The 1,153,433-nt window shown below is 41.0% G+C and overlaps 6 protein-coding genes and 2 long non-coding RNA genes across 14 annotated transcripts; 5 read left to right on the top strand and 3 right to left on the bottom strand.

Moving 5' to 3' along the window:
- Nucleotides 1-68,968: 68,968 nt before the first annotated feature.
- col8a2 (collagen, type VIII, alpha 2) lies at nt 68,969-122,419 on the top strand. Its single transcript, XM_037795956.1, has 3 exons — nt 68,969-69,720; nt 111,982-112,173; nt 118,290-122,419. The coding sequence occupies exons 2-3, from the start codon at nt 112,011-112,013 to the stop codon at nt 120,191-120,193; spliced, it is 2,067 nt and encodes a 688-aa protein (XP_037651884.1). The 5' UTR covers nt 68,969-69,720; nt 111,982-112,010; the 3' UTR covers nt 120,194-122,419.
- Nucleotides 75,682-86,035, bottom strand: LOC119503919. Its single transcript, XR_005210411.1, has 3 exons — nt 85,878-86,035; nt 82,597-82,603; nt 75,682-75,691 (listed from the first exon to the last, which is right to left on the bottom strand). It is a non-coding gene; the product is annotated as an uncharacterized LOC119503919 (long non-coding RNA).
- A 5,143-nt stretch (nt 122,420-127,562) lies between the features above and the next one.
- ptp4a2b (protein tyrosine phosphatase 4A2b) lies at nt 127,563-153,315 on the top strand. The gene is made up of 7 exons (XM_037794907.1): nt 127,563-127,716; nt 147,763-148,055; nt 148,382-148,490; nt 148,584-148,676; nt 148,765-148,895; nt 150,303-150,377; nt 152,072-153,315. Exons 2-7 carry the CDS (start codon nt 148,051-148,053, stop codon nt 152,181-152,183), a joined length of 525 nt encoding a protein of 174 aa, XP_037650835.1. The 5' UTR covers nt 127,563-127,716; nt 147,763-148,050; the 3' UTR covers nt 152,184-153,315.
- Nucleotides 153,316-327,454: 174,139 nt separating this feature from the next.
- adgrb2 (adhesion G protein-coupled receptor B2) lies at nt 327,455-839,776 on the top strand. Of its 3 annotated transcripts, XM_037795559.1 has the most exons (36): nt 327,455-327,500; nt 531,052-531,142; nt 661,436-662,342; nt 708,153-708,236; nt 711,082-711,270; nt 720,417-720,578; nt 727,463-727,627; nt 729,340-729,504; nt 730,778-730,879; nt 733,193-733,299; nt 734,308-734,502; nt 735,000-735,068; nt 735,881-735,989; nt 736,669-736,815; nt 742,463-742,550; nt 743,479-743,581; nt 753,019-753,062; nt 771,485-771,611; nt 783,779-783,882; nt 784,166-784,268; nt 784,746-784,896; nt 787,024-787,093; nt 789,709-789,775; nt 795,359-795,444; nt 797,141-797,239; nt 802,137-802,236; nt 804,759-804,830; nt 807,402-807,494; nt 813,079-813,118; nt 813,510-813,524; nt 814,825-814,997; nt 815,453-816,163; nt 819,140-819,175; nt 821,580-821,693; nt 835,224-835,277; nt 838,107-839,094. In XM_037795559.1, exons 3-36 carry the CDS (start codon nt 661,451-661,453, stop codon nt 838,281-838,283), a joined length of 5,013 nt encoding a protein of 1,670 aa, XP_037651487.1. In that variant the 5' UTR covers nt 327,455-327,500; nt 531,052-531,142; nt 661,436-661,450; the 3' UTR covers nt 838,284-839,094. The 3 variants fall into 3 exon arrangements, with proteins under 3 accessions (XP_037651487.1, XP_037651488.1, XP_037651489.1); XM_037795560.1 differs by lacking the exons at nt 819,140-819,175; nt 821,580-821,693; nt 835,224-835,277 and having other exon boundaries at nt 838,107-838,277; nt 838,956-839,776; XM_037795561.1 differs by lacking the exons at nt 813,079-813,118; nt 813,510-813,524; nt 814,825-814,997; ... (1 more) ...; nt 819,140-819,175; nt 835,224-835,277 and having other exon boundaries at nt 838,107-838,277; nt 838,956-839,776.
- Nucleotides 536,060-547,157, bottom strand: LOC119503673. Its single transcript, XR_005210366.1, has 3 exons — nt 547,147-547,157; nt 547,085-547,088; nt 536,060-536,478 (listed from the first exon to the last, which is right to left on the bottom strand). It is a non-coding gene; the product is annotated as an uncharacterized LOC119503673 (long non-coding RNA).
- Nucleotides 839,777-855,130: 15,354 nt separating the features above from the next.
- Nucleotides 855,131-988,986, top strand: col16a1 (collagen, type XVI, alpha 1). Of its 4 annotated transcripts, XM_037795031.1 has the most exons (72): nt 855,131-855,345; nt 885,190-885,243; nt 920,632-920,762; nt 931,964-932,032; nt 932,114-932,231; nt 939,062-939,185; nt 939,811-940,092; nt 940,964-941,044; nt 945,276-945,344; nt 948,165-948,197; nt 952,170-952,205; nt 952,300-952,335; nt 952,612-952,644; nt 952,800-952,844; nt 953,301-953,339; nt 953,479-953,541; nt 954,644-954,688; nt 954,790-954,885; nt 955,695-955,733; nt 956,017-956,061; nt 956,180-956,215; nt 956,303-956,425; nt 957,129-957,164; nt 958,749-958,784; nt 959,010-959,138; nt 959,442-959,486; nt 959,854-959,889; nt 959,981-960,034; nt 961,140-961,190; nt 961,277-961,420; nt 963,118-963,153; nt 964,731-964,838; nt 965,031-965,153; nt 965,270-965,323; nt 965,435-965,476; nt 966,805-966,840; nt 966,926-966,979; nt 967,091-967,159; nt 967,259-967,312; nt 967,706-967,732; nt 969,386-969,442; nt 969,761-969,805; nt 969,955-970,026; nt 970,750-970,803; nt 975,549-975,602; nt 975,795-975,917; nt 976,277-976,318; nt 976,418-976,483; nt 976,609-976,653; nt 977,310-977,354; nt 979,236-979,289; nt 979,383-979,436; nt 979,564-979,617; nt 979,711-979,755; nt 979,839-979,892; nt 979,986-980,021; nt 980,109-980,171; nt 980,258-980,329; nt 980,448-980,501; nt 980,624-980,668; nt 982,580-982,624; nt 982,867-982,920; nt 983,056-983,109; nt 983,215-983,265; nt 983,725-983,814; nt 983,946-983,981; nt 984,092-984,136; nt 985,927-986,121; nt 986,329-986,392; nt 986,602-986,778; nt 986,903-986,980; nt 987,376-988,986. In XM_037795031.1, exons 3-72 carry the CDS (start codon nt 920,687-920,689, stop codon nt 987,567-987,569), a joined length of 4,839 nt encoding a protein of 1,612 aa, XP_037650959.1. In that variant the 5' UTR covers nt 855,131-855,345; nt 885,190-885,243; nt 920,632-920,686; the 3' UTR covers nt 987,570-988,986. The 4 variants fall into 4 exon arrangements, with proteins under 4 accessions (XP_037650959.1, XP_037650958.1, XP_037650960.1 ...); XM_037795030.1 differs by lacking the exons at nt 855,131-855,345; nt 885,190-885,243 and adding an exon at nt 911,113-911,362; XM_037795032.1 differs by lacking the exons at nt 855,131-855,345; nt 885,190-885,243; nt 952,170-952,205 and adding an exon at nt 911,116-911,362.
- A 6,126-nt stretch (nt 988,987-995,112) lies between these two features.
- On the bottom strand, nt 995,113-1,145,946 carry col9a2 (procollagen, type IX, alpha 2). Of its 2 annotated transcripts, none has more exons than XM_037795526.1 (34): nt 1,145,815-1,145,946; nt 1,042,325-1,042,389; nt 1,019,125-1,019,500; nt 1,017,843-1,017,917; nt 1,016,225-1,016,260; nt 1,016,051-1,016,113; nt 1,013,919-1,013,972; nt 1,013,654-1,013,689; nt 1,011,030-1,011,053; nt 1,010,845-1,010,898; nt 1,010,688-1,010,741; nt 1,009,092-1,009,142; nt 1,008,948-1,009,004; nt 1,008,787-1,008,840; nt 1,005,819-1,005,872; nt 1,005,607-1,005,660; nt 1,005,096-1,005,149; nt 1,004,951-1,005,004; nt 1,004,752-1,004,805; nt 1,004,596-1,004,649; nt 1,004,438-1,004,491; nt 1,003,213-1,003,257; nt 1,003,059-1,003,112; nt 1,002,913-1,002,966; nt 1,001,971-1,002,024; nt 1,001,820-1,001,891; nt 1,001,419-1,001,454; nt 1,001,238-1,001,282; nt 1,000,769-1,000,801; nt 1,000,501-1,000,647; nt 1,000,360-1,000,414; nt 1,000,020-1,000,208; nt 999,856-999,933; nt 995,113-996,396 (listed from the first exon to the last, which is right to left on the bottom strand). In XM_037795526.1, the coding sequence occupies exons 3-34, from the start codon at nt 1,019,194-1,019,196 to the stop codon at nt 996,191-996,193; spliced, it is 2,076 nt and encodes a 691-aa protein (XP_037651454.1). In that variant the 5' UTR covers nt 1,019,197-1,019,500; nt 1,042,325-1,042,389; nt 1,145,815-1,145,946; the 3' UTR covers nt 995,113-996,190. The 2 variants fall into 2 exon arrangements, with proteins under 2 accessions (XP_037651454.1, XP_037651453.1); XM_037795525.1 differs by lacking the exon at nt 1,145,815-1,145,946 and adding an exon at nt 1,048,465-1,048,558 and having other exon boundaries at nt 996,191-996,396.
- Nucleotides 1,045,158-1,069,851, top strand: angpt2b (angiopoietin 2b). Its single transcript, XM_037795529.1, has 9 exons — nt 1,045,158-1,046,054; nt 1,051,534-1,051,689; nt 1,052,323-1,052,444; nt 1,055,915-1,056,147; nt 1,056,662-1,056,786; nt 1,060,801-1,060,902; nt 1,064,029-1,064,195; nt 1,068,186-1,068,316; nt 1,068,556-1,069,851. The coding sequence occupies exons 1-9, from the start codon at nt 1,045,734-1,045,736 to the stop codon at nt 1,068,714-1,068,716; spliced, it is 1,518 nt and encodes a 505-aa protein (XP_037651457.1). The 5' UTR covers nt 1,045,158-1,045,733; the 3' UTR covers nt 1,068,717-1,069,851.
- Nucleotides 1,145,947-1,153,433: the final 7,487 nt, after the last annotated feature.

Here is a 1,153,433-nt window from a genome sequence, read left to right as displayed (position 1 = left end):
CTGGTTTGCCCTGGACTAAAATCAAACCAGGCTTCCCTCCCAGAGCACAGGGCTGCCTAGAGGCTGCACACCAGCTGCACTGGACGGGATATCACCGCTCACCACTGCCAAGCATGAACCGGCCGCATGTGTGTGTGTCACATTAAAATTTTGGAGTTACAAAACACACACCATATAATGATTAGAGCGAAGTACCTCTGATGACGCATGTCTCCCAAGCAGGTCATCTATCTAACTTTTAAAGCATGATATCCGAGCTAATATCACAGCATAAATCTAGACACCAGCCCAAAGGCTTTATGTCTTCAGCAAGTCATTTATTATCCGCCCACTTCAAGCACCTTTCACACTAGTCAGCAGTGTGATCGTAAGGGGTCTGGATGTCCTATCATACAGGCTAGACATTTCAGTCTGTGAGTATGACTTTCCATATTAAACACCTCGAGCTGTCACACTGGAAAAACACTGACTGGAATCTGACAGGTGGAGGTTCATGAAAAATTCCCAGTGTGGGAGATGCATGATGGGGCATTATTAGCTATATTTCCATTCAACTGTTGTGTAAATTTTAATCAATCTTTGAAATGTTTCCAAATAAAATGCTAATTATGTGTGTTTCCATTAAAGCTAATATCTTAACCCATAGCAGTGTCAATTACAAAACGGCGTTTATTGAATGATTGTTGATTACTGATGTAAAATGTCGGTAAAAATGGCATGCATTTTATTTTAAAATGACAATCTCAAAGATTTTAATTGTAATAAATGTCTGTTAAGTCACTATTTAGTCAAATGAGGTAACACAATGGTGATTGAGCCTATGTCTTACCGATGAAAGTATTGCAATATTTACATATCTGCAGTATTATGAAATGGGTGTATGTGGTGACATTCCCAGAAAATTACAGTTTTTCTCCATTGTATACAAATAAAAAATGGAACTATGCACACAGTTCTGCAAATTTGAAGCTCATGTACATAGAAATAGGAAATTGGATTTTCCTATTCTATTTCTATGCTCATGTATCAATAAAAAGACTCCAGACTTATAAACTCTGAGCACAATTACATTGTTTTCACTCAAATAAAAATTCCAAATCAACCAGGACTGAAACCTTAAGGATTGCCTCTTTAAAGATTTTTTATTATATTTTTTATTGACACTTAGCAACAAACATACTTCCATGAAATGAGTTACAGACCCTGTATACATATATCACCCACCTATGTCTGTCTAAAGTGCCACATTTTGAGATTTGTTATACACAGCAAAACAAAACAGTAAAAACTATGAACAAATAGGGAGTTATCATATTCATTACCACACAATCATTTACAAAAGAAAAATCTGGCCTGTGGGGTGTTACATAGTTAACCCAATTTTCCCAGCATGACACAAATGATTCCAATTTATGGTTAACATATGCTGTTATCCTTTCCATTTTGCACATTTCAGTGTTATGTCCATCCATGCATTTAAAGTTGGGCTCTCCTAACTTTCTCACTTCCTAGTAAGAGCCTTTTTACCAGCTACCAGCGTTATATTTAAATAATATTTGTCTCTTTTTCAGCCATTCTTTAGTCATAAGTTCAAAAATAAAGTCTTACTCTCCAGGGGTACATGACATCTGTAAATTTCTTATAAGGCATTATGTATCCCGCTCCAAATATTTTGAGTGACGGGACAATCCCAGAAAACATGGTAATGATGTGCATTTAAATTTCCACAATTTCTCCAGCAAGCTGGGGAGTTCTTATCAGGCTTTTCCAACCAAACTCCCTCCAATTTTGTGAGCTGGTACATTTCCATTAATACATCCATATTGTTGTCCATTCTCCCTCAGATATGATTATCTCTGCTTCCTTCTCGCATTTTGTTTTAATACAAATCTGACAACATAAACATTCTTAAATTGGCTCCTTTGTAATTCCTGTTGCAATGTTTGTTAATGCAGTAGCTGACCGGAAGTAAACTTGGACCGAAGCTGTTGCCCTAGCAACAGAATGGCAACACAGTTGTCGGAGAGCGGCACGCTGCGACCACGCTGCGACTGCGACCACGCTTTGCTCGACATAGAGAAAAGCCATCGTGGAGCCGCGCAAGCCATTTGGAAATAATGGGTTTCAGAGGGTTCTGTGTGAATTTACCTTAATCCGAAACTATAGAGAGTAGAATTAATGTTGCTCCGTTCATTCATGGTGCCTTGGCTGCCTCATTTGAAAGCTAGCAAGTTAACAGGTGAGTTCAGATGTGTTGTTGTAGTGTACTGTAATGTTACTGTCAAACGGTTGCACTTTTAAAAGGCAGCAGTTATTCCATCTGTGGTGTCGGAATGATTCCACACATTACTTCTTAGATAGTTTGGTGTTATGATTATCCTTTCAGCCATCCTTGCTAGCTTCCCCCATATTAGGCTCGTTCGAGATGAACTGAAGATCAGGCGGCAGCAGCAGGGTGGTGACAAAAAGCTGCGGTCAAGTCGGACAGTTCAACCACACAAGATATGTTTGTTGACAGGTGAAACCTTCATTGCACAACATGAGACTGATACAATCTAGCGTTAAATATTACAATTACACAGAAAGTTGTGACTTTCTACTACACGTGGTGTTTGCTGTCAAAACTAAGAGCCAATCAGCTCTTTGATCGAGCCAGGTGTTTCCCATAATGCCCTGGGTCTTGCAGTCGGTGGAGAGCAACTGCTGCGCCCAAGGCCTATTGAAAGGAGGCTGGGTCACGGGCGGACATGGGTCTTGGAGTATGGGGTATAACACATGCGCAGTGTAACTGAAGGTGTGGTCGTGCGTTGCGATTGGCTCAATTTCGGCGAGTGCAGGCCAGATTTTACTGCGCATGTGTTGTACCCCCTAAGATATGACGTGTTGATGACGCGTGACCCAGCGTCCTTTCCATAGGCCTTGGCTGCGCCTGGCTCTAAAAACTATAGCCGCCTCGATCTCGTGAGGTTATCGTTACCCACGTGTGCATGACGTCAGAGCAAGTCGGCATCAAGTCGAACACAAATCTGACTGGCATGCATTGCGCTGCGATCGCCGTTGACCGATTCTGCGCAGGCCTGGCTCATCTCGAACGAGCCTACTGTGTTAGCAAAGACACCATAACAACAGATACGACATTTCTTGGACGTTGCGGTGATCATATACTTTACAAACAACAGTCAAAGTAATGCTTAGCTGTTCAATAACGTAATTGAAATATTTAGCCAGACCATACATACCAAACCATTTGCAGATTTCTCCACTCCTAGCAAGTGGAAATAAGACGAGCTGTTTACAGCGGCTCTGTGAGGCTGTACTTATAGGCACAGTGGTGCTTTGAGCAAAAAATACTAACATCAGGGTGCTAATATCCTCACAATGACGATGTTAACATGCTAACAAGGCCAGACAAGTGTTCACATTGTGACCCTAGGTGGTGGTTTCATCAGGTGTTGTGTTTCTTCATCCTAATATTGCTGGAGTCTGTGGTGGTGTGTCTGTCCAACTGTAAAGCCTTCAAAGTCTTTCTATTGTTGCCGAGTTCAAGACCTCTTGTTCGACTCCTGGGCAGTGATACAAAGGCCTCTGGGTGATGAGAGATTTATGTATTGGGTATTGCGTATTCATCAGACAGGCCAATATGCACAGAGCATGCCTCTTCGCTGATCAATAATGTCTGTGGAAGATATAGTGCTCACACACATCCAGTAGAGCAGGAGTTATTTTCTCTGCCATTTTGTTGCCTGTCATGAAAATCCTGTGCTTCCAGGTTTTAACAAGATGTATGATTTATGCTAATAATGTGGCTTTTTGTACAGCCCGTTAGCACAAGAGAGGATGGAATCAGCACAGGAAAGGAGTTGTACTTCAACTTTTTTGTCCGAGAGAGTGCAAGAAGACACGTTTACCTGCGTGTATTTATTGTCCTTTGTGCATACATACAGTATATTTGGGATGCATAATGGGAGTGTATTCTCAAATGGCAATGTTCGTGCCAAACATGTGTAGCTGAATGTTCAACTTTTGCCCTTCCCATTTCCTCACTCATGTCATTCATTAATGCGTGCACTGTGTTCCTCTTCGTTTTCATGCCGCTGAATTCGTGATGTTTGCGTCTGCGTGCGTACATATCGTAGAGGATTTCTCCCGGCACATGTGTACATGTGCATCTGCTTCACCTATGTGCCTCCCTGTGTGATTTCGTTACTCATTCAACGCGGAGGTGCTGAAAGCGCTCTCTGTGGGCCTCATAACGCACAAACCTTTTTCCAATTAGCCGGCCTGGTTGGGCTCAGTGGTGCTTAGATCTACTGTAAATCCGACCCAGACAAAACACCCACCGGGTCCTGCTCCAAAGGGACAGATAGAGAGAGGAAGAGGGAGGAAGCTGTCAAAAGCTATGTAGCGTTTTGTCGGATGGTTTCCGGGCCTCTCATGCTGCAGGTCAGTGTCTGGCCCTCTGACTGTCAGCATCCACATCAGTTAGCCAGTTAAGAGGACATTCATATGGTTTCGTGCAGGGAACAATTAAAAAAGCCAGACAGATTGTGATCTCTGTGGCTATTTTACAACCACACGCATGTACGCATGCAGCCACAAACAGTCCCACACGCAAATATCAAATCTTTTTTCTCTGTGCTGGCCCGACCAGAAGCATGTCAGCAAAAAGGTCTCTTGTTTGCAGTAAACAGCGGGTAACTAACTGTCACAGAGTGAGTTTCTCTTTTTATTAGTCTTTCCAGCCACTGTCATCTGAGCACACTGCGGTTTATGTTTCACAGTAACTATGAACCGAATTTATTGTTAATATGCTGTGAGGCCATGTAATTATTTCCTATTTCCCCTTCTTTAATTCTATGAAAGCATTTCTTTGATTCAGACATTTAACCATAATCGTTTTAAACCAAAATTGTATTCCCGAAGAAACAAAGGAAAGGGAAACATAATCACTGAATACAATCTGCTTTTATAATACCACATTTGGTTTCTTTTTGCACTCTGTATGTAGCACGCACCATGGAGACATTTTTAGTGGACTTAAAAGCGAGAGGAGCTGAGTGAATGAGACCTGGATGTCCCTTGGAGATATGCTTTGGAAGACAAAAGCATGACTCCAACTGCAAGGGAGCATCCAACATTCAAATATTTTCTTTTCACTTTTATCTCCCCAATGTCCTTCTTTGTTTTATCTACTTCTTGGCAGGTGTGAATGAGTGCAAGTAGATGATGCTGTGAGAGAAATGAAGACATGCCTTAGCCAAGATGAAAGTGATGACACTTTCTTTTGAGAGCAGTACGCTTATCTGGCAAGAGCAACCAGTTTGAGTCTTTGTCCACATGGCAGTGAATCCAAAATTTTTCTTGAACCCCTACTATTTTTCTACCACAAATCAGATCATTAAACACATGATTACCCTCTTTGAGTATGTCTATAAAGGCTTTTTATTATTTATTCCTCTTCAAATCAACAGCATTCAACAGTATCAACAGCAATGTCTTGACCACTTACATAGTTTTTAGCCACGTTTATGACTCCAGGGATGGGAATGTTGGTCAGTCAGTCGTTCCCAGTGGGCAACTCCGGGGTCTGAGAAGTGAAACCAATACAGGAGTGTCTTAAACTTGCATTCTTTCTAACATCCAGCAGGGGGCGACTCCTCTGGTTGCAAAAAGAAGTCTGATTGTATAGAAGCCTATGAGAAAATGACCCTACTTCTCACTTGATTTATTACCTCATTGTAAACATGAGTTTATGGTCGGCGTTCGGTTGTACTTAGCTCCATCCTGGTTGCAAAAAAACAAGATGGCGATGGCCAAAATGCCGAACTCGATGCTTCAAAAGGCAGTCCGCAAACCAATAGGTGACGTCACGGTGACTACATCCACTTCTTATATACAGTCTATGGGCTCCATCAGTTACATTTTTTTTAAATTTGTCCAATATTTTATGACCAAATACCTGCTCAACTAATGACATTCCCATCAGAGTCAGCTGTACGTTTTATTTAGTGCTTATTAGCAAATATTAGCATGCTAATAGCCTAAACTAAGATGGTGAACATGGCAAACAGTACCTGCTAAACATAAGTATGTTAGCATTGTACATATGGTAGAGTCCTAATTTTGTTTAACCATATCAAGGGCATCTGTTTAATGTAAAATGTAATCAGTGTTTCGGGGGAACCGGAGGGTGGGTGATGCTTCCGTGACGACGACATTGGTCGGGAAAGTGTTATCAGCTGTAACCGCTGTATGAGAGCAGTGCAGAACGACGGCTGTGAGCTAGCCAGTGAGGCACACTCACATGCACGAACATGCACTAAAAGGCACCCGCTGCCGGCCCTGCGATGTCAACATAGCATGGAGAAGCTCGGATTACAACACACACAGAGGGAGAGCGACATCATCCTCTGCTCAGGTAGACATTACTCTATATCTATATTTATGCTCTTGATATCGCACTAAGCACCTTTAGATTGATCCACTGCTCTTACAGCATTTCCCTAGTAGAAGCTTTAAAGTAAGCTACTGATGATTGGTATGAATTTTGTAATTAACAATGTAACTTATGCAACACTAAAACGTTTTTGTAGCAGGTACAAAACCCTCAAAGTTAAGGCAGAATCATAAATGACCTCACTGATGTTGCTGTAGTTTGTAGTAACGGGATGTGCTGTAACCAGAATTCAGTTGAAACGTTAAATCTACTCTAACACCTGAGGCCAGAGGCACCAACCATGCTGATGGCAACACCTCCACCATGAATGCTTGATCCGCTAGGGTGGACCTGGTAATGGAAGCTCAAAGAGTGGACTGTTCAGAGACACAACCCCCCCATTCACACCAAGCTCCGGTGCTGCATGGTCTGGTTCAACTTTACAACACGAAGGGGGGTCTTAAAAACATGACCTGTCACTACTCAACCGCCAAAAAATGTCACTGATTTTGAGCTATACACACACACACCTGCCCATGGCTCCCCAATCTTTGACACGTGCCGGGAGAAAGGTGGGGCTGTAGTTCTAGCAGGGTATTCATGATATCATGACATCATCCGGCCAGGTGATGGAGTGCTGTGTCATGCTTTGTTTGGTTTTCCAGCACTAACCGTATTAGCAATAACACCAGCTCTGGGAAAACATGTCAGCGGGGGATATAACTGAGACTGGCACACAACGGCGAGGAGAGGAAAAGAACATAGAATAATAACCCAGGGAGTGTATGTGTTCGGAAGAAATTCGGGTTTGAACGTAAGTGTGTAATTAGAACAAGGTGCCGTCACTCACAGTTTCACCTCCCTCAACCAGTGCCGTCACACCTCAGTGACCCCTGACCCCCCCCGCACACACCACAACACTAACATTGTGCACCTTGTGACACATGAGGCACCCCTCTCAACACCTTCATATTGAACATACTGTACGATGGTTACATACATACACTGTAGAGACAAATACACACATGTACACTTGAAGGTTAATCTGTGCCAGTGGTTTGGGATGTTTTAGCTCATTTTAAACACGAATCACATATACTACGTAATTTTCTAAAACATTTTGCACGTTTTTAGATAGATTTTCTACCATTGTGGCATTGATTTACCTTATATTTGTTTATGCTAAAAGAAAGACTTGAAAGGTTAATCTGTCACAGTGACCATTTGTGTTCTTTATTCATTTATTTATTTTGACAAAGTTACGCATAGTAATGCCGTCGCATGCAGGGCTTGCTCACGGTAAATGTTAATAATCCCAACATATTGATGCAAAAACAATTAAAATGCGTTTGAACAGTTTGCTTATTGTGTGATGCTTTTTGGCAAATTAATCTTCACTGTTTGACAAAGCTTCCGTGAACACACGACCATGCACAGACCCTGAAAGTTGCATTACTTTGGGAAAATAATGTGACTTTAATATAATAAATAACAAAGTAAATTTTTTTTAATAATAATACAAATGAAGCAGATTAAATATCAGCAAGATATTTTTGTAGTGTCCAACAATTAGAATCCAGTGGCTACCTAAAAGGTAGTAGTTTTATGTGGTTTGTAGCCAATAAGTAGGGCTGTGTAGCTTTCTAAAATCATACGATACCAGTAGCAATTCCAGTACCTTTAAAGTGATACCAATACCAATAGAGTACTTGATTTTATACTTTTCTTTTCCTACTTGATTCGATACCCATCATGTGAATGGAAGCCTTCAGTTGCGTAAAATGCCCCACCACTCCTCCCCATCCAAATGATTTTTACACAAATACATTTTGAAAGTGTTCAAATTATTAAAATGTGTATTTATACCACGCTCAACTTCACCGCACCACAGATTGTATGGGTTGTAGCTACCAATCACATGTGACATTAAATTGAAGATTGCTCACAGTGATTAGCTGCGAGCAAAACCATACAAATAGTAAATTCTTTCTAGATCTGGGTATGAAAAGGATCAAATGCAGGTATTGTTCCACTGGAGAAGTTTCGATACTACTTTGTACTGGATTATTTCGGTCTATACCTTAAAGGTATTGAGTACCCAGCCCTACCAATAAGCTAAAACATCCAAAACCACTATGGTTCTTTAAGTCCATGAACATGAATCATAGAAAGAGTGAAACAGGAGGAAGGGATAGTTATAGAGTTATAAATAAATGGATGGATGGATGGGTTCTCAAAGTTTAACCCAGTGCTATTTTTAACCATTATGTAATCACTTCTCTGCACAATAAAAACAAGTTAGAAACAGAGAGTGAGCATGACCACCAATATTTATGTCTACCATGTAAATAACAGACTCACTGTAGTCAATGCTGCAAGGTGTGGATGCCTGAATCAGCAAGGAAAGAATGACAGGCGTAGTGGAGGGTTCCATGAAATGTGAGTCATTCATTAGCACCTCTTTATAGAGTTGTGTACCTCATTATAAAAAAGGTACACTGTACCTAAAAATAGGAGCAAGTAACATGCTTGGAAAACCGCATCAAATATTTCCATTTTCACATTTTGGTCACTTATGTAAAGTGTGTGACGAGGTTAAAACCAAAATGATGGTGGTGTGATGTGGTCAGAGACACATCACACCACCTGTAGACCCGCCCTCGCTATACTGGTGTTCTAAATCCCAAGTAGGGCTGTAACACCAACCAGCAGCTCCAAGGAAATGCATAATTATTTCCATTTCCTGAAAGGGTTCATGTGTATGTGTGCGTACAGTGTGTCCGTGTTTGTCAGTAATATGAAATCATCATCACAAGCAAGAATTGGTGAACTTTCTATAAGCCAACAGAGACATCTATGTTGTAAGGACAGTGGGATGGTAACAGTGTTTCCTGTCTAATGTTTCCGTTTCAGGGCACACAGAGACTGAGGTGGGAGTGTGGATGCCTGCTACAGCTGACAGAAGAGGTCAAGGATGTAGGAAAAGGAAGTGGGACGCACTTGTTTGACCTATCGACTGGGCGTAGGAAATGTGAATCATCGTCTGGGGCCAAGTCAGGCCATGTCAGTCTGTCTGTCTTTTGCATTGTACAGTAGCCTCTGATCGCTGTTACTTTGTGATTTACCGTTGACAAACAGATCCTTGCGTAAAAGTTAGATTTTTTAGATATGTAGTTAGCGACGAAAAGGATGGCTCTGTTGCAGCTAAACTTGAGACCGGGGTATGCTCAAAGTTAACAAAAGGTTTAGTTATTGTGAATGGCCACACTCGATGGTGGCATGAAAAATCCACTGTCATAGATAAGGGGCAAAATATAAAGACTTTTCAAATTGGTACAATTGACCCTTCACCAAGTCACGCCCCTCGAACGCAGACTGGCCAATCATACCGTGGCATCGGCCAGCTTTGACCAGGGTCCGACAATACGGCTCTGCTCCATAGACTCTCGTGCAATCGTTTCAGATCCTCTTTTGTTTTTTCAGGCTGTTTTTGTGGATTTCGAGTTAGTCATGGTTAAATGTTGTGCCTGGGGTACGTGTCATAGTGATACTTGTTATCGAAGAGGTTGGAAGGAGACATACGTTTCTAAAACATTACGTTTCAATCATTAACTAGTGTTTACACTATGCTACGCTAGCTACTGAAGGTATACACATGCTGATTTTGCTTTTTAATGATTGTAACAGTGAATAAAGACCTACCCGGCTTTACAGGAACAGTGTTGTTCCTTAATTTCATTGTCATCTGTCTCGATCACCAGGTGATGTGGTGGTTCACTTTTAAGCTGGGGACACACCAAGCCGACATCAGAGACGACGCAGCGACGAAGGCCACCAGCTGCGTCGCCTCACATCACCTTTTTTTTGGCTTAAAAGTTGCACTCAAACACACAGCAAAGACTGCAGCCGACGGTCGGTCAGCATGTACGTTCTGCGCCTGCGTGAGATGAAATAACTCATCACACATCCTGATATATCCTTCAAACGCATATTGTAGACTCTTCTATTTATGCAGGGAGTGCAGTTAGTGACCGTGGGCTCTATGGTAGCTCTGACGGCTTGACGGAGTAGCAGCGGGGGGGCGGGGCTTTGCAAAGGGTCAATGGCAGTGAACCCTAACCCTTGAAGGTATTCATAATGTTGCACTCATTACTACTTAGAAAAAGTCACAGATTCAGTTGAAGCATACTGACGCCATTCCTGTTCTGCTTTCAGGAGGTGTTGCAAACCTCATTCAGCCAAAAATTCCGCAGGATCCCACTTGATTGTGCAAAAGATTTGAATGCAGTGTCTGTTGCCAGGTTTATCAATCTAATCTAATTGAGGGCCCTAATTGGTTTCTCTTGACAAACTTTGGTGGGAATGGATCTGTCATACAGACCTCCCCAAGGTAATTATGAAGTCAGTGGCGCGAGGTAATTGGCTTCTATTATCCTTGTCTGGATGAGTGAGGGCAAACAAAGCTGTCCTGCAGAGGCCTGGAACAACGGTCATCCCACTGCCCATATTACTGAAGCCATTTTTTCAGGTGAAACTGGAGAAGACATCCTATTCTGTGGAAGATTTTTGGCAAACTGAGGGGATCAGATATGGGAGAGGAGATTAGAGGAGAAATAATTTGGCAAAATTGTTTAATAGAGACGTGACACATCCTAGATAGATGGTTGATTAAAGAGTAAAATTGGATGAGGTCTGGCCTCTGTACATGTAGAGAAACCACAGCGAACCATATATCCATTGAGTCATTCCTGAGCAGTTTTTAGCATAAACCACGGATTAATTTTCCTCTCTTCAATATCCCGCTCCATCCTCATCAACTACTCACTCAGCTTCTCCTCTGCATCATTTTCTCTCCGTGGTATTATGGTTTCAAAGTGATAATTCCAATTTACCTTCTTGGTTTTTGACACAGCATAAATCTCTTTCACTGGTCTTCAAAATGGATTTAACGTGACATAGCAGGCCCAGCCCAAACGCACTTTCCTTCATAAACCTCTCGCTCTTATTTCCCAGACTATTATGCTTGCATATTTCAATCGGCATGGAGCACAAGTGAGGGGTGGAGGAGGAAGAGGAGGAGGAGGGAGAGGGGAGGAATGAAAAACACAGGGAGGTCAGCGAGAGAGACATTTCTTTCTTTCACACCATGTGTTACTGTAAGATATTCATTTCCTCTGTGATTCCGCTCCCTCCCTCCAACCCTTTTGTTTTTCTTCTCCATCACTTGTCAGTGTGCACTGGCTGAGGCAGTCCAGGTCGCATCGAGTCCACTGGATCGCGTCTCTATCTTGGATCCATCCCTCCAAATCGGTTTCCCAAATTGCGAGCCGTGCAGAGTGCAGCTGTGGTAACCCGAGAGCTTTCTGTTGTAGTTCTGAGCCGCCAAAGCGCATTAAAAATGAGCATGTTTGACTTCTGAGTCTGGTTTTGTGATTGAACTAAAGGGACAATCTTATTTATCAAATCAAATCTAGATAGAGATCTGTTGACTTCATGTGAGATTTCTAGGCGGGCTTGGATTGACTGTAAGGCAACATGGCAGCAACACAATCTGCTTACAGGGCTTTCATTTGCAATTCAGTGAAATGTTGATTTATGTCAGGCAGTAATTAATAGATTATTTAACAAGCAAGGCAAATGGGAAAAAACAGATTCCCCTTCCTCATTTCTGTGTCTTTCTTCTTTTTCTCTCTGCCCATTTCTAACCTTTGGCCTCTACTGCCTCTCCAGTAAGCCTGAAGTTGCTATTTAACATGCAGTATGGCTCTTATTAAGACGTTCTCATCATAAAATCATAAAAACACGACTGTGGTTGCATTTCAAAATGCAAAGCATCCTGGCAGTCAAAAGAGTGGATATAAGTCATTCCATGTGGACGCGAGGGGTTGCTGTGGCTCAAAGTGTCACATGCTTCTGTTGCAGCTCTTTGGTTCCCATGCACAGTAGCCAAGTATCCTCATTAAATCGTGTGTTTTCATTTAAGTCTTAATGTGCTGTCGCAAACTGGTTACATCATCGACATCCAGCCTGATTCAAATGTTATCCATCTTTGTACCAGATGTACCGTGATAAGCAGATCAGAGGTCATATAGACACAGGTGTTCACAAACACTCTAATAGTGATTTGTCATGCTGAACTGTTACTCAGGTTAACCATAAGGTGCCATGCCCTCCTGTCCCACTTGTGAACTTTGGTTTGTGGTCGTTTGTGGATGCAGTCTTTTTGTGTGGTTGATGAGACTCTTGTCAGCTTCGGGTTCCTAAATCAAACGAACCCAGCAGAGCTCTGGAGTTGTCCAAATAATGTCAATTGTTCAGGCTCCGTCAGTGGGCAACTTCCAGTTCTGAAAAGTGAAGCCAATGCCAAAGTGCCTTAAACTTGCATTCTTTCTAACAGCCAGTAGGGGGCGACTCCTCTGGTTGCAAAAATAAGTCATATTGTATAGAAGTCTATGAGAAAATGACCCTACTTCTCACTTGATTTATTACCTCAGTAAACATTGTAAACATGAGTTTATGGTCTCAATCGCTAGTTTCAAGTCTTCTTCAATACAGCATGATGTTCGTTTAGTAAATTATGGTCCCATTTAGAGTCAAATAGACCATAAAGCAGGATATGCTTTAGGGTGTGGCTACCTTGTGATTAACAGGTTGCTACCACGGCGTCATCCGGTCTGGCAGTTGTCCGCTTTTTCATCTTACAACTTAACCCTTTCACAGTATGTTTTCAGTTCATGAAAGTGAATTATAACCTTTGGGTTTCCTAAAAATGCCTTATTCAGCGTTCGGTTGTACTTAGCTCCATCCTGGTTGCAAAAAACCAAGATGGCGATGGCCAAAATGCCGAACTCGATGCTTCAAAAGGCAGTCCGCAAACCAATAGGTGACGTCACGGTGACTACATCCACTTCTTATATACAGTCTATGGGCTCCATCAGTTAAACTATTCATCTTCTCAGTCTCATTTTATAGTAAAAAAATGTAGTTTTGAGGTTCAATTATCAGCCTTAATTTTTGTTTTTTACAGTCTGTCCAAAATGGGCACTTATTTTTATAAACTCACTATTGACAGTTTGCTAAACCCCTCCCTCAAACACTGATTGTCCAATCATAGCTTAGCAGCCACAATGAGGCATGTCAGGTCTGTAAAGCTTTGGATTTTCTATTTTCTCAGCATGCTGAAACAGTGTACATTAGTCTGTACTAAGAGAGATGATCAGCATTTAAGGAGTTTGGAGGATGTGTCTCTCTTTTAGACACAAGAGCACAAGTGCAATGAATGCATTAAACAGTGTGTTATCTGCTCTATCATAACTGTAAGCGGCAATCGTCAGTATGTCCGGCTAACCAGCTTACTACCTACAGTAGTAACCAAGCGTTACTTCCAAGCCCAAGGAGCACATCATTAGTTTGTGGGGTTACAGGTTAAAAAAAAAGCCCTGTCCACGACTGGCACATCCACTGTCTAGTATTTCCCCTCTGGGTTGAAGCTGGTCCTATGCTATCACGGTTTAGGCTAACGTTAGTCCTCTCTGTCCTGCTCTTTATTGAATTTGGGCAACTTTATCCTCATACAACTGTTCGTATGATATCTTACAAAAAGTTCTTCTTTATTTTTTTATGCGTTTTCCTACGAATGTCCAGCAACACGTGATGCATGTGTCAATTTCCGCTTCAGTCTTTTTTAAAAATAAACTCCTGTCTTCACAGGAAACAACTTGGTTAGGTTTAGGCAACAAAACTACTAAGTTAGGTTTTGGAAAAGATTGTGGTTTGGGTTAAAATAACACCAGAAGTGGCGTAACTTAAGTACAGAAGTTATGTGACAAAAACTACTTAGTTAGGTTCAGGAAAAGGTTGCGATTCAGGTTAAAATAATTCTTGAAAAGCCGTAATTTAAGTTAGAAGAAGAATTTACGTGACAAATCAAAGTTGTCAAGGTCTCCTGGGCAAAGGTCTGGTGTTTTTTGACCCATCCATCCACTTGACCTCCACCTTACACGACGTTCATCTCTCTTTATACTTCCTGGTTCGCAATTATGTGGATTACATACAGATTAATTTTTTCCAGATGTGGGACATGCAGCTTTAGCCTCAGTAGCATGATATCATGTATGTATCCATCAAGTGCATACTTAAAATTCCTTACATAGGGTTCACATTTTAAAAAGTCAGCTGGAAACCAAGTTTTCTACCAACTCATGGAGCAAATGCTAGCTTAATTATGAGATAAGATAAGATAAGATAAGAATTTCATATAGTAAATCTGCCACGGTTATCATAGTAAGCTGCATACAGTATGCGTTGTTTGGAGAAGCACATCGTTAATCACAACAGAGAATTTTGGTCATCAGACGATACCGTCGTGTTTTCTGAGGACGTCACCGTAGCATCGCTGGGATAATATTTAGCCAGGTGCTGAATGTGGATTGGGAGTCGTTTATAGAGCTGAGTGCTTTATGGAATCCATATCCCTCCACAACGGGGCCCTCTTTGGGATCAGAGCGGTAACACGGAGGTCTGCCTGCACAGTGTCCCCCAGAGAAAGAGACAGACAGAGAGAAAGGGGAAGATGGAGTGAAGAGGAAAGAGCAGGACACAATGATGGAGAGAGCGGAAAGAAAGGGAATACCAGATATAGACAGAGACATATAACCCTGAATCTGACAGCGACAGTTAAATCCGATACCCTGCGATGCTGCAAATCAGGCCCCGTGCTCTTGCTATTTGTAAGGGAGATAATCACATTTTGGATCGAAAGAGCTCCACGCCACAGTGAAGCAGAACTAAAGAGCTCTGCTAAATTCCTTGCCGTTGGAATTTGGATTCCTGTGTTTGGAGACATATGCTTCATATACGAGCCTGGACTGGACCCACGCACTGCTTTATTTTCTTAACCAGACACCCACTGGCGTGTAACGTAACTGTGGTCAAAAACAGGGAGAGGTTTTCAGCGGTGTCCAGGTCCCCACCCCACCCGCCGACGTCCACATACGCCGCCTCGTACCCACGTGTTCAACTCGCTCATATGTGTCCGTAAAAAGTGAGGGAGGCTGAGGGATTCAGGAGAGAGAATAGTAGGATTTGGGCCCTACTAAAGGGCCACCTCGGTGGCTAGGGTTACCTCCGCTCATTCTTCCCTCCCCTCTTCCCTCCTTTTTTCCACATGAACAGGAAAACCCTGGCTCTCCCTCCCTCTGAGCGTGTAACTCTGAGAGTGAGGTGGGTCGAGCTGGTTCTGCTTGGCCTTGGGAAAACCACATACTAGAGTGTACCTAGCCTCCAATATGTTTCTCACAGAGAAAACGCACATCAGGGACATTCACAGCCCCCCTCATAAAATCTGCACCCCACTTTTCATCCTTCCACTATGTCTTTCTTTGTTTCTTTGAGTCTCTATCCCATTCTTGTTCTTGTTTTTCTTTGGTTTCACCAAGTTTAGCATTCTTTCATTCCTTCCTTCTTTTTCAAGCGTGCAAACATGTCAGTGGTAATTCATGTTGATAGCAGCCTTTTGTCCAAATATTTCCACTGTAACTTTAACCAAGAAATCAATGGTAAATCCTTTTAATCGAGCTGTTTGCTGAGGTGGCCACAAAGTCCTGCTTTCCTTGGCTAGTTGGCAGCGACCTGTTTAAACATACGCCCGTTTCTCTGTTCAGAGTGGAGTTTTGGATTTAACCCCTCAGTCCGCCAGTCGTCACACCTGATGGGAACAGATACGCTGAATCTGCTTAAGCTGTCAGTCAGAGTTGGTCTTGGCTGCAATGTACAGCATGTTTGGGTGGGTGGTGTGCACAGTGTGTGCAATGGATCTACAGTGTGTCAGTGTGTGTTTGTATTGTACATATGGTTTTGGGTCGAGAATGTATGCAGGGATTGTGTGGGTCATCTGGATGTACCGTGATTATGTAGAGTGTGGTGTATGTGCGGTGTGTAAGGTTTGTTAGCTTCCTGATAAGTCTGTGTAGTGCCGCACCGTACAAACAGTGTACTTCTTTAGTGTGTCTTTGCACTGTGTGTACAGATGTTTTCTCATCTGCCACCTCTGTAGTTACCAGCCGCGACAGCGACGCTGGTATTGTTTTCACTTTGTGAGTGTTGCAAAATGTGATATTTCTGTCTGTCTTGTCTGTGGACAGATTTTGTCACAGCGATAGCATCGCAACCGTGTAAGATGCAGTCACGAAACTTTACAGGTGTGTAGTTGAGATCAAAAGGCCTAGTTCGAAGATGGGTGTCGTCCGAGCAAGGGCGCCATAAGTAGCGGGGTAGGAAGTTGGCAAGGGCCCCCCCCACTTTACGCCCCTGGCCCAATTTGGCGTCGCGGATGGTGTGATCCCATTGCAATAATGGACTCTAGTTAAAGACAATTAAAACTATTGCATGTATATTATCACTGGTAAGGACAGCACCCTTGTACCATGTTTAAGTACAGCAGCATGAATACATGAAAATCTATATTAAAGTAACAGTGTGTAACATTTCGGGGGATCTATCAGCAGAAATGGAATATAATATTCATAACTATGTTTTCATTAGTGCATAATCACCTGAAGCTAAGAATCGTTTTGTTTTCCTTAGCTTAGAATGAGCCATTCATATCTACATAGGGCGCGGGTCCTCTTCACGGAGTCTGCCGTGTAGCTCCGCCATGTTTCTACGGTAGCACAGTACAAACCAAACACTGGCTCTAGCTAGAGCCTTCACTTCTCCAACCTGCTTGGTAAAACTGCAGTAACGTGAGCCGCATAGTGCAAAACTCTGGTACCGCCAGCCGCCGTCTGACTTCCGTTGCTCCTAAAGTAGTGTTATTATGGTAAGGTTGGCCTCTGAGCGAGGCAAACCACACCGCTACCGTTTTGCACTCGGTGGCTTATGTTACCGCAGTCTTGGAAAGGGAGGAGTGAGCGGAGGGGTACTCACTTGGTTGCAATCTGCAACCACGCCACTAGCTGTCACCAAATCCGACACACTGTACCTTTAAGGTTGCAAAGCACTTTGAATTGCCATGTTGTTGAAAGGCGCGATATAAATATACTTGCCTTACTGGTTAACTGGCTAGGGGGATGATGCTCCGAAAATGTGAATAGACAGTGAAGGCATCATGGACACACACACTCCTCCTCCTCTTGGTCTATTCACGCATATGATCCCAATTACAGAATTATATACCCTGCGAACAGCCTCACTTTCCCCACTGACAGATGACTGCGGGATGTTAGGGAATCAAAACTGTACCACTTGATGGCACACACACCGACACACACGGCGACACACACTAATACGTAGTAATATTTGTAATTAGGTGTCCACAGAAGGATACATGTTACACATACATGAACTTAGATGCAGTTTGACATAAATCATAACCACCTACGTATTCATTCAACCACACACTACAACAATCTCTCACACACACACACACACAGCGCAGTCTGTTCTCATCTGCAGGCCGTCCCAGCCCGCAGATGTTCCCTCTCAGGGTGATCTCCAGGATTTGGGGAGTGTTTTGAAGCGTTGGGCCAATGACGCGCTCCAAAGCCCCGGAGATTTCAGTGGCGGGTCCTAAAAGAGTATTTGCTCTACCTGCTGAACTCCGTAGAGATGCCGAGCCGCTACTGACCACGGTATCTGAAGGGTGTGTGTGTATTTGTGTGTGTGTGAGCGCAAAGACACATGAATTTTCAGCTTAATTCTTTCAAAATATGTGTAGCACGGCAGTCCTGTGAGCTTTCGTTCTTGAAGTCTGTAGACCTTTTTTATGTCCAGATTACATGTTGGCAACCTGCCTCTGATACACATGTTTTCTCTTCTCTAATTGGAGAGACTCTACATTGACCCTATTTCCATCTTTGTTCCCCTGATAGCTGATATATTTTGTAGATTCGGCCTCTCAAATGTAAGGGCCAATGGGGAATGTTCCCAATAAAAACCTGAAAAACCATTTGTACACAAATCTGTGTTTGATTTGTTCTGCTGAACACTTTGAACTTTTTTTCATATTTAAATGTTTTTATGATAGTTTCCTGACCAGTGAGCATGACATATGGCAGGCTTGTCCTTTTATTATGCTCTGGAATAGTAACAGGCAGCTTTAGTGTTATTTGTCATGCCTTCCCTGAGGGAAGGCGGTGGATGAAAACATTTAAGCAGGCAAAATTTGTACCATATTACCACTGAGCTTTTTCTGACATCATGTCTACACATCCAAAATGGTTTCGCTCTGATAGATACCACACATAAGAAGAAAAATCTGATTAAAAAAAAGACTCAACACACTGTAATAAACATTTCACCTACATTAAGTTCTGAAGGAAAATCTGTGAATGCTTTTACAATTTATTGCAAGACAGATTCTTCAGAAAGTAGAAAAGACATACTCAATACGTACACTATATTGTACAACAACACGGAGGCTTTGTAGTGCAAACCAAGTCTGCAAACTTTATTACTCCTTTCAACCTTGACAAAGGCATACCAGATCCACTCCTTTCTTTCTTACCTTTCACAATAGAAGCCTGAGACATATACGCTGTGTAACACTTTACCAGAGAAAAATTCACTCAGAGAATTTCACCAAAAGGAAAATAAAATAGCTTACTGTAGTTTATACTATACAACAATTTACCTCCGACAGGCTGCCAGACGCTGCTCTGGGTCAATAGAATCACAGTTTTGGCCACTGCCTTTCGAGAACCTATTCAAACCTTTTATTGAAAAAGTGTTGCAACTGTCGCAAATTCCCATCGCTGCCAGTATGAATAGTTTTGATGGAAAATATTTGCATGCGAGTATTCATGTTGTTTATTTGTCACGCTCCCAGTGTGTAAAGGCCTTTCGTCCAAACTGTTTGCTGTCCTGGCTCCTCAATGGTCGAATGAACTCCCCAGTACAGCAGAAACTCTGAAAACCCATCTGTACAGACTGTACCTTTGCCTATGAAATTTTAAATCTTTCTCTATCTCCCATTGGCTCTAAATGTGGCATTTGAATTAGATCAGCATATTGATGAAATTGATGTACTTGATTCTTGCAGTTTCGGGGTTGTACCAACATGGTTAAAAGTACTTATTGTAAGTCGCTTTGGAGAAAAGCGTCAGATAAATGAATGTAATGTAATGATCTGTCAGGCTGTACATAGACACAGCGATGCTTTGTGCTAAATGCTAACATGCTGATGTTTGTCAGGTATAATGTTTAGCATTCTTGTCATATTAGCTTAGCGGGTTAGCAAACTGACATTTGCTAATTAGCACTAAACACAAAATACAGCTAAGGCTGATGGGAATGTCATTAGTTTTGCAGATATTTGGTCATAAATCAAAGTATTGGACATATTCAAATTTCGACCTGATGATGGCGCTACAGCAAAAGCTAAGGGATCCCAAAATTATAACAATTCATCCTGAGTGAAGCATGAACGTCTCATGGAAATCCATCCAATAGTTGAGATATTCAAGTTTTGACCAAAGTGTTGGACCAGCCAACAAACCAACATTGCATCCCTAAATAAAAAATGATGGGGCAACAATTGTAAGAACTTTCCCGGCCCTCGGTCAGTACTAGCAACTGTGTTTCGGTTATACACATTCCCTGGTTTTCCATTGAATCCAATACAGCCTCCCATGATGGATGATGGTATAAAAATGAGACATGTTTTGTGTCATTGTGATCCTGCTGTATGGTAAAATCATTTCTGCTCCGACTGTGTGGTTTGATTTTAATCAGAGGCAAGCAGAACATGCTTGTATGCAGTCCCATTTTGGGGCTGCACAGTCTGCGGTCATTCTGGCTTCCTTCCCTGTTGAATTGAATAGTGAATACAGAGGACATTAATAATTTGATCATTACTACCATTACCATGGGAAGGCAACAAGAAGTGGTGGTTGTCCAACTGTGGCTGTGGTTCCGCAGAGCCAAACTGGCGGTGCAGGGCCGATTCCAGACCTTGATTATACACTGCGAACTCCCTAAAGGAGCAGAATATTAAGGCAGATAATTGTACTTCAAGCTTTCTGAAATGGAGAGCTCCAGAAATGTGTTTTCTCACAGCTGAAAAGGAACTAAATATCTGTGCATTTTCATTTGGACTCGAAGCGAGGCCGTCACACAACGGCGACGACCAGGGGCATTTTGTTGCCCCGAGCCTCTTGGTTTCGCAACTTTTGTTATGTAACTCTTTCTGATTCAGCAGCGCTCGCTGACGATGAAGAATGTACACAAGTAAAAGAGAGCTGGATCGGTACCAAGGTTTCAATATGTTTCCATTTTGATCCTCAGAACCCACACTGGAAACACTAGGCTTTGGCCAAGACCATTTTTGAAACAAGCGCATATGAGTGAGTGTTACAACTTACAAACACGTTTTCCTTTTTGTAACATACAGAATGGAAAAGGAAAGAGCAAAGCCCTTTAGGACTTAATATTAATGACTGTCTTTAAATAGATCAACTCATAGGAAGGTAAGGCTTTGCTGTCATGAAAACAACAACATTGGCCGTCAGAATATGACACCATGTTCTTCATTTCTGTTGTTGTGTTGCTAACATGTTAACTAGGGCTGCCAAAGCTTTAACGCAATAATAACGCGTTAACGCAAATGTGTTTTAACGCCACTAATTTCTTTAACGCTTTAACACAACTTGCGACTTTTAGAGTGAAGATACTGGCATCATATGAAACTAGAAAACCTAAGGAATAAATTGGTACCAACCATGTCATACTAGCTTGGCGCAAAGGATGCACAAATATTAACTATGGAAAATCATGTGATTAATTGCAATTAAATATTTTAATCTATTGACGGCCCTAATCTTAACATAAAAAACATTAATGACACCATTTTGGTTTGTATCTCTGAGGTTAATGCTATAGTGCAGTCATTCCTTAAGTCTGGATCGGGACCCACTGGTGGGTCGCGGGTGATTTTATTAGGGTCGCCAAATAAATCTGCAGAATTTCTTCCATAGTCTTTTATTTATCATTTATATCTGCAGTACATCTTTGAGCCACATGAGGGAGCCTGAATGTTCAGATCGTTCTGATTATTGTAGCCTACTTATAACATTGAATCTAACAATGAAAGACTCGCGTACATTCTGTTGAGAGGAAAAAAAAGCACAAACCTGTTAACTCCACCTAAATGCATTTGGTCTCATTTATAAAGTAGTCAACGTGTACAGTATATGTTTTCAATAACTAATGCATAAAACAAAGTTGTGATTTCTCAAACGTACATTTCTTCAAAATGACTTGTTTGCCTATTCAAGATAATATAAGGAGATGCAGAAATGGCAGTAAAATGGTCAGGAACGTTCATTTACGCACAAAAAATAGTTGTCACTACTGGTTTTATACAAGATAATCAGTCCAGGAGCTGATTTCCAAATTACATTTCATGATCCGGACATCAACACACAAAAACTATAAAAACAACTGAGCCTCTAGCTGGTGTCTGAGTACATCCACATGCTAGTTGGAGTTTATGAAACCTCTACATCAATAATGATTCTTCAAGGACCACTCACTTGATATATTTGAGTTGTATTCCCCAATTCTACCAAATGCCTTTGTTTCTGTGGTTCTGAAACTTTCCACTGAGTCGACATAGAGTGTAACCATCTCTCCAGGCAATGGTGTGTGTGTGTGTGTGTGTGTGTGTGTGTGTGTGTGTGTGTGTGTGTGTGCTTTTAAAGGATGAGGATGGGATTCATTGAGGTTTGAAATGGGAAACAGACTAGCAGAGACTCTTCCAGGGGTGATTATATCTATGGGATAGTGGGGTCCATCCATGTGTGCCGTCTCTTTCTCTGCCTGGCTCCCTAATGCCCCTCAGAGGTGCAGAGCAGCTTGAGGCTGAATGGTCCTGCTTCATAAATGTGTCTCTTGATATTCAGTCGTTATCGTCCTACGTGACACTGGCCTTTTTTCCTGCTTTGGAAGGATTTGGATATTCAGTAATGTCCATGATCAGACTTAATATTTACAAGAACAGATTATTTGCATTTTACTATGCCAAGAAAAACTGATAAAATATGTACAAGCACTCCAACAGAAATCATGACTTTAGAGATTATCTTAATAACATATGAGAATAGAGATGATATGTATGTTGACTGGGAATATGATACATGTTAGGGCTGTGTATTGGCAAGAATCTGGTGATACTGTATGCAGGGCGATATATTGCGATCTTTTCAAATTTCATTTTAGGAAACCTTTCAAAGTATAAAGACTAAACACCATATGTATAAAATCAGAGGAATAAATGTCACTATATGAAAAGGTTACTATGGGGACTTATTTCATTACACTTGAATATAATTGTACTCATTGGATCCACAAGAGTCTCAGCTTTCATACCCAATTTATGTAATTGTAAGACTGTTTAGGGACCCCAGTATGCAGAGATATTCAAATACACCATTTTAGAATAGGCGAAAATACATTTGTACTGCATTCAAAAACTGCATGTTTTTTTAACCAAACTGCATGTGATTATAATAAAGTGGGCATGTCTGTAATGAAGAGACTCGTGGGTACCCATAGAACCCATTTTCATTCACAAAACCTGAGATCAGAGGTCAAGGGACCCCTTTGAAAATGGCCATGCCAGTTTTTTCTCAACAAAATTTAGCATAACTTCATAGCGTTATTTAGCCTCTTTCGCGACATTCAAGTATGGCATGGTTGGTACCAATGGATTCCTTAGGTTTTCTAGTTTCATATGGTGCCAGTACATTTATTTTGAAAACTGAGCTACAACCTCTGAAAGACAGAACAGGGGCGGGGTCTGCCGGCAGGCTGTCGGAATACTTGTGCATCCTTGTCATAATTGTGTTACTACTAGTGTGGTTTCTGGGCATGTCCCCGTCACACATTAAAAGTAACTTCCTCTCTGTTTGTCCACATGACCCTGGTGGTCCTTGCCTGGGTGCTGGTGCCTCCTTTTTGAGTTCTTGTTTTGTTTTCTTGCAGATCAGAAACAGGCCCCGCATACAAACCCGGCCCCTATTAGGAACAAATTCAAAGACTACTCCGCTTTGATTACTTCAAGATGAGAATTTGTGCCTAATCTCGGTTACCTGTTTATCAGTGGTGCATTAAGACCGAAACAATAACACGGAGCATTTGTTCAGGAAGAGGTGCGCCTATAAGCCGTTATTCTCTTTCAAGTTACAAAAACTATGAAAGCAACCTTTCCGTTGTCTAATTGGCATGACTTGATTACACATGATTAGACGTTGAAGCAATGAATAATTTCATGTTGTTTTGTGTGTACTGTTTGCAGATGACAGCTGGCTTTTCCAAACAGTTTATTTAAAGTCAGATGCATGATGACTTTGTGCAATGCAATGGGGAAAAGGAAAGGCCGCCAGGGGAGTAAACAGGTTTTGTTTGAGCGTGTAAATGCTGTTTGTGCGAGATGCTTCTCCGCAGGAAACAAACATCCCTTCTCTCTATAGAGCGCTGGATTGAGGCAGCATGGTTGTGTTTACTAAATGAACCTGTGTGCCCACTGTTGTACCACGTTGTGCAGAATGCTTATGCCCCTTTCAAATACCTCCAGCCACACATTGCCAGCTTTCTTGGATCAACACGCGGCTTCTCCCATTAGGATGTTCATGGCATCGAGTCATAATCTGAACCGCATGTCGGAGTCTTGGTTCCATTCGCTACTATCCTCATTCCTTTTCTCTTTCATTCCAACTTCCTCTTACTCTCTCTTCCTGACCCTGCAGCTGTTTTTTGGGTGGAATATTTCCTTTGTTTCTTTCATTCTCTATTTGATCAGAGTGTCTTAATATATTACCTGCTTGAAAAATGGTATGTGATGTTTATCTCTCACCCTCTGAACCTTTACCTCGTCTAAAACCTTCCTCTCATCGGCAAAGCAAAAGGTGTGTATGTGAATATGTGTGGATGTTGTGCACTTGGTGCGTCCACTCTATTCGGCACATCTGCGCCGCAGCTGAGCACTCCTCCGGGCAACGTCTGCACTGTTTGGTTTTCAACATCTTGTATGTGTGTGTGTGTGTGTGTAGGGATGTGTGTGTTTATGTATGCTCGATAAGATAAGACGACCCTGAACAGGATAAGCGCCTTAGAAGAAGGATGGATGGATGTCTTTTATGTCTGGGCATGTGCGCTTGTGCTTTTTTCCGACACAATCATAATTACAGTGTGTTCATCTTGCATATGTAGAGCACAGGTGGATGTCACTCCTTTATGAACCCAGTCACCCCTACTTCTATACAGCTTCCATATTGCTCCAGGGCCCTGCAGTGCTAATATTTTATTAGGTAACCAAACTCAGCCAGTATTGGGGAACTGTACATTGCAGACATTGCAGTCTCTTTTATTTTTAGCTCCAGGATCAGACCGAGCTCCGCAGACAGCGGTGATGGCTTTTAGAGAACGACTCATACACACTGCAGACTTAAGACTCTCATGCAAGCTTTGAGTCTTTGGCAGGCGTCGGGGCCTGTGTGAGCCGAGCCAGGTGATTGTCTTTTTGCCTGTGTATTTTCTTTGTATTCAGGTATAAATATTTATTACATGGAGAAACAGAACAGAAGAGGCTGTTTGTGTTCACTACCTCAGCCCCCAGATGATTTGCTTTATTCATGTGTTATGGATTTTGCTCGATAATTCAGATTTGTTAACATAACTTTAAAATCGTAGTAGCAGGACAGAACATGGGGTTTTGATTTGTGTTTTTCCCCATATGAAATTCTAAAAAATGTATTAACTCTCGGGCTGATTTGGGATTCAGTTTCTAAAAATTTGGCTGGCTCACACAAACACACAAGTGCCTTGTTTGCTATGGTCGTTGTGTGATGTTTAAACTTCCTGCCCGGACTGCTGACATGTTTTGCACATCAACGCAATGCGTGATTTTCTGTGATTTGTCTCAATTTTCACACTTTTGTGTTGCCATGTGAGCAAATGTCTCAATTTCCTGTCTTCATTTCACTGCCAACAGTACAAGTGGGCAAACAAAACAAAGCTGTAGCATGTCTGTGATTTGAGCGTCCCCGATTCGAAATGCTTATAGCTGGCCCACACTGAAAGATTTTTCAAATCTTAACAGATTTTGAAAAAGTAAGAGACCCAACACATAATGAGACGCAATGATACATTTAACTGTTTTGTTCCTATAATGTGTGGTGAGCAACTTTTTGGCCAAAACAGCACACCACACACTAACAACATAAATCTCGCAAAATCTCTCACGATCAAATGTGACTTTAGTGTAAACAAACATGCCGGACGACGGGCAGGAAGAATTAACGATGTTAGTTTTTGAACTTCTTCATACTGAAAATTCACAAAGGATGGATGAAGTCATGGTGACATGTTAAATAAACACTTGTGGTGTTGCCACAACTTAATAAGTTGGTCCTCCATTTCTGTGGTCCATCTTACTACTACTTTATGCTTTGCATTTTGCATTAGCTCATGCATTAGCTGCAGCCACCATGACGGCGGTGGTTTGTCCTTCCGCTTAAGTCAGCTTGGTTCTTTCTTTCCCACGTGGCTGCGTCATTGGATATCTGATCGTAAATACTGAAAAGGATTAATATTTACGATTTGAAATCGGTGCAGCCAGAATGGACCTCCGAGCCGATCGGAGGATGTAAAAAACATTCTTAACATACCTCACACCACAGGAATATCTGGAAAGATAGTCTTTAGAACCATCAAAAATCAGGGCTTTGTGGAAAATTGTCGGGAAGGGGGGAATCAGGCCCCTAATCGGCTTGATTTCTTGTGTATTGTGTACCCGGCATTATCAACATACAGAGTTAAAGCACCACGTGTTAATAACGTTCGCTAGAGTGTATGTCGGCAGGATTTGAAATTAACTTTTTTTTCACCTGACACTGTGGTTGGTGGATTCCAAGTTTTACCAGCCACTCAATAGATTACCATTGATTTTTTGGCTGGTGAGTGAAGCAAATCTAGCAGCCACTTGCATATTTTACCAGCATTTGGCTTGTTTGGTAGTCTTTACAGCAGGGGTCTCCAACCTTTTTTCCTCTGAGAGCTAATTTGACAAAATAAAAGTGTCCGAGAGCTACTCATAGCACCAAGTTGTACAACACCAATAGCAGACAAAATTTCTGTCTTACTTTTGTGATTCTTTAATAACGTTTGAATAACCGCAGTCATCGCCTCTATTACAATCCCGCCATAGGCAAAGGGCTTTTTGTGTTTCGTTAGAATGCGCGTCACTAAACGAAGCCTCTGTTGCTGTGTTGGTCATCTTCGTCAGTTTGGTAAACAGAGACTGTTGTCTTTTAAACTTTGCTTTCAGCTCCTTTACGTTTCTCTGTTAATAGAGATTCATAGTGTGACTCCAGTCAGTTGCATACCACCTGAGTTGATAGCGTGTCTCTTGGCATCGCAGGTTCTCGGATGCCAGTCAACCACTGCCAACAAATACGTCCAAAAACAGATTTAACTTCTTTTTAAAATTTGAAAAAAATTGCATTAACTGCAGTATCATATATATAGTTTATATTTCTTTGCAAAAAGAGTGAAGACAATTTCAAATTTCATTTAACTTTAAAGAACAAACTTTCACAGTTTAGTGCTTAAAACCATGAACACATGTGGAGCAAAGACTGTCCTGTAGAGCGACATGCCACTTTGAATTAGAAAGAAGTTTAAAACTCAGTCATGGAGTATAGTGGGTTTGTACATAGCAGGGCTTTTACTACCAAGTTTACACTGGGCAAATGGGTTCGATTTGCAGCGCTGTGTGACCTGTCTTGTTTCGGAACATGTCATAGACTGTTATTCCACAATCTAACAAGTGAGTGAAACGTAGATATAGAGGGACAAGAGACAAAGCTGAATGAAATGATCCCTTACGCTTTCTGCACATGATACCTGTGATTAATGGGCAGGGAGCATATGTGATTTGGTGTAATCGAAGTGGCAGGGAACGGTGCTGTATACATCCAAATTGAGATTAATGTGGGGGTCTTTATGTACATTGCTGAAAAGGTGCCCTGCACTACCTCATAGGGTGTGTGAGCTGCTTGCCAAGACTCTACATGATATTAACTCATGTAAATATGTGTAAATGTTGTATTTGAAGATATATTTTGGGCTCCACCACATAAATGTCTTGTTTTCACGTTTGTTAAAATATATTGTGTTTTAACTGTATGGAATATTTATATGTAATTGGCCACTTTTCACATTTGCTGAATTCCTTTGACTCCCCCTTTGGTTTATATTCTCAGCTCTAACCTAAACATGTAGAGTATTTCTAAATGGTCCATGTAACAGATAGATTTCCGTACATTCTTCTCTTATCAACCACTTATTTGTTTAATCTTTTGAAAAATGTGGGAAGCTAAAGATAGATGATTGAAATTATTGACCTCTGTCGGGAAGGGAAGCTGCTGTATAAGTGAGGCAGACATACACATGCACAACAAACGGACCTTTTACCTTATCACCGTCTGCGTTTGTGATGTCAGCATGCTGCCGAGGTCAAGTAATACATCACTATCGGACCAAAATGTATGACGCAGTGGGTTTACTTTCGTCATATCAGTCAGTCCCAGGTGTCCGTCAGCCATTCTTCACAGTGAATGTCACCGTAACACACACATACAAAACTTTCAACGCAGCGAGCGGTCGGGAAAACCAAACGAAAAAGAGTAATTCTGGGAACAAAAGGGGAGAACAAGCCAACAAAGCAATAAACTGTAAATCAAGAGTGCGTTCTGACCACTGGATGATGGATGCTGGCTGCCGTGTTTGTGTTTACTGAGGTATCGCAGGCTGTTTATGAGATCAGAGCACGGGGGTTACCATGGGAGCAGACAGACCATCCGGGGGTCGTGTGACGGAGGCCTTGGGCACTCTGTCATCACCGAGTGGAGCTCTCTGCTTTGATTTTCCTTTATTAGCTCCCTTATGTTTGCCTCTGTGTCTGCGTGCACATGTTGGTCGGGGTCGATTCACTTCACGGGTGCTTGCGCCCTCGATGATTAATCCAACGGTGGAATGTTATCCATAAAAGCTGAGTGACATGTTAGAGCATTGTTACGTTTTTTAGTTGCAGTCCTCAGGCTTTAATCACACATATATAGTGTTTGACAGAGTACAGAGCAGGCCACTCATGACACACACTGCAGACACAGTGTATTAGATGTTCTGGTTATTACAATGCATAAGGCCAAAGTCTTTAAAAAGCTCAATATTGCTGTTTTGGAATTGGTGCCTTTGTGTTGTTGCCTGTTGCTGAAGGCCGGATATTAATTCATTTCAATGGAATTGCGGCATAAAGAGTTCAACTTTGGTGAATTTTGACTGTTGATCAATTGCAGACCTTCTTCACAATCCTGACCTTTATGGAAACGGAGAGAACTGGAAAGTCCAAAATAGAAGAAGCTATTATATCAATTGTTTTGCACTATACGATTTTATATGAACCTACACTGCAAAATGAGATGCAAGCAACACCAACAGAGATTTCCTTTTTGGTATTCTTTTTCCAATGAACAAAACTAACCACAACCTGCAGTAACTACTGGTGCCTTCAAATGAAACTCGTGAGCTTGTGTTTACAACATGGGAAGTCGTGTACATGATATGTTTGGCGTTCAAGTGGTTAAGTTGTGAAGAACACCGCTGCTAAGCAATGACAATATTAACGCTACTGTCGGCGTCTAGAAGCCACAGAGGCTAACAATTTAGCAAGCTGGCAAGTTGGTAACATAATGCAGGAAATGCAAAGGCATAATGACAGAGGAGAAATATGAGGCCGTTTGGAATATCAACGTTTTCCTCAGACCTATTGTGAAATTACGAAGAGTTACAATATACAACTAAAATGACAATATAGTAACTTATTATGTACCGAAAAATTCCATGGCCTCTGCCATTCCTGACGTCAACAAACACATCACAACTTGTGAAGTCAGAGCTTTCAGAAACTTTGCACTAGACAAGAGGGGGGCGGTCATATGGACTCTTCTCGTGAACACGGTAAACAGGACCCCATTTGAAGGCACCATACTACACAACTTGAAGTGGTCACGACACAACAAAGCTTTCAGCATCACCACCTACTGTTTAGTGTGACTCTGTGCTAAGGCTAAAAAGGCCTAACAGTGAGTATTCCTGTGAAATGCATCCCTCAAAAATATTGCAGTGAACGTTCTAAGCCGGCACAATAAGGGACTCAGAAGTTTTTACCTCAATTTAATAAAGCATACTTTGATACAGAAGCTTCTAATATCAATTTAAGCTTGCAGCTCAAAGCAATGTCACAGTCATACAGCACAAAATTAAGTACGAAGATGAGATTTTAATAACGGTGGCAATAAGAGCCTCAGTTTCCAAATGTTTTTACATTCAACAACATTTATGGTCTTCACCATGAAATATGTCAATTACATCATTCAGATTATGAACATTCTTCAGTCATTGGCTGTGGCCTTGGCTAACTGCCAACTGGGAGGACAACAGATTTCTCATCAGACTAACATAGATGAGGCCTCCAGGCCACAGAGTCATTTTAATTCAGACATTAACTGAATGTAACTATCTACTGTATCTGTCAATCATGAGGCTGTGCCAAATGACTGGGAAAACCAAGACTGAAGCTCAAAGAAGGTGTTAGCAAATATTAAGAAGTCTAAAAATGTTGCTGTTACAGTAAAAATATATACACGGTTATGTGGTTTACTTAATTAGGATAGGAGATGCTAACCCAGGGGTATCAAACTTATGGCCTGAGGGTCAAGAGGGTCCAATCCGGCCCACTGAATGACTGCTATTCCTGTTTGTCCACTGGGGGTCGTGCTGTGTTAATATGAGTAGCAGGCCCTACGCTATTATGGATCCCACATGCTTACGTACCTGTACCGGCTATGTGACACAACACTGTCAATCATAGGCTACTGTTCATGCAGGCTGCCAGTGGAAAATGTCTTCGTCAAAAAGGAGAAAAGTGGACACAGAGTGTCGGGTTTTCCAAGAAAAATGGACCAGTTTCTATTTCTTCACAGAGGTAAATGGGAAGCCAATGTGTTTGGTGTGTTCACTGCACCTTTCAGTGCTCAAGCAATATAATATTCGGCGCCACTATCAGACTCATCATGGCGGAAAATAAAAGAACTTGAAAGGACAACTGAGAACAGAGAAGATACATGAATTGTTGGCAGGTTTGAGGAAACAGCATTCTAGTTTTTCTAGTCGTAGCCGAGAGATCAGCGAGAAACCTCAAACTGTTCATCATCTGTTTTGTAAATGGGTTGTTCTTTAATTGTGAATGTTTTCAGAATGTACTTGTACTTCTTTAAACTAAAAGAAAGAGAAACATTTGGAGGTGTTGTTATTTATAGGTTATTATGCAATGGTTTTACTGGCCAAGCCCACCTGAGATCAAATTGGCCCATGAACTGAAATGAGTTTGACACCCCTGGGCTAGCCACACTATCAAGACTATTTCCAAGATTAGGAATTATATGGTAATGAATGAAAGCAGAGCATCTTTTCTATTTATTTACTTTCTTTTTCTTCCATATATTCACATTTTTACTTTCTGCTTTTCCAGTTAGCAAATTTGCATTGAAAAGCTAAGACACTTTGGCACCACCTGTTGACTTATATCTCAACTAATGAGATCACTTTTGCCTCCAGATGAGAAGTTTGTAACTAAGCATCCAATCTGCTGTTTGCGCCTGAGTGCAGACAGGATATTATGATAGGCCCACTTTCACAAACAGGAAGCATTTTAACCCAAACGACAGTTCAGTTTATTTAGATTATGATTTGTTTAGGCCTCCACAACATTTCCCCCCAACGGTATTGTATGTAAATGCAAGATTTATTTTGATACGCTTGCTTGCTCCTCCAAGTGATGAAACACGGATGCATGGATCCATTTAATGTGGTGAAAGCTCTTCTTTTCCAGTTTCTTTATCAGACGATGTTTGGGTTTTGTTTTGCCGCATCAATCAAGCCAAGCAAGAGTGGAAATGAACGCTGATGGCAGTGTTTTTATCTTGTAAAACCATGTGTTTAAAATGTGACATTAGGATATTTTCATATCAAAACATCCGCTATGATACAGTAAAGGTTGTTGCTGAAAAACAATCCTTGAACAGTATTTGTTACTATAAACTGTAATACAGAAATTCACCTGCAAAAAAGAGACTTTTTGATATGGGACTTACTTCTATTCATGCTATTACACTCATGCATTTTGTGCATGTTTATGTTTCTGCTCTGCTTTGCACCGCTGCTGCAAAATTGATTTCCTCAGATTGTCTCATCACGCAGCGAGAGCAGGAAGCAGGAAGTGTTTGCTGCCATGGCGTGGCGTGAATGTTATGTTCTGACAAACACAGCCCAGTGACACTTGGCAAAGAGCGTTGTTGCTGTCTGGACTGCCCTGCAAATGCGCAGACGCGTGTGCGTGTGTGTCCGTGGCTGTGCGAGTTTTCCTGCCCCCTTAATGCGTCGCTTCCTCCGTCTATTTGTCTTCTCACAGACGGGCGGCTGACTTTGCACTGGGGGCTCATGGGAGATAAGCTCCAGAGGTTGCAGAGCGCTCATAAAGCACTCTCCCTCGTTGACGAGTTCATCCAGCTCACATGTTTTCAAAACCTCTCTAGACCTCTACATCACCAAATATCATTCCGGCTAGCGACTAAAAGTAAATACGGGACAAATGACAGGAATAAGTAACATTTAAACACATCTCTGGCTTGGAGAAACATCATAATTGATGCCAAGAGCGCCAGCATTAATGGTACGGCATTACACATTTAACTGGAGCTGGGTTGAGGAGGCTGCTGTGGGGGGTTGATGGATGAAGTAGGCCCTGACGTTCACCTCCCTCCCTCCCTCACTCCCAGGAACCCTCTCCTCCTTATCCCTGGAAGTCACCCCTGAAAGAGGCCCAATTTGTCCAATTCACATTTGCTCTTTGTCAAAAAGGAAGTGAATGATAGGATGAAGGACATGACAGAGGCGGCATGTGTGTGAAAGAGAGCGTTATGTAACATCAGCACTTTGATATCTGCACACATGAGCCTAACACAAAGCAGTTGGCATGCTCAAGAACACATGTAGCAGACTGTCAAAAAGTGCCTTTGATTGCAGTAAAGGCTGGCTAGTGTCATGTACCCCAGTGTGGGTGTATGTGAAGTCGACAGTCTAAACTACCCACTGGGGAACAGAGACTTTATAACCGACCTGTAATCACCTGTCACCCTGCAATCCTCTAACTGCCTCTGAGGTCACGCCAGCATGTTCGGTTTTTAGTCAGAGGCAGACAGACACAGGGGAAGAAAGAAATACTGAAGCTAATTTATCATCTAAGTTAAGACAAATGAATGGAGAGAATTAGTATTAGCTTATAATTTCTTGCAGAGTGCAGAGTAAGTTTCTAGAAGTATTTGGAATGTATAACAAATGTTTCGGGCGCCGTTTTTCAGTGTTTTTACATTCCAGACATACAGTGATGAGGGTCATTTGTCTTATGTGGTCATTTGTGAGTGCGTGTGCAAATAAGCATGGGCGGAGCACATATAGGATGGGGAAACAAAGCGATTTTGACCAAGTGGATTAGGTATAAATGGGTGTACTGCGAAAGACAGGAAAAACAAAGTGAAGATAGATAAAGTGAGAGGGTGGAGTGAGGCGGAAAAGAAATTAAAGGAAAATAAATGGGAGGGTTAGAGAGGCAAGTAGAAGTCGGGGAGCAGGAATAGGGTGGAAAACAGTGGAAAAAAAATAAGGAGGGCAGGAGGGAGGGCTGAGGGCCGGAGGGAGTGGCAGCGAGGGTCGTTTGAGTTGGAGTGAGAGGAGAAGGGGCTTTGGGAGGGGAAAAGGGAGAGAGGGACACTGTGAAATGTTGAAAAACCTCACAATTGATGGTGTTTGATTTCCACAGTAATTACCATTCCTCTGGCTCCGTGCATTCCCAATCTGGGCCTATCTTATATCCACGCCACATTCCGCAAATGATTAGCTGGCCCACTGCTTCTCCCTGCTGCCCACGGACTCGGAGTCTGCGAGGGAAGACGGTGAGAGTTTAGATGTTCCTCTTTGAAACAAAAACAGAGGAAAAAGTTTGCCATCAAATCTCTCTAATACACGCAGGAACTCCTGGAACGTCTTTTTAAATTCCCACTGCTAAGATACCTTTAAATATTCATGAAAAAGACTCAACAAAATAGGTGCCACAGGGTATACGTAAGATCCTTGGCCTTATGTTGAGCAAACGAAAGAATGAAAGAGAGGAAAAAAGACAGAGAACACGAGAGCTGCTGTGCCAAGCTTATTCGCACAACGCTCCAATAGCAGCCATGCTTAGCTGTGTGAAAAGAACTGGCTCCAAACGTCTTGAAAACATCCACTTCACTTTTCTCTGCTGTCAATTCTTCACCGAAGGAGAGCCGGAGTGCGAGGCCAACGTGCATGCGGCCCATCAGAATGAACTGCCGCTGGATTACAGCCTCTGCTTGGTGCTGTATAGCCTGGTGTATGTGGGAGCATGTGTTTGTGTCTACAAGCCCCCGCAGCATATATCTTCTCATGTCTGCTTTTGGTGTTTGTGTTTGTGTGTGTGGCTGCGTGATATAAAGTCGTGGTGCGAGAGATTTAATGCTGCCTTATGCAGAGGAGCAGACTGTAGATCAGCGGGGGCCCCCAGACTCCAGAGCACCTGGAGGTCTCCGTGGTCCAGCCGCTATCCCATCAGCCTCGTCATCAATCACTGTCCAGTTACACAGCAGGAGGCTTCGCTGTATGTCCCAGAAGCCTGCAGAGCAATAAAGGCGCTCTCCTCTCATATTTTGCAATATTGCATGTGAACAGTCACGTACTGGAAGTGTTGAAGCCTAGTGAGGCTATTAAATACACACATACTGTATATGCAGACACAAACAATAACTTGCATTGGATATATCCACCAGGCGCAAACAGGATGACCTTCTCGGATAGCAGTGTTGCTGCACCCAGGGGGGATTCTGCATCACTGCAGGGTTGAAGTTTATTTATTGTCTACCCTTTATGGTTCCCAACTGGTGGGTCTTGCTTGGTCTATGGGTCCGTTCTGAGTGTGTGGCGAGCATGTGGGCCAACTTTCTGTTGTCACATGATCTTCCCCTTGACCGCAGAGGACCTTTCAGAGTCACCGCTGCTCGTAGCAGACGGAGAAGAAGCTCGCTCACCCCACAACATTAGTCATTCTTGTCTTCAGCTCAGTTTGACTTACATGGAAAAATAAAATAAACAGTATGAAGTAAAGTTCTGGCCTGGATTGAAAGCTACAAAGCAAAGCAGCTGGTCATATTATCAGATCTTGTGTTAAAGTCGCATGTTATGTTGCAAAAACACTTTTAGAAGCCTGAATTACCCTTAATTAGTTTTAACCTTAATTAGACACCGCAATATTTAATGTTTTTTTTTAAGCCCATATTGCAGCTCGGTCACACGAAAAGGCATTTACAGTGCAACAGCAATGCTGTTCTTGCTTTTGGTTTGCCATTTTCACGCCACGTAGTCTGTACTGACCAAAATGTAAACGCATCTGTGTAAATATGGCACGCTCGGAGCTAGTGACATAGAATAAAAAGTGAGAAAGACCGCTTATGGCGAGCAGGTGAGGAGGTGGATGGGTCCAACAAACACAGGACTTTCAACCAGGAGGCCGCTGTGGGAGACCGCTGTTTTTTTTGTAAGTTGCGTTATTGAAGTTTCTTGTGACGTGTTTTTTAGTGACGTTTGTGACGTGTATTCCGTACTTATGTTACGTTGTTTCCGCACGTATTGTACTTCGTTTATGTGCTTATTTTAAGGCCAACCATGACATTTTTCCTAACCCTAACTAAGTTGTTTTGTCGCCTAAACCTGCGGACGTCACCTTAGTTTTGTTTCGTGGCGTACAAATGACACGTGAAAAGCCTAAAATGCGTCCTCATGACACTCAGAATGTCCTTGTAATGTTGTGCTATTTATACGCCTTCCCGTGAGATCGGGTTGCGTATTGATGCATTGTTGCAATGCTTCTTATTTAACTAGGTCCTTGTTGCACTTTGTCTATTTTTGTTTTTGTCTTGTGAAATAAAACTGAAGAGTTATCACAGTTGGCACTGTCTCCTCACAGCTAGAGGGTCTTGAGTTTGAATCATCCAACTATAGGCTTAAATAATGGATGGAAATAAGACTAAATGAGTATTCGGTTAGCCTCTCTGTGTGGAACCACTGGTCTGATCATATCATCATTGAAACATATCCATATTTTTATATATATTTCTTTTTCCAGAAATTGTTTAGGATAGTTTCTTACTTTGACAGTAGATGCTACAGTCTCCATAGTATTATAACTTACAATTGTACAGTGTTATTCAGTATTTTCTTTTGTCAAAACTAAATAAATCATTGTGGCAGGAAAATATTTTTGCTTTGTTTGCCCTTGAAAGAAATGCCATGAGAATTTCTGCATTAATGGAAACACATTTCATGAATAAGTAATCACACACCATTTATAGCAAAGTGTTTCCTGATGCAGCTAGGTCCTTTTTTATCGTTTCTATTTTCTTTGCCAGTCAAAGCACACCTAACTCACATTACATTGTTTTGTTACATGTTTATGTAAGATTGCCTGCACAGCTGGATGGAAACATGATTATAGATTACTTCTACCCTTCCTCTTTGAACATTTCTGCAGTGGCTTTTGTGCTGTTGATAATTTCTGACTGAAAAAATGACCAAATATGTTTATTTTACTTCAAAGAATTGCACAATAGAAACTCTCTTCAATGTGTTTAAACAGGCCCAGTTAAACCCATAGCTGTGGATTCCTGTATAAATGGGAAATGACGGATGAAAGAGATGGGGTTGCTGCTGTTGGAGAACTCTTGGGCAGATTATCAACATTTCTTCTCCCTGAGACATTGAATATTTGGAGAAGTGACATTTGTGTATTTAGGTAAGGATGAGAAAATTCGTTTAAGCCAAAATAGAGGAGGGAAAATGAAAGTGAGAAAACAAACAGTGAATTCGGTTGCACACTTCAGTTGTGCAATGATTGCAAATATGAAATACATTTTCCCCCTCGTCGTTCAAGGACAAGCTCACGTTTTCCCCTTTGCCTCCATTTCTATTTCTTTTATTCCTCTTTTATAATTTCTTCAACCCCACAAAGCTAGTGTTTTTCCACCTCCTCTTTGGGGAGCCAGGATAAATATTTAGTACTTCCCTGTTCCAAGCTGGTGTCCCACTGTATCACATGCTTTTTTTTTCCTGCAAGTGGTCACAGGTGTGTGGCCGCGCTTTGGAAACGTTTTTCCTCTACGAGGTTTGATCGATATATCCGGAAGAAGCTCGGAACGCCGCCACGGTCTGGGATTGCACTGGATTTGGGAATTATTCGCTGATGGGTTGCAAAGGGTCTGGTGAAACGCTCCTCAGCTACAGGCTTTGATCAGACATGCTGGGAGAGGACAGGAGCGGGGCTGACCGTATATGTTTTGACTGGCCCCACGTGAAAAAAGGGCTGGCATGGAGTGTTAGAACTGCACAGCAAAGGAGAAAAACTGAATTTGTCTGAGAAAAGTGTAACAGCGTTAAAGGGACATTTCGGTTTCATACAGACTGGGTTTTATTTTCCTGAGTTTGGTGATCATTTCTGTCCATATTAACAACATTGTAGTCACCAGGCTTCTTGCTAAATCCTGAAACATGGAGACAAAGTTAAAAACAAATCTGATGGAACAAGAAACACAAGCAGACGATCATGCAGGTTTTCCCAGGTTAGCCAAACTTATTTGGAAGAGAAAACAAAGCCAAACAGTTAAATTATTACCCAACCTGTCCTGTCCATTGTAAACATCCATCACAGTTAACAGACTTTTCCATTTAACAGACAAGACATTAACATAAGCTGTCATCTCAAGGTACAAATACAGTACGCCAAAAAAAAAACGCAACAGCATCCAAAACAGACAGATCACAAAATAACAAACAAACACATGTGCGTCATAGTGTGTTGAAGCATAAATAGGACAGACCACCTGTAGAGCTATGAGTTCCAGGCCAGGTAGACTATTCACATAGTTAGCTGGTCTCAGGTTTTGTAAAATCTCTTAATGGAGCCGTTGAGGGTGCATCTGATTGTTTTTCCAGCTTGATGTTCTGCATCACATCTTTGATCCATTGGTTGCGTGATGGAGAGTTTACATCCTTCCATTTAAATCGAGTTTAGCATCTAAGTAGTGGAGAGGAAAAGGCAATGACCTTCTGAAAGTGAGCAGGGAGATTGGAGTCATCTGGAACTGAGAATATACCAAAAAAAAGTCTTGGAAATGGTGTTAAAAAAGGATAACAGAAAGGGCCCAGTTTTGGCAGGACCACAACATTATGATAGATGGTTGCTGGGGCTGTTTACACCGGTCACAAAAACAAAAAAAAACTTTAAATGTTATCCTTTTACTTTGTTATTGTCATCTATAGTGGTTATTTGCATAAAAACACACATACAATGATTAGGAAATAAGTGATTGTATTTCTATTTAAATATTTGCTTTGATTAAAAAAATCTTGCCATTAGTAGTTAACTATATATTATAAGCTGTTTAGGAAGTTAAAGAGGTCATAATTCTCTCTCTATTATCCTTTTTATATTACTGTGAAAACATCTCCTTCACACAAATGTATTTATTCAAGTTTCTCAACCAAAACTACAGTTTACAAGATCATATTTGAAGGCATCATGATAGCGTTATAATTTACCTTCTCCCAATGCTCAATGCTTGAACACATCATACTGTAACTCAATGGAACCTCTATTAATGTTAGCTGTTTAGCGCCGTGCTGTCAGCAGACGAGCCGGTCACGGTGATCACTCTGAGCAGCATCATGGGAATGAATTACAATATAAGAAGTGTCTGATTAAGTTAGTTATTCCAAATGTTTTAAGGTTGTTCCTCCACGGCTTATCATGGACTTGCACTTGCTTTATGTCTTCTTCACTCACGCTGAAGAACTTCCACACCGATGACACGTTGTGTGTGTGTGACGTTACTGACTGTGCTGCTGTGTGCCAACGTAAAACCATCATGTGGCGGCTGCACATGTGTGTGACTGGCAAAAAAACGGATATATGAGGCTGCTGAAAACCGTCCGGCTTCAATCGGCTGCTGATTGACGCTGCATCTTTAGCTGTTATTTCAGAAAGCGCTTGATTGTGATCGCGAACAATATTGGATTAATTGTGCAGCCCTACTGAGATCTACTGTATATCCTTACTCACAAACATGGAAACACATTGTCTGTCTTATTCCCAGCATGCAGTAGTAGTTTCATTAAGGAAACTGAAATGACAGTACTGCAATGATAAGCTGTGTATTGCTCTCTTAGGACAGCTTCATCATGGAACTAGACAATGCTGAATCTCTCTCTTGTAGTCATAAACTACTTGACAGCAGCCAAATCAAGGCTGATGAATATGTTTATTTTCATCAGACAAACACTGCATTCTTCCGTCTGTCTTTGCACTCGTCTATTCACATGCCAAAAACTATCCATCATAGTCTTTCAGGTTTCTTTCCTCCATTCTCAACTATGGCAAAAATGTGTCTGTGCATTCCCTTTTTAGGAACTGGAAGGAATGCTCCCATCTTTCTTTCTCTCTCTCTCTCCTCTTTTTTTTCCATCACCGTTCATTTACAAAAGAATCAGCAGTGACGAGGTGCATGTCTAGACTTCTGTGCCGAGATAGTAGTCAAAATAAATCAGAGGGAGATGCGCTGGACTAGACGAAGTGGAAAGGTACACCGCTGATTGACTATAAATTGCTGTGGTGTGGGCAGCGAGTGAATTGTTGGCATTGTTGAGAGAGCATGGTCAGACCTCGGGGGGATTCTGGGAAGATAAAATAAATCCCCCCAGTCATTCATCTGTTTGCTTTTTCTCTAGCAAATAATGTCTTCATCCAAACTGGCCCTGTCATCCCCCTGTCATGATGGATTTTTTCTCTTTTTCATCGAGCCAGTGGGAAACAGATATCTGAACTACTTAGAGGGACTCAGTGTAAGAATAAGAAATTACTTGTTAACAGTGATTCATGTGGCCGTTGAGTCAACGACAGTCAGCGTCCTGTTGCTTGCGCTTGTGCTTGTGCTGTGTAGACGTATTATGTAGAGTCATGTTAGCTTACCAAACAAAGGCCCCTCCATGACTCAAAGGCAAGGGAGACACCGTAGTTTTGGTCTCCTGGGCCGGAGTCGATAACGTTACTCGCTCTGGATTCAACCCCAGTCGTCACTTCACTCGCCAGCAGGGAAACAAGACACGGGAAACCTCTGTAACTGCAACTTCCACTGTACATTCACTGATATTCTTAAAGCTGAACTAGCTCTCTCCTGCTCCGCTGCTCTCTTGTTTTCACTCACACTCGCTGCCGCTCTCTCTGTCTCTTGCTTCACCACTCACTTCCCACGTGCACAGACACCCGCACAACGCTAGTTCCATTTCTAACGGAACGCCAGCTATGGTTGCACACCGTTAGCCCTGTAGGGGAGCTGAAAATAAAGCCACGTCACATCCGTGGGATTTTCCCAGAAAAACCGGCACGCATTCTTCACATTAAAAGCAGTCTACAGGCTGAAAGAGGAAACCCAGAAAGTCGTGGAAGGTCTCATTTTTTAGGTTAGGTTACAACTAGCTCACACATTGGCAATAAAAAAATGACTAAAACATGTTGATATGTTTAAAAACTTACATACAGTCCCTTTTAAAAGAGATAATAAGATTTAAAAATGCAGAGAATGAGAGAACAAAAGAGTCCAAGAGAGAACAAAAAGGGTGAAGAGGGTTCTCACGTCTGCTATCTGTTCATTTATTTAGCTCAGGAGAGGAGACGAGGAGGGAGAATGGGAGAGCTGTCCAGGGAGTAATGTGTGTATTTGTTTTAACTGTCAGGTCAGAGACAGGGCAAGGGTCAGATGTATTTGAGTAGCCGGAGGTTGTTCTCACTGAAGTGGGAGAAGAGGAGAGAGATTTGAGCAGGGTGTAACAGCACCCCCAGTGATCTTTTATCGCCAAAATGTTTGACCTGCAGCCATCAATCAAAGACTTGCATAGGTAGGCCAGAGGACACGGAGACGATGAGAGGAGTGAGCTAGAGTGAAGATACTGCTACCATATGAAACTATAAAACCTAAGGAACATTAAGATCATAAGGAATCCATTGGTACCGACCATATCATACTAACTTGGAGGTTATATAACACTCCAAACATGCGCAAAATTTTGTCAAGGAAAAACTGGCATGGCCATTTTCAAAGGGGTCCCTTGACCTCTGACCTCAAGTTATGTGAATGAAAATTGGTTCTATGGGTACCCACGAGTCTCCCCTTTACAGACATGCCCACTTTATTATAATCACATACAGTTTTGGTCTAGTCATAGTCAAGTCAACACACTGACACACTGACAGCTGTTGTTGCCTGTTGGGCTGCAGTTTGCCATGTTATGATTTGACCATATTTTTTTATGCTAAATGCAGTACCTCTGAGGGTTTCTGGACAATATTTCTCAGTGTTTTGTGTTGTTAATTTATTTCCAATAATAAATATTTGCATAAAACAAGCATATTTGTCCACTCCCATGTTGATAAGAGTATTAAATACTGGACAAGTCTCCCTTTAAGGTACATTTTGAACAGATTAAAAATTTGATTAATTTGAGACTAATCGCGATTAATCATGGACAATCAAACAAACAAAAATATTTTAATTGATTGACAGCCCTAATAAATAAACATGCAGTGTTCACCTTTGTGCTGTTACACTGTACGTACTGTAGCTGCCCTTCCTATCTGTGTTGCATTAAGTGTAATCCTCCGCTGCGCTTTGGGCAAGATGCTATCAATGGCAACAAATTCCAACCTCACCCCCTGCACTCTCCCATCCAATCTTAGCAATTCCTCCACATTTTCAGCATTCTTTGCCCACACTGGCATACCTCATGAAACTTGTCCCTTTTTGCTACAGACAGCGAGGGGGAAAAGCCAAAGAGCGGTCACCCAAAGCTGGGAAGGACAAGCATGATATTCAACAGGAGCATGGCGTCTGAATGTTACAACGTAATGGCGTGTTAAAACGCAGGTTATACGAGACCCTTGATGCACAGGCTCAGACGTAGAGGCCACAGGCCTCAAATAAAAGTATAAAAGTACGGACATTGTTTCAAAATGATCTAATGCCTAGGATGTAATTTTCTGCCTCTGAGCAGGCAGGTATTTGCCATAGAAAGGTTCACAGCTTATATTAGCTACAAGGGCCTGTAAAATGTGGCCTGAGGTGTGTTATACCTCCTGAGTGGATACACCTGGCTCAGTATTTGCATGTGCGCATGCCAGTGTGTGTGTGTTCATAGTACAGTTGACGTGCTTTTTGAATTTCTTCATTTGGGTCATGTTTGACCTGCTGGTTGTATGGCTAAATCAAGATGCGGTGTCAGTTTAGTTTGACAATAAAACTAATCACCTCTTACTGAGGCTATGCAGGCTCCTTGCTACACTTCATTAAAAGAGCATTATGGCAATACATGTACTGTAGCTATAGTCAAAACCCCACTGGAGTTCACTGTAGGACACTGTAGTTTAAACTCAACTTTTAGTAGCTCCAAATGGATCTAATGTCAAAACTTTGCACTTAAAAGACACAATTGCACTTAAGACTAAAAAAGTATTTGTGTGTGACTGCTATAGACAAAACAATTGCAATATTGAGATCATAAATACAGAAATACATGACAAAACAAAATAGTCTAAAAAAAAATGGTAAACGGGGCAACCTGGTGGCCGAGGGGTTCAAGACTCTGACCATGTAATTGCAAAGTTGGATGTCTCTCCTCCTGTCAGCTCTCTACTCTCTGATAAATGCCCAAAAAATACTGAATAAAAGCAAAAATAATTCAATGTGCGGTATCTAAAAATGTCCAAATCCCCATGGTTAGAGAGATAAAATGAATATTGGTATAACAACAATAGACATTTTTCATTTGTGACCAAAAAAATCCGAACTCGGGTCCACTCATAAATGTTCCTCTGAAGCTTTTGACCACATTTCGAGAGGCAGCTCTGGCTCAGAGGTAGAGCGGGTCGCCGCCAGGTTGGCGATCCGGTTCGGCAGTCCACATGTCGAAATGTCCTTGAGCAAGATACTTAACCCCAAATTGCTCCTGAAGGCTGTGCCATCGGTGTGTGAATGATTATTTAGATTAGATCCTGATGGGCATGAATGGCAGCCATCGTGTATGAATGTGTGAGTGAATGGGGGAATATTGACATGTAGTGTAAGGCACTTTGAGTTGTCGGCAGACTAAAACGGCGCTACAGTATGTAAATGCAAGTCCATTTACATTTCATGGCTGTTGTAGAAAAACTGTGCTAAGTTTTTGGTATATCTCTCTCTATGTACTCATGCTCTGCCAAGAGCTTCTCCGATCAGATTTGTGTCATAATAAACTTATTTACTCAAGTAAGGACAACTGTGGCTCATCAAGGTATTCATCTAGTAAGTGAAGATTGACCTGAAGAACAAGTCTTCCACATCGATGGCCTTTATTAGTTTGCTCAGTTGTCATGGAGATGGTTCAGTTGTCGTCTCGGGAATGCATGGAATGTTATAGTCACACGATAACAAGTGGCCGTATATGGAGAAGAGATCGTGACCGCGTTTTGTAAATATAAAATGTAAAAATTTTTAGACTAAATTTGTTCAGTTTGCTAAGGTCCAGTGTGTAGGATTTATTAGCAGAAATGAAATATAACATTCATAATTATGTTTTCATTAGTGCATAATCACCTGAAACTAAGAATCTTTGTGTTTTTGTTAGCTTAGAACAAGCCCTTCATATTTACATCCTCTTCACGGAGTCCGCCATGTTGCTCCGCCATGTTTCTACAGTAACCCAGAACGGACAAACCAAACACTGGCTCTAGAGAGAGCCTTTCAAGTATTTGGTAACATCACCGCTAGATGGCACTAAATCTTACACACTGCTCCTTTAAAATGCTGCTGAGAACAATTATTTTTCTGCATGTTCAAGAAAAACTTTTTTAATTTCCAGGAAGTTGATAAAACATAAAATTAGATTAACAGGAGTGCTAGTAGTCCAACTCTAACTCCAAGTAGTTAACTCATGTAAACAGCCCTCTAAATGACCCACCAACTTTTGACTGCCAAAGCTCTCAGATCCATCCAAACTCTCTCCTATCTCCTACAGAGATAACCTGTTTCTGAGGTTGAGCTAGTGATATGTGTGTCAGTAAAAATCCGGCGTGCTTGGAAAAGTTTTCTCTCTCTTTCCCCAGAGCTGCAGTTTGATAAGCTTCCAGCTCCTTCTCGTGTTCTGAGGCAATGATGCAGTGCAATTGTGAATGTTTTCATTCAGCATTGGCCTTTTGCAGCGACCTGACAAGCATGAAAATAAGGAAAAAGGATTGGAAGTTTTACTTTGGACTCTGATTTTTTAAATGCAATTTGAAGATATTCTGTTGTTCCGCTTTTGTAATGAAAGACATGTACGGAAAGAGGACGTATGATGAGAATCCCATTTTCCTTTATTGGGACTTGGCTTCCAAAAGCTCAACAAAGCTGCTTTCAGAGTCTTTTGCATTATATCCAGTTCAAGTCGGTTGCTGGCTCAGGACAAGCCCTACTGTCAGTCATGGAAGTCACACATATGACTATTATTATGACTTTCTTCTGAGAAAGGGAACTCACCCAACACGCAGAATAACACCTAAACCGATGCGTCCTTGGCTCTCGGACTGTTTCCTGTTACATTTTAGATCAATTTCTCACATCGCAGAGCCTGCTAGAGGGAAGTGCTTCGCAGTTTGTCATGTGTAAATGACAAAAGATTAAAGAGATGTAAGCAAAGGGCCCACACCACAGAAAAAGAATCCAGCCCAAAACTGTTGGCTTCTACCTCAAATTATGATGTCAAGTGTCCTCTTTATGTCGTTTGATCAGGGGCATTATGTTTTACTTTCAGCTCCTCTTATTGCAAATTCCAGCTGTGTGACTCTGCCCACAGTGTCTCCTTTAATATTTCCACACACTCTCTCTCAAACACACTTAGCCAATTAATGAATCATCAACAGATATTTGGACACGCTTGGCTTTATATTTTCGTCAGCTTTCTTTTGTTCATTTTACTGCTAATCAGAAATGATGCTTAAATCACACAAAGAGGAAAGTCTCTTTGCAGCCTGTGCAGCTATGGTGGCCCCATCCAAACAAACTCAAACCACGTTTTCGGCGCATCTTCATCATAATCACTTGACATCTTCTTTGTGATTTCACCTGGAACATTCCTCCGAAGCTATGCTTCCACAGAAGACATGAAGAAGTTATGAAGGTATGAAGGTAACAGTTGCGGCTGCATGCTTTTGGTCATGTAACCAATCATCAATCCCACTAATGAGCCGGATGGGATGGAAGCTGCTCGAAAAAAATCACCTCTGATGCAGCAGCCCCTTGAGTGAGGCATTCCCTATTTGATTCATATGATGTAAAGTGTAACGTATGTGCACTTTTGGCTGCGCGTCTTTGTGTGATTCATTCATCCTTTTTGGCTTTGTGCTATGTACTCTATGGGTTCTTTTGCATGTGGCTTAGCACTAATTTATGCACGTCTCAGCGCTCGTGTGTGGTCTACCCAAAGCACAACATGTGGCCGTGGTTAAAAGTGGATTATTTCAATTGTTCAAAAATCTGAAAATGTCTTCACCCCCCCTACCTTCCCTCTCCTTGTCACCTCAGCAGAAAACAAATGGAGTCTAATGGCATTCTTTGAATTCTTGGTGCGCAGAGCTGCTGTTTCCGTATTTCACGGATCTGAATGGTGTGGCCCAGGCAGTCTGGAATTCCTGGCTGGGAGATCAGAGGCTTTGATTTATCGGGATGTACTCTCTGTAAGGTGTGTGAGCATACTAGGGGAAATTCAGTGCACGCACACCTGCAAACACAAAATTAAATGGAGCTCTTTTACACAAGTGTGAACCGGAGCAAAGCTTCTGTCACTGATTTGGGAAGTGTCAGAAACAGGGTTGTCTGGCATCAGTCTGGTGATGATTTGGCAAGATTTGTGATTAAATGTGCACTCCTCAAGTGTATTTTATACCAATATAGAGAGGAGAGAGAAGTCTGCACTTAACAAGTAATCAATAGACTCAGTCAAGGGGTGCCCCCGTGGCTTAGGGGTTAAAATGCTGACCATGAAACACAACGCAAGGTTAGAGTTAGGGTTACGAAAGCCATATTTCTACTGCTTACCTGGCAATCATCGCAAAGACAGATGAAATAATAGCTGCCTTGATAACTTCCCAGAGATGTAAAACTCTTCATTTTAAGACTATAAACCGGTGCACAGTATTGTGGCATCTAATAAGCCTTCAAACTTGTGGATCTATTACTTAAACTGGACTTTCTAGGTTGTATTTCCTGTCTCGATGGTACCTAAAACAACTCACACATGTAGCCCCTTGTATTTTCTCAACGCAGGGCTGAACAAACCTCATATGCACAGCCGCGTCTAAAACGTATGAAGTGCGCCAGCCGTGCTGTTTTCATCCTTTTATCCAAGGTGCTTGGGAGGTTGCGCTCCTGTCGTGCCTGCCGTTACTAAGCAACCAAAACCTGCATGCTGCGATGATGATAATGAAGTTATGGTGATTTAAAGTCAAACAAAGATAATTGGATTTCCAGCACCGTAAAACCCTCACAGTAGCTTTACTCCTCGATTTCTCTGTGTCAGTTTGGCTGACCTTTTCAACCGGATCTTGTGACGTCCTCGGACGGAAAGGGCGAAGCAAGTAAAATAGGCAGTGGGACAGGTCATAAAGCTCTAGTATCAAAATTATTAACTTCTCCACCATATATTTACCGTTGACTGACGTTTACGTAAGACAGAAAAGATATCTGCCGGCTGTGGTTGGCTGTTTCTCGTCACATGACATGCCGTTCCCGTTACCTTGCGGAAATGCTTGTGTGACGCGGCGGCCGTTGCGACACTGTCGTTCTCGCTTTTGAGCTTGCCCTCTGCGCGTCTATGTTGATGACAATTGATTTGAGGGCATAAAAAACGCGGCATGTGGACGGAGCGTGCTTTGCAGGTTGAAAACATGCGGAGCACCGCACTGCATCTTTTTTTGTTGAAGACGCCTTGATCAGGCGGAGCTTTTTTTTTCCTGCGTCTTTTTTTTAAATTGTTGCTAACGTTAGCTTAACACAAACCATGAACTGTACGCTACCTAATAGTTAATAGTACAGTTTAAATAATTGAAAACAACTGAACCGCACTAATTTGCCTCCAGTTCTGCAGTTTTCTGTTCGGATCATGGTAACTACAGCTGGTAAAGTCATATAGCTCCTGGTGTTTAGCAAAAGTAACTATTGTGAGAAACAATGCTAATGATGCTTTGAGTTTTTTCAATGTGAGGCGCATAGAACAGAAAAATGCAAGGCACTCAGCAATCCAAAATCAGCGCACAAAATGCTTCAATCTCATTGAAAACAATTACAAAAAGGGGCTTTAGTCTCCTACTGCACAACACATTAGTTCATGGTTTAATGTATCACTCCAGCCCTGCAATGAAGCTACATGAAGTTTTCCTGCCTTGTTCCCTGACGACACTGCAGTGTTTTTCCTCATGTAACACTTTGTGGATTTACAGTAGGATTTTGTTCAGGCCTAATTATGGCCCACCCAAAAATACAGTACATGAGCCAATCAGTGTGGTTAGCAAACATATTCTGTGTGAGGGCGAATATGTTACAAAATACTGATAAAAATAATCATGACTTAAAGCCTCTGACTGGTCATATTACTCTTTACTACACTGTAGATCGATTCATAAGCATACTGTATTATGCAGGGTAATGACATGTGATTTTAGCTGATTATTTCTTTAGATTAGTTCTGCCAGATGCAGTTAATTTGAGTTAAGTGCTTCCAGAAGCTGCTCGCTTTGAGATGTATGTTTAAAAGGCTCGATCCGGAATTAGATAATAGTGTCATATTTTAAGCCAAGGTCGCCCAACTAATGATGTTTTTCACAGAGTAGTTTCAAATGAATCGAGGGACCACGTAGACACTATCACAACTGTTACACTGTTTTATATCAGAGTATGTATCTTTAGAAAACATTGCAACCAGAGGATACAGGGACCCCAGTTAAGCACATGGCCCGAGTACAGCACCAGGCCTCTCCTGCTTCAAAACCATTTAATTGAAGAGAAATGCTTTCAGTATTGTCTTAGCAATTTGTTGAGGAGAGCATGTCAGTTTTCAGAAAGCTCTCTTTGCAGTGGGAATGTCAAAACCATTCATTTAGACCTGGACCGACTTGGATATGTGTCCCTGCAGGGTGAGTACAATCAACACAGTTATGATGCTGGGGGCAAAATTAATCACCGAGTTTTCCACACAGGAAGCCTTTTCATTCATACAAGTCATGAGGTAAATGTCGAAAAGGTTCTGGCCGGGTATTTTGGGAAAGAGCAAGCGCTTAACCTTTGAGGACTGACGTAGAAGAAAATGATGAGGGTAGCAACTGTGCGCTTTGCCGAGCTGTTATTTTGAAAAACAGTAACATTAGGGAGAAGTGGCTGGAGCAGAGAGTCACACTGCAACTGCAGAATTTGCTTGTGTTTGCTCGTAATGTCAATGACAGTTTTGACTGTTGAACCCTATCCAACAGTTTCATCATGGTTCGTGTTGTTTTTCTGCCTCCAGAGTGAAAGCCATGCAGGAGTAAGAGTGCTGAGTCATGACTTTGAGGTGGCTGAAACTGTAAAAATCACTCTTTCACCTGTGGTACCCAGGTCCCAAACCCAGCACTTTTACTCAATCACAACCAGCTGTCCACAATGTCTGAAAGCACACACTAAGCCACAAAAGTTTGTTGAAATAAAGAGTGAACTTTCTTTAAAAGCCCCAGATGTATAGCTGCGTGCTGTTTTTGCTAAGGACCGGAGCCAGTCCTGAAACACCTGTGGCTTTCAGGAGAGAGTGCTCCACTGAGGCCTTGTAGGGCGCCACACTTGGATGGTGCTTTTTGCACATTTTAGTGGCTGTAAAAAAAAAAGTACTTCTTCTAGTAGTGCTTCTAATCGTATTATTTATGTGTTAAATGCATAAAAACACGTGTAAAAACAATAAGGTCTTGTGTTGAAATGTCAAGTTGTATCAATCTACAAATTCTTGACTCTTTTTATTCATGCAGTTTAAATTGGCGAGGTTGAGAACACTGCATTATATTGGACTATAGCATACATTTTCCTCTAACTTCTCTCATAGTTGTCTTCAAAGCACCAACAGGAACATGAATTTATGTCTTACCTGGATGCACAAACAGAGATGTCAAACCAAAGTAGTGTAAATTCTTTAAATACTGCAAGACAGTATAGTATACATATATCTACAGTACACCGGCTAATCCTATTTCAGGATTGAGCTGGCAGTAGGAAGCATTGATGTGTGTTGACGCTGGGAAGAACAGTAACGTATTTTGCAACGTATCTTCAAACAATGGTTCATATGATATATACAGTATATATGATATAACTTATTCCTCATTTTCGTGCGTTTTCCTACGAATGTCCAGCAACACGTGACGAATTTCGTCAATTCACGCTTGTTACATGTGAACAGTTTTTTCAAAATAAACTTCCGTATTCACAGAAAACTACTTGGTTAGGGTTAGGCAACAAAACTACATAGTTGGGTTTAGGAGAAGATCACAGTTTGGGTTAAAATAACTACAGATGTGGCGTAACTTAAGTACGTCAGTTACGTAACAAATAAATCAACGCTCTCCCTCTGTGTGTGTTGTAATCCGAACTTCTTCTCCATGCTTTGTTGACATAGCCGGGCCGGCCGCTCATGCCTTTAGTGCATGTTCATGCATGTGAGCATGCGCCACTGGCTAGCTCACGGCAACCGCTCTGCACTGCTCTCATACGGCGGTGACAGCCGATAACGCCGTCTTGACCGACGACACCGTTACGGAAGCGTAGTTCCCATCCTCCGGTTCTCCGAGGTTAACACTGTTAGCTCTGTCAGCAGTGTTTTCAATTGTTTTTACTGGCAGCACTGTTAGCTACAAGCTACCGGCTCAGCCCTCGCCATGTTGAGAGCCATGCAGAGGTAATAGAAATGCTCACAATCTCGCATTTAGCACCTTTAAGAGCAGTATGGAGTTGGGAAACAGACATAATGAATACAAAGATAGACACCGGCCATCTTTTAGATTCACACCTAAAGTGATTAATAATAATTACGATGCATTTAACAAACCTATGTGATTGATACTCCTGAAAGCACCACACTGAAGTCGCAGTAACATGTAGATTATGGACAATAGAGTTGTCTGACTTCTGCACATGTCTTCATCAGTTGGAAATGTTTCCCTTGACATTTTGCCAGATTTTTGTCAGTTCCATTTTTTTATTAGACACATGTGCGACATGTATGTGCAGTGAACCAGCTCTTTAGTTGAGGTCATACACTCAGACAAATCACACACTTACAATAAGCACAGGACCAACCCCAGACAGAGGGTCTCACAGAAAGCTGCTGTCAGGCAGTCAGTCATTCAGGCAAACACCCACATACATACACACACAGCTTTCCACAAGTTAAACTCACAAGCTACCTCAATAATGACCTTTAACAAGTATTCTCATTATCCCTAAAGCAAACGGGCATCCCGGCTAAAAAAAAAGGTTAAATGAGATTCTGTAAAGTCAAACATACATGTATTTTACGGCCTGCTATTGGATCCACATGCCAGGGGTAATTTAGAAGAGAGCACACTTCTACATGTGTACCCCTGTGACTTTTTGATTGTTATAATTACATGTGCATGGCTCTTGTTAAGGCTCCTGACCGTTTATGGTTTCCGGCTGAGTACACGGGTTCAAATATTTTTTCTCCTCATTTAAGGGGGAACATTAAAGGCCGCCTCTGAGGCCTCGCCGCAGATGGTCCGATGAACGGTACGCCGAGGACCCCACACTGGAATATTTCTACCCTTTGCCTTTTTTCTCCCTCTTCCCTCTCTTGCTCCCTCTCTGTATTTTGTCATTTCTGCTGCCAGCCAGCAAAGCTTCGCTCACTGAAAGCCATAAAACGAGTGTTTTAACAGAAAACACTGGCATGCCTTTGCGCTCCTTCAAAGGGGATGTTTCTGGCGCTGGAGACAGCACAGAGACTGCACTTATGTCTTGTTGGATATTCTCAGACGCATTCTCCGTTGACAAACACAGAGCGGTGGGATATTCGCATGGTAATTCCAAGCATCACCACAAACTTAAGACACATGGAGCACGGAGACAAAAAGACAAGAGTGACAAGCCATTACAGGGGAAAGTAAAACACTGAAATCTCCATAACGTTATACCTGAGATGGCCTTGAGAGTGAGCGTTCCCAGGGCTCTGATGAGCGCTGCACTCTGGCGCTGCGGTTCCCAGGAGGTTGCGTGCTCCAATCTCTCTAATGAGAGAACCTTCCAGGCTAGACATTGTGGGCTCTGGCTCAAGCCTCCAGCCCATGCTGTTCTCACCACAAAGAAACAAGCCAAGTTATTCACTGATTCCTCTCTGACATCTCTGGCCAAAATGTCTCCAATCCCATCCTCCTACTGCCACCGCTCTTGACTTTCTCTCCACCACTTACCCTCATATTTCTGAGTTATTTTTCTCTAAATTTCTCTTATTTTCTCTTCTTAAATGTGGTGAAAGTTGTTGTTGTGACTCAGAGAACACGCACTCTTCTGTCTACAAGACAGACAAACGGAGAATGTAAGGGCACAAAAATCCGACATAGGCAACACTGACTCACACGTCTAAGCTCGTACAGGAGCGCTGCTGTGCTTGGCATGTTCGGCGAGCGTCAGTGTTTACACAGCATGTGATAGCTTGGGCTGACGGGAGGGAGGAAATAGCATCGACAAAAAGGGTAGCCAGTTCTGAAGGAGGAGGTCCATCTGTGCAAACAGCACCTAGTTTAGGGAGTTATTAATTACCCCGGGTCACTGGCCAAACTTTTGGGCCGTCACAGGAGCGCAGAAAGGGGGAAAGGTGACGTTAAATAACAAAGCGACAGAAGAAAGAAGCAGGGGTGAGGGCAGTGAGGTAGAGAAATAGCAGCTGCAAAAAGTTGACTTTTTATGATGCAGTGGAATTCTTAGACCTTATTGAGTTATTTTAGTCATATAAGAAATTACGTTGTAAACTATTTGGAGCACCTTGCCTTATTCCACAACAACACATGCCCTAGCAAGTTTTTTCACTCTCTCCTTCACTTTCTCCTCCTCTTAAATTTTGGTAGAGAGGGGTCACTGGCTGTTTTTTTACCCCTCTTTTCTGCTTTCAAGAATGTCTGCAATGCTTCCCAGGAATCCTGCCTTGTTGACTTTGGTTTGGGATAAAAGGTACAGCCTCCTCTGTTCTCCACGCTGATCCGAAAGGTGATTAGGCTGGCCTCAACATGAGCCCACGCATAGCCCAGCACACTGGCCCAGACAGATTACCCCACGTTCCTGTGTGTGCTCCTGTTATTGAGGGGACCGAGGTGAAGAGATAGATGAGAGGGGAGAAATTAAGGGCAAGAATGTTGGTAGCTGGGTGTTGGTAGAGAGGGAAAGTTCAGATGCTTTTAGTGTTAAAATGGTTTGTCTGGAGATGATGCTGTTGTGCTTCATTGCTCTTCTCTTTGGACGTAGTCACCGTGACGTCACCCATTGGTTTGTGGACTACGGTTTTGAGGCCTCTAGTTCGGCATTTTGGCCGTCGCCATCTTGTCTTTTTTTGTACAACCGAACGCTGAATAAGACATTTTCAGGTGACCAAAACGTTACAATTATTTTTCATAAACTGAAAACACACTGTGAAAGGGTTAAAGTTGTAAAACGAAAACACGGACAACAGATCGGACAATGCCGTGGTAGCGACCTGTCAATCACAAGGTAGCCACGCCCTAAGGCATACCCTGCTTTATGGTCTATTTGACTCTAAATGGGACCATAATTTACTAAATGAACATCATGCTGTATTGAAGAAGACTTGAAACTAGCGATTGAGACCATAAACTCATGTTTACAATGTTTACTTAGTTAATACATCAAGTGAGAAGTAGGGTCATTTTCTCATAGACTTCTATACAATCAGAAATGTTTTTGCAACCAGAGGAGTCGCCCCCTGCTGGCTGTTAGAAAGAATGCAAGTTTATGGCACTTCCGCATTGGCTTCACTTTTCAGACCTGCAAACTGCTGTCTAGGTTGTACTAGAACTGATTCCTGGTCTGACCATGTCTCAACTAAGATAGAGGTGGAAATTGTTTCACTTCAGTTCAGTACAGAAGTAAGCCGATATAAGCACAGTTTAGAAGATTAAAACCCAACCATGCACTTATCTGCAACATTTACAGTTATTGCATCATTATGTTTATCATTAAGTTTTAAACAGATAGTAACATACTGTATATCACCACTGAGCTGGAAATGGTGACCAGTGATGGGCACTCATATGCTAATGATTTGGCACAAAAACCTATTTCAGCTTATTAGTTTGTTCACATACTGAACACCTCTCAGCTGGTCATCCAATGTCTGTCTGAAATCAAACAAACTTAAAGGAATAGTTCGACATTTTGAGAAATGTGCTTGTATGCTTTCTCTCCGAGAGCTAGAGTCGGGAAGCTATTAGCTTAGCTTAGCATACAGATTGTCTCTCTTCAAACTTCATGTAACTCTGTAAAACCATCAGGCTAGCCGTTTCCCCTTGCTTCCAGTCTTTATGCTAAGCTAAGCTAATCGCCTCCTGGCTACCAGCCCTGTCTCCTGAAAATTACATTCCCATGCATCTAAACTGCATCCTCAATTATGTTTGGACAGAAACATATTTTGTTACGGATTACGTTTGTCTTTTACGTATCACAAATATTTTCTGTAAGTCCGCAGATGGCCGCTACAAGTGAGGTGGTACAACGAGCGATGTGGTTTATCAAGCGACCGTTAATGAAAGTTACGTGGAATAATGTTATTGAAAGTTACGTCGTATAATAACGAATATAACAAGCGAGGAAAGTCCACCAGGGGCGGGCGGGAGTGGTGGTGGATGGGTCACCATGGGTTTTGAGGGGAATGTATTCTGTCTTCATTAAGTTGAATGGGAACATAATTTTGTAACAGACATGCTTGGCTCCACAGTAAACATGAGATTGATATCGATCTTCTCATTTAACTCTTGGCAAGAAAGCAAATAACTGTTATTTCCTAAAAAGCAGAACTATTCCTTTAACCACAAACTGTGCCCCTGACACCAATGAAACAACATAAACTCTTGTGTTTTTATTTCTTTCTGCTGTGCAACAGTTGATTTTGGAAATGCCTTTTTTTTGTTTCCTTGCTGCTTCAGTATTCCTTTCCTCCCTACACTGTGGTTACCTCTTCCCTCCTCCTCACCCCTCTCCCCAAAAACTACCATCAGTGTTTTGAAATAAGGACTCTTTCCACATGCACCATACTCTGATGCATGGGTGAGAGAAAATCATGATTGGCTTGCATGAGCCAACAATAATATTGTGTTTAATCTAGATATCGTTACATGCAAAATGAGCAGGAGAATTCAAGGGCACCATTGTTTCCCTCGGCCAGTTTTTCAGGGGTCCAGTGATGGAGTGTTTCCTTTAGAAACCCAAACCAGGAGAGATGTGGACGTGCCACTTATAGTGTTTCAGCAAAATGAAGAGAATCAGAAAGACAGGAGGGAGAGGGTGCGGCAGGAAAGTCGAACACTTTGAAATTAAAACAATTATCAATTGCCTTCGACATAGCTCTTTAATACAAGCGGTGATAGCTGTGGATGTACGTAGTCTTTTAGTGAAAGTTAACAGTTCATCATTGCTATTTAAACCAATGTTAGAAACACTCTGAGCCTAAATTACAGCCTGGCTTAAAAGGGAATACTCCAGCATTTGGGGAAATCCACTTGCTTGCTAGGAATTACATGGGAAGGTCAATGGGCTAATTATTCAATGGAGAATAATGGAATCTCAAATGCATTTGCGGTAAGCTACCTCCAAAAAAACTCTCACGTAATTAATGTTAATTACCTACAGCTGATAAACTCCTCAAGTGACCAGTGAGTTGTGATGTCAGCCAGAAAAATTCAAAAGCTGTCAGCTCAAAATGAGCTTGGGCCAGATTTTTCTCTATTTTAGCATTTCAGCTACCAAAGGTCAGGAGAGGGAACGTGAAGTGGAAAACCCACTGCTTCCACTTGGCGCTGGTTTGTCCTCATGGAAGAGGCACTGGGACAGAGGCAATCCTCTGCCGCCCCGTTTTCTCATCGCCTCCATCCAAGAGGACGAATCAGGGCCAAGTGTAGCGGTGGAGAAACAGGAGGAGGAAACAGAGGCAGGGGACATCTGTATAGTAGGTTCTCTAAAGTGAGCCAGAAAGACTGATGGAGACAAAGGAAAAGTGTGTAGAGGAAAGCATGGCAAGGACCAACCGCCCATTTACCCCTTTGGAAAGAAATATTGAAAGATTTACTACACAAAATTGGGAAAATAGTTTTTTTTGTAATTGGAGGTGGTTCATTTGTAATATAGCTTCAAAATTCAGTATCTAAAGCTGCAGCTGTTATCTCTGCATATGTGCCTGTATGTCTCCTTGTTAATGCAACCCATTGCAAGACAAATCTTACATAATTGTCCCCTAGTTTTTCTTTATTGCTATTGTGTGTAGAATCAGAAAATGTCTGACTTTGGCGACTCCCAGTGGTAGTATACAGAAAGACACCGTGGCAGACAGCCATGCACAACGCTAATGAAACTCCCTTCATCACATAGACTGCACATATTTTTGCTGGGGAAAGACATTTAGCCAAAATGCCGAGCTCGAGGCTTCAGAATGGCAGTCCACAAACCAATGGGTGACGTCGCGGTGACTACGTCCACTTCTTATATACAGTCTATTGGTTTAAAAGATGCTATTGTGAATTTGACAATGGTTTAACACTATAGCCATACTTTAACCTGATAACTTGTGTTTACACCATAGTAGTCGGCTTTGCAGGAGAAGTATGTAATAATGTAGAGGACATAGCCCAACCGTTTTGCTGATTTGATGAAAAGACAACCAACTTTATAACATAAATAAAATAATTAAGAGTGGAAGCCATAGATTGTAACTTGTTAGCACTAGCTCTTGTTCAGCTACATACGTCAGTGACTTCACCCAAGTTTTGAATGTCAAAGCAGTCTATAAAGAACCTCCAATCTTGACTTCCAGCTAAAGATCTTCCCCATAGAGTAGTATTAATTTGATTTTTGGCCACTTGGGGGCAATGAAACAAGCTATAAACACAACACTGACATGTCGTCACTGTTGCTATGGCGAACATGTTGCTAACACTTGCGCATCCAGCAGACACAGAACAACATTACCATTCATTTGAAGCCATGTTTCTGGCCACCGAACAAATGTACGTCTGATATTCACTATTGTTTTAGCTCTGTTTTGGTCTCCTGAAGGAATTCACCATATAGGCTATATCTATATTTTGCCTGATATTTCCAACACCTGACTCGTGTTAGAAATATCAAGGATTCAAGGATCATTGTCATCATGCAACACAGGGTTGCACAACGAAATGCAGTAGTAGCCCACAAGAAAAACACGACAAAACAAAAACAGTAGTGCATTCCTGTAGTGCATTTTTTTTTAATTTGCATCAGGAGGAATGTTAACAGCTGCAACAAAAACAACACAGAGTAAACACAGAGTCCGCCTCCTCATTGTCCCACCGGAGTCCTGCACTCTGTCCTGTGGTCCGCCCGTCAAGTGAGCTTGATCCGGGATGCCACGATGACGCCAGGTCTCTGTAAAGATGTGGGCACAACCGTCTCTGATCTCCCGTTGCAGGGTTAGCCTTAAGTCTTATTTCATAGGTAGTATAGTCTTAGCTCCTAGTTGGGTTAGCTTTGTTATATCCCATCGGTCTGCAGTAATGAAGACGAAAAGAGTTCATGGGAGCTACCGGCCGCTGCATACATGTGCCGCCGTCGCCATGGCATCACATATGCACTTGTTTTAGAGGATGGTATGTTTTCATTTTATGTAGTACTTGTGGATTTTTCTGTTCAGTGCGTTTACAGCTCAGAAACAGATTTCTCTCCCATACGTAATGCGTTGCAGACCGTCGGCCAACTTTGATTAATCAAACTTTAACCATAGCCTGTTGAACACCGGCTTTACAACCCTGTTGTTGAGAGAGATTCTGAATGTGTGTTATAGCAACTGCAAAACAAAACAACACAGCAGCCTTCCTAATGCACCCAATCCATAACATTTTATGTCTTTATTTATTTATGGAAATAAAACACTGGATTCAGAGGATCAGATAAGCAAGAATATTTGCCAACCACCAAAATCTGAGCCGCTCGATTTCCACAAGTGATTTACACCCTTATATTACACAGGAAAGGAAAAGATAGGATCAGCTAATGCTTTGAGGTCTCCCCATCCCCTTAATAGCTCCTCAGAGAGGACGGGAGGAAGAGGAAGGAGGAAGAGGGAGCTCAGAGAGGGTGAGAGTGCCACGGGATGTGATTAGGCTGGACCTCCCGTTTATGATTTCTGTGTTACAGGCGCTTGGTGCCAGACATTCCCTCCATGGAAGGAATGTCTTCCTAACCAGTTCCATGTGAATGGTTTAGGAGGGAACCACAGCCCGCTGGTTGGGTTGAGGGCTCAGCCTTTTAAAACACACACCAAGGGAGAAATATGAGGATGGAGGGCAAGAGGCTGGAGAGGAGGGAGAACAAGGGACAAAGATGATGAACAAAACGTCAGAAAAGTGTATACCATACATGTGTATCTCTATATATACAGGGTTCAGTCCAATTTGTCCCCAGCTTTAGTCCAAACTACTGTCCACTCCAGCTGTTGTGGACATAAATTAACCTGGAACGCGATATTAAGTGGCGGTGGGGATCCGAATAAAGTTAGTGATGTGGCTTTAGGTTTCATACAAAACACAGACTAATATCTTTACCAGGAATGCATGACTTCAGCTTTATAAGGCAAAAGGCTGAGGAGAAAGAGAGATTAGCCCCAAGCAAAGAACAGAAAGCACATTTATATAAAATGTGTTGGCTTTTTATAGATGAAATCATCTGCAGCACGTATATAAATCAGATCCAAAGGTCATGCAGTGCATACGCAGATATCTTGTTTGATTTTTTTATCGCTATGGCCCTCTATCACATCGACATCTAGACACTAAAAACATACTCAGACATTAAACAACATTGTAAAAAGCCCAGCAACACTGCCTGTGTTTAAATCTGAGACTTCATAAATTCCACCGACGGCAATTGTGACAATTTTACGCAATTGCACTGTAATTGCAACACTAACAAATCATTAATATGCTTTTCAAAATGTTCTCGCTCTGCAATTTCACATTCTCTTCCCACGAGAAATTGGCCTGGAGGGAACGCAAGTTATTTGCATTTTACAGACCGAGAGTAGCACGATGTTGGATGCAAAGTGTGAACGTTTGTTTGTCCTGGAATTTTAACTGAACTTGATTACTCTCCTGGTGATTTTGGCCACGTGTAACAAAATGATAACAGTGTTGGGGTCGGCTGCCGTCTCTGAGCATGCTGTGCGAGGAAAGGCCGCAGTTAGAAACAGGAAAAAACTGTTGTAAAGTACATTTATTTGGCAACTTAAATGAACAATTATGTGCTATAAAAAAAACATGTGCAGCCTCAGACGTAACTCACAGTTAATAATGCATGTAACGTCTAATTTTCTGATTTGTTTTGTGTTCCCTCTCGCTTAATTTCTCTTTTCTGTTATTCCATGATTTTGGACAGCCCACCCTCTTTGTGTCTTTCCTGAACACACACACACACACATGCACAACTGACAGAAGTCACGACCTCGTCCTATACAAGCCGCTGGCCTTAGCTCCAACAATAATGTTTATTCGTCTGTCTCAGGAAAGAAAAGACACGCCTTCCGCTAGCAGCTAGTCAAAGCAGGAAATCTATGAGAGAAAATGTAGATGTCCTGCTCATGTCCAAGCTCACATCTCTCGCACATAAACACCCATAAGGTGTGCAAACAGACGTGCGGAGGGACGGGCTGTTGCCCCCGGGCCTGCAGCAGGAAGCTGTAATTGAGGCAGGCGCTAATTGGTTAAGTGTTGGTGCGTTGCCGGCCCCTGTGCAGGATTTGGAGGCATGTTTCTGAAAAAGACTGCAGGGGATAAAGACCTTTGCCAGGTCTCAGCTTCAATCTGCAACCCTATCACCAGACAAAAATGTTGGTATTGGACAATTCTGCAAAACCCAGGATTACATTCAAGGATAGAGTTCAGTGCCAACATTTTAATAATTCTTTTTTCCTTTCCTTCTGCAATTCTTTCAATTTTCACATGGCAGCTGTTGTATGGCTAAGGTTAGGCAAAGATTGTGGGTATGGCACATAATCTATGTCTAAGGTATTGGTTTAGGTTAGCGGCTAAGATTGGTTGCCTTGCACGGCAGCTGGATTCACACGAGAATCGCAGGATCACATATCACGAAAATCCATCTTGTCCGGCTTCAAGTAAGCAGCTGGCAGCTACGGGCGTGGCTTAGGTGTGTATGTGACGACACTGAGAGGTGACTGTTTGTTCTAAATAATGGCGGCTCGTGAAGAGGTTAACGTAGATGCCGCAATAGCATCAGTTATGTCACGGCACTGAAGGCTTTTCTTGATGTAAAACATGTTTTTGCTCTCCTCCCGACTGGCTTCGGCAAGAGTTTGATTGACAAATGGTTCATCCAATCACCTGCCACTTATTTTTTTAAAGTGCCTGCCGTTTTCCAAATATTGTCCAGCGCCAACTTCTCTGATGGCTCTGTGTAACAAACCATCTGACGGGTCAGGTTACAAAAATTATGGGTATCACATATAAACTATTATTAATAAATTGGTTTAGGTTAGCGGCTAAAACACTTGGGGTTAAAGGTCTTATTGATAACATTTTTATGTAGACGAATATATATATTTGTTTTAAATAATACATCCACAGAACCTTTAGAAAGGTGACAAATAAAAGTATGGCTTTTCCCGGAAAAAAATTATGATTGTTAATTAATCATTTAAAATTTTGGCGGGTCCAAAATGAATGTTTTGTTTATCTCTGTAGAAGATATCTGACATTGGTTCCCACTTCTAACAAGGCTTGTGAGCCAGTAGTATAACGACGTTGGTATCACATGGTATCTCTGGGATGTCAGTTAGTGTGGAAAAAATGGCTGAGATTGTCGGAAGGTGCCTGGCAACGACTTGTTATGAAGTAAATGAAATGGAACGGGGGAGGGAGAACGCGACATGACTTTTAATAAAAGCAATCAATTGCAGGTCTCCGGCAGGAAGCAAACTTTGACTCACCAGACGCCCATCCCACACCTAAACCTCCACACATTTACTACATAAAGAGCACACTTCTACTACACTTCTAACATTAGTATTGTAACATAATTCACAGGGATACTGGGCTACATTAAGACACGGCCACATCTCCATTTACTCCCTTTTCTGTCCTCCTTGTTGTTTCTCATATAACTGTTTATGCGGCACATCTGTCTCTGACTCTTCATCCATTCGCGCATGTTGTGCTCTTTATCTAGTAGCACCCTGATCCAAGAAGCTGGTTTTGGTCTTGGTTGCTCACTTGCCACCTCCATGGGTGGTCCTTGCTGCAGTTTTTCTGCTGTGGTGTTTGTACAGTTCAGAGGTCTTTGTTTTTCTGGCATGTGTCTCCATGCTAACCAAAGCCGGAGGCCTGCTGCCTGTTTTCTTTCGCATAGCTACACATCTGCAGGCTTTCGAGGAGAAAACTGGGCAAAAAGCAGAAAAACAGGAGGAGGGTGGAGAAGCAGGAACGCTCTGCCTTCAGTTGCCACTTTCTCCCCGTAGGTGCATGTGAGAGTTGGTGTTAGCTCCGCTCCTCTGACATAAACTGCAGTTTGTTGGCAAAGGACTGGCACACATGTTGACAGCCTCATTATTTATACTCCATCTTGACAGCTTGTTTTGTGTAATATACACACACGTATTTCCATCCTTGCGTTGCCCTGTCTTCTCGGTTTCACAGGAATAAGTCAACATAATGAATTTTGTATGAAAAAACAGTGTTTCCCCAAAGGGTGTGTTATGGATCAAACAATCACTCAGTCACCAGCGCTTTATGGCTAATTCCCCCCACTCTGAACAAGGTCATATTGTTCCCTATTTATACTCCCAGAATGATCAAAGATGAAAATGATCCCTTCCGACAGTTAATATTTCTAAATGTCTCGCCGAGAGCCAATTTTTTGTTATTCAAACTGTTCTCCCAGATGCATTATTAGGCCGTATTACCCATTCAGAATTTGAAATTCATGATGTGATATCCGCAGATTGAGTGTGAACTGAGCTCTGACACGGTGACTACAGCGCAATTTCTCCGTTTCCTTGTCTTCGGAGGATGATGGGTGGTGGGACACGTGGAAACAGCTGTTTAGGGAGGAGGATCCTGTGAGCATCGAGGTCAGGACACATTCACAAAGCTAGACAGGAAGCCAGGTGGGACGGGACACCAATATACTGTATATGAATGTGAGCGTGTGTGTGCATTTAGCAGGATGCGTGCGTGTACGTGCACATGCCGTTTTACAGACAGCATTGCTTCACAGAGAAGAGCTTCACAGTGGGGATATTTGGCTGTGACACAAAACAAGCACTGCTAGAAAGTTTCTCCGGGGTCAGCAAGAGGTCAGTTGAGTAAATTAGTTTGTTTTAATAAGACTAAACTTACAACAGCAGGTTTTGAGAGGACCACAGTGCGGCATTTGCAGTGGGAACACAGAAGCTACTTAGTGTGAACACAGAGGGTAAAGGTCAGGAAGAGGATTGCTGCCACTCAAGAGGTCACAACCCAGGTTGTTGTAGTGCCTGGAGAGCAAGACCTACAAACATATACTTCTGGGATGCTTGTAGCTTTTAACATTTCTGAATCAAGTGAGATCTGTACTTTAGAGTTTAGCTGAGACAACACTACAGTTTAGAGTAAACCTTGAGTTAGTTAACCTAGTTCCCTACGACCTGGAAATAAGATGAGCAGCAAAAGAAATGAAATGTTGAATAGATATGTAGTGAACACATTGAAATAACTGGGATTTCCTACTTTATTTTGCACACCTTATTTTTCACGAGCCGCTTGCTCCAAATGCTGGCGGTCCCAATTAAAGCTAGGGTAGGTAATGTGTTTTAGAAACCTTTTGAAAAGAAGAGCTAGACAATCGAAACGTCACCTGTGGTAATCAATTAAATGTCCATGGGAGCAGTAGCTAATGTGCAGAATCCATTTTTCCATCTTTTATATGTTTTTCTGTCCAGCACCTAGTATTTATCATCTGGATGTGCGTGCTTTTGTTAATACTTTTCTGTAATAAGCCTGGCCAATCATTTAATTTTGCCCGAATGTAATGATTGAACGGCCTGCCTGCCTGTCTACCTGCCTGCCATCCTATGGACTTGCATTTATATAGCGCTTTTCCAGTCTTCTGACCACTCATAGCCATGTTTGCATTCATAATGATAATTTTGAGGTAGTGGCTTTGGACTTGACAACTTTCTCACTAGATTTAGGGACTTTTGGAGCTCGTGCTGCTGGCTACTTTCATTAGAAAAGAGTTGGCAACACTGGGCTTGGCTTTTCGGTTGGATACTTTCATATCAAATCTAACTTACTCTTGCTGGTTCGTCCAATGTTACCTATACCCAAGTTTTAAGAACTATTAAGTTGATACACTTAAATGGATATGATATGGATTAAAGTAGAGCCCAATTAGTCTAATTTATTAGCTGATCAATGAATTTCTATCAATCCTCAAGTTTCATTTTTGCAAGTTTATTTTCAGTCGCACATCATTGCTTAGCATGCTTGTTTGGCCTTGTACCTGAAAATCACAGCTTATTATGTCTCATTATCCAGGGATAACAAATATGTATATTGTGCTGCCAGTTGAGAAAACACTTTGTTATCCAAACGTATCAATCATTGTTTCCTTGTGATTATGGCTTACATATCTCATTATGTTGATATATTTATATTCATATTTTTAAATTAATATTTCTCAAGATCTTTATTGCCTTATTGAAGTCTATCCATCAGACTGCTGGACAGATTTAATTTAAAATCCTGCGATCTCACATCAGTAGAAATTACTTTGTGTCTTTTTGTTAAGTCTCTGTGAAGAGGAAAATAGCCAAATGCAATTAATTACATTTTTTTCACAATGAAGTCACAATGAATTTTGCAAATAATCATAGGAAAACATCTTATCAACATGTTTGACATCTCATTAACAATGTGATTAAATCTTGTCCCTTATGGGCTTAAAATGTAACTACTGGCACCACAACATTGCTATCTCTTCTATCAAGGTAATGAGATAAATAATTATGAAAAAACTGTTTTCTATGTCAAGAATGAATGAGATAATTAAGATGAGATTTAGAGATAAAGGTCCTAAACACATTGTGTTGCTCTGGGCTTCAATATGTTACATATTAAACCTCCTGTGTTGTACTGAGAAGGTTCAAAAATTTCAGTCAGATCTTTATAATAATTCTTGAGGGCTAAGACACCCATGAATGAACTCTGCCCATCCTTGGACCACAGTGCCAGCCCCTCATAGCTCACTGGGGTGGAGTTTTTGGATGTGCCGCTGAGATCTCTAAACTCCGGCGGTTGACTTTATTTATTCTAACCTGATTGTTTGGGTTTGGGGATTCTGTTGCTCCTGCCGTGAAGGAAATTGCTCTCATGCCTGCTGGTTCTGAAACGGGAAATAGTTTTTAAAAACTATAACAAAACAAACCGAAGCGTTTCACTGTGTTTGCGGAAGATCGTCATTCTCATTGCCATGTCAGGGCCGGCTAAGACGAGTCTGTCAACGAGACGGGAAAGAAAAACAGAATCTGAATCGTTGAATAGCTAGTGGAGTGATGAGCTTATCAGTGGAGTACAGGACCCAGGGTGTGTTGTGTTTACTGTTTGCGTACAGAAAATTGGCAGAATAATGGTTAAGTTAGTTGCCAGGGAAATTACAGTTGCACAGTTGACCCTTTGAAATCATAAAGACAAAGAGGAATAATACAGTTGGTTTGTGGTCCTCACTAAAAACTCACATTGGCCTTATAATCTGGATGCTTGGCTTTAACTAAAAGTATTGCCACCAGTGGGTTACCCTCAGGTCTGAAAAGTGAAGCCAAGTGCCTTAAACTTGCATTCTTTCTAATAGCCAGCAGGGGGCGACTCCTCTGGTTGCAAAAAATGTCTGATTGTATAGAAGTCTATGAGAAAATGACTCTACTTCTCACTTGATTTATTACCTCAGTAAACATTGTAAACATGAGTTTATGGTCTCAATCACTGGTTTCAAGTCTTCTTCAATACAGCATGATGTTCATTTAGTAAATTATGTTCCCATTTAGAGTAAAATAAACAATAAAGCAGGGTATGCTTTAAGGCGTGGCTACTTTGTGATTGACAGGTCGCTACCACGGCGTTGGAGTTGTCCATTTTCGTCTTACCATTTTGACCCTTTCACAGTGTGTTTTCAGTTCTTGAGAGTTTATTACAACCTTTTTGGTCACCTAGAAATGTCCTTGGCGATTGGTTGTACTTAGCTCCACCCTCTCGTATCACTTCCGGTTGCAAAAACCAAGATGGTGACGGCCAAAATGACGAATTTGAGGCTTCAAAACGGCAGTCCACAAACCAATGGGTGACGTCACAGTAACTACGTCCACTTCTTACATACAGTCTATGGGCACAGCAGTGCTTTGAGCTAAATGCGAACATGCTTGCAAGCTAATATTTGCTAATGAGCACTTCACACAAAGTACAGCTGAGGCTGAATGGGAATGCCATTAGTTTTGCACGTATTTGGTCACAAACTAAACAATCAGACAAATGAGAATTTTGACCCAATGAAAAGTTGCCAAGATTGAGACAGCCAAAAACCAAGATGGCAACGACTAAATGCCGAACTCGAGGCTTCAAAACGTCAGTCCACAAACCAATGGGTGACGTCACGATGACTACGCCCACTTCTTATATACAGTCTATGATTGCAACACTTCTTTTGGGCTCCTGCGCGTCTCCTACAACCTTGACTTGTGAACCAGTACATAGATGTGTATTCACGTGTACACACACACACACACACTGTAATGAAAGTTCTTGTGTTTGAGATATAGCAGCACTGTTGCACTCTGGAAACAATTACCAGGCAATAATCTTCACATTCTTTCATCCCACCACCAGCTCAGCTGATTAGGATATCCACTGGTACGCAAGGCTGACCTCAAACACGCTCACACTGTACAGTACAGTAGGTGCTCTCGCTCCGTCTTTGGTTACTGACCAACCCTCTTTTCTTTCTCTCACACACACACACACCTGACATCTGATTCCCAACTGATGATTAATGACCCTAAAGTCTTTCAGCAGGGACCACCCAGGGTCAAAATAACCTGCCACAAATACAGAAGCAGTAAAATACCATTCAGTCGCCACTCTCCTATTTACAGAGTCTCCCGTGTGTGTGTATGTGGGTGCACGCACGCAGGCGTGTGTATGTGCCAGAGCAAGAAAAAGTGAACTAGTTACTGTGGAAACACTTAAAAAATGCGCACCCCCCCCCCCCTCCGGTCTTCAATCATTTGTGCATGTGTGTCAAGAAAGTGGAGGGAATTACTGTGCTAACACCTTTTCAAAATGCACAACCGCCCTCCTGTTATTCTTTCCTGCAACTCTTCATTTTCTTTCTTTCTCTTTTCCCCAAATCGTCTCTTGCCCCGGTCCAACAGACGGAAGAATTACCCCGGCTGTCCTCTAATCTCTCCGGAGAGCTTTTTCCCAGGGTGGAAACACTGCCATCCTTTTTTCTCTCCGCTGTCCCCCCTTCCCCCTTTTATCAGTGTCAAATGATTACCCGAGGGGAAACTGAGCCCGGCAACAATATGCGTCAGGTTAGCCAGGGGGAGTCCGGCCAAAAACATCTCCTCCTTTACCTGCTTCATCCATCCATCCATCCAGCCATCCGTCTAACTCCCCTCCCCTCCCCTCCCCTCTCATGCCCTTCCATCACCCCACCCACAGTCTCCGCCTCCGTGCCAGCCGAGGGCGGTGGCAGAGCCCCAAGCCCATCTCAAAGGAATTTCCCTGTCGAAATTTATATCAATTTCTGAGGCCTCAAGTTTTATCCACAGCGTGTGAAAAGTCTGAAACTCCCCTCTCCTTCTAGCACTTTCCATTCCTTCCTCTTCTCTCTTTCTTTCTTTCCCTGTCCTCTCCACAACCTTCCCCTTTTCTTCACTTTTCTCCTCAACTATTTATCTCTCTAAATTCCTTATTCTTTTACCTTTTCCCCTCTCCTTTACCTTCTTCCCTCACCACCTTTTTTCCGCTCTCCTTAACGGCCCTTGTGTGGGCACAGCCTGGTGAATGCCAGGCATTCCTTTGTAAGGTTAGAACAGACAAAGGTGGACCACATCACCTGAGAGAAAAACGGCCCTTTTGAATCGTCGCCCGAGGGAAAGAGAGGCTGATAGCGAAGAAAAGAGGGAGAATAAAAGCAGAGGGATGGAAGAGAGGAACACCTGTCCTCTGCTGTCCTCGCGTGAACCTTCAACTCTGACCTCTGTTACTTGATATCGAAGCCTTGTTTGAATAAAAGGGGCTTAGCTGAAGGAAAAGGCATTAGATGAAGGTGCAAACCTTCAATCCAGTATTGAAAAGTGGCTTTTGAAAGGCTTTTTGTGCCTCAGAGTAATGAGATTAAACACTGTCAAAACCATATTAGCTTATGCTATCAACTCAATTACCACCATACAATACTTTACTCAGAGAGTGGCTGCCGACTCGAGTAAACAAGGTCATATCGTAACCCAAAAGTTAATTCCAATCAAGCTCACAAACACAAACAACTCCACCCTTCGACACACTCCGACCATTCACATGACCCACTCAACAAAACATACATGCTCAATGAACTCACCCCACCCTAAACACACCACCTTTGAGTAGAACAGACCCCCATACGTTAACACATAGTGGGTTTATGTTTGGTGACGCTGGGTGTGGTGTAGGGTGGAGTGTATCGGTGACGCCAGCCTGCCCTTCACGGCTTATTTTTGGACTTTTTGACGAACATCAAGGGCAAAGCGGGTCTGTGTGATGCAATGCAACGGTTTTCCAGTCACTTAGCGGCCGCTGTTTGTTTTTACTCTTACTAATGGAACGGAGCGAAGGGGAAAAGTGGAGTGAAAAAAAAAGAGAAACTTATGACGACCAGGTGTTTTTTCCCTCTTCTTGGGAATGTTTCACCTTGTAAAAGCAAGTCGAGTGGGAGGGGACTTGTGTTCCACGCTGAAGTGAATGGTTTGGGGATTTTTTCAAGGGGTGTGTGCTGCTGACCAAAAAGTGTACGAGTAAGAATGAACATTGTGTGAGAGTATATCAGAGGGCGAGCTGAGATTTCTGCAGAGCCGGAGGCAGAATTCTTCAGTTGAACTGTAGCATAGCCATGACTGGAGGAGGCGGGGGCTTCCTCGTGTTTGTGTGTGAGCCTCCACCGACCAATTTTTTGCCTCATTGAGCGACAGAAAGCTCTTGCTTTTGTGGTAGGGTGTGATCAACAACACGCACGCACGCATGCTCACGCAGAAACACACACCTGGTGTGTGTAGGAATGAATGGCAGGCCCTGACTACCACACAGGGCTCCTATTGATGACATCATTGCTGGGCATCTGGTCACTCCACCCTTTCCATGTTTCAGAGAGCCATTCAGTCGGCTTCAACTGCACCATTGCTCTTTCACAGACGTGACGCCTATTGCTTATTTTCTAGTGATTATTCAATTTAGCCGGCTCCAGTCATGACGGCACAATCAACAATTGGCCAGTTTATGCCCTTCCATCAGTACAGTACAGACGTCTCTGGATGGATAGAATTTAAATCAATTCCTCCTATGCATGTTTAATCGCTTTACTATCTTAATATTGATGGAATTTCCCAAAAAGAAAGCAAAAAAACACATAAAATCCCATCTGTGTTGTAAATTCTACCACGATGACACTCTTCAAACAGCGGGTCCCATTTAATATAACAGACATTATCCAAATATGCCCTTGTTGAGACATCGCCTATAGTTCTCATGCAAGACTTTTGTTGAAATGGTTGGAAGATTACACAGTCTGGGGACGTTTATTACACTTCATGAGCAAAACATGAATGAGAGACGTACAGCAGGACTGCCAGCTTTTTGGTAAAGAGATGGAATTTAAACAGCGATTGAAGCAGTGAATGAGTGGCTGCTGCTGAAATGACGGGCCTTTTGATAAATCAATCCCAACTGGCACGACGTGATGATGGATATGACCACGAAAAAATTTGGACAAATGTTGGAAACAGTCTTTTTTCTTGATTCTATCTCTCCTCTCGCTGTATTGTTTCAAGATCGGCTTGGAATCACAGCGTCTATCTGATCTCTAACTCAGCCAATGGCTTAGTCCCAGTAGGTCTTTCAGGAAAAGGCTAGGCCAGCTTTCCTCTGGCTCGTCCAATCACAACCACGGAGCGGCTTCAAGGTCCACTACCATAGCACAGGGCCAGCTAACACAGTGCCAATTAAACACTGAATGCTAAGCCTGTACTGGAAGTCACCTGGTGAACGATAAGGAACCGCTGCTTAGCTAACATCCAAACCATGATTACCCATGTTGATGAGAGTTTCTCCCTGCAAACGCTTGGCACGTTTTAAATGTAAAGTCTATTCGATACTTGTAATACATCTTGTAGCGATGAATAGCTGCGCTGTAGCAGCGAAATGTGAACCGACGTCATTTACCACTGTGCTTTGGTGATTAACCCCGAGAGAGTGCTATCATGTAACGATTACACGCAAACGGCAGCGGGTTTTAGGCGAAACAACACAATGCCCCTTTATGTATTACACTTATCCAGTGTTATGTCTTGCATAGAGATTATTAATTGGCCGTTGGAGCTCCGAGGCGAGTAGAGAGAGACATTTTTGTGGGAGACTTTAGGATTAAAATCTCTGTTGGTGTTTAATGCCAATATCTACATGTTGAAATTGATGTGTGTGTTTGAATAGCAGAAAGGGCAGGGTGATTTCTTGGAAGGTGAGTTAGGGAGGGAGGGAGAAACATGAACAAGAGACGCCTCCGAATTCCCCTCTTCTCGTCTCCTTTCCCTCCTCTTCGTCCTACCCCACCCCTCTCTGCGCGGCTGCCACCCCACCCCATCCTGCTCACTCCCCTCCTTCCTCAGCACAGCCAGCCATAGACACTTGCTTTTTTGTATGAAGGGGTTTAACCCAATGAACAATCCTGTCTGTCTTTTCCCAAAATAAGCCAGTGGGAGAGGGATCGCCGAGTAAGCCAGGGAGATTGGAGCAGCGAGGTGCACAGCCCCTGGTTATAAGTCCTGGGAGTGCTGCTGCTTGGACCCACAGCCTCTCTAGCTCAATATACACTGCCTGCCTGGCGGCCTGACTCAGTTGACTGACTGACTGAGTCTCACTCCACTGTTGCTTCCTCTCTCTCCCTCTCCTGTCCTGCTCCCTCGCTCCTTCCCTCCTACTTTCCACCCTGGAGAGCGAGAGCGCACAGATTGGGAAGGTGCTCCTCAGACCTGCGTCTGGACAGCTTGAAGACGGCACAGAGAGGATTTTCACTCTTGCTCTTTTCATCTCAATTTCACCATCTCTGCCAAAAAGCACATGGATGGACTTTTTTGTTTTTTGCCAGAGGCAGAAAAATAAAAGTTAAACAGACAATTTGCTCCACCTGCAGTTGAATTTTTTTAACTTTTTTTTGGTTGTTTTTTTCCACCTACACGTGTGAGCAGCACTGGACCAATTCAGGGTGCAAGCTCTTTGCCCAGGAGGACACCATTCCTCTTTTTTGGCTGCATGTTCATTAATTATCTGATGCCATCGCATCACATGGGAGACACGCGTGGCTGAAGCAAGGAGGGAGGTAGAAGAGAGACCCACCTGAAGCTCACACCTACCACTGCCCTTACCCAGTGCTCCCCCCCCTGCACCTCAACGCTCTGAGGAGAGAAAGGTAAGCCCTATACCTAACCTCAGAGACATTTCTCTGGGGCTCGGTTAGCATCCTTGTCTTGCCTTTTCACTTTTATCACATGTGGCTGCAGTGGCCGAGGCCAAAAGAAACAGAGCAGGAAAAAAAAATAACAATAAAAAACAGACGGTGCAATATCTTAGTCATGGGACTCGCATAATTCTCCTCAGTCTTAAACTAGTGCACAGAGATTAAAAAGAACTGGTGCAGTTTGTTCAACTACTTCCAGACATAAAACTGAATGGAAACTGATTACAATATTAAGGTTGTAGCTGCGCACCCTCTCATCTGACTTTCTCTGTCATCATAGTAGAGATTTTCTGTGTGTTTTAGCCCTGATGAGTGATGGTATTGATTATTGATTCAGGTGTAGGTCTTGTTGATGCATCCATGCCCGCATACATATTGGATCTTTGCTGATGATGTTGGAGTGGGCGTGGTGTGTATTCGGAGTGTGTACAGGGGTGGGGCAGTGGGATATGTACAGTGGGTTTGGCTCAATAACAGATATTCTGATTATCGTCTCAAGAGGAGTGTCCTCCATGTGGATGGATCTTGTGTTTGTGTATCTAAATGCTACCCATATCCCACGTTCCGTTGGCATGGACAGCAGCTTTGTTTTTGATAGATTTGTTCATCTGAGAGCTTATCAAACTTAATTTTATGAGTGGAATGTATTAAGGTGAAGGAATACTGCAAAAAGGACACATGGTCCTATCATTTTTCCTCTCCTCGTCCCCCTGTTGCTTCACTCTGTCCATCCTCTGTGACGCCTCTGGCAAGCGACGGCGCATTCCTTTGTAACGACATCCCTCCATCGCAAACAGAAAGAGGACAGATAGCCGTGACTCTGAATCCCCAGGTATCCTACATGACGAACTATAGCGAGGGGTAGAAAGAGATGAGCAAAAAGAGTAAAAAGACCAAGAGGAACACATGAGTGAACATGTGCTGAAATAAAGAGGAGATTCCAAAATGCATGCTCTGCTGAGGAGATACATTTTTGGATCACATGTGTTTCAGCGCACCAACAGCAGGCTTTCTTAGCAAAGGAAGGAGGGAGATACAGAGAGAGAGAGGTGTAGAGCGAAGGGGGGGGGGGGGGTCTGGAAAAGACAGTGTGCTGGAGTTCTGAAATCCAAAAACATTTGGCAGCATCCGTCTATTTCACTGGCTTTACGGCAAGAAAAGTCAACTGTACCTGTGTGTGTGTGTGTGTGCTGGTGCACGTGCAGCCACACATGCATGCTCCGAGGTGACCGAATCTGTGTGAGTATCAAAGTGTGTTACACAATCCTTCAAGGGGAGTGGGTGAATGGATAAAGCGTGAACTCAACAGGAACAGGAGTTCTCAGGTCTGCAGAGCTGCTGGTGCGCAGCAGCAGCGGTGTCTGCTTTACTGCCCAAAGTAGCATTTGCTCATAAAGGTCCAGCCCCAGTCACACAGCAGTTCGTGAAATAGTCACGAAAATTGTATTCGTGTACACTAGTTAAGCATTTTTTTGTGATGGTCAGCACAAAATCAATTTGTATGTAATCCACGTAATTGTGAACCGGGAAGTATAAAGAGCGGCAAACACCATGTAGGCAGACGGACGGTTGGTTGGGCTGGATAGGTGGGTCAAAAAACACAGGACATTCGCCCAGGAGACGTTGTTCGTGTCCCGTGTGAAACAACAAGTCAAAGTTGATTTATTTGCCACGTAACTTCCGTACTTCAATTACGGCACTTCTGTTGTTATTTTAATCCAAACCCCGATCTTTTCCTAAACCTAACTAAGTAGTTTTGTTGCCTAAGCCTAACCAAGTCGATCCAGTCCTAAACCTAACTAAGTAGTTGTATTTTGAAAAGACTGGAGCGGAAATTGAGAAGTGGGTCACGTGTTCTTGAAAGTCATGCTGAGCGTCACGGAAAAAAAGGGAAATTCGTGTCTATGTACACGAATCAAACAGATTAAATTTCGTGACTGTTCAAAACTGCCGTGAGACTTTGTTGAAAGTTCATATAGACTTACTGTTTTCCAGTCAGCTATCCTCTTCGTTTCTATTAAATTACCTATAGGTCAGGAGATTTAGGCCCCTCTCTGCATCACAAGCCTTTTTCTTTTCCATGTATTTCCATGCCTGGCACATGCATTGGCACATAACAGTGTGCTGTAACCATGGAAACCCTGTTGCAACTGACTGGGACTCTCTGTTCTCCAGTGGGCGGCAACTGGTCACTTGATTTTGTCACTGAAGTGTGTTTGTGTGTGCGGTTACATTATTTAACCACAAACTAACAGCCCATTCTGGCTTTTTGATACAAAGTGGCGAAGCGCGACCGACCATACACAAACAACAGTCACGCTGAATGCACGGTGGCACCCACCGCATACTTTATGCCCTGTGCAATACAAACACCTACATGGATTTAACACTCCTCTCACACACACACACACACACATTTCAAACAGATGAACACGCTCACGCCGTCTGCTGCCAAACCGCCTGCTCATATAGAGCTGAGTCTCTCGCGCCCCGCTGCAGTTACTTTATAGGCCAGAATGTGTTGAAGTTGGGACTTTTAAGACCCTTTTTTGAAAAAAAATCTTCTTAGGATAATACTTTTTCTGATGTCAAGGTGAAAGAAGGTTTTCTCTGTGGATCTGTAAGCTTTTTGGTGAGATTTCATCCTCATTAGAGCAGCACGACAGAGGGAAATCTGATTCTCAGATCAGTCTTTGCTTGAAAATCTCTCACTCTTGCTTCATCAAAGAGACACAGGTCGAGTGGATTCATACGGGAGGTTTAAGAGAGTTTTTCTAAGAGCCGACAGCAAAAGAAAGAGAAGAAGTGAACGGATTTTAATTGAAGTTATAGGAGCTGTTTCACACCTCTCTTTGGCTTGTCAAATAGTGTACACTTTATTGCCACAAGGGGGCAGAATACCAGGCAGTTCACTGTCACACCACAGACACAAACACACGGCATCTTGTACTGAAGAGACAACCTGTTGCTGCAATTCTGTTGTCTGCTTTATTGAATAATGTCGAGTCTTATTACTTCTAACAAATCTAATCCTACAATAAATGATCTCACAACACCGATAATGCTCAAAGGATTTCCTCTTTTGCTCTTCGATCATCATGATTTAGAGATTCGGTATCTACAAACTTAGCCAAGCGTCTGTTTCTTTAATAGAGCCAAATCACTTTCAAAATGTTCTCAAAACATTCATCTGTCACTTTAATGTGTGTGAAACTTCCCTGAATTGTGCTCACTAATAGTCTTTTAGTGCATGTTTGTATATGCTTTTGCATGTGTGTGTATGTGTGTGTGTATGTGTGTGTGTTAGAGTGCACATGTGCTTCTCTTACTCTCAGTCTTCAACCCGTGCAAGCAGGAAATGAAGGAGAATGCCACTCATTCTCAAGGAAAAGTAAACGCCCACTTATTCCTTTACTTCCCTGGAACGCAAACACCTTGAGAGCACACACACACACACACATTTCCCCTTTTGTTTCATAGCATAAAGAGGAAAGAGTGTGAAAACAGGGCACTCCTTTAATGGCTTCACCAACAAAGAGTGTGTTTTCTTTTCAGCCAGAAGCCCATAGTCTGTAATTACACACACATACTGTACGCGGCCACACTCTTCGGCACATATTATATGGCACGCTAACTGATGCGGCTGATATACTGAAAGGAAGAATTGCAGTGAAAGGCAGTGGAAACAGAATACAACACAGGCCCTGGTCTTAATCAGAGCCCGGACCATAACGTTCAAGATTAATAGGCTGGATTTGTTTTTCAGCTAAAAAGGGGGAGAAGAAAAAAGAGACAAGAGACAGTAAAAACACAGAAACATACTGCTGCGTGCAGACGCATGAAGATTTGCATCTCTTGCCTCGTGTGTTTATACTTTCTGAGCTTGTTTGCACATCACCAGTAGGTGATCTTGGCCCGGACGCGCGGCTGATATATGTGGAAGTCAGTCAGCTATATGGCGGATAATGAATCTGCGCAAACATACGGCCCTCCAGAGTGGATGGCGCAGCACATTATTAATCAAGCCCTTGTATTGAAGGACATTGTTTTGGCTCTGGGCTCTGTACGAGCCCTGCAGCACACAGTAGGAGAACAAAAAAACAGTAGAAAACGTTCTAATTCTCTTTTCAATTTTTTGGCAACTTCACATATTTATTTTTCTCTCTAATTCATTTGTCTGTCTCCCTTTATCTGTGTTAATCTGCCTCCCTCTTGCTCTTTCGTTCTCTCATAACTGTGTCTGGACCAGAGGGAGTTTTTCCACTGTGCTGGCAGCAACCGGGGGACAGAGAAAGAGAGGCAGTGGGGAGGCTTGGCAGATGCCCCTTGTTATTTTTCCTCCGCCTCCCATTGACTCTGTCAACGGTGGCTCAGTCTTAGCAGGGCCTCCAAAGCTCAGAGGGGCTTGACAACATGCCCCGTTCAGCTATCAGGGGGAACTTATCGCAGGCACGCTTAGGAGACAGATGCACTTTCATCATTGCGTTGCCACTTTTAACATTCCCCTTTCTTCTTGACTTTGTTGTCCCAACTTCTTCCCTTCTTTCCATCCTCTCCATCAGTTACAAATCCTCTTGAATCAACTACCCGACTCTTTACTGGGCTCAAACTAAAAACCCCTTTGTGGTTAAAGCAACCTTGTTCTCCAACGTCAGACATTGCTTTCAGTCAGTGAGGCCTGAACAACCGAACCAAGCCACGGACAAAACATGTATTGAGCAATGCTTTCTGGAGTCAAATCTATATTTTTCCAATGGTGTGCCGGAGCCTTTTTTTTTTTTGGGACGGCGGCTCTTGTTTTCAAAGAGAATCCAACAGGAACAAACAGGAATGAAAGCTTCAGTGCTCATCCAGCAACAGCGCTGTTCCTACTTAATGGGATGTGACATGTCGAGTTTTCCCTGCTTCAGTGCTGGATACATGGAAGCAAGAGTTTCCCCATGTCGCATGTGGATGTGTATGACCTCCCCACTCACTATTCTTAGTTTAGTGGGGAAAAAGTTGAATCCGTAACCTAGAGCGAAGCCAATTAAAGGTTGTTTGATGTTTACTTGATTCAGGTAGCTGTACAAATGAGCGTGAGTGTACAGTACATGTGTAGGTTTATTTGCCTTCCTTGTGTGTTTTTTCTCTGCTCCCCCTCATTCATTGCCCCTCAGTTCACCGTCTGGCTCGAATTTTGTTTGGGGCTTCCAAAAGCAGGACGTTTGGGCCAACTCTTAACAGGGGTCAACTCCTCAGTATAAAACTCACATTATCCCCTTTTCATCTCGTGACAGATGTACTTCCTAAGCCAACTGTTTATTTTTATTATTTCGCTTCAGATGCCGGATAGATATATCTCTCTCTGATGGGTCAATATTGAGTAAGGGATTGGAAACAACTCTTCTGAGACCATTTGAAAAGCTCCAGACTTTGTTATTGTTCAGTCTGAGCTTGATTTAGACGTGTGCGTAGGTGTTCGTAAAAAGAGAAAAGAGGCTGGGGTTATTGTGCCGTTTTTGGTTCCCTCGAAGCAGGATAATAAAAAGCATTTTGTTTCACAGGGCCTGATTTTTCTGGAATAGGAAATGGATGCTTACTAAGTGACACATGTATTGTGTTTTTCCGCCCCAGTCTTCAGTAGCAGACAGCAACCTAATATCTACCATCTATCAACAAGTTTTGTTCCACCAATTATCTCATTAAAGGAACAGTGTGTAACATTTATATTCTATTAGCAGAAATATAATATAATATTCATAACTATGTTTTCATTAGTGTATAATCACCTGAAACTAAGAGTCCTGTTTTCGTTAGCTTAGTGTGAGACCTTCATATCTACATAGGGAGCGGGTCCTCTTCACATATTCCGCCATATTGCTCCTCCATGTTTCTACAGTAGCCCAGATCGGACAAACCAAACACTGGCTCTAGCGAGAGCCTTTTACATTTTTACGTTACCTGATGGCCACCGTAGCTCTCCGACACGCTTGTGAAACCATTGTAACGTGAACCACAGAGTGCAAAACCGTGGTACAGCCAGCCACCGTCTGACTTTCGTTGCTTCTAAAGTATTGTTATTGTGTTATGGATGGCCTCTGAGCGAGGCAAACGGCGTTACCACGGTTTTGCACCCGGTGGCTCACGTGCAAAACCGTGAGCCATCGGGTACCACAGTCTTGGAATGGAGGAGTGAGTGGAGGGGTACTTAGTTGGTTGCAATCTGCCACCACACCACTAGATGCCGCCAAATCCTACAAACTGTACCTTTAACCTTGCAACTGTTAGAGGAACAGTTCGACGTTTTGAGAAATAGATACATCCAGTAAACACAGAGCAACATTAGCATTCATTCTAGCTTTGTGTTTCTGTCCACCTGGTAAATGTAAGTCCAATATTCACTCTCCTTTTAGCTCTGTTTTGGTCTCCACCAACTACTGAGGGAATTATGACGTTCTTTAGCTGCTAAATGGTGGCGGTGCAGTCACAAGAACTTAACATATTCTTTAAAAGTTATCAGTGGGAAGTCGTGAAACAACTAAAAAATGTTAAAGACAGTTGTTTTCACGTCACAAGAGATTTTTGACATTTTAGCAGATGATAATGTAAATTCTTCTGAGCGTAATATGAAATGAAAGCACATAAAACTGTCAATGTTTCTGATGTCCTTTCAAATAACTCTGCAGTCTCTCAGTAGCAGGTTACTATAGGTGCCCATTGCATGGCCACAAGCATATGTAAGTGCTCTTTCTTCCAGTCTTAAACAAACTGGCACAGGTTGCCCCTTTCTGCCCAGATAAACACCCCAAATTTAGCTTGGCTCACAGTGTTCCTTAAAGAGATGGATTTAAGACGACTTATCCCCTAGAGTAGACCACCCCGGGCTTCTGAGTTGTTACTTTTTGAATTGTTTTTATGTCACACTTTTTTATGCAACAAATAAAAAAACCTCATCAGACAAAACACAAAAATTGTGCTTGAGCCGTGACGGTATCCCATGATTGTTTTGATGCAGGGTGCCAGTTCTCTATGTTTAAATGGCCTTGGCTTAGAGACTTAATCCTTTCTGAACAGACTTTGAGCCCGTTGAGCAACATGAGTTTCATAATGAAACACTCAGAGGCATTAGGCAGCGTACAACACAACCAGCCCTTCAAAGCTTTTCATTTCCGTAATCAGCAGCAAAGCAGTGGAACGATAAAAATGAAAAAGCGACTTTGTGCTCATTCCAGCTCGTTTGAGGAGAACGCTGTGTGAGCGTTGCTTTACCGAGTGCGTTCTACATTATGTGTGTGTGTGTGTGCGTATGTGGTCTTAACTACAGTTCTCTTGTTTCTGTTTATCCCTACAATATATGTAATACTTCCTGGAGTTAGACAGGAGAGGCAGTGCAGTTTGGCAGCGTTCCTAAGTGCTTAAAGAAGCTGTTGAAGAAGAATTATTTCATGCTCGCAAGACAGGAAGGGTCGTTGCTTTGCCTAACAATTTAGGAGGGACACAGGCGGAGTAGAGTTTCATGGAGAACACTTGAGATGCTGTACAGTGAAGACTAAGATAAACAAACACAAGACTAATTGGATGACAGCCTCACTGTCAGCCTCTCCATCACGCATTTGTAACATAAGTAAGCATGCAAGCGAGTACGGAAAGATTTTCTTCACATAAGCTGGCATTTCAGTACGTGGGCCCTGACACGAGACATATATAATATGTACAGTGATGACATAAAGTATATTTCTGCAGATCAAATACAATAGTCACCCTTTTCCATGTATGAGAACAAGATCAGAGGGATTAGGAAGCTGCCGTTGGCAGTAGGAAAACAGCTGTAGTTGCATGAAGCAACACAGAAATGAACTGTCTTATTAAAAGGGCAAAGATTTACATGAACTGAGTTGAAATCGGGATGTTCCACAGATGATAGATCGCAGATTGAGCTGACGGAGATAAAACATCTTCTACCTGACGGTAACCATGCAAGTCTGCGATTGTTTGGACAGCGAAAGCTACAGAAGTACAACCACTTCTGGGGGGGATGTTCTTTGGCCAACTAACAAAATACTTAATTAGGGAGGGCTTTGAATCAATTACCACTCACTTTCATGTGGTTTGCAGATGGCTACGCGCTCTCTCTCCCCAACTTTTCCTGTTCTTTCCTCTGTGAGACGCCAGCAAAAAAGGCCTGCTGCGTTGCCTCATTGCTAATTTGAACCAGAGAAGTGGTCATTTCCTAACAGTGGGCCCCGGCCCGCTCCGCAAGCCGAGCCGACAACCAGCCCAGTGGAGCCTGAGCTGGACGGATCCCAAAGCAGGGCAGAAACCGCACAAACCCAAGTCTTCCTGACATGTGGTGAAAGTGTGATAGGGATATGGGAAACATCGGGAAAGTTTAGAAAAGAGAGATGGCGATGGATCTGTTTGGAAGGGAAAGAAACATCGAAGTGGGACATGATGAAAATGGGAGAAATGGGAAGGGGCGGTATTTGCGGGAAAGAGGCAAGGAGAGGTGAAAGTACAGGAAAAGATTTGAAGGTAGAAGAAACATAAAAAGAGAAAATAAGCTTGGTCTGAGGAGCACTCAGTTTGTAGCAACCATGTGGCGTCTTTGATCTGGCCGAGGATTTGAACCAGTGTCAACAGAAACATGCAGAGGCCGTCTGTTTGCTCCCAGACACAGATCATTCCTCCATGAATTACTCTGCTTCAGTTTGCCGCAGCCTCTTTACTACTCCAATGTTTGTTTACCCTGTCGGGAACACCCGGCCCATTCCTCAAGTTGAGCAACAAGCTCAGTAATACCCCAGAACTCCTGCAATCAGCTAAACTTTCTATGCCGTTAATCTCTAGGGGGAAGCAGAAATCTGGGTCGTTTTGAAGATTTAAAAGATACATTTGAGTCAAACAGTGCTGCCTTTATATTCTGCAGTTTGTTCAGTAACAGAGTCATTTCTCATTTAGTCCTATAATCCATTCATTCTACTCCAGTCGCTGTCTTCCATCATGGGGACGACGAGGCATGTTCTGTATCCCTCGTAGCCTGGAAGGAAGAGGGAGGGATAACAAGGAGGTGGAGGAAGAAGACGAGGATGCAGACATGTCTGCCAGACCGTTACAGTGAGAGGATGTGTCTTGAATGCGGCGTCCCTGCCATATGACAGCCTGCTGATTCAAACCTCATGTTGGGAGCAGAGAGACAGTGAAAAGACAGTGGAGTTAGAGGCTTGTTCATGGTTAGATTGCAAAACATGTCCATCTACAAAAGGGCTTTAGCGGCATCAAGAAATCTTGTTTTTCTTAAAGCTGCACTTAACAATATTCAGTGCGGTCGCACAAAAAGCCATGAATGACACGATAATGCGCAAGACCAAAGCGTGTAATAAGAACGCTCTTCTTGCTTTAGGCGTGTCTTGACACACCATGTAGTCTGTACTGGGTCCAACAAACACAAGACTTTGAACCAGGAGACCAGTGTTCAAGACCGGTGTTTTGTTTTACGTTAGTTAGGTAAGTGACGTTAGTGACGTTTGTGACGTGTTTTGTAGTGACACTTGTCATGTGTTTTCTGTACTGATGTTGCGTTGTTGTACGTATTGTACTTAGTTTACGTACTTATTTTAAGGCCAACAATGACTTTTTCCTAAACCTAACTAAGTGTTTTTGTTGCCCCCTGCTGGTACCGCTCCTTCATACAGGCGCATAATATTCACTCCTCGGCAAGGCAAAATGTGACAGGTGCGACTACTACACACTTTGGCGTGATATCGGGGTGCAATATTTCATAGGGCTGTCAATCGATTAAATTATTTAATTGTGATTAATCTTAAAAGTATTTAATACTCTTATCAGAATGGGACTGGACAAAATGCTTGCTTGCAGGTATGTTTATATTTATTATTGGAATATATATATATATATATTATATATATATATATATATATAATATCAAATAACAACACAAAACAATGACAAACATAGTCCAGAAAGCCTCACAGGTATTGTATTTAGCATAAAAAATATGCTCAAATCATAACATGGCAACCTCAAGCCCAACAGGCAACAACAGCTGTCAGTGTGTCAGTGTGCTGACTTGACAATGACTTGCCCCAAACTGCATGTGATTATCATAAAGTGGGCATGTCTGTAAAGGGGAGACTCGTGGGTACCCATAGAACCCATTTTCATTCACATATGTTGAGGTCAGAGGTCAAGGGGAACCCCTTGAAAATGCCCATGCCAGTTTTTCCTCGCCAATATTTAGCATAAGTTTGGAGTGTTATTTAACCTCCTTCGCAACAAGCTAGTATGACATGGTTGGTACCAATAGATTCCTTATGGTTTTGATGACAGTATCATCACTGTAGCGCTAAAACAGAGCCCGCTACAATCTAAAAATCACAAGTCGCGTTAATGTGTTATTATGGTGTTAACTTTGACAGCCCTAATATTTCAACATGAACAACGGATCAAATCATCGGTCTGCTACAAGTCTCCAAACTCAATGGAAGTGCAATCCTAAATCACAGGAGAACCTCTTTAATAATGTTGTATATTTTAAAATACTAAAATGTAATGCTATACATAAACATAGAAAGTTGGACTCTCCAAAGTTACATCCTCATACAGTTTGATTTGCATTGGAAAAGACTACAAAAAAACATACCCAGATTGAGAAGAAATTACTCTTTTATAAATGATCTATTATGGTGGGCACTATAAAAAATGGCTAGCAGGAAGACAGGCACAAATTAAATGTCTAAGTTTGAGCTTCATCTTTATTTGCAGTACAAAAACATCTGTGTTGTGTGGTAATGGTTAAAATATCAGAAACACAAGGAAAACCATAGATCTGTGTGCTTAATCCCTCTCTGGGAGTGGATCAGCCAGGACATCTCGTCTTGAGGGATGTTTGGGAAGGCCAGCTCAGACAAGCCAGGCACAACGCAGCGGGGAAACGCACAAGCAGCAGTCCACCCTCATGTGGAGACAATGACAAATCCAGACCCCATCAACACTTATGGGGAATGTGCGGAGACCCCCTCCAAGTCAGCACAGTACACACTAACAGCGCCCTAATGAATTGAGGGCCTTTCCCTCGTGGGCTGTATACGGGTGTGATCCGAAAACCAGGTTCGCTAACATTTCTGTCTGTCTCGTGTCTCTTTCTGTTCCATTGCATAATTCTGTTGATCACAAGTGTCTAGTTCTGTTTCCTCTGGAGTTTTGCTTGTCAAACGGCATCTCCCAACAGGCAGAAAGTGATGATAGTCAGATAGCATTAATGCAGAAAAGACGGATAACGCTCCTGTTGCACAACACTGTACTACTGTGTTCCAGTTGCTCCACACAGTAAGGGAGATATTCATCATTCAAATGGCAATAGTTATGTTGAAAACCCAGACATCAGAAACCATTAATGGAAATCTGAAGCCCATATACCTGCAGAGATTTTGGAAGTGGTTCATAGTGAAGAGAAAAGAGTGTACAATGACAGAAATGAATTACATATTTCTTTGCCACACATTGGATAAGCCAATTCAGCGTATCCTCATACAACGGTTCATATGATATTTTAGGAAAAGTTATTCCTCCTTTTTCTTGCGTTTTCCGTGACATGCTTGTAAATTTCCGCTCCTGTCTTTTCAAAATAAACTTCCACATCTTCACAGGAAACAAATTGGTTAGGTGTAGCTAACAAAACTATTTGTAAGGTTTAGGAAAAGTGTGTGGTTTGGGTTAAAATAACTTAACGTACAGAAGACACGTGACAAATCAATGTTGATGTCTGGTTTCACACAGGGTACAAACATCGGTCTCCTGGGCCAAAGTCTGTTTTTTTGACCCACCCATCCACTCCGACCTTCTCCCTATGCAGCACTTGTTGTGCTTTATACTTCCTGGTTCACAATTGCGTGGATTGGATATGCATTTTGTAGAATATATATGACAGTTCATTACTTTTCATAGGTATAGCTTAGGCATGCTAATTTAAATTTCTTTTTCTGACAGATAACCGAACCTCGTTAACAGATTATTAACCATTAACCGACAAGATTAATGCGTTGTGTGCAGAGGTGCTGTTGTTGTAGTGCCTAACAAGCTGCCCAGCTGCAACAATAAGCGGATGCACAAACAGGTTAAATCCATAATTTATCACCAGCTGCAGTGTATGTGCAAAACAGACAACCGAGTCCCCAGTTCAACCTTCCGGGAGAGTTAGCAGCCACGATGCTGCGTGCATTGTCGTGGACACATGCAGCCACTTTCCCAATAAAAGTCTCCACCACATCAATTAGTTTAACTGCAAGTTTGTCAGCTGTGTGTCTGCCTGGCGTACTCTGTCAGTCCGGTAAGTAAGGGTCTGACAGCCCGTGTGTGTGTGTAACAATGGTGAGTAAGAAGTTATCAGTAACATTATAGCTGTGAACGTAGCACTGCAGTGTGTGTACAGTTTATTTGTCAGTGAATAAATGCTACAACTCCTCAAGACCCAAACCAAGTTCCTGGGTTTGGACACAATTTCTTTTCAGGAATCAAACTAGACATGTTATCAGTGTTTTGAGCTTTTCTGTTAGTAGGATCACAGTGACGATGTTGAGAAAGAAACAGCCTGGCATCCATAGGAGTTACATCCATATTGGACAATTCCACATCTCACAATTTACATCTCTTGCCAAGATTCAGTGCCGAAGCAGGAAATAGTGTCATTTATGAAAGCCCCTAGGAAAAGCACTGGGCTTTGAAGCAAATTTTACACAGTAGCCAAACGGTGGTACTACAATTTCCATGTCTGTCACGTGATGCCATTTGGCCCAAAAATACTTTTTCTCATAGACTTACATTGGGAACGAGAAGTCTGTAACTCAGCGGATCTTATTTTTTTTTGGTGAATAAACTTCCCAGTACGAACACTTTAATAGCCCTTATTTAGTTATTTTCCTTCCTCCGTTCATGTGAATCGAGGCCGGACTGAGGGCTGGGAGGCGGGGTTAAAGAAAACCCTACTGCGTCTGCTCTATGGATGCAGAAGATTGCCGAAAAATCTGGGTAATTTTATACTCGGAAGTCAAGATTTTTTTTGCTTCATTTGCCACTGAGCAACTTTCATAGGAATGAACAGCCTCCAACACTATACCAGTTCTCTTTATACATCCATGCTTTATGTAGCAAGGTTGAGAGCATGTGGTTTTGCTGAATCGTCCAATATCGACATTCTTGTCTGGTTATAGGGTTGGATAGAAAATGGGAATTTTGGCAGGTTTGTTAGGAATACGCATAACAACAACACTGGTTGTTAAAGAACTACTGAGCGGGGGGAGCTATGGGGACAAACTCCACAAAGCAGAAGCTGAGCTGTGTGGTTTCTCACTGCTGCGTTCCTCCTCGATCAGTGAAACAAAATCAAACAAATTTGAGAACAACGTCAAGGAATGCACCGCGTGGCGTCTGCATCGATTCATCTGCAAATCTCCTCCATGTGACACTCCTCCCGCTTCGTCCCTACCCATTACACTGCTCTCGATATGATTATTCAGAGAGGAGGGGAAAAAGAAAAGCGTTAGTTGTAATGCTGCCAGGGTCCAAAATTGTCCAAATAGTTCTCAGTCCTGCCAGACACAACAGCATATTCACAGCATCGGCCTGTCTGTAGATGCAATTCAGTCCAGCACATTTTGATCCTGTCTTTGGCATTTTGCTGACATTCTGCCTACATGTCTTCTCTCTCTGCGGCAGCGCTGTTGTCCGTCGTCTGTAGAACACATATGAGCCCTGCTCTGTGTGCAGAAGCTGAAACTTTGCGTCTCCTCTCTCCTTTAGATAGTCTAAGCTCCAGGGGGGAAGGAGAGTTGTAATGCCTCATCTGTAACCTCAGCTGCACTTCATCCTATGTCCTCCCTGTTCTTCTCTCTCTCTCTCTCTCTACTGTACATTTCTCTACTGGTCCATCATTCACTCCATAGAGGGCGTCTGGAATGTGTCTGTAATCACTTTCGCTGCATTTTTCTGCAACAAGAGGGGAGCTCAGACAGTAAAACAAAGTATCTATGGTGGGTTGGAGCGTATGCGGAGATGCAGAAGGGCAGACAGAGTAATGGATGGTGACGTTTGTTGGCTGGGCAAATCATCTGATCTACAGATATAGAAATTAAGACTGGCCAGGACTGGGCCAGTTTCTCAAAAGTGTCTTAGAACAAAAAACATCTTTGTTCTGTTGACTTATGACTCTTTGGGAAACCCACTTTTAAACCCAGATGGAAGGGTTTTGTCTCCACTGTCAGTCTAGACTCCCATTTATTTTCACATCTGTGCTTGTGCGATAAGCAAATTGCAGCCATTACCTTATGAGTGTGAGAGGGCAATTGTGTTTTTCCCCATGGTGTGGATGAAGAAGAAGGGGAGAGGGGGAGGGGGGCATACAAGCAAAAATGAATGTGAACACTGTGGGAGATGTGGTGAACATCAAGAAGTTGGGGTGGAGGTGGAGGGTGGGTGAAAGAAATTTGGCAATGCTGATGGAAACGGGGTCTGGAGCCGCTGGCGAACACTCGCGCATAAACACCTACATACACACAGAGGACAGACACCAGCACCCATCATTCAAACGGCATTTTAAGGGCCATTTAAGTCATTCCAATAAAAACTGCAGCCATTATAATACGTTGTCCAGGGGAGACAGAGGGAAAATATAGTTATGGCACAGGCACGCTCATGCAGGGTAAGGGGTAGTAGAAAGAAAGAAAGTGCAGGAAAAAGTAAGTCAGACAATGTTTGTTTTTAAGTCTGCAATCTTTTTCACGTCATTCTCCCTCCCTGCTTTTGTCTGTGAGAGGGAGGCGAGTCTGGGAAAATGATTTAGTGACAGCAGGAAGGTGCAATGGGTTCATATTCCTGCCAGTCTTATCAGTAATCAGTTCTTCGCTCAGATAAACTTGTGATATTTCCCACCGGTGTAGTTCTGTAGGCTTTGAGCCAAATACTGACCCCATTGGCAACTTGTTGCCAGGAAACATTTCATGGGATCTATGACCCCTGTGATGCACCTTGCCACCTTTTGCTAGAGCTAATACCGACCTCATGTGTCACCCATTACCTATAAACTACTGTTGACTCACGTACCCCCCCACCCTTCCCTCTGAGACCCCAGACTACCCTCAGATAAAAAACCTCCTCCAAAAACATGACAGACCAGGCCGACAATAAGGAAAGTCGGGGGGAGTTTATCTGTCTGCCTCGCGACCTTATATCTCCATCCAAGGCCAACAACCGCATATGCGGCGTTGCATTCCGACAACTGTTATTTTGGCATTATGTCTATTTGCACTGTTCTCAACTGAGGGGCTGTGAAAAGCCGTCTAAACACAGCTCTCTCATACCACGCGATCCTGGCCAGTGTTAGCATAGCGGAGTGAGTGCAAATATGGAGCACGGCGATGGAGATTTCGGATAGCCGGTGCTTTTTTTCCCCCCAAAGATAGCCTCATACCTCTTCCCTCAAATTACAAAAGATATTTTCTTACATACCTCTAGTGGTATCTAGCCATGCAGATAGTTTTGGTTTTAAGATATCCATCTCTAACATTTGTGCCTCTTCTCTAATAAAATGCTGTTGAATAGGATTTTATTTGTGGTTTCACAGCACGAATCCACCACATTAGCTGTCTACAAAGCTAGAATCCACTACACATAAAATGTGTTTTTAGTAATTTGGGTGAACTTACCCTTTTAACAGCAATGCCCCATTGATGTTGTACTGTATTACAATGGACTCCTCTATGCTCTTTGTGCCCTGTAGCAACAGTTTTGCCCATCAACTACATTTATTATTCTCCTCCATTTTTATTAAGCCTCACACTGATCTGTATGGAAGCCCTGAGGGGCAAGTGAGAAAAATTTACGTAAATTGTTTTCTCTCCTGTGTTTATGACTTAAAGGTCCAGTGTGTAGACTCCTGCAGTATCTAGCAGTGAGGTGAGGACATTACAACCAATTAAAGCCTCTCCTGTGTGCCAAGCGTGTTGGAGAGCCACGGTGGCCGACGCGAAAACGCAAATGTCCCTCGCTAGAGTAATTTGGAGCAAAGCCAGCGCGTAGAGTGTGTGGGAAGTAAGAGAGAGAGAGCGGCAAGTGACGTTATCGACTTCGGCCCTAAGCAGGAAAAGTTAACCGAGTTTGGGTTGTCCGTTCTTCTACTGTTGAAACATGGCGGTGCAACATGGCGCACTCCGTGGAGAGGGAACCCGCTCCCTATGTAGATATAGACGGCTCATTCTAAGGTAACAAAAACACAACGATTCTTATTATCAGGTGATTATACACTGAAGTAAACATACTTATTCATCTTATATTCCATTTCTGGCAATAAATCCCCCCAAATGTTACACACTGTTCCTTGGATCCTTGTGTTCGTTGTTGTAATACTCGTGTCGGCCACAAGAGGTTGAAGTGCACCACTACTCCATGTTCTAAATGGGACTAAAAACATTCATGTTTTCTTCCAGGTGAGTTTTAATTGGTCGCGTCTAGAAAGTAACCACCAAGTTGCGAAAATGTGCGAAAACTCCTGTGAGACTCACTGCCCTGACGACCTATCCTAACCCTAACTGTTCAAGGTCAATGCCAAATTCACACCAGGCATTGGCGAAGTATTCTGCGACCAGGAGGTGTGTTCATGTGTTTCAGGCAGGAAGAAATTCTTTGTAACATAGGTCAGCATGTAAGAGAAGTCCCTGTTATAAGTCATAAACATAGGAGAGAAAAAGATCCTATTTTGAAAATGGATGGATTTTTTTTTCTCACTTGCCTCTCAGGGCTTCCATAGATCTGCAGACAGCATATCATGATCAGAGGCTCAGACCTCAGAGCATTTTTACAGACTGTTCAAAATCCATTACCTCTGATTTACAGAACACATATAAGCTTGTTCTCCTTCATACCACATACCTACCACAAACCTCCCTCTCAACACGCATCACCTCCACCTCCAAGTTTTTATAAACTCGTGGTTTGAGCATGAGTTGATGTCTCCTGTCCCCATCTCGTTTTGTTTTGCATAGAAAAAAAAAGCGTGTTGGCGTTTTCACTCCTACCTCTCCAAACCTAAGTAAACACTCTGGCTTCCAAACCATACAGCGGCGCGCTAAAGAGAAACGCGTCAGACGGTGCCCGGGGTTATGCTTTCTCAGCAGCAGATGAGTGATTCGAAAGGAAGGGGAGGTTTTTGTGGGCAATTTACGTACGCAGGACTTTGAGTCATTTTGGGGTCGTTTGTGGGCTGCGGGCAGCCATGCCTCTGGCTCTGGACGAACCGTCATACCTCTGTTTGATGGTCAGGAATATTCTAGCATAATCTCACACGTCAAGAGGGAGAATGAGAGAAAGTTGTGTGCATTTGCATGATGAGAGGAGAAAGGGGACAATAGACAGAAAGACTAGACCATTTCCATTATGTACTGCATGCCCTTTGAGCACAGATTCAAAGATTTGGTCGATGATGCTCTTGCCCATCTCCCTCCCCTCTGCGTTGCCCGCTAGCATGGTGTTGCTCAACTGGAAAACAATGGCAGAAGCCCTCCATCTGGTTGCAGTTTTGTATCCCGTGCCATTTTGAGTGGGAGTGATGCAGAGACCTCCAAGGGGCTTAAAACAACAACAGCTCACAGTCGAGAAGGCTGGTTGCATATTTCCAGCTACTGTCGCAATAAACACACCCGCACACGTGTTCATACACAGAGAAACCCAAGTGAGAAACTATTAAATGGATATAATTCTGAAATCTGGTGACAGATTGCATTCAGGGGGAATGGACAGGTATTGGAAATTATGAACTGTAAGAGAAAGTATGGCATGTATTGTGTGGTGCATTGGTGGAATGTCTCAGGGTGTTTTAATGGCGTTTGTCCCTCCACACCTGTGGAACTAATAGCCAGCCACTGAAGTCAGATGTCCTATGAAAATATTTGGTGGAATGAGAGAGGGGGAGAAGGGGGCGTGGATCAGTTGGAGGGTTCATACCTAAAGGCAGTCGTGTAGTTTGGCTAACGCCTAGGATTTCCATTAAACGGCAGGTTTGAGGAACAAGATAATTGCTCTAGCAGAGTGCGGCCTGAACCCCAACTCCTTCTTCTCTATCCCTGTTTCCCGTAGACGCACCACTCTGTTCCATGTGCTGCAGGAAAAAACAGTGCATATGCATGCTGTCGCTGTTTGAAGTCGCTATTCATTCTTACAGTATATGCATTTGTGGAAACTATGCCACTAGTCATTTAGATGTGAGCATATTGTCACTGAACATTTGCATATTTTAAGTTCAAAGCACTTGATTGTGTCCTCAGGGTGCCTGAAACCTTTTTAAGGCCAATTAAACCACTTCTAAAAAATGCACGGCTTTCAAGCTAAAATCCCATTTTTCTCCTTTTTGTTTTCACAAGTCAACTGTGTTGTGCTCACACAAAGGTTTTATGAGGTCAATGAGAATAAGAAGCCAGAATGCGGTATGGAAATGGTCCTGGTAGCATTAGAGGATTGGTTGAGGGTTTCCACTGATGCACACACTCCCCCTGTCGCTCCCTCCGTATGTCTTTGAAGCCGGTGATGGCAGTACTTATCACAAATGATGATGTTCCCAAGTCTCTTTTGCATCTGAGGAGTGAGTTTTAGTGGTTACCCCGGGACTGGGTCTTTTACAGTACAGTGCAAAATACACATGCTATGTATTAGTTTCTTATTTTTCTAAGTATCCGCCAGAGGGGTGAGATATTTTTCATGTGCAGTTCTACTTGTTTTGAAGAAGATTCTTTGATCACATGTCTTATTGAAGCCAGTGATGTTGGATAATCTGCCTTTTAAGCCATGCTAGCGATGGTCAGTAGGTCTGTCCATCACTTTGGTTCAGACTGAAATATCTCAACAACTACTGGATGGATTGCTATGATATCTAGTACAGATATCCATGTTTCCTAGACGATGCATCCTAATGATGTTGGTGATCTGCTGACTTTTCCCTCGAGCACCACCTTGAGATTCTCTTTGACATTTGTGAAATGTCTCGAAACACATTCATGAATTGCAATAACTTTAGTGATCCATCTAACTATCTACAGTAGCACCACCATCCTCTGGCTGTAGACTCTTATATTCGTGTTCAAGTGCATATTGTTTTGAATAATATTCTTTATTTACATCATTTTGTTGAAGCCTTTTTTAAGCCAATTAGACTGTTATCAGGCCATTAAATAAGCATTATCTGTGGTTATAAGCTCCATAGATGTGGGTCAGTAGGGCCCTACTACACCCAATATTAGGTTTTATTATCTATTCACAAGGTCGATCTCCAGAGAAGGCATACAAGAAGACAACAGCGACCTCTAGCGACCGCAGTAATTGTGACAGGAGCAGCAGCGGAAGTCAGGCGCTGTAGTATAGACAGCGTGAAACACCAACGTGTAGTTGTCTTTGTGTTCACAAGCATTAAGTTTCGCTTTCACTTTTGTTATTATAAGCCAAAACACAATGTTATTCCCTAAACTTAGCGAAGTGTTTTTGTTGCATGAACCTAAATAAGCCTTTTTGTTTGTGCAGTTTCATGCAGTTCTATGTGTTGAAACGTATTGCTTTTAAGTTTCACTTTTACAACATAGTAGGCTTAGTAGGCCCCTACTGACCCACATCTATGGTGCTTATAGCGAATGATAACGCCTATTTAATGGCCTGATAACAGTCGAATCAGGTGCTTTTTTCAAGATATCAAAAATGATTCTTCACCAAATTATGAACCTGTATTCAGTAGAATTATTACACCTACTTGTTTTTTTTTTGTTACTTATGGAAAACTACCCTTTAAAGTTACACAGTTTAGGACCTTTTCTCAATTTGTATTGATTTTCTGGAACCCCTTTTGAATCCTCCAGCCCTGGCATTGAGGAAAACTCCAATAAAAAAGAAAGAAAACTAAACATTTGCTTACTGTGTGAAGAAATAAAACATTAACAGATTTTCTGCCATAATAAACAACCATTGGGACATGCTACCGTATTTTTCTGGGTGTCAGCTTTAAGGAGTGGTGGTATGTTAATTAGCCCGCTTATAAAATTCCCCTCCCCAATTAGGGTAACTGGAAACATACCATAATTGGAAATGGGAACGCTGTTTATATACAGTTTATTGGTGACAGACATCCTCAAATCATTTGAGTAAAAAAGACTCACTAAAGGCCCAAAATGCAGCCTTTATTTGTGGATACTAATACTCAAGTAAAGTACAGGTACCTCAAAATTGCACTTAAGAACAATAATTGAGTAAATGTATTTAGTTACTTTCCACCACTGTAAATATGTAGTACTCTTGGCAGACAGATCCTTAATGTAAATACTACTCTCTTACATGTGGTATAGAACCTGCATAGATTGACAAGGGTAACAAACATGATCCTTGAAAGTGACCGACATGGGATTTGACTCTCTGACCTTTCCGACTGCTTCATAATTGGTAACATTTCCTAGGTCACGGGGGGGTCACAGTGCATGCTCAGCTGGAAGCGAGAAGGTGGTGATGGCCTGGTGTGTTTTGACTGACAGGTGCTTAGCTGGTGGGCTGACGCCGTTTGATAAATGTAAAAAATGGAGAAGCAGGCTGGAGCCTCAAAGGGAAGCTTAGCCAGCGCTTGCTTTTACATTCCTCCCAGACACAGACTTCTAAATCCTTCCGGAGAGCGCGAGGTGTGACTGGATAACGGAGTATGTTGCCGAGTTATGTGTTGAGTGTGTCAGCTTGGATGAGAGGAAACAAAAGCCCTCCTTCATTTCCCGGCCATCTTCGGTCACTAGAACAGAGCTAACGGTGGGCAGACGGAGGGCGAATAACTCCGTGGATCAAGCCCCGTCTAGAGCTGTGGCAAAGTGCCGAGCTGCCCCATACCACGCAACTCTTCCCCTCACCCAGACTTTAATCTTCATCCCACTTTGATATCAGAGACAGAATCGCTAATGTGGGAGGAATGGAAGGAGGGAGGGGAGAGAGGGAGAAAGAGGGGGTTTGGAGGGTAATGGGGGAATAATTGGGGGAATATGGTTTCCAAAGCTGTGTTATTTTTTTATGAAGCTGAGGGACGTATTCAAGTCTGGAGATCAAACGGTGTGGTGCTTTTTATGTTCTCAGACCACAGTGAATGAAGGAGCTGAGGTTTCCCGCAGCGGCCTGCTCTGTGTCACCCGAGGAACTCAAACAGCTTTGTCTACCTCTCTTTCCTTTCTTTCTCTCGCCACGAAGCTGCTGCGTCAGTTGTTGGAAGTCAGCGTGGACTTCGGTGGAAGCCGTTCAAGTCCCTTAATCAGTCTTCAGATGCTATCTTTTGCTGTGACAGTTAAACCGGCACACTGTTAAACCTGTCTGCCATGTAGGTCTGCACCTTTTTTATTTCAGAATAAAATAGCCTCAAGAATGCGTCAGATAAGTCACAGAAGAGCTGACTGTGTCGTTTTATGTAGCTGTTAAAGTATCGGGTGGTTAACAGAACATAAAGTGAGCTGTGTGTAAAATTTGACAGGTCATTAACAGAGGGTGTATCCCCGAGGAAATGACACATTTTATCATCAATGATCTCACTCGCTCATTTGCACGTAGATCGGAGGCATCTGCCTGCCTGGTCCGGGCAAGATCGCATAGTCAACCTAATCTGAGTCACCGTTCCCGACCCGCTGAGTTCCGACCGCACTTGGCCCAGCGCCCCCTCGCTCCACTTTGCGCTTATTTGCCGACTGACAACTTGTAAACAAACTCGGTGAAAGAGGTCACTCAACACCCACTTCCCTCTCAAATCCCCTCTTCATCGCTGTCATTCCTTATTTTGGCGGGTCGGTCATTTAGGTTTGTTTGGAGTAATAACACAGCAGAGACTCCCACCCTTGGAGAGGTTTAGTTCACTGGAAGGACTGAATATGACTTCATGGAGGTATACCTTTCACTCTTTATTAATTTTCCATATTAGACCCTTTATGTGTCATACCGCACAGGAGTTTTCTTGTGCTATTTATTTATTTATTTTCATTTAACCTTTAATTAACCAGGAAGTCGCTTGAGATAGAAATCTCTTTTTCGAGAAAGACTTGGCCAAGGCAAGCACACCAGTTACAGTTCAAATAGAAATAAAACACAACAGATGAGAAATAAAATCATCAAAAACTCAAGGAGGAGACTAAATCTAGCTCAATTAAAGCAGTTGCATTTCTTAGTTACATGGACTTTTATCCATAGACTGTATATAAGAAGTGGGCATGTGATGTCACTCATTGGTTTGTGGACTGCCATTTTGCAGCCTTGAGTATGTCATTTTGGCCGTCGCCGTCTTGGTTTTTTGCAACCAGAAGTGACAAGAAATGGTGGAGTTAAGTACAACCGAATGCTGAATAAGACATTTTTAGGCAACCAAAATGTCACAAATAACTTTCATGAACTGAAAACACACTGTGAAAGGGTTAAAGTTCTAAGACAAAAACATGGACAACTCCCAGACCGGACAACGCCGTGGTAGCGACCTGTCAATCACAAGGTAGCCACGCCCGATGATGGCGACAGCCAAAATGCTGAACTCAAAGGCTTCAAAACAGCAGTCTACAAACCAATGGGTGACGTCACGGAGACTATGTCCACTTCTTATATACAGTAAGTCTGTGGTCTGAAAATCGCTATAAAACTCTGAGGGTAGCTACAGAGTTGGGTGAAGGGGTCATCACGACAAACAGCCCCGTTCACATACAAGTAGTAATGTGATCTATTATTGATATAAAAAAAGTGACTATAGCAGCTTTAAATAGAAAACTTTTAAAGTACAGAACAGATGTTTCAAACAATATTTTGAAGAGCTCCTGTAAAGACAACAGCACCGGTCCCTGTGCCTGTTTTGATTCATTTGCTCTGGATGGGCTCTAGTTTAAGGAGCCTGGCCTCCGCCGCCTCTCACCGTCGCCCCGTCCTCCCCCACATCTCCTCCAGTGTCCAAGGATGTGTCTCATTCTCATGTCTGTGGTGTAAGTTTTATTCCTCTCTAACTCTCATATTCCTCCCACCAATCCTCCCGTCCCCTCCAGCTGCCAAGTGGAGACAAAGAAGCTGCTTCAGCCCTCCTTTGGTCTGGTGATTATCTAAGCGAGGGCCCATCAATCTAAACTAACTCCAGACTCCCAAGAATGTCCCCTTCTTCTGGCTGCCAGGTCGGAGATAAACACATATCAGATCTTGAGAATCAGCCCTTAATGAACCATTAGATGCATGCAGACTGATGTAGCCTCCCTCAGTCTTATCACAACCTCCCAAACTGCTTCTCCGACATGCTAGATAGACTGATATGATCCGATTAAAGCACCGAGCACAGATCCCACCATTCAAAAACAGGAAAAAGGCTTCTCCTGCGTTTCTTTATATCCACTTAATTTCAGCTATTTGCCGCATAATGCATAATGAGAAGGTTATTATTGCGTCTAGCCCCGCAAAGGTTGAATGTGCTGTTTTATTGGCTCTTGGCAGCACCGCAGGAATTCCATGAGGCAGGTGAACGAGGAAATGGAGTTCATTCAACACTACACAATTATCTGAATGTTTGTTGTCATTAAAATCTCTTTTTCTTTCCTCCTTCCTGATGAACAGCGCTCAAACTTGACATTCTGGGGAGCAGACCAGACAATTTACAGCCCATTAACCATAAATTCGTCCGGATTTTTTTGGTGTTTACAGCAGTAACAGATGTGCAAATAATTCCCTTTCACTAAATTGAATCATACTTAGGATAAACAGTCTCTCATATAGCATGCGGACATTTCAGAGGACTTTAAAAAAGTCATATCCACATTATATAAGTTTGTATTGTTATGCAGTCAGCTTTCGGTGCCCCTAAACTGTCCCAGACCTGACAATGTCGTCTCCCGCTGCGTTTGATCGTCGCTGTTATAGCTTGTATCGTAGCAACTGGAACATTCCTTTGTGTGTCTCTGATCACCTCCTGATGACTGCGCTATGGTGATAAGAGACAGAGGACAAGGAGATCTGGTTTTAATATAAAAAGGAGTCCCGATGAAATCAATCACACACAAGGGAGCTGAACAGGGAGTCACCCGGATCGCGATTAGTGTCAAGAGGGCGGAGGGGGTGTTGACAGGACGGGAGAAAAGGTCAGAGGGAGATACGGTGTCAGAGAGGGAGGAAATATAGAGTTAACCCCTGTATCTATGAGGCACGCTTCTCCTGTCCAACCTACTCCAAGTTTGGACTGATTTATTCCTCTTCTCTTTCTATGTCTCGCCCTCCCACAATCCACTGTCCAATATCTACACTTTGTCCCTCACTCACACTGGGTTCTGTTTAACTAACCAGATAGTGCAGAGGACATGACAGATGAGAGGGACAGCCAAGACAGTTATCTTTTTACTAACGAGCAAGCCAACTTTATTATTATGGCCCGTGTTCGCCAATGTGAGTTGTATCGCTGCCTTTATTTTCGAAACAGTGAGTCCTTTATGTTGGCGGTGGTCTTTCTGTTGTCTTGGCCCCGGCTGCAGATCTGCAGCATCTCATTCGGACACTTTTCTTTATTTTGTTTCCTCCTCTTCAGCGTACAAAGTGCGATTATTGAAACAAGACGCGGTGTTTTTGGCAAACCAACACGTTTCTGTCTCTTTTTCCTTCCTTGATATTGAACAAACACGCCTGTAGAGCCGCACTGGATCACAGGCAATTTAGCAAACAGCACGCCCAATTTGTCTTCTGTCTAAAATCAGGAGTATCTCCGCTAATTACTATAATAAATCCAAATATGACTTCAGATATTTTAATGAATATGTTGGCTGTTGCTAGCCTTTTTTTCTTTTGTTTTGGAAGTTTATTGTCATGATATTGCCAAGTTTATATGTCGGCCTGTTTCTAATTGACTGGTCAGGAGAACACGTTGTACTTCCACAAGGAAATGTCTCTTTTTTTATTCTGTGAGGTAGCTACTCATTGCATATTTAGTGTCCAGGGGTTATTGGATGACACACAAACCTCAAGAGTTATCATTTATTCCTTTAATAAGATTGTTTTTTATTTATTAATTGTATTTATCATTTGACAGTTGCAGAGTGACATGTTTATTTTGAGTGAACATACACCGACCCACTGCTGTAAATACTCACCAGTGCACCAAATGTGTGTCAATCCGCAAATGAAAATAGTCCCCAACAAATGCACAGTTTACTCCTGTTTGAGTAATGTTTGGTAAAAACTACAGTGCCCAGCTTTTTTAATATAGTTTTGAGCCTTTTTTTAAAAATGAAACTATATATTTGTGACTTCTTTTTAAATATTCTTCAGCAGGAACAAATGCCGACATTGATGGATTGCTTGTACTATAAATAGTTACATGAATATGACCATGTAATATTTGTATTGATAGATGATATTTCCATGTTTTCTGACATTGTGGACATTTATTTAGATATTAGAGTATGCAGAGTATACAACTTCAACCTATTGTGTCTCTTAACCTTCAAAGCGGTCTGGCTGCTGGCAGTCCAACAATATCTTAAATTCTTGAAAACTTTATATCCAATTCATCTAGCCAGTTAAGCTGTTGTCAGGCTATTAAATAGGCGTTATCAGTTGCTATAAGCACCAGAGATGTGGGTCAATAGGGACCTGCTACACCCACCAGTAGGTTTTATCGTCTATGCGCATGGTAGATCACCAAAAGAAGGTATAAAAGAACACGACAGCGACCTCTAGTGACTATAGTAATTCTGACAGGAGCAGAAGTGGAAGCCTGGTGCTGTAGTATAGACGCCTTGGCACTCCATATGGGGTGGAGGTCGAGGGCGATGGATGTGAGACACAAAACATAGGGTTTTCATGCAGGAGACCGGGGTTTGCATCCCGTGTGAAACCAACAACATGTTCACAAGCGTTAAGTTTCCCTTTCACTTTTGAAACGTAGTTATTTTAACCCAAAACGCAATGTTTTTCCCTAAACTTAACGAAGTGGTTTTGTTGCCTAAACTTAAAGAAGCCTTTTTTGTTTGTGTTCAAAATGTAACGTTTGATTCAGTGATTTATTTAAGTTTCGCTTTCACTTTTACAACACAGTAGGCGTTGTAGGCCCCTAATGACCCACAACCATGGTGCTTATAGCGACCAATAACACCTATTTAATGGCCTTTTAAATAAAGGTGGACCACCCCTAAAAGTGGGGTGGGTGTTTAATGGTAAATCGTGGTTTAATTAGTTAAATGCAATGACAGTGAGATGAGCCCCTAGTTCCAATGGCAGCATTACTGAGCTGCTTGTCATCAAAGTATTGCCTTTTTTTTTTTTAAACTAAGGCTTTTGATTACTGAGTAAGACAGAATGATTAGATTTATATATTTCCTTTAGCAGATAAATACAGTGAAATTGATATATTGATGCATCAAGGTAATTACACTACTACTATATACACTGCTACTTACAGTATGTACGCTCATTTGGTTATATGTAATTACATGCAATGCTTGCATGTGTTGTTCAGTGTACAGTACATTATGTGTGTACGACTTCACAGTGATACAGACTCTAAATCAGACATCCAGCAACATGCAGTAGTGTGAAATAGGACTGGGCAGTATCTCCTAATACTGTCTGGTCTGACCTGTGCTGCTCTCTGGTGGCTCTTACAGCCTTCATATACGGCCTGGCGTGATGAACCCACTGAACACGGCTCCAGGGGGATTTATATTCACTCGGTTTTCTCACAGTTTTTACACGGCCTCGCGGGTGCACATCTGCGGCCAAATAGCTTCTTTTATGTGTTTCATACTAGAAAAGCAGACTGATCACGACTGCACAGATGTAGCCATCGTAAAAGTCCCACTTATCACATGCTTGCTTCACTGACACGGCACCGTTGTGTCAACAACCCTGCTAGAAACTGTTTAGTCTTTATTATATATTGCATTATATGCGAGAAATTACTGGACGTTGAGGATTTATTTTCCCGTCCTGTTACATTTCTTACACCTTACTTTTTATTATATCGCTTTTTTGTTTTTCCAAATCTTACAAATTAACACCATCTTTACAGCTATATAGACATAATTTTATACACACACACACACACACACACACAGTCACAGAGCCATGTTTATACAGCCCAGCGGTGGATTTTGGGAGGTGTGAGGCCAGAACTGACAGGGTCCTCTTACACAGCCAGCGCTCTTAGCCAGCAGCTAATAAAGACTTGCATTGATCCTGATGGGTGGGGTGGGCTTCAGCGAGGACCACAGTCAGAGGGGGTTATGCACTGTAAGCTGGTGGTCTGGTTAATATGCATGTACGTGTGTGTGTTTGAGGTGCTTTGTGGGCTGTTTTCAGCTGGCTAGGTCTGGAGACTGAAACACCATGCCGGGGTCAGCGGCGTTTTAAGTGAGTGATCAATCAAACCGGGGCCAATGAACAGTTAATGGTCCTCAAACTGGGATTCAAACCAACCAATGAATTTATGTTTAAAACATAGTGTGAGGTAGTGGGTGGGGGACAAGTGATTTCTGAGCAGAGAGGGATTCAGCAAATTTCCGCAGAGAAAAAAGAGGTAGAAGAGTGATGGAGGAGGGTGCATTGCCTGTGTGACCTGTTATCCTCAACTATGTTAGGTGTTATATAAAGACTTCTAAGTGGAAATGCACACGCTATACGCTAACCCCTGCCTTCACACACTATTGGAAAGACATAGCAAGCAACATAATAGTGATGGTGTCCAATCCCATCCCTCATCCTTTGATGGCCCTGCGTCACATTGTCTGAGTCCTCGAGCAACAACAGTTCATTTGCTCATTTCCTCGTATAGTTGCTTTTTTTTTAAAAGCCCACATTGCATTTAGTCAATCTCTTTTATTATAGACTGTCAAGAGGAAGCTTCAGGCTTCACATTGAGTAATTGCTCAAATCTTTTTGTGTCATTTACTGTGTAATTTCCCTCATGTGTTTTCATTTAATCTTTTGTTCTGGTTGCACAGTGAGGCTATGTAACTTTTGAAAGACGAAAACTTGATCTTCTTCTTAGAATGAAAAGGTGGATTCATAAGTAATAAGATACCCTCTTTCTCATTTTTGATACACCAGAGGGTTTTGCTGCTATACGACCTTACTTGGTCTGGTGTGACTAGTAGCTTATGGTGGCTAATGTTAGCAAACTTAAAATAGATATTTTTGTATTACTGACACTACTGAGTCAGTCAGCTGATGTAATCTTAGCATGTCACAGTCACAGATACATTTCAATGGTTTTATCACAAAAATAAAACAAGTAGTAAACATGCCATAACTCACAAGAAGACATGTTTGTGCTCCTGTCCTATTTGCTCTCAGTCTGGACTGGTCTTATTAAAATTAAAGTGGCAGTATATTTTTGGCGTCATATGGCAAAAATTGCCATAAACACCTTTCAGCATATTGTAATTCAAGTGTTCAGACAGAAAACCAGACTTCTGCACCTCCTCATGGCTCTGTTTTCAGGCTTTAAAAAATTTAGCCCGTGATGGTAGACTTTGGCCAATCACAGGTAATTTCAGAGAGAGAGCGTTCATATTGAGCGTTCCTATTGGCTGTGCTCCCGCTGGTGGGTGGTGCTTGGTATTTCCTCGACAGATCTCAACAAGGCTGCCGGGTCACAAACTTTCTCATTTTACAGCTAAACAGTACATAACAAGATGTTTCTGAAAACATTTGAGGAGAGAAATAGGCATTACAGTAACAGAATATTGATTCATATTTGATCAGCGCTGCCTAGTTTGACCGTTTGATCAGAGTTTGTGAGTGATTGACAGCCGGCTTTCATAGACAGCAGCTGGACGGCAGACTCCAGCTCGGCTCTGATTGGTTGTTTTCCTTCACACTCTGTGAAATCTTGCAGATGCCATTAGGAGCACCGGAGGACAGAGATTTTTTTTAATCATATTTGCCCCATTTCTACCCACTGCTGCTTTAAGGTTCTGTAATAAGCATTAGTTGATGGGTAATAAGGCCCTTATAAGTCCTTATAAGTTACTTAGAAACATTAATAAATGTTAATAATTGCATTATAAACACATTTATTATTAGATTATAAGACATTTATAAGTACTAAAACTTGTTAAGAGTTTATAAACTGCTTAAGAATGTTAATAAAAGCCTTATGAGTTTCTTATAATTGTTTATAATAACATTACTAACACATTTATTGAGTTTAACTAACTTACTTACTTATTATATCATATCATGTTCAACTTTCAACATCAACGTTAACTATGCTTTTTACCTATTAACTAACGCTTATTATGGAACCTTAATATAAAGTGTTACCATAATATTATAAAATGTTTTATTTTTGCTAACTTAATGGATGTCGCATGATGAATTGTGTTACAAAAAATAAGCAACAGAGAGAAGAAAAACTGATATATAAAAATGTGGAGGATCCTTTGAACATTTGGGGTATTGAGCCTTATCCACTTGAATACTAACAAAAATTCATCAGTCACGCAGCTGATACTATGGATTTACAAATTGCTGGTTTAATATTTTATATAGGAATATGGCTCCAAACCATGGTATAGTGGGATTTCCCTCTTCCTGGTCTATTGTCTTCTTCTTTGGTCGTCTGCCCTGCCGCCTGTGCCAGAGAAGCCCATTCAGATGGAGCCCAGTCCGTCTGTAGTCCAGTAGCCTCCAGCACGGAGGCATTTCAGCTCCTTCAGGGGGATTTGACCAAGATTTCCTGCCCCTTATTAAATTATAATCTCCCTTCTACCTCTCTTTCTTTCCCCCTTTCTCTCCATTTCGGACAGAAAAATAGGCCTCCCTCTCTGTTTTGCTGCCAACTGATGTGTGTGTTTGTGTGTGCGCGGCGCGTGCATGTACGTGTGAAGCTGCTTCGGCTGCCAGCGGAAGGAGCGTGTGAGATGATTGGCGGGATACGCATCTGAAGTGGGTCAACAGGGGGATCAAGAGCTAAAGCTTTCTGCTCCCCTTTCATTTTTCTCCTCCTTCTCCCAGTCTTTCTTTTTCGCCTGTCGTAATGACTTCACGTCTCCTTCATGGCTTCTTGCTTTCTTGTGCCCTTTCGTTTACGGTCAATAAGGCGTTTCCTCTTTTTCTTCCTCGTCTCCCCCGTCCCTTGGCACAAGTTTCCATCGGCCTCCGTCTCTATCAGTGGCAGCCTTCGACAATGTGATCTGTATTAGCTTAGTGTTTTCATGCAGTGTCAAACTGTGGAATCCTTTGATAGAAACAGACTACGAGAGGACTTTTCTGGGCTTTTCCCTTCTGGAAGTTAGCCCCAGCTACGTGCAGCTTGGGATTTTTTCCAGTCTTGGCAAAAAAGAATGGAACAATTGATGGTGTGCGATTGTTCCGGGTTTTAGTCGTCTTTATTTAAGCGCCCCGGAACATTTCTCACCTTCGGAGCACTGAATCGTAAATACACCCATGCACACACTCTCCACATGGTCTTGACTCCTCGCCACAGGCAGCTTTGCCTTTGGATGAACTGCCACCATGAATATTTTGACACACAGTCAGGAAATAACGAAGCTATGTTGCGAAGAAAAGAAAAAAAAAAGCTCACTGAGAAACTTGTTATGAGGAAAATCACGATGGCTTGTTTTGAGCTCTTTTCTTTGTCTCGTTTTTGTCAGTTTTCTGTGTGTTCTCTGGCCTGAGTGTCTGCTGCACATTTCTGAGGCCCCATTCTGGCAGACGCAAAGCCACCCACCCAGTGAAGAGAGAAAGGTAGCAGCTACTTGGAGACATGGCACAGAAACCCAACCCAGTACATTAGAGCCCTACAGAGTCCAGCATCCAGTCCCTGATCCTGCACAACACCATCCTATCCAGCTACTGAACAATTGGCCACAGATTCCGCCCCTGAACAGGGATTATCCAATCATAGCTTTGCTTTACTATATCAGGCCTGTCAAACTTTGAATATCTCCAAATGTAAAAACCCATGGGGCTCCAATAAGACCAATATTCAAAGTGTTCGGAGTATGCTGTCTTATTTTCAGCCTTTATAAATCAAAAATACAAGTCAAGTAACTTATGTGTAACAAACAGAGGTCAACATACGGGTCTGAAAAATTAAGCCAATGTGGAAGTGCCTTTAACTTGCATTATTTCTAATAGCCAGCAGGGGGCGACTCCTCTGGTTGCAAAAAGAAGTCTGATTGTATAAAAGTCTATGAGAAAATGACCCTACTTCTTACTTGATTTATTACCTCGGTAAACATTATAAACATGAGTTTATGGTCTCAATCTCTAGTTTCAAGTCTTCTTCAATACAGCATGATGTTCATTTGGTAAATTATGGTCCCATTTAGAGTCAAATAGGCCATAAAGCATGGGATGCTTTAGGGCGTGGCTATCTTGTGATTGACAGGTCGCTACCACGGCGTTATCCTGTCTGGGAGTTGTCCGTGTTTTCGTCTTACAACTTTAACCCTTTCACAGTGTGTTCTCAGTTCATGAAAGTTAATTGTAACATTATGGTCGCCTAAAAAATGTCTTATTCAGCGTTCAGTTGTGCTTAGCTCCACCCTCTCGTGTCACTTCTGGTTGCAAAAAAACAACATGGCGACGACCAAAATGCCGAAATCGAGGCTTCAAAACGGCAGTCCACAAACCAATGGGTGATGTTACGATGACTACGTCCACTTCTTACATACAGTCTACAGTAACAAAGTGTAAGGAATGGATTAAACTGTGTTTATCTGCTGGAACTATAAGCAACCGCAGCCAAACTTGCGTTAGATAGTGTTATGCTTCCATTACGTTACCATTCCTCATCCTCAAGTCCTTTTCTCTTGCAAAAGTGAAGGATACTTTTTTCAAAAATACCTTAACTGAGTACATTAGTTAGCTGGCTGATCAAATCTGCCAGCAACAGTCGTCACTTTAGCCAACAAAATTCACAGCCATCGTCTAGAAATAAGAAGCTGCTTTTGTTTGTTTCTTTGTGAAATCGAAAATTAATCGCTTGGAAACCGAAGCGGCAGTTTTACTTCCTGTTGCCTTTGCTGTCCTCGCTGACTCCTTCTTTCTCCCATTTTTTTCTTTTCTCTGCTTTTCCCTATACTGTAGACATTTGCTGTTATGTTAATTAAAAATAACAGAGGCTTGAGTGTATGTCAGAACTAGTGAACTTACAGGGGAAAAAGAAACGCCTTGCTTGGTCAGGCCTTGGCAGCACACAATAAAAGTATTCACACCAGCAATGAGCGGTGTGGAGAGCTGAGAATAAGAGGAGCACAGGAGAGAGGGAGAGAGAGAAGAGCTGAGGTTGCCAGTCGAGACCTGCGAGGCAGAGTGATCTGTCTGATTTGTGGGATATAATATTACCGGGTGTCCTCGAAGTTTTCCTTCTGAGGTGAGGTCATCTCCACAGTGCCCTCTAAACCACAATTCCCTTCATGGTTATGTATTTCAATCCATAAATCTCTATCTTTGTATTATTTCTCATTTTTCACATGATGAGTAAATGATACAACTTTCAATGACCTGTCTTGCTGAACATGTATTACTCTGGAAGGAGGAAGCCAATCGCTTTTTATGAGATTATATTTTTTTACTCTTTCCTTTCGATTACCTAATCAGCCGCTCATATTGAGTTTAGGTGCACCGACGGGTCAGCCGGTAAGGTATAGCTGTGTGTCTGTTGACTTGCTTTCTCAGCTCCACCATACTGTCACTGGCTGGATGTTTTGCAGACTTTCAATCCACCTCCCTTGGCTATATCTTGATCTGAAACGCTTCACTGAAAGATGAGTTGATAGAGCTTGAATCGATAAAACAGCAGGGGAGCCAGCCTGGTTAATGTATTGTAATTAATGCCCTTTCACTGACCTGAAACTGTTAGGGGCTCAGGAGCTCCCTTTTAAAACTCAACTCTAAATGTGTGAGGTCCTACAGGTTAATAATTGTGTAGCTAATTACCTTCTTCTCCTGAGTACACGCACACATGCATACTTTCATATGCACGATACATCACCCCTCATCTTATGATTAGCACGTCTGCTTCTGCACTTAGATAAGTGCTCAGGAGTATTAAACATGTTCCACTGAATGAAGTCATCAAGAAATGGAAACCCTCTGTCTGACTTCTTCACTCATTTCCCCTCCCCGTGTTTTCTCCACAACCTGTCTCACCTCCCACACTTTACATTTCCTTTTTTTAACTCTCACTCGTTCCCTCTTAAACCTCTCCATCAGCATAAACTCACCCCTCTCCGCCCTTTTCTCACCCGCTTCAACCTTCAGGGATGTTAGGAAAACACAGCCCTGCTCCACGGGTACCATTTCCTGAATTGATGAGACTCTTCTCTTTTGCTGTTTTATGAGAGTTTTTTTTCTTCCCTGAAGCAAAGTGAGGCCTTTTTTTTCAATCCTGCCTTCAGTTCACCCGTAGTAAATTTTTTGGACTGTCATTTTCTATTTTGCTTCCTCCCATTCACATTAAGACGGATCCACTTGAAACCTAAGGGCGTGCAATCCGTCATGCTGTTGAGAGACATAATCGGCAGTCATGACAGATTCATAAAAGATGAGGATGTGATTGTATAAGCGTGTACTTGCACTTGAGCAGGCCAGCATTGCATGTGTAAAGTGAAAGAGTGCCCTTTGTATCACCTGCAGTGCAGATATATATCAGAAAGTCTAAGTAATAAGAGAAAGATGGATGAGGTCTGTGTGCTGGGCTGGATTAAGACTCTTTGACTCTTCATCATCTTCTGTCTCTCCTTTGATAAATTTCACAAGTTTTCACAAGTTAACTGTCTGGCCACATACATACCTATATCTTAGAGTAATATAAACTGCATGGCCAAAAGTATGTGGACACATTGCACCCATATGTGATTGTTGAACATGTCACATATGCTGCTACAAGGGCGCTGATCTGATGCTAACGCTTTCTGTAAGATTTTGGAACCTGGCTCCAGAGATTTGCTCCCATTCAGCCACAAGAGCATTAGTGAGGTCAGCTCATGGATGTATAAAGAGAACTGGAACTAGCGTTCAACGCGGCCCCCATTCATTCCTGTGGAAGTTGCACAGTGGTGCATGCAGCCAAAAACGTTTGACTTCAAGCGATCTTCTGCATCCATTGGGCCCATAGACCAGGCGCAGTAGCGTTTCCTTTAACTCAGCCTCGGTCGCTGGCTCATTGAAATGATGAACGGAGGAAGGGAAATAACTCTGGATTTGGCTATAAGTGCATTTTACATCTTTTAGGACAAAAAGGATTTAAATAAGGGCTATTCAAGTGTTCGTACTGGGCAGTTGATTCACCTCAAACAAAAATTATCTGCAGAGTTACAAACGTCTCTTTCCCAATGTAACTCTATGGGAAAAGGTCTTTTTGGGCCCAATGGCATCATATGACGGACCCGGAAGTTGTACTTCCATGGTTTGGCCTCTATGTAAAATTTGTTAAATTTGGTTTGTCCGTTCTAGGCTACTGTAGCGGTCCGCTCCATGAAGAGGACCCGCTCCCTATGTAGATATACGAAAATTCATCAACTCATTCTACGAAAACACGATTCGTATTTTCAGGCGATTACACACTAAAGAAAACATACTTAGTAATATTATATTCCATTTCTTCCACCTAAATGCTACACAATGTTCCTTTAATCAAATGAAAGACTGGAAAATGTGGTGTGTATATTAGTGATTTAATATAAGGTTTAGTGTGTGAGTAAATGTGAAGTGTATTCTCAAACGTGTATGCATCAGCACGCTACAGTAGAAATGTACGTCATGTCTCGACAGTAAAATAATAATTTACAGTATTCCTATGACTAATGATTCAGTGTAAACACTACTGAGACAACACAGAAGCTTTTATTGTGGCGGCACAGAAGGGACAATATTTTCCTGAGAAGCAACCAAACAAAACCTAAAACACACACTTTCCAGCTTGCGGCAACCGAAGCAACAGCTGTTAATGTCTCATCATATATTCATTAGCTTTGTGGCCACTTTTATACACGTCGCACATGGACACGTTATGTGAACAGCCATACTGTTTCACCACCAGTGCTTATTATGTGCACAGCGTTGAGTAATACAGGGTGGGTTCAAAGCCACCTAAAACTGTGACCACTACTCAAATATTACACCGTGAGCTGACACCGGAAAGGTGTAATGGTCCAAGTGCCACTCAGGCTGAAGGAGGGATTACCTCATTTAAAAAACGGTGATTCTCTAAATAAAACCCCACACGCTCAATTTCCTTTCCTCTCTGGCCGCCAGCATGTTGTGTAACTGCTGTGCTCACTTTCTCCCTCAATCTCTTCTGTAGTCTTAGAACGTTCACACAGGTCAATGGTCAATGGAGCTCTGTGTTGTCTGGAAATGATACCTCAGAAATGTTTTGGCCTGTTTGTGTATGTTTTAAGAGTTTTCTTAATGTTTGCAGGTGTTTTTACTGCAAATCTGTGAAATCCGTTAATACTCATGTGTCTAGACTACAGATTGAATAATAAACCACAGATAAATTTAGTTTATTTTTAGTTTGCCTTTCTTCCTCTCAAGTGCTGGAAATTCCTTCTTGCTGTAAAAAGGGAAGTTTCTCACATTCGCTTTGCTGAATTTACAAGAAGAGGGTTTGGTAAAGGAAGGTGGCTGTGGTTGAATAAAAGCTGAACACCCGTGTGGGTTCTCGGTTTAACAGTCAGGAATGGTTATGGTCGTGGTTGGGTCAGAATTGGATGAATCAGCTAAAGTATGCGGTCGGGTTTTAAGTGCACTTCTCTGCAAGACCTGTGGTCGTAAACCAAACCATCTAACAATCATGGCCCTCGGTTGATGTTGAACCATTTGGTGTTTTTGTAAAAGCTGGTACATGATGTTCAGGTGATGATTCCTCCACTCAAGGAGCGGCTCATATGTTCACCACAAAAACAACCGCCTCCTCTTCCCTCCATGACACAGAATCCTCACACTTGGTGTACCTACAGTATAATCTCTCTGTGGCACGTGGTTTAGGAAATGCCTGGTAGTCTGGATCCACACATGTATATCGCTTAAGGGAAGTGGAGGCAGAGCACCTTCAACCTCACCTCCCCAGCGCTGTTGATTTCATTAGCGGGTAGACACAGAGCAGTTAGGGAAGAGTGTGCTTGGCTTGCACTCCGCCGCGGTGTCTGTGTCTCTTCTGCCTGTCTGAGCAGGCCACTTGAGATGCTGCTGAGTTTGGGTTTGGAGGCTGTTGAGTCTGCTTTGGCGGCCCGAATCCTTCGCAGATTAACGTTTCAGTTCTGTCAAAATGGCATCCAACGCATGTTCGCGAGAGAGACTGCAAGCTTCGGGTATGGTTTGTGTCCGTGACTCAGATTACCAGGTGGTTTGGCGTCAGATCTGTGAGGTGTACTGGATATGGGAAAGTGGGATGTCTGTCTATGTTCATTATTATGTGCACTTGCCAACATGTGTCTTTGTGTTTGATGTGGGCATGGATGGATTTTTGAGCGGGCCCTGTAGGCCTTCTTGCTGCTGATCTTTATCAGTCTTTTAATATTGAGTATCTGCAAACCGAATACAATCCAGTGTTTGTTTTTGTTTCTTTGTTCCTTCATATTACAGCTGGACCGCATACTGACGCCGCAGAAACATTTCAATAAAATACAGTAACATTAGTAAAGCAATTTAAAACAGTTTTCAGAAAGATCTGGATCGGCTGTGGCAGGACGCTTTGGACAGGAGTCAGATAGCCTCCCTTCATATCCTGTGTGAACAATATACTGATGTTTTTGAACAGTAGCACCTGAGAGTATGGTTCACCTCAATCTCTATAAACAGATTCTGCATTCATATGCAGAATCTGGAGGCAACGGGACAAGATTTTGGTATCGGAAGCCTTCTGGTTTCTGTTTGTAGTCTGAGAAGTATTGACCAATCCCTTTCGAGCAGGCTTTGGTTGAATGCAGGTAAACAGTCTGTGTGGAGAGCAAAAAAATGCATTGGACAAAATGCAATCTCTGAACCTACGGGCTATCATCTGACAATGATTTAGCTTTTTATTGGTTTAAAATGAGCTTGTTACCTGGCTACTTGTGAAACAATCCGGTCCTGTAGGTCGTTTCTGAACTCCAACTCCAGTCTTGAATCTCAAGTTACTAATCGGACTGTAAACAATGAGCAACGCACAGAAAAGGAAGTCTTGGCCCGGATATCCGCTGGCTACACTGGAAACCCCCAGAAATATAGCCCCTTGCCGCCAGAGGCTTATCCGTCTGCGGACCAATAGCCAATGGGTTCCGAGATTGGCTTCACCTGCAAGAAAGAGATGCACAACAACTACAAAAAGATAAAAAACGACTTCAGAGTGATGTAAAACAACTACAAAGACATGCAAAATGACCAAAAAGAGACTCAAAACAACTACGAAGAGACACTAAATGACTAAAAAGTGACACAAAACAACCCAAAAGAGATAAAAAAAATAACCCAAAAGAGATGCAAAATAACCCTAAGAAGAGACACAAAATAACCAAAAATGTAGAACACTACAAAGAAATGCTAAGTGACGACAGGGAGATGCAAAATGACCTCAGTGAGACGCAAAACAACCACAAAGAGACACAAAATGAGCAGAGAGGCACACAAAACAGCTACAAAGAGATACACAATGACCAGAGAGAGACACAAAACGGCTACAAAGAGATACACAACGACCAGAGAGAGACACAAAACAGCTACAAAGAGATGCAAAACGACCAGAGAGAGACACAAAACAGCCTCAAAGAGACGCAAAATGACCAGAGAGAGACACAGAACAGTTACAAACAGATACAAACAGATGCAATACAACCAGAGAGAGACACAAGACAGCCACAAAGAGACACACAACAACCAGAGAGACGCAAAACAGCTACAAAGAGATGCAAAGCGACCAGAGAGAGACATAAAACAGCTACAAAGAGAACTGATCCAAAACGACCAGAAAGAGACACAAAATGACTAGAGAGAGACACAAAACAGCTACAAAGAGACGCCAAACGACCAGAGAGATACACAAAACAGCTACAAAGAGATGCCAAACAACCAGAGAGACCCAAAACAGCTAAAAAGAGACGCAAAACGACCAGAAAGAGACACAAAACAGCTAAAAAGAGACCTAAAACGACCAGAAAGAGACACAAAACGACCAGAGAGAGACACAAAACAGCTAAAAAGAGACGCAAAACGACCAGAAAGAGACACAAAACGACCAGAGAGAGACACAAAGCAGTTACAAAGAGACGTCAAACAACCAGAGAGAGACACAAAACAGCTAAAAAGAGAAACAAAGCGGCCAGGGAAAGACTCTTTCAGTCTGGGTGTCTTGTCTTGTTATGTAGGAGGGGTGGGGGGCCTTTTACAAGTCTTTGTCCAGGGGCCCGTTTTCTTCTAATCTGTCCATGGATGTGGATGTCAGACACAGCACAGTTATTTAACAGCTGTCTGGAAGCGGGAACAGTAAAGTGATGACTATGAGACATGTCATGATGGAGTTGGCGGTGGCGGTGCCCTTTTACACCCGAGGGTCAGACTCTCCCTTACTTCCTCATTAATGCTACGTTTCTGTTCTGCTCTCTCTTTCTTTCTTTCTTTGTGTATTTTTGGATCTGATACCGTAATGTGTGTGGTGATTTTCTTTTTTTCAGCTAAATCTGTTTTATATAAAGTGTCACTCGGCCTGCCAGACGAGGCTTTTTCCCTGTAACTCTGGATGCCGCTCATGTTTAATGACTGAGGCTTTGATTCACCATTACCTCTCAAACCCGGGGTTTGTTTTGGTTTGTTTTGAATGGAATGAGTTTATGTGAAAACGGGGGGAAATTAATGAGTTTGAGCATTTTCGAGACACTCGCCTAACCACTTACCAGAGCTATATTGTGTTCTCATGCATACCGAGAGAGTGTGTCGTGTTACGTGGGTGTTCTTGTGTGCGAGAGCATGTACGGGTCTCGGTCCAGCAGTGGCTCATGGTGGCCAGCCAGAGAGGATTGCGTGAGATTTTTTAACAACGTCTGCAGAGCTTTTTGAACAAAAACATTTGATAAACAGATTGTGGAGGCCTGCGAGCCGCCTGGCTGTGTGTCTGATCCTTGTTCATGCTCGGCTTCTGGGTTTGAGTGTGTGTCGCTCCGGTTCTTGAGAGAGTTTGACGCCTGCAGAATGGTGAGCATCCAGAGCCGCCTGTTAAATTACATCTGCACCGAAACCACAGACCCCCATACCAGACGAACGTCCCTGCCAGCCAGCCAGCAAGTCGGCCAACGACCAAACACTGCCCTACAAAATACTGCTCTCTCTTTCTCATGTTTATTTCCTTTAACATCTTTTTCTTTGCTTTCTTCATTTCACATAGATTAACTTTGGTGTGAACATTTGAGAGGCGATCTTTTGATTCTTTCTGGCAACAACCCGCCATAACCCCACCATAAACAGACGCCGCAGACACCCACGCACTTATGACTAATGACAAAAAACTTCCTCCAAAACCCAGAGAAACACTTTGGTAAATGACTGTAAAAACAGGAATTTGACTACCTAGCGGTTTGCTAAACAATCACAGACGTCGGTGAAAGCGAAGCTGTAAAACAGACCTCATCACTGCACACACACATGGCGGCAATGAACACACCGTTTACTAAGTACGTGCGAGTTGAAGTCTGATGGGCGAACTCCCAGATTACTCGCAATCCCTGCTTCCAATTAAGTGCAGTGCATAATTTGATATAATTTATCAAGTTAGAAAATGTCAGATCATTTTCAAATTAGAAAATGTCAACTCACGTTTGAGGAACTGCCGCTCCTCGTTGTGAACTTTCCGAGTGAACTGAGTCCATATCTGCAGAGACTAGCAAGCTTTCACGCACACACACAATGACAAGATGAGTATTATATGAAGCAGGAGAAATAAAGGAGGAGAGGAATGAGGAGCTAGGGAGCTTCTGCAGCAGCCTCCTCCACCCCTTTGGGACTGAAGAGTTGCACTTAATGCTGCTTTATATTATAAGTAATGGTGATAATCAGAAATTACATTTGTCAGAGTTATGAAGTGTGTCTCTCTTGTGTCTCTTTTGGTTTCCCAAATGTCACCTATCCTTGTTATTGGCGTGACTTTGCTGTATAGTCCTGTAAGTGTATGATACTGTGTGCGTCTGTGTACGTCTGTCGGCCTTGTTTTTGCAGTGTGTACCGCACCGTCGGCTCTAGTCTAATTAAAGGTACAGTGTGTAGGATTGTAAGACTGCGGTAAAGTGAGCAACCAGGTGCAAAACCGTGGTAGCGCCGTTTGCCTCGTTCATAGGCCATCCTTACCCAGGTAACACTACTTTAGGAGCAATGGAAGTCAGACGGTGGCTGGCGGTATACCACGGTTTTGCACTCAGCGGCTCACGTTACAGCAGTTTCACAAGCGTGTCGGAGAACTACGTTAGAATTCAGGTAACGTAAAAATGCGAAACGCTCTTTCTAGAGCCAGTGTTTGGTTTGAGCAACATGGCGGACTCCACGAAGAGGACCCGCTCCCTATGTAGATAGGAGGGGTCATTCTAAGCTAATGAAAACACAACGATTCTTTGTTTCAGGTGATTAAACACTAATGAACACATAGTTAATAATATTATGTTCCATTCCTGCTAATAGATCCCCCAAAATGTTGCACACTGTTCCTTTAAGTCAGAAAATTCCTGGCAGGTTAATGTAGAGAAACTTGCAGCTACGCACCATTTTCTCTCATCCTCAAGCAATTTCCATGCCTGAAATAAGCGTGACATTTTTTGGCATTCAAAACAGGAGCAGGCTGAACCTGAGATTACATTTTTCATCCCACATCATCACAAAATATCTCCTGACAGTCATCAGTCCAAAGACAGCTGACGAAAACAGCTCAGGGGAGAGAGTTGGAGTGGAAATTTAATGCCATTTTCACACATCATTTCACCAGCTAAAGCCGGTCCTGGACACCTACAGTTGCTCACTTATGATACGCAAACACATCAACCATCCTCCGGTGGTTTCCTGTACGCACCTGACCACGGTTGTGAAAATATTTGGCAGAGGGAGATGTGGTCATTTCTTCCTGAAGTAAATTAAAATCAACATATCGGCCTGCCACAGGTTCTGAGGGCCATCTAGGCCAAATATTAACCCAACCAAAATACTTACATACCGCAGACAGTGTAGCAGCTGAGAGTAGCCACACACATCAGCAATATGCTTACCAGTTCTATTTGTACGTGTTTGCACCTCTTGTTTGGACATGGAAAATGTTTGGCACCAGTCTGGTTGAACTTGTCCTTTCTGAGTACTGGAGATAGTGTCTGTCTTTAATGTATAGCTGCACATAAAGTGATGTATGCTTTAGGAGATGTTAGCCAACTGTTTGCCCACTTATATTTAGGCATTTGTATCCTCTGCTTTACCTACTTCTTTAGTTTCAACATTTTTTATTGATGCATGCGTAATGCAGAAAGGATGCCACAATCAAAAGAGGAGAAGTACACAACATCAAGGGATTTTAAAAATAAAATAAGTAAGTAAATAAATAAATAATAAATATAAATGAAATTATATAAATCTAAATAAAATAAAATATACAAAATAAATACCTTCAAATAAATAAATTTAAATAAATTTTAGAAAACTGATTAATAAAGGGAAATGCTTTCCCTACTTCTAAGCAAGAAACATGTTTCCTTGGCTTCCTTTGGCCAACATTTCTGTGGATAGCTTAACTAGGACATACTATGCTTGACAGAAAACTAATAAAACTAAAAACTAATCTTCTCAGCAAAAGAGATTTAATATCAGTGCACTACTCCAAATTGCTTGTAGTAGAGTGGTTCACTAATTTCAGCTCATAAACAGTAAATGCATGTTTCACAAGGGTAGATTACTGTTTTTCAAATTATGTGTTTTTCCACAAATGTTTGGTGTTGTGCGGTGTCTAGTACATTAGGCTGAGATGCACTCAAGCATAATGGAAAGATTTACACCCATATGGTTCCTTAATTCAGTAGAACTGTGGGTGTAAATCCCACCTCTGCTTTATCCCATCATCCTCTTGTGCAGGTCATAGTTTTCAAAAAGTAAAAGAAATATTACACTGATATTTCTCCTTGAATACTTGTAACCTCCAAGATAAAAAAATATACATCATATTTTTGAGCATATTAACAAATATTGTCCTCTTTCCTCTTCTGTTTTTTCCTCCAGTTCTTTGTGTGTGACACCTGAAGCCGGGGATGCTGTTGACCATGCTGTTGGCTCCCGTCTGTGTGCTACTGATGCTGGGGGCGCGTGCTCTCGCTGGAGGTTACCCCCCCATGCCCCACATGAAGTACTTGCAGCCCATGATGAAGGGGCCTATTGGACCCCCATTCAGAGAAGGCAAGGGACATTATGTTGGTGAGTAATCCCTATACACTGTATATGTGTCTCTTTTACGTTTATGTCTCACTCTCAGTGGGCGACCTCTGCTTCTGAGAAGTAAAGCCAATGAAGGAGTGCCTTAAACTTGCATTCTTTCTAATAGCCAGCAGGGGGCGACTCCTCTGGTTGCAAAAAGAAGTCTGATTGTTTAGATGTCTATAAGAAAATGACCCTACTTCTCACTTGATTTATTACCTCAGTAAACATTGTAAACATGAGTTTATGGTCTCAATCGCTAGTTTCAAGTCTTCTTCAATACAGCATGATGTTCGTTTAGTAAATTATGGTCCCATTTAGAGTCAAATAGACCATAAGACAGGGGATGCTTTTGGGCATGGCTACCTTGTGATTGACAGGTCGCTACCACGGCGTTGTCCGGTCTGGGAGTTGTCCGTAACGCTTCTGCAACGGCCCACTGGGTCATTTTGAACTGATTCAGTATGATTTAATTATATTATTGAGATACACTCCTCAGTAAGGCCATTTTTAATATAAGAAACTGCAAATTAGCAACATAGAAGACTCTTTGACAAGTCTCTGTGTCTCCAATATTAATTCAAGCATACACAAATATCCAAACTATACTAAAGTCTTGATGTTTCAAAGTAAATAGTTCCTCACTCAAAGTTATTTTCAGCAAACAGTGTTCCTCCTTTACAGTATCTAATAGGGGTGGGAATCACCAGAGTCCAACGATACGATATTATCACAATACTTAAGTCAGGATACGATCTTAATACTATTTTAAACATTTAGCATGTAAGCATGATGTGTATAATATGCACAAGTCCAAAACTACACAGTAAAGAACAGCGACAATAAACTTCTAAGGAACAAAAGAAGTCTCCAACATCACAGTCAAAGATGTGACTGATGCAGAGACCCTCCCAGGACAGACTTGTGCACTAAAGCCACTGGTTTAGTGTCTCTCTCCAGGCAGTTAAAGGGCTCACTGACTGAAGTGTGTGTCTCCTCGCCCGGCGGGTCCAGCAGTACTTGGCAGCTCCTCAGTTGGGGCCTAATGGAGGCCTGATTGCCCACTGTTTGCTGAGCTCCACTGGGCCAGTTGTTCCTCCTGCCATCTGGATGCGGTTACCCCACTGTTTATCACATATTCTTCAGAGGAGAGAGTGTGAAGGAAATAAAAATAGATTATATAAAAGGCTCAGGCAAGGGGAACTGGGACAGGGAGGGGGGGTGATACTCATCCTGAAAAAATGTGCATGCTGTCATTGCCATCATTATCAAATTTGACTCTAACTACAAATACAAGTTCTGGATCATATACGACATGCCTTGTGTTAACAGAGGCCCCTTCTTCAAAGCAAATGAGGGGCACATTTTCATTTCAGTGCCGTAATGTGATGTTGGACACAGACAGACTCCAGAAGTTGGATTCAGTGGAAATTCAGTGTTGAAATGTTGCATTTAAATCCCCTCACAGAAACATCAAAGATTTGCTAAAAGAAGTTATGCTTTCTATAAATGGGATTTCAGAGTGTGGTAGAAACAAGAATTAGATTTGGAGGAGTGAGACTAATGCTCCATGTGGCTCACATGAATACAATGCCTCTACTGCCACTCAGTGGTCACATGTCCACATTGCATCACCATTGGAAGAACATAATAATAATAAAAACTTTATTTATATAGCACCTTTCGAAACAGGGTTACAAAGTACTTTGCAAATAATAAAAAAAAAACAAGAAACACATTAAACAAAGCTACGAAAATAAAATAAATAAATAAATGTATCAATTTATCAGTTATTAATCATCCATATACTACCACTTCCAACATAATAACTGACCCGTCCCACCGTTGACACCATCTGTTTGACCCACTGCCCTCATGCAGACGTTTCAGACTGTCTGCCTACAATAATGCACTACAATACGTCTTTACAGCGTTACATTATGTTTTCACATTTCAACTGCACCGTTTGTATATACGTAGAACTACAGATATCTACATTCCAACTGCACCTTAGTTTATTTCCTTGTACATATTTATTCCTGTATTTATTTATTACTTGTATATAGAGCCAATACGAATCAGCAACAGCAGCAATATTTTACTGCTTTTATAGGTCAAGCAAATACATATTTTCTATTTATAATATATATATATTTTTTTACTCCTCTTTATTTGTACTAATGTCAAATAGATGTTCATGCACAGTCAGGATTGCTATTTAATTACGTTGTACTCTGTGCAATGACAATAAATAAAGGAATTCTATTCTAATCTATTCTACTATAATTATCATACGATCTACTGTATCAGATGTAGTATTAGAATTTGCAAATACAGCCAACTACACAGAAATGTAGACATTTTTTCCCATGATGTTATACAGAATATACAGTATGTAAGGGATAATGTACAGCGAGCCGGTCATTGTTGTGAAATAAACCCCAACGGGATGATGCCGACGCAAAGCGGAGGGGTCTTGCATCGCCCTGAAGGGCTGCACATTATCCGGCTTATTACATGGCTATTTACTTAAGAAATCAATAATTTGACACAAAAGCGGTCCGCTAGAGTCCGACATCAGAACTGCGCCCATAGCAACGGTCTGTTATACATAGCAACGGTCCGTTATACATAGCAACGGTCTGTTATACATGGCAACATGCCAACATACATGGCATAGTACTAAACAAATCAAACAACAACAAAATGTCACAACTTATTTATATATATATATATGTATATTGAGTTTAATAACATGAAGAGTCATTTCTGTAGGTCAGCTATAATCAGTAATAATAGATGTTCAGGTAAAAAGAAAGATAAAAAGACTATATAATTAACAAACTTGTCAAATGTTTCAATGCAAGATATTTAATGTAGAAAAAGGCTACCAGTCATGTATATATCTTTTCTTGTGCATTCACATGATCTGTAGGTTGTGTATCAATCTTAGTTGGACAGGAGTACTGCCCTCAAGCTTGCCTGGGTACTCCTGGCAGGTTTGCTCTTACAAGAGCAGAGTTCAATAAGTGTCTCGACTCTGTCACTTCAAATGTATTTGAAAGCACAACCTTAGTCTTTGACTCCTGGAGAGCATCGCAACAAGTAATGAAGGAGCCATTATATCCTCTCAAGTGTGAAGCACCTTATTTCCTCTCTCTGGGTGATATATTGAGGAGGTCTACAGTGGAGCTAAACAAACAAAGCTGAGGCTATAATGCTCATTACACACCTTAACACAATGTTTTGGCTAGCACCCTCGCTGATATAGACAATCCTCAAGTCTAGATATCATATAAATTATTCTATTTATTTTGTGAGCACACCTGAGATCTCACTACTGTACAAAACCTGTACAGTGTGGTAAATAGGTCAAAGCTTAACCTGGAAGTCAGACAGTAAGCATAATCTTTTACAATGCAATGATTGGGTGTTAACTTTTATACGTATTCAAATGCAATACTTACTTATTAAAGTTTAAATGTTAGCATAAACGATAATGTTCACAACCACAAAAAGAAAACCGTCAAGGTTAAAATTGGCATTTTGGTTTAAAAGAACAATATGTAATATCAATTTAGAGTCGATCTTGCGGTTTTGGATGTATATTTCTGTCACTTAAAGTTAGTTGAAGTCAGTTTTGCACCCATCCATTGAAAGGCCTCTGTGTAATGGTCTTTAATGTATTTATATTTAAACCACTGCAGAAGTTGTAATGATTTTTGAGGACATATGATATCACTTTATATATACAATGTGTGTGTGTCTTCTTGAACTTTCCAGAATATTTCTCCTCAAACTACTTGATGCATTGCAGGCCTATCGCATGTATGCTGAACATAGGAACCTCCACTAAGTACATGACCAGTGGGCATCATTGAGCTTATTTAATAATAATAATAGTAATAATCATACATAAGATTTATATAGCGTTTTTCAAAGTTCTCAAAGACGCTTTATATACTGTAGAATAAAATAAAGAATAAAAAAACAAGCATAAACTCTTTAATACAGACAGAAAAAGATAAGAATAAAATTAAAGAAAATATTTTTAATATAATGGTGTTGACCAGGAAATAAAAAGGGGAAGGCAAGTCTGAAGAGGTTGGCATCAGCAGACCTGTGGCATCGGGAGGCGGCTGCTGGTGTTAGATTTCTAATACTGATTTTAAAAAGGCTGCATTCTCAATAAGTGCCAGCAGGGGGAAGTAGTGGTCTATGGTTACATTAGGGGATGTAATGGGAATCCCAACTTGAATTCCCTTGCATGCTTGTTAAAAGGAAGGGGAAAGATTGCTGTTTAGCTGCAGGTGTATTGACAGATCCCAGGTTTTAGAGGCCATGTGTCACACAAAGCTTTCTTTGGATGTGGTTAAAACATGAGGGGAAATTATTCAGCCTACAAAATAAATAAACTGGCTTAGATTGTCTTCACAACTGCATCTTTGCTTTCAGTATAGGGTAGGCTGGCTGAAGCAGAGGCTGATTCTTTGATACATTGCAAGTTTATTTGACAGAGATCCAAAACAGACATTTTAAAATATGGATACTTGTCATTTGTGCTTTCTTATGAAAAGAATACAACTTGAGCTGCCCTCTGGCCATCTGACCTACAGTACAGGCGAGGTTGTTGCTGAGCTGAGGAAGTGGAACAGCAAACCAGCTGACATTTTGTGATTGGACTGTTCTGCAGATGAAGCTTGTGTTTCTGCTCTGCGTGGCCTGTTCTGCTTCACACTGCTCGGAAAAGAATAATGAGACAGTTTATGACATGTGGCATACTTCTTCAGTCTAGTTTCCTCTTTGCTACACAATCAAACAATTTGCATTTTACAGACGCTCTCAAGTCAGTCAGCTGGAAAACAGAGAAGTGAATTCCTGTCAAACTGTACTATTATATAACAACGGCTGAACTGTTTTATATATGGATTCCGATCAGTCTGAGCTGGGATAGGCTTTAGCCCTTCATGATACTGAATAAGCAGTTAAAGGACCAGTTGCGTAACATTTCGGGGAATATATTTTGCAGAAATGGAATATAATATTCATAACTATATTTTCATTAGTGTATAATCACTTGAAGCTTAAAATCATTGTGTTTTTGTTAGCTTAGAATGGGACCTTCATATCTACACAGGGAGCAGGTCCTCTTCCAAACGGAGTCTGCAATGTTGCTCCGCCATGTTTCTACAATAGCACAGCCAAACACTGGCTCTAGAGAGAGCCTTTTGCGTTTTTACGGTACTTGAAGGCCGCCGTAGTTCTCCGACACGCTTGTGAAACTGTGGTAACATGAGCTGCAGAGTGCAAAACCGTGGTACCGCCAGCCGCCGTCTGACATCTGTTGCTCCTAAAGTAGTGTAAGGAGGGTGAGCGGAGGGGTACTCAGTTGGTTGCAATCTGCAACCACACCACTAGATGCCACCAAATCCTACACACTGCACCTTTAAAAAGAATTAATGACCAAAATAGTCAGAAAGATTACCATGTCTTCGATGGATGGAAAAGGTCATCAGATCACAAAAAGATATTAAAGTGATCAGAGGACTCTCTCCAATAGACTAGATCCCCTCTGACGTTATGTGACAGATCTTGTAACTACTAGGGCTGGGCTGGGCGATAGGGCCAAAATCCTCTATCACGATATAGGCCCTTCATATCTCGATAACGATACATATCACAATATATAGCATGTTTGCTGGTAATTCAATAAATAAATAGTCTATATGAAATACACAACAGTAATAAATATAGGTCTAGCCTATGTTGCGATAGAAAGGATGATGATATACATCGTCATATTGCCCAGTCCTAGTAGCTACTTAATTCATGATTAATTCCTTCTGCACTGCATTGTTGCATGTCCTTGACAGTGGACATGTACTCAGACAACCCCAGTTGTATTTTTATATCTTCTGTCTTTAGTGCCGCTGCTACATTTAGTCTCTATATTGACTATAAACTTCAGTGGCTTATCAAATTTTCTGTGGGATGCAGTGTAAGTAGGAATTGTATCCTCTAGTTTTTTTAATGCTGTATATCTTTGACCTTCAGCAATTTGAAAGATTTGTTTTTATTTTGCTCAAAACTAACAACACAACCTTTTCTTTTTCTAGATATGCCACCCATGATGGAAGTGAAGGGGGAACCAGGCCCCCAAGGGAAACCTGGACCAAGAGGCCCCTCTGGGCCAGGAGGACTTCCAGGAAAACCTGGACTGGGCAAGCCGGGTCTCAATGGCCAGCAAGGCCCTCAGGGGCCTCCTGGATTTCCAGGAATCGGTAAGCCTGGACTTCCAGGTCTCCCAGGAAAGATTGGACTAAAGGGGATGCCAGGGCTTAACGGCGAGGTTGGCCCTCGTGGTGAACCAGGTTCCAGAGGTTCTTCAGGGCAGCCCGGCCTCCCTGGCCCAGCTGGCCTGTCTCTGAATGGGAAACCAGGACTTCCAGGCATCAGAGGCCCCTCTGGGTCTCGGGGTGAACCGGGATTAAAGGGTCTTTCTGGCCCACCAGGTGAACGTGGAATTAGGGGCGAGAATGGAAACGGGAAGCCAGGGCCTACAGGTATAAGGGGTCCTCCTGGGCTGAAAGGCGGTTCAGGCCCACCTGGACTTCCAGGTATAGGCAAACCGGGACTAAAAGGTTTGCCTGGACTGCCTGGTCTTAAAGGTGATCAAGGACTCTCAGGGGAAAGAGGAGAATCAGGAGAGGATGGGGCTCCAGGTCTACAAGGTCTGCCGGGGCCAGTTGGGTTAGGTAAGCCTGGGCTAGATGGACTGCCTGGAGGACCAGGTTCACTAGGTCCTAAAGGTGAGCCAGGGCAAAGGGGTTCTCCTGGATTTCCTGGGGCTCCTGGCTATGGAAAACCTGGTCTGAGTGGGCCAAAAGGAGATAAGGGCTATGGTGGGTTGCCTGGTCTCCCAGGGGACAAAGGAGAGCCAGGAATGGTGGGCCCAATTGGGGAATCAGGTCTTGATGGACAATCAGGACCACCAGGACTTCAAGGCCCAATGGGACTACCTGGAAAACATGGGATGCCTGGACAGAAGGGAGAGCTGGGGCCCCAGGGCCCTCCAGGACTGCCTGGCCTCAGAGGCGACCAAGGCCCCAGTGGATCATTTGGAAAACCTGGCATCCCTGGCGAGAAAGGCATCCCTGGGCCTAACGGTCCTATTGGAAAACCTGGACCCAAAGGTGAGGCAGGGTTTATTGGCCTACCTGGCAATCCAGGGCTAACAGGTGCTTCAGGGCCTAAAGGGGAGACAGGGTTTATAGGGACCCCAGGCCCCAGGGGCCAGTCAGGCATTCCTGGTCTACAGGGGCCCATGGGTCCCATGGGGCCACAGGGTGTCCCTGGCCTGAAGGGTGAAGCCGGATTTCCAGGGATTCCAGGACTGGGTAAGTTGGGAGAGAAGGGAACTATAGGTCCCCAGGGTCCTCCAGGGAAACCAGGCCCTTCTGGGCTTAATGGTAACCCCGGCGCTCCTGGTCTTCCCGGTCCCCCCGGTCCTCCAGGAAATGGCCAAACAGTTGTTGCAGGGCCAACAGATTCACAGCTGGAAGGGGATGAAGTACCAGGGGACAGGAAAGGGCCTGCATACAGTCAAGTCCCACTCTCCGCCTCGGTGGCTCCGGCCTTCACAGCCATCCTCACCACACCGTTCCCCCCCTCCGCCATGCCAATCAAATTTGACAGGACCCTGTACAACGGGCAAAACGCCTACAGCACTGCTACCGGCATGTTCACCGCTCCTTTATCCGGTGTCTACTACTTTGCGTACCACATGCATGTAAAGGGAACTAGTCTGTGGGTGGCACTGTACAAGAACAATGTGCCGGCCACTTACACCTATGACGAATACAAGAAGGGCTACATGGACCAGGCGTCCGGTAGTGCTGTCCTAGAGCTGAAGGAGGGTGACCAGGTATGGGTCCAGATGCCCTCGGATCAGGCGAATGGCCTCTATTCTACCGAGTACATCCACTCCTCCTTCTCAGGATTCCTGCTCTGTCCCACATAACCCTCTCCTTTCATTCATGTTCCTGTATTGGCACCCTCAGAGCAGCCCTAAACCGAAAATACCTGCAGCCATAACAGAAACACAAAACCCACAGGATTCTCAATAGTATTGCCATCATCTTTATCCGTCTCAGCAACATCAGTGAAAGAAAAAAACTTTGTGAATGAAATATGGAAAGTTTTAACAGGCAGGGGAAGGAATTTCATACTGTGCTCTTTGTGTCCTTCAAATGTGTGTTTTTGGGTTGTATTTTATGTTGGTGTTTTTTAGCTTATATTATTTTAATTATTATATTGTCATAATTTTATTGTTATTATTTGGTCCTTGTCATAATTGTTGTCGTTGTTTATCGGATTCAGACTATTAAGTGCCTTACTTTGTAATGTGCTAGTAACAGACCTTCCCATGTGACTGCACATCCTGCCCACATGCTCTGACATCACCAGACCCTGGGGGGTGATTGGCTCCTCTGGCTGCAGTCACGTCCCCCCTTGTGTTCTTATTTAAACCGCGAATGGCATTACTGACATAAAGAGCAACTATACAACATAGACAATATAGACAAACAATAGCGAAACAAGGCATTTTGTGCTGTAACACCATTACTTTTCACGTTTCTTTTGTTTTGGTACGCTAAACAATTGAAATTATTAATGGGATCTTTGTTTTTAAGAGTGAGATATATATATATATTTTGACAATTAGTTGGCATCTGTAGGGTGCTCATTTCTCTGCTTCTTTCTGAATTTATTAGGCGACCATTTAATCTTTATCTTTCTTATAATTTATTAAACTGTCCAGAAACACAACCCAAGAAATACAATCCAAGAGTAACTATGACCTCACAGTATTAGAATTATTCAATTTAAATGGCCCTTTTTTTTTTTTATTTACTGTCAGGACAATGTTAATTAAGGATGTCAATTAAGTCAATGTTTACATGCCATAGAACAGATACTGAGAGCAACTGCAAATGGACAGTAAGGACACAACTCTAGCTGGATCAATGGCCCGTTTCCTTGTATCGATCCCATTTTTCCCATTTGCACTGCACCGTGTCGCAGGCCTCTCCTTCAAACACTCTGACCATGACATCACTGCTCTCTAATGGTTACTACCTATTAATAAATCAGTATCACATTAACAGTCCACGTGAGCGATCTGTACTGCCGTACTATGAAAGCCCCACTCTGACCACATGATGCTGTGACTGTTAAAGAAAAATAGGGATGACAAACAAAATACATCCACTTCTTCCTTCAATGCCAGTTTCTATGTGACTTGTTGCAATGCGCAAATGAGAGCAATTCTAATTCATTTGTGAATAAAAATAGTGTATTTTCCAAAGCATTGCATCTAAAATAGCACCATTATTGTTTAGCTTAAAGCAACATCCGTGGCTACAAGGACAAGATGTTTCAGAGCCGCATAATGTCAAAAGTATCCAGCCGGAAATGAGAATCAATCTGCATTTACTCCATGAATAAGTAAAGGGACTGACTGAGGCCCACAGGTTGTGAAATACAGGTTGTGTAACATTTAACAAGCCGCTGCCAGATTTCTGGGAGAGGTGGTGGGCCAGAGGTGAGAGTGGTGTATTTACTCATTTCTGTTGGATGAGGCATTAAAGATACATGCTGTGTGTGTGTGTGTGTGTGTTCTAGTAGGTGTACCCTTCTGCCTGTCGCTGTGTCAATATATGTGTGTGTATGTGTGTGGGTAGTTCACATTGTACCCTCTGGCATTCCGGTCATGAACACTTCAGCGAGTATAATAACAAACTTGAGTGAAGTTACAAAACCCTAAGAAGAGCTTACATTCCTGTTAATGTTCCACAAAGTGATCTGAGTTCAAAATCTTTCATCCTGCTTGGGGTTTTTGCTCACCCGGTAGAGTGTGCACCCCATGTAGGCTGAGTCCTTGGCAAAGGCAATAAAGGCCCTTAAATAAATAATAATAAAAGAAAAATTCACACACTTCAATGGTGTCTTTGCAAAGTAAGGGAACACATTATGAAATAGGTGAATGTAACGAGTAGATTATGGGACATGAAATTGACATAATGAGATAAGAAGACATTTACTAAACATAAATTACTAGTTAACTCTAAGGCTGACCCGAATGCTTCGAAGCTTCGACTGTTGCCATGGAAATAGACCTCCAAATCCGTATTCGAATGCTTTGTTTTTTTGTTTATATATATAAGTATATTATAATAATGTTTATTACACGGTTTTGTTGAATACTCGATTCTGATCGGTCAATCGCGGCGTTCTACAGTCTGTTATTTCTTAATAGCAGTGCAGCACATGGCCCTGTCGGGGTTTCTTTCCCAACAATGACCGGCTTGCTGCACATTATCCCTCACATAAATCCCAAAGTAGCCCATGAAATAAGGAATAATCCCATAACATTATTCATATTTAACATTCATTATTATTAGTTATTACACAGCATTGTTGAATACTCGATTCTGATTGGCCAATCACAGGCGTTCTATGGTCTGTTATTTCTTTATAGCGTTGCTATGGGTACAGTTCTGATGTCAGGCGGTCATTGGGGTTTGTTGTGTGTAGAGCGCTATCCCGGGTCACTGAAACAGTGGAAATGGAGACAGAGAGACAGAAGAACATGTCGAGAACCTTTGAATATTACTAAGCCGAAGCTTCGAAGCCCAAAAAATTGTATTTTCGGGACAGCCCTATAGTTAACTCTGAACACTTTTAACTATTTTGGTCCAATGAGAGGCATAATGGTGTGCGATAATTCTTACGTACCAAGTCGTGAACAAAAACGATATTCTGGTGAAGTGTACACGATCTTTTATCAACGGTTGCAGTTACAGAAGAGAGGAGAAAAGTGTAGCTTATATTACAGACTCCGTGCCTTTACTTATGCCGCCTATCATTACACTGAATTTAGGACTACCTTACACCGTGATGGAGGAATGTCAATGTACAGGAGGATTGTGCCAAATATTGAGCTTTGCAATCAGAATGAATGTATACTGTTTGACTGATTTACAATAGTTTGTGTAAATCATCTACCATGCTGTGTCACTATACATATACACTTGTGGAGAAGCAGTGCTAGGATAAGGCCTCATCAGTATTTTAAATCTATGTAATGCAAACAATGGACTTGCTCTTGCCCTTTTCCATCTCCTAACACGAACACATCTACAACTGCTATGTGAGTCTAAGACCGTCCGAGGCTCGTTATGTACTGTATGTTGCCTTTGTCGCCTTCTATTTTTGGACATATGAAATGGTGATGTGAGTTACTATAACTCTCTGTCCTTATGTTTTCATACACAACGTCACTTGCTTGCAGAGTTTTGCAAATTTATGCAAATCATTTAACAAGCAAGATCCATGTACCGTCTCGATCACAAATCGCTTTGAAGTGTTTTCTGTTTTTCTTTTTAAAAAAAAAAAAGTTTTTAAAAAAAAGCCTTGCTTCGGTTCTTAAGGGATATTTGTTTGTTTTAGTTTCAGTAAATACAAAAGGCCATTCCCATTTGCACATGAAATTAATGAAGATGTATTTATACATTTATGATAATTTAATAGGGATGCCAAAACCGACCACCGAAGCCTAGAACGTATAAATGGTATTTAACAGCATTGATGAGCATTTACAACATGTAGTTAGCATTCTAGAGTTGTTTGTGAAGGATTATTTGTTGACTTTTATTTTCTATTTGCGTATGTATCAACTTATAGGATTTTTTTTTGTCATACAAGGCTATTGCGTGCACTCTATGCAATAGAATTTGGGTATAAAATGCACTCTTTTTGATTGAAAATGTTTGTCTGCTTATACAAAATCTACAGTACTTGATTGTATTGATACCACATCAATAAAAACCTTCTTGTATATTGGTGTCACGCCCCCTCTTTCTGTTTACTGTATCTGCATTTAGACATTATAAAGAAGATATAAAGTCACTAGAACACATATTAAGTTTTATTAGTAGCGCATGAGCGGTTGTGGTAAGTTATTTTCATTTTTTCTATAACTAAAGATATCTACATGGCACATTTGATGGACAGATTTGTTGCAGGTAAAGGAATGAACACTAGAGGGAGATATACATTATAGTAAAAACAGCATTTCAGGCCTCCTCATTTGGGAGATCCTTGTCTGATCTCACAGGAAGCTCAAAGCATGTGGGAGAAGTTTCCCTTTTTCTGACAGATATCTCATTAAATTTAGGCAACAAACCTACTTGGTTAAGTTTAGGAACAGATTGTGGTTTGGCTTAAAATTAACCCTCTCTGGCAGAAAGCCCTGAAGGCAAACTTCTCCTATGTGCACGCTCAGCGCTGCAATGATGCTGGTCAGTTCAGATCACTTGGATAACAATTCTTGTGTGTTAGTCAGTTCATTGCAGATAATACAAAAAGAGTAAAGATAAAATAATATAGGCTTACATATAAACATATATAAATCAATCTTTGTCTCTATCTTTGCCTTAATTTGCCCTGTGTTTAGATGCCATCCCAAGAGAAAGCACGTTCAAACCAGCAAATCATCTTCAGGAACAGAAGCGTCTAACTTTATCGTTCTATGACACTGGTATCCTTCTAAAATATATGGTCTACACATAGATATATTTTTGTGAATATATAAAGACAGACATTTAGTTTTAGTTTTACAATAAATAAATGAATAAATATGATTATTAGGGTTGTCAAAATTAATTTTAACATCACTAATTTCTTAAACACAATTGATCTTTTGGAGGTTTTAGCGGGCTGAGTGAATATACTGGCATCATGTTATGATTTGAGCATATTTTGTATGCTAAATGCAGTACCTGTGAGGGTTTCTGGACAATGTTTGTCATTGTTTTGTGTTGTTAATTGATTTCCATTAATAAATATATATAGACATTTGCATAAAGCAAGTATATTTGCCCAATCCCATTTTGATAAGAGTATTAAATACTTAACAAATCTCCCTTTAACATTTTAAAAGGAAATTATCATCACATTTAATTCATGATGTCTAATTATCTTTTGATATGATGGTAGTTTAGATCTTTCTTCCTTTTTTGTTATTGTTTTTTTCTCTTTCTATAAGCCTGTTGCTTCTTGACTTCTCTTGACACATTTCATGTTTTTTTTTTCATTGACTGTATTTTTTGCAGTTTTAAATATGTGCAAATAAAAAAAAAAAAAAAAAAAAAGAAAGTACTGTAGACCCACCCCGATGTAGGCCTTTCTAATGGCCTATAATTTGCATACTTCAAGTAGCTATTAGAGCTACTTGTGATGTGATTGGATGAAGACAAAAAAGATAAAACTCTTGTTGCAAAACAAGAACTCACGAGCGCAGAGGCATAATAACTGTGCGCTTATTTTCTGGAACTGTCGTCACCATGGTGAGCTGTCATCGTGCACCCGGATTCTTCTTACGTCCCACTGACGTCAGACCGCCATGCTGCATTCAGGGGACTCCGGTAAACCCGTTCTTCTAAATATGAGTACTATGAGAATACGACTTTAAGGTGCATACACGTGCTCCCGAAGAGAGAGCTTCTTAACAGCTGTATTTATCTATTTGTTATAATGAATAAAGTAAGTGACACTGCTGCAACAGGGATGCAAAGAGAGAAGCGCAAAACAAATTTGATGCAAATGTAAAATGCAAAAGGTATGTCAAATGATACGTTTGTCTGTGCAATATATCCTTGATGCAATATACAACTACCTTTGTTTATATTTATTTATTACATCTACCCTACCTATTGTACAAGTGCAATTACCTCTGTTTACATTACATCTATTTTTATATTTTATACTTCTAGTGTAACACTTCTGTTTATATTTATTTATTAAATCTACTTTACCTGTTTTATTTGCTTTATACACTGTGTGTGTTTTACCTGTTATATGTTTTATCTGTCTCGTTTAGTCTTGTCAAGTGTTTGTTTTAAAGCACTGACCAGAAGTGGCAACTGTGAATCTCGTTGTATTTTATACAATGACAATAAAGCTTTCTATCCTATTCTATTCAAATGATTCCAGTTTTATGCTTCCCCTCCAAAGGAAATCAAAAAAAGATCCCACAACTGTTCTGTAATACACTATGCTTATTGCCTAAACATTTTAACACAAAACTCTGATGTAGAAATGTAGTTGATAACGTTTGTACACACTCGTGTGCCGTAGAAAGTGAAGTAATCCCCCAGTTGTTTCCCCACTGTGTTGACTCTCCATATCCTCCTGAGACCCAGCCCATTGACATGTGTCCTCTGTAGTGGACATTTTGTCCACATGCATATCCTCTTACTCTTTTGACCTACTCTATCAACCCCTGGTGTATTGTAAAGAAGACATCCTAGACTTTCCAGTGATATGGCATGTGTTTTCTTTTTTAATCAATTTGAATGTATTCTAGGTTTAATATCACTCTACACAGGGCTGTCCAAAGTGGGGCCTGCGGACCAAAGTGGCCCGCCATCAGGTTTGATTTGGCCCGCCAGATGTTAGCAAATTCTAACAATTTTTTTTTTATTAAAAGACCCAACCGACTTTACTGTCTTTTGGAGGCCGTACAAGGCTCGGATTTATGGTTAGAAGATAGTGGCATCATATGAAACTAGAAAACCTAAGGACTCCATTAGTACCAATCATGTCATATTAGCTTGTCAGGAAGGAGGCTAACACTCTAAAGTTGGGATAAATTTTGGTGGGGAAAAACTGGCATGGCCATTTGTCAAGGTGTCCCTTGACCTCTGACCTCCAGATATGTGACTGAAAATGGGTTCTATGGGTACCCACGAGTCTCCCCTTTACAGACATGCCCACTTTATAATAATCCTATGCAGTTTAGGGGAAAACATGCAGTTCTTTGAATGCAGTATACATGTGTTATTTTTGCCTATTCTAAAAATGGTGTATTTTAATATTTCTACATACTGTGGTCCCTAAACAGTCTTGGAAATGCATAAATGAGCCCAAATTGTATTCAGCAGGTGGGTTTTAAGGGGCTAACTATGTAAAACATATCCAATTAAAGTAACTTGGGATCCTAGTACCATTTTGCATCTTAATAATACAATACAATAAGTGTTTAATTTTGACCCGTGGCCCTCCAAGGGAAAAGTTTGGGCACCCTTGCTCTACAACCATAATCTGTTAATTTTTTTTTGTCTTTTCACACTGAAATAGTCCACTACAGTGGACAATAAAAATAAAGTTTAACAAGCCTAAATTGGTTGATTCATTTTTAACCCTAAATAGGAAGGAAATCACCAAAAAAAAGTAATTGGAAGATACTTTTTTAAACTCTGTTCCCAGGAGGAAATCGTCTGCCTCTTGTTTCTCATATTTCCGACAGTCCGTGAAGCTGTGGAGGCTCCTCCTCAACAACAGTCTCCTCTCCTCTCCGACGAGCATTCAAGCTGCTGCCACATTGAAGAGGAACAAAAAGGCGACCTGGCAGCGGGTTTTCTACACTCCCTCCACTTTCTCCGGGGTAGTCACGGGATTTCAATGTTCAGCCTGCTCTTTGTAAGTAACTTTAATAACCTAATAACTAACCCTTTGTGTTTGAACGTGTGTGTCTGGGTGTGTGATCGATTACAACAACACAGATCTACAAGAGCCTGATTTTAAAAAGTTAGACTAACATATATTGCTAGATGATTTAGCAACAACACAAGGTAAAGTAAGTAGTAGTAGACGAACCAGTGTGTAGCCACATTAGCTTGCAGAGCTGAAGCTTAAACCTGCTACAATATTATTACGTTACACTGTTGGAAATTGTGTTATTTAACAAAATAAACATCCAATTTGTGTTATCTATCCTCAATTTAACTAGTTTAAAACTTAATACAGTGAAGTCTTGGCGTATCTCTGGACTGGTTGCCAAGTGACGGAGCTGAGCTAGCATGCTAACTAATGTAGCTACATTAGCATGCTAGCTAATAGGGCTAAGGCTATTTCCTAGAATAATAATACTAATGTAAAGCTTTAACGTCACGAGTATCAATATTAAGCCACTTTGTTTTAATTGTATCTGGAAATACAGCACTGTAGGTGCTGTGTGACGCAATGTTATTGTCCAAACACAACGTCGTCCGCAGTTTTATACAATAAAGGCTAGCTAATGCTAATGCTAGCCTTAGCTGTGCAGTGTATCAGTAAAAGGTAGCTTCTCTTGGACAACATCTAGCTTCTGTTAACGTTTCATTTGCTGTCTTAACTTGTCACGTCTGCTGTTTAAAATATAACCAGTGTAGTTGTGATTTCCAGTGTTTTTTTCCAGCTTCTTTTAGTGTTCAGCTTTAGGTTTGAAAGGTTGGAGAAAAGCTTTGCTAGAGGAGGTATAGATGGCGATTGAGCTAGCTATAGCTAACTGCCTTCCTTCCGCCCTTTGTGACAAATCTTGACCCAGATGGCATGGTTGGACCCATTTATTATGAAGCCACACGACAAAGCTAACATCTTAATATAACAAAAAGAATTGGTTGATATTCTTTGTCTGTTGATATCGTGTCTTTGTATTGTGCAAACTGCTGTTTTTTATTGTCATCTAGCCGGTTTGGCTCAGAAAAATCAGCCTTTCATGTAAAAAAAAAAAAAATGTAGCTAGCACTGAGGTTGTGTGGGTCTATAATTTAGACCCACTGCCTGGTTTCTTCAAACAGAAAGCACCCAACTATTTACTAGCTAGTTGGATGAAGTGAAATGAGGAAATGCACTTGAGGGAGGAAGTTGACTAGAGCAGCTGTGACACTAAAGGCCGCAGCACATTCCCATGCCTCTCAGTTTTCAATTTATGACCTTCCTATGGTTTCAGTCTTCCCTCTGTAATACATTCTAGTGGGTGGTTAATACAAAATGAATAGCTTTTTGAACGCTCCTACCAACATGGGCGGATGAGTCAATGAGTAACTGGTGTAACAGGTAAGCTAATTACATTCCTGCTTATGAGTCACTGCAAAGGTGACCTAATTTGACAGCAGAGAATATATAGGAGATGAGATGCATTTAATGCTTTCACTTATCAAAACGCACTGAGGGCATGGCCATGTATAGTAAAAGCAGCAAGATATCCTTGTTATGATAATGTATGTAATACTATAATCTGTAATACACATACAGACTAGGATTAAGGCCCTGACACACCAAACCGACGGTCGGCCGTTGGACAGTTTGGGGCCGTCGGTGAGGGTCCCGTCGGCCTAGTTTTTACGGTGTGTCCCGCACCGTTGGCTCTAGTCTGCTGGTATCAGAGTTTTTTTTTCTGCAAATTCAGCATGTTGAATCGGCGACGCCGGCAATTGGTGAGAGAAATCACTCTCATTGGTGGTTCAGCTTAAATTAATCCGTGCTCGAGAAGAGACGGACGTGAGGAAAGCAAGCCAACGAGTAAAGTCGAGAGGAAAAACACAGAATACTCTTCTCATTTTTCATAATTTCTTTATCACTCCGATATTTTCACAACGACATGGCGATCTGGAATGAAGCTAAGTTGTGTGAAAATAGTCGGCAAACACCGCCTTATTACATGTACGTATCATAACAACAGCTTGTATATCCGCCGTCCTCGGTCTTCCGGTTTTCCTTTTTGAATGACAAATACGACTACTGCCATCTGCTGGTGTGGAGAGTTCTTTCATCTCACGCAGGCGCAGGGCGTACATGGTAGTTGGCCGTTGGCTGTAGTCTTGTAGTGTTCAAGTGCAACTTTTTGGCCAAGACAAAGGCGACGTGAGCGACTCGACGGGCAGCCTTTGTCCCCGCTACTTCTCTGATGTTGGCTTGGTGTGTCCCCTGCTTTACAGAATAACACAGAGTCTTTATGCTCTATTCACATTTTATTGCGGAAGTAGGTCACTCATACTGATGACCTGCTTTATGTTATAGCTAATTGACAGCCCAATCTAGAAATAGCATAGCTCCTCTCAGTCCAGTCAGAGCACAGCCCACAGCTAAAGGCAGGCCTATACAGTGGGAAGCCCTCATTCCAGAGATGCCACACTTCAAGTAAAACACCCTTTACCTTATTTTTGTGCATGTTTGTATACCGTGAGACTGTGAGATTAATCCTCCATTTTGCTGCATAGTTGTTGGACTTGGATGAAACATTTCTTCAATTTGCATTGCCTTGTTATGCTTATAAATTGTTTGGTGTATGTTAAGATTGATGTGTTTCGTAGTAGGCCATGACATTTAACACCAACAGAGAAGGGTGGTTCCTCTGTCTAAAGGCAATGTTACAAGTGGGGAAGTTCTCAGCCTTGGTTACCGTAACAGAGAAAGGCAAGCCCGGTGTACAGTAACATGACACCAACTTACCATGGAGGTTACTGGGGGAGAGGAACACCTATGTTGTTGCCTGCTGGCATTCAGCCCATCTAGCCACAGGGTGGCTGTGAGTGTTGAAAGGTAGGGTTGAAGAGGTCTGCTCCACAGCGGCTGGCTCAACAGATTTGGCCAATTTAAAATCTAGTTATGCCCCTGGGTGTCTGGCCGCGGTGAGAATGGAACACAAGCTTTGTTTTTTTGTTAGCTTGCTAAGATCCCTGGCTCCAGAGCGATTTTGTTGTGTGGAAATCAAAGTGGACAGCTGGGATTAGATGCCCTCACTTCTTTCTTCTCATTTCAGCCCTTTAGTGAAAAGCCATATATAAATATGCATTGGTATCCATGGGCACTTTGTGTGTTTCATGCGTTGTGTGCTGGTTAATGAATCATGCCCTGGTCGGCACGGCGTTCGTTTACTGTTGTTGCCACAGCGCTGGGATAAAGCGAAGGCTCTGTAGTACTGGCAGTGTCTGTGACAGATTGACACCTCTTCTAGATGCTGCTGCTGCAAGGCTGCTCACTGAAACTATAGCAACAGGTAGGAATAGGATATTCCTTTGTTATTTGTGTTTACAGCTACCATGTCTAGCTAGAGCTGCAGTTAGCCGGGGGGAAACACTGTCCTTTGCCAAAACATGCTATAGTAAAGTGTGTTGTTATTGTTATTAGAGCTGTTGTTTGTAGGTGTATGTAGCTGCTCACCATAACTGATCCAGAAAGTGTTCTAGTTTTGAAGCAACTATAGTCTAGAAAATGCTGCACATAAACAAGCTTGCTGTGTTTTGCTATTGCCTAGGCACTGTTTCGCTTCTCACTGGGGCTTGGCTTTTTCTTCAGTTCCTTAAGCCGCTTATTAAACGCATGAAATGTGTGACTACCTCTCACAACATGACCTCAGACTAATTCATTGTGGCCATAATCTGAAAAAGATGGATTTCTACTCAAATCACAGGGGATATTTGATGCTTCTGGTAAGCAAGTTGGATTTCATAGGTTAAAAAGTTCATAGAGATGTGTATACAGGGGCAGCCATAATACCCCCCCCCCCCCCCCCCCCCCCCCCCCCCCCTCCACCCCCCTCCTCACCCCCTACTGCGTCTTCAGCTTGGCTCTGTGAATGTTTAAAGAGCGCACCATTGCTCTTCTCTGATCTCTTCACAAGGGACACCAAAATTCCCTACAGGAGCACTTGTTGCTACTGCTGAGATAATCGTTGGTATGGCAACAGGCATCCCCTGATGCCGCTGTCAGAAGGCCAACTTGGTTTCCAAATGTCAGAAGAATTGATGTCACAGTGGGACTCTGCACCTCTCGGCAAAAATGTGCGCAGACAGTCTCCTGCCTGGGTCTGTCTGTTGCGGAGTGTCGGCCTGAAAGTTATTTCTATTTTAGATTAGAAAATTACTATGATTTCAGTCATAGTAATTGTGTCCTACATTGACTCTGGTATATATTTCTGACATGTGAATACTAGGGCTATCTCCCGATTCGATACTTGGGTGCCGATTCAAGATGTATAGCGATAGATCATGGGAAAAAGTTGAATCATACACTTCTAGGGACTTTTACTTTGGAAAATATCTAAACTAATACATTATTATTCCTTGTTCTGTCCTCCACTTATTTCAGTTCAGAAACTTTTCTCATCTTTTTGAGCCCCTCCTCCTATTCTTCCTCCGGTTTCTCTGTGTCTCCTCTGTTCTCTGCCTCTCTGTTGCTTTGCCCAGGCAATGTTTCACTCTCTATTTAGATCTCTAGCATCCCCTCTCTCTTTGCATTCTTTTTCATTTTATCACTCTCCACTCCTCTTTCCCCTTGGAAAAATAAAAAGTCAACACCCAAAAGTCAGCATATTATACGACTGTGACTATCTGACGACTAGGGCTGAGACGATACACCCATCTCCCGATTCGATACTATCACGATACTTGGGTGCCGATTCGATATGTATTGCGATTCGATATTATGATTTATTGTAATTTTTGTTAACTTTTTTAACACTAGATCATGGGAAAAAATTGCACCATACACTTCTAGGGACTTTGAATTTCAAAAAGATCTAATTTAATACAGTAAGAATGTTTGATTTTCAGCATGTATGGAGTCAGAGATGTCCTGAAGTCAAATTTTTCAGGCGTTATTTATTAAATTTTTTCCGGCAACCTGGAAATCAAACAAAGACATTTCCCTCACAAATTAGTGGTATTTCCTTTCTAATTTATAAGGGACATGTAATGTTTTATACTTCTGGTGAATATAATACAATATTATATTTTTCATATGTGCATTTTGTATATACAGTTCCCTTTGTTAACTTCTTATTTTGAAAACCAGATGTAGTCATATGTGTATACTTCCGCTATACGTTGCTAGCTCTTACCGTCAGCTCCTTTGTCTTTATACATCCATGGTCAGCTCCATCAGAGCCGCTTGAATGCCTTTAACATAAATGTCAGTATATGGGTGCACTATAGTTGTACCGTCCGCCGATTTTACCACGGAGATGCAAGTGGCGGCTGTCTTGACCGCACGTTACTGCAGTACAATAATGTTTCCTGTCCATGACAGAGATAGCATGCAGTTTTAGCCATGATGTCTAGTTCTGCTTTTCTCAAAGTGTTTCCATACTCTACTGTATGTGTAGTGTTCACCACTTTGGATTAAAATGTGAGGGTGCAGGTTGTATCCATAAAGACCCTCCGCCGCTTTGTAGTTCCTCGTTGTGGAAGGCTGCAGTTTGTGTTGGTTGATGGTTTCGGAACAGATATGACATCACATTACTCAGACTACAACGCGAAAAGCTGTAACTTCCTTCTACCTCAGCATAGACTCAAATTAAGCAAATATATTGATTATGGCCTTAAAAATTCAATTTCAAAATCGTGAAAAAATATTGCGATACATAGGTGAATTGTTTTTTTCCCACCCCTACTAAATACTTAGATGAACCCATGATCCAGTAAAATACACAAAAGGACCTTTGGTCTCTATAAAACTAGTTTAGCTTCACAGGAAGCGGCTGTCAGTTATTTGTCAGAATGAAAGTAATTGTGAACTGGCATGTAGAAGGAACGCCTTGTATTCTGATTTATTAATCAGGCTCTATAACTGTACACGTCTTTGCTCCACCTACTAATTTCTTGTTTTGTCAGTTTAATGTCTAACTTATCCATGCCCTGATGCGTTGGCAAACAGTTAGAGGTGTGGCTCTCTGTTGTGATGAATGTGTCCTTCCAGGCTGGGAGATGTCGTCCTGGAGCCGATCTGAGGATTGTGACATGAGATTATGACTTATCAAAGGAGCTCAGATTTGGCTGAATATAGTCCCTCGACCCATATTCCAGATGAAAACTTAAATAGAGCAGAGTGGAAAACTTCACTGTCCTGTCTGGGGCGGATGCAGCAGTTTTGAGAAACGATCAATAATTGTGATACACATTAATATAGACAGATATGTTAGTAGAATTGATATACTGTACATGTATTTGCTTCATTTGAGTCTATGCAGAGGTAGAAGGAAGTTACCGCTTTTATTAGCGGTAGTCTGAGTAACGTGATGTCATATCCGTTTCAAAACCAAAACAAAGCCGAAGCGAGGAAGCAGAAAACAACGGAGGGTCTGCCGTTCACGGGGATGCGTCCATCACGCTCACATTTTAAATCCTAAGCGGTAAACACTACACATGCAGTAAAGTATGGAAACACTTTGGGTTTCACACATTGCCAGGAAGAGCTAGAAATCATGCTAAAGCTGCATGCTAACTCTTCATGGACAGGAAACGTCATCGTATTGCGCTAACGTGCGGTCGAGCCAGTCGTCACTCTCATCTCCAAAGTCAAATGCAGCTGATGCTAAATGCATTAAAATGGCCCCGATGGAGCTAACCATGGATGCATGAGATTAAACATTAACAAAAATCGCAATAAATCATAATATTGAATCACAATACTTAAAATCGCAAAACATATCGAATCGGCACCCAAGTATCGTGTTTGTATCAAATCGGGAGTTACTGTAGGTGTATCGTCCCGGCCCTATTGCTAAGAGTACAGATGGTTATTTCAAACATTTGTAGGCTGATGAAAGGTGCTACTTTACAAGCAGTACCTTCCTCCCCTATACAGACTTACCTTAAACTTCATTGCGACATCATATCAGTGGTTGTTCTATACGGATGAGTTTCAACAGTCATTTAGTGATCCATTGAAACATTAGGAAAATGTTCAAACCACTGAGGCTCCAACAGGTTAATGTTTCAATCATTTGGGCTCTAACTAGGGATGTCCCAATGAAGTGTATTTTCTTTTAATATTTAACCCTGAATGTAAACATTGATCATTCATACTATATATATATATATATATATATATATATATATATATATATATATATATATATATATATATATATATATATATATATATATATATATATATATATATATATATATATATATATATATATATATATAGCATGAAATAGATGGCAAACGTTTTTTGGTCTCTGTCTCTTTTAAGTTATTGGCTTATTATCAGTTATGTCTATTATGCAGGTGTTTAATTTTGTGAAAAGTGTGATTAAAAGTGCAACTAGGCCACAGCGAGGACAGAACAGGCCTTTTGTCTGGATATGTTTTCCTCTTTTCATTTCCATTTCTAAGGTACTAAGCCCTGGACTCTTTCAGTCCTTTCCAGAGACGGATCAGTCCTTGCCCCCCCCCCCCTCGCCCTCCCCTTTAAGCGCTATCAGAGGCCTTTGATCGTCACACTGTTTATCTGTGCTCACTCAGAGGCTGCAAAGCAGTGTGATAAGTGGGCTTTGCCATGTGCGAGTGCGTGCATGCGGGGTGTTCGTCTGTTCATGGAAATAGAAGGGGTTACATATTCTCTCACCTCCCGTCTCCAGCCCAGTGTACACGGATACAAGACGCCAGAACAACAAGTACTCAGTGGGCAGATTAGCTTCTGTCCTCTGGGAGCAGAGAGAAGTAACCTGTTGTACTGAGTACTGGACAGAATGAGGATGTCCATTTAACAAAATGTCAACAACATTAAGTTCGTCAATAAAACAACTGCCATCATAATCTTTTTCATTATTCTAAACGTGTGACTATTTCAGGCCAATAATGTGTTTTTCTCACAGAAACACGGACCACAAATGGTCTAATGAGACAATAAATATAGGCTTGGCACAGCATCACAAGAATTAAAAGCCAATAACACAGCAAGTATTATATATGCTGTTAAAGTGCACACCCATTTACAACAGCATAACATACTGAGTTACTGTAGACGAAGAAAACATTAAGTGATAAGTGGATCTAATCAAGAAGGAGAAGTGCACATCATAGCAGCATTTCACAGCCTCTATCTTGACGACATGTTTTTGCTGTCTCCGTTCTGACAAACCACAGAGCAAGACTTTGTATAATACGCAGATGGCATGTTTTACGACATAGAAGCAAATTTGTTTAATAGATACTGGTTTGGCATTTTTAATCGACAATTGCTTGTAAATATAATCTGCTGTCCATAGTAACAGTTAATAATTAGTTAGTTAAATAGTTAATTTAGCCGTAAATTGGCTAAAGAAAGTCTTGACTTATGTCTAGTTACTGTGCCCTCTATAAAGCGGTGTCTGTACTGATAATATGCTTGACCAAATGCTTTCTAGTGAAAGAAACACCACTGTCTGCCGTGATATTTCGAATGAAAGCAAGTGTCAAGCAACTGTCTTTTTATTGTTCATACAGACCAAAAGAGTCCTGAGTCATTCTTAGCAATCTAGCATTTAAACTGCCAGTATTCTTGAAAGCATATTAATATTTTAAGCTTGTCAGTGTCAACGTAAAAAGCTCTGCATCGGTTCCTCAGAGTCAAAGTTATTCTCGTCAGGACGTCATGTTATATCATAGCTTGTACTCTCTTTATTTACAGACATTTGGTTACTTTTTAACCTGTTATTTATTTATTATTTTGATAATTTTTTAGGGCTTTTATTGCCTTTTATTGGTGCAGCTGGAGAATGAGAGAAAAGGGGGGAGAGAGGGGATGACACGCAGCAAAGGGCTGCAGGTCGGAATCGAACCATGGCTGCTCAGCCTACATGGGGCGCACGCTCTACCGGGTGAGCTAGAGGTAGGGATGTGACGGTGAGGGAATTCCCACCGCTTAATAAACTTGTGACAACACTGGTGTTACAGATCACACTGGATATTTTACAAGAAAAGTAGTTGATCTTTACCGTTGAGTGGCTGTGTGTCTCGCCTCTCCGGTAGAGCTTTCGTTGTCGGGCAGTACGTTTCAAACCGACGCCGTTGTGCCGCACACACCGGCTCTAACCGCTCTATCCTCTGCACGGTGATTGCCTCATTGACATTATAGTTCCCTTGTAGCATTGGGGATTAATCCGAAATATTGCAAAATAGGCGCTTTAGCTTTTCGCTTTGACACCAAGTCCTCCGCCATCATTTTGTTTGTTGAGTCCTGTCCCGTGTGTGAAATCTGACTCCTGCTACTCTGTGCTGAGACTCCGTACGAAGCAGACACTTTTGCTTTCAGTTTGTAGCGTTCGCCGTTCGACTATGTATTGATAACACGGTGCTGATATGCCAAAATGAACAAAATGGGTTTTATTTCTATAAAAAAAAGCAAAACAACGGTGGGGTCGTTGGGTACGTAATTTGTTTAACACTGACTACCGCGGCAAGCCTAGCAAGAGTTCGCCCCTTAACCTTTCATTTTACAACTTGTTAGTACTTTGTATTTAAAAGAGTCTTCTGCTTTCTTTTGAAGTTTTTCTGTAATAAAATACTTTTAAAACTAAAAACGGAGCACTAATAAATGTGGAAAATAGACCATCAATTTTGCCCTTTAACAGCATTCTTATTTAAAGCCTCATCCACACTTCAGTTAAGCATTCATGTTAGCGCTAAGCCATTTGTCAGTGCAGTTACCTTTGATGCTTCTCTCCTTTATTGCATGCCCACTTTCACTATTGTTTTGAGCAGATTAAAAGGGTGTGAGCAAGGGTAGGTTAGACGCTGTGGTGAATATAAACCCTTCAACGGGTTGGAGGAATCTAACTTGTCGGCAGCCTTGAGGATTTTTATGTTGAATTGGAGTGTTTCATTCATGGAGGATCAGCCTGTACCTCCAACCTATTTCTAGACTTGATCAAACACAGTCCACCCACTTACTGGCTATAAGAGGAGGGATGTTTTTTTTCTTTACAAGCAAGTGCAAAGTAAAGTTTTATATAGTGTTGCCATCTTGGTTTTCATTTTGTCATAAGATCTTTGTTTTATTAATTGTCGTAATCTGACACCAAGCCTTTTTGGCTTACAGGTTTTTAAAGGTATTTCCCAAGCACACTCTATTTCCACATTTGAATTTTGGACTGAGAGTAATACTCTGTGTTACACCACAGAGACGTCTTGTCCTGTGGTTTTCTTTTGAGTCCGTTTTCAAGTACTACTTCCCAGAGTAGGGAGACCGCATCTCTTTGGGGTCGGTAGTAATCGCCCTGTGAAAAACACAGGTTTATTATATTTCAAACCGAGACGACCACAAGCCTGAGTCAGACTGTCTGTGCACGGTTCCGCCTCGACACAGGTAAACACAGACGTGACCATTTGTGACTCATGTCCCAATTATAAGGCTCTGATTCGGTGGTTGGGTCCAAGCAGGTAGTCTATAATTTTTGCTCATATTCACAGATTCTTGTTTTTGCTGTACTGCTTTTTGTCCATCCTTCCATAAATGTACTATTAACTGCCTTCTCATGATAATGCACACATTTTCAGTTTTATTTAACCTGAAGGTGCTGTTCTCAGAAAAGTTTTGAATGGACGTGCATCAGGTCTTTCCTGCTCTATAACTAAATTCTCAGAAACCCACGGGCGGGCACGTTATCAGAATTAAGTCAACAAAGCATGAGGCCACACATAATCTACTCGACTTGAAGTATCACTTTCAGCCCGAGGCTCCCGTTGGCAAACCCCAGGGTTTGCAGTTCATCGGAAGGCAGAGCAGCAGTTTAGGATCTCTGTTTGAGTTTTGCATATAAGCCTATAGCTCCCAATGCCGTCTTGTCCCGGCCTGCCTGGAGATTTCAGTCTCGCTTGTTAGACTTGATAAACTGGTGAGACTCTGAAAAAGGATTAGAAGTTTGACTAGTGTAGCTTATTGTAGTTTTGTGTGTGTGTTTGCTTTCTTGCTTGCTTGCTTGTCTGTTTGTCTTTGTGTTTTCAAACATGACTGTGAGGTGAGAGCTACGTACTACTGCCTTTATTCGTGTACTGTTTGCGGAATGGTGTGGTGACCTGTCAGCATACCCCACATTAACCGGCGGCCTCTTCAGTCGTGGACTGTGTCCCGGGAGTCCATAGCATGCTTTTGTCTTTATTGAGCATGACGTTAATTCTCTTATCTTGTGACCCACTAAGGGCTTTGGGTGTTACATTAAGAGCATTTTCACATTTCTCTGACCCAGATACTTGAGTTTGAACCAGAATTTGTTTGGGAGATATTTTCTTTGCATACACAAGAGTCCTGACCTGTACATTCATTTCGCAACAGGCATTCCTGGCAAGAAAGTATGCCAACTACGTCAAACTAATAATCGTTGAAAACTTGCTTGTCATGTTACTTAGTTCCCACTGACATGTGTCACATGTCACATACTTCACACTAGGCTAATTTCAAGACGGTTGGGCCGTGGTGTTGATGCACAGTATCAGACTGAAAGTAATCTCATTGCAGTGATCGTTGCGATAGTACAGTGTTTTTTCTAATTAGGCATGGTGCAATATAAATATTTCATGTCACGATCATCCTAGTCAAAATAATTGCTATTCAGGATATTATGCTGATAATCATCAAAATATGCTTAAAACTCTTAAAATGGTACAAAACATACTGGAATCACTTTACCTTACATGTAATGAAACATACTGTCTTTTTTATTGCAGCACAAATATGACACGCACCTTTTTTAGGGAAAAACAATCTGAAACAAGGTAATCATAAATCATAAGTTCCCCCTGCATAAATAAAGATAAATACAAAAATCTTTAATTCCTGTATTATTGTTTTTAAATAAGGCTTGTTTTCACTTCATTTTTCACTTCTTTACCTTACTAGCGCGCTACACAGCTTTTTCAAGTCACTTATGTGAGGATATTCACAATTATCTTGATAATGGGAATCCAACACAATCAACTTTTTGTGAGTGTTTTTTTTTTTATCCCGCCAAATACTAAGACAAGATTACATTTGAACACATCTTGATAATGTTATAATTTACCTTTGCCCAATACTTTTTTACTGAATAGATATTGAACGCATCGTAATGAAACTCTATGTAACCTCCGATAACATTAGCTGTTAGCTCCGTTATTTAGCCGAGCAGGATTGTGCTGCCCACCGGCATGTTTTGTTTTAGTAGCGTGTCATACGCCTGGGCAGCTCCTGGCAGTTGTTGCTCTCAGCCGCATGCGCATGCTTAACCACAGTTGTGTAGCACTAGTTTGTCTCCTGGTGGCGGAGCATCGTTTGGATGCGCTCAGGCAGCAGGACACATATGCATTCACACACACGTCCGTCAGTTGTGTAGGCGGTCCTTCAATGTGGCCCGGGTCACATTTGTGTACACACTGCTAAAATAATGTGGCCACGCAGCTCAGACCACCTCCGAATGTGGTCTGAGCAATCGGATCTCAATGCATCTCGGGTGCATTCACACCTGTACTTACAGCTGTCCACTTGTCATCAAATCACCCAGGTCGCATGTTAATACCAGGGCTGAACAGGGTCAGAGACGGCTTGTCTGGCCCACACCCAAGTTTGACACTTTCACACTTAGCCAAATGTACCAAGGTCTGTGAAAATGCCCTCAGGTCCAGAAAAAACAACCGTGAAAAACACCATAAAAGAAGGCATATGTTTGTCAGTAGAGCTATTGTGTAAATTTGGCCCCTGATCAATTTCTCCCTGTCACCAAGACACTGAGATCTCCCAACCAGCTGTTGCTTTTTCTTCTAGTGCCCCAGCACTCATTTGAAATGAATGAATAGTGGTTTCTTCATCTCTTGTTGGTGTGAGCACACAGTTAAGTTGAGAACAGCTCCGATTTTAGGTGAAATCCGCCCACCCAGCCTATCAACAGCATTGACGTCACTGCAAGGACCCAGCTGGACCATTGGGCAGGTGTGATCCTCTGTTGCTTATCCGTTGTTATGTCCTCTTGATGATTTTTCTTCACATCTTACCAGCTTTCTTCATGTTACTATTCCTTTGTCCCTGTCCTCCTTGACATTTCCAAGCGTATCTGTTATCTTTTGTTTGGCATTCACAGAGGCCAGGAATGAAGACATGCCCCTGTGACATTTGGCCCCGTTTCTATTCCCACTGATTGACAGTTTCTGTTTGATTGGTTTCCTCCTGTGAGTTTCAGATCAGTGCTGCTAGCTATATCAATCAGAGAATTGAAAGGAGAAAGTAATACAGTGGAAACCGCTTATAGTGACCACATCTGTCTGGGTCAAATTGAGCACTAAAAGCGGATGATTATTATAACCAAATTTTGGTTGTTGTGCATCATTTCTCATGCAGATTACCATCTTTTTGACATTTGTGTATTTATTACATGAATACAAAGTAATAAAACGGACCACTTTGCTATTTACTGGCTCGCTACTTCTGTCTTTTCCCTCACCAAGGGTACATGAGGCATTGCCGTGTTTGGCCAGCTCTGCGGAGCGAGCGTGCATACAGATAAACGGCGCACCTTTGCCCGAGCTCCTCGTTCTCTCACTTGGTAGCGGCATGACCAGAGACGGGCGCCGGTCTGCATGTGTCCCACAGAGCCGGTTGAGAATCTGAAAAAGATTTACTTTGGGAGCATTACGTGACGAGGCATTATCAATACACTTGACAAGGGCGCTTTTTTCCGTGCGCATTTGTTTTTACATTCAGAGAAAATTACTTTCCTTTTCCCGTCATGATATCAATGTGCACGCAGCATCAGCCTCAGGTATCCAGCCGGAAAAGAGGAGGTCTGCGAGGCAAAGTATCAAGGGAGTAAAGTAAAAAACAAAACAAAAATTCAATTAATGTTTATCTAACATAGTTTTAAAATGTTTTTTTACATATGTTATGTATGAAAAGACCGAAAATGAACACTATAAGTGGACTACTTGATTAGGAAGGACCACTACTTGATAAGGAATGATTCTGTCACAAGCTTTTTGATCCATATAAGTGGTTGATCACTGTATCCGTGATCACTATAAGCGCTTTCCACTGTACTTCCCTTTCACTTTGTTTTTGTGCGTGTGTGTATTTTTGTTTATGAAAGCATGTAGCGTGAGTTAATAGTCTCAATGACAGTAAAAGGAAGTAGGTGCACTGAGTGTAGCAAGCAGGTGGGTATGTGGGGCAATGTCTTGTGACCAAAATGTCTGATCATCGTGATAGGTGTGCGCAAGTATGGACTTTTTTATTTGGAATTGAATCTAGTGTCTCCTCATCTTTCTTTTATCTTTCCCGTGCCGACCAAGCTGCACTCACCCCAAGGAGAGCAGAGCTTTCTCCCTACTCCCCCTCACCATCCATCCCTCCAATGCATGCATGACAGGCGCTCCCCCTTGCTTCTTGACTCGGCTCCCACACAGCAAAAGTAGCCCTTCAAGGCAGTACAGTCTGGTCATGCCCAGTCTGGCTCCAGACAAAACACCAGCGAGACTCAGGCACAACCTCAGACCACCAGACAGGGTTGCATGCAATGCTAACATCTTTCACAAGGGGGGGAAGAAGATGGACTCAGACATTCCACATTTAAGTCTGACGTTTTGCCACCGTGCCCTTCTTCCAGTCTGTATATTCTGTGTCCAGACATTTGGGCTTGTGTATGTGTGTGTGTGTGTGTGTGTGTGTGAGAGAGAGAGTTCTTTCTAATTTTAGAAACCACCCCCTCGCCCTTGTGGCAAATGTATTACCACAGCCAGCTTGTGACTATCTACACTATGTACATGGTTTACATAGTTGATGTATATAGCAGTGGTGGTGCGCGGCCACCTGACAGCTATCAGGTGTCAGCTAGAGCTGCCCACGGTCTTAGCTCTGCAGTTATGGAGTCCCCATAGCAGTCAACAATGTGGAAGGCTTTCAATTAGGACTCCCACTGTAGCAGTTGTCTCTGTGCACTTTAGCTGTGATAACTTCACAACTTCCTCAGGCACTGCTCCAATCTATTGCTTTGTCAATGGAAAATATTAAATCATATAATCTGCTACTGTATAATCACGATAATAAACAGCTGCCTCAGCTCTTGCACTCAAACCACGCTACAACGGAATGTGTTTTTCATTCAGTTTGCTCTTAAACCTGACATGGCTTTATACTCTGCCAGACAGACCGATGATTCATCCTAAAATGATGAGTTAGCAGTTGCAGGCTACCCATGTCCCGATTCCCATTCTTTATCACCTGTTTAGGTTTGTGTGTCCTTTTCTGTTCTGAGATACCCAGTGTCCTTATCAGCTAGCACTGCTACTCCCTGCTCTCTCTCTCACTTCACATCTTGCTCTCTCTCCGTCTTTTCTTTCTCCTTAGTCACTGTACGAGATTTTTGGGAGAGGTGTTGGTTCATTGAATTTTGAGATGCTGCTTTGACGAGATGATCGATACAATGGATGTAAAAGCTGAAATGATTAGTTGAATAATGACAGTTTTGGTAAACATCAACAAACGTTTCAAACATTTTGTGGTTCCAGCTTCTCTGATGAGAATGTCTGCTGGGTTTCTGAGTTTTCTGTAATGGTAAACTCTTTGAGTTATGTACTGTTGGTTAGTGTTGTCATGATACCAACATTATGACTTTGATACGATACCCTGCCTAAATATCTCCTATACTGAATCGATACCACAGCAAAAACCTAAAACATCAAGTAAAGAAATGGAATAATAGATGACGTCTTTTTTTTTATTAATTAAAAATGTAAAAATGTATTAATTTAAAAATGTACATTGTATGCAGTAATGTGATGTCCCTATACTTTAGTTTATGTGAGTTCTTTGATAGTTAGGCTATCTTTATATTTCTTTGTTAAACAGCGCCCCCGCTGGTGCATCAGTAGCACTGCAGGCGGAGAGGCTTTCAAAACAAAAACCCACACAACGATAATAAATTCAGATGAAGTTTTATGAAAAGTTGATGGGAGAAAAGCTGCTAAATTCAGGAAGACACCATAGTAACTAAAGTAAAGCCCTGTGTTGTGTTGAAGTATTGTTCATGAACAATGTCATGACAAACAAGGTAATATAATACTTTAACACGTGCTCTTTGGTGGATTATGTGTTGCTGAATAACAGGAGATGCTTGGATAGATTCAGAAAAGATGGTGAATATAATTTTATTGGTTCATTTGGTTTGGTAATTAGAGCTGCGTTGTTATTTTCCTTGTTTTCTTTACCAGTGTTCCGCTGATACAGACACCAGCTCAGAGCAAGACTGTGCAGCCGACGACGGCGTATGATTCATGACCTGCTTTAATGCTTTTCAACTTCATTTGTTGACTCCATCTTTCTGGTTAGTGCTGGCCAAATTCCGGGACCCAAAGTTTATTTTTTGACCGCTTGCTCCGAAACCGCAGTAAAGTTAAATCGGCCCGCAGGATCCCAATGCCTTCCTCTAAAGCAGAGCACTGCACATACACACTGCCCCGCTGTCGCACATCGACGCAACTCATAGGAAATCTCTTATTAAAACAATATAATTCTTAAAGTATCGGTACTAATATAATGTTATCGTACCGTTTTTAACGACAGGGTGTTGTGTTACTTTTCTAGTATCGTATACCGTGCAACACTACTGTTGGTTGGACAAAACAAACAATTTAAAATGTTGACTTCTGCAAACTGTGCGGCAGCAAATGACTGTATCATTTGGCATACACTGTTTGTATTAAGTTAAAATGGTAAAGTAACGGCATGTCATATGTTTGACTCAGCTGATGGTTGCTCAGTATACAGTTTTTAGACTTTTGTATACGCTGCTTCTTGTTTCCTGTGTGGTTTAACATGTTTTTGCTTCTACAAACAGATTGGGTATCTGCGTATGTGTGTTTGTTTTGTTCTTCCGGCATCTGTGCAGTGTGTAACTGCAGAACCAGTTTGCAAATTTCAGAGTGATTTGCATGTCTTCCCGGCAGCGCAGGCCTGATGTTACCACAGTTTACTCACTTCTCTATTGACAAGCTCAGTCAAGACTGGCCAAGGGTGCAGGTGTCTACAGTAGATGTTTTTATTTATTATTATTCATCATATTTATTAATACTAAACTGCTTATATGTATAGTTTATGAAGAGTTGACATGAGACATGCCTATTGGCAAGTGTATTGTTTCTACTGTCTCCATCAGATCAGTGCGGTAGAAGTATGTTGGACTTAATCATTCACTGAATACAATGTATGTTAGAGTAGTTGCTATTACTTCCCACCTAGCCCAGATGTTTTTCAGTTCATGTATACCAGTGTGAACCTTGAAATGGCCTTTTTGCTCTTGGTAACCCCACTATTGGCTGCATTTAAAACGCAGACTGTATGAAGTCACTTTGTGCATCTGGGAAACCATCCCCAAACCAGCTGCTTTTCATCTTTTTAGCATAAGCTGTCATTGTGGTGTCCTTGGTGTGTCTGTTGGCTCTTTTGTACTTCAGTGTTTCCTCCATGTTTCAGTCTCTCTTAACTGTCAGCTTCCCCTTTCCACTGTCACGTATCACAGGTGAAAAGCACATGTTTTTTTGCCCCCTCTCACCTTTTGTCCATCTTTCTTTCTTTCTGGAGGATTAGAGGCCAACACGCCTTTTAACGTCTGGTTACCCTTTTTTCCAGTTGTCTGCATGCAGCAATGCCACATTGTGTTCAGTACTGCTCAGAGGCGGTAATTAAAGGCGTCACGGAGGATCTCGGCCATCACGCAAAAGAAAAAAAAAAGTCAAGGCTTCTTTGAGTGCCCTTGTGGCTGTTGCCAAGTATAAAAGACGGAGGGGAAGATAGAAATTTACGGAGGAGAGTGGGTTGATGCATCCCCTTGACAGGGGCTCTGTGGTAGGCAGTTAACTGAGAGGATAAGTGACACTGGGGTAGTGGGTGGGAGAAAGACAAAAAGAGAGAATTGATGTAGTTTTGAAGAGTGGCTTTGGGGTTGCAAAAGATTAGATGTCTCTATCTGGCTCTTTAAAAAAAAAAAAAAACTGTACTAGAAATCAAACAGCTGGGGTTAAGAGTATGGGTGGGAACGAAGTTACCTCTTTTATCGTTGTAGTCTGAGTAACATGACGCCATATCCGTCGTGTATCCGTCATCAAAACAAACTGCAGAAAGTAGAAAAGGGTGGACTCTGACTACATACATGCTGAAAATCAAACATTTTTACTGTATTAATTTAGATATTTTCCAAATTAAAAGTCCCTAGAAGTGTATGATTAACTTTTTCCCATGGTCTGGTGTTAAACAAAAATCCCAATAAATCGTAATATCGAATCTCAATACTTAAAAATCGCAATACATATTGAATCGGCACCCAAGCATCGTGATATTATCTGATCGGGAGATAGGTGTATCGTCCCAGCCCTACCGTCTTACAGTTAAGTTTAATACCTGTAGTGAAATAGGAATGGAGAGTCAGAGAAAGAGAAGACAGAGAGTCTTGTGTCAGTCTCAAGGAGGTGAAAAGAGGGAGCGTGGGACTGAAATGCTGGGGCTGTTTGAAGCTTTGCCCACCCTGCAATCCTCACCTTGTGACTACTGCCTGTGACACGGTGCTGAAGTCCAAGCCCTCTCTCGCCGTTTCCCGCCCACCACTTGTGTGTGTGTGTGTGTACGTACGCTCTCGTCATCCACTTTCCCTCTACTCTCCTTTCCCCCTCCTTTCCCTTCCTACCTCCCTCCCGTGTTGCTCTGAGACGGTTCCAGCCAGTTTGTGGCGGCTGCGTTTAGACTGTCAAGGACTTGGCACAGTGTGACTGGCTGCTCCCTGGCTAGTTACAAACCAGACATTACCTGTTCTGTAAGACACCCTTGTGAAGCGCGTGTGTGCGCTCCATACTGAGTATATTATTAGTTTCCATTTTGGTGACAGGTGGTGAATTGACAGGGGGGTGATGTAATCCAAAAGCGTAGTCGGTTCACAGCAGACGCACAACTAATGCACACACGGTCATGATGGTACCTTTTTTTGAGCTACTGGACTTAAAATTACATGTTTTTCAAATTTCAGTACAGAGGTCTAATTAAAGGTCTAAATTAAGTTTATGATGCAACTGTCTTCTCCCATTGTGATTACATGTTTTAGTTAATCAAGAAGAAATATAAAAGGTTGCCAAAGGGATTGTGGAAATCAAGATTATGTTGTAAATAGGGCTGCAACTAACGGTTATGTTTTTCGATTGATCGATTCGTTTTTTGGTCAGAAAATGGTGAAAAATATCGATCGTGTTTTCCAAAGCCCAAGGTGACGTCTTCAAATGTCTGAAATCAGAGAATTTTCTTTTTTCTTTTTCTTAAAAAAATGACTCAAACCGATTAATCGATTATTAAAATAGTTGACGATTGATTTAGTAGTTGACAACTATTAATCGATTAATCGTTGCAGCTCTATGCTGAACTATTTGAGGAAAATATATAATAATAATAATAATATAATTTATATTGCGATTTAAATATTCTCTTATTTTCTGTAAATTAAACTCAAGATATAATTTTGCCAAGCATGATCACAAACTTGCCTTGTTTATTAATTAATGGAATCATATGAAATAATCCAGTTGCCCATTTTCGTGTTCAAACCAGTCAGAGAAAAGTCAACTCCTAAATGAACTTTTCTAACTTTGATATTTGAATTTTATTAACAGCTGCATATTTGACCAGGTATGGTAATAATGACAATCTGCTGGGAGGTGTCTGACTTTGATGAAACCTAACACTACTGTTGACCGCTCTGTACTGTAACAAGTTTAAAAGTTTGACAGGAAATTCAGACAGCACTCTTCACCAGCTGTCATTTTACTCAACATCTACCAAGTGACCTGCTGGTTACCTCTCTGAAACTGACATAAAATAATCACCCAGAGTGTTAATATAAAAAGGCTTCCCGCACTGTTATTCTTTTATGAACAGCTCACTCACCCGTAGGTGAGTCATTATCATCATGTGACCTCACTCTCATCTTTCTCTTGGCAGGCTTTCTGTGTCGACTTGAGCCGTACCTATATGGCGTGTGTGAGCGGAGAATTTTGCCAGGCACAGCACCTCACCTCCGTGGAGAAGTGAATCGGCCGCCCCCTGAGGGACTACGCTACCCAGAAACCCCCCTGACTGCCAGCATACTAGGAACTGCTGACTCATCCAAAGGCCCCCTGGGATACCGCGTAGTCCTTGGCCCGACTGCCCTGCCCTGTCCCAACCAATACGAGAAATCTTTGCTCTCCGCTTTCTCCTCGAACAGCCAATCACAAACAGCTCTCCTGAATGGGGTAAACTGATTGGATGACTCCTGGATAGTCTCTCCATCTTTTTTCTTTTTTTTTTATTCTTTTAATTTTTTTTGGTTTTGTATTAATTCATTTTTTACATCCCGGAGTATTGTGGACTAGTTTATCCTTTTTGTTACCTTTTTCTGTGTACATCATCCCATAGTTGAACACCTGTTGTCCTCCTGACCCATCTTTCACCACGTGTTGTCATTTTTATTTATTCTGCCCTTTTCTGAACATATAAATCTCCTAGCAGTCTTTGCTGACTTCTGAGCCAAAAGTCGCTTTTGTTTTGTAAGAGTATTGTATTGTAATTGTTTTTTAAGCCGTCTCGCCAACATGAACCGCCCCGCTGCAGTCGAGATTGCCTACGAGTGCATGAGGTTCGTCATCACCCACAACCCCACCAATGCCACGCTCAACAAGTTCACCGAGGTACGCCCACATCTGTCTGTGTTGGTATCTGTATGTGCGTTTCTTTGCAAGTCCCGTGTCTAAAATCCCCTCTCGTTTTTGATGTCTTGTCAGGACCTGAAAAAGTGTGAAGTGAACACACTGGTGAGAGTTTGTGATGCCACCTATGATAAGACTCCAGTAGAGAAGGAGGGGATTCAGGTCCTGGTAAGAGTTGACACACGCACATATTTGTGGTGGCCTCTCTTATTGTATGGTTTCGCCTTTTTCAACTCTCTTCTTCTATCTCCTCTAGGACTGGCCCTTCGATGACGGTGCCCCTCCTCCAACCCAGATTGTGGACGACTGGCTCAAGCTGCTCAACACCAAGTTTCGAGAGGAACCTGGCTGCTGCATCGCTGTGCACTGCGTGGCTGGTCTTGGACGGTGAGTGGCGAGCTGCATTGTTTTGGTGGTGAAGATTGACTGGATTGTTGTATAGTCAACTTTTGAACGGCCTCTGGTCTAAGTTCAAATTCTAGTCGGTGCTACGGTAAGATTTAGTGACGTAGTATAAAAAGCGAGAAAGACCACTTATGGTGGGTGTATGGGTCCAACAAACACCAGACTTTTAACCAGGAGATCCATGCTCGAGACCGTTGCAGAAAGAATGAATTAGTTAAATATTACAAGTGTCTAAAAAATAAGCCTGTTTTTCTCCTAATCTTCAAAATCCAGCCTTCCTCTCAACCCTCCTTCTCCCGTTAGAATTTGTTGCTTCTTCATTCATTCATATTGATCACACAGTGCTGCACTGTACCTGTGCATCAGTCCCTGCTCTTTTCCGTCTCATTTTGAATATACACCGGTGATTAATTCAGTATCTTGAATTCTTCCTGCTCTGTAAATAGATAACCAGCAGGTTATCTGTCATTAATGACAACAAGTCTGTTGCCGCTGCAGACTTTGAAAAGAAAACGCAATTACATTTGCATGTGAGCTGTCTGTTGGTCATGAAGGTTGCTCAGGCAATGTACCAATGTGACAGTGAATTACAGACGAGTTATGCCGAATAACAACACAAGTGTGAAAACAAAGAAGGCAGAAGCCCGTGACGTGGGCGAACTAGTGTTAAAATGTCTTTCCTGACCACAAACGCACAATAAGCCAATCGGTTCTCAATGGCTCTCAGCATTTTGCATTGCTGTTGCATTCCAGAGGTTGTATAATTACCAGCATTGGTTAGACTGGCATTTTCTGAATTCATCTCCTCTTCTTCCCTGTCCTGTGTTTACTGCAGTCTGATCTGCTTTACAGCAGCCAGCTTTCTCGTAGTGTGGGCGGCTGCAGTAATGTGCCTTGTTGTTGTTGTTTGTCCTTTCTTTAACAATATTCTCATCCCTCGTTCCACGCTATCGCACTGTTTTTTCTCATTTTCTTTCAATCCCTTCATTCTCGCATACTATCCCTTGTGAATTTTGTGTGAAGCCACTGAAGAAAATGCTCTGTCAGCACTGAGATCCGACCCGCCAAGTGGTTCTTTTTATATTTATTTTTGTCTCATCTGGTGAGAAAGGAGAAGGTCATCTTACTGTAACTTATCACAGTTTTGTGTGTGTGTGTGTGTGTGTGAGGCTCAGGGTGTGAGCAGCGTGCCCCAGCAGGGCAACAGTGAACTTGTGCACCCCTGTTGATTTCCCAGGCCTGTTTCCCAGGTTTAAACCCCCCCCCTCCCTTCCCCTCCACCATATTACTATGGAACCATGTGAACCTTGGCATTTAATCTTCTCTTCTCTCTCTCTGATTCTCTCTCTGTCTCCTTGAACCGGTCCGTTGGATTTCTTCACATCCCAGAGCTCCAGTCTTGGTGGCCTTAGCCCTCATTGAGAGTGGGATGAGGTATGAGGATGCTGTGCAGTTCATAAGGCAGTAAGTACCCTCCAAAGATTGAGTCTTGAATCAGTAATATGGTGCAATATGTGTGAATAGATGTGACATTAACAGCCTCTTATGAGGTTAATCAGTTATACATTTTTGTTTCTTTGGTTTGTTGATGTTGACAACTTGTGAATTTTGGCATTTGTTTGTTTATAGTCTGCAAATTACTAGCAGGTGGTAATTCTCGAGCCTGGTACTACAACTAGAAACAAATGTGTCTGGTGTTAAAGGACCAGTGTGCAGCATTTAGGGGGATTTATTGGCAGAAATGGAATATAATATTAATAAATATGAGTTCTTTAATGCATAATCACCTGATAATAAGAATTGTGTTTTCGTTACCTTAGAATGAGCCGTTTATATCTACATAGGGAGCGGGTCCTCTTCATAGAGTTGGCCATGTTGCACCGCCATGTTTCTACAGAACAGACAAACCAAACTCTGTTAACTTTTCCTGCTTGGGCCGGAGTCAATAACGTTACTCTCTCCCGTCGCAGCTCTCTCTCTCTTGCTTCACCACTCACTTCCCACGTACACACACTCATCTAAGCACCGACTTAGCTCCATATGGCTCCAGATGGAGCCATTCACGTTTTTGCATCGACCACCGTAGCTCTTCAACACGCTTGACACACACGAGAGGCTTCAGTTGAAGTTGGCTTCGGTTTCAATGTCCTTACCTTGCCGTGCCTTTTTAAAGGAATACTTTTTGGGAAATACACTCATAGTATTCGCCTCCTGACTGGCGGAGACTCCAGGAAGTAACTGCTCCAAGCCAAGAAATACAGCACATAAACCCCCATAAAATTAGAAGTTTATGTTCTTACTTCAGTATTTGTACAGATTAAACAAACAATATGTAACGTGTTAATTATTGAGCTTTACAGGTGCTGGCAGGTGGATTTTCTGCCTTTAGACAGAGCAAGGCTAACTGTTTTTCCCTGTTTGCAGTCTTGGTTTTAAGCTAAGCTAACAGAATGTAGCCTTATATTTAAAAGACAGGTATAAGAGCGGTATTGATCTTCTATATATTTCGAAGTATTCCATTAATCAGAATCGGAGAGAGTTTTAATTGACAGGTTTTCACATACAAGGAATTTGTCTTGATATATTTTTCTTCCGACTTTGTTTATTAGTTTTCACATTTAAAAAAAAAACAAAAAACATTTTGTATACAAAAGTACAGGAGAACGTTTGTTAAGGAAACAAATAAACAAACAAAATGAAGTATAATAAAAAAATCCCCATATTATAATGATAATGACAACAATGACAACGACGAAAGCAACGACAATAACGGCGATAATAATAACCAAATATATATTATATTTGGTGCGTAACCATAAACATAGTAGAGGAAATAGAAGATAAATGCCAGTACTACAAACATTCAAGAAGCATGAATAATAGCATAGCATAATAATTATGCTAGTAGCATAATAATATTAATTAAAATAAAAAATAAAAAGAATATTTGCAATATATGCATTTTAAAAATGAAGAGCTGAACAGGTTTGTGAAGGAATGTGCAAAGTATTGTCTAAGGAATTTGCAGAGGTTCACAGTGTAATGTATATCACTGCAGTAATGAGCACAGCGTCTGCTATGGTGTGCCCTTTGTCCTCTCTTGTGTATATCATTATTTTAATCCTCTGCCCTCCCTTTTTCCTTTCTTCTTTTCATAGGAAGAGACGTGGAGCCTTCAACTCCAAACAGCTTCTTTACCTCGAGAAATACAGACCCAAAATGCGTCTGAAGTTCAAGGATACCAACAGCCACAACTGCTGCGTGCAGTAGGCTGCCAGTGCATCTTTCTTATGCGCATCTAGTGGGGAATCTTCCACCAAGGGGAGAGTACAACAAAAAAAAAATGAAGAGAGTGCTATCAGTAATTATTGTGATGATTTGTTAACACTGAGTCATGGTTAATTGATCAGAGAAATAACGAGTGATCGAATGAATGAATCCAGATCTGGGGATCCACCAGCCGAACCAATGAATGGAAGGTCAAAGCACACAGATAAGGCCCGCCTCCCGGTTATACTGTTCAACCACGGGCCAGAATTTTTCAACTCGAGTCCATCCTGTTTCTTTTCTTTTCTTTTGTTTCAGTTGTAATCATGGAATACCATTTTCCATTTTGTGAATTTTTATTTTTTACACAAAACAAAGGTGATGAAAAGATGTAATGTTAAATGATTTTTATTTCCTCTAATTATTGATATTATGATTAGGCCAGAATGATGTACCTTTTTAAAATACATTTTTAAACTTTGAACACATATTTGTGACTGTCCATTTTGGTATTGGTTTTTTTTTTTTTATTTTGCACAAAAACTCAAAGGTTCACCTGAAAATGCAGTAATGTTTTCCTTTTTAACCCTTCACTTGCTTAAAGTCACTTTCAGTTTAGGGGTTCACTCAGTTTGAATATGTCTGATATATTTATTCACAAGATATGATATGTGTGGCAGATATGAGTTTGGCAGGGGCAAGGACACTTTGTTATCCAATAGTTTTTGTTGTTGTTTTTTTATCCTTTGAGAGCCATGTCTTTTTTTTTTTTCTTTTTTTTTTAATTCTTGTTGGAGTGCAATAATCAGTCCACCTCAGATAAGCCCACCAAACCCTGCTGAGCATCCTACACACACGCACACACACACACTTCAGACCACTTCATCCAGGCAGTTAAACAGGCTCCTACAACAGGTACTTCTCCTGCTTTCATTCATCCTCCTTCAAACGGGGCTACAATAGGACTTTCCTAAATAAATATGCATATTTAAACTCACACACAGAGCCTAAGATTCAATCTGAAAGACAAGGTGGAGAAGAATGAAATGGTCAGTTTTTTATCATTGTACCCATTTTGAAAACATCCCCAATTCGTATTGGTTCTTTAAAGATAAATAAATTGAAATAAAAAGCATACTTGCGTCTTTTTTTCCTGCCTCTTAAAAGTTTGAAGGTTGGTTGTTTTGTGGTTTGCATTTCTAAAGAGGGTGTGGTAGATGAGGTGATGGAGTTTATACCTTTTATGTAGGCAGGTAATTGGAGTTAACATCGGCACTTAAGACAAACTTTTACTGGTTAGTATTGCTTGATATATGGGTGTGAACCGTCTGTCTAGACCAGTGATTCTCAAAATGAGATCTGTGGCAATATAAATGTTAGTGACCATAGGCTTAATCGGTGTTACGATTATGAGGGGTTCCTTGGAAAACGTTCTCCCCTGTTGGGGGGTCCCTGGCCCCAAAAAGTTTGAGAACCCCCTCGCTAGACTATCATTATTCAAGTAGAAATGTCTGCTGCTCTTTCCATTTAGTCCTTAAATCAAGATTCCTAATTCATAAAAGTCAATATGTGGGAATTTCTTATACCAGTCCCTCGCAACAAAATCATTTTTATCCTGTTCTGAAAATGAGCCGCCACCTTGCACTTGATGATTAACACTCCTAGTGTCTCCCAGACAGCGTGTGCTCATGAGGCATGTCCGTCAAAGCCTGCCCTACATGTCCTTTCCCCAGCAGAGAGTGAGTCAGCACCACGTGGAAGGCACAGGACACCCTGGTACTGAGAAATGACTCACACGGCAACTGGTAATCACGACACAAGCCAATACCTGAACCAATTGGAAGTAGCCCCCTCTGCTGCTCAGATCCTGTCATGGCCAAAAGCTGTAGGCATACAGGAAGTGCACTTACAACAGTATGTCTAACCTCATTGTGTTAAGTCACTAATCCACCCATTTTAATGAAAACAAGAACCGTCACTGATTAGTAACTTGACATGACAATGAAGTTTGGCCTTTATGAGTGAGAAGAAGCATTGGGGATTGATATGTTAGTTATTGTCACTGCCTACAATAATGCAGCAGAACTGCAAACAAATGAGCTCGTGTTGACAGTTCAGTTGCTGCATCGTCTGCTTTGAATAATATGAATATCAAATACGCTGAAATGTATGACACTGATTTAAACATTTGTATTCGTCGTTCCAGTTGAGAAGCTGTCGACAGTCTATCGCACTACAATTAATACAACTGGCGTTCACATTTCCCAGTTGACTTCTTTTGGTCTGTGATTGTGATCTTTTTGAGTTCTTGAGAAACAGATTGCATAACTGGCCATGTTATGTTATAATCGTAGTAAGATAAGATAAGATATTCCTTTATCAGTCCCACAGTGGGGACATTTTTCAGTGTAGTGCCAGTTTAGTCCGAAACAAGAACATCTCTTTGGATCTGTTTACAGACACACATGGACACTTCATAGTGTTCTGCAGACTGGCGCTGTGTGCCGTGCTCCGCACCAATAGGTGTCACTGAGAGCTAACGGGATCTTAGTGTTGCTGTAACGCAGTAGATGAATGATTGCTGGGTGAGACAATGATCAAAGCAGCAAACCTGCTGTGCAATGGGTTGAAAGCACAAGACAACACAGTGGCCTGCTGCGTCTCTGAGACTCTCACCTTATGTTTTCACCTCAGATTCTCCAAATTCTTGATTATTGGACTGGGAATAACCTTGTCCTCGTGGCTTACAATAATTCCTATCTCAGGTTTTAGAGAAAAAACACTTTCAGTTAAGTTGATTTAACAGATATAAGTATAACGATCGGTTACAGGCACCACAGTGTCAGATTAAATGGCTGGTTGATGCCGCTTGCTATGGATACCAGTAAGAACCATAACCAACGCAACTGTGCACAATAATATTCAAGTTACTTTGATTTGAAATGCGTCACATCTCTTCGACGCCTGCAACTTAGACTGAGGAACACCCACACAGACATGCAGAGAACAAACTCTATACCAGGGGTGCCCAAACGTCTTCCCTCGGAGGGCCAAAACTGAGAATTAATGGTGGACGACGGGCCAAAAGCAAACACCTATTGTATTGTATTGTATTGGGTTGTTAAGATGCAAAATGGTACTATAGGATCCCATGTTCCCTAATTGAAATGCCTTTTGTCTGTGTGCCACTGTGTCTGCCTCTCAATTTTTCCTTATCTCACTTGCGCCAGACTGACTGACTGCTCGCCGTGCTCAGATTATGAAAAATAACTGATAATTATGGACCCTAAATATTTATAGAGCATTTTTATCTCACAAAAAATTAACGGTTTTGGTTTTTGGGGTCCTTCTGTGTGGAGTTTGCATGTTCTCCCCGTGTTAACGTGGGTTTTCTCCGGGTTCTCCGGTTTCCTCCCACAGTCCAAAGACATGCAGGTTAATTGTTGACTCTAAATTGCCCGTAGGTTGTGAGCGTGAACGGTTGTCTGTCTCTATGTGTCAGCCCTGTGATAGTCTGGCGCTAATGTCAGCCGGGATTGACTCCAGTTCATATACAGTATATATATATATTTATATTTTATATAGATGGATATCCAAAGAGTGGGAAAGAGGAATTTGGAGTTACCATGCCTAAATTAAGTGTTAAAAAGGGACCTAGATTCCAGACCAGATGTCAGTATTCACAGCACAGATGCTGGTTATATTATGGGCACTTTGGTGGGTAGAGGACAATAAACCAGGCAATTCAGTCATATGCAGTGATTCAGCATCAGCGTTCGTTAACTTAAATAAGAGAAATCAAATCCAAGAGATTTATCAAACATTATACAGAATTCACAAAGCAGGGTGTGAGGTGGGTTTTATTTGGCTACCAGCACACGTGGGTGTAGACGGAAACGAGGAAGCAGATTACATTGCAAATAAGTCTGCTCTTGTGGATAAAACAGAAATTGCCCGACAATACGAGTCTATAGAGAATACACTTCAATCACAAACAAGTCAGTCAAAGAAATGTGACAGATTACATGGGGAAAATTAAAGCATTATATACCAAACAGTGGAAAAACCAAAAAGCAATTTGGCCTGTAATTGAAAAGATGCAGTAGTCATAACCAGGCTGAGGCTTGAGCATTGTGGACACTTGGGAGTGGGCTGGCTCTGATTGGGAAATACCTGGATGGCAAATGTAAGTGTGGAGATTCAGATAGTAAAAAGGCACATCCTCATCCAGTGCAAGAATTACTCACTTCAAAGAAGAAATGCTGTTCAGAGACCTGGGAGCAACTGGAGAAACAGTTTTTACTCTGTACACTTTACTCAACCTGGATAAGTGGACTCAAATGAAGAAACTGATGGAATATCTGCACAGTATTGGACTATATAAAATATACAAATAACATAAACCTGCAGTAGGCAGAATGTTTTTGGTATCATTAGGCAAAAAATCCATAATAACCTTTCCGCATATTGTAATTCAAGTGTTTTCATGTTTTTTTTGTTGTTTTTTACATTTATCCTTTGATATTGCAATATATTGTAATTAATTGTTTTTTATTTGTTTGTTTGTTTTATTGACACAACAAACATGAATTCCTCTTTATTGTTTTCTTCCATTTACATGCATGTTCTTTTTAAATATCTATATATTGTAATTTGCTTAATGAATTGTATATATGTATATATATATATGTTTTTGTTTTCATTTTGTTCTTTTTTTTAAATTTGTATTTATTATTGAATTGACGCTTTGGCAATATTGTTCACCTGACAATAAAGCAAATTGAATTGAATTGAATTGATAACTAGACTTCTGCACCTCCTCATGGATCTGTTTTCAGGCTTTAAAATATCTAGCCCGTCACGGAAGTCTTTGACCAATCACAGGTCACTTCAGAGAGAGAGAGCGTTCCTATTGGCTGTTCATTAAACAGAGGCAGCTGTCAATCGTTCCAGAACTTCGATCAAACGGTCAAACTGCCGCTAGCTACGTTAGCTAGTAGCCACCTGTTGCAGGGATGGCTTGTATACAGGAGCAAACATCAGCATACAACTCTGGACGTAATGTTATGTTTAATAAGGGCCGTCGGGACATGGAGCTTCTTCAGCAGCCACAAAGGGACTAGATACATCCAGAGATCAACATGGACTAGTTTTTCGAGTGTAAAGAAATCAACAAACAGTAAGTGTGCAGATAATTATTATTGGCAGTGCCTGTTATTTGTGTGTTATTGGCAGGTGTGTGTGGTGTGAAGGCCGCCGTGCCAGACAATGTCTGTGTTTGAGCTTTAGTTGTTTTTAAGCGTGTTTAAGGCAGTCATATAGTATGCAGTTTCAAATACAGCCAATTGTGTGCTGAGAGTGAGCTAATCTTTTGAGCTTTCCTACTGTTAGCTTACTGAGTCTGTGTTGGCTAAGTGTGCTTGTGTGCATGTAAACATATTGGAGTTTTAGGTTGTTTTTGGTTCATGTGGTAGGCTATATCCCAGTCAACATGGTTATGTGGGACCAACATGGGTTATGCTGGGGGTACCTGGGTACCAAGTGGGTATGGGCCCAAAATGGGCATCTTATCTGGGGCCCACTTGGATCAACTAAGTTGGGCTTCACATGTGGGCTACCCATGTGGGTCCTAGTTGGGTCACTAATGGGAAATTAGTGCATGGGCTCAGAATGGGCAACACAAATGGGGCCCACTTGGGTCAACTAAGTTGGTCCCACATGGGCTACCCATGTGGGCTACCTGTGTGGGTCCTAGTTGGGTCATTACTGGGAAATTAGTGCATAGAACAACATAGAAACTGTGGACAAGCTCACTTACAACCCATATTTCAGCCCATGGAGTCCCCATGTAGTACCCACATAGAACTTAAAGCTGGGACCAAGATGGGTCTTGGGTATGTTGCCCAGTTGGGGCCCACATAACACCCATTGTAATCCTGCATGAAACCCACAAGAGCTATTGGAATGGGGCCATTATGGAACCCGTGGACAATCCCATATAGGGCCCATTTTTCAGCCCATTTACTACCCACATGGGCCCCACATACAAATGTTGGCTGGGATGTTAGGCGTGACACCTTTTCTGTCCCTCTGTCTATCTGACTGTCTGACTCAGTATTAATTAGTTGCCTACATATGGCTGTGACATCTATTGTTTTATCCAATAGTTATGGAAAAGTGTTTGATATCTTATGGAGGACGGAGCGTGCCAAAGTAAAAAAATAAATAATAATAAATGACTAGAATGTTCAATTCATGAGTGACCTGCTCTCACTTCTACCTACATGAAGCTTATTCTGTTCAATTAATTATCTTCATTATCGATCAGTCTGCCAATTATTTTTTCACTTAATCAATTAATTGCTTGGTCTTTAAAATATCAGATACTTCTATAAATGTCTATAATATGTTTTGTCTATAGAAGAAAATGCACATTACAATATACCAGAGCACAAGCTGACATTTATTTGTGCTACTTAAAGTCCAAAACCCCAAAACATTCACTCTACTATCACAGGAGCCTAAGAAAACTGTCCAATATTCATATTGTAGGAGATTCATTTTAGGTATTTTTTACTTATAAAGTTACTAGATTATAAAATTGAACATCAAAATTACTGTTTAATTTTATATAGGTTGAATTTTTTTGGAGGCTGTTGAATTGTATTTGGTTATATACTGATAGGTGTTTCTAAATTTGTCATTATTGATATAAATGAGATGGACAAAATATAAGCGACCCTTTTCAATGTATTAGTTTTAGCTTTAGGTGGACTTAACAAACTGTCAACTAATCATAGATCCACAGTCTAACTAGCATTTTTTAGATCATTACAACACTTGAACCAGTGCAAACCCTGCCAGTTCATTGGCCCAAAGCTTCTCTTAATGCTGTGTGAATCGTTTGTAAGTGGACATCAAGAGCAGCGAGAGCTACTTTTATGTTTGCTGTAAAGAACATATGGGGAAAAGGCCAAGAGGTTTTGATTCTTCACAAGAAGAAGACCTTGATCTATTGAAACACTCAGCCCGCTGCAAATCTGATCTAGGCCACACTACTAAGCAGCCAACTCTGCGATACGCCATTGTGAATCGTGGCCCTTTAAAAATGCATGCTCGCTCTTGGCTCTGTATCTTTAATGAGGTGTGTCTGAAATATTTGATAGCCTTGTGCTCATTTGAAAAACAAGTACGTTTATTTCCATTAATATTTGATACGGAAATGAATATATGTAAAACACATACATTAATTAGTCTGTTTTGATCAATTGTCTCTGTCTAAAGCAGAGCGAGTATTTCCGCGCAGTAACTCCCCACAGGCTACACTGGTGCATATCATTCTCTGGTGCTCCAGAGCAAAACCATTTAATTTTCAAAGTGGGATTTAGCATCTTTAAAGACTGTGCACACGCAAAGAAATTATCAGTTTTCACTCAGCGTTGAGGCACATTTGTAAAATGGATGTTTGTGTCATTAGAATGTGTTGCTCGAATGACGAATGAATAGGGATGTAAAAATCACAAATGTGGCATTGCAGATAGTAACTGTGACAAGTGAGAAGTGATTTCGCCTTGGGGGCACATGCTGGGTATTTTATTTGTGGGTAAGGAATAAGGGGTGGGAAATTTTTTTTTTTACGATTTTGAAATAGATTTTATAATGCCAGAGTCAATATATTTGCTTCATTTGAGGTAGAAGGAAGTTACCGCTTTTACTGTTGTAAAACGTTACATCATATCCATTCCGTATCCGTCAACCAAAACAAACCGTATGGAAACACTTTGGGTTTCACACATTGCCAGGAAAAGCAGAACTAGACATCACAGCAAAAGCTGCATGCTAACTCTGTCATGGACAGGAAACGTTATAGTATTGCGGTAACGTGTGGTCAAGCCAGCTGTCACTCTCATCTCCGTGGTCAAACCGGCCGACGCTACAACTGTAGAGCAGCCATATACTGACATTTATGTTAAATGCATTCAAACAGCCCCGATGGAGCTGATCATTGTTGTATAAAGAGAACGGAGCTGACTGGAAGAGCTATCGACGGACTTGGCGAGGTTAGCGGAAGTATGGTGTTTATAAAGGAAACTGTATATACAAAATACACATATGGAAATAAGATTGATTGTATTATATTCACCAGAAGTATAAAAACATTACATGTCCCTTATAAATTAGATAGAAAATACCACTCATTTGTGAGGGGAAATATCTTTATTCTTTTATTTTTAAGGTTACTGATTTTTTTTTTTGTTGATAAATAATGCCTGACAATGACTGAGATATTTGACTTCAGGACATCTTCTGACTACATACTTGCTGAAAATCAAACATTTTAATGTATTAATTTAGATATTTTCCAAAGTAAAAGTCAACTTTTTCCCATGGTCTAGTGTTAAGAAAGTTAACAAAAATCGCAGTAAGTCGTAATATAAAATCACAATACTTAAAAATTGCAATACATATCGAAAATGCGATCAAGTATTATCATAGTATCGAATCGGGTGATAGTTACGTTTCATATTGTGTATCAAAGACATTCAAAGTCTTTAGCATCAGCTGATATACAATTATAAAAGCTGTGAATTCACTTCTGTGGATTTTCTTATCACTGAAGACACTGGTTTGCATCCTTCATTGTAATAATGTGAAGTACAACGTTAGTGGGTATAAAGACACATCACTTCCCTGTTTCCAAAAAGCACACAAGGGCTGTAAGATAAAAAAAAAAAGGTGTCATATCTCTCCTCACCACCAGATGGTGATAGAGACCTGTATGACTTGAGCAGTAGTACATGTAATTACCACTAGAGAGCAGTACTAATACACCATTGCCTGAGATGCTACTGGTGGGCTGCAGTGTTGAGAAGTGTGATGTATTCTCTCTGGCAGCACCTTGGACAGCGCCAATCTGGTGAGTCATACTGCCACTGTATTCAGGATGTTTGGATTCAGCAGCAGAGGCCGAGCAGTAATTAAAAACCACATATTTACTGTTTTGTGGAATAAGGAAAGGGGTGGAAAACGGACGTTGTTAGACTTCCTACCTAACTCAGTGATGAGAGACTGCAACAAGGAGAGGGTGTTTCTTGATTGTACCAATAGAAGCAGATTTTTTGGCATGTGGAAGTATTCATTCTTTTTTTACGAGTTACAAAAACAGTTTGTAGCCCATTTCTTTCAGACTGAGATGACAGCAAATTAAATGCTGTTTGTTTATATCAGAAATGGTTGACACAGCTCTCAGATGTCTTGCCAGAATAACATGGATGTTTATTGAAAAAGAGCCGGGGACTGGGGGAATCGCATATTTTAAAAGCTCCTTTTTATGCGGTACAGTCGTTTTGGCTTTATGTTGGTAAATCGTATTGTGCAGTGCTGCATTCTGCTCTTGGCGTCCGTGTTGATGAGTGTGAGTGGATGGTGAATGACAGGCCAACACGCTGCCAGTCAATCAGCGGGGTTGTCTGGCCCATCTTTTTCGCCTCTCTAGGGGATGAGATATGTGTCATCTTCCCATGAGGCATCTCACCACGACGCTGCCTCCATCGTCTCTCTACTGTGCCAAGTCCTCCCCGCCCCTCTCTGCTTCTCCACGCTAGTTTGTCTACACTATTCACCCCCTCTGGCTTATCTCTATGGAAGTGTCCTCTCTTCTCTTCTCCTTCCCCATCTTTATTCACCTGTTTGCTTATCATGCCCAGCTCTCATCTTCATCTCCAGCTGCTTCTTTCTATCGTCCCCGTTTCCTGTGGATTTGCGGCTCTGCAGTACCTCACAGCGTCAGCCTCTAACCCCCGTCTATCTCCCAGTCATTCTTTCCCTTTCTCTCAACTCTGGTAAAAAAGATAAAAAAAACAAAGCAGCACACGAGTGGTTTGTGGTTTGCCGTTTAGCCGGCTGATCTTCATTTATTCGCTCGCCGAAGATGAAATAGTTATCCTGAGCAGAGGCATTTTTCCTCTCTTAATGCACTCGTCAGCAGCCATATCAATAGCCCCAAAGCAGCCATGAAAGGCCAATCTATCCTGACACAGCATGCGCAAAGTGGCCGGTTTAACAAGCACCTCTACTAATTGGCTGTGTATGAGCTCTCTATTCATTAGCAGTTAGGGTCACGACCATTCCAGTAGGCAGGTGTGCAGATTCCTTAGTTTTTAATCTTTGTCTCATCTCTCCTCTCGCCTTTTTTCTTTCTTTCTTAGTGGCACTCTGTGATTTACAGGAGCTGTCCGGAGCATTTCCTTCACTTCAGCACGTATCTGATTAGCTTCAGACCAACCAACAATGTGCAAAAAGTGTCATGTAGCTTGCTGTGGCTCAGAGGTAGAGCGGGTCGTTCACTAATCGGAAGATCGGCAGTTCGATCCCCAACTCCCACAGTCTGTAAGTGTCATTGGGCAAGATACTGAACCCCGAATTGTTCCCGAAGGCTGTGCCATCAGTGTGTGAGTGTTTTGTGAAGGATTAAGATTACATCCTAATGAGAAGTTTGGCACCTTTTGTATGGCAGCCTTCGCAAGTGTATGCATGTGTGTGTGAATGGATGAATGTTGACATGTAGTGTAAAGCACTTTACAGTCGGAGGACTAGAAATGCGCTATATAAATCATCAAAGTGCTTTACAAGCGATTGACAAATGTCATAATGATCAACAGTTACTCAAAGTAGTAAAATGTTGATTAAAAAAGTGAGTAAAATATAGTAAAAATAATAAAACCACTGAAGTTGTAAAACACTAAAGCCATGATTGAATGCCAATGTTCAGCAGATAATCAAGGATGGGTTCCAGACTTAAAGGTCCCATATTATAAAAAGTGAGATTTTCATGTTTTTTTATTATAAAGCAGGCTTAAGTTCTATATAAATACTGTTAAAGTATCGAAACACTCAATCCACAGGAAATACACACAGCCCGTATTCATAAACTCTGCATTTGAAACAGGCTGTCAGGATTTCTGCCCATTCGTGATGTCACGAAAATACAATATTTAGACCTTTGACATAATTTTAAACGTAAACATTCTAAATGTGTCCCAGTTTATTCCTGGTTGCAGGTGTATGTGAATGTCATCAGCTGACAGGGAGTACACATGGACCCAAGCTGTTGCCTATTAATGCAATTCTGTTGCAATTCCGTCAAAATGCAATAAAACGGAGCGTTTCAGACAGAGGGTATATACAGGCATATTCAAGCAGACAGTATGAGGAAAATAAAGTTGTTTTTTTTTAACATTACAGCATGTAAACATGTTCTAGTAGAAACACAAAAATACAAGTATGAACCTGAAAATGAGCATGATATGGGACCTTTAAGTCAAATTGGATGCATCTGTATGCAATCCTCACACTAAAACCAATGTTAAGGTTAATGTTTGAACGGTTAAGGTTAGGCATTGAACTTAGGTTGTCAGGGAGTGTTGTGAGAGTTTTTCCGCATGTTTTTGCAACTTGTGGGTTACCTTCTAGACATGCCCATATGTATTAAATCTGCTCCTCTGTGGTACACTTGTGTTTCCACGAGAGATCACTTTTTTCTTCTGGGGTCAGCTGTCAAAACACTCTCTTTAGACGGCGTCAGTATCCCAGGTGTAATCTGTTCTGGCAGACAGCTGATCCCTGCTGAGTGAAACGGCTGCCAAGGAATCTGGTTTGAATGTGAGCGCTCCCCTCCAGTCTTTCACTGACAACAAGAGAGACAAAGTCCATCTCTTGGGGTCAAACTGCTAATCAAAACAAAAGGCATTAGCTATTCTTTGGCAGCGTACAACAAATGCTCCACCCGCTGATTTACAACCTTGCTTCACAAGAGTGTCTCCGGGACAGTCCTTGTTTAGACTCCGCATTGAACAACGTAGTTCGAGTAATGCTAATCTCACAGTAATGGTCAAATCATTGACTCAATAATGCTTTCTTTTCAGTGCTGCCCTTTTCCACTATTGACTTTTGGTACAAAGCTTTGCTCATTGACTACTGAAAGAGTGATATTCCAGGGAGTGGATGAGAGGGGGGGGTGTTGGAGAGGTGATCGCACCATTTTCCCTAAGCTACTCTGCTATTGTGGGCAGATCAAAGTGGTATTTATGCTAGGCTTCTGGATATGTGCATGCCACGTTGCTGTGGAGAAGTATACTCCAATGTAGTATGAAAGGCTCTCCATTAATGGATGAAAGGTTGTTGGCCCAAATTGTCAGATGGAAGTTCAAAAGGGCTAATCAGGCCCTGAGCAATCCAATGAAATGCTATTATTGCTATAGTATACAGAGCTTATCTGGCTCTGACCAAAGGTAACAACATCTGACTACCAGACTACAATTAACACGTTATATCTTGTTTGTTTAATCCATCCAAAAACTGAGTGTAAAAAGTTGTAGTTTTAAGGGGAGTTATCAAAACAACAAACTTATATCACTATTTCAATATTATTGAAAAATACAACTTCTTGAGCTTTGGATTTTTTTTTGTTGTTTATGACTAATGTTTGTTTACTTTATAAGATACTGCATGGTGTAAGTCCACCACCCATCATCAATGAGGGGAGACTGTTATATAGAACATTTCTCAAAAATATACGCTTTTTCAGTTACAGCAACGAAACAGTGGGATGCTATCCCTATAAATATTAGTGTTAGTTTAATACTAATGTCATAAAACGTCATGATGTCTCAACAAGTATGTTTTTGCCCCGTCAGAGGCAGCTTTTTCCCTGCTGCTCTGTCTGTTAGCGTGACTTTACAACTATAAAAAGGCAGATCACCACAGGTTCATGTTAATATTACAATGGACATTTGTGTTGTGATATTTAAGAGAACAATCCGTCAACGTGGAAATAAAAGCCTCTCGTCTACAAGACCAGTCTCTTGAGAGAGCTCCAAGTGTGACTGGCCTGCTGGCTAACTAGTGACCCCGGCAGGCGCTAGCTTGCCTTCACGCCAGTTTGTGGAGCTTCTAAACTCAGAAAATGCTCGTAAAACTGCCAATATTTGAAATCTACACAGTGGTTTTCTCGCCTCAGAAATTCTCAGAAGTGAATTTAGTGACGAAATATGAAAAATGTAAAAAAACTTGCAGTTTTTGTCCAAGGTTGTTGTGACCATAGACTGTACCGTTCTAGTGCTTTGCATTGTGAGACACAGTAGGCGAGGTAGACTGGTCCGATGCATACTGGAGATTTTGTCTGAATAAGTACGACTTCTGGGTGGTTTTGACATAACTGCAGATTTGACTTTTGTTTGCATACTGCATACTACATGCTGCATTTTCACCAAATCAGTATGTACTGCTAGTATATCGAATACAGCCTATTTCTTTGACAGGCAAAGTAACTCCATGGAGTCTCTACTGGTTGCCTGACAACCTCATGATGATGACAAGAATCCAAGAAATTACCCTAACTGGCCAAGAAATAGTTCCACACATATCCCCCCTTTCTGTACAGATTAAACAAACAAGATAATGTTTGTAAATTAGTGCTGCTGGTATCCAGATTTCATTATTTAGACAGAGCCAAGTTGGCTATTTCCCCCCAGTTCCCCGTCTTTATGCTAAGCTAAGGTAACTGGCTGCTGGCGGTTGCTTCATATCTACCACACAGATATAAGAGTGTCTTCTCAACTTAATCTCGACAAGAAATAAAATGTACCTATTTCCCAAAATGTCCAATTATTCCTGTACTTGCTTTACAAGTAATCTGCTTTTGCTCGGATACTTTTCATCTTGTGTACTTTGCTTTCTAAGAGAAACTCATGCAGTGAATGAATCACTTAAAGAACAAAGTGCACTAACCTACTCAACTGTGCAACTTTGAAGCAAAGTTATTCAAATGCAGGCTCGACTGTAGCTGCCACAGTTGGAGGTACACGGTGAGCTTATCAGTGTGTGAGATTGAGGCATCTGTAGGTGCTCCGCAGCTTCTCGTGGTAGCTGTGATCATCTGTGACATCTGCCTGTTCAGAAGATAAAAGTGCAGGCACTGATGTTTTCATTAAACGCCAGACAACATGCATCTGTCTGAAAACATGCCTTTAATCTCCACAAACCAGCTGAATCTCTCTCTTGGTTGCATTACGCTTCCTAAAAAGAGGTTCAGACAGCAGCCTTGTGTACCTGTCAAGAAAGCACACCTCTGTTTTTCTGTAATTCTGCATGGTGTGTTAAGAAAATGTCCAAAAAGGCTGTTCAATTTCAATAATTAAACTTTGTTTTTATAAGCCACATTTGGCAAAGTCAAACGTCCGTTGTGCAGACCACCTGTAACATTAGCAGTAAAAAAATGTAAGATTCATAAAGGTCATTTAAAAGTCAAGTTTAAAGATGAGACTCCCTTCTTGCTAAAGTAGACATTGAAGGCTGTGTATTGAGATAATGAGGTAACAGGGGGATTTCTTCACTGTAAACACACAGGATTTGCACAGTGACTTGTGTGTGTTTGTAACTGCGAGCCTTCACGAGACCCGATACTTCGGTACCAAGTCGATGCCAAAATTCAGAAAACGTTACGTACTCATTTTTCTACAGTACCGCAGATTAAGGCTGTCCAGAATAAAATTGTTTGGGCTTCAAAGCTTCAGTGAGAAATATTCGAAGGTATTCGAAGCTTCGGGACATTGACACACAACAAACAGCGATATCCGTCTGATTAATATTAATTCATGTTGAATATGAATAATGTTGTTGGATTATTTCTTATTTCATGGGCTATTTGGGGATTTAGACATAATTTTTACATACTTACTCTATATAAGTACAGTAAGTACTTATATAGAGTAAGTATATACTTGTAAACAGTAAGTACATTTAAACACTTTGTTTAAAAAAAACAAAACATGAAGCATTTGAATACTGATTTGGAGGTTGATTATCAACGGTCGAAGCTTTGAAGCATTCGGGTCAGGCCGAGGAGGTATCGTCAGAGCTCAAGACTAACGGTGTGCCGTTGTCCCGGGGATGAAGGTAAATTAGTTTGGGACGCAGTAAACTCACTATTGACTGCGAACAACAAATCTGTGTTGAAATCGGCATCATTTACCTTCGCCCAATACTAATTGGATGCCCGAACGCATCGTAATGTAAATCAATGGAATCCCCCGCGTTGAAATTGACAGGACGAGAGCTAGTTAACGTTAGCTTGTTAGCTCTGCGCTGGATTATGCTGCTTACCGGCTGCTAACAGCTAACGTTAACTAGCTCTCATCCTGCCGACTTCAACATAGGAGGTGCCAACGATTACATTATTATGCGTTCAGGCTTTTATTCATTAAAAACTAGTATTGGGCGAAGGTAAATTCTAAAGTTATCATGATGTGTTCAAATGCAATCTTGTAAAATGTAGTTTATGTCGAGAAACTTGAATAAATACAGTCGTTTGAAGGAAATGTTTTCACAGCAATGTAAAATAGATAATAGAGAGGGAATTATGGCCTGTTAAACTTCCTTACAAAAAACAGTATGCAAACAGTATTAAAGGAGTGTATGTTGAAGTACATGGGATTTATTGTTTTACTTTTGTTTTTTACCATGGTATCGCATTGGTATCAAGAATCGTGGAATTTCACTGGTATTGGTATCGACTACTAAATTTCTGGTATCGTGACATCCCTAATGCCTCCATGTCCTCATTCGTTGACTGCCATTGCTTTCTATTTTTCCCCCTGTCAGCGTGCAGTTTTCTGTCTGTTTGCATGTGTTTTTTCATCCCGTCTGTAAGAAAAAAGGCAAGAGACGGTGGCATTTGCTGATTGCCTGAGCGAAGGCACCGCATGCGGCAGGGCTTGCATACTTAATGCCGGAAGGCTGGAACTCCGATTGCAATCAGGGGGACAGAGCGAAACGCAGTGGTGGGAGGGGAACAAACAATAATACATCCAAATTCAACAAGAGCAGTTGACAGAGGGCACCAGAGACACGGAGAGGAGTGGGTGAACGTGAGGCCAGTGTAATTGACAGCTGATTCTACATAGCACACCTTCGACCTTTGCTGCTTTGTTTTGCTCTCCCTCTCTCCCTCCCCCCCACACATACTCTGTGATCTCCAAATACATGTATAATTCAACCCTGTTCAAGCCCATATAGAAACACCCTATCAACCTATTTAGTATTCCCACCATTCACTGTGCTGGCACGCAGGCAAACATCCACCACTGTCAGGATGTATAACAGGTTTCCTGTTGGTGGAGGTAACCGGAGTGGCAGGGGAGGAAATCAGTGGCTGACGAGGGGTTGAGGAGCTGATGAACTTCATGCAAATGCGCCAGTGAACTATTCAGCGTGTGTTTCCTCAAATGTGTTTGTGGAGCACCACCTTGATGGTAATGCGCACAGGCTAAGACTTGGAGGCAATCTTCCTGGCAAACAAACGGCAGGGCGTAGAAATAAACCGAAGAGGGAGGGTAAATCAGGAAATTCATGCCTTTGGGGTCTGTTTGTTTGCATACATATATATGGAAAAAAATGCAATGTCTTTGCTAAATAAAGCTCCATAGTCCCACAGTGTTTACTGTTGGATGAGTATTCTACATTCAGGGCCAGGCACCTAAGGCCTCCTCTTCAGCTGTCTCCAGTAGTGAGAAGAGGAAGACAAGGAAAGGTCTTGGGAAAGGTCTGCCGTGGGCTTGGCCTCCTGTAGCTAATCAGGCTCTTTCTCCAGGCTGCTTGTCCATTCAAGGCCTCAATCTGGCTACAGACAAAGACTTGCTAAGACATAAACTCCTGGTGACAAACTGTGTCTTCACCCTAGGCAAGCGCACATGGGAGGGTTGGGCTTAGTTTGCACGCAGTACACTCAGTCATGCAGAAAGGCAACAGTATAATCAGTGTTGTTTTTCCTTGTTCCCTCACGCTACCTTTTCTTCTACCTTTTAATAGTGGTTTGCAAAGACTTAATTCTCCATCGTCTTTACCCATCTTTCTCCCTGAGGCGTGCAGACCACATCCTTCTGCTCCATCACGAGTGAAAGGCACGGATTCATCTTAAGTGACAGGATTCAGCAGGCTTACGTCCCGAAATGCCCTTTGCAGGACACTCGCAAGGGGTTGGCACACTGCGGACGTTGACTTGATCGAGTGTGGCTCTGACAACTGTAATTATCCGCTGACAAGTTGCAAATCAGTGGCCTTGAGGGACAGACTTTTGAGGAGAATGTTCAGTCCAACCTCGCAATACGATTAAGCCTACATGTTTTGCAAGGAAATCCAACACCGCAGAGAAGTATTGTGTTGCAGGGCATCACACGAGGGTTATCTTCGTTCCATCAAGCCGTGTGAATGGAGTCCAATCTAATACAAGTTTGGAATCTCGGAAACACAAAGCATGAAAGTTTCCTTTGCTGCTTGCAGCGCCACTACTGCTTCCACAAGCGCTGCTGCACTCAATAAATATCGGAGACAATCTCTCCCATTCCACCCTTATATCAGGCTGACTCTAAATCCAGTCTGGGATGCATTCACTGCTATCTGATCCCGCCTGTCACATTCCCTGCAACACACACATACAAACATTTCACTGCCAACACAGAACCTACCCAGCTTGCATGGCTGACTCAATATTTCATAATGCGTCATGTACCAATGTGAGATATGGTCCCTGATTTCATTTATATGGAGCAATGGTGGCTCTCTTATCAGTGCTGGAGTGAAATAGCTGTGGATCAACATCGTTAATATGTCAGTCTCAAGCTGATGGAGAGTTTACATGCTGCATAGAGCCACAGTGGGAGCATTTTTCGAAGCTCGGTTGCTACAGGAAAGTTCAGATAAATGTGGCATTTCTTGAGGTTTACGTGCCCGATGTCTGCTCTGAATTTGATTTTGACTCTAGTTCTTCATTCAATGTCAAGCCAGGACTTCTGGGATTGATTTCCTGGTGTCAACACTAAGATTACGTGAGAGGATTTAATCAGTGATTGATTTTCACAGAGGCCAACGCTACATTACTTACTGAAGTCCATTTACATCATCCTCGACCAAATCACCTTTTGCAGCAGCGTGTTGTTTGATGTTTCCAAATGTGTGATAAATGAGATGCTCAGAGGCAAAAGCTAGATTCCCGAATTAGACAAAATTTAATTTTCACTTTGACATCGGTGTTATCTGGTGTGAATGGTTGCCATGTTGTCTTTCAGATATCAATGTAAAACAGGATTTCTTTAAAAAAAAAAATCGAAGTTTTACAAATTTGCAAAGGTTTGACTCTCTCTCGTTTGTGAAGCTACTCTACTACTAAAATGTAGGGTACAAAATGTACCTTAAAGGGAGATTTGTCAAGTATTTACTACTCTTATCAACATGGTAGTGGACAAATATACTTGCTTTTTGCAAATGTATGCTTATATTTATTATTGGAAATCAATTAACAACACAAAACAATGTCAAATATTGTCCAGAAACCCTTACTTAAGTACTGTATTTAGCATAAAAAATATGCTCAAATCATAACATGGCAAACTGCAGCCCAACAGGCAACAACAGCTGTCAGTGTGTCAGTGTGCTGACTTGACTATGACTTGCCCCAAACTGCATGTGATTATCATAAAGTTGGCATGTCTGTAAAGGGGAGACTCGTGGGTACCCATAGAACACATTTTCATTCACATATCTTGAGGTCAGAGGTTAAGGGACCCCTTTGCCAAAATGTAGCACAAGTTTGGAGAGTTATTTGCAACAAGCTGGTATGCCATGGTTGGTACCTATGGATTTCTGAGGAGGTCTTTTAGTTTAATATTATGCTGGTATCTTCTCTCTAGCTTTAAAACTGAGCCCGCTACAACCTCCGAAAGATCGATTGCATTAATGTGTTAAATAAATGAGTGGCGCTAAAATGAATTTGCGTTATCGCGTTAACTTTGACAACCCTAGTTTTTAAATATTTTTTTGTTTTATTTCCAGATAGATTCACAATGAAAGCCATAGTTAACAATCAGCCATAAATATGTCTCTTTCAACATTTTCAACCCAATTTGTAGTTTCCTTGATTAAAAGTTAGGTCCAATTCCAACAAGTTAACAGGGACAAAATGATATTTGGCTCCAGCCGTGAGTAAGAGCCCGTCTTTATTCTTTCAGGTCTTTGGACTGCTGCAAATCACACAAAAATTAAATAGGATAGAAAGCAATCAGTGGATATTTTTTAATCAAAATAACTCATGATCCAATTCCGCTATCTTAGAGCTCCCTTTTCTTTTTTTTTTTTTTATAAAAAGCACATTATTTATTTCCATCTGTTATTGAATGCTGCGGGTTTTGTGCTGCTGCGGGCTTTGTGTTCAGTAATTGAATCTGATGGTCTGGTCCGGATGGAAACTTTGTATTCTTGGGAACAACAAGCTGATCTGTTGGCTTACGGAGATAGCGAAAAGAAAGCACAGACAGACATCTAGCCAGCCATCCCAACCCCGCGAGCATAACTAATCATCGCAAGCTTACTGCCTCTCATCAAAGCAGCAGAAACATGGAGGGATTTTTAAGTTCACTGTTGGCTACTTGAAGTGTAACTGTGTGAGACGTGCAAGCATCAATGTGAATGTAGACCGGCGCAGCGTGTACCCGCACTAAATCGATCAGCTAAAATTTCAGTTCCAGCTTAAGCTGAAGCGTCATACTGTGAATATGAACATCTGGGCGTGTGTTGTCTGTCAGAATCAGCAGCATGCTCACAACTGGATCAGAATCTTTACAGGGTTTGAAATATGTATGTTGAAATCAGTTTCACACATATAACGCTCCATCATCGCTCAACTTAAAAGACCTCTCGCAGCCCCTTCTTGGTCTCTTGGCATTATAAACTCCCCTCCATTCACTAGTTGTCGTTCTTGTTCTACATAAGCAGTCCACTCATTCCCTAAGGTTGAAGCAAACCGTATAATAATGACTCTGAATACCAGATATGGAGTTTTAACATTTGAAATTATTCCATAATTTCTGACTAATGCGTGACTAATAGCTTTCTTGCTCTTTCCGTCTTCTAGCCTATCCCGTCCCCTCCTTCCTCCCTCACTTGGCTCTTAGTTTTCTAATAGCCTGCTTTCACTGCTTCTTTTCCTGCAGTTTTGTTAAGAGATGTGGCGAAAAAAAAAAAAAAACATCGAGAAAAAGCGAGGGATAAAAAGCTGCCACTTTGCCAAAGGAAGTTTTAATTGGGGCCCAGGGGAAAAGAGCTCCCCCCGTTTCTGCCATTTCTCTCTGCTCTTTATGGAAGAGATGAGCAGCAATCCGATGCCCAATACGGAAATGGGGATGCAGTTACGTTGACAAAAATTGCCTGCTTGTGTTTGTATTTATAAAAACAGCAGGGCTTTCTTTCTCTCCCTAAATGATGCAGCGCTTTTGAAATCAGCCATGGTGTTCCACTGTCACTCAAAATTTCATCATGCAGACTGAAATGTCTCGGAGGACTTGGACGGGGCTAACTGTGGAATAATATGTTATGCATGTAAATAGAAATTAAAAGAGATTGGCATGAATAAACCATGGCTGGGTTTCACTACAGCCTCAGAACAAAGATTATTTCTCAAGTATTTGGGAGTCATTTTTTAAATCTCTCTGTCTCTCTCTCTCCTCCTGTGTCACTTATAAAGCTGTTGTCTCACTCCTTCGCCCTCCATTGCGTTCTTTCCTCCTCCCTCCATCTCTTTTCTCCCAAGTTCATTCATACAAGCACTGGCCCGTATTGAGTTTCTGTCCAGGCGCCGCCACAAACTGCCAGCAACGCTCGGCGTAAACTCTAAAGAAACGTCTATCAAAAGTCGGCCGAACGGGAGGAGCAGCGCATACCAACAATGGCGGCGGGAGTGACCCCTTGACAGAGTGACATCACCAAGAGTAATTGCCTGTCATGTGCCGTACTGTTTCACATTTCACATAAAAGCCCCACTGTTATTCATTTAAAGTTAAGCCGGGGTGGCCAAGGTCGCCGCGCTCGTCCTGTAAAGAGAGGGATAATTGAACACCACACCTTCTCTCCGGACTGCCACGAGATGGATTGACAGCGGTGTCACGACTGACAGGAGGTTAAGAAGAGAGGCATTTGAATTTGAATACAGCTTGTGAGATGTGTTGGTGTTGCCGGAGATTTTACATGCAGTTGTGCGTGGGCTCGGGGTGACTTTTTATCCTGCTTGTCATTTTCTCTAACTCTCTCTCTCTCTCTCAGTTCCTCATCTTCCTCCTCTTTCCCCTCCAGTCGTGCTAACAGGGGAAAACCAAAACAAGTAGGGGATCTTGAACCCTCTCCTCTAACTTTTACAGAGAATAATACAAAATCCACCATATTTCTTCTTTTTCTTCTTTAGGCCAATGCCTCTTTTGCTCATCTGCTTTAGGCTCCAACCAGAGAGAGGCCGATAGAGTGCTGCAGGAATGGCGTATTTTGTAGGCCAACCAGGAAGTTAGCATCGTCCTGGTTCCTTTGACAAAAAGCCAATTGGATTTTTATATTGGATTTTGGATTATTGCATAAAATAAGCTCTGTGGCAATTTATGATACTTACATGTTTTGTTCAGCAAGATAATCCTCACAAATGAACACAATTTTTCATGATTTTTGAAGCATGAACGCAGTCGCCAGAAGTAAAAAGCTAACGTTGGGTTATAATCGAACTACACACCGTCGCATGACTTCACGTCACGACTTCCCTAAAGATGGACTAGTGTTAGTGGTGTTAGGGGTGATGACGTTTAGTAGTCTCCTTTAGCCACTTGTTAGCAACCACCTTTTATTAAGACACGTAAAAGCTTCAAAATTCACGAGTGGGATATTTACTGACGCATTTTATGTCTTAGAACAAATGTGAAAATCTCTTAAGCTTGTGTGAACCACAGACCTTATTTCAGGCATCTAAAAAAGAAAACATTCAAAAAACCCATTGACTTTGAGACGAGGGAACCGGAAGTGCTAAAAAAAATAAATAATAATTTTGAAGCATTATCAAATGCTCATGAAACACAGCTGCATCACCTGTCATCGGCATTGCGTACATTTTCTTTGGTTGTTTTCTCCGAGCTTTGTTTTGCTGAAACTGTGTGATGCACACGTTGTATTTATTGTACAGTTATTTATTCATCCCCTCAACCTAAACATGAATATAAGATGTGAAATACCTTGTGTATTGTCCATTAAAATGAAGCTACTTGACATGCAACATAGATCCATACACTATACCGCTGCAGGGATATGTGAATAAAAATGAAATCATTAAGGAATATGTGCATTTCACCTTCTGAAATGACATATCATACCTTCAAGCCATTCATTAATAGGTGCTTCATATATGCATGTTTTATTGAAATCCATGCTCATGAAAAATGTCACTGACCATCATTAAGCTCTCTATAACACAACCGGAGCTCAATATTCTTTCAAACAATGTCTCATATGACATTTATAGGCTCTGGGAATTCCTATTCCTTAAAAATGTTACAGATTGTCGTCTCTGTGATAGTGTGTCGTTTCTCAGAGCAACAAATACAAACCAGATGCTTAGATTTTGTGCACTCCATGTCAGACACATCAAACCTGATCTCAGATATTGAATAAAACACTACAGGACTGTTAAAGGAAACTATGAAAGGAGTGCTGTGATTCAGGGTCAATTTTTACATATTCAATTTGGGCAGAATCGGCTGTCCTGAATACCATTTTTTGGGCTCCGGAGCTTCGGTTGTAATCAACATTGAATATTCAAAGCTTTGGTGGGGCGTGCTTTTTCGAACAAAAATGTGTCATGATGTGTTCATGAGGACTGTTTTTACGCCTCGTGTGGACGGGGCACACACGCCTCTTTCCACGCTCAGCGTCTTGCGGGCCCTCTCCCCCTAAACGGTGCCATTTTGAGACTTCTGGCACTACGCACCGCCAAAACCTGCTGTTAGCCTGTGCTTTATGCAGCCTGTGGAGGCTTCCTTTCGGCCCTTTTGGCCCGAGCCTCGCATGTGTTTCGACATAAGCAACGACGGCGAGGACTCTTGGCTCGCCTCCATGACATGATTTTTCCATTATCCACTGAGATGAACGGCATAGCGCTGCAAAACGGGTCTTTCGGTTTAATTAAACACATTAATTTTTAAGGATTCTGTTATTCTACAAAAACAACAGTGAATATTCGACTACCAAAATTGAAAATCGATTATCTACCCAACGAACGAATAACCGAATAGTTTAATATTCGGGGTCCAGCTCAATGGCCTGGTAGATGATGATGATGGCCATCTTGGCAATTGTTTATGGAAATGAAACTAATGCCACATCATTAATATGGTGATGATTCATTAATTTTAAAACGCTCTCTAATGTTGCACCGTTTTATATGGTTAATTTTGCAGTGTGATGATGAAAAAGGAAGCAGAGAAGAGGGGAAGAACAGGGGGGATGGCAGAGAGGAGAGCAACGGCTGCAGAGGTGATGTGATAAAAGATTCATAGCGCAGCAGAGCCCAGGTCAGCTGGGGCCTCTGCAGCCTCTCCATATCACCAGCAGCAGCTTACCGTGCTCTCCATGCAGAGGCAGGGAATCTGTGTATGTGTGCGTGTCAGAAAAAATATAGACCGACAGAGATCGAGATTGTCTGATGAGAATCTGTTTGACTGCAGCGAGATATTTTGATTAGCTTTTAAACTTTAAACAACCTTAGTTAGGGGTGTAACGATTAATCTACTACATCGATGTATCTATTTATATTCCTACGATCCAACTACATCGATAGGTACTCGGCAAGTCGTCCTCCACGGGCCACGTATATCGATTTGCATTGTAAATAATCGATGTTATTCATGTTATGTTATATCTCTGTATCGATACTAAGGATTTGCACCTTGTATTTAAGCACGACAAACATTATATGGATGTATTTCTTAATACTTTTAATAGTAAAGAAATGTTAAACATTACTCCGGTTTGCTCTCCCTGCGTATGGCGTCATTGACATGCACCAGTAGCGCCAATCTTAATAAGACGACAACAAAACGAAAGATGGCGAAGGATGGGGAAGAGCCAGACGAGCGAGAGATTTTTAAGCTGCGTTTGAGGTCAAGTCAAGTCAATTTCATTTGTAAAGCCCAAAATCACAAATCACAAATTTGCCTCGGGGGGTTTCCAGCGGGTGGAAACTTTATAGCTTTTGCAAAAACGGAGATGTCCTTGATAAATCGCTCGCTGTTTGCAGAATATGCAAAGGCCAGATAAAATACAACGGCAACACGACCAATCTTTCCACGCACCTAATATTATTGCTCTACTGTTTATATTGAAAATGAGATCAGAAGCAAGATTCAAGATTCCTTTATTTGTCATTTTGATGCTCCACATAAAAACGAAATTGTGTTTCTTACATCCACCACTCAGAAATTCAATACAAAACAATTGGTGAATACTATAAGGTAATTAACTAATAATTTAGATCAATAATAAAGAAGCAGCAGGTTAAATCACTGTTCATTTGACCTGGAGAGAAGTTGGTTGCATTTTATGTTTTGTTAAATATTGCACTGCCTTGTATCTTGAGAACTGAAGCAGCGGGTCCTGATGTTGCACTTTTTATTATTTAAAAAAAAAAGGCGTATGTATTTACCATTTAATCGTTGTGTTTACTTGTTTATATGCATGATCAATTTATCCCTGATTCCCTTTACAAGAAAAACTTTGAGGAATCCTGACCTGCACTGTCCAGTATCAGCTATTTATTTCACAGTCACACTGATTGAATTTTAGTTCATGTATCGATTTCAAATCATTGAATCGTATCGTATCGCTCTAGATGAGCCAAATATCATCCTTGAATTGTATCGGAACCATGGAAAGTAATACGTATCGTATCGTTGTAAAAGTGTATCGTTTGCGCCTGATATTGCTTTGTATTGTTTGAATATTCAAATGATATATCAATGCCCCTGTGACCTGAACGCCCCCTGTATGAACATCCTATACAGCGCTCTGTGTGTGTGTGCTGCATGGAAATGCCAGAAGTTGCACATGGGTTTATATAGATAAGAGCATGTGGCAACACTCCCCACCTTTAGCCCATAAAGCAGTGTGTGTCTGATAGTGCCAATGAATATGTTACCAAGTCTGTGAGATTAAGAGGGACAGGCAGAGCGTTCCATATCAAATCAGGTGGAAACCATTTCCACCTCTGCCATATATTTATCATCCCATGTCAGGAGTTTTTTTTTTTTTTTTTTTCCTTTCTTCCCCCGTTCCCTCCCGCTCTCTCACACACCGTCAAAACAACACCTTTGGCATCTATTGGATTTCATATATATGACTCTTTATTCACTCTCTAGAGAGAAGCAGAGAATTAAAGTAGGGAGGAAGAATGAGTGATCTGGTGATGAGTTAGGTGTGATTTATAATGAGGTGCTCCAGTGCAAAAGTGCAAAAAAGAAGTTTCATTATTCTAAGTTTTTTTTCCCAGATATCCTGTAATGATGATGTATCGCCGGCATTACCTCCCCGCTCTGATTTGACGCTGGCACAAGCAACAGTATTGAATTATTTCTTTTTTTTTTCCTGGTGGTAGAGATGGGAGAAAATGTGCTCTATTCTCCACACCTCGGCTTTATTTTTAGGATGACAAAGGCTTGATGGCAAGCAGCAGAAAATGTCACAGGAGTTTTTGTTGCTATTTTCCTGGAGGAAGAATACAACTACAGGCTTCTTGTACTCCAGCAGAGCTGGGAGAAAAGTTAAGTTTGACACATTTTGATTAGAGGGAGTTTGAATACTGCTGACACTATGGAAAAATGTGAATCAAAATGTTTCAAAACGCGCCTGGAGTTTTTATTTTTTCCGCCATCCTCACTTTTTTGAGGTGTTGTAGATACCAGAAATAGAATATATGGTAAATCAACACTTTTTGAAGTGAAAAGTTGTGTTTACTTGAATTTATATTCTTGCATGTGTGTGTGTGTGTGTGTGTGTTCCCGTGAGCATGTGCATATTGCATCTCCTCTGGCCATGATCAAATATCCATAATGCAGGTGTTGTGCTGTCACTTTTGATTACTTTGAGCGCTCCTAATATTGCCTGAAGCCTTGTGTGTTTTCGACATCGCTCTGGTTCTTCTCTTGCCTGCTCCCACTCGTTCTTTCTCTTCATTATTTTGCGAATGGTAGGCATTTCTCAGCGGATCTGACATTGCTCGTGTTATTCCAGTCTTACTCGCCGGAGTAGGAGTGAAGAGGAATAGAGGTGGAGAGAAGTTGTAGAAAGGTGAACTTGGTGTCGCCTCGTGGAGGAGACGAAGAATTTTCACGTTCAGGATGAGGAATGCGGAGGGAAACATGGACGCACACATTACCACACAAACGCAGACAGACGGTGTTTCATCATCTGGCTGTATATAGTTCTGATGCAGGCTTTTAAAAGGATTGCTTCTGTGGACACCAGACGGCTAGACAGCCAAATGAAAGAGAGTATATGAATTGTTAGAGATTTACAAGACAATGTTATTGGACTGAAGCTCGGTGCATTTCATTGACGGAAATGTACTGACCGGGACTAACACCGAGGCACTGCTGAGGAAAGACCTGGCATTTCACAAGTTCAGAAACATGGCTTTTATTTTTGCGTATCTTGTGTGTATATATTGAGTGATATTTTGGAATTGGATTATTGAGCAGTGGCCTTGAAAATTAAAAAAAAAAAGGGCTTTCTAAATTGTGTTGGGACAAAAGGAAATCCTGCAGGAGAGCCACACATCTTTGTCAAACTGAAGTTGTTCATGATATCACATTCATTCTAGTTTTTCAACTTCCTTGTGCTTGCTTGTAAACGACATATAGGGCTACAACAAATCTACAAACACATCTTTGGATTGCTTGTTTTGCTCAACCAACAGTTCATAACCCAAAGGTAATATTTACTCTATTTCTTGACCAGATGCTGGCTGGCAACTGAAGAAGCAACAAAAATATAATAATAAAAATAAAATAAAATATAAACAAATAAAAAATAAAATAATAAAATAATAAAATATAAACAAAAAAAAAAAAAAAAAATATATATATATATATATATATATATATATATATATATATATATATATACTCGCATATGAGTGGTCAAATCGGCCGATGCTACAACTACATCTACAACAACTACAACGGAGCTGATCATGAATGTAGAAAAAGAATGGAGCTGACAGGGAGAGTTAGCGATGGACTTTGCGAAGTTAGCGGAAGAATACACGTGTGACTATGTCCGGTTTTCAAAATAAGGCGTTAACAAAGGGAACTGTGTATATATAAAATACATATATGGAAATAAGATTAATTGGATTATATTCACTGGAAGTATAAAACATTACATATCCCTTTTATAAATTATACAGAAAATACCACTAATTTGTGAGAGAAATGTCTTTATTCTTTGATTTTTGGGGTTGCTGGAAAAAATTAATAATTAATAAATAATGCCTGACAATGACTGATATATTTGACTTCAGGACATCTCTGACTACATACATGCTGAAAATCAAACATTTTAATGTATTAATTTAGATATTTTTCAAATTATAAGTCCCTAGAAGTGTATGATTCAACTTTTTTCCCATGGTCTAGTCAAATCACAATAAATCATAATAATGAATCGCAATACTTAAAAATCGCAATACATATCGAATCGGTACCCAGCTATCGTGATAGTATTGAATCGGGAGATGGGTGTATCGTCCAAGCCTTAACAAATATAGACGCTGTTGCTTTTCGCTTTGACATCAAATCATCCGCCATAATCTTGTCTGTCAACTCTCTCTCTTGTCCTGTGTGTGAAATCTGACTCCTGCTACTCTGAGCTGAGACTCTGTACGGAGCAGACACCTTCACCTTCAGTTTGTAGCGTTCGTCGTCCGACTATGTATTGATAACATGGCACTGATTCGCGAAAATGAACTAAATGTGTTTTATTTCTATAAAAAAGGCAAAGCAATGGTGGGTTTGGTGGGCAAGTGATGTAATCGGTCTGTGCCCGAACACACCTTCGTGTTTGTACGGATTAAACAAACGAGATATAGCTTTAGAGATGCGGGAAGGTGGATTTCGTTACGTTCGGACAGTCCCAGGCTGTTATTTCATTTACTAGACAAGAGAGTGGTACCAATCTTTTCATCTAATTCTCTGCAAGTACGCAAATTAAGACTATTACCCAAAATATCGCCTTTAATGCTTTAGTTCTGCAACTAATGGTTATTTTTATCATCAATAAATCAGCTGATTATCATAGTGATTAATCAATTCATAATTTGGTCCATAAAATGTCAAAAATAGTCCAGGGTGATGTCTTCAAATTGCTTATTTTGTCTGACCAAAGATATTCATTTCACAATCAATGATATAAGTGCCAAACAAGCAAGTCCTCAAGATTGAAAAGCTGGACCTGGGGAATGTTTGGTATTTTGCTTGAAAAATGGCTCAAGATGAATTAATTATATAAAAAAAAAAAATTGTTGCAGATTAATTTTCTGGCAAATCGCCTTATCAGCTAATAGGAAAATTGTTTCAGCTCAGAAATGATTCTCATTTAATTATCAAAAATTGTTGTCACTGAATTATCTTTCAGTTGACTATTTTTTTCACGGCACTAAACTATGCATTTAAATGTTTAAATTAGTTTTGCACATCTGGGGAAAGCCTGTGGCTGTAAGTACTGAATTTTAAAAATGTCTACTGCTTTTGATGGAGGAAGAAGGCAGAAAAGGAACTGCTAATCTTGTTTTAAGTCTTGGGAACACAGGAAATCCGGCATGTATGTACGACTTAATGCTTTGGCGTAAACCTAAGCAGCGTCCTCTGTGAGCACAGCCTTCAGGGGAATGTAAAAAACAAACACACATGTTATCACCAACAAGTAAAGATCAAATGCACTCTTTTAATTTGCCCCACTATTGAGACATAAAAAGCCGTTTTATAGGTAAGTTGGACAGTGAATAGAAACATTAACGACTGCAGCATGTTTCCCCTGTAATAAAGAATCACACTGTACTCTAGATGAGCCTGTGGTAATTACTCTTCATGAGACTGAAAAAAAAAAAAAAACACTTTGATATTGATTACTCTCATATTTCATTTTCATCTTATGAGACATCTCTAGAGGGAGGGAGTAAAATATGCTGGCAGATGAGCAGTGCGTCTTGTGCAGAATGTTTTTCCCAGCAGGCTTTGAGGTAATAGATCTCTGCTGCAATGATTAGTGGAAAGGACCAGGCCTTATGGCAATGTTCACAGCACACACACACTCAAACTTAGACATCCACCCACAACTATGAAAACAACTCTAAGGATGCTTCAGATGAGAGTGACAACCTTTTTAGTCTTTGCAACCTCTTCTGGGAATCAGAAGAGATGATCAAGGTCCGATTACAAGCTTTTTCTGGAGCTTTCAACTGCATTTTACAGTCACATTGGAGGATTGAAGCTGGTTCAGTTGTCACGTGTTGCCAAGTGAGGCCATCTCCCTGACACCTGATCCATTTTCAATTTACTAATGAAGACCGTAAGATAGGGGTGGGCAATGCATCGAATATACTCGGATCTATTGTGGCTTGTTCTACGTGGGATGTAGTAAATGACTATATCGCAAATATTGAGTACAAATGATCACATAATTGTTTTAAGCCGCCGGCATGAGACTCACTTTTGCAGTACGTGTATATACTACTCATTAGGATAAGAGCGTGTAAGAACTGACTTAAAAATAAAAGCGACCTTTCCGGTGAATGTGAGTTGTGACACAATTTCACATTCATTCAATAAGTCAGGCTGTCAATAATAAATAAGTTAATAAATAAAAATAAAAAAAATAAATAAAACAAAATTAATAAATATTAAATAATAAATTACTGATGATTAAAAAAACCCAAAAAACAACTACTGCCTGCAGACTGTATTTCTAAGAAAGATCTAATTTCAATTATGTGAATAATTAGTCAAACTTAATAATATTATTTCCAAGGCCAATCTAACTTCAAAGTGACAGTACACCAACTCATAATGTCAGAAACTTGCTGTTTCCACAGACCAATATTACTTGAAAAACAGGACTTCTCACTGTTCTTCTCATTCAGCAAAATAAGAACAAACAAAGCTTAACAAAGTCAAATCAATTTTATGTATATATCCCTATATTACAAATAAAAACAATTGCTTCAAAGGGCTTCACAATCTGTACAGCAAACAGCATCCTCTCGACTCCCAGGCTTTCATCTTGTCCGTCATCCTTCTCTCTGCAACGAGTTGCCAATCTGCCACAGCTCGCTGTAGAGAGGGTGAGAATGGGTTATCCAAGATTGATTTTGTCACTCCTCTCCTCTCCATCGCTGCCTCCACACTGTCCTGTTCCGACCTGATGATCACCTAGCTGGCCTTCCTTAGCAGCTTGTTGAGACTGCTGACCTCCGAGCCTTGATGCCTCCATCCCAGCACACCAACGCGAAGAACAGAGAGCACTGGCTATACAACAGACTGATTTCACTGTCTCCACCGCGGCCTCTCTGATCACCTGTTCACTGACTTTGTGTGTGTGTGTGGAGAGCTCCTCCACACCTCCGACACAGAGCAGGGAGAGGCTTCAGTATGATAATAAATACTTTAGCTCAGCAGCCCGTTTAATACCGGGTTTCGGTAACCATCCCTAAATAAAAGGATTTCTCTTATTCGTAGCATTTTTCAGGCAATCTCGCGATGTGTTTATCGCGCATGTTCATATCGCGATGCTGATGGAAATACGATTTATCGGTCAGCACTAGACAGAATTTAGTTTAGTTTATTACTTTATTTGACAGGGACAGTACATATTAATAACATTTCTATAAATATGCCAGAGTTAGCCAGAAAGGGTCATTTTCATCTGTAGTTCTCGAGCAGAAAATAGTTACACAACTCAAGTTTATTTGTATTGCCCAATATCACAAATTTGCCTAAGGGGGCTATACAATCTGTACAGGATACGACACCCTCTGTCCTTTACAGTATGACCCTCACATCGGATGAGGAAAAACTGGAAGAAACCTCAGGAAAAGCAACAGACGAGGGATCCCTCTTCCAGAACGGACATACGTACAATAGATATCATGTGTACAGGGTGACAACATAATGAAAACACAACATAGACAATCCATATGACATGAAGAAATGGATTAAGGAAATGTCAGAAAGCTTCTAGGCGTCACCAAACAGATTGAGCCTGAGCAACACGATCTCCTCACCACCATGTAACCTCGAGAGAGGACCAGATTTTGGGGTTTTAGTTCAGTTGCTTTGGTAATGTGAACGTATGTTTCCTATGCCAGTAAGCCCCTTTGGACTGAATTAAATTGACATAAAGGCTGAATCTTATTGAGAGGGTTATTGGCGAGAGGCAGTGGCTTAAAATTAATATCATTCTCATTGGCAGGACTATTAGGCTTAAATTATGCATTGAGACTGAGACCAACCCGCAAGCCGAATAATAAAAGAATAACTAGCTAACTAATTGAAAGTTATCGGCAAAACGATGGGTTTTGAGTATGGATTTAAAGACCTCCACAGATTTAGACTGTCTGATGTCCATAGGGATGTTATTCCAGAGGAGGGGGGATGAATGAGAAAAGGCCCTTTGGCCTGCTGACTTCTTTTTTCACTCTGGGGACAGACAGGAGCCATGTATTCTGAGAGCGGAGAGTCCTGAATTGGAGTGTAAGGTTTAAGTAGATCAGACAAGTAGGAAGGAGCATGCCCATTTACAATTTTATAGGTCATCAGAAGCACCTTAAAGTCTGATCTGACACGGATCGGAAGCCAGTGCAACGAAGCTAAAGCTGGTGTAATATGTATATCAAATGTTTTAGTTTTAGTTAAAACACAGAGGTTAAGAATAAAAGCATTGAAAATACATTCAACGATAAAAGCAATGAAATAAATATGTAGATACAAACAGAGCCCTGCACGACATAGAGACAAGAGGGACGGTTCTTGTAGCATACAGAATCAGCTATAGCATGACAACAATCAACAGACGGTATGACAGTACAAACAACAAATAGCATGACAGTACAATGAACAATCAAAGAACAGTCTGCTCTGTCCCTCCCTGAAGAGGGCTTCAGTAATGTAATTCCAGTCCCGTTTTTGATTGATTTGGACCCCACGGTTGTATGAGTCCACCCTCTTCACTTCCTCTCCTTGGATGACAACCAGGACAGGGGGCTCCTCTGGTAGTCCACCACAAGCTCATTGGTTTTACTGATATTGAGCTTCAAGTGATTGCACCATGTGACGAAGCTCTGTATCAGTCCTCTGTACTCTTCCTGTAGAAATAGTCTTTTAGTGAAGACATCATGTTTCTCACTGGAAATTATCCTCATACATGGTCGGTATAGTGTTGACTTCCATTTTGCCAAAAAATACATTTAACATCTTTTATTAAATTCCTTCAAAGTCTTCACGACATATATTAGTCTGGACAGACATGTACTGTATGTAAACTGCAACTTGACTGGTTGGCGGAGGCATACCGTTCAGCTTGAGTTTGCCATGTTATGATTTCTGGACAATATTTGTCATTGTTTTGTGTTGTTAATTGATTTCCAATAATAAATATATACACACATTTGCATAAAAAATGTAATTAATTAATGTAAGTTTTTGCTCCTTTACTTTTTTCCATTTTTGCTTCAATACTTGCACACAAAAACTAAACATCATTGGCATGTTAATATCATATACAACATGATAAAATAAGCTAATATAAAACATTGCAGACATTTTTGAAAAGTGTTATTTTCTACAAATCGAGTAGAGACTTAGAGGGACTTGGTGTAAAGTCCATGGGCAGGGATTAGTGGCATGTTTGATCCTCAAACTCAAATCTCTGCAGTGTTACCAACACAAGTGACCTTTACCACAAGTGCTTTCTCATTAGTTGCGATATAACTGGAGTTTAAAACATTTACGCTGAATGGCATTCTGGAAATGTCATGTCACTCAAGATTTACAAGGGTTTACTTTAAGATATTGTTCTAATATCATAGCAACACATTTTATTTAGACCGTACTTCTCAAAACATTGCTGCCTTGCAGGTTTAAAGAATGGATTTGATACAGAGAGGAGAGTATGACCACTAAATGTTTGGAGTCAGCCCCAACATTTAAATCTGAGAATGAGAATCTTTAATGAGAATATCCACAAATCAAATCTTTGTTTTCATTCTTTCTGAGTGGAATGTCACCCTGCTTAGTAACATCAATTGGCTAAATCTGGAACATTTACGTCACAGGATGGTGACGTTAATGTGTTTTGTCCCTGTTGAATACATAAAGTCAAAGAGTTTCTCTGAATCATATCCAAGAAAAGCGTGGATGATCTACTGAAAGAAATGAAGTATTAGAAGAGAAATTTGCCAAAAATTGCTAAAAGAGACAATAGTACTTGGACAGGAAGGAAGATCAGGCACCATCAGGATGCTGATGGTTTTTACCTCTTTGCAAAATGAGACAGGAAATCTTCACATCTCTCAGAAGCAGCCACAGTAATGGGAAGGGCTGAGAACATAATCATGTGTTGTGAAAATGAGTCCAGTTGGGTACTGAGATTAGGTTCTGCATTGGTTAATATTTTATTGAGTAATTAAACAGCATTGTTTGTGGTATTCTGACAACTTTTTTGTGTACTCTGGGGGGGAATGTAGGCATGTTGTAGTTTACGTTGTTTGCTTTCCATGCAAAGTCAGATTGTGAGAGCACTTTCTACAATGAGCTACTGAATCCACATGCTGGATGGTCAATCTTGACTTCGTGGTACTGAATGCTGGGATTGCTTCTCAGCTCAGACAGCAGTGCTTGGCTGGTTGTTACGTTTTATGCATATTGGTGCAACTAATCGATAAATTTAGCTCAAGCCCATATTTATGAAGACAATCTGAAGAAAGGTAGAAAAAGCTATTTTCATACAACGGTTCATATGATATCGTACGAAAAGTTATTCCTCATTTTTCATGCATGTTCCTACGCATGTCCAGTGTCAATTTTCGCTCCAGTCTTTTCAAAATAAACTTCCGTCTTCATAATAAACTACTTGGTTGGGTTAAGGCAACAAAACCACTTAGTTAGGTTTAGGAAAAGATCGACTTGGTTAGGTTTGCACAAGAAAGCTACTTAGTTAGGTTTAGGAAAAGATCGACTTCGTTGGGTTTGCGCAAAAAAACTACTTAGTTGGGTTTAGGAAAAGATCGTGGTTTGGGTTAAAATATCACAGGAGGTGGCGTAACTTCAGTACGGAAGTTACGAGACAAATAATCGTTAACTTTTAGTTTCACACCGGGTATGAACACCAATCTCCTGGGCGAAAGTCCAGTGTTTTTTGACCCACCCATCCACCCAGACCTCCTTCCTATGCTGTGTTTTGTCGCTCTTTTTACTTCCTGGTTCACAATTGCGTGGATTAAATTGATTTTGTGGGATGTATACAAATGAATTTGCTTCTACTTTTCGTAGGTGTAGCTATGAATGGTGTATGAGAACAGCCTGTTTGAATTAATCCTCTGGGCACCTTGATTATCTGTACCACATTCGATGGCAATCCATCCAATACGTGTTCAGATATTTCACTAAAATGTCAACCTCATGGTGGCGCTAGAGGTAAAGTTAGGGGATCACCGACATCAGTGGGGTTCATCCTCTAGGGGCCATGAATGTATGTACAAAATTTCATGGCAATTCATCCAATAGTTGCCGAGATATCTCAGTGTAGGCGGAAATGATGGAGTGACTGCAGCCTCGCCGCTATCGTCACTAAAAACTCACTATGAATCATTTCCTGGAGCTGACTCCAAAATAACGAATCACTGCAAAGTGTCCAACTGCCCGGCATCCACGTCAAACGAGATGAATCATCCAGACGTGAAGTTAGTCCTCATTACAAACCCCCAGTTACAAAATGCCATGCGGTTGTGATTGAAGTATTTGGCTGCACACTTATGAAAACCCATGTTTTTCAATGAGACACTTGTAATCAAATGAGTTCCATGATTATTCCGCCACAAAACAACCAGGGCAGATAAGACCACGTGTATAATCTACCGAGTTGCTCCCTCCCTTTTCCTCGCTATCTCCGATTCCCTCTCTATCGGCCTCTTTTTCTCTCCAATCCTTTTTCTCATTTTGCCTCTCAAAATGAGCATCTCCTAATGTCTCGAGCTAATCTCTGATTCACGTTTCCCTTTCCTGTCCAGCTCTCTGTCGTCTCTATGCAGCCCTCTGCCCTCTCTCTTTCCCTCTCCCTATCTCTTCTTCCATTCATCATTAATTCATGTGATGCAGCGCAGCAGAGCCTCAGTGAGTGATACACTTCAACCATAACAAACAAGCCCAAATCTCTGCACTCAGCAGGAATGATCTGCATCGACGAGGGCCGAGAACGGGGTGGGGGGAAGAGTGAGATGGAGATAAAAATGTGTTTACCAAATTTTCTTTCGACTCTTTTCTTTTTCATCAGAACTTGTTTTTGGTATTTAAATGAAGAGCAATTTTCATCACATTTGATTTTTCCAGAGCTAGAGAGAATATTCAAATGTTTCACTGAGTACCCAAAGCCTGAAAATCACCACTGCCATTAAAGTAACCGCCTTTTTTTGAAAAAGGAATTAAGCACTTTGTTAGTTTCGTATGAAAATCATCAAAGTTTATCTACTCCAATATCTTGTCTTTAAAACCTACAGCTTAATTAGTGACAACTTAATATTTTGTAAATGACAGTAATCAAAGCTGAAAATAAATGTAAAAAAAATTAGGGCTGTCATAATGACGCGTTGACGCAAATTCATTTTAACGCCACTAATTTCTTTAACGCATTAACGCAACTTGCGATTTGTAGGTTGAGTTTTGAAGCTAGAGTGAAAATACTGGTATCATATGAAACTACAAACCTAAGGAATCTATTAGTATCAACCATGTCATACTAGCTTAGGGTAAGGAGGTTAAATAACGCTCCAAACTTGCACTAAATTTTGGTGAGGAAAAAATGTCATGACCATTTTCAAAGGGGTCGCTAGACCTCTGACCTCAAGATATGTGAATGAAAATGGGTTGTATGGGTACCCACGAGTCTCCCCTTTACAGACATGCCCACTTTATGATAATCACATGCAGTTTGGGGCAAGTCATAGTCAAGTCAGCACACTGACACACTGACAGCTGTTGTTGCCTGTTGGGCTGCACTTTGCCATGTTATGATCTGAGCATATTTTTTTATGCTAAATGCAGTACCTGTGAGGGTTTCTGGACAATTTGTCATTGTTTTGTGTTGTTAATTGATTTCCAATAATAAATATATACATACATTTGGATAATGCAAGCATATTTGCCCACTCCCATAAATCTCCCTTAAAGGTACATTTTGAACAGATTAAAAATGTGTGATTAATCACACATTTTAATCGATTGACAACCCTAATAAAAATATTCAAATGCATTAATTACAGTGATGAATGAGTATCAGCAGCTGGTGTTTTTAGTAGATCATATTATTTAACAATACCTGCAGCTACAGTTGAACCTAAAATATACGTTTTCTTTTCCCCATTTACATAAATCGTGTCTCTGCTTTGTTTTTTTTTATGGCAACCAGCATGCCCTTTAATTTTCTTAATTTTGGAAAAATTGAAAACACTTGTTAGATCAATAGATATTCGCACACACACACACACACACGGTACATTCAGGTCAACAGAGAGTTGGACGACACTCTAACACAGAGTTCAAAACCTTCCCAGATTCACGATTAGCAGCTCATATAAAATTACAGCTCCAATGAAATGCCCTAATTCTATAATCTAGTCTAGTCTATTTTCTGATAACTGCCTCATCAGCTTATCACGCCCTCTCCCAACGCCCAACTCTAATTTTGGGTCACGGATTTGTTAACAACAATGTTGGAAGTTGGGCCTGACAGGAACAGCCCGGGTTCTCATTGTGCTCTGACGGAGGCTCGTCCTTGGAAGTTGTGCAGCCTTCCAGGACATTGAACAGATCTGGTCCCCAGAGGAGAGCCCTGCCTCTGAGCACTTTCTGCTGGCTCCTGTCCCCCCCCCCCCCTCTGTGGACAGACCCGTTCTGGCAGGCTGTTTGTCAAAATGCCACAATATTAAGAGCGCCTATAGGAGCGGGAATATGTTCACCCAGACCGAGTGCCTCGTCATGCTCGTGGATTAGTCTGTTGGATTTGTGAGCGTGTCTGCGTATGTCTGCTTTGTCTGTTTGTATATTTTTTTGTATTATTCTAAAGTAAAAGTGCTGTTTCTGTCTGTGTCATGCTGACACAGAGCCCTCTGCATCTTGTTCGAGGAGTCACCAAAAGGATTTACTGTCTTCACAGACTCATGCTGCCCTGAATAACCATCTACAGCCGCCTTAGATATAAGAAAACCTGCTGTCCACATCCATTAATATTGATGTCATTTTTTATAACATTACTCCACCTTACTCTAGGATCTGGATAATACAGAAGCCGGCCTTTAGAATAACACCTTACAAACGCAAGCCTTTAGAGACAGACGATGTAAGATTGATAACAAAAGCATTGTTTTTGAATGTGTGGCTGCACTTCTTCTCTATCATTGTTTTCAACTTTGACTCGTATAAAATAATTAGTGGCAAGTGGGAATCCCTGCCGCTCTCCACTGCAGTGTGTGTTTCAGACTATTATGTTATTTGATGCTCTCATGCACTCTCAGTTGGACTTTTCTGAAGCAGCTGTATCACATACTATGTTAGCGCCATTCAAAGGAAATGATGGCCCTTGGATGGATGTGTAGGCTCAGTTTTCCTGTTGACTGCATTCTTGTTAATAAAAATACTTTGACATTTTAGGAATTATGCTTACTCACTTTCTTGTTGAGTTATTTTACCGCTACCGCCAGCACAGTTAGCTTAGCTCAGCCTAATGACAAAAAAATGGGGAAACGGTTAGCCTGGCTCTGTCTGAAGTAGGGCTGTCAATCGATTAAAATATTTAATCACGATTAATTGCATGATTGTCCATAGTTAATTGTGATTAATCTCAAATGAATCACACATTTTACATCTGTTCAAAATGTACCTGAAAGGGAGATTTGTCAAGTATTTAATAGTCTAATCAACATGGGAAAGGGTAAACATGCTTGTTTTATGCAAATGTATGTATATATTTATTATTGGAAATCAGTTAACTACACAAAACAGAAACCCTCACAGGTACTGCATTTAGCATAAAAATATGCTCAAATCATAACATGGCAAACTGCAGCCCAACAGGCAACAACAGCTGTCAGTGTGTCAGTGTGCTGACTTGACTATGACTTGCCCCAAACTGCATGTGATTATCATTAAGTGGGCATGTCTGTAAAGGGGAGACTCGTGGGTACCCATAGAACATTCACATATCTTGAGGTCAGAGGTCTAGCGACCCCTTTGAAAATGACCATGCCAGTTTTTCCTCGCCAAATCTCTTTTGTTTAATCTGTACAAAAACCAAGGTGTAAATATTGTGAGTTTTTTTATGTGCCCGATTATTTCTTGTTTCAGATGGTTGCCTGGCAACCTCATGGTGATGACAACACTCCAAAAAATAACAGCCTGGAAAACCACAACTTGTCATTTTTACACTACAGTTTCTTTACGGATTAAACAAATGCAATATAACCCGCTAATTAGTCAGTTTTAGATGTGCTGGTAGGCTAGCTGTTGCCCCCCGTTTCCAGTCTTTTTGCTATGATAACCATCTTATGAACAAACATGAGTGGTATCGATTTTCTAGAACTCAAAACAAGTTTATTTCCAAAAATATATTGCCTTAAATTACACCTTTAAGGCAATGCCTGCAAAATGTATTCTTTAGCTACAGCCACAGCTATCTCTCTTTATCTCTTCCTTGTTCAACAACAATTTCCCTTTTTTTTTTACTCAAGGTTGACACATGGATAGTTTCATGGCAACCTCAATAATGTAACACTCTGCATCATTTGAGATCTCGCTGTGTCTGCTCACAGCTGCACCTGAGTTTCAGTAAAAGAAAACATATGCACTATGATTGGTGCCCAACGTAACACAGTGGACGCCTCCATTCCTTTTAAAAATACTGATAAAATCGGAAAGATTTTCTCTCCATATACTCGAGCCTTGAGCATGTCCTTTGTTTGATTTCTATACTCACAGGGACCATTTCTAGACAAAATCTCTAGGCATGAAGTATGTTTTATTTTCCACTGGCATTTGTTTGAAGTACCATCAAACATGACTTGCAGGCTGAAGAGGAAAAAAAACAAAAAAACACACTAAAGTGTGCCTTCTTAAAATGATACTTTTCCTATCTGCGCTAAATCCATATCATTTCAGAAAGGGTCTCTTGTTGAAAATGTTGAGTTTAGAGTTAATTAGTGAGTCTCAGAGGTGTTGGCAGGCATATTTTGCTCCCATTGGACAGAGCCAGGCTAGCTCTTCCCCCTGTTTTCAGTTTTTGCACTAAGCTAAGCTAACCAGCTGTTGGTGGGAGCTTCAAAGAGATGTAAGAGTGGTATCAATCTTCTCATTGAAATCTCCAACAAAAGCCAATAAGCATGTTTCCGTAAATGTCAGACTAGCACTGATGAAAGATATTGATTAATATGGCTTTGGTATTTGACAAGTCTATCCATGATGTCTGAGTTATTAGACTGACAATCATGATTGAGATGTAAAATGCATCCGAAACACAATATGAAGCACGACATAACGTAACTTAAACGAACATAAACAATAGCAAATGCACAACAACAGCACTATGTAATGATACATTGAACCGCTGACATGCTCCCCAGAAAACGTAAACACAGAACTGTTCTCCGCCTTTTCATTTTGAAAGAGCAACGGCCAATGAGGAAACTCCAACAGACGGCCGACCCATCCTGTAATGGTACGTGTCCACAGCCTCCGTCCTTTCCACGCTTCCCATTCATTGTCTATGTAAGCAGCCGTGCAATGCATTCTGGTATTGTGGCGGCGCGATTCGAGAAACGGAGTGTCACGACGCCCGCTCCTTATTTGCATAAAGTTGAGGGCTAGTCTACTTAATGTAAATCACGGGGCATCCGACGCGACTCGCCGCCTCTCGAAACTCCCGAGAATCTTTTAAAATAAACATTGTCGATCCAAAATACAGACAGATTTAGCAATTGCGTGGCTTATTTCTCGCCTCAAATGTTTTCAGAAACACATTTCGGTGAACTATTTTCGTGAAATAAGAGAAGAAAGTTTCCAAACGAGCCTCCATACTGTTTACGGTTTGAAAGCTGGGAGCGGCAGCCCACAGAAGGAAAGCGTTCGTCCGATCAGGTAGGGACAGCCTCTTGTCTAGTGACAGCCCACCAAGCGTCCAATGTTGGAAAGCGTGGCGTCCCCTCAGGATAAAAAACAGCCCTGTGGACACGTACCATAACTTCATCACTCAGTCACTCACTCACTCAGTCACTCAGTGTCAGACTTTGGCGTTTTTAGGGCTGGCCCTCTGCAGTCCAGCCAAAAACATTGTAAGGGGTTAATGGATTTTTAGTAAGACTGCAGTTCTTGTTTGTTTTAAGCACTGAAACATGTTTGAAGGAATGTGCTCGTAGATGTATTTTAGTTGTGCTGAATGCGTTGACCTTCTCTGTGGAGGTGCGAACCATTTGCAGTCGTGCCCGGCAAATGGAAATCACATTGTATTCAGTTCATTTAGCCAATGAACGGTGAGCTGCTCACAGCCTCTAGGCCAAATAAAGAACTTCATCTGAACTTTGTTTTAAATAATGGTAACCTCATCATTAACTAAACGCTGGCAAGGAAGATGTGGAAGTCAGAGTTGTGGGCTGACCCACTATCTTTAAAACATTTGTCTTCAGGTCCATTTAATTCTCTTAGGATCGTTAATGGGAACTTGCCAATTGGAAAGTGTTCCCTAACAACTCCATTAGTCTTCTTTCACTTTTTGTTTGTTCCTAAACACACATATTTTTAGTTAGCAATTTGCCTAATCGCCCGTAAACAATCATTGTCTTGTCCCTTAGGAGGGTTGGACCCTGCTGCAGTGTGTTTGAACAGTTATCTTTATGGCGTAGCTCCAAAAAGAAATGCTCAATTATCCAATCTGCACTTTACCCCCCTCCCTCTGTTTTTTATCCTCTCTTTTTATCCTTTTTCTAACAGCGTGCACACACGCCCTCCCCCCAATCCCGCACTCTTACTCCCGCTCCACCACATCGTATTCAGTGCTGCATTACACTTGCAAATAATCACATTATTGCCAAAGACACCCTCTGATAAACAGAGCATGTGTGCATGTCAATGAGTCGGTGCATAAACAGTGCGTTATTATTTTAATGAAGATATGTCACTGTTGTTAACGTCGCTAAAGTGTCTATGTGTCTTTTCGCCAACTGCCTTTAATTTGCCACAACAGTGCCACTGGGGCCAGTGACAGAATAATTGAACGAGATATAAATAATGAATTAATATAAATGCATTAAAAAGATCCTTCTGTGGAGAATTTTTTGAACAGCTTGATTAGTCAGGACTAATTTGATTGAAGGGAAACTGTGGGTTGAAGGGAAACTGAGGGGTTATGGCAATTAATATCAACAGTCAAACAACTTTTTACGGAATTATTTTCAAAGTTTTTTGCCGCTGTATGCAAGGCCAGCGACGCCCCCGATTTAATCACCCATCGCATAGCCACAATGCTAATGAGCAACAAGCCGGCTAAATCTAATTTCTAGACAGCGAAGTTCGGCCAATGACACATCAGAAAGAAAGTGAATGTGTAATGGTTGGTGAAATGGTGGGCTAAGAGTCATAAATGAGTTGTGACAACTAATTATTCGCTAATTATTCTGCAGAAATAAAAGAGATTCATACACAGTCATGTGAAGTACACAAGTACTTATAGTGTAATAGTAAGATATGAAATGTTTTATACTGATTTCATTTAGGTCAGAGCAAAATGTCATTAAGGGAAATATAGTAGATGCATACATTCTGTCAGTACTTTTGCTAACTGTGTTTTCATGCTTTTATTTTGAAGGATAAATCTTTGAAGAAAATGTTTCACTGTCTCATGTACTAATGCTGGTGCTGCTTTTATATCTCATGTTGTGCGCTGCAACCATAATAGCTACATTGAGTTTAATTTGATGAAACCATGCAGTTTCAATGTAATTAAATATTTTTCTGTATCCAGTTTCCAGCTGCCTTCATACAACGTTCCAGCTATAGATGTATAAAAAAGATATGAGTGTGTGTGTGTATATATATATATATATATATATATATATAAGTATATATTGTTTGCTGCATTTCAAAAGTTTACATACTTTTTGAATCTACATGTTGCATGAAGGAGAGTCAGATTTCAACCACCCAACTGCAATACATGAAGATAATGGCTTTAACACTGTTCTGACCCCTAAAAATTACACTTGTGGTTGCTATGAGTGAAGGTCAAAACATTAAAATTAATATTTAACCAAATACTTAACTGAAATGCTCCATCTCCAACTACTCTACAATAAAGGTTCCTCGTATGCCTATTCATGGGATTTTAAGGACACACAAAAAAAAATTCATATCCATTAAAATCTGCCTGGAGGAGTCAAAGGTGCTCAAAAGTCACCAAAAAAAGCACACATCACAGTAACCAGGGCAAAGACAGAAGAGCTTTGTAGATAATGTTATGATTTTAGTGGTAATTCTCTAAAATGATATTAGATTAACAGGCCAAACTTCCCAAAAAATCAGTGAAGTCCTTTAATTGCTCTCAAGTCACTTTATTACATCGTCAAAATCAGAGGTGTTAAAGTCCTGTATTCAATGGCACAGGAAGACATGATGCATTGTTTTGTGAACTTATAAAGGCTTTAATTTGCATCACTAATAACTAACCCTGAGGCTTCCAAAGAAAGGATTGTTTCTCAACTGTGAAAGTAACTGAACTGTCTCAGTGGGCAACCTCCATTTCTGAAACGTGAAGCCAATGCTGAAGTGCCTTAAACTTGCATTCTTTCTAACAGCCAGCAGGGGGCGACTCCTCTGGTTGCAAAAAGAAGTCTGATTGTATAGAAGTCTATGAGAAAATAACCCTACTTCTCACTTGATTTATTACCTCAGTAAACATTGTAAACATGAGTTTATGGTCTCAATCGCTAGTTTCACGTCTTCTTCAATACAGCATGATGTTCATTTAGTAAATTATGGTCCCATTTAGAGTCAGATAGAGCATAAAGCAGGGTATTCTTTAGGGCGTGGCTACCTTGTGATTGACAGGTCGCTACCACGGCGTTGTCCGGTTTGGGAGTTGTCCGTGTTTTTGTGTTACAAATTTAACCCTTTCACAATGTGTTTTCAGTTCATGAAAGTTAATTGTAACATTACGGTTGCCTAAAAAAAGTCTTATTCAGCGTTCGGTTGTACTTAGCTCCAGCTTCTCGTATCAAAAAAAGCCAAGATGGTGATGGCTAAAATGCCAAACTCGAGGATTCAAAACGACAGTCGACAAACCAATGGGTGATGTCAAGGGGGACCATGTCCACTTTTTATATACAGTCTATGGTTTGACCTTGCAAACAATCAATCAACCCTGAGCTTGACAAAGCTTCTACAACTTAGGTCAGCCCTTTCACACTGACAGTTGACCCCACGTATTTCTTGGGTCACTAGTCCCATGTGAAGTCTGTATACAACATGGAAATACTAAAGAGAACTTGATCTATCTGTGTGGCAGCTAGTTAAAACAATGCAGTTATGAGTGAAAATTAACCATTTAACTGTGGCAAATGACCATTGTTGTATGTCATCTGATTCTGTGAAATAAATGTACTGTACTACATAGAGGATTGAGGGCTGTTTTGAAATTGATGGGATAGAATCCCAAACCAACATGTTTTACAAGTGCATCACTTGTAGTAAAGGAAAAAATAAACCGAAAAGAGGGCTGGGGTTTCATATATCTGAAGTTTCTGTGACATTGGGTGTGTTTGGAGACCTTTGTCGCTGCTACCTCTTTATCAGCAGAATCACACAAAGCCCTGAGTGTACCTGGACGGAGCAGGGAATCAGAAACCTGAAAACAGGCTCAGATAAAGAGCTGAAGGCAACGGGGGGGCTCAGGATTGAAGAGAGGAGAGGAGAGGTTTTTTTTCTTTGCAGGGAAGGCGGCCAACACATCTCAATCTCTGAGTGATTCTGTGTCAGATAGCTTAGGGTGTGTTTGTATTCTTACGCGTGGTTGCTTCTTTCCTACATATTCAGAGTTCTGTATGACAGGGTATGATATTGAGTCCATGTCTGTATGTATACTGAAAGTGTGTGTCTGTGTGGCTGACATGTCAACGTGGCCACGTAGGTGGTAGTGGTGGTGGTGGCGGGGGTCGGGAGCACAGAGGGGGAGCAGCGAGCGAGTATTTGTGTCTCAGGTGCACTACAGGAAATGAAAAATGAAAATGAAAAAAATGAAATGCGAGGGAGCACTTGTCATCGGAGGCGACTGCCATTTCTGACGGGAAATTAATAAACGTATTCTTGCAAATTTGTCGTGTTATTCTGGGTGGGAGGCTCGGATGAGATCTGCCGTGGGCTGGAAGTGGGGAAGAATGCTGATCGACTGAGAGGAAGAAGGCAGAAACACACTCAGTACACACACACACACACACACATATATATGCATACAAATTCTCACCAATATAGGCTACAATTGTGCAGAGATGTTTATGTCCCGTGAACTACATACTCAACATCAATTGACTGTGATGGCTTATATGTTTTTGTGAGTGATTACAATCAATAGAAAATATTGATTTGCCAAATGCAGCAGGTCTCTGAGGACAAGTAGAGATATTTAGAGTGATGGGTTGCAGGAAACAAAGAGAAATTGATTGAGAGAGACGTGTAAATTGTATCTTTCATTTTAAGGCAGCATGATATGTATCGAGTTAAACCGTCTCTTACATTTGCATACAAATTGACATTTTAACTCTATCCTCTTCAGCACACAAAGAAAATAATGTCAGAAAAGACAGCAAAGCTGCACACACACACACACGTGGACAATCATTGGGCATATTGCACTTTTATTAGCTGCTAAATGTGTCTGGCATCCTTCAGCTGAATGCGAGCAGCGGTAAAGTACGGCCAAATCAGTCTTATAATAGACACTTTAATAAATGGGAAAGCCCGTGTAAGCTAAATAGCACACGGCTGAAGCTGTCTAGCTATTACCGAGGCTGTGGATTTACATTCTGCTCTTTATCAGTTGGCTATTGCTTTCCTGAGTGTGGAAGGTCAGCTCTCATTGCTTTACTAATATCCTCAGGTCCTCTTTTCATCTCTTTAGGCCTTCTCTTGTCCCTCTGACTGTATTTGTGTGTGTGCAGGGGTAGTTGTGGTGTGTGTGTGTGTATGTGTGTGTGTGTGTGTGTAAGAGCTCTTAAGGCCTCTATATTCAGATCAATTTCATGGCTGGCTTCATCGCGGCGCCACGTCTCTTTCATACATCAGCTACGCCGCAATGTATTCGTATGAACACAGCGGTCTTCGCAGACACCAGTGCACCGCTGTCGACTTCTGCAGCGTCTCATATGTACAGTTTTCACCCCCCCCTGCCTCGAACAACGCACGTTCATGTTCGCTGTGTTTTGACTCCTTTCATTAGCAACTCTGGTTTTGTGTGCTTTTACTTGGCATTGTTTTTTTTGTTTTTTCTGTTTCTCTCCCACTTCAGTTTGATGCGATCCATCCCTCAGATGACTGCCGAGGTGTTAAATATTGAGTCTTACTGTCAGAGACAGAGAGGTTGCTTTGGCGGCACAGCGAGTCGAGCCTCCCTTTTCGCTTTCAGGCTAATTCTTCTAAAGAAATCCGACCCCTGTGATTTAAAGAAAAAACAGAATGAGATGGAAAGAGCAAACAAGACAGATGAAAAGGGGGTTACAACATCTTCTCACTCTCGCATTAAATGGACACATCCATTAATTATTGACACAGACGCCGTGTCCCAACATTTTATAGTCTCTTGCGTGTCGTAAGGGATGACTCAATCCGCTAGTCAGAAAAGAGATCAAGGACAGGGCGAAGTGTGACACTCACTTTGATATCATCATCAACACAGTCATGTAGAGGAAAGCATGGAGCAGATTCAGATAAGATGTTATAGTTTACAGCAGCAACACTGTGGGAATATCTGGCTTTAACTTTAGGGCTGAGCGATATGGACAATCTTCTTTCAGGCTTGGGCAGGAATCACTGTATTATTTATAGTACATGCAAGACAAGACATTTCATTCATACATTCATATTTAATACATATTTGTGCAAAACAGATGAGCAGAAATAATCACCATTTGCAAGGCTGCCATTGTTATGCATATACTTGATGGGGGTATCCATCCCATACAGCTAACGAGATGATTCAAGAGCTAGAAAGAGCAAGGGCTGGCACTTTAATAATCAGTCATAGCACAGACCAGGCCGAAACTCTCAAATTACCCACTGTTTGTGCTGTCAAGACATTATTAGCCTCATATCTCCAGACAGTGGCTATCTAGCATTAGTTACCCGGTTATATGGCAGGGACAGATTGAGCTAAAGGCCCTGACACACCAAGCCGTTGGTCGGCCATCGGACGGTTTGGGGCCGTCGGTGAGCGCCCGTCGGCCTAGTTTTTGCGGTGTGTCCCGCACTGTTGGCTCTAGTCTGTCCGTGCCAGAGTTTTTTTTTTGGCCGATTCAGCGCGTTGAATCGGTGGTGGAGTTTGTCGGTCAGAGAAATCACTCGGATTGGTTGTTCAGCTTAAGCAAATCAGTGCAGAAGAGAAACGGAAGTGAGGAAAGCAAGCAAACGAGTACAGTCAAGAGGACATCACACTTTAGAGAAACTGCTTTAAACTCAATTTTATCCTCGAATTGGTCACCCCTGACAAATTTTAGTATCGAAATGATTGTTTGTCGTGCAGTTTTAGGGGGTTCACGACTCACGATGCTTGATTAATTGCCTGAACGATTAAAGATCTGACTCTCGGATGACTGGTTTGGAGTTCAGGCATGTCATAAACGTTGATTGGCTGTCTTGCAGTTTGAGCAGTTCCAGTCTAATTCCCCTCATTGCGGCTGTCAAAACATCTGTTATAAACTGTAGTGATCTTGTGTTAATATTACTGGAGTAGTGTTTGACATTGTGGCTAAAATTGTAGCCTTGACTCAGACCGAGGTGTGATATAAAACTGAACTTCACTCCAGAACAGACGGACCATATTTTCTGCATCTTCTCAGACATCTGCGGCTCATTTAATGCTGCTCTCATCATTTTTTTTAAAAATAGGTAAAAATAAAAACCCATAATGAAACAATTTCAATTTAGTCCAAGAGTTTTATTTAATCTATAGGAAGCTTGGTTAAAAAAAGTGTATATTATGTCACCAGAAATAAACCCAGAACAACACCAGTGGAGATAAAAGGTGTCAAACAAAAGGCCAAGCTGTGTTAACGCCACTTCTCTGGAATATTCTTACCGGCTCCATTAGCCCTGCAACCCATTGATTTGATTTCACCTCTCATGCATGGAGTGCATCCCAAGGTCACATGTGGCATTTGCCCTTGAAATATGCAACCGATTTTACCGATGGGTCATGCCGAGAGGGTTTGTCGCTTTGCTTGCACGTGTCGCCTGCAAAGAGAAAAGGAGGAGAAAGAAGTGGTCATGGGTGATTGGTTTACAGCGAGGATTGCTATATGGAACAAATTGAGTTTGAAATGTCATGTGTCATTTTCTGTGATTGCACGGCTGGAGCTGCTTTTGCTTTTCCACACATATTCTTAACCTCTCTGTTTCTCTCTCTCTCTTTCTCTCTCTCTCCCTCCCACACAAGCAGACCCACATACTCCTTTTTAAATAATTGGCTGTTTAAAAGTCAAGGGAAGGTTTTGTGGAGTGCGTCACAATTCTTTTTAAAGGCTGCTAACCACGTAAACCTTGCAGCTTGAAACCTTCTCAGAATCATCGATTGCATCAGTAAAACCTAAGCTGTGAGCCAAGAATCATGCACGCACAACACGCCTCCTTAAATGTCTAATATTTTTTTTTCTTTTTCTGACCTTGACAGCCAGCATGTACTTGTGCCTCACAAACAATGGAACAATCCGATTCTTTGTTTTGCTCTTTTCTCCTCGGATCAGTAGAGAAATATTCAGGCAAATGTGCTTTCCAGCTGCCTTTGATTAAGACATCACAGTTCTTGTTCTCGCCTCTGTTATATTTTCGGGGTTCTTTGGCAAACTGAGGAGTAACATTAATTGAACACATACAGTAGGTCCTTGAGTTTCATCAAATACACCTGGGGTGAACACAAGCGAATTAAAGGAAATGTTCCGTCTATAGTCGCTTGAAAGATTTGTACCCGCTGCATATCTAAAGACGGTGCAGGGTGACGATCATATTCAAAGCGGGAAAAACATTATTCATCTTTAATAAACAGCTAAATGCACTTTTTTAGTGTTAAGATTTGTTTTGTTTTGTCATTTTGAACGTGTACAGCCACTTTTGAATTTGTTTGAAGTCACTGGGAGCCGTTCCAACAGAGGAGACGGAGCACAAACATCTGATAGGATTAAATTGCTATGACTTTGGGAATTCAGTGTTCCCGTGTGTGTGTGCGCGCTTTGCAAACCTTATGACATTCACACTGGAAGAAAATGGAAAGTGCTGTAGCTGATAGGCACAACTTTGTGTTAGATCCACAGATATACAGAAATAGGTGCCTTCCTAAAGCATAGACTGTAGTCGTTTTTTACGAAACCACTTATACTCAGCATGGTTCCCTCAGCTATTTTGCAGTGGCACTGACAGCATTTCTAGTATTAATGTCAGCATCCTTATTTAGCTCCAGCTATGAGTAGTAATGTGTTGTCACAAGAGTCTCTGCAGGTAGTGAACTATACCAGACTTCTGCCGAAATTTTAACTTCATTGTGTAAGCGAGACAATTGAAAGTAAAGCCCAGATTGAATCAAATCTGGCTGCCATGGCTGAGCAAAGACAAAAAATATAAAAAAAAATATATAACAAAGTAAAACAGAAGGTCATAAATTCATCATTTTGTGCTTTCACCCAGCATCAGATTTTGTATTAGTACTTCAGGTCTGGCCGTGACTGATCCTCTCTTTCTTTGAAACTAAACTTCAAAGCTTTCCTGAACTCTCAGATGTGACCTCAGATCAGTGTCACTCATCATTGAAAACATTGTTTTTCATCCAGCCTTTTCCTCCTCAGACTAACATTCAAATGCATCATAGGACGGCAGCCTATTATGCATTAGCAAAATTCGTTGTGGTGGAAATGTAATGCTGGGATGTCAAACTTGATTTACTTGAATTCTACACAATGGATGTGTCTTTTTGGCCAAAAGCATCCCATAATCAATAATCTTGTTTGTTGACGTCCACTTTTTCACTCTCTAGAGAAAGAATTGGAAAAATTGAGTCGATGGGCCGGGGGCCATTGGTACCCATAAGGCGGGACTGTCCTCCAATGAAGTTCTCCAAATTAAAGGACAAAATATGTTATTTGTCCATACCCTCTAGAATGACACAAAGAAGTATATAATTTCTCCGCTGTCCAAAACCATTACTGTTGAAAAATAAATCCATTTTATATTGTGACAACATTATGTTAAAGATTTGGTTAGGTTTAGGCACAAAAATTGGTTGGTTAGGTTTAGGGAAATATTATGGTTCGGGTTAAAATAAGTACTTTAAGGTTAGGGCAACATTGTGGTTTCGCTTGAAATGACTTATTAAGGTTAATGGAGCTTTGTCGTCATGGTCACAATAATAACCACTTGGTTAAGGTTAGGGAATGATTGCGGTCGTGCTTAAAAAACAACAACATTGACTGTCGATTGGTAACAGGAAACAAAGCGCTAGTAAGTAGTAGCTAGTAAGCAAGTCTGATGTTTTGGCATTTGCTGAAACTAATGATGCTGTCGTTCTTCTTGGGAGGACAGTCTCAGACTGTCATATTTGTTGAAAAGGCACAAGTTTAAAATGGCCACTACGCCCTCTAAAAGGCCCATATTCGTGGGCCACAACCTTTGGAAGATGGGGTCCCTGATATCGGAAATATATTGTCGCCATACGCTTCGTTTCACCTGTCAACAAGGTGGGCCCAACTAGGGGTGTAAGAAAATATTGATACACATGAGTATCGTGGTATTATGTTTTGCTTTTGATACTGTATCGATTCTCCAAAATGCTGTATCAATTTTTAATTAACCTCTTAAAAATCTGATGGCCCACCGGCGGTCCCAGCTGCTATTCTGTTTTTCTCAGTTTAGAGAGTTGCAAACAAGGCTAAATAATGCTATAAAGTTACGCTAAATTATGGCGAGGAATAACAGGCATTTGTTTGAATATTACTGCATACTCGGGTCCCTTAACTAGAATTACATTAATTGCATATGACTGGAAAGCTGAGACTCTTGTCTCACTCCAATGAGTGTAATCATGTGTAATGATGTTAGTCCCCATAGTAGCCATTTGACATAGTCACCTTTTTTCCTCTGATTTTATATACTGTATGTCGTTGTGTCTTTATACTATGACAGTTTTCCTAAAATTAGATTTGAAAAAATTGCAATATATCGCCTTACTCACAGTATCGCAATATATTGAATCGTTACCCCTGTATCATGATACGTATCGTATCGCCAGCTTTTTGACACTACACAACCCTAGGCCTAACATGCGTAGAGGTTTATGTTATCACCCTAGATTGTATCCACCCTGACTTGACAGTGCATTGACAACCACATAATCCCTCACCAGCTTCCCACCCTGCAAAAACTGCCAAGTGGGGTTATATACCAAAGCCAGAGGCACCACTGTTAGGAATTTAACACCAGTCTTTGTGGTAAAGGGGGGCGCTGTTTTGCCCATACCCCTGATCATGATTTTAAAGATACATAGGTCCATAATCTTCTCTTCTATCATTCCAGTAAAATTACCATTTCCCTTAATGTACAGCGATTTAAACCTTTCACCAGTCTCTCAATTATATTTATAGTTGTCTTTGGAAAATGAAAAAAAAGCAGCATTACTACATCGTGGCAGTGAAGAAGGTAATAATGATTATTATAGGTAACAACCTGTTACCATGATATGCACATATATATCAATAAAGACTATAGAAATGAATAGAGGTCATTAACTCCAGCACCACCCCAAAGGTTGACATGACAACAACCAATCGACCAATCAGATCGCTTGGTTGAAACAGCACACTACACAAGTCCCCCTGGCAGTTTTCTCTATAAATACCTGTAGAACATCCATCAAGGTACCTGCTGAGTTATTAGAAGTGAAGCACAGTGTATTTAAAAAAAATGCTGGTTTTCTTTCTCTCTTCCTCTCCTCGTATACGGTTGTAATAAAAGAAGAACTTCTTGTCATGAGCACAGCTCGTGATGGATGGCGTAAAATAATCTCCCACATTATGAGATCCATCAAGTAGATTTAGATTTTTAGATTTCACATTTCAGCCATTTATGTGATGCTCTTACCACGGTGTGAGCTACTGCAGCAATTTAATTCCTACATCGCCAATATTACCAGCAATCAACAGCAGAAGACACACACACAGCCCTGGCAACGCAATAATGACAAAAACGTTTGTGAGGAAATGGTGCCAGTGTGTGTGTCAGAGGGTAGATGATACTATAATGTTGCAGATAGTAAAAGCTAGTCATACCTCCAGGGAGAGGCTGTTGCGATTGGTTTAACGGGGGCACACCACTGTGAGCAGCAGTGAATGATGCCATGCTAAAGGTTAAGGGGGTCCTAGATACTTGCAGAGAGCCATCACGCAGTCTGAGGAAGGTTAACCTTTGCTTCTCCCTATTGATCCAGCCCACCAAAGAATCCGTATTGATTTGGCCCGCGGACCCCCTGGAATCAGTGACTTTTCTGTAAACAGAGTCGGGATGCATCACGCACACATACACCCAAGCAGAATCCAATTTTACAGCGTGACATGATGGCTCCGGTATGCGATTATTACCCAAAGAAAATGAGGAGGTGTTTCTTCTGACACCTCCTATTAGTTTTTTTCGTGGAAGGGGTAGAAGACTGCAGAATGAGGCGATGCTGCTCCTGTGGGAGGCGAGACGTGTGGTGCAAGCATGTGTTTTGGGGACTGACATTAGATTGACAGTGTGAGTGGTTGCCAGAGCTGATGTGTGTCAGTCTCACTTTTTCTTTGGGGCTGATGCAACTTGCGTGTCACGGTGGAACTGTGACAAAATTTGGGAAAAATAAAATAAAATGAAAAATAAATCGAAGGCCAGAAAAGCTTGGTATCTCATGTTAGCAGCTTCTGTTCCTTATGTCACCTATCACTAGTAACAAAACAGTCTGTATTTGAGCTTGAGTGCAGTAGGTGTTTTTGGCTTCAGCCTATAATTAATGTACTATGTGGAGATTTAATGCTCAGGTGACACTAGATTAGCATTGGCCCAAAATCTCTACAGGAGGGTGTTTGATGCCAGTTGTGACTGGTTTTAACTGCTTTTACCCTTTATGCTTTGCTGCTTTTTATTTGTTTGGAGTTTTTCCATTTCATATTGATTTAACTTTTAATTCAACACAAAGAAAAAAAGGAGGGTAGACTGTCAGCACTGTCAGGTAGGAGGGTTTTCAACAGCTTTTAATTTCCCTTGTATTGAATCCCTTTGTGGATTTATCTCAAAGTTATAGATTTAAAGCAGCATTATTTTTTTTTTAGAGCTGTAACATAGGGGTGACCTAAATGCTTCAAAACTTTGACGTTGCCATGGTAATCAACCTCCTAATCAGTATTTGAATGCTCCGTTTTGTTAATGTTTTTTATAAGTATGTAATAATAAAGTATCCTTGGCACTGAAATGGGGGAGATGGAGACAGACAGAAGAACACGTCAGCCTGCTGCGCTGCGAAGCTTCGAATGCCTTTGAATATTTCTCACAGAAGCTTCAAAGCCCACCAAATGGTATTCGGGACAGCCCAACAAATGATCAATCGCTGTGTCGATCAGCACAAAATGAATCGGCAACTGTTTTGATAATCTTTTAAAGGTTCAGTGTGTAGGATTAGGCTACATCTAGTGGTGCGGTTGCAAAATGCAACCAACTGAGTACCTCTTAGCTGATTCCTCCCTTTCCAAGACTGCGGTAACGTGAGTCATCGTGTGCAAAACCGTGATAACGCCGTTCGTCTCACTTAGATGCGACAGATATCAGACGGCGGCTGGCGGTATCAAGTTTTGAATTCTGCGGCTCACGTTTCCGCAGTTTCACAAGCATGTCGGATAACTACAGTGGCCTTCAGGCTCATTCTAAGCTAACGAAAACACAACACTGCTTATTTTCAGGTGATTATACATTAATGAAAACAAAGTTATGAATGTTATATTCAATTTCTGCTAATGCATCCCCCGAAAAGTTACACACCGTTCCTTTAAGTAATTTTTCAAGTGAAAATGCCAAACATGACTGTTAAAGCTTCTCAAATGGGAGAACTGGCTGCTTTTCCTCATCTTATATTATACTAAGTTGAATACCTTTGGGTTTTGGGCTGTTGGTCGGACAAACAAAGACATCTGATGTCACCTTTCATCAACATTCACATGCATTTTTCACTGTTTTTTGATGCTTTATAGATCAAACGATTAATTGAGTAACTAAAAACAATCTGCATCAATATCAATAATACAAATAATCTTAAATTGCTGCTAGATGTTCCACTATGTTCAAAGGAACAGTGAATAGCATTTAGGGGGGATCTATTGGCAGAAATGGAATATGATATTAATAAGTATGTTTTCTTTAGTGTATAATCACATGAAAAAAAAAGCTAAAAAAGCTTTGTAGAGCTGACGGGAACTGCAGAATTGGGTGATAATTTTCAGTGGGTTTGTCCCATTTTATATTACACACACTATCATTTTGACCACTGATGTTGATATGATATTAAAAGTATTGATTAGTGCTGCTTTAAATAGAAGATGGTAACAATAAACTCGAGCGAACCCCAACACAAAACAACGACTGTATGTGCAGCCTGGTGACGAGATGGAGAACACACCCAGTTTGAATCCTACCCTGCACTCCCTTCAAAGCACCACTGAAGCATTTGGTAATTTATTAGATCAATGTTATTAGTTCTACTTAATATAAAGTGTTAGGAGGACATTTGAGAGTAATCTGTTATCCAATTTCACAGGCGGTCTAAAAACGGCTTTTGGAATCTCTAGTGTCTCAATCTGCTCCTCCCTCTCGCTCTAATCTCCTCTCCTCCAGCTGGAGCCCAGGGAGTAGAGGGAGCTCCAGTGCCACTCCGAGGAGGGGCTAATCTGGGCACGGGCCGCCCAGGATCGCTTCTCTGGTCCCGGGCCAGCGCTCTTGGCCAGCTCCCTGCCCCAATCATGAGGCCCACTCTGCTGGAAGCAGTGCTTCACTGGGCAGCGTGGTAACGCAGCGGTGGATGGAGGGGGTCAAGAGGAGAGATGAGGAGGTGGAGAACGGGTGGGAGGTGGTAAGGAAATAATAGATAGATGATGAGGAAAGGCAGGATCGTGGCGGAGAAGTGAATATATTCATCTTAGGGAAAATGCGAACGCGAGAGGGAGGTGAGAGTTCTTGAAATGGAGCCATTGGCAGAGTGAGCATGGGCAGTCGTGATGGTGCGAGGGAGAGAGAGATAGAGAAACTGGTGAAGAAGAAAGAGTTTTAGAGACAAAAAAAGGCTGACAGACAACCTCTAATTTTGCTGGCTGAGATGACAACCATCACTTATATTTATTAGCTAATTCATTCCGTCAGTTGATAACTAACCATTACAAAGTGAAGCTCTTGGCTGCTGTTTGGTTAATGTGCTCTGCATGCCGATGTCAGTAGCATTTAGAGAATTGCCTGGAGACAGACACCGCCCTATACTTGCTATTCGAAAATAGAGTGTCTTTATCTTTTTAAAGACATAATAGAGAGAGACATCTCTTCTTGCAGACAAGCTCAGACTCTGGACTTAACACATGGAAGACAGAAGAGACAGCTAATGTTAGCTTATCGCAGTGGTATCGAAGTATATATGTCAGCTAATAACTAACAAGAAATTATAGAACAGAAAAGCTTTTTTGAGGTAGTTTGCCATTTGTTGCCATTACATTGTTTGTTAAGTGTATTTTTCAACTGTAAAATATCCTTTACGCACAGTTCATATCTGTGTCACAACTCTTTAAAGGACAAATTAAAATCAATGAAAATTATTTCTTCAGGTTATGGGTTCATGCAATGTTACTGCTAAATAACACATTGCTGTTATAGCTTTTAGTTGTGCACATAGGTAGTAAAGCCAAAACAATACTAACAACTAATAGATACGGTACATTAGTTAGAATCTGTCACTCAAATTTTAAGTCCCATTACATTAAGATTTTTAAGGTATCCCCTCAGCAGCTCTGAAAAGGGAACTCCATGATTTGGGTGCTCTGCACTGTGATCATTCGGCAGTTACCTCTGACGCCCACCCACTGGTTCCCCATCAGGTTAACACTGTTAGGTTCGTCAGCACTGTTTGCTCTGTTCACGTGGTTACCCACCAAGCCCCCAGGAAGTGCGCCGGGCAAATTTTTGTCGTGGCCTAAGGGTGGTACTGCAACTTAGTCATGTGATGCCATTGGGCCCAAAATGACTTTTCCCCATAGACTTAGATTGGGAAAGAGACTAGGTAAATCAACTGCCCAGTACAAACACTTGAATAGCCCTTATTTAAATCATTAGGTCATCATTCCCTTCCTACGTTTATGTGAATGAGCCCCAGAGCAGTGAGGGCTGAGCGGCGGAGTTAAAGGAAACGCTACTGCACCTGCTCTATGGGCCCAATGGATGCGGAAGATCGCCAGAAGATACGGGTACTTTATCACTCTTTATCAGTCGAGCTAATTCTGGCTTCATGCGCCAATGAGCAACTCTCATAGGAATGAACGGGAGCCCGCCTACAACGCTGTATCCAGTTCCCCTTATACAGCATCATAGATGCTCTGAATTTCCTATTTAGCTCCTTTAAAGTATAAGTACAATTAAAGTCCTTGATTGCAATTTCTATTTTAAATGTTTGCCTATACTTGTAGTATAAGAAATGTTTTCATCTGTGAATCAGTTTGAGTTTTAATAGATACATTCCTTGCACACCCTAAGGGGCTTTTCACAATTTACCTAATTTCTTTTATACTTTTAAAATAGAAAAAATTGATGACAAATAAGCTTAATTACATCAACATTTAAACAATACTTTTCAGTGACCACGAGGTCCACCCAGTTTGATCATATCACACAATCTTCTTCAGCAAATGCAGTTGCCTAGTTGTCATGGAAATATTCAAATTTCCATTTTTTTCTGAGCTTCTTTTATTACATTAAATGAATCATTTTCTTCTCAGTTTGTAACTCCAGGTTTTGATCATTAATTTTCCAGAATTGTAGTATTTTTTTTTCTCAGCTATCCTAAGCTGATAAGCAGTCAAAGTAGAATTTCTTTGAATTTTATGCTGTGAACTAGATAGAAATCAGAAAAAAGGTTGAATTGGAAGTTAATTTCTGAAAGACTTTGAGGCAAATATGAAGTCTTTAGTGGAAACAGAAAATCAAATATTTGTCAGCCTTGATGAAACAATGGAAGTGCTATCTTTATCTTACCTTTGTCTAGGGATGTCACGGTGAGGACACTTTCCCACCGGTTAATAAACTTTTACTTTGATCTTTAATGTTGGATGGCTGTGTGTCTGGCCTCTTTGGGCCTTAAGACTGATAACACCGACTACCGCGGCAAGCCCACACTTCTACACTTTCGAATTCTTATTATGTAAGAGTAGATAGTCATCAGTAGGAGTGGGGGAAAAAAATCAATTCCCCTATGTATTGCGTTTTAGTTTTTTTTACGATTTTGAAATAGCGACGGACTTGGCGAAGTTAGCGGAAGTATACACGTGTGACTACGTCAGGTTTTTCAAAATAAGGTGTTAACAAAAGTAACTGTATAAACAAAATACACATATGGAAATCTTCCTCGTGTCCAGCCATCTTCTATATCACGTCTTTCCAGTGGTTGGCGCAGGCGAGCGCAGCGGCATTTGGTTCGGCCAGGTCATCTTTGGTGCATCGTGGAGCTCGGCTACATCTCATGATGTGTTCCATGGTTTGGGATTCGCCACACACACATGCATCTGAAGTTGTTATTTTCCATTTCTTCATGGATACCTTGCAGCGTCCTTCGCCGGCCCGCAAGCGGTTCAGTGTTTTCCAGACAGCCTAAGGTGGATCGTGGCCGGTAGCGAGGCATTCATCTGGGGTGATGCCTCTCTCCATCCATTGGGTTGTCTGGCTGCCGAGGCTGCTCCACTGGTTCTGCCATTCAGTAATCCTGGCATCAGTTGGGGTGGTCTCCAGAACTTCAGTGGTGTCCAGGAAACTACTCCTGGAGCTGAGCCGTTTCTGGGCAGGTGAGTGCTCATGAAGAGAGTGCCGGTTGTCATTGGCCTGCTTTGTGCGCTCGGCTTTTGTGATGACTGCTCTGCGAATGTCAGGGGGAGCGATGCCAGAGAGGGCATAAAGGCGTAAGTACGGGGGTTGTTTTGATGCACCCAGTTACTATCCTGCAGGTCTCGTTGAGGATAGGGTCTATTTAACGTGCATGGCATGATCTGCTCCATGCTTTGCAGGCATATTCGGCGGTGGAGAAGCACAAGGCTAGTGCCGATGCACGCAATGTACTTGGGTGAGGCCCTCACTTTGAGTTTGTTAGTTGTCGTAGAAGGCTGTTCCTGGTGGAGACCTTGGCTCTCGTCTTTTGGATGTGTGCCTCGTAACTGAGGGTTCGATCTAAAGTTACTCCCAGATAGACTGGGTCCTGGTAGAAATAAGATTGTATTATATTCACCAGAAGTATAAAACATTACATGTCCCTTTTTAAATGAAAAATAAATAAAAAAACACTAATTTGTGAGGGAAATGTCGTTAATCTTTGATTTTGTGGTGGCTGGAAAAAAAAAGAAATAATTTCTGACAATGACTGATATATTTGACTTCAGGACATCTCTGGCTACATACATGCTGAAAATCAAACATTCTTACCGTATTAAATTAGATATTTTTCAAAATAAAAGTCCCTAGAAGTGTATGATACAACTTTTTCCCCGTGGTCTAGTGTTAAAAAAGTTAACACAAATTACAATAAATCATAATATCGAATCACAATACTTGTAGAATCGCAATACTTAGAAATCACAATACATATCGAATCGGCACCCAAGTATCGTGACAGTATCGAATCGGGAGATGGGTGTATCGTCCCAGCCCTAGTCGTCAGATAGTCACATAGTTGTATAATATGCTGACTTTTGGGTGTTGACTTTTTTTTAGAGAGTGATAAAATGGAAAAAAAAATGCAGGGAGAGATGGGATGCTAGAGATCTAAATAGAGAGTGAAACATTGCCTGGGCAGAGCAACAGAGAGGCAGAGAACAGAAGAGACACAGAGAAACCGGAGGAAGAATAGGAGGAGGGGCTCAAACAGATGAGAAAAGTTTCTGGACTGAAATAAGAGGGAGGACAGAACAAGGAATAATAAAGAGGTGCAGATAGTGAGGTGTGTGGGGTGTGGGGAAGAAGTGGCAGTAAAAGATGATGATCCCCCACACTGTCTGTGTGTCTCTTTGTGATAACAGAGCAAAGGCAACTGGGGTGCGAGCGCACGGGTGAAAGCAAAACGATAGACTCCCTTTCAAAGAAGAGTTATGGGAATAACTTTATTTCTTTTCACCAAAGCCTCCGAGATTAAGTGTTTACTCTTGGCTTCTACGCGGGAAGCAAGATTCAATCCCTGGTTTTTAAAGAAAAAGTAATTACTCGCCCTCCACCTCAAAGTGGGGCTGCATAATGAAGGATTTTTTCAAAGCGCAAGTATGTTGCTGGTCCTGTTTACACACACACACACACATGCATTAGAGCAGCTTTAAATGCGTCTCTGCGAGGCGGCATTGCAGATTATGACAGGCACTGGCACTGTGAGCTTGGGCTGGCTGGGCAGCTGGCAAAGCTTAAAAACCTCTACAGGTGCTTGGGCAGATGCCTCTGTGTGAGTGTGTGTGTGTGTGTGTGAGCTTTGTCAGGGTGTGAGGCAGCATGCATTTCCTGTATTACGATGAGATTGCAGCAGGCGGTCTGTAGCGAGGAAGGCTCACACATTCTGCGACATGCACACACACTCTTTCATCATAATGTAGACTAATATGGTAATAAAAGCAAGCACTTCTCAGAAAAAACATTAGCAAAGCAGAACTGGAAAGACATGGCACTTGAGAATGTGAATGTTGGTGAATACATTCCAGCAATGATCAAACAATAAGTGCATCATTTCTGCTTTTTTTCGCTCATGCATTTGATTTATTTATTTATGGAGGGGTTTCAGTGTGACGCCTTCTCTCTCATACAATCAATATCAATAATCAATATCAGCATCTCCTGGTGTGGGTGTGAGATCAGGCAAAACATGAATATCAATACGCTCCTTCACAGATGTCATTAGAGATGCTTACTTGTCTCTTGCATCAGAGAGTACCTGTCAAAAACAGCATACTACACACTCAAAGCCTGAATGAGATTATTGTTAGCATACAACTGTGCCTGTGTGAGCTTTTATGTATTTCATTTTTTAAAGGAAAAAATCCATAAAGGAGATTGTATTGTAATAACCCCCCCTGTATTTTGTTTGTTCATGTTTTATTTCATTTTGTATGTCCAAAGTAACTGTGAAATGTAGGATTATAGTATCATGATGGCGATATAAAAACATTTTTGGCTTTTTCTTCTGTGAATTCAACCTGGAATTCAACCGGGAGTAGATCTTAATATAGAACAGTTAATGCTGTTTTAGGGGTCCTACACATGCCGCGTCTAAAACGCGTGGAAAACACCTGCTGCGCCGTTTTTTTTTTCTTCTTTCCAATGTGCTTGGGAGGTTGCGCTCCTGTCGCGCCTGCCGTTACTAAGCGACCAAAACCTGCGTGCTGCGATTGCGATGATGATGATGATGAAGTTGTGTTAATTTAGCAGGAAGCCTCACTGACTATCCTAAACAAAGTCAAAACAAAGATAAATGGATTTCCGGCACTGTAAATCTCTCACAGCGGCTTTACATTCGATTCCTCTGTGACAGTTTGGCTGACCTTTCAATCGGATGTTGTGCTGTCCTCGGACCGACGGGGTGAAGCCAGTAAAATAGTCCTTTGGACAGATCGTAAAGCTCTGGGTACTAAAATGATTAACTTCTCCTCCATATATTTACTGTGGACTGATATTTATTTGTAGAAAAGATATGTACCGGCTGTGGTTGGTTGTTCCTTGTCACATGCAGCGTTCCAAAAGTTGAACTATTTTAATCTTGCAGCGCAGCCGTTGCGCCCTGAAAAATAGGTGCTTGGGAACGCTAGTCCGCCGCGATGGGCGTCGCTCTTGCGCTTGAGTGTGCCCGCCGCGCGTCTACATTAACAACAATGGATTTGAGCGTGCAAAAGATGCAGCATGTGTACGGCCCCTTAGAAGTGACCTTCTGTAATGCATTTTAAATTAGGGTTATATATTGTTTAACTACAGGGTACCTGGACTGAGTTGAGCAAGATTATCTATCCTCCATAAAGGAGGTTGTATTGTAATAAACCACCATGTTTGTTCATATTTGATTTCACTTTGTTTACTCAAAGTAACTGTGAAATGGAAGATTATATCAGCTTTTTGCCAAAATGTAATTACCGTGATGGCGTTATAGTAACATTTTTGTCTTTTTTCTTCTGTAAATTGAACCTGGAAAGGAGTAGAGTAAAGAACAGTTAATCCTGTTTTAGATGCGACTGTCTGCAATGCATTTCAAATTAAGATTAGTTACTGCTTAACTATGGAGTCCTGGACTGAGTTGAACAATATTATTTGTAACCTTTGGTAGTCCATAGTAAGAGTATTTACATCCTCGAAGACATCACAAAATGTCCATAATTTGGTTGAACAATTAAAACTCAGGTAAAACTGTAGCAACAGCTATGAGGACATGCTCATGAAAACGTTGCCAACGTTACCTTAAAGCGATCAATACTAAAGAAGATAAAGGCTTTCCTCAGTGCAAGGTCGAAATGAACTCCACTGCATTTTCAGTGTGAAAATAGTCTTGGGAACTGATTTCATAAGAATTATCGACTGAGCTCTCCTGTCAATAACAAGTTGTCTGGCTGGTGGTGCTTGTTGCTCTTCAGTGACATAGATCAAATAATCCGTATGTCTCCATTGGCAGACAGCATTATTTGTTAATTTAAAAATGTATTCTTGACCTCGGAAACATTAGTTGATAAAACAATTTCTACTCCGGCTATATTTAGTAGCTCTTGTGCAGTTACATTCATAATACTATGATATCAACTGGGCAAACTCCCTTTGCTTAGGAAGATTGTTTCTATACTCTAGACTCAAGGTTAATTTACTAACTTTTTATGGAGCTTTACATCGTATCCCACAGTTTCTTCAGCGAATGGAACTTGCTCAGTTGTTATTGCATGACCTAAAAAAAGTGACGTTTCTTTCTCTTATTGTTTAATTTGAATAGTTTTAAAGGACCAGTGTGTAATATTTTGGGGGATCTATCAGCAGGAATGGAATATAATATCCATAATTATGTTTTCATTAGTGTATAATCACCTGAAACTAAGAATCGTTGTGTTTTCTTCAGCTTAGAATGAGCCCTTTACCTTACCTGAAGGCCACAGCAGTTCTCCGACAAGCTGACGAAACTGCGGTTATGTGAGCCGCAGAGTGCAAAACCGTGCTACCGCCAGCCGCCGTCTGACTTCTTTTGCTCCTAAAGTAGTGTTATTATGGTAAGGATGACCTCTGAGCGAGGTGAACGGCATTACGACGGTTTTAGACTCGGCGGCTCACGTTACCACAGTCTTGGAAAGATAGGAGTGAGAGGAGGGGTACTCACTTGGTTGCAATCTGCACAAATGCAGATTTTTTACAGCCTGAAAACAGAGCCATGAGGAGGTGCAGAAGTCTAGTTTTGTCTCAGAACACTTGAATTACAATATGCTGAAAGGTTATTATCGAATTTTTGCCCAATGATGCCAAAAATAATCTGCCTGCTGACACTTTAAGGTGTCATTGTGGTTCTAAAACCAAGTTTATTTTCTAACCAAAACAATATTTTGGAGAGTAGATGCGGCTGAAAAAAAGTAAACCTCTCTGTCAGCTGCATTATCTGACATTCAGCCCAAGCTCGGTCGCCACTCATTCTTAATATCCATAATTGTTTTGACATTTTCTCAGTGCGCAGCACAGGTATCATTTATACTGCCTTCCATATACTGTATATATAATTTTTCAGGTAAGGTGCATATCTGGCTGTAGCACTAGTGTCCACTGATAAAGGGCACAGGGACTGTGAAATCATGAATAATCCAACACTAGCTCTATTAGCAGTTCCTGTGTGATTTTGGTCAGTAGGTTAGGAATGGCTTTCTTCTCTGAAATGCTAGTGTATCATTTAAAAATAATGATAGATTTTTGTCAACCATTATTGTGATTTGGCAATACCCACTTAGACCAAAATCTGCCCTGCAGCATTACAAAGTTAACATTTAAACAATACTTAAATACATACAAACATGTAAAAACTGTTACAGTTTAGCACAGTCCTATATCTGGGTGTTTTTTAAAGGTGATACAACGCGGAGATCTAGTGGTATAATTTCACAAGTTGATTGAAAGAAGGCTATATATATATATTTATATATATAGTTTCTTGGGTGTTAACTTCACCTCTCGCTGTCCAATTAAGGACACCTTTACATAGCCGATCATGTTGGGTAACACCGAGGTGATTGTATTTCAATTTTCTCTTCATAACTTCTATGGTTATTAAAAATAGGAAGACTTCAGTGTCACAAGGTGTTGACAAGGTGTTTTTTTTTTTTTCTGTTCCCAAGTTAATACAGACTCTACAATCTGATTGGACAGAACTTGACCTGAACTTCGACTCTTCTTGCTCCAAATCAATCTAATTCTCACATTGTCAAACGTGTAGTATTCCTCCTTGTGAGGGTGACAATGTATGAAACTGGGAATGTAAAAAAAAAAAAAAATTGGTGATGGCATATACATAGTAAGAGGGCAGAAGTCCAGATATGAAATGGAGGTGTCAAAATGGTGAAGGCTGTACATGACAATAACAGAACAAACACTGAACATTGTTATTCACTGTCTGATTACCATTTAGAAACAACTTTAACGGTCGACATCTCTTATTTTCCATCTTGTCATTAATCAAACCTCATATGAACAGTACGATATTCATTAAGGCGACGATGGCAATCTTAGCCCACGTGTGAAAGGTGTTGATGGAACTGTCACTCCCTCTGACAACGACATTTTTAGCATCCATTGACGTTCGTGTCGGCTTGTTCATTTGTTTGCAAGGCACTTGTAGCTTAGAAGTGTCAGCAGATGGTGTTGAATATCTCAGATTCTGCGCTTATGTGTGTGTGTGCAGGAATATGTGGCTATATATATAGATGTATTTTTATGAGAATGCACATCTATCCTAGATATTTAATTTGCTACACAGGTGTGGAAGAGGTGTATGCTAATCACCTGGTATACAGTAATTACCAACAGGAATCAGAGCATTCAACAAGAAGACACAGACCTCATTTGCATGTTTTAAGCATATAACACCCTGAACCTCTCTCAACAAATAACATCACTTAGGATAAAAAGTACTAGTTTCAGTGATTGGCTTTTCTTTTAGATACATTCAGTATACTGTAGGGATCGCATTATGATTAGAAGAATGTTTTTGTTTCCTTTTGCTTCCGTTAAAGTCCCTGCTATTAGTGTTGGCTCGAGTTTAAATGTGGCATTAGGTTTCTCACATTTAAGATCTATAAAAGTATAAGACTCAAATACAAATCAGAGTCTGCTGTATTCCTTGTGTTCCTTGAAATAAAATGAAAATAAGGTACTTTGTGCCTTTTAGGTACGCACCTTGTTAAAGCACTATGATGCTGTTATATGGAGTCTTCTTCTACTTAAACATCACTCTTGTGGCCTGATCCAGTTCTTTGTTTCATACTGACCAGTCTAGTCTGAACACATTTAGGGTCAACTACTATCAAAAAAGTAGGGCTGCACAATTAATCTAAATTTTATTCAAATTGCAATATGGCCTACTGCAATTTTCAAATCGCAGGAGGCGCAATATTTAACAGTGAAATGTGTGTCAAAATACTATTTTGAATTAAATATTTTCGTGCTGCAGAAATGTCCTTGGTCACACATTGTGTTTTACAGACTTAAAGTGGAAGTAAAACAGTCAACCAAGTTAAGCTGGTTTACTAAATTGATTTCCACTCTAATGAACAATTATATGACAAACATGACAAATGAAGAAAAAATAAGCTTTGTTTCATCTTTTATTGGAAGAGCGTAGCCATATTGCAGTACTCTAGTACTCCAGTACTCACGCTCTTGCAATGAAAGATGAAACAAAGCTTTTTTTTCATTTTAAATGCTGACATTTGTCATGTTTGTGACATAATTGTTAATTAGAGTGGAAATCCATTTAGTAAACCAGCTTAACCTGGTTGACCGTTTCACTTCCACTTAAAGAAAACATCTTTGTTTGGTACAAATTCCCGCAAAAAAATCACACCATAATTATTTTTAATATGTTTTTTTCAATGAAATTGAGAATAATGATGTAAAAAAAGATCATTCCCTCTAATATTGCAAATCATATCACCGTTTCAAAATCATTCAGCCCTAGAAAAAAAGAAAGGTTTCATTTAACACTCATCTATCATTATTCATTATTTTGTTCTTTATGTCCTTGATTACTTGATTAACCGTCATGAATGTCATAAAATAATAGAAACTGTCTGCCGCAAATTGCTTGTTTCATCTGAAGCACAAAGCTATTCAGTTAACTGTCACATAGGGCAAAGAAATGCAGCAAATCTTCACAATTGAAACGCTGGAACTAAGGGGAATATTTTGCATTTATGCTTGAAAAACAATTTTCTGTTGATCAACTAATTGTTTAAGCTCTATAAAAGCACTTTTAGTCAAATGAGTGCTATACTTCACTCACCTCACTGTGGACCCAGCACTCACAATGTGCGACAGTGCAGTTCAGATTGTAGTTCACCTCTTTTGTTCCTATCAGAGGCTCACATTGTGGTCTTATTATTTCACCACTAGCCACAGGGATGTGGTCTGTTGTTGATGCTGGTGGAAGGTCCATTTCCTCAGGAGGAAGCTCATCGTGTCAATAATGTCATGGACACCTTCCTGACTGATGAACCCGCACAACTAAAACTCCAGAGGAGAGTTGCCACATCAACCGGAAACCAATGGAGCTAACACCTTTGATCAATAGGGTTGAACTTGGAACTGGGGTTATGTTATGTAACCATCAACACGCCGTGATAAATTATTGATTCTTTCATTTTCTCATATTGCAGCACTACACTGCACAGCAGTACCACCATATATATATATCATATGATCTCCAGTAGCTGCAACCACTGTACAAGTGGTAGGGTTTACACATGGCACATTCATATATTATGCATCATTATATGTATTTGCGTGACATCTAATATGTATTTAATATTAAAAAAAGCCTAAAAAACCCATAAAAAGTCTGTAATTTTTCAACTACAAATGTTCCTGTAGTGTGTGAAGGATTTTACATAAGCAGAGACATCTTGCATATAAGCACTGATGGAGAGGAAAATCAGCCTCCACCTATCTGTGTGGGTGTTTGCATCTACACAGTTGAGCAAATACTTGTGTTAGGAAGAAATCACATGTTTATAACTAGAGGCAAATTACAATGAGTTAATAAGGGCAGCTCATGGCTCAGCCAACATCACTTGGGTGAGTCTTTGATCTTTTTGAAATAAATATAATACATTGCGTTTTTCATCATCTGCGGCGGGGTCAGTACTTTGATTAAGCCCATCACACATCATTATGACATTTTGGTTTTGTGTGATTAAGACAACTTAGACTGCATTACACACCACTGCTGTTGAATTGCACACTGTAAACACACATACCCAACACATAAGGAAATGAATGGAAAAACAGCCAATAGCAGGATACAATTTTCCCTTTTCTCTGGCTCATTTAATCGTAGCTATTACAATAGTTGAATTGTACCCCATTGACCTATTTGCTGGTCCATGTCCATTCACATGTAACGGCGCCGGTCTGTTGTACTCTTGATTTATTTAAAAGGATTTGATTGCTTTCTTCTTAAGCAATCTACTGCTTGTGCTCCTTAAAAAAGACTGAAGCACAGTCCTGGACACAGTACATGCAATACAACGCTGTGTAAAAATTAGGGTTGGGAAAAAAATCGATTCACCTATGTATCGCGATAATCTGTTTTACGATTTTGAAATGGATTTTTTAATGGCAGATTCAATATATTTGCTTCATTTGAGTCTATGCAGAGGTAAAAGGAAGTTACTGCTTTTATTGTTGTAGTCTGAGTAAGGTAACGTCATATCCGTTCTGTATCCGTCAACCAAAACAAACCGCAACCGGCTGCAGCAAGCTGAAATGAAAAAGTAGTAAGAAAAAGAAGAAGAAAGAAGAAACCTTTATTTGTCATATACATACAAGTGCATACAGTACATGGAATTTGACCTCTGCATTTAACCCATTCTAAGTATTTTAGGAGCAATGGGCTGCTGTAAGCGGCGGAGGGTCTGCGTGGATACGACCTGCACCCTCACGTTTTAAATCCAACGTGGTAAACACTACACATACAGTAAAGTATGGAAACACTTTGGGTTTCACACATTGCCAGGAAAAGCAGAGCTAGACATCATGGCCAGCAATGTATGCTTACTCTGTCATGGGCAGGAAACGTTATCGTATTGCAGTAACGTGCGGTCAAGCCAGCTCTCACTCTCATCTCTTTGCTCAAATCGGCCGGCGCTACAACTGTAGAGCACCCATATACTGACATTTATGTTAAATACATTTAAACAGCCCCGATGGAGCTGACCATGGATGTATACAGAGAACGGAGCTAACGGGAGAGCTAGAGACGCACTTGGCGAAGTTAGCAGAAGTATGTGACTACGTCCATTTTTCAAAATAAGGTGTTCACTAATGAAACTATATACAAAATACACATATAGAAATAAGATTGATTGGATTATATTCACCAGAAGTATAAAACATTACATGTCCCTTATAAATTAAAAAAGAAATTACAACTAATTTGTGAGGGAAATGTCTTTATTCTTTGATTTTTGGGTTGCTGGAAAAAATTTAATAAATAATGCCTGACAATGACTGATATATTTGACTTCAGGACATCTCTGACTACATACATGCTGAAAATCAAACATTTTTACTGTATTAATTTAGATATTCTCCAAAGTAAAAGTCCCTAGAAGTGTATGATTCAACTTTTTCCCATGTTCTATGGTCGCAATAAATTGTAGTATTGAATCGCAATACTTGTAAAATTGCAATACTTAAAAATCGCAATACATATCGAATCGGCACCCAAATATCGTGGTAGTATCGAATCGGGAGATATGTGTGTCGTCTCAGCCCTAGTAAAATTGCTAAGCAGTTAAACTGAAAAAAGAAAACAACATTTCTTAATTGGGAAAAGAAAGAAACGCTTTGTGAAGGTATGAGATTTTCATTCAGCGACGTTTTTAGCAAGAAATTGTAAATCACCAAGAGATGTTTCAATAGTAGGCTTTGGTCAGAAAGAGAGATTTTCCCAAAAGGCGCACAGAGCTGGAGCTTCCATTCCTTCTGATAAGGCGAAATAATACCTTAAGTGACTGAATCGACAGTTCTCAATTCGCGAAGCCCGGCTCGCTTTGTCTATAATCCTTTATTCTTTCTTGACTGGTCTCGTGCTGTCTCTCAGTCTGACTAGAAGAGGGAAAAATCTGATGGATGTGCACTCTGAACAGTCAGCAAAAACTCCTATCAAGCTCGGTGGGGAGTTTCTAGTAGAGGTCGTATATGTTTTTCTTCAATCTATTTCTTTCTCTGCTGTTGCATTCCCTAAGAAACAGTGTAAACCTGCAGAACAAAAGAGACAGTGTCATGTTGGTTCCTGGAAAGGTTGAGATGAGTTGCTCACTTAGTCACTCAACATGAATTCTCAGTTTTTTTAAAAAGAAAACAAAACAAAATGGAGGTCAGACTCACCAAGATGGGAGTATTAGTGACACATGACAAGATGATAGATTTTGCAACAGTATCAAATTGCTAGTGCCGTGTGGCTATGAAGGTGCTGTTGCATCAGTATTCAAGTGCCGTGTGCCCAAGGCTAAATAAGAGAACTTGACAGTTGAGAGTGAAAAAAGAGACTTCATCCCAAAGAACAGAGTGAAGATAGAATTAATTCTTTTGAAATGGCAAGATCACAGGCACACCAAGGCCAGTTTTCATTGAGAAGAGCACCTTGTGACCAGAGTATACTTGACATTAGGGTTGTCACGATTGCGATTCGAGAGCGAAAATTGATCAAAATGCTCTTTCAATTTCGATCTTCGAAATCAAAAGCTATAGTATATAGCCAGTACTTTATTCTCTTTCCATCCCTGCCTACTTTCGTGCGTCCTAAGGGGGAAATAAACAGCAACACTTCAGAGACGACACAGCCTATCTTAAGCTGGGCATACACTGTACAATTCCTACTCCTACTGTACGAGTCAATCGTTTACAATGTAAAGCCAAAGCTCACGATTTATGTGCTCACACTGTACGGTCCGATCGTCAGCCACAACCTGAGTGCTCACACTGTACGTGTAAAATATAGAAAAATAACACAGAAAGAGAAGCTAGTATGTTGTAGACTCTTCAGCGTGATTTATACTTGCTGCATCCGCGACGGTCACGAGTGTCCGCACAGCCCAAGTGACTTCTGTTTTGGACTGTTGGTTGGACAAAACAAGCAACAAGCGATGTGGGCGGGAAATTGTAATTGGCTATTTCTGCTATTTTCTGACAACTGATAGGCTAAATGATTAATTGATTCGACAAATAAATCAATAATGAAAGTAATTGTTAGTTGCAACCCTAAAGCAATAAACAAACTAAACCCAATTTATGACCAAAGAAAGATTTGATCTTTTTAAATAAAATATTTTTGGTCAAACATGACGATGACGATGTTGGGTAATTGAAGTTATTACAGACCTCAGCAATCATCCTAAAAAGCTGCAATTTACCTGTGGTTGCCGGGATGCGATGACATAATGGGCCCCTAAAATTTCCCAGGCAGGCTAGATGTCTGAATGACAGTGGTTACTGTATGAAGAGTATGAGCACACATGAAGAACCACATACAAGACATGAAAAGGTAATCCAGTGACAATTCCCATCAAATCCCATGGTGGGTTGAAGAGGAAGGAAATGGCGCCACCCTTATCAAAGTCATCATGGAATATGACCATCCATTCAGGGGCAAGATTGCACTCGCTCAAAATGGTGTGGAGTGCCGGGCACCCTAGCACACAGCATTTTGCGGACAATTGCCTTGGCTGTTAAGAAACCAACTGTATTGAAATTTACCTCTTAAAACCTTAAAGCTCTTAAATCGAATTTGTAAACCTCTCTGACTGCAGAAGCAAAGGAGACATTCAGCATGGATTATTTTGCAGAGTATATGTTTGATGTTGACTACTACCGCGCACTCGCCGTAAAAAAGAGAAAGCAAATACATAATGTAATATTTCTCTCTTTGATCTGTGGACTTTTTCATGGTCAGACCGATTGATTCATGACCCAGACGGATGGCCTCTTGAGAGAGTTTGAGAAAGTGAAATGAAGAGAAGAGGCAATCCAAACAATAGTTTAGGTAAATGAAGAAGAATCTGGATGTTAATGACACTAAGTATCCACATTTCTTCAGGGGTCTAGCTGTCTCTTAGCAACAGTGGTGTTGTCGGCGTGGAAACCCTTGGCAGATTGGAAGCATTATTCACCAGGGCTTAATTAGAGGGGTAAAGATTAGGCCAGGTTGTCTTTAATTGAGCAGTGCGTGTGTGTTAGTCAGTGTGTGTGACTACATACACCAACCTTGTTCTTTTATAGTTTGCATAAAGAAAGGTGTGTGTGTGTGTGTGTGTGTGTGGTTGTTCTTTAAAAGCAATGACATTGCTTTGAATGACTCACACACACTGTACCCATACCTTTTCATGTTTTAACTGACCTTGTTATTCATATTTGAATTGGGGACACAGCAGTCATTTTAGGTTCACTTCAAATTTTGGACTGTTAGCTCACAATACTTAACCTTCAAGACTTCAAATAGAGGTGGAAAGGTCCCTCATAAAATCGTTTAAGCCCTTTACAAGCCCCCCTCCAAGAGCCTTTAAGTGGGCACCGCACAAATCCATCATGTCCGAAACATCCTTCATGTGTGAAGAACAGCTTTCACAATGTGGTCTCAGTGGAGTATCATTATGTTCCGACTTCACACGAGAGAGTAAGCTCTTTTTTTTTTCTTTTTAATTTGCAAAGGCAAGGACAAAAATGATTTCCTGTAACTAAGGGTGAGAATCACCAAGTAACTCATGATATGATACTATCACGATATGTTGCCCACGATAACGATGGTATCGCAATACAGCGATTCTGCAATACTTGACAAATTACAATACATCACGATATCTGTGTAAGTGTAATGAATAGCCATAAACTGGCCAAAACTGCCAGAAAGCATAACAGTTCTGAGGTTAAATGTTTAAAGGAAGGATACAACTATGCCTCAATAAAATATTTCTTATCTAAATTGACAAACATCTCCTTCAAACAACTGTATTTATTCAAGTTTCTCGTCAAAAGATTAAATTTGAACGCATTATGATGACATTATAATTAAGCAATACAAATTTGTACTTAATAGAGCTTGGACACATCATAATGTAACTCATTGGAACCTCAGTTGACGTTACCCGTTAGCTCTGTTATTTAGCCAAGCTGGACTATGCTGCCCACCGGTTGCTAACAGCTTACGTCGACTAGAAAGTATTAATGCCGATCTCCCGATCACATCCCTAAAGATAACTCTCATTTCAACTTCACAAATCAGCCGTTTCTCGTCCATTGTGGCGTTTTCAAAGCGAGCGGCAGGAATAAATAGAAGCAGGGCATTCGACAGAAGTTCAGTCTCGCTGTGCAGCGCTGTTTCCATAGCCGCCAGTTAAGACACTCCAATAGAAAAACAATGCAATCAAACTGATTAAGTCACTGATGTTTGCTCGCGTGGCATTAACAGTATACTGTTCATGGTTAGGACACGGACACTGTAATCTCATTGAGACGCGCAGTCTCATCCTCAAGAGAGACCTGATAAAACATGGTGGCCACAGGGGGCCGCCTACAGCGGATATTTGGTGGCCACAGAGTCACTTTTTGTGGCCACGGGTTATCGGGCCACGGTTAATGTCGAACCGTGTATACTACGAGAAATTTGTAGTCGTTTTTTTAACAATGGATTTTTAATTTCACACAGAAGTAAACAAAGGCAGGCTTCACAGGTTTCATCAGCTGTAGCAAGCAAGCTTTTAATGTTTCGAGCTGATTCGTTTTAAAATGATAACCCTGTAAAAGGGTCTTAAAGGTGCAATTCATTGCTACATACACAATGTAATGCAAAAAGACTGAGGTCAGCATCTTCACTATTTGATGATCCACATAGAAGACATTGAAATCAAACATTGATGTATTACTGGGTAGAGCTAGTTAGGCCTAGTATAGTAGAGTATTATCAATAAAAATATAAGTAAAATGTTATTGTGCTCTAATATAACCCTGTTAACCTTGCTATAGAAAAAGACATACGTGGACAAGCAGCACAGAGGATTAATGCTTTATTGTTCATATTTTCAGACAGTGTTTTTCACGTCCATACAGAGAAAAGGCTTTGAGGACGTAATGTGACATCTAACAACACTATCATCATAAGATCAGACACTATAGAGTCAGTGTAGAAATAACCTTTTGTGATATCACGCATAACAAAAGCACCTGCTGTTGCATTTTAACTTTCTCTTTAATATTTATTTTACATTTGACTCATGCATTTTAGCCCTTTTGTACAGGTGGACATTAACTTTAAAACGTGATTTAGTATCCCTTTAAGACGAAAAGTGAAAGTAAGAGGACAGTAGCACTATCTGGCATTTCAGCCATGTAGGTTCGATATGTCTCGCCTCGACCTTTCCCCGTTCTATAAAAAAAAAAAAAAAAAACGACAAGAAACTAACTGGGCCACATTTACGTCCTGCAAAACTCTCTTTCTATCTCTCTCTCTGTATTGCCCCCCACTATTTCTGGCTTACTCGCCCAGAGAGTAGATGACCATAGATATAATGTGGCACGACCGTGTCCCCTCCACACTATAATTATAGAGACAGCGGGATATGGAGCTGACCTATAGCAAGTCCTGATTAAAGCCAACATATCAGAATACATACAGTACGTCCTGAAAGGTAGAGCTTTACCTTTTTTGCTGGGTACACCATTTTTGCTCATCTTTTGTGTCTAACACTGTGATAAATATGCGGTGAATGTGTGTGTGTGTGAGAGGAAAGAGAAGCTTTTATCATTGGGTATTTCTATCAGAGCGGGAGGAAGAAAAAGAGCACATAGCTACAGGTGGGCTGATTGTCTTCATGTCAGTTGGCTGTAAAGGTTGAATTCTGACTTTCAAAGGAATTGCAGTCATTATGACTGCCTGAGTGGCCATATAGTGTCTCATCTAAAGCAAGTTTTCATGTCTGCACATTTTTATGCCTCCGCGCCGGTGATAGCCGTAGCCGGAGGCATTATGTTTTCAGGTTGTCCGTCTGTCCGTCCATTCGTGAAAGCGATATCTCAGGAACGCCCTGAAGGAACTTCTTCAAATTTGGTACAAACGTTCACTTTGTCTCAAGGATGAACTGATTGAATTTTGGTGCTCATAGGTCAAGGTCACTGTGTACTCACGTCCGTCCCATTCTCGTGATATCTCAGGAAGGCTTTGAGTTTTTTTTTTTTTTACAAATTTGGCTCAAACAGTCACTTGAACTCTAGAATGAACTGATCAGATTTTGGTGCTCAAAGATCAAGGTCACTCTGACCTCATGTATGTCCCATTCTCGTGATATCTCAGGAACGCATTGAGGGAATTTCTTCAAATTTGGCACGAATGTCCACTTAGACTCAAGGATGAACTGATTAGATTTTGGTGGTCAAAGGTCACTGTGACCTAACATCTGGCCCATTCTTGTGAAAGCAATATCTCAGAAATGCTCGGAGTGAATTTCATCTAATTTGGCACAAACGTCCACCTGAACTCAAGGATGAACTGATTTAGATTTTGGTGGTCAAACGTCAAGGTCACTGTGACCTCACAAAACAAGATTTTGGCCATAACTCAAGAATTTATGATGATTATGACAATTTCACCCAAATGTTTAATAGAATAAAATGATGAAATGATGGCATTTTGGACAGGAATGGATGTTAACGACATCTTGACGGAGTTGGCATACAACGGCAAGGCGGTAATTGTAGTTTGTTTATTTTTTATTTAACCTTTATATTTCTAGGATATTCCCATTGAGATTTAAAATGTCTTTTTACAAGGGAGTCCTGGCCAAAATGGCAGCATTAAAGTTTCATATAGCCACACTTGTTTGGTTGTTTTGGATCAAATGGGCACAGGATCAAATACAGAGACATGAAGAACATAAGAGAAAAGCGGTGATTTGTGATAAAAGCGCAAAATGAAGCCCTTGTTCCTGACGTAACCTCACCTTGAAAGACTCACCCAGATTGGAAACTCCTCAAGCCTTGCCTGCTTCAAATGAACTTACATAGCAGAAAGACGGCAATGTGCCTCTCACTGAAATATAAAATAGAGGAAATGGAGAAACTAAAAGCACCTTTTAAGAGATTTTTCCTTTATTATTCAAAATCCCCAAAGGGCAAAAGTGAAAGAGCTGGGAAGTGTCACAAATTCTGATCAGACGTGATCAAAGTGCATTATACACCACAGCAGCTAAATGCAGTCTCATTCCCTGGCACTTCTGGGTCAGGGAGCATTTTACTGTAGATTTGTGTGTGTGCGAGAAAGAGAGGGAGAGAGGGTAAGAGGGAAAGCAACAGAGAAGCGTAACATAACGAGAGGGTTGGCAACACTTCTGCGAGTCATTAGCAAGTGCGTTTGCACTTTCTCGCAGCCTCCCATCTTTGTATTCTTGTCCATTTGTGTGTCTCATATTGCCTGAGTGCCAGTTTCTTTTCTTTATTATGAAAGCCTTTCAGACACCTGAGCTTCCGCTGCTTCGATTCGGCTTCTAGATTGGCCCCAGATGTCCGTATGGAAATGATGTCAGACCACGAGTGCACTAGGAGCCCATTTCTTGCAATTTCTCCGCTCGCTCTAACTCAGCTGCTCACCGCCAGGAAACAGTCGCAAGGACAAACCACAACAAACAAGCCGGCAGGAGAAAAACAACCAGAGAAAATGAAGGCAGCGACGAACAAACCTTAGCTCTGTGAAGGCCTTGCTGTATCATCGAGCCACATTAAGGACAAACAAGATGGCTATGTGATAACACAGCGCAGGTTAACTCAAATTATGGTAGAAGTGTTGCGTCAGGCCAGAAGTCTGAGATACAAACACAGCAAAATAGTGCAAAAAGGTTTCTTTCGTTAGATTTAACACTTTATATCAGCTCCATTAGAGAAAAAAACAGTCAACACTTGTTCACTCCTAAGTAACAGCGTAAATAAGGAAGGCTGAATTACAAATGGGTGTAATTTATTTATTATATATATTACATTTTCGTCAGTAAGAAAACAAAAAAATATATCACCAACCAAAGACGGGGCTGCAATGATTTCAAGTGTGAAAAATAAAGCTCGATGTGAAGGCCAAAGATTGATTAGAGCTGAAGCAGTGAGGATTTAAGTTGATTCATGCAGGGTTTGTGACTGATGGGTTAATAACATGACAAATACCGTTGGCTCATTATGGACAGATAATAACAGACAGATATTGACCCCACAAATCACAGAGAAATCTCCCATCATTCACTCGCAGTATACAATAGACCACACAGACATAACAAAGCACATGCACATAAATAGACTCTATCACAGTCCCACAGCACAATTTGCACAACCGTTTTCTTCAGCAGTATAATATCGATGTGCCATTTGTTTGCCCCTTCTCGAGAATTTATCGTACATCATCTCTTATGAAGATGTGCTCTCTGGAGCTACAGGAGGAATTGCTTCTCAACATACATTCGAAAGGTCACCCTTGTTATGCTAAATTTGCTTCTTACTTGCCAAGAATATGGGAAGATTAAGTATGTTTAGATGTGATTAAATACATATTACCAGTGACTTTATACCTTACTTATAGGGCTTTGTATTCCTGGGGAACATAGGCCATCGATAAAACTTTTCCACCCTCGTCTGTCTTGGGCCATGTTCTCCAGTCGTTGCCACGTGTTTATATACCACTATACCACGCTTTTAAGACGTTTAGTCTCTTTGGTCTAATATGCATCATATCATTTCGCTGAAATCAGGTCGTTTTTAAATGGAAACTCTGAATTTAGAAAGTAAATAGTAACTTCAGATGTCAGATAAATCTAGTAGAGTAAAAAGTACATCTTTATGCCTCTTTCTAAAGTATAGTGGAGTAAATATGAGTCCCCAAAATGGAAATAATCAAGTACAATACCATTGCCTCAAAGTTGTACCAGTGGGCCCGGCCCAGTGTGAAGATACTGGTATCATATGAAACTACAAAACCTACCAACCATGTCGTGTTAGCTTGTCGGGAAGAATGCTAAATAACGCTCCAAATTTATGCAAAATTTTGAAGTAGTGGCAGGATTCTCAATGGAAAAAAAAAACTTTTCTTTTTTTATATATATACTGTATATATATTTTTGAGTTTAAGTTTGCCATCTCTTGCATAATGGACATACATCTCATTCAGGCTATGTCATATCTTTATGTGAATGCCACTTTCAAAAATGTGTGTGCTATATTTCACTGTAATGTACAGTATGTCACCCAGAACCAAGAACAGTAAGCACCATGCATGTCTCCTTAAAGCTGACATGTTAAATTACCCTGGTTCCCAAAAAATTACTATTATGTCACAAAACATAGTAAACAAAAGTAGTGCAACAGCCCCAGCAGTGCTTGTCGCTTTGCAAACCTCAAAGAGGTTCATTTTGTCTGGTGCCGACTGACATAAGGGAAGGGTATTAGTTTGTGATTGCTCGATCAAACATTTAATTTGTTCCTTTTCCATCAGACAGCAGTTCACCACTGTCTATCAGCCAGCCAGGAAGTGCCACCAACACAGTAGTCTATTGTGTTTCGTATGAATGTGCATAAGTGTGTGCATGTGTGTATAAGCGTGGGCTTTCTTCTCCCGCTGCATCAAAACGAAAACCCCAAACATGTCTCTCGGTGTGAATCGTTTTTCTACGGTATTTCTGTGTGATCTCATTAGACCAGAACAACAACGAGCTGCCAGGACAAAAGAACAAAGTGCAGCAGAGGTGAACAACAACAACACCAGTTCCCAGCCACAGCATTGTCAACTCCTATGGGCACGTTCTAAAGGTTGAGAATGATGAAAAGCAAAGTAACACCCCCAGGCCAGCCTCTGAACACTGCCTAGAGGCTCCCAGAGTACTGCACTCTCAGCAAGTCAACTAGAGTACAGAGCACTGCGGCCTCCTGCCTCAAAACAAGAACTGAAGAGTTTTACTGCAAAGTGAGATACGCTGCAGTGAAATACAGTGACATTGATTTCTATAAAAGAATTAACTGAACAAAATACTGTTACAAAAGACAGTACAGTGAAGTATGAAACAGGTTCATTTTTAACACACTTTGGTCCCATTGTGGATGTTAATGTTCATCAGTACAGCTGTTTAGTAATGGCGTAGAAAGATGCAGCTAATTAATGGGTTGACCAGCTAGGCTATAAACTACTGATACTATGGACCTTTGCCACAGCTTAACAACAGAAACCAATAATGAATATAAACAAGAAGGTTTTAATGCAGACATATGCTGCAGGGACTTCAATAATCATCATATTGGTGTGATTGTATTGCATCAAAGGGTTAAAATCGAGCATTTATGAAGTGCTTAGATGATATTTGAAAATATCGCGATATATATCGTGTATCGCAATATTGCCTAAAAATATTGCGATATTATTTTTAGGCCATATCGCCCAGCCCTAGCTCCAGCAGCCAACAGTCAAACAGAGATTTGTATTTAATCTGTTCTTTTGTCTTTTGTTGAACTTTATTTTGAAATTCAATCTAACATTTGCTTTTTTTCTTGTGAAATTGAGCATAGATTCATGGGGGGAGAAATCGAGACAGCATAGTATTGGGATATTTTCCGTGCAATATTGTATCGCTATTAATCTACTATTAACCTCTTAACAATCCGATGGCCTGCCGGCGGGCCCTGTCACTCTTCTGTTTTTCAGAGATTGTTGCGGGCTCAGTCTTAAAGCTAGAGTGTAGATATCTGAGGAATCGATTTGTACCAACCACTTCATGTTAACTTGTCGGGAAGAACGCTTAATAACGCTCCAAAGTTATGCTAAATTTTGGCAAGGAAAAACTGGCATGGCCATTTTCCAAGTGGTCTCTTAACCTCTCACCTCAAGATATGTGAATTAAAACTCTGAGATGAACAGAGTGAAAACTGTATCTCATTAGACAAACCAGATGTTGGCAAACTACATAATTTGCAGTTGAAAAAAGGTAATATATCGCAGTAAATCGCAATGCTCAGCATAACGCAAAATGTTTGAAATCGCAATAAGATTGTATCGTGACCAAAGTACCGCGATAAAGTCGTATCGTGGGGCCTCTGGTGATTCCCACCTCAAATAGACATGCAGCCTGTGGCGCGGGGTCATAAGGAGGTATTACTTCATATTACGGGGTCACAAGCAATACAAGTTTGGGAACCACTGTTCTGTTCTGTTAAAAAACTCTCTCTCTCCTCTCCTCTGTAATATCGATGGAAACCAATTTGGAAATGATGTTTGATTATTAATAGCTAATGCATGCTAATACATTCCACTGATCTACAGTAGATTTATAGATGTGCATAAATGCATATTGAAAACAAATTATACAAAAGCTGTCACGCCTGCACATTCATTGAAATATTAAAGATACCCGACACTTCACACTGTCAGGAATGGAAGTGAGAGTTACCAATCTTCTTGACAAGTGAGATATAACTGAAACATCCTTAACAACAGCTTTGACTCTTTCTCTCTACCAGACTTGTATCGTTCCCTCTCTTTCTCCACTCTGCCAGGATTGCGATGTTTTGGGCTGTGATGAAGGCTTCGGTTTTCGCGACGACAGAGTAATTAAAGGGATTGATTGCAACACAGGGGGAAGCATTGCGACGTGTGCACAATACACACTCACTGACTCGCGCGCACACATTTCGGGAGATGCATCACTTCCACTCTATTTCACAGACATTTGAAATCACAGTGCTAAATGTACCAAGTCATTCCAACATAAATCCTGCATGCGATGAACAGCATGAATTAGCACCATGGGATAGAATAAAACAGTGTCAGGGTGGCAAGTTTATAGGAAAAGACTTCCAAAATTGCAGGAAAAGATTGTTTTTCTACAGTATATTGTGTATTAGACTATACTTTATATGTAGTAGTAATATCACTAGAAAATAGACAAAAAGCGACAACAAATAATTGTTGGTTTTGTTTTCAAAAAGGCTATTTGGACATTAAAAAACAGAGAGGCACTTCCAAAGTTGCCTTTAAATAGAGGGTATTATGGAAAATCAGAAATATCTAGTGTTGTGTGAGTAGATATTATTGATGTTACTTAAGTGCTGTTAAAGCTGCTGCATTAACTTTTTGACATAATGAAATTGCACCACTCAAACAAGCCCCTCTAAACGGCCTCTCGGTGCGATGTCACTAGTGGGAAAGATAATGATATTCAGTGTTAATAGTGTGACTATGCAACTTTTGAACGGGAAAAATATCACATTCTTCCTCTCAGGCCTAGTCCACATGTACACAGGTATTTTGTAAACAGGATTTTTCCTCCTTTGAGTATTAAGATGTCATTTTTCTTGCACTTCTTTGATCACACTCTCTAGCTTGTGTCAAAAAAAACATTTTCTCCTGTTTATGACGTACCATGTGTCTAGAACAGTTAATGCGTCAGCTCAGACCCACTCAGGTAGACATATTGACACACTGACACATGGCAATTGAATGGGTCTGACTTTGGTCGAATGAGGGGATGTTGAATGTTGGGAGTGTTGAAAAATCCACAGGGTTTAGTTCAGCAGAATATGTTCTGGCTACTGGTAGAACCTTAAAGGTCCGGTGTGTAGGATTTGGCGGTATCTAGCGGTAAGGTGAAGAGATTGCAACCAACTGAAGCCTCTCCCATGTGCCAAGCATGTTGGAGAGCTACGGTTGGCCGACGCAAAAACGCGAATGCCAACTCTCTAGAGCCAGTTGGAGCAGAGCCAGTGCGTAGAGTGTGTGTGTACGAAGGAAGTGAGTTGTGAAGCAAGAGAGAGAGAGAGTGGCGGAGATGGGAGAGAGTAACGTTATCGACTCCGGCCCAAGCAGGAAAAGTTAACAATGTTTGGTTTGTCCAGACTGGGCTACTGTTGAAACATGGCTATGCCTATGTAGATCTAAACGGCTCATTCTAAGGTAACGAAAACACAACGATTCTTATTATCAGGTGATTATACACTAAAGAAAACATACTTATTATATTATATTCCCTTTCTGCCAATAGATTGCCCTAATTGTTACTCCTTTAACCAGTGCAGAGAAGCTACTGTATAAGAATTACAGTATTCCAGCGTGGCGGAAAAGAAGTGCCAGAATACCGTATGGGTAAATAATGAGTAAATAAGAGAAATGACACATGAGTGTTGTTACCACGTGTGAAAATTGGCAACCATAGAGTAAAACCTGAAAATATGCTTCTCCACTCTACTCCACATTTAACAGAAAAAAGGGAAGAAAAATATACCTCTCTGTAAATGACAGAGAAGTGGCTGCCTGATTAATAGTATATGATCCGGTCTAAGATGTTAGCCGTTTTTCCAGCTCTGGTTATAAAGCAATCAGAGAGAATATCATGTCCAATAGTTTTGAAAGGTTGCAGGGAGGTGAAATAGAACCAGGTGACACACAGGCCATTTTTCTACAGCAAATGAGAAGGTTATTTGTGGCCTTGATTGGAGCTTTGTGCGCACTGTGACCTAAGAGAACGACAGCCCCGCCGGGTTGATTCAAGACCGGTCATTATTGCTGAGGCTGGAATTGATCTGCTATATAATAAACAACTGTCTGTTAACACTTGAGTTGTTTGAGGTGATTTGAAATATACCTGTAATTGCAATGCACCGATGGAGGAATTTTTTTTGGATGGTAGAAAGTGGGCAAAATTGTCTGGTTGATTCGGAGTAGAATGATTGGGAAGATGAGAATAACATTATTCGGAACTATGTGCCCTGCAGAATTTCTGCAAGACTCATTTCAGAAATTCTGAGAGGCGAGTTATTCTCTCTTTAGAGGAAAGAAGGAGCGGTGCATTCATTTGAAAAGTCAACATTTTTTAAACATCTTTAGTCGTTGGTGAAAAATCCGCTTTTACATCATGTTCACCTGTTGCATCAGTATCTTTTAACATTTGACAAAAGAAGGGTCAGCGTCATCACCTACCGAAATCACAATGGACATGAACAAATGACTTAATTGAAAACATCTTTGAAAGGGAAGTGAAGGTTTGGGACTCCTTTAACTTACCTCCCATTTACCGTCTTATCCACTTCATGAAGAAAACCGTTATGACTTTAATGTCAGATGAAAATTCTCAAAGGGATATGAGGAAGTACCTGAAAATAAAATGTCAAAAAGTCTGGTGATGTTTCTGGGTTGTTAGTGAAAGTTATTGAAAGTTGAGTTTTCAATAAAACGCAGAAACTGAATAATCTGTCACTTTTTTTTTTTTGCAACAGAAATCAGGGAACTCTGTAATTTCAGCGCTGTCATGTTCTTAACCTACATTAACCTCATAGCCCCAGTGTGATTTGACAGTCAAAATGAGAGCAAATAATTAAACCATCAAAAAGGTGTCGCTGTCCAAATAGCATTACAGATCAGTGCGTACTGCGACGCATCAACGAAAGCGAGCAAACACCTCGTCTTCTGAAGGTGGAGATTGAAGTGACAAGTTAACGTGCTGCGTAAACCATTCAGCATGTCGGTAAATACCAAGAGGAATATTATCAAAGACATCAAGCATCATGTATATATCAAGATGCCTCACATCTCGGCCCGGAGAGAGCTGTCGGTCTGCTAAAAACACTGAAATGTCAAGAACTGAAGACAACTGTGATGTAGTCACGTCTCATTTCTGTCAACTAGGAAGACGGAGCTGAAAGATCAGATGTAAATAACTGCTGTAGCACAAACAGGCTTCAACACTGATTATTCTTCTTCCTCTACTGTCAGGGCAACACCATTCCCACTTCGCTACGCCATTAACTTTATCAGTGACTGCTGGAGCCATTGAAATGTCAGAAGCAATCGAATTGCAAGGAAGAGGTTTTTTTTCCCCCTTTTCTTTTTATTTTCCATAAACTGTTCTTTCATGTTCGACAATGTATGAATTATGCACATTTCACTCAGATGCCCTTTGATCCCACGGTAATGAGATCCTTTAATAAATCACTTAGATTCTCTTCTCTACCTGCCATCCACTTTGTGGAAATCTCTTCTTTCTTGACATTGCTCTTTAGTAAAACTGTATTTAGTGATTTATGAGCACCTGGGAGCAGAAAGACTCCAAAATTAACTAACAGCAGCAAACCTTGATTATACTATGAGGTACTTCTGGATAATGTATTAAGAAATAATGTCAGAAAAAATCATGAAAATACCATGTAGGACATATCATGAAAACCTCATTTTTTCAGTGCTCGTGCTCATACAGTTGGGTATCTGGACTGTGAAATAAGACAACACAATCAGTTTTTTGTGGGCTGTTTAGATCAGAAAACATGTGATTCAACAAGCTACTCAGGTTTTTTGCACCATATTTTCTCACAAGCCAATCAGAGCAGACTGGGCTTTTTCAGGAGCGGGTCTTAAAGAGACAGGAGTCAAAACAGAGTGCTTCAGACAGAGGGTGATTCCTAGACAGTATTTACAGATGGATGACATGACAGCTCCCCAAAAGTATAGCCAAAATATCTCGATCGCCCCCTGGTGGCTGGCTGCAGCATAGGTCATAAAGCCCGCCACCTCCATGTTAGCGGATGGGAAATGGGCCAAACTAAAAAGTCAAAGCACACGTCAAATACTTTTTTCCTAAAGATGGTTTCCGTTTCTGGTTTAGGTAGTTCTTATCACGCTGATGAATGTTCAAGTGTTAATTTTTATCATGAGTTTTGTTTTAATGAGTTATTTGATGCTATAAAACCGGGGTGAGACGTCATGATTGACAGCTGTGAGTCTCTCTCGCTGACAAGTTGCGGCCGTGCTCGGCTTGCGTTTGGCTCGGGCGGTTGACCTCGATACCACGGCTCCACCGCCCAATCAGTACTGCGCAGACGCAATGACATTAAAATCTCAAATGGCAGCTCCCGTGTCCGGGATATTTTGGCTTCACTTTTGTACAGTGGGAGGAAGTGGAGACGCGTCTGCCAACGTTATATACAGTCTGTGGGGTGAATACAGGTAAACCCAGACAGACGGTATAAGAAAAATAATATGTTTTTTGAATATTAAAGCATGAAAAGATGTTCTATTAGAAACTCAAGTATGAACCTGAAATTGAGCATTATATGTCCCCTTTAAATACAATTTGCAAGTAATAGCTTTCCTGGCAGTAAAAATAGTTCAGTTCATGTGCTTCTACAGTCTTTGGTTTCAATAGTGAAGCCTTGATACTGGCCTCCCACGAAAAAACATCATTTGTTTCAGCAGATTTTAAAAAAATGGCATGTTTTGGTATAAGTACCCCATAATGTTCTCTAGCAGCCGGAATAATTATGACTGTCGGGAGCAAAGGAGGAAGTAGTGTGACGTTATTATAGAGCCGTAAAGTCCACAAAAGGAGCAGGTCAGGGTGGATGGATCAGTCAACAAAACGTTGGACTTAAATGTGGCTCCTAACCTTAAGCAAATGGTTATTAATGGAATCATTTTGGATCGTTTTGGAGAAATACAAATTTTGTCTGATGGCACTATGAAAAGTCAAGGGATCACCAAAGTCACAAAGGCCAAGCAAGTCGGCACTGATTTGCACTGTAATCCATCTAACAGTCGTTGAGACATTCCACTCTGAACCACAACTGTCAACCTGCTGGTGGCGGTGGAGGAAAAGTCAGGAGGCAACCAACTTGTCAATCGATCTCAATCACATGAACCAAATTCACACCAGGCAGCGTCGAAGTGCAGCTCCCCGCAATAATTAAATTTTTCTGCGGCCGAGAAGTGTATTCATGTGTTTCAGGCGGGGAGAAATTCGTTGTAACATAGGTCAACATGTCACAGGAGTCGCATGATCTGTTTATTGATTGACTGCGGGTACTCTCTGGCCGCACTTCGCCACTAAAAGTTAAACTTTTCCTAACTTTTGTTTGGCCACACTTCGCCACAGAATCACACGGCCGAAGCTCGCTAAGCTCAGGAGCAGCCGCCACCACAGGCCGCACTTTGCTGCTGGTTTGGTGTGAATTCAGCGAAAATCTGTCACACCAAACCAATACAGCAAGTCGCCAACTGGGAGGTTGGTTCTCAGTTTAACTCTGTCAAATTACAGAGAGTAGTTTGAGTCAATGTTAGTCTCAATAAATTGCTTAATAGAGCTTCTTTTCTGGTTTAGATTTACTCACAGGCTTTTCCAATTACACAATTTTGCTGCTTCTCCACTAAACAAGCCACTTTATCGATGATAGCTCAACATAGACTGCAAAAAACAGGTCAAATTTGGAAGTGTTCCAAATTTCAACAGTGCTCTGCACAAACAGCAAACTGCTTTTTTTCCATCAGCGTATACATATTCAGTCATTTATACATTCGCTTGTTGCCCGTTATCTCAGTGACTGAAAAAATAAGGCTGTTTTCATGCTGAATATGAATGTGGATAAACTGTCAGCAGTGGATATTTGATGGTGTTTCCATCTCAACGTGATCCTGTGAGTGGTGGCCAGTGAAAGCAGCTTTGAAAAGCAATGTGCAAAACGGGGGTATGCAAATGTCTGGGAAAATGGCACAAATATCACTGTTAAGTATTTTCTATCACAAGGTGGCAATATTTACAAGTCTTGTAAACACACACTCACACAGAATGATGTGTAAAATACAGAGTGCAGAGACGGAACAGAATGAAACCTTTGACATTTCCCCAGCAAATCATCCCCCAAAACATTTGTCATAGTGCTCTCTATGCAGAAACACGGGGAAGCTGACAGCTAAACTAGCAAAAAGCCGCTGGAGACTCAAAGGCACAGTTGGTGTTACAATGACAACTTTGTCTAGCTTGCATGAACCTAGTGCCCCTGGAACATAATTTAGATTCCCCCCGGGATGGTGCTGGGAGCGGCTGCGGTGCGACCACGCTTACTTTGTGTCTGCGGGTGGCTGTGGAATTTGATTTTGTCTTTACTGCTCTGCGCTGTCCACGGCGTTGATTATTATTCTGAGAGAAAACCATATCTCAAGCTGATACATATTTCATGCTGCTTGTGGAGTTCTCATCTGTGAATGCATGAGCCCATTCAATAATGCGCTTCATTTTTTGAGGGTAATATATTTTATTTCTAATCCCAAACAGTTAAAGTGGCTATCTTTTTGCTCACTCACCCGCCCACCTCAATGTCCTCTGCACTGTTACTCTGCCTGTGTTTACTCTTAACTCTCTCTGCCTTTCCTGCCTGCTGCACGCACGGATGAAAGTGTATTTGGTTTTGAAAGAAGAAAGGTTAATGCAGGTCTGAAAGCACGGGGCACTGACATCGTGAAAAGAGATGGCTACTGAGAGGAATTAAAGTCAAGATGTCTGAATCCAGATCACTATTTTTACTCGTGTGAGTCAGTGTTTAAAGATAGCTGGGAGCATTAAGATCATAGAGCTGTTGTTTAGGGGCTTTTAGTCGTTGAATATCACCCAAACACTTCCGTGTGCTCCTACCTGGTTGTAGAGATGGATATTGTTAGGATATTACTCATGCCTGTATTGATACTGATATTGCGTAACAGTACCCATACTTCTAGGTACTCGTCTGATAGAACAAATCAGAAAATGTCCTTATGACATATAAGAGGCTAACAGCACTAGATAAGTAGCTTGTCATTTTGCGACGCACTTTTAAAGATGACTATGGTTTGTAACTAGTTGCAACAGTGGTCCTTGAAAATCGGATGACTATTGTAGGTTGTATTAGGTTTATACTGACAGTGCCCGTTACACACAAAGGCTGTCAAGTAGTATTAGCTATATATTTATTCACTTATTCGCTAAAGTTATCCCGGTCTAAAGCACATTATTTAATCCGTCTACCATATAGTAACTAGAGTCCACAGACTCTTGTGAACGTGTCATCATTTGCTGACGGCTACTTTTGCAGAATGTTAACATGCAAGCTCTCTGGACAGAGCATGCACACCGGAGACTTCTGCTTGCTTCGAGCCGGCTAACTTCCAGTTTAGCCCTATATATACTAAGTTGAATGGGGATAAAATAATTGAATCGTGTGGCTCTACTAGACTTTTCTGACCGTTATCGGACCGAATTGATCAATTTCTGATAGTGAAACGAGTCATTTCACGGGAGGTCGTGACGCTCAAAACAATTTATCCACCGTTTATCAGCCACAACAGTAGTGATGGAGTATTCTACTGATTATTCCATCAATTAATCGAGTAATCGGATAAAAAAATACTTTTGATTCATTAAAGAGCAATAGTAAATATACAAAAGAGAAAGTAAAACGAGTCTCTCTTAAATGATGACATGATGACATTTGCTAACTATAGCACTAACTGCCCAGGAGTTTATCACCAATCTGACCAATCCGGTGCCAGTTAGACCAGTTCTTGCTGCCCATTCCTTTTCAACTTTAGATCTTCTACATTATAAGCTTATCTGGCATTTGGAAAGTCTGATTCAGTCAGCGGATGCTTGACATCATTAGCCCATTCATAACGATCACCAATAACTCTGCCAGACTGAATAATTGAATTGACCCAACAATCTATGCTCCTATATTCAGGTTTACTGAACTGAAGGCTGAACTTTCATTACGTCAAGTCTGGTGAACTCTCGAGTGTTGCAACTCATTGTCTCACTGCATTAGAATTTCAAAGTAATTGAACAAGGGGCAAGCGCTAACATTGATCCCCATTGTAGTCCAAAATGGTATCACGCAGCAAGTGATATTGAATACGGCATTATTTCACAAGATGCAGTGTCTTTTCCTCCTGCAGGTTTACTTATTACTGAAAGAATTTGGGTTATTCTTAATTCCATAATGTGTGTTAATGCTACAGATGAGGCCGATTTCCATTTAATCAGTGTGTTTTCACAATGTATCACATCTCATAAAGAAGACAGATTTCAGTGAAGACAAATTTATTAACATTTAGCGCTTTCTCTCTTTTCTTTATACCCTTTTCTCCAATTTCCCATAGCCTCTCTTGTATTTGGTCTCGTCTGTTGTAGAGAGTGTTTCTGGAGGTAAACAACGGCGTTTTGCCACCACCCATAGGTACCTATCCTTATCAGTGGTCAGCAGGGTACTCCGCCCGCTCGACCTCCCTCCGCTCGCCGCCGTTTTTCCCTCAATCCCCTGACCTCCCCCACTCCTACTTCTTAACATCCCATCCCACCCCTGTCAAGCTCCACACTGATTTCATCTCGCCTATAGCTGAGACCAGCTCCCAGTTGTTCTTCTATCTCTCTATCGCCGCATCTCTCCTTTAGCCCATCCATCCCGGTGATAGCACCTGCCCACTGGTCATAAAATGCCTTCCAAAGTAATTTTCCAACCTTAAATGGGACAGAGTTTGTCGAGTGATTCAAGGTTAAGCCTCACCCATCTGAGCTGTAGTGGCGATACTTGTTCTCATTTATCTGCATCTGCATTGTTGTCAATTTTCTCATTATAAGCAGTCTACAAGTTTAGATAGAGGCCAAGAAAAGATATCAGTGAATGAAATGAAAAGAGTGAATGAAAAGACGGTCAGTCCAGGGACATTTTTTTAAATGTTATTTAATAGGATTGTCAGAAGCCAAGGTAAAGATAGTGAAGAAGCAGAGATAAATACTGAGGAAAAAGCTACCTTTTTTCTTGTATTACTGTAGTATTGTATCTTTAATACTGTATTTTTTTTTCATAATGGAACAAATATGCAAGTTATTATTAAAGGGCACTTAAATATCTGTCAATAATGTTTAAATTTTTTTACTTTGAGAGGCTTGGTGTTTTTAATTAAATCACATTTTTAATGTGTGTATGACCATCAACACTTCAACGTATTCTCATACAACGGTTCGTATATCTTAAAATAAATTATTCCTAATGTTTTGTGCGTTCTTTACTTTTCAAAGTAACTGAGCATTAGTGGGATTAGAAGCTGCAATGTTATTTATATTTTTTTTAAAAATGTAATCCCTATAATGCATTACTGCACAACACTATTAGAGCGCGGCAACGTCGCTGTAATTGAGCCCAACAGGGAAAGGAATAGGAGCAGTCAGACATTTCGAAAAGTCTGGCGTTTTCTCTTAATCAGAAATCTGTCTTAATATTTTGTGTTGGAGGGAATTGTAGCAAAGAATACTGATTTCTCAAAATCTGTTGATAGTTGTGGGGTTTTTAGGTCACCATCAGTGTCAATCTAATCAAACCTCACCTACACTGTCCTGATAAAGCTGATTAGCTGAATTTTTTACGTGTTAATATCTTCATAAACAATACTTAATTCTTTTTTACTTTGATTATTGCTTATTAAGCCATGAATATTTTATGTTATGGAGAAATACTTTAAAGCCAATTTTTTTTCTAGGGGCTTTAAAGTAATTACATTTTCCATTTATGAGCAGCGGCAGGAATATGTTATGTTCACAGTAAAGTAGATGAGCGTTTTATCTCAGCTACGGCAAAAATGAGCAAAGCACCTCTGGAATGTTCTTTTGCATACTGCATGTAAACATGTTACTTTTAGCTCTTACTCTCGGCAAGCTGTAGTTGTAGCTGGCTTACTTTGCGTGCTAAATCATTGGCAGGAGAACACATAACAGGCAGAGATGTTTTCTACTTTTGGGTACATGCATGCAGGGACATTTTATGTGGGGTTATTAAAAAGTGCATTTAAATGTCTAAACACATGAAAAGCTTCTTAAAGGACCCAAATTGTAGAAAGTCACATTTCCCTATCTTTTTTTTTTATTATAAAGCAGGTCTAGGTAGGTAGGTAGAGAGATGCACACAACCCGTAGTCAGGAATCAAACGCCATCAAAGCCTTTAAACGAGCCGTCAGGACTTCCGTAAGGTTGTGATGTCACAACTATACAGTCACCTGTAGAAGAGCCACTTAACTCCTGATAGTTGACCCATCAAGTGAGTCCCTGGCTGCAGTAACGCTGTGAATATGGTGACAGTGCAGAAGCATAGGAGCGGACAAATCAGAGCAGACTGGGCTTTTTCGGGAGGGGGTCTTAAAGAGACAGGCGCTAAAACAGAGCTTTTCAGACGGAGGGTGAATGCAGGTATATTTAGACTGACAGTATGAGAAAAATAAAGTGTTTTCTGAACATTACATCATGTAAACATGTTCTAGTATAAACCCAAAATACCAGGGGTTGTGGAAAAAAATTGTGATTTTTCTTTTTTTTTTTTTTACAATTTTGATATTGATTTTTTAATTCCAGAATCGATATAAGTGATTAATTTGAGTCTTTGCGGAGGTTGAAGGTAACCACTTTTATTGCTGTAGTCCAAGTTATGTGATGTCATATAATAACCAAAACAAAGCCGAAATGAGCCGAAACCATGGATGTATTATTAGAACGAGAAAGCAGAAAATGGCTGAGGGTCCGCGGCGACACAACCTGCACCCTCACATATTAAATCCAAAGTGGTAAACACTACACATCCAGTAAAGTATGGAAACACTTTGGGTTTCACATATTGCCAGGAAAAGCAGAGCTAGACATCACGGCTAAAGCTGCATGCTAACTCTGTCATGGACAGGAAACGTTATCGTATTGCGGTAACGTGAGGTCAAGCCGGTCGTCACTCTCATCTCCGTGGTCAAATCAGCCGAAGCTACAACTCTAGAGCACCCATATACACTCATATACAACTATGACATTTATGTTAAATGCGATTGAGCTGATCATGGGTGTACAAAGAGAACGGAGCTGACGACAGGGCTAGTGTGTGGCTAGTGTGACTACGTCTGGTTTTCAAAATAAGGTGTCAACAACGGAAACTGTATATACAAAAAAAAAAATCCTGACAATGACTGATATATTTGACTTCAGGACATCTCTGACTACATACATGCTGAACATCTAACATTTTTACTACTAGAAATTAAGATATTTTCCACAGTAAAAGTCCCTAGAAGTGCATGATTCAACTCTTTCTCATGGTCTCGTATTAAAAAAGTTAACAATAATAGCAATAAATTAAAATATCTAATCGCAATACTTAAAAATCACAATGAATATCGAATCGGCACCCAAGCATCGTGATAGTATCGATTCGGTTGAATAGGTGTATTGTCCCAGCTCTACAAAATACAAATATGAGCCTGAAAATGAGCCGAATATGTCCCCTTTTGAAATAGACCTGTAACCAGGATGTGAAGCAGTATCTAAACTTCTTCTCCTTCTAAGAAGAAAAATCTATATCTTAAAACAAAAGTTGGAGTTTTATCACTTTTTATTCAACACTCTGAATGACCACCCCCCCCACACACACACACAGCTGTGTTTATTAACTCAAGAGCTGCTTCAGTACGTTCCAAAGCAATCTTCCCGGCAGCATAAAGCAATCCATGATTCCCTCTTTGGATCCTCTGCGTCGTGATCCTGACCTCACCTTTTCACCTCGGCTCTTAATAACCCATCACCTCTATTGGCTCATCCCATTGCCGTCTACAGCTGAAGCTCTCTTCACCGAGGGAATGTCCGGGTAGTGGAGCCACTGCTTCAACTCCCATTGCACAAATACACACACATACACACACACACACACACACACACACGCCACTCCTTGACGCATAACAAAATGAACCTGCAACCTCTATATCCCCATACAGCCTCTCTCTCCCCCTCTGCTCACCTCACACTGACTGTGGAGAGTGATTTAAGGATTCAGCAGCAGGCCTGATGATGGTGTGTGCAGCCCAGGAGGTCACTACTGTGAATTAATGAAATATACAACTTCCCCACTGCAAGGCGGCTTCCACCTGAAACTCCAGCCACAAGATTAGATTTGTGAAGGCAAACACACACACACACGTGAACAAACGGCACACTTTGTGAATGCACATGCCGGCACAAGCATGCAAACTAGTGTGAAGCTACTTAGCCATCGTATGCATAGATCAAGGTTATAATCAGGGCTGTCAAAATCAACGCGATAACGCGTTAACGCAGATTAGTTTTAACACCTCTAATTTCTTTAACTCAATAACAAAATCAATCTTTCAGAGGTTGTACCAGATGGAAAACCAAAGGATGCTAAATAACGCTCCAAACTTGCGCTAAATGTTGGCGAGGAAAAACTGTCATGGCCATTTTCAAAGGGGTTCCTTGACCTCTGATCTCAAGATGAGAATGTGAATGTGAAGGTAAATGGGTTCTATGGGTATCCACGAGTCTCCCCTTTACAGACATGCCCACTTTATGATAATCACATGCAGTTTTGGGGCAAGTTATAGTCAAGTCAGCAAACTGACACACTGACAGCTGTTGTTGCCTGTTGGGCTACAGTTTGCCATGTTAAGATTTGAGCATATTTTTTATGCTAAATGCAGTACCTGTGAGGGTTTCTGGACAATATTTGTCATTGTTTAGTGTTTTTATTTGATTTCCAATAATAAATATATACATACATTTGCATAAAGCAAGCATATTTGCCAACTCCCATGTTGATAAGAGTGTTAAATACTTGACAAATCTCCCTTTAAGGTACATTTTGAACAGCAAAACATTTTTTTTTATTAATTTGCGATTAATCACGATTAACTATGGACAATCGTGATTAATCACAATTAAATAATTTAATCGATTGACAGCCCTAGTTATAATAGTTTTGAATTTTCAATTAGTTTTATTTTTGACTTTTCAATTTAATTTTAGTTCAGTTTTAGTTAGTTTTCAGAGTGTGTTTGCAAGTTTTAGTTTAGTTTGTTTTTCCAGAAGTGTTTAGTTTTAGTTTTTAAATTTTTAGTTTGAGTTTTACAGTAGCTTTTGTTAGGGCCAGTTATAATGTCTAAGAAATATGAAGCTGCATATACATACTAAATACATGGCTGGAGAACTGTGTACAGGAATGGCCATAATGTTTAATGTTAAGTCTTTGCGCTATAGTGCCCGATGTGAAGAAATTATGGCATGGCGCCGTCTACTGGAACGTCAACTCCGTTCAATTTCTGTGGTTCAACGTCACGAGATTTGACGGAAATTCATGCCAACTCCTTTTTTTGGTTGTGATATAGTAAAGCTAAAAAAACTAAAACTATATATAGTTTTAGTTTGTTTTATTTTTTCTCAAAGAATTTAGTTTTTATTTGTTTCAGTTTACTAAAAAAAATATTTTTTTATTTTCGATTTAGTTTACTATAATGACCCTGACACAGATACATACTCAAATGCATGAATGTAGTGTTCATTGTTTTGTCTTCCTCTACCTTAACCCTGCTAATAGTCCAACCTCGAATAGAGCCCAGGTTTGTTTAACTACCGACACTGTCAGCAGTGCAGTTCCTCCGTCTTCATTACAAAGAAAAGGCCCCAAATGCTGTTTTAATGGTCGCTTTTTATCGGTTGTCTCCCAGTGCAACGTGTCCTCAGAGCTGCACAGCAAATTTACACATGGGCTTAAGCGTAGGATCTCCAACTGAAGGGTATTTAGCTGATAAAACCTCCAGGGGTGGATGGGGATATGTATTATAGATGGGGAGAAGGTGATTTGTTGTTCGCAGACACGGTAGGGGAGTATGTGACATCACTCTCAATAGGACTGGCTTCTCTCTGTGGAGTCTCCATGCTCACAGTGTGGTTATGTGTATGCATGAGGGAGCACAAACACAGACACTCCCTCTTCTCATGGGCTCCCCGGATGAGGACAGTCGTTATAGAGTGATGGGCATTTAAAAGGGAGTTAGGGAACGTTCAGACGTGGGGAGTTTAAAGGGGAAACGGCACAAACTGAGACGGAGTGTCGGTGTTGTGGAGAGCAGGGAGCTTTTGCTCACTTCTGCCTTTTAATCTTTGCTAAAGTGGCAGAAAAAGGAGCACTTAAGCGGAGAGCACACAGAGTTGATATTAATGTCTTTATGCTCGAGAAAGTTTCAGAAGTAAAATCGAGACACAGTTACGAGGGGAATAGATGAGGTGCTATGTAATTAGTTCCTCATATTAGTTTGCCCGGGGTGTCTGGTCTCTCTGCATTTTTCAGTTTTATTTTGTAACAAGCATTAACAGTTCAGTTATAAGCTCCGGAGGATGAATTTTGATTTTTTTATGCCTTTTTTTTCTGGCACGTACAAATTGTGATAATGAATTTTCAGAGCAATTGTAGCTAATTTGGTATTTCATAGAGATAGCTCGATGTAAATTTTCATCAGTGCCACCTTTCGCTTTCAAGTCATGAAGTGCATTCCTTAATTGGTGCCCGTGGGGATTTGACAAAAGTTTTTCGATCAACTTCGCAAGATAAAGAATGACCAAAAGATGTGATTAATATAAATCTCTCTAACCTAACAAATACAAATATTTTACCGTGTAGATATGATTGGAGAAGACAAAAAAAGCTATCAAGATAACGAGAGCCTTGCAAAACAAACAAATCGTCAGAATATACTCCAGTAATGGAAAAAAGAACACAAATTAATAACCATCTCTGTAACACTGCGCCGTAATGAAGATACAGCAGCTACATATAGAGCCACAAATAGAATGCGAGTATTGATCGGAGATAGAAAATTATATCTGAGTAAAATAAGAACTTGTCTGACCGATGACCTGATGTTCATGCTGTGATGCATGGCAGGGCTGACTCTTACACTTACATGAGTTAACTTGACAGGGTTATGGATGATAATGTCTTAATGCAATTTGATTATTTAAGCTTGCATGTCTGGATTAATGCACACATTCAGAAAATCAAACTCCTTAAAGTGACTGTTGTTGCTGGTAACACTTTGAAGAGTCATGAGATACAGCTTTGATTATTTTCTGTTCTGTATAAAGGGACAAACAGCAAGTACACCGACGCATCCTGTCTTGTAGGGATTCATTTAATGTAAGGGGATACTTGATTTTTTCATATTAATGAAAGGCAAATAATGCATTGATAATACAGTGCCTTGGAACAATAGACTGTATATAAAAATGGATGTAGTCCCCATGATGTCACACATTAGTTTGTGGACTTCCATCAAAGAGTATAGAAGCAAATAGACGAAACTCTGGTGTTTCTGCTGCCATTTTGGACAGAAAACTCTTATTTATAATATTTTTTATTGTTTAAAACAGGCCATTTCAATAGAGATATTAAATATGACAATCGAATAGAAATAATTTTGTTTTACTTTCGTACGGCACTTTGTAGGCGGAAGTTTTACTGGTGCTTTCAGTCCAAAATGGCGGGAACGTAGTTTTTCCGCTGGACGCTGATGCTGTTGCAATGGAACGAATAATTGACTTTCACTTCTTGGCAATATACGTTCTTTGCTACCGTTTTGAAGCCCTGAGTTTGGCATTTTGGCCGTCGCCATCTTGTTTTTTGGAACCAGAAGTGACCATATTTGGACGAGAGAGTGGAACTGGAGAGGAGCGAGGCCCGGCTGGGCCAGGTACCATTAGTTGCCAAGGCTAGCTCTAGCTAGCAAGCTTCGTTAGTAAGGTGTATCCTTAATTCACATTAACTGTAACCAGGAGCTAATTTTGACGAAAAAAAACAGGATTAAAACAAAATGTGCCTACTGAAAAAAAAAAGTCGACTCCTTAAAGTCTTTTAGTACAACCGAAGGCTGATGGTAACGACGCTGTGGTAACGACGCTGTGGTAACGACGCTGTGGTAACGACGCCGTGGTAACGACGCTGTGGTAACGACGCTGTGGTAGCAACCTGTCACTAAAACTTGCCACACCTTTAATTATGACTAACTTTAAGCCTTAATATAATTGAAACAGGTGAGTTATATAAAATGTCACCCCCTGTACTGTTGCCATGAACGGGGAACTTAGCTATAGAGACTACAACCGTTTTTGTACCAGGCTGTTTATTTCTGCGGTCGGGTATTTTAACATGGGAGTCTATAGGGATTGACTTGCTTTTGGAGCGAGGCTGTCTTCAGGATACACCACACTTTACCTGAGTGGATGCTCCAGATTTACCTAAATTTGCTCCACAGTTTGGCACGTCCAAGCTCCTGTCTGTATGCTGCGTGCTGCAAGCGTCAAATGACATAACGCAGACAGTGCGAGTATACCCTTTAATCATTCAGTCCATATTTGTAACCACTGTAATTTAATAGTAAGTCAGTAATGCACCACTGCTCTTTCTTCTCCTCAGTCAGAATCAATTCTGACAAAGGAAAGATGTTTTCCAGATGTTTCTTTTTACAGTAGATAATTATTGTTTGTCATATTCCATTTCTAAGCATAAAACATGTTTTTATGGGTTAATATGACGCCTGGTTGGCTTGTATCGTTAGTCACATGTCATTTTGATTGCTCATTAACGGACATGATGAGGTTCTATTTTGCAAGTGTCTTCCAAGTGAAAATGAAGTTTAAGATGGCAGCTGCGTGTTGATATGAAAGAGAGAGACAGAGAGAGGAATAGACAGTGAGAATATACTTAAGAGATCCCCTCTCCCTGTCATCATCTAAAAATCATAAAAACATAAAACTATGATGAGCCAGACTACTCGCACGATAAAACATACACATGTAGTCACACAGCGTCAGAGAAACATGTACTGTAGACACACTGACACACACACAGTACAATATCCAGCACCGTTGGACAGCCAATTACAGAAGCAGCCTGCAGGGGAGGAGGAACAGTGGAAAGGTGGAGAGAGATGTTGTAGCAGAAGAGAAGGCATATGAGGGTTGAGGGACCCTGATGCCCATCAGCCGCTGATGTTAAACTCAGAGTCTGATCATTGCCTCTCGGCGGGCCTAGAGAGAGAGAGAGAGCAAGAGCATGAGTTTTCCCACTCGTCTCCTTCCCCTTTCCTCTTCTTCCTCTCCCCATTTTTTAATGGGCAGCCTGTTCCTTCCCCAACTCCGTCTCCTTCACTCGCAGTGTGTCGGGGCTGCTGTGCACAGCAGAAAGACAGCACTTTGATGGACGTCCTCTCATGTTCCTCTCTGTGTCTCGCTGTTGTTCACCAATCTCTCGGTCTCTCATCCCCTCCCTCTGCATGCCTCGCGCTCATAACAACCCACATAATGCCCTTCCTTTCTTTCTCACAGCTTTCTGTCCTTGTTCTGCTTTTGTGCTTTCCCCCCTCCCCCCTCTCATACTGTTCAATAGCATTCGTCTTCACGCCTCTTCAATCTCCTCTCGCTGTTTGATATCCGAGAGAGAAAAAATAGCAAAGCGAGACTGACCTGCCATGTACAAAATGTTTTCTCTCTGACTGTCTTTTGAGGATGAGTGGGAGCACTGTGTGTGAGCACTGTGGCTTCCCTCGTTTCAGGCAGTATCCTTCAATTTCTTATCTTTCTGTAATATGGACCTTTTGTGATGTTGTTGTTGTTTTTTTAGAATAAACTCCCTAAACTCTTGTGGTTCTCTTAGCAAGTGTAGTCAAGTACAACAGAGCAAAGGTAGTTTTCTAACGCCATTTCATTGCATGAATACCCAATTCATGCAATATAATCTATATTTGCAAACCAGCGGTGAGTGTATACGAGTACACGTGTTTACTTTGCTCATTTGGTGTTAGTGCTGATACGCCAGAGAGAAGGGTTTCATGGCCAAAAGGGGGCTCAGGCGGGCAAGAAAATCTGCAGCACCTCGGCTGTCAGTCTCAGCACCCTGTAATTTAGCTTTCTCCCCCCCAAAGCATAGCTCGCAGGAGCAGTCAGCAGTTATCAACGGAGGTGTTACACCTCATGTCAGACACTGACATATTACACCGTGCAGGACAGTGGTAGATCAGAGAAGGAGTGAGGAGGTGAAGGAGAGGAGGAGGAGATGTAGAAAATGTATCCCGCCTCTCGTTCGTGGCATGGCTTTGTGTGTATGTGTTTTGTGTTTTAAAAGGGTGGAGTGGGATGTGACCAAGAGCAGAGAGTGAAGGCTAAGATGGCAAAGATGCTGTGACTTGTTTGTCTTTGTTGAATGGGCGTGTGTGAGAAATCAGAGTGTCCTTGGATGTCTAAAGCTGTGTGTTTCTTTAGGAGACTGCTAGTGTGTATGAGAACAGCCTGAATTGACGCAGCGTTTTTAAACTGCTGCCAATTCATATTTTATGCCGATATACTGTATATACACATACATTACATATAGTATATTTATCTTTATAAAAATGGTTTGTTTTAAAGCTCAGAAAAGTCCTTTCGTGGCATGCTAAAAAAATCATGCACTAAAAAACTGTTAACATCAAGAGTGCATTACAATTATTGCTGTTTTACTTGAAGCAGACATGATGGAGGCTGTCTGGAGGCGTTGTGGCAAACCCCTTGGCCTCCTTCCTCTTATTGTATATCTTGTGCCATGACATTTTAACTGTGCAAACAAATGGAAATTTAAGACTACAACACTGAACCTCCAGTATTCATTATTTTTTGTGTTTCATTTAATCTCACTTATTCTAAGGGTGTTGCCTGCATGAATAATTTCAGTTGATACTGTGGTGTCTGTGCTTTTGAAATACAGTAACAACAAGGCCAATAATATCTGTGGATAATCAAATAGCAAAATATAGACAAGAAGTATTGATCGGCCTGTGCAGTCTTATATTATCGTATCATATTTTTATGGTATTGCATTGAGACTTGTTGTTGTTTCCACCAGTAAAAAGTTATAAGGAAGGTGGCAAGTCTCGCGGGCCAGCAATGCAATACCATAAAAAGACTGATGGCAGCATTAAAGCAGGGCCCTATAGTTTCCGTGATAACAGAATCATGGACAGAATCATGGAATTGATGATTTAAAAAAGCTTTAACACCGATTCTTTAGGGTGTATCAGTTAGTGACAGTTTGGCTAGCTAGAAATGAACATGAACACAGATTATGACCGATTCTTTCACCCCCATCGTCACCAAAGTAAACATTGGACTAATTTTTCATGAGCCACATATCTTCTGAACATTCTGACACTAAAAATGTCATTTTTCATTCAGACAAATCAGGAGAATATTGACTTTTTTTCAAGACCTGTCTCTGTCTCAGCAACACACTCACGTGATCTGACAACGAACGTTCCCTAACTCCATATAGCAAACTCATTTTTTAAAGCTAAATATGGCTGTTGGCTGTGTAAATATCTAATGTTAGCAAAAGAACCTGCAAATACACTATACAAATATAACCCAATCTGCTTTCATCCATTCACACGACGTTCACAACACTTTCAAACGAAGTGGGTTGGGATGGGGGCAGAGGCGAACCAAGGCCTATTGAAAGAGGCTGGGACACGGGTCTTAAGGTACGGGGTATATCACATGTGCAGTGTAACTGGAGCTGCAGTCGTGTGTTGCGATTGACTCATTTTTACCGTGCATGTGTTGTAACCCAAACATATGACGCGTGAACACGCCATATAACCACGCCCACTTAGGAGAAAGGAAGTGTATACCATTTCAAACCATTGGCGGAGCTTGTAATGTGTTATCTTTGTGATAAAGCAAGCCTGTGATAGTTAGAAGTTTGAGGGTAAATAACACTGATCTCAGACCTCGCTGGTGAGCTTTTCCACCATTTCATCTATGTCTCCAATCGAGCCACCCCACTGTAACTGTAGTTTAAAAAAAACGATATCTTAAAAATACAGAAAAAAAAATTCCCAGATGCTTAGGCCTGGCAGAGGGGTCAACCCTTGGTTGCTGCAAAGAACTGAATAAAAGAATAAAATCTCCTCATGCGTTGCATAACAATGTGCTCTTAAAAAGTCATCAAGACATGCGGTAGCAGAAAAACTTCTCCAGCAAAGGGACTTCATTAATGTGCATGTGCATGCCTGTCTTCAAATGTGTGTGTGAATGCGATACCATACAGAAAAAGGCACCATACCTCACACAGCCTCACATATTAGCACACACTAGCAGCTGACGCGGAGTGAGATAAAGGCCCCGTGATGGCGGGTGGAAAAAAACAAAGTTTCGACAGACCTTCTGACAGGGACACAGAGAGACAGACATCCAAGCAGACAGCAAAACCGACAGGTATGGCACAAAGGCAGAGCTCGGAGAGGTGCTAAGTGACAGCTTGGGAGAGAAATGAGTGACTTTAGTGCATTGTGGCATTCATGTTCTCGACTGTCGGTGAAAGGGCCCCCTGGAGACTCAGATGACACGACAAAACGACAAGAGAGAGAGGAGAAGATGAAGTGTTCAAATGTGGCAATTTCATTACCCGCACTACTTAATGTTGATGTTTAATATCATTCCATATGATCCGGATGTCAGGATGCATTCTGCGAGTGTCTTTCTTATTTGTGTCTTCGCGGCTCCATATCTCTTGCATGTTAAACTCAGTTTCCTCAATGTTTACTTTCTTGGAGGCACTAAGTACCCGTCCTTGGGGACCCAATCATAAATTGCCGACATACAACACTAGCAAGGGAGAGGCAAGGCAGAAACAATGCGCTGGCATATAATGAGAGGCTAAAGTTAGGTTGGCCCTCTAGAGAAATATGATGCAGAGAAAAAGAAGGATATTTAAGGTTTCAAGGAGCTAGAAGCAATCAAGAAGAGACACTCTTGAAAAAAAACTCTACCATAAATATCGGGCACTTTTTTCAATGAATATGCTGTTTGAGACGTCACCAGATATAAAAGCTAAATTTACCCAATTAAATCAAATCTGACATTCTCCTACTTCTGGTATTGCAAGATAAGCAGTCATAGCAGCAACAGAAAAAATGGCAAAGCAGTGGTAAATTGAGACAAATCTTTCCATCCAATCCACTACTATGCAGGATCATATATCGAATGGAGGAATGCATTAGTTATGCAGAATAAATCACCATTTCCACGCTCCTGGAAAGCAACAAAAAGGGGTCTGACCTTGAGTGTTTTTCACAGTGGTGTGGCAGCATGTGGAGTCACGTTCAAACTGTGACGTGAATGGCATTCGCACCGCCTTTACGCAGATGATGTATGAGTGTGAAAACCACGATGCATGATGGAATGAAGCGTCTATGCAGGATGTCAACGATGTCATTAATGTGTCCTCGCAAACGGCGGGTTTGGGCGTGTTAGAATAGAGTCTGGAGTGTGTGTGTGTTTGTTGGTGATATGATTCAAATGTAGTCGTACATCATCGATTGTGTAGCCACGTTCTGTTAACCTCGCAAACAGACCCTGCTTGGCTCTTTGCTGCACTTATTGATTTTGATATCGTCTTTTGCTTCACTCAGCCTATTACAAAGTCTCATTTGGCTTTATGATTTGCCGTGACCGCCTCCTGGCGAGCGCGCTATTCGCTCATTAAATTAACATGAGCGGAATCAGACAGCTCAGACACGGTCAACAGTCGTACGTGTTAAAACTCCGGGGGGTTTCCATCAACCGCACATTGATACGAGCACACACTCAGTCTCACATTCGCGCACACCACCCACTGTTTGACAAATAGTGATATTGATGACAACAGAAATGCTGTCCTATGTTCATCAAGCCCAAAGTGTGGCAGCTAGTGCCTTGAGTAGTGAAATGAACCTTTTCTTCCTTAAATACATCATGCTTTATTCATACCAGCGGCTCACAAAAATGTTTTAAACCATGCCGCCCCCTCAAAGTGATTACTTTTTCATGATACCGCTCCACCTTCATCCCTCCATGTGTATGCTAATTGGTTAAATGTATTCCTTTCATTCTGTTCAAAAGTAAAATTAGCTGCACCTGTCAGGCTGTCAAGGAAGTTTCCATTATATTTGCCGGCTAAAGAGGGGGGGTGTTCTGTCTCGAGATGTCTCTCGAGCTTACTGTACTTGGCACCATTGCTGCATTTGACAGTTTTCCCTGCAGATGAGGTGTGGGATAGCCAGCTTCCCCTCTCCATGAAAAGCTGTGAGCCCAGTTGATTTCAGTCTCATTTCAGTTCTGTTGGTTGGCTCGAGTTCAGTTCTCTGCCAATGTGTTACAGGCTGAAATGTATCAGGATTTCGCTATCGCTGAATGCTGTGTACCTGAAAAACGTATGTGCCGGAAAGTGTGTTGCATTACTATGACAACTGGTTGACCTTGAGCTGTCGTCACCAGTTTTAGGTGCAGTATAACAGCATATATATTAGGGCTTTAAAAACAATGATCTAGCGTTGGGCGCTATCGCCAAAATCTATTTTCTCATTTTAAGAACTTAAGTGCAAAATGAACGTAACAGTTTTAAGTAAAATTATAGAGAAAAAAATCAATAAATATAGACCTAGCCTATATCGAGATCGATACATTCTTATATAATTTTGGCCCTATACTGTATATGGTCATATTGCCCAGCCCTACAATGATGTTGATGTTTATGGCTTATTTGGTTCCATTGCAATACATTTGAGTATGTAATACAAAAAAAGTGAATCATGTAATCAGGCCTACTGTAAAGCATTACATCAGAAAAAAAAAACTGTACTCACACTCAAAATGGATTGTACAACATTTTTTTTTTATGTGCTAGACAAATGGCGTGTGCAGACAATGATATGGCAATATGCTATATGTGTGGCTGCTGGTTAGGCAGGTAATTGAAAGCCCAATGTTTAAGACACCATCTAACTATTCTGCTCATTAATTTCATTGTATGATAAAAAACTGTAATGCACGGGCAAATATTTCCAATGATGCGTCTCTACTTGCATTCACATTTGGATCTGCCAGGCTCAACACATAAGGACATAATTAGACTCGCTCTCTCTCTCTCACACACACACACACACATGCAGGCACATATATAAGAACAAGTGTGTGTGTGTTGTACTTAAGCTGCTCTGACTAAAAAAGAAGAAATATTTATCCTCACTAAAGGTGCAAATAATGTGCTTTGTGCATAAAAAGTCTTCACCAATAAAAGATGAGGTGGATGATGAGAAACAGGAAGTAGATCAAAATGAAAAATGAACATCATGTGGTAGAGAGGCACAACTGCAACTACACGGGTAACTAAAATGTTCTTTATTGCTCAATGGTAACCAAAATCTTTCCAAAACCTTAACCAAATTGCTTTAGCAACATTAAGATTTTGTAACCTTTTACTTAAATGGGAACAATGGCCATTTTTAAAACATTGATATTATTCTGGATGCTATATAACATGAGGGAAAAAAAAATACTGCGACTTGCCCATGTACCTGTATATTGCGAGCGTCATCACGGTAAACAGTAATTGCCAGTCAGTGACGATTTGAATGGAGTATAGAATTTGCAACATTTCCAATGGTTAGCACTTGCATAAACTATAACTACTGGAAAATGAAAGAAGTCAGAAAGGTATGACACAGTTTCCCTGTCTTATAAGTGTTTTTTTATTGTTTACATAAAATAGATTCAGAAAGTGACAGCATGTTTATTTATAATGCAAATGGTATTGTAATTCTATATTCCATTCATATCGTCCCTGACAGGCAATTACTATTTACCGTGATGACGCTGCCACCTCGCGACTTCCCGGCGCGCCCTCGCAATATTTGCATACATGAGCAAGCTGCAGTATTTTTTTTTCCATCATGTTATATAGCTTTCGGAATAATATCAATGTTTTAAAAAAAAATGGCTGTTGTTCCTCTTTAATCTTAACCACAGTTCTTATGTTAAACCCTGCATTGTTGATTTATTTTTTTTGCTCACTTGGATACAGCGCAACAAACTGTACACACACGATTGACATACCTTCATAAATGTGTAGTGTTAGCAGCGAGTTGTCTATTGACACATCCAGCAGAGACAGAAAAAAACACTAGCATTCATTTATTTCTGGCCGCCTTGAGAATGTAATGCTATTTTTCTTCACAACCTAATAAACATCTCTCACTCCCAAGTCAAGGTTTTTATTTAACTTTATAATGAAATGAAAGCGGAAATTACAACAAAAGTTGAGGCACCAACTTTTTCAGCTCTACACAATGACTGACATTGCAGGTGCAATTTCCTACCATCCTTCTGTTACAGACACAAAACACACACAAGCCCACATGTCCTTGCAAACACACACACACACATGCATTCACACACACACAGTCAGCGGGGCACACAAAGATAACCTTGCCACAGTGAATGTTTGAACAGTTTATCTGCAGCTCCTTTTCTCCATCTCAGCTCTGGGAGGAGGAGGAGAAGGAACTGCTTCTATTGACGGGTTTCACCTGAGAGGCTCTCCACGGCTTCCTAACTTCTTACCTCAGACCCTCCTCAGGTCCGCAGCCCGGTGGCAGGAGAGAGCACTGCCCTTGAAATATGTATGATTTAGGAAGAAAAAAGACAGAGGAGAGGAAGAGGATGAGGAGGAGGAGGCGGCTGATGTGGCTGGATGACACCACAAAGGCTGCACACATCAAGGAGGCATGCTAGTTATTCACATTAGATCACATATGATGAAAGGTTATATGTTAGTTACTCACATTAGATCACATTAGATAAGATTTTCTCCGTGTCACAGATCAAGGTGTGCTTTCATCTCGGCTTTCGTAGCAAGAGACACAAGGTTGACATACAGTAAGGTCTATGGGAACTTCAAAGAACATGCCCTTCTCTCTCCCACTGCTCTGTAGTGCAGTACAGCACAGCAGCACTCTGCAGATAGACTGTATAGTACAGAAACTGATTCTCATTAAATAATGCAGAGGGCAAAATAGCAGCTGGACTTCTGAGTACTTGTTTGGGGACATTAGATTATTTCATTTGCATTGCATTCGTAATGAGTGAGACATTTTGTCTTGCAGAGCATGTTTCTGAATTTCACAATTAGTCTGCTGTTTAGGCTTGGGCTGCATTACGGTATACCAGGGTAATACCGTCATAAATACAGACGCTGCGCTTTCTATGATGCTGTAATAGGTCTGTGCAATATACAGTATATCGATATTATATCGATATTGTGATATGAGACTAGATATCTTCTTAGATTTTGGATATCGTAATATGGCAAAAGTGTTGTCTTTTCCTGGTTTTAAAGGTTGCATTATAGTAAAGTGATGTATTTTCTGAACCTACCAGTCTGTTCTATTACTTGCTTTACCCACTTAGTCATTATATCCATATTACTGATGATCTGAAAATCTCATAAATATTTTGCGTTCGTATAGAGCTGGCTCCCACTTTGCTGCAGTCCAGCCAAAAACAAACAGCTCTTTTCTTCCTCTTTGATAGTTTTGGTATCACCTTTCCCTGTTCACTATGCTTATTGCGATACAGTGCCACCACATCGGCGTAATGCCGCTGCCGTTACAAATGACAGAAATCCACCAAGTGCAACAGAATAGTGTTTTCTGTGAAGACACCTGTCAGAGTTTTGTTGAGAGCTGGAGGTGGGATGAAATTTGACGGAGGCGGCTACTATGAATCAAGCTGTGTTAACCAGATTCCTATAAAACCTCTTACCCAAATTAAGGAAACTCAATTTGTAATTTACATGAATCAGGTTACTCCAGAAAGGCGACAGTAACCAGATTACTTGAGTGCATGTAAACACACTCTGAGTGAGAAGCCTTCACTCTCGTCGTCTCAACAGCATCACTGTCTATGTAACTGTAGAAGGAGGAGCAGGGGAAGAGCCGGCGAACGTGGGGGATGTATCCATCCACTGCTTGTAGGATTTTCCTATGCTGATGGACAGAAGTGCCAACAGTTTTAGGGCATGGGAGGGTTTCTTTGAAAAGCAAGAAAAAGCCCAGGTCAGCTGCAGCATTTGTCAAAATGCTAACAAAAACTCTGACAAAACCCCCGGCCTCTCTTTTGTTTCTCCTGTCTGTCTCTGAAAGTAGATCTCCTTGCCTTAACCTTCACAGAACTACCTGGTTTAGTTTGACAGGTGAGTCGAAGGATAAAATGAACACACACTGGCTCACACACACATACACATATACACACCCCTTGTCAGGACTCCCCAAAGACCTGCTGTCTGTTGAGGGGCAGATGAAGGTATAGTAAGAGTAAAAAGTGTGTGTCCATGCGCGTAGATGTGTGTGTGTTACCCTTTTCCTCTGAGAGAGTCATTACGTGGTTTTCCACATTGGGAATTGACATTTTCTTCCTTTACTTGGCATTTTCACAGACAGAGCCGCGACTTTCTTGTCACAACACACGCCCACTTCTCACCTTGAACGGCTGCGTAAAGTTTTCGCGCACGTTCGTTTCCACACACACACACACATGCACACACTATCCCTGTAACTTTTAGTAGGTCAACCCCTCAAGGGTGGCCCAAACTTACACTCAGGTAAGAACACAATGCATATTTCTAGATACATGCAGCCTAATTAGGCAAAGAACAAAAAGATCACATTCTCGTGTACCTAGGGTTTCTAATTAAAGGAAATACCTCATTTTCCTCTCATACCTATTCATGACTAAAATAGACATTGAAGGGGGAAAAAAAGTCTCAAAGTACAAAGTAGAATTGTACTCTGCCTCAGGTGATTTGTCTCAGCCCCAGGGCTTAGGCCCACTCACTCTTTAGGAGTTTCACAGATATTTTTTTTTTAGTTTCCAGAGTCCTTTCTATCCCTCTGTCTGTTCATATTAAAAAGGCAAGTGGATCAGAAAGAGAGCGAAAAGAGCAGAAACCATAGTCTAAGAAGTGGACGTCTCTTTGACTCAGCGTTGTGTGCAGAACTGACTAATGGGACATTTTTATCACACACCTGTCAGCTGTGGAGAACTGTGGAGTGAGTACCGCCTGCAGTGAAGATCATACAGACTATGGCGAGCCAGCCAACAGGTCTGTAGGGCCTTGGAAGGTGGGGGGATGTTGGGAGCAACAGACGCAAAGCTCCGTTAGCTTGTAGTGACAGATAGTTAGCCGGTGTTAGCTGTGCTCGCTGGGGGCAGGGAATGTGTCGAGGGGAGGATAAATAAGCAACGGCACCTGCGTGATAGAAATCCCATGAGATCAGCCGGCCACGGCGCCGAGGCTGACGTACGGGACAACTGGGACAGGTTTGAGAATGACTTTCACAGAGACGCAGCAGAACCACTTTAGCGCTGAAACATTACGAGGCTGAAAATGATACAGGGGCTGAACGGGCTGCCTTTGGTGAGGCGTTGTACTAGAAATATGACTCCAATATAACTCCCACAATCTGCTACCTTCTATATCTTTTTACCTTTTTAATCATATTTTGTTGTGGAGCTGGGACCTGTTCTTGTAAATCAACTTATTATAACTTTAGCTTGGGTTGTAGACTTTTGAGGTGGATTTGAAATTAAAGCTGCAGTGGGTAGAATTGGATACTAATTGGATAATTATTTTTATATAACAGTCACTATATCCTGACAGTATTGCATTAGATGAGTAATCCGAAAAAAAAATCATGTGCCTCTGTGTCCTCCGGTGCTCCTAATGGCATCTGCAAGATTTCATTGACCGGAGGAAAACGACCAATTAGAGCCAAGCTGGAGCCTGACGTCTCTGAGCAGCTGTCAATCACTCCCAAACTTCGATCAAACGGTCAAACTAGGCAGCGCTGATCAAATATGAATCAATAAAATAAATTTAAAGTCTGAAAACGGAGCCATGAGGAGGTGCAGAAGTCTTACTTCGGCTTCTGTCTATCGTTGTCTCACTGTCTGAGACATTATCTTTCTCAGGACAAAATACACACTGATTGAAATATAAGCTGTGAGATGCAATTTTTATAAATCAGTCAGTGTGATTGCCTCATGCAGATAATGCAAGAAAGCCAACAACGTGGCGATCGATCCATTTCAATTTGGGTATGACAATCAGCTCAGATTGTGTCAGATTTGTCTGACAGTGTCTGAAAGCTGAGGTGATATTTCAAACTGTGAAATAACCTTTTTTTTCAGAGAAGGGGGATTTGTAAGTGTTAGATTGAAACAAATAGGCAATAGGTGAGTCAGCTTTCATAATTACAAGGCTTTTTAAAGAAGATGAGGCCAGGAGAACACAGATGAGAGAATAGAAAACAAGTGATTGATTTTCTCGCAGATCTCAGTGTGAAAGCGTCAGGAAGGGGAGATATCGACTTGTCTTTCACCGATCTTTTCTCACTGTCGCCGCTGACAGAAACACCTGACAGATCGAGACAAAGCGGCAGAGTGGCAGGTTTTGATGTCATGCTAACTGCTTCAACTGAAGGCGATGTTGAGGCGTCCTGTCCTTCAGATGACTTATTGTGACGCACCTGATGCAGAATTCCAGTCAGAGCTCATCCCCTAAAAGTGTCCTCGCTTTCATGAACTCCGCCTGTTTCATCTGAGCGAGCCATCAAAAAATAAGCTTGAGGTCATTCTGATTTGAAGCACCATTCGCCCGCCTCTCTGTACCACCTTTTTCCTCATTAATTACTACGTTAGGGATCTGGACAACAGACGCAAAAAAGAGTGATGCAATCAAACATCATTTTTCTCCCTGGATGACAAAGAGAGTCCCAGGTGAGTGGGTTGTGAACCAATAGGGTCGTATTGATCCAAGCCTTCTCTTATGAATCCATCAAGCACCTCTGTCATGTCAAAGAGTGCTTTGATTTCTGGAACGTCTGTGTAAGAGCTGGACCTACATCAAATCTACCTGCAGTCTGGCTGCAATATCAAACTCTCCCCGTTTAATTATTCAAAGGTTTCACACTAGAAGCCTTTATTCTTCTGCCGCAACCGGGATGCAATACAAATAAATTATTCTTTTGGGGGGGGTTTAATGCTTCAAAAACAATAGGATACACAAAAAAATCATTCTTGAAATCATCCTTTTTGAGGTATTTTCGTTGCGTGAGCATCTCTTGAATTGGCATCTCACTCATTGAGCCTACACACACATCCAAACTTTCTGTGGCTGTGTTGTTAAATTCCAGCCTAGGGTATGACAGTGAATCATTGATGGGTGAATGGGATAGTTGATTCTTCTTGGAGCTCGGTTTGAGGAATACCAAGAGCCCAGCAATGAATTTTGAAAGTCGGAGAAGAGAGAGGGGGGCTTTGCTCTCACACAGCCAGGGATCAGAGGCCTGAATGAATCAGTAATGCTCAACACACACACACACACACACACACACAGACACCATGCACTCCTCTTGCTACTACATCATTCCCTCTCATTCTGCCTTTTACACTTCGTTTTGTCTCTTCCAAATCCAGCTTAAAAGCCTTGTTGTGATGCAATGTTTTTGAGAACAAATATCCTCCTATCAGCAATCTTAAGACATTGAGATCTGGCTACGCTTCATTGGTTTGAAAAGCTTAGCTCAGTCTACAAGTTTGCATCATGTGTTAACACTAGACATGAGTGGAAAAAAGTGTGAAACAATTTGTACTTTCCTTTTTCTTTGATAGCTGTACGTGTGTGTGGGATAGAGGGGAAAGAACAACAAAAGCATAGAAGAAGCAGCCAGTTTAAGCCGAGCAGAACACAAAAGCAGAAAAAAAGAGATGTGAGCAGAAGTGTAATCGATAACAAACAGGTTTTTAAATGTGGAAAGAGGAGGAAAATGAAGACTAGAAAGCAGACGGTAGGATGAACTTTAGTAGGAGGTCGGAGGTTTCACTTAAAAGTCGACGAGGCAGCTCATTTAAAGTAAGAACACAAGGCAGTGCTCCTGGGAGAAGCTGGTTGCCTGCGCAGGAAGACTACACAGGAATTTTTTGTCTTTCAAAAGAACACTGTCTCTGAGGGATAAATTAATTACTCACATACTCCGTCTCAAATTCCAGAAGAGAACATTTGTTTTAATTTAATGGCCACAGTGCATGTTTTGTTGTGACGCTAAATGGCAGAAGGATCTGTTGTTTCCTGCCTAAGCTCCAACTTTCATCTTCCATCATCATTTTGTTTCCTGTAACCGTGCAGTATTTGTCATCATTGAAGCATAACTTGAGGGGGATTTATGAAGTCAACAAAGCTCTATAACGTACTGTGCTTTGAGAGATACAGCAGAATTCATTCCTGCCTCAGCCTGCACAGAGGAAACTAAGCAATGTCTTTATAATATAAACACAGTTCTTTACAGTTGAAGTGACTGCGAGCGGGATCTATGCAAAAGACAATGGTGTTTTTAGCCATGCTAGTGGGAGGTGGGGGGGGGGACTTTAGGGATGGTAATATATATTGGTCCACTGCTTTGGCCCAGACTGAAATATCACAACAACTGTTGGATGGATTGCCATGATATTTTGTACAGACATTCATAGTCACTAGGAGATAATGCTGACGTCAAGAATCCAGTTAAATATCTTAACATCTAATAGTGGCATCATCTGGTCGGCGTTACGATGCTACAGGGATGATGCATTTTTATAGGCCAACCAGGAAGTTAGCATTGCCCTGGTTCCCTCGTCATAAAGCCAATGGGATTTTTCCATTGTTTTTTTGGATTATTGCAGAAAATAAGCTCACAAACGTTTATGATACTTACAGGTTTTGTTTTAACAAGATAATCTTCACAAATGAACACCACTTTGATGATTTTTGAAGCGTAAAAGCAATCACCAGAAGTAAAAAGCTAACGTTAGGCTATAAACGAACTACACCACGGTCGCGTGACTTCATGTCAAGTTAAAGGCGGACTAGTGTTTGGCGTGATAACGTTTAGTAGTCTCATTTAGCCACATTTTATATCATAGAACAGGAAGTTAAAATCTCTTCAGCTTGTGTTAACTACAGACCTTATTTCAGGCATGTAACCCAAAACCCATTCAAAAAACCATTAACTTCCAGACGAGGGAAGTACCGGAAGTTGCATAAATGCTAACTCATTTCCGGGTTTTAGGACTCATCCCTGCAGCACTCTATACTTTGGTTGTAATACTAATGGCATTCCCATCAGCCTCAGCTCTACTTTGTGCCAGTTAGCAAATGATAGCTCATAAGATTCAAGGTTATTTTTTATGTTCTGATATGTTCCTGGCACTGTTTCACCTCCATACACAATTAGTTGGTGGTTGGATAGTCTTCCAGCTTTTAATAGCTGTGAAATCCATTTTCTGTGTATTGTGTTTTGGGACAATAGTGTCATCAACAGCACATTTAAAAATCTAGCAGTTTTGTTTTGTTCCTTGTAATCTTAATGTTTTAAGTATTTTATTTTTGCTACTTTTTCAGTGTATATTTACTAAGGGTCTGCTTTGAATTAGTGTGTAGGTGTCTGGTATGGGATTGGGACACACGCTTGCGTCACATCCAGTTAGTACACGGTGTAATGTAACAACAAAAACAGCTACTGATTGACTGACTGTCCAGAGTTGATTGAGAGTACAGTGTTGTCCATGCATTGTTAGACTAGATGTGTGTTTGTTCATCTACGCAAGCTCAAAACCAGTAACCATGTCTCAAGCTGAACACTGTCCATCCTGCGACTGCTGGTTTAGGAGAATGTGGAAGCGCCGAAACCAGAAGGAGTGGAGCTAAGAGAGCCAAAGATTAGGGATGAGTGGCTGAGTAGATGAGGGATAATGGGTAACAGTCCGCTTTCGGAAGGCATGGCATCGCGTGGGAATTCTGAAGAAGACCGATTCAGGCCGGATGAGAGAGGAAGCTGATTATCCACCCTCCTTTTGTGTGTGGGATCAGGATCAGCAAGCAAATCCTGCACTCGGAGAGGAGAGTCGAGTAAAAGGGGGGAGGAGGGGGCAGGTGAGGCGAGGAAAGACAATGAACGGAGGGGGGGAGATGGGAGAAAAGGAGATGACAAGGGAAAGAAAAAAGAGAGAAGGATGCTGAAGGAGAGGGTAGGGCAGGAAATGCGAGGTGAGAACTGTGATTTTACCCTTTGTGCCTTGATTTGGCATGTACAATGCAATCAAGTTGTCACTGATGGAGTTTTCTGCCATGCATGATTATGTGCCTCTATATGATTATACTCTCCCTTTATGTAGTCTGATTTTAAGCCTTACTGCTCATTAGCCACTTAATTGTATTGAAAACTGCTTTGTTCCCATTCCCCTTGTTTTTTTTTTTCACACCTCGCAGTCTCTGATGATTAAATGAACTCAGAAATATCTTGCTCTAACAACCCGCGCTGTTCCTGTTCGTCATGGGAGCAAGAGAAGCCAAACTAATTGCATCTGGATTTGCCGGATACTCAGCGAGGCTGAGATGTAAAGTGTTTGTGCACGAGCGTGTGCGAGCCTGTCTTGGTCCTACATTCTGCTTCCCTCTGTGTCAGATATCCCCTACCTCTCTCTGGTACCTGCAGCAATACAGGAGCCATTAGACACTCACTGAGTGATGAGACGAAGCAGTTTTCATTAAAAAGACATTTGGTGAAGACTGGAGGCCTTGAATTGATGTGAAGCGAGAGACAAAGGCTCTTGTTTGTCTTGGGGTGGGGAGCTGAGTGACTCATATGTCAGTGTTTCCGACTGTAAAATCGGGAAAAAAAAAAAATGCTGCCACTCAAATAAACAGCGGCTGAAAGTGAGCCAAGGTTTGATGGCGATGAGAGGGAGGCAGGTGTGCGTGCGAGTCTGTGTGTGTCAGTGCTTCTCTGCCGGAAGGACTAAGTGAGGGAGAGAGAGTGAAGGACGGTGTGAAGTCATTTGGTGAATTTGTACAATGCTGTAGAGTGAAACTGAGACACTGTTGCTAACACCTGTCAGTGAGCTGTGGATTAACAAGAACTAACTCCCTGCTTCTGCAGCCTTCCACCTGATTACCACATACTCCAAAGCCATGCCTCCGCCTGAGATAGGAACCCCACCCTAAAGGCACGATTCATTGGGCCACCAGCCATCCCAGCCGGAGTGTATCATCTAGAGGAGGAGATTTACTAGACATAGGGGTGGCATGTTTGCACTAGATAGATGATTCTTCGTATCACTGCAGCAGCCCATCTTTCCAGTTCATTTAAGGTGTCCACTGATATATTCTGACGTGCATGGCAGAGTACAGGTAGAGCTATGCAATAGACGAGATAAGTGATTCCATTAGGCTGTAAAATGAGCATTAAGCGACGCAAACATGCAGACACAGCACAAACTCGGTTGTTAATGCTACATGGATCAAATGATAAGGGGCTGTGCTTACCATGGCTGTGTCTGGGAAGTTAGTTTTGATCATGTGTTTGAAGCTAGAATGGAGCCTTGAGGTGCGCAAAAGTTGCACCAGTTACTTGCAATTTTTGTTTGCAATTTGGCTGTTGAACGATTGGATGGACTTTTAGTTTGTCTGAAATTTTGGTCATTCTGCAATCCCATTTCCCCACATAGCTGCTGTGAAAAGATCAGTTACAAACCGTGGAGAGCTCGTTTTAGTATTATTGGAGGGGTATTTTACAAATTGTGGCTAACTGTAGTCTTGACTGAGACTGCACTCTCATTTAAATGAAACTGAATATCACTGCAAAACAGGCAGACCATGCCTGCGATATGTCGGTCCAAATTATTTGTTTCGTCTTCACAAAGCAATGCTGCCTTTCTCTTTTGTGTCGACATTTCTGAGGACGTGGCCATCTTGTTTGCATTGATTTTATTGGAATTGTCACTGTCGATTAATCCGTTCAGCATGTGCGTAGAAGTCGAGAAGAAAGGGTGATTAAAACATGTAGTGTGAGTTACCGCAAAATGCAAGATTAATACCAATCATCCAGAGTTTATTACCCGTTTAGTCTGCCTACATCCTGTTTCCTTCCATTGTTTATTTGGATTATTTCAAATTGTGCCACAGCCCAAAAAAAACCCACATGCTCAAATCCCAGTAACCCGGGGGAAATAATACCACTGGACACAATTTATGAAAATTAAATTTGGGATCTCCACAGGACACCTGTTGCCAATTAATGATTTGACCAAGAATTTCTGTACTTCAAACAAACTACTGAGGACCAACCAAAAACGTTGTCCATCCATTAAATGGAATGAAAATTACTCTCGACTCTTCTTTCACCTTAAAACATCTAAAAGACGGAAAATATAATATTTTCTTCAGCCTGCTTGAGGCAAAAGTTGGGATTAAGCTGCTCCTGCTTGTTAACAACAACTTCTCAACAAACTCCAAAAATGACCCTAAGAAAGTACTTGAGTTCAAGTCTCAGCTTATTTGAACTAAAGCTGACAACAATATTTAAACGACTGTAGTTATGTATACTTTAACTGTCTCACCTCTAAATAAGAGACAAACACATTTTACCGTTAGAAACTGCTTTTTCTTATTTGATTAATGGAAACTCTTTAGGAAAAATGGGTGTAACAAGGAATACATCCATAAACAGCATCCCAACTGCATCCCAATGATAGGCTTGTGTGACGTCTTTATTATTATCCGTTCATTGGACACAAAATTAGTGTACACCCGCGAATGCAGGATGAATCATCAACATTTTTAAAAATCATTTTCCAGGAAATGACAAACTCTAAAATACCATTAAGAATACCTTAAAAATACCTTTTCTGTCATTGTTGGGCCAGATACTGCTGTATAGGTGACAACCAGCGTGATACATGCGTGATAAAAAATCCTTAAACATCTATTTTGATTTAATGGGAACTTTAATAACTACCTTTGACTTGACTACATGTAGACACGCTGTATATCCGTTTTTGCAAACAAAGAGTCCAACATTTCTCTTACTTTGGTGACTAATGGAGCTACAAAACTACTGTTAAGCTAAACAGCAATGACACCGTTTCTTTAATGACCACATGTTGAATTTGTGCCACCACAGATTAGTCGAGGTCGGGGGACCCTCATGCTTTGGTTCCTGGCAACCTGAGACAGCCTCTTGCTGTGAGAATGCAATAGAAATGCAAATGAGCCTGATATGGCGCTTGATGACACAGTTTAAGAACGCAATAACATGCCATTTGGAAAAAGGACTTTCTTCACTTTGCCTGGAGGCGGCACCACCGCTTAGTCTGCTGTGACAAAATGAAAATGCTTTTCATGTTTTACGATGTTTGGTGTTTTCACATTTGCGAGGCAGGTAAGCTGACATGACCCGTCAGTATAACTGAGCAGGAAAAAACGCCTATTTCCTCGTCAATATTAATGGCTTCAAAGAGGTTTTAGTTTTACAGGACTACAAAGGCCTCTTGAACAGACTGGACAAACCGCTAAGGGACAAAATGTTCTCGCTTTATGGATGCTAAATGCACAAGAGTCCACATTTAGGCAATGGGCGAGAAACATTTTGTAGATAGCCGCTGCTGCGGAGAAGGAATATGAAGAAAGCGGGTAGACATTGAGGTGATGTGTAATGTTATTTGATAAGCACAAATGCACACACATCCACACACGCAGAGGGCTCTAACTGAGTCAGAGAGATGCCCCAGAGTAGGAAGGTTAGCCAGTCATGAAATTACTAAACAAATAGAGGCTTACAGGCTTCCCAGCTCAAACACTTTAAGTGGGTGTTGAGACCTGCAGATAAGCTCGGTGTGTGTGTGTGCCTGATGGATATAAAAGAAGTGCCTGATGATGCCTATGATCATGATCATAATGATAATGATGGCAAACGTGATTTAATTGCTTAATTATTGCCTACAACAAAATGCTACATCAAACCCCACAATCATTAAATATTGAACTGTCATGTATGCCATTCTGTGTGTACGCACTAAACGTCTTAATTATTTGTGTTCATAACTTGTGTAATAGTGGTAACAATCCAGCATGGATAGTAGCACATCAGTGTTTTTGTGATGCTTAATTTAGTAGATAATTCAAATAGAGGTTTACATAGTCGACAACACAAATTCTTCTGGGTGGGTGCTTGATGAATTGTAGGCAATCCTAGCTAAACTAGCCACCAACTACTACCCAACTACTTTGAGCAGTTAGTCTAACAGCTAATCACTGCAGAGGGAGACTCTCAAGCATAGACTGTATATAAGAAGTGGAGGTAGTTACCGTGACGTCACCCATTAGTTTGTGTGCTATGATTTTGAAGCCTCGAGTTCGCCATTTTGGCCGTCGCCATCTTGGTTTCGTGCAACCAGAAGTGACAAGAGAGGGTGGAGCTAAGTACAACCGAACACTGAATAAGACATTTTTAGGCAACCAAAATGTTATAATTAGCTTTCATATACATGCCCTGGGGTGACACAAGCACCCACACACCAAATTGCTACCTGCTACCATAGAGGTTAGATCAGCTTTTTTTTTCAAGACCGTAAAGCATACCCTGCTTTATAGTGTTTTTTACTCGAAATGGGACCATCATTTACTAAACGAACATCCTGCTATTTTGAAGAAGTCTTGAAACTAGCGATTGAGACCATAAACTCATGTTTACAATGTTTACTTAGATAATAAATCAAGTGAGAAGTAGGCTCATTTTCTAATAGACTTCTATACAATCATGCTTCTTTTTGCAACCAGAGGAGTCGCCCCCTGCTGGCTGTTAGAAAGAATGCAAGTTTAAGTCACTTCAGCATTGGCTTCACTTTTCAGACTGCAGAGGCAGCCCACCGGTTACAAGGGACCGCTACAACCTGCTAAACGAAGGTGGTTTGCCGAGCTATCACTGGCTCTAGTGAGTTAATCTGCTATCATGTCTACTTCCTGCTGACTCTCATTGGTTGTGAGAACTGTTATTACCCCCGTTGAGACTGGGAGCTACACAGAGGAGCAGGTTGTACAACAAATAAACTTTCTGAATATCTTTAGACTTCACTGGCTGTTCAGTCTGTCAGCAGGCATCACACCAGCCAGATGAAGGGTTTGCTATGCTTGTCGGCTGCAGCTCAGTTTCGTGGGGGAGCTCAGCATGCAGTCATCATTGTTATCAAAGATCAAATATACCAGGATGAAATTATTTATTATAGCCTAGAGGCTAACGGGCTAAAAAATTTGAAACGGCTCCAGGAGGCAGCGGGGAAAAGGCTGAGTCTGTGTTACTCTGACTAATGTTATTTCATGTTTGTTTTTATGTTGAACTCTGTGCCCTTCGGGGACAAATAAAGTCGAAAGTTGAAGTCCTCACAATCTGTCAACGTTGACAACATAACAGAGCATGAAATAAATTTAAACAAATGAAAACATTATAAATTTATATCCAATCAAAGACGATAATGAGTTTGACAGCAGGAATATCTATTTTTAATGAGACAAATGCTATAAAAAATAAGGTCCAGCTTACTTTTTTTCCAAGCTTTCAACCACATCTCATGGCCTTCTTCAGCAGATGGAGATGGTTTAGTTATTATCACATGGCCTAAATGGGAGTTTTGGTCACTTGTAGAGCTGCAACTAACGATTATTTCCATCATCGATTAATCTGTTGATTATGTTTTTGATTAATCGATTAGTTGTTTGGTCTATAAAATGTCAGAAAATGGTGAAAAATGGCGATCTGTGTGTTTCCCAAAGCCTTAAATAACGTCCTCAAATGACTTATTTTGTCCACGACTCAAAGATGTTCAGTTTACTGTCATAGAGGAGTAAAGAAACCAGAAAATATTCACATTTAAGAATCTGGAATCAGATCATTTTGATTCTTTCTTTTCTTAAAAAATGACTTAAACAGATTTATCGATTATTAAAATAGTTGCCGATTAATTTGATAGTTGACAACTAATCGATAAATCTCTGGTCAGCTCTGGTCACTTGAAAACAGGTGGTCATATAAGTTTGTACTTAGATCACATGGTAACAACAAAATAATCTCCATGACAACAGAGCAACTCCCCAGCTAGGCCACGATATGTGTTTGAAATCATCGCAAAACAACAAGTCAGCTGGAACTTAAGTTGGGTTTCTTTTTATTTTAAATAACATAACGCATAACTCAGTATATAAATATTTTTTAACAATCAGAAATGAGTTTTGCTAATTTTTTTTAGCTACTTTTACCTGTGAGGAGTGCTTAAAACTCTAAATATAATAATTTAAATGCACAATGTGTAATTTCTGCCGCTAGGGGGCTCTCAATCAAAACAATAACAAAAGGAGTAGTTTGATGATGTCGTAAAGTAGCGTGGGATCATGGGAGTTGGCGTCTTTCGACCATTGCTGATGAAAATCTGAGTGACATGTCTCAGGCAGAGCTCATGTTCACGGACGTGGTAATGTATAAAAGTTTTATTCAAGTCATGTTTAGTCATGTGTATTCACGTTATGTCATTTCATTCTCACGGAATAGCCGCAATAGTGAAACGTAAAATAACTTTATTAGTGGTTAACGTTGTTGTAACGTTATGATGTCACCGTACACATTAGCTCGGTGGCTGAAGCAAACGGCGATGAATAATCGTGCTCCATCACGAATATGATATGTCGTCATTTACAGGCGACAAAATTGAACGGTCCTTTCCCAATAATAAAATTGAGGGTTTCTCTGGGTTTGAACATTGTTAGAAACAAATATATATATATATATATATAGTAACTTTTAGACATTTTAATGCGGAAATGTTTCATATTATTCCTTTAAACAAGAGCAGCACATTTATTCCTGGTACATGTTTTGTCTCTGGTGTCAGGAATCAACGACCTACAGAGCTCTCTGTGCAGTGTTCAGTTGAGCACCTCATTAAAGCTCTCATCCTCTTTCCTCGTCCCTGTACGTTTTATTCTCTCTCCATCCTCCATGTCCACTGGATTTCTGTAGGCTTTCTGTGCTTCTCCTCCTTCCATCCATCCCTAACTAATTCCCGTCCCTGTAGAGGAGCTTCCAGCCTTTGTCCTGCTCTGCGGCGAGCGGGACCCTGAGCCCTAATCCCCTCTGTGGCCTGCGAGGGAAGAGGGAGGGAAGAGGGCGTGGATTTTAGCCTCTGGAGTTTAAGGCCTGGGTCTAATGTAATTACTCATTGTGAATGACCCTGGTGACAGGTGGCTGCAGCCTCAGAGAGCAGCACACGACCTCTGTCCTTTACCTCATAACTCTATAGCAGGGGTGAAAAAAATATATATGCTAAGATAGTGTTGCACGGTATACCGATACTAGAAAGGTATCGTGATACCCTGCCGTTAAAAACGGTACGATACCCCGTTTTATTAGTACCGATACTTTAAGAATGACCATTTTAGAATAAACATATATATAAGCATAGATAAATTATAAGAAAAATAGAAATCAGAATACAAATGAAATGTAAAGATGTGTGCATTATCAAATATAAATGCAAATATAAAATTAAAGAAATCACATAGACTTAAGTATAGGGGACATCAGATTACTGCGTACCATTAAGTTTGTTTTAAGGAATACATTTTTGATTAATAAAAACAATATTTTAAGTTCCATGTTCTGTCATCTGTTATTCCATTACTTTTCCTGATGTTTTAAATTTGTCATGGTAACGTTTCAGTATCGATATTTAGGCAGGGTATCATATCGAAGTCAAAATTTGGGTATTGTGACAACGCTATTCTAAGGGGAAAAAAATAATTGTCATCCACAGTGACCTTTGCAATCTTAATTTTCCACAACTCATTTCAACATGTTTATCATAAGAAACTGCAGCACTTCACTTCTCATAACGATGGGTACATATCCTATAGAAGACCAGGCTCGTATGGGCGAGTTCTCACTTTAATCTGCACCCGTGGGAGAGGTGAGGCTAAACAGGCTAACTGGCTACACAGCTTAATTGAGTGTGCAATCTCAGAAAACTGTGGAGGGAAAAATTAAAATAATCTCAACGCCTGGGCTTCTTTCTCGCTGTGAACAAATAGGTCAAGTAGACGCACGAGTGTAGGCGTTCGCACGCTTTAATATTCCTGCATGTTTGTTCCACTTGCTTGGACGAGGATACATCGCTCACGAGGAACTAAAGCAGTTTTCACTACCATGGAGACCAACAACAAAACAAAGAAAAAGGTCAAAAACTAGTATCTTTGGAAAATGACAATAGCATTTCTTCCCGTTTACCAGCAGTCTCTCTTTCTCTCTCCTTCATGTAACAACCTGTATTTCACGTCACGTCTCAATATGTCCTCCCAGCAGGACATATTGGACTTGCAGTCAATACATCATCTATTATTGACTTTCATCTTCACAGCTTGAAACTGTGAAGCTTTCTGATCTCCTCTGCCAGCCCGGTGAGTCTCTGGCAGAGGACAAAAGTTAACAAAAGAGAAATACAAATGAATTATTGAGTGATGCGGGGGGGGACAAACGAGAGCTTTATGTGCTGCTCAGGCGCCCATTTAACCTTAAGTAATTATTTGGCTTCCGCTTTTAATGGAGGCCTGAGCAAGTGAGATAAATCAGCGCTCACTTGAGAGATACTAAAGGATTTGGGAGCGAAGAGACAAGTTGACAGAGTGAGTGCTGATGAGCCTTCTGAGACGAGGGAAGTCGCACACACAATTAAGCACACAGATGTATATTATCTAAGGACACAAACACTTCTTTTTTTTTATCTCTAACGTACACATGCACGTAATGAATGGCTTCATTGGACCTTCACAATTAAATGAGTTATGGTCCAGGATGTGTAAAAATGTGATATAAGTAAATAATTTATTGTGTTGCTCAGATATCCCGACCGCCGATCAATACAGCAAATCAATGGATACGCTCGGTATGCAAAGTTGTTCAACCTATAGTTAAACCCGTAGTGACAGAAGAGCCGTGGTTGTACTGAAAGGCAACACAGTCAAACACAGACACACACACACGTATACAGAGCCACACAGTTGTTTTGAGTGAATTTGATTCATGTTCAAGCACCCCGGTTGCTGTCACTCATCGTTCAGCTCTGTAATTTGTTTTGAAAGGGGATCATTGTAAAGGGGATGTTTTGCCAGTCTTGCAGTTTTGACAGATATTTGACATAAATTGCCTTTGTGTGTTTCCATGTTTTTGCTCAATTCACAATTCAAATAATGTAATTCAATAAATTGTTTCAATTAGAGATGCACCGATTGCAATTTTCTCGTCCGATTCCAATCTTTCAAAAGACCGACCTGCCGATTCCGATTTTACTTTGTGAGAGTTATAATTGACAGCAAGGCTCCAGACTAACTTTTCCCGAAAAATAATTTCAACCGTCTCGAAGTCAGTGTAAATCGTCAAATATTCTCAATGTTATCCTTTTACTTTGTTATTGTCATCTATAGCGGTTATTTGCATAAATCACACAATTCAGATGATTAGGAAATAAATGATTGGATTTTTAATTAAACATTTGCTTTGATTAAAAAACATTCTTGGCATTAGTAGTTTTAATTATATATTATAAGCTGCTTAGAGCTAGTGTTAGGAAGTTAAACAGATCATAATACTCTCTCTAATATCCATTTTATTTTGCTGTGCAAACATGTCCTTTAAACAACTGTAGTTATTCATGTTTCTCGCCAAAAACTAAATTTTACGCAATTACATTTAAACACATGATGGCGTTATAATTTTCCTTCCCTCAATACTAATTTGTATGCCTCCGTCCCGGCGACAGCTGTGGCTGGAGGCATTATGTTTTCGGGTTGTCCGTCCGTCCACACTTGCGAACTACGTACATCAGGACCATTCTCGTGAACGCATTTTCTCAGGAACTTCTAGAAAGATTTTTTTTCAAATTTGGCACAAAATGACGACTCAAGGATGAACTGATTATAGTGTTTGGCGGTCAAAGGTCACTGTGACCTCACAAAACACATTTTTGGACAAAGCTCAATCATTAATATGCTAATTATGACAATTTCACCGAAATGTCTAAAATTCTAAAATGATGAAGTGATGACATTTTGGACAGACATGGATGTAAAATGCAACTTGACTGGTTGGCGGAGGCATACAACCATGAGGCGGTAATTCTAGTTACTGAATAGAGCTTGAATGCATCATAATGTGTCGCAATGGAACCTCCGTTAACGTTAATGAGCCGGTGACTGCGGTTGCTTTGAGCATCATCATGGGAATTAATTAAAATACAATAAGTGTCTGAGTAAGTCAGTTGATCCAAATGTTTTAAGGGTTGTTCTTCCACGGCTTATTTTGGACTTGCAGTTGTGACAAATTGCAGCTTTATGTCTTCTTCACTCACGCCGAAGCATTCCCACTCCGACGGCAAATTGTGTGTGTGTGACTGTGATGTAACTGTCTATGCCACTGTGTGCAGATGTAAAACTATCATGCTTTCATGGCCGATGAGCTGAAAACCGTCTGGTTTAGGTGCATCTCTAGTTTCAATATAATTTGTTAACCCCTTCACTTCTTGTTTCTCTCCATTGCGAGGTCAAATTTGTTCCTTAAACAACATTTTTGCCCTTTAACAAATGTTTTAAAAGTAAATGGCCGGATATTCCATGAAATTTAGGCTTGGATATTCACAGCGACCCCTCTGACCTTTCTTTCATGAATTCATGATATTTGACGACCCTCTGACCTTTCTTCCAACGCCACCGTCAAGCCAAAATTCCCGCTTGTGCCAAAGAAAAATCAATCTTAGGAGTAGATGAAAATGACATTTACATTACACAGTCATGCTTCCCAAGCCACTGCACTTTTGGACACCCATGCTTAGGACAAAATGTCACCTTTGTCACCTTCTAGCAGCGTGATCTTCACCGATATTTGGTATCCAAACACAGGCAGAATTAGTTTTAAATGCTGCTGCAAGAAGACACAGTTGACCAAACTTATGTGTCCTCTTAAAATGAGGACAGCACAAAGTGAAGAGTACAGTACACGTGCCACAGTGTTTTTCATCTGGGCCGCTAACAGAGTTTTATATTAAATTTGTATTCTTGTTAAAGGAAACATGCCTCCTGATAAATTATACACGACATTGGTGTATCTGAACATGAACATGGGTGTTTATAAATGGGTGCGCTCATGTGCTTCCTTGGTATTCTCCCATTAAATCAGATGTGCTGGCATTAAAGTCAGGACAGAGTGGGAGTGGAAGATGGAGGCGAAAGGAAATGAGATGGCATTTCAACTGAAAGAACAGATGCGGCAATATCGGCTGTGTAATGAAAATGTTAGTGGTGTAGCTGAGTTGGCGTCCATGAATACCGTTCTAAACGCTGGCTTGAAATATGTTTGAGGGAAATGACAAAAGGGGCTCACTAAAGCATGATAATGTGACCCCACAAATCCTGCTCCTCTTGGAATTCTCCCTCTTTTCTTTTTCTTTGTATCTGGCACCTTATTCGTCATGGCATTGGTTGCATAGATACATTTATAGGTTGGTTATGTCAGTTAGTCTTCTGGGACCATGTCCACACTAAGCCTGCTAAATCTGACAATTACTTTTTTGTCACTTTATGCTGGCGGTTTCACACCCCACTATGGAGCTTTTCAAAAATGATCTCCTATGTGTGTAACTATAGTCAAAATCCAGAAAGTATAACCGGATTTTGCACATGCAAATATATTAGAAAGCCACTTTTTCATTAAAGGTAGGACTTTTGAAGAAAGAAATAGCCGTCTCTGCTGAAAATGAAAAGAGTATTCTGAGGAATACCATGAGATCATGATTGAAAACTCAAGAAGAAGCTATGGACCTACACTTTTCTTTTGTCAAACTACAACTTCCAACGTCAAGAATGAACTTTCTCGCTCAATCATTCAGAATTATTTTGGTGTGCAAACTTTTATTGCACTTGCTGTCAGTCATTTTAGTCTAATTTTACCTTGCAGGGTTGCTGGTTACTGCCTCGATCGGTTGGTTTGTTTATGCTATTGTGTGACTTTGGAGAATCTGAACTAACCAAAGTCACACAATGTCACCAACAAACTAACTGATCGAGGCAGCGGTAGACCAGAAATTCCCGTGTTCTGCGAGGTAAATTTAGTGTTTTTTTCAGTGGAGTCTGGTGGCTTTTGCGAGAGCATAGATAACACCTTTAGTCCCCTGTCGGAAACAGATTGTATACGTGTCTCACGGCAAGTTAAACCGGCGGAAATATTCTAAATATAGCGTACACTTAAACTGATTTTGTTTTTGTTCTTTTAGGTGGCTAAAATCTGTTTTGCTGCCGGCCCCCGTCCACAGCAGTACATTGCTTTGGTTCCGTGCGGTAACTCCTGTCTGCTTCTCCAAGCTTGGGGCCCGCCGACTGTCATCTGCTGTAAGTAATACACTAACTATGGACGTCATACAACCTCACTTCAAAACACCTTAACTATCCCTTTAATGTGGCTTTTTTTGACACCGATCAACAGAAAAAGATGCTTTAATGTCAAAGTGATTACAGACACAAACGTAAGATACAAAATACACATTTGCATACATTTTCACTGCTTTTAATACGGTAGCAACGTTGCATTCAAGTGCAGTTTTGAGGTACTGACACTTGATTATTCCACTTTAACTTTTACATGTGTAGTACATGTCAGAGAGATTTCACTCCCTGCATTTCTGTGATCCATCAGATAAACTGACTGCACTGTACAGCAGCACAACACAACTGGTGTGCAGTGTGCCTTTTTCCTGATTCATCCCTTGTTGTGTATTGAGTGTATGTATGACACGTGTTCACGTGAGGGCCTCGTGGCAGCTTATTGATTGCAGTGGTGGATGATGATGATGGCGGGATACGGCTGATGGGGGATGAGGTGGCTCGCCTCAGGCAGTAGTAATCAAAGATGTCCTCCAAGCCCCCTGCTTCACTCTCCTTTGATCAGGGGACCCAGATGGATCTTAACAGTAGTGATGGGGGTGTGTATATGTGTGTGTGTGTGTGTGTGTGTGTGTGTGTGTGTGTGTTGGGGGAGGGGGGGCTATAAAGACCAAATCAGAGAGTGGTACACACCAGTAGCCCAAGGCAAGAGGCAGACTTTGAAGGAGGTAGCTCACACAGACTCTCTGCTCCATCGGCAGACTGACAGAAGACGGAGAGGAAAACACAGCAGTCGCGTTACAGCACACGAGAGGAGACGAGGACTTTTTCCTCCCCGCCCTTTTTTCATCCCGTCAACATCTTCAGTCCCTTTCCGGCTCGCTTCATCTTCTCTTTGACTGAAGCACTAATTCTGTCTAGACTGGTCTCATTTCACATCGGCCGTGACATTTGAGATCATTTACAGATGGATTTCTTCAGTATATTGCTGTGACGTTAGCAGACAGAAACAAAAGGGGGAAGAATCACTCCACTGATCTGTTTGAGCTTCCATTTCATATTTCAGAGTTTTAATGCTTTAGACTAGTTTCCAAAAAATCCCTTTGTGGAGGCTGGTGATGAAGGCTTTGAAGACAAAGATACGAACTTTCTTAGGGCCTATTAGGGTATGTGATGCCCCCCTGATATATTGAAACTGTTATTTCCTCCCCTTTTAAGATAAAACAAGTCTTTAAATGTGTAATGGGTTTGATCCCAGTAGGGTTTGTGTCACTGTAATGACATGAACTTTACCCAGTAATAACACACTACTCTTTGATTTGCACTAATTACATCAGAGTCACTGGCCTGTGGAAAATGGTGTCACTGCACTACATCTAACATTTCAGAAGGATTATGTCGGCTCCTGCTTTAAAAAGTGGAGATACTCCAATTATGTTTGAATGCCTGCCCATGTAGAGATAATAATATCAACATAGAATCTATGGGTGTTAAAAAAATATCTAAAATATCAAGTATCGCAAAAAAAGTAAACTTTTTTTTAATTCAGATTTTATGCATATGGCGGCGTTTTTTGTGATTTTCTAAAATTCTATTTACAAAATAGCAATTTATCTCAACATACTGAATCGTAACCCCTGTATCATGATATGTGTTGTCTCGCCAGATTTTGCCGATACACAGTCCTAGTAGAAACTGAGTAGTGTCCTGGTCAGAATAATGTTTTCATGGCAGAAAACTCCACAAGCAGTCAGCAACTGATCCTAAAACATGCTCATGTCATGGCAAAAAGGGCCTCTCTTAGATAATGGTGATAATCATTAATGCATCAGCCCCTGTGAAACTGGATATATTCAGTTTATAACCAGTTGTAAACAAGCAAAAGAGGAAGAAATGAAGAGACGTGTCGCAGTGAAGGAAATGCTGCCCATTTTTCTTTGAATTTCTGTGATGGTAATGGTGTGTTCAAACTGAATGCAAAGTGATTTTTATGCCTTGCTTTATACGCATGGATGTCATCGCTGGAGTGTTGGGCCTGTCTGTGTTTTTTTTGCCACAAACATAAATACAGACATAACTCTATATTCAGTCCACCAATGCGGAAGTGCCTTAAACTTGCATTCTTTCCAATAGCCAGCAGGGGGCGACTCCTCTGGTTGCAAAAAGAAGTTTGATTGTATAGAAGTCTATGAGAAAATGAGCCTACTTCTCACTTGATTTATTACCTCAGTAAACATTGTAAACATGAGTTCATGGTCTCAATCTCTAGTTTCAAGTCTTCTTCAATACAGCATGATGTTCATTTAGTAAATTATGGTCCCATTTGGAGTCAAATAGACCATAAAGCAGGGTATGCTTTAGGACGTGGCTTTACAACTTTAACCCTTTCAAAGCATGTTTTCAGTTCATGAAAGTTTATTGTAACATTGTTGCCTAAAAATGTCTTGTTCAGCGTTCGGTTGTACGTAGCTCCACCCTCTTGTGTCATTTCTGGTTGCAAAAAATGAAGATGGCGATGGTCTAAAACCAAGATAGCGACGGCCAAAATGCCGAACTCAAGACTTCAAAACAGCAGTCCACAAACCAATGGGTGACGCCACAGTGACTACGTCCACTTCTTAAATACAGTCTACGGTCTAAACCCTCTGGAATTGAACGATTAACGTTAACATGAAATTTGACCTTCAACTTGTTTCTCAGACGAGACATGGGAAACCAACGCTACTGTTATTCTCATAATATTTAGTCTGTCACATATTTTTAGAATCATGGTCTGAGTTCGCTTGAGGCCATGTTAAACAACTGACTAACAAGACTTTCCACTGTAGATGATTAACCATGTTGACAAGGCCCAAGCTTCAGGCTCCATTACAAGTTTTAATATATATTTTTTGCCGTTATTCTCAGGTACCTCATTATTCCCATTAGATGTTCCGAAAGCGCTGCATTTTTAGCTCGGAGGAATGATACCAGGCTTGTTTTACAGCATGCCTCGAGAGCTGACTTAAATTATAGAGGGAGAGATTTTGCGTGTGAAACAAGCCCCTGCCATTTGCCACGTATCTCTCTGCCCTCACTATCTTCCCTTTGACCTACTCCATCCTCCGTATCGCCACCTCTTTCACACTTTCTTAAACTCGCTCCTCCATCTCATCACATAACGGAGAGAGGCCACCGCCGCCCCCTCAAGAGAAATGCCATTTCCTCTGTGAATGTTGCCGCTGCTCTAAGCCTTTCTTTCTCACACCATTTCACTCACAAGTGTTTTTCTTCTTCTTTCCCTTTCCTCTCGTCTCCCGGGAGGAAGACGAGGGGAGGAGACCGCCAAACTGGCAGCCGGCGGGCGGAAAAAAACTGGGGACGTGTGCTTCTTTGCCTCGCTGTTGTTTCATCCTTACAGCCTGACCTTACAGCCACCCTGCCATGTGTTATGCTCTCCTTCTTTCTCCCCTCCCTTTCTGTTTCCATCTCAATCTAGTGTCTCTTGAGACTGAGGGATAATGAGCGGGATCAGTAGCGCGCCGCAGTTCATTCATTCACTCAAACTGTCAATGGGCTATAGGCAACAATCACAAGTGGGTTTTGTTTTACAGTAAATCCCAGGTGAAGCCTCGCTCATCATCGATGACTGACAGAAAACCATTAACCCTCTGCTCTCCGTCTTCCTCCACCGCCTCTACGTAAACACATTCTGGCAAAGTCATGGCGGAAATTAGAGTCTTTTTCTACCGTCTTTTGTGCTAATTAATCACATAATGTGACACTTGCACGCGCATGCCCCCGCCACAAGTTTCAAGCATTCTTGTAGCATCATCGCTCCGGTGAAATTGAGCAAGGAGAAAGGGAGTATATTAGCTGCATGATTGAGATTGGAAAAGGTAAATGCGCCTTTGGGAAGTTGATTGATCAAGCTGGATAGCGTAATATCCTTTGTGATTGTCTGTGTGTGTGTGTGTGTGTGTGAAAGAGAGAGTGGTGAGAAAGAGAGAGAGAGAGAGAGCCCCGTGAAGAGGGCCAGCTGTTTTCCAGTATTACAAGTTTGAAGGATATTGGGGTCGCAGAGTTTCCACCTGAAAGGAGACAGCTTTTCATTATAAGGCAAGTGAGAGGTCAGGCCAGGTCATCCCACTCACACTAACACAGACTGAGGCGGTCAATGCCGGGCAGATTCCCCCAGAGCTCGCTCTAATCCTCTCGTTACGTTCGCTTAATCAACAGCCGATCAATGAACGCTACATCTTCATATGAACGAGCGGTGATAGGTGATTTAAAACACCAAGGAGTTTTGATTACTGATCAATGCTTGAGCATTTATTTGTAATGGGATCTGCCCACATGCTCTTAACCATTTAATGGTTGACAGAATGAAGATTAACTTGGACAAAACATTGTCTTCTTTAACTAGCAACTACAGTAACTAACAACATCAAACACATTTACACTTGAAGTGAAATTACAGAAGCTTGGGTTAATCACAGTCACAGATTCAATTAGCCTTTGTAACTGTGGAAGTTATTAGTAAAGGCCTTTACACACCGGGAAGTAAATAACATGAAAATGCAAAATACTCACCGGTGGATATTATATGTCTTTTATTGTGAAAGGTAAGAACGGAAGGAGTGGATATTGTCTGCGCTGCCTTTGTCAAGGTTGAAAGGAATAAAAACAGTTTGCTGTCTTGGATTAGACTACAGAGCCTCTGTGTTGTTGTTTCATAAATATAGGCGCAACTCAACCCGTTCTGCACAACATGATTGGTTAATGCCGTTATTCGCAATGTGATAGCTCAGAATATCGACCTTGCCCCGGAAAAAAATTATTCCGTCGACGCTTTTTCGTCGTGTAATATTTGCGTCCCGAAAGTAATGGCCTTTAGTCTCGAACACCAACCTGATTATTCTGGGTGGGTCACGACTCAAAAAAGCTGAGAACCACCGGAAAACATTATAATGAAATAATACAAAATAAATAAGAAATTAAATTTTAGATAGGAAATGTATACAAAGAGTACAGCGAGCAAGACATCAGCAGCACTCCGCAGGCTTACACCGGTGTGTAGCAGACCCTGTTTGGTCTGTTGTCGGCATGACGATCAGGATGGAAATCTGAAGATTTAATTGAGATTAATTCAAGTTAAAGTCATTTTTTGTGGATTTTACTTTTTCCAAAGTCCCTTTTTAAAATTGTAAAAGCACTTAAAAAAATGACATACATTACACCTACATTTCAGTATTATTACGAATAATTCTAAGTGAGATGCCATCAACAGTTATGGCATATTATTTACTTCAGAGTTCAACTTGGATTCGTCTACATGCATCATCTCTATTGCGTCGACAACGTCAGATGTGTTCTTGCAGGTAATGGCGATGGTTATTCCTTACTCTCAACTACAGTATAATAAAAGGCCATATAGATGGCAAAAAATACAATGATGAAATATGGCACAACATTCACAGGAAATCACAATCTCTTTATACAGATATAAAGCTAACTGGCCAAAACAAAAGCCTTGATGATAAATGAAAAGGTAAATCCCACGGGGGGAATTGTTAGAGAAATAGCTGTAACCACTGCTTTCATCCTATTTGATGATTTCTCTGTTAAAAAGAGAGGAAACGCATACCCGGGAGTCAAACAGGGACACGTGTATTTGTTGTGCAGGTGGAGCGATGTACCACTAATTCATTATCATTAGCTGGAGTTAATCGCCTGTGCAAACACTTTACTCTCCGAATTGATATTTTCAAAGAGCCAAGAAAAGAGAGAGACAATCAAGATCAGGGGTTTACTTCTTGAGCTTCTAAGTAGTGATTAATGTGTTGTTACCGCAACAGTAGTGTGTCCAGTCTAATAGGGTAGCTTAAGGTAAAGTTTACTGACCTTTACATGATTTACATCCATGGATGTCTTTACTTTACAATCACCTAAAAGTTCTGAAAATCATCCTCAGCCTTTACACTTAAAATGAATGCTTTCTCACGTGTTACAAGTGTGGCGTTTTGCTCAGTTTCATTAAGAAATATGTGGATGATGCTTCACACCTTGTTTATTATGCCTTAATCATGCCAGTCACATATAATTGGTAGGGCTGGGACGATTTACCTATCTCTCGATTCGATGCTATCGATATGTTTTGCGATTCTACAAGAATTGCAAGTTGATATTACGATTTATTGCAATATACTGTATATCTTATAATATCTTAACTTTTTATTTCTAAACCATGGGAAAAGTTAAATCATACACTTCTAGGGACTTTTATTTGGGAAAATATCTAAATTGATACAGTAAAAATGTTTGATTTTCAGCATGTATGTAGTTAGAGATGTCCTGAAGTCAAATATATCAGTCCTTGTCAGGCATTATTCATAATTTTTTTTGTCCAGCAACCCAAAAATCAAAGAATAAAGACATTTCCCTCACAAATTAGTGGTATTTTCTATTTAATTTATAAAGGACGTGCGATGTTTTATACTTCTGGTGAATATGATGCAATCAATCTTATTTCTATATGTGTATTTTGTATATACAGTTCCCTTTGTTAACACCTTAATTTGAACGGAGTTACACGTGTATACTTCCGCTAACTCCGCCAAGTCCATCGCTAGCTCTCCCGTTAGCTCCATCGGGGCCGTTTGAATGCATTTAACATAAATGTCAGAATATGGGTGCTCTACAGTTGTAGCGTCGGCCGATTTGACCACGGAGATGAGAGTGACGGCTGGCTTGACCGCATGTTACCGCAATACGATAACGTTTCCTGTCCATGACAGAGTCAGCATGCAGCTTTAACCATCATGTCTAGCTCTGCTTTTCCTAGCAATGTGTGAAACCCAAAGTGTTTCCATACTTAACTGGATGTGTAGTGTTTACCACTTTGGAATTAACATGTTAGGGTGCAGGTCACAGAAGATGCACAGAAACAAAGATACGTAGCAAGGACATGTAGAAATCATGTCTGTCCACATATCTATTCAAATGTATGAAATTCTCTGAGTGTGTTTGTGTTCTCACCTCATGCATAATATATATGTCATGATTCCTAATAGACACATTTACAAATATTAGATTTGATAGCAGCCATAAAGTTTGAGAGTTTAGCTCATAGAATATGCATGCTTTTATTAATATGAGGTGTTTCTGGATACAACTGAACATACTGTGCATATGTTTGTCATGTGAAGTGGCTTTGTGTAGTTCACACACTCTCTCTCTCTGTGTGTGTGTGTGTGTGTGTGTGTGTGTGTGTGTGTGGTTGAGGAGCTAAATCAGGCGCCGTGATTGCGATCCACCATGTTGCTGTTGAGCAGAAGAGACAGGTCTGAGCCCGCGGTGTCAAGGGCTAGATGGATGTCAGCAGCGTGGGTTAAAATGTGTTTCTGCCTGCTGTCCTTGGGTGATTTCCACAGCGCACTGAGCAGAGCACGCGGTCCTGGCCAGGGGGCACCATTACTGCCGCCTTGTGCAGGGGAGTCGCAGCAAATGTACCTGGATATGATCCACAGTGGGGATGAGACAAGACACGACTCTGCTCAGGTCTCAGCAGCATTTAGATGTTAGAATTTGCTTTTAGTCGGTACCCAATTTTCTACTCAGAGACCGTATAAAACATATAACACACTCACACAAAAAATCTGTATGTCAGTGGTCACATAGGCATACTTTACCCTGCTGTGAATGTTTTTTTTAAAAGAGTGTTTTAAGCTCAGTGAACAAAGCATCACACATGGTGGACGGCTCTGTGTGTCCTCATTCCACATTCAGAGAACGAAAAGCCCCGAAGGCACTGGATGCAGTAATTGATGCATATCATTGGACGCTCTAAATTTGATGTTCTTTTTGGGCCGAGTGCAGATGGAAGATTTTAAACATCAGACTTGACACCTGTTTTTTTCATTACTGCAGTGCTCAACTGCAACTGCATCATATTTCTCTTAGAGTTGGATAAACAAGCAATCCATGTCTCCAGCAAACTCATTTGGACGACTGATTATTCTGATCTATCTGTATTTGGAGACCTACTCGCACTTGTGAATTTTAATTTGAGACATTTAGCACTTGAGCAGCACAAAAATCTGATTTAGTGTTTCCCTAAAATGAGTCTTTCACATAAAGCACCTACAAGTGTCTGCCCTCTCAGTGTGGTAGTTATATCATTGTGGAATTGTGTGCATTTGAGCACACGAGCGTCCCCCCCCACCCCACCCCCGTATTTACCCACAAACGCTTTGCGAAATGCCAATAATTAACCCGTTAATGGCATTGTAATTTTCCTGTCATCATCATTTAGGCTAAATGTCAGAGACAATGGCTGATGAGAGAAAAGACCCTGAAGAGTTTCACTGACTGTGAAATTGAAAGTGCAGAATAAGAAAGTAGAGGAATGGAAATATATGGTTTGAGGGGCTATTATGTGGTATTTGAGACGAAAGAAAAGAGGGGCGGAGGGTCATCGATGCGGCTAATCATATAAGTTCTGAGGCTTGCATGAACTGTTTAAGGGCTTTTTTACCATTCGCTGATTTACGTTTCCATTACTAGTTTTGGCGCACCAAGCCGCGCTCGAAATGGACCTTATCCGGAGTTGGGCCAAGATGCACCCGACCCACTTTCAAGCGGTGGTAGCTTTATAACTTCAATCTTCTTCGAATGTCAGTGGTTTGAGGTTTAATTTCTCTCCTGTCTCAGTGTGTCTGTGTGCTGACTTGACTATGACTTGCCCAAAACGGCATGTGATTATCATAAAGTGGGCATGTCTGTAAAGGGGAGAACACATTTTCAAAATGGCCATGCCAGTTTTTCCTCGCCAAAATTAAGCATTAGTTTGGAGCGTTATTTAGTCTCCTTTGTGAAAAGATAGTATGACATGGTTGGTACCAATAGATTCCTTTGGGTTTTGAGTTTCATTCCAGTATCTTCTCTGTAGCTAGCCTGCTACAGCCTAAAAATTGCAAGTTGCTTTAAAGTGGCAGTATCATTGGGCAAAAATTCCATATTAACCTTTCAGCATATTGTAATTCAAATGTTCTGAGAGATAACTATAGACTTCTGCACCTCCTCATGGCTCTGTTTTCAAGCTTTTGAAAATCGAGCCCGTGACGGAAGACTTTGACCAATCACAGGCCACTTCAGAGAGAGAGCGTTCCTATTGGCTGTGCTCCGCCAAGCACCGGTCAACTCAACATGGCTGCCGGGTCACAAACTTTCTCATTTTACAGCTAAACAGCACACCACCAGATGTTTCTGAAAACATTTGAGGCTAGAAATAGGCATTAACATAACATACTATTAATTCATATTTGATCAACGAAATAACCTTAATGCAAAATGAATATCCTCAATATGAATTTGCTGAATTATTGAGAGTTTCAACAACATGTTCTAAAGATGTTATGCTTCAATAGACATACATGTATTCTACCAAGGTAACTTGTACAGTTCATTAGTTAGGAAACTTCTCTTGCTCCAACAGCTGCCTCAGGGTCTTTACGCAGGTCGCTGTCAGGGGAAACACCCCGAATGCAACATCACCTACTGTATAATACTCTATCGTCCAGCTCCTTGACTGACTCTTCATATGTGTCACAGTATAGTGCTGCTCTGATGGCATGTCGGTGGCAGCGTATGCATATTTTCGAATTGTTTCAGATTTGGAATTTGAAGTCTTGTGTGAACGTTTGTGAATGAAACATGTCTGCAAGTAGCCTTACATTATTTAATTTCTATATAATTTGACGGCGTTGATGTTAATGATCATACGCACACTTCCCACGAACAAATGTCATTCGTTTGGTTGAAACGACGAAACTCACAGGAACTCTCAGGGTGCCAATCTCGTTCTCTCCGGTTTCAAAGAGACAAAGAGCATGGCGTCATTGATCAGTTGACGCCTGTTGCACACATCAGATACCGTATCATTACAGACAGAGGAAGTAGTGGCCTGTATGAGCCTGTCCGGGGAGCAAATGTCATAGAATTGCTGCTTTTCTGGAGAGTCGATGTGCGTCAATGCGGAGACAAGTTGTGTTTCCTGTTGAGATGTTGTGTGTCATACTGTGTCACACTCTGCTGGCGATCGTGGTGGCAGTGACACACATGCACACTCAATAAATCCACAATGAAAAAATCAGCATAATCTGTTTGCAAGGGCTTTGATCCAAGGCAGCAATGCAGCCATTGCACTGTTTGTGACAACCATTTTGGACAATTTTATGCAGTGGCAACTTAAGTTATTGCTCACATATAAAGACAGTAAAAGAGCTGGTGTATTTGTCTGTCTTTATTGCGTTGAAGCCGATCTGCAGTAAAGCCATAATTGCCTCATGCAGTGAGGAACAATTTAAGTGACACTTAAAAAAACACAAACGGAGGTGCTTTGTCTGACTCGAGCATTACTCAGCCCCACTGTGTAAGAACACCAATCCTGCTTTAAATGCTCATTTTGTGTTTTTTTTCTATGACAATAATACAATGGAAAACCAACCTGATAGCATTGCACTTGACAAAAGAGGACCAAGTTAACTTTACTTCTCCAGCAGTGTTCGATATTTGTGCAATTGTCAGCTCGACGTGTTCCACCGGTCGGTGGGCCGGCGCAGCGCTCCCTGCAGCCGTGAGCTGGGGAGGAAAACATCAAGGCATGGGTCTGCAGGAAAGATTAATAATCCTGGTTGAGAAAAGGATTGCTGTCTTGTCGAGGCTGGACACCCCCGGAGGCAGGAGCAGACGGGGACGATCAGGACTAAAGTGAACTCCATCTTGGACAACACCTCCCAACTGTCGGCGCTGTGAGGAGCTATGAAGCTGAAGACACCCCTGAGGTGTTACGCTGAGTGCTTTAGGCTCTTCTTTGTGTCACAGCCATTACGCTGCTCAATGCTTCATGTTCAAATGGCCCCAGTTCTAGCCTACTGGGAGGGGGATTGACAGGAACACCGGACCGCACTGAAGTGCTCTTACGTCCCTCATCTCTATCAACACGCTACATAGCGTCTGCACATGAGTCATCGCATGTGGCACTTCACATGTGCCTTTCTTTATGGCATAACCAGCTGTTAGCAGGCACGTTGTGTACACTCTTTGCTATTTCCTTTAGTTAATTGATTAGATTGCATACATTAGCAGCATAGGGATTTTTTAATATGCAATGCGCACAGTTAACACTCCTGAACGTAAATGTATTCAACTTTCACATACTTCTTTTATTGATTTAATTTGCATGCATAATGCTGTTTCAATACAATTTAATACGGCATGCATACTGATTATTATTTATTTCCCTTTAGTTATGTGCATAATTGATGCAAGCGCATTATAGAATGCAAACATTGTTTGTTATATTTGTGTTAAAGTGTTTGATTATGTTTCTTTTTGTTGTCGTTTTTCATGCTGAATTCAAATACTTTTGTAACTATCAGCTTTCCCAGCGGGAACACATACATCATCTTGTCCTCGCCTGACGTTTGAGATGAGTGTTATGAGAGATTGCGTCCGCAAATGTTGTCGGGACCTCAAACGATGCCTTGTGAGATCCTAAAGGTGACGTACGCTGAGAGAAAGCACGATGGTGACAGAGTCGGTTTGGTTGGGATCTGATCTGAGCTAGCTCTGAGCTGCATCTAAGATACCCCGCAGTGCTTAAGGCACTTAGTTAAACTTGCATGATGTACTGATTTTAATGTTTCCTTTTGGTCCAAATTGGTTAGAATCAAGCATTTTTTTCTGCCTCTGTTGTTCAAAGGAAGTCATTAGGCTTCATTAAATGGATCTCCGTTGATGGGCCTTTAGTTGCTTACTTCACTGTGGTACAATTTTCAAATTAAATTTGTGGGCTTAAAGGAAAATTACCCCCTGAAATACACTGACACTAATTAACTGTAATCATTGCTTAATTATTTCCTGTAGTTACTTGGTGTCATAATTTGCCATTTTGTACAATTTGGATGACTGTTTGCGGGTTTATGTTTGTCTACTGGATTTCATATTCTGACTTCATAGCCTGTGAACGTCATTCAGCAATTCAATGAATATAGAGAATAACAGAACCGAATGTGGTGGTTACACAGAATTTCATATTGTACTTGTGGACAAAGTTGTCTGGAAGATGGGATAAATAACATCAGATAATGTTGTAATAATTGCAGGTAGACATATTTACAATAATCCTTTAATAGTATTTGTATGCCTCGACAGCCGTGGGCGGAGGCCTTATGTTTTTGGGTTGTCTGTACGTATGCACGTCCGACCCATTCTCTTGAAAGTTATATTTCAGGAACGCCGGAAGGAATAATGTCCACCTGGACCATAGACTGCATATAAAGATGGACGACGAGTCTCCACTTCCTCCCACTGTACAGAAGTGAAGCCAAAATATCCCGGATACAGGAGCTGCCATCTTGAGATTTTTATGTCAATTGGAGCCAGAGTCTGCGCAGCAGTGATCGGGGGCCTGTAGCCACAGTATAGTAGTCACCCGCCCGAACCAATCACGAGCCGAGCACGGCTGCAGCTCGCTAGCGAGAGAGACTCACAGCTGCCATTCATGACATCCGTACCCACTTTTTTATAGCATCAAATAACTAATTAAAATCAAAGTTATCAGAAAAATGAACACTTGATTATACTGTACATCAGCATGATAATAAACGACAGAAACCATCTTTGATTAAAATATACTTGTTTACTTTGACTTTTTCAGTTTGGCCCAAGTCCCATCTGATACCATGGAGGGGGCGGGATTTATGACTTATACTGCAGCCAGCCACCAGGGGGCGATCAAGATGTTTTGGCATCACTTTTTGGGGAGCAGTCATCTTTATATACAGTCTGGTTTGGACTGAAGGATGAACTGATTAGATTTTGGTGGTCAAAGGTCAAGGTCACTGTGACTACAACATTTTGGCTGTAACTCAAGAATTCATATGCTAATTATGACAATTTCACACAAATATCTAATAGGAGGAATGATGAAGTGATGACGTTTTGGACAGACATGGATGTAAACTGCAACTTGACTGGTTACTCAAGTAATTCTAGTTTTTCTTATAAAAAAAATGCCTTGTATGGATGTAAACCACTGAAATTTGATGTGGTCAGACATGGGTAAATTCTCAAGTTGTAAATGGTATTTCCTTTTACAGTAATCACAAATGACATATTTATTTTGTTGGTTTTATTTAAGTACTTAAATGATAACGTAGTTTATATTTTTAAGGACAGAGAGCAGCAGCTGTTTTGCTACAGTAGCTGTTGAGGTCGGCGAAGAAGGTTGCAGCTCCAAATTATTGGTCTGCCCTGAAAGTGTTTTCATAATCAGCTCACCTTCATGGTTGCAGAAATGCCAGTGAAGTTTGTATCGGAGTGGTGGTGCACAGAGTGGTATACACTGCAGTGACAGCAAACAAGATAAGCTACTTTAAATACCGTTGAGCCGGTGTGATCATTGGTTGACAGAAAGCGTGCGGATATAAAATGCGAATGGCCCGGGGTGATTAGAAAATTACAATAACCTTTCCTGCTTGAGCGTAAGTTAAAAGCTTTATTTAAGGACATGCAACATTTAAACACTTTAAGATAAAAATCGACTACAAAATTACAGATAGAGTGCTTGAATTACTTTTCCACTTAGTTTAAACTTTTAAAATGTCATACATCAATAACTTTTAGCCACTTAACTTGATGTAAATCTCTCTGCCACTGCAGTGTTAAGTAGGTCTGTGTCACCACCGTAGTCACTGTAAATGCAACCTAAGTATTTGAGTACACACAGACTTGTATGAACGACTTTCAAACTCTGAAGTGGGAGGTTTTTGAGTTTTTATTAAATAGTGTTTCTGACCTTCACCAACTCGCTGATAAAAAAAATGATATTTTACTTTTTTTTTTAAGATTATTTTTTGGACTTTTATGCCGTTTAATGATAGAGACCGTGATAGTCATGAAAGGGGGAGAGAGAGGGGATGACATGCAGCAAAGGGCCGCTCCGACCCCTCACAGTTTGAAAGTTATCAAAACGTGTTATTTATTGTTTGGCCATCATTTCCATCGGTTATGAAAGCATTGTGCTTTTTAATTTAACAGCTAAGATCTCGAAACACAATGACACAACAATGTCAAACAAGATTATTTAAAACACGATATTTGTAGGGGGGGAGCACACAAACTGCTGGTGATGATTATACTCATTCCACAGGAAACCTGGGTGTGTGCACAACTAGTCAGTCATAAGGTCGCCACGTCCTAAAGCATACCGTGTTTTATCTACTATTTTTTTAAATAGACCATAATTTACTAAATGAACATCATGCTGTATTGAAGAAGACTTGAAACTAGTGATTGAGACCATATTTCATGTTTACAATGTTTACTGAAGTAATAAATCAAGTGAGAAGTAGGGTCATTTTCTCATAGACTTCTATACAATTGGACTTCCTTTTTGCCCTCTGCTGGCTATTAGAAAGAAAAACTGGAAAGAATTTACATAGAAAACTAGTATGTACATTGAAAGGATTATTGTTCACTGTAATCATTCTTCCTCTCCTTACTGGCCTACTCTGTAAAAAATGGGGGACACAATCCACAATCCTGGTTCTGTAAATGCATTTTAAAGGTGCTAAATATGGGATTGGGAGCATTTCTATTGCCTCTCAACATGGCGATGCTCACAGTTAATGGTGCTAGCAGCGCTAACAGTGCAAACAACAGCGAAAGTATTGACAGAGCTAACGGTGTTTCCCTGAGGGGGAACTGGAGGGTGGGTGCTACGCTTCCACGATGCCGCTGTCGGTCGGAACATCAGTTGTAACCGTCGTATGAGAGCAGTGCAGAGCTGCGGCTGTGAGCTAGCCAGTGGGGCACACTCACATGCATGAAAATGAACTAAAAGCACGTGTGGCTGGCCCGGCTATGTCAACAAAACGAGGAGAAGCTCAGTTTACAACACACACAGAGGGAGAGTGACTTCATTCTCTGCTCAGGTACCTTTATAACTTAACATAACAAACGGGGATGGGTCCTGATTTTCAATATTTCAAATAGTCGTGAAATTATAAAAACAAATCAACTAGTTAATGCGACTACCGTCTTGTCTTAAAAAAATTATATTTACCATTGTTTTTATCGTTGCAGTCGCTGGTAGTGGCGTTATTATTGGTAAAATGTATGTGGCACGTTCAGTTCAGCTGCAGGGGTGTGTGTGTGCTTGTGTAAAAAAATCTAATCTAAAAATAATCGACTAATTCACAGTGATTTTCGAATAGTATTTTTGCTTGGAATGCACGTCCCTAATAGCAAATAGTTGTTTGCTGCTATATTAATGCTCCTGATATGGAATTTAGCACCTTTAAAGTTCAGCCTACTATGAGGCTTCAGCAGCCTGAGATAGCTAAACTAAGTTGGTATTTTCTGAATATGCACTAATTTTGTTATAAAATGCCCTCATTGTGTTTCACCAGACAGACAGCGGTTCCTGGCTGAGATGTATTATATAGACTGTTGGAGTTGCATTAGGAAGGAATCAATCAAATATGAAGAGGCGGAATGATTACAGCAACCAAAAGCTCTTTCAATGTGCTTAAGGTCATATAAGGGTTGAGGACAAAAAAGTGACCCTTACCTTGAGTAGCTAATGAGCTGAAGTCTTTTCAAATGCCTCTCAACAGTGTACTGGAATATGAAAATAGATGCAGCCTTTCAAAGCGCTCACTTCAGCGTTTCGCAATTCATTTTGGAATGAATGAATGAATGAATGCAATGCTCTAGTGATGCAGTTACTTTTCCCTGAACTTAGATTTACTGATTGCATGTCATTCTGAGTACAAAAGTTCACAAGTTCACAAGTGTACATCGTTAATGCTCGTGTTGTCTCCAAAAAGTGCAGTGGTTTTACCCCCTCACAACAGTGATGTATGAGCGTGTGTGTACAGTGTGTGTGTTGTTTGTGTGTTTGTTTATGCATGAGTGAGTCATGGTGACGGGGTTGCTCGTGAGGCAGGCGCTCTGGCACTATGACAGAATGAGGTCGCCCCGCTGTAGAATGACACGCTCACCATGTCAGCCTCTCTTTGGTGCACACACACATACACACACACGCACACACACATACCTCACATACCTCACTATGTCCCTGAATAAGTCAGCTTGGATAATGGTGATTCCCTTGGCTGTGAAACACTGCCCCACTCTCACACACGCACACAAACACAGACGAGAGAGCGTGTGTAGGTGCACAAAACAGTGATATGGTTACGCATGAGTCCTAGCTGAGTCACGGGAAAAGCAAGGCCTTATGGGTATTTTGGCCTCTTTACAACTGTTACTAAATTATCTGCAACATCTGACGAGTTTAATTTATACTCAAATGCAATAAATAACAGGACATTGCCAGGGAGGTCCCATCTCCCACAGCGTTTGGCGTACCGTGGCTCGTGTTGCATCATGGGAATGATCAGAACAGGTGAAATGAGGCTTATATTATTCAGACCGCTCGGCTGAATAACCGTTATTAAACACAGTGGCGTTCTACAGGTGGCGGCGGCGCCGTTGTGTCATTTCTGGAAGCGCTACTGGTCACAGTGAATTGAGAAGCACTATAGGAAGGGTGAATATGTGGGGGAGCGAATAACAAAAACAGAAAATGATGAAAATAAAGCTTTTATTCACTTAGCATCAGGCTTACAGGAGAAACAGAACAGAGCTGATCTCCAGAGCCCGACATTTCACAAGATATCCTCGAGGTGTAAGCTTGCTGTCAGTCATTAGGCATTACTTGTTTCAGCTGAAGCCAACTCATTTCCATTTCTAGACTACTTTTTGTGGATAAGATTAAAAAACAAAGAGTGAAAGTAGCTGTTTTATTAGCATAAACACAAGTGTTCACACATGTTGATGTTGCTAAGAGACGAGTCTATATCTATTGAAATGCTTAAAGCTGCAGCGGGTAGAATGGGAACAGATATGATTAAAACAAGTTATTTATACAAGTGTATATCCTGAATGTAGTGCATGAGATAGGTAATCTGAAAAAATCGTGTGCCTCTGTTTCCTCCTGTGTCCTCCTATGCTCCTAATGGCATCCGCAAGATTTCACAGACCGGAGGAAAACAACCAATCGGAGCCGAGCTGGAGCCTTGCTGTCTCTGAGCAGCTGTCAATCACTCGCGAACTCCGATCGAACTCTCAAACTAGGCAGCACCGATCAAATATGAATCAATATTCTGTTACTGTAATGCCTATTTCTCACGTCAAATGTTTTCAGAAACATCTTGTAGTGTATCTTGTAGCACATCTAAAAAGACAAGATTTAAAGAGGTGCTTCTGTGTGATTCTTTGTGGAGAAACTCAGCTTTACAGATCTGTCGATTAAATAGTGAGTGCTAGTCGACTAAGAATTTCTTTTGGCAAGGACAGCCCTTATTTTTTTTCATTTGGCGTTTAACGCCGGGGAATTCATGTGGAAGTAAACGTCAGCCTGTCGGTATGTGAATTGCTCGTGAAATCTTTTCAACAGATAGCAGACATGTCATACAACCGTTATCGTTTCACCGGACTCAAATACTGTAGTTCTTTAGGGATGAAATGTAAACATAATAGTACTATCTATCTCTATTCTCAAAGGAATGCCAGCATATATATATAGTTGTGGCCTTTTGATTTGAATTTTTGCTGCCGTGTTTGCCAAGACGCTCACTGCTGGCAAGCAGCTGATAGAGGTATGAATATACTGGCATCATAAGCCAAGTACTCTCTAAAAGTCTCATACCATGCTCTTGAATTTCTCTCGTTGTAGAATGCGTAGTTTTTAAAAAAAATCATAGCATACTTTCAATATTGGAAGATTGTTCCCGGTTTAACAGAGGCTGTGGAAGCTTTGTTTGGACTTCCTTTGCCCTTACAGTGTACCTTCCTTGTGCTGCGCTGCTATGTAGGCCTGTGTGCTGCTGTTATCAAAGGGCCTCTGAGATTGAGCCAAGTTCTGCTGAATAAAACATTTTGCAGCTGATCCTCATCAAATACTAAAGCAAAAGGAAAAAGAAAGGAGAACTTTCCTCTTGTACTTGTTTGTGTCTTTTATTTCCGTGTGTGTGTGTGTGTGTGTGGTAAAGTTTGGAGTTCCCTTCAGGTCGCCCTCTATCTCTCTTCTTGGCCTGTGTAGCCCTGCAGCTCTGCAGAATGGAGTTGTGTCCTGATTATTTCTTACTTGTAGCATCTCTGCACTTCTGCACACTGTCAGAGTAATGCATAGACCTTATCTCCGACAGATACCTCTCTGCATATGAACTTGGCCTTGAGCGGACTACAAAAGGATATCGCTACGGATTGTGGAGGTGGGGGGAAGAGAGGATTGGTTCGAGGAGGAGGAGGAGGAGGAGGGGAGAGAAGAAAGAGGAAGGGATTAGGTCACCTGAACAGTTGATAAGGCGAAAAAACGGCTGGGAAATTTTCCTTATAATTTAATAACATTATTCTTTGCCCTTGTCTCTTGGGTTTTGCATTTCATTACAAAGATAGGATAAAGTATTGAATAGTAATATGTTGAACAGTAATGGGATGAATTTTAATGAAATGATGAGGATATTTTTTTTTTGGAGAACTTTTAGATGCTAATAAAAAGGGCACAAAGGCTCATGGCGCCCTGACAGAAGAGCAGGAATTAACATTGTTGTTTGGCTATTTTAGAAAAGATAAACCACCACTTCTCCAGTGTTGACACAAAGTTTGTTAAAGGCCGTGCTACTCATTAAGTATATTCTGGTCTAATGAAAAGACGTGTTATGCCAGATGATGTGTATAGTTCCATACTGTGGTTCTTATATCCTGCCTACACAGGATGTGTTTAGCTGCATGTTTCAGTTGTCCATCTCATATGTGTCTGAAGGAATACATACACTTTTGTATTAATCAAAACAGCTCTCTACTCAGGCCACGTAACAGCTGTCGTAACTGTGGCGCAAGGCATTTAAGCGTGCGATAAGAACGCCTTTCTCGCTTTTGGCGTGTCATTTGTACGCCATGTAGTCTGTTCTGACTGCAATGAAACGCATCCGCGTACATATGCAACGCTCTGAGCTAGTGACGTAGAATAAAAAGCGAGAAAGACGGGCGGGAGGGGAGGTGGATGGGTCCAACAAACACAGCACTTTCAAGAAGGAGACCGGTGTTTGAGATTGGTGTTTTCTTTTTTGAAGTTAGTGACGTTTGTCACGTGTTTTTTTTAGTGATCTTTGTGACATGTTTTCCTTACTTATGTTATGTTGTTACCGTACGTATGTTACTTAGTTCATGTACTTATTTCTCCTAAACCTAACTAAAAAAACAAGCTGTGAACGAGCCAACAGTTAGTTACATCCTCTACACCAGTGAAGCTGGAAGTAAAACCGAAAAGGAGCACATCCAAAATGTCTGTAATAATCTCACGTTGTGCAGGAAAATTGTGTGCACGCATAACTATAGCAAGTGTAGGGCTGGGCGGTATGGCCAAAATCTTCTATCCCGATATAGGTATAATCATATCTCCATAACAATATAGCACATTTTCTGGTAATTCAATGAATAGTCAATACAAAATAACCACATGGTTAAGCCTGTTTTTGTATCTGTGCAAATTGAATACTTTACAAAAGAGTATTTTTTTGATTTAATTAAGAACTTCAGTGCAAAATGAACATAACATAATAACATAATAATACAATATTTCTGGCTATATGCTGACTGTGTTGACATTCATGCACAGTAATCAGATTGGGAAAGTAGTTTGATTTAACTACACTGGGGCATTCCCATAAGCAGAATTCTTATCAATTGAGATTGTCTGAGAAATTAGTATGTAGCATTAGTATGTGCTTGTTATAATCAATTTAGGTGACGTAATTGCGTATCATGATATCTCGATATACTGTATGATTTCAGCAGGATATCATTTAATTCAAAGACGATAAATTATCATATTGAATTATCAAAGTTTGCCAAAGTTGAACCAGGAAGTTGGTCTGTAAACTGTGAGAGATATTCACAAACAGGCAGTTTAATGTTATTGTTTGCCATTGTTTTCTTCCTCTAAATAAGTTTGCCGAATCTATGGGTTTGTTTAAAACCTGTCTGATCTTTTTTTTTAGTGGGGTCGCCATATTTCCAGCAATTAACTTGGTGAGAAACAATGTTATGATTACCAGCCGGAGTAATGGCCAAAAATAAAAAAAAAGGACTCAAGTTTTAATAAACTGGAATTATCCTTTAAAACATAAACTCATCAATTATTGTTTATGCATGTGGGTGGGTAAAACTCTCTAAAAGACCGTATTCTTGTTTTATTGTGGACCTGGAGTATTTTCAAACCAGACACTGTGTAATTAGATTGCAGATTTTATTGATTCTCTGCATCTGCTCACCAGATTGGCTCTTTAACTCAGTTCTTTTCTCCAAAAAATTGTCGTGCAATGACAAATGCCAGCCACCCATAATGATAATTGAAGACCATAGTAAACTGGTTAAACTGGATCCCTTCACTCAGACATAAACTGCGTATTCTTGCACAGCATTAAAGCACCATTCAGATCCAGTATCCTGACATACACGGCACATTCATCCACATGTGTGCAGCATCTTCTCTCTCTCTCTCTCTGAGACACACACACAGACACTCCTCCTACTGCCAGGTCTAATCATGGTCCTGTGCGCTGCCCGAGGATACTGTATGGCCGCCACACTCCTCAGATATTTTAGATAATTGAACAAATTACATACGCCTTGTTCTGGGGTAAGTGTGGCTCCTAGCATTGAGTACTTGCCCTTTTGTCTGTTATTAACTGTGAAAGTTGTTGTTTTTCAATTCTGTTCTGCTGTGCAGGCATCATTAGTCACCAGGCAAAGCTGCCGCGGGCTACGTTTGGTACCAGTCGGCCAACCAACCACGGGGAAAATTTACTACCAGTAAGAGTGCGTGTGTGTGTGTGTGTGTGTGTATGTGTGTGTGGGCTAGAAATCTGACAAGGCAGTTGCAATAGGGGGTTGTTGACAATAATTCACATTTCCTATTTAGCGTTTTAGTATTTTGTCAACCGAGTATAGGAAAATGTCAGAGGTCAATCTCTGCCATTTGGCACTGAAACAAAAAACTAAATAAAATAAAAGTTATGAATGAGGGCTGTGCACCTTTCCCACTAAGATGCAGTATTCATCCTGATCCCAATCAACAATCTGAAGCATGTAAACACATTTTTTTTAGACACCAAAGAATCGATTCAGCCCTGACATTCACTACAACATTTCCATTGTAATCTACTAATAATTCCACTAATATTAGAGATGTGTGACAGCTTGGGGAAAATCCTCAGAGGAAAATGTCAGTCAAGTCAAAGTAATCCTCCAGTCAAACCGGAATGAACCATGTCCTATGTATGTATATGACCTACATATGGTGTTAAGTAATGTGGCAGTGGGTGTTAAGTTCTATATAATCCTTACACGGATATCTAAATGGTGTCCCTTTCACTCCTCTATAACCTCTTTCATCCCTTTTTATAACGCTTTGCACATTACTCTCTTCTAGATAATTTCCGCGACACTTGCATGATGTCATTCAAGGCAGTACCAGTCCTACACAGCAACTGGCAGAGCATTTTAACTCCAGTCAAAACATTTCTAAGATGTTTGTAATTCTGTACATCTACTAAACCTTTTAGAGTTTTATTATCATGGCAACCACAGATATGAAAAATGACTAACCAAAGGTCAATCTCTCCCATTTGGCACTAAAACACTTAACGGTGAAATAAAACAAAGAAATAAAATAAAGTAAAAACCATCAACTATAGAGCTGTGCAACCAGGATATAATATCAAAGAAGCCCAAAAAATAAAAAACACAAAAAAATATGTATATTCACCGCAACTGCCTTTTCATAATAGATGAATATTACAGGAAAACTCTAGGGAAAAAAGCAAGCCTACTGAGGGAGATACGTTTACGCAGTCACAGGAGAAACACACAATGCAAAACCAGATATTATAAGATGCTCTAAAACTACAGTATAACAGTGGAGATGGAAAAGGATGCTATTCATTTTAAATTGAACCTTGAATTACATACTGTGAAAGCAGATTGTCACGGTCGGCAGCTTCCACATTCTCTATAATATAACTTAAAGAAGCTAGGGAATCGATTATGAAAAACACATTTACCGATCCTTAATCCAGCCCCCTTTAGTTACTGTTGCTGTTACAAGCTTGACAAAAAGAAACATACTTCAACATACTTCGGGGTGGCACAAAGCCGACGTCATTTAAACAAAGGAACGGAATCAGATGAAATCATGCAGGTTGACCAGAAACTCCGGGGCCTCCAGAAGCGACCTGCAGTCGATGCTCCGGTGGGAGTTGGAGAGCTCTGCGCCTGGCAGCAATCGGCTCCTCCTCCGGCCAGGAGCAGAGCTTTGCCTCGCTGCTCCGCAGGCCCCCGCTGGGAGCAAAAAACACTGACACCACGCTGCTGCTGGAGGCCCAGGCTGTATTGCTGGGCCCGCTGGAGGGAGTGGGAGAACCAGAACCAGGACTGTGCGGGCAGACTGCCAGACACCTGCTGCAGTAAAATGAAATGTTTTCTAAAGGGAATCTAGTGCTCGGAAACACTACCACTTTTGTCCACGGGGACCGCCAAAATGATTACCGATGTAATGTGATTTACATTGTAATGTGACCTTTGAACAGACTGAGCATTTTTTTTTTATTATTTATTTTGCACAATTTAAGACTATACAACATAACAAACAAATAAATTAATAATATAAAGTGCAGGAAGAGGCAAAAAACCCCACTGGGCTTATCTGAAGCCTCCACCTAGAGACAAGATTAATATAAAGAAATAATATGACTACATAATAGTGATAACAAACAATTAGGACAAGATATATATAATAACAACAATAACAATACAGTAAATATATCAAAAAGTCAAGTGTGTGTGTGTGTGTGTGTGTGTGTGTGTGTGTGTGTGTTGCGTGGAAGTGTATGGTAAGTGTTTGTGAGGAGGATATTGATTTAAATATCTATACGGAGTTCTGGGTAATCTTAACCAAACAACATTGTGAGTGGGAAAAAATAAAAAAACATAAAAACAGATACATGGGCAACATGGGGAAAACAATTACAAAACAGCAATTAAATGACCCTTTAGCATATAGTACATGTACAATCCAACAGGAAAAGGGAAAGTTGACCAAGGTTCTGCCGGGGTCCAAGCACGCTCAACTGTCATTGGAGCACAGAGCGAAAAGGGGCGGGGGCTTAGGAAGAGTCAATTGATGGAAACACAGCGCTTGAACGACTTTGGTCCGTGCCAGAATAGTGGTAACAGAAGGAAATATAAATCACATACTGAACGCTAAACATATACTCTCAATCTTCAGGCTGGTAAGAGGCTAAAGAGAGCCTTTGGGGTTTGCTAATACACTGAAGTCTGCTTATAGACCATTTTAACAGAATTGAATTGCTAGGCAACAGCTTGGGTCCATGTTTACTTCCTGTCAGATTATGTCATTCACGTATACTGCAACAGGAAATAAACTGGGACACATTTGTAATATTTACAACTGTGAAAAGGTCTATATCTTATAAATCAAACCTTCAATAAAAGTTGCTTGGCTCGAAGTAACTTTGCTCCTAAAGGTTAAAACGCAGCGCTTTGTAAAGATATAAAAGTTGTGGTCAGACGAGGCTGCTAGTAGTAATGCTGCACAATGCAATAGACTTTAACACTGTACAAAATACTCGAGCATAAAATAGTAATGGCACCCATTAGGTATGGCCGGTGGATAAGAAACGTTTATTGAACTTTAAAAATTCATACCGAATCACAGGGGCACCTCATAGGGACTGCATTATTTAAGATGTCTCAGTAGCTGAGCTTGAGGTCCACTAAGTAGAGAACAAATGTGATGGCTGTCCTCTCACCACTAAGTCTGTTCTTTAATTTAGAAAACATTTAATTTAGTTACCTTGAGCGCTGTGAAAGTGGATGGAAGACTGAGCGGGCTGTAAATTAGGCATAGAGGTACGGTATATTGGATTAGGATTGATTCCAGGTACCGGGAACCTGGGATCTCCTGCCCAGATTCTGTCTGTTTCCTGCCCCAAAACTGCAAAAGCAAAATACCATTAATCCATTTAGGTAAATGCTAAATCATCACTGCTTTCTAAGGATTTAAAAAAGCTGTAAATATAAATACAGATGAACAAAATACAACACACTGAGTACAATGATTGATTAGTGGGATTAACAATGTCGCCCATTATTGTCTGAATGGAGGCTTTGGTGCCTCCGTTTTGGGTTTACCAATTGCTGCCAACTTTTCTCTTACTTTCCTTTTACTTTTCTGCCAAGTGTTCTGTCACTGGAGCTAGGGAAGATAAAGTTGAGCAAACACCACCACCACAGCTGTTCAGTTTAGGCAAACAATTCCCCAAACATACATGGAGTATTTTAATTTTAAGCTTTCAAATTTTAACCAAATACCCCTAACAAACAGACACTGTTCCAGACCATTCTCACCTCGTAATTCAAAAGACAATAAAAACAAGAAGAGACTACAAAGAGATTATTAAAGTTAGAAAAAGTTGATTACATTTTTGGAAAAAAATCAACAAACCACATCAATAACATATTTCTGTATTCTAAATAAGGCTGCCGCATGTTCAAGACGGTCCACCTTTCTTATACTGTATGTGATGAACCATCTAGCTATAGAAAGGAGTTGGACTCCCATGCCATCACCATGCAAGTTGAAACACATCTCTGATCATTCAGCTTTGGATTCACCTAGCTTCTTGGGAGTTGGTGAAGGATGTTGCAGTGTATCAGTATGTCCCCAAAACATATATCCGTAAAGAACTGATAATCCTCAGAATAAAAATATACTTACATCCTGTTTGGTGTCTTAACACTGTGTGGCTCCAGAGACAGCCTTGTTACGTTCCTATACAACTAAACTGCATTCTCAATTGTATTTGGAAGGAAAAGTATTTTGTGGCGGATTAAGTTTGTCTCTGATGTATCACAAATACGTTTATAAGTCTGTGGACGGCCGCAGCAAGAGATGGAATTCAAGGAGCGACACGCAGAACAGGTGAGATAGTATATCAAGCGACCGTGAATTGAAGTTACGTGGTATAATAACAAGTATAGCAAGCGATAAAGTCTGGTTTGGAGATGGATGAGTCCAACAAACAGGATTTTCCCCCAGAAGACCACTGTTCGTGTCCCATGTGAAACTTAAAGTCAACGTTCACTTTTGTAATAATTTCAAGCCAAACGTGATGTTTTTTTTTACTAAACCTAACCCAGTAGTTTTGTTGCCTAAACTTAATAGTGTTACTTTTTTTTGTTTTGCTTTGTTTCAATGTACAACGTTAATCACGTGTTAAAAAGCGCAACCGTAATCCTGGAGAAAATATGTTTTCCTCAAAACGTAATTGAGAATGCAGTTTAGTTGTGTGGAAATGTAATTTTGTGGGAGACATGGTTGCCAGAGAATGTAGTGATATGTAGAACAAAGTGAGGCTTTTTGTGAAGCCATATGGCAGCACAAACGTGGGATTTTCTTAAATTGTTACAGCTTACGTGGCCTTTGCTCATTGCACACAATAAGCACATCCACCGGTCTATTCACCCATGGCTGTCATTTCATGGCACCATGCCAAATTAAGTAGTTCTTCTGGATGTTGTGTAGCTCCTTGACTTAAAAGGTAAAGTCCCTCGCCCTCTCTCTCTGGCATGGATTTTCTCTTGATTTGCTTTTTCTTTTTTTTTAGAAATAGTCAAGAGTTTAATAGCTTAAAGGCTAATTCACCACAGAATCACATGGCAGAAACCCACTGCTGCATTCTCAAAGGGCTGAAACTATCAAGTATTTCTGGGCCAGAACCAACTTATGTCACAGCAGGTGTTTTCATCAACTGTCAAAGGCAAAAAAAAAATACCTGCTTTTCCAACTCTGATTGGGGATTTGTTTAGAAGTGCACCTGCTTCATGTTTAAACCCGTGGAGAGCAGTTTTAGATTTACTTTTTACCTTTTAAAAGAAAAGTTGAGCTATGGTGGTATAGAAGCAGACATTTATGAACAACCCTTGAAGATTGAGTAAACAAAAAAAAACACACGTTTTCTCAAGAGAAAAAGAACAACAACACAGATACATCATTTTTCAATTTGCTTGTTCACTACTTCACCGGTTACGATCACCACACCACACCACCAGGTGCAGATAACACGAGCAACAAGAAAAGCTTTCAAACTGCAAATAGTTTCTCCTCGGGCGCGGTGTTAAACGCTGCAGACCTTAAACCCTTAAAAGGCTTCATGTATGAATGTTTGGCACGGCGCCAACGCTTTCAATCATCACTTAAGGCCCACTCTGCGGTTGCCATTAGATGATGGATTCCAATTTTCAATTTCAAGCCTTGCTGTTTTGGTGGCTTGTGTCCCTAGGGAAGTGTTTCTCATGCAAACTGTTAGTTATCGTTAACGGAAATAGCGGATTTTATCATTGTCCACGTCCATAATTCACAAGGAGAGGCCATGGGGCTGGCTCTTTGCAGACATTTTTATCACAAAGCTATAAAACAAGTATAAAAATATCAGCAGTCTGCACAAGGATAGCGGTTTTCTCCTTTTATAACAGAGCCATGAAACTGACATACCATAAGCAGTGACGTACATTCGAATCGGTGTGATGAACTTTGAACTGACCTTCACCTTTCCAAAACTCTGCCATGCCGTCAATAAAAGAGTTACTTAGTTTAGCATATTAACTTGAATTCAATGAGAGATAATTGATTTTTGTCTGCGCATGCTCACTTGATACAAATCTCTCTCTCTCTCTCTCCATTTCTATTTTGTGGAGACAGAGCGAGCAATCCCTGAGGAAAATCATACGAGGCCGGAGGGCTGATTGTGTTCTTCAATAGAAGCGTTATTACAATCAGGCCATGGCTGGCAATGCAGACAAATTACTGTTAGGGAGTCTCAAAGAGAAGGACCGAACCAAAGAAAAAGGCTGAGATGCTGTCAAAGCCTATCGCACATCCTGCCACCACTATTGAGAACTTTTAATTTGTTCAAACTGTCATGGCTGGCTCCATTTTCGAAAGCTTTGTTTGTCAGCAGAAGAAGTATAATGCATTTGGATTCGTTGTGATGGCCAAGATGTGGGAAAGTGATTTACTTTCGGAGTCATTTTTATTCGTTATTGAATCAATGGTGTATCATAGCCGTTAGTTCAGGTTATGTGTACAGAGCTGGACTGTGTGTGTGCGTGTGTGAATGGCATGCCGAAGAAGCGAGGGGAGAAATTGGACTGTCTGGCAGTATTATAGCAGCTATCAAACCCTGCTGCCACAGCGGCGCTCATAATCAGAGCTGGGGAGGCAAATTGACTGCTGAATAGATTTTGAGTTTTGCCGCTAGTCAAAATGCCCTGTCAAAACTGAATATCTTAGCTGGAGGCTTGTGACATTGCATTTTTTTTTTCTCTCATGGAAATTATTCACTTATAATGGGGTGGCTGACCTTTGACATCGTAGGGATGTGTCATTCATTTACACTAATGGCCTCATCCTGAGTCGGAAATCTGTGCTCATAAACAGAGAGAGTGCGCCACGGAGAGAGAAAGGATAGAGTGAATTTATTACCCCATTTGACATTAACCACTGTAAGGGGATATTGCGAGTAATTCAAATTTGTTTTGACAATTCGAAGCAGGGCTCTGCGTTACGATGAGAATGAGGAACAAGCCTCCCCGACACCAAGAAATCACAGCGGTATAGGAGGCCTGAGGGTCCTCTGTTAATTAAATCACAATCTCTTTTATTTGCCAAATACATACATACAAGGAATTTGACTCAGGTTTTATGCATCTCTCTCAATGTACCTACACGGAAATAGAAATAACAGCCAGGAGCAAGGACAACAAAGCTGGACAAATACAGGTGAGGAATGGAGAGGACTGTTATGTACATACTGTAGGTAGTGAAACAAGACTCGGAAACAGAGTATTTGGCTGGACCAGCCAGCTGCTACTTGCATTAGAGAACAACAGTAGAGAACCCATATACTGACAATTATGTTAAATACAGTCGGAGCTGACAGCAGAGCTAGCGACGGATTTGCCGATGTTAGCGGAAGCATACACGTGTGACTACGTAGGGTTTTCAAAATAAAGTGTTATCAAAGGGAACTGTATATACAAAAATACATATATGGAAATAAGATTGGTTGGATTATATTCACCAGAAGTATAAAACATTACATGTCCCGTATAAATTAAAAATAAAATACCACTAATTTGTGAGGGAAATGTCTTTATTCTTTGATTTTTCGTTTGCTGGAAAAAATGTAATAAATAATACCTGACAATGACTAATATATTTGACTTCAGGGCGTCCCTAGAAGTGTATGATTCAACTTTTTCCCATGGTCTAATGTTAAAAAAGTTAATAAAAATTGCAATAAATCATAATATAGAATTGCAATACATATCGAATGGGCACCAAAGTATCGTGATAATATTGAATCGGGAGATAGGTGAATTGTCCCGGCCCTAAAAGCTATGCATGAAAGAAATGGCAAGAAATGTTATAAATGAAGTTGCAATAATAGTTCTTTTCCATTTAGACTATATATTAATATTTTATTGAATGAAAACTTATAATGAAGCAAATGGCATTCGATACTAATCGTAAATGGTATAATATGTATTATTTAGTCGGTTTATTATACATTTTATACAAGGTGAAAAGGTATTAGTGTTACATATAGTATGGAAGGTTGAAAGTATTTCAGTTTTTTATGAAAACATGTTTATCACACCATTTAAAACGCATCTTTGCCAGCGCATACGCCGGATGCCCCGCACAATTCAGTTGGCGCAAAGTGGTGGGCACGCCTTACTCGACCACATGGCTGACACAAACACAACAGGGTATTTTGGTACATTGTGATTACAGCCTTAGCCCTAAGTAACGGAGTACAATACATTATGATATTACAACTGAATGAGCGAACAACATAGAGCAGAGCATATTTTTTTATCATCAACGATTAATGACGCAATATAATCATCGCTCTGACGGATCCATGCTTTGTTTAAAGTGATGCCTCCTCCTGCCGGCAAATGTTTTCCCCTCCATTTAAGAGGTATGCTCCTCCCTCGCCACTCATCATCACTTCTCGCCAGATTGTGTCCCGGCTGTATGAAAAGGAGCTCACCCAGACTTTTGCATTTGTAGGGCTGGTCCTCTGCGGTCCAGCCAAAAATACATAAATGTTATACAAAAATATATGAGAAGCACTAATGACCAACGATAAAATAAAACAACTATATACAAGTGATGTGTTCTGTAAGTTGTAAACAACACAAATAGTGCAAAGAAATAAATACTACATGGATATACATGCCAAACACGTGCATGCCAAAGAACCACGTATGTTTATCCAAACATACACAACATATAGCAAAGGGAGGACTGTTTTTGCTAATAAACCCCGACACTATCTAGATGAGTTCAGTGCTTGGAACATTGCTTCCTATGCTAAGCTGAGTAAATCTAAATCAAAGAGCACATTACTCACCTGTGGGCTTCATCCAAATCACGTCAGGGTTTTTTAACGCTCCAACATGTTAAGTGGGTGGACCCAATTTGCTCCAACTAACACTGTCACTCGTCCTCAAACACCTGACTGAACCAGTTAAAAGGCCTGTCGTTGGATATTGAATCTGGCAGGATTAAATAAAAAAAAGAGTCAACATTTGAATGTTTCTGAGTGGCCTTAATTTCCCTGGATGACAGTGTTGATTTTCTACCTTGGTGGGCAGTGCTGTTTAGACAAGGCAGACTACCTGCCACGGGACATTGTGGGTAATAACGCATTGGCATCGCACCAACTCAAAGTAGGTCTGACAGCAAGGGCACCGACAGCCATTACTGCTTGTCTAGAGAATTTATGGGATATTTAGGAAAATGTGATGGGTGCTTATCGCTGCAAAATTATGTCTGTCAGGGAAACAAGCCAGAACAAGCATAAGAATGTAGCATACTGATGAAAAATGGAATATGATAAAACCAAATTGTCCCACTGAAACCAAAAAAGGATAGGGTGTTGTAAAGCAACCAAAGCATTGTGGCAGTTGGAGACAATTCTTCATACTCTTTGCTATTCTTATTGGGTCACAAGTGCTCTGCCCTGGTTGACAATTCTAATAAAGCCTGTTAAAAACAAAGCCAGCACACTTTAAGTCACATTTTTCACACCACATTTTTGTTTTCACACATCTAAATCAACAGCTCAGTCGACCCCAGTAGTGTCACACTCGAACTCTTGTGATGGCTGAAATAATCAGCACAATCTTCCACAACAACTTTGCTATCTTAGGTGTAGTTATAATGTTGTTCAAATTACTTTCCACTGCTGAAGGCTGCATATGTTTCCCATTTGCCCTAAAATGACCCAGAATGTTGTATTTGTTTTTATTTTGGATAATCTTTATCATCAACTTGTTAAGATGATGCTAAGCCCCACAAGTTGTTTCAGAAAATAGCATGTAGATTTTTCCCATTATACACATGGGAAATGTCGACACATTTAGACAGCCTACTTAAAGTTTCACAACAGTTTATTTCTTTGTCTTTTAATACTTCCTGGCTTTCCTACCTTGTCTGTGGCTCTCAATCTCAAAGCCTCTAAAGTTCTTACTGAAGACATACATCTTTGAAAATGGGTCACAACGAATATAATGTATGAAAAGGCAATCTGGTCTCACGGGAAGGCGTATAAAAAGTACAACATTACACATACATTCTGTGTCATGAGGACGCATTTTAGGCTTTTTCGCGCGTAAACAATGTAACATAAGTATGGAAAACATATCACAAACGTCACTAAGAAACATGTGCCTAACCTAACTGACAAAACACCGGTCTCTCGGTTAAAAGCCCTGTGTTTGTTGGAACCATCCATCGCCCCTCCCGCCTACCATAAGCGATCTTTCTCACTTTTTATTCTATATCACTAGCTCTGATCCTAGCATATTTAGGCCGATGCTTTTACATCGCAGTCAGTACATGCCGTACAAAATGACAAGCCAAATGCAAGAAAAGTGTTCTTATTGCACGTTAAATTGAGCGTTATTGTGGCATTCATACGCCTTTTCGTGCAAATGATTTCCGACAACAGCTGGACATTGTAGTTTTTGGCAACTGTTGCTCAAACAGGAGTAAATAGTGAATTTTTTTAGGGACTATTTTCAGCTATGTATTTTGTGCTCTGTTGAGTATTTATGGCAGCAGGACTGTGTATGGTCGATCGACTTAAAATAAACTACAGTGCGTTTGTTAATAGTGATAAAGGAACATGTGCCACCCTAGTTGGACTCGCAGATGTGCTTTTAATAGTTTTCGGAAAAAAACTAAATTCATTGTTAGTTTTAGTCTTTTATTTGTTGACAATAACAAAAATATAGATTATTGACTTATCCTTTTAACATGTTGGAGAGTAAAAATGACTAACGTGTGATTTGAATGACGCACACTGGTCCATCTTGACGATATTTTAGATAAGCAGTATCCCGAATGCTGACCCCATTTAGTGTCTTATGTTATTTTTGTGCTGATTTTATGTCTCGGAGAGCAAAAGACATTCTTCCACCTTAAAGTCATATTCTATTATCAAGCCGTTGAGTCTCCAAATCCATCCTTTATGCTCTTGCCTCATTGCTCTCTTTCCTCCTCACTACTCTGCTTCAATTTCTGTCCATATTTCATCCTCATCAGATGATTTCCTGAGTCATTCTAGTAAATATGAAGACATTAGGATACAGGATGAGGCGGTAGTGACTACGCTCTCCCCGGACATTGTGCAATCTTGACACAGCTTTATGCACTGAAGGTTTACGTTCATGCTCCAGTGCTTCTTCAATCCCTTAATCGCCAGTCCTTAGCGGGACCGCTGAATGTCATTACCGGCTCCTCTGAGCCACTGACAGACACATGCTGGGGACGGGGAATGACACAGGGCCCCCAAAAAAAAAAATCTCATTACCACCGAGTCACATATCTGAGAGTGAAACTGGATGTCCAGCCTCACACCCTCTTCATTACACACCCCGCTGTGTCACCGCACCAGCAAGAGGGCAAACTCTTTGAAGACAAATGGTCATCCATTCTTCTTCTACTTGTCAGTCCCATTATTAAAGTTCAGGGGAGCTCTACCTCCTGTGAAGGGATAACTCGCTCTCAACTTTAACAGAGTTTAAAGACTATTTGGGTCTTTTGAATGAAGTGCAAAAACCCATTCCATCACTCTGTTGCATCATATTTGAACTTTTCTTATTGTTAATAAGTAAATATTCTGTTTTAATGCGGTACAATCTGTTAGTCTATTTGAAATTAAGTACAAGCAGGCAGCGGCATACCTACTGTTAAAGTACAAAACCCCATAATTTCGCTGATGCAGTCCAGTGTTGTTAGTAATTGGTACCGGGTGGGTGCAGAGGTCGCATTCATCATCGACTGCTATTTAAATCTAAGAGGTTCACAATCAAAGCTCTCAGCAAGTGTGATGACCTGCGTGTGTGCCTCACACAAAGCCAACAAAAAGTTTTGCTTTATTACAAGTGAAGCTTTTTGTAGTGCTTTGCTTGAATTAATGAATATTATAGTAACTAATATGATGATAACTAAATTCCATCTTTGTTTGACAAAAAATCTAATGTGGGAGGCAAGAACACATAAAAATGAGGAATCAATTAGCTGTTGTGTAATGATATTTCATCTACATGTACAAATTCTGTAGCGTTAAAGGAATATTCAACATTTGTTTTGGAAATGTTTTTGCAGAGAGTTATAGATGAGAAGATCGATACCACTTTCATGTCTGTCCCATAGACTGTATTTAAGAAGTGGACGTAGTCACCGTGACGTCAACCAATGGTTTGTGGACTACGGTTTTGAAGCCTTGAGTATGGAATTTTGGCCGTCGCCGTCTTTGTTTTTTGCAACCAGAACATGAGAGCGTGGAGCTAAGTACAACCGAACGCTGAGTAAGACATTTTTAGTCGACCAAAATGTTGCAATTAACCTTCATGAACTGAAAACACACTGTGAAAGATGGATGCAAGATGGATAACTTCATAACTTCCATAATTTTTTTGTTACCACTTGTCCAATTGGGCAAGTGAATTGCTAAATTTACTAGCCCAAACTGGCATTTTACTTGCCCCACCGGGCAAGCGGGCAGTCCTTGTTGCTCATTGTTGAGCCCTGAAAGATATCTTTGGAGTCAAATGTCTATTTTGGTTTGGGGTCCCTCTGTTCTGACAAATAATATGATTCCGGGAGATAAAGCACGAGGACAGTAAATGTAAGGAATAGGGGAAAGCAAACACAATTAAGAGTATTAAGGAAAATGAGTGAGGTTAAGAACTGTCAAAATGGAAAGCAAATTGAGAAATATGAGTTGCTGTTTGTATTCGCCACGCTTTGTTTAGTTTGGTTTGCAAACAGTTCGCTGTTAGATAACATGCACGTCATTTGAAAGTGTCCTTGTATCACAATCTAAATAGAGCCAAGTGAATGCATTGAACGTCTTAATTACTGTGCGCTCATTAGTCGACCGATTCTCCTGTTTGTCCATGTGGTCTCACACACAAAGTGACCAGGTGTGGTTTTGATAAAGGAAAGCAAAAAAAAAAAGAATGCTAATCAGCGTGCTAATCCGAGCTATTAAAACTAAATCATGGCTTAATTAATCTTGAGTGGCTCTGATCAAAAGGTAATGCGGGTGGGTTTTGCAAGTTGAAGGGTGCTTCGGCGCATAATGTGGCGACGGGTGCAAACCCGAAGGCAGCGAATGATTACAGAGTTTGAGAGGATGACGGGCTGAGAAAAAGGGAGAAGTGCTGATGGAATATGATAGTCATCAAAGAGATTTCCTCAGCGCACTCCCTGCAGTCCGCTGGGATCGTTGTGTGTTTGTTATATTTGCTAATTGTAAAGACAATCTGACGGCTCTTTGTAAACACGCTGCTGGAACTGAACGCACAGCGCCTGTATCCTGCTCCAGAGAAAGTAATCATGATGTTAACTCCCAAATGCAAAACAAATTATTGAATAAATTAACAATAGCTCAAAAATATTTCATAATCACTCCTCTCAAGCAAAACTAACACCGCTATTATGACCTCAGCAAAGCGTATTCTTAATTCCGGCAGGTGTTGTGGACATTTAACAAAAGATCTTAAAGTTCTTAAAGGTGTAAAAGGTCATGTCCTTAGGATATAATCAATGTGTATTGTCAGGTTTTGCACAGAAGTAAGAATAGTTTCACAATAATACAAGCATCCTGGAAAAAAATGTCCACAAACTCCAACTCCCAGTCAATTTACTGTCAGCGCAGGAGCTCCACAGAAACGTACAAAATATGCTGTTATCGCTGCATTGTTCGGTCGGTCTGCTTCAACCACAATAAAGAGTAAAACATGTTGACAGTTATTGGGCTTGGGAATGCATTCACAATGTAATGCCACGCTGCACTCATCAGCCGTATCTGTTGGGGTCTACTCACCTGTAACTACTTTTTTAAAAATATTTGACAACTGAAACAGAAAAGACAAAATGGCCAAACACATTCAAACACTGTCGGTGATCAAAGAGAGAATTCAAGCAGGCAGTGAGTTTCTTTCTTTACTCACAAGACAAAGCAGAAATATGATGACGTTTTCGACATCGAAGGCAAACAGGCTATTGAAAATGATCACATTCTGAAACATTGTCTACAAACCCTGATTAAAAGTAGTGTCGTCTTGTAAATTTGGTATGCAACGGAACACCTACGGGCTTATTATCACTACCTGTTATTCCTCTTTTAATTATCTTACCTTGTATTTGATTGTTCAATCAAAATTGGGAGTGAAATGCATAAAATAGCATCTGTATCCTCCTCCACCTACGTAAGCAAACAACTGCTGCCGCTAAATTAACCAGCAAATTTCCTTATTTATTATTTTTTTTAACTATTGCTGATGATCTCATGAAGATGCTGTGAAAAGTGGTTTAACCCTTTAAAAACGGACCTCCCGTGGGCGGCCACGGTTGATTGTTTGCATGATCCTGTTTCTAATCTTCTAATGATCTAAAATAAAAAAAACATAATAGTGAGAGCATTCATTCTTTTTGCAGTAGAAAGCGAAGGCTTCTCTCTTTTGTGTTATCATGTTGTAAGCAGGTCATAATGTCATTACATTACGTTACGTGCAACATGATGACAACATGCGATGGTGCCAGAGTATTGCCCCCTAATGGCAACGAGAGATCATTGTTTGCATGATCCTGTTTTAATTGATGTAAAATAAAAATCATAATAGCTGGAGCATTCATTATTTGTAAAGCAGAAAGCTAAGGTTTCAGTCTTCGGCGTCATCACGTTGTACGCTGGTGATGACGTCATTACATGTGCGATAGAAAACATGGTGACAGCAACATGCGATGGCGCCAGTGTATTGCCCCGTAATAGCCTCCGGGAAATGGTTGTTAGCACGATCCTGTTTAAATTGATCTAAAATAAAAAACCATACTAGCTGGAGCATTCATTGTTTTTGCAACAGAAAGCTAAGGCTTCTGTTTTTCACATCATCACATTGTACATTCATGATGTCTTCATTACGTTATGTTATGTGCTGAACAGAATGGAACTATTAAAGCGTCTTTGCACTTGTCTCTGCTCGTAAAAAATCTCAAAACCTAAAAAATGTACATCGTTCAAATAACTTAAGGGATGTTTCTACATTTAGTATCTATATGAATTAGTATATATATATATAATCTTTTGGATCAATATGTTTTGTTACTCACAGCAAGATCGTGCAGATTCAAATCCGGCTTGGGGCCCTTTTTGTGCTTTTAATTCATGATACAATTTCAATATTTGTATCAGTTATTATAGTCTATTGACTGACTTAACCTTGCCGCTTAGATTGTACAGATTTTCGGGATAAAAAGCATTTGAAAATACACCAAGAAATGACATCACAATCAGCAAAAACTACCGACGTAGGCACTGGCGGACCATTTCTACTGCAGAGTTCAAAGGGTTAAAAGAGCTGTCTCATTCTGAATAGCCTGTGTGTTTCTTTGGAGTGATTTTCTAAAGCTTCATCTAACACTTTCTAACAGGAAAGACTTCTTTTTATCCTGGCAGTTATTTTATCCATTCAGTCTCTACTTCACTCTCCCTCCGTATGCACTCTCATATGTCCATCACTATTTGTGATCCATGTTAAGAGCAGCGGACGTTTGAACTGCATCTTTATTCATCGGGGCGCAGAGCGTGAAACACAGGATGAACAAGTTGACCTCTCTTTGAATCGTGCCGCATTTGCATGTGAAAGGGAAGTTTGTGGAGTTCAAGTGAAGATAAGGAGAGAATAAGAAATGCTCTATTTCCTCTGTCTCCTCCCACCATTGTGCCTCGAGGCATTTGATCTCATTGCTCCTTTCATTTTGGCCCCGTAGAAGCTTTTTTTTTCTTACTTAGTCACACACGTATACATAGGCAGCACGTGCACTCACATGCTGCACTCGTTCCCTTCGTTTGACCTCTTGTGAACAAACATGCACGCGCACTCAATCCTATCGCGCTTCATCTCCGGCTAAGCTCTTGAACTCTTTAATAAGTGCTTAAGAATTCAACAGAGATTTAAACTGTGTTGTGCAGTGGCTGTACAGTGGCAAGGGAATTGTGGTGGGAGGGAGTGAGACGACGAGGAGGAGGAGGAGGAGGAGGAGGAGGAAGGAAAATAGCCAGAGTACCCTGGTGAGGGACCAGGGCTGAATTCACTGCTCTCTCTCTCCATCCATCCATCCTGAGTTGCTGCTTGTCATCACTGCTCTCTAACATGCAGTCAGTGTATGAACAGTATGTATGTGTGTGATTTTATGATGATATTAAATGGAGGGAAGCAGCCAATCTTCACATTTCAAATTCATTTTTGTGCAATAATTGTTAATTGACAGACAAAAGTCTGTTAATCAGCTAATTGTTTCAATGCTATGCAGTTGGTTTTACATGTGCAACTGTACTAATTATGTAAACACTGTATGGATCCAGGTCGGTGTGATGGCTCAGTGTTTTGTGAACACTGTCGCTTCACAGCGACGAGTTCCTGGGATAGGATCCATCGCCTGGCAGAGTTTACATTTCCTCCATGGTTCTGAGTGGGTTTTCACCAGGTGCTCAGTTTCACAAGCCAAAGACATGGAGGTTAGGTGAAGTGTCATTTTTTTAAACAATTAACCTATAATGCCCACTTTCATCGATTGGCGATTGGCCATATTACAACACAAAACATTGTCATACCTAGTTGGTTTCAAGCTTACTGAACCTTAATGGAATAGTCCAATATTTTGGGGTTTTCTGGTGGAGAGTTGCATGAGAAAGATTGATACCACTCTCATATATGTCCATTAAATATAAGACTGGAGCCGCCGCCTGTTAGCTTAACTTAGCACAAAGACCGGAAGACTGGCTCTTTCCAAAAGGTAACAAATGAAGCGTAAATGGACTTGGACTTATATAGCGCTTTTCTAGTCTTCCGACCACTCAAAGCGCTTTACACTACATGTCAGTATTCACCCATTCACACACACATTCATACACTGATGGCAGAGGCTGCTAAGGTGCCAACTTTGCATATCAGGATCTAATCTAAATACTCATTCACACACCGATGGCTATGCCTTTGGGAGCAATTTGGGGTTAAGTGGCTCAAGGACACATCGACATGTGACCCGGAGCAGCCGGGGATCGAACCACCGACCTTCCGATTGGTGGACAACCTACTCTACCCTCTGAGCCACAGCCACCCCACAGCGTAACGCCTCTTTCCACACAGTTTTGTGTCTGTAAATATGTAGAGTATACGGAGTACGCCCCCCTGGTGTTCAACGCAAGAAAATGCATCTCTTTACGGATGGATAGAAACGCCACCGCATATGTAGGAGAGAAGTTCATTTTGTCTGTCTTTCGCCGTCCATTCTAGACATTTATTAAAAAAATTTTAAGAGAAAAGTTTGACGGCATACTGTATCTAGGTAACATTGGTAGCATGCTAGCTGTCTAATATGTAGAGAGTATAGTGGTTTATACGTCTTTTAACAAAATATTTCGCAAAAGTGTTAATTATGCCCGCAAACTTTTCACGTGGAAGAAAAAAAAATAAATAGAGTTGTATTTCATCAGTCATTTTCAATTAATTTGCTAATTCCACCCATCTTTTTCATTTACTAAAACTGTCAAACTATTCCTTTAAATTGGCTGTATCTGTGGACACTGCACAGGATGAACAGATTTCTGTTTCCAGTCATAAATATGCATATTCAGATTTGCAGAATTTTGTCAACATCATGACCTGCAGTTGTGCAGCATGTAATGCACGTAGGACATGTATGACTATAAGACAATCATTTTATGCACCACTCTCTCTGTCTGTTCTCAGTCTTCACAGTGAAACATGCTCGTGCGGCTTGCCCTCGAGGTTGTGCATAACCGAGTGGCCCACTCATCTCCGCTACTTCTAAGTTTCAGAAAGAAGCTCTCAGAAATGACATCCAACCTCCTAGCGCAGCACAAATCAACTGACACTCTCAGTATATTATCTGCGTGAATCAATTACCTTTTATGTTTTTTTTTTTTAAAAGCCATGCACTCTCCTCCCAATCACATCGTTTTACTGGCGGAGGAGCTTATCGCATCATGATCGTACCATGATCTGAAATGTAAAAACGCCACAAGCTGAGGAATTTCGCCGTGCTTAAACTTTACGACGCTGCATCAACAGATTCTTCTCGCAGTCTCATTACTCAGGAGCCATCAAATCTTCCGGCATGCTCTCGCAGCAATCTGTCATTGTTATTCATAAAATGTGTAACTATGAATCGCGGGGTTTTAAGTGAGTGACAGTTTAATTTTCACCATCTGCATTATGCCCCCCCACCCCCTCACCCCTCACACGTTAGACAGTGCACCGTCACCTGCGAGGGCGTTGGCACTGGTGACATTTTCATTCATAACAATATATCATCCTTCTGGCTTTAGGTTAGGCTACTTAAAATTGATGTTTCCAAGTTGTTTATCATCCCAACTTTTAAACTTGCAAGCTAATTGCCTGCCATTCCAGTAATTTTGACAATCGTCTCTCGCATTGACATTGAGTCTCAGTCATCAAGCTTCTTTTTTTGTCAGTATAATAATCCACTCGCTCCAGTTACTCCTTTTTCTTTTCCTTTTTTTCCAACTCCTCTGCCAATATCCTGCTGTAGCAATGCCAGAGAGGTCAAACGACAGTTGATTTTATGCTGATATGATGGAATATGACACAGCATGATAAAATACAGCTTGACGTGATGTCAGCTTCCGGATTTTCATTAGAGTCGAATATCTTAACCTTGCCCGTGATTGCAGAGTAGATGCTGAGAGGGACCGGCGATGGGAAATGGCGAGGAAACAAACAGGTGGCTGAATCTCTCCACTGACTCCACATCAATCTCCCAGTGTCCTGCCCTAATTAGACTGTTTATTCTCCACACCTGCTAAAATACCACTGCTGTTATTCTCAAATCATCTTGTTTTGCAAGCAATCATTTGCTGTTAAGACACTTACGGTTTTGATTGCACATGCAGTTGTGAAAGAAAAGATGTTCAGGAAAATGTTTCTTTGGTGGTAATTTTGAAAGAGCTCTGGGGGTGAAAATACATGTTTCAGGACAACTTCCACATCAGAGAGAGGTAATGAATCGATTATTTGCACTTATGTGAATCAAATGATGTTTTATCTCTGATGAAGGCCACAAGCCGAAATGCGTTAGTCTAACAATTAAATTCTATATCAGGGATGGATGCTAATATTTTTAAGCACTGGCCCCACGGGCCTAACCCTGCACGGCAGTTGGATTCTTGCGATGTCACAATCATTTGACACGCGGGATCAAATGTCACACGAAAATCAATCTTGTCAGGCTCCAAGTACTGCGTTTGTGTCCAGCTCGCCAGACAATGGTCCAATCAGCGTCCTGTGACGAGCTACTGCAGCTACAGTACGGCCGTGGCTTAGGTGTATGAGACCCAGTGAGAACATACTGTATATGTGAGATGACATAGAGAGGTGACTAAAACAACAATGGCGGCTCCTAAAGAGGTTAGCGCAGATGTTCCCATAGCATCAGTTATATCAGAACTGGTGAGTATTTCTTCACTGAAAGAAAAGCAAAGTACATCAATGACCGTGTAAAGTGCGGTGATGTTTTTGCCTTCAGTTAGTCAGTTAGTCTCGCTTTCTTTAGTTTGATTGACGGATGGTTCAACCAATCATCTACCATATATTTTTTGAAAGTGCCTGCCCTCTTCCAAACAGTTTCCAATGACTGCTTCTCAGATGGTTCAGTGAAACAAACCATCTGATGGGTCAGGTTACCACGGGCAACCAAGCCCCTAAATTTGCTTGCGAAAGTATATTTTTGGTGGCCTGAGTGTAAGCGTATGTAAAAGCAATACAGAAAAGGCAATTTAACACAGCCTTCCTTAACTGTGACATGTAATTAACTCAAGTTATTTTTTTCCCTCGGTCTCTTAGTGCGCACACTACAACAGATACAGTATCTATTTTTTGCATAAAAACACACATTTCAAAATTATTAAGAAGAGATATTAAATGTTTGCTTTGATTTAAAAAAATCCGGGCGTTAGTAGTTATAATTATATATTATAAGCTGCTTAGAGATAGTGTTAGGGAGTTAAATTCCCTCTCTAATATCTATTTTATAATGCTGTGAAAACATCTCCTTCAAACAACTGTATTTATTTATAAGTTTCTCTCCAAAAACTATATTTTACAAGATTACATTTGAACACATTGTGTTAACGTTGTAATTTATCTTTTGCACAATACTCATTTTTACTGAAATCACGAATACACCATAATGTAATGTGTCGACGGAACCTCCGTTAACGTTGGCTGTTCGCTCCGTTAGTTAGCCAAGCAGGACTGTGCTGCCCACCGGCTGCTAACTAGCAGCTAACGGTAACTTGAAAGCATTAACACCGATTTCCCGATCACATCCCTGAAGATAACTCCTCATTTCAACTTCACAAATCAGCCGTTCCTCGTCTATTGTGCCACTTTCAAATTGAGCGACAGGATTAAAAAGAAAGAGGGCTTTGAAGTTCAGTCGCGTTGTGCAGCACTGACTTATAGAGACCTGATAAAACTTGGTGGCCACTGGGGGCTACATATAGCGGATATTTAGTAGAGTAACTTTTTGTTGCTACGGGCCATCAGGCCATGGCTAAACATGTGTATACGACACGTTTTTCTTCTTACTGAATGTGAATGCAATGTTTAATCAAATTGTAATTTAACTTTTTTTAAATCAGTTGTGCTACTCTCCTTCTAAGTGCAACCTGGTTGTGAATCACTGATCTATATATAGACTCTATAGAGTCAACAGCCACCCTCTGTTATTGTTCTCTCGGCTGGTTCTCAGTAATGTTCTTTATATCCGAGCTGCATTCAAAAGCTACTTAAGGAGCAAGGACAAATAGTTGGCAGAGTTAAACTATCGGCCTGTTTATCCAGCACAGCGTGAATAATAGGTTGTGTATATTCTGCATAAATATCGTCTTAAACCAGCCCTGCCTTGCCTTCACAAGGTGAATTGAGCTGGGAAGTCAGACACCGAGTCGGTGCTGTGACTTTGGGAAACGGGGCTCATTTGTTCACGTAATTAGAACCTTTGAGAAGTTGTTGTTGTTTTTTTTGCATGCATGTGTTTTTTGGTTGTTGACTGCATGAATCTTCCACCCACCTTTTCCCATACACACTTGCCAAGTGACACACAATCATATACACACAAAAATAATGAACATAGCCACAGGCATAATGCCTGCAGAATGTGTCTATATCTCACCGGACATGCATTATACATAATGCTGCAAATGTAAAAAAGACAAAGCTGTCCAAAAGAAATTGTCGGCTGAGAGATGTGTGCAGAATATCCACTCCTCTCTAAATGACATGTTGTTGATTCATCTTTTTTTAATGCACAAATGAAATTCTGCTCTCCGTTATGCCCACCTCGCTACTCCATGGTTGGGCCGTATAGAAATATGAGAGTGAAAAAGGACCTTGTAAATAAGACAAGATAAAACTTCCTTTATCCTGAGGGAAATTGCTGAAATAGCAGCAAGAATGGCAAGGATGCTTTTTTTTTATATATTTTATATTTTCTTAAATATATATATAAATAAATCCATCCCAAATAACTTCGACTTGCCCTTACTACCCTTCTTTGATAGAAGAAAAAATGTGGACAGGGTGTGGGAGAAGAGAAGCAGCAGTTTAAAGCCTTTGGGATGTTTGGGATGCACCACAGACAGAGGACAGCAGGAAGACGATGGCCATCAACTGGTGCTTGTCAACCTTCGCACTTGGTGTCATTCCCAGCTCATCAGAAACCCTGAGAGAGGCAGCCTCTACGACAGAGGCGGGTCAATGTGACTCCAGCTTGTTCCCAAACGCCATGCTGTACAGTACATGCTATATAGGAGTCAATGGAGAGGCTACCTACTATCCACCTCTTCTTCCTCCCACCTGCATGTGTGGGTAATACACTAGTTTGTCTAGTTTGGGCCTTGACATTTCATCTAGCGCCACCAGCAGGTCGACAAACCTCAACAACTATTCAATGGATTTGCTGTGAAATTTACAGATATGGTCCATGTCACCCAGAGGATAAATCCTAATGACTTTGGTGATCTCCAACCTCAACCAAGTCATTTTTTTAAAAAGAAAACTATAGCTTATCTTCGAGATAGGGTCGGTAATGCTGTGAAACTACACTAAATTTTGAAAAAGATCCAACTGAAGTGTTGCCAACTCATTTCCAATGAAAGTAGCTAGCAGCACTAGCTCCAAAAGTCCCTACATCCAGCAAAAAGTCATCAAGTCGTCAACACTGACAGTCTGTCGCTTCAGGCCTCCCTCCAAAGCCACTCCTCTAAAATGATTATGATGAACTAGGGCTGTCAAAGTTAACACGATAATAACGTGTTAACTCAAATTCATTTTAACGACACTAATTTCTTTAATGTATTAATGCAATAAATCTTTAGGAGGTTTTACTGGGCTCAATTTCAATATCATGAAACTAAAGAACCTAAGGAATCCATTGGTACCAACCATGTCATACTAGCCTGTCGCGAAGGAGGTTAAACAACGCTCTAAACGTTCGCAAAATTGACGAGGAAAAAATATCATGGCCATTTTGAAAGGGGTCCCTTGACCTCTATCCTCAAGATATGTGAATAAAAATGGATTTTATGGGTACCCACGAGTCTCCCCTTTACAGACATGCCCACTTTATGATAATCACATGCAGTTTGGGACAAGTCATAGTCAAGTCAGAACACTGATACACTAATTTCTTTCTGTTTTTTTTGTCAGAGCATTTGATTTATTGATTGTTCTCGGGATGTAATGAGAATTTCAACGAATACTTTATAACAAAAAAAAAATATTTGAACAGCACTACCAACCCCTACCTTTAACCATAGAGATGACAGATCAGAAAACACTCATATGAATTATATTTTAATGGTCAAATGCATTTTATTTATTTGTATTTTATTTCCTGCAGATTGCGATGTCAGACCAGACAATGCTCATATGGGAAATTTTTTCGAAGTTGATGACAAAGGAACTGCTTTTATACTTAGATTGGAGGACTTGTTGGGTAGATCTCCATGGTAACATATGCTGCACATCTAGGAAATGTGTCCCCAGGGTCCCAGACCCCATGGACCCTTTGATGCTAAAAACAAATGCAGACCCAAAGCAAGGCTTTCTCGATCATTTCTCTCACTCATTCGCCAGAAGCAGCAATCTAAATAACACTCTATTTAATGCTGAGTAAACCTTTCATACTGAGCGTACTGTAATAAAGAATGTTTTTTGATTCATTATGTACTAATAAAAGCAGCCAAGCAGGAACGTTGCTATTTTAGGCCGGCAGGTAATAGATTGTAATCACCATGTTTTCTGTAACATGCAGCATGTGGCCCTTTAACCCCCATAGAACAAAACTGTCTGGAAATATAATAACATGTACATATTCTCAGTAAAAAGAAAATCAATCAGTGTAATTATGTGTGATTTCCCATGGTACAAACAGCAGAAATTACACTGACGAAATGATGGAAAAGCTGTAGAGAGTGGTTAACAGTATTGTACAACATCTCTGTTTAAGGTCTCAAAACTATGAGTGCTAATGACAAATAAATAATTAACTATAAACCAGGATTTCTACCCTACCAGGCTGTTGCTATAACTGCTTTCTAATAAAGAACTACATCACTCACTGATTTGGTAAATTTGGTAAATCATCAGCATTACATTTGACACAGATGCTACAAAATTGCTAAAAAAATCTTTACAATTTGAGACATTACCATTACCTACCGTTTTTAAACACATTGCATCCTTAAAGCTTCAGTAGGCAACAATTCTTTGGCATCATTAAAACATGCCATAATGACCTTTCAGCATATTGTAATTCAAGTGCTCTGAGAGATAACTACACAAAAAATCGAGCCTGTGACTTTGACCAAACACTGGTGATTTCAGAGAGAGAGCGTTCCTATTGGCTGTGGGCGATGCTTGGTATTTCCTCAACTTATCTCAACATAGCTGCTGGGTCACAAACTTTATAATTTTACAGCTAAACAGTAAACTACAAAATGTTTCTGAAAACATTTGAGGAGAGAAATAGGCATTACAGTAACAGAATATTGATTCATGGTTGATCAGCGCTGTCTGTTTGACCGTTTGGTCGGAGTTCACGAGTGATGGAAGCTCGACGGCAGACTCCAGATCAGCTCTGATTAGTTTTTTTCCTCCGGTCTGTGAAATCTTGCAGATGCCGTTAGGAGCACCAGAGGACACAGAGGCACATGATTTTTTTCAGGTTACCTGTCTCATCCACTACTGTCAGGATATAGTGACCATTTTATAAAAACAACTTTTTTTAATCATATTTTCTCCATTTTTACCCACTGCAGCTTTAAGACTTGATGGGATAAAAATGTTAAAGGAATAGTTTCAACATTTTGGGCAACAAACAATAGTCCAACAGATAACCTCCTGTTAAGCCACAAATTGTTGTTTTTGTATGGATTAAACAAATAGCAATATAACGTGTTAAATTGTAAGCTTTAGAGATGATGGTAGTCAGATTTTGTAACTTTTGGACAGAGCCAAGCTAGCCGTTTCCCGTTCATATTGAACGGACAGAGTGGTATCAATCTTCTAAGCCAACTCTCACCAAAAAACTGAATAAGGATATTTCCCCAAATATAAAACAACACCTTTAAAGGTGCTCTGTCTATAAGATATCCAGAGCATTAATATAGCAGCAAACAATTATTTCCTATGTTAAGGATACACTGGAGTAATGTCTACCTGAACAGAGAATGAAGTCACTCTCCCTGTAATGTGTAATGCAATCCGAGATTCACTGTGCTTTTAGTGCATGTTCATGCAGGTGAACTTGCCCCACTGGCTAGCTCACGGCCGTCGCTCTGCACTGCTCTCACACGGCGGTTACAGCTGATAACGCTGTCCTGACAGACGGCGTCATCGTGAAAGCGTAGCGTCAACCCTCCGCTTCTACCTCAGGTAAACACTGTTAGCTCTGTTGCCGTTGTTTCCACTGCTAGCACCGTTAGCTGCTAGCAGAATCGTCGCCATGTTGAAAGCCATGCGGAGGCAATAGAAATGCTCCCAATATCATATTTAGAAACTGGTCTCAATCCATCATTCAGTGTCCTTCATTTCCAACATAGTGTCATTGTATTCTTAGTTTACGTTTTCAATGACCTTCTCAGTCCAGGCAGAACAGCAATGTCCTTCTCTGTCGTCCTGTTTATTAAAACCCATCTCCTCACAAAGCACCTGATGTCACCATCTCTCCTCTGAATCATTTCCCATCTCTTCTAATCCCTCTAATTGCTCTAAGAAACCTATAACTCTAATTAGCTGTTATTGTGTTCTTCTCCTGGCACCTCTGCCTAACAGGATTATTTACCATTTCAGGAATATTATCAGGACACTGCGGCTCTGACCATGACCTTTATTGGTTGCTAGAAGGGGTGTAATAACATATCATAGCTCTGCCACCTACACATAGAGAGCAAAAGCTGTCTCCTGAATTTTCTCAGTTTTCGGTTCAATTTGACGACTGGATCAGTTTTTGCGGTTAGTGTATTTACGCCATAAACAAGACATGTTTCTGAACTGACAGAACGCACGTGGGCTGTGGACTCCACTCTCTACTCATCTAGACATTTTGCCTCTTTAATTTAATTGTATGCAATGTACTACGCACCGATTTCTGAGCAGATGACCTTAACTGTGCTTTGTGCTTTGTTAGCAAACACTTTTTGCAACAACTTTACAGTGAAAACCTTGCAGCTGTTTAAAGAGAACAATCAATTCTCTGACCAAAACCACTTTTTGGTTGTTTCGTTATAAATCAAGTGGAAAATATTGATTCACAGGATGATGATGTGTCAAACAACCAGTCCATTTGAAACATTTAAAAGCCTGTGGGAAAGCTTTTTTAACACATACCATTTCTCTCTTCTGTGCCTCATTTTTTTTGCATGTTACTGTGCCAAGTTTGCTACAGGCTAAACTGTTTGCTAAAGAACATGATGTGCAACACATGTCTAAATAACTACAGTTACAATGGCGTTAAAACAACTTTCTACATATTCTACTTTATAGGACTCTATCTCTACAATATCTTGTTTTCTTCATAGTTCAAGTTTCACATGATTTGAGAACAACTTATATACCCTTGAGGACCGTGAGTATTTCTTTGTATAAGTATATCTTTTGTATGATTGCCAGAAATCATGGTTACACCCTTACATTGGCGTGTAAGTATAAGAAAGAGCAATTACCCCACTACTTGTGAGTCATAGAGACATTACAGGCCAAAAGGTTATGGCTGAGTGGTTGTGGTGTTCTGAAAAATAGTATAAAGCCAGAAATCGATACAAGGAAGATGAATTGGGAGCGGAAATGGAAGAGGGAAAGTGAAGAAATACAGTACTTTCAACCGACAAGAGAGATTACCTTTTTTTTCTTCTTGTTTTTCGTGTTACAAACACACAGTTGGGAGCACATTTAGTTTACATTTAACAAGCTTTAAATATGTGAAATACCTGAATTAAGTATTTTATGATTTTTCAGTTTTTTAAATGAGGTTCACTACAAGGTATTATGAATATTGCTTGTCCTTTTTTGCACCAACTTAATGTGCTAATTTAATGATTAACATCTAATCTAATGCTGGAAACAGTATTGTGGTTTTAATATATTATTGTATCATCTGCATGAGAGTGTGTGGTGAAACCCTGGTTGCTCCTCATAATGATCGGGGTTGTTAGGGCTCATCTTGTTTTCTTGACAACGAATCTGCCATCTGATCGTCTTACTTATGTCATCACTTACATAATATACTATAATTTCCTTCAGGCACAATGACAACATTTTTAACTTACCTGTTTATGGTCGTTCATCAGTTACATCACATGTCAAAAAGGAGTCCTTCAGGCCAACTGTGTGTGTGTGACCCCATTTACACCTGGCAATAAAATGTGTTTTGGGTGATCGGATTGCAATGGGATTGTGCTTGACCACATGAAAGTACAGGTTTAAATGTAACCAAAATGAAAAGAGGACGGATTGTGATCCGATCGGCTAAAAAACATCTTCAGATGTGGTCAGGGATGCGTTGTGTAAATGCAATTGCGTTTTTTAATCGACATACAACAACTACGTGGGTGGAATGCTAGGTTACCACCGAGTACCATTTTTGTGCTCCAGAGCTTCGGATCTCAATGTGGACACTGGAGACACAATTCACTTAAAGATACAATCTAGTTACGTTACGCATTGTAATACCAGGTGTAAAGGGGGTCTGTGTGTATGTGCCCGTGTGTGCATGTCTGTATGCATCTTTGTAGTAGGGATGCACCGATCCAACTTTTTCAGTCCCGATAGCGATACCTGGGCTTTGGGTGGCGACTGGTGTTTAATTCATAAACTGTATGCCTCACTGTGTGGAAGTGACTGGAATCATTCTTTTAAGTGTTAGGAAACATCATGGTTGACTTGAACATTGCTTTCCTTACTTTGTAAAACAAAATCTGACAAATAAATCAATAGATATACATTTACTGAATTGTAATTTGTTATTAAAACTATATATTGTACGCCAGCAACTTGGTAAAACATCTTCAAAATGAACAGGAATTACAATTCAAGTGGAATCCTTGTTAATGCAGCAACAAATTGGTCAAAACTTAAACAGCAATTAAAATTCCAGTATATAATGTATATAGTATACTGTATAAACAGAACTGAATTGAATAAATCGGCTCCATTGTCACCGATGCCCGATCCAGCTATATGAGTCAGTATCGGGCCGATAACCGATCCAGTATCGGTGCATCCCTACTTTGAATGGAGTTATAGTAATTTTAAACCACCACATTTGAATCAGACGTGCATATATGTGCCTAAATGGTTTACAGACATTATAAAAGCATTATTTTCCCCTCTAGATGAATTCTTGATATTTTATGTAAACTCATAAATGATGAAAGTAAACACAATGCATCACTGCCGTGGAGAAAATAAATGCATGCATTTCTTAGTACACACTATAAATGATGTGGAAATTAGAACTATATATTTGTGCTATTCAAAAAGCATATTTTCTCTTGGTAGATATTGGACCATGACCTTGTGACTTCGCACACCAGCACTATACAAACTTGGCTACGAGCTTCTACTTTGTGTGTTATGAGTGTGTCACAGTATTAATGCCCTTGCTCTTTCTCTGTGAGTAATGGCTGTATAGTGGAGACAGTCGTGGTTATTATGTCTAGTGTACTTTTTTTTTATGGCATCTGCGCTAATGCCTTTTAGCCACAGACACGCACATACACCACAGCATCCCAGTGTTCTTTTACTACGTCTTTAATGCTCGCCGCATACACAGTCCCTTAAACCAGGATGAGGCGTGAAGTGATGTAATCAACTATTTCAATTACGTTGATTAATACGCTGTGGAGAGTCCCCAGAGAGCAGTGAGAGATCTATGAGGAGGGATTTGTGAAGAAAGTGGTGATTAGTTTTTTGGTGTGTGTGCATGTGTGTGTTTGAGAGAGAGAGAGAGAGAGAGAGAGAGAGAGAGAGAGAGAGAGGGAGGGAAACAGCTCGGCATGATGGAATGGGTTAATGCTTCAAACTTATCGTTTCCATGACAACAGCAGTCTCCATAAAATGTAAGCTTGATGAAGGAGCTGTACTCAAGAGCTGAGTGACACTTTGTTTGTGAGGGTGGAAGTATATTCGTCTTTGGGTCTTTTCCCCCTCTTCCCTCTTCAAATCATGTTCTCGCTGATTGAGTTAGATCTCACATGACTTGACGTGGGTTTCGTTGCGTGTGACCCGAGGCAGCGCTGACCCAAGGCACTTCTCGACATGTCTCGGTTTGATTTGAGTTTCAAAAAAGCAAGATTAGATATCCGTGTTTGTGTGCGATAGGGATTCAGCAGGCAGTGACTGTTGTCAGGCTATTAAATAGGCATTAGCAGTCGCTATAAGCACCATATATGTGGGTCAGTAGGGGCCTACTACACCCACTAGTAGGTTTTATCTTATATTCACATGGTAGGTCACCAAAAGAAGGTGTATAAGAACACGACAGCGACCTCTAGCGACCGTAGTAATTATGACAGGAGTAGAAGCGTAAGTCAAGCGCTGTAGTATAGACAGGGTTAGGTGGAGGATGGGGGCAATGGATGGGACACAAAACACAGGGCTTTCACCCAGGAGGCTGGGGTTCGCATCCCGTGTGAAACCATAGACTGCATAAGAAGATAATGATGATGAAACCTTTGTCATACATACAGGTACATACATGAAATTTGACCTCTGCATTTAACCCATCCTAAGTATTTCGAGGAGCAGTGGGCTGCAGCTAGCGCAGTGTTTAGTATCTCGCTCAAGGACACTTTGACATGCAGTCTGTAGGAGCCGGGGTCGAACCCCCAACCTTGTGGTTTGAGGATGACGTGCTTTACCCACTGAGCTACAGCCGGGGAGAGAAGAAGGGGATGTAGTCTCCATGGCGTCACCCATTGCTTTGTGGACTGTCGTTTTGAAGCCTCGAGTTCGGCATTTTGGCTGTCGACATCTTGTTTTTTTGTAACCAGAAGTGACTAAAGAGGGTGGAGTGAAGCACAACCGAACGCTGAATAAGACATTTTTCAGGTGACCAAAAACGTTATTATTAACTTTCATAAATTGAAAACACACTGTGGTTACACATAAGGTTAAGAAGAATAAGATCTGGCACTTCATTGATCCCCTGAGGAGAAATCTAAAGTTGTAAGATGAAAACACGGACAACTCCCTGATCGGACAATGCCGTGGTAGCGACCTGTCAATCATAAGGTAGCCATGCCCTAAAGCATCCCCTGCTTTATCGTCTATTTGACTCTAAATGGGACCTTAATTTACTAAATGAACATCATGCTGTATTGAAGAAGACTTGAAACTAGCGATTGAGACCATAAACTCATGTTTACAATGTTTACTGAGGTAATACATCAAGTGAGAAGTAGGCTCATTTTCTCAGAGACTTCTATACAATCAGACTTCTTTTTGCAACCAGAGGAGTCGCCCCCTTCTGGCTATTAGAAAAAATACAAGTTTAAGGGCACTTCAGCATTGGCTTCACTTTTCAGACCCCAGAGGTTGTGAAACCAACAGCGTGTACTTGTCTTTGTGTTCACAAGCATTTCACTTTCACTTTTGAAACGTAGTCATTTTAAGCCAAGACACAATGTTTTTCCTCTAAACTTAACTAAGCAGTTTTGTCACCGAAACCTAAATAAACCTTTTTGTTTGTGTTCAAAATGTAACGTTTCATTCAGTTTTACTTGTTTCTGATGACGGCTATTTAATGGCCTGATAACAGTCAAATCGGGTGGACGGGGAGACGTATTTAGAAGCTTCTGGTATATGGGCTAATCTGGTCTTCAAAATCATATTTGTGAACTTTGATCCTTAAAGAAAACCATGTTCATCTTCCGCTGTAGGATTATACGATGAATGAGGATGTATGTAGCCTCACCCTGTGTGTGTCTAAGGCTGTATGGATTCATCTGCCAAAGCAAGACAAGCTTTTTTTTTTTAGGATTGGCTGAAATGATGCTGGAAGGGGCTTGTTAACCAGAAATGGGGATGACAGCCAACCCCACGCGACAGAGCGATAAGGGACACTCATTTTCCCAATAGACACTTCTCTCTCTGTCGTTCTGTCTGACTTTCTCCTCTCTTTCAGATTTCCTATGGCTATCTCACTGTTCTCCTCTACACTTGCCTTCACTCATTTGCTCACTTTCACACTTCCTCTGTCTCTTCCTCGTCCTCACTTGACAATCACTTCCAGACTATTCCAGTCATTAGATCATCTTTATTATGTGATCTATCTAAGTGATCTGGCACACGTCGTCCTTCCTGTCTAGACTGAGTCTTACATGAATGCAGACATTTGGTTTCTGGTCAACTGAATGTTAAACTTAAAAGATATGCAACCTTCTGGATAGTGCACTGCTTTTTAAAGCTCAATATGCTCCTCCTAGCATCTCAGGAAGACCTGATTTACAGGCATTTCTGGCAGTTTACTAAGAATGGTGCGCTGATCCAAAAAACACCCAGTTAGCCGTAGCAGTCCTGGGGGTAATAATGCCATTTTGATGCGAGAGGTCACAGGAGAGTGTGAAAATGTATTCGAGCTAACATGCCAAAAAAATATGCAAATAACATCTCGGTACAAAAGTGATGCACAGAAAGGGCATTTCAGGGCACACAGCTCAAATGTCAATCCTTGAAGCAGATGGACTACTGTGTTCTGGGCTCTACTTTAAGACACTGCTGCGTGTAATATCCAATAGATGGTAACGGAAGAGGGAATACTTTAGTTTACCAAAACATATTGCGTGCCTCACAAATCAGAGCCAGTGGATGCATTCGGTTGGAAGTCACCAGATAACACTGTCACCCATCAAACCAAAACACCAGCGCGTTGCACAGAGGAACAGAAGCATACTTTTCACCAGCTGCTTTTAATGTAGGTTAAGATTTAAAGAATCCTGGCGAAACAATCAGTTTGCTTAAGTTTGTCACAAAAAGACGCCAGTTTCTCGTCAACAAGTGCCAAATAATGATGCATACTGTACGTATGTGGCCTCTGGTCACCGTACCCATAACAAACTGTACTGTTGAAAGACCCTTTTCAACAGTCAGTCGACTGTCAGTCGGATAAAAACTGGCATCATGGCATCATGCAGACTTAACTCTTTGTCTCTGCTCTCCATTTCAGATTTCAACACCAAGCCCCGACGTCACCTGGTGTGATCATCAAAAGTAAGCTAATTTACATTTGGATTTCATATTGTGTGTGCATACATGTGGTTTATGTGGCCGCCGTGACAGGTGATTTTAAAGTGTAATTTTTAATGTTACTGCCGGTGTACCTCTGTCCATACTCTTGATTAATGATGCTGTTTGTGTGAATATGTGGCTGGCTATGTGATGCTGGTAATGTTTGTCTTGTTGGTGCCTGTAACATTACCTCTGATGATGATGATGTATAGGGCATGATTAAACTGTAATGCATTCAGGCAAGTATAGTTGTAATGGCCTATTTTGGTTATGTGTTTAAGGACTTTTAAGAAGCCTTGATTGGTCTTGGTCGAGCTAGGCCCACTTGATTTTCTCTGTACCCACTCACTGTGATTTCTGCCCACACGCCACTGATCTGAGGCGAGAAATAAGGCATGCAGTTGCCGAATCTGTTGTCATTTTAGATCGACAGCGGTATCAAGGTATACCGTGGTATGAAAGTTGACGGTTATCATATCGCGTACATTTGCTGATCTGCGGTATTGAGAAAAACTCACATAAGTGAGTGTGTGAGGTAGAGATACAGACGGGAGCAGCCTGGCTGCACGGTTGCACACCTACAGTATATGTTAATTATCAATAATCAAAGGACATTATTTTAAAAGCTCACAGCTGATGTTATTTTTCATGTAGTATTTAAGTACATGCTATAGTACTGATAACATGAACTAACATGGTTTAGTTATATAACATGTTAAAGTTACATGCTATTTTTTTTATCAGGTTTAGAATTCTGTTTATTATAATTCAGTTCTCTTTTCTACAAGGGCCATTGTAACTGATAATAATAATAATTATAATATTAATAATAATGTACCGTATTCTGTCAAACTGTGATATTTTCTGGGACAGTTAACCGTAAAAATGTCATACCTTTACAACCTTAGCTTCGAGTTGCCATTTGCAGTGGTTTATGGGTTGAGTAGTTCCTTCAGTCTCAATAGAGAGGTGAAATCCCGCCCCTTCCGGTGGACCATCATGGGACCATATTTCGGAATAACTATGTAGGGTAGTCAACGGCGTGAGACAAATATTTTTGCGCCATGAATCACACATATTTGCCAATTTAAAACATAATTTTGCAAGTCAATAAAGTCATGGAGTCACAATCATGGAGTGATTCAAATGGGATCAAACAAATATTTGTCTCTTGCTGTTGACTACTGTTCATATTTTTTTTTCCAAATAAGGTCCCATGGGATCCACCGAAAAGGGAAAGGACTTCGCCTCTCTATCAATAATTTTCTAGTCTTGTACCTCTACCTTTTTTTCTGTTTTCCTTTTATATATTTTTTTGCTCCGACTCAAATGTGTTATGGTCACGATTCATCTCGTAGTTGGTTGGCTTGGTTCCCTGCTTAAAAGTCTTTATATAAGGATTTTCTGAAACATCAGTGGAGTGAATGAATGGTGATTTCACATCTGGAACCAGGGCCATCCAAAACGTGGGCGGTTGCTGTTCAGCTCTATGGCCTAATTCAACTGTAGTGCTGTATTAAAGGTATAACTATACCTCTGTAGAAACAGTATAAAGTCTTGACAGATCCCTGTCGTTCCATGGTGTATATCATGATACCGCCCTACCCTAACACTATATATATAGAGCTCCTTATGTCTATACGCTGTTGGCAGTGAAATTGCGTGTCCAGAGCTGGATAAATACACCTCTCACAGCCGCCTTATCGTGGTGGTTATAGACCCCTGCTTATTCCTCTCTCTGACAGCTACCTTTAGAGCTAACTAATAGCCCTGCCAGCCACCTTTAATTGGAAATCTATGGCCGCATTTATTTTGGAGCACAGCTGACAAGCGCAAGTCTCTACGTTTATGTATTATCAAACTGAAAACAATCAATTACTGGAAGACAGGAGCTGATATTTCACGGGCAATACCTTTATCAATACATAAGCAGGCGGAGAGGACAGGACTGAAGAAGAGAGAGCGGGAAACAGATGGTAGAGTGCAGCACCAAGAGGCATAGTGTATGCTGCAAGCATGTGAGAGGGCAGGAGACAAGGACTGTGAGGGGCTGCCAGTTGTCTTAGAATAGATCTAAGATATCAGTGGCTGCTGTGGTATGTGCCCTCACCTTGTACAGAGAGATCATTTATATGTGTGTGTGTATGTCACTCATTTAAAATGGGAAAAAAGTAATATGATATCAGATGTCCTTGCATTCCAGCTATTTATTTTTCTAGTTTCACATGTTAGTGCATATTCTAGAAATACACAGCTTTTTTCTTTATGTTCCTATCATAGCTCTTGGGGAAGGCGTGTGGTTGCTAAGCTTCCTCTGAAACCTTGCAAGCATGATGTAGCTCTTATAGTCACAAGTTTCATCATGATACGATATTATATCGATTATTTGGATAACGATAGCATATTTGCTGGTATCACAAAACCTGCCACAATATGATTTTGATTCAGGGGCCTGCGATCAATATCAGACAATATCATATTTCCCATATATTCAACACAAACAGCAAACAGTAACATTTATATAAACTCACAAAAAATAACTAAATTATGATTTGTCAATGTTATGACTGGGCTCTTCCAGATATTTAAATGAAAAATAAAATTTCAATGAGTAAATCTATTCTTTTTAATAAAAATAATAAACCTAGACCACCCGTTGTTCAATATTAAGTGCCACATTTCTCATGTTTAAGTGCAAATGATTTTTAGATGTTAAGAATTGTATCTTTAAGATGATGATATGTATCGATATTTTTTCACGTTGCCTCACTATATTGGATAGGGATGCACCGATCTGATTTTTTCAGTTCCAATACCGATAGCGATACCTGGGCTTTGGGTATTTTCCGATACTGAGTACCGATCTAATACCAGTGTTTAGTTAATGAGCCGTATGCCTCACTGCATAGACGTGACTGGGATCGTTCTTTTATGTGTAAGGCAACATCAGGCTTGACTTACATATTGCTTTCTTAACTTTGTTAAACTAAATGTGACCAATAAATACATAGATATAAATGTATTTAATTGTTTTTTATTATTAAAATGATAAATTGTACACCAGCAACCTCATACAAAATCTTCAAAATTAACAGGAATTATAATTCAAGTGTAAACCTTTTTAATGCAGCAACAAATTGGTCAAAACTTAAACAAGAATTAAAATGACAGTATATAATGTATATAAACATAAAATGCAATTGAATAGATCGGCACCACATATCTAATCCAGCTATTTGAGTCAGTATCGGCCCGATATCTGATCTAGTATAGTCATCGATGCATCACTGATTCAAATGAAAAACTCTATTCTTTTTAATAAAAATAATAAAAATAGACATTCAGTTGTTCACTATAAAGTGTCACATTTCTCCTGTTTCAGTATACATTTTTTTAATCAATTAATAATTTCAAAATAAAGGCGTATCTTAAAGATGATATACTGTATATTGATATTTTCACTTTGCATCGATATATTGATTGTTGATCATTGAATCGATGTATTGATCCAAATCGATGTATCGTTACACCCTTAGTAGTTGTACAAGACAACCAAGTAAATTACATTAGATTATTTATGATAGAAATAAAACAAATTGGAACAGTACGGGTGGTGTCGATGAAGGAGTACTTGAGTTCATCTGAAAGGGCTGTGGTGGTACATCCGAAAAAAAAGGTTGGGTAACACTGTGAAAAACCAAATAAAGGCTATCCAGAAGGAATCGCTGTAAAATGTTTTATTTTAAAATTGCCAAGAAGGAGGGTGCGCGTGCGTGTCGATGCTCTAAATTCATCTTCACCCGCTCATGACGATACACAAGGTCACCTGTGCCTCAGTGCTGTCATGGGAAAAAGATCAGTAGGCGTTTTGGCCTAACTCTGTGATTTTATGCGGTGAGGATGGGGCTTTGACCTACTACATGTACGGCGTGTGTGCTTGTGAAGCCGTGGATTCATTTGCATGTGAGCGAGTGTGTGTCTCTAGGACTTTGTGATTTAAAGCTGTGCATTCAGGGGCCAATTAATCAGAAGGTGGTGTCACTACGAGAAGGGCTTCTGAACGGGTTGTCCTCTCCATGGGAAACAGGATGCAGAACAAAGACTTTACCTTAATTAAGAACAAGTTAAAGGGCTCCTTCCAGCTCTCCCTCTTGCTTCTTCTTTCCATCTTCAGATTCATATTGTGTTGCCATGCGGCAACCAGATTAATAAATGCATGGACACACACACACATAAATGCCTTCTTTTTTTTTTTCCTCTTTTCAGAGAATCAGTCTGGCATTGTTCGTTCAAATACAAGGTTTTCTGCAAATTACAACATTGCACTTTAGCTGCCCCTGAAAACTACAAAAACAAATAATCTTGCACTCGAGTACCTTTTTTATCCTTCATCCTCGATTTAACTGCAAAGCACAGGCCACAGCTTCCTTCAGAAGGCCAAGCATTTCAGCAGCTCACGCGCTGAAGGAGCAAAGTCCTCAACAATATAGGTTTTCACTTTTCTTTTTTTTTTCACTTTGACATGTAATTCGTCAAGGAGGTCATGCTCGTTTGTCAGGCTGCATGAGACTTTTTTTGTGCGGGGATTGACAGTGAGTGATGCATTAGCATAGTAATTGATAATTACTCAAAGATCAGTGGGGCCATTGTTTCTTAGACGGCTCAACACGTTTTCCCTCAGGTTTAGGTCAGCTCTAAAAGGAGAAATATAATTGAGTGCCTTGTGGCTTAATTAACGAGCTTGCACTAATTACAGGAAAATGAAAGGGGCACACACACATGTACGTACACGCACACACACACACACACACACACACACAATATAGCCTTTTTCATGTAGTGCCCCTTAAGTCAGCTTTGATTATAGGCAACTAGTGATCAAACAATGTATGCAGAAAGATGTGGACATTAGAAGAGTGTTTGTCTGTAGATATAATTAATATGGAAGAAAGTTACAGTGGCTGCTGTTGCCCCCGCGACCCGATCCCGGATAAGCGGTTGAAGATGGATGGATGGTTACAGTGGCTGCCGCACTGTTTTCATGGGAGCTGTAGTTTTTTTTTTCATTCTAACAGGTTAAAATGTGTTAAAATCACGAAAGATTCAACCTTGTAATAGCAGCTGCTACTGTCGGTGATCATTTACCGTAGAGCACTGTAAACCTCAACAACAATGCTTTCAGAAGGACAGATGGCATCTCTGAATGGTCTCTGGGGACTTGTGATGAGCATTTCTTTGCCATTTTTTGACAGGTGAAAGTGAACGTAGGTTTCCTTTAATCATGACCCAAGCAACCGCTATAACTGCCTGTGTTCACATTTTTTTTTTTTTTTTGATTATTTGCAATGGGAGCTCCACGTATTTACACTATGCTACAAACGCCAGCAGCATGACGAGGTGCTGAGGATTTATTCTGCGCTGAGCGCTGCACGTTTTTTTTCTGGACGCCGAGAGTTGAAAAATGTTTCATTTCGATAAAACTCTGCCCTTCTGTGTTCTGCATTTCACAATAAACAAGTATTTAATTTGTTTTAAAACTGTGATCTGTGTGCTTTAAAAAGCAACAATACTGTGTATTGTTACTAACATGGAAGAGGGAACACAACGTCTCCGTCCTTGCGTCCGTTCGCGTGTCACACTTTTGTTTCCGGAGCAGAACTCTGAAACTATTTATCTTAGGAACTCCAAATTCGGTATGATGGTTGACAGTGTGATCTGGTTGTGCCTTTTGGGGGTTAGAAGTTCAGAGTGCCTAACATTTTTTAAATATTTCCAAAGGGGCAAAAACTTTTGCATTACTTTAGCAGGGGTCAAGCAGTGAGCGGGGGTATGTGAGCCATTTACAAAGCACTTAATCAGGATAAATTAAGGCAATAAGATTGCATATCACACCGTTGAGCCAATAATGATCAACGCAGGGGAAATTCCTTCACCATGACAGACATATTAGGTTATAAAACCGCAAACTCCTCAAAGGGAGGAGGTTAAGCTTTGGTTGAACTTTGACCTGAGACTGCTGTTCACTTCTGGTTTCCTACTGACTTTCACCGTTCGTTTCTTTTAACCATTGTTGCGATTGCTCCCCAATCGTAACCTAGTAGTTCTTTTAACCATGACAACAAAGGTTCCATAATATTTAGTTAGTTATTTTAACCCAAACCATGATCTTTCCTTCAAGTCATTTTTGTGTGTAAACTTTAGCAAACCTTTACCACGTAATGATTTGTAAAAGTTTTCGATGTCAACCTTGGTGGGTAATTTGAGTCACTGTATTTTGCCATTATATTCGAAGGACTTGTTGCACTATACCATGCATCTGCACGTCTATAGTACTAAGAGGAATGATCAAACGGACTTGTACTAATTTCTTGGAGATATGTTTAGTTCATTCTAGGTTTTCCTCCAGTCTACCCTTGTCTGTATCCAATAGGTGACATTAACTCTTCTCTTTATTCATCTGCTTGCCTGTGGTGCTTTGAGTAATTCAATTTTTTGTGACTCAGACCATTTCCCTCCCTCTTCGTCTCCATCTCCATCTCCATCTCTTTGGTCCTCACATCTATCTCTCCATCCTTAAAAGTAATACCCATCCTCTGATTCTGATCCCCCCGCCCCCCGGGGGGTTCTTTCCACTTCCAATCAGGGCCACCAGTGCTTCTTGTCTGTCATCTAATCTGGCAGAGGTGCTATCAAGCTAATGACAGACGCAATTTCTTCTGCCTCTAATGACGAGTAAATAATACCATCACATCAAACCGCGCGCCAGATGAAAGCGAAGCCACGGCGCAGATAAAAGAGGAGAGGGAGCCGATGCAGCTGTTTGTCAACTAAGGACAGGGGTGTCTGTCTATCTTTCTTATCCCTGCCTTTTCCCCGCGACAGGTTTGTTCTTCATGTGCCCGCCTATTGCCTCTGATGTCAGATGGAATGAAACCCGTGTGTTCGTCATCGGGATCCAGGAGACCATCGGAGCGCTCACCGGGGCCTCCCATGCGCGCAATTTCCATTTCAAAGCCATCTCCTTTTACCGTTATAATTCCATCTAAGGCAATTGTTAAATGAACATCCCTAACTGCTGACTAGGACAAAGATATTTTGAAAAAAGAGAGGGAGATGTATGCATCGGTAATGAAGTGGAGAGAAGGTAGGGCGAGTGCGATCAAAGGTATGGTAATGCCTATGGTAAAAAGGATGGGAACTTGCAGGGCCTCTGGAATAAGGGGATGCAGGGGAGAGACTGAAAAGGACGTCTTCAGGGGAAGGGTGAGGGGGGGACGGAGAAGGAGGAGATATTTATACAGTCAGGTTGCACCAGGGCTATAGATAGGCTGCTTCAGAAGTCACCTGAGAGATACAGTCCCCCTACGGAGAGACACCTGAGAGCTTTTCAGCTATTTTATTCCCCTTTGCTACAACCTCTTTGAGCGTGCCATGCAGTGCCGCTCGCTCATCTCAGATAAATCATTGATATTCCGCTCGGGGAAAGCAGATAAAAGTGAAACAGCGTTGTTAGGGAAGAGTTCTGACGCCGTCAAAGTGGTGACCGCGCTTTAAAAACTGTGGACCTTAATGAGAAATCCAGGCGCTTTCCAAAGTTTGACGAGGACTACCAACTGATTTAGGAAGAGACTGTTAACATTTATAGTCTCACTCCTCCTCACCTCTTGTCTTATAATACCAATAAAGTTTGGGCGCCTCCTCGTCTCACTTACTTTCTCCTTCCATTTCTTCCTCATTGTATAAGCTTTTACCTCTCCTGCTATTATTTTCTCAATTTCCATCATTTATTTATTGCAGGTGGAGGAAGATGGAGTAAGGCCACGGAGCGAAATATTGAGCGTCATGAAACATTGACAACTGTCTCTGGAGTAAAAACATTTATTTTGTTGATGCAATGTCACAGAGCTTGTTTCAAAGTTCTCAGAGAAGAAGAAAGTTTTGCACATGCCGAGATTACAGCCATCTTTTAACCCGTGTTTCTTCTGTAGAGTCTAAGAAAGTCTTAAGAAACAAAAATATAAAAATATATAGTAGGGCTGTCAATCGATTAAAATATTTAATCACAATTAATTGCATGATGATTAATTGTGAATAATCAAAAATGAATCACATTTTTTATCCTTTCAAAATGTACCTTAAAGGGAGATTTGTCAAGTGTTTTATTCTCTTATCAACATGTGAGTGGACAAATATGCTCGCTTTATGCAAATGTTTGTATATATTTATTATTGGAAATCAATTAACTACACAAAACAATGACATATATTGTCCAGAAACTCTCACAGGTACTGCATTTAGCATAAAAAAATATGCTCAAATCATAACATGGCAAACTCAAGCCCAACAGACAGCAACAGCTTTCATGACTTGCCCCAAAACTGCATGTGAAAAACTGCAACTCAAAAAGTTGGCATGTCTGTAAAGGGGAGACTCATGGGTACCCATAGAACCAATTTACATCACATATCTTGAGGTCAGAGGTCAAGGGACCACTTTGAAAATGGCCATGCTAGTTTTTCCTCACCAAAATTTAGCCCAAGTTTCCTTCACTTTCTTTATTATAGCTTTAAAACTGAGCCCACTACAACCTCCGGAACATCAACTCCGTTAATCGTTAAAGAAAGTTGTGGTGTTAAAACGATTTTACGTTAACGCGTTATTATTGTGTTAGCTTTGACAGCCCTGCTATATAGTTCCGATTTTGAGAAGTGTCATCATAAATGAAAATAACCGATCACACATCAGCGCTCTTCGGCAATATCCACCAGCTCCGCGTGCATGTCTTTATAACCTCTGACGCGACAATTGCGAGGCCTTTCATCTCTCTCAGCTGGAGTTATTCTGAGTCAACAAACACAATCTGTTTCACCTCTCCTTCATCTCCATCGTTCTTCTTTCATTTTTCCCCCACATCTACAATTAATGCATTTATTTCGAAGCTTCCTCTTGTTCTTCAAAGACCCTCGCCGGGGACACAGCTGTCGCTCCAACCATCAAAGTCCTCCTGCACTCCTCCGTCTGCCCTCCGACTCACTTTTTTACACTCTCCTTCCTTTCTACCCACTTGGAGCTTTGCGTTTTTACTTTTGCAAGTCCCTCGCTGTGTGTTTCCCTTAATTTCTATCCATCCTAAAAGATGAAATTTGCAAATAGATATAACACAAAATTCAGATGCAAAATATGCAAGGCCGGATCCTCTACTTCCTCGCTCTCCATTTTGTCTCGGTGTCTGCAATCGTCCTTTCATCTTCCCCCAGGATGCCGGCTGAGTGATCCAGGTGCACACGGCAACCACTCATTCATCTCCGAGTTATCATTTCAGCCATGATACCTGACTCTCCAGCGACATGCCGCTCTCCAGAGCAAGGCACTCTGGGATATGACTAATGCTTTCTCCAAGCGTTGTGATTTGTCTAATCTGCCCTGCCTTCTGGGACGTGAGTAAGACTTCCTTGAATGTTTTCCTGAGCTCGCCCACAGCTGGTTTCCACCTGGTTGGCTGGCTGATATCTCCCACCCTGCTTTATATACAGTTTCCCCTACTTCCTCCTCTCCGTGTTTGTACACGGTTTCCCTCTGAATCTCTCTCGCTTCATCGCTCGAAAACCCAGATGCAGAGGCGCCCGTGTACACAGATGCAGAGATACGGAGTGAAAAAGGTAGTTTGAGGAAAGTAGAGAGGAACATAATTCATTGCACCTGGTAGGAGCGGCACATCATTATCACTAACAACCAAAGCTGTTGTTCGCTCCGCATTTGTATATCCTGGAAGTTGTATAATAGTCCTTCCTTTTATGCTTGTTATTTCCAAATAAAGAATACATTAAACTTCCAGGTACAAATGTTTGTCTCTGAGGAGATCGCTCCTCTAATTTGCCCAAATATAGCTGCTTAAACATGTTTTCCTTCAGGCTTATTTAGTTAATCAGGGAAAAAGAAATGCTATTGTCAAGAGGGATTTCTTTACTTGGAGTGTTTGAAAGTTTAAAATCCATGAACACACACACATTCAGCTATACACACTCACACAAAAAAACAGGAAAACCTTTATAAAGTAATGTAAACTACTACAATAATCTTGAAATACATACTGCTGTTCAGTTTCTGGTAACTGAGACCTGACCCGGGACCTCACTTGTTATGTTTAATTGGGGAATTAATTAACACTGATCCTTGCAGCTCTACCAGATACCAACAGACCAGAATATATATACTGAGTGTCATTTGTTGCCGACGAGGATGCTGGCCTTATCTGAACCCTGGCGAGTCTGACTCGTCCCCCGCAGCAGTTTGTTTCAGTTCATTTAGTTTAACAAATAGTCAAAGACAGAATCTAAACCAAAATACTTAAGGGATGGCGGCTATTATTCAGTATCCATTATGGAGTCACTTCCAGCATACCAAATATCCTGCGTTTGTGCTTCCTTCCTTATCGTATTAGATGAGACCCGCCTTTTTGATGATCTTCAACTAAACCAGTAAGATGGCTACAATCACTTGACCTTGACCGCATTCGTGTTTGTGTTCTGTGTCTGAGGAACCATTAAAGGACTAGTGTGTAACATTTAGGGGGATTTATTGGCAGAAATGGAATCTACTATTTATAAGTAGGTTTTCTTTAGTGTATAATCACTTGATAATTAGAATTGTTGTGTTTTTGTGACCTGAGAAGGCCTGTTAAATCTTTTTATTTATTTTTTTTTGGGACATATTTGGTTGCCTGCCGCCTGAACACAGCTACTGTACTCGTCTTTTGTTGGATTACGATGTGTATGAATTTGAGGCTGTTTGCACTGTCATCTATTTGCAGCCGTTTGTTTGCTTGTGCATACAGGAAAGGTCAGAGCAAATGACCCGTGGCGTCCCTACAGGGAATTGGGTCATCATATGCAGGCACACACTCACACTCACAGCCTCTGTATCCACCCATACCTGTGTGAAATCATGTATATAAATCTCCTGAAATGCCTTCACCTTGACCGGGATAACCGCATCTGAATTCACTCCACTCAGTCCAGCTTTTGAGGGTACAAGCCTCTTTACTGCTGTAACACCATATATCCACGGCGCTAAAAGCTTTAGGTCGTCTTGTCGCTGAAACACAGGGATGTGAGAGACACCGTTGGGACTTTGAGAGAAATGTATCCCCGTAACTGTTTGAAGTCATGAAATATTGAGTGTGATGGTATCAAACTGCAAAGAAATACAGGTCTCAGGACAGAACAGCAACAATCCATAAAGAGATGGGGATGATTCAGTTTTGATAATATCTCCAAGCAAGTGAGGAATAGGCAATAACGTTCAACCCCAGTGACAGATAGGGATGATATCTGTATCTTGCATCAAGCCTCCTCTCGGGTGCAATCCTGAAGCCGGCACATAATATATATATATTTTTTTTTACCCCCTTATTTAATCATCCCACAGCCAAATGGTTAAATACAAGTTGAGTTATGAATGTAAATATCAGCCAGAAGCGCTGCATAATGAACCTTACACAATGTTGCTTAACCTGAATGCAACATGGGTATTTTCACCGTAACCTGCGGGGTATGATTTCAGTTATGCGCTCATGTTGAATGATTACCCATTGTAGCCTGACCACTCCTATTCATACTAGCTTGCAGGTGTAGGAGCATTTCATCCATCAAACTTTTCTTTTTCTATTTTTCTTCTTTTTTTTCCCCCATTAATCCCTATTATTGCTTTGGGAGCTGGAGCTGGGATTGCATTGATTTGAATCATAACCGATTTGTACATTTCTTCTGGTTATAGTGAGAGCTCGTAGTAAGCTGATACGCAGTGATATATTAAGTAAAGTTATTGTTAGCTGGGAGATAAAGATTTTTATTTCCAAGATGACTATGGCAAGAGGGAATGTTGTGAAAATCATTAATTTAATGTCTGTAGGCCACATGATATTATTATTCTTTATAAAAAAAATAATTTAATCAGATTTTCATCTGTCTGTTTCTTTTCCCTATAATATTTTTTAAAGTATATTGTTTTTGTAATGAAATGAAGTGATGAGATAAACTACAGTAGTACAGTGAAATATACATTTTAAAATAACAAATGAAGGATATGGGGTAACACTTTATAATAACCCTCATTTATAAATGGTAAATTGATAGCTAATTATTATAATTGTGTATATATATAATTATAATGTATTTTATTTTAACAGCTTATTGTTGCACACATTGTAACATTTTATATACCACACAAACTGATTTGTAAACCTAAAGAGAGTGTTTGTAAAACATCTATAAACATTACATAGATAGATAGATTAAATATTTGTAACACTTTGTTAATGGTTAATAATTGGTTTGTAAACCATCTATAAACATTGTTTGGATGACTATTATAAAGTTGCAACTGATGATTATAATACCTTGTTATATAGTTAATAAATACTTTATAAAGCATCTGTAAACATTATTTCGATAGATAGTTAATGCTTTGTCAATGGTTAATAATTGGTTTCTGGTCCATCTATCTATGTGAAGTTTATAGATGTTTTACAAACAATTTCTTAAATGTTTACAAATCATTTGGTCATCATCAACAAATACTTAATGTAGTATATACGATGTTATAATGTGTGCAAAAATAAACTATTGTTATAACTTTACAAGTATACAATATATCATTTTTGTGAGACAATATATACATTTAAACTAATTAGTTCAAACTACACAAACTAATGATAAAATAACAGAAATTATAGCATTACTAATAATATGTAAACATTATTTCTAATTTCATTGTTTGTTAACAGCAAAATAACTATAAGCTAAGTTTAATTAACTATCAATTTACCATTTCTAAATGAAGTTTATTACAAAGTGTTACCAAATATGGTTGCATCCGAAATTCCACTGACATGCTATTTAGTACGCTAAAACAGTGTGAGATTTTTTAGCATGTCCGAAACCTTCATATAAAAACAATATTATGTGAATTGCATACTATTTCTGGTGAAATATTACAGTATGCAATGCTGTACACTACGCCGGCATAAATATCCCACAATGCAATGCGGTAGTGATGACAATGTTCATAACAGACAATGGCAGACAGCTCTGTAACGTCAGTAACGCTTCAATTTAAGTCTATGAGATTCCACTTTGCTATAGGCGTAATATAGTTTTTAAATAAGTTCAGACTTGGATTTTTACAAGTCATCGTTTGGTCACATGAGGTTGGCACGGGTTACCATGGTTATGCGTCTCCAACCGGCAGGTAGGCTCTCAGGGAAGCGACGTGGTAATAACAGCTCAGTGTGTCCGAAAAGATACAAACTACTGTTTATTCACACAAAAGTATGTTGAACAATACGTATTGAGTATGTAGTGCATACTATGTGATTTTGGACGCAGCTTATGTGTGTCGTTACGTGTGTTTCTGCTGTACGTGTGTGCATGTTCTGGATTCTGTCAATACAAACAGCATATACCCAGGTGCATGTCTTTGTCCGTCTGTGTGTGTGTGTGTGTGTGTGTGTGCGTGCGTGCGTGCGTGCGTGCGTGCGTGCGTGCGTGCGTGCGTGCGTGCGGGTGTGTGTGTGTGTGTGTGTGTGTGTGTGTGTGTGTGTGTGTGTGTGTGTGTGTGTGTGTGTGTGTGTGTGTGTGTATCCGTTGGCCTTTTCTTAGTGACCTGTAAGTGCTGAAAAGTAAGTGAACCCTCCATTGATAGGTCCCACTGCAACATTGTTCTTTGCTCTGCCATGAGGCACCTTGTATCTCACTTACTCTCTCACCAGGCCCCCGCAAAACACAAGCACACACCCTGGTACCTCTCTGTGTCCCCGTACTGAACCCTGTAATCCCCTGTCCATAACTTCTAAACCGAACACAACAACACAAACTTATACCCTCAATGCTGCGCCGACTGGTTAAAGCCACAGGGAGCCCCCCTGACCTCATGCCATCTCGCTCCATCTCCCCACGTCTGAACTGCAGCGGGAGGACACGGAGTCACTTGTTCCCCGAGGCCGCCACTCTTGCACCCCAGCAACACTCACACAATCAGGCACGCACACAAAACACGTCAATAACTCTTGCTTCTGCTCAGTATGGTGGAACGCCAAAATGCCATTCAGTCTCTCATGGCTGCCTCTTCCTGATGAGTGAGAAGGTCATCTTCTAACTTTTTTTTTTTTGCAATATAGTCAGTGTGAGAAACAGCATTCATTTTTAACTACTAACAATAACTTCCAATATTTTTTTAAGCCAGAATTAAAACACTAAAAGTGCTTACGAGCCTCTTGTAGGGTCTCCTATGGTGTGAGATTTCCAAGGTATTTAGCTCGGGAGAGCACTATCGAAGATAAAAAATAAAAAGTTCATGTTTTGCACCTGCGTTTGTCTGATAATTTTGTTGCTTCAAACAAAAACCTTTCCCGTGGTGGTGGGTTAAATGTCGCAGCTGAGGTTGTGTTTATGTAGATCATAGCGGGCGGTGCAATTTTGGTGCTCACTTCGGCACAACATAGCATTTGCAAATTATGTCTGCCTGTTCAGACCACCTGTTATCTCTGTATCTCTTTAGTAAGCAGAGGAACACATCATTTTTGATATATTTTTTACATGCTGCTAAATGGAGTAGATTGCTGCCAAACCAAATTGGGTTGTGTTTAACATGCAATGGCAATAAAGCATTTTATCTTATATATATATCGTGCTCAGGTGCAGCATTTCTATTTTCAAATTCACATCTGTGAGATGGTATTTTCTTGTCAGTGCCCGGCATGCTGTCTTTATCTGCTCTTCATTCATATCTGTCAGCTTCAGAATGGGTGCAAATGTTTTCACATACGTTTGCAGTGGTCTGGAACCTTGCACTCGAGTCGCTAGTAATGCTCCAATCCATTGCAACAAAAAAAATAAGTTGTTTCTGAATGCATTTTCTTCAGTTGCATCTTCTTGTGTCATCTCATCAGGCATGCGTTTGCTTTTCCACTTTCGTCTCTCTTCACTCCCTAAATTGAGTAGGGATTGCCGTTGCTTGTGCGACTAGGGAGGCCTCGGCAAGCAGGGAGTCCAATTCATTACGAATAGCCTGTATTTCATCTTGTAGTGTCTTGATGTTTGCAGCCTCAATATCCAGAGAAATATATCCTGCCTGAAGAATCTGGTTTCGGTTCTCAATGTAGGAACTCAGTGAGAAAGACGACTGCATCAAAGGCCTTGGAATATTTTTTCAGACAATTTGCCGCAGACTTGGCTTCCCTTGTGGCGAACCATGTGGCTAAGATGATAGACTGTATATGAAAAGTGGACCTAGTCACTGTTACGTCACCCATTGGTTTGTGGACTGCCGTTTTGAAGCCTCGAGTTAGGCATTTTGGCCATAGCTATTTTGGTTTTTGGACATCTTCATCTTGTTTTTTTTGCAACCAGAAGTGACACGAGAGGGTGGAGCTAAGTACAACCGAATGCTGAAGAGAAGAAGACATTTTTATGCGACCAAAATGTTAATATTAATTATTATACGTTAATATACAACAAAATGTACAACTCCCAGACCGGACAACTCCGTGGTAGCGACCTGTCAATCACAAGGTAGCCACGCCCTAAAGCGATGCTATGGTCTATTTGACTCTAAATGGGACCATAATTTACTAAATGAACATCATGCTGTATTGAAGAAGACTTGAAACTAGTGATTGAGACTATAAACTCATGTTTAGAATGTTTACTGAGGTAAAAAAGCAAATGACTTCTATACAATCTGGCTTTTTTTTTTTTTTTTTGCAACCAGAGGTGTCGCCCCCTGCTGGCTATTAGAAATAATGCAAGTTTAAGCGCTTCTAGTGCTGATGATCGAGAGTAAGTGAGTTGCCGTAACCTTTGCAGCAGCAATGCAGGACGCCCCATCAGGTGTCAGAGAGACGATAAAGAGAGCATCCTGTTTTTTTTCTTCAAGATTGCCCATCGCTCTGGACTAGCACTGAAGAATTTGTAGAGACGCATGACTCAGCTGCATGTACACCCACCAGATTGAGCGTATAGGAAGCACAGGGGGAGTATATAGCAAGTGGATTGGCCCATTTCACCTCTCCTGACATATTGGCTCCATTATCATCACCATGTCCTCTATAGTCTTCTAATGGTGTGCCACTGTCTTGCAATGCTACTTGAATCATTTCTGAATTTTCCCTGCCCGTCTTTTTGTGAAAGTCTTTGAACTGAATAAATTGAATCTCCTTGACACCACCGTCTTTGTCTTGATGTACATATCTTACTCAGTGTGAGATTCGTCTGGTGTTGAGTCACATATCACTGAGTAATAGATTGCATCTTCTCTTCCTGCCAGAATAGTGTTTAGTACTATTTTGCCACAGAGCTCTATGAACTTGTTCTGCATCTCACCACTTAGATAATGAGTTAACCGTGACCCTGTCTTCTTTTGTCTTATTTTTCGAAGTGCTCGTCTGAAAGGGGATCATAATGTGACAACTCGAGAGTGGCAAGAAAATTGGACATCATCAAAATTCGAGGTTTTGCCTCTGAATGCAAGATTTCTTGAAGCCAGACGAAGGAAGGGTCACATCCAAAAGCTTTTCTAAAGACATTTTATTCTTCTCTCAACAACCTCAACAACATCATAGGGCTTTCATCTGGGAGACCGCTGTTCGTTTCCTGCTGTTCGTTTGTGTCCCATGTTCAAAACGTCAGTCACATTTTCACTGTACAAACATAGTAGTTTTAAGCCCAACCGTGTTGATTTTTTCCTGAACCTAACTAAGTGGTTTTGTTGCCTAAATCTAAGCAAGCTTTTTTGTTTAATTCACAATGTTGAGCATGTGTTTACTATGATGGAAAAAGTGCAGCCAAGAGGTCTGACAAAGCCTCAGTATGTGACAAGTTGAGATAAGAACGTGTTGGTGCACATGTTCCCTCAACATTTCCTGTCAGAGAGTGGTTGCTGGACAAAGGCCATGCAGTGTTCCCCATTAACGAATCCAAATATTGTGGTTGAAAGTCCCAGTAGTGGAGGGTAGAAGCCGAGGAGGGTACAAGCTGTTTGTCAAGGAGGTCATCGGGCACAAGCAGCGGAGACAGAGCAATTCACTGGACCCTTCAATCCAGATCACAGGGCTAGCAGAGTGTAAAGAAGAGTCAGAGCGAGACAGATACTTCTTTACAGTAAATAAAAGAAGCAGAAAAAAAGGTATTGTTGGTGTAAATGGGCATCAAGTGGGCAACCCCCGGGTCTGAAAAATGAAGCCAATGCCTTAGTCTTGCATTATTTCTAATAGCCAGCAGGGGGAGACTCCTCTGGTTGCAAAAAGAAGTCTGATTGTATAGAAGTCTATGAGAAAATGACCCTACTTCTCACTTGATTTATTACCTCAGTAAGCATTGTAAACATGAGTTTATGGTCTCAATTGCTAGTTTTAAGTCTTCTTCAATACAGCATGATGTTCATTTAGTAAATTATGGTCCCATTTAGAGTCAAATAAATGGGAGTTGTTCGGTCTGGGAGTTGTCTGTGTTTCCGTCTTACAACTTAAACCCTTTCACAGTGTGTTTTAATTTCATGAAAGATAATCATGACCTTTTTGGTCACCTAAAAATGTCTTATTCAGTGTTCGGTTGTACTTAGCGCCACCCTCTTGTGTCACTTGCAAAAAAACAAGATGGTGACAGCCAAAAAACCAAGATGTGACGACCAAATACCAAGATGCTGACGGCCAAATTGCAGAGGCTTCGCAATGGCAGTCCACAAACCAATGACTGATGTCACGGTGACTACGTCAACTTCTTATATACAGTCTATGCTAGAATCTATGCAAGAAAGGGTGCTACATGTTAGACCACTAGGATAAAGCCGCACAGTGATGTGTAGGGAGCTATTACCCCAGCTTTTCAATCCCAGTCTTGGTATTTACCAGTGATCGCTAGTCCAGTATGAAATGTCAAATGCACATTGAATGGATGTTTATGATATCCTGTCATGAAAGATGAAACGAAGAGAGAGTGCGAGAGACTCAATAAGTCCCCACCTTGCGAGGCAGATCACCTAGAGGTAATTCGTTGTCCTTTTTAATTCAGCAGCACATCCCTTATGGGCCATTACTTTGATGCAAATTCGACACAACAAAGTACTCTTAGTGAAGATTTTTTTTGGCAAGCAACTCCGATGAACAAGGAACAAAGTGTAAAGTGCTGAGCCGTGTTTTTCAGGAGCCTAATTGGGAAGCGCACCGTGACAAAGCTGAGTGAGTGACGTTATCCGGATCTCACTGTTTTTGTTATTGATTCCTGCGGCACAAAATAGTGTGTACAAATTGTTAAATAGGCTGTATAGGTTTTCCCCGGAGAAAACTGTATTGACCGTTGTTAAGCTCCAATTTAGATGCAGGTATATAATAGGGTGTTGCATTAATAGAGAGGAAACAAAATATAATTAACAGGTCACAATAGATGAAACCTTGCTGACTAAAAAAGATCCAACCCAATGAATGTATGTCTTCAAAATAGGTCAACACTAGAGTGATTTATGACTTTTTAGTACAGTCGGAAGCACTTATAATTCCTCTCTGTAGCCTTTTTTATATGCTCAATATTGAAATATAGCCTCTCACCAACAAGCACGGTTGGCATTATTTACATTAGCCCAGGTTGTTTATTCCTGCCCATCCCTCCTCCTCTCCTCCCTCTTTTTCTCTCCATCCTTATTTCATTTGCTCTCCTCGTGGTGATTTACCTCCCAGACCTCTATTTATCCACCACTAACAAATTGGGTTATCATGCTCCACCACTCCCCTATTCCTTTCCCTACCTCCTCTACCCTTTACCTGCCTTCCCTTTCTCCTCTCATCCTCCTCCTCCTCCTCCTCCTCCCCCCCCAGCCTTGGCAGCTGACTTATGAGATGCCGTGTCAAAGTGAGAGATGGTGTCTGCCATAGAGGATATGTGTGCGGTTTAGGCAGTGTTTGTGTTGAGCTTTCTGTATGAGTGTGCATACTGTATATGTGTGGAGGAATCGTGCTCCTGCCTTGTTGTTCCGCATCGCTGCTGCCTCCTCCGGCCGTGACCGTATGACAGGTGGCTTGGTCTATGACAGGTTGAGGACAAGTGTGTGTGTACGTGTGTGTGTGTGTGTATGTGCAGCCTATCGCTCAAATCCAATAATAGACTTCGAGATGTCATATATTTAATATATCAGCAGTAACCTCGTATCATTCGAATACTGGGAGCAAATACCGTATATGGTGTGTTTTGTTTCCTGTTAGTGATGTGTGTATTGTTGTTGTTGTGTGTGTGTGTGTGTGTGCAATGCTGAACCCTGGCTGTCAGACAACCAGTTGTATCCATGCAGGGCTTCACAAGCTAATGTGGGCTTGACATTTACACTTGGGTGACAGAGTGGGTGTGAAAGGCCAATAGCAGCAGCCATTCTGCAAAGTGTACCGGGCTTTAACTACAGATAAAGGCTTTCTCAAGAAACCTTAAAGTCAAGAGGCACTCCAGTACACATTGTGTAGAAACATGAAGCAAAAACCCCCTTTCACATCCTCCCCACTTGTAGGCACTGTTGGTTCTCAGTGCATAACAGTTCCTCGTGGGGCAAAAGATAATACTTTTAGGCAAAACAGTTATCACAAAGTGGGTGACATACGGTCAACAAAGAGTTATCTTTGTCAGAGGGAGGAAAAAAAAGTTGCTTCGAAAACATATTCTGTTAGATGCACTTTGTAGTCCAGCTCAAATATCTGTCTGATGTATAAAAGTGCAAAAAAAAGATGTGGTTGAAAGCTCCAGAAAATGGTAGAAAGAGGACAAAAAGTAAAAAGTGTTCTCTTAAACTGAAAAATAGGTTTTTACAAACAGTTCAAATGGCAGAAAAAAAACATTATTATGGTGTGAAAAATGACATAGACTTCAGTTGCTTGGGGCAGTATCATACCAAATCAGTGTTCTGCTACAGAGCTTTTGTTCAGAGGTACAGACTATTTTTAGTGGGACAAGAACACGGAGAAGAATCAAAGAGTTGTTCTCCAACCTGATTGAGCTTTTTCTTCTGCCAAATGGAAAATGTTGACAGAGGTTTAGAGCTGCAATGGTTTGGCGAAAAGAAAAGAAGAATGGCACCGGCAATCAGCATTTGTGGTGGTAGTATTTTTATTTGTAGAAAAATATTATGTTCATTAAAACCCTGACCATCTGTGGTATGAAGTTAAATGTGTTTTACGCATAACATATTGTGTAGCACTTACAAACATATTGTGACATCTTGACTGCTATGAATGTAACCTCACAGCTCACATAAACCTGTTATAATGTAGGTTAAGATTCCATCAGGCACTTCCCTCTTGCGGGAGGCATACAAAAAAGCCATGTAAACACGTTATACTGTACCTCTGTTTACCATGTAGCAGCTACAGAAGCATATCACATATTATCTGGAACTGATTTTCTGAGTAAATGTTGCTGTGGTGCATGGCAATTGTGCAAAAGTGCTATAAATGGCATACAAAGTGGAACTGGATGTTCCCCAGACAAATCATACTCAGTTTCTGTCTTTTGCCAAAGAACAAAGCTACATACAGCTAGTATCAACTAATTTATTTGCTTAGTACAAAAAGCCCTTACACCCACGTTTGCACAGAAGACAAAGTACTCATCCACCACTGCAGGGTCCTGGGTTCAAGTTGGGGCCAGCTGCCACAGCTGGCAGCATTCGGGAAGGCAGTGAGGGATCATGGACTGTCCTTCTGATAGATAGATTGGTAAAAGGGCATGATATCTCTCCGGCTTCGGTATTTTACAACTTTGACCTTATTTCCCCATGTTTTTGTCTCTAACTGACTAATAGGGACAACAGTTTCTGAAATTGGTCCAGTATTGAGGGAGAGCACTATAGACGGCAGCCACTCACAGGCTGCAATGTAATCCTATTGGGGCAAACTGGCACCGTCATTTCCGTCCACTAAAAGTGCTTGTTTTTGCCATGACAGGCTGGGATTGTTATCATAAGTGTCTGACATTATGGTTAGAGTCTCGCTCAAGGAGAAGTCTCGTTCTGAAATCTCACAGTAAACGTGTTGCCGGAAGAGAACGGCGTAATTGTGGAATACATCCATGGTGGAAACAGAAGTGCCAGCTGGGCAGAGTTTGTTGTGACGGAGTCCAGAAAGCGTGGCTGAATATTTCGATGATTTCGATGGTATGGATGAGGTCTTTGAATTCGATGGCCGCCCGTATTTATTTGAGACAGAGTATAGGGATGTTCAGATTTCACAAGACCTCTCCTTGAGCTGGACTTGGACACAATAACAAACAGACCAGATCAAGCAAAAGGTAATACATACGTTTTATTTCTCTGTAGGGTCCTTTCCATAATGTTGTCAGACACTTATAATAATAATCTGAGCCTTTCAGTGGCAAGAACAAGCACTTTTAGTGAACGTAATGTTACGTTGACACTGCTAACTTGCCTTCTCAGCTCGTTTCGCGGCAGCCGGTTACAGCATTATCCCTAATGGGCTACCTCCAGGCCAGAGAAGTGAAGCCAATGTAGAAGTGCCTTAAACTGGCATTCTTTCTGAAAGCCAGCACGGGGCGACTCCTCTGGTTGAAAAAAGAAGTCTGATTGTATAGAAGTCTATGAGAAAATGAGTCTACTTCTCACTTGATTTATTACCTCAGTAAACATTGTAAACATGAGTTTATGGTCTCAATCGCTAGTTTCAAGTCTTCTTCAATACAGCATGATGTTCATTTAGTAAATTATGGTCCCATTTAGAGTCAAATAGACCATAGAGCAGGGTATGCTTTAGGGCTTGGCTACCTTGTGATTGACAGGTCGCTACCACGGCGTTGTCCGGTCTGGGAGTTGTCCGTGTCTTCGTCATAGAACTTTAACCCTTTCACAGTGTGTTTTCAGTTCATGAAAGTTAATTTTAGCATTTTTGGTCACCTGCAAATGTCTTATTCAGTATACGGTTATGCTTAGCTCCACCTTCTCGTGTCACTTCTGGTTGAAAAAAAAAACAATATGGTGACGGCCAAATACGAAGATGGCGACGAGCAAAATGCAGAACTCGAGGCTTCAAAATGGCAGTCCACAGAACAATGGGTGACGTCGCTATGGCTACGTCCACTTCTTATATACAGTCTATGGTTCTCCCTCAATACTGGACCAATTCAAAGAGGGTTATCCTCATTAGTCACTTGGACACAAACATATGGGAAAATAGGGTCCAGGTTGAAAAACACCAAAGTTACTCTTTAAGTGTTCACGGCTGACAGTATTCATGGGTGGGAAGCCGGTGAGGGATCATACATTTGTTGCTGCTTTAACAACTGTTACTAAAAGGTTGGGACAGATACACAGAGGGTGGGCAAAGACAAATGGAATAAGAGCAATATGCTCATGATATATTGGCTGACACATTCGTGATGGAAGAATGAAGAATTAGCATACCTGCAAGATTCGTAATTGCCAGTCAGATTTTACTGATGGATTTAAAGCATTGCCGAGTATGGCCCTCCGGCTGTAGCACACACCTCTCAATCCCCTATAAGGGAGAGCGCGGCTTCATTTCTTTGGGCCAGGTCTTTTTTCTTCCAAAGTTGAAAAATAAAGGTGATTGCCCTTACTCCATCAAAGCCTCTACGCTTTCAGAACAGTCTGCCCGAGGAGAGATCAGGCATGCTGAATCGATACGTTCTTTTAAGTTAGTTTGAGAAACTTACTTCTGTAGCCTCGCGAGTTGTTCTAACCCAACCTACACGTCTTTTATTCTATCATTCCTGTGTTATTAGTTCTCCTCCACATTCGACCTTCTGCAGCGTGATATTAAAACTCTCTGTTCTCTCTTAATACACTTCTTTTCGCACTTGAAACAAGATGAAGAGTTATTAATGAAGTTTATTTAATTGTGTTTTTATTAATTACATCACGTCTGTAGTAAAGCCACACGAGTGGTTTATAATCGCATACAAACAAGCTTTTACCTTTTAATAGGAATGCGTTCATTTATAAATTGGGCCTGTGGATTCACTATGTAAATGTCTGGCTGGGTGTTAAAGCTGTTATGTGTTTATCAGTGGTTGACTCAGCAATCAGTCAGCCCATAAAGAATGAGCAGATGTGTTTTACCAGCTCATAAAGTAAACTTGGAACAGGACATCAGATTGAAAGACTGTTATTGGAACCTAATCTAATTTCCTTCCGCATCAAGGAACTGTTAAGTAAACATCGACTGCTCATTTATGAATACATGCAATTAACATCTCAGCGAGAATTTATGCAACCTAAAAACAGTCAAAAAGAGAATATGTAATGTGTTGAATCAGTGCTATTGTTGCTGGCAGGAACACTGTGTTAATATTCGTTTGTTGAAAGTGAAAGGGTTTATATGTCGGAAGAAAAGAAGTCACCTGCTGCAGGCTTTACTCTCCCATCTGTTGAACTTTACTTCTCAGGACCTCAGAGGTATTTGCAGATATGCGTGTAGGCAAACAAAGCAGTTAGAATGATAATTACACATTCCCAAATGTTTGATTTCTTTCATCTCCCCTAATTTATTTGCGCTCGGCGCTGCTGAATATGCAGCATATTGAAGTTTAAAACCTTTTCATTCTTAATGAATGATAATAGATAGCACAACATGAGGCTTTGACTTGGGCTATTGAATTTAATTAATTGAATGAACAAGAGCCAAGAGGTATGCTAATGGTGATTGATTGAAGGTCTTTAAAAAGCGAAAATGTGTTAAAGAAAAGGACTTTCCTTGACAATGGCTGGTTTATTGGACTGAAGTAATCTGAAGTGTGGCGTTAACTCTCTACATCCCGTACGGCTGAAAATGATTCAGAGACATTAATAATGGCACTTCAGGCAGGGCGTTCATGCGTCACCTGCAGCTATTTGTCTACTCACCAAGACCGTCGTACACACTCGTCCACTCATGGAAACAGAGCAGTGGAGTGGAGCAGTCCATTTATCTCACGGTAACTGTTGTGCACAGACTGAACTCAGTGAATGAACTTATTGCGTTTTGCCTGCAGTATGACCGACTTGTTGACAAAGAAAAAAAAAAGTGGGTGTACAACTAATTATTTGTTTAAGGTTTAAAATGTTCATTATTCATTTAAAACAATATTTCCATTTTACTTTGAAATTCAAGCATTTTTATCAGTTAGAAGAATAAAATCACTGTGACGTCATCCATTGGTTTGTGGAATGCCGTTTTAAACATGGATGTATAAAGAGAACTGGATACAGCGTTGTAGGAGGGCTCCCGTTCATTCCTATGAGAGTTGCTCAGTGGCACATAAAGCCTAAATGGCTCGACTGATAAAGAGTGATAAAGAACCCGGAACTTCCGCCGATCTTTCGCATCCATTGGGCCCATAGAGCAGAAGCAGTAGCGTTTCCTTTAACCCCGCCTCCCAGTCCTCGCTCCAGCCCTCAGTCTGGGTCTCATTCAGATGGACGGAAAGAGGGAAATAACTCTGGATTCGGCTAGTAGTGCATTTTACATTTTTTAGGACCTAATTATTTAAATAAGGGCTATTCAAGTGTTCATACTGGGCAGTTGATTTGCCTACAAAATGTATCCTCTGTGTTACAGACGTCTCTTTTCCAATGTAAGTCGATGGGAAAAAGTATTTTTGGGCCCAATGGCATCATGTGACTGACACGGAAGTTGTAGTACCGCCGTTTGGCCACTACGAAAATTTGCTTCAAAGCCTGGTGCACTTCCTGGGGGCTTGGTTTTGAAGCCTCGAGTTCGGCATTTTGGCTGTCACTATCTTGGTTTTTGGTCATCGCCATCTTGGTTTTTGGCCATTTTGTCATCGACCAAAATGTTACAGTTAACTTTCAGGAAACGAAAACACACTGTGAAAAGGTTACATTTCTAAGAAGACAGGGACAACGCCTTGGTTGCGACCTGTCAATCACAAGGTACCCACGCCCTAAAGCATATCCAGCTTCATGGTCTATTTGACTCTAAATGGGAACATAATTTACTAAATGAACATCATGCTGTACTGAAGAAGACTTGAAACTAGTGATTGAGACCATATTTCATGTTTACAATGTTTACTGAGGTAATAAATCAAGTGAGAAGTAGGCTCATTTTCTCATAGACTTCTATACAATTTGACTTATTTTTGGAACCAGAGGAGTCGCCCCCTGCTGGCTATTACAAAGAATGCAAGTACGAGGCACCTCCGCATTGGCTTCACTTCTCAGACCCCGGAGTTGCCCACTGGTACATTAACACACAGTAAAAGTGCTGCCCTCCCAGTAAAGACCCCTGGTATCCTCCCACAACCAGGACTCTCAGTATGACTGGCTGTTCACTGTTTCACTTTTCTTGATTCTACGCTGAGGAATTAAATGCCTTTTGTCAGGCTAAACTAATGAGTGTTCTTATCTGTAAAAACTTTCTATTTAAAAGAAGTGACAGACTCTGGAAAAAATTATTAATAGATTAAAAAGGTTTCAAAATATTATTGTACTTTGTGCAAGAATGCTGGATTGCTGAAGTGCTTTTTTCATGAAATGACAACGTAAATCTTCTACATAGGTAGGTATTAAATGATATGACCCACCAAATGAAAAAAATTAAACAATTTGCCGTTTGCAGCTCAGTTCTCTAATTCTGGCTATATAGTTGTGTGAAAACATTTCTCTTAACAAGATACGTCATTGTTGCAGAAATAGATTTTGTTCAGCCCACACCATGGTAACTGCACAAAACAGAGAAAAATATGAGCCTTCAAGCATTAGCATGCAGTAAGTAGTTTCCAAAAAAATATCAATTTTCTGGCTCTGGTATGTAGCAGCAACTCAGAATAGCATTAGGAAAATGTTCCCATCTCTGTACAACAATACAAGATATTCTGACTACAAATAAAAACAAATCTGGCGCTGTTGAGTAGACACATGTCAACAAGGCACAATAATGTTCACAGAGATATGAAGCGAGAATGAGATTCCCCTACATGTAACCCCCCCCCCCAACACACATGCAACATTCAAAGGATCCTCCAAGCAGCCTCAGACTCTCTTAAAAGTGGGACTGATGTTCCCTGTGGTGGATCTACGTTCATATGCTTTACATAATCAGAGAAAATGTGTATGTATGTGTGTGTGTTTTGTTCTCTGAATACAACAAAGCCTGAGAGTCCACGAGTCTCGGTGTGTTTGTGACGGCGCGTGACGTCTGTTGTGGATATTTTGGGCTGCCAAGTGGGTCTCACGTGAGGGAATAACAGTCAGAAAGAGAAAAGGAGGGAAGTTGGAGAAGCACATCCCCGCCCCACCCATCCATTAAAAGGTAAAAACCTACACTCCTCTCCACATGCCGAGGGTAATAGGGGTCTAAATATGCCTCGGGCAGCCAGCTGCAGCTGCACGCACATAAACACAGACACGCACATAAACGCACACGCACCTGGACTGCAGGAGGATTTGCACACGCAAACGGTAGACTAGGGACACAATGTGGTCAGGGATCCCGGGAGGCTCAGACAGACAGGAGAGGATGGAAAAGAAAGTGGAGGCGGAGAAGTGTGGCACAATGCAAAAACAGTGTCTATCCTCTCCCCCTCGTCTGTCTGTCTGTTTGTCTATCTGTCTGTCTGTCTATCTGTCTATCTGTCTATCTGTCTATCTGTCTATCTGTCTATCTATCTGTCTATCTGTCTATCTGTCTATCTGTCTATCTGTCTATCTGTGCATGTCTGGCAGATTTTGGTAATTGAATGGATCATTTTGTATGCGACGGTGAAAAAGTGGTTATTGTGCAAATTGTGGACAATTGACCCTAAGCTATGTCCCGCCCCTTAAACGCAGACTGGCCAATCATAGCGTGGCATCGGCCAGCTCTGACCAGGGTCCGACAACTATCCAGCTCTGCTCCATAGACTCTCGTGCAATCGCTTCAGATGTTCTGAATTTTCAGGCTGGTTTTGTGGATTCCAAACTTTAATATTGTGCCTGGGGGGACGTGTAATAGTGATACTCTAGACTATAGAGGTTGGAAGGAGATATATGTTTCTAAAACATTACTTTTCTACGTAAAAACCTGTGGAACTAACATTTGCACAGTGCGTTAGCACATCGTTAACTAGCATTAGTGCTGAAGGTATACTGAATGCATCCATCCATCCAGAGACTACTGATACATACATACATATATATATATATATACATTAAAGACAGTAGTTTCCTTTTTTGAGACAAATGGAGGCAAATGTGATGCTCAATCAAACACAGTGACATCAGCACCGCCGATGATTTCAGAAGCGACTCAGTGGGATGTGTCATTCAAAAAGATATGAAATTTAAATCACCACCCTGGAGCCAGACTCCTGAATTTATCATGCATCAGCCATGTAGTCAAATATCATCTTTTAAAAGCTGGTACTGATACGTTTCAGTTTGTTAGATTTGGCAATTCAAAGTCTGCAGTCTCTCCCTGACAATTGAATCCTTGTCTGGGTAAAAAAAAAAAATGTTATTGGATGGCGTGCTGTGGCTGGAAATGTCATTATTTGTGCCCCAACCTGCGCTCCAACTCATTTTGCTCTCACCTGTCTTGAGGTGGCTGGAGAATCTGTAGACACCGAACTCCCAAGTGGAGCTTATGTCCATGCAGCAACATCCACCTTATGTCCCAAAATCCAAACTATCCTTTTAAGGAATCTTCCATCTTAGGCAAACAAGGCCTTGAAATGTAGAATTAAGATAAATATATCATTAAAAAATAATATGCTTAGACAATAAAATGTTATTGCTGGTTTTATGTGGACTGACAGATTGTTTTCTTATGGCCGTTGCCAACAAAACATCCCCATCACATTGGTAGTAGGGGACATAAACCAACATTTGATAACATTTTGGACCAATATATTGGCAAAACAACACCCTGACCCAGCTTCAGATGTAGCTATAGGTCATATAGATGCTACGGTTGTGAGAGAAGAGTGTATACCTCATTATTTCCAAATACAGTGGCAGATTTAGTGATGACTATATTGATGAATTGAAGGTTGCTCTGTTGACTAATCTGCCGTGGAATGCCAGGCACAGTCAATAAATCAATCGAAGCTAGAACGCTACGGCAGCTGTATGTAATTTATGGCTTATTGTCGGCGATGTGTCCTCTGCAGGGTTATATTTTATGTGTATCTGACTTTGTGTTTGTACGATACAACCTTGATCAAATATTAAAGTCAGTCAACCAATACGAGGACTAGTAATTGCCCACCGTCTCATTCGACGACTGTGTGCGAGCGTGCACGTGGCATGCGTGCACGTGGCAAGCGTGTTGGCACTGCCATCAAAGCCTTGAAGCATCCGTTCATTTGTGGCACAAGGATTTGTGCAGTCAGGCATCAGGTCATCACCCGAAGGACTGGCAAGGAAAAACAGCAGTTATTGAATATATTCATCCAACAACACAAGGGTATCAACACTATCTTTAGACAGTAGATAACAGCGGCACAACTGACTGCACGCCAGTGACAAAGCACAACTCAGGTTTTATGAAGCAGTCTGGTCATCAGTCATGCAGCTCACTCAATATGCGCCGCTGATGTCATTTCATTTCATTTGACTTGGCGGTAAAGGTGCCCTGCGGTGGCAGAAAGGGAGGGAGAACTTTTTATTTTATCCAGCTGATTCCAGCAATAGCTGCAGTGCGCCCCGACAACCACCAAGTGGCACATATGTCTGTAAAGAGGAGACTCGTGGGTACCCATAGGACCCATTTTCATTCACATATCTTGAGGTCAGAGGTCAAGGGACCCCTTTGAAAATGTTATTCCGGTTTTCCCAGTTTTTCCTTGTCAAAATTGTGCGCAAGTTTGGAGCGTTATTTAGCCTCCTGCATGACAAGCTAGTATGACATGGTTGGTACCAATGGATTCCTTAGGTTGTTTAGTTTTATATGATGCCAGTATCTTCACGCTAGCTTTAAAACGGAGCCCACGTTGCGTTAATGCATTCAAAAAAACTTGTGGTGTTAAAAGTCATTTGCATTAACCCATTATCGCATTAACTTCAACAGCTCCTGTGGACCTGTGGAGCTTTAGAGTATGTTTGCGCATCATTAACTAGCGTTAGCACTTCAACGCTATGCATACTAATGTTCTTTTGCTTTTTGAGGATTGTAACAGTGAATAAAGACCTACCCGGCTTTACAGGAGCAGTGTTGTTCCTTAATTTCATTGTCTTCTGTCTCGATCGCCAGGTGATGTGGTGGTTCACTTTTAGACTGTGATCTTTATCTTTTTAACCTGTTTTTGCCGCTGAGTCAGTTTGACATCCTGGATACAGTATATCCTTCAAACGCATATTGTAGTATTGTATTCTGTCGGCTTCTCTCTGAAATCGCTTTTCCCGAAAATGAGTTAATATTTATGCATTCATGCATATAGCTGGAATACTGTAACATGAGTAATTCCACTATATTGACTGAGTACATACCTGTTTTCTCTATCGATATTTGAAGACACTTTAACAATGTATACATTAGGCTGCACTCAGTAACCAGCCTTTGCCATTGCAAGGCCATGCAGTTAATTACATGGTCCACAATTGTGGCCTGTATTTCATCTGGGACAGCCGTGTCTTTGTACTCTTCTGCTTCTTCCTGAATTCTGCTGTCTTCCCCTCACTCCACCACCACGGATCCTTACTCCTCTTCTTCGAGCTGACAGTTGCCTCTGTTCATTATTTACCTGACCACGTTCCTCCTTGTTCAGAAATTGTAGTGATTCTGTTAAGCTCTATAAATATGTTTGACAAAATCCATACTCATGAATTGCACCTGTCAGCTAACTTGACAGAATGGTTGATGAACGATGTGAGAAACTCCCCATTTGTGAGTGAAGTTCAAGTTTCACCTGACAAGTTACCAATTTAGTGGTAAAGTTAAAAACATCCATATTACTGTAATGGTATATATGCCTCATAGATGACAATTGAATTAACCTTTGTGCATGTGTTGACTTACACAATGAAAGAATGCTACCATTAAACAGAGAGGCAACATAATTAGTTTTGATCACCAGGATATATCTAGTTGGTAATTGTGCCAATTGTAGACAATTATAGTACTCACTCATTTGCATAGAGGTGCTTGCAATTTCTTTAACAGAATGAAGAAATGTAAATCTGTTGTGAATGCGTGCCCAGTGGTTTGGAGGTTTGCACATGTTGTTTTGAAAATACTCATTATCATATGAGAATTGTGCCAAAGTAATCGAGGAAAAACGGTGTAAAGCTCAGTGTCTGCTCTCGCCTTATGCCAGAGAGGCTAACACTCTAATCCCCATCACGACACTACGACGCCATTTCACTTCCTGCTTCCCTCTCCTTCGTTGGCGTTTTGGATCCACCTGTGTGCATGGCAAATAGGATTGGGTGCGTTTGTCACTACCGTCGTGTCTTTTGTTTGAGAGTCTTTTTTAAGTGTTGTCTCATGTGAGGCAGTTGTTTTTGGTAGTATGGAAGTTCCAAACACAAGAAGAAAATAATCAATAATGTGATGAAGTATGGTAGGTAGGGCTGTCAATAAATTAAAGTATTTAATCGCATGATTGTCCATAGTTAATCGTGATGAATCGCAAATTAATTGTTTTTTTATCTGTTCAAAATGCACCTTAAAGGGAGATTTGTCAAGTATTTAATGCTCCTATCAACATGGGAGTGGACAGATGTTCTTGCTATATGCAAATGTATGTATATATTTATTGTTGGAAATCAATTAACAACACAAAACAATGACAAATATTGTCCAGAAACCTTCACAGGTACTGCATTTAGCATATAAAATATGCTCCAAGGATAACATGGCAAACTGCAGCCCAACAGGCAACAACAGCTGTTAGTGTGTCAGTGTGCTGACTTGACTATGACTTGCCCCAAAACTGCATGTGATTATCATAAAGTGGGCATGTCTGTAAAGAGGAGATTAGTGGATATCCGTAGAACCCATTTTCATTCACATATCTTGAGGTCAGAGGTCAAGGGACCCCTTTGAAAATGGCCATGCTAGTTTTTCCTCGCCAAAATTTAGCGCAAGTTTGGAGCGTTATTTAGACTCTTTCCCAAAAAGCTAGTATGACATGGTTGGTTACAAAGGATTCCTTAGGTTTTTCTAGTTTCATATGATAGCAGTATCTTCACTCTAGTTTTAAAAATGAGCCCACTACAACCTTAAAATCACAATTTGCGTTAATGCATCAAAGAAATTTGCGTTAATGTGTTATTATCGTGTTAATTTTGACAGCCCTAATGGTATGGTTGTTTTAAACCATTTCTTAATTGAATTTATAGAACAATTACTGTATCTTGATATAAACCGTTACAGTGATAATTTCAAATGACATATACCGTGATAGAAGTAGTGGTTAAAGTGTGCGTAATCATGCATCAAACATTTAGTGTACTTTAATCAATCATAGTTTAAAATCCACACTGATATTGATGTAAGAACGCTCCTCCTCCACACGTGTTCTCATTTCTCAAATAACATATTCAGATTTATGCAGGTGAAATCAAACATATTCCCTGCATCTCACTGTAACGGTGTGTCAGAGCGATTCAAATTTAGTGCAGGCTGGCTCTATATATGCAGCGGACTGTGCTGCTGGACTGTGTGGGGGTGGAGATGACTGGGACAGGTTGAGTGACACTAACAAGACTGTAACAGGCCCGGGATACCTCTCATGTAAATGTGAGGTGAGGGGTGAGAGGAGGTGAGTGGGACCTTTATGGGTCAATTACCCATGGACATCCAGTAAGACACACTGCCTCAGTGGGATGACATCAGAGTGTGTCTCTCTCTCTATCTCTCTCTCTCTCTCTCTCTCTCTCTCTCTCTGTGTGTCTATGTGTGTGTGTGTGGGGTAGCAACACTTTCCAGGAGCTCCATCAAGAGGAAATCATTGTCTTCTTCTTCAGTTGCCGAGTTTCGCTCTCAATTAATACGCGGCGCCTCCGCTGCTGTTTGACTTCGGGAGGTGTAACAGTTTGTCTTTGTTCCATCCAAGACTGTAATTAATTTGGGAATCAGAAGTCAACAGTGTATTGCACCTTCTTTTCTTTGCCCTCTCAATGAAACCAGAATCCAGACACTTGTCGTTGCCAATTCTTCCACCTTCTTGGGACGCGACCAGAGACAAATCCCCGGTGGAAGGAACATGAGGATATTATTTCACAGGCTGCTTGGCGAATTAAGATCATCGCGAGGCATCTGCTCCGTTCTTAATACGAGACGTTTGAGTAAAGAAAAGAGCATTGTCTGGCTCCTCACATCTCCCTCCCCTTTCGCTGTTGTGTTTTGTGGCGACTGGTCGGACGCGCCGCATTAAGCCGACTTGACAGACAGAGTATTCTCATTTGCAGTGGGGATACAGCTCCCTTTGACATTTCCCCAAAGAATTGACTGCTTTGATGGGTTTTCTTCTCCCTGAGGGCCTTTTTGCTATTCTGTCCAGTTCACTGTGTGGAAAAGACCCCGGCAGCGAGTGAGTCATTGTCTTTGTAGACATCTTCAATCCAATTTACTGCGGCCACGTGTCACACTCCGTTGCATGTCTCTCTTTTTGTCACACACACATACACACTTACTGTACATGCGCACATTCAAAATGCTCAGATTTACACACTCAAAGTGCGCGCCCACGCACAAGCATGCACCAAATCAGAGAAATAGGTGTCATTTTGTGACTGCTTCGGCACCCATGAGTCTGTGAAGATGAAAGCCGGAGGGGAAATGAGTGTGAGTGGAATGTGAGAGACTTCAAGGACCCCTCTTTGCTAGTGAAGGAGGATAAAACTGTCACCGTCTGTCTGCACATCACTGACACTGTTGCTCTTATTATCACAGAGAGACACAGGTGGATGCAAGACGGTTACATCTTTATATACTCAGCTTCAATTCCTGATAATTCTGCACGTTAAGATGTATGTGTCTGCGTGAGATCGCGATGATCTGATTCACATTTAACTGGCACTAGAACCTCCCGTGTCTCGTTATTTTGTCTCGTTACCATTTTCATCCATGTTTTTCAACTCATTTCATTTTCATCAGTCACACGGTGCAGCTGATTGGGTGTGGGCTGGAACAAAAAATTCAAAGCAGCCAACTGTGTTTAAGGCTTCATAACCCAGTGGATGTTTTCAAGCTTGGAAGGAACAATAATTTATTTGTAGAGCACTTGTCAAATCAAAGCTTCAAAGTAGCGGTACAGAAACTAACAAGCATAGACAAACATTTAAAAAAATAAATAAAAATATTGTAATAAATCAGTACCACCACAAAATGTTCAATATATTTACATGTATTTGCAATTATTATTATTTGTTGTATTTTATTCACCCAGTGATACAAACAGAAAAGGAGAACAAGAACGAAATGAAGAGAAAGAAAAAAGAAGCCTCACTTCATATTCATCCATATACAGTATACAAATACATATACCAGGGCTCAATCCATTAAAATGATTGTCCATAGTCAAACATACTTACATACGAAAAGAGTTGGCAACACTGGGCTGGGTTTTTTGGGTGGATAATTATAACAATCTGTCTTATTCTTTCTGGTTTCTCAAGATTACCAACCCTAGCGTTAATTATAACAATCTATAATAAAATAGAGTTGATACATCTCATGTAGTGAAAGGGGTATTTTAGAGTGTCTGTTTCTCATTCTAGCACCTTCTGCAGCGTGTAGCTTAGCAACCTGCTGATAGGTAAAACAATTCTGTATCGTTATATGACAGAAAACTAGGTTAAAGTCCAGGGACTTGGGGACTTCCTATGACTTTTTTATCTAGCGCCATCATCAGGTCAAACTTTTAATTTGCCCAACACTTTGGTTTATGACCAAATACCCCATTCTCACACACTAAACTAAGTTGGTTAACATGATATCCATTATCTGCTAAATATCCGCATCGTACTAGCATCGTACTGTATTTCTGAGCATATCTATATATACCTGTATATATGTATATCTATATCGCTATACTCAATTACAGCCTCACAGACCTGCTAGCATGGCTGTAGACTCATACAGTATATAGCTTTCTTTATACAGACAATTTGTACCAGAGAATATTAAACTGTTACCCAGCTACATGCAAAGTTGACATGGCGACCATCTACAGACACTGTATCAGGTGAAGGTGAATCATTTTGAGCGTTCATTATTGAAACATGCACATCATAAATATCTTATTATCCAAGTGCAAGGTTATTACTTTACTCCCAGCAAGAAACAATAAGTCCAGATAATTAAATTAAAACTCGAAACCGGAGACTGAATTTACTATTTGCCAAGTACCAAATGCCAGTTACAGTAAATTAGTCTTTGACGGACGAATCCAAGAAGTCTGTGAGGGTCAGCTGCGTCATTGCCTCACTGACTTTTTTGAGATAGTAATAGTAGCAAAACCTGTACATTAATAATCTACCATTTGATATAAGTTTTGATGTTCATTTTCACAAGAGATACACTTTTTCTCAGTGTCTAGTGCAGTGATTGAGAGAGAAAAATAAGAGATGGTAAAGTAATGACGGAGGGGAAATAATCAAGCTTGTATTCACTGCTCCACTGTGCTGCCACTTCCATCTAGCCAAGATGCAGATCTGAAGTTTATACAATCCATCTTCTTCAATCACTCTAACTTGAAGTGTGCAAATGAGGAGTGGGAAATAAGTTTGCATGAAATGTACAGTATATAATTGGATGTATGTAGACATTTTCAAATGCTAATCCAATGGAATTAACAGAAACAATTGCCTTAACACATGTGTTGTTGCGCACAGTCTTTTTCTTTACTTCATGTAAACTGGTGGTGAAATAACAAGGTAAAGCTAACATCAATGGGGCGGTTTATTTGTCATAATAGATCGGGAGAGATGCAGTTGTCTCGGTGAAAGCCGAGTTGTCGTGGCAATTAAAGCCTCGATGTGGGTGGTTTACTTTATTTGTTGTACAAAGTGTTAATGAGTGCGCAGGCAGCCACACATGATTATTCAGCAGCGGGAGAATCACACTAATTTGGGCTGCAGATGCAGATTGCAGGAATCAATGAGAGAGAGAGAGAGAGAGAGAGAGCAGAGGAAAGGATGCGGCTAAACCTACAACCGTCGGATGGGAGGCGTGGAGACGAGCATGATTAATACATGAGGAGATGCGGGGTGAAGTCATGGAGTTGTGGAAGAGATCTGCACCAGCGACTACGTACAAAGTTGACTGTACAAAAGTTAGCAGTTGAAAGGTAAAACTTTATGCATCATAAATAAAACAGGGAGGTCAAAGGTCACGGCTAAAACGGGATTCCCAACCTCAGGACATATCCTCGTGTCCCAGTGGTAGAAAGTAAGAACATTGTCTCAAGTACAGTACTTAAATATAAGTGTGACTACTCTGTTTTAAATTGTATACTTCTACTAAATGAAACGTATCTTTTTACTCCAGTATATTTATTCATTAACAGCTATAGGTACTAATTATTTTCCAAATTAGGATTATGCATACATATGAGCAATTTATAAAAAAATAACTTTAACCAACCAACAGTATACAAAACACTTCTAGGGACTTTTACTTTCGAAAATATCTAAATTGATCCAGTAAAAATGTTTGATTTTCAGCATTTATATAGTCAGAGATGTCCGGAAATCACATACAGTATGTCAGGCATTGTCAGGAAATTATGGAGCAATGTGTTTTTATAGCACCACAAGTATTCTGAAATTATATCTATTATAAGGTACAAATATGGGACTTTTACTTGGGAATATCTCTAAATTAATACAGTAAAATGCTTGTTTTTTTCTGTATGTATTTATTTCCATATATGCATTTTGTATATACAGTTCCCTTTGTTAACACCTTATTTTGAAAACCAGACGTAGTCACATGCGTATACTACCACTGACTGCGCCAAGTCCATCTCTAGCTCTTCCCGTTAACTCCCTTCTCTTTATACATCCATGATCAGCTCCATCGGGGCCGTTTGAATGTATTTAACATAAATATCAGTGTATGGGTGCTCTACAGTTGTAGCGTCAGCCGATTTGACCACGAAGATGAGAGTGACGGCTGGCTTGACCGCACGTTACCGTGGTACGATAACGTTTCCTGTCCATGACAGAGTTAGCATGCAGCTTTAGCTGTGATGTCTAGCTCTGCCTTTCCTGCCAATGAAACCCAAAGTGTTTCCATACTTTACTGGATGCGTAGTGTTTACCACTTTGGATTTAGGTGCAGGTCGTATCTCCGCGGACTCTCCGCCATTTTCTACTTTCTCGCTGTTTTTTCAAACAGGGTATGACGTCACGTTACTCAGACTACAAAAATTTAAAAGTGATAACTTCCTTCTACCTCTGCATAGACTTATATGAATCAAATATATTGAATCTAGCATTTCAAAATCTATTTCAAAATGGTAAAAACAAATTGAGATACAAATTCATGCTTTGTCCCACCCTTAAACATTACCTTTTTAAACTTTACACTTGAACCTGAGCTGGAGATTCTGTGCACTGGGCTGATATTTAGCGGTATTTTATGTTGTTTATCTCCGTGTCAAGCTAAAGGTCAGGGCTTAATCACAGGCCTAAACATCACTCCAGCAAACAGACAAAGCAGCTGATCAGCCGGAGGAAAATGTCAGCCAGATATAGAGTGCTGATTGTCCATTAGAACAAGGCTGGGGCCAAGCCTGAATGAGATTAGTCAGGACCTCGGGTCCTTCAGCTCCTCTTGACAAGGTCACGCAGCTCCAAAGAAACCCTACAAAGTACTGATTGTGAGGAAAAATAACCTTGATTTGATGTGCATCATATTATTCCTGTTATTATGGACTTTAAGTGTGCTCACTCAGTAGTGGGGTTAATGACCTTATCATACTTTCTGGTATTTTTCACACCTTTTTATCCACTTTAATATTCTCATCATTCTTAATAGCCATACATGATTGGACTGTTTGTGAATATGTGTGTGCATCTGCAGGCAGCATGAGACTGTATTCACATTTTGTGGGTGTCTTTTTTTTCAAAATATATACCTCTATTTTCCAGGTGCAAGCATGAAATTATGCTTTATGCAGATAGAGTCACTGCAGTTTCATCCCAGGGGGAAAACAAAGTATTCCTGCAAAGCTAAGTAGACAGTTCATAAGGTAATGAATAAATATAAGCTGCTAAATATCTCAACTGCAGAACATACCTTTACACGTGCAAGAAAGGCTGCAAAACACAGTATTTTAAACCGTGTGTTGAAAGAAGAGACAGGAGGAAATTAAGTTGTATAGGGAGCTACAAACAGAGCTAATTCCTGATATATATATCTTTGTTTTCTTCAACATAATGGTCATGTTACTATGTGGGAAGGAAACTTAGTTTTAATTTCCACAGCTCAAAGGTTTCCTCAGTGACTTCTGCTGTGACAAAAAGGGTGCAGGTGTGAAGCTCCATCTTGCCTCATGGAAACAAACTACCTGGCGGTAGTAAAACCTGCAAAGAGGGAAGACAATTCAATTTGTAAAACTTGTTTGTTAAATATTTATACACACTATGCTTCTGTAAAGCTCTAGGTAAACTCACGTTTCCGCTGCAGAGCTTAGACAATGCACGTTTCAAAACATCGCCTCTAGCTCGCACGTGCACTTCTCAGCTTTAAAGCTATTTTTCACACTTCACAGTAGACTGAGTAATACGCTGTGTCAGTGAGATGATGTTCAAATTATACAGAAACAGCTTGTTCGTCGGCGAAACGACGCTTCAAAATTACACTCTTATTAATGCTGATTTCCGAGACGCTCAGGTTTGCTCTGCTTCTCCCCTTATCTCTGATCTACTGCTGATGTGTGACTGAACTCTCGTTGCACCTTATGAATCCATGTATTAATGCATGATGTAAACAAAGTGTCGATCAACCTCAAACGCTCACCTAATCCATTTCAACTGTTTTAAATCAAATTCCAACCACGGAGCTTTTTCATGGCAGCCGAAAATCTGAAATCACATGTCGGTGCGTCCTTGGATGCACCACTAGTATAGTCCCTGCACAAAACTACTACCCAATTTTGGCGAAAAAGAGAAGATGACAGTTTTTGCTGCAATAGATTAAAGTGACTGTTAAATTTTCATTCTTAGTGAAGTAGATGGAAACCAATGGCTGCCTGCAAGTTAGGGCTGTCAATCGATTCAAATACTTAATCACAATTAATCACAGGATTGTCCATTGGCAATCATGATTAATCGCAAATTAATAACGCATTTGTTTTTATCTGTTCAAAATGTACCTTAAAGGGAGATTTGTCAAGTATTTAATACTCTTATCAACATGGGAGTGGACAAATATGCTTGCTTTATGCAAACGAACGTATCTATATATTTATATATCAATTCAAGAAATCAATTAACAACACAAAACAATGATCAATATTGTCCAGAAATCCTCACAGGTACTGCATTTAGCATTAACAATATGCTCAAATCATAACATCAAGAGCTGTCAGTGTGCTGACTTGACTATGACTTGCCCCAAAACTGCAATTGATTATCATAAAGTGGGCATGTCTGTAAAGGGGAGACTTGTGGGTACCCATAGAACCCATTTTCATTCACATATCTTGATGTCAGAGGTCAAGGGACCTTTTTGCCCGTCTTTCCTCTCCAAACTTTTGCTTAAGTTTGGGGCATTATTTAAACTCCTTTATGACAAGCCAGTATGACCGGGTTGATAACAATGGATTCCTTGGGTTTTTCTAGTTTCATATGATGCCAGTAATCTTCACTCTAGCTTTACAACTGAGTCCGCTATAACCTCCAAAAGATCGATTGTGTTTATGCATTAAAGAAATTAGTGGCATTAAAACAAATTTGCGATAACGCGTTATTTTTTACGTTAACTTTGACAGCCCTAATTAGAGTCCAACAAATGAAATAAAATTTAGTCATCAGTTTTTTGCTGTCAAAAATAGTGTCACATGTTTTGATAGTACAAACCAAGTTGCCACAATCACTGAGTGACACAGAGGAAGAAAGGCATTGAAAACGCAGACACCGAAATCATCCACAGGTAACCGACAGAGTGCTAGTGCTGAGGATAGTAGGTATCTAAATGTGAAAAAAAAAAAAAAAAAATCATGCCATTTTGAGAGCTAATTAGCAACCACAAACCATTAAATATAAAGAGGAAGTATGATAAAATGTACATGCAATATATTATTTTCCCCACTGTGGGACTAATAAATGAATATCTTATTACAAGGTTGCACAGTGTCATAGATTTTGCAGCAGAGGGGAGGCCAGGTAATGATCCTACATTGTCATCCATCCTCACATCCTCCCCAGATAGACTAACAATGAGTGAGTCATTGATTGAATGAATGATGAATGAGTGAGTTATTTTCTGAATCCATATATACACTACTTGCATCTACAAATAACACGTGTGTGAATTATTAGATGCTACACATCCTATCAATGAATCTCTGTTCTTATCCCTTTAACCCAGTATTGAAATAGTCTTGCGATAGTGTGTGTGTGTGTGTGTGTGTGTGTGTGTGTGTGTGTGTGTGTGTGTGTGTGTGTGTGTGTGTGTGTGTGTGTGTGTATAGTTTCTGGTAGAGTAGGATTTGATAATGCCATGCAGCTCAATGCCATTGATTTACAGCTGTCCTTGCTCAGTGCTGTGTGCCTGCTGTGCTCAAACACTACCATTCACAGCTGGGCCTAACCCGCACCTTGTCAAATCAATTTTGCAACAGGGCCATACAGCTTGTGTGTGTGTGTGTGCACGTGAGCAAACGCAGGTGTACATCCATATACATGCCAATTGTCAAACACCACCACGTTTTCCCCCAAGTCACAAATCACAGCGTTAAAAATGAAGCCCCAGCTGCAGGATAGACTAACGAGGAGTACGTGCTCAGGTAACCACAGGTGTTATTGAAAATATGTTATCCACGGCGAGGGAACAAATGACGTAAATGAGGGCGAGAGGAGCACCGATGTGTGATTCGCCGCACGGGGGGAATCCATTGGTTTTGCAACGGTAACCATCGATCACAAACGCAACACATCTCTGTGATGTCGTTTGTCTCTCCACCGGCTCCACGCGTGACTGGAACCCCCTCGTGGCGCCGAGCTGAATGCCCAGCAGAGTGATGGTGCGGTGTTTACCCTTGCGTGGGATATCTATCACCTTCCACTGTGTGATGCTGGATCAAAGAGGCACTGAGACAAACAGTGTGTCAAATGTGGTAGTGGATTAACGCTGGGACTCTGTGAGACTGTTGTTGTGTTACTCGCAGCTTGAAGCTGTTTTCCCTCATGGGGAAATGAATTCCCTTAATGATTTTGCTCAGTGGCTTTAGGCAACATCATCTGACTTTTTTTCCCCCCGCACTACAAAAAGGTATGACTTGCTGTAGTTTGTCATTGCTGTCATCATGCTGTTGTTTTTTTTCTAGCCTCTGTAGGCTGATGAAGTTAAAGTTCACATCTATGCCTAATATCTGAGCATTAACCCCTTTCCATTCCGCCTTTTTCTTTTTTTTTTTAGATAGGTCGAGATGGGGGAGAAAGGATGTTCAGGGGTAGATAAAAAGTCAACAGTAGATGCCATATAGAAGTGGTGTACATCATCTGAAAGCTGGGAACCTGAAGATTAATTTGAGATGCAGCTCAGAACTGTGTCTCAAGTTGTTCTAGTCATTAATAAGATATACATATTAATTAATTAACTAATTCATTAACTAATCAATTAATCAATTACAGTAAATTGTGAACGTGAATAAGAGCGTAGAACATGTTGATATGAGTTTGTGATGACCATCCCCATACTCTATTATGTCTCGTAAATTGTTGCAGCAATGTTTTGTGTTGATACCATTTGTTACACAGATTTCGTGCTAGATTTAACCATTTTTTGGTTGATCGAAAACTGATGAAAATTTCCAAACATCCCTCCAAAATACCACATTAAAAGACCAAGACCTTGAGGAACATTATAGAAAAAGCCATGCTGTGATTTGGTATCAAAAACCTTTTGACATTTGGAGATTTCTGCGGGATTTGCATTTTTTGACGATTGGATGTTGAGCACTTCTGTTCTGGAAACTGCTCAGAAACCCTCTTATTGTAAATCTACCTAGGAAAGCCATCCATCCTCTGAATGCCCTAGGTCTCTAGTTTGTTGCTGTAAAGTTTCATGAGGCTGTGATTATCCTAGAGGTCACCACAGGTCATTTTATACAGTGAGGTCAAGTTTCAAAAAATGGTCTCATTACAATGAAATGGCTACTATGGGGACTAACATCATCACACCTGAATACAATTGGGCTCATTGGATCCACAAGAGTCTCAGCTTTACACTGATACCCAATGTATGTAATTCCAAGACTGTTTAGGGATCCCAGTATGCAGAACAAACACACCATTTTGAACTACGCAAACAGACGTTGAGATATAGAGAGAAAGAAGTGTGAGAATCTATATAGTTACGGTTTCTATAAGAACCGGGGTGACAAAAAGAAGAGAAAGGTATTAGAGATGGAGCCGAGGATGAGGCAAACGTGAGAAAGACCTCGCCACAAAGCAACATGTGTGGAGGCAGATGCTAGGGTGTGGATTACGTCGCCGCGCTCGCCGAACAGATGTGGAACGTTGGCGTGTGAAGCATGTAAGCAGGTGGTAAGGTTGGACTTGTTTGCACATAAAAGTCAACACAATAATACTTTTTTTTTCCCAATATGTGGAAGAATTACAATGCTGCAACAACTCAAGGTGTGAAACTTTTGTTCTTAGTCGCAACATTTTTTTAGCCCTCAATATGTCAAAAAAATAAATAAATACATGAATTAATGTAGTAAAATAGGAAAGCTACTTTTAGCAGTGTAATTTGAATTCAAAATAAGGTGTTAATGGAAAACGTGATTTATTCTATGTTTACTGTGCCAGAACTGTGTAAGCAGTGTCCTCTCTGGGAGCTAAATTACACGTCTGTATACTTACTTATCTCCAGTCTGTGCTCCCTCCTAAACCTTTTTATAGAGGTTTGCGATCGCCCCCGTGATTTCCCCATTCTCATATTGTTCAATATGGCTTTTATTTTACGCCGGTTTTGTTCTTCCAGATGATGCCAGAGAGCACGAAATTGCTCACTGATATAATCTGCTACAGGATGTGACATTTAATGGTTTTTGTGTGCGCGTCTGAGCGCATTTGTATTGGAAGTGTGTGCCCACGGGCGCGCCTATCGCCCGTATATATTTAGACAAAGTGTTCCGCACGGGTGTATAGGATGGGAGTAATTTGGCGAGGAGGGATCTCTGTCTGTCCCAATACGTGGACACATACATCTTCAATCTCCTCCATTTCGCCACAGACTGCCGCTGCATCCTAAACTGCTGCATGGAGCTTTATTATATTTGTGCATCCAGTGTGTAAAAAAACAGAAGGTACTTGGCTCCCTAATGGAGTGCTCCGGAGCCGGGCGGGAGTGGCTGCTGGCTTGTTTACCGACCAGCACAACCCAGCAGCGCACACCGACCGCTATTAATCCCAGGCAGCAGAGAGGGGAGAGAGAGAGAGAGAGAGAGAGAGAGAGGCAGAGGTAGTTTGGAGAAAGGAGACCAGCTTGTTCCTACATCAAACCAGATGCTTTATCCAAGAGTAGAGGTACAAGCCATTATCCTGGAGGTCCTGTCTCTCCTGCTCCCTTTCAATCTCCATTTTCACGGTCACAGTCTCTTCTCCTATACAGACACTGGTGTTAACAGGCGTTTGACTTTTTGAAGTTTAAAAGGTGCTATGTATCGCTCTCAGCACTGTTCTGCAAAAACTTTTTCACCACTGTCTTTAAAAGTCAATGTGACCTGTTTTAGCTTTTTGGCTATACTGTAGAATACAAACACAGGTATTCATCCATCATCTGATATCCCATTCAGGGTCGCGGAGGGGGCTGGAGCCGATCCCAGTTGACATTGGGCGAAGGCAGGACAGGTCGCCAGACTATCACAGGGCTGACACATACAGACAGACGACCATTCACGCTCACATTCACACCTACGAGCAAATTTAGACTATTAACCTAACCTGCATGTATTTGCACTGTGGGAGAAAACCAGAGAACCCGGAGAAAACCCGCGCTAACACGGGGAGAACATGCAAACTCCACTCAGAACGTCCCCGCCACCAACCTGCGACCGTAACGATGCATATTTTTATGCCTCCACGCCGGAGAGAGTCGTGGCATTATATATTCTGGGTTGTCCATTTATCTGTCCGTCCCATTCTCGTGAAAGCGATGTCTCTGATGATTTTCTTCAAATTTGGCACAAACATCTATTTATTAGATTTTGGAGGTCAAAGCTTACGTCTGTCCCATTTTTAAATGTTCTTTATTTAACCTTTATTTAACTAAGCGAGTCAATTAAGAACAAATTGTAAATCTTATTTACAATGGCGGCCTTGCAAAAGGCAAAGCCTCTTGAGGGACAAGGATAAGGGGTAAAAGAAAATATCAAAAGTTAAAAAGACAGCGCTGGCATACATTAAAGCATTACATTAAAGAAAATGTAGACAGGCACACAATCAACAGACGGTACCAGACAAACAGTATCAGGTAATGCAACAACAGAACAAGAGTAGTAAAGACAAATAATCACAACAAGCTTTACATTTAACAGCAAACATAAAAGATATGCAAATTTATTAAAATTTGGTAGAAATGTCCACTTGGACTCAAGGATGAACTGATTCGATTTTGGTGATCAAAGGTGGCTATGACCTCACAAAACACGTTTTTTTGCCAAAACTCAAGAATTAATATACTAATTATGTCAATTTCACACAAATGTCTAACTGATAACTAAAATGATGAAGTGATGACATTTTGAACAAACGTAAACTGCAACTTGACTGGTTGGCGGCGACATACAACCGTAAAACGGCAATTCTAGTTGGCATTATCTCGTTGGCAGCGGAACAAGCTGTAAACACAATATTGAGGTATTATCATGTGACAATCGGTGGTAAATTGATATTGCAAACAATTGCCTGTTTACACATCCAACAGACATGAAGCGACATTAGCAACAATTCTTTATTTTTCTGGCAACCCAGTGAATTTAAACAGTGATTATCCACAATCCCTCTGAACATGTCGGCACACGCATGTTTTCACGTGTGCATCATTGCAACAATGATCCCCTTAGAACAAATAATTCCCCATCACTGTGATCTTCTTGCGGCTCCCAGTAAATTGAGGGCAGAGTCAATGCTGTAAGCAAGGTGATCATTTATATATTTTTCTTCAGCTGAAGCCCATTAACGTGACTGTGCATTAACTATTCCAGCCCTGTACAATCCTATTTTTGTTTTTCTGCAGTACAGTACATTACTCATGTCCAATGCCACATTTAATGGTAAATAAATGGAGTTAGCAGCTAGCTAGCCCTGGTCCTGGACCATATGCTATGTGTTTCTAACTTGGTACATTTCAGTCACTAACTTGTTCATTGTCTCTGCCAGGAGATAATGCGATCAGTTGTGTGTGTGTGCATCTCTGTGTCTGTCCACGGCTAATCTTACATACTGCTGCACCAAATATTTTGGGTGATCATTTATGGCTGCATGCTCAAGTACCTCTTGTGGTTACAGTGACCTACACTTTCTCATAACACATTTTATTGCCTGTTTGATACTGCCATCGATTGACTGCTGACTCCTCACTACTCTTAACCGGCCCCCGGCAAGTGTTGGCCAGAGACACAGTTATTCCGTGCCTTTTTATTGGGCATCAACTTCACGTTTACATGCGTATTGTTGAAAGAAAATAGACTCAGAGCCTAAATAAACCCTTCAAGTCGCGGTTACGCCCATGAGTCGGAGCTGAGACGCCGCCTGCACAGAGCCGCAGCAGGCATCTGCATAGATTAAAATGAGAGCGTATCTGTTGTGTGAGACGTGCTAATGAAAAACACGTCTGATACACAATTGTAAGTTGTATTCATTCAATCAAACATTACAGCAGTGGTCGTTGCAGACACACCAGCCGTAAATTTGCACTCTACTGAGCGCACCTTTCTAGTTAGATTTGTTTTGGGAAAACATTTTGAAATACTGAGTTTAGTTTTACTTCAAAACTAAAGAGAGAAAATAAAATGTCAGGAGAATGAAAAGTTACAAAAGTAATTAAAAGTAATTTAACAGGTTTTTCTATGGCTTTTTAATGAAAGCAAGCTTCATCTGTAGAAATAAATCATGTTATTCTTGTTGTTCTGGGGAGGTATCCATGCACAGCCTTACATACATAATACATAGTATATGACCCTCCTGGATTAGGGCTAGCAGGGATGTTCATCTGTCATATGTTTGCACGCTGCGAAACCCTGGATGGCATATTGTAGCCTGTGGTACAGTATTGAACACTGAAGGAACATGCATGGAGGAGTTATTGATCTCATACAGCATCTCTGATTCTTGAAAGCATCTTGAATACAAATGTTAACATGAGCGGCAGGATGACCAGTTATGTTACATTTTGCAGGCTTACAAATATGCTCATAAGAAAACAAGCATCCAGTCAAATAGGTTAATTTGTGGTTTCTTCAGGCTGCATTGTGTTTTTGTCCTCTAGTGGCTACAATGTCAACTGACAAGTGAAAGGAGCTCTCTGAAGGAATACAACAATATCATTTGTGCCATTTTCTCTGCAGTGGGGGCTTGAGACACTCGCGTTGTTTCTATTGGATCTGTTGTGTTTTGTAGTTGATGTATGTGCGGAGCGGGCCTTCCCAAATGGATTAATACCATAACCAGTTCCAGATGGCTGCGACATCTTGTTCCCCTTCCCGTGATCGTTTTAATGCTTTATTGATTGCTGTTGTCTAGGGAACCAAACCTGCATGCAGTACTGCTTATTCCTTTTACCCCGCACACATCCTCCTCAACCACACTCCCATCCGTAAACCCACAATCCATTTTTCACGGCGCTCTGCAATGATTATGGCACAAGCTGATTGGACACACCTTTCATCCGCTCACACTGTGAGGCACACTGGAGAGGTTGGGGGGGGGTGAATTGGAAGTGGACGTGATATAAACACTAAGGGCCCTATTGTAATAACGCAAGTGCAATGACCAGTGCAAAGTGTCGGGGCATTTGGCGCACGGACTGTGTGGGAGTCTCCAAGTGCACCGGCTATTTTGGTTCATGTATGTACAGCTGTGGAAAGTGCAGAAGGACTGCGTGAAGGTGATTGTAAATCAGAGGGTGTGGTGATTAATAGGTACAGTCTCAGCCGGTCAATTCACTGGTGCGCCAATCACATGATGACAACAGCTCAACAGATTAAGAGACGCTTCTTCAGGAAATCATTTTGTTGTCTGGGTGGTGCAGAGCGGCACGATGTGAACACACAGCGCCATAAATCTGCAGCCAAACGCAGATGGTGTGTTTTTTTTTTTTTTACTGTTAATTAGATAGAAACAAATAATGTCACATCTTATCTTGAAATGTGATACAGCAGTGTTTGCACCGTAATGCATTTCGAGAATAAAACATGAACCGCTGGAATGTTTTTTTAGTTAGAGAAGCGCAAAATGATTAATGAGCTCCGGTAGTCCTACGTATCCAGCATAAACAACCGAATACTGAGTTATAAACGACCAGTGTGATGTGTGTTGGTGTGTGTGTGGTTATTATTCTGCAGCAAACTGGTGTCATTTGCATGTCATTCATCTTGTTGAATCGGCGGCATAGCTCGTCGGTGAGAGAAATCACTTTGATTGGCAGATCAGCTTTAAATAAATCAGTGCATTAGAAAAGAAACGGAAGTGAGGAAAGTAAGCTAACAAGAAAAGTCAAGAGGAAAAAGACAGAAGGCTCTTCTCATTTTTTCCATCTTCATCTCATCTGATCATTCCAATACATGGATATTTTCACAACGACACGGCCATCTGGAATGAAGCTAGGTGGTGAGTGAGAGTGGTGTGAAAATCGTCAGCGAACGCCGCTTTGTTTCATATACGTATTATAACAATGGCCCGTATATCCTCGGCCTTCCGGATTCCTTTTTTGAATGACGAATACAGACTACCGCCGCCTGCTGGTGTGGAGTTATTTCATCTCACGCAGGCGCAGAACATACGCTAACCGGCTGTTGGATTTAGTCTTTGCATTGTGTTCGGGTGCAACTTGTCAGCCAAAGCAAAGGCGATGTGAGGCGACGCTCTGATGTCGGGTTGGTGCGTCCCCAGCTTAAGACCCAATTCCCACCAAAACACCTGCAGCACGCTTTGCGTTGCCTCATTTGAATGAACATCCCACCTGTTTGCGCCTCTCCTCCCACCTGTGCAGCGTGAACAAAAATACCACACAGATGGGCAAAATGAATTTCAAGGTCAGGAAAATACCAAAAAGTAGGAGCGCTGCATGTGCTGGTTGTTGCGCCGCCGCCATTAAAATAGGGCCCTTAGGGCGTCAGTAAACAATGTGATTGATGCACCTGTCATTGACTCATTTTTTTTTTAGGCTTTAGCTTCCTTCCAATATGGAACAAGGGACATTCCCGGCCTCTCACATGTCTTGCTCATGTTGTGGTTTCCATCATTCACAGATGGGTCTTCTACGTATTCGATGTCGAGTGTATTCCCACGTGACAGGGCTGTTCCAGGTAGATTACTCAATGCTCGTGTCGGACTCGGCATCTGTAAAGCTCGTTTTTTATGAAAGATGCGCTGCTGTTGCTCAGTAATGCAGTCAAAGCCCAGATTGATGGTGCATTCACATGCTGTTGCATAGATCGGAGAAATGCATTTTGTATTCAGATGAAAGCAAGACTAATTTCCCTACCCTGTTTACTGCAAGAGACTTTCAGATTTACATAATTTTCTTCAACATTCACATTGGCATGTTTTCTGTCTTCCAGGTCAGATTTACCTTTAAGGAATGGCTTGACATTGGAAACATGCAGATTGATGCTGCTTGTATGCTTGTCTTGTGTTGGCTTGCTCACTCCATGTAAAACAGCAGTTTACCGTACAGTCATATACTGTATGTACATTATCCAGGAAGGTTGCTGCTTCTTTGCCCACTATAGGCATGATGAGAAGATTTCTAGAAATGATGCCAGGCCCAGGGCGAAGAAAAACGCTGCGGCGTAAAATCAGCTCCCATGTGACGCCCACACAGAAAAACTACCAGAACTCTTACAAGTTAAGATATTGTATATATATGCGAAAGAGTCCCTGTTTGTCCCTGTAACAGCAGGTCTTGGTGATTATTCCTTTTCCTTTTTTTGGCAATCCCTACTCCGCTCTATCTAACACACCTGAGAGTGCGGTGTCCATTGGAAGTGCGCTCTCTCCTAGTGTTTATTTTATCCCCTCGCGGACCACAACAAGGCCTGTTACCTCACTAAACAAATCAATGTAAGGTGTAAAAAAGTAATGATGTGACGCTGAACTCTAACACCCAAAGCTATGGGCTACTAAATCAGCCCCAGTGCTGGGCAATTCCCACTGAATGCATGATTAAGCAGCTCTGACTGAGGGGGCTCACGGGATGCTTGGCTCATAACTCAGCGCTGTCAAAGCATCATGGAAGCGTTAAGCAAAAAGAAGGCCAGGGTGACGCATCTAACTTGGCAATAAACCGTCTCAAAGAAAATTTAATTATTTTTTTCCCTTCAAAAATAGTGTTTTAAAGGGACACCAGAAAATACACTGCACCACTATGTACTTCTCCACAGTCATGTCCTTTATGTTTACTTCTATTTAAGGTTGATACAGTGTAGTGGGATGCAGCAGCACATTAACTTCACTACTATACTAAGTTGAATATTGAGGTACTTGTGCTTTGCTTAAGTATTTCCATGCTATGCAACTGTATACTTCTACTCCACTACATTATTAACAGTACTATAACCCTGACAGGGTCCACTCTGCGTAATGAGTACTTTTAGCCCCTTTTCCACCGCAGGAATTTTCCCCCCGAAACTAGGAACCTTTTGAGGAATTTGTGTTTCAATCGCAGGAACCAGGGTCTAAATTAAGTTCCGAGGACAATTTCCGGTGTCTTTTTAATGCTAAAAAAGTTGGGAACTAGTACTTTCTGAAAGTACCAGAACATTCGGGCCGGAGTTTGCAGGGATGCCCGTCCCTGATTGTTAAAACACAAATACCTCAGCTGCTTCAACTCATGTACTGTTTAATTTATAAACAAGGAAGTACTCTAGTATTGATTTAGGACCATTTTAGGAAGAGGTGAGAACATTTGTCTTTTTTTTTATAACATTAAAAGTAAAGTTAGGCTCTGCTGTTGGCTTGCCGACTCATTAAAAAAAGTCAGAGAGAAAAAGAGAGAGAGAGAATCGTAACGTTATATAGAGGGAGTCAGCGCTGTGAATGAGAGAAAGTCATTTTCTGATTGTTTCACGGTGGTTACGTTCTAAAGCACAAAATAAATAACGACCAAACACTCAACAGATGATTTACCATGGAGACAGATGTTCTTAGTTTTATTTTCCTCCTCTGGATTTCATTCATTACATCCAACGTGCATCCATAAATATTATACGCATCAGTAAATGCACATTGAACCGCAGGCTGCTGAGTGCGTTTACCGCTGTGACAACAAATTCTCACTCCAAACTTGTCAAATACCGCCCTTTGGTGAGTGCCCCTCGGCATCGGAGACCGGCGCACAAGGTAACCCTCTTGCGTTACTTTTGGACGACCTTACATGCATAGGGTCCTTTCAAAATAAACTTTAGAAAGGAAGTGCCTAAACAGGAAGTGAGGTTTAGGCAACACAACCACTTAGTTAGGGTTAGGAAACCGGGTGCCTCTGTGCGTTGGTTTCCGATGCCGAGGTGGGACTGACCAAATGGCGATATTGGATTAGTTCGGAGTGAGAACAGGTTGGCTTTGACCACCAGCAGCCCTTGTCCCACGTCATGTTGCTTTTTCATACGTCGGCGGACTAATTTGCCCACGTTTCGCGGTGGAAACACATACAACAGTAGGTTGAAGGAAACTTTTAGTTCCTTGAAAAGTAGTTCCTGGGACTAAAAGTATTTGAATGCAGTACTTTACACTGTAGCATTGCTACTTTTACCCTAAGTGAAGCATCAGAATGCATTTCCACCACTGTGGAGCAGGTTTGTTGCATAATACTGGTGACTGCACTGAGGTACTCCTACACTGTTGATGGGATGGGGAAACAGGGAGGAAGCAGTTAGTTGAGGCCCCCTTTAAGTAAGAGTACATACTGGATACAAACAGTATGAAGGTTGAGTCAAATTAGTTACATTGTACATTGTGAGATGATTTCCGTTCTTTACTTTCAAGGCAAATATCACTACACAGAGTTAGGATGAAATATACCAACCCACAGCCTCTTCTACACTGATTTTAGAGTTTTAAGGCAGTCATTCTGCAGTGAATGTCATGAGTAATATAACATTTTTTCATCATCTTGAAAATATACATCTTATAGTAGCTTCAGATTTACGGCTGTCTTTAATAATAAAGACGTTGACGTTTGTGCAGTGATCTAATGTATTCTGTCTTGGAAGAGACTCAAGTGATTGACAGAAAGAACGAATAATATAATGTGCACGCTGACATGAATATACTCAACACCGGCACAGTGGAATAATGATTAAACAGACAGAAACCTTGGCAAAAGTAAATTAGGTCTTCATGTTTACTGTGATGGATTACCCGGTCCTGGCAATTTTCAATTCAGTGTGTTTTTTTTTTTTTTTTACATGAATGAATGACAGCAAATAGTGACACTTCAAAGTAGGAGAATGAGACGGGTAAGGTTGAGCTAAGCTGACAGATACAACTAGGAACAATGGGAAGGAAACATGTAGTTATACTATAAAGCTGCTTCAGGCAATTTGTGCCCAAATTAAAATTACAGTACAATTCTTTTTTTTTTTTTTTTTTGAATTTTTATAACCGTACTTGGAGAAGAATTTTGGTACAGTTCGTATTTCATATAAAGGTTTTATGTGTCACTTTCTGTGTCTGGAGTTGTGTCCATACCACCAGAGTTGTCTTAGAACAGCAAGGGCCAATACTGCAGACCTACTGTGTCATTAAGGCTGATATGATTGTTTTGTTTTGTTGTTATTTATATGTTTTATTCTTATTGGTGGAACGGCCAGTTAAAGGAACATTGTGTAACATTTTGTGGATCTATTAGCAGAAAAGGAATATAGTATTCATAACTGTGTTTTCATTAGTGTATAATCACGTGAAAGTAAGAGTTGTTGTGTTTTCGTTAGCTTAGAATGAGCCCTTCATATCTACATAGAGAGCAGGTCCTCTTCACAGAGTCCACCATGTTTCTACAGTAGCCCAGAATAGACAAACCAAACACTGGTTCTAGAGAGAGCCTGTCACGTTTTTACGTTACCTGAAGACCACCATAGTTCTCCAACACGCTTGTGAAACTGAGGTTATGTGAGTTGCAGAGTGCAAAACGGTGGTACCGTCTAACTTTCGTTGCTCCTAAAGTAGTGTTATTATGGTAAGGATGGCCTCCGAGCGAAGTGTATGTCATTACACTCTGCGGCTCACATTTTCCCTCTTGGAAAGAGAGGAGCGAGCGGAGGGGTACTATCTTTAGATGCCGCCAAATCCTACACACTGTACCTTTAACCATGCACTACCAGCCCTTGTCATTGCTAATTCCCACAGTTGGCCTGCAGGATGTAGACAGACTTGTGCTTCCACTGGTGACAAATGTACCACAGTTTGCCAAATCTACCAGCAACCACAAAGGAATTCATATGCCAAAAATGATGTAGTTATAGATGTCCTAGTTACATTTTTGCCCTGAATCTCGATCCAATTCCATTAATATTGATTATCTTCTGATTCCAAGACCGCGTTTTTTTAAATTAAAATTATATTATTTATTTATTTTGCCTGAGTAATACTTTGTATTTTAGACTAGCACATTCTTGAATAAGTAGACACATTTAAATGCACATCAATAATACAATTTAATACCACCCAGCCATTCCCATCAGCCTTCCTAATCTCCTCATCAAACAAAGCCTGTTTACTGAGGCATGCCAACTGCATGCATCATCTCCTTTGTTCCAGAGGGTCTGGCACAAGAAATTGTACTTTCAATTTTTAAAATGCATTTCAAATTCCATCAGAAAATAGACATGTGACTAGAAAGTTGGCAGTTTGCGCATGCATGTTCACTCTGAAATGGATCTGTGGCATTATTGAATGAAAGCTGACATACAGTGGATATTCTTTAAGCAGGGGAAAGCCCACAACCAAATGGCTATCTTCAGCTTTAGGGCTTTAAGCAGCCATTTGTGTGATTCATCTGGTATCTTAAAAGGGATTTCTATACCCATTGCTATTAGCGGGGTTCCATTCCTTTCATTGCTGCTGTCTTGCGGTGGTTGAGATGACTAGGAGTGTGTTCTTCTGCTCAGCGTGTCGCACTTCACTGCAGTTTTCTGCAGAAAAATAAAAAAGACTACAAAACCACAGTATCCCAGTCCTTCTTCCACAGTCTTCTTTTCTTAGCAACATGTGTCCTCGTCCGTAGCGACATAATCTCTGGTGCTACGAGCTGCTAATTACATCTGAGCAGTTGAAGTTGTAGAGCAGAACACTTCGAGATAGAAAGATTGTAAGATAAGTAGATAAGCACGGTGACACTACTGCGTTCTTAGTTACACACAGAGTTGTATAGACTGAAAAAAAGTGTACTTGGGAAAGTGTGAGTCTGTTTGACTGCTGCGACAGAGTGTGTGCCCAACAGAGTGCGATTCTGCTGACAGCTCAGGATCTTCCAATAAGTGGCTTCCCTGTTTGGCAGAGAGAGATGGGAGGGAGGAAAATGGCGCTTTCACCTCTCTAACCTGCTGAGGTCCCCTCTGTGCTAACGCTCGACTGCACACCGAGGTCCTCTGCCGCACACGCTCACGTCCCACTGCATATGGTTTAATTAGAGAGGCAAGCATATGTCTCTACATCAAGGTCACGGCCTGTCAGATTCAAACCAGATGACTGTTTTATGCAACATTATTTCTTATTTCCCTATATACTGACTATGAAATAAGCAATGAGTGAAGTTTTTACTGCCCCATGGAACAAAATCGCCCACACATATATGTAAAGGTTGATCAGTTTGTTGATTAACATCAGTAGGTCAGAAATTATTTTTCCAAATGCTGAGATCCCACCTCACCTATTCCCATTTTAAATACATATTGCCATGCAAAATAAAGGATTTTTTTTTTTTGCTGCGTTGTATTTTAAGAGACAATTGTAAGTGCGAGATTGTTAAGGTTAGGATAGGTTATTGGGCAGCGAGTATCGCAAGAGTTTTTGCAAGTTTTACCATCTAGACACGACCTTGGAGCGGGATGGAGCAGGAGTTAAGGTGACTCCAACTTTTTTTTAAAATCGACTCTCCGTTCCATCCTAAATCCTTTCTCTCGCTCTCCACTCACAATGCTCTGATCACAGCTAACCTAAAGAGTTGGGTCGATTTCCGGTTTTGCAGGTCTGGTCCGGTGTACAAGCTTACACTGGTTTGATTTTATGCCCACCGGTTGAACCAAAATTTGTCATTATGACACGATCTGGCAAATTAAATAGTATAGGTGACATCAGCAACATGTGCTGATGGCGTCACAACGCTAATTCCAGTTTGTATTGCATTAGTAATAAGCAATATGACGTGATCGGTTTGAACATTTTTACACCGGCCAACTCTGCTGCACTAGTTGTAGAAGAAGCACGTTGTCACCACTAGTTGGCAGTTCAAGTGAGATTGCCGCCAGCGATTATTGTCTCTCATCTGCTGTGTAATATGGTAGTTCTACGATGAAGCTAAACTCTGTGTTCAAGAATTGTATCGCTTGAAATACTTTCTTCTGAGAGTAAAAGTTTCAGCCCTATAAAATGTAGGAAGTGTCCTCTGTTTTACAAAAGGCATATACTGTATTAATGCATCTGTGACCAAAAATCATATAATTTGAGTACTCTTGCTCGTTAAACTGCTGCACAAATATTGCTTACAGTTTGAAGTGTTATTTCATTCCTTACTAGATTTCTCATAATGTAGCTGTAATATTCAAATGCATAGATCAAAGTGGAGCTGGTATTGTATTTCACACTGTGCGGTATCGCTATATAACATGGTTAGACTGATCAGAGCTGACAGGGAAGAGTTAAAACAGATTCACACTTCTGTAATAACGCTTGCCGGAGAAAAACTTCCATTCACTCCTTGAGTGTGTAAGCCTTACTGTACAAACTTCAAGATGAAAAGAAACAACAATTAATGCGTATGCAAATCTGCGACAGTGGGACCGATGCCTTTGTTCCTTGAATCTGGCTGTCACTGGTTTTTAATTAGCCGACTCCCTTCAGCGAGTGTGAATACAAAGCCCTTATCAATGACACAACAGAAACATATGAGGGGACGCACGTGCTAACAAGGGCCTTTAATCAATGGCTGCCACACAGGCACCGGGCAGGGTTTAGCACAGGCTTATTCATGTTAGTGGGCTGCATTGTTGTTGTAATAGTTCAATACATAAATTTGTGTGTGTTTGAGTTTCATGTGTTCCACTCCTGTTTGTCTGTGGTTTTTCTCTGTTTGAATTCAACAGTTTGCGAAGAAAACATTGGGGGGTGTTTGTGCAATACTTGATGTGGGGATGAAAATAACAATACGCATGTAGAGACCACAGCAGAGGAGCAATATCACCGTAAAACTGCAATTGATAGCACAGGCTTTTATTTGCTTCAATCACTTAACTCAACCGACGTATATTTGAGACAGGCGTCTATATGGGACGGACCTTTAATTCCTTTCACACAAAACTCATCCTCAGCAAAGATGGAAAGTACCATCAAATTGATTGTTTAAAGATCCCATATTGTAAAAAGTGAGATTTTCAAGTCTTTTATGTTATAAAGCAGGTTCAAGTGCTTTATAAATACTGTTAAACTATCAAAACGCTCAATATACGGAGAAACACACTCAGCCCATATTCAGAAATTATGGGTTTGAAACAAGCCGTTAGGATTTCTGTCCATTTGTGATGTCACAAATATACAATATTTAGACCATTACACGGTTTTAAACGTAAACATTCTATATGTGTCCCAGTTTATTTCCTGTTGCACTGTATGTGAATAACATCAGCTGACAGGAAGTAAATATGGACCAAAACTGTTGCCTAGCAACGCAATTTCCGTTGCAATTCCTTTGAAATGCACTAAAACGGAGCGTTTCAGACAGAGGGGTAAATACAGGTAGATTCAGTCAGACAGTATGAGGAAAATAAAGATTTTTTTGAACATTACAGCATGTAAACATGTTCTAGTAGAAACATAAAATACAAGTATGAACCTGAAAATGAGCACGATATGGGACCTTTAAACCAGTATGAAGCTAGCGAATAACATATGATGCATAACGCAGCTCATGCGTTCTGTGCAGCTACAGTCTGAGACAACTTGTTTGTGTGTTTTTGGGAGGATCTCTATTTCTTCCCTTTAAAAACGCAGGTGAGCATGCGCGGCTAAAAATGGCAGTGTGCCTCTATCAAATATCCAGCACTGTGATCCCCGAGGCGGGAGCGATGCTGCAGCCCATTCCGCTCTCAGCGCGGAGCCCCATTAAGCTTTGGCTCCAATCAAAGATCCTCTCTGTATCAGACTTACTTTATCTCCGAGGGCCCACTCACAGACACAGCGCTCTGACAGCTGATTGATCTCTGGTTTCTTATGCTTTCGCTTCTTCCCCTCGCCCCTCAAGAAAAGACTGGAAATGGACAGATATTGGTACACAGCCGCTTGCTGTATTTCACTTTCTGTGTGTGTTTTACATGCTATGATTGTCCTCAAGTTGTTTCCATGTGTTTGTGAAAAGTGGTCACAATTATTTATTTATTTTTTTTTCAATTGCTATTCCATATCATTCGCCTATATCAATCCATGACTATGGATGAGTTAAAATCTTCAATAACTATGTCTCCATTCGCTCTATTAGGCTATCTATCTGTGTGTGCATATGTGTGTGTTTAATGTGATTGTGTGTGTGTGTGTGTGTGTGTGTGTGTGTGGTTTGGTGGCAGATTGATGTGTTTGTCTCCCCTGTGTTGTTTTCCATCCTTTGTTTCGTGCTGTTGTTTGGACAGGCATAGGCTAGCCGGAGATGGGAATAAATGGGACTGTTAGGAGACATCCGTTATATGCTGACACAAAACCATTATAAAAGAACAACTCCATATGTGTGCGTGTGTGTGTGTGTGTTTTCCAGGCACATACAGTACAGCATGTGTGTGTGATCTCTTGTGGGAAACAAATGTGGGTGGTATGTTTGCTTTTGTGTCAGACTATGTATTTCTTACCTGTGTACGTGTTTGTATATAGATATAAAGGGCTGCCACTGACAATTACTTCCATCATCGATTAGGCTGTTGATTGAGCGTAGAAGTTCATTCTCGTGGCATGAATCTATAAATTGTTTGGTCTACAAAATAGCGACAAGTTCTCAGAGACCAAGGTGATGTTTTCAAATTGTAGTTGAAATGATATTCAATTTACAATGATATGATTAAAAAAGTAGGAAACGTGGGCATCTAGGGCTTTATTTTAATGATCATTTTCATTGTAGATTAATTGATTGATTAGTTGTTTGGTCTATAAAATGTTAGAAAATGGTTAAACATGTCGATCAGGGGTTCCCAAAGCCCAAGATGACGTCCTCAAATGTCTTGTTTTGTCCACAACTGAAATATACTCAGTTTCCTGTCATAGAGGAGTAAAGAAACCAAAACATCTTCACATTTAAGAAGCTGGAATCAGATAATTTTTTTTTTTTTTTTTTTTTTAATTACTCAAACCGATTAATCGATTATCAAAATAGTTGGCTATTAATTTAATACCTGACAACTAATCAACTGATAATGAATCGTTGCAGCTCTACTGGCATTTGAGAAGCTGGAACCAGAACATTTCTTTAGGGTTATCAATCGATTCAAATATTTAATCGCGATTAATCACATGATTGTCCATAGTTAATTGCGTTAACAGTTGTCAGTGTGTCAGTGTGCTGACTTGACTATGACTTGCCCAAAACTGCATGTGATTATCATAAAGTGGGCATGTCTGTAACAAGGACACTCGTGGGTACCCATAGAACCCATTTTCATTCACATATCTTGAGGTCAGAGGTCAAGGGACCCCTTTGAAAATGGCCATGACAGTTTTTCCTCACCAAAATGTAGCTTCAGTTTGGAGCGTTATTTTGCCTGACAAGCTAGTATGACATAGTTGGTACCAATGAATTCCTTAGGTTTTTGTAGGTTCATATGATGTCGGTATCTTCACTTTAAAACTGAGCCGGCTACAACCTAAAAACTGAAAATTGTGTTAAAGTGTTAAAGAAATTAGTGGCATTAAAACTAATTTGCATTAACACGTTCTTATCGCGTTAACTTTGAATTCCCTATAGATAGTAAATATGTATTAATTGTTACAGCTAAATATTAAAGCTATTTTTTGTTTAATAGTCCAGAAAATGCTTAGAAGAAAAAACACTTCCATGCTTCAGTACCAGCGCGCACCGAAAACATGACATACCTGTTTCCCCTGCAGCAAAGCAAGACCACAACATGCAGCAGGAACCTCTCACATTACTCACAGTTGATCAGAATTGACTGACTGAAGCGATGAGGTTCCTGTTTCCCTGATGTTTTACTTTCGTATTTCCTCTCCCATACGGTCATAGACACTTCATCCATCACGGATCATTATCAGCACTTTACTAATAGATAATATAGCGCCAACAAACCCTGTAACTGACACACAGTCCATCAGGTTACACCAATTACAGATGACGATATCGATGTAACCATGAAACAGTGTATCAATATTGCCATTTAGCCACCTGGGTTTGACATTCAATCTCCGCCATGTGTAACCTCGCTTCATACTCTAGGCACTCTGGGACATATTCATATATACTCCGAATGGAAGGTCAGTCTTGGGATTTCTCAATAACCTCTCGATCTCAGCAAATAGATTGTAACCCATCAAAGATAGATATCGAAGGGTCTGCAAATTATAATGAAATAGGTGCAATTAAATGTGTAAGGAGGTTATGAGAAATTGAGCACGACACTTACTCTTGGATGGTGAGCAACGCCGCTGACGGGGGGTTTAGCTTTATCTATTCCTTATTATGTCTTTAACTCTTAGCTGCTTCTATTTTCTCTCAGGCTCTATGCACCGTGGCTTATTTTCCTCTCACTCCAGCATTATGTTTTGAGCTTAACAACTGAGAAAATGAATGTCCTCAGCCTTGTAAGGATTCAAAGTGTAGGACTGAAGCATAATAAAAAAAAAGGTAGCATGTGGATATCAATGTTTGTGTGAGCATATGTGTCCGTTCTGGTGTCGTTTTCCCATTCGTGTTTGTTTGGCGAGGCACGTGGATGTTGCCGCAGTGCTTTATGACGCTTCATAAAAATAAATGGTCTCCGTCTCACTTCAATTATAATGGTGAAGATGCAAAGGCGCCTCGTTCATTAGTTTGCTTTTGCTGTGGGAGCGGGGGAAGTGGATTTGGTGTATTTAGTATCTGACTGTTGTCCTAAGTAGCAGGGATTATTCTAATGCACTGTCAGTAGCAAGGCCTAGGCCTAATTCCCCTTTCTTTTCCTGATATCCATTACAAAGGATACACTAATAGACCCCTGTATTTCCAGTTCCGTATGTCTCCTAGCCAATCTTGAAATTAAACTGTCAAGTATGGGTCTGAGTATGTGTGCATAAGCTTCTGCACACTGCACACTGTGTTTGCATATGTGAGTCTACTGAATGTCTTCTCTATATCTAGTAGAAGGTTGATTGTACTGTATGAGCAGCGTTTGAGCCAGGGTTGTCCCGAAAGGGGCTCAAATGGGCCCGTTAGTCCATGCAAAATAATATTCAAATAATTTGAGTTCATATTAAAGATGGTATATTAGATATGTAAGTGCGTTTGTTTTCAATTACATTAAACAATCATTTTAGGGAAATTATAAAATCAAGTAAGGCTAGATGAAAAAGAAAAACAAACCTTTATTTCAGCAAGGCTTGATGTGCTACTGACAGATATTTTGCTTGAAGTCAAGTTCAAAGAACTTGATAATTCATCTGTATCTAGAATAACCAATTATATTGTAGTATAGCTCAGAGATTTAGCGATAATACCTTCATTACTGGGATGCATAAAATTATTTTTTCATTATAATTATCATAACATTCAAAAGCAGCTGAATATATCAGATATCCAAATCAGTGGTTCTTAACCTCTTTTGGTTCCCACTATCTATTATCCAGGGTCCTTACCGCCCTTCTATCAATTAAAATGTAGGCTACTGTTTCCCCTGAGTATTAATGCTGATTATTATTGTTATATCATTAAAAAAACTCATTGAATGCCAAATAACGAAAGATATTCCACACGTTTTCAGTAGAGATAGTCTTGGAAACTAGTCTAGATGGTGAAGTGAATGCCACACAATGTTAAATTTGCCCCACAGTGTTCTTAGGGCTGATAAGGCAGTTCAGTGAAGACAAAATGTAAAAAGCACAGACTCAATGGATTACTAGGCTGAGTAGAGGATCCGTGTGAAGACTCATTACATATTGAAGGAGTATTCTTAATACAAATATGCAATATACCTTCATCCTATGATGATCATGATTTTGCACAGCCTGATCTTCCAGGCCTGCAATAACCCCAAAACAGCACAACTACAGTTAGAACAATAGACAACAGGACGAACAGATCCAGTTGGTCACTGTCTATCCAGTCGGTCGCTTGCTCAGTCCAGTCGGTATGTCACTCAATTTAGTCTGTCGGTCACTCTCGATCCAGTCGGTCGCGCTCTATGCATTCAGTTGCTCTATCCATTCGGTTGCTTTATCCAGTCGGTCGCTCAATCGAGTCGTCGCTTGCTCAGTCCAGTCGGTTGCTCGATCAAGTTTGTCGGTCGCTCGATCCAGTCGGTCGCTCTCTATCCAGTCGGTCGCTCTCTATCCAGTCGGTCGCTCTCTATCCAATCGGTCGGCCAGTCAATCCGGTCGATCGCTCCATCCCGTCGGTCGCTCTCTATCCAGTTGGTTGCTCGATCCAGTCGGTCGTTCTCTATCCAGTCTCCGCTCGGTCTTGTCAGTCGCTCGCTCGGTCCAGTTGGTCTCTCGCTCGGTCCAGTTGGTCGCTCGCTCGATCCAGTCGGTCCAGATAACAGTTTCATTTTGTAGTTTGGCTAAATAATAGCTTAATACAGCTTATAAAATCAAAAAAAATGAGAAGCCTGTTAACAGCATTGACTCTGCCCTTGGGTTTAAGGTGGACAAAAGAGGTGGAAGGTAGTGACGGGACATTTTATCTTTTAAGAGGGTCATTGGTGCAATTTTGCGCTTTGGCTCAAACCCTGTATGAGTATTAAGGATGTGCATTCCAAGCAAAAGTACTATTCCAAAATCACTGGGAATTAGTCGATTATTATTCAAAAATTGCCGCATAACCACCAACACTAATGGGTATAAAGAAAAACATTGCAGCAGAAAGCCAAAGTGTTCACTGTCAGGATGTGTGAAATTATAATTGGTGTATCATGATACTAGTACAGATATTCAAAGATTGCCATTGGCTAAACAGGAATCTTCATTATTCCAGTTTGTATAATTTAATAGTTGCATCTGTGTATTAAAATTCAACAGGTTAAATGCATAATCTGTCCCATCATTTGCATGGCAGTTGTGTGGTTCACCCTGACCTAACATTAACATTATGGGAAACCTCTTGAACAATGATATGCAGATACAGTACCATCAGCTGATTAATTGTCTTTCAGCTAATGGAGACACGATTTGTGTTTGCTGCCAACCAGCCACAGCAGGTGGTGCACATTGAATATGCATTTTGTAATGTGGTAATGTGGAGTTTAAAAAGGGTAGAGAAAAAGGATAATTATACATTGAACTTCCTGATGGCTGTGAGAAAATACTGCAAACTTTATTCAAATCCCAGGGGAACTTTGTGTCACCCCTGGAAAAAGTTCTGTAAATGCTGTGATTGCTTGGTTTGCTGAGCCTGAAATGGTTTATGATTTCACTGTGAGCTTAAGGTATTCAGGTTTTGGGGTTTTGGGTGAGGATTCAGAACTAGACTCACTTTGCTTTCTCTGATATTCAGGGAGCCTCAACCTAAGGGAAAAGAAAGGAGAGTGAAGATAAGGCTTTAGCTGAGTAAGATGCGCAATGGGAATTTAGCAACTGGTCCACCATTATCTAAAAGTAACGGACACTTTATACACCCCTAGAATCATGAAGCATCACTTTTTTTTGTGACGCTCACAAAAGGAGAGAAGATGAAAGTTGATGAATGGAGAAAAGGAGAGGGTGTGAAGAAGAGGAAGCGCAAATATGTCTGATATAAAGTTGGGAAATACAAATACAAAAGGTTATGATAAGCAGCAGAAAGAAAAACAATGTAGTTTCTGTAGTGAGTGTGAAGTGTTGAGAGTGCAAATGAGTTGTCAGGCCCACAGCACTGTACATATTGGAATTAATGAAGGGAAATGTTCCAGCGGGGCTACACTCATACAATGTGAATAATTAATATGCGAGGTCACAGAGAGACAGAGATGTAGGAGAGGAATCTTTGATGGCTGAATAGATGTGTAGTGTGTGTGTCAGGCCTGTGATGTAGTTACATAATCGCTGAAAGCAGATATGCACAAAACCATATACAAACATACCTCAGCAATTTTGGATGTAAACAACTCAGTTTCTTTAGTGATAAAGTACCCGGATCATCCGGGGATCTTCCGCATCCATTGGGCCCATAGAGAAAGCGCAGTAGCGTTTCCTTTAACCCCGTCCCCCAGCTCTCGCTTCAGCCCTCGGTCTGGGTTTCATTCACATGAACGGAGGAAGGGAAACACCTCTGGATTCCACTATTAGTGCATTTCACTACTTTTAGGACCTAATGATTTCAATAAGGGATATTCAAGTGTTCGTACTGGGAAGTTGATTTACCCCCAAAAAATTATCCTCTGAGTTACAGACGTCTCTTTCCCATTGTAAGTCTATGGGAAAAAGTATTTCTGGGCCCAAAGTCATCACGTGACTGACACGGAAGTTGTAGTACCACCATTTAGCCACTACGAAAATGATCTTCATAGCCCGGCGATTTTCCTGGGGGCTTGCTAAAACTATGTGAGTTGGTTGAAAACTCTTCAGCAGACTTTTTTTAATGTTTTTAGCTGATTCCTTTCAATCGAAAAGCCTAGAAAGGGGCCTTTAATAAGCATCTGATGGCTACATGCATGATATGTAGGTAAAAGGCTACATGTCCCAGGCAAAACATCCCAAATTTAAGACAGTATTGTTTGTGTAGCCTATTACGAAGCAGAGGTAGCTCTCCCAAGACTTGATTTAGTTGGATTTATGCTTTCATGTTTGCATTTTCAAACAGTATGCTTTACTTTTACAAGAGAAAAAGGAATTTGAGGATAAGGAATAACTGACGGGTTTGGCAATAATTAGCTAATGACATGCCCCTCGCCTTTGGAAATTACTACTATGAATAATAAGTTAGTTAGTCAGGCATACTAACAATTTCAGTTTACATTAGAGCAGGTAAACTCCCAGTTTACCACAATTTAATCAAAGTTTCCCCCTCCTTAAATGTGTGTTTTTGGTTTTTGGAAAGGTGATAAATAAAAGACATCACCCTCCAAACTACTGTTGAAGATTGCTACTATTAGACCTCCACCGTTGCACACCGTTTCGGCAAGTGAGGAGAAGCTTGACAGGCCCGGACAATCGGCAGAGATTGGTGAACTGTCAGTTGAGAAGTGACAGAGTTTTTGTACTTGGAAGAAAAGAGAACAATAATCTGAGCCATGATGCTCTCAGAGTCGTATTTACCTGAGAGAGAGAGAGAGAGAAACAGACAAGAGCGATCTTGCAGCAATTGCTAAGTGACCGACTCTGTGGCGGAAAGTTATTTTTGATGGACCAAAAATGAAACATTATCTCGGCTTTAGTGCACAGCCCCTCCTCTGTCGGCCACTTCTGTCTTTTTTTTTTACGTCTTTATACCTCCACTTTCTCTCTTTCTCTCAAGCCTTAATTCTTATTGACCTGCTGGTTATTGCTCACTGTCACTCATCTCTGTCACAGCAGCACTATTAGGGAACAAAATAAACTGTGACTGCAGGGCTTTTTCCCCCCTCTGTTACAGTCAGCACCACAGAAGACAACATGCATCCAGTCTCTTACACAGGTACATGGAAGCTTTTCTACTCTAACACGTATGGAAGAGCCCCGGAGTGGCGAACGTTATCTAAAGCATTTGGTCATTATGAACATGGACGGGATATTGTAAAAAGAATTCTGTTGCTCAAGGGAAACGAGAAAATGCATTAGCTAATACAAAAATGTCCGTGACATCTGGACACCGAGGGCTAAATGATACGCTTGTGCTAATAACTACAGCAGTACTCATTTATTTCTTTGTCCCCAGTCAACAGAAATTGCATTTATTTTTCTAACAACCCATAACTGTGCAAGACTCATTTTTGTATTCCCTGTGTTGCCGATGACAAGATGTAACCGGCACGCAAACGCACCTGTCACGCTGCATCTCCCTGATGTGTTTGTTAGCTGTACTGTGACCTTGAAGCAATAGCAGCCATTGGATACCAGATCTTCAGTGTGGTAAGACGCAGAGACAGTGAGTCTAGAGGTGAACACGTAGGTGGAATCATTTAGATCATCTTTATTGTTATTTTTGAATAAAAGAAACATTAGGTAGTCCAGTGTTGATGCTGTATGAAACCCTGAAAGGACCAGTGTGCAGCATTTTGGGGGGATCTATTGGCAGAAATGGAATGTAATATTAATAAGTATGTTTTCTTTAGTGTATAATCACCTGAAAATGAGAATTGTTGTGTTTTTGTGACCTTAGAATGAGCCGTTTATATATACTGTACATAGGGAGCAGGTCCTCTTCACTGAGTCCGCCATGTTGCACCGCCATGTCTCTACAGTAGCCCAGACTGGACAAATCAAACACTGTTAACTTTTCCCGACGCCGTCACTCTCTCTCTCTCTTGTTTCACCACTCACTTCCGATGTAAACACATACTCTAAGCACTGGCTCTGCTCCAAATTACCTACGCTACGTTCGCGTTTTTGTGTCGGCCACCATAGATCTCCTACACACTTGGCCCACGGGAACGGCTTCAGTTGGTAGTAATCTGCAACCTCACCCCTATAGATACCACCAGATCCTGTTCCTTTAACAGAGGTTCATTTTATTAAAATGTATTCTTAATTTTTTCACGAGTCCAAGTCCTCCTGTTGCAACAATGCACCCCCCCCCCCAGAGAAAAAAAAACAAAACAAAACTTTTAGGTCACAGTTAGTTTTGTTTGTTTGGGCTGGTGTGAAAGCTGTCAATCGAACCCTGGTGAACTGAGACCACCTGAAAAGGTGGACTCTGGTGCGGTTCGTTTGTGGTGTGAAAGCAAACAAACCAACCACAGGCTTTTATGATAGCAGATATGAGATTTTAGCATGATTTCAGAAGCTAGAAGTACTAATAAATCCATCTGCTGATCGTGAAAACAGTTCAGAAAGCGACTGGTATTTAAGGCCATGTATATACGCAAGTCAGCGCGTGTATTTTCCCTAATTAATAGACAAAAAAGCTGTGCTTGTAACCGACTCTGTGTTCTTCAACTCCATTAAAAAGTGTGTGACAGCAATTCCACAGTACGCCGATCATGCCCGTGTCCGTGAGCTCCCTGGCATTCAGACTATGCGTTCGCTCCAGTCATTTGGGAACGTTAAAGTGCTGCATGAACTTCTGTCACTCGCTGGAATTTGATTTTTCCCACGTGAGTCCTGATGATGCAGGATGACAATCGCCAAAACTGTCCACTCAATGAGTTACCTGTCAATCTGTATAGCGTCATGTTTACTCCTCTGGTTGGTTTGTAAAAAGGCAGTGTGAACAGGAACTGGACCAGAACTAAAATGCAACAATATGTAATTTTTTCCCCCTTGGTCTGGACCAAATGAACTGAACTGTAGGTTGTGAAAGCACCCTAACCCCAATATATGTTCCCAAAATGTACCCACATTCCTCAATGCAAAGTTGATGCACACCATTCCAGGGTAGTACAAAATAATGGTCCCTAAAAGTGGCCTAAATCCAGCATCCCTGGTCGACAAATGATGATTAATGGTGCTTCAGCCCAACGTTCAACAGAATGGCACAACTTGTCATGCTAAATGAATGATAATATTTCACTAGTTTTATATTCCGAGACGATTTTAACTGCCTGCTCTGGCCCCAAAGTTAGCTGCCCAAAGTGCTGCTAACTGGAGCTGATTCTCATTCCAAATCGGCCCAAGTCCATATCCTCGAATACTTACCAGCCAAAGTTGGCTTCTATTTGGCCTTCCAGGTTCAGTACACAGCCAAGTGTGCTGCCACTCAGCTGGAATCGTCCCGGGTAGGCTGCCAACTTCTGAGAGCAGGATGGCACTGCCTCGCAATGATCCTACATGGCCGATAGACAAAGTTCGCTGATAGACAAGTCCCAAAACCTTTTGAATGTGTTCAGTCAAAATATCCCCATTGATGTTTTCACATTTGAAGTCTCAGATGAGTTTAGCTTTGATATTTCTTTTTAACTTTTAAACATCTTAATAGCTGCTGATTCGATCGGTGTTTGATCACCGATCTAATCTCTAAAATGCAAAGAAAAAGGGCGCTTCCTCAAACACACGCTCAAATTCACACATGCATCCGCACGTACTTGTTCAAACATACTTGCATGCACACATAACAATGTCATATTTAAACACATAACTGTCTGAAAGCCAGTGATGGGGGTGCATCATATCTGTTTACACTAGTTAAATATTGATGTTCGAGATCTGTCAGCGGCGTTGGGCTCAGCCCGCCCCTACCTCATCAACTCCCCTCCTTACTAATATATGAACAAATATGATTTATTAATTCCCCCCCAGCTCATCCCAGACTCCAATTGTTTCAAAAGTTTCTGACTGTGTAATTTGCCACCCTTGTTTATCAGCCTGGTTTTGCAACTCGGAACACAATGAGGCACAGAGAAGAATGTCGAGCGCTGTCATGGGAGAGTTCGATAAAATATGCACAAATTACAAAGTGGAGACAATTTTCGTGCTCTTCTCGCTCTCCCACCCCCCCCCCCCACACCCCGCCTTCTCATTTCCCTTTTCATCTCTTCATAGCTCGCGTTCCCGCTGATAAGTGTGTGTCTGTGCGCCTGACAGTCAGCGAGCATATGGAGGGTGTGTGTGGTCCTGCCAAGCAATGTAGAAATCACAGACAGGACGGCAGCGCTGTAGCGCATTAGAGTAATCACAGGGAAATTATCGCCCTTAAGTAGCTTTTGGACATCTGCAAGGAGTGCACGGATATTTGTGGATACTGCACACACGCTCACACAGGCGAACCAGCACGCTCAGATACCTGACAGCGAACAGATGGACTCGGCACAACCTGTTACAGACACCCTTCTCCACTTTAAAAGGAGTAATCATAGAAAACTAAAAGTTGGCACTCCCTCAGGCTAGTCTTTCTAATGAGCACATGAGTAAAGCCTTTTTTTGAATGATGAAAGAAAAAAGGAAGTCAGATGTTTATGAGCCCGCTTAGAGGTGTAGTCAGTCGCAATCTCCCGACTCATCCTTTGCATGCAGGGTGAAAGAGATGAGCGTTAAATTTGATAGGTGTGTGCTTATACCTTGTGAGAAATAGAGCAACTTTATTCAGGCCGGCTGTTGCCTTGTGCTTAAACCAAACGCCATGTGGCAGTATCTTTTTGTGGGAAGTTGTTGCATATGTATTTGCAGATCATAATCCTCTGATTCCAATTCATTAAACTTTGCTGGGTTTTTTTCCCCTGTTTCTCACCAAGCTTGTAAGTCATGTAAACACAGCAATTATTGTTCCATACCAGTCACTACTGTTTTGACTCAGCGAATAGTACACGAAGCATGCATTTCTCTCACAAAACTCTCACATTCTTGGATTTAGAGCTGCAACAATACACCATTCATTTTTTAGCCAAGATAGCAGCATGGATGGCAATGTTGGCAGTTCAGACTGAAATATCTCAAGAACTATTGGATGCAATGACCTGATATTCTGTACAGACATTCATAATGCCCAGAGAATGAATCCTCCACCAACAAGTCAAAGTTTCCAATTATCCAGGGAAATATCTCCACATTTGGATGGCATGGCAAAACACAAAGTACTTTACACAAAAAAATATGACACAATACAAAGTGTTTGACTCGTAAAAGAGCTGCGACACAAACAGAAGATAAGAACACATCAGTCATGTCACAGTAAATGATACTGTTGCCATATTGCAGTACCTCTTTGTTGAACTTTGGAAATCTCTCTCCAGAGGTATGGGCTGTGTTGGATTTTTCTTTTTTTGTGTGCGTGTTCACCTCATTCATGGCGTCCTTTTTAGGCGACGTACGTGGTCAGACGTGTCTCGCACTGCCGGTGGCTTTCAGAATTGTGCGGCTGTCAGGTCTGTTTTGTGCAGAGGTTTCTAACAAAAAGGAAAAGAGAAAGAATGCGGTGGGTGGGGTGATTATGTGTGTATGTGTGTGTGTACCATCAAACCGTAAAGTGTCAGCTTGTGTCTGCAGGAAGCCTGGTTTGAGTTTGATGGGGCCCTCCTCTGCCTGTCCCTTCTTCCCTGGTTCTCATTTCACAGGTGGACGAGCACATTAGTTCCAGCCCTAATCCATCACCATGGATCCCGGCTCACATGTCGGGAATGCACACTGGCAACACACATGCGTGCACCCACATTGGTAAACATAGCTGAACACAAATGCACACATACACCAGGGCTATGTCAACTGGGATGTGTGGAAGGTCAATGAAAAAGAAAAAATACTCTCGCAACAGAAGAGAAGGAGAGAGAAGAGCAATCGCACGTCGATGAATCAGATGTTTATCGGGGCTTAGATGTTGGATTTAACATGTCTCAAATTGTCTTGCACTCTATCTCAGCCCCTGCTTCTGCACTTCGTAAGCGTTCGCATTGTTGCACACTGCTCTCCACCCACTTACGGATCATTCGAGGTCACTCACTGCTGGTGGTGGGTCTTCTTTAAGTACAGGGCACCAGCCCCGAGGTGAAATGTTCCATTTTGACATTCATGCCGATCGTCATCTCTGAGAAGCGTCTCAGTAGTGCTGCTTCTATCAAGGATGCTGCATTGTTGTGAGGAAAATGTCAGCAGGAGCCAGGACTGGGGGAAGAAAGGGGAGCGTGACAGAGCATGAACTGTGCTCATGGGTGTTTTGGTTGTCGGTTTTCACTGCCAGATTTTGTCACCTCTGCAATGCACGTTTGCATGAACAAATGTGTGGCTTATGGACCCTTTTTGTTTCGACGAATGTCGGCAATTGTCGAAGATTGTGTCATGATTACGTCACGATGTTAGCCTGAGGCAAAACAAAAGGAAAGACTGGAGGCTAACACTAGCAGTGGGCTAAAGTTACACATCGGAAATGTCATCCTGCTGTTGGGTTCCAGAATCGAGATATATTTGAGATGACAAACTAATTCGAGGCTCTAGCAAGCTACAATATCGGCAAAACGTTTCAAAGATGGAAAGTAAATGTTGCTGATAGTTTAGACTTCTACTAACCGCAGGCAGTGGCTCACTGCTGCCGTGACCCTTTCTCTCCATCTCTGAAACGCTTTGCCAATATTGTACGACTCTCTTTTTGACTGACTTTACTGAAGAATAGTTAACTATAGGCATCCAAAGATTTATACGCCCTTTATTTATCTTTACAGCGCTGCCGTTGGCCACAGCCAAATGCTGGTAAACTATGCAAGTGGCTGCTAGATTTGCTTCACTACACCAGCCAAAAAAAAACAATGGTAATCTATGTAGCGGCTGGTGGATTGTTGAATCCACTAGCCACAATGGCAGGTGGACAAAAAAGTAAATTTCCAACACTGTTAGCCAGTCTTCTACTCCTCCAGGAGTAGTCTACTAGCGGCGTAGGGTTCGGCCAATCTGGTCCCATTGGTTAATGTGAACTTTCTCAACTAACACTTGCAATCCCAGAGAGTGAGTGACAGTACATATTGAGAGAGTATTTTCTTCAGCTATTGTTAAAAAAACCAAGCCAACAATACTTGCTATAGCCAGCGTTAACTAACATGTTCAGAGAATGTTTTATGCCTCAACTTAACCGCTCCGACCACAAAATGTACTAAAATGCATACTATTTCTGCATATTTCTCTCTCTCTTTCCATTTCATGTGGTACCTAAAAAAGCATAAAGCACCCACTCTACCTAGGGGCTAGTGTCCCACTTTTAGTGCTGATGTGCATTTAACCTCACAATGATGTTATAAACACTCCCTTAACAAAGTATGAAAAAAATCCATCCAACTCCTCTAGCTACCTCTGCCATGGGAGCAATTTACAACTTTCTCATCTCAAGGCTATTTGTCTGCATCCACACCACTGGGGTTTCTCTCTCTCTCTCTCTGTGTGTGTGTGTGTGTGTGAGAGAATTCATCCTAATTTGCAGCATTTAAAGAAAGGAGAGTAGTGCAGAGAAAACACTGCTGCCCATGACTCTGGCCCACCTACCACATGCTCCGTGCCAACAGACAACCTTCACTGGAACTTAATTAATAAAAGAATGGGGGGGGGGAGTACTGAGGCAGCTCCAATTAAAAAGCTTTTATGGCTAGCTCATTTTATTCGCCACAGGTTGTTTTCGCTCTGCAGGGTAGAGTACATGCTGGAGAGAAATCAGAGCCAAGCTGTGTATCTTTACTAAATCTGCTTGTTTGTATAGCTCTAGTCTTTGGCAAAATGTCTGCAATATCCTTTGTGCGACACTAGTGTGAGCAACAAAAAGCAGCTGTCTAATGCAGTTCAAAAAAATTGTGTTTGTATAAAAGATGTATGCATCCGACAGTCACAGCCGAACAATTCCACTTGTTTTATCACTTTTGTCTCTGATGCCACTGCGGCACAATTTGAGCTTTGCAGCTGCATATGTTTGAACACCTCGCTTGCAAAGAAAACTTACCATCCCACACTGTTTAGAATTCAAGTTGAGCCCATTATTTCCTGCGTATGGCTTGGTTTGAGGGAACTGCCTCCGACATATAACAGTTCACTATAGACGTTACATTATTCAGTTATTCATTATGGCCATTTAGTGTCGAGCATTAGCATGACAGCTGACAATGACTTGAGAGCTATACTCAGCCGTTCAACTCAGTGAGACCAGCTCCACCAAAAATGACTCCTTCATTCTTTCTCTCGGGCACGCACTACATGAGAATCAACCTGATTTTGGTCCCGATTCCCCCCCCCTCCCGACAACCGTCAGCAAAGCCCTGATTTTTTTGATGGTTCTAAAGATGATCTTTCCAGATATCTTGTGGTGCGAGGTATGTTAAGAGTGTTTTTTACACATCCCCCCATCTGCCCGGAAGTCCATCCTGGCCGCACTGATTTCAAATTATATATCAATATTAAACATGTTCAATATTCAATATCCTGTTGTGTGTGGGGAACCCCGAGGACAGCCGATGACGCAGTCACGTGGGAAAAAACAATAGGTAATTGAGAGCAAAGCTGACTGAGCAAGGAAGGATAATGGCGGTTGTTGGCGGCTAATGCAATATGTGAAGCATAAAGTAGTCGTAAGACGGATCTCAGAAACGGTGGACCAACTTGTTGATTTGTGGCAATTAGGAGGGGTCTTTAGGGGGAGATAACAGGTCAACAGTAGATGTCACATAGAAGTGGTGTACATCATCTGAAAGCTGGGAACCTGATTCATTTGAGATGCAGCTCAGCACTGTGTGTCAAGTTGATTTGGTCATAAATCAGAAATAAACATGAATTATTTAATTATTTAAAAGGTAATATTAGCTTCAACTTAACCTTATTATATATCTTTACACAGAATGAGATGTCTTTATGCTGCTATGCATTATGTAAAACAAAAACATTTATGTGTTAACTCATTTTTTTCAGTTTTGGACAACAATTTGCTCATTATTTTGAATTAATTCCATAACACTATTATTTCCTAGTCAAGTGTTGGCCTATATGCTCGTTATCATTCAGCCCTCCTGCACTCATTGCATATACCAGCCACTTTCACACCACAGCAATACAATACAAAAGGAATTTCACAGTTAATTGTCATATCTTACACACAAGGAAATCTTTTGAACAGACCACTAAGAAAGAAACAACAACATGTTTATTAGCCAATTTCAAGCTGTGAGCATATAAGATCATATGGAACTACTTTGGTTAATGTGACTTTATCTATGCGGAGGCTTCTGGATCACGACCCGGTGTCTTCATCGGTGCGGGCTGCACTTATTGTAACCAGAGGAAGAATAGCAATTAGGTAGCGGGAGCTAAATTTCATACTTCGATCTGATAAAATGTCAGCCAGTACATCTTTGAGAATACCAATACACGCGGGTCCAATTTTGACACTCTGTGAAAGAAGTTTCAGTGAAAGAGGAGTACATAATTGGGAGGCACTAAAAAAATGCTTTCATATTTAGGATGAGCAGATTTGTTGGAGCTGGATCCCAGAATGAACCAGGCATTTATCTACCAAATGAATCATTAGATCAATGATATATCCTTATTTTCATTCATGAAAACCCCACTACAGCCTTGATTTGGTTTCTGTGTTATTCAGCCTACAATGCAAGTCATTCCTCTCAGATTACCGTTTAATAGTGTTGATAAACAGAAGCCACCTGATCATGGCAATCTGTTTTGTTTTGATCATCAGCTAGCAGGGAAATTTAGATTAATTAGCGACAAATGGCAAAATAAATTGAATGAAACACAGCAATCCGCTTTGTGGCTGAGGAGAAGAGGACACAGTGATGGAATGTGTTTGGGCTTCTTTTAGGCACAGATTGTTTGTTTCACCTTATCCTTTAATGATCGTTAATCCATCAGCGCGTTGACTTTTTTCATGGCAGGTGTATCATTATTCTTTCGGTAAGGACTGATACCGCTCTGTTGGTCAGACGGCTGATGTTGCAGCTATAATATCAAATGATTGTATACCTGGATGTAATGCAGTACACAACAACCCTGCAATAAATCCTACCTTTTTCTTGACACCATGACAGCATTTATGATAATACATAGTCTTGTCATTATCTCAATGTAACCTTTACTTTGTAGCAGTCACCCTCCTAATGTTAGGATATTGAATCACGGCCAGAAACGGTAATAACAGAAGAATGTAATCCTCCCACACTAAACTGCCACTTCAAGATAGTAACCGATGCATAGCAGAGGCCGATGTTAAAAATCGGTCAAGTAAAGCACACGCCATCTGCGAGTCTGTTTGGAAGCCCAGCTTCTTTCCATCATCTAATTGTTGGACCAATGGTTATTCACCACAGTTTGTCACTTTCTTTTTAGGCCTGCTGACTTTTTCTGCTAATCGTACTCTTTTTTTCTTACTTATAACTCAACAATCCGTTGGATGGTGGCTGTTGAATTACCCCCCACCACCCCCCCTCCCACCGACATGTTTGCTGTGGTCACCTTCCTTCTTGTTCTTTTTGTGTTTTAAGGTAGCTGGTAAATAATTAATTGACACACTACCGCCACCTATTGCTATGGAGTATTCTTCACTTTTCTCTCAGAACTTTTGTTGTACCCTACCACCTTTGAAAAATAGGGGTGGTGTCTAGAAGGCAATATGCAAATTGTGAAACTCTCGCAAGATGGTTAAGGTTAATCATTGACCTTGAATGGTTAAGGTTGGAGTAGGTCATTGGGCAGCGAGTCTTGAGAGAGTTTTTTCAAGTTTTTTCGCAATTTGCGGATTAGGCTGCCACAGCCAAAATGGAAGTTTGCTTTGGCCAACTTATTTTTTTATGAGAAAGCAGGTTTTTTTTGTACTTTTAAAAATTACATTTCTTTAATAAGCATTCTTGTTATCCCATTTCTTGCTGCATAGGCCTTTTTTTCACGGAAAACATTTTGACACGTCACAGTAGAAAAGCACAGGGGGCAACAAAGCCACTTAGTTAGGTTTAGGAAAAAACGTCATGCTTGGCCTTAAAATAAGTACGCAAACTAAGTACATAGAAAGAACATAATATAAGTATGGAAAATGTCCCTAAAAAACCCGTTACAAGCTTAACTTACAAAATAAAACACCGGTCTCCTGATTGAAAGTCCTGTGTTTGTTGGACCCATCCACCTCCTGTCCCGCCCGCCATAAGCTGTCTTTTTATTCCATGTCACTAGCACTGATTGAAGATATCGATGCGGATACATTTACATTGCAGTCAGACAAATGACACGCCAAAAGCAAGAAGGGCATTGTTATTGCACGCTTTGGCGTTGCGCATTATCGTGTCATTCACACACCTTGTCGCGCGACTGGGCTGGTGAGAAAGGCCTATTGAGAGTTTAAAGTGCTTGTGACACTCAGAAAAATCTGTTTATTATTGTACAGTAGCATTGAGCCAGTGGGCTTCATGTGATCTGCGTTTTGAACCAAATTTTTTTCTCAAGCCTGTGGCCAAACATAACTGATTGACTTGGCTATGATCCCATCACGATGCGAGCCAGGTCCAGATGTGGTTTGTCGGATCCAAAAAGGTTCTGTTTCCAATGCATTCTGCTTTTATGTACACCTGGCATTAACATAGTGTTTTAGTGTTGATTGATTTCTTGATTGATTTATTTTATAGCTGGTGGTGGTGCTGTATTGGATTCCATTACGTTAAATGTGTTTGTAATATTACCTGTTTTGCAGCATCAGTATTCTTCCCCAGTGAGTGGCAATAGATGAAATCATTTTTACTCACTAAGCTTTATTCTTATTGAACTACCCTGAACACATTAGTCACCATTTCCCACAATCCTGACCAAGCTCCATGTTTGTGTTCCTGTTTTGTAAGTGAGTAAACCGCTCTCGAAGAAGAAGTACTGTAAATACCCGCTTTAGGAGCACAATGGTTTGTTCGATACTGAAGATTCCTTGAAATTACTTCCCCTTGTGTCTATCAGGCCTCATAGGCTGTGGATAGCGGTGCGCTCTCTAAATCACATATAGACATTCCAACCCACGGCTATATGAGGATCGATGCCCAGCTCAGGCCTGCTTATCGACTGGGCCTCTCTCTTCTTGTCTCCGTCTGAAGGCTTACAGTAAGGATGGCCTGTCTGCCGCTTCGTGGCCACTCTCAGCTCGCTGTTCAGACATTTGAGACATAATGTCACTGTTGCTGGACTTTATCCAGCCTGATAAGCAGGACTGCAGCTGAGGAGAGCAGACATCTGGTTGCCAGCCTCCCATTTCAGTGTGAACAGGATTAGGTCCACTGCCTGGAAATTGTTTTATTCCGTCCAACAAACTGCAGATGAGGAATAGGCTGCGAAAGATGCTTGTCATTAACCATCTTAAAAGCTCGCACAGGCTTTGTGAAGATCTTTAGCCATTCTTCGCTGGCTAGCGTTCGTTTCGGCATCTTAAACCAACAGCTTTGGTTCCCGTCATTTGCCCCGATGAGACGCTAGAAGCTCCCGATCCATTCATCTAAAACACTGCATCTAAGATACTCTCCGAGGACGTATTTCAGCCAGCCGTCTCAGTCAGCCAGCATTCCTTTTTTATTCAAATTTGGACATCTTTTAAGAACATATTATGGAAAACTAGAGAGAAATTCCCCAAATGGTGATATAAGATGGGTTTTGTGTTCAATGCGTTGTCATCGAAGCTCAGCAGAAGTCAGAAACTCTGAATTCAAACCGCGTCCTGTGCCACCACAGAGAGCATATTGGACTTTTTCAGCTGAGCAGAGTTTGATGGGATAAAAACCAACCCCTGTGCCTATAGGCTCTGTGTGTTGGTGGGTCTGACGTACACCTGTCATCCCCAACTTTCCCTCAATGAAAGAAATATCACACTGCCGTGTACAACGCTGCCTAACGTTAGCAGTGTTCAAAATGAACGGCGGTATCATAGCGTGACGCGCCTTGTTACTTATTTAAAGAGGATCTCTTATGCTTTTGTGCTTTTTTTCCCTTTCCATTAGTGTGTTGTATAATTTTTTGTGCATGTAAAACATCTGCAAATTTGCTAAACCCAAAGTACACACCGAAGGGAGTTAACCTCCCCCACGGAAACACTGCTCCCGAACTACCTGAAATGCCTTGCTTGAAGTCTCGCCTTTTCTTCCGTAACTTGGTGATGTCACCAAGTAACACATCTGCATAACACCTGCCTATAGCGGCTATTGGCACGCCCTCAAACAAAGCTAGTTAGAGCTTTTTAGACAGAAGGTGAATAGAGGTGCTATAGCACAGCCGGTTAGAGAAAAATTGTGTTTTCTGAGCAATAAAGCTTGTAAACATGTTTTAGTGTAAACCTTAAATACAAGTATGCACCTGATAAAAAGCATAATAGGTCCGCTTTCAGAAGGCTCTCTGACTGAAATTACTGAGAAGCAGTCAGCACAAGGCGAGTTATGGCCTGGCCCCTATTGAATGCAAATCTGTTACTGAAGCCATTTACTTTTTTTATTTGTGGCAGAAGACTTCATTTTCTGAGGTTTTTCTGATTCAGTATTAGAAATAAAAAATGATGGGAATAATTGATTTATAAAAGTCGCACTTTCATTATCAAGATACGCACCCATCTCAGTGTATGCGCCCTCAAAGTAGTGCTATATGGTGTTTTATGTTCAAGGGACAAATGCAGATCCCACTGTTCTGATTAGATAAAAAAGTCAACTTCTTTTACTCAGATTTTTATGCCAATGGGTGATGTGTTCTTTATACGATGACAGTTTTCCTGAAAAAAAGATATCACAATATACCGCCTTGCTTACAGTATCACAATATAATAAATCGTAACCGCTGTATCATGATATGTATAATATCGCCAGATCACCACTTATTGTGTAAAACCTCAGGATATGGCTGATCACAACATGATAATCAAACCACATTAAATGCATCCCCCCACATGAAGAACAGACAATATTTGTATCAGTCTGCTGAGCACAACACACACACACACACGACACACAACACTAAATCTCTCTGTTGCATTGCAGACTGGGAAATTAGTGTCACAGCTGTGGCGAAAACAAGACGGTGGCCGAGGAGCGAACGGAGGCAGCTGGTTGACGGGAAGCCAAGCAGACGTGCACACATGCACCGGATTGTTATTTCTAGGTTACATTTACTTCAATTTGTTCTCATTGCACTGGAAGGTTGAGCCGGCATAGTGGCTGCTGCCTGCTGGTCATTTTCCCTCTCTCAATTTTTGTTGTTTGGGAGACTCTTGGCTGACTAAGTGCTCCAAATGGATGCCGCCTCCTGCCAGCTTCTCTCTGTCTTCATTCAATCTCGCAGCTTTTAAGTGTTATGAAGTCGGAGCGGGTAGACAATAGATGTTGGGAGATGAGTGCCGGATAGAGCACGATCACTGAGAGCGTAGTTAATGGCTACAGAACAACTTAAAAATACGACCTTTAAGTTCACCAGCTGGGGTTTGTGAAAGACGGGACGGGTTTTCACGGATCTGGCTGGATGTTTGTGAGAACTGGATAAGGAGATTAACTGCCAATCATAACACGTGTATTTTCTACTCCATAAACTTAAAGCGAAGGCCGTTCTGCGGTCACCACACATCTGTGCATGTTTATGAGTCCTGGAATCACTTCGCTCTCTTATTTTGGGGGGAGACGGTGGAGGGGGAGGAGGAGGAGGAGGAGGAGGAGGCGAGCTGGAGAGGAGCTAAAAGTTAAACTGCATTCTGATATTTTTTTTTTTTTTACTTCCTGTCTGTGTTCCTCTGTGATGGGCTGGCAGCTGCTGCCAATGCAGGCTTCCAGTTCAGCAAACATCTGGGCGTCCCAGACCTCCCTCGCCTGCTAAATGTGGGCAAAAAAAGAGAGAAGCAGAGAGGGACAAGCTGCATAATAACGCTGGTCTAAAGGTGAAGGATAAAAATATGGCAGAGAGGAAGGAAGGTGAAAACAGAGAGGAAAGGAACCCGCTTCAGGCATATCTTATAATACGATCGGCAGAGGAATTAAGGAAATATGTAAAAATGTACCGCATACTGATTTCCCTGAACGTTCTTTTGACTAATTTATGTTACTAGTGATTTTTTTTTTTTTTTTTGATACCATCATCTCTTCATTTAGACGTCCGCACACAACTCAAAGAGACACTTCGTATTGATCAGGCTTTTTATTTTCTGTTTTTCGTCTTATCTACTCCGCAGCCTGAATCATCCAGCGCATATTCCAGGTGGTTCACATATCTGCATGACGCTATTCGTCCATACTTGATTGGATTTTGTTATCTCTGTAATTGTTTTAATCAGCCAATCACAATTAGCCTCCAAGAAAATATAGACAGAGAGAGGCAGAGAGAGAGAAAGAGAGAGAGAGAGAGAGGGCATCAGTTCATTACTGATGGAGCGTATCTCTGCAGTGCTTTATTTTCATTCTGATAAATTAAAGAAAATGGGCCAAATGCAAACTTAGTTTACCTGAGGTCAGTTTGTAATGAGACACTGAAGGCTTATTTTTTGGACGATGCGTTCACGGCCAAGCTGTCAGTCCGTCAGGCGTCTGGCATCTACTTTCTCAACCAAAAGGCCGCCTTGAATATGAGCGCTCACTAGGAATGTAAAGTAGAAAATACTGAACAATTTAAGACTTGAGAGACTAACTGACCATGCACTTTTTATTTTTACATACAAGCTTTATTTCTTCTTCTTCTTCTTCTTCTTCTTCTTCTTTGTCTCGGAGGTGTTGTTACCTGAGCCAGTTCGCTGCCCTTCTGCAAAGTAAACCGTTTTTGTTGAAATGCACAGAGGGAGAGTAATTATTGCAAAGTTTTAATTTGTGAAAACTGCAAGCATATACCCACATGAACTTGGCAATTTTTCATCACAGCATGATGGTATGCAAATCACTCCACCGCTGATGGGTACAGTCACCTGTTCTGAATAGATAATTAACTCTATCAGGACCTAAAAGTTTCCATTTCAGAAAGGTGAAGGGGGCACAGAGATATAGAAAACTTCAAAACGTGCCAGCTTATTAGGCTGTTCCATGGAAAGAATGTGTCTAATACACAAGAGCTTAATATGTTACTTTCTTTCAGCTGCACATAATATTCAGTTTGAATTATTTTCTTTTTGTTTGAAGCTTAAATATCCTGTTGGCAGAAGTTCTGCTTGGTCTGAGGCTATAATCCATCACTGTAGACTCTGCCTGTTTAAGCAACATTTGTTTTTTTGTGATACTTCATTGATCCCCAAAGGAGAAAATTCATGTTTTTGAGTCTCCTGTTTTCCAAAAGGGATTAAATGGACTGAGAGATACAGTATTAGCAAGACTTACTCATTGTTTCCCAGTCTTTTATTCCAAATTACATGGCAGGGTATACGAGAAAAAATATGGCAAGTACATGCATTCCAAAAATTCCTTGCAGCAAATTCACAATGATTGAATAATCAACTACTTTTGGCATTTGGCTCACTTAAACACTTTTTTGTTAAGTGCTTGTCCGTGTTAAACCATAAAGTAAAAGCTCTATCTCCATTTACTCCCTGCATATGTTGTTATATTTCACAAAGTAGTGCCCCGACACTGATTTGGTTGCATTTTTGCTAATCCAGTGATAAAGTTTTACAGCATTATATTTTATTTCAACTGTACATTAGGGTTATTGCTTGCTTGCTGTGGATGCCAACATCAGAGGTCTGTTGGCATCTCTGCTTTACTGAGTACCAGACTGTGAGTGAAACTGATCTGTAAACAGCTGAGAATGATCCACCTCTTCTCGGTGAATCACTGAAACATACAGTCGCCTCAATCAAGTTTTTTCACTATACTTTTTTTCTTCTTTTTTAGATCCATTTACAACTAAGTTTTGGTGCATGGTAGTGGCACTTTTTTTTTTTAAAGCTTCACATCTTGCCAAGTTTAATTAGGAAGTGCTCAGTGACTCAAGTGTCACTGTACTCTACACAAGATCTTTATCATCAAATGCAAACGGATGTAAAATATGACAAAACACCTCCAGATTGTGCAGCCTTAACCTTTGTGAAATGAGTACAAAGCCATGCGATGCAAAAGTGTCATGTTTTGTTGGCGCACTGCATGTGTAAAGCTCTTACATTTGCACATATATAGGTTTTTCGTTGTAACCTTGACATCAACAACTAGAGATGTCATCGACGAGTCATCAGCATTTTCAAAAACGTACACTTTTACTTCACTTTCATCTTTTTCTTCGTGGTGCTGATGGGTGATTTTGAACTGTCGTGAATACTTAAAAAATGCAAAATGTTTCTAAATATGGACCACTGCAGCACAAGACCGCCGGTGGCTATGGGCAGTGTTGGGCTCAGCCTACCCAAACGTGCGTCTCGCCCATCCAATCAAAGGTTTTAGGAAACATTTGTATACCTCCACACTGACGACAGCTGTGGTCGGAGGCATTGGGTTGTCCGTTCGTCCGGACCATTCTTGTGAATTCCATATGTCAGGAACCTCTTGAGGGAATTTCTTCAAATTTGGCACAAATGTCGGCTTGGACTCAAAGATGAACTGATTAGATTTTGGTGGTGAAAGGTCAATGTAGTTTTCTTTGGTCAGCCAATGGAAAAATAGCACAGGAAATGCCAGTAGCGTTTCTAATTTTCTGATTGGGTTGGCAGCTTACAGCCTACCTCCAAACTCACCCACTGCCCACCCCCTCTTCCTGTCATGTTCAGGCACAAACACAGACCATCCGCTGCACAGAGTGTCTCTCGAAGGATTGGATGTACTTTTTCTCGAAAGTTTACCCCTTCTCTCAGTTTGTGAATGCTGTGCTGCTAGCGATAGCTCATAGTTTGACCTATATTCCATTCCATTCATTTACTTTATCCACAGCGACATACAACACTTGCTGTGCAATGTATCATTTTTTTTGCTGCTTCGGCCTCCAGCTAGTTGATGTAGTTGTTTTCTTTGCACTTTTCAGTTTGAGTTTGACTACGACTACCTTCTAATTTTGTAAATATTGGCTATGGTGAGAAGTCATATTTTATTAGGTTTTAATTTCATTTGAAGCTCATCATGAAAGTAAATGTTATAGAGTTGATGATGTTAAAATCTGGATGAAGGACATTTATATTTTATCTGAGGGTAAATCAATCTGCCCTCCACTGACTCAAATCATAGGGTAGCATCAAACTGTTTCACAACTTCACAGTTTCCCTGCTTCAAATTGTTCTTTATAATTCAGTGTATGCTATAATACAATAGAATATAATTCTTCTTTATTAATACACAATGGGGAAATTAATATTTTATATTTAACCCATCCAAACACTCCATACACAAACAAAGCCATAAGCTGGAGAAGCCTGAGGGCACAATGGGTCAAGCTTGCATCTGTTGTTGACTCTGACAACCCTCTGGTTGCCAGCTGCCATTTTGCCAGAGTTTTGTGCCCTCCGCCAGGGATTCGGACCAGCAACCTTCGGTTTACCAGTCCGCTTCTCTTACCTCTGGACTATACCGCACTAACAACCTGTTATTTCTACCAGCCCACCCTAATGTAGCAGGCTAAAACCAGACCTGTGACAGCGTAATGTGTCTGTAGTTTTAGTTTGTAGTTTTAGTCTAGTGGGGATATTTTGTTCCAATAAAAAAACAGACAAAACTCATGTCTATAAGACATAATTGGCCTTTTTCACATTAGTCATTGATCTTGCCATAGCAGAAAAGCACAGGTGTTACTAATAACATTAATAATGGCTCTGATTTATTCAAGTTGCCAAGGTAGCGTTGAAGAAAAAAAAGTCAATTTAAAAAAAAAGTATTGCACAAGAAGTAGATGCTCTAACTTGTATGACATATTGAAGTAAGGTGAACAAAAAAATAATTAAAAAAAAACATTAGCAGGTGAAGTTGCAGTGGCGTGTGGTGAATGTGAAGAGGTCTGATAGCAAAGCCTGTTCACACTTTGCCAAATGCTGCCTTTCTTTTTGATCACAAAGCCTCTATTCTGCCTTTGACCAAATGCCAGTTTTAATTTCAGTTGAAGTAGACTGCCAATTTTAGCCTCAAGTCTTGACAATGAAGTCCACGTTAATTAATCTTAATCTTTAAAGATCCCCCCAGACATGTGTTAAGACTTATACAGATACTCTGCTGTGAATAAATTGAATTTGTGTCTGAAAATATCAATAAACTAGTTAACATTATAGAAATACTCATTGAAAAATGTGTTTTTTTTGCACCTATGGGTATATGTACCTATATCCATATCTGTTTATGGGCCATTGTAGAATAAAGTAATTGTTTTGTCCTTCAAGTCATGTGACCGAAGTCCCTAAGTGTTATACAAATATAATATATAGACAGACAGGTTAAAATTGAGATACATTCACAGCAGCAGCAGCAATGCTGTGAATCAAACTGTATCTTGTATAAAGAAAAAATTAACCTCAGATTGATTTGATTATTGTCAGAATAGGCTCCTATTTTAGCAGTGACATAGGAAATGTTGGAGATCAGTAAAACAGTAGTAATGATCCTGGTGTCACGTTTGTAGAATAGGCCCTTTTCACAGCAGCTATTTTGACGTTGCAGGCTAACCACAGGTGTAATTGATAATATTAATTATGGTCCTGTTCTATTCAGTGTGTCACAGCCATTCCAGCGAGCCAGCATGCACAATACCATGGCGCTGGCCCACCTAAATGGGACGGGGCCATAATTAATGTAATTAATTAAACCTGTGTTTAAAGCTGCAGTTGGTCACTTTGAGCCAATGTGATAAAAAGTTAGTTTCATAAAACTGTCACTATATCCTGACAGTAGTGCATGAGACAGATAATTTGTGAAAAAAATGTTCATGTTCTTCTGTGTCCTCCTGTACTCCAAAAATTATTTGCAAGTCTCTACTGTGCCTGAACAGAAACGATCAATCACAGCCGAGCTGGAGCCGGCCAGTCTCTGGGCAGCTGACGAACTCTGATCAAACGGTCAAACTAGGCAGCCCTGACCAAATATGAATCAATATTCTGTTCCTGTAATGCCTATATCTTCCCTCAAATGTTTTCAGAAACATATTTTAGTAATGTTTAGCTGTAAAATGATAAAGTTTGTTACCCAGCCGTCATGACGAAAACACTCAAGCCAAAACCAAGCACCGCAAGCGAGCAAACTTTGTCATTTTATAGAAACAGAATCTTGATTCATATTTGTTCAGCGCTGCCTAGTTTGACAGTTTGATCGCAGTTTACGAGCAGTGATTGACAGCTGCTGTAGAGGCTCCAGTACGGCTCTGATTGGTTGTTTTCCTCTTGTCTGTGAAACCTTGCAAAAGCCATTATGAGCACAGGAGAATGCAGAGGAACCTGCTTTTTTTCAGATTACCTGTCTCATGCACTAGTGTGAGGTTATAGTGACCGTTATTATACAAATAACCTTTTTCATTATCATAAAGGTTATTTGCTCAAAGTCATATTTGCTCAAAGTCACCAACTTCAGCTTTAACCTGCAATGGCATGTCAAAATAGGTGCCTGGAAAAGGACCTATTGATCCACATGAATAAGAATATCAATACTAAGTGTTTGATTAACATTTTGTGAGACCGAGACTGTCACTCGTGCTGCTCTACAGAAGGACGCCATTATTTGCAGTTCTCTACCTGAATACACTATTCCACTCAAATTTGAATAGTCTGCCTTTTGTCAAGGGTGAAAGCTGAGCACTTGTTGAACATTGTTGAGCAAATGGACGTGTTTTATAGCTGATATCATTAATGAGGGAAAAAATTGTCACAGATGAATCACACATTTTTTCCATGTTCAAAATGCACCTTAAAGGGAGATTTGTCAAGTATTTAATACTCTTATCAACATGGGAGTGGATAAATATGCTTGCTTAATGCAAATGTATGTATATATTAAATATTGGAAATCAATTAACAACACAAAACAATGACAAATATTGTCCAGAAACCCTCACAGGTACTGCATTTAACATAACAAATATGCTCAAATCCTAACATGGCAAACTCGAGGACTGCTAGTATGACGACATGGTTGGTACAAATGGATTCCTTAAGTTTTCTAGTTTCATATTACTTGCCCTCTACAAGTTCAAAAATCGCAAGTTGCGTTAATGCGTTGAAGCAATTGGTGACATTGAAACAAAGTTAAACAATTGTGTTAACTTTGACAGCCCTAGTTTAAATCTAATAGTGTGATTTACCACCATTAAGTAGCCAATTGTCCATTCAGTAATGACCAGGCAGAAAGGTGTGTTAGGGGCCTTTAAGTCTCCCTCTTTACTGCGATATAGCAGAATAGCCAAGGATTAAAAGCATCAACTCAACCCCACCGGCCCCATGCCAATTACAGAGAGCTATAAAGGCCTATTTGCTCACTTACTGCAGTGTAGACAATGCTTGGTATCTATCTCTCTCTGTCTGCCATCGCTCCTTTTATTGAATATTGTGAGCCTTGTACTTTGAAACTTTGTGTTTTCCCCATCTCAAACAATCTACTGAGATTGGCTGAGTTTCTTCATAGCTAGAAATCTCACACCATCTCTAGGAAAAAAAAGAAAGCAGAAGGAGATGTTCAGAGAGATATCAAAGGTAGAGATAGTGTTTGAAAGGATTTGGGGGTAGGAGGGAGGAAAGTGCTTGCGAAGACAAATGCTCTTGTTTGTCCATTCTTTCTCAGATTCAATCAGGTCTATATCATAGCTGCGGGGTCATATAGTCTGCTTTATCATTTCAGAGGGAAACAGACTTTTTCTCATCTTTCTCCCAACTACCACTCCTCCTCCTCCCATGTGTCAGCACACAGAAACAGGGATGTGCGCAATTATGCAGCCCCTCACAGTTCTTCCTCTTTGCAAACTGAGAGACGGATCAATGAAGACACACAAGATCACAAGAGAGGATGGAGGTTGGGGGGTGTTGGTCGGCTCAGATATGGATCAGCTTTAACTTGGCATGTACCAAATGAATGCCAGAGGGGGTTATTGGGGATGGAGAACCCCAGGCGATAAATCAATCCTTGCCAAGCATGCATACTGCAATCAGGAACGGGCGTGCGAGGTAGGGGGACAAGGTGGTGAAAAAGAAATCGATCAACCCAAGATGATCTGAGAGGAAAGCTTTTCTCCTTTTTGCTCTCCTCACTTGTTACACTCAGACATGAATGGACACGTAGATGCTGTAACACACAAAAAAACAGCAGGTAAATAGAGAAATCTCTGTGTGTAGGCTGTGGTTCTGTATCGTGTGTGTGTCTACATGTGGTACAAAGTCAACATGAGACTAGATCAGATGGTGTGTGTGTGTAGTACACAGTCTACATGAGTCCAGATAGGGGAAGGGAGGAGAAAGCCATTAGAGATAGGAGCCTTGGTCTGAGGCTGCGTCTAATGCACGGCTACTCAGCCAGTCAACCAAAGCCTGCTTATCATGCCACAGATACGCACACTCACACACACACACACACATACAATTTTTTCCCCAGGCTGTCCACCCAGCCTCTTTGTTAACAAATATATAAAAGGCAGGAAGGCATTCCCTTAAATCGGACGCAGGAAAACACGAGTTTGCAGTTCAAGCGTGCAAAACAAGTTGAACTGAGGTTATTTATGGAGATTTTTCCCAACTCAATTTCCATTGTTATATTCACCAGATTAAAGTATTTAAAGCAGATGTGGTGATGAACATACCATTTTTAAGAGAAACTATTATTTAATTATTCTAAAATAAAAAAAATAATTCCATTTATTATATTTTTAAGTTATGACCTTTAACATTTTCATCATATCAATCCTTGTTTGTAATATGATGTATTCCCTGCAGTTTTTTTCCACAATAGCAGTTTATTATATTTCCATTCTGTCATTGCTTCTCCATATAGTAGTTTTTATTGTCAGTGTTTGCCTTTCCAATGTTGGATTCAATTTACATACCCATGCACAAAAAATAATGATGGGATAATACCCCTCAACACATCCCAGTGATGGCAGCCAAAATCGGGCTAGTTTATTTGGCCCGACTCTGGGGCTTCATTCATCCCGAGTTTTAACCAAGTTGCGGTCCAATTTATGTCTTCTGGCGTCCTAATTTGGGTCGATGCTGGGCCAGGTTATTTTTGTTTTGTTCATGTCATCACCACACAACAACGTACAGTCTATATTGCCCACAATGCAACTCCACCACCAACATTTTGGTTGGAAATTCAGGTTTATTATGCTAACGGCAGCTAATGTAGTATCGAGCTGCTATAGCCTCAAGCCGATATGATGAGCTGCTACAGGGTTCTTGTGGACTGCCGTTTTGAAGCCTTGAGTTTGGCATTTTGTTCGTCACCATCTTGGTTAATTTTGGAACCAAAAGTGATATGAGAGGGTGGAGCTGAACGCTAAATAACACATTTTTAGGCAACCAAAATGTAAATATTAACTTTCATGAACTGAACACACATTGTGAAAGGGTTAAAGTTGTTACACAAAAATACGAACAACACCCAGACCGGACAACGCCGTGGTAGCGACCTGTCAATCACAAGATAGCCACGCCCTAAAGCATACCTGCTTTATGGTCCATTCCCCCCCCCCCCCCGCTGACAGGTTGATATGTACTGCCCGCCATTTATTGATGTGGCCCAAAGCCCATCCTTAAGCTGCTCTCTGAGATAGTGTCGCCGGGGATGGAGGGGTTGAGGGTGGAGTGGTGGTTGGGAGGAGATAAGCCAACGTTGCACACGAGTGCTTTGTTTATGATGAAGTGGTCCAGGCAATTACATTAGAGGCACGACGAGAGCCCTCGTCTCTCTCGCTCTCTCTCTCTCTCTCTGCCTCTCTCTTTCTCGGTGACTCTTTGTCACCCCGCTCACACTCCCAATGCCTCATGCGTCACTGCCAAGCGAAATGTAAGGAGACACCTCTCAAACCTTATCGGACCAGCGGTCAAGGACGGTAACTTTTGTGCCCGTCCGCCTTTTTATAATGCCTGGCATGGCTCACCGAACGAGGGAGGAAGATTCACGGCGTGACACCGGTCAGCCCCAGCACCTGCACACGGCGTCCCTCTGTCGAGAGTATCTGTTCACTCTTTTATTGGAGGCCGTGATTTAGGAGGAGTAATTGACTGGAAATGGACTAGCGCAGGTGAGATGCTTTATGGCCCAAGTGTCGGCTAACTGCACAGGATTCTCACTTGATGGAGGAATGAGGAGAGAGTGCTGCAGCACACAAACAAATCTAAAGCCTTAAGAAGGAATTAAATGGCGTATCGAGTCTTACAATCTCCTTTTTTTACGCAAACAAAATAAATTGCAGTGAAACAAGTGAAATTATTTCAACCCACTGGCACATTTCATCATTTTTTTTACCAGAGCGAGAGAAAGAAAAAAAAGTGATTTTGAAGCTTGAATACTGCATTTAATTACTTGTTAAGATTGAGATATGCAATATGATCACTCAATAATGTAACCCCCCTGCAGGAGCGTCTGTGTTTTTACGCCTCGTATTTTTGCATCAAGATTAAACGACGACTGCAACTCAATACTTTATTATATGTGTTTATTATATTCTTTTATTATATCCTGCTTCTTTTTGTGGAAGTAGTTCCATTAAAAAATGATGGCGACGACAACAAAACATGTTCCGATGCATTATGAAAGCAAACGGATCATGCTGCATGTTTTTTTCTTCAGACTGTCAGCCAGATGTCAACAGTATCAACTTTTTTTTTTTTCGCTTTCACATCTGGGTTCAAAACTTCTCCCAGCTCATTAAACAGTTACAAATAGGGATATAATTAGTTCTAAAAACCCACATCCTCATTATGTGGCACGGCGGAGGCGCAGGGGCAGCGGAAGACAGCAACAAACACAAAACTTGCAACCGTCCAGATGGACAGTGTGGCTTAATGTTGTCATGTCACGGGGTCCATATGCTCTTCAGTGTGTGATTTCCATTGGTTTAGTTGCTTAGCGTCGGGGAAGACTCCTCAGAGGCAGAGAGAAACGAGATGCAGGGGAGTGTTGCTGCCCACAGGGAAACAGGCTTTGACATATGTGGAAGCACATAGCTCCTTTGGGGGGCGGTGGAGGGAGAGGAGAGGAGTGGAGCGGAGAGAGACTCCTCGGAGCTGTGGGGAGAAGGGTGTGATCATTCTGTCATCGAGAATTACTGTCATAATGCACGCGCGCACACACACACAGCGAAGTACACACGGCGACGAATCGACGAATGTGTACAAACACATAACGCGTCGAAATGCTGATGTATGATATGTCGTGGCAGCCCTCGCGTACGCCTCCGCATGCACCTGTACACCGGTGACGGCAGCCCCCTTAGGTGAAGCCCTGTGGGGGCTGCCATTTCCTGCACCAGCACCTGTCACCTGGATCATGCACAAGAAATGAAACAAGCCAACAACCTCTGCTCTCGCTCCGCGCTGTTCTTGCTCCCGCTCTCTCTCTCTCTCTCTCTCTCTCTTTTTCCCTCCCACTCCCACTCTTTTTTCATTCCCAGGCGTGTCAAGCCAGCCAGTTATGATAATTCTGCACCTATAGAGACATGCTCACTTTGCCTGTGGAGTCGCCGATTGCTGCCGTTTCCCAGCTAAGCTCCCGGAAGCTTGGCCCCGGCTGTGAAACTGTCAAAAGGAAATACCTCAATTTTGGGGTCTTTTTTACGACTGACAATACAAGAGTCGCACATTTGGAGAACAGCCTGAACAGTGAATTGAATGAATAGTATTGGGCAAGGTACATGACAAATGTAATCCAATCTGACCATCTGAAAACTTAACTCAATCCACATTCTTTTATAAACTGTGACTTTTACACATGATGTGACCAGTTTAGCATTTTAAATTGGATTGCATCCACTTGTTACACCTCGCAACAAACTACACAATAGCATTTCAGTAAGTGACAACACTAGCAAGTTCATGCTGGTGACGTACTGATGTGAATTTGACACATTTGTGCAGAGTGCTGACCTGCCTCAGGCTTTTCTCTCATGAACATAATGTCACAGCTACCAGCTGCATTTACCTACTGAGAGACGGCATCTGTGAGCCATTGAACCTGAACTACTGGATATATCACACATTGTATAAACCGTGTTATAAAAACAATAGACTTTCAAATCCAGCAGACATGGGGAATAAAAGGCGTATGAAAGACACGGTAATGCGCGAGGCATTTAGCGTGCAATACGAACGACTTTCTTTCTTTTGGCGTGTCATTTGTATACGCCATGTAGTCTTTACCTGTACTGGACTGCTTATGGCAGGAGGGGAGGTGGATGGGTCTCCAACAAACATGACTTTCAACCAGGAGACCCGTGTTTGAGATGGGTGTTTTTTTGTAAGTTACATTAGTGACGTTTAGCATGTTTTTTAGTGATGTTAGTTGTGGGCATCGTCCGGGTCTGAGAAGTGAAACCAATGCTAAAGTGTCTTAAACTTGCATTCTTTCTAACAGCCAGCAGGGGGCGACTCCTCTGGTTGCAAAAAGAAGTCAGATTGTATAGAAGTCTATGAGAAAATGAGCCTACTTCTCACTTGATTTATTACCTCAGTAAACATTGTAAACATGAGTTTATGGTCTCAATCGCTAGTTTCAAGTCTTCTTCAATACAGCATGATGTTCGTTTAGGAAATTATGGACCCATTTAGAGTCAAATAGACCATAAAGCAGGGTATGCTTTAGGGCGTGGCTACCTTGTGATTGACAGGTCGCTACAACAGCTTTGGTCGGTCTGGGAGTAGTATCTGTTTTTGTCTTACAACTTTAACCCTTTCACAGCGTGTTTTCAGTTCATGAAAGTTAATTATAACCTTTTTGGTCGCCTGAAATATTCAGTATTCATGTAGTAGCTCCACCCTCTCGTGTCACTCTGATTGATTAAACATTAGTTTTAATTTTTTAGCTCTGATTTTGTCTCCTTTAACTCGGCAACTTCTCCACTGAACACGCAGAAGAACTGATATCAACCTTCCCTGCAACTCTTGGTGAAACAGCAAAGGACTCAACTCCTAAAATGTCATTAGTAACTGCGTTGTAATTATTGAATTTCAAATTGTAATCCCTTACATGACTCATGACTAAAAAAAGCCGTTGGGCAGTGACGCTGGTAATGCGTCGCTGCCCATTAATAAATGTGAGCAAACAAACGTGCGAATGTGCGTGTGTAGTCCGAAGTGACTGAGTGGAGAATTAACAAAAACTATATTAGTAAATGTGTGTGTGTGTTTGTGCAAAGACAAGCCAGAAAGTGCTTTCAGAAGCACAGATGGGTGCATTAGCACACAGGAGGAGCTTATGTTTTATTTTTTCACAGCGATGATTCTTCGCGGGGCGTTCAGATATAATTATTTCAGATGCAGTTTTGTTTGGACTCCTCAGTGGGAAGAGATTGTAATTGTTGGAGTAAATGGCTGCTGACAGATTTGCGACATTTGTTTTTGTTTTTTAAAGGAAGGGAAGAGAGGGATGACTGCAGTTAGAGGCCTCGCTGTCCATTATTAAAGGTCACAAAGTGTCACAGAGAAAGCTTTAACACCACTGTGACAGCACTCTACTCTCTCATTCCTCTCCCTCTCTATGCGGTCTTCCATCTATCTGTTTCCTGTCTAGAGGAACATCCCGAGCTGTGATCTCTAAATTCCCATCCCGCCATCAAGCATGGATCAATCCCCTCCATAAACTGCTGTCTGTCTTCTACTCCCCCTGCATTTTCCGAGCCTGTTTATCTCTCCTCATGCATCATTCCTCATCATTCTCTCCCTGCTGCCAGTACCTCCCCTTTACCATCATCTCCCCCCCCCTCCCTGCTGCGTCTCCTTCCTCTCTCTGTTTCCCTCCCGGGTCTGCTCCACCTCCTCTCTTTTCTGCATCCTTTTTTTCCCCTCGTTGTGCATCTGTCTTCTGTTTCTCTCTCTTTCAGTACAACTCACCATCAATTCAGCAAACTTTATTGGCATGAATGTCATAAAAATCTTTCCTAATTATTTGCTAAAATGCCAAGACCTCTAAGAAGGATTCTCTAAAAAGGAGATATTCTTGTACCAGGAGAAAAACAAAACTAACCACATTAGTAAATAAATCTCTCTCTTGTGTCTCCGTCTGCAGTTGGTTTTTATGTGGCCGGCGATGGCAGGGGTTCAAGCTGTGATGGAGTGCCAAGATGAAGGCTCCGTCATCATTATTATTATTCATGATTTAGACGCATAAAACAAGTCCTTCCAGAAGTAAACAGGACATGCCCGCGGTAAAGAGAAGCCTCGGCTCCGTCGGCTATAAATTGCCTTCGCAAAAGGACACTTTGATATTCTGAGCTTTATTAGGATGCCCTTTCTTTTGGCATTGTAAGAGAAAGTAAACTGCCATTCAGACTTAGATTTAAAGCCCTTGGGTGGTGGAAAAAAAAGTTGTGGAGATATGGGAGACGATAGAAGACAGATAGGGCAGAGTTTACAGTGAAAGATGGCAATGAATCAGCCTGTAAATAGATGATCTCTTGCTTGTCGGAAAGGCTAAGTCATAATGACTTTGACCATATTTGATTAAAAATAGACTCAATGTGCAAGTCAATAAAAGTGTATGAAAATATGTTGACAAGTACATGCCTTTTTTTTTTTTTTTTTCTCTTTTTGACTCGCTGTTTCATCACTCCAATCTCCCGCATAGTCAGAGAGCGACAGGGAAGATGAGAGCAAATGGAAAATGAATAAGCAGCATCTCGTATTTATTTTGGTAGGAAACAGAGCTCAGGAGATGGTAGACAGAGGGTTGCCAAATAACAAAAGGGACAAAGGGATGTAGAAATGAAATGCAACTGTTTCGCATATTGATAAAAAGAAAAAAAAAAAGAAGCCCAACAGTACCAGTCAGAAATATCGAGCTGCTCATTAGTTGAACTGTATCCAGCAGCTCCTAGTGATTTTCTTGACACTTTCCCGCTCACCAGTAGATATGGATGGATGATTAAAACAGATGATGGGTTAACTTAATGGCATGAAAAACAAATGGATTCTGCTCCGGTGGATTTTTTTTCATCGACCAAAAAAAGAAAGGGATGACTTGGCTAATGAGCTGCTAAATAATAGAAGGACTGTATTTTTCATTTGGTTCGAGTCACCGTGGCCTTTTAAGGTGCATTCCCCCGACGGGTTCGAGCGTTTAGAAAACAAAGATCCGAGGTCGAAAGAGGGTATTGACAATGTGTCTGGGAAGAGACGCGGATACACTGTGAGATCTCTGCTCAATCCACCCCGTCTCCAGGTATCAATAGCAAAATGTCCTCAGGGAACCCCACTTAGATCAAACTCTGCTTTAGAGCTTTCTATACTGCAACACTTTGTACACTATTGGGTGGTAGCTTGAATTAAGGTAAGGCTTACATGGAATCAATGAGGGCACAACAAAAGTAAATAAACACCAGTTCAACATTTGTTTTCCTCAGTTTAAATGCATGCTTTGTGAATACTGTGATGATCTCACTACGGATGTAACACATGAAGATGCAACATATACAAGCATATACATTAACGATTCTAATTCCAATTAGCATTTTGTCTTTATCCATTATTATAAAATCATTAGTCAGTTAATCGTAAACTGAATTACTTAAAGCTGCTAAATGATCAATATTATTTTATCAATAAAGGTCGAAACTGACAGAGAATTATCACCCGACTCTGCAGGTCCTCTAAAGAGCTTTTTAGTAGCTTTTACTGTAGATCATCGTCGTGTTTTTCCAGCCCGTAACCGTTCTCATAACTCAGTTTTTGGCCGTAACAGGCAGCTGCTTGTTTAACAAATCCACTCCTCACTACCTGCTAACAGCAGACACACACAGTTAGCGAATAGCTGGTGAACATAGTGGAGCATTTAGCAGCTAAAGAACCACATATTTCCCTCTAGAGTTGGTGGAGACCAAAACAGAGCTAAATTTAGACTGGATATTAAATTTAAATTAATCAAGTGGCCAGAAACACGACTCCAAATGAATGGTAATGTTGCTCCGTAACGTAAACTAAACTAGCTCACAGTAGCTAACTTCATTTCTGAACTCAGTTACCATTGGTGGAAAATAACAAAGTGCATTTACTCAAGCTCTGTACTGGAGTATACATTTTAGGAATTTTTACTTTACTTAAATATTTGAATCTTATGCTACTTTATACATCTACTCCACTACACCTTTAGATGCAAATATTGTACTTTTTACTCCGCTACATTTATCTGACAGCTTTAATTACTAGTTATTTTGCAGATTGCAAAATTGAATCAATCAATAAATAAATAAATAAATTCATTAATAATAATAATAAAAATCAATAAGGCATTATTGGTCCCCGGGGGAATTTCACAAGCTATCCAGCAGTATGCAAAGTTGTATGTGTGTATATATATTATTAGAATTAGCTCCACATTTACCAGCTGCAACATTAAAGTGATGAACACATTAATGCATTAATAATTATAAATGATAACATATGTTATTATGCAATAAAACATATTTGTTTATCAAAACAAGATGTTGTTTTCTCATCATATTTTAATAGCAAAACACCCCAAAAGGCTTAATTTGCGTATTCAAATCACTAAAATTGTACCCCTGACCTGATTTCAGTTTGGTATCTCCTCACTTTTTTCACTACTCTAGAGCTTGCAAGTCTGACAAATGTCAATATGAGTTCAAAATATAAGCAAATTATGCTGCTCAACTTCCAGACTTCATATAATGGCATGAATTAACATGCTGGGCAGATCTAGAACTTCAACCCTATTTTCATATATCAACAAAAAGTGAGCAAATTACTTGTTACCGTTAGACCGATCTACCGACAACAGGTTTCCATTTTACTGGATTTAATTAAGATAATAAATAGCTATTACACCAGGGTGAGTTGAGGGCTGATCAATGGCATCCCTAATATAAATCAAATGTATTTAACAGCCATATAGGAAGCACTTATAGAAGTGTACTGAAAATATGAAAGTGATAAACTGTGTGTCTCGTTGAGCGCGTGTACTGCACCTGTATGAACTACACCTGACATTGAGCGGCGTAGCGGTCGGGATGGAGGAGGTTGGAGAGTGATAGATCAGCACCGAGAAGAAAAGGAGAGGTGAGAAGCAGATTTCAGCTAAAGGTGTGTGTGAGGAGGAGATCAGGACAGAGAGGATGAAAGAGTGAGGTGTCATGTGGGTGTTTGAGAGGGAGAAAGAGAGAGAGAGTATAGGTCCCTTAGGAGCTTTCTGCTGTCTTGCAATGCAGGGGGCAGGGATGAAAGAATAAAAGTAGATTTACACCACAAGAACAAGAACTTTCTCTTCTTCTTTTTTTTTTTCCGCTGCACGCATCATCGTGTATGTGACCTTGCGTGTTATAACATTTTAAAAGAAGAACACCAAAGACACGATGAGGGATAAGACACGATGTATCTAAAAGCTGTGCATGCTATTCTGGTGACTATACTCAGTCAGGATTAATCAGAGCTTCCTGTGGCTAATACCATGCATCACCTTCTGTAATCAGGGAAAGAGAGAAGAAGGATAGACCAGATTGCAGCAGGCCTTTTACGGTCATAAACAAGAATAAAAATGATGCTGTGTAATTTCCCCTGGCTTCCATCGGCAGAGAAAGTTTTACTGCAGAATTGAAAAACAGGAAAAGAACCGCAGAAGTAACGGCAGTGACCTCGACCTTTCGTACACATTTAAAAACCTCTGCACATACACTCACTTTAAACATTCCACTGCATCCCATTCCTCCTCCTTGGAAACATGTTTTCCCCCATGCATTGTCATAAAACCTGCAATTACACTGTTTAATGAGGGTCAGCCGGACAGTATGTAAGCATGTGTGAGCATCAGTGTTACTTTATGATTCCCTTTGAACGCATGATTCTTGACCGCCTCACAGGCCCATAAAGGTGTTCACGTTCCCCATAACAACTGCGTCTGCTCAAAACGCAATGTGTCTTTTATAGGGAACATATGCTCATTTTCATGTTCATACTTTTTTGGGGGGGTTTCTAGAACATGTTTACATGCTTTAATGTTCAAACAAGACTTGGACAATATATGGCTGTACCATGTATGATCAGTCTGTGAATTTGTAGCTAAATTGTTCTACAAATTGTCAGTGGTTATGTCTATAATGTTAAATCCAGCAGTACATGTCCACCAGGTGCTTTTCCACTCAACTGGCCGTGCAAGCAGTGACGTACCCTCTTGTGGAAAACACCTGATTGGTCCCTGGTTTTCTGCTTGCCGTTTCAAACAGGAAACAACATAGCAGCCCGCTCGTAAAACTTTCTGTTATTTCGTCTAAACAATCCACCAAAATCTACTTCTGAAAACATTTGAAGCGAAAAGTAGGCTATGTTACTGCTGAATATTGTTACATTTTAGAACTAGGTCACCTAGTTTGACAGCTTGGTCCAAGTTTCGTGAGCCGGACACATCACGCTGGACGGGCTCTTCTGCATAAAGAACTGCTCCCGCCTTTTCATTTTGAAAGCGCAACAGCCAATGAGGAAACTCCAATACTCAGCCAACCAATCGTGTAACTTCATCACTCAGTCACTCACTCACTCAGTGACTTTGTAGGGCTGGTCCCATACCCCCAGGAAGTGCGCCGGGCTTTGAAGCAAATTTTTCCATATTGGCTTAACGGTGTAATTACAACTTCCGTCAGCAGATAATTTTTTTTTTTTAGGTAAATCAACTTCCCAATACGAACACTTGAATAGCCCTTATTTAAATCATTACATCCTAAAAGTTGTAAAATGCACTAGTAGCCAAATCCAGAGTTATTTCCCTTCCTCCGTTCATGTGAATGAGACCCAGACCACGGCTGGAGCGAGGGCTGGGAGGCGGGGTTAAAGGAAACGCTAATGCGCCTGCTTTATGGGCCCAATGGATGCAGAAGATCGCCGGATGATCCGGGTACTTTATTACTCGGCGGTCAAGCCATTTTGGCTTCATGCGCCTCTGAGTAACTCTCATAGGAATGAACAGGAACCCGCCTCCAACACTGTATGCACTTCTCTTTATACATCCATGGCTGGCCCTCTGCAGTCAAGCCAAAAACACATTATTTTTCTCATACTGTCTGTCTGAATATACCTGTAGTCACCCTCTGTCTGAAATGCTCCGTTTTAGCGCCTGCCTCTTTAAGTCCCCCTCCCGAAAAAGCCCAGTCTCCTCTGATTGGCTTGCGGGAAAAATATGGTGCACCTTTGCAAAGGTATTTCTCAAGTCGTGGGCGATGAGCCTGCATGTGACGTAGGAAGTTGTGCCAAATCTGAATGGCTTGTTGAATCACGTTTTCTGATCCCGGCAGCCCACAAAAAGCTGAATGGGTTGACATTTTTCAATAATATTTCCCCTTTAATATACCTTCCAGCTTTTCTAGGCTGTGTGTCGCACTCAGCCGCAAGCCATTTGTTCCTTCTATACATCTCACTCAAACAGGAGGAAATAGCGCCTTGGTCGGGGACTATTTTCAGCCATGGAATAGTTGCACTGGTGAGTATTTACAGCATCGTGATTCACTCAAATTAAACTACAGTACCCATGTTCATTGTAATAAAGGAACATGTCAGTCGGTGCAACACTGCGGCTAATTGATGTTTTTTTGGACAACAACGGAGCTCTATGGCACAGAGGAATAAGCTAAATAAGGCTTTGGCTACACAGCCAATGCTTGTTAGTAGAATCAAGAGGTGGTTTTAGTCCTTTCGAAGGATTTCAAAAGACTTATCTTTCAAAATATAGACCACAATTGGCTACAAGAGCTTTTATTACACATCTATCTTATAGATCTTGTGGATTCGACTCAGTGTTCCAGATAATCCAACATCCAATACATCCGACTTGACATTTGGAAGTGCCTGAAAACAACACGGACAAGGATGCCTCACATTTGCCACCACAATCCCTCGCCTTATGTTACCTTACATTAAAAATTATCCCAATGACTCCCACACTGTGTGATACGGTAATCTGTATTGGCACATACCACGAATTGAAATATCAGAACAGCTATTGTCAGATCCGTTCATCTCTAAAGGCCTTTACAGACGGGGGACGTGACAAATAAAGGTCACGAAAATGTTAAATAGCTGTCTGCAAATATTATATATCTAGGGCTTTTATTATGAAAGGTAAGAACGGAAGGAGTGGATCTGGTCTGCGCTGCCTTTGTCAAGGTTGAAAGGTGTAATAAAGTTTGCCGTTTTGGTTCGGAGTACAGATTCTCCATGTCATTGTTTCGTAAATATAGGTGCAACTCAACCCGTTCCTGGTTGATGCTTTTATTCGCGGTTCAAAAGCTCAGAAAATTCGACCTTGTTTTTAAAGTGTCCCTTTTTGGCCACGTAATATTGACGGTCTATGTGAAGTATTCATGACCAAAACAATAGTTCTAAAAATATATTGATGTGTGAATTAATTGCGCAAGAAAAACATCCCCGGTGTGTAAAGACATTTATTGGAAACTTTCCCATCCGTACCGTCCATCCCACATGACATGAACACAGAATTGCTGATTCTCATTTATTTTTCTCATTATCATATTTTTTTTAACATTTATTAATTGTGCATTAAAGTTTACATGTAATTAGATGTAAAATAAATTAAAATTAGGAAGGTTTTTTAACAAACCTTACAATAACTCTCACCTCCAAAAAAGTTGATGTAGTGTTTTATTGAATTTAAAATTTCAGACAGTTGTGTTGTGTCCGATTAGACTGTTGTCAGGCCATTATATAGGTGTTATTCGTCGATATAAGCACCATAGATGTGGGTCATTAGGGGCCTACTACACCTACTAGTAGGTTTTATCATCTATTCACATGGTCGATCATCGAAAGAAGGTATAAAAGGAAACGACAGCCACCTCTAGCGACCGTAGTAATAATGACAGGAGCAGAAGCGGAAGTCAGGCGCTGCAGTGTAGACATAATTGAAACATGGGGTGAAATATGGGGGTCAGGGGCGATAGATGGGACACAAAACACAGGATTTTCACCCAGTAGACTGGGGTTTGCATCCCATGTGAAACCAACAATGTGTAGTTGTCTTTGTGTTCAGAAGCATTAAGTTTCACTTTCACTTTTGAAACATACTTATTTCAAGTCAAAACACAATGTTTTCCCCTAAACTTAACCAAGTAGTTTTGTTGCCTAAACCAAAAGATGCTGTTTTGTTTGTGTTCAAAATGTAAGGTTTTGTGCAGTTTTAAAACATGTTAGAACATGTTTCTTCTACAACATAGTAGGCGTAGTAGACCCCTATTGACCCACATCTATGGTGCTTATAGTGACCGATAACGCCTGTTTAATGGCCTGATAACAGTTTAATCGGGTAATGGTCTGCTTCCCCACTGACTACCTTTTTACAATATAAAAAGCCACGTTAACAAGGCTACCATAAAGTATTCCACTGCTTTTAGCTGCCTCCGGCGGTCGTGTGACCCTCGCCTATCAAGTGGCCCCTCAAGCGTCACCCTTCTCTCTATCCCAGGGCAAAGCATGCGTGTCACAATGGGTGGTAGTGTGTGTTATTAACAGCACGGGAGCTTTGGAGAGGGGTCACTAGTGAAACACATAGGGTCATGTCAGACCGTCCATGCATTAGGCCGTTGCCGGGGTCTGTGCTGGAGTGTGTGCGTGTGGCCCTTTCCAAGGGGTGACTAGGTTTCTGAAAAGCATGGAAAACACAGTGACAGGGTTACACTGAGGAGGAGAGAGGGTCATGTGCCACGCAGAGCATATGTGTGGGGGTGAACATGTTTTGAATGTGACACGTGCGACAGTGCGAGGACGGGTGAGGCGAGGTGATCCATACCAGGTGTCACGTCGTCTCTGATAAAGCAGGCATGAGAGATCGCTGAGCTCTCCCACCCCCCGGGAGCGCCGGGTGTATTAATATCCACAGAGCAGCAGCCGTACCAACATAGCACGGATCCAAGACTCCCGAGTCCCACATAATATTTTACTGAACCTGTGTGGATGCTTTAAGTTATCTGTTACGAAACAGCCTACACATACACAGCACACTGACACCAAATGTGTTTTTTACAACTGCAGGGCATACAATATAGATGTGGAGATGGAGTAGCTCTTCATCCTTCTCATTTCGCTTTTTTTTTTTTTCTCTTGCCCTAGTACAGATCTCTACATTTCTCCTCTCCCGCAGTCTGACTTGCTCCCTGGTTGGAAATTCAAGTAAACAGATTTTTCATGGGAGCGGAGGTTGCTCAGTTTTTATTCATAGGCAGAATATTACAGTTTATTTCTGCTTTAAATGAAATAATTCGTCAAACGCTTTCATTAGTAGGAGGCTCATTTGATTGCTCCAGCTACAGCAGTTGATTGTTCCAATGACAATGTTATGAGGAGCATCAAACATCAGTATATAGTGCCATTTATTCTGTGATAAGGTAGGTAACATTTGGGCTTTTTTTTATGTAGCTGGTGAGGCTGTTCTCAATGCGAAAGAATATTGATCTCTTAAGTAATAACCACACCTGCTAAAGGAATTAATAGATAACAAGCTCTTCAGACAGGACTAACAAGTGTATGTCTGATGAGAGGGTCTCTGATTGGTTTTCTGCTCCTGCCACAGGTGTATCTGGAAAGCTGAACAGCAGCATTTTTATGAAGACAGATGATAGACAAAAGGCAGACAGATGGATGAAGTCAAATGATCCATCTGGAAAAGAAGTAAAGTTGCAAAGCAAAACTAGTGTTTTACCACAAAAAAACATGCACTGAAAATTTCTATGTGGTTGCTGTTGCCTGTCAAGCTTCACATTGTCTCGTGTCACTAAAAGGAGCATCTCTAATATTTCTCCAAATACCTTTTTTCTTCCTTTTAATAATACAAAACTATTGACAATATTTTAAATAATTATTATATTATGTAGATTTCTTTATTCATGCTTTTTATTGTTTCATTAACAAAAATAACTACAACAAACTAACCCATAAAAAAATAAAGGAACATGTATAATAATAATATGTATAATAACAGATAGTAACTGGAAATTGAATACAAAATATTCAAAAACAAGGGAGGACATAAATGATAATAATAATAATAATAATAATAATAATAATAACTAGAAGAAGAAAAATAAAATAAAATAGAAAAATAAAAAAATAGATAAATGTATAAATTATAGAATAAAAAAAAAAAAAAATTAAGATTAGAATGCATGACAATTATTTTTAGATAAAAACACTTGCATAAATTAATTATATTTGAATTATTATTATTATTATTATTATTATTATTATTATTATTATTATTATTATTATTAATATTAATAATTATAATAATAATGGAATATGAATAAAGACAAATAAATAAATGAATAAAATAAAGTTACACACCAGATTCCCAACTATATAGATTGTTTTTGACGACAATAAGAGAAGACTAAAATTAATTAATGTGACTTTAAGGTAGTTTTGTTATAGAAATTTTAACCTTAAAGATGAATACAATCCTAAAATGTCTAGTGGGACGGTGAGCTATCCTGCACAGGTGACTATAGGTGCATCACACTGACCATGCGGTGAGGGATTTCCCCAGTGGTTCACTATCTAACAAATACTGGGCTGTGTGAGTGGAAACATTCAGGCCTGTAATGAGTCAGATCAATCACCCTGCACCGTCTACAGGCCGGGGCTCAGCTGAAATTAGCCAAGCTGAAATTCTCAAACGGAAAGGAATTGAGCCAGAGTCCATGGAGACACATGAGTTAACCCACCAACCGCTACATGACTACTGACACTACAAGAGATTAGCCAGGACGAGAGCTTGACATTATGTTGCTTCCTCTGAGCATTCTCTGAGCATCCTCCCGCTGCTCTTTCTCTCCTCTTTTTTTCCTCTTTTTTTTCTCCTTCCTTTTCCTCTCAGTGTTTCTTTATCTGTCTGTGCCCACCGCTGCCTCAGACAAAACAAATCTTACACTTACATCTCTCGCCCTCATGCCTGGTGCCTTTTCTCTCCTTCTCCTCTTTTCCTTCACCCTCCTTTTCCATGCCTTTTTCATGATGTATTTTTCTCCTCTTGCTGAGTTATGTCTGCTCGCATCGTGACCTTTTTTGTTTTGCCAGAGTCCTCCAACAATAGCATGACAAATAGCTGATATAGGGAAGTAGATATTCTCTCGCTCAGAGGTTTGGACCTGGTTAAAATTACTTTCATGCGGAATTACTTCAACCATCTATCCAAATTCCTCCTCTGCAAGTACAAATAGACCTGTATATATGCAGGCTGCGTATGCACACCGCCTCATTAGGTCATGCAATATAGAAGACAGGAGGGAAATGGGAATGTGAGTTAGTGTCGTTGTGTGTCTCTGTGTATGAGTTTGCTGTTTTATTTTTTATCTCACCTGCCTTTGATGCCAAAATAAGCAAAGTATATGTATCATTATGTCAGAGGTGATGGGTTGAATAGAGGTGTTGGTCTTTTTTTTTTTCATATATTAGGATATTAGGCAAAATTAATGTATTAAATTATTAAATGAATGCAAATTCCTTATAATGCCACCAATTTCTTTAACGCAACTTGCGATTTCTAGGATGTAGTGTGCTCAGTTTTAAAGCTAGAGTGAAGATGCTGCTACACATCAACAGAAAATTATATATATATATATATATATATATATACACATATATATATATATATATAAGTGTGTGTATTAGTGTGTTTGTGTCTGTAACTAAGTATTATGGTTGGTTGAACAAATCATGATGAGCATTTCTCACAATTTCTTACAAAATCAGGGACTAAACGATGAATCAAAAAATAACAATCAACAGATTAATTAATAATGGAACTCAACACGAGTTGCTGCCCTAATCATAAATCACATTTCATTCATTCGGCATGTGTTTTTGCCCAAACGTACATTTAACTTCCATAGTAACAAGAGCTAGACGTCATCAAGAAGTAGTTTAACATATATATCAAGCACTTAAACTGAAGCTCTGGAAACATTTTGCGTTGTTTGTGTGAGTGTGATACGCAAGTGTCTATAGTTATGGTGTGAATACAGTACATGCATGGAGATAATTGATACATTTGTAGGATAAAAGTTCTGACCAGGTATTTATTTACACCATGGTTGGACTCTCTCTTTAGTCGATAACAAGGAGAGATTGGATCAGCTCAAGACGGAGGTGCAGAGAGAAAGCTTTCCTTTACCCACCAACTCCCCGTCTCTTATCAGATGGGCAGGAGGTGAGGCCTTGACATTATCAAGTAAAATGGCTGGGAGCGATACTACCTAGATAAGGGTGCAGATAGAGGTGCTGGGACATCATGAGAGAAGAATCGGTCTGGAGAAAACAGCAGTGAAGACTCATTTGATCCATCTATACCTTCATAGTATAACCGTAGCACTGAACAGTCATACTTATCACATTTCGATGGAAAAGTTGGTCAGAAAAACATACACAAGTTCTGTCACTGCCAACTTTCTTCTTAAGCTTCTTCTTTCATACGATAGCCACAGCACTTGAGAGTGATTATTCATGTGATTTATGCTAGTTTTGCAGATTGAGTCCATAGACCATTGAGGTAAACAGTCAAGCATTAGCAATTCCAGAAGCTGTTTACATGGAAGAGCACGGCGATGCGTGTTGAGCTCATGCATACTGCTGAATAAATTCAAAGATTAGGTTGACAAGTGTTTGCCAATGATAGACGTGCATTGTAAGGATGTGGAGAGAGCTATAAGTGTGTGTGTATGTGGGTGCATGTGTATACAAAAGTGTGCATCAATGATATTAATGAGTGTATTCAAAAGATGGAGTTAAATCGCTGGGGCAGGCAGACAGCAGAGGATCTCGTCAGCATGTCAAAGACATACACAAGCAGCGGAGAGAAAAAGTGTCACTCAAAACCCCCCCTCCAACAATTAAGTGGTTGAGACGGCGGTGGTAATGCTGTCAGGCAAGTGAGGGTTTCTGTAATGCTACTTAATTAATCTCTGCAAATCAAATCGATGGTAATTTTGCCGGCATAGCAATCAGATTTGGGGCTTCACACTGTGACACGAGATCCAGCTTGCAAGCTGAATGGGCTCGTTTTTCACAGCAATCAAACAAGCTCGTCCATATGCTCACGGCGCGTCTGAAAGAGGGAGATGGACGATAGAGGGATGGATGGATGGAAAGACGAGAAGCATGTGGTGAGCACGAGGGGAATGTGGTGAGAAAGAAGATTGTCACACAGCAGTATAGTGGGTAGGGGTGTAAATATAACCAGTGCCATCACAAGACAATATTATATTAATTATCTGGACAACGCTACGACATTTGCCGTTATCACTAAGTCTGCCACGATGCAATTTTGATTCGATGCAATTCAGGGGCCTGCGATTGATATGAGACAATGTCATATGCCAATTTAACACAATCAGTTACATTTCTTTCAACTCACAAAAAGCAACTAAAATAATATATTATTTTTAATAAAAAAAAAAAAACAATAGACCTGCTGGTTAATGCTTATGAGCCTGTCAATAAAATGAGAATAGCTGGTCCACCTTAACAGCCCACCTTAAGTGAGCCTGAGCTGAAGTACTTGTTAACTTCAGGACTAACCCTCTTCACTTTAACCAGCAGGTAGCAAGCAAGACACAGGTACTTAGCTTGGGTCTTGAGGAGCTGTAGCATTTATTCACTGACAATAAACTGTAACTTACACACACTGTAACACACTTTAGGAATGAAGTACGCTTGGAAGGAGATAGTAAAACTGACGTGCCAATTGGGAATTTTAAAATAAAGGCGTATCTTAAAGATGATGATATATATCAAAGTTTTCACTTTGCATCGATGACATTGGATCATTGATCATTGAATCGATCCAGATCGATGGAGCGTTACACCCCAAGTAGTGGGTGGATGTATTGCGCCTTGTTTCTACGCAGTTTGGATTTGTGTCAGTAATTCGGCATAGTATACGGAGTACGCACCCTAGTATTCAAATCATCTTTACGGATGGATAGAAACGCCTCCGCAGAAATGGGAGAGAAGTTTTTTTTATCTCTTTTTTGCCGTACAGTCTTGTGGAAATGTGCAAAAAACAAAGATGCATGGCAACAAATAAGTGAGGAGGTTGGCCTGCCAGATGTGTAGACAGTTTTGTGAAATATTTTGAAGACGTATGAACCACTATGCATGCACTATATATATTACACAGCTAGCATGCTACCAATTTGAGCTAAATATGCCATTGAACTTTTCACTTATAGTAAGTAGAACTTCAGTAAATGTTTGTATTCCTCCACTGTCCTGCATCACATCAGCTCGTTTAGCCATTCGCTCCCTAACATGATGTAATTCCTTGGGCCTTTTTTACAATTTGATTTTTTTCAGAGGCAGTTTATATAGAAGACACTTTTTTTTCACCTACCTCAGAATGAATAATAAAAAAAGTATTTGGTTGCAAAATCAGTCAGAGAGCAATTGAGTAATAGTCCTTAGAACTGAAACATTTCTAAGACATAACTGCCTATAGGAAAAAAAAAGGAAATGACAGTCATTTTGTTCGGTTCAGAATTATACGTTTCCAACACCAGGACATTTCAATCACTCCAGTTATATTGCAGTGTTTGAAAGGCTTTCTAAATAAGAATCAAAGAAGCGGTGAAGGTCCGCAGAGGGGTCACCGAAAAATGATTCATGCACATGATGATGAAAAACCAGGATAAGGCTGTGAATTGATGCGAAAATAATTGCTAAGATGCCCACTTGATCATCTTAAATGCTCAAATTAATTTACAATAAAGCATCTGGGATCACGCCAAATTCACACCCACACCGACACACACACACACACACACACACACACACACACACACACACACACCCACACCCACACCCATACACACACATTATGATCCCAGATAACATAGTTACAAATTCAGATTCATCAAGCTCGAGATGAAGTGATGCTGGCACACAAATCTGAGAGGAAATATCATCTGTTGTGGACTGAATAAATGGAGCGCTGCATAAAGTTGTCAAGATATGAAACAATACCAAGTAATAACTCTCATACAGGAACATTAAAATCAGTCTGAGCTCTTTTTAATTGTGATTTACAGCGTTGTGTCTTTCCACAACAGATAGTCACTGAAAATTCACTTGGTACCTCATCCGTTGTGTTGGATACAGTTCGATCTATAACAGCGGCTCTCACTGAGAGGATGAAGAGTTAATGTATGCACACATGAAAAATGACAAAAGCTGACAGGAAAATCAATTACGTTACATAAGTAAGTGAGCAGCAGGATCTTAAAAGGATTCACCAACAAGAGAGAGAATAAGCCTGATTGGGTACATGTAACCTCTGGTTCCACATTTTCATTATGCTCTTTAAAAGTCAGAGGGGCTTGCTTGTAAGATTAAGGTACAGCCTATGCTATCATTAATAGGACTGCAGTGTCATGGATTATTTGAATCCCTATGAAGAGGATCACAGAAATGACTCTTAATTATGATTACTAGTTTAAAAGCCAAAAGAAAAGCCATCAAGATTTTCATTGGGGATATTTTGACTTGTAAAACCCACACATAAAAATGTTAATAGCAGGGCCGCCAACACAGTGGTCCCTGGTATTGTGCATGCTATCTCACGTGGCTTATCTAAATGGGACAGAGCCATTATTAGTGTTATCAGTCACACCTGTGTTTTTCTTGCACTGTTAAATCAAAATCTCCACTATGAGACAGGTTTATTTTTCACTGTGTCCCAATTCAAAGGCCGGATCTTCTGAAATCTGCACTGAAAATAATAAGTGTGTCCTATTTTCAACAGCTCCTCATAATGCAATCTTTGTTAAGCCAAATCTTGGAGAACACAACCTTTGCAGCTGCCAATATCCCAAAATCCATTGTGTTCTGGTCAGCCGTTTATTGGAATTCCTTAAGATGGGAACTATCATGGCACCATATAGTATGTGTTTGCCATGTGTCATCACCTACTATTACATATTTCACTGCAGCTATTTTGACTTGTCATAGTAGGAAAATCTGTTATTTTCTATTCAAGTGTGCCAGCATGTACAATACCAGGACCCTGAAACCAAAGCAGCTAAATCAAATTCAGCCATTTGGATGAATTTCTTTCTGAGAGTGAGATGAGAAGAGGACGAGACACCTGTTGTCTATACCGTAAATATGAGGCCAGCAGCCGGTTAGCTTTGGCTTAGCACACTGACTGGAAACAGGGATAAACAGCTAGCTTGGCTCTGTCCAACGGTGATAAAATCCACCTACCAGCACCTCTAAAGCTCACTTATTAACACATTCCTGTATATTTCTGGTCAAGCACATGACCCCTGCAAACCACAATGTGTCATTTTTAGTTTTTGTACACATTAAACAAATAAGATCTAAGGTTTTAATTAGTGAGCGATATAGGTGCTGGTTCGTGGTTTCCTTTAACCTTTTGAACAGAGTTTCTTCCTGTTTCAAGTTTTTGTGCTAAGCTCAGTTAACCTATACTGTTGGAGGTAGCTTCATATTTACTGTACAGACATGGCGAGAAAGTGAATAAGCATATTTCCCAAAATGTCAAACTATTTCTTTAACCTTGATTGGAATGCATTGTGGAGCAACCTGTAGATGGAAAGATAGTACACATGTAATGATTGGTTAATTGGATATTGCCTAGTTCGGCACTTTGGTGGCAAAATGTGGGCAAACTATTCATGAGCAAAATCATGGAGTAACCAATAGCAGTAACTGCGGTTTTGCTGCGTTCTGTAAGCACAATGAATCGCTGAGGAGTGTGTCAATCACTCTGCACCTGCAGCTGCCTCCTGCCCTCAGCTCTCACAAGCCAATGGTAGCCTGGCCTACTGACACAATGTCCGATTGTCTTTGAGAAAAAATAAAACAAATGGTCATGTCTAGAAGGTAACATGCAACTTGCGAAACTCTTGCAAGATGGTTAATGTTAGGCATTGACCTTGAATAGTTAAGGTTAGGCATTGATATCTAATGGTTAAGGTTAGGCATTGACCTTGGATAGTTAAGGTTAGGCATTGATCTATAATGGTTAAGGTTAGGCATTGACCTTGAATAGTTAAGGTTAGGCATCGATATATAATGGTTAAGGTTAGGATAGGTCGTCATTGGACAGCGAGTCTCACGAGAGCTTTTGCAAGTTTTTGCACGTTTTCGCAATTTGAGGGTGACCTTCTAGACACGACCAAAACAAATGCAGTGAGAATAAGGTGTTAGCAAGGAGTGTTAGGACCACCAAACCAAGAGATCACTAGCAATGCTACCACAACTAACGTTACCGCCGTTACTCTAAATGAGAAGAGGCAGCAGGTGCTTGCGCTCAGATGTGTAAAATGTAAGCTTTATTTGCTCTCTGGTAGTTGTTTAAGTTGGTGATTAAACTTGCTTGCGCACTTAGGAAAGATTTGCAGTGGTAGCCTAGCTATTATTTCATTTGAGGAGCTGAAATTGGATTATATGGAAAATCGTTAATACATGACGCTGTCATGACTCTGCTGTAAAGAATTTGGAACCAGGTTATGGGAGTTATTATGCAGATCTGTTTGGTGCGTTATTTGTAGGCTATATGGATCAGTGTTGACACTGTGAGCACACTAGCGTTGCTATTTGTGTTATATGTATGGAATATTGGCGTTTGTGTGTTGTTGCTGGTATGGTATGTTGCAAATAGAGGGGCGGGATAATTGTTTTTCACCTAGAGCGGCAGAAGTGCATGCGCCAGTCTTGATTGGATATATTTACTATTAGCCATGTAAACTGTTTGCCAGTTGCCCGTCATTTGTTGTGCAAATCCGGGTTTCATGAAACCTATTTTATATTCAGTAAGGCGCATATGTAGACATAAAACAAACATAGAACAACAGGCAGAATGAAAAGGTGATGCACAAAGCTAGCAAAGAGAGTTAAAACACATGCTCATTTTCCCATCACATTTAGAGTTTATAGTATGAGCAGTAGCTGGCTTGGCACACAGTGTTGGTCATGCTGTTCAGCTTGTAATGAATCTTTGATGTTAAAAGAAAGTGTATAGGTCAAGAGAGAAAACATGCTCCAGTCTGAGACACACCAGAGCCCAAAGGCTGGCAAAGCTCACATAGTTTTCAGTGACTTTAGAGATTGTTAAAAGACTCTTCTAGTCTTTGGTTCAAATGGGTAGAGATGAGAGAGAAGAAGAAAAAAGAGTGAGGCCACTAAGCCCTCCAAGCAGAGCGATGACCTTATCCAGATGATGGCTAAAAGTTACAAAAGGACACGTTGGTTTTCTCCTCTGTCATGGTGCACTCTGGTGTTGGAGAAGGAACAGAACAGATGACAGAAAGCACTAAAATGTGAAGCAACGACAGACTTCTGACAAGAAAAGCTTTTACCTCGGACTCTCTTTGCAGATATGAACACACACCATATACTGTACACCACACCCACGAAGGAGATTTGTAGTCTCAACGTTAGTGAGCGTGTGTGTCTCTGAATCCCACTGAAATTAAAATGTCACTATGTGTTTTAATAGAGAGCTTACTGCTCAAACTGACATTAGACCATTTTTTTTCTTCTGTTGAGATTTAATACTTAATGTCATTACTAAATCCAAGCAGTTATCTTTTGTGCTATTGCGGAGAACAGTCTGAAGGGAACAAACCTCTCAATAACGGCAGAAAAGAACAGTTTGGGATTTGCTGTGTTTATCATAACTTAAGCTTGACATGCAATTGCCTCCATCTTTCTCATAATAAAAACCCTATTCCCATGTTAGCAGATAGTACAAAGCACAGCCTTGTGACATTTTCCTGAGGTACAGAGATGGTTAACCTCACCTTTGGATGATATTTTGGCGACGTCATGCGCTATGTGGGAGGAGACCTGTAATAGCGGGGTGTCATCGGCATATCAAACCATGTCAGCACCGCATTGCGGAAAGTGCACCCCTTTTCAGTGCTGTTTTGTCACTTTAGTCAGTGGAGGTGGAACTACACACTTTTCCCCGCTCGAACTCTTTTTTAAAGATAAATTAGCACAGTCAACATATATATGCATTAGTATCTCAACATCCACTGTCTGCCTTTTGTTTACCAGTTGCCATGGTGAATCCTAGCATGGGAGCTCCATTGATGATGTTTTTTTTCATTTGCCGCACATAAGATTTACTCAGAGTGAACATACTCAGAGTTGATTGAAGTGGTTTTCAGGGTTCAAGAGTTCAGGATTAGAGTCTTGGTTTGTTAAACCTGCTATCTGAAACAGGGTCCAGGTGTGGCAACTGATGCAATGCAGGCTTATGTCTAATGTATTGGTGGACAGAAAAATACTTGTATGAATAATTAAACAGAGGTAATACAGTGGTGTAGTTTACCATATTATTATGGTATTTTTAGGGACTGTAGCAAGTGTGAAAGTAGTGTGTGTAAAAATAGTCTACTGTGACAGATCAATCCTGTGCAGGTCATTGATCTGTCCACAGATCAATTCACACAAAACCTCTTATTTGCTTGTCCAACATTTCTAAAATGCTCTTACTTATTCACAGTAATTATTCCATTAAGTTCATCCATTCCCTATATAATAATGGCATTTATTGCTTAATCAACAGACCATTAGTTAGCCATTACAAGCACCTGTGCTGCTCCTGCAAAAGCTTTTTCACCTTAGTTAAATTACATTGTTTGACTGAGACTATTAAATAATAGTCAGGCATATTGTGGCATTCAAGAATATTCAGCCACATGAACACACACCCAGAAACACACACAAATGCCATGACACCATGGGATCAATAGCATTTCCCTCTATTAGCTGCTTAATTAAGCCTCTGACTGATGGCATTTCAGATCAATAGAGGAATTGGTAGAAAAAGACCCCTTACCTCAATTACCATGGGAAAGATCAATAACAGTAAGCTGGTCCTTGAATGATAAATAAAGGGGATATGTGTGGAGTGGGGTGCATGCTAGGTAATTTAGCAGGAGTATTTTAGTCAGGGGAGGTGGTTAGGGGAGCCACTGGAAGGGCAGGGATGACAAGATTGGGGATAATTGTGGCGACGGGTCTCAACAACAGCGTTAACCTCAGACGGCGTAAAGGGGCCTATAGCTTGGAAGTGGCTAAGAGGCTTAGCCGCTAATGCAGCATTAACAAGTGTCTATGCCTTCACATGCACATACAAATGCTGGAGACAAGGCATATTCACACAGCGCCCCACACACACACACACATATGACACACATTGTGTAGTCGTTCTGCGTTTTCTCATTAAGACGTATGAAAGGCTTCTAAAGAGTCATGGGAGAATTCCATTAGCGCTCTGTCAAGCCTAACTCTTTACTCATGCTCGCACCAAGTGCTAAGTGTGTTTGCGACGGTTGTCACAGGACTAAAACACATATTAAAACCCTGCGGGCTAAAGCCAGATGGACGGGGAGACAGAGGACGACTTATAACTGCGGATCAATGCTGTACTATTATGTGTGATGCGCATAAGTAACTCATATCAATAACAGAGGTATTATTGCTGAACTTGATTGAATGACAACATTATTTGTATTAAAGAACAGGGAAGCTACAGATATATGATCAACTAGGAGAACTTGTTTTCATTTTTACTTCACAGAACAATAAATAGATAAAAAAGTTAGTAAAACTTTTCAAAATGCTCTTTCAGCTTCTTCACTTTTAATTTATATGTGCATCCTGTCGTCTTTTCGATGCTTCCAATCTTAATGCATTGAATGGGATTGCATTCAAAGTAGGCAGGAACATTAAAAATTGGTGAACTAAAAGAGATCATTAATGCTATTTTTTTTTTTTTTTATGATCGGATACGCCATCTGGACTAACTTTTCCTTCAATCCACAAAGAAAATGCCCATAAAAGGCCATATGTACAAAAAAGAATATGGCATAAGCCTATATTTATTATATAAGTTAATGTATCTGCTTATATGGTATGTGCATTCCCTCTTGATTTATGGTTTGAACCAGACAGCAGTAATATTTGTTTATTTATTGTTGTGCCTATGGCATGTTTTTAAAGTTTCCATACCTGACGGTAATAAAATGTTATCCTTTCTTTGCCTAAAAAAGTGGAAAACTTTAAGATAATATAGTGTGCTGCAGGAATGAGTCCTAAAACCCGGAAATTAGTTTGCATTTTTCCCTTGTCTCAAAGTCAGTTTTGTTGTTTTTTGGTTAGATGGTATGTGGTTAACACAAGCTTAAGAGATTTTCAAGTTTTATTCTACGACATAAAATCGTGAATTTGTGTGTAGTTACTCCTGTCTGTTTCTCCAACCTGTTCTCACTCCCAACTCATCAAATGCTGCCATTTGGTAAGTGCCTATCGGCATCGGAAACTGACACACGGAGGCACCCACAGTATGTGATGCACCAGGCTTTCAACTAACTCAAATGTAAACCCACCCACGACGTTATTTCACGGTTATCAGAGCAACAGTCCATTCTGGGCGGGCGGGAAGTGTGGTGGATTGGTCAAACAAACACTAGACTTTTAACCAGGACACTGCTGTTCATGTCTCGTGTGAAGCTAAAAGTAATTTTGTCATGTTAGTCTTTAGTCAAGTAACTCGTCGGTATCATAAGTCCCGTGAGTTCCGTGAGTCACCTGAGTCGCTAGTCAGTGAAGTTAACATCAACCACGACCGTTTCCTAACCCTAACTAAGTGGTTGTGTTGCCTAAACCTAACTTCCTCATAAAACAGAGGTTTAATTTGAAAGGACACTATGTATGTAACGAGCGTATCTTGACACGCCTTCCTTGGTCCGTCCAAACGAAACGCAAGAGGGGTACCCTGTGAGTCGGTCTCCGATGCTGAGGGTAACTGACTAAGCGGCGGTACAACCACCCGAACACGTGTGCCACGTTGTATTTTTTTGTCATTACTCAAACAAGTGATAGGCAAATTCAGGATCTTAGGAGGTTAGTTAGTGTTTGTGCAAGTCTGTCAAGGGAAACTGCCAGAGGCCTCAATAAGACAGAGGCAATATTGCCATGGACTGACATCATTTTATTTCCAAACCTTTCCTAAACCTTTGTCATTTCCTTCCATTTCTAACAACTGCGGGGACAGAAACAAAGAAGAGAACAAGACAGGAAACGATGGATAGGGAGAAGGGGGGGGGGTTTAGCTTTGATTTTCAATGTGTACAGATGGCAGAACAAAACAGAAGAGCAGGCTAGCAGAGAGGCTCAGACTGGGAGACAGGACAAAAGAGTCAATTAATAAGGGATCACAGTCAATGTGAGAAGACAAATGAGCAGGCATGTTTAAAAAAATTATAAACACAATATGTTTCATTGAACTAGGTCCCAGATATGACAGTTCAAAGAGGGGCCCTTACCTAAAACACTTGTTCTAATGGCATTATAACTGAAGAACAATTGTCGGCCCGACATTGGGGAAAGGTGCTAATGGCTTGCATTCTTTTATGGCGAGAGACTGGAAACTGGAGAGATTTTGGCTCATTCAACTCTACTGGGAAGAGGTGGGTGGGTGGAAAATTGTACCATAATCCATTAAGCAACTAAGGCTTGGCGTATTTCCTTAATTTAAGCAAGAAATTAATGTGGGCTCAGATGAGCTTTCCACAACCGAAAATGAAATGGATGTAAAGTATTCACACGTGGTCTGCAACGCTCTATGCTTGTCGGCATCACACATGACTAATCATTTGAAATCCACACATTAATTACTGAGCGATTAAAGTTCCTAGCTTCATCTTTTGATCCTGATATAATATGAATGCTCCAACACCAATAATAATAAGATTAAGTTGATGTATGACTGGAAAGACTTATGGATTTACATCACAAAAGAAGCATTTCGGCTTCGAGGGATATGATTAAATAGTATTACATTATTGATATTAGCTAAAACCTGTGCTTTAACTTGACGGCTAATCTAACAAATGAGTCATATTTTCTTTTCTGTTTGCCTTAACATGAATTTATTTGCATACTGTATATACATTCTTTATGTTTATCTTTATGTTCCCATATCTTTCTGGCTCTCTGACCCTGTTTTTCCACTCACAATTTGACATGCACTATGCTTCCCATTGGAAATGTTTGGTTTAGGTCAGAGGTTTTTGAACTGTGGGGGGGAGTTGAGGTCACGCAGGGAGAGATTTGAGGCAAAAACACTGTGTGAGGTGAAAGAGACCGGTGCAAAAGCAATGGGGAAGTTTGAAGTTATTGTAGTTTGGCTCGCTTATCAACACGGTCAGCAGTTGGAGCTGCAGCAGCGGTTGGGACATGAAGCTCATGGAGGCAATTTAAAAACCATTAGTGCTCGTTTGCCGCAATTAGCGTCAAATTCTGTACTCGTAATCATAACTCAGTCAAATTTGAACACACAGACGATACTCAAACGTCCAAATCTGCTTATACACTTCTTCTACCTGCAGAGAGTGCCTTAGATTCATCACATTTCACAGTTTTCTTCAGTATTAACGTAGTCATGTGATAGTTGTCTGTACATCCATGAGTATATTGCAAACAGGAATTGCTAATAGAAAATTATGCATACTTTTAACAGTCCAGTTTGATAACATGTTAAGAAATATAGTCCCAAAATATGGGGCTCGAGCTTTCTATCTATCTATCTATCTATCTATCTATCTATCTATCTATCTATCTATCTATCTATCTATCTGTTAGGGCTGTAAATCAATTAAAATAGTTAATCATGATTAATTGATCACGATTAATCGCAAATTAATCACACATTTTTTATCTGTTCAAAATGTACCTTAAAGGGAGATTTGTCAAGTATTTAATTCTCTTATCAACATGTGAGTGGGCAAATATGCTTGCTTTATGTAAATGTATGTACAGTATATATGTATTAGTATATAGTATACAGTATATATCTTATTATTATAAGACCAACAGGCAACAACAGCTGTCTTGTGACTTGCCCAAAACTGCATGTGATTATCATAAAGTGGACATGTCTGTAAAGGGGAGACTCTTGGGTACCAATAGAACCCATTTTAAGGTCTTTGAAAATGGCCGTGAGTTTTTCCTAGCAAAAATTTAACGTAACTTTGGAGCGTTATTTAACTTCCTTCCCGACAAGCTAGTATGACATGGTTGGTACCAATGGATTCCTGCTACAACCTCCAAAAGATTGGTTACGTTAATGCGTGAAAGAGATGAATGGCGTTAAAAATTTTTTTATATATATCTCATCCGATCTACTTCATACTTAACGGGTGTACGCAGGGGACCCGAGGATTTGCAGTGTCGAAGTATTGGTGCAGCTTGGACTCGCAACATGTTCAATATTAATAGACTTTGAATAAACAAGCGAACAGCAATAGGGGGTGCAGCAGTAGGGGCTGGAGCTTCAGGGCTTTGCAGACTGAGTCGAGCATGTCTTCTGCAGCGGGCCTTTACAGGACGTGGCTTGTGGACTGCAGTCCATTTTTGCTGCTGGATGCTAAATATACTAATGTTATAACCAAACTCTTCTTCACTTCTCGAGAACAGTGCAAGCAGCATTAAGAACGGGCACGCCGCCTGACAACGCTGCAAGCAGCAATATCGGGAGAGGAGCAATCGACCCTTTCTGAATGGCCAATCCCTGAACCGGCACCGCACTAGAGACACTAAATTATGCATAAGGAAACCTAAACCTAATGAAGAGAATTTTAATTATTCTATGCTCTGGGTATCTGGATTTCTGCATCTTCCTAATCTCTCTCTCTCTTTCTCTCTTTCTCTCTCTCTCTCCCTCCTACATGCGTCCTTTGGGTTATGGTACAGCTAATGTACTGAGGGTTTCTTTTTTTGACACCCGAGTGAACACAAGGCTTAAAGCAACTAGCCATCTACCATGTTGACCTCTCCGTGAACTGCGGCATGCCAACTCATAAATACCCAGCTTACAGCTACACAGCATAATGTGCCTCCAGCAAAAGAACATTCTCTATCGCATCAACAGTTTCCACATCACATATTGAGCCATCCACTCAGTCCATTCACTGTGGGTGACGCGGCAGCTCATATCTCACAGGGTCTCCCATATGGTTTGAGCATTTTTCATTCAATCACAGCTTGTAACGTGAAGAGATACGTTATTGATTAAGCATTATTATTCCCTTTATTTTCACACTAAGTACTTACTAAAGAACTGCTGACTTAGAATTTACAGTAAAAGGGATGACGGTGCAGTGGTACCTTTGTGTACAGTCATTGGAAACTAGTCCATCCTGTAATCGTAGCAGTGTGCAGTGAGTCTTAAAGATACCTCTCTCTTTAGGAAAGCAATCTGCTATTTTCTGACAGACTTTTGATGAGGAATCTAATTTCCTTTGAGGCGTGAACTCTTTAATGAATGGCTTTCTACAGCTTGCCAGTGTTTTTAAACAGTTCGCTGTACTCATTACAGCAAGCATCTATTATTCAATGTACTTCATAATAGCTTCTCTATGCTGTTTGCATTATTACCTATGTGGCCCATTACCCTGACAGGGATTGTAGAACATCAGAGCGACGGAAATGCAAACAAGTATAAAGCTTTGTGCAGAGCCAAATTAATCCTTATGAAAGGCTTTGTTTAGGTTACTACCACTTTTCTCTATTCCTCTCCAGGGCCAGCTGTATGAAAAGGAAATGTAACACTTACTGTGCAAAATTTAAGAACGGTTTCAGATACAATACTTAATTAGTGTGAGGATTATCTAGATGACATTCAATTTGGGTTTGTTTATAGATACTGTAGCAGAAGAAGAACAAAAAACTATAGGCAGCAAATTTGTGTTCAAGGCTCATCATTTAAACTTTTTCTAGTTTACACTGAAAGATAGCCAGCTTTTCTTTCAAGGGAGTATTTAAACCAATATTCACTTAGATTTCATGTGCCTAGCTATACAACAGATGGTGAGTTTTTGGCTACAAGGAGACTTTAACATTAAGGATGTCACAAGAACCGATACCAAGATCGGTACCAAGTCGATGCCAGAATTCTGAAAATGTGACAGTACTCGTTTTTCTACAGTACCATCAGGGCTCGAGACTAACGGCGCCCCGTCATCCTGGGGACTGTAGCAAACATGTTTGGGAAGCAATAAACTACAGCTAGTTAACGTTAGTTGTTAGCTCTGTGCAGGACTGTACTTACCAGCTGCTAACAGCTAACAATTACTAGCTCTCATCCTACCGATTTAAGCACGGGAGGTGACATTGATTTACATTGTGAGGCGTTCAGGCTCTGCTCAGTAAACATTTTTAGGCAAAGGTAAATTGTAACATTATCACGATGTGTCAAAATCTATTTTGTAAAACGTGGCGAGAAACTTGAATGAATACAGTCATTTGAAGATGTTTTCATGGCAATATAAAATAGATAATAGAGAGGGAATTATGACCTGTTTAACGTCCTAACAAAACCCAGTATAAACAGTAATAAGGGAGTTGTATGTTGAAGTACATGGGATTTATTGTTTTACTTTTGTTTTTTTTTATCATGGTATCGAATTGGTATCGAGAATCATGGAATTTCACTGGTATTGGTATCGACTACTAAATTTCTGGTATTGTGACATCCCTATTTGCAATAAACAAGGTCCTAATGTGATGATGGCAGCTCACAGTGTGATTCACATCATAGAGAGTGAAGAAAACAATGGTGAGAAAATGCAATAAATGGGTACATTACACTTTATTGTGTTTTAAAAGTCTGTATCACAGTCAGATGTTTCAGTATTTGAAATAGACACAACAATTTCAATTCTTATATTGTGTATATACATATATATATATATATATATATATAAGCTCAACATATACAATACCAGCACCTCGCACCTCCTTAATAGTGCAAAGAAATGGAAATTGCCACGGCTGTTTCAGGGGTTTGAGAGATGTATGACAGTAATGTGTCTGGCTGAGATGATAGTGATTCATCGACACATATTCCTTCACCTTCCCTAACTCATTCTGCCACATGAATGTGCTCTGTTCTTATATGTGAACCAAAGTAGCAAGTATGCTTGGATCATTGCCCACGTGCACACGACACGGCATTTGTTAGATGATGACATTACACCTGTGATTCATTGTCCCCATATGTTGTCCTGATATTAAAGAACAAAACATGCTGTAATTTGCTGGAGATGACATTTCTATTTCATCTAACAAGGATCTAGAAAAGTTCATCAAGCTTTCCAAGACCAAAGTTTTATTCTTATTATTCACAATAATTTCTTATTAGAAAACCAAAGACGTGAAGGCTGTACATGCCTACTCATCTCAGCTTACACCCAGTGTAGAGCGTTTTTTTAAGTAGCTGCACTAAACATGAAAGCAGATTAAGGCAGTTGCCAGGCTGTTTGTGTTGCTTGCCAAATCGACATAGATAAAATTAGGCTCCATCCATAGAAATGAAATAGGATATTCTATTTCTATGGCTCCATCTCTAATTGTCGGACATTTTACCCCAGGCAGTAGCAGCTGCATTGATACATTCTGTTATGATTTTTGGGGGCCAAAAATTGTTATTTGCGGCAACAGTATAAAGAGAGTATTAGAAATGGCTAATAACCTATTTATAAAAGACACAAATTAGACCTTTTGTACTCTACAAGTCTGTTGCCAAGCTGCAGAACATGCCACTGTATGTAAATTACTAGCATGTGATTGGCAGACGGTGCAGTCAATCTATGGTTGCGTCCGAAATTCCATACTAACGTGCTATTTAATACGCTAAAACAGTATGCAAGATATTTTAGCATGTCCGAAACCTTAGTATGAAACCAATACTAGGCAAATTGCATACTATTTTGGTGAAATATTACAGTATGCAACGCTGGACATTACGGTGGCATAAATATCCCACAATGCAATGCGGTAGTGACAACAACAACATTGACGGACAGCTCTGTAACGTCAATGACGCTTCAATTTAAGTGTAAGTATAAGATTTCACTTTGCTAGGCGTAAAATGTATCTTAAATTAATTCAGAATTTGATAATCACAAACTGACGTTTCGGTCACAAGGTTGATACTGGTTACCATGGTTACACGTCTCCAACCGATAAGGAGGCTCTCAGGAAGTGACGGCGTGAATTACAGTTCAGTGCATCCGGAAAGATACATACTACTGTTTATTCACACAAAGTATGTTGAATGATAGTACACATATTGGGTATGTAGTGCGTTTTATGCAATTTCGGACAAAGCCTAAGTGTATGTTAAACAACTGGTAACCGTAGCAAAGTAAAGGCTTCACTCACAAAGCAAAAAACGATACTGAAAAAGTGATAATTTGTACACAACTTACATGTCACTATTTTCTTTGGAAAGTAGCCAAAGTATAACTACAACAATACTCCCCCATGTCCCCTGACTCGGTTATTTTTGGTGGTTGTCTTTGCCTCTGTCATATCTATTATTTGTAGGTATCACACTGGTATCTCTTACATGTCCGTCGCAAAGCTTCATACATGCAGACAGACGCACGCAGACAGACGCACACAAACAAATCACAAGTCCCAAGCAGTTACATAATGTTTCTCTTGTCAAAAGATTCGGTAAACAAATCTATCACACTGGTGACTGATTTGGTTAGTCAGTCCAGACTGGCAGACGTTACACAATGAGCTCGGGGCTCTCTACTCTACAACGCTTTTCATTATTTACCACCTCTGTGGAACTGAGCAGTCCAAAATTAGGCAGCCCTAACGTTGTAATGCATCAATTTGAAATGACAGCACAAAAATAATTGAGATCTGATTTGTTTGTGTGAGAGAGAAAGAGGTAGAAAATGCATGCATGTGTTGGTGTTTGTGCTTCTGTGCATTTAGAGAAGCAGTATGATATCCTCACAAACAGACTTCTGTATGCGTATGTAGTGTTTGCGTGCTTATGCCTCTGCATTAGCACCCATGTACTGTATGTGAGGGTAAATGTATGTATGTATGTGGACACATGGACCTTTCTCTGTCCTTGGAGGGAGAGCAAAATACATGTGTATATGTATATACTGTGAGTATATATACTGTGTATATATACATTGAACTTACACACTCCACCCTGAACACCAACAGGCTACCAACTGTCTGCATAGAATTTTGCATATATTTATTCTGTATATTGTTTATGGTACATAGTGTTCTTTCTTTGTTTATTTTCCTGCATTTATTTCTCATACATTGTGTTCTTGTAAACGGTATTCAGATTTGAAGGCTAAGGAAGAATTTAATTGTGCAGGAAAACTTGTTTTGCAGTTTGACGTGACTAATAGTAGACAGCATACAGGCCCACCGTGTTTTTTGCTCATGCCCAGGACAAGATGATCTCCAAAGGCCCTCCACCCAGTCCCGACTAGGGGTGGAACGATATATGAATATGGATCGATATATCGATTCAATGATCAACGATCCAGTATCATCAATGCAAATTTAAAACATCAGTACATATCGTCATCTTTAAGATTTTATACTTTATTTTGAAATTCCCAAGACACATCTGTGTCACCATTTCCGTCCAAGCACCTCCTTCCAAAACATTCCAACAGTGCTCAAACAGGAGAAATGTGGCACTTCAGAGTGAACAACTGGAGGTTTATTTTTATTCTTGTTATTAAAAAGAATAGATTAGATGATAATAGATGATATAAATGTAACTGATTGTGTTAAACGGTAACATGATATCATCTCATATTGACCGCAGGCCCCTGAATTGAACTGAATCAAAATCGGATCGCGGCAGACTTTGTGATTTCAGCAAATATTGTTTCGTTATCTAAATAATTGATATAATATCATATTGTGATGAAACTGATTTATAACCCTAGTCCCGACTCACTCCACTCAAATCGCTCACCGCTCTGCTCACGTGATCGGCACCGTACGGCCATCTTGCTCAGGTCAAAGTATGTAAACGAAGTATGACGCATGCCCTCTGACACGAGAGGCCAAGAAATACACTCTTTTTCATTGTTTTCTTCTGAGTGCCTGACTTTTGACGTCATTTTTAAAGTTTACTGGCGGGAGGGGAGGGGCTGGCTAGATGTTAAACTTTTGATCTTACAGTAGCATAACAACAGACTTAACCTTATTTTTGCATTATAGGGAGGGGAAATAAGATTGTTTTAGGAAAGTTAGGAAGATAGAAAATGACAAGAATTTATGTGACTCACAAATAGTATATGAAGCTGTCACAAATATGTAATTCTGAGAAATTATTCCAGCAGATTATTTAAAGGTTACAGGGCCCTTTTTGGGCTCCTTTAAAACCAGGGTCCGGGGACAACTGACCCGATGTTCCCCCGGTGTCGGCAGCCCTGACTGCATATAATGGTTTAACTTCAGGATATTAGCTTAAATTTTAAAGTTTAAACCGTCTGAACAATCGATGGCCGACAATTCACCCCTTCCCGTGGTGTTATATTTCACTCTTTTCTGCATTTTTAGAATGATTGACTTGTGGTGTGCAATTTCAGTTGCAGCTCCTATGTATGAATAATGAATGTAAATAAACAAAACAAAATGTTTGTGATATTATGAATATAATGAACTCTTATACTAATTTACCGCACAAACAAGTGCCCAATTTCTTTCCTCTATCCTATTTATTTTTTAACCAATGTGTCCCAAGCCTCCCCTCGTCGTCCATCGTGCCTTTGGCAGGGGTGAGCTATCAACACCTGTCTCTACCACACGTAGATATGCACACCATCTGCCCATCATCTCTAATTAACTAAAGAGGAGAGAGCCAGAGTACGACAGCTCTATAAAAAAAAAAATCCCAAATCATGTTGTACTGCTATTATATGTCCTATGTGTCCTATTATATGTGCATCCAAGTCAGCATGACAGAGCGATTGAACAGAGCATTTTATGTCTGTTACTCAACAATGGGTACGTGGGGTTTACTAATTTAAAGTGCATGCTCAGCGGCTGCATTTATTCTATGCTGTAGGGTGCCTTCATGAACCCCCTCTAGGAACCAGCATCTCTGGAGGCTTTATTGTTTCTCTCATATATTCATCTTACAATGAAGCATTTCCTACAAAAGCACTGGCTCTAAAATCTGGCCATGCCACATCACATTATCCATGGAGATTGAAACCCGAGCTCCTCCTGCTTTGGATAAATTCCGTATCATTGCCTTCTCTTTTACCTTGGCACTAGAGCCTGGATTGGTAATGGCTACACAGTCGCTGCTTTTCTTTATTTAGAGGTAAAAGAAGAAATGATATAAATCCTTTCTCTTGGTGTTGGAAAACTATATGTTGCTACATGCAGTGGGAACGCCACATAAACATGTGAAATGCACTGCCTAAATGTAATCATCAAGGTCAGAAAAGGTTTTGTCAGGACTGCAGTAAAGATAGGGCATAGAGAGTTGTATTTGTCCTGTCCTCCCACCAGCCACTGTTCAGCAAATTTGCGTTACTGATTTAGTCAAATAGCATCACAGTAGATTTATACTGATTATAATTTACAATACATAACTATATCTTTTCTTTAGTTATCTCAGGTGACATTATTTGACCTGATGAACAGCAACATATTCCAACACAATATATTCACACAACTGTGAAATAAATATTGGTTATTCGAACAGAATACATGAATGGATATGATATAATATACAGTATAAACCCATCCCAGAATAGCTATAGCACCCGTAACTAGGCACAGTAGACCAATAAAGCTTTGGGTTTCTCACATGTTGTAGTGGTGCGAACAGGGCTGTATAGATATACTCTATAAAAAGTGTTAGGAGGGTGATGATATTTTTAAGCCTTGTCCCCCTGGACTTTTTGCCTGGACATGTAGCTTCAGCCTTTCCTTTAGCATGATATCAAGTGTAGCCATCGTGTGCTAAGACCCTTTTTCAGAGTTCTCATTTTAAACGGAGTCAGTTTGGAACTTTAAAAGTCACCTGGAGACTGTAGCTGTGTCTTCATTTGGATACTTTTGTTAGTACACTTCCATGTAGTACACTGTGCACACTATGTACTTACTTGCGTAGTGCGTGAATTTCAACAGGGTAGTGTTGTCTCAAATCGCACACGGCTGTTATGCACTCACTGGAAGCTCATTAGATCTGCTGGTGATAGTCAGCCACGGACATCAATAATTCAATTTAGATTGATAAATTAACCCAATAATGGCTTCTATCTGACGACAGTATAGTGGTATTTAGTGAAACGAACACATGCATAACTTAAATTTGTTCATGTTTCAATCTCAACCGCTGGAGCTTCCTCGCATGCCATTTTCACAAATTTTAAATAGGTTGATGGCCCCTCCCCTTTCGCTCCGTAGCAAAGATGGCGACCGTTGACGGTGAAAAAGATCCCAGCGTTTCACACTCAACGTTTTGCGTACAACATGCGGGTACTTGGAGTGCACTGCATTTCGTCATATTAGCAACAACTAACACTAAGCTGTTGTGCTCAGCCGGGCTGATTGTATAGTTCAAATTTTCAGGAAAAACAAAACATACATACAAGTTTCTGAATTTCATTCATGCCTCATTATCACCTTTGAATATCACTACGTTTATGGAGCTCTTCCAGACTTCACTTAGAATCAATTCTAATTTAAATCTGTGAATTCTCTGGAATGTAAAACACGTTGGAAAAAAGCACCGATGTGCCAAGTCACATACTGTATGCAATTAATTTACCGTAATAATTACTGCGGTATGTATCAAAATGTTAAACATAGTGCCTCATGACCAATAAATTAAGAAGTGTTAAAGAACACAAGTTCGATTAAATTTCACAGTTGAAAAGCAGAAGCTTGAAAGGGCAACTTTTGGTGAGGGATGCTCTCACCCTCCCTTGCCTACCACATATAGAAATGGAGGTTGATAAACGGCCATTAGCTACAACCACCAGATCTCACGCTATGTGCACAAACATGCTCTCTGTATATTTTTAACGGCGCAGAGAAGTGAACATGCACACTCTCCCTCTGTCTCCCACATTAGAAATAAAGGGTTGTTTACAGTTCAGATATAAACCCTTCTTTACCCCTCCTTCAACTCTCCGTCACAGGAAATCAATTACAACTAATACTGCCTCAGAATGGAAACACATCTTTACTGCATGTGTGTGTGCCGCCGGTCACCTGGAGATGTGTGTGTGTGTGTCTGGGCATGTCGTTACCTATTATGCTTGGCAGTTATCATGTTCCACTATACACTGATAAAATTGCTATTGTTTCCCAGCCGACAAAATGTCTAATTTTATACCCTTGGATGTTTGTTTGTGTGTTTGCCGGCACAGAAATGTGTGCAGACTTGTGTGTGTGTGTGTGTGTGTGTGTGTTTCCCAGGGGACCTCCACTGGCCCTAATTGCAATAGCGTGCTACTCGCTGCGGTTACCATCGGTTACAATCTGTCAGAGCTCTCGGTTGTGTTGGTTTACTTTGGCATCAAACCACATACGCTCTGTAGCAACTTGAAGCGCGCACCTTATCTGATTCGACAGCAATTCACAACCACTTAGACACACTCACTAAAGACCTGACTATGGCTCATTTGTTGTTTGCTATATTTTTTTTTTAAAAAGGGATGTTTACCTGTATGCGGAGACCTTCACAATGCATCCCACAGTGAATGCATCTCGATCAGTATGGCATTATAACTGCGGTGAACCTTGCATCGGGCTATATTGTTCTGCTAAGCGGTACACAAACACACGTGCGCTGAAACCTGAAGCATTAGCAGGCTCCCGGTGTATAGTATGTCCTTGAGAATAGAGGATCTTGACTAAGGGATCGGTTCATTATGCAATATTCCTCTCTAAGGGACACTTCTGGTTCCACTTCTTTAGCAACAGCAGCAGCACACTATGCAACCCTGCTGTCTGCCCTGAATGATCAGAGATGAGCATGGGATTCAGATATGGTTACATCTGTCTTTTCAAAGCCACCCAGCGCATACAAAAAGATGAATAAGAGTGAAGCAAGCTTCAAAAGCATAGTTTCTCCACTTCTGGCTGAATGTGACGCATTCTTAACCACACCCACAAAGGAGTGTGCTGAACACACTGGGAGTACATTTGTACATCATTAAACCTCAACTATTGGAAATCAACAGAAACAAGATTTTTTTTTTACCAGATGTTTAGTTACAGGTTACTTTAGCCTAGTCAGGTGCCATATACTGTTGGATCTTTGCCTTATAAGAGCCCTGTGGAGATTTCTTATCAACAAAGTTGTGTTTGCATTCAGTGTTTCTCACCAAAATGCATTATATCCTATGTATAGGTTTAATAAGCGTGTTGAAGACATTTCCTTCCTCATGAAACATTTGCATAGCTGATTTTTTTCAGCCTTGAGTCGTTCTGTCTAGCACCTCAGGATAATTTGTAATAACTTGATCATGAACCCCTAACGTTTGCTCTTCCAGTGGTGCTAATTTAACACATTTTAAATTGTTTAATACTTTGGATAATGACCAAATACCTGCAAAACTAGTGACTATGTGGCAATGGTAGATTTACCTTGCGTGGCAGCTGGATTCTCTTGATGTTACGAGATCACGCGAGAATCACGGCATCGCATACCACACATAAAAGCCATCTTGCCAGGCTTAAAGTAATGCGTTTGTGTCCGGCAAGCCAGAGCATGGACCAATCAACATCCTGTGAGGAGCTACTGGCAGCAACGGGTGTGGCTTAGGTGTGTGTAACAAGTATTTCTTCATTGAAAGAAGAGCAAAGAACAGCACTCAAGGCTTTTCTTGATGTTAAACATGTTTTTTGCTCTTCTCCCGACTGGCTTCGGCAAGAGTTTTAGTGACATATGGTTCATCCAATCACCTGTCACCTATTTTTTTTTTTTTTTGGAAAGTGCCTGCCCTTTTCCAAACAGTTTCCAATGACGGCTTCTCTGATGGTTCTGTGTAACAAACCATCTGGTGGGTCAGGTTAACAGTAGACGGCATAACCGGCAGAAAGTTTTTATATTAAGAATATTGAAAGGAAGCTGCATTTTGTAGCTACATGCATTACTAGACTAATTACAAAAATAATAGACGCAAAATAATTTTATTTAATATATTTCATTCCATCACCATAGTTTCGTTTTGCCGTCCTGCCTGATTCCGTGTGAATGCAGTATGAATCCTGTTAAAATAATTCATGTAGTGTAATGGTTGCATCCAGTGTTAATCAGCTTGCAATATCCTTCTTCACTTCATTAGTGGGTGGATTACTACTGAATGCTTCTTTGGGTGTTACCATCAGCTACTGTCAATCAGCGAAATAGCGTAAAACTGCCACACAACCGGTGCCTATGCGCTTGCGTGAGTACAATAACATTGCTATCAGTGGTCCACAGGGTTCCTTTATAATGCTGTCTCAAAATCCACATTTTTAACTGGCTTGCCTTAAATTCCTATTTGATACCAGTTGTGTTGACACAAATCTGTCCAAAACCTGGATATTGACAACTCAAAGAAAACTCAGCATTGTAGACTTAAACAGACTGACACTAAAGACATAACAAATACATGAAATGCTGATCTCTTCACAATCAGAAACATAACAGCAACATAAACCCCCCCTTTGCACCGAAGCCTCAATATGTTTTATCTGTTAGCTTGCGCCATGGAGTGTTTTTATACAGGGCACAGGAAAGTTTGATCCAGTCACAGATCCAGACTTCACTTTTAAAGTGGCAAGTGTGTCTGGAAGTGGCGCATCTAACCACTAAAAGCTGAACTAAATAACAAGTTCTAACTCTGGCCTCTGTTGTTGGTGCAGGTCTTTTTCTTGTATTTGACTTTTGTTTAGTTTTTGTGGCAAAGAGCTTTCTAACTTCAGAACATTGACATAATTATGAATATTTTTGAGATGATTATTGTTAAATAATAACTTAAAATAGTGCTTAAAATGTGCGTACACTGTATATATATACATGGAGTTAAACAGAGTGTACAATGCAGTGCTTAGTGTGACTGTTTTCTATTGTAAATAGAAGGTTCTAGCATACATTACATAATGAAAAAAAACTGTATGCATGCAGGGATGTTTGCTGTGTGTATTTGTGTGTGTATTTGTGTGTGTGTGTGTGTGGAGCTTTCCACTTGCCCGCCACCATGCTCAAGGTTAATGTATACACAGATAATGGAGATGATGTTCTGGAAAGTGTCCTCAGTTCTGTCGGGGAATCGCAACTACATTGCATTACGGAGCTCATCAGCATGATGGAACAAGCTCCTTAACATCTCTTTACAGCATGTACATACCTACGCACACGCACTACTACCTCTTAACAGGTTGACAGCACTGTGCCGACATGCTTATGGGGCTTTCACTCATACACTCCACCACCCACATTACCCACAACCCCCACGGGTCCAATCCTATGTAGCACACTTAACCTTGCACCTTTTTCAACCTCAAGTGCTGCATCACCTTAACCTTTTCTCATCCGTCAACTCTGCCAACAATATGAAATGCTTTATATTCTAGTGGGACTAGTTGTCATGCCACTGAATGGCGCTTACTGTGTCTATACACATATAATGCTCATACATTTTCTTTCAATAGTCACTCAGAATGCATTGAAAAAACAGTTTACATTTCATAAAAAAAACACATTTCCAACTTAAATGCGCTATTGATAACATTGAGCCACCAGATATTGCATTCTCCCTCCCCTGTTCCATTGCAATTTTATTCACAACAAGTCGCTGCCAGGCACTTTCCGTCAATCTCAGTCATTTATCCGTTTTTTCCACACTAACTGACGACTCAGAGATACCACGTGATACCAACGTTGTTTTAATATTGGTTCGCAAGCCTAAGAAGAAGAAGTGGGAATCAAACGTCAGATATCTTCCACAGATATAAACAAAGCATTCATTTTGGACCCGCCAACATTTTTAAAATGAGTGATTCAGAATCATAATTTTTTTTTCAGAAAAAGACATACTTTTATTCTGCACCTTTCTAAATGCTCTGTGGATGTGTTATTAAAAAAAAAAAAAAAGATTCAGCTACATAAAAAATGTTATCAATAGCTCTTTTAAAGGTCCAGAGTGTAGGATCTGGCGATATCGAGGTTGGAGATTGAAACCAACTGCAGCCGCTCCCGTGTGCCAAGCGTGTTGGAGAGCTACGTTGGCCAACGCAAAAAACGTGAATGGCAACTCTCTAGAGTCATTTGTTTTAAGAGTAGCGCAGGTCATTTGGAGCAGAGCCAGTGCGTAGAGTGTGTGTGTACGTGGGAAGTGAGTGGTGAAGAAAGAGAGAGAGAGAGCGGCGGCGACAGGAGCAAGTAACGTTATCAACTGCGGCCCAAGCAGGAAAAGTTAACAGAGTTTGGGTTGTCCGTTCCGGGCTACAGTTGAAACATGGTGGTGTAACATGATGGACTCTGTGGAGAGAGGACCCGCTCCCTATGTAGATATAAACGGCTCATTCTAAGGTAACAAAAACACAACAATTATTATTACCAGGAGATTATACTCTAAAGAAAACATACTAATTAATATAATATTTTGCATTTCTGCCAATAGATCCCCCTAATTGTTACACACCGGTCCTTTAATTCAGATTCAATATACAGTTAAAAGAAGTATGAAAGAATGAGCACGCACAACTGCCCTCTTACTTTGTTATAGCTGTCCGTAATCTCCAGACCCGTGGTCTTATTGCTCCCTATTTGATGCGGGCTATTTTCCATGGTGAAGGACACTTGGCCATTCTCTACCATGAGCACGCCTTGGGCAGTATAATGGGTATGCCAGTGGGCATCGACGCCCCCAGCTGCCCCTGAGGTTCTGCCCACCCAAGGGACAGACTGCATGAAATGGGCCCATATGAACAGATGGAGAATATCTGAAAAGGGAATGGGCGAGCAGAGAATGCTTGCACTGCAAATTCACAAACGCATCGTCAGTGCTAAGGGGAGGAAATTGCAAAGAAAGGGAGAAACAGGGACAGAGGAGAGATAGGAGGCAAATGAGAAAGCAAGAGAGTCGAGAGAATAGAGACGGAGGGCTCCTATGCATCATCTGTTCTCATATTTTTAGGCTGTCCGCATGTATCGAAGCGTGGGCACTGATCATGATCGGATGGGCGCTCAAAAGGAGGATCATCTCCCTGGATGTAGAGGCTTCTCTCTATTCCCCTCCCCTACCGCCTCCCCTTTTGCTCTCCCATCCAAGATGAATCTGAATTGTCTTCTAACCAAGAAGCGTGCAGCTCATTTTTCAACACCGCTATCCCTTTACTGCAAAGTTTCAAGGGAACCCTCTCACGCTTGTTCCATTTTACATGACACTCTTAATCCAATTTGGTTGAAGTACGTTCCTTCGCTCTTCTGCATCGCCTTCTCTTAATAGTGTGTGTAATACCCCTGCGTGTGCACGTGTGTGTGTGTGTGTGTGCGCGCGGAGGACAGCATTTGCATGTGCAAATTTGTGTGGGCGCGGGCAGATGCGTGGGTGTGTGTCATGTCTTCGCAGTGATTAGCTTTAGCTGCCGGCTCTCTCAGGACTTGTGCTACACTGTGTGTTCTGCTTGCCAAGCACGGTTAAGACTACGCTCAAACTCCCAGCGCTGTGCCACGGTGGGAAAAAATGAGTTTTTCTCTGCTGATTTGTTGTGTAAGGGGAACGAGCACACACACTGGCGTGGTTATACAGCAGCAGTCAAGGTGGATTGCCTTAGGGTGTTTGTCACTGCAGGGCAAAAACCAAACTTTTACCCAAGGTCAGCTTTGGATAATTTAAAGGAAGTGGATAAGATCAAATCTGAAAAATCTGCTATACAATTATTATAAAATCCTGTAGTACACACAAAAAAATGCTGAGCTTTATGCAATCTCCTTACCGGATGCATGCATACAGTACTTTCTTGCCAAAGGTTCAGAATAATATCTATTGTAAAATCCACTGAAAAGAAGTACTAAATTATACGCCGGTATTATACTCTGATACAGCCATTGATAGGCAATTTAAACCTTCAGTTTCACATATTTTTAGGGTACAAAGAGACCTATTGTAGCTAAGCTTGCTGCGGTAGTCGGTCTAACCGGTGTTACATTGTGTTGGGGCATACGTGATTACATTACTTACCCACCGCCCCCACCGTCGTTTTGCTTTTTTTTTTTATAGAAAATAAAACCCATTTAGTTCTTTTTCACGATTCAGCAGACACTACAAACTGAAAGTGAAAGTTTCTGCTCTGTACGGAGTCTTAGCTCAGAGTAGCAGGAGTCCGATTTTACACACAGGACGAAAGAGAGTTGACAGACAAGACGATGGCGGAGGATTTGGCATCAAAGCGCCTATTTGGTAGTGCTGGGGCGATCCTTATTCAATACTTAGGTGCCGATTCGACATCTATTGCGATTGTAAAGTATTGCGATTCAATGTTCCGATTTATTTTAACTTTTTTTACGCTACACCATGGGAAAAAGGTGAATCACACACTTCTAGGGACTTTTACCTTGGAAAATATCTAAAATAATACAGTAAAAATGTTTGATATTAAACATGTCCTGAAGTCAAATATATTTATTATTGTTTCCAGCAACCCAAAAATCAAAGAATAAAGACATTTCCCTCACAAATGATTGGTATTATCTTTTTGATTTATAAGGGGAATATAATGTTTTATACTTCTGGTGAACATAATCCAATCAATCTTATTTCCATATATACAGTTATATATACAGTAACGTTTGTTAACACCTTGCTTGGCCAAGTCCATTGATATTTCTCCCGCCAGCTCCGTTCTCTTTATACATCCATGGTCAGCTCCGTTTGAATGCGTTTAACATAATTGTCAGTATATGGGTGCTCTACAGTTGTAGCGTCGGCCGATTAGACCACGGAGATGCGAGTGACGGCTGCCTTGACCGCACATTACCAGAATACCAGAATACCAGAACGGTAATGAGGCAATTGCCGTGTGGAGGACAGAGCAGTCACAGTCGGTGTGCGCGGCCGGCGCCAGGTTGAAATCAAAGTAAGCGCTTTACAGATATTGAGCATCATGTTTTCTTGTAAAATGTGTAATTTGTAACACCGGTGTTGTCACAAGTTTATTAATCGGTGGGAAAATATCCTCAGCGTAACATCCCTAATTGTAGCCACAATTAAAAGCAAAGCTGAGTAATCCAAATGGTTTCGCAGCAAGAACTCAATTAAGCCTGACCTTTTTTGGGATTAAAGGCCTGACAACTTTGACAAACACTGTATGAATACCCTTGTACGAATCATTTATAGCGGGTCACTGAGGTTGCCTTGCTTGTTTTGATTAGTCTCCTTTCTCTCGCAGAGTCTCTTTTGGCACCCAGGGGATTTTGAAAACCTCACAACAAAGAGCAACACAGCCCTTTCTGATTGCAATTTAATATTTTTTCTGTTACAAGTAGAGTGAATATGAGCAAACCGTTGGATCGTTTTAGTTTGCATTGCGCCATGCTGTTTGGACATGCCCTAATCAGGCTCAGTCAGAGGAGCTTTTGAGAGTAGAACATCTTAAAAAGTGGCTAAAATGAGAAGAAAATAAAAGACTTGCTCATTTCACAGGGCTTCACTCTTAGAGGTTTGTCTACGGGGGGGGGAAAGGAAGATACTGCTTGTGAATGTTACACCCTGACTAAATTGATTTTGGTTTGGGTTGAAGGTTTTATCAAAGCTGCTAATCCTCAGAGGGGAAGGATAAGTCTAATCGGAATGTTTTTCTGTTGGGATTAGTGGCTGCAAGCCTCTCTCTCTCTCTCCCTCTCATTCTCCTACTGTCTTATATACAATTTTTCTCTCACTCCTGTGCTTTTTACCTCCTTTCATCTCTTCCATCCTTTAAATATCTTTGTTTCTCTTGCCTTGCTCATTTCTTGTGTCTCTTCACAAAGTATATTAGCGGGTGTTTCAAGTGTGTTTTTATCTTAAATCTGAATCTATTTTCATATTTGAACAAGGTCTGCTTGTTTTCATGCTAGCCGATCACCTGTCCTTGGCCTGTCTCATCCCCCTACCACCCACTTTCTTGGTCGGAGTACGGATAATTCATCAATTATCCAATGTGTTTTTTTTTTTTCATTTCTCCATTACACCCACTCTTATATGTATCTTGTTATGTGCACTCGCTTTCCTATTGGTTGCTAACCGTCTCTAGAAAGAGCCTGTATGGGCAATGATCATTTAGAAGTAATGTCTTTCTAACAAGCTGGGACAAGCTCTTTATGGAGCTGGATAATAAGATCATGGAGCCCAAGTCACAAAGGGGAACCTACATTCAGTCATTTTAAAAGGCTAGATGCTGTGGATGCTAGTGTGACCAGGACAAGGACAAACATAAAGACATGCAAAATATCAATCTTAACATGTCATTATCAAAGTAGCTGTGACAGTACACCATAATGGAAGTAAAATGACACCATTATGGTGAAAAGTAGTTCACGTCTTGCTTTCTTGCTCTACATGGGTTTGTTATGAAATGTGCAAGACTGACATCATCTAGTTGTGTACATATCACACCAACCACATCTCGCACTGCTTTGATTCTCATGTTGATGTGAAAATGATGCAAAGCACATGTGTGCATCTTTAAGCAACCATCTGATTTGATTATGGCCTGTTGCAACACAATACAATGTAGTGTAATATTGAGATTTAGTGCAATGTGTTGCAATGATATAGTAACAATGCTTGCGAAAACAGATCCTAATACGTATGTGTTTATCTGATCACTTCAGGAATGGATTTGTGGCAAGAAGGGTGATAGAAAAATACTTTCTGGAATCAGATTTTTTTTGGTCGTCAAACATGAAAAAACAGTCCAAACTAGGGCTGTCAATCGATTAAAATATTGAATTGACACAATCCTTTGTCAATAACAACTGATCTGCTAGAGTATGCCACACTGATATACTGTACTTGCGCGAGCTGTCTTCATTATTATATTGTCCTGCTATAGAGCCTATCACATGGCTAATTAAAATGTTTCTTGCAGTCCAAACTCCACATCTATAAGAGACATCTGGCTAAATATTGCTCAGTCTAGTCACACAAGAACATTAAACAAAAACCATTAGGCAAAAATATTTTGGTCACACATAGATAAGCATCTGCACACTGCACTCCAACTGGTTGAGCAATCAAGCATTTTTAATTAAAAGAGCTCAACCTGAAATGAAGCAAACCCTGATGTGAAAAATTGCTATCTTCTGGGGTAAAATAAAATACCACTTTCTAGAGTTGATGAGAGATAACTGTCAGTCAATCATTGTTGGCTTTCATCTAAACCAATTCCCAAAGACTGGGTCGGGACCTACAAGCATATGGGTCACAGGAATAAATTTGCAGAATTTCTTCCATAGCCTTTTATCTTAAGATGTATATTTGCAGTACACTTGTGTGCCACATGAGGGAGCCTGAATGTTCGTATTGTTCTGATAACTGTAGCCTTGAAACTAACTTTCATTCTGTTTGTTTTACTGATTGGAGGAAAAAAACAAAGACTTGTTAACTCCGCCTAAATGCATTTATTTGGCCTCATTTATAAAGTATTTAACATGTGTACATGTTTCAATAACACATGCATAAAGCAAAGACATTTTTTTGAAATGTCTGTCTTACTTTTTCAAGATAATATAACGTAATGCGGAAATGGCGGTAAAAATGATCAGCATTCAACATGCGTTTACGCACACATCTTTTCACGATTTATAGATAAGGCGTATTGTGAACTGGGTCGCGATGGTTTCTCATATTTGAAAAGACAAAAAGTTAGGGAAACACTGATCTAAACAGTATCTGCACAAATAGAAGAAACAATAAGTCATATAGGGAGGTATAGGCCTATACTATAGTGTGTGTTTGCAAGTAAAGATGTAGAAAACAGCCATGTGCATGTGATCATAGCAGCCTTCATGTATAACATAGATTATAACGCTCTTGTGCAAAATGATGCACATGTATACAATTTAATAAATTTAATGTGTAGCAGATATACAATAATTGTGCCAACCAGTTTGTCTTTAAGATGCTGAACATGGCAATAAAACATATCTACAACAAAAACATAATTTTCAAATAAAATAATAATTTCCGTTCCTAAAACCAACACAGCACTTTTTTAGAAACTGCACCATATTTATCTCAGAACAGAATTTGCCGTGAGCAATAGTTGCTTGATATTCATACCTGTTTGATTCAGTGGGGTTTGAGAAGAAAATCTATTTCTGAGAAAGAATTCATTATGCCATTGCACAGTCATGAACAGGATGTCAGTTTTTCTCTGTCCTAACAAAGAATGAGGAATGATAGAATCATCTGCAAACTTAATAAAATGGCATTATTACTGCAACTGTTTTCTGCTTTGATTTTTTTTTTTTGATAAAGCCTCAAAGAAAACAATTTCAGGCTGAGTAATGAAGCAGTGACATGTCAATTTAGGTGACGCATTGTGCTATTATAATGATAATCACAAACCATCGCACAAATCATATTTATCAGGCGAGATAGAACCAAAGCTTTACATTCCTGCCTCTTACCCATTCAGTGCACAATAATCCAGAAAATCACTTGAGCGGATTATTATGCAATCCAATTATGGTTCATAATCTGAGCCTAGAAAAAGTTCCTTTGTCTTTGTGCTGTCTGACTGCAAGATGGTTCAGTCATCTAAACTGCAACTGTATGTGGCCGATTTATATGTGCATGTGGTTGTACAACACTGGAGTGGGTGGTGGACTCATCAAAGTGACTACAAATGTTGTTGTTTTTTAATAAAGAAACCACCTGACAGGATTTACATGGCAATTACACAAAAGCGTACATATGTTCACACATAATATGCAAATTAATAAACTATAGGAAATTGTACTTGCTCAGAATTTATTATTTGCTTTCTAGCAAGATTAAAACATTAATTGAAAAACAGAATTATAAATGTTACTGAGTTTGTTACAGATATCAGTTAGTACATCTAAAAGATGTTTGACAGCAAAAATAATGTTTGCTTAACATTTACATTCTTTTTTCGATGTTTTAAGTAGACCTGGGGTTCTGCTCATTGATAGCTGTTTCTATGGTTAGAAAAATATCAGAGCATGGATGTGTAATAAGAATTGGATATTGGCGTCTATTCAGTCCAATGAGAATTGCTCACCTGGCACATACGGCAAAAATGTTTTCTAGCTTACGGCCTAACTTCCGAGTTATGCAACCCACTGAATACGCACAGTAGTGTTTCTACCTCTAGCTCCGCCCGCGAGCTCCCGTTCAGCCCATAGACTTTACATTGTATTGTCACTGATGTTAAAATCCCTTTTCTCGGCTCAAGGAAAGTTTTACCAATCTAAAATTCCCATGGATCAAAAATTCATAAAAGAAACAGTCACAATTAATCTTGTTTGCAGTTCGAGGTGTCCTGGTAACAGTTTTACAGACGTCTCTTTAAGATTTGGTGGCTATGGGGAAAATGCTCTTTGGGCCGTGGGGGGGGGGTTTTCGACAAAAATTGGAAGCAAGGCTGAGCAGCAGCACCATATCCAGGTCTTATTAAACATCCATGCCTCAGAGCCATTCAAAACTTTCCAGGATTAATTGAATAGTTAGAAATTTTGGAAATATACTTTCTTTCTTAGTATTAGTATTAGTTAGTGTTAAATATGTAGCTGCAGCCAACAGACTCTAAGCTTAGTTTAGCACAAACACTGGAAACAGCTAACATGGCCCTGTGCCACTTAGCCAGGCAAGATGAGCAATTAACCACATGTAAAACCACGACATGGTGTTTTTACACCAAACAAACAAGACATAGCATGTTAATTAGTGAGCTGTAGGGGTGCTAGTTTGCAGGAAATACTGAAAATGACATCAGTGTAATGGATATGTCACGCACTGTTGATTAGTAAGTGCAAAACTAAACAATTTAACCTCCCTCAAAAACAGAAACAGAAACATTAACACAATGCCAGACTGAATAATGGAGAAAAATCAAAAGTTTGCTTAATCATGCAAGGCAAGTTTATTTGTATAGCACCTTTCAACAACAAGGTAATACAAAGTGCTTTACATAAGACATAAAAGACATTAAGACAAGATATAAAAGAAAACACTAGGCAATATAAAAAGACACAAATTGGATTTAAACAGAGTAAAGTGAAATAGTAAGATCAAAATTATAGTGCAGTGCAATATATGGACAGATAGTCCCAAATTTAACAGAACAATCTTAAGCCCTGATTTAAACAAACTGAGAGTTGGAGAGAGTTGGACTACAGTTTCTTTGGGAGTTTGTTCCAGATAAGTGCATAACTGAATGCTGCTTCTCCATGTTTAGTTTGGACTTTGGGGACAGTAACCAGACCTGTCCCAGATTACCCAAGAGGTCTGGATGGTTCATACTGGAGCAGAAAATCTGAATAAAGGCGCTAAACCATACAGTACTTTATAAACCATTATAAACCAATTCTTAGACACTCAGGCCAGTGCAAAGATCTGAGAACTGGATTGATCTGATCCACTTTACTAGTCTGCTGAGACATAAGTGCTTTAATTATTTGATAAATTCTTGTTTTTGTAACTGTCTTAATGTGGCGCCATTGTCTTAATGAAACTAACTTTGGTCTGAGTCCATGACTACACCATGATTTCTGGCCTGGTTTCTGGTCTTTAAAATAAGCGACTGAAGCTGAGCACTGACTTTTAATCATTATACTTTAGGGTCCAAAAACAATTGTTTTCTGTTTTATCTTTGTTGAATCGGAGGAAATTGTGGCACATCCAACCATTGATTTGTTCAATGTACTTACTCAGCGCTTGTATGGAACCAAACCCGCCTGGATTTGTTATATAAATCAGTGTGTCGTCTGCATAATTATGGAAGATATTTAGTTGTTTTCCACAGCCTGTAGATGTCGGATAGAAGAGGCCCAAGAATGGAGCCTTATGGGACTCCACATGCCATTTCTGTACGCTCAGATGTGTAATTACCAATCAACACAAAGTTGTCTGTGTCCTTCAAAAATGATTCAAACCTGTTTAGCACTCTGCCAGAAAGTCTTACCCAGATTTCCAGTCTGTTTAGTAATATGTTGCGGTCAAATACGTCAAATGCAGCAATAAAGATCTAATAATACCAAGTTGGAAATTTTGCCACATAAGTGGATGTCACTTAAGACCTCAATAAGAGCAGTCTCAGTGCTTTGGTGGAGTCTAAAGCCCAACTGGACAACATAAAAATAATTGTTTAGGGCCAGGGAAGTGTTAAGCTGTTGAAAATGGGAGGTTATATGTGGGCCTATCATTGGTCATTATTGAGTTGCCTGGATTATTTTTTTAAGAGGCTTAAAGAGAAGCCTGAGACAAGAGAAGTGTTGGCTATTTGCAGAAGATCAGGCTACAATAGTTACAAAGAAAATATAAGCACACATTGAGGTTTTACATGTCTTGTGCCTCCCCCAAAGAGGCGCAGCGATTGCAAACGTGATTTGATCTAAGCAGAAAAAACGGATAAAAGGCGACCAACACAGGCGATGATATACGAGTACACACAGCACACACGCAAGCCTCAAGTTGCACTTAATACTCCCAGAGCAGCCTGGGATTCTCGAAGGCATCAAACAGCTTTGTCCCCATCAAAGAAATGACATTTCAAAGCCTCAAAACACTTCGACACAGGCAGGAGATCAAAACATGTGTCTGCATGTCTGGACATATATGTTCTTATTCATCTTAGAAAAAAATATATATATACATATCACCATGTATTCTTGCTTATAGATTTATACTACACAATGCAGTCATGCTAACTCTGCAACAAGCCCTTTTAGAGTTTCAGGATGAAACTCCCAACTTCATAGTTTTCTCAGAGGTTTTCTCAGAGGCTTTCTCACAGAAGTCTGATCTGGAAAACTTTTTTTTTTTCTGGTGTTCTATCTTAGGGCTTAATTAGTAACAGAAATGTTCAAGTCTTCCAATGAGAATCCACCATCACTGCAGCCAAGACTGCCTGAAATAAATACTGTAATGTTTGTTACACAGCTCGCTGTATATAGAGAGAGCGGAAACTCCTCTGAGACCTCAGAGTCTCCGTGCCCCCACTGGCCTGCGATGGATTCCCAGCAGAGATGTCTTCGCCTCATCTCGTCTTCGTTACTCATCCACACCCAAACAGGAGATAGACACCATGAAACAAAGCTATCCCATTCGTGAAAACAGCCAATTTGTCACCTTCAGAAAGTGTCTGATTGGATCAATACAAAATCTATATCGAGAAATGTAGTGTGGATTTAAAATGCGTCATAATGAATGCAAAATGAGTTAGCTATTAGAGAGGAGGATAGATCATAGCGAGTAAACCCAACCACCCACACACTTGTAGCATGCAGCACTTCCAATTAATTTGTTTTGAAGTTCAGGGCTTCGGCTTTGTTTTTGTGTGCTTGTTGTTTTTTGTCTAGAGCTGTGACACCGAATGTGGTATCATTAGTGCCGTTCTCCGTTAGACGACTGCGCATTCTCTTCGTCAGTCTTTGTTTCTCTTGTCTTTTTCCCCCTCTCTCCCTGTTTTCTCTCACTTTGCTTTCATCTCAGATCAGAGGAACAAAGTCATAGTTTTCAACCTCATCTACCACTTTTAAAAAAAAAAAAAACTACAACCTACTAGAGTGTAGGGATGTGACGGTGAGGACATTTTTCCAACCGGTTAATAAACTTGTGACAACACCGGTGTTACCGATTACACCGGACATTTTAAAAGAAAAGTTGACGGCCTTTATCTGTAGAGCGCTTACTCTGATCTTTACTGTTGGGTGGCTGTGTGTCTATCCACTCCGGGACTGCAGGTTTCCACCGGCGATTACCTCATTAACGTTAATGTTCCGTTATTGCATTGGGTTTAAATCTGAAACAGGCGCTTTTGCTTTTTGCTTCGACACCAAATCCTCCGCCATCGTCTTGTCTGTCAACTCTCTCTAGTACCGTGTGTGAAATCTGACTCCTGCTACTCTGTGCTGAGACTCCTTATTGAGCAGATATATTCACTTTCAGTTTGTAGCGTCCCTCGTCCGACTATGTATTGATAACACGGCGTCAAAAGACGAAAATGAACTAAATGGGTTTTATTTCTGTAAAAAAAGACAGGGTACGTAATGTAATCGGTGTATGCCCGACCATCGTATAACACCGCTAACACCAACTACCGCAGCAAGCCTACTAGAGTGACGGTTAAGCTGGCTGTGTCAAGTACGTCTGTTACGTTTTCTTTTCATCATGCATGTCTTCCATCTTCCTCAGCCACTTCTGTTTTCATCCACTCTGCTGGCACTTCACTTTTTTCCTCCCTAACTTTTTTCTGTGTCCCTTTATCTTTTGCTCCTGCCTAACCCACTCATATGTTCCCGTAATGAGGACTAGAACCGTCTCCCCTGGCAGGAGTGAGCAACCAATCATGCATCACATCTGGCGTGACCCTTAACCTATCGTGTGACCAGATCAAAGCAGGAAGTGAAGGAGAAGGATGAGATGGCCCATCATTAGACGGACAAGCGCGAGGGAGGTTGCATGTGTGTGATGTGAGCAGAGAAATAAGTCAAAAATGTGAATAAACTCTGGCACTGAGCGGAGAGTGAAAGGACGAGGCACCAAAGTGCTGTTTCTGACTTGCAGTGGAGGCTTAAGTGGTAGAGAGAGAGAGGCAGAGAAAAATTAACCGAAGGAGGTGTAGAAGGGCAGACAGCCCCGCTAACACATTCTGTCATGTGCCATTAGCTCCCACCAGGAAAAAGGGGGAAAAACAAGTTTCCAGTTTAATCATTTCCGATCGGGTTTGGCGAGACTTGTCACAACACCCTTTACGGCTGACTAAAATCAAGAGAAAAAGCATAGTTCATTTGTCAAAGTCTTAATCAATGCCACTCCTTTATCTTTTCTTTAAATAACAATGACATGGCTCTTTGTGCGGGGGTTTAAAACACAATGTTGAGACGTGTGTTACAAGGAGGGAGTTCAGGATACGTCCTCTTTCTATTGGAAACGCATATGATGCTCCACGGAACGGTTTCATGTATATTTCATCCACAATGAGATGCAGCTCTGTATTATTGATGGCCAACTGCTCAGCTGTCTGTCTGCTGCTCTTGCCCCCCTCTTTGGAGGAGTTTAAGTTACAGAGGAAGACTCATAATTGAATCATAGGGCGACTGCCCCGATACAGAGGGACGTTTTAATGGGAAGCAGCCTCCCGGGTTGACATGAAGGAGGGAGACGGAGAGCGATGAGACCAGGTTGAAAAACATTACAGCATTGATTTACTGTAGTCGAGAGGCAGGGTGTTATTGAAAGTTATAATCCAGTAGATAGCTTTGTTTGCATCGTCGGCTCGGTCAGGTTCATTTCAATGCACTCATTCAATAATTTATTGATCGTTTTAGCAACTGATGGACTCATTCATTCATTCATTTTCACGAATACTAACACAGTATGGCAAGCCGTTTTAACATTTAATAGCTAAGCTTGACTATCCGGGGTTTAACATTTGAGATATCTACATCGTAATTCCACTTTAAGATATCTATGTCATTCTGACTAGTCAAAATTTAATTTAAGATATCTAAAAAAAGGACAATGTAGATCTCTTGAATTGGGGGGAATTAAAGATACATCTTGAACTGGAATTCTGACTAGTCAGAATTAAATTGTAGATATCTGAAACTGGAATTACGACTAGTCATAATTCAGTTGCAGATATCCGTAATTCACATTGTGGATATCTGAGACTGAATTGTAGATATCTGTAATGAGAAATGCACACGTGAATGGCAAAAGTGGTTTGAATCTTACTAGTCAAAATGTAATTAAGGATATCTAAAATTAGAGTTTTGCTAGTCAAAATAGAATCACTGATATCTTGAATTAGAGTTTTGACGAGGCAAAATGACGTTGCAGATATCTCTAATGAATATCCAGTCTCGCTGTTAAATGTTAGAAAAAGGCTTGCTAAGAACACAGACATTTTAACAAGTACAGTATTCATCCTTCCATTGTTTTTCATTTCTTTATTCAACCATTCTGTTCTGTCTAGAAGATATGAAATGAATATGTATCATTCAATCAATCATTATTCTTTTGTTTTCGTTCTTTTAGAAATAGAAATGAGTTTGTGTGCTGTAATGTGTTTTTTAAAGATACAATCTAAAAAAAAAAAAAAAACACGCCTTTGTGCATTAAAATCAGGAAAAAAACATTTTCATTTTATTCTCTTATTTTTTTTTTCTTACCACAAGATGCATAAACAGTTCCACACAACTCCTTTGTGTAGAAGAAGAACAAATATGATGATGCATTTGCATTGAATTGTCCTGTGATGAGAAGCATTTCGGAGGTAACCTAACCTCTGGGGAAATTGGAGAGATTTCAAACAATAAGCATACCATAATATCTGCCTTTAATATACTGCATTACAACTAATAATGAAAGAGTCTAAATTCAATAAAATATGGAAAAGCCCCCAGGTCACCCTGTTGCTGTGAATATTAACTCACTGACTTCTTCAAAGGAAATATTATGTATTCAATGAATAATACCTTCACAGGTAGAAAAGACATAGTATCAATCTGTATCTCTCATGTAAGGGATGTAATGGACAAATAACTACACATAAATTAGTTTAGTAAAAAAAAAAATATGTTGAAGGTAGGGAAGCACTGATACCGATATCGGGCTGATACTGACTCAAATAGCTGTATCGGTGACAATGCGGCCAATCTTTTCAATTCAATTCTACAGTTTATAAACTATGTACATAATATACTGGAATTTTAATTCCTGTTTAAGTTTGAACCAGTTTGTTATTGCATTTAAGGTACAGTGTGTAGGACTTGGAGGCATCTAGTGGTGTGGTTGCAGATTGCAACCAACTGACTACCTCTCCACTAACTCCTCCCTTTCAAATACTGCGCTACAAAATTACATGTACGCTACAAGTGCTCAATGGAGGAGAAATGAACACACATAGACCGGCCTGCTCTAGAGCCAGAGTTTGGCTTGTCCGTTCTGTGCTACTCTAGAAACATGGCGGACTCTGTGAAGAGGATCCTCACCCTATGTAGATATGAAGGGCTCATTCTAAGATAACGAAAACACAACGATTATTAGTTTCAGGTGATTATACAATATTATCTTCCATTGCTGCTAATAGATCCCCCGAAATGTTACACACTGTTCCTTTAAAAAGGTTTTGCACTTGAATTGTAATTCCTGTTAATTTTGAAGATTTCTTAAATTATATTTTGATAGGTATCCCTATCAGTATCGGGACTGCAATGTGAAAGTCGGATCGGTGCATCCCTAGTTGAAAGTTAGATGTACAAATTAGTGTTTCCTATATAAGCCCACATGACAGTGACATCTTGACACATGTCAATAGTGATGCATGCCAGGGCTTTATCAATTTTATCTCACTCACTCCCTGAATTGGCACATCCTGGCTACCGCGAAGTGACCCGTTTTTGTTGTCTTTTCAAAATATTCTTCTAGTTTTTAAATATTCCTCTGGCGTTTGTTGCGTATCTCTGTCGGCTACATTTTTTCTGACTATAAAAGAAAACATTTCAAAACACGTCCAGCCGGCAATTATGAGCTGTTGTCATTCAGCACACAAATGATTAAAAAGTACATGGACAACACACTGATTCATTTTCCGCTTCTGGTCTTTGTAATCATTGTACCCACTCCAAGATTAAAACAAATACGCAAACACTCCATTCCATTTTTAATACTCGCGAGGAAAGGTTCATTCTCCATCTTCTAGAGAGAATGAAATTAACGGATGAACAGATGATACGCCGGCTGTGGTGACTAAGCATTCGCAGAATACAGTGTCAGTTGCGGATGTGTCTGTGTGCGTGTGTTGTGCATCTGTGCTGTTAGAATCACAGTAAAAGGTCTCATGTGCTCACAGTGCGGTCATAGATCGATGCCGTATCTCCAGGGTGTAGAATCATAGTTTTACTATCTCTCACCATTGATCTGTGTGTGTGATTGTGACTCTCAGAGCCGGCAAGTAAAGAATCACACATGGATAACCATTGACTTGTGTTAATATAGACAGATATACAAACAAAATGTATGTGGTGTTACCCGCCAGACTGATTACTATCTTTATTAACTCAGGATTGTACATGTGTAAGATCCAGGCTGATGTTAGAACAGCTGCGGCAGTTAAAACATCTCCTACTTTATGGTGTCTTTATTTGACATATGCCATCATTTGGCTGTGAACGTACAGTAGTAACAACAGCAGCTAAGACTATGGGAGTAGGGAGGGGAGGCCCGGTGCCAGCATTTGTCTCTGCTCATGCACAGTGTGAGAGGAAACATGAGAGTCGAGGCTGCATTTCATTTCCTCCTGCAGACGTTGAGCTGTTCCAACTCAAAATTCCTTGCCAGCTGTCATAGTCTCTGTTTATATTCATGAATTCAATCTGAATGTTTCAGAGATTTTCTGTCAAAACAGAGTTGAGGCTCTGTTGCCGGATACCTATCCGCTTTAATAAAAGTCTGCCCTATTTGCTTATTTAGCTCAAAGCTTTTGTTGTCAAATCAGACTTACCGCTGACACAATTGGATGTGATTGTTCGTATCCGCTCTTCTTTTCAAATGAGTGCTTTACATGCAGGGGGGGGAGTCATAGACAGCTTTCAAGTTTAAAAATGACTCATTCTTTGATCAGTTGATGTCATAGAATTATTTTGTGTGCCTTTTTATCTTAACCCTCATCCTACCAATCGCGGTACCAAAAGACCCCAGAAGTAAACTTTTTGTCATGTCCCACAGGCGTTTTTATTTTATCATTCCAATTTTTCATGACTTTGTCAATTCATTTGTTCCTAATGACTGTTTCTGTTTTAATTAGTTTTAACTTTAAATTATCATTTTAAATCAATGTATTGGGGGTCCTGGGTCACTCCGGTCAAAAGCACCCAATTGCAACCAATGCCGTTTTAATAGATGGAACAATTTATTGAGTTCATGTATCACACACCATCAGGGGGGGTAGGGGCGCTAAATTAAGAATCCTGTTATAGTGAAGGCATAACCCGCCCTACGATTTCTCTGACTGGCTAGTATTTGCTGCCTTTGTCGGTTGGATTGGTTAGGTTTAGGCATGGGGAGTGTGATTGGTTAGGGTTAGAGTTAGGGCTAGGATTAGGGTTAGAATATCATGGTAAGCCAATCAGAAGCGGAGTAGGGCAGATCATGCCTTTGAGATAGTAGGATTTGTGATATTGCGGTACTCTTGCAGAGATTGTGTCTTATTAATTAATTATGTAGGGAATTACAAAACAGTGATTTCATACACTGAAACAATGGTGTTTCTATGACAACAATGGAGAGGTCCAGCAACCACAATGGATAACGCTGGGGCCAGAATCCTGTTTGGACATAGAGAAGCACTCACCCAGGTGAGTGCTTACAGCCAAACATGAGTGAGTGACTGAGAAGCCAGGTTCATGAGGCACTTTGGATCTAAAAATCTACCCTTAGAGCTGCATTAAGTGATTTATGGCCACTATGTGGGGCAGGACGACTCAAAAACAACGTCACTGCAACACAGCCCTAATGGATCAGCCTCAATGCTCCATTGAATGGAGGCATGTATGGATGGATGAACACCATTCCTCCAAAATATATTCTCTCCTTTGATGTTTTGATGGTGGTGGATAGCGCTGTCAAAAGATGTGTTCAGACAGAAAGTGAAGTGAATTTTAGATGTGGCATGATTGTATACAAAGTATAGGGCTGTCAAAGTTAACGTGATAATGCAAATTTGCCACGATTTTCTTTAACGCATTAACGTAACCACTCTTTCGGAGGCTGTATCGGGCTTAGTTTGACAACTAGAGTCGAGATACTGGCATCATATGAAACTAACAGACCTAAGGAATCCTTTCAGTATGAACTGAGGCGCCCACGCAAGTTAAAAATGTTTCACCTTGAGCAAAACATTAGCCATTATCCTAGAATTTTTCAATAGGTTCATCACTACAAGCAACCCTCTTTCACATTGTTTTACATTAGCATTTTTATCATTAAAATATTGGTTATAGCCGCTTTACAGTAAGTAAAAGATATGAGTATTTCTTCCACCATGACTGGAGGGAAATAACACAAAGAATTACAGTTCACAGTGAGTTCTGAGGCTAAGCTGCCACATTAACACAGCACAGGCACAGTAATGGTACATTGGCTGCTTAGGGTGAATGAACACCTGGCCACCTGTTGAATTTCAATCTAGTATTTAATTGCCTTAAACCTCTAGTTTGACTCTGGGGTTCCTCAAAATATCTGCATTTTTAGAGTATATTGCCAGGTTCACAAATCTGTGCAAACATTCAGCAACCATACAGGGAGAAATCATATCATCACAAATTTAATCCAGCCACAGCGTGCAATGTAATGCAACGGATGGACAAATACATCCGAGACTCTGTGTTGCACAATTGATGCGAGCATGTTCGCTCACTGTGCTTCAAATGTACAATGCCACCGCTGCGTTTCATGCCATCTCCTCTCGCCTTTCAAAATGTATGCCTCTCCCCGGGACCCCGGTGCCACATATCACCACGCCGCCGTATTCACCTCACATAACACAGCATGTGAAAGTTTGCGTGTGCGTCAAGCTGAGAGGCCACACTTTTAAAACAGGCTTCTCAAAGCCGACCTAGAGGAGGCCCATGCATTATTCATGTTCATTTACCAGCCTCCTATCTCCTTATCGTGGGTTCATCACACTTTCACTACTGCTCGCTGTGCGATGAAAGAATCGGAGTACACTGTACTGAATTACATCAGTATAGTGCAATATAAGATCCCCTAGAGATTTAAACCCATCCTTTAGACTTGTGTGTTGATTGATTTGATGACAACACAAGAGACTGGTTATTATTTAACTACATGGGTCACCAAGCATCAGAAATTAAGAATATTTTTTAAATTTTGTTTCCATATCCAATACAATCACAGCGTCAAATAAATTTCCATAGTAGCTGGAAGCACCAGTGCTTTTTTTTTTTTTTACAATCACAGCACCAAATTATGGATGCCAATTATTTTTTCTAACCAATTATTAACCGTTAACCAACAAGATTAGTGCGTTTCATGCAGAGGTGCTGTGGTTGTAGTGCCTAACAAGCTGCCCAGCTGCAACGATAAGCCGATGCACAAACAGGTTAAATCCATCATTTATCGCCAACTACAGTGTATGCGCAAAACAGACAACCGAGTCCCCAGTTCAACCTTCCGGGAGAGTTTCTGTAGCAGCCACGATGCTTAATTTAGCTGCCGGGTGGTCAGCTGTGTGTGTGCCTGGCGTACGCAGTCAGCCCAGCGTAACGTTAGCAAGTGTCTGACAGACCGTGTGTGTATGTGCTACGTTCACAGCTGTAGCGTTGCTGGTGAATTCGCCGTTGTCACACACATACGGTCTGTCAGCGCGTCGTAGCTTTAGCAGGTGTCCGACAGGCTGTGTTGTTTGTGTTAGGACGGTGAGTTTGGGGTTTGTCGGTGGCGTTATAGCTGTGAACGTAGCAGTGCAGTGTGTGTACTGTTTATTTGTGGGTAAATAAATCCTACAACTCCTCAAGACTCGAGCCAACTTCCTGTATCTGGAACCCCGGCTCAGATTCTCTTAAGGTGGGCAGTTAAGGTGGACCAGTAATTCTCCTTTAAGTGACGAGCCACTCCTCTGAGCTTTGCTCAGCTTTTTATTTAATTTTTAATATTTCTTTTAACCGTTTAACCGATAGCATTAATTGGTAAATATTGTTAATAGGTTAACGGCTGAATGGTTAATTATTAACATCCCTACACCAAATAAATTAACATATAGTAAGTGGGAGCACAAGTTTTTTTTTTTTTAGAGCCAAGACCACAGGATGATCTTCTTTTTCCAAAAAGAAAAAAAAAAATTGCTACTGCCACGGGCTAATAAGCCGTGGGCACATCAAGCACTGGCTAGCCTCTGGTTAGCTGGCCTCCGGCAACTCTTCAGCATAGGAAATGCATCCTTTCCTGTGCATCCATTAAATTAGCATAGCGGGAAAGGCGTTTGCAAAATGCAAATACATTGGATGTCTTTTGTTTAAAAAAAAAAAAAAATGCCAGTGAGGAGAACAAAAAGATGCCATTTCATTCATGCGATAATCTTAAGGATAAACACCTTAAATCCTCTGCATTAATTACTGTGTCTGAGTCCATGTGTGTGCCTTTGCATGCGTGTGCCAAGGGGATAAGAGCAAGCTATGGCTGTCAGAATAATGTGTTTTGTGTCAAAATAGAACCGAGCTAAACCACCTCAGAGACAGGCTGTTTTAATTACTCAACGCACGTGCGCGTGTCTGTGCGCGTAAAAAAGCTCAACTAGCAGTGATGCGTGTAAGGTATTTAGAGAAAAAAAAAAACACCCCGCATTGATAATTTATTACTTCAAACAGACATGTTCGGCTCAGAGGAAAGAAACAAGTTACATGAATCTGGAGATTTAAAAAAAGGAAATGGCAGCTCCAGTATCTCACCCCTTCCTTTGATTCGAACAAGTACTCGCTCCCGTTGCACAGCGTGCCGCCAAAGTTACGGCACTGAATTTAATGGATTTTTTTTTAGCTCCACTCAGATTTATATCCGTCCCCTGGTTCGCTTGATCATCTGCTGCCACACACAGTCAACGGGCTAAAAATAGCTGTTAAAGACAATAACTGTGAGAGGGAGGGTGTTGAGAACGCCATAGGAAACTCCCCACTAACACTTGATGTGTTTTTGTGCATTTCCACACATTACCTGCACACCTGTGGTCGCCAAGGCAACATCTACCCGCCCCCCCCTCTCTACTCGGCAGGGGAAATCAGAGTTCCGAACGACTGCTGTCTTCCTCCGCCTCTCTCTCCAACCTTCCTCTCAGCCGGCGGCACAGATTCCACCCTCCATTCCCCTGTCTCCCTGGGGCAGATGAAACCTTAAATGGAGGTTTAATGAAATCTCAGGGATTGTCCTGTGGCTTGATCACTCGGGCTCCCCTCGCGAGGAGCCCCCTTTTCAGCAGTGCGTCGGTGAGAGGGAGCAAAGTCGCTAATTGCAAGGCCTCAGGACAAGCAAGGAACAGGAAAAAAAAGGAGGATGAAAAGGAAGAAAAACACTAACAGAGATGGCAGCACATGTTTCTAAAGGTCACATGTGACACACAGAGGCACGTTCATACGCGCACATGTACGCACACATTTATACTCTTGTAAAGCTGCAATCAAGGTCCTGCCAAGCACCAGCCCCCCTGTGGTGCTGATTGTTAAAATGAATATTTAATTAACACATTGACAGTATAGTAGGCGGTGCCGCTGTGGATCATTGAAGCTCGGGTAATTGGAATCTTCCAGAGCAGTCGGAAACATGCGGCTATCGTGTGTGTATGTGTATGTCCTCGGATTAAATGCGTGTGTGTGTGTGTGTGCACGTTTCTTCCCTAGCATGAATAGATCAACAGGCTGGAAGCCATGTGAACTATACCAGTAATTGTCAATCCTCACATAAAGCACAATGAAAGAGAAACGATAATGAGAAGATAAACAAAGTTTATTTTTAAATTGAGACTTGTTGAAAATGTTATTACTAATGAACTGCTGCTACTTCATGGTGCATGTTCAAGAGAGCAAGAGCTGACTGCTTCAAAGATTTCTCAAGATGCAGACCTACTGTCTCTGTTAAACGCATTGGTGCCAAAATAAACAAATAATTATGATACTAATAATGATAATAAAATATTTAAAATAGGGCTGTCAAAGGTAATGCGATAATAACGCATTACATTAACGCAAATTCGTTTTAACACCACTAATTTCTTTTAACGCATTAATGCATTTTTTTGGGTTGTAGCGGTCTCAGTTTTAAAGAATGAAGATACTGGTATCATAGGAAACTAGAAAACCTAAGGATCCATTGGTACCAATCATGTCATACTAGCTTGTCATGAAGGAGGCTAAATAACGCTCCAAACTTACGCTAGATTTTAGTGAGGAAAAACTGTCATGACCATTTTCAAAGGGGTCCCTTGACCTCTGACCTCAAGATATGTGAATGAAAATGGGTTCTATGGGTACCCACGAGTCTCCCCTTTACAGACATGCCCACTTTATGATAATCACATGCAGTTTTGGGCTAAGTGCAGTACCTGTGAGGGTTTATGGACAATATGTGTCACTGTTTTGTGTTGTTAATTGATTTCCAATAATAAATACATCCATTAACAAAGCATAGTTGCCCACTCCCATGTTGATAAGAGTATTAAATACTTGTCAAATCTCCTTAAAGGTACATTTTGAACAGATAAAAAAATGCGATTAATTGCGATGCAGTATTTTAATTTGTATTATGTTTTGGGATTACTTTACCTTTACAATATCTAAGTATAAAAAGTAAAAAATAAAACATCAGCTTAATCTCTTAGCAGAGCTGAATGGTAAAATGAAACATAGTCTATGATGATTCTCATGTTTTTGTCTTCAGCTTTTTACTCTGATATGTTTGTGTTGCCAGAGTCTGAAGGGAGCTGTTGTCTCTGTCCATGGTGCTGAAACACACAGTTCACTAGACCGTGATCACACCAGTGTTGTTTTATTTGACTGAGTCACAATTTCCAGGTCTCATTCTTTACAGTGACCACTGAAACCTCACCATAGTATTAAACAAAATACCAAGAGGAAATAAAAAGATGCAATCTCTAATATTAAAATGCAAATAGGGCTGAATCACGCAATATCTGATGGGCATAGTTATGTCGGTAGAGTGTGTATATTTTACCACACAACATCCAAAAAAAGTCTATTTGTTGAACACTAAGTCCTTTAAAAATCTACGTCATGACATTGAACACAAAATATTGAGACAATTATCGCAGTAAATAATGTAAAATACTCCTTGATTTCATATGTTATCAGCTTTATGTAGCCTTCAGCTGAATATTTTGGGTGGATAATTAAGCATAAATTGCTTTAGCTCGCATATCATGTTTGTGTGCCATGCACTTGTGGCCTGAGAGGTACACAACACAAAAAACGAAACCCTTGTCCAGACCTGGGATTTTCTTATTTCACAGTTTGTGGGTTGGTAGGTACTCCAGATACCCAAATGTATTTGCACACACTGAAAAATTTAGTTTTTATGATATCTGCACGGTTTTATTTATTTTTTTATTTTTTTCATACTTATTTTATTGATTTTTGTCGGTCAAAACTGTTGCTTTTAACTAGTATTTGATTTGTGTTATTTTATTATTTTGGTTTTAATTCACATCTTATTAATTCTTAATGGTTGGTTGCTCATCTTAATTATTTAAATTTGTATTCCTACGTCTTAATGGTTTTAATTCAGGCGTGTCATTTATGTGTCTGTTACACTTTCAGTATAGTGTTTGTGACTGCCGCTTCCGTGGTTGCTCATGTGTTGAGCACATTGTGCTTCCACCTGGAACAAAATGTGCTATGTAAATAAAGTCTGCTTGTTTGCTTACATATGTCCCCTTTAACCAAGTGTTTTTGTTTGCATTACTTTCATAATCATGATCTCTCCCTAACCTTAACTATACTGTTGCTGCCATGCACAGATACTTTAGACAGCAAAACTTTTCAAAATGTTGGCATTAGACAAAAAAAAAAACATTAACTGAACATTATCCAGGATTGTCTGCCTTAAAGTTTTTTTTTCCCATATTGGCCAGTTGATCTGCATTGGAGGTGTTGCAAAGTACCTATCATAAACATTAAAGCCCGTTTCAAAATCCAGCCCGTTTGCAGGTAAAGGATGCCACGATAATGCGCAAGGCATTTAGTATGCAACACGAACGCCTCTCTTGCCTTTGGCGTGTCATTTGTACGGCACATAGTCTGAACTGAGTCTAATGTAAACACATCTGTGTAAACATGCTATGCTCAGAGATAGTGGCGTAGAATAAGAAGCGAGAAAGAAAGGGTTATGGCGGATGTGAGGGAGGTGGATGGGTCCAACAAACACAGGACCTTTAACCAGTAGATCTATGTTCGAGACCGTTGTTTTGTTTCGTTTGTGACGTGTTTTTTGAATTTCTATTATGTTGTTTTCATACATATTTCACTTGGTTTATGTACTTATTCGAGCCCAACCATGATGTTTTGCCTAAACCTATCTAAGTGGTTTTGTTTCCATGTAATGTTGTGCTATTTCCTGTGAGACCGTGTTGCCAAATCACTGAATAACAGTTAATATACATGATAACACAGTATGAAATTTAGCAATCTGCCTTAATTTCACATGATTACATAACTCCTTGACAATTTTGACTATTTCGAAAAAAGAGACTCATCTCACAAAATAATCAATGGCATGAACACGAAGCAAAATGACACCATGAAAATAAACAGCGCATTACCGGCCATATATTCACAATCATTTAAAATGTGTTTACTGTACTTTTGTGGTTTCTAAATGAAAGCCCTCACATATTCTCAGTTTAATTAAAGCTGACCTGCTCCTGCTCTCCTGATGATCGGAGACAATGTACTGTAGGCTAACCTCGGTGCTCATCAAAGTGCAACATCTGTTCAAGCCCATAGCTATATTACTGTGTTTCCCCCTCTCCGTCCCACCGGTGCCGGCTTTAATTAGCAGAGCCACGAGAAAGAGATGACTTACCTGTCAGCCTCTGCAAACATTATTATTATTTGGAGCTTTGCTATTTTATCCTCAATCCAAACACTCGAGTCTAATGCATGTCTCAGGAGTGTGCATGCGTTTCTTATCATGTTTGTATAGATTCATGTAGTGTTAGTGCTGTAGAGTTATTGTAGTGAGTACTAGTGGGTGTGCGAGTGAGTGAATAAACTCCTCGTTCAGGTATTAGCACGCTTCTCACGACACATTGGGATGCTACTGTGTTTGTAAGCAACCAGTAGCAGGCCACAGACAACATAAACAGCACGCGGTGAAAGCTAATCAAAGATTTATTTGGCTAGGTAATTTACATCTGATTACTGCTGTGATGTCCTGAGTTAAGAGGATGATTTCGGAAGTTTCACCTGTTATTTTTGCAGCAGATCGGTGGCTCCAGCCTCTTGTTATGCAGCCCGTGTGAATGATGCCATCTGCTCATCATCACTTAAATGTTTTTGTCTGAGCCAATTATGTTCATTAAAAATGCTAGACAGATCTGAGGGCATGCGGTGTGCCAGCCACCACACATCCATTGCCCTGGTTTAACCCCTGACGTCAGAGGAACACACGCATATATATATATACTCAGCCGATAGCTAGGTGTAGTCATGCTTCATTAACTATGAATACATTTATGTGTTGACTGAAATGATTTAGATAATTATGTATGGTGCAGCGTTTTTGTTTTTGTTTTTTCTTTTATATAGACATTACCCTAAAAATCCCAAATAGCCCATGTAATAAGGAATAGTAATCCTACATTATTCATTATGCATCAACATAAAAGGTGGAGCCACTTTTTGTCAAATTTAGCAAATATCTCCTATGCTCAATTTGAATAAAGTGATTAATTGGATGATATTCTTTTTTATTATTGAATCAACTTTCTTTAATGAATACAACTTGTCAGTGCATTCCCCCCTTTTGTGTGCGGCAAGTGGGAGGGCAAAGAGTTGTTTGACCGCTGTGAAAATTGTTTTTGAAAGGCTAAACGGCAGCAAATATGGATTGAAGCAGAATATTTCATTAGATAAAAACATGTTGTGATTTTGACAAATGATTAAGTCTATTGTTCTTCAATAATTGGACTCATATGTAGTCCGATAGACAAATGGCTATATAACTAGACTGTAGCTTGTGTCAACATATAAAATAAAGACCTGGCTTTGCTGAGACTGTCTATCGATCTGTCAGTCCAATAGACCCGTCTGTGTCACATTTTGTATCACAGCGACATGAATATTAAACGCCCGCACGAAGGTGCAGTGTTTTGTAGTGACGGTTGTCACGTGACGTTTGTCACATGTTGTGTATTGGGATGTATAACTTCAGAGGTAATTACGTAGTATTATAAAGTGAGAAAGACCACTTATGGTGGGTGGGTGGGGAGGTCGATGGGTCAAACAAACACAGGACTTTCAACCAGGAGCCCAGCGTTTTGTTTTATAAGTTACGTTAGTGACGTTTGTCATGTGTTTTTCCATACTGACGTTGCGTTGTTTTCCAACCATAACGTTTTCCCTTAGCCTAACTAAGTGGTTTTGTTGCTTAATCCTAAGCGAGTGGCTTTGTTGCCCCCTGCTGGTACTGCACGTTAACACAGGCCTGTAATATTCACGTCTCTGCGAGTCAAAACGTGGCCTCTGGTGGACAGGCGGGTGTATTACACGCTTTGCCGTGACATCGGGTTGGATTTCCTCCGCTGCGTTTCAGTACCTGGGACAGCACCGCTTCACACACACCCTTTACACACAACAAACAGCGTCTGAGAATAACTATTAATAATTCATGTTAATTTATACTGAATATACAGCAGGCCATAATAATTAAAAACAAAATGCTGCATTCAAATACTTATTTAAAAAAAATAATCACACGCATATGTACGTGTGTCTTGTCCTCTGTGACCCCTTCAACCCCCCCCCCACACACACACACACACACACACAGACACAGACAGGAAGAGCTAAATCAGGGTCATCTTTTCCCACCAGGAATAAATAACCGAAAGAAAACATGACTTGTCTGTGACTCATTTACAAAAATATCACAATCTTGAGTCGAGATGACAAATATTAGGCGACAACACGTCTGTCTGTTTTTTCTCTGACACTCTTTTTTTCTGAGCACACTCATGCATACACACGCACACACACACAAACACACACACACAAACACACACACACAAACAGAAAACAAACACAAAACATCAGTAGTTCTTGGATTTGGTATCCGGCTGCTTGTTTAAGATGTGGAGCGGTGTAATGTCAGTGAGATCGGTAGCGGGGATAGATTTAATTTAGATAGAGCTTCTCCACTAGCTGCTGAGGTAAATGTATTTCAGGTGATAAAAAGAGCAAATCTTGTTTTCAAAGTCTCTGCTCGCCACAGAATTTGAATGAGAATAGAGTGCAGTCTGGAGTACTGGGATAGGCATGTATTTGTCTGCCTGGGTGTGTCTGTTTTTCGCCGTCTGTGTGTTTCTGTATGTTGCCGAGGAGAGCGCTTTGATGGAAGGCTGCCCATGGACGAATAATACTCAATTTCTGTCTCAATGACTTTTGTCTGTATTCAGCGTATGGCAGTGCATCTTCTCCCTTCTGTTCCACACACTGCAACGTGCACCGCCCACACACTGACATCCCCCACACCCACCGCGCAAAAACTTCTTTTTGAACTTCTCTGTGTTGTTGTCATCTTTGTTTGTTGTTGTTTTTCCTTTCAAATAGTTTGATTCATTTCCAGACAAGATGACAGGGTAAAACCACAAGGGCCTATAAATAAGACATCATATTGTTGATCTTATTCTAGGTTTCCTGTCAGCTTTCTGAGGTTGGGAGTGAATTCTTCTCCCCTCTACAGTCCTGGGCATATAGACAGTGTTAAATAACAATGACTTTGATGTTCAAACTGCGAATTGCCTTAATGTTCCGCATAGCAACGTGCTTTTTTTTTTTAACTCTTTGCTTTGAATGCCACAGAAAAGGCTGTTTTCATACAACGTTCAAAGCTATAACTACTAAAAGTAAAGCACTAATTTGTATATATCCCACAAAATCAATTTGTGTGTAATTCACATCATTGTGGACCAGGAAATTTAAAGAGTGGCGAACGCTGCGTCGTTATCGTTGATGTTTTTGTCACGTAATGTCTTTACTTTAGTTACGCCACTTATTTGAACCCAAACCACGATTTTTTCCTGAACCTAACTAAGTAGTTTTATTGCCTAAACCTAAGGAAGTTGTTTCCTGTGAAGACAGAAGTTTATTTTGAAAAGACTGTATGCATGTAACGAGCGGAAACTGACACAAGGAGGAATAACCTTTTCATAAGATATTATGGGAATCGTTGTCGCAGAACGACACAAGCATACACAGTGTTTATACAAGTGACTGAGATATAAATACAAGATAAGAAGAAAATGTAGTAAAGTGAGAAGAAAAAGTAGAGGAAAGAAAAGCAAAGAAGAAAGAACGAGAGAAAGAAAACAATAAATTCACAAAAAACTGTCCTACACACCCCCTACAATATTTAACTTGACAATTATCTATTTCAACAACAGCTTACATATAGAATTCAACTAAATTGATAGGATTTAATTAAATTAGCAGCTGTCAAAATGGCAGCAGTTGCATTATCATTTTGAGATGCAATCAATATTCCTTTTTTTTAGTATCTGTGAGCCTTTTGTGACTTTATGTGACAGTTGAAAGTAGAGCAATAAGAAACTAAGGAGCGAGAGAGATAAGGGGAATGACATGGAACAAAGATTGCCGGCCAGATATCTGATACATTAAAGTGGCAGGGCACATTTGAATCATATTTGCTCGCATTTGAAGTTTCACGCCTGTCATAATTACTACAGTCGCTAGAGGTCGCTACCGTGTTCTTTTACACCGTCTTTCAGTGATCACCCATGTGAATAAATGCTAATAGCGACAGATAACGACTATTTAATAGCCTGACAACAAACTAATCGGCTGAAATAGAGGTTTTGGCTGATGACGTTAAAGGACGTACCACAGTACAGATGGGTTATCAGCCAGGAATGACGCAGTTGAAAAAAAAGCTGTTAATAAGTAAACATCAATCCGCAGTCTACAGTCCCTCAGAACAGTGCTGCGAAGGCACTGCCGAGCATGCTCTGGGTGAGCACGAGACAATGTCTGGAGAGAGGGAGATGAAGTATTAGACACGTGGGTGGAGGCCGAGGTCAAGCAGATGGAGAGAGGGATATATAGGGGAGTAGGGGTGGTCTTTTGGGTCAGATTCTGCTGGTGTTCGGGGAGCGAGGGCAGCTGTGTTCCAGACCCGGAGCACTGAAGCTGAACTAACGAGAATGTAATGGCCCTCCATCAAGCACTCCACTAGCTCGCCAGTACGAGTACGCACACACACATATACACACTCGGCAACACATATTCAACTTTTACTGTAAGTGGACAAGTATGCCCACGGGCCTATTTCCAATTCTAGAGAAGCAGAACCTGCAACTCCTACGTGGCGTATACTCACTGAAGTTGATAGACAGTACATTAAAAAAGTATGACATGAGAGGTAAAGTTAAGTGCATACAGGCTAAAGGAGCCTCTATTGCAAGTCTATGTAAATTTCCAGTATCAGAAATTCATCATTTTAGAGGTTTGACCTGATTCTGGGAAGGCATTTTCCTCATGAGATATTGCTGTTCTTGAACAAAAAAAATGCATATTAGAACTTATACCACATGCACTTGGATACACAGATACGCATGCATATATTTTACACATCCCTGCATACATTTGCACATGCAATAAAGTGGCAGTAGGAAGAATGTTTCTGGCATCATTGGGCAAAACTTTCATAATGACCTTTCAGCATATTGTAATTCAAGTGCTCTGAGAGATAACTATATTCTGCACCTCCTCATGGCTCTGTTTTCAGGCTTTAAAAAAATCTAGCCCGTGACGGGAGACTCATACGTCATTTCAGAGAGACAGCACTCCTATTGGCTGTTCATTCAACGGAGGCAGCTGTCAATCACTCGCAAACTCCAATCAAACGGTCAGACTTGGCAGCGCTGATCAAATATGAATCAATATTCTGTTACTGTAATGCCTATTTCTCACCTCAAATGTTTTCAGAAACATCTTGTAGTGTACTGTTAAGCTGTAAAATGAGAAAGTTTGTTCCGGCTGGTGGGCGGTGCTTGGTATTTCCTCAACTGATCTCAACATAGCTTCCGTGTCACAAAGTTTCTCATTTTACAGCTAAACAGTACACTACAAATGTTTCTGAAAACATTTTGTGCGAGAAATAGGCATTACAGTCACAGAATATTGATTCATATTTGATCAGCGCTGCCTAGTTTGACCGTTTCATCAGCGAGTGATTGACAGCAGGCTCAGAGGCGGCAGGCTTCAGCTCGGCTCTGATTGGTTGTTTTCCTCCGGTCTGTGAAATCTTACAGAAGCCATTAGGAAACACCGGAGGACACAGAGGCAGATGATTTTTTTCTGATTACCTGTCTCATGCACTACTGTCAGGACATAGTGACCGTTTTATAAAAAATAACTTTATTTAATCATATTTGCTCCATTTCTACCCACTACTGCTTTACAAAAAAAAAAAACATGCAGTATTTAAAGAAAGAAAGGAGAAGCAGGAAACGGGCCAAGTTTTGTGCTGTGAGTCTCAAACGTGTTCGTTTTGTTCGTGTCAAGTGATACATTAAATCAGATACTGATCAGGTGTACATAGCGCTACAGATAACACTAACCTCTTGTACTCAGTGAAAGCTGATATTTACCAGAGTGGCCAATTACGGTGACAGGATACATGGTAAACTTCACCGCACAGTAAGCATTTAATTAGGACATCCTCGACGGGTCCACCACACTTTAGCTCTGCCAATCTGCCTAATGGTGAGAGATGAACGCTAATGATTTTAACACATGCTTATTCCCATGCACACACACACGTACGTACGCTCGCTCACACTCACCAAAGTCTGCAGTAACAAGCACTGCAAATCCAACCTGATTCACTTAGAGGAGGATTAAGCAAGCAGCTACTGATATAAAGGCATGTGATGTAATATTAAACATCAGTCCTGGAGGAGGTGCTGACAGTGCAGTGCCCAGACCAGTGAACAGAGGGAAACACCTAGCGCCCTGACCTCGCTGGCATCGTATTGGTTGACACATATGTCCTCCGGCAATGAGATGGCTGACAGCTCATTGAGTCTTAAATGATGTGACACGATCTGGCAGAACCTGGCTGCACAAGCTCTTATCTGGCTAGCCAGACACACACACACACACTCTGAGACGCAGATGATCATTTGCCTTGTAATTTCCACACTAAAGCTTACATGCCCTATAAATATATACTGTATGTATTCATGAGATCTCTTTGTGCATGCAACAGCTGCCTAAGATGACACAACAGCCCTCATGCTGCCACGCTGTCGGCTTGATTAACTAATGACTCAAACCTTAAAAGGCTGGAGATGCTACTTGCCTTATAATGGAGTCTGGCCCTCGGATTCGGTGGCGCTCTAAAAGGTTGATAGATAAATAAATAAACTAGCGGGCATCATGGAATTTATTACCTGTCCGGCTAATTAAATGGCCAAAGATATATAGGCGCGGGAGAGAGTGAGATGAGAGTGGGATGAGGGGGCGTAGCGGAAAAAACACAAGAGAAGCTGTTTGCCGCGTCTGATGAATTTCCCTCCCTTTCTTCGTCCTTCCTCCGCACACACACACTTCATCGTGACAAGTGGCTCAGTTTGTGTGCTAAGTGCGTGTGTGTGTAAAGGAGTGTAGATGTGCATGTCTGCCCGTTAAAGAGGTCTCAAGCATAGCGGGCACGCGCCCAAGCATCCATGACTTATCAATATTCAAAGCAGCTCCAGAAGCCTTTATAAAAAGGGGAGAAAAAACAAATCAAATTATGAAGCAATGTTCTGCCAAATGGTCTAGAAATGGCTTGTTAGGCATTTTCCTGGTGATTTGCTGTTTTGACCATTGCGCGAGCACATTCCCAGGTGACAATGTCTGGTTCGCTCAAAACTGTTTTGGTCCAATTACGCGCCGCTGGTGCGGAGGGGTACGTCCCGCTCATTTACTCCTAATTCCTCCTCAAACTCTTGCTGTGATTGTGGCCAGATTGTTTTCAAGGTTACCCCTCCGCTCATGATTCAATTTGTTCTGGTTCTTTTTTCCCCCCTCTGCGCCGATCCCATTGCCTCGACCCAAATAGACATATTAAAATGCAAAAAAAAAAAAGGTGGCCAGCACCAAGAAAGGGGTGTAGTCATGTAAATTGCTAATTTGCGACAAAAAGAGACAATGCCACGGGGCTCAGCTGGAGAAAAAGGCAATCCCACTTCCATTAGGCTTCTCTCTTCTGTCCTGCAGTGAAGCGGCTGTCCTATTATTGTGCGCCTATCAGCGACTAATTTAAAAAAAAGAGCTATTGCACTCAGCTGTTTACCAGCTTGATTGAGACCAGAAGGCTTTGTCTTGCACTAATTTCTCTTTGACGTGTCTCTCTCTCTCTTTTCCTCAGTGGACTAGACCTTTAGCTAACCTTTCTTTCACTTCAGTCTCTCGCTCTTCAGCCAAATAACAGATGACTTTGGTCCAAAAGATTGCGCGCCTTCTCTCTGTATGAGTGCATGTTCGGTGACCACCCAGGGAAGCCTAGCGGGACACAGAGCTGATTTATGTCATGAAAGATTTGAAGAGGGTTGTGGGGGGGCGGGGGTGGGCAGCTTTGATGTGGATTCTGACTGACCCACTGGCAAACAAAGCTGAGTGAGGAGCAGAAAAAAAATTGAAGTCCATCTTTTCCCCATTTGACGTTAGCCTGCTGTGATGAACACCGTCAGATCTGCTCTGTGTCTGTCTGCCTTTATGCCTCTTTCATCTCAGCAGACATCTCAGCCGAGGGAGGGTGGAGAGAGAGAGAGAGAGCACATTAGATGAAATGATGTCGACCTGGGACAGCTCTGATGTTTCTTTTGAGGACAGCTGAAGCCACCTGTAGGCTCCTCCAGAAATAGACAGACATAAAACTAGACATGCTTGAGCCCACACCTATTGAAGGCTTTCAAGGACTACAAGAGCCAGGGAAAAAAAAAAAGTTATTTTGGAAAGCAGACAAATATTATCAACATTTCAAACATTTGTATGCACCTTAAATTACATGCACGTAAGTATGTAATAGTGGTTATATCCTAGAATGCAGTCCGTTTAACTCTTTCTCCATAATGAATGTTGGACAGTTTCAGTTATTATTCATTCAGTTATTATCAGTTGTGATTAGGCTTGCCGCAGTACTTGGTGTTACCAGTGTTTGGTTGTTTAGTTCATTTTCGCGTATCAGCGCTATGTCATCAACATATAGTCGAACGACGGACGCTACAAACTGACAGTGAAAGTGTCTGCTCCATACGGAGTCTCAGCACAGAGTAGCAGGAGTCATATTTCACACACATGGGACGAGAGAGAGTTGGCGGACAAGATGATGGCGGATGATTTGGTGTTGAAGCGAAAAGCAAAAGCTCCTATTTGGCAATATTTCGGATTTAAACATAGTGCTATATGGGAACCATAACGTTAATGAAGTAATCATGGTGTGCGCGGATCAAAGTAAGCACGCTACGTATATATTGACTGTCATCTTTTCTTGTAAAATGTCCGGTGTAATCGATAACACCGGTGTTGTCACAAGGTTATTAACCAGTGGAAAAAATTTCCTCACCTCATATCCTTAGTTGTGATAAGCCTAAACCAGATATGTACATATTATTTTATTGAGCCTTTTCTGTGCAATGGTCAACATATCCTTGTACATCGGATTGTATGATATCTAATGAAGAATTTCTCCAAATTGTTTTGTGTGTTTTCTTATGAATGTCCAGCAGTGATCTGAAAAGTAAAGCCAATACCGAGGTGCCTTAAACTTGCATTCTTTCTAATAGCCAGCAGGGGGTGACTCCTCTGGTTGCAGAGTTGTATAGAAGTCTATAAGAAAATGACCCTACTGCTCTCTTGATTTGTTACCTCAGTTAACATTGTAAACATGAGTTGATGATCTCAATCGCTAGTTTCAAGTCTTCTTCAATACAGCATGATTTTCATTTAGTGAATTATGGTCCCATTTAGAGTAAAATAGACCATAAAGCAGTGGATGCTTTAGGGCGTGGCTACCTTGTGATTGACAGGTCGCTACCACGGCGTTGTCCAGTCTGGGTGTTGTCTGTGTTTTTGTCTTAGAACTTTAACTCTTACAGTGTGTTTTCAGTTCATGAAAGTTAATTATAACCTTTTCAGATTTAACACAGCAGAGACTGCCTCGATACTGCTCTAGGAGAGCAACCTGATTGTTGAAAATGAACAAATTCAAACAAACCTGTCAGCCAAAATGCTTTGTGAAACTCCAAGAGATAGAAAGATAGACGGGTATATATCGATTGACAGATTGATGATCCTGCTGCTACAGACCAATTGTCAAAATGACTAGCTTCTGGTTGCAACAAAAAAAAAAAACAGATGCCCCATCATGCAGTTAATCAGTCATTAACAAATCATAGTCTGTTTTCATAAAATAAAGCTGGATAACGTGACTGTGAGCTGGACTGAGAATCAGTGCATGGTGATTCCTGTGTTGATGGAACATGCCAGCACAATTAGAACATGCTTAGCAGTCATGCTCCATCTTTTCACTCTCCATTACAACTAATGTAAATGAGTCATAACTATCATAGTTGCCAGTGCTGTTACGTGTCAATTGCTCTCTGAATTACGAAGTGGATCCCCCACCCCCGCTTGTGTGCAATCATTGACATGTATGAGGGAAGCTGATGACTCCCATACCAATTACTAAGCAAACACGTGTTGTATGGTGGCTCTGAGCTTTGTTGGCCCTGACATCGTGTCCAGCAGAGTCGGTAAATTGTCTGGGTAAATTCCACCGACATGTCAATGTGTCAGTGGCCTTATTCAAACAGTTGGTGGGCCATGCCCGGAGTGTTTGAACAGAAGAAGGCTGAGGGGTTGAGAGTGAGAGGGGGTTAAACAGAGGGCAGCGGGGAGGGCTGAAAAGGAGGATGCTGTATTAATATGGAGAGCCAAAGTCTCACCCCACTTCTTTGTAGGTGCGTGTTTTCCTGGTCATCGTATCCTCATACAACGGTTTGTATGATATCTTACAAAAAGTCATTGCTACATTTTCTGTGTTTCCGTACGAATGTCCAGCAACACGTGTCAATTTCCACTTGTTAAATGCATACAGACTTTTTCAAAATAAACCTCCATCTTCACAGGAAACAGCTGGGTTACGTTTAGGCAGCAAAACTACTAGTTAGGTTTAGGAAAAGATCGTGGTTAGGGTTAAAATAACTCCAGAAGTGGCGTAACTTGAGTACCAAAGTTACGTGACAAATAAATCAATGCAGACTTCTGGTTTCACACGGGGTACAAACAGCGGTCTCCTGGGCGAAAGTCTGGTCTTTTTTGACCCAGCCATCCACCCCGACCTCATCCCTACACAGCGTTTGCAGGAAAACATAGACTTGGTTAGGTTTAGTCAACAAAACTACTTTGTTAGTTTTAGGAAAATATTGAGGTTTAGGTTAAAGTAACACCGGAAGTGACGTAACTGAAGTACAGAACAATTGAGAGGTTCTCAAATTTTAAAGTCCCATACAGAATAGGTATGGACAGACAAATGTAATATCAAAGTAAAGTTTGAGTTGTGCAAAACGATGACAGTGCAAAAATACATTGTGAAACAGAAGCTTGCCAGGAAATAGGGCTGGAACTCACACCAACACACACACACACACACATACACACACATACAGAAATAATCAAGCTGAAAGATAGACTGTGAGAATCCCTATCTAATCTGCGAGGTTCAATGGCTCCATCAGGACCGGGGTTCATTAGGAAATGTGAACTAAACAGCAGCTTAACAGATCTGATCAGAGTGGAGCTGATATAATGTGAGTGCCCATAAAGGAGGTGCAGATTAATCAGCAGGAAGAGAAAAAATGCAGTTCAATAAAAGGCATTTCTAAACAATGGCCAACATTTATGGTACTTTGAATACTCAACATTTTGTTTCTCTGGGGTAAAACTGACACTGCAGTATTTTGAATCCTACATATTTTTCTTTCAGAAGCAATATTTGGCAAATATTGGCAAAGCTAGTTGTTTCTCATGTTCACTCTTTTGCTGCATGTTTTAATTTATCCTTGTGCTTGAATAGAGATGCACAATAATGTCTCCTCCAATTATGATTTTACTTTTCAGTGCCGAGACAGATGGGAGGGAGGCTTTTACTGTGCCACTGTTTATGACGGGAATATTTACCCATGGCCCGATCATGACTGTCATACAATTGCATGATCATTAAAGGCATGCTTTGAACAGGCACTGCACTGGTGATCATTAAAATTCAATTAGATAGAAGTCACAAAATGCTAACGACACCAATCTGTTTCCAATGAGGTTTTCAGTATTTTGAGCCCTAAAGAAAGAAAAGAAATTAAGATGCAGTTGTTTGGAAGTCATTAAGAGGTTATGAGGGGCTTATTTATGCCATGTAAAAAAAAAAAAAAAAAAAAGCAGAAACAGATATTGTGTTGCTCACAAAAGGCAAAAAGAGGTTTTTGGTTCATGCATTGCACTTTATTGGAATGGTTCAAGGCTGAAATTTACATAAAGTTGCAAATTCTTGACACCCTCACAAAATTGTCCGCAAAGTTTCTATACCTTTTCTCATTCAGATGATTTTTTTAGGTACAACATTGTACAGACATTTGACTGTCAGTGGACATGAAGGAAGAGCATGTAAATGTGTTAATTAATATCCAGTTTTCACTTCAAAGTCCCTCTTTTTCCTCGTCAATAATAGTTAAAAGTCAGAGTAAATCAGAGATTTGTTTCTGAACACATTATACATCTTAGAAAATAAGTGCTGAAAACGTGAAAAAAACTGGGCGCTATGTAGTATTGAGTTGTGGAGTTAGACAGTTAAACTGTTTTTCTCCATTTTTGTAATCATGATTTTTTGGGTGGACCTGAAACAACCTGAAATCATGGCATGATGGCGCACTGGAGCCAAACTTAACATAACCCCTTCCCTAACACTATATAAGCACATAGCATCAGGGGTTCTCTGACTCAATTGCGAGTTACACTTACCTACCACAGCCTAGCAGTGGTGTACTGGTCATCTGGCATACCAGGATCAAGTTAGAATAGGGTTGAACTGGAAGTTAGCCAGCTCGGTCGGTGGAAGTCTCTGGTGCGCATTCTGCAAAAGTAGTGCGCAACAGTGAGATGCCAAAAATGTTGTAAATGTAGTATCTGGGCGTGGTGTCAGAGCCATCAGCGGACACACCCCCTTCATGATTTTGTAACCTGATTATATATACATGGCAATTTTTTTTTATATTTCAAATTTGGCTGGGTTGGTAATTATAAATGTTTCTGTGGTGTCACAAACTCATATTTATTTTTGCTTTAACCGGACTTTAAAACAAGACTAAAAGTTAACAGGCAAGCTAGCAGCTCTATAAGGCTGTTCTTAGGCACTGTGATGCTTTGAGCTACATGCTTATGGCAGCATGCTAACATGCTGACAATGCAAAAATGCATTTGATATTTAGCAGACACATGTATGTTGTACCATGTTCAGCATCTTAGTTTACAGGTGAGGCTGATGGGGATGCCATTACTTTTGCAGATATTTGGTCTTAAACCAAAGTATCGGACAAATATATTGTGTGGGAACAATGGATATCTGTACCAAATGTCATGGTAATTAATAGTTTTAGAGATATTTCACTCTGGGCCAAAGTGGTGGACTGACAGACTGACTCTCAAACAATGCGGAAAAGGAGCAAGAAATAAATCCAGTCTATAGAGTCTCTAATAACTCTTTGCTGTCAGCTGTGCCATTTTTTTTCTCTCATGAAATCAGGTTTGATACTTCTAGGCTTTGATGCCAGCATTCCAGACAATATCATATTTCATCTGCTGATCCGAAGCTCTGTGAACTACAGTAGTGAGACACAGGTGTTAACGCTCCCTTTATCACACCGTGGCACATTAACATCCATCCAGATCTATTCTCATCCACACCCACATAACATCCTCTTCACAGACCCTTACTCTTACCTGCAGGTGCTCTGTAAAGAACAGAGCAAATCCTGAAGAAGTAGTGTATTATATGTATGGGTGATTATTAGGTGTTTTACAGCAGCTAAAATTAATGCATGTCCATAAATGTGAAATCTCCAAGCCAAGAGTCTTGTCCAGTTATCACAGAAGCACCTCAACCATGTATAACACAATAGTACTGCATGAGATTTAGTTATGACCACCATGAATAAATGCAAAGAGCTCTCAGCAGCTTCGGTAGCCAGGAAACGGACTGCAGCACAGCTTGAATTTCCCTCAGCTAAATGAGAGTGTAGTGTATCTGGGCTGGGGATGTTGTGTAGAGCTGGAAGCTGGGATCATTACACCCCATCACGGTGAAGCACAGCCTGAGTTGTGGCCAGAACAAATTGATACGTTTATAGGGTTTTAAAATGTCAATACCACTATATGACAAGAAAATCAGACTGCTAATAACAGATCAGGCTGTTCTCATACACCGTTCATAGCTATACTTATGCAATGTTAATGCACTGTAATTCATGTAATATCCATGAAATAAATGTCTATGTCATCCACGTAATGGTGAACCAGGAAGTAAAAATGGCAACAAACGCCTCGCAGGGAGGAGGTCGGGGTTGATGAGTGGGACAGAACAATTTCGCCCAGGAGACCGATGTTCGTACCCCGTGTGAAACCAGAAGTCAACGTTGATTTATTTGACATGTAACTTTCTTACTTAAGTTCTGCCACTTCCGGAGTTTTTTTTAACCCAAACCACGATATATTAGTCGTTTTATTGTCTAAACCTAACCAAGTTGATCTTTTCCTAAACCTAACTAAGTAGTTTTGTTGCGTAAACCTAACTAAGTAGTTTTGTTGCCTAAACCTAACCAAGTCAGTCTTTTCCTAAACCTAACTAAGTAGTTTTATTGTCTAAACCTAACCAAGTCGATCTTTTCCTAAACCTAACTAAGTGGTTTTGTTCTCTCAACCTAACCAAGTAGTTGTGATGCCTAAACCTAACCAAGTTGTTTCCTATGAAGACAGAAGTTTATTTTGAAAAGACTCTGAGCATGTAACATGCTGAAATTGACATGTGCGTCAAGTGTTGCTGGACATTCGTAGGAAAATGTGAAAAATGAGGAATAACTTTTAGTAAGATATCATACGAACCGCTGTATGAGGATACGTTGAACACGTCAGTATTAAGGTTATGTTTAACTCGTGGATTGATACAAAAACATGTTACAAACTCGCTTATCACACACTCCAACCTTACCAGAAAAAAACTCCCTCACTTGGTGACTTTGCATCACAGCATAGCTCAAGCATTTTTCCAATGCAAACTTTAATGAAAAAAAGTAAGAATGTTCCTTAAACAAAAACTGATTAATTTCACCAAAATGCCACAACATAACGCACAAGCCTGAGTTAAAATGCATTCATAATCTATCATGAAACCACCACTGTAGATTTCTAATACAGTTTTATGCAACCTACTGCCATTATTCAAATCTTCGTTTAAGGACTGTATAGCAGCTAAATCACTGGACTCACCGTTAGAGGAGCTGCATGCTGTGTGCTTTTATAATTCAGCTAGCTCAGGGTCGTTTTTTAATGTGTAGTTTAAAAGCGCTACAGAGAAAGAACCCGCTTGGAACCGTCCGTCTATCATATCCTCAAGATTATCAAGGCTCCCTTTGAAAGGCAAAATAAGAGCAGCCACAACGTGCCGTTTTCTACCGAGCTCGTCCACTCCCACTTGTTCGACTGGTTTGATAAAGTTGTTCTGTATTCTACAACTGTTACTGGATTTTTCCCTTTTCAGACTTTTTCCCTTCCCCATGCATTTTTGTCAGTTGGAGGGGTGCAACATGACATGGGGGCACATGAGGTGGGCCACTCCACTCATACTAACAGATATGATGACAAATAGATCTGGAGAGGCTCTGATAAAAGCAGCAGAATGGTTGAAGTGCTGCATTACAGATCTGTTGATCTGCCCTTCCCTCAGTCTAGCACCGGGTAAAAAAAATAGATGGAGGTGGAGTGGTTTTATAGATATTATGTAAACCTTGAAGGGGATTGGGGAGAATTGTTTCAGAGGGAAAATATAGAAAGAAAGAGAGAATGTCTGTTAGAGCGTATAGAGAGAAATTTCACCTTGAGTGTCCAGAGTTAAAGAGCTTTAAATGACCCTCTTGTTTTTTGACCGGGCAGCTCATTACAGCAGTTCCCCTCATTGCACCTCTTCCTTTGTCCCTCTCTTCTTTCTTCATCCCTTCATCACTCTGCCTCCCTCCGGCACTCTCTTTCTTTCTCCGTTTGTCTCTAATGGCTTGTGCTCTCCTCTCACCTTCTCACCTCTGATTGACGGACAGCAGACCTCCCGTTGTCATGCTTGTTAAGCCCATTAAGGCCGGTAATCACCCGTTGTTCCTCAGGTGCTCGGCTGTCTGCACACGCTGGGCTAAGAGGGTCGGCCGTGTCACTGCATTCACACACGCATCATCATCCACGCCTTTCTGACTCTCACATGCAAATGTCAGAGTTTAAATAGCCCTCTGCGACCCTATATGTAAAAAATCATACTGTTCGACATTGATGCCAGGTATACTTAATAACTCTTAAGGCAAGATGGGCAAGCTGTCTGACGATCAGACAGGTTATAAGAAAAGTACAAATTTTAAGCGAAAGTAACAGAGCTATGGCAAGCATAGTGGGTCAAAATTGTTAAGTCTGATTTAGTTTACAGTGTGCATTTTGACTAATAACTTTACGGTTAACCTTTCTTTTCTTTTTACATTTTTTTTGGACTTACCTATAATTCTGTTTAAATGTATATTTAGAATAGATGCACCGATTGCAATTTTCTTGGCCGATTCCAATTACCGATTTTTTTTAAGGTCTGATCTGCCGATTCCAATTTTTGCCGATTCCAATTTTCTTTCGTTCTAAGAAATATAATTGACAGCATACACACATAATTTTGTAACTTTTCTTTCATGGAGAATTTAAATTGTATGTAAAAAAAAAAAACAAAAAAACATTGACTACTAGATAATAATAATGGCAAAGCGGTGCTGTTCATCCACATGCACCGCCCATGCTGCAGTGCAACGTATTCTCGTGACAAACAAATCAACATTGACTTCTGGTATGCGGCTTTTGTCGCTCTTCATACTTCCGGGTTCACAATTGCGTGGGTTACATACAAATTGATTTTGTGGGATATATACAAATTATAGTTGCATTACTTTTTTGTAGATACAGCTATGAGAACAGCCGGTGCAGTGACACAGAGATGACCAAAAACCGGCAGAGCCTACGCCCAAGCGAGCCCTTGGTGAGGGAAAAGACAGAGGAATTGTCAGCGAGACAGTAAGTGGCGAAGCTGTCATTTTCTTTACTTTGTATTCATGTAAGAAATATACAAATGTCAATTAGATGGTAATCTGCATGAGGAATAAAGAAAAAACAACAACAAAAATTGGTTATAATAATAATCAAAAGCTTTTGGTGATCAATTTGACTCGGACAGACGTGATCACTAAAAGCGGTTTCCACTGCATATAACCTCAACATTTGTTTGTTTTTTGATCATTCCCTGAAGAGGGAGTTAGTCGGCTCCTCATCTAACTGTTCCTGCAGTCGATTTGTCCTTGTTTTGTTTGTCCAATAACAATGTGATGGGGATTTTTTTCCCCCAATCCCTCTGCCCTACAGTTCAATTAGAAATTGCGCTGTGAACACTCTTGAAACGTGTGCATTGTTGGTCCTCGTCTATAATTGCCTTTGCAGGTGTTTCCATCGTCCCCAGAAAGTAAAGGGGGTCTGTCGGGGCGCGTTCATTATCCCAACACACTTTGCAACTGTTTATAATGGCTCGCCTGCACCTGTGCTGTTACTTAGTGATAAGTGACTCAAGAGCATTAGCTGTAATAATGAGCTGCTTCCTCACTGTTCTCTCCTCTTTTTCTTCGTCTCTTGCCGTCGCCTCCATGTTGTTTACTGTCACCTAAAGACACAAGATTGGTCAAAATGGTTAGCTAGAAACAGCGTGTTATGTGTTCGCATGACAAATCTGTTCAAGCACACCAAACCAGAGTTCCAACCGTTTGAAAGCCACCATTTATCATGGGGGCAATGACAAATGTACTGTAAAGCCGTAATTAAAGCTCATTAAAACACAATGTGTGTTTTGAATACAATGTGAAATGAGGTTCAGATTAAATCACCTAATTTCCAAACGGCTCCAATTGACTGTCGAGAGCGGGGCGAGAAGACTGGGCGTTTGATCAGTTCCAGCTTTTTTCCATTTTGTACACTGTGTTTTCTTTTCCATGGAACTAACATGAGAGTCTATTAGAGACCCTATTATGTACTCCACCATTATAAATCTAAAGTAAGAGATGAGGCATTACTCTGAGGGAGGCTTAATGGTGTTTGGCTGTGTGTGTGTACAGTGATAAAAAACCCCACTGTATTTGCAGCTATATTATATCCAAAGCTGTTCTATGTGCCCCCTCATATGTCTATTATGACTGTATATAAGAAGTGGACGTAGTCACCTTGATGTCACCCATTGGTTTGTGGACTGCCGTTTTGAAGGAGTTCTGCATTTTGGCCGTCACCATCTTGGTTATTTGCAACCAGAAGTGACACGAGAGGGTGGAGCTAAGTACACCCGAACGCTGAATAAGACATTTTTAGGCGATCACTGAAAACACACTGTGAAAGGGTTAAAGTTGTAAGACAAAAATACTCCCAGACCGGACAACGCCGTGGTAGTGACCTATCAATTACAAGGTAGCCACACCCAACCCAGCATCAAAGAACTAGCGGCGACGAAGGCTACCAGTTGCGTCGCTACACGTGGCCGTTGTCACGTTCAAAAAGTTGCAATCAAACACACTGCAAAGACTACAGCCGATGGCCAACTACCACATATGTTCTGCGCTGCGTGAGATGAAATAACTCTCCACACAAGCCAACAATGGTATTCTGTATTTGTCATTCAAAAAGGAAAACCGGAAGACCGAGGACTGTGGATATACAAGTCGTTGTTATGATGCGTACATGAAATAAAGCGATGTTCACACCACTCTCATCCACCATTTAGCTTCATTCCAGATGACCTTGTCGTTGTGAAAATATCCGTGTATTGGAGTGATCAGATGAGATTGACCAAAGAAAGTCAGACACCAGCAGACTGGAGCCGACGGAGGGACACACCGAAAAAAACTAGGCCGACGGATGTCCACCGATGGCCCCAAACTGTCCGACAGCCAAATGACGGATTGGTGTGTCAGGGCCTGAAAGCATACCCTGCTATATGGTCTATTTGACTCTAAATGGGACCATAATTTACTAAATGAACATCATGCTGTATTGAAGAAGACTTGAAACTAGCCATAAACTCATGTTTACAATGTTTACTGAGGAAATAAACCAAGTGATAAGAAAGTTCATTTTCTCATAGACTTCTATACAATCAGACTTCTTTTTGCAAATCAGAGGAGTCGCCCCCTGCTGGCTATTAGAAAGAATGCAAGATTAAGGCACTTAAGCATTGACTTCACTTTTCAGAACCGGAGATGCCCACTATATAAAACCCTCAAAAGTATTCATGAAGCTGTTTCCCTTTTAAGGAAACATGCAAATATTAGGCTCTGAAGTATAAATATGTAGTATAGTGTGAGGACTAATTGGGCATGGTGTTTTTTGTGTATTTCAGCGAAAAGGGAGTGTGGACACATGTTATCAAACGCGGTAATGAAGCATGCGGTGTGAGGTGAGAAACAAAGAGACAGTGGCTTTGATTAAATCAAAGTGAGGAGGAAAATAAAGGGAGAAAGGAGAGGAACCTTGAGGAAATCAAGCCACTTAGAGAAAAACAGGAACTGATGAAGAGAGAGCAAATTGAAGGTCAGAGCTTCATTTAGACTGCAATCTGCTACACCGAAAAGGTTGTAGGCGCTGCAATTACCTGGCATGCAGAGAGAGCTCCAAAAACCCCAAGCTTCTCGAGTTCAGAAAACTTAGCACTGAGAAAGGTGAATGTCATTAAAATGGTAATTGTTCTGAGCAGAATTTGATTTTTGATGTGTACTCTCTCATGCTCTAATCAAAGGGTTCATGATTGCAGGTCACCACCTCTCTTGCAAAACTCCTGTATTTTAGTTCACGTGCACATGAGTCACACCTGTCTCCCGCTATCAGAATCCAAACTTAGCGCTGCTTGATCTATTCTTGTCCTTCACAAACATCTGGGGCGTCTGCGTTAGTCATAACTTTGCTGCTACAAGCTCTGCCTGATCTATGCAACTTATACCCCCCTGATGTAGGCTACCACTTTTAGTTGAGTAAACTCCAATATTGACCTGGTGTCTCACTTCAGGCACCTTTATTGACTCAACTGCTGTTGATTGGGAATCATTTTCACCCTGAGACTTTGAGTCTGTCTCAGCCCCGGAGCGCTACAAAACAGTTTCCCATCCATTCAGCAAGATAAATCCTTCTACAAAAGTATTTGATTTTGTAAAGCTTCTGTTAAAACTGCTGTATCCTGTTATGGATTAAGTTTTGATAACACTTGCTTGTCTTGTACTGGAGAGACCGCACAGAATATGGCCAATGGGAAGAGATGCAGAGCTAGAAAACTCCCTAAAAAATGTACCTGATGCATTTAAATATTTGAGGGCTTTGTAAGCTGTTTTCTTGTTTGGATATACATCCCAAAGATGAAGGTCGGGACTTGTCAGAGTCCAAAAAACAAAGTCTGGATCCAGTTCAAACTGCAAAATACTCCGGACTCTATGTGCCACACTTTCTTGTGTTGCTACGGTGATTGAATGTACTCCATTAACTATATGCTCCAATCACAAGAAGCATACTGTATCTTGTTGTTATATGTACAATGTGAGGTGACTCATACTTCCACGGGTTGGATGGGAATAAAACTCTCCCAGCTGAATTATCAGTAGAAAAGATTAACAACTGCAGAAGAAAAAGGAGGTGGTTCTTTGGTAATAAGTCACAGTTGTCAAGACTGGGTTCATAAAAAACTTAAAGGGAGAAGTGAACTACCACTCCCCACGAGCATTTTGGCATGAAACATCCAATCATCATATCATATTTACCATGTTGTTTATCATGTTTATCATGTTACATGCTCCCTTAAGGTAGGCAGAAAACTGAAAATACAAATTGCTGCTTAAATTAATTCACTTTTTGATGGCTTCTTCTCCATAGCAACGGGGGCAGAGGCTCATGGGTATTGTAGTATTTAGAGTGGTCCGCCATGCCAAACTGCAGGTTATTCTCATACAACTATACGTACAAAAAAGTAATGCACTGTAATTTGTATATATCCTACAAAATCAATTATGTAATCCATGTAATTGTGAAGCAGGAAGTATAAAAAGCAGCAAGCTCCGTGTAGGAAGTAGGTCGGGGTGGATGGGTGGGTCAAAAACACAGGACTTTCATCCAGGAGACCGGTGTTCGTACCCTGTGTGAAACCACAAGCCAACGTTGGATTTATTTGTCACTTTAACTTCCGTACTTATGTTATTTTAACCCAAACCACGATTTTTTTTTCCTAAACCTAACTGAGTAGTTTTATTTTGAAAAGACTGGAGCAGAAATTGGCACGTGTGGCACGTGTTGCTGGACATTTGTAGGAAAGCGCATCAAAAAATGAGGAATAACTTTTTGAAAGAAATCATACAAAGCGTTGTACGAGGGCACGTTGCAAACTGACGGACACATGATTCATCAGAAATTACGGGACGGTGCCATCTCACACTAAATCAGGCCGCCATGCAGTCTAGTAGAATGTTTCTGGTTTTTGTTTAATTATATGATGGGCTGTTGAATGTATGAAAATGAGTCATTCGATTATATCAACATAGGCTTATTTGTGTCGGTAGGTTGTGCTGGATTGTTCCAGACTGCCGACCTTATGTAAAATTCATTTGTGGAGCTTTAATAGAAATGTTTTAATAACCTTTGATGTAGATTACACCATCATGTCACTCGCATCTGCTTTGTACTGTTCTGAAATGGCTTTTTGGAATTCATTCAAGCAACGAGATGCTGCTGTATGGGCTTTTCAAAAGGATCATCTTCCAATTGGTGTGATTTTAGATGGCATATGGACGCTGTGGAATTTGACAAAGGCTTAACCGGGGAAGATTCTCTGAAAAACTGACGAGCAAAAATGAAAGTCCAATAAAATTTAAGTCCTACTTTGTGTGATCAAGGATTTGTAAACATTAAGTTCCTGTGTGTTTTGGGAGGAACATTACATCTCTCCCAAAAGCTCACTATTAAAACTTTAAACTTTGATAGCATCCAAACACTGAGTGAGCAACTCTTTTATTGACAATAGATAGAAAGCTCTGTTTGACGGTGATTTTCCAAGGATGTGACACATTTTCTAAAGCAACTATAAAGGCACTTACATAAACCTTCTATGCATGCAGAAAGATGAATCCAATTGGACTGGCTCGAAGTGTCCAGGATTATGGTAATAGCACGCAGATTCACTTTAAAGTTGCTCGGCTTTGAATGGTTAAACTTTAATTAATAAACTTCAATCTTGAAAGCAGCGGATGGACCGCTTTGAACTGCAGCTGTGGATGAACTTAATGGGAAAAAAAGAGCTTTGGATATGAGAAAAAGAAAAAAAAAAAGTCACCGCAACAACAGTGGTTCACATTCATTAAACACTTTGATTTTTGAGGACTTATTGATTCAGAAACACGCCCACACATTTCAGGATGTTCTCAAACACCTGTTCTCACGCACTCTGCTGTACAGCTGCCTCGCTGCAGGATGTGAAACACTGAACATGTAACTTGGCTTTTGTCAAACCTGTGATGAATTGTGCTCTGTTGCGTTATTGTAATCCACATAAGAACGCTTCCACTCGCACGGCCCTTTAGGTTTTAAAGACATGCAAGCAATGGCCTGACGCTTCCTCTCATTTGAATCAATCACATGTGACCTTATGCTGCTACTGAGGAGTGAGCGAAGCCTTGATTAGGAGTGCCTATGCTTGTTAGCCGCAACGTCTGTCTGCTATTCTGCATCCCACACATTCTAATCAGACACGTACACACACACACATATGCAACTTTCCACGGCTGATTGTTATTACAGACAACAACCTCCACACCTTAACAATCAATGCAAAACCACCCCGTTCAGATGTTTGCTGTCAATATCAGCAGCTAATTAGTTTCTCCTCTCTTTGTTTCTGTCAACGAAGTGAATACTGTAACAGGATGCTCAGTTGCACATCCATAAAGAGGACAGTGGTCAACAATAAACCCTTTGCAATGATGTTGCTTGAGGACATACTGTGACACTTTAATCCAATATGAGTTTGATCCCTGCGCTTAAAGTGAATAAAATGAAAATATGCAGGTTGGTAGAAACATTAATCATTCAAAAAATGATTTCCTTTCATACTCTGAAGCATACTCAATACTATCCAGAGTATTTTAGACCGTATCCACAAGTTGTTCAAGTTCAAGTTTGGACTCATAGTGCTTAAATTATAAAGTTGTACAACTGCTGTATAAGAATTATGAAGTATAGAGAGACTATATATATGGGCTAGTGATTCCTTGAATGTTAATAAGAAAAGAAAAACTGTATCACCCCAGTGAGAAATAGGATGTGACACATGACGGCAGTCATTTTCAAATTGGGTATATCAGATCAATATAAGATTGAATAAAAGTCAACTATAGTTTTCTATCAATGCTATAGACCATTTCACATTCCAAATGTGTCCCGGTTTATTTCCTGTTGCAGTGTATGTGAATGACCAGCCCAGTTGCACATCAGTTCGTGAAATTGTCCTGAAATTTAATGTTTTGATTTGTGTACACGCACACAAATTTCCCATTTTTTTCGTGATGGTCAGCACAAAATGAATTCTTATGTAATCCACGTAATTGGACACCAGACAGAGAGCGCTCTCTGTCTGGTTTGTGTCCCGTGTGAAACCAGAAGTCAACGTTGATCTATTTGTCCCGGAATTTCCGTATTTAAGTTACGACACTTCTGGATTTATTTGAACCCAAACCACAATGTTTTCCTAAGACTTACTAAGTCGATCTTAATTTTCTAACTAAGTAGTTTTATTTTGAAAAGACTGGAGTGGAAATTTATACGTGCATCACATGTTGCTGGACATTTGAAGGAAAATGCACAAAAAATACAATGTTGAAAGTAGTGATGAGTGTCACGAATAAAGGGAAATTTGTGTATATGTACACGAATCAAATAGCTTAAATTTTGTGACTTTTTCACGAACTGCCATGAGACTGTGTTGGAAGGACATAAACTCACAGGAAGTAAACATGGACCCAAGCTGTTGCCTAGCAATGCAATTTCGTTGAAAAGGTCTGTAGACCTTTTCAAACTTGAAAACTTTGTATTTCCTGTTGCAATGTTTGTTAATGGAGTAGCTGACAGGAAGTAAACTACCTGACCACAGCTGTTGCCCTAGCAACAGAATGGCAATGAAAAGATCTATAACAGAAAGTTGAAAAGTTGCTTTCTAGAAGATGAAAGGGAAAGACAACTAGACGTGCCTCACAAGTCTTATTTCACAATAACAGCAGATTTTTTCTTCTTTGTACATTAAAGCCCTTTTTCTTCTCACAGCTGGCAAACATCAAATTCTGCAGCATAAAGAACACTGAGATCCCATATTGAATTTAGCATGTTGTCAACAAATCATATTAGATGGAAGATTTAGAGCTGGACAGGCTGGAGTTTGCTTCTCTTACAGCTGAAACATTACTCAAGACTAAGTGACTAAATGGATTTCTTTTTTCTTTGACTGTTTGGGCTAAATCATATTTATTCATATAGATAGGTTTAATCAGTGTGCTGAGAATCTGACAACTCCACATATTTATTGTGTTCATGAGAAAAGTTCATCCGAATGGGCCACTGCACTACTACTCCTTCGCCTACATGTTCTGACAACACATCCTCACTCCCAACTCATCAAATACTGCCGCTTGGTCAGTGCCCCTCGGCATAGCAGATGACCGACGCATGGGGTAACCCTCTTTCGTTACTTTTTGGACATGTCAGGGACGGTGTGTCGATATACACTCGTTACATGCATAGTGTCCTTGCAAAATAAAGTCCCGTTTTCACAAGAAGTTAGGTTTACTTCTTAATTAGGGTGAGGAAATGGTTATGGTTGACGTTAACTTGACTGACTAACGACTCACGAGACTACCGAGTGACTAACGGCTCACATGACTAGCAACTCACGGGACTAACGATACTAACGAGTCACGTGACTAACGACTGACATGATGAAATAAGTCAATGGTTGCTTTTGGTTTCACATGGGACATGAACAGTGGTCTCCTGCTCGAAGTCTTGTGTTTGTTTGACCCATCCACCACCCCTCCCGCCTGCCCTTAGCAGACTCTCACCCTATTAAAACTACATGACTTGCTCCGACCGTCGAATGACGCCGCAGATTGTTTTACATTGGAGTTAGTTGAAAGCCTGGTACGTCACATATAGTCGCTAAAGGGTGCCTCCGTGCGTCAGTATCCCATGTCGAGTGGCACTTACCAAGCGGTGACAAGTTTGACAACTTTGATTGTGTGAACTGTGATATTTTCTGGTCTCTACAACTACTGAAAGCCATGAAATTTAGTACAAACTTGCATGTCCCCTTGTAATAACTAAAGTGATACTTTGACCTTTTTCTTTATAGCGCTTATAGTGCTTTATACCTGCAAAACTAATGACTTTCCCATCACCTTCAATTGTAGTACATATTTAGTGCTCATTAGCACATGTACCTAAGCATACTAAACTAAGATGTGTTTGCATTAAGCTGCCATTAGAACGGTGCCTCAGTACAGCCTTATGGAGCTGTTAGCGTGGCTGTAGACTTTTAATCTGACTATGGAACTTAGTCATCATTGTCATTTACTATTTGCTCTTTCCCTGTTTGCTCCTAAGCATGATGTTGAAATGCAGAAAACAGTAATTTTTGAAGACAGACAAATGGCAGTTTTTTAGTTTTCAGTTGCTTAGCAACAATGTTTTTACTGGTTAAACCATTTGCATTTGGCTGATTTGATTTCCCTAAAACACGATGACACTTGAAGGCAGTAACAGTAGCTCCTCCCCAGTTGCGACAAAACAACCAGGAGAGTCAAGGAAATATTAATCAAGCTCGGTTTACATCCGCCCATCCAATCCCGAGAAGAGGTCTAATCAGCCAAAACAACTGAACACCTGGGTGGGTGTAAAATGGGACTTTGCTTGATTATTCATGATTTAGGAGTGTTTGTGTATTTTTTCATCAATACAATTATAAGCAGCAAACATTACCAAAAAACTCATTTTATTTACTATTTTTTTGTTTTGGAACATTTGTCATACAAATGATTACAATTTCTAAAATTGCATCTGCAATTGGAGCACTGTCTGTCGACTTAGCTGTTTGTTTGTTTTTTTCTCACCAATCGCGTCCATCCATCACTTAGAAGAGTTCAAAGAAAGGCTCGCAGGACCTGAATTCAAAATGAAAAAATAAAGATACTGTATAATACTGGGACCAAGAAAGCAATGAAAACTGTGAGACGGGAAAGGGATGTCTTCTTATTGCTGCCACCTGACCCCGGCTTGGGAAAGCAAATTTATTTAAAATAAATAAATAAATACGCTTTGGTTTAAGCTGTCTGTTTTGTAAGTCTCTGGACAAAGACAATGCAAGGTGCAGATTGATGTATGAGGCAGAGGAAAATGAAAGTCTGGCTGTGTAAGAGATTGCCCAAGGTCCTCCTATCAACTCAAAATCGTATAAACACTATAAGGATGAGAGCTGAGGGATGAGAGGGGAGGAGAAACGTACAGCAGAGGACAGCAGGGGAAGGAGGAAAAGAAAAAGGAGAATGAAGGGGGACAGAGACATCAACATAGAAACTGATTTGGGAATTCAAGCACTAAGTGTCTGTGGCAGAAACAAAAGGCGAATCAAAACGGCACGTTGATAAAAGTGTCATAAATAGTGGTGAGGCAGGAGAGGGGAGGGTGGCTGAAATGGAGAGGAAAATGTTCAATAATGGTGAGGAAAGATTAAAGGACGAGGCAGCGAGCTTTTATCTCACAACCCTGGGTGGAGAGGTGGTGTTAACCAGGAGAGCTGGGGGGAACACACAGAGGGGAGGGTACAGATGAAGGGATAAAAGAGGGATACAAAGTGCTGACTATAATACTGCACTTTGCTTCTGTTGTGTCTCACATGCGTCTTCAAAAGTTTTCACAAGCGTTATACATCCTCACTCCTTAATGATTCTCATCTTACATACTATGTTTTCCCTTTTGCAATTAAATCATATTCCCATTGTGGATTTTGTGCATGTGTGCGATCTTGGTATTAGTCATTTTGAAGCCCCTGAAAACTCAAATTCAAACATAGACATAGTGGCAACAATCATCATTCTGGTGTACAGATGAACCAAAAACTGGAATGGTTGTTTGATTTTGATGTGTTTAAGTTTGCTTATATTGACTCGAATGCCAGGAAAAGAAAGCAAGATTTCGTTATTTACTATGAATTCTTCAGCATTAAATAATAAATATTAGTTGTTGTAGACCATAAAGGTCTAAAAAACTGATTATAAAAATGATTTGAATGGGTTTTCTTTATTGTAACATGCTGGATCTGTCGTATATTAATTTGCTCATGTGGGATGGGCATAGTTACATGGATGATTAAAAAATAAACAAAAACAAAAAATACATAAATAAAACAACTTTAATCAGTGTTAAAGTTCAGAGAAAAAAATCCTTTGATAATATGTATTAAGAGTTAGAACACTCAATAACTCTGCCAATTAGTGTGATTGGGACTGTGTGGGTGTTTGATCAGATGTAGTTGACAGTGCTGCCAAGACATGTTGCTAAACACTGATTGGTTTACAGAAGTCTGTGACAATCTTTTTCCAACCGAGCCTCACCCACTTCAAACCAACTCGAAAAGCAATGATTAAAAATTAAACACAGAAATCTCTCATGTGAAATAAACAAAACTGTTCTAACTTTAGCAGAAAATGGTGAGTTCATGTAGGACGTCATCACTCATAATAAGAAGCTAATTGAGAAAGTAAGTTTTAGAATCTTGTTTTTTTGTTTCAGTAGCCGTATATCGTTTCTATTATCAAGCAAACTTTTAAAATGTTGCAAAAAGGAAATGCGAATTAGGTGCATTTCCATCAACTGGTTTGAAGCAAATAAACTCAGCTACTTACAGCGTAGTTTTGTCAGAAGTTGGCGCTATAGGCTACATATTGCCATAATCAGCCAGTAAACAGAGTGAGGAAATCGAGGTTGCGAACCGGAAACAAAACCCCTTGGCAATCTATCCCATGTAGGATAGAAAAATGTAGAGTGGTCTTCAGGAATTTCTTTCAATTGGGCAAGTTTTAATTGTTCTTTCATGTCAGCTAGTATTGGCCAGGTGTCATGCAGTCCGGAGATGAAGACAAGCATTCACGCGTTATGGGAATATTTGGGAAGATGCCGACAGCAGAAAAGTCGTGTGAAGGCAAAAACCACCTCAAACAAGTGTAAAAAATGTTTTTGCGCAATCAAGGTGAAGTTTTATCAATATTTGCCGAGTGGACAACCTCTGGCTCTGAAAAGTGAAGCCAATGCGGAAGTGCCTTAAACCTGCATTCTACCTAACAGCCAGCAGGGGTCGACTCCTCTGGTTGCAAGAAGAGGTCTGATTGTATAGAAGTTTATGAGAAAATGACCCTACTTATCACTTGATTTACTACTTCAGTAAACATTGTAAACATCAGTTGTTGGTCTCAATCTCTAGTTTCAAGTCTTCTTCAATACAGCATGATGTTCATTTAGTTAATTATGGTCCCATTTAGAGTCAAATAGACCATAAAGCAGGGCGTATAAAAATCTGTGAATGAAAACAAGGCTAGTGTTGCAGTATATGCATGCTTTTGTTTCTGCCGCTTTGGTGAGTGTGTGTGTTCACACAGTGAGTGACAGAACGGCAGCTTCCTGCCTCAGAGTCCCAAACAGCTCAGGCTAGTGTGTCGGATGCTTCACTGATCCGGGTCGAAGCTTTTATTTCTGCATCCTCTCAATGGACAGCCACTCTGTCTGTCAGGTCGGCCTTGGCAGCGCTGACCCTACATGGCATCCAGCACCTGAACTAGCAGATGTGGTTATAATTCTGCAGTAATTCATGGCGAAAGACAAAAAAAAGTCCCGGTTTTTCAATTGAAGTTTCATTTGTCCATGAACTTTGTAATTTAGTGTCATGCTACAGATTTGTTGGATCCCCTGGACATTTTAAATAGGTTAAATCAAATCCAGAGCTGTGATTTCTTGTCATCCATGAATCATAAGGTGAATATGAGATCAAGCTACCGCTGCAATTCCCTCTGTCTATTTCACTGGGGAGGAAATAGTCTACCATAGTTACAGCAGGCTCCAAGCTAGGCCTTAGGCACCAGGCAGAGCTGGGAGGGAAATTTCACTAAACGAGAACACCCAGAATAGCATCCGTTTCAAGGAGTGGCTGCCCAAAACAACTTCTGATTGGCTGACCTCTTTGCAGACAGTTGTCAGATTACACCAACCAGAACGCAGCATGGGTGGCTTGTCATCTAAATTACAATTTTAACTCCGTTGCTCCATGATGATTAGTGTTCTTTCATTGTATTGCTGCCTAGTTTCTGAAGCTATTTGCTTTCAGGGGCTAATGTGAATAACAAATTACTTTTTCTTCTACCCTTAATGAATTTTTTTTTTTTTTGTTCCAGCGAAAAAAAAACAACATTATGAAATCTTCTTTGGTGCATGTTTCAAACACTTCTGAACAAGCCTCGGATAAAGATGTATTGCTCTGGCTTTTTATGTGATATATTTCAGTGACTCCACACAAGAGCGGTTCCCTCCTCTAATCATTTACCCTCATTGCGAGATGGCTCATCAATAGCTGGCTGTGACAGAGACGTTGTTGTTTGACAACCTCCAAATCATTAATTCATCAAGTCATTGATGTTCTGACAGAGGGTGAGCACTGAAGATGTGATGTATTATTGGGTTTTTTGGAACCACTTTTCAAAAATACTATACAGGCTATTTGTCTGAAGCCAGTATTTGTTCTATCTACTGAGAGAATGCTTTTCAAGGTCAGATGCTCTGTATACAAGCATCCATTTCTTTTGTGGTTATTATTTATATACAACAAATCTGCTTTAGGTCGAGGTCAATCAGAGGCCTCTTTCCTTGCGCCATATGCACTTAACTGCCACTTCAGCGAATACTGTGTGGATGTGAATGTGTGTGACAGCAAATGGTACAGAGTGGTACAGGGATGACATATTTTTGAAGGCCAACCAGGATGTTAGCATTGCACTGGTTCCCTCGACAAAAAGCCAATGGGATCTTTCCATTGGGTTTTTGTTTATTACAGAAATTAAGCTCTGTGGCAAAACAAACGTTTACGATACTTACACATTTTGTTCAGCAAGATAATCTTCACAAATGAACACCACTTTTTATGATTTTTGAAGCGTAAAATGCAAAAGCCAGAAGTAAAAAGCTAACGTCAGGCTATAAACGAACTATACACCACGGTTGCATGAGTGTGGGTAAAAAACAACGAGGCTAAACGAGTCGGCGGAATGACGTTTAGTAATCTCATTCAGCCACTACTTAGTAACCGCATGTTCTAAGACACATAAAGTATTCAAAATTCACGAGTGAGACATTTAGTGACGCATTTTATGTCGTAAAACAAAAAGTTCAAATCTCTTAAGCTTGTGTTAACCACAGACCTTATTTCAAGAATCTAACCAAAACCCATTAAAAAAAAAAACATTGACTTTGAGATGAGGGAACCGGAAGAGCAAAAATGTTAACTAATTTCCATGTTTTAGCACTCTTTAGAAACTGATTTTAGACAAAACTCCAGATTATGTTTAACAAAGTTTCAAATGTATTTCAGTTGGCTTACAAAAAAAATGGATGCAGTTGATTTGACTGGTGGTTTGACACATGTCATGCGTTGGTTACTCAAGGTTATTTGCCTGGGTGCTGTGGTTTGGTTAAAGTTAGGGAAGGCTGTTGAAGGCTTTTGGCTAATGAGCTATGGTTATAGTTTGGATAAGGTCAAGCCAATAAAACACTGTGATCTATGGCATGAAAGTCTAGAATGCTGCACATCCTTCCATCACTCCAGCCTTTTCATCCTTACTTTCCACCACCCAAAATATGGGCACACTGCCTACTGCATTGGCACTGAACTTTAGATGTAAATTGTGCTCTGCAGAGTTGTCCAATACAAAAAGAATTCCGACTGAGCTGGACTGCATGTACAGTAGCAGTGTGTGTGCTATTCATACGTAAGATACTCTGTCTGCCGATGCATGTGGCTACATGCATGAATGCATGTGTACAATTTACTATCATTCCCGCCGTGTCCTAGCTTTTTAATGTAAGCTATTGCAGACCTGCTTACTACACTGTTATTTTTAGCTTGCCACTGTTTTGCAGCCTACTTTCATGTCACAGCAAAGCCCCCCCCATGGGATTTCTGTATATCCACATGTATGTCTTTGCTTTTTTTTGGCATGTTTGCCTTTATTGGAAAGTGTAGAGACAGAGACTGGAAATGGGGAGAGAGAGAGAGAAGGGTATGACATGCAACAAAGATCCCAAGGCTGGAATCAAATCCGGGACATTGCGGTAATGTGGCTTACGCTGTAACCACTCAGCTGCGAAGGCGCTCCCCACATGTACATGTCTGTGATGTCCAGCAGCTGAGGGCTGTATGGGATCTGGGCTTCCCTCTCCCTCCCTTCCTATATCTCTCTCTCTCTCCTCCCACTTCATTACCAATCTCTCACCCCTCTCACCCTTTGTCCATCCGCCCACTCCTGTTTGACCTTCCATCTCCACAGCCATCTCCTCCCTCTGTCCCTGGGCTTTTGGCTGCGGAGAGATGTCCTCATCTCTGATGTCAGTGGGCTTGTTGCCAGCCGGGCGGCCACTTTGCCCTCAGCTAGCGCAGCTCTCAAGAGGGACAGAGGGTCAGGGGGTCGAGGGAGGTGTCACAGACTGACCCATTCCGACAAAACAACAAACCACAGAAACATTTTTTCAGCAGTGTGTGCTGCGTGGCTGGGGACAAGCATTTTTTGAAGTTCAGTGCGACTCTGTCAGCAGCTGTGTTTTACTTTTATAGTAGCCTCTGGTAACATGGCCGAAACATCATACAGTAAATATGGACATAGAGTTCCACAATGTACGTTATGTTCCGGTTGTGTTTTCCCAGGAGGAGTATGGATCGGAAGGGGGGAAAAAAAATGTCTACCGGGTAATAATCACAGTTTTGAGGGCACATAGGGGCTGTGCAAGTTTCAATTTCACACTCTGCTCTCCTTTCCCACCCGTTGCTCAGTCTCTCCCTCCCTCGCTCTCTCCCTTTCTCTCTCTTCCTCTCGGTAATCCTCCGAGGCAGCGCTGACAGCGGAGGTATGATAGAGGAGGGCCTGCTGGAGCGGAGAGGGAAATGATCTGCTAATGGTACACTCTCTCCCATAGGACACCTGCTTACACTCCGCAGCCCTGCTGCTCACTCAGTCGGCATGTGCGTGTGTGTGTGTGTGTGTGTGTGTGTGTGTGTGTGTGCGTGTGTATGTGTGTGTGTGAGACTATGAGCCATACCTTTCTCAATCAGCGCACCGCACTTTCATTTCCCCGCGACTTCCTGTCTCCATAATCCTTCTAGTTCGACTTTTTTTTTTCATCCCCCTTCCTTTTTTTTTTTACTCTATTCTTTGCCACTTCTTCTCTTTTTTAATTTTCTCTCTCGAGTGCTAATTCCTACACAAATCCATCAGTGTGTAACATCAACTTTTTCAGAGCTCATCAGATCATGCCAAGCCTGATTAAAACAATCCACACTTGATCATCACACCCATGGCGGCAACAAAGCACACAGCAATTAATAACCGCTCCTCACGGTGGCTTTGTTGGCCAATTCCAGCTCCCCCTTTGCTCAGATAATAAACAAATCAGCAAATTTTACATTCCAGTAAAACTTTATGAACATGTGTCTCCTCGGCTCCCTCAATGTCTCTCGGCTTCGCAGCCTCTCCTCCTCCTCGTCATTTCTCGCTATCCCTCCTGTCCCTGTGCACCAAGCATGTTAGTTATCCATTTAAGTCAGCCCCGTGTATAGCTGCATTTAACAGGCTGAGGGATTGCTCGCACATTCCCATTAACTCCCACAGCAACAACCCATGCATTCAATCTTGTACATACATCTACATATGAGCAGCGTGGAAAATGTTAATATGTATCCTGCATCCCAGCTGACAGCTATTCCACCAACACCCGAGAGATGATCTAATATTTATCTGTGTAATCATGAAATTGAATCCATTAAAGTAATATATATTCTAATGGAATGATATAACCATAATCAGAAGGCTTCAGGAGGGGAAAATGAGCATTGTTAATTCGCGTTTCACACGGTGGCAGCGGGCCATGTGGGATTGATCCGATACAACGCGTATAGCCCATACCTACCGTGAAATGGATGGGAATTTGTGAGTCGCCGTGTTTGTGTGTCGCTGCCTCCTGGCGCTGGGTTACCCGGTGAGAGGGATGCGCCCTCCACGGGGATCTGATCTGGGCTTTGGCTTCGCCCCAGCCAGCCAAAGAGAGAGAGAGAGGGGGGATCAAGAGCCTCTCTGCCCAGCGAAAGGGGCTCCATATGTGGGGAGTGGAGTGAGACGTCCCCCAGATCAGCCACCATCTGGGAAAGAGGACAATGTGCCAGGAATAGCATGCAGAGGGAGGAAGAGAGAGAAACACAACACCAAAATAGATGGCTTGAAGAAAGTGACGTGAGTGAAGGATTGAGAGCGGGACAGGAGTAGGAAATCACGGACGGACAGATGGATTGATAGGAGGGCTGACAGAAAGAAAAGCAACTGATTTACAGGGATGTTGTTTTCATCTGCTCTCTTGGCCCAACAAACAGCATTTAAGCTTTTCCTCGCAAGGTTGAGCCTCGATCCCTTGTGTCTTCTCCCGCTGACGTATGTGTGAACGCCGTATGTGTGTGTGTGTGTGTGCGTGAGGGCCTGTGTGTAAAGGGGTGTAAAATGGTCAAACCAATTCTCTTCACTAAAGAGAACCTTACCCTCTGTCTCCCTGTCCCAACCCCAATCACAGTACTTCCCCTCAACCCTATGCACACTACCCTTGACAGGCATGTAGACACACTGTGTGGGTGTGTGTGTGTGTGTGTGTGTGTGTGTGTGTGTGTGTGTGTGGGGGGGGGGGCGTGGGGGGGGGGGGGGGGTTGGTATGTTTGTACAAAAATGTTTTTGCGGCAGTTTTCTAAATGTAAATTGGATACATTTCTTTACAGGGCTGGAAAAAACATAATCTTTTTAACATAGACCCAACAGTTACCCAAACATAGCCTAACAGAGAGACAACACCAACACTGATGGCAGCGTGATGCTCCACCATTTAGCGCTATATATATCGATATTATATCGATATCGTGATATGAGACTAGGTATTGTCGGAGATTTTGTATATTGTAATATGTTAGAAGTGTTGTCTTATCCTGGTTTTACAGTAAAGCAGACTGTTCTAAGTGTTCTATTATTTGCCTTTACCCACTTAGTCATTGTATCCACATGAATGATTATTCATCTCATTGTGCAAACATTTTGTAAAAGCACCAATGGTCAAATAATATCAAAGTATTTGGTCAAAGATATCGTGATATTTGATATTTTTTCCATATTGCCCAGCCCTACCAACAATTTACAAGCAGTTGAAAAGAATAGCATTTTACCCTGAACTTTACAGTCAGTCCTGTCTCCTGGAAATTATTTTATAGTTTATTCATAACTCATTTGCAACAGCAGTATGTGTTTTATAGGAAATGTAGTTACTTTTAATCATCAACATTAGGGCTGCCTCCTCTTAGTCAATTAGTCGACTAATCGGTCATTTTTTATGCTTTTTCATGCTGAATGACTTATTTCTAAGAAACGTATGAGCACATCTCTGGTAAACACAAGGTGTAAAGTGGTGCTTTTGTGGGATTCTTTGTGGAAAAATTCAGTTTGACGGATCTGTTGATTAAATCAACTAATCGATTAGTCGTCAAAATTGTGTGTTATCGAGTGTTAATTGACTATGAATTTCTTTGGTCAAGGATAGCCCTAATCAACCAAATAAGAAAAAGTTGTAAATCAACATATCAGGCAAGTTGTAAAACATTTTGATTGTAGTTAATTTGTTTTTCCTACAGAATTTGTCTTTGCAGTTCAATATCCACTTATCCATCCTGCAACTAAAGCATAATTCAACTTCTTATGATTATTTTTAGACACCGTCAGCACTTGGCTAAGGTTAGGGAAAGACCGTGACAACAAGGAGACAGTTTGGACTCTCTGTCTCACAACAAAAATCACATTTTCTCCTGTGATTAAAGGAGCATTTCTATTGCCTCTCAACGGCTCTCAACATGGCGACGGCGAGCCAGCAAACAGTGCTAACAGCACTAACAGTGCAAACAACGGTGAAAGTGCTGACAGAGATAACAGTGTTTACCTGAGGGGGAACCACAGGGTGGGTGCTATACGCTTCCGCGACAATGCAGCCTGTCGATACAGCGCTATCAGTTGTTACCGCCGTATGAGAGCAGTGCAGAGCCGTGGCCGTGAGCTAGCAAGTTGGACACACTCACTTGAACGAACATGCACTCAAAGCACACACGGCCGGCCCGGCGATGTCAACCAAGCACGGAGAAGCTTGAATTACAACACATGCAGAGGGAGAGCGACTTCATTCTCTGCTCAGGTAGACATTACTCCACCATATCTTTACATAGCAAATAGGTGTTTGCTGATATATTAATGCTCTGGATATTGAATTTAGGACCTTTAATACAACATACCATGTATCGGAAATGTTGACACACATGCCTGAGTCCAGTGGCAATACAATAGGACCTTTACAAACCATAAGACAGTTGGAATTTGGATCAGATACTAGGATTCAAGTGCATAGAGATGGACACCTCAAAAACACAGAAAATCTAACCAAAACTATATGCAAGCTAAATACCACTAGAGGTGAATAAGAAACTATGTTTTTTGTGTTTTTTTTGTGTTCGTCAACCCCTTTAAAAATGTGCTAATCCGTCACCAGCTGGCTTTTTTTAGTAATAAATAACTCATAATTATTGCGTAAATATAACAAAAGCAGTAATAGTGAATGAGTAGTAGTAGTATTGTTGTTGTTATGGCTGTGCTTTTTACCTCATGGGGGGTTTATAATTCCCTGTGTGCTCTCAGAGACTCCCTCTTGTTATGGCTCACACAGAACCGCCTTGGCCCCTGTTCGCGGTGACAAACTAATCAAAATATTGCACTGTAATTGGTGGGTAGTGATGTGTAGCCTGTAATTACTGCAGTCAAGGTTGCCTTTATTCTCCGGCACCATCCTTGAGGGATGTGGGAGAGGGTCAGCATCCTGCAGTCATGGAAGCTGCATTTTGACAGCAACTGAAAACTTATTTTCATGCCAGCCTGTCATCACGGTAATGTAAGAGTGCGACTCTTTTTTTGTCACGAGTAAAAGGACTTTGTGTTGGCAGAGCAAACAATTTCATTTGGATCATTTTGTAGTGATTTGTCTTCAATTTGATGTCAAAGAGACTGCTGATCAGCGTCAGAAAATGCTTAATAAATCCACTGTGATTCAAAGTTTCACAACTTTTAGTACTTTTTTAGACAACGTATGATCTTTTAAAAAAACAACTGGTGACAGGGAAATATCAAGAGCACATGGATTTTCACTATTCATTGCACTAATTGCAAGTGTGGATTAGGACGGCAGCAGCAGAGAACAAAGAGCCGTAGACTTAAAAGCCATCCACAGGAAAGACTAAAAACACAGGACAATGGGAACAAAAAACACCCAATGAGTGCATTAAAAGAAAAAAATGTCTTGAGTAAAAATAAACCCAAGCTTTTCATCTTTTTTAAAAACCGCATGAAGGTCTGACGCCTCGTGTAGGAGAGCTCGTGTCAGGGAAAACAAAAAGGATTAGACGCTGTTATATGCTAATAGACGTTTCCCTCGGAGTTGTGACGTTGTTTGATGGTGTAAAAGTGAAGATCTGGAATCGTGGGCTTTTGTGTTCAACTTCAAATGTCTGCTTCTAAATGAAACACTTTAATGCCAAGTCGCCATGCTCGGGGAAGGATCACAGCTCGGCGTAATAATGTCAGCAGATGATGAAGCTGTTTTATAAACATGAAAGTGCGAGGCGGCGGGGCCATGATGCGTTTCTCAATCTCCCGTCTGTGACCAGATATTCTCACTATATGACCTCTTTAGCAGCCTCGTAGACGCATCACTCACCTCTGCAGGCAAGAGACTGGTTCCTTTATTACTGGATATACATGTGTAAATTGAGATACTTTTTGAAACAATATTTTAGATATATGTGTGCCGCCTAATTTGCATTCTTCCGGCATACTGATTATTAAATCTCAGCACTCGGAAAGCATGCATAAGATTTCTTCTCCAGGAACATATAATATGAATTCAGTCCCCTGTGATGCATACTAGAAATTAAATGCCTGCTTTCCCCAACCAACTTGCACTTTTTCCTGCCTATTTTAGCAGATAATTTCAGATCCCCATATGAAAGACTCTCCCATTAGGTGCTCTAACAGAGCTTTCCTGTAGCTCAAACATCCCAACTGGATCTAACATCATAACTTTGGACCACTTCTCCCTTTTGTTTGCTCCACCGGGGGCCTCGCTTGTTATTTTTTGGGTAATTAATTTAGAGCCTGTGTGCCTCGTTTGTTGCAACACCATAGCATTGATTCATGTTTACACCTAAGCGGCACAATTAACGGATCAATACGAAGTGGAGCTCTTAAGTCGGCCTTTGTTGGACATAAATGAAAGCAGATCCACACACATAACAGCACGAGCACACACACACACAACACCGACAGTGCCTCCCAACTGCTCCATATGCAAATGTGCATGAGTAATGGCTGCAAGGTAGACAGGGAATGAGAACGAAGACAAAGCAATGCTACATGTTTATTTAGCAAGCCTTGGGATGGAAAATTTAGTAGCCCCGTGGACACTTATTATTCCTTTGACTATTCAATTTGACCTTTACATAATGCGTGATAGCATTTACACTAATTTCTTGCATTTATTCTTCCATTACTGCGGCTTAAAGCGCATCAGATTTATAAAGAACATTCAATTACACCAGAGCTGCAGTAGGCGATGTCGTCATGCTCTCGCTGTGAAGAGTGGCTGTCCACAGAGGGGGGGAAAGTGTCCCATCAATTCTCAGCTTCCATCGGGGATGAGCATCAACCATTTTGTGTCAGGAGGGTATCCAGCTGTGAGTGGCGGCGCCTGTATACGGGCAAACAAAAACAAAAAGGCGCTCCGGGCAAAATCTGAGTGAAATAACAAAACACTCTAATAGAAGGGGTGAGGAGGGAGTTTGGGTATATATTAGGGCTGTCAATTCATTAAAATATTTAATCACACTTAATCGCATGATTGTCCAGAGTTAATCGCAAATGAATCTCACATTTTGTTTATCTGTTCAAAATGTAGCTTAAAGGGAGATTTAAAGTATTAAATACTCTTATCAACAAGGGAGTGGACAAATATGCTTGCTTCATGTTATTATTGGAAATCAAACAACAACACAGCATACAAAATATGCTCAAATGATAACCGGCAACAACAGCTGTCAGTGTGCTGACTTGACCATGACTTGCCCACAACTGCATGCGATTATCATAAAGTGTGTGTAAATGGGAGACTCTCTCATTGGTACCCATAGAACCCATTTTCATTCACATATCTTGAGGTCAGAGGTCAAGGGACCCCTTTGAAAATGGCAATGACAGTTTTTCCTCTCCAAAATTTTGCACAAGTTTGGAGTATTATTTAACTTCCTTCACAACATGCTAGTATGACATGGCTGGTACCAATGGATTCCTTAGGTTTATATCTAGTTTACTCTAGCTTTTAAATTGAACCCGCTATACAACCCCCCGAAAGATTGATTGCGTTAATGCGTTAAAGAAATTAGTGCGGTTAAAACAAATTTGGGTTAACATGTTATTATCTCGTTAACTTTGACAGCCCTAGCATATATGGATGTGAGTCACATCAAGGCATGTTGTGTCATAGTGTGTGCTTGTCTGTGTTGTGTAACCACCACTCAGTGATGGCCAGGTATGATGGATGGGAGGCAGGCAGGGGGCTGATTGCTGTGGTGCCTCCCCCCCGGGGAGGGATGAGGTTGAAGGTCTCGGATCCCTGATCACCAGGTGATAGATGTGTATGGGATGTTGGAGGGCTTTTTAATGAGAGAGCATAAAGGTTAGCTAGTGTGCCAGTGTGCGTGTCCCCACACATAATTCGCAGGTATGTTGTTGAAATGGAAAAGAGGCAGAAAGTCCCCTGCTTAAATCCAGCAACACATTTTGTATTCCAGCAAAATGAGGAATAATGCCTGTTTTGTACGCCTGGCACACACCCTGATGTGTGTGTGTGTGTGTGCACTGTATGTGTGTGTGTTGGAATTCTTCCACAAACTACAGCAGGCAGCTGCTGCTGGGTGGAATCATCTCCATACCATAGAACAGCCAGACAGGCCACCGTCCAACAGAGAAGGATTTGGAGGATTTAAACTCTGTGAAGGTGAGGTACTCAAACACACGTTCTCACACACACACACACACACACACACACACACACACACACACACACACACACACACGTTAAACCGCACATACTCCAAAGAGAAAGAAAAAAAGGACGCCGGCGAAGCAATTGAGGTGGTGGAAGAGGATTTCGCTTCCGTCCTCTTACCTCCTTTAAAGCGCTCTATCTTGGCAAACCACATTTGTTTTATTAATTTAATGTCACATCAGGAGGAGTCTGTCAGGCGGCTGAGTCACAAAACTCACTTCCCAGAACTTTTTTTTTTTTTTTTTTCTTTTCTCAGTGTGCAAAGTACTAACAACAGAACAAAGCATCATCATGTAACAACAAAGCACGGAGGGTACAAGAAAAGAGAGAGAGATAGACAAAGAAAGGAGGGGTGCTGGGGGATAAAGTAGCTTCCTTCCTCCGATTAAATTGCCCTTTAGATGAAAGTAAATCTAGTAAAAGGCAGTGCAGAAAAAGGGGAAAATTATTAATGATTGTCTCCTCTAATGTGATTATCAGCCTCATACCGGAGATGAATATTAAGGATAAAGGAGGGAAAATGTTAAACAACTCTTCATCTAGAGAACCATAAACAAACCATCACAAGTGAAAATATCTCTGTATCCAAATGGGAGTCAAGGGCAGAATTGTTTGAGCTCTCATATTTCTTAGTAATGTACAGTTTCCCGTCAGCAGCACAGACATGCACAGACATTTGATGGGCTCTCAATTACAAAAAAGGGACTCCTCCCAACCCCCGCTACCCAATATCATCTCTCACATGCATATTCACACTCAAACAATAGCGCTGTTTCACCCCCTTTACAATTCGTGTGCAAACCTATCATTACCCATTTGTTATAAGTGACACAACCATTTAAAAAATACTTAATAACAACAACAATTAAGCCCATACATGTAAAATGTTGAGCAACTACTCAGGCATGTAATCACCACGTGGGACAGTTGGGTCATTACCTTCCCAATACATGAAAAATTTAAATTGCCTCCCATTATTTAGAAATCACGAGGCACATCATCAGATCCCTCTAAAAGCTAAAAGACAGTGAATGTATGTATTGATGTTCATCCGTGCACAAATAATGAGAGAAGGTATAGAGGGGAAAACACTGACATTGCCATCCATAGAGCAATACCACTATAGCTAACTATAGCTTCTCAACTCAGTTTATGAAGGAATGCCAACGCTGAAACAATGGTGCCATTGCTTGTTATAGAACATGTAAATGGGTGTTGGCATTAGCGGGAGTGGCAATAATGGCAATAATCGTTATTTTTTAATTTGGTTCAGAAGGGCACTTAGGCCATTGAGCCTTAAGGGGCCACTCAATCTATTATTGCCAATATGTGTGCTCATCCCTGCCCGTCAATAGGATCGACATCTAGGAAAACAATAATAGAATGGACACCCAGGAAAACAATAACTGCTTCTGTTTTAATTAGTCTTTATTTTAAATGTATTTAATTACTTTGAAAATCTATAGTCTTTACTGCAATTACTGTTATTTTACACCTTAAACCAGATCAATCTACCTTTGACATTCAGTATCTAGCACCTAACAATCATCAGTGGCTATACTTGCCAATGTGACCAGTATCCCCAGTTAAAGCAGGGGTCGGCAATCTTGAGAAACTAGCAAGAGTAACTTTGATTTTTTTAAATTATCCAACCGAAAAATCCAGCCCAGTGTTGCCAACTGTTTTCCAATGAAAGTAGTGAGCAGCACTAGCTCCAAAAGCCCCTAAATCTATAGCAAGAAGGTCGCCAAGTCAACAACACTGACAGTCCGTCCCTTCAGGAACTCCTTCCAAAGCCACTCCCCCAAAATAATCATTATGAACGTGAACAACGAAAATAGCTATTGTTAGTACTTACAGCTGACTGCAAGACTCTAGTGGCACGCAATGAGTGCGCACAGGTAGATAGCAGATAGCTAGACAGACAGGTAGGCCGTCCAATCATTTTGACAGCTGTAGATGTTGGATTTTATTCTTTTTTTTTCTCAAAGCATTTCATTTATTGTTTGCTGTCTGGATGTAGAGAGAATTTCAACTAATATAACAAAAAAGCTTTCTAAAATACCCCCATGTCTGCTGATAGAGGAGAGCATAATGGTCCCGTATCATGCTTTTCACCCTACTCTGAGTCATTTATCTATTATAATTACTTGCAATAATTTAGTTTCAGTTATATAAAATTACCTCATTGAATTCAATTAAAGTCCAGCAAATGTAGAGTCGTATTTCTTCAAAATAATGTGGAAGACATTAATCTCTTCTTTAACTTTCGTAATGAAGATGAGCCAGTGTGAAATGGTCATTCTATAATAACACAACTCTTTCCTTTCTCCTCCGGTGGTGTTGTTTTTCCACTATTATCCTTCGACCAGCGTTGCTGAGCCCAAGAGGGCACTGTTTGATGTCGGAATTGGTATCTTGCGACAGAGGTGGGAAATAGGAAATGAGATTTGTGGCCTCTCCAAGGGATTGGCCTGATTGTGGCAGCAAGTTAGCCTCAACTTTGCTCTGCATTCTTGACACTGCCTGGTATTTTTCTATATCAATATTCCCTCATCTAATTCAAAACAGCAGAGACTTTAAAGGACATTCAATACCAATGGAAAACCGGGTGGAAAGCAGAGACCATAGACTGCGATTCAACCGTGTCCCCATTGAGCTTTGGTGACATTTATAACATAAAGTAGTATGGTATTTTAATGTAAGATTTAATTCAAATTCCCTGCCATATGGTACAGAGAAATGCCATAAAGATCAGACTTCTAATTTAGGAGGATCTTTACAGTCTGGTGCATTACTGACTGAACTCAACAAAACATATCAAGACATTATGGATATTCTCTCTTGTCAGCCTATGGTGAACAAAACAAGCAGGGAGATAAGCAGAAACAACATGCATCTGATTGCAACATAATGATAAATAACTGATGAAAAAACACCAGTGATGAATGATGATGACTCCCCCTAGTATTCTTGAGAGGCAGACGACAACAACTGAGCCAGTAATATCTCTCATACATTGTTATGGATTGGTGAACTCACTCTTTGAATCGTATGCCTGTTTCTATCGCTTGAAATGCAGCACATTTGAAAAAATGTTGTAAAGAGGAAAGATGCAGTTTGATTATTATGTTGGTGAGCAGGATGGTGTTGAGATTCTAAACAAAGATTCAGCCTTTAATCTATAGAAAGGTCAAGCTAGAGTATGTATGCAATTAGCATTCACCTTTTAATTAACCATCCGTAACCACAATCTTTGGCGATCTTTACCTGACGTTAATCAAGTGTTATAGTTGCCCAACCTTAATCATACCATAAATTTACGATGACCACAATCTCTCCATAATCTTAGCCATACTGTAGTTGCCATGCACATGTATTGTGGAATTTAATATTAAAGGTCCCTTATTGTAAAAAGTGAGATTTCCAGGTCTTTTACATTATAAAGCAGGTTTAAGTGCTATATGAATACTGTTAAACTATCAAAACGCTCAATATACGGAGAAATACACACAGCCCGTATTCAGAAATTACGCGTTTGAAACAAGCCGTTAGGATTTCTGTCCATTTGTGATGTCACAAATATACAATATTTAGACCATTACACGGTTTTAAACGTAAACATTCTAAATGTGTCCCAGTTTATTTCCTGTTGCAGTGTATGTAAATAACATCAGCAGACAGGAAGTAAACATGGACCCAAACTGTTGCCTAGCAACGCAATTCCGTTGCAATTCCATTAAAATGCACTAAAACGGAGTGTTTCAGACAGAGGGTGATTACGGGTATATTCAGGCAGACAGCACGAGGAAAATAATGTGTTTTTTGAACATCACAGCATGTAAACATGTTCTATTAGAAACACAAAATACAAGTATGAACCTGAAAATGAGCATAATATGGGACCTTTAATTCTTCCAAATGTTCTTGTTTGACGGGAGGGTTTCTAGTAGCACCTACATAAGCAGGAGGCACCTCATAAGAAAGCTTATTCTAACTTAGATCTTATATTTTTAGGTTTGACCGTCATTATTGGCAGTAAAAATATTGTATTCACCAAGTTTTTGCCAAACCTGTTTGGAGGAAAAAATACAGTTAAATGGTAAAATTATAACCCAAACTGTCTGTCGTAAAAATCCATCCCATTTTAAAGACTCAATTTGCGTACTTCCGTACTTATACTTGCTACTTTGAGTGCATGAGTATGACAAAATGCAGTGCACTCTAAATACTCGGATGTTGTACTCAAAATGGTCAAAATGTTGAATGTGGAACGCTGGACACTTCTTACCTTCAATGGTCACCATCTTTGCTACGTAGTGGAAGGGGAGAGTCCACCAACCTATTTGAAACTTGTGAAAATGACGGGCGAGGAAGCTGCAGCAGTTGTGATTTAAACGGGGAACACCGAACTATAGAAATTTAGGTTATACATGTTTTTTACACTAAGAACCACTATACTGTAGTCAGATAGAAGCCATCATTGGGTTCATTTATCCGTCTGCATGATGTCCGTGGCTGACTGACTAGTGCAAAATGTTGGCAATATTGCATGTTTTTGGGTGAACTCCCTTTCAGTTTTCCCTAAATAAACTGTTGACTCGGTTACAACCTGTCACATCGTTGTCTCAACTTGTGTTTCTTGCCCCATCATACTTCCTTTTAGCCATGACACCATGATACTATTAGTTCAGTGAGTAATGTCATCATAGCCAATAGAAACGACGGCCAAAACTTGACCCATGTTGGAATAAACTGGAAACATCCTTTAATGAGACGAATATTAGGTGTAAATTTCTCCATTTGGAATATTGACGTTTTTCCTTAGAATAGGACACATTGAAAAAGTAAAATCAAATATGCATTTGGTTTCCGTTGGCCTTTTTTTAAAGGTCTGTATTAATTTTCCAAAGCCTCAGTTTATCCTGTATTTTATTACATTGATTTCTTCACCTCCCCCCACTGCTTCTCCCTCCCCAGAATGTATTTAAGTAGAGCGCAGTGATGTGAAGTTTCCATTCTTCAATAGCAGCTTTGTGACTAAGCTCCAGTGTTGCTAAAGCATAGCCTACGATTAATGACTGTTTCCTAATTAACACCCATCCGGGCAACACAATTAAAAATAACTTCAAAGAAAAACGTAAGCTCTAAAAATACTAAGCAGAGCAGGAACTGAAATAAACTACTCTGTCACAAACACACACACATACACACACACACAGAGAGATCTATATGGCTCTATCATCACAGCCATGAGCGTTATTTAATAAGAGAATAATTTCACGTTTGTATATTTACAGGCCAATTATTTGGTTTAGCCCAAGGGTAACATAACGTTTCTAATCTTTTGTGACCATTCAGATATTGTTTGCTGTAATCATCAACCTCTATAGGATATCACATAACCGGAATTCTCTACAGCAAACAACAAACCCAGCTTGTGTGCAATCCACCTCATTATGATTCATCTCTACAAGTGAGCTGAAAGTTATTGCTGGGGAAATTATAAACAAGCCTTCTCTCTGCGTCACATCTGTCCTGGCCATTGCCTGATTGCTTTGTGAGCGCTGTTTAATTGCCAATTAGGGGGAGACTCGCAATCACAATAGGTGTGTGTGTGTGTTTGTGTGTGTGTGTGTGTATGCATTTTGGATGAGGTAGCAGGCGAGACAAGGTAAATTGGTGGTCCTCGAAGCGCTGCTCAACATGCATGTTGTAGAAAAGCATGGATTGAAAGGTCATGGAAGACACATTCTTCAGTGTTTTTTCCACCAGGCAATACATTTGCAATTCTGATGTTAGCGTTAAAAAACAATAAGCTTTGGTTTGACCGTCTCCTAAAAATAAATTGAAAGTCTACAAAGATAAGAAGTCTGGCTCGCTCACTTCCCACAAGCCATGGAGGCTGGGGTCGAAAAGTAAAAAAATGATGTCCTTATTATGTTTTTTCCTGACCACTTTTCCTTGACCTCTATAGAAAACGTCATGAAGTCAAGGAAAGATGTGAAGGACAATTCATAAGAACTTAGGAAAAGACAACCATGGTGTTAAGAGAATCCGACTGCACTTTTAACTATAGGCTCTGGTAATTACGGTAATTAAGTAGGTCTCTCAGTGACCGGCTGCTTCACCCGCGGTGTGTGAAAGAGAGATACTAGCAGGTCCTTCTGCTGCTGTAACACTTTACAAATATCACTTCATTACCACTGTTGGAATTTAAATAAAAAAAGGAATATATCGTATGATAAATATTGAATTAAACGTTTGAGTTATGGAGAAGGGGTAAGATGTATATGTGTTGGCTCTACTTCTTCTTACTCCCTTTCAGACATAATATTTATATTATATTTGTAATATTTCTTTATGTTGATTATTGACAGTTTGCTATATGTTCACTGTTCATTTTATTTGTTATTTTTGTTTTGTTTTTTACTTAGGTACTTGTTACATGTTCGAAATAAATAAATACTTAAAAAAATAAAAGTCAAACGAAATGGTTTTCACTGTCCACTCCTATATTTATCAACATGAATCCCAACTAGTATATGACTGTATTAAAATAATATGCAAGATAAGCAAGTTGTTTGTTTTCATGAACGGCAGAATGGTGCGTCGCTTTAAATGTAAAAGGAATTGTGGGGCGGCGATGTCTCCTTTCCTTTGATAAAGGATGGTCCAGTGTGTCCTATGCTAAAGAGATAAGAAAGGAATTATTGAAGCACCTTTCCTTAGAATTTAGATAATTCAAACAGATCTTATGGCTGCTACTTCCGGGTCATTTCACTCTGTTAGGAACCTTCCTAAGCAAAAACGACTATTTGACTGCAGCCATGTACTTTCCTTTAACTCCCCAGACCTGCTTTTCTCTACCTGTCCACCAGATGGCCTCAGACCTCCCCATCAATCACCTGACCTGCTCAGCTGTTTCCATTTCCCCTAATCAGCCCTGCAGCCCCTGTTCACCAGTCATTTGACATTTTGTCCCCAACTGCTTCTGTAATTTGTCGCCTGAAACCTGGAATCTGGAACTTGTTACCTACTTGTTTTGAACCTCAGCCTGATATTTTGGATTTTGGATTTCCAGCCTGCCTCTTTGGATTATTTTGTTTGGCTTGTTTGGACTTCCTTCCTGGTTTTGACCCTCTCCTGCCTCATGATTCCTGCACCTGCTCCTTATGAAGGACAAGGCTGATGAGTCCATTGGTAGGTTGCAAATTGCATACTTTTTCTTTTTACTTTTAGTACGTCCTGCAACTGCCCTTACAAAGTATGTATTGTTGCATGCAGTATGCATACAATTGGAATATACTAAGTCTTTTGGCATACTGAATACCGGTAGTATGATAGTATGTGTATTGGAAAGCACAGTATGTATTCAATGGTACAGAGGTATATGTCGTGTCACCTTGTACAACTCCGAACATACTTGTTAGTAGGATCCTCCGTTGTTTGCTTTGGCCTTTTTTATGGGATTTGCTGTTAATAATGATATTATAAAATGTGACCTTTTCTTAGTCAATTTCTTGCCTCTCTTAATTTCTAATGGCTTTTCTTAACCTCCTCAGTGTTTTTTTTTTTTGTTTTCTTTTCTTTTACAATGGAAGATAATTGTGTTTGCTTAGTATGCTAGTTGACTATCAGAAGCTTCTCATCCTCTTTACCAATGGTTGGTTGAGGTTTGGACTAGGGCTGTCAATCGATTGAAATATTTAATCATGATTAATTACATGATTGTCCGTGATTAATCGCAAATTAATCGCAATTAATCTGCTCAAAATGTACCTTAAAGGGAGATTTGTCAAGTATTTAATACTCTTATCAACACGGGAGTGGACAAATATGCTTGCTTCATGTACATGTATGTATATATTTATTATTGGAAATCAAATAACAAAACAGCATAAAAAGTATGCTCACATGATAACATGGAAAACTCTAGCCCAACAGGCAACAACAGCTGTCAGTGTGCCGACTTGACTATGACTTGCCCCAGACTGCATGTGATTATCATAAAGTGGGCATGTCTGTAAAGAGGAGACTCGTGGGTACCCATAGAACCCATTTCCATTCACATATCTTGAGGTCAGAGGTCAAGGGACCACTTTGAAAATGGCCATGCCAGTATTTTCTTCGTCAAAGTTTGGAGCCTCCCTCCCAACAAGCTAGTATGACATGGTTAATTCTTTAGTTTTTCTAGTTTCATATGAGGCCATCTATTTTCACTTGAGCATTAATACTGAGTCCGCTACAACCTGTTCAAAGATTGATTGCATGAATGTGTTAATGAAATTAGTGGCGTTAAAGCAATTTTGCGTTAACGCGTATTATCAGTATCAGTATTATCGCGTTAACTTTGACAGCCCTAGGTTGGACTTATTTTAAGGGTTAATTACCTCTACTAGCTGCTGGAGGGAAGTTCTCAGTCCTTTGAATTTTTACATCCTACAGCATTTTTTTTAAACCAACATCTCTGGTGTTGTTTCAGTGTGTGTAATGTAGTTGCTGCTGTACTCTTTGTGTTTTTATATTAAGAGGACAGTCTCTTTATTAACCCCTGGGTCCACTGCAGATAGGTGTTACCATAAATAATTAGATGGAATATGAATTGTTTAACGTGACTAAAATTTCAAACAGATTGACAGGCTGTACATGCCCGATTGTTTTTCACACAGGAAGGTAAATTTCATTGTTTCAAAGCATTTGTATTATCGGTTGGTATTGATTGGCTCAGGCATGTTTCTTTTGTCTGTGTTGTATTTATGGTTGCTCACCCAGCTATGCAATAGCATGCTGGCACGCACCTCCAAACCAATAAAAGGGATTAATGAGCCCCAGCAGTGAAGGGAGGCCTACTGTTTCTGTAAGCTTTCCTTATGATATAATGTGTGTGTCGGGAGAGAAGAGTTCGACCGTAGTTTATAAAGACGAACGACATGACAGCCTCCCAAAAGTGAAGCCAAACCATCTCGATCGTCCCCTGGTGGCTAGTTGGAATATAGCTCATAAATCCCGCCCCCTCTGTGTTAGAGGACGGGATATGGGCCAAACTAAAAAGTCAAAGTACGCGTCAAAAAATGTTTTCCCAAAGATGGTTTCTGTCAGTTAAGGTCGTTCTTATCACGCTGATGTATGTTCAAGTGTTCATGTCTCTGATAAGTTTGGGTTTAATTGGGTGAGACGTCATGATTGACAGCTGCTCTGAGTGAAGTAGTCGCGGAGCCGGAGGCTCGGGAATTGTACAAGAGGAGATGTATCTTTAACTTTCCATAACCGTCATGAGTCTCTGTAATAGGACATGTGTCAATTTGATCATGAATGTATTTATAGAGATATTATGGTTAGTTGCTGTGTCTTTCTAGCCAAACAGCTACCGTGGTGCTAATGTAGGCGGGACCTCGCGGACCTCGATACTTCAATTTAGCAGTGCTGCGAAAACTACTGTGTTTGTAAAGCTTAGAATTTCCCGTTTTTATTGTCAGTTTGTCAGAGAGGCGTTGACTCAGCTGTATAGTTATTTTTTAATCTGTAGTTGGTAGTGGTTTAATAAGGGTTGACAAAACATCGTCCTAGATTGGTGTAGCGTCCCTAATATAGTGGTAACCTCTGCAACTGGTTTGCATAGCTACCTGGTACATATCAAGTCAAAACAGACAACATTGCATTACAGTTAAGGATGCAAAATGCCTATTTTAACCTACATTTGCATCCTTTCTATTACCCCATTTCCATATTTTTGTGTCAGTGTTACCAACTTCCTTTCTCAAAAAAGGCAACAGATGTCACCAGTTAATATAATAGGCTGATTTGCATATGAACAGTGTCACCGTCCTGGCTCCACTGTCTGTGCAGTAATCATTAGCCATCTTTGGATCGGACAGGCAAGTTCAAATCGGCATCAGCTGCACTTATCTGTCAACAAATACTTTGGGAGCTGCCATAGTTTCATTGTTCCAATTTTTCAAAGACAGTGTTTTCAGACACTAGTTGCTTTTGAGGATTAAAGCATTGAAGTAAACTCTAAAAGTTTATTGATTTAATGAAAAAGTTTTGCCAATTTGGCAGCAGTTAAGGGAGTTTCAAAAGCGTTCTGAGCCAAAGAGTAGTTTAATTTCACAATCATTTCACTCCATTTTACAGGAAAGTTGGGAAGATGACAGAATGAAATTTGAATGGCTGTTTTAATCAGTTCCATGCTACGAACTTCAGTTGAGCTATCTATAATTTTCCATATTATATCGCTATTAGGGTATCGTTTATGAAATTACGCTGCCAGTACCGATACCAGTTTCCTTAAAGTGATACCGATACCAAAAGAATACTTCACCCATCATGTGAATAGAAGCTGTGTGTGTCATTCTTTTCTAGATCTGGGCCCAAAAAGGATCAATTTCAGGTATCGTTTGACTAGAGAAATGCCGATACAACTTGGTACTGTGTCGTTTCGGTCAATACCTTAAAGGTATCGAGTGCTGATACCCAACCCTTATCACTATATTGATAAGAGTCCACAGAAGACGAACCAACAAACCTTGTGTATCTCTGCTCCTGTTGCATTTATTCAACTAACGCAGTACCCAGACAGACATTCCTCGCTTTATAGTTATAGATTATTGTTGTGAAATTCAAATTTCTTCAGTCCACTCACATGTTTGACACAGCCTTTTGATTTGACACAGCAAAAGTTTCAATGATGTGTAAAGTTGTTCCACACACAGACATAAGGTGAACACGAGCGCAACGACAGATATTCTTCAGATTTGCTGCTTTGATTGGACTTGACACTGTGCTGACATTTGGCAAGGACAATTGATTATTCAATAACTCCTGTCAGGCCATGATAGATCGCAACTGAATCCCAGGCAAGGTGCATTGTCTGCAGCTTTTCCTTTTGCAGTTGCTACACGCTGTGCTTCAGTCTGGTGGTAAATGGGCGTAGTTTACTACTGCAGTCATCTGATATCGAGGGCTTTGTCTGCTCACTGCAGTTTCTTGTGCATTTATTAACGCGCTGCATGTGCGTGTCACTTCTCACATATCATTGTTCAATACTCATGATTGAACTACATTGTTTCCCATAGATAGTGTGACCCCTAAGCCCCATGTGGCTACAGTTTATTTCTTGATATATTTTCCAACTGAATCCACTGGTTAGGTCCCATAATCGGAAAAGAGTTTGTCATATTAACTATAATGACTGATATATGTATTTAAATGTTTTTTTGTTGAGTATTCAAATATTCATATTTAGGCCAATGATGGCAGCACGACTAGAAGCGGCAACGCTGTGTCGCTGTTTGTGTACAAAATGTTAATTTGGTACTGCTCAATGTTTAATTCGGTTTGTTTAAGCTCTTGAACAAATCTTCTGAGCTTGTCCTCTTTTTATCATGAGTGTCCAAACGCTTAAGTTCCCACACCACAAATTAATTATAGCACACTCTCAAATGCCCCCTAATGTGCCATCATTAAACATTCTTTGAAATGTAAACAACTATTAAACCAACTTCCAAGTGCTGTCAAGCTTGGTAAAGAACAGTATAAAAATGTACTGAGCTTTTTATGATATACATTTTCAATGTAAAGCAGTTTACGAGGATAAAACCACAGTCTCCTTCAATTTTGCTACGCAGTGCATAGATCTCTACTGTATTTATCACTGCAGCAGTTATTAGCTGATTTCAGTTTGACCAGAGTGCCACCTTTGCCACAAGAGGATAGATGGAAAACATTATCTTCAATGGCAATAACAGATACACCAATGCCATACTCTGTATTGATATCTGCCCTGATGTTTACCTTAATAAACAGATCTGGTATGGCCCAGATGTGACCAATCCACATTAAATGCTGTTTCCTAAGGCCTTTACACACCGAGAGTGTGACAAATAAATGACACAAAAATGTGAAAAACTTGCCTAATATTATATGTCTAGTTCTTTTATTGTGAAAGGTAAGAACGGAAGGTGTGGATCTGGTTATGTGTTGCCTTTGTCAAGGTTGAAAGGAATAATAAAGTCTGCCATCTTGGTTCAGAATACGGAGCTTCAACCAGTTCCGTACAGGTTGATGCCTTTATTCGCGTCGGAAAAGCTCGGAAAAAACTTCCTTGTTCAGAAAAGAATTTATGTAGCTTTTTTGTCATATAATATTTGCGTTCTGTCTGAAAGTATTCATGACAAAAACAAGGAGAAAGGAGTGTTCAACTGATAAAGCCGTCTAGTGGCATTAGTACTTATGACCGACGTCCATCGTGAGCAAAGTAGGAAGTCAGGTGATGTAACTATAGAGCCACAAAGTCTACATAGAGTGCTGCAGGAATGAGTCCTGAAACCCAGAAATGAGTTAGCATTTTGGCACTTCCGGTTCCCTTGTATCTAAGTTTTCTATTTTCTATTAAAGGTTGCCACTCTGAACACTAATCCGTCTTTAGCTTAGTGGTGGCGACATGAAGTCATTCAAACGTGGTTTAGTTTGTTTATAGCCTAACGTTAGCTTTTTACTGCTGCCGATTGCATTTACGCTTTAAAAATCACAAAAGTGGTGTTCATTCATGAAGATTATCTTGCTGAACGAAACGTGTGACTATCATAAACGTTTGTTTGCCACAGAGCTTATTTTTCTGCAATAATCAAAAATCCAATGGAAAAAAATCCCATTGGCTTTTTGTCGAGGGAACCAGTATGATGCTAACTTCCCAGTTGGCCTACAAAAATACACCATCCCTGCAACACTCTTTAGGGAGGATGTTGAGGTGGATGGATGGTCAACAACATTCATTATGGATCTTTAACCATGACCACGATCGTGAATCATATCAATTATTACGGTTTATGAACTTATATAACCTTTTCGCTTAAGTTGTACAGATTTTAGGGATATGAAGCATTTGAAGACACTCCAAGAAATTACATCACAATAATAAAAAAATACCAATGTAGGCGCTGGCGGACCATTTTTTATTGAATTTGTATTGAGTTCAAAGGGGGAAAAAATTGTTTTTGAACATAATCAGGGGTTTACAGAATCGACTAATATTGACGATCTTGTCTTAGATCACATGGTGGCGTTCCATACAGAGCAGATTTTAAATATTGGAATCGGGAGAGAAAAACATAATACAAAATGACATTTTATTGATATTAATCATGTTTATTGTCTTAAAGCAAAGAGCATTTGAGGTCTTGATTTATATGTCCTGCCTTTATTTAAGCCACAGTATTCCAAAGAATAATATGCCTCTCACTTGCATTTGTACAGTGGATGCTGGTGTGACGAAGATTTATGTATAGATGTAAATATAGTCAGGCCTTGCAGACTACTGCAGATCTCTGGCACCATTTTCATGTTGTCCAAGCTGTAATTAAGTTTGCCCCATTTCCCCAATCACTTGATTCTCATGACCACAGCAGCTCAAAAAGTCAAATAAACTCCTGCAGCAATTTATGATGAATGGGTTTGTTTTCCATCCACATACAGTATTCCTCAGTAGTTCCCTTCATATGCCCCCGTTGTTGCTGAATAAAGAACTTCCTGCATGTGCATTTCAAAGGCTTCAGCATCATAAAAGGAAGCATCAAGTCACGGATGAAAGCTTCGCTGTTGACTGAAACACCCAGCACCATCCCTCTCCATATATCCGAGCTCTCCTCCGATGATGACATATGTTCTAATCATTGGGTCATGTCACATCTGATGCTCTCACCGACATCAAAAGTCCCACGTTGGGATGCAGAAAATTCTCAAAGAAGCAGAGGAAGGAGAGGCGAAACTGACTTCCTGGATTGGTTGTGTCAGGGAGGAGAGGAGAACGTTTGACACTTCCTTCTCCGCTCTCTCCATTTTTGAAGCCCTCCAGGATACGAGTAGGACGAGTGTAGCTGCTCTCTACCTCTGATTAGGGGACGTCCACTGGGAATGGAGCCAGTGCAGGAAATGGATTGTATTTATATATTTATTTGCATGGGAGAGTCATAAGGGAGACGATGTCAGGAGCGTAGGTCTCGGGCTAGTACAATGCATTTTTTTCACGATATTAATAGATTGCCGCGCACCGAGCAACGTGACCTAGTTAAAGCCTCCTGAATGGGCTTTGTTACTATATGCTGTGCTGAGTGTGGGCCTTTGATTGAATGAAGAAATACTATTAAATCATCCACAGATTTCTGTTGACATGAATGCAGCACTTTTTTTTTTCTCTGCATGTTTCTTACTGCATGAATTCCCAATTGTTATATAGTATCTTGCTTTTTCAATAAAATTTAGCATCGACACTTTTCAGTTCCACATTTTGACACGGGTAATTCCCTGTGTGGGGATGTAATACATGTTGTGCCAAATTGTGTTAAATAAATCACTTATTTTGCAACTATTCCATATGATTTTTTTTCTTGAAATTACCACGTTATTATCCTAATGTTGTTTTCTCAAAATATGTTAACTGAATTCACGAAATGTGTGTTTTTTTTGTCCAACAGTGACCATAATGCACTGGGCCCATGGGATCCAAAGGCAGACCCGGGGAATTAAGATAAATGCAGCGTTCAACATTTTGTTTCCGCCGGACAGGTAAGCGCAATTTACATGATCAGGTATTTGCTATGCAGAAGAGGATGGTGTGTGTTTACCTTTAGAGTTCTGAGCCTGAATAATGCAAAGCCCAGTTGGTTCATAGTGTATTGTCAATATTTACAGAGGTCTACAGTCATGGTTGTTGCTATGCTATGCAGCAGCATAACATAATTGTGATTGGCCCCAGTGCAATATTTTTTTTGTTGGGCCCTCGCCTAAAACACAAGTGTGCACACATACAACCACTGCAGGGAATTGCGAAGCAGACAAATATGTTTGCATTTTCCAACAAAACAATTACATTAGTATAGATTTAAATCCCTGATCCCACTCCATAAACCTGTACTTATACGCATTAGAAGTTCATCCTACGGGCCTCGCGCTCAGCAAAGTCATTAACAACGCTCGCTTTGAAAGCGCCGCAAAGGGCGAGCAACGGCTGAGGAGTTATCTATACCATACCTCCTCATTTCACTACAAAAGCCTAAATAAGGTGACCGGAGGCTTGAGGGAGATTGCGAGGGAGCGGAATGTTTTCAACAGTACTTGCTGTTGGCTATATATTGTGTCATTTCCAGTAAATACCACGATGTAAAACATATTTTCTGTTTAAAAAGAATGTAGGAAGATATCAGGTCTCCAGTCTCATCTAGAGCAAACAGCTGATAGGTAGCCTACACGGTTTGTTTACGTGACGTAACAGAAGTGCACAGTAACGGATTCAGTGTGGACAGAGAGCGTTCGATGTTGAAGTCGGACGCTCGCTGGCTTTTTGGATACATGTAGGAAAGCAAATTTTTGGGCCCCTGTGGGCGGCACACCATTGATATTTACGGCATTGATGATATGCCATAGTAGCAGCATTCCGACACTAAGGTCATCTGTCTTTGTTATTTTTATGTCTGTGCATATAAAATCAACCCAGATACTGTATGTATAGATATAGAGCTTGTGGGTGATACAGTGACTGTTTACATACACAAAACATTCAGATTTTTGCCCTTATCCCTTATTCTGAAAAAGACAATACTCCTAATAAGCTGTTTACATGTTAAACATATGAATATTCCACTAATATTCCCATTGATATGCAACCGTGCATATTCTTATTAACGTAAAACGCCCCCATGAAAGTGTTGCGATATTCTTGCATATCCAAAAACCTGTTGATAACCAAGTCTTTCATAATTTTTAAAAGTATGTATGTTTCTCCTTTTCCGGCCAGAAATGTGGGCTTTTCTTTTGGGCACGCATATCTACCCCATGCCTTGAAAACTGTCGGCTGGTTTGTGTACAATGCACAGAGCTGACCGTAATTCATAATATCCAAATGAAATATGCTGTTTACATGATCCATATCAAATTCGGAATATTGTCATATTCTGAATTAACAGTGGAATATTTGTGTGCATGTAAACTTAGTCAGTGTGAATGCAAATGTTGCACTTACAGGACTCAGTATAAGCAGCACTGACCTCTTTAACCAGATTCAGATGGTGACCATACTTATTTAAATGACAAAAGGGGATAAACTTTTATGATGAATGGTATTTTCCATTTATAGCTCAACAGCTGGCTGTATGAACATAGCCAACCGCAGTGTTACATCCCTACAGAGCCACGGCTATATCTAATAAATGGCCATAGCAGTAACTATGTGTTCTTCCCGCTTTTTACTAACTACACTAATTCCAGGTATTTATGTTCCTTTTTTGGACCAATGTTTTTTATACCAGTGACATTATTTCTTATAGTTTTATTTATTTGTCATACTCTTTTCTTCAGATTTGGGTGTAATGAATGAATGACTGAATGGAATACTAACTGGCTCAAACACCAAACAATGAAAGAGGGAACGGCAGGTCGATCTCTCTTCCTCTGCCACACACACAGCAACATCCACCTGTTAAAGCCAGTGCCAGCATGCACTGCAGGAACATGGACACACACACACACACACACATACACACCGTCTTGGCCACAGTTCACCTGATCACAGCCCACACACGGAGAAAACATACACATAGCTCCACTTGCCAAACGAATCACAGCGTGTTGTGTGAGAGCAAGGGGATGACTAAGGCAGGAAAAAAAGGAAGTCAAAGCCTTTTAGTGAGAAACACTCAGCTGGTTCTTTGTTGTCTGCAGAGCAGAGTAAACTACATTGTGGTCGCTCTGCTGCCTTATACTTTTACACATTATAACAACTCCTGCCTCCCAGTAGAGCTTTGTCTTTTTCTGTAAGCTCTTTCACATCTGAATATTCACATCCCGCAATATGTTTTTGTTCCTGGTAGGCAAAATGTGGAGGTAAATATAGTTGAGGTGCATCTTTTTTTTGAAAGATCTCTTTCTCTACTTTTCTTTTTGACTTCTCCGTATACGCCCTCAGCTAACCCTCGCATCCGCATCGCCTACGTGAGCTGGTAATAACTCTCTGCTCCCTGTTCACCTTTTCACCTCTCATAAGGTTCAAGCACTGTGGCACTGTGTGTGCTCAATGCCGGGGAACCGCTCCGCCACTCACCTCTTGACCTTATCCAGCGACTTGCATGCACACGCATTCAAGTAAACACCCATGGCTGGTGCACACGCTAAAACATTCACATGCATGGATGTGTGCACATGCGTGTCATGCCGCCTAATGGGCACTGCTCCAGTCGTATAGTGGCAGAAGGCTGAAGCTCCTTAAGGGACGTCACACTCACACACACACACACACACACAAAACCATGTTACGGAGAAATCTCTGTGGACTTTTCTTGCATCACTGCTTTTTGTCCCTGAGGGAGAAAAGCTCTCTTTGTCACGACAGGGGTTCGCAGTGAACGTTGTTCGTCACAAACATTTATAGCTGCAGAACGATGTGCTCAATTTGAACCAGTGTGTGAAAATTGTCATATTAGTACGTTCAATTAGCACAATCAAAGCATGTTGTCATAAATTGCTCTTGGCTAATCCGCATTATGGTGTGATCACAGTTTGTGTTGTGTGAACATTTGCAGTTACGTGTGTGTCTGTAACAACAAATAGGTGTAATTCACCATTTTTAGTAAAGCTTTAATTATATGATTAGGTGGCGAGAAAAAACAAACGTGTGCCTGATTCACTTAAGACATTTTACGCTCTGAGCGCCAACTCATAGTTAGGCTCGAGTACAATGCTTGGAAAGAGCCCAAAACACTTGACAAGCACGTTTTGTTTTGTTATGGAACCAAATGTCGCACTCTTTGAATATGAGGGAAACTGTGTTTGTGTGAGTGAAGAAGAAAAAGTAAATCATTCAAAACGCCCTCCCAGTGAAAATAAACATCAAGCTACCTCTTCCCAAACTCCCCAGCCAGGTAGGTGCGTCCATATATTTACATATTGTTAGAAAAAAAAAGCATTTATTCACATATTTCATTTGGTTGTTGTTTTTTTTTTTTATACCTGGGAGTATTGAAAAGAGGAAAGTTAATTATATTGCATTGTTACCATGGTGACAGCAAACCAGTTGATTTATCTCCTGCTGGTTCGTTGCCAGTGAGTTCAGCTTAGAGTGCGCCCTGGGAAATGGAGTCTGCAGGTAGTGAATTACAGTGCTGCTAGATGCACTTCCCAACCAATAATAACTTAAATTCAAACACACATAATGAGACTGACTTTATTTAGGCAACCAGAGTGGAACAGTCATGGTAAATAAATAAAAGAAAAAGCAGAAGAAAGTGCAGAGGCCGCTCAAAGTAGGGTACATTCATCACAAGTGTCTGACCCAATACTGTTCATCAGGCAGACCTGAAAAAGGACTTAGGACTAATAACCTCGTGTCACACAGCAAAGATTTACAGGGACCTTTGAGCCAAGTTGCGGGGAAACTATTATGCAAATTTTGCACATTATCTCGCCTTTCCTGTCTTCTCCATCACCAACAACTGTCACTAATGTGCTCCGCCTGCTGTGTGGGCTACATACAGACAGGAAAGAGACAAACAAATGCAAGCAAAACAGGCAGACATGAGTAACTTGATGTTTTTTTTTTTTCTATATCTGTCTCTTTCTCTTTCTTTCTATTTGTCTTACCGGGTCTTTCATCCTCACGCATAGAGACACTTTGTCAGACTGATGTATACTCGCGCAATCGCACGGCGTAAACAAAAAGACAGAGTGCAAACAAAAAGGAAGTGAAAGACGCTCCTTTTCGCTCTTTATGCAACCTCGTCTGTGTGGACGGACGGACGCATGCGGGAACAAATGATCGTATAGCGGTGAGTAATCAGGTCTGTATACGCTGTCCTAATTATACTCGCGTCTAGCATTTAGTCACCCATGAGTAGCCAACCAAGCCAGGATAAACAAGCCCCTTGGTGTCCCATCTTGGCAATAACAAGGGTGACACTAGGGCAGGGACAAGAGGGCAAGCCGGCATTAAATGGATATTTCGGGTGTTTTAAAGTGGGGTTGCACGAGGTACTTATCCATAGTAGGTGTATTACTTACAGGAGATGACTGAGTTGGTGTGCCCCCAGCTCGGAGAAACAGACAGGGGCACTGACATCGCAGCAAAGCAATACAGTGCTGTGGACGGGGATGGCAGAAAAACATATTTTAGCCACCTGAAAGAGAGACTCAACTAAAAAATATTTATATCTGTTTAAGTGTACACTATATTTAGAATATTTTCTGACAATTTTTTTTTTTTTTTTTTTTTTTAAAGTTATTTTTTTGGGGGCATTTTCCATTTTTTATTGACAGGACAGTGGATAGAGTCTTGAAAGGGGGGAGAGAGACAGTGGATGCGGAAAGGGCCACAGGCCGGATTCGAACCCGGGCCGCCGCGGTCAGGACCAAGCCTTAATACATGGACGCCCGCTCTACCAACTGAGCTAACCCAGGCGCCCATGACAATTTTTTTTTTATGTGAGTCTTTCTTTTCTGTGGCTAAAATATGTTTTTCTGCCGTCCCCATCCACAGCACTGTATTGCTTTGCTCCGGTGTCGGTGCTCCTGTCTGTTTCTCCAAGCTGGGGACGTGCCGACCCTCATCTACTCTAAGTAATACACCTACTGTGGATAAGTACCTCATACAACCCCATTTCAAAACACCCAAGATTGCTGAGATGGGACACCAAGGGGCTTGTTTATTCTTGTGTGGTAATCGATATCCGTTTAAATGTACGCTATATTTAGAATATTTTCATTTTGCCGTCATACAGACCTTCCCTTCTCCTTTACGACGGGGAACTGAACTGAAAGCGAAACTTATCTATGCTCTCTCCAAAGCCAGCAGGCTCAGATAACAAAAGCAGTATAGATATGTTTCATTTTTAGTTCCGTTCACCATCGGAAAATATCTCAAATGTAACATACACTTAAATGGATATCCATTTTTTTTTTTTTATGTGTCTAAAATATGTTTTGCTGCCGTCCCCCTCCACAGCAGTACATTGCTTTGCTCCAGTGCTGGTGCTCCTATCTGTTTCTCAATGCTGGTCGCGCACCGACTGTCATCTACAGTGGATAAGTACCTCATATAACCCCACTACAAAACACCTGAACTAGTCCATTTAAGAGGGGAACTAGAAATATATATATATATATATATATATATATATATATATATATATATATAAAGAAAACGCCCAGCATGGAGTACTATTTGTACTGTCCCCCGTAGCACAAAATGATAATATATCTGCATCAGGTTGAAAAGGTTAACGATGCATGCCAATGACTCAACAATTACTTTGCCATGTGCTCAAATTTCGAACCTTCAAAACTTACTCCCCAGCCTCCACTGTGAAACAGATCAAAACAATCCCCATTTCGCACCCACCTACTCATATCTCCAGCTCCTCAGCGATGCAGGGCTGCGCTTCGAGAGAACAAAGGGTGCTGCAAGACATTTCAAATAAGCAGCCTTAAAAAAAAGCCTCATTCTACAGCAAATGACAAAGCAGCAGTGTTATGCGTCGTGATCACTTCTTCACTCGACTGAGAGTTTCTGTTTTCAGTGCAGACGTTTTGTTCTCTGATTAGCGAGCTTGCTCGTCTCTGTTGTGACTTCATTGCTTGATACAGGTCAGTGAAGCGCAAAGCAGACGGCAGGGGTGGGAGGCTGAGGCGGTGCCAGAGGCTTTGTGTAGGGAGAGTCGAGTCTTGTCGATGTTGCATCTGCTGGTTGATCACTGGTAAAGGTCAGGAGGCCAAGTTGTCAAGTTATTCTGGGTCACGTTAAGTGTAAAATTGTTGTGAAATATGTGTTCTAATTCCCGAGGCATTTTCAGGACATTCAGGGTGTGTCGACAGCTTGACAAACTTTGAGAGCGAAACTTCTCTCGTGCATGATGAATCACACTTTTTATAAGAAAACATCTTGAAACAAACTGGTTTGCACCAGAAGCAAGTGTAGTTATGTCACCCTATTGGCTTTTTAATAAAAATATATCATAAATTTGCTACATGTTGAATTTGAATTTTGTTGACTTAACGTCCCATAGTTGCAGTTTTCTATGAGAGCTATTCCAAGAATAATCCCCCAGGAGCCAAATCCAGGTCAATCCTTCAATCATTTAGCACTTCAATCATATAGCACTGCGGTATTTTATACTTTCTCTGCTGTCAGGTAGGCTGTTGATAGATATAATATTAGGGACAAACACTTCAGTTTCAACCACGAATGAGCTTGCATCTCACAGGTTCAGAGTTATGGCTAACAGGCTAGTATAATTCTAAAAGACAGCTAGTTTGAGCATACTGTAGCTGTTTAGTCAACATATTCTCATACAACGGTTCATATGATATCTCACGAAAAAGTCGTTCCTCCTTTTTCGTTTGTTTTCCTACGAATGTCCAGCATTTAAATTTTTCGCTCGTTACATGCATGCAGTCTTTTCAAAATAAAACTTCCGTCTTCACAGGACACAACTGACAAATAAGTCAACGTTGAGTCAACATTCGCCGCTATTTATATTTCTGTTTCATGATTATGTGAATTACACACATTGATTTCTGTAGGATATAGACAAATTTCAGTGCATTACTTTTCATAGTATAGCTACGAATGGTGTATGAGACCAGCCCGGTGTAGTAGAGATGTTTTTGACGGGGCTGGCCGTGCATGCTTTTAGTGCATGTGCGTGTGACCCCACTGGCTAGCTCACATCCTTTGCTCTGCACTGCACTCATACGGCGGTTAGAGCTGATAACATTGTCCTGATGGCACCTTTTAAAGGTGGGCTAAAGTAAAATGACATTCTAGTTCTTAAGACACCACCTTCTTTGGAGCGGAGGGCTGAAGTCCAACACTTAATTTGGTTGTGAGACGGGGAGTAAAACAGGACTAGAGTTGCAGAATGAAACCAGACTTTTCTAAAACAGGGCAGATTGTGGTTGAGACGAGGCTTGTAGCTGAAACTGGATCTGCTAAACTTTGGAGCAGCAGAAAGAGAAGTTTTTTTTTTGGTTTATTTGAACAACACCATGTGGGACATTTGACATGAACTCTCACTGCGATGATGACAGTTGCAGAGACGAGGGAGCGGGAGCAACACTCTTGGAGTGAATCACATTATTTGACAGGAAAATTAATACCAGATATGACTGCCAGGCATTTCTAATACAGAGAAGCTTGCGTAGCTTCAACTGAGATTCCCTTCTAGATTTGGCCCAATTTAAGGTGTTTGACTCAGTGCATTAATTCCGGCTTAGACACTGAAGCCTGTTTCATCATCTTGGGTCACATCATGAACACATTGACACCTCGAGTTGGGGGGAGAAGGGGATGAGGCACTGAGATTGTCGAACTCTAATCACAAGAGTTATGACTGGACAGGGCATAGTGAAAGGACAGAGACTAACAAGACCACCTGCTGCATTAGTTTTAGGTTAGCTTGGTTTATAAAGTAAACTGGAGGCTATAGAGGTCTACAATGCCAGCAGGGGTGGACTGGCCATCTGGAGAAGTGGGAGTTGGTTGACTGGTTGGTCATCCTGCTTTATTTTGGTAAATTTTACCTTCCACAGTATGTTGCTGAACTGACAATGACAGACTGGTTATGCCGCGCATAAATTGTGACCAAATCAATTTGACAAATTAGCATTATGCTGCCTTCAGGTGGTTGTTGAAAATATCAGCTATGATTGAACAAAATAAACAAGGAGCCAAATATCACAGGTGATGTTTATTTTCTATTATCCCAGAGTGTCTGTTGCTGTGGATACCTTGTTAACACAGTTCGTGGCTATGTTATGGCACACACCAAGGGTGAAACGTTCTTGTTTGTGAGATTATTCTCTCATCATGGTCTGACTGCCCCACCTGCTCATTCTGCTTATGCTGTGTTGTTGCTCTTCAGTCATTTCCCCCTGCATGATTTTCGCTCTCACCACCATCCACCTGTGAGCATAGTCCCTGTGGGAGATTCTTCCTGTGCTCAAATTTCCTGTCCAATATGTTCACACAGAGTGACAAGATCCACAGCTTTGATAAAAAAATGACCGTGTTTTGGCTGCTTTCAATACATTTATTTCATATGTTGATGAATCCAATTTCAGACATTTGATATATCCGTGCAAAGTATCCTCATGAAACGGTTCATATGATGTCTTATGAAAATTTACTCCAGCGTTTTCCAGTTTGTGCCCACAGCCCACAGTGCCTGAAATGGGCCGGTACTCACTAGCACTGAGTAGCCGCACTTCTGATTTTTGTCCACAAGTACAGATACTTCTTATTACGTACCGCCACCTCCTGATGGTTCTAAGTGTGCACCCCTAAACACCCCCATAACTGCGTTTCTGTGTAAACACATAGGTCGCTTAATGCTGAGAAAACAGCGCTGAAAATGCCTTTGCTCTTCCTTCTCATTTTCCAGTTTAATCTGTAGGTCAACCGATATCATATTTTAAGTTGGCATTATTGCAGCATATTTGCTATATTATATTTGTGTATTATTTGATTTGTATCAATAGATACATAAAACGTTTTTATTAACCAAATAATAAATAAAAAAACTGTGGAAATGTATTCCTCACGTATGGAATGAAATGCATAAAAAAAATACATTTGAAGTGGGATATATCACCGAGATATACGTAGAAATATATAAATTTATCCAAGACATAATAATAATAGATAATGTCATGCAGCTGCTGAATTAGGGTACTGGCACCTTTTTTGGTCCAATTCAGGCACTGGTGACGCTTGTGTCATTTTCCGCATGTTACATGCATAGTCTTTTCAAAATAAACTTCCGTCTCCACAGGAAACAACTTGGTTAGGTTTAGGAAACATAACTACTTAGCTAGGCTTAGGAAAGGATCGACTTGGTTAGGTTTAGGCAACAAAACTACTTTGTGAAGTGTAGGAAAAGATGAACTTGGTTAGGTTTAGGCAACAAAACCACTTAGTTAGGTTAAGGCAAGATAATTCCTTAGCTAGGCTTAGGAAAAGATCGACTTGGTCAAGTATAGGCAACACAACTTTGTTAGGTTTAGGAAAATATTTTGGTTGGGTTAAAATAACTCTGAAAGTGACGTAACTTAAGTATGGAAGTTAGGTGACGAATAAATCAACGTTGACTTTGGTTTCACACGGGCTACGGACACCAGTCTCCTGGGCGAAAGTCTGGCTTGTTTTGACGCACGGATCCACCTCAACCTCCTCCCTATGTGGCGTTTGTCGCTCTTTATACTTCCTTGTTCACGATTTTGTGAATTACATACAAATTGACTTTGTGATATATATGAATTACAGTGCATTAGTTTCCATTGGTATAGCTGTGAACGGTATATTAGAACAGCCATACCTGTGTAGTGAGAACCATATGTTGACTGTGGATAAGCTGTGATACTAAATAATTGATTCTGAAGTTAATGGACTTAAATGACCACGCTATTAAACTGCATATATAAAAAAACTATATCTATAACAGTCAGAATGAGACAGGTGCAGAGAAAGGGCAGACGCAAATATAATGCTTATGAAAACATCAATGCCAAACAAGTCAACATCGCCTTTGTTGCGATGACAGTCATCATTATCGCATACCTGGGATGTCAGTGCCGTCACCATGGCTACAACTGAAGGTGAGCATAAATAAAAAAGACCACAAAAGGGAACGGAGATAAACCCAATGGCAACATCTTGAACTAGTAATAACTCCCCAGTCTTACTTTGCTTTATGTAGAGCCTCATGTTGCTCCTAGTATTTGTGCAAGTTTAAGTTTGAAGTATAATCAATAGAGAAAAATGTATTGGTTTTTAAGTCTGTTTTTGAAGACATCAGTGCCAATTCTTCTCTAATCACAGCAGGTAGACTGTTTCATGAAAAGGGAGCACGGTGTACAGAGAGCTCTATCAGCAGTTGTCTTATTTACCGCTGTGATGGATGAAAAGCCTACATCTAGTGTTTGAAGGTTGCTTGGTAGTATATGCGTTGCAATGAAGTAAATTACAGAGAATAGGAAGATGTTAGTCTTTGTCATGTGCGTTTGTAGAAGCACATTGAAGTCACATGAATGGGAGCATATTAAGAATAGATTTTTGTTATTTTGACTGTATGTAGAAAATCTTTATTTGTCAAGATTCTGGCAGCAGAATACAATATGAGATGAAGATTTGTAGTTGCCACATGAATCAGAAAACCAGTGCGCAGAAGTAATCAAATTATAATGTTATATACAAATGCATGTACTAAAGATTTAGCCTTCCAGGCACCAGCATCTTTGTTTTGCTGGCACTAAGAAGAGGTTGTTTGAGGATAATAATCATTTCACTTCAGATGCACACTTCAAATGCCGAGTGCTTAAGATCTATTCCATACAGTCCTATTGTCGGATGGCTCACATGTGAGTGCAATAAAAAAGTTACCAATGATGTTACTAAGAGGAAACGTGTCAGGAACAAAACAGAAATTAAAGCTGCTTCAATCAATACTTTTGATGATATCCATCGGTCAATTGATTATGTATGAAGTAGGGCTGTCAAAGTTAAATGCAAATTTCTTTTAACTCCACGAATTTCTTTAATGCATTAAGGAAATTGATCTTTCGGAGGTGATAGCGGGCTCAGTTTTAAAGCTAGAGTGAAGATACTGGCATATGAAACTAGTAAACTTAAGGAATCTATTGGTACCAACCATGTCATACTAGCTTGTCGCAGAGTGATTGCCATTTTCAAAGGGGTCCCTTGACCTCTGACCTCAAGATATCTGAATGAAAATGGGTTCTATGGGTACCCACGAGTCTCCGCTTTACAGACATGTCCATTTTATGATAATCACATGCAGTTTGAGGCAAGTCATAGTCAAGTCAGCACACTGACACACTGACAGCTATTGTTGCCTGTTTGGCTTGAGTTTGCCATGTTGTGATTTGAGCATATTTTTTATGCGAAATGCAGTACCTGTGAGGGTTTCTGGACCATATTTTTCATTGTTTTGCGTTGTTAATTGATTTCCAATAATACATATATATATACATTTGCATAAAGCAAGCATATTTACCAACTCTCATGTTGATAATAGTATTAAATACTTGTTAAATCTCCTTTTAAGGTACATTTTGAGCAGATGAAAAAATGTACGATGATGTGCATGATTGATCACGCACAATCATGAGATTAATCATTAAATATTGTAATCGATTGACAGCCGTAGTGTAAAGTAAAAGGTGTTGCTCGTAGAGACAAGGATGAACTTTCGATCAGAGCCTAAAGATCTGCTTCCAGGGGTGACTGCAATATCCCTAAGCGAAGCTCCTCATTCGCCCAATCAGCCTATTCCTGGAAAACAAAGAATGGAACAGGTTACCTGACAACCTAAACAGCATAAGACTTTTGAAGCTTCTCACGTAACCTGAAATCTTGGTTTCTGAACAACCAAGATTGCTAGCACTAAATATCAATTCAGTCTTTCTCTTACTTTATTATGTGAGGTGCATGGCCCTCTCACTGTGAATGACTCATGCACTTTAGACTAGGCAGGAGGTATTTTTACTGTATTTCATTGTGATAACCTGCTTGATTGAAATCTGTCATATTTTTAATTGTGTTATTTGTATTTATTGTATTTTGGGTTTTACTTAGGTTATATTGTGATCCTGTTGTGATGTTGTGTAGTGTGTTTATTGTGTCTGTGTTTCGAACTGCAGATGGAAATTGCCTTCCGTGCTAAATCTGATGCACCTATCTTTTTGTTTCTATGTGAATAATTAATGTCTGTGCACACAGTCCTTTTAAACCAAATAAATAAAATCAAATAAACTGATTTGATTTTGGTGTTCAAAGGTCAAGGTCACTGTAACCTCTCAAAACTCAAGAATTCACTGGCTAATTATAACAATTTCACACAAATGTCTAACAGGATAAAATGATGGAGTGATGACATTTTGGACAGATATAGATGTAAACTGCAGCTTGACTGGTTGGCGGAGGCATACAACCGCGAGGCAGTAATTCCAGTTTTGGTATAATGGCCCACAAATTGACTCTCGACTCTCATCAACCTCAGTTCCAGACACAGTATGTTGTGTTCAGAGAAAAAAACTGAAACACATTAGATCTAGCATTTAGCAGCTACACAGCCAGATATTTCCCTCAGGAGTTGGAGAGTTAAATAGAGCAAACGGGAGAGTGAATATTGGTCAGAAACATGTCTCCAAATGAGTGCTAATGTTGCTTTGTGCTGGCTGGATGTTTAAATATGCAACTCTTTGCTAACATGTTCACCATATCTAACTATAAAGCAAGGAATCTCTGTCTGTGGCTATCTTGGTATGTTCTTCGCATATCTAGAGAACCGTTCCTCCCAGCTACTTCACACTTGAGGGATGTATTGCCAGGGACCCAAGGCAGCAAGTTAAAGTTGGTGCAGTGTGGACATGCGACATGTTCAATATTAATACATTTTGAAGGAACAACCAAACAGTGCTTTGTGCGGCAGACCATGGCTCATTGACTTCAGTTCACTTTTGCTGCTGGATTCTGGCTATACTAGCATTACAACCAAACTCTTCTTCACTTCCCTCTAGTCAACGAGCAATGAGCGGTTCTCGACAACGCTGCAAGCAGCACTTCCAGGGTCCAAGCAAGCGGTCCACTCCGAATGGGCACACGTTTCCGAACAGCCACATCACGAACGGGCACTTGACTAGTCAACTTAATAACAGGATGACATCAGCGTTGTGTTTGCAGCTCGTTGCACTTCTCGAGTAACCTCGTGCGGCAGCTGGATACTCACGATGTCACAAATATCACACGGAAATTGCAGGATCAAATAAAAAGCAAAGTATTGGCTCAGTACATCAATGTTTTTGCCTTCTGTTAGCTTGGCTTTTGTTAGTTTGATTCATAGATGGTTAATCCAATCACCTGCCAAGTATTTCTTTGAAAGTGCCTGCTCTTTCCAATGACGGCTTCTCAGATGGTTTTGTGAAACAAACCATCTGGCAGGTCAGGTTACTTCCCAAGTGGCCAAAGAATCAGTTAATGCCGGTTTAAACCATGAAGGCACTTCTACTCAAATACCAATGTAGCCTTCAAGGGAGTCGACCTTATTAAAAAAGCCTTGCTTAGGTCAAGCAGTAATAATGCATCGATTGCAAACTCAATAACTAGCACCTAATAATAAGGTCAGACTAATGTAAGTGGAAACACAAAAGGGAAGAGTGAAATGCCTGTGCATGTATATAGCTTTAGCTTTGGCATGTAACTAAACATAGAACTTGGTTTGAAGGCTCAAAGGACCAAATGTGAGCTGCAACTGGAGATGAAGTTAGGGCAGCTTGTGGCAAGGGCTAATGAAATTAGAGCTAGTTGTCAAGCTGGGGCTGACATTGCAAGCTGCTGCTATTAAGACTGCGCTGCTAGAGATTGGGCTCTTGCTCGGGGCAAGGGTGATTGACATAGGTTTCAGCAAGCACAACCACAGTACATAATTCTCATGCTCTGAGATAATAAGTCTAATATTGCAACATGCGCGCGCCATTATTGGCCGTGCGTGTCCAACGGGTCTGGGAACAATGCTGATATGGAAATGTGTTGCAATCTGTGAATGTGGAGCACGCCTGGCCATGACTAGGCTAAGCTTCATGAGCTTCGCCGGCCTGATGGAGAGACTTGAGTTGGCTAGGCTAGTGCGGCCATGGAAGTGTAAGTATGGGCATCTATTATTCAAGACATAATTATGCAGTGGGCCGCTTTGTCAGCCAGTCAATCAGAACCCAGCTTTTCATTAGGCTGCCTGTCATTGCACTGCGCTGGAGGCATGCCTCTCACACACAATACACACCCACTCACACACACATATGAACACAAACAGACGCATAGGCACACGCGCTATTCTCTCTGCCAATATATCATTGCGAAAACAAGAGGAAGCTTCAAGAAAAAAAGAAAAAAAAAGTGGCAGGATGACTATTGCTCCCTCCTCATTTCCCTACTCTTTAGTCCAATAGGCCCCCACTGAGACTCAATTTAAATGTCAAATGAGACTGATTGGATTATGGTAGAGTGAAATCTGAGAAAGGCATGGTGAGAGAGAGGAGGGAGGGCGAGAGGGGAGGAAGATATCATGGAGGTGTCGATGGAGGGCAAAGAGGTGAGGAGCCCTTGGATAAAGAGCAGCCTGGCACTTATAGACTGTATCTTCCTTTACTGCACATTGTAGGCAACCTTAGGCACGTGTGCCACCATTGGCACGCGGTAGCTTAACCAATGGCACACTAGCAATAAGTGTTTAAGACAGGTTTTTGGTAATATTGAAGTGCCCTCTTGATTTTTTTTTCCCACCCACATTCGGCGAAGACCAGCCCTACTTTGTCTCTGATTGGCTATAATACTCGTTGCCTTCTTCGCTAAATTTGTTAAGTTTATTGCTGATGAACAAGATTGGTCGAAGGTTGGTAGGGTTAATTTTTCTTTGGCTTTTGAATGCACTTAAATTGCGATTAATAATTGGCCTTTTTATAATGCTCATTATAACAGTATTTTACTCATGGATTTTATCTTGGTCTCTGTCTGTGGATATGTGTGATTTTGTTGTCTGCTCTGTTGACCCTGTTTTTATTCTGCCTGCGTGTGTAAAGCACTTTGGTCAGCTCACGTTGTTTTAAATGTGCTATAGAAATACATTTGACTTGGCCTGACTTGACTTACTGATTTCAACTCGGATGAGGACAACAGCCTTCTTTTATAGTGATCTCATAAATACTTATAATTCCCTGATTATAGGAGAAAAAATGTTTTGTTTTTTTTAAAATGCTGCTATTCATGTTGCCTTTATGTATGGAATAAAATTACAGATCACATGGAGATTTCAATTTTAACACATCCACTTTGACTTTGGCTGTTCGTTTCGATTTGTTTGGATTTCAACTGCTGTGTCACACAGTTTTCCTCTGAATAAAACAACATATTATCTTTGACAGATAAACCTAAAAATAAACAACAGGGCTTTATAGTGTTGCATAAACCTTATTGGAACACATATTGTCCCCGGGGACTCTCTCTCTCTCTCTCTCTATTGAAAAGGTGAAGAGAATATGGTATGACTAAAAGGGCAAGGACGAGTGGAGAGAAAGGCTGGCAGAAGGTCAGAATCATAGTGAGAGGAGGACCAAAGGAGGAAAGAAGACAGCAAGATAGAGATTTGGTAAACCGAGATAGATTCAGCAAAAAATAAATGACATAGTAATATTCAGAAACCAGAGAGTTTACATTCATAACTTGAACAAGGTATTGACAGAAAACCGTAGGATGACGATATAGAGCATGGACCCCTGCAGTCTGTTGTTTGAGAGTAAGAGAGATCTCATAAATATGTATGACGACATCTTGTACATGCATGTTTGTGCTTGCTCTCCTTTTGACCAAGACGTCTCATTACCAAATGTGACGGGCGGTGAGGAAAGAGGGGGTCCATACTGTTAGACCTCGGGATCAAAGCCATCAGCTTTCACTCCACTCCAGAGAGGAGCGGCGCGCGGTAATGATGTTGACTCGAGTCTGATTCAATGTGTACACTTCAGCGTGCCTAGAGAGGGAGGTCTGTGGATGTTTCATTTTTGAGGAGGAGTGTGCATAATCAGCGAAGTGACAGGGGGGGCTACAGTGAGATCTACAGTACACAGAGGCCGTCAGGAAATGTTTGAATAATGTTGCCTAATTGGTGCCCGATATGTTTGGGAGCCAAAGAGAGTAAAGAGGGCAGTTAGCTATACTTAGCAAGTCAGTCACAGAGCGGCTCACAGTTTCCGATTGGTCCCTCTGAATCTAGAAGTACAACAACAAATCTACCTTAGCCTGTTTTTTGTTTTTTTTTATTTCAAGTGAATTTAAAGGAACAGTGTGTAACATTTCGCTGGATCTATCAGCAGAAATAGAATATGATATTAATAACTATGTTTTCATTAGTATATAATCACCTGAAACTAAGAATGATTGTGTTTTCATTAGCTTAGAATGAGCCCTTCATATCTTCACAGGGAGCGGGTCCTCTTCACGGAGTCCACCACGTTGCTCCGCCATGTTTCTACAGTCGCCCAGAATGGACAAACCAAACACTGGCTCTAGAGAAGACTTTTTTTTTTGCTTTTTTACGTTATATGATATGAAACGTATTTTTGGTTCAGAAACGTCGCCAATCAACATATCCGTGGTTTGCAGAATCGTCCAATACCAACATTTTTTTTCCGGTGACTGGGTTGTGTGAAACTGTGGTAACGTGGGCCACAGAGTGCAAAACCGTAGTACGTCTGACTTTTGTTACTCGTAAAGTAGTGTTATTATGGTGAGGATGGCCTCTGAGTGAGGCAAACGTTACCGCAGTCTTGGGAAGGGAGAAGTGATCGGTGGTTGCAATTTGCAACCACACCACTTGATGCCACCAAATCCTACACACTGTACCTTTTAAATGTTTGTGAAAAGAAAGACTTCTTTATGAAATGCTGTAAATGGATGTCTCTCTCTCTCTCTCTCTATATATATATATATATATATATATATGTGTGACAATCAAAGCATCCTTTTCTGTAGCATTGCACCAGTCAAATCCCTCCACTCTCTCCCAGTGTTTCCCCCGACTACCCCCTTCTCCGCCTCACAAGAAAGAGCAAATGAACAATGAATTATAAATCTTTGGCTGTTAAACAGTTATTCAAATTGTCGACAGATTTATTTAATCAGTGGAAGACAGAGCCAACAACACATGAGCTGGCTGCCTGCAGGTATGTGTGGATGCTAATCATGAGTGTGTTTAGAAAACGGGGGGGAAAGCGGCTTCATTAGCCAAGATGTTTAACAAACAGAGCGTGAGAGGAGGAAGGGACACGGCGGGCGATGTGTTAGAAGTACTCGGAGAGACCGGTTGAAGAAAAGGAAGAGGTGACAGTGTAGGAGTGACGAGAGGGAAACGGGAGGAAGATTTAATTCCTTGACAGGTTGTAATAAAAAAAGTGAAATTAGGATTTAGAATGAAAAAGCCATTTTAAACAGATGACAATTTGTAGTCTGAGATGACAGACGAGAACAGTTCCTGCTTTTTTATTGTTATCGATTGAATCAAAAAAGAAAGATGGAAAAGAAAAAGCACTCAAGCAATTAATAGCCACCTATCTACTGTCTCAACGGGACTAAACATATACAAGTTTGACACTATTTTTAAAGGGATGATTTAAACATCTCACCATTTTGCAGCTGCTTTCCACAGTAAAATCCTTCCAATTACTCGAGCACATGCGTGATATATCTAATCTCAATGAGATTGCCTGATTAAATAAAGATGAAATTTAAGGTTTTATTGATTGGCCACCTGGAGTGAGTGGAATAATCTTAAAAACACAACATTGTCATAATAAGACCCTGTGAAGTTGTCGCAGCATGTTAATGTCACATTAACATTTGCCTGTTTAAACATCCAGCAGACACGGAGCAACATTAACATTCAATTGAATTTAAGTCCATTTTCATTTTAACCGCTGTTATAGTCTCCATCAACTCCTGAGGGAAATGTCTCCGTAGCCGCTAAGTGCTCCACTATGTTCACCAACCAGTCGCTAACTACGTCTGTCTGCCGTTTAGCGACGCATTTAGTGAGTTTATCTGAGGTTTCTTCACTGTGAGCTGCCTGTTGTGGGCCAGAAAACTAAAACAAAGAGCAAATATGGACTGGAACACCCTACAGATCTGAGGGGAACTGCAGAGTCGGGTGTTCATCACTACAAGGAACTCCTTTCACATTACATTGACGTTGTCATTTCAGAAACTGTTGATGAGTAAATATTGATTATTACAGATTTAAAGCCCAAACTGTGCTTTTTTGGCTGCAGTGTGAAAGTACAGTGTTTTAAAACCACATTTTAAAACAAACAAACTCACAATTTAGTTCATTAGTTGTTTAGAGCAGTGGTTCACAAACGTTTTCATGTCGAGGACAACCAAAACTGACACAAATTAGACCACAAACCCCCAATTGTTGCGATTTTGTCCCAGGGTCCCCCCGTCTGATAAGATTTATGTTTACTATGAAACCCAAAATAGTTACAGTATAAGATAAGATAGAACTTTATTAATACCGAAGGACATTCTTTTGCCAGAGATAGCTAAAAAATTACAACATAAGAATAAAAAACACAACGTAATTAATTAAGTATTAATATATAATGTATAAGAAATAATATTAACACCATTGCCTCATATAATAATAACAATAAAAATAAGATAAATTTAGTAGAATAAGTAAAACTGAAATGGAAAAGTAGTATTGCACATGGCATTCTGTCATTGTGTTACTTATGGATGGAATTAGAGTGAAAATAAATTGTTACCGGAGAGACTTCAGAGAGCAGGTCCAAAGCACACTGGAGCACACGGATTTAAGGCAATCAGCTTTATTAGTTTTGACACCAACTGTGTCACCACCGACTCTGACGAAGACGCTTGGTGTTGAAATGTTAGTCTTCTCATAAAGTTAATTGCCTTAAATCTGTGTGTTCCTCTGTGCTTTGGACCTGCTCTCTGAAGTCTCTCCTATTACAAGATTGCCCTATTCTGTGAGCTCCGGACAGGCCTGTCATTCCTTGTGAAACAGTTGAAGCGAGTTTAACCCCCTTTCTTCACTCAATAAATGATTCCCCTTTTTTTTCAAAGTGGGGTCCCCGGACCCCACTTTGAAAACCACTGGTCTAGAAGATATTAGATATACTTAGTATGATGTATGTCATACTGAAGCATTTCCAGTCACATCATTGATATTTAAATTAAGTACTTTGATGTTAGGGTTGTGGTTTACAGTATTATTACCAGTGAGCCGAGTCATTGTTGTGAATTAAACCCCAACAGGACGATGCAGCATCCTGACTCAAGGGGTTTATTTCAAAACAATGACCCGCTAGCTGTACATTATCCTGCTTATTACACGTCTACTTACTTAAGAAATCAATAATTTGACACAAAAACGGTCCGCCAGAGTCCGACATCAGAACTGCATCCATAGCAACGGCCTGTTATACATAGCAACGGTCTGCTATAAAGAAATAACAGACCGTAGAAATCAGAAATCAGAATTGAATATTCAACAAAGCTGTGTAATAATACTTTATATCTTAAGAATTTTACGTATCAAAAATAGGGCAATAACCAAAGACAAACAACAGAAATGTGCGCGGAACAGAATTGGTTCAGGTTTCCCTCTAATTACTATACATGAAAGAGTGATCGAATTCTGTAATCACCTGGATTCCACCAGTAGTACCAGTCAAACCACTACGAGGCCTTTTAAGTCCTCACAGTGGTATAACTAAAAGGAAAGGACTCAAGGACATCTCCCTGAATATCCGACCCAAATTAACATCTTACAAATGGAAATGTCTCTGTAAAATCGAATGGCTTAAAATAGAGATTAATATTGTTATGTGACAGTACAGGATGAGGTGCAAATGAAGGCATATAAAGAGAAGACAGGACAAGATGTGTCTTTCATATACTGGAGGAAATATTGCACACGACTCGCTGCAAAACCTGCCGCCACCTGCCTTGTAGCTTATTAAAGTTATTATGTTGCCCTCACATATATTTCCCATCAGTTTCTCTCCTCTACTCACTCAGGGAAATGTCAGGCGACAGTGTTTTTGCCCTTGGTTTGGATTAACGGAGGGGGATTTGGTTTGCCAAGAACCTCCAACTTGTCGGGAGCAATCCCATTTTAAGACACAAAAGGTTTTGTTTTATGGATAATGTCACTCTCCATTTTCTCGAAACGCTGTATAAAAACGTCATGCTTGCCTGACTGCCGTTATACATTTTATGTGTTTGCTGGTTTCGTAGACGTAGTAGTTACTCTTTTCTTTTGTGCTGCTTTTTGCAAAGCAAAAATGTTCTTATTGAGGCACTAAAGCGAGAGGAAAAAGCGATCAGTTGAATGCGAATGAAAGGGAAACAGAAATGAATCAGCAGCGAGGGACAAGGGCCTTGACTGCCTCTTCACCTGATAATGCTTTTGATCTGATGTGTCACAAGATGATGCACGGTTGACAATTACCTCTCTACCGCAGCACTCAGGAAAAAAGCACTCCCGCTGTTTTGCAGCCCACGTACGCTCAGACGCACACATACAAACCTGGCGTTCGTCGTGCCATTCGTTTGGACCAGCCTCCAACCTGTTGAACACAAAGCCGAGATAAGATAGATTTAGGCGCCCCCGTCTCTCTTTGTGTTTTCCTCCAAGCAAAATGTCAACAACACAAGGCGTTCTGGGGAGTGGCTCAAAACTAAATACCTCTCCTCTATCAGTCCGTCTGGCCTCTGATCCCCTTTTGATGCCATGTCGTTCCATTAAAACTCTGAAAGGATCTGCGCACCTTATCTTCCATCTGCCCCACTGCAGTCATGCAACCGCCAATGATGAGATCCACACCGCTCGCCCCAGGGTGTGTGTATGTATGTGCAATCTAAAGCGTAATACTTGCATGTCTTTGTGGACATAACAGCGTGTGTGTGTGTGTGTAAATATTTGCAGGTAAGTGGCTGTTGACAGTCCTCCTGGCATCGCGCGAAGTGCCTTGAGTGACGTGCGGTATTAAAAGCGTCAGTGTTGGGTGACATGACTGTGATAAGGAGCCAGTAAGAGTCATCCTCATTAAACATCAATCCTTGCTTGGCTTACAGGCTTGTTGCCATGGGCGACACCCTGAATGGAGCAACATCTAATACAAAAAAAAAAGAAATGTTTTCCTTTTGCTTTTCACCCGGAGGTAATTTGATGTCCTGTTTTGAATAGATCTGATAAACACTGAAGCATTTCCCTATTGTGTGACACTTCTACAGTAAACATATGAGTAGATTAAGCCCAGTTAGTTGGAGGTGCGCACGTTTGCTTATTGGGAGTCTTAAATTAAAGTCTCGTCATCTGTTGAGTATTATAGGATTAAAATAGTTTTGTTCCCGACTGCAGATAGCGCTAAAAGGGATTTGTTTGTCTCTCGTTCTCGCTCATTCACTCGCTTCCATCGAAACACACGCAGTGGCAGGGATGGGTGATGTATCAGTGTGTCTGTGCGCTTATCAGTTGTCCTTAAATAGAAGCACTGGTGACTGGGGATTTCTGACAGACAATGCTGACTGCAGACCCGGCATATTGTGTCGGTCTATTGAAAACAGCTGCATTGATTCAGCGGCTTTCCGGCTACAGGTGTGCGAGGACGAGTGTGTGTGTGTGTATACACGTGTGTCATGTTGTGTTGGTGTCAACAAATTGTCTCCCTTGCTAAAGTGTGATTGCAGTTCTTTATTCCACATTGTGTATGTTCACATACATGCACACACATAGCCTCAGGTCCAGAATCCTAATCCTTCTATTCATCCTATGCAATAAACATACAAGAGCTTGTTAAGGTGAAATTGGTGCGCAAACTCATTCAGCTACAAGTGCATGTAGCATGCATGTTTCAAGGAGCTCTCATTCAGGGACTTTATAGGGTACAAAAGCATGGGTTAAACATGCGCCGCACATTCAGCATTTTATCATTATGTGTATTCAGGCGTGCTGTGTGTTAGCAGCCTTGGGTTGAGATTGCAGCATGAATACAGTAGTAGCTCCTAAGGACAGCCGTACCGCGAAAGCAGATTTAGATTCTTGCTTGTTCTGCATTTCATACCTGAAGTTTTCTTTTCTTTTCTTTTCATACATGTAAAATACGTAGGTCAGGCATTTTTTTTGCAGAGAGCTTTCCCTAATCACCTCTGTATATTTTATAATACATCAAATATAGATATAGTATATATACCATCTGTTTCTGTCTTCTACTCTAAGATAAGCTATAAAGTTATGTTTTATTCCCATTGGTCAGGAGCCGGAAGCTCCGTGCACAGCTTCTTTAAACTGGGCACTGTGGAATTGTTTAAATCTTTTACATTGTGCGACTCACACTTCATGGCGTAAAGGGATAGTTTGGGTGTTTTAAATTGGGGTTGTATGGAGTACTTATCCATAGTAGGTGTGTTGCCTACAGTAGATGGTCGATGTGCCCCCAGCATTGAGAAACAGACAGGAGCACCGGCACCGCAGCAAAGCAATACATTGCTGTGGACGGGGACAGCAGAACAACATATTTTAGCCACCTAAAAGAAAGGCTCACCTAAAAAAAATGTATATCCTTTTAAGTGTACGCCATATTAAGAATATTTTCCAACGGCGAACTGAACTAAAAGTGAGAATTTGCTTTTTGTTTGTTTGTTTTTTTTAGGTGAGCCTTTTCTTTAGGTGGCTAAAATACTACTAATAATAATAATTTCTGCTGTCCCCGTCCGCAGTAGTACATTGCTTTGCTCCGGTGTCGGTGCTCCTGTCTTGTTTCTCCAAAGTGGGGGCACACCGACCGTCATCTACTGTAGGTAATACACCTCCATACAACCCCACTTCTAAACATCTCAACTATCCCTTTAAAGGACCCACAAACTGACCATTTGTGTATCAATTACTCTCTGTGGTACTTTGAATTCTTAAAAAAAACAACATTGTTTTTCTTGCATGCCTCCATGGTGAACAAAGAATAAATAAACGTAGAAAAGTCTTTTATAAATTGAAGTAAATGGGGGGCTGCGTTTAACCACAACAAAACAACATCCATTTACAAACTCATGCAGTATAACCCAAGTCACTTTCATCCAGTCATGTGCTCACTACTTCCCAAACACATGCATCTTTGCTTAAACCACTGCAGACGAGTAGCGTGCCTTTTATGAGGAAGTGTTTTAAACGCTTTCTTCAAGAATTCAAGGTACCACGGGGTGAGTAATTGATATACAAATGGTCATTTTGTGAGTGAAGTTTTCCTTTAATCCTGCTTTTGTGCACAACCAAAACATAGAACTTCTGTGCACAATCATCCTCAAAGATGTTGACATTAAAAGCGAAAGATAACTTCAATCTGTGTAATTATTCTGACGTAAAAAGAAGATAAGTAACAAATTAGTTCTGAAATTAATCAATTCTTCAGGATTAAAATGGACTTAATCTGCCCAGTTTAGTTAGATATAGTCTGACATGACCAGTGCCAGTATGTCCTCCCCCCATTTCCCAGGAAAGACTCCACTCCGATCCACCAGCGAGTCACAAGCAAATTAATTTCAATGGCAACATTTTTTATTTTCTCTGCGAGATAATTCTGGAGTTTGGTGTTGTAAACTGTGGAGTGATATTGATCTTGCAAAATGAGGTGCCCTAGCAGAATTCCAAGCAAATTGAAACACCTCTTTTTTTCTTTTCATGTGCTCATTTTGTCAGGTTTAAAAAAATCAATCAGTTTGGAAAGTGTGTGCTCCACTGCCTTGTCAAAAGCGAATAATGTGCTCGCCTATCGATCAGGGAAATGCAGAATCGGCAGGCATATCAATTCTCAAAGGGACAGAAACGCCGGGACCTAAAAAAAACAAACAATCAAGTGCACATCAAACTTGTTTCCCACCTCGAGAACTCTCTGTTTGGAGACTGGCAGCTAGTTTATGTAATCTCTATTCATGACTCACCGCTGATCATCTCTTTATCTCCAAAAATCCTGCAGCACCTGTTCGCTTTTTTCTCCATCCCTACATAACACCTATAAACTCTTCCAAGTTCAAATGAACCTCTTCCCCTGTGCTTTTCAGCAGCCAATCACATCACTCAGCGGCTACTGTCATGCTAATTGTTTTTCGAGCCCAACTGCCTCAGTTCAGAGGTCATATTGGACCCATTGTTGATGATGAGTCACTGGCCAATGGGGCTGGCACCGATGCGAGTTACGTCCTGCGGTTGGATAATTTGCATGAGCGAACCAGCAGGGTTTGGCTTTAAAAGATCAGGGTCAGTGGAATAATAGAGAGATTCCCTTTTCTTTTTAATCAATGTGGTGTCCTGAGGCCTTGTGCAGGGCTGTTCAGAGAGAGTTATTGGGGGCGCTTTGCTTTATGTACTCTGCTCATGCTGAACATTTCGCTGACAATCAGCAGTATTGGATCAGCGCTGGATACATTCAACCCCATCTGGGCGAGAATTAGATACCCCGGATTCTCCTCCCCTTTTCCTCTTTTATCCTTTTTCTTCGCATCACCTGCAACCTCGCTGTTTCTCTTCTTCAGTTTCACCCACATCAGAGTCACAACTGATGGCATAAGTCAGCAATTCATATAAGCATGATATCAATTTGTTGTCAATGCATAGAAAGGGACAGATCATTTTTTGCTTTAAATGTGGAAGATTTACTCTAGGAACTAGTAGTAAAAGAATTAATAGGGTGAAACCTTCTGCTTACATTGTGGATGCTATTTAGAGGATATATTCTGGTGTAATAATACAAAAATACAGTCACAAAAAATAAGATGACAATCATAGACTGTATATAAGATGTGGACGAATCCCCGTGACGTCACCTATTGGTTTGTGGACGGCTGTTTTGAAGCCTCGAGTTCGGCTTTTTGTCCATCGTCATCAAGTGATACAAGTGGGTGGAGATAAGTAGAACTGAACGCTAAATAAGACATTTTTAGGCGACCAAAATGTTATAATTAACTTTCATGAACTAAAGACACACTGTGAAAGGGTTAAAGTTGTAAAACGAAAACGCCGACAACATCCAGACCAGGCTAGCTTCACCTACGAAAAGTAATGCACTATAACTCAAAGATATCCCACAAAATCAATTGTTGTGTAATTCACATAAATCGTGTACTAGGAAATATAAAGAGCAGCAAACCCCGCGTAGGGAGGAGATCGGGGTGGACGGGTGGGTGAAAAAATTTTGCCCAGGAAACCGGCATTCTTGTCCCATTACGCACTTATGTTACGCCACTTCCAGAGTTATTTTAAACCAAACCATGATCTTTTCCTAAACCTAACTAAGTAGTTTTGTTTCCTAAACCTAAGGAAGTTGTTTCCTGTGAAAACGGAAGTTTATTTTGAAAAGGCTCTATGCATGTAACAAATGTAAATTGACAGGTGTGCTGGACATTTGTAGGAAAATGAACTGTATATGTGTACAGTTCAATAACACTGTATACAGTACATCGCAGCCATGACACTGCTGTGATTCTGATCAAACTCACGACAGCGCTGTGTCATCAGTGCTGAACCTTCAGCCTGAGAGAGCTTACAAGGCTTACTTGTGTGTGTGTGATCCAATCAATAGCAGGTACTGCAATAACCCAACAGTGATGTATTAAGAGGCATGACAGCCCCAGGTTAAAGTACCAACCCCTATATATCACGTAATTTAAAAATGAAATGCCACTGACAAAATAATGAGAAATACTGTATAATGTCTGACTGCTTTACGATCAATTCACTATGTTCAGTATCAGGTTTATTTTCTGACCATAAAGGTGATGCTACACATTCCCGTGAAAAAAACTACCATGTAATGAAGGTACTTTAACCTTTAATCAAATTGTCTTGGCAGCTTATCTCTCACCAAAAGATTTAGTGTCCTTCATGTTCAAGCTAATCATTTCACATGATGAACACATCAAAGTGGCGTGTCCCATTTACGGTGTCACATTACCCAGTTTGTGGTGGAGAAATGTGATATTCACATAATTTATGTCTACACCGTGTTCCGTGTTTCACAGCGTGTTCCATTCAATAACGTTTTTTGTGGCTGTGTTGCATACGTCATGTGTGTGTCACTTGCTTTTTGTGTTAACACATTGATTGTACCTCGGGGTGTACAAGACACATATGCCTGTGTGTTTTCTTTCGCTCCATTAGTATGCAACACACATACTGTATGGCCGCATGTTAAGAGGCCACAATTTATCACCAGTCCAGCAGGGAAAGTGATAGGTGAGAGGAAAGTGCATATAGGGAATGAAAAAGAAAAAAGGAAAAATAGCTAAAAAATCATGTTAGGTCAGCCTGTATCTTGTAGTATTTTGCTTTTTTTGTTATGGATATACCCACGAGTATCTTTCTATGTGCATTATCTAAGTCATTGACGCTGACAAAATACATTAAAATTAGTCCTTTTTTGGATATGAATTGACATTTTCATACATATTGACTTTCTAAAGTAAACTTTACTTACTTAATATCAGATTTAGTTTTTCAGGTAGCCAATACATTCCAAAACTGTGTAATTTGCCTTTTTGCTGATGGTGTTTTCAACACATTCTCATCCCAACTCGTCACATACTGACACTTTGTCAGACCCCTCTAGATTACTTTTCGGTCGTAGTAAACACGTGCTTAACGCTGTGAATTAAACAAAAACATTTGCTTAGGTTCAGGCAATTAAACCACTATAGTTAGGTTTAGGAAAAAAACAACATGGTTGGGCTTGACATGAATACGTTTGTACATTGAAAATAACAAAGTGAAGGTTGTGAACACAGGACATGAACAAACAGCTGATTGTAACGTGAAAGTGAAATGTAACGCACGCGAGACAAACAGCGGTCTTCTGGATAAAAGCCCTGTGTTTGTTAGACCCGTCCACCACCCCTCCCGAGCGCCCTGCGTGTCTCTTTCGTTCTTTAAGCTACGTCACCACAGTACTTTCCGTAAGCGTTTAATATTGATGCGGATGGGTTTACATTGTAGTTAATGGAATGCCATGTGCGTCTCATACCGGCTCTAAAGGGTGCCTTGTGCGGTGGTATCAAACGCCGACGGCCGCAACAATGCCTTGGTATTTGACACCCTGAAAATGAGAACAGGCTGGTGGTCTTTGTCGTGATTGTAGTCATGTTGACTGTTCTGCAGCCTGATTGCTAGGCAGAAATATTCATGTAGAACTAATTTCAAAAACTGTGTAACACTCCATTCCACTGCAGGACTTGGACTCAATCCCAATGTCCACACTCTCAGACTTTGAGGAGCATTCCCGCTAAGTCTGTGAGGGTTTAGGGTTGTCTTACTGTCAAGTCCTCCAGGGCTCTCTCTTAGAAATTTTGAGCCCTTTATGAACACTTTCTGTAAGTCCGCATTTCAGCAGACTTTGCCTATGGGAATTACCCACAATTCATTGCGTTGTGACGTTAAACACAAGGTTACCACGGAGGTGTAAAAAAAAAAAGTAAACAAAGGGGAAGGCACATGGGTGTTCGGCCTGACATATTTGAATTTACACAGAAACATTAACATTAAGGATTTAAGATGGTACATAAAAAAAAACACACAAAAACAGAGTAATGCAAGCAGTAGACTTTATTACACTCCTGGTTTATTCATTCATTTCTTTTAATTTTGCTTAATGAAGTTTGGCAAAAACAAGTAAATTGATTTTTTTGACGGTTAACCTCTGGTCTCGCAAGGCAAGAGCCTGGAAAACGTTCAAATAGGCAGTAAAAACGTAAATAAAAACAATTGGCATTGTCAAGGTAATGTTATATGTCGCCGTAAAGTGCTGTCCCATTCACATTTATACCATTTCAAGCCGTTGCAGCCTCTCACACTCAACCATTTACCAGGTGATGTCAGTCAAGTCCCTGAGGGTTCAGGGCTTAAGGCCTTAGGGGGGACATTGGGATTGGGCCGTTGTGTGACCGTAATTTAGAGTAGGAAGTAGAGACCTGAATGAGGCTACGTACAAGTAGCTGAAACTACGTTGCAGGTGCAAAAACATTACAGTGGGAATTTTGACCATTAGTATGGTAAAAAAATCCAAACTAAACTCACAGCAATAAGACTAGTCGTTGCTAATGTATTAGCAAATAGGCAGCAGAGACTGAGCAACTTGGAACATCCTATTGGAGTTCTTGCCATTTGTTGAGTGGAAGTCTGATGTTCACTGGCATTTTAGCCCTGTTTAGTTCAGCATTTCCTGAAAAAAAAACAATGTCCAACCTTGTTAATCCATACACATGCTTACTTTACTAAGGTGAGAGCACTACCCGTGGCTTTATATAAAAGCTCAGTGTTTGTTTATGTCAGTCCGATAAACCACACACTGAGCGTGTAACGTGATCAAGCATTTGCTGATGTGTGCAAAATAAATAAAGAGCATGTCTGAATTTCTCTGATGTGTTCTTTGCAAACAAACAATTGCAATTTACTAATTTATTGCAGGAAACTATGGGCTGATTTATGTTTTCCCCAAAGTGCCATTCTGCAGAAGAGCTACAAATCACAACGCCTTTGAATGGAAACATGAACTGAAACTATCACACGGCAGTTGTTACACTCTATATTTTGTTGACACGCTGTGAGACAGAGGTAAAATAAAAAAAGAAGGTAAAAGGTACCAGGGTGTCATAGACAACAGGGAAAGGCTCATTAGATAGGCATTGTTTTACGGTGGCATCAATTGACAAGCACTTGCAAGCGACCTCCCAACCCCCCCACACCCCATCTCTCCTCATTTGACAGTCCCTGCAGTCTGCCACACTGCAACACTATAGACTCAGGATTGATTTTAATCAGTGCTGTCACTGGATCAATGGAAGTTTATTACCCCCAGAAGGAGCACTGGCAATGAAGCGCAGCCCCCTGGGAAGTGTAGTTTCACCAGCCGTCATCATCCAACCTGCTAACACCCCTCAGGGAGCATCTGGTATGGGAATTGCGTTTTTTATTGTGCACAGTAAATCTCATTGTTATTCTTTCTGAAATGCGATGGTTTGGCCGATGTCGGTGTCATGAAGGAAAGTGGAAAGAAGCGTGTGGAGCATATGATGCAAATACATTAAGAGCACATTTGCGAAATGCAAAGCGATGTGGATTGACGGAAGGGAACAACAGATTGAGGTTATTTATTAGTGCTCACTTTCCCGCTAGCGTCTAATGTCAGGTATTTGAGTGCACCAGGCGTCCTTTTGACAAACAACCAGCGGCGGCGTTTACAACCAGCGGCGGCGTTTACAACGCAGCGTGTTATATTAGAGCCATTTAGAGAGACCGCTGGAGCCCACTCCCCACTGCTTTCAATACACACTGGTTTTCAGTTGCCCAGGTGACTGGTGCAAGGCTGTGATTAATTGCACTTTGTTAATAAGCAATTCCCCCAACAACCATCTGCAAGAGCAATTTGAGTATATATATCTGCATGTGTTGGCACGAGAGGTATATCTGCATGCACACACGTGTTTTCCGTGCCAAACCTTTGTGCCTCCGCGCCATTGTACGTGGCCATATTCACTTGGGGGTTAAACAATTACAAACAAGAGAGGTCTTTCCCCAATATTGTCCTCATTCCTCACTGTCCCCCACTACTAGTATGCGTCCAATGATATATGAGGTGAAGCTAATACTGTTCTCACCAACCCAATGTCCTGATTACAAACAATTATTCATTGTTACTTACAGTAATAAAAGGGTAATGGGGCCTCGTAAATCTACAAGCTGGCACTCCCATTCGCTCCCAGAGGGGTGTTGCCTTGTGAGCCCACTGGGAGATGCAAGACTGGGTGAACAGGGTGGTCAACGCCAATGTTGAAAATTGACCCGCAGCATTGATTTACGCCTGCTTTACTGCGACATAAAAAAGCATCTCATCATTGTTTGGTAAGTGGTGCCGATGATAAATCCTCGCTGCAATCTACGTTAAAGCTAAATAACACCATTTGGAACAGGCCAGGAATTTAGTCAATTTAAGGGCAAGGCCAATTGGCCTTTGGTGTTGTCAATTTTTCCAACAAAATATATAATTTAACTTGAGGGTTAAGGATGATTTTATTTTTAATCCATAACTATCTGTGAAATAAATAAATAAATAAATAAATAAGCTGTTTATTTCACAAAATCATTTATTTACAAATTACCTATATTTATAAGTTGTTTATTGTTATTTCTAACGTTGTGCTGTTGCCTACAGACAAAGTTAAGACCTTTTAAAAGTCCAGTTATAAACAACATGGATCAAAGATTAATAGCTGTTTTTTACTTGTGAAAAATGCATTCATTCTCATAATTATTTCATATCTATATTTCACACAGAGTGCCTGTTAGCAGGAGAACGCTCACATTTATTCTCCTACATGAAAGACCGTGGAGGTGGGGTAAGGAGAAGGAGCTGGTTTTGGGTGCATCCCCTCATCCGGCGAAAGGAAACACTTGCATCGTGCCGCAGCTCTGTCAAAAATAGACGATTTCTGGGGATTCTGGGACACTTCTGAAACGTGCTACAGTGCGTGGTGGAATCACAAGTATTGTCTAGAGTAGCCGCGATCAGCTCCAGCAGCAGAAACATGACGCAGCTGAGCCCGGTGTGTTAAACTATCGTCATAAATAGCCCGGTCTTCCGGCAGTTCATACCAGGCTCGAAATTGAACCCACCTCTGGTTATGTGCGCAGCGTTTCACATGATGTCGCCCAGTAAAAGACACTGTTGTCTATTGATCGGAATGGGGCAGAATAGAAAAGCGACCGCGTAAATCTACTAGCTGGCACTCCCATTGGCTCCCAGAGGGGTGTTGCCTTGTGGGCCCACTGGGTGAACAGGATGGTTCAACGCCAATGTCAAACATTTGACCCTCCTCACTGATTTACGTCTGCTTTACTGCAACATAAAAAAGCATCTGATCATTGTTTAGTAAGTGGTGCCGACGATAAATCATCGCCGCAATCTATGTTCAAAGGAAACTAAGTGACAAGTCGTAAAATATTTGAGTTTGTCAATAGATAGGGCGGCAGAGACGAATGCTCGCCAGGCTCTGATTGGATGGCTTTGATTAGATGAAAAGAGGCGTGTGGAATCAGATTATGGAGCATAATGAAGAAGGTAATGTTAAATTAGCATGCAGCAAGGTTGATGCTTTCAATTACATGCGAGTGCTGATGTTGTAGAAACATATGATCAGCACATGTCAGGGGAGAAGCATTTGATGTGTCAGGAAATGAAAAAAGAGAAATGGGGGGGGAGGGAGAGAGGCTGTAAGGAGATCTTATCTGAGCACATGATTTAGGAAGCCTCCCTCCACTAATTCAAACTTGAATGAAATGCAAAATTTTCTCATCGCACCAACCTATTTCTCATTCCCACGCTCTTCCTCCCACGCGTCAAACACACACACACACACACACACACACACACACACTGGATTGCTGGACTACCCTGCAACAGAACGGCAGTGTTACCATGACGCTGCTCCGGTCGGTCATCAAGGACAGCTCGTTGAAATTCCGCTCATCTCTCCCCTTTCTCCCTCCGTCCTCCCAACCCTCTCCCCTTCCGCGGCCGCGGCGAAGCGGCCTGCTTTTGTTAACAGCATTACATAAGTGCCTGAAGAGGAGCAAGACAGAGAGAGAGAGAGAGAGAGAGAGAGAGAGCGAGCGAGGGCACAAATGCAAAGAAAGAAGAGGGCCAAGATTCTGAAAAAAAAAAAAAAAAATCAACTCATGTATATATTACCCAGATAATCCTTTGTAAATCACTTATTATGCGCCTTTGTAAAAGAGGGATAAAATGATTAGGAGGCCATTTGAACAGAACCCTGCTTGTCCCCCCCTTTCCACCAAGTCCGCACACACAAAATCACACACACCGCTAAACCGATGATGATTGCCAGGAAGCACTTAGCGTCGCACCGACCTCAGTGTTTATTGTAAGGATGGAAGGGAGGATTATAGAAAACACATAATAGGGGTGCAGACCGGAGGGGGGAAGAGGGTGTGGAGTGTAGATGGATGGAGGAAGGCGGATACTTAAGTAATTTGTGACGGCAGACTCATTGAGGGAAAGGCCTTTTGATGGGCGGCGTGTCCGGCACTTCAAGGACAGGTTGAAGCGGAGAGAGGTGCGTGTGAAGGGCGTGCAAGTAGAGGTTATGAGAAGGGGTTGGCGGGTATGGGGTGGTGGTGGTGGTGGTGGGGTAATACAATAACTGGGCCATTTGACTCAATCGCGTTCCACGCAAAACACGTGTTTCATTCTGCTTCATTTAGCTCAGACCTCTGCGACTCCCACTGATACACGCCGATACATTCTGAATCAGCGGGAACGCCCGCTTACACGTGTTTGCATGAATACACTCGTAGGCACCAATGACATAAATATCCATCAATATCATGCAATAGGCCGAAAATGCACACAAAAACACATACTTGAACACACATGCATACATGCAGACAGACACAGAGCTGCACCTGCCTTTGGCTGGCCCATTAACCATGTTGAGAGGGAGGAAAGTCGGAGGCAGTGGAGTGTCTCTTATTCCAACAATCAATCATACATTAGCCAGATAGCATATCCAACTGAGCAAACTGCCAACCAGACAGGGAGACAGCGAGGAGGAAATCACTGCCTATAACACCAGGGGCCAGATGCATAAAATGTCTGTGTAGGTTCAAGACTAATAATCTCCGTGCACACAGCTGAAGGGATAGGCATACTCTTTATTTCATATTTTAAAAGCCGTGTGTACACACAGTTTTTTTGTTGTAAATCTAACTGTTGTAAAATTGTGTTTATGTACTAGGGCTTCATCAAATATTTATTCACCATTTTGGCTTCCCACAATTAAATGCACATGATGGACTGTGATATTGACATTTAAAATGCATGCTCCGCTCATAGAAATATCCGCTGCATATCAAATCAAGCGATTCCTAAAACAACAACTAGCCACCAGGGGGCAATCTAGATGTTTTGGTTTCACTTTTGGGGAGTTGTCATGCCATCTTAAGCTGGGGACACACCAAGCCGACATCAAAGAACTAGAGGCGACGAAGGCTGCCAGTCTCACATCGTCTTTGTTTTGGGCCGACGAGTTGCACTCATACACACCAGTTAGCACGTACGTTCTGCGCCTCAGGTAGTCTGTATTCATCATTCAAAAAAAGGAAACCGGAAGACCGAGGACGGCGGATATACAAGCCGTTGTTATGCTACATATATATGAAAGAAAGCAGCGTTTGCCGACCATTTTCACACCACGCTCACTCGCCACTTAGCTTCATTCCAGATGGCCATGTCGTTGTGAAAATATCTGTGTATTGGAATGATCAGATGGGATAAAGATGAAAATTGAGAAGAGCCTCCTGTTTTTTTTCCTTTGGCTTTACTCGTTGGCTTGCTTTCCTCACATCTGTTTCTCTTCCCGTGCACTGATTGGTTTAAGCTGAGCAGCCAATCACAGTGATTTCTCTCAGCGACGGGCGCCGCTGCCGATTCAACATTGTGAATTGACCGAAAAACCTCCAACAAAGGCAGACTTGAGCCGACAGTGCAGGACACACCCAAAAGATAATATGCCAACAGACGCTCACCAACGGCCCCAAACTTTGAATGAACAGCCAATAGGAACGCTCTCTCTCTGAAATGACCTGTGATTGGCCAAAGTCTCCCATCACGGGCTAGATTTTTTAAAGCCTGAAAACAGAGCCACAGTGAGGTGTAGAAGTCTAGTTTTTATCTCAGAGCACTTGAATTACAATATGCTGAAAGGTTATTGTGGAATTTTTGCCAAATAATGCCAAAGATATTCGGCCTACAGGCACTTTAAAGACAGAGAGTGACTACAGGTCTATTCAGACAGACAGTATGATGTAAACATGTTCTAGTGGAAACTTAAAATAAAACTATGAACCTGAAAATGAGCATGATATGCTCCCTTTTAAATGAGTTGTTTTCATATTAATAAATATAGTCTTTGGACCCGTCGGTGTAAAACATGCAAAGCAAAAGTCCTCCGACAACACCAGAGCGACCGTGCCTATTTATAGCCCCCACGCTGTCATTAATTGATCACATGCACCTGTAAACCATTACATTGATTGATTACTTTTTAGCATTCATGTTCCAACAGAGTTCACAAAGTGATTTGCAACAGCGATAAAATTATAAGAATATAAACACATGGAAATAAAATTGTTTGAAATTGGAAAACACCAAAAGCAACATAATTGTGACTGCTGAGTGTCTAGATTGCAACTAAATCATATAAGCACGGCGAAACTGGGTAAGAACCTAAAAACAAATCATCTTTTCTCTCAGATATATTCTCTCATTCTTTGTGTCCACTTCACTACATTATACATACAGGAAAAGGCGTATTTGATTTGTGCATTTATGCAATGTAAACATATGCCCCCATGTGCACCAGCGTGTGTATTGTGAATATTTGTAGAGAGAAAAATACATTACAGCAGCATGTTCTATTTTCCAACCGGTTCTTTTCAGGCTATATTGCAAAAGTTACCAAGGATAAGTCTGGCAGAATATACACTTTGATATCAATTCAAGGACACTCATCTTAAGGTAGTGTGGAAACTAATACGTGCTGCATACAGTATCTTCTACCACACTAACAGGGGGCACTGCTCGGGGTTGATTTTTATGAACATGCCTTTTCATTTATTCACGTCGCGTTTCTCAGTGAAAGTCATTCAACGCAGCGGCCACCTCCATCTACTTTTCATATATACTTGTCCTTTGCTCCTCTGTGTCAGTAGAGCGGTATTGCTACATCAAAACATCAAATCCACCTTGACCGCAGTCTGATTATTACCAGAGGTATTCATTCAGACAAGGGGCAGTTAGTTTGAATACGTGTACACTGGTTATATTATATATCATCCACCATTAAAACAATTATGACATTTGCGCATTTGTCCATGACATAAACACTTATGGTGTGTTTTCCCTTTAGAAATATTGCTTGTATCTTTTGACCTTATGTTTCTTATAAAATCATCATGTACTTAGGGAATAGCATTCATCTTCTCTACCTGCATAACATCAAACTATATCGTTGCATCTTTTTTTTCATACTGACTGTAAGTGGAAAACGGTAGAGCAGAGGACATAGTTTCTATGAGGTGAGTTTGGTCTTTAGACATGCTATAGCAACATGGCTCTACGGATGGCGGTCTGCCAGTCCACCACTATTTGGATTGCCTTGGAATTTTTGTACAGACATTTATGGTCCCCAGAGGATGAAGCTGACTGACTTTGTGTCTTTTTCCTCTAGCAAGTTGACATTTTTGGGTGGATCAAAAACACCAGACCTTTGCCCATGGTGTTCATACCCCATGTGAAACCAGAAGTCAACGTTGATTTCTTTTTTACGTAACTTCCGGACTTAAGTTACGCCACATCCAGGGTTGTCTTAACCCAAACCACAATATTTTCCTAAACCTAACTTTCTAGTTTCGTTGCCTAAACCTAACCAGGTCGATATTTTCCTTAAACCTTAGTTTTATTTTGAAAAGAAACGAGCGGGAAATTAACACTTGTTTCATGTGTTGCTGGACAGTTGTAGGAAAACACACAAAAAAAAGTTATAGTCGTGTTTGCTTGTGTGACTGCACTGCAAAGGCTGTTTGGCTGCAGCTAATGCTGTATTTATGTAACATACCTTGAAAATGTACTATTAGTTGCTGAAGGCATTACTGCATAACTGGGGCAGCTGTGGAAAGGCGATAGAGCGGGTCGCCCACCAATCGGAAGGTCAGCGGTTCGACCCCCGGCTCCTCAAGTCCGCATGTCGAAAGTGTCCTTGACAAGATACGGAACCCCAAATTGCTCCTGAAGGCTGTGCCATCGGTGTGTGAATGAGTATTTAGATTAGATCCTGATGGGCATGTTGGCACCTTGTATGGCAGCCTCTGCCATCAGTGTATGAATGTGTGTTTGCATGTGTGTGATTGGTTTTGAATGGGCGGCAGACTAAAAAAGGCGCCATATAAATGCAAGTACATGACTGTGGACCGAGTAGATCATTAGTGACACAAACAGAAGATGTTCAGTGGTTTGAATTTAAATTATTAAAATGAGTACATGTAAAAAGGACATTCAGAAAACATTAAGATAACGTAATTAAGACTCTAATTAAGGCACCGGGAAACCAGAAAATGCTACACCAGTCAATGTGGCCTGGTGCAGACTCTCCAAGTAGCTGAAATTCTACTGGGAGTATATCATTCATAGTGATAATGTTCAGAACAGTGCGTATTTACTGCCATTAAAGTTACGCTTTAAGAGGTTGAGTGGACCTACAGGAGCTGCTTTCCCATTTGTTTTTCATTTTATATCTTTAGTTTACTCAGCTGTTTCTTTTATTTTGCTGTTGCGTACATATCAGCAGAAATACTGCAGTCAGCACCGCAGACAGCAACACATGCTTCAGTGAAAAGATTCATGCTTGCTTTTTCTGTTTCCTGACATTTGTAAGTATTAAAAATACATGAATCTCCCTTCTTTTTTTTTCTCAGCGAATAAAAAAAGTTGCCACTGCTGCATCAGCGGCCTTGCACAAGGCTGATAAATACATGATGGAAAGTCATAAAACTCCACTTAATGTCACAAAACAGATGCTTTTATCACATCAACAAGTAGAGAAAACGTGTGCTACTGAGGGAAACAGGTGCAGCACTGCTCATTGAAAAGCAACATCACAGGGTTTGTTGCTCTAATGGAAAAGGAGAGCACATCAAATATGAATGAGATTTAAATATGGCAAGAAGTGCGTCAAGTTTAAGATACAGCAACTTCAAAAGTTAGTTACAAACTAGCCAAGCCTGACTCAAGTGGGTCTTTGGAAGTCATGACATCGACTGATCTAATATGAATGTGTAAAATAACGGAATCCATCTGCATGTCATAAATGAATTAGTGGTGCATGATGGTGCAGATTTTGCATTATAGTGTCAATGTACAGTATGTGCCATGTTGGGATCTGCGACTTTCATTTTAGGGATGCATTATTTATATCTGTGCATTGGTAATAACAGCAGACTGAGGTGGTGTTTAACTGGTGGAATTAGTGGTAGCCAGCGCATGTTATGAGTCACTGACCTGTAAGTCAGTGAATTACTGTGAAGCATGTTCCGGATTGTGAAACCCAAGCTTTTGTCCTTTTTGGAGTGCTGGCTCCTCTTGTGTCTTTTTTCTGAAAAAAAAAAAAAAAGAAACGTCAGAAAAAGCATAACCCTGGGCTCAAAAGCATGATTGAATTTCCGAAAGGACACTCCCCAAGGATGCCACTCGGGGAGCATCTACTCTTCAAAACATTTTTTATCATGACACACAGAGGCTTCAAGGGTTTTTTGACACACAATACCTGCAGTACTCCATGGAGATAACCATTTTTTTCTATTTTTAAAAATCAATTACTTCCTTTTCTGATTCCTTTGCGGCATTTAAGGGCACTTACTAAAAATAGCTCATGTACGTCATGTTAAAGGTGTTTCCCTGTTATGTCATAAACTCAATGGCATTAATTGATCCGTCCAAAGTTAGCTCAGATGTTTACTAAATGTGAGTATTAGTTTAACTTTTTTTCTAGCAGTCAATAAGTGCATTTATATCCACCTGTTTTTATGTACATTTTCAAATTGTTCATTCGAAAAAAAAAAAAAGCATGTGGAAATGCCGTAAATTAGGAAAAGCATTGAACATTTTTAAAAAACATTTTTATGTTAGAATAATGATTATGCTTGGCTGAGGTAAATGTTGTGCATCGATAAAAACAAAATTCCACAAGTGCAATGGTAACAGAATTAATCTTGGCATACATGAAGCTTTCTGAAATGCCACATTTCTATCATGTTTTATTACATTGTTTTCCACTGATTGAGGTTTGACTTGGGCTCTATTAAGACGTATAAATAACACGACATTAGGATGACGTTCCGCGTGTCATGAGGAAGCATTTTAGGCTTTTTGTGTGTCATCTCGCAAAACTAAAATTCGCAGTTAGGTTAAGGCAACAAAACCATTTAGTTAGGTTTAGGAAAAAAACGTCATGGTTGGGCTAAGTACGTAAACTAAGTAAAATGCGTACGCATTATCATGTCATTCATACGCCTTTTTGTGCCAATGGGTTACGTCATCTCGTTGTGCCCTCTTCTTCTGCAATGTTTTAATGGCACCTTACTGGCAGATTAGCACCACCAGCCGTTTATCTCGATTGGCTTAACTCCTCATATTCGCATAACAGTAGTGGACGGAAACAGGCGTTTATTTGCATTTTCTTTTGCAGATTTTCGGGACATTTTTGGTTAAAATTTGCGCCACATTTGGATGGAAAACTGACTACCCACACTGTTATACGCTCTGGTCTGGTCTTGGCCTACAAAAATTGTTATTGCAGTGTCTTAAAATCAGCGTCTCAGCCAAAAGACAGGCAGCAAGTGACCGTTGAAACCTTTCAGGCTAAAAACTGCTTTCCAGAGGAAAAAAAGAAGTGGATTGTAAATATTTAATTTTTACTGCAGTCAACCACCATGTGACGGCACTGTTTGGACAGGTTTTCTTCTTCTTTTTTTTTCCTCGTGCTTGTGAGGTCATGAACGCACTACTCTTGCCCTGACAGTATGCTATCCTCATCGAACCCATCCGTCTGCCCAACAAATACATGCAACATATTTTTTTGAATATTTCATGACCCACTGAACACTGATTATGAATTGCGTTCAGTGTGTTTTGTTTTTTTCTGTGTCACTGAGCACATGCTGTGACTCTTTTTGAGCCTGTCTATTATAAGATACCACATGTATGAATTATGGATAGACTGTTAGAGGCTAAAACTGAGCCAAAATGGAAGTTTCTTTCATGAACAGTACATGCAGCTGGAGAGTTTAAGTTGCGTTCCTTATGGAGACAATCTGGACATGTACCATTGGCACAGTATGTGCTCATTATGTAATAACAGAGTCGTGTTTGTGCAGCGGAACAAATTGAAAAACAACTAAAATGTACAACATGTGTAACATCATTGATAATGGCTTCCGCTTTATCTCCCCTCTCTTTCTCCCCCCCCCCTCTCACACAAACAATCACAAACAGACTTGGGACTAAGGGCCATGGCCTTTACCTTTTAGTGTTTGCGGTGCTTATTGGAGCGTGCTGTCTATGCCATGGCCCAGCTCTCAACAATGGCCCGAGCAAAGATCCCATTTAGTTAAGAGCCCATAGAAGACATGTCTTGAGGCGAAACACAGAGTATAGCAAAGAGGGACGGAAGAGCAAAACAGAAAGGGGGAGTGAGCAAAAGAGCTGGTAGAAGACCAAGACAGAGATGAGATACTGGTAATACGTGGGCAATGCTTATTGGGTAATTGGTTGGTGAAACCTAATCCTGTCTTTGTTGTCCAGTCATCTCTCCTTTCGCCTTAAAACCCAAACTTCTTTCTTCTTTAAATGATTGTTTAAAGTGTAACTAAACCTAAAAAAAATGACTTTTTCAGCTGAAAACCAACGTATATGGGTATTTAGTAGTGTCGTTGATGAATTCAGGTCCAAATCTTGACACTTAAGTGCAACATATTTGAATTCTACATATTATATGCATAGTGACGGCCCTCTACTGGTTGAAACCCGGCTATTGCAATTTAATTTTGCTATTAGCTGATCTAGAGGCAGATGACATACTGTATATATAGAGGTAGCTTTCGTCACCAACCAATCCCCCTCCTATAAAACTGACGTCTCCGACATCTCTCCCCAGCATTTCATGTGGTGCTTTTTTTCTGTAGCCAACGTTTTCTTATACGACGGTACGTATGATATCTTACGAAAAAGTTATTCCTCCTTTTTTTGTTTGTTTGTATTGCCTGGTTTACCTGGTTATATTTCCTGTTTCACAATTACATTAATTACACACAAATTGTTTTTGTGGGATATACACAAATTACAATGCATAATTGTTTTAGGTATAGCTACGAACAGTGTGTGAGAACAGCTTGCTGTTGCATGAAAACATGGTGGAATTAGCAAGCAAGCTAGATAACTAGCCACCTGTTAAATTAGTAAAATGGAACAACTTAAATCTTCATCCACACACTCCAATCACAGTAAAAGAATTGCCTTCAAAGCCGGGTTTAGTTACACTTTAACCAAAAGGAAACTTCCTCACTCAACACCTGTATTAGTCACTTAACACTTGCCCTCATGAATCCAGCGTTTGTCATATTACCCCACTTGAAAGACCAACTCTCTCCATCCCAGTAGACCAAGCAATCTCACCCTCATCTTGATTCCCTTCTGGTATTGTCAAAATGATGGAAATCACAGCAATTCCTCAGTGAGTGTAGCTCTCTAATGGTGATGGGTGTTTTCTGCTGGCATGAAATTGCTAACTCATCTCCTGGAGGGCAAGATCAACCGTCATCACTACTGTCACGCCAGGTTTTATTCATCGCCTCGCTCTGCCCACCTTATGGTGATGGAGCACAACAAAGCCTCGTATTTCATGTGCGTAAACGCTCAATTAGGATCACGTCTGGCAAGGAGAGCGGGTCACAGGTATACGCCACTATCATGATGCAGAAATATTTTGACGAGCTTCGGTGAGTTTTACATCCTTTTCTTAGATTTTTTTTCTCTTCCATGAAAGATCATTAATCTTTAAAAGGCAACTTAAACCACTTTTTTGAGTTGGTAAATTACATGTACAGTCACTTTATTACATTACAAGCCCCAGCTTGTAGTGTTATTTTCAACAGAAGTTATTTTTCAAATCATGACCCCCCCCACCCCCCAAAACAATGTGTCAAAGATCTAACATACCCCGGGACACACGCACTGCATGATTGTTTAACTAATTGAGAACGTTATGCAACAAGTTACTGTATGAACAAGGCTGAAGAATAGTTCAAAAGTTAGCCAAACTCTAGACTTACCAAAAATTACTCCTATCACTGTTTTTTTTGTTAGATCTTAGAACCAGCTGTGACGCCACAGAGCAGCTCGCCCCAGCCGGGAGCAAGGTAGACTTAAATCATAGCTTCTTCTTTTTTTTTCTGGACCTGTTTGGCCCACAGTCAGCCATGATGGATGAGGCAACAAAGTGAGGTCTGCTGTGGGCTTCAGCTGCTCTTAAATGTATGGGCAGGGGGCTGGAGAGATGGGATGAGAACGGAGCAGACGGAGAGATGAGATGGAGGGACCAGAGGAGATATATGAGGAGAAGGCAGGGGAGAGGTGATAGATGCCTACGAAGAGGAGCGATAGAAGGACCGAGATGACCACGGAGAAGTTATACTGTAGGTGGGCCGAGGGGGAGGAGGGGGGCATGGTCAGCCTGTGATCTGTCTCTGTCAGATCAAGGAAAGGATTCTCTCCCTCAGATAATCTGAAATTTAACACCAGAGCTGAAGGTAAGGACGGTTGTATGTGTGTGGGTGTGTGGAAACGCACCACTCACCACATGTTACCCCGTATGAGTGAGATTTATAGCATGGAGGGGAATGGAGCCTGGATGCTTCCTGATGAGCTTGACTTTGTTGGCTCACCATCACGACTGCAGCGAACCCTGTATGTTCTCAGACAGATGGGAAGAAAGGGAAGAGACAGAGATTAATGGGGCATAGTAAAGGAAAAAAAGTTACAGATTAGGTTGTAAGAATTAAACTGAGATAAACTTTACTGTTCAAGCATCTGAGTCCCTTTGTACTTCTACTGTGTCCTTTATTTTTATTTTTTGTTATCTTATATTCAGATGATTATCATAGTTAAAATCACCATTTTGTAAAATTTGCTGATCATGTCTTTTGATCAGTCACATCAATTACATTACACGGATCCATAAATGCAAGAATTTGTGTACTATTGTGAAAGATCTTTTTTTGAGATTTACGGTTAATGTATCCAAGACTAAAGACAGCCTTCTAACATATATGCATGTGTTGAAATCTGACAATGAATCCTAATGACTCTGGTGATCCCTTATTGTTTTTCTCTAGTGCCACCATTGGTTTTAAAATTTGTGGTTTTGAGTAAATTGTCTCAACAGCTATTGGATGGATTGCCATGACGATTGGTACACACATTCATGTCCCCTCTCAGGATGAATTGCAATCCCTTGGAAGTTCTCTGAACCTCTTCTAGTGCTTTCAATAGGTCCAAATTCCACCTGCATAATACATGCAAAACTAATGACACTATACTCAACTATACTTCATGTTTAGTGCTAATCAGCAAATGTTATGCTGACGCACAAAACTAAGATGGTGAACAAGGTAGACATCATACCAACGCATGAGTGCCCGATGTTTGCTCTTTAGCATGTTTGAACACATTATACCTATTAAGCACCAGCTGCTGTAAGCATTGTCATTGTGAGCATGATATCATTTAGCTCAAACAGTCTCGTACAGTCATCTGTAGACGTTTTCTCATTTATTTGCTAGTTTACATCCCTTTCTGAACAGGACAATAACCAACTGCATGGTAACATTAACCTCAGCTCTAAATTTATTATCAAAACATAGAGACTTCTTGCACAGCTTGATACTGAACCAACATATTCTCACTCCAACTCATGAAATACTAACGAGTTGGGAGTTGGGAGTTGGTCAGTGGCCCTAGGCTTCAAACTTTGATGCTCAAGGTACCCCTCTAGCATAAGTTTTGGACGTTTCAGGGACGGCGTCTCAATTTTTCACTCGTTACATGCATAGTGTATTTTCAAAATAAACTTCCACCATAGGTTTACTTAGTTTTAAGTTTACTTGGTAAGGTTAAGGCAACAAAAGGCTCAGAAAAACATCTTGGTTTGGGTTATTAAATAAGTACATTCGTTATGTAAAATAAGTATGCTTGTTAAGTAACTTACGTACACGCCGTTAGTTAAGTTCATGTGGTAAAATAACTTAACGTTGACCTGGTTTCACACGGGACATGAACGGCGGTCACCTGGGTGGAAGTTTGTTTCTTTGACCCAGCTATCCACCCCGACCTCCTCCCTACACAGACTTTCTCGCTCTTTATACTACGTCCGTTACTCTGACTGTCTAATAGTGATGCGGATGGGTTTACAGTGGAGTTAGCTGAAAGTCCAGCGTGCCATACAGATGCTAAAGGGTGCCTCAGTGCGTCTGTTTCAGAAGCCGAAGGTCACTGACCAAGCATCGGTTTTTGAGGAGTTGGGACTGAGAACGGGTTCACTGAACAAGTCCTCAAAAAGGCATCCAAGATTATCAATGACTTCCTGCATGTCCTTTGAGTACTTTCAGATAGTACTATCAGGAATATGTTTTTAGATCATCTGCAAGTAAAAGAAAGAGAAGGATGTTTTATTTTTTTATTCCAGAAGCCATTATACTTGTGAACAGTCGGGTACAAGAGATGGGCAGTTTAGCTTGTGTATAGATGAATAAATGCACTTTTGCACTTTTTGCCTTAATGAGTAGGTGTTGGATATGGGTGGACAGCTATGGATTGGCCACTAACCTTATGTACTTAAACTTGTTCCTTACTTTATCAGTTCTTGTGTTTTTATCTGTGTGAATTAATCGTTTGTGCATATTTGTGTTTGAAAACATGTTTGCCTCAAATTGGGCCTTTAAGGGATGAATAAAGCATTTTAAATTGAATTGAAGATTAATGCGGACTGAATAAGTTAAAGGGAGATGAGAGGGGTAAAAGCGCATAAACAGAAAAATACAGCGTTGCATGTTTAGAGAAAAGGGCAGGGAACTAAAGGATGGAAAGAAGAGGTGGCATTAGGAGAGAGGAGGAAGGAATGGATGGGGGAGTCAGAGGGGGGTTTTGTACCAAGGAGCACTATCATAATTGTCACATTTGATCAGGGAGGAACTCTAGTTAGCTTCATGGACCACTGCTTTTTTCCAAGCTCCCACCCCACAGAGGATTCAGCAGGCTGAGCATTAGACACCACACACACAAACAGGCTCGCACACACTTTATGTTGCCGTTCATGTATACGGCCGCACACGTACCCACACATGTGCAATCGCACATTTAATTACGCTCATACAAGCACGCGCATCTGCTCAAATAGGAAAATAGAGGCAATAAAAAAGGAAGTTCTGTTGCCATTCTTGGGATGTTTTATTCAGGTGTTTGTGTGCTTGGCTCAACATAACATCCCCAAAGCACTCATCTGTCTTGATTTGAGATATAGGCGGAGAAGAGATGCATTAACAAAGAGAAGGGAGGATTACGGATGTGTATCTGTGGGAAGTCTGAATGGAGGAACGGTAGAGTGAAAACATTATGGTGTCTGTGTTATTTTTGATCGAATTTGGTGCACTGGCAAACTTCAAAGCGATTACTGCAAACAGGGATCATAAAAGGAGAGAATGAATCCTAAAGGCAAGAGATAAGTATGGACATTCAGTCAGTCGCAGACGTCCTGCGGGGAAAATGAACAGCTCAAGCGAAAAAACCAGTTCGAAAAACACATCAGTTATGTTTAGCAAGTTGTCAAAGTGGCTGTGATTAAATTGGGACCACTTTTTTTCCCTGAAACTAGCTAAGTGGGGGAAAAAAGGAAAGTGAAAAAAAAAATAGTAACAATGCGAGTTGAACCCCGAAGGTCTGGCCTGTCCTTACTTGCTCTCATTCATGGGAAGCAAATCAAACACACCATTGTTCAGGAGCCATTTAGCCTCCACAAAATTAATCAACAGGGGCAATGCAATTGTCCGACAAGGCAGGCGTTTTAAAATTACAAAGAGGAGGAGTAGTAAAATTACAGTTGTTTTGATGATGGGCCCAGCAGTGGAGTCGTGGATATCTGCATGCCTTTGGGCTTTTTCATTTAATGTCAGTATTAAGGTTGTACACATAAAACTCATGTTAAGTCTTAATGTCGCTAAGGAAAACACTTATTGTCATGCTAATACACAATTTCTTGAATCATAACAGTATAAGGGCTAAGTTGACACTTTTTGGTAAACAATATGTAACTATAAAACAAGGAATATCTGTCTGTCTGTCTCTCTGTCTGTATGTCCTTCGCATATCTCAAGAACCGCTAATCCAATCGACTTCACACTTGGCGGGTTTATTGCTGGGGACACGGAGGAGTGCAGTGTCAAATGTGGTGCAATTTGAACAGATAGTGGCGCTACGGCAATAAACTTTACAAATCTAAAAAAAAATTTAGCAATCGTCACAAAATTTGGTGCAAAACATCTCTGGACCAAGCCAGAAATAGTTACTATTTTAGGTTTTTGATGTTCCATACAGTTTTGCTACAGCTGGCGCTCAAAATATAGCTCAAATGCTGTGGGCAGGGCTTATATTATTGTCATATCTCTTGAACGCTTAGTGCTATTGCAACCACAATCGGTGGACATGTGTAGATATGATGTTTGAGTGACCATGGCAAATTTGGTGTCATTTGGCCAATATCTAGCACTGTAGCTGCATCATCTTACTATAAAGGAAGGAATCTCTTGTCTGTCTGTATGACTGCCCTTTGCATATCGAGAACCATTCATCCAATCAACTTCACACTTGGCGGTTACAAGCCGCCATACCGCAGTTCTCGACGCTACATCAGCATTTCTAGGCTAATTGCCCTGTTGCCGACAGGAATGTGCTCCGAACGGGCACTACACTTGTAGCCACAAATGGGAAAAGTGGGAATAAATTGTGTTTATTTGGACGTATAAACACCTTAGGTATACAGTACATACAGTATACACCAAACTGATGATTCTCACACTCCGTCCTCGTCTGGTTAGCTCCTTCTACTAGTTCTTCTTTAGTGTCTGTACAGGAACACTCCCTTTGGCTACAGCAGATGTCTGCTAATCAGGTCAAGAGGTTCCACTAACATGTGCTGATGTGTAAATACATGGTACATACATGTTATGCAGTTGCATGGACAATACAAAGCTTGACCTAGCTGCTTCCTGAAGCATGGCCACCAGAGGTGCATGTCAGCTCCAGTGCTGCGAAAGTGTTATATTACTGCTAAGGGTAATGTAGTAGATGACTGAATGTATGAAAAGGCCTGTAAGATGAAACACAGCAGCGGCAGTCAGTGAGTTCTGCGAAAAGGTTTTTTTTCCTTACAATCATGAGACAAATACCCTTTTTCTCATGAATGCTGATGAATGTTTGACGATATTCAAGGTTTGGCGTTTTCTCAGTCATGAAATATTTTCTGCGCATGGAGACAACGCCATCTGCTAATTAACTCTGAGAAAAGAGATGCTGCGTTTGTTCTCAAATATGAGGAGAAGTACAGTAAAGTGTATCGATATCCATTGGAGATTTTAAAAAGCTTTGTTTCTTTTATGCTTTGTTTTTGAAAGGAAAAATATAGTGCAGAACTTATGTTTGGAGAAATTCCCTTTGGTTTAATAAAGTGGAATCACATAAATATCTTTTACAAAGAAGCTCTCAATCTCTTTGCTCTCCTCAAACCGGCTACATCAGCTATAGTGTGTGTGTGTGTGTGTGTGTGTGTGTGAGTGCGTGCATGTGCATTTGTGTGCGCGCGTGTGTGTGTGTGTGAGACTGTCTGTTTTTGTCTATCTATGCCCAATGTGTGTAAATAGGCTCCAAATCACCTTCCATGTCTCTCTGAGATACTGATGGAGCTCTCAGTGGTGCTGAAATCTTCTTTTTATGTGTGTGTGTGTGAATGCTACTCTGTGTTTGTGGGTTTTGCAGTGTGTGTGTGTTTGTGTGTGTGTGTGTGTGTCTGTCACTAAAACCATGATCTCTAAGCTTCGATGAGCTCTCCATGGTGCTGAAATTGCAACAAACTTGGCGTGCTCTGCATTCCTTTCCATCATCCAACTTTCATTATGTCACTATTTTAGCTTCCCTTTCACTGTTTATTCTGAGTAACAAGGTCACACAAGGTAGTAGCCAGAATAACCAGGCTGGATAATGAGAATTGTCATTCATTTCTTCTTCAATTCACAATATGAGACGAAACTGAATTAATTAAGTGGATGCAGCGGATAGCGCTATAGTCCCACACTGGACTAATGAATGAATGAAATTACCAAGAAGCTATCCTTTAGCCGCCTAGAGGACAATCACTAGTGTCTAATCTTTCCTACATCCTTTGTTTTGCAACCACCCTCTATTCCAAGCTGTTTTGCAATCACCTGCGACAATCTATCTTTAAATTCCTCATCTCTGTTTTCTTTTATTTTTTTTATTGTGAAGAGCTTAGTATGCCATTTTGGATGATGACGTTTGCATGGACGGTGGCTCTGAGTGGTCAAACAACCCTCTTTTGCCTTTTGACGGATGTTACAAAAAAGGCAGAAAATCATTTCGTAAAATTTTAATGACAGACGAAAGTTTCGGGATCGGTGTGTCAACGTGATAGACACAACATGAGGTCGTATATATATTTAAATGTGTGACAAATCCGTACGAAAAATACAGATTTGGTGTGCAAAGGCCTTTAATATGCGTTTTGTTTAAAATGTTCCCCATATGAATGAATGTATCAAATAAAAAATAATTTGTAGCATTGTGCTGTAGGCCTACTAGACCCCATCCAGCATCTATCTAGCTGTGGATTAACTTTATGCAGTCCATTAAAGCATCTGCCAACCATGCCCATTATAACAGCACGGGGAAACATTTATAGTCCTGACAATGTGATTGTTCTGTCTCTGCCAAGAATGTTGCAAAATGGGCTGTCAATGAAAAATCTCCCTTTCTAGTGATGCTGTTATTCCGAGGTGTTGTCTTGCCAACTGCTTGATGTATGAAGATGTGAGGATGTCCTGTTTGAATGATGTCTGCGTACTATCCTGAACATTTAGTATGGAGAGGAGACAGACGCCTGAGCATTATCTGTAGTGCGCCTTCTATTAGAATAGTTAACCTTATCAGAATCCCCTTTTTTTCCAATTATTTATTGGAAAAGATAAATATTAAAGAGATATTTCTGACAGTCAGTAAGTGAATTAAAGGTGGCGAGTGGAGAATTTTTCATCAATACATGTAGGCGCAGTATTACTCGCGATGGCATATTCTAATGCTAATAAATGAGTATGATTATCTCAGTCGCAGTCAGCCTCCCTTTTGATCTGCTTTGTGCTTTCATTTGGTCCAATTTGGGAAGCCACAAATTTGATTCTCTGCAGAAATCCTCTTGGGCGAATTGCAAAATGTTCATAGAAAGTCGCTTACAAGAGCTGTGAAGTATAGGGGAAAATTATCAAGCAGATCTTTCGGCACATGCAGAAAAAACCCTAGTTTCTCTTTTCTAATCGTAACTAGAGTAAAGACACCAAAACACATGAATTCTATACAGACATTTCAGATAGTACAGGCCCATTTAGTTTTAATACTACAGTATAAGTGTCACTATTAATCAGACACACAAAATCATCACTCAGCAATTAAAAATGGATGTCTGTAATGCAATGCATCAACTCAATGAACTGATACAACTCTCTAAGCCCTGCAGCAAGTAAGTAGCATATCTCCAAACAGGGAATTGTTACAAAAAAAGTCCAGAAAGTCAAACCAGGGTCTATTTACATATAAATACATATTTTTAGAGACAAAGGAAATCTAGCAAACTCATAAGTCACATAAAGTCTAGTAATATAGAACAAATGTTGCCTCTTTTTTTAAGGCAAATTTATGGACTTGCAGTACCTGACACGCTGTAATCTAGCAGACACAGTCCAGTGATAGCTTCTATTTTCTCTGTATCATTTGCCGCTGCATGTGTTCACTGAGCCCATGAGCAATTTTCAAATCTCGGTTGTGAAAGTAATACCGTCCACTTTTGTCTCCAGAGACACGGACTTCATTTTCATGTGGTGTTCCTTCTGGCTTCCTCTGCGTTCTACTGCCAGTGTATAGCGTCTGGTTGTTGTACACAAATTCCATTGTATACAGAAGCTTCCATCTCTTGTGGTGTAGCTATAGTGATGAGGGTAAAAGCTTAAAGTATAGAGTGACTTCATTGTGCCCCAAAAAAATGGATGATTAGAACTGCAAGAAGACCTGCAAAATATATGATGGATGGGATATATGGACGGCTGGTAATCCGTCTACGCTAGAAGAGCTGCACCGCTGCAGCTCCTCCTCCACATCCAAGCCTTCAAGAGAAGCACTTGAGCTGACTAATGTCCCTCCACTTTCACTCATCCATATGCAAATATATGCTGCAAGGATACCGCTCAAAATCTAATCACATCATCTACTGTACAGAGGGTGCCTGTGATATAAGTATGAAATCTGAAGTCATGAAAACAGTAAGGTGGGATCATTGCATGTTTGTTCCTACATTCTCCTACATTTTAGAATACTTCTGGCAGAGTGCCCAAAGAGCAAGGCAACGTATCCTCATAAAACAGTTCATATGATGCAAAAAGTTATTTTGGGAGGTTTTTTTCGTGTGTTTTCCCATGAATGTCCAGATATACGAGCGATCAGTGTACCTGTGCAGGCTCCTGCAGTGTTTTGCCAACAAAACTACTTGGTTAGGTTTAGGAAAAGATCGTGGTTTTGGTTAAAATAACTATGGAAGTGGCGTAACTTAAGTGTGGAAGTAACGTGTCAAATAAGTTAATATTTGGCTTAAAATAACTACAGAAATGGCGTAACTTAAGTACGGAAGTAACGTGACAAATAAGTCAATGTTTGGGTTAAAATAACTACGGAAGTGTCGTTACTTAAATATACGTGACAAATAAGTCAACGTTTATTCCTGGTTTCGCACAAACGAGCGATCTACTGGGTGAAAGTCCGGTGTTTTTTTGACCCACCTGTCAGTGCCCCGATCCATCCCAGCTGCAGGATCTGTTCTGCGCATATTCAGGCGCACCTAGCCAAGTATGCCTTGCGGGAAGACTCATCCCTATACTCAGCCTCTGATCGGCTACTGGCTTCTAAACGCTAACTGTAGGTAGCCTATAGCTATAATGCTAACTGGCGCTTCGGAGCTGCCGTGGCTGAGTATGGGGCGGGTCTTCCTGCAAGGCATACTGGGTATATGTGTGCCCGCACATGCGCAAAAAACGGATCGGGCACTGACACCACCATCCATCCCGACCACCTTGACTTTTGTCGCTCTTTATGTCATCAGTCCTGGCTCTCGATTACATGATTTATACATGAATTATAGTGCATTCATTTTTGTAGGTGTATAGCTATGAAGAGTGTGTGAGAACAGCAGATATCAGGGGCGGCTGTGGCTCAGAGGGTATAACAGGTCGTCCACCAATCGGAAGGTCGGTGGTTCGATACCCGGCTGCTCCAGGTCACATGTCGATGTGTCCTTGAGCAAGACACTTAACCCCAAAAATTGCTCCCATATATTGGCATATCGGTGTGTGAATGAGTATTTAGATTAGATCAGATTAGACCTTAGCAGCCTCTGCCATCAGTGTATGAATGTGTGTGGGTGAATGCTGATTTGTAGTGTAAAGCGTTTTGAGTGGTCGAAAAGACTAGAAAAGCGCTGTATAACGCCATCCATTTACCATTTACATCTGTGAGCAATGTAGACTATTAGCACCGATATGCGGGTGATTCTTTTTAGTCACAACTATAAAGATGTGTACATGGGGGGTTCTAATTTGTTAGAAAAAAAAAAAAAGTTTTATTTAACAGTTTAAGTTTTGTATTTTGCTTCATTGTACTAACAATGTGGTGTTCCTATAAAATGATACATACAGCAGTAGTAGTAGCCTGTTGTTCCAGACTGATGCCAAACAAATAGGGCCCACAAATCCCAAATTAGAGGAATAAGTGAAGAGTAGGCAAAATTTACATCTTTGCATGTTGCACTTGCTGTATTTAGGAAAACTGCGCGTGCTGACGTCACTACGGGCGATGGTAGTGTGTGTGTGTGGGGGGGGGGGGGGAGGAAGGGTTTCGTTGTGAACGCGCCTGACGGATCCCCTGGCGGAGGGCAGCGAGGGCGCGCATCTCCGTCCTCCTCCTCCGCTTGTTCAGCGACTGCAGGGGAGCCAGATGCCCGACTGAGAGCCGCTGCCTGTGGATAACCTACCGATCCCCCACATGCCAGAGCAGCCGAGAGACACAGACACATTCCCGCACCTCTGACAAGGGAAGAGGAGAGAATAATAAGGGGCAGCAAACGGAGTAAGATTTTTTTTTTTTGCTTTAATATAGATATATTTTTCGTTGTTCCAACCTCTGCTGCTTCAGATGAAGCGCTTCCTTGGACTTGGAGTACCGGGCATCATCATCAGTAGAATAAATCCCACTCAGCCTCTTCTGCTGCTGCTGCGGCGCTGCTGCCTGTGAGCGCGTCCTGGAATATACAGCGTGCCTATATGCGCAAAAAAACCACCATGGAGATTATATGACGTGGATTTATTTTTTTGGAACAAAAACTGGACAACCTACAAAAGCGACTCGTCTTTTTCCATTTTCTTTTTCATCCTTTTGCGTCCTTCTGTTCCGTTCTTTCCGTTTTGATCCATGGCTACTTTATGATTTCACGTCCTTAAGCGTTCTTTCCTTTTATTTTTTCATTTATTTATTTTTTCTTCTTCTTCTTCTTATTATTATTATTGGTCCGTTTCGGAAGGCGCAGAAGTGGGATGCCTCGCAGAGAACATTTGTGGGAAGAAGAAGAAGAATCCTCGCAGCAGCAGCAGCAGCGAGGCTGAATGAATGATAGTCTCCCATCTCCATCTGAGACGTGCCATGGATGGGAAACTTAATTTGTACCCACGGAACCGATCGGGGAATAGCCGTCGCATCAAATAACTGCTGCTGACAAGCGATCAGGTAAAAGCATCTTATCTATTATCCAACTCAACCACCGTTTGGTGTCTTTTTTGCGCCATGATGTACTCCAGATTTGCTTTTTTTGCAGTCTGCCCGGCGTATTTATTGATTAATTTATTTGATTCCTGACATCCTTGTGTGTGTGTGTATAGAAATCAGTGTGCATGAGTCCGGTGGTTTTTAATGACGCATAGAGACTCCAGATTGAACTGGGAGCTTCATTTTTTTTCGCACAGGACTGAATATCCGCGGGGGATGTTGCGATCTGTGAGCCTGAACCGAAGTACCGCGCACAGAAAAAAATCCCCCCAAATATACAACAACCCCCCAACAACAGTTGAATTACAGCCCCATTAGTTGAGCACAGGTGGACACTAGCAGCAGCAGCCTTGATGTGAATGCTGAATCCCCTCAGTGGAAGAGAGACACACAGGGAGCTGTATTGGTTTGCCTCTGAAGCCGCTGGCAGAACCTGTAACTTTGCGCAGTGTGCCAAAAGAAACACACACACACACCCCCACACACACACAGCACATTGTGCGCACATAAGCCTGCACGACACTTTTTTATTTCCACCTGACTCGCCTCTCCCAACACACACACACACACACACACACAGACACACACAATGATGGTGTTCTCTTCTCCCTCTCTTTATGGGGGTTTTCCACGATGCCATTTTGAGTTTATAGAGCAACATTTCTAAAAAATCAGAGCTCCACCAAATCCTTAACAGTGCCTCTGTTGTGGCTGGAAAAATGATTGTTGGCATGGAGGATTGTCTCTCCTTCTCGTGTCCCTGGGTTTTTAGTTTTAGAGGACTGATGCCAATGTGGTTCTTCTTCCCCGACCTGTGCGCAACTGTGCGCACCAGGGTGAGCAGGGTGCCTTCTCTTCTGAATGCTAAAGAGCCAGGATGAAGCGTGCACTAAAGGGATTGAAAGGGGTGGTGGTGGTGATGGTGGGGGTGATGCTTGACTTACATCCGTACTGGCATCTTCACCACGCAACAGAAAGCCCTTTGAAAAGCTACCTGATCACGCACTGAGTGAGGTCCGCTTTTCTGTGTGTGTGTGTGTGTGTGTGTGTGGGGGGGCGCATCTCCGGCTGCCGCAGTGCCGCTTCTTCTTGTTACCATACAGACTATTCGAATGATTCGAATGATGTTTTTTTTTTTTTAATCGAGTCTGAGGAAACGGTTTCCCCAGACGGATGGCCTTGTCTCCTTGTCTCCCCAATCTCCCTCACTCCACCCACCCCCGGTAGCGAGCAGGTGGCTCCGGTGACGCTGAACGGGAACGACAAAAACCAGGACGCGTGACAACGGGAGTGCAAAAAGGAGCCTCCTCCGAGCAATCCTCCTCTTGTCTGCTGTCCCTCGTTTTTCTACCCATCTGTTGAGCATGCATGCAGCCTCGTGCGCTCTCTATACGAACGCAAAAAAAACAAAAAAAAAAACAATAAAGAAAATCCAACATTTTTGATTTTTTTTTTTGTAAATAACATCCAGGGGTTGCATCATTCAATTATTTTTATTATTATTATTATTATTATTATATTATTATTATTAGTTTTCAGGTTTACATGTTTTTAACATTTTCTTGGTAAAAGGAAGGAGTGGAATAATTGAGGAGTGAAGAGAGGGGGGGGGAAAGATGCTTTGAGATGTTTCCACTGGGAGAGAAAAAAATAAGAGGGTCAGCTGACTATCTTCTCCACCTCAAAACAAACTCCCCATCAAACACCCTTTAAATAATAATGGAGTGCAACACACATGGCAGCAAGCTGACCTCGATTACATTTTATTCCCCATGTAGCCCATCTGTGGCATGTTGAACAATTTCCTACAATATTCCCACTTATTCCATCACTGAGTCGAGTACTATACAGCAGCAGCACCGTGGGTGAACTGGTGGAGGCTATTTAACAGGGACACTGATTCACGAGCTGTCTCTTTTGGTTCTTGGCACCATTTGGGATTAACAGGTCAGATTTAAGCCTGTTCAGTGTTACTCATATTCTGGAAAGGAAGTCCAGTGATCATGTAATGGATTTTTTTTTTGAGAAATCAAAAGAAAACTTTACATGATGACCATTTACTGACTTTTCATGTGGAGAGCTCTCTGTATACTGAATGTGAGCAGTGAATAATAACATTGCCTCTAAAAAAACGCAGTGAATAACCTTGTTTGTTTTATTTCTCCGGGCTGCTGTCGGAACTAATGGAGCCGGCAGGGCTGTGTCCCCTTTTAGCAAGAGATGAGCAACCCCAACGGATGATGGCTGATGAGTTGGATGTGAGAGAAGGCTCCTCTTTAACCCCCGCTGTGTAGAGGACAAAAGGGTGGCGGGGGGGGCATTGGTTCAGTAAAGTCTCTGAGTTCAGTAGCCTATGGATTTGTGTTATGTTCATTCTGACATGTTGTCTCACATGTTGTGAGGCACTGTCTAATGGGCTCAGAGAACATTGGCTCCCAGTGCTGGACTGGTATGATTTTTCTTTTTTTAAATATGGCTTCCAGATAAAGTTCTGTGAGTGTTGTGCTCTTCGGGAAAACTAGATCTAATTTGGACTCGTTTGATGATTAATTTACAGTGTGTGTGCAACAACTTGCCAACCCTCTCTGGTGTTTGATATATTTTGCTAACCTTTGTGTTCCCTGTAGGAAATACAAGAGTTCGACATGACAATGACACACCCAAGATTATTTCATTTAGTTTTAAATAAGGCTGACAAACTTAACGCACTAATGACAAGTTAACGACAATTCATTTTACTGCCACTAATGTCTTCAACCTTTTAACACAACTTGTGCAAAGTAACGCTAAATAACGCTCAAAACTTACACTAAAACACTAAATTGTGGCGAGGAAAAACTGCCATGGCCATTTTCAAAGGGCTCCCTTGACCTCTGACATCAAGATATGTGAATGAAAATGGGTTCTATGGGTACCCACGAGTCTCCCCTTTACAGACATACCCACTTTATGATAATCACATGCTGTTTTGGGGCAAGTTATAGTCAAGTCAGCACACTGACACACTGACAGCTGTTGTTGCCTGTTGGGCTTGAGTTTGCCATGTTACGATTTGAGTATATTTGTTATGCTAAATGCAGTACCTGTGACGGTTTCTGGACAATATTTATCATTGTTTTGTGTTAGTTGATATCCAATAATAAATATATACATATATTTGCATAAAGCAAGCATATTTGTCAACTCCCATGTTGATAACAGTATTGGATACTTGACAAATTTCCGTTTAAGGTAGATTTTGAACAGATAAAAAAGGTATGATTAATTTGCGATTATGGACATTCATGTGATTAATCACAATTAAATATTTTAATCGATTGACAGCCCTGGTTTTAAACCATTAAACCAGCTTTAATTGCAGTAGATCAAAAAAGTACACCCAACCCCATTTCATCCAGTTTTACCAAAGAAAATAAATATCATTAATCTCTATTGGTATCTAGCCAGAGAGTTTGGGTTTTATTTGGCCAGATTTCAAGAATTCTGTTTACTAGACCCAAGTGCAGAGAAATACACCACACATGTTATTTCTGACTTAAGAAACCTTTCGCTCAAGTCAGTGCAAAAACCAGAAAAATCTGCTGCCAGAATGTGCTGGCAAACTGAACCAACTAAAGACCTCTCTTAGCGAGGCTGACTGGAGTGGAGGGAGCTTGACGTTGGTGTCTCAAAGAACCTAGCAACCAAGATCTGGAACAATAAGGCATACTGTATATAGTCGGCTAGGTAGGTGAGGTAAATGATAAGGCTGATCAGTCAAAGCAGAATATTGGCCATCAGTCCCCACCAATGGGATTCCTGAATGTGAAGGGGACACCCAGAATTCAGCACCATGGACAGAGGTCACAGCAAAAACACATTTAAAAAGTCAATCGCAACATATTTAGAAAGAAACAATATCTGGGTTACTGTTGACAGCGTGCTCTTTGGATCGCCCTACAGTAAGGTGGACTATTTTTCTTCAAAAAGGTGTCGCTGTTCAGTTTTTATTCAATATATTTTTTTTTCAATAGTGTGAGCGACACAAACTAAACTCCATTCAACTCTATTTGATACGGGGTGGCAGCAGAATCTCAGACAGATAACTCAAAACCTGGTCAAATAAAACCCAAACTATATGGCTGGATATCACTAGGAGAAAGTATGTTTTCTATATTTAAAAAAAATATATTTTTAAGCGACAGTTATTGACTGATCGAGTATATACTAAACTTTAAATAATATACAAGCAGAGACATTTGTTTTGTATAAATGCTGTCCAGAATCTGTAAATTATTAAAGTGGAAAGCATTTAGCATGTTGAATATGAAGTATTTAGGTATTTGGCTACCCGTGAGTGTGTGAGAGTTCATGCATGTGACTCACAGTACTCTATGTAATGGCGATGGCATGTAGCTTGCAAAAGAACACGCCGCCTTTGTGGCCCACGATGCTGGCTTCCACGTCTCCGAGGGTGCAGATCTGCCATCTTTTTGTTTGTGTTTTCTTTTGTTTCGGCTGGAGTTGTTCCAGAAGCAAAACCCTCCGCTCTGGGTTTGTGTGTTCTCCGCCAATCTGGCCAAGGCCAGCGTCTGGGGACATCTCCAGAGATCTCTCTAGCTCCTTTTAGCAAGAGCCTCCTTATGGGGATCTCCTTGTGGTTCCAGGCTGTGAGATCAAGTGCCTTTTTTCACAGTTAGAGTCAGATGCCTGCCTATTGTGGCGCTACCACAGAGTGAAATGTTGGAAAAATGGATAGAGAAGCCTTATATGTTTGCTACAAAGCTGCAGTACAAGAGCTGATCAGTGTAACAATGTGTCATGTATGTAGGTGAAGGCGATGTTTTGTTTATTCAGGCAAAAAAGGGTGGTCATTTTTGGGTCCCATGAGGGGAGTAGTGGGTTATCTGACTGTTGAAATTGAATAGAAACATATTATAGAAACATTTCACACCCTTTAATATTGAGTGTGAAGGAAACTTCATGTCAATCAGATAAAAAAAAACTCCATTTATTACATAATTAAGTTATGAAGATGGTCAATTTTGACTGAAGCACAGCAGGAAGGTTAAATGGGACGGAGAAATGAGACTGCACATAATGACTGCGCTATCATTGAATGATCATCGGAGCAGCTGCTGGGAAATGCAAGTGACAGTGTGACACATATCAGCTGAAGATGTATGAAAACCACCCGGTTATGTGGCAGTTTCATAACTGCCCATAAATGTGATACTAATAATATCTTCAATATCCGCCCATGTGCTAATGGTGGCAATGTTAAATCTTTTTCCCTCTCTCGCTCACACACACATATACTGGACATACAAATCTCTCCCTCACCGTTCTCTTTCCATTTCACGTCTCGCTTTCACTCAAAATGTGCCAGATCATACACTGACACACACACACACACACACACACACAGCGGGAGGGAGAGAATACAGTATGCATAGTGATAGTGGCACGTGTGTGCCTGCATGCTGTTTGAATAGTGCATATGGAGCAGGGGCCAGGCGACAGCTCGGTCTTGCCTGGATCACTGCACCCTGGCTGGGCCATTGTTCCTCTGACCCCCCCCTTGCACACACAAACACACACACTTCCTCCCCTTCAATGGCCTTTCCCTAACAAGCGTCCTGTTCTCTCCTCCTCCTCCTCATGTCTCTTTTCCTTCTGTTCTGTAGCCATTCATCCATCCTATTGTTTCACTATTAAGGTGTTATCCTTAAGACTTCTGTGGTTTCCAATATTGCTCTTTTTTGTTAGTTTTAACATTGTCAGTTACCAGATATGATTAATCCAGGTGTACACAGCACTAGGACTGTCTTTCTATGATACATTACCAATAATAGTACCCTGAAACATCTCTGTGTTCAGAGTTGTGAGCAGGCAATCCTGACTGTATGGGTTGTAGAGCTGCTGCAGTAATGGGCCAATTACACGTCACATTAAATCGAAGAATGCTTGAGGTGATTGGCTGTGAGCAAAACCATACAAAGAGCCTTTTTTTTTCTACATCTGGCCACAAAATGGATTGATTGCAGTTTTTCTGTTACCCAACATATGACGTGTTTTTGCCGGTATCACATGTCCAGCAGATTAAATAATCAGTGGTCAAAATGTCCATTGGTAAATATGCCAAATAATTAAATTAATTAATTAATAGCATTTTAAATAGCCTTATATTGTAAGATACGTTGCCAAGACAAATTTAAATATGAACTTATATTGTACAAAAGGTTTACATGCCTACGCTGCGATTCTAATCTGATACACTTTCTCAAATTCAGCGAATGTCTCCTCACGGTCCGCTAGCTGTCCGTTCTGTGTGTGCGCTCGAAAAAAAAGCTGGTCTTCATACACAGCCAGCTGACTGTATAAATGGGAAACTAAAAATGTGGCTTCGACCAAGCCACTATAGGTACCGAATGTCATTTATTTTTACTATCAAAGCTTCTATTGAGGTTTTCAAATGTCTGTCGTCATATGACGTTTTTTGACCGCAATGAAAATGTTGTTTTTCAAAGGCTAAACGCCAACAGATATGGATGGATTCTAAATGGGCGGAATAATTAAATATTGATGGCCATATTGGCTTTCAAAAAAAAAAAAAACAGTAGCGTAAATCCTGATTGCAGGTATTGTTTGACTGGAGAAGTTTCGATGGTACTTGGTACTGGGTTATTTTGGTCGATATACCTTAAAGGTAAAGAGTACCGATACCCAGCCCTACAACGCTATGGTAAAGCATAGGTTGATGTATTATTTTAAGTTGGTTGTGGCTGTTTTCTTCTCTCATTGTGGCCGGGTGAGCCTGTTCCAATAATATCCACCAACAACAAGACTTAAGACTTCTCATCGCCACTTGTAGAAACTCTGCTGTCAGCTCTCTGGACATCACCCATCACCGGCCAAGGCTACCGCTTAGCAAGGGACAGAGGGCCATTGAGAAAAGAAAAAAAAAAGAGATCAGGGGTAAAAGATTGTCTAAGTGCAAGTATCTACTTTCCACTTCTCCTCTCCTCGGCGTCATACATCGTGCCCTCCTACTTCGTATGCTCTGCCATGCTCCATTTGGAGTCACAGATGCCTCTGTCACTGGGGCGGCATTCATTTGGCGCGGCCCCGGGTGACTGTGTCAATATTTGCAGTGAGTGCCATTTTGTTTTGGGGCGCTCTATAAGCATGACTGGGCTCGGGCGAGGCTAAGGCTAAAGGAAAATCAACAGGAACAACAACAAAAAAAAAACGGCCCCATGGACTCACTCTCTACAATTAATTAAGCCTTTTGGCAAGAAAAGTGAAAGGATGGGCCTCCCTGGGAATAGATAGGTTGGGGGTTGCAGGAGGATGAGGGAGGAAGAGAAAACAAAACAAATTAATTGCTTTGAATTGCAGGGATAATTCACATCTCTGATTAATATCGACCGCAAGAGGGATAAGAAACTGCCACAATACAACCGTAGAGAACAATTAATTCAATGAGTTTTTTTTGTGTTAATAACTCTCTTTGTGCGAAGATGAACGAGGAATTCTTGCCGGGCAATGACTGAGCAATCTGAGGTGGTTACTTTGGCGTGCGTGGATCTGTGTTTTCATGCGCTCCTGTTGGGTGACTGACTGCGTTGCAGCAGTATTATTTGCCTTTTATGTAATGTTTTTCATAATGTGTGTCCCTTGGGGATAGAGAAAGAGCAAGAGCTGGCAGATTGTATTGATTCAGAGCATCTAAAGCTGCTTTTTTTTTATATATATAGCGTAGTATAGGAGGGCCCGCGAGGTTCGCCCAAGCTAACTTGTTTTCATGATTGCTTTTTCTTTTGGTTGCTTCTCAGCAACTTACTGAACAAGTCTTGCCTTTTCATTTTCATCCTATCTCTATGCCTCTCTCTCCTTTTATTGCCCTTGTTTGTCTCTATATTCTTGCCATAACATTGCCATGCACTCGTTCTTCTCTATTTTTTCTCACTCCTATTATGTAATGGAAGATGTCCGCAGTCCCCACATCCGCAGACATCTACCCTTTGCCGGCTAGTTCTACTGCTTAACTTCAGCGTTCAGAGGGCGCAGACTCATCTGCCTTAGCGCATTGGCCTCGTCATCAGCAGGGCGCCCTGCTGTGACACCCATCGGCCTCCATTACGGCTCCTTATAGAGGAGGACGCTTCGCGTTTGCGGGCCAACAAGTGGAAGGCTGTGCTCTGCCGAAGCAGATGGAAGGAGCCTGGACTCCTTTTGTGGTGGGGCCTAATAGGATCTGATGTGTGCATGTGCGTGTGTGTGTGTGTCCAGTGTTGCAAGTGGTAAACACGATGTCTTGTGCATCCAAGTGCTTTTAGTGGGAAACAATGAAAAATCACAAAAGTGGACCCTACTGCAGGGCTTTATTTTGGAAAAAAAAAAAAAAGGAAAAGGAAATTTGCATTACAGCAGCAACATTCTGAGGATGTTGATGTGAATAAGGCATTACATGTTTCCATTTTTTTTATTTACAAAGTAAGAGCAAGAGATTACCCTGAATACGTTTTTTTTTTTTAACTCCCTAGGCTGTTACTGTACATACAATGTTCTTGGAATGTGCTCTGCTTGTCTGTTTGAATAAAGGTTAAGATAAAAAAAAAATGAAATCTGCCAGGCATTCAGGGTCAAAGGCTGGCCCACACTACAAGATGACCTGTTATGCTAAATTTAACAGTTTTGTTCCTATAGTGTGTGGGGAGCAATGATTTGGCAGATTCCATTCATGAACAACAAGAGTCCTGACTCTCAAAATCAGAAATATTACGAAATCTCTCTCATGATGAAACGTGACTTTAGCGTAAACAAACATAGCGGACGAAAGGCAGGAAGAATTAGCGATGTTAGTTTTTGCACTACTTTGTACTGAAAATTCACAAATGATGGATGGATGAAGTCAAGGAGACATATTAAATAAACAGTTGTGTTGTTGCCACAAATTAACAAGTTGGTCCTCCTGAGGTCCATCTTACTACTACTTTATGCTTTGGGTTTTGCGTAAGCCGCAGCCACCATGACGGCGGTTGTCGTCCATCCGCTTCGGACAGCTTGGTTCTCAATCGGCTATCGTTCTCTCCCACGTGGCTGCATCATCGGCTGTCCTCGGAGTTCCCCACACTCAACAGGATATCCAATCATAAATACTGAACATGTTTGGTACGGCTAGGATGGACTTCCGAGCAGATCGGGGATGTAAAAAAAACACTCTTAACATACCTCACATCACAGGAACATCTGGAAAGATAATCTTTAGAACCATCAAAAAATGTTGGCTTTGCTGACCATTGTCGGGAGGGGGGGAATCAGGCTCTAAATCAGCTTGTTTCTCGTGTAGTGTGTACCCGGTATAATATGATGCGATTTTTATGTGCTGACAGGTTTCATGCTTCATTAGTTCAGTGCGAGTCTGTGTGCTATATGTGTATACATTGATGCATGTTGTGATTACCCATACCTGAGCTGTGTGTGGGTGTGGGGTGTAGGTGTGGACAACCTCCACAGGTCCAGTGGCTTGTCAAAGCTGCAGCTTGTGTATTTTCGATGAAATAAAGTGGACTTCCAGCCCAGAGACATGCTGGGTAAAATCCCAGTGTTGGCAGGTGTGTACATTTGACAGCGCAGAGTTGCCATGGAGACAATTAACCGAATCCCTGTAGTGCATACTGTAATCATGTTTTCTGCGCATGTTAAAGAATTTGAAATTAATGGAGATTGATTGCGTCTCTGTGTGAGTCCATGTGTTTGTTTGCACTCTGGGGCCAGTATACATCCTTCAATGTCTGATTCACGATTTCTTTTGAACTTGAGTATTACAGAGAGAGAGAGAAAAAAGAGATAAAGTGAACAAGTGAGAGAGACGTACAGAGGTTCTACTGTAATAGCTTTGGACTGCACTGAGAAAGTTGCATGCAAATGTGGCTCTCCACAGTGGATAGAAGTCTGCATATATTAATGTAACGACTCTTGATACTGTTAAACGGACTCATTTACAGAGTGAAGGAGACTTGAGGTAAGAGGTCAAGTAAAGAAAAACAATGCAGCTGCAAGTGGCAGCATCCTGTTGAAAGACTATACTCCACCAATTTAGCATCACACTCCTACAACGCTGTTGGACTCAAGATAGACAGTTAAATAACCATCAAATTCGATGCAGCAGAACCAGCGATAACGTCTTGTTTTATTCCAAACATTCCTCTTCTTTGTCAAAGCCAGACACCTACATTACACTAAATGCAACGCGACAGCTGCCAGTTCGTTTAGAGATTCAGGTGTGTTATGGGAGGAGGAAACTCCACACCCCCAGATTAGTTTAATTTTCAAACTTGTAGTCTTCAGCCCCAACAGACAATGACTCAAGTGACATCTTGAGCTACAAAAGACTATGCTATGCCCAATGTAAAATTAAGTTTTCCTCATTGTTTTGTATAGGAGATTAATAGTTACCAAGTATCTTTATTCCAAAAACATATTTGGTTACTTTGAGATAAAGTACACCGTTCGTAGCTATACCTGCGAAAAGCAATGCACTGTAATTCATGTATATGCAACAAAATAAATTTGTATGCAATCCACGTATTTATATACGTTGATTTTACTTCAAATTAACATAACTTAAATAATAATTGATTATTATGTCTCCTACGTCCAAAAAAATAATTGGACGTAGGGTTTGGAAGTTTCTGTGTTATTCGAAAGGTGTTACTATCTACTGGACTATAGCTATCACATTTGAGTGTTAGACAAAAACCCTGCATTCTTTTTTCCCAAATTACACCCAAGGCTGCACTGACTCTGAGGCTATGTACAAATCCATCTCCATTGCCATGATTTGTAGACTCTAACTGTTACAGCCCAACGTATTTGAGTGGTAGAGCTAGTCGAAATGGTACACAGCTTGGGAGAACTGCTTCACAGTAGACATGGAGAGCAAAATAATGCACAAAGTATAACTTCCATCTCCTCCACCAGAACTTCAATTTTCAACTCATTTTGGGGCCTGGACCTTGCAGGGGATTTAAGTGTTGCAGAGTGGCGTCTAGTGGAGCGATGTGATTTTATGTGGAGTAGCTTTTTTGAAAGAAACTCTTGCTCCGTCTAAGTGCATTTGATTTCTCTTGTGCATTCGTGTCTCTTGGCCACGAACATCAAGTGTGTCACTACATGGCGGTACAGATGTTTGGTTTGCTTTCACACTACAACGTGATTGTGTTTGTAGAGTGTGTCTTTGAGTTTGTGACAGCTCAGATGGACCGACTTCAGAAGTTACAAAGAGCTCCAGTTGTTTCTCTTATTTCCCTTCGGACCATCATCTTTTGTTGCTGTCTCCGTATATTCATCAAGTGGAGTCGCACACTTCCTTTACAGCTGGGGTAACTGCGAAAATGTGCTCGAGTTAAAACCCATTTTCACCCTGAGTCGTCACATCTTTGTCTCGGTTTTTGCCACAAGCAGCAAATCTGGACCGGTGTGCTTCTGTTAGCATCTTTGCATACTCTGTATGCTTTTACAACCACATTCAAACTCCGCTTTGTGCTGTATAATACAACCGAGGGGCAGCATTCATCACATTTGCTATGGAGCATGGACTGGAGCAGGCTTTCTCCCAGCATGAGCGGAGAGCAGCGAATATAAAAAACCAACAGCAGCTGGGAAGGGGAGTGAATACAGAATGTTTTGTGTAGGGAGGAATTGCTGCTATTCCTCTCTGCTCACAAACCGTGGGATTATGTGTGCCGAATTTAATGGAATTTTATGGAGAATTTATTTGTTCAGGTGTTATGGCGTCCTTATCTGTAAAAAAAAAAAAAATTGATTTGCTTTGGTGTCCCTTTAATAACAATATCAGGCCTTACTAATAATAGGCCCAGTGTCCAAAACCATTGGGTATTATTTTGAAGCACTCCTGAAGATGTTTCATGGAAATGGTCGTGGAAGTAAAACTTTAATTAAAGCTCCCCCATGTGGCCAAAGCACCATTATTCATAAGGTCCTTCATGGTCCCAGTGTTAATAATTTACCATCTCAAGGGAAAACTGAGCATATGTACGGACATGGAAAACAATATGGTTGGAAAAATTAACCTCTGCAGAGCAAATGAGGTTAAGCCTCGCAGCTTTAAAAGTCTAAAAATGAGTTACGGCGGTTAATAACGTGACTCTGATTTGAGTACCACAGGGAAATACAGGTCTTTAGGAGCCGGAACTGTGGTCCCCTCACAGATGCTTTGTGTAATTTACTTACCATCGCGACCAGAGCGAGGCTGTGCCATCATGCGGCCCTCCCGCCACCATCACGGCAATTAGACAGGTAGATGAAATGACAGCGTTCCAGAGGTCGGCGATGTAATTAAAATGGAGGGAGAGGCCACCGGGCCCCTATGAAGTAATACCCCCTCATGCCCACACACTGTGTGAAGGCATCGCCACAATGGCCCAAGTGTGTGCTCTTCATCCATATCTGCACTGTCTACATGCTGCGTGCGCATCGTGGTGGAAAACCCTGAATTTGAACTGACAAAGGTCAGCATAATACACTCAACAACATTATTATATTAGAGAAAGCTTTTACTTTTAATATCTGCAACTAATCATAATCTGCATTATGAACAGCTGCCCCAGAAGGCACACTAATAGATCAAAACAAGCACACACATGCACGGTAGGTTTGATGGACAGGCAGGATTTGACACGGAAACAGTGCGACGGAAGGTTAAAGGAGTAGCTCGACATTTTTCCTTGTTGGCTTTCACTCTGAAAGGGAGAAGTAAATATCAATATCATGACTGTGTGTTGATGCAGAGCTGGATTCTGCGTTTTTTCACATTAAACTCTGTGAAATTATAGTTGAGTACACTTGGTGATTGTTGGAAAGAGTAATGACGACGGTTTAGGTGACTTTTACTTTGTTTCTGTCCAGTTTGAATGAAGTATTTTATGCTGCCCCGCTACGTACAGCTGATCTCAACATAAACAAAATGACACGTGGATGATGGCGCAAGCTGAACGGAGAAAGGGGGGGGGGGGGCAATCGTACTCAGGCAGCTTGGCGGAGGTCTGCGCTCTCCGAGTGCCATTCTAGCTTACACCATGCATCTTGTTTGTTTAACGCATACATAAACAGAAATGTAAAAATGTCAGTTAGTGATTTTAGAGGTAATGCATGTTGAAACTTTTTGTACCATCTGTGGATTTAGACGGATATGTGGAAATAGATAAATGATATGGTTATCACAATAATGCCCTAAATTACAGTCATTTTAGCCGTCAACCTTTTCCTTATACCTACATCATATCACATTTTTTTGTTTAACGTTTACATATGTTACTGGATATGTGAAAGTACAGCATAGTGTCAAAAGCATGTTTGAAAATGCAGGTAGCACAACTCATCAGAATGATCAAATATGTAGGTATAGTATGAATCATTTTCATAAGATCTCAATGCAAATGTTGTGCAGGCATGACTTCTGTGACCATGTTGTGAATCGTGTTGTTTCCTTGCAAACCGCTCTAACAGATAAACTAAGCCATAGCAACATCCCCATTTATGGGTCATGTGGTTTATAGAAGGCAAGAGCATCGAATATGATAGTTGGAGCTCTGATTTGTTTCATCATATCTGGTCTGTGCTGAGACCACTCCCATGGGTGTGCTCCGCTGACATGGAGGGGTTTTTAGTTTGCAGTAAATAGAAGCTGTGAAAGACCAAATTGAAATTGTTTGTTGGCCAAGTGTAAAGCTTGTGACGTAGTGCTTGGTCAAATGTTGTTAGCGTTCGCTGGAAACTAACACGTTTGGCCATACAGTGTGATTTGAGTTGTTAATCAGTCGGCGTTCCTCTGCTCAAATTGTAATGAGATGCCTCGGGGTCTTGCAGAAATCTCATATGTCCAGAGCTGGCTATTCTGGGAATCAGAAAAGCGCAGGGTAATTGTCCCGGCTCTGATCTTTTTAATGCATTATCTGCAGTGAAGCCCCAACGTGGGATCATAAAGTATCTTTAGAGGTAAAAGGTTTCCATGTGTCCGTGGACGATTGAAATACTCTTTTATCCGTTTAAGAACCCCACCCTGAAACATGGCTCATGGTAATGGCTCTCTTATCAAATAACTATAATTTAATCAGCAGTACATTCATTCTTTTTTTTTTTTCATTTCATATCAAAACTGTGCTCAATCTTTTTTTTTTTGTCTTTCATTGTAGGTTGTACTTTGAGGTTTTTTTTTCTCTGTTGCTTTTGTTTGTGATCCTCGGTGGCTATCCGCTGCGCTCACATACGTTTTTCACCATCTCTAGAGTGCGTATCACAGCAGTCGTTGCCACTCGTCGCATTCGACAACGCATCTTCTCACTGATGTCGTGTTTATTCAAAAAGAGAAAAGCTTTACATGCCGAACAGATAACATCTCCTCAGTGGGATCCTGACTCTGCAAGGAACATCGTTCCCGGCGTCTTTTCTATTATTTCTCTGTTGAATTAGAACTTTTCTCCTGAGCCTGGCGCTGTGTGCATAGTCACACACACGCCGTGCTTCCCACTCATACTACATACCCACAGCGTGACACATTGTGACACACAAAATCTTGTCCTATTACAATTACAGCTCAGCAGATGCCCTTATCCAAGAATACTTCCTGAGTTGTGCTTCTCTCCAGAGGGGCTCCCCGTTCCCATGTCATTTTTCTTGCTGGTTGCAGAAGCACTTAGTGTAACCCTCTGATCTTCGACAATGAAGTGAATAGGTTGGCTGTCTGTGATCTTAAAAGGACACGGTATAAAATGTACAGAGTAAACAGGATGGATCTATCTACTTCAAGTGCTTGGTATTCTTATCCATCCATCCATTCTTATATTGAATGTATTATCCACTTTAAACTTTTAACCTCACTTGTGCAGACTGATTTTTCCAGCATAATCTCAAACATAATCTCTTCTTAGATGCATTTGAAGCTTTTTTGCAGCCGGTCACTACGTATGAACATTAAAATCAGTCATTAGTGCCATATGACTTTCTCTATATGTGCTCTAGTGAAGCAGAAAATCCCCCGTGATGCTTTGATAGGTTTTATTGCTCGCAGCCTGACAGCGTTTTAATTCCCCTCGCGGTCCCAGTATCATAGCAGCACCAATCTCCTCTCACCACACCATCAGCACCTTTCTCCCGGACCCAATTTAGCCGGCAATCCTAAATCTAGCACGCCGGAGACCTCAAGAGATTCAGAAACAGTGCTCTTGGTGGAACAGCACCCCGGCACCTTCGAGGAAACAGACCGCCTCGGAATGTAATTAGACGCTGCCAATCTCTCGCCATCGCTTGGGAACCGGAGGGTCTCTTAATGGAGATGGTTCCCCGCATGCACGTATCTTTCGCAAGTAGAGCAGAACTCACTCCTCAAAAACCGGCGTGTTAGACATCAAAGTCTCTTGTTAAAATGCCCGTTTGTTATGAATGTCCCCCGTTGGATCTGATCTCATTTACTAAATGATGCTTTGTTAAACTTGCACGTCTTGTAAAACAAACTCATAACATTCACAACGCAGCCAGGCTTTCTATAATTAGGAAAGCAGGGTTATTTGCTTGCTCACAAAAGTGTCCGTCTGTTGGGGATATTGAAGACGGAGGGTCATTAAATAGCTCAACTTCCTGAAATGCTTATTTTACAACGAAATTAAAATCACACCGTCCTGTATATATATTCTCTAAAGTGATATCATCATCAAGTATCTCGGCTCCAGCTGAGTCATGTTGTACTTTCTCGAAAGGGGTCGGAATGATTACGGTAAGTTATAGTAGCTGATGGTGTGTTAAACCGTGATATAAATGTGGTTTAAATCCTATACAGTTTAAGCTATGATGAGAATGTAGCTTATGGGACTTCTGCTTCTACTAAATCTATTTCCAATGTCATCCCAATGCGTTGCGCTGCCATTAAGGCTTTTCAAGGTATTTATGATATGGCAAATGTACGAAACATGAATCGCCATAAAGGACCTGCTAATCTGTTAAAGCACTAAACCTATAGGATGTTCTCATGCTGTAAAGACATGGGCGACGTCGCATGAAGTAGTGTGGGCATATAGGAACCCGCTGAGGACCGACTCCACTGCACTGTGCTCAATATGCGGTCTTCATTCACCCCTAAGGCAAGGTTAAATGGCTGTAAATACCTATCGAGCGAATGGAAGTGCAGGTCTGATCACATGAATCATCGTGTAAGTGCACGTGTGTTTTAGTGTGTGGTTCTTTGCCTACGTGAGCGTGCGTGGAAGCGCTTGGCGGTACAGTGACGAGACTCTGTCCGCCTCTTCCATGTCCGTATCCCGTATACCCACACTGCTTCACTCAGTTGCAGGATTAAATTTGTGTCAGTGCACGTGTGGGTGTACTGTACATGTACGTGCTAAGGGCCGTCTGGAGTGAGAGCCACTCAGAGATGGACAGCAGAAGGTGACGGCAGGAACAAGAGGCTACTGGCATTATTAACCCCTCACTGGGTTGAGCAGAGCAGGCAATTACAACCAGTCATATGGCTGTCACATTGCCAGAGGGAGGCAGCTCTAACACAGCACACACACACAGACATGCACACACACACACGAGGAGTATAAGATCCTTTACTTTAATTACTTTAATTAAAGGATAATAATAGTTTGGTGCCGTTATTCCTAGTCGTAATAATAAGATTGTATTCACCGAGCTAATTGTCAATATCTAAGAAGTCAGCGACATCGCCAAACAGAAGTCTGACAAAGTTATTTGGAGGAGAAAACTAAGGCTCACAATAACACTAAATAATTTCAACTTCTTTCTGTTTTACTGTTACCTTGTTCACAACCTGTCCAGCCGAATAGACTGCTATCAGGCAATTAAATAGGTGTTATCGGTCGCTATAAGCCTCATAGATGTGGGTCAAAAGGGGCCTACTACACCCAATATTAGGTTTTATCATCTATTGACATGGAATATCACCGAAAGAAGGTATAAAAGAAGATAACAGCGACCTCTAGCGACCGTAGTTATTATGACCAGAGCAGAAGCGGAAGTCAGGCGCTGTAGTATAAACAGCATGAAACTCCATAATGGGGTGGAAATTAGGGGTGATGGAAGAGACACAAACACCGGGATTTCACCCAGGAGTTCGGGGTCCGAATCCCGTGTTAAACCAATAACGTGTAGTTGTTGATGTTCACAAGCGTTAAGTTTTCACTCTTGAAAAGTAGTTATGTTAAGCCATAACACAATGTTTTCCCCTAAACTTAACTAAGTGGTTTTGTTGACCTTAACCTAAAGAAGTTGTAGTTGTGTTGCCTAAACTTAAAGAAGCCTTTGTTTGTGTTCAAAGTGTAACATTTCATTTGACAACGTGTTAGAACAGAAAACATTTGTTTTGATTGGTCAAAAGTTTTGAAATTTGGTTTGGACATACGTTGGGCTAGAATCTAACGGTACAACTCTGACATTTTTTGATCACATGTAAAATCACACTTTTATTAGTTATCAAAATCAGGATTTTTTTTTTTTTTAAATTAGGAAAAAACGCAAACATTTATTAAATATTTTCCATATGAAATATTTTTCACACTGCATATATGTGCATATATGTGATATTCAACTTGTTATGAGTTCATAGATACCAAAGACTTGATTGTGCTCCTTCTAGTTTCTGAGATACAGACATTTTCTTATCATAATATATCTAGTCTTTGGGCACATGGGATTACGGTTTGTTCCTAAAATATAATGGAGTCCATTGCAAAACATAGTCCCATGTGCCCAAACACTAGATATAGTATGATAAGAAAAACTCACTTTTCAGCCAAATGGTTTGACCAATTTTGAAAATTTAGGCAAGCCCAGAGAACACTTCCACCACAATTTCAGTTGCAGGTACAAATGGATTAATACTAATACTAATGCATTACAGTGTAAGCAAAATTTTAAAGTTGGAGCTAATTTTAACTACTTTATATACTGTTGGCATATTCAATTTACAGTCTTAATTTAGCTTTTTAATGTAAATTCTTACTTAGCTGAAAACTAAATATAGTGGTAAAAGTACTCTATTCTTGTCTGAAGTAGTCATGTGGAAGTATTAAGTAGCAGAACATTGCTTGCAGTGAATGTCCTCCACTGCGTATTCGCACTTGTTTCTAAAAGGTTTTCCCTTGCAACATCTTTTCTCCGTTTGCAGCCACGGATGCTGCTTCCCCCGCTTCATTCCTTGTTTTTGTCTTATAAACACTCCAACCACACCATCTCTCTCCTTTCTCATGTTCTATTTCAGGGTGTTAGGCTGCTGAGCACGACCAAACCTGCTCACGGCGGTACAGTATATCTGATCAAATCGATACCTATTTCTGTCTCACACACTTTTTCTTTACTCGCCCCTCGTTCCTGACTGCGGTTAGCCATGATGGGATGATTGGAAGGTGATGCATCCACTGGGGTCTGTCTTGTCTGTGTGAGATAGATAGATTAGCGGGGGGTGTGGGAGGTGTGCGGAGGAGGGGGTTGGTGGGTAAGATCAGTGAGAGGGCTTTGCCATGCTGCACCGCAATAAGGTGTTAGCAGATCCATCAGTGTAGCACGCTTAGTGGAAGCCAACCCGAGCTTACTGGACTCGCTGGTGATGCGATGTAACTCCTCCATCTCGCCTTCTCTCCACGTCCCCCCGTTAACACCTCATGGGGCCAATAAGGGAACAGATTGAGATGGTTTGTAACACCCACAAACAATCCGCTGCATGTCAGACATTTTTCCAATGTTTGCCTCCACCAGTTTTGTCTGTCAGATGCCCATATTTCTCACAAGCAAGTCTATCTGTTCTTTCCTATCTGTGTTTGGTTTCCATTATTCCCTTCGCCACACTTGAAGCTGTAGTGTGCGGAATTTATTTGCATCTCCCATGAGAGCTTAATCTTTTTCTTTTCTGTTCATTGAGTCTTTCCTCACTCCCCTCCAATGATTATATCTTCCTCTCTCAGTGTGGAGGAAGGTTTATTATTGTTGTCTGGGTGCAGAGTACGAGGTATACCGAATTATTCCGTTCGTTTTTTGTGACCAGAGGAGGTCAGTCTGCTGCAGCTCTGTTCAGATGTCTTTGTTTTTCCCTCCTTCTATATACCGTCTCGCGGCCTGCTTTCTTCGGCTGTGTTTTGATGCCTTTGTGCTCGCTCAGGTCCTGTTAGTTTAGGGAAAATGTGAGGAGCCACAGTATTTCATTAGTACAGCGGGTCCCATCACAGCAAGACTGTGCAAACACACATACACAACTCAGCCATTTATTCATGACTAAGCCAGCAGGCCAGCACGGTGTGAGCACACGTGGGGATGTGTGCAGCCTTTGTTTTCGCTTTTATCAACATCTAAAGCCTCTCCTTGTACTCTGTCTTCACACACACACACACACACCTCTGTGTATAGCTGTCCATTCCTATCACTCTTCCTCATGTCACTAGATCTCATGCTACGCTGTACACACACATAAAGGCTGTGTTTCCTCTCTTGGAAGCTTTCTTGCATTAAAGGTTTGTTTTCCATCATCCTTACCTGGCATATAAAATAGTTTTCATGTTGTGTATTTTCACTTTGCAGTTCTACGAGCTGGCTGTCTTTGAAAATCCTGTTTTTTTTTGTGTGTGGTTTTGAAAGTTTCTTGTGAGCCTGCAAGGACTTTTTTGTATTTCTCTCTGTCTCTCACTGTCTTCAGAATTCTTCACTTCCATGTGAAGGCTGAGGACACAAACATTTCAATTGGATAACAATGAGGTGTCTACACACACATTATTTAGATCAGTGTTTCCCTTCTAGGGGAACTGGTACTTCTGCAGTTGACAATGGGTACATGGAAAGCTCAACTCATTAACTTAACTAAAAAAAAATCACGATTTGATTTAAAAAATCCATCTACATGTTTGTGTTGTGGAGGAAAATAAACAGCCAAATAGGATTAAAAAGTGTGTGTGATGTTGGTATTATGTATTTCCAATAACCAGTAAGTTGCCTGAATCAGTTGTTACACATGAATAGCAGTTAATTCTTGCAATTGAGAGTATGTGAAAACCAGTTAGCAAGCGAGCAGAGAAGTTAAAATAGTTAACTAAAATTAATGAATAATCAGTTGAAATAGCTAGCCTAACTAGCTAAAACTAATGTATTAAAAGTTGTAATAGTTATCATAAGAAGTTGAAATAGTTAACTAGCTAAAAGTAATGGGTAAGCAGTTGAAAGATTTAACTATAAGTAATCATAGACTGTATATAAAGATGGAAGACGCGTCTCCACTTCCTCCCACTGTACAGAAGAGAAGCCAAAATATCCCTGATAGGGGAGCTGCCAACTTGAGATTTTGGCATAATTTGGAGCCAGAGTCTGTGGTATCAAGGTGACCTGAAACCAAGCTTGTCAGCGAGAGACTCACAGCTGCCAAAAATTCACACTCTTTTATGGCATCAAATAACTAATTATAACCAAACTTATCAGAAAAATGTACACTCATATATATGTACATCAGCGTGATAAGAACTACCTAAAATGACAGAAACCATGTTTAGGAATCATTTATTTGACATATACTTTGACTTTTTTAGTTTGGACCATGTCCCATCCGCTAACAGGGAGGGGGCGGGATTTATGACCTATACTGCAGCCAGCCACCAGGGGGCGATCGGGATGTTTTGGCTTCACTTTTGGGGAGCCGTCATGTCGTCCATGTTTATATACAGTCTCTGTAAGTAATGGATAAGCAGTTGAAATAGTTAGCTCAAAGTAATGGATAAATGGTTGAAACATCCACTTCTGCCACTCCAAGTGCAGCAAACTTAAGCAAATCAACCTATACAATGACAATTCATTTATATGAAAAAAATTGTATACAGTTTAGTTAATAGTGTTGAATAATATCCAATTTATAATCCATTCATAAGAACATATTTTGAACGTACGTAAAAGGTGGGGTTGATAAAAAGGGTACTTGAGCTCATCTGATAGGGTTGTGTGGTTAACCAGACAGAAGAGGTTGTGGATCACTGAATTAGAAGATAACCATTTAACTGCTGACATTGTCCAGATAACCGTGCTAATGTCTGTCACTTCCTCTCTTCTTCTCCTCCTCCTCCAGCTCTGTCACGAAACCTCTCCCTCATCCCCTTGTGTTTCCCTAACTTTACATTTTTTATTTTGCCTAGTGACTCAGTGCTGCCTTTGTGGATTCAATCATCACGTATTTATGAGAAGCCCTTAACTGCACTCCTATTCTGGAGGCGTGGTGCTGAAAGAGATTTTTTTTTTTTTTTCTATCCCACTCATCCATTCTACGGTCTTTATCTTTGTTGGCACTCATCCTCCCTGTCTCATTTCCCTCAGACTTATATCCATCTGAGGGTCCTCTAAGGGAACTAATGACACGACTGAAGCATGAACCCAATCAAGGCCGAGCTCTGGTAGGCTGACAAACACATCCCCTCCGCTTGATCGGAGCTTTTGATTGACACCCTCTCATAAGCCGAGTTTAAAACGAGCCCCACATTAAACGGATTTGTAGCCCGTCATTCGCGGGAACAGATTGTTGCTCTCATTCCCAGTACATAATGATTCATAAATGTCAGTTATGGTTATGATCAAAAATTGTTGTGTGATGGATCCTCTTTTTTGTCCGTTGTCAGTAAATGACACCCTTTTTTCGGGTTCCACTTGGCATGCTTGGGCGCCGGAGATCCGATTCGTCAGGGTAATGGCCCCCTGAAAGCAGAAAATGTCAATTTAATGAGATACATAGCTTATATACATATGGCCACTAACTCTTAAAGAGCCGTGTCTGTCAAGAACCATATAGCAATAACACTTTGGCAATAAAGACAACCATGTGTGAACGATATGTAATTGGTAGCTGCTGGTGTCGATGTGGCGTCGATGAGCCCTGCTTACCTAGGTATGGATTACAGTTGGAGGAATGTGCTCTCCGCATTAGTGGCTGTTATCCTAAGCCTATCAGTAGGAATTAGTTCCGACATCGTAATCATTAAAAACAAAACTGTAAACCTTTTCGACTTAAACAGTGTTCAATGAGAACATAATCCTTTTTATTAAAGGCTGAACTGTAAAAAACACAGGCTCCAGCTAATCAAGGCATGCAGCAGTTAACCGTTTTCTAACCATTTTGTAGCTGTGTGTATTCGTGTGCACTAAAGAACACAAATGTTTCCGTATCTGGGTTTTAAGCACGTGTTTGTGTGCTTCAAGGAGAAGAGGACCCTCTGCGATGTCGGCGAATAGTGGGATTAATCTGCCTAATGAAAGGAACTGGTCTTCAAATCTCTTCCTGAGCTCATTTAAAAAGCACTAACTGAGCACTTGCCCCGTAAATAGAGGACACGGGCGAGGAGGGGATGGTTTTCAAGAAGTTTCCGTCTCAGTTTCCCTCTTTTTATTCGCCTTACGACTCTAAGTTTTCAAACCGTATCTTTTTCTCTGTTTGGGTCGAGTGTGTATTTCCATCATCCCCTAGTTTCCAATCAATTTCTCATTATTTCTGTATGATTTTTTTATTGTAGTTTCTCCATCATACCATCATATCATTTTACTTTTTTTCCAATATATATATGCACCATCTTTTTTACCGGAGCCTCTTTGCTATATGAAAGTCACAATTTAATTTTTTATTTTACTATTCATTCCTGCCAGTAAAATCTGAGTTCAGCCCGGGCCAGAGAGTAATGAATTATGGTTGTAATATCTTCCACTGGCTGACAGCCAAATCTTATCTCTATACACTCTTTAAAGGTGTGTGTGTGTGTGTGTGTGTGTGTGTTTATCTGTGTGCGGATGGCTGTGTGTGCGTGCGCTGTTTAAGTGAAATGATATCTCATCACCATCCCTGTCTGCTTCCCGACAGGATGTTCCATCATACGCATGCACATTTCAATAAAAAATGCACCGTCATGTCCCCGTCATTTGCACAGCCATGTTTATAACCCTTCCCAAATTGCAACTATCTCAGAAGGTTAGGGCGACCATCTTTAAGCCATCCCGTATATTTAAAGTCAAAGTGATGGATGACAATGTGATGACTGTGGTTCTCACGCCTGACTAGCTTCATCCTGTAATCATGGGGAATAAAAAATTGCTTTAGATTACAATCTAGGTCCAAAATTCATAATCGCAACCAATCTTCGTGTCCACTTTGTGACGAGGCCCCCGACTCTTTTAGCTGACTTTAATTCTTTATAACCACCATAAGCCCAGACACTCGGCAAAGCAAATCATCTTGGCAACCAGGCGAGCTCTTATACGGGGTGAAATATGCGCTGCGCTGCTGCTCTTTTTGGCAGATGTCTAAAATAACTAAGCCTAATTGGAGGGAAAAGGCCAATCCCACAGTGGGTACTTAAGTCATCCGGCTCTAGACCTGAAGACATGCAGAGTGTTTTGGCCAGAGAGAAGCTATAATGGGCTCTGCTTTCATCTGTCACACCCTGCATCGTTTTCATTTACTAACGCAAACAGGAGGTGTGAGATGCGGTATGCGTTTATGCATGTTTACATGTGGGAATGCATGCATGAAAGCATCTGTCTGTGTGTATGCACATGTTTGTGTAGGAAACGCAACCAACTGGATCTTTCTTGTGCGAGCTAATATGCGAACAAGACAGATTCATTATGTTTTCCTCATAGATATTCTACGCAGGGCTTTAAACATGAATAAACACTGACAACAGTGTCATTTAGCCTGTCAATTATGTGCCAGACACGTGTCTCTGCTGGGTTTAATGATTGTGACTGAGTGTCATTCATGTGTACATACAACACACAGACACGGCCCACGGGGTTTTTGTTCCTGTGATTTGTGCTTTGTTTAGTGGAAATTATACCTTTCGCTTTGATATTGTCACCACATGACTTTTGTCCGTGTGTGTGCAATAATCACTGCCTGACTCCCATGTGTCTTTTTTTTTTGCGCTTGCATGGGGGTGCTGCTCAACAATTAAAGCAACAGTAGGCAGAATGTTTTTGGCATCATTGGTCAAAAATCTCATAATAACCTATTGTAATTCAAGTGTTCTGAGAGATACTTCTGCACTACCTCATAGCTCTGTTTTCAGGCTTTAAAAAATCCAATCACAGGTCATTTCAGAGAGAGAACGTTCCTATTGGCTGTTCATTCAACGGAGGCAGCTGTCAATCACTCGCAAACTCCCATCAAATGGTTAAACTAGGGATCGCTGATCAAATATGAATCAATATTCTGTTACTGTAATACCTATTTCTCGCCTCAAATGTTTTCAGAAACATCTTGTAGTGTACTGTTTAGCTGTAACATGAGAAAGTTTGCTCCGGCTGGTGGGCGGTGCTTGGTATTTCCTCAACTGATCTCAACATGGCTGCTGGGTAACAAACTTTCTCATTTTACAGCTAAACAGTACACCACAAGATGTTCCTGACAACATTTTATGCGAGAAATAGGCATTACAGTAACAGAATATGGATTCATATTCGTTCAGCGTTGCCTAATTTGACGGTTTGATTGGAGTTTGTGAGTGATTGACAGCTGCTCAGAGCTCCAGCTCGGTTCTGATTGGTTGTTTTCTTCCAGTCTGTGAAATCTTGCAGATGCCATTAGTAGCACTGGAGGACACAGAGGCACATTATTTTTTTCATGCACTTCTGTCAGGACATAGTGACCGTTTTATAAAAATAACTTTTTTAAATCATATTTGCTCCATTTCTACCCACTGCTGATTTAAAGAGCACCAATTTCTCCTCTCTGAGTTGAGAGTCTGGCACTAAAACCAAGGGCATGCGCAGCAGTCATTGTACTGCAACAATGATAAGGCGAAGCAGAGTGTGGGAAGAACACAGCGTCTGATTTGGCTGTAGTGCTGCCTTCTGTCTGATCTTCAGCTAAAAAGGCCCTAACTCCTACAACAGGCTTATAACCCCTCGCTAATCCCCCCTTCTGACTCATTTCACTGCAGTTTGAAGCTCTCTCTTTAAATCTCTTGTTCGCTCGCTGCCATGCATTTGCACACACACACACACACGCATGCTAGACTCTCTGAATAACAAAACCCTTCAGTTGAAATGGAAATGTCTCGCTGGACCGGTAAATTGCACTGTGAGAAATATCTTTAGCCAAATGTTCGCACACACAGGCACAAGCAGAGACACAAGTAGAGACACTGCAAATCCATTTTGTGATTTTGTGTTTAATTTTAAGTGCGTGGATGCTAGCCACCCGTGACCTCCATTACTGATAGTTTTTTTTTAGTTTTTTTTTCTTTCAGCTTGTGTTTAATGTTTTCTTGTTTCTGAGCCTAATGCTTTTCATGAAGAGAGGAAGAAAGACGCCCTCAATGGATATTCACAATAGACATGAGGCACACAGACAAAGACCGTGTATTGCTACGAAGTGAAAGTCAGTTGTTCCTTCCATTGCAACATCAGCGCCCAGCAGCAGAGCTACACTTCCGCAATTTTGTACTGAAAACGACTACCGGACGCCAGTAAAACGTCCGCCTCCAAAGTGCCGTACAAAAGTAAGACAAAATTATTTCTAGTCTATTGTCATAATTTTAATGTCTCTACCAAAATGTCCTGTGTTAAACAATGAAAATATTATAAATATGCATACTATTACAACTGTTTAATTACTAACTTATTTATTTATTAAACTTTTTTTCCCGGCCGCTTCTCAGAGGAGCATAAAGTGAGTGATGGACATAAATGGAAGTTAGAAAAATCCAGCACACAGATTTTAAGAGTAATCTCAAACTTCTTCATGTCAAGGTCCTCCAAAATAGATGTACAAGACCACAGACCATGGATGTATGAGAGGTTGTGCCCTGTGCTTTTGCCCTGCGTGTTAGTAAATAGCCTACAACTACATTACATTCTGTTTATGTCATGCTACTAGCACTACTAACTACTGGCCGATAGCCGGTTGTTTGGGAGCAGAGCGTCTCTTTATACTTCCATGGCAATGGACTCATTGGCGATTTCAGTCCAAAATGACGGAAGCGCTACCGCAGTACCATCTAGCGGCTTTTGTCAAAAAAAAGCACCAGAGTTTCATCTCTTTGCTTCTGCTCTTTGACTCAGATGCACACACAACAACACTGACACAGTCCTTTACGTGTGTGACACATTGCCTGTTCCTTCTATTCTAAAATTAACTGATTCCCCTTCTTTATGCAGACCAAATTGAAAATAGTGACTTTTTTTTGAGTGAATGGGGCTGTCAAGGGTTTTTGAGGGGACAGGAAGTAACCCCTCCCCTCGACAGACGGCCTTTGTGTCACGATTAAAGATTAATGTTTTCACGAGCACCGCAGGAATTACCATTAGTGACGGTTTTAGAGCTGTCATTCGCGCCCGCCTCCCTAAAGTGAGATGACTTAATATCATGGCGCTAATAATACCACATCATCACAGTGCCAAAATATCACAGATCACAGTCATGGGTTTAGTGGTAGGGGCAAAAATAAAGAAAGAAGACAGAATTCTGTAATTGTATTCATAGGATGTTAAAGCTACTTCTATTTATGTCTTTCATTTTTGATTAGCGCATTTGTCCCTTGATTACCGTGTTTTTGGCCTGGCTATAAATGGATGCTCTTTCTGCCACAGTTAATTTGGGATTTAGTTGCTAACCAATGGATTCATCTGTTTGGTGATTTTGAGTAAAAATAAAGAAGCTCCCATTTCAGGGTAGCTTTTAATTTAGCTCGGAAGCGCCTTCAAGCTCTGTATGCATCTGTCTTTAAGAGATCCCTGCACTGAATATAATGCAGAATATTCCAGTTACACATGAAAACCCTCCAGCAGCTCCCACTGATGTATTGTCATACCTTCATTGTGGCGCTGCAGCTACACTCTCCATCTTCATTGCCCTATGGAATTGCATTGACCAGTCGCATGTGAATGGGATGAGAATATGGTTATGGAGAGATGGATATTTACCATGCAGAACATGTCACCGTCTCCCCATTCAGAGCCATTAGGCGCCATACTCAAACAATATTCCAGTCCCTCTTTAAGGCCAGACTATCAGGTAATTGGATCATATATTAAAAAAAAATCCTCTTTGTTCATTAGACAGGAGTTAAATGTCAATGATTCTCACTGTAATTTGTGTGCTCTAAGCCTCGTGACACACATGCTTGAACCCAGATACTAGTATGCAGTCTCCTGTGCTGCGTGTAAGATGTGTGTAATAGCTCAGTGATGAGGGCGGGCTTATCACCAGGATGTATGGACCATTTAGGCCCCCATTACATAAATGAATATACCGCAGAGTCAGTGAGAAAAGAAGCCATTGTAATCTCCAGACTATGATGCTGTGTTTTAGACAATTCTGTTGTTAAAGGATGGCTCATTGGCAGAGGGACTCTAAGCCTTAAACCTGCATTAAGGGGTATTTTTCGATAATATTGAGTGAAATGGCTCGGTGTAATGGGAAAGGGGTTGCTTCTAGTGCTTGCAGTAAATCACAATATTAGAGTATTAGCATCCAACTTGCTTTTCTTTTTTGTTCTGGTTCATATTTACTGTATAGTTGAGTCTTAGCAGCTTCATCAACTGCAGTGGTTTCCAGAAACAAAGCTCAGATACCCCTGACACTACCTAACCAGTGTTAAATGGCAAAGTTAGCAACTAGCTTGTGGACATAGTAGCCTATAAGGAATGGGAAATCGCAGAGCATTTTAGGGCAGCACCGCTATTTTTGGAGTTTAGCGCATGGAGCCACGGTATAGCTGTCATTATATGTCACCGGTCTATTCAGCTGTCAATTGTTCATCATCAGAAATGTGTAAAGTACGTGCAGGTATATGACCTTCAGATCTACAAGCCAAATGCCAACTACACAATCATCCTAACAAAGATAAGCTAGTCAATGTTATGCTGAATGAATGCAAACAAAACGTCAGCTAATACCGCGTAATTAATCTACCATTATCTTGCAAAATGAAACCCATAACGTTAGCCTACCTTTATGTCTGACTGTATATGCTATACTACATTTCGTCTTTTGAATCGTCATCACTTTGTAGTGTTTTGTGTTAGTTCCACAGTTCTTTTGACGCTCGCAGTAAAGAGCCAGCGGATGACACTCTTACCTTTTACCCTCCAAAAATGGCCGACTTGCTGTCAGTTACATCACTTTCCCATTCCCTATAGACCGTTTCAACAGAACTGCATTGCTAGGCAACAGCTTGGTCCATGTTTATTTCCTGTCAGCTTATGTCATTCACATACACTGCAACAGGAAATATACTGGGATGCATTTGGGATGTTTACATTTACAAATAAAATGGTCTATAGCATTTAGCAAGTTCAAGATTCAGATATTTTAGGTGGTGGGGACCAAAATGGAACTAAAAGGACAATGAATATTAGGTGGCCAGAAACATGACTCTAAATAATAGGTAAGCCATAAGTCATAACAACTTTATAAGCTGAAGATATGTTAATAGTTGTCTATGCCTCAACATGTTTGGATTGTTTTGTCTGCCCTCAGGTGGCCAAAAATTGATGAATGCAAGCTTTAACTGTGTGGAATGTTGAAAGTAATAATTTGCAACTTCTACATTGATATTTTTTTAACTACTCCGTGTTGGCCCATTGATATTTTGTAATAAAGGTTTTCAACAGGTTAAAACTGGCCAAGTAGCCCAAATTTGCCCTGAGAAGAGCATCTTAGGGCCCCCGTTCCTCAAGCAGTGTAGGCAGTGCTTTCTTTCCTAATTCAGAACAAGAAAGCCATCTCACCAAAACACAGTTTCCCCTTAAACTGTTCTCTCGAAACTCCGCTGGGGTGCGTTCCATCTAATTTCCACCCATGTTTATTGCTAATTGTTAACTAATGAATTGTTCTCGGTTCCTCTTTAAACATACATAACTAATGTACAGTAAGACAGCTCCTGCTTAGCAAGGGAAAGCCATTACACAAACAGCAGAGAATTGAAATGAGCTTTGAGCTGGGGAGGCTTTCTGTAATATATTGTGTTCACATCCTTTGTATCACTTTTGAACCTCCTTGTTTGCTTTCTGTCAACAGCCATGTGTTTGAAGTTTACCCACAGGCTCACAGATGAGCAGATTCTTATACCGTTAATTGCATTATAGTGCATTGCTCTAATACTCCAATGTCCTTGCTTGTGTCTTTGCTACACCACCACATTTCCCATATTTGTTTATCTTTAATCCTGGGACACATAGCTATATGGTAATGAGAAACTAGGTGGTACCGTGGTAGTTAGTATGCAAGTGGACGCAAACTGATCGAGGCGCTTTCAACCAATGTCAGTCGATGTCAGTTAACAGCTTGTCCTGATTGAATAAACAGAGTTAGAGAGAGGATGAAGGGATGAGGAAGATGAGAGGGTACATGTTTGATTAGCCTCTGCAGTGAGAGATGTGCCCGTAACTAATCCCTCTTCTCTTGGAGGGTCCTCACTGCCTGGGGATGAAAAGTGTTGGAAGTCCTGAGTGTGGAGCCAGCGGCCATACTGTAGGGCTCGCTTTCTTTTACATCAGTCCGTCCCTTTCATTCTTCTGTTTCATATTCATTGCAAGGTAGACATGTTTGCCAATGATGCTGCTGTGCAATAAACAAAATAAAAAAATACCTAAGGCCAATGCTAGTGGTCTGACTCTAGGGATGGTGATGTCTGCTGGTCCATCACTTTGGTTCAGATTGAAATATCTCAGAAACTATTTAAAACCTACTGACTTCGGTGATCACCTGAAGTTTCCTTGAGTGTCGCTATGAGGTTGACATGTTTGTTTTTAGTGATATATCATGATAGCTACTGGCATATTCTTTCAACCTTTATTTAAATCTCAAGGACTCATTGAGGGCATGCCCTCATTTTCAATGATGTCGAGAGTACAATAAAATAGAATAAATACACATATTAATATAATTAACGAGTTAACAAGAACAGCCAGACAACAATAGAACACTGTTAAAAACACTTACATTCAAGAGCGGAGTAGTTTGTAATTTTGTGATTTTAAATCACCTCTAGGTACAATTTGTGTTAATGTGTTTTGTAAACTGGATAGATTGCCATGAAATTTGGTACAGATATCCAAGCTACCCAGTGGATGAATCATACTTTTTCCTAAATAGCCATCAGCAGAGAGTTCGCACTTATATTTCAATATTGACTTTATGGATTGGCACAACATTTGGTCCAGGCATGCATGTTCCCCTCATGATAAATTGTTGTAAATGGTGTTCCCCTGACTTTTCATCTAACACCACCATCATCAAGTCGAAATTTCAGTTTGTCCAAAACTTTGGTTTATGCTTGCAAAACTAATGACATTCCCATCAGCTTTAGCTTTACTTTATGTTTAGAGCTAATTAGCATATGTTGCTAACACGTTAAACCAAGATGGTGAACATGGTACCTGGTAAACATTAGTATATTAGCCACCCGATTTGTCCTTTATCAGGCCATTAAATAGGCGTTATCGGTCATTATAAGCACCATAGACGTGGATCATTTGGGGACTTATATGCCGACTACATTGTAAAAGTGAAAGCGAGACTTAAAAGCAACCCGTTCTAACACGTTGTAAAACTGAATGAAATAAAAAAAAAAGGCTCCTTTAGGTTTAGGCAACAAAAAGAGTTAGTTAAGTTTAGGGAAAGTGTTTTGTGTCCCATTAATTGCCCCCGACCTCCACCCCATATGGAGTTGCATGCTGTCTATACTACAGCACCTGACTTCCGCTTCTGCTCCAGTCATAATTACTACGTTTGCAAGAGGTCGCTGTTGTGCTCTCTTATACCTTCTTTTCGATGATCTACCATTTGAATAGATGATAAAACCTACTATTGGGTGTAGTAGGCCCCTATTGACCCATATATATGGTGCTTATAGCGAACGATAACACCTATTTAATAGCCTGACAATAATCTAATCGGCTGTGTCAGCATTGTAATTGTGAGCTTGTTTGCATGCCAAGCTTAGCATTTAGCTCTAAGCACCACTGTGCATAAGTATAGCCTCATAGAGCCGCTTGTCGGCTGTAGACTATTTTTAATAGTACTTATAAAATGGTACAGTATGAATTCAAACCATTAATGTTTTCGGCATGAAAGATTGGTATTCATTCATATAACAGGGGTTTTAGGTCATTTTCGACATTTGCCCTCTCTTTCCCTCGCCTCAGAATTTCTTTTTTTTCCTATCAAAAACTTTTCAAGCTGCAATTATAGAACAAGGTCACAAAAGTAGTGGATTCTCTAGTGGAGTCTATACAAGTAGCAAATGTGAAATGACTGGAAAAACTGGCAGCTAAAGCTAATTGTGACCAAGCACCACTGGAACTTGAAACCTTGGCTTGTAGCTTTATCCTGAATACTGAGTTTCAGCTGCCTGTACCCATTATAGGCGAACATGCCAGAGCATACTGTATCTTGTGCTGTGCAATTCAATTTGGCCAAATGAATATCCGGGCTCTAGATAGCATGCTCTGCTCTAGTACTGTAGCTAATAGCAAACCTCCACGCAGACAGCAGCTGTCACGAAGGACCAGTCGCTGCATAATGTATACCAAATGCTTTGCCAGTGGTATCAATGTGTGATCAATATGCAATAAAAACTCATTAAAGCATCCTATGTTTTGTCATGGAAATTAATTCCGGAAGACAAATCTGTGATGTGTCAGCCTGGATATGATTTCAGTCCATCCATGCAGAAACAAGTTATTTAAAGCCAGAAATTGGATATGGAAGGGGGGGGGTAGAGGGAGAGTGAGAGATACAAAACAGAGATGGAGAGAGAAAAGGGGAGGATGAAACCAACCCGTCTGGAAGAGAGGAGACAGAAAGAGTCTATGACAGCCTAGCATAATGAGATTTGGTAGTGTGTGTGGCTTTCTATTCACCTGAAAGGGAATTAACATAAAAAACACACACTATTCTCCATTCTGCTCAAAATCTTTTCCAACCATCATTGCTCCATATCCATCCCTCCCACACTCAGTGATTTCAGCATCTGGTGGATCAATCATCTGACTGTTTATTGCAAATAGAGTCTGTTTTTTTAACCTAGTTTAAAGGCAGGGAGACCAAAATGTGACTTGAGATGTGTGATCTAACCATATGTCCCATTGCAAAATGTGCTAGCTACATACCCCGGCAGGATGTCATTGCCACAAATGCTTTTTTGTGGTTTTAATCTTGCTTTGTAAGGCCTTCGAGCTGTGAGCGATGAGAGGAAACAAATGCAGAGGGAGTTTTAGCTCCAGATAATCTATGTCTGCATTCCCCGTTGTCGGTTAAGGACACAAAAATACTGACGTTACAATAACAGCTCAATCTATATGATAAAATGTAGCTGCTGGTGGAATGCAGGTTTCCTCCTCCTCCTCCTCCTCTGCAAGGGCTGACTTTTGACTTTTGACAGGCTTTTTTTAGTTTTATGTTAACAAGAATAAGCATAGATACTGTATGTATGCATGTACGGAGAGACATGCACCAGCCTACATTTGCACCTTTCCTCCCACTCACTTTTATTATCTAATCCCACCCTGATATGCATTAATATGAAATTCCAAGTGTTTATTGATTGCCTAGGTTTCTCTTTGCACATTTGCCTGTATGCCCACGGGTAACGCTGAGCTCTAAGAGACATCCAGCCTTGGTTTCAAAGAGGAATGGAGGAATATAAGTATCGATCTGGCCTACCTCTCTTCTATCTGAACACAGCCTAATTCCTCTACAGGACTTTGAAGATGAGGCAAAGGTGCTCGCTTGCCAAACTGCCAAGGTTTCGCTGAAACACATCTGATTGATTGAGCGGTCGTAGAGGGGTTATGTTTTGAGCTACGTGCTCATGTGGTACATGCAGTTTTCTTTCATTTTCACCTATTATCTGCTGTGCTGAAATAGTATATTGATTCATAATATATTACATTATCTCGGTCGTCTAGTAACCAGCTTTTGAGAGCTCACGCTGGCCCCATTGACTCGTGATGTGTGTTACTCACATGGATTACTACCTCAAAGTCAATATAATTGACTCATAATCATTATTTCAGGCTGGTAAATCACCATTAAGGTTGGTATTTACCTGAAGGTGTTGCAGTTGTGCCTTTCGTGAGTGCCGTCAATAAGCAAACTAATAATGATCTCTAGTCTCTGTGGTCAAGTACATTATTTGACTGGTTGTTTTTCCACAATAAAATGCCGTCCTGGAATGCAGAAGGACTCGTAAAGTTGTGAAGAAAAGAGGCTTTGTGAATGTGTTTGAGTGTGTATGCGCTTTTTGTGTGCATGCCGTGACTGCAGTATTTTGTTCTGAGTCAGATCCTGTGAATAGCTCGGCTAATTTTTCCATTTATCCCTGACTCTGCATTTACAAATCGGCCCTGTCACATCCTATTCATCAGTTCCCGGCCTTTCATTTATTCAACATCCTCCTTCTTTTTTTCTTTTATCGCATTCTCTCCGTTTTTCATATTCTCCTTGAACCAATCGGGCCATTTTGCACCCGAGACCCACAGCGATGTGCCAAAAAGATATATTTAGTCCAAGCATGTCGAGGAGGGTGTTCTTCTGTGAAATCCCAGGTTCCTGTAAACTTCTTCTTTCTGTCCTTATGTTACCTTTTTTTTTGCCTTAATCTGTAGTCAAGTTTCAATTTGCATAACACATTGGAATATTTAGTTTCTATTTGCTTACATTAAGGCGAGTCCACAGGAATAACAAGCCTTGGGAACATTTGTAGTTCAGAAATGCGTGACAACACACACCGGGTCGTCACTATGTAAAACCACAGATGAATATTTATAATTCCCCCCATCTGTTCGATGAATAATCACCATCAGCGTAATTTGCTCCGACAGTGGACTCAGTAGAGCAGCCAATCAGAGCCCACTTTGACTTGAAGGCCAACAGTCAAAAACATTTTTAAAAAGATGAGTAGACCAAAGCTTAGCTACTCATTATACCGTGGCACAGATTTAGCTCTTGTCCCTACCTGCCATCCGAATATTCTTATCTCTTGCCATCGTTGTGGCTGCGCATCCATGATCCTCAATATCATTCAATTTCTAGAGCTCGCAGTGGTTTGGGAATTCATTGGAACTGTATGAATCACAGCATGTTTGTCTTTTCTGTCCCATCCGTCCTTCATCAGTCTGCGTTAGGACAGGGCTCGTCGGATTGATGAATGGAGGAAGTGGCTGGCGGGGAATTTCCTTTACTACTCTTTTCAGCTATAGCATGGAAGCCTTGCCAAACTGCCTTTCATCCGGTCCAATGCTTTATTGCTGCTTAACGCTGGATGTGTGTATATGTTTTCATGTGAAAATGCACACACACACACTTGGTGAAGCACGTACGATAAATCTGCTGTGGTGTTTTTGAGTGTATTTTTTGTAGTGGAACCTCATTTCCTTTATACGTGCTGGCAGACTGTTGCTGTCTATGAGCGGGGAGTCTGACTGGGAAGGCGGCTTTCTGCCATAGAAAACCCAAGGAGAGCACAATGTATATGGCTCATCTTTCACCGCCCAGGGCTCCGTATGAATTGACTCATAGGCGGTTGTTTACTCACATTTAACTGCAGCAGATAGCAGTTTCAGAGTGGTCTATGTGGTATAGCATATCTGCTTTTCATAGCTTCTTCTCTGGGATGAATAAAGTTCATCATATTCACCTTTGAAAGTGATATATATAACGTTTTCTATTTCTGTCTTTGAAGTAAGGCCATAGGCCAGACTCCACAGGCTCTGAAGCGATCATCTTTGCTCTTTAAGATGACTTAAACGTATTAAAACTCCGAAGTGTTGAATCCTTTCTTTGGGTCCAGTTTTGCCGCTTCACAATCTTACCTGAATTCAAATTCAGAAGGGAAGGGACCTGGTCATCATGTCTTCTTTCAAGCTAAATGTTGTTAGGTTTCTTAAAGGAAGACTATATAACTTGTACTGAATAACATTCATTGTTGTCACTACCAATCGCAGCTGACATTGGGCTCATGCTTTGAATTGTGAGCTGTATAAAATGTGGTGCATCACATCACTGATCAGGCTGTTCTCATACAACGTTCATAGCTATACCTACGAAAAGTAATGCACTGTAATTTGTGCATCAATTTGTATGTAATCCACGTTATTGTGAACAAGGAAGTATAAAGAGTGAAGAACTCCACGTAGGGAGGAGGTCAGGGTGGATGGGTGGGTCAAAAAACAATGGACTTTTAACCTGGGGACAGGTGTTCGTACCCCGCGTGAACCCAGAAGTCAAAGTTAATGTATTTTTAACGCAACTTCCATACTTAAGTTGCGCCACTTCTGCAGTTATTATAACCCAAACCACAATCTTTTCCTAAACCTAACTAAGAAGTTTTGTTGCCTAAACCTAACTTAGAAGTTTTGTTGCCTAAACCTAACTAAGAAGTTTTGTTGCCTAAACCTAACTAAGTAGTTTTGTTGTCTAAACCTAACCAAGTTGATATTTTTCTAAACCTAAGTAGTTTTGTTGCCTAACCCTAACCAAGTCGATCTTTTCCTAAACTTAACAAAGTAGTTCTGTTGCCTAAACCTAACCAAGTTCATATTTTCCTAAACCTAACTAAGTAGTTTCCTTGCCTAAACCTAACCAAGTCGATCTTTTCCTAAACTTAACAAAGTCGTTCTGTTGCCTAAACCTAACCAAGTTGATGTTTTCCTCAACCTAATTAAGTAGTTTTCTAGGCTAAACTAACCAAGTTGTTTCCTATGAAAATGGAAGTTTATTTTGAAAAGACTGGAGCGGAAATTGACACATGGGTGACGAGTTGCTGGACATTCGTAGTAAAATGCACGAAAAATGAGGACGAATTTTTCATAAGATATCATAAAAAACGTTGTATGAGGATACGTTGAACTGACTACCGACCTAAGTGATAACTCATATTGAGCTTATTCTTTAAGTGTTTCTAACAGGAATGAACACGTAATGCAAAACAGTTGCAGAGGTTGTTCTAATTTGCCAGAGTAGCAAGTTATCAAAACTCTGTCCAGTAGAGCTTCTGTAACTGTGAGTCATCGGAACTTTTACAAGCCCTGAACACTGATTGGGAACATAAATTAACCAAATGCAATTATGTGACAAATAAAACAAGTAAAAGTTTTCCACTTTGTTTCAGACACTTTGATGGGGCTAATCCATCAAATTAGTGCCTCTAATTTCTGGCACTCCTCCACCACACTTTCCTTTAATATGGAACCGTGGAGTGTAAAATCTGCATATGTGTTTATTAAAGTTTCTTTTCTGAGCCTCAGCTTCCTCCTCTAACTTTTAAATGACTGGCTCATTGGCTTTTGCAGGTACACCTGCAGCTCACGATCTCCCACTTAACCAGCAAGTGTGCCTGATACTAGTGGATGGGTGTCATAATCTGCATATGGCTCCACATGTTTGTGGATGTGTGCGTGTTGTAGTGCGTCCATGTCACAACTAATCCTGGGGTTAGACCGCAGCTGTGAGAGATTTTAATTGACTTCAGGGGGACGTGGAGGGTAGATTAGTATACTGTATGTGTGTGTGTGTGCGCGCATTAATGGGGCGTTAACATAGCTATTAATGTCGCAGCTGGGGGGAAGCATTAGTGTGTTAAATGGAATTTGTATACTTTCATGTGCATGCATGCGTTTACGTGTACGCATGTGTGTGTGTGGGTGTGCGTTTGGTGGGTGCGAGTTATGAAATGTCATACCGCATTGGAGGCGGGAGGTATTGATGTTGCGTGTGCACCTTTTCTTTCCATTAAGTCCTAAAATATCTCCTGGGCATCCAATCAGCTGTGAGGGGGCGGAAGCGTGGGAGTGAAGGCTGATGGGAAATATGGCTGGCGTTCATGGCGGGAGTCTGGGCCAGCTGGTGTTTTCCACCTGGAAACATTGAGGTCTCATTACTGATGCATGATCAGTGACCACCCAATGCAAAGAGTACACACTTGGAATATGTGATAAATCAGAGAGCAGAGTCTAAAACCACAGCTTCCCTCTCTCATGACTGATAACGCACAGTGCTAGTGTGATGATTGTTGCAGTTTACAAGTCAGAGGAAAGTGAAATAAATAGAAAATAGGTCAGTCTGTGAAGGCTTCGACTAACTGAACATGCATGAGAGAAATTGCACAAACACGCTAACACATCCACACACAAACACACAGTCCAGCTGTTGTGTTTCCTCCGTAGACGTACTCTCCTCTACCTCTCATCTGACCTGAAATAAATGAGCCTAATGTGCTAGTCTTCTCTTTAATGCGGCCGTTCATTTGGTCTGCGGGTGTGCGGCGGCTTCTGGAATATTCAAGCGCAGGCCTCCGCGGCTATTTATTAACAGTTCAGCTCAAGTTCAAAACAGTTCAAGACGTATTAGAATCCAGTGTCATTGTTGGATGAGGGTGATGAAATGTTGTGTGTTGTGCGTGTCTCTGAAACTAATCAGACTTGACAGGTGTTGTTTTTAAGCCACGGTGCCTCAATCAATCAATATCGCACATGTAATATTATATAACGCTTGGCTCTGCAGAAGCTCATGGGAGCCCGTGTTTGTAACAACAGTGCTTACCCACACAGTCTCTCACTCTGAATGATACACTGATTACTTCATTAAATTACACCATATAAATAGTCCCTTAAAGCTATTGATAGGGGCGGGCCGTATCATATCGCAACGTATCCTCATACAACGGTTCATATGATATATTACGAAAAAAGTTATTCCTAATTTTTCGTGCATTTTCCTACAAATGTTCGGCAACATCTGACGCACATGTCAATTTCCGCTCCTGTCTTTTCAAAATAAACTTCCGTCTTCAAAGGAAACAACTTGGTTAGGTCTAGGCAATAAAACTACTTAGTTAGGTTTAGGAAAAGATTGTGGTTTCGGTTAAAATAATTCAGGAAGTGGTGTAATTTAAAGTACCAGTGATTAACAATTAAGAGGCTCTATTGGCAGAAATGGAATATAATATTAATAAGTATGTTTTGTTTAGTGTATAATCACTTGAAAATAGGAATTGTTGTGTTTTTCATAACTTTAGACTGAGCGGTTTCTGCCATGTGTCTTCAGTAGTAGTAGAACGGACAAACCAAACACTGTTAACTTTTCCTGCTTGGGCCGTAGTCGATAACGTTACTCGCTGCCGTCGCCGCCGCTCTCTCTCTTGCTTCACTACTCATATCCCACATACCTACACACTCTAAGCACTCTACGCTTACAACAACTGGCTCTAGAGCGTCGGCTTCTGCAGCAATCTTCACACGCTTGGCACACAGGAGAAGTTGTAATCTTCAACCTCACCACTAGATACAGCCAGATCCTACATAGTGCTCCTCAAAGTACCCCCCCCCCATCCACCCGGATGGTTCACCATTACCTGGATTACATATGAATTTATTTTTTGGGATATTACAAGAATCACAGTGCATGCACTCTTCGTAAGTATAGCTACGAATGGTGTATGAGAACAGCCTGCATATTGTTAATGATGATATTGGTGTACTGTAGATCTTAATGGGAAAAAAATGGTCACATCACATTAAGAATTTTGCAAAAAGGTGACAGTCAGGTGGACACGTGGGAGGAAAATGTCATCCCACAAGCAGTGAGTTACTATACTGTAACTATTTACAATATATATTGTAGTTCTGTAGAATATACTGTATAAATATCATAAATATCTAAAAGTACATTGCAATATTGTGATGTCATTTTAAGGCCCCTACTAAAACATAACAGCACACTGGAAATGGAGAAGTGGGAGCATTACACCAAATTACAGTAGCAGAGGCTTTTCTCCCAGCGGCCGGTCAGACCTACGTTCTGCTTATTAAAAGCCCAGCCGACATGAAGGTGAAGTACAGAAACCTTCTGCCGCCTCTCAGAGATGAACCGAGCACAGGAAAAGACTAAGAGTGAGAGAAGAAGAAGAGAGGCGAGGGAAGAGTGAAGTTGACAGTCGGCGTTCAGAGAGCGTTTTCTGCTGACAGGTCCCACCTAGCCTGGGTCAAAGGCAGGAACTGAGATGAAAAGGAGGAAAGATAAATGAGTGGATATCGGGGGGATTGGAACATGATGAAGAAGGGTGGGGAAAAGAGTGAGAGGACATAAAAGCTGTGGCGGTCACACCTTTATCTCTCATTGTGAAATAAAGTCGGCGTTTTACTTAAGAACAAGCACCCCGAAATAAATAAATAAAAATAAATAATAATAACTCTGCTTGATCGTATCACTCTAAGCTGTTGGTTTTTCATTTTGTACAAACTGATACCATGCGGCTCCGTCACAATGCCTTTTCCATTTGGTGGAGGGGAGGGCTGTGCCGCAGCACTGGAGTGTAATCCTCTCTCACAATAATACATTTATTCAATCCACAGCTATAGTGGATCAGTTGACATCTTTGCTCTCATAAGCTCCTTTTTTCTCCCCCATCACCGGCCTTCCTGGTAACCCATACATCCTTAGTTTCCACATATACTGTATATTGGCTTTTTGTTTGAGGAGTGAGTCACCTGAGACTGGTTATGTCACCTGTTACGTTGTAAAGTCTAATATATGTATGTACAGTATATATGTACATACACCAGACCATGACCAGATCCATGTAATTTCCGTATTTAAGTTACGGCACTTCGAGTGTTATTTTAACCCAAACCATGATCTTTTCCTAAACCTAAGTGAGTAGTTTTATTACCTAAACTTAATTAAGTCGATCTTCTCCTAAAGCTTACTTAGTAGTTCTGTTGCCTAAACCTAACCAAGTTGTTTCCTGTGAAGATGGAAGTTTATCATGAAAAGACGGAAGTGTAAATGAAAAAAAAAATTTTGTCATGTAACTTCCGTACTTAAGTTACAATCTCGAAGATCTCTGTTTCGTTCTCTTTGGCGACATCTATGGCGATGAGCAGTTAGTGCAGGTGTGTTTTTGTATCTTATTTCTCAGAGATCCAAACAGTGTCACCTTTTCCTGGGCATGTTGCCACAGACACACAGTTTGTAATACTTCAAATGCAAGGGCTTTCATCAGTGGGCCATAGGCTCAATCACCAGTGTGTTACCTCATGTGGTGACAGATAGTGATCTAACAGACATTTATTGAAATGAAAATCTTCAAGATTATTACTTTAAGTTACGCCATTGTTATTTTGACCCAAACCACAATCTTTTCCTAAACCTAACTAAGTAGTTTTTTGTCACACCCCTTCCGGTGCGACATAATTACTTCTGGTGCAATGTAACCACTTCCGGTGCAACGCAACTACTTCCGGCACGACGTATCCACTTCCAGTGCAATATAACCACTTCCGGTGAAACATAACCTCTCTTGGTGCGGATAATTTAACCACGATCTTTTCCTAAACCTAACTATGTAGTTTTGTTACCTAAACCTAAGTTGTTTCCTGTGAAGACCGAAGTTTATTTTGAAAAGACTGGAGCGGAAATTGACGCTGGACATTCGTAGGAAAACTGAGGGATAACTTTTCGTAAGATATCATACGAACCGTTGTATGAGAATACGTTTGATAGATAAGGCCTTCTAGAGCATTTACACAAGGGAGGAAGAGGAGGAGATTAAAGGGGGGTTGAGGCAAGGAGAGGAGAAGAGGAAGAAAGGGGAGAGATGACAAAAGGAGAAGAGAGCCAGGCCTTATCAGCATTCACTCATCCCACAGTGGATGAAATTACCCTTCTCTCTCTCTCGCTATGTCTGCGGTCACTGCTATCTGCCCTCGCTGGGGATTTGCAATGCTCATAAATCTGTGTGTGTGTGTGTATAGATATGTGTGTGTGAGCAAGACATGTGAAAACACGGGTGTGCGGGGCGCAGGTGGGTGTTTGTGTTTAAATTCCCTGTATGTTAAGATAAAAGGAGTTTGCAGACATAATAAAATTCACGGGAAATGAATCTGCGGCGTGAGGAATGGGCACCCATAAATCATACGTGTGTGTGTGTGAGGGAGTGATATGGTTGTAAAGCCAAAGCCAGGCCTGCTTTCCTCAGCATATAGTAAAACAACATTAGTAACAATTAAGTGCGGGTGTCTTCGCCCCCCTGCGTCTTTTTCGCGGGAGCATTCGTGTGCTCATTTGTGAGCGCGGATTAGCCCGCGCTGAGACACTAGTTAAAAGAGCCCTCTGGTTGATGAATTCTCTTTAGAGGAAAAAGCTGATTTAATTGGGTTGCTCCACCAAAGCTTTTCACCGATAAGGACGCCTTGATAAAAGATAATTCCCCTCTTTTCTCTTTGCTTCTCACGTTTCTGCCTTCTTGCTTTATCTGCAACACTTAATTTATTTTTCTTTTACCATTCCTTCACCTCTACTTTTTCCCTTCTTCTCTGTGCATGCACTATATTCTCCTCTCCTCTTCCCAGCTCCTCTAATTTATTTTCTACTGTGTGCTGTGTGTGAAATGCTAAATTAGAAGTCGGGTAAAAAAGAAGGCCTCGGAGCAAGAGACATCAATAGCTTCCTTTTAATTCTGAGAACTCCCTCGCTCTCCCCCTTCTCTCTCTCTCTCTATCTATCTATCCCCTCATCCTCTCTCTTTCCTTTCCCCTGCTAATAAAGCCAAATTGGCAAGAAAGCTAGTGACCTCTCCCCTCGCCGTCTCTCTTTTCTCTGCTTAAAGAACCATGTCGGGGGATGAATATGACAATGACAAAAAGGCTGATGTCATTTTCCATCCGAAAATATATCACCCGCACATCCAGCTCCTTTTATTTTCACCCTTTTTATCTCCCTTTTATGCCGCGTAACGTCTAATCTGTTTGCTTCAGGTGCCATTCTCGAGCGCCTGCCCTCTCTCACGAAACAGACCTCGGTATTTTCTTTCTTCTTTCTTTTCTTTTTTTTTTTGGCATACTCAAGGGAAAAGTGGGTTTGAACTTTTTTTTTTTTTTTAATGTCTTTCTCACTTGGTATGTATTTAATAAGTCTGCCTGCCAGACATACCTGCCTGCTTCTCCGAGTGTCCCCTTTTGAAGGAGTTGCCGCACAGCGACCCCGGGGTTGGAGAGAGTTTCGCAGAGTTTAGATTTAACAATCACGCTCCTTTTTTCATCTCCTCGTCTTCCCTGACCTTGAGGCTCGCTTTTATTTCACGCCGACAGTCTGTTTTGTAAAAAAAAGAAGAGAAAAAAAAAAAAGTCCTTTAACTTGGACGGGGCCGTTTTTGAATTCCCAAAGGGCAGGCGAGAGTTGAGCACACCTGTCATTCGCTTGTCCTCCCTTTTCACAACTTTGGCTATGAATTATAAATGCAGCGTTTCACTCTCTTTATCCTTCCCTGGGCATGGAGGGGAGCTGAGCATTATATGCATGTACACACACACACTGGATCCCTCTTGGGTTATTTATACAGTATATTGTACATTTCATCCTTAGCTTATTTGCATTTCCTTTGTTCTCTCCTTCTCCTGTTGCCCTCCTATGGTCCTCTCTCTCTTGTCATGCTCTCTCTGCTCTCTTGCCTTTCTTTGACATCACACCAGAGTGACACAGAGGTGAAAAGTTTTGGACTGGCGTTACTTTCTTTCATAAAGTATGCATGATACGCTGTCACCGTTATTCCTATTTTTCCTTTTAACTCCTTTCCCGGTGTTTGTGCCAGTGTGTTTGCATTCAGTGTCTGTATTTACGCGAGTGCGTCCTGTCCCTCCGGGAGTATTTACACATTAAGTTTGAGCCTGTGATTATTTTGACTTGGTAGCTGTGTTGTACTCAGAAGAGCTGAGGCACTAATATAATTGGCAATTAAATTAAGGAAGCAAGCTTTCCACACACCCCCCGGTGAGTTTGCACAGTGTCTCCTGAAGTGCTCTGCACACATACACTCAATACTCCGACGAACAGACCCCCTCAAGTAATAAGGTTCCGACATTGTTATAAGATAAGCCGAATGTGGAATGAGCAGATTGTCTATGTCGCGGTCAGCTCTTTACTGTTAGGAAACACACTTTTTTTCTGATCAACTCTTGATCAGGAGCCAAAGACTGTTTTTTTCTCGGCCGTTGAGTATGATGTGAAAGGTTTTGATCGCTTGGTGACAAAAAACATTCAGTTCTATTTGGTTATAAAATTGAGGTGATGCATGAGGGAATGCTTTCTGTAATGTTTCCAGTGATGGAAGAACTTTGACTTGACACACAATGTCAAGTCAAAGTTCTGCATTAGAAATCTTACTGAAAGCTACTACGAGCAACTTTAATGTTGATTTTGGAGGTCCATGTGGACAAAAGCGGTAGTGTTTCTGAGTCCCTTTAGAAAACCTCTCATTTTACTGCAGCAGAGTCTGACAGCCCAGCAATACGACATGGGCCTCCAGCAGCATGGCGTTGGTTTTGTCTCCCCGCGGATCTCCACCTCCCGCTGGACCTCCGACTACAGGTCAAAGGTGGCAGCGAAGCCAGATCTGGGTCTGTAGGCGATGGGCTGGTCGCTGCCGGAGGCGGGGGTTAGATTAGTCTAGTGGTTCCAAACCTAGGGTTCAGGCCCTTCCAAAGGGTCCCAAGATAAATCGGGGGAGTCATGAGATGACTAATGGGGTATTAAAGAAGATAAAACAAAAATCTGCCACAGGAATTTGTATTAATTTTTGGATTTTTTTTTTCCTCTTACTTTTTGTGACCTCTTTGGTCCTCAAATTGTTGTTTCAGTGAAACCATCTGAGAAGTTTAGAGGAGAATTCACTCACATCTATAGGGGTCACAAGCAAAAAAGGTTGGTAAACCATGGTTTCATCTTTAAAGTTGCTATTGATAACATTCAGCCACTAGATGTCGCATTCACCATTTCCCGTTCCATTGCATTTACTTCACAACAAGTCGTTGCCAGGCACCTTCCGTCAATCTCAGCCATTCAACAGTTTTTTCCACACTAACTGACGACCCAGAGATACCAGATGACACCAACGTCATTTTATTATTGGCTCACAAGCCTTGTTGGAAGTGGGAACCAAACGTTAGATATCTTCCACAGAGATAAACAAAATATTAATTTTGGACTCAAAATCATAATTTTTTTTTCAGGAAAAGCCACACTTTCTGCACGTTTCTAAAGAGTATTTTTTTTTAAATATTCATCTACATACATTTTTTTTATCAATAAGACCTTTAAAATTTATAATTTTACAAGTTTATGGTTTTTTGATGCAAAATCTTAATGTGAAAAGTCAATATTTTCCTCTTAAATGTAATTGGGTAGAAGACAAAATATAAATGTGTACTGAGTCAATGTACTTTCACCGCTGATTGTTTCTAATTAAAGAGAGTATAAGTTCACATAAAGTAATGCGCATCCACTTGACGCTGATGAACCTCAGGCCCAAAAGTGAAGCAGCGAGTCTGCATTAGTATGTGAAACAGCTCTCTCCTTAACTTTCTAAATTATACTCTGCTCTGCCCATTACTGAGAGCCCAATGGGAGCGAGGTTTGTTTAGCTCTGCTCCAATGGGAGTGCATGTTGTTTGAAGGCCTGCCATTTCAATCAGGCTTGTTGTTAAGCTGTTGTTGTCTTTTGGGGGAACCTGGCCAGGCTCATCGCCAGGGGGACACATGTGGTTCATCACGGCTGTAATTGGATTTGATTTTTTGCGTTCTCCGCTTTTTCCCAATGTTCAATTAGGGGACTCTGCCACTGAAGACTGGCGCTGTAGCACAGAGGGAACCAAGATGGACCGAAAGAGGGAAAGACTGACATGGAGCCCAGAGTGAGGTTGCATGGTGATTAGTGATTTGGGAAAAGTGGGCAAAGTTAATTAGTATATATGGGTATTTGTCAGTTTACAATTAGTTTGACACCCACTCGAGGGGATGGAAGCGGTTGCATACAGGCTTTAAGTGATTGTATTCGAGACCGGCGTTTTCACCTTGTGTGCATGTGAGCGTATCAATTCAACAGCGAGACTAAGGCAAGGGGAGAGGGGAGGGAGTGATATACGTGAGAAGCTGCATCGATTATGACATGGCCTTCCTCTCAGGGGGAACCATGGTCAGGCCATTTGTTTGACAGGAAAAGAGCCGGGGAAGTCTATTAGCGTGGGGCCCTCACGGGCTGATGACAGGCAGCTGTAGCGGCAGGGGCCGAGCCCGCTGGGACCGGCCCAGGCAGAGAGAGAGAGAGAGAGGGAGAAAGATTGTGGGAGACGGGGCCAATGACACTCCCAAACCCCAGGGGTACTTTGAAGGTCAAGATCTTTGTACGGCCTCACACATTATCTGCAAGAGGACAGAGGACAGTGTGTGGGAGAGAGAAAGGGAGGAGAAAGGGGTATCAATAATGGCTTTCGCCTTCTCCTTTTAGTATGTTACTGATAAGGAAATCGCGCCTAGTCACTTAGTGACACACGTCACGTAGTTTTCTTCCTCATCTATTATGAGAAAGTGTTCTTTCCCATTAAAAATCCATGTTACATCAGTGCAGTACAGTTGTCAGTCAAAGGAATGCTCCACAGAAAATCTTTTCTAATATTAAATTTCTTTCCTCAAAAGATAGGTGCATGCTGGTCTCACACACCGTTCGTAGCTATACCTATGAAAAGCAATGTACTGTAATTTGTGTATATCCCATGAAATCAGGATATACGTCGCATAGGGAGGAGGTCGGGGTGGATGCGTGGGTCAGAAAACACCTGACTTTTGCCCAGGAGACTTGTGTTCGTGTCCCGTGTGAAACAAGAAGTCAACATTGATTTGTTTGTTACGTAACTTCCATACATACGTTATGCCACTTTCTGAGTTATTTTAACCCAAATTATGACCTTTTTCCAAACCAACAGGAAGTAGTTTTTGTCAGGTAACTTCCGTACTTAAGTTACGCAACTTCTGGTTTCATTTCAACTGAAACCAGGATCTTTTCCTAAACCTAACTAAGTAGTTTTGTTGCCTAAAGCTAACCAAGTGGTTTCCTGTGAAGACAGTAGTTTATTTTGAAAGGACTGGAGCAGAAATTGACTCATGCGTCACGGGTTGCGGGACATTCGTAGGAACACGAATGAAAAACGAGAAAGATATCGTAAGATATCATACGAACCGTTGTATGAAGACATGTTGACCTTTAACGTCCTGTTCAGTACAGTGTTGAAAGGTGTCTGCAGGTGCCACTCATTTTTTTCTGTTGTTTCACCATTATGGCTATGCTCAATGTTAGGTTGACTATAAAACCTACTTTGATGTTGCCAGAAACATGAAATAAAATAAATTCAATTAAAGAGGACTTAAAATCATCCATCAGGGGTAAAATTTTTACCGAAATTTTTCAATTTAGCTGGATACTTACTAAGGCTGAAAATGCTAATAAGCCCAGCCGCAGTTCATCCGATTTCCATAAAGTCTCACTGAATGAGACTTGATGCCGGGCTTATTTGACACGTCTGGAAAGCAATGGAGCTCAAAAGAAAGTGTTCTCCGCTCCTGAACTTTGGAATATTGTTTGAAGAGAAGCCACATTTTTTATCTGCAAGTATGTATTCATCCCTCAAAAGGAGGCTTCTATGTGTGTGATAGGTGTCAGTGAACAAAAAGACGAGTTAGGTATAATGAATGTGGCAGATTGTTGGTATAATGGTTAAACTCCTTTAACCAAATAACTGCTGGAAACCACCTGATTCGACTGCTATCAGGCCATTAAATGTTCATTATCAGTCACTGTAAGCACCATAGATGTGGGTTATTAGGGGATTACTACACCTACTATGTTGTAAAAGTCAAAGGGATTTGAAGAATTTTGAACACAAACGAAAAGGCTTCTTTAGGTTTAGGCAACAAAACACTTAGTTAGGTTTAGGGAAAAACAGTTTTGGCTTAAAATAACTATGTTTCAAAAGTGAAAGTGAAGCTTAATGCTTGTGAACACAACTACTCGTTGTTGGTCCCGTCCATCACCCCCGACCTCCACCCTATATGAATAGATGATAAACCCTAATATTGGTTGTAGTAGGCCCCTAGTGACCCACATATGGTGCTTATAGTGATGGATAATGCCTATTTAATTTGCCTGACAACAGTTTAATCGGCTATGGAAACAGACTGTCATAAAATAAGAATATAGAAAAATTACTTAACATATTCAAGTATAAGATTCCAGAACCCAGATTTGATTTGCTAGGAGGTAAAATTGGAGGAGGTAAAATTGTGCAAAAAAAGAATTACTAACCACAAATGCAAATCTATCCCCCAAAATGTCTTACATACTGTGAACAAGCGGAAAAAAATTTGTTCCCACGATGGAGCCACCTGACACTGGCAGTTTGGAACATCATGTGTTAAAGCTTCATTAACTGGCTAGAGGTCGAATTGAATTGTATCAACTGACAATAAAGAGAAGCAAACAATTATTTATGGGTCAATTGTGCAGATCGCCGCTCGCAGCATTTCGAGCAACCACAATCAGTCAAGCTACTTGGCTCGCAACAATTGCTAAGTGGGCTTCCTTCCTGACTGTGCAGCTTTAGCCTCGAGCTAAGGCAATGTTCGCTCGCTGCTTTCGCTGTCATAGATCAAATTTGGGCACAGATTCCAACTTATTTAAATTTCCCCCAATATGCCCACGCACATAGCCCCGAGCTGAGCTTGAGTTAGCAGCGCCACTCCTCTTTTTTTTTGCCCAAAATGTAATGCAGCCTTGAAAACTGCTTTGCTATTTTCCCCTGCTGTCATTCTGACATCCCACTGCCGTCCTTCGCTGCTGCCCACACAACTTGAGTGGCAGTGGTTCGCCCACAGCATTACACTGTAATCTAAGTCTGGCACTGAATGACCATCAGAACAAGGTGCTTATGTAAGCCAGGAATCCATCAGCGCCAGCATACAACAGAGCAGTCAATTGTAGACTTTTTGGTGATTCGTGAGAATTCAACCTGGAGTAGGCAGAATGTTTTTGGCATCATCAGGCAAAAAATTCCACAATAACATTTCAGCATATTGTAATTCAAGTGTTCTGAGAGAAAACTACTAGAAAACTGTCTGGATAAAGTGACCGTTTTATAAAAATAACTTTTTTTTAATCACATTTGCTCCATTTCTATCCACTGCAGCTTTAAGGCAGTGTTGTATATTTCAGTATAGCATTAATGAAGCTATAGTTGCTTAGGGAATGGAATTTTTTATTTCACATCTTGGTTTTGTGTTGGTGTTTGAAGCTATACAAGCCTCAGGCAGCAAATACTCTTACTGTATAAGCAGTAAGTGTCACGTTGTGCTGTGCAGCCTTGTTCATGTGTACACACGCAAAAAAATTAATGAACTTGTTGGAGAAAAGAGCAACAGAAAGTGAAGAAAAGAACTCGTCGGTTTTCGGGTCACTCCAACAACCGTCATGTCCTTGGCCCTTTCCCGTCTCTGCCGCTGCCACTCCATGTGGGCTGCGGGCGCGAGGCCAGAGATGAATCCATCCCGAGCCCTTGACTCTCCGAAACAACTGCCGGTGACAGAAGTGAGATTGATTTTTGTCTCCAGGCTGCAATTTGAGATTCAGGCATAAACACGGTCATTTTCGGCGCAATTCTGAAAGGTTATGTTGTCTGAAAAGGAATGAAATAATGAATAAAAATGAGTGCCTCTCTCTCGAAAAGCCACGCGGACTAAATTGCCACGGAGTCAAGTAAAGGGCTGTTAAAAGAAATGGAGTGATGATTGTACAATTTAAGTGGCGGAGAAAAACACAGTGCATTTACAGGTTATTGGACTGAAGAGAATTTCGTTCGGAGAAGAATAGCAGTGGGCAGATGATATGCCAGGAACGACGCTTGTGTTTACACACACGCACAACACATTTTTTTTCAAGGTCATTCGGACAAAGATGCAGTTTTCTCTAATACCGCCTTAGATATTTCAACATGTAACATCTTCATATCAGGGTTTGCTGGAATAATCCATCAGCTTTTCTCATTGGATTTCTATTCACGTAGGCTGTGCTGTTGATTATCAGCTTTCAGATCAACGGGGCTGACATGAAAGAGTAATGAAAGTAATTTTTTTTTCTCAGAGCTATCCATTTTGCAGATCAAAAAATGGAGATGTATTCAAGATGTTTTTTTTGGCGGGGAAAGGAATGAGTTTCTCTCCCGTGAGACAGAGCAAGCCACCACGACGCACCAACACACACGCAGATAGAAAACCATGCTAAACTTGTTACCTGATGAGAATCTTCCTATTTCTTTAGATTTTCAACACCTGAAGGGATTTAAAGGTGTTGGAAAAAAAAAAAATCCAAGATAATAATATGAGAGATTGTTGGAAAATGTGTGTTTTTGTGAGTACGTGTGCGTGTCTAGACTCGGCTGAAGCCGGCTTGTCATATAGACTGCTTTGCTCAGCACTACTGTAATATCCACTCATTCTCTTCCGATCCTTACGCACACACACACACACACACACACACTCGCACACACTTCTGCACTCTGGCCAATGCTGACTCAGGATAAATGGCGACTAAAAGAACAGACAAAGAGCTGACAACACCGGGTCACTTGGCTCGCGGCGAAAGGGTTGCATCGGTTGACAAATTGTGCAGCTCGGCGTCCGCAGCGCTTATGAACACTTCGTGGAGTTTCGACGTTTCCTCTCTTCTGTATTCATCAAGAAGAGACACCGTCCTACCTGTGCTACCGTCGTCATGTCATTCACATGCAGCATTTCATCCATCTTAGCTGTATTGTTGTAGAGAGATTAAATGAAATGGAAGAACAAAAGCCATTTTCTTTGTGCGGGCCGACCCCACCAGTCAGCGCCTCCTTATCTCATCATTGATTGGCTGCTGGATTAGCCACCCGCTTTGACCAGCGTGTGTTATCGACGGGCTGCCTGTCACATTGAAGAGAGCCCTCCGAGCCAATGAATAGGACTCAATGGGGCTGAGGGCGGGGGGTATCGATGCCGACCTGGCAACCTGTGAACCTCCGACGGGTCTTTTGGCTGTTACCACGGGGCGACACTCTCAGGGCTGTTATCAGGCACTCTGAGCCCGTCTGGGGCCGCAGCGTTGGGCTGCGACATGTCGCTCGTTACTCATTTCAAAATTAATACTGTTTAAGTTATTACTTTCCGGGAGGAGTGCATTCATCACACTGCTCTTTATATTACCTCTGTGTTACGCCCTCAAAATTGGCAATTGCATCCTGGGTGACCTTCAGAAATGAGGATAATTCAATTGCTTCACCTGCGTGCGAATGATCAGGGAATCCAAACCGCTTTAACGTCCAATTGACTAATTTTCTGGCTGATTTATGTGCTGCTGTGCTCTCTGGCGAACTGTACCACAGAAGAAGTGAATGCAGGTGGTCTCACTGTGTCAGCACGGATGATTGGATGGGTCACAGTTGGCCGTCGATGGATACAGTAGCTAGTCCATGTGGAAGTGGTTGTTATTTAGCCTCAAAACACTAGTTTGGAATTGATTGTGACATCCGCTTTGGAACAGAAAATCAATTAGGTTTAGGGGTTTAAATTAATAGTTAATTAATAGTTTTTATTACTCATTAGAATAACTAGTTTAGGATTAATAATTGCAGTCCATAATTTCCTTTTATTGTAATCAGAAGAAATACAACATTTAATAAAAATCTGAAATTGATGAAATTGTAAAAGTGGAAGAGATGAACTGAGGTGAAAATGACTTCATGAGCCATGTAGTGGTATAGTAACTCTACTGACAGTGGTGTTTATTTAGTGAAACAGCACAATAAGGTAACAGTACAGAAAACACATGAAGTAAAACAATAAAGATAATCCATTAATGGAATGGTACTAGAGTAAAATGATATGTTGTAGTTTCATAGTGCTGTGTCCAGTGTACAAGGGAACAAACTAGTCTACAGGCTTTCAAATGTAAGCTGAAATCCAAACAGCACTTGATCAAAAGACTCAATTGTCATACTGTATTGTCCTATTGTTTGTTTTTAATATACGTACCCAGGATTCCCTGGAAAGCTGTAAATAGATGCTGGTAAATATTCCCTATTTTCTTTAGTTTATAGTTGGATTTATCATGGTTTTCCATAGTGAAAGCCGTTCCTCACCAGTACAATGCGATTTTCCGCATTAGCAACTATGACAAATGACCATTGTTTCAAGGCTCTTCGAAAAATACACACTGCAAGCAACAAAGAGAAGAACAGGGCTAATTATTATGCAGAATGAGGGCGGCTTTTAATGTAATTTGTGCTGATTAGCAGGTGAAAAGACGTCTAAGGTGCCTGTTAAAACTGGAATACATAACATTAAAAAGTGACTTGTTCTTTACTGCTGACTGTATTTCATCATAGAGTAGTCTATAAGGAGTCCTGGACATGTGTATCAGCAAAAAGCTGAGCAATAAGTGGTCATAAAATGTTATCCTTTATGTCAGTGTTTCCCAAACTTTTTTTCTTGGGACTCACTTTTTAAAAAAAATGATAAACTGTTGCGACCCAATTCACTATGGGCCGTATCTATAAATCCTGAGAAGAGCGAATTTGTGTGTTATTGAATGTTTCTGCCATTTCTGTATCACCATATATTATCTTGAATAGGTAGTCATGTCAAAAACACACATTTGATAAATCAAATAAATGCATTTAGGCGGAGTTAACAGACCCTCGTTTTTTTTCCTCATCAGTAAAAACAAACAATGTATGCTAGCCTTTCATATTAGAGTCAATATTATAAGTAGGCTACAAGTATCAGAACAATGTGGACATTCAGGCTCTAAGGTGTACTATAGATTACTGTAGATATAAATGTTAAATAATAAAAGTATATAAGAAATTCTGCAAATTCATATGGTGACCCTAATAAAATCTTCTTCAAAACCATCGGTGGGACCCGACCCAGTCTCTGGGAATCATTGCTTTACATACTCTACAACGGTAGTGCGCTGGTTTTACAAGTGAGATGCCATTGAAGCACTATAATTAGTTTATATTCTTCTCATCCCGTTTGAAATAGATGATAGTGGGACTTATTTATTATGTAATTTATCTTTGGAATGGTTAACTATTGTTGCTATATGTTGTCTTGGGTGCTGCTTTTCAAAACTGCATCACCGCCAAGTACGCAGTGCCATGATGAATATGAAACACCTCTCAGTGTGTGTGTGTTTGTGTGTGTGTGTTTGGGCTTGTAAATGTTTTTGTCCAATCCGTATTTTTTCTGTTTATATAACATACATTTATTCATATGTACATCAGAGTGTGTTTGTACAACACATTAATACAGTATGTGCATGTTCACTCGTGTGTGTGTGTTTTGTTTGTGTGTGCTCTTGCTATCAGCACCTAGCGATCCGTGTGTGTGTGTGTGTGAGTGTGTTGTGCGCCGTGCCTGGCTCCTGAATCACGCTGGGTCGTCGGGCCTCTCTGGCGCGCTGCTGCCAGTCTGCAGCTGGAGATAAAGTTCTAGCCTAAAGGAGAGAAGGTAGACCGCATCCACCCTCTCTCTACTTAATCCGCCCCTCTCCCCCTCTCATCCCCTCTCCTTGTTCCTTCTCTCCATCTCACTATCTCTACCCTTGCTTACCACCTCTCAGACCTGTGTCCTTCAATACACCACGCTCTCCCTCATCGTATCTCCCGCTCACTTCTTTTTTTTTTCCACCTTCCTCCTGCTGCTCCTTCCTTCTGCCCCTGTCTGCCTATGTTTTATTTTTTATTTCTCTTTCCATCTGCCATGCCAAACCAACTCTATATCAAACGCTTTTACCACCCTATACTCCTACTGCGCCTCTATCTCACTTCCCCCTTTTGTTTTGATTACCTCAGATGGTGGATCGCCATTTCCTCGAACAATTGCGGTCTTTGATTTGGTGCGGATTTAGTAGATGATAAACCCCATGTAGAGGATTTTCTCCCTCTCTCTCTGTGTATTTTTTCTACATTACTGATTCTGCTTGTATGCAGTTGTAACTGATGTTTGTTTCCTTTTTATTTTTTTCTAATATTAGATTAGAAGGAAAACTGAATTTTGAAAAAGAAGTAGCTGAAAATGACTGATCATACGCTCTTGTAAACTAAACGGAAGACAAATACAAAAGGAAAATATGTTAAACATCCTGTGCATAGTTCTTTGATGTAGCACAGAACAGATGTTAGAATACATTTCTGCTTGTGCTTTTGCAGTTACTATGCCCATACTCAAACTGTTTTAGGTGCATTGCATGAGTGCTTTCAATGGAAATCAGCAGCTCACATTGGGAAAAAGAATGGATATTATGTGTAGGAATTTGAGCATTCAAAGAAAATGCTCCCAATCAATCGCCATGGTTACACTTGTCTTTTCAATGCGTCTCTTGTCATCCGATCATGCCAACCCCAGGACGCATGAATAGCCCGTATTTAAATCATTAGGTCTTAAAAGTTGTAAAATGCACTCATCCATTGAGTCGATGCTTCAAAATAAAAGGGATGACGTAGTTTTGTAGGCCAACCAGGAAGTTAGCATCACATTGGTTCCCTCAACAAAAGACCATGTGTTTTTTCTATTGGGTTTTGGATTATTGCAGAAAATAAGGTCTGTGGCAAACACACATTTATAATACTTCAGCAAGATAATCTCCACAAATGAACACTCCTTCTATGATTTTTGAAGCGTAAATGCAGTCGCCAGAAATAAACAGCCAACGTTAGGCTATAACGTAGAACTACACCACGGTCGCATAACTTCACATCAAGACCACTAAGCCAAAGACGGACTAATGTTTGTCGTGATGATGTTAAGTAGTCTCATTTAGCCCACTTGTGAGCAACCGCCTTTTTTAAGAGACATAAAAGCTTAAAAATTCACTGGTGGGGTATTTACTGATATATCTTATGTCGGATGACAAAACGTTAAAATCTCTTAAGCTTGTGTTAACCGCAGACTTTATTTCAGGCATCTAACTAAAAACCCATTCAAAGAAATCCATCAACTTCCAGACGAGGGAACCAGCAGTGCTAAAATGCTAACTCATTTCCAGGTTTTAGGACTCAATCCTGAGCACTGCCCATAGAGAGTATAATATACCATTTTAAGGGTTAATGGCAACCTTTGTTTTAATGGAGGACCCAACAATAAACAGGAAGAAATGTGTACTGCTTGCTACAGACCTGTTTTACACCTGCAGAGATTAAACAGTGTTTTAATTTCCAAAAACTAAAAGCATTAGAAGGCCTTGAAGATCACAGAGGAACATTTCAGCTATCACAGACATTTAGAGATGCATTCATTGCCTCGATAATTAGAGAAATGGGCACAAGTGCACCACTTTTTAAAGCATGCTATTAGTGTTTATATTGATTTTCAGACTGCCATTACTTCTAATTCATTCACCAATATGAAAATCTACTCCCAGAGAACTGAGGTTATAAATACCATTAAGTTAGCAAGTTTAAGTTATCCAGGGACATATACGTTTAAGAAAACTCTGAGACTTGAGAAGCACATGTCGAACAACCATCCTATTACTGCAAGAAGCTGCCACGTTATCCTTTTTTCCAGTGCCCAATGTTGCTCTTTTTTGACTTCTCAACAACTATTGAATGCTTGTTGACAGCCATCATTCAGGAATTTGTGCACAACTTCTTTACTGCTCTCAAGAATAACTTGATGTTCGGTGTGATGTATACATCTCAAGCAAGTCACTGAAATGTTATTGTAGTGTATATCGTTCGAGTCAATCTCATGTTAAAAACGATATTGCTGCCTTTCAAATGGTTGGCAACGATGTTTACTGTGTGCAATTTGCAGTTAAGAGATCATCAAAACTGAAAGCAGTGGTTAGCAGACTGTTATGTAATCATGGTTCTTTAATGTGTTTTGAGGCAGCGATTTAACTTCAAGGACTTTAGATCTGCAGTTACTTTAGGCACATCTTTTTTATTATTGACTTAACTGACATGAACTCTTCTGTCTGACTTCTCTGTGAACTCTCGCTCTGTGGCTATCGGCAGTCTCTAGAGTTGGAATAAATCTCAGATACCAACACACTCCTAGCCTTGCTTAAAAGTGTAGGTTTTCCAAAGTTATGTCTTTGAGGAAGGTCTCCCCTATACTCTTGCATCATGTTCTCTTCTATATAGCGAATCGTGCTCTATCTGGACAGTTTCTAGGCTGATTCACAATATATTAGGGATTAATGCGTCCACACCGGGATACGATGTCAGATCTAGTGGGATTGTTTAGTTCCTTTTGTGCCAAAAAATCCAGACACAGATTCAGTCTGCGTGAGAATAATTGTCCTCCGCCACCGTCATTAACATTTGCATTTCAATAGTCCTCGCTTGATTGAACACCAACGGCAGCATAAGTGGTTTGGCAGCGTATGGACAATTTAATTTTTGCTTCAAAACAAACATCCATACTTATTGATGTTTCTCTTCTTCAGAAGCAAGACTCAAACATTGTCTGCTGCTTTCACTGTGTTGGAAAATATTGCATCTACACTGCGGTTTCCATATCTTATCTCTCCTTTATGATTTCATTCCATTCTGTATCATTGATGCCAAATCTTTTCATCATCTAGTTGCTTTTCTTTTTTTCGCTACAGTATCAGATTTTAGCAACGCTAGCGGCGTGGATCTGGGGATTGCAATGTCCGTCTGTCAGCCGGTCCACCACTTACAGTCCAGACTGAAATATCTTAAAAACGGTTTGATGGAAAGCCATAAAATTCTGTACAGACATTCATGGTTCCCAGAGGATGGATCCTAATGACTTTGGTGACCCCCTGACTTTTCCTCTAGCGCCAACAGCAGGGCAATGCTTTCAATTATCTAGTGAAATATCTCATCTACCTGATGGATTGGCACTAAATTTGGTACAATGACTTTGGTGTTCCTCTGACTTTTCCTCTAGCGCTCTGTGAGGTTGACGTTTGTGTTTTCTTATGAACTGTCTCGACAACTATTGGATGGTTTGGCACAGACATTCTTGTTCTCCTTCAGGATGAATTTAAACAACTTTGGTATTCTCCTAACTTAGTGTAGCACCTTCACCAGTCCAATTTTTTATTTGTGCAACACTTAAGTTTATGACCTGTAAAACTAACCTCAGTTGTACTTTGTGTTTAGCGCTAATTAAAGGCATGCTAACACATCCAACCAAGACTTTGAACACAGTAAACCTTTTACCTGCTAAATATCTGCTTCGTCAGCATTATCATTTAAACGTATCCCCATGCAAAGGTTTGTATGATATCTTATGAAAAGTTATTCCTCATTTTATGTGGCTTTTCCAACAAATGTCCAACATTTACTCCCCAGTCTTTTCAAAATAAACTTTTGTTTCTGCAGGAAACAACTTGGTCAGGTTTAGGCACCAAAACGACTTAGTTAGGTTTAGGATGTTACGTGACAAAAACTACTTAGGTTTAGAAAAAGATTGTGGTATGGGTTAAAATAACTCCATAATTGATGTAACTTCCGGATGTACGTTACAAATGAATCAAAGTTGACTTCCGGTTTCACACGGGATACGAACACCAGTCTCTTGGGTGAAGGTCCGGTGTTTTTTTTGCGGCGTTTGTCTCTCTCAATACTTCCTGGTTCACCATTATGTGAATTACATATGAATTGATTTTGTGGAATTTTTACAAATTACAGTGCATTACTTTTTCGTAGGTATAGCTACGAACGGTTTATGAGAACAACCTGATCATATTGAGCATGCTAGCTCACTGATGTTAGCATTTAGCTCAAAGCACTGCTGTTTCTTTCCTATACATATTTTTCATCTGTTTCTTTTCACGTTGTATGGATGTGTGATAAAGTTACAGCTTTTTTTAAATTACTTCGACAATGTTTACACACAGATATACAGAGAGCATATACTTAAGAGGACATACACTTTCACAAACTTGCGCTTCAGAGAAAAGGTGTTTCATATTTCCCTCCTCCACAAGCACACACATGCACACATATATGTTTCCCAACAGAGATCATGTTTTCTGACCTCACCGTCTAATAGTGCCAGACTCCAGCCAATGTCAGGGGTTGTGATAGAGTGGTGTGTGTAAAGAGAAAGGGAGTGTGTGATATCAGTGTTGCTCATATTGGTCTCTTCTCTTGTATCTGCCCTTTCCCGATTGTCCTACCAGTTATACAGTGCAATGACCGCTGTGCCTCATTCTGGTGTAATTTTATGTGATGCTCATTATCAAAATTGATCATTTTATTTTGTCAGTGTCAATATCAGTGCCCCCGATCTAAAGTTCACCTTTTGAGCAACGGAACATCATGTCCCCCTTTCTTTTCTCCTTCCTCTTAAATTTTCATTCTCTTTTTCCCTTAACCCCCAACGCACACACACGCACACACACGCACACACACACACACACACACACACACACACACACCTCTCTTCTCCATCTCTATATATCTGTCAGTGCACGAGGCGAGGAGAAGAAGTGAAGCAGACAAGAAATATATCCCTGTGAAAGACAGGTCTGGATAAATAAAGAAGAAGAAGAGGTATACTACCCAAGAGGGAAGGCTGGAGGGAGACGAGGGAGTTTTTTTTTTTTTTTTGTTCCCCCTTTACCTTAAGGCAGCTGTCAGATTTTGAGAGGACGATGAGCAGGGGAGAACGATGGTAAAAAGGGGGGAAAGGTTGAGGTGAGCAGTGTTCAGGGAGGGGAGATGAGGGCTGAATTGGTGATAATGAGAGATAGGGACCACGTCAGTTTTGGTAAAGGAGTCGAGGATGGATGCAACATGGCTTGTTCCAGGCACAAGTAGAGACGTTGAGTGCAGTCTCGGTGAATGTTTTTTGCACTGACTGAGATGCGTTAGCTACGATTGTGTAAAACATGGGTTGCGTCCGATATTCCACACTAACAAATATGCTAAAACAGCATGTGAGATATTTAAGTATGTCTGAAACCTTAGTATGAAACCAATAGTACATTAAATGTATACTATTTGTTGTGAAATATTACAGTATACAACGCTGGACACTATACCGGCATAAATATCCCACAATACAATGTGGTAGTGATAATGACATTCATAACAGACATTGACGGACAGCTCTGTAACATCAATAACACTTCAATTTAAGTGTAAGTATAATATTTCACCTTGCTAGGCGTAATATGTATTTTAATGGTTACACGTGTCCAACCGACAAGGAGGCTCTCAGGAAGTGACAGTATAAATTACTGCTCAATGCGTCTGAAAAGATACATACTACTGTATAATCACACACAAGTATCTTAAAAGATATAGTACAAATATTTGGTAGGTAGTGCACTGTGATTTTTGATGCAGCCATGGTTTAATCATCAAAATTCAAAGGGAGGATCATAAATTCTAATGGAATCAAAATATGAATCACTTCCATGACAATGTAACCCAGATTCTATATATGGCTTTAGACATACACATTAATAGCAGATTTTGCCTTGATTAGGGAGATTTTGCATATCATTCTTGTTAGGTAAAACCCACATAACCCCAAACTGTCAGCTTTTCAGGAGCTGTTTTCATTTTATTAATTAGTTTTGAAAAGGTGTCTTAAACCCAACGGCTATTTCCTCAATCCACAGAAGAGCACCGAATCCTTCAGTGAAAGTGAAAACATGAAAACCAAAATTGCAATAACAACATTTTCACCTGACAGCCATGATGTGTCAAATTTGCAATATTTTTAATGGGCCCTCATTTACATCACGCTGTCAGGACTCTTAAGTAGAACTATTTTAATCTCTATTTTAGTTTTAAAATTGAAACCTTGAAGATGGGAATTAAATTTGGGCGTACAAGTGCACCTATATGTATTTGTCTTGATCTGACTTCATTTGAGTAACTGCTTTAGAAGAGCATGACAGCTTAAGTTTTTAAAAATAAGCTTTTTTTTTTCTATGACTTCCTCCCACAAGAAACTGTGTTCTCGACAAGTGCTGGTGTCTGTAATCCAGCCATTCTGGCATTAAAGTCATGTTCCTATACTCCAAAATGCATGTGTCTATTCTCATACACTGATCGTAGAAAAGTAATGCACTGTAATTCGTATATATCCCACAATATAAATTTGTATGTCATCCACGTAATTGTGAACCAGGAAGTATAAAGAGCAGCAAACACAGTATAGGGAGGAGGTCGGGGTAGATGGGTGGATAAAAAAAAAACACTGAAATTTCGTCCAGGACATTGGTTTCCGTACCCTATGTGAAACCAGAAGTCGGCGTTGATTTATTCTTCACTTAAATTACGCCACAAGCAGAGTTATTTTTACCCAAACCACAATCTTTTCCTAAACCTAATTAATTAGTCTTGTTGCCTAAACCTAACAAAGTTGATCTTTTCCTCAACGTAACTAAGTAGTTTTGTTGCCTAAACCTAACCAAGTTGCTCTTTTCATCAACGTAACTAAGTAGTTTTGTTGCCTAAACCTAACCAAGTTGATGTTTTCCTCAACCTAACTAGGTAGTTTAGTTTCCCAAATCAATGTTTCCTGTGAAGACGAAAGTTTATTTTGAAATACTGCGGCGGAAATTGAGACGCGTGTGTCAGGTGTTGCTGGACATTCGTAGGAAAACGCACGAAAAATGAGGAATAACTTTTCATAAGATATCATACGAACCGTTGTATGATAATATGTTGGTCTGTTAGTAAAGGTGTGTACTAGATTATGCAATATTTAGTAGTTAGAGGTTTATAAAATTAGTATGTATCAGTTGTACCAATGTAAAGTAGAGCTCAGAATAAAGTCCCACAGTTATAATGCTTACAAAGTGCTGTTCAGATAATAGCATTACAGCTATAATGCATTCTTCAAACATCACCTCATTTGTCGAGTCAACGTGTTGTGTTTACTTATTTCTTTCGAACATAAAAGCACATCAGACAAAGCTGGAACAGTTGGAGGACTTTAGAAAACTGTTTAAGCTTTCAACTCAGCCATTTGTATTTTTACCACGGGTATTGGCTGTCGTCCATATTTGTTCATAATTGTCTTTGAATAAGAATGTACAGTACTTGGCAAACTCAGTGTTTTAGACTTCAGTTTGGCGAAATCCAGCTTCCCCCTAGTATGGGATTAGTTTTCTAACAAATACATTGCAGTCTCTGGTTTATCCCAGGATTCCTCCTGATTTCTTTTTCTGTGGCGTTCAGCGAAGAGCTGAAGATGTACACTGCCAACACTGGTGTATACCGCACATGTATTTGTTTCTAGTAAGGTATTTTACTGATATTTATGAATGTTGCTTACTTTCATCGGCTATATAGTGTTAATGTCTCCGTACCTATGTGATTGTGCAGCAGTGCAACACAGCAGCTTTCTTTATAGACTTATAATGTTCATTTAAAGTTTTTTGGGTAAAACTTTTTTATCAATACTGTTAGCTGTGCAGAGTTTGGATGTGTTCTAGTTAGAATATGAAAGATGCTTTAGTAATAATAACAATTTGTGGGACTGGTAATTTTATCATGGCTGGTCATGTTAATGGCCTGCGGGCATATTTCTCTGTAATAACTGTGGCTTTAATGTTGGTGTGTTGCTAAATTACAGCGTGGAGGAGTGCTTTCACTCTTTAGTTGGCAATGTCCAATTGAGCATGCTTGTTGTGTAAAATGGCACTGGAAAACTATTGAGCTTTTCCATTTTCCATGCAAACTGCTCTCCATTACATACTCAAGGTTGAAAGCGTGATTCATTGGTTTTACTTAAAACGCACCTTTTCAAAATAATGGCTCTTAAACAGCAGTTAAACATAGCCGTGATTGAACAATTACCGTGACATTTTGTTTGTAATAGCCAATCTTGTACCAAACCTCCTTCTTGTTTATTTCATTTTTTTTCTGCTTGTATATGTCATCTGGGAGGACGTGGGAGAAAAATTCACTTTGAGTTTTTAGTCAGTAGAATATCCAAATACATTTTGTACATGTGTATCTTTGTAACAAATTTAATTTCAGCGCAGAAAACTGTTTATCATATCCCATGATGCCATCCAGATGGAGCCTTTCAAGCCCAGTTGATCACCCACACACTTCATGATCAGATCTACGGTATATGGTCCACACATATACTGTATATAAAGATGGACGACATTAAAGCTCCCTAAAAGTGAAGCCAAAACATCTCGATCGCCCCCTGGTGGCTGGCTGCAGTATAGATCATAAAGCCCGCCACCTCCATGTTAATACACGTCACATAAATATTTCCCAATAGATGGTTTCTGTCTTTTTAGGTAGTTCTTATCACCCTGATGTTTCTTCAAGTGTTCATTTGTCTGGTTAGCAAGTTTGGTTTGAATTAGTTATTTGATGCTATAAAACGGGAGTGAGACGTTATGATTGACAGCTGTGATTGCAAGCTGCTCAGACGGAGGGAAGTAGTCGCGGAGCCTGAGGCTCGGGAATTGTACGAAAGAGGAAATGATACTGTCACTTTCCATAACCGTCACGAGTCTGTGTAATTCGATCAGAAATGTAGTTATAGAGATATTATGTTTAGCTGTTGTTTCTTTCTCGCCATATTTTTACTGTAGATTTATGTTTGGCGTCATTTGTGCTATGAATGTACATAGTATTCTGCCCTATAATGGTGGGTATTCACCAGACACTGAAGTAAAACTGCAACACTGCACCATCCAGACATATCTTGCACCTGGTCAATAGCTGTGTGTGAAAGGTCGGCTCTCCCCTGTGACCCTGTGGGTGTACACAGCTTCACCGTGGACACGGCCAACTTTAACCCCTGAACCCCCCAGCTGAGGTGTGACACGTGTCAAACAGACACAGGGAGAAAGGTCACACACAGACGCATGTGCTCGGGGTAAATTCACGTCCCCTTCGAGGTGTCGATGTAGTTCTTGCTGACGTGATTGATACTCACAGGAATGGAGCATGCTCAGTGGGTGAATTTGTGTTTGCCAATTCAATATCTCCCCCAACCTACCACCATCTTAGACTGTTTCTGGGCCCCACAGGTGTGTGTGTGTGACATACTTATACGTCCAAGGAATAAAAACACACACACACACACATTTGAATATTTCTGACATTTATCCTTTGACTATAAGAACCAAATAAACAATAAACCCTGAATCCCCATGAAAAAAAAAGCTTATAGTATAGGATTGAAAATACGATTTCCCATCTCTCCATCCTTGTGAGGACATATCGCCCACATAAAGATGTGAACACACTAAGACAAACACACAGTCCACAGTTGTTGGCCTGTACCTGCAGCGTCAGCTTTTCCTCGCCTCGGCTCCTGTCTTCCCCTTGATAGTGAGCCCTAAAAACAAGGAGAGGAAATAGAGTGGGAGAGGAGATAATGAAATAAATACCCTGCCTGGCAACACTTCAAAGAGAGAGGGAGAGCTTGATCTGCTCTACTGCAGCTAGAGAGGGAAGATGTGTTACGTAAAGAGAAAAGATAAGAGACCGATAACAACAACCGCCATCTCCACAATCGCACACAAACACAAATAGATTCAAAGAAACACGTTAATAAAGTTTGACTGCTTCTTAGCTGGATAGTTAAGAATCATATTATGTGCTATGAATTGCTTTGAACCGCTGATCAGGTTTCTTATTAGTCCTAACATAAACAAGTTATTCCACCACTTTAGCCATGCAGTGTGAATGAAAAAAGCTGTCAAAGCCAAGCAAAGCGTGATTCACGTTTATTTCCGGCGTCGTACGAGCATGGGCTTTCTTTGGCATCATGCTCTCATTTATTATTCATATATTCATGTAATACACGCATGCAGCTGGGCGGACAGAGGATATGCCCATTTTAAAATATTCTCCGATATCCACAGGACCGTAAATGTGTGTGCGTGTGTTATGGCCTGTGAGTATGGTCTGTAACACTGTCCTTGCTATGTGGTTATGATTTACATCCACATATAGGCTTTACACACAAATACACACAAACAGGCGTCCTTTATCCAGAGACATTTTTGAGAAGTGATGACGGATGGTTCTTCCATCAGTTCACACACCCTCACACATGCACATACACAGGAGGAGTACACACTGTCAAATGTGTGTGGGCTTGCGCAGTATACATAACCTAGTTACGAAACTCTTGCGAGATGGTTAAGGTTAGGCATTGGCCTTGACTGGTTAGGGTTAGGCAATGAGCTTGAATAGTTATGGTAAGGCATTGAACTCGAATGATTACAGTTAGGCATTGACCTTGAATAGTTATGGTTAGGCATTAAACTCAAATAGTTATGGTTAAGCATTGACCTAGAATGGTTAAGGTTAGGCATTGGCCTCAAATAGTTAAGGTTAGGCATTGACCTAGAATGGTTAAGGTTAGGCATTGACCTAGAATGGTTAAGGTTAGGCATTGGCCTCAAATAGTTAAGGTTAGGCATTGACCTAGAATGGTTAAGGTTAGGCATTGACCTAGAATAGTTAAGGTTAGGCATTGACCTAGAATGGTTAAGGTTAGGCATTGACCTAGAATAGTTAAGGTTAGGCATTCACCTAGAATGGTTAAGGTTAGGCATTGACCTAGAATGGTTAAGGTTAGGCATTGGCCTTGAATACTTAAGGTTAGGCATTGGCCTTAAATGGTCAAGTTTAGGATAGGTTGTTGGGCAGTGAGTCTTGCAAGAGTTTTGGACGTTTTCACAACTTGGGGGTTACCTTCTAGACGCAACTCGTTATTATTCCACATAACTGTCATTAACGGTCGCTCTATATACTATATATATCAGGCATTGACCTTGAATGGTTAAGGTTAGGATAGGTCATCAGGAAGCGAGTCTCGCAAGACTTTGGTACGTTTTCGCAACTTGGGGGTTATCTTCTAGACCCTACTCGGTTGCTCGATATACTACGTCACCTGCTCTGCGCGTGACTCGTTGTACTACGTCACTCGCTGCGGTCGTCTGCGGAATTACAAGCCTATTTGTGATACGTCAAAGACAAATGTAATCCACGACAAAATATATTTACTTCCAAATGTAGTTGAGAATGCAGTTTAGTTGAACGGGAATTTAATTTCAGTAGACAAGGCTGTGTCAAACTGAACAGACACACACACACACACACCATCTTGCCCTTTTCACTCCATTTTCCCTTTGACTCTAACATTTCTGTTGACAGAAACAATAAATTTAGCTAGGGCTGCTTTTTATCCCTCATCCCGCGGCCACAATTATATTAAGCACACTATTGCTTTTTGTGACATATTGTCTTTTTTTAATGAATGTCTCTCCACGCAGTGCACTCTCTGCTCAATCAATGACTTTTGGAACTTAAAAGCCTCTTTAAAGCCCTCTACACCCCATTCAGATGACTTGGCTTTTCAATGTAAATTGATGTACGGTAATTCTTTAATATTTCAGTCCCAAATCAAATTCAGGATCAGGTTTACAGCTGGGAAATCTGAGCAGTGGTGCACAGCTGTCCCTTTTTACACTGGCGGGAATCAATTGCTGCACATATTTTGCCTTGAAAAGGAATCATTAGCTTGCAAAATTTCCCTCCAACGCTGTCGCAGAGGAATTGGAAATCTCATTTGAGTGGCTCTGCTGCATGTATGAGCCCTTTGATCAATACATTTCTTATTGTTTATTCTGGTGACACACATCCTTTTACTGTGTCGGATATGAAGAGCATCAGTAGGGATTTTATTTTTCCTCCTCTTTTATTTTTCTCTGGCTGTTTCCTTTTGCAAGTTATATTCTCATCAGAAGTTTATGCAAATCTAAAAATGGTCCCAAAAAATAAGATATGCATTTCAATCTGCCAAGGTAATTAAGGTAATAGGTAATGTAGATATTTTTTTTTTATAAATTAAATACATTTTAACAGTTAGAAGATATTGCATCCATGAGAAAAAAAATAAGAAAGCACTCTTTAGAAAATGGCCATCAAATTTATTTTTTAACGATTCAGTTTGTTTTGTATTTACTGTCAGCAAATCTTGGCAACAATTAATAGTCTTATCTTTTAGTATATTTCCGGGCCAATAATTTCATATCATTATTTATTTGACAACTGGATTTCAGCTACTATTTCTTGTAAACTTTGCTTTTGAAAAGTACCATTTCCATTTCAAACTGAGCTGTAATTTTGAGGAATTTTATTAAGTTTTTTTTTTCCTTTCACATGAAAGCAGCAGTAGGTCAGATTGGAGCAAATATAATTAAAAAGAGACAGTAGTGCATAAGACAGGTAATCTGAAAAAGAAAAATCATGTGTCTCTATGTCCTCCAGTGCTCCTAATGGCATCTTGTAGATTTCATAGACCGGAGGAAAACAACCAATAAGAGCAGAGCTGGAGCCTGCCGTCTCTGAGCAGCTGTTAATCACTCACAAACACTGACCACGACAGTCAATCTAGGCAACTGATCAGATAAACAGTACACTACAAGATGTTTCTGAAAACATTTTACGCAAGAAATAGGCATTACAGTAACAGAATATTAATAGATATTTAATCAGCGCTGTCTACTTTGACCTTTTGATCAGAGATTGCGAGCGATTGACAGCTGCTGCCGTTGAATGAACAGCCAATAGGAACGCTCTCTCTAGATTTTTTTAAACCTGAAAACAGAGCCATGAGGAGGTGCAGAAGTCTACTTTTCCCTCAGAACACTTGAATTACAATATGCTGAAAGGTTATTATGGAGTGTTTGCCCAATGATGCCAAAAACATTCTGCCTACCCTCACTTTAAGCCCTTCAAACTTTATGTACCACAATTCACTGAAGAATACTTCGATGGGAACTTAAATTTCCATCCAAGTATTCTGTTTTTGCCTCTGCCTCCCTCTCCCAATTTCTTCTTTATTCTTACCTCCCCTCCATACCATACATCTGTGTTGTCTTCTCGAGGAAAAAAAAAGAAAAAGCTAGTGTAAGCTGATCTGTTGGCAGGAGTACGCTGCGGAGGAAAGCCGATCACCCACTTCTTCAGTCTGTGATTCTCTATTTCACAATGAAACCCACATTCCCTCCAGGCCCACCACAATACTACAAGGCCCTTTTCCAACTCCTTATTGGACCGCCACCCCCACCACACCTCTTACACACACACAAACAAACACACTTAGACACAGATTTATGCAGACGTATACATGCGTACACATGCCAGTGTGTTGCGCACACAAAGGCACGGTCTGCCTCAGCTTTCACTTCATCGGCATATGACTGTGTGCGCATGTGTGTCGCATCAGATTCTGTCCAAACACTCAACAGATGGTGACATTTCGGTTTTTTTTCCCCCCACCATGACAACAAGGTTAAGGGTGTGAAGATTGCTGCGTGGGTGTGTTGGGTTTTGCAGGGTCAAGCCTGACACATGCTTCTGCATCTGCTAATCTACGTTCTGCTAAAAGTCTCCATCAGTTAATTAGCGCAAATAAAGACGGATGTATTCACAGCATGTTATAGCTTATTGTCATGTTTCTTTATTTACTGTCCGAGTTTCACTTTGGTTTATTATAATTACTAGAAGTTACCATACTTTAATTTATGTTGTGTATAGGCTGTGCAATGCTGTGTATTTTAGTTGAAATAATGTCAGTAAAGTGTATTAAACTTCCCTGTGGAGTGTGCTAGAGACATTACCCTGTGACAGCAGTGGGTGTTTTTTATGGGAATGTGGATCTTTCAGATCAATTTGAAAAATGCCTATGGTTTGCATGTTCCACCTTTTATCAAAAGTGTGTCATGCAGTGTGGGACTCGCACTGGTCTGGTCTTGGTCTTGACTTGGTCTCGGTTTAGGTGGTCTCGGTTTAGTCCTGGGACAAAGAGCATTCAAACCTGATATACAAAACACTGCAGTGCTAGCTAAGTCAAATTGTAATTATTAGCCACTAACATCCTTTATTTGTTACACGTTGAGACTGTGCATGAAGATAAAGTAAAATGTTTGACAAACTGAATTTGGCTCTTGACAAACGTTCATACTGCACACCTTACGGGAGTATAATGTTTTGTAAATGATTTTGTTTGCATGTGGTTAAATCCTATTTGGACTAGTAAGAGAGGCTTGATCATAAATAGATTTTTCCTGGCTTGTTGTTTTTTTTTTTTTTTTTTATATTTTGTTTCATTTATATAAAATATACTCCTATTATAGAGTACTCTTATTATACTCTGAGGGAAAAATAACTTTAAAAAACAAACTCGTTTTCCATCACTTAGTCCTTTACCAAGACTTTCAGCAATGTGGTTTTATGTTTTTTACATCGTCCTCATCATAAGCCTTTTAATAAGCTGTTGGTGAGCATTTATACAACTAATGTTGCACTTTAGACACACTGCAAATTGTCATTTGTTCTATTTTGTAAAAAGAAAAAGACCTCACTAAACATGCTGCCGCCATGCAAGCCAACTTCCCCCTCATTCCTTTTCCTTATCCTCATCTCCAACAATCGTTTATTCACTCATGTGAAATTAATGGACGTCATTATCAATATCTCCCTGTTAATGCGACGACAGATCAATATTGAAATTCAGGTTTGGAACAGATTGAATAATGTGAATTGTTTTTAAAGGCTATGAGGCATCTAATGATAATAATGTTTTTCCCTTTCGGTATATTGAAAAATGCTTTTGCTCCAAGTGTAAATATATTAGTGTAGTGCTTGGTAAATGAGGTGTAATTGTCTTAGAGCAATGTGAGATGACATGTCAATGAATTTTTACCGCAATATCGCATTACTAATGGCATTGTCATTCCTTCTGTTTGTTTATTCAGTATGGGTAATGACACAAACTGCACAGTACAATACAGAGCTGATATGGCACCAAACAGTTGCTACTGGGTTGTATAATTTCCCAGAAAATAGCTTCCTGATAGTGTTGGCAACAGTGGTGGTCATTTCTGTGCTGTTTAATCAGTGCTCATATTCATAGTGTATACTGTCTGTTTCTGTTTTGCAGCTGATTACAGATTTTATGGATCTCATATGGGTGGAAATTGCAGTTATGAAGCCACTAATCATAAGAAGTCACTTCCCATTGACACCGTAAAGAAAAACAATTTTTTTCTCTCTCTGGTTTCCTCCATGTTACACTTTCTTGAAGGCCACTTTCTTGAGGGCTCTTGCATTGCACCATTCTATCGCTTCTTCTTGCATTCTTCTTGCACTCTTCACTTACATTAAATCTTATCTTTCAATTCTTTGCATTCAGGAGCCCAAGCAATTAAAGAAAAAAAGAAGAACCGTGGGCACACAAAGCGAGACATTCACAATCTTTCACCTTAAATGCATTCCAAAAGTAATTTCATGGTGAAGTGTGGTAATTCACTCCCCTTAGGTTGGGCTACCTTTTAACATGTATTGTTTCCTGTAGTGGAGAACATCATCTCCACTAATATCAGTGAAACTCATTGTCATCCACAGCTCAATGTGCAATACAATCTCATGGGAGGGCGTATTAATAGCACGACATTACAAGGACATTTCGTGTGTCATTAGAACACATTTGTACGCCTCTTTTTGCATGTTATTACAACAAAACTATGGTGATGGCCGCAATTAAGGCTGGCCCACGCTGAAAGATTTTTCAAATCTCAACAGATGTTGAAAATGTGAGAGACCCCACACATAACAACCCGTTATGTTTTTATTTAACAGATTTGTTCCTATAGTATGTGACACACTAACAGATTCCATTCCTGAACAAGAGTCCCGACTAAAAAAACGTAAATCTCACATTGTCTCTCGCGATCAAACGTGACTTTAGTGTAAAGCAAACATGGCGGACGACTGGCAGGAAGAATTAGTGGCTAGTTTTTGCACTACTTTGTACTGAAAACTCACAAAGAAATGTGAAGCTGCTATCTCTCTGTATTATAATACTGATTGGTATAGCTTTCTGCATTCAAACCGTACACTGATATCCCAACCTCCCATCACTTGTCTTGAAAACTGTGTCACACAGTGGATTTTTCTTTCCCCTTTTAAAATTCATGTATGTCATCTGTTGACCTACTCCTCGACCTGCTTTAATAATTAATTCCCTACTCAATTTCATCATACACTTATGATTTACACCATGTTCTTCCATCGGCACACATGTCACATGTCAAGCTGATGTTGAACGCATGAATATGTATGAGTGCATTGGCGTGTTTGTGTGTGTGTATGTGTAACGTATTGCGTATGCCATTGCCAGAAGACAAAATGGCCTTTGCTGTGATTGAGGGGCTTAGTACTGCTGTCTCTTTTCACAGCGTGAGATCTTCGCAGCTTGTCTGCCATTTGTGAATAACTGATAAGGCAAAGTTAAAAGCACTGGCTTGATGGTGCGCTGCAGTGAGCCTTGATAAAAGGACAAACAGAATACTGACTTCTGAAATGTCAACCGGGCTAAATTAGTTGAACAACATTGGTTCTTCGTACTGGTTTACAGCCAAAAGATCTTATCGAGATGAAAGACGGAGCAGACGTGGATGCGTGTAGATGTGGGCAGACATATGAAGTTTGCCTTTGAGGAGATTTTCTAAAGAGGGGTGAAGCCAAAGATGAGAAGGGGGCAGAGATGTGGATGTTATGCTGGAAGGCAGAGAGAGGAACATTTCATGACTTGTTAATCAGTAGTAGAAAGAAACTCCTTGGCGTCAGGATACAGACTTAAATTTTTGATATGGAGCTAGCATTCAGACGGGCGTGTCATGTGTGCTTGTGCGTTGAATGCACATGGATCAGTTAGTGTGCACCGTTTGGTGTGTGTGTGTGTGTTCATACGCTGATCTCCGCTGAAGGCCACAAATGAGAGAAATACTCCACATCAATAAATAAGACAATAGCATTCTCTACCGCAGTATGAAATGTATTTCCCAAAACAGAAGCAACTTACCCACAAGCTATTCCACTCTATTATTCCAACAGAACAAGAAAGTTTACAGGAAGATGCTTGTGGTTCAGTACATGAAAAGAGTCTCACCCTATACAGTAATGTCCATTCTTAAATAATGGCCACTCTTGGTAAAGGAGCACCTTACGCATTTTTATTTAATGTGAATGAAATACACAATTCTCTATGTTCTCTTTGCCGCTGGCATATCATACTGTAAAAAGGACCAGTGGGCCTGCATTGGTTTACTATAAAGCCTGTGCACAAGTATCCTGAAAACAATACAAAAAAAACAACATGTTGGTTCAGGTACCACTGAGATGATGAAATACGATCGGGAAGGCAGGTGTAAGCAAGCGATCCATGAGTGTGAAAGCTCAAATGCCAAAACACTGAACAGCGGTTTGCAATACTAAGAGACTATTCTTCTATTCTAGAAAGTTACCTCTGCTGCAATCATTTGATCGATGTTATATTGTGTTGATCCAGGTTCAAGGTTTTTCTGGGGTGGCATTCAATGCTTTCATTAAATCAATTGGGGTTCAGTGTCTTGCTCAAGGACACTTTGACATGTGGACAGGAGGAGCTAAGGATCAAACCAACAACCCTGTGATTAATGGACAACCCACTCGAGGGAAACGTACTACGTTTGTTTTTGACTACAGACTGTATATAAGAAGTGGACCTAGTCACCGTGACGTCACCCATTGGTTCGTGGACTGCCTTTTTGAAGCCTCGAGTTCGGCATTTTGGCTGTTGCCATCTTGGTTTTTGGCCGTCGCCATCTTGGTTGTTTGCCACCAGCGGTGACACGAGAGGGTGGAGCGAAGTACAACCGAACACTGAATAAGTCTTTTTCAAACAAGCAAAAATGTCACTGAAAACACACTGTGAAAAGGTTGAAATTGTAAGACAAAAACACAAACAACTCCCAGAATGGACAACACCGTGGTAGCGACCTGCCAATCACAAATTTATTCAATGAACATCATGCTGTATTTAAGCAGACTTGAAACTAGTGATTGAGACCATAAACTCATGTTTACAATGTTTACTGAGGTAATAAATCAAGTGAGAAATAGGGTCATTTTCTCATATACTTCTATATAATCAGACTTATTTTTGCAACCAGAGGAGTCACCCCTTGCTGGCTTTTAGAAAGAATGCAGGTTTAAGGCACATCCGCATTGGATTCACTTTTCAGACCCGGAGGTTGCCACCTGTTTTTGACTTATCGTATCCGCAGAAGTCCCCGTAGGGAGGAGGTTGGGGTGGTGGATGGGTCAAACAAACAGGTCTTTCACCCAGGAGATTTTGATTTACGTCCGTAGCTTAAATAGCGTAATTAATGTCCTTTTAAGCCAATTATGATGTTTTTTACTAAACCTAACCAAGTAGGTTTGTTACCTAAACCTAACAAATTCGTTTTGTTTTAATTTACAAAATTAACCATGTGTTTAAAACTGTTTAAAACAGCAATCATAATCCAGGAGAAAATATATTTCCCTCGAAACTTAATTGAGAATGCAATTTTGTTGTTTAGAACATAATTTTGTAGGAGACAGGGTTGCCTGCTCAGCCAGATAGAACGTATTATAGTAGAAAGTTAACAGGAAATGAGGGGAGAGAATGACATTGTGCCTCATTGTTATCACCTTATACCTCTAGGCCACCAGTGGCACCCAAACCAGGTTTAGCTTTTTTTTTACTCTTTTTGCCGTACCACTCTGAATCAGAACCCTGACTGTGCCAGTGTCTCATTGAAATGAATGTGGGGTCTGCTAATGTTGGTCTGGACAAAGCCTAAGACTAGATAAACCTTTCAGAAAATTTACTGCGCTTGTGTTTTTGTTGTGCATAATTGTTAAGCAGAAATGGCTGCTGTATATTGGAGAATGTGATAAGCAGCTTTTCATGTAAACTCACTATCCAAGCTGAAACGGATGAAGCCCAGCAGGGATGCGTTTCTGTTTTTGTCAGTGAATGTGTGTGTGTTTGAAGAAGAACGTCATGAGAACTGCTGCCTTAAACGCTTAGTTATGTTATACTCTGAGGCAAAGCAAAAATCTGTCCATAAATTTTCCGTGTCATGTTGGTTTTGTCAGGTTGTGTTTGAAGACATTTCCTGAAGCTTCCCCAATGACAACCTCAGGACCAATATATTAATTAGTTATGCATGTTGCCTCTGCGGGAAAACGTATGTGCAAGACAAGTCTGATTTCTAATGATTTTCAAGTAAAAGTGACGTTTTCTTTTTACAGCAATTAATACGTTTCTTTTTCGCCATTAAGTTTTGTATTTTCTTATTTTGAAGGACCCTTTTGTAATAAATGTTTTCCAGCCTTATCGCCCGGTGCGACAACAAACACAAAAAAAACAGAGGAAATCGTTTTACAGACAGGAATCATCCACACGGGCTAAATTATGATTGTGATAAGATAAGATTTTATTGATGCCCAGAGGGCAAATTCCGTTGTTGCAGCAGCACAAGGACAGAAATAAGCTCAGATAAATAGAGAAAGTTAAAATAAGAGGTGTATAAATCTAAAATAAGAAGAGAAGTAAAAATAGAAAACATACAAGAGCAATTAACGACAAAATAACAAGGCAAAAGTGACAGTGATGTGATTAGTAGCAGCAGTCAGGTGGTTAATGTTGACTCCAGGTTGCATTGCACACATTGAATATCAAAAGTCTCGTGTTCAGCAGTGCATTTTATTCTCTCCCAAGGATGAGCTCCTTAAACATAGTCTGTGAGTAATTTATAACTCAGCCATTCCGAGTGTGCCTCTTTGTGGTTTCACAGCACGTTACGGTGGCTTTTCAATGCAGCAAGAACTGATACTGTTGGAGCTATTCAGCATGTGTACCAAGACTGTGGGGCTTCCCGAGACAGGCAGATGGATAACAATATAATTGGTGATAGTTTCCATTTGCTTTTACCATCAGGGAGAACGTACAGTACGGGGTCCCACTGTGTAGGAGAAACAAATACAAACATTCTTTTATCCCAGAGTCGGTTTGAATGCTGAATAAATGTAGAGCAGGGAAAGGTCACATTTTTAAAAAGTTCTATTGCAAAGAGGAATTCTGACTTGCAACTAAGTTTTGCACATGTACATCTATAGCAGACATTAAAACTCAGATGCCATCGTAATTGTATGACGAATATTTTGGGATATAATCCCTTATTTGGGGACTTTAAACCTGCAATAGGCAGAATGTGTTTTGGGATCATTAAGCAAATATTCAATAATAGCATTGTTAATGAGAAAGTTTGCTCCGGCTGGTGGACGGTGCTTGGTATTTCCTCAACTGATCTCAACATTGCTGCCAGGTCACAAACTTTCTCATTTTACAGCTAAACAGTACACTACAAGATGTTTCTGACAACATTTGAATTGAGAAATAGGCATTAAAGTAACAGAATATTGATTCATATTTTATCTGCGCTGCCTAGTTTGACCGTGATCGGAGTTTACGAGTGATTGACAGCTGCTCACAGGTGACAGGCTCAAGCTCGGCTCTGATTGGTTGTTTTCCTCCTGTCTTTGAAATCTTGCACATGCCATTAGGAGCACTGGAGGACACCGAGGCACATTATTTTTTTTCAGATTTCCTGTCTCATGCACTACTGTCAGGATATAGTGACCGTTTTATGAAATATAACTTTTTTAATCATATTCATATCATATATTAACTTGCCTACTTCGGGCCTTTAGCGCTGTGCTATTAGTTTAAAACTGCAGTGTCCCGACACTGTTCTCTTTTGCATTAGTTTTACAGGGAAGACAAAAACGAGATGAGTCACATTGTCACTTCGCTGCATTAAAGAATGAAGACGGAGCCGAGAGGAGAGGGAGAGGGAAAAGAGACAGCGAGTGAGGGATATACATATTTTGCTATCCTTGGTGATAACATTAATGTCAAGGTGGAAGGGGGAAGGAAGACATCAAAGCTAATGAATATTTATGGTTGCCCACAGTAAAGTGCTGTTTTAGAGTGAAGTGGGACAGAATGGCCTCATGAAGACAGCACTTTAGGGCCTACTCTTGCACAGACTGTGGGTCTATGAATATTCATTGTTCATTGTCCCAAAAACAATTTGCTTAACGCTTCTGACTTCTTCTCATCCGTAAAATGTGCGCTAGGTTTTACCTATGCATGGTTTGGCCTATAATGCTATTTATCTTCACTTTTGATAGGTCTCTGACAAGATGAACTTCTATTATTTGCACAATAAAATAAAGAAAAATGCTAATTTGTTCATACATGCTATCTAAGCTCAGTTCCACGGGGACACCAGAAATGCTATTTGTCATATTCTGTAGAATATATTGCATTACATTCACACTGAATCCCCGGATTTAACAGTTCAGTGACACATTGTTAGCGGGACATGTGTCACTGGCTGCGGTTGCAGCCTGTATGGATGTTATATCATAGCATATTTGTTTGAAACTATCTGAGCGTGTTCAAGTGGCTTAGTCTATAACCCCATCATATGCCAGACAGCATGATGTTCCTTGAGCATATTTCACAACATGCTGCATTAGCCCTCCCAACTGTGCCATGCATTTGTCAAAGTGTCACAGCAGCCGGAGCCAACGCTGTTTAAAAACCCTTTATGTCATATTTTCCGTGTGTGAAAAATCTGCAGGTGAGAATACTGTGTAGGAAAACCCAGTTCCGACTGTGACAGAAAGGGAGAGACAGAAAAGCAGGCGAGATTATCAGAAACTAGAAAAAACACATTTCCAGGTCAGGACATAGGGTGTTGCTATGGTTACTTGTCTCACACTAATACCAGCCTCTTCCAAAGTAAACACTGCCGGATAAGTGAAAGGAACTACAATGCCTTCATGTAGTGTGGTCTAATGTGCAGTAGTATAGAGTATTTTCAGTGTACTGATACACATACAGTATCTAATGTGTGCATGTGTCTTTTTTTCTATTAACTGGTTTTGCTTTAAAAACACTTCCCCACCATCCTATTAGACTGTTGTCAGACTATTAAACCTGCAGGCAGTATATTTTTGGCAACATAGGGCAAAAATTCCATGATAACCTTTCAGCATATTGTAGTTCAAGTGTTTTGAGAGATAACTAGACCTCACCATGGCTCTATTTTCAGGCTTTAAAAAATCTAGCTCGTGACGGGGGACTTTGGCCAATCACAGGTCATCTCAGAGAGAGCGTTCCTATTGGCTGTTCATTCAACGGAGGCAGCTGTCCATCACTCACAAACTCCGATCAAATGGTCAATCTAGGGAGCGCTGATCAAATATGAATCAATATTCTGTTACTGTAATGCCAAATTCTAATCTCAAATGTTTTCAGAAACATCTTGTAGTGTACTGTTTAGCTGTAAAATGAGAAAGTTTGCACCGGCTGGTGGGCGGTGCTTGGTATTTCCTCAACAGATCTCAACATGGCTGCTGGGTCACAAACTTTCTCATTCAACAGCTAACCAGTACACTAAAATATGTTTCTGAAAACAGTTGAGGTGAGAAATAAGCATTACAGTGACAGAATCTTGATTCATATTTGATCAGCGCTGCGTAGTTTGACCGTTTGATCAGAGTTGGCGAGTGATTGACAGTAGGCTCCAGCTTGGCTCTGATTGCTTGTTTTCTGATTACTTTCAACTGCCTACTCCAGCCTTAAATAGTCGTTATCAGTTGCTAAAAGCACCATAGATATGGGTCAATAGGGGCCTACTACACTCACTTGTAGGTTTTATCATCTATTCGCATGGTAGATCACCAAAAGAAGGTATGAAAGAACATCGCATTTAGTTTCCCTTTCACTTTTGAAACAGTTATTTTAAGACACAATGTTTTTTTTCCCTAAACATAACTGAGTGGTTCTGTAGCCTAAACCAAAAGAAGTATTTTTGTTCGTGGTCATGTGTTTCATTCAGTTTTACATTTTCTTAGAATGTGTTGCTTTCACTTTCACAACATAGTAGGCCCCAAATTACCCACATCTATACGTGCTTATAGCAACCGATGACGCCTATTTAATGGCCCAATAACAGTTGAATAGGGTGCACCCCCGCACATTCACCTAGTTTGCTTTAAAAAAAAAAATTTGAAGAAAAAGTCACTCGTAAAATATTCTTTGTGAATCCTACATATCGCCCTTTGAGCAGCTTTTTTTTTTGCTCTTATTCCCACCAAATTAGCAGCACTGTGCTTCTGTAAAAATATTCAGCTCCTTCCAAATCCATTGTACATTTCTTTTTCTGCACAGCAGGGTGAACTAGTGGTTACAGAGACCTTCCCATGACCTCAGGGTAACACATTCAATGTCTGGAAAAAAACAATCTGTGTCCATCAAAAAAAAAAAAAAAAGAAATAGTGTGTAGGTGAATCGTCCTTGAGCATGGCAATAAACCAGTTTCTGCACTGTATATCACTCTGAGTTAGCATCAGCAGAATGCTTAAAACCTTAAGAAGATTGTTTATTTTTTTGTGGTGGATGATGCAAATTTTGCTCATATTTTCACAATTCCAGTATAATTGCAATAAAGCCCTCTCCTCCTCCTCCTCCTCCTCCTCCTCCTCCTCTTCCATCTCTCCCGTTTTGTATCCCCCTCCATCCACAGTCTGCCTTTCATGTGCTTGTAGCTCTCATTAACACCACCCTCCTATAAGCCCAAGTGCCTCTTACTGTCCTCCCTCTTTGGGGGTCACCTCTTGACATGGTGAAGTAAGCACAGTTCCTCGCCTCTTATCCAGGCCCTGTGGACTATGTGTCCAAAGCTGGAGAGCCTTACGACTTAGGCTACATAAATCCTGTGAAGTACAGGCCACTGCTGTGTTTCATTAACCTAGGCCTTAGGGAAGAGGAGTACTTGCTCTAAAGGCACACACATGCTTAGTATAGAGGCTGCGTCACACGTTTAGTAACCTTGGTTGGTGCAAGGGAGACCAATTTGATTCAAGCAGGGCAAGAACAGGAGAAAATGGTGTGCTTTATGTAGTTAGTTAGCTGTATTGTGATTCATATTTTATGCCACATTACTGTTCACGCAATATATCAGCAGAATGGGAAGAATAACAAAGCGCTAACAGAGCTGCCAAACATTACTCCACTATGGTTACACGCATCGCTAGCTAGTGGTCACACATTGCAAATGAAGAAAGTAGCCTAGATAAATAGCTATGCTTCACTGTGTAACATATTTCTGAAAAAAGTTTTTAAAATGTTATGAACAAGCCATATAGCTCATGTATAGTAAGCTAAATTAACTATATAAGCATCAACTGTTGTATTTGACCTAACTATAGTGGCATTGCAGTGTTTTATGTTACGTGGAACATATTGGATACCTTATTAACAGCATTTCCAAAATGCTTGCATGCATGCATTTTTAATCTGTATGATATGACATGAATTCTGCCGCACTACAAGATGGTAGAGCGAAGGGCTACCAAGTGCAATGTTGTATTCACTTTAGCCAGCTTATACACAACAAGTAGCTGTTATGTCTGAATGTATTATGTTTTGCAATGAACACACATTGGTCATGCATTGGTTTTGAGTGCTCCATGACGTCTCATTACACATTTAAAACCTGTAAGAAGATGGAGCACAGACAGAAAAACGGCTGGCTACATCCAGGCTATAGTGATACCCATAATATACACCATGTGCTCTATTGAGCCAGTTTTTACCTACGGAGAACCACAAAAACAATCAGTGGAAGGAGATGAACCCCCAACATATTCTGCCTTTTGTCTTTCTTTCCCATCAGATCATATCAGTCATAGCCCTCCATACAATTATCCAACTGTTGTATATTTCTAATATTTTCCTCCGACGAAAAGTATTTGTGACCGAAAGCTTATTTATTTGTGGTAGTGTGCAGTAGTTTTGTATAATTTTGGAAAATCTTTCTTATATAAGGCTACAATATAAAGTTGTATCTCTGTGACAAAAGTATGTGTTGCAAGGAAGCGTTTGTTTGGATTTCAGAGCGTGATATTTTCGAAAAAAAAGTTGTCTGGATATCATGCCATAAGGTTTTTTTGGTAGAGTGGTGTGAACATTTCCCATCTCCCACACATCCTCCTCAAACTACATTTATACAGAACCACTAGAAACTCTCAAGTGATGGCGCCGACACTCAGGGCATACACAAATGTAAAGTAGTTTCAAGCAAAAATGCTAAAAGACTATACAGTATATGCTGTATAGGGGGTTTTTGTCAGCAGTGTGTGAGTCAAAATCAGGCTGTTGGCGGACCCATACTGTGTCGGTGATGGTAATAGTTTGCCAGAGCCTCGGGGGAGCTGCTCAGCAGGCGATGGGTGTGTGTGTGTTTGTGTGCACGTATCAGCAGGGAAGGGTAGATCAGGCCCCACAGTGCATGTCTCAAAAGCCAAGTCATCAACCCTTTTAATCCAGCCCAGCAGGGATGTGTTCCTGTTTTTTTGCAGTGTATGTTTGAAAAAGAACGTCATGCCATGAACTTGGTTATGTTATATTTTGAGTCGAAGCAGAAACCGATCCATTAATATATCCGTGCTTTTTTTGGTCTAGACTTGAACAGGAATATTGATGATTTTGTCCATGTCATGATTGTGTTTGAAGATATTTCCTGATGTGTCTAATGTACAGCCCACTTTCTCCCCACCCTCTTCTCTCTTCCCCTGCAGGACGAATGTCATAGGATGAACACTGCTGGTGGGGTGTGTCTGTCTGTGCTGTCCTCTCTCCTGGCTGTGGCTGGGGCCCTGGCTGCCTTGTCTGCCCTCGCTCTAGCTCCGCTCGCTGCCCTGGCTGAGGCCGCCCATGGGGCTGCCGACGGCGTCCCCAGCACCGGGGCAGAGGGGGCCCCCTCGCCCGTCTCCTCGCCGTGCTCCAGCCTCGTAGCCGGGGTGCTCTATGGCTCTTTCTCCCTAAGGGAGCTCTTTCCCTCCAGGGCGCCGGGCTGTTCCTGGTCCCTGGAAAACCCCGATCCCACCAAGTACTCCCTCTACCTCCGCTTCACCCGCCACCCCGTCATCTGCCGGACGCATTCCCCCATGCTCCTTTCCCTCGACCACCACCTGGCCAATCAAAGCTGTCCCCCTCACTTACAGACGTCCGCCACCGCCAGGGATCAGGAAGTCATCGATCTGTGTGGCAGCCAATCCAACTCAGAGGGACCGTACTCTTTCCTCCAGTTCGATAAGAACTTTGTCCAGCTGTGTCTAACGAGACATCCGGCTGCGGACGAGCCTCAGGTATCTAAGGAATTGCTGGAGCTGAGACTGGTAGAGGTGTTGCTCATCAACAACGAGAACTCCAGTCAGTTTACCTGCGGCGTGCTCTGCCGATGGTTCGAGGAGTGTTTACGCACGGGTCACAATGGAGACCAGGTGGTTTCTGACGGAGACGGTTGCGGGATGACCCAGACGGGATGTATCTGTCCGAACCACAACATCATGGCGCCGCCTGTTCCGTTGCTCCCGGAGACGCCCCACAGTTTCAGCAACGGTTCGTTCGTTCCTGATGACTGCTGTGTCACCGAGTTGCACTCCAACGAAGCAATCGCCATAGCGCCCAGGGATGTTCGACAAGGTAGGATTATGTTAAACATCAGCACACTTCTCTGCACTGAGCATATTATTCATGCCCTGGCTGTAACATGACACGCTGTAACACACATTGCCAAGGCACATAATATTCTCTCAGTACACTGTAATAACCATAAAAGAATTCATATGTTGTTTACTTGTGTACCCAGCTTCGGTAGCAAATAGACAAGAAAAGTTTGTTATCCTGGCTTTTGATATCACCTCAGGGAGGTCGTCGTGTCTCCGCTTGACAGAGAATTTATTATAGATTTTGTTTGTTGGCCTTTAATTAAAAAATGAAGCAGTTCAAAGGGGCCCTTTAAACCTTCCATCAAAAGATTTGTAAATGGCTGTCAGAAATTCAGCCTTCTGATCTATATTTTAGAGATTCCCCCATGTGGCCCAAGAGGTGTGGCTCTTCCTAGGACTTCAGTTTCCATGCTGCACAGTATTGTGTGTGTCAGTGTGTGTGTGTGCGTGTGCGTGAAACCATCTGTTGACAATGTTAGGACGAGATCAGATTTGACACATGTGCGCATGGTCATTCATACATCAATGAATTGAACACGAAGCAGACAATCCCTTCGCACACATGGTGATATGTATGCATGTGTGCATCTGCAGAAAACTGTGTGTGTGTGTGCCTGTAAGCGACATAGATAAGCGCTTTATCCATGCAGAGATGGACGAGTGCTTGAACCAAAGCTTTCTTATCCATTTTAGTCCATCACTGCCACCAGAGTATTTCCTTTAACGTAATTAAATTAGACTAATTCAGAAGTGAATGTAGCTTTATAGAGATACGTAGTTTGACTTATAAATTCACAGAATTGCATAATAATTTTCCTTTTGGGTGGATTATAGGCATGTTTGCAGAGTGAACAGCACTAATTAGAGCCCAGTTATTCTTATTGCGGGCCTTTAACAACACACTTACACACATTCTGAGAGCTCTGGGGAGTCTTACCTTGCTGACGGGAAGGTTATCGTTCTCTGGATTCAATCAGCAGGGGGGGATTTTATCATCTAATATACTCAGAGAGGGAGAGCGGTAGGGACAGAGGAAGAGACATGGCGTAGGAGGACTGATGCACTGTTGCTTGAAACAAAAGCCAAACAGATAGCGGCGCTCGGTAAATTGATGCCAAGTGTCAGGGTGATACTGAAATAGTGCCAATTGCCTGGCAGCTCGGTTGGCTTTACTGTGTCTCACCTCAAAGACACCGATGTTGCATACGTATTGGTTAAGCGGCTGGTCACTCTATAATCACTCACAGACACCGCTGTGAAACGCCGAGAGTCCTTGATGAGAAGATAGCCTGGTGAAGTGTGGGCAAGCCTTTGTGTGCGGAAGACTGTTTTCTTCCAAACAATTCCCCGATGTCCTAATTACCCTAAAATAGCAGAATTACTGTAAACCCAACATCGAGCTGTCAGAGTGAGAGCCAGCATCTTGCCTCGATCCTCTTCCTGTCCCCTTTTCTCTATCCACTAAAAGACAAACACTAACACCCTCTCTGAGTCAGAGACTCTTGAAAACAAAGCTTAAATTCTTGCACCCTGTCTCTCCCTGTCTCCATCGCTAAATCTTTTTCTCATGTTTCGACTCTGCAAACCTTCTTCATTTTCAATGCAGATAAGTGAACATTTTACTTTTCCACCTCTAGAGAATAACACTTGCACATGCAAAGTGATTGAGATTGTGGAACTTTTTTACATTAAATAATGCAACATATTCTCATACAATGGTTGGTATGATATCTTACATAAAGTCATTCCTTATTTTTGGAGCGTTTCCCAACAAATGTCCAACAACACGTGACGCATGTGTCAATTTCCGCTCCAGTCTTTTCAAAATAAACTTCTGTCATCACAGGAAACAACTGTTATGTGACAAAAGTTACTCAGTTAGGTTTACGTAAAGATAGACTTGGTTAGGTTTAGGCAACAAAACAACTTAGTTAAGTTTAGGAAAAGATTGACTTTGTTAGGTTTGGGCAACAAAACTACTTTGTTAGATTAAGGAAAAATGTGTGTTTTGGGTTAAAATAACACAACAAGTGGCATAACTTAAGTAAGGAAGTTACGTGACAAAAAAAAACAACGTTGACTTCTGATTTCACATGGGGTATGAACGGCGGTCTCCTGGGCGAAAGTCTGGTGTTTTTTGACCCACCCGTTCATCAGAGTGGCGTTTGTCACTCTTTATACTTCCTGGTTCATAATTACATGGATTATATACAAATTGATTTTGTGTGATATATACAAATTATAGTGCATTACTTTTCGTAGGTATAGCTACGAACGTTGTATACAGTAAGAACAGCCTGAATAATGACACATATACTGACCCATATTTTTTAAATGTATGTGCAAAATATTTGAAGAATGTGATCAAATTTCTGTGTTTTGAGTCGAAACTGGGAAAGATGAGTAACCTTTTAGACACATGTAATCATGAACTTTCAAAATAAAGGCCCCACAAAAAAAATCAGGAAAACAAACAAAGAAAATATCAATAATTATCAATATTTTTGAATTTATCTGAGCGGCTGTGGCTCAGTATAGCATGGTACAGTACTGAACTACGATACTGTAGCTCGCTGCAATCGTAGTGTGTGTGTGTGTGTCATTGGGTGAATGAGAGACACATTATACAGCGCTTTGGATGAAAGCGCTATATCTTCCTATTGTGATTCTGGCTGTGATAGACAATAGTCTATTATACTGACTGACCTTCACTGAGCTCAATGTATTATGTGTGTATCGACAATCCTCAGCAGGATCCGCTGCTTGAAGCTGAGGAGTTTTTTTGTAGTTGAGAATATCTGAATCTTTATCATGGGTATGACAGGTACAGTGACTAAACTTTGCACGGCATTAGGCGACATGAACGGACATCATTTCTCTGTGCAGGTGGGATCTGTCTGTAATGAATGTTATTTAGTACAGAGGTTTGTTTGTCCTTCATCCTCCCAGTTAGAGGAGAAATACATGATTTTTTTTAAAAAGTACAGATCTTAATGAAGATTTGCGCTGTAGATTCTGAACTGTGACTGTATTTTTTCAATCAATGTATATGTATGTATATTTTAGCCAGAGGGGTCTTCGGTCTTTGTCCATCAAATTTATGAATGTATTACTTCATGACACTGAGCAGATTTGAACCACATATCTATGTAAAGCACAGTTAAACAAACATTGTCTCATTTCCATATAAATTGGGTATTAAAGGGCAATACATGCTCAATTATGCTATAAAATAAGTTTGCTTATTTCTTTACTACTTATTTACTTAGTGAAGTTATCCATCCCTGCTTTTTGCAGAACCCTCGCGAGATGCTTAAGGTTAGACATTGACCTTGAATGGTAACGTTTAGGCATTGACCTTGAGTGGTTTAGATTAGGCATTGACCTTGAATGGTAACATTTAGGCATTGACGTTGCACGTTTAAGGTTAGGATAGGTCGTTGGGCAGTGAGTTTTGCAGGTTTTGCAATTTGTGGGTTACCTTCTAGAGACAACCAATAAGTTTGAAAGCAAAACTCCTAGGACAAATTGCCGATTTCACTCCATGTAAGTTTATTACACACAATATAATAAATGTATAGATCAACATTCATGCATTTTAGCCTTATGACCAAATTCTTCATACTTTTGTAACTTCCTTGCTTTTGATGTTAGGCTTAGAAACCACAATTTACCATGCACACACATGCACACATTCAGTGTTTGAGCTCCTGAGACATTGTTTGACTGAATGTCAGGTCTGCTAGAAAGAAAAAAAAAGAAAAACCCTAGATCCCCCTGGTTCCTCTGTCAATCAAAATCACCCCCCCATCCAACAGCCTCAACACAGACACACATCATAACTGACATGCTATGTGTTTGACACAAAAACAAATATACCGCTGTGTATCACCTTCTCATTTTCACTCATTTTCCTTCTCCTCACCATGGTAACGTTGTCATCGTATTGATCTCTGTGCTACCTTTCTCTCCCTCTATCTTGGTTTTCTATCAGCCCAAATAAGCCAGTAACATCAAATTCAGCTGGTGGTTGATTTCCTGCCAAACTGCTTTGCCTCACAGTATGTGTTTTGCCAGAAAAACTACCCGCACTGTTTGAATGCATGCAGCTAGTATTTGTAACTGAAAGAACATTTGTGATAAATGCTTATTTACCCAGTTTATTCAACCAGGGGCCTTTACATGTTCCTGCAGACTTGATAGTCAGTCTGAGAGCGATCATAAACCCCTTTCAGAGGGTTTGTTAAGGAGGACTGCCCGTTGTTCCGGTGATCCATTATCCCTATACACCAAGACCGAAAGCCTGTTTATTCAACAGCCCGTTATCCCGAAAATACAAATTCTCCATGCAACAAACAGAAGCACATGAGTAATTATTATACAGAATGATGTCATCGGACCTTCACGATTTTCTTTCCTACTGTGGAAGACATGACCCACCACTCTGCCTCTTATTACACGTTGCCTTCGTTGGGTGGGTTGGTTGGTTCGGTTTCAGTTTATGAGGAGTTAGGTCAAGCAGAGTAGGGCAGGTTCGCAAATATTGCGAAGAAGGTCTGATGATGTCATTTTGCATAATAATTAGCCATATGCTTCTGTTCGTTGCACAGAGAATTTGTATTTTTGGACAATGGGCCTTTGGAACAATGTAAGTTTGATTTCAGGATAACAGGATGTCGGACAAATGGGCTTTCAGTCCAATGGGACATTTATCGGACTCATGGGGTTTCGGAAAAATGGGTCGTCGGAGCAAATGGCATGGAACCTTGATAAGCAGGTTCTGAAACTGAAAATCTGGCAGTCAAGTCTGGTTTGCACATTGACCAGTGCACATAAAAGTAGAAGCTGAGCTTCAAGCACTACACAAATTATTTTGTCCACATTCCACACATTCTGATTTTGGTCCATGTTCACTACTGAACTGTGCCGAACAGCTTTGTGTTGCCAGGGATGGAGGCAGTGTAAACTAAATGACCACAATGTGGTTCAGGTCATAAACAGTAGCACGGGTTAATCCCTTCCTTAACATTATGTATCAGATAATAAGCACAAATAGAATACCTTCCTTCAGTGAGAGGTTTAGCCCTGAAAAAAAGCTCAGTATGTGTTTATAGAAAGGCCAGGGTGTATGTGCTGTATGTAGGTAAGAAGGCTTATCAAACCTAACAGACAAAGTATTTCCCAAGGACATACTACAAGAGGGTAACAAAAAATTAATAAAGGTAACCTCTATATAAATAACTAAAATAGCATATGCTTTGAAAAAAAATAGAGGAAAGGTATAAGGTCACGATGAAACAGGATTTAAAAGGACCTGAAAACCTTAGTGGCTTTGCAGTTTTCATGGCTCTAGAGAAGACTGTCTGTCAATAAGTCAGTTGTTCATTCCACCTCTTTAGTCAACACTGAATTTCTTAACAACTGTGGGATGGATTGAGATGCCATTTTGTACAGATATTCATGTCATTTATAGAGAATGAATTCTAGTAGCTTTGGTGTTCTCCTGACTTTTTCTTTAGCGCCATCCGCTGGTCAATGTTTCGACTTCTCCTATGAAATATCTCAACATCTACAGGATGGATTGGCACCAAATTCTGTGCAGACATCTATTGTTCCCATACAATTATCCTTCTGACGTCAGTGATCCTCTGTTTTTTTTTTCCTCTAGCGCCACCATGAGGTTCACATTTGTGGTTTTATAAGTGCAATGTCTTGCGAACTATTGGATGTATTGCCGTGAATTGTGGTGCAGACATTCGTGTTTCTCTTGAAATCACTTTGATGATACCATGACATTACAGTACCTGGCGCCATCATGACATCAAAATTTAAATATTCACATTAGCCTCATCTGTAGTTCATATTTAGTGCTAATCAGCAAATGTAGTCATGCTACACTAAAATATGTTTTGTCAGCATTTAGCTCAAAGCACTGCTGTGCCGAAGTACAGCCTCACAGAGGCGCTCGCACTGCTGTCGACCTTCTGGCTTGTTTTCCATTAATGTCATAAAAGCATGTGAAATTGATTCTATAACAGGCAACCAGTAAAGAGTGGCTTATAGTTGTGCATTGTTATATTAAGATGAAGAGGATCAAAGGACACAGTAATAGAGATGGTTTTATGATCTGGGTCAATTCTAAATTATGATTCATCCATGCATTAGTACACAGCAGTGACACAGTACAGAATATAACCAAAGCATCAAGCATGTTTTTGGTTCATTAGAACTGGACTCAAAATGGTCACTTGAGCAGCCCACGTATATTAGTATATTAGTATAGCTACAGAAGGAAAAGTGCTCACCAACTGAAACTGCAAATTTCAGAAGGATATGACCAGAAGATCAGAAAGACATGAAAATTACCTCTTTTTTTAGAGCTGATTCAAAGATTTCCAACAATCACATATGTTTGTCAATCATGACAGTTTTATCAGAGACTGCATTCTGCTTCACAGACCTTAAAACATCAAATGATGCGATGCTTGTTCTGTCCTCCCTAGATGTAGAACTGACTGAGGTTATCCAGTTAGACAGACAGTGAACACAAGATAATGCATTGAAACTCCAAATTGTCTTTACTTTGATTTTCTTCTTCATTCACAGTTGTACATGAATTTATTTTAGTTTTGCTTTACATGTCTCATTCTTGGAAAACTGAAATATGCAGAAAATACAAAACGTCAGTTCTTCATTTCTTGAATGTGCCACTTAGCTTACTTAACATAACTGAGTTAGATTGAATAACAACAACATACATTTCAGTGCTTATGTGTTGACATAAATGTGCTCATGCTGCCTGCATGTGTGCCATCAATAGCACTACAAGCACAGCAGTGAATGTGTCACCATGACGGATGATAGATGCCTCCCAGCCCTCTTTTTCCTGGTGATTGAGATCCACAGGGCAGATGGGGGTTAAAGCTGTGACAGACCTCCTTAGCTTTTTAACTAATCTGAAAATTAAACCCAGGCTACAAATTTATTTTATTGCGTTAGTATAGGTTTCCTCGTGTTATCAGCTGTTAAAGGTTGTAGAGACATGTAGATGTCTCATTTGTCCATGGCATATCTTTACACATACGGAAATTACACCATCCCCTATGAGTTGGATCATCCATCATGCTGTTGTAGCCACCATTGCTGTCCTTTAATTTAATTAGTTGGCTTGCATACATTAACCCGGGCTGGAAGTGGTAGCTTTGCTCGAAAGGAGGCAATACGTTGGTATATTTCCACTGAAGCTGTCACAATATCACATTTTCACTACATGAATATTGTGGCCAAAAGAATTCCCGATAACGATAATACCTTGATATCTATTGATATCTTGATATCTAGTGTAGGGAGGTGGAGAGAGAGTCTGTTACCATAATTATATAAAATAATTTAAGAGGCACTGGATTTTATACGATATTAGCATATGTGTATTATTAACATGATGTCAGTATTACATTTCTATAATATCATGTTATAATCAATACCGGTATATTGTGACTACCCCTAGTTTCCACTCTTAAAGTCTTATTGATAACATTTTTATGTAGACAAATATTGTATATAGTATAATAATACATCCGTAAAGCCTTTAGGAAGGTGCAGAATAAAAATCATAAAAAAAAATTATGATTGTGAATTAATTATTTAAAACATTTTGGCAAGTCCAAAATAAATGTTTTGTTTTACCTATGTGGAAGATATCTGACTTTTGGTTCCCTCTTCTAACAACATCCTGTGAGCCAATAGTATAACGACGTTGGTATCACGTGGTATCTCTGGGTCGTCAGTTAGTGTGGAAAAAACGGATAAATGGCCGAGATTGATGGTAAGTGCCTGGCGAAGACTTGTTGTGAAGTAAAATGCAATGGAACGGGGGAGGGAGAATGCAACATCTAGTGGCTGAATTTCAAGCATCTTTAAGTTTTTTCTAATCATGGTATGATTTGCTGTAATACACAGTGACAACATACTGTATTTAGCACATAACTAGCACAACACACAAAATGTTTTAATTCAAAATAATAATTATTTGAATTATAACAAACCAGGTTAAGCTACCGAGCTGGCTTTAGACAGTGTCACTGGCTTATAAAAATGGACAGATACTGTATTTCTAAGTGGCAGGTGTCTTTTGCAATCGCATACGAACAATAAAAGATTCATTAGTTATGGTCAACAGTTTAAACACTGTTCTATTATTAATCTATGCAGGTAAACAGCAACACCTGTTCTGCTTCATGCCATGGTACCAATCCCCTCTCACTGGTGAACAAACCAAACCATTAGTTAAAGTAATGCAGACACTCCACCATTGTATAAGCATGATATTACACTGTGAAGTGGTCTGCTTTAGAAGGTGCTACCATGTGAAGCACATTTTGTTTGGGTATGCCATGAAAGCGAGGTGCAACCCGAAAGAGTCAGGAGTTAAGTGGCTGAAAGCAGTGTCCAGCCTCCAAAATATATGTGCAATCTGGCTCTGTGTAGTCACGACACATTCAGGTCACGCTTGTAATGTCCACCAGCAGTGTTTCAGATGCAGCAGTGCGAGGGCAGCCGCACTTGTTTTTGACTGCAGTGTTTTTCTTCCTTTTCATATTTTTTTACTGACTTACAGTTAGTGGCAGGGGGCCATTTATCAGCTAGAAAGCAACTTGAATTATTAATTTTTTTTTATAATAGCCCAATACCAAGTTTTGTGAATAAATCTTAACTCCAATCTACATAATAAAACACTTTACTCAAGCATCTATGCATTTCTATCATAATATATGTAAACTGAATCTATGCTCGATTACATCCCTGCCTATATCTCATACGGTTACAAATAATTCACGTCTGTCTATTCTAAAGTCTTAAATATTGTCATCTAAATCAGTGATTCTCAAAGTGGGGTCTGGGGACCCCCAAGGGGTCCGTGGCACTCTGTCAGGGGGTACGCAAAATAATTTATTATAAATTATAAAATTGTGGTGTGTCATTAAAAAGTGCATATCTACAGATGAGGACTATTTGCATCAATAAAACAAGCATATTGTATCTATTACTCCCACCCAAGTTAGCTTTGGGCCAATAGAAACTCTGACATGGTTGTGACACACAGTAATAAGTTAATGAAGTTGAAGCAATTACTGAAAGTCAGTCACCCTTTTTGCATGCAAGATTAAAATTGTTCCAACAGAAACCACTAATGAATATAAACAAGAAGGTTTTAATGCAGACATATGCTGCAGGGAATACAATAATAATCATATTGGTGTGATTGTATGCATCAAAGGGTTAAATCGAGCATTTATGAAATGCTTGGAGAAGATATCCCTAAAAATATTGCGATATTATTTTTAGGCAATATCGCCCAGCCCTAGTTCCAATGGCATGTAAGAGTACAAATGGTAGTAAGTATATGTTTAATCGGTGTTGTGATTAAGAGGGAGTACTCAGTAAAACCCTTGATCTAAGTCACTATGAAAAAGATTCCCTGGTTCTGTCTTGATTCAGGTGTGCGGTCCACTCTCCCGGTGTCAAATTGTCCCACAAGTAGGTCTTGTACAGCCGGACACCTGCCTCAGTCTCTTGACATTCACACATCCCTACGGCATGCTCCCTGCACACACACACACACAGCACAAAATTCTCATTATTACAGACAGAGGGTGTGGATTGTGTTTTTTATTTGAAATGAGGGAGGCATGGAGAGAGACAAAGAGAAGGAGGGGGGATATAGAGAGAGAAACCTAGAGAGAGGACTGGGATTTGGCTGGGACTCTTGGGACCAGATCACCCTTGCATTGAGCAGCAGCCAGTGGTCCATCACACACACACACGCACACACACGCACACACACACACACACACACACACACACACACACACAGGCAGCTCATCCCTTCCTCATGGAATACTATCTACTTTCCTGGTAATTAGAGCGGAGAGAAGTGTGTGTTTTCTCGTGTGTGTCTTTAGCAGCATGGGCGAGAGAGGTGTTTATTTTCACACTGCGCTGGCGTGCACATACAGGTGTTTTAATAACCCTCAACTCCTCCGCCAACACACACAACGCATGCACACACAGTGAAAAATGCACAGATGCCACTGTTGATGACAAAGAGTAATTGCATGCCGCGCAACACGGTAGCTGTGATTTTTTTTGCTAAAATGAATGAAGCAAAACTGCATGCGTTTGTGTGTGTGTGTGTGTGTGTGTGTGTGTGTGTGTGTGTGTGTGGGGACTCTCTGCTCAGGGTGTCTGTGGCAACAGGATTAGTATTCTGTGCTCATGAGCTATGGCTCTCTCTCTCTGAGAGCACTGAGCCCCTTTATGCTCCAGCAAAAGCCCCCTACACACACACACACACACACACACACACACACGCACACACACACACACACATTCACAGACATACACATCTTGCCATCTAGATCCATTCCTATTTTCTCAACAGATCTCTGCTGATCAGTATGGATTGGCACACGGTACATTGCCTGGCCTTGGCAGTATTTCAGAAGAAACGCTGCACAAGCCAACTTCCTGTTGATGCTATTAAAAATGCCATAAATCACAATAAAGGAAAAGTTATAGTGTGTACCTTCCAATAAATAGACCTCCTTGTCCTGTTGCATCATGGACTGGCAACGCCTCACTAGGAAAATTATTCTTGTAGATTGTGAATACATTTGCATTTCAGGCATTCTTACTTGACGACCTGCCACATACATTAGTCTTATTTCACCTCCATCTGCACATAGAGTATTCAACCTGCTGTATACCTTCAGTATATGATGAAGTCTGATTGTGTTGAATTCTATGAGAAAATGGCCCTACTTCTCACTTGATTTATTATCGCAGTAAACATTGTAAACATGAGTTTATGGTCTCAATCTCTAGTTTCAAGGCAACTAAAATTCCTATTCTTCTCACAAAACTTTGAAATGAAGTCACATGACTGATGGATGGACAACGTCAGATACCAACCTGGTGAATGTGAAATTAACTACAGTATCCTGTCTTTAAAGGTAACATCAAAATTTGAGGGTGAATACATACCAGGCTACTGACAGTAAGAGAGAAATATAGACACCTTCACGGGTGAAAACACATCATCATACAACGGTTCGTATGATATCTTCTATCTAAAAGGTATTCCTCATTTTTCATGCCTTTTCCTATGAATGTCCAGCAACCATGTTTCAATTTCTGCTTGTTACATGGATACAGTCTTTTCAAAATAAACTTCCATTTTCACAGGAAACTTAGGTTAGGTTTAGGAAATGATCAAGGTTTGGGTTAAAATGACTCTGGCAGTGGCGTAACTTAAGTACAGAAGTTATGTGACAAATAAATCAATGTTGACTTCTGGTTTCACGTGGGGTACGAACACCGGTCTCCTGGGCGAAAGTCCGGTATTTTTTGACACACTCATCCACCCTGACCTCCTTCCTACGTGGCTTATGTTGCCCTTTATAATTCATAGTTCATAATTATGTGAATGGTATACAAATTGATTTTATGGGATATACACGAATTACAGTGCATTACTTTTCATAGCTATGAACAATTTATGAGAACAGCCTGGAATATATATAATATATGTATATATAGACTACTGTACAGCTGAGTATAGTATCTATTCCCTTGCTCCAAACCCTTTGCAGATCCCAGAGGATTTAACTGGTGGAGGAAGATAGGATGAGGGCCAAAGGTTGGCTGTGAATTAGGTCCATCACTCTGTCTGCACCTAATGAATCTTGTATGATGTTAAAAGGCGAGCGGCAGAGAAGAGCAGAGTAGATTTGCGAGCAGGATATTTTGGAAGGAGAGCGGAAGTTGGGAGCGACGTGTGAGCATGTGAGATGAAGTGAAGCGAGGGAGATGTGGTGAAGGCACCAGTGGGCCAAATTAGCTAACCTCTAGAGAACCCCCCCGTTCCCCCGTGGCTTCCCGCCGTGGGAGACCGCGTTCATTCGTGTGTGCGTGCGTGTGTGTGTGTCGGAGAGAGAGTGTGAGTGCACATGACGTGTGTGTGAATGAATGGATGACAAAAAGCCTCAGAGCTAGAGACTGTCTCAGAAGGCTCATGCAGCACTAGAGTGGTCGTAGAGCAATTCGGTTGATAATGGAGTACAGAGATGTATTACCGCACCCCCACCCCCCCCGTCCCCACACACACACACACACACACACACAGTGACTCCTAGTCAAGCTCCAGTGGCTTCATGTGATCGATTAACTGCAGAAAATAGACGGGCGTCCCATAGTGCACCTGTGCCCACGGTCATATGATAGAATCCCAGCAGACTTGGGTTTTTCATGTGTGTGTTTGCTGAAGTTCCGGTTGCGTGACGATTTCAAAACTCCAAGCACGCAAATCTCTGTGACAGGTTTGACATTTTGTGTGAATATCAGTCGCTTTGGTTTTATAAAAGAAAATAAATACATGTTTATGCGACACTGCACACTGATTTTCATACACAAACCCCCCTGCATTGTTGTGTTGGCAACAATGACATTTTGTGCGAACAAAGCGTCGACATGCAGTTTGGAGCGATGCTTTTGATTTAGGCAACCATTTGTGGGAAGTGAGTGATGGTACACCTGTATGAAACGATCCTTTTGTTTCACTGCTTTGCGCAGGCAAACAGCTGTGCTCTGCAGTGTAATCCCCTGCTCCAGTCTGGGGGTGGAAAACAGGCCACAAAGTCAGAGTCAACAACAGGCTGAATTTATGGACAATTATTTAAGTCACTAAAACAGGTATTTCTGCCTTTACCAGCAGTTGTGGAAGAAGTACTCAGATCCTTTATTTAAGTAAAGTCGAAATATCACAGTCTAAAAATACTCCATTACAAGTAAAAGTCCTGAATTCAAAATGTTGTGTAAAGTACAGAAGTATTTTCAGCCAAATTTACCTAACGTATCAAAAGTAAAAGTACTCATTATGCAGAATGGCTTCTCTCACAGTGTTATAGAATATTATATTATTCTCTTTATATAATAAACAAATACATTTAAGAGTATTTTAATGTTGTAGTTCCTCAACGTGGAGCCAATTTTAGATACTTGTGTACTACTGGGTAGAATAGTAGTATAGTACTGCATCATGTCATATACTGTAAGCATATCATGCTTTTATATGCAAAAAAGTAACTGTAAGTGGAGTAAAAAGTACAATATTTACCTCTGAAATGTAGTGGAGTAGAAGTATAAAGTAACAATAAGTAAAGTACAAGTGTGTCAAAATAGTACTTAAGTATAGTACTTAAGTAAATGTACTTTGTTACATTCCACCACTGAGAGCAATTGAATTGCCAACATTCAAGGCATCAAAATGACTCCAATGTGGCTGTTAAAGAGAACACCATGTGGGTGTATGTTCGATTAAAGGTACCATGTCGATTTTTTCTTTTTGTGAATACACAGTTACGGTTATGTTCAGAGGTCTAACCAAACTGTTGGATCCATTTTTCATCCTCTTAAATCATTTGTAAGGCAGACTTTTTTTCTAAACGTGTTGGTTCAAGGCTTCCAACTCTTCAATTTAGTTTGGAGTGAGATAGTAAAATTACTTCAGATTTGTCACGGCCAGGGTCATCCTGAACAAGATTCGCTGAAAGAAATCCTTTATTTATTTCATTCATGAGAGTTTAAATTCAATGTGTTACAATATCATTTGAGCTGACTTTCCCTGTACAGTAATGTGCAGTGAAACTCATTCAAACTGTATGTGGTCATAATGAGGAATGTTTTGAGCAGAAATTCATTGTGCTTCTCAGTAAATCTTTTATGGAAAAACTTATTTTTTATATATGTTACTTATTCACTCTTTCCAAACTCGGTGCCGGCAAATTTGGAACGATGTTCGAGCTCTGCTTGCTGGGCAGAATTTGTTGCTGAGATGACAAAGAAAGCACCGGAAAAGGGGTCGAAAAATTGCATGTCCACCTGGACGTCATGTTTCCATCACTGCCGATCGAGCTGGAGCTGATAAATAGCCTACCCGGGACTACTGCAAAGTCATTTGTCTCGGGAATGAATGCCAATTGTAACTTTTCCCATACCCAGATGTTAGTGGGTGTGTTTTTTGTTTTTGTCCAGTGGGAAAGGAGCTTTAGTTGAGCTCATAATGCAACCACCTTTTTAATTTCCCATCATTTCTATTGATCAAGTTGTCTCTGTGAAGTAAGACTCCTCTTGTGAATACTTTTCATCCTCCCTTTAAGAGCTGCTAATCTTAAAGATATTAAAGAAGAGCTTTGGTGTACTGCGATAGTCTAAATGATGCGGAAAAGATTAGTGTGTGAGCTCATCCACTTATGCAGTGAGAAAATAATTCAATTCAAATGTAAAGAAACTATGTCTGAATATGTTGAATAACATGCAAAGCCCCTCTATAGATGCAACCGTGCGTGGAAAGTGTGTCATCGTGACCCCATGTGGCAAACAACTGGCCACCTGAGCCCACAGTGGTTACTCTTGCGGTGCCTCTGTGCGAGCATGCACACCATAAAGCATGTGTGCATCCCGGACGATATGCGCGCATGCAGGCGTGCGAGGAGATGATCTAACTCGCCGAGCCATCGGGGAAGATTTACAGCGGCAGTATAATTACCTCTTGGTACAGTACAGTGATCTAGTGTGCGTGGGACCTGTCACCTCTGAGCTGGAATGATACCGAAAGTGCCACAGCAGTTGACAACCAGTGGTTATCTAATGCTATTCCGAAGGCGCTATAGGTGTGACTTGCATCCATTTACAGAAGTGAGCTGATGGTATTGTCGCCAGGAGAGACATTCTCAGAAAGACGGAAGGGGGTTATTGATACCAAGCAGCGGAGGGGTATGACAGATAGCTTGCCATTATGTAAATGCATTTTTTTTTACATCACATTATCAAGACAAGATTCATGTCCGTGCTGTTGCTGCAGTGCGTTTAAATTCAACGTGTAGGCCCGTATGTTAATGTAGTCCTGAGCGCGCTCCGTGTTTAAATAGGTTGATGCATGGCACAGCCTTACTTTTCTGGCTGTCACCCACACCTCCTCTTTACCCGTAGGATGTCCTTCACGATAAGTGTCACAGGGACAGTCTTCCTCCTGAAACGTCCCCTCTGGGGAACTCATTTGTGTTCATGTGGCTTGACGCGAGGGGAATCTGTTTGCCAGACACAGCCTTACATGACAGACAAGGCTATTTATCCTAATACAGCTTCCCAAAACACACACACACATACATCCCCAACGTACACATATATAGACACACATTCAGAGATTTGTTCACTCATGCAAGGCCTCCACAATAAGATATTTATTGTGTGTGTTTCACATACTGTAGAGACGTGTTTATTATGATTTCACCCCCAGCCACGAAGTATGAAGATGTTTTGTTCTCTGCTGTTTGTTTGTTGGGAGCCGGTGACTGCGGCGCTCACATTGTAAAAGCAGCTGTACATAATACAAACACCCACACATACGCCACAGCAGACCGCGTGTGCCTTTGTGTGCATGTGCCTCCTGTGTGTCTGTGTGTACTGTATGCATGCATGTGTGTGTGTGTGTGTGCCCACAGTATGTACCAGTGTGTGAACAGTGCATCATCCATTGTGTAAAATGACAGTAAGAAGGAGTAAAAAGAACTGTGGTCCTCCTCCTGAGGCTGGGTCTCACTGGGTAGTGATGACACCCAATGAAATACTAGATTATCATATACATACACACACACAGGCATGCACAAAATAGGAATACACACACCCAAGTAAGCAAAAACACACATACGTTTGCAACAGAGAGGGAATGGTTATCGCGAGGGAATGTAGCAACACAGTGCAGGAAGAACACAATACCTTGGCACGGAGGTGGACACGTGTGTGTGCGAGAGGGCAGACATGTGACAGCAGCTGCTTCCAGTAGCTACAATAAACCCCAGATGTGTAACACTGACCACTGAGTGACAGTCGCTCATGCCCTTGCTAAGTCAAAGTTACTTCAAAAACAAGAGGGACTCGCTTCTCTCAATCTCTCTCTCTCTCTCTCTCTCTCTCTCTCTCTCTCTCTCTCCCTTGGCCTCTCGCTCTCTTTTTGTCAGAGCGCATTAGCATCACCAGCCGGTGTGTGGCAATTAAATATATCCCTGGGCAATGAGGCCCTATTTAGAAATCATTACAAGACAAGGAAATCTTGCCCCACGAGTTTAGCAAAGACACATGGGAAGCTGTGTGTGTGTGTGAGAAAGAATGGGTACAGACTAGGCTTGCTGCGGTATAGTCGGTGTTACCGGTGTTACACGGTGTTTGGGCATACACCGATTAAATTACTTTCCCATTGCCCCCACTGTCGTTTTGCTTTTTTTATAAAAAATAAAACCCATTTAGTTTATTTTCGCATATCGCGCCGTGTTGTCAATAAATAGTCAGACGACGGACACTACAAAATGATTCTACTCTGTACAGAGTCTCAGCTCAGTGCAGTAGGAGGAGTCTCACACGCGCATCATGGGACGAGAGAGAGTTGACAGACAAGACGATGGCGGAGGATTTGGTGTCAAAGCGACAAAGCAAAAGCGCATATTTGGTAATATTTCAGATTTAAACCCAGTGCCATAAGGGAACTGTACATGCAGAGGCGCATTTTTTTTTATTTATGTGTTAGTTTATTTGACAGGGACAATACATAGTCATTGTTACACTTAATTAAAGTGCAACTGAAGGTATATAGGACTTCCATCAATAGCTAATTTGCAGATCTTGTCCCTGGTTAGGCTTTTAAGAAAAATAAAATACATTTTAAAAAAAATAATAAAATAAAATAAAAACAATACAGAATAGCACATCTTACATAAAATCACATAATACAGCATTGTACATTACAATCAATTTACATATGTACTGTATGGTCCCAATCAATAATCAGTGATCACAGGTTTGGTTTAGTTTCAGCCAGTGTTTCACCTTTTCATTAAACGTTTTCAGGTCAGGTTGTATTTTTGTGTTCCTTTTACTGAAAAGATGACTGACCGAAGGTAGTTTTGCGCTGTGCCACTCTGCAGTTACCATTTGTTGATCCCCTAGTGGCTATTCTATTGGTATTCATTTTGGTGACATATGGACAAATCACAGCTGGGGCAAGATTGTTCTCACATTTAAAAATCAATTTGATAAAAGAAAACTTGATAAAACTGTCAAAACTGAGCAGCTTATACTTTTTCAGAATTATTCAGTGGTGTCATTTCATTTGTTTTTTGATCCATTATTTTCAGTGCTTGTTTATATAGCGATGCAACAAGTTTGACAGTTGACTGTGAAGCCTGGCTCCATACAGTAACACAATAGGACAAGTGGGAAAATGTCATTGCATGCATAAACGGTTGAGCTGTTCATGCATGCAATGATAGTTTATGCATGCAATGATAGTTGCATGCAAAAGTTTCTGGACTGATGAGGCAGTCCAGAAACTTTTGGTATGAAGCTGTGCGGAGGACGGAGCGGTCACAGCCGATGTGCGTGGCACGCCGGGTGGAAACCCTTGGCCCTGCAGCAAAAGTTCGACCAGAGAGGCCAGATACACAGCCGTCCAATGTTAAATATAAAAGTAAACGTTCGACATATATTGACCGTCGTCTTTTCTTGTAAAATGTCCGGTGTAATCGGTATCACCGGTGTTGTCACAAGTTTATTAACTGGTGTGAAAATGTCCTCACCTTTTCATCTCTAGTACACATAGCTCCACTGCAGTGTATAAAGGTCCCCTCTTTGATAGGTAGACATCACTCAAGGATGCAAATCACCTCTTGGCAATTTGTTTAAACACAATTAAAAAGCACTTTTGCAGTTATTGGAAAAGTAAATTTTCTATTCAATTTTAGTTTTTTCGAAAATGACTAGAAACAGAGGTCGTCACTTGGTTGGTGTAGGCCAGGGGTCAGCAACCTTTGTTATCAAAAGTGCCATCTGTCTGGAGCTGCAAAACATTTGATGATTGTGATTAAAGTCTAAGTATATAATATATAAGTCTAATGCAGTGAGGGTCCAAGTGCAAATGTACGACGGAGTATTAGGGTCACATTGAGGGAAAAAACATCTGAGATTTCCAGAATAAAGTCATATTACGTGAAAAAAGTTGTAACATTATGAGAAAAAAAAGTCGTAATATTACGAGAATAAAGTCAGAAATTTACGAGAAAAAAAGAAAAAAAAACTTAAAATTACTACTTTATAATATTCTGACTTTTTCTCCTAATATTATGACTTTATTTTCATAATATTATGACTTCATTCTCGAAATCTCAGATTTATTTATTTTTCCTCAATGTGGCCCTAATACTCCGTCGTACCGTCGTACCATAGACCTACAACAATGATAAATAAAAATGAAAATGTAAACAAAAAACAGTTATCCATTTTTAAAAATCCACAGGGAGCCACTGGAGAGGGGCTAAAGAGCCGCATGTAGCTCCGGAGCCGCAGGTTGCAGGTGTAGCCTGATAGTTCCCGGTTGGTAATATAGGAATATACTGTATGTGTGTGTGTGCGTGTTGGTGGGTGCTTCTTGTGTGTGTTCCCTACCTTCACCATCCGTCATTCTGTTCCACTCATCCATGGCTCTTTGCTTTCAAGATAACTCTCCCCCTCAGACAGTCTCCAGTCATGCTGTGAAACCTCCCCTCCCCATCCCTCCCTCCACTGCCTCCTTCGCTGCATGCCGACTAAAGATGATATCATCTGCATGGGAGTCTAATGGACCAGTGGGGAGACACCGTGGTCAACTACTACTGTGTGTGTGAGGGAGAGAGACGAGGGTGGGAGGGAACACAAAAATAGACGGCAGGGTGTGGTGTTTTAAGAAGCACTCAGATGGGTTCTCATCTTCTCCCCGCCGTTGTCCTTGACCGAGCGCACATGTGGCATTGTTTAGTTTGCATGTGTGTCTCTGCATGGTTTAGGATTAGTGGGATTAGTGACCTCTCACATGCAAAGATGCTTATTGTCAAATCAGCTCCCTCCTATTTCTACTATCTTTTCATCATTTCTTTGTGAAGAATGCTACATTGGAATCTCTCATAAAAAGGCACTATTTAAATAAATAACATCCAGCATGGGCTGCTTTGGTATAGAAAACAAGAGAAAAAAAAGAAACAATAGAACAAAAGAACAAAATTAAAAGGTCTCCACAGTCACCAGTTTGCCTCCAATTACAGACTTTTCCATCGGAGAGGTTGTGATTCAGAGGTTTCTCTGACTCTTTTCACACTTCAGATAAACATGTTATGCTTAATTGTCGGAGCAACTTTGAATAATGATCCCATTAGGCTTTTTTTTAATTATTGCGAGTTGGCCATTAGTGTTTTATTGCCTTTTTTTTTGGACGATACAGTAATCTGCATATCTAATGTGATGTTTGGAGGAGTGAACTGAATCCCTAACAGTTCTGCCGCCTGATGTTTCACTGAGCCGATGTGCACGCTTTCATGCAAATGAAGAGAACTTTCATCTAATAAATACATAACAAAGAGAGATATGGAAAGTTATAAGGCTACAAAACATAGGCTATATAATGCTCATACTCCAGTCCAGGCACTGACTATGAATACTATAAAAGTTTATGATGCATGTGAACCCATTAATATATAAATTACGGGACAAATAAGTGGATAGGGGAAAAAAAAAAATCACCTTTCCTTTTTGTTCTGCAGGGGACATAAAGCGAGGTATGCTTCCTTGGTCTTGCAGGAAATAAATGCGCTTGGGATTCATCGACACACTGGCTGTTATAAGCCTACTGTCACACTACAGCAGTTACCCACGGCGGATTTAAGACTCAGGGAAGAGGAAACACTCTTAGTCTCCATCTCCGTCTCGTTTCCCTTTTCTCCCCGCGCCCCGCCGCAAGTACTTTTACGCCACCGCAGCCAATTCTCACTCAAATGTGGTCAAGTGGAACCGGATAGGTATTTTGAAACGCAAATTTCGTTAAAGTTCTTCAACGGGAGCACCTGCATCCGTGCCAGCCCCGCTCTAATCCGGACCTATAATTTCTGTTGATGGCACGGAGCCACGGCTCCTCTCTGCCCCTCTCTCTCTGTCTGTCTCGTGTGCACAGCTGCCTTGAAATTGCGTTTTGTTTATATGATGGTAAAATATTCATAGAGAAAAATAGCTGGGGAAGCTGTCCATATAATCCCCCATAAACTGATATCGAAATCCATCACACACGCGTGCACACACACACACACAAACACACCCGCGCATATGAGTGCCGACACCCTCAAGGGCACAGTGGAATGAATGACAGCGTGAGTCCATCCTTAGTGCCAAAACATCTTGCTCATACACGTAGAGATATGCACGCACAGATGCCCATACGCGCACACACACACGGCTCCGAGACGGATGCTGCGGTTCGGGCGTCGGTATCGATCGACACTCGTCAGCATGTCCTCAATAACAAGCGCTGTCCCCGAAAGCTCTGCAACAGCCTGTCAGGGAGAGGAAACACAGAAAAATAGCGTGGGGAGAGAGAGAGAGAGAGAGAGGGGGAAGTGTGTACCTGTGTAGACAGAATAACAGACTGACAGGTGAAATCTACTGCACGTGATTGACCGCTGATCAGCCGACTAACGCTGATACATGGCGAATGTCTTTCTACCCACACGAGGCACAGCATCCTAATTTGTTCTCGACTTTTTTTTACTGTTTTTTTCTCCTCTGCAAAAGCCCGCTTGAAGATTATGAGCAAGGGCACAGTGGCTGGAGCCGAAGCGCAGGCCTGATGATAATGATGAAGTATCTAGCCACCCGGCTAACGAGAGCCCAGATCTGCCCCGAGTCTGCCTGCTATGCAAATTTCCCTCACACCAGCAATGAATCAAAGGCGTAGCAAACCAATGTTTCTCTTCGCAGCACTTTAGCAAAGCCATCATTCACAAAGGACACGCCAAAGGCACGCACACTCTAGGTGCAAGCATGCACACATACATGCACGCGGAAAAAGATCGCGGTAGCTCGCGCAACAGCCCTTCAAACCGCTTTTTACGCCAGTGACAAATGCTAAAAACACAAGCTAACGCTTATTTCATCCTATTGAATCCAATGCACACGAGTCTGTTCGCATGTGTGACACTTCAGAGCACGATGGCCTTCTAACATCGAGTCGACAATAACAAGGCTCCGGGGACAAATTCCCCTCTAAGTTGATGTTCTTGGCAGAGAAACACAGCAACATAAGACAGATCTTTTCTCTCCCTCGCCGTCTCTGACCTCACAGCACCCCCGCAGCATGGATTTTTAATGCTCAACAAATAAGTTGTTTCTTTGTTGCCAAGATGAAACGGGAGGGATCTCAGAGTCAAGGCTTTAATTGACGAACGGAGGCTCGAGTGCACGCACAGATGCACCTAAACACGCAGGCATTTTTGGAGTCGTCGTATGTCCTTCATTCTCTCTTTTTCTTCCTCCGCCTCTCGGTCCTCTCATTATCTTGTTGCTCTGCCAGGCCTGTAGGTTTGCCTCTGGGGTGTTGAACTGGCAGAAGTTAACAGTGTGACGGTAATTTGCTGGAATGGAAGGTTAGACGGGCTCACCTTGCCTTTTAAAAGGTGTCGTGAGGGCCAAACGGCAGACCTTTGACACCGTGATTAATTATGTAACACATGTAAAGGAGTTTTTCCCTTTTTTTCTATCTGGATTATTGTCTTAATTGGGTGTTTATACAGGAATATTACATATTAGTTATGCATGCAAACAAGTAGAGATGCATACATTTTGTGCATGATTAAGCAAAGGCACACATTGCATCTGTTAAACTGTAGACAACAAGCAGCTGCATGCATGTACTCACATGTCATACAAGCGTGCACACACACACGCACACACAAACAGACGGTGACAGGCTTTTAAGCCTTTGTCAGATTAATAGCCACTTTCTCTCGGTAGTCAATAAATGCTTCGGGGAGTTCCCTAAAGGCTGCAGGATAGCTCCCTCTGTGTGTATGTGTGTGTGTGTGCGTGTGTTTGTGCGTGTGTGTGTGTGTGTGTGTGTAAGAGTGGGAGCATCTAACAGGTCTCATGGGGGTCAACCTGTCACCACAAAGATGGCTAAGCAGTTGGTTGGCCAGCGGGAAATCAATGTAAGGTGATGAGGCTACTGTGTGAGCGTGTGTGTATGTGTGTCTGATTGTTTTCATGTGTAGCTGTGCTCTTGCGCGTCTTCGTCCAGAAACTTCATTTATATCGAGAGAAATAACCAAATAGGAAAAAACTTGGTATTGAGATGTCGACGGTGAATTAATTCCATTCAACAGTTTTTGTTTAAACCTGCAGTAGGCAGTATATTTTTGGCATCATTGAGCAATAAATTCTACAATAACCTTTCAGCATATTGTAATTCAAGTGTTCTGAGAGAAAACTAGACTTCTGCACCTCCTCATGGCTCTGTTTTCAGGCTTTAAAAAAAAATCTAGCCCGTGACGGGAGACTTTGGCCAATCACAGGTAATTTCAGGGAGAGAGAGTGTTCCTATTGGCTGTTCATTCAACGGAGGCAGCTGTGAATCACTCGTGAAGTCCGATCAAACGGTCAAACTAGGCAGCGCTGATCAAATACGAATCAATATTCTGTTACTGTAATGCCTATTTGAAAAAATGTTTTCAGAAACATCTTGTAGTGTACTGTTTAGCAGTAAAATGAGAAGTTTGCTCCGGCTGGTCGGCGGTGCTTTTGTATTTCCTCAACTGATCTCAACATGGCTGCCGGATCACAAACTTTCTCATTTTACAAGTTAAACAGTACACTACAAGATATTTCTGACAACATTTGAGGTGAGAAATCGGCATAACAATAACAGAATATTTATACATATTTGATCAGCGCTGCCTAGTTTGACCGTTTGGTCAAAGTTTGCGAGTGATTGACAGCTGCTCAGAGACGACAGGCTCCAGCTCGATTGGTTGTTGTCCTCCGGTCTGTGAAATCTTGCAGATGCCATTAGGAGCACCGGAGGACACAGAGGCACATGCTTTTTTTATTTTCAGATTATCTTTCTCATGCACTACTGTCAGGATATAGAAAGTTTTATAAAAAGAAATTGTTTTAATCAAATTTGCTCCAATTTTCAGCTTTAAAGAGACAATGTGTGCAAATAAAAACCATCACAAAACGAGAGTTTCTTGCCTTCTACTTTAGCCACATTCTTTGCAACCGCTTCTGGTAGCATACTGTATAGATGCTCATTAGCAGAGAAAACTTGGATCCAGATGCCACAATGGAGGTGGGAAGACAGCATGGAGCTAAAGGACTTTTCCGCCGCTCACACCCACAGGACGCAGCTCCATTCCTTGGACTACTGAGAGCGGTGGGCCCCTGAGGAGGGGCTGAGGGGTCAGCATGTGGGCTACCAAGCTTGTGGCAGAGTCCTGATGCGATGTGGGCTGGAGATTATAAGACCGGGAAGCGCTGGAGCTGCTCTGCTTTCTCCCACACCCCCCACACCCGCCTCCAAGCTCCGAGGAGGGTTAGCTCTAGCTCGCTTCTCTGCTAGTGAACCCTGGTTGTTTAAACGAGCCCCAGCGGTCCTCATTACCCTTTCCCTGGGCACACTAGCGCGCACACAGATGCGGGCAAACACACACACACACTCATGAATGTTGCGGCAGCCACTCGTAGAGGAAAAGAAGCTCTTGCGTGCACGCAGCTGTTGGCTTTGATGAAGTGTAACAGAGCCGGACGCCGGTTTGTGACGGTTTGCTCGGACAGCTGTCCCGTCCCTTATCAACCACTTGGCTTAAGGGGGTTGTTACCACGGTAATGATGCTTGGACCGCCCCAAGGATTGAGCACTCTAGAAAACAAAACCTTTTTAAAGTTGATCCCATAATATCACATTTCCATTGATAAAAGCACAAAAGCTCTCAAGTGCACTTAGTCAGCCATGTTAATTGCACATGATGATTTCAGACGCTGCTTGTATGGTTTTTTTTATGCAAGGATCATTACAGTACATTCAGTATTTCAAGTACTTAATTGCAGCAATTTGAGTTCTCTACACCCTCCACCTCCAGAGCGTTCAATCACTGCTTTAGGTGAGCTCAGTTACCCCCGTCTTCATTAGCATCTTTTTCTCTCAATGTTCTTCTCTGTGGAATCTGTTGGTCCGCGTACACACACGTATATAGACAGCTCTCCCGTGGAGGACGGGAAGCATTGAAAGCGTGACCCGTCACATCTTCAAGCTCATCTTCCTTTCTATTTGTATCTGTGTTTTCATTTCACTTATGATCTCCTGCTCCAGCAGACACCACATGCGGAGCTGGAGATAGACCCGGCGTTGTATTGACTGTGTTGACTCGCGTGTGTGTGATATTGGAGCGCTGCGTGAAACATCCAAGTGAAGTCGCTGTCGCCGGGTTGAGCGAAACAATGATAGAAGGTCCTTGAATGTTTGTGGTTGTGGCAACACAATGCAGCCCAAGAGGTTTTTCAAAAGAAACAAGTGATTGAAATGCTTCTCTTGATGCCGCCCAAAACACAAGCTTGATAATACGTTGCATCACATTCTTGCTTTTACCGATAACTTGAAACAGCTCAGGTTCAAAGAGGGCAAAAAAAAAAAATCATAGTCAGTTTCAAGATGTCAATGGCTTTAAGATGTTTTATTCCTCTATAACTGCAACAGCCCTTAAGGGATTGTGTTGCTGTCTGAATAGAAGGCTTTTTCTCTTTCTTTGTGGCAAAGGCAGCTCAATGTTCTTTGTCGCTTTATACGGTGTGTGATCCCACCGAGATGTCTCGGACATGGTTGACCTTCCGTGGCAGAGCCTTACACAGAAGTCCCCTACTTGCTTCCTATCAGAAGAGAGTCCTTACTCTCTGGGGAGTCAACCAGAAAGCTATCATGTGGCAAAGTTAATCAATGTGACTATTGGCTAGAAGTAATCAAGTGATTAATCAGCGCGACATTTAGCTGACGCGGGGAATTCTGGAGAGAGACTTATGGATACTGAGAGAGAGGGAATAGAGAGGAGAGAGGAACAACGTGGTAGAGTCACATGAGAAAGCCAACAAATAAACTCAACAAAAAGGTAATTGGGAATGTAGGATGATGACACTTGTTCTCAAAGAAGAAAATAATACCTGGGCTACAACCCACACACACAAAAAAAGAAAGAAATATACAGTATGAACAAGGACAAAACTAGGAGCTTTAATCAAAATGACATTTCAAACCCCACAAAAGCCAGCCGATTAGACTGTTGTCAGGCTATTAAATAGGCGTTATCAGTCGCTTTAAGCCCCGTAGATGTGGGTCAATAAGGGCCTACTGTTTTTGCCTGAACCTAAAGAAATTGTAGTTTTATTGCCTAAACCTAAAGGATTTGTAGTTTTTTTGCCTAAACCTACAGAAGTTATAGTTTTGTTGCCTAAACCTAAATAGTTGTAGTTTTATTGCCTTAACTTAAAGAAAGTTGTAGTTTTGTTGCCAAAACCTAAAGAAACTGTAGTTTTATTGCCTAAAGCTAACTTATTTTTTTGGCCTAAACCTAAAGAAGTTGTAGTTTTATTGCCTAAACCTAAATAAATTGTAGTTTTATTGCATAAACCTAACTGGTTTTTTTTGCCTATACCTAAAGAACTTGTCGTTATAATGCCTAAGCCTAAATAAATTGTAGTTTTATTGCCTAAACTTAACTTTTTTTTGCCTAAACCTAAAGAAGTTGTAGTTTTGTTGCCTACCTAAAGAAGTATTTTTGTTTGTGTTCAAAACGTAACATTTCATTCAGTTTTACAACATCTGCAAGTATGTGTAGTAAGCCCCTATTGACCCTCATCTATGGTGCTTATAGCGACTGATAACACCTATTTAATGGCCTGATAACAGTCGAATCGGGTGCAAAACCAGAGTTCCCTGCTCCTTGGTCTAAGATGAGGAGCAGACGGCAATGTTCACTCTCAGTCTACCACACACGAGTGTGCACACACTCATCTGTCAATCACAAGTAAAAGATGTGGGGGAAAGCAAAGGCCACAGAATGCAATGTGATGAGGCAGGTAGAATCTTATTTCCCTGAGTTGCTAGTGTAAATTTCCATGAGATGATGCAATGCGTTGGTGGCAAGTTCAATGGCTTGCATCTCTCCCATTCCCAGCAGGTTGTTCGTGTAGCATTGTATGACAGCCACTCATTAGAATACACAAATGAATGTCACACCGTCTATTCTCTTCCTGGTATGGTGAAATCACTATTCTGCCATGAAAATACTGCAGGATGTTATGTTCATGCATTTATTTTTGTTGAAAATCGGGTGATAGCAGCAAACCTTCACTTCATTTTCTGGCCTCATTGTATTTACACTAAAAATGATGCACCATCTGTGGAATCTGTAGAACGCGGACTGTGAGGCAAAGCTCATTTTGTGGCCAAATGTACTTTGAAGCTGGGTATTGTGTCGGAGTTGTCTGCTGTGTGGTTTTTCTCTCTCATTTATTGGTTATTATATTCCCTCACATTCACTGCTTTTGTCCTTCAGAGAAAGGCAAGATTTTCTTCACACAAATTTCACTAAAACAATATTTCTCATTCTTTCTTATTCTTATTTCTTTCTTTCTTTCAGAGCATTTGTCACTTTGATCTGGACGAACAAAAAAGACATCTAAGGCTTTGCTTTTCCTTGTGACATGTGCCAAACTTGTATAATCTATAGACTCAGAAGGCAGAGGCAGGCCAGTGGGGCTCCAATCTGTTTCAGGGGAGGATCAATGAACAGAAGTGATTTGTTATTACATTAGTTATCAAAAGAAGATCACATAGAATAGCCTAACGTGTGTAATTTGCATTGACTGTATAAGAAGTGGACATAGACACAGTGACGTCACCCATTGGTTTGTGGACTGCCGTTTTGAAGCCTCAAGTTCGGCATTTTGGCCATCACCATCTTTCTTATTTGCAACCACAAGAGAAACGAGAGGTTGGAGTTAAGTACAACCAAACGCTGAATAAGACTTTAACTTTCATGAACTGAAAACACACTGTCAAAGGGTTAAAGTTGTAAGACTAAAACATGGACAACCTCCAGACCGGACAACGCCGTGATAGCGACCTGTCAATCACAAGGTAGCATACCCTGCTTTATGGTCTATTTGACTCTAAATGGGATCATAATTTACTAAATGAACATCATGCTGTACTGAAGAAGACTTAAAACTAGTGATTGAGACCATAAACTCATGTTTACAATGTTTGCTGAGGTAATAAATCAAGTGAGAAGTAGGGTAATTTTCTCATAGACTTCTATACAATCAGACACTTCTGCATTGGCTTCACTTTTCAGACCCAGAGGTTGCCCACAGGTGATTTGGTTAAAGAGAGAGTTCAGACATACAGTATTTTGGGAGAATTTAACCATATTTTCCCACTTCCCCAGAGTCAGAAACTAATAAATACCCTAGGACAGACCTTTTTTTTTATGTCAAACAGCAATGTTAGGCTATCTTGGCTCAATTGTTGAGTGTCTATGGGATCAAATAACATCGTCGTGATCCCATAGGCATTCAGGAATTTAGCAAAACTAAGCAAGTAAACTAAGGGAGCATGAAGGGGCGTCTTTTTCCAAGATTTGTCTGAGGGCAGGGCCACAGTGTCAGACTTTGAAAAACCCCTGACTCATGGCAATCCTTTGCAAAGTTCATTGTTCCAGGTTTTGGAAGTAGGACACGTGGAGGCCAGGATGAAGGAGGGGAGGAGTAGGAGTTGAGGAAAGGTGTAGAGGAAATGATAATTTCACTCGGTGGCCTCTCACATTTCCACTTTCACTCCGAGGTATGACTGCTGAGGAGTCGACAGGAGAAGAAGAAGTGAGTGATAGACAGGTGATAGGGTAAAGACGACAAGGAGCGGGTCAAGGGGCTGACGGAGGGGGGGGGGGCGGTTGCCAACGAGAGTCATGAAAGCGAGAGAGGAAAGTAGTGGATGTGTAGCAAGCAGGTGCAAGAGTGACTGATAGTGACAGAGAGACACTGTGATTAGGGTGGCACATTTATGCCTAGAAGGGACAGGAGTGCGATGGCTGACGGTTTATTCTATTTTTGAAGAGAAGGAGAAGGGAGGGGAAGTGGAAAGGCAGACCTTTATGCTTAGAACAGTGGATTCCATTTTTCCATCCTTTCCATTTAATGATAAAACTGTTCCCAGTGTTCATAAAAATACTGCATAATAGCATTTTTCTAGTACCAGAACTATACTTGATTCATTCATTCCATATAGATCCAGCTCAGTGGGTTGTGCATGGCTCTCACACTGCAGGGGTTAGGGGTTTTGAATCCCATTGGGACATGCTGATAATGTCTTGCAATATCGCAAGGCACAATGGAGGAAAGGCAAGTTCTATATACTTTTTTTCCCCCCTGTGCTGTACCTCAGTAGGATGCTAGTGGTGTGCTACAAGCCTTGCTCCCACTGGACCACTGAATTATATAAATCTATGTTTCGTTGCTGTATATTGTAAAGCAGTTTGTATCAAAGTGTCCACCAAAATGTTTACCATAAATTTGTTCTCTGCATTGTGTTAAATTATGTATAGAGCCCAAAGCTAAAGGGGCTATATCATGTCCCCTGTTGTTTTTGTTGTTGTCTTCTTTAGACACCAAAATAAAGTCTTGAACAACAGAGACTCCACATATTATCACATCATAAAGCTCTTACAGCTAACATGTCAGAGCAGTTTGGACATCCCACAGTATTTTATTTTTCTTAAAACCAGATGAAAGTACAAAGTTCCTTTTTATTCGTGGTTTGTTGTGTCAGCTCCCGGGTCTCATTGTCTTCCTACGCTGTTAAATTTCTTCAGCAAGCTCTCATTTGCTACTTCCGCTGGGCGGATAAATGCACATCTGAGAAGATGCAGAGCTCTGTGGGCTTGTGGACTCTTAAGCAGCTGCCCAATAGCCAAAGAGACAACTATTGCTGCGGAGGATATTGATTGTTGGTGGGATAGGCAGTATAGCAACACTACTTTTGTTAATTGTTTTTTGTCAAATTATCCCTTTTAGACAAAAACATAAGAGCAACACATTGTTCTTCCAGTACAAAAAAAAAACAAAACAAAACAAAGTTTTCACAATGACAGATGGTGAAACATAATATCTGGAGAAAAAAAAAATTAATATCTTACAAGTTTGTTCTCTTCAGTTTAGTAAAAGTGAAAACAAGCGATTATAAATTGATGCCAGCGAAGGCAAAGGAGGACGTGGAGGAGCAAAACTTTTTAAAGAAAAATGTTGTTATAATATTTATTTTATTTTAATCACGTCCAGCTAAAATTTCTCCAGAGTATAGATGCTTCATGCTATGTCTTGCTGAGTGATATTTTTCATACGGAAAGGCATGCACACTATCACTAAAAACACACTCATCACACGCGTACGTGCGTGCACGCGCACACCCACGCAGGCTTTGCTTCGGCTCGAGTAACCAAACAGAAATCTAGGACAGAGTCTTATTTTGATGATTCACGACAGCATCATTTAACTAAGAATGCTGGTCTCAAAATTAGGGGTGTTAAAAAAATACCCACAGCAACCAACCTCGTAGCTGGTACGCATTACGCAGCATTTCTCCCTGGGAAAGATGCATAACTCTGGTTAGCCCTGCTGACCTCCCTGGCTGAAATTAACTCTTTAGCATGGAGCTCCCTTCATGCCGCATGACTGCACTGCTCTCTCGATTAGCCTTGTGACCCGATTGCTCTCAGCTATTTATCCAGGCGCTCGTTCTGCACAACACCTTTTCTCTCCTTGGATTAAATTGCCCGGAACATATTGTAGCGGGGAAGGAGAAGGAAGGAACGAGCCGAGAGGCCTCATCTCAGGAAGTGATGAGGCCCTGGAAGTCCTTGAGCCCTGTAAAAGAGAAGATTATTCCCACTGAGGGCCATATATATGTGTGTGTGTGTGTGTGTGTGTGTGTTTGTGTGCGTGTGCATGTGTGTCTGTGTGTGTATTTGCTGCGGGTGGACTACCGCACACTGGGGGGAGTGAAGAAGTATTTACTATAGGTCAAGGTCATACTCTTGTCTCCTGTTTTTTACACATTGAGAGAGAGAGAGGTTAATAATATGGGATACTGGGGTACAGGACATGGGGAGGAGGAGAGAGGGATTATGGGGAGGATGGGGGAGCATGGCTTTTCAATACTAGCGGCAATACAATGTCTGAGTTTTGGTACTAGTTTTGATACTATTTTTTTTTTCCTATATACTTTACTTAAGAACTTTTTCTACTATAACCTTTTTCGCAATCACACAAGATCTTTGCCTAAATACAATTAACAAATACCTCCGATTGGGCAGCTCCCCTCAACATCGGAACCCGATGCGTGGAGGCACCCTTTAGCGACAGTATATGACGAACCAGGCTTTCAAACTAACTGCAAAGTAAACCCACCTACGGCGTTATTTGACGGTCGGAGCAAGTGACATAGTATTAATATTGTGAAATTCCATTCAGGGCAGGCGGTAAGGGAGGCGGATCGGTCAAACAAACATGAGACTTTCAACCAGGAAACTAAACTAAACCCGTATGAAACTAAAAGTAACGTTGACTTATTTTGTCACGTCAGTTGGTAGTCACGTGAGTCACATGAGTTGCTAGTCAGTGAAATGAATGTCTACCACAACCGTTTCCTTACCCCTAATTAAGTGGTTGTGTTGCCTAAACCTAACTTCCTGTGGAAACGGCCGTTGCATGTAACGAGGGTATATTGACACGCCACACACGGTCCGTCCAAAAGTAACGCAAGTGGGGTACCCCATGCATTGGCCTCTGATGCCGAGGGGCACTAACCAAGCGGCGGTACGTGACGAGTTGGAAGTGAAAATGTGTTGCTTGTGGCCTTCATCGAGGTCTCTAATTCAACAGTACTGCAATAAATCCCTGTTACTGAGAGGTGTTCATTCAACTTCATGATCAATTTGGCTGGCTGAAGTTTGTGGTACTTTTGAGTTGTATTGTGTCCACACCATTTTTATATGACGGTAGGGTAAATAACAGAAACACCACAAGCTACCTCCTCCAAAATGATCATATATTTTAATCAACACCTCTCTTAATTAGTTGAAAAAAAAAAAAAAAAAAAAATGGCAACCTCAATGAAGATTGGATTTATCGCAGGACTGTTGTAATACACTGTATTAGTTTTAGCTAGGTGTACCTAATAAACTGTCAGGTGTAAATCACTTATAAAATGTCTCGCTTGACAGTTCACGATCAGCAAAAGGATGGAGTTCAGCTTTTGAATTCACGCTAATACCACATATCTACTCTAATGAAATCCTGTGGTTGGTATATTTGTCCTACCCACCACAAATAAACCACACCAGAGTCCTCAAATAAACTCACACCAGAAAAGTTTGTTTAGTCTGCACCAGAGTTGGATTGGCAGCTTTCAAATGAACTGAACCAAACAGGCAAGTCCACCAGAATTCGTTTGAACTGCACCAAGCATCTTTCATTTCTTGACAGTTCCCAATACTCTGTGTTACGAACACATTTTGATCAATATCAAAAGAGTATTTAGGTTCAATACGTATCCCCTGATCCGTCTATCTGCAGTATCTATCAAGTGTTCTTGTGCCCATGTTTCTCTATCCTGACTTTCTCTGTTGTCACTTCCCTCTGGTTATCTCTACATTTCGAGGCCATCCTTTCTTTTTTAGCACCCATAAAGCTTATACGGGCTGAAAAGTTACGATTGCAGTTTTACAGAATGCGATCCTCTGCAGGTACAGCCATGTTGTGAAATCCCTCTTTCTATCACACCAGGGGAAGGAAAAAGTTGGCAGAGTCACATTTGTTAATGCCAGATATTAATCCTCTCTGCCAAAGATATGAGAGTTATTATGAACGAGAACCTCCGTGATTAATGCCGCACATCACAGTATAACTTCGACCTTACCCGGCAGAAATATCACAGATGATAATGCGCAGGAGACCCAAAGTGCACCTCAAGCCAAAAAAAAAAAAACAGTTTTCAGAGTATGGAATTACGGCAAGGTAGAATGATCTGATATCAGAAAGATCTTTGGGCCTGGATTTAGTAGATAAATCCTAATGAAAGGCACTTGATCACCCATGACTAAATGCCTGATCGCTCTTCTAAAACAACTGAACTGAAGAAGGTTTTCAGAAGAACAATGTCATGTGTCTTCAATCAAAACGTCTGCCTGGTGATATGGATCTAACTTTTCCGGACATGTTTGAAAAGTGCTTTTATCGTGAATTCAAAATGATCCTAGTTGTGATCCATTTAAGTCTCTCGGATAAGGAGTTCCAAATACTGATCCCCTGAACAGAGACAGCTGTCTGTGCAAAGTAGGTTCAGTCAGAGACACTAATGTCAAGGAATCGACCAATTATAGCAGATGGTTTCAGTGAGACTCGACAACCTTGTCTCTGCTCTTTGAGGGAGAAGAATCCAAAGATTCGGTGCACCAATAGAGTGCTGCAGGGATGACAATTTGTTTGTAGGTCAACCAAGAAGTTAGCATCACCCTGGTTTCGTTGGCAAAAAGTCAGTGGGATTTTTCCATTAGGTGTTGGATTATTGCAGAAAATAAGCTCTTTGGCAAACAAACATTTATGGTATTACATGCGTTTTGTTCTGCAAAATGATCTTCACGAATGAACGTCACTTTTTTTAATTTATTTTTTAAGCGTAAATGCAATCGCCAGAAGTAAAAAGCTAAAGTTAGGCTATAAACGAACTACACCACAGTCGCATGACTTCACATCAACACCACAGGTGGACTAGTGTTCAGCGTGATGACGTTTAGTAGTCTAATTTTGCTACTTGTCAGCCACCTCCTTTTTTAAGACAAGCTTCAACATTCACGAGTGGGATTTCATTTATTTTATTTTATGTTGTAGAATAAAACTTTAAAACCTGTTAAGCTAAACAGCAGACCTTATTTCAGGTATCTAACCAAAAACCCATTAAAAAAAAACCCATTGACTTCAAGACAAGGGAACCGGAAGTGCAAAAATGTTAACTCATTTCCTGGTTTTAGGACTCATTCCAGTCTATGAGGAAGAAGGAATCCCTTTTTAATAAACACATACATGAACATTAAATCTTACGTAAATCAGCAATCCCAAAAAACGTAGCACATAAAGGAGGAGGTCGGGGTGGCGGAGGAAGCTGCAGTAGAAGTATCAGGTTATAATGTCTGTTCTGTACATCAGCATGAATGGGATTGGATGTTGCAAGTCAGCTGGTTGGCCAAGCACCTCAATGAGCCAGTGATTGTGAAGGATGAAAGAAGCAGCGGATGCCAATCAGCTAATGTAAACTCGACTTACGATTACGCTAAGCTCCATTTTTGCAAAAGGATGCCATACAATTTCTTACAGATGCACATCAAAAACTCTTTCAATACAGATTCTTTACATAGCTAGTCTCCATCTCCAATATACCCACCTTATGTGATTCTTCTGCACAAGCCATCAAGGCCACTCTCTGCAGGCAGGAGTGGGTCATGTGGGTGGCTGTGAGCACGCTCGTATGAGCGGAAATATGCCGTTTTACGTGAGCATGAAGTCATGGTTGTGCATTTGTGTGAATGGGCAGACAGATTATATCGGTGTGTCTTGGTTTTTAGAACATGTTGTTCCAAAAGGCCTACAGTATAGTAAATTACAGACATTACAGAAATTACACACTCTAGCACTTATATTATGGAAGCCAATCATGCTCAAGTGCAGGGCTACTATATCTAAAGGTACAAAATTGTCTGGTACAAAACAGAACGCACTGTAACTGAACAGTTCAGAGTAAACCTGAGTAGATATTATAACTAAACACAGCACACAATGCATTAGAAGCTTCTATCTGACTGTACCAAAGCATAATAGTCGCATACAACACAGAAAAACGTACACAAAGACAACGTCCATTCATAAAAAACACTGCAATATCAATAATAGCACGACAATAAATATGTTTCAACTCAATCTCCCAGTTCCCAGCTGAAAGCAGGGTAACAATGTAGGAATCTGGGACACCACTAGTGTTATCAGTGCTTGGCTGAGTCACCAACTCGTTGAGCTTCTCTTGTTTTGTTTTTTCTTTTGGGTTTCACCTCTATTTTCTGCTCTCTTATCATTTTTTTTCCCCTCACATCCTTCCATTTCACCTAAAAGAAAAAAGCAAAACAGCAGAAAGTGGGTCTGATTCAGCTCCCCGTCTTGCTGGAGCAATACCTCCCTACTGCTAAGCCACATTAAGTCTGTGAATGACTGTGTGTGGGAGCACCAAGTGTTGGGGTGCATATCCGAGTGCAATGACCCCAAAGATTGCCCCCCCCGTCCTGCTGCGCTGACCCTTCCCTCGGATGAAAGGTGGTCAACAGAGTATAGAGGTAAGTGGTGTGTGAGTGTTTGTACATACTCAGGAGAGAGGATGAGGGCGGGAGTCAGCGCCAGAGTATCATTTCTTCTGCCACTTCTACCAAGTGGAGAACCAAAGTCTGACTCTTCTCATGCCACTCTCTTATGATTCATGAAAAACACCTGCCAGAGTGTGCTCTGGGCTGCTCTGGGCTGCTTTGGCCCGCGAGCTAAGTGCCCATGCATATGCAGTTTGTGTGTATATGTGTATGTGTGTGTTTTAATCAAAGAACATTTGCACGAATGCATTTCAGCGTGTAGGCAGATGTATGAATGGACCGACATGGCCGACATCAACATGTGTGCTTATACACGAGATAAAGATACTGTAGACACTCACACAAAGGCAATGAATACATGCCAAAAGACCTATTTTTGGTGCTATATCAGTGTTCAAGACAGAAAAATCTGAAAATGATAAAAGAACATCAGAAATATTTTAAGGAAAAAGAAAGACAAATAAATAATAATGAAAGGAAATAAAAAAAAATCAACAAAGCATGAGAGTGAGAGAACAAATAAGCAAAGACAAAAGAGAGGCAGGAAGAAAAAGTCATAGCAACAGCCGCTGCCCTTCACCACAGTTTGAGATCAGCCGTCTGCAGACTCCATTCACCTCTCCGTCAGACGCACGACCGGCGACCACGTGTGGACACTGATTTATAATCCACCTCCCTCCCTCCGTCCCTCTGCGAGCCCACCCACCCGCATCGCTTCCGTTCCTCCACGGCGTCAGCATGACGGTGTTTCTATGGCAACAGCATACCACTGCAGAAGCAAATGTGAGCCGTCATCGATCTGTACGTGTGGCTGTGTCATGTACATACATATCACTGTTATGTGAAAAGCCTCGCGGTTAAATGCCAAGTTGGGTTTGGAAGTGATATTTTTGGCAGATCTGTATCGGAGGGAGAGAAGCAGGAAGAGGATGAAGGCGGGAAGAGGGCGATGACGTGACAAAGATCGTAGGCTGCACTGTCAGAGTTCAGCTTAGCTCTTTTGTCATGAATTTGTGTCAAGGATTAGAAGCTTTTCTTAAGGTGATATAATATTTCCAACCATGACCATTTTAGAAACCACAGATAAACCACAAAAAAAGAAGTTAAATAACTGTTCTATTTACTCCCTCTACAAAACCATTTTGGTCCAGACTGAAACTTCTCAAAAACTACTGGATAGATTGCCATGACATTTTGTACAGACATTTATAATCCCCACAGTATGAATCCGACCTTGGCGGTCTTTTTCTTTAGGGGCATCAGCAGGCTGACATTTTTTTGGATGTTATTCAAAAGTGTCTTATTGGAAGGATTGCCATGAAATGTGGTGCAGCAGCTCTGTCTCCTAAAAGTTACATCCCCATACAACTAAACTGCAGTCTCAATCACTCTTGGAAGGAAACATATTTTGTCGTGGATTGTCTGACGTATCACAAAAAAAGTCTGCGGATGGCCACAGCAAACGACATAGTACAACAAGTGAGTAGTATATCGAGGTACCGTTAATGAAAATTACATGGAATATTAACGTTATTGAAAGTTACGTTGTATAATAACGAGTACAACAATCTAGAAAGTCCACTACGGGCGAGAGGGGTGGTGGATGGGTCAAACTAACACCTGTCTTTTCCCCAGTAAACAGTTTTGACTAAAAAGGATCCGTCTTGTGTAAATATGACGTCAGGTTGTCATTGTAATTGGAGCAACTTGGGGTAAACAACTCTGAAAGGATTAGATGCCCTTCGTGGGGGATGGAAGACTGTTGTATTAACGTTGTAAACAGATGATATCATGCAAGTTAATAAGAAACTCCTTCAGCTCTGACAGTGACCAGCCCGCCAAGGACAGACCCAGGTCCGGTTTCCCGGCATTCGGAGCTTCGGCGGGAGGTGGAGAGCTCGGTGCCCCAGCAGAAGAAGCTCCTTGCTGCTCCGCCGGGAGCCAACACCGCCACCACACTGCTGGAGGCCATGGCCATATTTCTGGGCCCGCTGGAGGGAAATGAGGCACGGGAGAAAGAGAACCAGGACTGCGTGAGGCAGACTGCGAGGACCCTGCTGCAGTACAAAAAAAAACGGTTTTCTAAAGGGACTCTGGTGCTCGGAAACACTACCGCTTTTATCCGTAGGGACCGCCAGAATCAACACAGAATGATAATAAAATTAAATGAAAATGAAGATAATTAAAATAGCCTTAACCTTGAACTTAATTCATGACTTCATTACATTACTAGAACTTTAATCTAAAACAACACTGCATTCAAATTAGCATTGTAATAATGTCCCGCAGAACTGAGAAATGCAACCTTCCTACAAGTGTAGAGATACACGATGCCTGCAGAACGTAAATACATGAACACCAACTCTCGCGAACACATACAAACTCTCGCGAGATTTTTACACAAGATGGATCTTTTCTAGCCATAACCGTAGATCACTGTTTGTGTCCCATGTGAAACTAGTGTTACCTAAAAGTGTTTAAAACTGACCGTAATCTGGTAGAAAATGTGTTTTCCTCAAAACATAATTGAGAGTGCAGATTAGTTGGTGTGGTTAGTATGGGAATGTAATTTTGTGGGAGACAGGGTTGATGTCCAAAGGATGTATCTTAAGGACTGTGGTGATCCCGACCTTTCCTCTAGCACTACCATGAATTAAATGTCTCGCCGACGATTGAACAGATTGTTGTGGAATTTGATATAGACATTTAAGTTCCCCACAGGTTCAATTGTAATGATATCCTTGTTCCCTTTTCCATCCAGCTTCATCATCAGATCAGAAGTTTAATTTGTCCCACTACTTTGATTTATGACCAAATACCTGAAAAACTGGGATTGGAATAGACATTCCCATCATCTTAAACTGTATTTGTTAAACACATGCTGGCATGCTAACAGGCTAAAGTAAGATGGTGAACATTGTAAGCATTGTACTTGCTGAAAGCGCCACTGTGCCTATAGCCTCACAAAGCTGCTACCATGGCTGTACACTCTTTGTCTTATTTAATGGTATCTGCTATTGGTGCTGCTTTCTTGTCTGTTGGAGTTTCATGATTTGATTAGTCAATGTTGAAGACATTTCCCTACTGCATTCACAGATAATACAATATCTAAATCAGGATACTAGGTTTTCACCCAGGGAACTGTGGTATCTTTAAACAATGTGTGTCAGACTGAGGCCGAGATATAAAGTGCACCAACATTGGCTTTACAACAAGTTCACCAGGGGCCCAAGCTTATCTCACATCGATCCATTTAACATGCTTCTAGCTGTGTCGTAAACACTGCTACACTGGCTTACCGCACGATACAGAGGTTTCTGCACAAACATGCTAAACCATGGGTGTAATTGTCTGTAATTGATCCGGCCATTGCAGCGCAGTATTGGCCTGATACGGGCGGTCTTGCTTGCCCATGCTTTGAATGAATTGTTCTGGCCATCCCTGCATTGATCGTCCCTTTGATTGTAGCTCTGTAGCTTTACTCGGAGTCCGCTGGACTGTAAATCCATCGAAATTCTCATCTTGTTATGGAACTGAGGGAAAGAAAAGGCTGAAGTAGAAGACAGAGGGTGAGGGGGTGGAGGGCAGAGCGATAGACCGCAATGACTGTGCGATGTGGGAGTTGGAAGGTTTGAAAATATCTAATAAGAGAAAGAAAAATGGGGGAAAAAGGGCAATTTGAGATTGAGAATGAAAGTGAAATGAAACAAAGCCAATTTGGCAGTTTGGAAGGGCTTGTGTTGATCTGTGTGTATATATGTTGTGTGTGTGTGTGTGTGTGTGTGTAGGTGTGAAACAAACACAGTCAGCCTGTGGGGCTGAGAAAACTAGATTCTGAATCCATTTTGAAGGCACACAAATGACCTTGGGGCCCCCGTAGACGGGCAGAAGCGGGTCCTGCACCAACCTGATTCAACTTCTCTCTTCATATCTGCTGCTGCCGAGTGAGAAAGAGGTAAGAGAGGAGTGGAGGAGAGATGGAGTGGGTCTGTCTGTCCAGTAGCTTATAAAAAGTCCATTATGGTACGCTTCTATCAGTTTGGGCTCTCCCAGATGGACCCTGGAGTAAATGGACAGCACCAGAGAGCTATAAGCTCAGATTTGATATACGGCTGAGAAATAGCTGTGCGTGTGTTTGTGAGTGTGTGCGCCTGTGTGTGTGTGTGATTGTGCGTGTTTTGGAGTGTGCATTCAATCATATACGCTGCACTGCAAAGAGCTGACAGTAGTCAACGGCGAACATTTCCGTGCTACTGTTTTTTGTGCATGCCTTATACTTAACACAGCTGTTTTACCATATTACCATATGCGATCCCCCTGCCACACACACACATACACACTCACATACATACAGTCTTCCCAGCAGGCTTAAATCCCGGCTCAGTCTGACAAAGGAGCCTGTGGCTCTAACTGGCTCTGCCCCAATCCTCTTCCCCAGCCTGCTGCTTTGTACGGGGCTCAAAACCGCTTTACTGCATGACGTTTATTTATCAGCCATATTTACTTCCTATTGTGTAGGGGTGTATATGTGTGTGTATGTGTGTCTCAGCGTGCGTCTGTTGCCACGTCAAGGTATTTTTGAGCTTTTGTGTCACTGCTAATGTGTGTATTTAGGTGTTAAATATGCTGTGTTCATGCCTTCACGCTCGTGTGTGTTCATCGCGGGTATATCCCGCCCGCTCTTTGCATTAAGTTCAAGGAAGCTGACAAATGCATCTGCTGCTGAGTGATAGCGCTCAGCGGGCTGTGAATGGGACTTTGTCCTTCTACATGCTACTTTATCAGCCGTTTGTTGGGAGGAAGGAGAGAAAATAGCCTTGAGTGAGGAGGTGGATGTTTGAGAACCATTGCTTTATTCTTAGCAAGGCAAACAAATCAAGTGGTTATCCTCAAATAACCAGCAACATTAACATTTTGTGGAATTGCAATGCAATCAGTTGAACAGTGGGACCAGCATGGTGATGACTTTTCTGCTTGCATTTTTCATTTGATGAACTCCTGTCAGTAGGTTGCACTTGTTTAATGTCATTTAGCAACAGGGAATAGGATCCAAGACATTTTTTCAAAAGAAAATGTCACAGATTATCACTTTATGTACTATTGTGAAGATGTAAACTGGCTTCAACTGGCTACAAAACTCACTGAAATGACTGACTGAAATGATGACATGTCTACTGGCACTTAACAGAATGATTTATCCTTTGCTCTCTAACTGTCCAAAGGACATCTCTTAATACAGTAATACCCATTACCAGTAACTGCCACCAAGTCTATTACAATGTTTGTGATTAAATTGCCTTGATAAGTTCTTATACCTGTCAGTATGAAAGTCACTAGTTTTATTGTACACCTATAAGTATCAAGTTCAACCTTTGCACTTGGCCAATAACAAGTTTATTGACCTTACAGGGATAGTTTGGGTGTTTTGAAATGGGGTTGTATGAGGTATTTATCCATAGTCGGTGTATTACTTACAGTAGATGACGGTTGGCACGCCCCCAGCTTGGAGAAACAAACAGGAGTACTGGCACGGGTGAAAAGCAATACAGTGCTGTGAACAGGACCGGAGGCAAAACAAATTTTAGCCATTTAAAAGAAAGGCTCACCTAAAAAAAAAAAAAAAAGTAATCCGTTTAAGTGTACGATATATTTAGAATATTTTCAGCGCTTGATCTTGCCATCAGGCAGCCTTTTTTTCCGACAGGGAACTGACCTGAAAATGAAACTTATCTATGCTCTCTTAAAAGCAGCCAGACTCCATCGACAAAAACAATACAGATAAGTTTCACTTTCAGTTCAGTTCCCTGTCGGAAAATATTCTTAATATAGCGTACACTTAAACAGATATCGCTAGATTTTCTTTTAGGTGGCTAAAATACATTTTGATGCTGGCCGATCCACAGCTTTGCTCCTGTGTCAGTACTCATGTCTGTTTCTCCACACTGGGGGCACACCAACCATCACCTACTGCAAGTAATACACCTACTATGGTACATCATACAACCCCCATTCAAAAGTATGAACTATCTTTTTAACTTATTCACCTAGAGACGAGGAGACAGCTGAAATGGGTTGACAAAAGCAGGGTTTTGCACTCTGTAATCTTTTTTCCAGTTTTATTTCTGTTCTTTCAACATCTAGTGTTCTTGTTAAATCAGCTGAATGAGATCAGAGAAGTTGCTTTTAGCAGACCCTGACTCCTGTAGACTCAAATGTCCTCACATCCTGAATAATATATATAAATGATGACCTATCATTTTTTTTTTTTTTTTTTTTAAATGCACCGCACTGCAACTACAGCACAGGTGATCTCTTCATTTGTCAGGGCGAGATTCTAAAAGACGTTTTCTCTTCACTGACACTTCTGTCAGATGACACTGAAGCATCAGCACTACTACAAGTAAAATTTCAAATCTCCTCCTCTGCTCCCGACCAATCACAGGATTATCGACCCTGCTCATGATTGGAAGTGATACTGCCAGCTATATGGATGGAAAATAGATTCCCCTGGAGATGAAGAAACAGCTGAAATGGGTGGAAAAAAAGTAGGGATGAGAGAGTGCAAGAAGATTTGATGAAGTGTGCGATGATGTGTCCATTAAAGTGCGGTCCAGAACATTAAACAATATAGTGGGGTTTGTAAAGGTCAGTACTCTCGAGGGGTTTATCCATATTGATCTTTGCTTTTGATTGTGCAGGACTCTGCATCTGTGTCCATCTAAATCCTCCTCTGTGCTTTGGACCTAGCGGAGAGAGGGAACGAAAGAGAGACAATCAGAGACAGAGAGAGAAATAAAGAGATAGAGAGAAAAGTCGTCCTCACTGGTCATTTTATGTGAGACATTACTCCTCTGTCCTGCTTCACTGACCTCTGTGTCTCAGAAGCACAGAAGTGCAGAATATACACCTACACACAGGGCTTAATTTGTGCCCGATTCTGCCAGAGAATGATTCAGAAACTCCCAGATCGGGACCAGCACTTCCTCTGTCGCTCTCTAAATAAATCAATACATTTTCTGAGATGTTTGAAAGTGAAATTCTGAAACTTTATCTTGTTGAACTTTGTGGTATCTTGTGTGCCATTGATTACCCGCTGACGTCAATCACGAATCCTTTCAGTAGGGAGTTAGACCTTAAACCGACCAAACACTGGGTCAGTGGGGTGGTGATATTAGCAGCACTTGTTTTGCTAAGAACATGGGGTTGCTCGCTTTGTTGCAGCCGTTAGTAGACAGGAACAGCAAGAGGGATTTGAAAAGGATGAGGAGAACTTGGCTTCTCATTTCAGCCCACAACTGTTGTGTTTGTCATCTGAAATGATGACAGCAGATTGTATCAGATGTAGCAAGCTAGCCTTTATTAACCTGTTGTCCCTTAGCCCCATCCCTCAGAAAAAATGCCTAAAATAACTACCCAAATGAATCAGGAATAGCTCTTCAACCATCAGACTTATATGCATATATTGGGTCTCCTTTGAAAGGTAAGAAGATAAAGAATATGAATCCATTGTAAGTAAATTCAAATATATTACCATGGAGATTACAAAGGAGATGCAAAAAAATGAAAAAAAAAATGTCCTTGCCTCGTGTAAAGTTTTAATTTCATAGGCAGTATCACATTATGACAAAGATCCCATGGATAATAATGCAACTGAATGTATTTTACTAATTACTACAACTGGGACTGTAAATTTGATTAAAATATGTTAAAATACACCATTTATGATACAATTAATATACTCAGGCGCTCTCCATGTTTTGGACATGTTTACTGTTTACATGTTGACTGTCTACTGGGAGTTTTACTTCAAAACACTATTTATTTCCCTATAGCCATGTTACAAATAACATGAATCTCCCAAAACATTGAAATAGCAACAAACACAATTAATATTGATCAATATTAATATATGACAGTCAGAGCTCCAGCTGTGCAAGTCAGACAAACTTGACTGATTCAGAGGTCTGCTGTGTTTTGCCTGAGACTCATCCAGACTTCCCATCAGCCCCAACTTTGCTGTAGAACCATAAGTAACTAGCTAAAATATGCCGTTTGGGGCTACAATAACATATACCTTGATGAACTATTTTCGCAAGAACATAGATTTATGTCAGTGTGAGAAGAGTGTGACTGTAAAATGTGAAGTTTGACGGCTTCGTTCCACCCACCATGCTTGTGAGTTGAGTTGCGTTTCGGTGCGTCGGGAAGCTTGGAATTTCTAGTTTTCAGTGATAACAAGCATGTTATTGTAGACAGAGAGAAAACAATTCCAGATCTTTTGAACACAACTTGCTCGTATCTTTACGAAGCTTATATTTCTACTACTCTATTGTTAAAGGGACTATTTGTAACTTTCAGAAATGCTTCTTAGCAGCGACACCTGTGGCAAATCAACGAGAGTCAGCGTCGGGCTCGTGCTTGTGCTCGCTCTAAATATTTATAATAAGACATATTTTGGACAACAGCAGTTGGTTTATGGATTCTGAAAGCTGAAGACCTCATCTTTTCAAAACGGCATGACATGCATATCTTTTATAAATACATCATATTTCATTGCGACTTTTTTTGTAAATACGCCACAGGGTAGGCTACAACCTGTTCGACCCGGTACAGGGTCTGTTGGGCTTAAACTGCGTCAGCTTTTTATTGTTTCAATCTAATTCCTTTCAAATAGAGAATGCTGAAAAGGGGTCTTAAATATGCACATGATGGCTACACACATAATAATGCTAAAATACTGACACCTAAGCTTCATGTCCTGCTATAGATTAAGCTATTAGCTGGGTATCATTTGCAGCTTATGTTACAGCAGAAAAAAAAACACACCATTTAAAAAAAGACACCATCCTCCAAACTCTTTTTTTTTTTTTTTTTTATAGATTTTGGCATTTCTGCTTTATTTTATTTATAGTTGGAAAGAGTCAGGAAAGTCAGGGGAGAGAGAGGTGATGACATGCAGCAAAGGGCCCTGACCCGGACTCAAAGCCGGGCCCCTGCAGCAAGAAGTCAGCCTTAATGGTATGCACTCTACTCTGTGTGCCCTCCAAACTTTTGACACCAAGTTTCATTCTTACTATGGCCCCATGCGCACAGCTTCAGCATGTAGAGATATTTCAAAGCCCTCTGTGCCTAGTTATGGTTACCAAGCAATGATTGGTTAATTGCTATTCGGGGGAGGGTTTATCAATCAACAACAAGCCTATCGGAGGGATAGGATTATTGGTGAAATATAGAGTGATATTGTGCTTTTAGCTGACGTCTGTCGCCTCACTCTTTTGAGCGATGCTCGTTCATGTCTATGCAGAGCGAGCAAGCGCGAGCTCGACGCTGACTTTCGTTGATTTCAAGGCCACAGGTGTCGCTGTTAGGCAGCATTTCTGAATCTTACAAATAGTCCCTTTAAGGAACTGGAAAGGAAAAGCAGTAGCGTACTGTAGGTGAAAAGTTCATGTTGTGCACAAGTTAAACACAAGTTTCGTTTGTAACATTTTCTACTGTATGAGCGTCGGTTAGTTCGGAGGATGAGTGGTGTTATTGAGGTGGAGATGACGATAAAGATGTATCAAGCCAGGGAAACGTGGAAATGCAAGCCACAAATATCTAGGAGCACTATATCCTGGCACAAGGTTTAATGTTTTTGATGTAAGATATTACTGTAAAAACTGCAGCCAAGCAAGTGGGCGTTTGCACTGTGCGCTGACCTGAGTATGGTTAATAAAAACTTGTAAATCCCAGAGCTGTTGGCATGTTCATGTCTACTCTCGGTTTGATGCAACAATATTCTGTCTTGTTCAGGCAAGGAGGCAATGTCTTTGTCTTCTAACATACTTCCAGAGCTCTGTCGAAACCATTAGCTAATTTCAGTTTGTCTCGAAACAAAGGGGAAGCTAACAACCCACACACATGCACAAAGTAGTAATTTCTTTTAGGGCTGTAGCCAGCTGCAGATATCATCTAGACAGCACACAAACAGAATTATTACATTGTTCCTGTGGTAAAATATTTCACTTTGGCCTTTAAGCACAGGTCCTGCTGCGAACAAAGCACAAAACAAGGGAGTGGGAGGGAGAGTTAGACAGCGCGAATGAAAGAGCGAGAGCTAGAGGATGAAGTCTCTTTTTTTGTTCCTTACAAAGAGTTGTTTCTTTAAAAAGGCCAAATTAGAGTGGCTGGTTGCAATGGGCGTTTGAGCAATCATAACGGACCGTCAGCACGATTCATGCTTTTGTTTGTGCACTGGGACGTAGGGGAGGATGTGTTGTGCTCTCATGTGTTTATGTTCTTCCTCGGGTCAACTCCCTGATAGGAGCTAATGCGAGGAAATTTCAGCGTCAATCACTTTTGCACTTGTAATCTAACACAATCACATTCCACGTGGATAATGTACCTTAGATACGCTGCACGTCTCAGCTGCTTTGCGCAAATGCAAACCACAGCAATAAAAATCCCATGGGCGAGAAGAAGTGAAAAAGATCTGCTAAATCAAAGATTGTTTCCCCTGCCGAGGGAGTTGATTAAGTCTTGTGTTGCTGAAACTAAGCCTACAAATCCATTTGCACAGATTCAGAACAGACTGCGCTCATGCCTCCATATGTTTGTACCAATCGAGACAAAACCGATTTAGATATGTTGCATGATTTTTGCTCTCTCTCCGTCTCTAGGCAGACGTTCTGTCTCAACTAACGCTCAGCATTTGTGTTCCACTTCAAATCAGCTCTGATCCAGGCTTTTCTCCAGTGTTGCTGCATTTCTTTAAATATACGTAGGCCCATATATTCGTACAGTTTCATAACCGAGCCCAAAACTTTTTTCATAGCGTACTTACTTTGCTTACTTACTTCTCATTTCAATATGTATGTTTTTATTGACATTCCGTGTTTTGCCTCGGAGCTAATGAGACAGTCAGAATAGACTTCCTCTTGATTTTCTGAGATTATAGTGCAGACTTGACATTCTGTTATCTGTTTCTGCACGATGTGTGCTGAAATGTATCAGCGTGTTCTTTAAATATTCTGCTACAAGGAGCAAGCCAAGGGTATGTAGGCGTTTATATTTTTATTTTGCCAGAGTCGTGTTTTGGATGTACTTAAAAAAACGTGCCTTTTTTGACTCCTCTGAATGTACAAAGTGGATGCGGATGCTGATGAGGACTTATTTACAGTATTATAGCTTTTAAAACCAACTTTTTGTATGCCATGGAAAAATGCATTTTGTAAACAAACTAGACATCTACACGCCAATATTTATGATCTTACTAGGGCTGTCAATCGATTAAAATATTTAATCGCGATTAATCGCTTGATTGTCCGTGATTAATCGCGATTAATGGCATTTTTTATATCTGTTCAAAATGTCTTTTGTCTATTTCAGACCCATATGATGACGACGATCTGAAGGTGAAGACCCAGAGACCTCGATCAGCTGACCAGCCAGGTGTGTTTCAGGCACAAACTGGTGAGTAATGTGATGTGTGCATGAGTTCACAGCCTGGAACAAAAGTAGCCAACTTGACCTTTTTACAGGCTGTAACTAAAAATAAAGAGTCCCTTATAAATAATTATCGTACATTTACCTTCTGAGGCATGGCTGAACACCAGGGCAGCTATCGCCATTCACATGTGCGCATATGTGAAAATGTGTGACTTTAAAATGTTGCATAATTAATAGCTTCGGAAAAGAAAAATGGAATTATTCATGACACGATGCAGAGGAATCTGCCTTATACATACATGACATGACATGTTGGTTGCTTTAAACCACACTAGAATAGGTCATATGCTAGTTTGTTCACATATGCTTACACACACGTTTCCATATTCACAGCCACCACTGTGTGGAGGAGGGAATCCCTACCGCGAGGGAAACCCCTGGCTCTGTCTTGTCCTTCTCCTCTGCACCCCCCCACCCTCCTCCCCATCCCCTCCTCGCCTCTCCCCATTCTTCCATTCCTCCGGGCGTGTGTGATGAGCTTAAGCCCTGACTCACGTCATGTTAATGAAGATGTAATGCGATTAACGGACATGCAATTAATTTGATTTCCTTCTTCGCCATGTGATGACGCCTCCGTCAAAGGACACGGCGCTCATAAACAATTTAGAACGAGAGAAGCGGGATGACTTAACACTTGGTTTTTCGCTTTCAAGGGCGTTACTCGGAGGGAACAATGGGACTCTCTCCACAGCTGCCTGGAGGACTCAGAATCACCCACAAAGATGTCTGAACACCCAGCCTATGCCACTATATTAACATCTAAAGAAGCCCGTTTTTGGCTTATAGCCCCTTTTAGCTTTGAGATCACATGTTACCATAATTCCAGGAGTATTAATATTGTTGAATCCCTAAGAGGATCATCATCCGTATGAGTATTCTATCAAGGTTTATTTACATTAAAGGACCAGTGTGTAACATTTCAGGGGATCTATTAGCAGAAATGGAATATAATATTCATAGTTATGTTTTCATTAGTGTATAATCACCTGAAACTAAGAATCGGTGTGTTGACACGTGTTGCTGGACATTCGTAGGAAAACAAACAAAAAAGGAGGAATAACTTCTTCATAAGATATCACACGAACCGTATGAGAATACTATGCATATCTACATAGGGAGCGGGTCCTTTTCACAGAGTCCGCCTTGTTACTCCGCCATGTTTCTACAGTAGCCCAGAATGGACAAACCAAACATTGGCTCTAGAGAGAGCCTTTTGCGTATTTACGTTACCTGAAGGGCACCGTAGTTCTCCGACACGCTTGTGAAACTGCTGTAAAGTGAGCCTCAGAGTGCAAAGCCGTGGTACCGCCAGCCACCGTCTGATTTCTATTGCTCATAAAGTCGTGTTATTATGGTAAGGATGGCCCTGCAATCTGCAATCACACCAGTAGATGCCGCCAATTTCTACACACTGTACCTTTAAGGGGCTTGAATCAAATCACATATCACCCATACTTATATAGTCAGCCCGTTCTCTCCCAGGGCGCCAAATACCAACGCTTCATCACGGCTGATGGCATTAGATATGAGATATGAGACACTCCGAGCTTTCCATCAGCTACAATGTCAACCCATCTGCGTCAATATTAAATGCAAAGAGAAAGTGCTGCGGTGACATAGTTTGAAGATCGAAAGAGACACACAGGGCATGCAGGAGGGGAGGTGGATGGGTCCAACAAACACAAGGCTTTCATCCAGGAGACCACTGTTCATGTCCCATGCATTACGTTACAATCAGCTGTTCGTTCATGTCCCGTGTTCACAATGTTCAGTGTCATTTTCACTGTGCAATTATAGTAGTTTTAAGCCCAACCAGTTGTTTTTCATATCTAACTATAGTGGTTTTATTGCCTAAACCTAAGCAAGTGTTTTTGTTTAATTCACAACATTAAACACGTAATTACTGCGACCGATAAGTGAGACTGAGGGGTCTGACAAAGCGTCAGTATGCGACGAGGTGGGATGAGATTGCGTTGATACAGTATGCAGGAATATAATATACTGGTATTAATATAGCACCACAAGCCAGGTTGTGTCAAAATTAAACACCTTGAAAATCTACCATAGAACAATAAGGAAAGCTCTCTTATATCCAATAAATAATGATCTTAACTTCTACCCAGGGGGGGAAAAATGTTCCTATAACTACAGAAAGTCTCTCTTTGGTTATTGTAACCACAAAGCCCTCTCATCTTCTGTCAGATAGTCCCAGGCTTGTCTCTTGACAATTGTATGGATTACGATTTTGTTTTTGTGTTCTTTTATTGTAGTAATATTGCAATGGTGTAACAGTCATCCAAGGGAATTTTCATTTTATTTCAGTAAATAAAAGAGCAAAGAAAAACCTCAAACTGCTAACAGGAATCAATAGAGCAAACATGTTTTAATGCGTTTGGTTTCTTGGAAAATTGGAAGTGAAAATGCAACAATGAATTGACATCATCTCCGCTAACAGATCCCGTAACTCTGGCTTCTTTTTGTTGTGGCTTTTTAACTGTATGACTCCAATATTTATTGCAATTACACAGTATAAACAGTTGAATATTGTTATGATTATGAGACAATAGGCACATGAACATGAACATGTAGAGAAACATGGATGTGTTGTGTCACCTGTCACATCACCCATCGTTTACGAGGATATTTTAAAGCCTGCAGTTGGTTTTTATTTGATCTAAGCTGTGATCATGTTACAACAAATGACGCCCTTTCTCTTGACCTTTTTGTGTTCCCGCTGACTTGTAGAAACATGAAACTGGAATCATTGACAATTACCCCCGTCTCTGTCCACCTCCGTCTTGCTTTCCAGGTGACCCCGCGGCGGAGGAGTGGTCACAGTGGAGCGTGTGTTCTCTCACGTGTGGGCAAGGCTGGCAAGTGAGGACGCGATCGTGCATTTCTTCTCCCTACGGGACGCTGTGCAGCGGAGCCCTGCGGGAAACGCGCATGTGCAACAACACCGCTTCCTGTCCAGGTGAACCTGGGATCACGGGCTCAGGTATGTTTACTTGAACGTTCTGTTCAATCTTTATCTATGTGGAGTGCATTTGATGCCGTTTACATAGTAGGGGCACAACCTGCCAAGACTGGGACTGGTGACTTGTCCAGCATGCCTTCATACCCACATGGTATGCTGGGATATGCACCAGGCCTTTGTGACCACAAGTAAAGATTAAAAGTTGAGAAAATCAGTGAAAAAGGTTTAGTAATGTTGCAAAAATTATGTCCAAATACATGGGTATATACTGTAGGCCTTGTTTTTGTATTGTTTTGTTTATGTAAATGTAAAATTTGACTAAAAAATGCAGCTTTAAACCATAAGCTCTCTGCCTCGCACCTCACTCACCCATGCAGCATTTACTCGTCTATTTACAATTTGTTAAGAAAGCTGTAAGAATAATGAATAATGGAACTCTGTCACTTTCGAGGAAGGTAGGCGGTCTGCACACATTCACACAATCACACAGATCACATGGGATGTGCTCAGCCGAAACATAATCTAACCACGGCGTAGCAGAAAATAACCTACAGAATGAAAATGCCATTTTGTCATTTCAATTCACACTACTGGCCGGCCGAGAGAGACGGGGAGACAGACGTGACACCTAAGCTCGATGTCAGCAAGTCTATTAGACTTGCCACAGCTCAGAGTTCATACTGCCTGGATTCTCTATCTTTAGCTCTCCTCTTTCACTATTCTCTCAGCATTGTTTGCATTTCCCTTGTCTTGTTTATACTGTATCTCTATCGATGTCTACTTACTGTATGTCTTTACAGATATTGTAGTTTTGAAAATTAAAACGTAGCAAAATTAGCAGACTTCTGAAGATGTTTTAATTTACAATGAAAAGTAAGATATATCTATAGAAGGATATATATTATATATATATATGTAAATATATATTTGTTTTGCATTTATATATATATATATTTGTACATATTTTATTTATGTGTTATATTTAATTTGATTTGTTAAATATATTTTGGAGCCGCCATTGCATCTAAAATGAAACAAACAAATTCCTCTGAAGCCAAAGCAAAAGCTGTAGCAGCTGTAGTTATGACATATGACATATATACTGTATATACTGTATATATTTAACGAATCAAATCAAATATAATCCATAAATAGAATATGCATACATGCTCTGCCAATCAGGGTGAGTGTATTGAACCCTATCTGCTTGCTACACAAAGGCATAGTGTTGAGTTCTGCTCTGGTTTGATTGCCGGTGTAGGTCTTTTCTAGATGAAATCATGAAGTACTGCCTGTCCTGCTCCGGTTTGATTGGTTGTCCTGATTGCAATTGGAGTGAAATCCTGTATGGCACTGGCTCTCTCCTGCCTTGCCTCTGTCCGTCCCCTAATCCACTGCTCATGCTCAGTCCCCAACCAGAGGATAAAACTGCAATAGACGAATCATTTAGTGGTCTAGCGAATCTCCTATAGCCTCCTAGGTAGCAAAGTCGTTTTTCAGATTTCTTACCATACTTGAGGATGTCTGGGTGTGTGGAGGCGTCTTAGTTGGAGGCTCTTAAAGGGGGATCTCCACTGATTTTACACATCAAAGTCTGTTTACAGGTCTTGAGGATCACTACTGTGGCTCCAGAGGGAGCCGAGTGAAGTCTGATAAACTGACGAATGATGTCACTCGAGGCAGCTTTGGTTGAGGTTAAACACTACAAGTTTGAAAATGACAAAAAAAAACACCTGAATTACTGGGGTTCACACCAACATGGGCCAATGGACCAACACTAGCTACAGTCGACATGTTGAGCTTGATCACTTGACAAAAAAGGACACAATGGATCTTTTTGGTTGCTCCACTGTGACGAGAGTATTTGGAATATCAATCATGCTTGGCTACCCAGTAGAATCAAGGGATTCAGGTCTGAGCCAGATATGCTATCAGGCCGTCTACTCCACTGGCTTTTTGCACCAGAACATGACAAAGGTAGTGATGGCTGATGTCCTGGCTCCCTGACTATCGAAGCGATAGGGGACTGGCCATGAGCCTGTCTAAGGAGCATATCAAAAAGGCCTGCATTGTCCTCTGACTGCCAGAGAGGAAGAAAGCCCGCCATTGTGGTTGGCAGACAGTGGGTAGTCTCTAGGCTAACCTCTCTGATCCCAGTGATACCTAAGAGAGAGCATCACAGGAAAATGGCACCAATGGCCTCCATACACAGCCATTCTAATAATGACAGCGATGCGTTTGAGGATAGACTATTAAATGAAAAGTCAGGGCCCATAACTTCTCCGGGGACAGATAACTCAAAGCAAAAGTGGGGCTACTACTGTCTAAATGTCAGTGTCACAGCATGTGGTGTAGTTATTGGGCTTGAGCCGCTAAGTTTATAGAGCCCCATCATTGGACAAGGCCAGTAGAAGACGCTGTCTGAGGGGCAAAAATAAAACGAGCTACAGCTGCATGCGGGTGGGGTACCAGCTCAGGAAAGTTTTCTAACTATTTAGGGTAGCTTATATGACACTGTATCATGTTTTCTAAATTTTAAGGCCACCCTAGAGGGCACTTTATCACGCTTTCTTTACTGGAAAGGCAACCTAGAGGTCACTTCATCATGTTTTCTGTACTGAAAGGATACCCCGAGACACCACTTCATCACACTTTCTCTACTAGAAGGATACCCTAGGGCACTTCATCACGCTTTCTCTACTGGAAGGACACCCTAAAGGGCCCTCCATCATGTTTTCTCTACTGGAAATACACCCCAGAGGGCACTTCATTACACTTTCTCTCTTGGAAGGCCACCCTAGAAGGCCCTTCATCATGGTTTCTCTACCAGAAGAACACTTTATAGGGCACTTGATCACACTTTCTCTACTAGAAAGACACCCTAGAGGGAACTTCATCATGTTTTCTCATCATGCCCTCACCCAGAAGGGCATTTAATCAAATTGTCTCTACTGGAAGGACATCCTAGAGAGCACTTCACCATGTTTTCTCTACTGAAAGGGCACCCTAGAGGGCATTTCATCAGATTGTCTCTACTGGAAGGGCACTGTAGAGGACCTTTCATCACATTTTCCCACTGGAAGGGCACCCTAGAGAGCACTTTATCATGTTTTATCTACCATAGGAACATCGACGAGGGCACTTTTGCTGCAGTTTGTTTGAACAGGGGGTCACCAAGGTTGGCGGTCGCGTCCAAAAGGAAGACAAGGCCTTTCCACTAGTTGCTTAAGCGTTAGTGGATGTTGGACTTTTTATAGGAAGCAGCATCCAAGGGGTTGAATAGGCTCATCCTTAGTTGCTAAGCACATATTGTATCGGTGACTAAAAATGTATAGACATTCAAATTAGACTTAACCTTTCTGTGTGAGGTGTCGCTTTTGTGGATTCACTCCTTAGTAAATGTGTTCATTCATTTTCAATGAGTGCCACTTATTGTGTGTGTTTCCCCGAGTGTCATTCAAGGTATCCGTGCATCCGCAAGCGCAGGATGTGTTTAAAATATTAATGTGTAGTTTTTATTGTTTGTGCTGGCTTAAGGTTTGAGTGTTGTTTGGCTTTGTCTATTGTTATTTAAGTGATATTTAAGTGCCATTATACTGAAAGTGCAATCCAGTGTGTTCTTTTTTGCATTTTCTGTACGTGTGAATTTCCGTGAGTGTTTACTGACGCATTTCAATCCCCCCCTCAAAAAAAACGAAAATGAAACAAGAAGCGAGAGGACCATTTTCCTTCCCTGTCGGTGCATATGCTAATCTTGTTTTTATGCAAATGTACCAACGCGATTTGTATGTCTAAGTGCCTCATTTTCCATTCAGTGTCGATATTAATATCCTCAGCCGCTCCTTTGATGGGATATTGGTTGCTGTGTTATGTTCCGTTTATTATTTCATTTTTTTTCCCCGCACTCCTCTGATGTTTCCTGACGTGGTTCTGGAGGGTTGTAGGGGCACTCCTGGGATTGCCTGAATGGGGATCACACCAAATTCAAGCAGACTGGGAATTTGGTGGTGGTAGCAAATAGACATAAAAGTGTTTAATGAACTTGATGTGGTTGACTTTTTTATAAATAATTGTCTTTTTTTTGTCTTTTTCCTTTGACTTAATTTGGGGTAGAATCTACATGCTTGTTTGATTTGTTGATCTCTTTGCTGCTGGATTGAAGCCTTGTCTTCTGGACCGATGGGAAATCATAAACAAACATAGTACAGTCCACAGAGGCAGACACACGAGCACACACACTAATCAGGACTGCAGTAATTTGAACTTGAAAATCCAGTCACTAAAATCGCAATTTTGTACCCCACACACTAGAAAAAACAACACTTAACATGCTAATGTAACACTCTCAGTGTCCATAATGTCGTCAATAGGTTTGCTCTAAAATCAAACAACTCCATTGATTAAAAATGGAGTAAACATGCAGAGGCACAGTTCATGCATACAAGCATGAGCTGGGCCTTTTGCAGCCCTGATGTTCAAAACGTGACGGCCGGTCGCACCAACTTTTCCCTATTCATCTGAAAGATCTGCAAGTGAAATGTTTTTAACCGACATCCTCTATTCTGTTTCATACTTTATGCACTTACTCGCAATCGCAAATATATACGCACAGGCGGAAGTGAACGTGCACACGCTTTCACAGTTTCTCCCAGAGTATCCTGAGGTGGGGAGAGTGCAGTCTGCATACTTAATTTTTTGGTTTGCCAGAATTTTCTATTCTGCTTCTTTTTTTTTTTTTTTTACCATTTATTTGTGTTTGTGCACACAGCTTAGGAGCTTAGGAGTATGGATGTGTTATGAGTGTGAGTGTGGGTGGATATGTCTCTGGGCACATCTATGTGCATGCCTGTATGTGTGCGTCTGCACGAGTTAGGGAACATCAAAGAAAAGCAGCTCGGACAGAAAGCCAATGAAGTGAAAATGGACATTTTTTTTCCTCCTCGTTTTTTTCACGGGCAAAACTCCTAAATTAAGGTGATACAGATAATCAATTTTAAGTAATGGTCTGGCTCTTGACAAAGCAAACTAGGCAGTAATTGGTCCGGCAAATTAACTTTTTTTTTCTTTCTTTTTTTGAATATGCGCTGAAGTAGAAGGCGTTCATGCCTCAAAGCGTGCAAAGCGAAGTAGTATCCCCCTACTTCTGTTCTGTTTAGCTACTGCTCATTTACCATAGATTCAGTGACATTTAAAACATAAAGCGGAACAATGGTGCATTATGAATACAGCATACGCCTGGGTCAGTGCGTAGTCAAACGCTGCGACATCACACTTCCAGTAATCACTCAAGCGAGAGACTTGAGAGTGCATGCAAGGATGCAGGCATGAACTCATGCAGATGGCGAACACACAAACTTACACACACGCCCTAATACAACGTTTTAAATAATGCAGCTTTGCTGTGCTATGACCCCAGATGAAATTGCTGCTAATGATGGTAATGCTTAGGATCAATATCATGCATATGTCCTATTATAGGCAATGGATTCGCAAAAGCTTCAAGTAAGAAATCAAAAGTTGATATCTTCATACAGAATGCATCATTACATACATGAGTATATTTAATAACTGCATAGATTTTAAAGACGAAGTCATGCATCCTCATTACGCATATCCGTATTCTCTGCGGAGCTGTGAACGTGTGCTCCACTAAGTGTGTATGCACATTTTATCTTCTCTCATCTGAGCTTACTTGCATTTGCATCAGAAACCCAGGTCAGAGTAAGTATGTGCTTCCCCATTTTTTCAGCTACATAATTTTTTATCTACCTCTCACAGAGCTGAATTTCTGCAGTTCACGACCCGGTGTTACGAGACGCAGATCTGTCACTTTGTGGTTTGATCAGCACTGATCAGTTTGTTATTTAATTATTTTTTTCCCTGTGCTTGCTGCTGTAAACATGCTCTTTTCCACCTCCCTCTGCAACTGCAACCCTGATGGCAATAAGCTCCGTTTTAATGTGCACAGTTGAGCTAAGAGACAAGCTGTATTATGGTAATGCAGCTGTTGGTGTCAAGATAGACAACATATTTGATATAATTGCCCTGTGCTGTTTTATTTATGACTGGAAATGTCACTCAACGGGGGAGTATTTACTCTGTCACAAATAGGTGGTGTAACACAATCCTAATCCCAGTATCTGAGAACGTTTTATCATGTTTTTACCTCTTTAATTTGCTTATCTGATTCTACTCTTGTCTCCATCTCAATGGATATTTTCTCCTTTAAATGTGTCTTAGTCCCAAAGCTGCTTCGAGCTTGATTTTATGGGCTAATTGATTGGCTTTGCGCAGTCAGACTTCAGATACACTTGTACCGGGCTTGAGAGATTGGAGATTCGATTCGGATGAATAAGTAATGTCTTACAAGCAATCTTGTAGTGTTGTAGTAAAAAAAAAAAAAAAAAAGAACTCTGCCTGATTTGTATTTCTTTTTAGTTTGTTATTGTATCAAGTTGCCTCTGTCTCCTGAGAAGGTTTTTTGCAATTTGGGATGAGATACCCCCAAGAAATCTGCTCGCACTTTGAGGAAGCCGGTTATATTTTATTATTATCATTATTTATTAAATTGAGTTTTTTTGGAAATAAGACTTGTTTCATGTATATTTTAGGCTGACATACTTCAGCACACCGCATCGCCCATCGTGCTGCATGCAAATACCACCTTTTCAAATAAGTAACAACTGCTCAACAGACACAACTTTCCCAGCGGGTCGAACCAAATTGCAATTTCAAAGCTCACAAATCTTTAATTTGGAGGCTGTTGAACACTTTGAACCATGAAATAGTGTGTTTAAAAGAAATAAAATTGGGACTGGTAGTTTTGTTGTTGGCTACGGTATGACACACAAATCCCAAAAGGAATGTGAACACCAATAATATGTAAAGTTCAGGATTGGGTTGCACCAGCTATTTGTAAAATCCATTACTTATTAAAGTCTGGGTAAAGCAAAAATAAATGTGTTCTGAGTTTGTCACACCACAGAAAAATGTGTTATTAACCACTCAGCCAAATTTAAATGATTAAAAAAATCTGCAAGTATAAAAATTAAAGAGGTACTGTGGTAAGTAACTCGTGATTGGGTGGAAGAACCCCTGATGCTATGTGCTTACATAGTGATTTCAGGCTGTTTCAGGCCCACCTAAAAAAAAATCCTGAACACGAAAAATGAAGAAAAACAGTTGAACGGTCTAACTCCACAACTCAGTATTATATAGTTCAGTCTTTGCACATGTTTTCAGTACTTATTTTCTAAAATGGATAATTTGTGCAGAAAAGAATCTCTGATTTTACTTTACCCGGATTTTAAGAGAAAAAGAAATGTGTTTCAGAGTTAGTAGTATTCAAATATCCGGTTATGTTAACCTAGCCGACGCTATTTGGTTATTTAAAGTTATTAATACAACTTTTGTAACTTGAGTTGTGCTGTATTATTTGGGGAAATGTAATTCAAAATCATTATTAAACAGCATGGTGATCGAGGATCCTCTCATATAGATATGTCGCCCATATTAGATATTAACCAGCAAGCTCACGTTAGCTTTGTCTGTTGATTCAGCAACACTTACACCTGACAGTTACTAGGCCTATACATAAATATTTAACAACTACGTACGCATTTCTTTGTGCGGTGGAACCCCATTTAAATGTAGTAGTATGTAAATCTCTACTTAAACATTTACGTTATAACTAGGCTATGTTCTTACTTCAGTTCAGAACCCATAATTGAGCTTGAAAAAGCATTCCATTAAAATGAACAGTCACAACATTGTATCACTGGATACAGTCTTGATGCTTCCTTTCTCTCTGCAACATATAGCTACTTTGTACAGCAGCTTAAAGACGCATTGATACCATGTTTTCCTGAGTTTAAGGATTCATCACTATTTACGGTCTCTCTATATCTCTGTACTTTTTAAGACCACCGTCTTCTCCCTCTCCCTCTCTCTCTCTCTCTCAGCCTTCTACTCCTGCTCCTCTGAGCCTTCCTTCACAGAGTAGACTTAATTATTTATCACCATGATTTATTTAGCTTTGCTCAACACAGGACCAGCAATCTCCATCCTGCTGTCTCTAACTTTCTCTCTCTCTCTCTCTCTCTCTCTCCCTCCCTCTGTCCCTCCTCGTCTCTATATCTTGCTTTCTATCTTTCTTTCAGCATTTCTCCAAATCTGCTCCTCTCTTGCTTTCCTCCATCTCTTTCAACATAGCTTAATCTCCTCTGGTATCTGGCTGAACATTTCTGTTTTCAAAATAACCTCCTCCTTTTTCTTGGCCCCCTGTTTTTTTAAAAATTTTTTGAGCCTAAATATTTTTGTGCTCTTTCATATTTGCTCATAATCTCTTTTTTGTCACGTTTATCTGTTTTTTATTGTCTCCTCTCTTGACACTCATTAACCAATCCTGTCAGTCATCTATCTTTTCCTTCTTTGCAGTCTCCTGTTGAGCATTTCTGTAGTATTCTATTTCCTCTAATATCTGTCTCTCCATCATTATTTCCGAATTATTTTCGCAATTATTCTTCTGCACAGTGCCACACAGCTGCTACGCAGATCAAGTAGACGTATTCCTGCAAGATCTAGCTTTCAGTAAAAAGCAGCATCGCAAGATCTCCAAATCACGTTCATTATCTGCAAAGTTTTTTGCGCTGCTCATTTATTCTATTTTGATGTATTTCATTGTCCTCTGTTGCTCAAATGAGGGTGAGATGTGCAATAAAGGGGGGGAAAAAAGATGAGAAACATTTTTAATGTTTTAATTGGTGTTTGAAGTGTTTGAAGTCATTGGAGTCTTTGGATCCTTTGGTTCACTCTATATCATAAGTGAAAGCTCTAATAATTTCAGAAGCGAACTTACCGCATTCATTTCCTTGTCATGACTCGAGCTGCATGACTTCAAAAAACCAAAGCGTCCATTCCTAACCTCCATTTTCTTTCATGTAGCGACATATAAGTGCAGCGTCATTCTCAGTATTTTCCGTTGGAACTGTAATGTTTTTTTTTTTGTGGAGGTCAGAAGGTCGCCTCCTCCATGTTTTTTTTTTTTTTTAAGGAATGTTCTCAGACTCATTTAATATCTCATGTTTCTCTCATTCTCTAACTCTCTTGCCTGCGATGGGATGCTCCGACCCTCTCATTCCTCATCCCCATGTTGTGGGTGTTTGCAGTGCATGGGCTGTGGGAGGAGTGGTCGTTATGGAGTCTGTGCTCTGTGACCTGTGGGCGGGGCTCCAGGACGCGAACGAGGAAGTGTGTGAACGGAGGCGAGGCCGTGGCTTGTGGACGGCCCGAGATTCAGACCAAACTCTGCAACATAGCAGTGTGTCCTGGTTAGTACCATCCCCATTTACATGACACACCTCTCACATCTCTTTCTTTGCCTCTCTGCTTATTCATGCATGACTTCTGCTTCTTTTTTCTTCCAAATCACAAAAATCAAAACAACTGGGTTACTGTGACAGCTTTTGAATTGATATTAATATGCATTTATAATTTGTGTTTTTCCATTATGGCTCTTGTAGTGACCAAATTTGGACTAATGCTGCATTTATGTCACATCGTGCAGACTGTAATTACGAGCAGCTGAGTGGGAAAAACTGTACATGTCGACCTCCTGTAATTCTAAGTATATGTATTGCTAATTTCTGACAGTTATGATATACTTGATGAAAAGAACTACAGATGTGTCAACAATACAGGCAAGATTGCAAACTTTATTACTCCTTTCAACCTTGATGAAGGCAGCGCATTGCAGATCCACTCATTCCGTTCTTACCTTTCACAATAAAAGCCCTAGACCTATACACTGCGTAACTGTTTACCAAAGAGAACTCAAATTCACTCAAAGCATTTCGCTAAAAGGAAACTCAATAAAATAGCTTACAGTAGCTTAGGCTGTACAACAATTTATCTCAGACCGACTGCCAGATGCTAATAGGATCCCGGTAGTTGGTTCCCTGCCTGCGCAAATTTATTGAAAGCAGTGGGCAACTTCCAGGTCTGAAAAGTGAAGCCAATGCAGAAGTGCCTTAAACTTGCATTCTTTCTAATAGCCAGCAAGGGGCGACTCCTCTGGTTAGCTTCACCCTTTTGTGTCACTTTTGGTTGCAAAAAACAACAAGATGGCAACAGCCAAACTAAGACGATGACGGCCAAAAACCAAGATGGCAACCGCCAAAATGCCAAACTCGAGGCTTCAAAACAGTAGTGGCATGAAGGGAACCAGCAAACTGAGGAAACTGTTAAGGTTAGGCATTGATCTTGAATAGTTAAGGTTAAGATAGGTCGTTGGACAGCAATTCTCGCGAGAGTTTTTGCAAGTTTTTGCAGATCTCAGATCAAATTTCGCAATTTACGAGCTCCCTTCTAGACATGACTGCCTTCCTCTCATTTTTTTTTTCTACTTTTGACTGATGTTGCACAAAGGAGCTACACACTATGTGTTTGTACCTTGTTTCACTTGTTAATGAACTGCGACAAATGTAGCACACATAACACAATGCAAATAGCTAATTTAGGATAATGCATGACAAGGTTAGCAATGGGAGTAACCAACTTGGAATAATGCACTTCCCATTTGGAATATTGGGAACTTTTTACCAGTCTGCTGATATGGCGTGAATGCAGCATCTTTCCTGCCTGCTTATACTCGCTGCTTAAACCTCCTGCATCCTCACTAGTTTAGTTTTCAGTTTCATATTCATCTCTGGTCGGCCGCGGGATTCATGCCCATTTATCAAATCTCACTCGGCCATCCTGAGGGGTCGTAGCCCCGCAAAGCCTTTAGGTTGGACTTCTGTTCTTCCTCCATGGTTGGCTTGGTTTAGATTGCTGAGCCGTCCTGCACTGGAGCTCTTCAGCTATTGTCTCTGAGATTACCTGTTAGGTCTATACCATGTCAAGAAGAGCAATAAGTCGCTGGTGCAGCCCCATCTAATTCTGGTGTCGAGGGTACCACAGGACTTTATTCCAATCTGGCTCAGACTGTCCAGCTGAAACATCTTTATCAGGCTGCATTGGAGTGGAAAAGGACAGAGCAGCGATTGAAATAAAGTCTCAATAGAGCAGACTCTGGAGAGACAGTGGGGCAGGTTTTGACCAATAGCCTATCACAGAGCAGCTTTCTAGATGAAGATGTCAGCGCTGAGATGTAAATACTAACTCATTCATTAGGGTACAATTTAAATCTAGCACAAAGGAGAAGCCATGGGCATTTTAAGACTTAAAATACACTTCAGGCATATGCATTGCCACTGCACAGTTTTAATTTTGTATTTCAAGTGTCCCTTTAGAAAACCACTTACTTTGAAAGCATTGACATTAGAGAGGAATATTTATTTCAGCGATTTAATTTGGTACGTGCTTTCCGTGCAGGCGGAATGTGAATGGTTTCTACATAACATTGGGGATAATGGCATTAATGGACGCACAGACACTAAAACATAAGACAGTTTATGACAAAATTGGTATCTGCATCCTGAACAATAATCTTTTTATTTTCTGAATTGCTTTGCGTGAGAGTTTGTGTGCTTGTATAGTATGTAATCACTCACAGGCTGAGCAATTATCACAGGGTAAGTGCTTTTTATGTATTGCTACTAAGGTATAGACTCCTATATATATTTATGTGAATGCTTCTGGAGCCTTGTTGTGTTCTCATGCTCCCTGCTGACTAATACTTATTTATTTGTTTATTTTTTGGGGCTTTTTTTTTGTTTTTCAAAGCAAGGGTTTTATAAGGTTAATATTTAAATAAAACAAAACTGTCCCCATTGCCAGACAAAGAGGCTGTGCAAAGTTGTGCCTCAGAGAGGGAGGAATATAGGGAGACGTCGTAATCCAAAGTATGGCCTCCGGGATGTTTTGCCATGCTGTTTTGGGAACAGTGATGGAAAGAGAGGGTTTGGGAGAATGGCGAGGCTCTTCCTTCAAGGGCCTTAAGGAAATCTGTGTATGTGTGTCCTCATATGGTTTATGCGTTTGTGTACGAGTGTGTGAATCTATCACAACAGATTCAGCGTGCTTTTGGGAGTTCAAAGGCAATGGTCCTTTGAAATGATGAATACCAGCATAGGCCTTTTGGCGGAAAACGTTCATGCATAGAAAAATAGAGCTTTGATGGATCTTGTCTCTGTGTGTGTGTGTGTGTGTGTGATTGGATCTGATGCAAACCATATACTCAGACTGTATACTAAGCCATACATCATATACTGTCTATACTGCGGTGTGTTAAACCCATGTAGAGATTAATCAAAATTGACTCTTTTACTATATTTCCTTATCTCTCCTCACAGTGGCTTATCTCTTATGTAGCCACATGAAACAAATACATGCATATGTGGGCAGACCTGCAAATGTTAATATCACAGCTGTTGGATCAAATAAACAGGCTAAAATCAGCAAAAATATTATACCTGAATAATTAATTTGATCGTATCAGACGATGGCTTTATATGAGCCATCGTCAAGAACTGAAAGGCACTCATGTGTAGGCAGAGAGCTGGCTGGGAATTGCCTTTATGCCTCCTTTTTCTCACAATGTAAACAGTCAGTTCATAGCCAAGCATATGCATGTCTTAATGTTTATGTCTTGATTACATGCAAATTAATAGTTTGTGTCTTTGGCGAGAAAACAGCTTCCTACAAGAGAGATCCTGTGCTACGTTCCAATATGCTGTTGCTGACGTGGTACTTTTTTTTATTTCAGCTGTGTCTTCGCATATGTACTGTATGTGTAGATTGCCTTTAATGCATTTAACATACAGTAGTTCCTGCTGATGATTCAAACTGTTTTAATGTAATTTTGTGCCTCTCGTGCAACTTTTCAGCTGATTACTGTTGTAAGGCTTTTATATAGGTGTTATCGGTCGTTATAAGCACCATAGATGTGGGTCAATAGGGGCCTACTACACCCACTAGTAGGATTTATCATCTATTCACATGGTAGATCACCGAAAAAAGGTATAAAATAACACAACAGCGACCTCTAGCGACTGTAGTAATTATGACAGGAGCAAAAGCGGAAGTAAGGCGCTGTACTATAGACAGCTTGAAACTCCATTTTGGGTAGAGGTCGGTGGCGATGGATGGGACACAAAACACAGGGTTTTCACCCAGGAACTAAGTATTTTTGTTGCCTTAACCCAAGAAGTTCTAGTTTTGTTCTCTAAACCTAAAGAAGTTGTAGTTTTGTTGCCTAAACTTAACTAAGTGTTTTTGTTGCCTAAACCTAAAGAAGTTTTAGTTTTGTTGCGTAACCTAAAGAAGTTGTAGTTGTGTTGTCTAAACTTAACTAAGTGTTTTTGTTGCCTAAACCCAAGAATTTGTAGTTTTGTTATCTAAATCTAAAGAAGTTGTAGTTTTGTTGCCTAAACCTAAAGAAGCCTTTTCGTTTGTGTTTCTTTCACTTTTACAACACGGTAGGCATAGTAGGCCCCTAATGACCCACATGTATGGTGCTTATAGCGACCGATAATGCCTATTTAATGGCTTGATAGCAGTTGAATTGGGTGCAATTTTGCTATAAATGCGTTATTTTGCCACTTACGGTATATCTATATACACTACAAAAAGCTTCTTACATCACTGCTATATTTTAACTACACTTTGGTGCAATCGTGTGTGTTCCTGTATTTGAGGAGCAAGCGTTTTTACACAATAATAGAAAGATGAGGAGATGGTTTGTTCTCGTTTTGGAAACTGTTCCAGACTTTGTCACTTTAATTACTAAGAATTACACATGGGAAATGTCACGTTCACACTTAAATTCTAGCTCACAGCTCATTCTGTGTATGTCATCCCCCCCAACACAGTGTTGGCCCCAGCTATAGTTGGGACGCTGTATGAGCCACACACAGCGTGATTGACCACATTACCAAGGAGAGTTGGCAATGCTTTCCCACTTGGGAGAACCAGACAAATACATTTACTGCACTGTACTTCACTTTCTCTGCTACTTAAAGCCCCAGTGTGTAGGCCAGAATGTGTGCCTCAATATATCATTTGGAGCCGAAACAAGAGCAGTTCTCACTTTGAATTGCTATTCCTGTTAATATAGAGCCAAATAGACAGGCCATACTGTACAGTCCTACAGCACATACACAATAGCTATGCATGACTGTGAAGACAGGTTTCCTCTCTTTTTCGTATCACAGTAGCCTGTTAAAATGTATGCGATGATTAAATGTTAGCATTGCTTTAACTTAATTGATTCCACACATCTTCACATGTTCTTCTCAGCATAGGTTGGTCACTAGACACGAAAAAAATAACCTACATCAGCTCGGCTTGACTGAAGGATACATTAAAGGTGCAATGTGTAAGATGTTGCCAGAAGTTTAGTTTAAAACATTCAAATTCAGTTCAAATGAACTAACGTTATCAACTGCCTGTGAAGAGGTTACAGCGTTGACATCATGTTAAAGACGTCTTTTGTATTGTTTTACAGAGATATCTACTGAAATTAGAATGCTAACTGACTAGCCCCAGCCCGTCTTGTCTTGTTATACCTCTTACATACTCATTGTAGTGTTTTAACCGCTTAATTTTGACATTCTCAATTACATTTAGGTTTAGGGAACTAAATTACTTGGTTAGTTTTAGTAAAAGATCATAGTTAAAATAAATAATAATAATAAATAAATAAAAGAGGACACAAACACCGGCCTCCTGAGTGAAAGTATTGTATTTGACCCATCCATCCGCCCACCCCGACCTCCTCCCTACGCGGACTTTGATTAAACGTATTTGTGATACGTCAAAAACAAACATAATCCAGGAAAGAAGATATGTTCCCTGGAAATTTAATCAACATTATGCTAAATGGTAAATGGACTTGCATTTATTTAGTGCTTTTCTAGTCTTCCAACAACTCAAAGCACTCAATTCACCCATTGATGTCGGAGGAGCTAACATTCCGATTGGTGGACGACCTGCTCTATCTCTGGGCCACAGCCGCCCCAATACAGTTTTGTTATATGGGAACGTAATTTTTAGGAAACCACCATGATTGGTGTGACAATATTACAATAAAAACAACAGTTACAAAATGGTTCTTTAATGGTAACTACAGCTACAGGGAAAAAATTAGATATCATCCCCTCAAGATATTCAACTGGATTAACAATGCAGTTGAACGATAGTAATACAGATGCATTATCAAACTTCCGTTAACCATTCAGGATACAAGTGTGCTTTGTTAGCATGTTGTTTAAGATGTCAAAGGACATGATTTGTGTATTTTCAAACCAGTTTTTTGGTCTACAATGTTTTGGCAAATATTAGAAACTAGCAACAATTGCAACAATATATGATGTCCCTTTATTCAACAGTGTTCTGAAGTATAAATGGGCATGGTCACAGGTCAGTAATTGGTTATTTCATCAAGTATTTGAACCACAGAGTTCTAATCAAAAATTGGTGTCAAGAACATTGATGAAATAAATTAAATGAACTCACTGACAGTTTATTTGTCACTGACTTTCATCTGCTGTCGTGCATTTTCACAGCAGAACATTGTGTTCTTTTCTGTGACACAGATCCTCAAAATTGTCTATTACCAGCTTTGAAGTCGATGACATACCAAAAAATCTTTGACTGCACACATTATAAATGATTAATCTCCCTGTTTTTGATTATCATAATTTTTTTCTTGCATTGTGGATATTTTATTTGACAACTCAATTACTCCAGCAACGCTCCCTTATTAAAGGGGACAGGGGGGGCTTTGATTACACCTGTGTGTGTCATCATCAGGCTTTGGTTAAGCTATTTGGTATTCATGCATCGTCTGACAGGCAGGGCTGAAATTGTATTGAAATTCTTTTATTCATCTATTTCTGCACAAACACCAGTCAAGAGTTGAAATGTGGTGCCTTTTTAATAACACTTTGAATGAAAATCGCACCGTCTGTACTCCGTGTGAACTCTTTTAAAACAAAGCATGAAAGGAATTGTATTCAGCTATTTCATAACAGATTGAAATATTTAAAATGTCTATGGGACCGTGAAGTGTGTTTGTTTGTTGCTATTTATGGGAAACCAAAAAGTAATTTATATATATATCCTGTCTACTTGTAGCCTACTCACTTTCGCTGCCGTATGTCCTTCCTCCCTTTGCCCTTTCTTGTCCCTTACGTCCTCTTTCCTATCCTTCAAAAACTTGGATTGATTTATCCTGATTTATGTCTCCATATCTCCCCCTCCCTCTGTCCAGTGGAGGGCCAGTGGTTAGAGTGGGGGCCTTGGTCGAGATGCAGTGTGACCTGTAACACGGGCACCCAGCAGAGGCAGAGACGCTGCAGTGCGTCGGTGCACAGCTGGGCTGAATGTAAGGGCACCCATCAGGAGAGCAGAGACTGCACCAACCCTTCCTGCAGTGGTAAGGTGTACAAATCAATGCTTAGTATTCACACTCACGTGCTCTCCAACGCCATTATGTATTATCTAAAGGCATCTGTGTGGTTTTCTCTGATTCGTATTCCACATACCAGCAATTTTTGGGTTGGGACCCAATTTGGCGTGCGGGTCTGTTTCGACCGGGGATCTCGAAGGACCAAAATACTAGTGTGTTTTAATGAACCTGAGGCCCAGAGTGGGTTCCCATTGACTTAATTTAGGTACAACTCTAAAAAATTTAAAAGGGTTAGAAATTGCTGTCCATTGCTATTCATTAAGGTTTTAATAGTTTTTGAATTTCCAGTTAGTTTTATTTTTTTTTTAGTTCTGACTTTTTGATTTAGTTTAGTAGTAGTAGATAGTTTAGTTTTAGTTCGTTTTCAGAGTGTGTTTGCTGGTTTCAGATTCAGTTTTTCAGAGAGGTTTAGTTTTTTATATTTTATATTCGGGCTGTCAATCAATTAAAATATTTAATCGCGATTAATAGCAAATTCATTTTTTATCTCTTCAAAATGTACCTTAAAGACATTTGTCAAGTATTTAATACTATTATCAACATGCGAGTGGGCAAATATGTTTGCGTTATTCAAATATATGTATATATTAATTATTTGGAATCAATTAACAACACAAAACAATTCAAATGAATGTCCAGAAACCTTCACAGGTACTGCATTTAGCATTAAAAATATGCTGAAATCATAACATGGCAAACTCAAGCCCAACAGGCAACAGCAGCTGTCAGTGTGCTGTCTTGACTATGACTTGCCCCAAACTGCATGTGATTATCATAAAGTGGGCGTGTCTGTAAAGGGGAGACTCGTGGGTACCCATAGAACCCATTTTCATTCACATATGTTGAGGTCAGAGTTCAAGGGACCTCTTTGAAAATGGCAATGCCAATTTTTCACCACCAAAATTTAGCGTAAGTTTGGAACATTATTTAACTTCCTTCGCGACAACCTAGTATGACATGGTTGGTACCAATGAATTCATTAGGTTTTATCTAGTTTCTTATGATACCAGTGTCTTCACTCTAGCTTTTCAACTGAGCTTTAAGTTGTGTTAATGCGTTAAAGAAATGAGTGGCATTAAAACCAATTTGTGTTAACACGTTATTATCACGTTAACTCTGACAGCCCGAGTTTATATATTTAGTTTTAGTTTGTTTTTGTTAGGACCAGCTATGAAGTCTCAAGCTACATGTACATACAAAATACATGGTTGGAGAACTGTGCAGAAATGGACATTATGTTTAACGTTAAATCTTTGCGCTAATTTAGTGTCGGATGTGAAGCAATTAGGGCACAGTGCCATCTCCTGGAAAGTCAAGTCTGTTCAATTTCTGTGGTTCAATGTCACGAAAGTTGAAGGAAATTCATGCAGTCTCATTTTTTTTTGGTAGTGATATATTAAAAAAAAAAAAACGGAAATTTATTTATTTATTTTATTTGTTTTCAACCAGGAAATATAGATTTAGTATGGTTTTAGATTTTTCTCAAAGCATATAGTTTTTTATTAAGTTTCAGTTTACTAAAATATTTTTCACTGCTTATTTTCATTTTTGTTTTAGTTTATAACCCTGCTATTCATCAACACAACTCCTATTTATTTTGTACCTCACATGCTGTTCTCGTTCCCTCTATCACACTTTACTCCCCGATCTTCACCGGCGGTGCTCTGCTCCTGTTCTAGGTGGAGGTAACTGGGGCAATTGGAGCCACTGGAATATCTGCAGCAAAACATGCGACTCTGGTTGGCAGCGTCGCATCAGGATGTGCGAGGGCACCGGAGTACAGGGCTACCCCTGCGATGGCTCGGGAGAGGAGGTCCGCTCCTGTAATGAGAAGAAGTGCCCTGGTCAGTGACTCGGTGGATGTGTGTGTGAGCTGAGAAAATGAGGGAGAACCCCATTTTATATATATATATATATGCTTGAAAAAACTGTATAAACACATTTTGAATTAGTCATTTGTGGCTGCATCTTTCTGCATGCTTCTCCTAGTGGGTCCCTGTTAGAGACAAAAGAGTGTGCATCTGTGTGTGCCCAATCTGCACAGTATTTGTCAGGCAGAATGGAAGTGATTCCCAGTGGTTCGCACCACAGCCAAAGGCTTCTATCACAATTTTTAGAACTGCGCTCCTCTCATCTTTATCTGTCTCTTGTCTGTCTTCCTGTCTATTCACATACCCATCCATCTTTACACTCTTTATTGATTCTGCATGTCTGCGCCTTCCCTTTTATCCTCTCTGTTTACCTGAGAGATACTCCATTTTCTCCTTATATCTCTCGTCTTTAACATTGTTTTTATCGCACTAATGTCACTCGCTTTTTTTGCTCGCGCTCGCTTTCGATCTTTCTGTGTTTCCCTTCCTGGCAGAGGGCGAGACGTTCAATGTCAGTGTCAGCCGCGGCAGGAAACAGTGTGCTTTTAATAAGCGTGCCTCTTCACGGAAGTTGTGTGTGTGAATATTCAAGTGTGCGTCGCGTGCAAGCCTCAATGCCACATGTGTACGTGCTTGGTCGCGTCGAGCTCCGACAGGCTCCGAATGATAAACTTCTGAGTGCAGCTTCCACCGTGACCCCTTTGTTTTGAGTAGCTCCCAAGCCTCTTTTTTACACAAGACGGGGGATCTTGTCTGTTGGCATTTCAGGGGAACATCATATCATATTTTCTCCCTTTCAGCTGCGCCTCTTTTTCTCTCTCTTCGCTCTCCGTCCCTCTTCATCTCTCTGCATCGCCTCTGCCAACGCTCGTCTGCCCCCTCGGAATATCTTCAGAGCGCTCTCCCCCCGTTTTTTTTTCATCAGGGTTATGAAAGAGAGGGAGGGATGGAAAACAGATGAATAAAGAGAGGGGGTAAGATGAAGAGGGAATGAGATACTGTACTGAGGCAGTGACACTGACAGAGAGCACTGAGCAATGTACAAGGGAATAAGATTGGGAGCTGCTGCAGGAGAACATTGATTTGAATCTTGTTTTTTGTGCTTCTCTGTCTCCCCCCTTTTTTTCGCTGCTATGTATGTGTCTGTGGGAGTGTGTGCATGGTGATTTTTCTTCTTTTTTTTTCTCCGTGTGCCAGATAGGCTGTGCTTCATTTCACTATTTCTATGTATTTCTACCCCCTACAGCTCCTCATGAGATATGTAAAGAAGAGCACCTTCTCGCTATGACATGGAAGAGAGCTTCAGCTGGAGAAACCGTCTACAGCAAGTGTCCAACTAACGCCACTGGTCAGTCGCATGATATGCTTTAGCCAAAAATCTATTTGCTGTTACCATATTTCAATCACAGCTTGTGTGAATTTATGATTCTGCTTGGCCTGGAATTTTCAATTTATTTTTTTTACATTAGTACCCCTTGGGCTAGTTATAACGAGCAGTGCGAGCTAAAGTGAGAGAATCAATAGAACCTCATACTTAAGGCCTTTACACACTGGCAGTGTTTTTTTTCGTGCGTTTAATTCACACATCAATGTATTTTTTCAAACTCTTGTGTTTGTCATGAGTACTTCAAGGTGAATATTACGGTGCGAAAAAGGGTAGTACTATTTTTTCGTAACGAGGTTGATTTTTCTGAGCTTTTGCACCACGAATAAAGGAATCAAACAATCAACCCTGACAAAGGCAGCTCCTTCTGTTCTTAACTTTCACAATAAAAACCCTTGACATACAGGTATAATATTCGCAGACGAGTATTTTGCATTTTCTTGTCGTTTATTTCTCCCCACCGGTGTGTGTGAAGGTCTTTAGGCCTAATTAACAGAAAATCCATGGGAAGAAAATTTGTCCAGCAGGACAAAGAAATGTCATAATGCAACAGAAACTTGTTAGCCCCACAAATGTATGTTAGCACCCAGTACTTAGCATAAGCAACTGCTGCAGTGAGAGAAAAATAACCTACAGGAACTCGTAGCCTAGGCTACTTAATCGATAAAAAAACCCAGAGGAAGAAAAAATAGAAAACGTCCAACAGGCGAAACAGAAGTTTATTAGTCCCATGAATAAATGTGAACACCTGGTAGTTAGAGAAAGAAAGCACCCAGAGAAACTCATACTTAATCAACAGAAAATCAACTGGAAGACAAATTAGAAAATGACCAACAGTCAAAGAAGGTCCAACAGGAGCAACAAATGTTTGTTAGCCCAGTGAATGCATGTTGGCACCCAGTGGCAACTACTAGTAAGCATGAAGAACAGAACCTATAAACTCATACTTAATCAACAAAAACTCCAAGAAAATAAAAAGCCTTAATGTAATGCTTCTAGTGTTTGACTGTCAAGTGGGAAATCACAGTAACAACAGCACAGCAATCACATCATTACTACCAAAGAAAACGTTGTAAAATAGGTAGGTAATTATAATCAGGATATCCGAAATGACTCTTCTGTCTGTGTTTCAAACTGATATGTGCTCCTATGTCTGGACTAAATAGGTACTCAGATTGGTTTAAATGCTGAAAGTCATGTCTAAGGCTCATGAAAAATCGTTGTCCCCCAAATAGTATTACTACTATTTTGAGCTTTGGTACACAGATGCAGTCATTATAACATTTCCAACTCATGCATTATCCAGCATCTACCCTTAATTAGCACAGCAGACATGTCCTGCTTGAAGTCCAACCTTATTTGTTATTACTTATCCCGGTAATGTTAATCTAAACTGAGGAGCTCCTCAAGCAGCTGGCTGCCAGACCTTCCCTTTTAACTTTCCAAAAAGCAGAAACAAGAACAACCCTTGATTTCTTGCAGACACTTTCTTCTTCTTCAGAATTTAAGCCAAGAGCAGATGTGGTTCAGCATGCCTGTAATATAAACGTGTTTTCTACATCATTCAAACTATGGCGTTGGCTCCGACATCAAAACATGCGTGCGTGAATCAGGAAAGCCTGCCAGTGAAACATTTTAGCTTCAAGAACGTTGCATTTAAGGTAAATCAATGTACTAACGAATACACTTAATTAAACCGTGAAACTTTACGTTTATTTCTGTCACTCTATAACTAAAAAGGCAAAGCCACAGTTCAGTAAGTGCATATTTATTTGGCGAGGTAAATATTATAACACAGTAACACTGCCACAAATGAAACATTCGGTAGTTGTAACTAGCCTAAATAACATTTTACTCCACGAGAAATTCACAAAAGTGACCTTTGCTTTTATTGTTTCATAAGTGGCAATAGTGTAAATGTGCTGGGGCTTCCATTTATTAAAATTCAAGCAGACTGTCTGTGTATTAACCCTGACCTTAATGCTGTGGCAAATGGGAATACCTCTCTTTATTTAGAATTCAAGCAAGATATTTATTTCTGGTGTTACTATAAATTTTTATATTAAGTATGAAAATCTTTCTCCATTTCTGTATCGTGCATATTGTACTTATGCACAGCAGCAGGTTCATTGACAGTGAGTGGAAGGCTTTCCTATTCACGGTCAATCACCACTGGACACCATATTAACTGTAATAGATAATGTATTCTGGTTTCCTTTTCTAAACTTCATGAATTCCATATACATAAAGTATTTCTCTGTTTTTCTCTTTTTCTAGGATCTGCTAGTCGTCGTTGCATGCTGGACAATAATGGAGTTGCTTTCTGGGGTCCTCCGAGCTTCGCCAGATGCGTCTCACTTGAATATAGATATTTACATTTATCCGTAAGTTCCCTTTTAACAAATATGTACTCAAGAGCAAGAATAATAGTGTGAAAAGATGTGTATAGTCTTCCAGATTACCTCATTTGAGCCAGTTTGTTGCAGTATCACCTTCATCAAACTTGTCTGTCTCATTAGTGGATTTATGAGTAAGAAGGTCTATTTTTACTTTCTGCCTCAATTGCTTCTTTTTCACCCGTCATGTACCTTCTGTTCAACTTTCTGTTTTAAAAAGTTTACTCAAAATAGCAAGAGTGTCTTAACTCGGGGCTTGCCGGTATCTCTAATTAGCTTTTTTCCAGAGCTTTGCGCACACACTTTATCAATTAATGAACATAGCTAATGAATGTGTTCATCAGCCAGACTGTTTTCCTGCTCCGTGAACTTCAACCTCTCTCATCTCCTCGATGATGGCGGAAGGAGATGGGGGTCAGGGATTGTGCGTGACGGAGCTGATTGCACTGTTAGCTTCTGTTCCAACCTTTCATTAACACCAGGAGTCAATAATTAATTTTCTGTGATTGCTGTTATCTTCTGTTCTCGCAGGCTCTCTCTGTCTCTCTCTCTCTCTGTCTCTCTCTCTCTCTCTCTCTTGCGCTGCATTTCACATTCACACACAGTCTTGCTTTCTGTATCTCTGTCTCTGAAGTGATGAGATCCAATTTCTGCCTGAGAGTGCTGCTAGGTCTCCTTTTTTGCTCACCTATTTTAAGCACAAGCACAAAAATCCAACTGTATATACTCCTGTCTTGAAACATCCTCCTCGGCTCACATCCCAAACATTCCTGTGATTTCTTAGGAGAAAAAAAAACAAACATGATCTTTGGTTTGTTCGGTCTTTTCTGTTTCTGACATTTTTACCAGCTACATATTTTTTGAATAAGAACACGTGTACCACATACAGTAAGTGCCAACGGGCATGCATATAATCATCTTGACTTGTTACAAGCAGAGGTGAAGCCATCAACCTTTCTCATAATCTCTGTTTCTCTCTCTCTCTGCACATTGTAGTTACGAGAGCATCTCGCGAAGGGTCAGAGGACCCTGGCCGGGGAGGGCATGTCTCAGATCGTAAGGAGTCTCCTGGAGCTCTTGCAGAGGAGGAGCTACTACAGTGGCGACCTTCTCTTTTCCACGGAGATCCTGCGAAATGTGACGGACACCTTCAAAAGAGCAACCTACATCCCACATCCCGACGACGTGCAGGTAAGCGGAGCCTTCTTGTGAAGCTCCATCAAGTCACAAACCATGCTAAACACGAGGTCAAAGACACACACTCTCACACACACAGGTACACTTGCAGCACCTCCAAATGTATTCAATGTTGAAGCTCCACTTTCTACTGCACGCCGTGTGCATAACAATGAGCTCCAGCTACACAGTTTTCTGTGGCCTCAAACCAGATTTTTTGCAGCGTTTTTCTCTTTTTACTGCCTGTAACGGAGCAAAATGCTGCTGCCTCAGTCAGTCAATTGACAGACATTAATATTATATGTTTTACAATATGCCTATGTACAGAGGCCTACTGTACTAGACTTGATAAAGAATAAAACTCTGCAGAACCAGTGGCTGGTGGGGGCAGGTTGGCTACACAACAGGGGACAATGGCGAACACTTTCGTTCACATTCAAAAACACATACAAATGAGATACCTAAAATGTATTGGTCCTGCTGCATTAACAACATCTTCATCTTGTGTCTAGAAATTCTTCCAGGTAATCAGCCTCATGTTGGACATGGACAATCTAGAGAGATGGGAGGACGCCCACCAGGTAAGGCCTTCTATGTGTGTGTATGCGTGTTACTGTGAGTGAAGCCAATGCTGAAGTGCCTTAAACTTGCATTCTTTCTAATGGCCAGCAGGGCGGCGACTCCTCTGGTTGCAAATAGAAGTCTGACTGTATCCTCTATGAGAAAAATGACTCTACTTCTCACTTGATTTATTACCTCAGTAAACATTGTAAACATGAGTTTATGGTCTCAATCGCAAGACGGTGACGGCCAAAATGCCGAACTCGAGGCTTCAAAACGTCAATCCACAAACCAATGGGTGACGTCACGATGACTTCGTCCACTTCTTATACGCAGTCTACGATGCCTCTATACACCTTTTTTTTACCATAATCAGTTATCACCTACGACTGTTTCCTAAATGTGTGTATATGTGTGTGGTTAAGTTCTTTTTATATGCCTGAAATTGTGTGTAAAGATGGGTGTGACCACATCCCACATTAACTTTCATTAGAGTCATAAAAACACACCTGTTTGCTAAACACAATGGCTACCCATGAATTATGCCAGGTGTGTATGTGTGCACATTTGTGCGTTTTTGTGTGTGACCCAGCTTGATGCCCTTGAGTCGAGGTGTGTTTACTTGCCATCTGGACACAATAAACAAGCAACCAAATGTGATATTATGTCCCACTTGGTTACAATTTACCGCCCTGGAACACACTCAGCGGGCTAATGAATAAAAATGTTTCAATGGGTGGGACACGTCTCATGGAAAGTTTGTGATGGATTATAATTACGATGACACAGTGAGTGATGCTCGCCTATCTTTTTTTCGTCCCTCCGTCCAAAGGTCACTCCCGGTGCCGCTTGGCTGATGAGGATATTAGAAGATTTCATTCACCTCATCGGAGAAGCCCAGAAGCCTTTCCAGAGTTTCCTGGTGGTTACCAACAACCTCAGTAAGCGTCACACACAACGCTGCCACGTGACGAGGCACCACAGAGTCAGATAAAAGATTATTTCACAACAATATCAATGTTTAAAGACGTCCACTTATTTTGATATTTTTATAGGATTAAGGTTAGAATGTGGGTGTGAATTTTGACCATTATTTATCCTCAGTCACGCTCAACCAAGATCTTTTTTTGTCAAATCAAAACCACTTCCAAATTATCCATTTATCAGAGCACAGCCAATAGGAACGCTCTCTCTCTCTGAAATGACCTGTGATTGGTCAAAGTAGATTTTTAAAGCCTGAAAACAGAACCATGAGGAGGTGCAGAAGTCTAGTTATCTCTCAGAACACTTGAATTACAATATGCTGAAAGGTTATTATGGAATTTTTTGCCCAATGATGCCAAAAATATACTGCCTACTGACACTTTAAGTACAGTACTTCAGTAAATGTACTTTCCACCTGTGAATATAGTGTCACTTCCAAAAACAAAACCTTGTTCTTTAAGATGTCTTGCCTCATTTTGAATTTCAACACTAAACATGACTCTCATGAGATTTAAGATTTTGTTTTGCACTGTTTCTTTCATTGGTTTTCATTCACCTCATCTTTGACCGGCGTTCTTTGTTTAAGCCCCAATTTTGCACTTAAGTGAGAGAATGTGGTATCTCTTGTTTGTCCAGTGATAACCGTCCAGCGAGAGCCGGTGTCAGCCGTTTCCAGCGATATCAACTTCCCCATGAAGGGTCGGAGAGGGATGAAGGACTGGGCCAGAACAGCGGAGGACAAGCTCTACATCCCTAAAGAGGTCTTCACCGCCCCAGCTGAAGGTAGGAGAATTAAGACGGATATCCACTGTCCAGGGGTTTGTCCAAACTTTGGGCTTTTTGGTACCAATATGTGCCAATCTCATCCCATGTGCTGTACATAAAACACAAGATCGATTGCGTTTGTTACAAGGGTTTTTTCTAGAAACAATAATTTGGACTGAAGAATCAAGGCACAGGGCTCAGGTTTGAGCACTAAGTCCAGAACAGTGATTTGGGATCCGTCTTAGTTGTCATCCTCGCTGTCAGTCTGGAATCTCAAACATGTGAGGACCTGTTATCACCCCACTCAACCCTCTCTCCAGCCAAGGTCGGACCAAGAAGCCATCCCAGTGTGAATTCACACACTCAAGAGATGTATCTCATGGAAGCAGACAGAAGGCTTTTCAAGGACGACGAAGGGTAATGCTAAGAAGCATTTGGACTGTAAAGAGGCCCTGGAGGGCTTCTCAAGAAAGATGCAGGTCCTTTCATCTGTGAGGAAGTGTGTCGCATCCCCTTGAGAGCATCAAGTCCTCGTACAGTTTTGAAAGACGTCTCTTCGCTTTTAGCGCCACAAGAAAGCTAACTGCTGTTAGTCTTAACTGCCGTGAATTTTTCTCTCCATGTGGTTTCAAGTAAAGCCAAGAAACTAGCAAAGCAATTGTCCAAACGTAACACCAGAGAGTATAAAGAGAAAGAAGACTCCAGGAAGCATAGGAGCTGAAGTTGTTCAGGGGGGAGACAAAGGGACTTAAAAAGAGCGGGAAGAAAGTGGTTTACATTAGATAAGAGAATTACTGTGGCAGATGCGATCCACTACCGACAAAGGCAAAGGTCACATCCCGCTGGAAATTACACTGGCAGACTTCCTGTCTGGCACCCCTCCCCGTGCCCATATTAAAGTTCAGAGAGGCTGCAGGCCGAGAGAGCAGAGCCGTCTGTGACCTCCGACTCGCTCTGATGACACAGACTCTCTTTGATTGGCGTTCAAGACATCCTGCATGCTAACCTCAGGGCACCTCACCTCCACTCTCTCTGTCTCTTTATTATGCACAATGTAATATGTTGTGCTCTTCCCTACTTCTAACCATCCATCTCGCTTTTATTAGGCAGAACCGGTTTATGAGTTGTTTTGTTTGAGTTGTTTTTCCGGATTTTGTGGAACAGCAAATTTCAGATATCTCAAAGGATGAATGTTAGGCTGCAGCTGGAGACAAACGGGTGTACAAAAGCTAGACCTTGTTTAATGCTGCTGCTTTGCAATGTTGTCTTTTTTCTTATTCTCCATTTATCCTGCCTTTTTTGTTCATTATCCTCCTAGATTGCGGCGGTGAGTGTTTTGTCTCTCGCAGTGCCTGTAGCGCGATGAAAGTGACCCGCTGCATCGCATTTACTCAGCCGTTTTCTCACATGATATTCAGCACATGCCATTGCCACTTTAGCATATGCTATTTGGTAAATTGTTTCATTCAAACTGCACGTCGTCTTATGAGTTAGTATATTATTAGTACCCTTTGCCCCTGCGAGAACTCTCCCTCTTCCCACTGGCAGTCCATGAGTTGAGGTCTTCAGCTGATTACTATCAGTTTGATTGGTTCATTTACCCCGTAATGAAAGCCTATCTCAGATGGACAGCTTAACTACGTTCATAAAGGCCCCCATTGGCACCTTGTGTGTGTGCACGTGCGCACACAGTTGCACATACACCGCAGCCAACTGATAGGTTCATGAATCGCTTCACTGGGCAGAGGCTCGGGACTGTTCTTCACTGATTTTCGATGTGACAAACTCCCTCTCTCCCTCAGCTGTCTCTCTCTTTCTTGCACACACACACACACACATGCAGCCGCTCGCTCCGTCGTGCAGCCATGCACCACGCATACATCCAAAACATACAAGCCGGCAATGACTTCATATTTCAAATAAGCCATGCTGGTACATGCATGCGGTTACGCTCCGTTAACTTTGAAGTATTACTCGAGCAACAATGCAAAACCACGGGAGCTTCTGCTCTCTAATAATGGTGTTAAAAAGACTGACTTCCTTAGATGCAGTTTTAACTGCGACTGTGTTCAAAATTATCAGCTGTGAGCTAGGAATTTGACAATCGGTGCTGAAGTAAAAGTTGTATGTCTAATAGGAATAGTTTGACATTTTAGGAAATAGGCCAGTTTGTTTCTTTTGACCGGAGTGAGATGAGAAGATTGAAGCCATTCTCATTTCTGCATTAAGTACAGAGCTGCAAGCAGGGGGGTGAATAGCCTAGCTCAGCTTAAAAACTGGAGGCGAGGGCAGCAAGCCAAACAGTTAGACTGGCTCTCTCTAAAGTATGAAGATACACCCACCAGTACATCTGACTAATTACTAATTAACACGTTGCTCATTTGTTTAATCCATACACCAACAGAACTCTTGGAATGCCAATTTGGCAACTTCAATGTTAGGACAAGACTCCAGGAAGTCACTGCACCCAGCTTTATTTATCCAAGAAATACTTCTAACATGTAAGTCGTCATAAAACCACAACCACATTGTGTTATTTCAGTACAGTAGCTATGGAGATGTTGGTAAGTTTTTGAGCTTTGGACAGAGACAGCCATTTACCCCTTGCTTCCTATCTAGCTAACAGTGGGTCTGAAAAGTGAAGCCGATGCGGAAGTGCCTTAAACTTGCATTCTTTCTAATAGCCAGCAGGGGGCGACTCCTCTGGTTGCAAAAAGAAAGTCCAATTGTATAGAAGTCTATGAGAAAATGACCCTACTTCTCACTTGATTTATTACCTCAGTTAACATTGTAAACATGAGTTTATGGTCTCAATCGCTAGTTTCAAGTCTTCTTCAATACAGCATGATAGACGATAAAGCAGGGTATGTTTTAGGGCGTGGCTACATTGTGATTGACAGGTCGCTATCACGACATTGTCCGGTCTGGGAGTTATGACAAGATAATGACCTCCTGGCTACAGCTCCACACGTTGCACGCAGACATGCCAGTGCTATTGATCTTCTCTTACCTTTTGACGAAAAAAAAATCCAAATATGCGTATTTCTTATTTCTATACTGTAAGAATCGACAGCTTGACCAGTTAAGAATGAGTTAAAGTCAAATTAAAAGACATTCAGTGTGGAGTGATGAGTTCTGTAAGACATTTTAGTGCAAATAATGAAATCACTGACCCTTAAAGGTAGCACTGTATAGTTCATTTTTCTCAGCTTGAGCACATTACCCTGTCAGTCTGTTCAACTAGGTGAAAGTAATGCTTCTCCACAGTACTTTCAATTTCTTGAAATTTTCTGTGCCGTATACAGAATTTGTCCAAAAAGAAAACAAAGAAAGAGAATGAAAAGAGTAACTCACACGGAACGGTTTGGATGCAGCATTCGATCTGTGATTAAAACCATAAATTATAGCTCTGCATCAACTCCCCGCATTTCTTTTCCTGACAAATGGCATATTAAAGTTCACAGCTGGTGACTGGTGGTTTGCCATTTTGCTGGATTACAGCTGACCACCAATCATTTAGATGTTCAGCGGGCGCAGAGTGACGAAAAGTCTGTTCATGGGAAATTAGAGTTTTGTGATTGAGTGCTTTTGTGGTATTAATCATACTCTTGCGTGGGAGTGCCACCCCATCACACAGTGATTTAGCATTTACCCACAATACACCGACTTTCTCATTTGCATGCCTTTGCAGACACTGTCCAATTAGGATCCATCACACTCGCAGGCTTTCTCATGCTGACTTTGATCAGTTTTTTTGCCTCCTCACAGTCTCACAATTGCTTTTTTCTCCCACTGTCGAGATCTTTTTCTCTCTCCCCTCGTTCGCTCCTCGTCTGTCTTGCATAGCTATCTCTCTTCCTGAGTATTACCTCTTCAGCAGGCAGACAGATTTTGGATGAGTCACCCAGTATGTCTGATACCATCAGCCCCCTCTGTCTCTTCCTCTCCGGCTTCTCTGTGCCGATTCTCCTCCGTCACTCCTCTCAGCCTGAAAGGGCAAATGAGGGAGTGGCGTCTCTCAACGTGAACTCTTCCCCTTTAACTTTCCCTCTCTGCTTCCTTTCGCGTCCCTCACTTGAGACAAAGTGACATTTACAGAGGGACACTATGTCTCCTTGGGAGCCCCTGCTCTTTTTGGTGAAAGAACACTGAAGGGAGTGGATGGATGACGAGGGGATGTAGAAAATGGGCTGTTGAAAAGGGTGGAGAAGTTGGAGAATGGCAAAAACAACAGAAGAGGATGAGAGAGGCGAGTACTGAGGAAGAAGAAAGAAAGGGGATTTGAAACAAGAGAAAATTAGAGAGAACATTTGAAAGACATTGTCCAAAGAAGGAATGGACAATTTAACTTTAAAGAGGACCTATTATGCTTTTGCGCTTTTTCCCCTTCCCTTTAGTGTGTTATATATTTTTTTGTGCATGTTAAAGGTCTGCAAAGTTACAAAGTCCAGTGGGTGGAGCTACTTCCCCCCTCCCCCACAGAAACACTGCTCCTGCACTGCCTGAAAAGCGTTGATTGAAGTCCCACCTTTTTTCTATAACGCGGTGATGTCACCAAGTAATACATTTGCATAATACCTGCCTTGTGGCTAGTTTGGCACGCCCTCAAACAAAGCTAGTTAGAGTGGAGCTGGAGGCGGGGCAGGAGCTCAAACAGAGCGTTTCAGACAGAGGGTAAGGGGGTGCTGGAGCACAGCCGGTATGAGAAAAGTAAAGCATTTTTTGAACATTAAAGCATGTAAACATGTTCTAGTAGAAACCCAAAATACAAGTATGCACCTAAAAATAATCATAATAGGTCCTCTTTAATCTATTTAATTGCATGTTGGAGTAATGGACTTGGTTTTTAGAGATGATGCTTATGCTGAGCAATAGGTGAGCTGCTAAAAGGCAAACAAATCGACAGAAATCGTGTCTCCACCCACACAAAGTGTGAAACCAGGATATCACGCCTTAGATAGTGAAATGTTTTCAACTCAGAATGCATAATAAAATAGTATGGCACATGTCGCTGTCATATCAAAGCACTGCAATTAACCTACTTCTTATTTTGATGTAGTCCACAGAGCGTCTGTCAGCGACAGCTCAAGAGTAAATGTGAATTAAGCTGAAATTGCAGGTTGTTGAGACGGGTGAAATCTATGCTTGTTTGTTTCACAAACTAACAGATGTGTTTGCATTTAGTTTATTTGTATCAAATTACCCAGTTTCAGTGCAGGTCATCTCAAATCAATCACAAACACCAACACTCTCCCACCTGTAATTTAGATGTCAGATAAGCAGGTTTGATATTGTATGAGAAGTTTTGGTGTTTTAAATTCAAATCAACGTACAACCAAATTTGCTATATTTTTGTTAATATTTTAAATATAAATTTGCTGCAATGACCCATTTATCTGCCTGTTTATGAAGTCTTCTTTTTATATATATATATATATATATATAGCCTCATGGTAAATATGAGTTAATTTCCATACATCTTTAGCTATACTTGTTGTCCAAAAAAATGTCTTGAGCATCCCGTGTCTTTGCACAAGATAACAAGGGGGTATACAGAATAAATGAATTGATGGAGAGATGGATTTATATTCGATTTTGAAGATGTTTTAGGCAAACCATGGCATCTATTTGGTCTGATCGGTCGCACATTTTCCCTGTGTTTCAGAGACAGAGACGGAGTCAGAGACTCCAATGTACTATGTCATCGGAGCCATCTTGTACAGGACGTTGGGCGTCATCTTACCAGCACCAAAGTGAGTACTTGTCATGTGATCATTTTTCAAGCTTTTCTTCTCATTTCTCACCTTCTCCTCCTGTCCTTTTGTTTACCTTTTTGCGTGTCTTTTTGTCAATACTTTCTCATCTCTTTTCATCTCCCTTGTCTCTATTTTTTCCTCTTCTCACTACCTTTCTATTCATTTGACCTTACTTCTGTCGCTTCTTCTCTCCATCTAATCCCAACCACCAGTTCTACATCCGTTTACTCTCTCATAATGTCTCTATGGCTTCTCTCCTCTTCTTGCGTTTGCCTAGTTATCAGACAAATATCTTGGATCTAAAAAAAAAAAGTGCATTTCTCTAGATGTTTTTCTTTTCTTTTGCATTGTCAATGTATTTTTGGATGTGTACAGTGGGCTTTGAATGGGTGCAGGCTTAATGGGTCCTGAAACTTGTGTAGAACTTAACAAAAATAGAAGATAGGAGGAATCAGGAGGTTGTCAAAAGGCCACTGTGATATGGTGTTTGTGCTGGCCCTGGGCCCTTTTATTCAGGTCAGTGCTCTTGGTTGTGGATGAGCTGGATCTGTTAAAACCCTTTTCTCCCTGTAGCTCTGCTGAATGCTAATAGGTCCAGTGTTTCGTTTTTACTTAGGCGCCGTCTAGCTTTCTCCCTTTCTCATTAGGTTTGTATTTCTGCGTGGTTGTTCTATGTATTTATTTTTGCAAACACACTCAAAAACCATCAAAAGCACGGCAGGGGCACTGGGTGTCTGTTTCTGAGTATGTTTAGATGTATGCATGTGTGTATGACAAACAGCAGAAGAAAGCAACTCACCAGCATATTTTGTTTTCTTGTCGTTCAAAATCAGACAAACAGTCTAAGACAAACTTGAATGTGCAGTTCAGTTCTTCAAAAAAAAAAATGACACTCTTTTATGTCCAACTGTGCGTGTCTTTCCAGCCCCCCTGCGGTGATCAACTCCAAGATCCTGACAGTGACGGTACGACCGGAACCACAACCCAGCAAACCCATGGTGGTGGTGGAGCTGTCACCGCTTTTTAATGTAAGTTTTTTCCTTTTAAAGCTCTCATTTTCCCCTACCATAAGATCTGTCAGGCTATTAAATAGGCATTATCAGTCACTATAAGCCCCATAGATATGGGTTAATAGGGGCCTACTACACCCACTAGTAGGTTTTATCTATGTACCTACATGGTAGATCACCGAAAGAAGCTATAAAAGAACACTACAGCAACCTCTAGTGACCGTAGTAATTATGACAGGAGCAGAAGCAGAAGTCAGGTGCTGTAGTACAGACAGCGTGAAACTCTATAAGGGGTGGAGGTCGGGGTCAAAGGATGAGACACAGGGCTTTCACCCAGGAGACCGGAGTTTACCAGAAACCAAAAATGTGTAGTTGTCTTTGTGTTCGTAGTTATTTTAACCCAAAACACAATGTTTTCCCTAAACTTAACTAAGTTTTTTTTTTTGCCTAAACCTCAAGAAGTTGTAGTTTTGTTGCCTAAACCTAAAGAAACCTTTTTGTTTGTGTTCAAAAGGTGGCATTTCATTCTGTTTGAATTCAATGAATTCATTCATGTTAGAACGTGTTGCTTTTAAGTTTTACTTTCACAAGGTGGTAGGCGTAGTAGGCCCCTATTGACCCACATCTATGGTGCTCAAAGCGACTGATAACGCCTATTTCATGGCCTGATTTCAGTCGAATTGGGTGGATCTGCACTGTTTTGTGTTTTCATGCAATACAAAACACTGGCTGATCATGAGTCTTCAAGATTGAGATCATTTCTAGATAGTTTACAGTATGTGAGAGTGGAGAGCATTACTCTTTCATTTTCATCATCTAAACTTTCCCAACCAGATGAGTTTTAAAACCACCAGAAAACCACTTATTTTCCCAGTAACATCAAAGTGTTACTCGCAACAAAAATGTAAATTATTCCATATAAGGCACTTTCCAATGCTTGTATATTGAGCAGGCTTTGGCCAAAAAAATAAATAAATGTGTTCAAGGCTTTAAAGGATTCCTTCTCTCCCGGCTGACCCATGCTGTTTCCTGAGTTCAGATGAAAGAGAAAGTGCTGCATGCTATAAAGCGCCATAGTGCTCGTAGAATTGCCTGAATAAATGCAGACCCTTTTGACTTCCTTATATCGCGGCGTCTCCTGGCGCCTATTCGGTTTATATTACAGTGGAGTGTGTTATTATAAACGACTCGTGGGGGGTGTCTTCAGTGAAAAGGACTAAGTGCAAGTTTAATGAGAGGCGCTCTTCACGACCTCAATAAGATGTGGGTTTCATTAGCCATTCTTGTGTGCAAAGGTGGGCACAGTTTTGAAAATAATGTTGAATATTTAATGGTTCTCTCTAGACGACACACATACTCATATATATGTATATACACACTTTCTAAAAATCTTCCAATGAAATTAGTGTCTTGCTGTGTCAACCAGGACCTGAGGGTCAAAATTGAGTGTTTCATTATAAAGACTTTGTATTCATTCTCCATCCCCCGCCACTCCATCTCCCTGCTTTAAACCTTTATGCTTTAAATTCATTACTTAATTATGGCATTTCTTTTATAAGCCCCTATCTTTTATCTTCTTATTATTCTGCTTTTTAACACTTTTGGCAAAGCAGTGGTATTACAGGTTGCACACCCTCTATCTAGAGGGGGATGTCTTAATGCTGATCTAAGCATGTTGCTCTGGACGACTAACCAGAGGCACCCGCTGAGGATAGACGCTTGCACACAGTACAGTACAGGGTTGGGATGCACATATGTATACCACAGACCAGTGGTTCCCAACCTATTTTCCTTGAAGCCCCCCCTACTTGTATATAAGAAAAGCAAAGCCTTCCCCCTACAAATTTTCTGACATCATCCCTCTGAAAGAAACTCGAACAAGTACTCGAACAAAATCCTCAGTTTTAATAAAGTGATTCAGTGTACAATATTAACTGAGTTAGTCTTTTTTTGAAAGGCTAAACGGCAACAAATGTGGATTGAATCTGAATATTTAGTTAGATAAAAACATGTTTTTTAATTTTGGAAATAATTACATCTGTCTTTTTTCAATGAATGTTGACTTTTGGACATCACAATGATGAGGATTTATTGGGAATATTTGGATCACACGAGTCGGAAACAATCGTATGCAGCCACCAATGGAATCTAATTGTATAAATAGCATAATACTGATATTAGTGTCGCCTGACCTTTGTCTGCAACTGTGCACAAATACCGTGTTTAAACAGAATGTGGCATTAGTAGCAGTAAGAGTTTTATATACAGAGTAATAAATTATCCAGTAAGTAAGTTATTACGTTTTTTTAGCTGGTTAAAGCGGGTCATCCTTTAACCACTAGGTTAGCGGTTTGATCCCCAATCTTCTACTGTCTGCATGTCGAATTGTCCTTGAGCGAAATACTGAACCCCAAGTTGCTCCCTGGGCGCTTGACAGCAGCCCACTGCTCCTAAATGCTTAGGGCGTTAGTAGCACAGTCCATGGGGACTTTTCTTAAGAACCGGAGGATCGTTAGTTCAAGTCCCAGCACGGAGTGCGAACTAGTAGCTGGAGAAGTGCCAGTTCACTTCCTGGGCACTGCTGAGTTGCCCTTGAGCAAAAAAAACGGCCACCTAAAACTGTTCCCCGGGCAGCTTTATAATAGCTGCCCACTGCTCCTAATATACCAGATGGGTTAAATGCAGTAGCTAAATTACACTGTGTGCTGTGCTGTGCGATGTGTGACAATAAAATTGGATTTACATTTACGTTACACATGTGCAAATCTAAATTACACAACCTCAGAGCAGGCAAATCCTGGTGCACCCCTTGTGATCTTTGGCGCCCCCCTAATGGGTGGCCTAGGCCACCGGTTGGGAACAACTGCCTCAGACCAGTGTCTGCGAGCACATTCGTATCCTGCTGGGATACTCCGACTACTTAGCATTACACTTTCAGAGATTCACAAGAGAAAAAAAAGGATGGCGAAAATCGATGCAGCACAGGCTGATAAATGCTGACCTTCAGTCCCTTTGGATGGGTCAAGCCCCATACATACTCAATCCTATATTTCTCACAAAGCACCTGAATAGTGTCTTTCATTGGAGCCTTCCTGCCTGCTAAATGCCTAAGCGTTTTAAACTCCATGTCCCCATTTTATAATGCAGCCTATAAAAAAATCATGTCTCAAGTCCAGGGAAGAAGTTCAACTACAGCATAACCACCCTTGAGAGGACTAATTGACTAAAGTGATGTAGAAAATTAATTAATACTACATCTGAAAATGAATATATCTCTGCCATATAACAAAATGAAATGACATTGCAGTGGACAAGTGATTTGCATAATATTCATTTGGTTTCATTTCAAATGCAACCAGCACTCATATCCATAATTGCTACTTGAAATTAATTAGGGTTTTAGCGACTCTTAAAAGCAAAGTAGAAGACAAAAACAATCTTTTTTATAACCGTCAGTGAATACACAAATACAAAATAATTCATATTTGTGTATTGCACTGAAGGACTAGTATGATTGAAGCAGTTTTTCGACATTTTGGCAAGAGTAGATATGAAGCTATAGCCAGCAGCTGATTAGCATAGCTTAGCATAAAGACTGGATGCAGGGTGAAACGGTTAGCCAGCTGGCTGGCAGCTGGCTAGCTGGTTTTAGCTGAAGGTAACAAAATGTTATCCTCAGACAGAGCCAGCTAACGAGCTGCATTCCCCACGTTTTCAGTCTTTATGCTAAGTTAAGATAACAGACTGCTGGCTGTAGTTTATTATTTAATGGACAGTTATGAGAGTTATCAATCTTCTCTTCATAACCAGTGGGCTACCTCCGGTTCTGAGAAGTGAAGCCAGTGCGGAAGTGCCTTAAACTTGCATTCTTTCTAATAGCCAGCAGGGGGCGACTCCTTTAGTTGCAAAAAGAAGTCAGATTGTATAGAAGTCTATGAGAATATGAGCCTACTTCTCACTTGATTTATTACCTCAGTTAACATTGTAAACATGAGTTCATGGTCTCAATCGCTAGTTTCAAGTTTTCTTCAATACAGCATGATGTTCATTTAGTAAATTATGGTCCCATTTAGAGTCAAATAAACGATAAAGCACGGTAGGGCGTGGCTACCTTGTCGCTACCACGACATTGTCTGGTCTGAGTGTTGTCTGTGTTTTCATCTTACTTTAACTTTAACTCTTTCACAGTGTGTTTTCAGTTAATGAAAGTTAATTGTAACCTTTTTGGTCACCTGAAAATCAGCTTTCGGTTGTACTTAGCTCCACCTTCTTGTGTCACTTCCGGTTGCAAAAAACCAAGATGGCGACGTCCAAAATGCCGAACTCAAAGAATTTCAAATCGGCCATCCACAAACCAATGGGTGATGTCACAGTGACTACATCCACTTCTTATAAACAGTCTATGCTTTAAACTCTAGGAGAGAAAGAAAATAAGAAAAGGACGTAAAACTATCCCTTTAAAACACCATTGAGGTTTCCATTATACTAAGATATAACCAAACTAATAGTTTCTTTACATTCAGTGAAACTACTTACCAATGTATGTGCACACATAAATATTTAACTTCTAAGGCAGTGTTATATGTTCATCTTGGCCTGGACTTTCTAAGGTTGATGAGAACCAGTAAAGGCGAGGAAGTGAAAGGGGAGGGTGTCTCCCGTTATGGTCTTCAGCTGCAGTCGATGTCGACCTTGGTCGGTGTAGAAACACCCAGCTACTGCACCAGCTCCCTCAGGCTTTGTTCTCAAAGGGGGATGTAGGGGTCTCTGTGCACGGTCATGACTTCACTGAGTGGACATCTGCTCCAGACTCCTCACATATTTCCCTCTGGTCAATGTGTGTGTGTGTGTGTGCGTGTGTCTTTAATGGTGAGTAAGAAGCAGGAGGCCATGAAAGCTCTATGTCCTTACAGTAGACCAGTAGACCCACACCCCCTCCTCCAGCTAGCCTTTTCAATTACAAAAGGCAGCTCTGGTTAGCTTTCCGAACATCAGCCATAAGCCTTTCTGGCAATTTCATTGTAATCTAGTTTACTTTCATCAGTCAAAAAGCATCATCCACATTAGGCTATTCCATTTCATTTCCTGAATCTATGATCTCTGATATGAAGTGGAAGGCTCCCTGAACCACTGTGGTCTGTTACAGGAGCTCATTTCATCTGATTAGCTCACCATATTCACAGCCAATAGGTTCCATATTGTAGAAAGTGAAATTTCCCGTTCTTTTTTGATTATGAAGCAGGTCTAGGTGCTATATACTGTATATACTGTGAAAGCATCAAAACTAGGGCTGTCAAAGTTAACGCAATAATAATGCGTTAACGCAAATTTGTTTTTTAACGCCACTAATTTCTTCAACGCATTAATGCAACTTTTGATTTTAAAATTGTAGCAGGCTCAGTTTTTAAAGCCAGAGTGAAGATACTCGCATCATATGAAACTAAGGAATCCATCGGTACCAACCATGTGATACTAGCTTGTCGTGAAGGAGGCTTAATAACGCTCTAAACTTAAGCAAAATTTTGCCATTTTCAAAGGGGTCCCTTGACCTCTGACCTCAAGATATGTGAATGAAAATGAGTTCTATGATTACCCACGAGTCTCCCCTTTACAGACATGCCCACTTTATGATAATCACATGCAATTTTGGGAAAGTCATAGTCAAGTCAGCACACTGACATACTGACAGCTGTTGTTGCGTGTTGTTATGATTTGAGCATATTTTTTATGCTAAATGCACTACCTGTGAGAGTTTCTGGACAATATGTGTCATTGTTTTGTGTTGTTAATTGATTTCCCATAATAAATATATACTTACTTTAGCATAAAGCAAGCATATTTGCCCGCTCCCATGTTGATAAGCGTATTAAATACAAAGACAAATCTCCCTTTAAGATACATTTTGAACGGATAAAACATGTGCGATTAATTGCGATTAAATATTTAAATCGATTGACAGCCCTAATCAAAATGCTCAGTCCACGGAAGAATGCACATAGCCCGTATTCAGAAATGATGCCTTTAAAGAGCTGTCAGGGCTCCTGTACGGTTGTGATGTCACAACTATACAGTCACTCTTAAAGAGACAGGTCCTAAAATGAAGCGTTTCAGACAGAGGGTGACTACAGGTATATTCAGACAGACAGTATGAGAAAAATTATGTTTTTTTGCACATTAAAGCATTTAAATATGTTCTAGTAGGAACCCAGAGTACAAGTATGAACCTGAAAATGAGCATGACATGTCTCCTTTAAACATTTTACCATCAAATGACTACATGTGATTGTCAATACCTTGGAAAAAAATGGTTGTTCCTTTTGAGTGAAAAGGACAGAGCTGTAAAGGTAGATACCATTATTACCGCCCATAAATGCAGCTGTTATCAGACACACGTAACTCCCTTTTGAGAGGCATCAGTCGAGCAGACGCTGTCATTATGCGACGTATCACTGCTAAAGAGGAGAGACATTGTGGGAGTACACGGATGTCACTCCTTGATGCATGCTGATTGATAGTTGAATGCTAACAGAGCCCCACCACGCTAATGCACGCCCAGGGACATCTAATGTCGGTGACGGTGGCGGTCTGCGTGCGGGGCAGAACAAAGCGCCGTCATCCATCAATCTGCGTCGCCTAGCCTCTGATCCTGTGTACATAAACGTTGCATCATCCCGTCCTCTCTGGTCCAGCCATGCAGAGACCCCAGGATTCGCTGATTCATGGGAGATCAGTTATGAAGTATTCAGAGAAGGAGGGGTGACCTTGCCTTTAGAGAAATCAATCCTCATAGTGCAGACTTGAATGTGCATCACCTCCTTCTCTCCCCTTTTTTGCTCATTTAAAACACTGTTGATATTCAGAAAACCTCCAGTTTGCTCTTCACTCAAGAAGAGGTAATTTCTTACATTTTTTCTCATGCTGTGTGTGGTGAGTCTACTTACAGTGGATGTCTTTTTTTTTTTTAAATACTGAACAGAGCAGTGTGGCTGTGGAATTACTGCTATAATCCCCTTTACCATAAGGGGGAGCTCAAAGGCAAAGGGCCTAATGCAGGACTCAGGAAGGACCAACAGACTGGTACAGAGAGAGGGATCCATTTTCCTCTGCATCAGTGGAGGAATGGCATCTCGATCGTTGGTACCTGATTTAGTTACAGATCAGTCTAACTCTAAAGCAGTGATTCTCAAAGTGGGGTCCGGGGACCCTCAGGAGTCCTTGGCTCACTGCCAGGAGGTCTGCGGAATAATTTGCAAATGAATAATAAATTATAAAACTGTGCTGTATCCTTAAAAAGTGCAAATCTACAGATGTGAAACATTTCAACCAATAATACAAGCATTCTGTGTCTATTAAGTTTGGGCCAGAAACTCTGATATGACTGTGATACAGCAATAAGTTTAGTATTTTAAAGTTGAAGCACTAGCTGAAAGCCAGCTTTAGACTGGTAAATTTAAATATCTGGATTTATTAGGACTGTGCCAGTCGTGTTACTGTTCATTTTCTGAAAGCTTTTAAGATCAGTTACTTGAAATGTAGTCTATAAATGATGACAAGTTGAGTCCAAATGCAATTTCAATAAAATCACCGTCTTTGTAAAGGTATATAAGTGTTATTAACTTTCAATCAATATTGCAAATTTAAAATTGAAATGTGTTTGTGTTAATCACTATGAAATTTAGGTTGAAAAGTTTTAGAATTAGGGATGCACCAATCGGACTTTTTCAGTCCTGATACCGATAGAGATACCTGTGTTTTGGACGTCGGTTGATACCGAGTACCGATCTGATACCAGTGTTTAATTAATTCATCTGTATGCCTCACTGTGTGGAAATGACTGGGATCATTCTTGTATGTGTAAGGCAACATTGCGCTCGACTTGAACATCGCTTTCCTTACTTTGTAAAACAAAATGTGACAAATAAATACATGGATAACATAACATCAATTTAGTGAATTGTTATTTATTATTAAAATAATGAATCTTACAACAACAACTTGGAAAACAAAAATTTCAAAATTAACAAGAATTATAATTCAAGTGTAAACCTTTTTAATGCAGCAACAAATTGGTCATAACTTAAACAGGAATTAAAATTACAGTATAAAATGTATAAAGTCTATCAACATAGAATTGAATTGAATAGATTTGCCCTATTATCACTGATATCCAATCCAGCTATTTGAGTCAATATTGGCCCGATATCCGAACTGGTATTGGTGCATCCTTATTTAGAATACAAATAGTTCCAATGGCATCAAATAGTACAAATAGTAGTAAGAATATGCATAAACGGTGTACGATTAAGAGGGTGTCCCTGGAAAATGTTCTCTCCTGTAAGGGGATCCCTGGCCCCAAAATGTTTCGAGAACCCCTGCTCTAAAGGAGTATTGGTCAGCTGTTTCTCTCCGACTGTACACGTACCTGTTTTAATGCTTTTAATTCAGGAATGAATGTAAGAACTGAATCTTGGATCCAGACCAGACGCCCCACAAAGTTCCACCTAAAACCAATCGCAATCAAATCCTTACCAAATGAGGCGTGCAGGTCGAAAGGGCACGGACAATTCTTTCAAAAGCAATCAATGCAGAGATCACTGAGGATCACCAGTGGAACAAGTTGTGATGAGTCAGTTAAAGATATTGATCCCGTGATTGATTCACTGATTGAGTCATAGGGAGTCTTCCTTCTCCACCACGGCGTGACAGAGCTTTGATTACCAGACGATTCACCTGCCTCTCGACCCCCCCAATGCTTAGCTTTTGGCTCCGGCGAGTCGATGGATTAAGAGCGAGCCGGGTAGCAAATCACCGGCATTTAGACCGCTGTAAGGAGTTGTGTGACTTGAATATTTTTGTGGTTTTTAAAATGCTTTTAATCACCTCCTAGAATACATATGAGGATGTTTAGAGACACATCATTTACTTGACCTCGGTGAGACTTCACACACTCTGAAAGGGCCAGTTCATCACATTAAGCACTTGTTATACTTAAATACTGCTTCATAGTTGTTTACTTTTACTTTACTACTTCTCACTGTGGTTGTACTTAAGTAAAGAATTTGAATGCTTTTCCACTACCGGATGTTTATGACCCCGACTCGCTGTGTATTATTGTCCATGAAATGGCTTTTTGTTGTTGTTGTTGGTGTCTCTTAACTCTCTCAATTCGTTGCTCACACACCTTCCTCTCTTTTTGCAGCAGCAGCAGCTATTTGCTGCTCTGTCCCCTGACAATGACTCTTTCTCCATCTCTCCCTCCTGCCGTCTGTCTCAATCCTTCTCTTTCATTGTCTGTTTACCTCTCTCCGTCACCCATGCAGCATCACTCTTTCTCCTCTGGCAACGAGCTATTCTGTCTTCGCTCTGCCTCCCTCCCTCTCTCACTCATCCTCTCGACTCGGCAATAACAGCTTATCTTTTCTCCCCCCCCTTCCCTTGTCCCCTGTATCTTGCAGGGTACATCAGATCCACAGTGCGTCGTCTGGGACTATGGCAACCTGTAAGTTACTCTATGTGTGCATGTGAGAGTGTACAGTGCAGTAAGGCATGTCTGTCAGTGTGTGTGTTTGTGTGTGTGTGTGTGTGTGTGTGTGTTTGTGTTGATGTTTATCTTGTGTGTGTGCTCATGCCCAGTCAGATTAATTTCATTAATGAGCTGAAAACAGTCTAATGAAGTTCCCTGTGTTCGCGTTAATTGAATTAGTCAATGAGAACAAACACCATTCTCTCTGTGTTGCTAAGAATTCACAAGTAACATCAGTCAGAACACCTCATCGAAAAGCAGGTTTTCCTTCGTTGCAGTCCTCTCTTTTTCAAAGTTTACCTTTACTCACACTTTGTTAGAGGTTTAATTCACAATTCTGTGTAAAAAAAAAAAAAAAATTTGGCTTAACTTGAACAATCCAGTTTTATGTCACCAGTGACCGACCTGCAGCCTTAATTTTGACCTGATGGGTTTTCTCTCATTCGTCTATGTAGGCCACTGGCTCTTTGACGTTGATGTATGTGGATTTTGTAGTGAACTACATATTGAAAAACCAGCACAATTGATCATGATTGTGCTGTGTTAACCATTAACCCACATAGTGATTACTCTTTTTGTCAATAACAAAGTCAAACTTGTTCAGCACCATTAAGCCACGGTTTGGTACTAGGTCATGTTTGAATGGCCCATATATTCTACCCATACCAGTATAATTAAACAGATGCAACCCTGTCTCCTACGAAATACAGTAATATACCCCTCATTTTAGACTAAATGGATGACGTTTATTCGTTAGTTCTTTTTTGAGGATGCCATGGTGGATAAGGTTGGCATTGGTGGAAGGGCATATAAAGCACCACGTATGTTGTTAGGTTTAGGTCACTAAATCATTTGGTTATGGTTAAGAAAAGATCATGGTTTTGGTCACATATTACAAAACTTGACACATCTTGTCACATGCTTCAAGTCAGCTTTTACTTTTCAATATTTAACTATAAGCACTGAGTTGCTTAAATTTTTCCTGGAAAGGATTTTGTTGGGACAATTAATTGAATATACTAGTGCATTACCTATTCGGAGCACGTGCCTGTCCGGAACAGGTCGATTGCTTGGCCTCTCAGAAATTCAGCTTGCAGCGTTGTCGAGAACCACCGCGGTATGGCTGCTTTTACCCGCCAAGTGTGAAGTTGATTGGATGAACAGTTCTCGACATATGCAAAGGGCAGTCATACAGACAGAGATTCCTTCCTTTATAGGTAGATGATGCTCTTACAGCACCACCTATTGGCTAAATGGCACTAAATTTGCCAGGGTCACTCAGACATCATATCTACACATGTCCACCAAATGTGGTCGCAATAGCACTTGAGCTAACTTTGAGCGCCAGCTACAGCAAAACTGTGTGGAATATCAACAATCCAAAAAAGTAAATTTTTCCAGCTTGGTCCAGAAATGTTCTGCAACAAATTTGGTGACGAATGCTCAAAATGTGTAGGAGGAGCAGCAAAACAAAAACAAAAGACAAAATTAAAAATGACAGAAAATCTATCTAGATGGAACTGGGCATGGCTTATGTGAATAGTGTTGTCTGGATCCACAAGATTCAGGGGAAATTTTATTTCTGAGACTTACAGTTCAACCGTTACAGGCCAAAACGTAAAGTTCATTGTTATAGTGGCGCCACCATCTGGCCAAATTGCACCACATTCGATGCTGCGCTTCATTGGGTCCTGAGAAACGTGTCATGTGTTGTGTCAAGCCGATCGGATGAGCGGTTGTCGAGATATGTGAAGGACACACAGATGGACTGACAGACAGAGATTCCTTGTTTCCTAGTTAGATTGACGTTGAGCGACTGGCAGATACCTGGAGTGTTAACACTTTGTGTGTAGGCAGTGAACAGTTTGCAGGCACGTCCATTAAAAGTTAGCTTGTCATTTTGAGCAGTTCATTCTTTTCTCTGCATCAACATCTACTTACTCACTTGTTCTGGAGCTTTCGAGCGCATCACGTGGTTGTATTGTAATTGCATTTGCTAATACAGATTAGTTCTCTATGAACATCATTTTTAAGAGCCAGAATTGACGGATGAATCTTCGACAGAGCAAATGGCTTTTATACAGTGAGTCTTTGTCATCACAGTGGGCCTCCCTGTCTACCGTGACAACAAGATGGACGACAGACAAATTCCGGTCAGCTCCAGCGTCCCCCTCGAGATCACATTATAGCTTATCCAGCTGTTGAGGAGCGCTCTCCAGTGACCAAAGAAAACAATGGGCTCGCAGGTTCACAGGAGAGCATGAGACATTTTGTAACTCATCAAACTACCCCTCTCCATCGAGGTAGGAGAGGAACAAAGCTCGGCAAAGTCAATTAACTAGCCGGCAGATTACAGCTGCAATCAAATTAAATTCACAGACGCTACGAAGGCAGAGAGCCAAACAGAATATAAAGTGGCGAGGTGGCGGCGATGTCTATCAACCAAACATGCTCAAACTGGGAGGAATGTGGAAAACATCCAAATGTGTTTGCCGGGGATAAGGTAATATGTTTGCAGACACGCACAGTAGGGTAGCTTAGAGGCTTTTCGCACACAAACACACCACCAAGACCTAGTTAATGTGACATGCACTGAAATGCAAGCAACAAAACAAGAATGTTCCAGTTATAATAACTGATTCTGTCTTAACCGGCAGGAAGGAAGATATTTTTAGCGCTCATGTCAGCTATTCCCGCTCTCCTAAACTGACAGGGATATTCATGATGTCCATCGGTTGTTTACATTTTGAGCTAACGCACAGACTTTGACCGTCTCAGCGTAAACAGCCTTGGGTCATCACAACATGCTGTTCGGGTGCACAGATGCTGCTCGGAGAGGGTGTGAAGCTGCGGAGCGAAGCCAACTGGTGCGCTTCAATTAAAATCTGACGGTCGCATATGGAGTTTATCATCGATACATTTACCAAGGGTGCAGAAAAAGGACACCGATGTTGCATGTATATACACACTCGCTGCACAGTGTCGGTATTTCAATCCTCCTCCGTTCGCTTGTCTGCGTCGGGCAGCAGATCTCGACTGGAGCTGGGCGGGAGCGTGCAGTGGATACGGGCAGAGAACATGTTGTACAAAAGCAGCCGTTTGTTTGCTGGAGGATATCACCTCTCTCAACCTGGCTGTCTGTCGAACTGAGCCACGGGCTTTGAGGTTGAGCGGGAGGCAGACAAGAGGTGGAGATGTATAGGGATGCGGAGGAAGGGCAAACACGGCGGCAGCCGAACCAGACAGCAGAGGGGAAGAAAAGTTCAGCCTCGAAGACGGAAGAGTAACTTTCAATCTATAACCTGTATACGGAGGCTATGTTTAGCACGCACAGATGCACCCACGTTCAAAAAAAGGATTATATAGTATACGGCATGTGTATCTCTAATGCACACATGGGTAATGTATACTTAGAGATCAGAGGCTCAAATCTCTAAAGCCTACCCGTCATCCCACACAGTTGTCTGTGTGCGTGTTTTTTTTCAGCAGTAGTGATCTATTTAGAAATCTGCGAGCAATTTCAGCCCCCCGTTCGCACTCTCTCTCTCTCTCTCAGCTGGCTAAGTTGGCCAACAGTTTGTGGCACTCACAGTTCATCTCAGTATTTATGTGCGAATGTTTATTTATTTATTTTGCCCCTAACAGTCCCATATGTCGGCACCATCTGCCCGCCCAAATCGCTGCGCTCGCCATCCCTCCCCGTCTTCCCCCGTGCGCCCGTCTCCTCAACCTACTCTCATTCATTATTGCCTCGAATAGATACTGTTGTGTTTAGCTCTCATTAAAGTTTCACAAGGTTCAAAACCGGGAGCTCAGGTTAGTGGAAACAAAGGAAGAAAATGTACATCAAAAATGTACGTATTTTCCGACCATGTTTAGAGGAAGTCATATTTTTGTCTACCTTGAAACCAAAGTCGTTTTCTGCTTTCTCTCGCTAACTATCTCTCTTCCGCGGGAAATGATGATGTTCTGCTTCTCTTTGCTGTGTGGTTTGCTGACCTTGCCTCCGGCGTCTCCGTGCTTTGACCCTCACTCTGCCTCAGTGTGGGATATCTGGCTGAAGCCCCACTGACACACACACACACACACACTCAATGTACAGTGCAGCATTTATCGTATGTCTGGTGCATTATAGATTGGCTCCGTTAGATTGTATATATGCGCCACTCCAGATGGGGCTACACCGATTCTATAGCTGCTACTTTTCCATCAGAACAAACTGCCGTCTATAAATTATACATTGCAGTACTAAAATATGTATTCATCCATCACATATTTCATATTTTATTGCTAATAAGCATAGAAGCAACATATTCTTATTCAAATGAGAGCTTGAATGCATTATAGGCAGGTCTCTGAGCGATCTCAATTTAAAGCGTGCTTAAAAAACATGACCCAGTAGTTAGAGATGAATATACACTTTAGATGGGTGGATGACAGTAAGCTTGTGAAGGGTTGAGGGGTCACTTAATCCCATTTCTAATCCCCAGTGGTCTTCAGCTTGATCGGGGATCAGTGGTTAAAGACCCAGGCACCCCCACCCTACCGAGACTGCCCATCACTTCCATAGAGTAATAATGGCTCGGTGCGCAGCGCAAGTAGCTCTAACATCCTCAATCTGACACGGTAGATTGAGGCTCGCTTTGGGCTCAGAGACTGATCTGGCACTCGCTATCAGCTTTGGCACCGGCAGGTCTCAACCTTTAATGAGGTAAAGAGTCAAAGGCATATTCTGCACACTGCCAACAACTAGCTGGACACAAATCTGGCCGAAATGTAATCACATTTATTTTACAAAAAAGGCATAGCGGCTAGTTCTGACCTTAGCCAAGTGTGTGACACTTTTTTCATTCTCGTGGCAGCGTTTTGGACATTTATATGCCACTGATTACTCTCCTGTGTAACAAAACAAGCAAGTAGCGGCTAATGTAGTCTCGAGCCGCTATAGCTACAAGCAGAGATGAGTAGCAGGCTACAGAGGTCTCACTCACTTCATTCTAACTCCACCACCACCAGAATCTTTCAATTTTCAAACTTGTAGTCTTCAGTACTCCACCTTTTGCAGGCCCGATGCATTCTGGTATACTTCAGCTCACTTTGACCCAGTGAAAAGTGAAGCCAGTGCCTTAAACTTGCATTCTTTCTAATAGCAAGCAGGGGGCGACTCCTCTGTTTGCAATAAGAAGTCAGATTGTATAGAAGTCTATGAGAAAATGAGCCTACTTCTCACTTGATTTATTGCCTCAGTAAACATTGTAAACATGAGTTTATGGTCTCAATCGCTAGTTTCAAGTCTTCTTCAATACAGCATGATGTTCATTTAGTAAATTATGGTCCCATTTAGAGTCAAATAGACCATAAAGCAGGGGATGCTTTAGGGCGTGGCTACCTTGTGATTGACAGAATGCCACCACGACGTCGTCCGGTCTGGGTGTTGTGCGCGTTTTTTGTCCTTTCACAATGTGTTTCCAGTTCATAAAAGTTAATTGTAACATTTTGGTCGCCTAAAAAATGTCTTATTCAGCGTTCGGTTGTACTCTAGCTCCACCCTCTCGTGTCACTTCTGGTTGCAAAAAAACAAGATTGTGATGGCCAAAAAAAGCAAATTTGAGGCTTCAAAAGAGTAGTCCACAAACCAATGGGTGATGTCACGGTGACTACGTCAACATCTTATAAAATAAAGTCTACTCTTCGACCCTGAACAGGTTAAGTGGGTATAGAAAATGGATAGGTGCTATATAGACGGTGTAATCCCCGAGGAGAAAGCATACAGCTCAGCCTATAAATAGCCCACTGCATGTATACGTCTATACAAGGCAATTGCCGCACATATTACAGCATGTACCAGATAATACAGTGCCTATCACAGGTGCATTATACAAGACCAACAGATGTGCTTAAAATATTATAATAATATTTTAGTATACCTGTGTCATAATATTGCGGAAAAAAATGTCAGTTGGGTTTTGTTTCACAACCATCTGAGATTGAAATGCCTTGTGTTAATTTGCCACTTTACAAAATATCCACTTGTGCATATTCCCTGTCATCACAGACAAACCCTTACACAGGAACACACACACTAACACACTTAACAGCCACCAGAAGGAGGAGGAGGAGGAGGAGGAGGTGGGGGGTTGGAGGGCTGATAGGGCTTGCTCCACTTTTCCATCTGACAGAGCAGAAGGGATCAAGACTGTGTCAAACAGCGAGTCAGCGCGGCAAGAGGGAGTCGGCCAGTAGGGCTTATGTGGGCTCTGCCTCCATTGGGCGTTACGGACGTGGACAGGCTCTCAGCTCATTCCTCCAGCTATCACAACAGTCCTTAGAGAGCGCCTTAGCATGGTAGCTTCGATTCTCGGGGATGCTCGGGTTCTTATTGAGGACAGTTTAAGTTTAAGGGTATACTTTTGTAGCTGTTTCATGATGAGATCAGTTTAAAGTATAGTCTTATGTCCCAATTTGAACTTTAGATATGATTTCTTTCTGCTACTGGACTTCATGGAGAAGTGTGGGCTGCTCGCTCTTAAGAAAAGTTTTTAGTGTGGGTGATGAGGTTATGTAAAGCAGGTTTGGATTGTTAGTTTTTTTTTTTTTTTACTTCATGCATTAGTTTATTGATTGCGTCATCATGTGACCACTGGGAGTGGAACGGTGCACTGTATCTTACTTTACAAGCAGGGATAGCCTTTTAGAACTGTTTCCCTTGGGCAAAGAGGATGTTAGGCATTTGTAGTGATTAGGATTTGACGTTTAGATTAGAAGTAGAGAAAAAAGAAGACCATCAATTGGAATACATTGCCTTTTTCACTGCTGGACCTTAACAGTTTGAGAACCACTAGGTGAGTAACATCTATACCCCCCTCAAAATCTGTTTTAGGTCATTGTGTGGCTGTTGTGTAAAGATCTCCTGACGGATTTTGCACTGATTGTCAAGTGCCGTACTTGCCTTATGCTTATCTTGTTGACTCGCACATTATCCTTGCACATTATCCTCTTTTCTGTCATACAGCTGAAAGTAGGCTGAGAGGGCACTCTGTTAGTGCTTTGTGAGTTATCCCATGGGCCTTAAGAGTCCTCTTTGAGCTTTGAGCCCCTCACAAAATACTGAGTATTCAGAGAAACCCACCACATTTTCTACGAGATGTAACATTTGAAAACGTCGGGTTGCAAAGTCAATACAAAAAAAAAAAATTTTTTTTTCGGGAATGAGGATGTAATAATCCATTTTCGGCTGCCACTTTCTTCAGAGCTATGCAGCGTGTCCATGTTAACACAGAATGCAGGCAGTCAGGACAGCAGGCCATTTATGGCTTTAGCCGAAACCTGAATCTCTGCTTTTCTTGTTAGCTCACTAACTTGCACACCAGGAAGAAAGTTAATCCTGGGAAAGAAGCTTATAAATTAGCCCGTGGCCATGCCAGAGAGCAGATTGCGGCAGTGGAGGTCAATGACAAAGCATCCTCCTCGCACGAGAATCAGAGAAGAAGCGAGGAGTAGGGTTTTGTGAGACAACCTCACATGTCATGGGCCACAAGAAAGACAAGAAGGATTAAGCAAGGACAGTACGTTTGTCTCTATTAAAGATCTATTCAATAGTCCATTTAAAAGATAGGGAACTAGAAATCAATGAATATGTACTGGAGATATAGTGGTGTTGTAAACTACTTTTATATCCTATACGAATATTTCGTTCACATCCCTGACCTTGTGATGGCTCCTCCCTTCATTTTCTTGGTGGTGTTTTTTTTTTGGATTCCTGTTTTCCCAGTGTTGGGCAGTAATGCGTTACTCAGTAATGTATTACTGTAATATTAATGAGTAACAGGTAGTTATAGTAACTGTTAGGGCTGTCAATTGATTAAAATATTTAATCATGAATAATTGCATGATTGTCCACAGTTAATCGAAATGAATTGCAAATGAATTGCACATATTTTATCTGTTCAAAATGTACCTTAAAGGGAAATTTGTCATGTATTTAATACTCTTATCAACATAGGAGTGGACAAATAAGCTTACTTTATGCAAATGTATGCATATATTTATTATTGACAATCAATTAACAACACAAAGCAATGACAAATATTGTCCAGAAACCCTCACATGTACTGTATTTAGCATAACAAAATATGCTAAAATCATATCATGGCAAACTGCAGCCCAACAGGCAACAAAAGCTGTCAGTGTGTCAGTGTGCTGACTTGACTATGACTTGACCAAAACTGTATGTGATTATCATAAAGTGGGCATGTCTGTAAAGGGGAGACTCGTGGGTACCCATATATTCACTCTTGCTTTAAAACTGAGCCTGAGCCTAAAACAAATTTGTGTTAATGTGTTAATATCGCGTTAACTTTGACAGCACTGATAATTATATTACAGTTCAGGCTGTTCTCGTACACTGTCAGTAGCTTTACCTACAAAAAATAATGCACTGTAATTTGTATATATCCCAAAAATCAATTTGTCACGTAACTTCAGTTTTGCCACTTCCGGTGTTATTTCAACCCAAATCGCAATCTTTTCCTAAACCTTACTAAGTAGTTTAGTTGCCTAAACCTAACCAAGTAGATTTTTTCCTAAACCTAACTAAGTCGTATTGTTGCCTAAACTACGTAACTTTGTTTTGAAAAGACTGGAGCGGAAATTGACACTTGTGTCACATGTTGCTGGGCAGCAAAAGTAATGTAGTAATATAACGAATAAGTCTTGATACCAAGTAATAAGTAATGTAATATTACTTTTTAAAGGAGTTATAAGTAAAAAAAGTATTATTATACTTCCTGAGTAACATTATCAACACTGGTTATTCCATAACACTCGGGACTCACGCCAATAAATATTTAATGTTGGAGTTACCGCAGCATAGATGACATTTAAAAACATAATCTGTACAGTCTTGCTCGTAAACATGGCAGCAAGCTTCAGATAATCTCGCAGCATGTTCTTGCGGTTATAAGACCCGTCTTTACACCAGTCAGGGGAAGAGAGGAAAGCTTAGTTCTGATATCTGGGTCAAATACATTTATGCATGCAGACACACATATACACACACATGCACTGAAATGCAAACATGGGCCTATACATTGTGTCGAATACTGTGTAACTCTGGGCTGGTCAGTCCTGCATAATAGGAGGTACGAAGGGGTGAGTAAGTACAGATGATTAGTGACATGTGAAGATTTGCTTCAGTGCTTTCTAGCTGCATTGAGAGTAAAAGACCAACGTGCACTGCCTCTGGTGAATGAGCTTTCTTGCTCTCTGGCGGTCGGGGATGTAATGTCTACTGGAATAAATGCCATGAGCCATAATAGATTTTTTTCTTCCACACTTGTTTTTTTCCCCCCATTTCTTTGTGTGGTTTCAAACAGGAAACTAAATTCCTGGCATACATTCACACAGGCACAGAGCTAAAAAAAAAAGCAACAGCCCAATCAAAAATCGATTAGATATGCTACCACTGTTGATTTTCATTCTTTAGATATGAAAAACAAAAAGTCTGGCACAATCCGACACATCCAGTATGTGTTCAAATCACTTGTTTGTCAAGGTGGACTGACTTTTAGCTATAGACACTGATGATTTACCTTGTTCATTACACATTGAACAATGTCTAACCTCAGGATTAGAGGGAGACACAGATAAAGAGATGAAACACATGACAATCCTTTTGCCAGATTAAAACCCAGGATGTTGCATTTGATACGGTGACAGACAGCTGGGCCCCGCAGGATGACCCGACCCTTTTGGATGTGGATCTGCAGTACTAATGTTGTCGAGCCGACTGTACAGTGTTATGCACCATTACCTCTGGCAGTAACTCAAGCACCTTATAGAAGTATCTGGAGGCAATGGAAAGGATGCTAAAGGCCTTTCCACACAAAGTCCGTATTTTTCGTCAAAATAAATACAACTTTACGTTGTGTCAATCACGTTTACACACTGACTCTGAGGCACACCGACACTTTTGTCCGTCATTAAAGTTTTCGAAACCGGTTTGATTTTCTGTGGGTTTTTTTGCATCTGTTAAAAGGCAAAAAAACTTTGTCATCCAAAATGGCATCTGATAAACATTCACTTTGTCTCCCAGGAGAAATCACTTGACGATAAAGACATTTGTGGAATTTAAAAGTAGATTGTGGCAAAACAAAAGATGTACGAATGATTATGCAGTTGTAATTGTGCTCTAGGCAGCTGAACGATACCTTTTTGCTAATGTCATTCATTCATTAGCCCCATTCGGGTCTAGCGCTATCCATTGGACCCACCCAATTAATTCAGTTTTTGTTTTGTATTGCGAATTTTCGCCATGAATAAAATAATAAAATGCATCAGAATCAGTGTGCAAGGTGGCTTTATGTAACGTTTTTTATCAGATAATGGATTAAAGAAACAAATATGAAAAATACAGACTTGCCGTGCAAAGACCTAGTGTCTAATATGTAAACCATTTCAGGGTTTTCACTTATTGTGTTATTATTGGCATTAACAATGGCTTCATCAGTCATAACAGTATGATTGTGAGCCAGCATGCACAATGAAGAAGGCTTATTATTACATGTAGAAACCAGACTTCATGCACCAATGCAACATATCATCATACAATGGTTTGTATGATATCTTACGAAACGTTATCCCTTCTTTTTCATGCGTTTTGTCCAGTAACACATGACGCACGTGTCTATTTCCGCTCCAGTCTTTTCACAATAAACTTCCATCTTCACAGGAAACAACTTAGTTAGGTTTAGGCAACAAAACTACTTAGTTAGGTTTAGAAAAAGATTGTGGTTGGGGTTAAGATAACACCGGAAGTGGTAAAACTGAACGGGGAAGTTCAGACTCCAGTGTTTTTTGACCCACCCATCCACCCTGACCTCCTCCCTACTACTTTCCGTTCTTTATACTTCCTGGTTCACAATTACGTGGATAACATACAAATCGATTTTGTGAGATGTATACGAATTTCAGTGCATTACGTTTCGCAGGTATAACTACGAACGGTGTATGAGAACAGCTTGACCAATGACAATGAAAATGCTGTAAATGATCCCGCCTTAACAGGGAGATGTCAATCAAGCACAATCAAGCGGTCTTATCAGACAAATTAAGTGAAAACACCCGTGTGGGTGTACCAGTGGGCGCTTAAATTACTGCATGGGTGCTGGAATATTATGTTTAAGCATTTATTTTTATATTTTTGTAATTTCAAATTTCTCTTCATGCTTAATTTGTGGAGAAAAGAATGGAGAAAAAAGTGTTAAAAACATGGCATTGCACATGCACATGCACATGCTTGAGTGAACATGCAGGGTGTTATTGTATTGTCGCCATTGATGCTGACGTACAATGACAAGTTTCAACCCATTGCTACTGTGTCCACTCGAGGCCACTTACTTCCATGATCCTTAAAATCCCTCTCCACTACAACAAGCCTTCTCCTTCCCACTAGTCCTTCTGTCTATGACTCATTAGCTCTCAGGTTTGCAACGTGTGTCACCAACTCTCACTCTGTTTTAGACAACGACTGCTCAAAGTCCTCTTTAAAAAACAAAGCACATCAAAACAGGCTATGCCGTATCTGTCGCAGTTTGCTCATTGACTACACACTATCATGCACTGAATATTAAACCTGCTCCTACTATCTTCTAAAGACTTTATAGCAATTTGACTTGAAAGTATTCTCTGTGTAATGAGGATAAATTGTGCGATTTGCATGCCGTTGATTTCCATCTATGTGTGAAATTCTTTTGTAATCCCTCAATGCTTTCTTCATCTCTTTGCATTTATTGCTCTATCCCTCGCACATTTTTATCTTTTTTTTTTATCCTCTAGTGTAATAGCATTGCTTGTCTGCACTTCTGACCACTGATGACACAAATACAGACACATTATGAAGGCACACTTTATCAGAAATGAGCAATGAGAAACCGAGCAATGGACACAGGGCGTGCAATTCTACTACTAAACTATATTTTTTGGCTACGGCCATCTCATAAATCAGTTTTGACAGCGTTTGCCAGCAGCTGAAATTAGCTGATAATGTTAATCCTTATTACATCGATGACAGCTATGTAGAACAACATTTTCCCATGTAAACGGTTCAAATGCGTAGCATTGACAAGATATGAAATGTTGCCCACATTGCAGCACATTAGCTCCTGTATCATAAGGCTTAATGTCTGAATTCTCTGTCATTTTACCTTTAACACATCATGTCATTTTTTGCCTGTTGAAGATAAAAGGTTGCTTTGGATGAGAGACACTGGCAACACATCACTCTTCTGTGTGCTAAGCAGATGGAGGGGTAGCTTTTTCAGTGACTTTACCTCCACAAAGCTCAACATCAAGTTAAGAATTCAAAGCAGGTTCAAACCTTTTTTTTCTTTCTTAACGGGGTGCAATTGGCTTTCATAGCATTGCCCTTTCAGTCAAGGGTTGGTGCCAATTTATTCTCAGTAGACATAAAAGGTCAATTTACGTTGTTGCTCAGGAAGTTTTTCCTATTTTTCTTAACAGCTGCAACATCATTCTACAAGCAGTTATAGGGAACAAATTGGAAAGCATTGAAATATGCAACTGTGGTGGCTACTGTACTGTACATGTATTAGCCAGCACACTGTTGAGAAACGATGTGTTAGCGCTGTTGGTTTCATCACAAGCACCGCATAGTTTTTAGGTTTTTTAGCCATGCTAGCAGTTAGGCTGCAGGGATGGCCTACCACTTAAGTCCAGACTGAAATGTCACGACAACTATTGGGTGGATTTGCCATGAAATTTGGCACACACATTCATGTTCCCCACATGATGAATTGTAATATCTTTTCTTTTCTTTTTCTTTTCATCTAGTAAGGTCAAAAGTTTAAAGGCAGGGTCGGGGATCTTGAGAAACTAGCAAGAGTACACTAGATTTAAAAACATAATCCAACCAAAAAAACGAGTCCAGTGTTGCCAACTCTTTTCCAATCAAAGTAGCTAGCAGCACTAGCTCCAAAAGTCACTAAATGTAGCGAGAAAGTCGCCAAGTTGGCAACACTGACAGTCCGTCGCTTCAGTCCTTCCTCCAAAGCCACTCCCCCGAAAGTATCATTACGAACATAAACGTCATCTTAATGAACTTGAATGGAGAACATGGCTCTTGTTAGTCCTCAGAGCTGTCAAGCTATCAGCTTGTGGAAGACTCTAGTGACGTGCAATGCACGGGCAGAGTTTGCCTAGGCAGGCAGGCAGGTAGCCCGTCCAATCATTACATTCGGGGCAAATGAAAAGATTGGACGGGATTATTACAGTCCTGCTACAACCACATATACTGGATTTTTTTCCTTTTTATTATGAGAGCATTTGATTTATTCAAGTTAGGATGTAATGAGAATTTCAACTAATATAACAAAAACAATTCTAAAACTTTACCTACCCTACCTTTAATTTCTCCAATATTTGCTTTAGGACCAGATACCTGCAAAAATTCTGACTTTCCCTTCCGGCCCAGCTGTACTTTGTGTTTGGTGCTAATTAGCTAATTTTCACACAGCTGTCAGTGTGCCATATCAACATTAAGGTTACCATTAAGTTTAATTATCACGCCATATCAAAATTAAAATCTCCAACGGATCTTTAATTTTATTTCACATAGCAACACTTTTAAAAAACATTTTTCTCCCATAATCAGGACATTGTAATTATAGATATGAGAGCACTATACGAGAAGGTTGCCCTCTTTATGAAAACATCCACATCTGAGTTGGTTAACCTCTACCAACCTTCCACCAATCTCGTTCATCAGCAATAAACTTAAATTCTACAAAGAAGGCAACAAGTACCAGACCAATCAGAGGCCGAGTAGGGTGGATCTTCGCCAGGCCACGCAACTGCCAATGGCTGTGAAAGAGATAATTTGGCATGCTGACAACAGGGCACTTCAACATTTCTTAAAAAACTCTCTTGCACACTTATTGATAGAGTGCCATTGGTTAAGCTGCCACGTGCCAATGGTGGCGCATGTGCCTACCCCTGTAGACTCTTACTCATGTTGAGTCTATATGTTATGTTTTTGGCAATGTGTAATCCCCATGTGCACTGAAGGGATAAGTACGTGTCAAAATGAAGCCAACTCTAACATCCATTAAATAAAACTTGATTCTTTGTCAAAGTCAAGACCAAACACCAGATGTATCGATTATCGCAATGCTACCAAACTAGGCGGCATTATGTATATTTACCCATCTCAGCATTTGTTTGGATAATGCCAGGTTGATATCTTTCGCAGTATACATTCAGGATCCATAGCCTATAAACCAGCTATACTGATGATATGTACACCTGTTTGTACATCTGGTACCTGTTTTCCATGATGAGAGGAATCGGCAACGGCTCCAGGCTCATTCAAGTGCTATATGAGAAAAGTAAAACGAAAGCCATGTCCTTTTAATCTTTCCTCGCCAGCTATAACCCCCGACTGATAATTTAATACTTGTATGAGCTCAGCGGGGCCCAGAGCAGTATTGTGTAGCTGAAGTGGACATGTAATAACAAAGATCAGGGTTTGCTCCGACTTTGTGGATGAAATAAAAACTAAACAAAAGTCAAATCTGTCTTTTTGTTGAAAGACATCAATACCAACAATCAAATCTGAGGGTCAGTTAAGCTTGAAATTCAGCAATCAAAGCAACAAGGTCACAGATAATGTGTATTTTCTGCGTGCGTGTTGGTGTTATCTTCAGCGACCCCCTGTTGTGAGCTGGCAGACAGTTTCTCATTACCCAAACTTCCTCTTTGCTGCCAGACTGGCATAGAATACTTACACTGTGTCCTTGTTGTTGGACCGTTGGTGTCAGTAAATGAACGGCATGCATGCTTTCACATGTGCATCTGGCACACCGTACATCAACTGACATGCATAATTCAGTACGCAACATTTGCCCAGGTAACACAATTAGTGATGCATGTGTAGTCAGAGTACATATGGCGATGCTTTCCTGGTGTGAGCAAAGCCATTTGTACATACTTTATTAAAGATCTCTTGGGAGTTCACTCACAAAACTCACATTTTCTAATCACGGATGCAAGTAACGCTCAGTGGATTACACGTTTTTTTTTTAAATAAGAAATGTAAATATAACCCAAAAACCTTCGCAAAAATGCATCACAGAATGTACACGCTTTGGAGGATTTCCTCATAAAAGGTAACACATATATATTCTCTCATTCACTCTATTCTTGTCGACACACACAGAAAAACACACAAAGCAGCGCGCCATGTTGCCACCTGTCAAGCTGTCTCCAGGCTTCACTGTTGTGACTCGTTTTCCGATCTTCAGTCTTTGAAGTGTCACTGTGCAGATGATGATCAGCAGGGAATTGTGCTCACATTTCATTACTGACATTATGATTTGAGTGTCGTGGTGTGTGCGTGTGTGTGTGTGCGTGCATTTCCTTCATGTTCAGATATATACCTTTGAGAATTAGCATTGATACATACTTGTCATTTAGTGTCACACTGATGATGTTTGAGTGGCCTGTCACAGCCGAAGTATATTTAGTCTTGAGTGATGCGTTGTACTGTGCTGTTAACATGTTGCCATTGGCGGGTGGTTCGTGTACGTTTTAACTATTTGTTTGCGTTATTGACAGCAGAAGAAACCGCAATATGACTGTTTTTTTTAATATATATTTTTCTATATACTGTATTATCTGCATCTTGACATTGTGTATATATATATATATATATAGATATATATATATATACATAGTCACAATGCAGAAACAATTCATTAATTGTTCATTTGATTTTTATACTTGAGTTTTGAAGAATAGATGGCAAGTAGTATCAAAATAAGACTTCTGGTTTTGCATCTAACCTTCAAAATAAAAGCACAAAAGTTTCAAAAGTTAGAAATGCATTATAACTGATTTGTTTATATTTCATGGTTGCATCCATAAAGATAGTACTTATTAAAAAGGATGAGGAAGGAGATATGTGCACATGGTTGCATACACCGTAGAGCAGGATCCCGTGGTAACTGTAAGATGAAAATATAGTCGGAAAAAATAAACAACAATATTTGCAAAGAAAAAATCATATACTTTTTTGTGTTGAGTGTGTGGTTTCTGTCAGATTTAATGCTTTGATAATGAGGAAAAATACCATAATATGTGATCAATTTACTTGTTGGGTCTTTCCATATTACAGGTACACATGCAGTTTATGTATCTCAGTTAGGGAAGTGAGTGTCTCTACAACAGGGCAACTCAAGGAATTATTCTTAAGTTATACACATCTAGGGGTGTCTTGTAATCTTTTTTATGTTAAACTATCTGTCTTTTATTTCTCCAAAGGCAGCGTAATATATGAAATGTAAGATACCATAAATACAAAAAGCAACAAACAAGCCAGCTTATCATTTCTCATAAAGTGAAACTGCTGCCAAAGCCTTCCCTTGAGATGTAAACGGTGCTCAGATACAATATTGCCAGTCAGAGCCCATATATTTTCAGTGTATTGAGTGATTTGAAGATTGTAAATATTATGCAAATCTTGATATGGTGAAGTCCATATATAGCAGAGACTTAATTACATTTTCTCTCCATCCGCTGTAGAGGGTGCTCATTGCTCTAAGCTTGAGAGGAGGTAATTAAGTTCTCCACTACGCTTCAGTGGTGAAAGAGCAGTGTACACCGTGCAGTCTGCAGTAGGTTAACGTTTCATCTTTTCTGCTGTAATCATTATCTAGGAAAGAACCAAATTAACAAATATAATCTGTATAAAACAAGTTTCTCAGCTTTTCTTTCAAAATGTCTAGACCACAACAATTTTAAATTGTTTCCTTATTTGTTTCATTATTAATAGTATAAGGTTTCCTTTTTTTTTCTTCTTTTTTTAAAAAGGATTTTTTTTCAAATAAAACCTTTAAAGACCCTGGAACGTGGCTTAATGTCTTAATGGTACGTGTCCTCAGAATCTGTCCTTTCCACCCTTTCCATTCATTGTCTATGTATTGCAGCCATGCAATGCATTCTGGTAGTGTGGCGTTGCGTTTCAAGAGACAGACCATTATGTTTCCCGCTCCTCATTTGCATAAAGTTGAGGTCTAGGCTACTTTAAGCAAATCAGGGGCGTCCAATACAACTCGCTGCCTCTGGAAACTCACATAAAAACTTGATCAAAAATGAAGACTTCAGCAACTGCATGGCTTATTTCTTGCGTAAAATGTTTTCAGTAACACATTTCGGTGAGCTATTTTCGTAATATACAAGAAATACGTTTCCAAACGAGCCGCCATGTTGGTTCCAGTTTGAAAGCTGGGAGCAGCAGCCAGCGAGTGAAAGCGTTCGTCCAATCAGGTGCCTTAGTGGCAGCCCATCAAGTGTCCAATGCTGAGATGCGAATTGACATCACTTTTTCTTATCTGAGCCCCACGCACTTCAAACCAGAGGGCAAAAAAGAAACACAGAAATGTCTCATTTGAAATATCCAAGACTCTTTTGGCAGAAAATAGTGTGTTCATGGAGGATCTCATTACTCACTGTGAGAAGTTGATGGAAAAAAAATACATTTTATTGCTTCCTCTTTACCCATCAGTCATGGTAGTTGACCTTCTTGGCCCCATCAGGACCCCTCTGCACAGTAGCTGCTCTTATATCTCCCATGATGTTTCCATCTGTCTCCGGGAGCACGAATATAAGTATATCCAGGGTTAAACATAAGGTTAATGTGCAATGCGAGCTGCCAGGGTAATTAGTTCAGTTGGAATCTTATTGATCGACCTCCGCACTCAGCCTTCCATTGAGGGCATTTAGAGGGAAGCGGAAGGGAGGAAAGGGGGGGTCCCAAATACAGGGAAGAGGTGAAAGATGTAGGGTAATAAAATGTACACGGTTCTATTGTATGACATTCTGGGCACTCTCTTGCCCGGTAACGTGTCAAAGCAATTGACCATTTAGTGCAGAATAATCCCCATCCGCCATTTAAGCCGCGCTGGTCTTTGTTAACTGTTAGCTGATGAAACTCCTTTTCATTTGTCCACGAGGCCTCTTAGAGTATTCTTCCAGAGAAAAAGGGAGATGAAATAGAAAAGAACAAAGAAAGCGTTTAGGGTTGCTAAACACGGAGAGAACAAGCAGGGTCACATTGGCTTCTAATGCCAGCGGGGGTAAAAGGAGCCTGTCAATGTGTGTGAGTGGTGATGACTACATATTAAACCTATAGAGTGAACGGGTGAACTCGGCGAACTTCACGGTCTACCCTTTCGGAAAGTTTCTGCCCCTCTTTCACCCCCTTCTTTGAGTATGGAAGTCATGTGACAGCTCTTTTTGTGTGTATTCGTCTCACAGTCACTGTTTATGTCTCCTGTGCCACCCTCCTCCCCACCCACCCCATACCTCTTTCTCCCCACCTCCAGGGAAGCTGGCGCAGAAAACTGGGGCACAGAAGGCTGCCAAACGCTCGCGTCAACCACTGTCCACACCAAATGCCTGTGCAGCAGGATATCCACCTACGCCGTGTTAGCGCAGCAAGCTAAAGACCCGGTGAGTCACCTATATATGCATATCCTGATGTACTCTGTGGGACTTTGGGAGCTAACGTGGCGACTGCTACTAGGGGCCAGGTCAGTGACACGATGACTTACCGTAGTATGGATTTAGATGCCGTCTCTGTCAGCTAGATTTTACTGTAAAATACAGCAGGCTGTCATTTTTTTTTTTTTGTCTTTATATAGTTGTCTTACTTTATAACAAGCATCTTTCCTTGCACCACTGGCAAGAAGGAAATGGATGCAGACTGAGACAGAGCTGTCAATGTTTAACATTGTCACGTTATATAAGAAGCTATTTTGATCAGTGTGTCTTTGCTCGTCTAATTATATGTTGATCGGCAGTCACTCTCCACAAGATGCAACTTTTTTTTTTTAAACTTAAGTAAAGGTCAGGTTGTTTGTTCAGTGAGCTACTTCCATGTGACGGAAGAGGCGTCAAGAGTAAGAGAGAGATTTTTATTGTGTGTTTGTGTGTGTGTGATTGTGACTGCAGTGCGTCCAGTAAACCTGCGCTTCTATAAATAGTTCACGTGGCTTTCACGTGTGTTTGACATGATTAAAGAATGCTTTTTAGCAGTTGAATGCTCTGATACGTTGACCCATCTCCTGTATTTGCGCTAATGGACATCCAAAAAACCTGACAGCTCTTAATTCACCTTCCTCTCACGGCATAGCCACCCTCTTCGTCCAACAGACCCTTATTCATTAAATGTATCCCATCCCACATTGTCACCCCATTTATTTCACACCTTCCTCCTATACTCCTAACCCAATTTATTATTTATACCCACTTTCTTGCTCCCTTTTTGTTGTCTCCCTCTTATCAGTTTCCCCTCTTCTTCTCCTCCTTGCTTTGCACCATGTTAACACTTTCAGTTGTTGTTCTCACTTTATGCCACAGCTCCTTGACTGCTGCGGTCACAAAATGTTCCCTCAAGCTGTGGCTGTTAATTTGTCTCCATGCTTGCTTGCACCTCATGTCCACGAAGATAGTGATTGCATTAAATAACTAGAAGTAGACCTCCGCCGAGGCCATGCCCTATAATGATTGGGATCAGCTCCAGAGTTTCTTCCTCTGCCCATGCTACACCCTTCCACCAAGTTTCACAAAAATCGGACCAGTAGTTTTTCCGTAATCCTGCTGACAAACAAACGAACCGAACCGAGAACATGACCTCCACTCCGCGGAGTGTGGGAGATAGAGTTTAGCTAAATTATTTGTTGTTACACACTTGAATCTGAGGGGGTTTTTTTGTGGGATTTTCTCTCTCTTAATGGTTAGATATGGAGCCAGCAAAGCAGATCCCCAGTAAAGCACTGGAGGGTATCTCCAGGTGTCACAGAAATGGAATGTGATTGTGAGGAATGGAGGATTTTGGGAAGGAAATGTTCAACCAAACAGAAAAGGCAGTCTGGTCTCAGCTGGCAGGGAGAACTAAGAGAGAGAGAGAGACAGAGATGGGCGAAGTAATAATGCATTAACAACCAGTGTCACTGCGACAAAGAGCTGTGGGCTTATGTGGACATCTATCCCCGTGTAACCTTTTCAGTGTAAAACATTGCCTCCATATAGCACTCACTGGTGCAAGGCTTTTAACATTCGCTGTTACATTACTGTTAAGGATGTCTTTGTCCTTACATACACTATGCATCAAATATGAAAATGGGGTTGTCTTCTCTCATGTTCCAAAGACACATTACATAACACAGGAGTCACCTGGATAATATAATGATCCTATACTGTAGGTCTATGTTACGGGTTTTAGTTATTTCAGCTTTCTTTCTGAGAAATTTGAAGTTAAAGAGGTCAGTGACAGCTGCCAGGAACTTTCACTTGGATGGATCAAGTCATTTAATCCATCCAAACTTGGATAAGCATGTTGCAACTTGCTTGTGTCAACAGTGATACAGCTGAGAGGGTGACACTGATTGCACCTTTAAATATTCAACGCGGTATTATTGTATTCAGGCGTGTGAATGACGTGATAATGCACAAGGCAAATGTGTGTAATAACAACGACCCTCTTGCTTTAGGCGTGTCATTTTCACGCCTGTACTGACTGCAAAGTAAATGCAGCGGAGTGAATATGCTACGCTCAGAGTTAGTGGCGCAGCATAAAAAAGGAGAAAGACTGTTTATGGAGGATGGGTCCAACAAACAAAGGACTTCCAACCAGGAGACCAGAGTTTTGTGTTGTAAGTTCCGTTTGTGCAGCCTAGTCTCACCGAAAAGCGTGTAATAGACCTGCCTGTCCACTGGAAGACAGCGTATCAGTGTCACATTTTGTGTTGCCGAGGCGTGAATATTACATGCCCGCATGAAGGTGCAGTGTTTTGTAGCAACGGTTGTCACGTGACATTTGTCACATGTTGTGTAGTGACAGAAGTCTAACTTCTGAGCTAGTTACGTAGTATATACAATGAGAAAGACCACTTATGGTAAGCAGTCGGGGAGGTGGATGGGTCCAACAAACATAGGACTTTCAACCGGAAAACCCGTGTTCGAGACCGGTGATTTGTCTTTCACGTGTTTTCCATACTGGCGTTACGTTGTTTCTTATTTTAAGCCTAACCATGACGTTTTTCCTAAACCTAACTTGGTGGTTTTGTTGCCTAAACCTAAGTGAGTGGTTACGTTGCCCCCTGCCAGTAGCCTACTGCACCTTCATACAGATGTGTAATATTCACACCTCGGCGAGGCAAAACATGACACTGACACACTATCCTTTGGAGGACAGGCGGGTCTATAACATGCTTTGGCATCATATCGGGTTGAAATTGTAGATGCCCTGCCTGTGCTGAAGATGCTGAATAGACTTTTATACTACAGTAGATGATATAAACCTCCAATACTCAGTTGGCTTGTAAGTTGAGGAATCTTTATACCATTATTGTAGGAGTTATTATTTTATTACCTTCTCCTTTTCCCCTGGACATTCCCCCTCCTTTCTTTTTTTATTAAGTGTAAAGAGGGTCAGAATAAGGTGATGGCCTCCAGGTGGGTAACTGCAGTTATTCATTATTTTGTCCCTCAAAGCTTGAATTACCTCACAGGGGTCTGGAACCTATTACAGAACTCGGGCAGACATTAATTCCCATTATATAGAAAAACACGATGGCTGCGACCTATACGCCGAATGGGTCGTTCCGGGCGCTATTTTCTGGTTGCTGTGACTCCTCTTCCAACTGAACAATATTGACTTGTGCTTTTTTTACACAGCAAAGCAGGTCGGCCGTGTTTAGTGAAAAAGGGCTAGGAGGGAAAACACATTGACTTTTTTGACATTTGTGATATTTGTGAAGAGCGTAGTCATTAGTGATTCATCATTCAGCCCTCCGGTTCCACCATTAGACCCAGCGCTGAGGGCCAGAAGGTATGGGTCAGTCAGTCAGGAGCTGTTGTGGCCAGCCGCTGAGTGCACTTTGTTGCTTTAGGGTCCTCCAGAGCCGGCTTTTTATTCCAGCGGAGATTGGATTCTATAAAAGAGGAGGGAGAGACAGATTGAACTTGGCAACACATAGAAAAACCCAGTCACATCGAGACATGCAAACACAGACAACTAGGTATGGATGTTTGCACTTTCATACACCCACCTCGCACACACACACGCACCTAAAATGCCCACGTAGACACTCAAACACGTACGCTGTGTCCAGGCTGTGTGGCTGTTGGAGCGGAGCTGAGTATCAGCAGCCCAGCTCTGACAGCTTATCCCGGGCCACGGCACTAGGGACAAGGGGGGGTTGAGGATTAACCTCCATGTTTAATAGAAAAGGGAGGGAGGGATGGGGGGGGGGGAGAAAGAGATGGAGGGATTTAGAAGCAGTGCTGCCATTACAGGCCGTTTACAGTGGAGCGAGGGATAGCCAGTTAATCCTGTTTACTTTCTATAGCCTCTGAGATTTCCGTGTGTGTATTCTGCTGCGTGTGTGTGCGTGTGTGTCCGTAGAGAGACCTTCACTATCAGACACAAGACAGAGGTTGTTACTTTGGAGGAACAGAGGAGAGAGAGGGAGAAAGAGGAGTTGATAGAGGGAGGTCATGAAGCCATACAATAAACCGAGCCACTTAATTCCCCAAAATGACTGCAGTGGGAACACAAACCCTACGGATACGTCTGGACTCATTGCCTCTGCGGCGCTCATAGGGATCATGGGATTTGGAGTTGAAGGAGGTATTGGGGCTTTATAAAAGTCAGTTTAACATCTAGCGCCTCAAGTTAATCAAGTGAGTTATACCCCTTTGGTTCAGTTTTGGCAACACATGAGGCCGCTGTCGTGTTGAAGTGTTGAAGTCTCTCAAACTTGTTTGCATAGCTACAGTGGGATGCATGGCTTGTGCTTGCCTAAGCAGGTAACCGGAAATGCGAGGGAGATGGTCAGCGGTTCACACAGCACCTGAGACCTCCATCCAGTCAGCGTTGATGAGTACACACACATGCACGCACACATTGGTGAGGAGGAAGAGGGGTGGTGGGGGGGGTGGGGGGGGGGGGGGTTTGTGCCTTCTGCATTTCCATAACTCATTTATAAGGCAATTACTGCATCAAGGCAAGAACAATATGTGAAGTGATCTCTGCTTCCGCCGTAAAAAGGATTTCTCGCAGCTTCTTCTACCGGCCAGGCTAACTGCTTTTGGCCCAATCAATTCTCACGAAATGATTGGCTCTACTCGAGTCTGTTTCCTCCACCGTCATTAGCGCTCGCCGGCACCTATTCAGAATGAAAATATCTCACAGCCGAGTCTATTATTCTAGAATTAATGGCCAAAGTGGCTGATTTGACTGCGGAAGGACGATAGCGATGATCGAGGCACTACAGGATGGCAGCTCATATTTTAATTTATTATAAGTGGAGACGGTGTTTAGAAAGAAAACAAGGCCTGCCCTAGATGGAGCAAGACTGCAAGGTTACAGTATGCAAAATACCTTGCGCTTGTCAACTGTAATTAAAAGAGGAGGGTTGCTAAAATTTATGAGAGACTCTGCGTGGAATTGCATTAGAATCTTTGGATCCCTCTTCGCATTAATTGAAGGTTAGTTAGTGACAAGGGAGATGATGAGAGAGTGTACAGGTGAAATGATTTAGTGGCGTTTCTCTGGCTGAAGATCTATTAATGGCTGGATGTGGGTGTGACAGATTTACTTGGTAATTAGACATTTTAAAACTGAGCAGAAAGTGTTGTTTTTGACACATTCCAAGTATCACCATCTCCAATTATAAGTAGGAGGTCAAGAACAGTTTGGGCATGTGTTTTGAATCAGATTTTTTGTATTTTCTTGTTATGTGAAATACAAATTTTTTGTCCAAAGCAGGCATTAAAGGCAACACGGTCTCACAGATAACAACAGACACAATAACCAGGCTGTTCTCATACACAGTTCGTAGCTATACCTACGGAAAGTAAATGCACTGTAATTCTTATATATATCCCACAAAATCAATAGGTATGTAATCCACGAATGAGGAAGTATAAAGAGCGACAAACGGCTTGTCGGGAGGAGGGTCAAAAAACACCGGACTTTAGCCCAGGAGACCAGTGTTCGTGTCCCAAGTGAAATCAGAAGTCAATGATGATTTGTCACGTAACTTCCGCACTTAAGTTATGCCATTTCCGGTGTTATTTTAACCCAAACCACAATCTTTTCCTAAAAAACTAAGTAGTTTTTGTCATGTAACTTCTGTATTTAAATTACGACACTTCTGTTAAGTAGCGTAACTCAACTACGATCTTTCCTAAACCTAACAAAGTAGTTTTCTTGCCTAAACCTAACGAAGTTGTTTCCTGTGAAGATGGAAGTTTATTTTGAAAAGACTGGAGAGGTAATTGACGCTGGACATTCGGAGGAAAACGTACGAAAAATGAGGAATAACTTTTCGTACGATATCATACGAACCGTTGTATGAAAAATGCGTTGAAATAACATGACATTACAAAGACATTCCACATGTCACGAGGACGCATTTTCAGTTTTTCACGTGTCATTTGTACCCCACGCAACAAAACTACGATACCGTCCACAGTTATGCTGGTTACGTAGGTTTAGGCAACAAAAGTACTTAGGAAAGGTTTAGCGGTCTTTCTTACTTTTTATTCTACGTTACTACCTCTGAGCGTAGCATATTTACACGGATGCGTTTACATTGCAGTCAGTACAGACTACATGGTGTACAAATGACATGCCAAAAGCAAAAAAGGCGATCGTATTGCATGCTAAATGCTTGGTGCATTATCATGGCATTCATGCTCCTTTTCCTGCCAATGGGTTGGTAGAGGGTAATATGTCCTTTTGGTAACCTTGTGATTAAAATTGGATCAGATTTGTGTGAACCAATGAGGCCTGTTGTAGTGTATACAGTATATAATAGTGCATCTTGGTGCTACTGGCTTTAATTTAGAGCTTTGCATTGCATAAGGCCTTTTGTTTTGTAGCTGATACTCTACATTTTGCTTCAACTAGCAGTGCAAAACTCAAATAGTATGTAGAAAATACCTGAGGATAAGGCCAGCACCAGAGCTTGATATGATGACTTTACATTTTAAGTCACTGTGTCAGCTCTCCAGGTTGTCACACACTGACAGGCGACTTATGGTTTGTCTTGAGGCCACTGGAACCGGAGCCTGTCAAGTTAAACCCTCGAGGGCCAGCTGAATTGAGTCAGTCGAAGCATATCGCAGGCAGTATTTACCTAGTGCCTTGACAGCAAAACAGGCAACTGAATAATAGGAACACTAGATTAGCAAGACGTGGAGTTTAACATCTCTGCAGTGGCACAGTCTGCATGTGTGTATGAGTGTTATTGCACGCCTATGCCTGTACCTTGCGTGGGCACAAAAGGAGCATATGACTGCTGAATTTCGAAAATGCCATGTTTTCGAGAATTATTCAGCATTTCATTAGCATTTTCACAGCCTACGTGGGACTATGAGACACACTGCAAAGTACATGAGAGATGATGAATACCCACAATTGTATGCACTAAATACACACAGCTGTCTTACAGAGCATTCAAAGAATAGTTCACTAAGATTTCTCGAGTTGTTTTTTTATGCTTTTTTCATGCTAATGACTTATTTCCAAGAAACTTATGAGCACATCTCTGGTAAACACAAGCTTTAAAGTGGTGCTTTTTTTGTGATTCTTCATGGAGAAACTCAGTTTCACAGATCTGTCAATTACAACAACTAATCAATCAGTTGAATTAGTGTTAGTCGACTAAGAATGTCTTTGGTTGAGGACAAGCCTATGGACCCTGAGACTGGTGTCAACAGAAAGACTGAAATATTTGTCGTGTGTTGTGATGCCTGAAATGACCTATAGTGCGTCTACCTTTTCCTGACAAGAACCTCTTGTAGCCGTGCAAGTTATAACACGAAAGCAAAGGCTGAAGTAATGTGATTTTGTTATACCTCCGTAAAACCTCTGAAGGAAGAGGCAGATGGATGGGTCACCAAGCTTGTGACTTTGACATGCTGTTTGCATCTCATTTCCTACCAACACTCAATATCTTTCCCAAACCTTAACACTGCATGAACGGATTGTTTTGGCCACTTGGAGGCGGTGAAAACCAGCTATAAACATAGTCGATAACGTATTATCACCTTTTAAGTTGATAGGGGAACGTGTTAGCTAACAGTTGCTTATTTACACATCCAGCCGATATAGAGCAACATTCATTTGGAATTTAGTTTCTGGCCACCTGATTGAATGTAGGTCAAATATTCACTCTCCTTTTAGCTCTGTTTTAGTCTCCACCAACTCCTTAGAGACATATCTGGTTCTTTAGCTGCTAAATGCTCCACTAGCTGCTAGCTGACCTTGTCTTTCTGGTGTTTAGTGCTGGACAAGTAATGGGTTTCTCGAGCTTTTCTCCAAAAACGACTACTTGCTGCGTCTATACACAACACTGATGATGGGCGAGAGTTAAAAAACCAAAGCAATAAGCTGACAGGAACTCTAAATACAGGTGATAAATACCTGTAGTGTTTGTCGAGCAAATCCTTTCACATATCACAAGATCATTTGATCCATTGTCAATATGAAAATATTGGTTGTAGCACCAAGTAGTTTTCAATTTCTCCAGTACTTATATCTGTAAAACTAACGACATTACTACCAACCTCAGCTGTACTTAGTGTTTAGTGCTAATTAGTACATTTCTGTATGCTAACACGTTAAATTAAGACAGTGAACATGGTAAACATTATACCAACTGCTTAACATTAGCATGTTAGCATTGTCTTTATGGTATGCTGGCATTAGCATTTAGCTCAAAGTACCACTGTGCCTAAATAAAGCCTCACAGAGGAGCTAGCACGGCTGCAGACTTTTAGTCTACTTTCCAAATCGCATACTTTTTCTTTTGACTTTTAGTACATAGGCCTACTGCAGCTGCCCTTTCAAAGTACATACTGTCTCGTCATAACATTGTACCTTGAACTTTGACCCTCTTGCTCATATATATCCGCTGCGCAGAGGATTGTGGGTCAGAATAGCCGGAAAAGCATGCTGACTTGCATACTGCAAAATGCGACCGGATGTTGTAGGACATCCTGGTATTTTTTGGCATACAATATACTATGTATTGGGACATACTAGATCTTTTTCTGGCATATTAAATAGTATGGTAGTATAGGTATTGGAATGCACAGTTAGTCTTGTTTTAACCATGACCACAATCCCTCCCTTAACCTTTATAAAGTAGTCTTAAGTTGACCCACCACACTTTAAAAAAATAAATGTATGATTTGTTACACTATGACCCACGTTAGGAAATGTAATACTTCGTCGGCGGGCCTCCCGACATTTAAGAAGATAAGTACTGATGCCGATGTGAAATCATGCTACAGTAACACTAAACACATCCAAACCGGTTTGATTTAATAACTGATGGAGGTGACGTTGCAGTGTGCGTGCATCTTACTTCATAGGGCACGGCCATCCAATGACAAAAGCCCTACTTTGCCTTTTTGTTAAGTTTCCTAAAGAGTTTTTTAAAGAACTATTATACAAGAACTACTATGCAATGGACTTTATTCAAGATTTTACTAGGGATAAAGCATTTGCATAGCCTGTAATAGTATTGCGGGTCCTCCTATAATCCAAGCGGAGGATGCATTTTGCAGAACTACTTGAAAACAAGTGCGGTATTCTGTAATCTCAGTCCTGTAAATCTACATGATCTCCTTTCAATAGAGAAGGGAATGGAAGTGTTTATCGAAAATAAGTAGTGAGGAGGAATTGGATGGACCCACTGCTGTGGAGTAAGAGGTAAAAAAAAGTAGGGAGGAGGATGAAGGGGAGACATGGAGAGAGGGAGAGAAAGGGAAGGAGAAGGGTGGTAGCAGGATAGGTAGGAGTGGAGGGAGGAGGAGTGTCAGTGAGAGGAGATAAGTAGGTTAAACTTCCTGAGCTGAAAATAGCTATCTTCTGCATCACATGGTAGCCAAGCTGCCCAGGGGAGCCTGGCCATACACAGCAGAGCCTCAGCACACTCTTTCTAATCTGTACTCTCTCTCTCTCTCTCTGTGTGTGTGCTTTCCTCTCTTCTCACACACACACACACACACACACACACACACACACACACACACACACACAAAACACATCCACACACCCGATTCCAACTCCGACATAATATCACTACACCTATTTAGAGCAGGGCATTTGTGTGACACTGTAGCCTCAGGGCCTGATGTGTTGTGTTTGTGTGGGCGTTTCCTGTTTTTTTTTTTTCATTTCCTCCTTTGTAGCCTCCTTCCACGTTATGAAATTAAAAGCTTAATCTCATCACATAACCTAACCGTACCAATTAAGAAAACCCTGTTGAAACAAATTGACACAATGAAGAGCTGAGGGACAATTTGTGGATGTATATTTGGTTAATTACAAGTAAGAGTGTAATTTATAGCATTACTCGTCTGGTAGCGGCTAATTTAAGACGAACTAAAAGAGACAGAGAAACAAGACGAGGAAATTCAAAAGGCTTGTGTTTGTCATTCCCCATGCATCCTCCGTGTTTGATCTGTCAGACCGCGAAAAACCACAAATGCCTGCACATCCTTTGACCTTCCTCTCTACATAATATCAAACACACCGAGTCTCTGTTGTCTCCCACTCACCTCCTAGGACTTTTCCTTTTTCCTGAAGCAGATGCTTGTCATATCCCCCCTCTTTCTCTTTTTTTTTTGTGGGTCTCTCCTTTCTTATGAGGCGGTTTTGATTATGTTTCACCTCCATAGTCCTCCCAGTGTCTTTGTGCGTGCGCGCTGTATCGGTATTCAATCCTATTCCACTTTTCCTCTGGAGAAAATTGGCTTCCTTTGATGGGCCAGGCGAAACCACTAAAAGAGGCGCTTTGACTCTCTTTTCTCTCAATCCATCTCTTCCTCCTACTACTCTATGCTTTCTCTTAGTCGTCTTTAACTCATCCCACTCCATCTCTCTCTCTCTGAAGATCTCTCCTACTCCTTCTTTTCAGTTTGCGTTCCTTTCTAAAGTCCTCTCTATTGCTTTTCCTCCTCTGCCTTTCGGCTCGTCTTGAATAGACACACACAAACGCATTCACGCAAGCTTAAACACTGACTTTCAATTACTTGGCACATCTGCCCGGACGTGCCTTTGTGTGCAAGCATGTACTTTATTTGCTTTAAAAGACACCTTGTGCAGTGTGTGTACAGTGATAAATCTTGGGGATGAAAGGGAAGGCTAGCTACCCTAGGAGGTAAATTGAGGTAAATTGTGTGATTGAGAACTTTAAAGCGGGCCAAACATTAAGCCCATTTGGGACACGGCGGGGTGCATGGTCTCCACGCAGCTTCATTTGTCTGTTCCTTACCCTTTCAAAGGCACACCTCGGGAGAGAGGCAAAGCCCCCGTCTGCTGTACATCATGACCTAAATCACTTAATTATGTATTATGGTCTAGTGCTTTTACCCTTGTGCGTGTGAAACTATACAATGGGTGTAAATAGGTGCACAGCGGGCTCCCACTGTACATTCTGTGCAATTGGTTGGCTACCTGAACAAATCCTCGTGACTCAGAGTGAATGTCTAAATCGAAACTATAATTATAATTAAAAAAGTCTGTAGGTGATGCTGGAAAAGTTGCATTGGTGACAGCAAAGTGGTCAAGATGCTTCTAACAAATAGGAACTACTTAGTGTAATTATATGTAATTATGCAGCTCCATCTAACATGCCTAATTGCATGTAATTAGCAGGTACAGTACAATGAAAAGGGGGCTACCAAACATATTACAACTACGGAAGTGCAAGAGTTAATAGATAAGGTAAGCGTGGATCAGGAAGTTTGCCCACAACTTGTAACAACAAATTAATTTAATCTATAGAGACGAAGAATCTAACAGGATTGATTACAAGCAGTTATCACTCTCTCTCTCACATTAATCCATTTATCTGTCTGTCTATCTATCTATCTATCCATCTATCTATCTATCTATCTATCTATCTATCTATCTATCTATCTATCTATCTATCTATCGATAAACAGATCTATCTGTCTGTCTGTCTGTCTGTCTGTCTGTCTGTCCGTCCGTGAATAAACCTTCGGACTTTTGCCCAGGAGACCGCTGTTTGTGTCCCGTGTGAAACCAGAAGTCAACGTTGATTTATTTGTCATGTAACTTCCGTACTTAAGTTGCACCACTTCCATAGTTATTTTAACCCAGACCGTGATTTTTTTCCTAAACCTAACTAAGTAGATTTGTTGCTTAAACCTAAGCAGAGAACGCACGCAAAAATTAGGAATAACTTTTTGTAAGATATCATACAAACCGTTGTATGAGGATTTGTTGAATTGTTCACTTATGTCATGGTATATGCTTTATTATTTGTCAAAATGCGTTTTAATATCAAAACCCCTGTCTTTTCTCTTCATGTCAAATGTTACAATGTTTTCGTTTTTTAAATCCCTCATTTAACTATACCCCAACCACATATTTCTTTTCACCTTTGAAATACTGTACGCCACATGACAGAAGCTGAGGATGCTGTTTCATTGTGACTAAAAATGACCCATGTAGTGTTTTCGGGTATAATAAAAGTAAGCATTCTGTGGGATAATATCTTGCGGTAATTATTAATTATCCATTTTCCCCTCTCTGTCCATCCTCTTCCTTTCTTTCTTACTCTCCTCAGGACATGGGTCCTGTCAGCATGCCCTCTGTGCCCCTCATGGTGGGCTGTGGGGTCTCCTGCACCGCTCTGCTCATCCTGCTGCTAATCTACGCTGCCTTCTGGAGGTAAACACGTACACTATTCCACTCTTACCAATACATAAAAAGTGCAGTTTGTGTCTGTCCTCTGCTGTGCCAAAACTCCAATGAGGCCTAATAAGGAACAAATGGTTCAACTACAGCAGGGGGGTTGGTGATTAGTTTTCGGTAGCACACATGACAGATGGCGAAATCAAGCTAATGACTCTGTCCAGTGTCCAAAAAGCTACTCTTCAGTCCGTCAATCTGTCATTAATACTTCTCTCATATGTCTGTCCCCTCTCTCTCTCTCTCGCTCTCTGCTCTGTAGGTACATACGTTCGGAGAGATCCATCATCTTGGTGAACTTTTGCCTCTCCATCTTGGCCTCCAACTTATTGATTTTGGTGGGACAATCTCAAACGCTCAGCAAGGTAAGGCACAGATAAACACCGGGAGGAAATTCTATTCCCACACAATGCAGCTGGATTTCCGCGGAAACTTTTTCTTTTCTTTTTTTCAACACATTTATGATTCCAGTAACAGCGCTCTTGACCGAGCCTTTTATAATGCCGAGAAACAAGAGTGTCGACAAGGTTCATATAGTGAAGTTCTCAAAGTGGCAGGCTGGCTTGGCACCCAGCACTGAGTGTTCTGACTAAGCAAGACTGCACAGTGTAGTGGTCAGTATCGATCACGATGAGGAACAAGGCAGAGCCAAGTTGAACTCCTATTCTTCTAAACAATATGTGCTTTATCAGACTCCCTTTGTCCACTTTATTTTGCGGAGGTTTCACTTTCCTCTGCTGAATAGTCCTAAGAGATGATTCATTATGACACCTCTCACAAAACTACCCTTTTCTTGTAAAACGTCTCCAACGGTTTTATCTCTCTATATCTCCCATCTTTAGGGCCTCTGTACTGTGACTGCCGCCTTCCTGCACTTCTTCTTCTTGGCGTCCTTCTGCTGGGTGCTGACGGAGGCGTGGCAGTCCTATCTGGCCGTCATTGGCAAAATGAGGTCACGACTCATTCGCAAGCGTTTCCTGTGCCTCGGCTGGGGTGAGTCTTTCATTCCATGATGAAAATTGCAATAAATGAAGTCACGCCTTAGTAACCTTTTTCTTTCGAAGGTCACTTTTTATGTTGACAAAATTAACTCAGTAAGACTTTACATTCCTGTATGTGCATGAGAATAACGAGAGCACACAACATTTATAAGCATCAGCATCTATAGTGTTGCCAGTATGTTGCGGGTTAATGGCTTGAAATTCTTTAGTTTCTGCATTTTTTGAAAGAGACTATTCAGTGTGATGGTGGCAATCACTACAACACGTAGGTGCTTATATAAGTTTCTGCCGTCGTCGCTGTTACTGGAAATATTCGCTGTCTTTGTGTGCTGGAGGATTTTCAGCATAGCAAATGAAGACGCTTTCATGAATTGGATGCTGATTGAACCGCTGTTGTGTGACACGAACTTGTGATGGAGAGCAGCAAGACAGGGTTTTTTTTTTTTTTAAATATGAAAATGTAACATTATTATGTTGTAGTGTTGAAAGTGTTGTGGCTGCATATAATCAGTAACCTTCATATGCGCTATTCTCACTTATATCCCATTTTTCTTACTATTATTTGCTGCTTCAAGGACTCGATTACCTGAAAGACATTCTTTGCAGTTTCTAATATAAACTCATTGAATACATACTTTATTTGCCCTCTTGATCCCCTAAAAAAGCCAAAGCTAGACGTGAATTTTTACACACATACTGCACACACTCACAAGGGGTCACAGTATACGTCCAGTGTAAAGATAATCTCACTCCTTTCAGCTGTTCATCACCTCTGTTCCATTCACACTCTATTATCCTGTCCTCACAATGTACGACAGCCTGATGCAACAGGGCACCAGGGATGTTCGAGGATAATCAAAACGCATGATAGCATCTGCATAACACTTGCAAGATGCTTTGAGATAGCCTTCAAAAGTACAACTACAGCCTTGAACACCATCCACCACACGCTCACACACACACACACACACACACACCGTCTGCTCATTTCACTTGATATTGATCCCACCAGTCTAATCTGCCAAGTCGCTGATGCCCTTACCTGATACAGAGGAGGGAGAATGTATAGATGTTGTACAGTCATAGATAGAGAGATACTGACAGTGTGTGTGTGTGTGTGCAGGTGTGCAGTGGCAGCAACAGTATATAATTATCCGCTACACTTGCACATGAAATGCATGAAACAGTCGAGCAGAGTGAAAAGGGAATCAAAGAGGCTTATCCTCCTCGCGTCCGTTTCTCCATTTTCCACCCCAAATTATGTGATTGAAATCAGTTACCATGGCAATGGGAGATTTGGGGGGAGGGCGTGACTGGATCCGTGTTAAGATTCACAGTGGAGTGTGTCTAACGTAACGTATAGGTGTTTGCTTGCCGTATTATAAAATCGGTAAACGCCAGATTGATGTTGTTGTTGTCTAATTGAAACTTTTCTGGTTAGCGGGCCGGCCTGGCTCCCCACCATCTTATTTGTTAATGTTAATGTGACTTTTTCTAATTGCTTTTCATTTGCAGCCACAATCACAGCTTTGTTAATTACTTGAATATTTCAGAGCCAAGCTCATTATGGGGCCCGGCATATTTCCTTCTTTTCCTGGCACACACTCAGTGACACTCAGTCTCACTCTCTTTCCCTCTCATTTACACACACACACACACACACACATGCAGACACACCCAAAACTGCTTGATTTAGCTAATTAATGCATAACTTATTGACCTCTCCTGGCTATAACTCACATTTTATGAACTCTCTTTTTATAGTCTCACATGCCCGCATTCATAGTGTCACTCACTCACAGGTATGCTGCATGCCTGGGGCACCTATGGCAGCGTTAGTGTCCTGAAATGCAAAATCAGAGCTTCCAGTGAACTGGGATCTAAGCCCAGTGTGTCAGGGAGCACATGCAGCGCACTTTGGCTCACTGACAGAGCATCAAGTCAGGTTCAATCACACATGCACACGTTACAGGCTATTGCATGGCTGCTTTGCATTTGAATGGGGAAGAGCCATATGGAGTTGTTCGCACTGAAGAATCTTATTTGGCCGACATGCTTCACCTTCCTTTTATCCTTTGTCTCAGCCTTTTGATCTTTCTCTCCCTCTGCGTGTCTGCAGGTCTTCCAGCCCTCGTTGTAGCAGTGTCGGTGGGTTTCACCAGAGCGAGAGGTTACGGCACAGCCAGCTAGTGAGTAACACTTCCCGAACCCCCCGCACTTTCACCAACTGGATTTGAATATCATCACTCAATATCAGCACAGCATCATCCGTTGCCCTTACTCCCAACCATTCAAAGCATATCCTACGTTTCCCCTTTGCTGTGCAAAACACTGTATCCTCCCCTTTTTCCCTGAAGGTTTACAGCTAAGGTCTATCTCATAAATTTGTATTTTTATACTACTTTTTTACAACATACCAGAGGTGTTTATCGATTCAGTGGAGGCTCTGCTATAAACAGCTGAATATATAAACTCTGAATGCATTTCTCACAATATTTGTATCAACAAAACATCCCTCTATCCATCCAATTTCTATAGCCGCTTATTCTTATTCTGTGTCACAGGGGGACTGAAACTTCTCCCAACATGCACTTGGTGAAATGCACAACACATCTTAGTCGCTCATTTGATAATAATAATAACTAATTCATGACTAAATAAGGAACAGTCCAAGTTAAAGGAGGGAAACACCTTTAAGGCACGGTCACACATATGCGAATGAAGGCGAGTGACTATCACCTGCCGAGGCGATATTCACGCTAGAAGTTCACCAAAGTCAGAGCCGGCCCTAGGTAGGGGGTGTAGAGGCGAACACTAGGGGTGCAATCCATCCATAGGGGCCAACTGAGGGAGGAAAAGAAAATTCAAAGTGTATAACTTAGGGCTGTCAAAGTTAACGCGATAACACAAAATCGTTTTAATGCTACACATTTTTTTAACGCAAGTAATCTTTCAGAGGTTGTAGCGGGCTCAGTTTTAAAGCTAGGGCGAAGATACCGATATCATATGAAACTAAAGAATCCATTGGTATCAACCAGGTCATATAGCTTGTCACGAAGAATTAAATAAATAATGCAGCAAACTTACGCTAAATTTTGGCGAGGAAAAACAGGCATTGTCATTTTCAAAGCGGGTCCCTTGACCTCTGACCTCAAGATATGTGAAAATGGGTTCTATGGGTACCCAGGAGTCTCCCTCACGATTAATCCTGGACAATCATGCAATTAATCGCGATTGAATATTTTAATCGATTGAAAGCCCTTTACTATTTTTACTAATACTATTTTATTACTATTATTTCAAAACAAAAAATCACAATAAAGCCCACAAAAACATAACTATGTAGCCTATTGAAAAGGCCCCTCTTTCTGGGTTGCCCACAGCATCAACCCCGCGTATCACCCCACTAGCTAATAAATAGCCAGAGTAAATGTAATTTACTCCAACCTGAAATTCACTAGGGAAAGTTGGAAAGCGTATCCAGGTGTTTGGGGAATAACCTACATCATTTTGAGACATACAATTTATCTTTCAAGTGTGATCTGCATAGATTAATCTCAAAGACATAAAGTGTATGAACACAATGATTGGTGGTGGAATTGGGTTGTAAAAAAATCACCTTTTTCCAACTGAGCCACTTTAAACCAGTAAAAGAATCAAAAGCAGCGATGGGCAAGGGGCACCAGCTGAAATCTGGCCTAGGGCACCAAATTGGTAAGGGCCAGCTCCGACCAAAGTTGAACTCCATGCAAATGCGAAGATGCATCCCCACTGGAAGCGAATGTTTTTCCGCCCCTTTGCTCCCATAAGAACGGAAGTGAATGGAGGGCGAATGTTAATTTTGCGCAAGTGCAACCGTGCCTTCAAGCTAATCTGCCTCCTCCGAACTGCTGGGATAACATACACTTTTTGTATTCAAATGATGCTAAACCATGATACACGTGAAATATGTGACATCACTTTTTTTCCAACTGAGCCACTTTAAACCAGCGAGAAAGGCAGGGACTGAAGCAGAAATCTCCTTCTCCTTCTAAATTAGGCAGAAAATGTTGTGTTTATTTGGGACTCCGTCACTCCAGTAAGAAGCTTGAGACCTTTTTACTTTAAAATACATTAATCTCATTGAGGAGACAACCATGTGGCGTATGCAAAGCTTGTTTTGGATGTTTTGTTTACATCGGAGCAGAACATTTAAAAAAAGCACTATTATTGACAATTACTGTTGGGCTCACCGTTAAACAAGAAAAAGCTCTGTTACCCAGTCAATGGGGTAATTGATTCAATGAAAACGCATCTTTAAAAGATGTTTACAACTTTGTTCTCTCTTACTTTACTCAACGTCTCATTAATACAAGGACTGTATGTTAGCTTTTGGGCCGTGTGTTTTTCATCTTTCTCTTTATTGAGCTGCAATTAAGACAACGGCGGGGTTTCTCTATGCTCTCATGACATCACTGGAGGACACATTTACACTCATTAAGTCTCATTAGCTTTCTCACCAAAATGAAATTTCACAAGAGCATTTACAGTTGGCGGATATGTTTTAGGTAATGTACATAATAAATTCGCTCAGCACTGAGGGCAGTATTTACAGAAAGAAGCACTTACGACCCAGCCATAGAAATGACTGCTTTATCCCTCACTTAGGAATTGTAAGATCCTTAATTGGTTGTGTGCTTGTTGTGGTGAAGTGCTTGACAGCCACAGCAAGTGAAATGTGAGACCTGAATGTGGTGAAGTGATATTTTATACACCAGTAGTTTTGTGATTTTTGTGCTTTAAACGCCTCTCTGTTTTTCTCTAGTTGTTGGTTGTCCTTGGAGGGCGGTCTGCTTTATGCCTTCGTTGGACCTGCTGCTGTCATCGTATTGGTGAGTGTGTCCAACATGTTCCCTCTCTCACTGGTCACATTGCATAATTCTACAAATATTTTCCAAAGTTAAAGCCATTTCTCAAAAGTGCTGTGTGAAAAATGAGGTGTGGGAATACGGAAAATCCACAAATTTTCTGCATAACTATGCACACTGGTTCCTCTGTGAATTATCTGCGTTGCTGTGTTCCATTTTCGTCAATGAGGCTCAATCAGTTTCCTCCTAAATATAGCCGTGTCCACTACAGTCCAGCCAGAGAATGTCTAATACAGGGTTAAGTCCTTTTTATCTTTTTATCTTTTAATGATTTTAAAAAGGTAATGCATGTTTTTATCACCACACGTCTTGATTATTGTAATTCACTTTATGTTGGTGTTAGCCAAACCTCGTTGTCTCGCCTGCAGCTCGTTCAGAACGCGGCAGCTCGTCTTTTAACTGGTACACGTAAACATGAGCACATCACCCCGATTCTGGCTTCACTTCACTGGCTCCCTGTGCATTTTAGGATTGATTTTAAGATTTTATTATTAACATATAAATCATTAAATGGGCAAGCTCCGAGCTATCTCTCTGATCTTTTAAAACCTCATCTTTTATCAAGGACACTAAGATCAACTGACCAGTTGCTTCTGACTGTCCCGAGGTCGATGTTGAAGCTCAGGGGTGACCGAGCCTTTGCAGTTTTAGCTCCAAGGCTCTGGAACGCTCTGCCTCCACGTGTTCGGCTGTCCCCCACACTGCCTGTTTTTAAATCAAACCTCCAAACGCACTTTTATTCCTTGGCTTTTGTCTCGGCATGAGAGTTGACTATTTTAATCCTTTTTCCTTTGCTATTGGTCTTAACGCTTTTATTATTTTAATGTCCTGTTGGTTTTAAGTTGGTCTTAGTGTTTTACTGTGTTGTTTTTATGTTTTTTATGTATAATTGTACAGCACTTTGGTCAACTTTTGTTGTTTTTAAATGTGCTTTATTAATACATTTGGATTGGATTGGATTGGATTGGATTGGATAACGTTAACTACACAATACATAAACTAATCGGACCCCGTATTTGATGCAAACACTAGCTGTTGTGACTAGCCCTATTCCATGACCAACATATAACATTGCATGTGCGTATCAGCTACATCATTATTTTCATCGTATCTCAGCTGTTGGGTGATCTCAAGGCATATATTGGCTACGTTCCAAATCACATACTTTTTTTTTTACTTTTAGCACATTCTGCAGCTGATCTTACAAAGTACGTGCTGTACACACTCTCCGTGCAACAAACAGAAGCACATGGCTAATTATTGTGCAGAATGATGGCAATCAGTTTGGAAAGGATTTCATTGATTAAAACATGTATTTCCGCAAGACGGAAATCCGCTGAAATCGAGGTTCCATCCCAATATTTTTTTCCCCCGCATTCATAAGAAGCCACAAAATCGTTTTTTTAATAAATTTCCGTGCACATTTTTCAGACGAAAATTCGTTTTTGGTGTGAAACGACTTTTAGACTCGAGAGCCGAGAGCTTTAAAGCAGCTGACCTCTGAGGATTTTCCCCTCTCCCTTCTCCCTTCCCTCCCACCCCCCATACACATGTGAGCATACGCACCCGGGGTGTCCACGACAAAATGATGAGATGAATGCTTTGATCCTTGAGTTTAAAAATGTCAGCGCAGAAAAAACTAAATGATATATTCCATCAGACAAGAGCTTCCCGGCAATGCAACACATGCCCGGACTGAATTCTTGCCCGGCAGCCAAATCTCTCACTCTAATGTGGACTTCCAAAGTATGAGTCACTGTACCCCGATGCATTTAAGGCTAAATTTGTTTTTAAAAAACTTCTTCTCCGACATGAATATGTGACTCACAGTGTGCATCGTAATCATAATAATGTGTGCTTTGTTTGCTTTTGCCAATTGGTATAAAACAGATATTTACAGTACGAGAAAATATAGCTTTATATTGTTCCGCAGCCGTACATTGATTGCATCTCAGTGGTGTTTTTAATCATCTGTTGTTGTGTGCTGCTGCTGTATGTGGCTGCTTCAAGGATTAGCTAATTTCTCCTAAATGAATCCCTGGGCGGATATTTCCACCACTAAGCTTAATAAGTCTGGATGGGGTACTAAACTTTAGTTTGGTAATTGCTGCTGCTGTTTCTGCTCATGCATTAGGATTTTCTCTCCTTGTTGCTTGCACACCCACTGTATAGTACGTGTCAGAGAGGAAATATGGATCAGGCAGCGTCACAGGTGTGCAGAGTGATATGCAAGTAAATTCCTGACGAGAGAGTGTCAGTTTGACAGTTTGGGACACGGGAGGGGGTACGGGATTATATAGTGCTGAATATTCATGATTATGTTAATGTAGTGGCTTCCAATACTGCTATAATTTAAAGGTTACATAACCAGAAAACACACACAAACCACCACCTGCACATTCACACCATAAACTGTGTAACATACAGATGGACGACACGTCTCTACTTCCTCCTACTGTACAAAAGTGAAGCCAAAATACCGCGGATACGTCGGGCTGCCATCTTGAGATTTTGACGTCGTTTGGAGCCAGAGTCTGCGCAGTTGTGATTGGGCGGTAGAGCCGCGGTATCGAGGTCCCGCCCCAGCCAATCATAAGTCTAGCACGGCTGTAGCTTGCTAGCTTGAGCCACCTAGCTGCTACGTTAGCACCACGGTAGCTGTTTGGTTAGAAAGACACAACAGCTAACCATAATATCTCTATAACTACATTTATGATCAAATTGACACATTCTATTACACAGACTCGTGACGGTTATGGAAAGTTAAAGTCACAACTCATCTCTCGTACAATTCCCGAGCCTCCGGCTCCGCGGCTACTTCACACAGAGCAGCTGTCAATCACAGCTGTCAATCATGACGTCTCACCCCCTTTTTTATAGCATCAAATAACTAATTAAAACCAAACTTATCAGAAAAATGAACACTTGAACATAAATCAGCGTAATAAGAAGTACCTTAAATGACAGAAACTATCTTTGGGGAAAAATGGATTTGGCCTGTACTAACATGGAGGGGGGCAGGGTTTATGACCTATACTGCAGCCAGCCACCAGGGGGCGATCAAGATGTTTTGGCTTCACCTTTTGGGAGTTGTCATGTAGTCCATCTTTGTATACAATTCACACTCACAATTCTGTAAAAAAGTACACACAAAGGTGGTGCTTTATCTAAAGAAATCCATTGTACATACATTTATAATAGTAAAACTAACATTTGATAAAAGAATGGTTCTGCATTGGGGGTGTCTCAATGGTTCCAGTCATCGTGTAAAATCGAAGCAGAGTTATCCTCCTACGTTGTGCGTCAGTGTCTGGTGTTCCTTGGAATGTTGCCAACTCTTTCCACCGTTTCTACCTCCCCAATGTCGATGTACACTCCACACCCCAGCTGCTATATACTGTAATAGTCCCCGGCCCCCTGGTGTTGTTGCCGGGGCCCCGCTCTAACAAACATCTGTAATGAGAGTGGGGGCGTCGGGCAGAGAAACACAGACCTTCCCACAGGACTCTTCTCTAATTAATGAACCCGGCCCTGGGCAAATAGCAGAGCAGGATGATGCTGACTCACAGAGCTGGGGCCAGACATGACTGGCATGACAATAGTGCACTCACAATCTGGCACATCGTAGGTAGTTGTCAGCGGCAGCACACACACACACAGGAGGGAAGGAGATCAGAGAGAGAGAGAGAGAGTTTTTAGCAAAGTGCAAAAGCTGCCAGATGTACCGTAAATGTAGCAAAGAAGATTCAAGTAAAAATCCGGCTTCTGCAAAAGCTGCAAAAGCTGGAAATTCAACTGACCACATGAAAGTCAGACTTTAACTGCTCTACTACTCAGCTCTTTCTTTAGGATTTCCCAGCAGCCATGTATTGAATCTATAAAATGCTTCCGCCCCAGCCAGAAGCTGCTCTTGGTGTAACAGATGAAGGCAGGAATCCAGGCAGACATTCAGTTTAGGACCTTGATAAAGAATAGGAATGCATTGCATACACAGTATAGGTATGTATGTACTAGAGCGTGAATGTCATTTGTTGCTAACGCACCACTGACATCCCAAAGAACACTAGCTGCAGGTGAATAACCAAACAGAGACGCTACAGGGAAACCCATAAAGGGTGGAAGAAAGAGTACAGATGGATGTTGGAAATCAGGATTAGGAGGAATATGTCGGCGGCATAGGAAATCTCCCAGATGGGCAGGATTTCAGAGTGGAAGAGGTCTACATGTGGCAAGCCTTGGCTCAGATCTGTGTGTGCGTATGCCTAATAGAATCTTTGTCACTGGGTCACTATGGCCAGATGTTTGGCAGGCTTAGCTACTGGCTCTTCATCAGTAAGACAAGCCAGGATGAAAGGCAATAAGTGTTTTTTTGTTTTTTTTGTTTTTTTTTAAAGGAACAATGTAACATTTCGAGGGATCTATTTGCAGAAATGGAATATAACGTTACCTGAAGGCCACCGTATTTCTCCGACACGCTTGTGAAACTGCGGTAACGTGAGCCGCGAAGTGCAAAACCGTGGTACCGCCAGCCGCTGTCTCATTCCGTTGCTTCTAAAGTTGTGTTATTACGGTAAAGATGGATGTTACCGCGGTCTCGGAAAGGGAGGAGTGAGCGGATGGCTACTCAGTTGGTTGCAATCTGCAACCACACCACTAGATGCCACCAAATCCTACACACTGTACCTTTAAGTTAGTCACCACAAATGGAAAAATAAGCTTGAGTGATAATAATTGCTGTATGTAAATGGAATTTATGTAAAAAATGGCATTATGTGTAAAACTGGCATTATTGTACGGCACAATGCTGCAATCTGGTTAGATTTGAGTTCACTTAATGAAAAACATTTAAATGTGCCTCTGTTGTGTCAAAGCATAGCTTAAGGAACATGACTTCACAAATAAGCATATAAAGTTGGGAAGCTGTAGCGTAAAGTAGGGCTGCAACTAAAGATTATTTTAATTGTCGCTTAATCCTACAATTATTTTCTCAATTAATCGATTAGTTGTTCGGTCTATAAAATTTGAGAAAATTGTGAAAAATGTCAATCAGTGTTTCCCTAAGCCCAAGATGACGTTTTAAATGTCTTTTTTTGTCCACAACTCAAAGATATTCAGTTTACTGTCATAGAGGAGTAAAAAAAAACAACGATTAATCGATTATCAAAATAGTCGATTAATTTATTGTTGACAACTAATCGATTAATCATAGCAGGTCTATTGTAAAGTGTTTAGGAATTATGTTCCACTTCCTTTTTAGACATTTTGGCCATTATGGATTTTCAAAACTAGCTGTGTGGTAGGAAATCTATGTCTGCTTTTGATGTTATTGAAATAAGCTTTAAGCTACTCTAGGAGGAGTAAGTCAGCCTGGGAGCCCTGACAGCAAAGGCACTGTCACTTTCAATCTTGAGCCTGTGGGACAATCAAAAAGTCATCCTCAATCAACTGAAACATTAAGATTTTTTTTTTGTTTTATATAGTGCATGACTTGAATCCCTGTTGGAAACTCATCTATTATAGCAATCCTGTCCTCTCTGTCTCTCTCAGGTCAATATGCTCATCGGAATCGTGGTGTTCAACAAGCTCATGTCTCGAGACGGCATCTCAGACAAGTCTAAAAAGCAGCGAGCGGGGTAAGTTAACTTCCTCTGCACCTCACACACACACACACAACTACACACAAAAGACACCAACACACACCACTTACTCATCCATCCGCACAATTCTTGTTGGGAAAGCGACTACAAATTTGCTGCGTTAAATGAATCTCACTCTCTGGCAGACGCCAACTCAGGGAGACAACATTTTCGTGGCAGCTAACTGCTTACAAGGGTCTCTGAACACACATCTACTTGTGCACCTGTGCCTTCCCGTAAAAAGAATAAAAAAAATACGGTCCAATTTGGCAACAAAATGACAAGACATCTGCTATGTTCTGTTGCTCTGTGAAATCCATCAGCGTTTCACAATCGCTTTCACGTCCCGGTATTATGTGATATAGATGGCGGATATGAAAATCAATGGCAGATGGAAGCCTAATTATATACGGTAAACACCAGGATTATGTGGGTGAAATCGTATCCACTATTGAAATCCTTTCAGACATGCACACACATGATGTATGCACACATATAAGACATGCATGCATTCGCATCCATCTACAATATTACTTCCATTAAAGCAGTCGGCGGCTCTTCATCATCTTCGCTAATCCTATGAGTGGAGATCTCCGCAGCTCTCGGCAGCCAAATCCATGTTTTCATTTCCATACCTATTGATTCCATTGTTTTTCTCTCTGTTTTTCTCTCTCTCATTACATTTCCTCCAATGTCTGTCTCTCGCACAAATTGAAATTGATAATTTGTGCATAGCTGTAAGGGTTAATATTACAGATTGGCTCTCCGGGGGGTTGATTAGCTTTGGTTTGCGTTTGATGCAACTGAGATTAAAGCGGTTGATGTGTACAAACACCACCTACACACACACACACAAACAGATGCTTTGTTACAAGCAAAGTCCTCCTTGGTGTTATTCCCTCTCAGATTTCTCAGAAGTGTGTGTGTGTGTGTTGAGAAGCACACACACACACATATCTAAGCACTCCCGCACACAGTAGTCGCTCGTGTCGCTAACAGGACAGGCTGTCATTAGCGTAATGTATTTCCTTATGAAGCCGTGGGGATGTGGCTGGCACTAAGGCAATGAGCTGTGATGGGACGCTAATGTAGCATAGCCCGAGCATGGCCCCATCATTCTCCACTTGCGGTATACAGTATATACACATATTCACGAACACACACACACTGTTTCTCTCCATTTGAGTAGTCAACTGTAAGTAAACAGCCTTTTTTCTTCCTTTTGCACCCCTGATAAAGCTCCACCGTGCACAGCCCTTGCAATACACCGGCAGCGGAATGAGATCGTTGGTGTATTTCCTGTCTGTCTCACTGTAAATCTGTTAATCTCACACTATTCTGCTGTAACATTGCAAAATGTCCGTCTCTCACTTTTTCTCTCCACTTTGCTCTGAATCAATCTTTTGTATTCTGACTGTTATTCATTGCTGCTACTTTTTTTAAGATCTGTTTTTAATTTGCCTTTCTTTCTTTTCTCCCCCTTCCATCCCCTTTTTTCTTTTTTCCCTCTCCCTCTCTTTGTTGTGTCCACTTTTTCTCCTTTTCTTTTGGTTATTTTTTTTGCAACTTGCACCTTCACCTGTTGCCATTACTGGAACTTGTGTTTCCACATATCCTCCCCCCCCACTCCCTCTTCTCCTCCCCACATGGTTGTGTGTGTGTGTGTGTGTTTGTGTGCGCACATGTCCTGAAGTGTCCCAGCGGAGGCGCGTAGCCGACTGCTCCTGAAATGCTCCAAGTGTGGCGTGATCTCGAGCACCGCTCTGTCCAGCTCGACTGCCAGCAGCGCCATGTTAGTCCATCTTCATCTTTCTATTTTTTTCTTTCTCTCTCTCGCCATTCCTCTCTCTCTGTCTCTGTCTCTTACTCTCCATCGTCCTCTCTCTCTCTCTCTCTCTCTCCTCCATCCTTTTAATCTCTGGCTGTCGGTAATGATGCAGGATGACATTCAGACTTGTCTGGATGAAAAAAACAAACTAATGAAAGGAAGAAGAAAAAAAACAGCAATGCAAGCCGCCACTGTTTAATGAGAGCGTGTTTTGATCCAAAGTGGATTTTCCTGCTGGTCGTGCAGAGCAAACCTGACCCGTGTCAGACAGTGTTTGTGAATCATTTTTAGAGTTTGTTTTAACTTGTTTATTGTGCCGTATTGCAGCGGCTTAACACATCAGGGCAGTACAACGTCAGGAATAATGCAAACTGTGTTGCATTATAAACTTACTACTCTCTGGCTCTCATTATATTCTGATGGTCACAGTAAACACATTATGTTTCTGAAGGAGTTAAGTATTTGAATGAGGAAAAACTGGCTAACGTACCAACAACATTATATATATATATACTGGAGCCGCAGGTGTTTCAATCTTTCACTTTAGAGCATCTTTTAGAATTGCACCCAATCCGACTGTTATCAGGCCATTAAATAGCCATTATCGGTCACTATGAGCACCATAGATGTGGGTCGTTAGGGGCTTACCATGCCTACTAGGTTTGTAAAAGTGAGAGCGAAAAATGAAAAGCAACACATTTTAAAACTGAATGAAACGTTACGTTTTGTACACAAACAAAAAAGCATCTTTAGGTTTAGGCATGAAAACCACTTAGTTAGGTTTGGGTAACAGATTGTGTTTTGGCTTAACTACGTTTCAGAAGTTAAAGTGAAACACTTGTGAACACATAGACTAGGGGAGGCTGTAGCTCAGTTGGTAGAGTGCCTGCATGTCAAAGTGTCCTTGAGCGAGACACTGAACTCCAAGTTGCTCCCCGGGCGCTTAGATATAAAACAGTAGATGTGCCATTCCAGGATGGAACCATATGTCATCTTACTTGGGTCCAGTTTTAAACATGCTGTAATTGGAATTTATGGTGAAAGAGGCTTATGTTTTTAACGCGTTAACGCAATCGATCTTTCAGAGGTTGTAGTGGGCTCGATTTCCACTCCAGTCTTTTCAAAACAAAGTTACGTAGTTTAGGCAACAATACTACTTAGTTAGGTTTAGGAAAAGATTGCGATTTGGGTTGAAATAACACCGGAAGTGGCAAAACTGAACGTTACTTAACGCGATATTAACACATTAACACAAATTTGTTTTAACGCCACTAATTTCTTTAACGCATTCACGTAACTTGCATTTTTTATGTTGTAGCAGGCTCATTTTTAAAGCTTTCATATGAAACTAGACTACTCCATTTCATTTTCTGAATCTATGATCTCTGATATGAAGTGGAAGGCCCCCTGAACCAGTGTGGTATGTCTAAACTGTGAAAGTATCAAAACTAGGGCTGTCAAAGTTAACGCAATAATAAGGCGTTAATGCAAATTGGTTTTAACGCCACTAATTTCTTTAACTCATTAATGCAACTTGTGATTTTTAAGGTTGTGGCAGGCTCAGTTTTAAAGCTAGAGTGAAGATACTGGCATCATATGAAACTACAAAACCTAAGGAATCCATTGGTATCAACCAGGTCATACTAGCTTGTCGCGAAGGAGGCTATATAATGCTCCAAAGTAAATGCTACATTTTTGCAGGGAAAAACTGTCATGGCCATTTTCAAAGGGGTCCCTTGACCTCTGACCTCAAGATATGTGAATGAAAATGGGTTCTATGGGTACCCACGAGTCTCCCCTTTAAAGAGATGCCCACTTTATGATAATCACATGCAGTTTTGGGGCAAGTCATAGTCAAGTCAGAACACTGACAGCTGTTGTTGCCTGTTGGGCTGCAGTTTGCCATGTTATGATTTGACCATATGTTTATGCTATGCCGTACCTGTGAGGGTTTCTGGACAATATTTGTCATTGTTTTGTGATTGTTAATTGATTTCCAGTAATAAATATATACATATATTTGCATAAAGCAGCATATTTGTCCACTCCCATGTTGATAAGAGTATTAAATACTTGACAAGTCTCCCTTTAAGGTACATTTTGAACAGATAAAAGCCCTCCATACATACAAAGTGCCCATTATCCAAACTATGCAGCGCCAAAAGCCTCTGATATACAGTGTGCTGCTAGAAGAGATCATTCAGGATTCAAAAGAAAGTGAAATCACATTAAGTATCACGGTGAAAGCGGATTGAAGAGAGCGAGGTAGCGAGGTATGGCAGTTATATGTCTTTCCCACTCTCTATATACTACTCTTTGAACTCTCACAGTCACCCTGCCAGCATCTCTTCTTGAGTGTTGACATGTTAAAAGGTGCCATTATAGTGTAACAAGAAAGAGAAGAGCTGATTTCTTTTTCTTCTTCTATTTTTGCCCTCTTAGTACGAGGTTCGTCGTCATGATTTCATTCTCAGAGCAGTTAATGAAAGACCCTCCTCCACTCCTGCAAACTATCCTGTGCATATTTAACTCTGTCCTTGTGCAAATCTTTCATTATGGCTTTGTGTTTACTTTGGAAGAGCGCTCTATTTAAAGCGGGAACTCTGCCCTTAGTTGTGTTGTTGCATGATTGGACGCTAATGGGATGAGATTGCCTATTTGCAGTAACAAGTTTGTATCAGTTTCTTGTTGTCGCTGGGAAAACACAGGGCCGTTATTGGCTTTCTTTCACACAGCTTTGCTTATCTCAGATCCACCTGCATCTTTGCTGAATACACATAGTCTATTATATGGTCATTTATAGTCACATTACTGCACTTCTTTTTGCTGCTTGCAGTATACTATTTGGTTGGAAGGTCCTTCAGATAATCTGCTTAAAACCGTAATCAGACCGCCTGTGCTGTGTAATATCTGTATTACTGAAATTCGAACACAAGAGTTCAGCTTAAATGTTTCTGGTATTACACACTCCTTCATTATTATATAGTAAGCTTGGTCTGTTTATACCTAAGTCTCTTGATAAAGCGTTAAAGGCTATTACTTGGGAATTTATTTCTAGAAAGAAATAACCCACCATTGGAAAATTGAGACAAAAAGAGCTTTCCCCATATTTCTTTCCTCCCAAATGACTTTGTAGCACCATAAAATATAACAGCTCATTAAAAAACACTTATTATGTATGATGAGGTACACTTAAAGTATTAGAGGGTGTCTTTTTTCACTTACAGTAGGATGTTACCGTTGCTGTACTGAACCGTACTGTATGGTTAAAAACCACAGTCAACAACAGCTGGAAACTTTACGCATTAACACGAGGACGGCACAGCTTTGGCTTTATTGCTCTGTTTTCTCTTTTATTCGTTGCCCGTTGGACGTGCACCTGTAAAGGGGCGTGCATATTTGTCAGCGCAGCTAGACGGAGCTGTCCGTCTGTCAGACTGGCGGTTATAAAACCAGGAATATGTGCTCAAACAGCATGAACATTTTAAATTGGTGTCTGACTCCATAGAGTTACAGATGCACACACACACACACACACACACACACACTCGCTACTCGGTAGCCCCGGTGTCAGTACTCGTCAATGGCCTGTCTTCCCGCTCCCTCTTGGCCCTCTGCCTAACGTCTCACAGTCCACCAGCATGACACTTTTACGTGCGCATCAGCCATGTAATTGTGAGCAATTGTCAGTCTCATAACTACATGTATCTACGTGATTACACATCATCTTCCACTTCTCAGTCGGAATATTAAGTGCGATGCAAACCTCAGTGTGCCAATCAGCTACAAATTGCCCACCACTGAACCTATCACTGATCTGTGTGAGTGAGTGTGTGAGTGTGGTAGGGATGTCATGAGAACTGATACTTCGGTACCAAGTCGATGCCAAAATTAGGAAAACGTGATGGTACTCATTTTTCTACAGTACTGCAGGTACTGTAGGTACCATCAGGGCTCGAGATTACGGCGTCCCGGCATCACAGGGATGATAGAAAATGTGTTTTGGACGCAGTAGACTCACAATCGACACGTCCAGGGGACACGCGCTAGAAGGGAACCAGCAAACTGGGGAAACTCTTGCAAGATTGTTAAGGTTAGGCATTGACCTCAAATGGTTAAGGTCAGGATAGGTAGTCGGGCAGCGAGTCCCGCAAGAGTTTTTGTAAGTTTTTGCAGATCAGATTCTATTTTGCAATTTGCGTGCTCCCTTCTAGACATGATAACGTTACATTATGAACAACAAATCTGCGTAGAAATCTGCGAGAGCTACTTGACGTTAGCTGTTAGCTCCGTGCAAGACTGTGCTGCTTACCGATTGCTAACAGCTAACGTTATCTAGCTCTCGTCCTGCCGATTTCAACATGGGGGGTGACATTATGATGCGTTCATGCTCTATTCAGTAAAAATGAGTATTGGGCGAAGGTAAATTATGACGTTAATCATGTGTTCAAATGTAATCTTGTAAAATTTGGGTTTTTTTTGGCGAGAACCTTCAATAAATCAGTTGTTTGAAGATGTTTTCACAGCAATATAAAATAGAGAATAGAGAGGGAATTATGACCTGTTTAACTTCATAACAAAAATCAGTATGGAAATGGTAATAAAGGGGTATATGTTGAAGTACATGGGATTTATTGTTTTACTTTTGTTTTTTACCCTTGTATCAATTGAGAATCATGGAATTTCACTGGTATCGACTACTAAATTTGTGGTATTGTGACATCCCTAGTGTGTGGGTGAGAAATGGAGTTATGTGACTTACCAAAGCCGGTCTGGTTTGAGACTGAACCCCTTGTTATTTCTCCTTCTCTCCCCTCCTCTTACCTCTCTGTGTCTGCATCGCTTTCTCTTTCTCTGACAGGGCGTCTCTGTGGAGCTCCTGCGTGGTTCTACCCCTGTTAGCATTAACCTGGATGTCAGCGGTGCTGGCCATAACCGACCGGCGCTCCACGCTCTTCCAGGTGATGTATCTCAGCAACATTAGCACGACGCTCACATACTGTAACTCATACTCATATGCCGCTGGTGATGCATCATGGAAAAGCAGCTTTAAAACGGTGCCAAAAAGTGCAGCTCTGATGTGAAATGTGTCTTCTGTAAAGTTCAGGGAGCCTCAATTCTTGACATTTTTATCACATTTAGCCATGAAGACGGAAAGGTTAAACCTGATTGATACCATGTGTAAATAGAGAATAGGCCAAAGAAAAAATAGGATCAACCTAAAATCCCTCCACTGTGTCAGGATCATGAGCAGAGACACAGACTATGAATGAAAGTATGAATGGCTGTGATGATTTATTATGAATAAACATGACTCGGCTGACTCATTTCATTCCCATATCGGTGTTTCTCTAATGATTACTGAGTCATTTCCCTACAGTGTTACAGTAACACAGAATAGGATAATACGGTGGTTTGTGCCGCAAGCGTGACACAAGATTTATTTCTTCTTTCAACTTTTCACCACATCATAAAACAAGGCGACATTTACATTAACTACATTTTTATATTCTGTTTTCAACTGTATAACAGAAAAAAAGGCATAAAAATCACCATATTAAGATTTTAAATGCTTTACTTTGCAATTATGCCACAGCTAAGAATGGTAATGACAGCTCAGGGATGCTGGTTGTCATGGTAACACAACACACTTTCCTGCTTGCGAGTTTTCCAGGTGCAAAGAAAGTCAGAAATAGCAACTGTCAGAGCCGTGATGGAAAGATTTGTCACTCTAAACTGCTCAAAGAAAATGCTATATATCTCAGCCCTCTGTCACTGGTTTCCAACCTGGGGGGGTCGCTAAAGCTTCACGGGCGGGTCGCGAGACCATCTTGATTTTAATGGGTGTAAGACAACTTTTTAAAAAATATGTAGTTGGCCTATACCTCAGCATTTCCTTAAATTATGTGTAGAAAATTAAATTGTTATTTTTAAAGTTTGGATTGTTATTAACTATATAAACCGGGGCTGTCAAAGATAACGCGTTGAAACAAATTCCTTTTAATTTATATAAGACATTAATGCAACTTGTGATTTTTAGGTTGTTGTGGGCTCAGCTAGAGTGAAGACACTTGCATTATATGAACCTAGAAAACTTAAGGATCCATTGGTACCAACCATGTCATACTAGCTTGTCGGGAAGGAGGTTAAATAACACTCAAAACTTAACCGTAATTTTGGCAAGGACTGGTGTGGCCATTTTCAAAGGGGTCCCTTGACCTCTGTAAATGGGTTCTATGGGTACCCACGAGTCTCCCCTTTACAGACATGCCCACTTTATGATAATCACAGGCAGTTTGGGGCAAGTCATATTCAAGTCAGCACACTGACACACTGACAGCTGTTGTTACCTGTTGGGCTGCAGTTTGCCATGTTATGATTTGAGCATATTTTTTATGCTAAATGCAGTACCTGTGAGGGTTTCTGGACAATATTTGTCATTGTTTTGTGTTGTTAATTAATTTCCAATAATAAATATATACATACATTTGCATAAAGCAAGCATATTTGCCCACTCTTATGTTGATACGAGTATTAAATACTTGACAAATCTCCATTTAAGGTACATTTTGAACAGATAAGAAATGTGCGATTATTTTGTAGTTAATCTCGATTATCTTTGGACAATCATGTGATTAATCGCGATTAATTATTTGAATCGATCGACAGCCCTAATATTAAATAAAAAAATCTCACAAGATAAGGGCACGGTGAAGACCTGAACACAAGCTATATTCACAGAGTCTTCCCTCTCTGCTAAACAGCTTCGTTCTGCATTAGAAAAGTACGCAGTTAAAACAACCAAAGAGCGGATAGAATAACGGCCAAACATCAAGGAGGAGAAAACACTGAATTTATGAGAAAAAAGAAGCCTATTAAGTAGGTATGATTGTTAAAAATAAAAAAAAATCATAATACATGCATGCATAAAAAATTCCAAAAGATAACAGGAAAACCATCTCTGATACAATATTCGCCAAAAATAATCTGCTCAAAAGTCATCTAAATTGGTCGTTTTACACAAACTTCCTGCAGTTATTGTGTTCATTATTTGGGTTAACTATCAGTTTATCAGTTGTTCTGTGCTGTTATTGTTATGCATTGAATATAATTTAAAATATCCATGAAATATGTCACTTAGTCAGGGGTCGTCAGTTTACTCAATAATAGAAAAAGGATCCATTAAATAAAAAGGTTGGGAACCACTGCTCCATATATAATGTATGCAGCCGTAAACTTACAGCTTTTGGTGGTGAGGAGATGTTCCCACATAAGAATGCCTCTTCAGGGAAAGACTGTCAAATACAGAAATGATGCAAAATATTGTTATAAGTTCATATAGATCCTGTGTGACTTATAGTATGTGTTTTTTCGGTTGGAGTGCATATGGAGGGAAAACAAAAATGACTATAAAGGGTTGCCATGGTTTTAAGGTTTGGGAACCAATAATTCACAATCAAATATTTCTTGTTTTCTCCTCCAGGTCCTCTTTGCCGTCTTCGACTCCGTACAAGGTTTTGTCATCATCACCGTCCACTGTGCGATGCGCCGAGAGGTGAGTCCCCTTCCCTCCTTCTGCTGAGCAGCTGTGTGTGGATCCCAAACATGTCGAGTTCATACATTTATAATTCAGCACCACACAGTGACCTCGTCGACACCCGCTCCCTTTTCGACAGGTGGGATCCGTGTTCGCAAATGTCACGTTAGTTTCCGGGTCGGTCTGGAGTCACGGCAGAACACAGGCGAATCAGACATGAGAGGGATTAGCACGGTATTTATGTCTTATGTTGCGGCGCTTCTTCTCCATAATGCAGTGTGATAGAGCAGTATTGTCCGACTGATCCGAGGCTGCTTTAAGGAGCTTACTAAGATGCTGTATGGAATAAGACGATAAGTCCCTAACTAATACCCCCTAGTGCCTTTTTTGCCACAGGCTTTGCTGTGCCCTCCGGGATGCTCAATTTTAAACTCATTGTCCACATACATGTAGTCATGCCCTTGAGACAGACACACACACACACATTTTTCCACATTCTCATGATTGCACTCGCTGCAATTAATTGGTTTACAATGTTCTCCATAACAGTAGATTTGCTGCTGCTGTTACATGTACGCCACACACAACCTTTTCCTATATCCAAGAGATCATTATGATATTGAATGCACCGCATACTGTAAGTGAATTCTCAAATGCCTGGAATGCTTAGCTGCATTAAATCAATATCACAAAAGCAGCAGGGATCAGGGTACAGTAAATCCAGGAATTATTTATTGTAAATGTATGAAAATCCCCCCGCGTAAATCCTCCGTAGCTGCTGAACAACAGGCAGAGTGGCGTGGCATACCGGAGGGAGAGAGAGGGGGAGGAGGAGAAGAGAGGAACAAATTGGGAGAATGAGGAAGCATTACGGTGCAAAACAAGAGAGATGGCAAGTACAAAGGGTGATGCAAAACTTGCCGGTGAGTGTTGCGCCGCGTAGCGCCCCCTTGGTAGCGTAAGATGCTTGATGGGCTGCCACTAAGCACCTGATTGGACGACAGATTTCCCTCGTGGGCTGCTGCTCCCAGCTTTCAAACTGGAACCAACATGGCGGCTCGTTTGGAACTTTCTTCTCTTATATTATGAAAATAGTTCATCGAAATGTGTTTCTAAAAACATTTTGTGCAAGAAATAAGTTGCTGAATCTGTCTTCATTTTTGATCGGCAACGGTTAGTTCAAAAAATTCTAGGGAGTTTCCTGAGGCGCAAGTCGAGGGAGAGCGTTCGTCCAATCAGATGCCTAGTGCCTTGTCCCTAGTGGTAGCCCATCAAGTGTCTAATGCAGGGAAGTGAGTCGATCCCTCGCATGTACCGTAAGGTGTGCGGCGTAGAATGAAAGGTTGGCGGCGGCACAGGTGGCCTGCTGAGATCAGTCGAGGAGAGGGCGAGCGAAAAGAACATGTGCGACGTAAGAGGTTTTGTGATTAGGAGGCAGCGGGAGAGGAGCGATGTGAAGGATAAGGCATATATACTTAGTTAAGGAAGTAGAGAGGAAGGGGAGGAAGACAAATTGCACGCAGTGATCTGTGGTGGGAAAAAAAAAAAATCAAGAGTGAAGCGGGGGATGATGGAAGGGGAGGAAGTAATGGAGAGGAGGGTGGAGAGAGAGGTATGGACACATGGAGGGGCTCTTCACTTTGAAGTCAGAATGAGCTGCATTGCCAACACACACTAACGGAGAACGGGGAACAAATGCCACCGAGGATGTGTATGGACATAAAGAGAAGAGACGGATGGAAGGAAACAATGGAGGCAATACCGTGGCGCATGCAGTATTAATCAGACACGGATTCTAATTCCAGTCCTCTCCATTTGTAGCAGCACGCGCACACACACACACACACAGCTGAGACCACCCAGGAAGAGCGAGAATGCTCTCAATTCACTCTTGCACCGCTTCTTACACGAGCGCTCTTGTTTCCAACCCGTAAGATTCTTATGGGATTTGACAGCGGCAACATTGAGAAATGATGTTTCTCCTCAGCAAGTAACCAGCGTATCTATAATACAGTGCCTGGTGTGAGAATCTCAGAGTTGGCTGGGAAACATAATGCACAGGGATCCATTTGATTGGAGCCGCGTTACAAGAGCTCGACCTTTTGACGGCGGGGTTGGTGTGTGTTTGCTTAGATGTGGGAGGATAAAGAAAAACAATATGACAGTGGAAAGGGCCCACGGGTTAGAACATCTATACGCAGCGCTGTTGGTTTTAATTTAGACCGAGCGCCACTGATCTCACAAGGCTCAAATAGGCCACTTTGAAGAACTGCTTTTGCGGTTCCTATACCAATCCACTGGCTGTTACATAAGCTGAGCTACTTTGCGAAGAATGCAGCTTTTTTCCGTTTCCACGTAATTTAGTATTCACTGAACATCTGTCATCGCAGAAATAAAGAATATCAAATTGTCTGAGGGAGCGAGTTCCCACATTGCTCCAACATTTTGCCAAACTAACTTCAAAGTCTTTCCACTAACTTCTCTCCTTTGCATCCTCCCTTCCTCTCCTTCATCATTCTGTTCCCCTCCTACTTTTCCTCTCTATATTCATCCTTCCTCTCCCCTCCGTCCCTTATTCCACCCCTTCAGGTGCAGGACGCGGTGCGCTGTAGGATGGGTGGATGTAAAGACGACAGCGAAAACTCGCCAGACTCCTGCAAGAATGGACAGGTGCAGATCATGGTGAATAGCATTCCATTTCATCCCACATCGCAATCCATTAGCCTCGGACTGGCATTAACCAGGCTGGGGCTTTTCTAGAGGCTTCAGCTGCAAATAACAAGAAGCACGATCGCCATTATTGAAGCGCTCAATCTCATACCTGGCTTAACAGGAATTCTTTATTGTTTATGCATTATGCATCTTCACATTTTATTTTTCCAAAAATGTTTGATTTCATCCCCCATAGAAATTCTCTCACCAGCCTAAAACTAACTTCCTATAGACAGGTTTCTTGTATACAAACATTACTGTGTGCGCGCGCATTCAGGGGGCAAAAAACACTTTGGCAGCAGGTTGTAATCAACGAAGATTTTGCATTGTTTGCACATTCTTGTTGACTATACCAGACTCTTGCAGAGTCCGACTACAAGATACCGTTATCATATGATGTATTAGTATGAGATTTGATTAATATTATCACCTGTTATGAAATGGGTAACATTAGATCAGACATAAGTGTGATTTGACTTGGGGGGATCAGCGTCTGTTTGATTGACGCTCGGTTGGAGTTCCAAGTTACGTGAGCCCCTCTTGATGGACGCCGGCAGACACTTTTTCTTTAGCGATTCCTCAACAGGTTTAACGTTAATATAAAACTGGAGACTTGGATTTTTGGTCTTGTTATTAGTGCAACCAGTCACACAGCAGCTCTTTGTACGTCGGGCAGGTGAACATTAACATTAGACCCTTGACGGCTCTCTATTTAACAGCGTGTTGCTGGTTGCTAGCTAACGTTAGTTGTTAGCCCTCAGTCGGGAATGTAACGCCAAAAGTCAATACAATATTACTGATATGTCGGATTCAAATTTAAACGAACGTTAGCGGTTAGCCCTCAGTCAGAAACGTAACGCCAAAAGTCAATACAGTATTGCAGATACTGTATGTCCGATTCAAATGTAAACAATGTTAGCTAACGTCAGCTTCCGCGGCCGCTTGTTGTTGTGACCGAAGGGGGGAGGAGAAGCCCCGGTAATCTACCACACGTCTTCCCTTCAAAATGTAGCGTTACGGCATACCGGAGTGACAGCAATTTAGAGCTGTGACCAAGTCTTGCATCACATTTAAGTTTTAAGGCATAGTTTCTAAATATATATAAATATTTGCTTAGAGTGTGGGTCTGTTGATCAGTTCATTTTTATCGATCTGTGGAGCATGACAGCTCGCCATGACCCCACCCGCTGCTTTGCTAGTGCTGTGTGACTAGAATGCTTTTGCCCATCAGGCCTGGATCCATAATCTACTTCTATTTTTTTAGCAAAGGCATTTGATCCCCTCGGAATATTAAACATTTTCAATCTTTTCTGCGGTCGGTGCTTGTTTACTGCCCAACAACACCTTGTCATCTCAGACACTCAGACATCTCTGTGATGACGTTGCACAGAAACCCGTCTATAGAGCAATAACTGGACATGAAAAGTTGTCAACACATTTCTGTAACAATATCCTGCTAAAAATTAATAGCGATGCATTTTTGACATTGTTGTTGTTACTTACTTCAAGATAAAAATGTGTATATTCCCCACAGCGTTTCATGTATTACCAAAAACTAACACTTCAGCACTTTTAATTACTTTAAAACTTCTTCCACTTTATTTGAAGAGCACAGAGCTTCCCGTGAAGTTATTGTTGTTCCCAAATGTGGTTAATAGTGTGATAAATCATATGGACTTGAACTGTCTCGCCAATGTCATTACGGTCACAGTGCTACTACGGTATGAGAGCATGAACAACTCTCACAACGCTCTTCCCTTTATTTCTCCCTCAGACCTGTTTGCGGTAACGATTATGGCTTTCTGAACGCCCCTCTGAGGTTATCAAGATTAAACTTCGGAGCCATCATTCTGCTCGGGAAACCCATTATCACACGTTCTGTGTCGCTGTTTTCATAACCGAGAGGAACATTTACAGCGCTTATTTAATTTTTGGTTAAATGTATTGTTATTATGCATGCAGCTCGTTGCTATGCCAACTATTGCTCTGTTCTGGGAGACAGCTGGTAAACCTTTTAAGTTTTCTCTAAATGTGTATGACTTTGAAGAGATCTTTAGACGGGACATATTGTATGAATATCCTTGAGAATATTAATTGTGATGGATAATTTGGTGAAGCTGCCACCAGTTAGGCGATATCACCATCATAATTACTCTCAGGTGTTCTCACAGGAAATCTCATTAGAACGTTAAACCCCCTGACATTTAGAGACATCATAAAGATGTAGAAGTGTAACTACACCTTCTTGTTAGAGTTGAATCAAAGGCGTCTTTAGAAAAAATCATTGAATTAGTTCATCTTTGATCAAAACTCTCCTCTAAAAAAAATCTGGTTTTATTTCCTCCTGTAATATTTCAACTTTTATGTTTTCCATTCATTTGTTTTACACCATCAGAAGTGTGCGAATGTGAGCTACTGCGGGCAGCAGTGTGGCTCTCTGCGTTACGGCACATCCCCGTGCCTGTCTGGTTGCCACCCGCAGCAGTTCCCGCCAACGGGCCACAAAGCGTGCCAGCAAGGCTGTTACTACAGTCTGCCCCGCAGCGACCATAACCACGGGCTAGAGCACAGCCACGCCCTCGGCCACGCACATGAGCATAACTCCATCCTGAACAACACCCACAACCATGCTCATAACCATAACCACGCTCACAACCACGTCGGCAGCCAACCAGTATGTCACCTGTAGAAAAGATACCTTATACGTTATGAATAGCAAAGCCCGTAGATGGAGAAAGGTGGAATCTGTAAAGCAATATTTTGTAAGAATAACAAATATTAAAGGAATGGTTTTGAGAAACGCTTCTTTTTCCAAGGGTTAGATGAGTAGATGTGTACCACTTTCATGCTTGTACGCTAAATATGAAGCTACAGCCAGCAGCTGTTTAGCTTAGCTCACCACAAAGTCTGGAAACGGCTCTTACGATCACTAATTTACATGTTATATCTTGTTTGTTTCATCTGCACAAAACAACAAAGTTTCTAAACGTCATATTGTGATTTTAGCAACACATTCTCACTTCCAACTCGTCAAATACCGCCGCTTGGTCAGTGGCCCTCGGCATCGGAGACTGACGTACAAGGTACCCCTCTTGCGTTACTTTTTGACGGCTCTGTGGGCGGCGTGTCAATATAGACGCTTGTTACATGCATAGTGTCTTTTCTTTGTTTAGGCAACACAACCACTTAGGTAGGGTTAGGAAATTGTCGTGGTTGACGATAACTTCCCTGACTAGCGTCACGTGATTCATCGAACTGACGATACCAACGAGTCACATGACTAACAACTGACGTGACAAAATAAGTCAACGCTACTTTTAGTGTCCCACGTGACACAAACAGCAGTCTCCATGTTGAAAGTCCTGTGTTTGACTTTCACTTTTATGACTCTCACGCCGCTATTAATACTACGTCACCTGGTCCGACCGTCGAATAACGGCAAGGTTGGGTTTACATTGGAATTAGTCGAAAGCCTGTTTTTTCACACACTGTCACTAAAGGGTACTTTCATGCGTCGGTTTCGGATGCCGAGTTGTGCTGCCCAATCGGCGGTATTTGAGCTGGAAGTGAGACCAGGTTGGTTATACAGGCGATCATGTGCCGTACTATTTCTTGGCTAGGCACAGTTACTTTTCGAATTCTTGTCGTCAACGTTGGGGTTGCCACGACTTCAGAGGGTCACTGCTCCCGGTCAGGAAATACTCCCGCGCATAAACCCCCGTAAAACCACAATATATCCATTTTTACTCTTTGGTTTTTATTTGGATTAAACAAACAATATATAATGTGCTAATCAGTGAGGTGCTGGTAGGCATATTCTTTTTACCTTTGGCCAGAGCCAGGCTAGCTGTTTCCTCCTGTTTCTAGTCCTCATGCTAAGCTAAGCTAATCCGTTGCTGGTAACAGCTTCATATATAGCTTACACACATGAATGGTATCAATCTTTCTCATCTTACTCTGGGCAAGAAAGCAAATAAGCTTGTCAAACTCTTCCTTTAACCAAAAAAAAAGACATCATTGCATCAAATTAAGTTTTGTTTTGATTACATATTGCACCTTTAAATCTGAATAGGAATAGCTGTGATGTATAAATAGAAACTAGCACTTTAACTGTAGCAAGGTAAGCAGTCATTGTATTTATAGTGTGTCTTTGGGCATTTTTAATTCATTCAGGAGTTAATGGTTTCTTTTGCATTCATTTCAGTAGTAACCTCACTAAGATATATTGGGTGTTTACTCAACAATAGGACTCAACAATGGGACTGTGTTCCCTTGTGTTTTTACCAAAAGGTTGACGTTGATGACTCACTGTAGTTAACCTGCAAGGCTGTTGCAGAGAGTGTGTGTTAAGTTATGATAAAGATGATTTGTTTTTCTCAATTTGGATGGCAGAGTGAGACTGAGAGAAAGAGAGAGAGGTTCCTTTCATATCCTCATCCGGCCATTTAGTAGAGACCCATTTATGGCACTGCGGGTGATTTTCGTACTAAGAGCTTTTCCACTCCTCTGAGACCTTTACACATTCTCTCCTTCTCGCTTTCAGTTTTTCATTCCCCCCCATCCTTTCCTCGTCTCTTTGCCTGTGTGGCGTGCCCAAACTGTCTAAAATCTGTAGTTTATTATCCAAACAAAGGCTTTTGTAAGTGAATCCCGCCGAGAACAGGAGGAGGCTCTATGGTGAGAAGAGGGAGGACCACAGCTGCATAGCAATGAGCTTCACTTTCACTGAAGTTTAGGAAACTTGAGTGGTGGCCATTTTGGAAACAGCACTTCTTCATTCAACCTACCGCCCTCTGGATTGGGGGAGTGTTTCTTTACCCCGAGGAGTAGTGCCACCCTGCTTTCCTCAAGTGAATTCTAGATCAAAGCAAATAAACATCCTATTTTGTTACCTTTATCTGCATAAAATCTGAATACTGAGTGCAGGTTTTTGGCGGTCGGCGTGAATGAATCTTCAGAGCATTTGTATTCTTACATTTTTTCCAGTCTAAGAAAAGCTCGGCTGGAAGACGGCAAAGTTTTGCTTCAACTGGCACAGCAGATAATAGTTTTGCTGCAGTGTAAATTTCTGTCCCCGTTTGCATTCCGACGATAGCGCGGTGACTGATGAGGCGTACAGTAGCATTACATACCTGGCAAAACACCACAGCGTTCTGCTCGTCTCTCTCAAAGACTGTATTTGGATCTGCTGCTGTGAGCTGATACACATCACGAACAAAGTCGCAGTGTGTGCCATCACACAGAATTGTCAGTTCTTTTTTGCTTTAAAAAAGGGCCTTGGACAAATTCACTATGAAGAAACTGAACATGTCTGGTATGACTAAGGCAACATTTCTTTTCCTCTCGTTCACTGAGGGCATTACTAATTGACTGGGTTGTAAAGTGTCACCATGGCAACAGATCCTATCCTTTTCTTTAGTGTCAAATTACATCAGAGTCATAGGATACAGCATAACCATTCGAGATCCAGTCACTCATTGGGGCCCTGATAATGTGGTGAATGTAATGACACTCATTGCCTTTCCTTTCTTCCTACCCTGCCTCCCTCTCTCAGACGGATTTTGAGAAGGATGTGGACTTGGCATGTCAAACAGGTGAGCTCTCCCTTCCACCTGATTTCTCTTCTCCTTCCATTTGTGTCTTCCTTTTGTCTAATACAGGATTAGCTGTAACTTAGCTCACCGCTGTGCATGTTTGGTAAAAATGACAGGAGATGATGTGCTACATCTCGACACAGTTGTGCACAAATTATTATGCCTTATCAATCACACTGATTCTGCCCAATAAGTGTTCAGCGAGCATATGTTTAGATGAGACTGTGTTTAATTGTGCATGATAATAACACGCTCCTCAATGTGTTTCACTCGCTGTGCTGACAATGGTCTTGTGTGTGTGTGGGTGTTTTGGATGTGTTACAAATGTACCACGATGTGTTTGTGCTTTTGAAATATTAACACAGTCACTTTCCCCCCTCCACCCTTGCAGAGAGAGGACACCCATGTAAGTTTTGCACCCAGTTGACCTTCTTAACACTGCCTGGTCCGTCCCCTAGACTTCAATAACTCCTATAGACGAATCCGGGTTGTATAGGTGGAAGCAAACAAGCCGCCATAACTGCGGTGGCAACCACCGGATTTGTCTATAGGTCATTTTCTGGGTCTCCGCTGTTGTATGCAGATTTGAAGGGATCATATTTCCCAAAAACCTTGTTCGGTCTTCTCACATCACTTTGCACCAACAAGTCGGCAATACAGAGAAAATGCTATAGGTTCTGCACTCAGCCAGTGTCTTTGCTGCAGAGTCAGCAGGATCAAGCTTAAATTTTTTGAGAAAAAATGTGTAGCTTGACATTTTGTCACATCAACGCTGTTAACATGAAAACGGTGTAGAATTGGATTTTGGGGCCACGGAGTAAAATATTCGTTCCTCTGATGGTGACAGAATGAGCATGATATCTAGCATGCTTTTCCAGATGTTTGATTTTGACGATCGATTGATTGTCAGTAGTGATTAAACATCGTCTCTCATTAGCATGTCGTAGTTCATTTTGGAGTAGCTCTTCTAGAAAATGTATAGTATTCTGTTTGTAGTTTTTTTTCCTCAACAACATGCATGAAAGCTAACCCAAAGCCACTGTGAGTAGATTTATGTTCTGTTTTTATTTACGCTGTTATGAAATAATAAAAAAAAAGGCCCTCATACAGAAATACACACTGAGACACATGTATTAAAGAACATAAACACACAGGGAATAATAAGCTGGTGAGCCAGATATGGGCCAGGACTGGGTAGCGAGGGAATTTGGCTCCATTTCATTTGAAGCACACAGCATTTTTTTGCACTCAGGCTCTTTTCTCCAAGCTAATAAAAAATCCTGGCTCACTGGCAAATCTTGAGATGGAGCAAGACTTAAGGTCACAGTGTCAGAAACTCATCTTAGTTACTGTGAACCTTGTAAGCACAAAATGAGAAGTGAAACTTTTTCTTCGGAGATGCAATCTGTCTCACAGTTACATCAAAGCTGCAAAACAAACTTCAGTATCGCGAGCTAATTTATGTTTGTGTTCCGCCTATCTCTCTCTGTCAACTGTCTTCTGCTTGGCATAAATGATATCAATGCCTTTCCATTCAATATCCATTCCTCTTTCTCCATGTGAATGTTCCTCTTCCTCACCCTTTGCCCCTACTTCTACCTCACCCTTTTCTTCTTTTCCTGCTTTTACCAACTACCCTAACTCCCCTACCTCATGCCTACCCCCGACTCTCTTGCTGGCTTCCCTTGCCTCGCATCTCCTTCTAGTCATATTCAAGGAGGTGAACACCTGTAACCCGGCCACCATCACTGGGACCCTTTCCCGCATCTCCCTGGATGACGAGGACGATCCCAAGCTGGCAGCCCATCAGGAGGGGGGAGTCGGGGTCAACTTCAGCTCCCTCCCTGGCAACATCCCCCCTCCCAACCTCATCGTACAGGTACGGGATACGATACGATACGATACGATGCGATACGATGCGATACGATGCGATGCGATACAACTTTATTGTCAGTTTGCACTGAAATTCATTTTGCATCCATAGGCAGCTCAGTTTGAGAAAAAGTACACATACAATAGACATACTGTTACCATAGACAGACAGACAAGTAAGACCCATCAGACAAAAAACAAAACACATCACAATTATTCATACATAACCCATTACAAAATGACCATCTGTCCTCTGGATTTACATGTCTTTAGCAGCACATTCAGAGATACTGTTGAGCATACTCTTGTTATGAGCTGCTTGAAAGGACGCTGTCACAGGTTGGCCAATGATCTTCAGGGATAGAAGTTGACATTGACTGATCAATTGGATGATCAGTGGAAATTATCTGAGTTGAGATTATCTAAAATACGATTATTTTGCTTTTCTGTTTTTTCCACAAGGTTCCGACCCTCGGCGGCCTCAACGAGCTGAGCGAGACGCCCCTAAAGAAGGAGTCGAACGTAGATCAGCAAAGACAACAGGGGCAGCAACGCGGCGGCGCTCCGATCTACCTGTGCACCGAGAGTGGCCTGGGCTGGGCTCGACCGCCCACGTCCTCCAACACCTCCCAGGACGGAAGTGCCGGAAGCGGGGGGAGCGGAGGGGGAGGGAGCGGAGGAGGCGGGGAGGGAGACTACATGGTCTTACCTCGTAGGACGGTCAGTCTCAAACCTCCAGCGCCCTCCTCCCAAGGAGGCGGCCTGGGACTGGGGTGCGAGGACAAGCCTCTCAACATCGCAGTGGAGGACCCTCCGTTCCCCCCGCCTCCCTCACCCTTGACCCTCCACCCTGCCGAGAGCGAGGCGTACCCGGCGGATTTTGTGCCGTCGAGCGTGGGCGACATGAACATTGCCATGAACCTCAACCGCTCCTACGGGACGATCAAAACCATGCCCCACGGGCACAGCCACATGATGGCTCAGGCCGGTCTTGTACACTCCCACGGAGGACACATGCACTCCCACGGGCATTCGCTGCAGCTGAAGCCGGGCCAGAGGCCGTCGGTCAGACAGATCCTGACAGGGGGAACCTCAGTGGAGAGAACCAGGACCCTGCCACGCAACCTGGGCAGCACCAATGCCAACAGCAGCCTCTCAGCAGGATCCCTGGAGGTGGGTAAGAGGTTTAGGGATGAGGGAAGGAGGGGTTCCCACTGTTGGTGCAGCTTCTTCACTTGAGCACACACTTGATGTTCACAGTTATGGATGTGGTGGTGGTGGTGTGGCTATATATGTGAAGTTGTAGTATTGGATTGACAAAGAGGCGAGAAAGACCGCAAGGGGGAGGAAAGTTCTTGCAGAAATGTTCACCTATTTAATGTGATATATATATATATATATATATATATATATATGCAAGGATTTTAGCTCAATTTCACAAGCCAACATTTAGTCCACTTTAATCAAATTCCTGTGCGGTTCGCTTGGGCGGTTGTGAACCCAGTAATTGCACTCTGGTGCAGACCAAATTAACCGGACCGAGATCACTTGCGAGAGGTGGTCTCAGTTTCCAAGCGAACCAAAACGCAAGCTGTCTGCGCAGGCATTTGTTGAGAAGGACACAGGTAAACGACAGGTTAACTTGAGTGGGAGAGGTAGGCCCTGGACCTCTGCAAGGTCCAATGTTTGCTTGACATCTGGGCCAAAGAGAACATACAGAATATGCTAAATAAAGTCCTCAAAAACGGTGACGTAAACTGAAGGAGATCTGTGCGCAGTAGATCAGTCAGTGCCGAGTCAAAGTAAAAGAAAAAACTGCATCAAAGTCTGCGATTTCCTGTATAAAAGTGGCAGCTCTCAAGATGAAAAAGATATATTCGCTCCTTCATACACGCCCCTCAGCAACTTATTGTTTTATTTAGTCTGCTTCGATTTGTGCACTGTTAAATCGAACCAGACTAAATAGAAAAATTAACCAAAAGTATCCATTTCACTCTGATTCGGACTATGCAAACGGACTCGGGCTTGTGAACCAGCCCTTAAACACTTTCCAATATTTTGAACAACATAACGCCATTTACATCTAATGTAATGCCACTTAATATCCATATAATTACAGAAATGTGACTTTCAAACAATTCAAGCAATTTGAATACATATTATCTTTGATATACAGTAACAATATGTCCAACACACTGTGATAATAGCACATTCGTGCGCCTCAGAACAAGTCTGCTATGACAACTGCTATTATTTTCAGCTGAGTAGTATTCATTGCTGCCGACTGAGACAATGAGCGTTAAAATGAGTTATTCTCTTAATGACAGACAGCTTCTTCTTAGATTACTGTGTGTGTGATGTGTTTGTGTGCATATTATGTGTGTGTGTTACCCCCTCCTAACCGTACAAGGTGGCGCAGCAGATGGACTGAGACAGACAGGATCAGAGGAAACACCCCTGGTGAATGTCTCTCAGCCCACCTTAATTTTACACACACACACACACACTTTGGCACGCACACACAAACAAGCACACGATAACACAGACACATAACCACGCACATACACAAACACACACTTTGGATTTTCCCCCCAATGGCATCTTGCTGACTCACAAGGTTGATTAAAGAGACGGAAGCGACACTTTCACCGAAAAGTGCAGATGCTTCATTTAGGGCTGAGGACGTTAAGGACGAGTCATTAAAACTCATAAAAAATCAGAAGAGCTGCGAGTGCTCTCATGAATACATAAAAAAAAAAAAAAAGAGAGAGAAACCTGCGGGATGTAATTTACTGCTATAATTTCACCCTGTTTGAATATGCTTGATTTGGAGATGGATATCAGAGCGTGCCTCTAAAGATTAAATCACAGCAGTGTTTTACTCCCCAATTCAAACATGGAGACGCATAATGGAGGGATCACGCAAATGTACTCACAGTGTTCATTTCACTGTTGATTTTTAGTTAGAGGCTTGTAAATTCAAACTCTAAATGATCTCGTCAAGGCGTGAGAGAGGTTCACAGGGCATATTATTCTATCAGAGTACTATGGAAATCACTGGAGGGTTATTATTGGAATATAAATGAGTATCTCCTTGCAACAAAATACTGGCTGTAGAGGTGAAGTCATCACATGATTCACTGCATTGAGTACATGCAAACTAAAAAAAAGTGTATGACTGTGGTTGGCTATAGGACCATCATGCCATCGTAACAGCAAATCACAGGAGGGTTCTTTATGCATTTTGTATGAGTGAGATAATGACTGCTTTGTGTGTGTGTCCCCACCAAAACATGCAATATACAGTACGTGTATATGCATGTTGCACGTGTACCATATTACAAAGCAAACTCAATCACGGAATTTCTCTGATTAAGGTAAGGATTTATCTGCCGTAGGACAGTAATTGTGTTTTATGAGCAGTGAATAGGACATCTCTGTTTCTTTACCTTTTAAAAACCTTGGCTGCCATAGCATCAGATCAGCAACTCTGCCCCTCTCAAAGAACGAACACAGCTTTTAACTAACTGCGAAGAGCGGCTCCTTCTCGCTGCCAGATGCAAATCTGGCAAACGGCGAGAGCCAAATAGGAAAGTCAGAGATTGGATGTAATGCAATGCAATGTCAGGGCCAGATGAGTTGGAAACGTCCGCAGCTGTTAAATTGGCGGCTTGTGTGCCACTCGCTGTAGCTGCCGAGGCACTTAAGAGGCGAGCGGTGGGGTCCAAACAAGATTAGAGGATGAAAACCATTCCTCACGTGTTGGTTGCGGCTCTTTTAATTGGAATGTCTCCAACAAATTCTCCCAAAAATAGCAAAGGGGGATGATTTATGCAGGGGGGTTGTAATGGTTGCATTTGAGAGTATGTGAGCCGAGAAATTATTGTTTCATTCTAATTCTGGGTTATTCCACTTCACTGATCTCATTACGTTGAAATAGACTGAATAATTTGCTTTTCGCCTTGACATTTGTAAGAATATCTATATCGTGTTGGGCAGCCAGTGCATATTAGCTTCCCTCTTGTTGCTGAACAATGGCACCGAGAGATCCACAGATACGTTGACATAGAGAGGTCTTAAGTTCAATAGTGGTGGAGGGGTTTGGTCATTGATGCTTTCTTCTCTCCCCCTGCCCCCCTCCTCTTCCAGAGGAAAAGAGTACGGTACTCTGAGCTGGACTTCGAGGTAAGATCTCGGACCTCAACCCCCCCTTGTCATCAGCCTGTCTCTGCTTTCTTGTGCTTCTGCCAGGACTTGAGTAACACATAGAGGAGCAAAAAGCCTTGCTAAATCCCTCCCTTCGCACCTGTGTCTCCCTTGCATTTAGACCTATGGACTGTTTCAGACCTACCTTGCGTAGTATGCTGTTTCTCCAACAATGGCCTTGAACCAATCCCCTACTTATTAGCTGTCTTAATTTGTGTCAGTTAAAACAAAAAAACATCCCACTGACATGTCCAATTTAAATAATGCCGTCATGTCACCGTGGGGGTCCTGGTTGAAGAAACAGCAAAGTAGAGTGCTTCTTGTGTCTGAATGAATACAAAGTGATTCAGTTATGGGTCAACACGTGTGTGTGTGTGGCCGTGGTTGATTGGCTGGTTATATCTCTTGGAACGACATGATGTGTGAGTATATTTGTGTTCGTATGATCTGGGTGTCCTGTGAATCTCCAGTCTCTGGCGAGTACCCCCTTTGCTATAAAACACCTGCCTCTTGCATTGCTGCTTTTTTTTTTTTGCGAGAATTCAGTTTCATTTAGGCTGTTGCAAAGACTGGACATTCACCTTCCACCATGGAGATATACAGTATAGTTCATATAGAGGGTATGTGTGGTGACAAGCTACAGTACTAACAGTGACTATGGCTGATTGTTTTTACTTATCTGGCAAATTTACTGGAGAGTCGTTTGTGGCCGCTGCATGAACTTTAGAGCGAGGAGATTGCCTCTCCTAGAAATCAACTCTTTTCTCATCAGTTGACTGTTGACTTTGAGAAAGAGGTTGACGTACAAGTACCACTAATATAGCCAAGTGTACACTTCCATGATTTAATGGAAGGCAAACCCATTTTCATCCATTTTTCTTTAATTGAGTTTGCCCATCCTTTAAGACTGTCAAACATTTACTTTATATATTCACTATAAAAACTACAACTTTTTTCATTATAAACTGTTTTAAACTTAGTTAATAATATAGCTTTTCAGGGGAAATAATAGCATTTCTGAAAACTTAAAGGAGTACTCCATTGATTTGGTATTGCACTTAAAGTTGGGAAACTTGCAAGAGACAGAGTCAAACTCAGATATTCTGACTTTTAATTCTTAGTATGTGTCAAGGGTCTAGGAATAACCCTGACATCATCAGGGTTATTTTTCAAACTTTTGGAAAGCTCCTTCAGCACCACAAAAGACAATAATAATACAACAGTGTCACTGGGCAGGCTGTTCTCATACACCGTTCGTAGCTATACTTACAAAAAGTAAGGCACTGTGATTCCTATATATTCCGCAAAATCAATTTGTGTGTAATCCTCGTAATCGTGAACCAGACAGTATAAAGAGCGACAAACGCCGCAAAAGGAGGTGGATGGGTGGGTCAAAATATACCGGACAAATGACAATACATTTCCGTAAGGTATCATACGAACTGTTGTATGAGGATACGTCAGAACTGGGTAGTACTATTTTGAATAAGTAATCTGAACTTTAAGTGTAAAATCATTGGAGTTCCCCTGTAAAATTATTTTGAAGGCTATGTTGTCGACTCCACTTACAGGAGGTCATATTTTACACAGGTTTTTATTGGACTTTAATGTAAACCTTAAACCATATGATTCAGATGAGTAAAACTAAAGACGTGGCAAAAACGCAAAGAAACTAGTTAGCACCTTCTTAGCTGAGCAGAGATGAGAGTGCCCACTCTGAAGTAATTGGAGCCAGTGCTAAGCGCCAGTCCTGGCTTGTAAGTGTGCGGGTGTGAGTGCTGGCTTCTTGCCCCTGTGTCACTTTCAACCTCGCAAGCTGCTTTGACGATTAGCTACTGCCGAGCAGCTCCAGCACTGCCCATTAGCACAGAGAGACAACAGCAGTGGCACTGACAAATGCAGTTTGCTGTCAGAGAATTAAAGATCTGGATTGAGCTGCCTTCTAGACGGACATATTCAGAACACAGGGAAGGCAGTTTTTGTCAAGTGTCACTGGGGCGAAGAGTTAAATTCCAGCCCTTCTGTTAGACGTTTAATGAGTTAGACAAATTCCTGAGTTAACGGGACCGCCAGCAAGCAGGCACCAGTCTGGAACAATGACATTTCTGTCAGTCATTTTCACCAAATTTTCACTTAAAGGACTCCTATGCAGCTCTCCCAGTTGCCAAATTCTTAACGGCTTAGGAAGTGGATGATGTATGAGCATGAGCCAGCAATCGATCGATCTGTCGGCGTCCCTCTCTTACGGCTGGCGTCACTTACTGCAGTCCCTCATTCCCGTTCCCCTGCCTGCCCCTATATTGGCCCCCCTACCCCGTTCTTTTTCTTTTTTTGGTTTCTATTTGGTTCATTTTTTGCTGTCCCTTCCTTTCTTCCCTTCCAGAAAGTGATGCACACTCGCAAAAGACATTCTGAGCTGTACCATGAGCTCAACCACTCGTCCAAGTTCCACACCATAGACAGGTATAGCAGGGACCCAGCCATGTCCACATTCAAGGTAAGACCATTGCCCAAACGCGGGACGGGAACCCGCTGTACCTCCATGCACCTCCACCCCCCTACGCACTTTGTCACAAAACCCTAAAACCCCACCCCTTTTAACACTAAAGAAGTGACACTGAAAAAGCAAATGCTGAATTCTGCACGGATCAAAATTGAAGTAGCATGCTTCACAGGAAGTGGTCAATGCTGGCTAAATATTATCAGCACTATACTGAAATTGCATTATCTGGTAAATGCAGCTATTAGACGATTACAGGCCTAAAAATTAGCTAAGATTACGGAAGCCCTAAACAGACTTTTTAATACCGTTATCTCGAGATCACAAGTTACTTATGTCGTTATCTCAAGAAAACAAGCTTTATTATCTCAATAAAACAAGCTTTATTATCTCAATAAAACAAGCTTTATTACCTCAAGATAACAAAATAATGAGCTTGTTATCACAAGAAAACATAAGGTCGTTTTCTTTCATTACTCATAATGTTTGGGTCAAATCAGATGGTAAATGCTTTCAAACTGCCCAGATCGAGCCTGACAGCCTGGACGTTTACATCCATGGCTGACTGATGAAGTTAGCAGAAGGATGTTGTGTCTCTCTGTAGTCAAATATGTCTTCAATGCAAATGTATCATTCTTAAGAATTATGCATTACATTTTCTTTTTCCAGCAACCAAAAATCAAAGAATATAGACATTTCCCTTTTGTAGTATTTTCTTTTTAATTCATATGGGACACAGGTAACATGTTTTATACTGCTTGTGAATATAATCCATTTAATCTTCTTATTTCCATAATATGTATTTTGTGTGTACCTTTGTTAACACCTTATTTTGAAAAACGGGTGTTGTCACTCGCAGCGCCGTAGTGTGCATCCTTCCGTTAACTTCACCAAGTCCATCACTGTCAGCCATGGATGCATACGTCCATGCTGTCAGCTCCATCTGGGCCGTTTGAATGCATTTAACATTATGCATTTAACACCTTTGGTTTTCTCAGGATAACAAGTTAATTATCTTGTTTTCTTGAGATAACAAAGCTTGTGATCTCGCGATAACGGCATTAAAAAATGTTTTAACCATTGTCCGTTTAGGACTTCCGTACTAATAAACAACATGAGGTACCTTTGAAAGCTGATTTATTCATTATGGTGTCTTTTTTCCAGCCAAAATGCTGTCTTAGAAATGTGAAAACATTGTTTGCTCTAACAAGGCAACTAATGTGAATAGTGTATGTACTTTTATTGCCATTTGATTAATTCGCTGTTGTACTTATTATCACATCCGTGGAGAATTGAACAATAACTACCTCATCAATATAACTTTACTCCTTTACGCTTTCTTACTGTAAATATATTTTAATACCTGCTGTAATTGGCCTGGAATTAATCTGTTCTCACTTGTGCTTGGTGCCTTATTAAATACCTGTCAAAACAGTTGATCACATAAGCTGTTAGCTGAGGGATAATCAATCAGAGCTGGTTAATGAAACACCAAGTTCTGCAATTTAAGACCTGTGCAACTATTTCTCACTCTCACCTCACCATAATGCATTGCTGAAAAAAACACATTTGTGCCTATACACACAAGTGCTTTGTCTGTGTCACACTGTGTCTGTTTAGCTGGATTCATTGTCTGTGTATACTGTATGTGACGCTGTCTTTTCATGTCTCCGTGTGGGTGGTTCAGTGGGTGTGTGTGTGCCGGTGGGGTGCTTGGGTGGGCACCTGTGCGCATGAGACACGGAGGCGTCTTTGAATCATTAATACACCATTAGCAGCAGACGAAAGAGTCCCCGCTCGCTCTGCGCTGACCTTCAGAGGGCCAGTTTCATTAAGATTTAAACACACGCGCACACGCTCGCGCTCTTCATCTGCGGAGAGCCGTGATGCGTTAGCCAACCTTGATAGGTGTACTATTCCCTGGCATCTGCGCCATGCTGGTTCACATCTAATTTACACCGCCAGTGGAGGAACAGAGGCCGGCCTGACATCTCTCATATTCCCCATGCGATGTAGCCACACACGTACAGCACACACACACAAACACGCTGCCATTTCCCGACGCCAGACCGGCGGCCTTTTCCTTCACTCCTCATTTGCTCGACGTCTTGATCAAGATTTTCAGAAGCGTTGGCCGACTCCCCGTTCATTAATGCCAAGCAAATATTTTATGGAAGGGGAAGAAAAATGGCAAGCTGCTCGGAAAGGCATGAGCCCATATATTAGAAGTGTGTGGTTCTTAACGGTTGCGCCGCGGAATGCTAATGTGCCTCGGAGGGAGCGCAGGTGTGCTTCGAGATTATGCCAGAATGTAAAAGAAGTGAAAGCCCAGCCGCGAATAATAGATAGACCGTATTTAAGCTAATTAAGACGAGTTGGAACGCATATTTCCTCTGGGCTGGTGACGTCACGTAAGTTATGAAATGAAAAGGGCAGCAAAGATATGGCTTACTCATCCAAATCCATTATGTTAAAAGTAAGTAGGCAGTTCACTTAACTGTGAATAATTACACGGATAATGCTATCAGTGTCAGGCCTTTGACAGGACCCAGCTTGAGTTCAGCTCTGCTGTTGTCAACATCTCACTTTGAGAGTCACCCCCAGACACGGACATGCTGACTATACAGTAATTATGGAGATGAGAAGGGTGTGTGAGTGTGTGTGGGCGTGCGTGTCCATACACTTGAACATCAGAGTGCCTAATGTGTGTGTGCGTGTGGCTGTGTGCCTCCGTGTGTGGTTGTAGGCAGTGTGTGCCTGTGTTCCTTTTTGTTTATGTGTTTATCTGTTTGAGATCAGTGTGTCGTACCGCCTGGGTTTGAAGCACATAAACTGTGTTTAGGAGACAATTACTGCATGAGTAATGATATAATTGTTTCATAATAACTTTGATAACCTCCTTTCTATGCCATATAACAGACACTGACAGTGATTTTCACATAAACTACATTGAGTGTCGTGATTTAATAGCAAACATAATTGCATTTCACGAGGATATCTTCTCACGGATGGACACCCAAAGTACCGTGGGAGTTGATACTCACCCTTAACTTCATATGGCCAATTGACTTAGTCACTCACAGGGATAGTTCAGGTGTTTTTGGAGTGGGGTTGTATGAGGTACTTATTCATAGTCAGTGTATTACCTACATGACAAGTCAGCACGCCCCCAGTTTGGAGAAACAAGACAGATGTTACCACACCGGAGCAAAGCGATGTATTGCTGTGGACGGGTCCGGCAGCAACATGTATTTAGCCACCTAAAAGAAAGGCTAACCAAAAAAAATCAGTTTAAGTATGCGCTATATTTAGAATATTTTTGGCGGTTTACCTTGCCGTGAGACAGCTCTACAGTCTATGTTTCCAATGGGGAACGTTGCTTGTATGCTCTTGCCAAAGCCAACAATCTTCACTGAAAGAAAAGGTAATTTTACCTCGCAGAACACGGGAGTTGCTGGTCTACCAATGCCTTGATCGGTTAGTTTGTTTGTGTTATTGTGTGACTTGTGGTTAGTTCAGATTCACCAAAGTCACACAATAACACAAACAGAAAAATAACAGATAGAGGCAGTGGTAGACCAGCAACTCCCGTGCTCTGCGAAGTAAAAAATTTATGTTTTTTTTTCAATGGAAGCTGGTGGCTTCAACGGCTTCAGTTCCCCGTTGGAAATGGCTATCACACGGCAAGCAGTATATTGCTTTGCGTCCGTGCTGGTACGGACGGTGTGCCAACCATCATCTACTGTAGGTAATATACTGACTATGGATATGTACCTCACACAACCCCACTTCAAAACGCTCGTACCAGCCCTTTAATGACTGGCACTATTAAGCATCTCACCTTTTAATGAGGGAGACGAGCCAGTTCCAGGTAAAACTAGAAGGAAAACCCTCACTTAACCTGTTTAATGATGAGTCATCTACCTCAGGCAATGAGGCCTCAAAAACCCATTAACCCCCCCTCCTGACTTTTGCAGACCTCTCTCTCCTTTAAAGTGCCTAAACTGTATTTTAACCCCGACCCTAAACAACTTTTAACCCCTTCCAACCACCGCGGCCGGTGTTCGTCCACCACAGGTCCCCCCTCCCCCACCACCGAGGCATGACACCGAGCCGTCGCTAGTGCGCAGAGCGTCCCTCGTTTACAAAGAAAGTCAACGTAAGACATACTAAACACCGCATAAAACCTCGTGCAGTAGAGCCCCTCTAACTCACTCTTAAGGCCCATGAGTTGATGCGCTACATGTCCCTGTATGCGTCATAGTTTGCCACTCTACGTACTGTATCTGTGTTTCCGAGCTGTAAAAATGTACATTTCACATGTAATTGACTGTTCGCTAAACCTCTCCGCCAATCAGCGATTGTCCAATCATAGCAACCGTATCTTAGTCACGGCAGGCCTGTCAAGCTTTGATTTCTACACATGTTCAAGTGGTGTTCATGGGGCTGAGAGATACGCAGTATTTAAAAAGTATCGAGGGTCGTGTCTCTTTTTGTAGCTTTTAGGAATGTAATTAATGAATTAAATGTGTTTATCTGCACCAAGCTGCAATCATTAGCATGTCCAGCTAACTAGCTTACTATATACAGTGACTGAGCATTACTTAAAGGTCCCATATTATGAAAAAGTGAGATTTTCATTTTTTTTTTAATTATAAAGCAGGCTTAAGTCCTATATAAATACTGTGAAAGTATCGAAACACTCAAGCCACAGGGAAATACACACAGCCCGTATTCAGAAACTCTGCATTTGAAACTATTATTACAATTATGTTGCAATTCCGTCAAAATGCGCTAAAACGGAGCGTTTCAGACAGAGGGTAAATACAGGCATATTCAGGCTGACAGTATGAGGAAAATAAAGCTTGTTTTTTAACATTATAGCATGTAAACATGTTCTAGTAGAAACACAAAATACAAGTATGAACTGAGAATGAGCATAATATGAGACCTTAAAGGCCAAAGAGCACATTATTAGTTTTCGTGTTTACATGTTGCTTTTAAAAAAGCCCTGTTAACTACAGCACATCCAGTTTAGGCTAATGTTGGCAGTTCAGTACTGCTCCTTATTGGATTTGTGGTAGTTTACACACCAGCAACCCAAGCCAACATTACGTCAGATAGAGTTAAGTTTGCCAAATAGATTGGTACGTCTTCATCCTAAAAGCCTTTAGGGCTACTCTTTAACAGTAGAAGTAATGTTATCCAGGCTGGGAACACCGGTGGAGTCTACCATGCTCAACTTACTCTTCCCAACTCCCCACTCCTGATGCTATAGCAACAAATACATCAAATAAACCAGTCGTTCATAAATGAATATGTTGTTTACACTGTTAGATCAGCCTGTGGTGCTCGGCAGTCTTGTTTCAAGATCTCAGCAGCACTTTGTGGAGAATTAATGGGTTCATGGCTTTTAGTTACAACCCCACTTTGACATTTATTATTTTAATTTCCTGCACCAGTCCAAGGCTGCACATAATGATTATTTTCATTATTAATTCATTTGTCAATTATTTTGTCAATGAATGCAAAATAGTCAAAGAGTGAAAAACATACTGTACAAAGTATGTAAATTAAGCAGACAAACAAGGGTTATATAAGAAGAAAATATTCTTAGATTTCTCTTTATCATATTTGTAATGCAGTACTAGGGCTAACTAATAGACTACATAGATAGTCTGGGACATCCAGCTTTAGCTTCAGTCTTTTAGCACAATATCATGTATGTAGCATGATTAACTATAGACAATCATGCGATTAATTGCGATTAAACATTGTAATCAATTGACAGCACTACTGAAAACATAAAAAATTAGAAAATTGCTTATGTCTTCCTCTGTCTGAAATCAATGACCCACTCTTTCAAAAAGATTTTTGACGGCAACCTGAATATATGCCATGCAAGAATAGAAAGCTTGACAGGCTTGGCAACAGTAACTAAGGGGGTAGGGTAAAGCGAACAGTCAATTTAGTGTAATGCACTTCGTACTTATAGCATTACCTGCTAAAGTACATGTGACACTGAAAAGCCTATTTCAAGGCTATAATTGCTTACAGTCACACAGACAGTGTCAAACTATCGGCTTACTCCATGTAGCTGCTCATCTACCCGTCAGCGCTGTGTTATAGTGAAGTAACTGTATTTGATGAGCCTAAACATTAGATGGTCCCCTAGTGGTGTGGTGATGTAACACAGTCACAGCTTGTACCCCCATGTGCTTCTGCATTCACATAATGAATGCTAATTCCCCCTTCCTCCATCAACTCCTATACAAATTCATATATAATGAAATATATGATCTGGAAACACTGTAACCAGAGTGATGGATTTGTAAGATGGTCTGATGCAGGACTGGATTTATCTTCCATGATAAAAGAAAAAACATAAAATGATTTTTTTTTTTTTGGTTGTTGTTTTGAGTTGTTTCCATTCCTGTAGCGCCACTGTGTGTGTCCATGCCGTCATTGTGCCCATTTCAGTGCCTGAATTAAACCTTATGACCCTAAACACCATAACCAAGTGATAAATCAGTTCATAAAGACAATGATCCATCCAAACCGATTTATAATCACCTCATAAACCACGATACCCTGTCCATAAACTAGTTCATTGGCACTCAAAGGGGCCCAACATGATGCACTTTGTATGGGTATGCCGATGAGAGACTAGAGAATATCACAAAGGCCTTATGGGGTCAGAAGAGGCCTGATCCATTATTACGTCTCTGGAAAGGTAGGATCTCTGTGTTGAGGAGATGAGTGGATATCAGAAAATGTCACACACACATTTTTATTTTTTTCTACTTTCACATCTTATCCAATTTTCTGTTCAAGTGCAGTGGGTTTTAAAGTGGTCTTGGGTATTACATGTGCCATCCATATACTTCAATCTCTTGATTTCTACTTTTCTTGTCTCTCCATACCACCTACTCACACTGCTGTTAACTCTGTGTCGCCCGGTATAACTGCTAATCCTTTATATTTACAACACTGATAGTCAGAGGCTGTTAAGTGATGACTCAAGTGTTACGCTTAATAGATGGAAACGAAGAGGAAAGACGTGACCGGAAAGAAGCGTGAGGCAGACACGATATATCACAAGACTCCCCATTAACCTCAATGTTGAAAATCACCTTGTCTGTCTTTTCTATTAGGGCTGCTGAGGCTATAGCGGAGCTATTCCTGTATAGTCTGAGAATAAATGTGCACGTTGCCCTCCGTTACATATTCTGTTTTTTGAAAAACCTATGCATGACCTTTAAGATGTACTCTGCGAAATGGCTTGCTGATAAACTATCACTAACAAAGGTCGGTTGCAGGCTGTGACACCAACATATATTTCTCCCGCCTGTGTGCATTTTTAATGCGGTAGGATACGAAGCATCCTGAAATGTGGCTGCAAGAGTTACAGAGGTCACCGCGAGCTTAATGTTGATCGATTGTAGATTGTTAGCTATCATTTTTGCTTTGTTGACATCACGACAACAGCCACCGACCTTGACTCGAGTGTTTCGGCGTAGATGCACAGTTGTCTGCCCCGTAAGAGGATAAAATATTGCAGAGGTAACACTTGTATTATTCTCTGTTGAAGTGGATAGAAAGCGGGCTTCACATCTAATGCTAATGATGAACACAAATCCTACTCTCTTCTAAGTGCAGTGGATGCTCAGGCAGGGGCCATATGGCTAGCAGGGGGATGGAGTCCATTTTCATTGTGTGTCTCGTAATGGAGACAGGAGACAAATGGAGTCAGCGGGGTTACCGAGAAACGGAGTGGTTGCGGTGTTTATGCAACGCAGTATGTATTAGCGGTACTGTGCGCGCTAATGTTTAGATTTAGAACAGCTTCTTGGCCCTCCGTCACTGTGGAGTTAGCCCTGCCGTTTTCCATCCTCTCCACAGGGTTCAGAAGGTCATAACGCAAATTTGCATGCGGTGCCAAGTGATGCAGTGTTGTGTGACTCTGTGTGTGGGATGGACAGTGTGTGTGTGTGTGTGTGTGTGTGTGTGCGTGAGAGAGAGTTTGCACTGCGTAATGGCCTGGCTGATGCATTTTTTAGCTCTCAAATGGGATATATTTCCATCCCGTCGTCTGCTGTGTTCTTGATTAAATGAAGCGTGCTCGGGCGTCGCTCTCCGGATAGACGGCGAGGAGTTGCGCGGAACGCAGTGGGATGGAGAAAAAGACAAAGGGAACAAGTGCTCTACTTTGTTCTGATTTCACTCGCGCTGGATCGGAACGGGGGCGAATTTTTTTGATTATGAAAGAAAGATGTATTTGTGCAGGAGGCGTGCGTTTGAATTCTATGATGAAATCCTAGCCTATTAGGCTAGGAAATATATTCTGGGATTAGTCTGAGAGGTTCTTCCATTAGAGAGAGCCTCATAAAAGAGAGGTGAGACCTGAGGTGCTCTCTTTATGCGCTCACGTTTAACATGGCTATTATTGATACGCAGCATGTTTTTTAGGCCACTCAAGGGGATTGTAGCTAAGGTAATGTGTATGCTTCGAGGATGTCTCGTGTAAAATGAAGATGTATAATTTTAAATGACAAAGACTCCATTTTTGTTGATTCAATGAGAGCAATTTGCCTGCGCTTGCAAACTCCCGTAGGTCTTGATAGTCAATTTTCTGGCATTAAGCTAAGGGGCTTCAATTTCACATTCCAGCAATAAAGCAAGTCCTCCGCTCTTCCTCCTCTTCATATCTCATTCGCCCCTCTATTTATCCTCGTGGCTTGACATTTTCCCTCCTTCGTTTTCCCCCATTCCTCCCTCTAAACGCGGCCCTCGGTGGCACGTTTGAGGCATTAATTGAATAATTAATTCCTCTCATTAGCTTGTTTTTAATTATTTCCTTGCTCCCTTCTCCTCGCCGAGTATAAACTCATCAACTGTTTTCATCCTTCCACACAAATTGCCCATGAAAGACCGAGGGCTGGCGGAGTGTAGCTTTAGCACCCTGGCTCTATCAGTGGCTCCTAATGAGGGGACGGTTAGCCCAGGCGGAACAAGCCTAACACTGGCGTCGTGCACCAAGAGGCACAATACTAATTTAGCTCATTTAGTGTCCTTGGGCCAATTAAAGGGAGGTGAAAAGGGCCGAATCGCTTGCTGGAACTGTTTTCACTATAGGAGCTCTGGCCTTGCACAGGCCCAGACAGCAGCGGACCGAGCCTGTGTGTCTCTGATTGCTCGTTTGTTTGCAGTGTGTTGCACTAATGGAATTTATTTGCCCTATATTTTCCAGATTTGGCTTCTTTGAAGGGCCTTATTATTTGTGACACAGATTCTTTCCCAGCTAAAGGGTAAATGGTCCTAAAGACCACTATAGTCTATTATTGTGCCGCCTAATAAATTATGCCGGTGCTGAATAGGCAATCTGGAGCATTATCTTGATGGTATAATGAAATAAACACACATAAAAACTAGGGCTGTCAACGTAACATGATAATAACGCCACTAAATTCGTTAACGCAATCTTAAAGCTAGAGCGAAGATACTGGCACCATGTGAAAATAGAAAAATCTAAAGAATCCATTGGTACCAACCATGTCATACTAGCTTGTCACGAAGGAGGTTAAATAACGTTGGAAACTTGCGCTAAACTTCGGTGAGGAAAAACTGTCATGGCCATTTTCAAAGGGGTCCCTTGACCTCTGACCTCAAGATTTGTGAATGTAAATGGATCCTATGGGTACCCACGAGTCTCCCCTTTACAGACATGCCCACTGTATAATAATCACATGCAGTTTTGGGCAAGTCATAGTCAAGTCAGCACACTGACACACTGACAGTTGCCTGTTGGGCTTGAGTTTGCCATGTTAAGATTTGAGCATATTTTTTATGCTAAATGCAGTACCTGTGAGGGTTTCTGGACAATATTTGTCATTGTTTTGTGTTGTTAATTTATTTCCAATATTAACTATATACATATATTTGCATATAGCAAGCATATTTACCCACTCCCATGTTGATAAGAGTATTAAATACTTCACAAATCTCCCTTTAAGGTACATTTTGAACAGATAAGAAATGTGCGATTAATTTGCGATTAATCACATTTAAATATTTTAATCAACTGACAGCCTTATTGAAAACCTTTAATTAGTCCAGTTCTGTCCACTGACGGCTGCAACACCACACTCATGTTCTGGTATCCACTCAGTCTTCTCTTCTCGTTGTTTGATGTTGCTTTCATTTTCTTCATGTATAAATGTGATCGTTTCAGCCTCACACTCATGATGTATGTCTTTTCTTTGCCTTAATGCCCACATTTTATTGATTTATGTTTTTGTTTTGTTTTCCTGTTTTATGTCCTTTGTTGGCTGACTGGGCCTTCTGTTGCATGCTTGTTGTCATGTCCCAGTTTGAATGTAGCCAGACAGTCAGCAGAGCCATGGGCCTCCAAGTCAACAAAGGTAAAGTTAACCCACTTACCCGCAACCACCTGTCCTCCCCCCCATTGTCTCCCAAAGACAGCCTGCCACATTGCTCACACACATCCAGACACGATTTCCATTCCGCGGTGCAAATGAGGGGGACTGTGAGTGGCAGAGAGTGGGCCTCATCCACCGACACCGTATAGCGGAGGCTTCTCGAGATGGCATTAGATGTTTATGCAGTAGCATCTTTTTCTAGTATTTGCTATCCCTACAAACTCCCCTTCACTTCTCTTTGTCATGCTTGCAGCTTGTAGCAGTTTCTCTCAGAAAATCGTGTAGCTTTCCTGAAACTTCAAGTATTGGGCGATTAGGCAAAAATTTCCAATTTGCGACTGTCGCACCTTTAACCAGTGATGGACATTGTATTTAAGGGTCCGGTTGTGCTTACTTGCACATTAGCTCTATTTGCCCCTGCTGTGCCTGCAAAAGTATAATGGCATATACTTTACTGCACCCCCCATTATTCCCCTTTAAAAGCCACAGTGGAGCACTGTGTTTCAAAATCAATTGGTTGACATTGTTCAGGTACAGTATCGGTTAATGAAAACCCATATTTCCAGAAACACTGATGGTGCACAAACGGTGCTTTTAGAGGTTAATTATTTGAAGCACATTTAATGCTTTAAATGCTGATAAGGCAGAAATCTAAAGGCAGTCATTATGGTGATTGAAACTGACCAGAACAAAAGTCACAGATGGCTGATAATGTTCATCCATCTTTGGCCTTTTCAGAGGATACATGGTTACATGGTGTAAAGAAATTTACAAATCTTGCATATGTTTGGACCAACCACAAAATTATGTTCCCATACAACTAAACTGCATTCTCAAATATGTTTCGAGAGAAACATATTTTCTCCCATATTAGGTCACAGCTTTAAACAGTTTTAAACTTGTGGTTAACGTTGTAAATTGAAACAAAACAAAAAATATGCAAAACATTACTTAGTTATAGGTTGAGGATATAAAACTACTGGGTTGGGTTTAGTAAAAAAACACCATGGTTTGGCTTAAAATGACTATGTTTTACACGGGACACGAACAGCAGTCTACTGGGGGAAAGCCCTGTGTTTGTTGGACCCAACCGCCCGACTTTCTCACTTAATATACTCGTTATTATTCCATGTAACTGTCATTAACGGTCACTTGATGTACTACGTCACCTGCTCTGGTCATCACTCGTTGTACTACGTCACTTGCTGTGGCCATTTCCAAACGTAATCGAGAATGCAGTTTAGTTGTTTGGGAACAATTTTTTTAGGAGACAGGGCTGGTAAAAATTTTAATTTGTAGTACAGTTGAGTAAATGTACTTTCTCAAGTACTGCACTTACATTCCACCACTAACGCCGCTGACAATATATCAACTTAAAGTATCAAAATGTAATTGCAAATTAATTCAAAATCAGATTTTTTCCTAGGGCACCAAAAGGGCTGAGTAGGAGAGCAAATAGGCTTTTGACCGCAGTTAAATTGTTGTTTTTGAAAGGCTAAATGCCGACAAATATGGACTGAAGCAGAACATTTAGTTAGATTTTGCTAATAAGTAGCAAACAAATGTATCTTTTTAAATGGTTTTATATACAGACTTTTGTATAAACCATCCAGTAAGTGTGTTATTAAGGTTTTAGTTATACATAAGCAAATCTAATCTGACAACCTCAGAGCAGACAATTCCTGGTGCACCCCAGTGATCTGTGGCGCCCCCGTTGAATTTTACACACCAACAGCAAAAAGTATGTCTTTGTAACTTTCACCACACACACACACACTTAGACAACTCTTACACAAACAGCTCCCCGAGAAAGAATGATTGGCAATTTTGCCTGCTGCTTTTTACAGGTAGAAAAATTTGACATAAAACTTACAATTGTGTGTTGTAGAAGCTTTTTAACAACAACCTGGAATACTTGTAGCGGGGTAAAAAAGCCCCAATCGATATGTAGCGAAGTTGTTGGAGCCACTAAAGGGAATCAATTTGTGCCCAGACTTGAGGCAAACTGGGATATAAAAAGTACAAATGACATGACACCCCTCCTCCCCCCCAAAACCAAATGTCTCATGACACAAACGTGAGCTGCCGGCCAGTCATCACATGAGAACAGCTTCACCAAACACTACAAGACTTTTCTGTTTTTTTTGTACTGGTGTTGCTAGACTCATTTCAAGCTCTCACCCTGACCAGCCAACAAGAAAAACACCTGTTACTTCACAACACCTGTACATGTTGGACAAAGACCCCCCCAAACAGAAGCAAACCACCGCAAGCAGCGGTTTGCTGACAGGAACATAAAAAAACAGCGATAGATAACACTGCAGAGGTACAGCAGGGGGAGTAAGCTTTATGTGTTTAGAGGCGGAACATACCGAGTCAGCAATGTCCACTTTATAGCCTAGCTTTAACTACTTTATGTGTTGTGTTAACACATACAGTATAAAAAAAAATCAATAATGCAGATAGTGCAGATAGCATTTCCATGCAGTAATAACCAGATTCGTTATCCTCTTTCAACATTATTTAGAAAACATGAGCTCCGAAGCCTCTAGCGCTGCACAGCATCTTCACCGCTACACCTCTTAGAGTCCGATTACTCATACGCCTACATGCCGTCCTTTCTTTTATCCCCGTTATAGTAGTTGTAGTTGCTATTAGTGGTGCGTATAGCGTGTTGAATCCTTCAGTCATTCTGCCCTTGCTTTTGTCAGTTTTTTCCTCTAAGCTTTGACAGGTTAAAAAAAAAGTACGGCCTGTTCCTACACAGTTTTATGTGTGTACACATGCTCACATTGATCACTTGTTTCTGTTCATGCATGCATGTTGAGTGTGTATTTTGACATAAGAGAGCTGGTAAGAGATGGAGAGAGAGAGAGAAGGGGTAAGCACAAAGCAACAACCGCCTGTTCACCTGCTGAAGGTGTGGGAACAATGCTATTGTTTCAGGGCAGAGTTGTCAGTGACTGTGATCCCTCCTCCCCACCCACCAACCACCACCCCTTCTTCTCTCTCTTCCTTCTCCCCTCTCTCGTCATCCCCCCCCCTCCCACCACCTCCTTGTCTTCTCCCTCCCATTTCATCACCACAGAGGGAAAAGCGATGGAGCATTTCGTCTGCCGGAGGTGAAAAGAACTCGTCGAGTGTAAGTAGAGGGGTTCCTGGCAGAGAGAGAGAGAGAGAGAGAGGGATGAGATTTGGGGGGGCTTTGGGGCAAGAAGGAGGCAGGCAGAGATGGGCGAAAGGGAACGGATAGACACGCAGTAGCAGCACAATCGCGTTAGCCTAGTCTCCCAGGGATAAAGTTGGGCTTAACTGCAGAATTACCCACACTCCTGCATTACAAAATGTTCCTTCGCCAGCATTTAGCATGCAAATTGGCTCCCAGATTATGCCTTTTGTATTCATTTTACCAACTGTCAGGCTGTGATGCAGGGAGAATGATAATCAGGCAGATATTGCCCCCTAGCGCTCTGGCGACGATCATCATCACACTGCAGGGGGGGGCTGTGTTACTGCAGATCAATGACTTGTGTGTGTGTGTATGTGTGTCTGATGAAAAGATAGACAGGGATTGAAGGGGGTGAATAGCTCAAAGTGATTTACATGTGAGTACTTTATGAGAGCTGGGGCGATGAAGGGCAGGTGGGATTGTTGAAAAAGGAAAACAAAATGACAAGCTGAAGGAGATGAGCTGAGTTTCTGGGAGATAGAGTTGACCAGATACAGTACAAATAGGCACACAGAGCACGCGCTTTAGGGATGTGTTGTACTGCAAGATATGCTTTGTGAATATTCAACTCCCGTGTTGTCCAAAAAGCTCTGCTGCAGCTGGGTCCATCATGTCTGCAAAACACACCACAAGTAGTCTGTCTTTTCTGTCTTTGTATGTTTCGCTCCACCAAGAGTCATCTGGGGCAGCGATCCCTCGTGTCTTCCCCCGGCTCGTATTTTGCGAAATCACCATCTCGGCGAGATAACGAGTCTGAATTTGAATAATGGCCCTTATCTGATGCATAATGCTACCTCTAATTCCGTTTTTAACTAATCCCCTCAACATGTATTTTACATGCGTGGTGGGCACATCTGCGGACCACATGCAGAGATCACAGACCTCCAGCCCCAGAAGGTTTCATGCTTTTATCAGTCTGAAAAAGTCACTGATTAGGAGAGGTGGGAGATAAAGGAGCACAGGTAGTTGTTTTTTGATGATAGAAAGATAGAAATGTGCCTTGAACTACAGGTGTGTGTGTGTGGTCCTGCTTTCTAGTGTTTGAGAGGTTTAATCACTGCTAAGAAATGGTTAGATTCTGTAAGTGTGTGGGTGTGCATGTGGGTGTGCGTGTGCGTGCGTGTGTTTGTGTTGATATTTGCAAAGGTAAGGAATCAAATTTAGTTTCTGTGAGTGCATATTTGAATGTATCTATCTCCAAATCTGTATACTGGCCAAAACTGGCCACGGCAATGGGTTTCCAGGTACTTAATTTAAAGGAAAATTCCAGTTTATTACAATTTGGGTCTTCTTTGGATGGCGATCATTTATATTCGTAATGCGAACACTGTCCTCACCAAATTCAATTGCTGAAATTTGTTGGGAATGACATTGCTGCGAAGTCCAACATGGCAAGAAACGTGTGGTCGGCCAGTTTAGTGAGATTATCTAATCCACTTTAGTTAGAGATAAAAACCAATTGTATAGAAGTCTATGAGAAAATGACCCTACTTCTCACTTGATTTATTACCTCAGTAAACATTGTAAACATGAGTTTATGGTCTCAATCGCTAGTTTCAAGTCTTCTTCAATACAGCATGATGTTCATTTAGTAAATCATGGTCGCGTTTAAAGTCAAATACATGATAAAGCAGGGTATGCTTTAGCCACAGTCAACAAACCAATAGGCGATGTCACGGTGAATACGTCCACTTCTTATATACAGTCTATGATTGAAAGCTAGTTTATTTAAAGGCACTGTGTGTAGGATTTGCAGGGATCTATAAGCAGAAATGGAATATAGTATTCATAACTACTGTATGTTTTAATCAGTGTTTAATCACCTGAAACTAAGTTGTGTTTTCGTTAGCTTAGAATGAGCCCTTTATATCTACATACAGAGCAGGACGGAGTCCGCCATGTTGCTCCGCAATGTTTCTAGCCCAGAACGGACAAACCAAAAACTGGCTCTAGAGAGAGCCTTTTATGTTTTTAGATTCGCTGAACGCCATCGTAGTTTTCCAACACGCTTGTGAAACTGCTAACTTGAGCCGCAGAGTGTAAAACCGTGGTACTGCCAGCCGCTGTCTGACTTCTGTTGCTCCTTAAGTAGTGTTATTATGGTAAGGATGACCTCTGAGCGAGGCGAAGGGCGTTACCACGATTATTCACTCAGCGACTCACGTTACTGCAGTCCTGTTAAGGCAGGAGTGAGCAGAGCGGTACTCAGTCGGTTGCAATCTGCAACCACACCACTGGATGTCGTCAAATCCTACACACTGTACCTTTAAGAATGTAAGTATAATACCATCCGGAAATATTTAAAGGGGAACTCACACATTTACATATCAAACTCTGTTTACAGGAAGTAATGCTGCATTTGTGGACGTTTTGTGAACCCAGAGGGAGCTGTGCGAAGTCTGATAAATTGCCTCAAGTGATGTCACTCGAGGTAGCGTCAGTTGGGGCTGAAGACTATAAGTTTGAAAATGAAACTAATACTTTCTCTTCTAAATAAGTTTAACTAATCTACCTTGTCCTGTTTCTTGCCCTGTCAGACAACACATCAGCATTGCCACCACAGTTATTAGTACAAATTAATATGGTGTCCAAAACCATCAAAATAAGAACCAGGTTGTATGAAACCAGAACTTCCCTTTAACTGAGATTTTATATATTTTTTTTAACGTCCACGTGGTGCCTTCATATATGCAGCTCATTTTTCCTGACATGGCCCTTTCCCTTGTCCTCCTTCTCCATCAGGACAAGTCAACCCCGGAGGACCAGAGCTCCTGGGACAGCTTCAAGACCATGACCCCCGAGCTGTCCATCGTGCCTGGGGAGCAGAAGGACCGGATGGAGCTGCACAATAAGAACTGGGACTCGTCCTCCGCTAACACGCCCGACTCGTCCGAGGGAGACTTCCAGACTGAAGTGTGAAGACACGCACACACGTACACGCACTCACTTGAATACACTACGTGCTCACGCCGAGACGAACTTCTGAAAAAGCTATACATAAAGTACATGATTTCTCGCAAAGATCTCTCACACACACACACACACACTGCTACCCGTCTCCTGCAACGTGCTCTGTCGGATCCCATACTGTATTTGTTTACTGCTGCAGTGGACAGACATAGAAAGAAGACTGTTCTACCCTATATTTTCGCAAAGACTATTGAAAAAGAAAGAACAGGGGCTCGACACGTCTGGGAAAATTTTTAAATGAACTTAAAAAAAAAAACTATGAAAAACTTATTTCTGAGAAAAATGTCTTGATTTTATTCTGGAGAAAAAAAAAGAAAATCTCTTTCAATTGTTTGATGATTTGGGGGGGAGAAAAAGAAAAAGAATATTTCTGCACCGTTCAGTTCTTTTTATAGCAAGGGGAAAAAAATCTCACTGAGGTTTCTCACACTGGTAGCCCCCCTAGGCACCCTGCTTTCATTTATTTCCTTTTCCCTTCTAATGGATGACGGCGGCTTTCTATCTCTCAGTCTTTCCTTTTTTATTTAAATTTTTTCCTTTTTGTCATTTTGGATGCAAAGAAGGATGGGGGACGGGGAAGAGCTGCTCATTGATATGTGCCATCCTCTCTGCTTTTTTCAGGTTCCAGTTCAACAATCCCATCCATCCATTCCTCTCACATCCTCTGTGTCAACATGGTATTCCCCCCTTTTTTTTGTGTACTTTCTATGGTTTAGTTTAAAAAAAAATGTCCACCTCTATGGCTTTTAATGAAAACAAATAATACGATTGAAACAACTGTTCAAGAAGAATTGATTTATTTTCACACTGATTTCTGCTTCTGCTGCCTTTTTCATTATTTTTGTCTTTCTTTTCATTTCCTGTGAGAATTAACCCATGTGAAATTCGGTTTAGGACACACACACACACACAGCACATAAATGTGAGCTTACTTTCTGAGGTACTGTGTGCCGCATGTTATCCAACCACGAGGGAAAAGAAGGATAGCGATCGTCATGCAGATTCTTCTTCCCTCCCCGAGTGTTTGGAGATAAAAAGCCTTTACAGATTGCAGCATCTGAATCCATTTCAGCCATCACCAATCACAGTGGAAAAAGAGAATATCTCAGTTATTTCCAGCCCAAATGGAATCTGTGCGAGCTCCGTTTAGCATCTCTCGCTCCGCAAAAATGTCGGCTTATCGGTTTAGCGCCTAACTCGCTCTTCCCGTTAAGCTGGGCATACTCTGTACGATTTTAGAAATGTTGTGTAACTCCTACTTCTACTGTAGGAATAGAATAAATTGCGATGTGAAGCCAAATCTCACAATTTATGTGCTCACACTGTACGGTCCGATCGTCAGCCACGACTTGAGTGCTGCCTTGATCATCTGTGTCATCCTGTCTGCTGAAACGTCTAAAAAAAAAACAAAAAAGAGGCGCCGGCGTATATGGACTCTCAGGCGGCTAGGAAGACATAGACAGTATGGCTTGTCCATTGTGCAGAGAGAATTGGAAGTAAGCTGGCTACGTTTTACTGTGAACGGACGACCAAAAGTTGTCAGAAATTCATCCCACTGTCCGACGACCGGTCGGGAGGAGTTAATCGGTCTTCGTTCCCCCCTGTACACTGCACGGAAAACGACGCCCAACGAAGCTGTAATTCGACTCTAATGTGATTCGTGCGGCTTAAAATTCGGGCGAGAAACGGGCTAAAATCGTACAGTGTATGTCCACCTTAACTGAGGGAGTATTGTTAGCTTCACGTGACCTGAGGAGGTTATCGCAGCCAATTACATCTAAAACTTGTTACCACCTGAGCCAAACGTTCTTCTTTTCCCAAGAACCCCATCATGGATTTACAGATAGACAAGCCTTCCTTTGCTTTCGTCTACCACCTCATTCTCCTTCTCTTGCTGCCCACCCAGCGCCGTGCTCCCAGGAGGCATGAAATCTTAATGTTAGCAGCGACGCCAGATGTATAATTCCTCCCTCACATGGATTCCCGTCCGTGTGATCGTATCCTGCATTTGTGCACACAGCAGCAGCTGCAGAGAGAGAGGTTGCAAATAGAAAGATAGAGTCACAGAGGTTATGAGGGTACAAGGTGGCAGGCTGGAAAAAAAAAAAGCGGCGATGCTTCCTGCTTGACATTCTGCATCCGTGCTTCGGTCGCTACAAGAGGACAACCGGCTTCCTGCTGTTGCAACATTAGCACATCAGTCCCGACAGAGAGCAAGTGTCAGGGTGCAGGATGAAAGCCAATAGATGGCTCGATAACTTTTCTGTCTATGTTCAAAGTGGCTCCCATTAATCTAACAGTCTGGAGGGGAGAGAGAGATGAGAGACAATTTAGGGTCGGAAAAAAGTGCAAGAGGAAAAATGGCAGCCAAGGAAAGAAGATCCAAAAATATGTAACGAGAAAGCTAGAGGCGGCAGAGATGCAGATTAAGAAGCTCAAAACAGTAATTATCCGGGGATGGCGATTTGTCCTGACATTTACCAATGCAGCCCTCAAACCATCTGTTTAAAGATCCCTAATGTGGTAGCAGTGCGGCGCGGCGCAGATGGTAAGCAAGAGTGCGGCCCTCCTAACCTTTCAAGCTAATCAGCCGATAGGCGAACGTACAGCCCCGCTCCCTCTCGGAGGAGCGAGATAGGTTCGGTTTACCAGGTTGCAGAGCTGAGGTCACATTCACCAGACCTTCTGTGATGCTCAGCCATCCAGATCTACCGTACTGTACGGAGTGTCCAAACAGAAAAAAAAAAGCAGTACTCAGTCAATGGGTGTTAATCTATAGCTGAAGAAAATACCAGTCTCAGGGGAAACAGATTTGACCTTTACACAGACTAATTAGGTTTCTTTTTATACATATTATAAAACTGAACATCATAGGGAAAGCTCTAGATGAATTCTCCATAAAGCCTTGTTCCCATGGTAACTTATAAATGGTATTTAAAGAAAGAAAGAGTAAGAAATGTGAATGTTTGATTTCAGCGCAGTATGAGATTTAGTTACCTCTTCTGTTGGTGAGCTTGTCCATATTTTTGCTCATTGCATATGAACTGTGTGATTTAGATTTCACCTAAATGAGGGCTGGACTTTTAAGTTTTCATCTTCAGGAACGGTAAGTGAGATTGCTGCTTGATTGAGATGTTTGACCGATCACTACAACTAAAGCCAAGTTCACACTACACAACTTTCAAGGTCGTCAGATCTCTGTACTGTTCACACTACACAACTTGCTGTCTTGTAAGTCGTTGTTTTAACACTACGTGACTGACCGGCAACAGAGGGTCACACACTAACAAGATCTTTCACCAGGAGGAATCCCCGATGAGGTTTCCAAACTACGTTTTGTCACAAAAACACGCGAGAAATACACGGTAAATTGCGTGATACCATACACGAGACACATTGCTGATGTTAATTGAATAGCCTGTTTCCACCGGTTTCCACACTCTTTTATTATTTATTCTTCTAGGTGCAACAACAACTTTGATCCTTGTTGCAAACGCAACACATACAGTAAAGTTGCTATTGTTACAGGCGTCGGCGAGGCCTCTCGTCGAGCGTCTTTGTGCAGTTCACACATGATGCTCGAGCGCCGATGTGCAAGCTGCAAGCCAACGCCGATTTGCCTCTGATCTGGGTCGGGTAGCGTAAAACCAGGGCTAAAGCTGTGTAGCGTGAACAAGGTGTTAAAGGATCATTTTACAATTTTCTTTTCTATGATGAACTGAAGTTGGTGATAGGAGTTGTTTACTATGTCATCTTGTTTTCCGTTATGTGTTGAAAGCCTGCCAAACTCAACAAGCCCATAAAGAAATATAAAACACAGGCCAATTCCCAACTTAAGGCGACTCCAAAAACCTACTACGCTCACCTTCACCTCCACCTTTCAGCCTTTCGATGCTTAGCTGTTAACCGACTGCTCCAACCATCCAGTTGATTTATTACTGAAAACCCCCTCCCTTTCCTTTTCTCTCATTTTTGTTCTTTTTATACATAAGATTGTACAAAGTAGTCCTCTAATGTTTTCATAGTGTCTTTTTATATGAAAATAAATTTTCAAATTGATCTCGTTGTCTCGCTGCTTCAAGGGCATCTGTGGATGGAGAACAACTCAGCATCTTCCTTGATTTGCAGTGTACTCGCAATCCCATGTTTTCATAATATCACTCTGGGTGTCGGGCATGACAAACTCTGTTACCCAGAAGCATCAGAGCTTAACTGTGACCAATCGGAGGCCCCGCTGGTCTGTCTGAAAATGTAAGAGGAGCAACTCTGTGGGTTTTGAAGTCATGTTGCACTGGAATAACCACAGGGAGAAAATGTCAACTCAAAGTGATTATTTCATTAAAAATGTATAAAGTTTGAGCAATATTTATGCTAATAACAATCCTCTTCCAGAGCGGATGTTCCCCAAAACTGGTTTTGTTATGTAACGTGGTGAAAATAGTCACAGTAGACAGGCTTTGGTTGTCCACAGTCAGCGGTGCTGGAATGAAGGAACAAGAGCCAAGAGATGACGCCGTGTGCATGCCTCCGTCGCTCTACGTCCGCCCTCCAAGGGGCTTGTGGCTAATTAAGTGTGGATGAGTCGGCCCGTGGAGCTGCCATCGGTCACCCTGGAGAAAGGCCACCAACTGTAACTTTCTCAAGGGAGTGCGAGGGATGAGAGAGAGGTCAGAGGAGGAAGAAGAAAATAGAGAAGCCAGCCCCGAGGACCAAATGCATTGTGACAGAGTGAAGGCAAGGAGGGGGGTTTTCACATTACCTCTGGCAGTAGAGTCACAGTGATTAGAGTGCCTCCTGGTTATTGTTCCCTGAGGTTTGTGGGTAATTAAGTTCTGGTACTGGTGTGTCACCAGTGACCTAAGGAGAGATGCTGCTGACAAATAATAATACGGCGAGACAAAGTGAAGAGTGGTCAGACATGAGTTGGAGGAAGAGATAACAAATTTCAAGTTGACTGAGGCTGTGTCCACCAGGAACAGCTTGTCAGTGCTGCCTTTTGCTTGATATTTACAATAAAGACAATAAAGACAGGACACGCTATTGCGTGTTCCTGACAGCACTGGGAGAAAGAAAGTGTGTTTTAGTGCTCACAACAGCAAGTCCTGAAAGTTTAATATCGCCGAGTCAAACGCAAGAGCGATGCAACGAGCTCCGCTGTGGCTTTTCAATAGTGATGCTGCAGGAACATGAAGCATTAGACTTTTCATGCATATAGTCAAACTGATGAGATTCTTTTCTTCTGTGTGTTTTGGCTACATCGTCTGTAACAAGCAGTTATTGTTGCGCTGTTTAGTCTTGTTTATTCCCAGGGATCACTGCACAAAAAGGCTAGCCAGCACAGTGACATAACTCCCGAAACAAAAAAGCATGGACTGTTCTACAGAGGACAGGAACATAGAGAACACGATAATGATTTATGCAATATTACTATATTGTATACAAGGATTTTTTACTGTGTGTCAGTTGGTTTAAACGGATAGTTTGGGTGTTTTGATGTGGGGTTGTATGAGGTACTTATCCATAATGAGTGTGTTACCTACAGTAAATGACTGTCGGTGTGGCCCCAGCTTGGAGAAGCAGACAGTTACCACACAGAAGCAAAGCGTTGTACTGCTGTGGACGGGGCCGGCAACAAAACATATTTTAGCCACCTAAAAGAATCAATATCAATTTAAGTGTACGCTATATTTAGAATATTTTCACCGCTTTACCTTGCCGTCAGCCATCTCCGACGGGGGAACTGAAGTCGTATCCATCTAGGCTCTTGCCAATGCCACCAGACTCCATTGAAAAAAACTGTAATTTTACCTCACAGAACACAGGGTTAGTTTGTGCAGTTGTGGGACTTTGGTGAATCCGAACTAAACAAAGTCACACAATAACACAAACAAACTAACCGATGGAGGCAGTGGTTGACCAGAAACTCCTGTGTTCTGCGAGGTAAAATTGCAGTTTCTTTCAATGGAGTCTGGTTGCTTTGGCAAGAACATAGATAACGGTTTCAGTTCCTCGTCGAAAACACAGACTGTATGGTGGTGTCACTGCAAGGTAAACCACTGAAAATACTCTAAATATAGCGTACACTTTAACTGTTTCCTTTAGGTGGCTGAAATACCTTTTAGTAAATTGCTTTGCTCCCGTGCTCCTGTCCGCCTCTCCAAACTGGGGGCGTGCCGACCGTCGTCTACTGTAGGTAATACACTGACTACGGATGTGTACCTCATACAACCCCACTTCAAACACCCAACCTATCCCTTTAAGGTAATTTGATGGATTTCACTTAAGTACAATATCAACTAAGGTGCATCCTGCATCGTTACCTAATCATGTGGCCTGTGTCTAAATCTAGTTTTAAGACCTTTATCGTTGTTTATATTGTATAATGCATACTTAAAAATAAAGTTGTGTTTCATCATGTCAGTAGAAACTAATTGACACACAGAAAAACAAACTGCCACTAAAGAGTCAATGCAACTGCTCTGCTCTAAGATTATGTATTAGTTGTTGCTGGTCATGTTTCCATAGTTTCCTGTTTTATTTTGAAAGGCTTAACTTCTCCGTCATTTCAGTTCCTGTCCTCGTGTGTTTCCCGCCTCCTTGATTAGTTTCACCTGTCCCTCGTTAGCCCTGCACTCACCTGACCTCTGCTCTCCTGTTCTCACTCCGCCATTAGTCAGTCACTACATATATATGCGGGTCCACTTCCTTTGTTCCGTCATCAGATCATCATCATTGGACTTTTTGATCACTGTAAGCCTGAAAATAAAATCACTGTTTTCATCCGGCTGCTTCTTCATCTGTCCAATCTGTTTCCCTGCATTGCCAATCATAACAGCCACAGATTACGTAATTGTAATGACATGCTTTACTTTAAATGATGTGCATTGCTACGTATCTGTAGCTATTGCAAAGTCGGTGGCAGCAGCTAATGCACAAAGATCTGAACAACGCAGCAAAAAAAGGCAGTGAAGAAGTGGAGCTAGCAAACATTGTTATAAAGAAAGCACAGTTGCAGATATGAAAAAAAATGTTTTGTTAATGTTTTATGTCCTCATAAAAATGCATTGGCGTATTCACACCATTGTTTTGAATGTAAACGCAACTTTTTGTTTGTGTACAATAAAACTTTACAGGGCACCTTTAAACGCACAGTATGTAATTTCTGCCACTAGGGGTCTCTCAATCGAAACAATAACAAAAGATGGACTTTGATGACATCGTGAAGCAGCGTGGGATCATGGGAGTTGTTGTCTTCATTGCTGAGCAACTGCCATCGCTGATGAAAATCTGACGTGACTCGGGCAGAAACCATGTTCACGGACGAGGTAATGTATTAAAGTTTTATTCCTGTTACGTTTAGTCATGTTTATTCATGTTATTCTATTTCATTCTAATGTAATATTAGTAATGTAATGTAGTATTAGCTTGGTGGCTGGCATAAGCCATTTGTCTTAGGAGCACATAGTTGTGAGCTGGATCGATATTGAAATATATCAATATATTAGGTCTCTACAAGATTACTGTGTAGCAAAATTACACGCAATTAATGAACAAAATTATGCCATATGGAAGAAAAAAATGCATCACGAGTGAGCAATACAAACAATAGTAAAAAATAGAGTGGCTCGCTGACTTCCTTCCTCACTCTCTGACGTATCATCTGGTGTTTCCCTGGAAGTTAGAGTAAGTAGTTGGGGTTAAAGGTGATGTGACGCCATTGACAGTCGACCAAATGAAACACATTGTTACATCGAATAAAATTACAGATTTCTCTGGGTTTGAACATAGTTGGAGACATTTGGGATAATGTAAGTAATCCTCAACAAAATATATAAGGTCTATTCATTTTTATACATTTTAATACGGAAATGTTACATATTATACCTCTAACTAAATATAAAAGCTTTCTTAAAAGAGACATATCTTAAAGGGTTAGTTTGGGTGTTTTACTTACAGCAGATGACAGTTGGCGTGCCCCCAGCATTGAGAAACAGAGAGGAGTACCGGCACTGAGTACCAGCACCGGAGCAAAGCCATGTACTGCTGTGGACGGGGATGGCAGAAAAATGTGTTTTAGCCACCTAAAAGAAAGGCTCAACTAAAAAAATGATATCCATTTAAGTATACGCTATATTAAGAATATTTTCTGACAGAGAACTGAAGGCGTTACGTATCTGTACTGTTTTTGTCATCTGCGCCTGCTGGCTTTGGAGAGAGCATAGATAAGTTTCACTTTCAGTTTAGCTCCCCGTCAGAAAGGAGAAAGAAAGTGCTGTCTGAGGCAAGATAAAGCAATGAAAATATTCTAAATAAAGCATAAACTTAAACAGATATAGATTTTTTTTTTTAGGTGAGCCTTTCTTTTAGGTGCCGTCCCCATCCACAGCACTGTATTGCTTTGCTCTGGTGTCGGTGCTCCTGTCTGTTTCTCCAAGCTGGGGACACGCTGACCATCATCTATTGTAAGTAACCTACTAAGTACCGCATACAACCCCACTTCAAAACACTTGAACAATCCCTTTAACCTTTCTGCTGGAAGAAGACCTGTCAAATCAACCGTTCAATAATCATCAGTTATCTTTTTGGGGGGGAATTTATACTCAGAAGCTTTGAAAAACTAAAAAAGAATCTGGTGGACAAGGCCTCAGGCTGTTTTAACTCTTCAGTGAGATGATTTCAAGTGAGAGCAAGGGGACATGGAGAGTGAGAACGACTAAGATTGACAAGCAAAGTCATAAAACAAGCAGGTCAAACACCACAGGGAGGAAAAACAAAGAACACCCCTGGAACATGGAGGAATTTGGGCAAAGTGGCAGTGTGAGGTACCATTGGGAGCATCGAACAACCTGTGAGTGGAAGGACATGTCTCACTTTGACACTGCAATAAAGTGAAAGTGCGCAGGGGCGTGCAAGTATGACATTTTTTAGTCCTGGGACAGAGGAACAGTGGAAATCCATTGCTCTAATGGTTGTAGCGTGTCTAGCTGTCCCTCCTCGGTGGCTGACAGATGGTTGCGTCCCACAGGCTCCGGTGCCATGCTGCTACGCAGAGAGGACACCGAGGATGGAGCAGACCGGCGGATTAGAAGGGAGGATGGTGTGGACGAGGCCAGAGTGGACAAGGAGCGCGGATGAAAGTAAGAATTAGATGCAAGGAAATTGCTTCTGTGAAGGTTTTTCTTGAGATTTTAATGCAAAGGAGAAGATCACAACGTAAACTGAGTCATCTAAACACCAAGTGAAAGCCCTTAATAAGGCTTTTGGACTATGCCGTAGACATCTCTTTTTCTGATGTTTGACTAAACAGCTTATTCTCATCTGTGCTGTTATGGATCAGATCCCTGAATGCTTCGCGATGCCAACATTTTCGGTTTTGGCCCAGTTCTTTGTTGCTGACGGCGCAGCCAGACTGCTCCTTTGAGACTGCCTTCCCACAATGGCGTTAGATGGCTGTCCATATGAAATGCCCTTGCTGTTCCTCGTCCAAATTCTGGACCCTGCTAATCCATTGAGTGTCTAAGTCCCCATCATACAGACCGGGATAAAACACAAGTGGTCTTTGACACTTTGAGGGTGATTTATTCAGAGCTGAGGTAAAGGACTCATTGAAGCTTCTTTTGGCTTCCACCAAGCTCTCTCCACAAAGCACTCCTCACATATCATGGCAACCTACATTTAGTCAGAATGAATTGCCTCTCCACACTGCCAAGGGCTTCTCGAAACACTGGCATAATTTAGCGGTAGGCTTAAGCTAATGCAATCTACCACAGCCTCTCTCTCTCTCGCATGCCGAGGAATGCAGCGCCTGGGACTTGCTAGATGTTTAACAGCTACTTAGCCTCCTTCATATGCTTCCATGAGGCGAGAAAAACCAAGAAAAGAACACAGGATGAGGCTGTGCAGGCGGCTTTAAAACCTCCGGGCCGTGTGTGTGTGTGTGAGAGGACAGGGTGTAGGAGATGCGCTGACAGAGACGGGGAGGTGAGGAGTCGTGATGTGGCCTCACACGTCTGGTTGCAGGGTAATGAGACAAGCCAAACCGGCCTCTCGAACTCCAACTGTCCAATGGCGGTCAGTAGTGAGGAGTCCAAATGAGGGCGACCACCTCCATGACTCCCACATACGCTTTAGTCATTCTTTTCATCTGTGTGTTTGCAGGTGTGTGTGTGTGTGTGTGTTGGAGGTCGATGCTCTGCTGGCTCGGTAATCCTGAGATCCATTTGAACTGGATTGAGAGCCAAGGAATGATTCTTAAAGCAGCCCTGTTATTTATCGGAGGTACACAGACTCAAATTCTGCTTTTATTTGACTGTATCGAAATGGTCGGTGCTCAATTATGGTCTGACACGGTAACAACAGGAACGCTCCTGGATTTATGTGTTATGAAAGGTATTATATTATTGCATTTCAAAACATTACAGTTCATTCTCAGCCTTGCAAAATGATTGATGTTAGCTACGTGAACTGAACAAATATGTTGTTCGGCTGTGATGTTTTATAATTTTCAGTACACAGCGCTTGAGAGAGTGACTGTGCAAAGGAAAGCTTCCTTCCTTCCTTCCTCTTCTTTTTTTCCAGCACAATTATTTGAACTTCAACAGGCTGTGCTTTTCTTAACTCTTTAAAGATTAATGAGGTCCTTGGAACAAGTTTCTTTTAGTGAGGGAGCAGAATCTAATAAGAACAGACCCTGAGCATTAATCACAACATTAATCACTTCTGCACAAATGAATGTCAGTACAGGTGCTTTGTTTTACGTGTGCTGAGGGTACCACGTCTCCTTGAGGTTGGATGACTGTGTGGAGAAGAAAAAAAAAAAAAGATATTTTTCTATTTGCGTTCATTTTTCATAACTTTTCATTTCATAGCCCTGTCTGTTGTTTTAGAGTTTTTAAGATGACGTTCAGGGTCACTTTTTAAAAGTAGAGACTTTGTTTCAGGCAGTGCTAATGCATGTTTTTTTTTCCTTTTCCAACTCGCAGTGATTCATCTGTTATTGAGCACAAGGGGTGAGGAAAGAAGCACGCTTTTTAAGTTTTTAATGGCACGGATGAGCATGGAAATGTTCTCAAGTGAGAAGACTGTGTGCTGGAAATGGCTGAAAATCCATCTATATAAAAATATAGTAGTCAAATAATGTTTTTTTATACAGCAAGACACAGTAAAGATTGTGACACAGTAAAACAGGCTAAGGGAATCCCATTCCACACACACATGTTTTACAGATTAGTCTATATACACGTGTTTATGTTTGTGACGTATCGACTGTGACACACGCCATACCGACACCGTGCGAAGACGTGTGTGTGCGTGTGTGTGCATTGCAAAATCAAAACCAATTTTCCCAATGGTTCACTGAGAGGGATGGCAGATAGGGGAGGCAGCAAAACAGAGATGGAGGCATCTATTCCTGTATTGCCGTCGGATGGCTCGACTTGGCACCGAGAGGCTCTTTGAGTGGGATCAAATAATATTTCCACTCCCTCGGGGGTGAGACGGGATCCCTGAACACACCCGGCTTTTATCTCAGGCCGCTCTTCTAACCTTATCTGCGAGAAAAAGAAGGATGAAAAGGAGGTGAAGTGAGATTTGAGGCATCCAGCGTATGTTGCCTGTATGTTGGCGATAGTATTTATGTGGTAAATTTTTTCTTCCCGGTGGCTTTGTTTGAAGGTTAGGAAGACGGGCATGTGTTCGGTTATGTATGTACACGAGAAAGGGAGAGAGATAAGCATGCATGATTGGGTCATGAAATTACATGTATACAGTACACATTTCCGACACACACACACTAACTGTAATATAAAAAGAAGCTATTCATATGCTGTCTATATACACTCAATATAATGTTTGAAAATATCTACGTTCCAGAGTGATTGCTGCCAAAGCAGTCAATTTCCCTCACCGGAAAGCTGCAGAAACCATATATTGTTGAGATGCTACATCACTTCTCTAGCTCAAATGATTAGCTGCTGAGGCTACTAAACTTAAAGGTGCAGTGTGTAGGATTTGGCGGCAACTAGCGGTGAAGTTGCTGACTGCATCAACTGAAACTTCTCCCGATGCTCACTTAAAGGTTGATAAGTTACTACTGTAGTTCATGTCAGTTACAAATAATTTTGATTTACTTTTTTATTTAAAGGTGTCTCTTATTTTATACATGAACCCATAAAATAAAACGTAAGCCGTGTTCTGCTAAATGTCGGCATTTCACGCGCCTCATAAAGCAATTAGCTAATATGCATTTAAACAGCCTTTTAATTAGTTTAAGAACCTGTCAGAAACCAGTTTTGTTTTTTTCCACTGACCTGCAGATGCTGGTGAAACTGGGAGCAGCTTTTACTTCTTGCCCCAATTTGTTCATGAAGACGGGGATATTTTTAAAGGAGAACTTGGAAACTGGATCAATAAGCCAGCTGAAAGAGGTATGGGGGGTTACACACCAGATATGTTTCTGCATTAATGCATTCCTCCCACTTTAGTCCAGGCGCTGTAGGGATGTGAGAAACACAGGCAGTCAGTCAAGGCTGACAAACATCTATCACGGCTATTAGGCCCCTCTTTTATTTCCTTTAAGCCAAGCAACAATGTTGAGGTATAAAGTTCATTATTGACCTTGGACTTCAGGATCTGTTTAGTAGCTGTACTGGAGCTTTTCAACCACATCACACAATCCCCATCATCAGATTTGAGTTTGCTCAATTGCCATGGAATTGAAGCTGAAGCAAACCTTACAGTAGGATCTCTCATCCATAATGATTTAAACGTTTGAAGTAATGCGGTTGAAAGCTCCAGAACTGCTACTTAATGGACCTTGAGGTGAGAATGTATTGTCAGCTAAGCAACAATGTTTTTTATTATTGTGGAATACATTTATATTTGTGTAGACCGGACCCTGCGACGCAAATGGTGAACAAGCTCAAAGGGTGAGAATTTTAACATTCACTTTGTTTTTCAAGTTTGATCAGTCATACAATTATATCTGTTTAATCAATTACACTGCCGCACAAACCTACATTGGCAACAAAGTCAAAATATATAATTTCTTTTTAATGGCCAATAGGCCAAGAGGACATTAATGTGAGTTAATGTTGCCCCCTAATGTCCCACCTATATGCTCTTGGCACTATACTGTGAGTTCTGCAGCAGCAGCAGCTGGTGGTGGTGGTGGTCCTGCTTCATCAGCAACTCTGCCGGAACAGAAATTGGTGCTTGAAATTAGTTATTAAGGAAACACAATAGGCTCCTTGACTTACAAGAAAAGTCACAGAAGAGAAGCTGTTTAAAACAAGACAATCTTTGGAGTAACATATTTCTATTGCAACATGTTTTGACTGGTTTATGTACAAACTAAAGATGAAATAAGTTGCTAGCTAAGCTAATATAACATAATCTGTATAGGAGAAGTTATTTTGTAAGCCAGTCAAGGGCGAAGGTTTCATGTGAACACCAGCCATTTTACCATAATTGAAAGGGACATTTAAATACTGTCAGTCATTTACAACTTACATGAAACCTAAAAGCTTTAGAATCTAATGCATGAGGGTGTTAGACCTGTTTAGGGCTGCAACTAACCATTATTTTCTATTGTCCATTTATTGATTAAGTTGATTATTTTTCTTGATTAGTTGTTTGGTCTATGACTAATATCAGAAAATGGTGAAAAATGTCGATCAGTGTTTCCCAAAGTCCAAGATGACGTCCACAAATGTCTTGTTTTGTCCACAACTCAAAGATATTCAGTTTACTGTCATAGAGGAGTAAAGAAACCAGAACATATTCACATTTAAGAAGCTGGAATCAGAGAATTGTAACTAATTACTCAAACCGATTAATCGATCATCAAAATAGTTGGCAATTAATTTAATAGTTGACAACTAATCGATTAATCGTTGCAGCTCATTAATAAAACCCTAACATGTGGGATAGTGGAATTCAGCACCTGATGCTGAAGATGTTGCTATCGTTTGGAGATGTATTATACATATACTCATATATTTACATCATATCATATATTTGTATATATACATATATTTATCAAATCTCATTGGCTGCATCAATGTTAAATAATTATGAAGGAGAGTAAAGAGAGAAATGATTTGATGCAAAGTATCAGTGCTGCCTGTGAATGTTTGCTCATAATTGCCACTATTCCCAATATCATTACTTAAAGAAGCAGTAAGACAATAATATAATATAACATATGACAATAAGATGTAACCTTATGTAGTATTGCACCATTAAATATGTGGTATTCGAGCACTAAATATGTCTCCTCAGTATCCTGCTCACCAGCCAGCTGTTCATGGTTTCTGTTCCAGTGTCAGCAGGGAGGACGTCATCCTGCCTCCGCCACACCAGGACGATCATCAGGTTCTTTTGAAAAGGCGAAACCAGAGAGGAGTGTCCCACTCTGCCAGCACAGAAATGGCACTAGAGGAACCAATTAAGCACTTCTCTATGAGATGGAGCCCAGCGGGTTGATGCAACATTTGGGCTCCCAGCAGGTCTGTAGAGTTTGCATGTACAATAGGCTGTTACAGAACTCATGTAGCTCATTTAACAGGCCACTTATAACGCCACAGTTTGCTTTAACCAGCCAGAACCCTGATGTCAGGAAATGAAATGCTACAAATGATTCATGCAAGGGGGCCTGTGCTGTCCCATAACTGATTCTGTTATCGTCTGTGGGCTGTGCATTGATAAAAAACTATTATTTTATAAATTGCTTATGTTGAGAAGGATGTTCCAAAACTGAAATTTTAATGTGAAACTCAGTCAGCATATAATTGGTGCCTCATGGACCAGAAATTCAGCAGCACTCAACAGCCTGATCTAAGACAAACTCAACGTTGTAATCATTTTTCAAACAACTGTTCAAATTTAGCCCAGGTGCTGTTTTTATATAAGACCAAATAATGCATTCTTCAAAACTGCTAAACAGCCTTTTTCAAAATTGCTCTCCTGAAAATGAGACCAAACACTTCTGCACACATTTGTTCAGCCTGTAAACACACACACATTGTGCTTCTTTCACACCCTATGTGGAGGAGAATTGGATGTATTACTAATAGCAGTCATTATGGCATGCATTAAAGCCGTCAAATGGACAGCCCATTCACTAATACGTTTATTTCTTTCCTTTCTCTTCAATTAACGCAGTGGGGTACTTACTGTATGTGCATTTCCAAACAGAACATGCCACAATGATATCATATCGTGACTTTGTATTCAATATTTCATACTGCTGAGAAAGAAATGCAACATCAAATTATCTTAGCATGGCATCAAAAGCAACCTGTTGCAAAGAAAATAACCATAGAATAGTATGTGTTTATTGTGCAGTTTTATTTAGATAGATGGTTGTATTCTTAATGTCTGTATTTAATCACAAACGAGGAACTTTCATTTTGTGTTGATTTTGTGCGGTCCCTATGGACAAACCACCAGAGTCCCTTTAGAAAACCTCTCATTTTACTGCAGCAGGGTCTGACAATATGTCCTGCACAGTCCTGGTTCTGGTTCTTCCATTCCTCCCTTCCCTTCCAGTGGGCCCAGCAATACGGCCTGGGCCTCCAGCAGCGTGGTGTCGGTGTGGGCTCCCAGTGGGGACCGGCGGTGCTGCCGGGCGCAGAGCTCCAACTGCAGGAAGCCCCGCTGGAGTCTGAGTTGAGTGAGTTTCTGGTTGAACCTGCATGATTTTGTCTGATTTCACTCGATGACAAGCATTAAGAATAACTGTATAGAAATAGTCAATCTACTCGCTGATGATCCCATTTACCTATTTAGGTCATAGAGAGGAATCAGTATTAAATCGAAACTGTTTCATAATACGATACATACGATAATACGATAATACTTTATTGTCAGACAGGTCTGAAATTTGTTTTGCATCACAGCAGCTCCATTTGCAACATCCCAAAAGGGACAAAGACAAGAAACAAGGATACGTACATTTAAACATTACAATCACAGAAGACAATATTCAGGGCCCTTCAACGTACATTTGATCTGGGATTAGGCTCCATATTTAGTTTTAGGATCGACTGGTGCACAAAAGAGTGCTTCAGTCTAACCCTATTAATTCGTGGAACCCTGTATCTCCGATTTGATGGTAACAATTCATATTCATTGTTCAAAACATAATCAGTTAAAAGTTCCTCATCATAGTAACTTTAATGAAATCATAATAATAACATATGAAAAAAAAAACTATAACAACAACATCAACAACGAGAGAGACAAGGCCCCCACCTCATCCCTGTAGCTCTCCAAAACTATTTTTTTATATGTTTTCTTAATTGATTTATGTTATTGATAAGTGATAATAAGCGATACTTGATACACACATTCTCATCCTAGTGGTACGGACACAATGTTTTTAGATTAAATTCCTCCCTCTCTGTATGAGAATATTTTTTGTTGCTAAGCAGCCAATTATTTCTCACTTTGTACATAATTTGTCCAGTCTTAAGCCTCATTCTAGCAGATCCATGAACTTCAAAACATGTGACTGTAGAAAAGCACGTTAGTGTGTTCATTGTATCCTACATTATTTACTATCCTCATGGCTCTTTTATGCATAATGAGTGCAATGTGCTTTTAGTATGTGTTACCCTACACGTCCACACAATAATAAGTAGTAGTGAACGATATAGAGTTTGTAACCCTTTGTAGCAGAAAGTGGGGAAAAGAAAGAAAAAGTGCAGAATAGCCCTTTACCACCCTGACAGGAAAAGGAGGTGGGGAGATAATAAGACACACCTGCAACCTGGGGGGAGGGGCCAAACCAGCTAACCTCAGGCAGCATGGAGGAGGACAGGAAGAGGAGTGAGATGGGGCTACAGGAGGAGATTATTTGAAGTTTAATTCAGTCATCTTTGCTCTAAATAGGAAACAGTCGACGTGTATAAAAGTAAACAGAGCAGCATGGGATCCAAGAACCTGCTGGATTTCAAGAACTTTCCTGGACAACAAGGAGCTGCTGGAAGTGTGCTGATCCCTGGAGCAGGTAGGATCAAACAAACACACACACACACACACGCACTGAACTGAACTGTATTCACACATACACACACATACAATCACACTCACACCACATCTCTTTCACTAAAAGACTGACATTTATCTGGAGTCCTCATTTCATTCTTCTAATTACTTCTCAAGGGACATTTGATTTTCATATCTGGACTCAGAATTTGAATTTAGTTTCTCTTGATTTAAAGGGCAATTTTGACTGTTTTTTTTAATATGAACCTTTTGATTTGTTGCTATTTGGGGTTAAATACAGCAAGATTTAATTGATGAACATGTAATTGATGGTTTGTGTTGTGTTTGTTTGTTGTGCATTTTGTATTCATGTGTGATAGCAGGCTATATCCGGGCTATCTGTCCAACTGGTTTACAGTACCATTTCTGACAGGGTAGGGTTGTGACTATTTTCCTGTCATTTTGGAAATTTGGTGGATAAACCTTTACGCTACAGCTTTATGATCCAGGATGTGCCTGTTTTTTCCCAGAACTGCAACACTCCTTGCCAACTTTGCTCTCACATATCTTATATGAGGTTTTCAGTAGACTTTGTGGTCTTATATCACACCCATAAATGTATTTTTTTATATACTCTTTCTATAGTAAAGGTTCTCTAAAGAAATTGGGCAACGACGCCATGGCACATTGCATTCTGGGTAGTGGTTGACAACCTTTAGCAACTTTTAACACTGTCTATCATCACTTGTATGTGAGTGTTTATTATTTTCAATTTCTAAACAGCATGAGCTTGGTTTTGTTCAAATTTAATGATAATTACTTTGTCAAACCACGTTTTAATTTACTAATTTCCGTTGTTGCTGCTGCAAATTTTCTCCAGAACAATCCTTTATGTACAAAATGAACAATTTTGAGCCTATTACCCATGCATGTGGATACGAGATGACAGTGATTCCATTTTTCTATAACGTAAAGTGAGAAGCTCACACCTTTTTAAGTCAAGTTAGCAGCGTGGCTCTGGGGTGGCAATGTCTGTTTGTCGGTCAGTGGCTCAGTCCACCACTTTGGTACGGACTTTAAACACCATCCTAACCAGTATTGGATGGATAACCATGACATTTGGTACAGACATTCATGTTCCGCTCAGGAAGAATTACAATAACTATGATGACTTTACATCTAACGTCATCATCAGGTTGAGATTTATATTTCCCTAATACCTGCAAAACTGATGGCATTCCCGTCAGTTTAGACGTGGCATTTTGATGGTGATGGGTGAAGGTGCTTTTTGTATTCAAGTATACAGTATGTCTCACACAATATTCAATGTTTTACATACATCGATTTAGTTTTTTCTCCGGTGACATGGCCAGGCAAGCTGGGGTGAGCTGAAATTCATGGTTCGTCACGTTCAAGATGAAAATGACTGAGCCAATCAGATTTCAGGATTTTAGATTTGAGGAGTATAGCAACCCACTGGATCAAGCGAGTGAGTGACTGCATGGAGCGGGGGACCCCATCAGTTAAAAGCGTGCAGTTGCAGCCTATGCAGTTTAAATAGATAAAATCGAATAGATAGATAAAATGTTTGCCATGGGTCCTCATTTAAAGTATTGCACACTATCAGGGGACGTTGGAGCACTCTGTCAATCATTTTGAAGGACAGTCAGATTTCCTCATGTGCTCTGTCTATTTTTGTTTTACACAGTATTCAAATTAACTGTAACCTTCCTAATATGATAATAATCTGTTTCTGAGTGATTCAAGCGAGCGACCCCACTCAAAAGCATGCAATTGCAGCCTATGCAGTTTAAATAGATAACATATTTTTCATGGATCCTAATTGAAACAGATACAGCACACACAGATGTCCTCATATGCTCTGTCTGTTTTTGTTTTACACAATATGCAAATTAAGTCTAACTTTCCTAAAATAATAATAATAATCTGTTTTTGTTCAGATGACATTAATTATATAACTAATAATGTTTTCAGAAGAAATAAGTTAACATTTTGCTATGATGATAGTTTATTCTTCCTGTTGGTCATCCTTGTATGTTAAATAGGTTGATAGGTTGAGGGTTAAGGTGTACTTTGTGTTAAGTGCTAAATAGCAAATATCAGCATGCTAATCTAAGATAGTGAACATGGTAAATATTAAAGGTTACCCGCTAAACAGCAGCATGTCAGCATTGTCATTGTGATGCTGACATTAGCATTTAGCTCAGTCACAAAGCGGCTTGCTGCATGGTTGTAGACTAACTCTTCACTGCTTTTTACATGATGTATCACATTAGTACTTATTATTCTGGTAACAGTGCAGTGTAATGAATGAGCAGGTTTAGAGAATATCATACTTGAAGCATTGTGTCATAATGTCATCATGTTATGTGCAAACAGAAATTCTCATTTTGCCTCTTCCTGTTATGTTTATGATGGAGACAGGTGCCTGATTGTCCTCCAGACCCTTTTGATGTGCTATGTGATATATGAGGCTTCTGCAGTGCCTGATGTAGGTCATAAGAAGTAATCAAAATGCTTTAGAGGCCACCGTTAAGTGATGCTTTCTTTATAACAAGTCCAATGACAGGTGAATGATGCAGTGATTTGTCCAAGAGGACCTTAATCTGTAACCACTGGACAACATTATGACAGCACGTTTACGAAAAAAAGCCAAATCCACACAATGCTGTATAAAAGTGCATCTAACACATTCAGTTTTTCTGTCTGTCTGGCTTCTGCCTCACTGTTTGTTAATTGGTCTGGCTTCATGTTAGTTACCTTGACAACGCATTCTCCCCCTCTCCTTCCCCATCAAACTCTCCCTCGACTCTCGCTCAGCGCGCCGGCTGGTTTAGTGGATGGTCTGGCTGCCAGCAGAGGAGGGAATACGTGGCAAATGCATCTCACGCCTCCCCAGTGGCATATTAATGCTTAAGTTGTCCCTCAGGTCAGAGAGCTGTAAACACTCGTGAACGTTATGAGGCGCTTCAGCAGTAAACGCTAGAAAGGCCAATGGATTTGAGGGATTTTAAAGAAAACCATATATTTCATATCTATCTTTTTACCAGCCGCGACAGTTGCAGGTATTATTTTGACCTTGTGATTGTGTGAGACTGTGTGTGTGAGTGTGTCACCATGGCAAGCTGTGATCCTGGAGACACCTACTATAGCAGGACCTATACCACAGAAGCTGTTACTTTATATGTCTGTCTGTGGACAGATTTTGTCAATGCGATAGTGTCACAATTGTGCGAGAAGCAGTCACGAAACTTAAAGGTGCGTAGTTTAGATCAAAATGAAGGCCGATTTCGAAGATGGTTGTGGTCTGCACAATATGAGGAAAATATGTGATATGCGATAATTAGGGCTGTCGATTAATCGCATGATTGTCCATAGTTAATTGTGATTAGTTTCAAATTAATCACACGTTTTTTTTATCTGTTCAAATAATGTCTCTGTTTAAAGGGAGCTTTGTCAAGTATTTAATACACTTATCAGCATGGGATTGGGAAAATATGCCTGCTTTATGCAAATGGATGTACATATATTTATAATTGGAAATCAATTAACAACACAAAAAAATAACACATATTGTCCAGAAACCCACACAGGTACTGCATTTAGCATACAAAATATCCCATAGAACCCATTTTCATTCACACACATATCTTGAGGTCAGAGGTCAAGGGATCCATTTGAAAATGGCCATGCCAGTTTTTCTAATTTCGTAGCATTATTTAACCTCCTTCGCGACAAGCTAGTATGACATGATTGGTACCAATGGATTCTTTAGGTTTTCTAGTTTCATATGATGTCAGTATCTTCACTCTAGCTTTAATACTGAATACAAGTTACCTTAATGCGTTAAAGAAATTAGTGGTGTTAAAACTAATTTGCGTTAACACGTTATTTAACTTTGACAGCTCTAGCGATATCGTTGTTGAATATTGAGATAACGATATTTCTTGCGATAAATAAACAAATATAAAAGTGTACTAAGGTCTGCTTTTCTGCTGCTTTCAGTATACTGCTAAAATACAAGAAATTGCTTGTTGATTTGTTGAAAATGAAAGGAAATTATTTCCAATTTCCATTTAAGTTATTGAACAAATTGAACATTGAACTGAACACAAAAGGCACCAATAAAAAAAGAAAGATAGTTACATTTTGAAGTGCAGTTTTCTACTGATACTCTCTTTCAAATAACTCAAAAAATCCCCTGGCCAGATTTGTAGCTGCATCTGGTGTGATCCCATCGCAACATGGTCTTTAGTTGCATCTCTATTTAAATTTTCTTTTCGATTATCACCTTATAAGCACTCTCCTTTCCTTTCTTTATCTCGTAATATGCCTTTCCTCACCATCTCCCAGCTAGAGAAAGCTCTCTCCCTCTCTGTCATTGTGGTCTCTGCCAGTGAGCTCTGTGGTTAGGGGGCTGTTGTTTTCGCAAGTATAGGGGAAGGGCACGTCTTGCAAATGGACATGTCATGTGGAGCAATGCCCAGCCAGTGGAGAGCCCTGGGGTCTAGAGCAGAGCAGCCAGTCAGACACAGAGAAAGAAGGGAACTATCTTTGGCCGGCGAGCCGGGATGCTCCCTGGGCTAAGCTGGATTCATGGAAGAGACGGAGAGACAGAGAGTGAGAGAGATGGAGAGAGGACAGAAAGGGAGCTGGGTTGTTGATGGCGCTGGCAAACAAATGTACTCAACAGCATTAAAAAAAGAGAAGCTGTGCACAATGAACTCTGGGAAGGTATGTGGGTTGTGCACAAAAGCCCCATTTCAGACTGCAAAATTACATTCTCACATACCGGTGTTCATGTACTGTGTTTAGAAAACAGGTTAAAGCAGGTGGAATTCATTTGAAATCCTTTCATACTGTACTCTACATATACTGTATTTAAGATTTAAGATGTTTCAATCAGAATGTTACAAAATAAATGACTTAAATTAACTTAAATTTCCTAACTATCCCTTTAAGAAAATTCTTAAAAGACAAAAGTCGTAATTCACACAGCCCCAAAAGGTTGTCAGCTTAACGTAAATACACGGTACTGTTTTTTTTCTTCTGATGTCTAATTTTGACATGTTCTAAATTGAGATGTTTTGATTTATATAACATACTTATGATATAACAAAGTGGGACAGGGTGCAAGGAGAGAAGAAAAGAAGGGGTAAAATAGGTAGTGAGGGAAGGCACATCAAGATGAAAGGCAAAAGGGCAACTGAGGTGAAGAAAGGGAGAGAGGTCCAGAGAGGGTAGAAAGAGAAATCACCCATGTGTATCACTTTAACAAACTATCACGACTTCTTCATTGGTCGTCTGTCCTGCCGACTCTCCCTAGACGCCACGGTATCACCCCCAAGGTGTTGCTGTGACCGCCGCTGGGGCTCAGCCTGTCATGGCGGAAATTCTGAACTAATTTGGGAACATGACCCGGGATCTGGAGGGCCTGAAATGGATTTTGGGGGAGGGTGGGTAATGTGATTCTCAAGCGTTCCCCCCCCCCTGAAATTAAACAGTGCCTTGGTGTTATTAATACACATGAGATAGAATCAATATTCCCAATCTATTGCTCAATGTTCGCACGGTGCCCTTGACTGATCTGCTATTTATTTTCTTTACTGCGACCCCCCCATTCTCCTTCTATGAGTCCGGCTTTTTTCTCTATTTAAATAATAATAATGCGATGAGATATTGACCATATGTCTTCATAATCATGATTAAAAAGAAGTGGAATAGACTGAAAATGAATTAGATTCAAATTTACTGTTATTGTACATCTACCTTACATGAAAGTCATTCTTTTTTTCAGGCAGCAACAGGCGGCTGGATGAATTCCCCCAAAAACTACCTCTATAATTATAGAAGAACCGTATAAATAGCAGGCAGCCCCCTCTTCTCCCTGTACTATATGTTGCGAGTGTGTCTCTGTGTGTGTGTGTGTGTGTGTGTGTGTGTTCCAGCCATGCGTGACGGTGTGAGGCAATGATTGGACGCTATTAAGGATGTGAAGCGTTACGCCAGCGGACAAGAGCGAGCGAGAGAATTAGGAAAAAAACCTGAACGAGCAAGAGAAAAATGCAAAATGAGCAGAGGGAGAGACGAGGGAAAGCCGGTTTAAATCGAGCACCTTTTAATCAGCGCTCTCACAATGGGGGACATAAAGATAACAAGGCAGAGAGAGCCTCCTGTTGGCTCTCTGGGCGGCCAACGTCACAGATTTATGGCTCAACCACCGAAGTGCCACGCTCCTGGCGATGGGGATTACACTGGCAAGGCCATCTCCACAAGTTCTGAATTTATCTGGGATTTAGACCCCCGGCCTGCAGTACATGCAGGTGTCTCTGTCCTTCATCAACACCTGGCAGGAAAGGGCCACCTTCACAAAAGGTCTACTTTTACACTGCATGCCAAGGGTCATTGTGTGTGCTGTCGGATCTACTTTTTGTAGCCACTTTCTTTCATCCTGTTAAAGGTGCATTCAGCCACTAGTTGTCACATTCATCCTTCTCCGTTCCATTGCATTCACTTCACGACAAGTGGTTGCCCGTTCGTTATATAACCTGCATATTTTATGGTAGAGTGGAGTGAGACTCAGACTCTTTTGTGGTAGAGTAATGAAGTCATTTTGCAACATGTAGCTATAGGCCTGCATTAGCTATAGATTAGAGCTGTCAAAGTTAACACAATAATAACGCGTTCACGCAAATTTGTTTTTTAACGGCACTAATTTCTTTAACATATTAACGTAACTTGCGATTTTTAGGTTGTAGCGGGCTCGGTTTTAAAGCTAGAGTGAGGATACTGGTACTAAATTAAACTACAAAAAAAAATTAATTCTAGCTTGTCGCGAAGGAGGGTAAATAACACTCAAAATTTACGTGAAATTTTGGCGAGGAAAAACTGTCATGGCCATTTTCAAAGGGGTCCCTTGACCTCTGACATCAAGATATGTGAATGAAAATGCGTTCTATCGGTACCCACGAGTCTCTCCTTTACCGACATGCCCACTTTATGATAATCACATGCAGTTTTGGGCAAGTCATAGTCAAGTCAGCACACTGACACACTGACAGCTGTTGCCTGTTCCCTAACATCAGATATCTTCCACAGAAATAAACAAAACATTAATTTTAGACCCATACACATTTTTTGTGTGATTAATTCACAATCATAATATATATATTTTTTTTAAAGAAATTATTCTTCTACATACAAATGTTATCATTAAGACGTTAAAGTCTAAATGTGCTTAAGATAACAGTTTTTTGTATATTTCTGACTCTCAGCAATCTCAGGAGAACAGGTTTAAACATGTTGCATCTGCATTTAAGCATAGGAAGAGCAAGAAAGCTCTACTATTTCCTTCTTAAAATGCAGTATTCTGTGGTTGCATTATCTATATTGAGGCAAAAATGATCGCTATAGAGATTCTTTGATTCTGACAAGCTAATACCATAACTTTTGACTTCAAGCCACTCAGAACTCTTTCTATAAAGAGATATTTACAGTGCTACCCTTCAGCAACGATCATTCGTAACCACTTGTCAAATGAAGGTATAATGAGGAGCTGTAATGACACTGACATAGCGAGAGCAAGTGCTAAATAGCCTACTGTACGTAAGTGCTTTGTGGAAAATCTGTGTTATTAACAAGGCTAAGAGTCTCCAGCCATGCTAACAGCTCTGTGAGGCTGTATTTAGGCACAGCGGTGCTTTGAGCAAAATGCTGATATAAGCATGCTAACATGCAAACTGACAATCCTGACAAGCTGATATTTAAACCAGCCCCTTTTCAGAGGCTTTGTCACGGCCGTCTGCATGTGATACCGCCGCACAAGGCACCCTTTAGTGCCGGTATGAAACGAAAAAGTAGTATACTTCAAGTTTATTTTATGAAGTATACTTAAGTAAAGTTCAAGTATATATTTCCCAAGTTATGTAGAAAGTATACTAATATCGATGTACTAGTAGAATACTTGTAAGTGTACTACTTTAATACTATTTGAGACCAAATTGGCTCACTTTTTAGTGTATAAAAGTATACTTTTAAGTATATTTTAAGTACAAGAATAGTGAACTTTGAGTACACAACTACTTTACGCCACGTTTTATTTTGTACTGCAACTATTTTATATTTATACTGATATACTTTATACTTGTAGCCCACTTTTCAGTTTATGAAAGTACACTTTAAAGTATACTCTCAGTAAACTACTAGTTTAATAAATATATAAATAATTTAATAAAAGAATATAATAAAATAAAATACCCCTCTTTTTATCAGAGATTGGGACTCGAATCTGCGGCTTGGACTTGAGTTGTGCACACAGTGACTTGAGACTTGACTTGGACTTGGACAAAATGACTTCTCTGCTTTTTAGTTCATGAAAATATACTTTGATTACTTTAACTCATAGTACTTAGCCAATAATTTATGTATTTCATAAAGAGACTTGCTCATTTTGCTGTTTGCCTGGATGATTTCTGGCCTAGCCCTGAAGTTGGTTTAGCTGTATAATGTTTAACATGTTCATTTAGCACGTTGGCATGCTAAAATGTGCTTATTGGCACAACCCAAAATACAGCTGAGGCTTTGGGGCATGTCATACGTTTTGCTGGGAAGAAAAGACTGAAGATCTCATTAGGATTCGTCTTCTGGGCACCATGGATATCTGAACCAAATGTTGTGGCAATCGGTGTTGAAACATTTTAGTAAATACAAAAAATATCAACCTCGTGGAGGTGCTACAGTAGAGGAAAAGTCTGCAGATAACCAAAGTCATTAGGTTTCATCCTCTTAGGACCATGTAGTTGTTGAGATATTTTGGTCTGGACCAAAGTGGTGGACCGCCAGACGACATTGCCACCTGTAGAGCTGCTAGTGTGGCTAATAAAAATGTGTGGTTTTATGGTCAACAAGAGTACAGATCACAATTCATATCACACCTCTTGCAGCTACATTTCCTTGTTACCAAAATGTGTGATAACTTTTTTTTCTGCATTGTGAGCACAGTTTATTTTACTGGACATAGTGGGTGTATTTGTTTAAGACAGGGCTGCACTGCTGTTACTGTACATCTTGTTGGAGAAACCTAAGTTGAGAACATAATAAAATGTTTTTACTCATCTGCCTGGACGAGGATGAAAAGTGCATCACTGAAATTTCTGGGCTGGGAAGGACACATTTTGTACTCTGAGGTTTAATTTTGGACCAGATGTTGTTTTCAGAAACTGCAGAACTATCTAACCAAACTATCTCGACGTGGCCTCGCATTTTTCACCGTTATTGTTAAGAGGAAAGTGTAGAGAAAGGCTGAAAATGGGGGAGAGAGAAGGCATGCAACAAAGGTTGTGTTATGTGCAATGTTGTGTTATTTCATACCTTCTTTCAGTGATCTACCATGTGAATAGATGATAAAACCTACTAGTGGGTGTAGTAGGTCCCTATTGACCCACATCTATGGTGCTTATAGCAACCGATAACTCTTATCGGCTGAATCTAACCAGGGACGTTGCAGTTACATGGCACACACTGTAACCATTTGGCTACCAAGGCACTCCATCATCTACATTTTTACCTACATTTTTGAAAAAAAAACAAAAATACACGACCAAACAACATAATGGGCACTGTTTGTGAGCTGTAATGCCTGCTGCCTCTGCTAACACACTTTTTGTGCAATTTTACAAATTGCCAGTAAACTTAATATTTCCACTAGGAAATGATGTGAAAAATTTTCCTAGTTGGAAATCTCTGGCATAAGTGAGCGTGGTATTGACATTTTTCACATAAGCACTAATAGTTCTGTAGGTTGCTTGACTCAGATTGTAGTTCTTGAATGATGCATTTGTATTTTTCTACAGACATTTTGTTGAGAGGGGAATGTAAAATGTTTTTTTTTCAGTGGGAGAAACTACATCCCTCTGTGGAGTTATTTCCTACATTTGAATAATGACTTCCGTTCTGAAGCAGATCAAAAATAATATTAAGCATGGCTGCCTCATTGGACAAGGGCTTACAGCAACATTTAAAGGGGGCCTATTATGATTTTGTGTTTTTTCTCTCTCCTTTAGAGTGTTATATAGTTTTTTGTGCATGTAAAAAAGTGTGTGTGCAAAGTTACAAAGCCACAAGTCCACGCCAAAGGGAGAAACGTTGCTCCTGAACTGCCTGAAACGCTTTGTTTGAAGCCCCGCCTCTTCTTCCGTAACGTGGTGATGTCACCAAGTAACATAACGGCATAACGGGTAGTTTGGCACGCCCTCAAACAAAGCTAGTAAGAACAGAGCTGGAGCAGAGTCCGAAGAGTTTGGTTCTGTTGACCAATCACGACAGTGGGCCAGCTGACCGATCAGAGAAGACCAGGCTTTTCGGGAGGGCGGGACCGGAGCTAGAACAGAGCGTTTCAGACAGAGGGTGAAAAGAGATGCTGCAGCACAGCTAGCATGGGAAAAATATAGCGTTTTTTGAACATTAAAGCATGTAAACATGTTCTAATAGCAGCCCAAAATAAAAGTATGCACCTGAAAATGAGCATTAATAGGTCCTCTTTAAGAAAGAAGAAAAAGTTGTCCATCCTACAGTATGTATTTTATTTATCTATTTTTCAGCACTAGATTTTTGGAGGATGCAGATTTTATCATTATACTCACACAACAAGTCTCTCCCTCTCCTCTGCTATCAGCAGTGCTCTGGGTGGTCCGCTCCACTGCAGACAAACACTTCCATGCCTCTGGGCAAAGCAGCAGGCGCAACATTTTCTCTGCAATAATTTCGGCATTGTGTCCGAGCAAGCATTTCTGTGTCTTCCAAATGGAGCGCATGGCCTTTAAGCAACTAACCCGGACATAATGATGGCTGGGGAGGGGTGGGGGCGTTATGGCTCTTGGTGGGGTGATGGCTTTTGGAGAGAGTGCTTGAGCCCTGCAGCTCCAGTTGGTGATGACTGTTTGCTAGCCGTAGGGGCACCGCTGTGCTCTGGATGCCGTGTCCTGTGGCGGCACATATTGCAGGGAGCGGGCTCCTGTTTCATACTGTATACTTCCATTTTTGAGTCAGTGACAGCGTGATGTGTTTCTTGACATTTCTGACTACCCAGAGGGCAAATATGTGTGTGTGTGTGTGTGCGTGTGTGTGCGTGTATGTGCGTGTGTGCATCTGACCACTATCTAGCACCCACTGCTTTTCCATCTTTCTCCACTTCTCCTTCTCCCCAGACAGCAATGTTTTTACAAAAATACTAGTGACTCTTTCGGGGCTCTCAAATGGGTTTTATATGTTTCACAAGGGAATTCAATCCAACAAATACACTGTAAAATAGGAGAAAACAAAGTGCATGCCAGCATTTCCCGACTCTGTGACGCTGAGTTTTATGGCTCAAGAGATTCAAAGCTAAAAAAACAAATGGCAAATTTACACGTTTGAGGGCATTAGTACCCGTGTGTGCAGAAAAAGAAGAAACGGTAGCTACAGAGAGAGTCAGACACACAGGGTGATGTAATGAAGTGATAATTCTTTTACTGTCCACTGTTTGGAAACTCTTCCTGACTTTGATAGATGCGTCTGGCCGAATAACATGACATTTCCGCACTGTAGCAGGAACTCAACTTGAAATGTCAGACTGCCCACTGCCCCCTCTTCTGCCCTCTCTTTCCACTATGGGTGCACTTTCTCTTATGTGACTGGGCGTGCATGTATGTGTGCACATATCTATGGGTCTGTACACTCCTGTGTTCTGTCTCCAAGGTAACGGCAGAGTAGAAAGTCAGGTACACCGTCACAGAAAAATCCAGTATTATCTCTATTACTCTTTCTCAGTTTTGTCTGTTTTTGTTTTATTCTTGTGACAGCTTGTCAAAAACCTGTTTGATTTGTCTGTTCAACACAGTGTAGACCATCAGTTTAGGTAATGTCGGTGTCCATCAGCCCAGGTTTGATAAGAAAAAGCATTCAACAAAAGTTTTTCATTTGATTCAGAGTGTTGCTGGAGATTGCATTTGCTCTGTTAACTGTGCGAGTTAATAAAAGGGGAAATTATTCAATTAAGTCTGTCCTCGTACCAAAACAAACTGAGCGCCATCAATAGTCTCTGCAGAACAATTGCAATGGCAAACGTTAGTTTGCTTCAGCTCGGTATTGATTTTGAATTTGTCTACAGTTGTCACTCATCAGATTTCCTTGGCTTATTTGTATTTATTTGCCTTTTTTTTTTTTGCGTTCGCTGCAGCACAGTGAAGCTGATTTTATTCGGGATTGTTTGACAAAGGTCTTAAACAGTTTAATTCTAGTGGACAGGCTAATTATGATTAACTGAGCTGAACAAATTGTGTTTTTTCAAAAGAGAAGGACTTTTATTTTAGCCACTTCAACTGACAAGATGTCTAAACATTCAATCCAAGACAAGAACCTTGATTTGTTGGCATCGTTACTGATATAACTGAGGTAATGGCACCTGCGTGTGCATTACAAATCAAAGCTGATGACTCAGACCGAACCACTTGACAAGAAAATGTCACAGTTTGCATCCAAAGACGCCATACAGAATGAAAACACTGGCTAAACGTGTCCACAGCAATTAGTAGAGCATAAAAATAGAGCAGTAAATATCGAGTCAATCTGCTTGTAGACATATTCAGATAAGACTTCCTGCCAACTAGATTATTTGAAGAATACTTAGCCCTTTATTCCTCTGTCACTATGTATATATGAATTTATCAATATCCATACATCCATCTATGTTTAGCTGTTGCTGTGTTGAGAAAATTAGATTTTGATGTTCTGCTTTGGAGGCGTACAACACACTGATTATGCATAGAAGCATATTTTCAGGCACATTGGGCCTCATTCACTAATATGTTCATAGAAATGTTCTTACTTAAAATAAGTGCACACTCAATTACGGTCAGATTTATGACACGGGCACATCGGCCAATTTTGTTCTTACCACTGTGTGTATGTTAGTGAATCAGAATCATTCTAAATTGACAGGCGCATGCATTTACCATAATGACAATCCTCGATTTCTCTGAGGAAATACATCTGCCTGGAGATGTATAATGGAGATAACGTGTTACTTTTACAAATGCTGTAAGGTCAACAGGTTTACAGGATTCAGGGTAACACACACATACACTATATTCAATTATTCAATTAATGTCTTTTATTACAACTACAATTTAAAAAATAAACCAGATGTCCAATTTTTGTTAAAATAAGGTCACCGCCACCGTGACCAGAAAGATCACCGCCACCGCTCTGTCGGTGTTCAGCGTCTCCCCTCCTCATCCCTCTGTATGTGCGAGTGTAGACGTACCTCAAAGTCATGTTTGCGGGCCCCCCTCAGGATTACGGACATAAATAAAACACACCAAACCCTTTGGAAAATGCTTTTTATCCAATTACAAATAAAACAACACTGTAGAATAACAGAATCCTTTAAACATGAATTCTTTTAATTCAAATGAAAGACACAGTATAGCAGCGCTATGCCGTCCGTCTCAGCTGAGAACGGAGAAATGCCTGCGTCTTTCCTGAGTCATGTCATGGAGACGAGCCAAGCCAGTGTCCTCGCCGCCGTCGCTTGTGGCGGAGCGTTCTCCGATGCAACCCATTGGGCAGAATCCACCAGAAGCTGCATTACGCACGGGCTAGTCGAATATGCAGGTCCAGCCTTAATAATTACTAACCATATGTAGGAATTGGCAGTATATTATGAGACTTGATGCCTGTGGTAGAATATCTTGGTGTAGAAACACACATATATATTTTTAATATCATTACTCACTTCATGCATATGTTCCCAAACATATTTCTGTTAAATGTGGGCTGAAATACTGCAGGGCTGTAAGACTTTCAAATGAATAAAACACGCTGAAAGCAAACAGATGTTTTTTTCTGTGTCTGTTTTAGTAATTTAACATATTTGCCAGTACATTATTAAATTAGCCATTTTTAAATATTGTCTTTTAAAGCCTTTTTTGAATTAATGTTGTTTTAATATACTATGCATTTAGTTAAATGGTGTGTGTGTTTACATTTTCTAAGACAGCCAGGCCTTCATCATTTGTGCGTACGTATTGGTCAGAGGCGGTTCTAAATTTGTTCTCAAATTTAGGTCAGAAAATGGTGATGAATACTGGATTTGTGCGTAAAATGTTCGCACGCACTGTTTGTGAATGAGGCCCAGTGTCTGGCCTGCAGCTCCTGACATTTTGTTAACCGTTGCTATGTGCTTTAAAGTTTGTGCCATTTATGTCCCAAATGGTGGCTGCAGGGAGGCGACACATCTTTGCAAACCTAGATTGAATGAGTGATGGGGGGAAGAACCATAATCTTAGTGTTTTTGTGTGTTTGTCTGTTTTACCTACATAATTACCTCCATTTACTTTTTGAAACACATACTGTGATGATTGCGTTTCTTTTCAAATTCTCAACTGCATAAATTGTTAGTCTCACATGAACATTATCATTTAGTTGTTTTCTCACAAGTGACAGGTGCAAAGCATCTTTCTTGTTCAGAATAACGCCGGATCTGTCGTTCTGTGTGTCTCTGTCTCCTTATACGCCACCTACACTCTTCTTTTCTTTTGTCATAAACGGAGGAGCCCTATGAGGCATTGTGTGACACAGATCCAAGCTGACAGCTTGAAATAACAGTTAACAGTTCCTCTGCCTGCTTCCCTCTGACAAATTCACAGTGCTGTAATGTTAAATGGAGTGTAAGGCGGACCTGGGAGCGGCACAGGTGCTCTCTGACACCACGCCGACTTCACCTCGATGCCCCTATCCTGCAGCCATCAATCCGACGTCGCGCCAAACCCTTCTCTTTTCACTCTGTCATGTTCCACCATGTTAATTTCCAGCCGACGGCACCTGCCACCTTCTTTACCGTCATCTTTTCTGCCGTGACTTGTCGTGTTTTTTCTCATGTCTCCTGGTAAACGTGATTGGTATCTTTCAAGACCTTTCAGATAGTGGAATGTGGGTGAAAAGTTGCGCCGGGATGAGTTCTGCATCGTTATTTACAATGATGGGAAATTTAAATCCAACTGATATGAAATAGCTTTTTTTTTTTCACACACAGCTTTGTGAATTACATGCCCTGCACTCACTTTTATTTCGTGGTTTCATGGCAGCGCCCCCACTCTGTTTATATACCAGTGAAGATGCTCTTCTTTCTCTATGACAGAGAAAATCTTTGCATAAATCATATTTGCATGAACCAACCAACCATTTTTTCATTGCCTAATGATTAATTACAACCAGGAAAGCAGCCATACCTTTGACCTGCAACTTTTGTAGCTTTTCTAGTTCATGTCTCTCCAGTCATGGACACATCTCGCAGCCGTGTCTCCAGTGGTCAGAGTTCGGCCCTGTGTACACCCTCCATCCAACCCGACCACCTCTTTATAAACCCCGTGCAATATATAAATGCATCAATTTCCTCACTTGAAAAAATCGATGCTAGGGAACATAACCCAGGCAAGCAATTGTGTGTTCCCTACAAAATGTAATTAGGAAAACCTATTAGTTATACAGTATGAGCGTAATTTGTGAGAGCCAGGGTTGTATCTTATGTTTTACCTTGGCTTGCCACGGGGGGTAAAAGTGCATTGCTAACTTGCTATCAGTTTGTGGGCTTTTTAGCTATTTCGCTAGTCTGTTGTAGCACTTAGTATAGCTTACAGTTAATTTCGATGCCAAATGGTGCGGTCATTCTCCAATACCACTTCTCTCTTTTTAGTAATAAACTAAAATTACCGTCTCACGGTTGTATGCCTCTGCTAACCAGTCAAGTTGCAGTTTAGATAATAATAAAAATAATAAACGTTATTTATATAGCATTTTTCACAGCATTTTACAGCAATTAAAAAGTGCTTCACAGTTAATAAAATGCATAATAGTACACAGCATGAAAACATATAAAATTTATAAAATGGGAGCAGATATTCAACAATAAAAGCAATATACAGTATATTATAAAAACAAACAAAACAGAATTAAAAGACTAATAAAACCAAAAACCAAACGATTTTCAAGTAAAAAACTAAAATTTGCTCAAGGCGTTCTTGAGATATTATGTTCTCAAGAATGGGATGGACGTAAGGTCAGAGTGACCTTTGACCACCAAAATCGAATCAGTTCATCCTTGAGTCCAAGTGGACGTTTGTGCCAAATTTGAAGAAATTCACTCAAGGCGTTCTTGAGATATCATGTTCACAAGAATGGTCCGGATGGACGGACAACCCCACAACATAATGCCCACGGCTATCACTGGCACAGAGGCATAAAAATATAAAAAAGATTTGACTGTGGGAGATAGTTACGCTTTGTGATTTAAGTTGGAGAACAAAAGATCTAAATAATAATTTCATTATTTTACAGCCCTCACAATAATCTTCTCTATTAAACAAACTGTTATATTGTTTCTATATTTCTTGAATGCCAATATGCTGTGGCTCAAACAAAGACAAAACCTCCAACCTTTTGTGTCACGTCATGCATACATCTGTTAAAAAGCCAATAATACATGACCCGTGTGTACAGCACATTTCTCATCAACAGAGCCATTGTGGTGGAACCCACCTCTCTGATTGCTTCCCCTTCTCTCTGTGCACATTTCTTTCATTTTCTCCCAAAGCCTCTCCTCTATTCAGCCTTTTGTTTAAAAGCAGCCACTTTAATTACTTTAAACCGCGATGTGAGCTTTCCGTGACGGCTTTCGCTCAAGCCTGGCGTTGGGGAATATGGGGAGAGATGATTTGTATTAATGATGGGTAGCGATGAAGGGGAGATGACGAAAGGGAGGAAAATGATATGAGACAGAAGGAGAGGAGGAGCTGTCAGGAGAAATGTGGCTGATGGGCCCCAGATCATGGCTCAAATGAAGCTCGTCCAACCTTTTACCCTTCAGTCCATTATCAATTGTTTATCCGTCTATCAGGATGATTTTTGTACACTTGAGGCAGATCTTCAAAGCAGCACTGTCATGTCTTAGCAAATATGCTATAAGTCAATATGGAATATTAAATGGAGAATGTCTTTATGCCTCTGCGCTGACGATAGCCGTGGCCAGAGGCATAAGGTTTTCAGGTTGTCCGTCCGTCCAAAGTATCGTATCTCAGGAACACCTGGATTCAAATTTGGCACAAACGTCCACTCATCAATGATGAACTGATTTGATTTTGGTAGTCATCCGTCCAATTCTTGTGATATCTCAGGAACTCCTTGAGCGAATTTCTTCCAATGTGGCACAAACGTCCACTTGGACTAATGAAGGATTAACAGATTAGATTTTGGTGGTCAAAGGTTAAGGTCACTGTAACCCAATGGAAAACTCCAGGGTCTGAGAAGTGAAGCCGATGCGGAAGCACCTTAAACTTGCATTATTTTTAATAGCCAGCAGGGGGCGACTCCTCTGGTTGCGAAAAGAAGTCTGATTGTATAGAAGTCTATGAGAAAATGACCCTACTTCTCACTTGATTTATTACCTCAGTAAACATGAGTTTATGGTCTCAATCGCTAGTTTCAAGTCTTCTTCAATACAGCATGATGTTCGTTTATTAAATTATGGTCCCATTTAGAGTCAAATAGACCATAAAGCAGGGTATGCTTTAGTGCGTGGTTACCTTGTGATGGACAGGTCGCTACCACGGCGTTGTCCGGTCTTGGAGTTGTCCATGTTTTCGTCTAAGAACTTTAACCCTTTCACAGCGTGTTTTAACTTCATGAAAGTTCATTTTAACCATTTTGTTCGGCTAAAAATGTCTTATTCAGCATTCGGTTGTACTTGGCTCCACCCTCTCGTGTCACTTCTGGTTGCCAAAAACCAAGATGGCGATGGTTTCAAAAGCCAACATGCCGAACTCGAGGCTTCAAAACACCAGTCCACAAACCAATGGGTGACGTCACGGTGACTACGTCCACTTCTTATATTCAGTCTATGCTATGAAATTCAATTAAAAACTTCATATGGTAATTAAGACAATTTCCCAAAAATGTCTAATAGTATAAATGTAAATGTAAATCAGCTTTTATTGTCACACATTGTATTGTACACAGCACAGCACACAGTGAAATTTAGTCACTGCATTTAACCCATCCTAATATTAGGGGACCGTCCGGTTCCCAAGCCAAGTCCCTACCCCCTGTCTACGGACTGAGCTACTGCCGCTCCGATGATGATGAAGTTGTGACATTTTGGACAAGCATGTAACTTGGCGGAGGCATACAACCGTGAGGCGGTATTTCTAGTTTTCTTTTTCAAAGTAAAAGCATGCCAGATAAAATATACCACTTCGCTTTGAATGTGTTAGCCCTACAGCATGTCAGCGCAGGTGGCAGCTTTCACCCATCCATCCCTTTTTGCGTCTCACCACACTCGAGCGCTATCATGCTTTAGCTGTAACCATCTCAAGATTGAGAAGCAGCTCATCGATTGGTGCTGATGCGAATCCAGAGCATGTTAACAGACAAGAGATGAGCTCACTTGTTCTCTGATGCCTTCAGATGGTGTGGGCCTCCACAGAGCGTTGTCCAACGGGAGCTAAGTGTTGATCAATGCAGCGAGCGAGGGAAGGACCGAGGGAGGGGAGTAAAAACAGAGGAGAGAAAGGCCACTGCCATCGCTCTTCCATGACGCTGAGGATCTGGATCCGCTGGGCTCCCAGGCTAAATTAAAACAACCGGCGTCCCATTGATTCCAGCGCTGACAGGGACCATACATCACCCCATAGCCAGGGAGAGAGTAAAGGGAGAGAAAGAAGAAGGGGAGGGTGGGTAATAGAGAAGCAAAGAACACATTCGGGAAAGAAAATGATAACCAAAATCATAGGAGGAGAAAAAGAAATAAGAACAGAGAGAAGCGATTAGAGAAGGGACATCTTTAGGAAAGAAAGAAGGAAAGGAGAGGTAGCTGGTGGAAAAACAGGAGAGGTAAGGAAGAGGTAGAAATGAGATGGCAAACCCAGACGTAAGCAATCGTCTACTGACAAGTCAACTTATTTCCCATGCATGGTCGACGATTACTAAGAAGCAGAGAGAGCTTTTGGGTGGAGTGTGTGAGGTAGAGGCTGAAAGACAGCAGTTGACTTTTTAGTAGATACAAAGCTGTTGAGATGGACAAAGCCTGCTGGGATCATTGGGAATAGAAAAGCAATAAAGAGATAATTGGGGATTGGAGATTGGAACGAATTGTAGTTACTTTTATTCTTTTCTACTCAGTCAGTTTCTTTCTTATTCGTGGGAATTTAATGGTCTCTTATCTCCCAACAATATTTTAAGAACAATCTAAAATAGATCAGCTCAATCTAACTTACTGACTTTAGTATTGCGTAAATAAAAAATGCTGTAAACAAATGTCAATCGGGTGCTGTGAATGATGAATGGAAGACGGTTGATTATCGGAGCAACACGGTTTCAAATCAAAATGTCAATCGAGTTTATCAAATCAACTGACAATTTATTGCTAATTTTCAATTCACATACATTTCATCACTTCCATTATTAATTCGTAATTTCTTCAGTTATTTTTTGTTACTCCCACCCTTGAGGCCACTTTCTTTTAAATGGATCAATTTTGTGTTTTGAATGATGAATGTAAGACGGGGAAAGTGATGAAACATGGCTCTGTTTTCATCATATCACGACTGTTTTAATCAAATCGGCTTTGAATCGATTTGATTGATTGAATTTATCACTCCATTTTTCATTTCACATACATTAAGACCACTCCATTTTTCAATTCACATGCATTTTCTTCACCTCCAGTTGTATCAATTAATTTGTGTTACTTCCACCCTTCATACATATGAAGGAGCTGTTTCTTAAACTGAACCAGATTATTAAAGATGCGCGGGCTGCCTACTTTTCTGGTTTGATTAATGGTAATAAACACAACCCACGGTCTCTGTTTGGTACTATTAACCAGCTTCTAATGACTGTGAAAACTTTAATCTTTTTTGGTTTGTAAGATCGATGGTCTGAGCTGAGGTCCAAATTCCCCCCGACTGTTTTACCCTCCTTCTCATTTAGCCGTCCTATTTTACTGTCTGGATTTGCTCCTATCTCCCTGCAGAATCTTTAAAACACAGTAGCTCATATGCATCCCTCCTCCAGTATAGCTAGCTGCACTAGTTCCAAAAGTCTCTAAATCTAGGGAGAACGTCACCAAGTCGGCAACACTGATCATTTCATCAATGAAATGTTTGGACAGGCTTATTACAGTCCTGCGACAGCCACAGATACACGCTTTTTTTTCTTTTTGTCAGAGTATTTAAATTGATTGAATAAATATAACAAGTAGTGTTTTGGAAGAAGATCACCAACTCTAGCTTTAATTATCTGGACTCTAAGAAAAGAGGTATTTCACTAATTAACTTGGAGGGTTATTTAGCAATTGTTCTTCATCATCATGTTTTTTGATGAGGTGTCGGCTTCCAAATGAGGTCTTGCAGCAAGAATGGGAGTTTGACATGTGAGGTGAGCTTTGCTGTGAGTAACTATTGTTATGGTGAATTCAATAGGATCTCACAAGAGCCAATAGAGAGGCAAACCCCTTAGATGGTTGGATAACTGTTGTAATTATCCTATCATCACCGGTTTACTGCATAAATATATAATTGCGTTCAAAATGTCAAACATGCATGCTGTTCCCTTTCCCTCTCTGTGAATGTAAATGCTCCTTTTTTCTGTATTGACTTCATTTAACATGCTTATAATGTCACAGAGTTACATAATGGCACACAAGAATCACCTGTCTCCATAAATATGCATACGCTAGCCGTTACGCAGCCTATGTAGAAAGCTGTATTTATTTATAATAGGAGCATATTTGTTCCGTCAGACACATCTGAGGTGGATGACTGAAAAACGTGGTTGAAACGCTCCCTGTGTAGACACGCCGACTATGTAGTTCATTAAATTTTTTGCCCAAGCTAAGCTGTCGCATCACAGTTCAGATGCACTTCAGTACGTTTGTCAGTAAGTGAATGTTTCACCATTCATAGCACAGCAGTGCCATGCCATTGTTCCGACGGCCCATTATTCAGAAACCCCAATAGTCCGAAAAATGTTCCGTCAGCCCATTATCCAGAACGCAAGCACGTGGCTAATTATTATATAAAATGACTTCATCTGCCCTTACCGGTGGCAATTTTTTTTTTCCTACCTTGGCGAAGGCATGATCCACCCTACTCTACCTCTGATTGGCTTACCCTGATATTCTTACCATAAACCATAAACTAATTACACTCCTCATGCCTAAACCTAACCTCGACCAATGAATACTTCAGTTCAGTAGCACATTAAGTCTGTTTGTGGTCCAAGTTGTCACATTCAGTACAAAACTAGTTCATACAAGCACAGTACATGAAGTTAATAGCTCAGCAACCCTATTATTTAAGACAGAGTTATCACATTCTGATTGTTTCTGTGGCTTTAGGGGCTTTTAATAAGCTTTCAACAAGGACGTAACGTACTGTGTTCTCAGTTAGTGAGTGACATATGATTTAAAGGATTTGTAGCGTTTTAAAGGCATCTTTGATGGAGCTGTGCTGAGTAACAAAAATGATATAACGAGTGATTAGTAAGGCAATATAATTCATTGTGAGCATGCTGAAACACAAACACACCCACATGCATGCGCACACAAGCATCAGGATTCAAAGAGAGGGATTTCTAGAACTCCCCTTTGTTCAACCTGCATTTAATTCTGCTTATTTTCAGTCTGGGCTTTATTTCCTTACCCTCCAGAGTTGGTTGGGTCATGTTTTTTGTTTGTCTGCAAGATATTTCAAGAACTTACTGTGCTCCAAACTTTGTGGAAAGTTCAGTCAAGGGGCAGGATTAACTTTTAATATTGGGCCAAGACGGAATGACATTGTGGCTTTTCACAAAAGTCGAGGAACATTTGAGAAAATGTTTGAGCTCTGGATGCATCCTAAAGACATTTTCTACGGTGGTATCCATGAGGACTAGCCTGCACGGAAGGCAATGTGCATCTTTTGCTTTAGCTCAGAGCCATTTCAAATGATGTCCTGTGATAAAGCTCTACACGCTGTTTAAAGTTTGTGTAATTGTGCAGCACTTTAGGAACGTGCAGTACATCGCTCAAATTAGAGGCTGCAGATGGAACACATCACTCCTGCTGCTGTATAATGGCTACAAAGATTTAATCAGCTGAAAGGGAGGGACCTCATATATCCCAGATGCAGTAGTGGATGACATAAGAAGTATCCATTCATGAGACCCAATACAGATTCTGCCATGCAATTTTTAAATTTTGTGCATTAAAAATTGGCTATATTAAATATTTATATGGTAGTGACAGACACTACACAGGAATCGCCTCGTGGCCAGTATGGACAGGGGGAGTGATTACGGTGACCAATAACTCGGTCAAGGTACGTTATGGCATGTGAATGTTGCATTAATGTAGACGTGAACAAAATTGGATTACAGCAGACAGAAGCACTGTCTGCAAACTGAGTTTTACAGTGAAGAGGCTGGGAAAACTAAAATAATCCCTCAGTAAGAGCCAGCATGAGTGACAGTTGCTCCCTGGGTAAGAGTGTTAGAGAGAGAGATCTCTGTATGAGAGGTTGTGCATGTGTCTGAAACAACAATGTGGCCAACCCGATCTCACGGGAAGGCGTATAAATAGCATTCAACATTACAAGGACATTCTGCGTGTCATGAGGATGAATTTTAGGCTTTTCGAGTGTCATTTATTGTACGCCACCTAACAAAACTACGCTAACGTCCACAGTTAACTTTAGGCAACTAAAGCTATCTAACTTAGTTAGATTTAGGCAAGACATTGGACTTAAAATAAGTACGTAAACTATATACGTACGGAAATAATGTAACATAAGTAAGGGAAACACGTCACTACAAAACAAACATAACTAACTTGCAACACAAAACACCGCATTTGAACAGTGGTCCTGTGTTTGTTGGACCCATCCACCTCCCGCACCCCTCTCCTTCTCGCTTTTTATCCTACGTCACTAGCTCTTAGCATTGGGTTCACATTGCAGTCAGTACAGACTACATGGTGTACAAAAGACATGCCAAAAGCAAGAAAGGCGTTCTTTTATGCACGTTAAATGCCTTGCACATTATCGTGTCATTCACACACCTTTTTCGGGCAAAATTGATGTGGCATACACATTAAATTACATCAATTGATTTCATAATTGAATCAATTATTTCACTGTTTCTTCCCATCTCAGACTGTTATACCTCTTTAATCTTTAGTACTCCCTGCTCTCATATTACTTGCTTAGTCATGTTTATGCTCTTATGTTTCCCTTTTCACCCATCCGCCTCTTTCCCTCTGTCTTTCTGCCTTTTACTCATGTTTCCAGCACATGACCTCCATCTATACAGCTATTTCCTTACTTTTGACTTGTTTTATTCTGTATTTCTGGATGTCTTTTCCATATGTTTTTTTTTTAAAGTGGGGTGCATTCACTGGTTTATTTCTCTTACTTTCCCTTCTTTAGCTCTCTCATCTTCTCTCTCTCTTTCCCGTCTTTTGATGCTTTGAAACCCCGTTGAACCTTCTAGCTATGCCTGCCAAAGAGGCTTCCTCTATAAAATGTTATCTTGATCTGGGGTTCGTCAATCATTTACAAAGCCGAATGTTTTTGAAGTTTTTCAAAACAAAGAAGGAATTCCGAGATCACTTCCGCACCACACTTTTAAAATATTCATTCGTGTAGTTCGGTTGTTTCTCATCTAATACTTTCCCCCAGTTTTTTCGTGTTCATTTTCTCTGTTTGAGGCTGAGATCGATGTTGAAAGGGCAACAGGTTTGAACTAAAGATAGCTAAAAAGAATAAGATAAATTAATAATTATTATTATTATAACAGATTGTAGAAATGGAACCTGGGCTCACAAGAGGGCGAATAAATAGCATGACAGTACGACATTACATTATTAGATCTGACCGTGTTTACATTGGACTCATTACAGACTAAATGGTGTACAAATGACACGCCAAAAAGCAAGAAAGGCATTGTTATTGCACGCCAAATGCCTTGCGCATTATTGTGGCATTCATATGCCTTTTCCGGCGAAAGGGCGGAGAAGTGAGTCTCTCGTCGGTGACTTTAGCCTTAGGTGTCAAGAACGCAGAAACCACAGTGGATATGTGTCATTATAGATATTATAGAGCGGGAATTTTTGGCTGGAACTCAGAGGGTTAGCCCTGCAAACGCAAAAGTCTGTCACTGACTGACTGACGTGAGTGCTGAAGTTACACGATTGGTCGGCCGAGTGTTGGAGTTTCCTCATTGGCCGTTGCTCTTTCAAAATGAAAAGGCGGGAACAGTCCTTTTATTCAAATGAGCCCATCCAGTGCGACATGTCCAGCTCACGAAAATTGGACCAAGCTGTGAAACTAGGCGATCTAGTTCTAAAATGAAACGAGATTCAGCAGTGGCATAGCCTACGGAATAACAGGAAGTTTACGAGCAGGCCGGGCAAGCAGAAAACAGGGACCAATCAGGTGCATTCCATGATAGGGTACATCACTGCTTGAATGGCCAATTGAGTGGAGCAGCGCGTCCCCTAGTGTCCTCGCCGGACATGTACCGCTGGATTTAACATTATAGACATAACAACTGACAATTTGTATAACAATTTAGCCACAAATTCACAGACTGACCATACACAGTCCAGCCATATCCTCGCTTTTGACTGAGTCTTGTTCTATTGAGACCCCACCTTCTTTTTCACACTATATTTCAAGAAGAAAGTTGGAGTTTTATCCCCCCGTTGGTTGTATTGATGGTGCAGTAAATCAGGCGAAATGGGTGAAACCCCCTCCCCACCCCCCATGCCCCCCAAAAAATAGTATCCATCATTGAATCTCATGCAGGCCAGCAGCACAGATGTATCATGGCCAAGTAGCTTAGTGTTAATAATGACTCGGTTAGCGTGTTTGTGTGTGTGTGCGTGTTGCCTGATAATCAGCAGCCTGAAGTTTTAGTAGCTGAATTATAAATGACGGCGCACTTGCACAACTACATTGTATAAAGAAAATCAGATTATATTGGATGAAGTCAAATGATATCAAACTGAGCAAGGCTCTTATGGTAAGCTGTGTGTGAAGTCCTTGTTTTGATGGGTTTTCACATTGAAATAATGCCGACCTGTAATCCCCCCCAGAGTGAAATCTATTCTAGTCTTTTAAGTGAAAATCTCTCGCACTTTCCACTGAGTGTGCCAGTCTCTCCCTTAAGGAAAGGCAGGGCTAAATATCTGTCACTGGGTTTAGAAATAGATAGGATTAGATGGTCAGGAAATGTTGAAGTTACAGAAAGATAAAAGGGAGACAGACGGGGATGGATACAAGTTGTCCAGACACAAGTCAGTAAACAGACTAGCAAATGAAATGATCCCTAACAAATCCGTGGCTGTTTTGATGTGGAGCACAATCTGTGTTCGTGCAGACCTGAAAAACAAAAGGACTCTATCCGACCTGAACCTGCCGCTAACCTTCCAGTCTATATGCCCTTTGCCAAAATTTTGATCACATTTTTGATTGAAGCCAACAGCAACCAACAGGATCCATGAATTGAGTCCTAAAAACCCAAGCAACATGAGCTTTAGAGCTAGAGTGAACGTACTGATATCATATGAAACTAGAAAAAGGAATCCATTGGCTAAATTTTGGCGAGGAAAAACTGGCATGGCCATTTCACAGTGGTCCATAATGCTCTAAGCCCTTATACACTTTCACAATGTATTTTGATTAATTAAAGTAATTAATTAATTCATGTTTTTCTGATTTATGACTAGAACAATTTGACACACAGTGCTGAGTTAATCTTAACTCAAATTAATCTTCAGGTTCCCAGCTTTCAGATGATGTACACTACTTCAATGTGGTATATACTGTAGACCTGTTATCTACCCTTAAAGACCCCCTGTTCCCCCCTAAAAGGACAAAAATGGGTCTATTCTGGGTCTCAGAGGGTTAATTATGTCATCAAATCACAAACAAACACAAAACTTTCAACCAGGAGACTGGTGTTTGTGTCCAACGCTGACTTATTTTCTCACGTCAGTCGTTTGTCACGTGACTCCTCGTTATCGTCATTCCTGTGAGTATCTTAGTCAGTGAAGTTAACTTCAACACCGACCGTTTCCTAAACCTAACTTCCTGTGGAAATGGAAGTTTATTTTCAAAAGGACGCTATGCATGTAACAAGCCTATATTGACACGCCGTTCCCGGTCCGTCCAAAAGTAACGCAAGAGGGGTACTCCGTGCGTCGGTCTCCGATGCCGAGGGGCACTGACCGAGCAGCGGTTATTTGACGAGTTGGGAGTGAGAATGTGTTGCTCCAGCAGGTGTCTTTCTCTTTAACCTAGTTGTTTGAGGAAATATTGTTTGTATGAAAAGTGAATGATTTTTTTCTTGTTTTCTTTTTTTCATCCACAAATCCAAGAAAAAACAAAACTGTGATGGACGCTGCTGTTGCAGCATGAAATCTCAATCTGTGTAGGCACGGATGCCTACACAGTGTGTAAAACCCCTCCACTGAAATGGGAGTGAAAATGCTGCCTTACACAACATTAACTAAATAGTACCATTACTGTTTCACTGTACTTCCATAGCAGAACACCCTTTACCCTATAAAGGGATGGAGGAATGGAGGCAGAAGAGAGCCATCGACTGAAAACTCTAGGTTTTCAGAATCGCTGCAATCAGATTTATGATGCAACTTAGATGTAATGCATTTTGAAATTGCAGAAACTCCAGAGAAGAGCTGGGATTTCTAGGTTTTACCTATTGATCTACACACTTATGTGGTTTCGCAGTGCTCCTTTCCTTTGAGCATCCTCCCGACCTCGCTGACACGAGCCGAGTGGTTATCAGCTTGTGGAAAGGGGGGACTTGTAACTAAGATGGATTTGTTTCCAGAGCCCTTGTGATTGCTACTGTTTTGTTACAAATGGCAGTTTAGGCTTTAATCCAGCAATTGTAAGTTCACGCTTAAACCTTTGGTCCCGTGGCATTTTCGGGTTTGATGGAAATGGAAACGAGCCATTGGTCATCGCAGTGAAAGCTATTCCAAGGCGCTTGGATGGCGCTCCAGGGTGAAACAACAGCACATATCCCCCCACCCTCCTCCAACCTGGCCCTGTTCTCTCTCTGAGAGACAGGCAATATGGTAATGTGGGGAATGAATAGTGAGTCTCTGGGAAGACTTTCCTCGTGTCTCTGTGTGTGTGTGTGTGTGTGTCCAGCTGCTCTCTTGGCCACTGCAGCCATTACTGAGCAGTACCAAGCAGCCGAGCATGACACCCACCAGCTGGATGTGCACACACCTCCACTGAGAGAGTAGGCCTGTGCCAATGAGACAAGGAGCGAGAGAGAGAGAGAAAAGAGGGAGAGGGAAAGGGGATGGGGGGGTTGGTGAGGTATAGAGCGAGGGAGACAATGAGGGACAGAGGTGCCACAGTCAAGGAGACGGAACGAGAGGAGAGATCCATCCTCAAGGTAAAAATGAAACAGATTTAACACCGTGCGAATGACACCGACAAAGTCACATAACGCCAGCAACACAAGAGAACACACACATGCCAAACACTCACAAATCCTGACCTCAGTGTCAGATTCGGGCGCATGCATGCATGTGTGACAAATTGTGCGGGCAGCTTCGAGAGGAGAGAAATGTCCACCATGTGTCATATCGTTATGGCGACCATCAGAACAGCCATAAATACAACTCAGATCTGCTGCATTGGGGAACGTCCAGCTGTGTGTGTGTGTACTGTATCTCCTAGACGTATTGAGGCTGCCCTCTATGTCTGCAAGGCATTTTTTCTCTCTCACCCTTCTTTCTTTCTTTCTTTCTTTCTTTCTTTCTTTGCATCTCTCACACAGCTATATGCACAGGCACCTTTTGCCAGTGATGAAGAAAAACATTATGCATGGATGGATGGGGGGGGTTGTGGGGGTGGCAAAAAGATTATTCACATACCAGAAGATAAATGTATTTCCACTACTTGCCTCGTTCCCTGCCCTCACCCGCAGCCCCTCTTCCATCTCTCCCTCATTTCGTATTCCTCAGTCCAGCCACATTATTCTTGCTCCCTCTCCTCCTCGCCGCTGTCTGGCCGGCTGACACGAAACGATAGAGCGTTCTGTCATGGCGTTTGGAACACACTGAACATCACTTGACAATGGCTGGCATGGGGCGGAGGGGTAGCTACGCGGGCAAAGCGGTATTCTACCTCAACCCACTTCTGTCTTTGTTTAAATCCCATTAAAGGAACTGGAGTCCACTTTTCTTGGCTGGAAGTCAATGAGCGTCTCACTTTGTGTTCGAAATGTGTTTTTTTTTTTTTCTCTGCAAGAGGCCAGAGATGCTAATTCACTAAAGCCTCAGCTATTAGAAAGCATCAAATGGATCTAATATTGTTTGGCACTAAAAACTTCCAAAAGCCTCTTAGAAAATCCACTTACATCGATTTAATTCTGCCGGCAAGCAAAGCAGTCAGTGACAAGACATTATTTTTCTTTCCAGTGTGATACATTATCGATGCGGTTCAAAAACTCGGATTGATCCTGAGGGCTTCCCTCATTCAGTATGAACTGCTTTACATAGTCACCATTTACAGTAGACTATAGTGCAACGCCCGGTTGCACTAATGGTCCAATTTCACCCTTGACATACTCTTCCTTGGCTCCTGAGCAATACACCTGCCATGACACAGTTTCATCCCCTACCAATGCTAGAGTATATACGTGTCCCCTCTCAATACATTACAGCGTGTACTTGTGCTGGTAGTAACGCATTTCTATTAAATTTATCCTGTGAATCTCAAGAGCTCGCTCTCGACACTGCGCTTCCTCAGGTCCTCAGCAATACACCCGCCAAGTGTGAAGTCAGATTGGATAGTTGTCAAGGAACTTACTGATAAATATGTCCTGTAGATCTCCGGTCTCACCAGTATCTCGTTATATGCTGTAGATCTTGAGAGCTCGCCCTCGACACTGCACTTCCGTGCAACGCCCGGTTGCACTAATGGTCCGATTTCACCCTTAACATACGCTTCCTTGGCTCCTGAGCAATACACCTGCCATGACACAGTTGCATCCCCGACCAATGCTAAAGTATACGCATCCCCTCTCAATACATTAGTGTGTACTTCTGCCGGTAGTAACGCATTACTATTATATTTATCCTGTAAATCTCAAGAGCTCGCCCTCGACACTGCGCTTCCTCGGGTCCTCAGCAATACACCCGCCAAGTGTGAAGTCGGATTAGATAGTTGTCAAGAAACTTACTGATAAATACACTGCACTTCCTTGGCTCCTCAGCAACACACTCACCGAATGCGAAGTCTTACATTGGTTCTGAATGTTTTCATGACTGAAAGACATAAAGGCCAAAACTATATGAAAGCCATTTTCTATTCTATTAGAAACACATTATGCTTATTTCTCAATGTTTCAGATGAGGCTTTTCAATTTGACTTATGAATGTGCACGTACATGTTTTTAATTGCTGCTGTACAGCAAATTGCTCTACTTCTAATGGGGTCCATTTTTATCTAACATTGAGAGCTGCTGTACAGACTTGTCATAGTAGGAAAAGCACAGTTTTTTTTTACTAATAACACTAACAATGTTTCTGTTCTATTCAAGTTTCCCCCCGTATGTCATGGCAGTACAACAGTGAGCCATGTAGGACCAGACTTTTCCTACTTTGACATGTCAAAATGTCTTCTGTGCCCTTTTGAGCAGAGGTCAAGCTGAAAATCATGCATGTTATAACCTTAGAAAGTTGTTATGTCTAACATGTTGGCAAATGATGGCCTGTTTACTTATCTTACAGACATGGAGCAACATTGGCCTTCATTTGGAGTCATGTTTCTGGAACCTGACGAATGTAAGTCCAATATTCACTATCCTTTGAACTTATTGTCATATACATAAAAAAAAAATACAGTTGTACATACAAATGCAATGAAATCCATCTGCCCTGGCTCTCTTGGCCCATACAACATATAATAAGAATAAATAAAACACAACAACAATAAGAAGAAATTCTACAATAATCATAAATGACTGTGAGTTATTTAAAGTAAATCTTTGAGGCGGCTGGTCCGAGCTCTGATGATGCTGATGTGTCCTCCATAATAATAAGAGCTTTCCTTCTGCAGCAGCAGGTGTAAATGTCCTGAATCTCAAGCAGTGATTTACTATGATTTTTGAAGCCGTTTTTACTGATCTCCTCAGTTGTTTGTAGTCTTGTTCAGTCAGGTTGCCAATCCACACCAGTATCCTACCAGTAAGGATGCTCTCTATGGTAGCCCAATAGAAAATGACCAGGGTTTTTGCGAACATTACATATTTTTTTAAGGCATCGCAGAAAGTATAACCTTTGTTGTGCCTTTTTAACCACATTACTGATGTTTAATAACCGTGAGAGGGAGTCTGAGATCTGAATGCCGAAAAATCTGATGTTCACAATTTCAACAGGGACATCGTTGACGTAAACTGGTGGCTGAACAGTTTTGGACTTCGTAAAATCAATAATTAACTCCTTTTGTTTTCTCAACATTTAGGGAGAGATGTTTTGTGACACTGAATCGATTCATAAAAATACTGTATATCTATCTTCAGCCATTTGACTCTTCCACTCAAATGTAACAATGCAAACTGAGACAGGAAGTAGCGTAAGGACAGAAAAGTGAACTTTTTTTTAACCCAGATTTTACGCGTATGGTGGTGTATTCTTATACTATGACAGTTTTCCTAAAATTAATTTTTTAAAAATCACAATATATCACCTTGCTTATAGTATCGCGATACAATATATTGAATCCTAGTGCCATCGGAATAAGTTTTGAAGTTGGGGGGAAATCAATACAGTGTTCCCCACATGATTTTGTGAGACCTCCTCTCTAGGGGGGTCCGGTGTCATGCTCCCCCACAAGAAAATTTTGTACAAAGTTAAATGCTTCAATCTGGTGCACTTTGAGAGCTTAAGAGGTCAACTCTGTGCTCTATAGTAAACCCACCACTTCATCACCATAACAGCTGAAAGTAGGGGGACAAAAAGTGTCGTCCCCCCCGCCCCCATATGTCGTAAACCCTGTATCACGATACATATCATATCGCCAGATTCTTGCCAATATACAGCCCTATAGTTCCTGAAGGCGTCCTTATCGTTGTCATTTATCAGGCCAATCACTGTGGTGTCATCTGTGAATTTCACAATGCTGTTCTTATGATATTTGGTGACATACGTGAACAGACTTTAGAGTAAAGGGACTAAGGCAACAACCCCGCGATGCTCCTGTGTTGACAACTTTGGTAGATGAGTATCTACTCTCACTGTCTGGTAGATGAGTATCTAATCTCACTGTCTGAGATCTGCCTGTCAGCTGTGCTTCAGTTTTTCACCAAACCTAACTAAAAAATATCTTGCTTTTTAGCTGCTAATCGTTCCATTACGTTAACCATAGCCAGCAACTGTCTGTCTGCTGTTTGGTGCTCTAGGCACGTACTGTGACTGAACCAAATCACCAAAAATCGTTTGAGGGCCTGAGGTGGAGAGAGGAGGAGGAAGAGGCATACTAAACACTTTCAGCCTCTAAATTTGCACCATATGAATATAACTTCAGGCAGTAACTCAGGACTGCATCGCTCGTAGCTACATTTCGGCAGCTAACAACAATCCACATCTGCCTCTCTCCTCTCTCCGCTCTCTGTATTTTTTCATTTATTTTCCTCTCACCTGTTTACCTGTTTCGATAAGTAGCAGCCAGTCTAGTGGCGGCTGACGCTTGTGCCATCTGTGTCAGTCAGGAGTGGCCTATTTAGGGCAGCTAATTCATCATGGGCTGAAAGCTTACACACCGTACATATAATTACCCCCCAACGTAAACAAGACCCTCTCAGTCCCCGTGATTTATTGTCGTGTCAAGGGAGAAGGGGGGAAGATAGGCATGAGGAAGAGGATGAGAGAAGAAGAAAAAAGAGGAAGGGAGGGGGTAGAGGTGAGTTTCTAGTGCAGAAGGTGGAAATAAAGAAGAGGATTTTCTGAAGCACAGCGGGCACAGAGAAGACATCCGAGTCGTGATGTGGCTCAACAGATCCTCGGGTTAGACAATATATTAACACTAGTGCTGGCGTGTCAGAGTCAAGGATTTCTCCTTAGTACCTTTTTCATTTTTATCCCTCTCAAAGCTATTTGCAAAAGAATCCTCAAGGTGCACGCCGCTCATTTCGGAGTCATATCCACTTTGACTCTCAGACGGCGGCGCTGGCAGAAACTCGTGGCCCCATTCACCCATTGTTTATTCCACATGCCCCCTACGGTGGTGCTCGTTTTAAAATGCATCACCGGTCTGTTTCAACCGCGGCGGTTCTATTGTACGGCTGAAGGCCGACGAGACGCCTATACAAGTGAGAGAAAAAAAGGGGAGATGGAGGAGTAACAATGAAAGATTTATGACAGGCATTGAGAGCGGGCGGCGGTTTTATCAGCCTATTATCAACCGACTCGCCCCCACTGAGATGTAGCACTGTATCTCACTCTCTTTCCAGATCAATGCTCACCATCACCATACGTATAACCTGATTTACCCACCCGTTACCTTCTACTGTTCACTCTTTTGCCTCTCCTTTTAGTATTTACTCACCTCTCACCTTTCCCCCCCCCTTCTTCCTCCTCGTCTCTTTGACTTTGTGTCTCCTGCTCAGTCGACCCTCTCGCCTCTTCTCCCTTTTTTTCTCCAGCTCATTCTTGTCTCTCTGCTTTATTGCTCCCTTCCTCCTTCACCTCGCCGCTGGAGTATTTTCTGTCTACTTTGCTTACGCCGTCTGTTTTCCCCCCACAGCTTGCCGGCTCTCTCCGTAACCCACGAGGGCTTCTTCATAAATGGCAGTCCTACCTCCTCCTCTCTTTTCTCCCTTTCGCTTCCCTCCGCTCCAGCCCCCACCACCCTATTTTCGCCCTCCCTCCCTCTGAGAAAAGCAAGGCACCTAAGGGTGAACAGGTTAATGTTCTGGCAGTTTGAGATACACTTCTGACATTTCAATCTGGCATCTGTTTTTATCGCAGCTGATTTAAGAAGTGCGGGGGGTGCGTGAGTGAGGGAGGGGGTAATGGAGGGATGAAAGGGAGGGATGGAGGGGGAGCCCGTGGGATGGTGCAGCTACCCAAGAGACTGTGGACTGTGTATAAGGAGCAGCAGGGGCTGTGTGTGGACCTGCGGTTGCAGATCAGTTACTACATGGAAGCATATGGTCATGTCGCCCCCAAGTGGCCGGCAGCAGAACTCTTTAGAGCAGAAAACTGCGGCAACAGACAATATAAAAAAGGCTTGTATTCTTCAGGTACTGGAGTCAAAAAATGCAAACATACTTGAAATATCTTACTATTACAGTGCGTTAGCAGAGCAATAAAGACTAATCTGTATTCATCATGTCGCTAATCATGACCTTTTGAATAGGAATAATAAAGTTAATTGGACTGTTGGATGCGGAGCGATGATTACAGAATGAAGTCGAGGATGTCTTGTGAGGAAAATAGCAAGTGGCATGGCGGGAGGCCAGGTGAGGACAAATACAGAGCGGTGGTGGTGGTGGTAGGAACACAGCTGAGGCTGAGATAGAGGGAATATACACCAGAGAATAACACACAGAGACCCCCAGCTTTCGGGAGAGTAAAGCAGCCGAAGAATCCGATAAAGAAATTGAAACACAACTCCAGAGGTTTGACCAAGTGGAAAGAAAAGGATGAAGGGGGGGAAACAGCGCGAGAGAGAGAGAGGGAGAGAGAGAGAACAACCAGACTCCCAATGAGCAAGAAAGTGATGGAGGGAGAGAGGGAAGAGAGAAGAGAGAGGGAGCAGATATGACAGAATAAATGAATTAGGGGGAAACTGTGCTGTAGATGAGCTGTGGGGGGTTTGGAGAGAGGACAGACGGGTGATGGGTGGGGAGGGGTTGGTCGGGTGGTGGGGATTGCTACACCGCACCGTCAGCCGGCACTTTCTCCCAAGTTTTATTTGATATGAATTCAATAAGCAGCGGCCGATCTCCGTGCCCCGAGTGTAATTACCGGCAGAACAGCGGAGGCATTGTGAGCTTCGCCACCGCCTAAACGCCCCCCTGCTCGCTTCCAGGTCAGCACTGATCTTGTCTGAGAATGTCAATTATCATCTTAAACGCCGTCTGAGGAGCAAGGGGAGAAGAAGGAGAAGGGGGTGGGGTGGGAGCTGGGGTTGAAAACGATGAAAAATGGCAAGTAGGGAGGAAATATTTGCCCAGCGTCACAGCTTAAGAAAAAAGAGGAGGAAGAGCACGGAAGATAAGGCTACAGGCTAGAATACTAATGGGTTCCTCTTCATTGTTTAATATGAGATAGAAAGGCAAGAGAGCAAGGTAGCCTATACTGTATTCCCTGGGCCACTTCGCTTTAATGTCCTATCATCTTGGACCTATTGTGCTACACTTGGCACATGGGAGGTGAGGTGAAGCGAGGCCGAGGTAGAGGTGACGACCTGTAGTCCGTATGCTTTATGGAATTATATCCATGTTTGATAATTTGCTGGCTCATTTTTCCCTCCCTCCCTGTCTCTCTCTCACGTTCAGTGTCAATGCATCTGCTTGAGTTTTAGCTTAGTTTAACACGAAAACAGGGGGAAACAGCTAGACTGGCTTTTTTTTTATAATTTATTAAGTATTTTTGACTATTTATTATATATTTTTATTTGTTATAGTCGATTTTTATTGCTATTTAAATTATATAAGTGCTTTCTTATTCCGTGACCTGAGTGCTATATTTCATTCCCTTTCTAAAATGGAATGACAATAAAAACGTCCTTGATCCTCTGTCAAACAGTAACAAAATCCACCTACACGTACCAGCACCCATAAAGTTCACTAACTAACACGTTATAGCTTGTTTAGTTTAAAGGTCCAGTGTGTAGGATTTGGCGGCATCTAGCGGTGAGGTTGCAGATTGCAACCCACTGAAATTTCTCCCGCGTGCCAAGCATGTAGGAGAACTACGGCGGCCGATGCAAAAACGCGAATGACCTCTCTCTAGAGCCAGTGTTTGCTTTTTCCAAAACTAACTGAATACTATTAATATTATATTCTCATCTAACTCTTGGCAAGATTTCCTAAAATGTTGACCTATACCTTTAATCATATCTTCACCATAGTTTGTTTGCCATAACCATGATCTTTCCCTAACCTTAACCAAACTGTAGTGGCCTGTGGAGAAAACTTTGTCTTTGAAACTAATCGGGACTTTAACAAACAATTGTCCAATATTGACGTTATTGTCTGGCAATGCGGTTGCTTATTGTTGTACTTTGGTTGGACAATGTTTGAAACTCCCTCGTCCAGTCACTTTCTGACATTGGAACTATGGAGAAAATTTCGGTACCTTTCCAAAACTGAGAATCACAGCCAGGTGGGTGGAGATGAGAAAGTAAGCAGTGTTTGAATTCTCTCTCAAGCTCTTTCTTTCACTCTTTACACAGCTGTTTCTGTGGTCCTGTCTTCTCCTATGTACAAATAAGTGCAATACTATGAATGTCTTCCAGAGGAGACTGTCTGAAAGAGTGTGTCGTTTTCTCCTTTATTTATACAATTACCTCGTCTCGCTGCTCTCCTTGAAGTCCGGCTTTTCACCTTGCTATCATGTTTGGCCATTTGGAACAGCCTCAAACACTTTTGCCTGCTTGTCGGACAACACGACGTACCAATTAGTTCTCTCCGAGCATACCCCAGCCATAACACCACTGTGAAGCCAGGTGGATATTCTGAATCTCTTTTATTTCCTATTCTGTATTCTTGTCTGTCCACAATTGTAGGAGTTCCAGGTAAGAATTCACCCAGAATACCCATCACCACAAGTAACCTGTACTGTACTTTTTCATTGTAGAGGCATACACAAGTCTGTACTTCCCACAGTCATATATGTATAGTCATATTTATTTAAAGAGGACCTATTATGCTTTTGTGCTTTTTCCCTTTACATTAGTGTATTATATATATATATATATTTTGTACATGAGAAAGGTCTGCAAAGTTACAAAGCCCAAAGTCCACGCCAAAGGGAGTTACGCTCCTCCACAGAAAAACTGTTCCTGAACTGCCTGAAACGCCTTGATTGAAGTCCCACATTTTCTTCCGTAACGTGGTGATGTCACCAAGTAACATATTTGCATAATACCTTTCTAGTGGCTAGTTTGGCACGCCCTCAAACAAAACTAGTTAGAGTCCGAAGAGTTTAGTTCAGCTGACTAATCACAACACAGTGGGCCAGCTCACCAATCGGAGCAGACTGGGCTTTTTTCGGGAGAGGGGGCAGGAGCTCAAACAGATCGTTTCAGACAGAGGGGGAAAAGAGGTGCTGCAGCACAGCCGGTATGAGAAAAGTAAAGTATTTTTTGAACATTAAAGCATGTAAACATGTTCTAGTAGAAACCAAAATACAAGTATGCACTTGAAAATATGCATAACAGGTCCTCTTTAATCTTCTTTGTATTTACTATCCTTCAGCAATAGACAGATTTATTAGTATTTTTTTGTATGTAGATAGTGTGCAACTGTCTTTGTGTATTCCTGAATCTATACAACCATCTTTCCATCTTTAACCACTCTCTGGGATTTTTCTGTTGTGTCATTTAGATTTCATAATTTTGCCCTTCTTCCTTTTTCGTTATACATTTGTCCTCATTCTTTCATTCATTTCCATCAATTCACCTTCATTCTACCTATCAAGGTTTACTACTCGTGTCTCTTTTGACAAGGCACTTTCACTCAGCGGTGCCTGTCAGCCTTGATATTGCCTTCAAACGGTTTGTGTTTACACAGATTACACAGAGAGTTTAGATTCACTGCTGCTCGTTCTGATAATTCTTCTTAACATATGCACTGATAATGCATGCTGAATATTTTTTCGCCCTGTATGTGGTCGGCTGCCAGGGAGGTTTTTCCATAATGAAAACGTGTGATCGATAGCCACATCTAAGCAATGCTATTTAATTTTACTCGAGAAACGAGATCTTTGAGAAGCATTCTGCCCGAGCAGCAGCAACACACATGTATTACAGATTAGGTGTGATCCCGGTGTAATGCACGTCGGCATCCATCCATCCAAGGGTCCATTACTGAATCCATTCATGCAGCCATCAATCCAGCCTTATAGAAATTCATTCATCCACCTCTGTTTCCTTCCCTCGCCCCCTCTGCGCCCCTTTAGTGGGTGCCAGTGGGAGTGGTCCGCCCTTGATCTGCTCTCAGAACAAACAGCCTGGTAAACATCATGAAACATTTAGAGGAGGCAGAGCAGCCTTCTCTCTAATTCACACTGGCAACCCGGAGATGCACAAAAACAGCTGCTCCCAAAGCTCGCCCCTGCAGAGGGGCTGCAGTTAATGTGTGCACATATGTACTGTATATGCATTTACTTTACCTTTTTATGAGAATGTGTGCATGAAGATTGAGTATGTATGTGTGCATTCCTCTGAGTGATACTGTCAGACTGGTCTCCTAAAAATTGCGTCAATTATGTTTCGAGGGAAACCTATTCTCCCCTGGATTACGTTTGTTTTTGATGCCTTGCATCACAAATACATGTTTCTAATCATAATCCTTCGACGTCCGCATAGGGAGGAGTTCGGGGTGGATGCATGGGACAAACAAACACAGGACACCCAGGAGACCACTGTTTGTGTCCCGTGTGAAACCTAAAGTCTGTGCATCTGTAACTTAAAGGTCCAGTGTGTAAGATCTGGTGGTATCTAGCAGGAAGGTGAGGAGATTGCAACTAACTGAAGCCTGTGTTAAGCGAGTTGCCAACCCAAAAACGCAAATGTCCCTGTTGAGTGTGTGTGTGTACTTGGAAGTGAGTAGTGAAGCAAGAGAGAGAGAGCGGCGGCGACGGGAGAGAGTAACGTTATCGACTCTGGCCCAAGCAGGAAAAGTTAAGTGTGTGGTTTGTCCGTTCTGGGCTACTGTAGAAACATGGTGGAGCAACTTGGCCGACTCTGTGAAGAGGACCCGCTCTCCATGCAGATATAAACGGCTCATTTTAAGGTTACGAAAACACAACGATTCTTACTTTTAGGTGATTATACACTAAAGAAAACAATAAGTCATGAATATTATATTCCATTTCTGCCAATAGAGCCCCCTAATTGTTACACAACAATCCTTTAAAAGTACGTAACAAACAAACTTATTTTAGGCCAAACCCTGATGTTTTACTAAACCTGACCAAGTAGTTTTGTTTTGCGGTTTTGTTTCAGTTTACATTGTTAAACCACGTGTTAAAAACTGCAACCATAATCTGGGAAAAATAATAATGGAGAATGGAGTTTGGAGTTTGGTTGTATGGAAACGTAGTTTTGTACACCCGATTTGACCATTCATATCTGGCCATTAAATAGGCGTTATCGGTCACTATAAGCACCATATATGTGGGTGATGAGGGGCCTACTACACCTACTACGTTGCAACATTTAAACTTAAAAGCTACACATTCTAACATGTTGTAAAACTGCATGAAACATTTTGTACACAAACAAAAAGGCTTCCTTAGGTTTAGGCAACAAAACTACTTCAGGGAAAACATCATACATCATGTTTTGGTGTAAAATAACTACTGAAACTTAACACTTGTGAACACAAAGACACATTGGTGGTTTCAAACGGGATTTAAACCCCGGTCTCCTGGGTGAAAACCCTGTGTTTTGTGAATAGATGATAAAACCTAATATTGGGTGTAGTAGGCCCCTATTATCCCACATCTGTGGTGTTTATAGCGACTGATACCGGCTATTTAATAGTCTGACAACAGTCTAATTGGCTGTTTTGTAGGAGACAGGCTTTGTACTGTGTGTGTGTATAAGGGCTTATATAAGTGCTTTTCCTACCACAAGTATACAAGTCGAAGTCAGGGGTCTTTGCTTTGAGAGAATCACACTCCGCGTTGTAGAATAAGTTGGCATATCTGGGTAGATTAACATATTTGGCAAGTGCCTTGTAGGGAGGGAGGAAAACAAATGAACGGATTAGAATCACAACTCACTCAGCTGGAGGTCTGAGTCAATTCCTCGTACAGAACAAAACCCTCCTCACTGATTCCTTCTAACTCTGGCACAGGAGACCGTCTTGTGCTCAACATTTATAGTTATTTGTAAAACTGGATTGCCTCAGTGGTTGGGTAAATGGAGCAAAGCTGCCTTGAGATCTCACCTGCATGTAAACACCGCAACTCAAATGTTTGTACCTCCCTCAAGCCTTGAGACATTTACGATTTGTCAAAGCGCGATGTCTCGATAACACCTTTTCCCGGCTTGTGTTGTACAGCATAATTCCAAATGTGTTCCAAAAAGTGGTGGTGGTGTTTTGCCCCTCAAAATCAATAAGTTGATTACCTGGAAATGACAAGTTTTCTGAAGGCCACATTTTGAGCCAGTGGACAGTTTTCTCTGCTCTTTCCTGTCTTTTTCACAGTGAAATATCCATTAAAATCAGTGAATAATGAATTAAGGCGTGCAGCCTCTTACTCCCGTTAATAAAATGTTGCAAGCGGAACAGCTTATTCAGTAATGTCACGCGTAATTAGCCGTGCTGCCTAGACCACCTTCATGCAGTAATCTTCGGAGGCCTGACCTGCATTCTGTTCCCCCCCCCTCCTTCCCATCCATTCGCTCATCGCCGTCACAGATCTTCCTCTGATTTTCTCTTTCTCTGTCTCTTCTCTTCTGTTTAGCTTGTTTGGATTTTGTACCGAGAACCTAAACCAAGAAAATCCCTTCAAGTGTGTGGCTCAAAGGACATACGCATTCGCGCGCGTGCACACAAAGACACAGTTCTCAGATGAAAACAACAAACAAGCGTGAGTGGGTGAGCACTTGCAATGATAATAGGCCCCCATGTCGCACACAGACTCCCATGTGGTGTGGCAAATGATTTACTCTGTGAATTTTCAAAAATGTACATATGAGGGCACGCACACCATATCAAGGCCCTATAATCTCTTTTCAAACCAAAACATTTGAGAATAGTGACAACCTGAGTGAAAAAAGAATAAAAAAAAAACTTCTATTGTGTATCAGTTGACCGTTGCAGCAGCGCTGTGTGGGCTTCAGTGTAAGCCACAGCGAGGCAGATACTTACACTACGATCAATACTACTAGGCCCTGTTAGGAGGGAATCGATCAGCTTAGGACTTGATGTGGAACAGTCTCTTTCTCTCTATATCTCTCTCTCTCTTTCTCTGTCTGTCTTTCTCTATTTGCCCCCTCTCTGTTCTCCGTCATTGATCTCGGGCAATGATAGCGAGCATATCTGCTCTGTCGGGGTGAAGAGGTCAACGCTAAACCCTCTGGGACTCTTAATTACCAGGACAATGTGAGGGAAGACGGGCGGCGGCGGAGAATAACAGGTCTTTATGTCAGGCGTTCTAACCCGAATGATTCTGCTCGAGCGAGCTACGCACACACTGAAAAAACACACTGTGTCCTCGTTGAGGCGAGCGTCTGTTCACCGCAGACCCTGCGAAGACTTCGTGTTGGAAATATCACCTGTCGACCTCGCTGCAGCAAAGGGCTGGGCTGAGGCTGGCTTCCCCACAGCGGGGTCTAGCTAATCTAAACTAATTGCGAGGACCACTGATGCATATGAAAGAGAGAGAGAGAGAGAGGACGTGAGAGAGACCACACAGACAGATGCCAAATGAAAGGCACTATCCTGCTGCTGCTGCTGCTACTGGCCTACACCTTGATGAAAGACAGAGAAATTTAATCCACATTCTGCAATACTCAATGTGTTTCAACAAGATGGGGAATGATGATGCATGTTTACAACTGGAAAAAAGAGTGTATAAATACATCTGTCTACACTGGTCGTGTAATATCTCTCGTTTCACTTGTGCATTACTCATGCAACTATAACCTGAAGCATCTTTTTGGCTTTGGAGTTTGTTTTTGTTCCAACTTGCGAGTGTAACCTGATTTTGTATTGGGCTGTGAGCACAGTCAAAACGCTGCCGGGCACACAGAGATACTATGATTGAACTCATGGTGTGTAGACATTGACGTGGGATTATAGCTGTTGCTACTGTTGTGCTGCTGATGTAATGTGACACATTTTCATTTTTGGTATAATTTTCCAAACCATCGATGTTCTTGAGATGCAGTGAAAAACACAAGCTAAAAGATGCATTACGGACTCCCAGATTGAGTTCCTAGAGTCCCAAATTGATCTCATGGGAAGGCGTATAAATAGCATGACATTGTAAGGACATTCTCTGTGTTATGAGAATGGCTTTTTGCGTGCCATTTCATGCCACTGGGTTAAAGGTGTGATACAGCTTTTAGCCACATTGTTGCCGTGAAACGGACAGTTTATGTTTAGGCAACAACACATCTAGAAAAGAAGAAAAACATCATGGTTGGGCTTAATAAAAGTGTGTAAACTAAGTCCCGCCTGCCTCCCGTAACCTGTCTTTCTCGCTTTTTATTCTACGTCACTAGCTCTGAGCATATTGTATTCGTGGGGATGTGCTTACATTGCCGTCAGTACAGACTATATGGCTTAAAATGACACGGCAAAAGCAAAAAACGGTGTTGTTATTGCACACAAAATTACTCAAAAATGTCTGTCATTCATACGCCATTTGGTGAGGCCAGGTTAAGAGTCCCGTGGTTTGGGAGTGTTTGTATTGTTTGTTGACGAAGCCTGTGCAGTAGGTTTAAGGAAAACTCGAGTTGGCACCATAGACTGTATATAAGAAGTGGACATAGTCACCATGACGTCACCCATTGTTGTGGACTGCCGTTTTGAAGCCTCAAGTTCAGCATTTTGGAGTTTTTTGCAACCAGAAGTGACACGAGAGGGTGGAGCTAAGTACAAGAAGAAGACTTGAAACTAGCGATTGAGACCATAAACTCACTTACTGAGGAAATAAACCAAGTGAGAAGTAGGGGTCATTTTCTCAGACTTCTATATAATCATGCTGAGGTCTCTAGATCTTCTCATTCTCCAAGGGACAGTTTTGCTCAAACTCCAGTCCTCCCCATTCATCCAACATGTAGAAGATGCATTAAGCTTGATATCCACAATCTGTTGAGAAGCTATAGGTAATTGAAATCAACCCTGCCATGTCTTAGCAGCACAAGTGCACTTGTCCAAGATTCAGAATAGATTAGAAGATCAGAGAAAGAGATAGGAGCTTGCCAGATAAATGTATAAATTAACTCTTGCCACGCAGGGCTGATATTTTGAGGGATTAGGTAAAGGGGGCTAATCATAGATATTTGTGTTTTTCCTCCAAAACATCTTTATTCAAACTCTAAAAACCTAAGGCAGAGGCAGCATGCTACCTCAGCTCCCCTGCCCTGAAGGCTCCCCTTCTCGGTGTCAGTTATAAAAAAATAAGAATGAATTTTGGACATTATTGTAAAATAAAAGGAAAGGAGAGAAAATGTAGCTTGCTAGTCTGTCTAACCCACTTTCAAATCCTGTCTGTTATGCTCTGACACACACAGCGGTCTGACAGAAAATGAAAAGACATGGCAACATAAGATATGGCAACGCGCAGTTTGCTTTTCTGACAACAGCAAAGCAGCTAAATACATAACTGACAAGTAGCTTACTTTGATGCAGTTTAGCCTACTTCTGAACCCATTTACTAAATACACACAAGTCATTTACATTACCTAAACATGAAATAATGTTTATGTTGTAGTGCCACTTTTCTTTTCATTGCAAGGTTTTATTTTTTTCTTTAGTGACATAGTTTGGAAATCTATCTTTAAAGATCAGTTATGGTGGGTAACCAGCTTGATTTTAACACAGTAACACAGTGAATTTCAGCTTCTGATGTAAACGGTTGGTATTGGTTGCTTATTTAAACCTAAATTCTCCTCCCCTTCCGCTATCTGCGCTATGTATATTTGCAAAGGCACTGTCGCTGTTTGCTGGGCTTAACGCCGCCCAAGACGATTGTGATTAGTTTAAAGAAGTACAAACAAGCCAGAGCGTTTTTTTCCTCCCCCATAACATAATATAATATATGATGATGTGTGGAGCCAGACCTTTCTTTAGCGCTGATACACAGCTGTGGAGATACATCTGGCAATGCGACACTAATAGTCCCAAAGTGTAAAACAAAGCGGTATAAAAAACGCTTTGTTCCAGCAGCCATCACTCAGCTGAACAAGACGAAGCAACATTGCCCAGATGCTATAAAAGCAACGCTTATTTATTAATTAATTATTTCTATTTCAGTTGAGTTTTAGTGATTATTGGAGCCTGGAGTACTTTTATCATGTCTGTCTATAGTCTGTGTTTGTAGGTCTTCCCCCTCTTAGTCGATTAGTCGACTAATCGGCTGTTTCGGTCTTAGTCGACTAAGATTTCTTTAGTTGATTAGTCATTTTTTATGCTTTTTCATGCTGAATGTCTTATTATAAGTGACTTATGCGCTCTCTGGTGAACACGAGATTTAAAGTGGTGCTTTTGTGTGGTTCTTGCAGTGTTAATCGACAAAGAACTTCTTTGGTCGAGGACAGCCCTACTTGTTTGTAGAATGTGTGTCAAGATGGATGCCTTGTCTACTGCAAACCAAATCTATATGGGTACAAATAAAGTATCTGGTATTAAAGCAGCAGTTGGTAGAATTGGAGCAAATATGATTAAAAAAAGTTATTTTTATAAAACGTTCACTATATCCTGACAGTAGTGCATGAGACAGGTAATCTGAAGAAAATCAGTCTTGCCGTCTCTGAGAAGCTGTCAATCACTGGCAAACTCCAATCACACGGTCAAACTAGACAGCGCTGATCAAATATAAATCAATATTCTGTTACTGTTATGCCTATTTCTCGCGTCAATTTTTTTCAGAAACATCTTGTAGTGTACTGTTTAGCAGTAAAATGAGAAAGTTTGTGACTCCGACAGCTATGTTTAGATCCATTGAGGAAATACCAAGCACCGCCCACCAGCCGGAGCACAGCCAATAGGAACACTCTCTCTCTGAAATTACCTGTGATTGGCCAAAGTCTCCCGTCATACGGATGGATTTTTTTAAAGCCTGACAACAGAGCCATGAGGAGGTGCAGAAGTTGCACTTGAATTACAATATGCTTAAATGTTAATATGGAATTTTTGCCCAATGATTCCTGCCTACTGCAGGTTTAATACAGAAGACAGAGAAAGGTGATTGAGATTGAGAGCCTGTGTAACATGGTGACAAAAGAGAGATGTGACGTTTCTCTTCTTGAAGACTTGAGGCTTGTGCATAGTTTGTATCAGCGCTGCCGGTTCTATTGTAACATGTGCACAGCACATTGCATTTGGCTTTGTTTACACTGCAGTCATCGAATTGCATGGACAAAATATACAGTCATCCTGAAAGAGGGCAGCCGTACCCCCTCCTGTTTGTGTACCCATCACTGTCCGACTCAAGCTTTCGCCCTTGTGCAGGATCCATCATTACGGTGGGGAAATTAGGTGAACCTGCAGCCATCTGATGCTTTGCATCGGTAGATCTGCTGATAACATGCTCCAAAAACAAACCTGTTCTAATGATCTCTCAAAATGTTGGAAGTTTTATTGTGTGCCGAAGCTAATTAGCCATGGATGTGGTGGATTGCTGTTGAGATAACGAGCCTGGAAGGGACAGCACGGGGGCCACCGTCTGAGCCCTATGTTAATGAGCCAACGCTTTCATTAAACCTGCCACCATTGGCTGTCAGAAGTTTCCCGAACTCCTGGTGTGTTTCGTTTACCTGGCGGACAGTTCGATTAGCCTAAAAGCCTCCGACTCAGGGCTGATTTACATTTCCACTGTCTGGTTTTTGGGGCTTTAGACCAGGATTAAACCTCTCAGATGTACAGTAGGTAATTGTGGTTTCTAAATCTTCCCACCTTGAGGATCCAAACACTCCTCAATAGCAACTTTTGTTGTAGGCATTCAAGCAGAGTTTAGGGCCCCTATAGGGTTAACTGAGCATATTAGAACAGACACAGACAGCACTGAGGTTGCAGCTGAGATACACAACGCTGATATTGATTTGATTATAAACACCCTGTGGTTGAGCATGCTCAGCGTGAAGCATGCTGATATTGATTCAGGCAGACACTTGCTGTGGTATGTGTTTCATATGTGCTTTATGACCTGCTTAATTAGCTACAGATGCACTGGAAGACATGCAGATGCAGCTCCATCCTCTCTATATTGCCTTGTAAAACTCCTTGCTGCTGCTGGTGCAAGTCAGCGTGTGCTTTTGCATGCTAAGGTATGTGGTATTTGTGTGTTCTGGACGTGCACTTTAGCCAGGATAAACCATCTGAGCTGATAAACAGAGAGAAAAGTCTTGGGTGATGCTAAATGGTAATATGTATTCCAGGTGTGTCTCTGTAATCTCTTAAAGTGCAGTTTTGCATTTGAAAGCAGATTGCATGCCCATGCAGCCCCTGGGCAATTAGGAGGCAAGTGTCAACAGTCGACCTTGGCCAAGTCTTAATGCTCCTTTGGCCGTCGCCAGCCCTTGAACTAAAGACATCACTTCCTGAGGCCTCAGAGACAGCAAAGTGAAGAGGGCTTTTTTTTTTTTTTTTTTTGCAGAGCTGCTTGGCTCTCCCCTCGCAACATCCGCAATAATAAATAGATTAACTTCAAGTACTGATGGAAGGCAATGCACCTCAGAGGAAAGTTTGTTTGCCCCTGTGACAAGGTACCGGCAAAGGTATTAATGATAATGATCCTGAAACTGAAGTATTCTGTTTCGGTTGAATCAGAACTAACTGGAACCTCACATGCTGTCCAACCTGCTGGATGGAGAAACATTATAGCATAACAAAGGTGCAATTCCAACAGAAATATTACAGCTATACTGACAGAAAGCAGCTTCTTTTTATATAAACTAATCTAACAAAATTCTTAGCGGCCTTAGCTGTAGGCCGTTAAGTGCAAATGTTAGCATGCTAAAACACGAAACTAAGATAGTACACATGGTAAATATTATATCTGCTAAACATCAGCACTTTAGCATTGTCATTTGAGCATTGTGCCATGGTAAGATTAGCATTTAGCTGAAAGTACTGCTGTGACTTATTCTGCGTTCCATTTGAACTGGGAAGTTGGAAAATTCAACTAAAACGCCCCCCTGAGCTCGGATTTCCGACTCGGAAAGTGGACAAACCTCAAAGAACGTATATTGCCAAGAAGTGAAAGTCAATTATTCGTTCCGTTTGGTGCCGAGCAGCAAAGCCACACTTCCGCCATTTTGGACTGAAAGCGACTATACCGGACGACAGTAAAACACCTGCCTAAAAAGTACAACAAAATGATTTCTATTCTATTGTCATATTCTACCGAAATGGCCTGTGTTAAACAATAAAATATAAGCATTTTCAGTCCAAAATGGCAGCAGTGGCTCAAAAAAAACACAGGAGTTTCATCTCTTTGCTTCTATACTCTTTGCGAACCTCAACCACCCCTGACCTCAAATCCAAGATGGCTGCTCCATGCATCAACATTAAAAACGCTATCGTAAATACTGTTTATTAGCACTTCTGTCTTACTTGTGTCTCATTGAATCAGCCGTACACATATTACTGTCCAATTTCTGTCTGTGGACATGTTGCTATGGTGTTTGTATGCCCAAAATACCGGCGTAATGCGCTGTTATCAACTAGTATTGCTAACAAAGGCTAACCTGGCTGGAGCAAACCCCATTAAATTTTCCGACTTCTTGTATATACATGAATACGGTCAACTTGGGTGTGACGTCACTCCCAGCTCCGACCTCCGATTTCCAAGGTAAATGGAACGCAGCCTAAGTACAACCTCACAGAGCTGCTAGCATGCAAGTCTTAGTCTTGTTTTAGTTTGACTGGCATAGAAAGGAAATAATAACTTTGTGATTCTGGGTGAATGTAACTGAATTCAAATGGATTGTTACCGGAATGGAAATAGTTGTCTAATCACATTTTATCAAGGAATATTGGTGTGTATTCTTTTAGCTGTAGTGGCAATTATCATATCTCAGGAATATGAACAAGCTAATAAGCACTCAGTATGCGTGTGTCTCAGTGTGTGTTAAAGCACAGTGTTGACACAGTGTTGTGGAGACTCAGGTAGAGGCTTGTTGGCTTAGCGGGATGCACAAGTGTGGTCAGGTACAAATTTGAATGGGATACCATGATGTGAACATCAGGAATGATGAAACAAATTACATTATTTCCACACACACATGATACAGTACATATCCTTTTACATGTAGAAACAGCATGAAAGAGCTGCACATGTGGATTAAATAGAGGAAATGACACGGGGGCAAGCAGTGTTTCTGATTTAGTTTAGGAGGAGAGTCTGAACAAGATCTGTGTTTAATGTGGAAAATACATTTGGCATGCTGCGAGACTCAAGTTAATTATATGCAGCGTGTTTGGGAAAAGCTGGCAGGAAGAAAATCCTTCTCTTTCAAGAAGTCCTGGAAGCAGCGAGCTCTTATAAACTTCTGAATAACGTGGCCTGCTGATCATGTGACCACACATGCTTCCTGGCTCCGGGTGAGAGGAGTATACACCAACTCTTTCCAGACTCCAATGGAAAACTACTGCTGCAAGCTACTGTATTTCCTCCACAACTTTGTGGTCTCGCTCCCTCTTTGTGTCTCTTTGTATCTCTCCCCCCCTCTTTCTTATTTGCCTGTGTCAGCATATTCCACAGACCCATCTCCCCACCCCTTTCTCTGCCTGTCGGACCTTTCTTCTGGATGGAAAGACTGAGAAGGAGAGGGAGGGAAACGATGTTGGAATATGTGTCAGTCGGCCAAATAGGGTCCACATGCTTGTCGTCATGATGCAGGATGTGGCACACATAATCTACTCCCTCTTCGTGTCTTTTTTTTTTCTCAAACCTCCCCATCTCCCTCAGTAACCATCTTTCGCTCTTTTCTTTATGGATCCCATTCCTTCTCTTTATTGTGCTCTATTTTGTGCTTCCCCTCCAATGTCACGACGGGCAAATTAGACTTTAGTAATGTATTACGGCGTGTCGCTCCCCGTCTTAAATCCAAAGTGCGGTACTCGGTGTGTGGAGATGTTGTAACTTAAGTTGCCAGTTTTGCTGCAGCGGTGGGAGTCTGACTTTATTCCATGGCTTATTGCAGCAATAACGCAGACCAGCAAACTGAGGAGCCCTACACACACACACACACACACACACACACACACACACTGTTTTATTCATGCTAAGCTGAAGCGTCGGTTACATTATCAGTCAACAAGAGCCGGTGTTGGGTATTAAGCCAATTTACTGGTACACACCAGTGTGCCGAGGCTTTTAATGACTATCAAAACAGGAGTGCTTCGCGCTAATTCAGCGCCGTGTGCTCGGCTGTGTTTTGTGCGACTGCCCGTCTATATAAGCATGTGTGGCTATCTCTTTCCTCATTGATTGACTGATTTATATCGGCACTCATGCTTGAAATAGAATCCACTCCTCTGTCTGCAGTGAAGATGCAGGGACTCGCCGAGTGTATCTGTGTGTGTGTGTGTCAGATTTTCAGCATTGCGTGCGTAAAGGTTCACTGACTGCAACTCTAAGGTGAATGCAAAAAAAAAAAAAAGACTCTTTCTTTCCTCACCGACCAAGCTAAACCTAACCAACACCCACCCACCCATCCCGTCCATTCCCTTCTCTTTCAGTGCTCCCTTGCTCCCCCATCCTTCATCCTCTTAGGGGAGCACGGGAGCATGCAGTGGAAATAACAGAGCCAATAAAGACACTGCCAGAATCCATCCACTCCCTGCGCCTCACACAGTTGCTGAGGGAGAGAAAGAGTGTTGGGGTTGTTGGAAAGGGGAATACGGAAGTGGGGGGAAAGAGAGAAAAGTCCAACATGTCTACAGCTATGGGTGAAGGAGCTGGCGGAGGAGAGGATGCAGGAGGCGTGGGCTTGGGAGAAGATGAATGAGGGAGGATGGAGGAGGAGGGCAGGGTAGAATGAAGATGGAGGGACTTGGATAGCGGGATGATAATTCAGGGAGGGAGCATGTGCGCACAAATATGAACCCCCCCTTTCCCTCGCTTCCTTACCCAGGGTACCTGTGCCAGTCCTAGAGTACCCCCTGGAGGGCTTTGCAACAGGTGCAATCTTTTCCAGTCTCACACCACTTGAGACTTTTATATTTATTAGCAACCAATGGGCAACCTCCGGGTCTGAAAAAATGAAGCCAATGAGGAAGTGCCTTAAATTTGCATTCTTTCTAATAGCCAGCAGGGGGCGACTCCTCTGGTTGCAAAAAAGAAGTCTGATTGTATAGAAGTCTATGAGAAAATGACCCTACTTCTCACTTTATTTATTACCTCAGTAAACATTGTAGACATGAGTTTATGGGCTCAATCGCTAGTTTCAAGTCTTCTTTAATACAGCATGATGTTCATTTAGTAAATTATGGTCCCATTTAGAGTAAAATAGATGATAAAGCAGGGTATGATTTAGGGCGTGGTAACCTTGCGATTGGCAGGTCGCTACCACGGCGTTGTCTGCATTTCGTCTTAGAACTTTAATAATAAAATAATAATAATAATACATTTTATTTGGTGGCGCCTTTAAAGGACACCCAGGGACACCTTACAAAGATCACATAAATAATGGAACAGATAAAAAACAGCCAAACACGACGAAAAACACCAGCAAAGCAAACATAACAAAAGACATTTAGGCAGACACGTATGGTGGTTGTAGGTGAGCAGAAGTTTTTTTTTATAGCCAATCCGGTATTGAACAGGGAGCCAATGTAGTTGGATGAGAATGGGGGTGATGTGGTTGTAGGATTTGGTGCTGGTTGGTGATGATCCGGGCAGCAGAGTTCTGAATGATTGGAAGTCTGTTGAGCAGTTTGGTGGGATGGCCAGAGAGAACAGCGTTGCAATAGTCGATTTGGGATGTGACAAATGCATGGACCAAGACTTTTCAGTGCTGGATTGAGACAGGGATGGGCAGAGTCTGAAAAATATTGCGTATAGGTGGAAGAAAGCAGTCCTGGTAATGTTTTTTTTTATGTGAGGTGCAAAGGAGAGGATGCTGTCTAGAGTGACACCAAGGCTCTTGACATCTTGGACTTCTGGTTGCAAATGCCAAGATGGCGATGGCCTAAATCCCGAACTCAAGGCTTCAAAACTTTAGTCCACAAAACAAATGGATGACATCATTGTGACTACGCCCATTTCTTAAACAGTCTTTTGTTAGCAACAGAAAGCTCCTCAGTTGTAATCAGACTGCATTGCCCTTCTGCTCATTTTGAATTATAAGAGAACATAAATTGAGAAGACCTACTTAATTTGTGAAAGTGGTGTCCAAATATGGAGCAGGTGCATTAAAAAAGAAGGGCAGAGCAGAGTTAAAGTTGAACAGAAGGTGAGGTGAGACTTAGGGTACGGACAGAATAATGCCGGTTGGAGCGAGGCCTCGCATCTCGTAAATCATGGAGCGTTTTCAGACCACCATACGATGCCGGTTGACTAAGTCATTGATCCTACTTTTCAGAGACGGTGCCCCGCCGAGAGCTGGAACCCGGCCAAACCCACCAACCTTGCACAGCATGTGTGATTGTAATGGATCGCACCGTCACATACATGCGCACACACATATGCACAATACAGTCTGTAAAACTTGGACCAGTCTAAACCAGGCCACATTCAGAAAGGCTTGTCAATTTGTTTAACAACGGCGCAGACTGATTTGGGATGAGGCCAATTTCGTTGCATCCCGCATCCCCCCCGCCCCCAAGGCTCTGAATTTTTACGATGATATCTCAGTCGACGATCCTTCATGGCAATCTTTTACTTTGTTTTATTGTTTTTCATTTCCCTTTTTTTTATGATGAAGCATTTATGATCATGTCTCTCAGGGTTGTCATCACAATTTAGTCCCACCAGGCGAGGATATGAATGGCTCATATGCATGGGAACTGGAGCATTTACATCAATTCTCATTGAAACTGCAGTCGCATGCCGCTGCGTGGCCTGATTTTCTTGTACGCGGAGAGAGGAGCTGTGAAGAATTGGAAGAGAAGACAAATCTGTTACCCGTATGTACCTCTCAGGAGGCCTCTGAAACGGCATCCTTTCATGTATAATACAGACCTTCAAAATAATTGCCTCTTTCTTGTCAATCCTTTCTCTCTTTTTTTTTCTCCCTCTCACACGCGCACAAACACTCACAGCACCTTTGAAGGAAAGGTTTAGTAATTATTATATGCAATTTTATCTTCATTGGCAAGTTTTGAACAAAAGAGCAGCAAACTTTGGTAGAGAGATTTATCTCCGCTTCCTAATCAATGACATTTATCGATGCCGACAAAGTGGATCCGGGAAATAGCTACAAGTGGATTATGATCAAAGACTGTTTGTTAAACAGCAAAGACGAAGTGTCCCTGAGACGGTGTTTGTGTGTGAGGGGGACATATTATTGTGCAATGGGTGTCTATCTCCATAGAGATGCATTCAAGGGGCTTTTTCTTTTTTGGGAGATGGAAAGATGATGCATCTTATCCTTTCATTCTACAGGATTGAACCTTTAAAGGGGATAGTTTGGGTGTTTTTAAGTGGAGATGTATGAGGTACCTATCCACAGTAGGTGAATTACTTACAGTAGATGACAGTCAATGTGCCCCCAGCATGGGAGACTGGAGTACCGGCACCGAAGCAAAGCAATACAGTGCTGTGGACGGGGATGGCAGAAAAAACACGGGGAGAACATGCAAACTCCACACAGAGAGGGCCCCCAAGCCGGGTTTTTAAACCTGCAACCCTCTTGTTGTGAGGCGACGGTGCTAACCACTGCACCACCGTGACGTCTCAGCTGCCAATCACGCTCTGTGAATTGTGTGAGCATTTTTTTTCCCTTAGCGTTTTATTTCTTTGTTTTACAGCTTTCATTGTGTATTGTGAGGTAAATCAAAAAGGTACAAGCTTTGTGTTCTTGCCATGGGATTTTAATTGTTTGTGTTTCAGAATGTATTTTTTTCTTTTGTACAAGAACAACAAGTGAAGCAACAATGGTGGTCAAAATGAAGATCCAAGGACACCTCTATATTGAAAACAAAATGAACTACATGGCTTACAAAAACACAGAACTGAGACATTTTTTAGTTAGGAGATTAATTTGTCTATTTGCTCTTGTCTTTTCTGCTCCTCTCTTCCTGGTCTTCCAGCTCCCTTTGCCTTTCCATTTATTGGTCTGTGTATTCCCGAAGAATATCCAGTGTTTCACTGGGTCGTCTTTTTTTAACTTGACTGGGTGAGGCAGTTGCAGATGGTGATACCACTGGTATCATACTAGTGGTTCTGGAGGAGCTCTGGCTGAGTGTTCAGCTGTGTAGGGGTCAGGACAGTCTGGTTATGAGGTTGTTTGGTTGCATGCTGTTTGTTTCCCATGGTACTGTGCATGGCAGGAAAGAATTTCCAGCTGTTGCTTCTCCATCCTCTGTTCCCATGCCAGTTTTTGGAAGAATGAGATCCTGTTTAAACAAAGCAATTAAAAAGAACAAAAGAACAAATTATGAGCAACCTCTATTTAACACCAGTGACATTCAGCAAATCACCCCAATTGAACTTTTAAGTGTGAAAGGGCCAGAGTCGCCAAGCATATATTGAACAGGATATCTGTTGTTTTACCCTGTATCTCTCTTTTTAAGGTTCTTCCATTTCTTTTTGTCTCACTCGACCATTTAGCCTCATTTCATTGAGCATTTTTCTGAGAAGAATCCACAATATTCCACAATAAATCAGGATGTAATTCTGCAGAAATGACTCTTTAATTTTCTTGCGATATGCATAATGAAACATGTGCCACTAAGTCGTTTCAGCATAATCCGTCATTACCGTACTCGCTCACATAGAGCTCGCAGCTAAGGAATGCCTCACAACTGTAGAAAGGTAGTCACATTCATCACACGAGTTGATGAATCTTAGTGTCTGCTCATCTGTCCCTGCACATAGAAAGATGGAAATCCCATGCAGGCCTTTTGTCCGTGATTAAACAAAATTATATTAATACCTTTCTATACAACATACTGTATGGGCTACACACATTCAAATACAGAAATGTTTGTACAAATAAATTGGGTATTACTTCACGTAACTTTTGAATACAGTAATTGTTTTACACATTCATAATAAGTTTGTTTTGTCTTTTTAGTTGGGAATTGGAAAAACTATATCTGTACCCCAAGTGGACTCTCTTGAAGTCTGCACAAGGTACTTTTGAGGCTCCTTGTGGACTGGATGAATTGTGGATTTAGACAGCCCACAACACTTGCAGACTTCCTGGGAATGTGCCCGCAAAGTCCGCAAGTGCGATGAGGTCCGGACATTTTGGAATTTTTGGAATTTTGTTAGATTTGCAATTATTTAATCATAAACCAAAGTATTGCACAAATTAAAATTTTTACCTGATGATATTGTTAGATAAGAAGTGTTCTCAGTACAATATTCGGAGTGTTAATATAGCAGCAAACAACTATTTGCTATGTAAAGATAGAGGAGTAATGTCTACCTGAGCAGAGAATGATGTCACTCTCCCTTTGTGCGTGTTGTAATCTGAGTTTCTCTGTGCTTTATTTACATAGCCGGGCCGACCACGCTCATACGTTGGTTACAGCTGATAACTCCATCCGACGGTGTACGTTTAAGTGTAGCACCCATCCTCCAGTTCCCCCTCAGGTAAACAATGTTAGCTCTGTCAGCAATTTTGCCGTTGTTTGCACCGTTAGCGCTGTTAGCTGCGAGCCACTGGCTCAGCCGTCTCCATGTTGTGAGCCCCGGTAGGAGGCAATAGAAATGCTCTGAATTTAGCATCTTTAAGAGGTCACCAAACTTAATACAATTTATGCTGAGGCGACATGAATTTTCTGTTTCATGGCAATCTATCCAATAGTTGTTGAGACATTTAACTCAGAAACCCAAATATCAACCTCATGATGGCACCTGAGGAAAAGTTATAGTTATAATCACTTAAGTCAAATGGATGCATCATTTGGGAAGTTTGGCTTTCTTTACAGAATTGTGTGCCAATCCATCAAGAACATGTTTAGATATTTCACTGCAAGTGAAAACGTTGACTGCTAGTGGTGCTCGGGGAAATGTCATAGGGTAATCAAAATAATTAGGCGTTATCCTCTGGCCACCATGTATGTCTGTACACATTTCTAAAGAAAGGCAAATTACATTCAAGTTCCTTAAATTCAAAATACAAAAAAAAACAAATCAAGATTCAAATCTGACACCAAAGTTCAGCATAAGAAAAAATCAAACTTGAACATACCGTCTGCCAACAATAAGAAACTGACTCATGTCTTATCGGGTTACGTTTTGTCATCCATATAATCCAAGAAAGAAATGATGAGTGAGTGGAAAACCCAGACATTTTCTGTCAGAATTAGTGAGCCAGGAAAAAAAAACAATAATTTTGAATATTCACTTCACGTGACCTACTGGAAATTTCAAAGAGGCGAATTCAAACCACATACATTCAGATTGATGGTTTTTTAAAGGAAACTATTTAATTGCTATTCAGTGATATTTAAATTCTGACATTAAATATTCAGCAGTGGTACATTTCAATAGTTCAGTTGCTCATAAAATGATTACCGCCTTTCTTTGCTTCCATGTTATTGTGCCACCAGCGCATAATGAAGACACTTGCGAGCACACACACACTCTTGTCCAGATGTCCTCAGGCAGTGGTCAAATTACTGTTTCCACCAATGTTGTTTGTTCAAGAAGGTCACATCCCGGTAAACATGTAGTTCAGAGGTTGCAGCATTGTTAGACAGCTGGAAAAGTCATTGATGGAGCGTAAACATCTTGTTCCTCTCAGGCTTTGCTAGAATTCACCAACTTGTTGTCGAGCCTTCTCTCTTATTATGCTGTTTGAACTTTTTTCCTTTTTCTGAGCTAGAGGTTAAAACTAATGAGAAAGTGAAAGATAATGACTCGGTGGAGACGTTGACCTCTGAACAGAGGACAGAAATAAATATCTTGGAAGATGTGAGCACTCCTCAGCACCTATTCAGCCACAACAGAGGGGGGGAGGCGCACATAAATCACATGCAAAGTGATATTTATTCGCCTCCTGAACTATTTACTTACTGACAATAAAGGTGGAATTTATGTGGCTATTAAGACGAGTGTTTCTGAATGGTCAGGGGGCTGCAACCGAGGCCACTTTATGGATTGGATGCAATAAAAACCCAGTGATAAAACAATATGGAAGCCGCGGACCTGGCCGTCAATCAAAGGGAAGTATGATAAGCAAGTTCATTAATTTTAATGGAATAAACTCTTCTCGATAATGCATCAGCCGTCGCTGCTCGTTAATCGTATTTCTTGTCTTAATACAGTCGTGTAACCCGGACAGAAAGGAAGGCTCTCCGTACCCTCCAGTAGGCCATGAATCAAACAGGGAGGATGAGGAGGTGAGGGTGGTGGTGAAGGTGGGGGATGGAGGGTAAAGAGAGGGGTAGGGGCCTGGGAGAGAGATTAGAGAGGTGCCCCAGGCTCATTTTCCAGCACTGTGGACAAGGGGGATGTCGCCACACGTTTCACTGTGGGATCTCCCATAGAGAGAGAGAGAGAGAGAGGGGGATGTTGGAAAGAGACAGGAAGAGAGATAGGCAAGGGGGAAGAGATTGAGACTGAGAGGAAAAAAAGTAAGGAGAAACCGAGGCAGAGAGAAAAGCAAAGGGGGAGTACAAGAGAGATTTGGGATTTGGATCGTGCAGCAGTGGGAGAGAGAGAGAGAGAGAGGGGAGGGGAAAAGTTGGACACGGACAATCCTGCAGTAACTTTTTTTTCTTCTTTTCTTTTCTCCGTGGAAGAAGTCAAGGGGACAAAAGGCACACTGGATTACATTTGAATTGCATTAGAGAGATTCCCCTGGATACATACAGGCATTTATTTCCGGATTAATCTGGTCACAAATTTGTGGATTTATCAATAGTTGAAGGTATGGCTTTTTGTGGACTTTTTATGGACGTGTTGGTTGATGCTTGAAGTGTGTAGAAGCGATGTAAGTTTTTAAAGAAACATCGCAGTAAGAGTGCAGTTGGTGAAGTGATGCAGTGGAACTTTATTCTGAAACTTTGGGAGCAGTAGTTTCATATTGCAACAGGCTTAATAAATACAGTAGGCAACATCACTTGGGAATATTATATATGCGTATTCAGTGGTGGACTGTAGCCAAATACTTTTACTCAAGGAGAATTTTGAGGTACTTGTATTTTACTTGAGTATTTCCATTTGCTGCTACTTTATACTCCTAGTCCACTCAATTTTTTAAGCCAATATTATACTTTTTACTCCAACTTTACATCTGATGATGATATTTTGTTATGATTAAGGTATCCAGCTGCATATAAAGTAGCTGAAATGAGCTCCACCTTTACCAGCTGCAATATTTGTGACGTCACATGAATGCATCACTAATAATTATAATGCATAATGAGTTAATTTGGTACTGTAGTATAGTCTGTTGTTAATACTTATGTACTTTTACCTAAGTAAGATTTTGAATGAAGGACTTTTACTTGTAAAGTATTCTTTTACACTGTAGTATTGCTACTTTTACTTGTACTTTACTTGAGTATTTCCATTTTCTGCTACTTTATACTTCTACTCCACTACATTTTTGAAGCCAAAATTGCACCTTTTACTCCACTACTATTATTATTAATTAGTTAGTTAGCATTAGTATTACTAGTTACTTTGCAGATTAAGATTATTAATAAAAAATAAAACTACTAAATGATGATATATTATTATGGAGTAAGCTATCTAGCAACATACAAAGTAGCTGAAATAAGCTCCACCTTTACCAGCCTCACCAAAAAGAAGTTTATTCAAGTGTGCTATTAGTATACTTCTTTTAAACCTAAAATAAGAGAGTATACTATCAGTTTACTTTTTATGTACTTAACAGAGATATACTTAACAAGCGTATACATAAGTTTACTTGGCTCATACTGACAAGTATACAGAAGGATACTTGGCTTATATTGACAAGTATACAGAAAAGTCTAAGTATACTTGACTTATATGCCTACTTGTACTTAATCTTTTGATCGAGATATACTTGAGGAAAGTATAATTAAGTATTCTTGAAAGTGTGTGCTGCAATATTAGTGATGATCACTAATTATAATGCATAATGAGTACTTTTACTTTTGGCACCATAGTATATTTTGATACTAAAATGTACATACTTAAGTAAGATTTTGAATGAAGGTATTTTACTTGTAGCAGAGTATTTTTTACACTGATTCTTCCACCATTGAGTGTATTATACAGCAGATGACACATACCTCAAACTCACTGTAAAGTCACTATTGAGCACCTTCCCTATGGGATCAGTGATGCTAAAGAAAAGTCATGAATTTAGGAGATAAAATATCATGAAATATAGTTTTCTCCCAGTGGGGATCATTAAAGTTACATAGTCCTGGTACAAGCTAGAATTGTTGTATTTCTTTTTTAGATCTTGCGAGAAACTTTGAAACCACAACTAGTTGGTATAGCTACTGGCAAAAGTGATGCTGATTTTCCCTTCATATTCCAAGCCAGGCCTTAATACTACACATCATGGGCTGACTTGTTACTGTAAATCCCTGTGGCTTGCATCCAAACCCCCTGCGGTACGGAAAAGCCTCTGAGCAGCAGCAGCACCGTGTTTGGATCTGCTGCATGCATATCATTTGAGCTAAGTAATGTCTGAGCATAGCACTGCACTGCACAGATTTGAGACCGCAGTGTCCAGAATCTAACTTCTTTCTTCTACCTGTGGGAAAAAAAGGAAAAGTGCTGAGCTTGAATGCCACGGTCGCATCTGTTTCTCTCATTACTCCGCCATCCCATGTTTGCGGGCTTTTTGCATCCTGTCTGTGGACACATCTTGAAAGTTTTTGAGTATCCCCCTCTGCAACATGTGGAACAACTCAGTGTTGCACGTATTTATTTCAGCAGAGAGCTGCCTCTTGAGAGAAAATACGATTTATTTTCTCTGATCAGGGGTGTCAATCTCTCCACTGGTACCTCTTCACCTTCGGTAAACAACAGATATCTTTTTGCTGAACGTTGTTTCAACCAAAACATAATCTAAAAAAGCTTGTAAACCATTGCAGTATCTCCAGGGACGCTGACAGGGTTCTACTCCCTCTTCAGACCCTCGGGAATGCAGCCCTGTTAACGATACAAATTGGTGTCCTTGAATTTTACCAAGAGTTTGCTCACTTAACCTGCTGCAGGCTGCACACGCAGTGTTTAGATGTGGGCTATGCAGTATACTGTATGTTTCATTTACTGCTGTGCAATGTTCCTGCAGCTAATTGTACCACCCACTTGACTCTTTGCTTATTCAGGTCAGCAGTGAAGTGATCATTAAGCAGAAATGGTCAGACTTCAGCAGGTCATCTGCCCGCTGAAGGTTGACCCAACCGTGCATAGCATGGGCTCGATGCCAACCGGTTCATGCCGTCAGAGAAGGCGTCACTTTAAATCATTACTTTTGTAAGCGGACCAAAAGTGTCCGTGGCAGTGGAACTTTGTGGCAACCCTGAGTATTCAACACTCCCTCCATTTGTTCCCAATCTGCAACTGTGCTGGCCTGTTTCTCATTCACAAATATTCAAGCAACGGCCCTGAACACAGCCCAGTATGTAAGACTAGTAAAAACTTGCCTCAGTCTCCCTTGAGTGTCATGCAGCTTTGGATATTGCCTTGGCTAGTTTGCCAGTTTCTATCGCTCCCGGTCTGTGGATATCTGGAGTGTCTATCAAAAGCCTCAGGGCATCTTTAGTTACTTTTTATTAACTCCAAGTTCCCCCGTTGTAACAGGCCTGCAATGCACTCCCAGGTTTTGGCCCGAAACACATCCGAAGAGTTTACGTGTACATGTTGTTGTGTTCAGGATGACATATCGGAATTACAGTAAAGAGGATTTTCTGACTGTCAAAACACGTTCAACAGAAATGCTCCGATACTTCCCATCTGTCAAAAAGAACTCCGGGCGTGCCAGAAAAGATGGCAGCGTATTGACTGATGTCAACATCCATCTCCTTTCTCTTTGCATGGCAGCGTCAGTCTGTCGGTCCACCACTTTAGTCCAGACAGAAAATCTCGACGGCTATTTGATGGATTGCCATGAAACCTTATACAGATATTCATCGTCCCCAGAGGCTGAATCCTAATGACTTTGGTGATCCCTTAACTTTTCCTACAGCGCCATCTGCAGATCAAAGTCCTGACTTATCCGGTGAAATATCTCAACATCTACTTGATGGATCAGCACAAAATTTGGCACAGACATGCATGGTTCCCAGAGGATGAGTCAACTGACTTAAGTGATCCTCTGACTTTTCCTCTAGCACCACCATGAGGTCCACATTCATGGTTTTGAGTGAAATGTCTCAACAGCTGTTGTTTGGATTGACATAAAATTTGAAAGAAACATTCATGTTCCCGCCAGGATTAATTGTTATTGTAAACTTTGGTGATCTCCTGACGTTTCACCTAGTGGTATCATCTGGTTAAAATTTCAATCTGTCCACTGCTTTAGTTTATGACCAAATCAAGACATTCCCATCAGCATCAGCTGTACTTTGTGCTAAGTTCTAATTAAATGTAGACTAAACTTTATTACATTCATCATATACATAAAGGTGCATACATGAAATGTGACCTCTGCATTTAACAAATCATAAGCATTGTAGGAGCAGTGAGCTGCTGTAAAGCTCCCAGGGTGAACTTGGGGTTCAATTTCTTGCTCATGAACACTACGACATGCAGACAGTAGGAGTCAGGGATCAAACTGCCAACCTTGAGGTTAAAGGACGACCACTCTACCCACTGAGCTACAGCCGCCCCCGTTAGAAATTAGCTGATTAGCTGTAATTGCTAAAATTAAGATGGTGAACATGGTAAACATTATACCTGCTTAACATCAGCATGTTAGCATTGTAATTTTTAGCATGCTGGTCAAAGCATCGCTGTGCTTAAAGCCTTGATCGTACTCCATGATGGACATGGACAGCTCTGGACTTGCACATGGACAGTGGACACGCATGGGCTAGTGCTTCTATACATACTGCAATCAGAGATATGCGCAAATATGCACTAGACAACATGATGGCGACCTCCTGACAGAAAGAAGAGCTAATTTGTTGGTTGTGTTGGGTCAAATAAAGACAAACTAGAATAGGACCAAGGACAGTTACATACATTCAATGCAGTTGGCACGCTTGTAGTGCAGACAGTTCGGTAAAATGTTGGGCTGTACGCGAACGGCCCTGCACTGACCCTCCCAGACTTGGACAGGTGACGTAATTTCAGCCCGTTCTCATTCCCAGAGCGTGAATTACCGATGCTTTGTCACGTCCATTGGCGTGTGATACCAAGTCACATTTTCACTTTACAAACGTAGTCATTTACAGCCCAACCATGTTATTATTTCCTAAACCTAATTAAGAGGGTTTGTTGCCCTAAACCTAAGCAAATGTTTTTGTTTGATTCACAACGTAAAGCACGTGTTTACTGCGACCGAAAAGTTACCCCAAGGGGGTCTGACAAAGCGTCAGTATGTGACGAGTTGGGATGAGAACGTGTTGGTAATTTACATCACGCTCGTGGCCATGCGAAAACCATAAGTTCTGCCTCATAGACTCGCTAGCATGACTGTAGACTTCTATTCTACTATTTTTGTGGTCGCAGGGCTGTAGACAGTCCAACAATCATTTCAATTCTTTCACAACAAGAGTCAACCCGACTCGCAACTAAATCTTCAAGAGTAGATTTTTTTGCATTTTGCAAACAACAGCAATTGACTTTACGAATGCCTTCTTGGATGCTTGCTTCTGCTTACTCTAGTGCATGGTGTAACAATGGCCTGTGTCACTGTGTTTTGTGCCTATATTCATAAATATCTTTCTACCCATATGTCTGTCTGACAGACTCCTTGTTCTGTTTCTGTGACCACATCTTTGTATCGCTGCCCCTTTTGTCTTCTGTGGCACACATGCTGTACTGTATATGTTTTTGTATGTCAATGTATGTATTTACGTCTATTACGGCTGTGTATTGGCAAGAATCTGGTGATATGATACATATCATGATACAGGGGTTATGATTCAATATATTGCGATACTGTAAAAAGTTTAGGCTACTTTTTTTAATGCAATCAGAACGATAGGATCGGCATTTGCATTTATCACAAAGGAAGCATACCTTTGCAAATGAAAAATAGCATTGACTGAGTTAATCTTTGCATATTAATTAAAAATAAATAGTGTTTTTCAGAATTGTTACACTATCATAAAACGATATTGTGATACTCAATATTTGATATTTTCTTACGCCCCTAAGGTCTACCTGTCAAATGCAGGGCTTCTGTTGTATAGCTGCATTCCAGTCAACTTTTAGTGGACTTATCTACACATCCTCTGCTGAGAGAGGATTTTCTCTGGAGGATTCATTCAGGGTCACAGCCCCACAGTGAGCTCTGCCTGACGCCCAAACCAGACTGTGTGTGTTTGTATGCGTGAGACAGAGCTGTGTAGATTGGAAACAGATACCCTGTGAGCGAGCTGTCCATCAATCTTCTTGCTACAGAATGCTGGGAGAGACAGCTGGAAAGGCAGTGAACCCTCAAATATTACACGACCGACACATTTATGCTGGGCTCTCCCATTTAAACAGATGGAAAGTAGTCTAAACAGTGGGCTGGTGGTTCACTGTTATTTAATCATCCGTGTCTGGGTGGCTAATAAGCAATTCTCTTGTCGGGCCATAGAGAGGACATGTTTCATTTAACTCTGTCAGAGTGTGTTCATCTAAACAGGCTTGTGTTGGTGCTGTTGCTCCATCTGTAAGCGGTGGCAACAATGATGAAATGTGTGACAGCAAAATGAGCACAACTTACCTCCATTGTTGTATCAGTGCCTCTTTTTGTCCATGTATTCAAGCAATAAAAAAGTACTGGAACTGGTAGCTGTGCTGGAAATAGAAATAGGTAATAGGTCTGGATCTAGAACCATAACGTCAAAGTTGAAATGATGAGGCCTGTGTTGTGATTGTTGATTTTGGTCACCACGTCTGTCCGCCAGCGCTTGTCTTCAGGCTTTTAGCGCTGGAATACTTTCAAATCTGTCATTGTTTTCCTTCCTGTATTGGCTTCGTACTCAGTGACCCGATCACTCTCAGGCCCACTTACTGGGCTCGCGGCCAGTCCAGCGGCCAAGCCCAGTGGCCTAACCCCCCGTACTGCCTTTATCTGCTGTGGCCAGCTGGGTGGCCCGTGAAGCTGCAGATGGAGCTCAGAGAGAGAGAAGGAGAAAGAGACACATCCATAGCAACACATATATTAGGAAGCCTATTAAATAGTTTTGGATTGTGGCCAGATAATAATAGCAATGAGCTGTAACTTTTCCCTCAGCGTGTGTTCTCTGGACTGTGATGCATTATGTATTATGTTTTGTGTGAACTTTTTTATTATTGTGATCATGTGGCATGAAGCCTGTAATAATGGCTGCAGCTTTAGAGTGCTCAAACTCAGCCATCTCAAGCTTTAATTAACCTTCCAGCCATTCAGCTGCAGGGAAAACTTTTATTCTATAACAAGACTCTGTCAAAATGGTATGGTCAGTCTGTGAATTTGTGGTTAAATTGTTACACAAATAGTCAGTGGTCATGTCTATAATGTTAAAGCAGCAGTTGGAAGAATTGGTGCAAATTTGATTTTTAAAAAAAGAAGTTATTTTTATAAAACGGTCAATATATCCTGACAGTAGTGCATGAGACAGGTAATCTGAAAGAATCATGTGCCTCTGTGTCCTCCGGTGCTCCTAATGGCATCTTCAAGATTTCACAGACTGGAGGAAAACAACCAATCAGAGCCGAGCTGGAGCCTGCCGTCTCTGAGCAGCTGCCAATCACACGCAATTAGTTAATATACTGTGACAGTAATGTCTATTTCTCACCTCAAATGTTTTCAGAAACATCTTGTATTGTACTGTTTAGCTGTAAAATGAGAAAGTTTGTGACCCGGCAGCCATGTTGAGATAAGTTGAAGAAACACCAAGCACCGCCCACCATCCGGAGCACAGCCAATAGGAACGCTCTCTCTCTCTGAAATGACCTGTGATTGGCCAAAGTCTCCCGTCAGATTTTTTAAAGCCTGAAAACAGAGCCATGAGGACGTGCAGAAGTCTAGTTTTCTCTCAGAGCACTTGAATTACAATATGCTGAAAGCTTATTATGGAATTTTTGCCCAATGATGCCAAAAATATTCTGCCTACTTTAGGTTTAAATCCAGCGGTACATGTCCACCAGTTCTGACGAGGACACTGGGGGATGCGCTGCTCCATTCAACTGGCCGTTCAAGTGAATGCACAGGATTGGTTCCTGGTTCTCTGCTTGCTGTTTCAAACAGAAAACAACATGGCGGCCTGCTCGTAAACTTTTTTGTTATTCCGTCTAAACAGTCCACCAAAATCTACTTTTGAAAACATTTTAAGCAAAAAATAAGCAATGCCACTGCTGAATCTCATTTCATTTTAGAAATAGATTGCGTAGTTTGACAGCCTAGTCCAACTTTCGTGAGCCGGACACGTCGCGCTGGATGGGCTCATTTGCATAAAGGACTGTTCCCCCGCCTTTACATTTTGAAAGAGCAACGGCCAAACGGCGGTACTGCAACTTCCGTGTCAGTCACGTGATGATGCTGGGCCCAAAAATACTTTTTCCCATAGACTTACATTGGGAAAGAGACATCTGTAACTCAGCGGATAATTTTTTTTGAGGTGAATAAACTTCCCAGTACGAACACTCTAATAGCCCTTATTTAAAAGTTAAGTTTTTAAAGTTGTAAAATGCACTCATAGCTGTATCCAATGCTGTATCTTTTAAAACATCCATGGGTTCAGCCAAGAAGTTATCCATGTTGTCAACAGTTAAATTGTGCCACGGGCATGGTTATAAAGTGTCTTGCAAAGATCTTGCTCTTCTCATAGAATGGTAACCTGGCTTTTTAAGAGTGGAAGAAAAACAAGGGAAGCAACCACACCTTGAGTCAGCAGTAACCCCCAAAATTGAATACACAATTCACAATGTGGAGCATGTCAAGCTGTCCTTGTTATTTCACAACATAATTTGAAACACTGTCCTCCACCACATTGACTGTTAGCAGCAAGCTGCAGGCAGGCAGTCAGGTCAGGCTAGATGGTATTCACACAGTGTCCTCTACTGGGCAGGAGCGCCACATTGTGCACCCCCGGGGGACCATGGGGGTCATTTCTCCTGGCAGACGGGACAGGTGTGTGTACAGAGACACAGTCTGCTCACCCTGTCTGCCTTCAGGGCCCCGCTGTACCTGTAAACACCGCAGAGTTATAGGGTCCTCATACATGCTGAGGGCAAGTCCAGGTCAGCCGGGATGTGTTTATCCGAGTCAGAGTGGGCGGTGTTGGATGTGTTTATGTGCGTGCATTCTTGTGTGTGTTTGTGCATAAGGGGTTGTAGTAAAGGAGAGGAGCTGCGGAGACTGAATATAATGATTATTTAGACGTGGCACGTATTGTAATCTGTGCATGTGTGTGTGTGTGTGTGCTTGTTGTTGAGCCACGTGGAAGCATCTGGTGCAACACAACCATGGCTCCAGTGGAATAGTCTCCAGATGTGTTTGTGTGTTTTGGCCACACTGTGTGTTTGCCGCGGGACCAACCAGGCCTGCATGCAAATCATTTTACTTTCATGTGTGCGATTTGCTTTGTTGTCTTTGGTATTTGTTTGCAGCAGCATGTGTACATTCGTTCTGACTTTTAGAATTCTTTCCTAGATATGGTCGCATCATGTGTGCACGCAATTAAGTTCACTCAGACATTCACGTGCGTGTGTGTGTGTGTGTGTGTGTGTGTGTGTGTGTGTAGCAGCTGCCCAGTCAAAGGCCAACCAGATGGACAGGATAATGACTATGATCAGACTTTATAGAGTTACACTCCTTAATGAGGGACATTCTGGTTAATTCATATGCCACTAACAAAGCCTGCATCATACCACATAATTAACACATCAACTGTGACTGACTCATAAATATACATGGATGTCTATTAAGGAGTCAAGCATAATGCACAGCTGTCAGCAGAGCGAGCAGACTGGGTGGCGTTCGGACAGAAAATGTAGGAAGTATTTGACTTTTTTGACTTTCTCTTTTTCTGTTTGTTCATCCATCAGCTGGTGATCCGAGGTGAGGTGAGGTGAGGTGAGGCGTTTTCGGCGGAGTGAAACCATGTGGCTTCTCTGCTCCGCTCTGACTCTGCTGGCACTCAGCTTTGGATCATGTGACACGCTGACATCAGAGCAAGGTGAGTTTCCTTTTCCCTGTTGGAGTTTTTTAAAAATGGGAACTCCAGTAGTGGTTAAATGCATAGTAAAAAAATGTGAACTTCAGAATAAAATACATGCTTTAACATATGGAATAGTTAAACATACGCTCATTTGCTTTCTTGCCAAGAGATATGTGAGAAGGTGGATAACACTCTCATATCCGTCCTTTAAATATAAAGATATCAACATTTTCCTCAGACCTATTATGAAATTACAAAGAAAAACAATATACGACTAATATTGAAATATATTAACTTATTATGCACCAAAAAAAATTTACTTTTATGGCCTCCGCCATTTCTGACAACGTTAAACACATCACAACTCGTAAACTCTGAGCTTTCAGAAACTTTCCACTTACGAGGTTGTGAATACCACAAGAGGGGGGCGTTCACATGGGATCTTCTCGTAAACACGGTAAATACGACCCCATTTAAAGGCACCATTAGTGTCCGATTATTTCTTGGCGCAGAGACTTCGACTAGGTTGCCAGGCAACCAGTGGAGTCTCCAACCAGTGCCTCTGAAACTCAGTCAGTAGCAGTATCAATCTTCTCATCTAACTCAAAAAAAAAAAAATATAAGCAATAAGCTTATTTCCAAAAATGTTGAGCAAAACAAAATATAAAAACGAGATTTAAATTAAGACTTAGATGAACATTTATTCCAAATTGGATGTACAAAATGAAACCACTGCATTACATTCGTAGCCACTCTGGAGCTCTATTAGACTGCCTACCAGTGAAGCTATAAGTAAAAATGTTAAAGGCCACAACCGACTGCTTCTCAGAACAGTCCTTATATCTTCATTTAAATTCTAAAAAGACAATAAAGTCACAAAACCATTCTGAAAGTTAGAACTGAGACAAATGTTCAATCTAGAGTTGTATGCTTGACCAACTCGTCACGCTTTGGAGCCCATCCGAGTTTGAAGGAAGTGTGTCTGTCTTTGTCTGCATGTGTGTGTGTGTGTGTGTGTGTGTATATGTGCCCTGTGTGTGTGTGATGGGGCCCAAGGCTGCAATGAAAACGGACTGTAATTGCAGCTTATGTGCGTTTCGTGCTGGTGGCTGTTGGTGGCATGGTGGTCAGGCTGTGGCGAGGAGGCGTGTGTGTTTACCATGTGCGGTTGTGTTCCTCTTCATGGACCATCAATCATTTTGAGTTCCTGTGTGTTTGTATAGGAGACATGAGGTTTTTTTTTTTAAGATTTTGAGTGTCTGTACGTGCATATATGAAATTGCAAGCATGTTGAAATGTTAGAGTAATTGGCTGTTGGTGTGTTAGAGAGATTGTGCATGTGTTTGAATCTGTATCTGCATATGTATGTGTGACATAAACAGACATCTAAGCAATCAAGAGGCAGAGAGGTGAAGATAAATCTATTTTACTGTTTTGTTTTATTTATTTATTTCATTCCCAACTATCACACTCCCTCATCACACTGTCAGTGTGTTCTCAGGGGCCGGCTTTGTGATATCAGTTGGGGGGCCGAGCAATCCTCCATAGCTTCGTGGAGCTCTGAAGGGAGCTTTGTGGAGGAGGGGGGGTCCCTCTTGGGAGACCCTAGTCAGAGCTTTTCAGATGAGACTGAGTCAGCCTGCAGCTCCCCTGAGTCTTTCCCCCAAGTGGTTGGAAGAAAGTGTTTCTCAAGTGCAGCTATAACACTTTGTCACAGGCAAAGCACCACACACACTCAACACACACACGCTCACGTACACACATTCCTCTGACTCATCCAAATCTCTACTTACAGTACTGGTAATTTGCTGACATTACAGCAGGAAAGCAGGTTTAAGTAAAACTAGTGTTGAGGAGTCGAGCTGGATGATTGCACTGCAGTTCCGCAGTGTATCAGCCGGAGAGAGACTAGTCCCCATAGTTGAATTAAATTGCTGAGATTTGCTGCCTTCGGGAAAGTGTTGCTGATATGGGTTTTTGTGTGCACCACAGACCCTATGCAGTCTGAAGTAATGGATTTGTGTATTGATTTGTTTTCACTCAGTTTCCCTCTGTCTGTGTCTGAGCTAAGTCGTATGTTTTCTGGGCGCCGATGATAATAAGCTAATTTGCACAGAATCCGAAGTTAGAGAAGACAAGCAGCAGAAACAGACATACAGTACAGAGCCTGGTTAGGGGTACAGCTTGTTGTTTAGGTTAGGATATACATAATTAAAGTGAATATCCTATATGCTGTATTTGCTTCTACACTGAGAACTGATTATATTCTGTAGCCACTTACTAATACTAAATACTGTATTCCCTTATATACATTCTAATTTGTATTTCAGTGAAATGACAAGTGATGTTAAAACATCATGAATTGGCCTCTTAACTGTCTTAAAGTCTAGTTAAAAGTCTCTTAATGCAACACTCTCATGCCATATGCGCATATTAATGTAAATCATAAATGACATGCTAAGCTAATAAGCAAAAGAGTCAAGTTACAGTTTACAACCATGTCTGTCCAGAATGACATCACTTCATCATTTTATCCTATTAGACATTTGTGTGAAATTGTCATAATTAGCACATGAATTCTTGACTTATGGTCGAAAACATGTTTTGTTAGGTCACAGTGACCTTTGACCACCAAATTCGAATCAGTTCATCCTTGAGTTCAATTGGACGTTGGTGCCAAATTTGAAGACATTTGCTCAAGGCGTTCCCAAGATATCAGAAGAATGAGACGGACGTGAGCTTAGAGTGACCTTGACCTATGACCACTAAATTCTAATCAGTTCTTCCTTGAGTCCAAGTGGATGTTTGTATCAGATGTAATACAATTCCCTTCAGGCGTACCTGAGATAACGCTTTCAGGAGAATGAGACGGACATACGGTCACTCCAAGTCGAAGTTTTAGCAACATTTGAAGGGGTTTCTGAGATCACACATTCACTAGAATCGGATGGACGTGAGGTCACAGTGACCTTGGCCTTTGACCCTGAAAACCGAATAACTTCATCCCTGAGTCCAAACAAGGATGTTTGTGCCAAAATTCTAGAAATTCCTTCTAGGCATTCCTGAGATATGGTGTTCACGAGAACGGTCCAGACCAACGTATGTATGGACATATGAACCCGAAAACATTATGCCTCCGGCGCGGAGGCATACACAGTTGAATTCAGTCAATATGATGTAATTCCAGTTGAAACAGGATGTTGGAATGGGACATCAAAGAGGGATCTGCTATAATGTAAACCAACAAAATAGAGGGTGTCAGATTTGATAGGAGGGGGCAGAGAAGCGAGATTACTTATTAAAAATAGTGATAGCTTTGTTGGTTAGATGTCTTGTCCCTGTTGTTACTGTAGGCTAACACAGGCAGTGCCTGAATGTCACTAATGATCTTGAGCAAAACACTTACTTGTAACTGTTTCAAGGGGACTGCTTCATGAATGAACCTGTGCTGTTATGTCTTTACAATCTGCAGGAAAAATATGTGCGTTGCAGTAAAGTAATATTGAATCGCATCTATATGTTGCACAGTGCATAGAAAAGATTGATGTAATAATTTCCAAAATTCATTCAAACATGTTTTTATCTAATGAAATATTCTGCTTCAATCCATATTTGTTGGCGTTTAGCCTTTCAAAAAATACATTTCCACTGCGGACAAAAAACACAGATGGAGGCACAATTACATTTGTATAACCACAATAACACAAAATGATATTTTTCCCATGTTTTAGGATGATTTACAGTAAGTTAATATAAATTTATATGGGTACCGCCGCTGCTCCAAGTTAAAAATCCGTTAACACTAATGTCCTTGGATGATGACAGCCTTTTGAAGCTGTAGGGCTTAACTTGCACTCTACTGTGGTGATGTTCCTCTTTTCTGCTTCACATACAAAATAATGGCAAATTTTCTGCTTGTTTCTTTTCTCTTGTCTTTATTTGTTATTGAGGTAATCCAAAATAATGAAAAGTAATCAGATTACATTACTTTCAAATTGCAATACTTGGATTAGGTTACTCATTAAATTTTTTAGCAGGTAATTAGTCATTGTATCGGATTACACTTTTAAAGTCACCCTCCCAATCCTGCATGTAAGCAACCAGTTTCCTTTAAAGGGTATGTCGTTCTTTTCTCTGATGGTCTAATCTCAGCCTCACTTACCAGTATGTATATGCATGCTTTGCACACACAAACACACAGGTTACCAGACATCATGTCAAACAACACAATCTCATTCGAGAGGTGTGCAGACCTCAGCATGTACTCTCTAAGTTTATTGTAAGCTTGTAAATGTGTGTGTCATGAGTCCAGTCTGTGTCTCTGTGAGCTTGTGAGTGTATTGAATGTGGGCCAGAGGCCTACAAAGGGGAAAATGAGTGAGCTCATTGCTCTAAAGTGCAGCGTTTTAAGTCTTTCCACTCCTCTTTGCTGCAGTTTTATCTCTGGAAAAAACCCAAAACAGGAATGTTCTCTCTCTCGTCTGTCTCATTTGGCCGGGAGGGCAAGTGAGACAAAGTCTCTCGTCCTCTGTCTCAGTCCCTCCTTATTTTTATCATCCAGTCAGTTTGTCATTTTCCATGCACTTTAACTTCACATGGCTACATTGAATCATGGTATTGAATCATCAACTAAACCACCCAGCATGCCCCTCTTCTCCCCATATGTTGCATGTGTTTAATAGCTGCGGGACCTGGAAGACTCTCCTTCTGAGTCTGACTTTCTGCTGATCAGCAGCCCAGTCCAATTATCTTGGAATGCCACATTGTAAAGCACATTCAATAACTACCGTACCCTCTCTTACTGCAAACCACACACCAAACACTCTGACACTGTGAGCACACTTGTGACCTCTTCTCCCTAATGAAAGTGCTCTGCCAAGTGTTTGCTGCAACAGAAACAGTATTAAAACAGTTGGTTTCAGTAGACCCTGGCCACAACAAGGCACTGGTAGATGAGGCCATTGATTCATCAACCTTCTGAAGGTTGTTAAAGGTTCTCCATATGATATTCAGAGCATTAATATAGCAGAAAAAACTATTTGATATTTAAAGATCAGGGCTGCAACTAACAATTATTTTCATTGTTGATTCATTTCTCGATTATTTTTTCGATTAGCCTATTCGATTAGTTGTTTGGTCCATAAAATGTCAGTGAAAAATGTTGATCAGTGTTTCCCCAAGTCCTCAAATGTCTTGTTTTGTCCACAGCTCAAAGATATTCAGTTTACTGTCAAAGAGGAGTAAAGAAACCAGAAAATTTTCACATTTAAGAAGCTGGAATCAGAGAATTTTGACCTTTTTTTTCTTAAATATTACTCAAACGAATTAATTGATAATCAAAATAGTTGGCGATTAATTTAATACTTTACAACTAATCGATATATCGTCACAGCTCTAGTAAAGATAGTTTGTGCATGTGAGCGTGCCCCACTGGCTAGCTCATGGTCGCCACTCTGCACTGATCTCATACGGTCTGTAACGCCGTTCTGACTGACGGCGTCATCACGGAAACATAGCACCCACCCTCCGGTTTGGGCTGAAAACGCTTATTATACTTATAATATTTTATTGTTCAACACAGGCCATTTCGGTAGAATATGAAAAAAGAATAGACTTTTTTTTGTTGTACGGCACTTTTTAGGCAGACACTTTACTGGTGTCCGGTAGTTGCTTTCAGTCCAAAACGGTGGACGCGTAGCTTTGCTGCTTGTCGTTGATGTTGCAATGGAACGAACAATTGACTTTCACTTCTTGGAAATATGCGTTCTTTGGCTTGCTGTCAACATATTGAGAACTGTGCGGAAGCAATGGAAATGCTCCCAATCACGCATTTAGCACCTTTTAAATATTTTGCAAGTTGCAAGAAAGGTCACACACTACTTATATTAGCTGGGATATTGCAGTGTGCCAGCTAGAGTTGAGTTGTTCTTCGTCATAATGAATGCCTGAGTGGTAGACTTTTTAAAGAAGGACAAGTTATATTGGAGTTTTCTTACTTCCTGTATATAGATGCATTAACACTAATCAAATCATCCACATTTATCCTTGTCTGACACCTTTCACTTGTACATCCTCCAAGTTAAGTGTAAGTCAGCATACATCAAAAAGAAGGGTTTCACTTCCCAAAAGACCCAAAATGTCCTGATTTTTTTTTTTATTTTTGGCAAGGTGGAAACTTGGGGGAACACTCTCAGCAGTCAGTGTAGTATCATTACCTGCTTTGGCAAGACTCAAACGCAACCCATCAAAGACGAAGTGAACCCGGCCAAGACCATCCAATCTCTTTAAGGCTACATGCAGCTGCTAGCAGGAACCTGGAGTGGCACTCATACTATGTAGCTACTAATTAGCTTGTCAACAAGCAAACGCTTTCCTTTGATCACAGCTTGAGAGAAAATGGGGTTCAAGTCCCGCAGTATGTCCTCTGCCAAACTGCCAAGTGCCTGAGTACGCAGCAGTCCACTAAAATATCATCCATCCTCTGAGTTATGTAGAAATAGCTTGTTTATCCCATGAGCGCGAGCAAAAGTCTCACGCTTTTTACAAGTAAACACAGCATTTAACTTGATTCACAGCTTTAAAAAGTGGTTACAAATGTTTCAAAGTTGTTTACCAATGGAATTTCCATATGCAAATGCAGCCTCATCTTCATCTGGTTTTGTCATCTCCAGTTATGCTTCGTCAGCCTTACGCCTCGTTCACACATATGTATTAAAAAAAAGTGGGTATGTAAATGTGTAATGTAAACAGGGTCACTCAATGTGACAAAACCCACAGAGAATAATCACCAAACTGCAGTTCCTCTCAGCTCTACAGAACGTTTTAGCGTCTTTCAGCTCGTTGTTTTGTTTTGATGGCTTTACTGTTTTGATTCAGTCTCACATCTTGCTTTCGCTCTCTCTGTAGCGGGCAGTAGTTGTTTACAGTGAAAAAGCTCTGATAAACCCACTGTAAGCTCTAGCACCAAATGACAGGCAAAGCGCGGCAGTGACTCAGAGGGTGGAGCAGGTTGTCCGCCAATCAGAAGGTTGGTGGTTCGATCCCCGGCTGCTCAGGGTCACATGTTGACGTGTCCTTGAGCAAGACACTTAACCCTAAATCTCTCCCGAAGGCTGAGCCATCGGTGTGTGAATGAGTGTTTAGATCTTGATGGGCAAAGTTGGCACTCAGTGTATGAGTGTGTGTGAATGGGTGAATGCTGACATGTAGTGAGGGCACAGAGGCATGTGATTTTATACAGATTACCTGTCTCATGCACTACTGTCAGGATATAGTGATAATAAAAATATCTAAATATCTAAAAAAATATGTTTTTTTAATCAGAATTCAGCTAATTAAGCAGCTCAGACTTAAGAAAATTGAGCTAAGTCATATAATGTAGAGCATGATCATGACAAAACTGAGTCTGAGATGTCCTTAAATGGCCACTGGAGAGACAGCGCAGTCTTTAGGGTAAGAAACACCTAATATAAGTTCACATTTTCACCTGCCATCGCTCTGCTCTCTGTTCTTCCTCCTCTCTCCACCTTCACCTCTCTGCTGTTGCTTGACTTTTCATTGTGCTGCTATACTCGCTTGCCTCCAGCCAGTATTATTCCTGACAAAGCCTTCATCTTGATTCCGTCTGATGGAAATAGGGTGGTGATGAAAAACAAAACAGCAAAAAAGAAAGAAGAAAGGTAGATCTTACCAACTCTTAACTTCAAAAAAATCTGCGACGGGAGATATGAAGATAAGCTCTGGGTGTTTGTGTGTCTGGTTTTTAAAGGCAGCAGTGTCTTTGCGAGGCTGCAGAGAGTGCACTTTGTGCTGGGTCAGCAGATAAGGTTTCTGGATGGACCAGTCAAGTTATAAATACAGGATGTGTGATTGTGTGTGTGCGAGTGAGAGATCAGAGAGCTCAGAAGACTGCTTGATACTTCCTGTACTCCACTGTATCTGTTACTTTGTTCGGAAGTCACATTCAATTCATACAATTTCTTGACTTATCATTTCAAGTTTCTCTCAGCGTACTACAACGCCACTGTTTGACATCCCTTTCCCACACCTTAATTTGTACTTGCAGACAGCAATAAGAGAATGACACACTGTGCATTCAGACACAGGCTGAAATGTGCTGCGCTTGGAAACTGTTTTTTTGTATTTTGAAACCAAGATATGCAGAAGCTGCAGGATGATGAACTAAGATAAGAGGTGATGAAGCACTGCAAGTGATTTAATTCTTTCTTGAGCCGGCCTCCGTGAAATTAAATTCCTAAACTCTTAATTAAAGTCAGTTATGTTATTATTTAAGTAATTATATTAGGCTCTTTCCCTTTGTCTTGGTGTGACTTCCAGTCTGGATGAAGTTAAATTGTGGTTGGAAACACAGACAGTGCGTTGTCGTTGCCTGCTGCAAGGCAACTCTCCATGCAGTGCACTCAATCAATCATCAACTCAATCCATAAAGCTAGGAGACACAAAGATATTACTTTTGTTTGAAGCAAGGCTCTAGTCAAGATCAACTTAATCAAGTCCAAGAAAAGGTCTAGTCGAGTCCAAAGGCAGTCAAGACCAAGTCCAGAGCAAATTGGGTCCTGTTCAAGACCATAATAGGCAATATTGTCTTTCCAATGCTTATCCTCTGCTTGTCCTGCGTATAACTGCGCGTACACAGCTTGGATAACAGCTCATTTCAGTTAATGCAGACTAAATGTATAGTAGATAACAGGTTTGTTTCTTCTATTTTTGCCTTGTTGAAAGTTTTTTTTTTGTGTCTTTTAAGTTTTTCCTTATCCTCTGCAAGGGTCATAAAGGACAGAGGGTGTCGTATGCTGTTAGGCGGCAAATTTGTGATTTGTGACTAATTGTAGGCTAAACAAAGTATTTAACAAATGTAGCAGACGTCTTTTTCCCAATATAAGTCTATGGGAAAAAGTATTTTTGGGCCCAATGGCATCACATGACAAACTTGGAAGTTGTTGTTACCATCGTTTGGCCATTACGAAAATTTGCTTCAAAGCCCGGTACTCTTCCTGGGGGGCTCGCTACTTACATGATATTAAACTGCTAAAGACTTAGGTGGTGTTGCCAGATTGGGCTGATTTCTGCTCTATTTGGCTACTATTGATTTAGTTGGGCTGGGAAAAACAGAGTTGGGCTAGTAAATTAAATTTGGGGTGCTTTTAAACAAAAATAAACCAAAAAATAAACAATATTACCAAACAAGCTGTCATTTTATAGTCAAAATACAGATACATATTTCAGTAAACTTCATTGTGTCCAATCACTCTATATTTTATTGACTTGAGTTAGGGATCATTGTTATTTAGGGATAACGGAGGACCTCCTTAATGTACCTTGACGCCATCATTGACATTGACATGGCAATTTGTGTCTTTGGTTGTCTGAATTCACTCTTTGTGGGTTGCGATAGCCTATTCTCATTTTATCATTGGTTATTTGATGCAGTACGAAGCTTTGAATGCTTATGATGTGTTTTCTATTGGGCAGTAATAATTTCATTGTTTTACACAGATTCCTGGCAAGGTTATGATTTGGGCTGGTTTTTATTGCATTGGGCAGGTTTTAAGTTGTGATTGATTGGGCTGGAAACTGTCCACCTTATCTGGCAACACTGTTATTATCTAACGAAAAGTTTAGCCGGAGTTGTTGGAGTTTAAACTTCCCCAAACCAAACAAAGAGCGAGATAGAGCTGCTATTGTTACTCTAAACTCTAACTCGCACATTGGATACACAGCAGTGGATATTCCAGTCCTGAACAGGTATTTTTTCTAAAATAACCCATATAATAATAATTGACGCGTAGGTTAGGTAATTAAAAGGTAATAAAAAAGACACAAACTTTCACACTCTTTAGATACAGAGAATCACTCGTATTTGGTCGACACGGCGTGTACGGGGCAGCGCTGAACAAGGCTAAATAAAAATATCTAACCTTCAGCTTTGGCAGAAGGCGCACATTAATGATTTATAATATTACTGACAGCAACACAGCTCAAAGAAAATTATTTTTAGTTAATACAGGGCAACACCTGGTTTCCACATTCTCTGGAGTCATAGTAAAAAAAAAAAAACAGTTTTTGAAAAACTATGCCCTGTAGATCATCTTGCTTCGGGGCCTTGGTCCTTGGCCCCAAAGAGATCAATTAGCGGTGGATCACAGTGATTCACAGGGTCCATGTCTACCTGTACAAGCCCCAGTTTTTCTACACATCTCACATCTCCCCTCTGTAGTGAGGCATGCCGCTCTTGACAAGCAACACTTTTCTCTGTAACCTCCCCTGACAGGGTGAGAACATATCCATCAAACGTAGGCTATTGCGACAGACAAGCTTGGTGCAAGACAACCTGTCAGTCCGGGGCTGAGTTCCTCTCTCTGCACAGCTTTGCCCTCATTTCATCTCACTCTCTATGTTTTACACCCTTGACTTTCTTTCAACCCCCGCCAACTCCCCTCTACTTCTCTTTCTTCCGGATCAATATTTTCTGTTACTCTCTGTATGTAGGATTGCAGTTGCTTGTGCTTTCTCACACAAACTCTATATCCATTTCACCCCAGCAGTACGTATGAAAGGTTATGTTTGAAATTAGACTGATGTGACTTTTTGTCATTTCATGAATTTGGGTTTTTGCCGTTTACCACAACCACTTTTTGATTTATTTTCATGGCCTTCGTCCAAAATCACATACCATGCACTACATACTCAGTACTATCGCTCAACGTACTTTTGTGTGAATAAACAGCAGTATGTATCTTTGTGGATGCACTGAGCAGTGATTTACGTCGGCACTTCCTGAGAGCCTCCCTGCCGGTTGCAGACGTGTAACCATGGTAACCCGTGCCAATCTCATGTGACAAAAACGACGGTTTGTGAGAATCAAATTCTGAATTAATTTAAAATATATATCACACCCGGGAAAGTGAGATCTTATACTAACAGTTAAATTGAAGCGTCATTGAAGTTACAGAGCCGTCCGTCAACGTCTGTTATGATCGTTGTCGTCACTACCACATTGCATTGTGGAATATTTGTGCCGCCGTAGTGTCCAGCGCTGCATACTGTAATTTTTCACCGGAAATAGTATGCAATTTGCATACTATTGGTTTCATACTAAGGCTTCGAACATACTAAGATACCTCACAAACTGTTTTAGCGTACTAAATAGTATGGTAGTATGTTTGCTTGCTTAACCCTCCATCTATTTGTCTCCACAGATGAACAATGCCCATCCTTACAAGTGGAAGAGTGGAAGTTCCCTCAGGCGGCCAGGCACAACATCACAGGTGAAAAAGACAAGCTCAAACTGACATATCTTTCTTAGAGTTTTATTAATGTGGGTGCTGATGAATGCCATTTGTTGTCAGGTTTTAATCTGGTGAGGCGCTTCTCCCTGCTCAAGAGTAAAGATGTCAAGAAGATCCGCAACCCCCGAGGACCCGTCATCCTCCGCCTGGGCAAAACAGCACTCCTACGCCCCACCGAGTAAGTTTACAATCTCTCACTGCTGCTTGCTCTCTTTCCAGCAACCTACAGACAAACACACACAAGCACAATGTGTACAGCTTTAGGTGGTAGATAATGTATTACAGGAAGTTTCGACTGGATTTTCAGCTTTCTGTAGGCCAATGTCTCTTTTCATGCCTTGTCTGAACAGAGACTGAACACCCTACGGCTAAGCAGCCTCTGAACCCTCGCTCAACATGTCAGCGCTGTCCAATGGCTGTTGTGTAAAAAGCAGATGCTTGGCAGATAGTACAGCACGGGTCAATCTCTGATTGCATTTCCAGAAATACCGCTTCATTTCCCTCACCACTGACACTGGCTTGTAAAACTAACTCTAACTGCCTTTTGGTTTTCCGGTTGTGACCGCATACACTTATTGTAACTCATTTTCACAGGGAAAAGTCTGGCTTATTTGCTAGGGCACAAACTATAGGAGCGATCTCTTTAATGAGTAGGCATGATGCCAATAAAGAGGTTACTGTACAAGGATGTGAATTTAACACCCACATTTCAGAGCCTGAGCTTGTTTCTTAGCTTGTTTCTGGGCGAAGAGACCTGCAGTCATAAAATCCAACAGAGCACGCCTTCCTCGCACAACATGATTTTGCAGCCTGACATGGTGTAATTATGCTTTCCTGGGTTTTCATGTTGTTATTACACAGTAGTTGGGTGATTGTGTTTGGAATTGCGTGACAAGTGCTTATTAGGGTTATGAGCTGGCTGTTTTTCAGTTTTTTCAGTTTCTTGCAAATTATAGCCAGTTGTCAGATGGCTGAGCTTCTTTCTACCCACCAATAAAGCCGTTTTTTTTGCCAATTGGGTCAGCTCAGAGTATTTTATCACTCTGTCCAGCTCCACTTGCTTGAAGGCCCAATAAATCTGTCTACAAAACACTCTTTTTCAGTCGAGACATTTAGTTCTGAAAGTGTCACATATATTGTTTGTCACAGGCTTAGAGAGTACTTGTCCTTAGGAAAAGAGAAGGGCACTAAAAAACATCACTTCTCAGGAAATCAGCATCTTTTGGACCCACGTTTTTGTTTTGCCTCTAACCATACAGAGAGAGGATGGGAGCACCATTCCTCTATCTCATCTGTGCTGCTGGTTTGTTATATGGTGCAGCATTTTATATTGAAATGTTGATGCCATCGAGCGCCTCGCTGTCAGTTTTATCAGCAAAGAATGCTACCTGGGTGACTTCTGTTAAACTCAGACAGAGAATAATCAATGGTAGCACATCAGTCTTGTCTGCCAGCAGCATTTCATTGTGTTTCTCTCTATACATAGAACTCACTGTCTTCTATACGTGTTTCTCAAAATGACTAAACAGAATCAGAGGAGATGCTTGCTTTGTTTGCATTTGCCTTTTCTAAGTTCTCGTTTCCAACTTGTCACACACTGACGCATTGTCAGACCCCTGGGCGTTACTTTTCACTCGCAGAAACACATGCTTAATGTTGTGAATTAAACAACAACGCTTGCTTAGGTGTGGCAACAAAACCACTTGTTAGGTTTAGGAAAAAACAACATGGTTGCTATGGCTGCTATGTTTGTACAGTGAGAATGTGACTTGACATGAACACAGGACACGAACGATCAGCTGATTGTAAAGTGAAACGTAACGCACAGCGGTCTCCTGGATGAAGCCCTGTGTTTGTTGTTTAATAAAATCAGAGAGGACGGTCTATCCTTCAGTTAGTCATGATGTTCCCTTTTTTCTTTATTTGTATTCAATTTTTTTTTTCAAATTTTGCCTTCTTAAATGGCATAATATGGAAGGGTTTCATGCTTTTTTGAAAAGAACAGTGGAGGCGGAGAACAGATTGAGAGATGTAGTGAGGAAACGAGAGGGTTAAAGGTTTATATCCAAGCAATAAGTGAATGCATCAGAACAAACCCTCAGGCTTGTTCCATCCCTTTTCCCTCAGTAGCAGTATTAGTGTGTGTGGGCTCAGCCTGTATGCGCTTATAAGTGATGGTGAGCATGTGTGTGAAGTATGTGTGCAGTTGCAGTATCACACATTAGATTTCCCCCTTTTTTCCCAGTCCCAGAGTATATATTGTATATATTTCTGAGTGGCTCCCATCCACCACACACTCCCCGTCACTCATGCAGCATTTTAATTCATCGCCGGTTAGGTTGACTGAAGTGCGAGACGTGTGTATAGTAATTGGAAAGCAGCGTTTTGCTTTGTATCAGAGGCTAATCCATTCAGCTAATCCAAGCTAACACAGATGAGTGACAGCCAGATGAAGCCACTTGTCTCTCGCCTCTCTCAGTTGTCTGCTGACAGTGAAATGGGCACCAGTCACAGCTGGTCACATGCATTTTAATTTCAGCAAAATATGATTTGATTGCTTTGGGCCTGTTTTCTTTTATGCAGCCACAGTGTGTAGGAGAGAGGGGAAGTATTTCTGTGATATTATGGCATGAGGCCACGATATTTATGACAGAATTCAAATGCATTTGATGGATTTATTATCACATAGCAAAAAAAAGTGTTACAATTCGTTTAAGCATTTTGCTGCTGTTCATATGCAGGGATCGCTTAATAAGCACAGCTGCAAAATTAATTTTTTATTGAAAGATCAACAGAATTATATGCAAGCAAAGATGAGGAGTGCAAAGGTGATGGCAGCGGTGCTCTCAAAATGTGTCTGTGACCATGGAAGGATCATAAAAGAGCAAACACGTAGGAGGGAAATAAAAGAAAAGCTAAAGAGAGGAGTGATTTTTATTTTTAGAGAGCAAATGCAGAAGGCAGATATGAGTCAATGAGGAGAGGGTCATGTACCTTTTTACAAAAGTTAGTCTGACTAATGTTGAATTTGTGTTACAGCAAGCCTGTCCAGACAAAGTGCATTAACCATACACAATGACTGCTTTTTTGGGCTGTGATTTTGTATAATTTATATCAACCTTTATTGACCTGGGGATGTTTTCGAGTGTACATGCTGCTTTGACCATAATGTTCAGCAGCTCAACCGCATTTGTGCAAATGGGAACACGGGAGCACAATTCTTTAGCCATGTTATTGGCTCTGGGGATTGCAATGACAGTCGCTCATTTGGTCTGTTTGTAGGTTGTACCACCACTGTAGTCCAAACCGAAACATCTCAACAACTATTGAATGTGTTGCCATGACATTTTGTACAGATTAATGGTGCCCAGAGGATGAATCCAAATGACTTTAGTAATCCCCTGACCTTTTGTACTTTATGATTAGCTAATTAGCAAGTTTTAGCACACTAACCGTAGACTGTATACAAGAAGTGAATGTAGTCACCATGATGTCACCCATTGGTTTGTGGACTGCCGTTTTGAAGCCTTGAGTTTGGCATTTTGGCCGTCTCAATCTTGGTTTTTGACCACCGCCCCACCAAAAGTGACGCGAGAAGGTGGAGTTAAGTAAAGCCAGATGCTGAATAAGACATTTTTTAGGTGACCAAAATGTTACAATTAACTTTCACAAACTCAAAACACACTGTGAAAGGGTTAAAGTTGTGAGACGAAACACACGGACAACTCCCAGACCGGACAATGCTGTGGTAGCGACCTGTCAATCACAAGGTAGCCACGCCCTAAAGCATACCCTATGCTAAGCAAACTCGTCTATTTTACAATAAATGGGACCATAATTTACTAAATGAACGTCATGCTGTATTGAAGAAGACTTGAAACTAGTGACTGAGACCATAAACTCATGTTTACAATGTTTACTGAAGTAATAAATCAAATGAGAAGTAGGATAATTTTCTCATAGACTTCTGTACAATCAGACTTCTTTTTGCAACCGGAGGAGTCTCCCCCTGCTGGCTATTAGAAAGAATGCAAGTTTAAGGCACGTCCTCATTGGCTTCACTTTTCAGACCAAGAGGTTGCCTTCTGGTTCTAACATGCCGAACGAAGTTCGGAAATGTGGTAAACATTTTACCCGCCAAACATCAGCATGTTAACATTGTCATTGTAACCAGAGTGCTGATGTTAGCAGCGTTTTGCTTAAGTACAGCCTCACAGAGCTGCTAGCATGGCTGTAGACCACTTACTAGCCTTTTCACCTTACCCAGTATTTGACAAGTGAATCAAATTCTGCTTAGGGCCCCAAAAAAGGCTTGAAATTTCCATATCCAATGTATATTTTTTTACAATAGTTGTCAAAGTATGTACTGCTGTCTGCACAGTTCGACTTCTTCCTAAAGTTGTATGCATGTTGTATAAAATGAAGATATCCAAAGGGAAAAAAATTGCAATGTGTAACAAAGTTTGGCCACTATAGCTTCTTTTACCCATCAGCTCCTAGTTGTTTAATATTCCTTACGATGAGGTGTGTGTATAATACATTCAGGCATAGCCTCTCCACTGAAAGCAATCAGTTAGAACCCCAGTACAAGGGTGCCTATACACCTCTCCAGGTGATACTTCCATCTTAAACCAGATATCTGCTTTTTCAACATTAGATATCCTCTCCCCCTCTTCCCTTGTGCCTCTCTGGCTTGCACTGACTTTCCTCTTTAAAAAAAACCAACAAAAAAACAAGAGAAGAAGTAACTTTCTCTCAGAGTTGGGAGAGGCTAGATCTGAATCTGTCTGGCCCATACTGAGTGATTTATCTTTCCCCACTGCATGTTTGTGTATACTGTATGTGTGTGTGTGTTTGTGTCTGTGGGGTTTATGTGTTTCTTTTCCAGGACTCCGAATGTAATGGGCCACGGTGAGGTATTTTCAACTTAAAAGTCAATAGTTTGTGAGTGTTTTTGTGCCCTGCAGCTCATGTCACTAATCGACAGCAAAAACAACTCTCAACATCGGTTTCTCTCTTTATTTGTCTTTCTCTGTGTGTGTCTGTCTATCTTTCTTGGACACACACTCTTTTTCCTATACATATTGTTCGTTGGATTAGTTAATATCAAGCTCTCATGCATTTTCATATTTTACCCAGAATGTCTTTGTCCCTCACCATAGTTTTCTCCCCCTCTCTGCCTCTCGTTGTTGTCTCTTTCTCTCTCTCTCTCTCTCCAGGTCTCCAGGTTGAACGTTTTTTTTTCTTCCTCACCTTTTCTCCCACTCATCCTCTCTTTGTTTTGATGTCCTGTAGTTGGCTTTTTTCCCTTGGATCATCCCTTAGTCATAAATCACTGTCACCCCACTTCGAGGAGCGGGAAACCAGCTGCCAGCATCAACAATTCTCTCTGTGTGTGTGTGTGTGTGTGTGTGTGTGTGTGTGTGTGTGTGTGTGTGTGTGTGTGTGTGTGTGTGTGTGTGTGTGTGTGTGTGTGTGTGTGTGTGTGTGTGTGTGCGTGTGTGTGCGTGTGTGTGTGTGTGTGTGTGTGTGCAAGAGAGAGATGGAGCAAGAGAGAATATTTCAAAGTGTTCACCATCTCAGTGAGCATGCATTTCACTGGGCTTGTTTGTGGACCCTTCATCTCTCAATACATCACACACACCCATGCAGTGAATATTTTGTGTGTGCGTACACTTGTGTGCTTAGATGCCCTTGACCAAAGCTGAGGGATGAGGCTTGCTGGACTGTATCTGCTATGAAAATTAAATGCTAGAGGTGGGGGGGGGGTTAGAGTACACACAGCTTTGCATTGTGCTACTGGCTGCAGTCACAAAATGTGGGGAGAAAAGCAAAAAGGAAAAAATATATATAAACACAATATATACCTGGACACTGACACATATGCACATATACATTCATGCTCCTACTCCTTACCTGCACTTGTACATGCACACAGTACAGACACATTGATTACATTTTTAAAGTAAGATGCCCAGCAATGTTCCTCTATACATACATTAAGGTAGCCTACACATCAAGGTATTTTATTAAGGGCTGCTATGTCAAAAGCATAGATCGTATATAAAGATGGACAAGGCGTCTCCACTTCCACCCTCTGTGCAAAAGTGAAGGCAAAATATCCCAGATATGGGAGCTGCCGTCTTGATATTTTGACGTCATTTGGAGCCAGAGTCTGCACAGTAGTGATTAGGAGGCTGGTATGGAGCCAGTCAGGAGCCGAGCATGGCCACAGCTTGCTAGTGTGAGCCACCTGGCCGCTACGTTATAACACGGTAGCTGTTTGGCTAGAAAGATACAGCAACTAACCATAATATCTCTATAACTACATTTATGATCAAATTGACACATGTTCTATTTCGCAGACTCGTGACGATTATGGAAAGTTCACTCAGAGCAGCTGTCCATTATGACGTCTCACCCCCTTTTTATACCATCAAATAACTAATGAAAACCAAAGTTATCAGAAAAATGAACACTTGAACATACATCATTGTGATAAGAACTAGTTAAAATACCAGAAACCATCTTTGGGAAAAATGTCTTTGACGTTTACTTTAACTTTTTTAGTTTGGCTCATGTCCCATCCGCTAACATGGAGGGGGTTGGGGTTTATGACCTATACTGCAGCCAGCCACCAGGGGGCGATCAAGATGTTTTGACTTCACTTTTGGGGAGCTGTCATGTCCTCCGTCTTTATATACAGTCTATGGTCAAAAGCAACAAAGGCAGACCCCTCCTGGTCCTGTATCTGTAACCAGAATACATGAATATGGGGAGTGGATTGAGGGGGTTGGTCAGTGTCATTTATAGCATCTTTTTATTAGACTCTTAAAACTCTTTATGATCCCAGTTTGTAACACAGGCTTGATTTTACACTGTACATTTACAATATCCAAGCCCAAGCCAAGATAACCCTGATGGAGTTCCCCTGTAAACTTTCCTGCACAAAGTTTCACCCTATGGAGGATGACATGTCCCTGACCTTTAAGAACTTGTGTGTTCCAGTGAGGTGTTTCCTCTGGGCATTCCTGAGGAGTTCACCCTGATCTTCACCCTGGCGTTAAAGAAGGCTGCCCTGAGAGACACCATCTACCTCTTCCAGATATCCGATCAGCAGGGATACCCCCAGGTGCAGCTCACTCTGTTTCCACATTGCCGGCTTTACGCATTTCCCCCCACCTCTCCGTCCTCCCATCACTATTCCCTCCCTCTCCCCCTCGATCCCTTACCTTTTATTCATCACGTCTTTTGTCTACTCATTCCCCCCCCGTCTCTCATCTCTCTTTTGCATAGTCATCCACTTTGCCCTTCGATTTCTTCTCTACCGTGACACCTTTTCAATCCTCTCCCCCTTTTCATTCGACGCGTCTTTTGTCCTCTCTTTATTCTTCATCCGATTCCCCTCCCTCTCTCTCGCTCCCCCGTCCCTCTGTCACTCTTCCCTCCATCATCCTCTTTCATTCACCTTCATTGTTATTCATGTGTGTTCCATGATGAAGCACTGGAGTCCCTCACAGTCCCCATAATCACTACGAGTCTGAGGAGATTTAAATACTCAATGTGTATGATGGATGAAGGCCAAGACGCCTCATTAGGAGTGATTGATTGGCCGTACTGTTTGTGTGTGTAATTAATATGTCTTCCCCCTTTAGCTCATCTCTGCTACTGTGTTCAACAGCTTTGTTAGGTGGAAGCAGCGTGTACATATTCCCACTACTTTGGTGTTTAATTAGCACTTTGTGTTGGAAACCCAGCTCTCTGTAGACCTCAATGGGCCCGATGGCACCCTGTCCCTGCGTGCCAGGGGGGCAGAGCCCGAAGCTGACCTGGTGAGCTGCGTTTTCACCGGCGAGGGCGTGGAGGCCCTGATGGACCTGCGCTGGCACAAGGTGGCCCTCAGCGTGCAGCGTGAAGCCGCCTCCCTCCACGTGGATTGCAATTCCATCGAGGCCAAACCCCTGGAGCCCCGCGGAGCTCTGCCCACCGACGGACACACTCTGCTGGGCATTCGCTCTTCAGATGCCGGGCCTGTGCAGGTATGGATCTTTGGAGGATTGGGAAAGAAGAACTGAGAGGAGAATTTGAGTGAGCTTTTGATTAAATATGCAGCGTGTGACTGCCCTATCTTGGCTGTTGAAGAGCTTTTGATCTAGTTTAAGCTCTGCAATGTAAATGTCATCTAAACTTTAAACTGTTTGAAAGTGTGGTGACCTTTAGTTCCTCTCTGTGTGAAGAACAAACTGTTACTTGACTGTTTTGAATGAACCAAAATCCCTTATTGGGACCTCTACCATAGAGAACGGCATGGTAGTGCTGTGCTGCATTATGTAATTCAGTATACCCTTGGCATATACAATTTTTATAGGCTTTTTCCAGACCCCTCTGTTTCTGGACAGAGTGAAATATTTCTAGTGGACCAACCTCCCATAAAGGCCTTTGAACTGAAATCAATCATTCTCTTCATGCACGTGTATATTCACATTTGTATGTATGCATGTGTGTGTTTTAGACCACAAGCTATGCCCCTGAGGGTCTGTTTTCTTTGATGCAATCTCATTCAGTCCTGATTTTAAAATAACAAGCCGACTACCTGGGAGTCGGGACTATTAACGCTGAATAGATCCAGTAATCCAGGCACTTAGTTTGACGATCAATTAACCGGCCTAGTTAGCGAGCAGGCAGGGTATTTGTTCGCGAAGGGAGGAAGTGTTCAAACACGTATACACACACACACACGTAAACCTCTGGACAAAGTGCTTTCCTAATACTTTATATAGATGAGAAATGAATTGGCTCTCAGCCACGTTTACTTCCTCATTTAAACTCTATTTACATTATTACGCAAGAGGACTTATGGAGACCTGCATGTTATATTCATCAATCTCTTTCTCACCCTCTTTTCCTTAGATGGACATTCAGCAGGTGATGCTGTATTGCGACCCGACCCTCGCCATGCAGGAGGCCTGCTGTGAGATACCTGGAGCACGGGTAAGACTGGCAACCGTCATTAACTGATAAACAATCATTAACAATAACGATGTTGTGGAGCAGAGACTATTCACAACCGCTCTACACCGAATTCTCTCCCACATCATCCTGTATAATGCAAATAATGATAAACCTTTGCATTTTTGGGAAATACTCTTATCTGCTTTCTGGCAGAGAGTTATATGTGACAATGGATACCACTCTTGTGTCTGAACAGTAAATATCTGAGGTGGGACCAAGTCTTTGTTTTGCAAGTCACAAGTAAGTCTCAAGTCATTGCACTCAAGTCAAGACAGGCAAATCCTGAATCAAGTCAAATCCCAAACTTTGAGTTTTGAGTCCTAAACAAGTCATAATGGCTCTTCCCCCAAATGTAATGCCGTTTTAACAACAGATTAACTGGCGCCAACTCATGCTCACTAACGTAATGTTCGTTATTCATGGTTTTCTCCTGCAACTTGATTGGATGCTGTAGGATTAGTTCAAGCAAAGGGGATCTGGGGGAATTAAGTGTAAGACAATCAAAATGCAAATCCCAATAACATTCACAAACAATAAAGAGTCCAGAGTTTAAAAAAAAAACACAACCTTTCAGGCATTCAGCAATAAACAACAAAAGATAGAAATTCAGTTTGGTTCAGTCAAGTTCAAGTCGAGTTTTCATCAAATTTGTGTCTCGAGTCCACACCTAAATATCAAGCTTGAGCCAGCAGCTGGTTAGCCAGGCTATCTGGGTCCCCTTGTGTCCAGTTTTTGTGCTAAACTAATCTAACCAGTTGCTTTATATTCTTTATATTCAATATGTATGAGGGCGGTTCCAATCTGGTGTTTCTCAACAAGGGACTTGAACCAATTATGCCAGTTTAAAGGGGCACCCATTTTAACCAGTTGGGCCCATTGCCACCCCAAATTTTCGGTCTAACCCCAGTCTTCACATGGGGATACGGTGTGGTATGAGTGTGGAGCAACATCATCAGTGGGAAAGGCTTTGCTTTGGCTTTAAAATTGTGTCTTTAGAGGTTTCTGGCTCACACAAATCTTCAGTTGACAGGCGTCTGCCACTCAGTTTGGAAAAAATTTGGAGCAACTACTTTCCTCGGTGAAACCTAATCTAGACCTGATCTAGTTATTTGCTGGAAGGTTTACTGTGCAACAGCTGCAAGAAAAAGCTGAGCGCTATGAGAATTAACCACGAACAGTTTCTGCATTTTCTCTGGTGGCTTCTTCTTGTTAATCAGCAACACTTTGTCTTCATAAAGCGTTGTGCTCAATTATTTTCTTTCAACTCATTTTAGGTGATCCAAAAGAAGATGAAAATGTTCGACATGCCTTACTATATAGCACTCTGTCAATTACTTGATTTAGGCTTTCACAATTATGAAAAAAGCCTGTCTTATGTTAGTTAACACAATCAACTTCAGAGGCTTTGCTTAACATAGGGTTTTATGTAAACAAATTGACTGGGGCTTAGAGTAATTCCATTGTGTGCAATTATGTCACATTAACTGCGGTTTGCCAATATTCTTTGTACTCCTAAAGTGTGACTAAAAGCCTAATTGAAAGTATCACTCGCTCGCTCTTGTCGCCTCAGAAATACCATTTTCTACACTATTTTCTCTTTCTTTATATCTCTCTCTCTTTTTGTCTTGCCTCTTACCTCTTGATGTGTACTTTCTGTGCAGTTATTGTTTGCAGGCTTCAGAGAAGTAGAAAACAGATTCATTGGACCCAAACACAACAGCATGTTTCTGTTAGACGGACAAAAAAAGAGAGAACGAGTGATTGTTCACTTCAGGTATGGGGAGAATTGCAAACAGCCAGTTCTTGGGTTTATTTTTAAGCTGAAGGTATTTTTATGCTCAGCCAACTTTTTGTCAGAATTCTCCAGGGTGTCTGTGCTCGTGCGTGCATGCGTACATGTGTCTTTTTCATTACCAAATGAATTTTTGAGAGGGATACAAATACGGTGAGAAGTTCCCTCTGAAGTTTGAAACTGTAGAGTCCTCTGGAGGAAGGACTGAATGCTGTAGAATTGTTGATTAGAGGAGTTTAAAGGAGGAAACCTCTTCTCCTTTGCTCAAGGCATGTGTGCTGCAGGGCTCCCTGCAAGCTGCGTTTAAGTTTTGAAATGAAGAAGTGGAGGAGCATGTGTGCGCAGATGTATTGTAAGCACTCACTCGCATTCTCACACAACCACGAAGGCTGCGGCTTCTTGAAACACAAAGGAAAGAGATAGAACTGCTAGTTGTCAATTGCTCTGACATTGCATATAACGTTTGTGACATTTTAGCTCAATTTCACTGTGTTAAAAAAAGATATTTCAAATAAACCCGGTTGGATGAGTACCATTTTCTGCTGTAGGGAATGGGATTTGCGGAGCATTCTGTGGCGCCGCAGACAGTTTTGGAGGGTAGATTACGGAGCTACGGTAGACTCATTATCTGTTACCGGTCTATTCCTCTGTCTTCTATCAATCACTCATCACCAGAAATGTATAGAGTACGTACGAAAAACAAATGTCAGATAATATTGTGGGTTGGTCCACCACTATGGTTCCATCAGCATTAGCTGGAGGCTACTTTGTTTTTAATGCTAATTAGCAAATGTTAGCATGCTGACAGCTAAACTAAGGTGGTGAATGTAATATCTGCTAAACATCTGCATGCTAGCATTGTCATTGTGAGCATGTTAGCATGTTCATGTTAGCATTTAGCGCAAAGCACCGCAGTGCAGAAGTACTGCACAGCCTCGCAGACCCGCTAGCATGGCTATAAAGCCTAAGGCTGTGTCCGAAATGATATACTATGCACTATATACTCAATATAAGAACTATCGTTCAACATACTTTTGTGTGAATAAACAGTAGTATGTATTAGGGCTGGAACGGTTCACAAAATTCACGGTTCGGTTCATATCCCGGTTTTGGGGTCACGGTTTTCAGTTCGGTTCGGTACATTTCTGTTCCAGCGAGGAGGTCATGTTCTGATTTCAACATGCTTTTCATTTATTTGGCAAAAATAAGTTAACAAATGTTTGCCTTAACAAAAGTATGGCTTACATAAGGAACATAAACACTTCTTCATTGTCAAATCTTAATTGAGAGAATAGGTCTTCTAAAGTAATTAGTGCAAACAAAAAATGCAGCTTTGTTATTTTCATATAAATATGATGTAATTATAGACTAAGGCAATCAACATAAATTGAAGCATAAGCTCAGGCAGAAATATACAAAAAAAACAACAACAGCATAACATATGTCTCAGTTCCCTGATTATCAGGTCTTAATTGAAAGATTAGTTTTTCCACTCAAAAAGTGCAGTATTTGGAAAGTAATACAGTTGGATTTCTGTACCACTGTGTTATTTAAAAGTCCGCCCGTGTCCCAGCCGGACAATACACAATCGGCCTCATAACTTATTTCAAATGAATCGAACAATTCATACACGACCCGAACCGTGACTAGCGAACCGAACGGTTCGGACTTTTTACCTGAACCGTTCTATCCCTAGTATGTGTCTTTTTGTACGCATGACCTGTAAATTACGTTGTCACTTCATGAGAGCCTCCCTGCCAGTTGCATGGATGTATAAAGAGAACTGGATACAGCGTTGGAGGCGGGGCCCCATTCATCCCTATAAAAGTTGTTTTCTTTAACCCCGCCTTCCAGCCCTCGCTCCAGCCCTCGCTCCAGCCGCGGTCTGGTTCTCATTTACATGAATAGAGGAAGGGAAATTTCTCTGAATTCATTTTACAACATCTAGAACCTAATGATTTAAATAAGGGCTATTCAAGCGTTCTCACTGGGAAGTTGATTTACCTTAAAAAAAAAAAATGATCAGCTGAGTTACAGATGTCTCTTTCCGAATGTAAGTCTATGGGAAAAAGTATTTTTGGGCCCAATGGCATCACGTGGCTGACACGGAAGTTGTAATTCCACCATATGGCCACTATGTAAAATTTGCTTCAAAGGCCGGCGCTCTTCCTGGAGGCTTGGTACAGCTTCACAAAACCGCTAGCATGGCTATAAACTCTTAGTCTTATTTTAAATACAGTCATGATTTGACTGTTTCCATCATTCCTACAAGAAGAGACTTATCCCAAAGAAAAATGTGTCTTGCAGTATTACAACTACACTACGAACATCCCGCTTGAAAAAGAATTATAGGATTCAGGTTGGGAATCACAATGTTCTTTTACCCTGTCTTAAATTATGTCTGTTGTTTGTTTGCAGTGCCCACCAGACACTCCCAAGAGCCGCCGTGCAGCTGAAAATGACCTGTTGGAAAACACTTTTAACGAGGTAAATACACAAATGCACACAAAGAAAGACATTTGAACACAAACTCATGAAAGTATGCACAAGATTACACCATATACACTGAAAATACTGTATGCTTTAGTTATTATAAAATCAATGCTTTTTAAATCCAGTAACGCATAGAGAGAGGGAAGATGTTATTGAATCTTTCATAAACACTGTCATGAATTATCACAACACATGGCTCCCATCAGGCATGGACATAACGCATACAGACACAGACAAGGGCTTGGCCTCAAACAGCTTTGTTCTTGAGACAGTTTGAGTTGTCTTAGATGCTCCTGCTGGCAAGCAAACACTGGCCTCTAGGACTTATACCAAATGGCTTAGTTGTTCTTCCTTGAAACTCTGCAGAGGAAAACATGTTTTCGGCTCTGCTGCAGTCTTTAGCACTTCTGAGCTTTATTCTGACTTCAGTTCAGTTACGTCTGCTGGTAGCGATCATTCAAAGTGTCCACGGGCAGTGTCGAATGCGTGACAAATAGAGCCTTATGCAACACATGGGAGGAGTTTTTACACAAATTTCCATCTTATGTTTTATGTCTGCCTCAGCGCTGCGTGATACATGAAGTTCGTCCAGTATAACGTAAAGGCAATTTATTTTTGTTTCCACAGCCGCTTGTTTCATCATTCATATTAATGGGATTTATATCCAATTATCTATTCATTAGGGCTTGGTGTTTGTCTTGTGGAGAGCTGGTGTTAACTTAGAGTTCTGGCAGACTTCAGGACACAGTAATCAATCCCATAGGTGGTTTCAGCCAGACAATAACTCTGGCATGCCATCTCTCTCTCTCTCTCTCTCTCGTCATTCTTTCTCTCCTTCTCTGCTATCAGTTGCAGACTGACTGTTTTAACACGTTTATTAAGATGTTTAGCCTTACATTACAATATTCCAAGTGTAGTAATGTTTTCACCATCTTCCTTACAGATGCGTAACTGCCACGAATAATGCCCAGATGCATTTCTGTCCTCATTTTCCCTTTTTATATCTACGCCGTCTCTTTTTCTCTTTTGCCCTATTTCACATGGTGCTCACACATGCACACACTTACTTGAGTATGTTTCTATTTTTATCTGTATGTTAGCTTTATACACTGTAAATGATCAATGTAATCCAAGATTCCAGTGTGCAGGCCAGATGTTACTGAGCCGTAGCACTGCTTTCATTAAACTAAGCCTCACTGAGTGACGGCGTATTAAACACAGCGTACGTGGAATGTCATGTGTTCTGTATGTGGGAAGATTACCGTACATTATTGCTTTGGAGTGAGCGCAGGTTAAACTGGGGTCAGCTATTGGTGAATTACCATTTCTGTGGATGTATATTCCTTTGTTAACCCTGTCACATACAGTTTTCTACCTTTTTTTCTTCTTAAGTAGACCAGATCCACTCCTTCCCTTCTCACCTTTCACAATAAAAGCCCTGGGCATATAATATTTGCAGGCCAGCATTTCCCATTTTCGTGTTGTTTATTCGTCGGGCCCCCAGTGTGTAAAGGTCTTAATTTCAACAATTTTATAGGAGTGTAACATTAAGTACTGTCTGTACGATAAGTATGAATCTACCGCCCGCAGTGATGACCTGTTCTTACAATTACTAGTCGGATCAGGTTTGGTGCAGAGGTGTGTGTACCATTGCTTGTGTCTTTGTTCGGGTCACAGCAGTTACTGCCTTGCTGAGGTATGACAAATCTCCCCAACCCTCTGTTTCTCATCTTCCAGCGTAGGATGTAAACCTTTTTTTTTTTTTCCTTGCCTTCAGCCCAGCTCCCAGCAGAAAGGTCATCTGGTCCTCAGAGGAGCCACATGCTTCTTTGTGTGTTTTTCCCGCTCTCAGTGTGTTTCTACTTGACTTTTTATGTTGAAGTCCAAAACCAGCTGTAACATATCTTCTCCCTCCTTCCCTTTTGCTGAAACTTTTCCTTATTTCTCCCCCTTCTAACTTACAGCCTTGAACAAATTGTTTCCGTTCAGCTCTCCAGTCCTTCCTCCATGTTTCTTGTCGTTGACTTTCTTTTTTTTTTTTGTTGCTTGATTTGTAACTCTGTGCACAGCAGGGTCCATCTCTTCACTTGCCTCTGGGCTCATGGGGTACAATACTTCTCTTTCTCTCTCTGCTCATCCTCTTTCATCTCTTTTTTTCACTCAGAATAAAGACTGTTAATGACCCATGTGTGAAACCAAGATGGCCCTTATTTCTCATTTTCTTTGTTGTGTATCTGATGCAATGAATTGTAATGGCAATAAGGTTTAAAGGATGCGCTGCACATGCAACAGGAAAACAACAGTTTGCCAAAGATGTCATATGATGTTGATATTCTGGAGACTTTCAAATGCAATTGCTTCCATACCTGGGAACATCTTCAATAGATCCAGTTCCTATAAACTGCAGCAGAACTGCCAGTGACTGGGAATATAAAAACAATACGCTCAAAGGTTTGAGAAGAATTTAGAAAATGTAGATTTGTTTCTCAGCACAATTTGAGGCCGAATTAGGGCTGAAACAAGAAGTAGGTTACAGTGCTGCCAAAAATGGAGAAAACCCGACTAAATAATGTTTCTGTGAATGCTCTTCAAAGCTATTTGATTCAGTATGTCTGAATATGTTTTGAGACAGGTTTGGCCATGAAACTGTCAGCAATAATGTCTAAACATAGACAAATTTTGGACCAATGTGAAGCCAAAAAATGGTAATAATATTGAGGTCATGTTCAAATGTGATGTGAAAAGAAAAAAGGCCTGACGTTTTCTTTTTTTTTCCTTTCCTTTTTTCCCCTTTTTCTTTCTGTCTACCAACAGGAGATTTTTGCATCAAAGGATCTGGCAGAGAAAGTAAGCCTCCCAATTCACACATACACACACACACACACACACACACACACACACACACACTTGACTTTACAGTATTGAATTTCTAATGAGACTTGTGGGACGGCACAGTGGCTCAGACCAAGAAGGTCGCTTATGGTTACACGGCGCTGATATGCCAAAATGAACTAAATGGGGGTGGTGGGCAAGTAGTGTAATCGGTGTATGCCTGAACACAGTGCGGCAAGCTTACTAAGCAGACTGTTTCACGCTTTATACCATGTCAGTTGCGCTGAGCATGTAACAATGCCGCGGGTGGGTTTACATTCGAGTTAGTTGAAAGCTCGATGCGTCGCATGTAGACGCTAAAAGGGCGCCTCCGTGCATCAGTGTCAGACGAGTTGGGAGTGAAAACAGGTTGTGTGTGTATATATATATATATGTTGTGCATGGGGTTAGAAAAAGAAATAGTCTCTCTCTATTCCCTCCTCCCTCCCTCACACGTACCCAGCTTGCTGACTGACCGAGGACTGATTTACACCTCATTATGCGCCGAGTCTCTGTCGGGAGTTGCTGCTGCCTATTAATTTTGTCATTCACCTACAATAGGCATGTACTGTTCACAAATAGAATGCAAAACTCCAGACGCTTCATTATGTTGTTCCTGTGTGTGCTTACTAATGCAGCTGGTCGCCTCCCCTGACTTCCTCAATGTAGGTTATTACCTGGGTTTGAGCACACAGCTTGCCCTGCCACTCGGGGCAAACACTTGCATAGAAACAAAAGTGACTTTTTTTCCACACTGTGAATTTAATTTGGTCAACTTACAGAGGCAACATTTTTTTCCAGGGTAAAAAAATAGGCTTAGTACCCATAGGAATTCATTTGATAATACAACCTGATAAGATGTACTGCAACACAAATACCAACAAATATGCCAAGCAGGCCTGTGTGTTAATGTGATTATGGTAATAAATGGTCTGAATAAGGGGTAGATTTGACTTCTGCTGTAAAATCCTAAAGCTCAGTCGGAAACCAATTTCCACCAGTGTTCATGTCATGCTGCTTCAGCTATTCCTCTATGGATTTTTCCTCCTATATAAGTGGCTTCATGGTTATGTGAGTCAAAAGGCTCAACAGGAATTTTATTAACACAAAGGGCTGTTCCAGAAATAAAAATCCCAGCTTCTACTTCCTGTCTTTGCCATTTGATTATGCATCAGAGTAAGTTATGCATTAGAGAAAGTGGCAATTGCACATAAACCCCCACATATGTTTGAAACACACAACCCAGGCAAGTACTAATGTATGTTTGTACTGTAATTAGATTTTCATTAGTGTGCTGGGGGCTGCCCTTGTTCTGTCAAGTCCTGGCCACTAGAGAGACGATGCCAAAAAAATGAGCCCATTGGGATGTTTAATACCAAAAACAACAAGGCTCACTGACTGGATGCTGGTGCCAAAAATACAGCCTTTTGTCTTTTTGTCTCCAGTCTTTTGGGATGTTTAAGCTAATAAATGAGCATAAATGTTGGCGTGCGTGATGCAGAATGAGAGTCTGTGTAGTGGCATGTTAGATGTCAAAAAATGAGCCTATTTATTTGGATGTTAAATATTTAATATAGCACGACTGACTAGGATGCTTGTGCCAAAACAAAACTTCGGATACCAATTGTCAAGACTGATACACTCAAAGCTGTACCATTTATATATTACCAATGGATGAAATGTGACATGAAAACAATCGCTTGTGGTGACGAGCACACACAAAGTTATCGCTGACAAAGTTTCATTCAGATCTATAGAGCAGTTTAGCGACTAGGGCATACACAATGGAGCATTTAGCGGTTAAATTGGGATTGTTATTGGGATGTTTCATTCTCTAGAGCAGGGGTTTCCATCCTTTTTTTCTCTGAGAGCTAATTTGACAGAATGAAAATGACTGAGAGCTACTCCTAACAGACATAAATTCCGTCCTACTTTTATGGTTCTTTAATAACATTTCAGCCACCGCAGTCATCGCCTCTATTACATAGGCGAAGGGCTTTTTGTGTTTCGTTAGGATGTGCGCCACTAAACGAAGCCTCTGCTGCGTTGGCCTTCTTTGTCAGTTTGGTAAACAGAGACTGTTGTATTGTAGAAGGGGGTCTGGATGTCTGTGAATTTGATTGGATAGACATGGCTTAAAAAAAGAGTTTTTGTTATCAAATTTATGTACATATTGTTTGAACCACTCAGAAACTGGTAGATCGCGAGCTGCTTGACCCCTGCTCTAGAGTTGTACTGCCACCATTAATATACATAAAGACAACCCATTTATTTGAAACCTTAATGTAGTGGCTATCTTTAGCCTTCATTGTTTTCATCTTTATCCTAACTTACTTTCTATCAATAACCACATTCCAAGGACGACATGAGACTGCTTTACGCGTTGAGTCGGCGAAGTAGCAACGCCAACAGTAACGACAAAACAACCGTGATGCTCCGCTGTCCGCTGGTTTATTTACTCAACTGAATATTTCAAAATAAAAATTCCCTTCACAATAAAATTCACTTCCTGTCCCTTTGGTCACACGTGTACGGAGCCGCACTGGATGACAACAAAAAAATCACAGAGCTCAAATATACAGGAATGAAATCACACCAAATATTCAACGATATTTCCCTAACATTACACTGAAATATATTCCTCACTGAACTCCAATCAAATCACAATAAACACAAACTTGGGGCTGGTAAATGGCGCTTATACTTAACTTATTGGCATAAGTTAACAATGCACAATAGGATAGTTTACTGTAAAAAAGCAAAGTATAGAAATGCTACTACTGAATACCAAGCCTAACAGTCAACTCAATTATTTTTTTATTTATATATCACAAATCTGCCTCAAAGGAAAGGAGAGGTTGAATCTTCTGGAGGACGAAGATCCTAGATGTTTTTAGAAAACCACTGCATATCTCGTACTTTATAAATATATACATTATAAATGCAAACAACAAAAACCTATGGACATACCAACTTAATATACAGTAAGCATATAGTGTGCATGATCTTCAGAGATTCTCAATTCTGCTCTCTTTATTGAGAGTAGTAAAGACAGCAGAGTGGGCTTAGTTACAAGGATATTTTATTGCCATTTCTTGATGTGCAGAGAAAGTACGCTGCTCTTTCGCAGCAATGTGACTTTTCCATTTTAAAAGCTGAATGTAGAGAATAAACAATAAAAGGCACGGCTGGTTTTTAAATGGAACTGTATGAGGACTTGACTAAGCCCACGGCCAGACGAGGAGCTCGGAAAGAGTGACTCGTCACTGCAGCTGGTCGAGCCAGCCATTGATAGATTTGTAGCTTGTAGGAGGGAGTGAGAGGGGGGGGGGGGGGGGGGGGGAGAAGAGGGAGAATTACACATTGTCTCTGTTGCTGCTATACTAGCCTCCCTTTCATCGGCTCAGCAAGCTCATAGTCACTGCTTCAATATATGCAAACAGCCTGGTGTGTGAAAGCATGACTCCCAAAAACACCGGGTGTGGGGGGGGGATTCAGCTTTAATTACTCGCTTCCGCTAAAAAAAAAAAAAGAAACCCAGCTTCGGTTATTTATAATGATTATCCTTATTTGGTATGTGTGTGAGTGTGTGTGCCCTCCTGTGAGGAGCAGCTGGTCTCCTCGCTCCTGTGCTGTGGGAATCAGACATTCCTATTGATCTCCGTCTCCCATGGGAGCTCTGTGAGTGCATGTCTATGTGTGTGTGTGCCCACTTGCCCACCTCCCATCCTTTTTAACTGCGTACTGTAGCAGCAAAGGGGTTCAGCACATGTTTAGTTTTGTTTAACAGTGCCACCACCTGGCGAATACAAAAAACTACAACTCATTTTTACTTCACAAACGTCCTTCTACGCAGACGCACAACTCGAATATTAAATGCAGTATAATAATTATCTCTGTCTCTCTCTCTCTCTCTCTCTCTCTCTTTGTGTGTCTGTCTGTCTGTAGTGTGCTGGTTGTATATTCCTGAATAGGGAAGAAAATGTAAGGATCACTGATCTTTACTTTCACTTCTTCTTTTTATTAGAAGATGTCAAAAGTACTGCAGAGTGTGTGACTCTGTGTGTGTGTTTTGCAGGTTGCTGCAGGGTTGAAAGGGGAAAAAGGCGCCCGGGTGAGTTTGAGGAGACATGCACAATATACACATACATCTGCGTGTGTAGTCAGACTAATATCAGGGGAATGTGTGATGTCATGACATGTGCCCACACACGCCTAGCACTGATACCTATCTACATAAACACACACACTTATGATGTAGTCTAATATGATGCTGGCTATGGACCAATCCATCACCTAGCTGATATGCATTCTCCAGTCGCTCGCCGATTCTGTTCCTGACCCGCGAGCAATCACTCTTCTTCTCTTCCTCTCTATCTCTCCATCTCAGGGTGATGGCTGTTCTGGCTCCCATTCAGGTCCAGTAAGTAACTTTTCCGTCGCGGTCTCGCACCGTGCCTCGTTTTTTGCAGAAAATCATTGTCTCGTTATTTGGCATGCAGCACAGTACGAACCTGAAAATTGGCCAAAAAACGTAGTCTGTGATAATACATGCCAACCAAGTGTCTCTAACCTCAGTGCACAGAGGGACCCCAGGGCCAGAAGGGAGAGCGAGGCGAGCCGGTGAGTGCCAATCTTCTGCTACAGCACACATCCCACTGCCTCCCCAAACCTCGCCAAACCTTCAGCTATTTAGTTTGATCCTTATTCAAAAGCCTAATTTTCAAGCATCCAGTCCCGGTATTAATAATGCAGTGGGGACGAGTGTGTGCTTTGTATGTTTATTTACCCACGAGTCATTGTGTGTGCATGCATTTATGCACATATGTGTCTTAAGTATACGTTTGATGCATCTGATTCAAGTATATGCATCTGTATGTGCCTGCATGCCCGTGTTTCTCAGGTCGTGTGTGTCTGAATGGAGCATATGGGTCCTGCTGGTAGTCCATAAGGGTTGCTGACTGGTCACTGTGTTGTTTGCTATGCTCCAGTGGTGTGTGTGTGTGTGTGTGTGTGTGTGATGTCTCTTTAGAGCCAGGTCATTGATCCGGGCCTTGTCTCCATTCCTCCTCTCCACAGGCGCTGCCTGCCCACTGGGGCGAAGCAGCAGGGTACAAGGTGAAAGGTTTAAGAAACTTTCAGTGATGAATAATGACGATGTGACCTTTTAATGTTCATCTAATTAATTTCTAACCCCTAATTATTTGAACTTGTCTCTCTGTATGTTTATCACCTTCTTTTCTCTGGCACTGTGTAGGGAGAAAAGGGTCAGAAGGGAGATCTCGGTACGCAAGGTCTCACGGGCACTCCAGGGAAGGACGTATGTTTTTTTTTTTTTGTTTTTTTTGTATTTATTTTATCTTTTACTCTGCCTTTTCTGTAATGAGAAGACATAGAATTTGCTTCGAAGTTAAGTCAAACAGTTATTTTGAAATTAGGGTTGTCAATCGATTAAAATATTTAATCGCGAGGCAGCAACGTACATGAAACCTGCCTTGGTGGAGGTCTGCGCTCTCCGAGTGCACTTCTAGTATTTATTTTTATCAGCCCGTTACAACCTGAAAATCGCGATTTGCGTTAATGCATGACAGAAATTTGTGGCGTTAACGCGTTATCACGTTAACTTTGACAGCCCTATTTGAAATATCTATATTTAAAAAAAATGAGCATTCACTCACAAACACACTAATACACACATGCACAACCAGTATTATCAGGCTAAGAGTGGATATTCAGTAAACTTATATGGTATTACTCTTTAAGCTTAGACTCCCATTGATATGTGTTCTCCCCCTTCCACTCTCCCATGGCGTTAAGTCGGCCCGTTAATGCCTGTTAGATTAGGCTAGAGCAACAAAGCTTGCACAATCAATGCTGCCTCATTGACTGTGCTGTTCGTCTCTCACACAGGCAGGCGCCCATTCAGGAAGACTTACACCTTTTAATCTTCCCTGTTCAGCGCGGTGATCCTGTAGACGCATGGAAAGTTTTGAGGAACAAATTACGACGCGTGTGTGCTCCCAGATATTCCCCCGGTTTCCTGCACTCCCATTTAGCTGTTCACCGGGCTAAGTGCTTGTCGTGGACAGATGGATTTCGGTGGAGGATAGATTTTCTTAAGCCTCCCATCCATCTGACATCGTGAATATGAATGCGCTTGTTGATGTGACTTGAATCAGGCAGCCAGAAAATATTGCATATGCACCGCTGAAGATAATACATCTTACAGACTCTACAATTCTCTCTTTCTATTTCCAATTGTGAAATGTCAAACGAATGAGGGGAAATCAACAAGTGCAATTTATGAAGACATTTCAGAGATGGATTTCTGTAGAGCTTGCGTGATTATTCTGGGCTGACACTGATGATGTCGCTGACCGTACTGATGCTTTCTTCCCCATCTGTCTGTCACTATTTCCCAGGGTCGAACGGGGTCCATCTGTGTGGTCGGCCCCAAGGGACACAAGGTCTGTCTGTATTAAGTCTGGGAGTTTTTACCATCAACCTGTCTGTCACACACTTTCAGTTCAGTGGGTTTAATAGAGCTGTGTTGAACTTGTTTTCCCAGGGTACCCCAGGTTTGGTGGGTCCTGAGGGGTTGGCTGGGGAGCCAGGGAAACCTGGATTTCCAGGCCCGCCGGGAGTTGGAAAGCCAGGCCTGCCAGTAAGTGTGTTTTTAGCTGCAACCAGCAGCTCTATAGTTCGTTCTGTTGGTTGCTGTGGCCTTTGATGGAGGCTGCAATTTGGCATGTGTTTGTGATGTTGTGTGTGAATGTATGAATGCATGTCGTATGTAGTCGCAGCTATTGTGAATTCACACTTGTTTTTTTAATTAAAGGTACAGTGTGTAGGATTTGGCGACATCTAGTTGTGCGGTTGCAGATTGCAACCAACTGAGTACCCCTCCGCTCACTCTTCCCTTTCCAAGACTGTGTGTTAACGTGAGCCGCTGAGTGCAAAACTGTGGTAACGCCGTTCACCTTGCTCAGAGGCCATCCTTGCCTTGATAACACTACTTTAGGAGCAACAGCAGGTACCACGGTTTTGCACTCTGTGGCTCCCGTTGCAGCAGTTTCACAAGAGTGTCGGAGAACTACGGTGGCCTTCAAGTAACGTAAAAATGTTGAAAGACTCTCTTGAGCCAGTGTTTGGTTTTTCCGTTCTGGGCTACTGTAGAAACAAGGCGGACTCCGTGAAGAGGACCCGCTCCCTATGTAGATATGCAGAGCTCAGTCTAAGCTAACGAAAACACAACGATTCTTAGTTGCAGGTGATATACACTAATGAAAACATAGTTATGAAGATTATATTCCATTTCTGCTAATGGAGCCCATGAAATCCCACACACTGTTCCTTTTAAAGAACAAAAGAGGAGGAAATAATTGTGTCCTTACACTTGTCGTAGAGATGGTCTCAGTTTGACCAAAAAGTGCTTTCACTAGACAGATTTACGTACTTTTTCTTTCCTGTCAGGGTCCTCCTGGTGAACCGGGTGGTGCAAAGGGAGACACGGTAGGTTAACCATTCGCCACGTGACAAATGATATTGTAAGAAACCCCCGCATATAATCCATTCATAAGAACATATTTGTACCATGACTGGTGAGGTGGATCAACTCATCTGATTGGAATGTGGGGGAACCACTGTTTTAGACGAGCATATTAACATCATCGCTTGTGTTTTCACTGTAGAGATTTAGTGCTGTTCTGTGGTTAGCAAAACCCCCAAATGACACACTAGACAAGACTTTTTTTGAGGATATTCTTAAGACAAATGCTGTCATTTGTGTTAACAGGGAGATGAAGGACCTCCGGGAGAAGATGGATCGACAGGAGATCCAGTGAGAGACCTTTTAAGCCTTGATTGATATTCAGCAATGCATGCATGAACTTCCATTATGCAGTATTCTAACTGAGCTGATGCATCAGTGTCTGACTGGGATTCTGCTGTTTTCATAGGGACCAAGAGGACCGACAGGCTTTAAAGGAGATAAGGTACCTGTAAACATTGTCTTTAATCTCTTAATGCGCATGCCCGTGTGCTCTCTCATCCACATAATGTGTGTTTGACTCAATCTTCAGGGTGACCCATGCGAAGTGTGCCCCGTGCTGCCTACAGACATGGGCAACACAGTGGCTCTGCAAGGGAAGCCAGGCCCTAAAGGAGAGCCTGGACTACCAGGGGTAGGAGAGAGAGGACCGTCTGTAAGTACAACAGTTTGAACGTACTGTAATGTCAAACTGCAATGTATTCTGAACCTGCCTGCTCTGAGTGTTCAGTTTAACATTTTTACGATCGTGCCACATGTTTTATTAGAGAGCCGTAGACACAGTCTGAGCTGAGGCTGACGATTGAACCTTGAGCACTCGTTTGATAGTGTATATATTTTATTTTTCCTATCATTCTGAGGGAAGGTATGGCGTTTATTTATACCTCGGGGGTTGTATTTGCCCTTGTAATACTCGCAGCAGCTCAAGGATAGGAAGCATGATATGCTGTCAAAAGTGTATTCTCCCCAGGGAAAGGTCATTTTGTTAATGCGTTCTTAACACATCTTCTTTTTTCTCTCTCCAGTGACTCAACATATACTGTACATTGTGTTTCTCTTTCTGTTCATTCTACATCTTCTCACTTATACCAGCAGGTGAAATGGGGAATGATTTGTGTGTGAGGTGGGGAGAATATAAATCTAGAGCCTTATGAGATTCTCTGTGCAACGATTTCCAATAATGCTAGCATCCATCTGTCATACCTGGTTAGGACAGAGGGAGAAGAAGGTAGAGCAGAGAGAGGGAGAGAGAGAGAGAGAGAGAGAGATATGACCTCGCTCTATCAAAGTTGAACTAACAATACTTCTGGCTCATCCCTTGCTCTTCTCTTCTCTTCTCTTTCTCTATATTTTTCCAGGGGCGTCTGGGTGGAGATGGCAAGGCAGGACAGAAGGTAAAGAGTTCCCCCCTCATTCATTTACAGCTTCTGGTTCATTCATATTCTGTGGAAAGCGTGACCTATACACGCTCATCTGCATTCCTACACATTCAGATGTGCTAACATCAGCAGTGCAGAAGGCTCTCTCCTAAAGCAGATGCAGACTAAACTCCACAGAAAGAGACCAAAGTGCACCTTAGTAAGCCCATACCATAGATGGACAACGCGTCTCCACTTCCACCCACTGTACGAAAGTGAAGCCAAAAATATCCTGGATACGGGAGCTGCTATCTTGAGATTTTGTCATTTGGAGCCAGACTGTGCATTCCAATACCCATACTACCATACTATTAGTATGCCAGATAAAAGATCTAGTAAGTCCCACAATACATAGTATGTCAAATGCAGTATGCTAAAAATACCAGGATGTCCTACTACATCCGGTTGCATTTTGCAGTATGCAAAGCCAGCATGCTTTTCTGGCTACTCTGACCCACAATCCTCTGTGCAGTGGATATATGAGTAAGAGAGTATGCAATTTGGAAATGTCTGCGCAGTTGTGATCGGGAGGCTGGAGTCGCGGTATGGAGGTCCCGCTCACACACCCGAGCCAATCAGAAGCTGAGCACGGCCGTGGCTTGCCAGCATGAGCCACCTAGCTGCCACGTTAGCACCATGGTAGCTGTTTGACTAGAAAGACACAACGACTAACCATAATATCTCTATAACTACATTCATGATCAAATTGACACATGTTCTATTACACAAACTTATGACGGTTATGAAAGGTTAAAGTTACATCTCCTCTCTCGTACATTCCTGAGCCTCACTCAGAGCAGCTGTCAATCATAACGTCTCACTCCCTTTTTATAGCATCAAATAACTAATTAAAACCAAACTTGAACATACATCAGTGTGATAAGAACTACATAAAATGACAGAAATCATCTTTGGGGGGTGTGATGGAATTTTCCATCAGTTGCTCTCTTATTGGTAGAAAGGTCAAAGTGTTTGTCAGTGTATGTCAGAGTGTCCCTCTGTTGACATTCTTGGGTTGGAGTCCTGTCTAGAGGAGCCACCATTATCTGTACAGCTGTGCCTGTAGTGGAGACCGTGGAGCCAGTCGCTAGGGCAACCAGGGGCAGAGATGCCAGAGGAACGAAGTAAGTCATAACATGATAAGGGGTAAGACACTGAGCACTGGGGAGGAAGGACAGAGTTGTGAGGCCTTCACGCAGAGAGCATCTATTGTGGAGACCTGACAATTCTCCTTGATCAAGCTTCAATAAACCTTCTTTTGTCATCATCAGCTCCGGACCTCTTCCTTCCAAAGATAACTTGTGTATCAATTATTCCACCACAGGGGGAAATTTATTTGACGTGTTCTTGGACTTTTTTAGTTTGAATGAATGCCAACCTGCTCAAGTCCACGCACACCCACACCTACCTACTCACACATTTCTGATAAACTCTAACATCTGCCTTATTGCACCACTGTATGCTTCTAGTCCAATGTCTAGACACAATAACTCAAAGCAAACACGTTCGCCTGAGCGAGCTTGGACTAATTTGTCTGTGTTTTTGTATGTTTTTTTGCAGGGGGAACCAGGATCAGGTGGCTTCAAAGGAGAAAAGGTCAGCTTTTATTAGGCTCAAGGTTAAACAATTTCTTGTTGAGACTGCTTTATTCAGCTGTCAACTTCATGTTGTATGTCTTGCTAAACCTGTGCGCATAGTTTTACATTTAGCATTTGTTACAGGATCGCATTCATAACCATGTTAATTTAGTTTGTTTTGATTTGGATAATTATTTGGAGATGATCTCCGACCCACCTCTAATCTGTCTACATTTTTTTTTAGGGAGAGTCGTGTTCTGTCTGCCCCACTCTCGGAGAGTTACCCCTTAACCCTGTCCCCGGTGTCCACACCCAAACCCTGCAGCAGAAGGGTGAGAAGGGAGATGCTGGGATCGGACAGAAAGGAGAGGAGGTAAGTCTGTTTGAGAAAGAATTAACATGATTCTAGTGCTGAAATGAAAAGCAGAGCAGTATACTCATAAACACAACCAAGGTGAAAACAATAACAACGAGTTTTTTATCTTGTTATTGTTGGAGGACTTTGGTCTTACTGAAAGGAAACAATTATATATACTGTAACAAACACAGTTGAAGAAAACTGATTGGGTAATTGTTTTTATGATTTTGTTAACGTCAGTGTGTTTGCTTGCATGTGTGAGCAGCGATAAGCACCTTCATTAAAATGATGTATCGTTCAATTTTTCCTGCTCCACAGGGGGAGCCGGGAAGCGTTGGATCACCTGGCCTAGGAGGAGAGAAGGTAAGTACTGCAACATAAAAAGAAACAGCACTGAGAGTCGGTGACCTCAATAGCAGACGAGTCTTGCGTAAGGGGAACTCACTCAGTAGGTTGCAGGATGGGGCTCGTAATAGACTTCATGAGGAAGATAATCACAGCGGTGTGCTAATTTTAAGGCCCAAAACTGTCTGCCATAGGGATTTTACTCAGCAGGGAACTTATTAGTGAAAAGCTTAGGTAGTGAAAAACCCAAATCATTTGACATGGTTGCCTGTAGGGTGCACCTTACTATGAAATGTGAATTACCAATTTAAAAGACCCATCCATTTTTATCAATTTGTGAAATTCTGTGTGATGCCGTAGTGATTTTTTTTTTACTTGTCTGCAGGGTAGCGCAGGCAGCAAAGGAGCTGATGGAAAGCCGGTAAGTTCAGATGCAGTTCTTTGAAACAGAATGTCTCGCTTCATGTCCTGATTTCAGCGATGTTCTTAAATGAAATGCGTCCATGTGACAGGGAAAGCCCGGACCAAGGGGAACCGGTGGCAAGGATGGACAGAGAGGCTCAAAGGTAAGAGAGCAGTGACTAACGTTTACTAGGAGGCAGGAGCTTAGATGGATTTTTAGCTTCAAATGTTATTAGACTAAAAAAGTATGGTATTTTTATACATTTATTTATTCTTAGGGACAATGCACATTGATCAGCATCACTGTAAATGTTGGCAGTTTTAGCCAAAAGGCTAATTTTCAACTGTTGTCCCTTTGTCAGATGTTAAACTAGCCATTAAAGGGATAGTTTGGGTGTGGTGAAGTGGGGTTATATGAGGTACTTATCCATAGTAGGTAGATTACCTACAGTAGATGACCGCCACCAGAGCAAAGCAATACAGTGCTGTGGACGGGGACAGCAAAAAAACGTATTTTGGCCACCTTAAAGAAAGGCTCACCAAAAAATTTTTAAGTGTACACTATATTTAGAATATTTTCCGATGGTGAACTGAAAAGTGAAACGTATCTTCACTGTTTTTGTCATCTGAGCCTGCTGTCTTTGGAGAGAGTATAGATAAGTTTCACTCTCAGTTCAGTTCCACGTCAGAAAGGGGAAGGAAAGGGTTGTCTGACGGCAAGATAACGCGGTGAAAATATTCTAAATATATCGTAGACTTTCTTTTAGGTGGCTAAAATCTGTTTTGCTGCCAGTCCCGTCCACAGCACTGTATTGCTTTGCTCCGGTGCCGGTGCTCCTCTCTGTTTCGCCAAGCTGGGGGCGTGTCCACTGTCATCTACTCTAAGTAATACACCTACTATGGACAAGTACCTCATAAAATCCCACTTCAAAACACCCCAACTATCCCTTTAAAACAACAATAAAACACACATCATGTACAATCAGAACCAGAGAAAGCTAGTATAGTAAAGTAGAGTATTACTACTTCAGTTCTTACAAAATGGTGTGCTAGATGCTTATAGCTACGTATGCACTCTTTAGCTGACATGGGAGTTTCCTTCTTGGGATATTGAACATTTTCTACATGTTAAACTTGTGCGATTTATGCACAAGCATCTCCCAATTACGTTCAAAAACCCATCTGTATGTCAGTATTTTTGATAACATCATTGAATACTTTATCTCCTTCCATGCCACATATATCAATATCATATTTATCTTTTGACAGGGAGAACAAGGGCTGCCTGGGCTTGGTCTTCCTGGTCTTAGGGGTGAGAAGGTAAGTGTAGACGTACGTATTGCTGTTTTCATCCTTTAGCTTGATTGTCACGCAAACTAACCCTCTGACTCCCTGTCCCTCCACAGGGCGAGTGTGGTCTGTGCCAGCCGGCCGAGGTCGGTAGCGGACCCGCCGGCATCAAATTGCCTGACGGAGCAGGAGGCAAGCCAGGCGTACAAGGCCCTCCAGGTCCACCCGGACCTCCAGGTCTCGGAGCTGATGGCAAACGGGTACGATTGCTAAAAGTACACAGGCAGCTTTGTGGAATTAGTAACTTGGTTTTTATAGATACTTTAAATCTGTTTTAGGGACAGTTCACATGTAGCGTCTAAAAACGCGTGGAAAACGCCAGCGGTGCTGCTTTCATCCTTTTATCAAAGGTGCTTTGGAGGTTGTGCTCCTGTAGTGCCTGCTGTTACTAAGCAACCGAAACCTGTGTGCTGCGATGATGATGATGATGATGTAGTTGTGGTAATTTAGCAGTAAGCATCACTGACAAACTAAACAAAGTCAAAACAAAGATAAATGGATTTCCAGCACCGTCAATCCCTCACAGTAACATTACTGCTCGATGTGTCAGTGTCAATTTGGCCGGCCTGTCAACTGGATGTTGTGACGTCCTAGGAGGACAGGGTGAAGCAACTAAAATAGTCCGTGAGACAGATCGTAAATGCTCTCGATAGCCCTGCAATAAAACGATTGACTTCTCCTCCATATATTTATCGTAGAGTGATTGTTACGGAAGAAAGAAAAGATATTTATCGGCTGTGATTGGTTGTTCCTCTTCACATGACATGCGGTGCGCGCTGCAGCGATCCAAAAGTTGAACTATTTTTATCTCGGGGCACAACTGTTGCACCCTGAAAAATAGGGGCATGGCGTCTGAGTGCTCCTGCTGCATGTCTACACTGACAACAATGGATTTGAGGGCGCAAAAAACGTGGCATGTGAACGGCCCCTTAAGGGTTTGCATTGTTGCCTTGCTTGCAATGGAAGCAAACCAGTGAGATTGATCAAAATGGCTAGAAAAAATGACTGATGCACACGCAACACTGCACACTGCAAACACAGAGAAACACACAACATGAATTGTCAGATGAGAAAAAGGTCACGGCCTCTCAAGACTTTCTTGGTCCGTCCTTTAGAGGGCAGCGTGATGCTCTCTGAGCTCCCAGAGCCAAGAGCGAAAGAACCAGAGACTCTTTAATCCATGCTGCTCACATTATGTTCGAGTTTAAGATACTGTTTATATTGCCACAATTTGTTTTATTGTGCTGTTATTTTATTACATATTACGTTGTTGTATTTTATGGTTTATTTTACTCATGACTCTTTAAAACATCAATGAATAATACAACTTGACTAAATGAACATGGAACAGTACTGTAGCTTACAAACAAGCACATGTTGATCCAGAAACACTATTTTACAGACAGTTAAGTTCAACAGTTGATGTTTATACTGCATGCACCACCAGTCAGAATGATCTGTCTTTATCTGAATTAATGATAGAAAATTAAATCATAAAATATTCCACAATACCAAAGCAGCTTCTTGCTATGCTATTTCGTTGCCATGTTGAAACAGATTAAGCAGCATCTGGATGAGCGAAAAGTTTGAGATGCTGACTGATTTCACCCTAAGGGCGCATCAAGCATGATGCTTATTGTACAAATAGGATATGCAGGGATTCTTCTCTTACTGCAGAATTGTTACTAAGTGTAATACATCTCTTTTGGCTTCTGTCACACCTCAATTACATGCCGTGTGCCTCTGCGGTTAGCTTTATGTCAACAGTTATTATTACCTGAAAGGATAGAGGCTCGCACGATGCTTGCAGATGACTGCACGTGTCTGAGAGTGTGGGTTTGTATGTGTATCATGTATCTGCGTGCATTTGTACATCACCTTCTATTTGCTTTCACAGGGCCTGCCAGGTCTTGCTGGTGTAAAAGGAGAAAAGGTAAGTTTCTTGTCAGAGTTAATTATAAATCTTGTCTATAAAAGCTGTTCTGTGTATGTATTTCTTCACACGCTGTGTATACCGTCAATGACCCAGCGACAAATTCACACCACATTAAACAGCCTTGATGTCAGCGGAGAAATTAAAACCAACTAATCAACGTCTCTTGGGCATTCTGCATGTTTTTTTTAAATAACTCATACCCAAAATACACATGCCCCGAACTGCCTACCTAAAATAATCTATTTGATAACCTCGAGGAGTTAGACTATTTGGAGTCACTGATTGCCTTTAGAGACAGTAGGATCAAGGACGTCTGCAGGAAAATCACCCCGCACGCATGGACTAATATTTCAAAGGAGCCCAGGCACTCTGCTTTATTTCAGGTCACCACGTCTGTCTTTTGGAACGTTCACTTTACCCAAGAAACGAGGTGACAATAAATCTGCCATCAACAGAGACAGGCTACTTTAAATTACCTTGAAGCTCTCCCTACAATCACTTTGCTTTGACTTCAAAGCAGAGCCAGGCTGGATTTTAAAAGACTGATACCATTATCCGTATTTGACAGTTGAATAAATCTTATAATGCGACACAAAAATTAAAACCAACCAATTATAATAAAAGGCTTTAGTTTGGTATCAAGTGATATTTTGAATATTTTAAATCATTGCATTATTTAAAAGTTTACTTGCAACCCTGTCTCCCACAAAATTATGTTCCCATACAACTAAACTGCATAACCAAAATACGTTTTGAGGGAAATGTATTTTCTCCCGGATTACGGTCGCAGCTTTAAACCATTTTAAACACGTAATTAACGTTGTTAATGAAAAAAAAAACTTAGTTAGGTTCAGGCAACAGAACTATTAGGTTAGGCTTAGTGAAAAAACATCAAAGTTTGGCTTAAAATTACTAAAATACTAAACGAATACTTAAGAAATGACTGTTTCACGTGGGACACAAACAGCCGTCTTCTGGGGTAAAGTCTGGTGTTTGTTGGGGACCCATCCACCAACGTACTTTCTCACTTGTTATACCCGTTATTATTCAATAACATTTTTATTCCACGTATTTTCATTCACGGTTGCTCGATATACTATGTCACCTGCTCTTCGCGTCGCTCGGTGTACTACGTCTCTCGCTGCAGCCGTCCACAGACTTACAAAGGTATTTGTGATACGTAAAACACAAGCGTAATCCACAACAAAATACGTTGCCTTCCAAACGTAATTGAGAATGCAATTTAGTTTTATTGGAATGTAATTTTTTAGGAGACAGAGCTGTTACTTGCTAGTAGTCTTCCTCTTAACTGCCTTTGTTGGGGCATTGCTGGGTTTTCTGTCATATTACTGCCACCAACTGTTGATCAGTGGAATATTGTGTGACCAATGGCGTCCCTGTGCGCGCACACAATCAAGAAAACAAATAAAACGGAGAGCCACTCGTAAAAACATTGCTCCATAGGACTCGTGGTTAAAAACTCCATACGGTACTTTTAATGTAAGCAATGTGAGAGCTACAGTACATTGAGTTGACTGTTAGGAGCTCTTATCATCATATTTCAATGTTACCAGGGTGAAGAAGGAGATCAAGGAGATAACGGACTGGACGGAGCTCCTGGATCCCCAGGACTGCCCGGAGAGCCTGGTCGGGACGGACTTAGTGGCTTGAAGGGAGCAAAGGTATGGCTTTTGTCTCTGTGATGTGAAATTACAGGTGATATCTTAGATACCACTGGTTACACTTTTGGACCAATGATGGTTTTAGGTGGTTAAAATGGTCACTGATTGGCTAAATGGGGGCAATATAATAAGTTAGATTCTTCCAAAAGGTCCCTGGAACATGGTTTGGATTTGTTGTGTTTGTTTTCCCAGGGTGATGCTTGTACAAGCTGTCCTTCTGTGGGCACTGCGGTTGGTGATGGTGTAGTTGTGCAAGGCGTCAAAGGAGAAAGAGGAGACCCTGGTCCCGCTGGGCAAGGGAAGTCTGGCAAAAATGTGAGGGAATGATGTATTTAAAATATACATATTATTGATTATTTATATATATTTACTTCTGTCTCTCTGTACTAGGAAAATTGTTAATTACCATCATCATCATGTTTTCTCTTCAGGGAAAACCAGGTTTACCAGGTGTGCAGGGGCCTGTCGGTCCAAAAGGAAACAAGGTGTGAATGTCCATTTTTAATATTATCATGTTTATGAATACATGCAGAGGATGAGGATAATCATGTATCACTGACAGATTCTAATCTATGTTGTTTTGTGCCCCCTTGTAGGGAAATGCTGGAGCTGCAGGAGTCGGCCTTCCAGGACCACAAGTAAGACTCGTGTCCACATCTGGAGCTGATGCAGCTCGGTCATACAAAGCATACGCATACAGCCCCTAGGTGGACGTGGTCCTGCTGTGATCCCAGAAATGAACACCATACCCTTCCATGACATCAGCGCTCTTCTGCCTCTTAGATCTAACAATAAGTTTTATGAGGTTGTAAATAACCATCTCAAACTAACCCTGGACTGATTGCTCTCAAATCCATTGATGTATTGTGGAATCCTCATTGCTTTGTTGAGGAAGCCTGTCCTTCATTACTTCTCCACTATGAAACATCTCTTACAGTCAGGCCTCCTCTCCCAAAACTCCACTCTTTGTTTCCTCCCAAGACAACTTATTCGTATTCACGACTCGACACATACAGACACTTGGTCAGGACCCCTTTGGTGTCACTTAGGTTTAGGCAACAAAACTACTTGGTTAGGTTTAGGAAAAGATTATGGTTTGGGTTAAAATAAGTATGTTATGTAACTAACTTTTTTCAAATGATTATTATTTGTTTGGCTTTTATTTGATAGCGATAGCATAGACATGAAAGGGGGAGAAAGAGAGAGGGGATGACATGCAGCAGAGGGCCACGGGTCGGACTCGAACCCGCGGTTAGGACCCAGCCTTAGTACATGGGCATCCCCTCTACCAGCTGAGCTACCAGGGCGCCCTGTTATGTAACTTAAGTTACATATATAAGTTAAATGCGTTAAGTAAGTTAACTCACGTACGTACCTTAAAATAAGTTGCTTTCACAAACGAACACACGCAACAGCATCCTCCTGAGTGAAAGTCCTGTGTTTGTTTGACCCATCCAACCTCCTCGACCTCTCCCTACGCGGACAGAGTAAATTGACGGCTGGAGCAGTTGCTCTAAGCGTCTAATATTGCAGCGGGGTTTATAACATTGGAGTTAGTTGAAAGCCCGGTACGGGGGAATGCAGGGGGTGGAGGCCTGCATTCACACCAGATCCGGTGGTGCGGCGAAAACACAAAAAAGTCCTCCCATTTTCAATAGGGGTTGTGCATTTTGGCTGCGGCCGCAGGGTGGTGCCAAAAACAAAGGCCTGCAGTGGAAAAGTAGAAACCTAATCAACTTTTTAAGACCCAGTGATCCAGAGTTGTACAACCCACCCAGGGAACAAAAGACGTTAATTGTCGTGCAGTCAATGGGCCATTGAAGTGAAGTGCACCTAAAGGTTGCCTTGTGCTGTTGGTATCCGACGCCAAGGGGGCGTGACAAAGCGTGATGACCTAGGAATGAGACAGGGCTGCCCCTGCCCAACTAAACCTTTCTTTTTGTTGTGGCTTTTTCATTTTTGTCAGGGTGAAGAGGGACCAAGAGGGCTCCCAGGACTTGTAGTAAGTTGGTCTCATATTTCTTTCATAGTCCTACTTTTTTTTTTACTCCATTTTCAGATTTTGGTCTAATCTGTGTTTTGTACAGGGACCTCCTGGAGCCAGTGGATTGACTGGACCTGTTGGCCCATCAGGGGAAAAGGTAGCATAAAATAGAGATGTGGAAGCCCAACTTATTAGTACAATATACAACGAAATGTACCTCATTTTGTTTGAAACAATGAAACCATGTGGCACCGCTTTGTGTTCCTAGGGCTCCAGAGGAGAAGTCGGGCTACCAGGACCACAGGGGCCTGAGGGCATCGGGGTATCAGGGCCTCCGGTAGGACATTAATACACATTTTTGCATGTGCGTGTGGGCATATAATGTCGTGCTGTAATATTTTTCAAACACTGTATCCTATTTACTTTTTTCACCCAGGGTAGAGATGCAACCCCCGGGTCTCCAGGATTGCATGGAACTGATGGCAGACCTGTGAGTTGTCTTGTTCTTTTATTGTCTAAAGTGTTTCATTTGCATGTGTTTGTAAGTATGCATCAACAATTTGAAGAGCTGTTAGGGAAATTTAAGCAGCAAACTTGAGTTGTTGCACCAGTGTTAGCGTCTGTTCAGAGTTTTAATTTTCTTTGAGCTTCTTTGGGAATTGTCCTTGATTTAGGCATCATTTGTAACCAAGGATGTCTGCCTCGATCCATAACAGAGGCAATGTCTGCTCCCATTTCATCCCCTGTCCCCTGATCTCCACTCAGCTCAATGCCCCGTGAGCTTTCTTCTGGAACAACAAAGCAAGAGTAACTAAGTGCTTGTGTGTGTGTGTGTGTGTGTGTGTGTGTGTGTGTGTGTGCTTGCTGTCTCCTTCTTTTGCAGGGACTTGATGGAGCTAAGGGGGACAAGGTAAGTCTACCGTTTTGTTTGGATGAAGGGATCTGGAGGGGTTTGAATATAAGGGGGTGGAACAGATGGTAATCGCGAGAGATGGTTCCCCTCATCTCACGCACACGCACACACATACATGCGCTCAAACACACACATGCACGCACGCACCTGCCTCGAGCCACAGATAGAGTAGCAGCGGAGGTGACGAGTGTACTGTCGCTGGCATACAAGAGGAGTTTCGGGGGCCTAAAGAGAGAAAGTGTGTGAGACTATTAATTACCGCATTCATCAGAGCCACCGGTCCAGACTGTCACTGAGAGAGGGTGGGAGAGATGAAGAAGACGGTGGAGGCAGTGCTTAAGGGTCGGGAGTGGGGTTTGAGATGTGGGACAGGAGCCCATAGTTAAAGAGGAAAAAGTCGAGGAAAAGTAAGAGAATGAGAATATATAAGGTAAGATTTTGCATAGGATTCAGAATCTGTAGTCATTGTATTCATACAGAGTCTAGGGCTATCCTGGAGAGCTCATATATATACTGTACAAACCTGACTGGGATGTAAGAGGAAAGTAGTGAGAGCAGGTGCGTAATAGGGGATGTCATTGGCTCTTCATAGATGTTAGGTGAAATGCACCATTCTTTGCATCGCAGTACCATACATTCATCCTATTCTTACACTACATTAAGGTTTTAGGGACAAATTCATGTAATGCAACTAAGGCTGTCAAAGTTAACACGATAATGCAAATTAATTTTAATGCCATTAATTTCTTTAACGCATTAACGCAACTTGCGCCTTTGAATTAAATCTCTTAAAAATCCGACGGGCCACTGTCGGGCTTAGCCGCTATTCAATCTTTCGGAGGTTGTAGCGGGCTCAATTTTAAAGCTAGATTTTGGCGAGGAAAAACTGGCATGGCCATTATCAAAGGCGTCCCTTGACTTCTAACCTCATAAAAAAGGGTTCTATCGGTACCCACGAGTTTCCCCTTTTACAGACATGCCCATTTTCATGATAATCACATGCAGTTTGGGGCAAGTCATAGTCAAGTCATAGTCAAGTCAGCACACTGACACACTGACAGCTGTTGTTGCCTGTTGGGCTTGAGTTTGCCATGTTATGATTTGAGCATATTTGTATGCTAAAAGCAGTACCTGTGAGGGTTTCTGGACAATATTTGTCATTGTTTTGTGTTGATAATTGATTTCCAATAATAAATATATACATACATTTGCATAAAGCAAGCATATTGGCTCCCTCCTAAGAGCATTAGATACTTGACAAATCTCCCTTTAAGGTACATTTTAAACAGATTAAAATGTGTGATTCATTTGCGATTAGTCACGATTAACTATGGACAAACATGCAATTAATCAAGCTTAAATATTTGAATTGACTGACAGCCCTAAATGCAACACTTAAAGTTCACTAATTGGTATAAAAATAGCATTTCGCCCCCCTGCAGTTTTGAGAGCCTTTGTGATGCGTAAGATTTCAGGATTTTGCAAAACTGCACAGAAGAGTCCTGAAACCTCAAAGAGTTCTGACTTTCTTTCAGTAACTAGAGTTTTAATGTTGAATGAGGACTCAGTTTTGCATCATGTGCTTAAAATTTTGCAAAGAGTTTCACTTTAAGCTTTTTCTTATGGGTCTTTGTTTGATGTATATTTCAGGGTGAACCTGGAGAGTGCAACTGCATAATCCCCGTGCACACGGGCATCGGCGGACCTGTGAGTACACGCTTACACACACACACACACACACACACACTGAAATAAACACATGGAGACGTACAATTAGTATGAGGATTGTTGCCTCGCAACAGGAGTCTGAATACACATTGATTTTTTAAACACACACTCAGGGCGTTTATTATGACTCCACAGGGGGCATATTGAGAAAAACCTGCGTTCATGCTTAGTTATTTCCCCTTTGCATCATACTGTGCTTTGACATTTGTTGTATTATTCGTAACTTCACACTGTGCACTTTGTGTATATTTTGCAAGCACCAGTGCTGCTCTGATTTTGACTACTTTTGCCTTCCAGGGAGCTCCAGGAACTCCAATAAACACATGGCAGCCCGGGCCTCAGGTCTGATCTGTCAGCCAGCAGTCCTGTCTGATTACTTGGGCATTGTTTGTTTCTGTTGTTACCTCGCAAACTTTGTTCACACAATTCTTCATTTGTGTTTGACTCTGAATGTGTGATGTCACTTGTGGCCGTGTCTTTGTATGCTGTAGGGCCCACCAGGACCTCCAGGCCCACCTGGCCCACCTGGGATTCAGGGTTTTACTGGAACGGAGGGACGACAGGTAAGAGAAAGGGGCAGTAGGATGGTGATGGGGGGGTCTCTTCAGTTCAATTCAGTAGCTGCTCCATCAGCCTGGATTCAACTACAAGCTACTTATGATGTAGGCTTTCAGCTTGGGAAACTTGGGTTCTTAAGAAAGGCAATGTTTGACATGCTTTGCAACTTGATGGGAAAATAAAGTTCATAATATGCATGTAGGAAATGGAGCAGCATTCTATACTGAATGTGTGCAGTAGCTTGGTTCATAAAAGGCTTCGATAATCAGGATCAAGTGATAAATGCACTAACTGCTCCAGTGCTTAAAGGCTTTAACCCATGTGGGAAGCAACTGAGCAAGCTTTGGGAATGTCTGTCAAGACATTAACTGCTATTTGAAGGTCTAAAGTATAAATGTAAAAAAAGACATAATGCAATGCTAATTTGAAGTACCAGTTTGATTCATTTCTAAAGTTTGACCTTCAAATAAGGTGTGGTCTGTGTTGCAAAAGTCAAAGGTGTGAGACAGACATCAAAAGATGGTGATGGAAGAGGTCATGTCTTTGACAAGGGTGCGTTTGTAACTGTGGCTGAATGCAAAATGGTACAAAGTTTCAAAAGACAAGGTAGAAGAAGGAACAAATTTTATCATTTTGACCCTTCAACTCTGCCTTGACCGCTGGTGGAGATGGGAGTGGCTAGCCCTCGATTGGCAACAAACCAGTTCAACCTCAGTTCCTTCTTTCAGGGTATCCCTGGAAACGACGGGATACAGGGGATACCGGGTTTGCCTGGATACAGCGTAAGTAAAATTAGAGAGAAAAGGAGGAGAGGCGGCTCTTATCTACTGATTCGAGATCTGGGACTTTATGTATAAATGATGCAAAAGCACAAAATGAATGCATGTGTCAGGAAGTCAAATTATTCATTCAAGGGAACAAAGTAAGTAATGCAAAGTTACGATTTGTAGCATTTGGTACAAATTTGACTCCGTACATGTAAACAGCTCCATTTCATAACAATTATAATTGTGTATTGTGTTAACCAGTGCTTGAAGTGGAAAAAAACAAGTGCCAGTAAAGAAGATATTCACATGTTGGCATGTGTATCGGCCGGCATCAGCCATCTCTTGCTCCTGTTTATTTATATATTATATCTTTAATCATGTTATACTGTGTCAGTCATAATCAGCTGTGATTGTATTGCTGTAATTATACTTGGACTCTGCATCTCCTCTAGTAGGCCTTTAATACTCCAATAAGATTCACACTGAAACATTATAGGGTTCAGGTGGTGTGTTTGTATATTTAACCATAGTGTTATAGTGCACCACTTAAGGTGCTTTCTCTGTGTTATTTATAGCCTATATTATAAGATGCCTATAGACTGGAATCAACACCAGCCAGCCAGACAGGCAGGCAGGTATGCATGCCGAGTTGAGGTGTGTGAGCTATTCATTCAGGTTTTAGGAGCAGTGTCCCAGTCAGGATGCTCCTACATAGAGTATTATACAGCAGGATAAAGAGACACAAGAACATTTGTAGGTTTTTGACTTAAAACTATGCAATTTCACATAATTTTGGACTATAATAATAATTATTAATGTCCCAAATTATATGTATTATCTAGACTCTAGATAATGCCCCAAAAGCTTAGAGTAAACTTGCTATAGTTAAAATAATTATTTTATTATTTACTCATATCAGGCTTTGTCTCAGCATCTAATTCTTCTGGAAATGTAAAAAATAATATTCTGTTAAATCAAAAGAGCAGATTCAGAAATCGTTTAATTAAAAAAGTTGGCGCCGCGCCGCTTTGAATCGCCCAGAGAACCTAATATGGAGAGGGCAGAAATCAATACCAGCCCACTTCGAGCACTGGTGTTAACACCTTTTTTTTTTTCTAAAATCATGATTTTATTGTATCATGATTAAAGCCGTTTATTTATTTAAATACATATTGAGCTTGTGCTGCTGTTAAAGGGTGCTTCTGATACCAGACCAAGGAAAGAGCAAGTTTGGTTTATGTCGCACAATATTCAAAAGGGGTGTGCTGATATCTATTTATGGATACCTGTGTGACTGGACATAAGGCTTGTGCATATGCTCGCATATTTCATGGTGACTGAGATTTATAACTTTAAAACATGCAGTAATTTTTTTTCAAACACTACATATGCATATTTGGCCTGTTGTGCATCTGGCCTCAGATCTGTTTGAACAACTCCGGAAGGTCTCATGTGTCCAAAGCTAGTTTACTTAAAGTACAAGTACAAGGACAACATCAAAGTGGAGAAATGAGGTGGAGTGTTGTGAAGTGGATTTTTACTGTATACGGTGTCAGTTTTGTTTCTTTCAAGTCCGCTGATGGCTTAATTTCATTAAAGGCACATCGATGCTGATCTCCAGCCAGCACTCAAGGGGAACTTCACCTCCAACACAGGAATTAAAGTAGTACTTTAATGGAGGAAAGGGAGGTGCTGGAAAATCAGTAGACCACTGTGGAATAGATTTGAGACTGATGGTATAGAAACTCTCTGCAGAAAGCAACACTTCTAAAACAAACAGCCATGGTTTGTATATTTTTAGGGCTGTCAAAGTTAACGCGAAAATAACGTGTTAATGAAAATTTATTTTAAGTTATACTAGCTGGTCACGAAGGAGGCTAAATAACGCTCCAAACTTAAGATAAATTTTGGTGAGGAATAACTGGCATGGTCATTTTCAAAGGGGTCCCTTGACCTCTGACCTCAAGATATGTGAATGAAAATGGGTTCTATGGGTACCCACGAGTCTCCCCTTAACAGACGTGCCCACTTTATGATAATGTCATGCAGTTTTGGGGGGGTTTCCGGACAATATTTGTCATTGTTTTGTGTTGTTAATTGATTTCCAATAATAAATGTATACATACATCTGCAGAAAACAATCGTATTTGCAGACTCGCATGTTGATAAGTATATTAAATAATTGACAAATCTGCCTTTAAGGTACATTTTGAAGAGATAAAAAATGTGTGACTAAATTGTGATTAATCGTGATTAGCTACTGTATGTACAATCATGCGATTAATTGAATAAAATTAAATATTGTAATCAATTGACAGCCCTAGTATATTTAAATGCATCCATGGATCATGGTTGAAAGGAAGAGATGCAGTGAAATTTGACTGAGTTGTAGGGGAAGCTCTGAACTATTGCAGAATTGCTAAATGCTCACACCCACTACATGAAGTTACATGTAAGACTACAGTGGAAAAGTTGGAACCCTCTGCCATCTTTATGTGCAGACTTAGTTTGGCCTTAATGTTTGTAAATGAACCAGTCAATGCCTCTTTTTCTTCCATGGTTCTGCAGGTATTGTGTCACTCAAAGTGGCAGCAAAGCTCTCAAAAGCTCTCACAAATTGCTCTGAAACATAACAGTATGTTGCTCAGAGAAATCACAAAGTTAACAATTTGCAGATCCCTTTTAAGTGTGGCATGAGTGATCATTGCACTGTGACATTTTACTATAGAGAACCTTCTTTTGAGCAAGTCTATTAATGCACAAAGCCTTGTGCCCATAAAACAGGTTGAACAATGTAAAATGGGTTCGTAATGACTTTGAAACCAGGACAGGTGCTATTGACAGACTCTCTCAGTGGAAATGGTCCCATTGCTTTGATAGGGAGCAGACCGCCTTTCACGGTGAATGTGATTGGGCTTGTGGAGAGAGCGGTTTTATTTCAGAAATCCGTGTTATTAAGCAATGTAACTTCATTGTGGCCTTTTTTTCTTCAATGTTTTTTTTGCAAGTTTCCAGAATGTGTGTTTGCGTTTATGTACAGTATGTGTGGGCAGAGCCAGTTATGTGTGTCTGGCCTGCTTTTTTTGGTGCCACGTTCTTCACTTTAAATTTAAAACTTTTCGGGTGCAGACTTGAGGTCTTGACAGTTTGTAATTACAGCTTTACAGCCATTTCGTTGAAATGAGTACTAAGGTTTTTGTTTTTCTGGTCTATATCTGCTATTGTTTTGTTTAACCAGTTCATATTTGTCACATATCTGCCTCTCGTCAGCCTATTAAATAGGCGTTATCTGTCGCTATAAGCACCATAGATGTGGGTCAATAGGGGCCTACTACACCCAATAGTAGGTATTAACATCTATTCACATGGTAGATTACCGAAAGAAGGTATAAAAGAACACGACAGCGACCTCTAGCGACCGTAGGCATTATGACAGGAGCAGCAGTGGAAGTCAGGCACTGTAGGCAGCATTAAACTCCATATGGGGTGGAGGTCGGGGGCAATAGATGGGACACAAAACACAGGGTTTCCACCCACAAGACTGGAGTTTGCATCTCGTGTGAAATCAAAGTGTGGTTGTCTTTGTGTTCACAAGTCTTAAGTTTCACTTTAACTTTGGAAACTTAATTATTTTAAGCCAAAAAACAATGTTTTCCCCTAAACTTGACTTAAATGGTTTTGTTGCCTAAACCTAAGAAGTTGTAGTTTTGTTGCCTAAACCAAAAGAAGCATTTTTGTTTGTGTTCTAAACGTAATGTTTCATATTCAGCATTTCGTGTTAGAACGTGTTGCTTTTAAGTTTCTGTTTCACTTTTACAACATAGTAGGCCCCTACTGACCCACATCTGTGGTGCTTAGAGCGACCGATAACGCCTATTTAATGGCCTGATAACAGTTGAGTCAGGTGTTTTATGAGAATCAAGTATCAGCATATAGTGTCAACACTGCTGATTTTCAAGGGTTTATGTCGAGTAAAAGCTTTTTGGGGGGCCATAACATCATAGAAAACCTTTTGTTGACATGAGTGAAATCTTTGGCAACAAAACTAAGCCTACTACATAGAGCCATAGACAGAGGGTTGCACTGTATATAGTGCAGTGAGGGTGGCCAATGCATTTTAATGTGGAAATTAAGTTGAAATTAAGTTAAGATTTTTACAGAAAACATTATAAAATTGGATTTTTTAGTAGGATTATTATGAAAAATATAGACCAGGGTTTATAAAATGCATCATAAAATGTGTTGTAAGGCAGTTCTGAACGGAACAGGCCTCTTGGATGAGGGGTGAAATGTCCTAAATTCTGCAACCTCAGTATTTTCTTTTGTCTTGACATTGAATGAAATGGTTCTTTGTACCATTATTTGTTTTTTGCAGCTTTTGCTGATAAAGGGAAGTGTATTCCAAGTCTTTGACAGACTCAGCAAATTGTAAAACAAATATTGTATGCCATATTATAAGTACACTTAATTTAACCACTTCTTCCATCTGAATGCACAAACATATCCTGGTTAGAGGGTTATACAAATACATAAAATAGGAGGTGTATGTGACTGTCATGCCATTGTGGAATTGTGAAGTCGTTGAAGAAACCATACTCCATTGTAACGCTCTCCTCGAAATGTTTTTGGATAAGAACATTGGGAAACTGTCTGGGTTTGTCGAATGTGGAAGAAAAGAGCAGATTTTGATAATTGGGTTTTCCCTTTGATGCCATAAAGTAAATACTGATCTTATTTCCGTTTCGCTGCCCCTTCTCTAGATCCAAGTTGGACCACACCAGCTGCCTCAAGACTCTGCTGGAGGAGATGTTGATGTAAGTTCATGAGTAACAATGCATTTTGGGGAGATTGTATCCTGTGACTTTCCTTTATTTTTGCTTGGTCAGTTCTCTTGAAACTCTTGATCAGTGTGTTTGTGTACATATAATATTTACAGTATATGCTGTGTGTGTGTGTGTGTGTGTGTGTGTGTGTGTGTGTGTGTGTGTGTGTGTTCTACAACCTAGGAGGTCTGTAAAGAAGGGAACTGTTCCCAAGGATATCCGGGTGTGTCAGGCACAACTGGTGCCACGGGAGAAAAGGTAGACCAGGGAAAGCCTGGTGTAACCCCCTTGGACAGCTGTGACAAGGTGAGACTTGGTTGTGTCTAGAAGGTAACCCACAATTTGGGAAACTCTCGATGGTTAAGGCTTACCTCAAATAGTTTGTCGGGCAGCGAGTCTCGCGAGAGTTTTTGCAAATTTACGCAATTTGCAGGTTACCATCTAGACGCGACAATGAGACTTAGAGGGACTGGGAGTTTCTTGTCGATCCAGAATCATATGAAATGTCACTGCTGTTGTGCTTTGGTGATTGCAAAACGGCAATCCCTCATTTTTGTATTTGACTTTGCATGGCTTGATGTGAGTAGCTGTCCATCTGACATGATATAGTGCCAGCACAGCGGTGATGCATTACTCTCATAACTTATTGTCTTGTCTGCTTCCAGTGTTTGGAGAGACTGCAGAGAGAGCAGGCGACACAACCAGCGGTCAGTTGAGATCGTTGTCATATTCCAAGGACACACATACATACATTCACAGAGCTTTACGTGCACATGTCCTGACTGATTTATACGTTTGCCTCATAGTATGACCGACCAGGAACACCTGGAATGCCAGGAACACCTGGATCACCAGGAGTGAGAGGAGAGACAGTAAGTCTGTCATGTACATACTGTTAATTTGATATGAGACTGTGTGTCTGCCTTTGTCTAAGTATGCATATCCAAATGACTTTACAGAGTTTAGGATCACCTTTCTTTCTTTATCTTTACTACAGGGTTTACAAGGAGATAGAGGCCAAGCTGGAAAACCAGGAAACATGGTGAGATTCAGCAACATATCTTCGTCTTGTTGAGCTAACTCTAATTCCGATGGAGCTTATTTTTAGTTGAAAAACCTGAATATTATGCCATGGTAACATTTATGACACATATTTTCCTGTTAATGTCAAGACTAGAAAGCTGTAAAGGTGGACTCTTACTCTTAAATCCTCATCTACTACTGTGTGGATGTACCCATATGTTGATTTTTTAAAGTTTCCCAGTACTTTGATGACATCTTTTTCTCACCACTCACCACTCTGAAAATGCTATTATCAACCAGAAATATGACATAAAGTGCTATCTAATCACTACCTTACATTAGTTACAGTAGGCAGTACTTCTGTGAGGGAAGAGATTCCATTTCTTTCTACATTTTAGGACAGCACCGTTGGGTTTTTGTCTCAAAGCTTTAGATTTGAAGTGACTTGAGAGGAGCTTGTGTTTCCATGATTTCACAGAGCCCCCTACTGGTTGCAGTGAAAATGATGTTCAACACACAAACCTCTCAAACACAAGCTCTCTTGCTGTGTTTCTAGTACTCACGTAATTGTCAGGAACAAGTTTAAACCTGCTTTAAGAGGTGTGAATTGTTTTGTATTTTCATCGCTAAGTTCATCTTGTCTCAGGTGTTCCTTTCTCTGTTCCCTGTCCACAGGGACCTCCTGGTTTCCCAGGTCCTCAGGGCCCATCTGGTCCATCGGTAAGTTTAATTCACACTTCCAACTTCATTTTCATTAATTTTCCTCTCTTATCATCCTTTAATCAGTGATGGAAGGGGTACTTAGATACGTTTTATTAAGTAAAAGTACCAGTACAACAAAACAACAACAAAGGAGATGATTAATTGGGTAACAAAGAAGAAAAAAAAAAATTCTGCTGCACAAAATTATATTCATTTTTCTCTAATGTTTGCTTTTCTGTAAAATATTGGATGAATTTACCTTTTTGGGCTTCAAACTGTTGTTTAAATGAAACCTGAGAAGTTTAGAGGAGAAATCACTCTTTGGTAACTGCAAACAACTCCCACAGGAAAGTTGGAAAAAACTGGTTTAATATTCAACAATGCAATGTTTTCTTTTAATGTCTGAAAAGTATCTAGTGGCTATAGCTGCCAAAATAAATGCAGCGGAGTAAAAAGTAAATTTTTCCCTGAAATGTTATGAAGTATAAAGTAGCATTATAGTACATAGTAAAGTACACCTCAAAATGAAACTGTACTTGAGTTATTGTACTTCGCCACTTTCCACTTCTGATTTTTCAATATCTTTATCTAATCTACTTCTTCCTCTCTTTTTGGCTTTTTCAAATACAGATCATCTCACTTTGAAATCTAGCAGCCCTTGATTATGCCATCTTGGCCATCTCTCCACCCTCGCTGCCTCTCTATCCGTGGCTCTTTAATGAAAGTTATTTCAGATGAGGAAACGATTCGGTTGTCTCTTTCTCCAGTTGTTCAATTATTCCCCCGTCTAAGTGATGGAGAGTGGGACTGCTGTGCAAGACAGAGCCCTCCCCCTTCTTCTTCCTCATACGGATTTATTGTTTTTAGGAGGATAGAGATGCTAAATGGATGAGCTGTGTGGGCGCTGCGTGGAATCCATTTGCAGCGTGGTAGCACTTTATAGCAGGTGTTAGCCTCTGCTGTGTGCAGTGGTGTATCTGTTTATACTGTGCGTGAGGGAGAGAAGTGTGCTGAATATATTACTCATATTCAGTGGTGAGGAAGTTACTCACAATGATGAGCCACTAATTAGTTTCTCCTCCGTATGATCAATTACTAATTACATTCTCTAAATTACAACCCTCAGTAATCACTCTAATAACTAATATCTCACAGTGATATTCTTGCCATTTTTTTGAAGTTCAGTTGTAGTTATTTATCCTAAAGGGACAATTCATATTAACCCCCCAGTTAGCTAAACAGCTAATTATCACTCACAGATGCCACCATTTTCAAAGCGCCCAGCTTCCTTTGACATGCTTTTATTCACTCATTTAAACTCTTTTTCTGTTCTTCCAGCGCTCATCTGTCTTCCGCTTACAGCAGCTGTTGCTAGGCAACAGATCACACTCGCACACGCATGTGTAATGTTTACATCACAACAGCATTTCGATATTCACTTAGAATTGAAATTTCATGCGTTACAGAAGTAAAGTCAGTCCGTAGTTTGATCACGATATTTTGTTGTTTTAACGCCATAATACTGCTCGTTTGTTTGATGTTAGTTTGAAGAGATTAATGACTAAATGAAGTCTGCAGTTTTGGTATTATTTGGAAGACACAATAAGGGAGGAAGGGATAAATTGAGGGAATTGTATAATTTATGTGGGAATAAATGAAAAAAAATTGAATTCACCAACAAGCTAAGCCGAGCAGACGATGTCCATTCTCCGGATATCACCATCACAGACCTGGATTAACATCCTGAAAGCTGATAGAGTTGTAGAGCAGAGGAGAAAAATCAAATGTAGGCAGTGTTTTTTCCTCTCTTTCATATTGACTCGCCTTGCCACCGGGGGAGCATACATATCACATACTCTCCTTCATTTCCTAATCATTCCTCACTCCCATCATTCTCAGGGTCAGCGGGGTGAGGGAGGGTCACCCGGCCTCCCAGGATTGAAGGGCGAGCAGGTACGTATCTGCCAATCAATTTCCCTGAAATCAGAAGATGTAAGAAAACTAATTTATTTCTGGGTTTGACTGATTGTATGATCTTCACCTCAGGGCCCTACGGGGACGAACGGGTACCCAGGAATCATGGGACCGCCTGGACTTCCTGTAAGTTACTCTCACCTGACTCATTATAAAAGAAGCGTGAGATTTACAGCAATCTGACAGCTTTAATGGATCCATAGGTGGTGACATTGATTAACTGTTCATATGTGTATGTGTGTGTGTGTGTCAGGGGCTGAAGGGCGAACGTGGGAGCTCGGGAAGCGGTGGTCAGAAAGGAGAATCGGTAAGCCATTACACCATCAATGTTATATACTACGCAATGCATCTGCGGCTATAGTGTAGCATATTATAGCTAACATTTCCTTCACCTCTGCAGGGTCTTCCTGGAACCCCTGGGTATCAAGGACAGGCCGGCTCACCGGTCAGTGTTTCATCATATGATTTTGGCTTCCTCATTTATCATCGCAAACTTTAATAATAATCTGAACCAATTTGTGTCTGCAGGGAATTAAAGGAGACACGGGTCCAGCTGGGCCTGTTGGCGCCAAAGGCGATTCTGTATGTATAACACATTCATATGTATAATAGAAAAATGTGACCTTTAGAAATGAATCCCATATTCATATGTTACTTTTTTTTTTTTATTTCAAGGGTTTCCAAGGACAACCAGGTTTCCCAGGACCACCCGTATGTAAATGTTTTATCTCCTCTATGGCAAATTCTTGCCTTTGGACTAGTTGTAATGGATTTGTATGTTACTGTGTGTATTATTAGGGTGCACCAGGTCTTGCCGGCAAAACTGGAAGGGAAGGGGGCTCTGGGCTCAAAGGGGAAAGAGTGAGTACCAATCGCACCTTTAGCTTTTTTTTTTTTTTTGCATCCAAAATGATGATTGGTTGTACTGAAAATCCCTGCTTTCAAAGGGCAATGACGGCACTCAAGGCAATCAGGGACCAACTGGACCCCCAGGCTCATCAGGCTCCCCTGGGCTGATGGTATATACATGTTATATTCCTGTATATTATCAAAGTTTGACCCATGCTAACATAATCTCTGAACTGTATGATATTCAGAATCCTTATTTGCACTCTCTCACCGTGTTTGCAATGAAAGGGCCCCCCTGGCATTGAAGGATTGGATGGAAAAGATGGGAAACCAGGGCTACGGGTAAGTTACACAGAGACATGCAGAATATCCAAACGTACACTGAGGTCACGCTATAGTTGGTTTAGTTAAATACATGCAACAAAACAGTTGACCTTTGGCACTGGCTATTTTTTCATTGTCAGGGAGAGGCAGGCCCTCCAGGCCCGGCAGCACCACGAGGAATCCCAGTAAGTATCACCTCTGACATCTACATGACCTGATTTTGATTCTCTGTCTATCCAGTGCAGAAAACTATGTGAATTAGACATGAGAAATATAGTGTGTACAGAATATCCTGAACACTAAATGCTATCCAAACCAGATCTTACTATGGAATATAATGTATTTTTTGTATCAATCTCTGTGAATCAATTATATTCTGAAGGTGCTAAATTCGATGTCCAGAATATTAAAATAGCAGCAAACAACTATTTGCTATGTAAAGATATAGTGGAGTAATGTCTACCTGAGCAGCAAATAAAGTCGCACCCTGTGTGTGTTGTAATCCAAGCTTCTCCGTGCTTTGTTGACATTGACGGGCCGGCTGCGCGTGATATTAGTGCATGTGAGCGTGCCCCACTGGCTAGCTAACAGACGCTGCTCTGCTCTGCTCTCATACGGCGGTTACAGCTGATAACACGGAGTCATCGCGGAAGCGTAGCACCCACCTCCCGGTTCCCCCCTCGGGTAAACACCGTTATCTCTGTCAGCACTTTTGCCATTGTTTGCGCTGTTAGCGCTGTTAGCGCCGTTAGCACCGTTAGCCAGCTTGCCGTCGCCATGTGAAGAGCTGTTGAGAGGCAATAGAAATACTCCCACATACTGTATCATAATACCATATTTAGCACCTTTAAGAGTTTGTTAACAGTTGCAGAAAATAACAAAACAAGGTTTCAATTCATTATTTGTCTGAATCTGTCATATATAGGCTACTGAGATTTTTAGCCATATTTGCTGCATGACTTTTCCCATAGGACCACCATGAGGTTCAAATTTATAGTTTTGAGTAATTTGTTTGGTACAGACATTTATGTCTCTCCCTTGGGATTAATTCTAATCATTTACTTATTCTTTAACCTTTCCTCTGGCACCATCGTCGGGTCAGATTTTTATTTGTCCAGAACTTTGGTTTAAGACCAAACACCTGCAAAATAATTACATTTCCAATAGCCTCAGCTGTACTTTGTGTTTAGTGCTAATTAGCAAATGTTAGCAAGCTAACACCTTAAACTAAGAGGTGTTTGCATTTAGCTCAAAATCTAAATACAGCCTCACCGAGCCGTTGGCCCCAATTTGTGTTAAAACATGGAACCATTTAAAGATAAAAGTTGTGTTCTGCCAAACTCTCACATAAGCAATGCCCTCGTTATATTTCACACACAGCAGCTTGTTTTGGTAGATACAATCAGGGAGGCATACTTTTTGTATACAATGCATTAGAATTGCATTGCCGTGGCTCACCTTGAGTTTCACAAATAGCAAACTAGTATGCAAATCAGCCTGCATGACTAAACCAATTTCATTGAAAACCTATCTAAATGGAGAGATGGATTGCCAACGATGGGTGACTTTTTTGTGCTCTTGAGATTGTGACTTGCATTTTGGATTGCGAACGAATGCATATGTATGGAAAAGTTTCAAGACAGGTCAAGACGGATGTGATCATCTTAATTCTTGACTTTTGTCTAGTTTCACCAACGGCACTCCAGTTAAATTAGCATGGGCTGTGACTCATGTATGTGCAATCATTACCGAGTCTTGTTAATGTTGAAGATGTCACTAGTGATGTGACCCCATTTGAAACTTCTAAGCTTCCCATCCTCTTCTAAGATCTCCTAAAATCTTTCTGTCTTGTCTACCGACGCAGCAGAGATAGTGATATCCACACACTGTAGTCAGCTTCAGTGAAGAAATGAGCCTCTCTCCCTCCCTCCGCTTTCTTTTTTATTTATCTCACTCACTCTTTGTATCTCAGTTTGTGTTCTACCCGAGAGCAGGTGTTCAGGATTTCAAAGACTCGTCTGCCTTTTCTTTGGCAGCCTCGGCTTTGTGAATTTTGAGACCGTACCAATCTCATTCTCTTTGATGTCTCTCCTCAGGGATTCAAAGGGAAAACTGGCCATGCTGGCTTCCCCGGACAGAAGGTTAGCCAACAACTCATTGCTTTACCATCACACTATGTCCGTCTGTTTGTCTACTTACCATTGCTGTCTGTTTCTTGTGCATTAGGCCAAGCTGTTTTATCAAACTCATAATTACTGTCATGACACAAGTCTGGGTGTTATCAATGTGCTGCCTCATTGTTTTTAGTCTCCACTAGTAGAAGAGTGATGCATTCCACTCATGCTTCCTTCATTACCTTTTCATTACTTTCTCATTCCTTCAGGGTGAACCTGGACCTTCAGGTCCACCTGGACCATCCGGCAGGGCTGGACACGAGGTGAGTATTTTTGCTTTATACCCCAAGTGGATTTGGAAAAAGAAAAAGAGCACATCGATAATCTGTGCATACAAGCGAAAAGCAAGTATCATAGTCAGTGGAGATTTCTAAAGGTCAATCTGTGAACCTTTCCAGGGTGATCCCGGTACACCAGGAGCTCCGGGACGACCTGGATCCTCTGGCCACATTGTAAGTTCACTGCCCTTTTTTTTTAGCCTTTATAGTCTACATGTGTGTTCTGTTGATAATGTAGTATATTAAACTTGAATAATGTGTGTTTACTTTCCTTGTTAGGGTTCTACAGGTCCAGCTGGACCACCAGGACCTCCTGGTCCATCAGGAGTGGTAAGAGAAATGCTGTGAAACATGTGACCATCATATTTTTTAGAAAGAAAGAAAGAAAGAAGATGAATCTTTAACATTTCTAAAGGGAAATGGGTTGTTTCAGTAGCCAAATATGTGTTGGAGATCAGAGTAAAATACATTAATTAGTGAGTGCTGAGCATGACAAATAATACGAACATGATGATTATACTATGATTACAGTGAATAATTAGAGAAGCTATGTGTACTTAGAAAAAAGAATAAGTGAAGTGATCAGAGATAAGGATATGGTATCTCAATTTAAAGATTCACAAGTTGAAATTAATGTGCCTTTAGAAAGTGTTAGAATTATGCATTATGAGCTTTATTGTATATTGTATATTGGGTGGGTGAAACAAAACACAATGCAATTCTGTCCTGCTAAAGTGCAAACAATAGAAAATAATCTAACAATCTGAATTCTCCATCTTCCCTCTGTAGGGTATAAAAGGAGATAAGGGCCAAGGTGGTGAGAGGGGTCTTCCAGGGATGGGAGGAGCCCCAGGCCCCCCCGGGCACCCAGGGATCATAGTTAGTACCTCCCAACTTGTCTCCAAATTTTCCCCCTAGAAATTTAATGTAACACTTTTTTTTTTTAGCTGCTACCATGCCAATATATCTTACTTAACTTCCTTGTCTCCTGCTTTGACTTTGTCCTTTAGGGAGAGCCAGGCAATGATGGTGAAGCTGGTAAAGATGTGAGTAATGTCTGAGTGTGGTGTTTGTCCCCATTATTAAGTTTAATGGAGAGAGATTGATATGCTGATGTGCATTTTTCATTACTTTCATTCTCTCTTTGTTTTGACAGGGATCGGGAGGCCTACCAGGGGACAATGGGCAGCCGGGTCAAAAGGTAAGAGTCGACTCGGGTTTATGTGAGTGTGTGTGTGTGTGTGTGTGGTCAAACCGAGCATCAACCATCCATTACCACCACAGACCATTTGAATGCACAGAGACGCCCCCTTTTAGCTCAGGGAGACTTAGGCCAGTGCACTATGGTGCTGAACATGCTCGCTCTCTCAATTTCTGCCCACTCAGCACCCGCACTTAACACAGTCATCAGTTCACTAACCCTCCGACCCTCCCAGCGACACCCTCCTTCCTCCTCCCCTCACTTCACCCCTCTCTAAACTGGCAGCCTGCCGCCTGCTCACCGTCTGTATCTGTAGAGCCTGTTGGATCTCTCCTTAGACACAGGCTTACAGTACTGTAGGTGGATGCAGTGATAAAGTTATTCTCTGCCTCTGGGATAATGCTATTAAGCCTGAGGGGAGATGCTAGATGAGGCTATTTGTCACACTGACAGGACGGCATTGTCAGGGTTTTAGCTGCACGGAAGAGGAGAACAGAGGAGAAAGACAAGAACGGACTCCTCTATTCTTCTCCCTCCTCTCTATTTCAAGAGCCGCTTGTCTGTCGGTGACATGTAAACATTAGACGTCCATTATGGACTGCTTTGTCCTTGATAAATCACTGTCGCTAATGTAGCAGGGTGGTTTTTTGAGTGCATTTAAACAACCAGAATGGTTGGCTCAGTTGTATGGAAAGTTATATAGACGTATAAAAATGCTGTCTGAAAATGCCCGCTTCTTCTTCTTTTCCGAAATAAGGTTGATAGTAATCTTCATATGCTTCTCAAGGTTAGAAAAATAATTAAACAGATCAAAGCAGAAATGGCAATGTAAGGAAGAACATAATGGTGGACAATTTGCTTTGTGACTTAGACTGAGATGAGAAGATTGATACCACTATCTCTTTGTTAAATTGACTACTACACTGTGACTTTTTATAACTTTTTGCAACATACTTTACTATACATTTCTTTTACTTTTTAGACGTACTATACTAGACATTTTTTTACTTTTGCTACATACTGTACTATTACTTTTTTATCACTTTTTTCCGACATACTTTACTAGGACTTTTGTCACTTTTGTTTTAACTTACTACAAGATGACTTTTTTGACATACTATAGTATGAGGTTTTTATCAATTTTTTTGACATACTATACTATGACTTATTTATCACTTTTTACGACATACTATACTCTGACTTTTATATCACTTTTTCGACATACTATACTATGACTTTTTTATCACTTTTTTCGACATACTATACTATGACTTTTTTCACTTTTTTCGTTATATGATACTATGACTTTTTAATGACTTTTTTCGACATACTATACTATGAATTTGTATCACTTTTTTCGACTTACTATACTATGACTTTTTACCCCTTTTTTGACAAACTATACTATGATTTTTTTGACATACTAAAAAAGTGATAAAAAGTGATACTATAGTATGTCGAAAAAAGTCATAGTTATAGGATGTTGAAAAAAGTGATAAAAAAGTCATACTGTAGTATGTCGAAAAAAGTCATAGTATAGTATGTGGAAAAAAGTGATAAAAACGTCATACTATAGTATGTTCAAAAAGGTCATAGTATAGTATGTGGAAAAAGTGATAAAAAGGTCATAGTATGTCGAAAAATGTCATAGTATAGCATGGCGTTTTTTATGAGTTTTTACACATCCTCCACTATGACATTTTTTATTTTCTCTCCAATCTGCATGATAGAAATTTTTGTTTATCTACTAACATTACCTGTCTCTGTGTCTGTGTGTGTCTTTCTCCCAGGGTGAAGCAGGGGCCGCAGGACAGAGGGGTTCTCCAGGGGAGAGAGGTAGACCGGGACCCCCCGGTGGTGGAGGTTACCACGCCAAGGACGCACAGCCAATGATTGGCCAAGTCGGACCCAGAGGAGAGAGGGGAAGCCCAGGCATGGAGGGTCCCGCCGGGCTCCCTGGAGTTGCAGGGTCACCAGGAAATGATGTAAGATACAATTTCATTACACTTACAGCACTATAGCTTAATTTGTTTTTCATTTTTAATCAGCTCTAAATCATCCCATATCCACCTTTTGTTGTAAGGCAGTACAGTGGCCAAAGCGCTAACAAGCGCCATCTCATTCATTTTTTAATTATTTCCCTTGATTGATTGCCCTTTTATGTTTCTCTTCATTTCTCTATTCTTAAACAGGCTGTAGTCAATTATGATGAAGTCAAGAACTTCATCCGCCAGCAGGTCATCAAGATCTTTGATGGTGAGGGCATGCGCATTGTTATGCAAATGTCATGTAAACTTTTTTTTTATGTTAAATGTGTATAATGCTGCAGTTTCTAGACTCTATACACATTTTTCTCTTCAGATACATATCTCTCTTCCAAATAATTATTCCATTTCTCCTCTGTGACACCTCTGATATTGCCACTGTGGAATCATTGTTTGTCATCGCGTTTTCCCCATCCCCAGAGAGAATGGCCTACTACATGTCTCGCATGCAGAATCCAGTAGAGCAGGTGTCATCCCCGGGTCGGCCCGGGCCCCCAGGGAAAGACGGATCTGCAGGTATTCCTGGGAACCCAGGTGCACCTGGACTCCCGGGACAGATCGGCAGACAAGGCCGGCCAGGAGGCCAAGGACCCGCCGGTGAGCCATCAGCTAAACCAATAATCTTTTCAGCAACATGACAGTGACTTAAATGTCACAATTAGCTGACTGTAATCGGTTTATCTGTCATGTGTTCAAAAAATGTGTGGTCTTTTTTCTGTAGGACCACGAGGACCACACGGAGAAAAAGGAGATAAGGGTGTTGGAGAGATGGGAGACGTAGGACCTCCAGGAGGGCCAGGTAGAGTGGCAGCCATATAGTGTTTCAACCTTAATTAAAGCTGTAGCTTAATAGTTAGCGACGTTTTCAGTTGCAGTAAATCCTTTCTCCTGTCACATTTTGTTGAGGCAGTATAGTACGTCAAAAAAAGTGGAAAAAAGTCATAGTATACAATGTCGACTGTACAACTGATGCTAAACCTTTCTGACAGAATTGGCTAAGTAAGGGATTATGTACAGCGAGCCGGTCATTGTTGCAAAATAAACACCGACAGGGTGATGCGGGACTCGGAAGCGGAGGGGTGGACAGCACCACAATGACCCACTCGCTGTACATTACCCTGTTTATTACACAGCTACTTACTTAAGAAGCATTGATAGTACCAAAAATCATTCCATTTACCTTCTTTCTTCCAGGTGTCCCAGGCCCCCAAGGCTATGGTAAGATGGGACCCCCAGGTCCTGTTGGTCAGCAGGGCGTTCCTGGGATTTCAGGCTCTCCCGGGCAGCCTGGTTCAAAGGGACATGATGGTCGGTGTAATCCTGCAGACTGTATGAGCCATCAAGTAGAGTACAGCCCCAAGGGCCCACCTATGAAGGGCCCCTGGTAGAGGGCTAGAGGTGATGGGCAGAGAGGACTGAAGCGAAAAAGACTACGGAGAAGACAGAAAGCCAAAGACCATGATCCAAAGTTATTAAATCTGACCACAAGATGAAATGTAGGAGCTCCTTTTGTTGTTAAAATTGTATAGATTTACCCCACACAGATTTCTACTGTAGTCCTGAGCAGAAAATCAACAATTTCTTTCTAAGGGCCCCGCTGGAATGAGGCCTGCAAAAGACACACCAGCAGCACATTTTTATTGCATCATTTCTTTTTCCTTATGAATGCCAATTCATTGTTTTATATTACTGCCTCTTATTTTGGTCTCGCCTTTTATTCTCACCGTGTTTCACTCCTTTTGTACATTTTCCAACAACCCAGGGGAGGTGACAAGAATCACAATTTGTATTTTTCTTCTCCTTGATTAATTCTGGCCTATTCTGTTTTTTTTTTTTGTTCTTGTTTTTTCTTTTCATTTTCTTTGTCTAAATCTGTAGGAAAGGGAATACACACAATTATTGTAGCACTCTCGCAGAATCACATTCAGTGTGCATCCAATGCATTTCTAATATTCTCTCTCGGTGCTTGTGGTGTGACTTATTTGAATTTTGACTTGTAAGAGAATATCCCTAGAAATGTATTTCAGTTCTGCAGAGACAGATGTCAAAAACCTGCATTCATACCCCCGTTTGATGGATTGACTGTTTTGTATATATTTATATTTATATATAGTGGCTTTTTATACTTTTTCAACGGATTTGATACATATGGCCAGCCACCTTTTTTCATTTTTTAATGGTTACAAAGCAACAAAAAAAGCCAAAGGGATGTTTTTCTAATGTCTATAAGCTTTCAAAATTGAATAATGTGTTCAGTAAAAAGACATAATTATTTATAAAAGAAAACTGTGTTTACACCAAAAAAAAACATATTGGCTTTTTTAATTATGTTGCTGAAGTTCATTTTGTGTCATTTTAACTCCAGTATTTTTTGGAAATACAGCCATTTTAAAGCATCTCATCTCATTTTGTATTCCAAAGTAGTTGTAATAGCCATCTGTCTGCTTCAACAGGCACTTAATTAAGGAATTATGAGCAATAATTGAGCCCATTTACCACAGATACGTAATGCTACACTGAGCACGGCCACCAAGCCCTCACAATCACGCACGGATAAAGAACATATTCTGAAAAGCATCACAAATGTTTTTGTAGTGTTACCTGTTACTGTATTTTGGGGGTTATTTTTTATATGTAATTTTTTTATATCTGGAAGTCTATGGAGTTTTAGATCGCCACCATCTCTTACCATCTCCATCAATAATCAGCAGTTGAAACTATGAGCCATGGTCAGACTTTTGTTTCTCACAAACTAGCGGATGGGAAATGTTTAAGTCAAAACTGAATTAAATTGCTTTTCAAAGATGCTGTATCATGTTATCATTGTCAACCTGTGTTGTGTGAAACACTAATCAAATACTGTTGTCCATCCATGGATGGATTATGAGACGATGGGATCCTGGGCAAGGACTGAAGTTGAAGTTGAATTTGCAATTGTCTTTCTAGTAGTTTTGCATCTCTTTGTGGTCGTTTTGCATCACACTCTCGTTTTGATAGTTTTATGTCTCATTGTAGTTGTTTTGCATCTCTTTGTGGTCGTTTTGCATCACACTCTCGTTTTGATAGTTTTATGTCTCATTGTAGTTGTTTTGCATCTCTTTGTGGTCGTTTTGCATCACACTCTCGTTTTGATAGTTTTATGTCTCATTGTAGTTGTTTTGCATCTCTTTGTGGTTGTTTTACATCTTATGTTGTTGTTTTGCCTCTCTTTGTGGTTGTTTGCATCTCTTTGGCGCTGTTTTGCATCTCTTTGTAGTTGTTTTGCATCTCTTTGTGGTTGTTTTACGTCTCTATGTTGTTGTTTTGCATCTCTTTGTGGTTGTTTTGCATCTCTTTGGCGCTGTTTTGCATCTCTTTGGCGCTGTTTTGCCTCTCTTTGTGGTTGTTTTACGTCTCTGTTGTTGTTTTGCATCTCTTTTGTAGTTGTTTTGCATCTCTTTGTAGTTGTTTTGCATTTCTTTGTAGTTGTTTTTCATCTCTCGGTAACGTTTGTTGTTTTGCATCTCTCTGTAGTTGTTTTGCATCTGCGTTGTGGTTTTTGCATTGTGGCTTTTGCATTCATTCGACCCCTCTCAGTCACCATTCTTTATAGTTGTTTTCCATCTTTTTGTAGTCGTTTCACATCTCTTTGATGCTGTTTTGCATTTCTTTGTAGTTGTTTTTCATCTCTCTGTAACGTTTGTTGTTTTGCATCTCTTTGGCGCTATTTTGCATCTCTTCGTAGTTGTTTTTGCATTTCTTTGGTGCTGTTTTGCAAAGGATGCAAAAGCCACAGCACAAATCATTTATTTATTTTAGTGTGATCATTGAGGGCAGGCCCTCATTTAAAATGATGCCGAATGAAATAACAGTCAGATAAACACAACGACATTAAACAATGTCGCTATCTTAGAGGTTGTTTAGAACGGTTGTTCATTAAAATGTTTAAAGTTTCTCTTCACTATAATTTGTGATGAAGTTCTCTTTAAGTGTGTGTTCCTAATACACGCGATAGGGCAATGATCAGTGATCCCTGAATCGAAAACACTACTTTCAACGATTTTGTCACTCCTGTTAGAAACATTTTATGAATTAGAGTCGATATTAAAAGATTCTTCAGATTAAGCTTAGTGAGTTCATTAATCAATTGGGATAAATTGAGGCTAGAAGAAACCTCCCTTAAATAATCAGAGCATTAGACAACCAATCCATGTTTAAAATCTGCCAAAACTATCATTTCTGAGTTACTATGCAGAGAGAGTAAAATAATCAATGGATTTAGTATCAGCGGATGGATCTATAGATCCCAATTATTAATATCTGGGTCTGCTTGAGAGACTAATATATTCAAATGATCAAGTTTTTGGTGGAGTAGACTTTGAATATTGAAATGAAACCTAAGCCTTTTCTGGTGTGAAAAGTAAATGGATTATTTAAACAGAACGGAGTAGACTTTGGCAGGCTATCAGTCTGACATGTAATAACATTAAAGGATCTAAATGGATCAGTCTTATGTGGGTTTAATTTGGGGTACTTGGGGGGGTTTTGGTGGTTGTCTTTCCTAGAAAGTACCTTGACCTGGTCACAGTGGGAATCTCTGGAGGGGAGTGCCTTTATACAGCCGGTCCACACGGGGGCGCCAGTGAGCCTGTTGAGTGGAGGTTGTGTCAGACAGAGGAAGAAGAAGCTGTAATTAGCGTCAGGTGTGGCAGTTAGACGAATGTAAAGGTGCGCAGTCAGATAGTTGAATTAAAAACGAATTAAAATACAATATTAGCTACCTGTTAAAATGCAGCAGCCTCTCAGGGCGCAGGAGGATGTGTCCGTATGGCCGAAGAAGATGACGGTGTCCATGAACTTCTCCGCTTCCTGGATCTGTGGTCGTGTGTGGTGGAGACGCAGCTGACAGCCAGGTGGAGGAGAGGTGAGTGGAAAAAACCTTTTTGCATTTGTGTTGTTGCTTTTACATTCGTTCGAAACTACTTTATAGTTGTTTTTTGTATCTCTTTGTAATTGTTTTGCACCTCTCTGGAGTTGTCTTGCATCTTAGTTGGCTCTGTTTTGCATCTTCTTGGAGTTGTATTGCATCTCTTTAAAGTTACCTTGCATCTCTGGTGCTGTTTTGCATCTCTGTAGTTGTTTTTCATGGCTTTGTAATTGTTTTGCATCTCTCTGTACTTGTCTTGCATCACTTTGTAGTTGTTTTGCATCTCTTTGGTGCTGTTCTGCATCAGTTTGGAGTTGTATTGCATCTCTTTGTAGTTGTTTTACATCTCTCTGTTGTTGTTTTGCATTGCTTTGCAGTTGTTTTGCATCATCCTGGAGTTGTTTTACTTCTCTCTGTTGTTGTTTTGCATCTCTTTGTAGTTGTTTTTCATGGCTTTGTAATTGTTTTGCATCTCTCTGTACTTGTCTTGCATCACTTTGTAGTTGTTTTGCATCTCTTTGGTGCTGTTCTGCATCAGTTTGTAATTGTTTTGCATCTCTCTGTACTTGTCTTGCATCACTTTGTAGTTGTTTTGCATCTCTTTGGTGCTGTTCTGCATCAGTTTGGAGTTGTATTGCATCTCTTTGTAGTTGTTTTACATCTCTCTGTTGTTGTTTTGCATTGCTTTGCAGTTGTTTTGCATCATCCTGGAATTGTTTTACATCTCTCTGTTGTTGTTTTGCATCGCTTAGTAGTTGTTTTGCATCTCAGAGTTGTTTTGCATGGCTTTGTAATTGTTTTGTATCTCAGAGCTGTTTTGCATCGTTTTGGAGTTGTTTTGCATCTCTCTGTAGTTGTTATGCAAAGCTCTGTAGTTGTTTCGAATCTCGCTGTAGTTGTTTTGCATCTCTGGTGCTGTTTTGCATCTCTGTAGTTGTTTTTCATGGCTTTGTAATTGTTTTGCATCTCTATGCAAAGTGATGTCTTGCATCACTTTGTAGTTGTTTTGCATCTCTTTGGTGCTGTTTTACATCGCTTTGGAGTTATTTGGAGCTGTTCTGCATCAGTTTGGAGTTGTATTGCATCTCTTTGTAGTTGTCTTGCATCTGTTGTTGTTTTGCATCATCCTGGAGTTGTTTTACTTCTCTCTGTTGTGGTTTTGCATCTCTTTGTAGTTGTTTTACATCTCTCTGTTGTTGTTTTGCATCACTTAGTAGTTGTTTTGCATCTCAGAGTTGTTTTGCATCGCTTTGTAATTGTTTTGCATCTCAGAGCTATTTTGCATCTCTGAGTTGTTTTTCATCGCTTTGTAGTTGTTTTGCATCTCAGAGTTGTTATGCAAAGCTTTGTAGTTGTTTCGCATCTCGCTGGAGTTGTTTTGCATCTTGAAGTTGTTCTGCATCAGTTTGGAGTTGTCTTGCATCTGTAGTTATTTTGCATCTCTTTTTAGTTGTCTTGCATTGTTTTGCATCTCCATAGTTTTTTTGCAAGGTGACTGAGAAGGGTCGAGTGAATGCAAAAGTCACAACACAAAGGAAGTTGACTATGCAACGGGCCAACTATTATTGCCGGTAGCAATCCATGTAGAAAGCGTTTCTAGAAGCGTTTGACGTGCGTCTCATTGAACAGATACGCATCCATTTTATTAACCGTATCAATCCACACTTCTCTTCAAGTCTATTTTTGTCACGTTTAGTGAAGCGTAATCTGAACACAAATATCCCGCTGTATATATCCCGCTGTGTATGTGTTTTGAATTTATTAACCATATTGATCAAGACTCCCAGTCTGTCTGTGAGCTCGCCTGTTTCACTACAGACAGATTCCCCTCGCTCTCTATGATGGCTGGGGAAATAAAAAAACCTGTTGATTTCTTCCCATGGAGCCATGGCTGTAGTCAGCTATGACGTCAGGACCTCATTAATTATTTCCTAAAAAGCCCACTGTCTCTCTTCATCTGCATGACGTGAAACTAAGGCTGCACAATTAATCGAATACTAATCGCGATCACGATTTGGGCTTCCCACAATGAAATGAACATGATTGACTACGATATTGACGTTTAAAATGCGCGCTCCGAATCAATCGCTTTCTAAACTAACAGCTAGAGATGCGTCAATCAGCAGCCGATTGGAGTCTTATGTCAGATTTTTCTGCCGGTCACACACACATGTGCAGCCACCATATGATGGTTTTATGTCGGTTCACAGCGACAGTCAGTAACGTCACACACACTAAACATTATGTCAGCGTGGAAGCTCTGTGCACTTTGCGTCTGACTGCACAGTCACGTTCACTGCAGCAATTTTACACACAAAAAATATAATTGTTGATATATGCACAGTAGTAGAAGATATTATTGAAACTATGACTCTGTTTTGCAATTCTTTAATGCTATATGATGTCTTGAATTTCTACAATCGATGATGATAATTTCAACAGCTGCGGTGTGCTCTATAACCGACCATGAATATCGGTAGCATACTGTCCGGCCCTCATCTATGCTCCAGGGGTTTAGACAGCACTGATGAAATAGCCTATTGAGCAGAATTTGATTTTAGTTGGTTTATCTTTTACAGTTGAAAAAGGTGCTTATGGAGTATGGCTCACTAGCACAACCACAAATAACACTGGTTTGAATATTTATGATAAAGTAGATCTGGCCTGCACTGAATTGTTTTGTGGTGAAGTTAACATTTGTGTGGGCAATAAGCTATAATGGTAAGATTCGTGCCTGATCAGAAGTGTTTCTGTTGGTGTCGTTTTTCCACCTTCCGATGAAGGGCAGCGCATAGCTGCTTCCCTAAACTTTGTCTTCTAATACAGTGCATATATCATCATTTAGTTTTCAGATACATTTTGTGTGTAAAATCGCTGCAGTGAACACGACTGTGCAGTCAGATGCAAAGTGCACTGAGCGCACTGGAGACCCCCTCGGCTGTCACACACTCTGCTGTCTGTTTCAAGCGGTTTCACATCATTCAGATGCAGAGATACACTAGGTTTTGTAGCAACTCATAACATAAATAACTGCGCATAATATAATAATTAAAATGTAATAAAAGCTCATAATGTAATAACCTTTACAGAGATGATGCTGAATTCAATATACTGGTAATTTTTAGCATGTTAAATACATAATTATTCCAGGTACTGTAATTTTGTGCTGATCCAAGCAGCAAACCATTTTAGGTAACAATCTACAAAACGTTAGACAACCTCAAGCTGGTCTCAATGTAGTCATTCAGTGACTGACCACAATATAATTGCTTTAAATGATCTACTCCATTTGAGTCATGTAAAACTAGAGGGTCCCTATGCTTTAAGAAGACAAGCAGAGTACTCTTTTTTTTTTTTTTAATTATTACATTATTCAACTTTTTGTGCTGATTATTACATTTTCTTTACTACAATATGTGCGGTTATTATGTTATGAGTTGCTACAGGCTTTTTAAAACTCAGAAATGAGTCAGCATTTTATCACTTCTGGTTCCCTCCTCTGGAAATCAATGCGTTTTTGCATTAGACGCCTGATTTAAGGTCTGTGGTCAACACAACCTTCAGAGACTTTAATGTTTTGTTCTACAATATAAAATGTGTCAGTAAATACCCCACTTGTGAATATTTGAAGCTTTTATGTGTTTTAAAAAAGGTGGTTGCTAACAAGTGTCTAAATTCCGTTGTGTTCTGGCTTTTGCATTTGTTTGACCCTTCTCAGCCACTGTAGTTTTGCGTGTCTTTGTAGTAGTAGTAATGTATGTTTGCATCTCTTTGGTGCTGTTTTGAATCTCTTTGTGGTAGGATTGTGTTTCTCTCTTTGTAGTAGTTCATATTTCTTGTTGGGAAGTCAGTCAGTCACTTCAAATAGAGGCCTGCTTGACTCTGATGGTGTGTCCATCAACTCTCCAGCTTGTGTATATGTTACATGAATTATTGATACTATTAAAGACTTAGAAAAGGAGAAATGAAAAGGAGCTGAAAGAGACCTATTTCCATTTTCTGACATGATACAGAAGAGCATTAGGTTTTATAAAAGGTTCTTCTTTATTGGTTTGGGTTGACCTGAACAGCAAAACCCTCTTTACAGATGATTATATAAAGAACAATAAATAGCTTTTATTGATGACAATAAATCGGTCATTAAATAGCTGACACCCTGTGGAAAGTTGACAGTGGCATAGGAAGCACATTCGGTTCTCATTCGTCTTGAGAAAAGTTATTTCTGTCGAAACTTTTTTATTACTCACTGAATTTATTAACACAGTATTTTTTGTTGGTGCATATCGTAACCCATTCCTTTTTCTCTACATAATAATCAACACACATTTACAAAGATTTACAGCACTGCATTGTGGGAGATGGGAGTGCCCATCGGGATATGCTGTTGCCAGGCAACAAGAGGACGAGATCAAGCTAGTCGTTAGTTTCTAAAATGAGACTTTGGGAAGAAAGCGGGGATTGGGAGGGGAGGGGAGGGCAATGTACACGAGGTAAATCAGGGTTTTCACTAAAGCTTACAGATAAGATACTACATTTTACAATACAGTACAGTACGGAGTGTCAATTTCAATCATTTATTGGTCCTTTTTGTACACTTTTAAGGCAGCGGGTGTGATGTTGCAAAGAGGGGCAGGGCGTTTAAACTTAAAAAACACGTCTCAAATGAAATATTGCATATGTAAAACTATTTAAAGTGACCACGCCGTAACAGAAAAAGCACCTTTCACCAGGCTTAGTTCTCAGCTCATAGTTACTGTGTTGGTGGGAGACAAGGAGATGCAATATAAATTTGTTCCTCTTTCACTGCTGGGATATTTGGATGGGACTGACACTGACATCATCCAAAAAAACACTAGAGAATTCAGAAAGATGTGGGTGGCTGTGAGCCGCTGTTGTCATGGTGATTTGGGGGATTAAGATCAGAGTATGTCCCACCAGTCAAAACATCAGGTTGTCAGTTTCAGGAGGGTGGCGCTACACCAGTCACTATTATTGTCCCCTAACCTTTGTTCTCGTTGTTGTCCTTACTTAGAAGAGTGGTGTGTCTCTCCTTCTTTCTCTCTCTCCCAGGTGTTTGTGAGCTGCTGATGGAGAGGCAGGTCTCTAAATATTGGGTCCTTTGATTGATCCCGCCTCCTGTAGTCTCGGGGAGGTGTACGCCGACGCAGCCAAGCACATCGCCGCCTCGCAATAGCCCGGAAGACCTGCCGAACCCGCCTTACCGGGACGACCGGCCTCTCCGGCTGATCCCTGAGGTCCTCTCTCGCCGTGCCTACCGTCCCGAGCCGCGCCATCAACACCAGGAGGACCTGCGGAGGGTGAGTTTTCAACATGAAATGGGGATTTTCACTGAATTTCAGGGTTCAAGATTGCACTTAAAGAGAAGAACACGACCTAAATTAAGAATTCCAATATGTTATCTCTATGGCTTAGGAAAGTTTGATTAATATCTGTGAACAAGAGCTCCCCTTTCTCAAAGCCAGAAACCAGCAGACTGTTGCACCAGCTGTACATAAGTTCTCTCCTAAGTTAGGGTGTAAAGTCCACATGAAACGATATGTTAAAACTAGTCAGTTTGATCCTAAAGCTGCGTCAATGTTTTGTTTTTACAACAGACACATAAGGTTCATCTTAGTTACTCTGGTGTTAAATCCACACTAACCAAAATATAGTCGCAGAAAATTACATTTTCGCAATCTGTGTCCGATCTGTGAAAAGCACTATACTTGATGCAGTTTAGCAAAGAGGCTAACGGCTAAAAACAGCTAACATTAATCACCAAATAACAAAAAGGTACGTAAACTAGGACAGTGCTTTATGATTAGGTAATAATTATCCAACCTTAATCTTGGATCTTAATTACTTTTATCAAGTTTTATCAAACTTTGAATCCTTATTTTTTAAAGGTGCTATATAAATAAAGTTATTATTAATCTACAGCTAACATGCAAAATAACAACAATGACATCGAGTGGTGAAACCGTCAACTACAACATAGGGTAATTTAATATAACGGTAAAGTTATTGGGCAGATTGAATTGTAATGTTCTAACTAACATATCATGATAGCATACACTGGCAAACTGTTATGAATTCGTAGTTGTTGATTAGAAAGTTATCTAAGCCGATATATTTTCTCATCAATGTGGCACAGGGGATATTTATATGTAATTGCCCACTTACCATATGTGTTATTTTATGTGTCGTTAAGTTATGCACTTTTACACATCGCTGACATAACGATAGTGCGACTAATCGTGTCGTGTTACACTTGAATTGAATCACCAACCAAGTTTTGAAGCTATCCTGAAGCAAAATAATAGTCCCTGACATACTCGCAGGGAAGGACCGAAGCCCCGTTTCTGTCCGTGTTATATTGCAAATCTGCTGCCAGCAGGTAAATAATCCTCTGTGTCCGCTCGTGGAAAACAAAAATGTGATGTATATATCAGTCATTATGAACGGCCAAGGGGTAATCTATCACGGAGCTTGTTGCCGAAGCCAGTATAATTTGCTTCTTCTCATCCAACAAAGTTATCCCACCCTTTCAAAACAATGCGCCATGCCAACCGCTATTTTACGCTATTTAAACTCCAACTTAAGTTAGACGTAGTCTAGTTTGAACTTACGCATAGCTGGTGCAACCCAGTGCTGAGAAGTTAGTCTCAAACTTGTGATGTCATAGGGTATAAAGTATGGAGCTGCTTCATTGACAATAAATGGGAGACTGATTTTTTTTTTATACCCAAATAAACTTTATTTTATTGTAGTGTTCTCAGTTGTGAAACAGAAAATGTACCCATATACTGAGATCATTCCCCTGGGGGCTCTCAGTGTCATCTAGAACATCTCTCCCAATTCATTGTCCACACTTTATACCCTATGACATCCTAAATTTGAATTTTAGCACTCTATTTTTTGGACTTTGGGAGGGAGTAGTTCATGTTTACTAATATTTTTTTGGACTGTGTTAGACCATAGGAATAACACAAATGAATTTTGAAAATGGGTGTAGTTCCCCTTTAGGTTGATGTTGAGTTTATCTCTCTTAACTCCCACTCTGGACTTGGATTACACATGTGTACTGTACGTATGCATATATTTAAAATTGTGTGCACAGGGGAGTGTGTTTTCCACTGTTTGAATTAGTGTGTACTGTTGCAATGCTATTACATTCTCATTCAACAGCATCTGTTAAATGACTGGAGTTAATGATGCTTTTAAAATGCCTCTGAGCAGCCTCTCCTGTGGCAGGAGCTGTAATGCATTCAGTCCTTCAGTTTCTCAGGCCCTTGTTCAGACCTGGCATTAACACGAGTCCTGGGTGATCCAGTCACAAGTGGACAGCTCTAAGTACAGGTGTGAACGCACTCGAGACCTGATAGCTCAGACCCAGTAGCGCCAAGACCGAAAAGTGGCTGATGGTGTGGTTTAGTGGCATGAGCCGGACCCTGGAGGGGTGTGCTGCTCCATTGAAAATGTTAGGCCATTGTCAGTCCAGCACCTGCTCCCGGTATTTTTTTTTCTGTATATATTAACAACACAGCGCCGTAAATATATAAAGTAATTTGATACTTGCCAATGTGTCCTGAGGCCAATAATAGAGCTAGGCTAAGCTGACATGGATATTGTTAGCCCAACCACCGTAGCCAGTCTGACTAATTGATAACAGAAATTTAGAGCAATCTAACCAAATAATACTTTTATTATTGAACGTGCCAAAAATAATACAATCACACATTAATAAAACTACATGTGGCAGAACATCAACCAGGCATACGTATGGCATATTATTTATTATTCAGCATAAATACTTTAAATGAGTAATGTTAACCGGTTATCATCGTGGCATGAGCGGTTTCTACCGGCATATAGATATGATAGACGTCGGGGTATTTCCTACCTATAATCTATCATTAGATAGTCTGACGATGTGTGTTTTTATGTGTTGATTACACCTGATTGTTTTACTGTAAATACTAGTATTGGCTTGAGTCTGCAGAGGCAAGTACAGTATATAGTCACTTCACAGCCTCTCACTGTTCCCTGCAACAGCACATGCTCTTTTGTACTGACAAATATGATTGGCATAAACAACGGGGTATCTTCAGATAGTCTTAACGTGTGCCTGTGTATGTATGTATAAGCTAAAGTTTTACTGTAAATTCCAACACTGGCTTGAGTATGGACAATGGTTCTGAAAATTTCGTACTGACTTACTTATGAATACCGGCTATTGTATATTGTTCCTGGCATGTGTCTATTGCAACTGTAGGCCGCATCTTGAATGAAGTAGTTCTACTGGTTAATTAATACAGGGTCACACCTGGAGTGGGATCACACTGGGAGCAGGGTTTCACCTGGATCTTGGTGGTCTCCGGTATTGTGGCTGCATCTGCTGCCATCCCTAATTAACTACGTCTGTATGAGGGACTACCAATGCTAACGAGGGATTTCCAGCATCTAGTGACAATGTGGCAGCCTGGAGAATAACACTTCTCAATCACTGCCAAAGACATCAAGAGCTCCCAGCAGGAGGATATTACTACTGATATTACGTCACAACGTCTGCTGTATTTGCATATATAACGGGGAAGTGAGATCCAATCACAAGTGGTCACTCAAGACGCATGTGGAGGTGTGAACAGACGTACTTAGAGCTGTCCACTTGTGATCTGATCACCCAAGACGCATGTTAATGCCAGGTCTGAACAGGGCCTTATTGCACAAACCTCTTTTTTTCAGTTATGGGAGGCTTCCGCTCTTACCTTGTATTCCTGGGGGTCCCGGTGCTCCTGGATGAGGTTTACCAGGATCTCCTCTATCTCCCTTTGCCCCTCTCTTTCCTGGGGAACACAACAGAGGATGGGCTCAGATGTAGAAAAAAAACAAACAAACTACAATTTCTACTATGTATTCATCACATTTCTACCTTTAAGTCCTGTGTTTCCAATCTGTCCATGTCCTCCTATCATGCCAGGAATACCACGGGCACCAGGTAAACCATGTGGACCCTGAGGACCAGCTGACCCCGGAGGTCCAGGGGGCCCGGGAGGTCCCATTACACCCGCTCCACCGAGCACAGCCCTCTTGGCGCTCACCGCCACCGCAGCCAGCCTCTCTGTAACAGAGGCAGCATCATCACTTTTGATTAAATTACCTTTGATGATGGCCGACTGATTGCTCAGGAGATGAAAGTAGCTTCGGGGAAATGAGCTAATCTAATCTCCCCTATGGACATCAAAGGTGAATATTCAGGTCTAGACGCTCACCCTGCAACATCTTCAACACCACTTCAATAATATGCTGGTCAGATGCATCGCGTCCCTGGAGAGAAGAGGAGGATTCTGGGCATTACAAAAGAGACGGCAAACGTCCAAGTATATCTTCCATGCATCATAAACTGGACTCACTTCTGATCCCTGAATGCCTGGCATGCCAGGTACTCCTCGCTCTCCATTGAGTCCCCTAGGACCTGGCAGTCCTGATGGTCCCTGGTCTCCGGGTTTACCAGGGTCTCCAGTGGGTCCGTTGTGTCCCGAGTCACCCTGAATTCCTTGCTGCAAAGAGAGGAGCATCACGGGAGAGTAAAGAAAGATGCCGATGAAAATTCATGGTTAAAAGTAAAAAGGAAATTCTAAAAAAGGGAACAAATGGAAGGAAAGAATCAGATTTCCTCACCTGTCCTTTGGGGCCGGGTTCACCAGACAAACCCTGTCACAGCAAACACAGAGACTTTGTCATTTTCACATTCATCACTTCCATCTATCATACCCGCCCCAGAGACACTCATTGAGCAATAATTCAAGAATGAATATTGTAAATGAATGTCTAAAAAATGCTGCTTCAAAGAGCCAACGTGCATCATCGCTTCACTGTCATGTAAATAGCTCATTTGCCATCTGGACTATTATGGGGATTTGCATGCAAATACAAAAACAGACTTCCTCTTCGTCTTAACTTCTGTACGGCTATGACATTTTCTGCTATATATCACTTTTGCTTTGATGCCTTTCGGAGCCAAATGTTTAAACCCCTCTTATCTAAAGCCTGCGAGTTCTGGGATTTTGTAGATTCAGAGACTTTTGTGGTTCTTTATAACAAAAAAAAGTTTTGAAACAGCTTTAGGTACCGCAGTAATGATTTTTACCTTTTCACCTTTCTCGCCAGCCAATCCCTCAACACCGGGGTCACCCTAAAAGCGACAGAGAGGAAAAAGATAAAAAAAAGGGTTGAGAGAGAAGGATGACTGTAGAACACATTTGTCAGCATTGGAGCTGAAATACAACAATAAAGTGTCTGACAATCCGGTTTTAAAAACTGCTACTCACATCGTCTCCCTTTGACCCGACTTTTCCTTGGAAGCCCTGGAAAGAAAGATGGTTTTGGTACATATAAATATGGTTACATCTACATTATAATATCCTTCAAAAATCACAAGAACTAAATGTTGATTCAAGCCAGTGACACCGCAGATCACAAAGTAAGAAAGATGTAGTCGCATCTCTAAAACACAGAAGATGAGGATGCTCAGATTATCATTTATATTGCTTATTTATATTGCCTGCCTCATTCAGTGATTTACTGTGGATTGGTGTGACTTTTATTCATGGGTAAACACTGCCCCCAATGGACAAGTCTGGGTAACTAAATCATTATGTGTGAGTGTTTGAACGTAGGCAATGATGCACATGTTTTTACAAAGCAATATACTGTATGTTCATGTACACACCTTGTCTCCCTTGGTTCCACTAAGACCCTGGGCGCCTGGGATACCGATTGGTCCTCTCTCTCCTTTGCCTCCCTGTTAAGACAAATTAAAATTTATATAGGAAAGTATAGTTGTAGATGAGCTAAAAAACAAAAGCAAAGAAGCAACTTACAGGTTTGCCGACCACTCCCAGAGGCCCAACTGCTCCCCGCTGGCCTCTGTCACCCTGTAGAAGACAGTTAACGTGAGTAGTAGCCTTCACAGTTGCAGTTTTTAGTAGAGCTGTTCCAATAACAGAATCGGAAATGCGTCCGGTACTGTCCAAGATTCGGTATCAGCGAGTACACCAGTCTATGCACCGATTTGATACCATAATTTATTAACCCAGAAAAACAAATCAACTTGTTTAACTGGAAATCTATTGTTCTTTTGTTGCTTCAAAACAGTAGCCATCACTGTGCTGTCGCCCTGGATGTATCATGGCTGCCTCTGGCAACTACTGTTTTAGACTAGCGAAGGAGAACTGATTGTAGGTAGTTCCGTCACGTGACAATAGCAAACAAAAACAGTGTGGTGCTAGTGAAGAGTGTAGCGGTAGTAAGAGCAAGGAACATGTCAGCCATTTGACTATATTTCACAAATAGAACAAGTGAAACGCTGATATATACAATATGTAACGCTTCTGTTTTGAGGGGTGGCAGGACCCTAGTAGGGTTTTGTGAATATTGCACCCTGCAGGACAAATTAGCACACAGGCTGTCCACTGAAGAGACAGCTAAGAGAATACACAATTGTTATTTATTCCTAGCTTCACTTATTTATGTTCTTTGTAACTAAATAATAAAATAAAGTTCTATTGCATTCATTCTCTGTATGTATTTGTTTATGTTTTTTTAAGGGTTTAACCTGAGCCAGGCCGTACAACAAAGATAGGGATCATATCACATCCTTACATGATCAATAGTAAACAGCTGTTAAATAATAATAATAATACCTATATATGTTTTATCACGCTGGTATCGGATCGGTTCTCGGTATAGGCCGATACCACGCGTTCAGGTATCGGGACATGTCTAGTATTTAGTGCCTTCATGTGATAATTCTGGATTTGTACCTTGGGTCCAGGAACTCCTTCCATACCAGCCTCACCAGGAAGACCAGGCTCGCCCTAGGAGGAAGTGCAATTATTCACCCTACTGCACAATATAAGAACACAATTGGAATACCTGAAGAATAATATATTTTGTTCATATGTTTTACCAGAGGTCCAGAGGCACCAGACATGCCAGCATGACCCCGAGGTCCAGGCTCGCCCTAACAATGGAAGAATAATGATGAGAGAAAGGTACATATTAAAAAATGGGGAAAAAAAGGTAGTAAAGGTCAATATAACATATAATATAAAAAGGCTTACCTTAACTCCAGCTCCACCTTTTGACCCTGGGCTGCCAGGCAATCCCTGCAGACAGAATTAACAAGACTGAGGAAAACTCTTCAAAAAGGGGGGAAAAAAAGTATCTTTACTTTGTTTTCTGAGTGTGGTATACAATTTATTTCATATTAGTGCTGTCAATCGATTCAAATATTTAATCGCAATTAGTCACACATTTTTTATATTCAAAATGTACCTTAAAGGGAGATTTGTCAGGTATTTAATACTCTTATCAACATGGGAGGGAGCCAGTATGCTGCTTTATGCAATTGTGTGCATGTGATTATCATAAAGTGGGCCTGTCTGTACAAAGGAGACTCATGGGTACCCATAGAACACATTTTCATTCACATATCTTGAGGTCAGAGGTCAAAATGAAATGTCAGTTTTTCCTTGCCAAAATTTAGCATAACTTTTGAGCGTTATTTAGCCTCCTTCGTGACTATAATGACATAGTTGGTACCAATGGATTCCTTAGGTTTTCTAGTTGCGTAAGATGCCAGTGTCTTGCGTTAATGTGTTAAAGAAATGAATGGCGTTGACATGTTATCATCGCGTTAACTTTCACAGCCATATTTCATATATTTGAAATACAGAGAGTGAACCTGAAACTGGTGATGAATGGGGATATTAGTACTTGGGTGGTAATAGTGCTGATGCCTGATATAATAATAACTTTGAAAATAGGCCGAGTTGCAGTGTCAGCTAGCGGCGTACACCTTGCAGCAGTGACTCTGTGTGTGTGTGATGGTATATCACAGTAGGCATAGAGCAGGGTAAGCTACGGTGTGTTTGCAGCAGCGTTAGTGTCACTGCAATGACCACACAGCAAAGTGTGCATCTCATGCTCCATTACCCCTTAGTCAGAACGACGTACACAAACGCAACCCCACACACAAACGCAACTTCACACACACCGAGTATACCCACTGGTCTGATTGTGATAAATCACTCGCGGTGGGAGGGAGAATGCTATTTCAAGGTGGTTTAAATTCTAAAACAGCGTGGGTCAGAGGGTCACTGTTACCTGGATGAGTGCCCAGAAAACAAAAAATACCAAAATTTACAGGCTGCTTCCCGCTTGTCTGTGTTCTGGCTTTGTTGCACGGAGGTGGAGAACAGATTGACCCCCCCTACGTGGTCTGAGTGACAATTAGCCTCTACAGACGGGGCTTATTTGCATGTGCAACACTGAAGGATCACTCACCGCTGCTCCCTGAGGACCAGGAGGACCAGGCATCCCGGACTGGCCAGGGCCGCCCTGCAGAACAGGAAAAAAAAAAAGAACAGAAGAAAGAATGAATGGCCATCTTTTTACTGTGATTGAAGTTTCTCATCATTCTATGACAGCTGGCAACTCCTTACCTTGATTCCAGGAACACCAGGTGTGCCATCTTTTCCATCAATACCCGGCAGACCCTTAAAAAAAAAAGCAAGGTAGATGAGTCAGTCCATTTGGCACACTCTCCGAAACACTGCCGCAACTGTGTTAGTGCACAAAGAAAAAGTGCGTTCACTCACATTCTCTCCCTTTTTGCCAACCGCGCCCTGTGGGCCCTGGATACCTCGGCTGCCCTGCAGAAGATAACCGAAACCAGCGTCAGTGTATTTTGAAATGCACATCAGGATCACTGCTCCCATTCAAATTCTGAGAAATGTGTTTTTTTTGTCGTGCTTTGTCAATAAACTTCAAGAGAAAACACGGAGGAGAGTCACCTACTTTGTCTCCCTTGTCTCCTGCCTCTCCCGGTGGTCCCTTGGGTCCCTCCTCACCCTGCAAAAACAACAGAGAGAGACTTAGAGTAGCTAAGGTGTACTGTTGGTACAATATGAGTAGTCACGTCTGTGTGTGTGTGTGTTCTTACAGGAGGCCCAGGTATTCCTACAGGTCCGTTGATGCCCTTGTAACCACGAGGCCCCTACGGGAAAACCAAAAAAGTGGCATCAATCACTTGAGATCAGGGAGGATGCTAAGTCACGGCAGGCGTACTATTCATTGTGATAAAGGGGTAATTAGCGCTTAACTCACTCCACTAATGGGAGCTACACAGAGAAGCCAGCCACTCTTGCTTTGGCACTAAGCCGGGGCGCGCTAACTTGGCTAACGCGGCTAATGTTAACAGTAAGACGGATGGCTACAGCGGATCATTAACTACAGATGGAGGCACCGTGGACCCAGACAACCCCAACTCATTAGAGGAGGGGAGAGATTTGTGTTAGCATCATTTCCATATGTCCCCATTGCTGGTAATGGATGATGTTTGTATAGTGGGGGCAGGTTCCGGCTGTGCCTCCTTCGGTGCTCGTCTAAGAATGGGAACAAGCCTCGTACCCAAAGAGAAAAGAGGACACAAAAGTTATTTAGGTGGTACTCACTGCTTCCCCTTTAGGACCCATCATTCCTGGATAACCTCTCAGACCCATCGGACCCTTAGAAGGAAGCAAAGGGAAAAACACGGTGAGACGTAGAGCAAATGCTACATCGTTAATGTTCTGTCAAATCTAGATAATACCATGTGAAAAAAACAACATTAGACTGAGTTTATAACTTCTCAAAGAGGCTAAGAAAAGTTGAATTGTCAGCCTACCGGAGGTCCTGGGATGCCCTGTTCACCAGAGAAGCCCACCTCTCCCATGGGACCCTGGTGGAGGAAAGGAAAAAAAGGACAGAGCTAATTAGTTATTATCTTTCTGTGCTGCTCTCTTGGATTTTTGGCTCCATGTCCACAGAGTTTGACCCAAGAAACTCTGAGCCGGACAGAACATCCAGTTGGAAAAAATGTTGCTTGTTAAAAATCGATCTCCAGCTAGTCAGCCAGCCTGTCAAACACCTACCATGAGCTAGTCAAATAACCATCATCAGGTGGTTGTGGAAGTTAAACCAGTTAAAAAAACAGCTTTTGATGGTTTATCTGTGTTATTATAGGAATAGTTTGACATTTTGGGAAATGCACTTTTTTTTTTTTGCTGAGAGTTAGATGAGGAGATCTCTGATGTCTGTTTCATTAGTATGGAGATGGAGACAGGTGGTGCTTAGCTTAGATTAGCATAAATAACTGAAGCTGGGGGTTTAACAACAACATAAGAAATAAGCCAACCGACTCTTTTAGAGCTCACTAATTTACACTTAAAGGGACTGTTTGTAAGAATCAGTGTGACACCTGTGGCTGTTAAGTAAACGAAAGTCAGCGTCCTGTTGCTCGCGCTTGCGCTCGCTCTACATAGACATCAACGAGCATCGCTCAAAACAGTGAGGCGACACACGTCAGCTAAAACCACAATATCACTCTATATTTCAGCTGCTTGGCAGTAATGTTAGCTGACCAGACAAAGGTTTCTCCATGAATCAATACTGATCCTAGTGTTGGCTTTTCCTGCTTCAGCCTCCCAACCGCGGTCGGAGGAAACAGGGGAGACACCGGAGTTTTGGTCGGAGACGACAACGTTTCTCGCTGCGGAGCCCCCGTCACTTCACAAGACACGGGAAACCTCTGTAGTCTGCATTTATTCCTTCAAAAACATCCACTGTACATTCACTAGATATTCTCAGAGCTAAACTAACTCTTCTGCAGTGTGTAGTGTGCACACATGCACGTGAGAGTGGAGCGAAAGAGCGAGATCGAGCGCCATGTGTGAGTGAAGGCAAGCAGGCAGAGGAGCAGAGTACAGCAGAGACAAAACTACGGTCTCCCCCGCATCCTCCAACCGCGGCCTACACTGTTTTGCAAGACGTGCTTCACTAGATATAACTTTGTGGTTTTGGTGCTTCCGTGTAGTTTGTGTTGGAGTCTCGTCTGAACAGCGTAGCCACAAGCGAGCGCGCATGGGACACCGACCCGCAATGATTTGTACGTGTAAGAAGTTACAAACAGTCCCTTTAAAAATTACAAGTTTGTTGTTTTCATAGATAATATGTACTGTAACTATTTCTTGGCCATGCCCGTGACTTCCTGGAGACTTGTTGTGAGGTAGCCAAACAACCAGCTGAAACTCCAGGAAGACAGTGCACCGTTTGCCAAGAAATAGTTACAGCAACAACTTGTGGTTTTTAAATTCATGTTTGTGTACAAATTTAATAGTGTTGTGTGGCTCGATCCGGTATGCGCACCGGATGTTTTTTTCATTGCACACACAGACAGCGGAACCGTGAGGAGATATTCGCTGAATTTGACAAAAAGTGTATTGGATTAGAATCACTGACTCCACCTTTAAGAACAAATACAACACTGATATTATGAGTAGGGCTGTCAATCAATTAAAATATTTAATCACGATTAATCGCATGATTGTCCAGAGGTAATCGCAATTAATCACACATTTTTTTATCTGTTTAAAATGTACCTTAAATGGAGAATTCTCAAATATTTAATACTCTAAACACGGGCGTGGGCAAATATGCTGCTTTATGCAAATTAATGTAAAGTATATATTTATTATTGGAAATCAGTTAACACAAAACTGACAAATATTGTCCAGAAACCCTCACAGGTACTGCATTTAGCATGAACAAATATGTTCAAATCATAACATGGCAAACTCAAGCGCAACAGCTGTCAGTGTACTGACTTGCCCAAAATTTAGCACAACTTTGGAGCTAGTATGACATCGTTGGTACCGATTGATTCCTTAGGTTTTTCTTGTTTCGTACGATACCAGTATCTTCACTCTAGCTTCAAAACTGAGCCCGCTACTACCCATAAATCGCAAGTTGCGTTAATGCGTTCAAGAATTTAGTGGCGTTAAAATGAATTTGCATTAATGCCCTAATTCTGAGCTAATCTTATTGGTCTACCAGCATCAGTGATCTCATTTACTATCCTCACCAGCGTCATTATCATGCCTGTCCAGTATAAGACCAATAAAATCCATCACAAACATAGCTCGAGGTCAGTTTTAGCTGGTCTAGTTCTATTTTTCAGCAGTCTCAAAATAAACGTGATACTGATCTTGCTCACTAACCTACTTGTATTTCATCACAGTCATAAGCAATATAGCAAATAGGAAAAAAAAGCACATTCGTCATAGACGGTATCTGTGTTTTAGCTTTAACAGCTCGTACTGGCCGTCTTTAAGAAGAAGAAACGAGAGAGAAGCACCACTGTGCAACCTTGAGTCAAGGCAGATCTTCTAAAGATACTGGTTCTGACTTGGAAGGAGCGGAAACGTGGTGAGTTCGGTGTTGTTGAGCGCTCCTTGTGTGGGAAGATCAGAGTCTAATTCCTGGGGCCTGGCTAGTAGAGCCCACTGTGCGCTCATTAGCTGTGCTTAATACAGCGAGGTGAGAGGGGCTGCGCGAACCCCGACTCGCTCATCCTCCCCTTCATGTACCTGGCTCCTCACCACCCCTTTCATCTGGCATCGCTGCATGCTGACTGCGGGGCCCGGGCCAGGCCTGACTAATCGCAGCCAGATTAGTGCCAGTCATGTGCCTCTGGGGGGCTTCATTAGAGCTAATCCTCGCCCCTGCTGGTCCTGAATGGTGGGCGAGTGTGCGGCATGTGCACGTACGGGTGTTTGAGTGCATGTGTGTGTTCCAGCAGAGATCGTGCAGCTCACCGATTTTCCTATGAAGCCAGGCTCTCCGAGAACTCCGGCACGTCCTTTGTGTCCCTGGAGGGCAACAATCAGTCAGTAGGGGTGTCACGACAATTTTGCAACGCGACATAAACATTGATGCTGAATGAGCTTAATCCTTCAGGATGACTTGAAACACTCACCTTGACTCCCTGCAGTCCCTGGGGGCCTTTAGGTCCTGCTGGACAGTTAAGAGGACACTGTTCTCGAGAAAAGGAAAACATATAGATTATGAAAAAGTGATGTCAAAACAGATCTGTGAGAAAGTGTATGTCATTAAATCTTACCTGGAAGTCTGCACTTCCCTCTTCTCCACCAATAAACTTCCCCGGAGGACCCTAGATGGATGGATAGAGAGGTAGAGATGGATGAAGGTAGTCACCTGGTCACAGTTGCTTCTGCTCCCATGAGCTGAGCCAGCACACTCTCTCTTTCTCTCTGATCTATCTATTCCTCCCTCCATCTTTTCCTTCTCTCTGTTTATAGATTGAGTTAGGAAGCAAAGTATCTGTACAGGGGCTGATGTATTCCTGCTACAGTCAGATGAGACAGCCCACTGATCTAATGGGGGTTTATTTACCCTAGGACAGCACTAAAGCTAAACAAATACACTCCCTGGGACGGGAACATCACTCTCAATGAAGACACACCCCTTCCTTGGAACCACTCAGAGAGATGCACACAGGAGACGGCATACACCGCTGGAAAATAGATTTGAAAGTGTACTGCTCAAAACTGTTTATAGTGTTTCAGCACTCGCTGTCTGTTGGAACCTGTACGAGCAGCAGGCAGCTGTGGCTGTGCTAGCTGCTTTGGTATCACACAGTGCACTCTAAAAAGCATGTTAATTGCTGCTGGTTTTTGCAGAACAGATCGCACTTCAACGTAGGATTAGTTGATGCAATGTTGAGTTCGTCTTTGCTTTACTTTTACACTGTGATCTCATTCAATAATGTAAGTTAACGGCTATTAGATTGATGTAACTACATGCTTGATTGAGCCCTTCTGGTAGCTCTTTTATCTATTTTACAGCTGATGTCACCAAGCTCACTGAAAAAAACTCTCTTCAGATATGAAATGATTTAATGTGACATCATTTCTGTGGATGAAGTTTGAGTTTATCCAAGTGGCACAGTTTTATTCATCAGTTTTATCCATCAGCCAAAAAGATATGTTACATGCCGGCCGATACGACAAGAAATTACAGCAAAGATATGCCGAAGATTATGTTTAAAGTATCGCTTTTAACGTAATCTTTGGCATAATGGGTTACATTACAGCACAGATATGACAACAATTATGTTTAAAGTCACTTTAAAGGTAATCTTTTGCATATCCTGTGCTGTAATTTAAATCTATAAATACATAAATTATAAATAAACTAATAAAACAAAACATTTAGAAATATTAATATAATATAAAATAATACATAATATAAACATAACATAATATTAAAATATATATATATAAATATAAAATTTATAAACAGTAGCATAGTTTGTCCACCAGCGGGAAATTACAAGTTTATTTGTATTAAAAAAATTAAGGGATCTTTATCAAAATTATGTATGTTATGTTTTTAAAAAAAAGCCGCCAATTTATGGTTTTCAGATTTCACAAACTCTCAAATATCGATATCAGTGTTGCTATTGCTATTGTTGCTGATGCTAATTACCCTGTTATTTTTATAACCCAACCAACTGTGTTTGCAATGTGCAATGTGCTCTATGTACAGAGGATGATCCTGTTATTTCATCCATCCCCACTTCAACAACCTGATACTCAATAGCACTCCAACCTATTGATGTCAGGTTTTCCAAAAGGCATTTTACCACCAACATCAGAGAGATGGGAGATGGATAAGATATTTCCTGGACACTTACTGGCTTGCCAGGAGGTCCAGGAAGTCCTGAAGGTCCAGCTGATCCCATGATACCCTAAAAACAGAACAAATAAGCTGTGAATAAGAATGTATAAGCCTTTTTATGAGATGTTTATAAGTCATGAAGGCAGTATAATAAACTGAATCTGGTGTCCTACCTTTGGTCCAGATGTTCCAATTTCACCTGGAAGACCAATTGGCCCTGCAGCGCCCTAGACAGAGAGAGACACAGAGCAAAAAAAATAAAAAAACAATGCCTACCAGCAGTAACACAATGATTCCCAACACCTCAAAGCCATTAAGTGATAAAGGCATCAAGTGTTACACCATGTGAGCTACTTACAGCCAGTCCTGGAAGGCCGGGTCCCTGCGAGGACACAAACGGGTGAGGGGGTTAAACTACTGTATGACAAGTGGAACCAATCCGTCAAAGTATCAATTAACATTTGCAAAAAGCCAATTAATAACGGCGGCAGTAATTCAGTGATGCTTGTGTACAGTGTCAGAGTGCAGCGTCAACAGTGCTCCAGAAGAACAAAGACAACAGAACACAATCAGTTTATGTTTGCTGTGTCTTCTGCTTGGAATTAATTATAAACAAAGTAATTAAGTAAGTAAGCCTTCTCGGAGGAAGAACAGCCCACAGGGCTCCTCGCTCCTGTCGGAGGCAGCTGGGTGTACGAGAACAGCCCTCAGACAGGACGCCTGTTAATGCTAAACAAGGGATTTAACTAATAGTGTTGCATTCAAGCATGACATTGGATGACTCTGAACTTAATGTCTGAATATATAGGAGGATGTTTGATAGATGGATACGGAGCACCACCTAGTGGTATTAGACTGTGTTACAGATGGTGTTGCTGGTATATTGGCCTCGCATTTAATGATTATATGGTCCATAAAATGCGGATCATTGATGGCACCTTTCTTCTTTATTAAGGATGGTGTAAAAATGAGGCTCATGTCGGCTGTAGACGGCATATGCCACATCTGGGTAAACTAAATACGAAAAGGGGGCACAGCTGGTCAGGCATTCAGGCATGAAGAAAAAGGGACTCGGGAGGTTGCCTTATGAGACCGGCTGGGTTACAATATGTTTGTTAGGAAACCGACTAGGCATTAGACAATGTCTAATTCAGCCCGTCATAACTCATTTTCATAAGTATCGCGACAGCCTTATGAGATGTTATCTAATTAGTCACAATGTACCTTACATGTATATAATTATTTACTCAAGTACTGCACTCTAGTACAATTTTGAGGTAATTGTATTGTAGTGAAAATTTCCATTTTTATGCCACTTGACTACATTTCAGATTGAAATATTGAACTTTTTACTCCACTAGATGTATCTCGCAATTACAATTTACTTTTCATAATTTACGCTAAAAAAAAATAAAAAAAAAATGAGCTCATAAAATACAATGCATTACAAATTAAACCTGTGGTTCCCAACCGTTTTGGCTTGTGACCACTTAAATAAAAGCAGTGTCTAGTTGGAGCTCTTTGTCATGTTTTAAGGCGCTTTCACAAGCCGCAGTCCGTTTGGCGAGTCAGAATCAGAGGGAAATTGATACTTTTGGCTCATATTTAGCTTAGTTTGGTTCAGTTTCACAGTGCGCATATTAAAGCTAATGAATAACATAATGTGCTGAGGGGTGCTGTATAAAGGATTGAATTTATCTTTTTCGTCTCGAGAGCTGCTACTTCTATACAGGGAATAGCGGACTTTGAAATCTTGCTGTCAAAGTTTTTTTTTCACTTTGGCTCTGCGTAGTTTATCTCAAATGACTTTTTCTGTATGTTCTCTTTGGCTCAGATGTCAAACAAACATCAGTCAGTCCTCTCCCACTTATCTTAACCTGTCATTTACCTGTGTCCATGTCAACAAATGCCAACGCAAGCAGCCTGTGTTTTGGTCTGCACCAGGGGTTGAACCGCAACAGAGTTTGATTAAAACGGACTAAATGTTGTGAAAGCGCCCTTATATGTCTTAAGAGTTGTTGGCAGTTGCGTAAAACAGAGACTACTACGATTCAAATGGTTTTGTTTAAATACATGTTAAATGTTCAGTGCCCAAAAAGGCAAATTTATCAAATATTTCACAGAAAAGCAAATATTAGAAAAATGTCCAAAAAATGAATATAATTCTGTAAAGCAGAATGTTTTCTTCTTCTGACACCCAGTAGATCATCTTGTGACTCGACCCGACGCCCAGGTTGGGAACCGCTGAACTAAACTAACTGTATATAAAGTAGTTAAAACTAGCTTCACCTTGACCAGCTACAACAGTAAAATGCTACTTATGCATTGATAGATCAGTAACATCTAATAAATGTAACATTATTACATTACATTAATAACATGTCACTCAAACAGCACTTTTTTCAGTACCTTTGACACTTTTTAATATGATGTGCTGACATTGTTCTAATGGTACTTTTACTTAAAGGAGCAGTATGTAGGATCTGGCAGTATCTAGCAGTGAGGTTGCAGATTGCGGGTGCCAAGCTAGTAGAAGAAGCTACGGTGGCTGACGCAAAAAAACACGTATGAACCTCTCTAGAGCCAGTTGTTGTAAGAGTAGCGTAGGTCAGTTGGAGCACAGTCGGTGCTTAGAGAGTGTGTGTACAAGGGAAGTGAGTGGTGAAGCAAGAGAGAGAGAACACGGCGTCGACTGGAGCGAGTAACGTATATACAGTATAAACGGGCTCATTCTAAGTTAACGAAAAACACAATGATTCTTATTTTCAGATGATTATACACTTAGGAAAACATACTTATTAATATTATATTTAATTTCTGCTAATAGAGCCCCCTAACTCTTACAAACTGGTCCTTTAAGCAAAGAATCAGAGTAATTTTCCACCACATACAGTATAAGATATTTATTAAAAACACATTCGATATTCACTAATCATACTTTATGGTAGCAAAAAGGTGATAGACAATAAATAGTTTACTTACAGGAGGTCCAGGTTCTCCAGTTGGTCCAGATTGACCCTACAGACAACAACAATATAACTTTAGTAGTGACATGCCAGGATCTTGCACAAATGGATTGAGGACAAAATACTCAAATAATTATTCTTTTGTAAGCAGGGCTTAATTGTCATGCTCATCATCACTATGACAAGATGATGGGAACATGAGCCAGAAATATGAAAGTTTAGGTTTTTCCACAGAAACTGCATTTGTTGTTCTGTTTTCAGGTGGAGGTTTAAACACTTGCCTTCGGCCCAGGGCTCCCAATAGGACCTCGATCACCCTTTGCTCCGATCAAACCCTGGAGACGGACAGAAAGACATGTTGACAGGCTGATATGCTACACATATACGTATATATAGAGGTCAAAATAGTGAGGAAGGAAAAACATTGAAGAAGTTGAATAGGAAATGATCAGTTAGCACACTGTGTTTTCCTCAGGCTACATGGGACCTGGATTCACCTTACAATGGGGCTAATCACACATTTGATCGAAGCTGACACTGTTCTTGCAAGTAATTAGGAAACAAACCCGAGATTGAGATTCCAGGGCGGATTACTGGATAAATCTCTGAGGAATGCATGCGAGTATGTGTGTGTGTGTGATTCTGTTAGCATGTGACCGAGAGGCATTGACACTCAATTCACCTCCAACCGAGACTGAAGCTGCACCACAATTAAAGCAATATGAGGTAAATCAATGAGGAGCCCCAAAGCTATAAGATCATTTTAAACTCCTCCAACTCCTCATTTGCTAGAGATTTAATAGAAATCAGTAAGGGATAATGGGTTTGACATACATTATATTAACCTCATCAGATAGGAAATTCCTCATAATTTGTCCACAAAGCTTTTCATTCAGTCCCGCAGAGCACATTTCAATGACTGAAATGGTGACATAAGCTTTAATTACTAAATCCCTGTGTTGACAATAAACCAATACATCAGAGAAAAATTAGGAGCTAGCACATAGAGGGAACTTCTGAATGCTTTAATTTGAAAATAACTCAGCAAATGTACAGTAGCTTTATGTAGCTAAATTACCTTAGTTTAATTATAGATCTTTTTAAATGGAAAAAAAAAGCAGTGAGACATAAAATGCTTTGCTAATGACACATTTTTGATGACCTTTTTAATAAACTCATTTTTTATGCCCACCTTACTGACTTTATAAAGACTTAAAGGTACTCTATGGAGATTTATTTTAAATAATTTTGTTTACATTCAACATTTCACATCAAAACCCATTGTTGCATTCTTATCATTTAGGGCATGGTCACACATGCGCAAATTCAGGCGAGGTTTCGAACTGAACGTTCTCCAAAGCTGTACTCCACCCAAATGCGAATGTTTTTTCACCCCTTCCCTCGCATAGAATGGGAGTGTGACAGTGCCTTTATGAAACATTTTCTACCTCATAAAGCATTTGCAAAGCCAAATCTACCGAAAAATGGAGTAAGTGGACTTTGGAGTTTTAATTGTTTTGACAAACTACCACTTTCAAGTCCTAAATGTGCCGTGGTTGAAATCATAACAGTCAGTAAGCTCACATGTAAACAGTTCCTCTTAATGAAAAACTGAAGAAACTTCATTGGTGATGAGGACTGTGTGACACTATAGAAAGCTCAGGAAAATGCTAGTACTATAAGTGGACCTTGAGTTGGGAATATTCTGTCAAATCTGCAAAGCGATCTAAATTTGAGGGGGAAAAAAAACACCTCTCTAGTCATTACATCAATCCAAACTCATGCTGTATATGTCATACGTCATGCAGGTACAGGTGCAACTAGTGATAAAAACAACACAGGGACCCTCTCATCAAAGCATCAAAGTACTACAGGGTACCTTTAAAAGTTTGGTCTTATTATCTTTTAACATTGTTCTGCTTTTCATATTGTCATATTATTCATGGTGACCTACACTGACCCATTGCACAGCATCCCTTTAATTTGATGTTGATGAAGTATCCTAAAAAAGGGCTTCACTATTTTTCTTGCAGATTCGACTTTTACTATAGTAATAACTTGTGGCTCCAAACATCCTTAGAGACATTCAATTTAAAAAAAAAAAAAAAAAAAAAAAGATTTGTCTGTTTTTTCACAACAACTTCTGTTAAATCCTGTTTCATTTACACTGTTGCTGGGTCTCGCTATTCCTGTGGGATTGTTTTTTTTCGCATTTGTTTGCTCAAAGTTTTTTTCTTTTTCCTCTTTCAAGCTGATTTCACATTAAGCCTCTCAGAATGTTTCTTTAGGGAAACAGTTTTTAATTTAATTAGCATTTTCAAAGCCATTTTTTCCCTCTTTCTTGCAGTCGTTGCAGTCTCTCACTCTCTCTCTACTCAAACACACAACAAATACCAACAGACAGTTTACTTACATCAATGCCGTTCTCTCCTGCTGCTCCATCGGGACCTGAATCTCCCGGCTCTCCCTTTAGTCCCTACAATAAAAAAACACACAATTGTCGCAAACAAAAGTCTGGATAAATCGTTTCAACGTTTTAAAGTTGTGGTATTATAAAAATGTGACAAACAGTCCAGTAAAAACTTACTGGTGAACCAGGGGGCCCAGGTGGTCCTTTTTCTCCCTGCAGAGAGACAGAGAGGAGATGTTAACCTTTTTGATTTGGTATGTGTTCATGTAACAGAGCATGGGAATGGGGCATATAACGTGGCCTTTAAACCTCATTCATAAAACTCTTTAATTTTGCTCATATCTGTGTCCATCTATCACCACAGTGTCCTTCATCACTGATAAATCTGACAGCAGACAGCTGCTAATAAGCCCTGTCACAGGTTCTCACACAAATAAATTAGGTGCCTTTAACTAAAGTGAATCAAAGTTTGTCTTGACTGTTTTCGTGGCATTGTTTAGTATTGTTTTGTCTGTTAGACTGACATGTTATGTTGCCATCTTGGCCTTGCAAAAGAGGTTCTTCCAGGCAGACATACATGTTCCAAATCTCAACCAGTGTTGCTGTATCATTAAAAATTGCATGTCTACAGATGGGAACCATTTGCACCACTAAAACAAGCATATTGTGTCCATTTACTCTCCCACGTTAGCTTTGGGACAATAGAAATTATGATTATTACACCCAGCATTATTATTATTATTATTGTTAATATTATTATTTTAAGTTGAAGCACTTACTGAAAGTCAGCTTTAGACAGGTAAAATGTCTGTATTTATTAGGACTATGTTCTTGCTACTGTTCATTTTTTTTTTCGGAACGCTTTTAAGATCAATTGCTTGACAAGTATAAATGCTGTCAAGTTGAGTCCTAATGCAATTTGAGTAAAAATTACCCTTTGTTTAAAACTATATAAGAGGTGTTAACATGATTCAAATTGAAATGGGTTTCTGTTTATCATTATGAAATAGGTCTAGAGTATTTAGGTTGAAAAGGCTTAGAATACAAATAGTTCCAATGGCATCAAAGAGTAAGAGGGGGGTCCTTAGAAAAATTGTTTCCCCTATTAGGAGAACCTCTAGTGTAAACAACCTTTAGATGAAGTCTAGTAAGTGTTTCTACTAAGACTGGATTCTCCATCAAGTTAACATCCCACCTTTCCTGTGGCCCACTAGGGGAAAGCCATAGTGTAGAAAGTGGAGGGCAGGCTACACCTTCCAGTTTGGACCAGGTAACAACAATGCTCTTTTTCTTTGCAGTGGTAGGTGTTAATATACTAACTGCATAAATACATATTCATATTATGAAGGTAATACAGTAAAGGTTAAGATCATAGACTTGCTTTAATAGTTCAACACATTAGCTGGTCTAAACTAATCAAATATCTAAATCACATCTGATTCTGGATCATGGAACAAACCGGGGGGCTTTACAGGCCGTTTGTGTCCTGCTCCACCAGCCCAGCAGCCTCCACTTCCAACATATTTCTACAGCCTGTTGTGTATTTAACCCTGAGAATATCTCAAATGTATCACATTACTGTGACACAAACTCAGGATTGAGGTAAAGGTCCCCTTCTCAAAGACCCCTCTCTCTGCTGGGAACAGAGCTCTTTTGTGCCGCTGTGTTTTCATTGGCAGTGCCCTCTGCTGGTAAGACTCCAGTACTGCAGAGCAGCACATGGTTTGGTATTTCTCCAGCACAATGATGGTCTTTGTGACAAAACCTGCTGGGGCAAACCTGTGTGGATACTCACATCAATGCCATCTGATCCAGGGGTGCCAGATGGGCCTGCTGGGCCGGCCTGGCCCTGAGGTCCAGGTGGACCCCTCTGAAACACAGGCAGAAAGACATTTTAAACAACAGGAAATCCCAATGAATTCTCATAGTACTGTGCAAATATTACAACAATATTATAAACTGTAAAACCCTGTATCAGCAGGAATATCATGGTGACACTTAAAGAGGTAGTACGAGTACATTAAAAAGTAAAAAATATATATATAAATAACACATAAATTAATAAATAGTAAAACAATTTCAAAGAACTTGTCATGTGATGAAGGATAGACCTATATCAAATTGGTCAATTCAAGGCAGGTTACTGCAATTTGTCCATTGTAATTAAAGTATCACAAGAAAAAACACCAAAAAAAGGAACCAAAATATGGAAACATTGGATAATATTGAATAAAATTGGTGTAGGAGACGGGTAAAAACAAAGGGATGAGGAGGAATGTGGAAGGAGGGGTCATGAGACTGGCACTGTTTACCCCTACAATCCCCACCTCACACCTCATCACCCCCCCCATCCCAATGTCTCCTCAGCCTGCCTTGAATATCATCTCAGTGGATCAGTCAGTCCATCAGGTGATAAAAGTCATTTTTAAATCCAACTTTGAATTCTTCAACTGTTCAAATGTGTAAAATGTAAAAATTAATAATCCTTAAGAGTGAACACTGTCAGACGTCCAGTAGATAACACGTAGGTGTCTGTTTGAATAGGTGCTTTCAAGCTCAGTGGGACAAAGTTAGTGTGTGTGATGTGTGTGTCTGTGTTTGTATGTGTGTCAATGCCGACTGATTTCCATCTCTGCCATGGCCATGAACAAAAAATCTTCGTTGTTTTCTTTCATTCTCCGAATAATACAAATCTTTAAGGCCCGAAAAAAGGGAACCCAGGTGCTGCCTTCAACAGTATCTCCTCAGTTACATCTTCAAAAGAGATAAGAGTCCACACACGATAAGGATGATAATCCACAGAAGATAGTCCGGTTTCATTTTGTCTCCACAGCAGAAAAAAAACATTTCAAGCTCTCTCTCTTTTACATGCATGCTATAAAGCCAGATGATCACCACAAATAGACCTGCATTGGTTCAAACCTCCAGCATTTTGATCACTTCAATCAGCACACAGACAACCAAGACATCCAGCACTCACTGGCCCTTTGTAGAGGCCCTTAACCCCACTGAACCCCCAGAATAAAAGGAGCTAAGCCTGAAGCAGAGCACGTCTCAACCTCCCCATGTCCACTCACCACTTGGGCCAGAGCCAGGCACAAGGTCTGCAGTATCACCCAGGTCTTCAGCAAGGCAGAGAGAGCAGCCATCGTCCCTCTCCCCTGTCTGTCTCTCCTCGGTTCACCAAATCCTCTCTTCTCTCTCCTCTTTCCGCTCCCTTACTCCTCTCTCCAGGCCGGCACCGAGCGAAAACTGGTGGAGCAAAGCTGTCCGAGAGGCAAGAGAGGGGGGGGTGAGGGGTGGATGGGGGGTGCGCTATGTGCACAGCCCCGAAAAAATCCACTCAGCAGGAAGGAGTAGAGCTGAGGGTGGAGAGGGGATGGATGAGGAGGGGTGGTGGTGGAGTGGGAAGAGGACAGAGAGAGAGGTGTAATCCTGCCCCACAGCCGGCCTCTGAAAGCAGAAGAAGAAAAATACACCCATCAACAGTGTGGAAAACACACACACACACACACACCTATATATAGTTACACACAGTATATTAAAACACCTCAGGTTTTCTCAGTAGATTTGGGGCAGGAGGAAACTCTGAATATTTCCTCAATGGGAAACTTCTGTGATTGGTTGATTTCTGAACAATTTGCATATTTCTCTGCAGAGTTCTGAAGTCAATTGGGCTGAGCAGCTAAAAGGCTCCTCCCAAAGCTGTGGGAAGAAGTGGACCAATGTATGAAACCTGTGTAAAAACACCTAAACACAGGCCTTTTGAACAACTTTCTGCCTTTGCTTCCATCTCTTTCTGCAAATGTGTTGCTACATTGTTGTTGTTTTTTTTTTCTTACCTCGAGGCTCTTGTTTGCATGGTGGTGTAAATATATCCAAACAAGGGATATACTGTATCGATACCGGATCGGATGTCGGTGACAATGGGGCCGATCTATTCAATTCTATGTTTGTATACTTTATATACTGGGATTTTAATCCCTGTTTAAGTTTTGACCGACTTGTTGCTGCTTTAAAAAGTTTACACTTGATTTGTAATTCCTGTTAATTTTAAAGATTTTTTTACCAAGTTGCTGGCATACGATTTATTATTTTAATAATACATAACAATTCAGTAAATGTACATCTATGTATTTATTTGTTAAATTTTGTTTTTACAAAGTTAGAAAAGCAATGTTTAAATCAAGCCTGATGTTGCCTTACACATAAAGGAATGATCCCAGTCACTTCGAGGCCACAGTGAGGCATACAGCTCATTTATTAAACACTGGTATTAGATCGGTACTCGGTATCGACCCAGGTATCGGTATCGGGACTGTAAAAGTCGGATCGGTGCATCCCTAATCCGAACTTTTCCCATGTGAGCTGCACAGATAAGAGGAAGCAGAAAGCTCCATGGAGGATATAGCCTATAATGTACATTAAAGGGATTTAATCAGGGAGGAGGAGCAGGAGGAGGAGGAGGAGGAGGGGAAGGAGTCACCAAATGACGTAACGTGCAACTGTAGACATAAAGGCATAAGTAAAGGAAAGCAAATAATATACCTAATCAACAACACCCCTCTTTATGTTTTGAAGAAACAAGTCATTTGCTGCCATCTAGTGGTCATTTTAATAAGAGCAAGTTAGTTCCCACAGTAATCCAAAGTGGCCTTCTGAGGCTGAATAAACAAAACTCATGGAAATGTGAAAAAAAGACATCATAGTGACCCCTATGGTATACACCTTACATTACACCACACACACAGCAATCACCTCTGTGTCCACTAGATGGCAGCAGATACACATTAACAGATACCAGTCTGCAGACTGCTACAGTATGGAGGCCTCCACTGCTCCAACTGGGGATAATACATGTGTTCTCCACAGGGATGATAAAGACAGCACTAAGGATGCTGAGGAGAGATGGATTTATCTGCAAAGTGAGATGTATTGCACACAACGGGGAATCTCAACAGACCCCATTAAATACATTAGGAAACCGGCTCAGTGGTGGCTTCCGTACTGCATTTGTTTTGCACATTTTCCACTTACACTGCATTTATCTCACTCTTAACTCAAAATTGTTATTGCCCTTTTTCATACTTTGTCCAAAATGATTAAATATGAACTATTGCCTGGTGAACACTCATATTTTTAATAGAGGTAAATAGTCATTAAGTTGAATAATTCAAATTAAATATGCAGAAACATGGTCTAGTTTTGAGCTGTTCTGTGTATAATTAATCTATTTTTGCACTTTTTTACAACAACCTCAACATCAGTTTTCTTAGCAAAGAGTCTTTGCACACACAAGGAGTTAAAGCTGTTGGTTTGTTTGAAAGTAAAGAAATGCAAAAGTATTTGACATAATGACACCTTAGAATATAAAGCAATACATTAAAGTCAATCTTTTTTTGTTTAAAATAGAGTAATTGGTTTAACTAACTTCTAAAGCCATGATGATAATGTATGAGACTATAAACTGTAGGTAGCAGTATCCAAAAAAGAGTGCACAAAATCTGTATTTTGCAGGGGACCACGAGCAGGCACTGTTAATGATCTTCTAATTCATCATGCTCTAGTGAACCGTGAAGTCTTTTGCCTCAATGCCACTTCTCCTACAAGTATGTTTCAAAAGTCACAATGTCAGCAAAGTTCTGCAAAGCCAAATGACAAAATACTATTTTCTTGTAATCCTTATGAGTCACTTCCTTTAAGCAGTTGAGAAATTGCAACATCAAGGCAGAGCTTGGTTTAGACCTCATTAACCCTTCGATGCGCTATGAAAGTGATCAAAGAAATATATATAAAAAAAAAAATGACTGATACATGGATTTTAAAGCTTCAAAAACTTGCAAGGACATTCTCTTTATAAAATTATTCCAAAAATGTCATCTTTACTATTACTAGTGCAGTGCCCGTTCGGAGCTTTAGAGGTGCTGGTAAGTGCATTTTCTTACCTTCGGACAGAGTCAGGCTAACTGTTTCTGAATGTGTTCAGTCTGTATGCTGAACTAAACTAAGCTAAGCGGCTTACGCTTGCCTCAAGTTTCATATTGAGCAGACATTTCCTCCTGCCTCCTGTCTTTTTGCTAAATTAATCTAACCATCTGCTGGTTGTAACTTTATATTTAGCGTGTATAGATACGAGAGTGGCATCAATCTTCAAAATCAAATTCTCAGCAAGGAAGCAAATATTTCCCTAAATGTTAAGCTATGGCTTCAAACAATCTACCAGGTCACCTTCAGTGAACATAAGCTAACAAACAGTCTGTCAGGCATCTTACTGAGCCTGGCTCACTACTAGTGCTACTCTGCTGTTGAAAAAATATGCCACAGCGAACCGATTGTTATTTGAATTTCAGGGAAATGGAGAGATCAAATGCATGGAAATGCATCTACATACACAAAAAAAACGGCTGTGCCGATCTTCTCACGGGTGGAAACTGAAAAAGAATCATCATCCAGTTGTTGTCTTTCTCATTATAAACGATTCCCCAGCCTCCTCAAAACTTCGAAAACAGACAAGGAAAACATTGGCCTCTCCCGATTCTCTCAGTCGCCTCTCAATCTCTCTCCCCGTCTCTTTATCCCCCCGCTCATGTTTAAACTCTCAGGAGGAAATGACTTAACTGTTACTTTTTCTAAATGAAAGCAATCACATCTTGTTTTTTCGCGAGCTGATAGCATACTTATCAGCTTATCGGGAGATGCACGAGGCAACATGCAACCCGCATTTCAACCGATAACTGATCATCACACGTCCTCCTCCTCGTATACCACCCAGTTATTATCCGGCCCTCCACACAAACGCACCAAACAAACAGAGCAGACACACACACACACACACATACACACAGACGCGTGCTCATGCATTTAAGCAGTGCCTTAATTGAAATGTTATGAGTGACCGGGGAGGTTTTTGGTTTCTGTGCTGGTATTCGGCTCTCTCTGGCTCCCACTTTTTCCTGAGAAAAAGATCTGTTTCACACAGACAAGGCTGTGTCCATTCCCTCTCTAATAAGACGCCTGAGAGAAGGGGGGAGAATGGAAGGCATCATTAAAGTCTAACGCAAAGGCAGGAAGACACACACACAAACACACACGCCCACCGCACAATGATGACAGACAGGGTAAATATTATTCTTGAGTGCAGGTGTGAGGAGTAGCGGCGAAGTGATAACAGAGGAGGCCATTAACGGCCCGGCAGGAGGTTGAGGCCGACCCCGAGGCCAGAGTACAGTGTCAGGTCCTCCATTGAGAAAAAAAAAGCATAGTTTACAGTCCGAGCAAGAGGGGAGGAGAGGTACACACTGACAGACTGATGATATACAGGCGGAGGATATTAGCCTGTCTGGTAGAAACACATTCATTAGGGTAGTTTCGTGGTTATTTCTCTCGATGTGAAAATCGCTCCAGCCAGTCAGTTTTGAGGATAAAGCCTCTTTGACATGTAAAATTATTGGGGAATTCAGCAGATGAAGACATTTTGTGGTTGCGATTTGCTTGTCCATCATGAAGCTAACAGTTCATTTGAGGGTGTGTGTGTGTATGACGTGTGCGACGGAGATAAATGTTCACACATGCCGTCGGACTTTCCTTCCTCTTCGTTCGATGACTTCGAAACCCTAAGAGAGTTAAAAAATCTTCACCTATTGCACAAAAAAAAACACTTTCAAAGCATTCATCTTGAAGTGCATTTAAAAAAGTCGGTGAGTTTTTTTTACAGATCCGCCCGGACAGCGAGCCAGCCGCTTACTGACTTGAACCTGATGTAGTGGCGAGACCCAGCTGCACGGTGACAACTGGCCCAGAGTCACAGGCTGACAAAGCGATGACTGCTGCTGGGGATTTAAAAATCACACCGCTTAGCAGCCACTGACCCCAGTCTGAGCTAGGTGAGGTGTTTCTAAGCAACAAAAGCACGGCAACACACATCTCATGTTGGACCAAAGCCCAGAGCTGTGCTCCACCACCACCACCATCAAAGATAAGGTATGGGGGGGGAGAGGCAGCAGATTGTTGCTATCGCTTTAATGTGTTTGCACTGGCTAACACCTAACGGATATTTCATACTCTTGACATTATTATGGTAGCTAGATACACTATTATAGTTGTTTCCCAGCCTCCCCCCCTTGAATTTGATTTAACTTTTCGGGCGATGAAATGCTGTTTTCAGCAAACAGAACATGGTGAAATATATCGGCCCCGTGGAGGTGGTCTGGCATGAAGCTATGCGGTCTTTAAATCCTATTTGAGCTTTGAGTGTGAGATTTCCAAACTTGAAACGTCATAAATAACAAACAGTAAATCCAAGTTATCACAATATATGCCTTACAGATGTGAAGTGGAAACAGGGCAGATTATGTCTAAGTAGTGTTTTCAGGCTTTTTTAGGACTTATGCTGCCACGTGTTTTACATTTTCAGCAGATACACTCTTATATATGGCACTTAAAGGAGTAGTGTCGATATTTTGGGAATTTGGCTACACTTATTCACTTTATTGGCATGAGGAGATTGATACCAATCTCATGTCTGTATGCTAAAGCTAGAGCTAGAAGATGGTTAGCTTATCTTAAAGACTGGAAGCCGGCGGAAACTGCTAGCCTGGATTTCATCAAGCGGTTACAACTTCCACCAACCAACACCTCTAAAGCTATTTAATTTACATATTTAGAAGTGCTGGTAGGTGCAATTTTGATATTTGGATAGAGCTAAGCTATTACTTACTTTGTAATAATTATTTTCATACCACCTATTTTATGTTACAAACAGTTTCAGGAATGTCACTTAATCTGTTTTTCTTCTTTTTTTTAAAGAAAAGGTTTTCAGAGACATTGTTTCCAGCATTCTCGTGACTTTTAAAGAACGTATGCCTCACTGTGTGGAAATGACTGGAATCATTCTTTTTATGTGTAAGACAACATCAGGCTTGACTTAAACATTGCTTTCCTAAATACATAAGATTTAAAATGACTGAATTGTTATTTATTATTAAAATAATAAAACGTACCCCAGCAACTTGGTAAAAAAAAATCTTCAAATTTAACAGGAATTACAGTTCAAGTGTAAAAATGTTTAATGCGGCAACAAATTGGTCAAACAACCTTAAACTTCAAATTCCAGTATATAATGTAGAAAGTATATAAACATAGAATTTAATTGAACAAATCAGCCCCATAGTAACCGATACCCGATCCAGCTATTTGAGTCAGTATCGGCTTGATATCCAATCCGGTAAGATAAGATAAGATATTCCTTTATTAGTCCCGCAGTGGGGAAATTTGCAGTGTACAGCAGCAAAGGGGATTAGTGCAAAAAACAAGATGCATCAGCTAACACAGTAAAAAAAAAAAGAGCTAAACAAAGTGTAACAAAATATGAACCATTTAAATAGAAGGAAGTATAAAAATAGGAGTAGTATATACAGTATCGGTACATCCCTAAGAAATACTGGAGCATTGTGACCCTGGGAGGAAATCAGAGAAATTGGGAGTGCTGGCAAGTATGATTACAGCAAAATAATGCCTCCTATCCTTTCATGGCCCTGAATTTGAAATGTTAAAAAAAATCAGCCATTTTCCCATTCCTTACAAATATGTGCTGTCACTCTCCTGTAGAGAAGCCAAACTCAGTATGCTAACCTTTACTCCCCCTCTGCCCTGTTCAAGCATAACAGAACACTAACACCCTGCTGATTACCGTCTGCACTGTTTTCTGCACACAGCCAAGAACAAGAATAAGCTGGGGGCGTTTTTGGACCTGCAGTACCCTCCTCTAGAAAAAAAATGAGTGAAAAATGTTGTGTGTGTTAGTCTGACAACCGCACAGCAGAGAAAACTGTCATCGCATTGACAGAATGCAAAATAAATCATTATAAATCCACAATGGAGTGCTGGCCAATATCGCCTCAAAAAGCAGTGAACCCGAAATGAGCTAAGACAACCAAACAATGGTCGTGAACAAGTCCAGATCTGTGTCCCCCTGGGTGATCCGAAAGAATGACTTAAAAGGGATACAGCAGGTTTCAGCTGTATCTGCTCAGTTTCAAATATATGTATGTGGGACAGGAAGGGTGCATTGTCCAGGCTGGATGTTATCCCACAAAACTGTGTGTCTTTCTTCAAAGTCAGGATGACATTTGATAGGTTTTATCTTTATTGTCAGCGATAACATACAAAAGCTATTTGAATTACGTAATTAATTCCTCACTTAGTATGATGATGAACGTGATGTTACTGTGGCGAAGTGGTGCCGTGACATAACGGGAGACAGGACAATTTCATGCAGGCTTGCTCTAATCAACCCCGTATCCTGTATTTAGGCGCTGAGGAGGTCTTCACACAGTGAGATGACATGTTTTCACAAGTGCACATTGCAATTGTCAATGTAGTTCTCTGTCCCTTTTTCTCATACACACAGAATCACATACAGCACATTGACACAGACATTAGAAATATCACTATAAAGCAAGGAATCTCTATCCGTTTGTCTTTCTGTTTGTCCTTTGAGGAATCGAGAACCGTTCGTTTAATCTACTTCAAACTTAGCGGGTGTATTGCTAGGGACCCCGTGGAGTGATTTGTCGAATTTGGTGCTATTTGGACTTCGCTACATGTTCCATATTAATAAACTTTGGACAAACGAAGCGAACGCTGCTCTGCTCAACAGTGGGGCACTGGGGCTCTGTAGATGAAGACGAGCACGTCGTCTGCGAACGGGTAGACCGAGGCTCATTGACTGCATTTCAGTTTTGCTGTCGGATGCCGGATATACTAACGTTACAACCAAACTCTTTTTCACTTCCCTGAAGTCAACAAGTTCGACACTGCTGCTGTCCTTTGGGTCAAGGACACACTCTGAACGGGCACTGCACTAGTACAATAAACGTACAGATAACTTTTACAAAGTAAAAACGTTTTAAAGCAAAGGTTCAAATGAGAACAAGAAGAGAAGAAAAGAGGCGTTAAGTGAAGGCAAAAATGGTTCGCTTTAAATGTGACTGCTTCTAAAATTGAACATGCCAGACATTTTAATGAATTGCTTAAAGCTGCACTAATCAATGGTTTTATATAAACCATGGCCGAAATGACTATGTGTTATATAAAAAGTGTTGCTGTAGTTGACAAACCCAAACAAATTTTGCTCACTGTTTTGGTTTTATGACAGAAAACCTTTGGTTCATGTCTCACCGCCCTCATTGCCAGCTGTTTTCAGTAAAAAAGCTATGATAAACCCACTTTACGCTACCTGCGCACCACAAAACAGCAGACAGACAGACACAGCCTGAGAGATAATGAGATAAAACAAGGCATATTTGCATATTCTGTCAGAGAAAGAGAAGTACGAGAAAGAAAACAGCTCTATCTGTAGATTCTGTTCAATCCTATCCATGGGGGTCAGAGATGGGCTGTCCACATTTGTCCACACTCACACACACAATTTCAATAAATTCGATTTGAGATGGAAAGTCTTGTGAAACTAAGCTGTCTATTTTAATCCATGCTTTATTTCTGTCTCATATAGCGTGCCTTGAGGATCATTTACCAGTATAATAGATGATAAACTTAAGACTCAATTTATGCATTAGTTATAAAACACAAAGTTGTTAAATGGCAAAAGACGTCTCATAATCACTGCGTTACATCTGGATGGTATGCACAAATGGATTGTTAACAATGCCACATTTAAACTGTTAAAGAGAACTGTAATTAAATCTAACGCCTGCTGTGACATTCCAGCATCAGCTCTGAATTGGATTACATGAAGAATAAAAGCAGAACAAGATTCATGTTTTACTAGCTCTTATTCATATTCTAGCATTTATCCTCTATTTGTCATATACGTACTTAAGAACAAATTAGTCCAAGATGGTCCAGGTAATCGCTCAAATGTACTCAGTGAATAATTCTACAAAACAGAAACACGTCCAGCTGGCTGCCTGAGCCTGCAGTGGCAGATATAAGTCTATATATCATGAGGTAAATTAAAAGACACACAGAACAGTCCCCCACAGCCTTAATATTTCAAATAAATGTTAAAGTTGCAATATTTTCATATCAACTTTGAATCATTGCTCGCTTAATGTGAAAGTGGATACTCGTAGTGACGAACCCACAGAGAATTACCCACAGACTTTACATTTCCTCTCAGCTCTATGAAGCGTTTTAGCATCTTTTTAGCTCATTGTTTTGGTTTCACGGCCCCGAAAATTGTACAGTTTTGTTTCAGTCGGACTGCCCTCATCAACCTCATTTACAGCCGTTTTCAATGAAAAATCAACTGTACACTTCCTGCCCAGCACCAAACAGCAGACAGGCAAAGTTAACGCTAAGCTGGTGAACATATAGCTGCTAAAGAGCCTGATTATTTCCCTCAGGAGGTGGTGGGGACCAAAAACAGAGCTAAAAGAAGGGTGAATTCTTGACTTACATTGGCGTGAAAAGTCCTATTGTTTTTAAAGCTAAGAGGCCAAAAACATGTGAAGGTTTAAGTTAACAGTTAAGTGGAATTATACACATTTAGAAAACAGTATGACCGTTTTTAAATACATCACAACACAAAATAAAAGTAGAAAATTAAATGACATCTTTGTAATCATCTATTGCATTGATGGAAGCCAGTCCATCAGTCTAAAGGCCTTTGCACACCAAGTCCGTGTTTTTCATCCAAAACTGTCGCACATTAAAAAAAAAAAAAAAAACAACCTCACGTTGTGTCAATTAAGTTTACACACAGACTCCAAAACTTTCGTCCATCATTCAAATTTTTGGAACAGGTTCAATATTCTGCATCTGCATCCGTTAAAAGATAATTGTTTGACTACCCAGAAACACCGTTTGCGCAAACATCATCCAAAATGGCATCTGATAAACATTTACTTCATCTCCCAGCAGAAAGCACTTTACGATGAAGAAATAAGATAATGCAGAGATTCAGATTTCAAAGATCGATTGTGGCAGGTGATTGCAAAACAGCTTGGAATAGGGGATGGTTGCATAACAAAGGATGTACGAAAGATTGGACAGCAGTGATTGTCCTCTAGGCAGCTAAACGATAGCTTCTTGCTAATGTTAGGACCAGTGCTATCCATTGCATCCACGTAATTAATTTAGCTTTGTAAAGCATTGCGAATTATCGCAACAAATAGAATAATAAAATGCATCGGACTCAGTGTGCAAGGTTTCTGTGCGTAACATTCTTTTTATTGGATGACAGATAAAAAAAAACACACATGGAAAATCAACTTGGTGTGCAAAGTCCTAAAAAAGTCCGAACACAAAGCCAATTACAACACAGATTTTATAAGTCTAATTCAGTAAAAGCGTGTTGCACTTGGCTTTATTTGGATTATATGATATTGAAAATGTCTGCACTGTTTTTTTTTGTTCCGTGTAACGTTTATACTGGGTTCTGTTTTTGTTATCTGTCTGAAATCAACAGGACAAGACGCCTACATGCGTGTAGACATGTAAGACAAGCCTGCCAACGGCCTACAGTCTCCATTAGGCCAGAATAAAGGACAGACGGTTCTGGTTTAGTCATCTGGACTTGCTACAACTACTTCGGTGTGTTCGGTCCAACTTATAAATTAGAAATGATTATGCTGTAATGTATGATTTAAAGCACTACTGACAAATAGGGCACAGTTGGAAACCATCACGCTTAATAATAAAATATTGTGTATCAAACCATTAAAAGCCCCTATCCGCACACATTTACAGACGCACCCGGTTAAACACACACTAATTCACCTTCAGACTTTCGGTTATTCACATTACCCTTGCTGACATTTTCTGACATTTAATTTCTAAGTAGAAAGCATTAAACTGGTTAATAACCAACATTCCCCAAACAACACACGCACAAGCACATTCGGGCTCTTGAGTAACACCAGATGCTCCACGACAGGCTTTGTTTCAAGCAGTATTTAAGTTTCGATGCTGACTTTTCTTGCGGTGCGTGGTGATGAAAGCTAGCGATGGGTTATTTCAGGCGAGACGTAACGTGACTTTTTTTCTTACTTCACACGATCGCACCATATTGTAAAGTAATAAGAAAGAATAACAAGAGCTAGAGTTTAATTTTGAGAACAGTGTTGGATGGAGGAACATAGTGAGCCAGGATGAGCGTATGGCTCGCTGTAACTCCTCTGTTTTCCAGGTTTCTATGAAACAGACCAGCTGTAACATTCCCATCATCTCCTCCTTCTCTCCTCGCCCCAGACTCCACTGCGGAGGATTCTCATCTCATCCCTCAGGCTGATCTTGTACGATAAGAAAACCCCAGCCTCCTCTACGGCTTTATGTCCTCTTATACCCCCGACTAAAATTCTTCCTTCTTTGGACTCTGTGAACTCTCTCCATTCTTACTTGTCTTCATTTTGCGTTATCTTTGACCATTTCCCCTTTTCTGTCTCCTGTCCAGCTTCATCCATCTCTTTATCTTCCACTCTTTCATTCCCTTGTCATTCCTCCCTCTTCTCCCAATAACACGCAACCTTCAGAGCTCTCGTGGTACGTATTTGTCACTGACATTTTGGTGAGTTGCCGTACCTGTTCCTCTCAAACTGCATGATTGATTGAAACCCTCTGTGGCCAGTGATCCATATCGCTGACAACATTCATCTGAACTCGATACTTCCTCCATATAAAGACCCGGGTGGCCTGGCGCGCAGGACACTGTGGTAGATAACATGTTCCTGTAATATCTTATATTTAAACATCACACTGAGCTGCATAATAGATGGAACATTTATTAAAAATGTGTATAACATAGAAAAAGTGCTTTCTAAATTTAAAAAGTGTGGGGAAAAAAAGCTGGAACAAAGGTAAAAATTTGATACAAGGATAGGGCTGGGTATTGGTAACCCAACCTGGTCTGAGGGAAGGCGTATAAATACCACAGTATTACATGGACATTTCGCAAGTCATGAGTATGCATTTTAGCCTTTTCGCGTGTCATTTGTACGCTGCACAAATGTCCGCAGTTAGGTTTAGGCAAGAAAACCACTTAGTTAGGGTAAGGGAAATCCACAGTTTGGCTTAAAATAGGTACGTAAATTAAGTAAAATTTGTATGGAAACAACTATGGAAAAAACACGTCACATGCCACCATAAGTGGTCTTTTGCACTTTTTATACTACGTCACTACTGTAGCTCTTACCATGGAATTTATACACGGATGCTAGGTAAGGTATTGGCCTTATAGAGCTTGATCAGATTATTCGACTATTTGGTTATTTGTTCGTTGAGTAGGTATTCGGTTTTCAATTTTGGGATTCGGGTATTCATTTTGTTTTTTTATCCCCATTTCTTAAATGCTTCTTATCCAATAACAAAAAAATACAAACAACAATACTGTAGAATGATAGAATCCTTAAAAATGAATGCCTTCCATTAAACCGAAAGACACGTTTTAAAGCTCTATGCCGTCCATCTCAGCCGAGAATGGAGAAATGTCCGGCCGAGTCCTTCCCGAGTCACGTCATGGAGACGAACCAAGCTTGAGCCCTTGCCGCCGTTGTTTAAGTTGGAAGCTTCGAATATTAGCTGTCGATTACTACCAAAGCCTTGGAGCCCAAAAAATGGTATTCGGGGCAGCCCTAATCGTCCCAGTACCAATAGTATCGAAATTTCTCCAGTCAAACGATAATGTAGCCATTGGGACACACACAGCTTCCATTCATATGATGGGTATCGAATGAAGTACAAAAAAAAGGTATGAAATGATGTACTCTATTGGTATTGGTATCATTTTAAGGGTACCTGTATTGGTACTGGTGTCGTCATCTTTTTAAACAATACCCTTCCCTAGGGGCAATTTCCTTTTGCACTTGATTGCGAGGCAAACAAACACAATTGTGTGACATGTACTTTTGTTTAAACAAGACAATTACAAGGTCTACAATCAGGCGGTGTGGAAGTAATAGCTGTTTGCAGAAGTAAAATCCATATTCGCTGCAAGGATTTTCATTTGTCCCTGATCTTACAGAAAGGACAACTGTTCCTGGAACTGAAATAGTTTTATATGATGGAGCCATGCAGTTAGAAAGCCTCGTTATACCAACCAATATTCAATCACTGCTGATAAGCTATAACAGGGTTAATGACATGTTTGATGGAGGGGCAAGGGACAATGTCATGGCACAAGTCATTATAATGAGCTTGTATTATAGGACACATTTACGAGTGCGTAACTGTGTTTTTCAGCCCGCGATTGCTTGCCCTCGTAGGACATTTTGTCCCCACAGCAGTTCTTTCTCTTTTCTTTACCTTGCGGCAAATGCAAACTGATTCCCTAACAACCTGGGACCTAGAATTGAATTCAGTGGCGGTGCTGAAATTGGTGTTTTAGTTCATGCAAGTCTAAACAGGCCAATGTTGTGTTTTAATATTGTTTGGATCCCACCTGATGTCAAGGCCACTTTTCCGGAGCTACTACTGTGGCAAGGGAGCATGCAATGAGTAAATGAGAAAAAACACAAACACACAGAGAAGCCCATGCAACCCTTTTACTCAGTCAGAGGAGCCACGAGTGGTTATCAGTATTGGAGGCATCACAAGCCCTCCCTCATCACCATCAATCTGTCTAAATGACTTTTCTCTCTCTGCCCTGTCTCTCCACTTCTGCTGCTGTTGCTTCTCCATTTTATCCACACATTTTATCCACACATTTTATCTCCCAAAATCTCTCTCCCTCTCTTTAATTCCTTCGTTTACAACCACTTATGTGCATGCGTTTTTTTTTTTTTCCCCCATTTCTTTCCACTCCTCTCTCAACTCTTTGCTCTCTCTCTGTCTTCTCATTCATGATGCATGTCTCTCCATCTCCCCTCAACCTTCCCACCCCCCCTTGATGAAACTGCTCCATGACTAAGCGAGCGCCGGCGTGATGGATAGCCTAATGGGAACGGATGAAACATTAAAACCATAATTCACTGGGACATAATGTTCCGAAGAGTTCAGTTGAGATCCACTCGAGACGGTCCTGTATATGTGTGTTTGTGTCAGATTATCTGTGTTTGTGCACAAGTCCATGAACGGAGTACATGTTTATTTGTGTGGGGGCGTGGATACACTTTGTCTCGACGCTGCGTTCAAATCTTTCTCGGATGTTTTGTGTACAGTTTTGGTTCAGCCATGCCATTATAAATTACACATCATCATATATCATCATTTCTCTGTTAGTTTCACGGTGAACCAGAGGCTAGAAAATGCAGCACTGCTGTAAATGCTCTGCCTCGGCTATAGGCAGGAATTTGCCATCCACCATGTGTCATTACATTTAGATACATACTCTATATGATGACAGGTGATGTATGTTTTGTTTTCTATCTGTCTCGCGAGCTGCATACGTCTCACTTTCTAGTCTTAAAGCACTCACCATTTTAATACAGGACTAGAGAGCTATGTCAAGTTAAAGCTAGCCAAGGAGATAGTCACGACTAGCCTTGGCTAAATCTAAAATTTCCTTCTCCCCCCATAGCTGTATCCTTAATCGAAAAATATTCATATTAATGAACCAACATCTTGGTAATTCAGTTTGCTGTTCCACATAACAACATGAGGCAGTAGTTAAATCCAATTATGATAAATAAAAAAACTAAAGCTAAAAGTCATGCAATTTGGGTTGTTTAAAGTACCTTTAAATGACATAAGAAAATATATTTAACTGTAGCTTTATTTATTGTATCAATTTTGAAATAAATATTGACATATTGAAATAAGAATAATATGGATGTTAATAGTGGATGGACAGACAGCAAAACAGATGCATTTAATTCCTATAAACTATTAACTAAATAATTTAATAATACATTTGCTTATGTATATAGTAATGCTAATGTATATAGTATGTAAATTTGCAAATGTATATAGTATGTTATTGCACACTTGCTAATGTATATAGAGGTTTATTCTATGTTTATAATTTTTTTTGTATGTTAGTTGTAGTACTCAGGTATATTTATAGTGTATTCCAGTATTCTTTGGATATATTTATTTAGTGTTGACATGTACATTTGATGTACTGTTCATGTACATTGCTTGGATAACCAGCTGCTGTAACACAATAATTTCCCAATTTGGGATCAATAAAGTACATCTATCTATCTATCTATCTATAAAATAAATGAAAAATCCTAAATAATCCCAAATTTACTTCGCCAAACAAACTAGCTTTAACGGACAAAAAAGCCTTGTAGATAAATACTACAAACATATTGTCTTACTATGCAGTATTTCCCTCGCATATCCTGAAGATTGTCCAAAAGTAGAGTACTCTATCTGCACTTTTTTAGGCATTATGTATGGTACATGCCAACTAATTTTTTGGGGGTAAAATAATTAGCAATAAAACACATAATATTAAAGGTCTTATTGATAATTTTTTATGTAAACAAAGATTAAAAAAAAAAGAATACATTCACAGAGCTTTTAGAAAGGTGCTGAATAAAAGTATGGCTTTTAAAGGAAAAAAAATATTATGATTGTGAGTTAATCATTTTAAAAATTTTGACGGGTCAAAAAATAATGTTTTGTTTATCTCTGTGGAAGATATCAGACGTTTGGTTCCCACGTCTAAGAAGGTTTGTGAGCCAATAGCATAACGACGTTGGAATCATGTGGTATCTCTGGGTTGTTAGTTAGTGTGGAAAAAACAAATAAAAAAGCTGAGATTGACGGCGAGTGCCTGGCAACGACTTTTTGTGAAGTAAATGCAATGGAACGGGGGAAGGGAGAATGCAACATCTAGTGGCTGAATGTTTTCAATAGCACCTTTAAGTCATTATAACATTTCTATCTGTTATGCTGTTTGCCGGCCTAAAACCGAAAACCAAAAACCTTTACACCATTTTGTCTCAACTGCAGTATGTCAGTAGTTAGAGCTTTGACATGTTAGCAAAGCACTGTATATGGGAAAAAATCCATACATCCATAAATTCCCATTGACACACACTCACTGCCTACACACTAATGAGCTCCAATCAGTGACCATGTTACGTCCCCCAGAACCGGACACTAGGGGCCTAAAAATGTACGTGCACATGCCCGTGCAAGCATCCACGTGTATACACACACAAAGGATGCCCCCGGGGTGGAAAGGTGGAAAACTGCACCCAGGTGTTGGTGTCAGGGAAAAGGAAGTTGACTACTGAGTGTGTGAGGGGTCGGAGGTCATGTTGCACGTGTTCCACATGAAACCTAATGTAAAACATGCCAAGCCATATTTTTAAGACTGTGCATGTTTTGGATTCTCTCTCAAACACACACAGACGTTAATAGCCGTATCATTATGCAAAGCAGTGACACATGTGTCTACACGGTGGTTGCAATACAACAATATGTTGACACTGCAGCCATGACGTTAAAGTAAAAGCAAACAGATAAAAGCCTGCATACCCGTGAGTCTATATTTTTCATTAGCTTTGGAAGGTAGCAGCGGTTGGGCTATTGGGGCACCAGCACGGACTTCCTGATCCTCAACACACAACAAAGGCGATGCAAGAACAGCTGGGGAAAAGCAGCTGCTTCCAATATGCGCTTCATCCATAAAAGACTTTGTATTACCTAATCCCACAGCACAACAAGAGAGGTGCCTCCTAATCATACACACACACACACACACTCGCATCCTCAAACACTGCAGTTTGAAAAAAAATCACATATGAAGCACATTATGGCCGGGGTCTTTATAGTTTGAATCACATGTGGAGCCACTGAAAAACCTTTTCTAACCAGAGGGAAGGAAAAGAATGGAAACAGACATGTTGAAGGAGCAAAGGTGACATGAACTGTGACAGCGTGAAGCTGGCGATTTTTCCTGATGGCTTACAGTTAAACCTCTGTTGTGACAGCGCAAACCGCATTCTGTGTGAGCGGTCCTTAACTGCGTCCCGGAGACGATAGAAAATGTCTTCGGAATGCAGTAAACTCACTATCAATGCATGCGCGACGCACCCTATTTTTCCCCACTGATAATGCTGTATTGCGAAGAACAAATCCATGTTGAAATTGGCAGGATGAGAGCTTGTAACATTAGCTGTTGGCTCCATGGAGGAATGTGCTGCTTACTGGCTGCTAACAACAAACGTTAACTAGCTCTGCCGACTTCAACACAGGAGGTGTCATTGATTTACATTATGATGAGTTCAGGCTCTATTCAGTGAAAACTAGTAACGGGCGAAGGCAAATGGTGTGTTCAAATGCAATCTTGTAAAATTTCGTTTTTGGCAAGAAACTTGAATGAATACAGGTGTTGGAAGGATATGTTTTCACAGCATATAAAATAAATATTTGAGAAGGAATTATAACCTGTTTAACTTCCTTACAAGAAACGGTAATAAAGAAGCGTATGTTGAAGTACATGGGATTTATATTGTTTTACCGTTGTATCAAATTGAGAGTCATGGAATTTCAATGGTATTGGTATTGATTACTAAATCTTTGGTATCGTGACATCCCTAATTTATAGCTCGTTCATTGTCGTCATCACACCCTTACAAAGCATCACAACCAATCCTGTTAAAAGTCTGCGCAAGTCATCGTCGGGCAGGAAGCAACAGCGGTAAAAAACACGCCACATTACAGTGTTCATCTGCCCATTTCTCTAATTAATTACGCCCAGGCTTCGAAGCGGTCCTTGTGGTGTTTTACAAGAGACAGCTTGCTATGAATAATGGTCTCTGGGCTGTGTAACAGGCAGCTCTCACATAGCAGACTGTATGTCTCACAGACGGATAGGAGTAGCAATTTAAATGGTGAGAGAGAGCTGCAGGAGAGAGAGAGAGAGAGCGATGTCGGGACGTTTTTCATTCAAGAGAAGTGGATCAAATGGGGAACGGATGAGAAAAGGTCGATGGGAGACAGACGCGGATCTGGACCTGCTTTGCTTAATGTTTCTGTTTTTTTATGAGGGCTGTTAAATTGTCTATGTAGAGCGGTTGGCAGGCCAGAACATACAACTCTCTACCTGTCTACTTTTTAACAGTCGACTGAACGCTGGAGCATGACTGAGAAACCATTATTTCCCAAGTGCTCATTTGTCAACGGCATTATTTTTTCTGTCTGCATCAGCCTCAATCAATTACACGCAACTACATTTCATTTTTTAAATTGCGGTAAGGTTGGGTTTTATGGTGAATAATAGATTTTCTCTGGCCAGTGCAGGAATTTCCTCTTTGGACAAGCCTGGTTGCTTTGATAGGCGGGGTCAGGAGCGGTACAACTCTCCTGTACTGAGGAAGAGGAACACCGACCGCTCTATTTGTTTAGTCTCCATGGAAATGAATGCGTATCATTGTGTACACAATCAAAAGGGTCCACGGGTGAATCACTCTCCATGGCATTTGAGTTACGATTCAGTCTCCAGCTCTCTATGTGGAGCTTTTGTTTGTTCTGGACCTGTCACTTTGTGATTATGTCATCTTCAAGCACCTTTGCCCGGGTGAGTTGACCCACAAGGAGTTTGATTTAGCTTCGCTGCGTGTCTTTTTAATGAACGTGGACTGTAGCGGGACTTGTCTCGCTCTTTTGGTTTTGTCAGATGCGGTTCATTCAAGTTCATCTTATTTCCAGTTCAAATTAGCGTAGCTAAACTTTGTTTTCGCTTCAGAACGGCTCCCCTGGGCTCTCCGTTGCCTGGATGCCTTGTTCTCTCAGAAACAGCATGAGGAGAGGCAGTAAAGCTATGCAAACATCATCATCGTTGTTATCATAATTATTATTAACCCACTGCAGAGAGTAACAGGCCAGTGTGCGCTGGGCACTTCTCACATTTACCAGTTTGAACAAACAGATCTTACACAGATGGTCATTTTGTTGGTGACAGCCTGAGCAGATGAGAGTGGATGAGGATGTTAAGTGTTTTGGATGGGCCTTGAAAGGGGGAACTTTAAAAAGGGGGAATCTGGGGCAGTTCTGTTCTCTCTCTTTGGTGTTTCCACCATGCCCAGGAGGAAGGTTTAGATTGCTGTGTGGAGTGATGGGTCCCACTGCGACAGGCTTTCAGCATAGCGGAAACTTTCACCAAGTTTGTCTTCTAAAAACAAAATATTGTATGTAACTTGTGTTCTCCCCCGTCTTTTCTTGATCCTATTTAACAGAAAACATCATGTTTTTTTTTACAATTTTGTTTCTGTCACTTTCAAAAAGCTCTTTTCTCAGGGGACAGGGTTGGGTGACAAGCAGTGCAGACAAGGAAGAAACCCCAGTCGCTATACCCGCTCCAGAGGGAGGGGAGGCTGAATGTCACCTTCAAATCCAGCCGGCGGATTGATTCAGGGCCTTCAGGGACCAGCGGAAAATACCTCGGCCTGACAGGAGACACTAAACTAAACAACCAGCGATCCCCCCGGGAGAGTGTTAAACTTGCGGCACACTGTGAATTATGGGCCCCAGGCAATTTCTTTTTACATCATACTTTGTTTTATATGGCAGAACGGGTGTTTATCTTTGAAATGTACAATTCAATAAACAAAAGCACTTAACCTTATATATGAGATGTTTCCTTCCAATTTCTGAGACAAACCTAAAAATAGTGCCGATGACTGATGTGAAAATATATCAACACAGGTTTTTATTGTGACACATAATTCATCACGTGGAGGATATTTCAGTGTGTCTGGCAATGTATGTGTTATATTTTGATGATCAAGGATGTCACATTTGTTTAAAAGTGCTTTTTATTCACTTCCTTCACTATCTATTTTTCTAAGACTTAAGTCTTGTTTGTAATTACAGGGTGAGGGTTGTCTTAAAAACTAAGAGTCTATTTTGTTGCTGCATTAAAAAGATTTTTTAACAACTTTTTAACAACTTTTTAACAACAATTTATTATCTAAATAATAAATAACAATTCAGTAAATGTATTTTTATGTATATATTTGTTACATTTTGTTTTACAAAGTTAGAAAAAAAATATTGAAGTCAAGCTTGATGTTGCCTAAACTTAAAAAAAATTATCTCAGTCACTTACACACATTGAAGCTTATTAATTAAAGACTGATATCGGATTGGTACTCGGTGTCGGCCAATACCCAAAGCCCGGGTATCGGTATCAGGACTGAAAAAGTTGGAACGTTGCATCCGTAATCATGATTTTCATTCAGTAAATGATGGTCCCATTTAGAGTCAAATAGACCATAAAGCAGGGTATGCTTTAGGGCGTGGCTTCCTTGTGATTGACAGGTCGCTACTACGGCGTTGCCCGGTCTGGGAGTTCTCCATATTTTCGTCCTTTCGTAGTGCCTTTTCAGGTCATGAGAGTTAATAATAACATTTTTGGTTGCCTAACAAAATGCCAAACTCAAGGCTTCAAAACGGCAGTTCACAAACCAATGGGTGACGTCACAGTGACTACATCCCCTTCTTATATACAATCTGTGGGCACAGCAGCGCTTTGAGCTGAATGCTACCATCAGCATTACACAAAGTACAGCTGAGGCTGAATGGGAATGTCATTAGTTTTGTACATCTTTGGTCACAACCTAAACAATCAGACAAATGGAAATTTTTGACCTGATGAAAAGTTAAGGGATCACCAATATCATTCGAAATAATCCTGAGAGGGACATGGATGTCATGGGGATCCATCCAATAGAAAAAAAACTCATGGTGGCGCAGGAGGAAGACAGAGGCTCACCAAAGTCAGTAGGATTCTGGGAATCATGCATGTCTGTACAATATTTGGCATCAATCCATGTCGTAAAAGTTGACAGATTATGGAGATGGAGTGGACCGAAGTGGTTTAAAACGGCTAAAGTTATGCAAGTGCAGTGTGTAATGTGAAAAATGTGAGAAAGAGAAAAGTGTCTGTTTAAGTATTTGATTCACATGTATCCCACAGCTTATCTACACTTACAGATATACAGCATGCTATGTGAGACACTACACTGAGTGTTTCAGAATGGGATGTAGGCATAGTTTATGAGCAGATATTTGTTTTATGAAAGAATACTGGACAGCAGTCAAGCTGCTCTCTGCACTCAGCAACGACTGCTTTTCACTTTCGCTCATATCCAGTTGCGTAAGTGAAAGCAGACTCTGTTTAATATTAAATATTTATTTTCATGTTGCTATTGAACACTGGAAACGGTCCGGTGATGCATAGCGTATTTCTGGACACACAACAGACCTGCCATCTCCGTAAATAATCATATCAATACATCGCTCTTCATCGTGACTCGCTGAGATTTGTCACTTGGTTTTATTTCTGCTCGGTCCCCGACCTCTGCCAAAAAGATCTAATCCCATCTTCCCCTTTCGGTCTGTCTTTATATGAAAAACTAAGTGCAATAAAATGTGCTTTTTTCTTTATTCTGCAGAAAGGGGCCACATGGGGAACAACATTCGGAGTCGTCCCTCTGGGTATTACAGTGTGAGGGAGTTTGCACGAGATCATTACTCTGTTGCGTCCTGTTACCCAATACACTTGCTGTAGCCATCTTTCATTTCACCTCAGACAAGTCTCTTATGCAAATATGTTTTAAACAGCAGCATGTTTGTGCATAAATTGTGGGAAAACTTTTTTTTTTCAATTATCTTGCGTTGCTCATAACTATGTTTCCAGATTTTTGGATCTCTGGGACCGCACTGGACATAAGAGTGACATCTGATTATTATACGGTAGTTGGAAGTCCGTTAATTTAATCAACATACAAGTCAATTTGATGTCTGACCAATGTCTAGAGAGAGACACGGCGCAGAATAAACAAAACCACCCGAGGCTGAAGTAAAACATTCTTTGTTTTCCCACAGGAAGACGTCCCACACTGACGGCTCTGCTTGTGAAATCAGCTCCATCATATATATATGCAATGGAAGTTCATTTCCTAATGAAAATCAATCAATCGTGCTGCGCTCGCAAGGTGGGTGCTGTATATACAGTGCAGGCATGGGTATGAATTGATGCATGTCGCTATAGATCCAAGTCGCTGGTATTCTGAGTGATGGGCCCACACACTGGGCTGTAAAGCTGCTGGGTCATTAAGCGTCCACACAACAGTGGCAGTGTGGAATGCTCATCAGAGATAAGGGCTGAGACTCTACAGTGCATGGAAAGTATATGCAAGATTAAGGCTTTCATACTGTATACTCGTTTCCTAATGCAATATTAACATGGGAAAAAAAGCAAAAAGTCAAAATTGAGGAGGAGAGAAAATGTCGAATTTGAAAGTCTAATAGTTCTTCTTTGGGAGAATTGATCACAGGAAGCAAACAAACATCATGTCGGATTTGTGACAGGGCAACTTCCTCTCTTGCTATCCTTCGAGAGTTTCTATTTAACTTCTTTGAGTCAGTGGTACTAGATCACTGTCACAGGGGAGTATTGAAAAGAAGCAGGATGTATTGAAAGTAAAGAGAGTATAGAGCTTAGATTGTATATAAGAAGTGGAACGTATTCTCCGTGGAGTCACCCATTGGTTTGTGGACTGCCATTTTGAAGCCTTGAGTTTGGCATTTTGCCCGTTAACATGTAATTTTTCTGGCAACCAGAAGTGACACGAGATGGTGGAGTATACAACCGAACCCTCAATAAGACATTTTCAGGCTACAAAAAAAAGGTTATAATTAACTTTCAAGAGCTGAAAACACATTTTGAAAGGATTAATGGTCTAAGACAAAAACACTGACAACTCCTAGGTAGCGATGGTAGCCACGCCCTAAATCATCCCCTGCTTTATGGTCTATTTGACTCTAAATGGGACCATAATTTACCAAATGAACATCATGCTGTATTGAAGAAGACTTGAAACTAGCGATTGAGACCATAAACTCATGTTTACAATGTTTACTGATGTAATAAATCAAGTGAGAAGTAGGCTCATTTTCTCAAAGACTTCTATACAATTCGACTTCTTTTTGCAACCAGAGGAGTCGCCCCCTGCTGGCTATTAGAAAGAATGCAAGTTTAAGGCACTTCAGCATTGGCTTCACTTCTCAGACCCGGAGATAGCCCACTGGTATGGAGGCCTGCTGTGACTACTTGCATTCAGACTATAATCAAAAGGACAATCTGTGTTGCAGTGAGGATTGAATCTTTTATAGCACAGCGGGAGACAAGGCCGGGCGGGGGCATTTATGATGCATCAGAAAAAAGTAACAATATGAATGAAACATAATGGTGAGGTTGGAGAAAATGGAAAGTGATAGAGAGGCAGGTTTGGCTGACAGAGTGCAGAGAGAAACAGAACAGACAGCGGATGCCGAGCTGAACTAGGCCGAAGTCTTTGAATGATATGTAAAAAGAGCAATGAAGTCCTGTAAACACTTAAAAGGCACTGAACTCACCTCCTGCCATTGTACAGCTCATCCAGCTGGTCTCATCTCGTCGAACAGTCTGGATCAGCCAAAGCCTATAGAAAGACAGAAAAAGAGAAACATGCACATCAACCTCTGGACATCTACAACAGAAACCCAATACAAACTTGATAAATAATGCTATTTAACACTGAACAGATGATACCAAGTGGTAGATTAAAATGTATTTTTTGCCAAGAAATTGCTACATATGTTCTTGGTGGTTTTGAAGTCAAGTCATTCTGTGAGGGGTGTGAATCTTGGCACCACTTGACGATGTCGCTACGGGTAATTTAATTGGTTCATTTGTGTGGGTGGGCATTAAAAATGATTTGCAATAAAAAATAAATGAACAAATACAATTGCTTTAGTTCCAACGGCCACACAGACAGTTAACTAGCTTGTGGGGAGTGACGTCTTCAGGCGTTGCTTAGTCCCATCTGTGATTTTGTGATTCAAAACATGGATTGCTGAGGTTAGAGGACAATCTGTTTCTGAGAGTTTTTTGACAGTTTGGACAATTTCCATTAAAACAACTGGACCCATAAAACAGAAACAGCTAATACATGTGAGACAAACACAACACAGTGTGCAGGAGCTGGAGGATCTTATTTACTGGAATACAAACTTAACGGCTAGATGGTTCCTTCCAAAAGCTGAATGATGTAAAGAGACAACTTAATCGTTGATAGCCAATGCTATATAGAGAGGCGAAGTCACGCCCCTTCCAGCGGACCACCATGGGACCTTATTTAAGGAAAGAATATGAATGGTAGTCAACGGGGGGAGAGACAAATCATATTTGATCCCGTTTGAATTGCGCCTAATTAGAAAGACTACACACCCAAAAGTCGTGTAAGTGACGTCTCTCTCAAAACTAAATGATACGACGAAAAACCTAAGACGAACTGTGAGTTTCTTGACTTGCAAAATGATGTTTTAAATTGACAAACATCATGTGTGTGATTCATGGCGTAATTCAAAGGGGATCCAAAAAAGGTTTTTCTCTCGCCGTTGACTACGTACATATTTTCTCTGAAATAAGGTCCTATGGGGTCCACTGGAAGGGGCGGGACTTCGCCTCTCTAAAGGCTTGATGAAATAGTGGGTAAATGTATGATGTGCTCCATTCAGCAGTCAATCACGGCCCTCAGGCGTCAGTCAAACACTACACTGGGAAGCTCCCACCGAGAGTCTTGACACTCAGACGACAAACATGTCGAAAAAATGTTTCACCTCTTAAAAAAACAGTACACAATCGCTGCAGTATCACTATAGCTCCTTCCACAAAAAAGCGAGGGGTTTTTCGAATTTCAGTTTGACTCTAACTAGATCTATTAATTAAATACAAAACCCAGAGGTGGACACAGACGGACCTGGCAAACCAGAGAAAACAGACAGTGTTAGTTCAGAGGAACAACAGGAGGCAGAGACGGAGCCACACAGGGTGTCACTGCACTGCAGCCTGTGTTAAAGAACAGAAGTTCTTTACCAAAATAAAACATCAATTCGACAGACTCCCAGACTGAAACAAACTCAATATATACTTTGGGGGGGAAAAGTGACATTGCCATGAAAGCAGCAACATATGTCAGAGCCTGTCACAGCCGGAGGGAAAACCAGCAGAACAACAACACCTTCAAAATCTGCCTCCGGTTCTCAACGTTACCACTTTACTGCAGTGTTAAACTACTTGCTAAACTATCTAATTTTATTAATACTTCATCATTTTTTTATGATTTCTTTGTAACAAGTGCTTTTTTCATTGTAGTATATGTAGTAAAGTAACATATATATCACATATCTGTGATAAAATATTCTAATCCCAAGGTTCACTTATTAGTTTTTATTGTATTGATACACAAACGTCTCGTCACGATGGAAGTATGGATCTTTTATTATATAAACTGTTAACCTCTTAACACTCCGACTGCTATTCTGTCTTTCAGAGGTTGTAGCGGGCTCAGTCAGTGTCTGTGTTAAACCTAGAGTAAAGATACTGGTAGCACATGAAACTAGAAAACCTAAGAAATGAATTGGTACCATGTCATGTTATCTTGTCGGGAAGAATGCTAAAGAACGCTCCAAATTTACGCTAAATTTTCACCTCACTCTCACCTAAAGATATGTGAATGAAAACTCTGAAATGAACAGAGTGAAAACTGGATCTTATTAGATAAAACATGTGTTGACAAACTGCATAATTTGCAGTTGAAAAAAGGTAATAAATCTCAATAGATCGCAATAGATCTTGGTCCGCTGGTGATTCCCACCCCTGAATGTTTTTCCAGAGCTTTCGACCACAGACTTCTTCTGAATGATTCGGTCGAAAGCTCTGGAAAAAGCCAGTATCTAAACCACGAGTTTAAAATATTTGATCACAAACCATTTGTTGTATTTTTACTTTTAAATAAGTAATATTATTTTACTTCTACCTTTTTAAAATATATTAAAGCTTGTTTTAAGGTAATTATGGTCGTGCCATAAAGCAAATTTTAACTTCAGAGATCGAGATACAAAGAGATCTAGATAGAGAAAAAGAAAAAGAGAGGGCGAGGGCGAGGGTGGGAGCAAAAAGTTGTCAGAGAAAGTTCCTAGTTCTCTCTCTTGTGGTAAGCGGTGAGTTTTTTTTTGTAGCTTCCTCTTCTAACCCCCGCAAACAGGAGTACCGTAAGAGGGAGGGAGGGAGAAAATGAAAGAGGGAAGGGTGGGTTGAGTGATTATGTGCTAAGGAGGTGCATGTGTGTGTGTGTGTGTGTGTGTGTGTGTGTGTGTGCGCGTGTGTGTGTGTGTGTGGAGAGGTACGCCACTCTCTCTCTACTTTAAGAGCTTTACCACTTCAGCCAACATCCTGAAGCGGGCCACTCTCCACTCCAACCCCTCCTTCTCCTCTCCTCTCCTCTCCTCCGGACCAACGCATGGACTCAAGCAGCTTGAAAAGAAGGCAGTGAGGAAGGCAACTTTTCAGAAGAGAGAAGATAAATGGTGAGAGGGAAGTCTGCCGTTTGTTTCCTGGACTGCAGTGTTGGAGTTTACAATAGAAGGCAATCCCCTTTTCCTGTCTGTGTTTTCCGTCCGCCCTCACGGGGACCAGCGGGAGCAGGAACTGGGGCTGAGGAAGACTTCTGGATGCAACAGCAAAGAAGAGAAGAGGAGGACCAGCCAAAAAGAGGAGAAGTGATAAAACAAGAGACAGGAGCAGCAGGGGTTGGACTGAGAAGACAGGAGGAAGACAGAGTCAGAGTCTTGTGGGACTTTTTTAACAAGACACAGAAAAAGATAAAGGAGATATAAAAAGGACCAAAGGTGCAACTCATCTGACTTCTCTGCTCTTGCCAGGAGGAGCAACCTCCTTCCTCCCCTCATCCTCCCTTCCCTCCCCTTTCCCCTTTCCCCTGACATGGGCCGCCTGCTGGCCCTGACCTTCGCCTACCTGGCCTACCTGCTGGCCGCCGCCGCCATCGGCTCGGAGCGCCAACAGCACCGCGTGCAGCACGGCCACTGCAGCTACACCTTCATCCTTCCCGAGGTGGAGCACTGCCATCCCTTAAAGGACTTCCAGGTCACCAACACCCTCCAGAGCGACTCCCCGCCCGAGGAAGAGCCCGATACAAGCCAATCCAAGCCGGGTAAGGCCCAAAAGGAGAGGCCTTCCTGGCAGGAGAGGAAGCTAGAAAACCTAGAGAGTGCCATGGAGAATAATACCCAGTGGCTGCAGAAGGTAAGGTCTCTTTCTCCTCTGTCATCTAATCATTCTTTCTTTGCTGTCACACTCTCTAATCTTGTTGATCATTTCAAATTTTAGCCTGCAGATTGTCAAACCAAACACTGAAAAGCTAGGGATGTCCATGGAGTACACTATCCGATAAACATCTGCTGACAAGTCTTCATTTATTGACAAGTTCAATGCGTAGCTGGGATTTCCTGGATGCTCACTAAACATGCATATCTGGCACCACGTCAACGCCTGATGTACGAGTGTGTGTCTGTGTTTAAGACCACTGGGATGCCAGAACTCCCTGTTGCATGAGAGAGCAGAAAGATGAAATACGTTTGCTAATACCATACGGGTGCCAAATATGTCACACAGTTAAACTGTCTAAATGATTATTGCCCCCCCACGGGGCAACAAGTAAGCAGAAACTTTCACACTTGACTCGTGTTTTTTCGCTCGTTTGTAAGCCAATGTCGGGCTGAAAAACTTTGTGTACCGAACCCCAGCCGACATAAAAATATAACACGTTCCCTCAGTGAAAAAAAAAAAAAAAAAAAAGTTTATCTGCCGGAGACACATTTCAGCATGGCCGTTGGCCTTTTGCGGTTCCATTTAGCTCGGATTACGACTGAGTAAAATGAAATGATGCGATTAAAAGTGGCTTCACAATAGTGTTTTCATTGCGAAGGTCATCAGGGCACAGCATCGGTGTTGGGCCATTGTCTAGGACGGACTGACTGACACGCCACCCCTCTCCACCCGTCTCTCTATTCTTGTCTGCATCACTTGCGGAATATTTATGGTACACACTAATCCTCCGGGTGATTAGAAGGGGTTTGTGTCGAGTGTTTAGATTGGCTGGCTGAGAGCAAACGTTGATTATATTTCAGGATTTGAAAATGGGGTATTATGAATGCCAAAGCTCTTCGCCGTGCTTCTGTCACTCCCCGATCTCACCCACCACAGAGACTGTCTGCGATTCTCCTTTCCTTTCCCCCAGTCTTTTTGACAGTCCATTCCTCTCTATCCATCACCTTCACTTCTATCTGGACCGTTCTGCACTTCTGGGATGATGAATGTGTCCCATCTCGCACCTTGACTTGTCGACCACCAGATCTCAAACTTTTTGTCTATCTTGCTCACGCTCTCTTCGACACGCACCTAGAAACACACACACACACACACACACACTCGATTCCCCTGTGCGCACTCTGTCTGATGCTCAGTCTATGAACGGCTAGCTTCCATGGGCAAGCATCCCCACGAGGCCACACTGTGTACGCATGTGAGGAATAGAAATAGTGAGCGTGCGCACACTTTCCCCTCATGCGTACATGCGTACATTATTCATGTGTACAGGCTGCACAGATTGCACACATCTTGGGCATGTTCTGTGCAGCATGCTGCCTCTCTCTTTCACTCCCTCTTCCACCAGAGCTGTGATATGAGCTGGCCATGAAGGAGATGCAGTTTAACCCCCCCCTCTCCCTCTGCTGACACATATCTTGCTCTGTTGCCAAACTTCCTCCACATAACGTCTGGAATGAACACAAAGATCCAACCTTTCAACAAGTTACCCCCACCAGGCCAAAAGGGATGCATACATGAACGCACTGTAGGTGGGATTTCCTCATAAACACAGCAGGACCCTAAGAGAGCCTCTTTTTAGAAATGCAAGCTGACCTTTGACCCCCAGATGGCAAGGCCTTTTCAGCACCTTGTGGAGCTCATTAAGACCTATCTGCATACATTTTGGGGAGGAATTGGTGGTGATATGCATGCGGAAGAGCTCGAGGAAACGGTGCGTCTGTGAAACTTTGCACGATTGCACTCAAAGCTCCCCTGGGATGATATGACCCGTACTGTGAGCCTTCAACCCAAACCCCTTGAAAGAAAACACACACCCACACGCACACAAACTCAGGAGCACACACACACACAAACACTAATCCAGCATGTTTCACAGAGGAGTCTCCAAGTGGACGAGAGCAACAGGACTGTATTAATGTTCCAGATTCCTCCCTTTGGTGTTTCCAAGAAGTGTTTGTTTTCTTTTGTTCTAACCCCCTAACACAGCCCCCCCATCTAGTCCCTTTGGCCTTCTGCTGCCTTAAAGGATTGGCAAAAGGGATGTGAGCGTGCTTTTATGAGCCTGTGCGGATTATGCTAATACAGAAATATTGCATAGAGATCAAGGTGGCTAGGCTACCCCTCAAGTGACCTGATTTTACTGGTCCAGTAATATTTCATTAAGTAAATATGTCACCCACATTACTCACATAATCCATTGGTCTTCTTTCTTTTTTATTTCCTTAAACATACACCCCTTTTAACATTCTCAAACTACGGCCTTTGACTTAGAAACATTTTAAAGTGTCCGTTCATCCAAATTACAAAACCATATTTTCTTACTTACCTCTAGTGGTATCTAGGCATGAGATAGTTATGGTTTTATCTGGCCAAAGTTGTGCGATATCTGCATTTAATACGATGAGGGTGAATGGAAATTTATTTGTGGCGCTCACAGCAATGAAAAATAGATATTAGAGAGGGAATTACGACATGTTTAACTTCCTAACAATAGCTCTAAACGGCTTATAATACATAATTAAAACCACAAATGCCAAGGATTTGTTTTATCAAAGCAAATAATACAATCATTAATTCCTTAATCATTTGAATTGTCTGCTTTCATGCAAATAACCACTGCATGTGACCAAGTAAAAGGATAACATCTTGAATTTGTTTTACTTATTTGTTGTCCAATAGTTCAAATCCCTATTGATTATATTAACTGTTTAACAGGCCTACATTTTCCATTTTGGACAAGTAGGTTTGTCTATCGGGCAAGTACAAAATTTTGCCCAAACTCAGAACAAATGTGTCTATTCTATTGGCTCAATAATTAAGCTATCAAGTGATACAACTCCCATGATTTTCTCAGTCAGCACTGATCCCTCCTCCCTCTTAGACACAATAAGACAGAATTATGCTACATCCCAAATGTGATTTATCTGGCTGCATAGTGCAGCGTGTAACAGAGCTGCAGTTGATGCAATTGGCAGTGGGAGATGGAGAGTATCAGGACCTCTGGATTGAGCTCTATGACAGAAGGCTGTAATAGGAACACTTTGGACAGGCGGCTGATTGCAGCTTCAATACACCAGGCCGATTATGATGCAGGGGTCTTTGGTTCTTCCTTTGGAAGTTGGCTATAATCCGCCTGGTAATCTCCTCATAACCTTCGTTATGGATGGATTCTTTACGCCGTCTCGGTTGTCCTTAAGTAGCAAAATGTGAGAGATGGATTTACGGAGCGAGAGGGAGAGTTTGAATCAAAGAGGGAGTTAGTGAGGGAGATCAAGAGGAAGTAAGAGACAAAGAGAGAAAGATTACTAGCAGGCAAACAATTTAATTGCAGATTCATCTCTATTTGCCCACTTGGATCAGTACTTTTATACCGCATAAAAAATAGGAAAAAAGCCCTCTCCTGTGGCAATGCATTAACATAATCCCATTCCTCTCTGAAATGGCCATTTGTATTGAAAAAACAAACAAACAAATCGTAGCCTCATTTGAATTCCCTTCGATTTTTTGCGAATAACCACTCATTAGCTGGATACTTCTGAATGCGTTCTCCTCAGAGACTTCATTTTCCAGTCATGTGGTTTAATGAGTAAAGTCTGATCTTTTTTCTCCCCATAAAAAGTCATAAATATTAATGTCCTCCGGTTCGATATTCTACTTCGCTTTATTGCAAGACACAGGCCATTGCCCGTTAAACGTCAAACAAAATTCCATCGTTCACGGCAGGCGAAGCCGAATTTGTCTTCCAGATGCCGTTCGCTGAAACCGGCCACATTAATAAGAAAATCTATTTATTGGAAGATGGATGCCATCCTATTTTTACTCCCTCTGCAACATATGATGGGTTTTGCCAAATGCTTCTTTCTCTGATTGATTACAGAGTGTAGGCGACTATCCCTGAAGTCCTGCACACGGACATGATGTCAGTCTCTTGGTGTACAGTATATCATTACTGCCCTTTTTTGAAATGCATCATTTTATGAATGTAAGGTTTGGTATTTGCCTGAGGTAGACTTGCAGACGGATAGATGGGTGGCGAGACACTGTGAGTGCCGTAGGGGTACTATATATTCCACGACTCCATCACAGTACCAGAAAAGATTGAGGTGAAAAAAGGCAGATCACTCTAAGGTTGCTACTTTCACACTGCATCAAGCTGCCAGTGAGCGTATTACCTCCTAAAATATGATTATCACCACAATGAAACTGGGGAATTGGACATGCTGGATAATAAGGACTGGGACGATACACCTATCTCCCGATTCGATACTATCACAATACTTAGGGGCCAATTTCATATGTATTGAGATTCTACAACTATTCTACATTACGATTTATTGTGATTTTGTTAACTTTTCAACACTAGACCATGGGGAAAAGTTGAATCATACACTTCTAGGGACATGTACTTTGGAAAATATCGAAATTAATACAGTAAGAATGTTTGATTTTCAGCATGTATTTAGTCAGAGATGTCAAATGTATCAGTCATTGTCAGGCATTATTTTATTTAAATTTCTTTCCAGCAACCCCAAAATCAAAGAATAAACATTTCCCCCAGAAATTAGTGCTATTTTCTTTTTAATTTATAACAGACATGTAATCTGTTATACTTCTGGTGAAAATAATCCAATCAATCTTATTTCTATATATGTATTTTGTACATACAATTTCCTTTATAAACACCTTATTCTGAAAACCGGACGTAGTCGCACGTGTATATTTCCACGTCCTTCACCAAGTCTGTCGCTAGCTTTCCCTAGTCAGCTCCGTTCTCTTTATACATCCATGGTCGGCTCCATCGGGGCCGTTTGAATGCATTTAACATAAATGTCAGTATATGGGTGCTCTACAGTTGTAGCGTCGGTCGATTTGACCACGGAGATGCGAGTGACGGCTGGCTTGACCGCACGTTATCGCGATACGATAACATTTCCTGTCCATGACAGAGTCAGCATGCAGCTTTAGCCGTGATGTCTAGCTCTGCTTTTCCTGGCAATGTGCAAAACCCAAAGTGTTTCCATACTTTACTGAATGTGTATCGTTTACGACGTTGGATTTAACATGTGAGGTTGCAGGTCGTATTCACGTCAACCCTTCGCTGTTTTTGTGCTCTGTCGTATCTGCCGGTTTCTGCTCGCTACGGCCAGCCGGACGGCTACTGTTCATTTTGGTTGATGATTACAGAACGAATATGACGTCACGTTACTCAGACTACGACAATAAAAGCGGTAACTTCCTTCTACCTCAACTTAAAATCAAATGAAGTAAATATATACTGTAGATTCTTGCATTAAAAAAATCTATTTATAAAAAATTGCAATACAAAGGTGACTTGATTTTTTTCCCCCCACCCCTACTGGATAATATTCTCAGAGTCTGCTTGTCCTCTGTACAGCTGGAGAACTTCATCCAGGAGAACGTGCGCTCTGGGATGGAGGAAATGAAAAGAACCGCGGTGCACACCCAGACAGCTGCCATGCTGGAAATGGGAACCAACCTGCTCAGCCAATCGGCGGAGCAGACCCGCAAACTGACAGACGTCGAGACCCAGGTGAGGAATCATTTGAGTGAGACAACTCGTTCGCGGCGAATGCAAATGAACACTCATACAAAAACAAATGATGTCACTTTGCAAAAACGAACAGCTAATTAAATGTAAATCAGATGTAACCCGCCGAGGAAGCCGTTGCCCAAAGGTGGCGGCGACTGCGTTAAAACAGCTGGTATTTGGTTCTACAGGCTCTGATTGACACAATGGATTGAGCTCGGCGTCTGACAACAAGCCAATTAAAACATAAAGCTCAGTAGCACAAACACAGATGTCTCTTCAATCATGCCATAGAGCTGTTATTACAGATTGGGCTGTTTTGTGTCCTCGTGCTTTCTTTTTCTCTTATCAAAGTCGATATGCAACCTGTATAAATATCTGAGCTGCTTTGTTCAAGTTTTTTGTTTCAACTTCAAAACATGTCACAGGTGCTTGTGAGATAATTCTTGCTCAAGTTTTCATCGGAAGATCAAAGAACGAAGCATTATGAGCCGTGTGATGTGCCGCGCGACATTGTTTATCCCCCAGGGGTGATTTTCGGAGCCCCGTTAATCAGTCCCTCATCACTCCGCCATCCATTCTTCAATACTACACATACTGTGATAGAGTTATCCTTCTGTTCTTATCAATCTATAGGTGTTAAACCAGACAAGTCGCCTGGAGATACAGCTGCTCGAATACTCGCTCTTCACCAACCGGCTGGAGAAACATATTCTCCTGCAGACCCAGGAGATCTCACGCCTCAGTGATAAAAACAGGTGAGAACACACACACACACACACACACGCACGCTTCAAAAGATTATTCAGGCAGGTACATTTTTAGGCACCGCAAGACTTCCAGGGTAAGTTTTATTTTACTAGGTACTTTATTTTCAGATCCATCATGGTACTTTAAGTGGTATTTCACAAGGCACTTATTCCCTCATTTTGAACATCACAAGGTCACGTTATGCAGCCATTTCTGCGGTTGTTTTTTTGCAGGAAAATCACCATTCAGACAAGAATTTTGCCTTACCACAATCAAATTGTTCTCTTGGATTTTCTCTTAGTGAGGCTTTTTTTTTTTTTTTTTTTGAAGGTGGCGACGTGGCGCTATTTCTTTGTCCGCTTATGCCTAGTTCACATTACAAGACTTTTTTTTTTTCACTTTAGTTTTTATTGATGTTTTCCAAGGTTATACACGATCAGTTGTCCTTTCTGCCATCCTCGTTGCAGTTTTCACACTACAAGACTTTTAAAGTCGTCAGATCTCAGCGCTGTTCACACTACACGACTTGCTGTCTTGTAATCAGTAGTCTTGAAGTTGTAGTTTTCACACTACATAACTGACCGGTGACAGGAGGGGTCACACACTACGAGATCTTTCACCGTGAGGAATCCCCGATGAGGCCTCCAAACTACGTTTTGTTACGAAAAACACATGCGAGAAATATACGGTAAATGACGTGATATACCATCACCATGCGTTAGACATATTACTCATGTTGTCTTTGGCACGGGTTCACAAAATAGCCCGTGTCCACACTTCTTTTTTAACTTATTCCTCTAGGCGCAAAATGCAACACTTACAGTAAGTTCCTATTTTTACAGACGACCCCTTCTCCCCCAGGTTTCCCCTCAACCCGTGTCTTGCAGGGTCCAGATATTAAGCATGCTAGATATCTGGAATGTGTCTGCGAGGCACCAGCTCGTGTCTTTGAGCAGTTCACACATGGCGCTTGAACGCTGATGTGCGAGCGGCGAGCCAACGCCGATTTGCCTCTGATCTGGGGCTTTTGTCTGGGAGCGGAAAATCAGGGTCTAAAGTCATGTAGTGTGAACTAGGCATTAGCTGCTGCTTTGCCTTTACTGATTCCAAATTAGCTGCTGTGGCTGCTGTAGGAAACACACACACATCTCTTCCTGCAGCAGCAAAGAATGTTTTCTCAGGAAAAAAGCTATTTGACACTGGGTGGCAAAATATAAAGGCCTTCAGAAGTGTAATATACTGCATGTATGTACGTATGTATTAGACTGGTCCTTTTCATACGTCATATGTTGAATGCCTCCACTAGATCTGAAAAACAGGGCACTTACCGACAATATAATGTGCATTGTGTAAGCATGTGTGCCAGTGAATAGGCAGTGCGTGTTAGGAGGGGTTTCCCATTCTTCTCTCGAGGAACTCAAGGTCAAATTAGGGCCAGCAGGGGGTTAGGGACAGTGCGCTGGGCGGCGTGAAAAAGGAGCGGGTGTTTTCTCTCTTTGTATCTGATTGTTTATCATTCCATCCATCTGTACCAAGTGTGACCGGGAGAACACAGTGCTCCAGCTTCAACACCTGTTACACATCTGGTCCCGCTCTGCCCTTTGGGCGCTCGTCCTTCAAGTTCGGCGACATGAAATATGACATGCAAATAAATGAAAAAACATGTTCACAAGGGTAAACATGACATGACGGGACGCATGAAATTAGAGAGGTCATAGTAGATTTTGCAGCCGTGGAATAAAAAGGGAACTGCAGCGGTTGTAGGGGGGCTACTGCTGCTGATCCTCGAGGGCATGGAGACAGTTTATGAACTGCTGCCAACTTAAAAAGAGCAGAGACATGTTTGTTTTCATAGGCACTACATGTAAAATACTATTGGCAGTAAGGACAGCATTTTGTGGGGAGCGGGCGAGCTCAGTCTAAAAGCAATATATGTATTACAATAACAATAAATAGCACAAGATCACAAGCATAACAGTTTAATTGCCCAGAATGCAATGTGATCCAAATTGCCATGTTTGTTTTGTCAAACCCTCTAACTGTTAAAACATTGCTGTGCTGGTTTACCGCCGCGCTTTTCACTTCGACTGTTCCTCAAACTAAAATATACATAATGGAGAACAATTTGTCAGCTTTACTTTGCCACTTTTTTTTTGAGTGTCCCCCCACCACAAGGCAAAACATATGAAATGGAAGTGATGTTTAAAAGGATTTGGATTGATTTCGGCTTTGCTTCCAGGCCACATACTGAGTCACCGCCGCCTAAAGTGGGAGAAACACGTTTAGTGTTCAGCGGCTGCGTGTGCACGGAGCTGAAAAGTAGCTTGTTCAATCTGGGTGGCTGGATTGTTTCAATAAATAACTGCTGCACAGTCGTTAGTCAAAGCCATAAAGATCAGGCTGCAGGGATTTATGATCTTCATTTGGAGGTGGGGGTGTGACAGACACACACACACACACACATGCACACACACACTCAGATTGTTGCCTCATGGCTATGATCGAGAGGCTTAGCATGCAGGCCCATCTGTGAGTGCTGCTGCAGTACAGGTGTTTATATGGTGTTAGCCCGATGAGACTGTCACGCTGATGTCTATTAGTCATCGTCATGTAAACGTGCAAGTTTGTGCAACCTCTGCTGAGATAGGTGAACGCAGAATGAATGGATTCTCCGCCTGTATTCACTCTTATATCTTCTGCCACCCATACCGTTCAAGATGCATCTTACAGCCAATTCCACTGTTATCAGGCCATTAAATAAGTGCTATAAGCACCATAGATGTGGGTCAATAGGGGCCTACTACACACAATAGTAGGTTTTTATCATCTATTCACATGATAGATCAACGAAAGAAAGTATAAAATAACATTACAGCGATTTCTAGCGACGGCAGTAAATATGACAAAAGCAGAAGTGTAAGTCGGGCACCGCGTGAAACTCCATATAGGATGGAGGTCAGGGGTGTCGACTTGGACACAAAACACAGGATTTTCACCCAGGAGGATGGGGCTCACATCCCGTGTGAAACCAACAACGTGTAGTTGTCTTTGTGTTCACAAGCGTAAAGTTTGACTGTTGAAAAATAGCTATTTTAAGCCAAAACCCAATGTGTTTTTTCCTACACCTAACTAAGTGTTTTTGTTGCCTAAAACTATATAAGCTGTAGTTTTGTTGCCTAAACCAAAAGAAGCTATTCTCTTTGTGTTCAAAACATAACGTTTCTTTCAGTTTTACGTGTTAGAAGGTGTTGCTTTTAAGTTTCGCTTTCACCTTTACAACGTAGTAGGCCCCTAATGACCCACATCTATGGTGCTTATAGTGACCAATAACGCCTATTTAATGGCCTAATAACAGTAGAATACTGGGTGCATCTTAACACTTGATGTAATATGTCTTCAGATCTTTGACTTTTTTCAAGATGTTTTTTTAGGAAAATGAGTCAATACTAGACTATTTTTGCTTTTTTGTCTTCGGTAGTTTTCTGGAGCAGAGGCTCTTAGCGCTGGAGGCTCGGAACGGGAGGGAGCTGCAGGGCTTGCAGAGCGAAAAGCAGCAGCTTCAAGAGCTTCTGGAGAGGCAGAGTCGCCTGGTCAGCCAGCTGCAGGGTGAACTGAGCAGCTCCACGCTCAACAGCACCTCACTACAGAGACAGCAGGCCGTGCTCACAGACACCGTCCAGCAGCTGCTGGCTATGGTCAACCACTGCAATGGTAAGGATGAGGGGTTTGCCGTTTTTTTTCAATGAGCAAATTGTACTGCTTACATCAGTTATTTTAAGGAAAATGCTGTGAAGGTACAACAAATATTACTTAATATGAAATAGAGGATGAAGCACTCACTCGCTAGTATTTAGTACACAATTATATATTGCATTCCTACGACTCATTACTTCCTTAGTGCAAAAACGACTAAATAATAATATCAGTAAACACCAGAATTTCATTTGGGCCAAAAGAGGATCTACAGCATTTCAATTAAAGCGAATGGGATTTGTGATTTAGGCTAATAAAAGTAACATTTAACATGAATAAATATCACCTCGAGAACAGTTTGTAATTCAAATCCAAGACACACGACATACATGCATGCACCGCAGACATTGCAGGGCTTAAGCCAGAGCTTAACAGTGTAAGAGATCTCACATATGGGGTTGGTATTTGTGTGCGAAAAACCCATAAGGTTGCCATCTGTAAATAAATGCCTGCCTGCTTTTTTTTTTGGCAGAAATCTCCAATATGCCTAAGGAGGAGCCGCTCAGTTTCAGGGACTGTGCAGAGATCCTGCGATCTGGAGTGACAGAGAGTGGAATATATGGCATACGCCTCCCTAACTCCACGCAGACTGTCAAGGTAGTAAAGCTTTAAAGGTCATTGACCTTTTCTTGCAAATATCACCTAACTGACTGTGACATGAAACCTTTTTTGGGAGACATTTTATCCATTTTGTCTTTCAGTCTTTAGCACTGGGATCATTTTGTTTTTGCCCAGCCTGCCATAATATAAAGCTCACACACACACACACACACACACACTACATAAAGACATTCAGAGGGCTTATCGTTACTTTTTGGACCGCAGCAAACACTGGAAGGACAAACTAGTCTGATGTAATGGTAATTTGCGGGGGCTTTAGGTATAGAGGTTGATGGAAATGTCACGCTGGGCTACAGAGAGCTAAAATAATAAGCAACAGGAGCATTATGCTCCGGGGGCTTCATGGTGAGCGAGTGTGCACTGCTGAATGCAAAGTCAGAAAAGCTTAAGAGGCTCCTCCGCTGACCTGAAGTAGCTAGCCCCTTGCTAACTCAACCGTGGCATCCACCAGCAGGCTATCCTTGATCTTCACTCTCAGAGCATACCACAGAAAAAGAGAAAGATAGCAGTGAAACAGTTTTTTTTTTTTTTTTTTTTGTTATTCATTACTTTCAGTCTAGTTTGCTGGTTGGCACCATCTCCTACCGCCTCTGTTCCCCCCCCCTCTGTTCTTCCTCTTCATTTCCTGTGGGCAAGGCAGCCAGGTGTTAGGCACTGGTGCCATGTGTTTCCTGCCAACTGGGGCCAATGCGCGTTTCCACTGATGCGAGTTAGTACTCCCCGAATCATCGCTGCTTTCAATCTATGCCATCTAATTCCAATGTGGCTGGCAATCTGGGTGGCGGCGTAAAAAAGTGGGGCAGATACAAATTGCCCTATTTTCAAAACGGCGAGCGGGCTTTCTCAGTTGGATTAGAGACAAAAAAACATATGTGTGGCGTACAGATTTGGCTATATATATATGAGGCTGTTATCTATCCGTCTATGTAACTTTTAATCACCGAGGGTTGTGAATAATGACGGTGTTTACAAACCAAACAATCAGCATCTTTTTTTAATTTTTCATAGCTCTGTTGCTTTAGCTACATTATGCACAGGGCTCATAACATTAAACAGCTTCTCTTTAAACACATATTGGGAAGTAACTATGTGTCCCCTGAATGCCCCTTACAAATAATAACCACAGCATTATCTTTTTTATAAAATCATAATACATTGTCTGGATTTTTGTATGTTATTCTAATGGGTTTGGCCCCAACTGACTCCTTGCTGGCTAATAATAAGTGAATTTGGAGTATTAAAATATGGATCTGGTCTAAATCAGAATAACAACCACATTTGGGAAAATGACTTAAATTAATCTATTTCAAGACCGTGTTTTTGTATTCAGTGTGATGCCTTTAAGGGCCAGAACATTGGTTTAATGTGTCAGAGGATAATCGCAGCATATTGCCAGTCTGCTCTGTTTTCGGAGGTAAAAGACCTGAGTGCTTTTTGACCTTGATTTAGCTTTCCTATTCTGGGAAAGTGCTGGAAAACTCTCATTTCATTTCTAGCAGCAAATAGCCGGTTGAGTTGTCGAAATATAGAGAGACCTCTTGGGATGCTGTCCACACACCGGCATCCATACATACCGCCGTATGACTCTTGAGACAGGTCCGGGTGGTTTATATGGTGGACGACATTCAAGCAACCGGCCGAGCAAATCAATTTAGTTTCATCAGTAATTAACCACATTGCATGTTGTAGAGGCCAGAAATGTCACGGACAATATCTATAATTTAAGGAGACAACAACATTGCGTAGAGATTCAAACATAATGCCTATAAGAATACTGACAAGTCCCACTCTGTAGCCTTGAGGTATGCACACTGAATACACTCGCTCAATTAAAAAGGATCTAATCTTACCGCCCGTGGGAGAAATTCTCCCAGTCATTTCATCACGATACCTAAGGGGGAGCTGGAATACGTCCAGTCAAACACCTTGAATATGTAAAACAAGTCCCTTAACACGTCTACATTTCAAATTCTGTCACCAGATGAATGAGTGCAATCCATTCCTATTTGTTCTCCCAAACATATCCACATTTGGCAAAAATGTGAAGCCAAGTAAGAAAGAAAACAGTGTGTGTGTAACCAAAAACGCAGATGTCTCCTCCTAAACCCCCACTCGGGGGGATTAGAGAACATGCTGATATGTTGGTTTTTCCTTCCCACCTGGATCATATCAGTGCGTGTCCCCCTGAAATGTTGGGTCCCCCCCACCACCCTCTCCATTCCTGAGGCTTCCAAGGCATCCTTAAAATAACAGAAAGACTATAGTGTGTTTTATTTCTTAATGTAATTTCTTGCTACTTTTCTCTCGAGAACCACTCCGAAACTAATCTCAGTTTATTGACATAAACTCGATTGATTAGACATCAATGTCAAATGTCTGAAGCGGAAAATAGGAAAAAGGTTAGACAATGTTTAAAAAATTTTCAATATTGGTACTAATATGGTACCAATACTAAAACAATATGCTCTATTTTTAATTAGACCTTAATTAAAAAAAATATTAACATGTTTTAACTCCAGTTTTCATTTTTTTAACAGTTTTAGGGATCAGTTTTGAACAGAAAGAACTTGGCGTATATCAAGTGTGGTTTAAAGCTGCACTAATCAATATACACTATTTATATTAACAATGAATCAATTGATTATGTGTAATATCAAAGAGGTCATTTGTAGTGATTAGGAGAACTCCCCTCAGATCTACGGAACATTTTGTCCTCTCTCTGCTCTTTGTTTTGGTTTTGCGGCCCACAAAGTTTAATGTGTTGGTTCAGTCTCATCAGCCTTGTTTCCTATCACAGCAGGTAGTTGTTTTGAATGAAAAAAAGCTCTGATATACCCACTATACACTACTGGCCCAGTGCCAAACAACTGTAAGGTACTAGCTGGTTAACACAGTGAGGCATTTGGCTGCTAAAGAGCCAGATATTTCCCTCAGCAGCTGTGGAGACCAAGGGAGGGTGAATATTGGACTGGTGGTGTCTCCAAAGTCATCCAAACTCCAAATTAAAGCTTAAAGTAGCAATAAACGGGCCATCGCACATTCCTGCACGTTGGGGGTACTGGTGAGATGCCGGTCGACATGAAACAGGCACACTGAAACAGGAACTCTTCTGAGTGCAATGATGCCTCCCACAGGTGTCTACAACAAACAGTTCATGGGTTATGAAAGAGGGCGGGGTTAAAGTTCAGGGGCGGGGCTACCAGTATGTATTGGCATGTAAGTTTCCTCAGGCCTGGACCGTCGTCATGGCTAAGAAATTTGGAGTATATTTGACAAAGAACGCTGAAGTTACAACAACTTTCTTCCTGCTTTATGGCGAAAAGAGCTTTTTTTGCCACCACACCAGCTATGAAAAAGCAAGCGTTTGATAACTTTTGATGGCAAAGGTCTTTAGATTGTACAGACCAAATCTGACGTTGATCTGATTAAAACTGTAGGGGGAGTTCTTTAAAGTGAAGCTCCTGTAAAAGGCAGAAAATAGGCTTTTTGGTGCATTTCATGTAGGTGAAACCTCAATGAAGGGCTCAATTTTTCCAACTTTGTAGGGGGCGCTATCGAGCCACTTTGCCACACCGAACCCATAAAATATAAGATTTTTTTAGGGTTGCTGTGAGGGTTTCTGGTCAATATTTGTCATTGTTTTGTGTTGTTAATTGATTTCCAATCATAAATATATACATACATTTTAGGGCTAGGCGATATGGCCTAAAAATAATATAACAATATTTTTAGGCTATATTGCGATACACGATATATATCGCGATATTTTCAAATATCCTCTAAGCACTTCATAAATGCCCAATTTAACCCTTTGATGGATACAATCACACCAATATGATGATACTTGTAGTCACTGCTGCATATGTCTGCATTAAAACCTTGAGGAATCTCCCTTTAAGGTACATTTTGAATCATGCGATTAATCGCGATTAAATATTTGAACTGACCCTAACTTAGACCCATTCTTGTAATCTGCCTTCATTTCCACAGGTGTTCTGTGACATGAAGACTAGAGGCGGCGGCTGGACGGTGCTGCAGCATCGGAGAAACGGCTCCGTAAACTTCCATCGTGGGTGGAGAGATTACAAAATGGTAAGTTTTCTGCAGGAGGGGTAGGGGTTAGAGTGCATCATTATCAGTCGAGGTAGTATGGATCAGTACTGTGTGGGGGCTGGAGAGGAGGTTCCAATAACCCGTCCACGGGTGATTTGGCATGGAGAGGCGTGGGATACCGGCAAAGCTGTGATCCCAGGTGACCTGCGGTTGTTGTGTTTGGCCGCCCTCGTGTTCTCTACCACCCCCCATGTTATTGCACCTGCTCTCTTTCCCCTCTCCCGGTCATACTCCCACACAAGCTCATGCCCAAAAACACAAACACACACACACACCATGTACTTCAATGACCCCCAGAGCACTACTGTTTGTACCCATCCTTAATCGCAATAGCTTTTTGTGTGGTGATGAAAGTAACCACATTGCTTAAACTCCGAAAAATAAACTGGATGTAATACAAACCGTACACAAGAGACTATGAAGTTACGCCAACGCTCTGGCCGAATCAGGCATGTTCTAACACCTTTGGCTTCGGTTTTATTTGGAACTTACATTTAGATGATGCTTTTTTTCTGAACCTCATCACAAAGGTTTCTCAATAGAATCAATATTCCAGAGAAAAACAGATGCTCGCGAGCCTTTTCGACCGTGTTAAATTACACACAGAACAAATGAGTGAGGCTAGTTTGGGATTGAGCGGAGTAGCAATTTGTCTCTCGCCCACGCCAACAAATCAGTTGCTACAGCTCGGATTGGAAACAGAATGCAAGAGAAGGACCGTGACTGCAAACAGACAGAGTGAGAAAGAGAGATGGAGAAAAAAAAAGCTTTAAAAAACTCTTTTTGAAGAACAATATTTTTACAAGTGGATGATAAATATTTGGTTCCAGTTGGGGCGTGGAAGCACAGGGGCCCCTGTAGATGGCAGATAACGCACCCAGGCCTTGCTGGCCAAATGATAAATGTGCCAAGGCTCTCACTATATATTCACTCTCACTTAAGACCAATAACAAAACAGAGAGTTTGACAGCGAGACAAAGTGACTTGAGATTCAGAGGTAAACAAGAAAAAAAAAAATGTCCTTCTGTTAAGACTGAACAAAGAATGCTTAATATCTGCAGATGTAGAGTTTGACTATTCACAGCTCTGGTCTTCGTTGGTTACGTGCTTATTGACTGTCAGATAACATACGCATTCTCAATTTGGCCTTTTCATACTGTGAATCCATGACTTCTCAAGCGTTCGCTTGCGTCAGTCAACAAGTGACATTTTGTGCTTGACAGCTTTGTGACATTCATTTGCAAGAAGCCACATTACGTCTCTCCACTTAAGCCATCTTCTTTGAATAGAGCGCTATTGTGATCATCATTTCCCTGCAGTGGCAACATCCATCCCCACAGAAAAACTGTTTCTGTCAAAGCCATCACGCCCTTGTGGCTCACTTTATCCGTTTTTCATTTAACGCTGCTGTGAAATCGTGTTTCTGTTACTGTGCCTTCAACCTGTTAACACCATTTAACATTGAATCCTGGTGCGGAGTTTTTGTCCTTGACAATTCTCTTTTGTATAGTGGTTTCTTTATATTCTGCTTACATAAAATGTACAAATGGTCGATATATTAAAAGGAAAGCTGCCAGAACAGTTCAATGCTCATCTCTGAACTCTACTGGAGGAATGAACACCATTCCTACAAAAGATGTTCCCTTAATTCACATTTGGATCAATAAATACTGCTGTACACCTATTTAGTGCTACAAAATAACATTCAAATAAAACAAGAAATGATATTAGACCTACTATATTTAACCATGTCTCCTATAAAATGACATTCCCATTAGGGGTGTTAGAAAATATCAAAAACATTGAGTAGTGCAATATTACATTTTGTGATTCTGTATCGATTGTCAAAAACATTATCGATTACAAATTAATATTTTTGATTCAAAGAATGACTAAATCAATGCTTTATTTCATTTGAAAAGAGATGCACCCTGTCAAAGTAGTGCTATGGTGTTGGATGTTACAGGAACTGTGATAAATGCAAATGCAGATCCCACTGTTCTGATTGCATAAAAAAAGTCAACTTTTTTTAATCAGATTTTATGCATATGATGGTGTGTTCTTTATGCTATGACAGTTTTCCTAAAATCAAATTTTAAAATCACAACATATCGCCCTGCTTACAGTATCGCAATATATCGCAATATATTGAATTGTAACCCCTGTATCACGATACATATCGTATCGCCTGATTCTTGCCAATATACAGCCCTAATTCTTATACAACTAATCTGCATTCTCAATTACGTTTCGAGGGAAATTTATTTTCTCCCGGATTACGGTCAGTTTCAAACAGCTTTAAACACGTGGTTAATGTTTTAAATTGAAACGAAACAAAGCGAAACAAAAATGCAACAAAACTACTTACGTTTAGTAAAAAAAACATCATGGTTTGGCTTAAAATGACTACGTTTGTTAAGTTATTAAGCTACGTAAATTAAAATAAGTGAACGTTGACTTCTAGTTTCACACGGGAAACAAACAGCTGTATTCAGGGTGAAAGTCCTGCATTTGTTTGACCCATCCACCACCCCGACCTCCCCCATATGCAAACTATCATTACAAACGCAATTGTGATATGTCAAAAATAAATGTAATCTGCGACAAAATATGTTTCCCCTCAAAACGTAGTTCTCAATGCAGTTTCGTTGTATGGGAACGTCATTTTTTAGGAGACAGGGCGGATTATATAATACTAGTTTTAATGAAAGAAATGATAATCTCAGAATCTAATCAGCTTGTGTACGCTAACAACAACAAGCTGCTGCTCAGCTCTGAATGTCTAGAGATCAATGCGATTCTCATCATCTTCACTCTTCTTGCACAGGTTATACTGTATTGGTGTTGCAGGCACAGATGGAGCATTGTTAGGATATTAGGGTAAAATTAAAGTCTCAATTGACCTGCCCCTTGCTTTGGGAGTGGAGTATTTCCCTTCATAAACTCAGTGGAACTGTCTTGGGCCATCAAAATGATAAATGCGACTTCATATCCATTTTCATATTAACTCCAAAAAAAACCTTGGCAGGTTCCTGGTAAATCCATCCCCCTCTTGTTAGACTATTTTCTTGCTCCATTGTTTCTCTGTCTTTGTGTCTAATCCAGGGCTTTGGAGAGCCGTCTGGGGAGCACTGGCTGGGGAATGATATCATCCACAAGCTGACCAGCTCCCAGGAATGCAGTCTGCATGTCCAGCTAAGAGACAGAGAGGGGAACGAAGCTTTCTCACATTACGATCGCTTCTACATAGATGGAGAGGACAACAACTACAGGTACCAGGCATTAAATAGCATTTTAATTCATAACTGAACTGAACCTGCAAGCATTTTCTGGCTTATACTGATGCATTGGTCGGATCAAAATTCACTGTTTTGATTATTAGGGATGTGTATTGGCAAGAATCCGGCGATATGACATATCATGATACAAGGGTAACGATTCAATATGTTGTGGTACTGTAAGCAAGGCGATTTAATTTTGGGAAAGATGCCATAGTATAAAGAACACAGCAGAAATACATGCACAAAACTGTATGGTTTTTGGCCCAAACTGCATCATAGAGTGGGTATGTCTGTAAAGGAGAGACCCATTTTCATTCACATATCTTGAGGTCAGAGGTCAAGGGACCCCTGTGAAAATCACCATGCCAGTTTTTCCTTGCGTAACCTTGGAGCCTTTTTATCCTCTTTCATGACAAGCTAGTATGACATGGTTCGTACCAATGGATTCCTTAGCGTTTTCTAGTTTCATATGATGTCAGTATTTTCGCTTTAGCTTTAATAGTAAGCCTGCTACAACCTCCGAAAGATGGAATCGTGTTCGGGCCCGAAGGCGGGCTGTCTGGTTTTTGAGAGGTTAAATAAAAATGTATACAGCGTTTTGGAGAATTGATACAGTATCGCACAACATAATATCATGACACTCGTGTGTCAATATTTTCTTAAACCCATATTAATTATTAGATCATCCAAAAGTGTTTAGTCTAGCACAATATATGTCAAAATGCTAAATTAAAACACTTCTTGTGCTCTCAGGTCTCCAATTAAATTCTTTCACCTTGTCAGAAATCAGACATGAATAGGACGATAATGAAGGTGCTTTATTTCAGTAAAGTGTTTTATTAAGGGCCTTCTAATGTGAGAGGCATAATTGCAATGCAGTAACACCCTTTCAATTGTCGCCTTCCCTCTGGGTATAAGACTCTTAATATCACGACAGATTAGAAACCGTTATCAACAGTTCAAGCTCCTTTTCTATTTTTCTCGTTCTCCGAGCTTTTCTCATCCCGGAGCATTGAAGTTAAGGCACCACTTGGACCTTTTTTTTTTAAAGAATGCCATTCAAAATGATGAGCTCAGTAGAAGGCATGCAGCCACTTTTTTCTTCCATTTTTCTTCTCTCATCGCCGCGGCTACCGCTGCCCCCGAAAATCCCCAAGGGGAGCCACCTCCACTGGAGGATAACAGGAACGCTCAGCAATACCTGACCCCCTGCCAGGAACTGACAACTCAAACCAAGCTCCGTGGTAACCCTGCAATCACTAACAAGATTATGTGTGGGTGTGCTGACACCGTGCTTCCTCCAAAAACATAAAAATATAAACTGAAATAGTTCAGATTTCATGAAAAATTCACAGGAATTCACCCTTGTTTTTTTTGGGGGAAAGTTTATGGAGATTGATGCTCTAAAAAAGAGATGAAAAATCATAATCATATGTGGGTGTATGCCTTCCAAGATCCCTAATAGTGCAGCAAATTGCATTTGCCTGAGTTTGTTCCACATAATTAGCGCGATGAAACGGAATGTTTCGCTATTTTTCGCTGAAGGCTACACCGTGTGAGGTGAGGGCACCTGAATGCATATAATCACCTCTGTAGCTCGCTACCTCTGAGATCATGTTCTGTGTTAACTAGTTCAATATGCACTGAGCTTTACTAGCGTGCTCGAGGACGCTGGCTCCGTCTGTGGGTTTATATTAAAACTCCCATGCCGGAGCTGCGACGCTATGCAGCTGGTCAGCCAAAGCAGCCCTCCTCCTCCTCCTCCTCCTCCTCCTCGGCTGCATCCAGGGTGCTCCCTGGAGCAACATGGAGGTCTTCACCTAAAAACCCAGTAACATTATTCATACATTAATCATCAGCATGACAGGCCAATGTGAGGCAGCCAAGAACAGCCAGTCTTAGAGTAAAACCAAAAGGTAGGCATTCCTTTTAATGTAACTGTATATTTGTCATTAAAAGGGATACAACAACAATAAGAAAAAGACAAGTCACCTTGAAAGGGATTAGCCTGTGGTCTGCGGTATTGATGGAAAAGCTGAACTAATTCATCTGGAAGTCATGGCAAAAAGTTTTGCAAGAAGTGCTGGCACAGTCCACAGGCCGCCTTTTCCAATAGGATATCCTGTAGCCTGTGGTTGCCATCCTGTCTAATTTGATAGTTCTTAATTTTCTTCACATCACTAATCCATCACGAAGAGAAAAGTTAAGTCATCTAAAAAAAAAAAAAAAAAAAAAAATATCCCCTCATGTATTATTCCAGCACTCTCCGCTAAGCCATCATTATTTCCGTCCCAAGCAGCGCCATTTCAAACTCCCCTCCCGCCGCCCCTCATGATGTGTTGCCCCTGCCCTGTGAACTTACAAATTCAAGAGGAGGATTCTTCATTTAGTCATCACAGACAGCGTGCCCCAGGCCACGGAGGGGGGGGTCACATAACTCAGGGGAGAGTCCGGTACTAACTAGACAGAATGACAGGGCCGAGGAGAGGCCAGACAGCAGGGCTGACCTCCTCCTCGTCCACTCTCTTCAAACCAGTACTGACACACACACATACACACTCACACATGCACACAGACGCCATTGCTGGGGACTCGCTGTATGAAAATAATTGAGCGAATCAATTTCACTTGGGCAGAGATTTCTTTGCAGACTGTTTGGGTTGTTTCACAAAGCACAGCGTGGCGGGAAAATAATGAGAAGTTCTTTAGGTTAGTTCTTGTATTGATGTTTGGCAACAATGGGAACCTAGTGGGAGATGGAACCTTGTGTTAAAAGTACTGTGCACATACTAAACGGGCTATGATCTCCTACAGTGGTCTACAGTTGGTTATTACTGGTTATTCTTTGATTATTTTTCCATTTATCTTTATTATCTTAGATTGTGAAATAATTTAGTTGGTTTTTTTTATGTAATAAGTGACAGGACTCAGCTCCACACAGACTCCAAGTCCCTGTTCAGACCTGACATTAACATTCATCCTGAGTGATCGGATCACAAGTGGACAGCTTTAAATACGTCTGTTCACACCTGGCATTAGAATGCGTCTTCACACGCGTCTCCAGTGACCACTTGTGATCGGATCTCACTTCCCAGCTCTATATGCAAATAAACACGTAGTAAACACATGGTTAATACAGCAGACGTTGTGACGTAATATGACATGAATGTCAGTAGTGATATCCTACATATTCGTGAATTCGGATATATTTTATTAACATCAAAATATAAGGTTACTGTACTGCCGTTCGTGGTAACGCCATTCGGCGTTACGGCCTTGCTCAGAGGCCATCCTTATCATAACACTACTTTAGGAGCAACACAAGTCAGACGGCAGCTGGCGGTACCACGGTTTTGCACTCTGTGGCTCACGTTACCGCGGTTACGCAAGCGTGTCTGAGAACTACAGTGGCCTTCAGGTGATGTAAAAATGTGAAACGGCTCATTCTAAGCTAACGAAAACACAATGATTCTAGTTTCAGGTGATTATGCACAGTGAAAACATAGTTATGAATATTATATTCCATTTCTGCTAATAGATCCCCGAAATGCTACACACTCCTCCAAGATGCTGTCTGTTTGCTATGTTTGCCAAAATGAAATCCTAATGTCAGGTATGCCCAGAGGCATTTTGACAAGTCAGACAAAGAGTGACAAATTAAAAGTAAACCACTAACTCCTAAACAGCAGCTCCAAGCAAAGATAGTTGGACTCACCCAGTTAGATATGTTTTGCCTCTTTAGTCCCTCTGGTATCCTGCAGTATTAAGGAGTCACAGACGGTTTGGTAAACATGACTGTGCTCACTTTACCAACATTGCATTAGATGATTTCAGAAAAACAAGAAGTTCAAACCGTTTTCGTGCAGTAACCACTCACTACCATGTAAAGTTGCCCAATGCAGCTTTAAATAATGAAAGCTGCCTGTGGCTAAGCTTTTTTGCTGAAATCCTCTGCTCTTGTGCTACTCTCTCAAAATGCAGCCTTCATGCCGAGGGCTTCAGTGGCACAGCTGGACGGACCACCAGCCTCACCCACACTGGCACCCAGTTCAGCACCAAGGACAGAGACAACGACCGCTGCACCTGCAAGTGCGCCCAGCTCGCATCAGGAGGTACGCGGCCTCCCTCAACTTCCAGCCCTGTCTCAATCTGTCTCTCCTTATAACACACCTTGTTAAACATTTCTATCCACCCCCTTGTAAATGTCCCAAAGCGCATTTCATTTTCCCTCTGCGCCAATATAAAGTTACTGCTGACTTGCAGCTGTACATTTGGGTGTTACATTTCATGAGCGTGAATTGAATTAATTTTGACTTTTTCCTTGAACTTTTCTGGCACATTCCGTCTCCAGGTTGGTGGTTTGAGGCATGCGGTCCATCCAACCTGAATGGCATATATTACCCCAGCTCCTCCAGCGTGGTTCGCTACAACGGCATTAAGTGGTACTATTGGAAGGGTCCGAATGTAATGGCTACCATGACGACCATGATGGTGCGTCCGGCAAACTTCTGAGGGCGTAGCTCGTTCGCGATGTCAGATTGTGAAGAAGTGAATGTCGCCTGCGATGAACAGTATGAACTATATCCAGGAATTGGTCAATTTTGGGAGGAAATTTGAGTCCGACTGTTGGTGGTTTCAGCTTCTGGACATCTTGGAGAAGGGTTTTAGCAATTGCCTGGGGACACGTGGACTTTCAGGAAATGACTGTGGTTTTTGTGAATTCCAGAGTGAGAAATTCAACCAACAATAACTAGGGATGTCACGAGAACTGATACTTTGGTACCGAGTCGATACCAAAATTCTGAAAACATAACAGTGCTTGTTTTTCTTACAGTACCGCAGGTACCACAGGTATTGTCAGGGCTCGGGATTAACAGTGTCCCGGCGACGATAGAAAATGTGTTTGGGAGGCAGTAAACTCATTATCTATGCGTCCAGGGGGCGCACCCTACTTTTCCCCTGATAATGCTAGATTGCGAACAACAAATCTGTGTTGAAATCGGCAGGACGAGAGCCAGTTAACGTTAACTAGCTCTCGTCCTGCCAATTTCAACATGGGAGGTGCCATTGATTTACATTATGATGCATTCAAGCTCTATTCAGTGAAAAGGGACGAAGGGAAATTCTAACATTATGATGTATTCAAATGTAATCTTGTCAAATTTAGTTTTTGGCGAGAAACTTGTATAAATACAATTTTTTTAAGGAGAGGTTTTCACAGCAATTGTATACAATTTCACTGGTATTGGTATTGACTACTAAATTTCTGGTATTGTGACATCCCTAACAATATCTATTCACAAACGCTGCCCAGACTATATTTTAATAAAGATTGTTCAGCTGGTAATGAGGGTATGAGCTTTGCTACAGATGACAAAAACACAACTGATGACATCAAATTACGCAGCTATGTATACGACCAGTTACTCAAACCAAAATACAATCCAACTGATTAATGGATAAACCTTTAGAGACACTTTATTGCAATACATATTTTTATATTAAAGGAATAAAACTTAGGTTGTGTTTTTGTGTGTTTGATGTAAATACATGTGACCTAACTGCAATAATTCACAGACACATCCTTGTATATAGTTTACAGAAAGTCAACTGATTATACTCTTACTATAAAGTCTTAATTTCACACCGAATGCTTTGTTAACTTGGATCTTTTTTCTCCCATGCAATGGCCTGATTGTAACTTTATTCCAGTAGCATAATCAGACTGTAAAACGTCAGTACTTGTTTAAAAACTGTAGTTCAGTCCATACGCAATATAACATCAGATAACCTACAGTGACTTCAATGGTTTACCACTGTTAATAAAACAACACCATAAAGAACAGCAACAATAACAGGCTTTGCCCTTTGCTGTATCTTCCAAAGGGCTTTTCAGAATGAAATATCCCCGACTCTTTCCAGGCACAACTCTCATAAAACTTTATTTGTGAGAGATTTCGCTCATAAAAGTACATCATACACTTTTCCGTGGCGTGATTTACTTTAAAAAAATGAAACATTTGTAATAACATCTGGGAACAAAGCTGTAAATTCAATTTGTACTTTGTTAAAACAATAAAATCATATATAGTCTTTGGTGCCTGTAATCCACAGTGCCAGGTGCTTGTTACCATGTAAGCTACATAAACTCCAACAAGCCCCGCATGCTGGACTTTCGGGGAGTCAGATGGGAGCTGCCGACCATTGATCTGATGAATCATCCAATAACACCGGTCCCTGTGGTACCCATTAGAAAGCGGATGGGTTTCACCTCGACTAACTGTGACCTGGATGTCTCAGTGTACGCTGGGGACGGCAGCCGTTGCTAACTGGAAGACAACACACACACACACGTTGGCTGGCCATGTCTACAATCGTCCGCTAATTGTCGTGCTTCATTCACTCAAGGACAAACAGAAAGACCACTTAAAGATCTCATCCTCTTTTGCCTAATGCGACTCCCAAGTGTGATTCACGTCTGACTGCGGCAAATTGAATACAACTGCAGAAATGAGACATTAAGCGTAATGAACTGTGAGCAAGGTCTCAAAACACATATCTGCTTATTCAAAAGATACTTAAAAAAGAAATACACTGAACAAATATTTATTTTTTTTTACAAATAAATAGTTTAAATAAATAGCTTTTCCGTGTGTGTGACTTCACTGAATCTGTGAAGGACGTACACACGCTCAACTGCCTTTGATTTACTACTCTATTAGGAAATATGCAGGAGCTGCTCAAGACTGTAAAACTACTCAAAGGGATAACAGCGCTGCTACTGTGCGTGCCTGGCCATAGCTTTAAATATGTGTGTAAATATATGATGCAATCATGCAAGAATCTGTCAGGGAAACTACAAATATCATCACAAATGGATCAAGTACAAGCTAAGCTATGGATACACAACGCACAGGTCGTGACAATAGACCTGAGCCACGTAACGTGCTGTAGGAGCAGTAAAGCACACCTGACACGCAAACACACTCACATGCTCTGCTTGCATGCAGTGACCCCATTACTAAACAAGTTTATTACGACCTCCAAGGGGCTGGACAGGCGATAGATCACAGCGGGGGGGAGGCCAGGGGTGAATCCATCAAAGCGACTTTAATAAAGACCGCTTGATTTGGCCTGCTGGCTCAACAGATGAAATGGTTGTGTTCAGGTCCAGTGAAGCAGACCAGAGCCTGGGCCGCTCTCTGCTTCTCTATACTTGTCCAAGTCCCTGTTTATTAGATGGGTTATTGTTATTATGAGCAGAGAGACAAGGAGATAGTAACTTTAGAGCGGGTGTTACGGTATTATCAATATTTTTTGACAGTCTGTTCTCACGGTGGTGAAATAAGGAATGTCTAAAAATCGACTGTTAAAACTAAAAGATTGGACTTTTATCTCTATATTAGCTCCTCAGTCACGGTGTAAACAGTTCTACGGTCTAATACTTAAACTCCTCTGTGGCTCGTCCATCATAACAAACCTATGTTGTTGGGACGAGCATTGCTCAATCCCACAAGACTTGATTTTGATCCTAAGGCTTTCAAAAGATACCAAATAAGGGTGTTTAGATGAAGTTGTATTACTCAGTGCAATACATTAATATATATATTTTTGAAAATATGCTTATTCCCTTTCTTACTGAGAGTTAAATGAAAAGAACAATACCACTTACATGTCTGTACAATAAATATATAGGGTAGCTAGAGCCAGCTGGCAAGTAACTTTAGGGCTGTGTATTGGCAAGATATAATATATCTATCACGATACAGAGGTTACGCTTCAATATACTGTCCCTCCAGGTTTTCGCAGGCTTTTTTGGGGGTTTGTTACGGCCTAAAATGCCTGATTTCACGGCAGCTTTTCTAAAAATAAAATTGCAATTCATGTTGCAATGATTTTAAGCGTTTTTTTTTGCAATAAAATTGCAGGAGCAAGAGAAAATTGCACAAATTAGTTGCATTTTTTTTGGTAAATCACAATATATTGTATAATGCGATATATGCGATACAGTAATCAAGGCGATGTATTGTGATTTTTTAAAAAATCTAATTTTAGGAAAACTGACATAGTATAAAGAACAAACCATATGCAAAAAAAATCTGAGTAAAGCAATCAGAACAGTGGGATATGCATTTGCATTCATCACATATCCTGCAACATCCAACATCATAACACTACTTTTCGTGCAATCTGAGCCATTGTCTGCCACAAATCTTTGCATGTAAACTATTAATTAAAAATCAATACAGTAATTTTGGGAATGGATACAGTATCACAAACATAATATCGCAATACTCAAGTGTATCAATATTTTCTTACACCCCTAATTAGCTTAGCTTTGCATAGAGACTGGAAACAAGGGGAAACTAAAATCTGTAGTGCGACTGTGTGTTGAGACAGAAAGTAAAAAGGAATTTTTTCTACCTTGCGTTATTCATGTTAATTTGACTGCTGGGCAGTTTGTATAGTCTGTGTTTATTCTCCCTGAACTCCAATATACCAACTGTAAAGATGTTTTGTTACCTTTGGACAGAGCCAGACTAGCTGTTTCATCATCTTCTCAGTCTTTATGCTCAGCCAAGATATTAGAGTGGTGTAAACCTTCTCATCTAACTGCTCTCAAGAAAGCGAATAAGCACATCTCCCCAAATGTCTAACTCTTGCTTTCAGGTGGAATTTAAATCCAATATTGTTAACATAAAGGCTTCAGAATGTCCAAAACAAGGAAATAGAATACGAGTAGAACGGACATCACCATTCAAATCAACATAGCAGGATGGTCAGAGCGACTGCCATTCTTATTTGTACTATTTATTTGTAGCAGTCTTACCTAATTTCCGTATTATCTGGCTTGCGGCAAGTCGTGGAATCAACTCATGCTGGAGTGACGTTTAAAACAACATTGTTACATTGGTGTCTAGTGTGTGTGTGTGTGTGTGTGTGTGTGTGTGCTAGGGTTGGGCGATATTGAAATTTCCCCACTGATGACATTGCTTTAAGAAAAAAGACAATACATGACATTGTCCAAAACAAAGCTGAAGAGACACGCACATAGATATAAATATCTATGGATTGGAGACGCATACATTGCGATACACAAGTGGCCACAATGTAAAGACAGTTAGCGCTATTTAACACAATGACATGCTGACATCAATAAATCAGATCAATCAGCTGCTGACTAGTAACTGCCCTCGTACAGTCTTGCCACGTTTATATTTCGTTACCTTTCATTGAGGGCTGACTGTTCGTGGTGGGAGGAGTTTTGGTTGGTCCGGCTGCTCTTTGTGGAGGGAGTCGGTGGCAGACTTGTGTATTCTGGATGGTGAGTTTTAAGATGGGAGCGGAGATTTGTGGCGTTTCCATCTTTAGTCCCAACTTGTTTATCGCACAGTTTTACAAATCACTTTGTTCGTTCATGTTCCCTGGCTCTCCTCTTTTATGTGGTTCAAAACGAAAGAATCGGCAACGGCCCCCTTTCTCCGCCTCAAACAGGCGTGCAGGAGACCAGAGAGAAAGACGTTGTGTGTTCAGCTTTCAGTCCTTTTGTAGCTTCTAACCGAATCTCTAACTTCACTGTTTGTACTTTCAAATATCTGCTTTATTTTAGCGTTTCACTTTCCAGCTGCATAGGAGCCAATAGGAGTCATCTCTAGGCCCGCCGGGCTGGCAACATACTGGCGGAAACCCTGTATTCAACATAATTGAATATCGTTCTGTTATCGTGGACACGTGAGGACCATTACTGTGGCCAATCAATATTGGGTCTAACGATAATCACGTTATATCGCCCAAGTTTAGCGTGTTGCATGTATTCCCGCCATGCCAGCTGTCACTTTTACAAGTAAGTACTGTAAGAAAAGAAAGTATGAATTGGCTTTAACAGACTTTGATTTGGCTCTGTGACTAACCTCCGCTGCGTCTTAGCAGCAAAGCAACGCACTCTACAGCCCCACTGAAACGTGTTGTCACCATAACAACGTACAACAATCGGCATTTTCTTTTGTACTAGAAGACAGGCTTTTGTTAATTCGTCTAAATGATCAACTCCACTTAATTAATTGCTTTTATTGGCCTTTTCTTGACTGTAGTTGTTACACTGTTTATGTGTCTTTGTCCTCATTTGTTTGTTTTGTTGTGTTTTTAGCTTGACAGCCCTGTGCTTGTCATCGCTACTTCTAATATTGACTGATGTATTTTTTTATTATTGTAAAGCTCTTTGTGATATTGTATCTGTGAAAGTTGCTATACAAATAAACTTTACTAACTTACTTACTAGTCAAATTACCACAGCAACCCAATGATATGACGTCAATGTTCAGTACAAGCTGTTGTTTTGTTGCCTTTTTTTGCATGCTGTGTCAGCAGTATTGTTTCTGACAAATAGTTATGTCAATTAAAGCAACTCAATTCAACTAAGCTGAAAGAGACAGAGAGAAAGAAAAATGTGTTTGTGGGCGGACGGGCGGGCCGAGGAGGGGGCGGACATGGGTGTGTCCTCGTACATGTTGACCTGCTATGTATAGCCTATTAACTGATGTGAACAGAGTGTAAGCTGGAGCAGTTTTCTGCTACGCGGGGTGCTTTAAACCTTGCGTGAGAATTTATCATACGACCCAGCCGAGAGACAGATAAATGCAAGAGAGAGAGAGAGAGAGAGAAATGTACAGGACTGCAGGAGGGAGAAAGGAGAAAAAACGGGGAGGCAGAGCCAAGTGCTCATAACTCCTTGTCTCTCCCTTCTTCTGCTCCAGTGTCTTTGATTCATAAGGGGGTATGATGGCTGGGCCGGGTGCAGGGGCCAGGTATGGCATCTTGGCAGGAGGAGGGAAAGAGGGAGGGCCGGGGACTGATTTGTAATAGTCGTCCTTGCTTTGTGGTGTACTGTGTCAGCATGCAGCCCATTTAACAGTGGTCATCGAAAAAGCAATACCATCCCTACATCTGCCTGCAATGCATCAGCTCCTATGTCTCTTGAGCTTTTCTTTATAGAAACAAAAAAGCAGCAGTTGTCATGTTTGAAAAGGTGAAGAAAGGAGAGAGGGGTGGGGGGGATATGCCACCTCAGGCCACTTGGGGGCACTAGTGGCACAAAGAATCTCTTTACCTTTCTCTCTTCTACTTTTTGTCAAAAGATGTTGATCTGGCTGCCTCTCTCTCTCTCTCCGTCTTTTCCCTCCACCACAGGTCTGGATTATATAACTATGCATTCATTAACACATCTTCTGCCATGTGCTCCCGTCCCAGCAGATGGTTAACTGAAGGCTACAGAGGACATTAGGAAGGAGAAGGAGGAGGAGGAGGAGGAGGAGGGGGGACAACAACAAGAGCATCACATTAGAGTCTCTTATAAGGAAAAGCACTTTAAATCAATCTGTGACTTTGAAAAGGCTGATGTTCGATAAAGGCGTTTAACTTTTATGCTGCTCTAAAAAAAGAATGGAAACAAACCTTTTGTTGTCGAGAAAACTTAAATGTAGTCGTGAGAAAATCATAGCCAGCAGCTACATAATGAGGTGCACAGCTGAATAACTTTGGCTGTCTTGTTTTTTGCTTTAAAATAAACACAGCAACTTCTATAGAGAATCAATTATCGGTAAAATGAAACTGGCTCCGGCGGAACTGCCTGTTATATCAGCTTGCAGGCGATCCCACCCTCTGTTTTTTTTTCCCTCTCTCTTCATCTCTATCTTTCCACCAAAAAATGCTCTCACTTCATACCTCCCCTTTTTTTATATGCAAACAGCATGCCCTCCCAGACTGAGTGATGTGTAAATAAGACATAAGGCAGGCAGACAGAGTTGAGAGGCTCAGTCGCTGTTCAACTAAATGTTGGAACGGGCAAAGACGTGAGATTTAAGTCGCTTTGAATATGGTATGATCATTACAGGCGCGTCGGTTCCAGCATCTGACAAACAGACGTCACGCTGGGGGTATTTACGTAGTTTACAGAGGATAGCACAAACAAAAACCCTCCTGACAGCAGCAGCGATTCTTTGGGACAAAAAATGCATCATAGACGAAAGAGGTCAGTGGAGAGTGGCAAGATGGGTTCATGCAACAGTGATGTGCAGAGGGAAGTCTCTGAATACCCTACATGCACATGGTTCTACTCCCTAAAACGACAAGATAAAGCTACCGTGGCCACGTGATCTCCAAAAACTGGAAAAAATATCACCTTGTTTATGAAAATCCCATCACAAAGCGCCAACCGAGCATCGTTTGAACTCCACAGTGCACTCACAGGTTTGTTGCTGACCAGGCTCAGCCATTTATCACCGCACTCTACTCGTTTTCACATAGATGCTTCCGGCGGGATAATGTGCCACCGAATGCATTAATGTGCCCCCGGAAATATTTGCAAGGAACTGTGTGATGCTATCAAGTCAGCATGGGCAGAAAAATCCCTAGGGAAAGTTTCCAGCAGCATCTAGTTGAGTCTTGTGCTTCAAGGAATTCAAGGTAAGAGGCAAAAAAGCAGCCAGAGGTCCTTTAAAAGGAAACGTCTAGTGATATTGTATCATTTTCATAATGTCAATAAATCTCATGCAAAGACTAAAAGCAATAATAAATTGATTTAATTAGTCTGTATATCCAAAACTTGATATTGTTTATTCCTCTGTGCTACAGAGCTCCATTGTTGTCCAAAAACTATTAAAACTCACATCATTGAGCCACACTGTTACGTTGGTTGCGTTTCTTCATTTCACTGAACATAGGCACTGTAGTGTTATTTTTTTAATCAATCCCACATGCATCATTCTGTTGCAGTAAATACTCACTAGGGCACCAAAATCCGCAGTTGAAAGTAGTCGCCAACAAACGCACCATTTACTCCTGTTTGAGTAGCGTTTGCTAAAAAACTAAAGACTACCTTTGTGACCCCAAAGTGTTTATGTCTCAAGTGGAAACGGATGGGCTTGTGGCCGAGAGCTACAAACAGAGTGGGGAAGTTGGAAAGTATTGAGATGCACTGATGGATTGTTGTTTTTTTTAATGGGATTTTTTGACAATACCAAAATACTGTTCATAAAATACCAGCGTTATCATTTAAGAAGGTAGGGGTACATTTATTGTAGATGTGGAAATCTCCAGAGGCTGCACGGCAACGATACGATATTATCACGATACTTCAGAGTCACAATACGATCTTACTGCAATTTTATTCAACTGCGTATTTCAACTGCAAATTATGCAGTTTGTAAACATCTGTTTTTTGTTTTTTTTAATAAGATACAGTTTTCACTCTGTTCATCTCAAAGTTTTCATTCACATACAGTATCTTGAGGTCAGAGGTCAAGGGACCCCTTTGTAAATGGCCATGCCAGTTTTTCCTTGCCAACATTTAGCGTAACTTTGGAGTATTTTTAGCATCCTTCCCGTTACGACATCGTTTGATAGCAATCGATTCCTTCTACTGTAGTTTCATACGATACCAGTATCTTCACTCTAGCTTTAAGACCGAGTCCACTACAACCTCAGCAATACAGAATAGCGGCCGAGCCCGCCAGATTGTTAAGAAGTTAATAGTTTATATAACAAAAAGTTGATACTTGACGTCTGTGCATCGATACAATATTGCTACACAATATATCACAATACTATGCTGTATCAATTTTTACCCCACCCCAAATGTGTTGCCTCTATTCGGTGCTCAAGTTAGTTTATTTTTCAGCCTTCAGTCATCAGATATTCCTCCCAAAACATATCAGTGCTCTCTTCATCCTTGACTGTGTGTGTGATTTATTTATCAAGACAGAAAGAAATGCAAACTTTAGGTAATAATTCAAGTATCCATATGGCGTGTCATCATCTTAATAATAAGTATTTACTACTGAGGGCAAATAAGAGTTATTCAACTCAAGGATATTTGCAGTCATAGCTAGTATAGACTCCTGTATGCTTCTACTAATGTGTGTTTGCAAAAGTATACGGTCAAAATATGCGTAAATATTATATATCTATCTATATATGTGTCCATGCAGAATGATTATTCTGTGTGGGTGCTCAAGTTTGTGGAAATGGCAGCTTGTCTCTCGGGCGGCGTGTGTCTGGCCAGGTCCTCTAGTATGTGGGCAGAAAACAGAGAAGCTGCTTTCTGGACCCATCACAGCCTTGACAGTGAGAGGAGTCACCGTGGAAAACACGGCGCCGTGAGAGAAATGCTTGCAGAAGGATATAAAGCTTACCTATAACAAAAAAAGTTCACAAGCATCGTATACCAAAGGCAGCCCAGTTCCTTTGTGCACTACGCTGCTGTTTTATTTAGATTAATATGGCTGGTAATCGTTTCATTAGAGGTTTTTATGTAATTAAGGCAGACTTGAATATGATAATTGTTCTTTTTGTTCTCTAGTAGAAACTGCTCAAATCTGACTTCTGAGACGGAGCCAGTCCCTCAAACATAAATGGATATCTGACAAATGGGTCTATTTCTGTCTTTCTCTGTTAGGTACCTGGCTAAGCCAACCAGAACAGGTTTCTCTCCTCATAAGCCCAAATGCCAAGAGCTCTGCAATTACTGCTGTAATTGGCTTGAATTGGCCATTAGTACTCAGCTTGAGTCAGAGTCCAAAACACACACATCCACAGACAGATGCGAATTCAATCAAACAACCCCAGTCCCTCACTAATGCACTAGCTAGGCCTTTTTTTTTTTTTTTTTTTTTTTAAACTTCACAGAGATTAAAATGGAGGTTTTCTGTTCTTTTGATCAGTGGAAAACACCTGCGGAACTAAGTTTAAAAATTATGGATTTTTGTTACGTGAGTGGTTAGAAATGCTTTCAGCAAATTTCCAAATTAATTAATGGGCTTGACAATGATCATGGAGGTATGTGTCAAGATGATACAGTGATAGGATGAATGGATGAGACATAATGCACATTAAAAGGGAATGAAAATGCCAAATATTTGTTGCCAGTTTTTCGCGTTGAAACCTTCCACACCAAGGTCGACACAATTATTCGCGTTCCGTGCATTAAATCGAAAGTTATAGTTTCGCACCGCTACACAATCATTGACGTTGGCGTTTAGCCTTTCAAAAGCAACATTTTTACTGCGGTCTAAAAACTATTTCCTCTCCGACTTGCCGGCTGGCACGCACCTGTATTAACGGGGCAGATTAGCAGCGATCTAACAGCACCATAAATTACATCTATATAACCACAGAAAACAAAATCACATTTTCACAATTTTTTAGGGTGATGGCATCTTAAAATATGACGACAAACATTCAAAGCTTCATTCCAAAACCTCAATAGATTTTGCAATGACATCCGAGAAAATCTATGAGATGATCATGTGAGCAAAAGTCAATATTTTATTTATTATTATTTATTATTTATTGGATTTGGTGTGGCTAGGCTCATAGAGATAGATGGGTTAGAATTTTTAAATTGAAGTGTGATTTATTTACAGAAATTATTCGTGTTTGGTCTGAAAATACCTTTATGAGAAAAAGTTTTACAACTATATTTTCAATTGGTATTCAACAATGGCATTGTCAGGTTTATTGTTTTTGTTTTTATTCTATTCACTCATACTGCCAATTGTCATTATGAGTCCCTGACACTCTTCATCACATCTAATACTTGTAATCAGTGTTGTTGGGCGTGTTGAGTGTCAGTTTGTTGACGGTGGTCAGACATAACAGGTGTCTAAGTTTACACCTGCCAATCATAATAGAACAGGAGTTAATCATCACTCGCTGACACTAAGGCACGACTCTGGCTCTGATTTCATAATGGTAAACAGCTCTGCTTCACATTTTCCATGATCAGAACCTAAAGCTAAGTGCTGCTCCGCAAAAACATGTTCAAGGGCTGTTAAGATGTTTCTATGCTCAGTTCAGTAAATTAGTTCTTGGAATCTTATTTTTCCTCCTGCAGGTTCCAAGAAAATTCAAGTGTTGCTGGCTCAGATGTTGTCGGTTGGTCATGGTAATGACTCATCAAACTCGTAAACAAGAGCTATACTTAGAAAGCCACAGCCAATCCTCTATTACAACTTCAATATGTTGAACCGCACAGTTCAGAAAAATACTTCAAAATGAGAGAAAACCAAAGCTCACGTCTGAACCTCCCATCACTCAGTCGATATACTCCCAACACACTTCACCGTCCCTTGCTCTTCGAGGTTATGGTTCCATTTAGCAGAATGGCCATTAAGCGTGTGGAAAACAAAAACTAGAAAAGAAGTACGAGTTCACAGAATTCATTTTATGCAACAGTTTCTAAATAAGTGGTTGCCTGTTTGTTTCATGCTTTTTAAGGTTTAAAAACAAACCACTTACAGCAATGGCTACTGCATAGCATTACAAAGAGATGATACTGTATAGTTCCAAATACCTTTTTTAGAACGATAAGACACAAGGGTACAAGTCCACTCATGCAAAGAACTCAAAACCAGGCACTTGGGTTATTATAGTAAACTAGAAACTGGAAATAAAACAAAATTTTGTTTTGGTTTTTGCCATTTTCACAGGGATCCCTTGACCTCTGACCTCAAGATATGTGAATAAAATGGGTTTTTATGGGTACCCACGAGTCTCCCCTTTACAGACATGCCAACTTTATGATAATCACATGCAGTTTGGGGCAAGTCGTAGTCAAGTCAGCACACTGACTCACTGACAGCTGTTGTTGCCTGTTGGGCTTGAGGTTGCCATGTTATGATTCAAGCATATTTTTTATGCTAAATGTAGTACCTGTGAGGGTTTCTGGACAATATAGGTCATTGCTTTGTGTTGTTAATTGATTTCCAATCATAAATATATACATATATTTGCATAAAGCAGCATATTTGTCCACTCCCATGTTGATAAGAGTATTAAATACTTGACAACTCTCCCTTTAAGGTACAATTTGAACAGATAAAAAAAAATGTGATTAATCACAATAAACCATGGACAATCATGCGATTAATCAGCCCTAATAAAAATGAATATAAATTAATTTCAGTTTTAGTTGATATTCAACTGCTGAGCTGCATCCTCACCAGTTTGAGACCTGGGGCCACAAACTCATACATGCATGCATAAATCTCATCAGCGAAACAACTTAAACAAACATGCTATATAATTTAGATTACATCTTTTACCTTATGTCATATCTATCTTATCATATCACCTGCAGCTGGCTCTAGACAAACATGTGTACTTATGGTCTGACTGGTCTCACTGAACATTTTTCTTTTAGTAAATATAAGTTTATGTCGTCTATGTTTACATCTGGCCCTTGCAGTTCTGGACCTGCAGTTTGAGGCCAATCTGTGCCACCTAGCAGCTTTTAAAACGGTAAGTGTCGGAAAGTTACAGTTTCTTAAATTCTGACTTGTGTCACCTGATTTCTATAAGAGATATAATTGCATTTCTTCTCATTTTGGACTGCTGTATGTTGTATTCCTGTGTTTATAATGTATTCAATTGCATGTATCCGGTTAATACCAGATAATACCAACAACAAAAAAGAATATTGAAATTATTCGGCACTTTTGGCAGGTACATACTAATGAAGACAACTTTTGTTAGTCTGAGCCTAATGAAGGTTGTCATAAACTTACATGTTCGCTACGGTTACAATCTTGCTCACATCATCAAGGCAACTCTAACAGTAAGATTTTCTTACATGAGCGCATGAGACACCAACAATTAAAGTAAATCCTCTTGAGAAAAAAAAATATATTCAGTAAAAAAGACACTCTTACACATTAACAGTGCTGTCTGTCTCCCTAACCAATCCCAGCAGTGATCGTACTGTTCCGGTCTTTTGCCACTGCCCAACAAAATATATGTCGAATCCACTACCATTACATACCGTCAATGTCCTTATAAATTAAAAAAAAGGAAAGGAAAGCTTATCCTTGAATAAAAATAATCATTAATTTCCATAATACTGAGCTGTTCAGTTGAATTCTTGAACTTGACCAAGTCTCTGCTTAAGCTGGGCAGCTGAGAGACAAGACTGCGGTATATGATTTACAAGTCCTGGGGCTGCTCCGTAGTCAGTTAATAATAGAACAAATCCTGCGACAGTGTGACAGCACCCATTGTGATTTACTGGGATATACACTTGGAGCATGCTCAGATTCAGATACATTCAAATAAAACTCATTTGGATGTAATATATATCTTTGGGCAAAAATGCCATAAGGCCAAGGTGTTAAGACACAAATTCTGTGTCAATGGAGCGGTGCCAAAAAGTGTCATTTCCAGTTTAGGGAAGACAGCAATCAATGTTGTAGTACATGTTGTAGCACAAAAAATAAAGGATGGTAAAGTTAAAGGTGTTTCATTTCACCAAAAGAACTCATGCAATCCATTTCCTCATATCTGAATGTATCTTAAAATAGCCAAAATACATCTCCTTTTGTCTGTGAAGCCACATGAGCCTCACTTCTTTCTCTCCTTTATTTCTACCTTTGTTTCTTCATCTTTTTTTCCTCTCCCTATCTGTATGCTCCCTCAGTTTTCTACCACTCTCTTTCTCCCGGCACACAAACAGAAACACACTCCCGTACGCACGGACGCCATGATTCACTACACACTCGCGACTTTTTTTTCGCAGAGCTTTGTAATGGCTTTGATCAATAATTGATCAAGGGAATCTTCTAACAGTTCAAAGAGTGTAAGGAGCGTGTGGAGGCAACCATTTTCACTTTCTCCCAAGATCGGCGCAGAGAGGAGCCCCCAGTCAAAGCAAAGAGACGTAGCCGCAGCCGCCGCGGAGGCAGCCAACACACAGACCGGTTCCACGATAAAAACAACACACAACATCTCCGCATGTCTGACATTACCTGAAGCTGGAGGACCTGCCAAGTCATGTACATCCAAGCACAGACAGCGGGACCAAGGTAACATGTCACCTACTGAGATCTTAAATGTCATGGCCTCAGGGTTCAACTGCCTTTTGATAGGCAATTTTGCTTGAGAAATCTGTCCGGGTTCAATGGCTTGGCTCTGCCACTGCCACTTGACAGCTCTATTTTCTAGCCCATGAAAAGGACATGTCAGGCTGTCTTGTACAGTTATTGTTTCGATCTTGTGCGCGCATGGATGCAGAAGTGATGTGTGAGGCAGATGACAAAAGTGAAAACCTTTTGATTCTTTACCTCTTGTTTACTCTTTCATCTGCCCATCTTATGCCAGGCACACAAATGACACTGATTTTCGGCTCTATTTCAGCAAAGACCAGATTTGTTGATGGTTCTAAAGATTATCTTTTCAGATATTCCTGTGGTGTGATGTATGTTAGGAGTGTTTTTTTTTTTACATCTCCCTTTTGGCTATGAAGTCCTTACTGGCTGCACAAATTTCAAATCGCAAACACTAAACATGTTCAATATTTACGATCGGATGTCCGGTTGTGTGTGGGGAATCCAGAGGAAAGCTGATGACGCAGCAATTCAGAAAGAACGATAGCCAATTGGGAAGCAAGCTGACTGAAGAGGGAAGTACAACAACAGCCGTCGTGACGGCAACAGCAAATGCAGAACGCGAAGCATAAAGTAGTAGTAAGATGGACTCAGAAGTGGAGGACCGACTTGTTGATTTGTGGCAACAACAGTGTCTCCATGACTTCATCCATATTCCTTTTTCTTTGTGAATTTTCAGAACAAAGTAAAGTGCAAAAAACTAACATCACTAATTCTTCCTGCCTGTCGTCTGCCATGTTTGTTTAGGCAAAAGTCACGGTTGATCGTGAGAGTTTTTGTGAGATTTACGGTTTTTGAGAGTCGAGACTCTTGTTGTTCAGGAATGAAACGCTGGCCCGCACTAAAAGATTTTTAAAATCTTAACAGATGTTGAAAATGTGAGAGGTCCCACACAATTTTAATCCTATGATGTGTGTTGAGCAACAATTTGGCCAAAACAGCACACCACACACTAATAGATACCATTCATGGACAAGAGTCCCTAATAAAAAAAACAAACAGAAATCTCACAAAATCTCTCGCGATCAAATGTGACGAAACAAACATGTCGGACAACGGGCTGGAACAATTAGCGATGTTGGTTTTTCCACTAGAAAAAAGTATGAATGAAGTCGTAAATCGACAAGTTGGTCCTCCATTTCTGCGGTCCATCTTACTACTACTTTATTCTTCACTTTTTTCATTAGCCACTGACGATGCCATGACGACGGTTGTCCTTCCTTCTTCAGTCAGCTTTGTTCTCAATTGGCTATCGTTCTTTCCCACATGACTGCGATATCGGCTGTCCTTGGGGCTCCCCACACAAATCAGGATATCCGCATTTGTGTGGCCGGGATGGACAGGAATATCTTGAACGATAATCTTTAGAACCATCAAAATGTGGAATCGGGGCTTTGCTGACAATTGTCAGGAAGGGGGAAATCGGGCATACAATAGGCTTGACTATCATGTAGCGTGTACCCTTTATCAGATAGGATTTAATCTCTTTCTTTTAAATATCTGTCAACTCCTTCAAGTGACTACAAACGGTACCACAAAGTACTACAAAGGGGAACAGATTTGTGGGTATTGGCTAGGTTTGGTTGTATGCGTTGCCGCAGTGTAGCCGAGTGTTCAGCCGTCTTCACTCTCCTCTGTAATTCCTCGTGTGTGAATTTGTGCGATTCCAGTGTGTATTCGCTCCTGCTGTCCTGTGTTTTTTCTCAATAATGCTACCCTGCAGAAAGGATTCCTCTACATTCCTCTGCCGTCTCTCCACATGCCCAGCCTCAGGGACCCCCAAGAATAAGGACAGGATGGAGGAAAAAAAAAAAACCTAACTGGAAAGTAGAATACCAAGCAATGTTGTCCAGAAGCTGTTTACTCTGTCTGCAGGCTACATGCTGTGTTTGAGCAAATGTGAACGCGTGAGTGTGTGTGTGTGTGTGGGTGCAGGCTTTTGTGTTTACCCGCTTGTACGGGTACCAGGTGTGCTATCGCAGACTGAGCAAGAGACAATACTTGTCGGCGAGAGGACTAGTGAGAGAGAGAGAGAGAGAGAGAGAGAAAGGAAGAGAGGGGGCGAGAGTTGGCGGAGGGAAGTGAATGAAAAATTCATACGGCTGCAGGTCCCAAAAGCCCTTCTGTCTTTGCCAGGAGTCCTCAGCTTCAAACTGCTGGGCAGGGGCGGAGGGACTGTGCCAAAAAGATGGGCACATACACACACACACATATATATAAGGACAGTGCCAGAGGAGGTGTTATCTAGGAATCAGGAGTATGCTGAAAGGAGAGTCAACAGCACAACAGGATCCTTTAACAACAACAACAAGGTGCTCCTGACAGCATCCTAATAGTCCTCTGGATCCTTTTTCTAGTGGCGGCCATTACAACCAACTCCTGCAAGTAGGAAGTGTGATGCAATGTTTGTCTCCTAAAAAAACGAATTGCATGTGCCGAAATAAAGTTTATACGATTTTCACCCTTGGCCTTTTTTTTTAACACCCACCCCGCTGAAACAGCGTTGCAAAGTGATTTGATGCAAATTAGGCTAAATGAGAAGCTGAGAAAAACTCCCAATGCAGGCGTGCTAAATAAATCAGAAGATAGGGATCTTTGTCATTATAAAGACAAAATCTAGATGCACACCCGTGACATAGCCTTGAGCTGACGAAGAGAAAAAAAAAAAGATATAGAGAGGAAAAGGGAAAAAAAGGGAGTGAGAAGAAGAAGCCTCCTCTTCTTTTACTCACTACTGCAGCGTTGCCATAGTCACCGCTGCATCCTTAGGATGCCAGGGCAGAGCGAGAGTTAGAGGAGGTAGAGCAGAGGAACGTTTAGAGCTCTACCTCTCTCTCTCGCTGTGTGAAAAGTGGGTCAACAAACACACGCGCAGTACCAGTCATTTTCCAAACTGCTCACTTCTAACTCGTCTTGTGTGCTGGGATCACTGCACTGGGTAAGGGTGGGGTCTTGGAAGAAGTCTGGCTTTTCTCCAAGGGCACATGAAAATGAGCAGAGAGGCGAAGATAAACATGGCGTGTTTGACATGGATTGCCCAACGCCTCGGAGATGTGCATCAACAGTAAATCCAATCAGGCTTGTCAACACACTCTGCATGAGAATATTTGAGGAGTTTAATTCCGCCGCACTGTGCTGTACATCCATTTTGGAAAGGAGTCAATACTTTCAGGCCCTCATTCAATGTCATGAAATTATATTTATTATCCTTTTATAAATCGAGGTGCTGTCCTTCACATAGGAACTTGATTTCTATGTTTTTTTGGGTCTCTAACATTTTATTAGGTTTAGCTTTTTGGTGATGAATAAGAAACTTTTGGATATTTCTCTTAAATAGAATATTTCTCTAAATCTATGGAATGAACATACTGTATCTAAAACCTCAAATAATCATTACTATAAGTGCGAGTATATGTTTTTCTGAGGACACATTAACATGCTATCAACGCCTTTATTTTGATGCAGAGTAAATACAAACCTTGGTTCAGGCCAAGAGCTTATAATGCATTTTTAAGAGATCGGCATTTCATTGTTTGACTGCTGAAAGAAAATTTGTTTGCAACAATTGCGTTCTGCTTTCTTTTCAGTCACTGTAAATTACGTAGGACAAGTCTAAATTCCATTACATAGAAAAAAAGACTTTAGAGGTTTCTTTCACATGAGGAGTTATTTATTTACTGTGAATGATATTTATTTGAATGGTACTTCCAACGAAATGGGGCAGCCTTGAATGGAATTGCTCATTATGTTGATTTACGTGGCTGATGCCTCAGCCAATTCGACTGTTATCAGTCTATTGAATAGGCGTTATTGGTCGCTATAAGCACCATAGATGTGGGTCAATAGGGGCCTACTACACCCAATAGTAGGTTTATCATCTAATCACATGGTAGATTACCGAAAAAAGGTAAAAAAGAACAACAGCAACCTCTAGCAAACATAGAAATTATGACAGGAGCAGAAGCGGAAGTCAGGTGCTGTAACATAAACAGTGTGAAACTCCGTATGGGGTGGAGGCAAGGTTTCCCCCCAGTAGTTATTTTAAGCCGAAACACAATGTTTTTTTCCCTAAACTAAAATAAAGTTGCTTTGTTTCCTAAACCTAAAGAAGCCTTTTTGTTTGTGTTCAAAATGTAACATTTCATTCAGTTTTACATGTTAGAACGTGTCACTTTTACAACATAGTAGGCGTAGTAGGCGCCAAATGACCCATATCTATGGCGCTTATAAAGACTGATACATCTTATTTAATGGCCTGATGACAGTCAAATCGGGTGGATGCCATCACTGCATTAGCTGCTGGATGACATAAAATGTTCTTTATGCAAATAAAATAGATAGTGGGCGTCAGTCACAAAAACATTTGTATGCACGTATTTGCTCAAGTAAACAGAATTGTAAAACTGAACATGTCCCAATTGAAAATGACAGTGAAAGGCATAAATCTGCTTAAAACAAAGGTCATTTTTGCTTTTGTTATATATTGGTTTATTGTCCTAATCAAATATTATGTCAAGAAGCAAAAAACTTGATTTGGAAAGCGCATTCACTTTATCACTTTAACCATAAAAATGTAAATTGTAAACGATGACCAAATGTTTTCATTTAGAAAAAAAAAAACATGACTTATGATCAGTGCAAATGTCTGACATTTTTGTTACGCCTTAAGCACAAATTGTCACACCCGAGGCGTCTCAGGGTTGGAGGTGTATTTGTATTCGCGAGGGCATCGGGGTTGTGTGAAACAGACAAAAACCCTCTTCACACAGTGTTGACTTCCACCAACCCCCCCAATTTCACCGTTGGATTTTCGATGTAGGTCATGAAGTCCTTTCATCACCGAGAGAGCGGACATCCATCTGTGGGGACTATTGGTTTATCCTCACGGTCAGGATGGTCGTTTCTCTGTCAGAGTGGAATCAGGCCCCGGAGAGCTGTTGCGGCCATTTACCAACATTGTAAGACATATGGCACATAAACACATAACTACTCATATGTGCACACACATACACAAACACTCAAAGCCATTTACCAACATGACACAAACACAAGAGTGATGAGAACGGACCCAGATGTCAAGGAAAATCACATATAAGCCGAAGGAACTGTGTGTGTGAGTGTGTGACTGTGTGTGTTTTCATGAGTGTGCGCTCTTCCCAAGCGCCCACATCTTTCTCCTGTGACATGATGAGCATGTGACGGGAGCAGAGGAGCATTGGCCTGAGTCATAGTCTCCAGTGGCCAAGCGTGATGATCAAGAGGACCTTTGGGAGGGCAAGTGAAGCTTTACCTAAACAGCCCTCTGCTCATTCCAAGAGTCACCTCTCTTACCACTCACTAACCTGGCCCCATCAATTCACCAGCTCGGTCCCCGTGGACCCATACTGCTGACGCTCCTCGAAGAATAAAAGTTATCATAGCCTATTAGTCTGGTGGGACTGGTGGAAGATATGTGTGATTTCAGAGAGCATGACAAAGCCTCTTATTCTCTTTTTTTTTTCCCCTCCATCACCCTGCGGCCTCGTTATGCTCTTATGGCCTCCCTCTTTTCTATACCACCACCTTCGCACAGAATCTTCCTTCCTACCCTGACCCCCCTCCGGACCGCGGTGTCCACAGTCGAGGGCCTAAAAGCCCGAAGCATCGCCGGCAGGCACCAAGACAGCAGCTGTGCGCGACACATGTTCACCAAAAAAAACTCCTCTCTTTGCTTCATTTCACTCCTCCTCACCCTTCATTTCACTTCTCCTCTTCCCAAGCGACCCTTTTCCTTTTTCTCCTTTGGCCCCCACCACTCGATTCGGAACAGGTGATCCCCCCAGAGGGCCGGTTTTAAACCCTTCACTTACTCGCCATGCTGCTCCTCTCCTCAAGCTCTCTCAACCCCCACCCCCCCACCCCCCCACAGAAAACCCCGGCGTGAGTGACAACCAGAGACATCTGTCCCAAGAGCCGGCAGCACAAACTAAACAGGACGCCTCACAGAAAAGGTCCAAACTCGGTGAAAGACAGTGAAAAGAAGCCAAGGGGCAGCTGCTGAGGAGGACTTTTCAAATCGTATTCATCACACAAGTTTGACAGCATTGTGCAGCTTGCCACCTGGTATTAAAACTACAGTACATTGCATCGACAATAACTCTGGATTTGTGGACCTGCACTCAACGCAACAGCAAATATATCATTTGCTTTGTGTCCTTAAAAAATCCACCTAATTTTCAGAACAGTGTCCTCAACAAGCAACCTGGTACAAAATACTGTTAACATTGTTATGCTGCATAGAATTCAAAGGGAGGAGGTCAGGAAAGCAGAGGACTTTGACACTGGAGACTGGGGTTTGTGTGTTGTAGGTTTAAGCTTGATTTATACTGCCGTTGTGCAATACAGGGTTACAACCTGGCTATGGACGTAGACAATGATGGTGCCATCAATGGGTGGAATCCAACATTGAGCTATAAATCAACACTTATGTTGTCGGCATCTACCGCGGGACTCCTGTTAACCCCTTTCGTCGACTATAAATCTAGCTTTAAGGCTACAACAGTTTGGCGTCAGAGGTCGGGAACGCACAAGACATTGACACTGGAGACTGGGGGTCGTTTCTTGCTTTCCAAATGGTGTTAGGTTAAAAGTTTGATTTATGGTTGTGCGCAAATTTCAAAGTAAACACTTCATCATTATGTTGATGATTTTTTCTTTTTTTTCTTTCAGGAGGCATTACATTTCTTACAAAACATCGTTGTACTGTAGAGGAATGTAATTTTTAGAAGACTGCGTTTGCAAAAGACAAACAAAAAGTAGGAATGATAGTTTTGGTGGGTTAAAACATGTGTATTTCTTCACAGTTAATCAAAAAAGATTGTTGACAATGACATTAAAGAACATCCAGTATGGGTACAGCTACAAATGTGTACTTCTTGGTAAGGTAGAAAATGACGTAAAACACTATTTATGGTTGATACTAGTGCTGGGCGGTTTATCATTCATCCGTTTTAAAGCGCGCTACGGTGTGAGTGTAGAGGGGACCCCTGTTAACTGCGTACCCTTCTCACTCATGATTCTAATTTGACACTAAAATTAATAACCCACAACTAAGTCTGTCTAACGGGGTAAAACTCCTTTGGCCCACAACAATCTGTGACACAAACAATTTGTAACACTAATAATTGTGCTTTTATAAATTTACACCACCGATCGGCATGCTGGGTAATGTTAAAGCTGCTAGCTGGTAGCATAACAGTCTCCGTCGCTACTGCACATTCAAGAACAGAAAAAAGAGAGATGGAGGATGAAGAAAGAGAGACCGGAGATGCACCAGAAGAACTTGTGCCCAAGAGAGGAGATGTCTGCTGTTTGGAAATTTTTTGGTCTTAAAAAATCCGACGTTGCCACTGTTGCTGCCAATGATACTAACACTAGCAACTTACTCCGTCACTTCAGCAGAACACGTGTTGGAATACAGAGAGTGCAATTACAGCTGTCAGATTCAAGGCCGTCTTCTAGCAGCACCAGTGAAACAGTGAAACCAAAGGGTCAGACGTTGCTTGAAGTGGCATTAGCTCGAGGCACTGCTGCATATGACGGGAAAAGCAAGCGGTGGAGCGACATTACGAATGCAATAACAATCCGTCGGTCGATACAATGACATGGTCCTGCTATAGACAATCGAGAAGCAATGATAAAAACACTGGATTCGAGGTTATGTATTGCAGGATAGCCAAACTGCTATCCCAGCATTATACCAACAACACCGAAAGCAAGCTAGAAGCGGAGCTACGTACACTCACCCACTTTTCAAGCCAAGCAAGCCAACCCTAAAGCCTTCAGTGTATGATGACATTAAACTATTTTTATATTCTATGTACTCCTGAACAGTAGAATAAGGCACTATAAACCTAACTATAGACTATATATATTCCGTGAAACCGCCAGAATCAAAAAACTGTGATACAAATTTGTTGTCATGCCGCCCAACACTAACTGATACCCAACAACGTAACACTTTAGCTGCACAACAGTATGAGGAAAGTTGGCTGAAATACAGTATCAGAGAGCTCCATCACCCTAAGGTGCGCAGAAATGAAATCCATCAGGTCTAAATCTAGCGTCGATATCTCTCAACACTGGGCCCTGACTCCAGCAGTTTGTTCCATTACCATTCCAGTGGGTTTATCTAGAATATGCCTTTTCCAGCTCATTATGCCCACTTTAGCCTCCCATAAGGTCATTAATCCCAATCACAGTGTTCATTTTCACACATGCCAAACCAGTATTCCACACTTGGCATATCTTTTTACCCTTCTGCAATGCTCTCTTGCACGTCCACACACACACACACATATCGCCACAGTCTCCGTCTACTTAGTCATTCTGTTTGCGTCACACCGTCTGTGATTGCACAATAACATAAAATACTGTGATGGGGGGATCGTAAGACGATAATGATCAGAGAAAAATCTTGCCAAATATAGGCTTATGGACTTGAAATTTATCTGTGATGGCACATTTCAGCACTCTTCAATACCATGAGTTAGATTTGTGAAGCAGCTTGCTCGTGTATAAATGATTTGCCCTCATCCAGAATATTTGTCATACTGGAGAGCATTTCCAGCATCAGCGCTCGATGCCTTATAGAGATTACTGCTGTTTGGAGAATATATTAAAAATGCTGCTGAGGTGCCCCCCTTGGCACCGAAAAACTCACAGAGGAAGGAAACAGAAACAATACAAATACAGATTAGTGTTGCTCTAGCATTTGCTATTCATTCAATTGTCCGGTTATTGATCCTGGAACAATAGGAAGTCATGCTAATAGAGGGAATGTGGGGAATAGAGAACTGGGATCATTAGCATTGCTCAACATGGTATGCATGAAAGTATGTATGTGCGAGCCTGATATATATGAGTTGATGTGTGCATTTGATACTGTCTTCCCCTCTTTCTTTGTATTTGTACATAGAGACCTATGATCAATGCCAGGGTGCCGAGTAGCGATGGGGAGTCAGTTGCAGAGATGCTAATGAGCAGATCAACAGGACGGGGATCAGAACACACAATCTGAGGAAGAAGATAAAGCAGGAAGATGATCAATGAGCGCGATTTAGCTTGAAACTCTATTAGGCGTGCCAAAAGTTCTGTGCTAGAGGATTCATCTCACTTCTTCGGGGGCGTGGGGTGGGGAGAGGGGGTGGGGTTCAGGATACTGGGGCTGTGTATTGGCAAGAATCTGGCGATCGATACGTATTATGATACAAGGGATTCAATATATTGCGATATGTAATTTTTTAAATCTAATTTTATGAAAACTGTCATAGTATAAAGAGCACACCAGAAATACACCATTTTAGAAAAGGCAAAAATAATAAAAACTTGTACTGCATGAAAAAAACTGTATTGTTTTTACCCTAAACTGCATGTGATTATCATAAAGTGAGCATGTCTGTAAAGGGGAGACTCGTGGGTACCCATAGAACCCATTTTCATTCACATATCTTGACGTCAGAGGTCAAGGAACCCCTTTGAAAATGGCAATGTGAGTTTTTTCCTTGCCAAAATTTAGCGCAAGTTTGGAGCGTTATTTAGGCTTCATGGCTAGCTGTTATGACATGGTTGGTACTAGGGCTCTCAAAATTAACACAATAATTGGTACCACCACATTGTTACCAACCATGTCATACTAGCTTAGGAGGCTAAATAACGCTCCAAACGTATGCTACATTTTGGCTAGGAAAAACTGGCATGGCCGTTTTCAACGGGGCCCCCTTGACCTCTGACCTCAAGATATGTGAATGGGTTCTATAGGTACCCACGAGTCTCCCCTTTACAGACATGCCCACTTTATACATTTTAAACAGATAAAAACACGTGCCATCCATTTATGGATTAATCGCCAATATGTTATCATTTGACAGCCCTAGTACCATGGTACCATTGGATTCCTTAGGTTTTCTAGTTTCATATCATGCCAGTAGCTTCACTCTTGTCTTAAAACTGAGCCCGCTACGACCTCTGAAATATCAAATAGCGCCCCAGGTAAATTCAAATCGATAGTGTTTTGGAGAATCGATACAGCATCACAACACATAATATCGCGATACTATATGAATCAATATTTTCTTACACCCCTATTCAGAACCTTATTGTTTTTTAGAGAGAAAAAGAAGTAGTGCCAAGTAAAATATGTATAGAGTAGTCCCAGAGAACAAATCAACCTATCAAATTATTTGTTTTACAGTAGCATGCAAGCCTTCGGTAAACCCCATTCTCTTCCTCTCTCTCACACACACACACACACTGATGCTGCCGATACTTACTCTTGGCAGCTTAGTATTCACACACGACCACATGGCTGCGAGAGGGAATAGCCCTGCAGTGGATGGAGAGGAGACGCATAATAGAAAAACTCATTTGAAGGGAACTCAGGAGCCCGGGACCACATTAAGCTCAGCCGCCGGCCTGAATGAAAGATCATGTCGAACTCGTCACACGGCGAGTTATGTGTGTGTGTGTGTGTGTGTGTGTGTGTGTGTGTTTGTGTGTGCGAGAGAGAATGAGAGAGAGACACAGGATGAAAACTGTATAAATACGATATGAAAAAGATGTGAAAAATCAAATAAAGAAGGCTGAGTGTGCAAAAACAGTAACGCATTCAACACAGTCCCCCGACTCTCCGGGCTATGAAATTTCCTGGGTCGGTCTCCATCCTTCATTCAATGGATTTCACAGTCTGCAACTTTAACAGACAAACTGTTTTCCTGCAGTTTACTCAACAGTTATTGATTCTTCTGGACATACAGCATTGTGTATTCGGTCCTGAATATAAAACATACCTGGTGAGTGTTATAACGGCTTACTTAACTTTTTACTTGGCTACAAAAAATTACAAAAAGTTCTGTAACTGAGACAACTTGTGTAAATGGAAATGATATCATGCGGCAAGCAGATTAAATATTTTATGCATCACAGTATCTCAGATCAAGATCCCGTTTTTTTGGCAGACAATCCCCTGTGTGATCGTCTACCAAAGCCCTCAGTCAGGGGAACACTGCCTTTAATTCCACAGAGGGCGCTAACCTCCTTTTCCCCCTTCTGCTCTCTGTCTCAGACTTGAATTTCCTACAGGAGCCGAGATGAGTTTAGCCCATTTTCTTTCATTTTGTCGAGGTCAGACAGGAGGAACACCTGTGGGATTCACCGTTTGGAAAATGGAAAAGAAAAAAAAATCTACTTTCTTATTCTTAGCTTGCTTTGTCCCTCCTTTCCAACCCTATTTAGCCAAGGTCAAGGAGATTTTTACCGGCATTCCCCTTTCTCAGTTTACTGCTGCAGCCTGTGGTCTCGTGTCTCAAGTTGAAATTGTCATGCAGAAATTGAACGGTGTGGGCATCCTGGGAAAGATCCATCACTGCATTTAGGCTGCTTCATTCATCCACTCTACTGTTTCTAAAATATCAGAGCAGGGGGTCTCTGAATAAAACATCGTGTGTCTCTCACTCTGGAAGGATTTGCCTTGGATTGAACTCTATAAAGTGGAAATTCTCCTGACACATCGGCTTGAAAGCGACTGACCCTGCCGGTGACTTTTGAAATATATTCAATCACAGGGACGCCCTCGGTGGAGTGAAACAACGCAACTAAGAGATGCATTTTACAGATCACACACCTTCTTCAACTGCCTTTGGTCTCCTCTTGCTGTTTGGTAAAGCATATTTTCAGCGAGGATATCTTTTTTGAAGAACTGGTTGTACTTGACTCAACCGGATTTGAGTCATCTCTGAATATTGCAATTAGGGCTACAAATAACGACTATTGTTTTTGTCAATTAATCTCATCTTTATCAATGAATTAATCTAATGACAAAGCTATCGATTATTTCAGAGAATGTCTTTTAAATTCCCAAATAAAATAACAGTTAATTTACCCCAAATAAATATCCAAAACTTGTCTGAATAATATTTCAATACTTTATTCAGTAATTCTCTCTTGAAAACAAACTAATAATAAATAATAATAACTAATAATAATAACAAGGTAATAGACTGTATTTGTCAGATGTCTGATCAGAAAAATACTGGACCTTAATATCAAAAGCATTGCTGTGACATAGATTAACTTAATCACTGTATGTCATAGCAACCCGCCCTTGTATTTGTACTTAAATACTTGACTTAAAATGTGTAGGACATGGATTTATTCGCTGGAGTAACATGCAGTTAAGATAATCATTGGCAAATGTATATTTGCATCAGTATGGGGCAAGGAATATGATGGAAACAATTTACAGATTGTAAAAACAGCCTTTAAAATGTTCTCACTCATACATGGGCGTTAAAGTAAACAGAAAATAATAAAATGACCGAATAAAAACGTAAGATGACGCATGGTGTAACGTTATTTTACCGTAACAGAAGCGGTGAAGAAATTACTTTTAACATGAGGACGATGAAGAAACAGTTATAAAATCAATTTTAAGTGACTTCTACTAACAGAAACACGTGGGGCACGCCGCTTCCCTCTGATCACTGGGTGCTGGGAAACTCCAACCAAAAGGTTGTGTTTAGATTGAAATGAATAGGAAAGGCTTTTAGGAAAACAAGTCAGTGACGGTTTAAAGAAAACTGCTAGGAAAAAATAGGATCCATCACCCACATAACTGTGGTTCTGGTGGCACGCCACACAGATGTGCAAGTAATTTGGGAGTTTATATATCACTACTGGGTATATTTATGTTTTTAAAAATGATTTGTTTAAATATTTAATTCAAGTTTTACACATTGCTCTTGTCTATAGAAAGAGATGTGTAACATATTATGAAAAACATAAAATGCAGACTGTTGAAAGTGTATTTTATATTTATTTTTTTGTATATGTGACATATACATATGACATCTGTACCGTTTGGTAGAGGCTCATAATTAAAAAAAAATGTGTGGTCAGCTGAAAACATTTTTTTTTTCTGGATGAGCCCGAAGGAACTACAAAATACAACAATATTTTTCCTTTTTTTTTCTCTGGGTGGGACTATTAAAGGGTTAGATCGGCATAGATGTTTAAATCAAACAGAAATGATTAGCCACGCTAGTAGCCTCTGATATACTCTTCTCTGATACCCTAATTTTCAATAATCGATTAGGCAGAGCCCCACAGATGTAACAAGTGTTCTTCGTCCATGCCTTTCTCTCTATAGCTGCTGCTCAGACTACAATTAGGTCTTACAACGTCTAACCCGCGTGACTTGGAATGAGCTTAAACAATCAATTCCAGTAGTGAGTTCCTATTGAGTTTTAATCAAGATTTCTACTTTGTTCTGTCTTCTCTCACGGTTGCCTGGCCTGCAGATTTCACAGGTCAAGGAACCATTCAGAAAGCTTTAATTAGCTTTCTCAAGCTAATGAGTTCTCAGGCATCATACAAATTGCTCTGTCAAACCCTGACTTTGAGCCAGCTTGGATTGTTTGGGTGTGAGCTCAACAGAACGAGGGACTTTTAATCATGTTCAAATTCATTACCCCCCAAATGAGTAATGTTTCATTCTTCTCAGTCATTTTGCCCCTTACTCGTAGTCAAAGCTGCCCCTCTGGCCGTGACAGACACCACCGACCTGTTTAGTGCGACTTCCATCATCATTACACCAGATGGATCCGTCCCTGGCACATTTTGAGGAGGAAATTGTAATAACAAGTCGAGGCTGATGGACTGAGAGCGGGGGAAAAAGAGGCGATACAGAAGAAAGGTAATTTCGGACTCGGGAGTAAATTCGAGCACCGAATGTCTTCGCGAAGACAGCAGGGTAGGGGAGAAAGCTCAGACGAAAATATGAGCCTTGGTTTAAAGATGAAATATGGCGGTCTGACCCCATTCCCTTTCCCCCAGATCTAATTCAGCTCGGCCTGAAATGGGGATGGGTATTGCCTAAACCGATAACTTGCTGGACCTGAAGTGTCTTTTTTAGAACCAGTTTCCCCGGGAATTGAATTTCAATCGTGCGAGCAGTAAATGAGGAGGAGATTTATGTGGCTGTGCGTGGGAAAAGGGTATAACAAGGCAGCGGCGGCAGTCGCTTTACACTTTGTCACATTCACAAAGAAGGCATTAAGGCTTTGACCCACTTCAAGCGGGGCCCGGAATAATGCTGCTGGTCTCTAATGCTGCCATAATGGTCGTTGTCATCATCCTTGTCAACTTTATTCTCACTGTCATTGTCATCATATTCATGCAGGATTATTAGGCTACTATTAATCTTTTGACTGTTTATACATGTTTTTAACTCCCATGTCATGCCGCATCATGCTGTTTGATATGGTCATGGCTTGGGTATAGGGGAGTTTTAAGAAGAAGAGGAGTCGTACAGTAAAAAGGACCAACCGTTATATACCTCGCTCAGTCTCTTTCCTCCCTATTTCTCCATCGCTCTTTCTCTCACTAGCTTCTGATGTGAGACTGATAGAGCTTGGAGCACAGCCACTCGCTGTCAGGTCCCCGGCTAATGGAATCAACATGGTTGACGGATAAACCCACCGAAAATAAGTTGTCAGAGAACGGCGGACCCTTCATCAACCTCCCCTGCCACGTGTGGCACTGCCTTGACCCCCTCTCGCAAAGCCATATCAGCAGGGTGTTTTATCTTCGGCATGCTGAAATTAGGTTTCAACTTTTTTATTTATTAATGTATACTTGTAGTATTTGTTCTCGCCCCAACATGAAGAATTGGGTTACGGTTGTTCTTGGGGGGTCAGAAAGATGCTCTGAGGGATGGGTGGATGGGTTTGCCCTCGAGAATCTGGAGTTTAGTTTAGAGCTTTGCATGCAATGTATGATTTGTTAAGGTAATAGTTAATATGCTTATTCACTTTCTTGCCAGGAGTTAGAAGACACAATTGATACCACTCTCATGTCTGTACGCTAAATATGTAGCTACAGCCTACAGCCGATCAACCTACCAGCACCTATGTGCTAGACTGTTCCTACTGAACAGTAACTTTAAGTCCAGAGAGTTACTGCACCTGGCCACAAAACAGTCTGTTTTTACGCTTTAGTTTTATTATGAATGAAATAAACAAGATATGACATACAGTGTGTTATATGTGTTGATGTTCTGGTAGTTGGACTACATTTGGACAGAGCCAGCTAGCCGGTTCCAGTCTTTATTCTAAGCTAAAGTAACCAGCTGCAGGTAGTAGCTTCATATTTACTGTACAGATATGATCACTGGTGCCCTCATGTTCGGAAAATAAAACGCTGCAAAAGTGCCCTCTTGGATGCCCCTATGGTAAATAAAACATGATGCAGTGCCATCTAAGATGCCCTTCCATTGGACACAACATGATTAAATGTCCTCTAGAGTGCCCCTCCAGTCGAGAAAACATAATGAAGTGCCTTCTAGGTAGGGGTGGGGGAAAAAAATTGATTCACCTATGTACTGAATTTTTTTTTTTTTACAATTTTGGAATCTTTTTTTTAATGCCAGAATCGATATATTTGCTTCATTTGAGTCTATGTGGAGGTAGAAGGAAATTACCGCTTTTATTGTAGTCTGAGTAACGTGACGTCATATCCGTTTAGTATCCGTCAACCACACAAACCGCAGCTGGCCACACGAGGAAGTACAAAACAGCAGAGGGTCTGCGTGGCTACGACTTGAACCCTCTCATGTTAAATCCAAAGTGGTAAACAGTACACATACAGTAAAGTATGGACACACTTTGAGGTTCACACATTTCCAGGAAAAGCAAAGCTAGACAGTATAAAACATTAAATGTCCCTTACAAATTAAAAATTAAATACCACTAATTTGTGAGGTGTAATGTCTTTAGTCTTTGATTTGACTGATATATTTGACTTCAGGACATCTCAGACCACATACATGCTGAAAATCAAACATTTTTATCGTATCAATTTAGATATTTTTTCAAATTAAAAGTCCCTAGAAGTGTTTGATTCAACATTTTAACATGGTTTAGTGTTAAAAAAGTTAAAAGTAAATCATATAATCAATAAATCATAAAATCGAATCGCAATACTTGTAGAATCGCAATAACGGTAGAATCGCAATACTTAATCACAATACATCTCGAATCAGCACCCAAGTAGAGTGATAGTATCAAATCGGGAGATAGGTGCATCTTCCCAGCCCTACTTCTAGGGTGGCCTTAAATGGAGTAGACATAATTAAGTGCCCTTCCAGTGGATAAAACGTGGTGAAGTTCCCTCTAAGGTGCCCTTAAATGGAGAAAACATGATAAAGTGCCCTCTAAGATGCCCTTCCATTGGAGAAAACGTGATTAATTGACCTCTAGAGTGCCCCTTCAGGAGAGAAAACACAGTGAAGTGCCCTCTAGGGTGGCCTTAATATTGAGAAGATGCAATGTAGGCAACCCTACATGCTAGAGCTGGTGCCCTTTTTATTTATTTTTTTGCCCCTGTCCCTCATACAACCTCAGTCCGCCAGTGGACATGATCATCTAACTCTCGGTACAAAAGCAAATAAGCGTATTATCCACAATGGTGAACTATCCCTTTAGCATAAGCAGCAGGATGCATTGAGTCGAAAAGTTTCTACATCCTTAGTGTAAATATAGTGACTCCAGAATAAGCAATATGCATTTAAAACATAGGAAGCGATGAAGCTAACATTGAAGATTCAAAACTAATTCACACAAGGACAAATTTATATGGAAAGCCTGCAGAAAAGCAGAGGTAAGATAGGACAAGTAAGGCCGATGTAAGCCTGAGTAAAAAAAAACAAAATACCAAGAGCATAAACAAAGACTTTATGTTTGTCCTCTTAAATAATTCTCAGACTGTGTGCAGCATGTGTACCTTCCACCAGGTAGAGCAAGATTCCCCCAGACCACCTCTGGCCAGCATGAGATAGAGGGGAAAACGAAGAGTGAACTGCTTCTGAGCTTGAGAAACACGATGACTTGCTTTTGCCCTCTCCTCCCAGGACTGGACCAAAAGCTTTACTTACTTTATGCCCTAAAGGGTCTAATGTTCTGTGCAGGAATTTGTGCCCACATACTGACTTAATCAATACTGTATGTGAGTAAAAAGAAGTCTCTCACCGGAACTGCATTCACCATGGACTTATTATATCAACAATACATCTCCCACAGTTGTCCCCAAGAGATGGAACTGAACGTAAGAAAAACCTGGTGTCTGTGGTATTTGTTTCATGTAGGCCTGCCTACAAGACAGATCCTTCTGGATAGATTTTTTTTTTTTTCCCCCACATCTACAGCGCAGCATGTTAGAGTTTTTTCTCATATGACGTAACCCCTTTGCCCGGTTGCCAGAATCCATGAAAGCAGTTGTGCTCAGTGCCAGCCTGCTGCTATATTCTCTTACTCAGAAATCAATGGATCTGGGCTAATCTGACAAAAACCGAGGAGGCTGCGCCAGTCTCCTTCATCCGCGATTCATTTCGAGAAAAAGGTCTACCCGTTTTTTTTCCAAACATCAATTTGATTAACAAGGGACATGAAATGTAAACAAGGAAGAAGAACTAGGTCAAGGATTTCACACAGCCACTGCATCCCTGATGCCTTCTGCCGCAGTATCACGGAGCTCCACCAGGAGCCACTGTAGATCTATGTGTGCTGTGTACAGAGAGAGCAGACACAGAGGAAGAAGAGTGGGGTGCATACGGGGAGGTAAAAAGAGCTCAATGTATTAGATCAGCCACCCCACTGGTTTTGTATACCGACAGCTGTGCTCTATAACCCACTTGACAAGATTAAAAGTCCAAACATATAAACAAATAGACAATCTGCATCCTGGCTCGCAGAGGCTCAGTCATCGAGCTCAGCTCCCTCCCTCCCTCCCTCCCCTCCCTCCGTCGTCTTCTTCTTCTGCACCTTGTGAACCGCAGATGAGACGGGGAAGAGTGTTGGGAGCATAATTTAGGGGGCTGCTTATAAGATCACAAAATGTGACCCACTTCAATGTAGCGCTGACTAAAAAGACGTGAGGTTCTAATAATATTCGGAAGAGACGCATTCTTCATAAATCTTTGAATAGTATTTTGCGGCATGTATTAGATGCAATCCCTAACCTCTCCCCGAGCTTGGCTTGTGGGTGCCGGTGCATGGCTGTGCCATTGTTTGCAGACAGAAAAAAGAGAGAGAGAAAAGAAAAGCGAGACGGAGAGAAATGACTGATGACAGATCCACAATGCTCAGCAGTACATCTCTCCCCTATACACCGCCGGTCCTCTTCTTGCTCGCTGGCGCTTTGTGTGTTTTTTTTGTTTAGTTTGTTTGTTCTGACATGTTAATGGGACAGCTGATGGACTGGCAGTCTGATCCAGCTAGAGGGGCAGGGGCTGCTGGGTTTATTTTATTCTGACAGCGACGTGGGGTGGGGGGGTAAGGTCAGCACGCTCATAGCTCACCTGCCTTCTCCTCCTCTCTTCCTCTCCGTCTCACTTTCTGCTCTCTCTCTCTCATCCTTCCTGCCTAATTTTCTGCTCTTGTCTCGTTTGCTTCCATCTCCCACGGTGTGTTTTTTTTTGGGCACATCCGTCTCGGCTCATTTCCTCTCTCATGTTTAGAGCGCTTCTGTAACATTTCCCCGATGATTGACCGGCGGCTGCGAGGGAAATCGGGGACAACAAATTAGATGAACTTTGATGCAATACCGAAAGTAATACCCCTGCAACAAAAAGTAAGAAAAAGCTCAAATAACACCTTCTGCAAAAGGAAAAGAAAAAAAGGCTAAAGGCAACAAAAGCATTGTGAAACTCACAGGACTAATCTCTAGAAGAGTTCCTACAGCCCGCAGACTGCCAGGAGGGAAAATGTTTTGAAAGTAAGTACACTGAAAGAAAAATACGAACTAAACATAGAAGCAGACACACGTGTATTTGCATGTGCATATACACTGAACTGTTGACTTCAAAGCAGAATTCGTTCCAAGTATTCTCCTATATGAAATGCACACGTGGAAATTTAACTTTGATTATGTTGCCGCTCCAATAATCATCTTGAAAAGAAGTCTCTGCATGCTTTTCCATCCCTTAATTCCAGAGAGCCTGCCTGGAAATGGGTAATAGCTAACCAGGCAGGCCGGCCTGCTGCATGCCACAACAAGCCAAGTCCACATTAGGCAGCCTAGACACGGGGTGATGGGGGAAGTGGATAACTCCCTGTGAGCAGAGGAGAGCCACAGCACAGCCACAGCATAGCCACGCACCACTAATGGTGCTGAGGAGTGCAGCAACACTCCGCAAATCCCCTTGTCCAACGCTATCATCTGCTTCAGGCCTGAGAGCAAGCGGCAACAGGATATGTTGACCCTTGACACGGAAAGGTCAAGTGTGTGTGTGTTTGTTGTAGGGCGGGATGATAACCATGGTGGAGCTCATTACCGTCATCATCGCAATGTTTTTTTCGCAGAGTCAATCTCATGTTATTCTATTGCACAATGTCTTTGTTTTATCACAATATAATATTATATTGATTCTTTGGACAACAACGCAGCATTTCAAGGATATCACAGTCTGTATTTCAATTCAATTCAATTCATAGGCCTGTGATCAATATGAGATAATATCATATGCCCATTTAACACAATCAGTTATCAATTTAAAAAAAAAAAAAAAGTTTAAAAAAAAAAAAAGAATAAAAATAGACCTGTTGTTAGAGGTCTGGTTGCTGGTCAATGCTGGTAAATGGTAAATGGTAAATGGACTTGCATTTATATAGTGCTTTTCTAGTCTTCTGACCACTCAAAGCGCTTTACACTACATGTCAGTATTCACCCATTCACACACACATTCATACACTGATGGTAGAGGCTATTAAGGTGCCAACTTTGCCCATCAGGATTTAATCTAAATACTCATTCACACACCGATGGCTATGCCTTCGGGAGCAATTTTTGGGGTTAAGTGTCTTGCTTAAGGTCACATCGACATGTGACCCAGAGCAGCTGGGGATTGAATCACCGACCTTCCAATTGGTGGACAACCTGCTCTACTCTCTGAGCCACAGCCGCCCTGGTGAGCCTTGAAGTTGTCGCTAACTTCGGGGCTAACCGGTGTGCAACTCCAGGGTCTTAAAAAGTGAAGCCAATGTGGAAGCACCTTAAACTTGCATTCTTTCTATTAGCCACTAGGGGGCAACTCCTCTGGTTGCAAAAAGAAGTCTGATTGTATAGAAGTCTATGAGAAAATGAGCCTACTTCTCACTTGATTTATCAGTAAACATTGTAAACATGAGTTTATGGTCTCAATTGTTAGTTTCAAGTCTTCTTCAATACAGCATGATGTTCATTTAGTAAATTATGGTCCCATGTAGAGTGAAATAGAACATAAAGCAGGGTGTGGCGTGGCTACCTTGTGATTGACAGGTCGCTACCACGACGTTGTCCGGTCTGGGAGATGTTCATTTTCGTCTTACTAACTAACTAACTAACTTTAACCATTTCCAAGGTGTGTTTTCACTTCATGGAAGTTAATTGTAACATTTTTGGTCACCTAAAAATGTCTTATTCTCATGTCATTTCTAGTTGCAAATAACCAAGATGGTGACGGCCAAAAACCAAGATGGCGATGGCCAAAATGCCAAACTTGAGGATTCAAAACAGCAGTCCACAAACCAATGGGTGACGTCACAGTGACTACGTCCACTTCCTATACTGTATACAGTCTAACCCCCTTCACTTTAATCAGCATGTGGCAAGCAAGACACAGGAATTTCGTTTGAACTTGAATATATACATATCTCTGCTGTGCAAAAAAGGTCGGGGACCCCGTCCTACACCATCTATTTTAGATGTCACCCTATTTGAGCTCTGAGCTTGTGACACCAGAGGAGGTAAATACAACACAAGAGGCACTGTAATGTGCTGGATACCTTACTGTCAGGCATCACAATTTGATTTCCTGACTTGGGTCCATGTAGTGCTGATGATGCAGGATGACATCACCAAAGGCTTCCCAATGAATGAGTTACCGGTCAGTCAATTTGATATGTTTACTCCTCTTATAATAAGTCAGTGTGAATATGAACCCGACCAGAACTGCTGCAGAACGGATGAAGTCAGAGGTTCTTAATGCATATGTTGCAAACTATTTTGGATAGCCAGTGGTAAAGATTCCCCCCAGTGAATGCAACTCTGGGAATCGTGAGTTATAGGCTAGAGTTTCTGAAATTGTGTAACAAGTCCATAAAATGCAAAGAAGACAAATGGTGCTCTAATGTTTGCCATCAACCAGACCATTAGCATTAGCCAGTAAACCCCAGAACAGATGGAAGATATTCAGCTCTCAATCATTGGGAAGAGACAAAAAAAAAATAGTACAATCAAGATAATAGCACAGACTCTCTCTGCAGATAACGCCAGATAACCAATGAACAATCAGAGAGGGAGAGAGAGAAAAGAAAAAAGAGAGATGAAAGACAGAGAGAAAGAGAGGGAGAGGAAAATAAAGCTTGTTGTTTTCTGCGAATCCTTAATTATCTCTCCGTTTATTTACTCTTCATCCATCCCTTTAAAGCTGCAGGGCCTTTAACACCCTTAATCAACCTCTCTCCCCAGCAGGGCCTGTAGCAGGCATCTTCACTCGCCTACGTAATTGACTCTTCGCGTTTGAGAGGCAATAAAAGTTTATGACTATTAAACATAACATCAAGCGGGCTGTCTTTTTACCAAACTATTAGCGGGGGGAAGGCATGTTGTGAACCGATAATTAATTGCTTACTCTGGGGATGCCTAATTACCAATTGTTGGTGTTATTAGCTGATTAGCGGGTAGAGTTGACAGCGCTGAAAGGCTGTCAGTTGACAGAAGAGAGGATGGGGCATCCATTGGTGCTTGGAGGTGCTGACATAATTGGTCTTCGTTTTTTTTTTTTTTAAGTACGCAGCGTGCACAGTCTCGAGCGAGCAGGAAGTGGCAGAGCTCTTGTGTGAAATCCCAAGGCTCCTAGTCGATTTAACAGTGGTGGACTGGGGGGAAAAAAAAAGGTTAAAGGATAATTGACTGCTTGTTTAAGCTCTGACGACATGACTCACGTGTTGGATTCTTATGTGAGTTATGCAGTGTTGTTAGACGAGGGGCATTTAATCAAGTTTCCCCCACGTGTTTTCCAGGCCTGCAGGACATTCGATATTCTCATCCAGGTGACACCTTTGGTGTCAGAACATATAGAAACCGACAATAGCCCTTTTCTTCTCCTCTGTATAATTGGGTGTATTTTTAGGGTTTGGTTTGAAATTGATATGGGAGACAGGGGCGCTGCTCAGTGATCCATCCTTTGGTGCCAACCTTGGTGGCCGCAGTGACAAATTTAGACATAGCGGCTTCTCTTCCACCAAATTAGATCAGGCCAATGGGCCATGAAAAACTTTTCTCTGTGTCCCTGGAAACAAGTGAGAGCCAAACTGCTAAAGAAATTAACTTCCTCAAGTCAGAAATTCGATCAAGACTTCTACACTCAAACGCATTTTTCCACTCTATTAGGTTGTGATAGCATGGTTGTCGAGCTACACAAACACGTATAAATTATATTATATTAATTAATAATGGCATTTAACTGCATTTTGTTTGTATTCTTTATATTTATTTTCTTTATATTTAAATTATATTTGTTTGTTTTTGAGCCATTACATATAAATTAATGAAGAAAAGGTTATTACTAGGGCTGTCAATCAATTAAAATATTTAAATCTTGATTAATGGCATGATTGTCCATGATTAATTGCAATTAATCGCAAATTAATTGTACATTTTTTATCTGTTCAAAATCTACCTTAAAGGGAGATTTGTCAAGTATTTAATATTCTTATCAACATGGGAGTGGGCAAATACTGTATATATTTATTATTGGAAAAACAATTAACAACACAAAACAATGACAAATATTGTTCAGAAACCCTAACAGGTACTGCATGTAGCATAAAAAATATATGGTCAAATAATAACATGGCAGATTAAAGCCCAATAGGCAACAACAGCTGTCAGTGTGTCAGTGTGCTGACTTGACTATGACTTGCCCCAAACTGCATGTGATTATCATAAAGTGGACATGTCTGTAAAGGGGAGACTCGTGGGTACCCAGAGAACCCATTTTCACCCATTTGAAAATGGAGTTTTTCCAAAAGTTCCAAAAAAGTTCGGAGCGTTATTTTACTTCCTTCGCGACAAGCTAGTATGACATGGACGGTACCAATGGATTCCTCAGGTAGCATCTTCATTCTAGCTTTAAAACTGAGCCAAAACAAATAAATAAAACAAATTTATGTAACGCGTTATTATCGTGCTAACTTTGAAAGCCCTAGTTATTACATAAGTTTAGATTTTGATGGCATTTTTTGACCGGTTACGCATGTCGGTTTATAGGTTCATTTACAGTCTATATGTTAAGTTAATATGGGCGATTCCTTTCGGATAGCATTGCTACCACAGTGCAGGGGGCTCAATGAACGAAATATACCTGAGAGTCTTGGCTAATTTGGCTTAACTGAATTTTCAAATCCAAGCATGCAACAAGCTAATCTTAGGGTTAGGGTTACTTTTGTATTGAGTATTTATTACATTGACATGTCTGATTTGACAGATTGTTAAAGCATTTACTTTGAATTCTTTGGCAAAATGCTCTTTATGTATGTATGCATGTTTGTGTAAACGTATGTTTTATAAAAAAACATAAAAATAAAAATAAATGAACATTTGAAGAGTCAAAACTGTTCTTTGTATTTGTTATGTTACAAATAGTGATGCCAATTACATTTGGTTAGGTCAGAGCTATGGGATATTAAAATCATTAACCTCAGGTGTACATAAGCTGTATTAAGAGTTCCTCTTTAACTGTTAAATAAGTCATTTTGAAATATGCCATTAAAAACCAAGCCAACCTAACATGGACTAACGCAATTGGTTAGGCTTGTCTATTCAACATGCAATTCTTTGTGCTGTTCTCCATCACCATTCTCCATAGTACATACTGTCTTGACATGATTGTGATAAGGTAACTATGTGATAAGGTAAATACAAATAGATAAACCTGAACTTCAAAAATCCATAGACAATACCTGTTCTGATGTCCTACAGTTCTATGTTACACACACAGTACATGGCTAGTAGGCAGGTATGATGACATCAGTGGAGAAAAACAAACCCCCCATTAGATACTCAAGGAAAGAGGGCTGGCAACAAAGCAATAACAGAGAATGGAGACAGAAAATAATAAGGGTAAGAGACATTATTTTTCCCTCTTCTCCACACAGGCTGCAATTCCAGAGAAGATTATTTCTCCAAGTGCTCTATAAAACGCAATGTAGGGGCTTAAGAGGACTTGTTGCATTATTGAAAGAGAGAGTGAGAAGTCCAGTCCGTGCTACTCTGATGGGTCAGAACTCATAGAGGAGCACAGTGAACGGAGAGAGAAATCATCCCTGTATGTGTGTGTGTGTGTACAGACGTGAGCAGATTTTAGCTGGCAGAAAGAAGGTGGTGAGTCATCCCATTTCTAAATTCAGGGATGGAGTGAGAGAAGGAATTACTTTTGACAGAGGGATTGGGATCCGAATGACGCTGCCTTTTATCAGTTAGTTAAACGAGGCCAAACCCTATCATTTTATAGTTGGCAATTTGGCACGCTGGCAGCCCTGTTTGATCAAAGTTTGGCACAATTCACAGCACATTTTGATCATCTATGTCAAGACCGGAGCTAACTGAAGAAAAAAAGTTTATACCAATACTTTCTACATGAGGGAACTGGAAGTTCAGTATCATCAAGACAAATTGGAAAACTGTCTACACAGTATGGTACATGCACAACGACAGAGATATGCCTTGTATTGTGTCTACTGTGGGTGTCCTCTGTGGCTGAGATTTTGCATGTCACACATCACAGGTTTTGATCCCCCAAAACAACATTGTCTTTGCATGTTCATCACTTTAGCATCATAGTAGAGTGAGCGTCGCACAGTAGGCAGATTTTCAGTGTTCTCTCTAAGGTTTTTTTAATGCACAAGTTTGTTTGAAAGTTTGCATAAAAACTGTTCAGGGCTCCATAGTGCGATAATTGGGGTCGGTCACGCGGTCATATTGCAAGCATCGGTAGTATGACATGGCATTTTACAATTTTTTTTCTACATCTATTCTTGTTCGCAATGAGGGAGTGTTGGGGGGGAGCAATGGCAATTGACGCCCTACTTCCAGCGCCCTTCTGATCCAACATCTTTGGCGGAGATGGCCTCATCTGACTCAAAAGATATTTATATGCCCCTTTATTCCTGTTTACGTCATTCATATAAAGTGTTAAAGGAACAGTGTGTAGGATCTGGCGGTATGTAGCGGTGAGGTTGAGATTGCAACCAACTGTAGCCTCTCCCATGTGCCAAGCGTGTAGTGATAACTACGATGGCTGACGCGAAAACGGGAATGGCCCTCTCTAGAGCCAGTTTTCAGAGTAGCATAGATCATTTGGAGCAGAGCCAGTGCGTAGAGTGTGTGTGTGTACGGGGGAAGTGAGTGATGAAGCATGAGAGAGAGAGCAACAGCAACGGGAGCGAGTAGTTGTCAACTCTGACCCAAGCTACTGTAGAAACGTGTCGGTGCAACATGGCAGACTCTGTAAAGAGGATCCGCTCCCTATGTAGATATAAACTGCTTATTCTAAGGTAATTAAAACACAACGATTATTATTTTCAGGTTATTATAAACTAAAGAAAACATAGTTATGAATGCTATATTCCATTCCTACCAATAGATCCCCCTTATTGTCCACATTGGTCACACACTGTCCTTTAAGAAACACCAATGTGTATGGGAACTGACAAAAAAGGTAATGCTTAAAAAAGTACTATTGTGGCGCCAAAAGGCACGGTGAAAAATTTTGGGTGCACCTAAATGAAAAGGGCGCACCAGTGCAACCAATGTAAAAGTCTGAGGCCTGTACTACAAAGTGAGTTCAACATACCCAGAGTAGCTTCTCGTTATCTGGCTTAACTAACCCTAACAAACGTGGTCCCGCTAAGTGGGCCTGTGAAGGTGGTTATCAACCCAGTAAATCAACCCATGGGTTTCTCAATCTGGCTTCGAGCACGTTCACATAAAGAGGGGCTGTGTTTGCAGCATATGACCAATCACAAACATGGACAAGTCTACTGTCAGTAGAGCGGCACATTTTACAAAGGAAACTAACTAACAAACTATAATATTTGACAAATACGAAGAAGTTAAACACATAATCCAGACTAGAAGTAACACAGTTGCCAAATGCAGGAAGGGCAGCTGGCAAAAGAGAAAGAATGCTAATGTGTGAATATGTAAATTAACAGATTTATTAATTTAACGGAATACTCAAAAGTCAGATATAGTCGTCCAGATGGACAGTGATATATAAACAGCTTTCAAAATTGAATGAATGAATAGATTACACTTCATTACGCCCTCTGGTATCATTGTGGCGTGTGTGACTATGTCAGCCTTCTTTCAGCTGTGTCCCCGACTCCGGCGGTGGATTTGAGAGCGAGTAAAAAAATATATATATATATATATATATATATATAAAAAAACATAATTCAAAGCGGTAGGCGACCACGGCGTACAGCCAACTGCCCTTCCTGCATTTGTCAGTTTAAACTGTGTTGCTTTTAGCCTGGATTATGATTTAAACTTCTTGTATTTGTGTAATATCATCATACGATCTGCCCTCCCGAGCTTCGATTGGTCAGTAGGCAGTGCTATTATACGGGTTGATCTCTTTATCTCGAACATAACCTGCTCCGGAGCTGGTTAGCTGTTCAGTATAAGTTACCATGGCAATCTACCCTGGTAATAAGCGAACCACCGCTCACTCTAAAAAAATGTTCGGTCAGAATCATAAGCTTTATTTCCGCGTATGTGGAGACCAGGATCATGCTAAACACAGGAGACGGTGGCTGTCTGCAACACTTGTTTTGCTGTATAGTAAGTAGGATAAGTGCTTCAGAAGACGGAAGATTGTGCTTTTTCTTTGTTTTGCATTTGCTCGGTGTCTTTTGAGGGTTACGGTGTTTTTTACAGATGCAAAAGAATGCAAATGATCTGAGAAAGAATTTAGTGGGAAATTTTCCGAGGTTGCCTGAATCCTCGGATTCCTTCTTCTCTCACAACACACGGTCACATAATTAGTGGAGGTGAAAGCATCGCAGGTTGAAAGTGTTCTTGATGATCAAGGCTTATCTGAGTAGAAAACTTGTTTTTGTGAAGGCAACACAGCTTGCCCTCGGGCAGGGTTAAAGACTCCAAATAGGGGTTTGCTGGTGATCATCAGTTTGCTAAGTATTGTCTGCCTCTTGGAAAAAAAGAAAATGAGCACACAAGGTTAAAAGAGAAATCAGCTGAGAGAGAAAGAGGAAGGTGATTAGGGCCAGCATTGATAGAAACAAGTTCGGATTTTTGTAGCCCTGATGGCCGTAAACCAGCAGAGCAGGACTACCTGTGGGACGAGCGAGCCAAAGACCTAGGGGCCATGTCTCTTCTTAACAACAGCGCGCAGTCTCGTTCAATTACCGTTAACTTACAATCAATAAGATGACCTACAACACATGAGTGGAACTTGGCTTGAACCTGGCTTCGCTGATGCCTCCATTTTGGAGAAAAAGAAAATCTTCCCTCCTCTATAGATTTCCCCCCCCCCCCCTTGTCCTTAGGCTGGTCAATTACATCAATAACTCCCAACAACAACACCAACAGAGGAAAAGAAGGTGAAGTAGCTCCTCAGTGAGTTCAGTCCCCCTTTCTTTCTTGACGTTCTGCCAGGCAGGTTGTAATTTTTTTTTTTGTTCTTTTCCCCCCTCCCCCCCCACCTTTCACAGCCTTCCTGTAATTTTGTAGCCGTCAGAGCCTGGCAGCATGGCAGTTTTACTGCACTCCCTCACTGCGTATCGCGACAAGATGGAATCACTGCCTAAAGGTTGGCAGTCAGCGAGACATGGCCTGTATGTTAATGACGGCACATGGGGGGGCACTAGACCCGGGCAGAGCTGGTGCCAAGCCTCCGTGCCAGTGTGAGTTACAGAAGCAGCAGTTTGCTGAGAGCAGTGGGAGGTCTCCGTGTAATCACTTCGCTTTGTATTCAGCAGACAGCAAAGTCACAAAAAATAACTTTTTGGAGTCGAGAGCTGATGCATCTGAAAGGGAACGGTGGAAGTGGGTGGGGTAGCGTTGGAGGTGGTGCATGTCTCAGCATACGCATTTATGAGTGTACATGTACAACACCCATCAATCACAGTTGCTGCAAAAGCTGACATTCCTATTTTTATTATAACCCCATGCTGCGAGAGTGTGATATGTACCCCTTTTTTCAATACCTGGAAGTTATGCTAAAGAGCAGGATTAATAAAAATCTCGCATATAATCAAGTACCGGAGAGGTCACATATCACAATGGACGGGCTTTCCCTTCCCGTACATTATTAGCACCCCTTGTTACTAATCCCTCTATCCTTTGCCTTAGCGAAGTTTTAAAAGGAAACTCCTAAAGCAGCCCCGCTCTCGTTCATCTTCAATAATATCCCCTCTGTGGCGCCTTCAGGATGATTTGTAATTGTTAAGCCTCTAAAGTCACAGGGTGCGGTGTGGACAAAGGGGTTTGTCGGAGCAGTTCAGACAGACAAAAGACTAAAAAGACATGAGCGGGATGAGCAGGGAGGACGAGGTTTGCCGCAAAATGATTGGAATAGAACAGAAATGCAAAAATGGAGGGTCTGTTCTGTCAGATCACGAGCTGGTAACTGGAGATGGTTCCCCCAAGCAGGAATATCAGAGAGACAGGCAACTTTTATTCTTTTAGGGGTATTTGATGATGCACGTCATGTGGAGAGATACTGGCACACTCAAAACAATGAAACTTGTTATTCCACCTTTGTTTCTGCCTGCCAAGCAATGAAATGGCGGATAGCTATTGATCAGGCCGTGTCTGTCCGTCTGCATTTTAGCTTCTACCTCAAACAGCAACTGGTCTGGGCTCTATGTAGTGAAGCGAGTTCAGCGTAGTCAGAGAATACTTGTAGACTGGTAGCTTTACGAAGACTTTGGTGGTAATCAGTGCGCTCTGTTGACGCAGGACTTTTCTATCTAATGAAAGCATTTTTATATGAAAGGAGAGGGGTTTGTGTTGAACTGCTGTGATGGAGGAGGAGGTGAGCCTGAAAATGAAGCTCTTGATTTATCAGTTAATATTCCAGTTTTTACCAGTGATCATGGGCTTTGGGTGGTAACCAAAATAATAAGTTGGGCATACAAGTAGTGGTAAGTCACGATCACTGCGGGAAAAAGTATTTTAGGAAATAAGAAGCCTTTGTAAAAAAATTATGCTTTTTGGAATTTAATTCACAAATATTAAATCTTCCTATAACTGACTTTAAATTCGTTTTTGAACATTGTTATTGTTATTATATTGCTATTCTTTTCTACCACAGCCTTTTGTTAATTGATAGCACATCACGCTGCTGTCGGTATTGCCGTTTTCTCTCTATTATGGTCTGTGAGGGTCGAGCACATTTTGGATCAGGTCTAATTAACCTCGGGTCTATTCGAATTGGGTTCGAATGTCCTGAGTTCTCCTTCGGATCACTCTTTTTTGTGAATTGATTTCTGCACGTCCGGTATGAATAACGGGTGGGGAAAAGAATCAATTCCTATATATCGCAATTTCTTTTTTTTTTTTTTACAATTTTTAAATATATTTTTTAATGCCAGAGTCCATTGATTCACTTCATTTGAGTCTATGCGGAGGTAGAAACAAGTTACCGCTTTTATTGTTGTAGTCTGAGTAACGTGACATCATATCTATTTCAAAAACCAAAACAAAGCCGATGCGAGCCGAAACGAGAAAGCGGAAAACGGCGTAGGGTCCACGAGGATACGATCTGCACTCTTACATTTTAAATCCAAAGTATGTAACACAAGTAACACTCCGCATACAGTAAAGCATGGAAGCACTTTGGGTTTCACACATAGCTAGGAAAAGCAGAGCTAGACATCATAGCTAAAGCTGCTAGCAGCTGCTCTTCATGGACAGGTAACATTATCTTATTGCGGTAATGTGCGGTCAAGCAAGCCGTCAAATTCATCGCCGTGGTCAAATCAGCCGACACTAAAAATGTAGCGCACCCATATATTTGACATCTATGTTAAATGCATTCAAACGGCCCCGATGGAGCTGACCATGGATGTGTAAAGAGAACGGAGCTGACGGGGAGAGATAGCGATGGACTTGGCGAAGTTAGCGGGAAGTATAGACGTGTGACTACGCCTGGTTTTCAAAACAAGGTGTTAACAAAGGGTATTGTATTTTCCAAAGTAAATGTCCCTAGATGTGTATGATTCAACTTTTTTCCATGGTCTAGTGTTAAAAAAGTTAACAAAAATCACAATAAAATTACAACATCGAATCGCAGTACTTAAAAATTGCAATAGATATCGAATCAGCACCCAAGTATTGTGATAGTATCTAATCGGGAGATAAGCACATCTTCCCAGCCCTAGATTCCAATTTTCCATGAAAATTGGTACTTCGGAGGGACAGGGTCAGGAGCTTGGTTATCTGGAAGGAGGTAAGAGTGCTCCTTAACACTGAAAGAAGCCAGTTAAGGTGGTTCGAGCATATGATCCGGACACCAATATCATCCCCTTGCTGTAAACATATTCCAAGCACGTCACACCAGACCCTGGGGCAGACCCAGGAGCACCAGAGGGAATATTTAGTCTGGAAATGCCCTGGTGTTCTGGGAGAAGGACATATGGGGTACTTTGCTTAGTCTGCTGCCTATACAACCCAGGCCCAGATAAATGGTGGAAAATGGACTGATGATTACGCTGTGCACAGCCATCACGGTCACAGAGGTGTCTGTACTGTATATTTCACCAATGAGATCCATCATCATCCCACCTGAACAAATCACATCTGTTGAGCATATATAGCTCCTGGACAGCAACCAACCTTTTAAGGTAACCTGGTTTCATGTGAATGTACCAAACTCAGTGATAACACAATTTGGCACGATCTAGGTGCTTCAATGAAGGCCCCTCTGTGTAAAACAAACAGACATTGGCACTGACAATGTTGTCAATTTGCTTCATCTAAGCCCACCATCACTATAAAATGAGACTGGGATTTTGTGGAACGTTCTCTAATGCAAACACTCATCCCCATGCTGGACGTACTGCACTTCTAATCAGTAAAATATCTAAGTGAAACGTTTTCAAGAGCAGGCGTTGATGCAAGGAAAATACCTCTTCCCTCTTACTGAGCGTGTCAAGTGGTGATGAAATGAATCAAGGGACATTAGCAGAGCAGGCAGAGTTGCACGTGACACACAGTGGAATCATGTGGATGGCTAGCATTGGCAAGGAAATGGAGCGAGATCTGCATGCGAAAACGATTGATTGGTATCCCTTGGCTCAGTTGAACACGACCCTTCATTTATATGATAAACAGCTGAATCATAATCCAAGCACTTGTCGTTTTGCTTGCCTTCCATCCCTTCTCATTTAACAATGCTGTCGTATTAACCGTCATCCCTCAATCCTTGTGTTTATACCTCTTTTTCCCCCCACTCTTTCTCTACTACAACTCTCACTCTCTTAGCTTACGTGTCACCCACAACCATCACTCTGTCTGTTTCGAAACGGCGGTCAGATGGAGAGGAGGGGGAACCATATGCAAAACTTGCCATCTAATTGGCTTCATGTAGCGCTAGCAGACACCTCAGCTGTGTTTTTCTTGGTGTTTTACTCATGTTAACATGTGGCGTAGCCTGTGGGAACGAGAACAAAAAAAAAGGTGTGTCGTATTTGTGTGCAGATTGTTCACATCGCAGCGTGACTTCATGAGTGGGGGAGTCATTTAAATTGCTGCCCCCATGCTAGTTAACCCTCAATACACACACGGATCCGTGCACAACCTCAGGCCGTGTCTCGTTGAGTGTAATGTGACCAATGTTGCCCCCAGCACAGCCGTGAAAAAGATCACAATAACTAGCATGGAGTCAATTAGACACAATGACTAAACTAGATCTCTGTGAAGGTGAAAATCCTGATACTGTGCCAGGTGTAATTACCCTGCCAAAAAATTGTTGAAGAATGTGTTCACCCGTGTCTGTGTGAGTGTTGCCGCCCAACGTGGCCACATTTTTTCTTTTCGTTCATTTGTGTGACCTTTAATAGACCACTGTATGTCTAACAAAATACGGATAACTTTTTCCGCGGCTTTGAAAAGAGCAGGAAAAAAAAAAAAGGGTCCCAAAATTCACACCAAGCGCAGCTAATGAATCACGACACACACACACACACACACACACACACACACACACACACACACACACACACACACACACACACACACACACACACACACACACACACACACACACACACACACACACACACACACACACACAGACAACACAAAAAAGGAACAGAGAGGCTGGGAGAAAAAGTCACAAGAAACGCAAAAGAAAGAAAGTTCAAGTCGTGTTTCAAGCCAGTGCGAGATGTGGGCGAAAAGACAGAGACGCACAGAAATGAACAAGAAAAAGGACAAAAGGCACAAATGTGCATATATCAAGGTCGTAGGAGTTCCGAAACTGAAGTTTTTTAGAGTGCCATTTTAAAAACGGCGAAAAAGTTATACTTGTGACACACTGTGATATTTGCAAAATCTGTTACTTTAGTGTGTTGACACCTGTCTCTCCCCCCCCCACTGCCTCCCACTCCTTACAAATGCACATTTGCTTGATGTTGGCCGTTGAAATAATGAGGAGCTTTCTTCCTGCACAGCACCTTTGATATGTTAAAGTAGTCAGACTCACCAACTGGCAGCAGCATCTGAACTGCTTTACCTTCTGGAAACTAAAGGGAAAGAGAGGGAGAAAGATCAAGAGAGAGAGAGAGAGAGAGAGAGAGAGAGAGAGGGAAGGACGGAAGGAGGGAGTGAAACAGGTAAAAGAGTACGTACTATCTGACCCCCACAGAGGGAAATGGATGAGGTAGGGACGCTACAGGGGAGCGCGACATGAGACGCATACTCATTCAGACCCACTCATGGATGATTGACAGTGCCACTGGCATATCCATGGAAATAGATTTGAAGGGCTACAAAACCCCCTATGGGCTGCATGGCAGAGGAACTCCCTCTGGGTGAGTGATTGGAGAGGTTAAGTTGAGATCAGCCTCCCTGCCTCACCCAGTAAAATATGACTCGAGTTCAAATCATACAAGAGGACCACTGTGCTCCTGTAAAATGAAGAGAAAAAACACCTTGACCCCTGCCTGAGCACGTCCATTTAACTCTCATTCTGTGAAGAGAAAGAAACAAAGCCTCAATTCACATTAATTCAAATAATGTCTTATCTCGGATAGCCATATACTCTTGCTATATCAGGGCAGAGAATGAAGCCAGAGATGCTGCTGCCAGGGGCACAATTCAGTCTCAAACTTGAAGCAATCAATATGTTGCCTGTGGCTCAGCACTTTTTAGTTATTCCAAGTTCTCTGACAAGAATTTACATCATTTAAACAGGTCTCACTAACGGCCTTTACACACCTGTTGCGTTTATTTTTGTGTAATTAATTTGCATATCAACATATTTTTTTTTAAACGCTAATATTACACAATGAAAAAGCTACACTTTTTTTCGGAACAAGGTCAATTTTGGTGAGTTGCACCTATATTGATGACATATCACGGAGAGTCCGAACAAAGAATGCAAACTTTATTACTCCTTTCAACCTTGAAAAAGGCAGCACACACTATTAGTGTAAATCACCAGTTTCATCACAATACGATATTATATTGATTCTTTGGACAACGATACGATATTAGTCGATATCACAAAGCCTGCCGTGATACGATTTCAATTTGATTCAATTCAGAGGTCTGCGATCAATATGAAACGGTATCATATGCCCATTTAACACAGTTACATTTATATCAACTCACAAAAAGAAACTAAAATATGACTTGACAATTTTATCACTGGGCTCCTCCAGATATTTAAATTAAAAACAATCTACTCTTTTCAATGAAAAGAATAAAAAATAGACTTCCTGTTGTTGGATAAGGCTTGGGTCTTGCGGAGCTGTAGCATTTATTCACCGACAATAAACTAACTTACACACACTGCACTGCTACATTCACAGCTATAATGTAACTGCTACTCAGCCCTACACATGTAATATTCGCTGGCAAGGATTTCGCATTTTCGCGTCGTTTGTTCGTCACGTCCCCGGTGACAGAATCTCATCCCGCAAAATTGTCAGTGCTGCAAAGTCTTTTGTGTTTCCAAAATGCCACCTTTTGAGGATTGGGAGAAAAACACGGCATGATTTCACTGCATGGCCATGTTCATTTTGTTCATTCTGAGGACTACGTCATCTTTTATAGAACATTTTAACAGCAGCGCACCGTAGTCACACAATTGGCCAAAAAAATGATTGTCATGGAACTAGAAAAGAGCAGAAAGAAAAAAATGTTATGAAAAGAAATAACTCTACATATAGATGCCAAAAATGTGACTGTGTACTGAGCTATACCAACAAATAAATTAGGTAAACATCTTCAAAATTGATGCTTTCATCAACATTCTCGAGATTTGGTTATATTTATACATTTTAGGAAATCTGAAGATGATGATTGCTTATTAGTGCAGCAAGTGGTAAGAGCTTATTTATGCAGCACTTCCCATATTTACTCAAATAGCAGGGTTTTGCATGTTTAGCTGTGGTGCCAATCATATCTGATTACAGTTATACTGACTCAGAAGAGGGGGTGGGGGGGGCATTTAATTCAGTGCTACAGCTCAAGGCTCAATTTCATTTTTGTTAAATCCCAATTCAAATAGAATTGGCGTTAATAAAACCGTCCACGTTTCACAACTTGACTCAACCGACTGTACACGGACTTCAGTTTACTAATTAGTAGGAGTGCTCAGCCTGTAAAGATATTAAACCTGCAGTAAGCCGAATAGTTTTGGCATCATTGGGCAAAAATTCCATAATAACCTTTCAGCATATTGTAATTCAAGTGTTCTTAGAGAAAATTAAACATATGCACCTCCTCATGGTTCTGTTTTCAGGCTTTAAAAAAATCTACCCCGTGATGAGAGACTTTGGCCAATCACAGGTCATATCAGAGAGAGAGCGTTCCTATTGGCTGTTCATTCAATGGAAGCAGCTGTCAATCACTTGCCAACTCCGATCAAACTAGGCAGTGCTGATGAAATATGAATCAATATTCTGATCGGAGCAAGTGATTGACAGCTGCTCAGAGACGGCAGGCTCCAGCTCGGCTCTGATTGGTTGTTTTCCTCCGGTCTGTGAAATCTTGCAGATTCCATTAGGAGCACCGGAGGACACCGGAGGACACATGATTTCTTTTCAGATTACCTGTCTCATGCACTACTGTCAGGATATAGTGACCGTTTTATAAAAATAACTTTTTTTTTGTATCAAATTTGCTTCATTTCTACCCACTGCATCTTTAAGCTGGAAGCCAAGTATGTAATATCATACTATGAAAACTAAAACCAGGAAATTCAGCAAATTGTCAATTTATTTATTTTATTGGGGAAATTTCACATCCATAAAGCCAATTTCTTGAGGTCTTGCCCGTCATTTGAACCCTTCAGGATTGAATTAAGGAAGTACTATGAGTCCATCAAAATTGTAAACAGTAAGAAATGTGCTCATATGCTTCATTTGCTACAGGAATATTTTGGAGAAATCTGATTTTATTGCCTACCTTCTCGGTTATTATTTATATAATGACTTGACTTTCCTTTCTTTTTCATTTTATTATTTTTTATCTTTTAGAGTTTCTTATAGTTACCAAATGTCCTGATACAATGGTGAATGTCAATGTAGTCATGCCTGTTTTGATATCCGTATCTCAGTAGGATGCCAAATGTTCTCTGTTTTGTCATATTGGAACTGATGATTTCTACAATAAAGAAATGTGAAAAAAGGGAAAGGTCGGGGAAAGCCTGCTTTACAAAACGGGGCATGGTTTATCAAAGATATAGGCATTGACCAGGCAGGTGAGGGTGAACAAAAAGATGTTGAGTAGCATTATGGGAAATGTAGGATCTTGATTGTATTGGTGACTAAGAATCAGGACAACTCCGGCTATGCTGCATCGATTTTGATCATTCTTTTTCAACGTGTCAGCTCACAAAACCTTTGTGGAGGTGCAATACTGAATTTCTAGAGTACCCTTTTATTGGCTGTTGACTATCATTACAGTGCACCCACAAATATGCCTTACTATCCACTTATTCATATCTTTTGACAGTTTGAGACAACATTGAAAGTTATGTAAGCAACAAGTTATGGAGGCAAAACAAACTTACAAATGGTCTTCTATGTATCTACAAGTAAAACATGTAAAGCAATGTTTTGGTATTCTTATTGTGGGTATGTTGGAGAGCAAATAAATAAGTCCCAGTGAGGATTGTAGAGCTGTTGGAGAGTTGAGCTGAGGCTGAAACTGTCCTTGAGCTCGATGCCTACCTTCATATTCCTTTATACTCTGCCTATGTTATTGCAAAGGGCTGAACATACTGCAGCTGGTATATCTGGGGTGTTTGAAGATGTACCATGATTTCCTGAGGGACGGCTAGTGGTTGACATCATGGATGGGTGGAAGTATGAAAAACCATTGATGTACCGGGTAGACTTTACCATCCTCAAGAGAGACCTGATCTACACAGCAAAGCGATTTTCCACACTGGGCAGTGTTGGATCCGTCGAAAATGTCTCCAGATTTATAGCTTAGTGAATTCCCTCTTAACTTGTATTGCAAGTTTGAGCTGTCCTTGTAAAACTGTCATTTTATCTTTATACTCACCATGAATATCTTTTGAGCATCAATAAAAAAAGAAAAAAGCTATGGCTCTGGTTACATAAAAAAGTCAAAGAGGAAAGCTGTGCAATCGCACATAAATGAAATAGAAATAAGATCTCCAAAAGCACATTCACACTGTTTAGTGAATCATTCAATTCTCCCCCCATAAATACTACTGTGTGCATGCATTTTGACTGAAAAATAAAAAGTAAAACTTTTCATTTCTTGTTTGAGCCTTTTTGAAGAAGTAGCCTTGGAGAGCTAGTGGAGTACTCATCCATTCTCCCTCTCTCTCTTTATTCCTCTCCTCTGTCACCCTGTCTTTATGTGTCTCTGTCTCCCTCTTTCACCTTTGTTTTCTAATACTTTGGCTAGGGGAAATGATGAGGAGAGGCAACAAATGATAGAAGGGACAGTCACCCATCTGTTGGCTGATGCATTATTGATCCCTGGCTCCCATCAGGGTGAAAAGTGAAGCTTTCTCGTGGGTGGAGTCTCACACAGACCATACACACAAATACAACAAAACACACAAATACACGTCCGCATAAGTCTGCTTGTGCGTGAGCTTGCACACAAACAAGTTTAGAGAGTTTGTCTGCCTCCTGTTCAATTATTTTGGTATACACGGTAGACATATAGACAATAAGCCCCTTTCCCACTGGACAAACACCCAACATCTGGCTTTTGTTTTCAGCGGGAAAGGTTACAATCGGCATTCATTCCCAAGACAAATAACTCTGCAATAGTCAAAGGTTATAGACACTCACTGATTAACGCTATCGGTTAAACGGTTAAAAGAAATATTAATAATTAATTAAAAAGCTGAGCGGCTCAGAGGAGCGGCTCGTCACTTTAAGGAGAAAAGCTGGTCCACCTTAACATGCTAATTGCCGACCCTTTTCTGGTGCGCTGCTATATGACGCACGTTGAAGTAAATATATAATAGATAAAATCAACAGCGATTTGGACAATTATTATAATTTACTAAAGTACAAAACATACAATTAATATGCTCTTCTTAAAGCCACCAGATTCCAGTCAGACAACAGTAACTGTACCTCGCTGATTGTCGTAAAACTTCATTCAAACTCGACCGAAGCAAAATCGTCTTTGTCAGTCTTTCCACTGTTCCAACAATCACCAACTCTGGTTTGAGAGTTTGAAAGAGAGACTGAATAAGTAACAGATACAAAGGAAAAGGCAAAGGGAAAAAAACAAAACAGAAAGGCCAGTGCAACGGCATGGCATACTCATACAATGGGAAAGGAGTCTGTCGCCTGTTTTAGCAGGTTTTCCTGTGTTAAAAAAAAACTGCATATTTGCGCTAATTTTGGTGGGAAAAGGGTATTAGATGGTTATTCTCTGCTACAGTTCATCTACATAATTCTGATTAATAATGCTCTATTTCAGTCAATTTTGAACCGAACAACATCCGACACCTCAGTGTCTAGGTGCTCTGAAAAAGCACTTCAAAAGGTTAAAGAATGAAGCAGATGATGGCTGTGAATGGTGGACAGTTTTATGATATGTTATGAGATGGCTGTACAAGATGACGAGATGCGTCGGGGAGCGCTGAGGGCAAAATTAGACCGTAGATTAATTATGTTCGATACGTGGCCATACCCGCAAACGCGCTATAAAAATGTCCTCATCTCCAGCCTGTCTGCAGCAAAACAGATGAGTTCATAAACAGACGGCGGAGGACGGCCTGTGTCCTGAGGCAAACGAGCCTATATGTGTGAGAATGAGTCTGGGAGTGAGTTGTATCCAGAGGCATGCATGTATGTGATGATGTGATGAGATAAGTTTGAATGGATCCCGGTGATGAAAGAGATGAGGAGTGATAAGTCATTTCCACCTCATGAGTTTGGTTGACGTGTATATTTTTCTGTGTGTGTGTGTATAAGTGTTTTCATGCATGTATGTGTGTGAATCCATATACACAACGCTCTCTTGCCTTCCTTCTCTCATGGTATAGTGGTTTTGTCAGTGTAACCAGCCTGTTGTGACACTTTAATTATGTCTGCTTGTCCTCTTATGCTTCGGGTCAATGCGCTGACAGCATAGTTCTTAAATTACATTTCCATAGTTTAAAACTGAATGGCAGAAGTTTCAACTACATTTGAATGCAGCCATATTTATACTTCTGCCTTAAGGGGCTTATGGTGGAACAATGGAGCCCTTTACACTTTTTATATGCCTACACCTGCACCTGTGGGACCGCTGTACTGATGCACAAATACAATTTTACCAGGAAGGAAAATTTATTTCAACGGTCATATTTTCATAGCTGTGGCCATAGTTTCTAATACCCTATCTGTTATAGTTGTGTGCACAGATGTCCCTGTGCAGTGAGGGGATTTTATTTACATTAATGGTGCAATCACTTTCAGTTTAACCTCTTTAATAGATAATTATAATTATTGGCTCGTTTATATCCTGTTGTCTGGTTCGCCATATTTCCAGATCTTAATTATTAACTTGACGAAAAGAAGAAGGAGGAGAAGGAGAAGGAGGAAAAGAAGAAGAGGAATTAAAATCCAGTACTTGCAGTGCTTATATCCGTAATTACTGATGGAGTACTCCAACAATTTAATGTTGTACAGTCATAGGTTTGGAAGACTCGAGCAAATGGATGGAGTAGAAGCAGACATCGCCCCTTTTTAGTCCCATATATGCTTCAATCTCCAAAAACTTGCCGACTTCCCTTACCATAATACAACTGAATAGCGTCTTTTCCCTCATCCCTCCATGATTGGCTACAGACTGATGCGCAAAATCACTTCCTCCAGAAGAAAATGGAGCTGACTAAAAAAATCGTTGCCCAGAGAGCTAGAAACTAAAAGCTAGAATGATAAATCAGTCAGACCCACATATCGACTGATATTAGCTTACTGCAGATGCATCACTGTCGTTGTATGTCCGCCGATAAGTAACAACAACTCTCACAAGTACGCTCAGTAGGTATCTTGGGCACAATAAAAAAAAGTAAAGCCAATTTATCTTTATCAGTTGCAAATCAACTAGTCCCCAGTTAAGTTGATGTTTATTGACCTTCCCATTAGAACCTGAAGAAAATGCTCATTACATTGAAAGAGAAAGCAAACAACAGTGTGGCCTTGAAGGAACAAATGTGTGACTTCTAATAACAAACAAAGCACCTACAGTTTATACTCTGGTCCAATTGAGCTTCCTCGCACAAAACAGAATGCACTGTAATTCGTATATATCCCACAAAATCAGTTGTGTATGTTATACATAAATGTATATGTTATCCACATAATCCCGAACCAGGAGCGACAAAGAGGGAGGACTTTTGCCCAGGAGACCGTTGTTCATACCCCGTGTGGAAACCAGAAGTCAATGCTGATTATTCGTCATGTAACTTCTGTATTTAAGTTACGCCACTTCCAGAGTTATTTTTTAACCCAAACCACGATCTTTTCCTAAACCTATCTAAGTAATTTTGTTGCCTAAACCTAACCAAGTTGTTTCCTGTGAGGACGTAACTTTATTTTGAAAAGATTTTGACACGTGTTGCTGGACTTTCGTAGGAAAAATGGACGCAAAATTTGTAATGACTTTTCATAAGATATCATATGAACTGTTGATCAACCAGATGTGAGTCTATACCAAGACTGGACATAGTGCAGTGATTGTGAACCACAAGGTAAAAGGTTGACGAAGGGAATCATATAAGAGAGACTCCATACAGATAGTAAAGCCTGTAGCACACATGTACAATCCCATAACTACTTGGGCGTTTGGAATCAACCTATTTTTTTTGTCAACAAGTATGACGACTTGTTGAGGATAGTACGGGCCTGTGTGTGTTTGTGTGACTTGCAGCTATAAAAGCATGCGTGTCTCATATGTAGCTGGGATGGATACCGATCTGCAGACAGATTGGAAGCATGTCATTGTTTTGCGTCCATCCATCCATCAGCCTCCAGCTCTCATGCAAGATTCTCCCTCCGTCGCCTCCTCTCTGCCCTAGGTTCAGGTGGAATAATGGAGCATGGAGGAGTACGCCATTCCAGTCATCCAATTACAAACCTTGGACATGACTCCTAACGAATCGCAAACACACACCAGCACACAGTCCTTCTCTCTCTCTCTCTCAATCCTCTCTCTCTCTCTCTTTTTCCTCTTATTGTTGTAATGGAACTCTGTAAATAGGGCCATTTTGAGTTGAACAAGCTTCAGGATGAATTACACTATATAGGCTCCATGAGTCAAGGCAGCGGTGTAATGGATTTTTCCTTTCTCCATTTTTTTCCCTGCCTCACTGCAACGTTATGTATTCTGCCAACCAATGCATGTAGTATATGAAGTGGCTAGTTGAGGTGCAGGGAACGCAGGATTAGAAAAAAAAAAAAAAAAAGAGGTCTATTGCTTTGAAGGCTAATAAACTCGGGTGTTTCTGTTGGGAAGAGGAGAGATAACTTTGTCCTTGGCTCGCTCATAACCTCATCAGAATCGCTCAATGAATCACAGAGCGCCATAACTCATGGCGGGGGCAGCTGTGATACAGTTAAGAAATACCCTTGGTGGAGAGAGGGGAGCTGCATCTTGGGTGGAATTGAGTTTAAGAAAACATGTTGGAAGGCACATATAAAACGCAAACACGCGCCCGCATTTGTTTCTTTTTATAAATAGTTTTTCCAAATCAATATGTGATACAGAAATACACAGACGCGGAGTGCACGATTTGTTCCAATTTAACAAGAATGTGTGGCGAACAGATAAAGAGTTGATTCTCCAACTATATTTGCCCCAACCTTGATGAGAAAAGCATGCGTGAATGCAAGCTGAAAGCAGACACGATACAGTACATTGTATTATTCTCCTCTAATTTTCTGATAAGAAAAACACCAAAGACAAAACCAAAGACTGAAAGTTTTGTGATGCTAGGACAGGGTTTTTCCTGCCTTTACTTGGACGGTACACCTACCTCCCAATTCAATATTATCACGATATTTTGGTGCTGATGCGATATGTATTGCGATTCTACAAGTATTGCGATTCAATATTACAATTTATTGCAATTTTTGTCAACTTTTTTAACACTAGACCATGGGGAAAAAGTTAAATCATACACTTCTAGGGACTTTCAATTTAAAAAATATCTAATTTATTACAGTAAAAATATTTAATTTTCAGAATGTATGTAATCTGAGATGTCCTGAAGTCAAATATATCAGTCATTGTCAGGCATTATTTATAAAAAAAAAAATTCCAGCAAACCAAAAATAAAAAAATAAATAATTTTCCCTCACAAAATTAGTGGTATTTTGTTTTTAATTTATAAGGGACATGCAATTTGTTATACTTCTGGTGAATGTAATCCAATTATCTTATTTCCATATATGTATTTTGTGTATATAGTTCCATTTGTTAACACCTTGTTTTGAAAATCGGACATAGTCATACGTGTGTACTTCCGCTAACTTCGCCAAGTCCGTTGCTAGCTCTCCAGTCAGCTCCTCTTTATACATCCAAGGTCAGCTCCATCGGGGCCGTTTGAATGCATTTAACATAAATGTCAGTATATGGGTGCTCTACAGTTGTAGCGTCGACTAATTTGACCACAGAGATGCGAGTGACGGCTAGTTTGACCGCATGTTACCACAATACGGTAACGTTTCCTGTCCATGACAGAGTTAGCATGCAACTTTATCCATGATGTCTAGTTCTGCTTTTCCTGGCAATGTGTGAAAAGTGGCAAAGTGTTTCCATACTTTCCATACAGCTGGCTGCGGTTTGTTTTGTTGACGGATACAGAACGGATATGACGTCACGTTGCTCAAACTACAATAATAAAAGCGGTAACTTCCGTTTACCTCCTAATAGAAGCAGTACATAATATCGCCGATGAGAGCGAGTCATTTGGTCTACCAGTCATTAACCTATCAACGTGGGCGCGGAAATGAAAAGCAAGAGGTTTGGCGACGCAAACACGCTGCTCAGGTAGGCAAATAGTCTTTTTTTTCCCTAGATCTGGGTACAAAAAGGATCAATTAGAGGTATCGTTTGACCTTCATTACTACTTGATACTGGGTTATTTTGGTCATTACATTAAAAAGGTATCAAGTATATCCGGCCCTATAGGTAATGTTCCTTGTGAAGGCTTTCCAGCTTAACTTGTCTCAGACAAACTCAGTAGGGGCTGAGCTCCTAGTTGTGGATGAGAACTGTGCAGCAAACAGACTTACATTGTGAATTAACAGGATTAAGTGCTTTAAGAGGCTTGTCAGGTAAACCTGAACCTGCCTGCCTAAAGACTGAGGCTGACTCTGAGCTACTTTCAGCCACTTTGAAGTCTCTAACTATCTCATCCATGACTGGCAAATCAGAGAGGCTGTACAGCACTGCTACTACTGGTTCAACACTGATTTGGCATATCCAACACATGCAAGTGTGCACCTACAAACACACATAGATGAAAAAAACGTGCAGACCTGGAGGGGTGTTTGACACATTCCCAGCTTTTAGTTTTGCAAAGCCTCGCCCCAAAACTGTGTGTGCTTCGGTTACTCATTTTCTTCTTGTTTGCAGTGACGAGACAAGACTAGAAGAAGAAATATGCAAAACACACATTCAAAAGAGGACGGAAAAAAAAAAGCTCATGCTCATATAGTGTGGATCCACTTTCACACAATGTACAGAAAAAAAAGAGAAAGATAGTTTTAATAACCTTATACTATAAAAGGCATAAAAATGAAATTAAACTTCCAAGAAAAAAAAAAATGAAACAATAACAGTCCGTCAAAGGGAGAGAATATATTTTCTCAGTGCAATAGCTCTTCTAATACAGCTCTTTCTCCATGAGAAAATGCTTTGTAAGTCCATGTCCTCATTTCCCTGTCAGACTCTAAAACACATCACATCTTCAAGGCTAGCTGATCACCTACATTTAAAAGATGAAGTGTTAAAAAATTGAATAGTACAACCTAGAAACCTCTTGGGTGTGCCTTTGATTTCAGAAGCATGAACTCTGGGTTACAGCGAGCTGGGAGGTGTGTTTCTGGAAGGCAAAGAAGACCTCATGCTGCTAAATGAAATCTAAACTTTAGGGGGTCCTGTGTCACATCTTTTAAGAGAAGTCCCATTTTCCTCAGTTTTTACTGAAAGTAGTTTAAAAATCTCCCACAGCGGTGATGTGTACAAAACTGTTGTCTAACAGCCCATCAGCCTAATTAAAAAGACGTTTCCTCTCTTGCACCCTATTAGAAACACAGTTTAGGACATGTGAATAACTTGCTACACCAAATGGCTCTGATGTACAAACATCATTATTAAGTCAATGTCACTGTGTAATTTGCAAATAATTATGATTTGACCCTTTCAAAATCTGCTGTATGACCCTATTTACCTATTCAAATCACTTGCTAAAGTCAATATTACATTATTATAATAACACTGAATGATAGGTGCTTCAGGACAAATATCAGTATTTGGAATACTGTTCACCCTAATGCTGGTTTCTGGTTTTCAAATATTTGCAAATCTTGTCTTCTGAGAAAGTGTTCCAACGACAACATTTCTCTTACAGCCTACAATTGTGGGGATGGAGGGGAAACAGAGATAAAGCACATATCTTTCCAAAATTATTAAAGCAACAACAGAGGGAGAGAGAGATAGAGGAGTGGACTGGGGCTGTTTGGTGACAGGGGTACAGTAAGTAAGGTCTGCTTTGCAGTAGGCGGTATCATCACAGATCTCCTCAAAGCTTAAAGAGGGACACATTTTCTCCCTCTCCACTTGGATCTTTCCTCTATATTATTAATACCTCACCCAGGAGGGGGAGTTGCCTTCAGCAAGTATCAAAGGCCTGTGCAGACACAGCACTTCCTCCTTTATTAACAAAGCCGTTCTCAGATCAAGACTGCACATCACGTACCGAGTGCCAAAAACATAACCTGGATCAAACATTTTGATAAAGGAGGGGAGGGCTCCATGTCTCTCTACTAAATGTGTATGGGTCAATATCTAAATCCAATATCCTCTTTAGAGTTATATATGTATGATGTCCTCCCTTTTTCTAATTAGTGGCCCATATTGTGCACATCAGGTGGTGATGATGTTAATTATAATAATGATGAGGATAATGATGTGTGTGTGCACCCACATGCAAGGTCTGGCAGTACCCAGACCAGTTTGTGAAGTACATTTTTTTGTCAGCTGTCTGTCAGCCCGTAACGTTAGCGAGTGTCAGACAGATGGTGTGTGTGTGAGACAACGGTGATTATGAAGTTATCAGTAACATTAAAGCTGTGAACGCAGCAGTGCAATGTGTGTACGGTTTATTTGTCGGTGAATAAATGCTACAACTCCTCAAGACTCGAGCCACCTTCCTGTATCTTACAACACCGGTTCAGACTCTCTTAAGGTGGGCTGTTAAGGTAGACCAGCTATTCTCCTTTATGTGACAAGCCGCTCCTCTGAGTTTTGCTCAGCTTTTTCTTTAATTTAGAATATTTCTTTTAACCGTTTAACTGACAAGATTAATTGGTCGGTTAAACGGTTAATTATTAACATTCCTACCATATCATGATTGTGTGACTGACAGGTTTAGTAGAAGAGTAATAAGTGGAAATATATTTTCATGCAAAAGACCAAAAATATATGTATCATTTTTATCCTAACTTTGAGGACGAGTTGTCCTGATATTTACATTATGAGGGAAAATGCTATTTGTATCTGAAATTTACATAGAATATGTGCATTTATGCAATGAAATGGAAATGCAGGATACATGTCACTTCATGGATTAAAGGTAGTCTGTAATCAAATGACCTCGAGAACATTTTGTTTGGCATGGAAATATGACTTTATCCTGAAATAATCAGTTAGATCAGGGCAGGTTGCTGCATTAACACTGTTTTTTGGGTCACTCACACAGAGCAAAAATTGTTCACTATATTATAACTGCCCCTGATTTTGAGGGATTTTAAGTCTGAATATTGTAGCCAAAAATATCTCAAATGCTACCATTGCCCATAAAGCCTTTGAAGCCAGCATTAGTATTTCACCGCAGACTGCAGTAGTTGCTATGGAAGCACATTCTGCATGTCTCCAGTGGGAATAAAACTAGCCCTGCAAAACTTCACCTCATCTGATTTTCTTAACACCTCAAATGACTGCCTTATGTTGAATTTACATCGCATATCTCACCACTCTGGCTAATTTTTAACAAAGAGTCACTTACCTCAGTGACAAAGTCAATACATCTTTTTGCTGCTTGGCAGCTTGTAGCATGGAAAAGAGGAGGATGCCAATCAGAAAACAGTGAAGCGTCTCTCTGTTTGATGAGGGAACGTGGGAGCCGCAAAAACTACTTTAGGTTGAACATGGGGAGCATTCGAAATGTCCCCCTCTTTAAATAGCCACGCAATTTGAGTAAATTGATTTTATATGATGCTGAAACAGCTCAGATGAGGACAGGCACCGTCAGAGTTTTAAAATAGAAATAAGTTGCTAAAGCATGACATACTGTGCTGATGGAAAAGTGCAGTATAGCCCAAAGCTTCATAAGCAGCAGCAGGCACTCTGGTCCCTGGCTGCTAACTGTCAAGCATTACAAGTTATATACTCTGATCCAGAGGTAACATAAGAGAGGACCTTATACAAATATCACAACATTTCAATTTCATATTAAAGCCCTGTGATGACAGCTATTTAAATGTAATGGGAGTGGGGCCATTACATTTGGTGATTTAACCCCAATCTGTGTAATGGCTAAGGAATCTACAGCATTGGAAATGTGTAACCTTTATCAGGTAGTTATGTGGCTATAAATGTTACTGGTAGTGTTTCTGATTCAACTGTAGACTTAAAACAGTAGAAAGACACTGTAAAGTATATCACACAGCAATTTATCCTCATACAGCGGTTCGTATGATATCTTACAAAAAGTTATTCCTCATTTTTTGTGCATTTTTTTACAAAAGGTCCAGCAACATGCAGCGCACGTTTCAATAATATCCGCTCCAGTCTTTTCAAATTAAACTTCCGTCCTCACAGGAATACATTTGGTGATGTTTGGGGCAACAAAACCAGTGTCAGAATTTATCTTTTTGACTCACCAGCCAAGGGGATTGGTGAAAGCTGAAAAAAAAATCCACCGGCCAAGCATATTTTCTACCGGCCAAAATAATAAACTCCTTTTTTTTTGTGTCACATATACATTTGGTTCAGTACATTTCATTGAATTAATAAGGTATTACGTTGAATACAAAATTAAGATAACTTAATCTATAATTAACTTGCATGTTTGTTTTGATTTTTTCATGTTAAAAATGCAAGTTATCTTGAAGTATATTTTCCACCTGTAAAAAGTAGCATTTGGTCAAAAAACAAGATATTCGCCAAACGGGAAATCTACCCACATTTGGCGCTTGGCGGGTGTTAATTTCAGACTCTGAACAAAACTACTTGTTATGTTTAAAAAGATTGAATTAGTTAGGTTTGTCAACAATACTAAGTTAGGTTTAGGAAAATATCATCGTTTAGATTTAAATGACACCGGAAGTGACGTAACTTAAGTACAGAAGTTAACGTTGACTTTTAGTTTCACATGGGGTTCAAACTCCTGGGGGAAAGTCTGGTGTTTTTTGACCCACCCATCCACCCCGATCTCCTCACTTTGCTGAGAGGTGCTCGAGTCAGCAGAGCCATTCGCAACATTAAAGCTCATTAAGGCCCTATAGTTACCCAATTAAAATGAATGATTGCTTGAGGAAATACTGTGAAGAACTATGTACACCACTCAGCGCTCGGTAAATGCAGTTTATATTCGCAGTCTCATGCACTCCCTTCCACTTCCCAAATTTAATTTAGATGCAATAATTGAGCTAAATGCAAGAATATCATTAGCGGAGGTTCTCGCGGAGCAACCGGCTCCCAGGTGGTACTACAGTCGATCTGCAGGGCGCAACGTTTAACAACCATATGGAGAGGTTGTGGCAGCTTTTGCTGCTAAAAAGGTTTAAAGATTAGATTAAAAATAAGACCCATTATATACTACATATCCGATTCTTCTCCTTTAAAAAGCCCCAAAAAGCTCTGCTTCAAGCACATGGAGCTGTTGAATGGTGAATGTTGTTAATCATGTTTCTATCAGTTTGGCATGATAAAAAAAAGTCAGCTAGTGGTTAGAGATGCTATCCTGTCCAATCCTATCAGTTCAACTAAATCTGAGAAGTCTCTCCTAAAGTTGGTGTAGTCAAAGCTGCCCTCTCGTCATTTAATCCCTCACGAATAGTGAAATCAATAAATGTAAATCTACAAACAATGCTGCTGACATTTTCGCTTTGATTTCCCAAAAGCCTCTCTGAGCTCTATTAAGGCCTTTACACACATGTGACGAATATAAGACACGGAAATGTGAAACATCATCTGCGAATATTGTATGTCTTTTATTGTGAAAGGTAAGAACGAAAGTAGTGGATCTGGTCTGCGCTGCCTTTTGTCAAGGTTGAAAGAAGTAATAAAGTTTGCCGTCTTGGTTGTTTCGTAAATATAGGCACAACTCAACCCGTTCCACACAACGTGATTGGTTGATGCCTTTATTCTCAGTGTGAAAGCTCAGAAAACCTTGTTGCTTTTTCACTGCGTAAAGGCCTTTACACACTGGGGGCTTTTTTTTCTGTGCAATTAATTTGCACATCAATATATTTTTTTCAAACTGTTGTTTTTATCATGAATACTATATGTCTATTTTCTGATCTTTCGCACCGAGAATAAAGGCATCAACCAATTGCGTTGTGCGGAACAGGCTGCGTTGCGCCTATATTTATGAAAAGGACATGGAGGCTCCGTAGTCGGGACCAGGACGGCGAACTTTATTACTCCTTTCAACCTTGACAAAGGCAGCGCAGACCAGATCCACTCCTTCCGTTCTTACCTTTCACAATAAAAGCCCTAGATATATGATATTCTGAGGAGAGTATTTCCCATTTCCGTGTCATTTATTCAGCATGTAAAGGTCTTAATATGCGTGTTATTCATGACAAAAACAACAGTTCGAAAAAAATATATTGACGTGTAAAGAACTTTAAGAAGTTAAAAGTTAGGACCACTATCAGGAACTCTCTAAATTGGCAGGTGTATAGATTCATGCCTCTAGGCTCTGCGATTTTGACCCTGAGTTTCTCAACAACCCTCCAAGAGGGACACTGACTGTTGGCCAATGTCGATGGTAGGCTGTATTACTGCAATAAAAATGGTCACCTTGTCTAGTTTTTTCAGACACTTTTCTTCAAGTGCTACCATCTGGCTGATCTATGTAATTTTTATTGCCCGAGGAGTGGGGGAGATTTGAAACTAATCCGCAGAATGTGATTTCCCTTGGACCGGCTGTCTCAGAGGTGTAGATAATTTTACAGCAAAAAAAAAACGCCTTAAAGACAAAAGAGTTTGAGAACAGACTCAGAGGCCCAGCCCAAGGCTTGACCCCCTGAAAACAAGAAGTGTGCAACTGAGACTCTAACAATGGTGGAGAGTAGTGAATATAAAGTCTAACTAAAGGATAAAGAAGATAAATATTGGTGCAATATTGACTTACAAATATGTTTATTCAACCCCGTAGACCAATCATAGACGTACCCTTTTGCCACTTAAGTACAGCAGATGCATGAACGGAGACAGTGATAGGACGTGGTGACCTCAAATAGCTACAGCTCAAATCAAGGTATTATTTTTGCCAGGCTTAACTTATCGTCTGGCTGTGATTTAATGTAACGCTGATGCACAGTGTGAGCATTTACAACTTTAAACACCTGAAAGCTGTGAATTCCCCACATCCGTTCTTAAATGTGCCTCCTCGCAGCAGGCAGCTGGATCTTTTCTAACTCTGTTCAACTGTATCATACAGCCTCAAACTGCTTGTCCCGGCCATACATGAATATTTAAAGCGGTAGAACATATCTGAACATCCTGTCTCAGCCGTGAGTGGAAATTACAATTTCACACAATCCAGTCTCATTTGTTAGCAGAGCTCTCATACCGCAGCCTGCCAGGAGATCAGGTGTCGACTAAGGTTCCTCTTAAAAGAAGGGATGATATACCTATTATTATGACGGGCCGTACGAGCCATAATTCATTCTGGGCCTCTCATACATTTTCACTCTTACACACACACATATATTTCATGAAAGTGGGTTTTTCAACAGTGTGTTCAATACTTGATCCTATACAAACTCCAGTAAGTAAAATATGGTCTTTGTTTGAAAAATAATAGACCACAGTCTCTTCAGAAAGAGATTACCGAAATCCTTAGAGTGGTTGTGTACTGGAATTTGGGTTTTTTTCAGTTGCAGTAAGCCAATATGGAAATCCATATAGAGTTTACCTTGTTAATATTTTCAGACTAATATTATAATATAAATAGCCTGCCAACCATATTCTTCAGAGGTATTACTTACTTATTAGTGACCCTTTTTTGGCATTGTACTCATGCAAAATTTTTAATGAAATATATCACAAACTTTATAACTGACAACATAGCCTCTGACTTGTTTTTCAATAATTAATGTATTTAATTATACAATTAATTAATTAAGTATAATTGTGTGAGATATAATATGTGTATGAGAGTAAAATGTATGATTGTGGGAGTAAAATATATGTATAAATGTATGGTTGTGTGAGTTAAATATATGTATAAATGTATGAATGTGTGAGTAAAAGTATGTATGTATGTGAGTTAAAATATATGTGTACGAGAGTAAAATGTATGATAGTGTGAGTAAAATATATGTATAAATGTATGGTTGTGTGAGTTAAATATATGTATAAATGTATGAATGTGTGAGTAAAAGTATGTATGTATGTGAGTTAAAATATATGTGTACGAGAGTAAAATGTATGATAGTGTGAGTAAAATATATGTATAAATGTATGAATGTGTGAGTAAAAGTATGTATGTATGTGAGTTAAAATATATGTGCACGAGAGTAAAATGTATGGTTGTGTGAGTAAAATATATGTATAAATGTATGAATGTGTGAGTAAAATATAGGTATAAATGTATGGTTGTGTGAGTTAAAATATATGTGTATGAGAGTAAAATGTATGATTGTGGGAGTAAAATATATGTATAAATGTATGAATGTGTGAGTAAAAGTATGTATGTATGTGAGTTAAAATATATGTGCACGAGAGTAAAATGTATGGTTGTGTGAGTAAAATATATGTGTACGAGAGTAAAATGTATGGTTGTGTGAGTTAAAATATATGTGTATGAGAGTAAAATGTATGATAGTGTGAGTAAAATATATGTATAAATGTATGAATGTGTGAGTAAAAGTATGTATGTATGTGAGTTAAAATATATGTGCACGAGAGTAAAATGCATGGTTGTGTGAGTTAAAATATATGTGTATGAGAGTAAAATGTATGATAGTGTGAGTAAAATATATGTATAAATGTATGAATGTGTGAGTAAAAGTATGTATGTATGTGAGTTAAAATATATGTGCACGAGAGTAAAATGTATGGTTGTGTGAGTAAAATATATGTATAAATGTATGAATGTGTGAGTAAAATATAGGTATAAATGTATGGTTGTGTGAGTTAAAATATATGTGTATGAGAGTAAAATGTATGATTGTGTGAGTAAAATATATGTATACATGTATGAATGTGTGAGTAAAGTATATGTATACATGTATGAATGTGTGAGTAAAGTATATGTATACATGTATGAATGTGTGAGTAAAGTATATGTATACATGTATGAATGTGTGAGTAAAGTATATGTATACATGTATGGTTGTGTGAGTTAAGTATGTACGTATAAGATTAAATGTATGATAGTGTGAGTTAAAGTATATGTGTATGAGAGTAAAATGTATGATTGTGTGAGTAAAATATATGTACAGTATGAGAGTAAAAATGTATGATTGAGTAAGTGGAAGTATATGTTAATGAAAAATGTGTGTAGGAGTGAAAATAAATTAATATGAGAATGAAAATATACGTACATGAAAGTAGAAGTAATGTATGCACAGTATGAGTAAAACAACACATGTATGTGAGACATCCAGTGTGTATTTTGGCCTCATATATATTATGAAACTTTCCAGTGTTCTCTCTATCGCTACAGCGAGACTACTTTACTTCTTCCTTGTACTTTGAGGTCAGCTGATGACAGAGTAGCTACACATTGACAGATACGTTTTATATTCCTCCCCTGTGCCTCCAGGGAGCCTCAATCAGGAGAATCACTGCGGGTCAGTCAGCTATCAGAGCGGAAGATGACACATCTGACACCCAAACTGATTTTGCAGTTTATACACGCAGATAACATTATTGATTACTTCAGATTTTTATAAGATGTTATCAGAGTTGAAGTGCTCTTTTTTATGAGCCAGAGACCACTGCTGAGGAAACACAATATATAGTAGAGCAGAGGTTCATTGCTAAAGTATATATGGCTGGCAGCGTAATATATCATTTGCCGTGGTTATGATTGATAAATGTTGCTGGTATATTTGTGAAAAAACATATTTTTCAGTTGCTTTATATGGTAACGTTTGGATAATTTTTTTTTATATTGACCAACAAATACTGCTTTTACAAGACTGGTGTGTTGGCTCACATAACGGGTCGGGTCACAAAGGCAGCGCAGACCAGATTCATTCCTTCCGTTCTTAGCTTTCACAATAAAAGCCCTAGATATATAATATTCGGAGGCGAGTATTTCACATTTTCGTGTCGTTTATTCGTCATGTAAAGGTCTTAATATGCGTGTTCTGTGTGAAAATATTCATGACAAAAACAACGGTTTGAAAAAATAAATTGACGTGCGAATTAATTGCACAAAAAAAAAAAAAAAAAAAAAGGCGTGTGAAGGCCTTAAGAAGTTAAAAGCTAGGACGGTAGATGTAGATTCATGCCTCTAGGCTCTGTGATTTTTTTGACCCTGAGTTTCTCAGTTAATTAAGTAAATTAAAAATCGATACACTGTTTTGGAGAATCGATACAGTATCACAACAAATAATATTGCGATACTCATGTGTATTGATATTTCCTTACACCCCTACATTTTTGTTTATTTATAATTCATTTAGGCTACCAGGTAAAGAGCACTCAATGCCAATTTTTTCCTCCCCATCAACCAATCGATTGGTTGAAGAATAGGTAGAATTTCGACCAAAACTTTTCTTTGGTTGACTACAGCCCTGATCTAATGCCCCAATGGAAACAATTACCACCACACACACAGACACGCACAAGCAGGCGCACTACTGAGCACCGGGCAGCTGGGGCGTATCCTCGGGTGTGAGAGGTAGAAAGAGAGGAAGACAAACTAAGGGAAGAATACCTCTTGCCACCTTAAGGACAACAGTATTAGTCACAGGGAGGCTGGGGGAGTCATGCACTGCTGAGTGTTATTTCTCTCCCCCCCCTCCCCTATCAGTGGCCTCATCTCTCTGTATCTCACTTCAACCTTGTCTCGCTCACTTTTCTGGGGGAACTCGTTATCTCCTAGCAGAGAGGTCTTTTGGTCTCGCAGAGGCCAAGGAAAGGATCATTGGTTCTGGGTTGTGAATGTGTGTGTCATATAAGCGCTTTGAAAGAGAAAGGGTGCGATGTCATAATAAAAGCATTAGTGGAGAGGAAAGGGGTAGAAGGGGCTAGAACAGGATGAAATACAATGTCAAGAGAGCCAGAGATGGACCGGAGAACTTTTTTTTTTTTTTGCTCCAGATCCTTGTTTATCTCCTTTATGTCCTTGTCTCCTTCCCTTTCTTTCATCTTATCCTTCTTTCCTTTTTCCAAGTCTTTCAGTTGATCAAATTCAACTTTCCTTTTTCATCCCCCCTTGCTTCTCTTAGTACTGAATCACAGCAGGCAAAGCTAAATACATCGAGTGCCAAAGAAAGAACAAATAGGCAGGAGATTATATTCCCATTAAAATCTTGGCTGCTCTCATTGTTATTGACATGGCAGAGATCCTTGCTGCTGTGAGGGCAAACAGTAGAACTGGTGCATGAATATGCACACACACACACACAGTTTTTTAGGATGGTGTCGGTTTCAGCAGTGGTCTGTCTGCTCTATTCAAAACAACACATCTACCTAACCAAGACGGTCTGGTGCTGGCTATAGTCGCGGTCTCTCGACTAGCCCCCCCCACTATCCCCCGTGTGTTTCCATGAAAGTATATCAAAGCTTTGAAGCTCCCTTTGGATCACACGGAGCCAAGCTGCATTACAGAGGCAGCTGTGTGTACATATGCATACTGAGGACAGTGTGATGTACATATGCTTGCTGAGACATTGCGGTGTAGGCTAGGTAAATACACCCAGCAGGCGCACACACACACACACACACACAAAATAGCACATAAAAATAATCACAAGCACGAATATACACACAGCCAGCCGAATTCACCATGAAATGGGAAGGACGGGCTGCTGTTCCACTCATTGGTCTCACAGTGCGTGCGTGTGTGTGTGAATGGATGCAGAGAGTGCTTGTGCATTATTTGCAAGAGGGTTTTGGGTGGTATCTGAATCCTCATTTGGTGGCGGATGATGCTGTGAAAAAGGATGTTATTCAACCCCCCGATAAAACAAGTATTCTGAAACTGCTCTGTGCGCCGCTGCAGAAACGAACCAAAAATATAAAAGTTCAGCATCTAGTCATGTCAAATTTGACTTTTGATTTAGAAAAAAAACGACTCGCAGACTTGCACAGTGGTCTCCTGTATCCATTTGTTACCAGCTGGGCCTTTAAAATAAATTCAATCTGCTAAAAAAAAGTATGTTAAACTTAACAGTTACATCTCAGTAACCCAACTAAAACTGCATGACAACACATTTATCCTGATGTTTTTTTTATTGTTGGCTAAATAAAAAAAATGGTCATCTGCTGCCGCTGTCACATTGTAACTTTTTATAATCACAATTAACATCGAATCAACATCTGTGGGTTATTATGGGTGTCGCAACATTCTCAGCAAGCAGCTCCCATTAGGAGGTTTATTATGCTGATGTTTTTGAGAGTCAGCAATCTGCGACTTAAAAAAACAATGTATGTTTTCATTCATACTTTTGTTCATATTGTAATAATAACTGACAAACTGTTTATCCGCTTAATATGCAGTTTCAACTCAACAAATCATTAGTTCTGTAATGTTGAACAGAATGCAAATTCAGTATAAAAAAAAAAACTAATTACATCACTTAGCAATGAATCATTGTATGTTGTTGTAATTAAAATAATAAGAAAAGAAGAAACAATGGCATACAAAGTTCATCATTAGATCTAGATTGTATTGGATGTTTGATATCTTAACTAGGGCTGTCAATCGATTACAATATGTAATTGTGATTAATCACATGATTGTCCATGATTAGTCGCGATTTATCGCAAATTAATCACATTTTTTTTCTGTTCAAAATGTACCTTAAAGGGAGATTTGTCAAGTATTTAATACTTTTATCAACATGGGAGTGGGAAATATGCCAATATAAGTTAATATTGGAAATCAATTAACAACACAAAACAATGACAAATATAGTCCAGAAACCCTCACAGGTACTGCATTTAGCATAAAAAATATGCTCAAATCATAACATGGCAAACTGCAGCCCAACAGGCAACAACAGCTGTCAGTGTGTCAGTGTGCTGACTTGACTATGATTTGCCCCAAACTGCATGTGATTATCATAAAGTGGGCATGCCTGTAAAGGGGAGACTCGTGGGTACTCATAAAACCCATTTTCACCCCTTTGAAAATGGCCATGACAGTTTTTCCTCGCCAAAATTTAGCGCAAGTTTGGAGCGTTATTTAGCCTCCTTCACTTAGGTTTTGATATACCAGCATCTTCACTCTAGCTTTAAAACTGAGCCCACTACAACCTCCAAAAGATCGATTGCCTTAAAGCATTAAAGAAATTAGTGGCGTTAAAACCAATTTGTGTTGTGTTATCATCGCCTTCATTTTGACAGCCCTAATCTTAACACTAAAGTACATCAATGGTAAAAACTCTTAAACCTGAACAGATGGGCTGGCGGTGAGTCAGCTATTGATAGTTTATAAAAGACAGTTGACAGTTACTATGAAAGGCTCTCACCTTTCTGTTTGCATTTCTCCGGGATGCACAAGCATTTGTGGATGTGGTTGCGGCTGGTTGTATAGTGTGTATGAGTGTGTCTGCTGATAGCATGAAATATTGATCGGAAGAGTCCCACACCACGGCGCCAGGGGAGTGTCCAGCCAGGCGGCGAGGACTGGAAGACAGGCTTTCAGAGTGAAAAACACTGTACATATCGCGCTCATATCCCCGTCTCATTTAGATGGTCCTCAAGGCCCCATCAGCACTCCATTTTATCTCTCTCTTATCACACCAGACTGGCCTCAGAATCATTTGTGAAGGGGACACCACACAGTGTTACTCGCTCACTCGTTTGTCTACACTTGTCTGCTGGGAAAAGCTGCACATCTGCAGCTGTTTTATACTTTGAAACTGTAGACGGGAGTTGGATGATAGAAGTCATATAACTTTAGATAAAGCTAAATAGAGGTTGAAGCCTCGATGAATCAGTAATTATATATATATATATATATATATATATATATATATATATATATATATATATATATATATGTGGTTTTAGCTGACGTGTGTCACCTCACTGTTTTGCGTGATGCTCGTTAATGTCTATTTAGAGCGAGCAAGCAAGAACTCAACGCTGACTTTCGTTGATTTAACGGCCACAGGTGTCGCTGTTAACAAGCATTTCTGAAAGTTACAAATAGTCCCTTTAAAGTTACCAACTGTATCTTTAAGAAAGGCTCTTGGAAACATCACAAAAACTCATGATCTTAAATACACTTGAATTATTTGGGCATGAACGTGGGGGACAAGAGAGCACACAGAGCCTGTGAAAGCCTTGTAACCATGCACTCGCCCTCTTCGCCTCCTATACTTTGACAGACTTCAAAGCAGAGAAAGTGCCCATCTGCCTGGGTGTAACACTGGCTTCCAGCCTAGTGGTCCCCGCAGAGAGATAACCAGGCGTAGCTCTAAACACCCCCAGACAGACCCTTATCCCTCTGGCTTAATGTCCTTGCGGCTGAGGGTAATGCAGAGAGATGGATGGCCCCGACCTATCCCTCCACGCCGGGGTCCCTGGCTGTGAGATTGCATGCCTGATACTATCCTCCATCTCTCCGTCTGTGACAACCAAACTCCAACTCCCCTCCCTCCCCAACCCGCCACCAAACCTCCCAGATCGATGCGGCTCACTGATGTGCCGTCCGTCAAATCCTTGGGCTAAGCAATACACCACCTACCCATAAGGAGTGATGGGTGCGAGACAGTGCATGAAATGGAGGTAACACACACACACACACACACACACACACACACACACACACACACACACACACACACACTCTCTCGCATACACACATGTGCTCACCAGTTCCTGAAACGGATCACTCAATCTGGTGCCAAACGATGAGAATTTTTTCTGGCTGTTGTGCCATCTTTCTCCCCGGCTCTCCTTCCCCTCGCACTCTCTCTACTCACATCCTTGACATGTCATGATCAAATGGGTGCTTTTAGAGTTCAGCGGTTGACCTGGACTCCAGGAGGCCGCCATTCCATCACGTCCTCCCGTCTTCCAACTCGCATTCTTTTATCACTTCATCCCTCCATCACCTCCTCCATCACCTTACATCCTTTTTCTCCATCAACAAATCCCACCATTTCTCTTCCACTCGGGACGGATAGTTTCCGTATCATTCACCTTTATTTGAACAACCCCCCTCCTCCCCAACTCATACCCCTCACACACACCCCCACCACCACCCTGTGCTCTGCAAGGTATGATAACTGACTGGCTGAGAGGGTAATGGTGAAATGGAAGTGTGGCCACAAGCATGAAATGAAAACATGGGTGACCCACGGAAATAAATCTATCTTTGAGCAGATGCCAAGAGAAAGAGGAGCATCTTGATTTTGCCACGTAATCCTCAAATCGCGCCACTCTACCAGATAGAATTATGAGATTAGCGTTGCACGGTATACCGATACTAGAAAGGTATCACAATACCCTCGCCGACTGCATATTCTCGATCTAAGCTTGTTTCTATATCAGCAGAACTCCCTTAAAAAAAACATGAAAAATAACAGCACGGCTCTAAATACCGACCGAATGTACCAATGAAATTAGATTCAACATCTTTTCTGAATCTGTCCAGGCTTCTCCTGTAATTTGGCAAACACATAATCCACCAAGGAGCATGTGTTAAAGTTATTTAATTATTTTATACCGTGTTTCTCAGTAACGGGAAATGGTTGGAGAGGAAAAGCAGTCCAGCGAGAGTGATTCTCTTCACACACCTTCAACACAGCACAGCGCTTTCTACAGTTACTATGGTGTCTTCCTAATTTTAGCAGCTTTTCCTCTCATCAACTTCTCACAGAACTTCTTCTGATTTTATTATCATTGTGTGGGTTTTTTGTTTTGGAAGCCTCTCGTCGTCTTCTGTGCTGCAGTAACACTCTCCGCTTTAACTGTTACTAATGCGCCAGCGGGGGTGCTATTTTACAAAAAAAAGCTGTATTAAATGCTTTTTTAATAAGAATAAAATATGTATCTAAACATAGATAAGTTATAAGACAATTAGAAATAAGAATACAGATGAAATGTAAATATGTGTGCATTATCAAAAATAAATGCAAATATAAAATGAACTATCAAAGTAATCACATAAACTTAGGCGAGATTTTTACACACCATTTCACTTTTTTAATGAATACATTTTTACATTTAACCATTTTTAATTAAAAAAAATTGTTCCATGTTTTATCATTTATTTTTCCATTACTCTTCCGGCTGTTTAGATTTTTGCCGTGGTATCGTTTCAGTATCCGTATCAATATATTTAGGCAGAGTATCCGTTGTTGTCGTGACAACACTGTCATTCTTAGAGTATCGGTACTAATAAAATGGGGTATCGTACCGTTTAATACCATGTGATTTTTTAAATTAATACGTTTTAACATTTATATATATATATATATATTTTTTTTTTATTTTTTTTTTTTAATAAGATTTTTAAGATCCATGTTCTATCATGTATTATTCCATTAATTTTCCTGATGTTTTATGTTTTTGCCGTGGTATCGTTTCAGTATTGAGATATTTAGGGGTATTGTATCAAAGTCATACTTTTGTTATCGTGACAACACTATAAGATGCTGTATTTTAATAGCTGGCAGACAAAAATGTGCATTAACAAACAAAAGAGCAATGACAAACACAAAGCACGGGCATTATTAATTCTCAAGGTACACTGTAATGTAGTGGTTGACCTATATGATCAAATGTATTCTTCACGTCGACTATGTGACTTCCAAATATAGACGTACGAGCAATATAAGTTCAAACACACCCACGTTTTTTAATGCACACAGTGTTCAAAATGCCCGTATACACTCATGCATACTCATACAACCGAGCCTTAATGGCGTTCTCGTATGCTTCCTCGGTGTCACTTTACAAAAAGCCACGGCCCACGACTTAAAACAGGATTTCATTCATGTGCAAATTGTGGTTAAAGTTCACCCCTTCCCTGAATACAAATACCTGTAATACGATTTCAAATGCATGCTATTATTGATGGAAGTGGATGAATGCTGGCAAGAACCGAGGCAATTGCTCCCTTTTGTTCCACGGATCAACTTAACAGTCACAACGAAGAATAACAATATGATAATTTAACACTTTAACCCTGACTTTTACCTCAAAGTTTGTTTGCAGTGGGACAGAAACTAATAAAAAGGCATCTGTATTTACTGCTGGTGTACATTTATAATGAACAGGATTTTTACGAGTCATTGTGAGATGCTGCAATTAACAGTATGATGCACATGCAGGGGGCCTCGTTTAAAGCCAGCTCTGCATATGGCAAGAGGAAACAAGCTGCGGTTACGGGCCTCGAGTCGACTGTGGGTGGCCGAAGGTATATGGGAGGGGAGCTGGTGCACCGGTGTAAACGCGGGGCCCTGCGTGAGCAATAAAAGAGATATTTACTGTAAATCTTCAGCAGCTAGGGGAGCGATAAACATCACAAACACAATCAGCTGCTGCTTTAGTGCTGCCTACGCATCTGTTCTTCTCCCGGGGAGAAAGAGAGAGTGAAGGAAGAGAGAAGGGGAGAGTGCGGTGAGGAGGCAATCTACTGTATGGCTCCCGCTGCATTGTGGACACACTGTGCCTACAGTGAGTGGCTGGATGATTGTTTGGACAGGAGGGATGACGGGGGAGTTTTTGTTTTGTTTTGTTTTTTCGCAAACCTCTGTGGATTTTACCTATGGTAGGATGCTGAATCCTGAAGTTGAGGGTTCATTGAAACTGATGACAAACCCCTAAGAAATAGCTCATAATATTATTGGATTATCATCAATCATAAACCTTATATTGTTCCCTATAGCCCTATCCCTTGGGGGAAAAAAAACACCATAAATAACTACCCAAAATAACTACCTAAAATAAATCAGGAATAGCTCTTCAACCATATGGCTTATTTGCATATACCTGGTCTCTTTTGAAAAGTAAGAAGCTGAGGAGTATAAATCCATTGTAAGTAAACTATATTACCATGGGCATTACAATGGAGAATATCAATAAAGGAAACAATAAGATTTTTATCCTTGCCTAGTATAAAATCTTAATTTCAAAAGGTTGATGCAACTAAATGTCTTCTCCTACTCTTTGACTACAACTGTAACTCGGATGAAAATACACTAAAATACAACATCTATGATACAATTTATAAAGATATACACAGGCGCTGTCCATGTTTTGGCCACGTTGAATTTCTAGATTCCAACGATACCAAGCATGCTATTGTAGACTTATGAGAAAGTTAGTGCAGATCTTTTGATCACAACTTTTTTTTTTATACTTACAAAGTTTATTTCTGTGCAACTTTATTGTTAAAGTACTTTGTAATAAGACATGGTTTGGACAATATGCATTTGGTTTACTGATTCTGAAAGACCTCAAAATAGTATAACATTCATCTCTTCTATTAACAGACGATTATGAAATAGCAATGATTGGTAACTACGTCACCGGTCGCCCCCCTTCGAGTTTAAGTGGTTTTGAGATTTAATCCATTAGATTCACATTTTCTTTTAGTGATTCACTTTTTCTACATCACTCTGATGTTCTCTTCTCAAATAGCTTTGCCTGTGTAGTGATGAAAGTTAATGATGGACAGGGATATAAAAGCATGCCTGGAGTTTGACCCAGAGTAACCCAACACACAAGGTTGTCATGATACCCTAATTTTAGCCCAAACAAGAATATGCTTTTAAATGTTACAGAGACAGAGAGAGAGAGAGAGAGAGAGAGAGAGAGAGCGCAATAATGGATAATGGGCATTTACATTTTTTTGCAAAATGAAGCTAATGGAGGGTAAAGGTAATATCAATAGAATTGCATGTAATTATTCAAAACAGATTAACAGCGGCCCTGCATGGAAAAAAATGTGAGTGAGCCATGTTAAGCCCTCTAAAAAGACATGACCTGTTTCATTACTGGCACTGCTCTACAAGCATTAGAGAGCTATTTAGAAATGATTAGCTTTAGATCTTATATATTTATACTCAAAACAAAGGGAAAGAGTGCACATATCACACTGACACATGACTTACACAGAGATTGCAACAATTAACTGATTGATCAATCAGCTAATAAATTAATCGTCAATTATTTTGAGAATCAATTGATTGGTTTGAGTAATTAAAGAAATTACTCCTCTATGAATGTAAACTGAATATATTGGGGTTGTGAACAAAACAAGACATTTGATGACGTCATCCTGGGCTTTGGGAAACACTGATATTTTTCACCAATTTTAGTCATTTTATAGACCAAACAACTAATCAAGAAAATAAACAACAGATTAATCGACAACGAAAAATAATTGTTAGTTTCAGCCGGAGCATCTTCCTAACTAGAGTCTATCTGGAAGTATTAAACTGAAGTATTAAACTGATTAGAGAAATGTAATTAGAGTATATGTATGGCTCAATAAGGAAGCTGGTTAATAATTAATAATTGACTTATGGAGAAGGGGTGGGATTAAATAAGTTTATACTTATTCTCACTCCTTTTCGAATATGTAAATCAAGGCATCAGGTGTTTGACAATTTATTTTACTTATGCTTTTCATTGTATGTAAATACTACTTGTTTCTGACTGTCCACTTGTTGGTATGATCATTATTTTTCTTTATTTTATTTTTTGTATTCTACGTGTTCTAAATAAATTTTGAAATGAAATGAAATTTCAAGTAGAGATAAGAATATAACAAGCCAGATGACAAATTTACATTCACATCAGATCATAATCAATGCATGCATCAAATACTGTACTGACAAATCCCTCCTATTTATGGGATAATGGAAAAAGCACATACATGCAGCATTTCTCACCAAGTTCCTTATCAAAGCTCATTATACAGTAGCCTACAACTTAAAGCCAAACTTATAAAGGCATGAATGAAAACAATCCAAAAAAAGCAACTTCCAGACCTTTGCACAGGCTACACAAAATCACAAATCACACATGTCAAACTCAAAATTCAAAACTAGTGTGCAGCTCTGCAGGCCCTGAGTCTATATGCAAAGACAAATGTCAGTAGCCTCAACGCAAACAGCAATATTAGAGCACACAGCTTACATTCTACAAGCAATATAACCACTTTAACAACAGCACAGTGTGTGCATGTATGCACAGCCACAAGAGGAAAGCCACAGAGCAAAGCAGAGAAGAGCAGAAATTGTGTTTGCTTCACTTACTGCTATTTGAAGACCATCTTCCTTCATCATGGAGGCTAAATGTTCAATAGCACGTCCTCTTCCACTGGAATTGGGTGTTGCACCTCACAGAACTGCAGATTTGCAATGTCCAACTCTTTTTCTTCACAAGTTTTTATCGTCTTCATAATATGTTCTTTACTGTGAAAACTGGAAAGCCCAGTTTCAGAGTAACGTTATAGCTACATGTAGGCCTCCTAACTTCAACTGATCCCACGATGAAGCATGCCAGCTCGCTAATTGACAACTTCACCTGACTTCATTACAACGTGATCACCTGTTGTGTCTAGATTGGTCTAGAAGGGCACCCCAAAGCAAACTGGAGAAACTATCGCGAGATTGTTAAGATTAGGCATTCTTTGCAGATCTCAGATCAGATTTCGCAATTTTCAGGTTCCCTTTTAGACACGACCCTATATTTCACCACACAAGTTGACTGCAGTGTGTAACATCATTGTTTTATGACATCTTTTAATTCATTTCATTTAAAGACAATATTATTATTTAAAAAATAATAATACAAAAAATAAAATAAAAAATCATGACTTTATATGAATGAATGAATGAAAGACTTTATTTTGAACATAAAAATAGATAAAAACAGATACAAAATAATAACAAACAAAACAAGAGTAATAGTGTCCAAAAAGGAGTAGGTAGAAGTCAAACTTATATTTCCCTACCCCTTTCTCCTCTAATAACTCATATATCATAAAATGATAATATAATATAATATATAAACTATCCCAGATTTATTTACATCCCAAATTAAATATATGAACAGCATTCCCAAGTTTATTTACAACCCACATAGATATAAACCAACCCTTAACACAACCCTTATCACAACTCTTCCTCATCCATATACCTCCCAAAAATATATTTTTTGTATAGCTTTTTAAAGTGATTCATATTTGTGCTCCGCTTCAACCCATCACCTAACCCATTCCACAAATCCACCCCAGACTGAAATACACACTCTTCTTTGTTGTACGAACAAAATGTTTTTTTTTTTACTTTATAAATAAGTTATATTTTGGATATTAAACATGTTTCTTTCAAACATTTAAATAAAGTCCTTTGAACCTGTAGTTACCTTTTGTCCTCTGTATCTACCACCTTGCCCTTCAATCTTTCTCTTTCTACATTGAACTTGGTCCTCCCTATCAGCACGTTAAACAGTTTCCTTACCGTTACATGTCTCACATTTATCTGACAGTCTTTTTCATGGTGTATAAAGTAGCTTTGAGACCCGTTGAGAAAAAAAAACATCTTCTTTATCTCCATTTATCTCCATTATTTCTCACTCTGACAGACTTTTGAATTTTTATATTATCTCTACCCTTAGTGTCGTTATCTAGATTTCCTGCCAAGATGTCATTATACCGTGCTGTATTAGTGACTTTACTTCTGATCTCCCAAAACCAATTTCTAAAATATTTAGTTTAATGCACTTTTTGCAAATTGATTTGCAACCTCATTTCCCTCTATTCAAACATGAGCCGGTATCCAATAGACTGAGTGAAAACTGGAAATGCCAACATTATAAATACAGTCAATTTTAGATGAGAAAAGAGGAGCCTGGATTCCTTTAAAGAAGACATCCTCAGTTTATTTTGATCAATAAAAAACGTGAAAATCAGATAGAAAATATTTTTTTTAATTTAATTTAATTTGATTTAATTTAATTTAATTTTTTTTTTTAATTACCAGGAAGGACAAGATCAGCAGATCATATGTATTTTCTCCATATGCTGAGCTGTCCTCGTAGCACAAGAACCTCTTTTTCTCTAAAATGTTGTGATCAATGTCTTTTTACAGCAGGAAACACAACAACTTTTGGATGTGACAAATCTGGGTGCTTAAATATTATTTAATCAATAAATAATTGATTTATCTTTATGATTAATTATTTGCACAGAAATAATACTTAATAAAATACAGAAAAAAAATAAGAAATGTGACAGGGGAGGTCAAGAAGCCAGACTTATACAACAGACCTCCCCTCAACATAAGGAGGAAAACAAAAGAAAATTGAGCTAACACAATTTAAAAAAAAAAAAAAAGACAACAAAAACACTCAAATTAAGCAGGAAAACGTATTAAACATCATGAATTAAATGCGACGACAATTTAATTTTAAAGTTTTATGTATACCACGATATCTGAGGGAGCACTGGCCATGTATCATTTTGTAAGGTGAAGATGGTAAACCCATCTAGTATTATATGAGTGAATTTAAAAATTCAATTCATATATTCAGTAAAAAATAGTCTGAGGCAGCTGTGGCTCAAGGGATAGAGCAGGAAGTCCTGTAATTACAAGTTTGGCAGTTCGATCCCCGGCTCCTTCTCTCTGCATGTCAAAGTGTCCTTGAGTGAGACACTGAACCCCAAGTTGCTCCCTGGGCGCTTAACAGCAACCCACTGCTCCTAAATGCTAAGGATGGGTTAAATGCAGAGGTCAAATTTCATGAATGTGATGATAAAGTAAAAAAAAAAAATGTGTTGCAATCCACAGTTAACCTATTGGTTCCAAACATTAAATCATTTCCTGTGCAACAGAGGACTTCACCCTGGAGAGACCCAGTACATGCAGATGTTTAGAGATGCTATAACAACTATATAGATGCTCGTATGAAGGGCGCATCCAGTAGGTCATGTTGTGTGGCTCTGGTGTCAGGGCAAAGAAGACTGATGGAGGGAGAGCTTGATGAAGGTGAGAGCGTGCCATCTGTGCAGCTCTCGCAATTTCTCACCTCACTGATGCACGACACATTTACACAACTCCTTCTCTCTCCTGCTTCCCATCTTCTCCCGGTCTTCTCTCGAGCTGGCCACCTCCACCACCACCACCCATCTGCAACCGCACCAGTCTGCTTCACACTCTCTTTTGCTGCAATTTCCCTACATACTTACAGTACATGCATTCCCACTCGCTCAATACCGGGTAAAACACCTGGAAGAACAACAGCAATTGTAAGGTTGGCAAATTGATTGGAGGGTCACTGAAATCAAACGGCAGTTCACTACAATGATCGGGCTGCGGAAATGTCTTTTCAATTTACAGTGGATGGAGAGGAAATGGACACGAGGCGGCGATGGGAAGAGAGTAACCTCGGCGTTGAATCGGTGCCCCGCAATCACCGATAAAGATCCCTTATGGCAAAGAAGAGGTCAGCATCCAGGGACGGGCAGTGAGATTGTATCTGGAGAGCAAACCTGTCTGGGAAAGAGCTGAGAATTCCCCTTGCACAAGTCCATTTACCAGAGGCAGTGGAACAGGGAGAGACATGTGGAAATGGGCTCAGAGAGACAGAGAAAGAGTAGGAGGAAGGAATACAAGGAAAATGTAATGAAAAACACAGAGATTTCACACAGTATAAGGAAAAATTCAGACAGTCTTAAACCCCTGGGTTTCAGAGAGAAGAATAAAAGCTTATTAACTCCAAGATCGTTCACTGACCTGCAGTAGACTTTATTCTTAAATCTCACCAATCATCCACCAACATTTTAGGCATAGCAAACCACATGTGCACATGCAATCTTTAAAGCCTTTTGAGCTACTAGCAGCCTCTCCTTACTTGTGTTTAAAGGAACAGTGTGTAACATTTCGAGGGATCTATTAGCAGAAATGGAATATAATATTCGTAACTATGTTTTCATTAGGGTAAAATCACCAGAAACTAAGAATCATTGCTCTTTCAGCAATCTGATGGTAGAACAAGCCACAAATCCTCTGCATCCTACCTCCACTGGATGGACTTGGAACTGTGAGCTCTACTATGTAAGCCGTCTTCAGTGAGGGGGACCAGAGTACCAAGTCTGGCCTGAGGTTGGTGGAAGCAATCTCGGGTGGAAAAATTAATTGCTGGCCGACGTTCACCAGCATCTTCCAGTCGCGGGCCATGAATAGGCGTCCTGTGTCTTGCTTGGTGGGAGGGTGTTTGGGTGTTTTCTGTCCTTCTCGGACAAATGCTGTTGCCTTAAGGGGATTGGTTGCTCTCAGGGGGGGGCAAGGAGTTGGTCGACCGTCGCTTGTCTTCCAGAGCTGATGCCAGGCTCTTGAGGACCTGATGTGTGCCGCAAGGTGTATCTGCAACAATGTAAACACCCATAAACTTAAAATGTCAGCAGGTTATTTAAATAAGAACACAATATTTCTATTAACAGTCTGTAAAGCTAAGAATTTAAATGTGAAAACAATGCACCTTTTTAATCATAGAAGTAGGGTGTTGTTTTAATAAACACAATGTTGCATTTAACATCTTTTTTATTCAGTGTATTTCTGTATGTATAGTGTGAGTGGTAACGTTGATGAATGGGAATGCTTAAAAATAATTTTAAAAACTCTCCTATTGGAAAAAAGTTATTTATTAAAATTTTAATGCATTTTTTCATATTCATAAATGATCTAAGGGCCGGATTGAGGTTGTCAAAGTGCCAGATTCAGCTCAAGGGTCGCCAATTGACAAGGCCTGCTCTAAAGAGAGCCTTTCACATTTTAATGTCACCCGAAGGCAACCGTAGTGCCTGCAGAGTGCAAAACCAAGGTATCGCCAGCCACAGTCTGACTTCCGTTGCTCTTTAAGTAGTGTTATTATAGTAAGGATGGGCTCTTTGCACTCGTCAGCTCACATTGCTGCTCTGGGAAAGGGAGGAGTGAGTAGAGGGGTACTCAGTTGGCTGCAATCTGCAACCACACCACTAGACGCCGCCAAATCCTACACACTGTCCCTTTAAATGTGAATTACTATGAGAAGAACGTTGTTGGCTGATCTCAGTACTGGTGTATATGATGAATGCTACAGTTTGCATCCTTGCAAGTGTTTTACAATGTAACCCAAAATGCTCACTAAGTCTTGTGTCATGATAAGTTACTCTTCTGCTCTGGCTTTCTTTATCCATTTTTTTGCCAAAGCCTCTTAAAGATACCCTGCAAAGCAAATACTTGTAACTTAACAATTCATCTATTTAAATATTATATCAAATACCCCTAGCAGAAATGCTTTCCTTTCACTGAACACTCCATACAACTAAACCATTGTGTGTGGGCGCAACCGCCGCTACTTTATCTCTGTTGACTTTATGTTTGTTTTTCGTTTTTTTGCATCACAGCTTGTTAAGTTGGGTCTCTGCCCCCTCTGAAGTTCCTCAGCCTAAAGCACCCAATTATTGCCAGGAACTGTCAGTGGCCATACATAACGCTGTGAAGTTCAAATGAAACAAATGTGGTGTAACAGAACAAAAGCAATCTCTTTTCCTGTGACTGCTTTCATATGTTTGCAATTATAAGGATCACCGAGACATAGAAATAGAATATAAGCTGTGATATGTCTGCACCGTTTTAACAGAGAGATGAGGCTGATTTACAACAGAAAATGTGTTTAGTCTTTGAAGTACAGATCAGCAGTACAACGTCCGAGGCCGGCTTCTGATCACTGAATGCCTTGATGTAATCAAGTTGTTCCTTTACTAAGTCCCCAACTGAGAAAATAAAATAGCGTGCCGTCATTACAAGAGCTCCGGGATGAAATAGCATCCATCTACCCATCAAAACTGTCATCAATTTCTCACCCAGGCAAACGTGCAGTCAGTAAATCATCCGACTCTGATAGGTCGTACCAAATAAAACTTCCAAAATGTTTTCAAATCTACATAAATCCATTCTGTAACAGCTTTTAGATAATGCACTGTTGTGGCCAGTGGTTACAAAATAGACAAGATTCAACAGCCCGCGAGCCGGCCTCCCTGCATGTATCCCCCTAGCTTCAAGGTTATTGCCGAGCCATTTGTTGCGCGTTAGATAATTGACTCTTAGATGAGGGATAACCATGATTTATGGAGAAAGAGAATACATATTCCTCCATATCTCAGTGGTGATTTATGGCGCGATAGAGCCCAAGTGATGGCCATTTTATCTGATTGTACGTCATGCAAAGTAGTCGATCAAGTCGGCGCAATCAGTCACACCTCGTCCCGGCCGAGATGACAAGGATGAGAGACAGGGGGCTTCTCTCTCTGGATTTCTGTGGTCTACTTAAAACTCTTTAAGGCAAGTTATTATACGCAGAGCTGGGTAAACCATGGCCAACTAAATCACACCCGCCCCACACACGCTCACACACGCACGCTGGATTTATGATGTGTATGACGGATAAACCCGAGACCTTGGAGTGGCATTCGTCATATGCAGGAGTGGTCCGCGGCGAGGCTCCACATTTTAAACATATTTCACCTTTTCATGTGCTTATTTTGCTCTCTAATGTGGCTCAACTTTAAAGCCCCCCCCTCCAGCCAGTTTTGTTTTTCGGTTAACATCCTTTCTCAAACAGAGAATGGGGTGCGGTTAATAGTCAGATGTAATTCATTACCATAGCAACCAGATTGCATCGTTTTTAAACTCAGTTTAGATGAATTTACTGTTTATCAGACCACGAATGAGACAAGAATTAGCGCAACACACCGACTTTCTCTCACTCGCTCTCTTCTTTACCGTCTCCTCCTGGCGAGGCGGCCGTCCGGCTGCTGCTGCTGCACCGAGGAGCCGCAACGACGCACGCCGGCCTTGGCGCACCGGAGGACAGACAGACATGTTGCTGAGGCCCACCATTTGAAATGCAGTTTCGGGACGTTTTGGAGCTGCGCCGTCCACAAACACTGGCCGCTCCGACGCCGCACCGTGATTTGTTTATTTCTCTAACGGGACTTTTCACTTGTTTTCTTTTGGGCATGAAAGTTGTGTGCTCCCTGTCGTTCGTACCTGTTAGAGGCCCGCACACCTCTGGTATCGACTGCTTAGGTATTTGTCAAAAAAAGTTTGGCAAATAATAACAGTGTGGCTAATCAACATTGTCAGAAAATCACTCAAATGAATATGAAATATCATAAAAATGCCAAAATACACTGGTGGGGGGCGGCTTTAAATGTTTACGTAATTTCTCTTAGAGTGGCCAATTCAGTCCGCGCTGCAGCAAACCGAATATCGAGCCTTCTATTGCTGAGAAGCTCAACATTTAATTTGACCATAAGTAACTGATGAGAAGAACTCCCTCTTGACCTTTTGGATGCAGATCCTTAATACTTCATATACCGTATGCAAGTTTGCGAGTGTGTTCGTGTGTGTGTGTGTGTGGGCATGTGTGCGACTCTAGCGCCATCAATTATTAATTCTCCATATCTAATTCAGGATCCTATCCCTCTCATATTCTGGGGAGTGCTCTCCCCGTGTCGGGAAAGAAATGGGACTGTAGGTACAATAGATGTTGAAATGATTTGGTTCAGATACCTGCTGTCCTCTCAGATACAGCACTGGATATTTGGAAAACACTTTAAAACACCTCATACTGGCTTTAATCTAACCAGCGGTATTCACATCCACCACTGATTCAATTTTAATAACACTGCCTGTGGCTGTAGCTCTCTCCAATTATTTGTCATATTAACCTTTTTCTCGCCCTCGGCTTTCGCTGCCTGTGTCCATGCCCTTATCACATTGTTTTCGACTTTTTTCTTTTCTTTCACCGCTAGTTGTCTGGTTTATATACTGCCCACAAAGAGACCTCCACAATTCCATTTCTACAAATCAGATGTAGGCTATCC

Source organism: Sebastes umbrosus, chromosome 15, assembly GCF_015220745.1.
Source record: "Sebastes umbrosus isolate fSebUmb1 chromosome 15, fSebUmb1.pri, whole genome shotgun sequence".
Lineage (NCBI taxonomy): Eukaryota > Metazoa > Chordata > Actinopteri > Perciformes > Sebastidae > Sebastes > Sebastes umbrosus.
The sequence above is the reverse complement of the archived record's forward strand: the minus strand, read 5'-3'. Positions and strand labels throughout refer to the sequence as shown.

Coding starts and splice junctions, on each gene's coding strand:
- col9a2 (XM_037795526.1), bottom strand. CDS start 1,019,196: ATGGCTGCTCTCTCTGCCTTGCTGAAGACCTGGGTGATACTGCAGACC. Junction 1,009,005..1,009,091: donor AGGGAAGTGCAGACTTCCAG/GTAAGATTTAAT, acceptor TCTCGAGAACAG/TGTCCTCTTAACTGTCCAGC. Junction 1,000,415..1,000,500: donor CAGGCATTCAGGGATCAGAA/GTGAGTCCAGTT, acceptor TCTTCTCTCCAG/GGACGCGATGCATCTGACCA.
- angpt2b (XM_037795529.1), top strand. CDS start 1,045,734: ATGGGCCGCCTGCTGGCCCTGACCTTCGCCTACCTGGCCTACCTGCTG. Junction 1,051,690..1,052,322: donor TGACAGACGTCGAGACCCAG/GTGAGGAATCAT, acceptor ATCAATCTATAG/GTGTTAAACCAGACAAGTCG. Junction 1,052,445..1,055,914: donor CGCCTCAGTGATAAAAACAG/GTGAGAACACAC, acceptor TGTCTTCGGTAG/TTTTCTGGAGCAGAGGCTCT.
- ptp4a2b (XM_037794907.1), top strand. Junction 148,491..148,583: donor CGCTCAACAAGTTCACCGAG/GTACGCCCACAT, acceptor ATGTCTTGTCAG/GACCTGAAAAAGTGTGAAGT. Junction 148,677..148,764: donor AGGAGGGGATTCAGGTCCTG/GTAAGAGTTGAC, acceptor TATCTCCTCTAG/GACTGGCCCTTCGATGACGG.
- col8a2 (XM_037795956.1), top strand. CDS start 112,011: ATGCTGTTGACCATGCTGTTGGCTCCCGTCTGTGTGCTACTGATGCTG. Junction 112,174..118,289: donor AGGCAAGGGACATTATGTTG/GTGAGTAATCCC, acceptor TTCTTTTTCTAG/ATATGCCACCCATGATGGAA.
- adgrb2 (XM_037795559.1), top strand. CDS start 661,451: ATGAACACTGCTGGTGGGGTGTGTCTGTCTGTGCTGTCCTCTCTCCTG. Junction 784,897..787,023: donor TTTCCTGTGCCTCGGCTGGG/GTGAGTCTTTCA, acceptor GCGTGTCTGCAG/GTCTTCCAGCCCTCGTTGTA. Junction 821,694..835,223: donor CAGCCATGTCCACATTCAAG/GTAAGACCATTG, acceptor TCATCACCACAG/AGGGAAAAGCGATGGAGCAT.
- col16a1 (XM_037795031.1), top strand. CDS start 920,687: ATGTGGCTTCTCTGCTCCGCTCTGACTCTGCTGGCACTCAGCTTTGGA. Junction 939,186..939,810: donor ATCAGCAGGGATACCCCCAG/GTGCAGCTCACT, acceptor TTGGAAACCCAG/CTCTCTGTAGACCTCAATGG. Junction 983,982..984,091: donor ATGGTGAAGCTGGTAAAGAT/GTGAGTAATGTC, acceptor TTGTTTTGACAG/GGATCGGGAGGCCTACCAGG.